The 1,153,433-nt window shown below is 36.9% G+C and overlaps 12 protein-coding genes, 1 non-coding gene and 3 pseudogenes across 32 annotated transcripts; 9 read left to right on the forward strand and 7 right to left on the reverse strand.

Moving 5' to 3' along the window:
- Positions 1–259: 259 nt before the first annotated feature.
- TSC22D3 (TSC22 domain family member 3) lies at positions 260–58,888 on the reverse strand. Of its 4 annotated transcripts, none has more exons than XM_016127589.2 (4): positions 58,645–58,888; positions 57,600–58,025; positions 2,958–3,009; positions 260–1,786 (listed from the first exon to the last, which is right to left on the reverse strand). In XM_016127589.2, exons 1-4 carry the CDS (start codon positions 58,734–58,736, stop codon positions 1,556–1,558), a joined length of 801 nt encoding a protein of 266 aa, XP_015983075.1. In that variant the 5' UTR covers positions 58,737–58,888; the 3' UTR covers positions 260–1,555. The 4 variants fall into 4 exon arrangements, with proteins under 4 accessions (XP_015983075.1, XP_015983076.1, XP_015983078.1 ...); XM_016127590.2 differs by lacking the exon at positions 58,645–58,888 and adding an exon at positions 58,285–58,529; XM_016127592.2 differs by lacking the exons at positions 57,600–58,025; positions 58,645–58,888 and adding an exon at positions 3,743–4,143.
- Positions 58,889–61,519: 2,631 nt separating this feature from the next.
- NCBP2L (nuclear cap binding protein subunit 2 like) lies at positions 61,520–76,383 on the forward strand. Its single transcript, XM_036226552.1, has 2 exons — positions 61,520–61,603; positions 75,829–76,383. The coding sequence occupies exons 1-2, from the start codon at positions 61,520–61,522 to the stop codon at positions 76,381–76,383; spliced, it is 639 nt and encodes a 212-aa protein (XP_036082445.1).
- A 21,385-nt stretch (positions 76,384–97,768) lies between these two features.
- MID2 (midline 2) lies at positions 97,769–184,883 on the forward strand. Of its 8 annotated transcripts, none has more exons than XM_036226417.1 (12): positions 97,769–97,868; positions 110,212–110,927; positions 122,515–122,610; positions 131,491–131,546; positions 159,470–159,593; positions 159,698–159,805; positions 161,204–161,352; positions 169,309–169,436; positions 170,620–170,853; positions 177,584–177,745; positions 179,323–179,530; positions 180,055–184,883. In XM_036226417.1, the coding sequence occupies exons 2-12, from the start codon at positions 110,268–110,270 to the stop codon at positions 180,455–180,457; spliced, it is 2,328 nt and encodes a 775-aa protein (XP_036082310.1). In that variant the 5' UTR covers positions 97,769–97,868; positions 110,212–110,267; the 3' UTR covers positions 180,458–184,883. The 8 variants fall into 8 exon arrangements, with proteins under 8 accessions (XP_036082310.1, XP_015983081.1, XP_015983082.1 ...); XM_036226415.1 differs by having other exon boundaries at positions 97,783–97,868; positions 170,620–170,763; XM_036226414.1 differs by lacking the exon at positions 97,769–97,868 and adding an exon at positions 98,035–98,480.
- Positions 184,884–187,963: 3,080 nt separating this feature from the next.
- Positions 187,964–248,401, forward strand: LOC107501452 (NACHT, LRR and PYD domains-containing protein 3-like). Its single transcript, XM_036226419.1, is given in 9 exon segments — positions 187,964–188,163; positions 189,234–189,300; positions 215,215–219,206; positions 225,230–229,136; positions 230,839–230,928; positions 237,929–238,099; positions 240,150–240,329; positions 241,754–241,924; positions 246,344–248,401. Coding segments are annotated over 6 exon segments (831 nt in total). The 5' UTR covers positions 187,964–188,163; positions 189,234–189,300; positions 215,215–219,206; positions 225,230–228,996; the 3' UTR covers positions 246,423–248,401.
- Positions 208,161–208,279, forward strand: LOC118608322 (annotated as a pseudogene).
- On the reverse strand, positions 234,227–235,767 carry TEX13B (testis expressed 13B). Of its 2 annotated transcripts, XM_016127600.2 has the most exons (4): positions 235,724–235,767; positions 235,001–235,490; positions 234,816–234,900; positions 234,227–234,523 (listed from the first exon to the last, which is right to left on the reverse strand). In XM_016127600.2, the coding sequence occupies exons 2-4, from the start codon at positions 235,457–235,459 to the stop codon at positions 234,243–234,245; spliced, it is 825 nt and encodes a 274-aa protein (XP_015983086.1). In that variant the 5' UTR covers positions 235,460–235,490; positions 235,724–235,767; the 3' UTR covers positions 234,227–234,242. The 2 variants fall into 2 exon arrangements, with proteins under 2 accessions (XP_015983086.1, XP_015983085.2); XM_016127599.2 differs by having other exon boundaries at positions 234,359–234,900.
- A 30,554-nt stretch (positions 248,402–278,955) lies between the features above and the next one.
- Positions 278,956–311,142, forward strand: VSIG1 (V-set and immunoglobulin domain containing 1). 2 transcript variants are annotated; one of them, XM_016127597.2, is made up of 8 exons: positions 278,956–279,064; positions 291,996–292,159; positions 295,211–295,318; positions 300,450–300,648; positions 305,991–306,146; positions 306,531–306,650; positions 309,499–309,646; positions 310,220–311,142. In XM_016127597.2, the coding sequence occupies exons 1-8, from the start codon at positions 279,016–279,018 to the stop codon at positions 310,557–310,559; spliced, it is 1,284 nt and encodes a 427-aa protein (XP_015983083.2). In that variant the 5' UTR covers positions 278,956–279,015; the 3' UTR covers positions 310,560–311,142. The 2 variants fall into 2 exon arrangements, with proteins under 2 accessions (XP_015983083.2, XP_015983084.2); XM_016127598.2 differs by lacking the exon at positions 295,211–295,318.
- A 7,886-nt stretch (positions 311,143–319,028) lies between these two features.
- Positions 319,029–326,721, reverse strand: PSMD10 (proteasome 26S subunit, non-ATPase 10). 2 transcript variants are annotated; one of them, XM_016127587.2, is made up of 5 exons: positions 326,470–326,721; positions 324,155–324,253; positions 323,101–323,247; positions 322,840–323,006; positions 319,029–320,533 (listed from the first exon to the last, which is right to left on the reverse strand). In XM_016127587.2, exons 1-5 carry the CDS (start codon positions 326,680–326,682, stop codon positions 320,380–320,382), a joined length of 780 nt encoding a protein of 259 aa, XP_015983073.1. In that variant the 5' UTR covers positions 326,683–326,721; the 3' UTR covers positions 319,029–320,379. The 2 variants fall into 2 exon arrangements, with proteins under 2 accessions (XP_015983073.1, XP_015983074.1); XM_016127588.2 differs by having other exon boundaries at positions 322,919–323,006; positions 326,470–326,716.
- LOC118608208 lies at positions 322,558–322,676 on the reverse strand (annotated as a pseudogene).
- ATG4A (autophagy related 4A cysteine peptidase) lies at positions 324,228–381,210 on the forward strand. 3 transcript variants are annotated; one of them, XM_016127585.2, is made up of 14 exons: positions 324,228–324,391; positions 326,706–326,879; positions 361,565–361,675; positions 364,006–364,077; positions 366,123–366,221; positions 368,584–368,685; positions 368,855–368,927; positions 371,405–371,484; positions 372,248–372,435; positions 372,557–372,635; positions 377,168–377,313; positions 378,580–378,636; positions 380,052–380,160; positions 380,675–381,210. In XM_016127585.2, exons 1-14 carry the CDS (start codon positions 324,370–324,372, stop codon positions 380,743–380,745), a joined length of 1,383 nt encoding a protein of 460 aa, XP_015983071.2. In that variant the 5' UTR covers positions 324,228–324,369; the 3' UTR covers positions 380,746–381,210. The 3 variants fall into 3 exon arrangements, with proteins under 3 accessions (XP_015983071.2, XP_036083070.1, XP_015983070.2); XM_036227177.1 differs by lacking the exon at positions 364,006–364,077; XM_016127584.2 differs by lacking the exon at positions 380,675–381,210 and having other exon boundaries at positions 380,052–380,655.
- A 4,927-nt stretch (positions 381,211–386,137) lies between these two features.
- On the reverse strand, positions 386,138–680,587 carry COL4A6 (collagen type IV alpha 6 chain). The gene is made up of 45 exons (XM_036227183.1): positions 680,298–680,587; positions 680,049–680,100; positions 537,504–537,584; positions 455,729–455,863; positions 454,507–454,551; positions 442,914–443,030; positions 440,628–440,696; positions 438,922–438,957; positions 437,091–437,153; positions 436,234–436,269; positions 436,015–436,056; positions 434,888–434,980; positions 433,515–433,568; positions 428,044–428,103; positions 426,955–426,999; positions 426,399–426,452; positions 425,103–425,172; positions 423,938–424,045; positions 422,865–423,005; positions 421,850–421,954; positions 419,953–420,113; positions 419,278–419,457; positions 418,540–418,723; positions 413,068–413,139; positions 412,690–412,797; positions 410,971–411,192; positions 410,428–410,589; positions 408,300–408,470; positions 407,408–407,551; positions 406,833–406,958; positions 406,181–406,362; positions 402,301–402,364; positions 401,632–401,706; positions 401,006–401,113; positions 400,807–400,914; positions 400,155–400,226; positions 399,734–399,859; positions 395,932–396,048; positions 395,437–395,598; positions 395,152–395,250; positions 393,445–393,591; positions 392,669–392,785; positions 391,031–391,222; positions 390,045–390,331; positions 386,138–387,752 (listed from the first exon to the last, which is right to left on the reverse strand). Exons 1-45 carry the CDS (start codon positions 680,306–680,308, stop codon positions 387,492–387,494), a joined length of 5,064 nt encoding a protein of 1,687 aa, XP_036083076.1. The 5' UTR covers positions 680,309–680,587; the 3' UTR covers positions 386,138–387,491.
- Positions 680,588–681,923: 1,336 nt separating this feature from the next.
- COL4A5 (collagen type IV alpha 5 chain) lies at positions 681,924–912,498 on the forward strand. 5 transcript variants are annotated; one of them, XM_036227179.1, is made up of 53 exons: positions 681,924–682,327; positions 766,746–766,805; positions 782,494–782,583; positions 788,414–788,458; positions 802,560–802,604; positions 802,688–802,750; positions 805,359–805,412; positions 805,714–805,740; positions 807,630–807,710; positions 809,398–809,460; positions 811,105–811,140; positions 811,229–811,270; positions 811,426–811,518; positions 812,470–812,523; positions 812,619–812,675; positions 812,933–812,977; positions 814,704–814,757; positions 816,513–816,554; positions 818,615–818,747; positions 824,953–825,126; positions 825,462–825,545; positions 829,312–829,404; positions 830,771–830,841; positions 831,113–831,304; positions 832,084–832,252; positions 833,941–834,033; positions 834,126–834,230; positions 835,227–835,324; positions 836,594–836,744; positions 846,049–846,162; positions 856,904–857,071; positions 857,956–858,045; positions 858,679–858,828; positions 860,305–860,403; positions 861,825–861,914; positions 862,325–862,464; positions 875,440–875,566; positions 884,927–885,007; positions 885,665–885,763; positions 886,327–886,377; positions 887,592–887,777; positions 889,490–889,498; positions 893,432–893,440; positions 896,654–896,787; positions 899,417–899,489; positions 899,627–899,698; positions 900,524–900,652; positions 901,472–901,570; positions 903,014–903,226; positions 907,511–907,682; positions 909,775–909,889; positions 910,226–910,398; positions 911,269–912,498. In XM_036227179.1, the coding sequence occupies exons 1-53, from the start codon at positions 682,247–682,249 to the stop codon at positions 911,348–911,350; spliced, it is 5,070 nt and encodes a 1,689-aa protein (XP_036083072.1). In that variant the 5' UTR covers positions 681,924–682,246; the 3' UTR covers positions 911,351–912,498. The 5 variants fall into 5 exon arrangements, with proteins under 5 accessions (XP_036083072.1, XP_036083071.1, XP_036083073.1 ...); XM_036227178.1 differs by having other exon boundaries at positions 681,925–682,327; positions 907,505–907,682; XM_036227180.1 differs by lacking the exon at positions 893,432–893,440 and having other exon boundaries at positions 681,925–682,327; positions 907,505–907,682.
- A 29,012-nt stretch (positions 912,499–941,510) lies between these two features.
- Positions 941,511–954,884, reverse strand: IRS4 (insulin receptor substrate 4). Its single transcript, XM_016137916.2, has 3 exons — positions 951,038–954,884; positions 947,171–947,218; positions 941,511–941,578 (listed from the first exon to the last, which is right to left on the reverse strand). Exons 1-2 carry the CDS (start codon positions 954,882–954,884, stop codon positions 947,205–947,207), a joined length of 3,861 nt encoding a protein of 1,286 aa, XP_015993402.2. The 3' UTR covers positions 941,511–941,578; positions 947,171–947,204.
- A 21,890-nt stretch (positions 954,885–976,774) lies between these two features.
- Positions 976,775–977,672, forward strand: LOC107518605 (28S ribosomal protein S7, mitochondrial-like). Its single transcript, XM_036226553.1, is given in 2 exon segments — positions 976,775–976,854; positions 976,958–977,672. Coding segments are annotated over 2 exon segments (795 nt in total).
- Positions 977,673–1,070,906: 93,234 nt separating this feature from the next.
- Positions 1,070,907–1,071,025, reverse strand: LOC118608178. Its single transcript, XR_004952969.1, has one exon. It is a non-coding gene; the product is annotated as a 5S ribosomal RNA (ribosomal RNA).
- An 11,433-nt stretch (positions 1,071,026–1,082,458) lies between these two features.
- LOC118608346 lies at positions 1,082,459–1,082,577 on the forward strand (annotated as a pseudogene).
- Positions 1,082,578–1,153,433: the final 70,856 nt, after the last annotated feature.

The raw sequence follows: 1,153,433 nt of genomic DNA on the forward strand, positions 1-1,153,433 counted from the left end.
GAGAGGGACAGATGTAGGGTTGACTCCTAGTTTGCCATAACAGATAAGTGACTTTGGGCAAGTCACTTAAACTGGCTGAGTCTTAGCTTCCTCATCTGTACAGTGGGGTTATTGTGACTATTATGCAAGATCCTGGAGGCAGCAAAGGCCTGCCACTTAGGAAGTACTCACGAATGGTCAGCAAGTCAGGAAAACAGTGTTCCCAACCATGCGAAGGGCCCTTACCATCCACTCCATTTATAATCCATCAGACACTGGGTTTATTTTTAGAAAAAAAGAACAAAGTTTATTGAAATTTCAAGCTACATTTGAAAAATCAAAATCCAAATCCTGGAGGCATACATCAGGATAAGGTGTCAGAAAGTGGAAAGTGTTCACTGCCACAGAACCCCTAGAGACAAACTCCCTGAGCACATCACCCAGGCACCATTGGGTCAAAGCCATTCCCTTGTCCATTCCTTGTCCACAAAAGGACACCGGCAAGCCATTTGTTCTGTTTACTTGAAAGTTTTCCACAAACATTAAAAAAAGTTTTTGAATGACATTGTGAAGTCCCAGCTTATCTTCTCTCAACCCCATTCTATGTAGTCAGCACCAGTGAATGGTGGGTTTGGCATTCAAAAGGGGACCTCACATATCTTCAGGGGAAAGATGAGGCAAGGGTTGCAGCAGCAAGGCATCTGTGGCTGCATTCAGAGGCTGGCCCCCTCCCTGCCTTTATTCTTTAGTCTTACTTAACCTAAAGGACAAACTGGATCAACTTGGTAAATGAACACAGTCAAAGAATTAGCCTTAAGAGATAAGGGACTGGTCAAGACTCCCAAAGCTGATTAGGCCCTTCAACATGTAGGTGTATGTGTATATGTATACATCACTACACTAAGATATAGCTCTAGCCCTATGGGTATATATACGCATGTATGGCTATTTAGAAAAACTATGCCATTACTAACCAAACAGAACTTTGTAAGCGGTCATCCCAAAGCTGTAATCCCACACTGGGCTGTGCACAAAGCCATGCATTATACCATATTAACCAACAGAAGGCTGACTTGGCTCAATCTCTCCCATCTGTGGCCCTGCCTTGGTGAGGCAGGGGAGAAGAGAGAGGTTGCCTCTGTTTAAAACACAAGTGGCTTCTTCATAGGAACAGTCATTGTCAGGTGAAGCTGTTGAAAATGTCCATGGAAATGAAAAGCAGACCCCCTTATGCTTTCTGGAGCAAACTGGTGTCATATCTCAAACTATCGTTCTCCTTTGCCAGTTGCAGCTAAGTTGTCTGGGCCCTGGGAGCCCCCAGGGCACGGTGACATTAGAGGCTCACTGGCTTGGGGTGATGAGGCCCCACGCAACTCAGCCTCCAAAGACCTGCTCTTTGTCAGGGGTCTGTCACTGGAGTGGACCCAGGTAGCCATGTCCTTGGGACATCTCTTGGCACCAGCTATGCTAGGTGTAAGTCCTCCACGTGAGATGACGCTTGGGGAGCCAAAAACAAACTGGAAAGAACTAGGTAGAACAAGTTTAGTGGCTCTGCCCACCCTGAGGACAGAGCCACTTACACCGTAGAACCATCGGGGGCCTCAGGTGATTGTGGGGTTTCAGGAGCTGGCTCTTCAGGGCTCAGACGGGACTGGAACTTCTCCAGCTGCTCTGGGCTTGCCAGGGTCTTCAAGAGGGTATTCTCACGCTCCAGCTGAGAGTTTTTCTCCACCAGCTCTCGAATCTGCTCCTTCAGGATCTCCACCTCCTCTCTCACAGCATACATCAGATGATTCTTCACCAGGTCCTATCACAGAGGAAATCAAAACAAAGCCATTCATTAGCCATCATGGCTCCTCCGCAGTACTTTCACTTTGCCTATGAGGTTCCTACGCTGTCCCTCATGCCATTGATCTCTGGCCTTCCCTCAGCAGCTATCCAAAATGCTGGTCTTACAGCCCTATTCCTCCTGCACCCTTCTCTGAAGCACTTAGACCATCACTCAGGAGAGCTTCATGATCAGGATCACGCCTGAGTTGGGAGCCCAGCTTTGAGCTACATAGGATATCCCCTGCAAATTTCTAATGACTTTCAAAGCTGGCTGCTTAGGAGTCCTTTGGGTGAGACTTCTGCTGGTTGCTGGTGGTTGGCTATATCCCCATTTCCACATAAGGTCCTGCTGCTGGTCCAGATCCCAGGGAGGCCCTGTAGTGCAGCCCATACTGTTTTTCTGCTTTACACATCTTCACCAAGACAATAAAATTGGCTATTTTTGAGTCTCCTCCTCCTCACATGATCCAGCAGAGTTTCAGCTGTCCTATAGCCTGGCAGAGACAAGACACTGGCCCTGGGGGAAGGTAAGGGATTGCTGCATTCTCTCTGAATTCGATGACTGTGCTGGGGGCAGGGAACTGTGTTATTAGGCTCCCAGGAACAATTAAGTCATTGCTAACTGCTAAACACCTTAACCCCCTGCAGCCATTATGGTCGCTGGTTAGGGTATGACCTCCACCTGGCGAGCAGAGGGAGAAGTGGGTGGGTGTTTTGTTTCCTGCTCACTCCCAACTTCCGACCCCAGCCCAAGCTCTGCAGAGGCACTGCAGTGCGGCTGCATCCAATGAGCTCTGGCCCCTGCCAAATGCAGGATTCAGGAAAATGCGCAAGATGCAGGTAATGCAAGTGTCTAAGCTCACTGCCCTCCCATGGGCCCAGGAGGGAGCCAGAGGCTACTGCGAAGTCCTAGGATAAGTGAGGGAAGATGAAAGGAGGGAGCCGGGCGAGGGTAGACTGGAAATGCCCTCATAGGTGCCAATCTGACGGAACTCTACTCAAGGCCTCCAAGGGGAAAGGAAGCAGGTTGGCTCAGTTTCCTCAGGCTCTTGGCTAATGGCTTTTGCATCCACCCCCTAAGTCCTGCCGCGAATTACATAAGCGGCAGCTAGATCTGGGGACAGGAATGACGCAGTGATGCCACTCACCATGGCCTGCTCGATCTTGTTGTCTATGGCCACCACGCTGGCTCCGGAGGCACTGCCAAGACAAAAAGCAAAGTGACAGCGTTACTCACGCCGTTCCACTCTGAGTACCTGGCAGCTGTGGCCAAAGTCCTCCATCTGCCCCAGCTCTTCCTCTCTCCCGCCTCCCTGGCTGGCAGTTCTGGGCACTTTGTCCTCAGGCCCTTTCTTTCCTGGTCCCTGCAGGAAGCTGCACCTCTCCACCCAGGCTAGCTCCCCGCCGCCACCGCCCAGAGCCCTGCGTTCAGCAGCGCGCAGGTCTTAGGGCAAGCAGGCCAGTGTGGCCTGCTCACCAGCCACGGAGACAGGCAAACAATGGGCGCGCGCGGCCCAGGGACTACCCTGCCGCCATCCCATTGCAGCGCCCGCCCAAAAGGTCCCGGGCAAACCTACCGATCTCCGAAGCTAGTTAGGAATTCCTTTTCGGCTCGGAAGCTTCCAGCCTGCTACCCAGCGGCGCCCAGCACACGGCCAGCCCCCTGCCCAGCCCGCCGCCCCTCTGCCTCTGGCTGCTTCCGCCTCCGGCTGCAGCAGCTCGTTTTCACTGTGCAGCGGCCGCAGGGACGCTCCGACTGCCGATCCCAGCGCCGCGGTGACCCCTCTCCCCCGCCCTGCGTCCTCTACCTCCGCCCCTTCCCAGGATGCTGCACCGCGGGGAACGGGGACAGGCGGCGCGCGGCTTGCTCCGAGATCCCGCTAGCAACTCGGCCCCTACCAGCGCCCACTCGGGAACTGTGGCCAGTGGTTACCTGTTATCCAGCTTAACGGAAACCACATCCCCTCCAAGCAGAGAAGAGAAGAAGGAGATGTTGAAATTGTGCAGCTGATAGACCGCCACCTCCATGGGGGTCTGATACATTTCGGTGTTCATGGCTGGGCTGCCGGGGAGCTCTGACCGGGCTTCAGGCCGGGCTGGGCGGGCTAAGCGGGCAGGGCCTGCGGGCGGCTGGGGCTGCTGAAGTGCTGAACGGGGCTGGGCTCTGCGCGTCTGGCCCAGGGGCTAGGAGGGGGCGAAGGCTGCAGAGCCGACCCAAAGCCAGGCAAGCGCTCCGGACTTGAAGGGAAGTGCCTCAAGGGGTGTCACCTACTGTGTCACAAATTCCACTGCCGCCAGTCCAACCCAGACTCGGAGATATTTCGGCTCTTCCTTCTTTATATAGGAGGAGCCGGCTGCGTCACATGGCGTCAGGGGCCATGCAAATGAGTCCTGTACCAGGCTTTGTGGCCCAGTGAAACCACATCCCCTCCCTGAACCTGAGGCTGGGACTGTAAACAGTTCAGCACTTTCTTGTGCCAACTGGCATCTCCAAAGAGGGCTCTGTAGGTTGGCGAAACCCAAACTGGAGCTGATTTCTTAAGAGAAATAAGTATAGATGCTGTAACAGGAGGCAGAAAGCATGCAGTAGAGGGCTGTGTTGGTTTTCAAAGCTCTTCTTTGGAGGTCAGCCAGCATACCCTTATGGCTTTGCAATGCTATCACACAGCCACACTCCCTGGACACTCTCAACCCACCAAGAGACTCACCTTCTTCCCACCCCCTGCCTTCTCAGCCTCTCTCCTGCACACATACTTTGTCACCTGCATGCTCCCTCACCCAGCCAGCTGGCCCAGTGGCCTGCCCCAATCCCAGCAACTATCCACTCAGCTCCTACTTTGGATAAACCTGGCTGTGTACTGACACATGCACAGATCTGTGACATGCACAGGACATGTACAGAGGTCTAAGCTAATCTGTGCATATCAATGTGCACCTGTGGGGGAGAATGTCAAGGAGCTCAGATGAGTGGGAGAACATGTACAAGAGAGCAGCAAGGGACCAGCTGGGTGGCAGAGGAGGTGGGGAGGAGACGGTAGGGGAGTGGACACTGGAGTGACCATAAGATTCCAGCCCTTTTCTCTTTGGTCTACACGCCCTACTCTGCAAAGAAAATACGTCCAATATTATCCAGGATCTCTTGTCCCTATTTTTATTTTTTTTTGTTCTGCAGGGCTAAACCCTGGAATTTTATTTTTATTTATTTTGGTTAATACAATCATATAATTTTCAGGTGTACATTATCATTTGACATCTGTATATTCTATTGTGTGTTCACCACCCCCAATCCAGGTTCCTTCAAGTCCCTATTTTTTAAAAACAAGATTTTGTTACTTTCTTATACATAGCAAAAAAACAAAACTATAAACCAAGGCTATATATATAAACCATCCCAGGAAAACACCTACCCTGTGATGGGTCCAGGCATACCTACGGTTAGAGGGTACTTCAGGCACAGACAGGTTCCAAGTCACAAGTAAAATTATATGATTGTTGCCTACAAAGAGTTATATGTTTTCATTCTTTTCAGTCTCAAGCTTTTAAAAAAAGGCGTCAGAGGCTTGACTGAGGTCCTTTTCTCAGGCTCTTTCCTAAAGTGAGGCCACCTGGTGGACAGACACAGAATTGCAGACAGAAGAAGCAACCTGAGCAGATCAAGGGACATGTGATGCAACTGGGGAGTATTATTTACACCAACTCAGGGCCATAAGGAGAACATTGGGTTCCACCACATATACAATAGTTTGAAGTTAAGGCCAGCACCCATGAGTCAGTTTGTGAGTCAGGCTGTGGTCCAAAGAAATACCTTAATGCAATCTTGCTATTGGAAAAGTACTGGGACTCTCTTATCAGCAAAGAAAGTAATTATTATTTGCTTCAGAATATTTCTCCTAACCAGGTGCCTGGCACTGACACCCTGGCCAAAGCTCCAGTTAAGCCTAGTCTGAAGGCCTTGATCTTCATCAGGCTGCTAGTGCAGTTATGCTACCCAACAGCCAACATTTTTCGCTGACGTGGAGCTCCCATTGGACCCCACTGGTGGTAATATCGGCGCAAGAGTCATTGTTTGCAAATGGCTGACAAATAGAACTGTACAAACCTACTACACTGGCCCGGGATGGTGTTTTTCTTTACTCCAGTTTAGGTGAGAGACAATCCAGAGCTCAGGAGGTTATGTTACATTTAGGTTACAAGCTATCTGAACATGGTGTTTGTACTAAGACACCTGTGTAATAGAACAAAGTGTAGACTATATAGGTCATCGAGAGCCTTAGTTTGGAAAAAAATCTTCTAAAAGGAAGAGCTTAGTTGATATTGGAATTCCCAGATATATCAGCCTGCCCTCTGTGCCACATGGAACTTTCTTGGTCTAGGAAGAGTCTCTGAGTTGACCTTTCATTGGCTTATAAATATTTCCTAAACTAACTATTGCTTTCCACCCAAGTTTCTAATGAAGATGATGAAAAGAAAAAGAGTTATATAAGTTAGGTTGGCAGGAAATAAAAACACCACCAAGGAAAACAGGGTATAGGACAGAATTAAAAACAGCTCCTTTATATGGAGGCAAAAGCAGAGAAATCCAGGTACTTCAGGGAGGGGAAAGAAAAGAGTTTAAGTGTGTTAGGCTGAATTTGAATTGTATGTTAATTATATTATAAAATAAGCTGAGTTTGAGACTCACTAACAGTAATAGCTACCATTAACTGAGCATCATTGGCTGTGGGCCAGGCACTCTGCTGGCTGCACCACAAACCCTGCAGTGTAAGTGTTGTCAGCATCATTTTACAGATGAAGAAACCAAGGGTCTGAGAGGCTACCTTGCCCAAGATGGCACAACTCATAAATTACAGAGCTGGGACTCCAGCCCAGGTTTTCCTGACCTAGACACCAAATTTGCTCCTACTACACTTACTAGTCTTAGTGGGGCAGGGAGTAAGTAGGTTTGTTAAATGGGTGAGTCCAGGCAGTTGGGAAATGGGTTGGAGGTGTCAGGCAAGTAGTGAGGAAGAAGAAAGGGTAAGGGACAGAAATGTCCTTGGGATGCCGGCAGTGCTACTATTAGAGGTCCAAAGGCCAACTTTGAGCTCCGTGTGCACGATCGGCTTTTCTGACACTCATGGCAATGGAGAGCAGCACTGGGGACGGGAAGAATATACAGGTGTCCATTTCTTTTTTTACAACAGAGCTGTGCTCACTCACATCTTTTCAAAAGAAAAACTTTCTGTCTAGGAAATAGGAAATATTAATCCAACCAGGCGATTCACAGAATGAAATATGTAATCTTGGGGTACACAATATCCCAAATAAGGTAAGGAGTCTTGGAGTAATCCTCACCATCCAGTCAGACATCCAGTTCCTAGGGCCCTACAAACTGGCACCCTTAATAAACTCTTTTTTTCCCCACCACTATTCCTGCTGTGCTCAGCTTTTAAGAGGATGAAACCGACAACAAGAAAACAAGCTCATGTCAGGGATTTGGTTAAAAAAATTACTCTGAAAGGATGTCTCAGGCTCAGGCCACACTCAGTCAATCTCACATCCCTCTACACCTCTGGTTTGCCAGCTGCCAGTGGAGTGAAAAGTGATCACTCATTGTGATCCTCCCTTATCAAACAGTGGCTGGGTCTCAGGATCCCAGGGCTTGCTAAGGGAAGACAATGGACATAAATGTCCCTGTGGAAAGATTTTCGGAGTGGGAAGAACCCAAAATGTTTTCTGCTAAACCTTCAGCACACCAGAAAATGTCTCTGCCCAGAATAGCTGTGTCAAACTTGCAGTGAGTGGAAGCTTGTCCTGTACAAGAAATCTATGATCTAATCTAACTTTTCTGAGTCAAGTGCTGATTCCTGAGGCTCTCAGTGTTCTAATGTCCTGTGGACTTTGAGGTGGGCCCCAGGCAGGAAACACTGGCCTAGAAAGTCAACAGCCCAGCAAACTCATGTAAATGTTTCCAAACTCCCTTTCTCATTCTACATTTATAAAGTAGGTTGGACCCAGAGGTAGCATAGCAAGAACACCCAGCTGATGAGCCAAGTCCTCTGCTGGCTCTTGGTTCTAGCCCTACAGCAATTAAACAGACATAGCTGACCATCCCTCTCTCAGGAATGACTTTTGAGTTGGAGGATGGCATTATGAGGAACGGGACAACTTCCTCCATTTCAGGCCTGGCAGCCAATTTGTCCCCTTTGAGCTTGAAGAAGTGCCTCAGCATTCCTACTGGACTGTTCCATTTCAAAAGCCAGACTCTCTATGACAAGAGCCCTTCCTACTTTGGGTTCCCACGGGCCAGTGGGATGGACACTGGGAAGTTAGGGCTGCAGAACCCGTGGGCAGGATATCAGCATGCTGCCAAGGGGTGGGGAGCAGACCGAGGGTGGGTGCGGTAGATTGGGGGTGGTGATGAGGGGGAACATCTCACTTCCCTTTTTGTCACACTCAAAGCATTGTGTACCATGAAGCCCAAAGGAAACTATTTATAGGCAAGCCTTCCTTATTTTCTACAGGGAATGTTCCACCCAAAGATTCAGCAACGTTGCCAGCAAAACACAGGGTCTAGTGTCAAGAGAAGTGGAAAAAGACACGATGCAAAAGGTGCGGGGACAAGCCACAAAGCAAACACTGGGTTAGGAGCTAGAAAAGGAAATAAAAAAAAGGATATTGAATGCAGGAGTGTTAGCACAGTTAATGGGACATGGGATGGCTGCAAAATAGCACTCTCCACTTATTCCTCTACCATAGCCCCCTTCTAGCTAAAGCTTTGTCTACTAATTACTTACTCGATCCTTTTTCTGAAGAGGCTGGGGAAATAAGGAGCCTGAAATGCTATCATTCGATTTGTCCTTGCTTCCCTCTTATCTTCTCTCTTCCCCTCTGCTTCCATTCCAGTATGAAAGACTATAGACAGGAAGGCCACTGCCACTTACATCATTCCTTTGGCTTCATGGAAAATCCCCAAACTCCAGAAGGAGGGAAGCAAGAAGGAAAGGCAGTGACAGAGAAAGTGCCTTGTCCTCTGTGAGTCATGTGAATGTCCCTGTATGGCCAAAGTCCAGAACCCCAACTTTGGGAAGCAGGAAAACGGAGAGGAGGATGCGGATGCGGATGCAGAAGGCAATGCTGGGAGGGATCCCAAGGAGAATTCTGGCGGAGATGGACACACTCTCTTGGAAGAGCGGCTCTAGCACCCAATTTGGGCCAAACCCTGGCACTGAATGATGACAGGAGCAATGATTTGTGCCTTTCAGGTCCCTCACGACAGGGTCCCAAGTGATCTTCACAAAAAATCTCAGTGACACTAGAGGTGACAGGCAGAACCAAACCCCATTTTGACAAAGCATTCCACCCTACTCACCCCCATTCAGGGAAGCCAAAAAGTGCTCTAGTCAAATTGCCCTCATCACCTCAACTTTGGTAGCTAACTATGGGTGTAGGCAGTTTGTCTTGGTGTCTCAGAAGGACTGGAAGTATTGGCAATGTTGTCCAGGAATGCAGTTAGCTCTTTGGATCTTAAATTGCATGAACCTTGTGTCAATATTTATGCCTGTCTCTCTTCCCCTTATGTTTTGCAGCTGGAAAAATTTATCGCCGTAATTTTTCCAAGCCTGTTCCTTTCTCATTTTCCACCCTCCCCATTACCCATCCACAAGTATGAAATAGATATTCCTGAAAAGTAGATTGTAAAATTAACCTCCTAAATGGAATCACTTCCTCCTCCTCCTCACTGCTCCCCTTACTAGTTGCCATTATCATCTAATTCAATTCAGTTCAAAATTGCTTGAATGCCAATTCTAAGTACAAGGCACATTTCAGGGAAATTAAAAACAAACAAACTGGTAGTACAACTCAAAAATTGTGCTTCCTTCCAGAATACCCCAGTCCTGTGGCAACTTCAGAAGTCTCCCAACTGGTTAGAGCTCAGAGAAATGTTTGCTTCAGCAAATAGCCTAAGGCTTGAGGGTGTTTGGGAGGGTAGCCTGGGGTTTAGGAGGGCAATACCACTGCCATCCCTGGGCAACATTTCATTCCTCAGAATAGGGTATTTTTTTCTCCCCACCCCATCCTTTGGCTCATGCCCATCTAGATGGGGATAACGCAGCAGCCCTGAAGCTCAGAGTTGCTCTGGGACCTGAGGTTCCTCTGACATTGTGGCTAACAGTGCCAGGGTCCTTCACTCCTATTCCCTTCCTTAACTCTTGGAATTTGTAAACCAAAAGATAGAGGCACAGGTCTTTGTTCTCTGAGTTGCCAGTTCCTTCCTTCTGAGAAGGGGGGTCTATGTTTAATGCAGGGGTCACCTCTACTTTCCAACTTTTTTGCCTCCCTTCTTAGGCCAGCTCCTCTTGGTCTTATCCTTGTTTCACCTCGCCCTCCCAGACCAGTAAGCATATTCAGATGAGCAAACGGTTCCCTTGGTCATGGCCCATCCTTTGGGAATCATAGCCCACCATAGCATTCTCAGGGGCTGGGAAAAAAAGCAGCAAGAACATGGCCTCCGTAATATGCTTGTCTGCGCCAGCCTATCTCTTCTGCTCTGTGGAGTAGTCCCAAGAGCCCAAATTTTAAGCCATTTTTTTCTGTCAGTTGTCAAGGTTACTTTGAATGGTATGTGAAGGACTTGAGACTATTGGCAATGCTTGGAAGACAAGAACCAGGAGGATCTTGTTGAGGATGTAAGGCCAGCAGACAAGGAGCCTGTGAAGAGGTCAGGGGCTCTGAGGTGGTGCATGTGGCTCCGCTGTGGGCCCCTCGACCTGGGGCTTCCTGGAGGGAGAGAAGGCAGCTCAGCTGGGGGTAATGGCAGGAGGGGGCAGGAGATACACTATTCCCAGAAAAGTAAGAAAGGAGAAAAACAAGGCAAGCTCCTCCCTGGGCAGGGCCCCCTAGCCATGGGAACAGTGCCAGGGAACTCAAAGGAGTTCTGGGAGGGGTTAAGGAAGGCCTCCAGGCCGGCCTGTTTGAGAATTGCTGACAGGGAATACACACACCTTATCAGGAAGAAAGAGAAGCACAGAAGCACACACAGTTATGCAAACACCCTCTCAGCCTTTCACAGTCTAATTCACAGATATAGGGAGGCAGAAGGATCTCTCTCTCTCTCTCTCTTTCTCTCTCTCTCTCTCTCTCTCTCTCTCTCTCTCTCTCTCTCTCTCTCTCTCTCCCCCTACCACCTTCCCTGTGACCCCAAAGGGGTAGTAAGGACATAGCTAGATGGCAAGGCAGGACACTCTAGATAAATCCATGGGTATCAATAACCATGGCCTCTACTCTCTCTAACATCTAGAGCTGGCTGGGTGCTGTGCAGGGATCATAGGTGACAGGGTCTTAGGGGAAGCCTGGAGTGGCAGTCAGGTGGATACGGGGGGAACCAGCTTGCAGCTTTACACTGTATAGCAGGAATAGGAAGACCTCGTGCTGCCAGGTCCACAGTTTTCAAAGATGTCAATCATACAATAAAATGAAAGAGAAATGAAAACAAGCACCATTTGTGTACAATCAATCATGTGAGCGCCTAAGAAATGATTCCCATAGGCTCCTTGTAAGGACGGTTCTAACTTGAGCCAGTCCTGGCATAGATGCCATATGTGACTAGCTACCTGAGAAGCGTGATTTGAAGGGCACTGAAAATAAATTCCTCTCAATCCAAGCTGTTTGCCTGACCTGACTATGGCAGTACCTATAAATATCATCCTTTGAGTTCTAATGGAGTTATTTACACTTTGAAGAATTAGAAAAGTTTTTATTTTGCAATGCAAAAAGCCCTGGAAAAGTGCCACATTGTGCCACTGTCAGTCAGAAACACTTAAGTATGAACTAAATTATCATATTACTTTCAAGAGCAGTCACTGGTCAGTCAGCATCAGAAGACTATTGGACACACAGCAGGTGGGCTGTGTGGAAAAATAAATGAAGTTCTTAATATCAGGATTGACTAGGGGAGCTGGTGGAAAATACAGATGTACTGGGCTCCCACCCTAGAAAATTTAGCAGAATAGGTCATGGCCTGGGAAAGGTAATTTTAGGTGTTATGGATGCAGCTCTTCTGGCCCTATTCCATGGAACGTCTTTTAGAAACTACTGGCTTAAAGGTGAGAGCCAATACAAGGTCTACCTAAAGAGCCCTCGTAGTGCCAGTGTCGCCAAGACCCACTTTGGATGACACACTGCGACAAGGTTCAGCATATTCCGAGCCTAATGTCTACTCAACCATCTCTTTTTCTCTCACTCCTGAAAACTTGAACAGAACATGAATGAGAGTTGCTTTTAGAAGGAAAATTCATACCTGTTCTAATTTACAAATCAATCTTGGCAAATTTCACCTCTCTGTTATGAGGAACAGATTGCTTTTAAGATACTTCACAGCTATTGGTGGGAACTCAGCCTGGGAGGTTGGGGATATGGAAATCGACATCACAGGGTAGGTAGGAAGAAGAACCTGGGGAAAGGAAAAGAACCGGGAAGGGCTGATTTTTCTCCAACAGTACAGTTTGGTCAATTAACCAGACCTACCTACCTTCTACAAACACCAGCTCTCCTCTAGCCCTGTGGCTGTCACCACCTGGTCAAGTCTGGGTCCATTCCAAGTTTGGCTGAAAGGGTGTGACTCATTCCCCCTCAGGAGCTTGCTGGAGCTGACTACAAACACTTGCCAACAAACCCATCCCCAACCTGATCCAAACCTTATGCTCCTCTGCCCCTAACCATTCTTCCTCCATCCCATGGGTCATGAGCACCTCCTGGCCAGGAGGTCCCGCTGCTCCACAGACTCCCCTCTCCCAGGGGAAAGCAGAAGGGGAATTCACTGTTCTGTGGTATGCATCCGGCCTGTGTTTTGTTCTTTTATTTTATTTTTATGTCTAATTTATAGTGCCTTCTAGGTTTGGGGCTTAAATAAACAAAGGCTATGTTTCCCCCAAGGCCTGGACTTCCTGGTTGCCTTTCAGCAACAGATTGACCCTTTTAACCTCTTCTCTTGCTTCTTGAGACTGGCAGTGCTGGGGGCAGGGTTGGAAGAGGAAGACATTTTGGGTCAAAAGCCTGGAAATCCTTAGTGCCAGCCTAAAATACAGCCCCTGCCCTCTTTTTGACAACACAAATGTTAAGTCCTGAAGCCACCTTACCAAGTACAGATATCTTTTAAAGGCCACAGCAAGACAGTAAAGATAAAGCACAGAAATATATAGTTCAAAATATTTGCATTGATTTTTTTTTAAATCTACTTAACAGACTTCTTTGTACCACCAAGCAAAGACAGAAGGGCCCAGGTCTTTGTGAGCAGAGCTGTGACAACACAGCAACCTTAAAGGCCTAGAGACTGAACAGAGCATGGTGGGCCTACCCGGGAAAGACTTCCTGCCAAAGCTCAAACACCTTAAAAAATAAGAGGAACACTGGCCCCTATGTCCTGGAATAGAGCTCTAATAGCAAAGTAACGAATCCTGGTCAACAGTTCTGACATCCTGTTATTTGCTAAAACTAATAATACCGTGGAGTTTGTTGACAAAATTGCAGAAGAGCTAAAGTAAATATGGAAACTGAGGAATGGCCAAGTATAGACAGTTGCTAGCTCATCAGTTAAGAAGAAGGAGTTTCACAGATACTCCTTGGACATCTTGGAGCACTGTGGCATGAGCACGGTTGGGAGGTAATTCAGAGGCATGTGTCATGTGACCAGGTGATCTCTCTCCAAGAGGACACTGCTGCAATAGTAGGCTTGGGCCATGGAGCTGGCCCTGAGCCCTCAAACAGAAAGTACAGGCATACCTTATTTTATTGTGCTTTGCAGATATTGCATTTTTTTTACAAATGGAATATCTGCAGCAATCCTGTGTCTAGAATGTATCACTGCTATTTTTCCAGCAGGCTCAGATGACAGCATTTTTTAGCAATAAAATATTTTTAAATTAAGGTATGTACATTGTTTTTTTTTTACATAATGCTCTTACACTCTTAATAGACTATAGTATAGTATAAACATAACTTTAATATGCACTGGGAAACCAACAAATTTGTGACTCATTTTATTGTGATATTAGCTTTACTGTGGTAGTCTGGAACCAAACTCACAATATCTCTGAGGTATGCCTGTAATAAGAATTGAGAGGGACTCCTCTAGTGCATATGACAGGGGAGGTGCTTCCTGAGAGACACAGCTCTAGCATCCATTCTAAATGAACTTGGTCAAGTGGGAAGAAAATATGTTATTTTCTCACCTTGGCCATAGCCAGCTGGTGGACTGCTCAGAAGGTTTCTAAACCCCCTATGCTGCCAGCTCCTCAATCATAAACTGGAATAATGTTTTTCTCCCTAACATATGCACCATACAAAGTGTATATGTTTATGGACACCCAAAAATCTAGATACAAAGATAATATCATTGTATTTTTTTGCAGACCGATGACGTCCTTGACAACAATATATATATTTGCCCACCTTGACAGACATGGTGGATATCCTACAGGCGGCATAGCTGAGTTCTTTGGAGGGTAAGAAGGGTCATGTGAACATGATATGCTCCATAATGTGTAGGGGTCCTGGTCTCCAAACACTGCTAGCAAAATGGCTTACCAAATGGACAGCCCTATCAATGCTGTTTCTAAATCTAGTGTTGCAAACAATCTGTCAAGTTTCAATTGTTTCCATGGTTTTACAAGTTATCGATAGTGCTTATTCAATATATGCTTACAGGAAGGGAGTGGTTTGAGGAATTGATGTTAAAATGGAATCGGCACTTAAATTTAGTCTCTTGAAGGTCTTAGCAATCCTTCCCTATATGTAGGACCTGTAACTTGCATGAGGTTTTAGCCTTGAGAGCCTCTTTAATGGCATGAACAGTCATTAATCAGTAGGACCTCTAGTTTTTTAAGCAATACTTAAGCACAGCCAGATAAGACCATGACCGGAAGTGGGCAGTGCGCAAAGTCTCAGGTGAGCATCAGTGGGCTTCCTAGACTAGAATATGAGCTCTGAGAGGGCAGGGGCTTACGTTATTCACCACCATGCCCTTAGGATCTGGACCAGGGCTTGGAATACAGTCTCAATGCGGTAAATATGTGTTTATGCTTAATAAATAAATGAAGAGTTTGGATAAGAGTTAGAACTTTGCTAATGGCCCTGAGGGGAAGAACTAGAGGCAAATTCATAAATTCATCTTGTGTTAACACTTCAATTTGGGGATGATCACCATCTGAGAGCAATTCTGCAGTTAAAAACACGTAAGACAAGTGAAAATCAAACATACTTGGGAAACCTAACCAAACACAATTTAATTGAGTAAATGGCCACTAATGACCTGGAACCAAGGCCCAACTTCTTCAATAAAAGGGATAATTCATCTCTGTGTGTGTGCTCCTGGTTCTCTACTAACACTAAGGCTTTGGGCAGTTTCCATCTTTAGCTGGAGGGGCTGGGTCGGTTGAGAACAGGGCACCCACAGCGAGCAGAGGAGACTGATGAAGATCAGGAGCAGGACAGCCGAGTCTCAGTTAGCAGTGACATCAAAGAGGGATTTTGGGCTAGCAGGCCTGATTCTGAGTGACAGCCATATAACTGGAAAGATGGGGGGGGGCACTGGGGATAAAAGGAAAACCATCTTGACTAAAAATACCCTGATACCTGCCAAGGTAAAGCATATTCTCACCATTAACGTCACCCCTGGGTATGAAGTCTTAAAGATCCTGTTAAAATGAAAGGTCTTCCTCATAAGGGGAACTGTTTAATTTTTCTCAGGAGAGAAACATGATGATCTGCTCAGTGTAGTCCAAATAGTGTGGGGCTTCTAGGAGAAGTGACTAAGTAGAGACTGATGAGTTGCTGCCTGGGGTGAGGTCTCATAATGGGTCCTGGCTAATTGGTGGCCTTATGCTTTCAGGGGACAGGCACATGTGTCCAAATACTCCTGGACTCACTGTCAAGAAATCAAATTGCCTGAGTGTCCAGGGAATCTTATTTGCTTGCGCATCAAGGCATTCTCCCTGGACAGATCCTCCTCAAATTCTACTTACTCATTTATAAGCTAGCATAGGTGAGAACTTGACCCCCAGGAAGGCTCAGTGACTGATAAGAGGTTGATAGGTTCTCTATCCCTGGGAGATATATATATATATATATATATATATATATATATATATATATATATATATATATTAACCGAGATCCTCCTGTTAACCCACAGGAATGAGTCTGAGTTGGAGAAATGCCAGGCAGAAGGGGAAGTTGCTGGGGAAACTTTAGCCATTCTCTGTCACTCTGTTGGTAATTGCCTTCTTTCCCTGTGCACCAGGTAGCCCTGGCAGAAGACACAATAGTCACGCCAGAGTTGTCCAGGACAATCCTTGCCTCTCAGTACCCCTCCTTCTTACCCTTGTAAAGCTTTGGAGCCCCGGAGTCCCACTCTAGCTTGACCAGGTGATGACCAAACTGCCCGCCACCAGGCTGAGCTAGGCCAAAGGAGGGTGGCTGGGGAGTAGGGCTGGGCAGCTCCTTACCACCCCTGTAGCCCTGTTGTGAGGTGCTGACAGCTGGGAGAGGACCTGAAACCAGTTAGCCTGGGACTCCCAGCCAGCAGTGTATTTTCGTCTTGTTTTGACTGGGACTGTCCTTCCCTGTGTAAACACATCCATGTCAGGGGGAAGAAAATGTAGAATGGCTTAAAATAAGTGGGTGGCATGCACCCCACCCATGAATCACCAGAGCAGGGAATGCCCTGCAGGTGGGCCTTGCTTTAAACAAACCTGACATAATGAAAACCTTGATTCAACAAGAGGGCAAGAATGGACTGCTGTTTGGTCTTGACCTATTACTGGGAGATCTCAAAGCCACATCTGGTCCAAGTAATAACATCGGTAGCTCCCGTGTACTGATTATTAAGCAGGCACTGTGCCAAAAGCATTATATACATTAGTCTTTTCAACCTTGTCAACAGTTGCACAGCCGACAGTAGGAACTGGGTATCATTATCATTATGCCCATTTTTCAGATGAAGAAACTGAGGCGCAGAGAGGTTAAGTGGCTTGCCTAGGGTTACCCAGCTAGTAAGTGTCAGAGGCTAGATGTGAACCTCTGGTGTATGATTCTAAAGCTCTTGGTTGTTTCTAGTTGGGCATTTCACTTAGCTTCAAGATTTCCAGGCAGGGCTGCATTCTAGGCATGAATCTCCTTTCTAACTGAACCCCCTTTGAAACAGTGGCAGGGGAATTGGAAATGGGCTCTTATCAGGGTCAGGGCAGGAAAGCCCTCCAGTGGGGGCTGGTTCTTTCCATTGATTAAAGGATTCCCACTGCAATTCCCTGGAGAGGGAAGCCCCTCTAGCATGCCATGAAAGATAGAGCTGCATTTCAATTCAGGGGCTGGCAGACTGTTTAAAGCCAACTACTTGACCAGACAAGGAAGGCCCCTCAGAAATCTAAGTATAAACTACTCAATCTGGGGAATGGACAAAAGACTCAGTATAATCCAGTATAAGGAAAGTCCGAATGTAAACATGTATTTTGAAACAAAGTGTTACCAATCAAGGTGTTGGTGTAGGGCTGGCCCCAAGGCTAAACTGTGAAGTAGGAGTCTGTCTTCAGAACTTTCCTGCTTCCTTTGCAGGTACTTTCCTCATGCCTGTCCCCTTAAGCAATCTGTGTCTGCCTGTTGCCTGGAGTTACAAGGGACCCCTCACTACCTTCTGGGGGGCATCTAGCCCTCCCTAGCCATGCCCCCTTTAAGGGGACTCCTAGTCTCCCTCCTCCAATCAAATGTACCCGGCTTTTGGGCCGATCCTAAAGAACAGATCAGAGAAATGTGTGTAAATGGCAGGTAATGGCTTAACAGGTCTTGCTCGGTCAGATCACAGGGGCTTTAACCCAAAGATTTTAATCAGTGGTATAATTTCAGGTGTGGTAGGAGATGGGGGTATGGCGGGAACAAGCTAAGGGGGGTGGGCAACAGTGGGAAGGGGGAGATTGTTTATCAGTGATCTTCAAATCTTTTCAAGTAGGCCAGGTGCTACTCTAACTGTAGGTAAGTCTGTCTCTACATAGAGGGATAAATACTATGCCCTTACACTTCTGCTGCATTCTTTCCAGAACATGGTGGAAAGAGCACTGGAATAATAGTCAGGAGACATGGGTTTTGGCCTGGTTTTGCCCCTGGCTACTAGAACAACCTTGAAAAAGTCCCATATAACCATTCTGGGCCCCATGCCTGCAAATTTATATTTATTTGGGTGCTTATTTGATGAGTGATACCCCTATTTAGACTGAGAGCTCCATGAAGCCATATACCAAGATCTGTAATAGTGTCTGCTACATAGCAAGAGCTCAACAGTGGAATAACTGAATGAATGAGTGGCAAAAGTGACTTCTAAGGTTGCTGCTAGTCCTGACAGTCCCGGTCTTGATTTCCTCAGATGCAGCTACTTACAGTGTGCTTATGACTGGAGAGGCAAGGACAAGGGCTGAGTGAGGCCTTCTGGTCCTTGCCCTCAGGACCATTGGGTGCAGGGGCAGCCTGCACTGTGGAAGGGCAGGCTCTGGGACCACAGAGAGCAAGCAAGAGGCCCAGCAAGCTTGCAGGATGCTGGATGGGGGTTGGCGAGGGCTGTAGGAAGGACAAGGTTGGTCAGGAGGATTATAGAGAGTAACTTTTACACAGTTTTCTGTAAAACAGGAAGCTGAGATAAGAGACCTGATGGGTGTCTGGGCTGAGGTAGAAAAAGTGCCGAGTTGCACAGTGACTCAAGGTCAGGGGCTGGAATGGGGCCCAGAGCTCTCAAGCCTCAGCTCATCCCCTTGGGACTTGCCCCTGGCTCTAGGCCAGCTCCCTGAATAGCTTCCCCACCCCCATTCACCCCTCCACAATTCCAGTTTCTTAGGCCAACTTGCTTCCTCATCTAGCCTGCCACAGCTGCCCTCCCTCTCCCCCTCCCCTACATCTACTTGCAAGTCCACTCCCAGCCTTCGTCCAAAGGCTCTTGGTGTAGTCACCCATTAGAGCCCTCCAAGACCAGCTTCTTGCCAGACTTGCCCCTTTCTCCAAGTTACCAGCACACACATTGTGACGCAACCCCTTCCCTTCTTATGCAAAAGAGGAAGGTTTGCCAGCACTGCTTCCCCTTCCCTCCCCTCATAACACATCCCTTCACTCTCCCCTCTCCTAACCCATTCTGGTCAGGGCCTTCTCCTAGAAACACTCCAAAACATTGTTCTGAGGCCTGAGATATTCTCCCACGCCCCCACTCTTTCCTCCAGCACCCTTCCACATCTTAACAGGGGCCACAGTTTCAATCCAAAAGATTAAATCTGTAAGAGTGAAATTTCAGGTATTAGTGACAGGTAAGAGATATATTTATAGGGCAGGGTCTTTCCCAGAATTCCTGAGATAACACTATGAAGGCAGTTACTTCCATACTCTTGATGCTCATTATGCCAATTCTGGCCTTTGCTGCTCTGGGAGTTAAGAGATTGAAGTTCTGGTCCCATCTGTCCCATTGAAATTGTCTGTGGCCTTAAGTAAGACACTTAATCTCTCTGAGTCTCAGTTTCTTCATCCGTCAAATAGGAGTAATTACCCCATGCCCTATCCACCTTGACAATGTTGTTATGAAAATTAAAGGAGACTGTGGACTGTGTGTGTGTGTGTGTGTGAGAGAGAGAGAGAGAGAGAGAGAGAGAGAGAGAGAGAGAGACAGAGAGAGAGACAGAGACAGAGACAGAGACAGACAGACCACTGGTTTGGGGCAAATATCAGGGATTATTATATCCTCCCCTGGCTGTGTTTGAAGAGCTCTTTCAGGTTACCAGTAGAGCCTGCTTGACAAAAAAAATATGCCAGTATCCCTTTGGTCTGCCCCCCCTCCTACCTTCCATCCTCTATTTCTCCTCCAGGGCTTGGTCCTTAGCCAGATTTGGTCTCCTGTGCGCCCCCATCTTGTTTTAAGAACATGTCCCGTGCCACCCCTGTACCCCTCATCACCCATCCTGTTTCTCTCAGGCCTTCCTTCATGGTCCAAGGGCCTCTTGCCACACTCTCTCCCTCTCCAGGGCCATCTGTATGCTAAATGACTCCACTCTGACCTCTCTCAGCCCTGACCTCAGCCAGTCCCCATGGAAGCTTTTAAGAAGGACTCGGGATGGGAGTAGTGGTGGCAATGACTGAACTTGACAATTTGCTACAGAGGCTGAACACAGTGTGGAACACAGCATGTGCTCAGAAACACTCCACTGTTTGGTTACATATGCTGGGGGAAATTTGGGGGTGGGGTCTACTTTGGGGCCCTTGAAATCTTGCCTGATAGGCAATTGCTTACTCTCCCTCTAGATTCACCAGGTCCCACCTACCTGTTCTTCCCACTCATCTTCCCCTTCATCTCTCAACCCAGAGGATGGACTGGGCTCTTTCATCTGCAGCACCTGCAGGCTAGAATGTGATCTTGGGCCTCCCTGGACTAGTGCCACTGAGTTTCTCTGGTGACTCCACCTTTTCCCCAGGAGCAAGAGGCTGGGAGCAGTTTGGGGCACTCTCTGAATTTCCCAGCATAAGTAATCAGTTCCCTCTGAACAGCCACACCCAAGAGTCTTTTCACCTGAGGAAATCTGGGTTTCCCTCCCCATAATTAGGGGTGCTTGAGCTTTTCCTAGGGGCTGGAAAATGATACCCACCACAGGTCAGTACAGCTCTAATAGCTCTGTCCCTATATGAGGTGATGGCTGTCCCCTTGGCTGGAATGTCTCTTGGTCTGATAAATACTAGAGAGAAGCTTTCTCTTAAATTGTGGGGGCAAAGACTTTGTTTTAATTTTCATTGTCTTTCAGGGCTTTGTTTCAGCCTTCCTCTCCCCAAAGGTGGCAAAAGGTGACCTTGGTAGGCCTTGCCAGGGTACTGGTGACAGGGTGGCAACACACAGCCTAATTTTGTTGGCCCCTGACACCTGTTTCTCTCTCTCTGACTGTTTCTGGGGCCCCATGTTTGCAGGCAGGTGAGAAGAACGTGGGACTCTCTGGAGAGGCCACCTAGGGAAAGCTGGTCCCATAATAGAGGTGATTAAGGTGGTCTCAGAGGCCCAAGGCTCAGCAGCTGAAGCAGTGGCAAGATTCTGAGGCAAGTGAGGGAAGAGGGAAGTTGATAGTGCAGAGTGCATGTCTTTGGTCAAAGGGCCTACTGGGCACCGGCTAGTATGGTTCAACCTCCCGAGGCCATAAGAGCCTCAGTTACCTGGAATTTGTTTTTCTTCACTCCATTTTTTCCCCTAAGAGGCCAACAATTCCAACCAAGGATTTCTTTAAGAGCATGCAATACAGATGGCAGAGGTCACACAAAAGAACTAGGCTCTGAATGAAGAAAGAGACCAACTTATGCCATAAAGTTGTCATGTGAACCCAGGCAGGTCGAATCCCCTCTCAGGGCCTGTTTTCACACCTGCCCAGACTCAATCTCTGGATCTGGGCAGGGATCAGTGATGTATAACATCCAAGAGCATCAAATACTCAGGGATGGGTCCCTAATCACCTTCTCTTCCATGGAAAGACTGCCAATTTGAAAGTGTTTCAGCTCTCCACCCTTCACTTGGGGCTTAGCTTTTGGCAAGTCCGCTGAAGCACTCACCACCACCCTCAGCATCTGGTCCACGACCCACTCAAGACCTCCATGCCAGGCGGTGGCTTCTATTGGCAGGCTCTCCAACCAAGCCCTGTCTCACAAAGCATACCTCAGTGTCCCTTCCAATCACTCCTTTGAGATGACCTCGCCTTGCCTTTTCCTTCTCCTTTGCTTTCCCCTTCCTCACCCCCTTCCTCCCTGCTCCAGCCCACTACTGCTCTGGGAACACCAATCTTCTTTTCTCCTTGTAAACATGTCTGAGCCGCACCAGCTAGCTTCCTCCTTGAACACACAATTCTCCCCTTCTGGTCTCTTTTTTGTTGTGTTTTGTTTTACAATATATTTAGAGAGATGGAAGGAACCTTGAGCATCAGATTGTTCAATTCCCTTATTTTGTGGGTAAGGGGACTGAAATTTGGACAGAGCAAACGACTTGCCCAGGGTCACAGCCAGACAGGGTTAGAGCCAATATTCTATCCAGGGCTGTCTGATTCTGGGGCTGCTGCTCCTCTACTCGCCTACCTTGCCCTTTAGGTAAGGCTTTAGCCTACCAGCCACCATCACCCACCCCTTCTCCCATTGCACTTATTGCTCATGTCACACCAATGAGCATTGATTCTGTTCTCATGTGTGTATCTAGGTTTCCCAACAAGAAAGTAGTCGGGGAGGGGGAGGGGCGCAGAGAAGGGAGCTAACTCATTTCTCCCACTTGAATGAGGTACAAAGAGGGCAAGTGTCCTGCCTAAGGTTAGACAGCTCATTAGTGGTAGAACTGGGAACAAGATCTACTTCCACTCTACCACCATGTAGTGCATCCCTCTTTCTCTACCATTTTCCCACTTCTGTGCTGTACTGGATTGTTTAATCTTGCTCCTTCCTCTCTTCATATTTTTCTCCTCCTTACAAACTTCTACATTTTTTCATAAACCTGCTGGATTCTAGAGCTGTAAGGGACTTCCAGGGATCGTTTAGTTCCACTTACCAATTAACAGATGAGAAAACTGAGACCAGGAGAGGGGAAGTCATTTGCATAAAGTCAGATAGCTAATAAATGGCCCAGCTGGGATGCAAGCCCAAGTCACCAACTTCTAGATCAGTGCCCTTTTAACCACTCTCTTCCTGCTTGAAAAGACCCCTCCCCTGCTGTCCAGGTCCAGCAATATCTGAGAGTGCTTGGGCCTGGAGTAAGGTGGAAGGAGCAGAGAGGCCTGTAATGACACACATCTCCCACGACCCACCCCCTGAGGCTCTGGCCTGGCCTTGCTGAGAGTGGTGACTATCAAGTATGTGTTGAGATAAACCATAGCCTCTCAGATTCTCAGTTCATGGCCTAGACAGTGGCGTCAAAGCCCAAGCCGGCTGCAAAACGAGGTCAGCTCACTGTCCTCCCAATGGAAAAATCTTGTAAAATCAATAGCACTTATAACGTCAACAGACCCGAAGACCTTTCCTCTGTTTGTTTTTTCCTTCCTGGGCCACTCTTTCTCACCCACCCTGTTGCGAAGGCATAGACAACACAGTAATCTGCAAGCAAAGCTGCAAAGGCCAGACCATGCTCCCAGAACCTCTGAACCAAAGGGAGAGAGGGGGCACATTGAGGTATGAGTGACTTATGAAGACCCCAGCCAAGGCCTTCCTGGCTCCCTCAGGCAGTGCTGATCGGATTCAAAGCCATCCCTCTCAACTGGCACCTGGTTGGGGATAACTAGAAGCTGCCAAGAGCTCCAGCAGAGATTCTGGTAGCTCAGTCCTACCCTAGTTTTGCCACAAGACCTTCACTAAGGAAGAGAACAACTAGAAAGTCAATTAGACACCACCATGGGGCCTTCCTGTGCTGGGAAGTGTCTGAGGCCCTCAGACTGGAGTATATGTTGGCTCTATTCCCAGACATCCTTCCCCTGCCCCCAGTGGGTGTATCCTACCTTCCCTCCATGCACACAGAGGGTGGCTGCTCCCATGCTGTTATTTGCATGGTCGCAAACAGTCTTCTTCCTCCAGACTCTGAACTGGTCCTACTACAGAGGCTAACATTTCTACCATTAAATGTAGTATTTTATATGAAAGTATTGTGAATTTATTCCAGCATGGATTTTACTTGACACATATATATTGAGTACCTACTCTGTGTCAGACATTGGTACCTTCTATCAACTGTGTTTTGTGCTACTGAAGACTGTTGTACTCATGAGTCCCCATTGAGCATGTAGGGCAGAAACAGATTTGTTGCTACCAGGCAGAGGAAGCTCAGGGATGAGATATGAAGCCAGGTCCTGAAAGTAACTGTGGGCCTTGGTGTGGGTCTCAGGACATTAGGGATATTGAGGCATGGGTGCATATGGTGATGAGCTGGGAGACGCCACTCCCATAAAAACTCCTAGAAACATGGACAAAAATCACACCCCACCAGCTTTCACTGGACGAGATGTTTCTGTTCAACACCAATTGGTGGTTCAGCCATATGGGGCATAGGGAGTCTGGCAATTTGGATCAAAAATCACACCCCAAAGAAGTTGTTCTGGGTGGCTACAAGAGGCCAAAGTGAGGACAATAACAAAGCCTTCTTCAGCTAAGGGACAACTGTGCCCTCTGCCCTCAGTCAGTCCTCACAGCGGAGATCTGTGCCTACTTGCCTTCCAATCAAGGCAAAGGACAAGACATTTTGGAATAAGCAGTTCTCTCTTTTCTAATATGTCCCTTGGGCACCTGAGTTTGGTTCCTTTGCTAGTCAAGCTGTATCCAAGGCATTTAAAGGCAACCCAGGTAGCTCTTTGGTAAAAAGTTTTCCTGGTAAAATACCCTACCCCCAACTCCTGAATGTGTGAACTAGATTTTGCAGCTCCTCTTCTCCTGGGCAAGGTTTTGGCACTGTAATAGCTCCCCCAACCCTGCCCTATGGGTGATCTTGCTCAAGGACGTCAAGGGAGTTGGTGGCAGGGGCTGGCAGTGGAGCCCAGGATTCCTGGATTCTGGCCTAGCACTCTTGCCACCAAACCCTGCCACTTCTCCCTCTGTTCCCTTGCCCTTTGTGCTGTCTGTACCCTCTGGAGATGCATGCCCTACATCCCACTAGCTTTCACTGGGCGAAATGTTTCTGTCCAGCATCAATCGGTGGTTCAACCATATGGGGCATAGGGAGTCTGGCTGTCTAACCTGGATGGGGGAGGGTGAGGGCAGGCCATTTTGCTGGTCTGAGACCTGCGGAGCTGGGTTCTTACGGCAGTCTTTTTTTTTTTTGCCAGGGGCCCCTAAGTGCAGCCCCTAAACTTGGCATCCCAGAGCTAGGGCTAGGTCACCGTGGGGCCCCTACTCCCAGGCTTGTTGCTATGACACATGGTTCTACAAGTGCTGAGAGGCATTGTCAGGGCTGGATGCAAACGACACGCAGCAGGGTCTAGCTGTGAGCCAGTTGGCCAGCTGACATTTCAGGGTCCAAAGCGCTTGTGTGTACTGGACAAGCTGTTTATTGTGGTTTTGGCACTGCCCAGCCCTTCAGACAGCAACAAATGCTCCCAAACTGGGAAAGGAGAGGAAATAAGGAATCAACTGTAGCCAAAGAAGACCTGGAATCTCTTCCCTCACGCCATTTGCTCCTTGCAGCTGACATGCTGCTGGTGCCAACCATCGGAAGTGCCCCCATGAGGGAACTGGAGGGGGCAAGCCTTACAAACCTCCATTCGTGAGGACCTAGATCACAAATCGTGTACGTGCCCACATCAGCATCCTTCTGACTGCCCAGTTCTCAGAGGCTGCTGCTGAGGGATAGTCGAGCAGTCAGTATTTGGACTAGGAGTGAGAAATCTTGATGCCACAAGGCTCAGAGAAACTGGCACACCAAGGCTATAGTCCCTAGACACACATGCATGCACACACACACACACACACACACACACACACACATTCTCAGGGAGATGGTCATTGTGGACTCTGAGAAAAAGATACCTATCAAGAAAGACTCTTGGTAGTCAACTAGGTTCAAATTTACAAACAAAGCCTAGGAGCCATTTCTACACAGGGGCCTCTCACATAAACTGCACTTTAAGGAGAAGCCTGCATTGAAATGTCTGCCTGCACTGTGTTCCTGCCATCTGAGCCAGCCCTTATAAAGGAGTTCCTAGAACAGTATTTCTACCAATAAGATTGAGGCTTTCCCCTGGCTGATTGGAGATGTGCATCTATATCCTCATCAGCATCTTCCTTCACAAATCAGAGTGGCTCCATTCTGGCCAATGAGGACTATCTTTTGGATTAATTAAACTGCAAAGATTTAGAGTCTTCATTTGCATGAGGATGAACCAGTCAGGGACCAGGGGCAAGGACTTCTGTCTATATGAGTCAGCTTCCCTCTGGCTAGGAGAACGCACTGTCCCTTTTCACCTAAGACTGAAGACTGTGTTCCCCTGCTGGAGCTGAAAGACCAAAGAAAGACATCTCACCAGACCAGACCAGACCAGAGAAGAGCAGGCAGAACAGAGCAGGGAAGAGCAGACCAGCTCATCTCAGGGCAGAGCAAAGCAGTCTAGACAGACAAAGGCATGAGTCCAGGGCCACCTCACCAGCCATGTTGCTTCATAATTGAGTCTTAACACTATTGAGCTGTCCCACAGCTGTGCTGTATCGCGATTAAGCTCTTTGCACTGAATAAAGTTTACTTCTTCACTGCACCCTAAATTGGGGATTTCTGTTGGTATTGAACTGATACCAATGACCATTGGTTGACATCAACAGGACATGATAAAAATGGTCCTTTCGAGTCCTTGTCTTTTCAGATACATTCAGGTTGACTACATGCTGGGGAAAATGTGGCATGGGCATGTGTGTTAGAGTGGAGTGGGGTGGAGTGGTGAGACAAAGAGGATCCTAAATTAGGGAAGTGAGGAAGTTAAAGCCAAGAGAAGTGGGGAAGGTGGAGCTTCCCAGAAGACATTTGACCCTATCCATGCCCAGAAGCCAGTCTAGTAAGTCTGTGTCCTGAGGAGAGGTGTTACTTAGGAGAGACTGAATCAGAAATAAAACGTTGAACTCTGCCTCAAGCTCTTGACTGCCACACCTTATTCCACCCAGGATCGTGGCTTCCAGGGCTGGACAAATGAAACTGCTGAAATGTCTTCTGAGTGTCCTGGCCAGGACCTCTGGTTTGTCTATGGTTTAGCATGTAGTCAGTCCTAGCAGCTTAGCTGCACATGATAGATCTCTCTCTCTCTCTCTCTCTCTCTCTCTCTCTCTCTCTCTCTCTCTCTCACACACACACACACACACACACACTTCGCAGCAGTATTGAACACATTTGTTGAGTGCCTACTTTGCAGCAAGCATAGTTCAAAGCACTTCATTAATTGAGAGATGTGTGTGTGTATATATATATATATACACATATATATATGTATCTATCTATCTATCTATCAATTAACCTATATCAATGAACTTATATCAATTAACCTATCTCAATTAAACTTACCAAGCTCTATAGGGTTGGTATTATTTATGTAATTCTCAGTTTACAGAGAGGGAATCTGAGGGGTGAAATAACTTACTCAAAGTCCAGGTATAGTGAGTGACTGAATAGGGATTTAATCAAGGTCTATCTGGCTCCAAAGCCTGTGCTCGTTATACTACAGAGCCCATGTGACTAAGCATATGAACGTGTTCATCTTCACAAAAAGCCTCAGGGAAGGAAGGAAGAGAAGGGCAAGACAGAAGATCCAAGAGCGTTGCCTTGGGAGAACCATGATGATAGAAGAGGGTATGAAAGAGGGAAGATGGGAAAGAGAATGCCTGCCAGACATCAGAAGCTAAGACAGCCTAAGTTTGTGGCCTCGCCTCTCTTGATAAACCCCACAGCCTCCAGCATGGTACTTGCCATCTTGCTGGTACTCAGTGAAACTGCTAAAGAAAAAATAAGCCCGACGTGGCCTCCTTGGGGAATACACACAGACCAAGTTGCTGTCTCCCACTTGGTAAGACTCAAGCTTTAAAGTGGATTCTCCAGAGACCAGGTCACTAAATGTTACTTAAGCCCCCAGCACGTGATAGGCATTGGGGATACGGAGATGAACCTAATAGGAATCCTGCCCTTGAGACATGGTTAGGCTTGCAGGGAGATGTTAAATTCGCTTTAAGCCACCCCTAGGGTGCACTGGGACAAGGGGTGCAGACTGTGCACAGTCAGGGAGCAGAACAAAGCCCCTGGACCTCCCCGAAGATGGGGCTGCTGCCTTCAGCTACACTCTGAGGTAGGCAGCCCTGCTGGCCCCATTCCCCATTGGATTGCTTCAACAAACACAGCTTGGGGCTGCCTTTCAGGGTTGTGTTGGCCACTTTAGCTGAAATGGGTGAGGTCTGGAAGAAAGGGTGAAGCCACAAGAGGTTACCCTCACCCTCTCTCTTCTTAGTGTCTGCCAGTGGGTTCCTCTCATTCTCAGAAAGGAGAGTATCCCTTGTCAGAGCTCTCCCCCATGCACACATCATCTCCTTTCTCCCTGGGAAGCCCAAGGCTTATAGAAATGAATCCAAGTAATTAACTAATTAATGAATCTGGATTACAAAGTTGCTGAGGTTGCTGGAAAACACCCTTTTGCCACCAACACACACAGCCCAGCCAGGCATCGCCTCCCACCATGGGCCAAAAGAAAGCAATTGAGGGACTACTCGGCTGTGTCTCTTAAGGCTCCAGCCGCAGCAGAAGCACCTGCCACCCAGCAGCCCCTTGCCCCATGCCAGGATACTTGTGTTTGGGCAGCACATCCCCCACAAAGACAGCCTCCCCTACTCCAGCTGCAGCTGCGATCTGCTCAGTTCCTCAGCATCAAGGGTGCTCTCTGTGGTCCAAGGAAGTTCATCTGTGGGATCTCCCAATACAAAGTGCAAGACTGCAGAAGATGGATGGATGGAGATAGGAGAAGGAGAGAGAAAAGGAAAAGGAGAGACTGAGAGGCACACACAGCTGGCAGGAGCCCATCTCCAGCTGTTGGGCGGGCTGTTTCCTTTGATAAAGCACTTGGCAGTACTCCCAGTTCTGTAGTTTCTGGCCTGCAAAAGCACACCCAGAGCACGAGCCTGCCTGTGGGAGGACTTCAGCCTTGCTTTGTTTTCTTTCTTTCTTTCCTTTTCTTTAAGTTATAGAAAATGTCCTTCTCCTTCCAAGGAACCGTGTCCCTCCCTTACATCTGGACAAAGTTAAGTTGTACCAACAGGTGATGCGGGCTGGGCCACTGCAGTGTCATCTCAGAAAGTCAGTGCCACAGAGCCACACTTGAGGGTCTAGGATGGGTGTGCTCCGAGGCCTCAGAATATGTGTTTGTGAGTGTGTGTGCGTGTGTGTGTGAAAGGGGGGGGGAGAGGTGTGTGTGTTTGTCTGAGAAGCTTTTCTTGTTTGTTGTAGCTGACATTGCCTTCTGTGTAGCACATCATCACTCTTCTCCCCGCCTAGGCTCCTTCCAGCTCACTAACATTTCCCTGGAACGGACTGGGAAATAGGGGGAGTCACAGGGTCACGTGATCACACAGAATAACAAGCCCTCCCTCTAACCCCTGGCTCTGTGGCTTCGCAGAAATCTGTCTCCTCCCTCCTCCATGTAATGAGGATCCTGGCTTGAGGTCCTCCAAGGTCCCTTGGAGGAGCCAGAGCATGGCGTGTCACAGAGCCCCCTGTTCCCCGCCCCCCTCCTTTCCCTCAGGCTCATTTATAGTCTAATGAAAAACCATCCCCAGTTCCCCAGTTTGATCAGTGCTTACAGGGCCTCTGTCAGCCCGTTTTCCAGATTTCCTAAGGAGAACTTGATCTGGTCTCACATCCCCAGAAGTCCCTGCTCAGGAGCCCCAAGCATAGCACCCACTCCCACACCCAGCCAACCCCCAAGGCACCTGGTAGCTGGCTGGTGCCTTGGAAAGGCTGTCTTAGGGTTAGTTCACTAGGTCCTGCCCAGTTAGGCAGGAGAGATTGGCTCCAGGAGGAGTGACAGGACTTCCTCTACAGCCCAAGGGGGAGGCGACCGCCCTGCATGGAACAGCTCAAGGTGGTCATGAACCATTGACCCACCGCCCCACAATGTTCACAGCCAAGCCAGAGTGGCTGTCAGCCCTTAGCTATGGGAGAAACCAGTTGGGAAGAAGCAAACACAACACAAAAACAAACACAGCCTGGGAACTTCGGACCAGCTTCCAAATTGAACGTCCTCAAATGTCCCTTGCACCCCTCAAAAAAATGTTTACTCATGAAAAAAAGTGAGGATTTAGACTCTGAGAAGTCAGAGCCAAAAAGCACCTCAGAGTTCATCTAATCTATTTCATCTTACATATGGGGAAACTGAAGCCCAGAGTGAGGCAAAAAACATCTGCTGGTTAGCAGAAAAGCTAGCACTAGAAGTCAGGGCACTATCCCAAATACTTCTGAGTCCCGGCCATGGCTGGAAGAAGATACACCAACCTAAGGCCCAAGCAGGAATTTGGAGACACAGAAGCTGCAGATTCAGCTCTGAGTTGAAGTTTGCAGTGTAGCCTGGTGAGCTGAGGGTGGCCATGAGAGTGTTATGGGGCTGTGAGCACACTAGACTTCTTTCACTTGTCAATAGATATGCCTATTGACATTACTAGGCCAGGTAGGCATCACACCTGAGGCTCAATATGAATCCTGGATTGGGTTGGAGATCCCTCCTCTTCCCTGTCTTTACCTATTCTAGAGTATTCTTCCTACTGAGGGCTCAAGCTCTGAAAGGGAGTAGAAGCCCAGCCTTAGTTCTCCATTGGTTGAGAAGGGGGGCACCATGGGGGACAAACCCAGGTATATGGCCTTTATCACTCCTTTGGAATTCAGAGCCCACCTTGCTCCTTTCCAGCCCAGATATAATACTCTAGTTATGAACTAGAAGAGGATATGAGTAAGTGGGAATGCCTACTGGCTTTAAGAAGGTGATAAACCATAGATAGCTTTCTTAACTTTGAGCAAGCTATGGAGTCGGATTATAGGCAGATTGCAGGGTCCACAGGGCTGACCCTGGCATGCTTAGGCCAAAATTAAATGGGTCGCATCTGTGCTCAAGCCATGGGTTGGTAGGGAAGCTCAGTTGACTCCACCCTCTCTGACATGACCAATCCTCCACTACTAGAAGGTGCCAACACTTCACTATGACCACTGTGGAAATAGCACATGCTGTTTTCTGAGACAGGATGACCAGGATATCTGGGAGAAACTCTATTAAAATAAAAAAGTCAGCATGGAAGACAATCATGGTCATTACTTTCAATACCTAAACACATGCTTTGGAACATAGTCCAGCCACTTCCATTCCCCTTGTTCTTGCTGAAGGCTGTGGTAAACAGGTGCCAGTTAGAACAAGGGCCTTCTCGGTCCATTCATAAAGCTCTGCACTAAAATTCCGGACAGTCACAACTGCCACTTTATTCCACTTATCATTTTATAGAGCCCATCATTTTATAGGATATTTTGGTATGTATTATTTTGCATCTGTGGACATATACCTTTATAATTGTTCTCGAGTGATTTCTCTGCATGTATTCCATCTTTCCAACTTGACCTAAAGCTCCTGAAGGGTGTAAAACAGGCCTTCAGTGTTTTTTTTATCTTTTCCTCCCTTCCCCTGTGGCGCACAGGACACTGGTGTGGCCAAGAAGATGTTCTCAATAGTGCTTGTTTGGTTCCGTAATAACAATTAGGGAAGCCAGTATAATTTCTGAATTCATCTGCAAGTGTATCCTGTGATGACAAGAATCTGCAGCTGTATGTATCCACTGCAGCACAGAAAGAGCTATTCTTGCAGGGAGGGCCACCCAAAGCCAGCATGTCAGTTGACTTAACCACCCCCTCCCTGTTCCATCTTGATGAAATAAAAAATAAGCAGTTGGGACAAGGGTGGGGTACCTCACACCAAGTAGCCGTTAAACCCAGGAGCTGGGCATTCCATTTCCCAGAATCCTCTACTCTGTTTCACCCATCTCTTTGGCAACAGGATGTTAGGCTGCTTTCTAGGTTCTTTTCCAGAAGGCGCAGTCTCCCTGAATCTAGCTGTGTAACTACATCGGATCCAGAGTGAGTTATTGACAGGACATTATTTGAAATTAGAGATCATGTTTGTTCATTAATAGGTACTAACATATACCTTGTTTATAGGTTTACCTAGGAGAAGATATAAAGGGACTGGTTTTGATGATAGACACACATATATGGATAGGAACTCTGAGTATTTAGGAATACTTTTCCTAAACACTCATTCCAATTAAAAATGTCTCTTGGTTTTCCTTCTATCATGTTTCACAAGTGGCCTCACAGACAAGATTAGTTAAGAAATCTTTCATTTCTAACAGGAAGAACATAAAGGTAAACTGGAGACCTATGTTATAGCTAAGACTGAGAATTTAGCTAATATCTCTAGAGCGACTTTTAACCAAGTCATTAATTAAAGTCATGTTTGCACTTCAATTGTCAGCCTCAAACATCTGTTTGCTTAAACCAAGGTCACTTTAGTTTATTAGAGTTATAGCCACTGGTGAGATAATCTGCTTAGATTTCACAAGTATGTGTGAATTGCCTACCTCAGCCCTTATTTTCACAGAATAAGAGTTTTCCTGAAAGCACAGGGTCAGACTAAAGATAATACATGATTTTCCTTCTCAATAGAACTAAAAACAAGCCTTTAATTAATTCATCAAAATTCTGGGATTGAATATCTATATTACATTCCTTAATGATGTTAATCTGTCCAAGGGTGACCCACAGTATTCCCATTGCTCCAAGAATAATCTTTAGGCAGACATATCGTTGGCTTGGAGATTGTTTCCCAATCACTGAACACTGCCCTTCTCAATGGTGCATTCATCCCCCACTTTGTCAGTAGGGACAGCAGGTGGCCTGAGAGAGGGAAAAGTGGGGGAAAGGATGACAGAGAAACAAAGAAGCAGGGGATACATGTTAGAAAACATCTCATTAAGGAGAAGGAAACAAAGGCAAAGGAGTTAAAGAGGTCTGAGAGTGGAGAAAATGAAATAAAAGTCAGACAAGCCTAAGACTTCAGGAGAGTCCATACATATATACCTACACAAACCCTCACCAGACACACACACACACACACACACACACACACACACACACACACCTTTTCACATATGCCTTTCTCATTCTAACTCTCAAGTCCCATATATGGGAATAGACTCAGATGGAGTTACAGACATATGTCTCACCCACACAAGAACACAACCCTCCCAGATACCATCCTTCTATCTATCCCTTCACGAATACAGGTATCCCTCCCCTCACACAAATAAATATATTTACCACACATTTTATTGTAATTTTTTCCATATGACTTAAACGTATTTTTATGTACATTCATATTACTACCCAAAACCTTTCCATACATCCAAGTCCTGACATATGTGCTCAGCTGTACACATAGCCATACAATTCTCCTTCCAAACAAAGGCAAAAGGAGTCTGTGGTCAGTAAATTCTAGTGCTTTCTTCCTTGGTGGACAAGATTTAAAGGAGTGACTAGATAGCTAGGAGTGACTGGATAGCTAGGTGAATAAGAGAAGTACTTTTTTTAATGGCCCTTAGCATGGTAGAAAAGTCCATGAAGGACATTTGAAATCCCTCACGGAGTTCACTCCCTTGGCCTATAGACAAGACACCAGCAGTAACCTTTAGTGACTGCCAAAAGCTTCTAAGACTCTTTTAGTCCTGCTATGCTAGCTGACCTTTGCAAGGAATCTTGGGTATTTTGAACTAAGAACATTTAGTATAAGAAACAAAACAACAAAACAAAAACAAAACTCTTTCCCCGACATTTAAGAACAATACAAAAGTGTCTGTCCAAATTCACCTGGCAGGCTTGGCCTGTGGCAAGATTGGGAAGGACAAGTTAATTTTAAAGTTCATCAGCCCTGGAGCCTGCTCCCTTCCCCCTCACCATGCATGCCCTGGAACCCCATCTTGCCCCCTGCCACACTGACTCTGTTCTGGCCAAAGGCTAGAACTGGGAAAAGACTTGGATTTAACTAGAAGGAAGTCATGGGCAAGCTTAGAGGGAGCAGTGAGTCTTTTAGATCTACGATCCAAGTGGCAGGCACTGTGATTTCTGCAGTGCCATCTGCATTAAAAAATCCAGAGTCCAGTGAGTTTTAATCCAAGTCCTGCCAGCCTGCACATTAAAAAGTTCAAATGTGGCTTGGTGAAAAGCAATCAGATCTGTTATTGACACTGTTTCATTCTGAATTGCCAGAAAACTAAAGACTTTCTTTAATTAGTTCATTAGTTAGCTAACAAGCATTTTCCAAGCACCTACTGTGCACCGAGCACTGTCCCAGACACTAGGCTCTTGCTGTCGCTGCTACTGCTATTGAATTTCTGAATACAGGCTGTTGCCAGACATCCAATTTTCTGAGTGCTTGCTCTGACAGGGAACAATGACTAATGAACCAAACATCAGGGAGGGCCCTCTGATCTCCAGCACAGAACATGCCCATAAAGGCAGAGTCTAATTTGTTCAGCAAGCAGCTGCCAATTCTCTTGGGATCTTAATTACCTGGAGCAGTTTACATGGGTGAATCCCCTTGAGAGAGAAACCCTGAACCCTGTCTTTCTCACACCCTATTATACCCCAGGCCTCATAAAGGGCTTTAAGCCTCAGCCGTTGCACATGTGTACAAAGTCCAAGCCACAGCAGTTCACCAGATAGGCATTCAGGCACTGCACACAGCCTTCCTTCACACCTTTATACTACACATGTGTGCATGTACACACATACACACACAGACAGCAGTGAGTTATATCATAAAGCACTCTGGACTGCAAGTTGGGAGATCTGGGTATCAACCCAGCTCTGCCTCGGCTTCTTTGTGTGACCTTGGACAAGACTTTTTCTGTCTCTGGGCTTCTGTTTCTCCTATAAAACGAGAGGTGGGATTAGATTATTTATATGGACATTTCTAGTTCTAGGACTTTATGTTCTACTTCCTGAGCCTCAAAAGAGCTGTGACCATATCAGATTTGTTTAATGGGGTGAGACAAAGTAGGGACAGTGGCCGGCTCAGGAGCTGGAACAATCACTATCATAGAGAAGAAGAAATCTCTCTGCCTCCTTGGGTTGGCCTTTCCCAAAGAGTTTCACAAACCAAGCTGGCAGATCCAGCATCATTGTGGGTCTGCTGTTCCTTTTTGCTTCAACTCCCTCCCCTATCATTCCCTTTATAACCCTTGTTCCACCAAACTCTAGTTCTTTTTAACCAGCCCTTAGGCTCAAATTGACTAGTTCCCATTAGTGAGCTCTTTAGAGAAGCCTGTAAGTAAATGGTCTCAAGAGTCTTGAGTCTGTAAAATGTAAATAAATAACAGCCCCTGCCCTGGCTGCCTTCATAGGCTTTCCAAAGGATCAAATAAGATAAAGTCTATGAAAGTACTTTGGGAATTGACAAGTGCTATGCAAATGTGAGGGATTATTATTAATGATGGGTGGGAAGGCAGCCACGTGATTTGAGGAGCAGAGTGCCAACTTGCCTGCTCTTTACATCATCGCCGCTGGGTAAAGGCATTGGCATTGCCGGATAGTCTGTAGCCAGCTAACCCATCATTTGGAATGGTGATTTGATTAGTGCTACCCCAAACTGTCCCCTAGCAGAGTTCAGAAGAAAGAGGACAAGGAAGGAGTAGGTTAATTTGGGTATACAGAGAGAAAGGCCTAGAAGAGTGATTAAAATTAGAGTGGACCCTTTCTTTACAATAGTCTCACATGGCAAATCCAATTTATAAAACAGATGAAGCAGAGCTACTCTAGTTGCAGTTGGGGTGAAGGGCATGTACTGGCTGGGCCCTCCACTTGCCCTTGAGATCAGTCTGATGGGTCCCTAGGATTCCAAAGGAGCACACTGGAAAAACTGGGATAAAGAGCATGAGCTCTTGCCCGGCACCTAGTCTTCCAGGCATCCAGGAGACAGCCACAGCCTGAGCACTGGAGAGCTAGAGGTACAGGGCACAGAGAAAGAGGATGACAGAATGCTTAGAATGACAGACAGGGTTCGGTACAATACCTTTCGTCAATTCAACAACTTTGTCTAGGGTCCCAGGCCTGCTTCTTGAGTTACCCTTGAATGGGGTTGTAGCTTTGTGAATCAGTACTAGAAGGTCTATGCAAAATGTGGATCTAAAAATGAGTAAGACAAAGGTCTAGACAAAATGAACGTGAGCAGTGCACCTGCTTTCTCACTTAGTTTTGAAGGGGAAGGAGTTGTTCCCCAGGGTGAGTCTGCTGAAGCAGCTCCTTCCAACACATGGCTGCACCATGAATGGGCATCCATAACTTCTAGTGAGAAGGAAAAGGTCAGAAGGAATTGGCCAAACACCTTTAGGTTTGCTCAGTGATCAGGCACATGGATACCTGCCACCAGCCCAGGAGCTGAGCAGAAGAGCTGGAGTGGAAGTTCAGATGGGTGAGCACAACAGTGGAGCCAGCATTCCAGATAAGGGGTATTGGACATGGCCACTATTGAAGCTCAGAAATCAGAGACAGAACAAGGAGAGAGAGAGTTTGGCAGTTGGGGGACAGGGAAGCAGAGAATAGCTCTCTCTTGGAGCACTTGCTCCATTTTCTCACCCTCCCCACCCAAACAGGCTCAGCGACAGGGAACAGCTGACTGTCTAGGCAGAAACCAATCAGATATTGCAGGTACAAGCTGAAGGTTCCAGGCTGGCCAGGAGTATGTGTGGCCAAGACTTTCACAGCTAAGACATAGGTGGTTGCCACCTCCCTAAGGCAGATGGAACTGTGTCAGCGATTTCATTACAGTCACTGCAAGGATATCTTCTTCTTCTTCTTCTTCTTCTTCTTCTTCTTCTTCTTCTTCTTCTTCTTCTTCTTCATCATCATCATCATCATCATTATCACCACCACCCCCACCACCACCACCAGCAGCACCACCACCACCACCACCTAATAGTAAATGATGCTGGCATCCTAGAAACATCCAGTGCTGGTATTTCTATATTACTCAAGCTCGTTGAAAAAAAGCCAAGCATCTTTCTCTAGGAGATTCTTATTCCACATGTGTCTTCCCTGATTCCTTTTCCACATGTGGTGGCCCGGAGCTCCTTCTCAAATTACTCTGAAGGAGCGGCTACAGAGACACGTTTGCTGTGCCAGGGTTGAGCAGAAAATGGGTAACCCAGAGCAGAGGATCAGCAGTGAAAGCCATTTGTGCTTGAAGGAAACAAGAGCATTTGGAATTCTGGTGTGCTTGGGCGGAAGGGAAGAGGTCTTTGCACTGGCCCAGACAGTCTTTGTCCCTGCTCTTCTGAAGGGGAGCAGTGGGACCATCTCAGAAAATGTGTTGGATGAGAGAATTGCTTGGCTAGGGGTTACTTCCCCTGCATAAGCCTGTGTGAGCACAGACACAGAGAAGGAGGTGGAGAGGGGGCTCCTGAGGGGCCTGGAGAGGAACAGAACTCAAGGAAGAAAGAAGAGCAGATGAGCCAAAAATAGATTTACAAAAGACCCTTCCGAAGAAGGACCGTAGCCCTTGTTCTGTAAGTGGTTAGAGCTCCTCCCTTTAAGCAAGAATGATTTGCTATTACAAGTAATTACCTCACTCTTGCTTTCTCAGATATTTAAAAAGTAAGCTGAATCTGGTACACACAAGGGGAATTTCTAGTTTCCCCTGCATCTTCCAAAAGTGCCTGCCTGGCTGGTGCAGGGAGAGCACCGAGGCCTAGGTCAACTTCAGCTACCTGATCTACAGGCTAAGCGGAAGCTTTCACCCTGACACCAACTCCCTTTTGTCTGGGCATCTGTGGGGGTGAGGAGAGGACACAGCCAGGACTCTCCCAGTTCCCCTCTGCTAAAGTCAACCAAATCCCTGGAGATGGCCTTACACACAGATGGAGAGAGTAGCTGCCTGCTTGGTATGATTTGAGGGGCTAAAGGTCAACTCCACTAACCCACAGCTGAGCCTGTAGTTCTCACTTCGCTTACTCTTTTCAATAGAATGATGACTTGGGAGGGAGAAGGACATTCAGCTACTACCTGCTGTTTACACCTTAGCTAGATTCACATTAGCAGTGGCAGAAAGCAAGTCTCCTCCCCCTGGGGGATGGTCAAAATGCCTGGAGATCAGGAAAGTTCTGCAGCATGAGCTATCACCTTGTTGTTGAGATCCCTGAGCAGCTGGGGATAGTCTGGGGGAGCTTGTGCTAGAAGGGAGAATGGGGGAGAAAAGAGTGTCAAAAACCAATATCCCCAGTTCATCATTTTACAAGAGATGCCTTTGCTTCTTGTCCCCAGCTGACAGTGTTTCAGATTTGGTAAGTGGTTTTACCACAAGGGAGACCCCATATCTCCTTCAGACTCAGGCATTTCCCCAGAATTCATATTCACCTCTTCCCACTTAGTGCAGGGACCATGAGGGTCCCTTAGTGCAGGTTGAGGAGGGGCAGAGGTCTGGAGCAGGGGTGCCATTCACCTCTCCTATTGGGCTTCAAAGCCTGGCATGGCTCACCCCTTGCTTCCTAAGAGGAGCATGAAAACAGTCATTAGTTCTTTGTCTTGGGAGGTGGAGAATGCTCCCTTGGCCTAGAGACAAAGAATAGAGAAGGAAGACACAAAGAGCTGCATTTGGGGGCCTGGAGTCTGTCTCCACTGACGCCAGGCACAGAACTAAGCAGAGTGGATGCTCCCAAAGACAGCTGGGTTGGATGTTGCAGGTGGGGTCCCTTTGCACTGAAGAGGTTAGAAGCCATCTGGACAACTAGAGCCCTAAAGATGGAGCAATGCTGCTCAGCTTAGAGTCCCCAGGGGTATCACCGGAGCCTAATGAGGTTGCCAAGGGAGCAGGTCTGGCAGCCTTGAGGCAGGAGAAGGGATGTGGAGCAAAGATAGTTCCAGGCTCAGCAGACAGTCCATAGCCAAGATACACATGACAGGCAAAAATGCAAAAAACAATTCACGAAGATATTAAAAATTAAGCCTAGATAGAGCTTGACTGAGTCCCTTAGCCTCTGTGGGGATGGGAGGAACCCCATCCACACAGGTTGTCACAGTACCGCAGTGGAGACATGACATCAGCTGCAAGCTACTGTGGCTAGTTCAAGGGTCTGGACCTGTTCTATTGGCCTCTAATTGCCAGGCAAAATGCATCACAAGTCTCCGCTCTCTTTCCTTCGCCTATAGCTTGGTCCCTGGCAGGGTGCACCTGGCCAGTTCTGTTTTATTTTCTTACATGTGCACTGAGTCAAAAAAGAGAGTGAAGGAGGAAGGGATCAAGGAGGAAGAATGGACTCAAGGAAGGGAGAAAGGGCCTGGATGCTGGACTCTTGAGGTAGCACAGATTCCAAATGAATACACTACTGACTGTGAAAGGTAGCAGTGCTACGTCTTCCAATTCTAGCACTTCTGGGAGTCACTTCTCAGTTCACACTTCCCTCCTGTGACAGATACATAAATCCCTGGCTGAAGAGGCTGCCATGCCCCTTCCTGTCTCAGACATGATATTCCTCAGATGAATTGCACCATCTCTTTTAGGATTGCATAGGTCAGACAACCAGACAAGTAACAGTGATGCAGCCATCAAGCTATGTTGAGGGGGAGAAGGAAATTATAATTTCCTGTTGACTCCCTGGCCCTATCTCCCCAAGTCAAACTAGGTACCAGTGGACAGGCCCCTTAGAGCTTCCTGGACAAATCCATGGCATATGCAAGCACATGACACATTTCAGAGGCATGGAAAAGACTTCTGTATATCTGAACACCAACTCCCAGGTATTTCTGGGTGGCTTTTCCACTTGTGAAATGTCTGGCAACGTTTGGTCTCAGCTTAGCTCCTATCTATGTCCTAGTGTCTGCTACTCCAGGGATGCAAGCTCATTTTTGTATTAGCCCAAATATTTAGGAAGACAGAACTACTTAAAAAAATTTCAAAGAGCATACATGATTTTTTCCATATTATCTTCTATTTTAGATTATCAACTCCGGTCATGTAAAATCCAGCTATGATTGTATTTAGAATCCACGTGTGAGTGGATAATTTATTTTTTCAAAAACATTATGCTCAACTCAGACTGGTGTTAAAGTGACCCTGCATGCTTGAGTACCTAGAGACTAGCTAGAAGGGAAGGGAAACCTGGGATTTAGTGATTGCTATGGGTGACCCACAAAATGGATAATGAAGCTAAGAATAATCAAAATGCGACTCTACCCAGATACAAGAATGGGGTTACGTGGGTGGGTTGGGTGGCTAAAGACAGAGGCTGCAATAAACCGTTAGCACGCAGTTTAGTATCATTAAGGAACAAGCATCATCCTGGGTGCTCTAAATAGGAAAGAGGCATGTAGGAACTATGATATGAGGTCATATTCCCTCTCGATTCCATGGCCATTGGCCACTGATGAAACCCTAACTGCTCCAGTCTCCTGTGGGACAGCTAGCTCAGGGAGTTAGGACAGGTGATTGGGTCCAGTTAATTTTGCTCCTTTCCTAACTTGTCATTTTGCAAAGGTGTGTCACCGGTCAGAGCAGAGATTGGGTGGTGGGCTAATGGCAAAAGTATACTCTCAGGCATTACAGAGGACAGAATGAAAACTCTGGTGGATAATTTGGAGAATGTCTAAACGGTTGAGAAAAATGCAAGCTGTTTCAAAGTCTTTATTTTTTTTAAATAGATTTAGCTAATTTGAAAAGAGGGCTGACAAGTGTCATAATAACTACCATTTAAGCATATTAAGTGGTGTATAAGAAGACCGGAGGACAGAATTTAAGAGGGACAGTCTCATAGAGCAGAGATTGTTAAACATGGGACTATACAACCGAAGGACATTGTGGTATTTCCTTTCTTAGAGGTGTTCGAGGCTCAGCTGTCCCTGCTGGAGCCATTGTTAAGACAGTTCCAGGGTCCAAACAACATAGGAAAATCATGCAGGGTTGCTGAGGCACAACTCAGCTGAGGCAGGAGACCAGACCCATAACCTTTACCACCTCCCCGCTTCCTTTCAGGGCTCACCCTCATAATCTGCAAGGTGAGTTCTGCGAGGAAGTGGGTCTAATAATCATGTTCCTTATCTCAGGGCGATGAAAGGAGGAAATGGACCAAAGAGCCCATCACAAACTCCAGGCAGAAGTAAAAACCCTGTTATCCAGTTTGATTTTATACAAATTTCCCACCAAATCTTATCCGAATCTGTCTGGACATCGGCCCAAGTACATGCGAAATTGCTGCAGTGACATATTTCCTGTCCTTCTACTGTGGCTTTGTGCATTCAGAGAAAGATTGTAACCTCTTTGACTTGCTTCCTGGAAATGCCTCTTTGCATTTGAGTTGAATATGCTGTGAACAATGCTGAGAAGAAATCTGTGGAAGCCCCACCAACCTTCCAGGGGCTGCTTCCCTGTGTGAGCTGCAGTGTGGTAGAGACAGTGGCCTGGAGCAAGGGAAAGGCTTGCTGCTAATCTGGAGTATTGAGTGTCACAGGGGCAGAGCAGGACACCAGGGATATAAAAATAGCAGGGTGTTCTTACACTTGGAATAAGGCCGTCAGAGGGGGCCTTCAAGCTAAGTACACATAGACAAGAAGATCTCAAACCATACTGTATGGCTTCTATGATTCTCTGGCTCCTCTTGTTCCCCTCTGCTAGCACCGTGCAGTATATGGCCCCAAATCCAATAGTTTGCCTATCACTGTCAAGATTTGGGCCATATCTGAGCACCGCCGATAAGGTATTTATTTCATATTTTCTCTAAAATAACTTTAAGCAGATTCACTTCTTAAAATTGCCTCCACCTTAGAAAGGTTTTTGAAATCATAGGGTAGATGTGTTACATACATTTCCCCCCTAATACATGTTAAATAAATAAATAGTCATAAAAACAGAAAAACAAAGTCGGTCCACCTACCACCTAAAATCATCTTACACACCACCAGCGTTATGTTTACCATGCTTGGTGAAACAGTGGGGGTCTCTGTATAGTACACATTGATGGTCCCCACCTCCAACAAACTCAGCTTTATTTTCTCCTCCAATATAAAGCTAGCAGGGCTTTAGGCCACCTGAATCACTGGGATACAGTCCTAAGCCTGCCTCCCTTGTCTTCCTCTCAGGGCCCGGGCCTCGGTCCTTATTTTCCTCCTTTCAGGTGCCAGCCCCAGCCAAGGCTGGAGTTTGTAACAGAACACAGGGCCCTTATTCTCAACCAAGTGCTCCGGCCCTCGAGCTCTTTCTCCTGTTGAGAATTGCACACTAGATCTCATTTAACTGGGACAGTGCCCTCTATGGAGTGGACTTCCTCTGCCCTGACCTCAGGGGTTGCTTATGCTGAAGTGCCCAAGCCCACATCAGTAACCCAGAGCTCACACAGGCCCCAGCAACCTGTGGCTGGGAGAGCCAGGAGCATGTGGGGCCCTAGTGAGAACACTGTTTTCCCTGGGAAGCTAGTGTCCCGCCCCCAGCCTGCACACCAGGTGGTCAGGAGACAAAGGAGGCCCTTGGCAGGAACACAACAAGGGGGAGGAGGGCAAAGCATTCTTCAAGGCAGAGAGATGTGTGTGCTATATTGGCTAAACCCAATGACTATTTAACAATCAGGGTTGACCAACAAGGGAGCTGGCTTATGCCTAGATGCCATCAAGTCCAGTGGGCCTGTCCAGCCCTGGGGATGCTTTGGAAAAAATTCCTGTTTCAGTTGGGGACTTAAGATCCTGCAGTGGCTTACAACTTTTTTTGCTGTTGTTAAACAGATAATCATCCCCTATCATCCTTCCCACAACTGTCCTCAGTCTAACCTGGCTTCTCTCAGAGTCTCTGGATACAAAGTCCTTAGAGGTGCAGAAGTGCACTGAGGGAGGTGGGGCTGAGGTTGGAAGCTTTGTCCACTGGGCTTCAGCCCCTTAACTTACACCACTCATGGAAAGACATCTTCTAGTTCAGGAAGTCCAGATTGAAAACCCTCTGGTGAGGAAAAGCAAGCCAGGTGAGGATCCAAACCTTGCAAACTTCAAAGGACACATGTAGATTCTTATAGTGACCTTATTTATTTAGAGGTTTAACTTCTATCAGGTGAGAGCAGTGGCATGATATAACTCCCCTCTTATTTTTGTTCTCCTCTAAACTCTCTCCTCCCTTTCTCCTTTTTTCTCTTCTGGTAGCCTCTATGGCACCAAAGACCATAAGGACTCTCTATAGTGCAGCCCTATTCTCTGAGAGATTTCTAAGATCACATTCAACCTTAGGAATCTATGGTCAATTAACTGAGTGGCAAGAAATGATTGTTGAACAAACTGAGCTAAAAAAGGAGGTCTAGCATCAAGGGAGCAGAGGGTATGGTGGTGAAGGTGAGGGTGCTAGAGCAGTGGGCAGGTGTCTTGGACAGGTGGGGGTGGTTCCTCTTCTACTCACTCTCCCCACTGAAGTCTCCATAGGAGGGGAGACACTGGTGGATCCACAGTTGGCAGGGGACACTGAAGATGATCTGTTATGTAGGGATCCCCAAGTTTTTATGCATGGGCTGGCAAGGAACTCTGTGGTTACTAAAATGCCACTTACTATGGCTTATAGACTCTCACCATATAGTCCAGAGAGGGATGACCAACTTTGAAGAAATCTGAATGCAGTGAAATGTACCAAACACCAACATTCACTGAACAGATTGGTTTTTGGTAGCTCCTCTATGCATTAGGGATGGGGAGAGTAGCTATCTATAGTGGTCACCAAATCCCCCAAGAGCCCCACACTGAATCATGCAGTGGTGGGCTTGGTGAGAATAGTGGTTTACCAAGAAAGTACATTTCTTAGACAAGGGACCAATCTCATCCCTCTTCTTAGGCTGTTTTAGATCTGAATGTGAACATCCAAGATGTGAAAATCCCCCTGATTCAATTGAGAATTTCTACAAAGACATACATAACGAACTCAAGAAATGCATTCTGGGTTGAATACTTGAGTTTTGGAGCCAAAGAGGCCACTGGAAGACATTTGGTGGAGGTGCTCATTAGCAACTGCGCATTGACCGCACCCGAAATACCCTGGTTCTTGTTACTAATTCATTCCACACCCATCTTTCTTGATTTTTAAAATAAACCCTAATGTTCTATTCAACTTGTACTCCCTCTTGGGATCACGACTCTTAACAGATTTACTATGTTCTCCTCCCCTTTTCTTATTCATGTGAACCCCCTCTCCCCCATACTTCAAACATTCAGGGGTTTCAATAGCTTATTCAAGTGCTCATGCAGTCCATCTACACACATCAAGATTTTAGTGGTGTAGTCTTCCAGAGTATCTGAATTGGAAGAGACCTTAGAGATAATCTTGTCTCTCTCCTCCCCCATTTTGTAAGTAGGGAAAGCAGCCCACAGAAGGGCAAGGAGTTACTTACTCAAGCTCAAGCATCAGATTGGTGGCAAAGTCAGGGCTCAAACTCAGATCTTCTGGATCCAAATCTGACCCATTTTCTACCATCTCAAGCTGTAGCTCCTCCAGGAACTGTGCCTCCTCCACGAGTTCAGAGTCCTCCCCAAACTGGGGCTCTTCCACAAGTTGAGGCTCCTCCAGCCTTTCCCTCTTCATCTCACCACTGCCCAGGGAAGTCTTGATTTCTTGGCTAGGGTTGGTTTCTCTCTCTCTCTCTCTCTTCTTCTCTTCCTCTCCCTCTCCCAACTCTCTTTAGCCTTCTCTCTCTCTTCTGTCTCTCTCTAGCTCTTTCTCTGCAGCTACTAGACTAGGGTGGGAACAACTGAAAGCTCTTTCCTAGGCTCAGAGGAAAAAGTGCTCCTGGAGCCTCCGGGCCTACCTAGCCTGGCTCTGCTGTGGAGGTGGGAGGAAATTCTCGGATTTGAGTACAATGGGGGCTCCCAGGCTCTGAGGGAAGGCTAGAGGTCCTGGGGTGAGCACTGCCCTCCAGATTTTCTGCCGAGGCTGGGCTAGCTTCCTAAACTAACTCTCAGACTGAAGGGGAGGGCCAGATCCTCAGGGGGAGCCCAGACGCCTGCTCTGCCAGCCAGCCTCTGTGGTTGGAACTTTCAAAAAGACCAATGTTTCAGCAACTGATTTCTTTTCCAAAACGAACAGCAGGCCTTTCTGTCCCCCTTGCATGACTGTGGCTGTGGCATGCAGCCCCATCCTGAGCAGAAGCTGGATTCCAGGGCTGGGGCTCCATAACACTCAAACCACTGGTCAATTCCATTAAATAAAATCAAATAAAAAAACACTGTTTTTGGCATCAGGTGGACCCAAAGCTGGTCTCCTGGCATGGGGAAATTGTGTACCTCCTTGGAATAGGATGTGCACAGCCGTCTAGAGATGAGAAGTTGGAAGACCATTGAATCAGAGAATCAGGAGATATGGTTTATCTTTTCAGCTGGTCACTAATTGGCTGGTTGCTTTTGGGTAGGTCCCCACAGCACTCTGGGCCTCAGTTTCCTCATCTGTAACAACAAGGAGTTAGACCAAATGGCTGCAAAAGTCCTATGAGTTCTTAGCCTCTGTATCTCCATTTAAGATGCAAGTGGAGGCAGAAGATGGGGGCAGCCAACCTTGGGATTGGGGGAGCTCTGAGTCTTGAAGAGACAGTCCCTAGCTCCATGTGCTCTGGAATCTTTCTCCATTTGCTAGCTATGCCAGTAGGATGACCTCCTGCTTCTGTAGGTTGTGATCTCTGGTTAAAAAAAAAATTTCAAAGCTCCCCACAGCTCGCTCCCCACCACAGGTGGAGGAAAACCTTCTCAGTTATACCTGAGTGTGAATGAAGAAGGTTCAGAGAGCAAGCCTTGACAAGGGAGAGTGCTTGTGAGACTGGGTTGCAGGCGTTAGCTAGCTCTGAGCCGGAGAGGGTGCCTGATTGATGGAACAAGGGCAGGGGTCAGTGAGGGGACTAGTGACAGAGGGAGGCAAAGCAAGTCAGGGAAGGTTTTGTTCTGATTCCACATATGACTTGCTTACTGATAACAAAGGCTACCCTTTACTAAGTGTTTCCTGGGAGTGTCCTCTCACTTAACCTTCACAACAACACTTCTCTCATTTTCTAAATGAAGAAGATGAGGTCCTGAGAAGTTGACACTAGCTGAGTTACAGAGTCTATCAGATGAGAAGCTCCTGCGCTTCATGAAATGTGATGGCTAATGTTCTTCTCTGCTCCTCAGTGGCCCCTCCAGGGCCTTTCGAGGGAAGAGAAGCCCATCCTAGTTCCCCACAAGGGCCAGCACCTTCCATCCTGCTCTAGGTTCCTGGCTCCCCAGGACTCAACAGCCCCGAATGCACATCGCAGCAAATATTATACTAGCAAAGCCTCCCACATTTGAATAGGAGACTGAATACACAGCATTTTGGAGATATGGTAACTTCTGGGGGCTAGTTTCAAGTATAATTTTCAGTGCATTAGTTCTTTATTCTCTTCACTGACTGACCTTCACCCTCTTTATCTGGCAAACGACGAGCTCTTCAGAATCTTCCTGATCCTGATTTTCAGCTGATAGGCTATTATAGGCCTTGGGGAATCACTCTGCTTAAATCAAGGCTGCTTGATTTTGGCAATGAGAAAATTTCCTTGGGCGTTTACTCCTATCCAAGGGCCTCAGTGAGCCTGAAGAGCTTCAAAATCCACATTTACGGCATTAGTAGTGGCTGGGATCATTGTGCCTTCTTCCTTCGCTGCTGATTTGGTGCAAGAATTCCTCACAGAGGGGCACATGCAGTGCCCAAGGTTTTAACAAGGTAACTTTTCTTCTGTGTGGGGGAAGTCCCGTTAGCCTGTGTTCCTACAACTTCCTGCACATTTCCTTCATTATGATCAATTGTAATAATAGAATTATTTGTGTAATTATTTTTTGATGTCCATCTCCACTAGTAGATTATGTTTCCTGTGGCAGGGTCCTGCCTGGTTTGTTGGTTGACACTATAGCCCTTGTGTCTAATCTTCGCTGAGCGTATGGAAGGAGAAATCTGCCTATACAAGTACCTGGGATGGGTAGTCTTACTCCAGTTCCCCCAAGGATACTCCCCAGAATTGTTAGACTGTGGAGGATAGGTGCCCCATTGAGGCTAATTTGGCCAGGAAATGAGAAAGCTGAAGGATGCGGGAATGGACCCTAACAGCTCCTTAGTCCATTCCCCTACACCATTCCAGTATCAGGAGAGTATAGGCTCATTTTAATGACTGACCTCCAATGGAAATTTCATAGACATTTTTATCATGTAAGTATTTTCATGAAAACACTTTCATTTATCATACCTGTACTTTCCTTTTCCTTAAAAGCATCTGCTTCTGACTCCTTGGCTTTCCCCACCTGTCTGTCTCTTTCTGTCCATGGTCCTTATAACCAGCCCTCTCACACTTTTATCCAGTTCTTTACTGCTACTGTCACCACCTTCCCCATATTTATAAATTAATATAACTTCTCATGGTAATTTCATCTAGCTTCTCTGAATGCTCGTAGTCAGGAAGTGCTTTTGGCTATCTAATCTCAATTCTTCATGCTACAGTAGAGGCCTGTTTCCTCTTGTTCCTTGTGTGGTTTGGAAACAGCTAATCACCATCTCTAAGTTGTGACTTCTCTTATATTTTAAGGTCGACCTCTCTTTTCTCTCTCCACCACCCAGTGTCCTACCCCTAAACTCCTCTTAGATCAATCATCTTATTTCCTATAGCCTGGCCCCACAGCCCTTTGAAGTCCCAGGTTTACCTCCCTTTGGCTAAAGAAATCTTGCCAGTCTTATCTGGACTCTTTACAATCAGACTCCCTTGGATCACGCTGAGCTCTCAGTTGTCACTTGCCTTGACACTGCGTGGGGCCATACCTCTCAACTAAAAGCTCTTTGGAGCCCCTTGATCAATTTCTTTGCGCTTCTCCGAGAAGTAGCCTCCCTTCTCTTCTGCATCCAGGCTGTTTTTCAGACAAATATCTGACATTTGCAGCCCAGAAAATTTACACCTTGGGCCCCAGAAAGCAGTACAGCCTTAAGGTCTGTGCCCCACTGTCTATGTACAATGAGAAGCATTCATAACTCATAAGGAGGCTTGCAAAGGGAAAAGAAAACCCAGATGACCCTCCCCTTTCTTTTTTTTTTCTTTACAGTAAATAATTTACAAAAACAAATTTCCTCCCCACAGGCTATATCCACTTTATCACCAGTCCCCAGAGCTAGCCTTTACACATTTCCATGTTGTCATGGACTATTTTTAGCAAAGGATGACATTAAGTACTAGTTGCCCTATGGGCTTCAAATTCATTTATTCCTCTTGTCAGAATGCTGACAGTCCTTTCCTTTTGGACCTGGTCCGTAAAGATATTTTCATGGGTGTGAGCACCTACCTACATGGTAGGACTTCAGAGGTTACTTTGAAAGTCCTCTGTTTAAAAATGTCTCCTTTGGCCTGGATCTGATGATTAGAATTTCAGCATTAGAGATTCATTTCTTTAGCTCAAGTTATCACTTCCTCAGGGAGCCTTGTCTGATCCTTAGTTATACTCCATGACAGAAGCTTGTTCCTTTTCCCTCTTGGGACTTAGTTTGAAATTATACACTCATTAGTGTGCCTATTTGGTTAACATTCATCTCCCCCACTCCACTGACTATTCTATGATGGCTGTGACCAGAGCTTTGTGAGTTTCCCATTCGATTCCCAGTGCCTAACACTGAGCCTGGCACATGGAATGTATATAAGATATATTGTTGTTGACTGAATCTGTTCATGAACTTAAGAGTGAATTCTCCAGAGCACTGGTTTGAAAGGTTGTAGGCACGGATGCCCAGGAACACTACCTGCAGGAAAGGGCTCCAGAAAGCCAGGGTGGAGTACAAACAAGGCTAAAATGACATCCTGCCAGGCCACCAGAAACTTTTTTTTCCAGAGAGAATAGGGTGAATAGTATACATAGTCTCATGGGAGTACCATGACAACCCCCTCAGAAGAGGCCTGGTAGAGACCAAGGCCATAGATATATAAATATGAAGCCACACCCCCAAGCTTGACTGAACTACCAAGCTCAGCCTTCCTGGTTCCAGTGGGCTTTCTCAAGACATTAAGGGAGGCACCTTCCTGCTCCTAGGCCCCTAAGGCCTCGACCCAGAGCTATCCCAGGTCCCTGAGGAAGGAGTGCTAGGGGCCAGCTTGATCTGAGTCAGAGAGGGGCAATGAGAAGAAGGCCTTTTTCTCATTCCTGAAGCTTCGTGACTGGATTCCAGCCCAGGAAAAATGGAAAGTTTTCCTCACTGTCTCTACCTTAGGCCACCCCCTTCCTACCCATGAGCTTCACTGGACTGAAAAGTTTCCCTTCCCAACCAGAAAGCCCGTAGCTGCCTCCCACAATGCCAAAGCCGACCCATTCTTTAAAGCCATTCTGGAAACTGCGTCCATTAAGAGACTCTCCCTTCTTAATTTGCTTTGGCACTGCCCGAGCTCCAGACTTGCAGACCCAGGGTGCCATAAGCTTGAGGCCTTTCCCTCAAGGGGCAAGAGCTCCAGTGGGGCTGCTTTGTTCCCCATCTGCCTTAGGTACAACTGCTCTACTCTCCTGGCTACACTCTCAGCTCCCCACGACCCTGTCTTAGCCTCTACCACCTCTCATGTCCTCTACCATGCTCAGCAGGGAGATAAATCCACAGTAAGTGCTTGCTAAATAGTCGATCCTAGGTCAATAAATGATGGGTTGATTCACTGAAGTGCTCAGGTACTCAGTACAAGACTGAGAGGTTCTGCTGTGCACCCAGGCAGGCAGCGTATGTTGCCTTAAAACTGAGCAGGGTTTTTCTTATTCTTTTTTTCTTTTTCTTTTCTTATTGCCACTTACTATGAACCGAAAGGGCAAGCAAGATAGAGAGAAATGAGGGGCTGAAAGCCTGGGAGGGGTCTCAAGAAAGGGAAATTCTGTACCTCTACCTCAGGTTCTCCAATATTGACTGGATTCTGGCTATGATCCAAGGGACTTAGGGGTTCCCTTGAACTTGTCTGAGGATTTATGTGTCTGAGCTTTGGATGCAACCATGTCTGCTGGTTATTCCCATGCCACCTTTTTTACTTTATTTCCTTGTTTCTTCCTCTTCTCTGACTGGAGAGGAGTGTCCCCAACTACCCTCAGCCTATTAGGCATTTATCCCCTAGCAACACAATGGGGAGGGCTGGGTAAAAGCAAGGGAAGAGAAGAAGAGGACCTATTGGTTTAGTTACAGACTTTGAGCCAATGGAATATTAGATTGATGGGACTATTCTGTGTTGTAGATAGTCAAATTAGCTTATTGGAAAAAAAAAACATGTTGTAGAGTCCAGCCAGCCCAACTTCACTTGGGGCTCAGTTGTACCAAGGTAGTAATGTAAGTTATTGAATAGGCCAGGAAGAGAGCTAAAAATCATTGTGAATTCAGGCCAGTTTGGGGGCTTTCGAGACTTCATGGAGAATGGATTGGGAATTGGCTCTTTTAGGGCCTTCCTTAAAATAGCTCTTCCAGTTTCCGGTAAACCCTTCTGCTTGGGTTCCACAGAGTAGTCCCTGAATCAACAAGCAAATACAAAAGGAGGAGGGAGTTTTCAGACTTGTTCTGGGGCTCCTCCAGATGCACTAGGCTGTCCCTTTAGTAATGTACTATCAGGTGATAGTAGGAGCTTCCCTGCCCCCACAAAACGCCCTAAACCACACTAAGTCTACAGCAGCTCACCTGCTTGCTTACATTTGCTGCTGAATGTGGGAATTCTGGAGGGGATCACTTTTGCAGCCTGGTACTTGCCTCTGAGAAGACTGCTTGCCTGACACTACAGAGAGCAGGCTTTTCCTTCAGGAGTGTGATGAGTTCAACTTAGACCCCCAGCAGGCTTCTGAATGCCTGGCACCAGGAAGGCCTGCCACTGAGCAAGCAGGAGCTTGATGCCTCAGTAACCTATCTCTACAGGAGATAAGGGTCAAGGCCCTCAGGCTTGCTTAGGCATAGTATAGTGAGGCTAAATGGGAAGTGTGTGTATGTGTGGCGGGTGTAAACCAGGAAGGAGCCCGCTGGAAATTTTTCCCTTCCTCTTACTTCTCACTCCCTTCTTCCTCAGGCCATAGCCAATCACTGGCCTAGAAAACTCTGTGGGAATCCTGGCCAGACCCCTCTGCTGTGAGCAGCTGCTCTCCATCTCCCCTGAAGAGAAGACAAGAGGAAGCGGGTTAAATACTCAAGGCTATTTCGTGAGTAAATTCTTCCTTCGAGGAAGGATGGGGATGGTCCCTGTGGGGCTCTGTCCAGAGGCAGGGGCCTGATTTCAGGCTGGGTCTATTTGAGGAAAGTAGTTCCTAGGGGAGGAAGGCTGATAGTGTGCTTGGGGCATCACTGACCAAACAGGCTTCCAGCTCTTGTTTCCCCTTGGGCTAGTTTCTGCAAAATTGGAAGCTTCCAATTCAGTCTCCCATACTGGCTGTGATCTCACATCTCTTACATTTTTTCCAAAAGAGCAATAGCTACTTTGAGGCAAGGATTTCCAGCTAGAACGCAGAAATGAATTTGCTTTGCCTGCTGATAAGATTCTCTCCTGCCTGGATTAGCATTTGGAAAAGCTTGCTTTCTATTCTCACAGACCCCCATCTCATTCCCACTCTGACTCCTTAGTTAAGTTAGATTTCAACATGGTAGACAATGGCCTTCATAAGCCATTTTCCCTGCCTTAACTCATTATCTAATCTAACCTGCTTTTATGCTGGGATCTAGATTTCTGGACTTCACTTGGTTCTCATTAGCCCACGGGGGTTCTATGGGAGGCCTGCTCTGCCAAAGCTGTGGCCCACAGTGAAGCCCTAACTTTGTCTTATTATTATAAGTATTGAGACAGCACAACATGTCCTGGGCCATTATTCTTCTCTTCATCTAAAAGGGAAATTATGTCTTTTTGACCCCTGTGGTCATGGAATGCTCTCCCTTAAATGTACCGAGCACACAGAGTACCCCACAAGATGGGCCCAAGCTTCAGTCCTACTCAGCATGTGGCTTTTCTCAAGACCAATACTGCATGAGACCAACCATTTTGTTATGTAAATCCAGCCAGACGTGGCAGATTACACCTTTGTAGTTATCTTGAGGGACATTTTACTTAAGAGGAGAAAGTTCAGGTAAGAGTAGAATTGTGATGAGCAAACAGTGCAATGGCCACAACCAACTTTATTCCTCTCACCCAGCCCACAAAGTGGGGGCAAGTGCTCTGCTGAGCTCTATCACTCAGGGGACCCAGAGGCCCTGGCAGCCTTAGCAAGACACTTCCATCTCCATTTACCCAGACTCCCTGGCCTTCAGGACCTGTTCTGGGAATGAGCCATCACTCTACCTGGAATTGAGAGCTTGTTAATTTATCTGGAAGTGCAAATATAAGCAAGAGTCTTAACCTTCTCTTCAGGCAAGGAGGGAAAATAAGGTCGCCCTGGAAAGAGTTATTTTCTGAGGTATGGACTCGCATGGGCCCACTCTGGGCAAACTGGAAAAGCAGGTAAAATTCGTGCTCTGGTCTTGCCACCTTTATTTAACAGCATGAACCTTCCATCCAGACTTTTTGATCTCTCATGCCATTCAGAGACCCATACTGAAGCAGGCCTTTCATGAACTCTGGCCTCTTCTCTACTTCTCTTCTCCAAATTTGGCTTTCCCACATTCCATTCCCAGAGAAGCCTATTCCAGGTGAGCTGTCATTTTGAATTAAATTCTGATGAACAAATCCATACAAAGTAGTCAATGATGAGTAAAGATGTCAATTGTTAGTGTTTTATAAAAGTATACCCTGGGAAGTAAACCAGAGTAGACCCTAGCCATTCATGAGAGAGACATACTAAGACTTTAGCCAGGCCCTTATCCATGAGTGTATGGAAAGCACATAATTTCCCCATTAAAACTTGTATTTCCATCATTTTGTTAAATTTCTTAGCTTTCTTTTCATTATAATCACTAGCACTAGCAGCTGACTCTGGGAGGGAGCATTCTCCTCAAAGAAACAGATGTTTGCTCATTTCATGAGTTACTATATTTTTATGGACTGAGTATGAGCAGAGGACCACAAAATTGGGGTGAAAAGCAGGGCAACTCCACTCCTAGGTAGAGACCCAAAAGAATTGAAAGAAGGGACTCAAAAAGGTAACTGTATACCAATGTTCATAGCAGCACTCTTCACCAAAGCCAACAGGTAGAAACAATGCAAATGTCCATGGACAGATGAATGGATAAACAAAATGTGGTATATCAATACACTGGAATATTATTCAGTCATAAAAATAATGAAATACTGATTTTTGCTACAACATGGATGAACTTTGAAAACATTCATGCTAAGTAAAAGAAGCCAGACATGAAAGGCCACATACTGTATGATTTTACTTAAATAACTAAACTAGGCAAATTCAGAGACAAAAAGTAAAAAGATATTACCAAGGGCTGGGGGGAGGGGAGAATGGAGAGTTATTGTTTAACAGGTACAGAGTTTCTCTTTGGGATGATGACAAAGTTCCGGAAATGGATAGTGATGATGCTTGTACAACATTGTGAATGTACCTAACGCCACTGAATTATTTACTTAAAATAGTTAAAGTGACAAATGGTGTTATTTAAAATTTACTGCTATATACATATTATGTAATATATACATATATGCATACACACACAGTGTACATGTCTGTAGATATAGATATATAGTAGATGTGCTGTTAGAGCACTAGGGTCACTCACAGGCAAAAGCTTCTTAGCACACAGAATTCACATCTGTGCCTCAGCAAAAAGACAGTTTCTTTTATATCAAGATTCTCGTGAGGTACTAAAACCATGAATGTTAAGTTGCAAGTGCATTTATGTTTTTAATAGGAAATATACCTTAACCTAAGAGTGCCTATTCTTTGTCAGACCACTAGGCACTCAGGAAATAGTAATTTTAAATTACGTTGGGCAAGGGAAGGACTTTCGAAGCTTGATACCAAAAGCAAAAATCACAAAGGCAAAGAAAGGCAAGGCTTAACCACACAGAAACCCAAAACCAATCGACAGCAAAGAACTCCATCATCAAAATCAAATATCAAATTAGCTGAAAAAGAGTTGCAACCTTTAATTCAGGGTTTCTCACGGTGTGGTCCACATACCACTGTGCTATGGGAGAGGAGTTTTACATGGTTCCTGGACAGAGAACTGAATCTTAATAGTATGAATTTAGGCATTAAAGCAGTCAGGTGGGAGAGTAGTTTTGCCCTTCAGATCATACCATGTAAGTGGCTACATCCTAAGAAGTCAGGCCCAGGAATGTACATTTATAAAAGTATGAATTCTAAGACTCACTTAGAGAAGCACAAATAATTTTTATGCAATATTTTTCTTGGAAATCCAATCTCTCTTCTTACTACTATATATCAAATCAGTAGGGAAGGTCGAATGAATTATCACACGTACAGCAATTAGAAATCTTTGCTATTGTTATTTTCTGAGCATGTAAGCGTGGAAACCAATTGGTGCCAGTTCAGAAGCTTAAAGGTAGGCTCCTCAAGCTTTTAGAGCTGAAAAAGAACTCCAATTCAGAATATCTCAGACCATTCTGGGCAGGTATGCTCAAGGGCTGAAGGCAGAATAAGTTTTGGATAAAAATTTTATAAATAAATTTGAGGCAACAGCAGCAGCAGCAGCAGCAGCAGCAGCAGCAGCAGCAGCAGCAGCAGCAGCAGGAACAGCAGTAGCAGTAACATATAGAAAAAGCTCCTATTTCAGCTTGCTACACCTTACTGATCAGAGAATTAAAGCCCCCTCAAATTTCAACTTCACCAGTTTTTTCATAGCCTGCATTTAAATGGGAACTTTTAGCTGTTTGCCCAGCATATTTTATTTGCCTCCTAAGTTTTCCAGTTTTAGAAGCAGATTCAAACAATAAGGTGGAGTCTCCTAATAATAGGGTGACTAACCACCCCACCTTCCCTAGGACTGTCCCAGTTTGAGGACTGAAAGTCCTATCTCCCCCAATGGAATGGTTGGTCGCCCTACCTAATAAGGTCATTTTAACCATTTGGTGAGTTCCTCAGCTAATATTCACCTCTGCTTAACTATTCTTTCTTAATAAATAATTCTTTAGTGTCTGACTGATTTTAGATGGAGTTTTGCTCTGCTCTTCATTGTGAGGCATCAGGCAAATTACTTAGTTTTCCCAAACCTAAATTTCCTTCATTATAAAATGAAGGGTGATAATAGTCCCCATTTCATTGAATTGGTATAAATATTAGATGAGATTATGCAGATATAATGCTTAGTGCATACTGTAAATGTTTAATAAATGTTAGCTATTAATCTATTACAGTTATTAGTTACCTAACACAAGATTGAAAGGATGGTGTTTAAAACACACCTCCCAATAGTTTACAGATGCTATTTACATACCAATATGCCACATGCCCATTACCAGTGATTGGCGTGTATAGGCAAAGAACCACCCATCAGGACTTCTCCCAGGCTATTAGAGTTATGCATATGGTTCAAACCAACCAACCAACCAACCAGCCAAACAAACAAACAAACAAAACCTTTATTGAGTAATGGCCATATAACTAGAAACCCAGGGAAAAACAAGTGAGTGTAAAAAACAACTCTACCCTCAAATTGCTCACACTCTTGTGTTCCAAGGACACTAAGAGCTAAGCTGGGAACAAGGGACAGGTCAAAGCACATGAACCAGATAGAAATCAAGAATGTGTCCTGCCCTTCCCTCCCAAGAACATAGGAGCCCTTCCGGTAGGGAAATGGGCTGCAGGAGGTGGGGTAGGGAAAGTCTCTTCTCTAGGATAAGAGGTGGCCTTGAAAGTAGACACATTAAAGCAAAAAGACACCCAAGTAGGAATTTGAAATATCAAATCATGAAATGTAACAGAAGTAAAACTGATGGCTTAAGTATAAAGATAGAAACCCATGGAATAAATTAAGAGAGAGGAAATTTTCACTTAGGAGAAGATAGTCCAGCTTAGATATTGGAGAAGCCCCTTGACCAGCAACAATACTCTTACTTTTGCTAATGAGTACGTTACTCTGGGCAAAACCTAAACCAATTCAGAATCCCCGATCTCTAAGGTCTCAGTTGCCAAGGAAAATGCAAGAATGCTTCATCTTGCTAGGAACTATAAGGCTGGTACCATAGGACCCTGTCACTCCCAGCCTCACGGAAGGGCTTGCTGTTGGTCACTCAGCTGTCTGGGACACGGAATTGCTCTGATTCCAGGAGACAGGATGCCCAGATCTACTTTCCCAACAATTCACTCTGCTCCCTCCACCAATGTCCTCAGTGCCCTCAACCCCCACGCTGTAACATTTCCAGGCTTTGCCAAGAACCAAGTGTCAATAAACAGGTGTCAATGGACTAGGTGACAAAGGAGGTCTTTCTGTTCAAGAAACCCAGACAACCAGAAAGTCTCCCAAGGTTTGGCATAAGTGAACACTTTGATCTCAGGCTCTCAGTCTCACCTAGATCAGACCCTCCTAGGCCCAGAGCCTAGGAACCAAGCTAAGGAAGTGTCCCCTCTTATATGTCCTCAAGGCCATTCTGGATAGTTTCCCAGTTGAAAGAGTGAGAATGTGACAGGTGCTCTTTCCAGGTGTCTCGGCCACCCCTCCCCCATTGCCACTCTCCTATTGAGCTAAGCTGGATCGTAAGGAGCCTGTTAGGACTTTTGCTCCTAAGGGTTACTGTATCTATGGTCTGAATACACTTGTAGTAATCTTTCACCAGAAATGAAGATTCCCTAGAAACCTGTTCATACGAGGCCTAGTTTCTTTGAGATAATGAGATAAATCGATGCCTAAAGTGAAATAATAGATGAGAAAGGGCTTTGATGGTGTAGAAAATGCCTGAGAAATACAACTTGTTATGATAATGCTAACGAAGTTGGCAGCCCTGCTTGTCCCCTCCTGGAACTTCTGGGGCTGAGGAGGCAACTCTGGTCTGAGCACTAAGTGAAGGTAGCTCCTGCCAATCTCAATTGCTTTTAAAATTTTCTATTTGTGCCTGACTGAAAAGACATCCAATTATTCAAATATTATATGGGTGCTCATAATTTCTTAATTGTGAACATACCACCTGCCCATGACCTGGAATTTCTGAACTAGAAGGAACCTTAGAGATCAGAGAGGTCAGGTGACTTGCTCGGGCTCACAGTGAGGTAGAGCCATAACTTATACTACACACAACCCAGGTCTCCCACATTGGGGTTCTCTTTCTTGCACATAACCTGGTATCATTGAGAAATAATAAAATCCATGCTGTACATACACACGCGCGCACGTGCGCACACACACACAAACACACACACACACACACACACACACACACACTGAGAGAGAGAGAGAGAGAGAGAGAGAGAGAGAGAGAGAGAGAGAGAGAGAGACCAGGGCCCTGTTCTGATGGCTCCAAGAACACAAAACTCACGGCAGCTGTGTTTCCTGAAATTGCCTTAGTTGTCCCACCAAGACTGGCTCTTACCAAAGTGTCTCAGACTAGAGGACATCAGCCACCTTGGAGCTTCCCATTGTGTTTCTCCCCTCCCATCTCCCTTCCTTGCCCTTCAGCAGGATTTCTAGAAAGTCTGAACACATGCCTGTGATGGCATGGACTCATCCACCTTCCCTTCCTGAGATGTTCTCTGGGGCTGCTTTTAGCCATTATTGGAAATTGAAGGCTGTGATCCATGGAGGAGGTTGGGGGGGGGGGGAGGTTCTCTCATCCAGAGTCTCAAAAAATTCTCATTGGTCTCTAATTTTTCTTATTCCCCACCTGCCCCCACATCAGCAGCCGCTTAATTTGTCTTGACATTCTGCTGGTCCTCACAGTCAGTCAGGGCCACTCAGTAATTTAAAAGCCCTTGCAGTTTCAATGTGAGTTCACATATTTAGCAATGGGCTTTTGAGAAGTGTGGAACTCAGATTCCAAAAGCATCCCAGGACAGAATCTCCAAAGTGGACATAGGAATTATGCACTGGAAGAAGAGGTGGTGACAGCCACCCCAAAATCAGTTAGGGTTCTGGCCACCTTCTGGTCTCCAGCACTTCCCTAAGAAAGCCTCTGCAGGCACCCTTCAAAATAGAGCTCCCACCTTCCAGGAGTACCTTTAACCCTACAGGATTCCAGGTAGCCTCAGGGATCAGTCAGGCAGCCTGTGAACCCAACCTCCCTAGTGTGTGAACTTCCTGGCTGCCCCTTTTGTCAGAGATGAGGGTCCAGCAGATGCTGGTGCGAGCCAGGACGCATGCCCACCCATCTCCCCAGCCACCCACCTGTGAAAGAAGAGCAGGATAGACAGCATGGTTTGGTCAATGTTGCGGTTACAGATGCCCTCGTTGAGCAGGTAGCAGGGGTCCCGCAGCACGGGCTCTAGCGAATCCTGCCGCATTATGCTGTTGAGCTTGTCGGTGTTGAGATTCTCGAAGATCAGCTTCTCCTGCAACTGCCGAAAGTTGCTCACGGTAGGGCTGCCCGGGTTGTTGTTCTCCCCGCTGCTGTCTCCCTGGAGCCCACTCCGGTGGGCCAGGTCCAGACAGCAGTTGCAGCAGTCGAGACCAACAGGTGAGCGGCAGTCGGTTTTGGGCTGGGCCATCTTCTCAGGCTCGGGGGCCGCCTGGCCTGCCAGGTCTGGGGCGGCTGGCAGGTGCGCGCCCGCTGGGCTGGCCTGAGGGGACTCCAGGGTGTCTGGAGAAGACAGGCTGTGAGGAGAAGAGAGGAATTAGCGCCTCCAGCCAACCACCAACGGATCGGCCCCCTTATGGCTGTGCTGTTCGGGGTGCGAACAGAAACAGCTGGACAAACAGCTCGGAGCGGATCCTTGGGGCTCACTTCCTTTTCTTCCTCCTCCTCCTCCTCCGCCTCCCCCTCCGCTAGAGGCCCGGGCCGCCCCGCGAGGTGCCACACGCGGCCTCAGCGCTGTCCTAAGTTTCCCAAGTGTGAGCGGGGCTCGGGGCGGACCTGTGGCAGAAGGAAGGGCGGGCAGCAGGGCAGAGGGAGAGCCGGGGCGCGTCCTCGTTCCCTCCTTCTTTGCTCCCTCCCTCCCCTGCTCGCTCGCTCGCCCTCTCTCAGGCTCCGCTGGGCTCTGGCGGCTGAAAGGTAGCAGGAGCTGAGCGCGAGTGAGCGAGTGAGTGAGCTGAAAGCCCAGGAGCCCGCAGGGGGCCGTGACAGCGTGTAAATTACTCCCGGGGGGCTGGCGGAGACCGTTCCTGCGCCGCTTCCCCGGCGGGCACGGGCCCGGAGCCAGCTTGGTCCTGCCCCCAACCCGCCGCTCCGCCCCGCCGCACCCACGCGCCCTCGCACCCAAACGGCGGCTCGCACCTTCTCCCGCTCTCCTGGGAACTCGGCCCGGCTGTCCCTCCCTCCGCGCGCCTGGAGCCTCGGCTAGGGCTCTCTCGCCGCTCACGGCGCATCCTCCGCCAGAAATCTACGAACCACGGGGCTGAGGCTGACGCGCCGCCCTACTCTAGAGCTCGGCGGGAGGGCAAATGTTCCTCGTCCCACCGCGGACGGGTCCCCCTGTAGGAGACGCCGCCCTCAAGAGCTTGTCTAGTACAGCCTTACACCGCCGCTCCCAAGAGTCCGTCCAGTTACGGCCTTACACAAGCTTCTTTTCGGGGCGGGCGGGGGGGGGAGGGGGCGGAAAAGAGAACGGTTGCCCCTGTAGAGAGTCTGAGCGTGCCAGGCACACGTCAGGAGGAGTTGCCAATACACGCCTTAAACAAAACTCACAAAAGCTTGCTCAAACTCTCCTCGGTTTTGTCCTTTTCTTCTCACTTCACTAATCTTCCCCCTCTTCCACACCCTCCACACCCCTCCTCACCCCTCACTTGTTTTCTCTTCTCTTCCCTGAACCCCTTCGGAGGCGATCTCTGTCCTGGCTTCCGGGAATGCCAGCTCCCCGCTGCCCGGCCCCTTCTTCCCCTCTCCCTTTACTCTCTCCCAAATTTGCCCCACTTCCCGCAGCCTCCCCTTCTCTCTGTGCTGCTTCTCTCATTCTTTCCTTTCTTCGTTTCCTCTTTTCTCTTTCTTTACCCATTTCTACTCTTCCTTTTCTTTTTTGCCCTCGTTATCTTGTTTTCTCCTTTTCTGCATTTCCTCGCTTACTTTTTCGCCCTATTCTTTTTCTCTCCTCAATGTCTTTCATCCTCCCTCGTTTCCCTCACTTTATTTTCTCCTCACTTTTCTCAGTTCAGCGCTCCCTCGTTCCCCTCAATTTTGTCCTTTCTCACTTAATTTATTTACCTGTTCCCCCCCCCAAATTTGTTCTCCCCCTTCTTTTCTGATCCCCTTACCCTTTCAAGGCACGTGGTAACTGGCTACTCATGACACTGGAGGTGTCGTGAAACTGCCGGCTGTGGCCGAATCTGGGTAAGGTTAAAGGGTAGATTTGTGGAGAGTAAGGCAGGCTAGTGGCCTCCTGGGTCATACTCCAGCTTTGTGAGATGTAGGGATGTGCTGGGTGAGCAAGTTGGTCGACTTCCAGGACTTGGAGACTTGGAATACTTTGAATATATAGGATTCAATAATTATTGGGTAAAAGTCTGAAAAAAAATCAAAGTATTCATGATGTTCAGTTTTCACATAAAACCCAAATCGATTTCAGTTTCAGTCAGCACTCCCCACCCCTCTTCATTTCGTTTCATTCACAAACCCATGGCCCTTGCAATAGAGCAGTGTATACTGCCATCTTGTGTTCAAGATGTTGAACATTTTCTCTCTGGAGCACAGAGTTAGATCTTTGGGAGGTGCCAGAAGTGCCTCCTAGTGGAATCCACAGAGCACTGGTTCTGAGAGGAGGAAAAAGAAGGCAGATACTTTACACTTAGAGGGTCCATGGCTAGCCTGTTAAACCTGGGCAGTACTCAGGGCAGAGCCACTCTCTTTCTAGTGGAGCTCCACTTGCCTGAGTCTCTGTTCCCACATGAGGTCTGTAAGGTCCTGTGGGCATTATATGGAGGGAGGGCAGTACTCTATTCTGCTATAGGGGCCAGAAGACCAGAAACAAGCTGTATCCCTGGCTCCTGACAGGATCCCAGGATCAGGGATGAAAGAGGCATTTGGCAGACCAGGAGAACTGAGTATGGTCCCTGTGTTCTTACAGACTACTGAGAGGCTTCAGTTTGCTCTCTCAAAAGTCAATACTTTATTTGCTTTAATTTTCTCTTTTCTACTCTTTCATTGTATTTTTAAATGATGTGTTAATTTCCCTTTTCTTCTTCATCGTCTTTTTTTTTAATGTTCTTGGGTAAAAGCCAGAGAAGGTAATAGAATATGAAATTTCATATGCATTTTATAGACTTATAGCCTACTGAATTGTTTTTTAATTACAATGCTTATGATTTTCTCTTTTGTTTATAATTATTTTATGTTAAATGTTATAACAAAATATATTAGCTCCATAAATGTTTATTTAAGATGTGTTTTTAGTACTTCTGGGGCATTTTTCTCCTATACTTGCCTGAATCCTCTTATCTTTGTGCATAACCTTGGGACGAGGCCCTGGTGGAAGTATTTCTTTCATGGCATTTGGCACCATTAAACTCAAGATTTTGTCCCCATGATATTTTTCTTGTTGTAGTCCTTGCTCTCAAGCAATATTGTTAATAATTCCGTACAGCTTTGCATATTATATCCAGGCTGATCAAGTGAAAATATAACTTAGATAGAGAAAAGTCTAGAAAGTGAGGAGATAGAGTTCAGAAAGCTGTCATGTGTTTGCATACAAGTACAGCTTGTTTTGACATATAGCCTACCTCTGTGGGAAGACTGACTGGACAGGTCTTTCTTGGCTCCTCTCTGTAAAGGCTTGCCTTGCTCACATATATTGTGTTAGAGAGACTCCAAGCTGCAAAACAAAAACAAAAACAAAAACAAACAAAAAACTAAAAAACAAAACCACTTTTTTGCATAAAGTTAGTGAGCCAAGAGGGATTCAACTTCCTGACAGAGTTAGTGGCTTTTTGGGTAAAGAAGAAAGCAGATATAAGGGACACTTTCTTTTCTGATGGAGTCATTCGACACTTACTTTGCACTGTGCCAGGTATGGTGTTAGTGGAGATCCAGAGGTAAATAAGACACGGCCCAAACCCCCAAATAACTCATGGTCTAGCTGGCAAAACAAATATGTAAACAGACAAAAACAGTACAAATGGAAAGTGATGATGGAGGGCTGGTGTGTGTGCAGTGGGGAAGCATGTGCTATGGGAGTGTGGAGGAGGGGTTAGCTCTGGAAGGCGGGAAGGGCAAGGTTGAGAGAGTGGAGAGCAGAGTCCTGGAGGTGAGAACAATGTGAATGCTGGGGGCTGGTTATGAATTACAAAGCAGATCAGTGTCACTGGAGAAAAAAATATGAGAGATGGAACAGTGAGAGTGGAGCCTAGGAAGGGATCGGGGACCAGGTCTCAGGGAATCTCATGTCAAACATTAAGGAAATACTCCCATTTCACAAGTTTTGCATGCATTTAGCAATTATTGAGAAAAAAGAACAGATACCACTTATTGAGCCCTGGCTATATGCCAGGTGCTTCATGTATATTATATTACTTAGTCCCCATAACAACCCTATGAAGTAGGTATTATGATTCCAGTGATGAAATGGGCTTGGGAAAAGTTAAAAAAATGCTCTCGGGTTACATAAGTAAAAAGTAGTGGGGTTCAGATTTGAACCCATAGCTTTCTGACTTCAAAGCTTGTGCCTTTAACCATTAGATAACTTTTTAATGATGGGTTTACCAAACATTTGCAAGGAATAGTATCTGTTTTAAGATTATATACTCAAAAACTGTAGTCAAGGATTTACTAATATATTTAAAGCTTATTTGTGCTGTGAGAACAAGGAAAGAAATCAACAAATCTGATATAATAATTAATATTATAATAGCATCATCCAATTTAATTATCATGACAACCTTGTGAGTTAAAGAATATGATCATTCCCACTTAAGAGATGAGGAAACTGAAGTGCAGAAAGGTTATATATAGCATATCTAGAGAATAGGGAGCTTTTATCTATGCATTTACAATCTAGTTAGGTTTAAGGCACATGACAGTGATTTTTAGGCAAACCCATCTCTCTACCATCGAAATTGAATTTTATTAACCTTTCTTAACTACAGAAAGCATAGTATATATCCTTCTTGAAACTTTGCATAATTGTTCATCACAGAATTATAGATTTTATAACTAATAAGGGTTTAAAAACTTCTAGATCATGGGTTCTTAACCTTTTTTTGTGCCACGGACTCCTTTGACAGTGTTGGGAAGCCTATGGACCCTTCTCAAAACAGTGTTTTTAGATGCACAAAATAAAATGTGTAAGATTACAAAAGAAATCAATTATATTATTTTACAATTATCGAAATATTAAAGATAGAAAATTGTGATATAGTTATGTAAGTATTTGTTATTAATTAATGCCATAAATAACACCATCTAGATGCAGCTCTGATAACCATGGTAACTTCAAAGTAATGATGAGTGTAAAAATATTTAAAGACAACTGTAATGACAGTAATGTGACATAAAGCTGTTTGTGATTTCTACCGCGACTTAGAGAAAAATATAGATAGTTCGACGATAGAGTTCAGAAAGCTGTCATGTGTTTGCAAAACAAGTCCAGCTTGTATTGACATATAGCCTCTCTCTGTGGGAAGGCTGACTGTTCCCTGCATTTGTGATTGATCTGTTCTCTGCATTTGTAATTGAAATAAATTTAAATTTCAGTTAAAGGTTGTTGAAAATAAAAATATAATATTTTCCAGTGAAGCTTATTATCCTGAATTTTTAGGAATTTTTGTTCTAGACCAACCACCTTATAATATTAATAATAGCTAACATGAATGAGCCTTAAGTACAAGCAAGGCTTTGTGATTAGGGGCTTTATGACCATTTTCACCTTATTCCTCATAGTAAGTCTAGGAGGTGGCCTTATTTTATAGCTTTGAGAGAGATCTAATTAATTTTTCCAAGGTTATACAGCTGGCGAGTGGAAAAGAATGACAGAAATTCATTTTATCATAGTTCTGGAGGCTAGAAGTCCAAGGTCAAGGTGTAGGCAGGGTTGATTTATACTGAGGCCTCTTTCCTTGCCTTGTAGATGGTCGTCTTCTCCTGGTATCTTCACATGGTCTTTCCTTGTATGTGTCTGTGTCCAAATTGTCTTTTTTTTTTTATAAGGACACTGGTCATGTTGGATTAGGGTTCACTGTATTGACCTTGTTTTAATTTACTTACCTCTTTAAAGATCCCATCTCCAAATAGTCACTTCTAAGGTGCTGGGGATAGTATTTCAATATATGCCTTTGGGAGGGACACAATATAGCCCATGATAGACTCCAACCACAAGAATTAAGATTCAGTAGGTCTGGGGTGGGGACAAGGGATATATAATTTTAAAAGGTCCTCAGGTGATTCTTACAGACATCCAGATTTAGGAGCTATTATGTTCCCCACTACAAACTTTTTTAGTACAGTGCTTGGGCATAGCAGATACTCAATAAATATTTGTTGATTGATTAATTAAGGGGAAATGAAATATGGAGATGAGCAACTGGGGGAAATTTTAAAGTGATTTTAGAGATCATCAAGTGGAAGTTAGTTTGAAGTCTCAAATAATATAGAAGCTTGTGTTTTTAGAAAGGGAGCTGGCCAGATGATCTCAATGTCCAGCTTGTCTTACTTTCAGTTTTTTTCTGTGCAAAAATAACAAGGTTCAAATTTATATGCAAGTGTGAGGAGAACCTTAACTAAGAACTGATTTGAACAGAAATAAAAAGTAAGATCTTGCATATGTAGGGTATTTGAGTCTTTGTAATTGTGAACATATTATATATGGGGCTTTGCCTGTGCATGGATGTTGTGTGTGTTATGTGTGGATGAGGATGTTTAAATATGGTTGTATATAAGTGAGAGGGATTTGTATAGCTGGGTGTGTGAAATGACACTCATATCAAATTTCTTAATCTCGGATGAGGGCCACTTGATTTTTCCACATTGAGCTCAATAAATGGTTACCATTATAATAAACTTTAAAAAATAGCAGTAGCAGTATAAGGCCCTAGTACTCAAGAATCTCTAGCTTTTTTAAAGATCTTCTTTAAATACTGATTTATTTTACTATAGTTTGATTTTCCATCCTCCTATCACAGCTAGGATATACTCTATTCAGAACTGACGCATTGTTATCTTGCTTAAATTCAAATATATCCCCCCTGTGGCAGGATTCCAACTAAATTGTTGACAGTGGTTACCTCTGAGGCAGGGGTGGGATTAGGTATGGGGGAAAGGAGTGAAGGAGAGAGACTTTCTAATTTTATCATTTGCCAAAAAATCAGTATGTTTTGCTTATATAAATTAAATATTTTCATTATAAAAGTAATACAAGATTATTTTAGAAAAGTATTAGTGCAGGATGATATGAAGCAGCCTCAAAATTCACCTACAATTCTGTGATCCAAGAACAACTTTTATCTCAATTTTTCTCTTTATGGAACTATTTCATGAAGGTCATATGTCATCGCATCCTAACATCTACAGTGTTTTGTTTTGTTTTGTTTTTCTGGAGCTCATAGTCTGGTATTTGAGTGAGTGAGTGAGTGTGTGTGTGTGCATACATGAGAATGAGAGAGAGGGAGAGGGAGAAGGAAAGGGAGAGGGAAGGAAGGGAAGAGAAGATAAAAGTTATGATAGAAGGAAGCACAGGAGATGATGGAAGGAATGCAGAGTGGGCACATCTAACCCAGATTGGAAGGGTCAAGGAAGGCTTCCTAGAAGAGATGATGCCTTAACTGAGCCTTGAAGGATGAATTGGGAAGGCTGAGCCCATTTTCTAGTGCCTAGTAGGTGTTCGACTAATGAGATAATGGATAAAAACACATAGTGCCTTAACATATAGCAAGGCCTCAAAAATAATAGCTATTATTATTATTATCTGACCCGTTCAAACAAACTCGAATGACAACTTGTGCTTGCTATGAGGAATAAGTGAAATAATGCATATAAGTTACTTAAGATAGTTCCTGGCACATAATAAGTGCACAGTATATGGGGCAGTCGATAGTGTTTTTGATGGTGGTTTCATTATATTTAGGTTCTGCTGCACCGAGATGGAATCTTCTGTTCCTGATCTTCTGGGTTGTCTGACTCTGCATTTTGTCCTGTTACATTACTTCAGATAAAATGTCTCCAAGCATGCTTATGTTCGGAGCTTTTCCTCATAACAGCATTGGCCCAACCATCACTATCACTATTGCTAATCATGTGGTGTACTCAAGTTGTAGACTCGAAAGAGCATATAGATAATAGAGGAGCTGATGGTGGGAGAAGTGGAGCAGAACCTTGCTTGCCTCAGAAAATATTGTCTATGTAGTAAAGAGACGGTCTCTAGTTTTCTGATAAGTACAGTCCCTGTATTGCTAAGCTGAAGATAGCAGGTAGAAGTGAATTGAAAACCTTCCTCATCTTTATTGGCACTTTTATTGTCTGGATCAGAGGGTAGAGCCTATATAGGCCACCAGTGTGCTCCATAGTCTACCTCATCTTCCCATAAGATCCAGCAGAAACTCCTTGAGCACTAGCAGTTGATGATCACTTTCCCCTCAATTTCCCTAGCCAGTACAGCTCTTCAGTATTTTTGCAGAGAATTATGGATATTTTAATGGACATTTGAAAATGGTGGGTATCAGACATTGCTAGCTTGCTGCTCTACTAACCCAGATATAATCCATCTTCTTTCTAAAGACTTCAGTGAGAAGGCACAAAGTACTCCCCCACCCCTCCCCACTGCACAGTTCTTTGTTACTAACTTTCCACCCATCTTCATCCTGGGGAACCTGTTTTTACTAGTCATCTCATTTTACCCAATACAGGATTTTTCTTCCTTTTTGTAAAGAAAACTGTGTTGTACTTTCCTGAAGCCTTTATCTCTTTTGGAAAGAAGTGGGGTAAGGGCAGAAGGAAGCTGACTGAACCTGTGCTGGCTGTTAGGGTGTGAGTTGATGAGGATTGAGGGGCAGGGATGCTGCTTTCTTGTCTTCCCATCTGAACTGAGAATCCAGGCAAAATGCACAGAGCAGGGCAGGAGGAAGGTAACCATCTTGCAGAAACAGGCCTCAACATTGTTTGTAGATCCTAAACTGATTAGGGGCCCCTTACCTAATATAGTAGAAAAATGGTTTGTGTCGTCACTGTTGCTGTTTTTTAATATCATTCCTGAGATGTATCTCTTCCTATATTGGCTTTCTAAATCTTGATATTGTGTACTCAGATTGATCTATTTGCCCTACTTTTCACTCCTCGGAGCATTCTTATTTACCTTTCTGTCACCTCTGGAATTTTGAACTTGGTTTATCTAGCCTTTTGTCACCACTTCAATATGTTGACATACAGGCAGCCTCCACCTTGTACACAGGCTGAAATCTCAAAGTTCATTCTGAAGTCAATTGTTTGGAAGGTGACATTCATTTTTCCATAGGAGAAAAATATTTTTATAAATGACTGTTACATTTACAGGCCAGTCCACAAAAAAGATTTTTTTTTAGCTTTAATGTACTAGAACTGTGGGCCATTTGCAATGAAAAAGTAGAAATCTTACTAATTCAGCAAAAATAGGAAGAAGGGTCAATGGAATAAGAAATGCTTTAGCTTGATTGCTGGCTGGGCTGGAATCAAGGAAGCTGAATTGAATGAGGTAGATGGGACTTTCATGGAAGCTCTCAAGGGGACTTTTTCAGACTTTGGAAGGCCATAAAGGATCATAACACTAGTTATTTATTATTTCTAACTTCACTTCAAAAGTGATGGCTTTCAATAATAATGACTACTATATACTGACACTTCCTATGTGTCAGGCACTGTGCCAGGCAGTTGACATACCTGTTCTTCATTTCATATTTGTAATAGAACTTTGAGGTAACTACTATAATAGCCTTTACAGATGAGAAGACCGAGGCTCAGTAAGTCAATGAGTTTGATGAAGGTTACTCAGACAGCACAACTGGAAACCAAGTCAATGGTTTCTCACTCCCTAAGCCTGTACTTTACAATATGTACCCAACCACCCTTTTCTTTTTCTTATCTGAGTATATCATGAGCACTATTCCTAAGGCTATCAACCATGATTAGAGTTGTTTGTTATCTCACAAAGGAAATAAAGGTCAGAGAAATGAAGGGAGGTGGTGAGAGGGAGAAAAGGAAGGATAAAGGGAAAGAGTTTTTCTAGGCAGAAGTTCAACTAAGAAACCAGGTAGGTACAGCAGTGCTTTTCAACTGTACTATGCATATAAATCACCAGATGTTTGTTCAAATGCAGATCATTAATCAGTAGGTCTGGGGAGGGGCTTGAGATTCTGCATTCCTAACAAGCTCCCAGGTGATGCTCCTGTTGTTTCATGGGCAACATTTTTGAATAGGAAGGCCATATAGTACAAATGATAAACAGACAAAAATTTTAAGCATCATTAATACTTCGTTCTTAATTTAATTGCTATCAGCTTCTACACTAAATAGTCATCTATTATTCTCTTTTCTCCTGTAGGCTATCCCCAGGCCATTGTCTCTGCTTTGGATCTAACTGTCTGTTTCAGCTTATGCTGAACTGCTTTTTGAACTACAGGTGTTAAAGACATGTGAGCATTTTCTACCATTCTGAGCTCTAAGCAGCCCCAAGCAGACATTAGTATCTCTTGGGATAAGTTAGATCTCTGGCTGTGGAGTTCCAGGCCTCAATAGCTGTTCTCAGCTTTCTTTCTCTCTACCAGAAAGAACAATCTTATGAAGATAAAGCATGTAACACTGTTGTCCCAGCCCTTTCTAATTTCTTTTCTCAGAGCTACTGCCTTCATCTGGAGCAGGAAACATCCTGGCTTTTTAAAGAGTCTATATCCTTGTTTCTTCTGTATAGTTGAAATAATACCAACCATTAGTTTAAGGCAGCCATTGAAAAGGTTCTTTGCAGGATCCTCCTGCCAATTCTTGTAAAATTTGTTTCGTGGGAGGTTATTTGCTTTATCTTGCCACCTTCTTTCCTCCCTCCCTTTAAGATTTTGATTGTGATCATTTTGAGCCATTCTTCAAGTTTTTTCTTCTATTTTTAGATTCTCTACTCATTATTCCCCAATAGTGAGAGTCAGGAAGGGCCTTCTATTTTAGCCAAGCTCTACTTTTTAAAGTAGGAAAGTCTCTCACAGTTTCTACAAATCGACTTGATGATCTGTGGCTCACAATGACTCAATTGCTTTTCCATCTTCTCTCTGTGGCCTAACTCCCTTTGCTGGTATATGTTCATCAACCCTCCACTTGAATACACTAGAAAAGTTCACATTTCATCATTGGATACATGAAAAACTGCTGAAAAACACTTGCAATCTTCTCTTTGTAACATCTATCCATTAATCTAACTTTTACCATATGGAGTAGAAATAACCCTGTCATACCCTCTTTTAACCATCTCTTTACTATGCTAAATGTGCCCAGTTCCTAATCAGTCCTTGGTGGTTTCTTGACACTTATCTAGATGCACTATAGTTTGTAAATATTCACTTTAAAATAAGGTCCCTAGAAATGGACATACTGCTCCATGTGTGGTCTGAATAGCACTGAGTCCACTAGTGCTTTTCCTTCCCATGATCTTCTAATACAATTTTACAATAGTGTTGGCTTAAAAAATGAGTAAATCGCTTCTTCACATTTATTAAGCATCTATTTTGGGTCAGATACTTAACATCTACTAAGCAACTTCTCCAAAGATTCAACGTCAGAAGTTTTCTGTTCTCCCCTACCCTGTGGAGTCAGGAGATGGTATAGCTACCCTCTTCCATTCCTTTCTACTGTTATCTACTGTCCTCCAGGTCTTTCACTTATTGAGGACCTCAGTACCTTACTTATAGTCTGACTACCATCCTGAGTAACTTTAATGCCCTCGTAAATGACTCATCTACAAGAATTACCTTTTGAATAATTTTCACTTCCACTCCATGTCACCAAGCTATTCCCATGGTACACTTTATTCTTGGAAGATGACCTCACCTCTTATTCTATTATGCAAATATAGGCCATGAGATGATAACTTATTTTCCTGTCTTACCCTCACCCTGCCACAGAGCTATGTCCTTACACACCCTAACCTCTTTTCTTTTTATCTTGCAGGAGTAGACATAGCTTTTCCCATTCAAGGTTAATCCTTCTACTTATGATTGTGTTCCAGTAAATAAAATAATCACATGTAATTTATCTTTTAAGTTGTCTGTCTTCCCAGATTGTGAGCTCTTTGAGGGCAGGGGCTGCATCTTATTTCTCTATTTTCCTAGAATCTAGCACAGTGCTCTATAAATGTTTATTGAATGAATGAGATATGGGATGGCCCAATTATAAACCAGGCATCCCAAGCCTGTACTCTTTGTAGATCCCCCTCACTCTGTCCCTTTGCCATATATTGAATCTAAAAGTAATACTTTACATTTATTCTTAAGTTTTATCCATCACCGTGCCAGTTTGGGTTCAGCATCATCCAAGGCTGCTCAGATCCTTTCTTTTTTATTTTTTAAAATTAACTTAATTGGAGAAACATTGGTTAATAACATTATATAAATTTCAGGTGTACAACTTTAAAAATTTTTTATATTTTTATTTTTTCAATTATAGTTGATATATAATATTATATTAGTTTCAGGTATACAACACAGTGATTAGACATTTATATAACTTATGAAGTGATCACCCTGGTAAATCCAATACCCACTTGACACCATACATAGTTATTGCAATACTACTGACTACATTCTTCATGCTACACTCTGCACCCCATGACTATTTTGTAATTACCAGTTTGTACCTCTTAATTCCCTTCCCCTTCATTCATCCCTCCATAACCCAATCTGACAATCATCAAAATACTAACTGTATCTGTGAGCTTGTTTCTGTCATTTGTTTGTTTATCCTGTTCTCTAGATTCCACATATGACATTTGTCTTTCTCTGTCTGATGTACTCCACTCAACACAATACCCTCTAGGTCCATTCATGTTGTCATAGATGGCAATATTTCATTCTTTTTTTAAATGACTGAATAATATTCCATTATATATACATACACATACATATAACCTCTTCTTTATCCATTCTTCCATTGATGGACATCCAGGATGTCTCCATATCTTGGCTACTGTAAATAACATTTCAATGAACATATGGATTCACATGTTTATTCGATGTATTGTTTTGGTTTTTTTCAGATAAATACTCAGAAGTGGGATAACTGGGTCCTTCTTTGTCTCTGGCTATAGCCTTTGTTTTAAAGTCTATTTTGCCTGTATAAGTGTTGCTACCACACCTTTTGTTTATTTCCAGTTTCATGAAACATCTTTTTTCATCCCTTTACTTTCAATCTGTGTGTGTCTTTTAATTAGAAGTGAGTCTCTTGTAGGCAGCATATGTAAGGATCTTGTTTTCTTATCCATTCAGCCACCCTATATTTTGATGGATCATTTAATCCATTTATATTCAAAGTAATGGTTACAGATATATAGTTATTGCCATTTTATCATTTATATTTTGATCTGTTTTTATTTTTTCTTTTTCCTCTTAAACAAGTCCCTCTACCATTTTCTGTAATACTGGTTTAGTGATGATGGACTCTTTTAGCTTTTTCCTATCTGAGAAGCTCTTTATTTGTCCTTTGATTCTAAATGATACCTTTGTTGGGTTGAGTAATCTTGGTTGTAGGTCCTTGCGTTTCATCACTTTGAATATTTCCTGCCAATCCCTTCTGGCCAGCAAAGTTTTTGTTGAGAAATAAGCTGACATCCTTATGGGAGCTCCCTTGTAGGCAACTAACTGCTTTTCTCTTGTGGCTTTTAAGATTCTCACTTTCTCTTTAATTAATCTTTGATATTTTAATTATGATGTGGCTTAGTGTGGGCCTCTTTGGGTTCATCTTGTTTGCGACGCTCTGTGCTTTCTGGGCTTGTATGTCTATTTCCTTCACCAGTTTAGGGAAGTTTTCAGTTATTATTTCTTGAAATAGGTTTTCAATTCCTTGCTCTCTCTCTTCTCTTCCTAGTACCCCTATCATATGAATATCAGTACTTGATGTTGTCCCAGAGGCCCCTTAAACTGTCCTTCTTTTTTTGATTCTTTTTTCTTGTTGATTGTTTTCTGCTACCTTATCTTTGAAATCACTGATTTGATCCTCTGCTTTATCTAATTGATAATTCCTCCTAAAGTAGTCTTCATTTTAATTATTGTATTCTTCATTTCTGACTGGTTCTTTTTATGTTGTCTACCTCTTTGTTAAAGTTTTCACCAAGTTCATCTACTCTCCCTCTAAGTTTGTTAAACATCTTTATAACCAGTGTTTTGAATTCTATGTCTTGATAAATCGCTTGTCTCTATTTTGTTTAATTCTTTTTCTGTAGCTTTCTGTTCTTTCATTTGGGACATGTTTCTTTATCTTCCCATTTTGTCTGCCTACTCGTGTTTGTTTCTGTGTATTAGGTAGGGCTACTATGTCTCCTGGTCTTAGTAGAGTGGCCTTGCATAGTAGGTGCGCTGTGGGCCCCAATAGCACAGTCTTCCCTGAGCCAGGTGCTCCAGGTGTGTCCCTTGTATGTATGGGTTTTGTGTGTTCTCCCGATGTAGCTGAACTTTGGTTGCTGCTTGCTCATCAATGGCAAGGATTGACCCTCAGGATGATTGGTTGTGATGACTGGCTGTGACTAGTGGAGGAGCTGTTTTGCAGAGGCTGACCCTACAGAACAGGATTCACTTTAACAGGGCTCTGGTGCCTGACCTGTCTGTTCTTTGGGTGTGTCAACCTCAGATATGACCCCAGGTGGTGCTTCAGCTCAGACCGAAACTGGCCACCAGATGTGTAGGCCAGGATCTCCTGGGAGAGGTCCTGCCACAGGCCAAGTTCAGCTGCAGCCTGTGCCCTGCTTGGGGCTATCTGTCATGGGCCACCAAGTAATCTGCTGATGGCCACCACCCATGATGGGTTTGGAAGTGCTTCAAAAGGCCAAGTCACAAATTGAGGCTGGCTGCAACTAGCACCAGGCTTGGGGCTGCTCAGCAAGAGGTACGGTGCATGCAGAGGCCAGCTGCTGCTTGTTTAGGTTTCGTGAACCTTAGAGAATTTTTTGGAAAGTCCACAGCATGAGCCAAAACAGGCTGTTTGCATGGAAAATTCACTGGAAGCAGCTTTGGTGGGCCTACTTGTTGGGAAGAGTGAGATATCAAGGAATCACCTGGGCAGAACAATTAGTGTTAGCAATATTGATGCAGTCTCAGGTATGGCGCCCTCCAGGGCCTGCAAGCTGGGATGGGGAGGGCTCTAACAAAGGAACAATACCTCTGCCAACAATTCTGCCTTGGAGAAAGCTACCCCTCCAGCCCTTGCCCTGAAGCCAGATGACTCAGTTCTTCCCCATATATCTCTGGCACCTTTTGAGCTGCTGCCCCAGTTCTGGAGCTCAGAGTGAGTGAGTCTGTCAGCAGGTAAGTCCACATGTGGGCCCCTTAAGAGGAAAGTCTATGACTGCCTCAGCCTTCCATCTCACTCAGCCATAATCTCTGCTGGTTTTCACAGCCAGAAGTTATGCAGACTTCCTGGCACTGGAACTCTGAGCTGGGGAGCCTGGTTTGGGGCTGGGACACTTAGCTCTTCCAGGGGGACCTCCATAGCCAAGATATTTCTCATGATTCTCAACCACCTCAAGTGGGTGTAGGACCAGCCCATTTAACATCTCTGCTACCCTCACCAGTCTCAAGATGGCCTCTTCTGCGTGTTCCCAATTGTAGGTATTCTGTTCAGCTAGACTTCAGATGATTCCCAACAATGGCTATTCTGTATTTTAGTTGTAATTTTTATGTGATTGTGAGAGGAGGCAAGCACAGTGTTTACCTACTATGCTATTTTGACCAGAACCAGGTATACAACTTAATAATATGGCATCTGTATACTTTATTGTATGCTCACTATGCCAAAATTTAGTCTCCTTCTGTCACCTTGTATTTGATCTTCTTTTTTTTACCTTTCAAAGTCTCTCCTATTTTTATGTCATTGGCAGATTTAATATGTATTTATATGTCTTATTCTGAGTCACCAAATCACAGAATTAAAATAATTTATCTAATACCTCCTGTTTATTGAACACCTACAATGTGTTCGGCACTGTGCTAGGTGCTTGCACAGATGACATTGTCACAGCATTTGCTGCAAGGTAGATTTTTTGATCTTTGGTTTACAAATGAGGGCATTGAATTCAGTATGGTTAAGCACTTTTCCCAGGGGCACATTGCAAATGGTGAAGCTGAGATTTGGACTGAGGTCTTTTGACTTCAAGTTCATGCTTGATTCCTAACACTACACAGATTAAAAGAGGCTTCTCCACTGTTTGACTACTGAGCAAGGGATACTCTAAGGTTGGTTCAAACTCCTTCGTGCCTTGTGCTCGTTGCTCCCCAAAGCAGCCCATTCCAGCTTTGGACTGCTCTTATTATTTTAACAGTTATTGTTTGTAGTAAGCCAAAATTATAAATGAACTGAAGAAGACACAGCCAAGAATAGAGCCTTTGACTCACTTCCAGAACTTCCCTTCTAGTCTGACAGCAAACAATTTATTTGTTCAACTAGTTACAGACTCATCTCAACAAACAACTGAAGCATCCAGCCTATATTTTGCCATCTCATCTACAAGGAAATTATGGGAAACTTTGTACAATGCCCGGGTGAGATGAAATGCATTGTAGCTATCATGTTCTCTGATCTGCAAATCTAGTAACCAGATTTAAAAAAATGAGAAATGAAGTCTGGGAGGGATATTTATTTTTTAATGGGGCAATTTGTCAATGACTCAAAATAACAAGTTTCCAGTGGCAAATTTTCAGACATCATTGATAGACATTCGGGAAGATGATTTTTGAACAGAGGGCTTCCTACTGCTCTTCAAACAACACCTAAAGGGGCAGAGGCCCCCATTTTCATTGCTTTGAATTTACAGCACTGTCTTTTGCAACTGGTTTTATTTAGCTTTCAATTTCAGTTTCCTATGCTTTTGTTTTTCTTTGAATATGTTCTGCCCTTACATGTGTTTTCTCTGTCTGGTTCATTCCCTAAACTTCCACATGCTCCCCCAGTGCACACACACTCATGTACATGTGCACGTGCACACACACACACGCACACACACACACACACACACACACTGATTCTCTTTGTCCTTTGAGAATCAGTACATGTAGTGCCTCCTTTGGAAGCCTTCTCTAATGTCCTCAAGGTGAGTAATTGCTTCTCCTCCTGTGTAATGTAGTAGAAAGTACACACAGTGTCCATCATGAAGTAGATCCCCTAAAAATGTTAGTCCCTTTCTCACTTTCTTCCATGTGTATCTCTAAAATAGTATTGATCACACCATACTATGTTTCTTATTTACTTTTTTGGCTTTATCACCATATTGTGAATGCACGTGTTCGTTTTCATAACACCTAGTTTAGTGTCTGACAAATAAAGAGTGCTCATTAAATGTTTGTTAATTGAATGCATTTCCTCAGTAGAATTTCTCCAAGTGTTGTCCTTGGAGAACTTGCGTCTGGATCACTGAGGGGTGCAGGTTAAATGTTAAATGTTAGTTCCTGGGACTTGCTCTAGATCTACTAAGTCAGAATCTCTTAAGGGAGGGCTGCAAGAATCTGCATTTCATCTAGTTCTGCAGGTTTTTCTTTCACACTAAAATTTTGGAATTATTATAAAATAGGAGTGGTGAGAGGGGAACAAATGCCTACTTTTGAAAAGTGTAATTAAAGCCAATTGAATAATTTTTAATGCCTCAAACTGCAGTAGGAAAATTCAGTAAAGAAGAAAAGGGTATTAGTTAACATTTTGTGGGAAGGTTTTTAAAATAGACTTAGAATGTTCAAATAATTAAATAAAAATCCTAAAGTCTAGGATAACAAGTGGAATGTTTGCTAATAAAATCTAATCTTAATTTAGGTCAAATTTATGATGCCAGAGAATTTTCACTTTTATAGAGCTACTTGTATAGTTGATAGTATATCTAGAGACTCTTTGTCTAACCTAATAATACAACAACTGTATTTGTACTTTGACCTTGATTATATATGTGACTTATCTGATGTCTAGTCTTTGATCAGGAATAATAGTAGTGCTCATTCTCCATGGAAATTTGATCAATTTTATTGTTTTTATGAAATATTTTCTGGGACCATACTGTTATTAAATATATTCTTTGGTAATAGATTAGATATGTAAAATCTGAGTCAACCAAGGACAGAATAACTTCACTTTCAGGAAGACTTGCAAAGTTGGATTTTTATGACCATGTTCCTGGGACCTGGAACTTTCCATTTTGAATTCGCCTTGACATGATCCCCCTGATCAAGAGTTGAGGTGTCTGTCTATACCTCTGGGCACAAACATCTTAAATATCCAGGGGTTTGTATTTCTGTTTTCCTCCTTATAATTTTACTTTTTAAAAAAAAAATATTTATTTAGGGTTTTGTCGGTGTCACTGCTGCCAAGCTGGATCACGACCTGGGGTCCTCACAGCACTCCCTGAGCACCATATCCAATGACCTGAAGATTTTGTGCAGCGACTCCTACCTGAAGCTGAGCAATTACCGGGACCAGCAGTTCAGTGGCGATAACCAAGAGCATGAAAAATTACTGAAGGAAAGCTGCACGCTGTATGTGGGGAATCTTTCCTTTTATACAACTGAAGAGCAAATATTTGAGCTCTTTAGTAGATGTGGTGATGTCAGGAATGTATTTATGGGCTTGGATAAAATAAAGAAAACGGCATGTGGTTTCTGTTTTGTAGAATACTATAGCAGAGCTGATGCCGAAAATGCCATGCGGTTCCTAAATGGGACCCTCTTAGATGACCGTATCATCCGCACAGATTGGGATCTAGGCTTTCGAGAGGGCAGACAGTATGGCCGTGGCCGGTCTGGGGGCCAGGTAAGAGATGAGTTTCGTGAAGACTTTGATGTTGATAGAGGAGGCTTTGGAAAACAAGCTCAGGCCTGCGATAAGAAGGGAACCTACTAGTGAAATGCTGCTCCTTTAGCCCCTCAAAAAATCTTTTAAAGAACAACACAGATGAGCAAATAGCCCACCTCATAACAAGTTTAAATTACTTTATTTGCTGAGCAGAGACCCTTTCGATGTATCTTTCTCTCTGAAAAGTTATTAAAATGGCACAAACACAAACACTATTTTATTCTTGTCTTAATTTTGAAGAAGGCTAACAGATTACCAGTTTGACCATCAGGTGGTCAATAGCGAAGTGTTTTTCAGGAATAAATCAGGTACGTAAGATCTGAGTCAACTAAAGCACAACTTCTCTTTCAGAAAGACTTCAGTTGGATTTTATGGCCATGATGGCAGGGCCTCCAAATTATCATTTTTAGAGCTTGCATAAAATAAAATCAAATAAATGAAAATTTTAAAAAAGTGTCACAAGAACACAAGTGCATTATTTTAAAATAGAAAAAAATTCAGAGTAGTTTATAATAAAAACAAAAATTGTCCTGCCCCAGCTCTTCCTACCTTAGACTTATTTCCTGGGTAATTTTAATTATTTAGCAGTGTTTTTGTTTGTTTGTTTCCTGGTAGTTTCCTCTATATTCTAAATAATATGACTACTAGCACTATTTAATTTCATCTTAAACATCATCTATTGACTTCCTGCTTTCATAGATAAGTATATAACTCACTTACACCCCCATTTGCATGTTTCTCCATACTCTCGGTATAGTTAACAACACTTTACTTTTCTTACTGCTATATAATATAGGTTTGGTTATATGTTATATAGGTTATATAACATTGCTGCAATAACAAACAACCCCAAAAGCCTTAGTGGCTTCAAATCGCTAAAGTCTGTTCTTCACACTACATTTCCACTGCCAGCTGCCTGGGTTCTCTTCTCCATGCTAACATTATCCTCCTTCTGGGGCACAGAAGGCATAGCCACTGTCTTTAATGTAAATAAGATGGTTATTCCCTCCCTCTTACTGGTGATTGGTTTAAGAATTCAGGATTAAGCCAAACAGAGGTTGACAATCCCACAATGGTAGTTATTAATAAGTTCAGAGTGGACAACGACAAATGAGGAAGTAGCAAAAATGGAAATGAAGTATGTTTTAGTTTATTCTTGAAGGAGATATTGTCTCTCTCCTTCCACCGGATGTGACTAAGTATGTATATAGCAATTGCTACAGCAGCTTTCTTACAACCAGAAGAAAACAGCCCTAGGATAGATTAGACACTAGATGGCAAAAAAAAGAGACCAAGGAAACTGCGTTCTTCATGAAATGACCCAGCTGCTAAATCAACTAATCCTGCAGCATGTGCTATGTCTGGATGTCCTATTATGTGAGAAAATACATTTTTTTATTGTGTAAGCCAGTTTGTTAACATACTTCTGAAAGCACTCTGATACCAAATATTTTTCTTAATTTTATCCTTGTGTAAAAGATTTAAATTGCTGTTTTGTGAGCCCAAGCATACATCTCCAGGGTTCATCATGACTTTTCATTGGAAAGTTAAATAATATCAATTTTTTAATCCTAACTCCTTCATTCTGGGACCTGAGATCATCCTCTCTATTAAATAAGATTTTTCCTGAATAGGGGAGGAAAGGGAATGCCAATTTTTTATGGAGTGACTACTATGTGCTGGGTACGTTGCTAGAGCCTTTAAAACACAATCTCACTTACTCTTAACAACAGTTCTGTGCCTGTTACCTAGGTGAGGAAACTGAAGTTTGGATAGGTAAGATCACCAAGTAATTGGCAGAGCAGGGGGGTCAAATCAAGGGAGTCTGTATCAAAATCGGTGTCCTTAATCATGGTACTCTATTGTCCCTTTCCCTTACCTTCACTCGGGCCACTAGGTCAAAACCTCTCTATGAGTTTCCTTTTTCTCAGGAAATTATCTTACCGACTACATCATATCTGAGCTCTCTCTCCCATAAGCGAGCTTCTCAAGTGTATTCTCCCTTCTGCTTGTCATCAGGATACTCTGGCTCCACATCTAATGCAAGCCAACCATATTTATTTTTACTCTCAAGAGAAAGAGGAACATCTGACACGCATTTCAGGACAATTAACTTACTCTGCATATGGCAATGGAGTTTATTAATTTTTTTAACATCTCTTCGCAAACTTCCCTAAAATAGAAAAAAGAGATTTAAAGTCATGGGTTAAAATGTATTTTTATCACAGGATGTTTTGGGAGGAGTACCTTGGAGTAGCCCTCAACCATGCCTCCTTTGATGAGGCTCATTAACAAGGAAAACAGGAAATGGGAATAGAATTTTAGATTTCTTTGGATTCTAGTAAAGCATTAAACAAGGTCTTTCCTTGAACCCTTATTTTACTGACCTTTCAGTGCCATTTAATACTGCTGCTCTTTGCTTTCTTTTTTAAGATTTCATGACACCACACTTTACTAGTTCCCTTCACCCCTCTATGACTGTTCTTACTTTGCCCTTCATGTGATCCTCCTTCTCCATCAACATGTGGCTGTTAGCCAGGATTCCATCCTAAGTCCTTGGTTCTTCCCCCTCTTTAAATTTTTCCAGATGGTCCTATCCATTCATTGTCTCAATTTTTCCTTTGCTCTGATGACACACAAAACTATATCTCCAGGCCAGAAACTTTATCTTAAACTTGAAAAACTCACAGGTACCTCAAATTTAACATATCCAAAAACAAACTCATTATCTCCTCCTCAACCCTGTTCAAATGATGGCATCACCTAGTCACTCCCACACCAGAAACCTGCAAGTCATGTTTGCCTCATCTTTCTCTCTTACTTCCCTCATAGATAAACATTTACACAATCTTGATGATTTCACTTCTCAAATATTTCTCAACTCATGACATACCTAATACCTATAATCAACTCTTAGCTGGCCTTCTTGCTTCCAGTTTTGACCCTATCCAACTCTTCGCACAGCCCCAGAACTAGCTTTTTAAAGTGCAAATGTGATCATGTAAAACCCCATTGCTCACAAGATGGAGTTCAAGCTATGTCAGGGCTATAAAACTCAATTCTCTTTCATGCAATCAATCATTATATAGTGTGGTAAGTGCAATGATAGAGGTAAAACAAAAGAAAAGAAAAGAGACTCCTAAGTTGGCCTGAGATGAGGGGAGCTAGAATAAAGGTACTAATTCAAACTTAGGTTACACTGATAAAAACAGAGTATGTGGAAGCAGGAAGGAGATAGTGTGGGTCTATTCTGCATGGTCAAACTATCCCTGAACAACTTTTAAATCAGTGAGCTAAGTTGGATTAGTCAATAAATGCCAATGGTTTGGAAAAAACAAAGGCAACCCTCAGGATTGGTTGAAGGAACAGGAAAGGTTTAACCAGGATAAGGAAAGACTACAAGGGAATTGAGGGTTTTCTTCAAACAGGGCTGTGTTATGGGTTAAATTGTCTCTCCCCAAAAGAAATGTTGAAATCCTAACCCTTGGAATATCAGAATGTAACCTTATTGGAGAATGGAGTCTTTGCAGATGCAATTACTTCAGATAAGGTCATATTGGCATAAAATGGGCCCTTAATCCAATAGGACTGTTGTACTCATAAGAAAAGGGAAATTTGGTCACAGACAAAGAGGAGAGACAGCCATGTGAATACGGAGGCAGAGACTGGAATTGTGCTGCCACAAACCAAGGAAAGGGAACTTTCAGAAGCTGGGTGATGCAAGAAAAATTCTCTTCTAGAGACGTCAAATGAAATATAGCCCTGCCAATACCTTGATTTCAGACATCTGGCCTCCAGAAGTGTAAGACAATACATTTCTATTGTTTTAAACCACCTGGTTTGTGGTACTTTGTTATAGCAGGCACAGAAAACTAATACAGTCTGTCATGGAGCAGAGGGAGCCAGATTTGTTCTGGTTCATACCCAATGGATGGAAGATACAAGGAGACAGAAATGCTTCTTTATATTGAGAAATGATTCTTTCTTTATATTGAATGGAAACCTCATAGTCACACTATCCAAAAGTAAAATAAGCTACCATGGAAGCTGGCAAGCTCCCCATTATTGATTGCATATTTGCTCATATTAAGGATTTAGTGTTAAAATTTTAGGGGAAAATAGCAGCATAATGTTTATGATGAGAGGGAGACAGTAAAAGAAAGGAGGAGGAGACACCTTATCTTTTAGAGATATATTCTGAAGTGTTCATGGAACAAATAATACGGTGTCTAGGATTTTCTTTAAAATAATCTGGAGGAGGGAGAGATGAGTTAGTGTACAGATGAAATGTGATTGGCCATGTGTTGATAATTGTTGAAACTGGATGGTAACTACAAGGAGGCTCACTCATAGTATCCTTTCTACTTTATATTTGAAATTTTCCATGATCGAATGTTTAAAACAATAGCTAGGAGCTACCATGTACTGAGCACTTACGATGTTTAGGAACTTTGCTAGGTGCTTTTAAAGCATTATTTCATTTAATTTAATCACAGCACATAAAAATATTTAAATAAAAAGTGACATATTCCTATATAAGAAAGCACAGAACTGTAAAGATGTTCTCTTTGAATTAGTCTGTGTAATCAAGATGAAGTGAGAGTTTAATTTGTTTGGATTGCTTGAATTTTCAAATGAATATATCTGTGTCAATTTGTGTACTTAAAATCTCCACAAAAGTCCAATGAGGCATTAATGTTTCAATTTCATAAATGAGGAAATCGAGGATCAGAAAGCGAAATAAATTGCCCAAAGTTGTACAACTACTAAGTAGCAGAAGTAGGATTTGAACCCGAGCTTCTCTGACACCACTGTTGTGGTTTTTAATGCCTTTGCTATTCAAAGTGTTACCCAAGGGCCAACAGCATCATATCATAGGAGAGTTTACTAGAAATGCAGAATCTTAGGCCCCCTATCTAGACCCAACAAGTGAAATTCTACATTAAAGTTTGAAAGAATTGCATATACTGTACTGCTATCCAGGGTATATAAGCATGGGCAGGATGGTTAGACCCAATCAAAGGTTCTAAACTCTGGTTTGTTCATCTTAACTAATTGAGAAAAATTTTGGAAATCTAGGTTTCAGATTGTACTGTATTATGCCTCTGGGATGAGGCCTGAGAATCTATACTTATAGGTTTCTGCAGATGAGCTATTAGTGTTGGGAAGCACTGGAAAATGAGACCTATAAAAATATTTTTTACTCTTAGATTATTCGATTCCTGATAAATTTGTGGGAGATAATGAAGAACTCAGTTACCTACAACTGTGGAAAATTACTTACCAGTTCAGCCGAGACACTCATTTAAAAAGGACTTTAAATTTTCTTCTAAGAAAATATAAGTTTCAAGGAGTGTAAATGGAGTCCAGATGGAAAGAATGAAAGGATTAGAAATATATGAAAATACATGACAATATATAATTTTTATATTTTATTTCAAGGAATTGTCAATGTATACATAGACAATGATATAAGGTACAAGTCTATGACTACAAAGCAATTAGATTGGCTTTCATTGGTGCCTATGTAAATCAAACTCATTATACTAGAGTTTTTTTTTCAATGTATCTTGAGCCCCTCTCCTCAAGGACCCCATTGTCTAGTAGGGAAAACACAAGTGAAGAGACAATCACAATACAGTGTGATAGATAAAGTATTGAACTTAAGTTGCTGCAGAGCATAAAGGATGGGATCCTAATGTGCAGTAGATTAGTCCATGGGAGGAGAATAGTCAGGGAAAGATGGATCTTGAAAGCAGAGTAGAATTTATTCAGGAGAAGAAGGGCATTTCAGAAAGGTGGCACAGAATGCAGAGCAACACAGAAGCTAAGGGGAATGTGATAACTTCAACAAACATACAATATTGTACACACAAAGGCTGTGTTGAATAGAAGGGAGAGGCTTCCTTACATATATAAATAAATAAATATATATATATTTATTTGAGAAGGTTATGAGAAGGTTAGATTTGAAAGGATGGATTAAAAGCAGAAGAGTTATTGAGAAACAACTGCAATATGTTATGCACAAGATAATGAGAATACATATTTGAAAGAGGTTTGAAAAGTTGAATAGAACTTTATGACCAAAGTAAAGAAGAAGAAAGACTCAGGTTTCTGGTTAAAATCTGTCCTCAAAAAACCCGCAGCCTAATATAGATATATATACACATACATACCTGGGGATGGTGGTGCCATTGACTAGGATAGGGAATGAAAGAAGAGCAGATTTTTGGAGAGAATTGGGGATAGGGAAATATGGGGGGAGAAAAATGAGATCAATTTTGGACATGATGAGTTTGAGGAGTCTACGGAACAACTAGGTAGAACAATGAATAGATAAATGGATATAAAGATGAGGAGCTTGGAAGACAGACAAGGACTGAAGACTTAGATGTGGACATCATGAACGTGTATATTGGAATTATGAAAGCAGGTAAATTCATTTAGGAAGGGATTCGAGAGTAAAGTGAGACATGGGTTTAGGACAGAACCCTGTGGAATGTCAACATTTAGGGAGTGGCAGATGAAAAGGGGCCCTGGAAGGAAGGAAGAGGAGCAACCAGAGAGGCAGGAAAAATAGGACAGTGTAGTATTATGGAGCTAAGTGTATTTTTTTTTATTGTTGCTGTGTCAAATGTCCACAAACTTAGTGGTTTAAAACAACACAAATTTATTATCTTATACTTAAAATCAGTCCCATGGTGCTAAAGTCACAGTGCCAACAAGGATGGTTTTTTCTGGAAGCTCTAGAGAAATAATCAGTTTGCTTGCTTTTGCCACCTTCTTGAGACTGCCTGCATTCCTTGGCTCATGGCTTCCTTCATCTTCAAAGCTAGACACATAGTATTGTCACATCTCCTTCACTGCCTTGCCTCTGTTGTCATATCACCTTCTCCTGACTCCTCCTAATAAATATCCTTGTGACTATATTGGGTTCATCTGAATAATACAGGAAAATCTCCTCACCTCAATATCCTTAACTCAGTCCCATCTGTAGTCTCTGTTTTCCATAAGACAACATATTCCTAAATTCCAGGAGTTAGAAAGTAGATGCCTTTGGGGTCATTATTCTCCCCAAGGCACTAAAGAAGTGGAGATTTTCAAGAAGGAGGAGTTTCAACAGAGTCAGACAGAGGAGACATCAAGGAAGATTAAGACCAGAGTAACCTTTAGATTTAGCAATTACAAAAAATTAAGGCCTTGGCAAAAACAGTATTGTTGAATTTGTGGAACCAAGCTAAAGTACAGTAGATTAAGAAGTGAATATAATGTGTTGTGGATAATGGAGCCAGATTTCTCACTGTTAGTGAAGAAAATTAAACTACAGAAAAGGGGAAGGGCAGAACGAATCTTGTGGTGTTAAATTGAAATTGTAGGGTCAGTGTGAATTAATTGGTTTTAATATAGATATAGAGAGAAACAGATACATATAGATATAGATGTATGTGGGTGTTCTTTTATGCATATATGTGCATGTATACATATGTGTGTAGGTGTATATACATACATCTATTTCGTAGCTCTGTCCACTGAGAGGTTCTGCATGCAACAAGCTCAATAAGCACCCAGATAGTGGTTTCTAAATGCCATTCTCCACTAAAAGGAACAGGGTTCTTGAAGAAAAGGTTGATTTTAGTGCCAGGTCAAGGAAAGTGCAAGATGAGCCTAGATTATCTTTTTTAAAAAAGATTTTTATTAAAATATAGCTTACATACAATATTGTATTAGTTGCATGTGTATATCATAGTTATTTCACATTTATATAGCTAGAGAGTGATCACCATGATAAGTTCAGCAACCATCTGACACTATACAATGCTGTCACAATATTATTGACTATATTCCCTATGCTGTATACCATATTTTCATGACTTCTGTGTTTCATATCTGGAAGTGAGCCTGGAACAAGTAACAAGTACTCAAAGAATAATGTAGGCATGTCAAACAGATACAAGAGCCAGCATGAAGAGATTTCACTATCCAAGTCTGGAAAATTTGAGCATTAAAACAATCATAATAAAAGATGATAACATTTTGAATAATATAAGTCTATGAGTCCACACTGATAGAAATAGACAAGTGGAAGAGGAGGGAAAGCTCATCTTTATGGTAATACTCAATATAAGAGAGCTGATGAAAACAGACAAAAAGTATTGACAACCATCATAAAAATAACTGAATCAGGCAAGAATAATCAGTGGATATTAAAACCGGTAAATGAAAGTTTGAGGAGTAAAAAGATATTTATATAGTCTTAGTGTCTCCCTAATAGATATCTATTAGTACAAGAGGAAAAAATAGTTTTATAGGGGAGAAACCTAGCAAACGGGATCTTGACCAAGTGATCAAAGTTACCATGGCCAATAATGGAACAAATCAACATCATGTACCTACTGAGGACACAGCACTTCTGTGGTGTTCCTTCCAAAAGTGAATAATGTGAATCTAACCATGAGGGAAACTCAGATACACCTGAATTGAAGGATATTTACTATAAAATAGCTGGCCCATACTCTTCAAAATCATAAGTGTCATGAAACACAAGGACTATAAAAATTATTCCAGACTAAACGAGTTATGAAAGCTGAATGCTACTCATGAACTGAATTTTTCTTCTGCTATAGAGGACATTATAGGAACAATGAATTCAGTGAAATCTCATTTAGGAATTAGATCTATAGATTAGTTAATACTGTATCAATGTTAATTTCCTGATTTTGATCATTGTGCTTGGGTTATACGATACAATGTTCTTATTCTTAGGAAATACACACTAATTATTTAAGGATAAGTGGCATCATGTCTGTAACTTTCAAATGTTTCAAAACAAGAGAAGGTGTATGGTGGAGAGAAAGAGAGAGAGAGAGAGAGAGAGAGAGAGAGAGAGAGAGAGAGAGAGAGAAAGCAAATGTGGTAAAATGTAAACATTTGGGGAATTTAGGTGAAGGGATTTTTTTTTGGTAAATAGGATTTTTAAAAATTCATTGCAACTTTTCTGTAAGTCTGAAAATGTGTCAAAAAAAAGTTAAAAGAAAAAAGTGATTCTGAGATGTAGTGGAACAGTGGCTTCTTAACCAGTTTTACCTTATGTTCAATTTCTTTTAACAAGTTTCGCCTGTGAAGGCAAGTTCAGAGGAAAGACAGTGGTGGTAATTGTTTTATCTGCTGTTGTTGTACAGATGGGACAGATTTGTGCCAGTTTATAGCCTCAGGGGAAACATCAACTAGGAATAGGGTAGAGATACAAGAGAGGAGATATTGCTGAAATGGAACACATAAATGGAGCTCCATGTTGATGGAGCATTAGCCTTAGGAGAATGAATAGATTTCCACATAAGAAAAAGGAAAACGAAAGTGTGCATGTGAAGGTAAATTTGTATGTAAGGAGCTGCTGAGAGAGATTTCTCTCCTGATGGCCTATTTTCTTTGTGAGTAGGAGGCAAAGTCATCTACAAAGTGTGAAGAGAGAGATACTTAATTTGGAAAATAGTACACAGCCAAAATAGCTGTTTTGAGAAATGAGAGAGGGAACTAATGGGGAAATGTTGAGTTACCTAGTATTGCTGAGGGCCCAGCTGAAATTCAGGGGTGTTAAAATCCAAACAGAAAAACTGGTTTCTTTGCAAAAGAGTAAACATACTGATCGACAGACTTTGTAGAAAACTTTGCCTCCTACCTCCCTAAGTTAGTGCTTCAGCATTTAAGTGGATGAACCACTGGATTCTCAGTTTCTTGACCTATTCATCTTCCATGATCTTTTTCCTTCACAGCAACTCAGCCACCTACTCCCATGGTTACACTCTGGACATTATCATAAGAAAAATTTTATCACTTTTGCCATTTTTATTTGAAACATCCCACTTCTGTTCTACACATTCTCTTTGCCAACAGAAGCATGCACATGCACACAGCCTCTCTTAGACCTCCAATCTATTGGTCATTACCCTTCTCACCATTCATCAGCCTCCCTCCTGACTTCACTTCATTACTGTACCAACCCTGATTCCTTGTTTCATCCTTGCAAATACACTCAATTTCCTTGGCCATCTATCTCTATGTTGGCTCTACTGGCAAAACTCCAACCCTAAATGAACTCTGTCTCCTGCCTTTTTGGGGCCTGCACTCAAGCCACTGAAGAGTATAGGAAAGTATCACACAACGAAGCTCATTTGCTTCACTTTAAGTTCATGAACTTAAACCTCAATAGGGCATTCAGTCCTTTCATTGTGCTATGAATCTCATTCCATTTTTCCCATTAAGGAATGTTCTTCATTTATCTCCTTTCTCTTCTGCAACATTAATTTTTCTCTCTCTTTTGGATGATTTCTATCAAAGTGTAATGTATTTGTGAAATGTGTGTGTGTGTGTGTGTGTGTGTGTGTGTGTGTGTCAAGTGGACAACTGAAATTCAGAAGAGAACTCTGATTAGGAGATTTAATTTGGGGGTCATCAAAATAAAAATGGTATTTAGATCTATGGTAATGGATGAGATCACCCAATGAGAGATTGATTATAGGATGAAAAGAGAAAAGAGAAGAAGATATAAGACAGGTCACAGAAAAATACCAATATTTAAAAATTAGTTAAAGGAAAAGCAGATAGCAAAGGAGAATGAGTAGTGGCAAGAATTTAGGAGGAAATCCACGAGATTGTGGTGTCAAGAAAAGCAAGAGAGATGTGTATTTCAAAATGGGAGGAGTAGCATTCTCCTTTGCTATCTGCTTTTCCTTTAACTAATTTTTAAATATTGGTATTTTTCAGTGACCTGTCCTATATCCTCTTCTCTTCTCTCTTTTCGTTCTATGATCTCTCATTGGGTGATCTCATTCATTCCCATAGATTTAAATACCATTTTTATTCTGATGATCCCCCAAATTTAAATCCCCTAATCAGAGTTCCCCTCTGAGTTCCAGTTGTCCACTTGACACCTATATAGAGATTTCTCACAAAGATATCACATTTTATAAATCCCAAACTGAAGTTTGAATTCCTCTAATCATCTCTTTATATTCTATAGAGAACACCACCTTCAAGCCAATTACCTAAGCCAGAAAACTATGTGTCATCTTTGAGTCTTCCTTTTTCCTTATCTTGTCCATATCTCACTCACCAGCAGACTATATCTTCATAATGTACCTTAAACTAGCCACACTTCTCCATATTCATTGTCATCACTCTAATCTGGCTACTTTCAACTCCAGCCTCGATTGCAATATGACCTGATTTCTCCACTTGCATTCTTGTCTCCTCTAATCCATTCTCCCACAGCAGCAAAAGGGACCCTTTTAAATGAAAGATTATGTTACCAGACTGCTTAAAACACTTCTGTGTACCTAGGGAAAATACAAATTCTTTACAAACTGGCTAGAAAATGTATAATCTAGTCTTTGTCTCTCTGGCCTCATCTCCCTGGTTTTATCTCCGACCCCCAGTCTTCTTTAAGTGCTTGAAAGACACTAAGCTCTCTCTTGAATCGGGTTCTTTACACTCGCTCTTCCCTTGGCCTAGTATACTCTTACTACCTTTCTTCTATATCCTTTAATTCTGAACTCAAATATCAGCTCCTTAGTGATAACTTTCCTGGCCAGTAGATCTAAAGTAGATCTCCTATGTTATTCTTCTTTTTATCATCTTGTTTGTTTCCTTTGTTGAACTTATTATAATTTATAATCATTCTATTTTTTCACTTTTTTGGTCTGTATCTTCTTGGGGCAGAATTCGGCAAGGATGGCTTATCTCTGCTCAACATAGTGTTGAGTGGGGCAGCTTGAATGGACCTGAAGGATCCAAGATGGCCCCACATATATGACTGGGGCTTTGGGGCTGGCTGTCAACTGAGACACCTTAATTCTTCTCCTTTTCACTTCTTTCTTCAGCAGGAGAGCTTGGACTCTCCATATAACAGCTGCATTCCAAGAGGACGAAAACAGAAGCTGCAAGACCTCTGTAGATCACTCCTGTCCCATTCTATTAGTCAAAGCAAGTCACAGGGCAAACCCATATTTGAGCAGAGAGGAGAAAACACCTTTTGATTGGAGGAATAACAGTCACATTACAAAAAGAACATACTGGTTGGGAGAAATTGTTACAGTCATAAAATCTGTCACACTCAAATATTCAAATGGATCACTCAACCTCTTAAATTTTTTCCTCAAGTGACACCTTCTCAGTGAGATCTTTCATGACCATTATAAATTGAATTACATTCTTTTTTCCTTGTTTTATTTTAATACTACAAATATCGTCACCATCCAACATATATATTTTACTTATTTATTGTCTGCTTCCTTTTACTAGAATGCAAGTTTGAAGAAAACAGGATTTTTTTAAATTACTTTTTTTAGGGTAACATTGGTTAATACAATTATATAAATTTCAGGTGTGCATTATCATTTGACATCTGTATATTCTATTGTGCGTTTACCACCTGAAGTCCAGTTTCCTTCAGCTACCATATATTTGATCCCCTTTACCCACTTCACCTTCCCCCTAAACCCTGTATTTGACCCCCTTTGCCCCGTCTACTTCCCCCCTCCTCCCCAACCTTACTAGTAACTACTAGTCTATAGTCTTCTGGTAATCACTAGCCTATAGCCCATGTCCATGAGTCTCTGTTTGTTTGTCTGCTCATTTGTTGCCTTTAGGTTTATATACCACATATAAGTGATATCATGTGATTATCAGCTTTTTCAGTCTGGCTTATTTCGCTTAGCATGATTATCTCGAGGTCCATCCAGTTTGTCGCAAATGTCAGTATTTCATCTCTTATTATGGCTAAGTAATATTCTATGTACCACAGCTTCCTTATCCAATCATCTATCATAGGACACTTCGGTTGCTTCCATGTCCTGACCACTGTGAATAATGCTGCTATGAACATCAGTGTGCAAATATCTTTTTGGATATGGCTTTTCAAGTCTTTGGAGTAAATACCCAGTAGAAGCATGGCTGGATCATATAGTAGATTGATTCTTAGTTTTTTAAGGAAACTCCATACTGTTTTCCATAGTGGCTGTACCAATTTGTAGTCCCACCAGCAGTGTATAAGGGTTCCTTTTTCTCCACATCCTCTCCAACATTTGTAATTATTTGTCCTGTTGATTATAGCTATTCTAAGACGTGTGAGATGGTGCATTTCCCTAATAGCCTGTGATGTTAAGCATCTTTTCATATATTTGTTGGCTATTTGTATGTCCTCTATGGAGAAGTATCTGTTCAGGTAGGTCCTCTGCCCATTTTTTGATTGGATCTTTTTTGTTGTTGTTGTTGTTGTTACTGAATTGTATGAGTTGAAAGCAGGAATATTTGTCCATTTTGTTCATTGCTGTATTCCTAGAATCTACAGAGTGGCTGACACATAGTAAGTACTCAATAATTATCATTTAATAAATATGAGTTAAAATAGTGAAGTTAAAAAAAAACAGTGAAATCATGGCCCCCTCCTCCCCGAAATACTTAGATACCTACTATAAGCATATCGAAGAATTTCTAATTCACTAGCTTTTCTTCCTTGGTAAGCCTTAAATAAAGTGTTACCTGCAGTTTCTATCTTCCCAACAGCAAATAAACCTGTATAGTAAAGCAATGAGCTTTATTATAGGAAAGTGTGGGTTATCTCATTAAGGGAATTTTGGAGGAATCCTGCAAGGCGAGATGTGAGATCTTATGAGATGAAATGCAAGATCTTATGAGATGAGATGCAAGGCCATTTTCAGCTCATTATTTTATACCCTGTGCCCAATTAAGACCCAGTGGAGACAGCTAGTTGAGGTTCCACAGAGGTGGGCAGAGGGTTAAATCTGGAAAATTGGTGAAGATGAAAAATCTATTGGACAGATGCAAAAAGAAATCCAAGAGCATCAAGAGTACAGATAAACTGTCTTTCAGAGAGGAAATGATCTAAAAGTAGCATCATATATCCATTCCAGTTATTCCTAGATTGAGATGGGAAGTGAGTCCAGTGTCCTAGCCTTACCCAGACAAAGAGAAAGCTCCTCCAGGACAGAATACAGCAAAGAATCCAAATATCTGACTGAGTGCAATGGTAATTAAAATCAGGAGATTTGAAAGCAAGTAAATACATGGTTAGTTTGGATCGTCTACTCAAGACAATGATGTTTGAGTTGAATTCTGAACAAAAAGTTATTAGCTATGTAACTATCTTGGCAAAGCATACTCTAGGTTAGCCAACTATGGACATTAAACCCAATCCTTTCTATAGCCTGGATTTGTAAATAAAGTTTTATTTTTTGTGCATTGTCTATGGCTGCTTTTGTGCAGGGCACAGTAGTTGTGACAGCAACCATATGACCTACAAAGACTGAAATATTTACTATTTGGCTAGTTACAGAAAAAGGTCGCCCACCCTTGCTCTAGGCAAAAGGGATAGCAAATGCAAAGACTTTAGGCAGGATGAATTTGGAGAGTTCAAGGAACAGAAAGAAGCACTAAAATGAATAAGAGGAAGAGTGGTATGAAACTCGCTTCAGATCAACATTAGACCCTCTGGTCTTTAATTTGTAGAATCCACTTTCTTTCCCCTTTTGAACACCATTCATCTGAAGCCTTTGAAAATCTGATACTGGCACTTTTCCCATGTGTACACTCTCACAAGATCACTGACAGTGGTTCATTAATCTTATTCATAGGTTCTCAGTAGCTTAGGGATTAAGTAATTCAGGCCAGAAGATTTGAACTAATTTAGAGCATCACTCTTAACCCATCGCAGGCCAGTATCCTCTTAACAGGTTGATATTAACGGAAGGCACTATGTCCAATCGATGCCTTATTTTAAACCTGAGTCCCACTTGACTTCATTTCACCTATAGCTTTGCTTTGGAATTTATTGTCGTGGCTCTCAAGTTAACTCTGATTAATATAATACACACACATATATATCTTTAGACACACACATCTGTTTGTCTCTGGGTCTCTGTCTCTGTCTCTGTCTTTCTCTCTGAGTCTCTGTCTCTCTCTCTCTTTATGACAGTGGTTCCTAAACTATATTTTGAGAGATGCTAGTTTCCTGTGAGATATTAATAAGTGAACAGAACATAAAAGTTCCATAGTCAAACATATTTAAGAAATGCTAAATGAAGCTAAAATAGGTTTTATTTCTGGTAAGACTTATTAAAGCCATAATATGTGCTGTGACTCTCTGAGAGAGAGAGAGAGAGAGAGAGAGAGAGAGAGAGAGAGAGAGAGAGAGAGAGAGAGATTCGGTGTGCAGCATTTCCTAAACATATTTGATCAATTCTTTTTTCTCAGAACACCAGTTAATATCATGAGGGACACTATTGTTTTTTGAGTCAGTTTGAGTATTGTTGGTATACAGGCAGTTGAGGCCCTAAGTAATGTGTCTGGCCTTACAGCATGAATCCACTATTAATGCACTAGTTCTGCCAAGAGATCCTTTTCCATGTGTGATATTCTCATTGTAGATTGAAAACTGGGGTAAATCTGCTAGGGTGATTGAGGTCATGTCCGGATCACATTCTTTCTTGTTTATTGCCATTCATCCAGAAAATATTAGTGCTTACTATGAGCCAGGAACTGTTCTAGGTATTGGAGATACAACAGTGATGGAGACAAAGTTATTGCTTTCATGGAATGCATATACTACTGTGTGTGTGTACATTGGGGGGGACATATAATAAAAACATATGGTAATTTTAGCTAGTGATAAGTACCCTGAAGGAAATCAATAGGGTATTATGTTAGAGAATAATGTGAAGGGGTTACTTTAGATAGGGTGGCTAGGGAAGGCTTCTCCAAGTAGGTGATGTATAACCTGAGGGAAGAAACTAGACAACCATGTGAAGAGTGAAAGGAAGAGCACTCCTGCAGAGGTAAGATAACATGCAACGTTTCTGAGGTGGCCAAGAATTTGTGGTTCAAGGGGTGGCAGAAGGCCAGTGTGTTGGGAACAAGTGAGCAAGTGTAACAAGAGTGGAACAGAATGAGATCCAAGGTGTAGGCAGGGGCCAGCTATTACTAAGTCTTATAGAACATGTTAAGTACTTCGAATTTTACTCTAATGGAAATGAGAGGAGTGACTAAAGTTATCAGATTTCCATTTTGAAAAAATAATTCCGGCTGCAGAACTCATTGCAAGGGGTGAAAAGTGAAATTGTGGAAACCAAAATAAGACTTGGTGATGGATTGAATATAGGACATTGAGGAAAGGAAGGTATCAAGGGTGACATCCCAGTGTCTGGTGTAAGCAGTGAACGGTGCCATTTACTGAGATGGAGAGGAGTAGAAATCAAGAGTTATCTTTTAGTCCCATTATGTTAGTGCCGTCTGAAGTATCCAGGTGGATACGTAGAATAGTTGGATATGCAAGTCGGCTCAGGAGAGGGGTCTGGGCTGGAGAGATAAAATAGGGATTATACTCAAAATCATGGGACTGGAGGTCACCTAGGGAGTGAATGCAAATGAAGAAGAGAGCCAAGGACTGAGCCTGGGGCACCTCAACCTGGGGAGATAGAAGGGCAGCAGGAGGAAACAACAGAGCCTGAGGAACAACAATCTGATGGGAGAAAAACCAGGAGGACGTGATGTCACAGAAGCCAGACTCTAAGTGACCTAGTGCATTGTTTAGGAAGGCATGGCCAGCGTGTAGATTAGGCTTGTATCTGAAGACTAATTAAAACTCCAGGAAAATATTTACCAATGTATTATAGATATCAAACACATGTATTTATTATAACCAACAATTCAGATAAATTACAAAATTAATAAAAAACAATACCAAAATGTGGATCAAAGGAAAATTAAAAAAAAAAATACCTGGAGCATGCCATTTCTCTATACTGGGAACATATTTATTCTGAATCACTGTCTCTCTTAAGCAGCTGACATGGCCTACTCACAACTAGTTTTGGAACAGTGTCCTATTGATAAACCTATGCCAAAAGTACTTCTCACCATCCTGTTAAGAGTCCCTTGGTTAGAAAAGTCTTCGGGTCAACCTCTGGGTTTCAGACAACTAGCGGCTTCTTTTGAGAAGTGGTATGAAGGTTCTCTTCTGCAGAAGGAACAATTCTCTTGTGGAACAAAATCTCCCTTCTGTGATTTTTTTTTTCCTTCTGAAACAGACTGGGCTCTGTGCTTTTCTCTGTAAAAAGTATCTGGAGCCATTCCCCTATCCTCTCTCCCACTTCTTAGCTGGAAAAAAAGCCCATGAGCTGTCCCTTTCATACACTAGGACTGTGATGTGGTGAGTCTGCTTCAGATTAATTTCATCGAACACCTCAAGGTTAATCTGTCAAATGTCTTTTTTTCCATGGGCCAAATTTATTTTGTTAATAGGATCAACGCATGTCATATAAAAAGGTAACCATTAAATAGTTATTAACAAATAATTTCATTACATGCTCCCAGACGATTTGCATCTCCTGCCAGATATAAAACATTGATATTCATACATTTACAGTGATAATTTGCATAAAACCACTGAAAGTGGGGACATTTTCAAAGCAGTTGCTTCTGTGATGTGATTATCAAAATTTCTCCACCCCTCATCCTCACCTACACACACTATTAGTCATTCCTTTCAGTTAATACATTGAAAGCCTCTGTTAAAATTAAAACATTATCTACTAATAGAGAGGCAGATAAGGCTATTAACATTAAGCTCAAATTAACTCATCTTTAGTCAGTAAGGTCCTTTACGAAAGAGATCCAGAAGTGGTTAAGTTTTGAGGAGGGAAAGGAAAAGTTCAGAATATGGGCCGCTATCTGGGGAGGTAGAGTGAGGTTCAGGAACTCTATGTAATGCTCCAGTAAGCCAGGGCCTTGTTTGAAGGCACTGGCAGCTCAGGTGTAGGGGACACTGCTAAAAAGTAAAAGGTGGTTTCTAAAGGATGATAAAGACCATTAAAAGCAAATCTCCCCTAAGTGCCACTTCTGCCATGAGCTAGCTAGCTGGGTTTGGGGGGTTTGGGTGTGTTCAAGATGAAAGTGGTCACTTCTTCACATTTTAGAAAATTCTCCAGCTCTCTGTGGGGATCATATCAAGTGAAGTTAAAGAATTATCATGAATCAATTGACTCAACTTTTTTTGTCTGAGACATACCTGTTAAAACTTTGTTTAAACTACAAAAGAAATCCTCAGTGTAGAATATTCGAACAATTATAAAATATATAGATCAAACCTGAAAGATGCCTTCAACACCCACAGCAATTCCAGGCTCACACTATTTACAGTGCCCCCCCCCCCCAGTTCTTTTCTATGCATTTACGGGCATGTACATATACCTAATGTCTTACACAAATACAGTTGTCTCTACCTTTTCTGTATACTTCCTCGTTCTTTTATTTTTTTATTTTTTTTATTGTAGGAAAATATGTAGAAAGTAGTACTCCCTTTATCCATGGGGGATATATTCCAAGACTCCCAGTGGATGTCTGAAGCTGCAGATAGTACTGAACCTTGTATATACTGTTTTGCTTCTCCTGTACCCATTACTTATGATAAAGTTTAATTTACGAATTAGGCACAGTAAGAGATTAACAACAATAAGTAGTAATAAAATAGAACAATTACAATAATATACTTTAATAGAAGTTACACAAATATGGTCTCTCTCTCTCTCTCTCTCTCTCTCTCTCTCTCTCTCTCTCTCTCTCTATCTCTCTCAAAATATCTTATTGTATAGTACTCACCCTTCTTCTTGAGATGATGTGAGATGATACAATGCCTATGTGATGAGATGTCATGAGGTGGAATTTTTCATTTAATATTTTCAGACTGCAGTTGACCATGGGTAGCTGAAACCATAGAAAGCTAAACCTTGGATAAGGACACAGGTAGGGGCTACTGTAACATAAAATTTAACATTTTAATCATTTTTGAGTGTATAATTCAGTGGCATTAAATACATTCACAATGTTTTGTAACCATCCACACCATCTACTTTCAGAACTTTTTCATCATTCCAAATAGAAACTCTGTACTCATGAAACAATAACCCCATTCTCTCCTGCCTTCAGACCCTGGTAACCTCTATTCTACTTTCAGCCTCTATGTTCTTCCTTCTTTTAAGAGTGTTTTTGAAATGTAATACATACACATTACAAAAAATTCTAACAATAGGAAAGGGCATATACAGTCTTCAATCCTTCTCCCTCCTATGCTTAATTTCCAGGCAACCAGTGTAATCAGTTTCTTAGGTGTCTTTACTGAGGAGACTATATATATAGAAGCATATGTGGACATACTCTCTCTTTTACGAAGTCTTAGCACACAATACACAGCTTGCTTTCTTCATTTAAGAATATGTGATATAAATGTATATATAATGTGTATTTATAATGCATATATATATATAAATATATAATTCTTATTTATCAACTCATCTGTTATGCTAGGATCTCTTTACTTCTGACCCATTAACTTTTTAAATATTAATTAATTTTTTATTTTTGCAAAAACTTATAACATAAAATTCATCCTCTCAACAATTTCAAAGTATACAGCACAATACTGTCAATGACATGCACATTATTGTGCAACATATTCTCCACAAATCCTCCTACCCAATCCTGCATGACTGAACCTACACCCACAGAAAAACGACTCTCCCACCTCCCCTCCACTGGCCCCTGGCAACCACCCTTCTTTCTGTTTTTATAAGTCTGACTACTTTTGATACCTCCTATAAGTGGGATCAAGCAGTATTTGTCCTTCTGTGACTGACTTATTTCAGTTAGCATATTTTCCTCAAGGTTCATCCATGTCATAGCATAAGGCATAACTTCTTTTTTAAAGGCTGAATGTATATGTCATATTCTACTGTATGCATGTACCAGATTTTCTTTATCCATTCATCTGTCGATGGACATTTAAGCTGCTTTCACCTCTTGGTTATTGTAAATAATGTTGCAATGAATATGGGGTTACAAATAGCTCTTTGAGTATCTGATTTCAATTTTTTAAAAATATATTTCCAGAATTAAGATTGCTGAATTATATGGTAGCTTTATTTTTAATTTTTTGAGGACCCTCCATATTCCTGAGCTTTTTCCATAGTTGCTGTATTATTTTACATTCCCATCAACAGTGTACAAGTGTTCCAATTTTTTAACCTTTTTGCCAACACATAATTATTTTTAAATAGTGGCCACTCTGACAGGTGTAAAGTGATTTCTCTTTGAGATTTTGAATTTCATTTCCCTGTTGATTAGTGAGTGATGTTGAGCATCTTTTCATATGCTTCTTGGTTATTTGTATACCTTCTTTGGAGAAATGTCTATTCAAGGCCTTTGCTCATTTTTTTAAATCTAGTTATTTTATTGTTTTGTTATTGGGTTGTAAGAGTTCTTTTTATATTCTGGATATTAACTCCTTATCAGATAAATGGTTTGTAAATATTTTCTCTCCATTCTTGTCTTTTAACTCTGTTGATTATTTTGCTGCATAGAAGGTTTTAAGTTTGATATAGTCCCATTTGTCTATTTTTGCTTTCCTTGCCTATGCTTTTGGTGTGACTCATTAACTTTTACTTCTCCTAGAGCCAGACTTTCATCAGGATAGCCTGGTTGTGATTTTTGCTTTCATTTCCATCTCAGTGTTCTCTGGCACATTGTTTAACAGGGGTGTTGCCTAATTTCTATTGGTTCCCTGATGGGAAACACCCAGAGCTACCTTAATTTTTCTGGACTTGTTCCAGTGCACAGTAATGGTAGACGGAAGTGAGAGGCGAGTGTTTACTCTTTCCCTTTCATCTCCCTTTTTACTCCATGTTAGAAACAGAATGTCCTTTCGGGCCTCCTCCTTCCCTCTTGCTTCTTCCTTGTGAGCGGGGCAGTGGTCCCTGAGTTAATGACATGTCAGTGTATAAGCTGACTCTAGACGGATGAACCGATTAATTTATTAGTGACTTTGAATACCTGGATAGCTGGATCTGTCCCATTGTTCTCTTTACAACGACTCTCTTGTTTTGCCCATCAAGGATTTGAATGTGCAAATGAAAACTTACTTAAAAAAAATCAGGCCGCTTTATTCCATCCCCTGAACTTCTGCACAAGGCCAATAAAACACGACCATTCTCCCTTTGTAAAAAGAATGGGGGGTTGGGTTTCCTTCAATTGTCTGCCTTTTTCTGTCTCCTCCACTATTTTTGTTTTACTCTGTAGTTAACTTTGCTTAGAGCGGCTTCATCCAAGGACCTGTGAGGTGGACCTGGGCACTTTTCTCATTGCCATTTGCTAGGGCCTTTTCGTTGTTCTAACCCGGGGCTTTGTGGGACGGGGTTTCACGGGTGGGAGAAGAGTTGGGCCATACATAGTCTATGTTCTGCATTTCACACACATTCTGCGAGCCGTCTCTCTCTCTCTCTCTCTCTCTCTCTCTCTCTCACACACACACACACACACACACACGCACACACACACACGCGCGCGCACACACGCGCACACGCGCGCGCGCGCACACACACACACACACGCGCACCCGTTCGGTCCCTCTCGGTGTGTCTTCCTTCAAGATGACAGGGCGCTGGAGAAAAGGCTGCTGGAATCAGCTGGTAGGTACAGTAGTAACCCGAACCCCACCCACCCCCTGCCTTTGCTTGCTCAGGTTTCTCAGGTCACTGCCGCTCCGGGAGAAAACATGTAAACGCGTCTCCAGAGGAGGGCTTGGGGGAGCTGGGAGTGGCGGGGGTGGTGGAAGGTGAGGCTGGGAAGGTGACCAAGCGCCCCTTCTGCTGGGGCCCTTTTCCATGCTTCCTCGGGCATCAGCCCCAGCCTTGTTTGCCCCCACCCATCCCTTTTCGAAAGGATTGACCTTTTTTTTCCCCTCTGCGGCGGCGGAAATGACAGTGTGGTGTTGCCGTGGTGTCTTGGTGCTGCCCCTGGACCGAAGGGGAGAAAACTCTTAAGTTTGGCTCGGGAGATCTAGGCGCGGGAACGTCGCGACCGCCGTGCCGCCCCTAGCGGGGTGCGCGGGCGGGCGGATCCCGGCTGCTGCGCGGCCGCAGCGGCGAAGGCGGGCGGCGGCCTAGAGCGGTGGCGGCAGAGGCGGCAGCGGAGGCCCAGGAGCTCGCGCCGGAGCCCGAACCAGCTCAGATCGGAGGGAGGCGAGCGCCCTGAACCGTGAGGCGCGCTCAGGAGATGTCTGGCACCTGAGAATGCTCTGGGTAAAACATGTCCCCTCACCGCGGCCCCCAGGGGCCGAGCACCCCCTCTCTTGCGGGTCTTGGCCCCAGCTCTGGCCGTCTTTCAGGTGCCACCGGGAGCCGACGCGGGCCGAGGGCTCCGGGCCTCGTGGGTCAGGGTGACGGAGCCCGCGAGGCTCAAGGCGGCGGCGGGGGCTCCGTCCTGGCCCTGCTTCCCAGTTGCGCCGTTCGGCCCTGAGTGCGGGTCTCTGCTGCCCTCCTGGGACGGAGTTTACACTCCCTGGTCCTGGCGAGAGCAGCCCGAGGCCTCCCGCACAGCCTGACGGGGCCCAGCGCGGCAAGTCGAGTGGCTTCTTCCCACGAGCACCTTCCCACGCTTCCGCGACAGGCAGCCTTCTCGGCCTGGGCAGCGCCCTTTGGTCGGCCTTCTGTCCGGCGGTGTCTGCTGCGGCAGCAAGAGATGCTGCAGACACCTTGCCGGCGGGGAGGCCCAGTGAAACTTAATCCCTTTTCTGCCAGGGGAGCGATCCTCCAGTCCCCCTCTGGGTGGTTCCTTATTTCTGGCCTAGCTCTGAAACCACTCCAGTAGGGGAGAGGAGAAACTTACGTATATGTCCACTGGACAGGCTGCAACTGAATTGCGGAGATTTATCCTTTTATTCATTCCTTTAAGTGAATAATGATGGAGTAGATTTAAAGAAACATTTTTGGTGATGATAAGGTTTAGGTTACTTGGCACTTTGTGTGTAGCACATTATTTTTTGAGGCATCCCTCAGAGCAGGAAATTGGGATCCTGGGGTCGTTAGATTCTTCACTTTCTCTCTTCCAAACTTCCCTACCCACCTCACACTCACCTTCCTAGTAATCACACACCTACTTGCTCACCCAAATCTCCCACCAGAACCCACCCATCCTGTAGACCCTTCCTGCATCAACCCGTGTACTCTCAGCCTTCCAGTCACACAGCCTCTTGCTCCTCAACCAGTTTGCCTTCTTCAGGATTTCTGAGTATGGGGTGGGTGGGTACTTTTGGTTGTGTGTCTCTGAGGAGGAGCCCTTATAAAAGAATATACTGGAGACTACGTAAATAGATGAGTACTATATATGTGTTGGTTCCTCAGATTCTCAAGTTGGGCCATAAGGGCTTCCTTTAACCTCATTCTGTTCCCTTCCAGTACTCTAACCACTTCCCTGGCTATGTTCCAATAGAAGGAGAAAGCTGATGAGAGAGTCCCTCCCCTAGTTATTGCTCTACCCCTAACCCTCACATCCCCTCTTTCATGCCTCTCCACTCACCACTGCCTGAGAGGGAAATAGTCTTTGCTATTTTTATATATTCCTGCCCAATCAATTAACTTAATACAGATATATAATGTGAATTAGATTTTTCCTGATCGTTTCTCACAACTTGATTCATGTGGTTGAAATACAGGTCTAGAAGCCAAGAAGATCAGAGAGTTTGTCCCATATGTAATGTTGCATTGGCTTTATAGCCTTAGGACATTCCTATGACCTTTCTTTCACAGTTGATGCACTTATGTAAAAGGCATAATATTGTATATTGGGTATTGTGAGTCTTGGCTTGTTCCATTGAAGATGAAAGGGTTCTATAAACCCTCAACATTACTTCAAAGAAAGTGCATCATTTACCTTTTTATTGGGATAATTGATTGACTGGGTGTAAGTAAGAGCCCTAGTTTACTGGAAACCTTAACTTGCCATTATTAGCTCCCCTGTAGCCAAATCTATCATCATACTCAGGTCCTAAGTCTGTTGATTTTTCTCCCTAATGCACCTAACAACTGAATGAAATATACATAAAACTAAGCATACAGAGTAATGGTGATTATTTTAAGTCGAGGCTTAAATCTTATCTCATTTGAAAACATAATCTCACCCATTTTTAGCCTTTATGGTGGCAGTTAATTAATTTCTACTGAAAAATGGCATAAATAATTTTAGGCATGGCTATATAAGCATGATTAGTATCTAGCAGTGGTGAGTCAACAGTATTTATTAAGCACCTACAATGTGCAGAGTCCTCTGCTAATTGGGCTGAGGTCCCTGCCTTGGCCTAATATTTTGGTTTTCTGCTTGTTTGAGGCATACATCTTTACTTGCAGTTCCAGGATTAGGATGGAGAAGGGCTGTGTAGGGCAGGAGTAGAGGTTAGGGACATGAAGAAGTGATTGTTTCTCTCATTTACTTTCATGACTACTAGATGCCTCATCCAGCAACATTGTACCTTGCATGACCACCCTCGGGAAATACTGCCACAAATCAGAGTGACTCGGTTACTTCATGAACGTATAGTCTAAGCAGTGCAAATTGAATTAGATGAAGTTGATTTAGTTAATCCCTCCTCTTTAAGTGCAGGGCAACTTGCTCCAACTTGCAGTTCCTAAAGTAGTGCCAGTGGAGTCTCCTAATTGCATCTAAAAATTGCTTTGGGTAGTGAGCTTGTCCATTCCCTCATCCCTCCTCCCATAAAATCTGCTGACACCATAACAGTTGAGAAGGAAACTGCAGAAGGAGTTTGTCTTTACCGCTCAGTAAACCTCACTGGCTTGGTGAAGAGGTGAGAATGTTTTGTTTCCACTGTATCCCTTAGCACTCAGATTCTCTCTTTCCCAACAGGGACAAAGAGCCACCAAAAGGAGGTAAAGACAGGGCTGTCACAGGATGTGTCTCAAATGGCTATTCTCAGAGGTACCTGCTTAATCTTATGTGTATCTATTACACAATCTTTATGGATTTTGGTAACTCGCTAGCTGGTGGGCCATGAGATTTGGATGCTAATGGAGGCCAGGGGGTGCTGCATTTCCATTTAGCATTCAGTTTTTTGTCTTCTGTACAAAGGAGAAGATGAGGCAGTATGTTTTCAAAGCGCCTCCTTACTTAAGCTAGATATCTTAACTTAGATCCTTGAATCATCAAAATATGACACTTAATATGTTGATACTAGATATACTACAGGAAAATTCACAGTTGTTCACTTTTTGATGAATGAAATTTTGATACTAAGGTGGTATTGTGCTAATGTCTGTATTTTAGTTCTCTCAAAAAACATCGTGCTCATCACTGAGCAGGGTAGAGAAAAGACTAGAAAAGTGTTTCTCAACCAGTGAATTGGATCATGCTAACAAGTGAGAATACCAGATAAGTGGTGTTGAAGAAAGAAATTTAAATCCAATTATCCCCCTGGGCAAGCTGCTAGTTCCCTTTTTATCTCCCCTCCCCTTTTCCAAGGATCAATATACATTTCTCTCTCCGTTTTAATAAACTAAAACTAAGAGTCTTCCTTGGGCACTGGAGGTCTGTGGCTATTTCTCTTTTTCCATCTTGCCCTCCTCATGACCATAGGCAGACACTGTCTTTTCAAAAGTTGCTCTCCTAGCTTCTGCATTTCCCTTAGAAACCCTATAGGCTGCTAAGACTACTAGATAAAGTATGGGGGGGGGGTAGGGATTTTGAGTCATGTGCCAAAATCCAACCAGTCCTTCCTCCATGTGGAGTTCACCTGAATGCACACTAGAGTTGCTGGTTTAATCTAAGTGGGTTAGCAAAGTATCCTTAGTAAGGTTTCTCCTACTTGGGTTCTTGTCTCCCTACAGATCTCTGACTGCCTGACCTTGGGCTTTGTTTCAGTCTCTTTCCTGGAAGTCAGACTCTTTTGGTTGATGAACAGAACAGCGTCCCCAGTCTCTGGGTCTTCCTCTTACAGAGATGAAATGATCTGATAACAAACTCATGATATAATCTAAAATCCTCCTGAAACAGAAAATCCCAGTATTTACAATTTTCTGGGTTAGGAGCAAAATGTATGGGCATGGTATACAAAGCTAATGCAAGACAGTGAAGTGTCTGAATGTATACAGCCCAGAGGTAGAGAAAGAGTTTACAGTCCAGAATCCTCAATTGCTTTGTCTATTGCCCTTTGTTCAGTGTTGCTAGGATTCATGTAGTTCCCAGGGGAGTAGAGGCTTGATTTCAAATAAGCTTCTGTTCTCTGGCCCTTGTTTCTGACAGGAACTTGGGGTCCTCTCAGCCTAACATTCAACAGCATGTCCTACATACATATATTGCCAATTTTATTCTGTAGAAGTAGTGATGCCTACCCATCCAGGTGTGTCACTGAACATTTAAACATTTACAGATATTTCATTGGGTAACAAAGATTGGGAAAAACAATCCTAGAATAGATAGAAAGTTGTAATGGTAGCAGTAGGTACATGAAGTTTGTTCTCCATTTGTTCCCCAACCTCGCAACTGCCAGTGTAATCTGCATTAAGATAAAGGTGTTATGGATCATAATTAGGATTCCTGACAATTATCATGTGTTACCTTGACAAATCTGTTTCTTGGTTACTTATGTTATAACTTTTGCGGTTGTAGCAGATTTAGGACTTTCAGTTCTGCTAGTGTGTTGTTATTCAGTTTAATGTTTATGATGACTATAGTGTATAAAATACCCAATGGTTGGATTTAGAAGCTAATTATTGTAAATAAAACGTCATTAAATCCACCTGTTGTAAAATATTAAGTGAGCTTTAATAATCTATTAGACAAGAACTGGCTCTGGTGCTCTCTGTCAGTTGGTAATCAACCTCCAGTTCTGAGCTCTCCCTGTGCATGATAAAAACTTCAGAGAAAAGAAGACAGTTCCTTTCTTGGGGGTCTCCAGTCTTACTGGGGAGATGTACAAGCATAACAAATACCACAATCAGATGCATGATTCTCCAGAAAACTTGTGGGACAGTGTAATTGTCCTCTATTATGTCAACCATGTGTTTGAGATGAATTTCCAAACATTTGTTGTTTTCCTTAATAACTTGCTTTGTATCTGTCATCTGTGAATGTATGATGAGAATATTTATATTTGCAAAGCAAGTTAATAACTTTATTTTATCCTCTTCTCATCTTCACAAGAGCCTGTGAAGTGGGTAGGGCAGGTATTTTTCATTCAACAGACGAGGAGGCACAAGTTGTTTAAATGACTTACGTAGGATCACTCGGCTCATTCAGTTTAGAGCCAGGACTACAACCAGGGTTTATTATGGGGATCAAATTAGATAATGGCTTTGGGGAACCATTTGAAAAGTATAAAGTAGTACGCAAATGTGGGGTGACTGTTATTGTTAATTATGTTTACTGACTACCTAGCCTCTTTTTTCTGGGTTTCTATTTTCAGTGTTTATCCTTTTAGGGTAAGAATTCTATGCATTGGTTGCCTTTTATGTTTCAAATGATCTTTTTTTGAGCTTCAAGAGTTTTTTTCCTACTAATAGTATTCTAGGATTTTGTTGTACTTTTTTTCAATTCCAAGAGGTGTTATTATCAAGTTTTGCTCCCATGGGACTCCTTCCCCTTTAGTTGTCCTGTGGAACACTCATTATATCTTGCTTGAGGTACGACAGGCAAAACCAGCCACTGTCCTTCATCATCTTGGCTTAGCCAAGGAAAAGTAATGTATCGTTTTTTTTTTAAATTTCCAGTTCCCTTCATGATGATGCCCATCGCTTACCAGCCTTTCTAGTCACACTAATAAACAAGAGTTGTGTTTTGAGGAATGAGTTTTCAATAATCCAAGGTGTCTTTCCTATGTGGTAACAGATAGCAAGAGCTTTATAATAATAGGATGTCAGAGCTGGAAAGCATCTTAAAAAGATGATTCTAGTCCAACTTGAAGAACATTTTACAGTTAAGGAAATATCAGACTTAGCCAAGACTCATTTGCTCATCCCCAAAGGCAAGGAAACGGTTTCAAGGAAGAGCTCATGGGACATTAATGTTAATATCTCAAAGAATGTTTATTTTATGTTGATTTGTTTTTTAAACAAATCCTACCTATAACTCAGCTCAAAAATCCTAATGATTTTTTTCTCTGAAGAAGAGAAGATTGGGGCTCTTCAGGAAGGTAGTGAGAGCCCAGAGCCATGCCCCGCAAAACTAAAACATGAAAACTATACAGAATATAAACTTTTGAAATAAGTGAGCATTTAATTATATTCAGATAACATTTTAAATAGTAGAATTCTGCCAAGTGAAGATCACAGGTTCTTTCTTTGAGCAGAGTTAACTAACTGAATGTTGGATTTGAAGGGTGATGCGGAAATTGGGCTTTCATTTTATAATGTAGAGTGTATTATCTTTATCTTAATCACCTGCTTTTAAATCCTCTTTTCTATTCCTACCTACTCACGCAGCCTTATGATACCTTTTTATAGTTTATTCTCATCAACTTATTTTTTCAGGGGTCACAGCCTAGGTGGATGTAAGGGGTAAAAATAAGGCATAGAGAAACAGTTTTTTAATAGAGCAAGGGCAAATGCACAAACATACTTATTTGACTACATTGCAATAACTAAATGATATGGTAGTGGTCAAATCAGTGTGTGTGGGGGTGTGGGCATTTATTTCTTAACATGGCAATGAGTCTGCCTTCCCAGACATTTCACAAATACATTTTTATGACTATCCATTGTGTTTTCTGTCAAATGCTTCATTACCTGTCATTGGGTCACATCCTATCAGGTTCACATCCTGTCTTTATCCTTAGCAAAGTCTCTAATTCTGCATAGATTGATGATTCACAAACTTTTTGAGGTTGCAGTGCTAATTGTTTTATTTTTGTCAATGGTTTTGCCATTGTTTTATTTTTGTCATTCGACTCCCCTCTTGTATTTTGTGATGTAGAAGTCAGATATTTTTAGGAGTATTATATTTTTAAAATAATTAAAAATTTGGAGCTGAGAATTTTCTAACATTCATTGATCATTAGAGATATCGTAGGATTGCAAAACCTAGAGCAGGAATCACTTACCTATAAAGACAATTGAAAGGAATAAGCAATTCAATAGAGTTTAGAAATACTACATAATTACAGAGTTAACAGTATAGTATAGTGGTTAACTGTTCATACTCTGGAGTCAGACCTGGGTTTGAAACATTTTTTTAATTGAGATATAATTCACATATATTCACCATTTTAAAGTGTATAATTCAGTGTTTTTTTAGTATATTCACAGAGTTATGCAACCATCACCACTATCTAATTTCTGAAAATTTTTATCATCCCATAAAAAAACCCCCACACCTATTAGCAGTAACCCTCCATCCTCCCAACCCCCCAGCCCTTGGCAACTACTAATCTACTTTCTGTTCTTCTGGGTTTGCCTGTTCTGGACATCTCATATAAGTGGAATCATGTAATTTGAGGCCTTTTGCAAATGGATTTTTTTCACTTAAAACGATGTCCTCCAAGCTCATCCATGTTGAAGCATGTATCAGTACTTCATTACTTTTTCTTACTGAATAAAATTCCATTATATGGATATACCACATTCGTTTATCCATTCATCAGTTGATGAACATTTGGGTTGTTTCCATCATTTGGCTATTATGAATAATGTTATTATGAACATTGCATCCAAATTTTTAAGTATGTCCTCAGTTCTTCTGGATCATATGGTAATTTTACATTTAACCTGTTGAAGATCTGCGAAATAATCTCCCTAAGCAGCTGCATCACTTTACATTTCCACCAGCAATGTATGAGGTTTCCAATTTCTGGTTGATATTTGCTATATTTTAAAAATTATAGCCATCCCAGTGAATGTGAAGTAGTATCTCAATGTGGTTTTGATTCATATTTTCCTAATGGCTAATGATATTGAGTATCTTTTCATGTGCTTATTGATCATTGTATATCTTCTTTGGAGAAATGTCTATTCAAATCTTTTGTCCATTTAAATTTTTTTTTGTCTTTTTATTGTTGAGTTGTAAGAGTTCTGTATACATTTCTAGATATTAGACCAATATCATATAAATGCTCTGCAAATATTTTTTTCTCATTCCATGAGTTGTCTTTTCACTTTCTTGATGGTGCCATTTGCAGCACAGAAATTTTAAATTGTGATGAAGTCCGATTTATCTATTTTTCCCCTTTAACTGCTTGTGCATTGGTGTCATCTAAGAAACTCTTGCCTAACCTAAGTTCATGATGATTTATACCTATATTTCCTTCCAAGAGTTTTATAGTTTCTTCACTTACATTTAGATCCTTGAGCCATTTAACTTTTATGTATAGTGTGAGGTAGCGTTCTATCTTCATCCTTTTACATCTGGATGTCTAGTCATCCTAGCAGCATTTGTTGACAGGATTATTCTTTCCTCCACTGAATGGTTTTGGAACCCTTGTTGAAAGTCAGTCGACTATAAATACATGAGTACATGAGTTTATTTCTGGACCCTTGGTTGTATTCTGGGTTTGAATGTTAGCTTTGATAGTTGTAAACAAATGTGACCCTAGACAAGTTGCCTCTTTTTTTTTGGTAATATAGTACCTATCTTTTAGAGGGCTGTTGTAAAAATTAAATGAGATAATGTATATAAGTGCATATAAAGGATATTATTTAGTGCCTGGCAAATAGTAAAGGCTCAATAAAATTTAAGGGGAAAGATAATTACATAATCAGGGAAGTAGGGAAAATGGGAGGTTGAGAGAATGCTGAAATATTAGGAGTAATTAGAACAAGATGGCCTCATAAATGAGAAATGAGAGGAACAGATGTCTAAAGAAAATGAAAAAAATATTCAGTTCCCCCAAATTGACTTAAAGCAGTTACTATATGATGATAAAATAGAACAATATAGAAAAATTACTTATTATTAGCAGCAGACTGTAACTATCGTATATTATTCCTTATAGAGCTGAAGTCAGTTAAGGTAGGTTATTTTAGAGCACTGGTTTTGACTTTTTCTCTCTCAAATACTGTTTCGAGAACAATTTGAATGTTATAGACAACCCTCTCTTCATGAAAATGCATATATGACATACATACAACATTCTTCAAACAATTCAGGAATCCCTGGTTAAAAATTCCATTTTGATTTCATCTAAGGCAATCCTTACCCATACCATACTTTCTCAAGTTTAATTTTATAGTGAGGTTCAAATGTAACACTTACTTGGGAACAATTTTTAGGGTTCTAGGAAAATTTAAAGAGCTTTTCTTCTGTATAGAAGAATTTATATGACATATTTCTAAGACTTAGAAGAATTGTGATACTTCATTTTGTACAGGTTTCAACACGTAGACATGTCTCTCAGCAGTGCTCCTGATGAATTGGCATTTTGGTGGGAGGCCTTATTCAGTTCTCCCAGGTATCTTCCAACATAGACATTGAGGAATGCAGACATTCAGTTCTGGAAGAGATAGTAAAAGAAATGCAGTGTGAAATAGAAACAGTCCTAGAAGAAAGATAGCATTCTGAAAGGGACTCAGAATGAGTGGCAGATTTAGAGGAACTCAGAGGGACACAGAGAGACAAAAATAGAAGTGGAAATATGCTGTGTAGAAACTCTCGTGTAAATAGTCAAGATAAACTTGAGTGAAGGAGGTGAGATGATTGAAATAGAGGTGTAGGGAAATGAGCACAGACATTGTGACCCAGTGCTCTGAGTATGTATGTTCCTGGCTGATTTACTTAAATGTTGAGCACCAATTTCCTAACTATATATAATACAAGTATAGTAGTAGTAACTTTCTCACAGGATCTCTGATAAAATTTAATGAAATAATGTGGGTAAAATGCTTAACATAGTACTCAGAATACAGGAGGTACTGTATAAATGCTAGGTCCCTTCAAACTTCTTCCCCTTTAAGGGATCCTTTATTTAACATTTATTGAATACCTAGTGTGTGTGAGGTACCTTGCTTTGAATAAAAACATGAAATAGTTGATACCCTCAAGGAGCAGAGAGTTAGCTGGAGACAGAGAGATATAAATGAAATAAAATAGAATGTTCTGGGAGCCACCAATTGGTTGAGATGATAAACAAATGAGAGAACTTCTATTTTTCTAGGGTTGGAGAGTGTTATTCACCAGATAGGTGAAATTGGGAAAGGAGCAGGTGTTTTGATTTTTGGGAGAGGGGAGAATAACAGGTTCACTTATGGACATGTTGAATTGAGCAGTGGAGCTATCAAAGGCAATATTCCGGCCTTGAGTGGAAGTTGGAGTCTATCATCTCTAAAGTCTTTTCCAATTCTAAGATGCTACAGTATATGTACATTTTGTTTTACTTTTTAATCTCTATAGATGAATGCTGATAGATGTTATAAGTTACAAAATACTAACCAGCAATTTTCAAGCACTTGTAAATTGTAAAATAAGAAAACCACACATCTCATTTATTTAAAAGTGGTTATACAAATGTCTGAACTTACAAAATGACTGAGAGTGACTGTTTTACAAAAAAAAAGAGATGCTTCACTTTATAGCCCAGTTTTCCATAAATTTCTTCAAAATAGCTAGTTAGTTCAGTTCACTTAAAAGTTTTGATTTAGGAACAGCTTTTAGGGATATATCACCTGTATTTTGGCAGTAGGTATAATTATACTCAGTATTTAAGTATCTTGTGAGAGGTTTATGTAGATATCTCTAATAGATGACAAAATCTGAACAAATATCAATGGCAGAGTCAAATTCTCAATCCCTGATAAGTATCTCCAATGATAGTGAGGTGAGAAACAAGTTATTAAAAAGCAAAAGAATAAATAGGGTTAACACTTTTAGTCAATAAGACATATTTTATATTGTTCCTTAGTTAAAGCTAGCTTAGAATATTTATGTGTGTTGATTTTAATTAATGGAAGACCCATGGAGACAAGTGTCTATATTATCAGCTCAAGAGTGTCTGTAAGTGAAGAGATAGATTGACCAAGAGGCTGGTTTCTTGTCAGTTGGGTGACTTCTTTTACTCTGTTGCATACTAAAATGAAGGTTACAAGATCTGAAATTTTCTGGCTCCTCACCTTGCTAATTTATATCTAGATCTTGATTTGTATCTTGTTATGTTTTAGGAAGTATGAAAAGACACGTGGGAAAGTGATCTTCGTAGCAGGCTTGTGCTAGTTCAGCAAGTATTAAATAATAAAACCAACTGAAGCCACAAGGTAGTATGTCTTCATTATTGATCAGCAGCTATTGCTGAGTAAGTCAAAAGTTGAAATCATTTCTCGTTCAGCTTGAAAAAATGGAGAGTTTTCTGAAGGTGAGGGAAGAAAGTGAAAATGAAAACTATCATCTTTTGTCTCTAATGACTCAGTTTACCAAAAATGGTATGGAACAGAATTTTCCATATGAGGTAATAGGAAGTACTTCAAGTTCATACTCCAAAGAACTTATTATCCTGCACTGAGAACTACATTTTTCTAAAGCTCTCTCTTCTTTTTATGCAGGCTCTCAGAATGGAATCATTTCAAGAACTAGAGAGTTAGTTTGAAATATGACCTTGTTTTCCTTCTACTAGATGTGAAATAGGAGCAGCCTGTATACTTTACCTTGAAGCAAAATAGAGAACCATATTGGAGAATTGAGATTGAGAATTTTGCAGTGCCTCAGTCTTATCATAGTCAAGGACAAGAAATGTCAGTGGAAAATATTTGAGAGAGTGATCCATGGCAGTGTTGTAAGCTGGAATAGTAATGCTAATCAGTAAACCAGGATTCAGAAGTGGCCATTACATTCTATTAGTACAGGGGAATAAACTCAGGCATTTGTCAAAAACAAGGTTTGAAGGGGGCTAAAGACTTTCTGATTAATTCCCAAATCACTTTCCTATTGCTTCAGTATACCGGGGGAATCTGGCATGTAAAGCCTCTCTCTATTGGTTAGTGAATAATTATGCTACATCCGCTTTTCCTTTGGAAATGCTTTATGATTCTTGCTTTGCATTCCTTGCAGGTGAAATCCCAGCCTCTGTGGTTCTTAATGCCTCAACAGGATTATTTTCATTAAAGATGGAAACACTGGAGTCTGAATTGACCTGTCCAATTTGCCTAGAGTTGTTTGAAGACCCCCTTCTGCTCCCTTGTGCTCATAGCCTCTGCTTCAGCTGTGCCCATCGCATCTTGGTCTCCAGCTGCAGCTCTGGTGAATCCATTGAGCCCATTACTGCTTTCCAGTGTCCTACGTGCAGGTATGTTATCTCGTTGAACCACCGGGGCCTGGATGGCCTCAAGAGGAATGTGACTTTGCAGAACATTATTGACCGCTTCCAGAAGGCTTCAGTTAGTGGGCCCAATTCCCCAAGTGAAAGCCGCAGGGAGAGGACTTACAGGCCCAGCACCACCATGTCTAGTGAACGAATTGCTTGCCAATTCTGTGAGCAGGATCCGCCAAGGGATGCAGTGAAAACATGTATCACCTGTGAGGTCTCCTACTGTGACCGTTGCCTGCGGGCCACACACCCCAACAAGAAACCTTTCACCAGCCACCGCCTGGTAGAACCAGTGCCAGACACACACCTTCGAGGGATTACCTGCCTGGACCATGAGAATGAGAAAGTGAACATGTATTGTGTATCTGATGACCAATTGATCTGTGCCTTATGCAAACTGGTGGGGCGTCACCGAGACCATCAGGTTGCGTCCCTGAATGATCGGTTTGAGAAACTCAAGGTAAGAGATCGGGGAAATATTCCTTACACAACTTTGTCTCTTTATACACAGTTACACAGTTAGCAAGTTCCATAATAAAACCGGTCACTTTTTTTATATGACAAATGAGTTAACTCCAAGTTGCTTTTGTGAAAAATAACCTACTCACCTGCAAGCTCTCACTGGAAACTATTTCACCTATTTGCATAAACCTGCTTGCATTCTTTCACCTCTGGCCAATTCTGGGGGAGTTATCCCAGGGCCTGCCATACCAATAGTCTGTCCAGTGAAATAGAACCCTCTCTCCTCTATCAGTGACATATTGCACACTATGTGTTTTTGCCATGATCTTTCCACCTCTTCTTTAAAGTACGTGAGTACCTGTGTAGGTGTACTATACTTAGCATATATGTTGATTTGCATATTTATGTGTATAGCAATAGGAAGGTTGGGTGTGTCTCTGTGTAGGTATGGGTGGAGGTGTCTGAGTATATCTTTGTAGTTGAGAGATTTTTATGGAGGACAGTAATGTATGGTTGCACACTCAGTACACTAAAGAAACAAAGATTTGGTACTGGCTATTGCAAATTGCCATCAAGCCCTTAACATAACACTAATTCTAAGGCTCCCTTAAAAAACAAAATATAAAAAAGGAACTTCAGTGTACCACAAAGTCAGGAGGGATAATCAAATACCTGAACTAAAAGTTTAAACTGAAAGCCATAAATGTTTAGTCCAGTATCAGATTTTGTGCCAGTGTTCATTTTTTGGGGTTATGGGCTGATGTACTTGTTTGCAGTCCTGCCCTGGAAATTTGTGTTCGGTAGACAGAATTTTCTGAAGTTGTTGGGCAATATAATATTTATGGGAAAGTCTAAGTGCTTATTTTCAAAGCCCTACTACTGTATGTTGATTTTAACAAATGTTAGATCCAACAAATTGTTTCATTCCCATTGTCAGCCTGCTGTGTGGTTTAACTTCTCTTAAAAAGGGAACAACTTAACAGAAATTCCAGAAAAATAAAATGAGTAAGTGTATAATAAGATTACCACCCCCAAATAGGGACAGAATATATAAGCCAAGCTGGAAGTAAGACCCAAGTAGGATGGAAGGAGGGCAAGAAGGGAGTGGAGAGTTTCTTTTAGCAATGCTCTGGAAAAGTTGTAACTTATGTAAAATTATGATATTGGTGAGGATAGAAATACTCAGAATAGGTTACATGTTCCCTTCTGTAATTCGTGGCAGGCCATACTGATAATGGCTTGTGCATTATTTTGATTATTATTTATATCCAATATTTATAGATTTGTACAAAGTTCAATGTTTATCTGTTGGTTTCACTCAAGGTGATATTCTCATTCATATCCAGACTTTAGAGAAGAATATTCTCATTGACTTCAGTTCTTAGAATTATAAGAAGTTAGGGCTTGAACTTTGTCTGGTTGAAGCCCTACATTTTAAAGTGGTATAAACTGAGAGTTTGATAGGTTAAGCAATTTGGTCACAGTCATAGAATTGAAGCTGCAGCTCAGTTTCTAGAATCTAAGTTAAGTATCCTTTCTACTACAGCCTGCTGCCACTTTGTTTTCCTCATAAAATGTGATTTGAAACTAAACTGTATGCTCCAGCATTGCACATTTCATGAGTCACAGAAAAATGATTAACAGCATCAAGGAAAGGACATACTATATAAACTTGCAGCTTCATAATGGCAAAAAATTAGGGTGGGGTTGCAGGAAGAGTAAGGGATGTGGAGAGGATGGAACAATCTTTGCCAAATATTTGCAGGTGTTAGAACTATAATAAGGCATTGGCCTTGAGAAAAATTCCAAACATAAAAATCTGTATGCATGTGTACTATTGAGATAACAAAAGGTTGAATAAAAAAAACCTATATCTACAGAACACCAGCATTTTGAAAGTATCCGAAAACATGAAAACATTGAATGATTGATTAGATATTTGGCATCATGCAGCGATAACCCTCATCTCCAGAGGTGGATGGAATATAAAAGTATTTTACCAAAAGATACTTTAGTCTGTAACTAATCAGTAATTTTTGGAGAAAGAAAGGCCAGGTTTTGAATCGTTCCCCTTTATTTTTTTAGGAAATGTGCAGAAAATTCTGATTATAAATTAAGTGAAAACTTTTTTTGCTCATTTTTGAATGGAGAGTGGAAATATATGAATCATACCCAACCATGTAGCTTGTTGTGTTGTCTGGAACATCTTGAACTTTGCTTGTGTGTGTGTTTGTGTGTGTGTGGGGGGGGTCATTTTGGTTTGGTGCCAAGTGTAAAAGGACATTAGTTCTCCATATTAAGCAGAGAGAAAGTCTGACTTTAGTGTCACATATACTCATTTCTTTGAGTTTTAATTTTAATTGAGAAAAGCATTTAGGATTATCTCCTTAATCTGCTTGATTTTTCCCCAAGGAGAAAGGAGAAAGCCAGCTCTCAGAAGCTATGGGGGAGATGCCCTCGAGCATACTACCCTGGCCCTGAGGGAAGCACGGAAATCCTACAGGAAGGGGAAGAATGGTGATTATACATATGCATATATTTACACACACACACACACACACACACACACACACACACACACGAGTTGACTTTCTGGCCAGTAACTGATATGGTGTTTATTTTCACTTTTTGGTTCCGGATCTTTATTGTTGGCATTTATAACTCCCCTTAATGTACTAACCTCACTGATTAGGATTAGTGGTCTCTATTATTTATTTGTTCAATAAAGAATTAACAAACCATTATGTTATAGGTGAAAGGTCAGAATAACCAGAAGCCAGTCTGTCTTTTTAACATGTACTTAAAATGGATTAGAGGGTTTGGGATATTCAGTATAGTTCTTTATCCTTATTTAGTTGTCCAGTCTACCTACCTGTCCTTCAGAAGGCTACCAGTGGTTTAATTAATTTTTCAACTTCAAAGAATAATTGTGTTTATGACAGTTGTTAGTAGTAAGGCCTATCAGAGTAATTATTTCTCTATTATCTCTCTTTTCGCTTACTAGTTTTAGTATATAAATTAGTTTATAGTATGTGCTACCTTTCTATAAAATGGCTTCACATTTCGACATTTTCATTGTCACATGAGTTTCTCCTCTTAGAAAAGATCTATATTGTTGTATTAATTAATGTTGGCTTTATAAGAAAAAGGTCAATTTTGGTGGCTCTTATTGGTGACTGATCTCAACTTGATATACCAAGTCCCATACACCTTGGTCCCTATGCTGTTCATCTGTCTTTTCCCTCTACTACCCTCAAACATGCTACCTTCATCTACCCAGGCTAGCCTACTATCTGTCTGCTAAACATGCCATTCTTTTTCTGACTCTGAACTTTCACTCACTTGTGCTTTTTTTCTTGGCCTGCTTGCAAATCTAATCTGTTCTTTAGTGCTTAGTTGAAACATCACAAGGCCACTCCAAAATACCCTAACTTATACCGTACATTCTTTGAGACCAGGTTCAATGTAATTTATTTCATCAGTATCCTCCTTAGTGTGTAACACACATAGTCTATACTCAAGAAATCCAAATGAATTAAATTTCTGAAATGGATTTGCAAGAAGTATACCAGCATCTATAGCTTGCTTTGATTCTTATAAGGTACAAGTCTGTCATGCTATTATGAATACCTCTGAAGTCTGAAAAAAATCTCCTGTGAACTACTGATTGTGTTAAAAAACAAAGTGTTAGCAAAAGTATGACATGTCCTTAATTTTAAGTGCCTATTCATTTTGATTGCTGGATTTTCCAACTGCCTAAACCTATGGTGACATCTGTATAAATCAGATGTAATTATTATAATTCTCTTTGAGAGTGATGTCTTCACATTTCCATGTCCACAGCCTGCCAAAAATATAGCTGATGAAAACCAGGGGGAATAGAGGAATTTCCTGAAAGGAATAAACAAGCACATTTTCTTTTTCTCATTACATTTTCACAAATTCATTGCTACAAATAATTCTTAAATGCAGTTACATTTATACATCAGGGTTCATGCTGTTATAAAATATTACCTGGTACTAGGGTTAGCTTTTTGTTATGGGAAAGTAAAACACACATACACACAGACACACACATATACAAGAAGAGAAACTGAGACAGAGAGAGCTAAAGATTGCCAGACAAAGAGAAGGGAGATATGAGACTTGGAGAATGTTCAAAGGAAAGCCACAACAAGAATTAAAAGATTGGAAAATATGATGTTCTAGAATCTTATCATAGTTGATTGCTTGTTGTTCCTACTCAGTCACTCTGTCGTCCACCTACCCATTCTCACTCAGCCACCACCTTTTCCCAGTCATTTGTCTACTCACCCACTTGACATCCACTTCTGTCTGCCAAGACAGATACCCTCTAAACTTACCTATGAATGGGCATTTGACTGTTTTTGAACCAGGATGAATACGAATATAAGAGAAAGAGAAATATCTTTATGAGAGACTGAGTCGAGAGAGGGTATATTTGCATACATATGTATGTGTCACTATATGCAAGCATGCGTGTTTCTTCATGGATGAGTGGCTGAGAATGACTGTGTCTGTGTGTCTATGTATATCTATAAATGTGTGTCACTGTGTAGAGGAGGAGATAATGTCTGTGTTAATCTTCTGCGGGCATATCTGTAGATAAGTTGGGTATGAAAGGACCATGAGTGTAAGGCAAATTTTCTGTGGCCACCGTAGGAAGGGTTAGGACTTCAGTAGAACCTATTCTGATACTAGGGATCTCCCTAATAAATGAGCCAGATTATACATCCTTATGATAAGAGAAATTTTCAGTGAAGACTAGGGTGGGTTATCATAGGTGAGGGAACAGAAAAAGTTATTTCTCACTTTCACTCACTTAGGTACTGAATCACAGTAGCTAAATATAACAAAAGAGCAAAACGTTTGAGTCCAGATTTGTATTCTCTAAGGCATGGTGGTGCATATGTGTGTACAGGGGTGGGAGTAATATCTGTCATGTGGTTTCTCAGCTAAACCAGCCTTCAACTCATGATCATAAAATCATTCTTGCTTATAAACCCGGCTTCTCTGTGGTCTCTTAATTGTCTAAGACTTGCTCCCCATTGCTTATAACATGTATAAATCTGTATGTGGATAAAAAATGCATTTTATTCTGTCTCTACTCAAATTGTGTGCTAAAACTCATTTGAAACTCAATTATTTTATCTTCAATGGTTATTTTGATTCTCTGGCCCTATTCTCATATAGTGTTAACAGGGTCCTGTGTTGGAAGATGTTTCTATTGTTATTTTTGAGAGCAAGTTTAGCAAGTGGATACATACTCCAACTATCTGTGCTCTTATCTTTCTGTTTTTATTTTTGTTATTTCTTTTGTCCCAAGTCTTCCCATAAGCATCTGAAAGGAGCTAACAATAACCAGTCTGAGAATATTTACAAAATGTTGATCCAGAGATTGTCCTTGAGTAGATGAAAATCCTGTCTGTTGTTATTGGGCAAAAGAGCATATTACAGAAATTTGAAATAGCTGAGGAAATATTAAGGAAACAAGAATTATTGAACCCAAAGAAGTGAAATTTAAAGGGGAAAATGTGATTATGACATTTGAGTTCATGAAGTGTTGGTATAGTGAGGTAATGTGTTTTTTATCTCCCTGGAAGACAGAACAGACAACTTAAACTGTAGCACCAGGGATTTAGGCCGGGGCTTCATTTATTCATTTAGCAAACAATTAATGAATGCTAATTTTATTGATTGAATACTTAAAATGTTCAAGTCATTGTGGTAGGAGCTGGAGACACAGGAAATAAGGTACAGTCCTTGCCCTGATAAGATTTGAGCTTAGTAAGTAAGGAAGGTAGATATGTACATCAAAAATTCTAATTCAGTATGGTCAGTCTCATGACAGAGGTTTGCACAGGAAGCTTTGAAGCACAGAGGAAGCACGGCAGGTTGTGAGAGAGTATAGAAGGGACATTAAAAGAGACTTTGGGTAGGTTTTTAGACCCCAAGTTGGGGTAATGGGCTGTAGTAAGAAACAGGTAGTGCTCTAGTCAAGAGAAAAGAGTTTGTTCAAATATCTGGAGGAAAGAGAGCGTGGAGGTACTCTCAGAACTAAAAGGGCAGTGTTCCAGAAGGATTTGAAATTCAAGCCTTTATGGTGGCTGAAAGATCAGGGCTAGAGTTATAGATTTGGATGTCTTTAGCATGGAGGTAGAGCCATGCAATAGTGAGCTGAACGAGGATCCAGGATTGAGCCTTGCTGTGCACTAATGGTCTAGAAATTAGGCATAAAAGAAGAGCAAGAGGAGGATTAGTATTAGGGTCAAGGACTGAAGGGGAATAATGCAAATGAAATACAGTATTGAGGTCTCCAGGAAAGTATGGTTGGCTTTGGCTCACTATTCTGAATATTTTCAAAATAAACACTGGATTTAGGTTTTTAGCACAGGTTTTTATTTAGAAGGTTCAAAGAGTAACTTACACATATAAATTCAAGATTTAATTATAATATGCACCTGAAGAGAAGGGGAAAGAAAAGAATGCGGATGGTTTGTACAGAATTTCTGATAAAGGCACTGGGGAGTGTGGCTCTTTGCTGGATGATTTCAGAATCTTTTGTAAAAAAAGAGCAATAGCAACCTGTTTTACCTGGCTCAAGGACCAATCTGGTTACTTCTAACAATCTTCAGGTAGAGTAGATCTAATACATCCAGTATATCACCTGCATCTCATTCTAGGATATAGCCCATGTCTACACAGCAGCCAATAAATGTTTGGGGAAGGAATAAACTGTGGCATAAGGATGTGGGCTTCAGTTTGTGGAACAGATGGTGTGTTCTACTGTTGAAAGGCCATATGTAATTGATACATAAAGTGACAGACTGAAGCAAAAGCAAAGTAAGTATTTTAAGACAAGCAGTTGAGAAAAAACAGGCAAAATGTGACCCCCCAAAATATGCTAAGATTTTGGCTTCTGGCTGTTGGAAGAGCTGGGAATATCAGTGATAGATAGGATGTCAAAAAAGGGCATGTCAAGGAATAATAATGGGGTCACTGGTTCAGTTTATTTTTAAAGATGAAATTGTCTTCTGTCAGTTGGGAAGGCTCAGGTTTTGGATGGGTTGGCCTTTCTTCCCTTGCACGTCCAAGGTTCAATTCCCACATCAAAACAGTTGGGATCTTTTCTAGGTTTGGATAATGTTCCTCTTGGACCTTTTAGAAAGCAAGAGAGTATTACAGGCATTCAGTGGCAATACTATGTGTTGCAATAGGACAGACAGAAAGCTCTACTCCTTTTTAGGCTTCGAGACTTGCTGTTTCACATAGGTGTCTATAAGTGTGCTCATAATGTGTGAATACACGTGCCCTCATAGAGCATGACAAATGGAGATCATGGTCAAATGAGTGCCATCGGGGGAATCTCTCTGGCTTTAATGAAGAGCTGGTGTTTTTGATGTATATAGCTAGGTTTCTTGAGGTAAGCAATAAGAAAATTACCTGAAATAACCTGTATCTAGAGAGGCAAAAAACCCCAGCAATTAAGAGGTTTAAAGAAGCCATTTCTTTTTATAGTATGATGTCTAGAAGAAGAATAGCCTGTCTCTGGCTTTCTCGGAACTGGCAAAACATTTTTCTCCTTAGGAAGGGTATAAAAGAACACAAAGAAGTCAAATCTATATGACAGAAATGAAATGGAACTTGAGTAAAAATGGCATCAGTGTAGACTGCCAATATAGCTAATTGAGGCCTTTTAAAATCTCAATTATGCAAATAAACCAAATATTCCCCTCACTTTTTGCTGTTTAGACACATGTACAGTCTTATGAGGGTTCTAATGATGTAGTCATCTGGAGGTGGAGAAGATCTTATAATTTCATAGCTCAAATGGCTTCTTTAAGTCTCACATAGGGGAAGCACAGTAGGACCCAGGGGTTACCTTCTGCAGCAGGAAATGGGAGCTTCATCCTGCTCCCCTTGCCAACCTCCTGTCCTTGTTTCCTCCCAGCAGATATCTCCATTTCAATCTCCCCTGCCACTTTGGCTCTCTCTCTCACTGTCACAGTTCAATTGTTTTGGGAAAGCTGCACTAACCAGGCTTAGACAGAGGGTACCTGATCCAGTCATTAACTGGACTGCACAAGAAAAGAGCGAAACAAACCAATTTTTCAAAACCAAACAAAAACAACACAACAATAAAGAGACATGTTTAGTTTTACACAAGATTTTGCACACACACACACACACATACACACACACATGCATGTAGACATAAGTACACATACACATACCCTCTTTATTTACTCAGCCAGACTATAGAAAAGATAATTACTTGGCTAAATCAGTGAAACCTAGAGTAGCCCAGAATTTCTAGTTCTAAATGATTCATCAGTGCTTGGCATGAGAAGGGAGGGTGAGGAAATAGACTGCATAATTGCTTCAGTTCTCTGCTTCTCTGTGGATATGTTCATTACTGAGAATCAATTCCAGTTTCAAAGGAGGCTTTAATTCCTTGTAAATGAATAGGGCGTTAGTAAGTAAATGTGCAGTGTTTTCTTCAAATTATGTCTCATAATGTAAGAAAACAGTGGCAAAAAGCCACCAACAGATGGTGTTTTTATTAGCCAAAGATTTATTTTTCAAAGCATTTTCATATTAATGAAGTCAGGTTCAAATTAGAGTCATCTTGCCAGTTTTAGTAGTATGTTGTTAAAATGTGCTGGCATTCTGCAAACGGCTAGGAGAACAGAGCAAAATAACCATTTGCTGTAATTTTGTGATGGTAACCCAAGGTCCATAGTCTAACCAGACCCCAAATTATGTGTTCAGCCCTAATTTTTGTTTTCAATGGCTTTAAAGAAGCTGTGAGTCTCAGTTCTCAGCCATAAATTACCACACAGCAAGGAACTTAGTCCTGCTCTGCAGTATGAATTATTTATAAGATATCAGTTTCATGACAAGTGCGTGTACTTGTTAGAAAACATTCTCCCCATGGCATCCTATGTTTGAATGGAAACAGATTATAGTTTGAAACACAGATTTCTAATATTATATCTGTTCTGAGTTCATTAATCTGCATTATGATTATCTAATATGTCAACATAACAATTTGTGATCTAGGAATCTTGACCACTCTACTAGAGGGAATCACAAACTGATTTGGTTCATTACTAATGCCCATTCTCTAACTTAAGTTGAATCCTTTAATCAAACTACAGTTCTATCACATTCAGCACACAGTTAAACTTTTTACAATAAGTTTACACTTGTAGCCTCCACTTCATTATTGCCCGTGTACTTCTTAACCCTGTTTGGCATCTGCTTCCAAAACTACTGAAACTCCTTTTACAAAGGTCACCAGTGACCTTTAATTATCAAATCCAGCTTCCTTTTATCAGCTCTCATATTTCTTACACTCTGCATATTTGACAGTGACAAATCCTTTCTTGAAACATGTTTTCTCTCAATTATCATCTTAGCTTGGCCCAGACTTGCACTCACAACTGCCTTGAATACTACAGCCTCCTCCTAACCAGTGTCCCCATTTCAGTCTGCCCCGCTTATTACTGGTAGGTTGATCTCATAACTGCAGCCTTGATTGTATCATTTTCTTGCTCAAAAGCCTTTGGTAAGCCCCCACTGCTTAAAAAATAGGTGCAAATTCCTCACCTACTCATTCAAGACCTTCATAATAAAGCCTAAATTTCCATTTCTAGCCTTGTCCCCCATTACTCTCCTGCACCCTCTGTTCTATCCAAACTCAACTTCTCTTCCCTGAACATGACCTATACTTTGTTCCCTTTTACTTTTGCTCATGCTATTCTTTGTGTCTGGAACATCCTGCCCTCTCCGTCTGTCTATTAAAATCTATTAAATTTCACTTTCTTTCTATCTCTGAAGTCACTGCACCTTGAACAGAGTAGGTTCTCAATACTTTTTGGTGTATTAAATCTCTGAAATGCCATTTCTCCTCCAGAAATCTACTCAGCTTAGACATCATGTTGAAATCAATGATAGCCACCCTTCTTTTTTCCTTCTTCTCTCTTGGTCCTTGCTAAGGAGAAGACTATAATTGAGATGGCCATGGAGTTAAAGAAGGCTAAGGGACACACTCTGCTCAAGCCACAAAAAATAGAATAAATGGTAAAAAACCACTTCTTTGGGAACAAAGCCAAAGAAACCAAGAGAGATCTTGCAAAAAGGGAAGCAAAGATTAAGCTGATTCTTATAATCCAGTTAGAGAACAAGTGAGATTGGACCGCCTGTCCTAAAAATACATAAATCCATGGAAATACATCTTCTAAGATAGATTCATGGGACAGTTCCAAGGATACTAAGGAGCCACACTTACTTAGTGGACAAGGGGCCAAGTACAAAAGTCCTCTCCCCCTCCCCCACTTCACCTTGCCCTCATCCACCCTGCCAAAAACATGAACTTTGAACTACTACAAACCATAGGAACCGTGGAGACAGCAATGAAACAATGAGCACAACCAAAGGAAAGAATGCTAGCAGAGCAATGGCCAGGAAGTTGTGGTGTTACATTTGGAACAGACTTTGCAGAGGTGTTGGGATGGTGAGTGAGAGAGGACGGAATATTGGGGCAGGTCCTGGGGTAGAAGTAGCCACCAGAGCTGAAGACTTGGGAATGGTGAGGAATTAAAAGGCCCATCATGAGTAACATTCTATTTTTTTTTCATATAAGGAATGGGAGAGAGTAGGATTTATAAAGTGCTTCTAATGTGTACCTAAAAGGCTCTATATAACAGTAAGCAGTGGTAAACAATGGATGTCCTCTCTTGATATAGCTAGGCTTTGCATTTTGAAGTCTGGCATCTCTGTGTGCTATTCCTTAGTGCCAGAAAAAGAAGGGAAACTGTGAGATACGATGTTAGATTTTGATGAATTCCACGCTTATAATACCATCTTTTTTTTCCTGAAGGAACCTACTGATAAATATAAAATGTTATCGACAAAAAGACAAAAGAAATAATGGAATACTGGGGCAAAACTGTGACTGAAAGCTAGAGAACTGGACTCCAGTTCTAGCTTTGCTACATATTAATTATGTGACTGTGCAAAACACTTTAACTCCATTCCGAAGCTGTTTCCTCTCCTGTAAAATTCTGAAATCTCCTACTTCATGGGTTGTTATAATTATTCAATAATATATATGCAGTTGTCTAGCATAGTGTCTGACAAGTAGTAATCATTCAATAAATTATAGTTTTTTAAGTCTATCCATCTGTAAAAGAGAGAATAGTACCTGTTATCCTATGTCACAGGATTACTATGAGGGCAAAATGAGATACTGAGTATGAAATACTTTAAAATATTTAAAATATTGTAGATCACATAAAATTTTAATGTCACTAAAATCTTACATTCACGAAGCCATGAATGTTAACTTTTCCCCACCAGTGATAGTCTGTAGCAAATGTACAGCATTATTAAGTGGCACCTAGAACAGTGCTTAAGCCCATTGCAAGTGCTCAATTAATCTTTGAAATATTTGTTGACTGACTGTTCTCCACATGATATTGGTTCTCAAGCTCATTTAATGTTTGTTCTTTTTTCCCCTCTCCCCTTTTTTCCTCTGGCTTTATACTCTGTGATGGCAGCAAACTCTGGAGATGAACCTCACCAACCTGGTTAAGCGTAACAGCGAGCTAGAAAATCAAATGGCCAAGCTAATACAGATCTGCCAGCAGGTTGAGGTATGTAACAGAAACATTTGTGATTCTTTCAGAGAACCTGGATTGATTCTTTGGGGAGACTTGAGTTTTGTTAGAATATAGTCGAGCCATTTCTAGTGAAGGACTGAATGATAGTTCTAGGAAGTCTCATTTCTTTAGGATGATTGTTCCAAGAAAAGTGGCAGATAGCTATTGTTAAAAAAAACAGATAGACTTTGGTAATGGGTTGGGAAGACAAAAATCCAAGGGGCAATCCCTTCTCCTTTCCAAACAGCAGGCAGTATGAAAATCCAACACAAAGTGTGTTTCTTCCTTCATCGAAGTGGACATCATATCTTCTTAAAGAGATTGCTAGGGTGCCATAACGAAGTTTGGAATCTGGGTCCTTGGGGTACGGTGAAGCTTGTTCAGTGCAGTATTGTTTCTGTAACAATATGATCAGGTCTGCTTCTTTTCTTTGTATTCTGTCTTCCTTTCCTCCTGTTGTACCTTACCAGGTCCTTTCTCATCACTTTTATACTTTTTCTTGTCATCAGCAAATGATATCTATGTTAAAGTTGTCTGTGAATTTTAAAGCGTTACACAAATATAAGGTTTCAAAAATGATTGCCTACATCAAATCTCAGAGTATGGCATATGAGAGGAGTCAACCTCTTCCTAAGTGGATGCAATAAAAGAAATATGTTATTTCTCTCTCTTTCTTGAAACCATGGAACTTCAGCAGTAGCACTCGGTTTTCTGTTGGTGTTGCTGAAGAGATGATGGTAGTGCTTAAAGTGTAAATAGATTCAGGTGAAATATCATAGGACTCCTTCCTCATGGACAATGGTTGGATAAAAATGTTTCTAATTCTATGTATAACCTGATAGCCTAATTCTAATCTTGTATGACAGATAAATGTAATGGTTCAAGTTTATTTTAAATAATAAAATAATTGTATTATAACCCTAACTCTTAATCCCACCTGGAGATTCCTATTTAAGAGAGTGTGGGGAATTTTGTAAGGCAATAAGTCTTCTTTTTTGAATAACCACTCATGATTGTTTGGATGTCTTAAAGTATTGGGTTTCATAAAGTAGGATGTACTTGTGTGGTCAGTATACCATAACAGTTTAGCCACTGCTATGCACTCTATTTGTGGAAAAGCGTGGTGCTATATTTAGGGTACATGGGATACCGGTTAAACTTAGGTGCAAGATTGCGCAATAAGGTAGGGAATTTAGGAAGAAACATAAGGAATGGAAAGAAAGAATACTGGAATATAAGTTGGAAAACCAGATTCAAGACTTATGTCTGCCATTATCTGGTAGTATAAACTTGAATAAGGCATTTAGTCTTCAGCTTCAGTGTCCTTACCTATAAAATGAGTGGTTGAACTGACTACATGACCTTTGATGTCTCTCCCAGATTTCATGGGTCATAATTCTGTGAATGGTTACTTTTTTCTTCTCTTTTCTTCTTCAGTCTTATCCTTTCCAAGAGTGGAGAAACAAATCAGAAGGCATTTTAGAGTGGTTTTAAGCTAATCAGAATCCCTCTATGTTCCACTTTACCAAAGCTTCTGATTATGCCATTAGATTACAGTGTAAGAAACCCACAGTGGTGGAGAAACAAGGAAGTATTATAAGCAGGAGAGAAGATAAGGAATCTTTTGGTTTAGAATTTTCATGATCGAGGGTGGGGTAACAGCTAATAGTGAATAAAACCTGGTTAGAAATTATGATCATCCCTTTCCTCATTCTCATAAAAAGAAAACCTATTCAGTATAGAGCAAGTCGTAGTCAAATTCACAAAGTAAGCAGTTTATTTTCATTACTTGTTCACTTCAGGACCTCTCTAACATCTTATCCTTCACCCGAGAAACTTATCACTCTGGCCAGCCTCACCCAAACATATCCCTGTTCCAACCTTTCCCAGCCCATTGCACCAATCAACCCTTTATATTCACGGCCCTACTCTTTCCAAGTGGCAAGGAACTAGGCTCATAAAACAAAGCATCATTATGTTAATAAAGAAGGAATCATTCTTTCTGTAGGTAACAAGCAGTGTTTTAACGGTGGCTTTCTGAAGTTTGTATTCCTGCTTAGCCTTCAAGAGATGACATGGGTGCTGCTAAATGTAAGCAAAGTAGGAGGGAAGAGCAGCCCCACCATGAACCAGCAAAGGAAGTATTTAAAAGGCTCTCTTAGGAATGCTTATTAAATCCATCCTGTAGGCCACTGTCTGCTTTGGCACCACACAAAAGGTCACCTTTCACTAAAAGCTATGCATGGCATTGTACCAGGTACAAAGAAAATGACATAGGCATAGTATTTACCTTTGGAGTGGACACATGCTATCCACATCCACCCTGATGTGAATACACACATGCAGGAAATACAGACAATGAAATAAAGATGTTAACGATTGGGAGAGAGAAAAAAATATGGCATAGACGGTAGAGGCTCTATTCATCCCTCTGGCAACCAAATCAAAGTTGTGACAGAAACAAGGAGCAAACAGCAAGAAAAATTGCCTAGGATCTAGATGAACAAGCCCTACAAGTAGGGAGAGAAATAAATCACTCTGCAATGGGTGGAGGTAGGACTGGAGAAGGATGAGAGACTGCCCAGTCCGAGTGGCTGAGTAGGATAGAGGCTATGGCAGTAACAGCCAGCAGCTGCGGTTGTTCTTCTTAAAGGGGCCGTCTTCATGACCGGACTTTTGTGGTGATGGATTTGTTCGCTCTGAGCACCAGAGCCAGGTTGGATGCTTGAGGTGCACCAGGGATTTACAGGGGGTCACTGAGTTGTTGTAATGAGGGTTGGAGGTGAGGCTGTCCCCAGGCAGAAGTGTTGGCAGTATCCATTGTTCCTCTGTTGAGCCCTCCCCACTCCCAGTGTGCGGGCTCAGCATGCATAGCTGAGACATCATCAAACTGGATAACAGAGGTCACTCCGCCCAGAGGATTCCCTAAAACTCCACCCCTCCCAACTTTCAGCCCCATCTAAGCCATATCCAAATGTATCCTCAGCGAGTCAGGTGCCCCTTGCTGAGCAGCACCTAGACTCACACTGGTGGCAGCTGACCACGGTTTCTGGTGAGGCCTCTTGAGGCAACTATAAGCACAGCATCTGTGCATTACTTGCTGAATCTTAACAGGTGGCCCCAGAGGGACAGAGGCTTGGCCTAAATTTGGCCTGTAGCTGACCCCCTCTCAGGACTGTACCACTGGACACCTACTTCACAAAGCCACAATAATAAGATTGGAGACTTAAGAGCTTTGCTTAGTACATAGAAACAGACACAGAAAGGCAGCCAAAATGGGATGATAAAGAAACAGAAAGCATACGAGAGAACAGAACAGAGATCCAGGAATAATGGAGTCAAGCAATCTAACAGATGTAGAGTTCAAAACACTGGTGATAAGGATAGTCAATGAACTTATGGGAAGCACAGATGAATTCAGTGAGAACTTTAACAAAGAGATAAAAAACATAAAAATAGAAATGGAAATTATAAAAGGGAACCAGTCAGAAATGAAGAACATATTATCTGAGATAATATGTTAGATGGAAAAAACAGAGTGCATAAAGAAGAGAATCAAACCACTGATATAGAGGATGGGGAAGCCAAGGACACTCAATCAGAATGGCAAGAAAAAAGTAGCCAAGAGTATAATAATAGTTTACGGAGCCTATGGTCCACTATTAAATGTAAAAATATCCATGTCCTAGGGGTACTAGAAACAAACAAAAACCAAACAAACAAAAACAAGACATCAAAGAGCTATTAGAAGAAATAATGATGGAAAACTTAGTGAAGCAAATGGACGTATATCTCCAAGAAGCTCAGAGGGTCCCAAAAATTATGAACCCGAATAAGCTTACACCAAGACACATCATCATTAAAATGCCAAACTTACATACAAAGAAAGAATCTTAAAAGCAGTAAGAGAAAGCAGTTAGTTACCTACAAGGAAGCACCCATAAGACTGGCAGCTGATTTCTTAAAATAAATTATGCAGGACAGAAGGGCTTGACACAAAATATTCCATGTGATGAAAACCCAGGATCTACAACCAAGAATACTTTATCCAGCAAAGCTATCGTTTAGAGTTGAAGGACAGATAAAGAACTTCCCAAACAAAAATAAGCTAAGGGAATTTATCATACTAAGCCAGTATTACAGGAAGTGTTGGAGGGACTTCCTTAGGAAGAAGAAGAAAAAAAAACATGTGTCACTACCATGAATAAAGAATGGTAATAACTATATTCCTATCAACAAGCACCTCAAATAGAAAAGAATTAAGTGCTCCAACCAAAAGATAGAGTGGCTGAATGAATAAGAAAACAAAACTCCTACATATGCTGCTTACAGGAGACTCACATCAGATTAAAAGACACACACAGACTAAAAGGAAGGGGACGGAAAAAAATATTGCCTTAATGCACCTAGAGGATATTGCGCTGAATGAAATGGGTTGGACAGAGAAAGACAAATATCGCATGAGTTCATGTACTTGTGGAATCTAAAGAACAAAATGAACAACAACAACAACAACAACAACAAAAGTGGAGATAAACTCATAGAGAATATTTGGAGGGCTACTAGATGGGAGGAGGGTTGGGGGATGAAAACAAGGCAAAGGGATTAAGAGGTACAAGTGGATAGTTGCAGAATAGACATGGAGATGTAGAGTGTAGCATGGGGAAGATGGTTAATAATATAATAAATACGTAAGGGGGAAGAGGGGTACTATATTTAGTGGGTTGATTGCTTTATGAGTTATATGGTTCTCTGATAACTATGCTATACTACTGAAACTGTTATTATATGCCAGCTATAATTGGAAAAAACTCATTGAATTGTATAATGTAAAAACAAGCAACTAATTGTCTATTATATTTCAATAAAGCTGGAAAAAATGTTAACAATTAAGAAAGAAGGATGAAATACTACATTACATTCAAGGGTGAGAGTATATTTTGGGAGTTGACTCCATTGTCTATTCAGTTTAAGATTTTGTCTTTGACAGTGGCACTACAGGATGGCTTATGGAAGACTATTGCTGTCCTCTATGATGTCATCCCTTCTAAAAGGTTAGGGATGTTCCCTAAACTTCCCCATAATAATAGGGTGAATCCAGGGTACTTATTATACTCATTCAGCAAGAGCCTGTGTGTCCAGGAGGCTTCAGGACAAGCCCAGGCATTAGACATGCAGTTAAAGAAGGGACTTGAGACTTCATAAATGCTTATAAATAATATATACAAAGAAAGAAATAATAACATATTGTCTGACATGAGAGCCAGACACTGAAGGGTGATATGGAAGTTTTTCAGTTTATCTCATTCAGATTTGTCTATAAGGAATGACATTTCACATTGGGTGGGGGTGGAGGATACCAGCTAAGGCACTTCTGAGAAAACTGGAATAGGCTATTTTCCTGCCAAACCTGTTCTCCTTCTTTATTGTCTGCAAATGTTTTTGTCACAGACTGACTTTTCATAAAGGGGCCATAAATACATCCTCCTCTCCTGGTTCTTTCTCCCTGTTCTCTATTCTCCTCAGAAAGTAAACAAAGCTACAGTCTTCCTATTATTACAGAAACAGAGATTAGGATCATTACAGATTTGTTAGCTGAATTCTTTGGTAATGTAGCTTGTTATAGATGCTGCCCAGCTTTTAGAATTCATTGTATAGGCACCTGGAAATTTTTCTGTTGGGGCTGGAGAGCATGGGAGGGAGGCTGAGGCAGACCCAAGACTCCATTAATCTGGTTAAGGAAGGGCATGCTTAGACCTGCTACTCTGGCCACTTGCCCTCTATATATAGTTCTTTATCCTGTCTCATCAGGCATCCTTTATTTACATTTCAAAAGGAAATCTCTGTTTAATGCATAGCCAAAGTAAAATGTATACCAACGGATGACTATTTCCTCTTGGCTTCCAAGACTGCACAGTTTTGTGAATAATTAGCATTCCTGAAAATGTTGAGGGGAAGAAAAATAGTTAAATACTTCATAATCAATCAGTCAACATTTCTTGAGTATACACTATGTACTCGGTGTGATAAGCAATGTGTGGGCTACAAAAGAAGTGCTATTGATGGCCTCAAGCAACTTTTAGTCTTGCTAGGGAAAACACAGTGTCTAGTGAGAAAAAGGAGTATTTATAAAGCAGTATGCAATACTGTGAGTACAAATGAATGTAGCGTAGCCCTTTCATTTTTACTTATTTAGTCTTGTTGTTAACTTTCAGGGCACTGAGCATATTAAAGCACTTTCCTGGATATTTTGTGTGCCACCTGTTTCCTCTCTCTCCAGAACTTTTACAGTACAATGGGTTAGTCCATCCCAAAAGCTCCAAGGCCAGATAATTTTTTTCTGTCTCTTCTCAAGCTTTGTAAGGCACTAGGTGACACTAATTTTTAGCATTAAGAGAGAGAAGAAGGAAAGGAGATGTGTTGAAAGAGAAGGAGAGGTTTTTTGTTGTTTGGGAAATTTCAGCTTTCTGTCTTACCACCAGGTCTTAGCTTCAATAGCCTTTTTTTTTTAAGTCTTCCTCTTAGAGTTCAAACTGTCCGTGGCTTCATGTTCTTCCCTTTCTGCTCCTATTGCTCCCTGAAAAGGGATTTGGTTTGAAAATGGCAAGAATCTATGTCTGACTGCTTCTCCAAGCATAAAAATAGGTGTTTTAACAGAAATTAATTTTAAAAAATCACTGATAATGGATTATTTCAGCAGAAGATTCTGAAATATTTTTGGATGCAGTGGTCCTCAAACTTTTGGCACAAATATGTTTATTGGAAGAGTCTTCTCCAAACACTGAAGATATGATAAAATAAAGGAGTGATCAGAATGAAGTAAATGTAATCAGGTAAAATTTAATGGAGAAAATGCATTTTAGCTATATAATGAGGGAAGAAAAACAAATTGTTCCCTCTGCTGAGACAGAGAGCAGAGGTATTAGTATAGGCAGAATCAATAGGTTAAGAAATAAAGTTATTTTTAGACATGCAAGATTTGTTGTGCTGTGGATCAGATAGTCAGGAAAAGCCTACTAGGCAGTTGGCTGGCTGAACCTAGAGATTAGAGGAGAGGTCTAGGAAAGGGATGAAGACTTAGGAATTATCATCCAGGGTCACCCTGCCCAGACGTGCTAGGACAGGAGATTATACCATCTCTGTTCTAAGAGTGGGAAATGTGCCTATGCCTTAAGTCAATGCACTCAACAAGGAGAAGCACATCCTATTTATCATGTTGTTACCTGTAGTTTATTTTGGATGATTGGAAGAGAATGGTATAGTTATGACTGGGCATCTTTAAAGAAGGTAAACAATGCAGGTGGCTGACAGATGTGAACACTAAGGAGACCAGAATGGGGACATAACTGGCTTAGACAGTCCTGGATGCTGTTTGGCAAGGAGTGGCTTCACAATCCTAAATGAAGTAGTATTTGTAGGCCTAAATGGCATTTTTCCTCAACATGGTTATAATTTTTTGTAACTTCACAAGCAGGGAAAGTTTTGTCATAGGAGATAAGTAAGAGGCTTGATATCTTTGAGCTGACACTCAAACATCAGGCTAAGGTTTGTACACATGGGATGTAAAAGCAAGCTGTGTGTTGCTTAGTAACTTAGAAGTAGGAAGAGGAGGGGTGATTCTAGCCTGACCATGGCCATGCTAGCTTCCAGACTCCATGCTCTCTCTAGTCAGTCTTGCTCAATATCCCATGTTGAAGAATTGGATTGTTCAAGGAAAAGGGCACGATTGCCTTGTTTACAACATTGAGAGCCTAAAATAGAAAACCACAAAAAGCTATCAAGTTGCTCTGGATCAGTATTATTTATATCCCATAGGCTCATACTGCCAGAATCTGCATGTACCACACACAGAACTTTGCCAAGCCTGGAAAAGCCCTCCTTGGCTACTGGGAGCATTTGCCCCATATTATTCAGATAAGCAGTATTAGCTATGAGGTCCTTTGTGGCTAAATACATTAGGAAAAAGTTTTTTAAAGTAGACAGATCATCATTGCATTTTGCCATCTTAAGTACAGAATCTATGGATGACAAGAAAACTGAAGGTTGCCTGAACCTCTTTCCTCTGATTTTGTTTAATCATTACATGAAAGTCTGAGATGAGCACCTTGGGAACTTTATACCAGTAAAAAAAACTGGTGTGATCCCACTTGCAAAATTTTGACTTAAAGGTAATCAGATCACAAATAGAATAAAAATAATAGTAGCAGCCAAGAATAGAAATCAAGCAACTACGGGGAACAGATATGATATAAAATCCTGATTTTTATTTGTTCTAAGTGACCACAATATACCAGGTAATGAGTAGGAAATTTGGCACAGATGAAATTATGTATTTCAGTTCAGACTTTATAATTTGGCAAAATGCATTTGGTTCTTCAGTGTACATTTTTTCTCCTCAACTTCCTTCAATTAGAATATTTGTCCATGATCATGAGAGAAAGTTTTACCTGAATGCTGGAAAAAAAATGTATGTTTTACGTTAAAATCAAACAACCTTGAAAAAAAGACTTGAGAGTCATCAGCATCTAAGTAGCACTTAAAGCCACAGAATGAGAAGGCTTAGGGGAGATAAATCCAATTGTTTGTTTGTGACTCGGAATACAACAAACTGACCTTCCAAAAATAAATGGGAAGACTGCGGAGTCTTCTATGAGATTAACTGAGGGACAGTGTGTATTTTAAAAAAAATTAAATATCAGAAATAAATTATTCATTTGTGGAAATACTCAACATTTTATATATTACTTTCATAAAGACTAAGTAACACTTAATGAAGATTTTCTATGTTCCAGGTAAGCACATTATGTGGATTAACTCATTTGGTCCTCACAACACCTCCATGAAGTAAATGCTGTTATTATTCCTGCTTTACAGATAAAGACATTGGGATACAGAGATATTGAAGTGATTTGCCAAGGTCATGCCACTAGGTAACAGAGCGGGAATTTGAATCAAGGCACTTTAACTCCAAAGCATGTACTCCTAATCATCCTCTTACACATCCTTTTGTAAGGTCAAAGTACATACCACTTATATGTTCCTTGTTCATCACCAGTGGTTCTGGACCTGTCCCATGAGAATGACTTGTAGTGACTAAGGGGTATGAGCTAAGGATGTAAATTGTGGAGGAGGGCAAAAGAGAAACATAAAGGGCAGAAGAGAAGGAAAACCAACAAAACAGAAGATTGAGATGGCAAAGGAGGAGAAGCCTTTAAGGAGTGGAAGGTTTGAAAGAGTCCATTAGAGCAGGGACATCATACAGGAAGATATCTTTAGTGACTTCTGAGAGAGAAGCTTCAGTGGAAAACTGAGGATGGAAGATAGATTCAGTAAGGTCAAGGAGAAAATAAACTGTAAGAAAATGCAGGCTGCGAGAAGTTTGATCATGAAGGTGAAGAGAGAAATAGAGTGGTAGTTATTACCCTTTTAAAGTATAGAACAATCAGACTCAAAAACACACATATAATACTTTGGTTGTTCTGTTGCTAACAATAAGAATCACTAGATCCAGCGACTCCGATGACACATGCTTCATTTCCATTACTTGCCTTCCAGCCACCTCTCTAGTCCAAGGTCCTCTACCCCAGTCCCAAAGCCTCAGTTTCTACAACTCTCTCCTTTAGGAATGGTATGTAGGTCCTGGGACGCCACGTGCTATGTTAGCTTTGATGTTGGGCAGATAGGAGTCATGCTAGTCTATTCATTTGTACTACTGAAGTGACTAATTCAGAGTATTATATTCAATCCTATCAAGTATACCGCAATTGACATTTAATATAATTGAAAAACCTAAGTCAATGTGGGCATAGCCCATTTTTATACTAAAGAAGAAAATGCTTTGTATTTTTTCAAATATCTAATGAGTTCATTTCTTTTTCAAAAATACTTTGTGACAATTCTTGATATATCCCAGTGAAATAACTTTTTTTGAGGACGTTAGATGTTGCATTTGAAACATGTGGAGGGTATGGACACATTACAGGGTTGTAAGGGTAAAATGAGTTGGGATTAATAGTTTTCTCTCTTTTCCTCCCCCACATCTGTAGGGCACTTAAGCTTTCCAGTGAGATCACGTTTTCATAGTCAAATCAATTCATACAAGCATGCACTCTTGCTTTGCTTTTGTACTTTCTTTGGTGCAATGTAGTTCATTTTATAGCCCCATTTCCCATCTGCTGCCTTCCTCATCCAGTTCTTGTTTTTAAGTTTTCAAATTCCAGGTTACTCAACAACCAGAACACTTGCCTAATTGTGGACCATCCTACCTGCTCCACTCTTTACACAACTTGTCCAAATTCCCCATTTCCAATGTACTCTTGGAAAGTTGGTGGAATTCTAATTCAAGCTAAAGCCCTGTCAAGCTTACTCTTTACCTTCAAATGTTTCTAGTTCCAACCCTACCTCCAATCTCTCTTGCTAACAACCCAAGCAAAAAAAAAAGAAACAACAACAAAAAACACAAAACAAACAAACAAACAAAAACCAAAGATAAAAAAAACCTAAACTAAAACAACCACCACTATAATAGACATGCACACAGCCATTTTAAATGCCTTTCTGTCTCTGCCTGTCTAGAGGAGTCAACTGTGTTAGTAACATGGTAAACAGGGATTGGGAGTGGGAGAGAATCATCTTTGAATCCTATGTGCTGGGCATTGTTCTAAAGGCATTCTCGATTCTAATCTCACTTAGTGTTTATGACAATCCCATGGTATGTTTGGTGATTTTCCCATTTTATAAACAAGAGAGTGAGAAACATTAGAGGACTTACTCAAGGTCACACAGAGTAAGCTGGGTCTCAGTCCAGCATCTCTCTGACTCTAAAATCCATTGTGCATCCTACTGGACTGCCAGTGAGTCATTTGTGTTCTGATAGAAAGGAGCCAGCTTAGGATGCACACTGTTTTTCTCCCTTCATTAAACAGCTCTAGAAGAATAGATGGGTCTGTTTGGGGCCTTTGTATTCCTGACTCCATGGTGAGCCTCTTATGTACCTATCTTTGATAGCCCAGAGAAGCTATCTGTCCTAACAACCCTTCTTGGGGATACAAGGTTAGGGAGCAGAGGGAGGACTACCGCTCAAGTTGGCAGAAGGGAGAAGTAGTGTCCACTATTAATGCACTTATTTGCTTAGATTGTTTTTGTGCCCCCAGATGAAAACAAAATGAGGGGTGAAAATAGAATGGGCATCTCTAGTTATAAAAACTGACTCCAGACATACAGTTTGCTATGGGACTGGCACTTCCTTCCTGAGACTGCCTTACTGAGTCCTCGTTCAAGGGCCGTGCATGACTTTGTTGTAAGTTCAAAATATCCTGATGCAACACAAGGTTTACTTTTTTTTTTAGAAATTTTATAATCTTTCTCATTTTATTTAGTTATTTATTTTTTACATTTTTTATGATGACATTGGTTAATGAAATCCAGGAAGTTTCATCTGTACATTTTAACATTAATGCATATATATATATATATATATATATATATATATATATTTAAACTGCGTGTTCACTTCCCATAGTTAGATTTCTGTCTGTCACCACATATTTGACCCCTTTTGCCCTGTCTAACTCCCTCCTCCTCCCTCCTCCCTACCCTCTGGTAAACACAAGTCTATTGTCTATGTCCATGAGTCTCTGTTTGTTTATCCTACTCATTTATTGCTTTTAGGTTTATATCCCATATATAACTGATTTCATGTGGTTTTCAACTTTTTCTGTCTGGCTCATTTTGCTTAACATGACGATCTCAAGGTCCATCCGTGTTGTCACAAATGGCAGTATTTCATCTCTTCTTATGGCTGAATAGCATTCCATTGTATATCTGTATCACAGCTTCTTTATCCAATCATCAATCATAGGAAACTTCAGTTGCTTCCATGTCCTGGCCACTGTGAATAATGCTGCTATAATATTTGGTAAGCAAATATCTTTTTGGATATGAATTTTCAAGTCTTTGGGGTAAATACCCAGTAGAGGGATTGCTGGATCATATAGTAGATCAATATTTAGTTTTTTGAGGAACCTCCATACTGTTTTCCATAGTGGCTGTACCAATTTTCAGTCCCACCAGCAGTGTATGAGTATTCTTATTTCTCCGCATCCTCTCCAATATTAGTTATTACTTGTCCTGTTGATTATAACTATTCTAACATGTGTGAGACGGTATCTCATTGTGGTTTTGATTTGCATTTCCTTAATAGCTAGAGATGTTGAGCATCCTTTCATATGTTTGTTGGCCATTTGTATGTCTTTTTGGGAGAAGTGTCTGTTCATGTTGTCTGCCTATTTTTTGATTGGATTGTTTGTTTTTGTTTTTTATTGAGTCATATGAGTTCTTTATATATTTTGGATATTAGCCCCTTATTGGAGGAGTTGCTTGAAAATATATTTTCCTACCTGGATGGTTGTCTCTTTACCTTGTTGATGGTTTCTTTTGCTGAGCTAAAGCTTTTCAGTTTGATGTAGTCCCATTCATTTATTATTGCTTTTACTTCCTTTGCCTTCAAGGTCAAATTCGTAGAATCCTCTCTAAGCCCAAGGTCCTTGAGTTTAGTTCCTATGTTTTCTTCTATGCATTTTATTGTTTCAGGTATTATATTCAGGTCCTTAATCCATTTTGAGTTAATTTTGGTGTGTGGTGATGGACAACAATCTAGTTTCATTCTTTTGCAGGTGACTTTCCAGTTTTCCCAGCACCATTTACCGAAGAGGCTTTCCTTTCTCCACTGTACGTTTTTGACTTTTCTGTTGACAATTATTTGCCCATATAAACATGGGTTTATTTCTGGACTTTTGATTCTATACCGCTAGTCTGCGTGTCTGTATTTCTGCCAATACCATGCTGTTTTGATTATTGTCACTTTGTAGTATAGTTTGAAGTTGGGCAGAGTGATGCACCCAGTCTTGTGTTGTTTGGTTTTTTTTTTTTTTTTCTCAGGATGGCTTTGATGATTTGGGGTCCTTTGTGCTTCCATACAAATCTGATGATTTTTTGTTCCATTTTTAAAAAAAAAAAACGCTGATGGGATTTTGATGGGAATTGCATTAAATCTATATAATGTTTTAGGAAATGAAGTCATTTTAACTATGTTGATTCTTCCAATCCAAGAACATGGAATGACTTTCCATTTCTTTGATTGTTCTTCTATTTCTTTTAATAAGGTTTTATATTTTTTATTACATAGGTCCTTCACATGTTTTGTTAGATTTATTCCTAGGTATTTTTGTTGTTGTTGTTGTTGTTGTTGTTGTTGTTGTTGTTGTTGCAATTGCAAAAGGAATTGTTTTATCCACTTCTTTTTCTGACACTTCATTATTAGAGTATAGGAATGCTACAGATTTTTGAACATTGACTTTGTATCCAGAAACTTTACCATATTTACTTACTGTTTCTAGTAGTGTTCTTGTTGAGTCTTTAGGGATTTCTATATAGAGAATCATATCATCTGCAAATAGCGACAGTTTGACTTCTTCGTTTCCTATTCAGATGCCTTTTATATCTTTCTCTTGCCTGATTGCACTCCCTAGGACTTCCAGTGTTATATTGACTAATAGTGGCGATAGTGGACAGCCTTGCCTTGTTCATGATCTAAGAGGGAATGTTTTCAGTTTTTCACCATTAAGTGTAATGTTGGCTGAGAATGTGTCATATATGGCCTTTATTATGTTCAGGTACTTTCCTTCTATACTGATTTTGTTAATTGTTTTCATTATAAATGGATGCTATATTTTGTCAAAGGCTTTTTCTGCATCCTTTGATATGATCATATGATTCTTATTTTTAAATTTGTTACGTGGTGTATCACATTAATTGATTTGCATATGTCGAACCATCCCTGTGTCCCTGGGATGAAGCCCACTTGATTGTGGTGCATAATCTTTTTAATGTGTTGCTGTATTCAGTTTGCTAGTATCTTATTTAAGATTTTTACATCTGTGATCGTGAGAGATATCAGTCTGTAGTATTCTTTTTTTGTGTTATCTTTACCAGGTTATGGTATCAGGGTAATAATATCAGCCTCATAAAATGAGTTAGGAAGTATTGTCTCCTTTTTTTTTTATTTTTTGGAAGAGTTTGAGAAGAATAGGTATTAAATCTTTGAATGTTTGGTAGAATTCACTGGTGAAGCCATCTGGTCCTGGAATTTTACTTTTTGGTAGGTTCTGATGATTGTTTTAAATTCCTTAGTGCTGATCAGTCTATTTTGATTTTCTAGTTCTTTTTGATTCAGTCAAGGAAGGTTGTATCTTTCTAAGTACTGGTCCATTTCTTCTAGGTTATTCAATTTGGTGTTATATAATTTTTAACAGTATTCTTGTATGATTCTTTGTATTTCTGTGGTGTCTCTCATAATTTCTCCTCTTTCATACCAGATTTTGTTTATTTGTGTCCTATTTCTTTATTTTTTAGTGGGTCTAGCCAGGGGGTTTTCAATTTTATTAACCTTCTCAAAGAACCAGCTCTTTGTTGCATTTATTTTTTCTTTGTTTCTATTTTGTTTTCAATTTTATTTAATTCTGCTCTAATTTTGATTATTTCTTTCCTTCTGCTGACTTTAGGCTTCATTCGTTCTTCTTTTTCTAGTTGTTTAAGATGAAGCGTTAAGTTGTTTATTTGGGCTTGTTCTTGTTTTTTGAGATACGCCTGTAATTTTGGGATCTTTCCTCTCATTACTGCTTTTCCCATGTCCCAGAAGTTTGGATATATTGTCCTATCATTATCATTCATTTCTATGTATCTCTTCATCTCTGTTTTTATTTCTTCTCTGACCCAATTATTCTTCAGTAGCATGTTCTTTAATATTCATGTATTTGTAGTTCTTCCCACTTTCTTTTTACAGTTGATCTCCAGCTTCAAAGCATTATGATCAGGGAATATGGTTGGTATGATTTCAACCCTCTTATATTTGTTGATGCTATCTCTGTGTCCCAGTGTGTGGTCAATCCTTGAGAATGTACCATGTGTACTAGAGAAGTTTAAGCAGCTGTTTTGGGCTGAAAGGTTCTATAAATGTCAATTATGTCTATTCGGTCTAATTTGTCATTTAAGGATGTTATTTCTTCATTGATTTTCTTTTTGGATGATCTATCCATATCCAACAGTGAGGTATTTAGGTTCCCCACTATGATAGTGTTTTGGTCTGTTTCTCCCTATAATTCTGTTAGTAATTACTTTCCATATTTCGGAGCTCCCTCATGGAGAGCATAGATATTAATAAGTGTTATGTCTTCTTGGTACATAATTCCCTTTATCATTATGAAGTGTCCTTCAGTATCTTTCTTTACCTTTTTTATTTTGAAATCTATTTCGCCTTATATTAGTACACTACTCCCACTTTTCTCTGACTGCCATTTGCTTGAAATTCTTGTTACTACTAAGAGTAGCTCATTTAATCCTCACAGTAACCCTATGAGCTTCATACTATTAATATTCTCATTTTGCAGATGGGTAAACTGAGGCATTGAGCAGGTAATTAATCTGTACAAAATCATACAGGGAGTATGTAGCAGAGTGACAGTTTACAGCTAGTTAGACTCTGGAGTCAGTCCATGCTCTTATTCACTGTGCTTAATTCAAGGTGAAGGGCAAAGCTAACAAGATTCATCAATTAATGGCTTTATGCACCGTGATTTGCAAGTTGCTGATTATTGTGCCTATGATCTGGGTAAGGACAGATGTATGTATGTATAACAAGTCTTGGTGTTTTACATGAGTGTATGTCCATGAAGGAATGACCACAGTGTGTATCTAGAACTGTATTTGGGCATGCCTTTCTTTGTGCTGATAAGCTTTCTACAGAGCAGGTGTCTTAATGTCCTTGCACATGCTATGCATCTGTCTGTTTCATAGATGGCTGCCTGGGTGTTCATTTCATGTGTGTGGCAGGGTGTATTGTAGAGAGGATATATGTGGAAAAAAAGAATATATGTCCAGTGAGAGAATTAGTGTTTAAAATGGGTCATGAGGACTGCTTTGACCTCTGTGGTTTTTTTCCCCTTCATATAGGTGCATACCACTTGTATATCCCTTGTTCATCACCAGTGTTTTTTTTCTGCATATGGGTGGGAGAAACTGGGATATAACTTGAGGAAGTTGCCTTTTCTTTCCTCTGATTGGAAACATTGTTTGTGTTAAGAGCAGGTTTTCCCGACTTCTCTATATCCCAGGTTTGTTCTAGCTTCTCCTTAGTAGCATCAAAGTTGCAAGACAATCATTGGCTTTGGAATCATTTCTAAACCATTAAAAGTTTGGTTAAAAGATTATATTATAACAGTGGGAGTCCATGCCACATAGAACCTTTATCTCCTCCACTTCCAATCTATATGGGTAATTGCTCACTGACACACTGACATAGGGGTATGAGTACACATATTCGTCTTCTTAGAAATACCTGAGGTATAGGGGCAGGCACAAGGCATGTTGGTGCATATGGCAAGGTTTCATTCTTTTTCATGGCAGAGTAGTAGTCCATTGATATATGTGCCACCTCTTTTTTACCCATTCATCCATTGATGGACACCTGGTAGCCTCCATATCTTGGCTATTGTAAATAATGCTACAATGAATATATGGATGCACATGTCTCTTTGAAGGAGTGTTTTGGGTTTCTTCAGATAAATATCCAGAAGTGGAATTACTTGGTCCTTCTTTGTCTCTTGTTATAGCCATTTTTTTAGGCCTATTTGTCTGATATTGTATTGCTACCCCAGCTTTTTTTTTTCATTTCCATTTTATGAAGTATCTTTTTCCATCCCTTTACTTTAGTCTATGTGTGTGTCTTTCGATCTGAAGTGAGTCATTTATAGATAGCATATGAAGGAGTTTTGTTTTCTTGTCCATTAAGACCCATATCTTTTTATTGGAGCCTTTAAACAATTTACATTTAAAGTAATTGTTGATAGATATGTAGTTATTACCATTTTATGAGAGGAGGATGGCACAGCATTTACCTACTCTGCCATCTTATCCAGAATTTGATATATAGTCTAATGTTAAATCAGGTTTTTTACTTCTGCGGTAAACTCTGTTTGGTCATAGTATTTTATTATTTTATTTCCCTCTTGGATTTAACTTTAAATTTTATTTAGAATTTTTTTCTATGTGTATTCAGAAGTTAAATCAATCTATAGTCTTATTATTTCTGATATCTTTTTTAGGTTTCTGGTATTGTGGTTATACTATGTTCGCTAAATGCATTTGGGATCCTTTTATCTTTTTCTGTGGTCATCAACAGTTTAAAAAGCATTTCACAAGAGACAATCTGTTCTCTTAAAAGGTTATGGAACTCATCTGTAAAATCATCAGGACCTGGAGTCTTAAAAAAAATTACACATATTTAATCACCTTTTCAATCTAGCCTAAAGTTATCAGTATCTTGAAGTTTTGTTACTTTTTTTGGTATAAAATTAGGTAGTATTTAGCAGATTTTTGACTGTGTGATGTAGGTTGCACATAATATTGCCTTATAATTACTTTCGTATCTACCCAGTGGTGTGCTGGAGCTGACTCACCATTTGTGTGCATGTCTTCCAATCTTTGATCAGCTTAAAATCCTCCATGGTGGGAGTTTTTACACCATGGAAATCAGTAAGCATTAAAAATAGTGGCTTTTTTTGGGGAAAGCAAATTGTTAAATGTTTACTAGCACACTATCACCTGTATATATGAGTGTGTCTTCTTTTCCATTGCTGACATTGTGTTTTTTGTTTTGCTTTCTCTCTTTTTCCTTAATCAGGATTTTCAAAGAACCTGCTTTTGATTTTAATTATCATTCGTATGATTGTTTCATTTCAATGTTATTAACTTCAGATTTTTAAAAATGAAATCCTTCCTTCTGATTCCTTTACTTTATTGTCCTTCTCTAGTTTCTTAAATTGAAAATTACTGTCAATCTTTAAACATTTTCCTAAGTAGAGCTTTAAGTGTTTCCTATAGATTTTGTTATTAAGTCTGTGTCTTTTCAATATTTTCTATAAAATTCAGAATTTCAGTTATGATTTTTTCTTTGATTCAAAAATAGTTTAGGAGTGTGCTTCTTAATTTCCAAGTTCATGTTTTTTTTTTTTAATTTTCTTCTTGTTTACAGGATTATGATGAGATAAGGTAAACTAAAATCTCTACTTTTTTAATGTATCAGTATTACGTTGTTCTTTCTGGCTTAGTGCACAATCAATTGCCATTGTTCCATGAATAGAAGAGAAGAATGTATACAGTTGACTCTTGAACAACACAGAGGTTAGAGGTGCTGTTCCCTGTGCAGTTCAAAATTCATGTATAACTCTTGACTTCCCCAAAACTTAACTACTAATAGCCCACTGTTGACTGGAAACCTTACTGATAACATAAACTGTCGATTAATGCATATTTTGTATGTTATATATATATATATATTATATACTATATTCTTACAATAAATTAAATTAGAGAAAATAAAATTATTTAAGAATTACAAGGAAGAGAAAATACATTTACAGTATTTATTGAATAAAATCTGTGTGTAAGTGTACCTGTGTAGTTCAAACCCATGTTGTTCAAGGGTGAACTGTATTTTTTATTGGGTAAACTGTTCTATATGTAACTATTACATTATTGCGATATATTTTTCAAATCCTCTATGTACTTGCTTATTTTTTTAGTGTGAAACTTACTTCATGTGTTGGTTTCAGACTATATATTTTTTCCTTGTCACTTCTCCTTTTATTTTTAATAATATTTGTTTCCTAGAAGTGCAACTGACAGTTTACAGCAAAGGTGCATTTTAAAATTTATTAATACATATTGTCAACAATCTCCATTCACCAAGGTAATTAATACTCGTACCAGAAATGTACAAGGGAAAAAATGGAGCTTTCCTATATTTTCCTCTTCCACACTGTTGTTGAATGCTACTGAATTCAGTCACCGTCACCTAGATTCTTTGGTTTTCTCTCTAAGAGAAACAATTCTTGGATGCCTGGCAGTTGATAGCAGGAATTCCCACAGGATTAGGGTTAGCATCGATAAAACTGACAGATATCATCCAGTACACCTACTACTCCTGTTCTAAATATTACTGTTGAACCTTTGTAGCTTGGGTTGCTTCAGTACAGGAAGAGGTAAAAGAAATCAGAAGCAGTTTTGATTAAGCAATTAAATATCCCCATGTTGGTTCTTAAGTAGTTCCTTCCACAATTCCTGCTGCACCTGTCCCCTGCATTCCCCAACATTCTCACTGTCTTTGTTCTACCCAGTGATGACTGTTTCTTCTCTCCAATATCTCTTTCAAAATTTGTTTTCTGGAACACCAAAATTCTGTCCTTTATGAATGAATGAAAGCTGAATTTTCATTAAGGACATACATTTCTGAAGGTAGAATTTTTTATAGCAGAAGGGGTACATGGTATTGAAGAAGTCTTCTATTTTTTTCATTATGAAACAGCAGCATTTAACTTTTAATTAGAATTATACATGGCCTTTGAAAAATCAGTATTAAACTCCTCTTTTTAAAGTATAATTCGATTTGTACAAGTCAACTGTAAAACAACATTTTTATATAATTGGAAAAATTTAAATACGAAACAAGCATTAGATGAATATTAAGGAATTATTTTAATTATTGTGATTATGCAATAAAATATCCTCTTATAATGAGATGCAAACTGAAGAATTTAAGGCTGAAATAATTTAATGTCTTGGATTTGCTTTAAAATGCTGCAGCAAAAAAATAAAAAGTGTGTGTGGGGGGGGCGTACCTCAAACAAGTATAGCAAAATGCTGATGACTGTTGAAGCTGGGGTATGGATACATAAGGCTTCATTATAATCTCTAGTCTTAAATATACTTAAAAATTTTCATTAAAAAATGTTTAAAGCGGTAATGGAGACATGTTCCCTACAAGCATTAAAACAGTACTAAAATATAAAAAGAAAACACTTTAAAGTTTTCTCTACCCTATTTTCAGTCAAGATTTTGTATGGTCTATCTTATTTTTTGTCTTCCAAATCCATTTCTATCAGTCCTATATTCCCCACTCTCAGTACCAGCCCAATTTTTGCCATGCCCAATTTATCTTCATTTTTGTCCCATTATTTGGAGCTCCTCAGTGAGAAGAATGTGACAGCAGGGAAAGATCCAGGCAGAAGAACTAAGCCACATAACTGTCTAAAGACAGCCCACGAGAAATTGGCTGCTAGTAGATGCGTCCTGTTTTAGAAAAATGCACTTGGAATCAGGTGCTGGAAATGTGAGATCTGGACTCTAAGTGATCATAGACCTGAATTCCTACATTATATTCAGAACAAATGAACTGAGTAAGTTAGTTCACTATCCAAATAATGCCAACTCAGCCTTTTAAATTCTGGATGAAATTAAGAAGAATGATTTATCCAGATTTAGAAAAATAGAAGTAATTTCTGAGTAATAACTTAAGCCTTTAAAAGATTTTTAAAAACTTTCATGTGTGCACATGTACACGCTTACAAGTGATAAGTTCTGAAACTATCTTACCTAACCAACAAAAAGTTATAGGAGTATCAGTCGTAAATGATAAAACATCAAGAGTTGAAATGCCAGCCACCCTATTTTACAGTAAGATGAGTAAGTATAGACATTAGTCAAAGCCCAGATTTCAGCTTTCTGGGAAAGAAGTACTGCATGTTTCCAGACTAGAGTAGCAAATTGGAGTGGTAGAGGAGTGGGGAAGGGTGTTTAACTTCTACTTTGTTCCAGGTTCTGTGCTGAGACCTTTATCTCTATTATCTCATTTGATTCTTGCAACAATCTGTGAGAAAGGTAATATTGTTTCTATTTTGCCTGTCAGAAAGATTGGCTCAGAGATGTTAAGTAACATGTCTGAGGTCACTTAGCTTGTGTCAAAAGGGGAATTCAGACTCAGGCCTGTTTGACTTCAAATACAGAGCTCTTTCTACTCTGTTGCCTTCTGGGAGAAAAAAAAATGAGAAGAAATTAAAACTTAACACATGGAAATTCTCAAAAAGAAATAAAAAGGAGGGTGTGCTTTTTTTCCTACAAAAATAGTTGCAGTTACAAAGAGAATAATCAAAGGGCAGGATTACTTTGATGATTAGAATGAAACATCAGGAATCTGAAGGAGCCCTGGTCTTGGAATTAGAAAGCCTAGTTTGGATTATAACTCCATCAACTTGATAGCCTCTATGATTTTGATGATTCACTTTATCTCTCTGGAGCTTGGTTTCCTCATCCATAAAATGCAGATATAATGAATGCCCTATCTAGCTCCTAGGGTTGTTGTGAAGATAAAATATAGAGATCAAATATATCTGAAAACACTGTAGTCAAAACCATAACAACTCTACAGCTATAACAATGACACAACTGTAATGAATGATTTCTTTAATTAACAGTAATAACGTATTAAGATAATCAGCTCTTTGGAACTTTCCAGCAAGTTGAGATTCTTTCTTCTTTGCCTCATATTTTCTCTAGAAGCTACTGGACTTTCCAAAGTGAGGAACTGAGCCCTGAGCCCTGAGCCCTGATGCCTAGACAGAAAGTAAAGACCCAAAGTAAATCACGCTTGTGTCCCCTCAGACTCTCACCATTTATATAATTAGGTTAAGAGAAACATCAAGGGCAGACCTATAAAAGGAATAGAAGCTTCAAAGGGTAGCTTGTTGTCTGATAAAGTGTGGGGAGTAGGGGACACAGACCTACCCATTTTGCCCTAGTGACAGTGATGAGAAATTATGAATTATAGGCATTATATGCACACAAACACTCACACGTATGTGAACCTCTGGGCTTTTCACCATAAGGCAGTGCCCATCATAATAGAATTCCTGGATAAGCTGGTGTAACCTAAGGCCATCTCTGATTTCAGTAATACTTTCTTATTACTATACTCTGTTCATATTTTTGACAATTGCTTCTCATCCTTCCTCATCAATACCACAGACAGGCTGACTCTTGGATTCCCTGCCCTGTAGAGCAGGAATTGGATGTGGGAAGGTGCATATTCATCAATGTATTAGCAGGTACTTTAATGAGCCTCCAAGGTATAGAGCTATGCTCTGCTTAGAGCTCAGGGTACAGGACAGATGGGGCCCTCTACCTCAGGGAGCACTGCCAAGGAGACTAAATGTAATATAATTATGGTATTATATTCTTAAAAGTGAGGGAATGTATTAGATTGCTTTCTTGCTTACACACCTATTCCTTCTAGATTCAACATAATACCTTTTGGGCTGAGCCTGGAGGATTGTGCTAATTATAAGCCCAGAGCAGAAAAACAGAATAACAAACTCTGGCCAGGCAAATTGCTTCCCAGCCAAGGATGTGGAATGGAATAGGTGTTTTATCAGAAATTGGCAGTTGACCTCCATCCTGGCATCAGCCTTCTGTTCTGAATTGAGGGAGTAGATAATGGTCTGACTCCTGGTAGGAAGAGAGGCCATCATACCTTCAGAGGCAGGGAGAACCCTGTGCAGTAGTGTAGAGGAAACTACATTTGGGTGTGAGGTCTAAGTGCTTAGGTGTGGGGAAAAAGAATAAGAAAAGGGACATGGCAATTTCAGAGAAAAACAAATCATGACCAAGTATGTTCTAGAAAGCAAAACAGATTCAAAGACTGGATAAAAATTAACCAGATGATAAAACCATGCTTGCTTGTTTGTTCTGCAGAAAACCCCAAAAGAATGGTGGTTATAGCAATAGTAGTAATAGTCGTCAATCATTGTAGTAGTAATAAAAACAAAACAAAACTAAACTAAACTAAAAGAAACATTTAACTATTATATCTCAAAAGTGTATTAGGTGCTTTATTTATGTTGTTTAATTTAATACACATTTACAAAACCCTATGAAGCTAAATACAGATGTTATCTTCATTTATAGAAGAAATTTGGATCACTTGCCCAACACCAGGCAGGTGGTTGGTAAGCAGCAGAACCAAGAGGCAAACTTGGGATTGTATGAATTCAAAGCCCATTCTTTTAACTATTTCCAATTTTAATTTTGGTTATTGGTTTAGTAAAGATAACCCCCCACCCCAGGACTCCCAGGGACCGTTCCCAGGGAGCCCCTATGCACCGTCTCTGTTTGTCTGTGTCTCTGTCTCTCTGTGTCTGTCTCTCTCATCTCCACCAAGATAACCTGACCAAGGTCTCTCCATAGGACCCTCTTCCTCCATTGGATTTTCCCCCATAGAAATCCTTTAGCTCTAGTCTCTGTCCTTACTCGAGGTAGTTGGGATCCCTGGACATATGTTCTCAAGACATCTTTGTTACCTAGTCATGGAGTTGGATATTTTTCTGGGACTCTTTTCCCACTGATGCTCTCATAAAGAATTCTTCAGGTTCTTGACCTGGGACTCTTTCCTGATGCTTCTCTATCTTTTTTTTTTTTGTACCCTACACTCCTCTACTCTCCGCGGTTAAGAAGCAACATAGGCTCTTCTTCAGCTATTTTTATGCTTCCAATTGGGTCCTTGCTTTTTCTAACAACAATTTGCCTTTTCTAAACTTAGAGCAGGATTTTTTTCCCTTTTGTCATCCAAAGTCCCTGAGCTCAGAAAGAATGACTCATTCCCAGAATGATGCCCTCCCTGACTTTAACTGTCAGAGTGTGGATTCCTTGGTCCTCCCACTAGAGATTCCTTGCTCTGAATGTATCTAGGGAGGATCAGGATGCTGAAGCCACCTCCAAGAAACAAAGGTCTTGGGGAGGGATACTTATGTCAGAGTTGAGTACAAAAGGAGGCTAAATGTTTTCCATAGTCTAGTCTGAGGTGAAAGAAGGCATAATCTTCAAATGACTTTCTCTGCTTTCCTTCCCTTACATAATCCTTTGGTTGTGAGAGGCAGTGAAAAGGAGGGCTTGGGGAAAAGCCAAGGACCAGGAATTAGGAAACCTGGATTCTAGTACCAGCTCTGCCATCCAGTAGCTGCATGAACTTGGGCAGAACACCCTGTGCACACCTCTATTACATTTCCAATACTCTGCTGTATTAGAATTGCCTGGTTACGTCTTATTTCCTTCATTGGACTATAAGCTTCTTGAAGGCAGTGCACATGACTGTGCTGCATTCATTTGGGAAACTGCAGTTTCTAACTGGTCTCTCTGACTCATGCTGCCCTCCTCTAATGCATTTTTCACCTTGCTGTAGAAATAGGCTTGCTAAAATACAAAGCCCATCTGTCGCTCCCCTACCACAAACCCTTCAGTTGTTCCCTATCACCATTAAGATAAAGATTTTTAAGACCAATCACAATCTAGACCCTGCCTACCTCTCTACTATGCCTTTTAACCACCTTCACTTTATACTTTATCTATTTCACAACTATTTTAGTATATTTTTGCCTTGGGCCAGGCACTGGGAACACAATCTGAACATGGTGCCTGTTCTCACAGAACTTATATTCTTCCCCTTTTCTGCTGGCTAACTACTGCTTGTCTCTTAAGACTCAGCTCAGGCATCATCTCTTCCAGGAAGCCATTACCCATGCTCTATATACCTCTCTTCCCATCTCTCTAATCTGGTGCAAGTGTTCCTCCCTTGTGCACCCAGAGCACCTTATACATACTTCCATCATAGCACTTCTATGTAATGATTTGTCGCCCCACCAGACTGTAAACTCTGAGAGTAGGTACCATGTCTTTTCCACTTTTTTATACCCAGCACATGGTTTGGTACACAATAGGTACTGAGAAGAGTTAATGGGATAAACAGTAACCTCTCATGATTAGCTATTGTAGCTGATGGCCACTTGGGCTGCTCTTTCCACAACGGCTTTGTGGTTCTTTGAGGGAATGTTGTGAGCAATCTCAGCACTGTAAGATTTGTTGCACATTAGCAGCACTTCAAGCTGCTTGACATTGTGAACAAGGAACTTCTGAAAGCCACTGGGCAGCATATGCTCTGTTTTCTCATTACTCCCATAACAAATGTTGGGCATCAAGATCTGGCCCTTGAATCTTCTGTGCACTCTATTGTCTCTCTAGTTTTCCACCAGTTACACAATTTTGACAAATCGATCTGACAGGTGCCGGATGAACTTCTTGGTCCTCTTTTTTATGATCTTGGACTTCACAAGGGGTCTGAGGGCAGTCATGATGCCAAATAGAAGATAGCTGCCACCTCCATAGGCAGCACTGCGGAAGAGAGTTTTCTTTCTTTTAACATCGGGTAAGGAATCTTTTCAGAATATATGGTCTCTTAAGACCTCGGTTATTATCCCAACATCTTTCTAAATCTTTCATAATGCAGCAAATAATATGTAAATGACAGAACAAAATTACCATTTTGAGTAATTGTGTAAAAAAGGAAGTGTAAAGGAAATTGGTCTCATGTAATGAAGACATGTAACCTAGTATACAGTGTTTCATTATGCTTTATTTCAGGGCCAATATTCTCACATTCATTCATTCATTCATTCATTCAAAAGATATTTGTCAAATACCTACAGTATGCCAGACACTATTCTACATGTTGAGGATACAGTAGGGAACAAAACAAAGTCCTTAACCTTAAGAAGCTTACATTCTCGTTGAGAGATACACACATTAAAAAGATATATATATATATATATTTTTTTTTTTTAATTAAGGGTTATAAGGACTATGGGTAAAATAAGCAAGGGTACAATGTGGCGTAAGGTGAGATGCCATTTGAGCAAAGGCCTAAAGATCTATTAGTTGTAACTTCAGAAAACTACATAAATGTTGGCTCACCAGAACTGCTTAAACATTATAGGGCTTGTAGCATTTTCTTTCTTTTTTTAATTTAAATGTTTGAAATACATTTAATCTCACATGGAAGTTGCCAAAATAATACAGTGAGTTTCCACATATCTTTTACCAATTCTTCTCCAATGTTAACATCTTACATAACCACATAACCATCGTAACCAGGATACTATTATTGGTAGAATATTCTTCTATTAAGCAAACTACAGACTTCATTTGAATTTCACCAGTCTTTACACACATTTAACCTTTTGGGAGATAGAGGAGGGTGCAGTTCCATGAATTTTTTCATGTGTATATATTTGTGTAATCACCACCCTAATAAGAACAATACAACTTCGTCACCTTCAAAAAAAGTTATTTGTGCTACTCGTTTATAGTTACATCTGCCCCTGGCGACCACTGGTCTGTTCTTCATCGTTATAATTTTGTAATTTGTAGAATGTTATGTAAATGGAATCATACGATATATAACATATTATGATATGTTTGATAATTCATCATAATGCCCCTGAGACCCATTCAAGTTGTTACGTGTATCAATAGTTTTTTATTGTTTTACTGCTGATGTTCCACAATTTGTTTATCCATGCCCCAGTGAAGAGCATGGTTGTTTCCAATTTTCAGCTAATACAAATAAAGCTGTTATGAACATTCATGTAAGTTTGTGTGTGTGTGTGTGTGTGTGTGTGTGTGTAGACATAAATGTTCATATCTCTAGGGTAAATACACAGGGCTGAGATTTAGAGAGTTTTATATTTTTCGAGGGATTTTAAGCAAGTGCTATGCTTCACAAAAGAAGCAGTAGTGTGGAAAGAACACTGGATGGGGAGTCAAAAGATTTGGCCCAGCCATGCTCTGTCATTGATCAATAATGTGATGTTAGGTAAGCCCTTCTCCTCTCTAGGCCTCATATTTCTTTGAGGGGCTCTGTAAAGTGAGGGCCTACAATCGATTATTTCTTCAGGCTTTTGTAGATCTAACAGATTTCTGGTTCTGAAGCAATACAAAGAAGGTTTCTGCCCATTTTTAAATTAGATTGTTTGTTGTATGAGTTCTTTATAAATTTTGGATATTAATCTTTTATCAGATGTATCATTGGTATATAGCTCCTATTCAGTAGATTGTCTTCATTTTGTTGATGGTTTCTTCTACTGTGCAAAAACCCTTTTTATTTCGATGTCATCCCATTTGCTTATATTTTCTTGTGTTTTTCTTGCTCAAGGCAACATATCAGAAAACAGTACTAAGAGTAATGTCATAGAGTTTACTGCCCATGGCTTCTTCTAGGAGTTTGATGGTTTCAGGTCTTATATTTAAATTTTTAACCCATTTCGAATTTTTCTTGTTTATGGTATAAGAAGGTGGTCTAGTTTCACTTTTTGCATGTATCTCTCCAGTTTTCCCAACAGCATTTATTGAAGAGACTGCCTTCAGCCCATTGTATATTCTTGCCTCCTTTGTCATAGATCAAGTGACCATGTAGGTTTGAGTTTATTTCTGGGCTCTCTATTCTAATTCCATTGATCTATGTGTCTGTTTTTATGGCAGTACCATGCTGTTTTGATTATGATAGCCTTGAAATATAGTTTATATCAGGTAGCATGATACTTCCAACTTTGTTCCTCTTTCTAAAGATGGCAGTGGCTATTCAGGGTCTTTTATGGTTCCATATACATTTTAGGATTATTTGCTCTAAAATGAAAAATGCCACTGATATTTTTATAGAGATTACATTGAATCTATAGATTGCTTTGGGTAATATGAACATTTTAAAGATATTAGTTCTTCCTATCCATGAGCAAGGTATATGTTTCCATTTATTTGTATCTGCTTCAAAGTCTTATAATTTTCTGAGTACAAGTTTCTTACCTCTTTGGTTAAATCTATTCTTAGGTATTTTATTTTTTGATACAATTGTAAGTGGGATAGTTTTCTTAACTTGTTTCTAGTGTATAAAACTGCAACCAATTTCTGAATATTAATTTGTATCTTGCTACTTTTATGAATTCATTTATCAGTTCTAATAGTTTTTTTTTTGGGGGGGGAGGGTGAAACCTTTAGGGTTCCCTATATATAATATTATGTCATCTGCAAATAATGATAGTTTTACTTCTTCCTTTCCAATTTGGATGCCTTTTATTTCTTTTTCTTGTCTAATTGCTGTGGCTAGGACTTGCAATACTATGTTGAATACAAGTGGTAAAAGTGGACATCCTTGTATCATTTTCGATAGTAAGAAAAATGGCTTTAGCTTTTTCACCATTGATTATGATGTTAGTTGCGGGTTTGTCATAATTGCTCTTTATCACATTGAAGTATGTTCACTCTATTTCCATTTTGCAATATATATATGTATAATGATTTGATATACATATATATATTGCAAAATGATGAGTACAACAAGGTTAGTTAACACATCTATCACCTCACATAGTTATTTTTTTCTGCATTGAGAATATTTAAGATCCGCTCTATTAGCAACTTTCAAGTAAACAACACACTATTGTTAATTAACTATAATCAAGAAATCTAAAAAAGCCAAACTTAAAGAAATAGAACATTGTGTTTTCTTGAATGCATTATTGCAAGAGAGTAATGAATATGTTGCTGTTAAGTAAGATGACAAAGCTGTTTATAACAACTCCTTGATAAACCCTCACATGTTCAATTTACCTCTCACTTTCATTCCTCATCTCCTTTGCACAGAAATGACTGCATGTTTAATGAAGTCTGTCTTAGACTCTTTCTCTGATATGGAGTCCGAGAAGATGGGGTAGTGGTTACCTGAGTAGTCTTGGGTAATAATGGAAAGTCAAAAGTTTGCTGTGCCCTCCTACTTCTTGAAGTACTGTGCCTGCTTTTTCTCTCAACTTTGTTCTCAGCTAAGGTGTTAATTAACAATGGAAACAGTATTATAATGTTAAGATTCTGATATTTTATCCAGGTACAATAAAAAACCCAAAAGAACAACACAGCTCTCCATCATATGTCTGCAACCTCTGTTTCTATCCTTATTCCCCTCCCTTGCATATGTCGGGCAGATTTTCTTTACCCGAACATGTTCTTTCCTTCCTGTGTTTTTGCTCATGCTCTTCACATCATTCTCTTTGCCTGGATATCTCTTCCCTTAAACCTCATTTCTGTGTGCCTAAACCTCTGCTCATCCTTCAAGACTATCTCGGTTACATGAAACCTTCCCTAATTCCCTGATTGTCTTTTATGCACAGACAAAATTAGTTTCCCCTTCTTTATACTCTCATAGAGCTCCGTTTGTGTTCTATTAATTAATTGTTCTGATATTATATAAATTGTAATGAACTCAATTCACACTCAATTTTCTATGCTAGACTGTAAGGTTCTTGAAGGGAGAAGCTGAGTCTTTTTCATCATTCCGTCCCACTTAGGAACCTGTTAGTGCCTTGTACATGGTATAGGCACTCAGTCAATATTTGTGAAAATAAAAACTTCTTCAAATGATCTTCAAAAATGGCATTTCAAAATCTTTTCATTGAAATAGGAAGATCAATTTGGGCAGAAGATTTCAGGGAATAAACTAGGTTGACATGGACTGTGTAGAGTGGAGGACATTGGATGGAGATGCCAACAAGGATTGTATTATGATATAAATGAATTTCAATTGATTTTGGGTATAAGGCTCATCCATTATTTCATACATATTGTTCCACCTGAACAGGAAATTTCAGTTTCTTCTGAGCTCCTGTGCAGTGCTTTGCAAGACTCATGGGCATGACTGAGCAGAGGGGAGGAGAAGAGTAGGGAAATTTCTCATGAAGGTAGGCAAGAGGGAGGCCGATGAACTTTAAACCCAGGAATGAAAGACCTTTAGAACAACTGTGTGAGAGATCTCCCAAGAAACTATCAAATAAGCTCTCTGAAAGAAGCAAGAGTAAAAAGGTCTAGTACATTTACATTTCAGTACAGAACAGAAACGATTACCAAAATAAATTGCTGTCTCTTACACCTTTTTACAACTTATGGTTTTTGTGAACTCCCACATATTTATTTTATTGTAGTGACCAGCAGTAATATCCTTCAAACAGGGTACATATGTATATTTGCCAGAGGAGGGTGGAAATTTGGGATGACTAGATCTGATTCTGGATTTCATCTTTGGGCTGAGAGGTAGGAGAGACCTTCAGGAAATGAGTAGGATTGGCAGTTGGAAAGAAACATGCAATTAAAATTCTTGCTGTCTTTGAGAAGAAAGGAACATACAGTAAAAAAGAGGACCTGAAAACAATAGGAAGGCCTGTGTTCTCTGGTGCTTAGGCTTTGGAACACTATCAATGAGACTGGGTCTTAAACATCAGAAACTGCCCAAAAGTCTTTTTGGAGTGGGGAGATTTACACAAGCTGATTGCCTAGATTACCCTAATGGTATTTTCAGTGAAGATAGATTTTTTTCGACAGACATAAAAACATTTAGTCAAACCCTAATCCAGACCAACAAGCAGAGATCAAATAAAGAGCTGGAATCTTCCACAAATCAACCAACCAACTAACTAACCAATAATTCTTATCAAGATAACCCTAGTTGTTTTCAACAAAGGGTTAATAAGCAAGTAAAATGCTGCAATGTAGTTTCAAAGAAAACTGAAGATAAGGAAAATACCAGGGGTTTCAAGTACCTTCCAAGCAATTTATGATGTTGTATTTATATCATGAAGACAGTTTTGCCCTGGAGTATTTCTTGTTCAGGAAACAATTAAGTACCCCATTCTTTTGGACTGCTTCTTGACATACAAAGATTTTAATGTCACTGCTTTACATTTAATTTGAGATTTTGCTTTTTCGGCCTACTTTCTGCTTTATTAGTTGTGCCTGGCTGTTGTATTTCTCCCAACGCAACTGTCCAAACCCCACTTTAGTTCTCTCACTTCAGTCTATACTTTCTCTGCAAAATGCATTTACTATAGTATGTTTTCTACTGTTTTCCAATCTTACCTTGATTTTTCACTTCCTTAAATCCATCAGTAAAAGTTTCTTAAGCGTTTGTTGTGCGTAAGACATTGTACCTGTTACAACAAGAGAAAGAAAATGACATAAAAACGTTCTTCAGAGAGTTTGCTGTCTAGTTGAGGATTTTCAGGTAAGGGAGTGCTTCTTATATTTGACCTTTTCTTTCTATTCCTGTTACCTTCTTTAGGTCCCATTCATATCACAATAGCCTCCAAAATCATCCATAAGCTTACCATTACTTCCAATCAAATTGATCCCAGTTCATCTTCTTAAAAAAAAAAAAGTTAACCATGGCCATTCTCCCACCATCTTACCCTCCTTCTCCTCCACAAAAAAAAAATCTTTCCAAAGATACCATATTGCTTAAATGACAAAGTTCAATAAAATAAATGTGTGAATTATTTGAAAAAGAACACGATTCAATTTCATTAGCTTGGCTCAAAAATTTCCCTCCTCACCTTTTAAATGTAAATATTATCCATCTTTAAGACTCAATTCAAGTCCAATTTCATTCAGCAACTTTTCTTCATTTCCCCATCAAGAGCACTCTTTCTCTTCAATATCTGTAGCTTACAGTTTACATCACTCATTGGTATTTAGCTTATGCTACTTTGATTTGTTTGTTTTATATGTATATGGATTTCCCCAATCCAGATTACAAATTTATTGAGGACAAGGACTGAGCATAATGTATTGCATGTAAGCAACATTTAATACATGCTTAATGATAAATATGGTGGTGATTTTTTCTGGTTTCAGGGTATAGCATGGATTTTGAAGGTGGGAGGTAAGGGAAAGATTCTGGAGGTAGGGGGATGAATTCATGAGGCTTTTACAAGAATAGTCCAAAAGGGCAATAAGGGCTTCAACTTATTGGTCTCTTGGCTCAGAGCCTCACTGTATTACCATAAGTACTTTAGTGAAATTGAAAAGACAAGGAGAGCAGGACTTTGGGAGTACTATGGATTTATTTGGGATATCAAGGAGAAATAGAAGTCAGAGGTAACTGAACATGAGTAATAGCAATAATAATAATAGCATTAACAAAAAAGAGGAAATCAGCGGAGGAAACCATATTTAGAGGGAAGATCATGGGTTTGTTTTTAGACACATTGAATTTAGAGTAACTTGAATAACTACATGGACATGTCTAGCAAGCAGTGAGATATTCCCCCTCCCATTCGATTCCATGAAATAAATATTTATTAAACATCTACCATATGCCACTATATCTCTACTAGAGATATAGTCAAATAAGACACAACCCCTGGCTTTCAGAACTCATGTTTGCGCAGTAAAGACAGACTAATAAATTTCTATGATAGAAGATAGTAACTAGTATAATTGAATTACACATAAAGTATTATAAGAATATAAATAGGAACCAATTTTGTCTAAGCAGGTGAGTAAAAGTCACAGAAGTGATGATCTTTGAGCAAGGCCTGGAGAGGTAAGTAGAAGTTTGTTCAATAAACAAATGAAAAATAACTCTCCAAGTGAAAAAGTCTCAAGCAAAGGTACAGGACATGGAAGTACAAGGTGTTATAGGGAAACAACAAGTAGTCTGAAATGACTAAAGAGAGTGGGATGAGAGAATAATGATAGATGATGAGAGACAGAAAAAAAATGGCATAGATGATAGAGGCTCTGTTCACCCCTCTGGTAACCAAATCGAAGTTGTGACGGACACAAGGAGCAAGGAGCATGGAAAAATCATCTTGGATCTAGATGAACAAGCCATACAACTAGGGAGAAATCACCCTGCAATGGCAGAAGGTAGGACAGGGCAAGGACACCAGGCTGCCCGGTCTCGAGAGGTTCAGTGAGATGGAGGCTGCAGCAGCAACAGCTTCAGACGTCTCTTAAAGGGGCCGAATCCGCGAGTAAATTTTTGCCGTGAGGGACCTGCTCGCTCTTGAGCACCAGTGCTGTTTTGACTGCCCACATGGGGTACCAGGGACTTACAAGGAGACATTGTTGGGGGGCCGAGGCGAGACTTGCTTTGTACAGAAGTGCTAGCGGTATCCATTGTTCCCTGTTGAGCCCCTCCCCGCTCCCGTTTACCAATGCACCAGACACAGCACCACCATAGCTGAGACATCACCAAACTGGATAACAGAGGTCTCTCTGCCGAGACGATTCCCTCAAACCCCACCTCCCCGAACTTATGGCCCCACCCAACCCACATTCAGGTATAGCCTCAGCGCATCAGGTGCTCCTTGCTGAGCAGTACCTAGATTCACACTGGAGGCAGCTGGCCTCGGTTTCTGGTGTGGCATTTTGAGGAAACTATAAGCACAGCATCTGTGGATTGCTTGCTGAATCTTAACAGGTGGCTCTGGAGGGGCAAAAGCTTGGGCTATTTTTGGCCTGTAGCTGAACCCCTCTAAGGACTGTGCCAATGGACACCTACTTCACAAATCCACACTAATGGGACCGGGAGACTTAGAAGCTTTGCTTAGTACATGGAAACAGACACTGAAAGGCAGCCAAAATGGGGAGACAAAGAAGCAGAAACTATATGAGAGAACAGAACAGAGATCCAGATATAATGGGGTCGAGTATTCTAACAGATGCAGAGTTCAAACACTGGTTATAAAGATGCTTAACGAACTTTTGGGAAGTGTAGATAAATTCTGTGAGAACTTCAACAAAGAGATAAAAACATAAAAATGGAATAAAAAACATAAAAGAGAATGAGTCAGAAATGAAAAATACATTATCTGAGATGAGAAGTATATTAAATGGAATAAAGAAAGGAATAAACAAAGTGAATAAAGAAAGGGATCAAATGCCCTATCTAGAGGATGGGAAATCCAAGTATACTCAATCAGAATAGCAAGAGATAAAATGCCAACACTAAAAATAATTTAGGGGTCCAAATATCCATCTGATCAGCATAACTGAAGAAAATCAAAATATTTAACAGCTGTTTAAAAAAATGATTGAAAACTTCCTTAACCTGTTGAAGGAAATGGACATAAAACCCCAGGAAGCTCAGAGAGTCCCAAAAGCCAAGGATCCAAAGAGGTCCACACCAAGACACATCATAATTAAAATGCTAAAGGTTAAATACAAAGAGATAATTTTAAAAGTAGCAAGAGCAAAATGGATAGTTACCTATAAGAGAACTCCCATAAGACTGGCAGCTGATTTCTCGAAAGAAACTATACAGGACAGAAGGGCTTGCCAAAAAAAAAATATTCGACAAGATAAAGACCCAGGATTTACAACCAAGAATACTTTATCCAGCAAAGCTACCATTTAAAGTTGAAGGAAAGATAAAGAGCTTCCTAGACAAAAATAAGCTAAAGAAATTTATCACCACCAAGTCAATATTACAGGAAATATTGGAAGGACTTCTTTAAGAAGAAAAAAACATATATCAAAAACATGAATAAAGAATGGTAATAACTACATTCCTATCAATAAGTACCTTAAATGAAAAAGAATTAAGGGCTCCAACCAAAAGATAGAATGGCTGAAACGATAAGAAAACAAGACCCATATGTATGCTGCCTACAAGAAACTCACTTCAGATTAAAAGACACACAGGGACTAAAAGGAAGAGGATGGAAAAATATACTTCTTGAACAATCTAGAAGGTATTTAAGTCAGACAGAGAAAGATAAACACTATATGATTTCACATATATGTGGAATCTAAGGAATAAAAAGAACAAACTAATCAAAAACAGACTCACAAATATAGTGGAAAATTTGGTGTCAGACAGAGTGGAGAGGGGTTTGGGGGGGCTGGGAGCATGGGGTGAAGGGTTAAAGAAGTACAAATTAGTAGCTGATGGATGGTCATGGGGATTGGGAGCAAGGTAGAGGGAATGCAGTTAGCATCGATTCGTTGGCTAGGTGGAGGGTCAGGGAGGGAGGGAGCAATTTTGGGGATTATTTTACGAACTACATAAATGTCTAACCAATATACTGTATACTTGAAACTAATTAAAATAAATTTTAAAACAATAGATGGTGAAAAACAGATAACAAGTGTTAGAAACTGAAAACAGGTATTTTGTTATATTTGACTGGGGAGGAAGTATAGTGTGGTGGTTAAAGGTGTAGACTCTAGGGTTAGACTTCCTGGGTCTAAATACCCATCTCTGCAACTTAGTAGATGTGTTGCCTTGAGCGAGTCACTTAATCTATCTGTGCTCAGGTTTCCTCATCTGTTAAATGGGGCTAATGGAACCTGCCTCATAGAGTTGTTTTGATGATTGAGAGATCAGCATACTCTTCCTTTGGTATCTGTAGGGGATTGGTTCTGGGATCCTTCATGGATACCAAAGTTTGGGGATGCTGAAGATCCTTATATAAAATGGCATAGTATTTGTATATAATGCACATCCTCTTGTATGCTTTAAATCATCTCTCGGTTACTTATAATATCTAATACAATGTAAATGCTATGTCAATAGTTGTTATACTGTGCTGTTTAGGAAATGATGACATGAAAAATTGTACATGTTCAGTACAGATGCAAACATCATAGGACTAACTATACCTAGTACATGTCTGCAATAATGTAACTTTTTTTTCAAATAGTTTTTCATCCATGGTTGGTTGAACCTGCGGGTTCAAACCTGTGGCTAAGGAGGGCTGAATGTGTATGTAAACTGATTAGGAAAGTGCCTGGCATACAGTGAGTGTTATGTAAAGATTAGTCCAAGGGCTAAATTACAAGAAACAAGACAGTAAACGATCGTGTACTACATCATCAGCAGCCTCAAGACAAAACTATAATTGGGAACTAAGTCTCCAGGTACTCTCTCTAAGCACGGATCCAGGGAGCACTAGATGAATCTCTTATTTTCACATGACAGGAAGTTCCCTGAGAGAGTGAGATTATCTGCCTTGGAAAGGAAGATCCAATTTAGGTAAAGGGCAAGAAGTCTGAGAAAAAAAAAATTAGAATGGCCAGAGCAGGACTGTTTATTCACAATAAATGGAAGCTCTCATTGCAGCATGCCACTTGGAAAGTGGAAATAAAACAAAATAAGGCTGAAGTCTGGAAAATGTATTTTATTTCACTTGAGAAACAGAAAATTAACCAGCAGGTACCTTAGAGGATAAAAAAGGAGGCATCAGAGTTCATGACAGGTATTTTGTTAGACTCGGAATATGTAAAGGAACTCTCTGAAGAGTGCTAGCAATTGCACATGCAGCCCTACTTTGCTAATGAAGAACATCTAGCCTCTTGAGTGCTGATGCTCTCAAGTAACCCATTGTCTATTCCTCAGCCTTCTAGAGCTCTGCTCAAATGATCCTTGAATAGACCCTTGGAATGATTGTGCTTCCCTGTGTGACTGCTCTGTGTGCTGCTGAAATGGAACTGAATCTCGTCCGCCCACCCAGCCAGCGTAGGGGTTTCAGTAAACAGAACTTGGTTTGAATTCAGATTTTACCACTTATAAGCTGTGTGATCTTGAGCAAGTCACTAAAATTCTCTGAGCCTCAGTTCTCCATCTGTGAAATACAAATTAAAATGGCTGTATGTTATAAAGTGGTTATGATAATTACATGAAATAATTTATTATAAAGTACTTGGTACATTAAGTGCTTAACAGATGTAAGTTGATTTTCCTTTCCTTTCCCTTTATATGTGGGCAACTCAAAGATCCCCTTCTCTCACTTCAGCCTTTCTGGAGGCTTCGTACCATCTAATGTCAGTAGTAGTAGAGATGGGAAGAAGGAGTAATCAGTACATGGAAAAACAATGAAGAATGGTGACATTTTTTTTAACCTCACCCTGACGTTGCAGTAGAGATATTTTTATGTAGCCAACATCCCAAAATAGGAATGGTATTGAGATACTGGAAAGTCCAATGTGAGAAATATATACTAATACATGATGGCAACTATGTTAAAATATATCTATACGTGAAAATATTTAACATGAAGATATAGTGCACATTCATATATTTCAAAATTAGAAGGGAACGAAAACTGAAAACATTTTTGTTATGACGGTAGAATTATGTTGTTGTAATATTATCTTAATATTATTGTGCCTGTGAGGAGGGATCCTTTTCCCCTGACATACTTAAATCTCCTTACCCTCTTTTCAAAATAACAGCAGGAGGACAGGGTGCTGGAGTAAAGGGAATTGCACAGTGAAAATAACATGCCCCCATCTCATCTGTCCTTCTGCCCAGCCTTCCATTAACCATCATGATCTACCAGAGGCCGGAGAGCTTCCTATCTGTGGTGCTTCAATGCCCTTGCATCATTAATATCATCATCTCTACCCTTCTTCTAGGAGTGGATCTTATGAGGGAGGTATGGAAGAAGTTGTGCATGCTTAGCTGTCAGTCCGAACCTTTGAGAGCCTGTGGGGGACAAAGGCAACAATCACTGTGTAATATTCTGGACTTTTTTGGCAGGTGAATACTGCTATGCATGAGGCAAAACTTATGGAAGAATGTGACGAATTGATAGAGATCATCCAGCAGAGGAAGCAAATGATTGCTGTCAAAATCAAAGAGACAAAGGTAAAGCATAGAGCTCCAATGAAGCCAAGGCAGTGTTGACTTTATAAATGTCAAAGCTTCATCCCCATGATTCCAGTTTGAGCTTGTATCATGAAAGCAAGAAAAATTGAGTTTGTAGTGAGGGAGACAAGGAAGAGGCAATGTTTGGCCTAGTGCTATGAATCAAGTAAAAATAGTGACAATTCTGTGGTGTTGGAAATGTTCTATATCTTGACATGGTTGTTGGTTACATGGGTGTATGTATATGCAAAAAGTCATTGAGTTGTACACTTCAGATTTGTTAGCTTTATTGTATGTATGTTATAAGTCAATACAAAAAGAAAAAAAAGTAGTGGTAGAAATGTGGGTCAGAATTATGGAAGGTCCATGAGTGCTAGGATAAGGACCTTGGGCTTAAGTTGAAAGGCTTTGGTAAACCATTCTAGTTTCTTAGGAAGGAAGAAGACTGATTGATATGACAAAGGTGTGCAGGGTATATCAGAATAGGATGATACTGAAGTCAAGCAAGCAAGTTAGGAGACTTATGGAATGATTCTTGGTATGAATTGGTGAAGGCCTAAAATAGGAAAGTGATAACACAAATGGAAGTGAAGACACCGCTAGAAAGGAAATGATGAGTGTCATTGGCTGATCAGATAGAAAAGATGAAGCAGAGAGAGAAGACTTCTAAACTTTTAGCATGGGAACTGAAGAATTGTGGTCAAGAAGATCAAGTGTGAGCCTCCATGTATCTATATGGTTTTAAGCTTGTTGGTCTGCTGACCATGTAGTGATTATAACCTTATGTTGTGTGTACAATGTGAGAAATTATGAGAGCCTGAAGTGATGAGCAAAGCTTTGTGCCATACTGGATGGTTCCAACTAATACAGGAATTGAAGTTTTCAAGAACACAGATCTGTGAACTCAGAAATTATGTGTAAGCATACCTTGAGAGAAATATATACTTAGAAATTTAGATACTCATAAAGAAAAAAAGGTACTTTTTATTAAACATGTATTTGAAAATATATAGACAATAAAATGTGCATTATGCTGATCTCTAGGTGATAGGATTTCTTTTTATACTTTTTATTTTCTAATTTTTATATGAGCATGAATTGCTTTTGTGATCGTAAAATAATATTATCAATAAAAAGAGGCGATAGGTAACCTAGAGTATGTGACTGAGTGTGTTGCAGCGTAAGTAAGCGGGCTGTAGGTGAGAGGAGGGCTTGGCAAAACAGACATAAAGGGTAGGGTGAGAAGGTGAGTGGTTAGTACAGGGACCATTGGATGTTAATAATAATATTAATAGGCCTTATTTTTAGAATCACTGAAGCAGATTTTCATGTTGTTTTATCATTTTTAATTAAGCACTGGATGTTTTCTCCTATTTTTTCATTGCTAATACCTTTAAGGTTATGAAACTGAGAAAGTTGGCACAGCAGGTTGCTAATTGCCGCCAGTGTCTTGAAAGGTCAACAGTCCTCATCAACCAAGCCGAGCATATCCTGAAAGAAAATGACCAAGCACGGTTTCTCCAATCTGCAAAAAACATTGCTGAGAGGTGAGTTCCTTATATATTTTTTGATATGCCTGCTCTTATGAAAAGAGTTCAGCCTAAAGTCACTTAATTCTGTTCAGTCATGTATGTAGCAGTTGCCACCTAAAGATTTTACCAGCTAGTCAGTTACTAAGCTTCAGTGGAAGATTGCCCTGTGGATTCCTGGCACTCTTCTCTGTCCCTGCAGCCTACCAGTTCTTAATCTGTGAAGAATCTGAGTTCTAAATGTGAAACATTGTTAAGTATTAGCCACCAAGGCTTCAAGGGGCTACAGGGAAGACCAGATTTGACTTCCTTATATACCCCTCTCATTCATTGAAGACTTTGACTCCAGCTTTACAATATTCCTTTTTATTGCTTCTGTCATCATTCCTGGTGACATTAGCAGCATCCTTGTGGATGACCTAATACTCTCGCCATCTAATCTCCTGGCTCCTTGCAATCTCCTCCTCCAGTAACCTTCACTTCTGCTCCACTTTATCCACCCACATGCTAAACCTCGCCATCACTCAGAATTACATTTAAACCATAAATTGAAACATCCCACTTTCTAACTACAACCTCTATAATTAGTTATCTGTATTTCTTCTAATACATTTATTTTTCAACTCCATTGGGACCACTAAGTCCTGACTTCTGCCTACCAACTACTGTCTTCACTTCTTTCTTTGGCCTGTTTACGGTCTGTGATTTCTCCCTTTAGTTACTCTTTTCAATATCCCCAGTTCCTTTGCCCCACTGGCCTTTACTCATGCCAGCCTGATAAAACCCCAACCCTGTATCAGTCCAGTTATTCTCACCTTTTCCTTGCTTATATTTGAGTTGCAGAACACTATTGCAGAAAATTGCATAACCAAAGAAGTTGGTACTACTACGTCACAAATTTATGGCCTTTAATCTCACCTGCCCCCTCAGTAATGATCTGAAATCTTGTATTGCTTTGGCCAGCTTTCATTTTTCCTTGTTTCAATAATGGCTATTTAAAATTTTCTGTACTCAACTCAAAATTCCAAACCTACCACCTTCCTGTTCATGCTCAGCAAATTACTTTGCCTCCTATTTTACAGAGAGAGAGAGAGAGAGAGAGAGAGAGAGAGAGAGAGAGAGAGAGAGAGAGAAAGAGAGAGGCATAGGTATGAAATGATAAATCCCTTAACTTCTTATCCCAAACTGCTGGCCATCCACATTCATCAGTTTCACCTTCCTTCTGGTTATAATGGAAGAGATTTCCCTTTATTTGTGCTTTGGTCACATGCCTTCTTTTTTTCCATAGCTTCAATTTCTCTCCGTCTCTAGTTGATCTCACATCTACTTTTAAACTCGTTCATCTCTCTCCTATCAAAAAAGATAATACCCACAACTTTCCTTTACGACATACTTTCTCTAGCTATTGCCCTATCTCTCTTTCCCTTCACAGAAAAACTTATTGAAAGACTTTCCATTTCCTCGCCTCTAATTTACTCTTCTTAAATATTTAAAAGTTATTTATATTAAAGTGATACTTGTACATAATAAAAAGTCAAGTATTACTAATAGTCATATTGCAAGAAATAACAATCTTCTCCTCACCACAATTTCTGCTCTCCAACAATAATATTGGGCATTTTCTTTGTGCTGAGTATTATTCTAAGCCTTTGTAAGTATCAACTCAATTCTCACAAAACCTTATGAGATGGACACTATTATTATCCCCATTTTACAAATGAGAGAATGAGGCTCAGAGAGGTCATGTGACTTACCTAAGGTCACCAAACTACTAAGGGGCAGAGGCAGGATTCAGACCTAGGAAGTCTAGTGCCATAATCTATACTTTTACAACAAAGACAAACAATTTCAGCTCTACTAGGTATTTCTGTTGGCATAACGTTGTTTCTAACTAGCATCCTTATACTGCTATTTTTTTGAATTTTAGAAATCAACAGTTGACCTGCAAATTTGGAAAAATTTTCAGCCATCATTTTTTTCAAATGTTTTTAATACCACCTTTTTCCTCTCTTACAGGGACCTCAATTACATGCATATTAGGCTACTTTAAGTTGTCCTCAGCTCACTGATACTATATTCAGTTATTTTTAGTTTTTTGTTTCCTCTGTGTTTCATTTAAAGTAGTTTCCAATGATATGCCTTCAAATTCACTAACCTTTTCTTCTGTAATGGCTAATCTGTAATTAACCTCTTCAGTGTATTTTTCATCTCAGACATTGTAGTATTCATCTCTAGAAGTTCAATTTGGCTCTTTCTCTATCTTCTATATTTCTATTTCACATATTTAGCTTTTTTCTAGCTTTTTGAACATCTTGAATACAGTTATAATAATTATTTTAATGTCTAATTCTAACATCTGTGTCAGTTCAGGGTTAGGTTCAACTTTTCCTCTTCATTATGGGTTATATTTTCTTGCTTCTTTGCATGCCTGGTAATATTTGGTTAGATGCTAGACATTGTGAATTTTATCTTATTGGGTATTTTTGCATTCCTATAAATATTCTTAAGCTTTGTTCAGTTAAGTTACTGGAAAATAGTTTGATCCTTTCTATCTTGCTTTTAAGATTTGTTAGGTAGAATCAGAGCAGTATTTAGTTTAGGGGGAATTTATCCCAACTACTGAGGCAAGACCCTTCTGAGTACTCAACCAAATGCCCCATAAATCATGAGTCTGGCTGGTAGGAACAGACACTATTCCTGGTCTTGTATAAGCACCAGGTATCGTTCTGTCTTTTTGGGTGGCATTTTCTATTGCACTTGGCATTTCCCTCACATATATGTATTGATCACTATTTTGTTGAAGCCCAGTAGGGAACCCTCTGAACTTCTCCAGAATTCTCTCTGTGCTACTTTCTCATTTCTGGTATTCTGCCCTGTGAATTCCAACCAACTTAGTCTCCCTGGACTCTAAGCCTTATATTTTTAATTAGGAACTCCATTGGGCTCTGCATGAATTCCCATTCATGTAGCATTTTACTCCTTTAATTTTGTTGGGACTAATTTTCTCATAGCTTCCTAAGAATGAGTACAGAGGAAGTAAATTTTTGAGAACTTTTTGTTTTAAAATATTTAAAATTTATTTTCACATTTGATAGATTGAAAATAAATTTCCCTTGTAATTTCAAAGGCATGGCTCTATTGTCTCTTAATTTCTATTGTTGTGTTGAGAAGTCCACTGCTATTTTAATTCCAGATCTTAGAATATAACCTATATTTTAAAATCTGAAGCTTTTAGGTCTTATCTTTAATCCAGTTTTTCTGAACTTTTACTGAGAAATGCTTTGGCGTGGGTCTTTTATTATTTATTTTTGATAGGCACTAAGTGAATTTTTCCAATCTGAAGACTAGTGACTTTTACTTCTCGGAATTTTTCTTGTATTATTCAACTTATAATTTTCTCCCCTTTATTTTCTCTGTTCTCTCTTTCTGGGACTCTAATTAGTCAGATGTTGGACATCCTAGATTTCCCTCTAATTTAAATTTTTTTTCTTATTTTCTATGTCTGTCTTTTTTTCTGTCATCTAAGGTGTTTCCTTAATTCTTCATCCAACCTATTAAAGTTTTAATATAAGCATTTATATTTTTATTTATATAACCTCTTTCCTGACCTTTGCTTCTTTTCTACCATTCTTTCTTTGCTTTGTGGATTCAAACTATTCATTTATCTTCCTGAAGATATTAATGATAATTTTTAAAGTTTTCTTCTAAACTCCACATTGTTTTAAGTTCCTCTGAGTTCCTTTTCTTTGTTAGTTTGTTTAAGTTTCTGTCTTTCTCTAAACGCCTGGTAAACTTTTGGCTTCCTGTTTGAATTTAAGCTCTTAAAAGTGACTGGAAGATCTAAGGGAATTGGAACAGTTTGTTGCTTATTGAACTTTATTATAGGATTATAAGGCAGATTTTTATTAAGGAGGCCCCAAGTGTCAGTTCTGTAGGTGTTTTCTCTTGGGCCAGTTTCCCCCTGGAAATAATCTATCCATCTCATGCTTCTTGTGGGAGATGACGAGTATAAGCCTGGCTGCCAGCATGCTGGGAGGCAAGCAGGGAAGGAAAGCTGAGAGTTTTAAAACTGTTTTTGGTATAGTGTCAACGTTCTGCAGAAAGTAAACCTCACATCTTCTGTTGAAAAGGGGAGAGATAGTCTATGGTTGAGTGAATCTTGTTGCTGGCTTCTTGACTGAACTTTCTCTGGTCTGTTGCTGGTTACCACTCATCCATCCCTTTCTAGCTTTCAAACATTTGTTGACAATCTCTTACTTGCTGGAATCTCTTTTTCCATTCTCTTTGTCTTTGTCTTTGTGAGTTTACAATGTTTTATTCTTTGACTGCCATTTCAGTGGGATTTCATGAGAGCAAAGATAAAACCTATTTTAAACCACTGTTTTTAATCATCCCCATTTACTCTTCAACTCTCTGAAATGTCTTCTGCCACTACCAGACTGTTGAAAGTGTTTTTTCCAAGGTCACCAAATGAATACCTTGTGGTTAAGTATAGTAAACATTTTTTTTTATTTTGTCTTACTATTTCATCTTACTTGATCTCTCAGCAGCATTTATCCCTACTGACCATCTTTACTTGAAATTTCTCCGCCGCTAGTTTCCATGGACACTCCTGGTTTTCTTCCTATGTGTCTGATTTATTTTTCCTTTGTGAACAGTTCTTCCTAGACCTATTCTTTTAATACTATAGTTCTTTGTGATTTTGTATTAGGTTATTCTTTCTCCTTCTTCTCCTGCTCCTGCTCCTGCTCCTGCTCCTCCTCCTCCTCCTCCTCCTCCTCCTCCTCCTCCTCCTCCTCCTTTCTTCTTGTTTCTTTTTTTACTACATATTCTTCCTGTTGAAAACTAATAGCTCCTAGGGCTTCGATTACCATCTAGATGTTGATAATTTCCAACTATATCTAAATCTCCTTTTAATAAGCTCAGGTATAGCCTGTTGGGTAGGTGGAATAGATGCCTATCTATGCAGTATGATTTGAGAATCATCTACCCAACTTAAATATCTTTCTCACTGGTCTCTCACAGGGTCTGAAGTTCTCCACTATTATTCATTGTAGTGTATTAACAAGACTTTAGTTAAAATTAAATTCTAGCTTGGAGAGTTACTCTTTCTCTTTTACAAATGACACTTATTATATAATCCATTAAAAGATCAAAACCTTGAGAGATAGCTAACATGTTTTGCTTAAACATAGAAACACACGCACACGTGCATACACACACACACACACACACACACACACACACACACACCCCAACGTCATTTTTAACTCATCCATAACTTTTGAGCCACTATTAACATTTGGGAGTATAGTATCCCAATATATATGTGTATGTATACATATAACTTCACAAACATAAGTTCATGCTCTATATATTGCATTATACCCTACATTTGAAACTTAATAATATATCATAAACTTTCCCTGTCATTGAGTATTATTGTATAACATGATTTCTAGTGGCTTCATAGTATTTTATCATTTGACATATAATGCATTACTTACTTCTGTCACCATTGTTAGACAATTAGATTACATACAGTGTGTCGAGTGCCCTTTTAGTTGTACCTTTGCATACATCTCAGTTATTGCCATAGTAAGAAAACATGAAGTAGAACTGTCATGTCAAAGAATATTTAAATTTTAAATTGTTTTGATTTTAATTCTAAATTGGCCTCCAAATTTTGAATCAATTTCAGTCCTAATAAAAATATGTAGGCATTAATTAACATAGGTATAAAAGCTCCTATATTGTCATTATTTATGATCTTAAATGCTATCTCATTTTAATTTACATTTCTTTGATTTCTCATATAGTTGTTTTTTTAGTATATTTGTTGGCTATTTGTTTTCATATTTTGTGAATTAACTTTCTGTTCTATTTGTCTACATTCCTGTCCCCACTTTATTTTCTTCTCATTTCTAGACACCTTAAAATCTGATCTGCCTCCAATTTTGACCCCTACCAGTCAGTCTATCCACTGCAGCCAGAGCACTCTTCTTGAAATATAAAATTGAGCGTGTCAGTCCTTTGCCTAAAAGGCTCCAATGGCTTCCATCGCTCTTAGGATAAAATGCAAAGTTTTTAACATGACCTATGAGTTCCTGTGTGACTTTACTAATTGTCCAGCCTTCAGGTTGAAGAGAACACACACATCCATAATCTGCTTAGCTAATTCCTACTCTTCATATAGGTTATTGCTTAAAATGAACTTCCTCTGGGGAGATTTCCCTTGGGATCTGAGTCTCTGCCATGTAGCTTTTGTGTATGCTCCACTCCCTTTGTAGCAGCGCTTCTATTTCCTATTTATGTCTTGCTCCTTCATGATCTGAAAGCTTTGTGAGGGCAAGGACCACAATTAACTTGTTCTCCCAGTGTATCTCTACTGCCTAGTATAGTGCCTAGCACATTAGTTTGGCTCAGTAAGTGTTGGATGGATGGATGGGTGGAAGGAAGGAAGGAATAAAGAAGATTAAGGAGGCCAGGAAAAAATTTATAAACCAATTTTCTGCCTTAATTCTTGCCCTAAAGAGGTTGTTGTCTTCTTACTCATTAAGTTCTGGAAGATTGGCTATTCCATGTGAGACTTTAAGATTGTACCAAGTTAGTCTTACATTTGTTTATCCTGGCCTGCAGTTTATTCTTGAAACATCTCTATTTTTAGAAACAGCCAAGAGATATTGTTAGTGGGTGTGTAGCTGGGTATACATGCATGAGGGTATATATTTGTTTAACTCCTCATCCCCTTACAACTAGTTCACCATAAAAGTTTCCTCCCTGATCTTTCTACATTCAGTGCTTCTTCTCTCCAGTCTAATTTGCAATGTTGTTGCCAAGTTAATGTGTCTTTCTATTCTGTCATTTGCATGCTGAAGAATCTTCATTGGCTCTGATTCAGGAGGTCTGGTGCAGGCCCTAAACATGTATATTTTGGTCAAAGCTCCTGAAGATAATTCTGATCTGTAACTGTAGTTAAGAATGGTTTGGTATGCAATTATACACCTATTTTTTCTTAAAAAGGAACTGTCTGAATCGTTAAGGATATAGAGTTTAGAAGCCAACGAACATGTGTTCAGTTATATTTCTTTTTCTTCCTGACCCTTACTGGTTGTGTGACCATGGGCAAGTTACTTAACCTTTCTGTGTGTCAACTTTCTCACTTATGAAATGAAAATAACATTTGCTACACAGGGTTATGGTAAGGAATAAATTAAATAATGTATGTAAAATATGTGTGTATATATATGTGTGTGTGTGTGTGTGTGTGTGTGTGTAAAGTGTATCTGTATGTAAAGTATGTATGCCAAAATACTAAATGCTCAATTAGCAGTTGTGTTGTTGTTAGTCATTTAGTTATTCATTCATTCATCATTTATTCACTATGTGTCCAATATCGGGTTAGGGACTGTGGAAGATATAAGGTATAAAATATGAACCCTGCTTTTGAGATGCTTAGAATTAGCTGAGGAGATAAAACCAGCATAAATTATACAATTAGAGAATAATAAACTTAAATGTAAATGTTATGAAAGATCAAATAAAGTACAGTATTAGGGAAAGGGTTTAAATCAGCCCCAGTGTCCTGGCTTATTGATTAGCATAGAGAGGGAGAAGAAAGTCTCTCAAACTCCTCTTACCAAGCCTTCGGAGGTTTAGTTTTGATGCTGCCTGCCAGATGGAAAATGATGCAGAAGGGAAAAATCTTGTATTTACTTCTCAAAATTAAGACAGAATGGGGGAGTGTGTTTGAGGGGTGAACATATATGAACAAATATGGTATAATCCTTAATTGGTTCCTGATGATCAACATTTAAATAGTTTCCATTGGAAAAGCACAGATATGATATTTTTCACTTAATGAATCATACCCCACAAAACAGTTACTTTCATCTTGTTAAACCAGAAATCGAACACCAAATAAAGATTGCAAACCTGTTTTGATGTATATTAATGTACTTTTCTCTTTTACAGGGTCGCTATGGCAACTGCATCTTCTCAAGTTCTGATTCCAGACATCAATTTTAATGATGCCTTTGAAAACTTTGCTTTAGATTTTTCCAGAGAAAAGAAACTACTGGAGGGGCTGGACTATTTAACAGGTGTGAAAATTCTGTGCTTTCCTTCCCATTCTAATCCTTGTCCTTTGTTGTGTTTTTACTTTAAAATAATCTGAAAAAGACAATATTTATAATGAAAATGCTTTTATAACCTATAAAATGATACACGTAACTTTTTAGAAGGAACACATTTTAGTTTCTGTAACAGAAAGGATAAGTGATTTGTAAAATATTTCTGGGGACAGAATGGGTATACCATCCATACTTAAAGGTAAAAAAAAAACCCTAATGGATTTCTCCTTATGCACCTATCAGTAATATATTGTCACTTCTTATGGGGGTATAACTCATGTGGAAATTATGAAATATTAGAGAATGTTCCATGTGAGTACTGGTACCACTTAAATGATTTTAAGGAAATAAGAATTAGCAGATTAAGAAGAAAAATATAAGAAAAGTCTGGCTTGCAGACAACTTTAGAAAATGAGGGGTACAACCAGCCTTTTAAAAATTCTGGCTACCTTTAGAATTATTTGAATGATCATTTCATGAAAAAATACATGCATGCAATAACTTTGTGCTTATAGTTACTTTTGTTAATATATTAAAATAGCTGTCATTTATTGAACATCGACTTTATGCCTGACATTGTATATTAATTTTGTATCATGAGTCCTTGCAACAAATCTATGAAGTAATTATCATCCCCATTTTACTGATGAGGGAATGCATATTATTTTGCACTTGGCCAAAAATATATAGTGAAGCTTATTTTGAAATAAAAAGAAATAGGTTGAAGGTCATATAATAAGAAAGCTTATTTTGAAATAAAAAGAAATAGGTTGAAGGTCATATAATTGCCTAGTTGTCTACTTTGTAAAACCACATGTGCAAATATTAGACCACTTTGCTCTAATATTTGCACATGTGGTTTTGCACATGTGACCACTTTGCTCTAATATTTGCACATGTGGTTTTACAAAGTAGACAACTAGGCAATTATCTCAATAACCTAGACTTATATCTTTGCCTAAAATATCTTTATCGTTGAAGCAAAATGGTTTTTGGGAACTCGAGGTCTTCAGGTTGTATGGTATGTGCAATCTAAAGCTTCTTATTAAGAAAATCTCCCCAGAAGATGTTGGGTTGGGCAGCAAAAGTAACCATTGTAAAATTCCTAACAGAGAGTGTGCTTTCCTTACCTTCTTTACATTTTTCCTTACAGCTCCAAACCCACCATCTATCCGAGAAGAACTCTGTACTGCTTCCCATGACACCATTACAGTCCACTGGATCTCAGATGATGAGTTCAGCATCAGCTCCTATGAGCTTCAGTACACCATATTCACTGGCCAGGCTAACTTCATCAGTAAGTCATGGTGTAGTTGGGGCCTGTGGCCAGAGATAAGGAAATGTAAGGAAGCAGTAAGCTGCTCAAGATTGGCCGGGGCGCCACGAGGCAAGTGTTTGTAAGACATGTTAGGTTGTTTAGAACAGTGTTTCCTAAGACAGTTTAAGCTCCCTCAGGGCATTACGAAGACCTTACTGACCTGTCACCCATCAACAAGTTGTGTATTTCCTTGCTTGGTAGTCACTGGGGCCACTCCCATTTGTTTGTGTAATCCTTAGCCTTTTTTCAGTTAATACATGTCACTCCACTCTCCCAAGTCAAAACACAGCTCAGAATTCGTTCTTGGGTAGCTAAGCCACCATCATTTCTGATTGAATGTATGTGAATATCTTTTTTTTTCCTTGACTCTTCTTCCACTTCATTGTCATGGTAAAAATACATTATGTTCAGAGACTACTACTTCCTTTATAACACTGATTTTTATCAGTGAATATAGTGACAAGTGTCATGCCACTATCACTCTATCCCTTCTTCCTTTCTTCCAAAATTACACCAAATATAAAAATGTGTCAATGGGTCACAAAATGAAAAATGTTCAAAGAGCAGTCATTTAGCTCACATGTTATAGTTTCACTTTCTGATGAACTGAAGCAACCCAAGACAGAGTCAGAATTTAACTGCTTGATTACCAGACAAGAGGGGTTGAACTGCAAATTCCCCTCAGTGTGCTGGGGAAAATGGAAATGAAAGCAAAATTAAAGCTGGATTTCAAGACTGGAACTGATTTTCATCCTAAGTTGGCACCTGCATAACTGCAAATTAGTAGTTTATTTTACCAGTGTGTGCTTCTATGTCTAACTTCACAAGCTTGCATGAGGGGAGTTTTTCCAATGAAATCCTCCTGATTGGCTTCCTTTTCCTGCTTTGTGACAATTCTGGGCACATGATAGGGTGAGGAGGTGAGAGGACATTTGAGGTCAAACTCTATAGAACATTTGCCTCATGCAGCTCCAACCCAAGCCACTTGGCCCAGGTAGCTGTGTTCTTGGGTGTTCCTGGGTTCTTAGTTTGTGAAGTCACAAACTCTAAGGCTTCCCTGACATGCTTTTCTGCCCTTGTCTCTCCTGTTCTGGAAAGTCTCTGAGCTAGCAAACTTGCTTTTTCTTCCCAATATGGGAGAAACAGTGGTCTCTGGGAGGTTGAGAATAAATCCAAGAAGTGAAAGAAGTGACAAGAATCTGAAGGCTGTCACCTTTATTTCGAGGCCATATAGTCCTTTGTAAAGAAAAGCTTAAAGGATAATTCTTAATAACAGTTGGATTATAGTATCTTAGAATTGGAAGGGACCTTAGAAGTCATCTAGTCCAATCTTCTTCCCTTCTACCAGACACCCAGTAAATGATCATCCTGTCACTCCTTAAGCATTTCCAGTGATGGATAGTTCACTTCTAATAAAACAGCCCGTTCAGTTGCGTAGCTATAAATAACTGTTAGTGCTTCCTTATAAAAGGCCTAACTCTCCTAGTAAATAATAATGACAATAATAATTTATGCGTATATTGTTTTACCTTTTACAAATGCTCCCACATGCATTATCTTATTTAGCCTTATTTAGTATGAGTTCTTACTTAGCCTTATGAAATAGATCATTTTAATTCTATTTATAGATGAAGAAACTGAAGTTTAATGAGTTGCCCAAGGTTACAGAGATGCAAACTGATGGAATCGAGATTTGAACCCAAGCCTGTCAGACTTCAAGCTTAATCCTCCTTGTATCAAAGCATGGCTACCAATTAGTCCTAGTTTTGCTCTTTTATGTCTCACTAACAAACCCAATCCATCTTTCATATGACAGTTCTTAAGATAATTTTAGGCAGCTCTCGTGTCTCTTCTAATTTTTCTTCTTTTCCAGGCTAAACATCCTCAGATCTTTGAATTGTTCCTCATGTGACAGTTTCAGACCCTTTACTTTACTATCTTGGTATCCTTTTTATGGACACACTCGGATTTATCAAAGTGCTTTATAAAATATGCTGTCAAAAAAGTGAATATAGTACTCCAAAAGTGATCTGACCACCACAAGGAATAGCTAGATTATGTTTTTTGTACATTAACTGAGCATTTGATCAACTGAAATCCTTAGGAATTTCAAATTCTATTCCTGTTCAATTCATTCTGTAAAGGGAAACACAACACCTTGAATTCATCCCTATTACACTTTTTCTGGTTAGTTTTGATTCCTCATTTCAACCTGCCAATATCCTTTTGAATCCCGTTTCTGCCTTCCAATACATTTACTTCCCCTTCCAGCCTGCTTTCCATGTCTTCCTCTGATCATTGATAGAAAAGTGGAACAGGACTAGGACAAGGGAAATTCCCTGAAGCAAAATTTTGCATGGCATTGGGCAGATAAGATGAAAGGGGTTTACTAGGAATATATATTCATGAAGACTTAAGGTTTTAGTTCTACCTGCCAGTCTGGCCTGCTACTGTTGACTTATCCTGGGTTCTGAGAGCAACTTTATCTTGAGGATTTTCTGTTTTCTTTTTCTTTATACCACTTTCCTTAGATATAATTGACATTAAAGTGTTGTCCATCAACAGATGAATGGATAAAGAAAACGTGGAATATGCATACAATGGAATGTTTTTCAGCCTTAAAAAATGACATTGTGTAACTTGTGACAATAAATGTAAATCTGGAGGGCATTATGCTAAACTAGACATAGGACAGATAACTATGATAAGACTTATATGGGGAATCTTAAAATAGTCAAGCCCCACATTTTTTTAACCATAAATTTTATCCTTGTTGGTTAAAATTTTGTCAGGATGAATAGCTCCTCTTACTTTTTTCCAACTTTTTTATTTTTAACTTTATCACCACCTTATCTAAGATATGAAATTATTACAAGTTAATAATGTTTCAGATGATGCTGTTAGCTGCATGAGAATTCCTCCAGATGTTTAGATGATTGTCTTCCCCCATTACTGTATATCTCTTCTCTGTTTTAATTTTGTGTTTTGCATTATGAAAGTTTTAGCTACAACCTCTGGCCAGGAAGTATATAACATACAGCCATAAAGATATAACTGATATTTCCTCTCCTTTTCAATCTCATGCAAATATTTTCCACTACACATTTATGCTTAAATTAATGTATTTCTATATTGCAATCTTTCCCTTTTGAACAAGGTGTGAACTATCATCACCATAATTCAATCTTAAATCCCATCTCACCAAGTCTCAGTGATACCCAGAGGATCCATAGGTTTACTTTATTTTGCTTTAATTTAGAAATGATTTCAAAATAAAGTTGCAAGACTAACACAAAGAATGCCCACATACTCTTTACCCAGATTCATCCATAGTTTATATTTTGCCCTATTTCTTTAAAATTTGTTATCATTCTCTATTTCTCTTTTTTTTCTTAATCATTTGGGAGTGAATTGCATACATCATGGCCTTTCACCCCTAAATTCTTCAGTGTATGCTTTTTAAGATAAGGAAATTCTCTTAACATAACCATGGTATAATTATTAACTTTAAGAGATTTAACGTTGATGCAATATTTTTATCTAGCCCACCATTCATATTCCAGTCTTGATATTTGACCCAATAATATCCTTTATAATATATAAAGGACCCAATATTGTCCTTTATAGTCCAGGGTTAGGTATTGCATTTAATTATCATATCTCTTACCTCCTTTAATCTGAAACATTACATCAGCCTTTCTTTGTCTTTAAGGATATTAACACTTAAAAAATGCCCTTTTATTTCTATATTATTATATTCCTCATTTGGGGTTAGTCTGCTATTTCCTCACAATTATAGTCAGATTATGCATTCATGGCTGGAATACTACAGAAAAGATGTTGTGCCCTCCTTAGGACATGACATCTGGATGTGCATAATGTCCACTCGTCCTTCATTAGTGATGCTAATATTGATCACTTGGTCAAAGGTGTTGCCTGATTTTTTAATTGTGTAGTTTCCTTTTGCAACTAATAAGCAATCTTTGCAGTAATACTTTAAGACCATGAAAATATCCTGCTTCCTCATCAAACCCATCCTACCCCCACTCCTATTTTAACATCAATAAATAATTCTTGCCAGATCTGATCTTTACATTGATCATTTCAATGATTTTCCAACCAAGCATTCCCTTCCATATTTACAGTCTGGCACTCTGCAATCTACTATAAGCAAAAGATCCACCACCCTCTGTTTATTTATTTATCTGCTTATTAGCATGGACTCCTGAATTCTCTTTTTTCAATGGTTTATAATTCTTTACTGCCTATACTTATTTTGGTGCTCAAATTGCCTAAATTTAGTCAATGGAAGCTTTTTAAGCTGACTCCTGGGTCCTTGTGTTCTCCCATCATTGTCTTAAACCCGTCCTTACTCTCCAGCATGATAAAAGTTTCTAGGCTCATTTTGAATTTATCCTGTCCCAGCTTTTAAATCAGCCATTTTCCCAAGCAATCTTGGTTCCTTTTAGGGAGAGAATGGTATTCGAGACCAAGATTTAGAGACTGGAAATACACATTTACATCCGTGTGCATATACATATCCATACACATAATACATATACACATATACTTAACATATGTGTACATATTATGCATATATTATGCATATATTATATATATATATATATATATATATATATATTAGAAATCATGAGTTTATACCAATACCTCCAATTCCAGTCCATCTCTATAGGTTTTTTCTTTCCTTTCACCATTCCATGTTTGTACATTCCTACTTCCATGAAGAGAATCCTGGCTCCCAATAGCATTAACACATGCACTTATTTACTCACTCCTGTAATATATCTATAGTAGTTTCTGAATTGCTTTCCCCACACCACTACAAAACAAATACTAATTCAATATTTGTTTGCAATCTCCTCTTGCCCTCATCCATCCTTTTGGTGTGGTTGTTTTTTTATTTGTAATGCAATTGGGTTCATTTGTTTCAGTTTACCTTTAGATTTAGTCCCCACTCTTCCCAATCATATTGACTTCATTTTAATTTCTGAATTTGCAAAACAACAACATGTTTCCAAAAGGGAAAACTGTACAAAAAAAGTATGCTCAGAGAAGTGTCATTCTCTCCCATATCCTTTTAATCCTGATCCTTCCTGTTGCTATTGTTGTTTTGTAGCTTCAGACAAACATATGTATGTTTTCTTATTTATTTGCCTTTTTTTCTTGCAAAAAGTAGCATACTACATATACTTTTGCAATTTTCTTTTTTTCAATTAGCAATATACCCTGGAAATCACTCCATCTCAGTTCTTAGAGATTGTTCTCATCATTTTTTAAACCTGCATAATATTTCATTGTGAAGTTCACTTATTTTTGTTTTGTATTGTTAGAAGTATATCTTGAAGATCATGTATTTCCCTGTTTGTAATAAAATTTCATGTGCAGTTTACAATCCATACTGTGCATTGGTACATAGACAACAAAATCCTCCTTGTCCCTGGCTCTCATCTTTTATTGTCTTTTCATAAGAGTCACCAATAATTTCCACCAATTATTCTTTCTATAGCATATCTGTTTGCCCTCCATTATGTTTCTCTTTCTAATTTGAATTTAGACTTTTCTTACTTCTCCCAAAATTAATTAAAAAAAACCCTCATGATCAGATCTCTTTTAACAATTTCATTATTATTTTAGATTTTCAACCTCACTTAAACCCTTTACTGTAGCTGCATAGCACCACTCATTTTTCCTTGCTCTTTCCTTTCCATCCTCTGGTAGAATTGTGTTTAAAAAGTAGTAAATTGACTGAAAAGCAGATAATAGAAGAGAGAAATCCAGATAATCCATAGACTAGAATGTTGATCTCTCTTTCACTAAAAGTTAGCCAAATACATGTTTTAATTCTGTATTTTTCTCTGTTTAAGTCTATGTTTGTGGTATAAAGGGTTTCAAAAGCGGAAACCTAGGTTTCTGATCCTTTTCCCTACGTGGAAGGGAAGAAGGTTCCAGACAACAATGTTCTAAGGACCACCCAACCCTAAATGAATATTGGAATCAGTGCCAGGAAGGGGTAAAACTGGATATTGTCAAGTGAGGAGATGATATTTCACTTTGGTTATCATGTCACCTCCTTGGATTTCCTATGATATCTTGGAGCCCAACTAGTATTGGAAGTAAGGGTGCGGGTGGGGTGGAAAACTTGCGTCATAAGCCCTGAAAGCTTTGCTACCTTACAGAAACAAAAACCGTTGTTCTCCACTCCATGAATTGTGATGTAGTACAGAGAGCACTGGACTAGGGTTAAGGAGACAAGGGTTCTACTCTCAGCACCATCACCAGATATCTGGGGCCTTGGGCAAGTCACTTTTCTTCTTTCTGTATTAGTATCCCAATTGTAAAATGAGAGAAATATGGTGTCTTGGTGTCCATTCGGCTCTGAGATTCCATGTCCTGGTGCTCTGCACAGGACTGCTCCATCCATTTGAGGCAAGAGTCAGCTCTCAGAGGATTGGACATTTGGAATTCAGTATAGAAACTCCATAAAAGAGATGTTTCTGTGATTTTGTAGAGTAAATTTTCCTGTATTATTTGGCAGAAAATTGAAATAACCTAACTTTTACTAGTGGTTACATTCAATTACCAGAAGCAAGGGAACTGGCATAAGCCTAGCTCCACGGGAAAAAAGAAACAGAGGAGGTTCATCTCATTATGTCTTTCAGGACTCACAAGAAAACAAAATGAAATTTACTTTTGAGGGCTTACGATGAATTTTCAATGTGCTTCTCATTCTATTTCTATCACCTGCTGGTTAATGTTCTTGTCTTTCACCATATTACAGGCCTGTATAATTCAGTGGATAGCTGGATGATTGTGCCCAACATTAAGCAGAATCATTACACAGTGCACGGACTCCAGAGTGGGACACGCTACATCTTCATTGTTAAAGCCATAAACCAAGCAGGCAGCCGGAACAGTGAACCTACCCGACTAAAAACAAACAGTACGTTATGGTGATTCTGAAAGCAGACATCAGTTTTCTCCTCCATGCTAGGGAGTACACTTAGCCTGAACAGGCACCTATAGCCATGCAAGACAGCAGAGGTCCTGATAGAGGAGCTTTACTGTTGTAGGTTGTACTCTGGGCAAGGGGTTTGTTCGTGCCCCTGGGAGATATGTGGACACAGATATACATATAATAGTTGATGGCTTAAGAGGATGTTAGTGAAGAGTTTTTCTCCCCACCACACCCTCATGCTTAGGAAACAGTTAAGTAAAAGGGTGGACTACAGACAGATGCTGCTTAACAGTGGGGAAACATTCTGAGAAATGTGTTGTTAGGCAATTTCGTTGTGTGTGAACATCAATGTACTTCACAAATTCAGACAGTATAGCCTACTACACACCATCGTATGGTATACCACCATCATATATATATGGTCAGTCACTGACCAAAACATTGTTATGTGGAACATGACTCTATTTGTGATACTCTGGTAAAACTCTACTGCAGAGAGCCTGTAAGAATGCTTTTGACTGCAAGTGACAAGAAATTCAACTAACTTAGTTTAACAAATAGTATTTGTTAGTACCTTAAACATGGTATTGTTTTCTCTCTCACATAGCAAAAGGTTTAAAGGTAGGCAGCTCAGGGCTGGTGATGTAGTAAAAGATCCAAGCTCCTTTTGCTTCGTATATTGGGTTTTTGCCACATGGTTACACTGAAACCTCTAGATGTCATATTTTCTTTCAATATAGGAAGAAAGGGGAAAAGGTTGGTATACATGATGACTGTCCCTTTTCTCAGGAAAACAGGCACTTTCCCAGAAGGTTCTCCCACCCCGTCTGACTTCTGTTTCCAACTACATCCATCTTATTAGCCACTCCTAGCAGCAAGGGGGGCTAGATGCTGGAATATTTAGCTTTCCTTGCCTCTACAGTGAAAACGGGTAAGAGAAAACAAGTAGGAAATGGGTGTTGTGTTTGCCAACAGGGTCTGCCACAGACAAATTTTATATAACACAGCTCTTGCCATACCCAGCAATTGGCTCTTAGTAACTGGTTTTGTCATATGACTATAAGGAGTTCCTCTGCTGTAAATGACCCTACACAAAAAAATGTTTTCTCTGAACACCGATGATGCAATAGTCACTCCAACAAAGTTGCCTAATTATGTTATTTACATCCCAGTTGCAAGAGAGCAAAAATAATTGTTCTGTTGCTGAGTTATTTTCAGTTTTGTTCTGCCACCAAGCAGCAATTATCTCATCAATTCCCTCACTTTGTCTCACCTCAAACACTCCTTCCCCTAAGAACCACTCAAATCCCAAACCACTGATTGAAATAAAGCTAAGTGAAAAACATATTTGAGAACATGAAACCCTGAGAATCTCCTTTTAATTTCATATTATGAAAGGGGCAGCAGATTCTTATTTTATTGAAAACGGTGGCTTCTGGCCTGCTTCCTTAATATAATACAAGCAACAGTCAACTTGTACTGACCCAAGAATGATCATTATACTGATGGTCCTGGAAGACAAAGAATTCTTAAATACTTCCTCATGTGTTTTTTCTTTTCAGGCCAACCGTTTAAACTGGACCCCAAAATGACTCACAAGAAATTGAAGATTTCCAATGATGGATTGCAGATGGAGAAGGATGAAAGCTCTCTGAAGAAGAGCCATACCCCAGAGAGGTTTAGTAGCACAGGGTGCTATGGGGCAGCAGGAAATATATTCATTGACAGTGGCTGCCACTACTGGGAGGTAGTCATGGGTTCCTCAACATGGTGAGTGGATCCGGCTTTTCTCTTATTCCCGTTGTTAGGTTCCTGTGAAATCCATTTCTATAGCACAAACATAATATCAGTAAGTCAAGATTTAAAGGCATGTGATGAAAACTACTCCTAGAAAAATGTGACAGCCTTTTAAAATAAAATCATGGAAAATATACTGAGCTAGGAGTTTGAAATTACTGCACCACTCTAATTGGAAACATTTTAAAGCTCTAGTGGTATCAACATTATGGATCTAAATATAAACTATTTAAGGAAGAAACATGCATTCTATTTCTTATATATCCTCTGTAGCAGGGGTCCTCAACTCCCTGGCCAAGGACCTCATCTGTATTTGCAGCTGCTCCCCAGCACTAGCATCACTTCCTCAGCTCCACCTCAGATCATCAGGCATTAGATTCTCATAGGAGAACTGGTTCCTGGTGTCAGAAGGGTTGGGGACTGCTGCTCTATAGTGTCTAGCACAACTCAGATCATTAATAAATGTTTATTTATCTCTCCTTTCCACTGCCTCACAGGTATGCAATTGGCATTGCCTACAAATCGGCTCCCAAGAATGAATGGATCGGCAAGAATGCCTCCTCATGGGTCTTCTCTCGATGTAATAGTAACTTTGTAGTGAGACATAACAACAAGGAAATGCTGGTGGATGTGCCCCCACAGTTGAAGCGTCTGGGTGTCCTTCTGGATTATGACAACAACATGCTTTCTTTCTATGACCCAGCTAACTCTCTCCATCTTCATACTTTTGATGTGACCTTCATTCTTCCAGTTTGTCCAACATTCACAATCTGGAACAAATCTCTAATGATCCTGTCTGGCTTGCCTGCCCCAGATTTTATTGATTACCCTGAGCGGCAGGAATGCAACTGCAGGCCTCAAGAGTCCCCTTATGTTTCTGGAATGAAAGCTTGCCATTAAGTTTTAAGAGAGCATATAATTCACTGGCTCCCCACTTCAGCAGTTCGTTCCCTCCTAAACCTCAGTTAGTGTCCAATATACAGCATACAAAATAAAGTTCATTGGAAACATCCAAAGTAACTAGATATTACAGATTTAATTTTATGAATTAAAGTTTATATTGGACTTAGTGTTTTGAGTTTCTCAGAACAAATTATCTGAATAGTCTGGGTTCAAGCCATTGAAGAAGAAATTTAGAGACTGCCTCTCGTCATTAGAGAATTGAAAATTTCCAATGATTTGGAGTATAAATGACGTTGGAAGGAATTAGGGTAATTGTAGGTAAATACTGTAGAAGGAGGCTCCGAACAAGGGGCTAGCCAGCTGGAAAGGAGGGTGTCATCTTTTCTAGCACTAGCCAATTAGGCTCAGTAGAATCTTGAAGTGTCAAATGATTACATATTATATGTGGCTTTTAATAAAACCTACAATCGTGGATTTATTATAAAGAAAAAATGTATGTGTATATGTAATTTATATAAAATGAATAAATAATATATGTCATTTATTCATTTTATAATTATATATACATAATAAACTGTTTAATTTGATCTTTTGAGTGAGAAATATACTAGAAGGGAAAATAAATTACACCATCCATTTTTGTCCCCTAAAGGGAGCAGTCAACATTTCTCTTCTCCCTCCTGTCACATACACATACATATGCAATGATATAGATGGTAGGAAGAGCTCTAGGTTGGATTAGGAGAGACTGAAGGACAAGATTGCTCAAGAGATACTACTGCTGTATGGAAAATTGATCACGGTAGAAATGTTTCATGTGGCAGGTTCACTTATGCTACCTAATGAAGAGGTTCTTCTGAATTGTTAAAAATTCTGTCACAGACTATTTCAAAGAAATAGTCTATTCCTTTTTTCTTTTTACTTCCAAGTACATAATTACTAAAATAGGCTAAAAAAAAGAGTTGTGTAATGGAACTTATTTAGGAACCTACCTTAATTACTTAATCAGTAAGAATAGAGTGATGCAATAACTATTTGCATACAAATGTATTAAGAATGCCTGAGAACAGTTTGTTTTCTTTAACAGGTTAGATAATCATTCCTCTTGCCATCTTGTTTACACTCTCATCTGCTTAGCCAACCCTTCATGGCAAATGCAGATGTCAACTTTATCCCAGTCCTCATCACTATGGTTGAAGGGAACCAAACTCTATGGTCTATGTTTTTGTCAGTTCCACTGCAGTGATCAGAGATGTCAGAACCACAACTTTCTCCTTTCCAGGAGCTGAGTCAGCTTCAAGGAATCTACTTTTTGGAAGTTGTGAAAATACTGCTGTTGTACAAAGCGATGGCTATAACCAGCCCCCAGATTGCAGCCTTGAAACAATGTCTGAACTTCTCCCCTCTTCCTTTGCACCACCTTGATGGACATTCATTGATTCATTAATTCAATAAACTATTAGATGCTAGGTACCACGCATCTGCGGACATACTGATAAAACAGAGTCCCTGCTGCCAATGGCTTACTATTTCATAGGAAAGACAAAATATATAAATCCCCTAAATAATGCTTTTGTATTGTTTGTTCACCTAACATGGAAAGCAAGACTGAAGTAGATACAGATGGCAGGCTCAGACTTATATATCTCATGGCAAAGTCAACTTTTTAGTTGAAAAATAAAACATATTTACTTAACTGCTAATCAGGAAATGAGCAACCTCAGTTAAGATTCTGCAGTGCTGGGAAATAGTTTGCTGTAATGGAAAGCTCATAGCCTTTGGACTAAAATAATCCTAGTTCCTCAGCCCTTCACTAGCAGTATGACCTAGGGCAAGTACTTCATTTCTCTGAGCCTCTGTTTCCTTTTTTGTAAAATACCTAACTCGCAAGGCTGTTGCAAAGATTTAAAAAGATAGCACATGTAAACTGCTTAGCACAGCAACTGGCATTTATTTAAGCATACAGCAAACATTAAGCTCTTCCCCCCAGCCCCAGCCCCAAAAAAGTGTAGCGGTGTTTTAAAATGTATGCATTTCATTTCTAACTTACTCTGGTCTCTTCTCTATGGCCTATCCCCAAATTCTTAAACTAAACATGATTTTCGCCCTTCGTAAAACCTTTCACTGGCTCTCATAACATTCAACAGAAGGTCCTAATTACTTAGAGTTTGGTTTTTCAGATCCCTATGTGCTTTCCCAGCTTCATCTTTTGTCACTTTCCCCCTCGAACACTGGTTACTCTAGCCAAGCTTAACTATATTACACAAGTTGTTTTCTGGGCTTGGAAAAGAGGCATTATTAACAATTTTGATGCCCATGGTAAGTAAAAAATAGGAAGTATACTTAAGGGAATGGTGTAAAAATGCCAAAAGTGCAAAACATTGCACCTCCATCCCAGTCCAATTTCCTTTACCATGTCCTTAGGTCTCCCACACCATGCATTTTTTGTGCCCTTTAGATTTTAGTGCCCTTTAGATTTTAGTTCTCTAAGACAAAGCTTTAATTTCTCCACCCTACTTTTGACTCTGACCTGGACTACCTTTCCTCACCCTCACACCTCTCAATCAGATTAATTGCTGACCACCCCCTCCCCCGCCGCCGCAGACTGGGTTATGTTCTCATCTTCAGAGTTCCCATGACACCCTGAGTATCCCTACCCCACCACCCCCTCAGCAATAATTACATTAGATAGCAGCATTTCTCAGTGTGGCCTTCAGACCACATGTAATAATTATTTTTAGTATTTGTTAAAATAATTGATTCCTAGATCTTACCCCTGATCTACTTAATTAGAATATATGGAATTTTACATTTTTATAAGCTCCCTGGGTAATTATGATGCACAGAAAAGTTTAATGTAAGAGAATCATCTTCCCTACTAGACCGTGAATACCTCGAGGGCAGAGACTATGTCTTTTGTTTTTCTTGTATTTTTAACAACTGACATAGTGTGTAGAACAGAGTAGTTGCGTGGGCAATGTTTATTGAACAAAAGTATAAGTGAATGAATGAGTGAATGAATGATCAAAGTTTCCCTGCTGTACTCTGATACCCATATTGGTGTTTATTACTTCCTGGACAGAAATGCTTGATTACTTCTCCATTTGGGCTATATTGATATTATTTTGCAGATGTCCCTGGGCTCATATACGTAAATGAATTTTGTTCTCAAAAGCTCTTTGGAAGTATACTTGGGGAATTATGTGGAGCATGTGGCATCATTCTTTTCAATAACTTTTCAATGTTTTCCAACTTTTTTCTTTTTTCTTTGAAAGTGGATTTAACTTTTGGCTATAGCCAAAAATCACTGAGCTAAGCCTACTGAATAAAGTAGGAAATGTAATTGAATTTGGGGTAAGCAATGAAGTTTCTGAGTCAAATAATGAAAAGTGCTTTCCAAGAAACAACATGGTGGAAAGTACTCGGTGGGGGTGTGGTGAGTCTCACATACTTCAGTTAACTTAAGACTTTCATAGGGTACAGGTAATGCCAGAGACCTTAAAAGGAGCATTGACTACCTTTACTCCAGTTGGACAAAGGGACTAGGACCTGTATTTAACATCTTCCAGGAGGGTAACTCCATAAGTGTTCATTGTTGTTGCTCTACTCATTTTATTCTCCTACAATCCTTTCTGCTAACAAATTGTTCTCCGTCTGCAATTTATGCTTATTTACACTTTTTATACTGTCTTATTGAAGAAAGCACAAAAATAATCGAAAATAAAGTTAAATCTGTTTTGAGAATATGAAAGAAATTTTAATGCCACATTGGAATTCTGGCTACTTGTAAGTAAGAGTAACTGCATCTGTATGTGTTTTTATCATCTAATTCTATTGTGTAACTTCGGATGCAGTGTCATTCAGATTGCTGAAAAACCATTTATATATTTTCAGCTAAAATACACTAGGTGAATTTTCTAAACTCCCATGGTTTACATATTTATATATGACTACCAGGATGGAGCAGTCCATGGATGGACTTTTTGATATGCTCAAATATTTGATACCCTTTTCTCTACAGAATGGAGAATGTGAGGCTGACAGATAAAACCACTCCTACACTTATTTAAATTTCTGAAGCCAATTGTAGCCTTGGAGCCATTGGGCTGCATTTGGCTACATATTACATGTTGATCAGGTCGATTGCCATCAAGTCTAGTAAAACTTCCTTTTATGGTCTGATCTGCCAGCTTAGATATATGCTGTGTTGTTGGCTGGAATATTTATTAGACTATTGTTGGACTATTTTTTATTAAATATTTTAACCCAGGCTTATTTGTACTGGGAACTCTGGACCAATGGTGTCTCTCCTACCAACAGAAATCTGAGCATCTGTGGATTACAACAGCCTCATCCCTCTAAAACATCCCAGCACACATGAAATGCTATATTATGAATTAAATAAATATATATGTATCAATGAGTTCTTGATTATCTCTCACTGGAGTTTAAATTGGGGGAAATTAAAAGGATTGCAACCATGAGTCACTGGAATTGTCTTAATGATTCGAAGGGAATTATAACAGGTAGAGATTGGGGCAGAGAGGGTCCAGGGTTTATGGAAATTGAGATCCAATCCTGAAGACTTTGGTTTCAGGAGCAGGGTACAGTCAGAAAGATTAAAGAAATGAAGGCATAGGGCCCAAGGAAACATGACACAGATTCAGGTGGGAATTCAGGAGAAACAAAGAAAATTCCAGTACTGGAACCTATTAAGTTCAGGGTAAGGCCAGAAGCGGGTTAACTTTCTGTTCAACTCCTGGCCTGTAGGAGATGCCTTGGAGGGTTACGAGATCCCTCAGAGCTTGGCTTGGGCATACTTTAATCAGAGTTGTGGTTGCACTGAGACTAAAGGGGGCATACAATGTGAAGTGAAGAGGCAAGTCAAGGATGGCAGCTAGAGAAGTGACTTGAAACAGTTTGTCAGACCAAGAGCCTGGAACTAAAGCCCCAAAACAAGAAGATTAAAACATAAAGGAGGCAAGAATTTGGAATATCAAGGTTGGTAGTCTACCTGGAGAGGAACCTGGGGAAGAGCTGGATATGGGGCTATTACCCACAGCTAAGCTTTTATGTTTGTTTTAATATGCTGTTTGGAAAGCCTGGCTCCATTTAACGTGCCAGACCAGAGTAGACATGGAGACCTTTATGTTCTACCTAGGAATAGGGTTGGTCCTAGAGTCTCAGGGAAACTAATCCTGTAGGTGAGGGTGAGATGGTCTGTTATAAATTTTAGGAGTAACAGAGGCCAAGTAGGTTGTTACATGGATATTGCACTGTATATATCATAACAGCTAATGAGGTTGACTCTCTTACACTGAATTTCCAGGGGTGGGGGATCAAAGTGGTCTTTCTATAACTATTGGGACACTATACAAATCACAGTCATGACTGGTCTGACCTGGCCATTCAAGAGGTATTTATTAATTATTCATTATGTTCCTAGTACTCTTCTCATTTCTGTGGGGATATATTAAAATGAAAAAGTATTCCTAACATTTATAACTAGTGGATACCCAATTCAATAATTCTTCCCAAATAATTTTTGATCTATTAGTGGTAGCTGAAATTGGAAGCTTTTACTGGAGACATATGGATGAGAATGGAAGCTCTTACCAGACTTGTACATAAGAGATACTTTGCAAATGTTGGTAGAATAGAATTAGAACCTAAAAGCAGAACAACAAGTAGGCCACCTCGTACATTGTGAGGTTTGTCCTAGGCGAACTCCATACCACCACTCCAGTACTATCCCTCAGACACATATCCCTGGTCCAACAGTCCTACAACTATTCCTCAGTAACAGGCTATTGCTCTTTAAGGCCAGTTTCCTTCAAAGGAAATAACTAGAAGAATAAATTAGTTATCAGTACCTCTAGTAGCTTTTGTTTTATTATTAATTTTTGGCCCTTGTCTTTTCAATTTTCTTGTTAAATTGATACTTTCTGGGCTACAGCAATTCCACAGAAAGACAGTGGCCATGCAAGGCTTCTGACCACTTCCAAATACTGAAACAACCCCATGTTGTCTGCCTCTAGGGCCCTTAGAGCAGGCTTCCAGAGATATTTATTCCCTATAGGCAGGAACTATAACCTTATCTTGGCTTTGAAGAAGTTACAGAGGACAGACTTTTGTCCCTCAACATCTCTTTAAGAATAAGAGAATACACTCTCTGAGGGGAGAATACTATCGGAAAGAAGCATGGGAACTGCACGAATTGACTAAATATTAAATCAAGTAGAATTCAGAGCCTCTTATGTACCATTAGACTCAGAACCTGGTTGATCAGTCATGTGGCCAAACCAGAAGAATCTACAGATCAAAGGAAAATTCCTGTAGAGATTACTAACAGCGGTTTACCCATACCTTTAATGCTTACCCATACCATAAAAGGAAAACAGAAAAGCAAAGAATTTAAGCTGTACCTTGTACAAGTTAAAGATAAACCCAATCATTCATTCCATTCTTTACTTACTATAATCAGTAATTCTACATAGAAACTAAAAAAATATATATATAAATCCAGCTCTTTAGAAACTGTGTTTCATTCTCTGAGAGGAGACCACACTCTGTCTATGGAGTGTTATTCCTTCTCTAATAAACTTTTCTCTGGCTTGCTCTTGAATTATTTCCTGTGTAAAGCCAGGGACACTCTTTTGGCGTAGGGCTTGAGTCCCCACTGGTGGGCGTGAATTTGTCCATCCTGCATCAAAAGCTCCAAAACTGCACCCCCTACATGGCAGAGAAGAGGATCTTGGCATAACCACTAGTCCAAGATATCATTCAATCACTCATTTATCTATTCATTCAACAAGTAATTTATTGATTTCCTTTTTTGTCAGGTACTGGAGTTCAGTGATGACTGAAATACGTACTCTCAGCCCTCATGAGACTCATAATCTAGAGGGGAGACAGACAAACAAAAAATGAACATCTTTGTAATAATAAGAGCTATCATTGCTTGATTGCTTACATTTTCTCTGGCACTATTCTAAGTACTTGAGATATAGTAACCAATCCTCCCAGCAACCCTACAAGGTAAAGACTATTATTGGCTCCATAGGACATGAGTTCATCCTTGTGCCCTGGTCGAGGCCAGCGGATTCTGTGATTCTGTAGTACCTGGTGAGCTGTTAGCAAGGGTTTTGGCCATGGCTGCCTTTGGCACAGGATGAGTTTAAGGTCAGCACCGAGGAAATGACTCAGCCCATTGGCTCCTGGATTCGGGGCAGAGCAGGCAGGTTTCCCAGGACTCTACTAGGCATTCTCAAAACCTTCCGTGCCAAGGTTTTTCCACACTCGTTTTTCCTCCCCTTTCTTTCTCCTCTCCTCTAATACCCCCCCCCCCCCTACTTTCAATGCCAGTCCCTCCCTCAGAGCCGCCTCTTCTCTGAGTTATTTCCCCTTCCCCGCCCTAAAGACCTTGGCTTTCCCTTTGAATCCCTTCCCTCTGGCAGGAAGCAGAGGAAGGGAAAACTGGCTTTGAGAACAAGGTGAGCACTTTGTCCAGCGAGGATGAGTAACGCATCCCTCCCTCGCCCCTCCCATTCGGAGGGACAGGAAATCGAGAGTTCCCTCCCGTCTGAAGGCCCGGTGTCCAAGCGTGGGAGGTGTCACACCCCGCCCGGTGTCTCCTGGGATTTGAGGAGGAAAGCGGCAGCCCAGTAAGACTGGCCTGCGGGGCTGCGGCGAGCTCTGGAGGGGTGAGCTCGGCGCGTCACCTGGGAGCGACCTCGCTGCCTGCGAAGCTGCGGGGTGGAAGAGGGCCAGGCCCCGCCGGGCCTAGAAGCCAACCCTGGAGAAAGGAGAGGGACAAAGGGAGGGGAGAAGCTGCCTAGGATGCGCGTGTGTAAGGGTGTACAGAAGAGCATGTGTAGGGAAGTGCGTGTGTGCAGACCGGCGCGGAGGGAGATGCGTGTGTGGCGATTTGTGGCGGTGCAGGTGGGGTGCGTGCGTGTAGGCGTGCATCGGGGGAGGGGAGAACGGAAAGGAATGATGAGAGACGACGGGGGTGGGGACTGCTATTGCATGCTTGCAGGATGGAGGTAAAGATTTCAGTGAGGCTCTGGCTGGTGGATCTGGAAGTCGTGATTAACTTTTAATTTTTGAGGTGGTAGGGAGGGCGGACGTGACACGTTTGAAAACAGAGGCAAACTATTTATCATAACAAAAAGAAAAAAAAGCGCAGATGGTTTGCATGTAAGTTTAGAGGGGTCCGGGGCGCAGGGCTGGCCATCCGTTGACCCCAGATTAAGACTTAAAATGGGGAGAAAACTCAAATAAGTTCCTTTGGTACTTGCCATTGTTTCTTTTGATTCTGTGAGAGATAAAAAGGAACAGGTGACTGAGCTGTTGGCTACTCTTTCTGTGGGCCTGTTCTGAGCTTGATGTGGCCTCTAGGCTAGGTTTGCTGCTCCTCGAGGACACGGTGCACTCAGAATGGGGATGTAAAACAGGTTCACTCCTCAGCGTAGGGCCTCATGGCCTTCCACATAAAGCTGGGTGCTGGGCATTGCAACAGGATCCCTTCGTGAGCCTGAAATTGGAAATGTGAATAAGACTATGATAAATTCCCAGTACATAGAAACATTTAATAAATGACAACAAATCTATCTATCTATATCTATCTATCTATCTATCTATCTATCTATCTATCTATCTATCTTTTTATCATCTATCGTCTATCTCAGACTATCGTCTATCAGATAAGTTGTTATTTTTTTAATAGATGTAGAATGTATTAAACTGCTGATTTCTTTTTGATCTCTTCTAGGCACACTTGGCTTTGCTGTCTTCAGACAAAGCCCACCAAGTCCATCCTATAAAATCACACACGTGAGGTAAGTAGGACATTAGTTTGAATTCTCTGCAGTATTCAGGTAGATGATGATTAGTCCACCATCAACTCTCACCTGGATTGCTACTGCCTTGGTCTCCAAGTCTTCATACTGGTCCGCTTCTCTCCTGTTTATTCTCCATGTTGCAGTCACAGTCATCTCTCCCTCTGAGCCACAGAATTACTTACTGGTTCAGAGCGCAGACCTTGGTGTCAGACAGATCTCGTTCAGATCCCAACTTCATCCTGCTCCACCACTTTCTAGTTGTGTAACTTTGAACAAGTTATTTCTCTTTAAAGAATCCTTTTTGTTATCTGTAAAGGGGGATAATGGTGATCTTTACAGAGATATATGTATGCAGAGTGGGCCATAGTAACTGCTCAATAAACGGTAGATTAAAAACAGTAAGATCTGTGAGGCTGCTAAAAAGAGATTAGTTTAAGTGATGTACCATGACATCTAGATTGGATAGGGAGTAAAGCAATGAGAAGCCAAAGGCTGGCAGATCTTAATGACAATGAAGAGTGGATATTCTGAGAACCAAGAAGTAATAGGGATAGGAGGTTGTATTCTCAGATTGGAATAGTGGAGTTCAGGAATTCTGAAGTGGGGCTGCTCCATGTTTATGGGATGGTCTAGGACACTAATGGTTAGAAATGGCATGTGAAGTGGCATGTGGTCAGAGGATGTTGAAGTGGAAGAGATCAAGGTACAGTAAGGTTAGAGTGTCGAGTGTGTCATCTGTAGTCATTGAGGTTGCTTGTGTCAGCGGTCCCCAAACTTTTTGGCACCAGGGACCGTTGCTCCTCACAAAATCTAATGCCTGATGGTCTGAGGTGGAGCTGAGTTGATGATGCTAGTGCTGGGGATCAGCTGCGAATATAGATGAAGTTTGCTCGCTTGCCCACCCTTCATCACCTGCTGTGCGGCCTGGTTCCTAACTGGCTACGGACTAGTACTGGTCTACAGCCCAAGGGTTGGGGACACCTGGCCTATATGATGATGGGGGTTGGAATGGAGTGGAAAATGGATCTAGTGCCAAAGACAGTGTCTACCCTGATTAACAGGGAATAGTCATTTCTTTCAAAATTATTTACTAAGCTCTTATTAGATTTCAAGATATAAGAAGAACGGCAAGAGTCCTGTTCTCATGGATCTTACAGTCTAATAGGAGTGACAACAGATATAAATAATCCCACCTATAAATAAAAAGCTGCAAACTATGATAAGAGTTATGAAGGAAAAGTGATGGTTCTATAAGTGCTTATAACAGGAGCACCTGACCTTGTCTTGAATGTCAGGGAAGGCTTCTCTGAATAAGTGATAAGAACTGAAGGATCAATTGGGATAGATGGAGGTGAATGAGGAGTGGGTGGAGGAAGTGTTCCTGGTAGAGGAAAGGAACTGCATGTGCAGAGACTTGAAGCTAGAACATGTAAAAAGGACTTGAAGAACAGAGGTGTCTCCTATGGCTAGAGCATATTAAGCAAGTGGAAATATTGTGAGCTGAGGTTGGAATAACAAGCCCCCCCTTAATTATTTTGGGCTTTATCCTAGGAGTAATAGGAATACTGTTGAAGGGTTTTGATTAAGTGGATGACATGATCACATTTCTCTGTATTTGTATGTTTATTTATTCCCCCCGTTTTATTGAGATATAATTGATATTAACATTGTTTAAGTTTAAGGCATATAGCATAATGATTTGATATATGTATATATTGCAAAATGATTACCACATTATTTAAGGAATGAGTACGTATAGGCTCATTATAAAAAATAAACAACATAGAAGTATATAAATTGTGGAAGTCCAGTTTGTGTTTTATGTGTACATTAGAATGTATATGTACAGACATATATATATATATATAATTTACAGATGTATACATTATTATATGTGTGTACAATGTAATTATATAATATAGCAACTAGCTTTTTCCACTTAATGAGCCTTTGACTTTTTCCATGTCTTTATTTCTTAATTACTCAATAATATGTAAGTATATTTTCATAGTAAGAGATTGAAACAATACACAGGTATAGAGAGAGTAAATCGTGAAACTTGCCTTTCCTGCTCCTTTCCTATCTGCCATCCTATCAAAAAAAAGCAAAACACAACAAACAAAAGAAAAAAACTGTCAACAGTTTGTTGAGTATCCTTACAGTCCCCTTTCTACACATTTATATGAATAAATACATACTTACGCACATAAATAATTTTCACATAATGGACTTTCATATTGTTATGCAGCTTTAAAATTTCTTATTGACAGTTACACATATGACATATGACTACACTTTTTTCAAAGGATTAGAATGTTGCAAGGAAATTTAAAACCTCCTTTGGTCATCATTGATTTCCTCCTTGCCTCTCCTCCTCCTTACTCACTGTTTGACTTAATTTCTCCCAGACCTTTTCCTATTAATTTGTGAACATTGCCTGCCCCCACCACGTGTCTCTCTCTCTCCCTTTGCGTTCCCCTCTTCCTCCCTCTCTCCCTCCCTCTCTCCCTCTTTCCCTCCCTCCTCAACTCTCCCTCTCTCCCCCCCATATATATATGATTAACAAATGGAGAATATACAGTATTATTTAGTGTTATTAAAAAGTGTAAATTGACCTTTTCCATCCAGCTGTGCATCTGAAATTAGTATTAATATTGAATGTCAACTGTACTTTAAAAATAAAAAATTAATTAAAAATAAAAATAAATAGTTTAAATTTTATCATGCTTATATGTATTGTTCTGCTACTTTCTACTTTCACTCAACATTATGTCTGGGAACTTTTCAGGTTAATATATGTAAATCTAACTTGTTTTTTTTTACTGTTGCATAGTATTCTACAGAATAGATAAGCTGTAATTCATGTAGCCATATCCCTATGGACACGGTTATTTCCAAGTTTTAGCTAATGTAAAACATGCTATAAAGTACATAGTACAAACCTTCCTCATGCTACCTTTTAATCAATACTAGATTCATATACACACTTAGTGGGTGTCCTGTGGGGCCCAGGGGTGCAGTCTCCCTGGTCACCTGAGCTGGGTGCTCCAGGCGTGTCTCCTGTGTGGGTTGTGTGTGCCCTCCTGTTGTAGTTGAGCTTCAGTTGCTGTTTGCACATCAGTGGGAGGGATCGACTCTCATGATTGGTTGTGAAGACTGGCTGTGACTACAGCGGAGGAGCTGTTGTGCAGGGGCTGACCCTACAGAGTGAGATTCACTTTAGTGGAAGCTCTGGTCCTGGCCCAGTCTGCCCTTCGGGCATGTTGTTGTGGAGGTAATTGGATGACACTCTGGTGTGGTCTGAAGCTGGTCGCCAGGTAAGTTGGTTTTGAGACCTCTTGAGAGGGGTTCTGTTGCAGGCTAAGGTCAGCCACTGCCAGTGCCCTGCCTGGGGCCACTTGGTGCAAGCTACAAAGAGATCCGCAGGTGGTTGCCATTTGTGCTGGGCTTAGAGGTGCCTGGGAGAAGATAAGCTGTGAACCAAGACCAGCTGCTGCTAGTGCTGTACTTGGGGATGCTCAGCATGGGGTATGGGGCACGCCAAGGCCAGTACACAGTGGCTTCTGGTAAAGCTGCTTGTTTTGGTTTCGTGAACCCTTGAGAGATTTTAGGAACGTCCACAGCATGACATAAGACAGGTTGTTTGTATGGAAAAGACACTGGGAACGATTGGGGTGGGGCACGATCTTGGAATCACCAGGATGGGGCGAAAGGTGTTAGTTAGGTTGAGGAGATTCAGATATAGTGGTTGCCTGTATCTGCACCCTGGGTTGGTGGGGAGGACTTGACAAGGGAAGAATAGCTTCTGCCCGCACCTCTTTCTGGGAGAAAACTGCCCTCCAGTCCTCACCTTGATGTCAGACAATTCAGTGTCTCTCCTTCCGTCCCCAGCACTTTTTGAGCTGCTTCCTTAATGCTGGAGCTCAAAGCGAGTGAGTCTGTCAGCATTAAGGCTGTACTTGGGCCCTTTAAGAGGAATGCCTGGGACTTCAGCCACCCTCTATCTCATTCAGCCACAATCTCGGCTGGTTTTTACAGGCAGAAGTAATGGGGACTTCTCTTTACAGAACTAGAACTCTGGGCCAGGGACCTCAGTGTGGGGCTGGGATCCCTCATTATTCCAGGGGGACCACCGCAACCTGGATATCTCCCTCGATTTTTAACTGCCACATGTGGGCATGGGATCAACCAATTCTGTGTTTCTGCCCTGCCTACCAGTCTCAAGGTAGTTCCTTCTATATCTCCTTAATTATAAGACTACTGTTCATCTAGACTTCAGGTGACTCCCAATGATGGTTCTGTAGTTTAGTTGTAATTTTGAGGTGGTTTTGGGTGGAGACAAGTACAGCATTTACCTACTCCGCCATCTTTACCAGAAGCCCCTCTGTATACTGCCTTTTACATAATGTCTGTTTTTCTCACTTTTACTAAAAGTGGATTGAAATTGTGATAGTCTGATCCTTTCATTGATAAAGTTCTCTATTATCTTTTCACCTAATGGCTTTACCGTTTATTTGATAACTGTTATCTGATTGAATTTTTCATTAAGGATTTCAAAGTAATGATTTTCTGATTCTATCATTCTCTCTGCATTTATTAGCTAGCATATCTCTGTAAGAAGAACTGTCCCTTATCTACTAGGGCTATTTGGTCAGCCTAAAATACACTTCCTGTAGGAAAGACAGGATAAATGCTTAACTCTTTCCCTGTAATAGCCAATTTTCTAAGTAAGGAATTGGTGCCCTGTTCCACATTGACAGATCAGTAAATGTCAAAGCTTCCCTCATTCCTAGGAAACCTATCAAGGTATTAGGTATCTTTTTTAATGTACTTTGAAATTTGAGGGACTAATATTTTATTTAGCAGTTTCGTATCTGTTCAGAAGTGAGATCGCTTATAACATTGAGCCTCAACTTGGGGTTGAACCATACCTCCAGGGGGCGTTTGGAAATGTCTGGAGGAGTTGCACATCTTTTCATATATTTTTTTGGCTAATTGTATATCCTCTAGGGAGAAGTTTCTGTTCAGGTCCTCTGCCCAGTTTATTGTTTGTGTGTGGCCAGTGTGTGTGTGGGCTCCTACTGGCATTTAGTAGATGAGGATCAGGGATGCTAAATGAAGAATTGTCCCACCAAAAATGCCATTAGCACCTCTGAGAAAAATGATGGCCTATATCTCATGTGCTTCTATGATTTTGGTATTGGTGCTTCTATGATTTTGGTATTGGTGTTTAGGTTATGCATTGTAATATCTATGTTCATAAGTAAGATGAGCCTATAATTTTCCTTTATTTGTCAGTTTTGGTATCAAGTTTATAACTAATCTTATAGCTATATGGAGTCATCTCCCTTCTTTTACTTTGGTGTGGAAAATTTTGTATAAAGTTTAATTATTCTGTTTCTAGATGATTTGGTTAAACTCTCCCACAAAAGTTTTTGGGATTGGTGACTTTCGAGGTAAATTATTATCATTTCTCATTCATGTATGATTAATTGGTCTACTTAAGTTTTATATTTCTTAGGACAATTTGGTTATTTATTCTCTTCGAAATTAACTATTTCACCTAGATTTTTAAAACTATTGGCATAAAAGTTATCCATAGCATTCTTTTGGTAATTTTTTTTTAAAAAATAACTTTATTGTGGTAACATTGGTTAATACAATTATATAATTTTCATGTGTACATTATCATTTGACATCTGTATATTCTATTATGTGTTTACTACCCAAAGTCCACGTTCCTTCAGCTACCACATGTTTGATCCACTTTACCCACTTCACCCTCCCCTAAACCCTATATTTAATCCCCTTTACTCCATCTACATCCCCCCTCCTCCCCCATCCCACTACGAACCACTAGTGTATAGTCCTCTGGTAACCACTAGCCTATAGTCCATGTCCATTAGTCTCTGTTAGTTTATCCTGCTTATTTGCTGCCTTTAGGTTTATATCCCACATATATAAGTGATATCATGTGATTTTCAGCTTTTTCAGTCTGGCTTATTTCGCTTAGCATGATTATCTCGAGGTCCACCCATGTTGTCGCAAATGGCAGTATTTCATCTCTTCTTATGGCTGGGTAATATTCCATTGTATATATGTACCACAGCTTCTTTAGCCAATCATCTATTATAGGACACTTAGGTTGCTTCCACGTCCTGGCCACTGTGAATAATGCTGCTATGAACACTGGTGTGCAAATATCTTTACAGAGATGGCTTTTCAAGTCTTTGGGGTAAATACCCAGTAAAGGGATTGCTGGGTCATATGGTAGATCAATTCTTAGTTTTTTGAGGAACCTCCTTACTGTTTTCACAGTGGCAATTTGCAGTCCCACCAGCAGTGTATAAGAGTTCCTTTTTCTCCGCATTTTCTACAGCATTCGTTATTACTTGTCCTGTTGATTAAAGTGATTCTAACAGATGTGAGATGATCTCTTATTGTGGTTTTGATTTGCATTTCCTTAATAGCTAGTGATGTTGCACATCTTTTCATATATTTTTTTTGGCTAATTGTATATCCTCTAGGGAGAAGTTTCTGTTCAGGTCCTCTGCCCATTTTTTGACTGGATCATTTGTTTTTTTTTTTGTTGTTGTTATTGAGTTGTATGAGTTCTTTGTATATTTTGGATATTAGACCCTAACTAGAGGTGTTGCTGGAAAATATATTTTTCCATTCAGATGGTTCTCTCTTTGACCTTTTGGACGGTTTGTTTTGCTGAGCAGAAGCTTTTCAGTTTGATGTAGTTCCTTTCATTTATTTTAGCTTTTACATCCCTTGCTTTTGAGATCAAGTTTATAAAATCCTCTTTAAGTCCAAGGTCCTTGAGTTTAGTTCTCATGTTTTATTTGCATTTCATTATTTCAGGTGTTATATTTAGGTCTTTAATCCATTTTGAGTTAATTTTGGTCTGTGGTGATAAACAGTCTAGTTTCATTCTTTTGCTGGTGTCTGTCCAGTTTTCCCAGCACTATTTATTGAAGAGGCTTTCCTTTCTCCACTGTATGTTTTTTTTCTTCTTTGTTGAAAATTATTAGCCTGTATAAATATGGGTTTACTTCCAGACTCTCGATTCCGTTCCACTGGCCCATGTGTCTGTTTTGCTGCCAATACCATGCTGTTCTGATTACTGTCATTTTGTAGTATAATTTGAAGTTGGGCAGCATGATACCTCCATTCTTGCTCTTTTTTTTCTCTGGATGGCTTTGGCAATTCGGGTCTTTTGTGCTTCCATACAGATCTGATGATTTTTTGTTCTATTTCTTTAAAAAATGCTAATGATATTTTGATGGGGATCACATTAAATCTGTATACTGCTTTAGGTAACATGGTCATTTTAACTATGTTGATTCTTCCAGTCCAAGAACATGGAATATCTTTCCATTTTTTGTATCTTCTTTGATTTCTTTTAATAGGGTCTTATAGTTTTCATTATAAAGGTCCTTCACTTGTTTCTTTGAATTTATTCCTAGGTATTTTATTCTTTTTGATGCAATTGAAAAAGGAATTATTGTTTCCACTTCTTTTTCTGACATTTCATTATTAGAATATAGGAAAACTATGGATTTTTGAACGTTGATTTTGTATCCAGAGACTTTACTGTTTTGCTTGTTGTTTCTAGTAGTGTTCTTGTGGAGCCTGTAGAGTTTTCTATATAGAGAATCATATCATCTGCAAATAGTGACAGTTTGACTTCTTTGTTTCCTGTTTGGATGCCTTTTATATCTTTCCCTTGTCTGACTGCACTCGCTAGGACTTCCAATGTTATATTGAATAAGAGTGGTGATAGTGGACAGCCTTGTCTTTTTCTTGATCTTAGAGGGAATATTTTTAGTTTTTCATCATTAAGTATAATGTTGGCTGAAGGTTTGTCATAAGTGGTCTTTATTATATTAAGGTGCTTTCCTTCTATACCGATTTTGTTAAGTGTTTTGATCATAAATGGATGCTGTATCTTGTCGAAGACTTTTTCTGCATCTATTGATATGATCATATGATTCTTATTTTTTAATCTGTGTATGTGGTGTATCACATTAATTGATTTGCATATGTTGAACCATCCCTGTGCTTCTGGGATGAAGCCCACTTGATTGTGGTGTATAATCTTTTTAATATGTTGCTGTATTCGGTTCGCTAGTATCTTATTTAGGATTTTTGCATATGTGTTCATAAGAGGTATTGGTTTGTAGTTTTCTTTTGTTGTGTTATCTTTACCAGGTTTTGGTATCAGAGTAATACTGGCCTCATAAAATGAGTTGAGAATTATTGCCTCCTATTCGATTATTTGGAAGAGTTTGAGGAGAATAGGTATTAAAGCTTCTTTGAATGTTTGGTAGAATTCACTGGTGAAGCCACCTGGTCCTGAACTTTTACTTTTTGGTAGGTTTTTCATGATTGTTTCAATTTCCATACTGCTGATCAATCTATTTAGATTTTCCAGTTCTTCTTGATTCTGTCTAAGAAGGTTGTCTTTCCAGGTAAGGTCCATTTCTTTTAGGTTATTCAATTTGGTGTTATATACTTTTTCACAGTATTCCTGTATGATCCTTTGTATTTCTGTGGTGTCTGTCATCATTTCCCCTTGTTCACCATTGATTTTATTTGTGTCCTTTCTCTTTTTTCTTTAGTGAGTCTAGCCAGGGGTTTGTCAATTTTATTATTCTCAAAAAACCAGTTATTTGTTGCAATTATTTTTCTATTGTTTTTTTTGTTTGTTTCTTTGTTTTAACTTTTATTTATTTCTGCTCTAATTTTGATTATTTCTTTACTTCTGCTGACTTTTGGCTTCATTTGTTCTTCCTTTTCTAGTTCTTTTTTTTAAGATGAAGTATTAGGTTATTTGGGCTCGTTCTTGTTTTTGGAGATAGGCCTGTGATGATGTGAACTTTCCTCTTATGACTGCTTTTGCTATGTTCCAAAAATTTTGATATGTTATACTATCATTATCATTCATTTCTATGTATCTCTTGATCTCTCTTTTTATTTCTTCTTTGATCCAGTTATTCTTCAGTAGCATGTTGTTTAATCTCCATGTATTTGTGGTTCTTCCTGATTTATTTTTGCAGTTGATCTCTAGTGTCAAAGCATTATTATTAGACAAATCGTTGGTATGATTTCAACCCTCTTATATTTGTTGAGGCTATCTCTGTGTCCCAGTATGTGATTAATCCTTGAGAATGTTCCATGTGCACTAGAGAAGAATGTATAAGCAGCTGTTTTAGGATGGAAGGCTCTGTCAATGTCAACAATGTCCAGTTGGTCTAATGTGTCATTTAAGGATGTGATTTCCTTATTGATTTTCTGTTTGGATGATCTGTTCATATCCGACAGTGGGGTATTTAGGTCCCCTACTATGATAGTGTCTTGATCTGTTTTTCCCTTTAGTTCTGTTAGTAATTGCTTTACATATTTTTGGGCTCCATGATTGGGAACATAGATATTAATCAGTGTTATGTCTTCTTGGTGCATGATTCCCTTTATTGTTATGATGTGCCCTCAGTATTTATTTTTTGAAGTCTATTTCATCTGATATTAGTACCAATACTTCCGCTTTTCTCTGAATGCCATTTGCTTGAAATATCATTTTCCATCCTTTCACTTTGAGTCTGTATTTGCCTTTGGAGCTGATATGTGTCTCTTGGAGGCAGCATATGGTTGGGTTTTGTATTTCGATCCATTTTGCAACTCTGTGCCTTTTCATTGGTGAGTTCAATCTATTTACGTTTAGGGTGATTATTGAAATACGAGGTCTTATAGCCATTTTATATTTTGCTTTCTGGTAGCTCGGTGTTTCCATTGCTTTCTTTTCCTTGTGTTTTATGTTCTTTATTTTGGTTGGCTTTTGTGGGATTTCCCTCTGGTCCTTGTTTTATGTTATATACAATGGTACTGAATCTTTGGTGTGTGGTTACCATTATGAATATGTAAAAGATAGTTATATATATACAGCCGTCCCTTTTCTTCTGCACGTGTCTTATCTCCATTCCCCTTTGCGAATTTTGATCTTCGAATTCCCCTCTTTTCAGTCATTGTTACACCAATTTGTTCTTATGTATGCTGAATGTCCATTACTGTCTTGTTATAATAATTCTCTTATTATTATTTAAGCTTATAATACCTTGTTTTTTTGTTATAATACCTTAAGGGTTGCACTCCTCTGCTTCTATTTGCCTGATTGTCACTTTACTCCTAATTATGTATTTTTTTATCATTTTGTTTTAGGTGAGCTGACCCCTTTCAGTATTTCCTGTAGTGCAAGCCTCATAGTGGAGAATTCTCTCAATTTTTGCATGTCTGGAAAGTTCTTAATTTCTCCTTCCTATCTAAAGGAGAGCTTAGCCGGATACATTATTCTAGGTTGGTAGTTCCTTTCACTTAATAGTTTACATATTTGATTTCATTCCTTTCTGGCTTGTAAAGTTTGTGCTAAGAAGTCTGATGATAATCTAATAGGTTTATGTTTATAAATTACCATTTTTTTCTTTCTGGCTGCCTTGAGAATTCTGACTTTGTCATTGATTTTTGATAGCTTTATTGCAATGTGTCTTGGTGAAAGCCTTTTTGGGTTGAGTTAATTCAGTGTTCTGTTGACCTCTTTATTTCCAAGCTCCAGTTCATTTCTTAGATTTGGAAAATTCTCTTCCACTGAGTGTCTTGAAAATGCTTTCTAGTCTCTGTTCCTTTTCTTCGCCTTCGATAATGCCCATTATTCTTATGTTTCCTCTCCTGATGGTATCAGCTAGTTCTTGTATTTCTCTTTCATCATTTTTCATTTTTCAGTTTCTCTCTACTTCCTTTCTGATTTATTTCTAGATTTCTGTCTTCGATATATCTGATCCTTTCCTCCATTTGGTCGACTCTATTTCCCAAGCTTGCTATTTCATTTTTTAACTCTTGCAGGGTTTTTTTTTATTTCCAGAAGTTCTATTCTGTTCTTTTTGAGGGTTTCAATCTCCTTGCTCTGCTCATCTAGTTGATTTTTCAATTCCTGAAATTGTTGATATGACTTGTTTCAGAACTCACTGAGTTTTTTCAGAAGTACTATCCTGAGTTCTCTGTCATTTAAGTTGCATATTTCTATGTCTGTAAACTTATTTTTTGGAGATTTTTCTCTTTCTTTCTGAGATGCCTTGTCACCTTGGTTGTTCATGGTGTTTAATGGACTATTGCTCTGCCTGGGCATTAATAGAAGTGTATTGTTTTGTTTTTCCAGAAAGATTTATTATATAAAGGTCTCTCTTCAGCATGTTGCAAAGATGGCGCTTTTCTTTTGATTTCCAGTAGGTGGTGTCTAAGCCTCTTGGATCCCTGCGTTATATAAAGTCTTAATAATGCTTTTTAAATTTTCTTGTAGATATTTAATAACGCTCACTACCCTCAGTTTCAGTGTCTGTCAGTGTCAGCGGCAGTCTTAGTAGCATTTTCTCATATTCCCTTGGGGCTCTGCGGTGAGCGGTATCTGAGGGTATGGAGGGTCTCTGGGTTGGTGGTTGGGGGCTGCTGCTCGGCCTGGCTTTTGCAAAGGCAGCTGGAAAAAATCATCTATTGTTCCTTTCTGGTCCTGTCCAGCTTCTCTGCTTTCTGCCCTGAGGACTGGACCCCACAGTCACAGCTATCCCAGGCAGGAATATTCAGGTAACTCGCTGCAGAAACTCACTGCTCCTTCTCCCCTCCCCCTCCTCCTTCAAGGAGCTCTGGCTGCTGTAAGAGGCAGCTTCTATCACTCCCAGTCCACTGTTCGACACCTGGGGTTCTGACCTGTGGTAGATCTTATGTGCAAATCCCATGCTCAGACATGCAGTATGGGTGTTTTTTGCTGAGTTTTAGATATTAAGCTTATTGTTGTTTCAAGGGGAGAGATCCGGGGATGTCTCTCACTCTGCCATGTTTCCAAAGATGTCAAGGAAGTCAATCAGATTCTCGCAGCAAGTATCTGAGAAAAATCCCCTTCTGCTTCTGGGTCCAGCTTGCAGTCTAACAAGCTGCCATATCCTCTCTATGATTTCCTCCAACAAATAAAACTCAGTATAGTTCACCTATAAACAACACTGGTGTTAGAGGCACAAGCCCAGTATAGTCAAAAATACGTGTATAGCATGACTCTACAGCCAGCTCTTTGCTTTATGGCAATTTTTAATCTCTTTTTTTTCTGTATTTTGGTCTCCTTTCATTTTTTTATGTTAATTTATGCCTTATTTTTGAAATCACACTTGGTAAAATTTGTTAATTTTATTGAGCTTTTCAAATAACTATATACCTATATATTTATTTCTATTTTCTACTCTATTTTATTCTTGTTTGCTTTCTATTTCAATAATTGTTGATTTTTTAAACTGTAGTGTAATTGACATACATTATATTTGTTTCAGATGTACAACATAATGATTTAGTATTTATATATATTGTGAAATTATTACCACAAGTTTAGTTAACATCTGTCACCATACATAGTTACAGAATATTTTTTCATATGATGAGAACTTTTAAGATCTACCCTGTTAGCAACTTTCACATATACAATACGGTAGTATTAACCATAATCACTGTTCTGTATGCTACATTCCCATGACTTATTTATTTTATTTTATAACTGGAGGGTTGTACCTTTGATTCCCTTTACCTATTTTGAAATCCCTCCCCCCGACAGCAACCACCAGTCTGTTCTCTGTATCTATGAGCTCATTTTTTTTTCTTCTTAGATTCCACATATAAGTGAGATCATATGATATTTGTCTTTCTACACCTGACTTATTTCACTTAACATGTTTTCAAGGTCCACCCGGGTTGTCTCAAAAGGCAAGATTTCATTCATTTTTATGATTGAGTAATAGTCTATTGTGAATATATACCAAATTTTCTTTACCCATTTATGTGTTGATGGACACTTAAGTTGTTTCTGTATCTTAGATATTGCAAATAATGCTGCAATGAACATTGGGGTGCATATATCATTTTGATTTAGTGTTTTCATTTAAAAAATATAAATACTTAGAAATGGAATTGCTGGATCATATAGTAGTTCTATTTTTAATTTTTTGAGGAACCTCCATACTGTTTTCCATAGTTGCTTTACCAATTTATATTCTCAGCAACAGTACACAAGCATTCCCTTTTCTCTATATCCTTGCCAAACTTCTTGTCTTTTTCATAATAGCCATTCTAACAGGTGTGACGTGCTACCTCATTATGGAATAATTATTGATTTTATCTTAATTTTTTTAATTTCCTTTCAGTTTTGCTTTTTAAATTGAAAGCCCTTTTACTTTCAATTTTTCTAGATTTCTAATAAATGAAGTTAAGGCTATAAACTTCTCTCTCACCACACCTCATTGTTTTTCCTCCTCAATATTTTATTATGATAATTTCCAAACATACAGGAACGTTCAGTGACTACTCATATATACAACACTTAGATTCTATAGTTTTGCTGTATTTGCTTTATCACATATTGGTCCACTTATCAATCCATATTATTTTTTGACGCATTCAGAGTAATAGGCACATCGGTTAACTCCTATGCACTTCAGCATACATATTATTAACCAGAGTTCGATATGTATTTATGAATTTTTCAAAGATGAAATTTACTCAGTGAAATACAAAAATCATGTTTTATTGGATGAGTTTTGACAACTGTCATAACCGAAACCTTTATGAAGTTATAGAACATTTTTGTCTTCAGAGCATTCCCCTTTTGCAGTTAATCTCTACCTTTACTTTCCCACCAGAAGTACTTAGTCACTGATCTGATTTATGGTGATAGATTAGTTTTGTACATTCTAGAACTTTATATAAATGGAGTTACTCAATATGTATTCTTTTGTGTAAAGCTTTTCTCTCTGCATAATGTATCATCCACATTTTTGCTTGTATCAGTACTTCATTTTTAAAAATTTTTTAATTTTCATTTTTCAATTAGATTTGACATTCAGTATTATTTTGTATTAGTTTCATGTGTACAGGACAGTGGTTAGACTTTTATATGATTTACGAAGTGATCCCCACATTAGTCTAGTACTCACCTGGCAATATATTCATTTCTTTTTATTGCCGATTGACACTCTATTGTATAGATATATCATAATTTGCTTATACATTCTTATGTTGATGGATACCTGAGCTGTTTCTAGTTTGGGTTATTGTGAATAAACTGCTATAGACATTTTCATATAATTCTCTTTGTGGACATAACATTTTTATTTTTCTTGGGTAAATACCTAGGAATGGAATTGCTAGGTCGTAGGACAGGTATACACACACACACACACACACACACACACACATACACACACACATATACATGTATATGTATATATATATTTATGTGAAACTGCTATTATTTTTGTACCATTTTACTCTCCCATCAATATCCTTATGAACATTTGCTAGTGTTAGTCATTTTAATATTAACCATTCTGGTGAGTATGAGGTGGTACCTCATTGCAGTTTTATTTGCCTTTTCCTAATGACTAATGATATTGAGCATCTTTTCATGTGCTGTTGGCTATCTTCTTTTGTGAAAGGTCTGTTCAAATATTTTGCCCATTTTTTTGTTATGGTAAAATTATATGTGTGTGTGTGTACGTGTGTATATATAAAACAAATTTATCACATTAGTCATTTTTAAGTACACAGTTCAGTGGCATTAAGTACATTCCCATTGTTATGAACCATCCCCACTATCTATCTCCAGAACTTTTTTATCTTCCCAAACTTTAACTCTATACCCATTATCATCTCCACTTAGCCTTTGGTGGCCACTGTTCTACTTTCTGACTTTATTAATTTGTCTAGTCTAGGTAACTCAATTAAGTGGAATCATATAATATCTGTTCTTTTGTGTTTGGCTTATTTCACTTAGCAGTGTCTTCAAAGTTTTCCATGTGGCATGTTTCAGAATTTTCTTTCTTTTAAAGTCTGAATTATGTTCCATCATATGTATATAGTACATACATCATTTTATTTATCTGTTTATGTGTTGATGTATATTCAGTTGTTTCTCTGTTTCCATTTTATTTTATAACTACATTTTTATTGATTTTTTCAACTTTTACAATTAATTTTTTCTATTTTTAAAATTTAGATATAATTGAAACATAGCATTGAATTAATTTTAGGTGGGAGTGACATCAGAAACATGGCAGCATGAGGGATCTCCCCTGACCTCTTCCTTTGAAATTTCAATGAGCTGAACACCTACATCCCAAAAGACAGCACGGGCACACAAGCATATCTGAGAGATCTGCACTTCATAGTGTCTGAAGGTGGACCATTTGCATGAGAATGGGAGGTGAAAAGAGAGAAGTAAACAAAGCCAGGTGCTGCAAAAATTAGCCTGGAGGTCTCAGTAGAATGAGGAGGAAGGGAGAATTACATGGTGGTCTTGGCTTTTTGAAGCCTCAGCAGACCTGCCTGAGGGATGAGCAGTGGAGCCCAGTGATCAGGGCAGACAGAAACTGAGCGCAGGGCGGTGACAGCATCTTCTTAGCAATTGCTTTTGCGATGAAGAAGCTGAGTCATAGAACCTGGATACCACCTCTCACCATCTCAGAACACATCCTCTGCACCTCCATAACCTCCCAGAGCTGGCACTGAGCCCTAGGGATTTTTGCATGACCCAAACTGAAACATACACTGTAGCCAATACCAGTGATGGGGTGGGGATATAAAAGCAAAGCAGCTGAAGTCTTAGCCAGCATTACCGGAAGAAAAACAGCTACACACACTGCTGGCCTCTCTCAATCCACCAAACCCCCACCCAGTCAGGGTGATTAGGAAGGAAAAAGTGGAGCCTCGCATCTGACTGATGGAGCAGGACTAGGACTTCAGGGCCTTTTCAGAGGCTCAGACTCCCATCACCCTTCACAGTTTCTTATCTGGGTGGAGCCCTGAGATCAAGGCGACCTGGTCACAGAGGAGATACACACCTCTATAGAGAATAAAGGGCATGCTTAACCTCAAAGCAGAGATCTAGCAGTCTTGAGCAATGCGGGAAGCTTGGGTACCACCTGGAAGTCAAAAGAAAAACTTCTTATCAACCTGCTAAAGAGAGATCACTATATAATAAGTTTTTTAAAAATCAGATTACATTCCCATTAATTCCTAGGCAGAAAACAGTCCATCAAACACCATGAACAACCAAGTGGCAAGGCATCACAGAAAGAAAATGAAAAATCTCCAGATAATAAGCTTGAAGATATAGAAATATGCAATTTAAATGAAAGAGAGTTCAAGATTGCACTTCTGAAAATACTCAATGAGTTGCAAGAAAATTCTGATTGACAGTTCAAAGAACTTAGAAACAAAATCAATGAACAACAGGAATACTTTACCACGGAGATCAAAACTGTAAAAAAGAACAACATAAAACTTCTGGAGATAAAGAACTCATTAAAAGAGATGAAGGATGAAATAGCAAGCTTAGGAAATAGAGCTGACCAGGTAGAGGAAAGAATTAGTGATATTGAAGACAAAAATCTGGAAATGACACAGAGGAAGTAAAGAAAGTCTTGAGAGTGAAAAAAAATGAAATAACTCTACAAGAACTATCTGGTGCTATCAGAAAAAGCAACATAGAAATAATGGGCATACCAGAAGGAGAAGAGATGGAGATGGGAACTGAGAGCATATTTAAACAAATGGTTGACAAGAATTTCCCAAACCTGTGGAAAGAACTGGATCCTCAAAACCAAGAATCATACAGAACACCTCATTATCTCAACCCCAAAAGGCCTTCCTCAAGATGCATTATATTAAAGTTGTCAAAAGTTAATGACGAAGAAAAAATTCTCAAGGCAGCCGGGGAAAAGAAGACAATAATTTATGAAGATAAATCCATTAGATTATTATCAGACTTCTAAGTAAAAACCTTACAAGCTAAGAGTGAGTAGAAACAAATATTTAAACTATTGAAGGAAAGAGATTACCACCTAAGAATAATATATCCAGCAAAGCTCTCCTGTATATATAAAGTAGAAATAACGACTTTTTCAGACATACAAAAGCTGAAGGACTTTTTCACCACGAAACCTGAATCACAGGAAAAACTGAAGGAGGTCATTTACCTGAAACAAAAGTACAAAAATAAAAACATAACTATGAGTAATATGACTAACAGACAGACAGACAGAAGCAGGAAAGTGTAATCCTTACTAATAACAGGGTATTATAAACATAAATATTACATGATGGTTAAAGGTAAAAAGAAAAAAATTTAAAAAGAGGACAACAGCTACTGCAACTTAAAAATGAACGTACAGCAGAAATAGGGATAATTTAAGATAATAAAAAGAGAGAGAGAGAGTAAAGATTCAGATCCACAAAGGGGAATGGAGATAAGGTGCACACAGAAAAAAAAGGACTACTGTGTGTATGTGCGTGTGTGTGTGTGTGTACACATATCTCCTTTACTTGAACTTAATGGTATCCACACACAGCAAAAAATCCAGAACCGAGACACATAAAATAAAATGAGAGAACAGAGGAAAAAACTATAAAACACCACAAAATTAAAATAACGGAAATATGAAGACAAAGAAACAATGGAGACACTGAGCTACCAGAAAACAAAGGATCAAATGACTATAAGAAAACCTCATATTTCAATAATCACCTTTAATGTAAATGGATTTAACTTACCAATAAAATGCCACAGAGTTGCAGATTGGATTAAAAAACCAAGCTCAACCATATGCTGTCTTTAAAAGACACATCTGAATTTCAAAGACAAATATAGACTCAAAGTGAAAGCATAGAAAGTGATAATTTGAGCAAATGGCATCCAGAGAAAACTGGGTATAGCTGTACTTACATCAGAAGAAAAAATCTTCAAGATAAAAAAGGTAAAAGTAAAGAGAGACAGTGATGGACACTTTGTAATGATAAAGGGAATCATACATCAAGAAGCCATAACATATATTAATACCTATGCTCCTAATCAGGGAGCACTAAAATATATAAAACAATTACTAACAGATCTAAAGGGAGAAACTGACAAAAGCACAATAATAGTAGGGGACCTAAATACTCCACTGTCAGAAACAGATAGATCATCCAAACAGAAAATCAATAAAGAAATGACATCCTTAAATGACACATTAGACCAATTGGGCATAACTGACTTCTACAAAGCTTTTCATCCCAAAACATCACATTATCCATTCTTCTCTAGTGTACATGGAACATTCTCAAAAATAGACCATATGTTGGGAAACAAAACTAGCCTTAACAAATTTAAGAAGATTGAAATTATACCAAGTATATTCTCTGACCATAATACTTTGAAACTGAAGATCAACTATAAAAAGAAAGCTAGAAGAACCACAAATACATGGAGATTAAACAACATGTTACTATAGAATTGACTAAGTCATAAAAGAAAGAAAAGGGGAGATCAAGAGATACATAGAAATAAATGAGAATGAAAGAACGACATACTAACTTTTGGGACACAGCAAATGTGGTAATAAAAGGAAAGTTCATATAATTACAGGCCTATCTCAAGAAATAAGAAAGATTCCAAGTAAAAAACCTAATATTACATTTCTAAAAACTAGAGAAAGAAGAATAAATGAAGCCCAAAGTCGGCAGAAGGAAGAAAATAATAATAAAAAAAATAGAGCAGAATTAAATTGAGAACAAAAAGAATAGAAAAAATTAATGCAACAAGGACCTGGTTCTTTGAGATTAATAAATTTGACAAACCCCTGGTTAGATTACTAAGCAAAAAAGAGACAGCATACAAAAATCAAAATCAGTGATGAAAGAGGGGAAATTATGATGGACACCACAGAAATACAAAGTATTATACAAGAATACTATGAGAAAATATAAAATACCAAATTTAATAACCTAGAAGAGTCTATGGTCATACCGCACTGAACGTGCCGGATCTCGTCTGATCTCGGAAGCTAAGCAGGGTCAGGCCTGGTTAGTACTTGGATGGGAGACCACCTAGGGATACTAGGTGCTGTAGGCATAAAAAAAATAACCTAGAAGAAATGGACAAGTTCTTAGAAATATACAACCTTCCTAGACTGAATCATGAAAAACTGGAAAATCTAAAAAGGGCGATCAACAATATGGAAATTGAAACAATTATCAAAAACCTGTGAAAAAGTAAAAGTCGAGGACTAGATGGTTTCATTGGTAAATTGTACTAAACATTCAAAGACGATTTAATATCTATTCTTCTCAAACTTTTCCTAACTCATTTTTTGAGGTTAACATTACCTTGATACCAAAACCTGGTCTAGATAACTCAAGAAAGAAAGAAAGAAAGAAAGAAAGAAAGAAAGAAAGAAAGAAAGAAAGAAGGAAGGAAGGAAGGAAGGAAGGAAGGAAGGAAGGAAGGAAGGAAGGAAGGAAGGAAGAAAGAAAGAAAGAAAGAAAGAAAGAAAGAAAGAAAGAAAGAAAGAAAACTACAGACTAATATGAACACAGATGCAAAAATTCTAAACAAAATACTAGCAAGTTGAATACAACAACACATTAAAAAGATTATACATCATGATCAAGTGGGCTTCATCCCCGGGGCACAGAGATAATTTAACATATGCAATTTGATTAATGCGATATGCCACATAAAGAAAATAAATGATAAAAAATCATATGATCATATTAATAGATGCAGAAAAAGCATTTGACACGATATAGCATTCACTTATGATTAAAACACTTAATAACATAGAAGAACCTAGCAAAATGACGTAGATGATAGAAGCTTCCTTCATCCTCTCTTGAGACCACATCGAATTTTGACAGAAACAGTCTACGGATATGCTACCTTGAACAAGCCTGACCCATCTGATCTCGGAAGCTAAGCAGAATCGGACCTGGTTCCTGGTTAGTACTTGGATGGGAGACCACCTAGGAAGATCAGGTGCTGTAGGCATAATTTTTTTTTTAAAAAAAAAGGATTGTAAGCTGAGAAGGTCCTTGCAATCTGTGAGGTTAACTAAGGGTTACCTCACCTAAAAAATAATAAAAATAAAATAATAAAATGAAATAAAATGAATGAATGAATGAATGAATGAATAAAATGTTGACAGAAACACAGAGCAAATAGCAATGAGAGTCACCTTGGGTCCAGATGATCAGAAGCCCTACAACTAGGAAGATAAATAAGACATCACTCTGCAATGACTGAAGGTAAGAGGGGGTGAAGATGTGAGGCAGCCTGGTCCCCAGCAACTGAGTGGGACAGAGGCTGTGGCAGCAGCAGCCGTGGATATTCCTCTTAAAGGTGCCAGGTCATCGACTGGACTTGTGGTGACGTACCTGTTTGCTCTGAGCTCCAGTTCTGAGTCAGCTGCTGTGGAGGCACCAGGGTCTTACAGGGGGACCCTGAGTTCTTGGAGCAAGGGCCAGAGGCAAGACTTTCTCCTGGTAGAAATGCTGGCAGTCAGTATCCATTCTTCCTCTGTTGATCCCATCCCATAGCTGAGACGTCATCGAGCTACAGAGGTCATTCCACCCAGAGGATTCCCTGAAACTTTGTCTTTCTTAACTTGTGGCCTTACTGAAGCCCATCTCGTTGTGCCACTTGCTAAGCAGTGCCAAGATTCACACTGGTGGCAGGTGGCCTCAGTTTCTGGTGTGGCCTTTTGAGGCAACTGAAAGCATAGCATCTGTGGATTGCTTGCTGAATCTCACTAGGTGCCCCTGGAGGGGCACAGGCTGGGGTTAAACTTGGCCTACAGCTAAGCCCCTCTCAGGACTGCTACTGGATACCTACTACACAAAGCCATGCTAATCAGAATGGGAGACTTAGGAGCTTTGATTAATACATAGAAACAGACACAGAAATGCAGCCAAAATGGGAAGATAAGCAGAAACCATATGAGAGAACAGAACAGAGACCCAAGGATAATGGAGTCAAGTAATCTAACAGATACAGAATTCAAAACTCTGCTTATAAACATGCTCAGTGAACTTAGGGAAAGTATAGATGAACTCAGTGAGAACTTTAACAAAGAGATAAAAAAAACCCATAAAAATGGAAATGGAAATTATAAAAAAGAACCAGTCAGAAATGAAGAATACATTATCTGAATACATCATCAACATAGTGGATGAAGAAGAGAATTGAACCACTGATATACATGGTGGGGAAGCCAAGTACACACAATCATAAGGGCAAAAAAAAGTAAACAAGAATATAATAATTTAAGGAGCTTATGGGGAGAAAATTAAGGGGACCAGCATCTTTGTGATAGTGATACTTAAAGAGGAAGAACAAGAAATTGAAAAACTATTTGAAGAAAGAGTGAAACTCCATTAATCTAGAGGAGAAAAATAGACATACAACCCCAGGAAGCTCAGAGTCCCAACAAAGAGGAACCTAAAGAGGCCCACACCAAGACACAACATAATTAAAATGCCAAAGGTTAAAGACAAAGAGAGAATCTTAAAAGCAGCAAGAGAAAAGCAATTAGTTATCTACAATGGAGCTCCCATAAGACTGTCAGCTGATTTCTCAAAAGAAACTTTGGAGGACAGAAGGACTTGGCACAAAATATTTAATGTGATGAAAAACCAGGATCTACAACCAAGAATACTTTATGCAGGAAAGCTATCTTTTAGTGTTGAAGGATAAAGAGCTTCTCAGACAAAAATAAGCTAAAGAAATTCATCCACACCAAGCCAGTATTATAGGAAATGTTGAAGGGACTTCTTTAAGAAAAAAAAATACTTGTCAAAAACAGGGATAAAGAATTGTAATAACTATGTATCTGTCAATAAGTACCTCAGATGGAAAAGAATTAAGTTTTCCAAGCAAAAGATAGGGTGGCTGAATGGATAAGAAAACAAGATCTCCACATATGCTGCCTACAAGAGACTCACTTCAGATTAAAAGACACACACAGACTGAAAGGATGGGAGTAGAAAAAGATATTGACTTGATGGACCTAGAAGGTATTACGCAAATGAAGTAAGTCAGATAGAGAAAGACGAATGCCACATACATGTGGAATCTAAAGAACAAAATAAACAACAACAAAAACAGAAACAAACTCGTAGATACAGAAAATATTTTGAGAGCAGCTAGATGGAGGGGTGTTGGGTAGGGTAGTGAAAATGGCAAAAGGTTTAAGAAGTACAAATGGATAGATAAGAAATCATCATGGAGACATAAAGTGTAGCATAAGGAAAACAGTCAACAATGTTGTAAAAAAATATCTAAGGAGAGGAGGGCTACTAGATTTAGTGAGGTGACCACTTCGTGAGTTATATAGATCTCTAATCACTATGCTGTACAACTGAAACTAATATATTATTGAATGCCAACCATAATTGGAAAAACTCATTTAATTGTACAATGTAAATATGAGCAACTAATTGTCTATTATACTTCAATAAAGTTGGAAAAATACCATAAAAACACTTAATGAAAAGGGTATAGAGGAAAGTACTGCTCATAATAAAGGCCATATACAACAGACACTCAGCTAACATCATATTTAATGTTGAAAAAGTAAAATCCTTCCCTCTAAGATCAGGAACAAGAAAAGGCAATCTGCTATCCCCACTATTATTCAATATAGTGATGGAAGTCCCAGCAATCAGGCAAGAGAAAGAAATCAAAGGCATCCAAATAGGAAAAGAAGAAGTCAAACTGTCACTGTATGCAGATGACATGATTCTTTATATAGGAAACCATAGAGACTCCACTAAAAAAACTATTACAAATAATAAACAAATACAGTAAACTTTCAGGATACAAAAATAATGTATAAAAATTCATAAAGTTCCTATATTCTAACAGTGAATTTTCAGAAAGAGTGAAAAATACTGTTTGCAATTGCAACAAAAAGAATAAAATACCTAGGAATAAACCTAACAAAGCATATAAAGGACCTATACACTGAAAACTATAAGACATCATTAAAAAAAATCAAAGAAGATACAAAGAAATGGAAAGATATTCCGTGTTCTTTGATTTGAAGAATTAACATAGTTAAAATGGCCTTATTACCTAAAGCATTATACAGATTTAATGCAATCCCCATCAAAATACCAATGGCATTCTATAAGGAAATAGAACAAAAAACCATCAGATTTGTATGGAAATACAAAAGACCCCAAATAGCCAAAACAATCCTGAGGATAAAGAACAAGGCCAGAGGTATCACTCTGCCTGACATCAAATTGTAGTACAAAATGTCAGTAATCAAAACAGCATGGCATTGGCAGAAAAGCAGACGCACAAAGCAATGGAAAAGAATTGAGAATCCAATATTAAGCCTCCATATATATGAGCAAAGAATTTTTGACAAAGGAGTCAAAAACATACAATGGAGAAAGGAAAGCCTCTTTAATAAAGGGTACTGGAAAAATTGGGAGGCCATATGCAAAAGAATGAAACTAGACTGCTATCTATCACTATACACCAAAATTAGCTTAAAATAGATCAGAGACCTGAATATAAGACCTGAAACAATAAATTGCATAATAGAAAACATAGGTAATAAACTCATGGGCCTTAGATTTAGAGAAGAATTTATGAATTTGGTTTCAATAGCAATGAAAGTAAAAACAAAATGAATAGGACTATATAAAATTAAAAAGCTTTTGCATGGCAAAGGAAACCATGAGCAAGACAAAGAGGCAGCCAACCAAATGGGAGACTATATTTACAAACAATGCCTCCAATAAGGGGCTAATATCTACAATATATAAAAATCTCATACAACTCAACAATGAAAAAAATAGCAAAAAATCCAATTAAAAAATAGGCAGAGGAGCTAAACAGATACTTCTCCCAAGAAGATATACAAATGGCCAAGAGACATACAAAACAATTTCCAACTTCATTAGCTATTAGGGAAATGCAAATCAAAACCACAATGAGATACCACCTCACACCTGTTAGAATGGCTATAATCAACAGGACAAGTGTTGGAGATATCGTAGCAAAAAAGGTACCTTCATACACTGATGGTGAGCATGTACATTGGTAGATCCACTATGGAGAACTGTATGGAGGTTCCTCAAAAATCTAAAAATAGAATTACCACATGACCCAGCAATTTCTTTTCTGGGCATTTATCCAAAAAATTGAAAACATTTATTTGCAAAGATAAGTGCACCTCGATGTTCATAGTAGCATTATTCATGGTGGCCAAGACATGGAAACACCAAAATGTCCATCAATAGATGATTGGATAAAAAAGATATGGTACATATAGACAATGGAATATAACTCAGCCATAAGAAAAGATGAAATACTGCCATTTGTGACAACTTGGATTGATCTCGAAATAATCATGTTAAGCAAAATAAGTAAGACAGTTGAAAAACATGATTTCACTCATATGTGGGATATGAAACCGAAAGCAACAAACATGACAAAGACTTGTGGACAAGGACTGTGGATTAGTGGTTACCAGAGGTAAGCGGGGCAAAAGGGAGATAGATGGTCGTAGAGGGGTCAAATGTTTGGTGATGTAAGGAAATTCGACTTTGGTTGGTGAACATATAATGTAATGTATATATGACATATTGTTGAATTGTATGTATACTTGAAACCTATTCGATTTTATTAACTAATGTCCCAATAATTTTAAAAAACAAACAAATAAATAGAATCATTTTAGGTATACAACATAATGACTTGGTATATGTATGTGTTTTCAAAATTATCACAATAAGTTTAGGTAACTGATTTTATTTGATATTGAATTTATTCACACACAGTTTATAGTGATTTCTAGTATATTCACAATGCTGTGAAACCATCACCACTATTTCCAGAATATTTTCAACACCCCAAACAGAAACCCTAGAACCATTAGCAGTCACTACTGATTCCGTCCTTTCCCAAACCCCTGGCAATCACTACTCTGTTTTTTGTCTCTATAGATTTGACTATTTATACATTTCATGTAAATGGAATCATGCAATGAGTGGCCTTTCGTGTCTGGCTTCTTTCACTTAACATAATGTTTTCAAAGTTTCTCTATGTTGTAGCATGTTTCAGTACTTCATTTCTTTTAATGGCTAAATAATATTTTATTGTAATATATACCACATTTTATTTGTTCATAAATTGATGGATATTGGGATTATTTCCCCCTTTTTGCTATTGTGTATAGTGCTGCTATGAATATTTTTGTACAGATTTTTGTTGAAATACATGCTTTCGATTCTTTTGGGTATATACCTAGGAGTGGAGGTGCTGGGTCATGTGGTATTCTATGTTTAACTTACTGAGGAACTGCCAAACTTTTTCACAGTGGCTGCACCATTTTATATTCCTACCAGCAATGTATGAGGGTTCCAATTTCTCCACATTCTTGTCATGTTTCACTTTTTAAATTATAGCCATCCTAGTGGATCTGAAGTGAGTTATTATTCCATTATAAAAAGGAATGAAGTGCTGATACATGCTACAACATGGATGAACCTTGAAAACATTATGCTAAGTGAAAGTGGACTAATACATATTGTATTAGTGCATTCATATGAAATGTCCAAAATAGGCAAATCCTTAGAGACAGAAAGTAGAATTATGGTTGCCAAGAGCTAGGGGAGAGGAAGAATAGGGAGTGTCTGCTTAATGGGGACAGCATTTCTTTTTGGGGTGATGGAAACGTTCTGAAGTTAGGTAGTGGTGATGATTGCAAAACTTAGTGAATATACTACAAAGCACTGAAGTGAATACTTTAAAAGGAAGAATTTTGTGATAAGTGAATTATATCTCAGTACAGAAAACATAGAGTATCATTGGAGGTCTGGAGATGAAATTAGATATCTAAATTTGTAGTATTCCTCTCCCGTATTTTTGATAGCACGCATACCATGTATAATATGAAAAGTTTTGCAGTTTGTTAACTAAAAAGGCACACGGCCAAAGGTGTGAATGAGGCCTGATATTAGCTCATACTCTGCTCTCTAATTTATGTTTCCTAGCTTGCTGCTGCCCCAGCCTAGAGGAAGACACACCATTTTGCCATTTTGTGCTTCAGCTGCTCAGAGGAGACATCTTTGATTTGTCTTCTTGGAGCTGGCACTTTTTAGTACTTTGCATAAAGATTTCATATGTACTAGTAAAGATCCTAGTACAGTGGATGGTATTTTTCCATCCTGAAATCTGGGCCATCTTCATAGCCTTTTTCTTTAAACTAGGTCTAATAACCAGTTATAAAATGCCTTGTTTTTCAGCACTTCATTTGGTTTTGAGCAACTCCAGTATCCTTATCCCTATTTTTTGCTTAAGTTACTCAGACTCAATACCTGTTGACTGCATCTAAAGAACTCTGACATAGAAATTATACCAGAGTGAGTTAGTTACTATCAACAGACGTTTGGGAATCATCAGAACAAAGATCAGTGAAAGAATTCTGGACAAACAATAGCTATCGAAGGAGGTAAGAAAAAGAGGGGTGTCAACATTGAAATGGAGATATTGAGAAAGGCTTTCTATGTATAAATCTGCATCTCAGAGGAGAGGGCTAGACTGGAATAGTTAAGAATCATAAGGATGATTGAAATAATGGGCATGCTTGAGATTTCCTAAGATGAGAGTGAGTGTCCATGTACCCCTCCAGCTCCATTACCTGAGGGCAGGAGTGCTTACTGGAGTAATCTGTAATTTGGAAGATATAATTGGGAACAGAGTCCAGGATATTGGAATATTACACTGCTGAGAACATTCCATCTCATAAGAATGAAATTATATGGAGATTTTAATGGAATGTAAGTTCTTTCTGCCAGTTATAATAAATGCCATCTTACTTTTTCTCTAAAATTTATTTATATTGCACCTTATCCTGTGATGTTTTATGTATGTCATGTTATTTAATTCTCACGACAAATTAATGAAGTAGCTGTTATTATCACCATGTTTTACAGATGGGTCATGGTAGTCTCAGAGAGCTAAAGTAATTTACTCAGTCATATTGCTAGAAAGCCATGGAAATGGGATTTAAGTAAGGCCTATCTGAGTTCAAAGACATTTCTACTCCATATCAAATGATATAACAACACCAACCTTAACTATAGTTTAGGATTATTGAGCCCTTTCTGTATACCATGTAGCATACTGATACTTCATATGCATTATCTTATTTAATCCTCTTAATAACCTTATAAGGAAATGCTATTGTTATCCCTGTTTAACAGTTGAGAAATCTGAGGCTTAGAGATATTAATTTCATGGTTGCCACATAGTAAGTGGTAGAGTTAGAACACATCTATTTGATTCTAGAGCCTGTGTGCTTTACCAATACACTCTCAAAAACAACTAAATCTTAAAAGAATGCCTCTCTTTCTTGACTATATGTTAGAATGACCTGGGGAGCTTTAAAAAAATCTATGCCAAAGCTTATTATCCACAATTCTGATTTAATTTGTCAAGAATGCCAACGAGTTTTTATTTATTCATTCAGTTTATTCAATAAACATTTAATGAACGTCTTCTCTATGCTAAACACTTTCAAGGCATTTACTTTCTAGAAAGATGTATTAGTTAGCTATTTCCACAATAATACATAATAATAACCACAAAACCTCAGTAGCATGAAAAAATTAAGAATTCATTAAATACTTAATCTCATAGATCTAGGGGTCTGCTAGGATTCAGCTGATTAGATAAGGCTCTGTTGGGCAAGTCCGATTCAGGCTGGGGCAAATACTTTTCTTGCTGCAGGATTGAGTAAACTAGAGCAACTCTGCTTCATGTATTTCTCATCCTTCGATCAGTGAACAAGCTGAGGCTGTTTCTCTCATGGCTTGTCTCATGGCAGTGGCAGAATCATGAGAGGGGACATGTCCAAATGTGCAAGCGCATTTCAAGCCCCTGCTTGAGTCACATCTGTGTGACTCCATTAGCAAAAACAAGTCTCAAGGTTGAGCTTAAAGATAAGAGGTGGGAAAATAGGCCCTACTTTTGTGTGGACCTGCAAAGTTCATGGTAAAGGCTAAGAATTGGGACCAATAATTCAATTTAGATGTGGAAGACTGAAAATTAACTAAGCATAATACATTTTAAAAATTGCCAAGCATGTTAGAAACTGATAAGTAATATTCAAAAGAAATCTAGAGAATGGTGTGAAGGTGACTCTACTGTGCAGCTAGAACTGAGAACCACTGACCTTACAATGTTCAACCTAGGCTATTTCCTCAGCCATTTTGAAAATAATAAAACAGATCTAGAAAGTAGAATAAACTTACTTGAGGTCCATAGGTAGATAATTACAGAAATAAAACTAAGGCCTAGGTCTTCTGACTCTCTAGACTGTTTCTTTACCACATTATTCCAGTTTATAGTCTTAGAATTCTCCCTTTACCCATGATACCAAAAATATGTTGTGGAAGGACACATCATTCTCTCTTATCTTGACCCCAAATGTTAGAGTTATACTCCTTAAATCCTATACTTCCCTTACTAACTCCATTCAGAGCTCAATCTAGAATTACATATATTTGTACTCTTCAAAAGTTTGTAGACATTCTATCCTCTTTTAGTGTTTTTCTCTTCAAGTTGAAGACTTGGTTTTGGTCCATCTTCATGGGTCACCACCCCGTCCCCAGCATTACCCAAGCTATCTACTTGGTTATTAGGCCTACTTTCTTTCCCAACTCTGTAATACCTTAAGCAAGTAGTTTTTGAGTTAATTTTTCACTCTTGGCATCCACTTGGCCTTGCAGCCATCATTTCGTTTTGGATTACAAATTTTTTTTTATTTGCCATGATGCACAGTCAAAAGAAAAGAAAAGATTTGGAAACTGCTTGTACCTGGAGTTTATTGTCTGAACACAAAGGTGAGTAACTGAATGAGGTAAGAGAGAGTATAATCTAGATAACCCTGTTGATTCTGTACTTCATTTCTTCAAAGACTTTGGGATTCTTCTGAATCTTTAAAATTCTGTTGCATGTGTTTAGGTGTGTGCTTAGTAAGATATTGCATGGATACAGTATTTACCCATTAATGATCTCTTGAGAATATGTCCACAATTTTTGCACTTCTCAAAATGAGGAAAAAGAAAAGAGAAGAGGCAACTGTGGTTTATATTGTTTTCCATAATCATAAAAGACCCTTTACTGTAATCACAAATTTTAATAGGAGATGGAAAAAAGAGTGAAGATTACTAGAGTCTTTTTCCCTGCAGCTGATTCCTAAACTCCAAGGAATATTTAATTATGAGGAATAGAAACTGGTTATTTTCAACAGATCATTCACTGCCCATTTCTGTGATACACTAATATCTTCCTCTCCAGACTCTGCTTCCCCCATCCAACTAGTCATATATTCTTCCAACTATATGTCTCATTCTTGATTTTTAAAGGTGTGTAAGAACTAAAAACTTATAAGAATGTGGAGGTGTGTGTGTGTATGTGTGTGTGCATTTTTATCTGTATACTTATATATGTGTTTGGATTGAATATGTGTGTATATGTACTTGAATGTAGTTCACTGCATGTATCTGTCAAACTAACATCAGCAATGTTTTGTTCTTTCTCATTAACAAGTTAAACCCAATCAAAGCTCCAAAAGAAGCAAGAAGCTAATGTTCAATGGAAAGCAAATTACTAGAAACAGCCACTTCAAATAATATATGCCCCTTATAGTTCATGCCTAAAATTTTCCTTGTTGACCATATAAATGTAATTGTTTACAATCTAAATATATCTGTGTGCAAAGTGCTTATGTTTTACTATATATTGCATGTTAGTTATAAAAAACCTCTGTGGGTATGTTAGAATAGATGTTAGGTGACTGACTTTCTTTGTTAAATTTCTGTTTGAGTAACAGCATGAATGGCTGTAACAGTGTGACTAGATTTCTTTAAATTTCATGTTTTGGCATAAAGGTGTATTTGTGCTGCTCTCACTACCAACCCTTTTCCTCCCACAACTTTTTCAAGTTATCTGGCTTCATTTTCATGGAAGGACCTTACAGGTAGGTGTCTTTTCAGTTTTACACTCTTTTTCTGTACTGGAAATAGTGCATTTCATTAATCCAGCTGCTCATTCCCACTCCCCTAACATTTTGTCCCCTGCATTCACTGGCCAACAATAATTTTTTTGGTAGGATGAAGCCCTAAACTGTTGGTCTCTTTCCTTCCTTCCTTCCTTCCTTCCTTCCTTCCTTCCTTCCTTCCTTCCTTCCTTCCTTCCTTCCTTCCTTTCTTTCTTTCTTTCTTTCTTTCTTTCTTTCTTTCTTTCTTTCTTTCATTTTCTGGTGACATTGGTTAATGAGCTCCAGTAAGTTTCAGCTATACATTTTAACAATAATAAATATATTTACATTGTGTGTTCACTTCTCATAGTTAGATTTCTTTCTGTCACCACATATTTGACCCCCTTAACACCATTTGCTTCCCCCTCCCCACTCCCTACTACCTTCTGATAAGTACTGGTCCATTTTCCATGACCATGAGTCTCTGTTTGTCCTGATCATTTGTTGCTTTCAGGTTTATATTCCACATATAAGTGATATCATGTGATTTTTCAACTTTTATTGTCTGGCTTATTTCACTTAGCATGATTATCTCGAGGTCCATCCACATTGTTGCAAATGGCAGTATTTCATCTCTTCTTATGGCTAATATTCCATTGCATATATGTACCACAGTTCTTTATGTAATCATCTATCTTAAGGAACTTCGGTCACTTCCATGTCCTGGCCACCGTGAACAATGCTGCAATGAACATCGGTGTGCAAATATCTTTTCTGATATGAGTTTTCAAGTCTTTGGGGTAAATGCCCAGTTGAGGGATTGCTGGATCATATCGTAGATCAATTCTAGGTTTTTTGAGGAACCTCCATACTCTTTTCCATAGTGGCTGTACCAATTTGCAGTCCCACCAGCAGTGTATAAGTGTTCCTTTTCCTTTGCATCCTCTACAGCATTCATTATTACTTGTCCTGTTGATTATAGCTATTCTAACAGGTGTAAAATGGTATCTCATTGTGGTTTTGATTTTCATTTCACTAATAGCTAGCGATATTGAACATCTTTTTATATATTTATTGGCCATTTGTGTGTCTTCTTGGGAGAAGTGTCTGTTCAGGTTCTCTGCCCATTTTTTAATTGGATTGTTTGTTTTTTGTTGTTGTTGTTGTTGTTGTTATTGAGTCGTATGAGTTCTTTGTATATTTTGGATATTAGGCCCTTATTGGAGATTTTGCTTGCAAATATACTTTCTCATCTGGATGGTTGTCTCTTTACCTTGTCAACAGTTTCTTTTGCTGAGCAGAAGCTTTTTAGTTTGATGTAGTCCCATTCATTTATTGTTGTTTTTACTTCCATGCCTTTGAGGTCAAATTCACAAAATCCTCTCTAAGTCCAAGGTCCTTGAGGTTAGTTCCTATGTTTTCTTCTATACATTTTATTGTTTCAGGTGTTAATTTTAGATCTTTAATCCATTTTGAGTTAATTTTGGTGTGCGATGATAGATAACAGTCTAGTTTCATTCTTTTGCAGGTGGCTTTCCAGTTTTCCCAGCACCACTTCCTCTGTATGTTGTTGGCTTTTTTTGTCGAAAATTATTTACCCATATAAATATGGGTTTACTTCTGGACTCTCAATTCTATTGACTGTTACGTGTGTCTGATTTTCTGTCAATACTATGCTATTTTCATGACTGTCGCTTTGTAGTATAATTTGAAGTCAGGCAGAGTGGTACCTCCAGCCTCGTTCTTTTTTCTCAGGATGGCTTTGGCAATTTGGGGTCTTTTGTGTTTTCTTACAAATCTTATGATTTTTTTGTTCTATTTCTTTAAAAAAAATGTCGATAAGCTATTGATGAGGATTGCATTAAATCTGTATAATGCTTTAGGTAATATGGCCATTTTAACTATGTTGACTCTTCCAATCCAAGAACATGGAATATCTTTCCATTTCTTTGTATCTTGTTTGATTTCTTTTAATAGGGTCTTATAGTTTTAATTCTACAGGTCCTTCACATGTTTCATTACATTTATTCCTAAGTATTTTATTCTTTTTGTTGCAAAAGGAATTATTTTTTCCACTTCTTTTTCTGACATTTCATTATTAGAGTATAGGAACGCTAAGGATTTTTGAACATTGATGTCATATCCAGAAATTTTACTATATTGGCTTGTTGTTTCTAGTAGTGTTCTTATGGAATCTTTAGGGTTTTCTATATAAACATGTCATCCACAAATAGTGACAATTCGAATTCTTTGTGTCTTAGTTGGATGCCTTTTATATCTTTCTCTTGCCTGATTGCACTTGCTATAACCTCCAATGTTATATTGAATAAAAGTGGTGATAGTGGACAGTCTTGCCTTGTTCCTGATCTTGGAGGAAAGGTTTTTAGTGTTTCACCACTAAGTAAATGTTGGCTGAGGCTTTGTTATATATGGCCTTTATTGTATTAAGGTATTTTCCTTCTATATGGATTTGGTTAAGCGTTTTGATAAAAAATGGATGCTGTATCTTGTTGAAGGCTTTTCCTGAATATATTGATATAATCATATGATTCTTTTTTTTTAAATCTGTTTATGTGGTGTATCACATTAATCAGTTTGTGTATTTTGAACCATCCCTGCACCCCTAGAATGAAACCAACTCGATGGTGGTATATAATTTTTTTAATATGTTCCTATATTCAGTTCGCTAGTATCTCATTGAGGATTTTTGCATCTGTATTCATGAGAGATATTGGTCTGTAGTTTTCTTTTTTGTGTGATATCTTTACCAGGTTTTGGTGTCAGGTAATATTGGATTCATAAAATGAGTTCAAGAGTATAGTCTCCTCTTTGATTTTTTGGAAGAATTTGAGGAGAGTAGGTATTAAATCTTCCTTGAATGTTTGGTGGAGTTCACTGATGTAACCATCTGGTCCTGGACTTTTACTTTTTGGTAGGTTTTTCATGATTGTTTCAACTTCCATACTGCTGAGTGGTCTATTTAGGTTTTCTAGATCTTCTAGTTTCCATCTAGGAAGGTTATATTTTTCTAAGTACCAGTCCATTTCTTCTAGGCTATTCAATTTGGTGTTATATACTTTTTCACAGTATTCTTGTATGATCCTTTGTATTTCTGCGGTGTCTGTCATAATTTCCCCTCTTTCATCCCTGATTTTGTTGTTGTTTTTGTTGCGTGTGTGTGTGTGTGTGTGTGTGTGTGTGTGTGTCCTTTCTCTTATTTCTTTAGTGAGTCTAGCCAGGACTTTCTCAATGTTATCAACCTTCTCAAAGAACCAGCCCTTGTTGCATTTTTTTCTACTGTTTTTTTTTTGTTTGTTTGTTTTCAGTTTCATTTATTTCTGCTCTAATTTTGATTATTTCTTTCCTTCTGCTGACTTTAGGCTTCACTTGTTCTTCCTTTTCTAGTATTTTAAGATGAAGTGTTATGTTCTTTGTTTGGACTCGTTCTTGTTTTTGGAGATAGGCCTGTAATGATATGATCTTTCCTCTTATTACCGCTTTTGTCCCAAAAGTTTTGATATGCTATGCTATCATTATTATTCATTTCTATATATCTCTTGATCTCTCTTTTTATTTATTCTCTGACCCCATTATTCTTCAGTAGCAAGTCATTTAATCTCCATGTATTTGTAGTCTTCCCACTTTCTTTTTATAGTCGACCTCTACTTTCAAAACATTATGCTCCGAAAATATGGTTGATATGATTTCAACCCCTCTTAACATATGTCGAGGTTCTTTCTGTGTCCTAGAATGTGGTTAGTCCATGAGAATGTTCCATGTGCACTCAAGAAGAATATATAAACAGCTGTTTTGGGATGAAAGGTTCTGTAAAGGTCAATTATGTCTATTAGGTCTAATGTGTCATTTAAGGATGTTATGTCCTTATTGATTTTCTGTTTGAATGATTTATCCAAATGTGACAGTGGGTATTTAGGTCCCCTACTACAATAGTGTTTTGTTCTGTTTCTCCCTTTATTTCCGTTAGTAATTGTTTTATATATTTTGGGACTTCCTGATTGGGAGCATAGATATTAATAAGTGTTTTGTCTTCTTAAAGCATGATTCCCTTTCATTTCGAAGTGTCGGTGCATGATTCCCTTTATCATTATGAAGTGTCCCTCAGTTTCTTTCTTTACCTTGTTGATTTTGAAGTGTATTTTACCCACTTTTCTCGGAATGCCATTTGCTTGAAATATCATTTTCCACCCATTCACTTTGAGTCTATAATTGTCTTTGGAGCTGAGATGTGTCTCCTGGAGGCAGCACATTGTTGGTTTTTGTTTTTTGATCCAATGTACAACTCTGTACCTTTTTATTGGTGAGTTCAGTCCATTTACATTTAAGGTGATTATTGAAATATGAGGTTTTCCTATAACCATTTAATCTTTTGCTTTCTGGTAGCTCGGTGTTTTCATTGCTTCCTTGTCTTTGTGTTTCTGTTGTTGTTGTTGTTGTTGTTGTGTTTGTTTCCTTTGTGTGTGTGTGTGTGTGTGTGTGTGTGTGTGTGTGTTGGTTGGATTTTGTGGGTTTTCCTTCTGGTCCTTCTTGTTTTGTTATATACTTTGGTTCTGAATCTTTGGCATGTGGTTACCATTATGAATATATAGAAGATACTGATATATATTTAGTAGTCTATTTTCTGTTGCATGTGCCTTATTTCCATTCCCTTTTGGAAATTTGGATCTTTGAATCCTCCTCTTTTCAGTGGTCTCAGTTTGTTCTTATGTATGCTGAACATTCATTACTATCCTGCTATAGCAAATCTCTTCTCATTTTTTAAGCTTATAATATCCTGTTCTTAGTAAGGGTTTCACTCCTCTGCTTACATTGGTCTGCTAGTTGTCTTACTCCTTGTTTTGTATTTTTTTTGTCATTTTGTTATAAGTGAGCTCATCCCTTTCAGTATTTCCTGTAATGCAGACCTCGTAGTGGAGAATTCCGTTTTTGTATGTCCAGAAAGGTCTTTATTTCTCCTTCTTATCTAAAAGAGAGGTTTGCTGGATACATTATTCTTGGCTGGCAGTTTCTTTCATTTAATAGTTTGAATATTTGATTCCAGTATTCTCTGGCTTATAAGGTTTGTGTTACGAAGTCTGATGATAATCTAATGTCTTTTCCTTTATAGGTTACCATGTTCTTTTCCCTGTCTGCCCTGAGAATTCTTTCTTTGTCATTGATTTTTGATAATTTTAATACATTGTGTCTAGAGAAGGCCATTTTGGGTTGAGATAATTGAGTGTTCTGTTGACTTTTTGAATTCCAAGCTCCAGCTCATTTCTTAGCTTTGGGAAATTTTTGTCAACAATTTGTCTTAAAATGCTTTCTAGTCCCTTCTCCTTTTTCTCTCCTTAGAGATTGCCCATATTTCTTATGTTTCCTCTCCTGATGGTAAAAGATAGTTCTTTTATTTTTCTTTCTTGATTTTTCATTCTTCTGTTTCTCTCTTCTGCCTTCTGTTTTATTTCTTGATTTCTGTCTTTGATATCACTGATCCTTTTCTCCATTTCGTCGACTCTATTTCCCAAGCTTGCTATTTGATTTTTCAACTCTTGCAGTGTGTATTTTTATCTCCAGAACATCTCTTGTGTTCTTTTTGAGGGTTTCAATCTCCTTGCTAAAGAACTCACTCTGCTCATTTAGGTTTTTTTTTTCAATTCCTTAAATTGTTGATATGAATTGTTTTGGATCTCACTGAGTTTTTTCAGAAGTGCCATCCTGAATTCTCTGTCATCTAAGTCACATATTTCTATGTCTTTAAGCTTATTTTCTGGAGATTTTTCTTTTTCTTTCTGAGCTACCTTGTCACCTTGGTTGTTTATGGTGTTTAATGGACTATTTCTCCACCTGGGCATCAATGGCAGTGTATTTTGCTTTTTTTTTTTTTAGAAAGATTTATTATATAAAAGTCTATCTTTAGCCTGTTGCAAATAACATATTTTTCTTTTGTTTCCAGTAGGTGGCGTTGAAGCCTCTTGGATTCCTGCTTTATATGAAGCCTTGATAATGCCTTTTTTTCTTTATAGATGTTTAATCACGCTCACTACCCTCATTCTCAGTCCCTGTAAGTGTTAACTACAGTTTCAGTAGCATTTGCTCAGATTCCCCTGAGGCTTTGTGGTGTTCAGTCTCAAAGTATATGGCAGGGAGGAGCCCTCTGGCTTGGGGGATGGGGGCTGCATCTCAACTTGTCATGTTGCATCCATGGCTGGTAATAATCAACTGTTGCTTCTTTCTTATCTCTGCTTCTCTGCCACCCTGCTTCTCTGCTTTCCACCCTGATCCCTGTGCACTGCCACTGGCTGCATGGAGCTCACAGATCTCCCAGGCAGGGTTGTTCAGGGACCCACTGTCTCCCTCCCCCCTCCTGCAGGGAGCTCAGGCTGCGAGATGCAACTTCTTTGTTTTTCCCAGCCCACCACCCAATTCCCAGGCTTCTGACTTGTGATAGCTCTTATGCACAGCTCTCACGCTCAGATGTGCTGGTGTACAGTTTGGGTGGGGTTTTTTTTGTTCAGTTTTAGAAGTTCAACTTATTGTTGTTTCAAGAAGATAGATCTGGGGACTTCTCTCATGCCACCATGTTTCTGACGTCACTCCCAAACTGTCTTAACCAATAGGACTTTTACATCATGTAGAATAGGTATTCAAATACTGGGAGGACCACTGATGATCATGATCAAGCACCAGGTATATGGAACTTTATATCTAGAATAGACCAGGCTGCTTCTGGAATGATCTAGATTTAGTCAGGAATTAACAGCTAGTGGACCAAATCCAGCCAGCTGCCTGATTTCATAAAGTTTTACTAGAACCAGTGATGCCCATTCATTTACATATTGTCTATGGCTGCCTTCACAGTAAGATGACAGAATCAAATAATTGCAACAGAGACCCAAAATCCTAAACTATTTATGGAATTTTTACAGAAAAAGTTTGCCAACTCATTTAAATCAGCATTCCCCATACTGAGTTCAACAGAACACTTTTCTCTAGTATTTAGTAACTTTGCTTTTACAAATGGATTCTGTGGTCATTTAAGACCAGAAAATGCTAGATTAAACAAAGTTAAAGCCTTTTTTTAACTGTAGGTCTTCTCAGAGCTTTTCATATGCTAATATGCATTGAGAAACTCTAAAAGTCAATAAAAAGTGTGTTCCACTTAACTTATTTGACCACAGGATGGACAGACACCTTTTTCTCAGCTCCCCCATTAATGTCTTGCAAAATTGTGTTCAGGGGAATGTTTATATGGGAAATGCTAATTTAGACATTCACTTAACAGAAGTTTGAACTTGATAACAGACTCCTTGGATTATTTTTTCTAGTTGCAGAGGTGAAAAGCTATTTAAGCACATAGACCTTAGAATCAAATAAACTTGAATCTTAATTAAGTCTATGCCACTTTCTAGGTACTGAACCTTGGCAAGTTAACTGATATTATAAGCAGGAGTGTGTATATAATTTATGGGGTATAGTGCAAAATGAAAAGGCAGGGCCCCGTGTTCAAAAATTATTAAGAATTTCAAGATACTAACAGCAGAGCATTATGCCAAGCATGGTTCCTTCTGAGCACGAGCCCTGTGCACAGCTCGCACACCCATGAAGTTATAACCCTGGCTATAAGTTTCAATTTCTGTAACTATAAATCCTACTTCATGAAATTATTGTGAGTATTAGATGTGCACTGTCTGTAAAGGGTCTAGTACAGTATCTGGAGTAGAGTAGGCAATAATAAATAACTTATTTTTAATTCAAAAGCATTAGTAGCTTTATTAAATAAGTATTTATTGAATGTCTATTATGTGCCAGGCACCATGTTAGGTACTTAGGGGTGCTATGGTGAAGAAGACAAATAAGGTCCCTGTCTTTATGTAAATTATTGTTTAGTAGGAAAGACAGATAATTAAAAAAATAAAGAAAACAATTATAAATTGTGGTAAGTGCTATAAAGGGAAAACAGGGTGTTTATAAAATGAATAGTAGAGAGAATTTGCTTTAAATTGAGTGGTCAGGCAAGCCCTCTTCTAGGAAGTAATGTTTAAATTCAGCAACTGAGTGACACCATTTAACTGAGATGAGATGCCTGGGGAGGGTTTTTTATTTTTTTGGAGGGGTGGCAGCAACATAGAAATCAAGAACTCAGGTTCAGACATGTAAAGTTTGAGGAACCTTTGAGACATCCAGTGGAGATGGTGGTGATGATGGTATTAGTTATAATTGTATTGTTGTCTAGTATTCTATGATTACCAACTCTTGGTGTCACCTCATTAGATTATCAGGAAGTATTCAGAAAACCTCTAAAAGAAAAATACCTAAAAATAGGAGTCAATAAATGTTATCACCATGGCAAAGCATATAAAGTCACGACTGACGACTGATTGTTGTAAAAGAACATGGTGTATCAGAAAAGATTACATGTGGAATTCCTCAAGAAGATAATTTTATTGAAATGCAATACATGTTTGATCTTGATGAAGAGGGTACCAGTTCTTCCCAAACAGTGGTGCTTCAGGTACGTGTTGGGATTGGGAAAACAGCTGTGGTGCATAAGTTCATGTTTGACTGGGCAGCAGGAATGGTTACTCCAGGCAGGTTTGACTATCTCATCTACGTCAACTGCAGAGAAATAAGCCATATTGCTAACCTTAGTGCTGCTGACTTGATAAGTAACACTTTTCAAGGTATGGATGGACTAATCCTGGACATTATTCTAATATATCCAGAGTAGCTTCTGTTCATTCTTGATGGATTTCTTGAGCTTCAGTATCCTATAGATGACCAGAAAGAGGATCTTAATGCTAACCCCCAAGAGAGGAAGCCAGTAGAGACCCTCTTACATAATTTTGTGAGGAAAAACTGTTCCCCAACTCCTCCCTCCTAATAACTGCCAGGCCTACAACCATGAAGAAGCTCCACTCTCTGTTAAAACAACCTATCCAGGCAGAGATCCTGTGGTTTACAGATGTTGAAAAGAGAGTGTATTTCTTGAGTCAATTTTCAGGTGCTAATGCAACAGAGAGTTTTCTATGGTCTGTGAGAAAACAAAAGCCTTGACATTATGTCTTCTCTTCCCATCATCTCCTGGATGATCTGCACTGTCCTGTAGTCACAGGGAGATGGTGATAGGGCTCCTAAGAGGTCACTTCAGACTATGACTGACGTGTATCTGTTCTACTTTTCCAAGTGCCTCAAAACCCTTAAAGGCATCTCAGTGTGGAACGACAAAGTTGCTTGTGATGTCTTTGCTCTTTGGCTGCAGGTGGACTACAGGAGCAGTGGATCCTATTTGAAGTCAGTGACCTTAGAAGACATAGGATAGGAGTTTATGATACCAACTGCACTTTTCTCAATCACTTTTTGGAGAAAAAAGCTGAAGGAGGTATCAGTGTCTATACTTTCTTTCATTTGTTTCTAGGTGTTCCCGACTGCTGTGTTTTATGCCTTGAAGAATGCTGGATGTTTTTTGATCAGGTGGGGAAAAAATGGCAAGAAATATTACAACAATATGGAAAAGGGTTTTTCATCATTAATTATACACTTCTTATTTGGCCTCTTACATAAAGGAAAGGGAAAGACTGTGGAAACTACTTTTGGGAGAAAAGTCTCCCTAAGACTTCAAGAAGAATTATTGAAGTGGACTGAGAAAGAAACAAAGGATAAATATGCTAGGTTACAGATTGAGCCAATGGACTTTTTTTACTGTTTGTATGAGATTCAGGAGGAAGAATATGGAAAAAGGATAATTGATGATTTACAGTAAATTGTACTGCTTCGACCTACCTATACAAAAATGGACATTCTGGCTATGTCATTCTATGTAAAAAGCAGTCACAGTCACCTGTCAGTGTCTCTAAAGTGTCAGCACCTACTTGGATTTGAGGAGGAAGGGCAAGCCTCAGCATTCATACCACCAGCCTTGACACCTAATCAGTGAGTACATTATGTCTTTTCTCCAGTCTTTTAGCCTTCAGAAATGATGAGTTTTCATTTTTTTTATTTCAAGTATTCAGGTACATGATCTTTGCTAGCATTGTCAATGAATAAAACAAATCATCTCCACATTTCATATATTATGTCAGTCAACATATTGAATATCACATATTGAACACTGGCCTAGGTAGACACTGAGATAAAGTTCACATTTTTTGAGCACTAACCGTATTCCAGGCAGTGCTAGCCACTGCAAATGTGTTTATGTGTCTATTAATCTTCATTGTCACCTAGTGAATGTGCTCTATAATTATGTGTTATGAGCATGTAAGTCATCAAGATTACCATTGAAGACTCTGCTGTTTTGGTGTTGATTACCATTCTGGAAAAGGTTATAAACTTAACATTGAATTGGCTGTCACTTTCTCTACATATACTTCATCACTGAGGTCTCAAAAGAACTCCAGGTTAGTAAGGGATAGTGCTGTACTCCTGTGTATGTTGCTGTAAAGCCTGGGCTCTTTCCACCACACTTGCACCTTCACAGAGGGTCGAGAGCTGAAGTTCAGAAGCTTGGGTAAACCACTTATGTAATACAGACTCTATACTACAAAATACAGTTCTCCTGACTTATTGACTAAGCAGCCAAGAAGACATATATTTATTTGTGTTATCTTGAAAATGCCACTGGTCATAGTCTGTTCTCAATACTCGGGTTAATATGGACAGTGCTTTTCCTTTAGTTACAGGGCCAGCTGAGCGGTAGGGAACCTTGAGAAGGAGACAAGAGTGGGCAGAAGTTTCTACTGAGTGAGTGAGTTAATCTGAGTATTTTCTCTAAGAGTTGTATTTCCTCAGTGGGCAGTAAAATAGTGGTGAAAATAAGCATGCAATAGGTGTATTTGAAGGAAGTGGGAATGGAAGGGAGGTGCAGCAAGAATTTGTGTTTGGGGCTAGAGGAGAAGGGGTAGGAGAATTTATGTTGACTCAGAATTATGAAGGACTTTATAATGTCTTGATAAATTCATGACAGCTTCAATACAATTGTATATTATAAATAAAATAATAGATAAATACATTGAGAGATTTTAAACACTGATGGAAACAAAAAAGGGCTTTCGTTCACTCTGGGTTTCCAGAAAATCAGCTTTAGATGGAATCTCCATCTCCAATCCTATTGCCTTTATCAGAGGGCTTAAACTCTTCAAAATTTAACCCAAAGTACTCCTCTCTCAAACATGTTGACTAAGTGAGAGTTTACTATTGAACTTTCCTAGTTCTCAATTATTACTCTTAATTCTTCTATTAGCGCGGACAACCAAGAATCAGTTATACTGTGAAGATAGCTTGACCTCTCTGAGCATCTGCAAAATGGTGATTGTAAAACTCGTTAAGGACCAGGTCGAGTAAGTTGTGTATGTAAAGTGCTTAACTCAGTGCCTGTCACACAGTAATAACATAGCTTTGGCTTTGGATTCAGACAGACCTGAGTACTGACCTCTGTTCTGTTCCTATGTGACTTTGAGCAAATTACTTAAGTTTTTTTGTGCCTTGATTCCCCTATCTGCAAAATGGGGTAATATCTCCTAAGGTTTTTGGAAGAGGTAAATTAGTGCTGGTATGGTAACAGAAGCCAAAATAAGCCTTTAAAAATGTTGTTTTTACTTATTTTAAATTATTTTTACCTTCTTATTTCTTTTAGTTCCTTCCAACTGCGCAATTTGCCAGTGTCTCAGCTACACTTGCTCTGCCAAGCACTGTGTCATCCATACTGTAAAATCAAAGACTTGAAGTAAATTGAATTTTGCTATAAACTCTTAAGTATCTGCAGGTAAAGACTGGGTTGCTAGAAATTGCACTCACATCTGATTGGACTTGCAAACAAAGTATAAGTAGCGCTCAACTTTTTTATAGAGAAATAGCAAATGAAAATATATGCCATGAGCCTGGAAGGGATAGGAAGTGAGGTGCAGTCCCTGCCAGCCCCTCCTGCCTCTTTCCTTTTTTTATGTGGTTTTTGCTATAGTGAGTGGGTGGTAGGCTTTAACACCTAAGAGATTTGTGTATGGTGTCCAACCTGGACTCACCTCCCCCCCTCCTTTTCCTTCCAGACTCCCACTGACCTCCCCCTTGGTTTTCTTTCATTTGGGTCCTGTCCCACTCCATGCATCTCGCTTATCTTTTTCTCTCCTTACATTCTCCCCACCCCTGTGGTTATTCCCCCAAAGTGCCATTGCTCAAAATTCCCCAACCCTGCCCTGACCTTCTGTCCTTACTCTTAGGTGCCTTGTTTGCTTGTCTGTCCATGTCACTCACACACAGGTATGAGCCTCCTTGGTTTTCCACCCAGTCACCACACAGATCAATTTCTGCTTTCCTTCTCTCCTATCTCAGAGAAAGAGATGGCCTTTCTACACCCACTCAAGCCAGTAAATTCACCTCCTTTTGTATTTTTGTGAGCATTTAATTATTTTACTTTACACAGCATAGTATATAAAGATAAAAAGGCCTCTACCCCACTTCCCCATAATCCACTCCGCCCCACCCTAAACTCCCACACCCCTACTGCTTCTTCCCATCCCCTGACCCTGATACTACCCTTCCTAGGCAATACCTTGTTTGTTAAATGTCTTCCCAGACCTTTTCCTATGCTTATTCAAACATAAATCTACAAATTTATGTGCGCCTTACACATTATAATGTACAAAGCACACATATACACATTTACAGAACTTTGAGGAGTTTTGTTTCACAGAAAACAAGACTAGCCCTTTGTATTTTTTTTTCATTGAACAGAGCAATGGATATGCCTCCACAGTATGTAGGATCTGTCTCATTCTTTTACATGTTTCTTGTTTTCAGGCTTTCTTCAGTAATCTTCTCCATGGCTCAAGCTTCTCCCATATTCAAAAGAACCCTCCCTCAGCTGTGTATCCCACCTCACTCCATCCCTTCATAGCCAAAGATCCTCGAAGAAGAGCCCCCCTCACTGAATGTACTTCCTTACTTCTTGCTCCCTCATTCCGGAGTACTGTCTGGCTTTTGCACCTCCCACACTCAGATCTACTCAAAGATCAAAAGTGAAAGCCAGGCCAAATGAACACTTAAGAGCCCTCCTGCAGCCCTGGGCACTGCTGAGCATGCTCCCCTGGCAATTCTCTTCCCCTTGTTCTGAATACTACTAAGTACCTCATTGTCTCCATGGTTCCCAACCAGGGGCAGTTTTACACCCTAGTGGACATGTGGCAATATCTGCAGACATTTTTGGTTGTCACAATTAGGGGAGATGTGCAACTGGCATCTGGTGGGTAGAGGCCTGGGATTCTGCCAAACATCCTACAGTGTACCTGACAGCCCACTACAACATAGAATTATCCAACATCAAGAGTGCAGAGGTTGGGAAACCCTGCCCTAGAAGGATGTAACAAGCCCAAGGACATTTCTGACAAGGGCAGACTGACGATCTTGTTCCCCAGTTCTGATAGTTGTCCACACCTGCCCCAACAGGGGATAGCCCAGAGTCACATCCAGCTGCTGCATAGATGTCCCAGGGCCATGGCTGTGTCAGTCTCTAGGTCCAAAGTCCCTGGTGATGTCCAGGACTCCTTCAGTTGTCTCATGGTGTGACTCCTCACCATCCTTCCACCTGCAAGCTAAACCATGCACTTAGCCCCCCTCAACACCATTTATTGTCATGAGAGGAGGAGATACAGACCATCTTCCCCTTTTCCCGGTTCAACCCTTCCCTTTGGAAATTGATTTTCCACTGGGATGTGTTCTGTTCCACATGTTTGAATTCACTGAGGGTTTTGTACCCAGATTCTCCCCCTACATTTATCCTGGTGGTACGCTGGGGAAGAGAATACCTCAGGATGGCACCATACTTTGGTCAGTGGTCTAGACCAGCAAATCTTTTGTGCTCAATCAGTTGCTGACTCACCTCCTTGGCGGTGGCTTGAGTCCCCTATTCAGATCGGATTGTAGCCAGTTCTGCCCACTGCGGACTGGGAAGGATTCTCTGGTCATGGGGCTAAACAGCCAAAGCAGTCCTTGCCTGTAGCTGGTGCTGGCATCCTCTGTAGGCAAGCCCTGAGGGCTTTCCTTAGGAGTGGCAAACCTCTGCTGTGTTGTAAGCCCGGAGTTAACTCCAAGCCTGTTTGGATTGTTTTTCATTATATAACTCGCTCAAAAAATGAATAGGCTTCTTGTCTAATTCATTTCTGGAAACTTGGGGTATAGGAATCCCTACTACCCATCACTCCCTGAGGCATGTCCCTAGCCAGTTTGGATGTTTTCTTTGATTTTTGCAACTGCTCTTTTAGTGCCAACTTCTGACTTGGAAATAATCTGGTTTCCTAGAACAGGAACCCATTCAAGTTAGAGTTTAAAAAAGGGGGATCTGTGTAGAGTGGATTTTCACCCAGCACAATTGCAAGTAATAGAAAAGTGGTCAGGTTACCACTTAATCTCTGGGGTCACAGGATCAACACTTCTCTGAGCCTTTCTGCTCCTTGGGATGTCATACTGGTGTCTGCTCACACATTCAGCTTCTGTAAAGCAGATGGCTCTGCTTTCCCATAGATAGGACAGCCAGGGCCAGGCTTCTGCTGTGGCCTCCATGGCCACCATGGCTCAGACCTTGGCCCCAACTCCAAATGACCGACTGCTTTATTGCCTAACATAATCCTGACTGTGGAATCTGCCTCTATTCAGATTCTCTAGTGTGCATCTGTTTGGCTCAGGATGGGTCAGCTGTCCACTCCTTCTGCAATAACCTACAGCCTAGGTGCAGGGAGAGAGTGGGTGCCCAGGTCCACCAGGTACTAGGGTGGGAGAGAGAGACAGACAAGCTTCAGCATGTCTGGAATGTCCAGTACTTACGTTCTGGAACACAAAGGGTATCATCAAGACATGTCACTTCCTGTCAATCTCTACCCTCCCCACCTCCTACCCAGCCTCTACCACTACCCTAGCACCATTATCCCATTCATCCCCCCACTCTACCCAGCCCCTCCCGCACACCCTCCAGCATGTCGACCCAAATCCCCCATCTGAAAATTGACTTCCAGTTAGGATATGTTTCTGTTCTATTAAACATTTCTGAATTTAAGGCTTCTGTAGCCAGATCCCCCTCTTACAACAGAAACAAATTTCCCTCCGTGAAAAATTCACGGCTTTGCACCAAGGGCAGTCCCAGTCCCCGGGCCTGCGAGATAGTGGTCTTCGCTGCCATTGGAGATTGGTGTCTCTCTTGTCTCCTTGGGGTTCTTTTCCCTGGGCCACCATATTAGACTTCAATCTAACATCAGAGGGCTCCTTGTGGGGAGATGCCTGAGGTGGAGCTCCAGGTTTGAACGCTGCGGCTGGTGGTGATGGTGTGGGTACACCTGGGAAGGGGAATAAGGTGTATGAGTACGTGAAAGACAATGAGCTGGATAGGAAAGGTTGCTGGTGAGGTGGTAGACCCGGGCTTCAAGGTCCCAGAGAAATAAAACATGGCAGTTTCCACTGACCTGAGTGAGGTCTCCCTTCCTCTGCCCGCCAAAAGTGTATTCTCCCCCACTGCCTCCCCCCCACCTCTGAGAAGCTGCAAAAGATATACACCCAACTCCTTTTTGGTCTCCGCCTCTTCCACTTCCTCCTCCTGCTGCAGCACCCCCACCTGGTATTCCTCCTCACCTGCTCTTTCTGTCCCAGTCCCATTAGCAGTGGCCAGGTCCGCGCCCTCTGTGATCTGCTCCCGCACCTGGGGAGACTGCAGTTCCTGGAAAGAAGCGAGCAAGATGAGACCCGTTCTGGGGGCGGGGCCCATAGACAGGGGCGGGTCCAGGAGATGGGGCAGGGACCATGTGGGGTAATCTTACTGTATGGAGGAGCTTGCACCTCAGCAGGTCCCTCTCTTTCTGCACCTTTGCCAATTTAGCTTGAGTCAGCTGCAGCTGGTAGGCAGCCTCTTTGCGCTCCATCTCCTGCTGCGCCGTGAGCGCCTTCAGGTCCGAGGCCAAGGTCCGTGCAGCAGACTTGTGCAGTTTGGCAAATTCATGTAGCCATTGCACCCTGCACGCGTTTAACTGGCCCTGCCTGCGGGCAAAGCGCACACCCAGGGCCAGGCTGCCCCAGGCACAGGCCTCTTTGGCCTTGCTGGGCATCGCGCTATCCTCCAGGATGGCCCTGAGCTTGTCTTCCACCTCTACCCAGGACAGAGATGTATTCTCGACGTAGAACTCAAGGCCTTTCACATGTCTGGCCATTTTCTCGTTAATGAAGTCCACCACCTTGCTGTGCTGGAATCCCCCAGAGGGATCCTCGGGTTTTAAGGCCATGATTGCAAAGGCCTTCGGAGCCTAGCTGGCTCTGGGGGAACAAATCAACCAGTGACCATCGTCCCTTTCCCTTAGCCCCTCCCTTCACCCTTAGCTCCTCCCCTCCCTCTCAGTCTCCTCCCATTTGCTTGCCTTCCCCTGCCCCCTCAGAACCTCGCTCCTCCCAGGATACCTCCCACTAGCCCTTACCTCTCCAGCTAGGGGCCAGAAGAGGCGCAGGCTGACCACACCTGCTGACCAAGCCCGCCTACCGTAGGTACTTACTGCCCCCGCCGAAGACACCCAAAGAGACAGGGCACCTCTCTTCCTCCAAGAGCTCCTGGAAAAATGAAGCTTTGGGGCCAACCCGGGAGGCTTTTACCCTGAGACTGTTCTAACTTACAGGGATAGTAGGGGTGGGAGGGAATGTGCCAGGAAGGTCCCTTCCCCCAACCCCAGGACATAAGTGAACTTGCTACAGTGTTGAAAGTCCTTGACAGTGAGAAGAAACAGGAATGGTCAGAAAAGACCTAGGTCCAAGAATGTGAAGGGTTTGTAATAAAGTTTAAAAAATTTCACCCCGCCATAATGGTTTGTCCCATGCCAGGATTCCCCTCCCTTCTTAGAGCTGAAATGTTCTAGAATTGTAAAGAGCCTGAATCTCTTTGTGACCTCAGGTACCCGGAGGAAAAAGGTGGAGCCAGAGAATAGCCTCATCCCCCGTTGATCCAAAACCAAACATTGTAGTCATTCTAAATGATCATAAGTCCTGTTCTTACCTACCTCTTACCTACCATGTTCTTGAATATATCTACCTCCACGCCCCTCATGTCTTCCTGGGACCACTGCAGCCCTGTTATTGGGTCTGTTTCCTACCCTGCCCTGTCATCAGAAGGGGCCGACCATGTCTCTTTAAACCTCCAATGGCTTTCTGGGTAAACCAGACAGAACCCTACGGGGTAAACCAGACAGAACCCAGATTGAGTTTTACTTTGCCACTTAACCATTATGACCGTGTGCTATAACAGAATCTCAGTTTCTGTGGGCTTACAATGAGAGCTGAATGACAAAGTGCATGTTAAGTCGATGTAATGTTTTTTGTAACCCCATTTTTGTAAAATGTACAAACAAATCCTGTGTGTGTGTTTTTGTGTGTCTTTGCATATGTTTCTTAGAAAAAGGAATGGAAGAATATATACCAGACTCTTAATATTGGTTGCCTCTAGGAGGTGGATTAGGAGGGGAGGTTGGGAAAAAGGTTTTATCTTTTTAAAATAACATCTTTCTATGATTTCATTTGTTATAAAGAGCATTATATGTATACATGCATTAAAAATTTGTAAAGTTATATACCAGAATTTTAACAGTGGTTATCTTTGGGACAAGAATATGGTACTTTTTTAAAAAACAGATTAATGTCAATATTTTATTTATTTTTCATAAGTTGAATTTTTCTTTTTTCTTTTTTTAATTTTATTTTATTAGTTTCAAGTATACAATACATTGGTTAGACATTTATATCATTTATAAAATGATTCTTTTAATTGCTCCTTCTCTCCTCTGGCTTTCCATCTAGCCATTACGTTAATGCTAACTGCATTCATTGTGCCGTGCTCCCCATCCCTGTGGAAAAAAAAACTTTATTCTTTATATTTTTTCTATTTTAAAAATTATTGATTAAAAACATGTATTATGTTTTTTAAAATTAAAAACTTTTTTCTGATAACCATTATAAATAATTTTTAATTACCTGGAAATTAAATGTCTCTCAATAACCCCACCCTTCTCCCAACCTGAGAGATCATCACTGTTAATAGTTTGATATACAGTTCCAGTCTTTTAAACAAAGATATGAGTTTTAATTTCCACAGTATCAAAACATGTTCTACCACAGCAGAAACTCACTTTTTTTTTAAATAAACTGAACAAGTGTCATGGTGGGGGGGAAAATAGGCCGTGGCAGATAACAGGCAGGTTCTCAAATGAAGCATCTTTTCTATCTTCCTTGCCTCCTGGTCTTTGTACAGGCTGCTCCATAAGCAACCCTTTTGTTCTCCCCTCTCCCATTCTTCACATCAATCTAACTCCTGTTCAATTTCTATTCCCCATTCGTGACAACACCCAAGTACTTCTTCCTAAGTATTTCTTGATCCTCCAAACTCCACCCTAAGCTAGACTGTGCCACCTTTCTGTGTCTCCATGATACCTTGTGCATACCACTTGGAGTATTTTTCACACTGTATTATAATCCATGATTTTCTAATTTTTTTTTCCTCATTAACTGAGCATGCCTTGATGGCAGGGTCTGGGTCTTATTTCTGTGTCTGGGTCGTAATTATTTCTGTGTTTTTAGCATCTAGCACAGTAATAAGCACTCAATAAATTAATTATTTAATGAATTGAAATAATTCATTATATCAGTAAGGTGCAAACAGATACCTTTAGAGTACTATTTTATTTCTTCCCTGAAATTTCTTCTTCTCCACACAGACTTATTTTCTGCCACCTCACAGCTTCTTGTGGTAGGGACCTCTCTTTAGTATTCAAAACCAACCAGTATCTGATAGATTTGGAATTTGTAAAAAATACCCTGGAAGATTCAGGAGTGAAGCTTCTGTGTGAAGGATTAAAATAACCAAACTGTATCTTACAGACATCGAGGTAACTGGTAGCAGGGGAATTTGTTATCTGTGTTCATATAATTTTTGTCAATTTCTGTTTGTATCGGGGGAGAGTATGAAGAAGGTAATGAGGTCATTCTTCTGTTCTCAAGGTTGTACTGATGCCTTCTCTCTCCTGTTTCTTGTGGGGTGCTAGCAGCTGTTCTTAGCACCAATCAGTGGCCCACTGAGCTGAAATTTAGTGAGACAAAACTGGATGCTTTAGCTTTGAAATTGCTCTGTGAAGGCTTAAAAGATCCAAGTTGCAAATTACAGGAACTCAAGTAAGTTGTAACTATTAATTTCCATACTGCATGAAAATTTTTTAAACATGCAACCCAAGATGGATTTTTGTGATCAAAACACATTTCAAGGAGTCATAGGGAGGAAGAAGAAAAGTAGCAGTCCCTAAAATTATTCCTATGTAGCAAGTTTAGGTCAAGAATTTTCAACATAAGTAGTAATAACATCAACAATAATAATAACACTTATTGAGCAATTTGCTTTCTGTTAAGTGTTGTGCTGAGTACTTTGTATATATGATTCTCTTTGCATGTGCATAACAGCTCTGAGAAGTTCAGATAATTATCCTCATTTTAGCAGATGAGGAAACAGACTGAAGGTCAAAAGACTAAATAACATGGCAAAGGCGCACAGTTCAAAACCCAGATGTGTCTCATTTCAAAGTCCATGGTAATGACCTAATAAAAATTGTATAATATATATATGTATATATATAAATTTATATATATATAAATTGTATCATATATATATATATATATATATATATATATATATATATATAAATTAGAGTTCTCCAGAGAAACAGAACAAATAGGATGTGTGTGTGTGTGTGTGTTTGTATATATATATACAGAGATTTATTTTAAGGAATCAGCTCACGGATTATGACAGCTATCAAATTCAATATCTGCATGGTAGGACAGCAGGCTGGAAACACAGGAAAGAGCTAGTGTTGCAGTTAAAGTCCAAAGACAATCTGCTGCTGGCAAAATTTTCTCTTCTTGGGAGATCAGTCTTTTTCTATTAAAGCATTCAACTGATTAGATGAGGCCCACCTACGTTATAGAGGGTAAATTACTTTATTCAAAGTAATTTAATTAATTAATTTAATTAATTTAAATGTTAATCCCATCTAAAAATTACATTCACAGAAACATCTAGAATGACATTTGACCAAATATCTAGGTACCATGACCTAGCCAACTTGATGCATAAAATTAACCATTATAATATATATGTGGGGTTTTCTAAAGGAAAAGCTTTTTAACATTAAAGTTTTCTAAAATCTACTTTGAAATTCTTTTTTTTTTTCTAAAATGCTTCTATTTACAATTCCTAAATTGGGGAGCTATAGATACATGTCCTTTTGAGCCCTCTTCAAGAGAGAATTTGGAGCCTCGTAACTCAAGGGAAAATTGAGCACTCAAAAGTAGTAGTGTATATCATAGAAATTTTTGAAAGTGATGGAAGAAAAAGTTGATGGGAAATGGTTTAAGGAAGCGGACTACTTAATATGGAGGGACAAAGATTGATAAGACAGGAAGGTCAGTAAAAAACACTCTTTGTGCCAAAGTTGGAATATTGATGATGGCTATGGGCTGGGTTTCTCTAAGGATGTAAAATTAACGAATAACAGACTTTTAGATAAGAGGAAAGGAAAAATCTTTGGACTATAAAGTTTCTTAAGAACAATTATAGCATTTCCCACCTTGGATTTTCAAGAAAATATGAGATGGAGTGCAAAACTCATGCAGGGAATTAAAATGAGATTAAGTCATCTTGATATTTCTTCCCAACTCTTCTTTTACTGGTCAGTCACATTTATTGAGGCCCCACTGGGAGACAACAGTGTTGTGGGAACAATATACAAGTCCCGCCCATAAGGGAAAAGGGGCTGTGACATACTCAAGTTTGGGGTCTTGTATGGCTGGGCCTTTATTTTCTCTGCTCATGAGGTATTGTGAATAGGGGTAAATAGAATGATAAAGGGGCCAATTCTGTCTCTGTTCATCTTTCTTTCTCTCCATGTTGTTTGCTAGCTTTCTCCCTGAAAGCTCAGAGGCTGTCTGCAAGTATCTTGCCTCTGTTCTCATTTCTAATCCAAACCTCACTGAGCTGGACCTAAGTAAAAATCCCCTGGGGGACACTGGGGCGAAGTATCTTTGTGAGGGTCTCAGACATTCAAACTGCAAAGTGGAGAAACTAGAGTAAGTTTCTTAGAATTATCTGGCATCATTTTATGATTCTTGAACTTGTTGAATGCCTGCTCTGTGCCAAGATCTATGCTTGGTGCTTGCTATTTCATCTAATTTACTCCTTACACTCACCACATAAGTTGAGTTTTCTTACCCTCATTGTACAGATGAAGAAACTGAGGATTAGGTGGAAAAGTGACTTGTTTAAGGTCACATTGCTAAATAGTATGTGACTCCAAAAATCCATCTCCAAATCTCATGCTCTTTCAAGTATACTATCATCCTGTGTACTTACAGGAATGACACTAATTAAATATTAACTTTATATAGACTACCCACTATGAACCCAGCACTGGGCTAGATGTGGATGGAGTTATCAGAAGGACTACAAGTGGCAAGGCTGCCCTTAAGGACACACAGATATGAAGCATTGGAGAACAACCCAGTTCAATGTGTAATCAAGTGCCCAATACTGTGGAATGATTTAGAAATGCCAGATAAACTCAGGGAAAGGGAATAGGTCACGATGGCCTGGAGACATTGGGAGAAGGTTCTGTGAAGGAGGTGGGCTGGGAGCTGGAACTTGAAGGCTGACTAAGACTTAGCTAAATGGGGAGGGTGAGAAACCATTTCCAGGAAGCTAAATGACAAGAGTGGCTAATATTTCTTCTTTTTCACGGGGTAGCTTGAGCACATGTTACCTCACAGATGCCAGCTGTGTGGAGCTCTCCTCTGTCTTGCAAGTGAGTCAGACTTTAAAAGAGCTGTTTGTGTTTACTCATGCCCTGGGAGACACAAGAGTACAACATCTCTGTGAAGGTCTATGGCACAGGAAGGGTACAGTCGAGAATCTTGTGTAAGTGTCTGCTTGTCTTTGTCTTTATGGGCCTTGGCATTTGAGGTTCAGTGGAATTCCCTACTGCCATGGTTAACAGCCACCTTGGTGTCCCCATCCCTCCAGGCTTTCTGAATGTTCCCTCTGTGCAGCTTGTTGTGAGTCCCTCATGCAAGTCCTAAGCTCTACCCGAAGCCTGACAAGGCTGCTTCTAATTAATAATAAAATTGAAGATTTGGGACTGAAATTACTGTGTGAAGGATTAAAACAGCCTGATTGTCAGTTAAAGGATCTGGCATAAATATCATGGACTATAGCCACAGGAAGAGTTTCCTGATGTTTCAGCAACTCTCCAAATTAAATGAGTACTTTTTGGCTTGGTGATTGAATCTCCAAGGAAGTGATAAACGAAGACCTACATAATTTAAGGGAAATAAATCTTCCCCTCTCCACAATCTCTGCTTGGTCCTGGCCCAGGGAATTTGTTTTTTACATGATGCTTTGATTTTCTCATGTGTTTTTTAGTGGGCAAACACAATTCCTAAAGTGATCCAGTACAGATGAAATGATGCCAACATTTCTCTATCTTACTCCTTGGCAGATTGTGGACCTGTAACCTGACTGGAGAGTGTTGTCAGGATTTGTGCAATGCACTCTATACCGATGAACAACTGAGAGACCTTGATCACAGTGACAATGCCTTAGGGGATGAGGGCATGCAGGTGGTGTGCGAAGGGTTGAAACAGCCTTCTTGCAAACTACAGACCTTGTGGTGAGTACACAGGGATTTTGTCTGCTGAGCTCTTATTGCCAGGCTGTATATGAAATGGAGTGTCCTTGTGGAACCTGGGATATAACTGATTTCTTTCTTGAATCCCTAATACCCCATAAGTTAGCAGAATGTCATCTCACAGATGTGTGCTGTGGAGACCTTGCCTGTGTCCTCAACAGAAACGAGAACCTAACATTGCTAGACTTAAGTGGAAATGACCTCAAGGATTTTGGAGTGCAAATGCTGTGTGATGCACTGATTCATTCAATGTGTAAACTATAGATGTTCTAGTAAGTTACTGTGTTGAGGGAAGTCGGAGGGAGGGGGTCAGGGCAGGCATGTTGGGTTTGATCACAATTCATTGCAATGAAGAGAGAAGAAAAACTGAGCACAGGCCATTCCTAAGCAAAATATCAAAATAAGTGAAATTACCAATAGACCTCCTTCTTGGACACAGCAACAAGGAGAGAGGCACTGAAAAGGCAGCCCTGGATCTCACTAGAAACAGCAGCATGGTGTAGGAAAATGAGCACTGGATCTAGATTCTTTTAGGTCTGGCTTAACTACTAAGTCTAACATCTACTAGCTACATAACCATGCTTATATAACCTCTTTGAACCTTAATAACCTTGTCTGTAAAGTGGAGCTAATACTAGTACCTGCCTCCCTGGTGTCAGCATGGGACTGAGTGAAATGAGATGTTAATTATGGATGTACCTAATGCAACCCTTGGCACATAGGAGGTTCTCCATAAATGTTGGACTCTTATACTTTGTTCTCCTAATACGTGCTAGAGGGCTTAATGTTTACATTTTGAGAATCTTTGAGACTCAAGTGGATGAAGCTATAATGATGTCATTACATAAGTGGAGATCTTGACCCTTTCAGGTCGGTGTCCATATGCCAGCTCTGTAAGTTGGCATGACACAGAAAGTAATTCTTAATTGGAATACAGTTATGCTCTATTGGCAGCTAACCAGTGACCAAATGGTCATTTATTTATGGTATTCAGAACTGAAACACATAATGGAAAATAAAGGCTGACTTCAAAAATTCCACATTCTGAAGCCAATTTGATGGATTAAAGTGTAAATGAAAACAGCCTAAAAGCCTGATTACAAGTCTGGCTGAAACAGAAGCTGGTTCTTTACTAGAAAAATGAAGTCTGTTAGTTTCAAAGACTTAAGAATGGTGATTAATGCCCAGGAGGAGGATGATGAGCCTCAAGGATTTAGGGACCTCCAGGGTGTCCTTCTTAGAGGTCCCTAAATCTTTGAGGCTTTACAGGTGACTGGAATTTATATTGAGAATGGGTTGAAATAAACTCAATGATTAATCCTCATATTTTTTTAATATATAAACTAATTTAATGTTGTAGTATTCTATGTTGTGTATGCTTCAGCAAAGGTTCTAAGTGACAGCAAGGGAAAAATATTTTGTGATGTCATGCCATTATTTATTTTTTACTGTAAATTGTTATACCATTTCCTGTTTCTCTCACTCTGTCTTTTAACCAATGTGCTTCCATTGTGCTTTCAGGCCAGCATGCAAACCCTTATGACTTGTCATTTGACAAGTTGATAGCAGTGTGCAGTAATAACTCAGGATACAAATAAAGGACACACACAACACAGAGAATAGACACTATTCACTGACCTCAAATAAATTTGGAATGTTAGAATGTATATAAGACAAACAACACTGAAATCAATGGAAATATATACTTACCCAAGTAAGGTGATAGGAAACTATGGATAATTTAATGTGATGATGGGCTAGAGAAGGAGTAAATCTAGGAAAGCCTCCTAAAAGAGAAGGAGTCTTCTCTGGAAATTAGAAAGGCTGAAGGAAGATGATTTTCTTAGGGCTGATTGAGTGTGGGGTCTAAATCTTATTCCTCATTGTATTTTACCCTGTAAACTTTCTGGCTCAGTGCTTTGCATAGTAAATGTATATAAGATACCAGTTAGTAATTTAGAACATCCAGGGGCCAGGCAAGGAGACAGTAATGATATGTTTAATAAACATTAAGTTTCTAGACATTCAAAAGGTCAAAAGTAGAAAGACTGTGATCTCAGAATGACAAAGCTCACCTTCATTCATTCTACAAGCACTTGCTGAGCATCTGCTGTGTGCTAGGCAAATGTTCCAGGTGCTGGGAGACAAGATTGAATAAGACATGGGACATGATCCATGCTCTTTAGGGGCCAGAGGGCCTAGTGGTAGAGACAGGCACATAAAATGATGAATGCAGTCATGATGTCTTAAGGGAGTCATGGCAGGAAATGACTCATATAGCCAGAGAGAGTCAGAGAAAGCTTCTTGGAGTAAGGGCCACCTCAATTGAGTCTCAAGACTATATTCAGGGGACATGGGGTAAAGATGCAGAAAAGTAGTGCAGACTCAGGAGATAGTATGAGCAAAGGTAGCCAGACAGTAAGCAACAAAGTTTATGGAACTTGATGGGGGTAGGGGTGGGAAATCTTCAGTAAGTTTGCTATAGTTGGAGCATAACGTGCATAGCAGAATGTGTCAGGACATGAGATTGAGGGGGCATGCAAGGTATTGTATGCCATATGTGATTAGTAAAACATGTTAGTAGAATTCTGGGTGCAAATTCAGTCACCACTCTCACATACTCCAGTAATAGTTCATTTTGGGGGCTCTCCTCACATTTTCAAAATTGGTCCCAAAGATAGAGACAGTTTGCTTCTGAAGCTGACTGGAGAATCAGCCCACTGTGGCTGCTATTTCTCACTGCTGCATGGGGCTGATCTTGAGAACTAATCCTACCCATTCCCATAGAAGCTTTGTGACTGGATGGTGATGCCCTGGCTGGTCTGAATCCCTGTGAGCCCCGCACTGCCATTATACCTGGGCTCCAAGGTTATAGATATATTAGTCTATAACCAGATGTGCAGCCATTATTCTCTAAAGTATCATTTGTGTCAGGTGGCTGGATCTATAGGAGCTTCTTGAATCAGCCATAGATATATATTTATGTGTGAAACCTGCCCTTGCTCACAGAGATGTAGGCACTTGAGGTGAGTGAGGGGCTCTACTTAAGCCTTCTTCTTCAAGATAGTTTTAGAGGCCTTGATTCCTTTCCCAGGCACCAAGGATAAAATTCCCTGGCTCACCCTGATACATGTTTTTGCTCTAAATTTGGAAAGAAGGGGTCAAAAGTAACTGGTCTTTAACTCCCAGAAGACCTCTGTGCTTTGTAAACATATTGGCCCACCTCTTTCCTAGCAGAAAGTTCTACAAATCAAGAGGTAAGACAGCTTTTGATAAATAACTGAAAAAATTCTAAAGGTCATGTTATACTTTCATGACATGAAATGTCTACTTACCCTACAATTGAATAACTAGCACGGCTAGTCATTTCGCTTGGCTAGATAAAGATTAGCTTCCATCCATGAAAAACTAAAAGCAGTACCTCACTACACATTTCGAAGAGCCTGTACCTTCTTTTTTAATCAGTATGTTTTAATCAGGGACATACCTGTGGAGTTCAAAGTGTCTGTAGGACACTGGGAGAAGTTTTCTAGTAGGTAGACAGTTGGATATAGGAGTACGCCCTGAGATGATAGCTAAAGCCATGACAATGGATGAGATTCTCTAGGGAGAGTGAGAAGAGAGGAAACTCTGAGGGACATCTCTGGTGAATTAGTCCTAGGCAATACCATCTTCTAAGAGGTAGATTTGGAAAGGAAAACCCATGGAGAAAAACAGGAGGGAAAATTGTCCTAGAAGCTATGAGGAAAATGAGTTTCAAGAGAGAAGTGCTCAGCACTATCAAAGGCAGCAGAGAGGTCCAAATGGATGAGTACTGAAAAGTGTTCATTGGATTTAGCAATTAGGAGGCCATAGGTGGCCATTTCAAGGGCTATTTTAGTGGTGTATAGTGGGCCTGGAAACCAGATTGCAATGATTTGAAGAGATGGGAGATAAGGAAGTGGAGAAAGAGCAGAGACTACTTTGTCAAAAAGTTCATGAAAAGAGGAGATGTGGGGTAGTAGCTGGGAGGGAGGTTATTGGACTGCACGAAGGAGGGAGTTATTCTCTTTTTTTTCTTGTCTTGTTTTAGTATAGTTGAATTTGTTGGCTGAGAGGAAGGAGCCTATGGAGAGGGAGAGGTTACAGATACAGGAGCAGGAACTAATTGGCTAATGGAGCAGGGTCTTGGACAGGCAAGGAGGGACAGGAATAAGAATCCAAGAAGAAGTTAAGCACTTTCTCTTTTGAGACAGAAGAAAGGAGCTGAGGCTGAGAGAAGAGGTTGATAGCCCAGTGGGTGAAGCAACTGAGTGGTGCCGGGGAGCAAGTGTGAATGCAAATCTTATCTTTTAGAAAAGGAAAGCTGCTGAAGGTATCTGTTGGCTTGACTTGACACATGATTCTTTTCATTTTTCATAGCATTGACATGGATTATTTACATAAAGAAACATTCAGAAAAATGGAAGCTTTAAAAGTGAGCAAGCCTGGAATCATCTAGGAGAGCCCCCAAATCAGGTGCATATAGACCCCACTCCATCTGGTGCTATCTTAGGAGTTGTGCAGTACTCTTGTTTTAAACCTGCTAAACTTTGCTGAGGATACTAGTATGAAATAAGCAGCAGTGATTCCTATTTCTTATGTAGAACTATCCACTAAGTAGGATATAAAAGTCAGAAAAACCTTAGCTCAAATGTCTTCAGCAGTAATACCTTACATTCATGTATTGTATTACAATGTTTACTATGTTTTCACAAAAACCCTGGAAGCTCAGAAGATGAAACTCAGAGAGGTTGTGACTAGCTTCAAGTCACACAGCTCATTAGTGGGGGAGTTGGGACTGGAATACCCATGTTTTCAAATACCCAGACCGGGCAGGAAAACAATAGAAAAAAAGACGTGAATGAATCCACTTAGAGAAGCATGACACTCGAAATGAATAAAGGACAAGAGGATATACAAACACATGTTATATATGATGGTGCTGATTTTAAATTTAAAAAAACCTGTAATTTACAAAGGAAAGAGGGAAGAATGAGTTCATAGGGAAAGGCTTTGTGGAAGTTAGGATTAACATGAGGGAGATATACTGGCCAGTTGCTGTAAGACTGCAGGCAATAGGGCTGTGTTTGTGAGAAGCTCACCAAAGGCACCTAAGGAGAGAGAAATGTTTGCATTGGAGTTTTCTGAGCTGCTGTAGTATCCATATCTTAGGTTCCTGAGGGTGCTCTCCAGGTCCCAGGCTCAATTTCCTTTTCTGAACTTTTAATACCTCCCCTATGTGTTTGTTCTTGTTCATGGACTCCTCTATGATCAAGCCACTCCTCATCTCTGACAGCATGCTTTGTAGCTTAGCATGGATCCTGCACAAACCCATGTTTCTATCTCTGCCTAGCTTCCACAAAAACACCACATAAGACAAGTAGAGGAAAGGAATGCCAGGCAAGTAAAATAGCACAAAGTTCATGAAATAGGAGAGAATGTGTTGTGGTATTGATAGAAAAGTAGGGTCACCCAATTAAATTGTAGTCATCTCTAGAAGCTACTTGACTAGCTCTGTGACCCTGATTGAGTCACTTGTATTCTTGGAGCCTCAGTTTTCTCAGGTATAAAATGGAAATAAATTGACATTAACCTTGCAAGGCTGTTGTTTCCAACGTGGTGCCTACCCGACAGTAGGTACAAAATAATGGTAGCTGTTTGTATGAGTGTGTACCTGTAATCTAACTGAGCTGTGTAGTCTTTGAGCTGCCAGATTTTTTTTTGCTGTGTAGTTAGTATGAAATGTGCATTTGAACTAAGTGTGTCTCCTGGAGTCAATGACTCTATTTGAGAAAGAGACACAGAGTGGGGAGTTATTACAAGTAAGAGGTCCAGCTTCTCCATGTCTTTATTATCATGAATTGTTCCCTCTTGCCCTGGGAGATGATTCTGAAGCATGAGACCAAGCCTAGCATGAGAAGAATGGTCAAGATAGCAGTTTGTTTCCAGTTTTCTCAAGTTCTTCTTCCCTTTAGTTATTTAACCCTTATTTATTGAGCATTTATTATGTGCTGGATTTTGTGCTAATGTTGGCATTACAGAGATGAATATGCTTTTTCCTATGCATTTCTCCTACCATGTTCTCTGACTTCCCTGGTTCCTCTATCAGTCTAATAAATATCTGATAAAACACGGTCACATTAAGAACTCAAATATATAATGTTAAATGAAAAATTGCCAAACTATATGTGTATATCTAGTTTGTATTCAAAAGATAAATATGCATGTGTATGTTTGTGTCCAGAATATGTAAGGAAGGATATATACACAGTTGGTAAATGGGAGTTACTGCTGGCAAGAGGAATTTTACAAGCAGGAGCAGTGGGAGAAGAAGAAAGGGACTTCTCATTTTCATCTATAGCCCTCTATTCTACTTGATGTTTTAACATGTGCATGTATTACTTTTATAATTAATAAACTTGATGTTAAAAAATAAAATCATTCATACTGGGGAGTTATTTCTTCTTTTAAAGCATGATGATTTAGAGGAAATATAAGGGAGGCATTTATAAACAAAGGAAAAGGATAAAATATTTGACATCAAAATTTTGTATCTCCTTATGAACAAAATACACCATAAATAAAACTAAAAGGCAAATGATGAACTGGAAGAATATATTTGGCACATATATAATGACAAGGCTAATGTCCATAATATAAATAACAAATCAGTATAAACACAAAACATGGAGGTCTTCTATTTCCAGCAATGATTAAGTGGATTTACCCTTCCACATTAACAACTCAAAAAATGGGCAAAATATATGAAATATCAATTTCTGGACATTGGATAACAGGCAGAGTTTGGGAAAAACAAAAAAAAAACAAATACAAAGATGGTAATTATAATCAGAAACATATCAGTTGTCTTATTGAAGTTAGTGGTCTCAGAGCAAAACATACACCATGTTAACATTAATTTTTAAAAAGCAGTAATGACTATATTATTACCAGAAGAAGTAGATTGCAAAGCAAAGAATATTACCAGAGAAAAGAGAATCATTTCATAATAATAAAGTTAATTCATCATGAGGATATAGCAATCCTAAATACATGTTCACCAAAGAAACAAATTCAAAATACATGAAGCAAAAATTGACTGAACAAGGAGAAATAGACAAATTCACAGTTTCAGTCAGATACTTCAACACCTTTCTCAGTAATTGATCGACCAAAGAGACAGAAAATAAGACTATAGAAGAGTTGAAGAACAAATAATAAATTTGACATACTCGACATATATACAACACTCAACCCAACAACAGAAAACATATTCTTTATATGTGTACATTGAACATTTACCAAAAGAGACCATATCTAGGTCATGTAACAAATATCAATAAAGTTAAATGATTCAAGTCATACAAAGCATGTTCTCTAACGACAAGGGAGTTAAAAATCAGTAAAAGATATGTGAAAAAATCCTCCAAATATTTGAAAAATAACACACTTCTAAATAATCCATGGTTCAAGAGTAAGTCTCAAAAGAAATTAGAAAATATTTTAAACAGTTAAAATGAAAACGTGAGACATGCAAACTTGTGGTTTACAGCTAATGCAGTCCTTAGAGGGAAATTTATAGCACTAAAACAGCTATATTAGGGGAAAAAAGGTCTTAAATAAATTCTCAACTTCCTCAATGAGAAATTAGAAAAAGATCATTTAATTCAATAACAGAGAAAAGGAAATAAAGAGTGGAATACATACCATATGATTCCATTTTTGTAAAATTCTGGAAAATTCAAAGCATTCCATAACTACAGCAAGTTAGTGGTTACCTAGTGACAGTGTTGGAGAGAAAGGGATGCATTTATAAAAGGGTACAAGAAAATATTTGGAGTTGGTGGACATGCTCATTATGTTGTTCGTGGTAATGATTTCACTCAAAAACTCATCAACTACTCTTTAAATATGTCTAGCTTATTGCATGTGAATTATACCTCAAAAGGGCTGTAAACACATTCACACATACACACACACACACACACACATCTGAAAGAGTTATTTAAGAAAATATATTATTGTCTAACCTCTGTAACCCCATATTCTACATATCAGGAATCCAGGGTTCAAAGAGGTCAAGGTCACTCAGCCAGTTCATAGTAAGACTGAGATTAGAACAAATATCCTTATTCCTGGTCTTTCTCTTTTTAGTATACCAAAGGCACAACTCAGATCAAAAGAATAGATTGCAGATGGTGGGTTTTCAGGGTTTTTTTGTGATATACCAGTGGGAAAGAGATGCGTGTGATAAAAAGTTGTGACTTTTCCAGGATGCTTTAATGATGTGCTGGAACTGCCTCATATTGATTTGTAAAACTGATGATTAAATTTTAAGGAATTTTGTAAGTCAGTTGTTAAAGCCATTATTAAAATTAAATGATAGAAACTTGCACCCATAAGACTGGTAGCTGATTTCTCAAAAGAAACTGCAGGAAAGAAGGGCTTGGCACAAAATATTCCAAGTGATGAAAACCTAGGACCTACAACCAAGAATATTTTATCCAGCAAAGCTATCATTTAGAGTCTAAGGACAGATAAAGAGCTTCCCAGACAAAAATAAGCTAAGGGAATTTATCACCACCAAGCCTGTGTTACAGGAAATGTTGGAGGGACTTCTTTAAGAAGAAAAAAACATGAATAAAGAATGATAATAACTACATTCCTATAAACAAGTACTTCAAATGGAAAACAATTATGTGCTCTAACCAAAAGATAAAGTGGTCGAATGGATAAGAAAACACCTCTACATATGCTGCTTACAACAGACTTACTTCAGATTGAGATACACACAGAGACTAAAAGGAAGGGGATGGAAAAAGATACTGCCTTCATGGATCTCGAGGGTATTGTGCCGAATGAAATGGGTCAGACAGAGAAAGACAAATATTGCATGATTTCGCATACATGTGGAATCTAAAGAACAAAATAACAATGACAAAGGTGAAAATAAACTCATAAATACAGAGAATATTTTGAAGTCTATTAAATGGGGGTTTGGGGAGGACAGTGAAGAAAAGGCAAAGAGATTAAGAGGTGCTAATGGATAGTTGCAGAATAGACATGGAGATGTAGAGTAGCTTGGGGAAGATGGTTAATATATATGTAAGAGAGAAGAGATGTACTAGATTTAGTGTGGTGATCGCTTTGCAAGTTATGTGGATCTGTGATCACTATGCTGTACAACTGAAACTGGTATATTACTATATGCCAACTATAATGGAAAAGAACGCATTGCATTGTGCAATGTAAATATGAGCAACTAACTGTCTATTGTCTTTCAATAAAGTCAGAAAAAAAAGAGGATCAAAAGAGATACTATCAATGAGAGTGATAATGAGTGTGAATGCTAAAGGAGGTTGCTGCTACTTTGAGGTGTTTAATGTAGTTTTGAGCACTTTGAGAATATTAAAGGAGTTTACTGAGAGAGACCTTTATGATCCACTTCAATAACCTTTTCTTCTGTTCAAAGCTCACTTCACCTGAAGGCTGAGTAAGCAGTCGCCTGTGTAGCATGGGAAGGTTTTCTCTGCCCAAAGACCTCCCCCCTCCTTCTGTTTACCCTACTCATACCTGCAATTTTCACAAGTCAATCTCTATTATGAGTTAAGGTGCTCAAAAGCACTGTGCAGTCAGGAAAAAGGAAAATATTAGCAGCCAATTAACATCTGACTCTAGATTAGTAAATTAGTTCCTGTTTGGTTCCCAAGAGCCTAGAACACACAGCAAGTGAGCTTTCGTGGTGAGAAGAGGAGAGTAGAAAGTTTCGGAGTATTGGCAGACAACATGGCAGACCTGGTCTGGCCACATCAGTAAGAGCCTAAATTGAAGAGAGAGGTTATGACTTGGGCATGGAAAAAGGACATCACAAACAAATGTCACCCACTTCTCACTTTTATTTATGGGTGATTCAGTTTCTCTTATCCACTTATCTTTTGCTTTTCCAACTCTAGAAATCTTCCTTGAAAGAGTTCCATCCCTTAGTATGGATATATCACATTCCCTCTCACCAAGCCACTCATTAATTACCAACAGAATGGTGCAAGGGGGAGCAGAGAGATATGCCTCTTTTTCTAAAAGAAACATAATAGTAGTAGTAGTAGTAGTAGTAGTAGTAGTAGTAGTAGTCATAGTAGTAGTAGTAGCAGCAGCAGCAGCAGCAGCAATGGAAGCAGCAGCAGCAATTATTACTGTTCAGGTGCTCAATTGTGACAGGCATTGTACTTTACTATACTTTCTCATTTAATTCCATGAAGTAGGTATTAATTTTCTTCATGGTATACATGAGATGCAGATTTGTTAAGTAATTTGCCAAAGGTTACAAGGCAATAAATGGCAAAGCCAAAATTCAAACCTGTCTAACCTGAAAACCTGTGCTCTTAACGACCATGCTTCTTCATGTAGACTCTGACTAGGGTTGAAAGAAGAAGGAAGGGATGTAAAAGAAAAATTATTTCATTCAGCAAATGTATATGCACTTTCTACTATGTGCTGGGCCTATGGAGTATAAAAAATGTGCACAGTCCTTACCCTAAACATTATTACAGCTGAACAGAGATGATGTGTCCAATGTTCTAATAGCTCTAACAGAAGGCAGAGTCAAATTATGACCATAGCATAATAATAAGAGCTACCGGTTATTGAGAGCATTCTATGTATCAGGCACGTCGCTAATACATTCTACATATATTTGATCTTCATGACTACTTTGAGACTAATATTGCATTTTACAGATGAGGAAATGAAGCTAGTAGAGGTTTCACTAACTTCTATAGCTCCAAATAGTGTGTCACTAGGCTCTTTTTGAGTGAACTAAAGGTATCTGCAACCACCTCAGAGGCTATGAAATGGAGCTACCAGCTACTTCGAGATCACATGTACCTCAGCCAATATCTGGTCTGCAACAGCTTGACACTATACTTTCATTGTATTTGGAAACTTGAGAACAATGAAGGCTACCAGAGTCTCATCATTGGACTCCGCCATAAATGTACTCCCACCCTTTTAAAAATATATTTATTCATTATGATTATTACTAAGGGCCACTGAACTGTACAAAATGGTTAAAATGGTACATTTGCTTTATGTGTATTTTGCCACAATAAAAAAAGTTTCTTACACAAAATGTTCACTTTTATACAAAGGTTAATGGTTTAATGTACATCTCATGGTTGTAGAAGTTCATTTTCTTGCAAAAAAAGGTCCAAAAGTTAAATACCCTTATTATAGAGTGCATGATCAGGGCGATAACACCTTTTACCAAAGAGACCAGCTCTGCCACCACCTCAGAAGTTTTGGAGATTGCCTTGCTAGTCATCATCCACGTTCTCATACTATTTTTTTTCCTCTTCTCCATAGCCCTTCTTCCCATGACTCCCTTCCCTTACAAATATTTCAACTGTGTTCCCCAGATACTTTGCCGAGTGATAACAAAGCTCTCCTACATGTTCCTCCTTGTTGCCAAATGCTACTTGCTCATTCTCTCCCTAGTTAACTCTGGCCTTTCACCAAGAACACTCATTTATAGGGACTGCAGGAGGCACTCGCACTTTCCTGATTTTTTGAAGCAGCTTCCAAGCCATTGTTTCTCTGCCCTGTTGGAAAGACAGTTAAGGCACAAGCAGCCTAATCAATCACTTACCACACCTCATCTCTGTTGTCTAGATACTGGTCATGCCCCAAAGTAATCCAGGCTTTCTAGCCTCTAACACACAGCTTTCCTTGCCAACATTCATGTCATTGTCCTAGGGTTCTTTGCTGTTCACGTGGTTAATTCATCCAAAACTTTGAGCAGTTCTTGACTTCTTAAAACTTAATGACCTTGACCTGCTTCCATTTTAGTCACCCTTTCATGGCTACCTATAAACCTGTGCAGCTCAATACAGTAGCCACTATCTAAAGGTGGCTATTTAAATTTAAATTATCTAAAATTAAATAAAAAATTAAAATCAGCTTCTCAGTTGCACTAACTATATATAAAGTGCTGAATAACCACATGGGACAGGGGCTACTGTATTAGATAATGAAGATAGAGAAAATTTCCATCATCAAACAAAGTTCTGTTAGATAACATAACTTGTGACACTGTTCCACCTTGAGAAATATTTTAGTGTTTCGTATCTACAATTTGCTAGGCACTGTTCAAGGAGCTGAGGATACAATGGTAAACAAAACATATATCATTTATTAAGGCTTACTACACACCTGCAATAATTGGGACAGTGCAGCATTGGAAGAAGGATAGACACATAGGTCATTGAAATAGAATAGAGAACCTAGAAATAGACCCACACAAATATGTCCAACATTTTTTTGTACAGAGCAGTTCAGTGGAGAAAAGATAGCCTTTTCAACAAATGGTCCTGGAGCAATTGGACATTCATAGATGAACAAAGGAAAAGAAAATATAAACCTCAGCTTAAATCTTATACCTTATACTAAAATTAAAATGAATCTCAAAGTTAAATGTAAAAGTATAAAACTTTAGAAAAAGCATAAGAGAAAATCTTTGGGATCTAGAGCTAGGTAAAACTTAAAACAAGTTAAAACTTTTTTTCTATAAAAGACTCTTTTAAGAGGATGAAAGACAAGCTACAAACCAGGAGAAAATATTCACAAACCACATATCTAACAAAGGACTTATATCTAAAATATAGAAAGAACTCTCAAAACTCAACAGTAAAAACAAAACAAAACAAAAACCAAACAGTGCAATTAGAAAATGGGCAAAAAAACATGAACATTTCACTGAAGAGTATATACAGATGTCAAATAAGCACATGAATGATGTTGAACATCATTAGCCATTAGAAACAAATGCAAATTAAACCACAATAAAATACAGTTACACATCTATCAGAATAACAAAAGGAAAAAAAACAGTAATGACACCAAATACTGACAATGTTACAAAAAACAATCATTCATACATTACTAGTGGGAAAACAGTTTGGCCGTTTCTTATAAAACTAAACATACAGCTACTATATGGCCCAGCATTTGTGCTCCTGGGCATTTATCTTAGTAAAATGGAAATTCACGTTCACACAAAAACCCTATATGCAAATATTCATTAGAATCTTATTTATGATAGCTTCAAACTGGAAACAACCCAAATGCCCTTCAACAAGTGGACGGAGGTGTAAACTAGAGGCAAGGAATGAATGACAGAAGAGACAACTCTCACAAGAAGTTAGGCTGTGAAAGGGAAGGTGGTACATTGAGTTAAGTATGGGGTCAAGCAAGTTTCTTGTTTGTTTGTATTATTTTGTTTTGCTTTTTAATGGAGATGCTTCAATATGTTTAAACTTGTTGGGAAGGAGCCAACGAAGAGGGAAAACTGAACAAACAGGAAAGAGAGGGATCACCAATAGTGTAAGGTTCCTGAAAGATAGCAGACAATGGGTTCAAAAGTATGCATAGTAGGATTACCATTGCAGAAAAATGTAACAGATGAGATCAAGGAACTGAAATGTCAGATGGATTAATCTTGGAGATGTTGAAATAACTCAGGATAGTGCCAGAGCATGAGATGGGAAGAAAGGTTGTGGAGAAAGCATCAAAGTCATTAGTAAATAAAGAAGAGTGGCCTGAAGGTAATTCAATCAGTGAGGAGGAGGGGAAGAAGGCATATATTTAAATAGCTTCGAAGGAGCCAATTCGGTTATACTATTTTTGTTTTGGGAGCACAGGGAAATAATGGTATGAAAGCATAAATGAGAAGCAAGAAGGACACCAATCCCATCCTTATCTTCCTTTGAGGACAGAAAAGATAAATGCTACTCCAGAGGGCTGCAGTGGTGGCCACTATATTTCAATTCAGGTTAAGGGATGAAGGGAACTCTCGATGGAGAGTCTGACGGTTTGCTGAATATGGTGAAGCAGTTTCAGTGGATATAGAGGAAAATTTCTTGAGGTGGGAAAATAGTGGAGCACTGGATCAAGGGCAGAGAAATACATGGCAGTATGGGGATTGTGATGCAATATACTAGGGGCAGGAGGAGTGATGACAACCAGGATGAAGTCCTGGTGGATTTAGTCTCAATAGATCTTGGAGGACAGTGGAAACTAGGCCTAATGGTCAGAGTTCCCTCAGCCTAAGCATCTATAGTCTCTGCCAATGTGGACTAACTCAGTGGTAAAGCCAGAGCTTATAGTTTCTGCACTGGCATAGACTGAAGTGACATTGGTTTCAGAAGAGGTAACTTCAGTCTCAATCCTTGTGGCTTGGAGTTGTGGCATCCCTGGTGGCCACTTCTCTATCCCAAACATTCTATTTGCTTAGTTTTTGTTTTTATTGTCACTACAATTATTCTTCTAACTCGCTTAACCCTCCAGTCCTTTGATGCCCTCTATTATTTTCCATGCGATCTAGCAGCCCTCGCCTTCATTTCTACCCTAGAAAACTATCTTATCAATATTTTCGAACTGCCTTGCCACTGGTCCATCCATTATACTTGCATAGTACCAGAACCCAAACCTAGGTTGAACCAAAATGTTTATATCCTATGCATGGCAATTGGCTTCTATCTCAACTGGGCTTTCCACACTGCCATGGATCCTTTGTGTGCTCTTTGTTAGCATTCTCTCCCATTCACCAAAGAAACCAGTTCAGCTCTTCACCAGTTTTCTCAAGCCCCCTTCCTTCGCCTCTCAGCAGATAACCTGAATCCCCACTTTATATCATAAATACAGAAGCCAGAAATAACCACAACTTCCTGCCACCCAACCTGATATACCCCTCACAGACTTATAGGCACCTGTCTAAGGTTAATCATGACATCCATGCTCTGTATCTTCCTTCCATCTTAGGAACTTTGATCCATTGTTTGACAACCCTCCCTTCCTGTTCCCCATTTTTAGTTTTAAACATTCCTTCTCTACTATTCTCTCTCTCTCTCTCTCTCTCTCTCTCTCTTTCTCTCTCTCTCTCTCTCCCTCCTTCCCTCCTTTGCTCTCTTTCTCTTTCTCTCTCACACACATGCTTGTAGGTATAAATATGTTCAAGTATCATTCAGCTTATAAAAAATTATCTTTTTGAAGACAAGTATTTCTCTGATATTGTATTCATTTTCTTCATATTTTCTTCAATATTAAGTCTATTTTGACAGAATTAATTACACTTCTACTGCACAATAGCTTGTGGAGGGGAGGGAAGAAAATGGAAGAGAATAGAAGGAAAGGAAGTGGAAGGAAAGGGAAAGGAAATGAAGAGGAGAGGAGAGAAGAGGTGGACGTCAATAGTGAAGAAACTGATGTTTCCATACAGCCTGTAGAATATCAAGCAGCTATTTGAATGATGCTTACACAGCACAATTATTATCATGGGAAAATTTTCTCAATGTATTTTAACCAAAAAGCAAGTTACAAAAAATATAAATGATTTGATACCATTTTGGTAAAAATGTGTGCATGTGTCTATAGAACAGTAATGGGCTAGAAAGGTAATTCCAAAATGTTACCATGATTATCTCCAGTTTGTGAGATACTTTTGATTCACCAATATCTTCTAAATTTTCTACATGAAAAATGTAACTTTTGTAACAAGAAATAAGACCTCCCTAGACACTAGATTATTCCCTTCCTGTAGCTACCACTTTATCCCTCTTCTTTCCTTCAAATCTAAACTTTTGAATAGTCTCCATTCACGACTTCCACTTCTTTCCTCCACAGTCCTTCAATTGTTTGCAATCTGGCCTGAGTTCCCACCACCTACTGAAACCATCCTCATCAAGGTCACATATGAAGTCTTGTTGTTAGTCTACTGGACATTTCCCGTGCTTATCTGACCTATTGTTGGAGCGGATTTGATACTGTATTATGGATTATTCTGTTCTTACTTGTACTCTTTCATCCCTTGGGTCCCATGACCACACTCTTTCGTAGGTTTTCTGGCAACAAGGGTGTGAACTAAAAGGCAGGCATATCTGGATTTGAATCCTGGTTCTGCCACTGATTATCAGGATAAACTTGGACAGGCTACCTTAATGTCTCTGAGTCTGTTTTCTTCTCAGGAAAATGGGGTTGATAATGCCTGCTTTATAAAGTTTTGTTCAGGATTAAATGAGATGATGTTTGTAGAGCACTTAGCACAGTCATCAAAACATGACAAGTGGTAGTAAACGATAGCGGTATCATTAGTAGAATTATTATTTTTCCTACTTCTCTGAATTCTCTTCTCAATTTCCCTTTTAAATGTCAGTGCTCTCTAAGGTTTTGCCCTTGGTCTTGCTGTCTTTCGATGCTGTGTGCCCTGTCCCTAGGTAATCTCATCCATGCTCATGGTGTCCAGCAACTTCAGTGTTTATTGACCCAGAAACCTTGCCACTGCAACTAGGCAAGTCCTGACCCTGAGGCAGTGGCAAACCCATCCACTTCCACCCTTGTGACCTGACGGCTGCAGTGGCCTTCTTGGGTTACAACTGTGCCTGCCACTGACTGATTCCTGGCATGCCAAGGACTTGGCACATTTGGGTGGTGGGCTTGGTCTGGCTAATGAGTGGCCTTCATTCTATCAGACCTTGATATGAAAGAGAGAAAGTGTAAATTAACATAAATGGTCAAGGGTAAAATCCAATAACATAGTCAATAGGAAGTGTCAAATACACTCTGGGAAGATTTTCTGTCCCTTTTTAGAAGTCTGTATATATAATTGAAAAGGTTGCTCTTAACTTTCTCCCCAACCTTTAAAAAAAAAAAACTTACTTTCCTATATCTACATAAGCCTTCTAGATGTAAAGATTCCTGTAAAAGCCTCAGTTTTTCTCTTGATAAAATTAAATTACGCTTTTCCGAGATAAATTTCACTCTTTTAACCATTTTAAAGTGTACAATTCAGTGTTTTTTAGTGTATTTACGATGTTGTGCAACCATCAACAGTAATTCCAGAACATTTTCTTTGCCTCAAAGATAAACTCCATGCCCGTTAAACAGTCACTCTACATTTTCCCCCTGGCAATCACTAATCTGCTTTCTCTCTCTATGGACTTGTGTATTCTAGACATTTCATATTAATGGAATGATATACTATGTAGCCTTTTGTGTCTGGTTTATTTCACTTAGCATGTGTTAATGGGTCATCTATGTTGTAGCATGCGTCATCATTCCTTTTTATGACTGATTAATGTTCCATTGTATGGATATGTCACATTCGATTTATCCATTCATCAGTTTATGGACAAATGGCTAACATTCACTTTTTGAATAATGACTGGTTATTATGAATAACGCTGCTATAAACATTTGTGCACAAGTTTTTTTGTTTTTGTTTTTGTTTTTTTGGGGGGTATGAACATATGTTTTCAATTCTCTTAAGTATGTAACTAGAAGTGAACTTGCTGGGTCATATGGTAACCCTATGTTTAACTTTTCGAAGAACTGCCAAACTTTTTTCAACAGTGACTGCGCCAATTTACACATCCAATGGCAATGTATGAGGCTTCCAATTCCTCCACATCCTCCCTGATACATTGTTATTTTCCATTTCTTTAATTATAGACACCTTAGTGAGTATATCTCATTGTTATTTTGATTTGAATTTTCCAAATAACTAATGATCTTTTCATGTGTTTGTTAGCCGCTTATATATCTTCTTTGGAGAAATATCTATTTAAATCTCTTGCCTTTTTAAAAATTAGGTTGTTTGCCTTTTTATTGTTAATTTGTAAGAGCTCTAATGTATTCTGTATAGTAGACCATTGTCAGCTATATGAATTGCAAATATTTTCTCTAACCCTATGGGTTGTCTTTGCACTTTATTGATAGTGTCCTTTAACATATGAAAGTTTTAATTATGATATAGTAGTCACTCCAGCTCCTTTTTTATTATTGTTTGCATAGAATTTTTTTCCATCCTTTTACTTTCAATCTACTTATGTTTTGGGTTATAAATGAGTTTCTTAGGATATACCTGGATCATGTTTTTTCTTTCTTTCTACTCTGTCATTTTCTGTCTTTTAATTGAGATTTTAATTCATTTAAATTTAATGTAACTACTGGTAAGGGAAAACTTCCTTCTTCCATTTTGCTATTTTTTACTATATGTCATATCTTTTTGGTTCCTCATTTCTTTCAATACTGAATTCTTTTGTTATCAATCAGTATTTTCTAATGTACCATTTTAATTCTCTACTCATTTCCTTTAATACATATTTTGATTTATTTTCTCAGTGGTTGCCCCGGGGCATCACAATTAACATTCTAATCTATAACAATCTAGGACCAAGAAAAACTTCTAGCTATTCAGAATGAACGCAGGCAATAGTAAGTACATGTTCAAATTCCTGTGGTGTAGGGAGTTGCACAATGTTTATGTGTAAATGTTCAAAAAGTCCCCGAGGCTATGATTTTTGTTCATGTCCTACCTTAAGAGTTTTTCCAATGTTATCAATCTGGCAAATGAAACATGCACTGGAGACTTCAGCTACTATCTGATTAAAATTTTCTCAACAACGATGTCACAGAATAGTTTGTACATTTGTTTACTATGATAGGTCATAGCTTGTAAATTTCTCATCAAGCTTCATTTTAGAGAGACTGGAGAGACCAAGGGACAGTATTGGTGTCTCCATAGCCTATTTGATAAAGAAAACACCCAGATTTTCCCAATACCTTTTCCCCCGAGAATTTGATGCTTAACTGCAATTTGTCCACGTTTCCATAGAAGTAATATAGAATAACCTGATTGTTTTTTACTTGTTGAACCCATCAAACTTGGGTGAAGGCACCAAGTTTGGCATGTTGGCCTGACAAGACATTTCTTTTGCCTCATGGGCTTGTTCCACAGTATGAGTTTCAACTTTAATTATAGACACTTCCTTGAAGGAGAACAAGGCATCTGCCAAAGCTTGAATGTGCTCATACTGCTTATTGAAAGAAACTTCAGCTATTAGGAAACTCCATTGTTTCTATAAAATACAAAAATAAAATTAAACCAAAGACATATCTATTTTCTGTGTACATATTAGCCCTTTCATTTCTTTCTAGCTGATATGCTAGAGTCAATCCTGTAAGTTCAGCTAGTTATGCTAGCTTGACTTCAGGAAGGGAATTGTATTGAATAAGCTCTTAGGAAGTAATAACAGCATATCCAACTTGAAAATATGCTTGTTCGGCGCCTTCCAGTTTCAAGATATGACTTGTCTATAAATAATTTTAAGTTTAGGTTTTGTAGAGGTGCTTCAAGGAGACAACAAAGAGACAGGTAAAGTTCTTAGGTTAAAATTAAACAATCTTGAGGTTCTTCCTTCTCTAGAAGAAGAAATAAGGTAGTTAGATTAAGACTATGACACAAGATGTACAATTGGCCAACAAATACATGAAACGACACTCTACAATATCATTAGGGAAATGCAAATCAAAATCACATTGAGATATTACTGCACATTCACAAAAATGGCTACAATAACAAAGGATGAACAATAACAAGTGTTGTGAGGATGTGAAAAATAGAAATCCTATATATTGCTGGTAGGAATGGTGCAGTAACTGTGGAACAGTTTGGTAGTTCTTCAAAAGGTTAAATATAGAGTTAGTATATGATCCAGCAATCCCACTCCTGGGTATATACCAACCCCCAAAGTTAAAAACATATGTCCACACAAGAGCTTGTGCTCAATGTTCATAGTAACATTATTTATAATAGCTAAAAAGTGGAAACAACCTAAATGTCCATCAACTGATGAACAGATGAACAAAATGTGGTATACGTATACAATGGAATATTACTTAATGAGAAAACATAATGAAGTGTGGATGCATACTACAACATGGATTACCTTAAAAAACACTAAGTGTAAGAAGCCAGGCATGAAAGGTTACAGCTTGTATGATTCCATCGACATGAAAAATCCAGAATATGCAAAGTCATAGAATTAGAAGGTATATTAATTGTTACCTATGACTGGGAGGAGGGGGATTTGGAAGTGACTGCTTTTGGGGATGATAAAAATATTTAGGAACTAGATAATTGTTGCACAACTATGTGAATATACTAAAAACCACTGAATTATATACACTGTTAGAGGGTAAATTTTATGATATGTGAATTATATCTCAATTTTTAAAAAGAGTGCGATTCCTATAGATGGTAATATGAGCTGAAGACAGAAGCAGCAGTTCATAAGAAGTGAGTCTGAAAACAAAAAATGTTGTGTGAGAAAATTTAAATTACATGGGGTACCATTAGGTGGAAAGTTGACCCCAAAATTAAATGCAGCTGTTTAGCTACCAGGTAGGAGAGAAAGATCATAATATCCAACAAGCCTCCGATTTCCATTATGTTTCTGAAATAAAACTCCAAGAACTTGACTATCACTTTCATATATAAGCAGAAAAAAAGACTTAGTGTAATTTGAAGGTGTCCCAGAATGGTAAGGTTGTGGATAATAACCTTGAGTTGGTCAAAGGTTGACTCTGTTACTCTGAAGTTGGAGTTTCAGGAATGCCATTTTAGTCATATTATAGAAGGTGGCAGGTAACAGAGAAAAATTGCAAATTCATCAATTGCAATATCCTCTAAATTCTTTAAGTCCACTAAGTTGTGTTTTGGTAATTGGGTGAGAGCAATTTTAAATGGCTGTACTTCTATTTGCTTAGAGAGATTTACCTCCCTCAGATATGTCATGGCTTAGATAATGAAACTGAGTCTAACAAAACTGTAATTTATCCTTACAAACTGTATGTGCTTTATAGTCAAAGTTTCCAAGAGATAAAGAAAGCACTCTTGAGAAGATATTAAATCAAGTGAATATAAGACCAACTCACTTGCATATTAGGTTAAGGTAGAGGAAAAAAAGAACCTGTAAGTCTTGGAGATTGTAGTTGAGAACCTGAGATAAGTATGAAGCGGCTTCATTGAGGCCTTGTGGCATCACAGTCCAGGCATGCTATTGTTTTTCCCATGTTGAAGTGAAAAAGTATTGGAAATCAGGATGTAAGGGGACACTAAAGAAGGCTGAACAAACATACACTACTGTGAAGTGTGGTGAATTTGGAGGAATAGATACCAGGATCATGTTTGTATTGGGGACTGCATGGGCATTTTGTATGATTTATAGCCCTTACATCTTCTATGAAATAGTACTTATGTCCATTAGGTTGTTTTTACTGGATGGATAGGCAAGTTGCAGGCACTAGTACAAAGAATAATTAAGTCTTTCACTGTGAAACCTGCCACAATAGATCATGCTCCCTCTAATGCTTTGGGTTTTAGGGGATACTGGCCAATTTAGGCAGAGATATATAAGTGTTAATATTTTGTAGTGTTAATATTGACTTTTAAGGGTTCTATGTCCTTTATTTTTCCTATGTCTGTAGATGAGGGAACCCAGAGGATATCTGGCACTGAAGAAATAAAATCAGAAAACTGAGGTAATTTTAGGGAGAAAGTGAATGGAAGACTCAGGAGTAGTCCTTAGGTACTACTCATGTACTTGAGGGAAGCCCACATAAGATGGCATGCTGGTTTATCAGAGTCCAAGAGACCAAGAAAAAGTCCTTTGGTATAACCTAATAGTAGTTCACCATTGAACCCAAAGGTCCCATCTGAATAGGTTAAGGAGGGTATAAGGACTGAAGAGAAAGGTATGCTGAGAAGTTAAGGATCTCAAAAAGACAAAGGGTTACAAGAGAGGGAGAAAATGTATTCAATTGGTAAGTCCCACCACTGAACTTTTTTTAGTATCCTGAGTTAGTATTATAGAAAATTTGAAGGAATTAATAGTAGAGAATGTGGCTCTAGTATCTACTAAAAACAAGATTAGATGACCATTTATGAATAGTTATTTCTCCTTGCTTGACCCAGAGGCAATTGGAGATACTATAGGATGCCTTCTTTGGAGGAGGTGAGTCACTTTGTTTTTGAATGAGCAACCTCTGCAGGGTTGCCAGATAAGATACAGGAAGTCCAATTAAATTTGAATATTAGATCAGCAACGAATCATTTTTCAGTGTATGTCCCAGATATTTCGAGACATACTTATGCTAAGATATTACTTGTTGTTTATCCAAAATCCAAAATTTCTTATATTTTTATTTGCTGAATCTGGCAACCCTAGTTGAATGTCTTGTTTCCTGTTCACAGCAGGACAATTGAAGACCCAGTATCATTTTCTGTACAATATCTGCCAGTATCCATGTCTATCTATGTTGTATTTGTAGAAGGGTTTTTACTTCCCTCAAGCTATTTAAGTTATAATGACAAATTAGTGTTGTGTAGTTTTCTTTTTGTTTATTATGCTCTTTGCAAAATGCTGGACTAAAAAGTGCTGGACTCCAAGTGTTGTAACTCATAAATGGATGTGGTCTGCAAACCTATTTTATGCTTCTGAATAGCATGTGATATTTCAGGCTTAAGACCATTAGGAAAGAATGTACAGATTGTTTTTGGGGTGTTAGTATTAATGCTCAACTCTGACTAGTTCTTAAAAGTGCTTTCTAATTGGTCCCTAGATTTAGAGACAGATTCATCATACCCTTGTTGATAGGTTTTGATTATTCCTCAGTCAGTGTAAGAAGAAAACCCTGAGGAATTGCCTTGAAAATACTTTCTCCTATCTCTATAGCTTTTGCATATTGTGAGACATCTGATGGTAGGGATCTTAAGTTGAGAGGTGGGTAACAAAGAGAAAAAGGAGGAGGAAGACAGAACAGAAGACAAAAAACAGGAAAGGTGGAAGGCCAGGAGGGAAATGGATTGTAAGGGGCAGCCACAGAGTTAGAAAGGAGAAGGTCTTTGGGGAGGGAGAGGGCTGAGCTTGTTTTAAGAGAGGACTCAATTAATTGGAATCTTTTGAACTGTTCCTTTTCTCAGCTTCTCCTTACCATTTAAAGAAAGCCACCCAGTGTTAGGTAGGCATCTTATTTTCTTTTTTGTCCTAAGGCATGAGCCTTGATGTTTCCCAAGATTCCAAATGGATCACCACAGTTCAAAATTGTCTTCCTCGAAGTCAGTCCACTTAGCCCATAGTAAAAGAAATCTAACAAAGAAGGCCTTGTTATACCTTAAGATCATCATCTCATCCTCTGCTCCCAGAGAACCTGAAAGGCCAGAGAAACCCAAGAGACAAAAAGATAATAGAGGTAGGGACTTTAGTCAGGCAAAAGGTTAACCCTTTCAAAGAATCGAAGCCTACAACTTGCATGCTTCTACAAAGAACTGAAGCACATAAGTGGAAACAGGAGTTACTACTTGACTCAATAGGGATATCCAAAAAGGGAGGAAGGGGTTCCTGGGCTTGATCTGTCCTGATCTAAAAACCTTGGTAAGCTCCAGGGCTTCTCCAGACCGGACCTGAGTCATAGTGCAAGACTGTTAAAGATAAAAGAAGTTAAAGTGACAAATAGAGATTACAGGCTTTATTCAGGTGATATGCATAGGGAATACCTTGACATTAGACAACTCCCTTGGCCAAAGCAGGATTGGGTCTTTTACAGAACAAGAAGACAAGGGTGAAGGACTGTGGTCTTGTCCCGATTGCAGTTTTCTTTATCTGTAAATGTTGGACAACTTGCAGTCAGAATTGTCCCTGTTTATCATGACTCTCTTGGGATTGTTGATGCAATCTCATTTTGCCTGCTCTCAGAACATTTCTTCTGAAAGCTAACTTCATGAGCCTGTGGGTTGTCTGTTAACTGTTTAAAGTCAGTTAAGCTATAGGAGACAGAGAGCTAGAAAAAGAAGGAAATCAAGAAGAGGAAATAAAAATAAATGAAACAATATTCCAAGCTGGGGGCTATTTAATTACTTTAAATAGCCATTTAGGCACTCTCCACCATTCAGACACTCTCCACTCAGGTACACAAATTCTCAAGTTCAAACATTGGAGTTTTCCCTCCACCTATAACCCAGTTCTAATCATTCCAGGGCTCTCCCCAATGCTCTCATGCACCCCAATGTTGTTGATTTCATATCTTTCACCCTATAGCCATAAGAAAGTTCACATCTGTTGGGTGGGGAACATTAAATCAGGCAAGGCTTCATGTAGGAGACTGTATCTGAGCTGAGCCTTGAGAAATGAGGCAGGATTTGCATGGGCAGAGACAGAAGGAAAGGCCTCCCAGTAGGAGACAATGGTATGAGTTTATTCATTTTTCAAATAGAGTATTTCGAAGGGCCTTCTTTGTGCCAGGCATTAGTCATGCACTGTGTAAGAGTGAAGGTTTTAAAGACAAAGACTCAAACCCTAAGACTTATTGCTTCCTGGCCACACTAAGGGTTGGGATCAGCTATAACATAATCAAACAGGCTGAATGGAGACCAACAGACTGGACAGAGCAAACGCCCTGCTTAACGGGAACAAATTCTGCTCAGATGCTGGCAATCATAGCCATGTGGCCTAGTCAGGTGTGATTTTCTGATATTTCAAGAAAAGCTAAAATTCTGGATTTTTATGGTAAATATTTTATTTTTTTAATTAATAGCCACTAAATTTAAAAGAATAAATTTATAGGTCAAACTATACACACCTTTAGGCTGGTTTGCTCCATATTTGACAAGTTTGTCTGCTCTGACTTAAAAGCTTAACTCTGTACTTCATACAGCAGGCAAGGCCTTCCAGCTATTGTCTCTGCTTTGTTTCCAGCCTTGCTTCTCCCTGTGTATCTCCTTCCCTGCCACTCTGTGGCCTAACATGGTAAAGTTGCTGCCAAAATGAACCTATACATTCATAAACATGATGTTGATGTGCTTTTCTCCACATTTCCACTTCATTTTTCTTCTCCTAACTAGCATCTCCTATTCTTCAAGAGACGTCTCCTTTGAGAAGCCTTCACCAACTCCTTCTCTGTGTTTCCCACCCACCTGAGTGGTACTTACTGTGTGGTATTGCCATTCCCTGTCTACTTGTCTTTCTTTTCCACTAGTCTGAGTATGCTATTCCTGGGACATAAGGACATACAAGAAATATTTGTTTGGTAAATGACTAAGTGGGATGAATATATGTCTACAAAGTCATTTGCTATATGGAAACATAAACCAAGAAGAATATAGGAGTCTATTTCTCTATCCACTAATTCATGTATCCAGCAAATATTCGCCTAGCACCTATTATATGCCAGGGGCTGTTCTAGGTGACAGAGATACAAGAATAAACATGCCAGACAAAGTGTCTGCCTTTACATATCTCATATTTTAGTGTAGGAAGATGTGAAATAAGATATGTAACATAATGTAAGATGGTGGTAAATTCTATGAGGAGAAAATAAAAGTAGGGTAGGGGCTTAGAGGGTGATACATACACTTTCAGATAGGGTAATTGGGGAAAGGATCTCTGGGAAGGTAACATTTGAGCATATATTTGAGGGAAGGAAGGGGATTAAACCATACAGGTAGCTGGGGAAGAATGTACTAGGCAGCAGGAATAGTAATTGCAAAGGCCCTTCAGTGGGAGCATGACAAGCATGTTTGAAGAGTAGCAAGGCTGCCATAGTGGTTACAGAGGAATGAGCAAAGGGGAGAGTGGTGGAAGATGAGATTAGAGAAGCAACGAAGGGTTAGACCATGTTATCATCACCCTCCACAATTACCCATTGAACACAAAGCCTAGATAATTAATGAAGCAAGAAAATTCAGCCTTCCTGGGATGTGTAGTGGCAGTGCCAGGGAGATATGCATAGGTCAAAACAGTTTTCTATACAGGTATATACTTCTTTTAGTGCTCTCTCTACCCAGAGTCTTTACTACAAAGCTCTCAGATGTAGGTCCCACCTGATACCAGGCACTGTTTGCCTTGGGAGGGTCATGAACTAGTGGAGATTGTCCAAACTTATTTCCTGCTGGTTGGGGCTGGGACCAGCCTGTGCACCTCCGCCCAGTTGGAAAGGGCTCCAGAGCTGTTATTCATCAGATAAACTGCTATTTGGAAGTCTCGAGTTTCCCACATTGACACCTTTTCCTTTCCCAGAAAGTCATACCAAAATAGTCAGGAGACCTATATTCTACTCCTTGCTCAACTTTTACAATGAGTTATTTGTGAAACCCAGGAAAAATTCAGTGCTCTGTGAAAAGAAGGATTTGGACTTAATGTTTTAGCACTGTCATGTCATGTCTGCCTTGACTCTGTTTGATGGGCTACCTAATTTCTAATCCTGGAAGTGGACTTTCTGTGACCCTCTTCAAGTAGCTGTACCCAGGTATAAGCATAGTTGTGCTGCTTATTTAAAAACGGTAGTGATGGCAGGTTTTGACTGAAGTCCCAATATCTCTTCTCCCTTCACCATGCACACAGCTTCTCCTTTACCTGACATTACCACCATTAATAATTCCTCATGAACAAAGGTGGGAGGCTGTCCCCAGGGGTTATATCTAGGAACCAGTAGGTCTGCGTGCCCACCTACCCAAGCAGAGCTCCATCATCATTCTGGAGAACAGAAAAAAAAGGCATCTCTTCTGAGGGCGATAAAAACAGGCTCTGAGACTGTTAGAAAACTGCTGGGAGAGACTCAGGTGGGCTTATTACTGAGTGGCCCTGAACAGCTCCAGAGCATGAAAAGCCAGGGGGCACTTGGAAGCTCAGCGTCTGGGAGTGCTGTAATGGATAGTGGCTCTGAAAACACCCTCGATGTATCTCATAGCTTGGTTTGGGGCTAGTTGCTATGTAATTTCTTTCTGAGCTGTGGCGTTTACAGATATTGGGGCACAGTTTAATCTTCTAAATGAGCATAAGGAGGAAGACACAGTTTGTCAAGACCTGGAAACTCAGGAAACCTGCACATTCCTGCTGTGCTTCCTCCAGAGTTGTTGCAAAAGGTTGTGAAAACCCTAAGGCCTCTTTTCCATCTGAGCAGAAGGACCTGAGGCAGTTGAGGAAGTTTTGGGGGTAGTGTGTGCTGATATAGCCCAGTGGCCCAACATCTGGGGCCAACAAGGGTCCTTAGCTGGGGGAGGAGGACAGATATTTCTCTTAGACTCTAAGGGTTAGAACATCCTGTGAGCTCAGCAAGGCTTGCCTTCCAGGCCCAAATTGCTTACTTTATGAGATCCCTTTGTAAATATAGGGGGGCATATTAGGAACCAGTATGTTCCTTCTATTTTAAACTAGGAGTCACAAGATCATATGAAGTGTGCCAGGAGTATGTAGCAGGGGGTTATGGGGACTGTGGGAGCTGGAGGGTACAAGCCCTCCTCAATTGCTGCCATGCTGCAATCTGCTTAAGCGGCCCCATCTACCTGTTGTTTTTACACAATGATTTTAGAAATCTTCCCCATGTATCAATGCTGATGGTGAATTATATTTGTATTTATACAACAAGCACATCTATCATGCTTACTACATGAAGGCACTATTCTAATCATTTTGCGAATATTAACTTGTATAATTCTTATATAATTCTCTCAGCTGGGAAGTGGTAAAGCCAGGGGCAAAGCCAAGATGCTTGACTGTTAAGTCTATGTTCTTTGTCACTCTGCTGTGCTGCCTCATTAAAACTAGCAAAGAAGTAAATAAAAAATAGCAAAAACAAAGCACACACAAAACACTGTACAAGACAAAAACTAAGCATACAAACAAGACAAAAACAGGCCTTTTACTTGCTGCTTCTGCTTTAAACCAAAATTCAACAAAATTCGCCATCTTTGCCATTTTCTCCCACTTTTCTCATCTGTCTTCTTTGTAAGCTCCTTCAAATCTGATCCCCATCTTAACAATGCTCTTTTTTTAGGCATTCTCAACACTGATTTATTTCCAGGACTTCTTCTAAAAAGCAACCTGGACTCTTTGCCTTATTGTCATTCTTGCCCTTTGAAATACTACCTCTCTATTTTCACCGTCCATTCTAGAGCTTTACCTTCAAAAATCTTGCCCAAATTCTCCCAGAGCCCCTCTCTTCTGCCAGGTGGATCCCTTGGAACTCATTCTGCAATGATTATTTGGAGGTCTACAGCTTTGCAGTGGCCCACATTCCCCTTTCTGTACATGTATTTATGTGTTTTCTGTGTTGTATAATACAGTCTTTCATAATCACATATTTATTAATATGAATCCCTGTTTTGTGTATATTTGTCATGTCTTCCTGGTAAGAGTGTGAGCCAGTTAAGCAGGGTCTGTGTTGACTATGTATTCTACTGCCCCTTATTCAGTGCTGGGAGGTCATATCACATAATCAAGAAAGGCATGGTCTTTGGAGCAGTCGCACTTGGACCCAAGCCCTAGCTCTGTCACTTGCAAACTGTGTGACCAGTGAAAACTCATTTTACTTCTTTGAACTTAATTTTCCTCATCTGTAAAATAAGGAGTATAACTATTACCTCCTTCATAGGATTATTGTGAGACATAATACACATAAAATGCTTAACCTGGGGCCTGACTGCCATTTAGTAAGCTTTCAGCATTTGGCAAAGTCTTATTTCTATGTCGCAAGCACTATTAATCGGCTTGGGCAACAGTGAAACTCTTCAATCTCCTGGCTCCAAAAGGATCTCTGGGTTTTAGGGTTAGCTGCACTCAGGTATGGCATTTTTAAAAGTGCTGAATAGGACTGACAAACAAACAGAGCCCTGTAGTTATATAATTAGAATGTAATTTTAGGGGAGGGGTTCAAATAAAGCTTGCCATCTCTTGATTAGAGAAAATTGGAGGATCTAGGCCCTCTTTGGGTTGAATAGGGATGTGTGTGTGTGTGTGTACACACATGCAAAAGTGTGCATACCTGCTCCTGCACATACGTGTGTGTATATTTTTTTTTAAAGTGGAGTCTATGACATATGTTTGTACAGTGTGTCAACACAAATCACCTAGGAGTAGGCTTCCCCAAACACTTTAATGTACACAACAAGTTGAGTCACACTATCGGTTAACATAGAGTTCCTGGTACTAAACTTTTCCAGCCTCTCTACTATCACTAGGTAAGCAATCCCAGTCTACTCGACACAAGCTGACTCATACTTATTGTTAAAACACGACTTGCCAAAGAACTTTCTGCATGTTTTTTTTTCCCTTCAGGACAGGAAATGATTTCCCAAATTTAAGAGGACAAGAATCTCCATGGCTTTACCTACTCTTAAAGTGTTCTTACTTCACAGGCTTACTGAGGGCCACTTTTGGCAGTTCTCTGGAAGCTTTTGGATGATTCCCAGGAAGGTGTCCAGAGATCACATTTAGGGACCAGGTGTATTCATACCAGGTTGATTTCTGAGAGAAATTCCACTCCTTACACATGGAGATGAGAAGGAGAAAGGGAATTCTTTCACTGCATAACCCATCACAGAATTCACTTGAGAATTTCTCATTCTAGAGTCCCTAGTCTAGAACTCCTAGCCCCTTGGTTTGGATAAATGTAGACTTATGTGCCATTTCTTTTTATTGCTTTCAAGGAAACTCAGTGTTAACCTGCTATAAAGAAGTTTGTTGTTGTTGTTGTTGTGGATGATGTTATTCTAGGTTTGTTTTTCAACAAATATACCAGATCATTCACATCCAAATGAGTGATACTCTTTCAAATAGTCACTTTGTCATACCATGAACTTGAAAAAGCAAATTCACCAAACATTACTATACCAGGTCCTTAAAGTCACAGTATACCATAAATTAAAAACATGTCTTGGAGACAGCTGACTTGGGCTGAGGTCCTGACTCTGGCATTTACGTGATCTTTGGAAAAAGTCTCTCTGAGTCTCATTTTTACCCATAAACTGGTTACCAGGGACTGAGGCTTTGTCCAGCCACAGCCTTACTTGTGAGAAAGATGACTGGCAGCCATTTCACAACAGGGAACTGGTAAGGCAAGGTAAAAATAGCTGCTCACTGTATAGGTGCAAAAAAGGATGGGGAGGGGGATCAGGAGCCAACACATACTGCCTACTGAAGAGAACAGAAAACTACCTAACTGTGTATGTAAACTAAGATGTGGGTTATGTAACAGGAATATTTGAGGTCAGTTGAGAGAGATAAGAATGAGTCCTTATTCTACCTATTGCTATATATGAGATTTGTGCAAATTACTTAATTTCCGTGTGCTTCTGTTTCTTCACCTATAAAATGGGGATAATGATACCACTACCTCATAATGCTGTGAAGAGGATTAAGAGAGATAATGCATATAGAGCACTTAGCACCATGCCTGGCCCATCACATGATCGGCCTCTCTTTCTCTGTCTCTCAGTGTGTGTGTGTGTGTGTGTGTGTGTGTGTGTGTGTGTGTGTGTGTGTAAAATCACCTAAACACAGTCTTTATCTTCCTTCTCCACCTTAGGAGCTTGCATTCTTAGAGGCATGAAGAGGACCAGTACATGAAGAACTATGTTATCCTCTAGAGGATAATATAGAAGGTATTTTTTTTGTACTGAAAGCTGTAAAGGTGAGATCACATCATGAAAGAATCAGGAGACAATCTATGGAGCAGTTAGCATTTGTGATGAGGCTCCCAGGATGAGTAGATTTTGGACAGTTAGACTTGGCGGGGTATGTGATCTAGGAGGAGGAGATAGCCCTGCAAAGGCACAGAGATAGAAATGTGAGGCATATGCTCAGGGAACAGAGAGTATTCATTTTCATTGGGCAACTACTCTTAAGACTTCAGCCAGCTCTGACATTCTTTTGTGTCACAAATAGCAGAAAATAGACAGGAAAGGTAGGTTAGGTATCTATTGAATGATAGATAGGTCCAGACCAAAAGTGATGGGGAGACATGGGAGTTTTAAGTATGAGAATGACATATTAGATCGAACTTTAAGAAAACTTATCTGGCAGGGTTATAAATAAATTGAAAGGGAGGAAGATTGGAGGCCAAGAGATGGCCTAGGAAACTACTGCAACCATCTAAATGAGAGATAACAGGGACTGAACTACAATATTGCAGGAGATGGAAAGGAGATGAGGGACTAAAGATAAGTTTTCAGTAGAATTTGGTACTGGTAGAATGGTAGGGTGAATTGAAGTAGGAGTCAAAGAATATCTTAATGAAGAGTTATAATGGGAGCACCAACAAATGTGGTAGGGAAGTGACACAGGTTTGGAGGCATATCTGAGATTAAGTTTGAAGCACTAGTGAGGCACATAATTGGAAATGTCTGGGAGGCAGTTGGAAAAAAAGCAATGAAGCTTTAGTGGTACTATGATTGCACAGGTAATTTTTGAAATATCTTCTTTGGAATCATTCCAACAAAAATGAATTAAAATCTTTAGATTCTATGTACTAACTAGAACGTGCCCTTTTATATGTAATTCAAAATTTTAAAGATCATACAAACCATAAAATATGTACAAAAAAATTCACTAAATTCTGATTTTCTCATAATGACTTCTTCAGCAATCAAAAAATATATATGAAAAGCTTTACTCACAGATCATTCTGTCTATGTCTCCATATGTCTGTCTGTCTGTCTGTCTGTCGTTCCGTCTCTCTCCTTTATGTTGGTGCCATAGAATGGCCTTTGTCTGTCTTTTAGAAACCCAAACCTGCCTTTTGAGCCAGCAACCAAGCCACATAAAGACAGCAGATTCATTGCTTTATAATTATGCCTCATTTCTTGACCATAAAACAGTATTACTGAACTTGATCACCTGCCTTATCCATTCAAATGAGCCTTGAATGACCTAGCTATTTCCAAAGAGTAAATTTCCTAAAATGGTCATGAATCATTACTATTTAGGACATTAGAATATTTAAATAAACATTTCATCTTATGTCACACAATACACAAAAATAAATCTCAAATGGATTAAATCCAGATTCACAAACTTATTTACTTAACAAATATTTATTTATTACCTGCTATGTGCAAGACACTTTTCTAGGCCCCTGGAATGAATAGTGAATAAATCAGACAGAAATCCCTGCCCTTTTGAAACTTACATTCTAACTGGGTGAAAAAGTAAACAATAAGTAAATTGTATAGTATGTCAGGAGGTAGTGAATGCTATGGAAAAAAGAAAAGGTAGGGGAAATTGGGAGGGCATGAGTAAAGAGGGCTGTAGTTTTAAATTGTGTGAACACAGGAGGCATTGTTAAAAATCGGCATTTAAGCAAAGACTTGAGGAAGATGAAGGAGTTGGCCCTGCTAATGTCTGGGTTAAAGTGTCAGAGACATAGGCAACTGCCAGGGCAAATGCCCTGAAAAGTTGGAGCATGCCTGGCTAGTTTGAGGATCAATGAGAAGAATAATATAGCTGGATCGGAGTGAGAGGGGGGAGGAATGGTAGGAGGTGAGGTCAGAGAGGCAGTGGAGTGGGTGAGGCACATCATTTTAGGGTCTTCTAAGACTGGCTTTTACTCTGAAAGAAAATGAGAATTATTGAAGGATCTCCAGCAAAAGTGATATGTGATCTGACTTACATATAAAAGGATCATTCTGGCTTCTGTGACAATACACCACAAAGGAAGATGAGGGGAGCAGGGAGACAAGTTAGGAGGATATTGCAGTGAGTTAGGCAATTGATGCTGGTGGCTCAAACTGGGGTGGTAGCAATGAAGTTGGGGAAAGTGGTCAGAGTCTGAGTATATTTTGAACATGGACCCAGAAGAATTTGCTGATGAATTAGATGTGGTACATGAGAGAAGGAGAGAAGCCAAAGATAGCACAAAAGCTTTTTTGGCTTGAGCAACTGGAAGGACAGAGTTGCCATGACTGAAAGCCAGCAAAATTATAGAAACATCATAAAAATACAATATTGTATATTGATATTATACATTATATAATATTATATAAATTATATAATTTCGATAGTCTCAGATTGGGAAAGGCTTTCTTAGGGAAGGTATGAAACTCAGAAGCTACAAAGGGAAAAATTGCTAGATTTAACTGAAGTAAAATGCAAACTTCTTTATGGTAAAAAACATAATTTTTAAAAAAAAATGCTGGCTGGAAAAATATAATGTATATATTTAACTCATTAAGATTTATAAACTATAATAAGTACTTCTGCAATATTAAAAGATAACTCAATGGAAAAATGGTCTAAAGTCAGAAATAGGCAATTCATGGGGAAAGGGACACCAATTAGGCCAGTAAGCCTATGGAAAAAGGCTTAACCTCATGAAGAAATATAAATTAAAACAACAATGTTTACCCATGATGCAAGTAAAAATAAAAGACTGATTTTTTTCATTGTGGACAAGACTGTGGAGAAAGAGACACTCTTAGCACTCTAAATGGAAGTATAAATTGGTAAAGGATTTGTGGTGGACAGTTTTTCATAAGCTACCAAAAATTAAAATGGTCATACCTTTTGATCCAGCAATTCCATTTCTAGATACCTAATCTATAGAAATAATCACACAAAGTCGGCAGAGATGTAGGCAAAAGGATGTTCATTTCACCACTGTTTAATGAAAAACTGGAAATGACCTAAGAATTTATCAATAGGAGAATGGTTAAATAAATTATAGTACATTTATACTATGAAATAGCATTCAACATTAAAATGGATAAGATATATCTATAGATTTAGTTGTATACAGTGATATAAAGAGATAACAAAATGCTTTTTCAAGTGAAAAAGCAAATTATGGAAAATATGCATTTCATAATTACCTTTATGTTAAAAATTCCATCGTGTGTATGTGTGTGTGTGTGTGTGTGCAAGCGTGTAAATTTATACAAGGTTTGAGAAAAATGCAGAATTCCTATTGCTCATAAGCAAAGCATGGGATTATACATGTGGGTGAGAGAATGAAGACTTTCTTTTTATTATCTGTATACTTCTTTGTTCTTTAAAATCAAAATGTATTACTTTTGTAATTTTTAAGTTAAAAAATGAGGGATAAGTCAGATATTGCAAGTTTCTGAAAGTTCCTGAAGAAGGATCATAGAGGCAGTAACATGTTTGTTACCTTACATTCACACTGTGCCACTGTGTGGTGTGATAGGAGGGACAGCATCTAATGAGTGCTATGTGGCCTTGGGAAAGACACAACGTTTCTGAGCTTTTGTTTTCTCATATAGAGAATGTAGATAATACCTGCCTTATTTACTTTATTGTCAGTTGTGAAGATAAAACGGAAAAGCAGTTTAAAATTATAAAGCTCTATAAAAATGTGAAAGATATTTAATATTTCATGTGCTAAATTAATGACCCACTTTTTTTGAGCAACAGTCAATAACATCAAAATTCAGTCTAAAGCAGAGAATCTAGATTATCTTTTATTAGTTTATTTTAACAGAATTTTACCTGTTCACATTAGATCCTACCTAGTAGCAGTGTTCACATTGTACTTAAATGTTCTAGAAAGTTTTGTGTTTGTATGAGAGATTCTGGTACAGAAGAGTTTTGGCAATAGTCTTAAATCATATCCTTTACCCCATCTCAGGGCCAACTAGCTTAGACACTAAGCTTTTACTTAATGCCTGCTTTGTACTTAGGCATCTCCTATGAGCAGGAGGCCAGATGTCCAGGTTTGTCTTGGACTGTTATGGTTTACACTACCCCATGTAATTGTAATAGCACCCCTTTCACTCTCAAAAATGCCTTAGTTTTAATGACCAGTTATATGGTCACCTTACTATGGTCACCAATGAGCCATGGAAGAAAACAAGAAACCCCTGGCTTATAAACACCAGACTAGAAAATTCCTTTACCATCCAGTTCACCACCACTGGAAAAGCCAGCATTATTTCTGGGGGAGCCATTATGAAAACCATGGGTCTTTGGGAGAGTTAGTGGATTTAGAGGTACAGGCAGAACCAAAGCTGAGAAGAGCTGGTGTGGACCTCCAGAGGGCTGCCCTACAAGTTGTTTTATTCTGCAAAACCTCCTCTTTCCAACCAGTTCTCTTTATTTCATTGCCTAATATGCCTAGCCAGAGCCTTATCTGGGGAGAAAACAAGCATTCTGTTTTCAATAGTGTAAATAGGTTTGAAAATGTTCATGGCAATTGAATTTTTTTTCCTCCTAACAGGGAGTTGATGTCTGCTGATACAGAGGGGGCAGTGTGTTTCTGGGAGGCATCAGGTTGGAAAGAAAGAAGTAATTTTGGAGTACAGGATATTCTGGGGAGTAAAACTCTAGGTATGCTGGGGGTCATTGGGCCATGAAGATGGGGGGCAGAAAGGAAGGTGGGTGACAAAGACATGCAATAGTTATTTAAGGGGAACATGATACTTTGTGTTCAACCCATAACTTGGGAAGGGAAAGGCATGTTCTTTCTCTCCCACCTCCTGCTCCTTCTTCTTTTCCCCTGCCCTACATGGTCCAGCACCCAGAATTCAAGCCAGTGCTACACTATGTGCTGCACAGATCTGGGAATCAACTTCTCTTTATAGCATTGCTTCAGCAGGAATGTGTATTCTTGGGCCTGATCATTGGGCTTACCAATACCTTCTGGGAAACATCCTTTCTTGAATGGGGAACTGCCTGTATAAGATGTGGCTCCTGCCCTGGATGGGCTCACAGTCACTGGATTGAGAGGAGACTCAGTTAATAAATAGGAAACTACTGGACAGCAATCAAGTGCTCACTGTAGAATATTGGCTCAAAGTACAATGCAAATTTATCCAAGGGGGAGCCCTGAGAGGGATGGTATGTGGGTTTACTGAAGGTTTGACATACGAAAGCATGACTGATCTGTGCTAAGAATATATTTTGATAACAAGAGGAGGGAGGAGAAAATTCTACGTAGTGATAAAAGTCATGGGGAGCCAACTCGGTATCAGATATAAGCATGGACAGTGAAGGCTGTGAGAAGGAATCGAGCCTGAGGGAAGAGAAATAGCTTTCTGAGAGGCAGTAGGAAATTAGCTTGGCTAACTTGAGATAGGGTCAAACATTTCTTATAAATTACAGTTCATAAAACATATCTGAAACTTGCACATACTTCATGTGACTAAATACTTTGAGGCAATAAATCTTGATGGCATTTTTCGGGTGGATAATTTAACCTGTCTAAAGTTCAGATGAAGTGGGGACCAGATCTTGAAAGGCTGGGAATCCAGATTAGGGACTTTAAATTTGATGAAAGAGTCCATCATGGTGTTATTGAAAGATGCTTGATCGGTATTGAAACATTGGCATGTGGCTGGTACACAGGATGAAAGAGAAAGAAGTCAGGATGACTACTTAGGATGTTGGTATAGTAGGCCACAGATGAGAAGCTGAGTACCTGGACCCGGATGGAAGCAGCAGTTTGGAGAAGAGACAAATTGGAGAATCACTGTAGAGATGGAAACAGTAGGACTTAAGAGACCACAGGGGAAGAGCCAGAGGGGCCCTTTTCATCTCAGGGTAACTTAAGCAGCGAAGAACTCTATTAGAAGTTCATGTTCACATGAAGACTTATCACCTGTGGAGCCTACCATTCCCTCCTAGTGAACTCCCTTTCCACGGAAACCATATAGCACCCATTTAGTTACCTAATTCTGCAAAAATTCAGACTCATCCAATGGAAGTCTTAAAGCATTTATTAGCTCACCAGATTTTGCAAAATCAGGTGAGTGAATAAATGCTGCAAAGTTTCTAACCTGGAAGACATAAGCGTGTAATTCATTTAACTGTCAATTTTCGTGGTGGGTGGTGAGAATTGCCAGGGCTTCGAAAAAAAGTTTGTTCACATAGAAATGAATGGGGTTTTCGTTTTTGTTTTTGTTTGTTTGTTTTTTGCTTTTTGCTTCATAACCCCTGTGACCTTCCTGTGAACCCCATCTCTTTAGAAAAATCTTAGAGCACCAATTTACTAACCTAATTTGTAGAAAGTTAGTGAATCAATGCTGTAAGACTTTTATGGAAATATTTGAAATTAATTAGCCTTGTCAGCTTCTATTTTCATAGGCTCTCTTCCAACTATATCCTCCTCACCAAGTATAACTTTTAATAAGATTGACTTTAAACAGTAAAACTCAGAGAATCTGTATACAAAGAGCTTGAAGATTTTAAATACATGGGTTTATTATTAACACCGTAGCAAATATATCAAAGAGACACGCCCCATGAAAAGTGTTTCAAAGAAACAGAATCTGCTCTGAGAAAGGTCTGTACCCAGTAAGTAAGCCTGAAAAAGCTTGTTTGCTTGGTGATGCTGACAGATAAGCCTGGCAAACCTCCGTGTGATTGAAGAAGGTAGTTTGAAACGCAGCTTAGTCCAGGCAAGCTACTGATCTCTGGCTGTGCTGGACGAACTTCGACACAATGGTGTTGGCCTTTTGGAAGGTCTTTCTGATCTTAAACTGTCTTGCAGGTAAGGAAAGGATCACCAAACCACCAAAGATAATTGGGAATGGAGTTTTCTTTTAAAATGAAATGGCAAATTTTTACATAAAATGTTCCCTTCCGGTACTGGAAAGGAATTGTGATTAGTATGCTGAGTAAAATAATTTTCAGACATCTTGCTTAGCAAATATGCACCATGCCAATGTTTGCAGAGGTTGGGGGAGCCTTTAAATAAAATTGTTTTATGTAGCTTCTTAATTAAAAAAAAATTTACAAACATCACAGTAGCTTTTTTGTTGCTGTTGTTGTTTGGAGGTTGAATAGAGGAATTTACTCAGAAGCTCAAGTTTGTGCTAAGGATACTTTTTTCTCTGTTTGACTTAAATATTTCCTTTAAGCTCCCTGTGATAGATTTGCTTTGCTACAGCAGGCAGAGCCTGGCTGGGAGTGCCTGCCATGCTTTACTATCTAATATTTCTTAGAGACTTGTACTTTTTCAAGCCTAAGACTATTTTGGAATATATGTGTGATTTATCATTGTGTACAGTATGGGTGTTTTTAGAGATTTGAGCAAAACAAAATCATTTTTAGAGTCAAAATTCTGATGCTGGTTAGACCCACAAGAGATCACTAATTTAGAAAAAACCCTTGGCTAGTTTTTTTTTTTAAATATCAGAGACATTTTGAATCTGTTCTTATGATAAATTAGGTCCATGGTAGATACAATAATGCTGTTTCTCAAAAAAAATTGATATTTTAAGCCATCGGTAATATTAAGCAGTCATTAGAATGATGTTTACTAAGTATATTTAATGACATAAGAAAACACTCAGGATAAAATTTTATGTGAAGAAGCAGGATACACACACATCTAGAATAAATTATTAGAAGGTTATATATCAAACTGCTCATAGTTATTACCTCTGGGTGATGAAATCATAGGTTATTTTTATTTTATTCCCCAGCTTTTCCATATTTTCCAGGATTTCTACAAAAAATATTATACTATTTTTATAATCAGAAAAAAAGTGTTACTTTTAAAAACTATATGGTTTTTAGTAATAGTTCTGTAAATGTTCCTTGCTAAATGCTTAAATAAACATGTTCTATGGAGTCACCAGAAGGCAATACTGTATTTATCCAGGGATCTAACCAGGACTTAGAGCTAGAAAAAGCTGCCTTTCTCAATTTCCATCCTGGTGAGAACAGATGTTACTATTCTCCCCTTTCCCCAGGAATATTCATTTTAAACCTTAACTTTAAACAGTGAAAGTCTTTGTTTACTTTAAAGAGCTTCCAGTCATTAGCTAATAGGTTGCCCCTGGGCCTCCAGCACCAGCTTTAAAATCACACCTGTAGTCAACACCTATTTCCCTATGTGAGGCCTTCGTCTGGCACTAGTTTTGGAACGGTTGCAAGGGTAATTTTTACTGTAACTAACACATATATAATTTTCACTGATTATAAATGTAATGTGTGGTCATTGTAGAAAGGTTGGAAAATATGGAAACATAAATAATAAAAATCGCCAACAATCTTATCACAAATTTGGATGACTTTTTTTGCTCCTTTTAAAGTATATATATTACATTACAAAATTGGATTTTTACCTTGTATGCAATTTTTTATTTTTTAAAAAATTACCTAGATGGTATCAGGATGTTATTTGATTGTAACTTTTAGAACAAGGCCCAATCAGAGTGACCAATAAATATTTCAGAGCCTTTTTTCTTATATTACTGTAAAACTGGTTGTGTTGGCAGATCATATGTATTGTGTATCTATACATATACAATCTAGCTGGCCCAAAGCAAAATATGGTAATGTCAGTCTAGCAGATGGAATAGGAGTATGATATAATGTATTGCTGTTTGTCATGTTACATATATATGGAAGTAAGAGAAAGATTTCAGTAATATTATCTGGCATTAGTAGTGTTCATAAGTTGATCCAGATATGGCTGTGAAGCAACTGGTAATGTTTCCATTGATATGTAAATTGATGCACTACCTGAACTTGTTTCCTGTTCAGGAAGAATGTCACATTTTGGTATCAAACATGGTGCCAGGTACATAATTGGCACAAAGGAAATGTTTATTGAAAGACTGAATTACCTTCTTAAATCCTGCAATTTGAAACATGGATGGACCTTAAGGTCATTATGCTAAGTGAAATAGGTCAGACGACAATACTGTATAATCACATTTATAAGTGTAATCTAAAAACCCCAAATTTATAGAAATGGAGATTAGAATGGATAAAACAGTCAAAGGATACAAACTTCCAGTTATAAGATGAATAAGTAGTTCTGGAAATGTGATGTACAGCAAGCACAATGAGTATAGTTAACAACACTGTATTATATACTTGAAAGTTACTAAGAGAATAGACCTTAAGTGTTTTCAACACAAAAAAAGAAATGATAATTATGTAATTTGATGGAAGTGTTAATTAATCTATGGTGATAATCATTTTGCAATATATATATATGTGTATCAAATCAACACTTTGTATACTTAAAACTTATACAATGTTATATGCCAATACTGTGTCAATAAAGCTGGAAAAATGAAAGTATGAATTATTTTCCCAAATTCCAAACATCTAGAAATAATTTTCACATAAAAATTTAAAATCAATTTTCTGTACAACCAAGCAAGACAGATTTTATTTTAATCGAAATCTTTCTGATGACTCCTTGGGAAGTCATAGGTTAAATTCCACTTCAGAAAAATAATTTTAACCAAAGAAGTCTTTTGTAAAAAGTTCATGCATATCATATTAGTGCTTTTACTATACATTAGTCACCTATTAGAAATATATTTTAATGTTTCCATTTTCTGGAGGAATGTGCTATGTATTTTAAAACAGCAATATATTTGAACTTCAATTTCATAGTCAGATCCAAAAGTGAGTGATCTTTTGGTTATATTATTTTCTAACTGAAAAATGATACAATTATACATGAAATTCCTGGAAATTAAATCACGTCAAATGCATCAGGTTAAATGTGGATATTTGGGGGGTATTTTCATTGCAATATAATCCATCTATTAGCAAAGTGCCTACCACATTGTAGGTGTTAAATAAAGAATGAACAATCATTATCAAAACATGAAGTGTTTAAAGTCTTTTTAGAGTGTTGATTAATCTAAGAGCATATCCTTTGGATTATTTTCCTTTAATTATATGCACTGATTTTCAAACACATACGTATTTTTGTTTGTTTGTGTGTGTGTGTGTTTGTTTTAATTCAGTCAGGTCATGAGTGAAATTGCAATCTTGAGTTTTGTTTAAATCAGGTACTAATTTTTATTTTGCTATTTATTCAGTTTTGTTAATGTAGAGATTTTTCTGCCTTTTTCAGCTTTTAAACAATGTCTCAACTTAGAGAAAATTAATTCAAAAGAAGGAGACTATTCCCCCGCCCCGACACTCATAGAATCACCTTCGGTTTAAGACTAAATTTACACTATTCATCATCCACACGTGGCTATCTAAATTTAGATAAATTCATATTAAACAAAAATAGAAATTCAGTTCCTCAATCACACTAAGCCACATTTCAGGTGCTCTATAACTCCATGTGGGTAATGACTACTGAATTGGACAATACAGAGATAGAACATAACCACCATCATAGAAAGTTCTATTGCATAGTCCTGGGATAGAGGATAATCTCAGAGATTTAAGTAATGTGCACTAATTGAATTATGTAACATTTTTTAAAAGTTCATCTGAAAATATATAGCTCTTAGCTCTGAAGTATATTGTCACTATATTAAACTTGAACAATTTCTGAAAACCATCTTTTCCTCAGAATTTAAGAATTGATTTTTGTCCTGAGTATTGGGAATTTGAGCAGTAGGATGGTCTAGAGATATTGCCTCACCAATTGCTACCTACTTACAGGACAATGTGTATTATTCTTAAAAATATATTGTCTCACAGTAGATTTATAGGTTCCCATCCTTATTCAAAGTGATATTGTTGAGCTTTTACAGATCTCAAATTATTTATATAATTATGTCTTCTATTTAAGATGTTGAAAGTGTTTAAATCAGATTTATAGTTTTCAAATTCTTGATTTTCATTTGCCTCCATTCTGGTCTGTGCTATAAATGGCTATTTACTGCCTTGACATGGCAGGCATATATTGTTTCTGTGTTATTCATTACTGTTTCCTCAGTGTTAGCACTATTTGTGGCACAAGATAGGTGCTCAACAAATATTTTTTGATAGGCACCAGGGTCTCTTCTATTGCTTGGCTTGTGTGAGAACTGTGTTTCCTCTGTTTTCAAGCATTTTGTTGAAAGCAGCCTTTAAAAGGTTTCTGTTTGTTTGTTTGTTTGTTTTTCAGCCTTACATGGCAATAAGTTACCCCTATTAGCCAATTTCATAACAGATATTGTGACCCAAACTAGAGGACAAAAATGATGGCCAAATAATACCTTTAAAATCTCTATTTTTAGGGGAAAGTTTTTGGGAAATTAATAGCCACTAAAACCCCATTCTTTTATTTTGGACACTTTGAAGATATCTGGAAGTCATCATTTAGGAATAGCCATAAAAGTAAATGTGATTAACTTCCAGAAGAAGTGAAATAGGCTATTTGAGGGCAAAAGAGAGCCACTTAACCTTCTCCAATGAAATTTCCATCAGAAAGGGTAGTGGCTTTCTGCAGGCCAATTTCATTTTGGAGGAAGCATGGGAACCAGGAAAACATGGAGAAGGGAACATTGGGAAGAGGGAACTGCATGGAGTTAGAAGGTGTTGCATTGGTGCGTGCCTTAAAGTGCTTCTTTCAATTCGTCAAGACACTGCTTGCCATGTAAACAGCCAACTCCGGCAGAGAAGCAGCTGGATTGAGTGGCCTAGCTGTGACAGAGAGCACAGCTGTTGAATCCAGGAAACCAGGGGTAATCAGTAGTACAATGGTTTGCTTTTTCCTTAAGTTTTCAAAAATGTTTGTCAGTTCCCTATGTTCCTTTTGCCTGACTACTGTCATTAAGGAAAACAAAATTAAAGAAGTCTTTGGGTGTGCAAAATTTGGAAGGGAACCAGGAATTTCTTTCTGTACTATTTCCTCTGATCTTCCCACAATCTCTATCTTCATCCCACTCCTACCCTTTATCTGCAACCCTACAGCTAGGGGTCTCGCTCCAGTCCCCCTGCAGCATAGAGAGCATCTCTTAAACTTGACCTTTTCTTCTAATGACAGTCTTGTGTTTCATCTCGGAGAACTTCTATACTCTCTGACTGCAATGGATAATAACCAATTGTTTAGAAGAGCCAATGCCTCTATAGTATTACCCAATGTATTGTCCCAATGTAACAGCTCTTTGGAAAGTACTTATATAGTACTGAGAATTTCAAGTACAGCGGTAGGCTGGATTTTTGGATTGGGAGCTCTTTGGTGTTCATATAAATCATATAGGCAGTTCACCCATTTGTAAGGCCAGCAGTTCTCAGGCTTTGTGGACTCAGGCCCCTTTTGCACTCAAAATTTGAGGGATATTTCTTGTCTGGAAAAGATGGTGTAGACCTGTTTCTCTTTGCTTCTCCCTGATGAGAACAAATATAAACCCTCCCTGGAAATACTGCAAGAGACAACCAAAGGAGAACTCTGAAAGATGATAAAGAAAAAGAAGACTTGGGATTCTAGTAACAACGGACAGACAAAGTGTCTTATGTCTTTTCACCCAACAGAAGTGAACCTAGTGCTGGCATTTCCTGATCCTAACCTAGCAATAGAGGGCAGCCTACAGGGAGACTCGTTTTTTCCCTGATGAAATGGGAGTCCCTCTGGCAGATAAGCCCAACACCACTAATAAGAAAGAATCATCAGGAGTCCCATCAACAATAATAGACAACGAAAACATTCTCCTGCCCCATTGGGCCTGAGACACCCTACTTTCATGTAGAAATACTAAGGTGTGGGTGGATGGAACAGATAAGAGAGATAAAACCACAGAAGCACCTGGTTCTGGAAAGTTTTTTTTTTTGTCTCTGCAAGTCTAAGACTCTTGTCTCTCCCACTAAGAGTGTCCCACCATACCAAACCCCCTACTGAGAAACAGCTCGACCCTGACTTGGGGAAACACTTCCACCCACTCAGGCAGTAGAATCAGGGACAAATGGATACCCTACTGACACCAGTTAAACCAGCAGACCATAACGACACCACAAAGACTCTGAAAATTAAACTAGTATTAGAGAGTGACATCAGAAACATGGCTGAGTGAAAGACATCCTTGGATCGCTCCCTTTGATACAACAATAAGCTGAATATCTAAAACTCAACAAAAACCACCCAAACTGCGCACCAGCACATCTGAGCATGGGATCTGATCATAAGAGCTACAACAGGTCAGAACCCTAGGTGTTGGGTGATGGACTGGGAGAAACAAAGAAGCTGCCTTTTGCAGCCGCTGGAGCTCCCAGTAGGAGGAGGGGGAGGGGAGAAGATGTGGCAACTTCCCTGAACACCCTGGGAGGATTGCGAGCTCCACACAGCCAGCGGCAGTGCCCAGTCATCAGGGCAGAAGGCAGAGAAACGGGGCCAGGAGAAAAGCGGGAACGGTAGAGAAACAACAGTTGATGTTTGCCAGCTGTGGTTGCAAAACCAAGGCTGAGCCACAGTCTGCACCCACAACCCAGAGGACTTCTTCCTGCATGCCGTCTGAGATAGAATGCCAGGGGGATCTGTGCAAATGTTACCGAAACTGTGGCTAATACTGACAAGGACTGAAACTAAAGGTAGTGAGCATGATTTAAAATCTATAAGAAAACAAAAAAACAGACAATATTAAGACTTTATATAAAGCAGAGATCCAAGAGACTTAGACACCACCTACTGGAAACTCAAAGAAAAACACCTACTTTGCAACAGGCTAGGGACCATTACATAATAAATCTTTCTAGAAAAAAAATCAGAATACACTGCCATTAATGCCTAGGCGGAGAAAGACCATTAAACACCATGAAAACCAATGTGACAAAGCATCTCAGAAAGGAAGAGAAAAATCTTCAGAAAATAAGCTTACAGATACAGAAATATGCAACTTAAATGACAGAGAATTCAGGATGGTATTCTGAAAAAACTCAATGAGATCTGAAACGATTCACATCAACAATTTCAAGAAATGAAAAAAACAACTAGATGAGCAGAGCGAGTTCTTTAGCAAGGAGAATGAAATCCTCAAAAGGAACTGAATAGAACTTCTGGAGATGAAGAATACACTGCAAGAGTTGAAAAATGAAAAAAATAAACTTGGGAAATAGTGTTGACCAAATGAAGGAAAGGATTGGTGATATCAAAGACAGAAATCTAGAAATAAATCAGAAGGAAGAAGAGAGAAACCAAAGAATGAAAAATAATAAAAGAGAAATACAAAAATTAGCTGATACCACCAGGACAGGAAACAAGAATAATGGGCATTACTGAAAGCGAGGAAAAGGAGCAGGGACTAGAAAGCATTTTCAAATAGTTGACAAGAATTTCCAAAATGTAAGGAATGAGCTGGAGCTTTGAATTCAAGAAATCAATAGAATACCCAATTATTTCAACCAAAAAAGACTTTACCAGACATATTGTATTAAAACCGTAAAAAGTTCAACAACAAAAACAGAATTCTTAGGGCAGCCAGGGAAAAGAAGACAGTAACCTATAAAGGAAAATCCATTAGATTATCATCGAACTTCTTAGCACAAAATTTATAAGCCAGAAAGGAGTGGAGACAAATATTCAAACTATTAAATAAAAGGAACTACCAGCCTAGAATAATGTATACAGCTAATCTCTCCTTTAGATATGAAGGAGAAATTAAGACCTTTCCAGACATACAAAAATTGAGGGAATTCTCCACTACGAGGCCTGCAATACAGGAAATAATGAAAGGGGTCAGCTCACCTAAAACAAAATGGTATGCAAAAAAAAAACATAATTAGGAGTAAGGTCACTAGCAGGCTGACAGAAGCAGAGGAGTGCAGCAACCCTTATTAAAAACAGGGCATTATAAGCTTAAAAATAAGAAGAGATTTGCTATAGCAAGTTAGTAAGGAACGTTCAGCATACGTAGGGACAAATTGAGACAACAATGACTGAAAAGGGGAGGATTCAAAGATCCAGATTCACAAAGGGAAATGTAGATAAGGCACACAGAGAAGAAAAGGAATGACTGTATATAAAACTATACATGTTTTTAATGGTAACCACACACCAAAAATTCAGAATGGAAGTATATAACATAAAACAAGGACCAGAGGGAAACCCAACAAAAGCCAACCAAAATAAAGAAAACAAACAGAAGGACAAGGAAGCAATGGAAACACCGAGCTACCAGAAAGCAAAAGATAAAATGGCTATAAGAAAAGCTCATATTTCAATAATCACTCTAAATGTAAACGGACTGAACTCACCAATAAAAAGTCACAGAGTTGAAGAATGGATCAAAAAAGAAACCCAACTATATGTTGCCTCCAGGAGACACACGTCAGTAGCAGTACTAATATCGGACAAAATAGACTTCAAAATCAAAAAGGTAAAGAAAGATATTGAGGGACACTTCAAAATGATAAAAAGTATACAGAAAAGCAACAAACATTTGCACATTAACCTTATATTCTGAAACCTTGCTATAATTACTCATTAGTTCCAGAAGTTTTTTTTATTGATTCTTCTGGATTTTCTACATAGTCAATCATGTTATCTGTCATTTTCTTCACAATTTGTATATCTTTTTATTTCTTTTTTGTGTCTAACTGCATTAGTAAAGACTTCTAGTATGAGCTCAAAAATGAGTGATGTGAGGGGCATCCTCTTCCTGATCTTAGTAGGAAAGCTTCTAGTTTTTTTTTTCATCATTAAGTATGATACTAGTTGTAGGTTTTTTATAGATGTTTTATCAAGTTGAGGAAGTTTCCCTCTATTGCTAGTTTGCTGAGTGTTTTTAACATAAATGAGCATTGGATGCTGTCAAATAATTTTTCTGCATATATTTTATATGATCGTGTGATTTTTTCTTTAGCCTGTTGCTGTGATGGATTACATTAGTTGATTTGTGTTGAACCAGCCTTGCATAACTGTGACACATCTCACTTGGTTATGGTATAGAATACTTTTTATACAATGTTGGATTTGTTTTGCTAATAATTTGTTGATGATTTTTTTCATCTATGTTAATGATAGATATTTGATTTCTTTTATTGGAATGCTTTTGTCTGGTTTTAGTATTAGGGTTATGTTTCCATCATAGAATGAGTTAAGAAGTATTCCCTCCATTCTATCTTCTGAAAGAAATTGTAAATAATTGGTACAATTTCTCCCTTAAATATTTGGAAGAATTCACCAGTGAACCCACCAGTCAAGTACCTAGGCCGGGTGCTTTCTACTTTGGAAGATTATTAATTTTTGATTCAATTTTGTAAATACATATAGACTAGATATCTAGATATAGGCCTTTTCAGATTGTCTACTTATCTTTGTGTGAGTTTTGGCAGATAGTGTCTTTCAAGGAGTTGGTCCATTTCATCTAGATTATTGAATTTGTGAGCATAGAATTGTTTATTGTATTTCTTTATTATTCTTTTAATGTCTATATAATCTGTAGTAAAATGTCTTCTTCATTTCTGATATTAGTAATTTGTGCCCTTTGTATTTGTTTCTTAGCCTGGTGAGAATCTTATTAATTTTATTGACCTCTTCAATAAAATTGGCCTCATTACTTTTATTTATTTATTTCCTGTTTTCAATTTTATTGATTCCTGACCTAGATTTCATTATTTCATTTCTTCTTCTGATTACTTTGGATTTAATCTGCCCTTTTTTTCTAGTTTCTTAAGGTTTAAGCTTAGATTATTTATTTTAGTTCTTTCTTCTTTTCTAATATATGTGCTCAACGGTGTGAATTTTTCTGTAAGCACTGCTTTTGTTGCATACACAAATTTTGATAATTTGAGTTTTCATTTTCATTTAGTTCAAAATGTTTTTAAATTTCTCTTGAGTTTCTCCTTGAAACGTGTTGTTTAGAGGTATGTTATTTAATCTCCATGTATTTTAGAACTTTCCAGTAGTCTTTTTGTTACTGATTTCTACTTTAATTCCATTGTGATCTGACAAGAGACATGGTATCAATTCTATTCTTTTATATTTATTAAGGTTTGTTTTTAAATTTGTTATGACCCAGAACTTGGTCCATCTTGGTGAGTATTCATAGTTTTTTAAAGTGCATCTCTTTGTATAGAACACTCCACTCAATAACAGCAGAATGCACTTTTTTCCCAAGCACAAACAAAACATTTGCCAAGATAGACCATGTGCTTGTCAAAAAAAAGACCTCAACATATTTAAAAGAATTTAAATCATACAGAGTCAAAATAAATGAGTAAGACTGCATCAAACTTAAAAGTTTCTGTTCAGCAAAAGAAACCATCCCCAAGGTAAAGAGAAAAATATCTATATGGAAAAATATATTTGCAAACAATGCCTCTGATAAGGGCCTAATATCCAAAATATACAAAGAACTCATATGACTCAATAACAACAACAAAACAATCCAATCAAAAAATGGGCAGACAACATGAATAGACATTTCTCCATAGAGGGCATACAAATGACCAACAAATGAGAGGATGCTCAACATTGCTAGCTATTAGGGAAATGACAATCCAAACCACAATGAGATATCATCTTACATCTGTTAGAATAGCTGTTATCAACAGGACAAGTAATAACAAATGCCGGAGGGGATGCAGAGAAATAGGAACACTCATACACTGCGGGTGGGATTGTAAATTGGTACAGGCACTATGGAAAACAGTAAAGAAGTTCCTCAAAAAACTAAGAATTGATCTACCATATGATTCAGCAACCCCCCTACTGGGTATTTACCCCAGAGACTTGAAAACCCATATCTGAAAAGATATTCACACATCAATGTTTATAGCAGCATTATTCATGATGGCCAGAATATGGAAGCAACCACAGTGTCCTATTATAGATGATTGGATAAGGAAGATGTGGTACAGATATAAAATGGAATATTACTCAGCTATAAGAAGAGATGAAATACTGCCATTTCTGACAACGTGGATTGACCTTGACATAATCATGCTAAGTGAAATAAGCCAGACAGAAAAAAGTTGAAAATCACGTGATATCACTTATATGTGGGATATAAACCTAAAATCAACAAATGAACAGGACGAATAAACAGAGACTCATGGTCATAGACAATAGACTAGTGGTTAGCAGAAGGGAAGGGGAAGGGGGGAAAGGGGAGGTAGATAGCGTAAAAGGAGTCAAATATGTGATGACAGAAAGAAATCAAACTATGGGAGGTGAACATACAATGTAAATATATATGCTTTACTGTTAAAATGCACAGGAAAAAGATACCATTTTGTTAACCAATGTCACCATAAAAAGTAATTAATTAATTAAAAATAAAAAAATAAATTACATGTAAAAAAATAAATAAATCCTACAGAGTCTTTTCTCTAAGCACAATGAAAATCAAGAACAGAAAGGCAATAAGAAAGTCTCTAAACACTTGAAAATTATACAACACGATTGTAAATAATCTATAGATCAAAGGTTAAGTCTCAAAGGAAATTTAAAAAATATGCAAAGAATTGAATGGAAATGAAAATATATAGAAACATGTAACATGCAGCTAAAGAAGTGCTGGAAGAGAATATTATAATACTAAATGCTTACATTTGAAATGAGTAAAAGTTTCAAGTCGATGATTATCGTTTCTACATCAAGGATCTAGAATAAAAACAAAATAATTCCAAAGCATGCAGAAGAAATAAAACAACAGTGAGCTGACATCAATGGAATTGAAACAGGAAAACTGTATAAAAAATTAAATGAAATAAAAATCTGATTCTTTGGCGAACCTTTAGCAAGACTGGTAAAAATAAAAAGCTACAAGACACGAAAGATCAATATCAGAAGTGAAATATCACTATAGATCAGTATAGTAAGATATCACTATAAATTCTGCTGTCATTAAAAATATAATAAGGGAATATTAGATTCACATGTAGATTTAAGAAATAAGACAAAGATCTCATGTACATTTTGCACAGCCCAACTCCCCATGGTAATATATCACAATCAGGACACTGACATTGATACAATACACCAATCTTCTTATTTCTCCAGTTTTACTTGTACTTGTACTCGTGTGTATGTGTATGCATTTATTTCTATACAATTTTCAATTAAAAATTATCGAGGACCTCAAAGAATTTTTGCTACGTGGGTTATTTTTATCTACGTTTACTCTTTTAGAAAGTAAAACAAAACAAAACAAAAATACATAAACGCCATTAGCCACCAGAACAATGACATGTAGCTTTTAGAACATTCCTTGCACACTCATGAAAGAATGAGAGTTAAAAAGAAAAATAATATCTTAGTATTATTATTAATATAATTTTGATCTCTTAGGCTAAAAAAAGGGTCTTAGGGATAGGGCAACAAAATCATTCTCTTTTTTGAAGGGGGGAGGGTTTTCTGGTTTAAGCACTAAAGTCCTAGCAAAACCAACATGATTTGCCAGAGACTCACTCAGTTTTAAAATGAAAGTCCCATATTCAAGCAACCGCCTCAGTTTGGGGCAAACTGGATTGATTGTTCTCCATACTCATGGACATTTGTGAGTTCCCAGACAACACTTTGAGAACCTCTATGTAAGGCCATCCAGAAGAAATTCCTAGTTCAGTGCTATTATCTCACCATTACAGGATTTTAGTGTCTTCACATGGTAATTTATTAAAAACTTCCCTACTCCATGCCAATTGCTTGCTCAGGTTTCCTGTATGGTTCATTTTACCTTCTCTTTACCTTGGATTCTTCAAATAAGATGTCTTTGAAAGTGCTTTGTAATGAAAAAGTATCATCAGAATGTGAATGTGTTCCATTGTCTTTTTGGTGATTATCTTTTCAGGTCAAGCTAGCGCAGTGCAAGTGACCATCCCAAACAGTGTTATAAATGTGACTACTGGATCTAATGCCACTCTTATCTGCACCTACACCAGCACTGTGGCCTCCCGAGACAAGCTTTCCATCCAGTGGTCATTCTCCCATGAGAAGGAGTCACAGCCAATTACCGTAAGAACATTCTTCCTAAGCTATTCCCCTTTGATAGTTCTGAAATAAACTGTTGGGAGTCAGTGTGACTTGGCCTTTGTCCTGTTTTCATATTCAGTTATAGCTTGTTATCTCAATTTTGTGTAAGTCAATGTCAAGTAATCATGTATACTAGAATAGACAGGAATGGTCCTTATTGTAGGTAAAATGAGCAGTAGTTCTTAAAGGGTTTCCCACACCAAAAAGAATCTCCCTACCTCTTATTTCTTGAAGACTCCAGTTCGAATGTATGTGCTAACTGATCTGATGATCTCTGTCAATATCTGGAATCTACTTGTCAAATGAAGTAGCTCATTGTGCAGGACTGAGTCTTGGTACAATGAGAATCTCAAGATGGGTGGAGAAAGGCCAAAGTAGTAATGAACTTTGGGTAATTAAAGATAGCAGGAGGCTAGAGGATAGGGGATAGGAAAGGTAGGCCAGGGTCTAGGGGATGAAGTTGCCAGAGGAGGGTGGGTGAAAGTCAAAGGAGGAGAATGATTCTAACTGCAAGCCGCCTAGTCCCGGGTTTTCTCCATCTGAGCTTAATGGTAACTGAATCTTTAAATTAGCCCAAGGGTTAATATTGTATACTCAAAGTGTGTGTGTGTGTGTGTGTGTGTGCACGCGCGCACATGCATAAGTGTGCAAGGACATATGCCAACACGTATCCCTTGAGGGAAAAGGTCCATAGCTTTCATTAGATTTACAAAAGGATGTATGATCCAAAACAAAGAATTCTGAGAAGAGACAAATAAGTGTGGTTTGGAATGGCTGGATGTAGTTAAGTCAGGCCTTGAAGGGAGGGAAAGGTTTTGGTTAGTAGAAAGTTAGAGAGCGAGTCGAGTGGGCTGGAGGAGGCCCAAGGGCAGAGGTGAAGAAGAAGAAGGACATTAACTTGGACAAGTCACATTTTGGCCAGTGATACTTCATTCATCACTGGCCTTTTGGAAGTGTTGAGTCCTTTCTTCAGCAGAGTTCCTTGAACACTTGTTTAACAGGCAACACTATTCAAGAGATTTCAGCAATGCTACACTCTAATTAAAGTTTAACAATTTAGCTTAGTACTGGTTACCTTAGACGAGTATCTGAATCACTCTCTGCCTCTTCAAAATATGATAGAACAGTAATACTTTTCTACTTGTCTCATGGGGAATCATCTTACATAATGCATATGAAAATACTTGAAAAATAATATAAAGCCCTGTGAGTTTCACCCCTTGTAAACACTGTTATCATTATCATTATTATCAACAGCAGCAAGAGTAAGTCCATCACTTTCCATTGCCCAAAATGTCCTGACCCAAGACCTCACATGTTGAAATCAACTAAGAAATCATTTCTTTCCTTTGTAGGCTGCTCTCTTGGGTTGTGGATAATAATAATCACAAGATGTTTCTTCCTTTTAAAATTTACACTCCTAACTAAATTTTTCAATATATTCTTTATTTGGAGTCGTAAAGTTTTCCTCATTTTTCCAATAAAAGCTGAATATAGAAAAGCCTTGCCAATCTATTTTGAAAATTTTTAATGTTTGGTCCTCAAATCAAGATGTCCTCAACTACCTGAAGGTCAGGTCAGGCCAGTCTGAATTCGAAAGCACAAAATCTTCTTTATGCCTCCTCTGACACTAGAATTTACAAGTCCACCTCTTCTGGAACTGTTGGGCTGGTGAAGAGCTAGGAGATGCAAGGTCAAAGGAGATTTTGACCAGCAACAAATTTTTCACTAGACCTAGATATGCAGAGGAAGAAGGTATAGTAATTGATCTGACTGTGGCTTGAGCTCAGGACATCCCTTAGAGGCCCCTTAAAAAAAGGAATTAACAAATAAGTACTTATTGAGTAGCTTATTTACTTGTCGTTTGCCCCATTCTTCAAAATTTCTAGTACAGGCAGGGCAAGTAATTTAAGATATCTACTCTTTTGAGATGTCCAAATCAAAGGAAGTCTTCTGCATTGAGCCATTGGATCTGTAAGAACATGTCCGTTGTGTCATAAAACATTCTAGATGCTTCTCCAAGTGCATGAGACCTATGCTATGCCTGTGCTGTGGCAGCATGAAAGACAGGGTAGAGTAGGGCCAGCTCCTGGCTTGGAGACAGTGAAAACCACCTCCAAAAAGGCAACCTTTCTTTTCCTCCTCTTTTCCCATCTTGCTTCAGCTTATCCCAACAAGATCGCCATTGTAACTATGCTTAGGTCTTTACTTCTAGAGAACTGGAGTCCTTCCTCATCTTCCCCATACCCTGCAGGCATGTGCTTCTCTCTGCTTTTCCAGATGAGGAGTTTTGAAACCTTAGTGGAGACCTCCTGATGGATGTCAGTCTACTCCTTGCCCTGCTACTTGCTGGCTAGATGACCTTAGAAAACACCTTTCAGAGGTTCCGTTTTCCCATCTGTAAAATGGAGCTACTTAGCTACATCACAGGCTTACTGTGAAGATTAAATGATATGATGCTTGTGAAGCACTAGGAAACCTTCCACATAGTAACCATTCAATAAGTGTGTGTTATTATTATCAACAACACTACTAACAAAATCGTGATTTTGCAAAATCCTTATACCATCTATACCTTTGGGTCGTGGGCACTAGGGAACCCAGCCCAACAAGATACACTTAGTATAGCTGAACAGCTGGGACAGGTCTCTTGGAGGGAATCCTGGCCCATAATTGGCTTCCAATTCTACTGCCTACCAGGTCCTTTCTCTTCCTGCTCTTTATCCTTGAACAGAAAGCCTGCTCAACAAAGAGGTTTCAGATATCTTTGGTTGAGATGTTATTTTTCAAAATGAGATTTGGCTTCTATTTCAAATTTGTTTCTTCTTTGAGCACTTTCATGCATTCAGAATTCTGTAGAACATGTGGTATAATAATCTAGGAATGGCTGGTGGGATATTTGGGGGATGGTAAAAAGATTCTGCTGTGCTATTAGACTGATCACTGAGTAATTCAGTTCAACTCCTGGTTTGATGTAACAGTATACCATGTAGCATTCGGCTCTCAGATCCACCCATTTCTGCTCAAACACAGCACAGCTCGTGCCTCAATACTGAGGGTATGGAGGAAAAGGCAGTCAGTCAGTGTCTAAAAATGGTGATTGCAAGAGACGCTCGGGGAAGATGTAGCTGGACCTCTCAGGTAAGAACATCTATTGGTGTACCATTGGATCCCTTCATTGTTTGGAGTTTCTAGGGCAATGGCACCAGCTTTGGGAGTGGGAGGGGAGGGTCTGAGTTTGGTAACAATCCAGATCAGCACAAACCTCTGGCAATAGTCTTGAATTTGCCTTCTCATGCGTCTGTCTAGAATTCTCTTCAGCCTCCTCCAAAAGGCTCAGGACCCTATTGTCTCGAACAGGGCAATGGCCAACTCTTGCTGTAGGCTGATCTTCTCCTTCCTCCAAATCATTGTGTTATAAAGGAACAGTTGACTCCAAAACCTAGTGTTTCTTAATACCCAGAGAAGGATGTTATCTCTTACTGACTTTCCCCTCCAAGGGGTTCCTTCGATGAATGGTGACTACAGTAGTATCACACAAATCTTCTGACCAAGAGGGCCAGGATATTCATTAGTATGGTCCTCCTCTTAGAAAAGCTCTCCTCCAGGAAGACATGGGCAACTTCTGATGATCAGTCTCTCAGCAGGGACTCTTAGCTGAAGACTCTAGGCTCCAGGACAGGAAGGCTAGCATGGAAGTTGCAGGTGTTCTGTTGCCCCTCTGATCACACCAGTGGCCTCCTCTTCCACTTAGCCAGTCATTGGTAAAATCACAGAGACCTCCGCCACCTATGAACAAAACAAGCATTGACCTTGCCAAGCATGGGTCTCTTAGATGATATTTACACTTCTATAATATCTATAGTGGAAGAAACCCTTTGCCATCCTTATCTCCCCAACACATGTATAATGTGTACAACTTCTTTTCAGAATCTAGTGTCTTCATATTTTCTAGCTGCTCAGATTCTCCCATTCTGGCTTCTCCTCTACAGATAGCATTATATCAAATGCTTTTTAAATGTTGCCAGGGTGGAGGTGTTCCCCCTTCTCAGGGGCATCTGAAAATGAGGAAAGTGTTGGTTTAATTATAATAAATGGGAACCAATACTGGCATTTAGTGAGTGGCAACTAGAGATGCTAAATGTTTTGCAATACATAGGATAGACTCACACAAGAAAAATTATCTGCTCAAAGTGCCAGTGTTACACTCATTGAGAAATACTCCAAATTCTTCCCTTTCTATCACCCCTTCCCATCAAAGTTTATCCATTCTGTGTCCCATTCTCTCAAGTGTGTATTTTAGCTAAATCTGAATACTAAGGTGTTAGGGACTGATAGTAATTTATTTCGTTCTCTTACAAAGAAAATCACTCAAGCAGAGATCTTTTATGCCTTCCTCCAAAGAAGCAATTCAAATAATAGGTATTTCAGGCAAATAACAGGTTGGGAAGGGAATTTTTTATGGGCAAGAAAGTCTTCCTTTTGGTGTTCTATTTCTTCTGTGTGAAATCTTAGCCCCTACTACAGTCCAGAGAAAATTCTAGGCTTTAGACCATTGTTACCTTATACTCATCCTATTCTATGGCTGGCCCCTTTATGAACAATGCAAAGCAAGAGGCTGGAAAAGAAAGAATGGGTTGTATGCTATGGGCTTTCATGCCCTCCACATCTCCAAAAAGAACCCACAAAATAGGCTCTAGAGGCTAAAGGCATTTATTAACTACAACTTAGTCTCAAACGGAAAGCAGGCTGAATTCTGTCAACTCTTTTTATTTATGCTCCAGCCTTTAGTTAGAGAGCAGTCTCATGAAGCTGAGGAAAAAGATATTTTGGACAAATCTGGCTTCCATCTTCCTCGTCTCATGTGGATAGGAATTTGGCACAGTAGGAGGAGAAAGTTATTGCAGCTAGCACGCATGAAAGGCATCATGTGGTGAACCTACTGGCCATGGGAAGAAGCATCACAGCAATGAATAATGGCAATTGGCAGAAGAAGGGTCAGGCTGGGGTAGGGGATGAAATGTCCCTGAAAGTGAAAAATTGCTTAGGAATCATCTTCTTCACCTAAGACAAGACTATAAGTGCCATTTTAATATGTTTAGCAGGAAGTGGGAGGTCTGGATTCCTGGTCTGATTATAAATTGTGTGTCCTTGGGAAAATCACTTCCTGTATTGGGGCCTCAGTGTCCTTTTCTTTAATAGAAGAAGATGAATTAAAGGTTGCAAACTGGAGGCTTATGGGCCTGATTTGGCCAATGGATGCACATTGGTTGGCTAGCCCAATATTTTGTTTGTTTCTACAGTTTGAAAGCCTTGTTTGTATTGGCTCTCCAGTTCACCACAGTCCCCACTATTCTCTCTGATCTTACTACTATTTACTAGCCCCTCCCAGCTATTTCCCATAATTCTCATATCCATCTGGCTCCTGAAGGCTCCTCGGCCTTAGAAACCATGAGCTAAATAATTTTAAGGGGGTCTTAAAACTAATGTACTGTTATGACTCCACATTCAGCTTCTAACATTACAAATGGGCAGACAGAGAGGACCTTGAGGGGGAAAGTAGGGAAGTTTGACATTAACACAACCGCAAAAAGCAAGTGGGCATAAAATTAACAAGCACCACTTAAGAAACACTTGGGTGGATTTTATTAAAGCAGACTCTCTCCACCCCCTCCTCAAGGATGTAGCTTGTTGAACATCTGTGACTTTTCCTGGACCTCAATTGCTTTGATCTCTAAATTAACAATATACTTTCTTTAAAAAGTGTACAAGCCTCACAGGATCATGGCTGGGCCTTGACCATTGTTCAGCTTTGATTTTAAAAGTTATTCTTTTATGGAGAATAGAACCAAGTTGCAGTCCTTCTTGTATGATTAGGTAAGCGGTTTCAGGAAGAAAATTCATTTTATTATTTAATCTATAAGGACTGTATGACAGAGTGGATTTCCTCTACTAGAAAGCCCCTCTATTTATGTGTCTAGCCACTGGCTAGCTCTGTGGACTTTCTTTCTCACACAGCACCCCTAAGGATAGGCCTTCCCTTTTTAGGTCCCCATTGTTCTTCCTCATTAACCCCATTCCTTTCCCTGACACTCTCTAGTATTATTTTTGAGAGAACAAAATATAAGCTACAGTGTGAGGAACTAGAGTAGAAGAGTTGGTGGAAGTTCTTTTCCTAGGGAAGTTTGTGATTTCAGTAGGCGTGAATGGATAAGTTGAATTATAAATGGATAATTCGGGGCAGGAAAGAAAGCTGTTAGAGATGTTAGAGAACTGGAGGAGAAAGACAGACTGTTTTCTCCTTAGATATGTTTTTCCTTTGAGTTTCCATCAGAATATATTTTCTGTCTTAGTTTAAAAATGTGTTGGCTTTCTTCTTGAAGAAGAATGCCTTTGAATTTATCTAGCTAATATATTTTAGCTTGCTGATTACCTTTCCTCTCTCATTAGCTTATTAAGGTAAGGAGCACTGGACAAAGAATTAGAAGAACTGGATTCTACTTTTTCTTTCTTTCTTTCTTTCTTTCTTTCTTTCTTTCTTTCTTTCTTTCTTTCTTTTTTCTTTCTTTCTTTCTTTCTTTCCTTCCTTCCTTCCTTCCTTCCTTCCTTCCTTCCTTTCCTTCCTTCCTTCTCTCTTTCTTTTTTTCTTTCTTTCTTTCTTTCTTTCTTTCTTTCTTTCTTTCTTTCTTTCTTTCTTTCTTCTTTTTTTTCTTACTTCCCTGGGCTTCAGTTTCTTCTATAAAGTGAGGAGGATGAATTAAATGAACCATAAGGCTCTTTGAGTAGATTTTATGAAAATATCAATTAGTTATGCTGAACCAGGGCAATACCAATTTATTGAATTATAAATAACAATCATTTAAATTATACACATTTATATAAAACTCATTAAGTGTGTACATAGATTGTGTGCATTATGGAGAAATCTCAGGAATTACCTAGTCTAGTGATTCCCAAGCTTCAGTTATTCATATCATATCTTTATGATTTTTGTCATGTTTGTGTACCACCAGCAGTATTATTTAATGTTGTTTTCTACACTGACTTGGTTTCTTAAAATTTTAAAAATATCTATCTTAGTTTCATCCTAAACAATAAAATTAATGAAGTCACAGAGTTGACATGCTAGATATGTCTCTTTCTAATATGTTTTCATTTACGTATCTCTTAAAATTAACTTATGTGCCTATACTTGGGGAATACATATCATACTTTGGAGAACATTGCTCTGGTTCCTCATTCAGATGTGGAAACTAAAGGCTGGAAAGATTAAATAATTTTCTTTTCACAAAGCAGGTTACCATGGAGGCATGACCAGGAGCCACCTCCCCTGATGTTGTCACAGTTAGTCAGATGCAGAACTGTGGCTAAAATCCAGGTTATCTCGCTTATATACCAGGCTTGTTTCCACCTTACCATGCTGTTCCCACAGTTGCCATTATGATCTAAATATCCATATTGTTTAATAGAAATGGGACTAGAATCCAGATCTTTCTTAAGTCTCCTAAATTATAATAATAAAAATTCTTGTGAATGAGTCATTCGATATCTCTGGCTTTGAGTGCCCTTATTGAAATAATAACTCCGGTTCTGCCTCCTGCCACGTAGGGAGAAAGGTAGTAGCTACCATCAACTAAGCACTTCCTAGGCCCTTTTCTGGATTATTTTGTTTCATCCTCATGCCACTATTATGAGGAGATGGGAGCAGATGATTTGTCAGGGGCTTGTCTGCTCTGAAAAGTTATTCTTCTAACAGGGTGAACACGAGTTTGCTTGTATAAAGGAGTATGTGTGTACAAAAGGAGCATAAATATTCTAACTTTATGATATACCAGATAGTCCCACTGAATAAAGTAAACTCAAATTAAGAAAAGCTTATAAAATGAAAAAAAAAGAATAATGGTTTTGGATTTCCCACCAGACTTTTGTGTCCTATATATTGAGTTGCCTCCAGGTAGACTCATCATGTGACTATCTTGGATCTCCTAACCTAAGCTTAGAAGCTGTCTACTGTCTGTAAGACAGGAATACCTCCCTGTCCCAATGACATCATAAAGCTGCTTTGAGCACAAGTGAGGTAATGGATGTGCACAGCTGTGACAAAGTTAAAGTGCCCCATCGAGTTGAGAAACCTTTGCTACAGGGACCCGTTCCCTGATGGGGGGAAAATGCTGCTGTTCATAAAAGAAGAGGGATAGAGGGAGCTCCAAGGTAGCTTATCTTAGCCCTGAACACTCTCCAGTCCTCATTTCTGTAATTTTTTCTGTCCTAGATTTATTATTCTGAAGGTGGACAAGCTGCATCCATCGGACGATTTAAAGATCGAATTGTAGTGTCCAACGATCCAGATAATGCATCCATCACTATTTTATATATGCAACCGGCAGATAGTGGCATCTACACCTGTGATGTTAACAATCCCCCTGATTTTAATGGCAACAATCAAGGCATCCTCACAGTCAGTGTGTTAGGTATGGACAATTTTTATGCCTTTCCTTGGACCAATTTAGGACACTGAATGAACCAGGGCAGTGAGTTATGGTGCCAATTAAGTCGCAGGGGTAAATATCCTCCCTGCTCCTTCAATTACTGGGAAACTAGGGACATACTCTCCAACCCAACTCATATAGCAACACTGAGAAATCACTCAGAAAACATGCTGAAACAAATACCAAACCAAAAGGGCTGCCAAAATGACAGAGCAATAGATGACCCAACCTCCAGGGATCCTTATCACTGAAGGATAAAATGAGAACACTAACTGATCGCTAACAACTTTTCCAGAGGAGACTTCCAGTTAAAGTTAGTCCTACTGCCAATTTATCGCCGTTCCTAAGTCAGCCACAATTCCCACCATTAAAGCATTCTTTTGAATAAAGACAGGAGGGTCCCTTTTTAAAATGCTAATACTATTTGGATTGTTTTTTAGATTCGACATACAAGTGAAATCATATAGTTTTTGTCTTTCTCTGCCTGATTTATTCCACTTAGCATAGTGCCCTCTAGTTTCATCCATATTGTTGCAGATAGAAAGGTTTCATTCTTTTCTGTTGTTGAGTAATATTCCATTGTGTATATATACACCACATCTTCTTTATCCATTAATCTATTGATGGACCAAAACAAAAATAGTTTCATGGAAACAGAGAACAAATTAATGGTTACCAGAGAGGAGGGTGGGGGACGGGTGAAAAAATGAAGAGGAATAAGAGTTATAATAAGCCAAGGAGATGCTTATTTATTAACCACAGGGAATACAGTCAGTAATATTGTAACAACTTGGCATTTTGACAGATAAGTGGTTACTAGACTTAATGTGGTGATCACATCACAATGCATATAAATATCAAATCACTATCTTGTATACCTGAAACTAATCTAGCATTGCATGTCGAGAATTAAACATTTTCTTAAATATTAACAATATTTGGCAAAAACACAATATGTTAAGCCAGAGTTGGAAATTAATTCATCTATATACAAATATTCATTATGTGACATTGGGCAAGTCATATCCATTCTTTACATGAATTTAGAGTGGTTCATTTATGTGATATTTATTGAGTGCCTACTTTGCACCAGGAGCCATGAGGCATGTGATGGAGGCATGGTTTCTGCTCTTGGAGAGCTCACAGTTTTGGAGATTTCTAGGGCTCTTTTCAACTTCTGTTTAAGAGGACAATGAGAGTTTTGCTCCCATCTGTCAGCCTAGCTGGTTCTGTCCGCAGACCTTCAGAAATACTGAAGAGAGGGATGAAAGGGCTGTCAACCCTCACCAACTAACCAGTTGAGCTAAGGGCTCTCCCACTTCTAAGTAATCCCAAATGGAGCTAACCTAGTCATTGCTTCTCTTGAGCTGTGTACATCCATCACAAGAAAGGAGAAACTAGATCAAACCAATGACTTGATAGTTGAGTAGCCTGGAAAAGCAGCAATTGGTAACAAGGTACACATCTGGGATAACTGTCCAGAGTTGTCTGTGCTTGCCACTCAGATGATGCCAAAAATGTACCAGCTATTTACTGTGAGGTTTGCTATTGCACCTACCCACTCGGAGAAAGGGGAAAGGTTATCAAGAGATGATTTTTAAGAGCAGGGTAGCTCGAACAGGTTTTTATTTTGCTGAGCCCTGTGCTAAGCATTCAGGTACCAGGGAAGACGAGAAGTATACACAAACCCTTTCCTAGGAGAGCTGATGTTCCCGTTTGGAAGACTGGCCATTTAGATGGGAGCTAAATGGTCTGGTCTAGAAGCAAACACATCAGGCTGGGAACCTGAAGACCTAGGTTCTAGGTCTTATTCAGCCATTTGATGACCTCAGGCAATCAGTCCATCTTTGTCTGACCATTTTGAGATGGAGTTGTAACTCTTTCCCTGTCTTTACAAGTTTATTATGAGAACCAAACAATATACTGGAGATTTAATGTTCAAAGAAATTGAGGGATTAGACCCCTAATGGTTTTCTGTTGCTTTCTGGCTCTGGGTTGTCCTTCTGACCAGAAACCAAGTTTTTTTTTTTTTATTTCCGAGCTTGAAAATAGCCCTGAGATAGACAGGAATTTTATTTTTTTTAATGTAAAGTTCAGAGAATCCCTAATCAACTTTCATAAGAAGCCAAAGGTAATTTCCTCTCCAAGTTGTTCTTTTCCATGACTCTTTGGGTAAATTGTTCCTGCAGTGACCATGTCATGACTTTTCCTTAAGCATCCAGGACCCAGGCAAGGTAAGAGGCAGAAGGGTCTGTTAATTTCTTTGTTTGTTTGGGAATTCTCAAAAACTATATTTTTATTAGTTGAGCTAAGAACAAAGGCATTCCACAAACTGCTTTCTAGAAATTTTGAGACTGATAATTTTATCTAAAAATTTTAGAGGCTGTTTACAGTTATCAGATTCCATTGCATATGGGTGACTGTTATGCTTATCCTGACTAAGGGGTGGGGTATGGTGGAGTCAAGTGGGTTAGGGAGGCCAGTAGTGGGGAGGGGTGTCCATATTTCTTTAAAGATCACTTTTTCTGTCAATGCATCTTTAAGGGACATTTTGTTACCCAGTGATGGACATTGATCCCATGCATTCATTCATGCATGCATAAATTAACTCGATAAACCCTGAAAACATGTCCAGTTACTGTGCTAGGCAATAGAGATGGAAAGATGTAAAAGATATGGTCCCAGCCCTCCAAAAGTTCAGAGTCTAGTGAGTTGAGGCAAATATTATAACAAAAGCTTATAGTGGAGGTAGGAGAGAAGAACTTGGAGACACAGGGGAAATGGCTAGAAGCTGCATGGGGAAACTGGAGAAAATGACTCTTTCACTGAATGTTGAAAGTTATACAAGAATGTGTAAGGTAGAAAAGGGGCTGAAATGGCAGGACATGATTTAGGTGAAGGAAAGAGCAATGAACAAAGGCCCAGATGGTTTGGACAACCATTCATTTGAGAGACTTCCATTAAGTATGACAGCCTTGGAAAATGAATCTCTGAAAAATAGCCAGCAGAAGTATGAATAATTATTTTGTATGCATTTGGAATGAGCATCATTTTCCTTCTGCAATTTGGCACACAAAAAGAAAATGATGAATTTAGTGAAGGTCTGAGGACACACTGAAGCATTTTCATTTATTTTCTGAGGTGAACCTCTTCCTCCTACCCCAATTTTGTTGAAAGCAATAAAGCTAAATGGTAGATCAATGGCTTTGACAGTAAACATCTAAGTTCTACTGAGGACTTTAACTAGATAAAGGATTAAAATGTGTTCAATCAATCAATCAATCAATCAATCAATCAAATGCCTATCTAGGTTTGATTTCAGACTCAGGAAATGAATCCAAGTCATTCCAGGTCTGTTACTTAATTCAATTCCTGGTGCTGGACTTTGTGATGAAACACCCCATTTAATTTTCTGTTCAGATTGCTCTATTCTGCTGTAAAGGCTATAAAATCACCATGTTTAAAAAAATGCTATATCTAAATCTAGTGACTTTCAGTTAAATAGCTTTGTTTAGGGTAGGCAAATCGAACAAGTTTTTCCCAGCTGAGAAAATTAGTGATAAGAAAGAGAGAATGAAGAGATAAAGAGAAATACTTATTCTAATTAAAAGACACCTGTTTAAAAGATAGGGATGATGAAGTGTTTTGAAGAACTCCAGTTATATTCATCCCTTTTCTTGCTCATGTGTACAGTAGGTTAGAATCAAAGATGGGGAAATTAACTTTAGTAGCAAGCTATAAAATGTGGCAGCAGAAATTAGTCCTGTTCGTAGCCAACAGCAAATCCATGTGTAGGCTCCGTAGACATGATTTTATTTATATAAATACAATATATTTGGATTTGCTAGAGATGAGACAATCTCTTGTTCACATTTTGCAGATGGGTCAAATGAGGTTTGGCTAAATTAGGTTACTTAGCTAAACACATCCAGGGTAAAGTTGCAGAGCCAGTATTCTGTGTGGATTCAGAGCTCTGTTATTAACTGCTACCTCCCAAGTAAGAGTTGGAGAGCTGGGCAATCCAGAGCATTTAAGGTCTAACTGGTCTAAGTTAGAGAATCAATGCCTTGGAGGGTTTTTAACCCAAATTAAGACAAGGAAGGTGAGTCTAAAGTATTGATGTTCAGATCCTTATCTTTCTGTCAGACTGTGGTTAAAAAAAGCTATGAGCAGTAAGATTGAATAAGGAGACTCAGATTCTCACTTTCTTGCAAGACTTCTTTACTGAGGTGTTTCACAAGCAGCTAAAATGCTGTGTCGCAAACTGACCTCAACTGTGCCTCTTCCTCCTCCTCACTCTTTCCCCAAAACTCTGCTCCTCCTCCTGTATTCTTTATCTCAGAGGATGATGGCAAGCTCATGTTCCCATCACCAACTCCATCATCTTCCTCATGTCCCATATCCAGTTAGATCTCAAGTACTGTTGACTTGTTAGTACTTCTTGAATCTGTCTCCTCCTCTCCCTTGGTTCAGGCATCCCCAGAGCCAGAGTAATCCAGGTAAAATATTAAAATAGTCATCATACCTCCCTTACTTAAATTCCTTCTATGGTCCTCCTGCTTTCAGTATAAAATACATGAAATACAAAGCCCTCCAAGCTATTGTCTCCTCTTTCACCACTCCCTACACCCTACTTCAGAACTGTGTCGCAATTACTTTTTAATTTCTGGTGCCCCAGTCAAGTGCCAGGCACATAGAAGGTATTCAAAGTGTTTACTTATGGAGTGAAAAAGTGAAAAATGAATGATGATTTCACCACTCTGTAGCATACCCTACCCCCCAAAGGGCTTCCCCTATCAATGAGTGACAAAGGCAAATTGAAACCCTTCAACCATTGTGTGTCAACCCCCAGAAGAATAAATGGCAAAAATGACTCATAAAGGAGAAGTAAAAAAAAAAAAAACATGACACGATACAGCATTTTTTAAAAAAAGAAAAATAACAATCTATCTCAGAGTATTCTCCTTTAAAACTGTGCTTCAAGAGTATAAACTATACTCCCAATTGTTTAGTGTTTGCTTACATTTGATTGTTTTTTTGAAAAGCCATATTTTAAGACACAATGTGGAAATTCATGGATATGATTCTGGGGAGGAGGCAGACAGAAGAAACACTATAAGAATGTTAAAGGCTTGGTGACTGAAAGGTCCTTGCATATGAAGTGCTCTACTTCCATCTAGTGGTATAAACAGAAAACTGCCAAAATAAGTTTTTAAGATAAAAAAAAAGCACACAGAAACAAAATGAAAATGAGGAAGTGACTGCAATTGTTACAGACTGTCATTCATCCTATAAGATTTTTACTTTTTATCATTGCTTTACAGTCAAACCTTCTAAGCCCTTTTGCAGCATTCAAGGAATACCAGAAACTGGCCGTCCTATATCTCTTTCTTGCCTTTCGGTGCTTGGAACACCTTCCCCTGTGTATCACTGGTATAAACTTGAAGGAAGAGACATCATTCCAGTGAAAGGAAGATTCGGTAGGTATAGCCCTCGGCAGCTGCTGCCAAGGCCTGGTGTGTGTGATAGCTGACAACATATATGTGTGGCCTACTGCTCATCTCTACAATTTAATCTTCTATTTTCCTGGGAAGGAAATGTAAAAAGAATGTCTATCTCCTAACAAGATGATTGTCATCTGGTCTTAACCCCAACTTCTAAAAGTCAAGCCTGGTTTTGGAGAGAATGGCATGGTCCTAGGTGGGCTACCTTTGGAATAGTCACCAGGGATCTAATTGGACCCTGGACATCTCAAGAAAGGGAGGTTGATATGAAGAAGTGGGTAGGAATTGAATGATCTGCTACGCCAACATAATCTGTACCTACATAAAATATTTCAAATGTCTATATCCTGGTTTTGACAGACCCAGTCACTGGTACTTTGGTTATTGGAAATCTGACCAATTTTGAAGAAGGTTATTATCAGTGCACTGCGATCAACAACCTTGGCAATAGTTCCTGTGAAATTGATCTAACTGCTTCACGTGAGTTGACCACACAACTTTAACAGTTCCTCCTTAAGTCAAATATCCTGGGCCTGCTGACCAAGTAAAGTAATTAACATCCCTGGTAAATATTTCCTGCTTCTCTGAAGATTTCGGTGCTTGATTTATAGGTTGATATGATGAATTACCATCCTAATATCTAATGCTTACATGATAGTTGATATGTACAACACACTACCTTAAATAGTTTACAAAAATGTATTTATTTAATCCTCACGAAATCTCGAGAGTAGGTATTACTATTTGATAAATAAAACAACAGCCTCATTGATAGTACCAGGCTGAACTTTCCTTGTTATGCTGTTGGTAAATCCAGGTGAAACTGTAGCAATCTATGTCTAACACAGAGCTCACAAAATTTCCAATTCTTAACTAATTTGCTAAGATCTGCCTCTAATAATAATAGCAAAAAGAACACTCGCACCTGCAGTCACAGCAGCTAATATCTGTGGAGCACAAATTATGTGTCAGGCACTCAGCCATGTGCTGAGAGCACTACCTCACTCAATCTTCCAACCACCCTGTCTAGGAGGCAGAATATATTGTTAGCCTCATTTTACTTAAAAGGAAACCGAAGTTCAGGGCAGTGAGTGACTTGTCCAAGGTCATCCAGTTAGTGACTGGCTGTGCCAGGATGCTTCTAAATCTCAACCTTCCAGTTTAAAGGCACTTAGTTACTAAGCATAGACTTGAGGTCCTGGGATTGTCAAATTGGGCCAGTTAGGGGCAAGCTCTCACAAGGGATATCTTGCAACACCTCTTAAAAATCACTTAATAACAGGATAATGTCATCTATTAATGTTTTCTAACTCATTTTGAAACTGTGGTTTTAATATGTACCTTATCCAGGGTGGCCCATTCCACTGGATTATTGCTCTCCTATGAAGCTTTCTTCCTTGTATTTGTGCTGAATCCAACATTTTCCAGATCCAGGTTGCTCATTCATTTTCATTTAATTTTCAGCTATTTTCCAGTCAAAGTGAAGAAATCTCACCTTTTTGATCTTTCCTTTTCTGTATTCCTATTGTGTCCCTGGTCCCTTGATCATTTCTGTTGTTTTTCTCTAGATCATTGTCAAACCCTTTTTACCTTTCCAGATGTACAATCGCACTGCAGATGTAGAGGCTCTTAGGACTTGCACTTGAGCCTTGCTTCCTTTGAATTCTCTCTCCAATGATGTTGGCATTTGGCTTCTTTCTTTCCTTTCTTCCTGTCTCCCTACCTTCCCAAAATATTCACTGAATATCTACTATAAGCCAGGGACTGTCCCAGGTGATAAAGATATAGAAATTGATAAGATATATGTCTTACAAACAAGGATCTTACAGTTTAGATAGAGGGACAAAAAAAACAGTAAAATATGTTAAATGCTATAGTAGAGGTCTGCACAGGGTAGTATATAGGATACTAAAGAAGAAACAATCAATTATGCTTATAGAACCAGGACTGGCTTTACCAATGAAATGCTATTTGGACTGGATCTTGAAGAGACTTAGAAAGCCTGTTTCTTTATCTATAAAACAGGAGTACAGGTGAAAGTTGTTTGAAGGATGGTAGTAGAGCAGCAGGCTTAGAAGTGCATCCAATCCATGCTGGGGGAGGAAGATGGAGGATTTCAGAAGGGATGTCTTCGAGGGGTGGGGGAAAGAAACCTATAGATTATCTGATGTGTCTGAATCTATTAAGAGGAGTTTAACAGGTTTGCTGCAGAGTTGGTGATTAGTGATAATACGTTTTTCAAAATGCATTTTTAAAAATGAGGTACTTACTATCCTCAAGGAAAAATTTTAAATGTTGTATAAGATCATAATATACACCACGTCCTGCAGCTGTGAACAATATTTACATAGTCATAATACTGCAAACTTGGATTTAACTACAACTTGTCAATAGAACATGACAAAAATTAGAAAAGGCAGGAGGTATCAGAACAAGCATCATGGAAATAAGGGGGGCAAATTCCAAAAGATTAAAAAACAAAAAGACTTAAGAACGGTTGCCTCTAGTAAATGGAACTCAGAAAGGGGGGACCTCTGTTTTCTTGTTAGAAGTCTAGCAGAACTGTTTGACTTTCTAAGTTATGCACATGCATCCTTTTAATCATAAATAGTTACAGGCATAATCAGGTAATTCAATTAGTCTTTTTGTCTCAAAATATCAAACATTCATCTTTATTTGAAGGAAGACAAAAGGGGATGGGCCTACCTGGAACCCAAACATAACCTCTTGAGGACAATATCTCAGTACTTTAAGGTCTGGTGCTCAGGTGGATTGTCTCACACTCATTAAGATTCTCCATACACTGATCTAGACACTTGTTTATGAAAATGGATATATCCCTTTCCAATGGCCAGTATGCATGAAGCTCCTTGGTGAACATGGGATTTGTGGGAGAGGTTTTTAGGCACCTACTTCACCTACATTTGGGAAAGCCTGGTAAAATGTCCCTGCCTGTAACAGGTCACTTCTCTAGTTACCAGATTGCAGCTCCATGGTGTCTTTCTCAGCGACCAAGCAAATGTACACTGAAGACTCACTTTTCTAAACCCCATTTTTAAAGAGACCCCGCCTCCCACACGTTGGCATATATTTGTTAGTGTATGTGTATAAATAAATGTGAATGGGTAAGCTACATAGTTGAGCCAGGCATCTTTCTTCCACCACTATGAGTCTAACTGACAGAGTTCAAGGTTTTTCCATGCTCCCAGCCTGTACAAGTCTCTTTCCCTCTATATGAATGCCCCAAATAGTCCTCACTGGTCACAAATGCACATGTATGAAGCAGACATATGTTCCACTTTACTAACCAGCTGCTTATATCCTCCAGATCCAGAAGTTGGAATCATTGTTGGGGCTTTGGTCGGTACCCTGGTGGGTGCTGCCATTGTCACTTCTGTGGTGTGCTTCGCAAGGAGCAAGGCAAAGACAAAGGGGAAGAGAAGGAAGAGAAATTCTAAAACCACTGCAGAACTCGAGTAAGACCTTATTTTGTTGTCTTTACTAGAATACGGACATTTCACAGGCATATCTCTTTTCAGTACGCTCTTCCTAAGCAATCCTTTTAGTATAGGATATTGGAGATATCTTTCTGCTCACCCTCACTGCTTTTATAAAAGAAAGATGATGGCTACGGTTTACTGAGCGCGGTGTGCCAGACTCTAAGCACTTTACGCCAACTCATTTAACCACCACTACCACCCTTTTAGGTCTAAGAAAAAAATATTTTGTCATATTAATATACTTGTCTAGATGCACCTGAGACATGGATTTGGCCCTCAAATACTTTATTAAATCTTTAGAAACTTTCTTACTGATAGAAGTTTTCTCATCTTTTAAATACCATTTTTTCTCTCTTGAATTCTCATAATATGTTGAGACATAACCTTTCTGTACCCAAATGGAGACACATAGTCTGACAGTGAGACAGAATATCACAAATCACAGAAGTCTTGAACAGACTGGGACCTGGTCACTGAAGCTGCAGAGCCTATGACTCTATGTGAAATGTCGAACCTTAATTTAGTCTTCCCTGGGCATTCTTCCTGCAGACCAATGACAAAGGTAAACCAAGGTACGGAGTTTGAGACGATGCCATCTGAGGACGTTATCCAACTAGAATCAACTCTGCCACCTTCCTTCCATGAGACTGATTCTGACACCATCTGGGGGCCAGATCACGAGCCTATCCCCAAGCCTGAGCCTGCCTTGGAGCCTGCACAGGGGGTTGCCCCAAGACCTGAGCTTGTCCAGGTACCTGGGATGGAGATTGAGCTGGATCCAGAACCCAAGTTGGAGCCAGAGATGGAGCTGGAGCCTGAGCCAGAGCCAGAGCCTGGGATTGTAGCTGAGCCCTTGTGTGGTGACGAAAAACAAGTGAATAAGCCATAGGCTGGTAGCCTAAGCACAGTGTTCATCATCACTAAGGAACCCATTACTGGCATTTAGAATTCAGTTGACCTAACCTCGCTCCATTCTGAACAACCCTAGTCTAATAAGGATCTCCTACCATCAATCCAAAATAAACAAATCAATGCAAGGGTTCCCGCATTACCAGTATAGAGTACTTACAATTGCACTAACATGTAAGCATAACTAATAAGGCAAGTGATTTTTAACTCAGTTGAAAGAATTCTCACAACACCTGTGTAGTATTTTGGAAAAATATATTTCTTTATTTTTAGCTACTCTTTGTTACATTCCATGTGCACACATGACAAGGTGGCGTTAATTGGATTCAATATTATTTCTAGGATTAGTTCAGGGCTTCCTATTTCCATATTGGCTACTAAGAAAAGAATTCACTAGCATTGTCTCATAGATTGGAAAAAAAAATTCTAAAAGATTCTGGAGGAGATTACGTAAAGGATACATATTGATTGATGCATAGCATTTAAAGCTAGATCTTAAAATTAATACTTCATTTATCATATTGGATTTCCTAAGGAACCACCCTGCTATTCGATATCTGAATATAGCAACATTTTAATCCAATTTTCAATGCGCAATAATGTACAGGTAAACGATTCCAAATACAATTTTTATTCAGTGAATACAAAATGTTGATATCACAGGTGATATACAATTTGGCTTTGCATAAGCTATTTTGTTATCACTGTGTCTCATGCTATCCGCTTTGGAAGGGCCAGACTAGGAAACTCTCTAAACACTTAAGATCAATTTTAGATAATCTGAACTAATTAATTTGTTTTACTGTTGGGGTATTCCACATTAAAAAAGAGATATCATTCTTGTATAAATGTCAAATATTAACTAAAATGCACTGATATCACCTCTTCTTCACCTATTAAAAAACTCTTCCATTGATCACATTTCACCTACATCCCACCTTGAAGAAATTTACAGGTAGAATGTTTCATTTGTGTAATCAATCAAATTTTAAATCTTATTTTAAGGTTCAATAAATAATATTCATTCAATAAAATCTTATTTTAATGATCCTAAGGTAAATCTTTTATAACCATCTTTATTGGCATTTACTTCATATACAATAAACTGCACCTATTTCAAGTGTACAAATTGATGAGTTTTGAAAGATGTATACACACACAAAACCACAACAATCTAGAGCATTTCTATCACTCAAAAATGTTTCCTATACCCCTTTGTGCGATTCCACCAACACCCTGGAACATCAATGTGCAAATATCTTTTTGGGTATGGGTTTTCAAGTCTTTGGGGTAAATACCCAGTAGTAGGATTGCTGGATCATATGGTAGAGCAATTCTTAGTTTTTTGAGGAACCTCCATACTGTTTTCCATAGTGGCTGTACCAATTTGCAGTCCCACCAGCAGTGTATGAGGGTTCCTTTTTCTCTACATCCTCTCCAACATTTATTACTTTTTTGTTCATTATAGCTATTCTAACAGGTGTGAGATGGTATCTCCTTGTGGTTTTGATTTGCATTTCCCTAATAGCTAGTGATGTTGAGCAGATTTTCATATGTTTGTAGGCCATTTGTATGTCATCTACAGATAATTGTCTGTTCAGGTCCTCTGCCCATTTATTGATTAGATCATTTATTTTTCGTTGTGGGTGTTACTGAGTCATATGAGTTCTTTGTATATTTTGTATATTAGGCCCTTATCAGAGGCATTGCTTGCAAATATATTTCCCCACCCAGATGGTGGTCTCTTTACCTTGTTGGCAATTTCTTTTGCTGAGCAGAAGCTTTATAGTTTGATGTAGACCAATTCATTTATTTTTGCTTTTATGTCCCTTGCCTTTCAGGTCAAATTCATAAAATTCTCTTTAAGTCCAAGGTCTTTGAGTTTAGTTCCTATGTTTTTCTCTATGTATTTTATTGTTTCAGATCTTATATTCAGGTCCTTAATCCATTTTGAATTAATTTCGGCGTGTGGTGATAGACAACAATCTAATTTCATTCTTTTACACGTGGCCTTCCAATTTTTCCAGCACCATTTATTGAAGAGGCTTTCCTTTCTCCACTGTATGTTTTTGGGGTTTTTTTGGTCGAAAATTATTTGCCCGTATAAATATGGATTTACTTCTAGACTTTTGATTCTGTTCCACTGGTCCATGTGTCTATTTTCCTGCCAATACCATACCGTTTTGATTATTGTTGCTCTGTAGTACAATTTGAAGTCAGGCAGAGTGATGCCTCCAGCCTCATTCTTTTTTCTCAGGATGGCTTTGGCAATTTGGGGTCTTTTGTGCTTCCATACAAATCTGCATCAAATCTATATAATGCTTTAGGTAAGATGGTCATTTTAACTATGTTGATTCTACCAATCCAAGAACACAGAATATCTTTCCATTTCTTTGTGTCTTCTTTAATTTCTTTTAATAAGGTCTTGTAGTTTTCATTGTATCAGTCCTTCACATATTTGTTAAATTTATTCCTAGGTATTTTATTCTTTTTGTTGCAATTGCAAAAGGAATTATTTTTCCACTTCTTTTTCTGATACTTCATTATTGTTGAATGTTATGGATTTTTGAACATTGATTTTGTATCCAGAGACTTTACTGCATTTGCTTATTGTTTCTAGTAGTGTTCTTGTAGAGTCTTTACGGTTTTCTACATAGAGAATCATGTCATCAGCAAATAGTGACAGTTTGACTTCTTTATTTCCTTTTTGGATGTCTTTTACATCTTTCTCTTGTCTGATTGCACTCGCTAGGACCTCCAATGTTATATTGAATAAGAGTGGCGATAGTGGACAGCCTCACTTTGTTCCTGATCTTAGAGGGAAGGTTTTTAGTATTTCACCATTAAGTGTAAAGTTGGCTGAGGGTTTGTCATATATGGCCTTTATTATGTTAACATGCTTTCCTTCTATACTGATTTTGTTAAGTGTTTTCATCGTAAATGGATGCCGTATCTTGTCAAAGGCTTTTTCTGCATCTATCAATATGATCATATGATTATTTTTTAATTCGTTTATGTATTGTATCACATTAATCGATTTGTTGAACCATCCCTGTACCCCTGGGATGAAGCCCATTTAATCGTGGTGCATAATCTTTTGAATATGTTGCTGTATTTGGTTCACTAGTATCTTATTTAGGATTTTTGCATCTGTGTTCATGAGAGATATTGGTCTGTAGTTTTCTTTTTCTCTGTGTTATTATTACAAGGTTTTGGTATCAGGGTAATATTGGCCTCATAAAATGAGTTGGAAAGTTTTGCCTCCTTTTCAATTATTTGAAAGAGTTTGAGGAGAATAGGTATTAAATCTGAATGTTTGGTAGAATTCACTGGTGAAACCATCTGGTCCTGAACTTTTACTTTTTGGTAGGTTTTTAAAGATTGTTTCAATTTCCATACTGCTGATTAGTCTATTTAGATTTTTCAGATCTTCTTGATTCAGTCTAAGAAGGTTGTATTTTTCTAAGTACTGGTCCATTTCTTCTTCATTTTAAATTTGGCATTATATACTCTTTCACAGTGTTCTTGTATGATCCTTTGTATTTCTGCAGTGTCTGTCATAATTTTCCCTCTTTCATCCCTGATTTTGTGTATTTGTGTCCTTTTTCCTTTTTCTTTAGTGAATCTAGCCAGGGGTTTGTCAATTTTATTAGCCTTCTCAAAGAACATGCTCTTTGTTGCATTTCTTTTTTCTTTTTCTTTCTTTCTTTCTTTTTTTTTTTTTTTTTTGGTTTGCAATTTCATTTATTTCTGCTCTAATTTTGACTATTTCTTTCCTTCTGCTGACTTTAGGCTTCATTTGTTCTTCCTTTTCTAGTTTTTTTAACATGAAGCGTTAGGTTGTTTATTTGGGCTCATTCTTGGTTTGTAATGATATGAACTTTCCTCTTATGACTGCGTTTGCATTGTCCCAAAAGTTTTGATTTGATGTACTATCATTATCATTCATTTCTATGTATCTCTTGATCTCTCTTTTTATTTCTTCTCTGACTCAGTTATTCTTCAATAGCATGTTGTTTAATCTCCATGTATTTGTGGTTCTTCCTGATTTCTTTTTGCAGTTGATTCTAGTTTCAAAGCATTATGATCAGAGAATATAGTTGGTATATTTCAACCCTTTTATATTTGTTGAGGTTATTTCTGTGTCCCAATATGTGGTCAATTCTTGGGAATGTTCCATGTGCACTAGAGAAGAACATATAAGCAGCTGTTTTGGGATGGAAGGCTCTGTAAATGTCAATTATGTCCAGTTGGTCTAAAGTGCTATTTAAGGATGTTATTTCCTTATTGATTTTCTGTTTGGATGATCTGTCCATATCCGACAGTGGGGTATTTAGTTCCCCTACTATTTTGGTTGGCTTTTGTGGGTTTTGCCTCTGATTCTTCTTCTCTTATGTTATATACTTCAGTTCTGACTCTATGGTGTGTGGTTACCATTACAAATATGAAAAAGATAGTTATATATAAACAGTTGTCCATTTTCTTCTGTGTGTATGCCTTATCTCCTTCCCCTTTGCAAATTTGGAGCTTCGAATCCTCCCCTTTTCAGTCATCGTTGTCTCAATTTGTTTCTATGTGTGCCGAATGTTCATTACTACCTTGTTATAGCAATTCTCTTATTATTACTTAAGCTTATAATGCCCTGTTCTTGCAAAGATTGCATTCCTCTGCTTCTATTTGCTTGATAGTCACTTTACTCCTAATTATGTATTTTTTGTTGTTGTCATTTTGTTTTAGGTGAGCTAACCCCTTTCAGAATTGCCGGTAGTTCAGACCTTGTAGTGGAGAATTCCCTAAATTTTTGTGTGTCTGAAAAGGTCTTAATTTCTACTTCATATCTAAAGGAGAGCTTAGCTGGATACATTATTCTAGGCTGGTAGGTCCTTTCGTTTAATAGTTTAAATATCTGATTCCATTCCTTTCTGGCTTGTAAGGTCTGTGCTGAGAAGTCTGATAATAATCTAATGGGTTTTAATTTGTATGTTACCATTTTCTTCTCCCTGGCTGCCCCGAGAATTCTGTCTTTGTTATTGATTTTTGATAACTTTAATACAATGTGTCTTGCTGAAGGCCTTTTTTTTCAGTTGAGATAATTGGGTGTTCTGTTGACTTCTTGAATTTCAAGTTCCAGTTCATTCCTTAGATTTGGGAAATTCTCATTCACTATTTGTCTGAAAATGCTGTCTAGTCCTTGCTTCTTTTCCTCACCTTAGGTAATGCCCATTATTCTTGTTTCCTCTCCTGATGGTATCAGCTAGTTCTTGTATTTCTCTTTCATTATTTTTCATTCTTCTGTGTTTCTCTCTTCCTTTCTGATTTATTTCTATATTTCTGTCTTTGATATCACTGATTCTTTCCTCCATTTGGTCGACTCTATTTCCCAAGCTTGCTATTTCATTTTTCAACTTTTGCATTTTTTTAAATCTCCATTAGTTCCATTTGGTTCTTTTTGCGGGTTTCAATCTCCTTGTTCTGGTCATCTAGCTGTTTTTTTGTTTGTTTTTGCAATTTCTGAAATGTCGATTTGAGTTGTTTTATCTCTCATCTAGTTTTTTCAGAAGTACTATCCTGAATTCTCTGTCACTAAGTTGCATATTTCTATGTCTATAAGTTTATTTTCTGGAGATTTTTCTCTTTCTTTCTGAGATGCCTTGTCACCTTGGTTGTTCATGGTGTTTAATGGACTATTTCTCTGCCTGGGCATTAGTGGAAGTGTATTATGTTGTTTATCCAGAAAGATTTATTATATAAAGGTCTCTCTTTAGCCTGCTGCAAGGAAGGTGCTTTTCTTTTGGTTTCAAGTAGGTGGCATCTAAGCCTTTTGTATCCTGCTTTATAAAGAGCCTAACGTCTTTTCTTGTAGATTTTAATCACACTTGCTACTCTGTTTCAGTCCCTGTCAGTGTTAGCAAGTTTTGGTAGTGTTTACTCAGATTCCCCTGGTGAAAAGTCTCAGAGAGTATGCGGGAAGGGGCCCTCTGGGCTGGGAGTTTGTGGCTGTGGCTCAACCTCGGTTTTGCAACTAGGACAATAAAAATCAATTGTCGTTTCTCTGCTGTCCAGTTCTGCCTCTCTGCTTTCTGCCCCAATGACTGTGCCCTGCTGCAGGCTGCGTAGAAAAGTCCCGACACTTCCACACAGGCTGATCAGTGAAGTCGCTGCACCTTCACCTCTCCCCCTCCTCCTGCAAGGAGCTCCAGAGGCTGCCAGAGGCAGCTTCTTTATTTGTCCCAGTCCACTCCCTGACACCTGGGGTTCTGACCTGTGGTAGGTCTTATGCGCAGATCCCATGCTCAGATGTGCTGATATGCAGTTTGGGTGTATTTTGTTCAGTTTTAGATGTTCAGCTTATTGTTGTTTCAAGGGGAGAGATCTGGGGACATCTCTCACTCTGCCATGTTTTCCCTAGTTTGTTTTTGCATTTAGCAACTAGGCTATGCCAAATTCAACAGAACAGTTTTTGGCCATAGGTCCTTATTTTTCCCAAATCATCTGTTTATTCAGCCACCCCTTTATTGAATCGCTACTATAAACCAGGTACTATGGCTGACAATACAATGGTGAGCAGAGTTGGCTTTACTATGACAAATTCTTGCATGTTTATAACAGTAGTCTATTGACTGAAAGGAAGACTGGACTTCCCTTCCCTGTGCTGCACTGGAGAGAGATTCCAAATTACAGTGATCTATGATGAAAAGGGACTAAGCCATAGTAATTTTTGACCAAAGGCTAAGAAATCATGCATATCGATATCTCCTGTGGCCTTGAGTACCAAGTGACCTCCCCTTCTCTCCAATATTGTATGCTAAGTTAATATTTGCAGCTCTTACACTGGCCTATGTATAACTCATGTTTGATGAGCTTTCAGTAAGAAGAGATAGAAGAGCTGGAAGGGAGTTTCAAGACCAAGGGTACTCAACCTATTCTAGTCTCAGTGCAGCTGAGGGCGATAACACACACAAGGGCTCACTCCTGACAATGATGGGGTGGAAGTGGAGATAATTCGGAATCACATTCGTGGTGGGGGAGACAGGAAGGGCTAAATGTAATTTGAATAGCTGGGCCATTCCTAATATATACCCATCCAATTCCCAGAGAATCCCTGAGTGGAGAGGTAAAATATTCTGCCTGAGATTATACAAAGTCAAAACTAAACCCCAAATTCTTCAATTCCCAGTGTAATGTGCTTTCGACTGCACCAAACTATTAATTTCAATGAAACAAACCCAAGTTTTAGTAATAAAAGGTTATTTTGCAATGTCTCTGCTGGAAAACAGATCTCAGAAAAGGTTCTAACCAATCAATAAAGGCTCAATAATACCACTTGTTTTTGAAGCTTTGGTTTAAAAAACAAACGAAGAATTCAGAGATGATAATGAACGTTCCAGGAAACCACCCCCTCTCCCCACAAAGGACAAGAAACACAAGGAAAAAAAAAACCCCACCAATGTAAAGAAAAGCACAGGGTTGGGGGCAGGGGGAGTATTGCAAATAACAGGCTATTATCAAAATGCTACAATACCTGCCATTTGGTTCACTGTTTTTGAGTAGAGGCAAAAAGAAAATGCATCAAGGCATAGGAAAGCTAGGTTTCAGTGTTGGTTGTTTCCCTAGCTTCTGGGTATTTTCTCATCTGTAAAATGAAGATGATTTCTGCCTTCTTAAAAGTTACAGTGTGGTAGAACTATGCCATTGTAGAACCCATGTCTCTTGACAATTGAATCAGTAGTCTTTATATTCTTGACCAGGGATTCTTAACCTTTTGGGGAGTCACAGATACCTTTGAGAATCTGACAAAAGCTACACAAGCCTCTTCCTGGAAAAATATACATACAGATTTCCACATTTAATTTCAGGTAATCAATAGAACCGTGAGGCTGGAGCCGCCCATTCCAAAGTAAAGAGTTCTCACACTTTATCAAACTTGCTGACAGGTGACTTGGGGGCTTGGTAGTGTAACAGGCTATGGAAACAGAAAGCAGCAGTAAAATCCGTGTAATTAATTCATTATAGTTGGTATGGTAAATCAGAACACTGGGGTTATGTAGTTAAGTCAAGGTTATGAAGTAAAATGCAGATTTATCTTGAATCTCATAGAACCTCACTGAGATTGTGATACTTAAGAATGTAATTTTTTTTCACTGCTTCATTTACCTATTTCTTCCATCTTACATTCTCAGTTAAGCTTTACAATTAAAACTGTCATCTTCCTTAAGTTTATTTTGGAAGAAACTTTAAAACTTGCTGGCCTTGTACCAGCTTCAACTCAATCAGCTTTCCCTATAGGGAACAGGTAACAATCTGATCCATATCCGAGGCGATTAGTATTCTTAGTTTATACAAATAAGTGATTTAAATATTGTTAACAAGTCACTTGATTTAAAATGCCAACAGCCTACAAATTACTGGAGGTTTGGGACCATTTGTATTATTAAAGAAATAGGATGAATTTTCTTTTTACATCAGAAAGTTTATTACCTCAGACAACTTTAATCATGCTAAAAAATGGAAAGAAATTATTTCCCCTATTATCAATTCTATCCCTGATATTCAATAAACAAAGTTTAGTTCCATTAAGAGGCCACTTCCCTGATTAATATTTGTAAGGATCACCACTCAAAATATTTATGTAAAAAGGGTTTGCATATTAACACCAGTTTGTTGACAATACTCATTTTAGCTACTGGTTATTAAGCCTCTGACCCAAAATTAAAGAAAGTTTGTGGGCTCACTTACTTTAAGCAACATTTGCAGCATAAAATTCAAATTAAAAAACTAATTCGAAGAGTCACTTGGAGGTCATTGGATTTTATGACTAGCAATCATTTAGGATATTTCCTTAAATTGAGATCAAGTTTATACTTATTAATTTCCTTTTATTCTACATTTAATTAGCAATTCAGAAGATTACTATTTTAAAGATTTTAGCTGCAGGTCAAGCCTCACTAATTTTATTGACGTCAGAGTTACTAGAAACTGAAAAATGTCTTTTGAAGGAAGGACTTTAAGGCTTAAGTGGGAGTTTGACTGATTTGAAAGAAAAATTAGGAGATTCAACAATTTGTTTTCAGTTTCTGAAATACAGATCAAAATACATTGTTACATTGCATGTTAACAAGCATGACATTCCTTTTACAGGATGACTTAATATAGGTACTTTAAAACTTCTTTTTAAAAACAGTACATTTCATGGAGGGAAACAGCTCATTAATAAGATACATAGGCTATCATTTTTTTTTATTATTTTAGTGTTTATGAATGACCAACTTGGATAGCAGGCCCTCCAACTGAAAATTTGGTCCTCTAAAATATGTAAGTATTCCTTGTAACAAAAATAAATGTACTGTTGAAAAAACAGAAATATTTGGTACAGGCCTCTTGGTGAACTTGAAAAATGAGTTAGGATGTGTTTCAACTGTACAGAAGGAATATTCTAGAATCTACCTAACAACATTTGGCAGGACAACTGGCCTGATATTGGGGTTGTTCTGCCTCAGAGGGAGACAGAAGGTGTGGGGATGAGGTGCTGGAGACTCATAACAGCCATAGAATTATTAACCAAAATTCAAATATGGAATAATATGCAACACAGTAAAACAATCTCAACAGTTATTCAATGCCTGGAAAGCAAACTGTAAGCTTAGAACGAATACCTCAGCAAGAACAATATTCAAAATATTTATAAGACTTTGAAGGTGAAAAAACTTCATTATTCATAGATGATATCTCGTGCGTAAGTACATTAGTTTATAGGACACTGGGGACAACCACAAAACATACAAAGAATAAATCCAAGTTGCTTAACCTTCCACCATTCTCTTGAGTGTTAAACTCAGACCACCTTTGGCCACTTGCAGCGGTGTCTTTTCTTCTTTATTTTCAATGTAAATACTTGCTCCTTGGGACACCAGCAGTTTTGCTTCTTCTACTCTCTCCTCGTCACAGGCTAAGTGTCTGAAATCGAGGACCACAAAGACCAATAAATCAATACTAATTCTCTGTAATGGCTAGGGTTTCCTGATTGGTACTCTAAAATGCATATTATTAGGTCGTATAATATTGGGAAGTTATTTATTAGAAAAGGAAAATCAATTTGTGTGGGGAAGAGTGTTTGTAAGTTAAAATTCAGTGAAATAGCTTTATAATACTAGATCATAAATCATAACTCTGGTTCTACTGCAATAGAAAAAGAGATCTAAATGCCAGTCTAATAAATAATTTTATTTTATTGAGATTTAAAGTAATTAACACCAAACACATGTAATCATTCAGGGTTAGAATTTAGAAATGCCCCAATTCAGAATCTACTAGTAGGAATTTGTATGGTTTACATTTTGGGAAAATCAGTTTAAAATAGTTTATATCATTTGATCCTTATATGCACCTTGTAAGTTAGCAAGCTATTATTATCATTTTACAGTTGAAATTGTGACATAGTTTAAAGTCCTTGCCTATGATGATATGGCTGAGCAGCAACGGAAGGAAGGATCCTTGTTAGGCACTTAGTCTGTCAGGCAGGGTATTAGACACTTCACATGTTATTTTATTTAAACCTCACAACAATCTACTGAGGAAGGAATTATTATCGTTACATTATAGATGAGGAAATCAAGACTCAGGAGGGTTAAGTAACTTCTCTCAGTTACTTAATGTAAGTAGTATTTAAAATAGAGTTTGTAACTTCTAAGCTCTTCCCAGAACCCTATCTATGCTGCCTACTTAGATTTCTCCAGGCTACCTTGCCTTTCTTGCTCTGGAGAAAAGAGCAAGAATATGCCAGTCTTTCTAAATGAAGTCATACAGAACTACAGAAAAGATTTTTAAAACGAAGAGTTAAGAAAACAATATTTTTAAAAAGTTGGTTTAAAGTCAAATAAGAAAAGGCTGAATCTCACTTTGAACTAAAAAGAAGACTCACAGAATTTCTGGTTAAAAAAATGTCACCATTCCATAAAGAAGAGAAAACATCAAGGTGGAAGATGGCTTCAGGCCACACACATAATTCAATTCTAAATGGATCTGAGTTAAATGAAAAACAATAACAATAACTCTCAAATAAAGCCCATGCTACAATAAAATAATAGGTGAATATTCAACTAATTTCAGGGTGAGGAAAGACTTTCTAGTCATGAAGGAAGATGAACAGGTTTGACTATATAGAAGTTGAAAACTTATTTTAAAATATCACGAACAACATGAAAAGACACACTGAGGAAACATTTTCTACTACCATAACTAAAGATTAATATTTTTACTATGTCAAGTCAAGGGTACTTAAAAAATAAGTAAAATAAATTGTTTCCTCAAAAGGAAACAGAAAAGGACACAAAAAGTTACAATTAAGAAATGTAGTCATAGGCATTAAAAAATGTTTAACTTCACTGATAATAAAGTTAATTAAAACTATAAAATACCATTTTTCATACAATGAAAGGATATTTTCAGTGTTGATGAGAGGGTAATAGGCACTTGCAACTGCTGTTGGGAGGGTACAATGATGTAACTCCTCTGTAAGCAATTCGGCAATATATACCAATAGTCTAAAATGTGTGTATTGGTTGACCCAGCAATTCTAGTTCTAGAAGTCTAAACTAAGGCATAATCAGGAATTTGGCCAAAACTTTTTGTACAAAGTTGGTCAATGTAGCATTATTTATAATAGTGGAAAACTAAAAAAAAAATTAACTATACAATAATATAGGAATGATTAAATTGTGGAACATCCATAAAATGGAATTATACAACCATTCCAAAATGTTTAAAATATATTTAGTAACATTGGAAAATGCTCATGATATATTATGAGATGAACAGAATAAGATATAAAACTACACACACAGTATGATCCAAATTTTACCAAAAAATGTAAAATATGTAGTTGCATACAAAAGACTGAGAGCTGGAAGGAAATACATAAAAATGTTAACACTGGTTATTTCCGAGTGGCAAGATGATAAACATTTTTAATTTTTTTTTAATGCCTACAGCACCTGGTCTTCCTAGGTGGTCTCCCATCCAAGTACTAACCAGACCCGACCCTGCTTAGCTTCTGAGATCAGATGAGATTGAGCATGTTCAGGGTGGCATGGCCGTGGACTGCATTTTTAATTTTTATCTTTATGTTTTTGTGTACTTTCAAATGTTTTTGCTATAAACATGTATTATGTTTATTAGCAGAATAAAAAAAGAATGATGTGTAAGAATTAGTGCAAGAAGGCTAATGTCAGGTAGAATACAAATGACTGCTACTTGTCACTTACAGAGGTGTGTTACCCTCAGTGTCTTGGATGTTTGTGGATGCTTTGTAGTACAGAAGGATATGAATCATCTTCAAGTTACCCTTGGCTGCTGCTCGGTGCATTGCTGTAGCCTCGTAATGGTCCTTAGCATCTGGATTAGCCCCACCTTCCAGTAACATGACAGCGATCTGGAAAAACAGAGAAGAAAACAAAGCAGAGATATATTTGTGTTTGCATATAGGTTTAGAACTCAAAAGAAGTTGCCTAGGAATAAAACTCTACCTCATGTCTGTTTTTGGAAGCTGCATAATGTAGGGGAGTACAGCCATTTTGATTGACAGCATTCACTTGAGCACCTCTTCCCAGAAGGGCTTTTACAATCTCATCCCGGCCAGCAGAAGCAGCAATATGAAGAGGAGACCAACCTGCCTGTAAAAGATGTCGGCAGTACAAAAACCAGGAGAGAAAGGCATAGGGATTAATGCTAACATTTAGCCAGGGTTTACAGAGAGCATTCGTTCTTTTCTCCTCATTAAGCACTGCAGAAAATTTGGAAAGCAGATGTATACAAAAGAAAAGAAAAACCACCCATAATACCATAACACAGATAATGATACATAATTCTAATTCTAATGTGTTTTCAAATTGGGATCATAGGATATAAAGTTCTACGAGTTGTATTTGCCACCATTTCTACTTACCATTTTGTTGTGAGAATTTTCCTATGTCATTCTTTGGAATTCAATAACTTTATTGGTTGCATATTATTTTATCATATGGATATACTACTGCATCCAACTGTTCTTACATTGTTTTTTTATGTCTTTGCTATTATAAATATCATTTCAGTGATCATCCTTGAAAAGGAATCTTTGCCTGCAAAAAAGTTTTCATCCTTATTCTTTACAAGTCTTATCCTAATATAACCGATACCATTACGATAAATAACAAAAATATATATCTAGGCTTTCATTATTCAGGCAATATTCACCAAAATATTTCCAACATAATAAGAAGGGTCTGTAGTCTCTTAGAGACCTTCTAAGGAAACAGTTTATTCATCGTACTGCTTGGGGTAGCATTCAGCCTAGTCACAGAGGTCATCATAATAAGCTTTGATCTGTATGTTTACCTTAAAATGCAGGGTACGAATGGCAAAACTGATATTTTAAAGTAATGCAACCACTAGTCCTGTGCTTGGTCGCCAGGGCCATACTGTAACTTCTTAGCCATAAAGGTTATAATTTTGTTTGTGAGCTTAATACTCAGGCTTTGGTAAACACTAGTCTGGACTCTAAAGATAACTGGAAATTTATCAACTCTGCCTAGTACTTACATCATCTTTATCATTCACTGGCACTCCAAGCTGCAGTAAGAATTCAACAATTTCTGTATGTCCGGCTGAGCATGCCCAATGCAATGCGGTTCTGCTGTCCTACATGGGAGAGAAACAATCAGGTCAATATTCTTGAAGAGAAGTAGAAGAACTAAGGCAAGAAAGCAGAAAAAAGTAATACTGAGGGCTACAAACCTGTAGTTTGGAAATAAGAAATGGAGAGCACTGGATCCTCAGGTAGGTAACCTTAAACCATATTATTACTAGTAAAAGAGAGGCCAAGGTTTTACTAACATGGGGAAAATACACAGATGAATGTAAATAATTCTGAGTAAAATACAGCCATGAAAGCAACAGAATAAGAAACTAATTTCATTGTTTTGGCAGAAATAGAGCTTTGGCTGTTTGCTATTGCATTATTCATATACTTTTATGTCAAGCACTGTGCTTGGAGTTTTACATGAATATGATTTAATTCCCACAATTCTATACAGTGGCTATTATCCCTCATTACAGATGAGGAAACTAAGACTCCTCAGGGTAAGCAACTTCTCCAAGGTCACACAGCTAGTAAATGGCGAAGTAGGTACACAAATCCCTGTCTTTCTGACTCTGAAATTTCTAGATGCTCTAGAAAAAACAAATACATCTTATGGGGAAGAAATGTTAATAAAACTAGTTGAGATTATCTATATATCCATTTAAAAAATCACACACAGAATTAGAGAGCAACAATATTACATTGAAAAAACAAGCTAGAGTTTAGTCGTATTTCTCCAAGGGAACCCCTTTTTTTCAGTGATTGCTGTATTTCTCAGACATATGTAAAATAAAATGGTGTTTTGACCTTTATTACAAAAATTTTCAAACACACATAGAGGAGATATAATAGAAATCCATATGCCTATCACCTAGATTTAATAAATATTTTGCCATATTTGCTTTGTCGAATTTTTTCTTTGCAGGGTTTTAAAATAAATTCTAAATATCATGATTTTTCATCTCTAAATATTTCAATATCTAAAAAATAAGGATTCTTTCCAACATAGCTTTGAGACCATATTTACCCCTATTAAAATTAACAGTAACACTAAAAAAAAACAAATAAAAATAATTAAAAAAATGAACATTAATTCCTTTATAACATCTAATAACCAGTCTGTGTTCAAATTTCCCCAATTGTCCCCCAAATGTCTTTTTGTAGTTGGCTTGTTTCAATTAGGATCCATACAAGGTCTATAAATTGCATTTGGTTATGTTTCTAAGTTTCTTGATCGTGAATAGCTTCCCCCTTTTTATTCTACCGACTAGATGAAGAATGGTTAGAAGTATTTAATTTTAATTTAATATTACTAAATCAAGTTAAAGTATCAAATATTGACAGACCATAATGAAGAAAAACTAGGCAACGATAAAGCCATTTGCAGGTTGAGCAATAAAAGAAAGTTCCAGGAAAAAGGTCTCCTGCTGTCTAACTCTTTTCCCAAAGACGCAAAATAGATTTCTCAGTACGTGACACTGTTTCACTAGTGCTTAGCACAGTGCCTGTCAAATAAGAGGCAATCTATAAATTCTTGCTGACTTAGTAAGGGCACCGTGAATCTTTCTAGAAAGTCAGGGTGAAAGTATGAGGGTCCTTTGAGCAAGAGGGCAGAAACACTTCCCCAAAGTCCATTCGCCTTCGTTCCGCCTCTGCCTAGAATGCCCATTTACTCTTCAAGGAAATCACACTCATTCTTCAAGGTCTAACCTCCCTTGCAAAGCCTTTTCAATTACAACATTTGGCTTTTTAAAGATGAAAGCAGGTCCTCCCATTATATGTCCTGAAAGCATCAAGTAAACTTTTCTCCCGAGTTTTTAGCACAACTTGTAATCAGACATGCGATTTGGGATTACTTTATTAATGTTTGCTTCTTCCACTCAACTGTCCCCAACTCCTGGCAAACTGCCTGGCACATTTGATTCAATCTGTTTTACTGAATCAAATTATTTGTAAAAGTAAAGACATCTATTCAAAAAACAAACAAACAAACTAAAAAGCTTTCCTCCTTAGTGGTATCTCAAAGATTGGGCATTTCTGAGAAATGCAACACACGTCCAAAAATATCCAAAATTCAGCGATCTAAGTACTGGGCCAAAAAAAAAAATTGAGGTTTGCCAAGCTAGCTCCAGTAGCCCGGTTCGGAGTCCTGAAGTGACCCAGGGAGAGGATGGGGCGGTGAGGGCGGAGAACCGGCCTCAGCCTGGGCCGCGCGAGGCAGGCGGGTTGGGCTAAGTCACTGCCACCGCCTGCAGAGGCCCCAGCGCTACTTTACCTGGTCAGTTCTAGTAGCCAAAGATTTATCGGCCAGGATCTTCTCCTTCAATTCCTCCAGATTCCCGCTGTAGGCCAGATTGCAGACCGTAAGGTTAGACACACACCCCTCCATTTCGCTTTCCCAGGATCTCGGTGAAGTAAGACCATGGACAGCCTCGCGTTCCCGGCTCCGACTGCCAATCAAAAATGCCGATAGAACTCCACCAATCATCGATTTTCCCCGTTCCTTTGCAGGGCGCCTCTGGGAGTTGCAGTTCGAGCTTAGTTCCCGGCCAAGAGGCGCCTTTGCTGCTCTCACCGACTCGGCCTATAGCAGCGCGAAACTACAAGTCCCAGGAACCCTCTCGGCCACCGTAGTCAAGTGGCCGGTGGAATTGGCCCAGGATGACAGCTGGAGAATGGAGTCAGGTACTGGGAGCGGCTTCGTGTGGAACTGGGGTGGATGTTCGCCGTGGGGTATTGAGTCGGCCACGCGAAATGGGTGCAGAGTCATGGCAAGAGAGTTAGGGGTGCCTAAAGGTCTTGTCCCATGAGGGCCCTGACCTGCAGTGGCAGGCGGAAGGGACAACAGAAGGAGCTGAGTACTACCTCCTGAGCTCGTACTGGTGGCTGTGGCTACCCCCACCCCCGCCGCCGCCACAGGAGTAAAAAGACGTAGGGGTTAATTATTCTGACATCTCGACAGAGAGGAATCAGGACAGAATTTTGTCACAGCAGTGATAACATATGACACTATAGTAAGGTGATGTGCTAGGGTGATGCCAAAGGCATAGTGTGATGCCATAGGAACCACTTGATACCTAAGAGATCTCGGTGAGTCCGTGGCCTGGTGACATCACAACTTGATGAGTGTCATGTTGATACTGTGGTATAGTATTGATCCTTTAATATCGTGATAATGACGATGACATCGAGGCTTTTCTAGAATTATTAAGCTAATAGTGTTTCTATTTATGGAAATCCAAAATAGTGCCATAGCAAAAGAGATGCAAAGCTTATCCTTTATAGGGTACATCCATAAGAGCAGTATGCCGAAACTAGGTAATGATAAGAATACATTCAAGAAAGAGACTGATTATGTTATATTTATCTTGTTATGGTGTAGAACAGGGCTTGGAAAACTTTCTGTGAACAGCCAGTTAGTAAATATTTTAGGCTTGTGGGCCAAAAAGCAAAATTCAAGATAATTTGTAGGTACTTATGTAACAAGAGGGAAAACAAATTTCAACAAATGTTTATTGATGAAATTCAAAATATAATAATAGAGTACTTTTTGTAATACAGGGGTACTAGTGTGAATAATAGAATTCTTTTTTTGGGGGTTAACATTTTGTTAATTGGGGCTCACAGTGTTCCCTATCATCAAATTGTTCCAAATGTACATCTGTTAATGCTGGTCCGTAATGATATTTTACCTGTTTCATCTTTTTAAATGTATTTCACGTAGATAGGGACTGCCAAATTCTGATATCAATCTACAAACATATTCTTGTTAATTTTTATTTAAATACATTTTTTATCTCAGAATAGTTTTAGATTTGTAGAAAAGTCACAAAGCTAGTGTAGAGTTCCTATGTACCCATCACCCAGTTTCCCATACTGTTCTTTTCCTATTTTACAGCTTTATTGAGATATATTTTACATATTATAAAACTCACTCATTTGGAGTGTTTGATTAAATTATTTTTAGTAACTTTACTGAGTGGTTCAGCCTTCAACATAATCAGTTTTAGACCATTTTCACTTCCTCAGTAAGATCCCTCATGCTCATTTATAGTTAATCTCGTTCTCACTCTCAGCCCCAGGTAACCACTAATCTACTTTCTGTCTACAAATTTACCTATTCTGGACATTTTACCTAAATGAAATTAGACAATATGTGGTCTTTTATGCCTGGCTTCTTTTACTTAGTGTAGTATTTTTGAGATTCATCCATGTTGTAGCATGTATTAGTACTTCATTACTTTTTATTGCCAAATAGTATTCCGTTTTATGGATATAATATTTTGTCTGTCTACTCACTAGTTGTTAGACATGTAGGTTGTTTCCAATTTTTGCTATTGTGAATAATGCTGCTAAGAACATTCATGTGCAGGTCTTCACGAGGACATACGTTTTCATTTCTCTTTGATATATGCCCCATGCTGGAATTACTGAATCATATGGCAAATATACGTTTAACTTTTAAAGAAACTGCGAAACTCTTTTCCAAAGTATCAGAACTATTTTGCACTACTACCAGCAATGTATGCAGGTGTCTGGTTTTCCACATCCTCACCAACTTTTGTTATCATCTGTCTTTTTATTATAGCCATTCTAAATGTGTGTGAAATGATATCTCATTGTGGTTATAATTTATATTTCCTTAATGACTAATGGTTATGAGCATCTATTTGTGTTTTTATTACCCATTCATATATCTTCTTCAGTGCAGTGTCTGTACATATATATTTTTCTATTTTTAAGTTGAGTTATTCTTTATTCTCTTTTTATTGAGTTGTAAGAATTATTTATGTATTCTATATCCCAGTCCCTATCAGATACATGATATGTGGATATTTTCTCCCAGTCTGTTGCTGGTCTTTTCATTTTCTTAATGGTGTTTTTTGAAGTGCAAAAGGTTTTCATTTTGATGGGGTCCAATTTATCATTTATTTTTTATGGACCATACTTTTGGTGTTGTACACTTTCTATAAGTGTGCAATGTAATGGTTATTCGTATATTTTATAATTGTGTTACCGTCATCACAGTCTTATTTAAAACATTTCCATCACTCTAAAATGAAACCTCATGCTCATTTTCAGTCACTCCCCATTGCCATTCCCCGTCCTAGGCAACCACCAGTCTATTTTCTGTCTCTCCGGATTTTCATTTCCTGGGCTTTCATGTAAATAGAATGGTACAATATGTGGTGTTTTGTGTGTGGCTCCTTTCACTTAACATATTATTTTTGAAGTTTATCCAAATTTTAGTATGTATCAGTACTTCATTCCTTTTTATTGCTGAAAACTATTCCATTGTATGGCTATACCCTCATTTTATTTATCCATTCATCAGTTGATGGGGATTTGGGTGGTTTCCACCTTTTATTTATTACGAATAATGCTGCCGTAAACATTCATGTACAAGTTTCTGTGCAGACATGTTTCATTTCTCTTGGTACATATCTAGGAGCAGAATTGCTGGGCCACGTTGTAGCTCTCTATTTAACTCTGTGAGGAATTGCCAGAGTTCTTACCAAAGTAACTGTAGTATTTCCCCAGCAATGTATGAGGGTTTGAATTTCTCCACATCTCTACTAATACTTGTTAACGTCTGTCTTTTTTATTATATTCATTTTAGTGGATGTGAAGTGAAACCTTATTGTGGTTTTGTTGCTTTGACTTATGACAACGTGGGAAATGTATAAAGCATGTCTTCACTTGTGAGTCAGACAATGTTAGTTGTTGAAATGACTTTCCTACAGTATAAATTTCACATATAAGTGCTGTTTTGCCTTGTAATTTTAGGTTAAATTAGTTAAAAAACATTATCAAGTCTGTAGCAAAAGCTAATTTCCAGTGCCATTCAGTGTTTGATAATAGTGGTTGAGGGCAACTCTTCCAAGTTTCAAAATGTGAAAGTCATTCCTACCTTGCTTACCATTCAAAAAACAAAAAGTGTACTTAATTCAGCTTGCTAGATGTAGTTCGCTGATGATTAGTGTAGAACAAATGTGTCCTGTATGTAATAGATGTTTAATAAATATTTATCCAGTTGATTACAGAGGTACAACAGGCCTGTCGTGTGGTATTTACAAAGGATTGGCTATAGTGATATTTCACCATAATATTATATCAAGGAATTGGATTTGATTGCTAGAAACAGCTGGAAAGACAACTACAAGTCCCTCTCCTACTGAGCGACTTGTTTGGGTAATCTTCTTTTATAGACAGTGTATTGTGCTTTTATTTTATTCGTTATGACATGGCAGTTAACTTCTAATTCTGAGTCCCTTAAGGCCAAGGGTGAGGTACCCCTTGACTTTTTGAAAGCTGCAAGACAAATAGATTGCTAAGGTAGAAGGTCACATCTCTTTTGTCTCTGGCCCCAAGTTATGGAGGAACAGCACAGTTGCTGTTTATCTTTGGAGAGTCAAAGGGCAGCCCTGTTAAAGACTGACTCCTTTGCTGCTCATAAGATTGAATGTTCCCTATTGCCTATTCTACTGGTCACCTAGATTCTAGGTCTTAGAACAAGTTAAGTTCATCTTCTAGACTTAAAGAATAATTCTAAGAATGGGTAATATTTATAGATCACATGTGTCAGATGTTGGGCTTATCTCATTTAATCCTTCATAATAACCCTATGAGGTAGGTACTATTATCTCCCAATCCCAACCTTTTTAAAAATGAGAATACAGGGTACAGAGAAGTGAAGTAACATGCCTAAGGTCACACAATTTAGTAAAAGTTAGAGCTAAGATGGAAATGCAGGACTATTTTGCCCCAAAGCCCCAGCATTTAACTACTATAACATACTGTTCATTGTTGACAAATTATGTGTAAACGCAAACCTCAGATACTGCAATACGAATTCCTGTCAGAGCTCTTTCAACTGTAATTCTATGATTATGGGGAAATTACATGTTTTTCATGTATTAGAACGATGCTGTCCAATAGAATTTGTGTGGTGATGGAAAAGTTCTATATCTATACTGTTCTAATATGGTAGCTGCTAGGCACACTGAGCAACTGAAATGTGTCTAGGAACTAAATTTTTCATTGTATTTAATTTTAATAATTTTAAATTTAAATAGCTTCATATGGCTAGTGGTTATCATTTTGGATGTGCAGAGAAAGGCAATTTCTCCCCATTTGTTCCTTTATAATTATAACTAAATATTTAACCCAATGCAAATATTCTTTCCATAGCACAACTAGAAATGAATATATTCTACAGTGAAACAAAATTGAGGACACCCCACACAGGGTGTATGCAAATCAATTAACTATATGGCAGTCACAGGAACAGGTTCTGGGTTATCCAGAATGAAACTTTTCTATTCCTACCAATTACTAGATAAAGTTTGAACAATCAGCCCAAAGACCCTTTGCATTTGATTTTTCATTGTTTGCAGATGTAATTTGTTTATGTGGCTTTTTGCAAGCACTTCACAATTGCCAGTTGCCTGGTTTAACATGAGATGTTTTAATCAGTGACTCTAATATTTCTTTAAGCACATGTTTTTATCCTACAGATAAATGTCCTTGATATTGTATATCACTAGCCTATATAAACCTTCCTCATTTAAAAGCTATCCCTGAATAAAACTGACATTGTTATAGGCTATAATAAAACATGTTATTTACTTACTCCTTAGGTTTTAGCTTCCATGCTCTTGTTTTTGACCTATTTGCTTTATAAGTGGTTTTTAATTTTTTATTATGAATGATAAAAAACTCACAAGAAGTTGCAAAAATAGTACAGAAAAACTCCATATACTCTTCATCTGATTTACCCCAATCATTATATTTCACTTAATTATAAATAATATGATAGAAAACCAGGAAATTGTCATTGGAATTATGTGTGTATACCTCTATGTTATTTTATCACATGTATAGATTTATGTAATCCTCATCACAATCAAGATAGAGAAATAGTTCATCACTAGAACTATTTTATAGTCACACCCACCACTTACCCCACCATCTATAACCCTTGACAAATACTAATTTGTTCTGCTTCTTTATAATTTCGTCGTTTTGAAAATTTTAAATAAATGGAATCACAAGATATATGACATTCTCCAATTTTTCATCACTTAGCATAATGACCTTGAGATTCATCCAAATTGATATGTATATCAGTAGACTTTTTAAAATTGATGTGAAGTGTTCCATGCTGTGGATATACTACAATTTGTTTAACCATTCACCTATTGAGGGACATTTTGGTTATTTCCAGTTCGGGGCTATTATAACTAAAACTATTATGAACATTTGAGTATAGGTGTTTTTTACAGCTGTAAATTTTCATTTCTCTGAGATAAATGTCCAGGAAAGGAATTGCTGGATCATATGGTAAGTGTATGTTTAGTTTTTATAAATGCTGACAGATTATTTTTCTAAATTGGCTGTACCATTTTACATTTCCATTGGCAATGTATGAAAGATCCAGTTTCTCTGCATCCTTGCCAGCATTGTCATTGTGATTGATTTTTATTTTAGCCATTCTGATAGGTGTGTAGTGATAGCTTATGATAATATTATTTTTATTTCTCTAATGGCTAATGATGGTCACCATCTTTTCATGTATTTATTTGCCATTCCTCTATCTTCTTCAGTGAAATGTCTCTTCTTGTCCTTAGCCCATTTTCTAACTGCTTTTTTTTTTTACTGTTGAATTTTGAGAATTCTTTATTCTAGATACAAGTTCTTTGTCATATATGTAGTTTGCAAATATTATGTACCAGTCAATGGCTTGTCTTTTTATCTTATTAATAGGATTTTTCACAGAACAAGAATGTTTAATTTTGATGATGTCCAATTCATTGATTTTTTTTTCTTTTATGGATTGTGCTTTTGTTATGTCTAACAAATCTTCACCAAAATCTAGGTCTTAAAGGTTTTCTCTGATATTTTCTTCTCAAAATTTTATAGTTACATTTTACATTCAGGTCCATGATCCATTTTGGAGTAATTTTTGTATATAGTGTGAGGTTTAGGTTGAAATTAATTTGATAACTATGGATATACAATTGCTGCAGCTCCATTGAATTGTTTTCATACTGTAGTAAAAAAAACAAGTATGCTTTATTTGTATAGGCCTATTTCTCGGTTCTCTGTTTTGATTCATCTATGTGTTTGTCCCTCTGCCACACCACAATCATGATTACTATAGCTCTACAATAAGTTTAACAATCAGGTAGGATGATTCCTCGTACTTTATTATTATTTTTTTAATATTGTTTATTTCTTTGCCTTTCCCTATACATTTAGAATAAGCTTGCCTATATCTAAAAAAATAGCTAGAATGTCGAAAGGAGTTGTATTAGAACTGTGTATCAGTTTGGGGAGAACTGACATCTTTATTATGTTGAGTCTTCCAATCCATGAACAGGGTATCTCTTCGTTTATTTAGAACGTCTTTTATTTTTTTCTATTAGCATTTCGTCATATTCAGTGTTGTGTAGTTTTCAACATACAAATAATGTACTTTTTTGTTAGAATTTCAATTTTTGAGTGACTGTGAATGGTATTTTTTTAAATTTAGATTTCCATGTGTTCATTGCTAGTATATAGTAATACAATTGATTTTTGATTTTTGTACGATGATTTGCACCCTGAAATGTTGCTAAATTTACTGACTAAGTTTTAGGAAGTTCTGGTCGATTTCTTGGAATTTTCTTTGTAGACTATCAACAAATAGGGGCAGTGCTATTTCTTCCTTTTTACTCTATATGCTTTTTATTTCTTTTTCTTCCCTTATTGTTCTGGCTAGGACTTCTAGTACTGTGTTGAATAGTCATGATGAGAGCTGAACCCTTGTCTTGTTTCCGGTCTTAGGGGGGAAGCAGTCTTTCAGCATTAAGTGTGGTGTTAACTGTTGTCATTTCTGGGGGGTAGATATTCTTTTTCAAGTTGAAGCAATTGCCCACTCATCATGAATGAGTGGTGAATTTTGTCAAACAGCTTTTTCTGTATTGATTAATGTGACCATGTGATTTTTCTTGGCCTGTTAATATTCTAGGTTGCCCTGATTGATTTGCAAGTATTGAACCAGTCTCGCATATCTGGAATAAATCCATATGGTCATAGTGTATAAATTCGTTTATATATTGCCGAATTCTAATGTTGCAATGTTAATATGTTGTTAAGGATTTTTGTGTATTTATGAATGATATTGGCTTGTTATTTAATTTTTTGGTACTGTCTTTTCTGATTTTGGTATCAGTGAAATTTTGGTCTTATAATAAGAATTGGGAAGTAATCTCTCCTCTTTTATTTTCTTGAAGAGATTACATAATGTTATTGATTCTCCTTTAAGTGGTTGGTAGAATTTGCCAGTATAACCATCTGGGCCTGGAGATTTTTTTTTCTGGAAATTTTTAAAGTACAGATTAAATGTCCTTAGTAGTTATTGGAACTACTCAAATTATCTATTTCATATTGGGTGAATTTGTGTTTGTGTTTTTCAAGGAATCGATCCAATTTATCTAAATTGTAAAATTTAGGTGTAGATTTGTTTATACTATTCTTTTATTATCCTTTTGGTGTCTCCAGAGTCTCTAGAGAGATTTCCTGTCTCATTCTTATGTTAATAATTTGGGTCTTCTCTTTTTTTTTTCTTTTTGTCAGTCTTGCTAGAGTTTTGTCTATTTTGTTGATATTTTCAAAGAACCAGCTCTGTATTTCATTGATTTTCTCTATCGTTTCTCAGTTTTCATCTCATTGATTTCTGCTCTTATCTTTATTATTTCCTTCCTTCGACTTGCTTTGGGTTTATTTTGCTTCTGTTTTCTAGTTTCTTAAGGTAGGATTTTTTTTTAATTTGATACTTTTCTTCTTTTCTAAAGTAAGCATTTAGTGCTATAAATTTCCCACTCAATGGTAGTTTAGCTGCATGCCACATATTTTTTATGGTAAAAATACATAATATGAGAACTACTCTCAACTAAATTTTAACTGTACATTACAGTATTGTTAACTATAGGCACATGTTGTATAGCAAATCCCTAGAATTTTTTGATCTTTCATGACTGAAATTCTATACCCGTTGAACAAGTCCCCATTTCCCCCTCCCCCCAGCTTTTAGCAACCATCATTCCACTTTCCGTTTCTATGAGTTTGACTACTTTAGATATCTTGTGTAAGTGGAATGATACAATATTGGATCTTCTCTGACTGTTTTATTTCACTTAGCCTTATGTATTTAAGGTTCATCCATGTTGTAGCATATGACAGGATTTCCTTTTTATGTGGCAGACTGATATTCTATTATATGTATATGCCACACTTTCTTTATCCATTTATCCACTAGTACACAGGTTATTTCTACCTGTTGGCTATTGTGAATAGTGTTGCAATGAACATGGGAGTGCAAATATCTCTTCAAGATCCCAGTTTCAATTCTTTTGGATAAATACCCAGAAGTGGAATTGCTGGATCATATGGTAGTTCTATTTTTATTTTTTTAAGGAATTGCCATACTGTTTTCCATAGTGGCTGCACCATTAGTTCATTCCCACCAACAGTGCTCAAGACTTCCAGTTTACCCACATTCTCGTCAACACTTGTTATTTTCTATTTTTTTTATAATGGCCATACTAACAAGTGTGAGATGATACCTTCTTGTGGTTTTGATTTATATTCCCCTGATGATTAGTGATGTTGAACATATTCTCATATATCTGTTGCCATTTGCATGTCTTCTTTTGGAAAAATATCTATTCAAATTCTTTGCCTATTTTAAAACAGTTATTTGTTTTGTGTTGTTGTTGCTGTTGTTTTTGAGTTGTAGCAGTTCTTTATATATTTTCGGTATTAACCCCTTATCAGATATATAGTTTGCCAATTTTCTTCTTTCCCATAGGTTACCTTTTGATTCTGTTGTTTCCTTTGCTGTGCATGAGCTTTTAATTGGATATAGTCCTTCTTGTCTGTTTTTTCATTAATTGCCTGCTCTTTTGGTATATCCAAAAAGTCAGTGCTAAGGCCTATGTGAAGCTTTTCTCCTATGTTTTCTTCTAGGCATATAGTTTTAGATCTTATGTTAAAGTCTTTAATTTTTAGTTGATTTTTATGTGTAGCATAAGATAAAGATTTAATTTCATTCTTTTCCATGTAAATATCCAGTTTGCCCAGTACTATTTGTTGAAGACACTGTCCCTTCTCCATTGTGTGCTCCTGGCACCCTTGTTGTGACCATATATATTTGGGTTTATTTCTGGGTACTCTATTCTATTCCACTGATCTATACGTCTTTCTATATTGCCAGTACCATACTGTTTTGATTACTGTAACTTTGTAATATATTTCGAAATTAAAAAGTGTGAGGTCTCTAACTTTGTTCTTCTTTCTTGAGATTCTTTTGGCTATTTGGGGTCCTTTATAGTTCCATATGACTTTTAGGATTGTTTTTTCTTTTCTATTTCTGTAAAAAATTCCATTGAGAATTTAATAGGGATCACATTGAAGGTATGGATTTATTTGGAAGGTGTGCATATTTGAACAATATTGTCTTCCAATCCATGAACACATAGTCTTTCCATTTATTTGTGCCTTTAAATTCTTTTCATCAATGTTTTGTAATTTTCAGTGTATAAGTCCTTTGCCTCCTTGGTTAAATTTATTCATAAATATTTTATTCTTTTTTGATGCTATTTTAAATGGAATTGTTTTCTAAATTTCCTTTTCAGAGAGTATGTTATTAGCATATAGAAACATAAACAATATTTATATGTTAATTTTGTATCCTGTAAAGACTTAATATTTAGAGTATATACTGAATGCATTTAATAGTTCTGAAAATTTTTATGGAATTTTAGGGTTTTTCTACATATAAGGTCATGTCATATACAGAGATAATTTTACTTCTTACTCTTTGATTTGAATACCTTTTATTTCTTTTTCTTGCAAAATTGTTCTCGTTAGGACATCCCTACTATGCTAGTAGAGAGAGTGGGAATCCTTGTCTTGTTCTTGATCTTAGAGGAAATCTTTCAGTTTTTCACCATTGAGTATGTTATCTGTGCACTTTTTTGTATATGGCTTTTATTATGTTGAGGTAATTTCCTTTTATTCTTAATTTGTTGAACTTAGAATGCTCAACTTTTCAACATGAAAAGGTTGAACTTTGTCAAATGCTTTTTCTGCATCTATTGAGATGATCATGTGATTCTCTGCCTTCATTCTGTTAATGTAGTGTATCACATTGATTGATATACATATGTAGAGTCATCATTGCATCCCAGGGATAAATCCCACTTGGTCATGTTGTATGATAATTTTAATGTGCGGTTGAATTTGGTTTGCTAGTATTTTGTTAAAGATTTTTGCATCTATATACATCAGGGATATTTGCCTACAGTTTTCTTTTCTTATAGTGTCTTCTTCTGGCTTTGATATCAGGGTAGTGATGGCCTCACAAAATGAGTTTAAAATTCTTTCTCCCTTTCAGTGTTTTGGAGGAGTTTGAGAAGGATTTGCTTTCAAAACATTTTCAAAAAGAATAAGGTTAATTCTTTAAATTAAGTATTAGCTTAAAGAATGGATTTAAAATTAATTCTTTAAAAGAAGTTAATTCTTTAAATGTTTGACATAATTTACAAATGAATTCATCTGGTTCTGGGCTTTTCTTTTTTGGGAGGTTTTTGATACTGATTCAATCTCCTTAGTAGTTACACTTCTGTTCAGATTTTCTGATCCTTTATGATTCAGTCTTGGTAAGTTGTATATTTCTAGGAGTTTATTTCTTCTAGGTTATCTAATTTGTTGGCATATAATTGTTCATAGCAGTCTTTCATAATTCTTTTAATTTCTGTGGCATCAGTTATGATATCTCCTTTAATTTATGATTTTCTTTATCAGAATATTCTCTTCTTTTAGTTAATGTAGCTAAAGCTTTACCAATTTTGTTGGTATTTTAAAAAGTAACAACTGTTAGTATTAATTTTTTCTATTGTTTTTCTGTTCTGTATTTTGTTTGTTTCTGCTTTAATCTTAATTATTTCATTCTTTCTTCTAACTTTGGACCTAGTTTGTTTTCCTTTTTCCAGTTCCTTGAGGTACAATGTTAGATTATTTATTTTAGAGCTTTCTTCTTTTTTTCTGAATAACAGAGTTTAATGAACAACCTTTTGGAGAGGGTATAAACCTGAACTGTGGAGAAAGAATGCTGTACTATCTCTGATTTAAGTATAAAAAAGGGTACAATTCAAAAGTCAAACCACATTTTAGATAAGTAATAAATAATCCATAAAGTAAGTGAAAGTGAAAATGGCTTCCAGGAGAAATGCATGGCACCTGAAGACATTGCTATGTACAAGAAGCATATAATTATTACATTTAAAAATAATTTCAATTAACCAAAGAGACAAAAAAAATTGAACTATGCAGCAAAATGCAAACTTTCAACTATATTAATTCAGAAAAAAATACTGTAATTTCATGGAGGGATACTAATGTTTACCTGAAGAAGAGACTTCATTAAAGCTTCTAATACTTACATGGATTTTATTTAAAAAATGTATAATTAAGGCAACAGAAATACAAAATACCTTTTAATAAACTGATTTTTCTTCTTGAAAAAGTGTTACCTATAAGCTTTTATTTTAAAAGAAATTTAAGATAATGATTCAAAAACTGTCAGTATTTCTGGGTAAGGCTGAAGACCCATTTGCTCGTTGTCTTTCAACTTTTGTGATATGAATTTGGCAAATTCTTCTCCTTGAATGTCGGTGGTGTCCAGTAATTGTCTGACTTTTGCAGTCCTTGTGGATTTGGTGGTAATTAATTCATAGCCTCCTTTGTGATCAAGTCCCTGGACAGAAGGGCATCTAGCAACTGGTTAAGGCAGGCTTCTGTCATCTATCTCACAATGTCCTTTTACTCTGAATACACTGTTGGGCCACACCAGGCTGTGATTGCTCTGAATTTCCCTCAGCCAAGAGTAGATTTATTATTGCTGAAGAGCATGGGCCCGTCTAGTGGTCACAGAATCGCATCCTCTGAGCCGCAGACACATTGCCATCCCAACTGTGATTTACTGGATAGTGGTGCAGCATAGAGAAGTCCTGAGTTTTCTGGATAAAAAATTGTCTTGAGGAGCTGACAGGGACCTTGAGATTCCAGGAGAACCACTGCTTTTATGGAGCTGAGAGAATCTACCATGATTTAGAGACACATTCAGAGATTACTCTGTTTTCTTCTTGTCAGATATATGAATAGTACTTGAAGTGCTCTGTAACTTTGTTTTCTTTAGTTGTATAACATCAAGTAAAGTTATCTCTTCAAGTGTTCTTGGGGACTGGTTCAAGTTTTATTAAACATTTTAAGGACAGCTTTTCATCTAGATTTTGTGTCCATCCGCCTTCTGTGAGAGAGATCAGTGCTCACTGAGGTATATCGTGACAATCTTTCTTCACAAGTGTCAAGTCAATGTCCTTGTGACACACTGTACATAATCTGCAAAGGATTGGTGACTTCCTCAAAAGGCTGTTTTCTGGATGAGACTTCCTATGTGATAACTGCATAGCTATATATACCATGCTTAACACTGACTCTTGATTTTTGTCCACATTCATAGTTTTCAGGTGGTGTATAGATAATCGTCCCTCCTTCTGGTGCAGATTTACTACTTAGTGATTTTGACAGGGACATCATGTGCCATTTTGATAAACCAAAATCTGCAATCTTAACATGAAATCCATTATCCAATAAGATATTTTGAGTCTTCAAGTCATAATGAAGTAGAGGAGAATTCATATTGGGCAGGTAATTTATGCCCACTGCAATCTCATGAAGGATGCAGAATCTCAATGGAAGGCAACATCAGGATATTCAGTTTTCCTATGTCGGAGTTTATTTAATGATCCATTTGGCATATATTCCCCAAAATTCAGGCTCATTGCAAATTCACAAAATTGGAAGAATGTAACAAAATCTAGCTTTGTGTAAAATTTCAGTGTAAGACATCATTTCTTTCACTGTCCAGCAGCGGGGTGTGAATGTGCAGGTGCTTCATGGTCATCTGTATGCACCCATTGGTGTGGTGTGTAGAAGACACAGTGCTGGATGTGCTGTGGCTGAGGAAAGCTCAGGTCGATGAGCTTGTGCAAAGGCACCTCAGGGCTCACTGAGGTATATCAAATGTTCTTGGAACAGGGGTCGGGCCGTGTTACCAGCTCATGGCTGGTGTACACCCCTCCTCCTACTGGCATGAGCTATGTTGCCAGGCTGCCCATCCCTGCCCAGTGCACCAGCCACTGCTTTCCCCAGGTCAACCCGACTATCGTCTGGAGACCCGTGGCTTTTGAGCTCTTGCTCTTTTTTTGATGAAACCATTTATCACTATGAACTTTCCTCCTCATACTGCTATTGCTTCAATTCTATAAGTTTTGGCATGTCGTGCTTTCATTTTCCTTTGTCTCAAGATAGTTACTAAATTTCCTTTTGACTTCTCTGACTAATTGGTTATTCAAGAGTGTTTTTTTTTAATTTTCATATACTCGTGAATTTTCCAGGTTTTCTTCTACCATTAAGTTCTAGTTTCATTCCATTGTGTCAGGAAAATATAGTTGGTGTGACCTCAGTCTTTTAAAATTTGTTAAGAATTGTTTTGTGACTTAACATGCGGTTTCTCCTAGAGAATGTTCTGTGTGCACTTGGGAAGAATGTATTCTGTCGCTGTTGGGTGGAATGTTTTATTTATGTCTGTTAGACTCATTTGATCTGTAGTGTTGCTCACACCTTTTGTATCCTTGTTAGTCTGTCTAAATATTTTATACCTTACTGAAAGTGAAGTGTCAAAATCCCCTATTATTATTGTGTTGCTGTCTATATCTCCCTTCAGTTTGGCAGTGTTTGTTTCATATATCTGAGTCCTCTGATGTTGAGTGCTTTATATTTATAATTGTTGTAACCTGGTGAACCAACCCTTTTACTATGATATAAATGCTTTCTTTGTCTTTTTTTTTTTGACAGTTTTGACTTAGTTTTCTCTGATATAATTATAGCCACCCCTACTCTATTTTGGTTACATTTTGGATGGAATATTTTTTCCATCCTTTCACTTTTAGCTTATGTTTTCCCTTAAACCTAAAGTGAATCTCTTGTAGACAGCATATAGCTGGGAAATGAGTTTTTATCTATCAGCTACTCTATGTCTTTTGATTGGGGAATTTAATCCATTTTCATTTCAAGTAATCATTGATTGGGAAGGTCCTACTATTGTCATTTTGTTAATTGTTTTCTATCTTGTACCTCTTATTTCTCTTTTCCTCCCTGGTTGCCTTCCTTTCTTTCATTGATTTATTTGTTTATTTGTTTTTAGTGACATGATTTGATTTCTTTCTGATTTTCTTTTGTGTATCTTCTATACATATTTTCTTTGTGATTACCATGGGGATTGTATCAAACATTATAATTATAATCATCTATTTAAACTGATAACTTCAATTACATACAGATACACTATACTTTTACTTCTACCCCCACTCCACCACATCTTACATTCCTGACGTCATATATTACACCTTTTTATATTATGCATCTATGAATACATTTTTATAGTTATGGTCACTTTTATACTTTTGTCTTTTAACTTGATACCAGAATTAAAATGATTTACACACCACTGTCACAGGATTCGGTGTTCTGTATTTGTCTATATATTTACCTTTACCAGTGAGCTTTATACTTTCATATGCTTTCGTGTTTCTGTATAGTGTCTTCTCATGGATGGATCTAGTGACAATGAACTGCCTCAGCTTCTGTTTATCTTGGAAAGTCTATTTCTCCTTTATTTTTGAAGTATAATTTTGCTGAATATAGTATTCTAGGTTGATGGTTTTTCCTTTCAGTGCTTTGAATGTGTTATCCTACTCTGTTATAGGGGTTTTCTTGTCATGAGTTGCTTTTCTGTTAGCTAGATATTCTGGGGTTTCTGAAACCTTTTGGGCAGGACGCAACCTCTTTAGGCCTATGCATCCAATTTCTCAATTAGAGAGACTTGCCAGTTTCTCCTTCAGGAGCTTGTAATCTCTTGCTCCCATTGGTGTTTGTGCCACTGTATGTTCTCTGGTTCTACAGCAGCAAGCCACCCCACTCTCTTTTGTTTTCAGTGGCCAGTAGATATCCAATGCATGCAAGCTCCCTGTTAGTGCCCCAATTCAGGAAACATGAATAATGGTCCCTTGGGCAACCCTCTGAAAAGCCAGAATGGTGGATGCACATTCCACTCATCTTCTCTCTTGAGGGAGAAGCCTCAAGTGGTGCACCTTCTTCTGACTGCACTGAGCCATGTGATCCCTGGTAAGATGTACTCTGCTTTTCTTTGTTTTTAGTGGTCCCCAGGCATTCAAACTATAGCAGTTCCATCAGTGCTGAGTGAGTTGAGATGGACGCCATTTTGTTAGGCAGCCCTCCAAAAACCCAGAATGTCGAAGGCATGCTCTACTCTTCACTTTCTCCCTGGAGTTGTGGGCTGGGACATTCTCTCCCGCCACTGACCTATACCAGCTTGAGGGAGGGTTGATATAAGTAAAGTTAAATTGCTCTTCATACTTGTTCCAGTGGAGCCGTTCTGAGCTTTTTGCTCAACTGGAGTTCTGTAACTTCCTAACTTGATTCTGGAAATCTTAAAAGTTGTTTTGGTTCATATATTGCTGTTAAATCAGTGTTTCTGTGGTGGAAAACAAGGGTTAGGGTTTCCTATTCTGTCATCTTGCTTGCTTGCCACATATTTTGATGTTGTGTTTTTCTTTTAATTCAGTGCAATGTATTTGTTTTACTTCCTTTGAGACTTCCTCTTTGACCAATTAATTAGTTAGAGGTGTGTTTAATTTCCAAGTGTTTTCAGACTTTCTGTTATTGGTTTCTAGTTTGATTCCTTTGTGGTCAAGGAAATACTGTGTTCCATTCCAGTTCACTTAAATCAGTTCAGATTTGTTTAATGACTCAGGATATCGTCTATCTTGGTAAATGTTTCATGGGAGCTTTAAAAAATGTTTATTTTGCTGTTATTGGGTAGGGTGTTCTATTTATGTCAGAATCTGTTGGTTGATGATGTTTATTTAGATCTTATATATCTTTAGTTATTTTTTGTCGAGTAGGTTTATCACTTTCTGAAAGGGAATTTTTGAATTTTCCAACTACAATTGTTGATATGTCATTTCTCTTTTTATTTCTCTGAGTTTTTGCTCATGTATTTAAGGCAATCTTTTTTTTAGTGCATACCTTTTTAAGATTGTTATGCCTTCTTGGTGAATTGAAACTTTTATCATTAAACAATTTCCTTCTATCCCTAGTAATTTTCTTTATTCTGAAGTTTAATTTATCTGATATAAATATATACACTATTGCTTTTTTAAAATCATTGTTTGCCTGGTATATCTCTTTTCGCTCTTATATTTTCAATCTACCTATATTGTTATATTTGAATCATATTACTTGTTTTTAAATATAATTATTTTTTCCAATTTTATTGATATATAATTGACATATACCATTGTATAAGTTTAAGGTATATAACATAAGGATTCGATATATGTATATATTACGAAAATGATTATGACAATACATTTAGTTGACATCCATCAGCTCACATAGTTACACATTCTTCTCTTGTGATGAGAACTTTTAAGATCTGCTCTTTGAGCAACTTTCAAATATATAATACAGTATTGTTAACTATAGTCATCATGCTATACTTTACATTCCCCAGAATTTCTTTATCTATATTGGAAGTTTGTACCTTTTGACCACCTTCATCCAATTCTCCCACCCCCATCCCTTACCTCTGGCAACCACCAGTCTGATATCTGTTCCTATGAGTTTTTTTTTTATTTCATGTATAAGTGAGATATGAATTGAGTTACTTCTTGACAGCATATCATTGGGTCATGCTTTTATCTACTCTGCTAGTGTTTTACAATGGCAACAAATTCTTAGTTTTCCTTCATCTGAGAATGTCTTGATTTCCAGGACTTTTTTGTTTGTTTGTTTGTTTGTTTGTTTGTTTGTTTGCAGGGTATAGAATTTTGGTTGACAGTTTTTTCCTCTCGCACTTGAAAAATGTGCCATTTCTTTTGGATTCCATAGTTTCTGATGAGAAATCTGCTCTTTCTAATTGTTTTCCCCCCGTAAGTAAGTTATCAGTTCTCTCTCATTGCTTTCAAGATTTGTTCTTTTTCTTTAGTTTTTAGGAATTTGATTATTATGTGTCTTCATGTGAATTTATTTGTATTTATTCTGTCTGAGGTTTACTCAGCATCTTGAAGATGTAGGTTTATGGGTTTTGCCAAATTTGGGAACTATTCAACCATTTTTTTATTAAAGAACTTTATTTGTAGAGCCATTTGAGGTTTATTAGACATTATTTTGTTTAACACCTCTTCAGCCCCACACATTTTCTCTTCTCCTTCTAGTTTCTTCTCTCTGTTATTTAGATTATTTAATTTCTCTTGTTCTATCATCAGTTTCACTGATTCTTTCCTGTACTGTCTTCATTTCACTGTTGATACTGTCTAGTGTGGTTTTCATTTTGGTTATTATGATTTTTCAGTACTAATGAGCATTTCTTTATTTTTCCTTTATAACTTCTGTTTCTTTGCTGAGTCTTTCTATTTTTTAAATTTGTTTCAAGCATGTGGGGTAGTGCTTGGTGCTTGGTTAGAGTATGTGAGTTATTGTCTAATAAAAGTATTTTTTTTGCTAGGTCCCCTTTCCTATTCCTTTGGCTAGAGCTTTTGGGGGACTTGTTTTTGTCTGTACCCATTGGTATTTCTAGGTTGCTGTCTTCTTCATCACCAGATCCAGGATGTATTACTCAAAAACCCGGAGAAGTCATTTCCAGGTCATTACTTGGGTCTTGAGGTTCCTAGCCAGTCTGTCTTCTCTCTTTCAAAGATATCTATGTATCTATATCTATATCTATATCTATATCTATATCTATATCTATATCTATATCTATATGTCTATACATATACATATATAAAATATATAGTATATGCATATAATAATGTCCAATGTTTTTACCTGTACCTATTGGGAAGAATAAAAAATGTGTCTATTTTATTTTTCCTTAGAACCAGAAGTTGTATAAGTGGTCCCTTAAAGAAAACATGTTACTTGTCCTTTTGGTGTCATGTAAAGAAGTTTTTCTCCTATGTTTTCTTCCAAGCATTCTATAGTTTTAGGTTATGTTTGGGTCTTTAATTCAGTCTCAGTTAATTTTTGTATATAGTGTATGATAACGGACCAGCTTCATTATTTTACATGTGGATATCAAGTTTTTTTAGCACTATTTTGTTAATAAGACTGTCCTCTTACCATTGAGTGGTCTTGTCTTTTCATTCTGTTTATTTGTGCTATTTGTCTCTTTTTAGGCCAGTACTACACTTGTTTAATAGCTGTAGCATTGAAATATATTTTGAAATCAAGAAGTGTGAGTCCTTCGACTTTGTTGTTCTCTTTTCAAAATTTGTTTGGTAATTTGTGGTCCCTTGAGATTCCTTATGTGTTTTAGAATTAATTTATTTCTGCAAAAAAAGCGCCGTTGAGATTTTAAGGTATTACATTGAATCTGTAGATCACTTTGAGTAGTATGGACATCCTAACAATATTAAAATTTTCAATGCACATACACGGGTGTATTCCAATTTATTTTTGTCATCTTTAATTTCTTTCAGTAATATTTTGTGGTTTCCCATTGATATATTTCTGTATACTAATCCAAAGTTGACTATCAAGTACAATTTTTTTTTGTAAAATCTTGCTTTTATAGTGCTTTAAGAGTGAAGAACTATGTATGGGTACCATTCATTGTTCCCACAAATTCCTTTCTGCTTGGCACAATTGCTGTCCATATGAAAGGCTCTTCTTATTCAGACATTGAAGCCTTAGCTCCTTTATAGTACAATGGAATGGGGCCAGGGTCTGCATCTCTTCTTTCTCTTTATTCACTATAATTACATTTCCCGTCAGACTAGTCTCCTTTGGTGACTTTGAACCTGGGGCCCTGGCAGGACTGATTAAGGGTAGCAATCAAGAAAGGCAGAACCAGTCTGTGGATGGAGAGAGACTTCAAAGTAAACCAACCATGAACTCCGCCTCCTCCAGGATCCCTTCTCTGACTATGCTATCCCATACTCATCTCCTTTTTCTGACCTATAACACTTGTGTCTACTGTACAACCCAATATTCATCTTGTCTTAACCAATCGAGTAAAAAACCTCAGTTGCCTGACTCTTTCTTGGAATAAGGCATTTTTAATAACTAGGTTTTCCAAATGGCTCACGATTTCTCTATTTAGACACTATGAACTTTTAACATTTTAATCATCCTGAGTGGAATTCTCCCCCCCAAAATATAAGAAAAAAACAGTCTACTCCTCTGATATCTTATACAGTATTTATGACATAATTAAATCTTTTTTGATTAAGGACCATGATTGTGTGTGTGTGTGTGTGTGTGTGTGTTTGTGTGGCTGTGTGTGTGTGCATGCAACTCTGAACTAGTTTTTTTATGATTTCCTGTCTCTTTTCCTGTCAGTTGGTCTTTCTTGCTACTGTCAGTCTACTTTTGTAAAATTCATCCCCATTCCCTATCTCAGTAGGCTCAACAAAGACTTTTTAACTGGGACTTAATTCCTTAAGGTAATGTTTCTCAAGGATCTTGATAGGTTATGGATTTACCTTCTCTAGTCTGTTTTGTTTATCTGCAGCTCGTTCTAGTTTAGAGAGCTTAGCTGTGGTACTAAGAACAAAATCTCTAGGAACAGGAAGCACCGGGGGCCTTGAAACCAAATGACCTTAATTTTTATTTTTGTCAGGCTCCTCTCACACTGGATGGCTCTCCAATCAGAGATTTCCTGCTGGGTCTGCTGAAAAGAATAGTTGGTGACAGGAAGCATTTTGAGGCAACTCTGGTCTCTATCACTTCCTCTCATCAGAGAAATGAACTTCAGAAAGTTAACACAAGAAAAGGCACCTTCCATTGGGGCTTTCTGACAAGAAGTATTCATTGCTCTGATGAGGAGTTCAGAGTGAGGAGTATTTTAAAATTTTGCTGTAGTTGTCATGATGGATGGCAGAAGGTAGAAATAGGAGCAGCCTTCAGGGCAATTATTGTGAAATTCATAATGGAGAGGGGGAAAATATTGTTACAGAAGCAGTTCAAAGTTCTATAAATGTGAACTTAATATAATGGATATTACATTACTAGAGATATATCTCAATGTCATAACTGAGAAAAGTAAGGAAGGCAGTTATTAATTGTACTTCCCAGTACACATCTATTTTTGGCATGATTGGAATTGTTTAAACTTTTCAGAGATGTTAGAATTTGAGTGTACTTGCTGATCCTGACTCTCTGGTGAAATGCAAGATATGTGAAACTGATGTACAAGCTTTGAAATTTAAGTACATTTTCTGTTGGCTACACTCAGGCACGAGTTCTAATTATACACTTAGCTTTGGGAATATTAACACTTCTTTAAAGTTTATAAAGCACTTTCACATCCATTCTTTCATATGATCCTTACTATAGCCCTATGAAGATGGTATTATCTCCATTTTATGGAAAAGGAAAGGGAATTTTAGCTTAAAAGACTGACCCAAGGTGACTTGGTTAGTAAAGGCAGAGCAGGAATAGAACCCAGGTCTTCAAGTTCATAGGCCATGTTCTCTTCAGTCTACTATGCTTTATTTGTACAATGCTAAGATTTGGGGAACAAATTCAAAATATTTCTCTGATGGAGACCAGCCGATGTTATAGTAGAAAAGAAAAATTAATAAATTTGTGAATTTGCAATCAAAGTAGACCTATAAAAATAAATGTCATTTTGGAATGCTATAAGTTGAAAAATCCAATAAATTAGTATTATATCCAAATAATATCTGAAGCCCCAAACTACCTTCACTTGGGTTTGAAGTGTGTGCATACAGGGAGGTAGAATGAATTCAGAACTATATCTCTACTCTTGATAACAAAAGATTATTTTGTTGTTAGCATAATTTGATCTTATTACCAGTCTGCACTAGAAATAAATCCCCCGTATGGAGACTTATCTTTTTCTTTTTTCTTGAATTGAGGTATTCCTTATAGACAGTAAAGTACACAAACCTTCAGTGTACAGCTCAATGAAATTTTGTATATGTGTAACCTCCACCCAAATAAAGATATAGAAATGTTTCTGGCCCTCCTGAGGATTCCCTCTTGCCTCCTTCCAGTCAACACTCCCTCTCAAGGGTAACAACTATTCTGACCACTATCATCATAGATTAATTTTGCCTGATTTCAAACGATATATAAATAGAATCATACTGTATGTACTATTTTGTGTCTGTCTTCTTTTTTTCAACATAATATCTTTGAGATTTGTGCATGTTTTGTATATAGTAGTATTTAGTTTTGTGTAGTTGTTGTTACTGTTTACCATTCCTATGTATGATTCCCCACAATTTATTTATACATTCCTGTATCTTAAGCCAGTTCAAGCTTCTGTGACAAAATTTCTTAGATGAGGCGAATTAAGCAACGAACATGTATTTCTCCCATTTCTGGAGGCTGGGAAACTCAAGATTATTGCACTGGGAGATTTGGTATCTGGTGAGGACCCTTATCCTGGTTTCAGATAACCACCTTCTTTCTGTATCCTCACATGATAGAAAGAGATCATCAATCTGGTATCTCTTATTAGGCCTCTAATCCCATTCATGAGGGCTCCATCCTCATGACCTAATTACCTCCCAGAGCCCCCACCTCCAAATACCATTACATTGTAGATTAGTGCTTCAGCAACAATGTTGGGAAGATACATTCAGGCCATAGCACCCCTATGGATAGACATTGGGTTGTTTATGGGTTTTGGATATTATAAATAATGCTGCTATAAACATTTTTTACCATATCTTTTGGTGGACATAGCATTTATTTTTCTTAGATATAAACTTAGGATTGGAATCAGAGTAGGTACAATAAAAATACATTTTTTTCAAACAAAACTTAAATGTATGTTTATTTTGAAATATTTTGATATAATGCAAAGGTCTTTTTGTCAAATATGAATCCTTTTAAAAATAATTTTATTAGTTTCAAGTACATAGTACATTGGTTAGACATTTATATGGTTTATGAAATGATCCCCCTAATTGTTCTGTCTCTCCTCTGGTTTTCCACTTAGCCAATATATTAATGCTAACTGCATTCTCTATGCCATGCTCCCTATCCCGTGACTATTTATCAACTGCTAATTTGTACTTCTTTAATCATTCACCTCATTCTCCCAGTCCCTCAATCCCCCTCCCCTCTGTCTGTCACCAGGTTGTCCTCTATATTTGTGAGTCTGTTTTTGATTAGTTTGTTCTTTTTGTTCCTTAGATTCTGCATGTAAGTGAAATCATATGGTATTTATTTTTTTCTGTCTGACTTATTTCACTCAGCATAACAACCTCTAGGCCCATCCATGTCATTGCAAATAGTAGGACTTCATTTTTTTAATGGCTGAGTAATATTCCATTGCATACATGAACCATAATTTCTTTATCCAATTGTCTGTTGTGGGCATTTAGGTTGCTTCCATAACTTGGCTATTGTAAATTGTGCTGCCATGAATATTGGGGTGCATAGTTCTTTATGAATTTTCGTTTTGGTTTTCTTTGGATAAATACCCAAAGTGCAATTGCTAGGTCAAAAGGTATATCCATTTTTAATTTTTTGAGAACTTCCAAACTGTTTTCCATAGTAGCGGTGCCAATTGGCAATCCCATTAACAATATATGAGGGTTTCCTTTTCTCCATGTCTTCATCAACACTTGTTCTTTGATTTATTGATGATAGTTATTCTGACAGGTGTGAGGTGATATCTAATTGTGGTTTTAATTTGCATTTCTCTGATGATTAGTGACCTTTAGCAACTTTTCATATGTCTGTTAGCCATCTGCATTTCCTCTTTGGAGAAGTATCTGTTCAGGTCCTCTGCCCATTTTTTAATTAGATTGTTTTTTTGTTTGTTTGTCATTGAGTTCTATGAGTTCTTTATATATTTTGAATATTAACCTCTTATCAGATATATCATTAGCGAATATCTTCTCCCAATCAGTCGGTTATCTTTTTGTTTTATAATGGTTTCCTTTGCTGTACAAAAAACTTTTTAGTTTGATGTAGTCCCATTTGTTTCTTTTTTCTTTTGTTTCCCTTACCCAGGGAGATATATCCCAAAAGAAATTCCTGTTAGTGATATCAGAGAGTTTACTGCCTATGTTTCCTTCTAGAATTTTTATGGTTTTGGGTCTTACATTCAAGTCTTTAATCTATTTTGAGTCTATTCTTGTATATGGTATAGAAGGTAGTCCAGTTTCTTTTATCTTGCATGTATCTGTCCAATTTTCCCAACACCATTTATTAAAGAGACTGTCTTTACCCCATTGTATATTCTTGCATCCTTTGCCATATATAAAAATACATTTTTAATTTAGAATAACTTAACTTAGGCTAATTTAACTTAGTATTAATGAAAGAACTGATAGTTGAGTTTCTTAAAAGAAAACCCACTTTATGAAGAGCTGCTCTTGGAGAAGAAAATGTGTTTTATTTAACAGACCAAGATTCTTTGTCTGCCAGATATTAGAGAGCATTTTTGCTGTGGTTGTTGGATTGGGTGTCTCATGCTTGTGCGTAGATTGATATTTATTTTCCTGATGTCTGGTACTTAGTGTGCAAAGCAGGGATGAGAGCCATTTTATTGCAAGTTGTATCTTTCTTGGATGCGGTCAAATTGCCTTTTCCTGGGAAGTGTGGCTCACATGATCATAAAATAACATCAGAAAACCAAGTTCACTTTACAGAAATTTCCCTTAGGATTAACTTGGAATACACCTTTTGTTCTGAAGGTATGTGTATGATTTTATATAATCTCAAAACTTAACTCCGACAGTATAATTTTACATTACATCTAAGGTAAGGAATTTTTAAACATCATATGTCTGCTGGCAACATTTACTAATGAAGTGTGATATTGAAAGAGTATGGGGAAAATTCTTGTGGTCTGGGAGGCGGGTGAGGTGTTTGTAAACAAGAGAAAACTGGAAAAGTACTCCAAATAAAGAGTACTGTTTGTGGAAAGGACTCAGAATTTCTCTTGTTGTACTTTACTATTGAGCATGCCACAAGACAGAGACCCACTTTAATCCCTTCCTTGACAAAGATTGTCGCTGCAGGTCATTCTTGTTGTTTTAAAACAAAATTTATTTAATAATGAGTGTCAAAAAACCCTAGAATGTATATCACAGGCAATTACTTGTTGTACCACTTCAGTTATGCAAAAATAGTGGAATATCTAATCTTAGTCATGGATACATCTGAAACCTTTAGGGGGCTCCATGAAGCCTGTGTTAAGCCCAAAATACTTACCAAGGCTGTCATCTCCTTGCCCTTCCTGCCTCTCCAGCCCCAACCCTTGAAGTCTCCATGTGGCATCACTATTCCACAGTCTTTCAACCCTTGTTGTTTTGGTACAAGCTTTTCTTCTGCCTGGAACATCCTTCCTCTGTCCTATTTGCTTAATTCTCATCCTTTAAGACTAAGTCCTGCCATCACCTTTCTTCCCAAAGCCTTCTCTGCACATCAGACTGGTTTAGATGACCATCTGCTGTGCTCCCTTAGCCCCCTGTGTAGACGCTGACCATTCTGTATCAAAATGAACTTCCATCTCTCTTCTCATTAGACTTGAAATTGCTTAAGATGTGTTGCTATCTCCAGGGCCCAACACGGTGTCAGTCATATGGTAGGCATTCCGTAAAGGATTGTTAAATTGAAGTTTGGATGAACATATAAACTGGCTTTTAGACTTTTGTCAGTGTGCCCATTTGTTCCATAATATTTGATGGACCTTAAGGGGCAACTTGTTGCAAGGCACTATGATTATAGCTATAAGAGATACAGAGATGAACACTACATGGACTGAGATGGGAGTTTGTTCCAATAGCAGGCAGATGACATGCTGCAAATAACAATAATCTAAAGTAGAAAGTGCCCAGTGTCATAAAGGAGATGTAAATAAAGGACTATAGAGTCTTAGAAGAAGGAGCAAATACTTCTTGGTGGGAAAATTGAGGAAGAAAGGCTCATAGAGAAAGTTGCATTTGAGGTAGGATTTAAGTGCAAGTAGGGTATGAATGAGCAAAGAGTTTCTGATATATCATGTGGTTTATTTTGGCTGAAAAGAGTAGATTTTAAGAAGGGTAATGAGCAGTAGGGAACAACTAGAAATACAGGAAGTAGCCACATTGGAGAGAGCCTTAAATGCTAGGCCGACATATTTATATTTGATCCTTATCAGCTGGAGCAATCTTGGAAGCCCATGGAAGTTTTTGAACAGCTTCGTGACATGGGCAGAGAGACTCTTTAAGAGTCTGGCAATGGTGAATGTTAGTATTTTCTCAGTAAATCATTATTATAAGCTAATTAATTGTTAAGCTGATAATTAGTTTTACTAAGGAAAATCTTCAAGGTCTATAGCTCCTTGACCTTTTGGCACTAGTCTTTTCTCACTGGAAATCTAGATGAGGTGAGAAATCATATGACCAATTAGTTCTGAGAAATGAACATTGAAGTTGGCAGAGGAAAGAAACACTAGCAAGAGAGAAATGGTTCATAAAATGCATAAATGTGTAAAGTATTATTTTCTTAGGAACTATGTCCAAAACATAGCCTTCAGCTATATAGAAAGATCTGGATATTGTATATGAATGATATTGTTCATATTTATTCCTTTAAGGTAGTTTAGATCACTTCCAGTTAAAAATAACTATAGTGTTCTAACCTCAGGCTGTCCACTCTTACTTCCCCTTTTAAACAGTGGGTACTGCATTGTCAGTTTGTTTTATAGTAGGTTACATAACCAGCACATCTGGTTTCTTGACATCTTAGGCCAGGCCTTCAACAAACACTTCATGCCAGGATTATTACAACTTTCTTATTGATCTCCCTATCTCCAGTGCCTCTAATCTTGCTTTTATCATAACAGCAACATATAGTGGGAAGAATACTGGATGGAGAATAAAATGAACTCGGTTTGGATCCTGGTTATACTACTTAATAGCTATATGACCCTGGACAAGTCATATAACCTTTCTGAGACTCTTTCCTCAGCTCTAAGATGGAAGTAATGATACTTGCCCTGTCTATCTTAAGGAGCTGTCTTGAGGATAATGTGAAAGCACTCTGAAAACTGTCAACAGCTTTACTAAGATTTGAACTCTGCTGGCTGGCTTTTCACCACCATATTCCAGTCCCAGCTATCTCTCTAATCTCATTTCTCAGTATTTCCAGAACTTACCCTTCTGTCTGACACATACATACTTATGGTGTTCCCCTCATCTGGAATATTCTCCCTCTTACCTTTGCTAATCCAAATGCAAGCAATAATTTGAGGACCAGTTCAAATCCTATATCCTCCTTGAAATCTCCCTTGATGACTTCAGCCCTCATTGTCTCCTTTTTGTGAATTTTGACAATGCTCAGTTATTATCAACACTTGCCTATACATTACTTTTTATTATTAGCTCTTTCACTTACCTAAGGTTCATATCTTTAACTAGATTATGCTTTTATGATGTTTTAGTTTGTTCACTTAACATTTAGTAAATATTTATGAGGATTTTCTCCTGTATTCCTCACAGGACCAAGTACAGAACTTTATAATTGTTGGCTCATATATTTAGAAATTCACACACAGACTCTCTGAAGAGAGAGACAAGTGAACCCATCTTCCCTTCCTAGAATTTGGAGTATCCCTCCTAACAAGTTACCCTAGTTCCACCTCCTACAGAACCATACAAAATATGTTAAGATAGGACTGTCCAATATAACTTTCTGTGATGATGAAACTATTCTATAGCTGCACTGTCCAATATGGTAGCCACTAGCCACCTGTGGCTCTTGAGTTCTTGAAATGTGGCTACTGCAACTGAGTAATTGAATTTTAGTTGTATTTAATTTTAATTAATTTAAATATAAACAGCTGCCTGTGGTTAATGGCTACTGTATTGGACAACATAGGTCTAGACCAGTGGCTTTCCAACTTTTTTCATCCAATAATACAATGAGTAATCATTTTATTTTACAGCCCAGTTCATATACGCACAAATAAATTTCATCAAACAGTATTCATCCTTAAGTGTAAAATATATTTTCTCTTCTATTCAATTTTATTTAAAAAAATGCGGTTTGCAATGCACTATGTAGATTTCATAGCCCACTGACGAATTATGCTGTGCTATTTGAAAAACACACCACACGTTTTATAGATGGAGAGTCTGAGTTCCATAGAAATGCAGTATGTTCTGAAAATTCATAGAGCTAGTTAGTGGTGGGGTGGGACTAAATATTAGAGTTCTTAGGTTAGAGCTATTTCCAAGAGAGGTGAGGAGTGATTCCTCATTATGTTTACCATGCCAAACACAAAAACAAAAAAAAATTATGTTGGAGAAAAATCATTTGGCACACTCTTCATTTTGACTAAATAATGTCATGGTGTCTTGTTTCCTAAATGAACCATGAGCTCTGTATTTGAATATTGGTGCTTTTTGGTTTGGTCCAAAGTCAAAACTACAATACCATGGAGACTTACTTTGGACCCATTTCATGACTTGGCAGTGACACTAATGTGAAACTGTTCTCTTTGGGAATATAACCAGGGTTTCCACTGGAAGGTTGATTCCTAAGAACAGAACGTGCTGATGAAGAATCAAGGTGATTCTCACCGTGCTTTGTGGAATAGTTGCCTCAAGTCTTGAATTCTAAAGCCAATCAATTATTTTCTCCATTCATTCATTCAATATGCTACCGTATTTGTACGCTTTATCAACAAAGATAATCTTTATAAAAGTGGTATCTTTTTATTCTTCTGAAAAAAAGAACAGAGTTATCAAAAGAAAAAAGAGGCAGCAGTTTAGAGATATAGTGGTCTCTGTGTTAGGTACATTCCTAACCATTTTGTGCATAGAATCCCATTTCCTCATGGATATGTTCAAATGCATTTTAGTCAGCCGAAAGTAAACAATAATTTGTCCTTAAGTGAAAACAACAACAAAAGTATACTTAAAAAGGCAACAAGCTTTTCCAAAGCATCACTTTAAAGGAAAATCAGAAAGAGTTCCATTTTGCATTACATTTGATTCTCACCACTCATTAGTAGTATGAATTGACTGAAATCTCTAAGAAATGTTATATTTTGTGTTGTCAAGTTATCTATGGCCCGACTGATTTTTCAAGCTCAAAGGTAAAGGGTCTTATCACTTAAATGGTGCCTTGCCAACTGGACTGGTTATCCCTTTACTGACTTGCCTCACAATTTTTTGGGTACAGTCCCTTGTGCTCCACTACCACTAGTACTAGCCAGTTAAATGGAATATCATAAAGTAGAGCTGAATGATAATCTTTTGGTTAAGGTTCTTTGATATAAGTCTACAAATGACAATGTTCTCTTAGGGTGTCAGAGTTTATACTGGTCTACTGAGAAAACATTCATGGGTTTTGTATTATGTGACAACCCAGCATTGCTAGGGTGTGACTTGCGAATACATTCAAGGAAATATGCAGTTTTGAACTTGAAAATCCTCTTTGGAATGCTTAGAATTGTTGTCCAGTTCTCTGTTTTCTAAGTTCGTCATTGTCAGAAAAGCAGGTCACTGTGAGGAAGATAAATGAAGATAGGGCAGGGCCTGTGTGCAGGTGAGCAGAGGCTGGGAAGACCAGGACACTAAGTAGTCTCAGGAGGAAGTGGGTGAAGCCACATTTTAGGCTGAGTTTTGTTCTTCTGCATTCTTCCTGCCTTCCTAGGCTCTGCTAATCAATCCACAATCTACCATGCCCCTCTTCACAATCCCTGTGCTGGATGACTTCCTCTTCACTTTTTTTTAACTTCTTTTCTTTGTCAACCAAGCCCAGGAGTGGGACACATTCTGGCTAAACCAAGCTTATTATCTCCCTCCTCCCCACTCCCAGTCATGTTTTTCTGCTACCATCTCATCACCCACACTGCAAGTTATTTTTAAATTTCTATCACTCTCTTCAGCCCCACCCCCACACCCAGTTGTTTGCCAAATCCTCTTGGTGTTCCCTCAACCAGGAATTTCCTCCCCTCCTTCCTCCTACTTATATCTTATTTCTATTAAGTCTCAGCTCCGATGTAACTTTTTCTAGGTTGTGGAAGGCCCAGCTGGACTTAATCATTTGTTGCCTTCTACATTGCTTTTAAAAATAGCACTTACATTGCCCAAATACAAAAGTGTTCATCTCTTGGTGAGCATAACCCAGTGGATCTCAATTAAAACAGAACATGAGCAGGGAGAGTTTACTATTTGCAGCGGGTAAGGAGAGCACTGGGGATAATTCTTAATGCAGTGTCTCCCCAAAAAACAAAGGATATTGCTTTTTTGGGTGGACCAGTTATGCATATTCATCAAAAAAGGGACAGGCCTTTACATGTAAAGGCTGGGTCATTCTAGCATAGGCACAGTAAGGAGTCATGTTTTATCATATGTCACATGTATAGAAAATGGTGGATAAGTTCCGCTTGGGCAGGAGCTTAATTAGTAGTATAATTAAGTAGGGTCAGTGTTTCTTTTAGGCATCCTTATCCAATAGGAACAGAGTGTTATCGCCTTGTGGTCAGCCTTTCAGAGAACATCCTTGTTCTGCAAGACAGCTCAGGAAAGATTGTTAGTCACAACTCAGCAACCCCTTTAACCCTATTCTGCTTATACTTACAGTCATTAGTTGTTTCCAGACCTTTCCTCTCCACATTAAAAGCTTTTAGAGGCTATCCTCTGTGCTTAGCACATGGTAGGCATTCTGTAAAATTTTATGGAACAAATATATTAGTGAATATTCAGCCCTTACCATTCCTGTCTTCATGGACATTTTTAAAAAATATTTTTGAAGGTGTGACCTGATAGTGTGTTAAATGTGTATGTATTGCTGTGAAGACTGTTTTGGAAACAGCAGTATCCTGGCATGTTTTTAGGATCGAGTGACCAACAGGGACAATACAGTATTGGATCTCAGGCCTCTTCTGACCCTGAGATTCTGTGACCTTTTGATTTCACTTGAGAGAGTTTGTGTTGTTTGTGGGAACAAGCCCTATAGAATCTAAGAACCTTCATGTACAAGTGTCTTTGTTAAGCCCTATTGGAAAATTTGTTTATCAAAGTGATTTTTTTTCATTTACTTGAAATTTCACAAAATGATCTTTAAAAAACAAGTTGATCACTGAAATGTGTTATTAAAGTAAGACATCAGCAAAAATGGCAGAGTGAGAACCTTGGAAAATTCTATCCATAATAGCAATGAAAAAACTGACAAAAATGGTCAGAATCAACATTTTCAGAATGTTTGATTTATTTCTAGACATTAATCAAATGCTAACAACAATCTGGGGAGTATTCATTCCAGAAAATCAGCTGCATTTTGGTAAGCATAGTGAGCTTTGTGGTGTTTTCACTTGTCCTTCGCCCATCCCTTTCCCTCCAACTCTGCAGTGCAATCACAGAGAAAGCCAGCAGCCTGACAGCCCCAGGAAGACACAGAATGGGGTTGGAGCTCCTATAATTCCTCATTTCCATAAAATTGTCATTGATCTGTCTAGTGTTTCCCCCAGATGATCCTACTTGCAGGACCATATTTATTTGCCATGACTTTGAGCTATAGAAGGCCTTTCTCCAGGGGCTTTTAAAGAAAATCATTAGAGACAATCAATTAACTTCACAGCAGTCTGAGGCTATAGATAATGAAAAAGCCTAAAAGGAAAAAAAACTGGCTAATAATATGTCCATTGGGACCTTGAAAATTCGAATTTTTAGAAAACTACATGCTCCTCAGGGCTGTGTGCATTCACAGGGTTGTGCACGTGTTCAGGAAAGACTATGAGAAGGTTCCAAGCTCTTGGCCGACCCTGAGCTCTGCACATGCAGAAAAGGAAGACTAAGTCAGTGTTATCAACCGCCTCGCTGAGTGTGGAAGGCATACCTCAACATGTTCACAGAGCTTTATGGCCACACTGGGAAACTTTCTGGTTCCATTTTAAGGAAATCTTTGCTCAGTTACTAGCTGACCACTAAGTTAACCGAGCAGAGACTTCAGTGCAATAATTATTGAAGTAAAATGGAGCAGGCCTGTTGTCCATTAGACCTAATTCTTGGTCCACTGGGCTGCAGTGTTTGTAACTCTGCCCTATAGTCCCTATCTCTTTAAACAGGATGAAAGGGCAGGGAACTTATGTGGGGCTGCTGCCTCATTTGTTAATTTTAAGGCAAGACAAAAGTAGCTTATGAATTTTTTTTTTAAAAAAGATTGTTGGTACAGTAGTTCACCCTTATCTACAGGGGATAGATTCTAAGAGCCTCCCCTCCCCCCCGCAGTGGATTCCTGAAAGCATGGACAGTACTTATCCCTATACATACATGTTATTTTCCTATTGCACATACCTATGATAAATTTTAATTTATAAATTAGGCACAATAGAAGATTAGCAATAACTAATACTAAAATAGGTCAGTTATAAAAATACACTGTAATAAAAGATATATGAATGTGGTCTCTCTGTCTCAAACTATCTCATTGTGTACTGTACTCACCCTTCTTGTGATGATGTGAGATGATTCAGTGCCTACATGATGAGATGAAATAAGGTAAATGAGACATTATTAAGTAAAATAAGAGCTACTTGAACACAAGCACTGTGATACTACAATAGTCAATCTGATAACCCAGACAGCTACTAAGTGACTAATGGGCAGGTAGTATATACAGTGTGGAGACACTGGACAAAGGGATGATTCATGTCCTGGGTGGGATGGAGTGGAATAATGTAAGATTTCATCAGGCTACTCAGAACAGCATGCAATTTAAAGCTTATGAATTGTTTATTTCTGGAATTTTTCATTTAATATTTTCCAACCACAGTCGACCGTGGGTAACTGACACAGTGGAAAAGTGAATCCTTGGATAAAACGGCACTACTATAGTCAGAAATGAGTCTGTTGGAAATGTGATTTCACATCTGCACCTTAACCATGTGCTAGTTTGCTTCTTCATCTCTCTGAGTTCTTCTTGAGGAAGACCCATTTCACTTTCCTCCTCAGACCTCCTTGTATATATACTCTCTCCATTACTTCTCTTTGCTTCTGTAAATCTCATCTTCTGTTAGGGCCTTCATTTGATTCACCATGTATCCTCCACTTGGGTTAGCTCTGGCTTGACACACTGCATTCTTGGAGTTTATCTTCTAAGAGAAGAATCAAGAAGAATAAAGACTATAATGACCTTCTTGCTCACCTGAGAGGGGCTGAAGAACAAGAGGAAAATTCTTTGGCTACCATTTTGGTCAGAGCTATCCCAAAGGAAGCAGTGCAGTTCTCATAGTCTTTAAGGGGTAGTACTAATTTGACCAGACAGCTGAGCAGTGATTCACTGAGATAGGGTTGGCAATAGAGAAATGTTTTTTTTTTTGGCCAGTACTAAAAAAAGACCCAAAGCTTATATGCATACATGTTGTACATTCATCCAATGCCATCCTTCCTCACCCCGAGCAGGGGAATGCCAGAGAAGCTGCCTCTTTCCCACATTCCTTTGAAGTTATTTATTTTCTGACTTTCTTTCTCTTTCTAGCTACACTGGATGCTCATTTTAACCTGATTTCACCTTCCTGTGAGGGGTAAAGAATAGGGTGGGAAGGTACACAGTGTGATTTATGCCACCTCAATCCACCACCTCCTGGGGATGGCCTGACCTGGGTGATCATTTTTAGCATGGTATTTCCTGAACATGGGCCAGGGACCGAGGCCAATGACAGAAAGGCTAGGACAGCCCAAGCTCCTTGGCAGATTCGACAGTGATGAGTTTTCATTGGGAAACAAAATGGCTGTCTCATTTCTAACTTCTTTAGGTTTGAAGTACTGCTGAGACTATGGCCTTAATGATTAAAACATCCTGAGGAGAAAAGCTACTTAAATCCTTGAAAGGTTGAACTTCTCTTATATGGTTCAAGAAAAGCAGTATCTAAAATTACACCTTCAAACAAATGATAACTTCAACTTGTACAAATTGTGCAATGTGTTACTTTAACCTCCAACTAAGTATTTTGAGCAGGTGAGCTTGTTTTCATGACCAGATATGACTCATTTATATTTAGGAACATTTGTTTCTATGAAAACAGCATGCTCCTGCCTTAGAATATGAAGCCAAAAGAAAACAATTTGTCTTTCAAGTGAGTTAAACATATCCCACAATGCAATTTTTACAGCAAACCATTCCCTAGGGGCTTTAAGGGACTACTTTGGAAGGATTTTGCAGATATGTGTAGCTGTACAGAAGGGCCTTTATTCTCTCTGAGCTGCCCTCCATATAGGGGATGGGGAGGCTCTAAGAGCTGAGAGGAGAAAGTAGTTGTTGGGTGTCTTAGCTTTGAATTTCTCATAGAAATAAAACAATAAACTATGAAATATTCTATTTGATTTTTCTGGTTACAGGTTAAAATAGGGATTTTTTTTTGTGGGCCAGCTTGGAAACTTATTTACTACCTACAATATTATTTCCCTTAGAAAGTTACTTAAAGAGAACTTTTGAGATAGAATTCTTTCATAAGTCAGTCTTGACTCTTTTAGCAGACCTTATCCCCACAGTTGGTACAAAAGTGAATTTTAACTCATCTTATATTACATGGTCCTAAATTCTAAGAATGTGACCCATGAACTTATGAAGTTTAATTATATTTTATTCAGTTACTTTGTCTTGAGAGATAACCATAATCATTTGCAAATCCCAAGAACAGATTATAGTTATCATCAGCCACAAGAACCTTCTTTGCAGAAGTCATATGTAAATGAAATGACAACTACAAAGTACTGTTAAAACATTCAGTCTTCCAGATAAAATATTACACCTTCATAGTCGTATAATCTTTTCAGTATATCGAAGCCCCTTCCAAGCCACTAGGCACTATTCTCTGTAGCATGGGCAAGAGTTAGGTATTTAAATATTATTGTATCACCTTGATACACTCACCCCAGGAGAAGCTAGCTAAGTGGCTATGAACAAAGAAGGCCTCAGGAAAGAAAAGGTTTTTAGGTAGCTGTGGCGAAATAATTACCCAGAGGTGGTGCCAAATAGGACCATGATAAAGGAAAGGACCAAAGAGGTACAAAAGAAAATCACTCAATGGAAGGATTTTGAAGCCTTATGAATGTCTTTGGTCCTCAAAGCAAAGAATCTTCTTCTATGAGATTGGAGCCCATGACCTTCACCTTTAGGACAAAGGTAAATAAACAGTAAACCACAGAAGCAAGCCCCCTCTGTTAAATTTTGCTTAAGATTTTTTTTTCTTTCAGTTTTATCCAAGTATGAAAACCAGATTACTATTTTCACTGACTACCTAGAAGACTTTCCTGATACTGATGAGCTGGTATGGATCTTGGGGAAACAGCATCTTCTTAAAACAGGTAAGGATTGGTAGCATTTGTCTGTGAAAACCCAAATGAGGTGGGTGCCTGAGGTTCAGGTCCTATAATTTTTTCCTCCTCAGGTTAGTATAACATTACCTTAATAACTGTTAATTCTACTCCTAGGCAGATTTACCTTGCATCCAAAGGAGTTTAAGCCTCAGGCCTTAAACTCAGAAGCACAGATCCCTTCCAGGGTTGTAAGAGGCCCTTGTATCATGTTCAGGTGGTCATAGGTGCTTGTATGATTTGAAAATGTCATATTTCTTTATTCTTTTCTCTAAAGGAGAACCCCCAATTTCTATAAGCCTCAGGTTCTAAAAACCATGGACTCATTCCCAGTATCACTAACCAGTATCTAGTCTTCAATACTTTTTATTTGTCTAATATCCTTTTCTGTCTAGATAAAAAAATGCTAGCACCCAGGGGACTTCTAAACAGCCCATGGCTGTCAGAAACAATATCAGACCCTGAGAAATCTTGTACATCTTTTACTTACTGTAGTACCGTCTCAGTTTATTCTGATTTTGTATAGAATTTTTAGCCGCTGTAGCTAGATGAAAAGGAGGCTTGAATTTTTCTTCCTTATCCTTACATTCTCATAGATTGGGAAAGACCTTTAAACCTAAAACTGCCAATGACCCTGCACCCAGATAAAGACTGAGTGAGCTTGGAGAGAAACAGCTCTGATTTTGTATCTGTCTGAGGAGAGGCCCTAGCATGAAGGAGGGATGGGAAGAAACTGGGCAAAACATAGGAGAGGAAGTTAGGAATTTTGTAGCTCCTCCTGAGTCTGGCTTAATCATTTTGATAGGAGAATCCTGAACAGTGGAAAGAGCCCAGGGCTAGCAATTAGAATGTTTGTATTCAGACTCTTCTCCTATCTTAGATAAGTCGCTTTCCCTTTCTGCATCTTAACTCCCTTCACCAGCATATAAAATGAGGGGACTGGAGCTGATCTCATCTAGTTCTGCATTCTGTGACAACAGGAACCCCCACGTTGCCAAATATGCCCATGTTCAAACGTTGAGTTGCGAAATGCCTTTCAAAGTGAAATTGTTCAAATTTCTATACAACTCCCTTAGCCTTTCTAGCATATAGACAAGCTGGGAGATGTAGAGAATATCAGAGGAAGGAGTGAGTGGTCTGAACATTTGAGAGAGGCATATATAATAGCAGCTAACATTTATTGCAAGCTTACTGCATACTGTGTCATCAAAGCACTTTCCATGTATTATCTTGTTAGCAATCATGGCTCTGTGTTCTCCCCATTTTATGGATGAGAAAACTGAAGCTCAAGAGGTTAAGTGACAAGGCTACACAGTTGGTAAGTAGCAGAGCCAGGATTCAAACTCAAGCAGAGTATGACTCAAGAAATCTTACTCTTAACTATTATACATCTGCTTCCCAAAATGTGTTAGACACTGTGGACATGAAAGGGAGGGAAAATGCAGACAGTTCAACTTTCTGGTCTGTTCAAAGGAAAAGCAGTAGAGAAAATAGAAATTATTGGCTAAAATTGAATTTCCTCTTTTTTCCTCTTTTTTTTTCCGTTAAAGTTCAATGGCAGAAACAATATCAGACCCTGATACTGGGTCTGATATTCTATACAGAATATAAACTTGGATGTGTTGTTGAAAAGGGGGAGAAAGAAGACTACGGAAAACAGAACCACATCTAAGTACAGATGGGAACGTGGAAGTCATATTCATGACCATCAAAATAAATTTGTCAAAAAATATAAGGAAGCATGCTTTCAAAGACAAAAAAACATTGGTGATGTTTTGCATCCATTTAGATTATAAATGCCAGTTGCACTAGGTGGTACTCATACATTTCTTTCACACTTAATTTGCTTAACAGAGACATTTCCTTTTTAGTTAAACATGTGCATGGACACACATGCACACACACAGTTTTAGGTAACAGTCAGAGGGGACTGATGACAGATCCAGTCAACTGTCGATCATTTAGGCAGGGGCTGATTGCCCTGTTAGTGGCTTATCCAGGATTCTTGCTTTTCCTATTCTTTGTCTTCTGGCCATGATCTCAGCGACAGTACCTGCCAGAGCCATGGAGATCAGTGAAAAGGATATAAGAACCACCCAGAATCATTGTTCCAGCCAGTAGCTCTGTCAAAACATGGGTAGGGTAAAATGCTGAAATTATTTGGCAAAAATGAGGTTGTGTTTCCTATGAATTTTCCTAGCCTCTTAACAATGGAATCGATTGGTTATTTGAAAATGAGTTTGCTGCTAGCTCAGAAATCAAAGGCAGATATCTTTAGATGGGATATGGTGATTTAATTTGAATTTCACATTTAATTGCAGAAAAATCTAAGCTGTTGTCTGATATAAGTGCTCGTCTATGGTTTACATACAGAAGGAAATTTTCACCAATTGGTAGGTATATAATTTGTTGTACTGTGCTTTCTTCCTTATAGATAGCTTACCTGAAATTATCAGTCACTTCACAGAAACCTCAGAATTAACAGCTCATGATGGTGAAGTATTTGATTTCAGGAAGTAGTTAAGTCTTACACTTTATACAAAAATTTCATTGCTAAGGTACTTTATCATGTATGGCTTCCTGATGTTAATGGGCAATGCCAGTATACTTATTAGTTTGCCACTAAGTGTTCAGGCACTGGATGATATTACTTGTGTTATTTCTGAGAGCAAGGAAAAAGTCAAATAAACTGTTATTTGGGGCAATATTTATTAAATTACAATCTACTACTTTGTGGAGCTACTTTATTTTTAAAGATGATTGTACCTTGAAGGAAAGAAAAGAATTCTTTTGATTGTTTTTCCCCTATGAAATTAAAACACTTTGCCACTGGAAGATGAGTTATGATAGGTTTCCTTGCAACTAATTCTCAGCTGATAGAGTACCCACTGCTGTCTAGAAAAAAGGACAGTCCAATAAGCTAAGTGAATAGGCTCCCTTTAGAGAAATTTTGTAAAATGTTTGCAAGGGAGGTGATCACCTATTCCTAGTATCATGGCCCTGTAGGAAGAGATTACCAAACTCATATGGTGGAAGCTATTCTCCTAACAGGAAATCTGTCTGACCAATTTTGGTGCAGCACTAGATCTAGTAGTTGGAGTCAGATCAACTTTTCTGGTAAGTGCCAAAAATGAAGTCCACAGGAAGCGCCCGAGCAGTAAAACAAACAAAAGAACAATTTTTAGTACCCAGTGATTCTAAACTGCTAACTTTCTCTGGATTAAGAGGTCTTTGCAAGGCTTGAAAACATTTTCAATTCAACTCTGACAGTGAACTGATGAACTCTTGTTTATGTGGGCTTCATTATATCTTTTCCATACTAATCTGGCCTATAATCCTATCATGAGCTAGAGCCAAAGGACTCTCCTTCCAACTCACAAGTTGGCTCAACCCTTCCCTTGTTGCTGTAGCAACTCTCCTTCAGTCTCCAAAACAAAAGAAAGGGGGCAGCCACTTTGGCTCAGTTGTCTTAGAAGGTTGATGACCCCTTTAAAGTTAGTCTTGTGAGATCATGCTCATAGCATACTTTTCCACTTCCATGTTGGGAAAGGAAAGCAATGAAAGCAGAATGTCTCCTCTGCCATCCAAGTTATCTAATTTCATTGGTACCTCAAAAAAGGATATTGAGCTCACTCTGGCCACATATGTGGGATTTTCATTACATCAAGTATTCTTAAAATGGAATCTGTTGTCTTATTTCATTTAACTGGTTTTGTACCTTTTAAAGATGTAGTACATTTTTAATTTAGTAATAGTATTTTTATTGTGACCTTACTCATAACACTGAATATTTACATCATCCTGACTGAGTTGTAGAACACTATTACAGATACCCATTGATAGGCAGGGTTTGTGCTATTATCCACAGTCTATAGATGAGACTTAGATTGGGCAATAGAGACTGGTCTTCTGATGCCTAATCTAAGAATCTTTCCTTTATTTTACATCGTCCTTCTTGCTGTTCAGTTCTTTAAATGTACATTTAGAATAATCAAGAGCCTCCCAGAGATTTTTGACCATTTCTATGAGTCCCTATGGTAGCATTTAGTCCTGAACTAAGGTAAGACTGGCTTCCCTGAGAAGTGAACTGTGCAAAACCAGGTTTGGTCAGGCAGATGATAATATGGCATGGACAAAGTGTTGATAGTCATACATGGCAGTCATCTACCAAAATTTCCTAGAAGTCTCCAAATAGAAAACATAAGGGGCAGGTCTTGTTCATTTGCTTTTTTGGCCATAGAACCTATTCTGGTTAACTCAGCATTATCTTTGCAAGTTCTACCCTATAACAAACCCTGTTTGATATCTGGCTACATCTTTTGCCTCTCTTTTTAGAGTATGTGTGTCTGTCTGTTTTGTATGATTTCCAGATATGCTGATGTTTCAGGAAAAGGCAATTTCAGGAGCTCATATTCATTCTCATCCATTTTGCCAACAGGGGGAACGGGCCCTTCATCAGACGCTGGCTGGGGATGTATGCTACGCTGTGGACAGATGATGCTGGCTCAGGCCCTTATCTGCAAACACTTGGGGAGGGGTGAGTTAAATTTGTTCTCCAAACTGCTTCAGAGACCTCTGGAGTAACACTGCTGGCGGTTTCACATTGGTGTTGATCTCAAATAACACTCAGTAACAGAGCTGCAGGTCCTCAAATGCTCCCTGCAAGCTCAAGTGGTATGGCTGAAAAGTTGACAAAGCCTGTCATAAGAAGGGAATAACCAACATTTCCTTGTGATTCACCAAGCCCAAGAGTTATTTTCCCCGGACAGAATTGAACATTGAGGCAAATGGTCATTTAGTTTCCATCTTCACTATTGTTCGAGTGAGTCCTTAAACAACAGGTCAGATAACAAAGGGAGCAGGAAGAAGGGTGTGGTGGTAAGTCTGTTTCTTGACCTTATTTAAAATATCTGCCTTGCAAAGGATGTAAATGACCTAAAGGAAGTGCCTAATGATGGAGCTGGTGCTATTTTGGTTTGGGTTCACTGAGGATGTGCATTTGATGATGAAGGAATCCTTAAATTAGCTTCCTCAAGAGGCCGCTCCATTAAGAACGTTCCAGTAATGATTGTTGGAACTCCTGAGATTTTACTTTCTTAACAGGCGCGTGCTTCCCTCTGGGCATATGTAGGCTGACCTTGGCTGGATGCCAGGTTAGGCAATTGGGTGAAAGTTTAGTGTGATTTGGCGATGAGGGATTGAAAGGACACCTTGGATTAGGTGGGGCTGCTGAATTCATTGGCTGTTGCTCCTGGAAATTCAGAGGGATGGAGACGTCACTCCCTTTCCTCACTGTGCAACCCCACACACTCTGCTACAGAGATGATTGGGGAAGGGTGTGGGAAGGGTGAGGACTTAGTGCCTTCTTTTCAGAGTTTAGGATATCCTGTGCCTGCTTCCCTTCTGTTTAACAGAGGAGGAAACTAAGGATTACAAAGTAAGGTGACTTGCCCAGGGTCAAACAGCAAGAAAGCATAGATTTGGGAATAGAATGCAAGTCTTCTGACTCCTTGTCCAGTGACTTCTCTGTGTTACACATACTTCTTGGAACAGATCTGGTCTTACAATTTAACTTCTTCTTACTTTTAAAACATTTCACTTCTGGAAGTGAATTTTGTGGAAAGCAAACTGGAAAAAAAACAGTCAGTAGTCTTAATTGTTTTACTATAAGAGAAAGTAGCAGGAAGAATTTGGAAATAGATCTTGTAGTGAAGAGGAATTAGAAGATGTAATTTTTTAAAGAAGTATTTTAGAGTGTTTCCTATTTGGTTATTTTACAATTGAGGTGGGGTATTCACTTATCACTATTATCAGAAAATATCTAACGATATCTAGCAGCCAGTCAATCAGGATTTCCTCAGACTTGGACAATTTGGTAGCTGATGAAAAACAGTTGAATACAGTTTACCCTCTGAAGGCTGTGCTGAATATGAAGTTTAAAACTCTGATTTCAGAAATACTAGAAGCAAAGAGAATGGATGACTAGAGATAGTGATCTTTGGCCTCAAGTATATTTTGATTGTGAATTCAAACTCTCTCTAAAACCTCAGGAGAGAATAGAAATTCATGTCTTGTGTGCAAAATAATCCTCAGAATTCGGTTCCATTAGGCATAGTTCCTAGAGCTGAGGGAATGAAGATAGTGCATACTGTGCACAGTGGTGATTATGGCGAGTTTTTATAGTTGTCCTCAGTAGGCGATAAGTAGCCTTTATAGAATTTGGTGGGCTGTGCCTAAGACATGGATGGGATTTTTACAGATGTGATTATTTTGGTTTTGGTTGTAAGGAAACCTTGAACACCTGAAAGCAAAGGTATTTGTTTGTCCAAAGCTCAGTATAGACTTTTTAAAGGTTGTATAAAAATGGCAGCGTACAGTTTTTTTGAAGCTTCCTTAGTTGTAAATTATGTCTATTCCCCTGTGAACTGCTTTGTGTCAGAATAGACCTTCCCCTCATGAGACTCTTTTGGCAATGTTGCTGATATATAAGGATGAAGCTGTTGCTGTCTCTGTGGAGATGACACACTTCTGGGTGATATATGGATATATTGCTGGGTTTTGCGGTGACCTCCTAGTCACTGAGTAGCTGACCAGAAAGGCCTTCATGAAACTGTTTTTATGTAATATTTATCTAGCTCCAACCCTGAGGCTAAGTCAATTTCTTGGTCCACTTCTTGTTTTGCTTTTACTTTACACCCACTGAGTATTTGAAAGTTATCAGTTTCCAGATGTCTTTGTCATCAAAATTAAACATACCCAGGAATGTTCTTAGTTGATCATTCCCACCTTCCAGATATAGCTTCTTTGTTTTCCTTCTAATCTAGTAGTTATAATAAGAGTTAGAAGAAGTAACAGGCAATTATAAAAATGACTTAACTAATTTTTTTTTTCACAAAAAGACTGGAACTGGGAGAAACAAAAAGAACAACCCAAAGAATACCAGCAGATCCTACAGTGCTTCTTAGATAGAAAAGATTGTTGCTACTCTATTCATCAAATGGGTAAGGTCACGGTGGTTTAAAGACAACACCTGCTCCTCTCGTCCCCTGCTTTGTATGTGGCTCTGCTAAGTTGTCTATCTGCTTAATTATTTATGTGAAAAATTAGGAGTTTGTGGCATGCTGGAAGACCTTTTACTAATATGTTAATTTTTTTCCCACATGAAAACAGCACAGATGGGCGTAGGAGAAGGGAAATCGATTGGTGAATGGTTTGGACCAAACACAGTTGCACAGGTGTTAAAGTAAGTAAAAGAGTCTGGCATCTGCCTTATTCTATGGTCTCATATTCCTCCCTCCTCCACCAAGTCCCGTCAACCTAACTATTCTTCCTATCTCACTTAACCGCCCTTCCAACTAAGCCACCAAACATTTATACCATTTTGTTCAGACAGTTCTTTGAAATGTGTAAGTGGTGACACCTGTCTTGGCATATCGAGTTGTATTCATTGATACCAGTATATGTGGAAGGACCTCAGAATTCATTCAGTATACCCTCACCCCCATAGATTGGTGCTCATGTGCTTGGGAGCCATTAGCATGAGGGTCTCTTTGAAACCAAACTGTTCATACTAAGTAGAGGAAGCTGAGCCAGCATAGGCAAGACATGAACTCCTGCCCTGTATAGTATAAAAGAAACATTCGTTCATTTATTTATTCATTAAACATTTACTGGGTGTTTTTGCTGTGCTAAGTGCTGGCTGCACAGAAATGAACTATACGCAGTCCCTACCTCAAGGAACTCATGACTTATTGGAGGAGACAAATCCCAAAGGAGTCTTGGAATCAGTCTGTTATCTCTTAACAGACTCCAGACACCCCAGCATGGCACTTTTGTATTTGTTCTGTTAAATCCCAGAACATCTACCACATCAAGAGGCAAGGTGGAGAGGCCAGAACCAGTGTGGAAGTGAATGAGGTGAGTGGCATCAGCACCTCTACCTGCAGGCCACCTCACATGTTGTCACTCTCCTTCCTGACAACATATCTCCAGATGAAAACTCCATGAGGGCAGAGCTTATATGTTTGTCTGGTTCGCTGCTGCAACACTAGCACATGAAACTGCCTGGGACATAAGTGGTCAAAAAATATTTGACGAATGAATCAAAATGGTAGCCGGAATCTGGAGCTGGGTTTAGGCATCCAGAGACTGAAATTATCAGGCGTCCTTTGGTGTAGTATGCTTCAGTCCTGGGCTCTCTGGAGCATCGTGGTGGAATCTGCTCCATACAGAGTACAAATGGGCTACTGAATCAGTTATTAGCCAGTCTTCTATGATCTAGAACACTTTGGAAATGTGCTTGTGAAGGGAGTCATCTGGATTTCCTGGGGACCGAAGTGAAACCTGTATCTTGGCTTTACTCCTTTCTTACAGTGAAGCCTGTCTGAGACTACTTTCTTACCTTCGTCTGTAGTGCCTTTTGGGGCATCATTGACTCTGCTAAATGAGGATTTGGCAGTATTTCAGTAACCACTGTAGGAACCCATGGTACAAAGTAGAAAATTAGAATGGCTGTGCTGAACCCAAAACTCAGCTTGAAATGGTTGGTTTTTAAGTGATATCCCTCAGAATGTGTTCTTTCTAAATGTTGAGATTCCCAACACCAAATAGAAACAAACATTTTAAAAAGAATCGAAGTGGCTTCTGATTCATGGTTGTTATTATGATTAACAGCAGTATATTATTATGTCATTATTATTATTTCGGGGAAAGATAGCACATTAAACGAGTAAAATAAAAGTGTAATAGTAGTTAACCTCTCCCTAGGAGCTACTTTGGTTTGGGAGACAATGTTTTATTTTTTGTCCAGTGAGACTGGACTTTACCCAAGAATCCCAGAGTAGCCAGGTTAAATGTGTTTTCTTTCAAACTGGCAAGAGGAGAAGAAGATAAAGGAGAAATAATCATGGTAGCTTGCTTAGACCTCAGAAGCTCTCAAAGAGGTTTTCTTTCTAATCTCCTCTGGGGTCATGCAAGTCAGCATGCTCTCTCCCTTTAGCTATTAACCAGGGAGGGCCCAGCACCCAAGGCCATCTGCAGTCCAGGTGTCCTTGAACAGCATTCTCTCAGCACATGTAGAGGGATGTGAAAGATAACCTCTCTCTTTGTCTCTCTGGATTTTTCCAGGGCTTATTCTCTATATTATCTGTACCCCCAAACAACAATAACAACAACAGATTTATATTATGCCAAATATATATTTTATATATATACTATATATGTATATATAGATATATATGTGTATATATACACATATAGATATATATATATAATATATATTTGGTTTATGCCAAATTTATACACACACACACAAACACACACACACACACCTTAAAGACAATTTCCTTTTATTGAAAAAAAGCAGTAAGTCCAAATATCTTTTATTTAAGAAAAGAAAACAAAATCTCTTAGGAGTAGATGCGTTGGTAAACTTTTCTGTTTTATCCAAGAGGAATAACGTCATTTTGTGGGGTAGACTTTTCCATTTTGTAAAGCAGGGCCTCCATTTCGAGGTTTGGAAACTATAACTCTGCAGCATTCTCAAGGTCCCTGGACACACAATGTTCCAGAGCTCAGTCAAAGGAGCCAGAACTGACCTGATTCCCAACTTTTCTGAGGCTCAGGGTTTGGCAACTTCAGAAACACTGGGTATGGTTTGCACTCCTCCTGCTGATATTTCCATCTTCCCTAGTTATGACTTCATTGTATGTTGCTTTGCAGGAAACTTGCTTTATTTGACGAATGGAATTCCTTGGCTGTTTATGTTTCAATGGATAACACTGTGGTCATTGAAGATATCAGTGAGTCCCAGCCTGCTTACCTTCCTGGGTGGTGGGTGATGAGGTCCTTGATTGCCACTCAGAAATTGGGGTGTGAGAGAGAGAGACAGAGAGACAGAGAGAAAGAGACAGAGAGAAGGAGAGAGGTGGAGAGAGGGAAGGAGATACAGAGAGAGACAGAGCAACAGAGAGGGATACACACACACACACCCCCACACCCTCTAGCCTGCGCCACCTGGGCAAAGGAGCTTAGGGGAGCACAGGACTCTGGTTAATTATCCCCTGCACCCCTTTTCTTCTTACCTATCAGCTTTCTGAAAGGGAGAAAAAAAATAAAGGATCTTTGCTGCTCCTTGGTGAAGTACTAGACCCTCTCCCTGCAGGACACCTGAATTTGGGATAGTCAGTTAAACCACCAACAGGTCTTCTGTGGAGGCCGCCTCCTTGTACAGCCCCTGTGCTCTCCACTATGGGATTAGAAAAACCAAAAGTTGCAGTCCCTGTCCCAAAGGCCTTTGCAGACCAGTTGAAAAATTATCTTCTCTCAATAAGGCCGTAACATCTGACAGGAGGTAAGGGAGTTGCTCAGTACCAGAAGGAAAAGAAGTAAGGGCTGGTGGAGTGGCCTGGGCTTCCTGTGGGAAGTGGGACAAGCAGGGCCCTAGTGACAGAGAAGAAGCCCTTCCAGGCAAGGGGTGTCATGTGAAGCCTCCCTTAGTTTTGCTCTTGGCCTGCCTCCTGGGGCTGGATGCCCCTAATTTACTCAGCTCTCTTCTGTTTCTAGAAAAAATGTGTTGCATTCTTCCCTTGAGTGCCAACAGAGCCACTGAGAACCCCACCGGCTCCCCAAATGCTTCGAACCACAGTAAGGGCACTTCTGCTTGCTGCCCAGCCTGGAAACCCCTGCTGCTCATTGTGCCCCTTCGCCTGGGCATAAACCAAATCAATCCTGTCTATGTTGATGCATTCAAAGTAAGTCACTCCTTTTTCTGAGCCCATTGCCACCTGCCCATCACACCGCCATGTGAGCACAGAGATCCGTGAGCAGCAGTCCACAAGTGAGTTGAGAATCTTGCATTCTCTTTCCCTCTAGGAGTGTTTTAAGATGCCACAGTCTTTAGGGGCATTAGGAGGAAAACCAAATAACGCCTATTATTTCATAGGATTCTTAGGTAAGAAAAGAGGAGTCACAAGTAAGTCATTGTGGGTTAAGGGAGGGTGGGCAGAGGTTTGCATGGGAGACCAGGCAATTCCAGTTATGGGCCCTTGTCCAGCTGGGAGATGCTGTGGCCTCTGGTCAGCTCATTCTGTCTCTGGTCTGATATTGGGAGAACAACACTTCTGTGCTCCTGATGGAGAGCGGGTCCTCCTTCAGTGCCTCAACTTCCTTCCCTCTTGATAAGATGGTTCCATGCTGCTTTCCCACTAGATCACTCCAAAGTCACAGCATTGCTTCAACTCTCTCCCTCCTTCCTGTGGGGCCAGGGTGTCACTCCCCTGGCCTTGTTGATTCCTGTCTTACTGGGGCTTAGGCATTTAGGCTAGGAGCCATCCTCTGGCTTCCCAGGTTCATGCAGCTGGCTCATTATTCAGAGCCATGACTGGGTGGGAATTAGAGGAGGCAGAGACAGAGGTATCCCTTTTCTGATAATGGGGGCTAAGCCTTAAACTCACTAACCTCCTAATATGGAACCTAATAAAGCAGCCTGGCATTCCCTGCCTAGGTTGATGCCTCTGGAAACCCAGACACCTTGTTCATTAGCTATGACCAGAGACATTTAAGGCCCTTGGTACACAAAGCGAGCTAGTCCAGTGCTTCTTAAACTTTAATAAGCACATGGATCACCTTGAGAGCTTATCACAATGCAGTTTTGGCAGGTCTGAGGTTGGCCCTGAGATTCTGCATTTCTAACTAGGTAGTGCTGATGCCCTTGGTACACACACACCATGCTTTGAGTATCAAGGACCTACACACACCTGGTTAGTGCAGAGGTACACGGAGAAGGGAGTGACATGACTCGGGGAATTTGGTAGAAGGCACCTCTCACAGCAGTGGAGTGGTCTCAAATTTGGCCTTGAAGAAGATTGTAAGGGACAGCCTTAGATAGGCAAGGAAGAGCCAGAGCAAGTGTGGGGAATGGCGTGAGAGATGTGCAGAGGACAGGGTGAAATGGGCTTGGTCAACCTCCCAAAGTCTCCTCCTTAGAGATTCAAGGAGATGAGGTGGAATGGAGAGAGACAAACCTGGTCTTGAATGCCAGTCTCCCACTTGCTAGCCGTGTGACTGCTTGAAAAGGGTATCACCTCTGTTTGGGTCTCAGGTTCCTCTCATGGAAAATAGGGTTAACACCTCATTCACTGTGTGGTCATCTCACAGTAGAGCACTCAGCAAAGAGCCAGGAATATAGTACCCACTGAGGAGAAGGTGACTCCACCCTGCCTGACCTCAACCCCTCTTTTCCTTTTCTGTCTCTTCCTCTCATGAAGGCGAAGGTTTCTAACCCAAATTGCCTAGGCTCTCTAATGCTGCCATCTATTGGTTGAGTCTATGAACTACAGCCTGATGGAACATTTGGAGGCTTTTATATTTTGAGGTACAAAACCCCAGCCAGTATTTGGAGTTACATAAATTTTGATATCCTGTGTTTCTAAGCTTTTGGGTTCCTGTCAAAGAAAATTTTGCAAAAATCTATTTACTATTATTTGTGCTTGAGGACAAGGTTGAAACTGATTGGAAAATAATTTTGGAGAGGTCTTGATGAATATGCAGGTCCATGTGATTCCTGGGCTCACTGGCCTCCTTTATCCCAAGTTACTCAGACGGAATTTACCAAGTTAGTGTAGCCCTTCTGTTTCCTGAGGCCACTGGGTCGGGTCAACTTTGTGGAGTTTAACTACTCATAAAAGAGGGGTGGGCAATCCTTAGTTCCTGAGATAGAGGTTTACATGGTGCCCATTAGCTTTCAAAAGTCCTTTGTTTAACCTTCACTTGAGGCTCCAAAGTCTCCTTAACTCTCCTTTTCTGACTCTCCACCTTACTGTATTAGGTTAGGGGTTATGGATTGGTAGAATGTCTGAAGGGAGGGAACTGATGAGAACTGCCATTTTCTGAACAGCTGTCTTCTGCCAGGGACGCTGAAAACTGTTCTTCCTCTGTAGATAGGTAGGTAGGTAGATAGAGATAATTGCATAGAGATGTATAGATCTATATATACACATACCACTATATATAAATGTACAGATATAGTTATATATAGATGTATAGATAGTTTTATAGATGTATATAGTTATAGATATGTAGATAAATATAGATATATAGTTATATAGAGATATATAGATATAGTTATATAGAGTTGTATAGATATATGTGATTATATATAGGTGTATATATATATATAGTTATTGAGAAAGATATAGATATATAGCTGTATATAGATATATAGATAGATAATTATATATATATAAATGTATACGGATATAGTTTTATATAGATATACAGATATGGATAGATGGCTATAGTTAGCATAACAGCCTTGTGAGGTAGAGATTGTTGTTTCCATTTATGCCTAGTGCAACTACAATTTAGAGGGGTTATTTCCTCAAGGTCACCCAGCAAGAAAGTAGGAAAGCCAGGATTCAATCCCAGTTTGGCCATCCCTGTGTACTATACCAGATCACTTCCCTAGTGTCCTTTTGTCTGGTGAGAAGCTGGGAGAAGCGTTTGGTGTGGAAGACTATGATCAAGGTGAAACTCTGGCTGTCAGATTTTTTCTGCATTTAGAGGAGATGTTTGTCCCCTGTGCTTTAGTAGATGTTGCCACCTGGAAATCTGTAGTATGAGTCCTGTGTCTCCAGATGGTTGAGCAGCCTGCCTCTTATCCTCGGGCCTCATTAGAGACCTTGGTTTAGTCCCACATCATTTCTAGGGCTTTTTAGATCTTCTACTCTATTTCTTTTAGGCACTCTCAGAAGTAGGGTAGCCTGCAAAGCTCCGCTCCACTCCACACTCCACACACACACACACACACACACACACACACACGAAAGGGCTAGAGGCAGAGGATGCTGCTATTATTCCTAGCATCTTAACTTCAAACACTCTGGCAGAATGTTCAGTTCTAATCCTTCTTTAGATATTTGTTTTCTTGTGTACAACCTTCCTTCTCCTTTTACCTTTCATGATCTCAGGTTGGCTTCCTTCTAAACATTCTGGTTATTGCTCTTCATTGTGACTTGAGGCTTTTTTGGTATAACTGATCTCACCCACCTGTGGAAATACGTACCTTGACTTACCTAAATTGAGTTATACAGCAAGCAGCATTGATTTTCATATACTCTTTTTTTTAATAGTAGAAAAGAAAAGTTTTATTAGAAAGGAAAGTACACTTCAGAAGTAGAAGCGGGCTTGAGCCAATTTTCATATACTCTTCAGCACCCATTTGTAGGGAAATAATTTGGGGTCTAAGCAAGATACTTTAGTGACTTTCTTGTATTTGTATTGTGTTTTAAGTCATCTCACAAAGGTGAAATCTGCTCATTCTTATAATACCCCGTGAGGTAATTGGAACAAGCCCAATGACCTGTTCCAGTTTATATGACCACAGTTTAAAAACAAGAAAATTAAGACAGAGAGATTTAAGTGGTTTGTCCTAGGTCTGTGATAGAGACAAGTTAAGCTTTCATAAGACATCAGGAACACATTCTTTGGGAATGGAAGTTCTTAAATGTGCCTAACATAATTCTGGATGCTATTCCAAGGAGGGTCTTTAGGGAATTCCTCCCCACCTTGTCATTCTGCTGCAGGCAGTTCTTTCTTTGGTTGCTAGCCCAGTCTAGAATACAGAGGCCCAGGTGGTCCTCAGGCCTGGACAGTGAGATTAGGGTACTCTTGCCTTCTTAGAATGCCACCGATGAGCATTAGAGGGACTTTTAGCCCTTTGAATATTAGATAAAAGGAGAGATTTTATTATCCTGAACCCCTCCCAGGTCATTTATTGGGCTAGGCTTTTTCAATTTAATGAAGCATGGTTTTTCTCTGATTTATAAAGAGCGATCATCTCTAAGTGAGTTTTCCCAGTGAGGTATATCTGTGCTAATGTTAATGTGACCAAGGCAGTGCTTTCTGACAGGGATTCCTAACTAGTTAACAATGACTAACTTGCTGGCTAGTCAAGACCAGGAGTCAGCTCCCTGGTATGTCATCCGTAGCGGAGTTAGCATTCCCATTTCTTGTGGAGGGCAAGGCCTTTCTCCTTACCAGATATGCTCTTGGACCATAGGTCTGAGAAACAATGGTCTAGAATGACATGCTTTTCAATGCTGAAAGAGGCAGGAAGCTTTCTAATGGCACTTGGACTCACAGCCTGGTGATTCTACCTACCACCTCGTTGCTACTGCTGCTCACAGAGCCTGCCATGTCATCTGTGATCTCTCATTCCCACCTTTTCCCAAACCTGTCGCTTTCCATTTTTGGACTTATACTTTGAGGAGATGTGAATACTAGGGCAAGTCTTCTCATTGAATGATTGGATTTGGGAGCGGGTGGCTTCCTTCAGGCTTGCTCACCCTAATTCAGGCTTTCTGTCATTTCATTCTCATTGTCACCAAAGGAAAGGTTAGGAAAACCAGAGTGCCTCCTCCCAAGGACAGGAGTGGGGCAAGGGCCAGTGGTTCTTTGAAGGTTAAGTATGCCTCATTCTAACAGGTGATGAGCTCATTTTCCTGGACCCTCACACAACCCAGACTTTTGTCGACACTGAAGAGAATGGGACGGTTGATGACCAGACTTTCCATTGTCTACAATCCCCACAGCGAATGAACATTCTGAACTTGGATCCTTCTGTAGCATTGGTGGGTATCTGAAGGTTGGGTGGGCCAAGAGATAGGCTGCCATCCTGTTAAAGATTGGTTCCCTGAGGGTTATCCAGGTTGCTAAGTAAGGTGGCAAGAGTATATTCACTTACATCTCCATGAGAGGTAGCTTAGAGTAGTAGGAAAGGAATGGACCCCAAAGCCAAACTGTTCAAGCTGGAATCCAGACCCTGCCACTTACTAGCTATGGACTTAAGGGGAGTCCTTGAACCTTTCTGAGCCTTGGTCTTCTCATCCCTAAAATAAACAAAACAGAAGTTTCTTCCTTGTAGGGTTGTGTGAGGTATGCTGTGGGTAAAGTACTTAGCATAGTGCCTAGCACATTGTAAGCATTCTATGAATGTTAGTTATAATTAGAGTTACCATCCTTCCCCCTTTTCCCTCTTGCCCTCTAATATTGCCACACAGACAAAGGGTATGAGGTAGGACATAGATAGGAGGGAGAAGGGAGCACTGGATGAACAGTACCCATTTTTCTGGGCACACAATCTAGGAAGTTACATTCCCCCTACCACCAGGACTATGACTTGCAGTCACATTGAATTGAAGGAGCAGCTGCCTGTGAAGTAGCCAGTGGTTCTGAGGCCTGTCTGCATCATTTTTTCTTCCAGTTTAATCTGATTGTCAGAACACCTGTGTCCAAAGAACTAACAGAGTCCTCTTGTCTTGGACCATTCTTTCACTACCATAGGAAGGCTCTGAGGATGAGGAAGGAAGCTGGTGGTTCTCATTATTCTAAGAGATAATTCCCTTAAAGTCAAAGACATCTTATTAAGTATTGCCTCTAGCTAAAAGTACTATTTGGCTTTTGTTTACTGATTTCATTGACCATTCTTTATAGATATTTATATTTGTGCACTAAATGTAATGGTATTAACCCCATGCTTTGGAGATTAGTCACCAAGTTACTATATCTCACGGTATAAGAGAAGAGAAACAAGGACAGGGAAAGGGACAGACAAGAGAGAAAGGCGGAGAGACAGAAAAAGAGACTGGACAGGGAAATGGAAGGGAGGGAGTAGGGGACAACGAATGAACAATTGCGTGTGTCCAAGTGAGGCAATGTCTAGGAGAGAGATAAGCACAGGCCATCTTTATCCTAATTGTCGGGAAGTAGCATGCAAGAAGAATGGTCCACAGCCCACATTGTAACTCTGGGCCAATTGCTCCATTTTGCAGTACAAGAGTCCTATCTTGGTGTCCCTGAACAGTACTAAGATGTGTTTTTTTTTACTTCCCCCCAAGGGATTTTTCTGCAAAGAAGAAAAAGACTTTGATAGCTGGTGTAGCCTTGTTCAAAAGGTAAAAATGTGTGTTTTTCTTGGTCTTAAAAATGAAGGTTGTTCAAGATGATTCCTTTTCAAAACTATTTTTCATAGCGACATAAACCTGGCCTGATATGACCTTATTGTAAGAGAAAGAAACTAAGATATGGGGAATTGTGCATAACTTTGGGGGAACCAAAGAAAAAACTTTCATTAGAAATATGTCAAGTGAGTGATATTTTTAGCTACTTAATGTTTCATCTCATTGAGCCTATGAGCCATATGAAATATTCAACTAATATTCTACCATTTTAATCTTAAAATGCCAATTTCTTATAGCTCGGCCTAAATTTTTTCTTAGTCTGTTCATAATACTGAGATGGTTGAAGAAACTAAACTACTTTTCTGTTTAGTGGTCCATTTGGAGTGTAATATAGTCCATTATGATTTAGGGGGCTTGCCTTTCTATTAACTGTCTTGTTTATATAAAATATAAGCATGCTGCCACTTTAAGGAAACACAGTTTTCAGAAATTTGTGTAATACTAAAGCAAGTCATTCTTTTTGGTATTTAATGTAAAAGGATATTTATTGTTTTGTCGGCTCACCAAATCTTTATATCTTCCTCCCTCATTCTCAGCTTCTAACACATGCCAGATATGTGGAGGACATTGATAAATGCTTACTGAAAGAATGAAGGGAGGTCTTAGAGAGTAGTTTAAAGAGCCCTGGATGGGGCGGCAGGAGACACGGTGTTCTCCTATCTGCAAAATAAAGAGATTGGAGAGATGGGAATCCAGAGCTTTTTGTAAGCATGAGGAAGGAAGATTTTTCTTCACAAGTGAACACATAATTAATACTAGTGTCCCTAGCTGAATCTGAAATCCCAGTTAATAATTAGCTGAGACATAATGGAGAATTCTTTTTTCAAAGCAATACTTAACATTTCAGAATGCAACAAAACTACATTTATATTACACTTAAAGTTAGAAGGAAATTTTTCTGATAAGACTATACCATTTCAATTAGGACATATACCATAAGTGTTGGACTAAATGGAAACTATGCCAATTTGTACTAATATTTCTCTTGGGGCAGATCTAATTTGATTAACCAACATTTCTTTGGCGCCAACACTTCAGGAACATCTCACCCCTAAATTGAGTTGATCTCATGCTGGCATATGATTCGAACCTCACAATGGAGTATGGGCAGTGAGTTCTGGCCTTCCATCAGATTCTCCCTCCAGTGTCCTTCTCTCCTGGCCAACAGTTCTACAATTGAAGAGGGCTGTGTCTTCAGATGGGTCAAGTAGAGAATGAGTGTATTTTCTAGGCCTCTGCTTTCATCTTTCAACAACCAAGCCACTCTCTTAGGGCTTGGGGTTATAGAGTTCCAATTAGACAGAAATGTAGTGACTGCAATATTTATAACTGTTTCTATGTTTCCTCAGGAAATTCTAAAGGAAAACTTAAGGATGTTTGAATTAGTTCAGAAACATCCAGCACACTGGCCTCCCTTTGTACCTCCAGCTAAGCCAGAGGTGACAACCACTGGGGCAGGTAAGCAGTTGTTCAGGGCCTCTGTGGCCAGCAGACCCACAAGTAGCATTTGTTTTACAAGACAGGAGAAACTGTCTGGACTGATCGAGGATTAGGGCTTCTGAATATTTAATCATCTGATGAACTGATACAGATTTCAAAGCATGATAATAGCAAAAAGATGAGCTCAATGCAAAAGTTCCACATAAAATCAAATGACTAGAAATTATTTTTTTTCCTTGTCTTGTTCAGAATAACAAATCAGAGGTCATGGGTGAGTCAAAAGGTGCCCCAATATTTTACAGAGCCTCATCTTCATCACTATGAATGAGACTATGTAATAAGTCTGGTTATTTTGATTCTTTATAGAGACTTTCTAATACTTGGTGGTGGCCCTATCTATACCTCTCCTCCACACAAGCTTTTCTTTAGCAAAACAATTTAAAAATGCATAGTCTTCTCTACTGAGTAAGGTATTGGCCACTTCAACCTAAGCGTCAAGCTTTTCTTCTTTGTCCTTTCTGTATTCTGATAGAATTCATTGATTCTACTGAACAACTAGAGGAGTTTGAACTGGAGGAAGATTTTGAGATTCTGAATGTATAGAAGAGTAGAAACTCAACCTGGATGTCTGTCTTCCATCTGGCACCAGAAGAACATGAATTCATTACATAAAATTTTTCTAGTCAGCAAGTGCCTGATATGCCAATAGCATACAAACTTGATAGCAATCAATCATGACTGAGCCAATCACCATTTCTCAGATAAAACAAACAACCCTTCCTCAGAAAGAACTAGAACAATCATGGAATCTAAGAGCAGAAAGATTAGGAGCCGTCCCTTGCTTCCCAGCTTGTTTTACATGACCACAGCAAGTCCGCCACTTCTGAAATGAGGAAGTGTACATCTGGAAGACATACAGTAACTTCCACCTTGCGTCAAGCACCAGCAGATGAGAGATGATTACCTGTGCTTCCCCACCCTTTCAGGCGTGACCTCTTTTGGGCTAAATCCTAAGAAGCGGTCTGTTCTCTTATTCTAATAATAAAGTGATTACATCAGGGATAAAAAGTTCTTGTTAAATTATTTGAATGTGTATTTTAATTAATTATAATTTATATCAAAAACTTTGTCAAGGAAATTATTTCAAATGTACACTTGTTGATCTCCTGATTCTTTAGGGGAGCCTTACTATTTAATGGGTCACTGTCACCTTCTTTACTAATGCTTTTTTCAGATATCACCCTGTCCTTAAATCCAATCATGATCACTTAAATCAGGGGTCAGCAAATTTTCTGTAGAAGGCCAGATAATAAATCTTTCAGGTTTCGTAGGCCAGGTGGCCTTTGTCACAACTGCTCAACTCTGCTGCTGGAAGTGCAAAAGCAGCCACAGACAATCTGTTCCTGGCCATAAGTCAATAAAACTTTATTTACAAAAACAGGGGGAGGACTTGATTTAGCCCACAGGCCGTAGTTTGCCAATTACTGACTTCAATTGTTGATTTCTGTTTGGGAAATTAAAAATTGTGTTTGTATTAGACTCCATTTTGGTTGGCAAACATAATTAAACAGAATTAATCACATGGTGACATTTAATCTGTGCATCAAATACAATGGCAGACCATTTCAGGACTAGCAACATACTCAATTTTAAAGCATATATTCATCATATTGGTTTTGCCACTGATTCTGTGTGGATGCACCTCAAGTCCCAGTGGTGTCTTCTCAGTTTCCTCTCCTTGCCCTCTTAACCTGTATGCATTTCACCTCTATCCTTAACTGAGTCTCGAAGAAGGCCTGCAACTGGGGTTTGAAAGCTAGCACAAAACTAAGGTGTGTGTGTGTGTGTATGTGTGTGTGTGCGTGTGTTCATTTAGAAATATTAGAACATCTGTTTCCTTAGATTTCATATTTTTCCCTTTCTTACCCATAGGTAATATATTTCAGTGGTTCAAAATTCAAAAAAGTTCAAAATTATATTCAGTGAAATGTCTTTCCTTCCCACATGTCAGTTCCCTTCCATGAATGTTCTTGATGTTATTAATTTCTTGTTTATCCTTCCAGAGGATATATTTTATACATATTCAAATATATGCATATATATCTTGGGTTTTATTTTAATGACTTTAAATTTCTCTATTTTTGATTTATTTGTAAGTGATCCTGAGGCCCCAGAAGTATGGAAACTCCTTTCTTGAACTCTAGCATGTGACAGGGCTAAAAGCAGTTATAGGCTTATCTTGAAAGAGGTTGAAGATTTGTTGCTTGTTAGAGGTCTCTTTCTGGTCTTTGTAATTGTATTTTTCCTGCCTTAAAGTTTTTTATAAAGCTCAACTTGTAGTAACAGGGGCCCCCATGGCTCTAAGTGGTGGTGGTGGGGGAGGACTCATGAATTGTAGTGAGATGGACTTTAGAAAAGTTTTCATCGAAGAATGTCAAAAGAGCCAGATGTTCCCAAAGCAGCAAAATATACATTCTTCTCAAGTGCACATGGAATATTTTCCAGGATAGACCACATATTAGGACAAAGATCAAGTCCCAGTAAATTTAAGAAGATTGAAATCATATCAACCATCATCTCTGATCATAATGGTATGAAAATAAAATCCAACTACAAGAAAAAAAAACCTGGAAAATCCACAAACACATGGAGGCTAAATAACATGCCACTAAACAATGAATGGCTTATTAATGAGATCAAGGAAGAAATCAAAAGATACCTAGAGAAAATGAAAATGAAAACACAATGACTCAAAATTTATGGGACACAGTAAAAGCAGTACGAAGAAGGAAATTTATAGCAATACAGGCCTACCTCAAGAAACAAGACGTTCAAATAAACAATCTAACCTCACAATTAAAAAGAACTAGAAAAAGAACAGTAAGCAAAGCCCAAAGTGAATAGAAGGAAGGAAATAATAAAGATCAGAGTGGAAATACATGAAATAGAGCCTAGAAAAACAATACAAAAGGTGAATGAAACCAAGAGCTGGTTCTTTGACAGGATAAACAAAATTGACAGACCCTTAGCCAGACTCATCAAGGAAAAATGAGAGAGGACTCTAATAAAATAAGAAATGAAAGAGGAGAAATAACCACGGACTTCACAGAAATACAATGGATCATAAGAAAATACTATGAGCAATTACGCCAACAAATTGGACAATCCAGAAGAAATGGACACATTCCTAGAAACATACAATCTCCCAAGACTGAGTCAAGAAGAAACAGAAAATCTGAACCAACTGATTACCACCGATGAAATACAATCAGTAATCAAAAACTTCCCAAAAAACAAAAGTCCTGGACCAGATGGCTTCATAGGCAAATTTTACCAAATAGTCAAAGAAGAATTATCACCTATTCTCAAACTATTCCAAAAAATTCAAGAAGAGAGAAGGCTCCCTAACTCCTTTTATGAGGCTACCATTACCTTGATTCCAAAACCAGGCAAAGACATTACCAAAAAAAAAATAGTATAGGCCAATATCTTTTATGAAATTGGTGCAGAAATCCTCAACAAAATATTAGCAAACTGAATTCAGCAATACATTAAAAATATCATACACCATGACCAAGTTGCGTTTATTCCTGGGATGCAAGGTTGGTTCAATTAATGTGATACACCACAATAACAAATGGAAAGATAAAAACCATATAATCATATCAATAGATGCAGAAAAGGTGTTCAACAAAATCTAGCATCCATTTATGATAAAAAAAAATCTCAGCGAAGTGGGAATAGAGGGAACATACTTCAACATAATAAAGGGCATATATGACAAACCTACAGCTAACATAATACTCAATGGGGAAAAGCTAAAAGCATTTTCCTTAAGATGAGAAGACAAGGATGCCCACTTTCACCACTCTTCTTCAACATTGTATTGGAAGTCTTAGCCACAGCAATAAGACAAGAAAGAGAAACAAAAGGCATCCAAATTGGAAAGGAAGAAGTAAAACTCTCGTTATTTCCAATGACATGATACTATATAGAGAGAACCCTAAATATTCCACTCCAAAACTGTTAGAACCGATCAATGAATTCAGTAAAATAGCAGGTTACAAAATAAAATATTCAGAAGTCAGTGGCATTTTTATACAACAATGATGAACTTTCAAATAGAGAAATTAAGAAAACAATCCCATTTACAATGGCATTGAAAACTATAAAATACCTGGGAACCAAATTAACCAAGAAGGCAGAAGACATGTTTTCAGAAAATTATGTCATTGAAAAAAGAAATTAAAGAAGATACAAATAAATGAAAGCATATACCATGCACAGGGGTAGGAAGAATCAACATCATTCAAATGGCCATACTACCCAAAGCAATCTATAGATTCAGTGCAATCCCTATCAAAATACCAATGGCATTTTTCAGAGAGCTAAAACAAATAATCCTAAAATTTATATAGAACCATAAAAAACCTGAATAGCCATGGCAATCTTGAGAAAGAAGAACAAAGTTGGAGGTATCACACTACCTGATATTAAACTATACTACAAGGCTACCATAATCAAAACAGCATGGTACTGGCATAAAAACAGATACATAGACAATGGAACAGAATAGAAAGCCCAGAAATAAATCCATGTCTATATGTTCACTTAATATATGACAAAGGAGGTAAGATTATACAATTGAGTAAAGATAGTCTCTTCAACAAATGGTGTCGGGAAAATTGGAAAGATACATGCAAAAAAAAAAAAGCTGGACCATCTTCTTACACTGTACACAAGAATAGACTCAAAATGGATTGATTTAAATGTAAGACCTGACATGATAAAACTTATAGAAGAAAACATAGGCAGTAAACTCTCTGATATTACTAACAGGAATTTCTTTTCAGGTATATCTCCTCTGGCAAGGGAAACAAAAGAAAAAAAAATGGGACTACATCAAACTTAAAAGTTTTTGTACAGCAAAGGAAACCATCAACAAAACAAAAAGACAACCAACTGTTTGGGAGAAGATATTCACTAATGATACATCTAATAAGAGGTTAATATCCAAAATTTATAAAGAACTCATACAACTCAACAACAAAAAATCAAACAGTCCAATTTAAAAAAAATGGGCAGAAGACATGAACAGATACTTTTCCAAAGAGGAAATACAGATGGCTAACAGACATATGAAAAGATGCCCAAGGTTGCTAATCATCAGAGAAATGAAAATTAAAACCACAATGAGATATCACCTCACACCTATCAGAATGGCTATCATCAATAAGTCAAAAAACAGCAAATGTTTGCAAGGATGCAGAGAAAAGGGAATCCTCATACATTGTTGGTGGGATTGCACATTAGTACAGCTGCTATGGAAAACAGTATGGAGGTTTCTCAAAAAATTAAAAATGGATATACCTTTAAAACCTAGCAATTGCACTTCTGGGTATTTATTCAAAGAAAACCAAAACAATAATTCGTAAAGATCTATGCACTCCAATATTCATGGTAGCACAATTTACAATAACCAAGTTATGGAAGCAACCTAAATGCCCATAACAGATGATTAGATAAAGAAATTATGGTTCATATATGCAATGGAATATTACTCAGCCATTAAAAAATGAAATCCTACCATTTGCAATGACACAGATGGACATAGAGGTTATTATGCTGAGTGAAATAAGTCAGATAGAGAAAGATAATTACTATATGATTTCACTTACATTTGGTATTTAAGGAACAAAAAGAACAAACTAATCAAAAACAGACTCACAAATATAGTGGACAATTTGGTGATGGACAGAGGGGAGGGAGGTTGGAAGTCTGGGAGAATGGGGTGAATGGTTAAAGAAGTACAAATTAGTAGTTGACAGTTGGGCATGGGGAGCATGGCAGAGGGAATGCAGTTAGCATTAATATGATGGCTAAGTGGAGAGCCAGGGGAGGGAGGGAGCAATCTGAGGGATCATTTTATGAACATTATAGATGTCTAACCAATATACTGTATACTTGAAACTAATTTAAATAAATAAATTTATATAAAAAGTCAAATATTCATATTTCATTCCTTTTATTTTCAATGTACAAAACTGATACCATGCTTATTACTCAGAGAGGAGGTGAAGGTAACTAACTATAAGTCAGATTGTACTGATTATATTTTATCTGTGTTGGCACAGTTTATATAATATTTAAGAAAACAATCACCTGGAAGGAATTGCCTCATATCATCAACACAGCTAAGTGTTCTGGGAAACCAATAAAGAAGATGGTTAAAGCAAATCCCCCCAAAACAGAATAGAATAAACTTTATAGTCAATACAGGCTTGCTAACTGCTGAAGAGGAGTGTGTTCATTTTTAATGAGGTTTTAAAAATGTATTACAAAAGCATAACTGGCTACCTGTAAAAGAGCAATTGGATGGGCTTTTTAATGGAAAGTCTCTAATAGCCTCAAAATGCAAAGGAACCGACACACTTCAGCTTCAATTTGCCTCATTGCACACATCTGGATGGCATTTGGAATAAACAGTGACTTCTGAGAAATTGGGACAGGGGATTTACCTTTTCATTCCTGGAGTCAAAAGCAAAATTCACACCCCCTTACCCATCCACCCTTCTACTTCTGGCCTGGGAGAAAGGGCTGTGGTTCTTATTTCCCTTTATGGGCCTGGCTCCATTTGGTGCATCCTCTACTCTACTCTGGACCAGGCCAAGTTGTAGGTTTCTGGCTGAAGAGGGAGCTGGCAAGGAGAAAGTAATTTGTCTAGGACCATATGAAGTTAATGAGCCCCTCTTGGCTGCTGGCCTTTAAGCCTACCTAAGCAATATGGGACCCAGTCATCCTCACTTTCAAAGAAGTCAAAGTTCACCCTGGGCTACTGACTGGCACCTCATTCCAGCTCTGTTGCCTGCCTAAACATAGTGGGCCTCCTTGAAGGATGAGGGCTTGTTCTAAGCAGACTTGAGTCATCCATGAACGCTTAGCCAGGGAATCTTTTCAAATGTGGAAACACTGGGTTCTGATTAAAGCCAAATAATGTGTGGTGACCTCTGGACACAAAGAAATGATGTATTAGCTATTATAAAAAAGCCAAGACAGTGAAGAAAGCTAGCATCTAAGAAAGTGTGGCCCAGCAGGTCTTTCTGAGGTAGCCATGAATAGTCACACAGACGGTAGCACCAGGTTGACTGAAATGCAATGACAGATCTCAGCAGGGTGGGCTTACCCATTGGGTAACTAGTGTCCGGTAGTTCGGTCCAAATGAGACTCCAATGTATTATTTGACAGATGAGCAAAAAGGCTTAGGCCTGCCTTCTTCAGATCATTTGGGTTTGCGACGTGATTGTTGTGTGGGGGAAGGAAGGGCTGGGGACAGAGTGGGAGGTGCCACCCTACGGGCTTTTCATACACACCTGGCAGCGGCTGACCCGGGTGTGAAGCTGCCCAGCTTTCAGTGTTTCAGGCACAGGTTCCTCCCCAAACTGCTGTCTCTCCTCCACTGTTGTCAGCCAGAAACTGTACTTGTTGGCAAAGTAGTGGCAGGTGCCCCGGGCACCATTGCACTCAATAAAAGGAGTGGTGCGAAAATCCTCTAGGCAGGAGCCAGGTGAGACCAAGGACTGGCCTCCACCATCGGTGCCAGCGGCAGTGTGCTGAAATGGATAGGGGTGAGGTATGAGCTGTGCCCATGGTACATGATGGATGCTCTACTGCTCCAGGAGGAATGTGTGCTTCCTTCCTAACCTCAGTCTCCTTGACTTGGCCCCAGTGTCTAGCCAGCAGACCAAAGGCTATGTTTTAGGACCTAGATAGCTCATCCTTCCTTGTAGTACCCTCTGGGTCAGAAGGGCTCCTACCAAGCTCCCTTGTACCCACCCTCATCCTACTGCACATGAGCAGTGGCCACATCTCAGCCATGGGTTCCCAAACTGCTGTTGCTCCTCTGAATTCCAAGGTGTGCTAGGTGCCACATCCCCCAAAGTCCATGGACATAAATAAGTGTGAGAAAGGCCGAATTAAGGAAAATTCAGTAGGTTTCAGAATACAGTTCTCAGAACCCTTCATCTGCTCTAAGACTTTGGTGTTCTACATCAAGAAGGGGAAGAGCATGCAATACTGCAAAAAGTGTTAAGCCATGGGTCCCTCCCTCTCCATATCTATTAATAGCTGTTACTCTGAAGTTACCTTCATTAGAATTTATATTTTCAGTCTGTATCACACCCTTTAGGGCAACATGTGGAGTTTGTTACCTGTCAAGAATAAGTAGGGCTCAGATTTGGCCTAATGTCCTGGCCCTCACTTCAGTAGGCTCCATCAGCAATCAATTTTCAGGATTTCCTCATCAGTGCCACTTACGACCTGATAGTTTCTGGTCACCATATCCATAGATGGCAGCCCCCTTTCTCTACTCCTGTCCTTTCTCCCATCACCTTACGTGAGTTATTATCTGGACCACAGGAAGTGGGGGAGAGGCTTCATCCATACCTGGTCAGCAAATGGCCAATGGGACAAATGCCCAAGTCGGATTTCTAGAGATACTTTACTGTGTAAAACTGGGAGAGTGTGTCTCCATATGAGTGACCTTTCTGAATAAATGAATCATCAAAGTTTTCCTCATTTTGGTCCTCAGGTAGAAAACTTTCTAGCACAAACAATGCATTATCCTGCCTTACTAAATGGCAGACAGTGTATTTTACACTTGGCAGATGACCCAGGCTTGTTGTGAACATTGGTTTTTGCATTGGGGGATTATGCATGGGGTCCTGTACCAAGGGACGCAGCTCATATAGTTCTTGGGTGGCCTTAGAATCATTTCCTCCCTTTTTTCTCTCTTTTAGTCGTCATGTCTCATTGCTTCAAGATGGCATTACTAGACAGTCCAAAACCCACCCTTACATGTTCTCAGAAAAATAGAGATATTCTAGTATGTTAGAATTTTGTGTAAAGTAAGAGTAAAGAGATTCTGAGTAAGGGTTTAAGAGCACTCCCCTGAGCAAAGCACGTGAAATTTCATGCACAGCTTCTGAACCATTCCTTGTGGGAGCTCAGCAGCCTTTTCTCCTTATTTCCTTGTCTGGGTGGTGGACAGGACAGAATGATAGGGTGCTTATTACATTGGTACGAACTGCCCAATTCACAGAGCAAAAAATGAAATACCCAAGGTAGATATAACAATGTGAGGACAACTGTGGCTATGGTAATTCTTTCAAGACTCTTTCACCCCCGGCAATTCAGCAAAAGCTCTCCAGTTAGGCAGGTACTTCAGTGGGTGCCACACTGGTTTTCCCCAGAAGTTATCTTGCCCTAAACCTGACATTTCACTCATTTAATGTCCCCAGTTATTTATGGAATGTTATGTGAGAGACTTTATAGTGCCTTGGGCTTACAGATGTCCTCAGCCTTTTCTTAGCAAGGTGCACAGCCTGGTCAGTCATTGCCTTCCTACTGAGATGGCAAGGCAACAGGAATCCCAATAAGGATATGGAAACAGCATGTTCTCAACTGAGCTTTTCAGGGGGAGGTGACAGCAGATAGGGAGACCTGGGAGGGTGGGAAGAAGGGAGGGAGTGTCATATCTAGCCAGACCAGTGAGAATGTGTCTTGTCCCTGAGTGGGACGAACTGTCCATCCAGATAGGATGTTTCCTACTTCCCTTGCTTGTGGCATAACTGAAACATGCAGAGAGATGTCAGGCCCTTTGCTGGTGATTCATAGATAGTCCTATCCCTCAACCACCGGGTGAAAATTGTTCCTTTTTGCTCATGCCCGTAATTAGCTGTCATTCATGCTGAACTGGGCTCTCTGGTCTTTAGCATTTTTCTCCCTTTGAAACTCTGTGGCTTCTACCCTGTGTCCCTTGAGCCTGGGGACCTGTCTGAGGGACCCTCCCAAAGCTCTCTGCCCTCTGCCTCTACACTGGGGGTTGGGGAAGTACAAGATCTTACCATGAGGAAGGAGTACCCAATCCAGAGGCTGCGCCAGCCCAGGGGGCACTGTGGGATGGTGATGTCCTGGCTGTGCACAGCAACGGCTTGTGAGGGAGCTTCACACACTGAGCAGCGGCTGATGTACTGGGGTATCTGGGTCTGGCCAATAGGCATCATGGGGATGGGGGCAGTGGTGGAGAGCCAGTAGGATTTATCATTGCGCCTGGCATAGTGGCACACTTCGTCGATGTTGCAGTAGATGAAGGGCATGGTGCTGAAGCGGGGCAGGCAGGAGCCAGCAAACCCTGGAAGGAGAAAAAGTTTGTAGGGGCAGGGCTGAGACTATGCCCAGGGCAACTAGAACTGGACTGGATGGTGGTTTGGGTTTACATTCAACCACCTGTACAAGAACACAAATGCCTCCTCTTACAATCCTGGAACACTGTACCCACATCGATGTGTGTTTATTAAATCCTATTTTCAATGCACCAGAGAAGTTTGATAATGAAAATAATCTTTTTGTAGACTGAATAATGACTCCCTAATTAATCTGCTTTGTAAAACCAGCATTTAATAGTGAGTCTGCGTCTCAGAGTTAGCACACCTGTAGACAATACAATTCTTGAGTAATCATCCTTGCCCTACACGTCATATCGTTATTACTACTACTAATCACTAACATTTAATGGGTGCTTAATATATGCCAAACATTGTTCTAAGCCTTTTACATTTGGTTATTCATATAATCCTTATGTCACTTTGAGATAGGTACTAGAATTAGCTTTGTTCCATTAAGAAGAAAGCAGAAGCTTAGAGAGATTGAATAACTTCTTCCTGGGTACATGGTTAGCATTGGAACCCAGATCTGCCTGACTCCAGAGCTGTTGTGCTCATGACCCACTACCCAACAGTGGGCCCACAAAGAGCTGGGAGGAGTGAAATCGGTGGCTCTTGGTATTTGTGAGGACAGATGGCCAGGGCTGCCTGTCAGAATCAGTACCTACCCAAGTCCTGATTGTGGGCTTTCTCCTGCCCCTCCACGAACAGCAAGCTGTAACCCACCCACAGCTGGGTCATCCCCGCAGGGCACAGAGGCACCTGTTGTGACTGGCTGTGCTTCACCAAGGTGTAGCCCACTCTCACGCTCTGTCCGGGCAATCCAGCCCTCCCAAAGGGACCCTGTTTCCCTGGAGGTCCTGAGAGGGAAAGAGCAGAAAAAGTGTGAACCAGGTACAGCCAATAATAACAGCAGCTACTCACTTTGTGCCAAGCATTGAGTAGGGCACATTATGTGCACCTGTTAACTCGATCCTCAAAACGTCATCACCCCAATTTGTAGATGAGGAAACTGTGGCTCAGAAGTCCCACAGCTAGTAAGTGGTAGAGCTAGAACACCAACTCAAATGTACAGCAGTTCCCCCTTATCTGGGGTTTCACTTTCTGCAATTTCATTTACCCATGGTCAACCATAGTCCGTAAATATTAATTAGAAAATTTCAGAAAGAAACAATTCAAAATTTTCAAATTGCATGCCATTCTGAGTATCATGATGAAATCTTGCACCAACTGCTCCATACTGCCCAAGATGTGAATCATCCCTTCGTCCAGCATCTCCGTGCTGTGTATGCTCCCCACCCATTAGTCACTTAGTAGCCCTCTCATTTATCAGATCAACTGTCTAGGTATCACAGTGCTTGTATTCAAGTAATCCTTATTTTGATTAATAATAGCCCAAAAGCCATTCACATGCCTGTTATTACAGTATTTTGTTATACTTGTTCTATTTCATTATTAGTTATTACTATTAATCCCTTACTGTACCTAATTTATAAATTTAACTTTCTCATGGGTGTATATGTATAGGGAAAAACAGTATATATAGAACTCAGTACTATCTTCAGTTTCAGGCATCCACCGTGGGTATTGATGTCTCCCCCATGGATAATGGGGGACTACTGTATCCAGTTACAAAGTCACCATTTTAACAAGCATGCTATCTGGCTTTTCTCCCATAGTCATTTGACTTTAGGTCTATGAGGGGATAGGAGAGCAGAAGGGGGTAATTCTATCTCTCATAAGAGATAACTTGCTGATTCAGAGGCAGCAAAAGTAGAGTTAGGTTAGCAGGGCAAAATTGCATCCTCCTCTCCTGCCCATGGTGGATGATCATAGTACTTTTCCACTGAGCCTCAGAACTGTACTCTACTCATGACAACTGGTTTGACATCTTTGATAGTTAAAATGGGAGGCAAGCAGCAGAACAGCCATATCTGATCTCAATTTTCTTATCCCTTGAACCACCTGCTTCCCACCCATGGCAGAATCCCTGAGTAGAAAAGTGGAAGTACAGGGCAGGGGGCCATGCTATAGAATAAAATCATAGCACTTCAGATCTAGAAGAGAATCCAGAAAAGGATTTGGAGCAGTACTTTTTCTTCAGGATTGTAGTGCTCTAATTCTTCACAGGCTCAGAAGGGGTAGGGGTGGGGGAGCAAATGAATCCGAGCCCAATTTCCCAGACTCCTGGTAGTATCAAATTTTACTATCAGGTTTCTTAATTCTCAGATTTGAGATTTTGAATCGCCCCAGCGCCTCAAACCCTCACAAAAGCCCTCTGTCCTCTAGTGCCAACATTACCAGACCTTCAAATCCTGGAGGGCCTTGCAGTCCAGGGAGACCAGGATCACCAAGATCCCCCGGCGGGCCGGGAAGCCCACTGGGGCCATCTTTGCCGGGGATGCCAGGAACACCTTTGGAGCCTGCAAAGAGAAAAGACCCACAACTGGGTACTCAACGTGCAGGATCTGGAGGAGCCCTCCTTGGAGAAAGGGGACTTACCAGGAGAGGGCGCACTGAGATCAAGCCCCAGCCTCCTGGGCTAGTCCTTAGTTCATGTTGGGGTATCTGGGCCCTGGGATTGCACTCTGGGGCCTTCTGAGCCCCTTCAGTCATTTCTTCCTTCCTTCCTCTTATCTTCCCAGTAATGCTTGCAAGAATGCAGGGCTACTGCTAGCATCCCATGTCAGAAATGAGGACACAGAGGCCCAGAGAAACTGCTAGCTTATTCAAGTCAGGGAAACACTAGGATTACAAGCCTGGTTTCCTGTCCCCCTGCCTTTGGATTTCTCTATTGATCTTCATCCCCCACCACTCTCCCTCCTCTCAGCAGCACATTAGTTAAGGACAAGCTATCTGAAGTAGTTGCTATGCTCTGGCCACACATTTTTAAAGCCAAGTATAACTGCTGGCCCTGTTGACCCTTCCTCCTGACAAGAAGCTTGGCAACTTCGTGAGGAGCAAAGAAAAGGCTTTAGGAAATTGCACCCTTGGAGCTGGGCTGCCCAGGCAGTTGCTTCTGCCTCTAACTAGAGGTGTCTCAGCTCTCTGAGAAGTCCCCTTTCTCTGGTGCTGTCCTCACCTTGTAGGCCTACAGGGCCTTGAACTCCAGGGTCCCCCATGAAACCAGGAATGCCATCAATGCCTGGTAGACCCATCGATCCAGGAGGAGCCTGGATGGCTTCTGCAATTGGTGTTTGGCCAGGTGCACCTTGGGGACCAGTAAAGCCTGTGGGCAAGTCAGGGAGGGGGAATGGAAATGTCAGGTGGAGGCAGCCAGAGTCCCTGGAAATCTTCCTTTCCACCTCACAATCACCGGCTTTCTTCCCTTCCTATTTTTCCCCACAGTTCCTACTGGATACTGCTAGGACAGCTCTCGCCATGCTTTATACAATGTTTGCATGACCTATCTATCTATCTGGTGGATTAGTATCTCCTTGAAGGCAGGAGCTGAGTTTTATTCATCTTGTCTTCTCAGGGCCCAACAAAGGGCCTGGTATATAGTAGGCAAGTCAGAAAATGTTTGTTGTAAATTTTAAAAGCTGATTTACTCATTCACTGTTCAGAACACAGTGCCAAGGAGGCCAAGGGGATGCCTCCAACCCCAGCCGTTCAATTGATATCACAGCCTAAGACCCCAAAACCAGCGAGCTGGCTTACTATTAGAAGCCAAATAAGCCATTTTGCTTACTAATTTATTGAACAAATATTTCTTCAGAGCCTACTATGTGCTAGGCCCTGGTAGATCAAAGGCTAGAGGAGTGAATAAGAGACCTCTGTGGAGATTATGGTCTGGTGATAAAGATGAAAAAATGCATAACTTGACAAATACCATTAATCTTGCTGCAAATTGTGAGAAGTGCAAAGAAGAAAGTGAATAATGCAGCGACAGTGGAAAAGAGCCAAGGGGACTATGAAGTGGAGAGCTCACTTTAGAAAGAGTGATAAGTGGCCTTTTATAATGAGTAACATTTAAGCTGAAACCATTAAAGCATTAGAAGGATCTGGGGCAGGGTTGGGGAGAGTATTCCAGAAAGCAGACGTAGCATGTTCAAAGTCCCTGGGGCCAGGTGTTTTGGAAAACTGAGAGAGGCTAATGTGACAGAAGCACACAAAGCTGCAAGGGAAAAGGCTGCTGATGAGGATGAAGAGGGAAGCATCACATAGGGCTTTGTGGCCATGGTTAGTTTATTCCTATGCAATGGGAAGCAATTGGATGATTTAAATTTGTATAAGATCTCTCTGACCACTGTGTGGAGAAATGATTATTGAGGGAGATGCGCAATGGAAGCAGGGAGCCCAGTTAGCAGGTCACTGCAATGATTCATATGGAGAATGTTGATGGTTTGGACCTGGGTGGTAGCAGTAGAGGTGATGAGAGATGAGTAGATACGAGACACATTTAGGAGACATAACTCTCAGGGCTAATGGAGTGGATGTATGTGAGTGAGAGGGTTGGTGGTAAAAGATGGGAAGGATGGTTTTTCATTTCTGGATTGAGTGAATGGGTGAGTGGTGATCTGAGTGCAAACCCAGTGCCTACTAATGCTGAGAGGGGAGACCAGTGGCAGGGTCCATGGTGTCAAAGCAGCAATGGCCTTCAGTCCCGGGAAACGATGGAGACATAGGTATCCTCAAGGTGGAGAAGCTTCCTCCATGGAGGAGCTTGATCCAGCTGTTTCAGGCATCCAGGCTTTCTTGGCATAGTGTGCAATGAATCCTGAAGGAATGTTACTCCTGTGTCCCTCCGTCAAGCTCAGGATCAGCCTAGCACATGCTCTGAACTCACCTCTTGGCCCTGCCTTCCCCTTCATTCCGGGAAATCCTGGGTCTCCAGGTGCCCCAACCTTGCCTGGAGTCCCCATGAAGCCAGGCTCACCTCTCAGGCCTGCCAAAGTCCAAAGGAAAGCAAATCAGGGACTGCCACAATGGTGCTGATGGTGGGGGCTGGAAAATAGGCAGAGGTGAGGGCAGGAAGAGCATTATCAGCTGGCCTCTCTTCCCAGGGCTGTAGGAAGGATCCATGTCTGACTGTAGAGTGGAAAGGGCCCAACAGCCAGCCAAGCAGTCATACCTTTTAGTCCTAGCTCTCCAGGGAGGCCAGAGAAACCTGGAATTCCTTGGGCTCCCTTAGGCCCTTTAGGGCCAGGAATTCCAGGAAAGCCAGGGTCTCCAGAGTCGCCTTGATCCGAGGATGGTCCAGGGGGACCTAGGGGACCTGGGGGACCTGGGTGGCCTATGGATGAGATGAGAAGAGAGATGAGGGCAGGTGAGTGGAAAGTGGCCACTGCTGAAAACCTCAGGACTGAAAGGAAGCCAAAGTTCATCCCCAGGGCAGAGAATGTTCCCTCACTGTCTGTAGGGGTTCCAGAGCCCAGACCTTCCCAAAACCTTTCAGCAGAATGCTGCCTATTCCAGTCCCCCATGTCTCTGCTAGGGGTGGGGGAATGTGAGGCTGAGCAGGCCTATGCATGTCCAGAAGTAGGCATGGGGCTGGACTTTATGTGGGACCTCCCAAACTCTGGACGAAAGGCAATGGCCAGCCCTCTTTTGGGCTTCCTGTCTTTACCTCGTTCTCCATCTAGGCCTGGTTGCCCAGGGTCACCTGGCTGTCCTGCTATGACTGAGGGCAAAGAGAGGCCTGAGGCACCGGGGGGACCAGCAGGGCCCTGGAGACCTGGGAAACCTGCAGAAAACAAATAAAAGGGGCTGCATGGAATTGGTGTGTCCAGAAGAGGGCCAGGCTCTCTCAGAGAAAATGGAAGTTCACACAGAGAAAATGGAAGCGGTTAAGTAGTTGCAGGACCAGTGAACACCAGCAGAGGGCTCTTCTCCCTTCATTCTACCTTGGCAGCCTGTGGACAAATGTAGCTGATGGAGCTCAGAGCCTCCCCCTCTCAGCAGGTGTTGCATTTAATTGGGATAGAGCTTTGGAAAGTTCTAGCTCCCCAACATCACTGGTAATAGAAATATTTCAAATTTCCCCCAAATCAGAAAGAAAAGGCATGACTGCAGCACCTGAAACTGAAGTTCTCCAAAGTGTTTTTAAACCTACTGTTCCTCTCACACAATATTTCATTAAGTCAGTTATGTCTGAAGCTGCTCAGAAAAGGTTACAGATGAAGATGGGGCACAGGCCCAATGAGTCAGAACAGACACCTGCTGGATCAGAATGGAGGCAACAAGGGTGCTGTGCCTCCTGATGTCTTCTAGGACTAACTTCTGAGTCTAGAAAACACTTTTATAGGTAATTCATGTTATTAGGTAAAGGCTTGCCTAATTGCCTATAGAACAAATGTCTCTGTATTAAATCCCTTCCCCTTTTTAGTCCAAAGAGAATAGCCACTTATTAGAGTAGATGTAAAATACCTGTTTGCTCAAATTTTCATACTGCTTTACATGCTTTCTGTTTATGGAACGATTTGTATTATAACATGTTCAAAACCAAAAATTTCAACTGATGACAGAAGATTTATTTAATATGCACACATGGAATATGTAGACGGTAATCTTGATGGAAAAACATCAGCCATACATACAAATGTCATACATATTATACTTTTAGCATGGAAGAAATGTATTAATTTGGTATTCTAGAAGATATCTAAATGAAGAGAAATAGATTCAAACTGGCTGATAAACTGTTCTGGTGGCTGAGATTCTTATTTTTTGTTTGTGACAAGAAAATCTAAAAATATTAAAATTGCATTTTATTTTTCTGACAAGATGACTATATTAATATTGAATTTCTTATATTTAAGTAAAGAATAGTAAAGAAAGATGGTATATTGGATAATTCAGGTGTTTTTAATAACTTGTTAATTAATTGAATGATGATGAAATACAGAGAAGGAAAAAAATAAATTTCAAAAAAGGTCTCCAATTATTACAGGTCCAGGAAAGAAATAAAATAAAAATACAAAGAAAAGCTAGTTGCAAAAGCACACGGTGTTACACGTAATATTGTCAATTCTTTCTTGATGACCCTTTGGAGTATTTGTCTTTATCACAAAGGTAAAAATCTGAAAATAAAGATATATTGTTTTTTTTCCTGAAAAAAATATATACTGAAATTATGCAAAACCACTAAATGAGACACAACATATAGTAGAGTAAGTGTGGGCAGTACAGAGTATAAAAATTTCCATTTCAGTTTTTGGAGCCACCTCACCTCATTTTTTTTACCTGTTTCTTGATTTTATAATTATATCAATTTACCATTAAACCTGAAATAAAGATACTACTGACCTCAAGTAGAAAAAAAAAGTTCATATATATTTATTTGATTAAGAATAAGACACTTTAAATGAGCACAGGAAAATGCAAGGTGGCATATTTTTCCAACTCATTCCAGTGTCCAGAGCCTTAAAAACCCTAGATATACGAATGCAGCCTCTAAATATTTAGAGCAAATATGAAAATGAATGGTGTAATTTCCAATTATTTAGGTAAAGGTAGTGTAGGGTAAAGGATTGTTCTAGGAAGTTTCCTTAGGTGTAAATCCTCATCTTATACTGATTTCTATGAGCAAATCAGATATAAGTTTTCATGGGGGGAGGGGTTGCGATATTTGCTATATTCTTATAAAATGAATTATTTTAATTAGACATTGAGAAGAGCAGAATATTTAGAAATCATGTGTAAAAATAATCCAAATACAATGAACATCTGTACTAACCACCCAATTATATAGGAAAAAAGAAGATAGTATTACCTTTGCCTGCCCTTCACAGATTCCACCTACGTCCTTCCCTTTCAGAGGCAACCACTCCTGAATTTTGTGTTCATCATTCCCTTTTCATCAGTTTGGCCATGCTATTTGTATCCCTAAGCAATACATTGGTTGTTTTTTGCTTATTTATAAACATTTAGCAATGTAATCATACCAAATGTATTCCTCCGAGGCTTGCTTTTTTCCCCCCTGGGCATTATGGTCTTGAAATGTATCCATTTTGACATATGCCTTTTATTGCACTAGTAATTGTGATTTTATTACCTCAGATAGCTAGAGGAAATTAATAATTTAATGACCAGACATTCACAGCCCAGTTTTGAAAATAGAAAAGGCAATATCCCCGTGGTTTTATCCAGGCCCCCTCTTCTCTATCTCCCGTGAAAGGAGTTACACAATCTCCCTACAGGCTCAGACCCTGTGAGATTTCATTCTGGAGAAGCCACTGGCTTTCAGGAAAGAACAGGTTGGTCTAGACCAAAGGAAAAAATAAACACAGAGGCAACAAATGCACCAGTATAAAATGCCACAGGAAATGAATTAATGTATGAATATAGTTCCTGGAAAAGATTCACACGTTATACAAACAGGCACATAAACAAATAAAATATGCTGAGACCTCAGGCCCCAGAACTATGAAGAATAGACAATTTGCAAATTTGATTTCCCCAGTTAACATGTAATGATATAATGACCAACATTTCATGAGCACCTACTATGTACCAGATGCTGTGCTAAGTGCTTTTATATACATTACCTCACTCCTCATTGGTTTCTCACCAAACTTCTGAGGCAGATTCTCTTATTGTGCCTATTTTGTGGAAGAGGACAACTAAGGTTTCTTTTGGGATTAAAAGGTAAGTAACTTCCTTCCTGAAGGTCATATAGCCAGTAAGAGACAGAGCTGATATTTGAATCCATTGGTCTGACTGTAGAGTCCATACTCCTAGCCATGATGCTACACCAAATTCACTTCCTATTTTATACTGAGTAGGATATATATGGGTCTTCAGAACATTCCTAAGGAGAGTTAAAGAATCAGAATTTATTCTCACTATTTGAGAGATATGGAAAGGGAGGCTCAAGAAGGGACTTCAAACAATGTGATGAGCCAGGGACCAAGATTAGAGTGAAACTTGGTCTAGTAAACCCACCAAGTTTAATTGAATACCTGCTGTGTGCCTATCCTAGGGAGACATTTATTGCCTTAGTCTTGGACTCTTTTCAGCAGCCACACTATCTTTCCAGGGCCCTGGGAGTGCCATCTACACTAGATGCCAATGAACTTTTGACAAAGTTCTTGCTAAGTGGACAAGCCCTGTCCCTCAGGACCATTAAATCCAGGTTCTTTCTGAGTGTGCAAGAGAAGCCTGGAGTTTGAATAAGGGAGGGCAAGGGGGAACCCGGAGGCTAGAGAGGACTTTCTTAACTGCTCCCTGGCACCCCTTCCCAGGAAAGCTCTAAGCATGGCCTACCCTCTCTTTCTCAGCAGTCAGTTTCACTGACTTATGAGACTCCCAGAGATGTGAAGACATGCACAGCTCAACTCTGTGAGCTGCATGACCCTGATGAACCCCAACTCTGACTCCCCAGTCAGGCCTTACTCAGCTTCTACAAGACTTGGCTTGGGCTCACTTACCTCGGCCACCTTTTGGCCCTTTCATGCCTGGCTTCCCTGGGGCTCCAGTGCTAAGTCCCAGAGAACCTTTTTCGCCTTTGGGACCGGGCAGGCCAGCTGGCCCTGGCACACCGATTATACTAGGTCCTAGGGGGAGATGCAGAGAGAGGGGGACAGAACTCAGTAGAGGTGAGGCCCTCATGCCTAGCTCACTTGTTGGGGGGATGCCTGAAAAAAAAACAGGAAGGAGAGCTCATTTGGGTAGAAGGACAAACCCAACCCTCCTTCCTCCCTACATCAAGGCTTCCCAAATACGGGCTCACAAGGAGATCCATAATTCCAAGGAAATGGGATACACCACAGTCAAGAGCTCATGGCCAGCTTCTGCCAGACTTCTGGAAGAGCTGGAGCTCTCCTCCTTGCCCTCAAAGGTCTCCCTTACCTGGCGTTCCATGGGTGCCCTTGGTTCCTGGAAGTCCATTTAGTCCATGCAAACCAAGAACTCCAGGATAGCCTGAAGGGAGAGAATATCAGAAATGGCTCCAGCAACTCTGAATCATGAAGGTCTGGCAAAGGGTCCTGTCTCCAAGGGAATTTCCAAGTCCTCATTTAACAGGTCACAGTTTTTCTTGAGGAATTACTTAGTGCTCTTAGGAACACTGGACCACCCCTAACCTACATCCTACACCATAGGTTTTCCTGACTTTTATTAGAAAGCAGTATAGCTTTAATAGCAGGTGGTAGATAATTAGATTTCTTCAAAAAGAACTCAGAGTGGTAATGCCAATACCTTGGTTGCCAGCTCCCAGAGATTTGCTGCCCAGTCTCTAAGTCAGAGAAAGGCTATGTATGCCAGAGCAATGACCATCCTTGATAACTCTTGTGTCCACGGACTCCATATTCTCCTCTTCCCATTCATGCTTGCCCACCTTTCTTCCTCTCCATCCTCCTTTCCCATTATCCCTAATGTGGCCTGGTCGATGACTCTCTTGGATATGGTTTAATCCCAGCCAATGTCTCCTAGTATAAAGTAGTTGCTGTCCATTTTTGAGGGAAGAACCATTTTCCCCACTGCCTCTTCCAAATACACATACCTTTGGTTCCTATTAGACCAGGAGGTCCCAGGGGCCCAGGTATCCCTGGGTGGCCCGGAGAACCAGGAAGCCCTGGGTTTCCTCTCATGCCTGCAGTCCCAGGAAATCCTACAAGTGAAACCAAGGCAGAAGTTCAGAATGGGTCATGGCTTGAAGGTAATCCTGTTTTTCAGAATAAAGTTTTCATGTGGCATGGTACCTGGGGAGCCAGGAATTCCAACATCTCCAGAAATACCAACTTTCCCATCATCACCTTTAATTCCAGGGAAACCTATGTCACCAACAAGTCCAGCTTTCCCTTTACTACCTACAAAATCAAGAAAAATGTTGAGTGATCAGGTCACATTTTGGGCAGTGCAGTGTGTTCTTCCTTTAGAGAGAGTGAGTAGGAAGGTGAAGCCACTTGGACTGTTAAGGGAGCTAGATACAATGAAGAAACTCTGAAACAGATTGTGGCAACTGTTTTCACATTTGGAAGGCAAAACTCAATTGAAAAGTAAGTAAACTTGTTCTGAGTGCCCCTAGAAGTAGGAGCAATCAGTGGAAATGTCCAAGAAGCTGTTTAGATAACTATAAACTACAGAGGTAGACACCATTATCCCAAAGGTCTTAGACTTATCCCATAAGTCTACGAGTATTCAAAAAAGAGTAGGCTGGTGTGCTTGGGAAAAACTGCAGGTTGCTTGTGAGTGGATACATATGAGGTAGAAATTTTTCTGCACTGGATAGAAGTTGCAGAAACTGGAGTTAACCTCTAAAATCCCTTCCAATCTTTAGTTTTGAGGAGTCTGTGAGACACATGACACAAAAGGACAGCAGCCTTACCTTCCAAGCCAGGATCTCCATGTTGTCCCTTGGGTCCTGGGCTACCAGAAAGTCTAAGTGTCTGGCCTTGATCTCCTGGGAATATCAAGACATCGTTAAAGTGGTCAGGAGAAGCTATAGCTTATTCAGTAGCAAGGAGATCTTTTGAAGGCAAAATCTTTTCAAATTTTGTATAGCCAGAGGAGCTCCTTGACAAAATTAGCCATTGGGTAAAAGATGACCAGTCACAAACAAAGGCCTGAGATGCTACCAGGCTACTGGTATGAAAGGCTGCTCCATGCAGCATATCTCAATTGGGAAAACACAACACTAGGCTCAGTATGGGCAGAGAAGATAATAGAAAGGGCCCGCAAACATCATCACAATGGAACAATGATGACAGCAAGGATGGGAATTTTTCCTGACCAGTGGGCTGGGTTCAGCAGGGGAAGATACTGTCTAGAACCAAGGTCCTCCTCTGCTGTTGAATCTGGAAGGCAGGTGGGATGAAACCATTGTGTGTCACATGTCTTTGAGGAACAAAGACTGCAAAGGGGGTTGGCCAAAGGGGAAACGAAAATCAACTCACTTTCCCCTAAACACAGTTCCCTCGCTCCCAGGAGAACTCTGTGTTTGCTAGAAATTCACTTTGCAATGGAAAAACACATTAAAAGAGGAAATCCTCCTTACCTTTTGAACCCGGGAGGCCAGATGCTCCAGGGAGCCCAGGTGCTCCGCTGAGACCCTGTGAACCCTTCAAAGCAATATGGAAATCATTATATCTGCCTAGAGCTCAGGGCCTCCCACCTTCACACTCCCTTCTTCTCCCTGAGCCATTGCCTTAGAGAAGTCTTTCATGTATTCTGTGGCAGAAGTGGACTAGGAGTGGGGGTAACTGACATCCTGCTGAGGGGAAGGTGATGGGCAAATGGCGGAAATGCATACTTAGGTTTTTTAGAGGAGAGATTTGATCTGCAGATTAATCTTGGTCTTGTCATTAATAACTTCCTAATGCCTATCAAAATTTGAATCTTGGGAAATCAAAGTGTGGCTGTTTTGTCAAATCTCTTAGAAAATATGTAAAATGACAGTCAGGCCAGTCACTTAGTGTGCTCTGCAGATGGTTGGGTACCATCATCCATGCCAAAGCTCTGGAACCATTACACACAAAAAGAAGTGTTGCTTCACCATGCAAGGCTAGTCCTCTGGTACAGGTTCAGCAGGGAACACAACGTATTTTTGCCATCAGGTAGCAGGTGCATGTGTGCAGGTACCAGATTTTGAATTTGGGCCAACGTCATCATTTTCACAGGAAAAATAGTTTCACTGGCTATGTCCAACACACTAACTGAATCTGGGAACTAAGCATGTAAGCTGGCACCAGTACAGTTCCCCTGGTATCTGGTATAGTTTTGATTTATTTTGACATATACCCAGTAAAGACTTATGTTCTCTAGTGCCTTGGGAAGAGTCTGAGTTCTAGTCTGTTCTGGTCACTGTTTTCACTGACTACCTAGGACACACCCTGCATTCACCTGGATTTTTCTGCACAAGAAAAACTCTGAGCCTTTGCTCATGCTGGGACCCATCCTAGAATGCCTTCTCACTTTGATTCCATCCCTCCCAGTGTGTGAGTAGTCAGGACCATCTAGTTGACAATTATTTTTTGCAGTTACTTCAGGGATGTGTGTGTATGTGCATGTGTGCGTGTGTGTGTGTGTGTGTGTGTGTGTGTGTGTGTGTTCTCTCCACCAGATGGACTGACACTTTTGGAGGACTGAGATTTTGCTTGCAGAGATCATTAGTGTTTTGTGATTCAGTTCATTTAGTTCCTTCAATATTGCTCCTGTTATTGCTATGATTTATGCAGAGCCTGCCATACACCAGCTTCAATGTTAAGTGCTTTACATGAATCGTCTCACTTAATCTTTACTACTGTCTGAAGGAGGTTTGACTATTACCTTCATTTTTTTTTATAGATGAGAAAATTAAGGCTCAGGCAAGTTAAGCAGTATGCACAAAATCACAGAGCTAATGAGTTATTCAAACCCAAATCTGTCTCATTGCTAAGTCTATTCTACCACCCAACATTTTAAGAAACCAGAAAAACTGGATTCGATTCTTTGTCAGCTACTGTCTCTATGGAGACAACAAAGACCTTCTAAAATCAAAACACCAAGAAGTCTGTACTGAATTCTTATGATGTGCCAGACTCAACATGGGATGCTGGCAGCGGGGTACAGACAAAAAAAAAAGCATGTAAAGCAGTTCTTGTTGTCAACTTCTAGCAATTTCTCCTCCTCCTCCTCGTCTTCCTCCTCCTCCTCCTCCTCCTCCTCCTCTTCCTCCTCCTCTTCCTCCTCCTCCTCCTCCTCCTCCTCCTTTTCTACTCCCTCCTCTTCCTTTTTTAACAGTAAGACATATATATACTTACACTGTGCGTTCACTTCCCATGGTTAGATTTCTTTCTGTCATCATATGATTGACTCCTTTTACCCCACTACCTTCCATCCTCCCTCCCCACTACCTTCACGTAACCACTAGTCTATTGTCCATGAACATGTGTCTCTATTTGTTTGTCCTGTCATTTGTTGCTTTTGGGTTTATATCCTACATATACGTGATACCATGTGATTTTCAACTTTTTCTGTCTGGCTTATTTCACTTAGCATGCTTATCTTGAGGTCCATCCATGTTGTCACAAATAGCAGAATTTCATCTGTTCTTATGGCTGAAGAATATTCCATTGTTTATCTGTACAATGGTCATTTACCTAAAAAGTTCTTATCTAATCATCTACTGTAGGACACTTCAGTTTTTTGGTTATTTCCATGTCCCAGTCACTGTGAATAGTACTACTATGAACAATGGTGTGAAAATATCTTTTTGGAGATGGGTTTTCAAGTCTTTGGGCTAAATACCCAGTAGAGGGATTCCTGGATTATATGGTAGGTCAATTAGTTTTTTGAGGAGCCTCTATACTGTTTTCCATAGTGGCTGTATCAATTTGCAGTCCCACCAGCAGCGTATGAGGGTTCCTTTTTCTCTTCATCCTCTCCAGCACTTGTTATTACTTTTCCTGTTGATTATAGCTATTCTCACAGGTGGGATGTTATCTTATTGTGGTTTTGATTTGCATTTCCTTAATAGCTAGTGATGTTGAGCATCTTGTATATATTTGTTGGCCATTTGTATGTCTTCTAGGGAGAAGTGTCTGTTCAGGTCCTCTGCCCATTTTTTGACTGGATCATTTGGTTTTTGTTGTTGTTGCTATTGAGTCATATGAGTTCTTTGTATATTTTGGATATTAGGCCCTTATCAGAGACGTTGCTTGCAAAATATATTTTCCTATCTGGATGGTTGTCTCTTTACCTTGATGACAATTTCTTTTGCTAAGCAGAAGCTTTTCAGTTTGATGTAGTCCCATTCATTTATTTTCACATTTACTTCCCTTGCTTTTGAAGTCAAATTCATAAAATCCTCTTCATGTCCAATGTCCTTGAGTTTAGTTGCTGTGTTTTCTCCTATAAATTTTATTGTTTCAGGTCTTACATTCAGGTCCTTAATCCATTTTGAGTTAATTTTGGCGTGCGGTGATAGAAAACAATCCAGTTTCATTCTTTTGCAGGTGGCTTTCCAGTTTTCCCAGCACCATTTATCGAAGAGGCTTTCCTTTCTCCACTGTATGTTTTGGCTTTTTTGTTGAAAATTATTTGCTTCTATAAATATGGGTTTACTTCTAGACTCTGGATTCTGTTCCACTGGTCCATGTGTCTGTTTTGCTGCCAACTCCATGCCGTTTTGGTTATCGTTGCTTTGTAGTGTATTTTGAAGTCAGGCAGAGTGATGCCTCCAGCCCTGTTCTTTTTTCTCAGGATGGCTGTGGCAATTCTGGGTCTTTAGTGCTTCCATACAAATCTGATGATTTTTTGTTCTATTTCTTTAAAAAATGCCAATGGGATTTTGATGGGGATTACATTAAATCTGTATAATGCTTTAGGTAATAAGGTCATTTTAACTATGTTGATTCCTCCAATCCAAGAACACAGAATATCTTTCCATTTATTTGAATATTCTTCGATTTCTTTTAATAGGGTCTTATAGTTTTGATTATGTAGGTCCTTCACATGTTTTGTTAGATTTATTCCTGTTTTTATTCTTTTTGTTGCAACTGCAAAGTCCTAGCAATTTCATTGAGGAAATCAGACCCACACAGAACCTATTAGGATCGATATAAGCGGTATATAAGCAGTGAGAAATGTAGTGTGACAGCAAGGTGGGAGCTCAGGGACTCCTGGAGGCGGAAGTGCCTGGGCTGGGGCCTGAAGGATGGGCAGGTATTAGGCAATTGCAGATGAGGAAGTCTGCCACATGGGGGAGATAGTGTGAACAAAGGCCCAGAGGAAGGAATGTTCAGAAAGGATGGGAAAACCTTTCAGTCTTGAGGAGAGGGCTTTGTCTGGGGTCACCAGGGGAAGGGGCTGGGATGAGAAAGGTGGGCAAAAGGGGCATGTCTCCCTGCTATGGAGGCCCTTCCTTGGTGGGGAGACAGAAATTTGGGAACACTTACGCTTTTTCCTGGAATTCCTGGGAAGCCTGAGATTCCAGGGGTCCCCTTTAGACCAGGTAAGCCCTGTAGTCCTGTGGAGCCAGGGGGGCCTGGTCTCCCAATAAGCCCCTTGATTGTGCTGGGCAATCCAGGAGCTCCAGGCAAGCCTGGTAGTCCAGGGCGGCCAGCTTCTCCTTTGTCACCTGGGAAAGAAGCCAATAGCTTTGAAAAACACTCTGGACAAGAGAAAATCTGCATCCCAATGCACAGGTGCCCCAGGTCACAGGCAGGCAAAGTGCAGGCTTGGGGATAGTTAGTTTAGAGGTTGGGGTGGGGTGGTTCTTTCAGTCTTGTGGAGCTCCAGTCAAGACCACCTCAGCGCCAGCACTAGGAAAACTGCTCAGTGCCCATGCCCACCATCTGGCAGACTCATCCAGGGGTACAATAGCCTGTGGTTCAAAAACTCAGTTCCACAGTGGCAATGCAAATCAGCAGTCTCAAAGTCCAGGTACCCTTCAGACCCAGGGAAGGCAGCCTCTCTGGATCTTCTGCCACTACCCACACTGCTACTCTGGGGTACCTTGTACTCTGTGTCCCTTTCTTAGGAAGGAAGTCAAGTTTGGTTGTAAAAACTTTCTTGGGCATTTTTCCTGCCCATTCATTTCCCGAGCACCTCTGAGTCCAGGAAATCCATTGGATCCAGCTGAGCCCGGGGAGCCTTTGTTTCCTTTGAACTGAAGGTTCAGCATTGGAGGTCTTAGACTGGCAATTCTGACTGGCCCCGGGTCACCTCTGTCTCCTGCAAGGATGTAAGGATGGAGATCGTGAGATCTGCGTGAGAGGGAGCTTAAACACATGATCAGGCATGGGCTGACCTTTCATACCAGCTTTCCGATGCACCACCTCCAGACTCCCTTTCCGAGGCCTTCCAGCTTCCTCCTTAGCCATTTCCCCAACTTTGCATTTATGTACATGTCCTCTCCTCTGACAAGCCCAAACTCCATCACAACTTTAGATCTTACTCAAGACCCTCCTCAGTTGAGCAACCAGGAATGTATGACAAGGCCTCTAACATGCAATTGTAACTCAAGATATTTGATCTTTTGGTTTAAAAGGACTTCACTCAGAAGCCCCAATCCTATTATCTAACACAGGGTTGGTACAAGCCACACAAATGACAAAATAGACAAACAAAATATACTTTGAGAAGCATGAATGGTAATTCCAGAATTCAATTCCCCAGCTCACCTTTTTCACCAGGGCTACCAGCCTGTCCAGATGGTCCCACTTTTCCGGCCAACCCAGGAATTCCCTTTAATCCGCTTGCCCCAGGAATACCAGGGAGACCTGGCATCCCTAGAAAACCTGTCAGTCCAACAGACCCCTTTTCACCTGTTGAGAAAAAAGAATTTCTATTATTATTCCTGTTTTACAAACAAGGAAATGGAAGCTCAGAGAGGTTGAGTAACTTACCCAAAATCACACAGCCAGGAAGTTACAGAGAACGAATTCAAACCCAGGTTTCTCTAACTCCAAAGCCTAAGCTCTTTGTTATTATACAAACTCCTATTCCCTGAACAGAGTCATAACACTTAGCAACAAAAAGGAAAGAAGATGTGGGAACCTCTCTTATGATTTGTTAAGATAGAGCTCATGTGTGGTATAGAGAAAAAAAGTAAAAGCCTAGGGCTAGGAGACAGAAACATGAGTTCTAGTCTGGCACTGTTGCTAACTAGTTGTATGACCTTGGACCAGTCATTTTCCCTGACATACAATGGAGATTCCTCCTACCTAATCTCTGGTGTCTAGCAGGACAATCACAGTAAATGAGAGCTATCAGACTCTGTGGTAGGGGTGTTGCAAATAAGTAAATCCAGTGTGGTTATCACTGTCTTAGGTTTTACTGGCCATGTATTATACTATTCAGCCAAGTGTTCTACCCAGCAGGTGGTGAGGGTGACTGACCTTGGATGGGAGTCCTCCTCCTTTAGCACTAGCCTTGTCCAACTATCTTGCTACAAAAAGCCCTGCCTGCATCCCTCACCATTCCCTTTTCTTAGGCAGAGGAGAGGAGTGAGGCTGGGCAACATGGATGCTCCTTTATGGCACCCACTGGTGCCTTCCTGATTACTTCACTTACCCTTCATACCTGGCAGGCCTGGCAATCCAGTGGCCCCTGGCAATCCTGAGTTTCCCAGAAAGCCAATTAACCCCAAAGATCCAGGAAGGCCTTTCAGCCCAGGCAGACCTTTCATTCCAGTTGATGCAGGAGGACCTGTCTTGCCTTCTGGGCCTTTCTTTCCAGGATATCCTGAATCACACAGGAGAGAACACAGGACAGTTGTGAAGTGAGGCTCTGTCCAGATCTGGGCCACTGCCCATTCACTAGGCTTCTGGCCCTTTAACAATGACCTATGCAGGCTGCTGACAGATAAGAGTTCTTCGTTGGTTAAAGTATTAGCACCTATCACCCCAAGTGCTACACCAATGGCTATTACTTCCAGGATGGTACAGTAGCTGACAAGGTGAACAAATCCCTTCTAATTATAACTTGTTCTGCATTTATGAATGTTGTCCACACTTTAGCCTCTGAATGAAGCTCTGGGAAACCAGGGTGGCAACTGGACTCTAGTTGCCTGGTATTTCCAGTTTGAATCACGTCTTGAAGGGTGTTTCTTGAGCCAATTGGTAAAGCAGAGGTTAAAGCTGAGCTATTGTTTCAGCTTCCCAGGGAGCCAAGGATAAAGGGCTGCCCTTTTCATCCCTCTTGCAAGCAGTTAAGTCAGCCAGTTCCTAGGCATTAAGGTTGAAAGACCCCCTAGTGTCAAGTCCTGTAGAAATCCCCAAGGCCCATTTTGTCTCCTAGGCATTCAGTGACTTCTTTCACCATGCTTTAAATTCATCATTCAGATTAAACTCTGGAGCTACTACCAAAGTAGAATGTTCAGGTACAAAGCAAGGAAATTAAAACAAACAAACAAACAAACAAACAAACAAAAAACTAAAGGATTAAATCAGTGACGACAGAGGTATTTGGGACCCTGAGGATCTAAATGAATGGCTGACTTGGCTTTCTATGGATTGAAAAGCATCAAGTAGCTGAAAGCCCTAGGATTCTAATGGGAGGCTGTGAGAGGGATTCCAAAGCAATAAAAAGAAATTCAATGGGGGCCAACCCCACAGCATGAGTTCAGGGACCCCTGACCTTGCCAGGTTATAGTGTATAATCAGATAATTCCCTGAACAGCAAAGCTGGTTGGGGGTTTAGTTTCTGAGCTTGTGAGCCATTTTCTCACCTGGACAGCCTAAGTGAAGACCCCAGAAACACAGATGGACAAAGGGGATGAAAATGATATTAGCAGTTCTGTAAATAACTCAGTTTCAGTCACATGGCCAGGAGTAAGGGGGATGGCATAGTCACTGAGGCAGGATAAGGAGGATGGTACAAGAAAAAGGCAAACTGAGTTATAAATTAGTCCTGGGCATGTAAACTATAACATATGGAATATAGTTAATAATATCATAATAACTATGTATGGTAACAGATGGTTACTAGACTTATTGTTGTCATCACTTTGTAAGGTATATAAATGTCTAATCGCTAATTTGTGCACTTGAAACTAATATAATATTGCATGTCAACTGTAATTAAAAACAAAATATAAAAAAATTAAAATAGTTACAGCAAAAAAAAAGAAAGAAAAAGAAAGAAAGAAAGAAAGAAAGAAAGAAAGAAAGAAAGAAAGAAAGAAAGAAAGAAAGAAAAGGGAAAAGCAAACTGTAAACACTAGGCCGGAACCAGGGGGTGTCAGGCCCCACTGCCCAGTGAGAGATACTTGGGCCACCCGTCCTCAGAGCCATGCTTCCCTGAAAGGCAGGCCACTATGCTGTCACATACTGCTTGAACTTCTCCAGAACCCAAAGCGGCTCCCCTACGACCACAGTGTAGGCGATGGACATGGCTAGATCCCCCTCCACAGCAAGACCAGATTCTCTAACTGAGGAAGGCAGGAGGGAGGTCGAAGCACGAAAAGGGGAGTGAGGCTGTGGGAAGGAATTTGTGGTAATATTTTGGAAGCTAAACTGCAGAAATCTGTTCTACTTGGCACTGCAGGGGTGACTTGAGATTTGAAACTTGAGAAGTTAGGAAAGTCTTTCTCAACTCTGGCCATGTCACCCTGTTGGTATTGTCCCTCAGGCTGCCAGGGCCCAGGGCCTTGGACCTAGCTTAAGTCTGGCAACTGAGGCTCTTTCTCCATAGGACCTACCTGAAGTGCCTCGAAAGCCTGGTTTTCCTGGTAGCCCGGGTTTGCCCCTGATACCAAGTAAACCACCAGGCCCTGGGGCGCCTGGCTGTCCCGCATGGCCTGGTCTTCCAGGGCTGCCCCGCTCACCTTTGGGGCCTAGCAAGCCCAACTTCCCAGGCAAACCTAATGAAAAGAAGGGGCAGATGTTCACAGCCTGGATCAACAGCAGGGACTGGTCACCAAACCAAGTGCCAGTGAAAAGCTTGACCCAGATATATCGCCGATGCCACTGTCTTCTCAGCTCCAGCCTTGCTGTTATTCCCAGCAGTTATTCAGAGGATTTGAAAGACATCTGACTATTGGTTATGGTTACTTCTGGAATTACTAAAACAAGAGAATGGACTCAGGTGATTTAAGAAAAAAGTTCTCCAAAGACAGGGACTGAACAAAATTTTAACCCCCTAATTAATTCATCCCCCTGTATTCATGCAAGTGTTCATGAAGTATACTGGTTATGGAGAAGCTTTCTGTAGATTGTTAAATAAGTGGGGTAAATACAGTCACCTTTAGGTCCTGGAAAGCCAGAGTCTCCAGGCAATCCTCTGTCCCCTGGAAATCCCTGTAGGCCTCGCTCCCCTGGAGCACCACTTTCAGCACCAAAGATGTCACCAGGTTCTCCCTTGGAACCTGGTAAACCTGGACTTCCAACGTTGCCAGGCAAGCCATCTTTTCCAGGGAGTCCGGGAAACCCAGGTAAGCCCATCTCCCCACGAGGTCCAGGAAACCCTAAATGGCAAAAATAAAAGGTCATGGAAGTTTAGAAGCCATAGGTCTGGGTAGAGACAATCTCTGAGACAGATTTTATATGAAAATATGTACGAAAGCAAACATATTAATAATGTGTCACAAATCTAAAAAGCCAACAAGAAAATCAAATCAAAACAAAACATCGAGTTCATAGATACAGGGAATAGATTGGTGGTTGCCAAAAGTGGGGGGGTAGGGAATGAGGGAAATTGGTGTAGGGGGTCAAAAGGTACAAATTTCCAGTTATAACATAAATAAGTTGTGGGGATATACTGTACAACATGGTGACTATAGTTAATAATAATGTGTTGCATATTTGAAATGTGATGAGAATAAATATTAAAGGTTCTCATAAGAAAAAAAGATTCTGTAACTGTGTATAGTGATGAATGGTAACTAGACTTTTATGATGATCATTTAGCAATATATACAAATACTGAATCATGTTGTACATCTGAAACAAACATGTTATATGTCGATTATATCTCAATAATAAAAAAGAAACATCTTTAAAAAAATAAAAATGCGTGTCACTTCTCTTAAAAATCAAGAGTCTGTGATCCTGGGAGGACTTGCCCAGAAGTTGGGACTGTACCATGTGACCTGGAGGAGGTTATAGTTCAGAGAAGCCGAGCCTTGGGTAGAGCCCAGTAACCCAGTCTTGAGGCTCCTACCATAGTCAAAGAGACAGGTTACATTGCAGACCTCCTGTCAAAGGCCCAGTCTCTACTGAAGTCATCTAATCCCTGCCAACATGTCTTCTTCTTCCTGGGAGATGGAGGGAACTGAAGTACCGATAAACCCTGGGGCATGTGGCCCGTGCTGAAGAGCAGAGGTGGTTCTCTAACTGAGTCACCTGAGGCAGGGGCACTTGGTAAAATCTAGATTGCTGAGCCCACCCATAGCTTTTGGTCAGTAAATATGCCAAGGGGGCAAGAATCTGCATTACTAACAAGTTCCCAGGTGATGCTGATGCTGCTGGCCCAGGGAACACAGTTTGAGAACCACTTGTGCAGGGTAGAAAATGAAGCTCAGGTTGAAATGATAGGTTGTGAGCAAAGGGACAGAAATGAACAATTTCCCTCTCACTCATCTGAATCTCTTTCTCTGACCTTTAAGGTGTTGATCCAGGAAACTGCCATAGGACTGGCAGCGAGACAGTCCTAGAGTCTTAGCTCTGTCACTAGTGGCTTTGTGATCTCAGGCAAGTCACTTTCCATTTGCACCTCAGTTTCTTCATCTGAAAGTGAAGGGGTTGTACCAGCTGACCTCGAATGATCCTTATTGACCTGATATGCTGTCATTCTGTAGCTCTAAGCTCTCTCTCGCCTGAGTATGAATTCAAAACCATTCAAAACCATTCAAAACCCACACAAGAGCGCAAACCTAACTTTCTCCAATTGGTGGATGGCTACCACAATCAAACACATACTCATGCAAGAGGAGAAGTATGTGAGGATGAGCTCCTTCCCTTACCTGGCAATTCAGAGAGGTGAACCAATCCTGTACTTCCAGGCTCTCCTTTATTTCCATGCGATCCAGGCTGGCCTGGAGTCCCAGGGAGGCCACGGGCCCCTTTAGGGCCTGAAAATCCAAATGGGAGTAGTGAGGAGAAAGAAAAGTCAGTGTGGCTTGGTAGGATTTCTGATGTTCAGTCAAGAATCCTAGTCTCTTGGAGGTTATCTGTTTTTCTCACCTCCCCACACAGCCCTCTTCAGTAGCCATTCCATTCTCTCAGTCCTCAAGACTGTCCTCTCAGGAAGAATGTGGACCCCCAGATGCTACCAGGCTATACTCTGCTTTCTTTGGCCATCACAAGTGTGCTCAGTGGCTTTCTCTGGCCTTATTCCATACCTGGGAATCCAGGAGCTCCTGGGAATCCTGATGGACCATATGACCCAGGAATAATACAAGGCAAGGTGATACCTGTAAATAGTAACAAACAGGTAAGCATCTGGTAACCTCACCGGGTCAGGAATGATTTCCCCTAGCATGCTCCTTTACTCCTGTTCCATCAAATGGGACAACTAATTTCTTTTTCCCACCCAGTAGCTTGAAGCCCATGAAGAAGAATCCTGACATCAGAAGCTCCTAGGAGTTACTCCTAGTGCAATTGCTTGTAGATAAAAATGCCCATAGTGTCCAAGTGCCAGGATGTCACTTCCTAAGCCATCAGTGTTCAGTGCCAGGCAGTCATCTCTGCAGCAGATGCTACCTATAAAGGTTTTCCTAGCAGTGGCCCGTGCAGAAACAGCAGCAAATGGCAATGGCCTACCCACCCTGACCTCAGATGGAGACTCTTCTTAGGATGGGAGCTTGGGTTTATTCCTAAGTGTCCATTATGCCCATATGACAAGATTGGAGGCTTTGAAGCTGAAACCACTCAAGTTCACATGTCTGACCTTTTCTGTGAATGAGGCTTTTCTCAAACCATTGGGTTATTTTGATACACCTCATTTGGGATCTACTGAAACCTATTGACTCTCTTTGGTCAGATATACTCATAGATTTGTACCAGGCAAACACTGTAGGCCACTCTCTTACCCACAACAGACAGTGACCTTTCCCTCAGCTTTTCACTTGAAACTGTCAACTCTGCTACTTAGGAAGAAGGGGTAGTCAATTTTAATATTCAGTAAATTAAAATTGGCATGCATAGCCTTTTCCCTAGCAAATTCTTCCTTGCTCATTCATAATGCAAATAAAAAGATTTTATAAGATCACAGAGGGGAGGTTTAATAAAATATTGGTGAACAAATTGGATGATGGCTCCCCTCAGGTACCATTTACAAACAATTGCTATGTTAATTAAAATTAGTCTTGCTTATTCATTAAAACAATCCCCCAAGGTCTGCTTTAAGCCATAGGGCCCACAGTTCTAATAACCTGCTATCGTTTTTGCCAGTACTTAAAATAAATCTCAAATTGCATTTCTTAAGAGATATGTATACCTATGATTCAGACTGCTTACTCGACTGGCTGGCATTCCTCCTCCAATCCCACTTCTGTTTTCCAATATGAAGGCTTGATGGCATTTTTAGCCTACTTGTTCTAGTCCTAAATCAAAATTGGGAATTAAACAGTATAATGTTTTGGCCGAGAGGTTAGAATCTGAAGCCAGACAGACCTGAGTTTGTATCTTAGTTGTGCTACTAACTAGTTATATAGGCAAAATACTTAATCTATCTGAGCCTCATGTAAATGGGAGCTACTTATCACATATAGTGTTTGTGAAGATTATATGAAATAATGCTAACAGCATGTAGTGCAGTGCCTGACACCCTGGTATGTGCTCAAAGAATAATAGTATATTTTTTAATTATCTTACTTAAAGAGAACTATTCAGAAGAGCTCCTGGAAGGCCCATCCTTGGTTTTTACCTCAGTCAGGTTAGTGACACTACTTTCCAGCCTGAGCAGCAACTCTGCCTTCTAGACCTCAGGCTCCTATAGTTCCTATATTTCCGTGGATAGAGAGATGGTTATCGGCCTGACCATCTTCCATAGGTGGCAACACCCATTTCCATCCTGCTAGACATTGAGGTGATGAAGCTATTTCTGAGGGTTATTTCCCTACTATGGAAATACACTCTAGGGGAAGGTACCTCAGGATGAGATTCTTTACTGGGAGAGGGCTGCTAATTCTGTACTCAGCCCAGGTCTGAGTCCTGATGAACTGCTTCCCTAGATGGTATCATGAGAGGGACCCTGCAGAAGACTCTCCTGCTATAACTATTTCAATAGCCCATTGGCTCCAATGTGTCAATCATTGTAGTTTCATTGCTTTGTATCTTTAAAAAAACAAACTAGTAAAATGCAAATATCTCTGGTCTAGCTCCAAACACAAAACCATCCATCTTCAATTTATCAGATCAGTTTCATAGATTCTTTTCACCTGTTATAGACACATAAAAACAAAACCTTTAGAGAATAAGGATGAGGATAGGTATCTGAAAAATTCCAGGACAGGAAAACTAATAATAAAAGGAAAGATGAGTAGAAATTAGAGGAAATTAAGGATATACTTCCTTTTGCCTCAGACCAGTCCTGTATACCACACCATACTTGTTTATCAAATCAGAAGGTCAACATGATGAGAAGGTAAGGACTTCACATTGTACTGGTATCTGGCTCTTTTACTTTACATCCTTGAATTCAGAGCCTTCTCCCCAACAAAGCAGAAAGCAGCTCTACCCATGTTCCTGTTTTATAAGTATAACAGAATTCCCTCCACGAATGACAAGATACATATTCAGAATAAAAAGCATGTCTGATTATCAAGATTCTAAGATCTCTGAATCCAATGAATAAATATCAGATGTGCATGGATCCTTCCAGGTACCTCCCAAGGCTAGTTATAGCCCCTGTTAAGTTCATTAAATGAAGGTGCTTGCGACAGAGATCAGCCAAACCATCAACATGCATAGTGAAAGAAATCAGCCCCTCTCAGAGACTGCATGGCCATTTACCCCTGTACTCCCTCCCAGAAGTTATGTGCTAAAGAATCTCTGAAGCAGTGTCAGTGTTAGCCTTTGCACCCTAGCCTTAGGATCACCCTTCCCCAACCAGGCACTCCAGTGTGGTACTCAGGCCATTGTGAATGTCCGAGACAAATGTGAACAAAAAGGAAGGGGAGGGGAGGTTGCCACCATTGGTATTTGAGAACCTCCTGACCTGGCTAGCTCTCACTTTCCTCTATATCTAAGTCTCTTTTACCAACCTTCTTATAGCATTAGTCACCTAGACCAATCAAGCAAATAAGAAAATTAAACCAGAAAAGAAGTTCTCTGGGGACCAAGGGACATCTTTTCTGAAGCTCAAGTATGTTCACCAAATTCCCTTTTTGGATTGAGTCAAAGTGCTGGCATCCACACAGGATCAAGGACAGAGTAGCTGCTTTAGTAATAACCAGAATGATAGATTATCATGAGCATCTGGGTCAGAGCCTCTTTAGAAATAGCCCATTATATGCCTGCCCCATGTTTGTAATAATTCACACTACTACTAGGTTGAAAGGCTTCTGATGACTACCTTCCCTTTCCTGGAGAGGCAATTGTCCTGGCCTGGGCCACCGCTAGTTGGCGTGAGTACATTTAGGAACAGCATCTTCCTTTTTCATGGCAACAGTAATGACCACAATGCAAATGTCTGGGACCCACAAGTTACGTGTTTTTAAAATTGTGTGGAAAATAAGCTAGGTTTGAGGAATTATATTTGGTGGTAATATAAAGAAAATGAAAGCTAATGCTCTTAATTGAAGTAATTTTTTGGAAAGTCTTGGTACCACAGCAAGAACATTTTCTGCAGAAGGCGTCTCCCAGGCTATAGCTTACTATATCATTATATTCCTAAGAACTTCCTAACAAAAGTTGACATAAAAAATGGTCTTGTGGGCTTCCTTCCATTGACTGAGCCTGTTTTCAAGCAGTTGGACTGTTGAGAATATCCGAATTTGAGTGTGTGTAAGTTTACGTGTACCATATTATTATAACTCAGTTTAAAATCTGGTTGCCTACACAATGGGTTGACCTAGAATGAAGACCCAATTGGTGGAGGAGAAGTGGATTGATCCTGAATGATGTCTCTGGAAACAGGGCTGAAAGCAAAGCTATATCTGATGCCACAACTTCCAAATGGTAGGATGATTTTGTTTGGTAAAATTTCTCACAGCTTTCATAGAAATTTATGAACTGAAATAATGACTTGGTTTTAAGAATATTGAATCATCAATTTTTAATCTATACCATTTTCCTTGTTATACTAGTTCACAAAATTAGATTTTAAAATAAATAAAAATTTATAAGATCTTGTATCTTCTTTTTTGGTAATTCTTCAAGGTAGCAAGGTGGAAAGAAGAGAAATAGGTCTAAGAAGTAGCCCTTTGGTTTTTGGAAGGCCTTTTCTTCTGCAAGTATATATTGGTATCCTCTGGAACATTTCACTACACTAGAAAGATTGAGAAATGCTAAAAAGGTATTACTCACTTTCCCTAGAATCTAGAGGCTTACAATGCAGTTTGAAAAAGTGAAAGCATTAATGAAAGTAAATATATATAATTTAAGTGGCAATTACATACTGTGGAAGTCAAGGGAAGGCTTAGTGGAAGAAGTAGAGCTTATATTGAACCCTGAAAGATGGCTAGGATAGAGATAAAAGGAAGGGAATTCCAAAAAAAAGCAACATGGGCAAAATGTTAGAAATTAGAAATGAACATATTGTGTTTGGGGACAGTGAAAAATACTGTTGTCTTAAGTGTTTTTTTTTCAAATTATGATGAGTGTGAGATAAGGTTAGGTTAGAAAGGAGTTTGGTCATCATCCTCTATTCAGTAGAGTCCATTTGTGGTCTTAGACTAGGAGAATAACACATTGATATCAATACATTACAGATATTGAATCAGCACCAATGTTCATAGTAGAATTGAGTAGAGAAAGTCTGGAGGTAGGACATGAGAAACTGCTTAGTAATATGTTGTCATTGACTCACCTAACCATCCACCCATTTGTCCATCCATCCACTCATCTGTCCAACTATTGATTTATTACAATAAGCATATAGGTATTCAATAAGCTAGGCATGAGATGGGAGTTAATAGCAAGAAGAAGGGAAGAATATAAGAAGCATTCTAAATGAAGAATAAGAAATCAATTTCAAGGTTTCAAACTTCAGATGATTGTAAGAAGTGTAGAAACACAAAAGTTGTGGAAACATAGAAGTTGAGATAAAGAGCTGTTCTGGCTATGTGGTAGAAGGCAAATTATTAGCACAGTACCTTTACAATCTATAAGCAGGTCACTCATAATAACTCCTGAAATTCTAGTAGGAAAACTACGTACATAAATGGAAGAGATTTAAGGTATGAAATGGAGATTAGACTATATACTAAGCTCTCTGCTCAATCTGAGATCTCATGAAATAAGGAAAGGTTCTTCCCTATTGATGATATCACAATACAATTTAGAGAACACCTTGTCCAATCTCCTATTCATTACTTCGATGGCACTCATCATAAATGGTCATCCAAATTCTGCTTTAAAATTTCCAGGGATTATGAGCTCATAATCTCCCAAGGCAGGTCTGCTACGTTTCAGATTGTAAGTTAGGAAGGTTTTCATTAAGTAGAGCTGAAATCTATATTGTTCTATGTAAGCATACCACAATACAACTATGATCCTTTTTTCCACATGAAAACCCTTAACAGGATTGAAAGTAGTGACTATAACCAACCAAGTCTCTTCTTATGATACATTTCATGCATCTGGGCCATACTTATACTCTATGAGGGGTCAGTCTTCTAAGTCCAAAGCCATCTGATTCCCTAACTTACCTGGAGGCCCAGGGAGGCCTTGGTTCCCTGGTAATCCATGCATTCCTTGGTCTCCAGGAAGCCCACGAGGTCCAGGGGATCCTGGTAGCCCAATTCCTGGGAGGCCAGGTAGACCACTATAACCTTTTTCACCAGGGAGTCCAGGTAACCCCTTTTCACCTGGGAAGCCCTGTCCATCATCACCCTAGACAACACATGAGAAGAATGGAAGCCCAACTTAGAGATCTATGCGGAGAGCTTTCTGACTGTAGGAAAGAGGTAACCAGTGTGACCACTGCTTAGTTTTTCTTTTTTCTTTTTGTTAAAATTCTGTCATTCTAGTTTATCAATTAAGTCCTCTGAGTTTAGTTAGTGGGAATGAAGCTTGTCAACCCTGGGTGATCTGATAATGCAAAAAGTCCTAGATCAGTGGGCATCACAGAAAGCAGCTGAATTATTTGCAAGTGAAAGCTACTGAGAAGCTGAAACATTTTAAGTGATATGGCCCATTATCACTAGCATTTATCAAATGAGACAATGATCTATTCTGAGAAAAGATTCCTATTTTACAGAAAGGAAAAAGAGAGCAAAAAGTGTCAGTGGAAGAGGCAGGAAAAGATGTTTCAGACTCTGTTCTGTCCTGTCTAATAGTCCAGTGGCCATCAACAACCCCTACCACCCCCCAACACCACCAAAAAAAACTTTCCAAGTCAGGTGTGAGGATTTATGGAACAAATCACTTAGGAATTTTCAACGTACCGGGAGACCTGGCAGACCTGGTAAACCTGGTATTCCGTCCTTGCCTGGTGTTCCTGTATCACCAGGGAGACCCTGGGGGCCAGGATCACCCTGTTTTCCTGGCATCCCCAATCTTGTACTGAAGGTTGATTCCCCTTTCTTTCCTTTGGGACCTATAGGACCTTGAGGCCCAAATAAACCCTGAAAAAGAGACAAAAGGGAATGATCAGGAGACACAGACTTAATAGAATTCTGGCACCTAGCATAGGTCTAACATAAAGCAGTCCCTGAGTATACTTCAGCACTGTTATAGGCACTTGATTATGTCATCATCTTGGATATAATTGCTCATTTATTTTCTTATTTTTTTTTCTAAATTTTGAAATCTTTAACTCTGGTACCCTTGTCTTAATTTTAATGTTTATCTTCAGGACCTAGCACAGTATTAGGAAAATGTAAATGATTTTGTGAAAAGAAGGCAGGGATTAAAGAGAAGGGAGGGAATATAGGTAGATTAAAGCAGAAAGAGACATTAAAGATCATCTAGTCCTCTTTCTTCATAGTATAAATCGAAAACTTGAAGCTTTTTTTTTATCCTCATCTTTCTTTTAAGTCTTAGAAAAGTGATTAGTGAGAAGTGAGGGGAACTGAAAAGCTCCCATTGTACCTTCAGAGCCCAAGTTTGCCCAGACTTACTAGAGCCCCTGGTGGGCCCAGTGGGCCCCCAGAGCCTGGATCTCCTCTGGTTCCTTTAAGGCCTGGCAGGCCTATGTGACCTGGTGGCCCAGGCAGGCCTGGATCCCCAGGTGGTCCATTGTTGGGGACACCACCATCACAAGCACAAAAACCTGAGTCCCCTGGGAGAAAATAAAAGACAGTATTAAACAATGTGGGCCATCTTTCCAAAAAGAAGGAAGACATGACAGTGGTAATCTGAGACTTCAACAACTCCATGGAGGCAATCAAAAGACACATGAACAGACTCAAATGAACTGTGTTCACTCTCTATCAAAGGACATCTGTGCTAGTAATTTGAATTCCATTAGTCTGGGATGGGGCCCAGACAACAGTGAGTCTAATGTACAGCCAGAGTTGAGAGCCCCTGACCTATGCTAACCAGTTGATGGTCTGGAATCCAAGCCACTCAAAGGTTTTCTTCACCAAAATGTCATTTTCCATGTCTTTTGTATACCCAAACGAATGCAAAATAAATTGATGATAAGGATTTCAGCAAAGCACCTCTGAAGAGGCATCAAGGAGTCACTAGCACTGTAGCCCAGCCACCTATACCTTCCATGTTTATAGTCTGGAAAATGAGAATTTGGGCCAATATAGGTGACTCTGAGCTCCCCTATAATTCTGAAGGACCTCTTATTACTTTTAGAAAAGTGATAATTCCTGAAACACTGAGAGAACAATCTGTTCTCCAAGTTAGCATTTCTCAACTGTGATCTGTGGACATTCTGCATAAGTCTTCTGTGATGATTGTTTATAAGCAGCTTGCTGGGCCTTACCCTAGATTTAGTCAGTCAGACTCTCAGGAGGCCAGACCCAAGAATTAATTTTTAGTAATCTTTGCTAGGTGATTCTCATGTATAATGAAGCTTGAGAATCACTATCCCAATTAGAGAAAACCTTCTGGCCCAATGGGAATGTAGAAGGGTTGTCCCTCTTTTAGGAGAGAGGATGGCATTGAAAAGTAGATTATCTCTGTAGTGAGTCAAGGAAGGGCCAAGGTTAATATCCTTAGTCAAGACTTGCAAATTAATGTCCTTCCCCCAAAACAGTCTTCCTTGGATATGAATAGTAGAGATGAAGCTTTCAAAAACTTCTGAACTAGCTCCAATACTTACTGACATTTTATAACAGGCATTGAGAAAAGAGAAAAGTTAGGATCTCTCTGTTTGAGTTTGAAGAGAGCTGTGAATTGCTTGGGAACAGAGGAGAGACCTCAGGTACTCGAAATCACTAGGTCATCTCCAAACCTCTCTTCAGCCAGCTGTTTCACATCTTCATCCAACCTGGCCTGGATTGCAACTAAAATGAAATGATTCATTTGAGCTTTAGCATCTTCCCCTCAGAGTATGAAATGTAGGAATGACCCAAAGGCAACAAGCAGATGGAGAGAGCAGTGCAGCTGAAGACTGGGATAATAAATGGGTCCTTCAACATCAGTAGGGGCTGAAGTTTTTTCCCTGAAGCCTGTTGGCTTTTTCAGAGTGCCAGTTATTGACCTGTTCAGAACTCTTTTGTTCAGGCTGGAAGTAATGATAAGTGACTTCCACTCTTGGCTTTGCAAACTTGGGTGGGGGGGGGCGGGGGGGCTGCATTATGTGCTAGTTAACACCCTGGGCTGCTGGCATAGCTTCTGCATGTGGAGGAGGTAGGAAGAGTAAGTAGCCTGTGAGCCCCTTTGTTCTGTGTGACCGCAATAGCCAACCTCACTCTTAGTGACCCAAATATAGCACTTCTAATAATCTTATAATTAAATCCCCAATAAAGATCCAAGATTGCTTCCATTCAGATTCCTAAGGCTATTGGTTTGCTCATTCCCCAGAAAATCTTCTCCAGGGAGTTTGGGGAATAAAATCACCTTTGACTCCTTTGAGACCTTGGTTTCCTTTTGGACCTTGTTCTCCTCGGAGACCAGGGAACCCTGGCTCTGTGTTCTTTAGGGTTCCATTCTCAAATGCTGGACCTTCAGAAAAAAAGAAACAAAAAATTGGCAGCTTACATGAGCTGGGCTCATCTGACTCAGCACTGCAGCTCATTCACCAAGGTGTGGGCTCTTAAGGTTCAACAGCCAGGGCAGAGACCCCCACATGCAAAAAATCCAAGACAGGGACCTGAGGTCTGCAGCAAGTCCATCTTCTGTTGGCTCTATTTACTCTACTACTATTTACAGAATGTCTACCATGTTCTAGGCAGTGGACCAGACTACTGGGGATACAGGAATGACCAAGGCAGCTTCAGTAACTCAGCAGTCCCAATGTCTATCCCAGAGAGTCCTCCTCGGACAAAAGAGGAAATGGATGCAAACTGTTGTGGTCATGGGATTTAGGTTACAAAGAAACATGCTGGGCATATTTCCAGCCTTTCTCTTTGAAGCTGGAATCTCACACTCAGATATAAGATCTATGGAGAAGAAGCCCTGTGGAGGCTTTTAGCAGCCACCTTGAGGATCCAGGCTTGGCTTCCCATTTCTTAGGCTCTCAGCCCACCCCTGAGGACCAGGGAAAGATTGAAAGAGCCAATGCTTCATCTTCAGGAGCTGTAAGACCAGAGGCCTAGAGGTGGCCTCTGAGAACAGAGAAAGATGGAATGAAATGAGTACAAAAATCAGAAGGCATTAAGTACTGTTTGGTAATCAAGATGGCCCTCACTTGCTTGTTCTGTCACGAATGCTCTGACTGCTGTGGTTTCTAAACTGTAGAAGCAGGGCCCTGATTTGGAGAGGATGGGGCCTTCATCATTGCCCTCTGTGCAGTTATAATATGTCCTGGATTAGCTGTTTCACCTATGAAACTCTCTCTCCTTCAAAAGTCATGACTGTTCTACAGTCTGGATCACACTTGAGTCTCAAGACCAAAGAGAAATGAAAAACTCACCAGGTGGGCCTGGCAGGCCTGGTAAACCTGGCAAACCATCTTTGCCAGGAAAGCCAGCTGGCCCAATTGTGGTGCGGCCTGGGTTTCCTTTGTCTCCTTTCAAGCCTGGATATCCTTGGGGCCCTAGAGCACCTGGCACACCTGGAAAGATAAGCCCCCACAAAAATGTTGAGTATGTCACCCTACTTACTCTTCAGGGGTATTATATTCAGTGGCATACACTGGAAACTAACTCCAAAGGAAAAATTTGGGAAAGCATTTACCCTTCTCTTGTTTCGGAGATAAAAGAGTCCTTAGGAATCATTTGGCCTAACCTCTTGGTAAACTAAGGCCCAAAGACACGATAAAACATGGTTAGGGGTGTGGATATTCTTAGTGGCAAACTGGGTCTATAGCCTCACTTCTTGATTTTTTCCACTTTGGTACTGAGATCAGCTATACCTCTTCCAAGTGACTGCTTTAAAAGCACAGGTATCCTTACAGAGAGGCCCATCTTTAAGGCATTTAGAAACTAGTGCCTTTAAAAGTAATATATGAGGATTTATATTTGGGACATAACTGCCTCTCAGACTCAGGCATGCTCTTTCTATTTTTACTACGATAGAATAACATATGTACGCCCCTCCAATGATTGTTTTAAGGGTACAATCCATAGGATCCTGGGACTTGTAGTGCCTGAATTATGTATAGAGTGAGAGTCTGGTTTCAAACTATTTCTAGGCTTTTGTTAGCCCCTTCTTGCAAGCATTGACTGGGAAGGCATATCTTCCAAAGAGTGATAGGGCTCTGGCAGTCCAACCCAGGACACTTTGGATGCTGCAAACCTCAGTGACAGTCTCAGATTGCCTTTTTAAACTATGATACATTATTGGGGCCAAAGGAAAGATGACCATTCAAGCCCTCTTCTCATATATATTAGTCTTGGGCTGCCAGTGGAAAGCAAATTGACTATAGTCAAACTTTCCTTTGACTTTGGCCAGGTATGCACATGACCAGAGGTATAGAAGGGGGATGCTGGATAGCAGAGTGGAAAGAGGACTGATCAGTACAGGAAGTGTGTTAGTTTGTTTTACCTGGTAAAGCTGGTAAGCCAGGGATGCCAGAAGAGCCGGATGGACCCTGGATACCTTCATCACCTTTAGGACCTGGGAGGCCTGGCATACCGGGGTCTCCAGGATAACCTGATATTGCAATGAAGAAAAAATCAGTAATGCCACAAATTGCCTAAGAAGGCATTTGCCACAAAATGCCTAAGAGCTGCAAAGAGATATCTTCAGTAAGAAGTGCCTTTCTTGCCTTTCATAGATCTCCACGATGATAATGGTCTCATGTGATAGTGGGCTTACTTGGGCTAAGGTTCCACTAGAGTTCAGAATTGGTCTGGCTAGGGCTTACTTTCCATGGTTAGATCTGGTTAGCACCAAGAAGTTTCTTCTGCTACTACTAGTGACCTACTGTAATACCTCAACTGTTTACCACTTAGGTTAAGGTGTTGAAATCTACTTCTACACATAGATTTCCTGGGAGTGGAACACAGGAAGCCACTGTCAGCTATTAATACCTCAGTTTCAATGAGTTTACCAGACTGGGCATGGGCCTGAGACGATGAGAGGAAAGGGATAAGTTTGGAGACTCAGGTGGAAGAGGCACCATAGTAGAAATCTTTGGTAAAGCAAGAAGTCATTGGAGACAGTGGGCATATGGATCTTTGTAGAAGGTAAAAGGAAGAGTTGGGCACACACAGTAACTAGAATAAAGAGAGGTGAAGGCGAACTTTCAAAGCATCATACTCTTGACAGCTGTCAAACACTTGCTTCCCTAGCCAAAGATACTTTTACACTTCCAATGAAATTGTCAAGATAAAGCATGCATGGGATCATGTAGATGAGACCCTGAATATCCAATAGTATCAGATTGAAGTCAGCCTCGCTGGGGAGGATATCAATATTTCCCTAAGTATCACTAGAAGAACCATTTTTTAGCAAATACAGGCGCAGGCCAACCCAAATCCTAATCTTGGTGGACCCAACGCAAAAATGGCGTGCAGGACTTGGCTTCTTTCCCCAAGATATTGGAGTTAACTTTATTCCCAAAGTTCAGGACCCATGAGGGGCCCTTGGGAGTGTTGGGTTTAGCAGCAATCCAGTGACTGAAAAAATGTTCTTTTCACAATTACAAGGGATACAGAATTTAACTCCTTGTCTTTTTTTCTCCACTCAAATCAATGAAAAGTTTCACCTGAGATCACAGCACCATCTCTATCAATGAAAACATCTGGACCTGGCAAACCAATGTCACCTTGTTCACCCTGCAAGGATTAAATGCATTAAATGTAAATATTTCTGTGACCTTATCACTCAAGATCTACGTGTCCTTAAAATCATTCCCTGGAAAATGAAAGGTTCTTCCTCCTGTAACCCCTGATTTCCAGGACAAACTAATCTACAGGTTAATTTCAAAGTCTTATCTATTTAAGATGGTGGCACAAGGCAGGCCAGAGGCCTGACACTCAATTGAAAACCTGTCGAGGACAAGAGAGCTCAATTTTATTTTGGAATTCAACTCCAGGACAATGTATTTCTGGGCCTGGGAAACATATCACAGAAGTAGACAACATGGCTGCACCTGAGAGAGCAGAGTTTCAACTCTTTTTTCCACTCTAAGCAGGCCTGGGACTCTGCTACTGTTACTGTCTTTGTTAGTGGATGATGCCATGCAAAGGAAGTCAAGGGAGTCCTAATTATCCCCAAAGAGGCACTCAGAGACCAGAATCAGATTCAGTGGTATATCCAGGGTGGGGTGGAGGGAGTTATCTGCCCCAGGTATAGGCAATAAGAAGATGCGATGCCTTTGAAAATTAAAGAACAAAAATAAAACTGAAAAGTTGGAAATTCTAAGTAATGTCAATAATAAAATATTTCTCTCCTTTTAGAGATGGATTTACTCCTATAGTCCACTCTTTTAATCCACCACTGATAAAGTAGTATCTAAGAAATATTCATCAGCTTAGTATGTTCAAAGTAGGATGCATGAATTTCATGTGAAAAGAGTGACATTTAAAATGTCAAAATATTTTTAAAAAATTATTTCTCATATGTGGCATTTCTGTATCTGAATGCTTAAATCCTCCCTCAAAAAATCCATTTGAAAACCTAATGCCCAAGTCGATGATATCAGGAGATAGAATCTTTGGGAGGTGACTGGGTCATAAAGGCAGAGCCCCCACGATTGGGATTAGTACCCTAATAAATGAGGCTTGAGAGAGCTAGCTTACCCCTTCAACCATGTGAGAACACAGTGAGAAGTAGGTAGTTCGCAAGCTGAAAGAGGGCCTTCACCAGAACCAAAGCATACTGACACCCTGATCTCTGACTTCCAGTCTCCAGAACTGTGAGCAATAAATTTCTGTTGTTTATAAGCCATCCAGCCTGTGCTATTTTGTTACAGTAGCCCAAATGGGCTAAAGAGTATTTATGGCAATCCTTTACTCTTCCACCTCCCTGATCCCAGATTTTCACTTCCCAACAACATTACCTTAATTCCTGGCAGTCCATTAAGCCCGGGGAAACCTGAGGACCCCTTCTTGCCCTGTGACAAAATAAAATAATAGTTACAACTAAGTTTAATATCTAAGAACATAAGAGGGGTTGGTCTTTGGGTTAGACTGAGGGAAATGGCACAGGGATCTTGGCTGGCATTTCAGGGCAGGTGTGTATTCTACCTGACTCTGGAATCTATAAAATGTTACAGAAGGCAATATGGCACGCTAGGTAGCCAACTTGCATGGAGGTACAAGGGCCACAAGGCTAGAGATGAATACAAGCAGGGCTGGCCTTGCTAAGCCCTGATAACATGTTAAAGAAGTATGGCTGCCTCATGGCATGACATGGCATGGAACTTAACACTGGATACTCATTTTTTGGGTGCAAACAAAAGAAAAGTGGCTGAGATTATACCAATAAAAAGGAGGTGGACATTTTGCATTATAAGCAGTGTCCTCCTTTGGATTAATGGCCATTTTAAGTAAAACGATGGGACCTTTTGATTGAGATTTCGTTCACCTAGGATTTAATGATATTAACCATTATACCTGACTCCCTGGAGGGCCTTGGACTCCTTCTAAACCCATGAGACCCTGTAAAGAGAATAGAGGCATCTTAGAAAGATTAATAACCCACACTAGAAAAAGCCACTAGACTTATACAACAAAGCTATTCAACCGAGTTGAGGATTTAGTGGCTCCTAAAATAACGTAAGAGAATGTTCCTAGACCTGGCTTAATGACTTCTTTCTAAACACCAATCCATCAGGCTGAATAGCCAGGCAGAACATTTTCAAAGAGCTAAATAAATGGAAACATTTTAAGTACTAGGTGGAATTTGGTAGAAAGGGCGGGTGGTATCTAATTAGTCTGCATTAGTTCCAGGTAGTGAGATTTTTAAATACATTGTGGGAGGGCTGCTTGTCTCTCACCCCAAATGCCTTCTTTGTTGGTGATTATGTGTTTTCAAGACAAGGGAGTATGAAAAAGTAAAGAAAGTAGTAGCAGGGTGATGGATGAACATTGCTGAATACTCAAGACTCTTTAACAAGTTTCATGAACAAGCTGAAAACACAATTCTCTAAAATGTTACTTCTTTAAGGCTAAGGCTGGCCAATTGCTTACAGCCTAAGATGCAAATGCCCGAATCTAGGGATCAGAGAAGCTAACAGTTTTCCACTTTAGCTGAGATTATTGGAAACAGCTCACTCCAATCATCACAATGTTCTAGAATTTCCCAGGCTTGTTTCTGTGTCATAAAGATTGCATTTGGCCCTCTTCTTCCATTCCTGCACTCCTCCTCACCCTTGTCCACATTCCCTTGGGATAGAATAGAATGAAAGCAAGATAATACATAATTCTTTAGCCCAGAAGATAATTATACATGAGGACAATGAGAGTAAATAGGGTGAGGAGTCACCTAGTATAGAGGGTACATCATTCCTTATTCAAAGGAGCCAGCCACTAAATCAAGGGAATGGGGCAAAGTGGAAAGTAGTCTTAGGGACCTGCCAGAAGGTTGAAGAAACAAGAGAAGCTGAAGTGGCCATCAAGTTACATAACATAAAGATGCAAATAGGAAATAAAATGGACCAGGTGACTTAACAGACCCACGCAAGCTACATTCCAGGATCATACCCTAGGTCCTGGTAAACCAGAGATTCCTTTTTCTCCCTTTTCTCCAGCAGTTTCAAAACCCTAGAAGAAAAAAAAGAAATTATAGTTATAACATTTTTTCTTCATAGGTCTCCTGGCTCCATCCAAAGCAAGTAGGTAATTTCAAACCAGCTCAAATTGGAAACCAAGACATGCTGCCACCTGGAAGAATGTGTCTATTGGCCTCTGAAGTCAAAAACTTCAGCCAGACTTGCCTGGCCTTTCCATTGAAAGCTCTGACAGCCCACGCTGCCCCAAACTCTTAAAGCACTAAGATGGGCTATATATGAAAGTTTGTAAGCAGAAGGTCTATATCATATTCACTTCTGTCTTCTCCAGGGCACATTACTGCAGGCTGAACACATACAAGGTAGTCCAATACATACTTGTTGAATTAAGTGAAATAATATCCCAGAGAACAAAAGTGTTGCAAAGGGTCAAGGAAAGAATGTCTAGGAATTGCCTCGTGTCCCCCACCTATCCTGCCACGGTTGTAAAGGCAAGGGGTCCTTGTCCTCCCTCAGAAAGCAAAATGAGCCTTTGAAGACTTGGTTTATGAAAGAGAAAGGGAGAAGAGAGAGAGAGAGAGAGAGAGAGAGAGAGAGAGAGAGAGAGAGAGAGAGAGAGAGAGAGAGAGAGAGAGAGACTGAGAGCTTGTATTACAATTGAACAAAAACAAATACATAAAAAGTTTAAAAGGAAAAAATTAAGTAATTTTTGACTGTGGATTAAAGCCAATAAAAAATAGATAACTTGGCAAGATATTGGGCTGTAAGCTCAACTTATCTCCCAGCACATGACTCTGCTGAACACTCTATTCTAGCAAGATGTCCTGGAACCCGGCCCAGTCACAGCCAGTCCTCATCATGAGTTTTCCTGTGCCCACTGTTCCCACACTCCTTCTCACCTGTGGCCAGAAGAGCTTCATTAAAGTACTAGCTTGGTTGTTTATAGGCCTCATCTCCAAGGCCCTGGCCTCCTGGTACTTTTGGTTTAAGGATATTAGTGGCTCTGCAAAAATTCAATTTCAGTCACTTGACCAGGAGTAAGGGGGATGGCATAGTCACTGAGGCAGGATAAGGAGGATGGTACAAGAAAAAGGCAAACTGAGTTATAAATTAGTCCTGGGCATGTAAACTATAACATATGGAATATAGTTAATAATATCATAATAACTATGTATGGTAACAGATGGTTACTAGACTTATTGTTGTCATCACTTTGTAAGGTATATAAATGTCTAATCGCTAATTTGTGCACTTGAAACTAATATAATATTGTCTGTCAACTATAATTAGAAACAAAATATAAAAAAATTAAAATAGTTATAGCAAAAAAAAAAGAAAGAAAGAAAGAAAGAAAAGGGAAAAGCAAACTGTAAACACTAGGCCGGAACCAGGGGGTGTCAGGCCCCACTGCCCAGTGAGAGACACTTGGGCCACCCGTCCTCAGAGCCATGCTTCCCTGAAAGGCAGGCCACTATGCTGTCACATACTGCTTGAACTTCTCCAGAACCCAAAGCGGCTCCCCTACGACCACAGTGTAGGCGATGGACATGGCTAGATCCCCCTCCACAGCAAGACCAGATTCTCTAACTGAGGAAGGCAGGAGGGAGGTCGAAGCACGAAAAGGGGAGTGAGGCTGTGGGAAGGAATTTGTGGTAATATTTTGGAAGCTAAACTGCAGAAATCTGTTCTACTTGGCACTGCAGGGGTGACTTGAGATTTGAAACTTGAGAAGTTAGGAAAGTCTTTCTCAACTCTGGCCATGTCACCCTGTTGGTATTGTCCCTCAGGCTGCCAGGGCCCAGGGCCTAGGGCCTAGCTTAAGTCTGGCAACTGAGGCTCTTTCTCCAGAGGACCTACTTGAAGTTCCTGGAAAACCTGAAGCTTGATTGAAGGAGAACTGCATATGCCCAGTAACTGCCTCAGATCCATTGAATAGGTACCTCAAGATATGTGAATTTTCTCTCTTCTCTCTCCTCATCTCTTCTATTTTGTCCTACCCCTATGTTCGTTTGTTCCTCGGACAAAGGGAACACAGGTATATGATTCTCTCTGACAATCTGTATGGGAGTACCCGTGGCCTACAAGTGTGACTGTACTCCTGGGGACAATGGAGAGAAATGTGTGAAGCTGAGACTGAGTCAGAAAATCAGGGATATTTGGTCACTACAGAGGGGGAAAGAGAAAGGTGAGGACTAAATTTATGAGGTTGGCCATATGTCAGCAGTTCCTGCAAAGTTTAAGGCTGAGATGAAAAGGAAACAAATAGTTAAAGGAGACATTTTGGATTCCCTAGAGATTTGCATCCTTAGTGCTGCCTTGTTTCTCAGTTAGTGTGGATAATTGAAAGCCTATCTGAGGGCTTTAGATTTGAGAAGTGTGTCTCCTCTAAAAAGCCCAGAGTATCTCAAACAAGTTACCAATTTCTTCTCACAACTTTTTTGTCAGAAGGCATATAAGGTACCTATGCTCCCATTAAGCAAATAGAGATGTTAGGAGTGAAGGAGTTTCATGATTTGGCCACGGTCGCACATTGAATCTATGCTAGAGTGGGCTGAGAACTCTGTTTTTTGTTTGATATTTTTGTTTGTTTTTTGAAAATATGCTGAAAATATGCTGTGCTATGTAAAGGGAGGTATTTTTTTCCAGCTTGGATGTCTTTACTGGGGTTTCTATTTTTCAGCCCACACTGTGAAACACTGGAAATGCTGAGCTTGAAACCATATTGCAATTTACCATCCAGAATTGTTGTCAGCCAGTCTTTCTTTTAACGGATAAAAGGGAACAGGGTGAAACTGCAGCAGGGGGCATCCTCTGAGGTAGAACTGGGAAGGGAATGGGAGGGAGAGAGAGAGGCAGAATAAGCCAGTGACTCCAAGGGCACCAGAGATCATAAAATCTACCACCATGACTGTAGAGGGCAGTATGGTATGGGGAAAAAAAGCCCTGGATAGGCTAGAATTCAAGAAAGCTGAATTTCAGTCTTAGTTTGGTTAGTAACTTGCTATGTGACTTTGGACAACTCTCTTTATCCATTCAGGCCATGGTTTCCTCAGCAGTACAAGGAGATAAGTCTAGCCCACCTTGCTTATCTCACGAGCATGATGCGAGTTAACTAGAATCTATGTAAAATGCTCACAAAGGAATGTTGAAACCTTCTTCCCCGACCTGCTTGCAAAGTACTTTGTAATTGTGCTATCCAAGAGAAATATAATGTGAGCTACTATGTTATAACTATATTAAAAAGTTAAGTAATTAGGTAATATTAATTTTAATAACATTTTATTTAACTGAATCTATAATAAATATTATCATTTCAACATGAAAGTAAAAATTGTTAATGAGACATTTGAGATTTTTTTCTAATACTAGTGTTTTAAATCTGGCGTATATTTTATTTTATACTTACGGCATATCTCATTTCAGATGAGCTGCATTTCAAGGGCTCAGTAGCCCTATGTGGCTAGTGGTTATCATACTGGGCATTACATGTTTATACTTTGTAAAGAAACTTCACATATATTGAGAGTTGGGCCTCAAAACAGTAAGTATGACCAGTGCTATCTTATAGATATATAGAGAGGTTCAGAGACTTGAAAAAGTCCCAAAGTTGGAGCTGGGTCTCAAGTCCAGGTGTCCTGTCTCCAACATTTGAGTCCTCTTCCCTTATGATTCATTAGATACTGAGCTGATTAAAATCAAGTACATTGAACAGATTATTCTCTGTTCCCCTGTGTTTCTACAGAGTAATAGAGATCATCATGGAAGCAACCTGTGCCACTGGCTCTACTGGCTCTGTTTTCTGGACACTTGGAGTGATGCAAAGTATTTCAAGGAATTGAAAAGAAGCACTAGTCATCCATCTCCACTTTGCCAGCAAACAGAGGCAGTCCCAGTCATCTTTGATTCATTCATTTCCCTCCTTACCCCTATCCATGAAATTTTTGTCAGCTCCTCTTTCAAAACACATCTTGAAATTTAAGAGGCATATCAACCAGATGTAATGTGTGGGCCTCCTTTGTATTCTGATTCTAACAAAGCAATTATAAAAATGTATTTATGAGATAATCATAAATCTGAATTCTGATTTAACTGATATTAAATAATTACCAATAATTAATTAGCGATGATATCATCACTATGTTTTTAAAAATCCTTATCTCTTAGAAATATTGAAGTATTTATGATGAAATGATATGTCTGTTATTTGCTTCAGATTGGCCATGAGTTGCTAAATTTTGATGCTGGGTAATAGATATGCAGGGCATCATTATGATATTCTCTCTACTCCATATATCTTTGAAATGTTCCATAATAAAAAGTTTAAACTTTTTACATTTTGAATCCATGTACTTCTCTCCATTTCCATTGCTATTATTCTAGTTCGAGTCACCACCATCTCTCATCTGGACTATTTTAGTAGCCTCTGTTTGCTGCCTCACCCTTCCTCCATTCTTTACTCCCCTGCCCCAAGAGCGATCTTCTTAAAAATACAAGTCAGAGCCTTCAAATAGCTTCCTACTATATTTAACACAAAAGCCACATTTGATCTTCCAAAATTTCCATGATTTGGCCCCTCTTTGCCTAGGATTTGGCCTTTCTCACTATGCTCCCACCCTCTCACCTTCTTGTTCCTCAAAAGCTCTGAGCTTTTTCCAAACTCGGGGTCTTGGCACTTAGGTTTCTCTCACCCAAAAACAATCTTCCTGATCTTCATGTGACTTGCTTCCTCATAATATGTACTTCCTCAGAGAAGCCCTTTTTGCCTGCTATCTAAATTAGCCCACCTTATTCCCCATCCACACTCCATCACTATATCCTTTTTTTTAACTTCTATGTGTCCTTTACTATTATATTAACTTGTTCTTGATTCACTTATTTACTTTTTTATTGTCTATCTCCCCCTCATTCCTTTATTAGAATGTACTCTCCTCAAGGATGGGGACTTCAACTTATTGGACTGTTATATACTCTCTTTTAGTCTCAGATCCAGCAGAATGCCTAGCACATAGGAGCCCTCAAAAGGTGTTTGTTGAGTGAAGGATTCTAAGATACAAGGGTAGATAGGAAAATGAAGATAGAATTACTAAGGTTAACTACCATTTACTGAACAATCGATAAATGCTATACATGTGGTAAGTCTTTCATTAGCTTAAGAAACTTGTCCAAGGTCACATAGCTAGAAACTGGTGAAACCAGAAGTCAAGCCTATGTTTGCTTTAACTCTAGAGCTTGAGCTGATAACTTCTAAGACATAGTCTGATGAAGAACCATGCTAATGTCCCTATGGGTTCAAGAAACAAGAACATTTTAAATGCTTTCAAAAAATAAAGATGCTGTAATTCTCTATAATAACCATTGGAAGAGGTTTTCTTGTTAGCCTTCTATTGCTATAGCTTTTGTTCAGTTGGATCCTTGAATACATGTTGATCATATAAGGATACTTACCGGGAGACCTGGAGGGCCACTTGTTCCTGGGAAACCCTGAAGCCCTGGTTCCCCCTAGAAAAACAAGCAAAGCTTAGTGAGTAGCAGCAGGAAGCAGTAAACATAAAGGAGATGGCTCGCTTGAATTACTTAGGCTGAGCAGTGGGGAAACAATGGGATATCAGGATTGGGACACCAAAGGGTGGCATAAATTTCTCAGTCTCCCCAACAAGTAACTACACCAGGATGTCATAGTTTAGGGAGCCCTTTGTAGTGTGGGAAGGACCAAGGCCCAAGGCAGGGAAAGAAAACTGTCTAAAACAGAATTTCAAACCTAAGCTAATTGGGAGATAGAAAGGTTGATCATTTCTTTTGTTTCTAGTGGAAGAAATTGTTCAGTGTAATTTACTATAGCAAATTAAAGGCTGCAAAGAAATCAATGGTTTTGGAAAAAGAGTAACAATTACAATTTGGATAGGGGCACAACACTTTAATCAGTGTTTCCTTGATATACTAATTTACATATATGTGCCGTGGAAGGGCTCTCTAAAGTTTGGGAATGCTCAGGGAGGCAGGAAATCTTTCATATGCTTCCAAACTGTTTCCAATCAATGATTACTTCTTGTAAACCTGGAGAGGGCCTGGAGCTATTGCTTCCACAAAGACAATATTAAAGAAATGGGACTAAACACTTTCCCTTGCCTATCCCTTGACCACAGGCACAGAATCACAAAACTTAAGGGAACTCCAGGAAATAAGGAAATGCAGGTTACTGAGAGATATCTACACACCTCAACAGCATACGGCCATCTAAACACAACCATATGTACATTCATTCACATAAAAATACAGACTATAAAATATCTTGATTAAACAGGTTTACAACTTCAGCCTTGGTAGGTGAGTTAGGGCATCTACTGCCACTTGGTAACAGTATATCATTTTTGCAAAGTCAAGTTTTGAGGGCAAATAAATTTTTTAAAAAGATAACTCAAACAACAAACATTTATATCGTATGTGTTCTTTCACAGTGTTTTGGGGGCAACATAAGTATTGAGAATGTTGAGAGTTAGAAGAAAAAAACACAACTATTTAATAATTATTTAAAGTTATTTAGCATATTGATAATTGAATCTACAAAACTGAAACACAGGAAATATCACTTAAACAAATACTCAGAAACTCAAGCATACCTATATCCACACACCAAAATCCAGAATTTTTTGAAAGCTTTTCACAAAGGACCAAACAAAGAAGGCTTTGCCAACACTTCCAAGCAAAAATCCATTGTTCCGAACCCTCTATCCTTCCAGTATAGTCTGGTTATTAGAGTTGAACTTTGGTACTAATAGGAAAAGGCTTATTAATTTTTCCTGTTCTTAAATGGTCACTACCTTAGATCCCTTCTTTCCTTTGGGAAATCCCATAAATTCCAATTCTCCAGTAGATGGTGGGGGTCCTGCAGGGCCAGGGAGGCCAACGTCCCCCTATAAAATCAAAGGGAATATTAAGCAAAGCAGAAGCCACACTGACCATTTCTTTAGAGGGTGGATTTTTCATCTGGATGTAATTCATGAATAAACTGTCCATTATTTAGCCTCTTCACCCTTACCCTTGTATCAATGAGGAAATAAAACTATCAGTGCCAAGGGCTGAGAAGAATTATAAGCCTCTACAAATGTATTTTGTACCAGCACTGTGGAGGGAGGAAGGAAGATGAATGAAAAGAAACCACAGGTTCATGGTTGCGATGTCATGTATGAAGGGTACTTAAAAAAACAATAAAGGGATTTGTGCAAGGTGAATGGTCACCTCTTGGCAACAGTGATCAGACTCTAATTGGTCCGGGAGCACAAGAAGAGGCAGTGAAGTCCATATTAAAACATAGGGGAAGAGGGACTGAATCTGCTCTTTGAAGGCAGAGCAATCTACAAGAGGCAGCTATGAAGAGTGGAGAGGACAAGCTCCCAGTCTCCCTTAGGCTTCCAAATCACTACATGATTTGTAGAGAAGGAAAAAGGAGAATAAAGGTGAGGAAGTAAAAGACAATGGTGAAAGAGTGGTTAAGGAGGAGAGAGGGGATAGAGAGAGGAGGAGGAGGAGCAAGAGGAAGAGGAAGGAAGCAGAGGAGGAGGAGGAGGAGGAGGAAGGATGGAGGTAAGAGGAGAAGTAGAGGAAAAGAAAGAGAAGGTGATACAATACACGAAACATCAGGGAAATATCCAGGTGGAAGGAAGAGGAAATATATTTCAAGAGACTATATTTGTAAGACATATGCCCTTCGCAGGTAGGAAGTGGAAAGGCTACAATATTTTGAAGGAGAAAGACCACAATATCATATGTGTGGTATGTGCACATGTAGCCCTCAAGAGACCCCACAAGAGAACCCATGTGGGGTGGGAAATGCTCATTTCTCAAGGCAAAAATCTAAATCCCCTTACATAAGCAGGCACATGGGTGCAGCCAAAGCTGTTTCTTGGAACATATGGAATGCAGATGGTATTTTTCAAAATCTATTTACCTTGTCTCCTTTCTCTCCTTGGAAACCTAACCCCATATTTCCCTGGGGTGTGGGGTGCAGGGAGGAAAAACAAAATCAATTACTAAACAAGCTCCAGCAACTTCAATTGGAATGCAGTCTTTTTACCAGAAAGTGTATTTCACCAAACCAGAATATCTCTGGGGAAACTAGAGTACTCAGTGGTAGGAATCCAAATGCTCCAAGGGGATGTATACTTACATCAAGACCAGGAAGACCGAGAAAGCCTGGAGGACCCTATATTAAAAATGAATGGAAAGAGTTAGCACTTGTTAGTTTCAGCCAAAAAGAACCTTGGCATGTTGAGAGTTACTGGGGTAAGTCCCCCACTGTCTTGGTGTAGCCTGGCTTTTGTGCAGCAAATTATAGCTCCTTCTCCCATGGTTCCTTTTTTTAAATCTTCTTTGAAATCTCTCAAATCGACCTGATAACCACATTCATGCTATAGTAGTGAAGATTTCATGTGTGATTCCTCTCAGTAGGCCAGGAAATTAAAAAAATAAAGACCTTCTGCAAAGTTATATCGAAGTAATCAGTGGTGAGATTTCATGCACTGGAGAGAGAACAATTTGAGGCAAGGCTTTCCCAGAACCACACAGATGACTGGCTATGCTCTTCCTATGCCAGTGATGGCAAATAGGTCAGGTATCAGAAAGATAGGTAGGGAGAGCTGTCCAAGGTGCAGTGTTGAGAAGGATTTTAAAGCTGCTTCTGTGTTCAGGAAGGTGATGGTAGTGGCGATATAATTAGCTATCAACATGTGACATGAGTGAAGGGAGTGGATGGTAGCAATATAGGCCAGGTATCTGCCACCTGTGGGCTATTCTTTAGATTGAGCTAGACTAGGAGGCTTTAGAGATGCAGAGCGGATAGTCAGAAAGACTCTAATAAATAAAGACAACATATAGCTCCTTACAAGAGCACACTTCACTTTAATCCACTAAGAATGGAAGTTGCCTTTCTCCATTAGGAGAGCCTATGTTTACATTAAATTTATGTACACCTATGAATGGTCTGGCGGAGAAGGCATGATTACATGGTAGATTTAGGATACTTACTTGTAATCCTGGTAATCCTATGGGTCCTACAGCTCCTGGAGAGCCAGGTATTCCTCGTGGGCCCTAGAAAGGCAAGTTTTTACCAAGATCAAAAAAGCACGACAGTTTCTCAAGGAAAAAGAAACTATATGTCCACAAGAATCGCACAAGAATGTTCATAGCAACTTTATTCATAACAGTAAAAAATTGGAATGCCCCACGTGTCCATTGATAAAAGAATTAATGAACTGTGACACATCCATACAGTGGGATACTCAACAATAAAAAGTAACAAACTACTGAACTACTGATGTATGAAACGATGTGGATGAATCTTAAAAAAAAATTGTGCTAAGTAAAAGAAGCCAGACCTCAAAGATTCCATTATGTATTATTCCCTTTATATGAAGTTCTAGACTAAGAAAAACCTGATCTAAGGATGGAAAAAAATCAGAATAGTGGTTGCCTTTGGAGTTAGGTGGGGGCAGGGATTGACTAGAAAAGGGCAGGAAGAAACTTTCTGAGGTGATGAGAATGTTCTATACCTTAAGAAGTAAGGGATGGAGAGACTAAGTGAAGTCAAGACTTAGACAGAAGGAAGAGAAAGGAAATGTATGATAGTACAATATTGTTTTGACAATAACTAATAACCTTAGTGATTACAAATCTCTTATTCAGCCTCCAACACCCCCATTTCCTAATCTTTATGGTTTATTCATCATGCCTGTGTATGTAGATGAAAACTATACTTTTGTGGGTAGCAAATATAGAGAATGTTCTACAAATTTAGTCAACACGCTATCTAAGACAATGTTTAGCTCTAGGGAACCTGGATGCCCTTGGTCCTTACTCATTTCTGTTTGCAAGTATGCTCATATACATTCTGTTTATTGTCTACCTTTTCTCACACAATTCTCTCTGTTTAGAAAGCTTCCTCCTATTGCCAGCCAGCCTAAACATCATCCACACTTCTCAGATGCTATCTTCTCTACCTAAGATATAAAGTCTTTCATAATGTATCCTTAGGTGGACAGTATCTCTTCCTCAAAGCTTTTGTGGAATTATTATCCCATATTCCTATTAGTTTTTTAGAGCCCGGGGTGGGGTAGGGTGGAGTGGAGGGCAAAGACCATGTCTGCATTGTCTCAGGGATCACTCATAGCATTTTGCTGATAGTAGTTGCTCAGTACCCTATTCTGAAATGAAAGAAGAAAGAAAGACACCCTGATACAGGAAACAAGGAAGAAGGAAGGTTTTTTTTCTTTATTTATTTTCAATTACAGTTGACATTCAATATTATTTTATATTAGTTTCAGGTGTACAGCATAGTGGTTAGACATTTAGAAGGAGCTTTTCTTAAGTTATTTCAAAGGAAATTGATGACAATGTGGAAACTTAAGGAAAACGGAAAGCTTTTATTAATACAACTCAGGGCTTTTCATTAACTCACTATTATTTAGAGTCCCTAAAAGGAATTTTTACACAGAATACTTTTTAAAGAAGAGTGTTCTACTTTGGTTTTACCCAAAGCACTCTAAACACACAGAAAATACTTAGCAAATGCTTGTTGAATGAAAAACAAAACTATTTCATAACATATCCCAGGGAGTATGTAGGACTCTGGCATAAAAGTCTGAAAGGTTGCCTGCTGTGTAACTTGAGGTAGACAGTTCATCCTCTCAGTACTTTCTCATCTGGAAAATGTAAATAGCGTGACCCATTCTATGTCAACTTTCTGGATTTTTCTTGAGAAAGTTGACAAATAATTTCGAACTCCATAGAGAAGAATGAAAAGGGACCATTAGTAATGATTACTAAAAATTGACAGCTCAACACATAAATAATAACTTACAGTGATTCCATCTAATCCAGGCAGCCCAGGATCCCCCTGAGAAACAGACAAAGGTGGGGACACTGAAGAGATTAATAAATCAAGCCTGCGGTATTTCATAGATAACTGACATAGATAAGATTTATGGGCATGAAAACACATTGGTAAAGCTTAGGCCTCTTCTCTCAAGGTCTTCTGTTTTAAATAATTTATGAATCGGAAATGTTCAACTCTTTACTTTTTTCCTGAAATCTGGACTCTAGAACACAAATATTATATCTTTAGTTGAACAGGATTTCATATTTTACTTGGATTAAATAATTTTCACGTTTGCCAGGAACTTATCAATTAGAAATTGCTTCTGAAGGCTAGTTTCCCTGTTCTTTTTGGAGGAAAGCTACCTGCCTTTGTGCCCTCATCCACAGAGAATCCATGCCCATATGTAAACAATACAAATCAGACATTTCAAGGGAGAATCAACAGAGCACACAGTCTCTGATTGTTTTAATTACTTTGCAGCATCTTCAGTCACTGTGTGAATCTGTAATATAACAATCTTGTGGAAAGTGCTGTATTCTACTGGGTCCAGAGTCTCTTTGATTTTTGGCCAAATCCATTTCATCAATTTTTGCTATGACAACAGCCATATTTTGACACCTGCTAGTGTTACCCACTCAGCTTATACTAAAACATCAGCTCTCTGCAGAATGGAAAGAACACTGTCTGGGTTTTGGCTATTTGGTAAACTGGCTGTGTGACTCTGAGCAAGTCACACAGCCTCAGTATACCTCAGTTTTTCTACCTGTAAAATGAGAAACATGAATCTGACAATCATGAGGTCCTTTCCAAGACTAACATTCTATCTTCTGCTATGGCATCTATAGACAAGAGCTTGAACCCCATACCTTCTCCAGTTCTCACACACCCGCCATCACTCCCTTCCAAAGTGATTTCAAATATTCTGGGCTCTGTGCATGGATGGAAGACAGAAAGTTTCCATCCTCAGCTGAATGAGCTTGGGCGCATCTTCCCCTCATGTTGGGCATACAGATTCCCATTTGCTACCAGGGAAATGATGGGCTTCCTTCCCACTCGACAAGGGAAATAGGATCAATCGTTTCACACCAAAATTTACTAAGGGCCCACAGGATACTAGCCAGAATACACCAAGAGTATAGTAACAAGAACACAGAAAGTTTTCGTCAGTTCTAGGAAGAGATGAGAGTTTCCAATCAGCTACAGAGTTGTCAGGCAATTTTTACAGACAGCCAGGGGCCCAGAGAAGGGTGATAGGTTGGTGTTCAGGGACAGAAAAAGAGCAGGACCAAAATTCTGGGCTAGTGGCCATGCTAAGATGGGTAGAGACATACATGGCTTCAAACCAAGGTATGCAGACATCAAGGATTCTAGAGCAGACAAAGGGTATCTGCCTCCAGGAAATGTCTTGGCTTATCAAAGAAAATAATACCCATACAAACTGTTTGCTGATTTATTTCCTATTTTTGGTCTATATCCTACAAAGCAAATATCTTTGACAGCATGGTTACAAACATTTCTGTCAATGATTCCGCCACAAAGAGCTTAGGACCCTTTTTATATCCAGCTTACTCTGCTCCTTAGAAAGAGACACAGATGTTAGCTCTGGAAACCTTTTTATTAGAGGTTGAGACTGATCTCAGGGAGGCCAGCTTATAGCCTATTCAGCTGTCTGCCTTAGAGGCTCTTACCTTCATTCCTTTGAAACTACCATGGGCAAAGACAGGTTCTCCTTTAGATCCTTTCTGGCCAGGAGGCCCCTGAGTAAAATAAGAAAAAAAAAACTCATAATTACACACACAGTTTTGTTAATAGCATGATCTCATCAGATGGAGGATGGAACAGCAAGAGGATGAAATTATGTGGCTTGTTCTGTGCCAGAATTGGCTGTGCTAAGGGACAAAGTACGTCCACTGGATAGGCACTGTGTCTCAAAGCTATATACCTGCTCCCCCAACCTCCAAGTCAGAAGTTTGGAAAGAGACTAGAAAGTATGAGACTTTGAATCTATTCAGAGCAGTGAACTTTTTCAGTAAAGAGACATATAGTAAATAATTTAAGCTCTGCAGGCCATATCTGGACTCTATCCCATATTTTTTTACTCTTCTTTTTTACAAACTTTTAAGAATGTAAAAACATGTCACAGGTCAAGGGGCATGTGGGCCAGTTTGCCAACCCCCGGTCTAAGAGAAATCTACAAATCCATCTCTGTCCTGTGCTACTACCACATACCTTCAACTTCAACACCTGTCTAAGAGGCCGGTGTGTCTCACTAACATAGAAAATAGCTCAAAGTATGCCCAATCCATCTATCAACCAGACTTTTACTGTTGCAGTGTCAGATGCTGGCTGTTTGCTAGATGTCACTCTCCTGAGGAAAATCAATGACCCCATACCTAAGGGGAAGTCAAAATTAGAATTAGGAGTACAGCTAAGCTTTGGTGACTGAAGCATTGGCTGAATGATGAATTCTTTGAGTTAAAAAATCATAGATATAATAAAAGAACAATAAGGTCTCAAAAGCACGAACCAGTTTTTTTCCTAACACTTTCTATGTTTCCTTATTATTGTGGCCACTATTTTCATTAAAAGAGTGTTAAAGAATATCTTCTCAGGATTTAGCAGGACTAGTAAGGTTCAGCTTAGAAAAAGAAATTATATATATATATATATATATATATATATATATATATATATATTCCTATTTAGGCTTAAGAGGAGGTTTAGGGACAGGATTAGGTTTTACCCTTCTGCTTTGGCTGTCAGATGTTTATTACCTGAAGATTTCTTTTCTCCTTTTTGGTGGCAGCATTTCCTTATTTTCCAGGATATCTATTTACTTAACACAGATGTGATTTGTTCTCCTCTCCTGTTGCCATGGGAGTGTCTAAAGGCCTTTGTGACTCAAACAGTTCCTCCTAAGTCAGTAATATATCCTCCCTCCCTGCTGCATATTGGTTTGGTCCTTAGATATCAAGGTCCTTTATGACATGTATGTATGTCTCATTTTATGACACCTATACCCACACCCACAACTTGGTCACCGAAGACAATGGTGCTGCTCTTTCAGTAAAATATCAATTAATTAATGTAAGATCTGTCTAATAGTGTGATTTTGAGCTAAATATATCACATTAGTACCCTTATTAGTTTAGATTATTTCAAGTGAGGTTGAGAATGGGCTCAAAATATGTTTTCTTTCTCTTTCCAGCCACTTGTAAAAGCAGCCTTGCAAGGGCATGGTATCTATTAGAAATCCCTTAGATCCATCTGGATGAATGGAATTAAAGAAAAGTGGTGACACCAGGATCTAATAAATGTTTTATCAATCCCAGAACCAAGGGTTATGATTTGTGTGGGGGAGGACATGGGGGAGGGACACAAACTATGTCTGCATAAAGTTGGCGTTCTCAACTATTTCTTACTATTGACACTCTGGGACAGGTTGTTCTTTGATGTTGAGGAGGGGGCTGTCCTGTGCCAGCAGCACACCTCCAGTTGTGACAATCAAAAATGTTAATAATTGTAAAATGTCCCCATTGGGGGACAAAACCACCCCTGGTTAAGAATAACATATATACCAAGCTTGCCAAACCATTTGGGCCATTGTCAGTGCTTCCATGATCCTATGTAAGCCTTCCAAATACTACATTTCCAAATATTATCTGATGTAGTGACATGTGAAGCAGCCCAAGCATGTACTTTGCTCTGAAATTTACTAGTGTTTCAACAATTTTTCCAACTCTAAAAGTATTATTTAAAAAAAATAACCCTAACTAAGAAAGCATGTATATACCCCCTGCACTTGGTATTCTTCTTTAGCCTTTAAATGTGTCTAAATTAGACTCTTAAATTAGACGAGGGGCCACAGTGGTTGCTCCACAGATGCTTAATAAGATCTCCAGAGAACAAAATAAGGGTAAACTTGGAGAGAGGCAAAGCCACTTGAAATAATGTACAAAGATCTGGCAGCGTACAGGCGATCCGAGAAGCCCGGGATAACCATCAGGGCCTGGAAATCCAACAGCTCCTTGAGTTCCATTACAGCCATCCTGGCCAGGTGGGCCTCTGGACCCTGGCTGTCCAGGGTGGCCCTGTTCAAAGAGAAAAGAAAGGATCACATCAGGTACAGGACTCTCAGCTACTCCAATAGGTTTCATGGTGAAAGAAGCCAAGCATACTGCCAAACTCTGGCTCCTTGTTCATTCCCTTAGCCCCATCACCAATGTTCTCATAGCCTCCCTTTATACTCAAGTGTATGTGGCTGATGACAGCTCAGTGTTACCTCTCCCAAAAGGATCAACGCTTTAATAGGATCCAAGCTGAAACCAAAGGGATGAAGCATAAAGAGATGGGATACACAGGTGGTTGCAACTTTGCCTTCCCTGGGTACAAAGATGTACTAAGATGTAGCGTAGCTGTCTGGCAGCTGAAATTCTACTAACATGGACTCATGCCAGGTTTTGGTATTCCTCAGAATAGACTGGAATCTGGGCAGCCTGGGATGGCTTTCCGTATTGAAATTTTTGTTTGCATGGGAAATGATGATGGATTTTGGTCAAAAGAGCAGAAGTTTCCACAGCACCACCTCTTTTGAAAGTGGCTTGGTCAAAAATAAGCAGGTCCTGGAAGAACTACACTTTCAATCTTACTTTGTCATTATCACATGCCAGGTTATTGTTTTGGTTAGGGAAATGTATCTTCTCCATACTCACTATGGAGGCAGTTTTGCTGGTTTATTAATAACCATTCATATACAGTTAGTCTAAATTAAATTATTTTTCAAAGTTGGGCTTTCTTGGTGCATAGAGTCTACTTTTCTGTAGGAATATCTCTTTTTTAATATGTTAGAAGTGGCTTGTGTGTTGAGTATGGAGCAAAGAGATGACCTGGGAGATGAGAAATCCAGATGGGTTAATAAAAGGTAGACATTTTCACACACACTTTTTAAAGCCATGTGTGTGTGTGTGTGTGTGTGTGTGTGTGTGTGTGTGTGTGTGTATAAATATATATATAACGATTCGAAGGAAATATACCATGTGTTCGAAAAGCAAATTTTAAAATTACTAGAGGAAACAAACTTTTACCAAATTCTTATTGAGAAAATGCCTCATAGAATTCTATTTCATTTTCATTGCTATTATAGCTATAGGAGATAGTCTGTTAATACAAAAGTATGTGTCTACACTGCTGGACTCATAGGATGCTAAATCCAGAGGAGTGGTCAACAAATATATCTTTGTAATAAACTTGTTACAATCTGTGCCTCTCCAGACTCAGGTGATGGTTTTTAGTTGCAGTAGGGGAAACTGAGACAGTTTATTAGAGTCATCAACATTTTATTACTAAATGAGATGGCTATTCTTATTTTCCCTGAAGATATACACTTTACCTTCCCCAGATCTGTGCCTTGGGAGGCTGGACTTTATGAACAGTACTGCCTAGCCTCCCTTTCCATCTGTCTCCCAGTTGTATTTGGCCACTGGTAGACGCACAGGAGATCAAAGAGCAGGGGAAGAAGAGTACGGGCTATTTATTTCCCTCATACCCTCCCTCTTCGGTTTTATATCTGGCAACGGCCACACTTTCCTACAGTCTTAGTTCTTGTTGGGCGATTGTTATTCCATGGCTTCAGGTCTTACAGGATTCCAATATTACCATTCCTTCTTTCCCCTTTGAACCTAGGGGTAGTAACAGCTTTGTGTTATTTGTTTCACCATCCGTCTTAGTTTCCCTTAATCCTGCCCACATCAACTCTTAATCTTGCCCTTTACTCGACTTTAACCCCTTCAGGTGTAGTGTCTATTTCTTCTTGGGATCCTAATCACCACTTTAAAATGTCCCAGTTAAACTGGCTAGCATTTATCTCTTAGTTGGGTAACATGCATGAGTTAAGTAAAACAACAGGCTGGCTCAGTACTAGGGATATTCCTTACTCTTGAGGCCTTGGTTCTGTTTGGCATTAAAACCTTCGTCAAGATTCTTACCCATTGGTATCCACATTTTTCACCTTGGGCCCTGATCCTTCTGTAGTTTTCTTGCCTGAACTCCTGATATCTCCTATCTGCAGGTTTCTAGAGGCACCTGTTCACTCTTTTCTACCTTAGATGAATTCTATGAAATTAACCTTGACTTAGATCTGTCAGACCTTTCCTGTCAAGCTGACACTGTAGAATGGTGGATAAAGCATGTTTTAAGCCACTCAGACTTGTACTCCACTACCAGCACTGCCACTCCATAGCTTGAGCCTCAGTTTCTCATATATTAAATTGAGATGAATAATACTACTTCATAGGGTTGTTGCAAAAATAAAAATTTATAGTTAAAAATGGAGGAAAGGAACGGCGATTTCAAAGACAGAAATCTAGAAATAAATGAGAAGGAATAAAAGAGAAACTGAAGAAGGAAGAATAATGAAAGAGAAATACAAGAACTAGCTGATACCATCAGGAGAGGAAACATAATAATGGGCATTCTCGAAGGGGTGGAAAAGGGGCAGGCATTAGAAAGCTTTTTCAAGTATATAGTTGATGAGAATTTCCTGAATCTAAGGGATGAGCTGGAGCTCGGAATTCAAGGAGTCAAGAGAACACCCAATTATCTCAATCCAGAAAGTCTTTATCCAAGACACATTGCATTAAAACTATCAAAAATCAGGGGAATTCTGGGAAACATGGTGGATTGAGAGACGTCCTCAGATCTCTCCCCTTGAAACAACAGTAAGCTGAATATCTAAAACTCAACAAAAAACACCCAAACTGCACACCAGCGCCTCTGAGTGTGGGATCTGTGCATCAGAATCCCGGGTATTGGATAGTAGACTGGGAGAAATAAAGAAGCTGCCTCTTGCAGCTGCTGGAGCTCCCTGCAGAAGGAGGAGGGGAGAAGGTCCGACGACTTCCCTGAACAGTCCTGCTTGGAAGTGCTATGAGTTCCACGCAGCCAGTAGGCAGGGCCTAGTCATCAGGGCAGAAATCAGAGAAGAGGGATGGGACCTCAGAGAGACAATAGTTGACTTTTACCGGCCGAGGTTGCAAAACTGAGGCTGAGCCACAGCACCAAACTCCCAATCCAAAGGGACCCTCCCACATACCCTACAAGCACGATCACCGCAAAGCCCCAGTGGAATCTGAGCAAACGCTGCCAAGACCTTCACTGACACTGACAGGGACAGAAATTGAGGGTAGCAAGAGTGATTAAATATCTATCAGAAAATTAAAAAAAAACATTTTAAAGGCTTTATATAAAGCAGAGATCCAAGAGGCTTAGACACCAATAACCAAAACCAAAAGAAAAGCACCTTCTTTGCAGCAGACTAAAGAGAGATCATATATAATAAATCTTTCAGGAAAAAAAGCAGAATACATTTTCATTAATGCCCAGGTGGAGAAATAGTTCATTAAACACAATGAACAACTAAGGTGATAACTAAGACACCCCTGAAAGAGAAAAATCTCCAGAAAATAAGCTTATAGATATAGAAATATGCAACTTAAAAGACAGAGAATTCAGGATGGTACTTCTGAAAAAAAAACTCAGTGGGCAGAGAAAAGAAATTGAAACCCTCAAAAAGAACCAAATAGAAATTCTGGAAATTTAAAAAAAAAACACTGCAAGAGTTGAAAAATGAAATAGCAAGCTTGGGAAACAGAGTCGACCAAATGGAGGAAGGATCAGTGATATCAAAAACAGAAATCTAGAAATAAATCAGAAGAAAGAAGAGAGAAACCAAAGAATGAAAAATAATGAAAGATAAGTACAAAAACTAGCTGATACCATCAGGAGAGGAAACATAAGAATAATGGGTATTCTTGAAGGTGAAGAAAAGGAGCACGGACTAGAAAACTAATAGTGGACGAGAATTCTCAACTCTAAGAAATGAGGTGGAGGTTGGAATGCAAGAAGTCAACAGAACACCCAATTATCTCAACTGAAAAGGCCTTCACCAAGACACATTGTATTAAAGTTATCAAAAATCAATGACAAAGATAGAATTCTCAGGGCAGCCAAGGATAAGAAAATGGTAACTCATAAAGAAAAAAAACATTAGATTATCATCGGACTTCTCAGTGCAAACTTTACAAGCCAGAAAGGAATGGAATCAAATATTTAAACTATTAAGTGAAAGGAACTACCAGCCTAGAATAATGTATCCAGCTAAACTCTCCTTTAGATATGGAGAAATTATGACCTTTCCAGACATACAAAAATTGAGGGAATTCTCCACCATGAGGCCTACACTACAGAAAATACTGAACAGGGGTCAGTTCACCCAAAACAAAATGACCAAAAAAAAAAACATAATTAGGAGTAAAGTGATTATCAGGCAAATAAAAAAAGAGCGGTGCAATCCTTATTAAGAACAGGGCATTATAAGCTTAAATAATAAGAGAATTGCTATAGCGAGATAGTAATGAATGTTCAGCATACATAAGGACAAATTGAGATAACAATGACTGAAAAAAGGAGGATTCAAAGATCCAAATTTGCAAAGGGGAATGGAGATAAGGCATACCTAGAAGAAAATGGACGACTATATATATGTGTGCGTGTGTGTGTACGTGTGTGTGTGTGTGTGCACGTGTGTGTGTATACACACACATATATATCTATAAACTATCCTTTTCATATTCGTAATGGTAACCACATACCAAAGATTCAGAACTGACGTATGTAACATAAAATAAGAAGAACCAGAGGGAAAACCCATAAAAAACAACCAAAATAGAGAAAACAGAAACACAAGGATAAGAAAGCAATGGAAACACCGAACTACCAGAAAGTAAAAGATAAAATGGCTATAAGAAGACCTCATATTTCAATAATCATCCAAATGTAAATGGACTGAACTCACCAATAAAAAACACAGAGTTGTAAATTGTATCAAAAAACAAAACCCAACCATATGCTGCCTCCAGGAGACACATCTCAGTTCCAAAGGCAAATATAGACTCAAAGTAAAAGGTTGGAAAATGATATTGTGCACAAATGGCATTCAGAGAAAAGTGAGAGTAGCAGAACTAATATCAGATGAAATAGACTTCAAAATAAAAAAAAAGTAAAGAAAGATATTGAGGGACACTTCATTATGATAAAGGGAATCATGCACCAAGAAGACATAACACTTATTAATATCTATGCTTCCAATCAGGGAGCCTCAAAATATATAAAGCAGTTACTAACAGAACTAAAGGGAGAAACACAGCAAAACACTATCATAGCAGGGGACCTAAATAACCCACTGTCAGATATGGACATATCATCTAAACAGAAAATCGATAAGGAAATAGCATCTTTAAATAACACATTAGACCAACTGGACATAATTGACATTTACAGAGCCTTCCATTCCAAAACAGCTGCTTATATATTCTTTTCTAGTGCTCATGGAACATTCTCAAGAATCGACCACATACTGGGACACAGAGATAGCCTCAACAAATATTAAGAGGGTTGAAATCATATCAACCATATTCTCTGATCATAACGCTTTGAAGCTGGAGATCAACTGCAAAAAGATATCAGGAAGAACCACAAATATATGGAGATAAAACAACATGCTACTGAAGAATAACTAGGTCAGAGAAGAAATAGTAAGAGATCAAGAGATACATAGAAATTAATGATAATTATGGTACAATATATCAAACCTTTTAGGAAATGGCAAAAGTGGTCATAAGAGGAAAGTTCATATCATTACAGACCTAGCTCCAAAATCAAGAATGAGCCAAAATAAATAACCTAATGCTTCATCTTAAAAACCTAGAAAAGGAAGAACAAATAAAGCCTAAAGTCAGAAGAAGAAAAGAAATTATCAAAATTAGAGCAGAAATAAAGGAAAGTGAAAACAAAACAAAACAAAAAAAACAATAGAAAAAATAAATTCAATAAAGAGCTGGTTCTTTGAGAAGGTTAATAAAATTGACAAAACCCTGGCTAGACTCACTAGAGAACGGGGCACAAATAAACAAAATCAGGGATGAAAGAAGTGAATTTCTGACTGACATTGCAGAAATTTAAAGGATCAAGCAAGAATACTATAAAAAAGTACATAACACTAAATTTAATAACTTAGAAAAATGGACAAGTACTTAGAAAATACAAGTACTGAATTGAGAAGATCTGGAAAATCTAAATAGGCTGATCAGCAGTATGGAAATTGAAACAATCATGAAAAACATATGAAAAAGTAAAAGTCCAGGACTAGATGTCTTCATCAGTGAATTCTACCAAACGTTCAAAGAATTAATACCTATTCTCCTCAAACTCTTCCAAAATATCAAAGAGGAGACAATATTTTCCAACTGATTCTTTGAGGCCAGTATTACTCTAATACCAAAACCTGATAAGGATAACACAAAAAAAGAAAACTACAGACCAATATCTCTCATAAACACAGATGCAAAAATCCTAAATAAGATACTAGCAAACGAAATACAGCAACATACTAAAAAGATTATACACAACGATCAAGTGGACTTCATTCCAGGGGCACAGGGATGGTTCAACAAATGCAAATAGATTTATGTGATACACCACATAAGCAAATTAAAAAATAAGAATCACATCATCATATCAATAGATGCAGAAAAAGGCTTCCACAAGATACATCTATTTATAATCAAAACACTTAACAAATTCAGTATAGAGGGAAAGTACCTTAACATAATAAAGGCCATATATAACAAACCCTTAGCCAATATTATACTTAATGGTGAAAAACTAAAATCCTTCCCTCTAAGATCAGGAACAAGGGAAGGCTGTCCATTATCACCACTGTTATTCAATATAACATTGTAGGTCCTAGTTAGTGCAATCAGGCATGAGAAAGATATAAAAAGCATCCAAATAGGAAATCAAGAATTCGAACTGTCACTATTTGCAGATGACATGATTTTCTATATAGAAAACCCTAAAGACTCCAGAAGAACACTACTAGAAACAATAAGCAAATACAGTAAAGCTTCTGGATACAAAATCAATGTTCAAAAATCCATAGAGTTCCTATACTCTAATAATGAAGTGTCAGAAAAAGAAGTGGAAAAAATAATTCCTTTTGCAATTGTAACAAAATGAATAAAATATCTGGGAATTAACCTAAGGAAACATGTGACGGACCTATATAATATAATCTATAAAACCCTATTAAGAGAAATTGAAGAAGATACAAGGAAATGGAAAGATATTCCATATTCTTGGATTGAAAGAATCAACATAGTTAAAATGACCATATTGTCTAAGGCACTATACAGATTTAATACAATCTGCATCAAAATACCATTGGCTTTTTTAAAGAAATAGAACAAAAATCATCAGATTTGTATGGAAGCACTAAAGACCCAGAAACGCCGAACTCATCCTGAGAAAAAAGAACAAGGCTTGGAGGCATCACTCTGCCCAACTTCAAATTATACTACAAAGCAACAGTAATCAAAACAGCATGGGATTGGCAGAAAAACAGACACAAGGACCAGTGGAACAGAATCGAGAGTCCAGAATTAAGCCCATGTTTATACGAGTAAATAATTTTTTACAAAAGAGCTAAAAACATACAGTGGAAAAAGGAAAGCCTCTTAATAAATGGTGCTGTGAAAACTGGAAAGTCACCTGCACAAGAATGAAACTAGACCGTTGTCTATCTCTGCACACCAAAATGAACTCAAAATTGGTTAAGGACCTGAATGTAAGACCTGAAATAATAAAATGCATTGGCGAATACATAGGAACTAAGCCAAAGGATCTTGGAGTTAAAGAGGATTTTATGAATTTGACCTCAAAGGCAAGGGAAGTAAAAGCAAAAATAAATGAATGGGACTACATCAAACTAGAAAGTTTCTGCTCAGCAAATGAAATCATCAACAAGGTAAAGAGACAACCATCTGAATGGGAAAATATATTTGCAAGCAACACCTCTGATAAATGCCTAATATCAAAAATATACAAAGAACTCATATGACTCAACAACAACAAAAAATCAAATGATCCAATCAAAAAATGGGCAGAGGACCCGAACAGACCCTTTTCTCTAGAGGACATACAAATGGCTAAGAAGTATTTGAAAAGATGCTCAACATTACTAACTATTAGGATAATGCAAATCAAAGATTTGCAAAAGAAGGTGTGGTGCATATATACAATGGACTATTACTCAGCCATAAGAACGGAAGAAACACTGACATTTGTGACAACTTGGATGGACCTCGAGATCATCATGCTAAGCGAAATAAGCCAGACAGAAAAAGTTGAGAACCACATTCTATCAATTATATGTAGGATATAAATCTGAAAGTAACATATGAACAAGACAAACAAACAGAGACTCATGGACATGGACAAGAGTCTAGTGGTTACCAGAGGGTAAGAGGGAGGAGGATGAGGGAAGGTAGATGTGGTAAAAGGGATCGAATATATGATGACAGAAAGAAATCTAACTATGGGAGTTGAAAACACAATGCAATATATATATGCCTTACTGTTAAATTATATACCTGAAAGTTAATAGATTTCATTAACCAATGTCATTTAAAAACAAACAAACAAATAAATAAGTAAATAAATATTTATGTTTAAAATTTAATGAGACTAAATTTATTACATAGGAGTTCAAGAAATCGTAAGTCATCTTCTCTCGAGAAAGTCAGCAAGGATAAACTACTGGACTGAACTGTGTCTCCTCTCAGCTCTCAGTATCACAGCATTTCTGGCACATTGCCCTTCCTGTGTGTGCAGCTTTCCAGGAAAATATAGCTTTTGTGGGGAGGAAACCATGGTTCTATATAACCACAAGGGATTGAAGACATAGAATAGGAGGATCTTCTGTATTCCAGAAAAGCAATGTTCCTCGGAGCCCATCTTTTAAAGGAAATGTTTCCATTTGGTAAGTGGTATGGACTCATTTTGAAGATATAAATCTGGCATGTTCATTTACATATCTTTAGGCAGGAAAATGTTTGCTATTTGACTCCATGGGAAAAAGCCAAACATAAATTGCAAGGCAACTTTAAAACTTCTGTTCCCAACTTATTTGAGCTGAAAACATTTGATAAACATACAGTTCTATGGGTACAAACAGCCACAACTCACAGCTGTGATATCATTAAAAGCCACAGCCCTACCATCCCTAGTCTATGTTGTTTTAATGTTGAATATCTTGATGAATATTTGTTCATTCTCTCAACTGGTTGTTGTGCCCCTTAGTGCACATATGTGGATGATCCTGTAATGACTACTTGCTCATTCATGTTGCAACTATCTACATGACTCAAAAATGGCGTTTTGAGATCAAACTAGTGACACATACATTAGTGATCAGCCAATAAGAAGAGGGAAACCAGATCTGTACAGCGATCCAGTTTAGTAACATGTGTCAGGGAAGCTGTTTAATAAGTGTCGCTGAAAATTATGCAAAATAATTAGTCTAATTGGGCCAAGGGTGTCCGTATTTTCCTCTGTGTGATGGAGTCCTGCTAGTATGAGAACTGTTGTTTTTATAGGCACTAAAGTTTGGAGTCAGTCCCCCAAATATTTTTAGAGTTCTTACTATATGCTGAATTCAGTTCTGGGTTCTCTAAGGCCTCTGAGAGGAGCAGAAGACTAGGAACTGGTCCTAGTTCCTTATCAAAGAACTATATAGGACTATCACACAAGACAATCAATAAATATTATGGACCACATGTAATAAAGAGCTAGAGTATGTGGGAGAGACATCAAGGACTCATGGGAAACTGGAGATAGAAGGAAAATGTAAGCAATAAACAGAAGGTGCTCAATATATATATCCTGAATAGCTGTAAGAAAGAAAAGAAGCAAAAGAGAAAAAAATCATGGAGTAAGTGAGGCTTAGATCCTAAAGTTAAAGCAATCGAAAGTCAAAAGAAAACATACAATCTTTGGTCAAGGGAAGGGCCAAGCGAATGTCCAAGGCCCTGGGGACTTCTACTGAGAGGAGCACATGGAATCTGGACACCTGCAATTCATTCTCTCAAGTAATGAAGTACCAAAGAGAAATAATCAATTTCTGCAAGCCCCAGTGCTCTCTAAGTTACAAGTTGGAGGCAGAAGAGTCCAGCTGGACTCTGGGGTAGGTTCTAGTTCAGAACTGGAATCAGCTTCTGAATCACAGGATTAACTTCCTTCCAGTCCCTATTAAAAAGAGACTACAAGAAGAAGGGCATAGTATTGCTGCAAACTCTAAATCCCCCTCTTACCTACAGTGAAGCTAGCTCCACAGGATAAATGGAAGAGGAAACCTCCAATTTGCTACTATCCCTTACCTACTGGCTCACAGAAGATACATTTTCTGAGGGGAGACTCTGCATAAAGTGGCCATAGAGATATAGCCATGAGATAATGCTAGGGGATGTCATAAAAGAAAAGCCAATCCCAACCATTTATTTTCCTACTGGTCCATTTCTGGGCATTTTGCGGATTCTGCACTTGGATAAAATGCAGAAATCCGATGGCCTGTTTATTGATACATGTAACAGATACAAGGTAAGTAGTGAGCCATCTATTCTCCAAATCCACAAATGTATATTAGATATGGAGAGAAAATGGATCAGATGATTATATTTGTACTCCCATAGCAGAGTGCTAGCACATAGGAGGTGTTCAAGAAATAACTATGGATTGACACAAAGATTTGAGCCCCCTTCCCTGATACTAGATGATTATACACTGTCACACAAGAAGATGTTAAGCCTAGGGCTTCTACATAAGATTTGGTTCTTCTCTTAAACAAGGTAAAAACAAAACAAAACAAAACAAAACAAACAAAAAAAAAACATTGCTATAGACGAACAGCCCAGGCTAAAGACCAAATATATATAGTGAAATGCCGAAAGGAATAACTAAAAAGTGATAGCAGCAACTGTATTTTAAAGGCTGGTAAAATGTCACCATGGAACCATGGTGTGACAAATAGAAATATAAGGTGAAAATAGAAAAACTAAGAGCTTGGGTTGGATGAAATAGGCGAAGGAGACGTCTGCAAGCTCCGAACTCCCCACTCATCTCCAGCAAAGCCAGGTCCTTGGAATTAATGAAAGAAGCTGCCTCCAAGTGATCTTTGGAACAGTCATTTTGTAAAAAACTAATGAGAAATTCACTCTGAAATGAGATGAGGCTGAAGAAAAACAATTTACTAGAATGAAGTGTATCAAGATATTATTAAGTATTTCTCTATCTAATTTCATGTACCTCCTTAATTTTTTAATAATTAGTATGTATTTGTTCTGATATGGTACTGTCTCCATACTTCAGAACCAGTTTCTCATCCCCAATTAAAGTTTCCCTCAACCCAGAAGACCTAACTCATTTTGGCTAAGATATCGATGATTTCTTATGGTTGCACATGTCCTTGCACCCCAAACATCTGATTTAGCGCTGCTTGTAACTAAATCTCCAGGAAACTGTGTGACCATGGCCCTTCAAACTTTATCATGCACAGCTCAACACTTGACCCTGAGCATGCTTTCATGAGACAATATATTTGTTGCTAAGATCAAAATGCTTGAGTTATGAGGCAGAACCTAAAGGTGATATTTTAAAATGCCCTGTGGACCCACTTACCGGAATCCCATCGATGCCAAGAAAGCCGGGAACTCCCATAGGACCCTAAAAAAAGGAGTATAAAGAGGAATGTAAGAACAATTCAGTTGAGCTCCATTTGATTCAGTGGGTTTGTTCATGTGATTCATAACCTAGGTTGTTAAGAAACATTTTGTATCTCCCTTTCCACATTGTACCACCTTGCTTCCTACTCCAGTTCTAGGTGATTACTTGCTTCTATCTATTGTCCTGGTCATGTGTGTGTGTTCTGAGACTAGTTCTTGTCTTAGGCAATGTGGTATAAGGTCTAAAATTAAGGCTCAATATTACATGCTGCTTTGATATCTGGGGAAACTGGGAATGCCTCAAAGGGCCTAACCAAGTTCCCCTTTCCACTTTGCTCCTGTAGATAAAGTCTCCTAGGTAAACGGTCTCTATAATCAAACAGAATAGATACAATTTCTGTTTATCCTTGAGTAGTGGGTTTCAGTTCCTTGCTGGCCCACTGAATTATTCAAACAAACCAATCACATCCTCCCTCAGGAACCAAGGGGCATCTCATGACACTACAAAATCTGCCTCTCGTAACCCCTCTGGTTTATTCTGACCCTCGTGTGGCCCTGCACAGCGTGTGGCATCCTTCTCCCTTCTGCCGCGAGTATATGTGATCTCTTCTGTCCAGTGTCAGGTGTCATATCTTTGGTGATTCCCAGAATCCTAGAGTGGGAATCCTTCCCTCACCAATGGGGCGAATAAGAGGTCATTAAAATCAGCAGAGAACATAAAGTTAGCTGCTAAACTCAGTCATTCAGCCACTATGGCACAATCAATTTCCTTTATTGTATTTTTCCCCTCTCTTTGTGACCCAGATTGCTTCTAAGCATTCTGAGCCCTTGCTTCCCAGTTGTCTTGCTTGAATTCCTGACTTCTACTGTCAGGCTGATTAGATTTCTGACCCATGTCCAGTTCAAACCCACATGACTTCCCACCCTGGTGAGCCCACTTGTCTAGCAAGTAATAATACATGCGCTTTATGGCTTGCTTACCATAGCCTCTCCAGAAATGGGCTGATACACTAGTAGCATAGGCATAGGCCCCAGTCTACCTCTTATTAAAGCAAGTAGCCTGGCATCACTGTATTCAGGATCAGTATTTTTACCACAACAGAACTGAGATTTAGAACCTTTCGGCTTCATAATTGTGACCTATGAGTCAAAGGACAAGCAAGCTTTGGTGTTCTTACCTTATCTCCTTTTGGTCCATATGGTCCCAAAGGGCCTGGGGAGCCCCTTTCTCCTTTCAATCCTGGTAAACCACTAGGGCCAATAAATCCTTGAGGACCTGATGGACCTTGAATTCCAATTGATCCTGGTTGCCCCTAAGATGAACAGAAGGAGTGCAATTAGTTAACAGAGGACTTAACATCAACATTTCCCATTTTCCCATGTACAAAGAGAACACTGCCATCACTTCACTAAATAATTTTGGCTTAGAGATCTGTGAAGCATGCCAAAGTTCCAGACATAGATCAGAAAAAGTTATTTTAGGTGCTCTAAACTTACTTGGATAGAACATGTTTTACAAGCACATTTGATAAGATTTATGTGCACCAAGATCCTTCAACTTTGTACTTCTTAGGAGATTAGTTATTCAAGTTGGATAACATTGTCTTCTTCCTAGTTAATTCCAGGCCATCTATCAGACTGTCAAAATAGTAAAAGAACAGAATGCTGGAGAGCATCATGACATTTTATAACTCACATCCAAATGGCCAACCACATGCTTGCAGTGAAGTCCAGAAATGGCTGTGCCTAAAGAAGGCTGCCTCCAGGGTCCAGAAAGGGGAGAACCCTGAAACCCATGGGTTGACCAACCTGTTGGAGCTTATCTTTGGTTGACAGACCTTAGTACCCCATTACTAGAAACAGATGCTCACAGGGGAAAACCACACAAACATGCATATACACATAATTTTTTAAAATTGTTCCCTCCCTAGTTCTCTCCTTCCCTTTGCCCCTGCCAACTGTACAGGTGTCGAAGGGGTAAAATCAAAGGAACCTTAGAATATCCATTATGTATCAATTATGATAGCAAGAGAAAGCACCCTGAGGGTTTCGAACACTCTGGTTATAAAGCGTCTGTAACAATTAAGTCTGAGAGTTCAGGCTGACATTTTAAAGCTGACTGAGACAGAGAATTAACCGCAGTGGGTGCAACACAGGCAGGCTAGTCTATCATTTAGAACAAATGCCAGCAGGAACTGAATTTTCTTGGCAGAAAAGTGAAAACCATTAGTAATGTTCATTGCCTCTCAGAGAACACAACACCACATCAGGTAGAAAGCCATTTTCATAAATGCTTCCCATCTCCACCTCTCAACTTCTTTACCGACTGTCTGCAATTTCCTGTAGATCTGTGAAAAACTCTGAGAAAAGCCCATTAAACATGCCCTTTAATATTCACCCTCAAGTTTTACTTTTCAAAAGGTGGAAAACAGGAGAGATGCTTTATGCAGTGGCTCGAGTCATATCCTGGAGATGTAAGTGATCACCAGCTGTACAGGGCCATTAGAGCACAATTTACAGGGTCAGTCAGGCCCCTGAAGATCTAGGACTTTTGCAGAAAAGGAAAAGATGCTTTTTCCAAGGAGATGCAATTCTCTGGGTGGGGAGATACCACCTACCACTCAACCTTTTTCGACTCCCAACATGCACACAGATTACAAAGGATGCTAGGCTGCAGACTATTTCATGAGCATATTTCTGAAGATGATGGGGTGAAAGCTGACCTTTTATTTTTTATGCTCTTACTTCTTGTTGTTAAAATTTTGTTTATAATGACTGTTATTTATTACGCTGGTGAATTTTTACATACACAGTATGTGAAGCTAAGAAGAAAAAAGAGCAATACTTTTAAAAAGTTGTGCTAGAGTGCTGCTGAGAATTAACAGAAGTCTAAAATGTGGGCCTAGCTTTCAAGAGTAATGTACATAAAACCACAGCAAACAGTATAAGTCCGGAACACAGCATAAGTGGTGCAGGAACATAAAGGAAGGATTGGCCGTGGTGAGCTTGTGGAATGCTTACATTCTATCTATGGCTGGGGAGGGTCATGAGCCACACTGCAAAGGCTAAGTGGACCCCAACTGAAGTGGGTCTGGAAAGCAAGGCAGGAAAGTTGAAGACTTGATGTGGTAGGAAATAGGGAACTCTTAGAGGTTTGGGGACAGAGGAGGGATGGGAGGAAGGCAGTGTTTCAGGTCTGAAACTCATCAACCAGCATTCAGGAGAACATGTGTGTGTCATAATGAAGTCAGGGCAGCCTGCCTGAATCAGGAACAAGAAAGACAGATAAGAACCAGCTGTTGGGGAAAGAGGAGACTGCTTTGTGGGAGGATGCGAGGCAGGGCAGGCTTGCCAAGGCCATGTTATTACTAGCAGAGAGGATGCAGTCAGGACACTGAATATCTGATCTTAATCTGAGCCCTGTTCAAAGTTTTGCTGCATCAGGGAAGGAGAGGTGGAGAGCATGATAAACCATTTAACAGCTACTGAGAGAGAAGATTGTGGTGTGACTCAATTCCCATCTTGCTCATACCACTAGAGCCTGAGCAGTGCCTGGCATGGGCACATAGGTTGGCATACTCCAGCTCAGGCCTCTTGCCTTTGTGAGCACATGCTCAGCAAGAGTAGACAAGGAGACTAAGGAGTAAGGCAATCCTAGGGCTGGAATTCACAGGAAATCTGATTCTATCCAGAAAAGGCAGGGTTCCATGTCCTGCTCCCATTCTCTTGGCAGGGTGAGTATGTTGAATTTGCCACAGTCACATAGCCATGTCCTCTGTTCCAGCCAGAGAGCTTAAAGTAAGTCTCTTGAAAAACTCATGAATTCCTTGTGTTCTAATTCTTTTTACAAAAAGCCATTTAAAATGACACCCCTCGAAGGAACATGTATTTCTGGCCTGGCCCCAGCTAGAAATTTCTCAGAGTTACCTAAGGGCCAGAATAAGGGCCTGTGGGATGTTTCAAGGCCTCTGAGGCACTGCTCAGAACCGCCTACTCAGCATGGTATCAGGCCTTTCTGGAGTCTGCAGTCATAGGATATAAGACAAGGGGCCTTCCCACCCAACTGAGGTCCTTTCACATAGTGGTACAGAGCAGTGCAAACAAATGAAGATAGCAAAGAAAAAAAGAGACATTTCTTTTGTCAGTTGTTTTGTCAGCCATCTCTAGATATGTGTAGGCTATGCTTATAGCTGTATGATCTTTTTCTGTTGTCTCCAATGGCCAGAGTTTCTGTCTCAGTGACCAATGGACTGCTGAAGCCTAATATTTAATCAGTGAACTGTTTTGGGGGTGGGGTTTTCTCCAAAGTTATGAGAGGCACTTTTCATAATAGCCAGCAGAGGCCAGTGTGAGAATATAAAGGCTACACATAAGCAGGTAAGTGGATGGGCCTCTCTCAATACAAAGAAAAAGAAATCAGACCTGTGTCTGAGAGTCACAGAATGTTTGAATAAAAAGGGCCCTTAGAGACCATTCCATTTTATGCATGAGGTAAATAGGACACCAAGAGAAGGGGAAGGATGTGTTTAGGTCACATAGCTACTAAGGACATTGCGAGGTTCAAACCAGACCACCTGTTGCCAGTGTGTGACTCTTTCCCTTTTTGCCAGTGGCAGACATCCTAGGATGTTTTTGAGGCTGTCCCCCTAACCCCAGGTCTGCCCCTGGAACTGTTCCCATCAGTAGGCCGAAGCATCCAGATGCTCACACATCATTTCTCTCTTCCTAACTATGAGCATTTCACAAAGCAATCTGAAACATCATCACTGTTTGGACTGCTAGCAGAATTTCAATGTGCTTGGATGCATTCCTTGCCCTGATACTTGTCATTTATTTTGGCAAATAGACCCAAACAGGGCAGAAGGGACTCCTCCAAGTCTTTCCAACATGGTCTCCTGCCTCCATCTGCTCAGGATTTTAAATATGCGCATCAGGGTCTATTTCTCAAGAGAATGAGCTGAGACTGGTTCCTAAGGCCAGGAATTGCAGGTTCACAACTGCACCCTAGTCTGGCTGTCTTTTGCTGACCACAGTGGGTTGAGGTCAGTATGTAGTTTAAAGTACTATATCCAACCAAATCCATAGCTCCAGACCCAGAAATGGGTCTGTATATAAAGTAGTACACACATGCAGAAATAGCATCTAAGAAACTGAAAAGAACATGCCTCAAACTAAGTAGGACTGTAAAACTGAGAAGGGGTTGGTTTTTCATTATAAGGCCCTTTCATGCCTTTTTATACTACCTTATAGTGTCCTTCCCTATAAAATTAAAATTTGTTCCTAAGGAAGAATATGAAACTCATTCCCACTGAGGCATAAATGTCTGACAACAACTTAGAGCTTTACTTCTCCCCAGAGGGATTTGTATTTTAATGGAGAGCAAATCATTAAGCTAGGAGATGCAAATGCTGTTTATGAAGCATAAAAGGGACAAGGGGTGTGCACAGGCTTTCCTAAGGATACAGCTATATTGCAGGACGCGGTGCACTGCTGTTAGGTGGTATCGTGGTGCAGGCTCTGGAGTCAGACAGACCTGGAGTCAGATCTCATTACAGCCATTTAATAGCTGTGTGAACTTGGGCAAGTGACTTAACTACTCAGAATCTCTAGGGCTAGGAGTTTGGTGTAGAGTTATTGCGAGCATTTAAGTGAGTTAATGAATACTTGACAGATAGCATAAAATATCAGTTCCTTTTTTTCTTTAGGTATCATTTATGACAAAATGGCGAAGTTATGCTTGGGTGCTTAATGCTCCTTTTAAATGGGATATGCAGAGATGTGAGTCTAGAAATGAGAGTTATCTGTCTCTCAATTCTCCTCAAGAGACCTCATCTATGTGTTAATGATTCCCAAATCTGAACCTGCAGCCCAGATTTCTCTTTTCAGCATACCAGGTCTTACAGCAAATGGCTTACTGGATCTCTCCACCTGGATGGATATTCCAACTCAAAGTCAAAATGACCAAAGCTGAACTCATCATCTTCTCCCCAACCCCATTCCCCAAAGCAGCTTCTTCCTCCTGAGTTAAAGGAACTCAGTAAATGGCAGTATTCCATAAAGTTGACCAAGGCGGAAATCCAAGGGTCCTCCATGACCTCTGTCTTTCTTTCATCTTCCACATTCAATCTAGCAGCAAGAACTATCAACTCCACCCCCAAAATATAACTCAAACTTGTCCATTGATCTCTATCCTTATGGTTTTAGTTCATGGTCTTCCTCATTTCTCACCTAGAGTGTTGTCACAGTCTCCCATTTGGTCTACCATCCTCCAGGCTTGCTTTACTCTCTCTTAGCGTTCTGACCCAGGACCTTTGTACATGTCTCTGCTCTCCTGGATAGCTCCTGTTTATCATTTGGGCTCCAATCAAGATACCAACTCCTCTAGGGAGCCAGGGAGCCTTTCATAATTACCCCTGCCCCAGAGTATAGGCTATGTTTCCTGTTTGTATCCATAACCTTAAAACAGATTGAGCTCCTTAAAGACAAGGCCTATGTCTTACTCCACACTGAATTATCCATGCTACCTATAATGCTTAGTACACAGTGAATGCTCAGTAAATGTTTGCTGAATGAATGGAGAAATTAATGCATGAATATATACATTGAGAAGCCGGTCTTTCTATATATTTTTTGAAAGACTAGATAGCTGCATGAGAGTATAATGAAGAACATTCTGATCACAGAACCATGGAAAAGAGAGCTGCATAAGACAGGAAATCATTTAGTTCAGGTTAGAGAAGCTGAAGCCCAGAAAGGGAAAGGGACTTACCCAAGTTCATACAGTATCAACTCTAGATATATGACAAGAGTAATGGAATGAATAGGGCAGAAAGACCGGAGACAGGGAACACAGTGAGGAGGTTGTGATCTCTGTAAAGAGAAATGACAATGACCTGGACTTGGTTCATGGCAGTGGAGACAGGGAGAAGATGGATCTGAGAGATATCTCAGAGGCTAAAACTGACAAGACTTGGTACTGTATTGAAACTGGTGGATAAAATAAAGTGTGGTATGAAGGATGACTCCCAGGTTTCTTGATTGGGCAACTGAGTGGATCTCTTGACTGACATGAGGAAGCATACAGGACAGAGTCTTAGGTGGAAGATGAAGGGTTTTCCGTTAAAGAGATGCCCGGGGGCCATTTAGGGTATGTTCAGTACCTGTTTCTCTCACTAGATTGGAAGGTCTGAGAGGTCAGGTAGCTCAGTTAACTTTGTTCACCACAGTATCTCTGGAGATACAGTGTCTGATGTGTCATAGACAGACAAAACATAATTGTAGGGTAAAGTGTAACTGTGGAATGAATGAAAATACAGAATCAAATGTGCACTTGGGCATCTACGAGAAGGATATTTTCAAGTCTCATTAGCTTAATGAGATTTAAAAAAACTTTGTTGCTATCCTGACAAACCCCTTGTGGAAAAGGGAAAGAGGAGCAGAGATCCCTGACCTCCAGCCTAGGAATTAGGTGGCTTAAATTTTACAATTAGTCCTTTCCAACTGGAATTCCCATCTTAGCTATGGGGCCAGCGTAGATAGGATGCAAGAGTTTAACAGACTCTGGCCTAAGTAGCTGGGGGTCTCCCTCCTAGCCATGAAATACATGGTAAGAAAGAAACTAATGATGACAGAATACTTAAGAAACTTCAAAACACTTTTCCTTTTGCCCTTCCTTTAGAGCACCAGTCTCCAATTTTTTGGCACCAGGGGCCAGTGCTCCTATGAGAATCTAATGCCTGATGATCTGAGGTGGAGCTGAGGTGGTGATGCTAGTGCTGGGGAGTGGCTGCAAATACAGATGAAGTTTTGCTCACTAGCCAACTGCTCATCTCCTGCTGCGTGGCCTGGTTCCTAACAGGCCACAGCCTGTACCAGTCCGCAGCCTTGGAGTTGGGGACCCCTGCTGTGGAGGACATGGCAAGGAGTTAATTGTTAGGAAAGTGTGAAGGGCTGCCAAGCAGCCCTGGGAGTTCCATGGGCACTAGAGAACGTGTCTGTGGGAAGCTTCCCCAAACAGTACTTAGAAGCTCAGGTGCAGGAGCAAGCAAAACAGATGGTGAGGTTTTCCAGAGTTGGGCACTAGCACATACATCAGAAGTACTGGGAGTGAGGACTAGGGTGAGGGAGAGGGATAGATTCAATAGAAGGACATGAGAACACTGTTGACATAGTTGATGTTGGGGTCCCGGCTAGAGAAAGAGCCAGATAAACAGATAATTTACTAGAAAATTTGGCTGCTCAAAGTGTGAAGTCTGACTAGTTATAGATATAAATTATATGCAGCATTTAGTACTTGAGTCAATTCTGTCAAGACAAATCCAGAGCCAGAGAGAGCAACCTGGAAATCCACATATGGAGAAAATCCACGAGACTGTTAACAACAGGCTGCATCTACCTCAGACTAAAAGACCTTGTAGCTGGGTCTAGCATCCAACTCAAAGGGAGGTGGTTTAGGCTGATGCCAACTCCCTGGGCAGAGTCAATGACATGTGTGGGGAGGGAAGTAGGTAGCTCACATGTTCACAGCTCATTGAAAATTCATATTTTGTCAGTTCTTGGTCCTCTGTACCTTCCCCATTTCAATAGTGTCATTTAAAATTTTGTTATATCTTACTTGGCCTAATTGTTTTCTTAGAGATAGTAACAGTGAAAGCAGTTTAAACAACTTAAAACAATTATCTGGCTCCTAGAGAAAGCAGAGCAAAGGATAAATCAGGAAACTATTCTGAGAGGAATCCAGGTGAGAAGGTGAAGAGGGAGGGAGTAGCAGCTGGAAAAGGAAGCAAAATGAGCCAAACACTAGGACCTGGGGGAGAAAAGAGATGAAAGCGGAGTTTGCCAGTTGAGCCAGGGGCCTGGTTTGGGAGGTTAACTGGGCAAGAGGCCCCATGCCCTGCTTGTCTCTATTGATCACCACTTTTTTAATTCTCTGCTTTTATGAGGATTTTAAAAGCTTCTAGATCTGGGGCTGGCAATCTTTCAGAAAATGTTAATGGATAATTCTGTAGAAATAAAGTCCCCAATGAAGCCTGCCATGGCCAAGAGTAGCAACTATTGACCCCTAAAGCTGAGTGGTGAACAAACATTCAAGTACTTTCCCCTTGAAGACTTTGAGTGCTTCAGGTCCTTTGGCCCTAAAATCTAGCAGCTAATTGCTCCTCTTGACTTGACTGACAAAGAGGGATCTCTTTGTTAGTCCAGTTTCAACCAGTCTCCAGAACTCAGGAGAAGGAAAAAATAAGTGAGGAGGGCATGATGGGGTGGAGGGAAAGGAAGCTCTAGTAAGTCTATCTGGAGAGTGAAGATTTCCCAAGGGCAACATGAAAGAGCTTGATTAGGGGAAAGGTGTAAATCAAGGTACAGCAAAGCTAGCTTTCAATGAGCCTTGCCAGGTAGGCTGCTCCAGGGTCAGAGGAATTCTCCTAACCCTTGGGACCTTAGTCTAGTAACTCTTCTTCTACTTTCTCATATCTTCTTGGCTGATTGTTTTCTCTTGGTCTTGAAAACATACTCTGGTCTGCTTAATACTAAAAAATAGAACTAACATCAGTCCTCTGACCCCCTGACTACTATTCCCAACAACTGACCACCACATCTCTCCACTACCCTTCCAGAACAAACTTTTTGATATTCTAGTCAACACTCACTGCCTCGACTTCCTCTGCTACCACTTTCAGTAGTTAGGCAATCTGGACCTAACTACTCCTCTCTCTTGGAAGTGTTCTCCAGAAAGTAACCAGTGAATTCTGCTAAGTTCCAGTCCCGCAGACATTTGCATCATTCATCATTGCCAAATACTCTTTTCTCTTCTGAAACCCCCTCCTTAGCCTGCATTGCATTATACTATGGTTTCTTTAGTCTTTTATCCTCTCACAGGCCTCTTCACTGGCTCCTTCCATTCTGCCCAAAGGATCTTGCCCCTCTCTTGATATCATCCACCTTCTATAGCTTCTCCCACTTCCTCTATAAAAATGAGATGCCACTGTAATTTATTTCTCAGGTTCTGCCAATTTCCTCAGGCCATTACTGGTCCCTAGGGACCAACAACAGAAACTTAGCTCAGTCCCTTATTAGCCATCACCTGGATAAGGAAAACAGCCTCTGGGGGTTATCTCTATGTCCAGTCAAACATTGCTGCAATCTGTCTAACATTCTGTACAGTATTCTTCCCAAATCTGATCCTATTGTCCCTTTGCTCAAAACTGTAAATCACTCCCTATTACTTTCTAAATAAAACCCATACTCCTTAACCAAACATTGAAAGCCCTTTACCATCCAGCAAACACCTGTCCTTGCAGGATTATTTTCCACTAAACAGTCCTATCTGCCCTAGACTTCAGACATAATGGTCTCCTTGCTAACACTAAAATTCATCCTGTATTCTCTGGCTTCCAACCAAATGTTTTCCAGGCATACAATATTTGCTTAGTTTCAGATGTACAACATAGTAATTAGACATTTACATAACTAATAAAGCTTTCACCAACTTAGTCTAGTATTCATCTGACACCATACATAGTTATTAACATATTACTGACTTTATTCTCTTATCTGACTTTTTAATTTTTGTCCATTTGATGAGTATAATGTGGTATCTCACTATTATTTTAATTTGCATTTCTCTGAACACTAGTAAGATTGATTATCTCTTCATATTCTTGTAACCCAATCCAGTTCCCTTCTGTGAGTTGTCTATTCTGTGAATATACTTGCCCATTTTTTCTTCCTTTTTCTTGTTAATTTACCAGAGTTCCTTGGACATTCTAGGTACCAATGCCTTGTCAGTTTTAGACACTGCAAATATCATCTAGTCTATCATCTGTCTGTTAACTTTATCTATGGTGTCCTTCACTAAATTGAAATACTTAAGCTTGATGTAGTAAAATTCATGAAGCCTTACACCACTTTGAATTATGAAGAAATTCTTCTACATTTATAGTTTTATCTTTTGTATTTAGGCTTTTAATTTACCTGGAGGTCACCTTTTAATGTGCTATGTGGTAGCTGTCAAACTTTATTTTTCTTCATATAGCAGTGCTTCTCAGTTTTTTCCATGTCATAGCACAGAGAGAATACGATAGTATGTTCTCAACTTAATGTGGTAATTTGATGCAGCTGCTCATAGCCAGAGATGGCGGCCACCAGCTTAGGTGCTCTGGGCACTTTAGATTCCTCCTGACCATCCTAAGGGTCAAGAGCATCAAGAGCTCCACACCCCTATAATCCATTTGTGGTTTGCAATGTGATAGACTGATTGAGAAGCTCTGTCACATAGTGATCCTTTTTCTAATACCAAACTACCCATTATTCTCTTACTGTGAGATTGCATTGATCTTATCATGTTTCTGAGCTCTATATTCCATTACATTGGTTTATTCGCCTTTTACTATGCCAGTCTTACAGTTGATGATGATAATAAAATGATGACGATGATGATAACATCTTTGCAGTATGTCTCTAACTGTAGAAGGGCAAGCCTCTCTCGGTTCTTTTTAAAAATTGATTTAGATATTCATAGGCATTTATTCTTCTTACATATTTTAGAATAAGTTTTTTGAGTTCCTTAAAATAGCCTGCTGGTATTTTCATTGGAATGACATTGGATGAATAGATTTGGGAAAAATTGACATCTTTACAATGATAAGCCATCCCATCCACAAACATGGTATATTTCACCATTTATTTAGTTATTTTATGTCTATTAGTAGAATTCAAAAATTTTATCTGTAAAATGTCCAATATACTTTTTGTTAGATAAATTATTAACAAAGAAGATGTTAAGTTTTCCTTTTTTTGTTGTTACTTTGGTAAGTTTACATACAGAACTTTGTACTTCCATTATTATATTCAGAGTGTGCACTGAATTAGAATTCTATGTCAAAGGGCCTGTTTCCCTAATCGAGCTTGTAGCATCTAGAGACAGGCTTTTGGTTCACTTTCTTTCCACTACTATACTTTGCTATAGTATGTCCTCATTTAATATCAGTTGAACTTAATAAAGGGGACTTAATTACCATCTGTGTAAATTTCTGACAAAAGTGCCATGGGATTCTTATTTAAAAATAAATGGCCATGTTACTTCAAATTAGATATTGGAGAAAAGAGAGGGAAGAAGGAAAAACAGATTACTAACTAATGTACAATTTTGACTTTTGAACCATGTTAATGTTTTAAATACCCTGTAAATTATGTCAAATTATGAAAGATGGAGGAGTAAGGATCTCTGAAAGTGAATAGAAACAAACAAATGGAGTTAATTGTAGTGGGTAATAATTAAGAGGGGACATATGGAAGACTTATGGGGTGATGATAATATTCTATGTTGTAATCTGGTTGTTGATTACATGGGTGTGTTAACTTTGAAAAAATTCTTTTTGCTGTATACTTATAATTGGGGCATGTGGTATATATAACATAGAATATAGAATTTGAGAGTAAAAATAAAAAAAAATGAGACTTATACAATATTTATAAGTAACATAAATGTATAAAACACTTATAATACATGCACATAATAATAATACCTAGAGTTTACTATATGTCAAGCCTGTGCTAATCAACTCATAAAGATGGTCTCATTTAATGCTCAGAAAAGTCTTATAAAGAAGGTACAATTATCATCCACACTTTTTACATAAGGAAAATGAGGCAAAGAGGTTAAATTACTACTCACAGTCATACAGTTGGGAAATAGGAAAAGCACTATTCAAAAACAAGCTTTTGCACTCTTAAGCACTATGCCGACTGACATTCAGTAAATAGTACTGTTACAATTCATTTTAAGGTAGCGCTCTCTCTCTCTCTCTCTCTCTCTCTCTCTCTCTCTCTCTCTCTCTCTCTCTCCCTCCCTCCCTCCCTCCATAGAAAATATCTTAGAACCTGGAAAGAAAAGTACCATCTGGTCAAGTCATCTTCGAAGTATCGTATCATGGTGAGGGTGCTCTGTTGCACTTTAACTGCTATCATTTCTAAGGGTCTCATCGTAGAAGTTCTGAAGAAAAGGGTTCTACCTCTTGTTGTCTTCTGTCAGATTGTTCTACTGCTCATTCCTACCTCCTTTCTAAAATGATAAGTCATAATGGAATCAATTTTCTTCTTTTTTAATAAACTTTTTATTTTGGAATACTCTTAGATTTACCATATATACTCTGCATCCCATCACCTGGTTTCCACTAATGTTAACATATTATATAACTATTGTACATTAAAACTAAGAAATTAAAATTGCTATGATACTATTAATGAAACTCCACACTTTATTCAGATTTCATCAGTTTTTATACTAATGCCCTTTTTCTGTTCCAAACCAGGGTACAAACCAGGGTACAAACCAGGGTACATTTAGTAAAGTGCATTAAAGTGTGATAAAAATGTATAACATAAAATTTACCATTTTAACTGATTTTAAGTGTACAATTCTGTGGCATTAAGCACATTTATGTTATTGTGCAACCATCATGACCATCCATCTCCAAAAATTTTTCATCTTCTTCAAATGAAACTAGTAAATGCACTATTACAACAAAGAAAATCTATAGTCCAGAGAGCCATAGAGAACCACTTACCACCATGCAATTAACAACTACATTGTAACAAGACCAACGAGGTTGATTTATATGGAAACAATGAAAACAGCTACGTAACGGCATGAGCAGTCCTTATAGGAAACATCTAGATTGGGTTAGTGGTAAACTTTTAATAAACAAAATGCTTGGGCAATAAAAAGCTAAGCAACCTATTTGAGTGAAATTTTTAGCCTGACCAAGAAGCTGCAAATGGTTTTGAGAGAAGATAATTCTGTGAAACCAATCCAAAAGCAAATAAATCATGAGGAAGAAAAAGGGGACTGTACCCTAGTTTTCAGAGAACTTAAAACTAGTCACTTCACTCACTACCTGGAAGTTACCCAACACTGCACATGGCACCCGAGTAAGTGATCAGACCCCAGCACACCACCTCATGTACTCTGTATCATCAAGCAAATGTCAGAAGACTTCACAGTCAAACACCTGGTATTGGAAATAATCCTATAGTATGTAAAGAGTTCATATAGTTATTGTTGCAAGTATTTGACTATATAAAGAAGGAGGAAGATTCTCTAGAGTAGAAACATGTAAGATGCTCTTAAATTGGTGCTTCTCAAAATGTGGTGTGCATATGAATCACCTGGGGATCCTATTAAAACGCAGTTTCTTCAGGTTCTTATTAAGTAAGTCAGAGGTGAGACTCAAGATTTTGCATTTCTCATGAGCTTGGAGGTGATATTGATGCTGCTGTTCTGTGAGCTGCAGTTCAAGTAGCAAAGCTCTAAATTAGTAGCTCTTGACTTGGTTGCATATCAGAATCTGCCTGAGGAACTTTAACAGCTATTGTTCTCTGGGTCTCATTTTCAGAGAGTCTGATTTAAATAACTGATTTAGGGTGTCCAATGGACTGAATTATGTTCCTCTAAAATTCATATGTCGAAGCCCTCACCCCCAACATGTGACTGTATTAGGGAAAAGCTGTTTGCGGAGGTGACTAAGGTTAAATGAGGTCATAAGATAGAGCCCTAATTGCAAACAACTGGTGTCCCTATAAGCCAAGGAGATGACAGAGCTCTCTCTCCACCATATAAGGACACAGAGAGAAGGTGGCCATTTTCAAGCCAGGAAGAGAGTTCTCTCCAGAGCACTATCACGCTGAAACCCTTATTATGGATTTCCAGCCAATAAATTTCTGTTGGTTAAGCCACCCAGTCTATAATATTTTATTATGATAGCTCAAGCTAAGACAGGGTGTGCCCTGGACATTGATTTTGAATAAAGCTCCCCAGGTGATTCTAATGTGCAGCTGAGGCTGAGAAATTTGCTCTAGATAGCAGCTGAAGTAAATGAAACATCAAATAGCATCACCCTTGCACCCATGTAAACACAAAAGCTCATTCTCCATATGCTTGGAGATGCATCAACTCACATCACTAGTTCATTAGAGAATAGCCAAGAGCCCCTCTCCTGCTCAAACAACTTAGTCATATCCATCAAAGGCATGAGCACTCTACACCAAAATAGGGGCAGCTTACATGACATTTAATAAAATGACAGCTGTCATGTTTTCTCTTTTATTTCTCTTTAGGAAGTAGGCTGTGGACGATTTTATGATTTGTATTTTCTGTTTGTGGACTTATCTAAGACATACAATCCTCTTATCTGAGTGGGCATATGGTAAGTCCTGTGAAGAATGAGCTCTTCAGAGATATTCATCAACATATTTTGCTTTCTTCACAGTAAAATTAAAGAACTATCAAACACCATTCTCTGATTATACCAAGCAAGACCGCACTGCTGTAATGTGTTATTTAGTGTTCACACTAAGCAGTATTCTCCGAGTGCTTAGAATCAACATTGAGTTTGGTCAGAAAAGATTTGAAAGAGTTTTACAGCAAAATCAAAGGACAAAGGGAGATGAATCAAAGTCTTCTGCTGGTTATCTACTTTGTATTAGTGGTCACTGATCATAAAAAAACATGCAACTGTGAGCTGTTTGCTTAGGCTCTGTTTCTCTTTGGGCTGATCAGTAATGCTACAATTCTCCAAGTCCTAGGGCACCTGGAAACACACCTAAACATTTGACCTGTTGACTGGCATGGCTGTTGACCAGCTGACCTACAAGACAGCCCCTAATTACGGAACTTCAATGGGATTGTTGGGAGATTTAAATGAGAATCTTCAATGGGGAAAGGTCTTTGAAAAAGGATTCAATACTCGGTGAATATGATCACAGCATGGTGATTAGGTTATGAGAATTATTGACTGTGCTGAAATGATTGGGGTGAGTAAATTGTAGTCTGGCTCAACTGTCCTAACCACCACTCCTTTCCCACATGCAGATAATAAAGAAATATTAATGAAAGTTCCTGATAGCTTCCCTGGATTCACTCTTTTGCTAGGTAGCTCTAGGCGCTCATTTAAAAAAGAGCGAGCTTGGATGGCCACAGAACTAGATTTGATCCACAGCAAAGAGATGTCTATTTTCAGACACCATTAGGTGTTCCCTGGACATAGTAGCAGAGAGTAACAAGACTTTCCTGGGGGGACAAGTCATATTCTGAACAATGCAAGGCCCTCACAAATTCTCTCCCAACCAATAACTTGGCAGAAGCAGGGTTTTCTTCTTTAACTGTCAGAGAAGTTTGCTGGGGGTAAAATCACAGAGGAAAATATTCCATCAGTACATGTGACCAGACAATAAAGAAACTCTGACACGAGCTCCCCCCAAAAACTTAAAAGAAGTAGACTATTTTAACAGAAGGGTGAATACACACTCACATGTGTGCACTCACGCGTGCACGTGCGCGTGCGTGCACACACACACACACACACAGGTCAGTCCAATTATACTCCAGATACCTTTGTCCAAGAAGTCTCCTGAAGTAGTCTGCATTTTGAATATCACTATTTCCAGACTCTTCTAACAAAGGCCTCAGTGCTATGAGATGTTTACCTGTCATTAATTAGCTCAACTAAATGCTATGCTGAGTGGGAGGAAGATCATGTTATTATAAGCATTTCTAGGAGTCCCACCGAAGGAACTACAGGCCTAGTGCATAAGACTGAAAAACTGTATTTGCCTGAACCTTTTGAAAGTCTATGGTTTATTGACCATTGTCTTCTACGTTTAGCAAAAGTTCCAGACTGCTGAGCTCTCTGTGAAAGTGATCATCTGCCCTAGCCACATCGAGAAGACAGGGTTGCCTATAAAAAAAGCTTTTGTGGTCATCTGCACATGTACTACCTCAAAAAAGGGCACTGACTACATATTTCTACGTATCTGTAGGATTAGTTAGAAAACCATACACTGTCCTCAAAAGGTATACATTTTAGCAGAAGAAAAATGTGGTATTTTGCTTACTATTGGCTGGATCCAGCGGAGGTCTCAGTGACCTAAAGAAGGAATTCAAATTCCACAGTCTAGTATAGTCCTGGGCTGTAATGCAAATATATTCTAGATATCTCAGCAAGCGAAAGGCTGGCAGGATATCTGAGAATTTAGAGGTCAGAATAACCTTTCAACAGTCTCAAACCAACATTATAAGAGAGTGCATAGAAGCATCCAAGAAGGAGATAAACATATCAAACCCAAGCTGCTACTATCTCTATATCTTTTTCCTCTCTGTTTCCATGGTACTGATCATTTTGGTACCTCTAAATAACTGGGGGAAATCATTTTCCTTTGGAATCTCAAGAGACATCTAGGACCACTAACTATTTCATCTCTATTTTCTTTATTTCTTTCATGTGTGATAGAGTCACATAGATCTGGGTTGGAATTTCAACTGTGTTGCTAGCATCTACTATCTCTGTGATCCTGGGCAGACAACCTGTCTGCATCTCACTTTTCTTATCTTCAGTTTTATGTTTACAGTAGCACCTACTGTTCTAGGTACTTGTAAAGATTGGATGAGATTATCCATTTGTATCTGTTAAAGTTCTTGGCTACAAGCAAAAGAAATTAGCTCTGCATATATCAAGAAAAAAATTTTAGTGGAGGGACATAAAGCAGGAATGGGCAAACTTTTTCTGTAACAGGCCAGGTAATACATATTTTAGGCTTTGTGGGCCATGTTGTGTTGCAACTACTCAAATCTGCCATTGTAGTACAAAAGCAGCCAGATGATATAAGTAAATACATGTGTGTGGCTGTGTGTCAATAAACCTTTATTTAGAAAAAGAAGCAGTGGGCCAGATTTGTAGTTTGCCAATCTATGATACAGAAATTTCTAGAATAGATAAAAGGGTAGAGGAGAGCTTGGAGCTTAGATAGCAGGAGCAATCTGGTCAGGGTATCATAGCCATATCCACTGACTACCACTATGGTTAAATTCTGATTAGTCATCTCAGCTTTCATTGCTCCATATTGATAGTTGCAGAGAAAGTGCTCTATTGGCCCAGAATAGGTCTTATGCTCACCCCCTAACTACCCAGAAACAGGTAAAGGGAATATCTGACTTCTTTTGGCTTCCATAGTGATAGGTGGGGGCCCCATACCACAACAAGATTCATATGATGGGGGATTCTTTTCAACTAAAAAAGGTATTTGGGTGCTGAGTGGCTTAAAATGACATGTATTCACAATGCCCCATGAAGTGCTTGGCACAGTGTCTTGGACATCGAAAGCTCTTGGTGGTTTAATTATGATGCTGTTGCTGCTTATTATTATGAGTAGTGGCACAATACCTGATCCATGGTGGGTGCTCACTAGGTGCTAGTCCTTTCTTCTGCTTATCTTCTTCTCTTTTCCCTTGTGCATGTTCCTGTAACTCACTCTCCACCCCTCTCTTGAGAGGCAGCACAACATAGTGCTCAGGGGCATAGATTCTGGAGACTGTTTGTGTTTAATTCCTTATTCTGATACTTCATAGCTGTGTGACCTTGAGGCAATCTGCTTTACTTCAGTTTCCCATTTATAAAGTGGAATGATGATAATAATAGTACTTGCCTCACAGAGGTTGTCATAAGAATTAACTGAATCAACTTACATAAAGTGCTTACAACAGCGCCTAGTACATAAATGTTTATTATTGTTATTCTCTCTCTTCTCATAGCTACTCTACTCCCATTGTTTGAACTCCCCATTCTGTGTTTCCTGTCCACTATTCCCCCAAGCTTCATCTATGTTTCCTATCACCCTCAGACCATTTCTATTGGGATGCTGGGCTGTCATCTGAACCAGTTTATAATTTCCAATTATCACTGGCCATCTTCCACTACCCAAAATTTGAGGCTTCAGAGTTGTCATCTGACCATGCTCCCTTTAAAATATCATTTGCATCTGTTCTCTTTCTGCCATTGTCATTATATCTGCATTTTAGGTCTGAGGTTTTGAAATATCCTATTAACTTGTCTTTCTTCTTGTACCATCTGCCCTCTCCCACCCAACCCTGGATGCAGCCAATTCATTTTATGCACAATGGATGACCAGATTCAACTTCCTGAAAGATTAAAATCTACAGGCCACTAAGATACTCAAATGCCTTCAGTGCCTTTCTCTACCCAGAGAAGGGGGTCTTAGACTGGGGCCGAAGAATGGGCTTCAGAGTGTTCACAACCTACCCCATCCTCCTTGAAATTACTTGTATGAAAATTTTAAGTATCTGTGTATAGATATTTGGGAAGAGGAGAAGATATATAGCTTTCATTAGATTCTTAAAGGGTTCTCTGTTCTCACAATGTTTAACTGATGCTCTAAAGTAGGGGTCCCCAACCCCTGGGCCACAGACCAATACTGGTCCATGGTCTGCTTGGAAATGGGCCATACAGCAGGAGGTGAGTGGCAGGTTAGCAAGTGAAGCTTCATCTGTATTTGTAGCCATTCCCCAGCACTAGCATCACCACCTCAGCTCTACCTCAGATCATCAGGCATTAGATTCTCATAGGAGCACTGGCTCCTCGTGCCAAAAAGGTTGGGAACCACTGCTCTAAAGCAGTGGTATCCAGAGCAGAGGTACAGATACCCCAGGAGGAGCACAAGCTGATTACTTGGGATGTGAGCAGGAAATATTAGAACATTCAAAGTTTTATTCCATCATCCTTTATAATTTTTGTGCATCCTTTATAATTTTTGTGCATGCTTTATAATGTATGAGTACATTAGTATAATTATAGAGTTTATAAATAATATATTGGAAGTGCGCTAAGGTATTTGTCTGATAGGAGCGTGTGATCAAAAAGTTTTTGAAAATACTGCTGTAAAGGATCAAATCAAAATTCCTCTACTTTTCATTCTTTGGTCCAAAACTGTTTTTTTCTACCCTCATCTCTTTTACGTGTCCCCTTTGTATACATTAATAGACTCATTCCCACCTCTGGACCTTGGTTCATGCTATTCTCTTTGCACAGAGAGCCCTCTTCATTCTTTCCTCCATAATATTTTTATCCATATTTCAAGGTTCTAGGTAAAGTCCCACCTCCATCAAGAAGCCTATTCTAACTAATCCATCTGCTACATCACTACAAAATTCTATCTGGAGCATTCATGTCACTTAAGCAGACAGTTCTTATATGCATATGTTGCAGATTTTATTAACTTATCTCTAACAACCAGAGAGCAAGTTCATCAAAAGAAGACTGTAGAAATGTTTTCCATATTTTCCGTAGGACCTAGCATAGTGCTCGAATGAATGCTTAATACAGACTTGCTAAATGAAAACAAAGCAACAAACTGGGATGCACTGGGATGTGGAGTACTCTCATGGTTTTACCAATGATAAGGTACATGAAACAAGGAATTGTTAGTACTTGCTGGTGATCTGGAAACCAGATGTCAAAGTGTGAAAAGCCTAAGCAAACATATTCTTATCCTGTCACCCCCAGCTTTATACTTCCAGTCCATTTCCACAAGGGACCCAATTTTCTATGGAGACTAATTTGATAAATGTATTTGTGTGTGTGTGTGGGGGGGGGGTAAAGTAGTAATGACTGATAATATATTTAATGCCTGACCCAAGCCCAGAAAATAGATGGCTGAACTCAGAGACCTTCAGTGAAATGATGAATGATTGTCAGTGTAGGCACTAACAGAATTGGCTGGGGAGATCCAGGCTTAGGATTTCCTCATCTCTCACATCACAATCCAAAAATGAATAGGGAGAAAAGGAAAAATGAGGCATCAGGATTTTTCACCACACAAAGAGGTCAAGTGCCTGTTTGAGGTGAGAGTAGGTACCAGCGCCCTGTTATCTGCATTCTTCTGCAGTGCCATTTGCCACTCTTCCTCCTCCCTTTCTGGAACCTGAAGCATATATATGACATACAATCTGTTATTAAAACACCTTCTTTGGCACACAGTTCCATCAGGGTTGCAGTAACATGAAAGACATGGAACTTGAAATACTTCAAAACACAAATTACTCTAAATTTGAGACTACATTTTTTTGCAATGAGTCAACCTCCCTCAGGCTGTGGAACTGTGCAAATGAAACCCCAGGAGCACAAAATGATATCCCATTCCCATCTTTGTTGAGCAGGAAGTCCAGAGGATCAGAGAGAATGCCAGCTGCCCAAGCCAGGAAACTGTAAATTTCCAAACAATTTCCAATTAGTTTTTAAGTATTTACTCTCCATAGAGACTGAATTTTATTTCAAATCTTTTTGGTTGTGGTATAGGAGCTTTGATAGCTGGAAGCAACTCCCGGAGAAAGGATCAAATGAAAAAAAAAAAAAACAACTCTTGGTGTGTAAAACGTTCCTCCACTACAAAGTGGTGGATATGCATTGGGATAACATCCTGAGATGAACTCTACCTAGCTCAACTCCTCTTGGTTAGAGTCTATAAAATAATTTATTCCAACCCCCTTGTCATCACTTACATGTTCTAGAGAAGTTTATGGGCATTGATGACAAGGTTGTCAATCTCTCTCTAAAGTGCCATTCCTTTATATGCATAGGCTCCCCTTCCAGTCTGCTCAATCTCTTGAGGACAGAGGCCTTCATCTCCAAAATCCCTCCCTACACAATACAATCAGGGCTTAAGTGACTCCCTGGGCCTGTAGAACCAGTCACAATGGCCCGTGCTTCCTGCCCTGAGAGCCCAGAATTCATGACCATGCAGATAAATGAATTATACACTTGGCCAGAGATTAAGCCTGGCCCTTTGTACAGCAACCTCTGAGGTCTAGGGGAAGATTTGACCTGTCAGGATCTGTGCTCATTCTGCCTTAATGAGAGGCAGACCAAAGCAGTCCTGGCTGTATAATCCCACACCCCGGGGTGTGATAATCAGCAAACTGCAGACAAGGAATTGGCCATTGCCCAATTCTCATTGTCCAGAGGCCAGGATGAACTGTTTAGTGGATGGCAGGGTGTTTTTCTGATTCCAGATGGCAGACTCCTCTCTCGCTAGGCAAGCCAAGGAGGAAAAGTGCCCTGTGCTTTGGTGCCAGCTACAAAGGAGTCATGGAGGAGTTTCAAGAGGCTGAATACAGAGATATGTCTATCTAAAATCCCACATAGGGAGTGAGGCAGGAGGGAAACTTGGGTCTGAACTCTGTTTCCTTGGCTTTAAACCCCAAAATTTAGGTAGAGCTGGGAGACTGAGACAAGTTTTTAAACAAGAAAAAAAAAAAAAACGCCACTTCAAAACTATTCCTTAACATGAGTAGCCTGCAGATGTGAATCACTTAAAAACCAGACATCTTCAGATTTCCAGGGACTTTTTGTTTGCCAAATATAAGCTCTCTGTTGTCTGAATTGTAACACTCTTGTCTTGGTTGACTCCTCATGTCTCTGTTCACCTGTCTTTTCCTCAGAGAGGATTATCACAATGACCTGACCTACATCATATATCCTCTTGTTATAATCTCTAAACATACATATTAATTTTATTTCATTACATTAATCATAATTTTAATTATCTATATTTACTCATCTGTTCAACAAATATTTATTACACACTTACTGGCTTGGTTCTAGGCTCTGCAAATACAACAGTGAACAAAACAGAGAAAAGTCCCTGGCCTCATTTAGATTACATTACAGTAGGGGAGATAGATACACAAAAGTAATGTTATATAATATGTAAATAAAGGCCTAAACGTGAATTCTAAGGCCAAAAAAAATTTGTAAGAAGTTTTACGCTGATCAATGTACATTCCTATAAGGTACAGTAATAAACTAATTATGTTTCTTTTTTTCTAGTTCAGATAAATGTGATCTTAACCAATAATAACAAATTGGCCAACAGCAAAGTAAATAATTATCCTAATATCTATTTTTCCTCTCTGTTAAATAACAAAAGTTCTCACAGTGCATTATGTTTATACTTCTATAATAACATTTACCTCTCTGAATTGTGGTTGTTAATATTTTGGTTTCCTTCTGTCACCAAGAAACAAGGTGCTTGAGGACAGAGACTATGTCTTATTCATCTTTGTATTCTGGGACCCCAACCAGGTGATCAAGAAATATATGTTGAAATGAAAATGGATACTATCATAGGTATTGAGACCACTGAATGATTTACATGGAAAAGCTTAGGAACCAAATAAGAACAGAGGAAGCATCTGGTCCTGTTGGAGTTCAGGCCAGGTTGAAGCAGAACTAGAACTGTCACTTCTTTCCCAAGCTGGAGAAGGCACTGTCTTATTCACAAGCCCTTCCTCAGCCCTTGGGAATATTGTTCTAGGATTTGTGGCACCTGTGGGTTTCATATTTCATAGAACTCATTAATTTACTAAGACATTTATTAGAGATTACAGCAAATCTTTTATGTAATGGGGACTCTTAGAGTATGGACTGTGCAAGTTTATAGAATTGTATGGTTCATTGAGCCCTTAGGGGGGAAAAACCCTTTGTTGATGCAGATCTTTCTAAATTGTCAGAGGCAAACTTCCTTTCTCACGAGATAGAGTCATGTGGACATGATAGAAAATCTTTCTTTGTTGTTTGAAGACTAGGTGGGCCTCTGAGTTACTTTCCAGTATGATCACGTTTTATTGTTTGGGACTGTAGTTGTTCGAGCTATAGGACATGGACTAAATAAATAGGGATCCCAGGATACTGCCTGGAAGCTTTTTTTTCTGGGCTGTATCACTGACTTCTTAGATCATTTTCCTGTCATATATGATTCTTCCTAAAAAAGGGATTCCACAAATATCTCAGATAGCAAAGATTTTGGCCTATTGGATTTTACTGAGCATTTAAGTGGAATATCTATAATACTATGGGGATGCTTAATTTAAGGAAAATGATTTTAACTACAATCTTCTCTACGTTGGATGCAATGAGGTTTCAACAAAAGCACTCTTGAACAGTTGTAGTTGACATCAGGAAACTCTTGTAGTTTGATTTAAAATTAACACACTCCAAATCCCCCAAAACGTGACAATTTGCTAACATGCAAGGGGAATAATTAGTTCTTGATTAGGAAAGAACAAATGTGAAATCAACCAATTATACATGATAAATGCACATTTATTTAAGGCTGGAATGTCCATTTTATACAGCTCACACACTTTTCTAAATCTTGTATCAATAGATGTTGTAACACCAGTGGACACTCTGAATATACCTACTTCTATTAATTTTGCTTATCTTGAGGGACTATGAAAAATGCAAGAGGGGTCACAGGGTGTTATATGTCAGGATCATGAGAACTGGGGTGGAAAGATGGGAAGGGGTGGGGAGAAGGAAAGTTAAGCTTGGGGAAACCACCAGTGGAGTAAAGCATTTTGTTTACTTTACCTTATCTGGACAAATCCTGAACTTTTTAACTCTAGTGGTTAAAAAAAGCAATAATGGAAAACAGTTCCTCAGGGAAAAAGCAAACTCTGACCAAGTTTTGTATAAACTCCCCTCCATCTGCCAGGGAAGTTTTCTAAAAGTTGAAAGCCTTAATGAGGCTCTATCCCTCTTGAGAGCACACTTACAAAGAACCCACAGTGTAGGTTTTGCTGATTGCTCAAGTCACTCTGAGTCTCACAGGGAAAAAGAAAAAGGAAGGGCACTCCAAGATGGAGTGGGGACTACTTCCTGAAGAGAGCTGTCTGCAAAGTTCTGCTCTGATAGCTTGCTGTTTGAACTGGACCAAGGAAAGGGTCTGTGTTAGTGCTCCACACTTTAGTAACTCTAAAATGTAGAGCAGCATTTCTCAAAGTGAGAGCCAGAATACCTTTGGGGGTCAAAGGAACTTGAGCAAGTACTGATGGTTCAATAAATAGACTTAGTAGCAAAATATACTTCTTCTTTGCCTGCCTATAGCGTACAAGAAACAATATATCATTCAGAGGCTCTTTTCTCTTCCCAGCTTTTCTCCCTTCTTCCCCTAACTTTGTTAAAGTCCAAGTTCTGAATGTACCCGGAATCTGTTTTTCAGTTATCTCTTGTCACTGGCCTGCCAACCTCACCCTGTTAACAAACTGTTACTCTTTTTCTTGCCCACGTTCATTTTTCACACTTCTCTTAATTATCTGGCATTCAGCACATTTGGCTTCTCTTCCAACTCTAAGCTGTTAGGGCAACAAAACCCCTATAACATGGTGACAGACGCTGTCACAACACCTATAAAATCAGGTTAACTGACAAAGACTTCATTGAAAATTAAGTCTCTTCAGTATTAGAGATAGAGTTGCTATAAAATCATCATAAGGCAGGAGGAGGGAGTAGTGGGGTATTTATTACAAGAGGTAGTAAGGAAAGTATCCTGGCCAGGGGACTATGAGACTTGGTCTCAGGTCTACCATCAACTTTCTGTGATCATAAGTGAGCACCTGCTTTTCTATGGATCTCAGTTTCCTTGTTTGAAAAAGAAGGCTTATGAGTGAAGTCAGTCTTCTTTCAAGGAAGGATGCCCAAACTACGGGTAGTTTGAGGTGGCACATGGATATTTTTTATTCTAATAGTTTTGATAGTCTATCTTACATTTAAAAAACACTGGTTTTCTATTTCCAGTTTTGCTTAAAAATCCATTTAGCTTTGTAAAATCATGAACCAACCTAAACAAAAGCATTTAGTAAAATAATAAGTACTATATATAGTAAGAGTGATGGTGTTATACAAATTTTGACTTTGATTTGGTGAAGGATGGGTTGAATTATTGCTACAGACTCTAGCATTCTGGGTCAATTAAACAACAACTAACAATTTATGGCACTTATTATGTGCCAGGCATGTGCCGGTGTCCTAATAATTATGTATATTAAATAATGTAATCTTAACAATGACCTAATGAGGTAGGCACTATTATTCTTTCAATTTACAGATGAGGACACTTAGATATAGAGGAACTGAAAACTTGTCTAATGTCATACAATTTAAGAGTCAGAGCCCTAATTTGAACTCGAGCAGATTGAATCCAGAAGCCATGCTCTTTAAAAGCTGTACCAGTGCTCCTCAAGTGTGGTTCCTGGAACAGCATCATCAACATCACTTTGGAACTTGTTAGAAACTCACATTATTAAGTCCCCACCCTAGACCTACTGAAGCAGAAACTCAGTGGAATGGAGTCCAATAATCTCTTTTAACAAACCGTATAGGTGATTCTTACACACACATTTGAGCTTATACTAAACTATAGTATACTATACTGAGTGAGGCAATGGCAGTGAGTGTGGAATGATGGGAAAATGATTTGGATGACAGACTGAGGTATAGTCAAGTTTTATGCAAGATTGGAGGAACTTAGACATGTCTGATAGCAGAAGGAAAGGAGCCAGATTAAGGAAAGATTATAAAAACAGGAAGAAAGAATACATAAAGAGGAAGAAAACAGAGTAACGTAGGGTCACAAAGAACAACCAGGATGGCTATCTTTCAGAGGACTGGAAAAGACAGAGATGAACCCAGGGAAGAAGAAGAAGCCGATGCTTTGGACTTTTTCCTCATATGACAAAAATTTGATTAATAGCTTTTAGTGATGGCAGAGAGGAACTAACCAGGTTTTGAGGAAAGAGATGACTGATTCAAACAAATTGCTGTGAGTCACAAGGTTGACATGGGCGAAATAATATTTACTTACAGTGCTTAAGTCAGAGTAGTAGCTGGAGATAAAGATTTTCCAAAGAACTAAGCATAGTGATTATTGGAGTTTATGGCAGACATGAAAATGTGCCCCTTAGATCTCTTGTGCTGGGGAACTTAATTGAGAGAGGGCCCTAGCTGATGACCCTCTGAACCCATTATTGCATTTGAGCTGAGGCCACACTTCCAATGGGAAGTTTCCAGCCAATGACTGTGTGGCAAGAATTCTAAGGTGGGCCCATTCTGGTGAGACAAGGAACTCCTCTGACAGGTGACTTTGGCTTGAGGACTTCTTATTGACTTGGCTAAAACTTTCTTAGAACTGTGCTACAATCTGAGACTCTACTTGCCCAATCCTCTTTCTTTCCCTTACTTATTTACAGAAGTTGAACTTGCACTGTGACCTGATAGCTCCTGCTTTGGCTTCCTTCCTTTCTTTTCTTCACAGGCACTGAACTCTATAAATCTTTTACATATATGATGGCATCTTGGAGTCTGCTTTATAGTGGTCAAACTAATAAAGGGTTCTTCCACAATGATGATTACTGTATGAGTGAAGATTCTGGAAGTATCTCAAGGTTGGATGATTTGAGGTTAAGAGTAACATATATGTAAGGAGGTATGCAGGAGTAGTAGAGATTCTGATAGTGTTAACTCTGGACCTTTAAAATTGGGGAACTGCTTCATTCAGATTCCCTCAGTAATATAGAAACAAATATCAGGCATTTATAAATTAGCATGTGTAAAGCTTATCTTTATACTTGTTTTATTCTCTTAATGTGGATTCCACAGGAAGAGCTCTGATACAAGGCATTGAGCCTAGTAGTGTGGAAAGAGTTAATGATCTCAAGGAAATGGTGGATCATAGTGTAGGATGAGATGCCTTCACTCTTGAATGATTAAAAGGTGTCTGAATTCATGTGAAAATAAGGATGGCCATGACAACAAGATTGAAAAAGAAGAATGATTTATCAGAAGTTGAATGGGCCAATGTTGGCAGTCAGACTTTCCCTTTTTAAGATGGTACACTTACACAACATACACTTTTTGGAAGAGGCCTCTCCAGGTTAAATATCCCTGGGATAGGTAACATCTTAGGAGCCAACATTTTAGAGGAGATGATGTGCAAAACACTTGGAAAGAGCACATTAGAGATGAGCTGTGGGGTCTCACTGAAAGGGGAGCTGATATAATATGAAAAAAAACCTCACAAACTTTTACAACTTTACTTTTTCTACCTTTGCCCTGGTGGGAAGACACTAATATCTTCTTCTCTGGTGTCTGGCCCACTTCTTCCAAGACTCAAGGCAAGAACCAAGATAGTCTTGTAAAGGAAATTACAGGTATAAGTCACTAACTGAAGGGTGAGTCTTCCTATGGGAACTAGAGGATCAGGCCCCACTTATTCATGCTTTCAGAAGAGCTGAGCATATTCAGACACAATGAACTTGTTTACTTAAAAGATTATAAGGAATCAGAGAAGGGGGAAAATGGCATTGATGATAGAGGCTCTGTTCATCATCCCTCTGGCAACTAAATCAAAGTTGTGACAGAAACGAGGAGCAAACAGCAAGAAAAAAATCACTTGGTAGCTAGATGAACAAACCATACAGCTAGGGAAAAATCTAAGAACTCACCCTGCAATGGCAGAAAGTAGGATTAGGAGAGGACGCGAGGCTGCCCAGTCCAAGCAGCTGAGTGGGACAAAGGCCATGGCAGCAGTAGCTGCAGATGCCTCTTAAAGGGGCTGCATCCACAAGTGGACTTTCGTGGTGATGGACCTGCTTGCTCTGAGCACAAGTGCCAGTTTGGCTGTACAGGGACTTACAGGGCGACACTGAGTTGTCAGAGTGAGGGCCGCAGCGAGGCTCTTTACCCAGCAGAAGTGCCAGTGGTATCCGCTATTCCTCTGTTGAACCCTCCCTGCTTCCAGTGTGTGGACTCAGCACCAGCATAGCACAGACATCATCAAACTGGATAACAGAGATTGCTCCACCCAGAGGATTCCCTGAAACTCCACCAACCCCAACTCACGGCCCCACCCAAGGCACACCAAGGTTTAGCCTCAACAAGTCAAGTGCTCCTTGCTAAGCAGCACCAAGACTCACACTGGCAGCAACTAGCCTCAGTTTCTGGCGTGGCCTTTTGAGGCAACTATAAGCACAGCATCTGTGGATTGCTTGTTGAATCTTAACAGGTGGGGGTAAATTTGGCCCACAGGTGAACCCCTCTCAGGATTGTGCCACTGGACACCTATTTCACAAATCCACACTAATAAGACCAGAAAACTTAAAAGCTTTGTTTAGTACATAGAAAGACACACAGAAGGGCAGCCAAAATTGAAATACAAAGAGGCAGAAACCATGTTAGAGAACAGAACAGAGAACCAGGAATAATGGAATCAAGCAATCTAACAAAAGCAGAGTTCAAAACACTGGTTATAAAGATGTTCAATGAACTTATGGGAAGGGCAAACGAATTCACTAAGAACTTCCACAAAGAGATTAAAAAAATAAATAAAATGGAAATGGAAATTATAAAAGAGAACCAGTCAAAAATGAAGAACACGTTATCTGAGATGAGAAGTATATTAAATGGGATAAACAAAGTGAATAAAGAAGAGGATCACACCACCAATGTGGAGGATGGGAAAGCCAAGGACACTCAATTAGAACTGCAAGACAAAAGAAGCCTAGACCATAATAATAATTTAAGGAGCCTATGGGACACTATTAAAGGTAAAAATATTCATGTCATCAGGATACCTGAGGGTAAACAAGATGTTGAACAGATATTTGAAGAAATAATAATGGAAAGCTTCCCTCTCCTGGTGAAGAAAATAGACATAAAAACCCCAGGATGCTCAGAGAGTCCCAGAAACCAGGAACCTAAAAATGCCCACACCAAGACATATCAAAATTAAAATGCCAAAGGTTAAATACAAAGAGAAAAATCTTAAAAACAGCAAGAGAAAGGCAGTTAAGTTATCTACAAGGGAGCTCCCATAAGACTGGCAGCTGATTTCTCAAAAGAAACTATGCAGACAGAAGGGCTTAGCACAAAATATTCAAAGTGATGAAAATCCAGGATCTACAACCAAGAATACTTTATCCAGTAAAGTGATCATTTAGAGTTGAAGGACAGAGAAAGAGCTTCCCAGACAAAAAGAAGAGAAAGAAATATAGCTGTATTACAGAAAATGTTGGAGGGTCTTCTTTAAGAAGAAAAAAATGTATCAAAAACAGGAATAAACTACATTCCTATCAACACGTACCTCAAATGGAAAAAAAAATTGTGTTCCAACCAAAGGATAGAGTGGCTGAAAGGATAAAAAAAACAATATCCCTACATATGCTGCTTACGAGAGATTCACTTCAGAGTAAAAGACATACACAGACTAAAAGGAAGAGGATGGAAAAAGATATTGCCTTGATGAACCCTGAGGGTACTGAGTTGAATGAAATGGGTCAGATAAAGACACATATCACATGATATCACATACATGTGGAATGTAAAGAACAAAACCAACAATAACAACAACAAAAGTGGAAATAAACTCATAGATAAAGAGGATACTTTGAGGGCTACTAGATGGGATGGGGTTGAGGGGAAAAGATTGCAAAGGGATTGAGAGGTGCAGGTGGATGATGCAGAGTGAACATGAGGATGTAGAGTATATCATGAAGAAGATGGTTAACAATGTTGAAATGAATATGTGGGAGGAGGATGGGTGCTAGATTTGGTGGGGTGAGTGCTTTGTGAATTGTGTGGGTCTCTGATCAATATGCTGTACAGCCGAAGCTGGTGTGTTGTATGCCAACTATAAGTGGAAAAAAAATCCTCATTGAATTGTACAATATAAATGCAGGCAACTAATTGTCTATTATATTTCAAGAAAGACAAAAAAAGAAAGGTTAAGTTAAAAAAAAGATTATAAGGAACCAACTGTAGAAACAAAAATGGTATCGTTAAGACAAAATAACGAGTTACAATAAAAGGAAAGAGGTTAAACTACTCCAATACAACTTGCTGCTTAATGCGAATGTTCAGCAGCAGGGGGAAACTTTAGGATATAACCACATTTTCTAAACAGAGCTACTCTTTGGAAAGTAAAATAGATGTACCTGACAGTTAAATGATAATCCCATTAACCAGAATCATACCTTTCTCTTGATTATTAATTGCTAGTAATTATACTACTTAATAAATGATAACCATGATTCTTATTTTGCTAATAATTTAATTGTTAACCTAAATAATTATTTATATCATAAAGACAATCTAAAGAACTGGTTACCAGACTCCCAAGTTTCTGCTGTTGCCTCTGATTAGAACAGCAGGCTTCTCTCCTGTCTATTGAAATTGTTAGGGCTCGAGTCTTAGATACTGTTTGGCAATGATATCAATGTTATTAGACTTAGTAAATGCAATTTTGGAATAGGAACAACTTTTTTTTTGAAGGCACAGATTGTAAGTAAAAGGAGCAAATTATTGGGTGGAGTGGAGACCAATACATTAACAAAGGCAATGTGCTAATGATAACAATAAAGATCATATTTGTTAATTGGTACTGCACAGTCCAGCAGGTCCTGCTAAGGTATGACTGGTTGTTTCAATTAAGGGGTTGTTATTTCTTCCTTCCAATTGAGACTTCCCTTAGCTTCTTTTTGTCTGGGAAGCTCTTTCTCTGTCCTTCAACTCTAAATGATCACTTTGCTAGATAAAGTATTCTTGGTTGTAGATCCTGGATTTTCATCACTTTGAATATTTTGTGCTAAGCCCTTCTGTCTGCATAGTTTCTTTTGAGAAATCAGCTGCCAGTCTTATGGGAGCTCCCTTGTAGATAACTTAACTGCTTTTCTCTTGCTTTTTAAAAGATTTTTCTCTTTGTATTTAACCTTTGGCATTTTAATTATGATGTGTCTTGGTGCGGGCCTTTTTGGGTTCCTGGTTTCTGGGACTCTCTGAGCTTCTGGGGTTTTATGTCTATTTCTCTCACCAGGTTATGGAAGTTTTCCTCACATTATTTCTTCAAATAGCTCTTCAACTTCTTGTTTTCCTTCAGATACCCCTATGACATGGATATTTTTACATTTAATTATGTTCCACAAACTCCTTAAGTCATTATCATAGTCTTGGCTTCTTTTGTCTTGCAGTTCTAATTGAATGTCCTTGGCTTCCCCATCTTCTATATCAGTGGTTTGATCCTCTTCTTTATTCACTCTGTTTATTCCATGTAATATACTTCTCATCTTAGATAATGTGTTCTTCATTTCTGACTGGTTGCCTTTTATAATTTCCATTTCCATTTTTATGTTTGGTATCTCTTTGTTAAACTTCTCACTGAGTTCATTTACACTTCCTCTAAGTTCATTGGGCATCTTTATAACCAGTGTTTTGAACTCTGCTTTTGTTAGATTGCTTGATTCCATTATTTCTGGATCTCTGTTCTGTTCTCTAACATGGTGTCTGCCTTTTTGTGTTCCCATTTTGGCTGCCCTTTTGTGTGTCTTTCTATGTACTAAGCAAAGCTCTTAGATCTCCTGGTCTTATTAGTGTGGTTTTGTATAGTAGACATCCAAATGGCATAGTCCTGAGAGGAGTTCAGCTGCAGGCCAAGTTTAGCCCCAGATTGTGCCCCTCTGGGACCACCTGTGTAGATTCAGCAAGCAATCCACAGATGCTGTGCTTACAGTTGCCACCAGAGGCCACACAAAAAACCACAGTCAGAGGCCACCAGTGTGAGTCTTGGAGCTGGCTCAGCAAGGAGCACCTGACTCATGAGGACACAACTGGATGTAGTTTGGGTGGGGCTGCAAACTGGGGAGGCAGAGTTTCAGGGAATCCTCTGGGCAGAGCAATCTCTGTTATACAGTTCGATGATGTCTCAGCTATGGCAGAGCTGAGTCCTCACACTGGGAGTGAGGGACAGAAGGGAGGGTTCAAGAGAGGAACAATGGATACCCCAAACACTTCTGCCCAGTAGAGGGCCTCACCTCTGGTCCTGGATCTGAAAACTCAGTGTTCCCCTGTAAGTCCCTGGTGTCCCCCAAGTAGCCCACCCAGTGCTGGTGCTCAGGGAGAGCAGGTCTGTCAGTGAGAAAGTCAACTCATGGACACAGACCCTTTAGGAGGCATCTACAGCTACTGCTGCTTCAGTATCTGTCCCACTCAGCCACTTGGGATGGGGCAGCTTCACATCTTCACCCCCTCCTACCTTCTACCATTGCTGGTTGATTTCTTATTTCTCTCCCTAGTTGTATGTCTTGTTGATCTAGATCCCAGGTGACTTTGCTTGCTGTTTGCTCCATGTTTCTGTCCCAACTTGGATTTGGTCGCAAGAGGGATGAACAAAGCCTCTACTATCTACACTATTTATTTTTGTCATCCCCTGTAACTGTCTATATTATTGACTGCTGCTGTGTCACCAGTGCCTGCCTTATAGCGCACGCGCGCGCGCGCGCACACACACACACACACACACACACACACACACACACTACTTAAAAAGAATGTTGACATCTTTGTGGAATCCATTCAAAACATACCTTTGTTAATTTGTATACTTATAGATAAATAGGAAAGCAATGAAGGCATAGAAAGTTCCCTCTGTCAGGATTCTCCCTGAATCTGGAATCCTGAAATTCACTCCATGTCCTTTCCTGTCATCTAAATGATATTAGTTAATACCACTAGAAAGTTGTTTGCCTGCAGTACTTGTATACACTTTTCCCCATATAAATTAACTGTAATATTTTATAGACAAACAAGCCAGGTATAATTGGTCCTATTATGCAGGAAGCAGCACAGCAAGAGAAGAGTTTTACTCTGAAACTCGAGTGCTGTCTTACATATCATAACCTGGGACAGAAGTTCAGCATGCTGGGTATGACAGGTGGAATACTTATCAACAGGTGGAATGCTTATGGAAAGTAGACTGGGATGTACAAACAAGAATTCTCATCTTGACTTTAAATAAATATTGAGTGAACTACCCTTATACTTGTCCTTTCCTATACACTTGATATTAGAACATTATGCAGAGGCCCTCCATCAACCAAATATGAATAAATAAATTACTCTGCAGCAGAAGATGGGATTGAAAGCACTTCACTGGGTAGCAAATGTAGCTAGATGATGGATCTCTCCATTGCACCCATCTCTGGCTTCCACTCTCTCCTACTTCAACATTGTCTTGGCAGACAACAATCTGGACATTTAAGTACTATAGCTCAAAACAAAACCCAGGAAGGGCTCTCCAGAGTTTATTAAATTTCTTCCAGGCAAGATCTAAGATAATGATGGCAAACAGTACTCACATACCCACTCCGTGCATGGAAGTGGCTGCCCAGAACAATATAGTTAGAAGAATTATGAGGCTATGTATGGACACTGCAGGGAAGAGTGCTGGAATTGATCAGTGATATCTGCCATAGACATGAAAATACAGAGGGTTGGCAAATTGGCTATTTTTTTGCCTTTCTTGCTCTAATCTATTAGGTCCTTAACTTGATTTAACACAAATTACTGGAGCTTTTAAAAAATACTGGTACCTAGTACCTGGTATTGGTCTGGTTTTCTCCAGACCAATTAAATTAGATTGTCTGGAGGTGAGATTCAGGCATCTGAACATCCAAGGTTGAGATCCTCCGCTTTTCACCATCATAGATATACAGATGACAACTTCTTCCAACAAGGATCTTCCAAGTTGGCCTCATAAGAATGATTTGAGGGGCTTATAGAATTGTGTATTCCCAGAACCACCTGTTAAAATTTCTAATATGGAAGTATGGAGATATATCCCAAGAATTTCTTTTTTAATCTCACAAGAACCACTGCCCTAAGCTATTCTTAATGCCTCAAATGAATGAGAACTTTGAGTACAACTCTATGTTTTAGAACAGTGGTTTTCAACCCTGACTGCATATCAAAATTTCCTGGGAAACATTTTAAAAACAGTGATGCCTGGGTCCAACTCCAAATCAATTAAATCACTCTATAGTGGAACTTGAATAATACTAATGTGCAGCTAAAACTGAGAATAACTGCTCTAAGAAGTATGATGCAGGACTCTTATTTGAGAACCTCATTCAATGGATTTCATCCTCTTTTCCTATAGATTTAGTCCCTGAATGCCTAGCACTTTGGCTTGATGTTAGGTGGTGGAATTGCTTCCGTTTCCCAAATCTTGTTTACCTATTAGAATCTATCATTTATGATAGTTGTGCTGTCCATATGAGTCTTCCTGGACTTAGTAAACATTGGCTGCAGTCACTCACTCATTTTATTTTAAACAAATAGCTATTGAATATATCAGAGTGTTAATAACATGTAGATTCCAATATCTTCTACTTCTGTAAAGAATGTTTTTTGTTGATGGTTTATTTAAATTGGTTTTAGATAATCAAATGAAAAATAGGGCAGTTGGTGCTTTTAAGAGACAGAGTCTTTATAAAGACAAAGTTGTATTTAAAGCTAGAAGTCTGTAAGGCCCTCACTGTGAATTAGTAGGAACAAATAACAGTTTATCTATCCATGATTGGCTTTTGTGGGGGAGGAGAAAGTTTTCCTCAACCCTCTTAAAGTCCTCTGGCTGGGTCTGAAAATTAAACTGATGGAGACAGATTAACTGGGGAAAAGCATACGAATGTAATTAATATAAATTTACATGACAAGGGAGCCTTAGTAAGGATATAAAGGCCTGAAGAAACAGTAAGACTTGTGTATTTTTATGAAGAGTAAGCAGTCAAGGAGGTATAATATAATAGGTTAAGAAGAATGAGGTAAGTGTAGTAGACTAGGGGAAACATAGCAAGTCCTGTTTGTTCAGATTCTTCTTGGTGTCGCTTTGTCTTCAGAGACAAGGATGCTCCTTTCCTCCAGGTATAGAGAGGGATCCTCTCACAGGAGGGTTTTGTGACCTGTTTCATGAGAGAGGAGTTGGGGGAAGATCAGAGTGAACTTCCACTTCTGCTGTTTTCTCAAACTCCTTCAGCATAAAATATTTAATATGCTAAGGTGCCATATTTTGGGGTAGCATGTCCTGAATCCCATCACCCTGCTGGTCCCTTTTGAAGCAAGTGGAATAGATATGATTCTTTATAAGCTTTTTCTTTATGTTTCTCTGACTCATATTAGTTGTGTAAGACAGCCAATCACAGGGTCAGCCTTTGCAGGGACGGTCACACCAGAGATGGTGAGATATGTAGTGCAGGAGCCCCTCTTCATTTTCAATGTTTTTTTTTTAAATTACATCTATTTCCTCACTTAGGCTTGAATTTCTACCATTAGTGATTAATGTGTTTGATTTAAACATTCTGTATCGGGATCCCCTTTTAATAAAAATGTAGATAGAACTTACACATTAAGTCCCTGATGCCTCCAATACTCTTAGGAAGGGAGAGCCATGACTGACTGTCTTGGTGGAAAAATGATATCAAAGGAGAAAGGTAAATAGGACCTCACAAAGAAAGCCTGAGACTTAGAAGACTAACTCCTCTTGTTAATGCAAGTTGGAATTTCCTTGCACTTTCCATTTTTGAACTTCCTTGCAGAAGTAACCTGTTTTGAAAAGCAATGTGAGTACTTTGAGAAGTAATGAACTGGGGCCTAGCTACTTCTATAGTCCCAGGGTTGTCGAGGGAATGGCAGCCAATGATAACATATCATCCTAGAATCGCCATGAAAGGTTTTGAATCTAGCCTTGAATCCATCCAAATGAGTCCCAACAGCCAAACCTCTGGAGGACAGCCTAATCATCCTTGTAAGCAAGACTATTTCTTCCCCCCACCCATAGAAAATAGGACCCAACAAATTCCTTGCTGATGCAATGTCCCTATCCATGTGCTCTGAGAATAGACGATTGTATTTTTGCCAAGAGCTGGCTATCCAATGAATAATCTGTTCCCATAATTTACGCTCAGTGTGGAATATCCTAGGATGTGTTTACACTCAAGAAAGATTAGTATCAACATTGTGTCAGGGGATTTATCCATTTTAATGGAAAATGCCAAGAACAAACCCCCTTCTTTGGGGCCCAGATGTAGGACTTTAGTTAAATATTTATACATCAGTTGGAATGTTTACTTTTTAATTCTGGAGCTAGGTATTTACTTATACAACTGCATATTCCTTCCTCACCTCCAACCCTGTTCAGTGTTTTCCTGATGTTTTCTCTAAAGTGGCAGAGGGGAGATGATGGGAACATCTGGTTACTGGACAAGAGCTACTAATATTGGAGGGAGCTTACCCTGAGCTAGTAGAGTAACTAGGAAAATATTCTTGGTATGTTACCAGGATCATGGAATGAGCAGGGACCTCAGAATTCGGAAATCTGGGTTCTAGTCCCAACTCTGCTACAAATTAGTTGTGAGACCTGCTCTGGGTTTCAGTTTCTTCATCTAGAAAATAAAAGATATCAATTTGAATTTTTACAACTGCTTCTAGCTCTAAATTTTCATGGAAGCTTTCTCTAAGCCATTTTGAAACCCCTACCCACCCCAGCTGCTCTATTTAACTTCTCTAGAGCTGTACCATCCAATAAAACTTTCTACTATAAAGGAAATGTTCTACATCTGTGCTGTCCAACAAGGTGACCTCTACCCACATGCATCTATGAGCACTTGACATGTAGCCAATGTGGCTTAGAAATGAATTTTAAATTTTATTAATTTAAATGTAATAGTCACACGTGATTAGTATCTACCATATAGGGCATCACAATGCTAGATGATTAGCCATGGTATTGGTTATCTCCTTATAGAAGGCTATTATCTGTGCTAATTATGGTTTCTAATTTGGGGAAGATTTAAAAAGTGGTTGATAAACACTGCTCAGTGGAAATGCTCTTTTTCTGATGTGGTAGGTGGGATATAATCAAATATTTCTTAGATGTGTTAAAGTTTTCAAAATGTACAACTCCTGACTTCTTATTACTTCCCCTAAAAAGTAGAAGGAGTGGCAAGCCGTGGTACTAATTTCCTCTTTTTTTCTTTCTGAAATGTTATCATTCTTTTAGTTGCACTATGGTAACTCGGGAAACGAGTATCACTGTAGGGCATTCTAAGGCATACACAGCATACTACACAGACTCAGCTTCCATCATTCCATATTGATTAAATATTTTTCATATGAGAAAAGTTTGTTTACTTAATTTGCAAAATGTTTCTTTGCCATTTAATAGTATTGACGGCAGAGGGTTATTAATCTGTCCGAATTAAAAACAGTGGCTATGGCTGTCCCTGGATTTGCCCTTCTGGCTTCCAAATTTACAATATTTGTCTTGATATTGTAAATGATATTAAATATTATTATTAATTATAGATACTGGCAGTAACATAACTAAATAATAATAGGCATTTATTAGCCAAGACTTTCTATCATAGTTCTTAGTGTATAACTTATTCATGATAAGTTTAGTATTTGAAAAAAATACTAAACTCCAGTTCAGTTAGTTACAATGGAGGCTTCTAACTAGTATTATCCAGTTGCCTGAATGGTGCTATCTATGTCTGGGATGGTAAATCCATGGCATGAAAGCCATCATTCCCCCACCTGTTCCTTTGTCTTTGTCATTCTTTCTTGCTGAACATGGACTTAACCTCAGAATTCTCAACACAGTGTTCTAAGCAGCCAGTATCAAACAACTAAAGCAATTAACTGACAACATTTGAGATGAAACTTATTTTTCTTTTCTAATTTTTGCCATATGTACATGATCAATTTCTAAGAAACAAAAACACAGTAAAATACATAGAGCTCTAGAACTAAAAGGAACCCTAAAAAGTACTCAGTCTAATCTTCTTAATTTTATAGGGTGAGTTAAAGACTAGAGCTGGAAGAAAGGAAGGGAGTTATATAAGGTTACAGAGTCAGTTGGTGGCAAAAATAGGACTAGATTCCAGCCTCCTGACTCAGACTCAGCAAGACATCACCTCTAGCCCACCGTGTGGTAATTGTACCTTGGAAGTTTAGTGCAGCATTATTATCACTTTTGAGTTTTATGGAAACAATATCTACTTGTCTAGAAAATTGAAGCTGAATAGGCCTGGCTATTAAAGAGGGTTAATCTATTGGTTTGTAAGATGGCCACATCCAAGCAGATTATTTGGTATATTTTCCCATAAGTTGGACTTGCATATTTTCCAGACTCATTTTGGATTTAAAGACACACTCAAACTAAAAGAAAGGGAATGGAAAAAGATATTGCCTTGATGGACATAGAGGGTATTGCACTGAATGAAATAAGTCTGATAGAGAAAGACAAATATCACATGATTTCACATACATGAGAAATCTAAAGAACAAACTAAACAGCAATAACAACAACAAAAACGAAAACAAACTCATAGATGCAGAAAATAATTTGAGGGCTATTAGGTGGGAGGAGGATGGGGAGAATGGTGAGAAAGGGCAAAGGGATTAAAAAGTGCAAAAAGACAGCTAGAAAATAGACATGGAGATATTAAGTGTACCATAAGGAAAATAGTCAACGATGTTGTAATAAATATGTAAGGGGAAAAAAGAGTACTAGATTTAGTGGGACATTGACTTTCTGAGTTATATAGATTTCTAATCACTATGCTGTACGACTGAAACTAATATATTATTGTATACCAACTATAATTGGAAAAAACTCATTAACTTGTGCAATGTAAGTATGAGCAAGAAAAAAAAGATAGATAAAGTTCCTACCTTCGCTAAGCTTATATTTAGTTTGAAGAGACAGATAGTAAACCATTTAAAAACTTTAAACTTCAAAATCATTCATTCATTCACTAGTTAATTTACCCACTCACTTTCTACTTCAATAAACATGGAAATTATATCTAGAGGAAGACAGAAATCCAAGTAATTTTAAGTCAATAAATGCTCCAAAGATATGTAAGGGGCTATAAAGACAATTCATGGTGCTAAAGGATTATGTGTCTAAGGGAAGATACTATCAAGGGAGGCCTAATACAGAGATGATTTTATCAAAAGTGATATTTTTGTTGTCAACTGGAGGCTTAGTAAACCAGACTAAGAGGGTGAGGGTAGGAGTAGGAGAAAAAAATAGATGATGATAACCATTTCAGGAAGATGCAGCATGTTAAAGGCCCAGAAGTTGAAGAGAACATGGTACATTTGAGGATATTGGAATGGCTGTTGAGAATAGTGCTACAGACTGAATGTTTATGTCCTTTCCAAAATAATATGTTGAAACCCACTATTTCAATGGTGATGGTATTTGGAGGTGGGGCCTTTGAGAGCCTATTAGCTCATAAGGGTAGAGCCTTAACAAATGGGATTCATTCCCTTATGAAAGAGATTCCAGAGAACCTTACCCTTCAACTGTGTGAGCTACAGTGAAAAGATGGCTAAGAAGTGGGCTCTCAGCATATATCAAATTTGATGGTGACTTAATCTTGACTTCCCAGCTTCCAGAACTGTGAGTAATGAATTTCTATTGCTTATAAGCCATCCAGTCTATGGTATTTTTGTTATAACAGCCCAAGTGGAGAAAGACAGATGGGGAGAGGGAGAATGGCACTAGAACATGGATATGAAGACAGGACCACCGGATCATAATGGCTCATAGTGCTATGATAAAGGGTTTGGCCTTTATTCTGAGGGCAGTAGAAAACCATTGAAAAGGTTTCTAATCATGGAAGTAATAAAATACAGATTCCACATATAATAGAGAATAAAATGGCATAAATAATAAGAACACAAAAGCATGACTCAGAGACCTCCTAGGAAGACCAGGTGCTGTAGGCATAAAAAATAAAAAAAAAAACATAAGGGATTGTAAGCTGACAATGTCCTTGCAATCTGTGAGATCGACCAAGAGTTGTCGCGCTAAATAAATAAATAAAAGCATGACTCAGAACTATATGTACTGTATAGGCAAAAAGGTGAGCCACTATTGCTGGAGGGGGTATGTTGAAGGCAGGCATGAGCCGGACCTGATGAATGGGAGAGACTTGGAGTTAATGAGGTGGTTTATTTTGGGTGGAGGAAAACACCTGAATAAAGCGGAAAGTTTAAAATGAACATGAATGTATGAAGTTGGAGTGTGAGGGACTTGCCCTTCTCTTTCTTCAGTGGAAATATGTTTTATTGCTGGTATTTTGATGTTGAAAGACTATAATAATAGAATTATGAAAAATCACTTTGTGGAATGGGTGAATGGGTGACAGAGAAGATACCAGAATCACAAATCAAAGGGAATATGAGGAAAAGGGTTAGAGGAAGAATGAAGTTAATAATGGCTTAAATATTCTGTTTTACAAATGAGCAAAAGCTAGGTGTTCCTCAGTCCAGAAATGGGAAGGTGTTGAGAACTCCCTTCCCGCAAAGTATAGGTTTTGAAATGTGAAGAGATAATGAAAATAGCCTGAGAGCTTCATGAAGACAGATCTATAACTATGCTGTTCACCAATGTGGCCTTGGTAGGAACTTAGTAAATATGGGGCTTCTAAGACCAGACCCAGATATTAAGTGTAAATCTTGTGTCTAAGGTACCTGAAAGTATGAAAGCTTAGTTTTCCTATGAGCATATTCGTAGGGGTGGTGGAGGTTAGCGAATAGAATTTGTTGTTTGTCATCATCTTGGCTCAACTTTTGCATTAGTTTCCTATTACTGTTGTAACAAATTACCACACACCTAGTAGCTTAACAATACAGATTTATCATCTTGCTCTTCTGTAGGTCTGAAATGAGTCTCACTGGGCTAAAATCAAAGTGTTGGCAGAATAGCATTCCTTTGTGGAGGCTCTAGGAGATAATCCATTCCTTTTCCTTTCTCGCTTCTAGAGGTTGCCCACATTCCTTGGTTCATGGCCCCTTCCTCCATCTTCAAAGCGAGCAAAATTGGTTAAGTCTTTCTCTCCTCACAGCACTCTGACACTTTTTTTTCAGCCTCTCTCTTCTACTTGTAAGGACCTATGTGAGTGCAGTGGGCCAAGCTGGATAATTTAGGATAATCTTCCCATTTTCAAGTCAACTGATTAGCAACATTACTTCCATCTGAAACCTTAATTCCTCCCTGACACATAGCATAACATGTTTGCATGTTCTGGGAATTAGGATGTGGACATCTTTGTGAGGTAGGAGGCATTATTCTGCCTACTACAAGCTTCCATCCATAAAACTGCTAAACCCATTTTACTAGAAGTGCTCCCTTCTTCAAGCCCACATCATATAAAGTATTTAACACAGTACATTGACCACACAGTAGTTATTTTGTATAACACTATCAGAACAAGTAATTGATTGGTTAAAGTGAAGAAACATATCAAATAAACTATATGATCTTTAAGCATTTTATTTCAACCCCAAACATACAAATGTACATTCACTTACTAACCTGGTGATGTTATGTAAGGCTAAGGCCATTTTTTAAAAAAAATGTGGGTCCTCGAACTGGAATTTCAGACTCTTTGTTCCATAAGTTACATACCATATTTGACTTCCAGTTTCATGGGTTTTTTTTTCTCCTATAGGGCAGTTTTTAAAAGCAACTTTTCTTTACCAAGGTTTTACAAGACATTGATTTTAGTTTTCGTGGAAACAGTGGTTTCCATTTTAAACTCATATTTAATAAATTTACATTAAGTTACTTAATTATATTAGCAAATACAACTGTCATAAAGGAGTTTGGTGACAGAACAACTAATTTGTGGTGTCAACTCAACCAGAGGGCAACTTATTGCACATGAGCTTTCCTTGTGCCCTGAGTATTGTTAGTATATATTTCAGGAGGAAAGAAAAGCATTAACTTAATCTACCAAGTCAGTTAAGTAGAGGCCAGTAAGAGGAACTTTTACTATATTTAAAAGAGTTTACTAGAAAAGGAACAATGGATACCATGTAGTCTCAATTCCTTCTTGAAATTCTTCCCCCAAATATGCATCAGCTAATATTAACAATGGTTAATATTTAGTCTTTCTTATGTGCCTATTATTGTGCCAAACACTTTGTTAAACATTATTTTATTTAATCCTTCCAACTATATGAAGATACATTAAAACCATTTTTCAGATAAAATAACTAAAATATAGAGTTAAGAAACTTACCAAATATCACAAATAGAAAAACATTTAAGCCCAGACAGTCTAGCTCTAGAGCCCATATTTATTACTAGTATACTATGTTGTCAACTATCAGATAATCAGACAAGCAAATCAGTAATTATAGCACGTGGTGCTACACTGCCAGCTGCTTTTTTGCTTCCTCTTCATAGTCCAATGGTGGATCATTCCAAAGCAGGAGGCAAAACATCTATAGCATGCCCCTAGCTAGACTTATTTGCTTCCTTAACCCCTCTGATATGGTAGTTATAGCTCTATCTCCCTAGTGATGAGCCAGAAAGATAAAAAAACAAAAGCAGAAACTGTTCGAATTTATTGAGGTTATTTATCAGCAGCACCTTTACCCCCCCTTTTCCCCTACTTGCTCTCTCTGTATTTACCAATCACCTCTGAAGGCTTAAAGACAATCATCATTCTCTTTTGGTTCTACCATTATAGATGCCACTCATTTAACTTCTGTCTCCAGAAATCACTGCAAATAATCTGTCTTTCAGTCATCCATGAAAGTATAGAGAAAGAAATCAGAACTCAGTCTCCTTGTCATAGCTAAGCCACATTAGCCCTTAAAAATCAAAAGAGATTAGTCAGAGCCTCACTGAATGATAGTCAGACAGTCTCATCAACCAGCCTCTGGAACTTATGCTGCAGGAAAATAAGTCCAGGAAAAAGAACGATGTTAAGGGAAATGGAGGAGCTTTTAGAGACTGGGGTCATTAGACCTCTGTCTAGAAGTTTTGTGTGAAGCAAACACACTGTCAGTGCATGTTGGCCAGAAACACAGAACAGGAAAATTTAAAGTCAGACCTTACCATCTATCTTTAGGATGCCAAATTTAGGAGTGTACATGTACCAAATGCCAGAGGCCTAGGGTTGCCATGGAGACTCAGACCCCAAAAATTCTTGCAGGCTATATCAGAGATACCAGCTAAAATATCCTCAGGTTTGAGCAGCCTGGATTAATATTTTACCCAGATCAGTCTGAGGATAGGGCAGATTCACAGTTTGAGAGCCACTAAAGTAAGACAGGGAGGGGCTAAGAGAAAACTAGCCTGGACTTATTAACATTTAGGTGAAGCTCAGAGTCAGCAATAAGCATGTTGACAGATTTCAGGTGATTATAATACTCCCATTCTTCGAAAAACCATAGTATGTTGGGGTTTAAGGTCATTCTGGTCCAACTACCATGTGACTTTTGGATTTTTAAAAAATATTTTTTAAATTGAAAAAGTAAGCATTGCTATATCTGTTTTAGGGACAGGATAATTTGTATTGATGTGCCTCAGAAGGGGGAATTTCATCCATCTTCTACCAACAATAAGGTCCAAATGGAAAAATAGATGATGATGACTGTGATGACATGGGGCGAATCCCAAAGAAATAGGGAGAACAACAGAAAAAGAGAATCAGGCCATGAAGACTCATCCTTGAAGAGAAAAAAAACCATGGACCTTAAACCAGCTGATAGGGCATACATCATGAAATGGAATTCAGTGTGGCAAAAAGCAGAGAAGTTTAAATGACAAGGGATTGGGTTTGCATTCCGCTATTACCCAAATTTTCTATGTGACCTTGGGCAGATCATTTCAGCTCTCTGGGTCTCAGGTTTCTCATATGTAAAATGAGAGCAGTTATATCTTCCCTACCTACCCATGGAAGATTGCATTATTGACCCAATTCTTTGCCCCTTCCTCTGTCTGTGCCATTTGACTCATTTCTTCAATGAAAGAAGTGGAGTATATCTCTTATGCATTGGCTCTGGGTTTGATAACATAACTTGCTTTGGCAAATTTGATGATGTGGAAGTAACAGTGAGCCACTTATGAGCCCAGGGCTTAAGATGCATTATTGTTTCTTCTTCATGTATCTCCACTTTAACCATGAAAATACCTCATGGTTCTGGGATGAGGATGAGGAATGTGTGAAGCACAACCACATCCAGCCTAGATCAAGCAACCCTCAGCATGCCACAGACTCATGACTGAGCCCAACTTAGATTGGCCAATGCCCAGCAAATCTACAGCCTGGAAATAAATAATAAATGTTTTAAACCACTGAGTTTTGGGGTGGTTTGTTACACAGTGATAATTAATTGATATGATAATTCATAGAGGTAATATGAGTCTCAAATGTAATATATGAGACTATTTTTTCAAAATTTATGAGGTTTCTAGAAATGCAATGGACTGTTTTAAGAGTGGCTAAGTAGCTTGAAGGGTTGTAATGCTAAGGTAGAGTGGAATTTGGTCATGTTATGTTACTGCAGGATTTAACTGAAAGAGATCTCTTTGCAACTAGAAAACTAGGGGAGCTCGTCCCAAAGTTTCATTCCAGTGACCTCATGGTTGCCCATGAGTTCCTGTTCAGGTACTTTAGAAAGCTTAGTGTGAAAGGAGATAAAAAAGAAACACTTAATGAGAAGCCTTGCAGACTTCTTCAGATAGCAGAACGGGATGCCAACAGTTATTCACTCTGCCTCTTCAAATATTTGTTCTGTTACTGAATTAGCCATAAAATTCATCAGTGTTGGTGGAGTCTTGTGGGCTGTGGCCAGCAGGCTTGCTGGGCAATAATTCTGTCGCCCTCTATTCCAAGCAACTGTCTCTGAGAGTTCCAAAAGCTAAACACAGGAAAACCACACCAGCCACAGTCCTCATTAACCAATAAACCCTTGATAGAGAACAGAATCTCACATGGTTGTTTCTGGTACAAAACTCCCCCAAGGGAGGGGGGCACTTATGCTTTAAAAATCCAACTGGTCTGACTAAAGATACTCCTATCCTTCACAATTTACTTCAGAGTTTAGATCAGGCCAGTATTTCTACCAATAAAATAAATATCAGAAGGGATATTTAGAAGACCTTGGCAAGAAAAGTATAAGTAAATATAAGAGCACAGGCAGAGGTATTTTGAGAAGTAATATTAACTGGGCTCAGAAGAATAGAGTAAATTATTTCTGCACTTAAGAATTCAGGGCAGACATGGCCATTTAAGGGAGGAAGAAAAGACCAATTGCTGCTCCAGCTACAAGTGACCAGCTTACATGTCACATCCAAGGCTTGAATCACAGCCAAAAATATGAATCACAACCTGATATACCTCCAGAAACTTCCACTCTGGAGGTCTATAAAGGGGAAAAATGTGTACTCTATTGGCAGCTTGGATTGCTAATTCTCACTTCATGCAACTGTTCAAAGGGAGTTCTTCTCTTCGCAGGGAGTGAGATGCAAGTAAAATACTTTAAAGCACGTTATTTCTACCATGTTTCTCTTGTGAAAACCAACTCTCATCCATTCACCCTGGGCAAGAGGATAGTCTACAGTGGATGAATTCCCTTATTATCCAGCTTCCTTCAGTGACACCCAAGAACACCTAAAATGTAATAAACCAGTTTACCTTTCCTTTAACCACAATGCCAATATAGATACCTTTTGATCAAATTCCTTACTATCATCTTACCAAGCCCAAAGCTTGCAACCCTTCTCATCCTTTGCTACCACATTGAATAGGTCCTTTAAACTTGCCATTTCTTCAGGAACATATCTTGATTTGTTCTGCTCCTTTCCCCTTTCACTGTTCTGCCCAAAGTTAGACTCCATTCTCTCATGCTTTCCTAACTATAACAGCTTTTAAGCTTCCTGGCTTCTAGGTTTTCTATAACTTTTTTCACATTGCAGTCTCAGGTCATCTTCCTTACGTACTGCTGTGAAAAATCAATTAATTTCCCTTCTTTTCAAGGAATGAGAATAACTCCTGGTTCCTTATGGCATCAAAGGATCTGTGTGGTAGTGCTGTTAAACTTCATTCTCTGTATCAACCACCAACTTCAGGCTGGCACCTGGAATACTAATTCTCACCTTTGAAATTGCTTGAACCATTTTATTTGCCTGGAATGCTCTCTGAGGCTTCCTCAACTCTTCTACCACTCTATGTATGCAGAGCCAGCCTCAGGTTTCTGTCTCCCCATGAAAATTCTCCTAATGATACTAATGAGATGAGTGGAAATATAATTAGAAACCAACCAATCAAACAACACCAACAACAACAACAACAACAACAAAAAGATGAGCAAGAGGATTCCTGGTCTTCTTACTGCTGGGTTATTGGTGATTTTTTATTCCCCCAGCAATGTCTTTTTCACACATTCCTCCTTTTCTATTTCAATAAGAACACTTTAATTCAAGATGGCATTCTCTATTTCAATCTGTCAGAGGTACTCAACCTTGGCAATCTGTGTATTAGAATAATTCTGGGGAAATTTGAAAACACTAAATACCATGTCATACTGCAGGTGATGAATCTCAAGTGATGAATCTCAGGTATCACTATTTTAAAATTTGTTCTAGGTGATTCTGAGGTTGATAACAGCTAATCCAAATAATCTCCTGCCAGGTTTCCCCCACCTCTTGCTTCTTTCAACTATACCACATTTTATTACTCTTTAAATTCTCAGCTCCAAGTGTTTTATTCCCTCACTCAAGATCTTTCAATGGCATATCTATGTATATATCTATACCTATATTTATACTTATTTATATCTATCTATCTATGTATATATACATGAACATACATATCCTATATTAAATGAAAAATTAGTGGTTAGAGAAGAATATGGCATGTTTAAATATAAATTTTATATGTATATTAGTTTTGTATTGTACATAACAAATTATCACAAACTTAGTTTAAATTTAGTGGCTTAAAACAACACAAACTTATCGTCACAGTTTCTATAGACCAGGAGTTGGAGAATAATTTAACTGTTGCTAAGGGTCTTTCACTATTTTAAGATGTAGGTCTTATTATCAGTGTCAGGTATGGTGAGGTCAACAGGTCAGGGGATGACAGCCATTGAAAAGATAATTTGTTACTACAGGTATCAAAAGGAGAGGCACAGCATGCAACATAGGGAAACACCAAAAGCTGTCAGGAGGCAGAAAAAAATGAGGGAAACGCATGGGTAATAGCCTTTATTGCAGTATCCATGGGCAAAGCAAGGCAAAGTAGAGTAAGCAGGTTTAGGATTGGCTAATCTGAATAATTTCAGAGGGCTCTGGGATATAGGAGCTGTTACTAGTTGTCTGGTACCTGGGCCTGAAATGATTAGGGCAGATGAATATTGCTTCCTGGAGTATAACAGCTAGATAGATGGGGTGGTTCAGATATTGGGTCTATATTGGTTAGTCTGCATATGAAAAGCTCCTTTTATTTGCTCTAAGAACTGGCTAGCCCTGAGAGGGGCAGTATCTCCCCAGACAGCAAGCCTCAGATGCCAAAGCATCAAGAATACAGAAGATAAGAAAATATAGTTAATACACTCACCAAGTTGAAATCACAGTATCAGACAGGGCTCTGACCCAAGCTCACTGCTGATTGACAGAATTCAGTTCCTTGTGTTTTTAGGACTGAGGACCCTGATATCTTGTTAGCTGACTGCTAGAGGTCACTCTCAGCTCCTAGAGGCTGCTCTCAGGTCCTAGCCACATGGCCCTCTCATAACACAAATTCTTTTTCAAAGCCAACTGGAATTCTTATATAATGTAACATAATTACAGATGTAACTATCTCATCATATATAGAAACTTAATTAAAGGAATGACAGAACATCATATTTACAGATCTGCCCACACTCAAGGGAAGGGGATTATGCAGGACTAATAGATAAGGAGCAAGAATCTTAGAATTCTGCCTTCCACAATATGAAATTATTTATATGTATATATTTGCATGAGAGTAAAGTCTGGAAGATGTTAACATGCATAATCTGTTTCGAGGGGCTTTCAGGTGGTATTCTTTTTTAGGTATTAATTTTTATTCTATGAAACATTTATATTATTTAAGAGACAAGGGAGGAAAATGGGAAGGAAGGAAGGAAGGAAGGAAGGAAGGAAGGAAGGAAGGAAGGAAGGAAGGAAGGAAGGAAGGAAGGAAGGAAGGAAAAGAAAGAAAGAATAAGGGAAAAAGGAAGAACCTTCGGTTGCTTACTGAGATAAGCATAATTTCATCCTGTCACAATAGGTCTTCCATAACAATCCCAATGCTGTTCAAAGAGTCACCTTCTAATACTCCCTTCAAATGACCCTACATTCAAGCCCAACTAAGTACCTTGGCCCACATATTACCCTGTGCTTTTCCACCTGTATGGCACTTATGCTACTCCACTGCTTCATTTATGTCAAAATCCTATCCATCCTTCAAGGCCAATTGATATTTCCTCTGCAAACTCATTCTTTATCCCACCAGCCATGAGGTGATCCCTCTTGCTCTTGAAATTCCTTAGCAATAGAGCATAAGGTTTAAGCTCTCAAACCCTAAGGCCATATGCTTAGGTCCTACTCCTGGCTCTTGCTACTTTCTAGCTGGGAAAGCTGGGATAAATTGGCTAACCTCTAATAAGTCAGGACCACTGCTCAGATGAAATAAAGCAATTGGGAGAACAGGGGCTTTAATCCAAGGGGAAGTGTAAGCCTTGCCTAGAATATCCCTCAGCCCAAGTCACAGACACTAAATATGAAACACATACTCCATGAAACCAGGTGATGCCATCAGTGATGCTTCTCAAGCCATTTCTTAAAAACAGTGTTCTTCCTGTTTAGGTCTTTGTAGTGATGTATTAGTATGTTAATGCCAAGTGAGGAAATTTCATTTGCGATTTTTTGATAATTGAATTGATCTAAGAACATTACCTTTCTCCTCTATATATGCCAGTCAGATTGTGAGAGACAAAACAGTATTTTCCAGACTTGTGCTTAAAAGAAACCTAGTACCACACTTTCTGTTTAGCTATCTGTCCTGGAGAAGTAGGACACACTAAAATTTCCAAACCCTGCCAGGCACCCTGAGAAGAGAAGGCAGTGCCCTGACTCCATCAAATTTTATATATATACACACACACATACACACACACATATACATATACATATATACACACACACACATATACATATACATATATGTGTGTGTGTGTGTGTGTGTGTGTGTGTGTATATATATATATATATATATATATATATATATATATATATGAAATTGGCATTCATCTGGTAAACCAGGTTAACTCACCCCAGACCTGGATTCTGATTTTCATTGTATTTGCCTATATTATAATTGGGATCCACATCAATAAAATATACCACTTTCTTTCCAAAAAATAGCTATATTACTAAGATTTACCCTGTATTTATCACCTACTATGTGCCAGATTCTTTGCACATATTATCTCAATTAATTAATTTTCACAATTCTATCAGCTAGGTACTCTTATCTGCTTGAGAAGGACCAGGATCCATTTAATGGCAGCTAAATGGGAGGCTGAACAATATCACCTACTGATCTCTCCTATGGCCTACAGTAACTTAGGACTTAAGCACTTGGCTCAGGATACCCCAAAGCAACATCCTCTTGCTCCTGGGACAAGTGGCTCTTCCAAAGACAGCTGGCCACTCTGATATTTTAGAAGTGTAAGCTGCTAGGTTGATAGGTGGCATAGGAAAATAGATCACTGGAATCAGAAAAACTGAGTTGCAGCTTCTAATTGGCTACAGACCCACAACCAAATTCTCTTCCTTTTTCTGGGGCTCTGCTTCCTCATCTGTAACATGAGAGGGTTGGACTAGATGTATGGCTTGTAATTTTTTTGAAAGCTATGGAATCTCCATTACACAAACAAAATCTGTGCCACTGGTTGAAAGGGATGGAGGCAAGAAGGACAGAGAGGTTGCCTTTGAAGCACTCTGCTGAATCTGAGGGCTTGAGGGTCCATAGTTTGAAAATATAGTTGTACCAGGTGATAACTAAAGGTCCTTTCCAACTCTAACATTTGATGGTTCATATGGTGTATGATTTTGCAATGTATATTTTTCCCTTCCTTAAGCTGAAAATAGAATATCATCCAAGATGGGGACCATGTCATGTCCATTTTATATTTCTAATTTGGTAGAAAATTTTATTAATGCCACTCACTTTGGAGACAAGGAAGGCTGACTTAAAGGCTACAGGTGTGACTATCAGATGTATATAGATAGTTGCCAATGACTTATTCTCCGGTACTTAGCTCAGTGCAGTACACTTAACTGGTGTTCAGTAAAAACTTGCTATGTACCTATTGGTTCAAAGGGAATGTTTTCCCTGGGGTGTTTGTACCTTAAGATGAACATCCTCTTTTGGCCATAGGCCCTATAAAATTCTGAGAGGGAAACGAGTCTCAAAGACTATCATTATATCCTCTTCAGTATCTATAGCCAACTATTGTGTGATCTGACATCCGATTACAGGGAACAGCAGGACACAGTGCTTTATAGCTGGAGCACTTAATGAAACCTATAAAATCTGCCATGGCAATGGCATACAAAGTGGCAATCAGATCACAATATGGAGTCCAAATCAATACTGTAAGTTGCATCGCAAACTCTTACACCAAAGCATTTTTCTAGGTTGTTAGCTTGCTGTATAAAACTCCCATGAAGAATGAGTTTCCAAGAAAAAAAGCACTTAGGAGGAAGTAGAACCTATTTAATAGAGGGTACTGGAAAAGGAAGATTGTTAGATACTAACTTGCTGTTGAAAAGATGTTCCAGTTATACAAGACAACATCTGAAGAGGAGTTACACTTGAGAAATGTGAACGAGATGAAGAAGCTCAAAATACAGAAAGAAAGAATTGTAATGCGCCCGATAGGTTTAATGTTATATTTATTGATCTTCTAATACTACTCTATTGCCTTGTCTGACTGGTAGAGAGAGAACAGATAGCTCTTGTGCTTTAGGTTTATTCCACTGAAAAGGAAGACACAAAGACCTAAAGCCGAATTGTCCTTTTGTATATTATTGGATGAAACTTTCAACAAGATTTTTTTAAAGGCCAAAGAAAAACTCTATTTTGCATCATTTGAGGCAATTCACAATTTGGATCAAAACACTTCACGGATATGGAGCCAACCAGTTCAAAGAATGTTATGTTTTCCCAATCACTAAAAAAGAGGGGTCAGAAAGACCAGCACCTAGCTACAAAATGATTGCAATTTACAGTGTTAATAGGCATTGATAAGTTCATGTTCACCTCAATCTTTTGACAGTCATTGTCAATGAGGGGTTAGTTAAAATAAATGGAACAAAGTTCTAGTTTTCAGAGCTCATAAAAAGCATCAAGCTTCAAACACTTGCCTAACAAAGGTTGATTTCTCACCTTAACCTTGACAACAACCTTTTAATATCCATTTCTTATTGGGTGAAAACACCCACCCAATCCCATGAGTTATCTTCCCTTTATATCAACTCCCCACCCTTACGCTCCATTTTATCCAAATAGCAAGGTTTTATTGAAAACAAAATTTTATCTGACAAATAGCACCTCGTCAAATGAACAACCATCTGTTCTTTCCCAAGTGGCCCTGATGATATATACTCTGGGTCTACTGGATGCCCAAAGGGAAATCAAATTAAGCAGGGCACAGCAGGTCAGTGAGTGTGTTTACTGAATCCATTCCATTGTGACCTCTGTAGACAGGTTCACAGTAAGAAAGTTCAAGGGGAAAGAGTCTTCCCCTGAGATCACAGTCTGGAGTCCAAATCAATACTGTAAGTTGTATCTCAAACTCTTACACGAAAGCATTTCTCTACATTGTTAGTTTTCTGTACAAACTCCCATGAATATTAGACTTCAAAAATCACTATTATTTAGTGAAAAGAATAATGATGGTGGTGATACTAATAATAGAAAAGCAGTTTGATTACAGGAGGAAAGAGCTTGCATGGGGGGAAAGTGGAACTGTTACACTGTAGCATATGAACAGAAGATTGTTAGAGAAACCAAAACTATTAACAAATGGAAAATACCCAGGCATGAATTCCTCAAGACTTTTTTGGTCTGAATTGCTCAAGACAGCACACAGAACTAGTGCAAAGTGTTCTGTAGGAACACTCAGTGAGCCAGCCACATACTTGGTTGGTGTGGAATCTTTAAAGAACTGCCATTTTTCAGCAATATTTTCTTGTCTAACAAAAACAGATGAATTGTGTGTCCACTTACCTACTTTTGAAAAGTATGGTTTCAGCTTTGGTGTTAGGAAAGCAATAATACTGTCCAGAAATACTATACCGAAAGGCTGTTGAAAATGACAATGAGTTGTAATAACCAAGCTGTTTGAGGTTTAGGAATAGTTATATGGCCAAGCAACAGAAAGTCTGGGCAGGAGTTAAATGGTACATAGAAAAGATTGTATCTATCACACGCCAGATTTTTTTCCCAATGGGAAGAAGGCACTGGGGTTCCAGGGCATGTAATTTGAATGCCCCTGTGAAAGTCTGTTTTAGCTACAGGTGTTAGTGACTTTATTAGGAAAGAAAGTGAGCTGTTTCGGGACTAGGGCATAAACACACTGAATGACCCTGGCTTCTTAGCTAGGATAAACATAGGCATACGTTAAACAAAATGTTAAACTCCAGCTCTAGCTTGGTGTCATTGATTAGGGAAATGGAGCAACTCTGGCAGTTTGTTTGAGATAAACTCAAAAGTGTATGGAGGCATGAGGGCTGGAAGCCAAACAACCTTAAACCAAATTAATCAGATTTTTATAATTTTTCAGAAACAAAAACACTGAGGTATAGTCTCATTATTTTTAAGCTAGGAGTCATAATACTCTTCATACCAGATCAGAACCTCTCCTTCATTGATAAGGGTTTGCACTTGAAAGTATGATTAGTTGTCCCCCATTTCAATTCTCCCATTCTTCACTAAGTGGTAGAACTCCGACATTTTAGCTGGGTATGTAGCCACCCAAAATAAAGACTATAATTTTTGATCTTACTTTCAGATGAACATGACCCCAAGACTAAGTTCTGGCCAAAGGAATGTAAGAAAAGTGATGTCATGTGATTTCTAAGCGTCTTTAAATGGAAGGGCAATATTCTTTTTCCCTAGTCTCCAATCCTGCTGATTGAAATGATGATGGCTGCATATATAGGATCCATTTTGGATCATGAATTGGGATTTTTTGTTTGGAATGATAGAGCAACAAGACCAAAGATGTCTGGGTCTCTGGTTATCATGGAGCTGCCATACAAGGCCTCAACTGCCTACATGGACTTTTATATCATCTCAGACATTGAGCTTTTCATCTCTAGATGTTGTATGTGGGTCTTTTTAATGTCTTCCATGTTTTTACTTAATATGTTCAATTTTTCCTCTAGCTTCTTGAACATGTGGAAAATAGTTATAACTGTTTAAGTCTTTGCCTACTAATCCTATCATCTGTGTTATTCCTGTGTCAGTTTTGATTATTTTTTTCTCTTTATTATTTTCCTTCTTTTGAATGTCTTGTAGTTTTTGATTTAATGTCAGATATGAATTTTATCTTGTAAGATGGTGGGAATTTTTTGTATCTATAAATAGTCTTGGACTTTGTTCTGGAATACAGTTTAAGTTACTTGGAAACAGTTTGATCCTTTCAAGGCTTGTTTCCAAACTTCATTATGCTGGTCTAGAGGCTAGGACTAATTTGGCAACACTACTGAGCAAGATCCTTTTGAGTACTCTGATGCTCTATGAATTATGAGATATTCAATTCTGGCTAGTGGGAACAGACATTATTCCCAATTCTGTATAATCTCTGAGGATTATTCCACCTGTTCCTTTTGAGTGGTCTTTTTCCTGGTTTCATATACATGTGTTGATCAGTATTGAGCAGAAGAGTCAAGGGGAATTCTACTGATTTTTAGTTCTCTTTTTATGCAGCTCTCTCTTCTGCAGTACTGTGACCTGCAAATTTTAGCTGCCTTGGTTTTCCTAACTCTTGGCTCCTTCTCCTTGTCCACTTGGTCCTGCTTGGGTTCCTGTTCCCTGCATCACTGCCTGAAAACTCTCTCTAGTCAGTAAGCTGAGGCAATCAATCATAGGGCTCATTTTGTTTGTTTCTGTCTCTCAGAGATCACTATTCTTTGTTGTCTGGTGTCCAATGCCTGAAGACTATTGTTTTTATTTTGTCTGGGTTTTCACTTGTTTCAGGCAGGAGGGTGAATCCAGTCCCTGTTACTCCATCTTCGCTGGAACTAGAGACTTTTATGTCAGAGAGAAATATATGACAATATTGTTTAACTCACTCTTATTTTGGGTTTTTGGGTTTTCTGTCATTTGCATCCAAGTCTAATCCTAAGAAATACAGGGCTGATCCTTAATTTATTTAAAGCAGTGTTTGACTTCAAAATAGAGAAGTTAAGATTTTTAGAATAACCAGAGACTTGAATAGCGCCCGAGTAAGGCCAAATACCTAGATGAAAATGAAAGCTCTGTCATTTCCCATGAAAAGAATGGTGCTTAAGCATCCAAATCAATTCCATCTGGTGCCAGTTGACAAAACAAAGTACATTTTTTGCTTAGTGAGATTATTTTCTCCTTTATGGAGACAGTACAAAGCGAAACTGTTCAATAAACATTTCTTGAACACCTACTGTAGCCTAGGCACTAAGCTATGTTCTAAGTATGCAAGTATGTATAGGCTGAGACATGTCTCTACTAGGAGTTCACAATTTTGATAAGAAACCCTATTTAGATAAGATTTCTTGTCATGTGAATAGTTCATGAATTTAAGTAAGAGGCTTAGTGACAGATTTTCTTAAAAAATAAATCTTGTCTTCTATTTTTTCCTTTAATTAGGGAAAACGATCATGGTTCTGAAGTGAATTATGTAATTTATGCTTTCAGCATAAAAAAGCTTCTCCAGGAACAGGATATTCACATCAACTCAAAGCTTTACCAATATTATTGTAATAGAGAAATATGTTACACACCATCCTAACAAAATAATTAAGCTTAACATTACCAGTGGTGGGGAAAATGAAATTATGGTCCTACTCTTGTGAAGCACTGAGAAGAATATAGTACTGTAGAAAAAAAAGGTTTAGCCTTAATATTTTCATGAGAAATAAACAGATGAATCAAATTGGTACACATTCTAAAAAACAACAGTCCTGGACTCTTAAAAATGATGTCATTAAAAAAATATATGGGGTCTTGGGTTCTAGATTAAAGGAGACAAAACAGACTGATAACTATGTGTGATGCATAATACTTTATTAGATTCTGCAGAAAAAACAAAACATATTTAGTTAACTGGGGAAGTTTGAATATGGATGTTATACCTGTATATTATCTTAATGTTATATTTCCTGAATGTGATGACTATACTGTAGTCATATAGGAGAGTGTTTTTGTTCTTAGAAAATTCTTACTCAAGTATGTAGGGGTGGAGAGTCAAAATATTTGCAGCTAACTTTCAAATAGTTCATAAAAATTAACAGTAATAAAACAAATATAAAAACATATTAAGAATTTGTAGATCTAGGTGAAGGGTATATGGATGCTCATTGTTCTATTCTTGTAACTTTTCTGAAGGTTTGAACATGTTCGAAATAGAAAGCTGGTGGGAAAATGAAAAGCTCATGAAAAGAAAAAAAGTTTCTCTAATCCCTATTATGGGAGTTAGCTTTGGCTTTACTGAGAAATTTTATAGGAGGCCAGACCAGGAGTTGTAGGTAGTAATCAGAAGATCTTCTGCTCTTCTGGGGCATCCTTTAAGTTGTCCCACAGTCTAGACTATCCTAACCTATTGTATTTTCTTCTCCCTCTCTTTTTCACATATTAAAATCAAGCTCCTTGAGTAATACCCAGACTTTAATTCTCACTGAATTTATATAAACTCAGGAAAGCAACTGAACATAATATTCTGTGCATCTAGTGGTATACTGGAATGGGTAAGCACCAGCTTGTATTGGCTAGCGCTGGTTTACAGAAGCCCATCACATTGGTAGTTTTAAATCAACCCTGGTGGAAATATTTACAACACGGATATCTGCATAAGCTACAAATAAGAGCTTTCCTCTCTTCTCTCCCAGAAACAGTGATTAAACATTTATCAGAATACTACCTACTTTAATTCTTGTGAGAGATGTCCTGCAGACCTTAAAATTGTTTTATAGCCTTTCTAAAGGATACCGAAGTTATCTGAGGATTGCTAACCAAATATCCCATAGAATGTTCCCTGGTGGCCTCTATTTAGTCCAAGAGGAGATTTTGATCATACTGAAGATGTAAGTAGGAAGAAAGTACTCTAGAGTAAAAGGGGAAAAAATGTTGGCTAGTCCCTCATGAAAAAAAGCTTTTCAATGGGTGGTAATTTAATGAAGTGGAAAAGAATGTTGGACCAGGAGACAAACGACCTTGTCACATAGTGACTGTGTAAACTTAGTCAAGGAAATTGACCTCTCTGAGCCACTATTTTCTCAACTGTAAAATGGCACTATTAGAAGAACCTATATCATAGTGTTGCTATTAGGTGATGTGGGATTCCCATATCTGTATTTTCAAATTAAGACATGAAAACAATCACATATAATCATCTATCATAGGACACTTTGATTGCTTCCATATCCTGGCCACTGTGAATAATGCTGCTATGAACATCGGTGTGCAAATATCTTTTTGAATATGGGTTTTCAAGTCTTTGGGGTAAATACCCAGTAGAGGGATTGCTGGATCACATGGTAGATCAATTCTTAGTTTTTTGAGGAACCTCTTTACTGTTTTCCATAGTGGCTGTACCAATTTGCAGTATCGACAGCAGTGTATGAGGGTTCTTTTTTCTCTGCATCCTCTCCAACATTTGTTATTACTTGTCCTGTTGATTATAGCTATTCTAACAGGTGTGAGATGGTATCTCATTGTGGTTTTGATTTGCGTTCCCCTAATAGCTAGCAATGTTGAGCATCTATTCATATATTTGTTGGCCATTTGTATGTCTTCTAGAGAGAAGTGTCTGTTCAAATCCTCTGCCCATTTTTTGATTGGATTGTTTGTGGTTTGGCGTTATTGAGTTGTATGAGTTCTTCGTATATTTTGGACATTAAGCCCTTATCGGAGGCGTTGCTTGCAAATATATTTTCCCATCGAGATGATTGTCTCTTTACCTTGTTGATGTTTTCTTTTGCTGTGTAGAAGCTTTTTAGATTGAATGTAGTCCCATTTATTTATTTTTGCTTTTACTTCCCTTGCCTTTGAGGACAAATTCAAAAATTCTTCTTTAAGTCCAAAATCCTTGAGTTTAGTTCCTATGTTTTCTTCAATGTATTTTATTGTTTCAGGTCTTATATTCAGGTCCTTAATCGGTTTTGAGTTCATTTTGGTGTGTGGTGATAGACAACAGTCTAGTTTCATTCATTTGCAGGTGGCTTTCCACTTTTCCCCACACCATTTATTGAAGAGGCTTTTCTTTCTCCACTGTATGTTTTTGTTTTTGTTTTTTTTATTGAAAATTATTTGCCCGTATAAATATGGGTTTATTTCTGACTCTCGAGTCTGTTCCACTGGTCAGTGTGTCTGTTTTGCTGCCAAAATCATGTCGTTTTGATTACTGTCGCTTTGTAGTATAATTTGAAGTTGGGCATAGTGATGTCTCCAGTCTCATTCATTTTCTCAGGATGGCTTTGGGAGTTTGGGATCTTTTTGCTTCCATACAAATCTGATGATTTTTTGTTCCACTTCTTTAAAAATACCGATGGAATTTTGATGGGGATTGCATTAAATCTGTATAATGCTTTAGGTAATAAGGTCATTTTAACTATGTTGATTCTTCCAATCCAAGAACACGGAATATCTTTCCATTTCTTTGTATCTTATTCGATTTCTTTTAATATGATCTTATAGTTTTCATGATAAGATCCTTCACTTGTTTCGTTAGATTTATTCCTAGGTATTTTATTCTTTTTGTTGCAATTGCAAAAGGAATTATTTTTTCTACTTTTTTTTCTGATTCTTCATTATTAGAGTATAGGAACGCTATGGATTTTTGAACCTTAACTTTGTATCCAGAGATTTTACTGTATTTGCTTATTGTTTCTACTAGTGTTCTTGTGGATTCTTTAGGGTTTTCTATATAGACAATTATGACATTGGCAAATAGTGACGGTTTGGCTTCTCTGTTTCCTATTTGGATGCCTTTAATATCTTTCTCTTGCCTGATTACACTCGCTAGGACCTCCCGTGATATGTTGATTAACAGTGGCGATAGTGGAAAGCCTTGCCTTGTTCCTGATCTTAGAGGGAAGGATTTTAGTTTTTCATCATTAAATATAATGTTGGCTGAAGGTTTGTCAGATATGGCCTTTATGTTAAGGTGCTTTCATTCTATACCAATTTTGTTAAGTGTTTTGATCATAAATGGATGCTGTATCTTGTCGAAGGCTTTTTCTGCATTATTCATATGATCATACAATTCTTATTTTCAATTTGTTTATGTGGTATGTGACATTAATTGATTTGTTGAACCATCCTTGTGCCCTGGGATGAAGTTCACTTGATTGTGGTGTATAATATTTTTAATATGTTGCAGTATTCTGTTTGCTAGTATCGTATGTAGGATTTTTGCATCTGTTTATGAGAGATATTGGTCTGTAGTTTTCTTTTATTGTTATCTTTACCAGGTTCTGGTATCAGAGTATTATTGGCCTCATAAAATGAGTTGGAAAATATTGCCTTCTGTTTGATTATTTGGAAGAGTTTGACGTGAATAGGAATTAATCCTTCTTTGAATGTTTGGTAGAATTCACTGGTGAAGCCATCTGGTCCTGGACTTATACTTTTTGGTAGGTTTTTAATGATTGTTTCAATTTCCATAGTGATGATCAGTCTATTTAGATTTTCCAGAATTTCTTGATTCAGTCTAGTAAGGTTGTATTTTTGTAAGTACTGGTCCATTTCTTCTAGGTTATTAAATTTGTTGTTATATACATTTTCATAGTATTCTTCTAAGATCCTTTGTATTTGCATGCTGTCTGTCGTAATTTCCCCTCTTTTGTCCTTAATTTTGTTTATTTGTGTCCTTTCTTTTATCTCTTTAGTGAGTCTAGCCAGGATTTTTGTCAATTTTATTAACCTTCTGAAAGAACCAGATCTTTGTTGCATTTATTTTTTCCATTATTTTTTGTTTTCAATTTTATTTATTTCTGCTCTAATTTTGATGATTTCTTTCCTTCTGCTGACTTTAGGCCTCATTTGTTCTTCCTTTTCTAGTTTTTTAAGGTGAAGCATTAGGTTGTTTATTTGGGCGTGTTCTTGTTTTTAGAGACAGGCCTGTAATGATACGAACTTTTCTCTTCACTGCTTTTTCTGTGTCCCAAAAGTTTTGATATGTTGTACTATTATTATCATTCCTTACTATGTATATCTTCTTCTCTTTTTATTCCTTCCCTGACCCAGTTGTTTTCCAGTAGCATGTTGTTTCATCTCCATGTATTTGTGGTTCTTCCTGATTCCTTTTCCCAGTTGATCTCTAGTTTCAAAGCATTATAATTTGGTTGGTATGATCTCAACTCTCTTATATTTGTTAAGGCTACCTCTGTGTCTCTTTGTGTGGTTGATTCTTGAGAATATTCCATGTTCACTAGAGAAGAATGTATAAGCAGCTGTTCTGGGATGGAAGGCTCTGTAAATGTCAATTATGTCCAGTTGGTCTAATGTGTCATTTAAGGTTATTTCCTCATTGATTTTCTGTTTGGATGATCTGTCCATATCTGACAATGGGGCATTAAGGTTCCCTACTATGATAGTGCTTTTTTAAAAATCTGTTTCTCCCTTTGGTTCTGTTAGTATTTCTTTACATATTTCGGGGCTCCCTGATTGGGAGAATAGATATTAATAAATGTTATATATTCTTGGTGCATGATTCCCTCAGTATCTTTCTTTGCCTTTTTTATTTTGAAGTCTGTTTTGTCCGATATTAGTACTGCTACTCCCTCTTTTCTCTGAATGTCATTTGCTTGAAATATCATTTTTCACCCTTTCACTTTGAGTCTACATTTGTCATTGAAGCTGAGATGTGTCTCCTGGAGGAAGAATATGGTTTTGCTTTTTAATCCATTCTGCAACTCTCTGCCTCTTTATTGGTGAGTTCAGTCCATTTACATTTAGAGTGATTATTGAAATATGAAGTCTTCTTATAGCCATTTTATCTTTTGTTTTCTTGTATCTCGGTATTTCCATTGCTTCCTTGTCCTTGTGTTTCTGGTTTCTTTATTTTGGTTGGCTTTTGTGGATTCTCCTTCTGGTTCTTCTTGTTTTATGTTATATACTTCAGTTCTGAATCTCTGATGTGTGGCTACCATTACAAACATGTAAAGGATAGTTACATATATACAGTCGTCCTTTTTCTTCTGTGTGTGCCTTATCTCCATTCTCCTTTAAGAATATGGATCTTTGAATTCTCCCCTTTTTAGTCATTGTTATTTCTATTTGTCTCTATGTATGCTGAATGTTCATTACTATCCTGCTATAACAATTCCCTTCTTATTATTTAAGGTTATAATGCCCTATTCTTAGTAAGAGTTTCACTCCTCTGCTTCTATTTAACTGATAGCCACTTTATTCTTTATTATGTATTTTTGGGGGATCATTTTGTTTTAGGTGAGCTGACCCCTGTCAGTATTGCCTGTAGTGTATGCCTTGTAGTGAAGAATTTCCTCAATTGTTGTATGTCTGGAAAGGTCTTAAGTTCTTCATATCTAAAGGAGAGCTTAGCTGGATACATTATTCTAGGCTGGTGATTCCTTTCACTTAATAGTTTAAATATTTGATTCCATTCATTCCTAGCTTGTAAAGTTTGTGCTGAGAATCCTAGGTTATTCTAATTAGTTTTCTTTTATAAATTACCATTTTCTCCTCCCTGGTTGCCCTGATAATTCTTTGTTGTTGATTTTTGATAACTTTATTACAATGTGTCCTGATGAAGGCCTTTTTGGGTTGAGATAATTTGGTGTTCTGTTGACTTTTTGAATTCCAAGCTCCAGCTCATTCCTTAGATTTGGGAAATTCTTGTCAACTCTTTGTCTGAAAATGTTTTTTAGTCCCTGTTCCTTTTCCTTGCCTACAAGAATGCCCATTATTCTTATGTTTCCTCTCCTGATGGTATCAGCTAGTTCTTATATTTCTCTTTCATTATTTTTCATTCTTCAGTTTCTCTCTTCTTCCTTTTGATTTATTTCTGGATTTCTGTCTTCAATATCACTGATCCTTTCCTCCATTTGGTCTACTCTATTTCCCAAGCTTGCTATTTCATTTTTTTCTACTCTTGCAGTGTGTTCTTCATCTCCAGAAGTTCAATTTGGTTCTTTCTGAGGTTTTCAATCTCCTTGCTCTGCTCATCTAGTTGTTTTTTTCAATTTCTGAAATTTTTGATATGATTAGTTTTGGAATTCACTGCGTTTTTTTTTCAGAAGTACCATCTTGAATTCTCTGTCATTTAAGTTGCATATTTCATTTTCTGTAAGCTTATTTTCTGGAGGTTTTTCTCTTTCTTTCTCTGTTGCCTTGTCACCTTGATTGTTCATCATGTTTAATACACTATTTCTCTACCTGGGCATTAATGGATATGTATTTTGCCTTTTTTTTCCCCAGAAATAAAATTTATTATATAAGTTCTGTCTTTAGCCTGCTGCAAACAATGCACCTTTCCTTTGGGTTCCAGTAGGTGGTATCTAAGCCTGTTGGATCTTTGCTTTTTATAATGCCTTAAAGTGCCTGTTTATATCTAAAAGATATTTAATCATGCTCACTACCTTCAATTTTAGTCCCTGTCAGTGTTAGCAACAGTTTCGTTAATGTTTGCTTCAATTCTCCTGGGTCTCTGCTGTATTCGATCTTGGAGGTTAAGCATGGAGGGGCCCTCTGGTTTGGGGTTTGAGGGCTGCAGCTCAGCCTAGGTTTTGCAACTTTGGCCAGTAAAAATTAAGTGGTGCTTTTCTGCCATCCCGCTTCTATGCCTTCTGCCGTGATGACTGGTTCCTGCCGCCGGCCGGGTGCATTGATCTCACATCTCTCCCAGGCTAGGCTGTTTAATGAACTCACCGCTCCTTCTCCCCATCCCCTCTCTTGCAGGGAGCTCTGGCAGCTGCAAGAGGCAGCTTCTTTATTTCTCACAGTCCATCACCTGACACCCAAGATTCTGACCTGTGGTAGCTCTTATGTGCAGATCCCATGATCAGACTTGTTGGGGTGCACTTTGGGTGTTTTTTGTTGAGTTTTAAATGTTCAGCTTATTGTTGTTTCAAGGGGAGAGATCCGGGGATGTCTCTCACTTCGCCATGTTTGCAAAGATCCCCCCACACCTCTCAGATGCTTTTAAATATGTTCTATTGTTAAGGGCTATTGGCCCTGATGAAGTAACAGGCAGAGGATAGGCTGGGATGTGCCCAGCTGCAGGTGCGGCTCTGAGAATGCAGGAATCAGGCCTAACATAGTTCTTAAGGAAGCCACCTTCTTTGGATGCTACTTCCAGGATTGTATTTACAGTGGAAAGTGGGCACCACTTATATCACCATTCTTTCATCCTCCCACTGACCACTAAAGGGGAGAAAACGTTCAGAGGTATCTCACAGCATCTCTCCAACCTCAGAAAGGACCAAGGTGATTTCCAACAGAGGCCACACACTTAACATTATCACACTCTTCAGCTATTACTGCTTAGGCTATTTCCGTAGCACCCAGACACCATCCATGCAAAATGGGACTACCTCCTAGAAGAATTGTTGTCATTTAATTTACCAGAAAGTTACAGTTTTTTAAGGGAGAAAGATCCATCTCCTCTTGCTTGTTGCATTTTCTTTATAGACCAAGAGAAGCAGATAAGAAATTTAAGGGTAGAGTGATAGGAGCTATTATTCTATTTGTCACCACTTAACATTAGAATATGTGACATAATCAAAACAAAATTTCAAGGACACATCTATATGATAAAGTAAACTTGTGTACAGCAGGGAGAGAACCAGAACCATGAAAAATGACAACAGTAACTTGCTGCAGTCCAACCCAGAATCTCTCATTACCTCTCCCTGATAGTTTCTGACCCACCCCAGCTTTACCACATTCTAGCTCTGTGACCCTTGCTTTTTTAATTTTAAAACAAGGATACTAACTTACCCTTATAAGATTGTTATAATAATTAAATGAGATAAATGATGCCCAGTGAAGCCCTTAGCAAAGTGTATGATATATGATAAATAATTAGTGGAAACTATTATTATTAGTCAAGTTCAGGTCTCTGGTATTTGTTCTTAGTTGTGTAAGGGTATCATGCTGTTTGGACCTTTGCTGACTGGTCACCCTGATCATGTTTGGATTGGATGTTGGAATCGACTTACTTAAACATGAAACTGATAACCTGGCTTGAAATCTATATTTCAGATTCTCATTCCAATCTGCTAACTCTAAAATAGCCCATTATACTCTCAAATATATTTGGGCCTTTGGCCTCTAGCCAACCACACATGTCTGCCAGGGCTACTTGATCTTCTCAGGCAGGTCAGACCCAACCTGACACTGGGGAACTCCTGGCTGTGCTCAATATCCTACAGGTCAAGTGAAGTTTTGCTTTTTGATGACAACAGGGAAACCCTGTAGTTTCTTAAAGAGGAAAATACTGTGACTGCAGTGAGGAAAGAAGTTAGAGATTTGATGCCAGAAGTGATCTTTATGCTTTTAGTTGATAAAGCTGGCAAGAATATGCAGGAACTATTTAACTTGATTGGTTACTACTTGGCACACTATCATTCACTTCCTTTCATAATAAAGGCTTTTTTTTTTAAATCAAAGCTTGTCTTGTGGGCAGACAGCCTAGGGAGATTCTAGGCAGTATAACTTGATGGGTGCTCTATAATTTCCCTTTGTACAAATTCACCGATGCCACCAAAATAACTACCACCATTTACTGAGCATGCACTCTCTTTCAAAGTATTGCATTATACACTTAGCATGTATATGCAATTTAGCCCTTATAGCAGTCCTGTGATGAATGTACTATTATTATTTTCATTTTATAGCTGAGGAAACTGAATCTCACAAGGATTAACTGCCCAGGGTAACACATTTGGGGAAACTGGACCAGAATTTTAAATCTAAGCTTGCTGCTAATGTTTTGTTCATAGCACTATGATAAGTAATGGCTTACTATTACCATTTTAATGGTGTAACAAATTGAGGTTTATAAGTCTTTTAAAACTTCACTGAAAATTAATGTCATTATCTGAGAGCAGATTTTGACAGGAAAACTTTGCGCTGTATATTAGTTTGTACATGAAAGAGGTATAGGCAGGAGGAGGGTGGTTGCTGTGGACTCCAAAGCCAACAATCCCTTGAAGGATAAAGAAGAGTAGGGCATGAACTGGAAGAGAGAAACAAGGAAGTTAAAATTTTTCCTTTTGTTGTCCCTATTAATAAAAATGACAATGGACTATGGTACAAATAAAGGACCATCAGGGAGGCAGAAAGAGATGCATGGGTTTGGGAAGAAAAGAGATATGCTTTTGACTGTCAGCTCCACCATTTACATTGGCAAATCATTTATCCTCTCTAAATCTTTGTTTCCTCATCTGTACAATGGAGTTTAAAATAAATATCTACTCTCCAGGGGTACTGAGAAAATTAAATGAGACAGGGTGATGAAATGTAATGGAATTAGATTGTTGTGATGGTTGACAACCTTGTGAATATAATAAAAACCACTGAACTGTATACTATCAAAGGGTGAGATTTATAGCTCATCCATTATATTAAATGAGACAGCATATATAAGAGACCAAGCAATATTCCTGGCACAGAGTAAATGATAAGAACTATTTATAAATGATAAGAACTATTATCATTTCATTGTTACATGTTATCCTTATCATTTTGATGATGATATTGATGATGATGATGAAAATATGACAATCATTATCTCTGATAGCTCTGAAAGCAATATGTAATATCTTAGTAGATGAAAATACGTCTCTGTGAGCACATTAGTCAAGAGGAAGAGATGAGTGGGTAGTTTCTGGATACATTTAATTCACAGATTGAATTACTAGGCAAGGAGCTCATTTTGCACCTACAGGAGGCTTAGGGGACTCAGGCAGTTAGGTCACCTTTCCAGCATGAATAACCACTTCCCCCTTGAGCTCTATCAACACTTCTCTTAGGAGTCTTGGCTATCTGTGAATCCAGATGAATATTGGAGGACTTTGACAAATAATAATAGAACTACTAATAGCCACCAGCAGCCCAGCTAATTGAAAAATCATAGTGGCCTTTATGTCTTGCATATTTATTAAGTGCCTACTCAGAGCCTTAAAAAACAAGACTATTGTTAAACAAAAGTTTAGAAAATTTAGAAACCAAGTTAATTGTTAGAAGAACTTTGAGTTGGCTACAAGTTCAAACTCAAAGAAAATAAATGCTGATTTGAAAATAAAGTTGTATTAACATAAGTCCTTTTGAAGTCAATGGCTTGGGTTTTGTAGATTCAAAAACAATTCCTTGGTTGTTTATGCAAGCAAGATTAAAATTTTCCTCTACACTTGGACAGGTTCCATCTGGCAATTTACAGATAGGATGACCCATCTGCAAAGGTTGATTACTGCATATGAGCTGTAATGCTAGTGGTCAGGAATGTAAATTTTGGATGGTCAGGGACTGGAAACATATGGGTTTTATTTGATAACATTTCTTAGTCAGGGTTCAAGCTATGGACATTTTATCTGGAGTAAGTGGTGAAGAAGAGAAAGGAAAGGCTAGCCATCATCTAATGACACAGTTGGCAGTAGTTAATGACATGGATATTATAAAAAACTAGGCATTCTATTTTTAATGAAAAAAAACCCACCTGGTTCAAATAGCTCTTTTGGTTATTATCTCATTTTCAGTCAAAATGCTGCCAAATTATGTTATTAGAATGATCAACAACACCTAATGGATGTTTTGAATGTTCACAACTTTTCTAATAAAATTTGAGTCATGTGCTTTTTCTAGTGGCTATCCCTATGGGATCAAATTTCCAGGCCAATATAAATGCTACTTTCAAATTCATAAAGATAGTAATAGGAGCAGATTTGTTAAAGGTTAAGATGACTGAAAATGAAATTCCACTGTCAGTAAAGTACTGTGAGTAAAGTGAATTTATGTTGCTTACTCTGTCAAACTCAACCTATGAGCTCTGTTCATGCTAACATTTGGTCATAGTCCAGTTCTCCCCCATATCTGGGAGAGGAGGAATTGCGATGTTTAATGAGTGAGAACTGCTACTCTCTACCATTTATGGTTCCATTATTTATAAACAGGGAAATGATAATGGCTAGGATGCAACTCCTTTCTGGATAGCTATTCCTACGAGCCTCTAGCCACCCCCAACCACCAATCGAGCTCTTCTAAATCTATTTCTTTTCTAAGGTCCTGCTCCACTCTCATGTCCTTGTCAACTACTCTTGTTTGTAGTAAACTGTTTACTGGATATATATCCAGACTTGGATATATACTCTTTTACTGAATAAAGCTGTATACAAGGTAAGACCGAAATAAGCTAAATATTATTCCTATGCTCAAGGGGCTCATAGCCCAGTAGGGGAGAATAATAATAGCATCAATTATAACAGTTGTAGTAGTAGTAGAATTGATGACTATTTATTAAGTGTTTAATATGAAGCACTTCATGTACACAATCTCATATACTCCTCACAGTAAATATTATTCATTCATTAATTCATTCATTTATTCAACAAAACAAAACAGATCACACCAAGTTCCTCTCCTCTTGGAGCAAAGAAGACTGAGGAGCTTTCTCTATTGAGGTAGGAGGATAATTAAGGGAGTGGTATCCTGGAAGGCAAGCAAAGACACTTTTTCAAGAAAGAGGGGATGAAAAGCAATTTCAAATGTTGATGACAAGTCAAGCAAGATGAAGACTGAGAGACTATCACTGAAATTAACAATGTGAATGTCATTGGTGACCTTTATAAGAAAGTAGTGGTGGCAATGAAATTTGATTAGAATAGGTTTAAGAAAGAATAAGAAAGTGGAGATTTTGAGTATAAACAACTATTTGAAGGAGTTATGCTGGAAGGAGAGAAGAGAAATGGGATGATAACTATAGAAGATGGAATTAAGGTATGGCTTGATAATACTAAAAGCTAATAATTAATAGAGCACTTACTTTGTCCCAGGTGTTATGCTAATTTATTTATGTGTATTAGCATATTTAATTATCCTAACAATGTTGTGGGATAGGTACCATTATTCCAGGTCACGGATTAAGAAACTGAAGCTCACAATATGGAAAACAGTATGGAGGTTTCTCAAAAAACTAAGAATTAATCTACCATATAATCCAGTAATCCCTCTACTGGAAAGACTTAAAAACCCATATCGGAAAAGATATTTGCACACCAATGTTCATAGCAGCATTATTCACGGTGGCCAGGGCATGGAAGCAACTGAAGTGTCCTACGATAGATGATTGGATAAAGAAGCTGTGGTACAGATATAAAATGGAATATTACTCATCCATAAGAAGAGACGAAATACTGCCATTTGCGACAACATGGATGGATCTTGAGATAATTATACTAAGCGAAATAAGCCAGACAGAAAAAGTTGAAAATCACATGATATCACTTATATGTGAGATATAAACTAAAAATGTAACAAATGAACAGGACAGAGACTCATGGATATGAGTAGGGAAGAGGGGAAGGGGCGGAGGTAGACATGGTAAAGGGGGTCAAATATGTGGTGACAGAAAGAACTCTATTGTGGGAGGCAAAAACACAGTGCAAATGTGTGTGCGTGTATATATATGTATATATGTATATGTGCATGTATATATATACATATATATGTATGTATGTGTATATATATGTATGTGTGTGTATATATATACATATATATATATATATGCCTTACTGTTATAATGTACAGCTGAAAATATTGGATTTCATTAACCAATGTCACCATAAAAATAATAAATAAATAAATAAATAAATAAATAAATAAATAAATAAATAAGAAACTGAAACTCAGAATGGTTCAGCTGTTTGCTTAACACAGGGTTTCTCAGCCCTGATACTACTGACACATTGGGCTGTATAATTCTTTTTTGTGCAGGTTGTCCTAAGCATTGTAGGATGTTTAACAGCATTCATCGTTTACATACCTTATACCAATAGCACTCCACCAATTATAGCTGCCTTAAATGTTTCCAGACGTGGCCCAGTGTTCCCTGGGAGTACAAGATTGCCCCTGGCTGAAAACCACTGGGTTAATATCACACACCTAGTAAATAATAGCTGGGTTTTAAAAGATTGGTTTATCTTGCTCCAAAATCCATGCTCTCAGCCACTGCACATATTTGTACTACCCAGATGGAAAGTTTTCCCTACCCTGTTCTGGGTACCTGTGTATCATTGAGAAGTGAGAAGGATATCTGGCCACTGGGATTAAGGGCATTCCTGGTCACAAGTTCCTGGTCCAGGCTTTCATATTTTCTGTCTGTCTGTCTGTCTCTCTCCAATCTCTCTCTCTCTTTCTCTCTCTCTCTCTCTCTCTCTCTCTCTCTCTCTCTCTCTCTCTCTCACAAGCACACACATCTGGCCTTCATAATCAAGAAAAGGAGTTAAGAAAAACTCGTTAGAGTTTAATTCTCTTCCCCACTTTTGATCCCACATAAAAGATGAAATAATTGGATGATGATGCCTGAGGTGCCTTCTGGCTCTGCCACCCTGACCCTGGAGTCTAATACCCTCTCTTTGGTCATGAGTAGACTTTGGGGGGTGTGGTTCAAGGGACATCTGAGGAATTTCAGTTTGGAAGCTGGTCCAAAGTTCCCAGGCTGTACTTGTTTTGTGTTGTGTTTGCTTCTTCCCAACTGGTTTCTCCCACAGCTAAGGGCTGACAGCCACTCTGGTTTGGGCCATGAACACAATGAGGTGGTGGGCCAATGGTTAATGACCACCTTGAGCTAGGGTGGCCACCCTCCCCCCTTGGGCTGCGAAGGAAGTTCTGTCACTCCTCCTGGAACCACTCTCTCCTGCCTGACTAGGCAGTGCCCCTCCCCTCAGTGGCAGCCTGGTGAACTGACCTGAGACGGCCCATCCAAGGCACCTGCTGGCCATCAGATGCCTTGGGACATGGCTGGGTGTGGGAGTGGGTGCTGTGCTTGGGGATCCTGAGCAGGGACTTCTGAGGGCAATGTGAAGAGTCCATGCTGGATCCTGGGCTGGATCTGGGAAACTCAGGCTGATCAGACTGGGGCCTGAGGATGGTTTGTCATTAGGCTGTAAATGAACTTGGGATAAAGGAGGAAGCAGAGGATAGAGGACTCTGGTTTCACACTCTTGTTTCTCCAAGGGACATTGGGGGACTTCAAGCCAGGCTCTTCATTTTATGAGAGGGAGGAGACAGTCTTCCATCCAACTCTCAGAGCTTGAGCTAGGTTTGGACCATATTTGGAAGGCAAAATCATAGAAGTTAGTTTGTCTTACTCTGGTGCCAATCACTGGAGCCATGGGCCCCCATTTCCAATAACTGGTTTTGTCAGGTCACTAAACTCAAACCATGCCTCCAAAAACAGCCCAAGCTAGGCTTCATGAAACTCTAGGTGTTTTTGTGCTGCTGAGCCTCTCTGAGTCTCTGTTTCTATCTGTGTGAGGGTGAGTACCTTTGGGGTCTGTGAGGATCAATATTAGTATCTATCTAGATATACAGGTTTCAGTATATTTATAAATTCATAAAGTATCTGAATGAGTTTAAGAATAATAAATGTTGCTTCATATGGACATGTATGGCTTTTCTCTATATGTATGCTTAGTTAGTAATTCTTCGACTCAATTGCAAAGACTATCTTTAACCTCAGGCTCCCTTCCCTACCAGGGCTTTGTGAAGTCTAAAGCTCTGTTCTTACAGCAAAGGGGCCCTGTCTAGGGAGCTTGTACAGACCTGTCTCTTCCCTTTGTTTGCTTTCTTTTTTGTCTCTCTCCGGGGAAACCTGGATCCTGAACTCTAGTTACCCCTCATTCCATTCTGTGCCCCACAGCATGTTTCTTCACAGCTCCCTCCTTTGCTCCTAGCTTTATTGGCATTTCCCCAGCAACATATGAAGTGGGCAGCACTCGTTGACTAGTGTCAGCTCCAAGCGGGAACCTAACTAAAGCAGTGGAATGCCAAGTCACAGCAATTACTTGAACTAGCAAAGACATGTACAAGGACAGATGCCATGGTTTCTTTGATATGCACGATAACCAAACATATATATTAACCTCCTAGTGTCTAAATAAATGAGCATTTTTTCCTTTGGTTTTAAAAAAAATTAAAGAGTAAAACTATGCTTGTAAAGATGAGGATAAAAAGTATAAAAACTGCCACAGCAAAGCCAAGTACTTAGCCATGTGCACAGTATGAGCCTGCTATGGTTATAGCTGGTTATTCAGGATAAGGGCAAAATTCTAAGGTACTCTATAGGTTTCTCTGCTGAACAAGTTTAAAATTTGTCTTATGTGAAACAATGACTTCCTTTTTCATGATTCCGCAAACCCTACCTTTTACTCATATGTATCAAGTAGACACATGTGAGTCAAAATGTGTGAAGTAGAAAACAGATTGCTCTTTCTTACTGGGCACTGTAGTAAATGCAGGAGCTCTTAGCATCTCATGGAGAGAAGCATCTCAGTACTCTCTGTAATCAAGATATTGTCATCTCAGTGTTGCAGATTCCACTTTGTTTTAGGATGACTTTTCCTCAGTTGGAATCAGTAGAAACTAACCAATGGAGATATGAGGGAAAAGAACTAGCACCATCCTCCAGCTAATTAAAAAAAAATTAAAAGATGATACATTCACCTAAAATGAAGATAAGCTCTCATCATCAAATCACTATATAAGGTGAGTGTTTATGTGTGTTTGTGTGTGTGTTCAAGGTTGTAGAGAATCTTTCGAAGGAAAATAGGAGCTGAGTAGCAGAAAATGCAAACTTTCTATTTTGTTGTGCTAGAAAATTTTGGACTTGACACTTACCCTCTAAAATTAAGTGTTCTATTTACCTATCATATCTTTCACTCCAATCCACCCTGAACAACCCCCACCAAGTTAATCTTCCTAAGAAACTTTTTTTCACCATATTTTTTTAAAAAGAGTTGCTTAATCACTCTAGTCCATACCAATATCTCCTTTTGAAGACTTGTGCTCAGCCGGACTTTCAATCCAGATGCAGTATTGTATAGTTAAATGCTGCTGCTGCTGTTGTGTGTGTGTGTGCGTGTGTGTAGTCCCTTAAGTAGAGGTCTGTGGCTTATAACATATTTGCATTCTCCATAGTACCTGCACCAGTATTTAGCCCCCAGAACGCTTTCTTAAATGTTTGTCTGGTAGGCTTGAACCTCACACAACACAATGAGAAAAACAGAATATAGAGCACAGTCTAGGACTTCTACATCCATAAGTAAAGGTGGTCATTAAATAATTGGTCATGCAGTTCATTTGTTAAAATAAAATCTTTTTAGAAAAGATGACAGTGAAGCAATTTTCTTCAATGTAATGCACATTCCCCCCCCACCACCATTGACTTTTGTACTCTAGCTTAAGAGAGATGTCATGCAATTAATTTTGTTAAATATTTTTAGAAGGCTTCCATTAATGCAAGTCTTCTCAGAATAGACACCAACTTACTTTCCTGACATATATTTGGTAATTTCATCTACATGCATTTCTAACTCCATTGCAGTGAGTAGCCTACATAATGGGAGAGACATGTGTCAGAGCTGCAAAAACTGATGTGACTCCTCACAAAACTTGTAATCACAGATGAAAATCAGGCCTCCCTTTTGCATGGATTTCATTTCTTTAACTTTTAAAAGACATGAATGTCAAGAAAACATTAAAATACCCAGATGAGTATATAAACAGATGCTGTACATATAATCGGAATTACTTCTCACTAGGGAGGGGAAGGATAATGGATTTGTTGATATCTTGTCTACATCTTCTTAGAAGATTTTCTCTACAAGTATTCCTCCATCCACAACAATCCAACCACAATGAGCTCAGATTGTTCTGACAATGGAATTAAGAGGCCATTTAACATGGTGGAAAGAACGCTGAGTACGGAGATGGAATACTTGATTCAAATTTCAGCTATGCCACTTACAAGGGACCTTGGGAAAGTCTTGTAAACCTCTCCAAAACTGATTCTTCTAAGTGTCTGCACATTTACAGCAAGGAAAAGAGCATTTACAAGCATGCTGGGAGAGCCTTTTATAAATTATAATATGCCACTTGGGACTTGGCTCTGACCTCTCGGGCTTGAGATTTTATATTTTTAAATTTCTTTGCTATCTCACTTCTCCCAACTTCTGAGCTCCCCATTGCTTTATTTCACATAAAGTTGTCAAGGTGAAGCTTTAAAGTTGATGGCATGGTTTTTCTACAGAGAAAAAGCAAGAGATTTAGGGACAGTTATTTTTCTCTTCTTCAAAGTTCTTTTGTCTCCGCTTGTGGGTGCCCATCTATTTTAAGTATAGCCTGGGCTAGTGGTCTCTAAATGTTTCAGATTGGACACCATTTTTCCTTAAAAAATTTGAGTATATATATATATATATATATATATATATATCATGCTCAAATTTTTTTAAGTAAAATATAAATATAATAGCAATAATGCAAAAACCACAACAATCTAATTATGCCTGAGAAGAAGCTGGCAAGAGCATTGTGTGTTTCATAGCATGTATATACATATATATGTAGAGTAGGACATGTATATCATTTATTATACATATGTTTATATATAAATAGAAAATGTAAAAGAATGAAAGATGAAATAAATAACATGTCAAGTGTTTTGTTCATCTTGACTTTATTATATTATTAGTTATTGTTAGCTAATATTTCAAGGCACGATATACACTTAGGGCAAGATCTTTCATTATTAGGAATGGATGTAAATCCATATTCCATATAGTCTTCTTGATTGCTCTTGCATTGTTTTTGCCAATTTCATCTCAGGTATAATTAGATTGTTGTGGTTTTTGCCTAATAATGAGGCTGACGGACAACTCATTCTAGGAGGAGGGGAAGTGTGAGCACTGCCATTTTCATGTGCTTGCATTATTGCTATTATATTTAATACATGGTTTATTTGCAAGAATATTCTTAAGTCACTTGTCTATTTTGTGAAGGTTAATGCAGTTAGGTAATATAATCCATAAATCCACTTCACTGGACTGAAGGAAATAGCAATATCACTGGTATACATACAGAAAAAAAATGAGGGCCCCAGGGTCAGCCCTTTCATCTTGTGGGCTCCCACTCTTCCCTTAGAATACCTTACAAAGGATATGCAACAGGAAAGTTGAGGACAGACCTGCCTGGTGAGGGTGTCAGTGACAATATGTATATTACATATTTGAAAGGCTTAATAATAGTAATAGTAATAGCTATTACTTTTATATAGCATTTAGTGTACTACACACTGTTTTAAGCACTTTACTTAAATTAAATCACTTAATCTAAATCTTAATTACTGTCTATATTTTCTCAATTTAAATGGAAATGGAAGTTGTAATACTTTCTTTTACATCCCAATAGATTGACTTGCATGTGCCACTGTATCCCTGGCCCCGTCCCACAATTTTGGAAACTACCGATCCATACTCTGAGATTTAGGATCTCTAGATAAGCCAGATGTTTCTATCAAGCACATCACAGCAACACTTTCTGATATCTGGTATAGTTTCATGTCAGTTAATAGATGACAAAAAAATGGACTGGTGACACAGGAAGTGATTATCGTCAACTGAAAACAAAGAGGAGAAACTGGGTGAGAAGGCCCCAGTTGAGCAAATGGAAGTGAGGGATGGAGAATAAGAAGTGTTGGAGCAAGAGAGAAAGGAGCCTGGAAGGAGAAAAGAGGAAATTAAAGACCAGGGAGGAAAGAGAAGAACAAGGAGAGGAAAGGGGCTGTACCAATTTGCAGTCTCAACAGCAGTGTACGAGGGTTCCTTTTTCTCTACATTCTCTCCAACTTATGTTACTATTTGTCCTGTTGATTATAGCTCTTCTAACAGGTGTGAGATGCTATCTCATTGTGGTTTCGATTTGCATTTCCCTAATAGCTAGCGATGGTGAACATCTTTTCATATATTTGTTGGCCATTCGTATGTCCTCTAAGGAGATGTATCTGTTCAGGCCCTCCGCCAATTTTTTGATTGGATTATTTGTGTTTCTTTTGTCATCATTGACTTGTATAAGTTCTTTGTATATTTTGGATATTAAGCCCTTATTGGAAGCCTTGCATGCAGATGTATTTTCCAATTCATTGGTTGTCTCTTTACCTTGATGACAATTTCTTTGGCTGAGCAGAAGCTTTTTAGTTTGATGTAGTCCAATTCATTTATTTTAGCTTTTACTTCCCTTGCTGTTGAGGACAAATTCATAAAATCCTCTTTAAGTCCAAGGTCCTTGAGTTTAGTCCCTATTTCTTTTATGCAATTTATTGTTTCAGGTTTTACATTCATGTCCTTAATCCATTTTAGTTACTTTTGATTTGTGGTAATAGACGACAACCTAGTTTTAATCTTTTGCAGGTGGCTTTCCAGTTTTCCTAGCACCATTTATTGAAGAGGCTTTCCTTTCTCCACTGTCTGTTTTTGGCTTCTTTGTCGACAATTATTTTCCCTTATAAATATGGCTTTACTTCTGGACTCTTGATTCTGTTTCACTGGTTCAGGTGTCTGTTTTTCTGTCAATACTATGCCATTTTGATTACTGTCACTATGTAGTATAAGGTGAAATAGGGCAGAATGATGCTTCCAGCCTCATTCTTTTTTCTCAGGATGGCTTTGGCAATTTGGGGTCTTCTGTGCTTCCATACAAATCTGATGATTTTTTGCTCCATTTCTTTAAAAACTACTGATGGGATTTTGACGGGGATTGCATTAAATCTGTATAACGCTCTAGGCAATAAGTTCATTTTAACTATGTTGATTCTTCCAATCCAAGAACATGGAATATCTTTCCATTTCTTTGTATCTTCTCCAATTTCTTTTAATGGGGTCTTGTAGTTTTCATTATATAGGTCCTTCACTTGTTTCATTAAATTTATTCCTAGATATTTTATTTTTGTTGCAATTGCAAAAGGAATTAATTTTTTCACTTCTTTTTCTTTCACTTCATTATTAGAGTATAGGAAAGCTAAGGATTTTTGAACTTTGACTTTGTATCCAGAGACTTTACTGTATTTGCTTATTTTTTCTAGTAGTGTTCTTCTGGAGTCTTTAGGGTTTTCTATATAGAGAATCATGTCATCTGCAAATAGTGACAGTTTGACTTCTTCGTTTCCTATTTGGATGCATTTTATATCCTTCTCTTGTCTGCTTGCACTTGCTAGGAACTCAAATGTTATATTGAATAACAGTGGCACTGGTGGACAGCCTTGCCTTGTTCCTGATCTTAGAGGGAAGGTTTTTTTTTATTCTTTATCATTAAGTAAAATGTTGGCTAAGGGTTTGTCATATATGGCCTTTATTATGTTAAGGTACTTTCCTTCTATACCGATTTCATTAAGTGTTTTTTATCATAAATAGATGGTGTAACTTGTTAAAGGCTTTTCTGCATGTATTCATATGATCATATGATTCTCGTTTTGTAAATGTATTTATGTGGTGTATCACATTAATCGATTTGCGTATATTGAACCATTCCTGTGCTCCTTGGATGAAGTCCACTTGATTATGGTGTAAAATATTTTTAATATGTTGCTGTATTTGGTTTGCTAGAATATTATTTAGGATTTTTGCATCTGTGTTCATGAGAAATGTTGATCTATAGTTTTCTTTTTCTGTGTTATCTTTACCAGGTTTTGTTATCAGAGTAAAACTGGCCTCATAGAATGAGTTGAGAAGTATTGCCTTCTCTTTGATTATTTGGAAGAGTTTGACTGGAAGAGTTTGAGTAAATAGGTAATAAATCTTCTTTGAATGTTTGGTAGAATTCACTGGTGAAGCTATCTGGTCCTGGACTTATACTTTTCAGTAGGTTTTTGATGATTGTTTCAATTTCCACACTGCTGATCAGTTTATTTAGATTTTTCAGTTCTTCTTGATTCAGTCTAATAAGATTGTATTTTTCTAAGTACTGGTCCATTTTTCTACGTTATTAAATTTGGTGTTATATACTTTTTCACAGCATTATTGTATGATCTTTTGTATTTTTGCAATGTCAGTGGTAATTTCCCCTTTTTCATCCCTGATTTTATTTATTTGTGTCAATTTGTCTCTATGAATGCTGAACGTTCATTAATATCTTGCTACAACAATTCTCTTCTTATTATTTAAGTTTATAATGCCCTGTTCTTAGTAAGGGTTGCACTCTTCTGTTTCTATTTGCTTGATAATCACCTTACTCTTAATTATGTTTAAGGTGAGCTGACCCCTTTCACTATTTCCTGTAGTATAGGCCTCGTAGTGAATTTCCTCAATTTTTGTATGTCTAGAAAGGTCATAATTTCTCCTTAATATCTAAAGGAGAGCTTAGTTGAATGTATTATTCTAGGCAGGTGGTTCTTTTCACTTAATTGTTTAAATATTTGATTTCATTCTTTTCTGGCTTGTAAGGTTTGTGCTGATAATCTGAGGATAATCCAAAAGGTTTTCCTTTATAAGTTAACATCTTCTCCTCGGCTGCCCTGAGAATTCTAGCTTTTTCATTTATTTTTGAGAATTTTAATACAATGTATCTTCAAGAATGCCTTTTTGGGTTTAGATAATTGGGTTTTCTGTGGCCTCTTTGAATTCCAGGCTCCAGTTCATTCCTTAGATTTGGGAAATTCTCTTCAACTATTATCTGAAAATGTTTTCTAGTCCTTGCTCCTTTTCCTCACCTTCGGTAATGCCCATTATTCTTATGTTTCCTCTCCTGATATCAGCTAGTTCTTGTATTTCTCTTTCATTATTTTCATTCTTCGGTTTCTCTCTCCTTCTTTCTGATATATTTCTAGATTTCTGTCTTCAATATCACTGATCCTTTCCTCCATTTGGTCGACTCTATTTCCCAAGCTCGCTATTGCATTTTTCAACTCTGGCAGTGTATTTTTTTATCTCTAGAAGTTCTATTCTGTTCTTTTTGAGGGTTTCGATCTCCTTTTTTTGCTCATCTAGTTGTTATTTTGCAGTTCTTGAAATTGTTGATATGACTCATTTCGGAACTCATTGAGTTTTTTCAGAAGTACCATCCTGAATCCTTTGTCACTTAAGTTGCATATTTCTATGTCTGTAAGCTTATTTTCTGGAGATTTTCTCTTTCTTTCTGAGCTACCTTGTCATCTTGGTTGTCATGGTGTTTAATGGACTATTTATCCACCTGGGCATTAATGGAAATATATTCTCCTTTTTTTCCAGAAAGAAGATTTATTATATAAAGGTTTCTCTTTAGCCTGCTGCAAAGAAGACACTTTTCTTTTAGTTTCCAGTAGGTGGCGTCTAAGCCTGTTGGATCTCTGCTTTATATAAAACCTTAGAAATGCCTTTTTATTATCTTACAGATATTTAATCATGCTCGCTACCCTCAATTTCAGTCCCTGTCAGTGTCAGTGAGTCTTGGCAGCATTTGCTCAGATTCCCCTGGGTTTCCACAGTAATCAGTTTCATATAGGTGCTGGGGCCCTCTGGGGTGGGGCAGGCGGTTTGTGGCTCAGCCTTGGTTTTGTAACCATGGCTGTTAAAAATCAATTGTTTCTCTACCATCTCTGCCTTTCTTCCACCCCCATTTCTCGGACTTCTGCGCTGATGACTGGGCACTGCACCTGGCCATGTGGAGCTCACAGCACTCCCTGGCAGAGCTTTTCAGAGAATTCACTGCACCTTTTCTGACAGGAAGCTCTGGCAACTGCGAGCAGCAGCTTCTTTTATTCTCCCAGTCCACTACTGGACACTTGGGGTTCTGACTTGTGGTAGCTCTTATGCTCAAATCCCATACTCAGATGTGCTGGTGTGTAGTTCGGGTGTTTTTTTTGTTGAGTTTAACATATTCAGCTTATTGTTGTTTCAAGGGGATAGATATGGAGACATCTCTGACTATGCCATGTTTCTCCAAAAGTCCCAAGATGGAGATTTAATATTTATCACTGTAAAGGTGGTAGCTGAAGTCCCTGGAATATATGAAACCATCTCGGGAGAGGCCTGCAGTGAAAACATAATCAAGATGAGGGCAGAACCCTGGGGAATACCAATCAGAGTAGGAAAAGAACTAGGAGAGAATAGCACTAGAGATTCCAGGGAACAGAGCATTTCAGGAAAGAAGGAGATAGCTTTTATAGCAAGAATTCAAGGAAGAATGAAATATGTCCATTGGATTTGGCAGCAAGTGAATGGTGACCAGTGTTATCAGTAGGCCAGTTCTCAGAGAGGTGAAGAGTTACTGGGCAATGAAGGCAAGAACTTGTGTACAGGCAACTGGAGCAAGGCCTGGCCACCCAAGAAGGTCATGTGCAATATGATCTTTCACTTTGAAGCAGTAGAGGATAAGGCCACGGGTGTGTGTGGTAGTGGTTGGTTACGGAACAGGTCTGGTGATAAAGGGAGAAGTAAAAATGTACACAAGAATGGCCTAATTCAGAAGAAAATGGAAAGGGCTCTTGGTAGCCATGACAGTCAGATGACACAGAGAACGCCAGCTGTTTGAAAGAGGAGAGTAAATTGAAGTAGTAGCGGATAATGCATCTAGACTCTGGAACTCATGGGAAATAGATTTTTTGACAGATAAACAGCAGAACGCAAACAGAAGATAAGGAATTAAGAAACCTTGGCTGCTTTGCATTAAACTCGGGTTTGCCTTATAAACTCTCTAGCTAGAACATAGCTTCTCAAGCTATAAGACTGAGGCAAATAGTTCTTATTTAAGGGTGAATCCAAACATTTCCTGTGGTTTGGTATTATCTGTAATAATGCTCCTTTATATTGTATGAATAATTAGGAGCTCACCATGCTGTATATAAACACCAGAACAATGTTAAAATGGGGAAATCCCTAAAATAGTATTAAAGAATAGTAGGCTCAGAACAAAACAAATAGTTCCACGTGCTCCTAACTCAGACAAACACACCAATGGAGTATAACGATTTCAAATCCTGTAGGGAAAAGGGGAAGGGTTGGAAATGTCAACTTAAAATGTTTTGTTAAATCCAATAGCACAAAAAAAATACCAGGGAGGGGAACAACTCAAAATAATAGTTCTTCCAGATAACACTTACCCCCAAGGAGGAAAACTGATTAAACATTAAATCCAAATTTAAATATCCAGGGAAAACCACTTTATTTAACATTACTAGGCACGCCATTTTTTAAAGTTGACATACTCCTAATGTAGGATAAATAAGATTTAGCCAGTAACAGGTTCGTGATCTTGGGCAAGTCACTTACCAGTTCATTTGTAGCATACAGATAATAATACACACCCTGGGAGAAGATGCTTTGGAAAGTACAAAGCAATGTACTAATACCAGGAAAGGGCTTTTATGAGGCAGGACATACATTGAAAAATCAAGATAGCTTAAGCCACAAAGAGTTGGGTTGCAGTTGTTCAGGAATGCTAGGTGTTATGTAAATGTCCTAGTCAGTTAAAAAGGCCTTTGGCAAAGGAAAAGTACACACTGCCAAGCAAGCTTTGTGCTTGATGTCTCCCCAATTCAGGAGGCAGGCCTTCAAGGGGCTGTGGCATATCTCTGGGGTGACCTAACATTCAATCCCCTCACACCTTGCAGAGGTCGAGAGAAACAGCTTAAAATCCAAATGGGGCCCTCTCCTCAGTTAAGGAAAGCAGTCTCAAATCTTTCTGACATCTGCATAAAAGGGGTGCTGCGGGGCTGCCCTGCTGAGTCAACAGTGCTAGGGCCAGTTTAAACAATCCTGCTTGGCCCTGAGAACGCAGGAGAGTAGGAAGGATGACATAATGGGCCCTGGCATTGCAGGCAGCTTCAAGCATCCATGTTCACAGGGTCAACCCCATAAGCACTGGCCTCCTGATCTACTTGGGAAATAGGACATCCTTGCTCTCTTGACTCATGAAATACAGTTTGGTCCAGTTCAATAACCTTATTAAATGTTCCCAGAAACTTCAGGCTTCACAAATAAACTTTTGGAAACCTGTTTAACTATGCAGATTCTGAGTATTTTAAATATTGAAGGAAAAAAATATCCATGATGATTTTCTATTTTCTCCTATCCCATGCCCCTTCAACTACTCATGTTTTCAAAAGAGAAGCCAGACTTGGGCTCCAGATGTATGGAACCCAAATGAGGGTTATTACAGAGGAAATTCATTGCTTTCCATTTTCAAAGATTAAAATTCTCAGCCAGGGGTTAAAAAAAAGAGGTCAGCATAGGCATGTCTGACTAGTGTAGAACTAACCTCCATTCTGATATATACTAAAATTTACTGTTTTTAAAGGCTCCTCAACCCAACAAACAATTCAGGGCTGCTTCTCAATTCCATGGCTGTGAGGTCTAACTAACCACTTCTTGACTCCAACAACCCATCAGGAAATACCTTTTTGTGTCAAACTTTAAACCTCATCTGTTTCCACTTGAGCCATTTTATTCGCCGTTTCTTCGCAGAGATAAAGTAAGTCAATAATAATTACCTCTTAGGAACGTGGGTAGAGGATATGTCCAGAAAATTCACAAAGAAATACAAAAATGCAATGACTATGTGAAAAGACACTTAAAATCACAAGTACTTGGGAATTGGGATGATTTTCACCCATGTTATCAAAAATATCAAGTGCTGGCAAGGGTGTAGAAACACTGGCACTCTTGTATAATGCTGATTGGAGTGTAAATTGGAATAGATACTTTGTAGGATAATTGAACATTAGCTTTGAAAATTAAAAATGCTTATAACCCTCATATTTAGTAACTCTGAGCCTTAGTATCTATGCTGGAGACGACCACAAGGAGGCCTGCATAAGAATTTCCACTGCAGCACTACCTTTTTGTTTTAAATAGCAAAAACTTGGAAACAACTAAAGTGTTCATCAAAAAGGAATGACTGAATTGAACTATGAGGGAGAGGAAAAAAAATTAAGGATGTATTAAGCGACCAAAGGGAAAAAAGGGCACAGAATATACACATGAAACTATTTTCATACATATTTGTACATATCTCTGTTCATGCACAGAAAAAGACCTGAAAGAAAATAGCGGGACTGAGAGAGCATCAAGGGAGACTTTTACTTTGTTTTCATTGTTTGATGTTGTTTAAGAATCTATTAATATATTTCTTATAGAATTATTTTTTCTTAAAGTGTTTCTGGTTGTAGATCAAAGGCAATAACATGGGTCTCAGTAGCTATAGTGAACATGACTTACCTGTGGAACAGTAGTGGGTAAAGTAAATAGACGAGAAATCAAAGGACCCAGGTAATTGCCTGAATTTCTCCTCAGTTTGCTATGTGACCCTGGGAAGTCATTTTTCTTCTCAAAGTCTCTGTACAATCAGTGGATAAGATGAGGAGCTTACTAAGATATTTTCCCTTTCTGTTATTTTATGATTCTCAAAGTCTATGCCTTTAATGTAAAATGGATCTGGTCCCTTTTGATGAGGAGATAACTTTTTATTCTCTTACTCCAAATTCTGGCATAGCTTTGACATTTCACTTTAATGCTTTTGAGGGTTTGGTTGACCTGTTTATGCTGTTTTCCTTTGACAGTGTAAGCTCTTAGTCTTGTCTGAGTGTGGTGAAAGTGCAAACACAATCCTAGAAGTTGGAAGATCTGAATTCCACACTGTGGCCATCAATTCTGGAAACCATATATATATTTACAAATTGAACTCCCTTGAATAGTTTTTCTGAGTTATACAAAGATGCAAGTTTATTCAGTGAAAAATCAGAAATACAGATCATCTGGGTTAATGAATCACATATGCATATATGTGATTGATGGAAATGCAATGTTAGTGTACTATGTTCATTGCAGTTTGCACAACAATTTGAATTGCACATTGCTAATAAGGGACAACACATTGACTATATCAGATAATATTTTAAAACATACCATATGTTTTAATATAATATCTATAAATCACTCTTTATGTATAGTCAACTATATTTCTGGACTTTACAGCTACCCTGTACCCTTGATATTGGACAAATAATATCCCTAATCTATAGATAACAATTGGACTACTTGGTCCCCAGAGTGATAGAGAAGGATCACGTGGATATAAATGAGCTATGACAATTTACACATATCTAATAACATATCATAATCTGATTCTACACAACCTAATTGGATTTTGGAAATATTCCAGATGAAATCTTGAGGAAACCTTGGCATTAAGTCAATGAAGAAAATCTCTTCCTGGTCCCCCAGAGACTTTGACCAATCTAGTTCTGCCTATTATTAGTTAGCAAAGATCCTTCCAGCTGGTCCTCATCAGTTTCCTTGTTCCACGAGTTCATAAGAGAAAATTCTAAGCATTTAATTGTAAAGAAAACACACACATTCCACATAACAGCTCCTGTGATTACTTGTTTTTCAATAATGAAAGAAGCAACTTACTCTCACTCCTTTCTCAGGAAAGCATTTACAGCCCTCACTGCAGTCTTGGCCTCCACATGGCTTTCCATAGGACTTCTCTCCCTATTAAAAAAAGAAAAAGAAAAAAGTTAGTAAACCGTGTGAACTAAGAAGCAATGTTGCCTCAAGGAACTTAATCCTTATCCACACTTCTAACCAGGTAAATTTGGAATGGCTTTAATCATCTCATTTGATGTCAAGAGTAACATGAAATAAAAAGTCATCTTAAGCTAGCAACCTTTTAGGTCAGGTCTATACCTCACTAAATAGCCAGTTTGGTAGCTGGTTTGTGACTCAGATACTCCTTCATTGGTAGAAATTCCAGTCACAAAATACAAAAGAATTTCTCTACATGGGTCTGGAAATAGACCCCTAACATATCCCTGTTCCCACTGGACTTAGGTTTTTGCACCAATTGAGAAAGTAGCAGAGAACTTGACAGAAATTCAAATGCTAGAAATATGATGATAGATGAAAATAGCTATAATGTACTCTGCTATGAGAACTGTTCTCCTCAGGCTCTACTTTTAGCACATAATTCAAACCTTACACTTATATCCTGCGCCCAGTTAGTCTGACCCAAATCCCTCAAACTCCCCAACTTCCTTTTTTTCTTCTCTGTTTTATGATGATGATGATTATCACTAGCTGAATTTCTACAAGGCCCCCAAATAACCTGACATACACAGACCCTCTCCAACCTCATCTCCTCATTCTCTCCCTGACTCACTCTGCTTCAATCACAAAAGTATTCATTCTATTCTTTAAAAACTTAAGTATGTTTCTGTCTCAGGGTTTTTGCCTTGGCTGTTAATTCTGCCTGGAATGTTCTTCTCTTACATTTTTTTTCCTTGTGCAGGCCTCCTTTTTATTATCCAGATCTCGGTTCGATTGTCTATTCTCAGAGAGTCCTTTCCCGACAATTCAACCTAAGGCAGCCCCCAGTTACTTCCAATTATATTGCTACATTACCTTTTCCACATTAAAATTCTGTCTTCTCCCCACCCCCCACTAGAATGTAAGCTGCATTTTAGTAGGGACCTCATCTGTGTTGTCCAGCATTGTATCCCCAATGTCTAAAACAGTGGATGGCACATACAGAATGTTTGATGACCACATGAGTGAAACTGGGATTTGAACCCAAGTCTGACTAACTTCGAAGCCTTGACCTTAGCCCTTATACCTTAGTGTTTTCTATGTCCTCTGTCTACCAGACCCTCTATGTCAGAACTCAAAAATGTGGAAACTAACATTCTGACCCTATCCATCTAGGAGAAAAAGCAAAACATAAATTCTAACTATTATCTGTAACAAAACATTTATCTCTAAGATGGATTCAGTATCATCCAACTTTTTTGTTTAATGTTGTTTTTTTTTTCCAAAAGAGAAGGGCATATTTATGAACCAGCCTCATACTTAATCATGCTTGCCTCTTTGTACTGTGAGCCTTTTCCTAAGTCCTAGGAAGCACTGCGAATTTCTCAGACGGTCTCTTATCTCTTTAGACATTCCTATAACATTTTATCACCACAACACCTCAGTAATAAGGTAGAACTATGAGAAAATATTGCTATTTTAGATTCCAAACACCTTCCTGATATATGATATTTTATCTCTCTTATATGCCTTTGACATGGTAAGTGCTATTGTACACTTTCCAGTTTGCCCTCTATTTTATCATATGTAGGACAGGCAAGTTTTCATAAGGATGAGATCAAGGGGTACTGTGGGAGGAGGAAACTGGTGGCTATCATAGAAGAGAGAACAGAGAGACAGAGTAGTATTGAATTTAACCTTTGCCTATGCTGTCATTTTGTCTATGTTGAGTACTATATTTCTTGGGATAATGGATAATTTGTATTTGCTTCTCCATATATTTCTGTACTTTCCAAACAGTCTTCAAAGAGCACATATAATTAGTAGGAAGAAAAAAATGTTACTAAATGATAAAAAGCACCTGCTTTAGAGGAGGAGGACTCAATAGGCATTGCCAAAGTTGAAGTGGTGTCTGTTCAAAGCTATAGACTAGTTCTAAACAATGGCTTTTGGGTGTCCCATGAGATCTATCTATCGTTGACCAAAAGTTTCCAGTACTCTAGCACAGAGCAATGAGGCCTGAGGTAAGGGAGCTGAATAAGGCAGGGAGAAAATGTCAATTAAAGGAGCTAAACAAAAATTTAAAGAGTCAAAACTATGATTTCTTGGGAATTTTGTAGAACAAGGAGGCAAAGACACCCAGTTAACAGACAGCAAAGCATCACAGTCCTCTGTCACTGAAGAAAGTAACCAGAGAAGCCCCACCGATCATAAGCAATTTCCTGTAATGTCAGCCCTGGCAGTTCCCCCAGGAGTCTTGGGTTACAGTGATGCGGGAGGGATAAATAGAGTGGCTTCCATGGATCAAAAGACCAGGCCCTGAGGAAGTCTCTGCCCTATCCTGGTTTGCCTGGGTTCACTCCAACCCCTGCTCAACCAGGCCATGTCACTCCCTGGGATTAGAGTTATCTTCCCCTTCTCCTCAAAATCCAACCTCTCCTTATACACACAGAAAAGTAGAACTAGAAAGACCCTGAGAGATTATCTAATACAGTAGTTCTTAACTTCATCAGACCAGCATACCATTTTTTATTATAGGTATTTATTATTCTTTCTTGCTATTCTGAAAAGAAATTCATAGGAATAAGTTATAATAAAAATGTAAACAATAATTTAAAACACATATTATGCCATAATTATATTACAAAGAAAAAAATTTATAATGAAACAATATATATCTCAATATGTAAATCCTCATACATGGCTATATGAGAAGATGTAATGAAATTGTCAGAAGCTAGCAGCTCAAGACAGAATTGCCATAAATGCTACAGCCTACTGAAGTATAATGATACTGGAATATGGTATTGGTGACTCAAATAACATGATCGAGTTTCTATTAGTGTGGTGATTCTCTGAAATGGTAGATAACTCACGACAAAGTTCTGAAAAAATAGTTCAATCTCTGCTTTATTTACTAGATAGCTTTCATCAATAATGATAAAACTATGAAAAATGCATTTCAATATGTAAAATGTGGTTGTGTTCTAGACTCAGATAATTTATAAACAGAGTTTTCACTTCCATGGATGTCCAGGGGTCTTCTAAATATAGAAGCAGGACAATTCTTTGTAGTGTACAGAACACCTATCATTTCCGGCCCCTACCTAAGAGCCTCTCCCAATCATTTTGACAGCCAAAATCACCCTCACAATTTCCAAAATACCTCAAAATTTCCAAAATTTCTGTTGAGAACTACTAGTATAATCCAAATCAACCATTTTATAGATGAAAACACTGAAGGAAATTACTTTGGCCCAGGTCACACTGCTAGTCAGCAGACCCTAGCATTTCTAAACCCAATTTCATATTCTTCCCACTATTGCATACTTCTCAAGACCAAGCTCAAGTTCCATTTCTTCCATGACCAGGCAAGCTCAGTGAAAAGACACAGCACACACTATATGTCCTACTCATTTGGCAAGTGTCATATATTGCTGTGGGACAGTCGTTACAATGTTCCTTAGGTTGCATGACTGAGGGTCTTGTTTTTCCAACCAAACAATAATGCCTATAAGGGAAGGACAACCTATTTTACCTCTTTGCATATTTCCACAATATCAGAAAGGCAACCTATGTTGTAGCCATTACCTGAGGCACTATACTTTAGTTAAGCATGTAAACTCTGGAGTCAGTCTGTGTAGGCTTAAATCCCAGTTATAATATGTCTGAGGTAGATGATCTTAGGCAAATGGTTTAACCTTGTTGATACTCAATTTTTCATCTGTAAAATGAGGATGGCAACACTATTTACTGTATAGGGCTTAACTGAGGATCTAATAAGATAAAGCATGCAAAGCATAGTGCCTAGATTATAGTAAGTACTCAATGTTAGCTATTATTATTACATTAATATTAGCTATGCCACACTACTCAGCATCTATGTAATACTCTGGTCTCGCTTTGAAGCTGATAATCAAGTGATAAGCTACAATAACAGCCATGCCAGTTTGTCTGTGGCTTATATCTAATCTACTTGGTTAGAATACCTATTTGGATTTATTGATGTCTGTGTACAACTGATTATTAAATATTTTTAATGCCACCACTATCACACACATCTTTTTCACTGCCGGTGCTGGATCCTTTGTATAAAATGCCTTCCTTACCCCCTTTTGCCATTTACCACAAACCTAACTTCTGATCATTCTTCAAGACCCAGCTCAAACACCATATTCTTGGTGAAGACTCCCTCCACCCTCATTTTTTTTCCTTTTGGCAATTTCAAGCAAAAGTTCTTGCTCTTTCCTTTTTGCTAATGATGTTTTGCCATATTTGACTCAATCTATTTGGTTCTGCCATCAGCCTGGGAACAGGTCTCTTGTTTAATTCTTTTCTGTAGCCCCTGCACAGGCAGGTACTCAGTAAAGAGCTATGAAATTATTGCTCTCAGAACAACTGATTACAAGCGTTGGACTAGCTCCAGTTGGGATTATCCTTCTCCATTTGGTTTTCTGAAATAGTTACATCGCAGTGTTCCTTCTACAAACCAATGTTTTTTTCCAGGTATCACTAGTGATTTCCAGCATGAGCGGTAGCAGAGGTGACAATGACACAAAAGATAACCCAAGAAATGAGCTACCCTTGTGAGCAAGTCCTCCAGAATCTTAGGTCACAGAAAGTTGGCTATATAACATTTTATTTTGACCATTCACTCAATAAATATGTATTAAGCACCTACTATGTGCTAAGCATTGTGTTAGACATGGGGGATAAAGGCTGTATCATACAGCCACAAGTAATACTAAATCCCTGCTCTCATGATGTTTGACAAAGAATTCAACAAAGAGCCTGAGGTGATATCTAAGATACCTTCTCAGAAGAACTGATTGAAGGAACAGAGGGAAAGGAAATAAATATCACATCCATATTTTTCAGATAATATGTGTTATGAAGGAAAATAAAGCAAGGTAAAAAGGACAAAAAGTGTTGGGGCCAGGTTGTTATTTTTTAGAAAGCCAGGGAAGGCTTTGCTCATTAGGTGACTTCTGAGCATAGTGTTTCTCAAAGCAGTGGTCCTTGGGCCAGTATTATTAGTCCTGGAAACATATTAGGAATGCAAATTATTGCCCCTTCCAGACCTACTGAATCATAAATTTTAGAATGGAGCCCAGAAATTTGTTTTAACAAGCCTTTCAGGTGATCCTGATGTATGGTAAAGTTTTGTGAAGGAGCAAGCTATGTAGTAATCTGGGGAATGAATGAATGTTTGAGGTAAAGGGAAGAGCAAAGGCAGTAAAAGTGATGGAACACACTTGATGTTTTGGCTGAGTAGCAAGGAGTCCAGAGTGTGGAATGGAGTGAATAAGGAGATTAAAGTTGATGATGAGGTCAGAGATGTTGCAGGGGCAGGTCATGTAAGATTTTATAGGCCACCATAAATAATTTGATTTTGGAAAAACATTGAATGGTTTTGAACACAGGAGTGACATCTGTTGATTTACTTTTTAAGATGGTTCACTCTAGTTGCTGTGTGAACTACAGTGAGGCAACGGTTGAAGCAAAGGAAATTAGATTAAACATGGCGGTGTGAGAGATGTTCCCAGATCTCTCCCCTTGAAACAACAATACGCTAAACATTTAAAACTCAACAAAAAAACACACAAACTGCACACCAGCAAGTTTGAGTGTAGGATCTTCACATAAGAGCTACCACAGGTCAGAACCCTGGGTGTCAGGTGGTGGGTTGGGAGAAATAAAGAAGCTGCTTCTCACAGCTGGAGCTCCCTGGAAGAGGAGAGGGAGGGGAAAAGGATTGGTGAATTCCCTGAATAGCCCTGCCTGAGAGTGCTGTGAGCTCCACGTAGCTGGTAGCAGTGCCCAATCATCAGAGCAGAAGGCAGAGAAACAGGGACAGCAGAAAAGAGAAGATGACAGAGAAACAACAATTGATTTTTACCAGCCACAGTTGCAAAACTGAGGCTGAGCTGCAGTCACTATCTCCCAACCCAGAAGGCCACTGCCCCATACTCTCCGAGACAGAACAGTGGAGTCCCAGGGGAATCTGAGAAAACGCCACTGAAATTGTCACTAATAGTAACAGGAACTGAGACTGAGGGTAGTGAGCATGATTAAACATCTATAAGGAAAAAAAGGACATTATTAAAACTTTAAATAAAGCAGGGATCCAAGAGGTTTAGACGCCACTTACTGAGAACCAAAAGAAAAAAAAAACATTATTTGCAACAGGCTAGGGACCATTACATAATTTGAGGGGAGGGAGGGGGAACCAGTACACACTTCCATTAATGCCCAGGCAGAGAAATAGTCCATTAAACACCATGAACAACCAAGATGACAAGGCAGCTCAGAAAGAAAGAGAAAAATCTCCAGAAAATAAGCTTGCAGACACAGAAATATGCTACTTAAATGACAGAGAATTCAGGATGGTACTTCTGAAAAAACTCAATGAGTTCCGAAATGAATCATATCAACAATTTCAAGAAATGCAAAAACCAACTAGATGAGCAAAGAAAGGAGATTGAAACCCTCAAAAAAGAACAGAATAGAACTTCTAAAGATAAATACACTGCCGGAGTTGAAAAATGCAATAGCAAGCTTGGGAATTAGAGTAGACCAAATGAAGGAAAGGATCAGTGATATTAAAGACAGAAATATAGAAATATATCAGAAGGAAGAAGAGAGAAACCAAAGAATAAAAAATAATGAAAGAGAAATACAAGAACTAACTGATACCATCAGGAGAGGAAACACAAGAATAATGGGCATTACTGAAAGTGAGGAAAAGGAGCAGGGACTAGAACGCATTTTCAAATAGTGGACAAGAATTTCCCAAGTCTAAGGAATGAACTGGAGCTTGGAATTCAAAAAGTCAACAAAACACCCAATTATCTCAATCTGCCCACCAAAAACTCACCAAGACACATTGTGTTAAAGTTATCAAAAATCAACCTCAAAGATAGAATTCTCAGAGAAGCCAGAGAAAAAGAGATGATAACTTATAAAGAAAACCCATTAGATTATCATAAATTCTCAACGGAAAACTTACAAGCCAGAAAGGAGTGGAATAAAACATTTAAACTATTAAGTAAAACGAACTACCAGCCTAGACAATGTATCCAGCTAAGCTCTCCTTTAGATTTGAAGGAGAAATTATGACCTTTCCAAACATACAAAAATTAAGGAAATTCTCCATTATGAGGCCTGCACTACAAGAAACTCTGAAAGGGGTCAGCTCACCTAAAACAAAAAACAAACAAACAAACACACAAATACATAATTAGGAGTAAGGTGACTATCAGGCAAATAGAAACAGAGAAGTGCAACCCTTACTAAGAACGGGGCATTATAAACTTAAATAATAAGAAGAGAATTGTTATAGTAAGATAGAAATGAACATTCAGCATACAATAGAGACAAATTGAGATAACAATGACTGAAAAGGAGAAGATTCAAAAATCCAAATTCGCAAAGAGTAAAGGAGATAAGGCACATGCAGAAGAAAATGGGTGACTGAATATATATAACTATCCTTTACATGTTCGTAATGGTAATTACACACTAAAGATTCAGAACTGAAGTATATAACATAAAACAAGAGGAACCAGAGGGAGAACTCACAAAAGCCAACCAAAATAAAGAAAACAGAAACACAAAGACAAGGAAGCAATGGAAACAATGAGCTACCAGGAACAAGATAAAATGTCTATAAGAAGCCATTTATATATATAATCACCCTAAATGTAAATGGACTGAACTCACCAATAAAGAGACACGGAGTTGCAGAATGGATCAAAAACCAAAACCCAATCACATTCTTTCTCCAGGAGACACATCTCAGCTTCAAAGAGAAATGTAGACTAAAAGTGAAAGGGTGGAAAATGATATTTCAAGAAATGGTGTTCAGAGAAAATTGGGAGTAGTAGTACTAATATTGGATGAAATAGACTTCGAAATAAAATAAAGAAAGATACTGAGGGACACTTCATAAGGATAAAGGGAATCATGCACCCAGAAGATATAACAGTTATTAATATATATGCTCCCAATCAGGGAGCCCCGAAATATAAAAACAATTACTAACAGAACTAAAGGGAGAAACAGACCAAAACACTATCAAACTAGGGGACCTAAATACCCTCGTGTTGGAAATGGACAGATCAACCAAACAGAAAATTAATAAGGAAGTCATATCCTTAGATGACACATTAGACCAACTGGACATAATCGACATATACAGAGCCCTCCATCCCAAAACAGCTGCTTATATATTTTCCTTAAGTACACATGGAACATTCTCAAGAATCGACCACATACAGGGACACAGAGGTAGCCTCAACAAATATAAGAGGATTGAAATCATACTAAACATTTTCTCCGATCATAATGCTTTGAAACTAGAGATCAACTGCAAAAAGAAATCAGGAAGAAGCACAAATACATGGAGATTAAACAACATGCTACTAAAGTATAACTGGGTCAGAGAAGAAATAACAAGACAGATCAAGAGATACATAGTAATGAATGATGATAATGATGGTAGAACGTATCAAAACTTTTGAGATATGGCAAAAGCAGTCATAAGAGGAAAGTTCATATCATTACAGACCTATCTCCAAAAACAAGAATGAACCCAAATAAACAACCTAAGCTTCACCTTATAAAAACTAGAAAATGATGAACAAATGAGGCCTAAAGTTAGAAAAAGGAAAGAAATAGTCAAAATTAGAGCAGAAATAAATGAAATTGAAAACAAATAGAAAAAATAAATACAAGGAAATGGTTCTTTGAGAAGGTTATTAAAATTGACAAACCCCTAACTAGACTCACCAAAGAAAATAGAGAAAGCACACAAATAAAGCCAGGGATGAAAGACAGAAAATTATGATGGACATCGCAGAAAAACAGGGACCATGCAAGAATACTATGAAAAAAGTATATAACACCAGTAATAACCTAGAGAAAATGGACAAGTACTTAGAAAAATATAATCTCCTTAGACTGAATCAAGAATATCTGGAAAATCTAAAAAGACTGATCAGCAATATGGAAATTGAAACAATCATCAAAAGCCTACCGAAAAGTATAAGTCCAGGACCAGATGGCTTCATCAGTGAATTCTACCAAACATTCAAAGAAGATTTAATATCTATTTTCCCCAAACTCTTTCAAATAATTGAAAAGGAGGCAATACTTTCCAACTCATTTTATGAGGCCAATATTGTTCTGATACCAAAACCTGGTAAAGATAACAGAAAAAAAGAAAACTGCAGACCAATATATCTCATGAACACAGATACAAAAATCCTAAATAAGATACTAGTGAACTGAATACAGCAAAATATTAAAAATATTATACACTACTATTAAGTGGGCTTCATCCCAGTGGTACAGGGATGGTTAGACATATACAAATCGATCAATGTGATACACCACATAAACAAATTAAAAAATAAGAATCATATAATCATATGAATAAATGCAGAAAAATCCTTCGACAAGATATAGCATCCATTTATGATCATACACTTAACAAAATTGGAATAGAAGGAAAGTACCTTAACATAATAAGGGCCATATATGTCAGATCCTCAGTCAATATTATACTTAATGGTGAAAAACTAAAAACGTTCCCTCCAAGAGCAGGAACAAGGCAAGGTTGTCCACTATAACCACTGTTATTCAATATAACATTGGAGGTCCTAGCAAGTGCAAGCAGGCAAGAAAAAGATATAAAAAGCATCTAAATAGGAAACAAAGAAGTCAAACTGTCACTATTTGTATATGATATGATTATCTATATAGAAATCCCTAAATAAATTTAATGAAAAATGTTAAGGACCTATATAGTGAAAACTATAAGACCGTATTAAAAGAAATTGAAGAAGATACAAAGAAATGGAAAGATATTCTGTGTTTTTGGATTGGAAGAATCAACATAGTTAAAATGACCATATTACCTAAAGCATTACAGATTTAATGAAATCTCCATCAAAATCCCATTGGCGGTTTTTAAAGAAATGGAATAAAAAATCATCAGATTTGTATAGAAGCACAGAAGACCCTGAATTGCCAAAGCCATTCTGAGAAAAAATAATGAGGCTGTAGGCATCATTCTGCCCGACTTCAAATTATATGAGAAACCAAAAGTAATTAAAATGACATGGTATTTGCAGAAAAATAGACACACTGATCAGTGGTACAGAATCAAGAGTCTAGAAATAAACTAATATTTATATGGGCAAATTATTTTTGATAAAACTGCCAAAAATATACAGCGAAGAAAGGAAAGCCTCTTCAATAAAGGGTGCTGGGAAAACTGGAAAGCCACCTGCAGAAGAATGAAAGTAGATTGTTGTCTATCATCACACACCAAAATTAACTCAAAATGGATTAAGAACCTGAATATAAGACCTTAAACAATAAAATGTATAAAATAAAACACGGAAACTAAACTCAAGGACCTTGGACTTAAAGAGAATTTTATGAATGTGACCTGAAAGGCAAGGGAAGTAAAAGCAAAAAAATAAATGAATGGGACTACATCAAACTAAAAAAACTTCTCAGCAAAAGAAACTGTCAACAAGATAAAGAGACAACCATCTAAATGGGAAAATATATTTGCAAGCAACACCTCATATAAGGGCCTAATATCCAAAACATACAAAGAACTGATATGATGCAATAATAACCAAAATCAAATGATCCAATAAAAAAAAAATGGACAGTGAATCTGAACAGACACATCTCCCTAGAGGACATACAAATGGCCAACAGCTATATGAAAAGATGCTCAATGTTGCTAGCTATTAGATAAATGTATATCAAAACCACAATGAAATACCATCTCACACCTGTTAACATAGCTATAATCAATTATAATAATGTCTTATCTATAATAAGAAATATTGGAGAGGATGTGGAGAAAAAGGAACTCTCATACACTGCTGGTGGGACTGAAAATTGGTACAGCCACTATGGAAAATAGTATGGAGGGTCCTCAAAAGAGTAAGAATTGATCTATCATATGATCCAGCAATCCCTCTACTGAATATTTACCCCAAAGACTTGAAAACTCATATCTGAAAAGATATTTACACACCAATGTTCATTGCAGCATTATGCACAGTGGCCAGGACATGGAAGCAACCGAAGTGTCCTACAATAGATAATTGGATAAAGAAGCTATGGTACAGATATACAATGGAATATTACTCAACCATAAGAAGAGATGAAATACTGCCATTTGTGACAACATGGATGAACCTTGAGATAATCATGCTAAGCAAAATAAGCCAGATAGAAGAACCTGAAAATATATGATATCACTTATATGTGGGATATAAATCTTAAAGCAACAAACGAACAGGACAAACATAGACAGGCACATGGAATAGTGGTTATCAGATGTAAGGGCGTAGGGGAGGAGGGAAGAGGTAGGCCGGGTAAACGGGGTCAAATATAGTTGTGTTGGGGGAGGGTGAAGTGGGTAAATGGGATCAAATATATCATAGCTGAAGGAAACTGGACTCTGGGTGGTAATCACATAATAGAATATATATACGTCAAATTATAATGTCACCTGAAAATTATATAATTGTATTAACCACTATTACCCCAATAAACTTAAAAAAAGGACACCTGGAAAAAAAAAACAGGTATTCTCACACCCTGCCTCTTGTATTTTTCCACTGGACCCACTACCATTAGTTACAGGAACTAGCCTGAAATTAGTAAGTCATGAAAAGAAGAGTGTCAAAAGAAGTGCCTTTAAAAAAAAATCAACTTTGCAATATTACCGATACTGTTTGTACACTTTCTGAACAACCTTCTGGTATGATTATCACAAGTACTTTTGAAACATACAAAGGAAAGATTTTTATATATTTTCCCTATTAAAATAAATGAATCTTAGAGAATTTGTGTTGCTTGCTAGTTAAGTGACAAAGTGGACTTGAGGCTTCGTTTTTCAATGCACAGCTAAATGTCTAAAATAAAAAAAATAATACAAGACGATGAGGTACCCTTTAATAACCTTCATTCCATGTTCATGGCCTCAGGGTTCAGAAACCCAGAAAGGCTTCTTTGGATGGATCAGACCTATTCCTCGGGCCACATGCACAATTATGGCTACCACTTATTGAACATCGCTATGTGCCTGGCTAAGTATTTAACTTCTGTTATCTCACAAAACTGACCCAACTATAAACTGTGAGGCACTATTACTAGGCTCTATTACTATCATCATTTCACAGATGAAGCAACTGAGGATTAGAGTGGCTAAATAGTTTGCTTATCCAACATCAGACAGCTAGGAAGTGGCGCAAATTCAAATCCAGGTTTGACTCAAAATTTAAGTGCTCTTCCACTAAACCAGGCCCCCTTTAACCTCATCCTAGAGTTCTGAGCTTTGTGCTAATAATAGAGTCTGGACTTCTGTTCAATATGGCATACTAGGTAAATGCTATGTTAGACACCTCTCACAACCACATCAACATTACAAGTAAACTACAGAACAACCATCATTAAGAGTTGTCTGAGGTCTGGCTGAACAGAAGTTGTACACTGGGGATCTAGATTAGAGATCACCTCAAAACTTGTAGGAGGGGAGGAGACACAAAACAAGCTGGTACCACGACCTCATGTGGCAATTGAGAATTAAGAGGGATATCATGGCTGCAGAGGGCCTCTTGGAGGAGTTAAAGGTCACAGCCCCAGACTGCACTCCCCAGCCAAGGATTCCAGGAAGAGAAGTTTCCACAACCTCTGGCTGTGAAAACCAGTGGCTAAGTGAGACAGAAGGCTGTGGGAGTTGTAAACATTCCTCTTAAAGGGCCCACATATGGACTTACTCAGTAATGGACGCTTTTGCTCTTATCCAGCACTGGGGCAGCTGCTTGAGGAGTACCAGGAAATATAGGGAGGAACTCAGTTGTCTGGCTTCAGGGTGAGGGCTGGAGGGGCTGCTTTCTCCCAAACAGAAATACTAGCAGAGTACATTGATCCTTTATTGAGCCTTTCCCTCTCCTGGTATGAGGACACAGGAGCCGCTTTATCTGAGTCTCCATCAACCTGTCTAAGGCTGTTTGCCCTGTCCTAGTGATTCCCCAAGACCTTGTCATTCCAAAATTGTGGGCCACCCAAGCCGCCTCCCATTTTTTTTTTCTGTAAAAATGGCCTGTCTTAGCTCATGCTGTGGACTTTCTTAAAACGTTTCAAAGATTCACAAAACCCAAACAAGCAGCATCTGACTTTACCTCTTCATCATGCCCTATACCTCTTCCTGAGCAGCTCTAAGCCTAGCACTAGTGGCAGCCAACCTTGGTTCCTGGCTTAACTTCCCGAGGCACCTCTAAGCCCAGCATGGGGGTGGCCATCTGCAGATTGCCTGGAGGCTTTTGCTAGGTGGCCCCTGGCAGGGCATGGGATGCAGCTGAATTTGGCCTATAGCTAAGGCCCTTCCAGGAGGCCTTTGGGCCCAAACGCCTGGTAGCCAGCTTTGACTGGAGCAGGAGCACCACCCAGGACTAGATCTGAGGGGGACACACCAACAAGGCAGAGTGGGTGGGCGCCAGAGCCCTGCAAAAGTGATCCTGCTCTGTAGGGTCAACCTCTCACTGGTCAGTCCTCACAATCAATCATCCCAAGGGTCAGTTCCTCCCATTTACATGCAAAAAGCAATGAAGGCTCGACTATAACAGGAGGGCATACATAAGACATACAAGAGACATTTATATATGGAATCTAAGGAACAACATAAACAAACAAAACAAAGAAACTCATAGACACAGAGAACATTTTGAAGGTTGCCAGAAGGAAGGAGGGTTGGGGGAGGTGGATAAAAGAGGGGAAGGGATTAAGAAGTACAAATTAGTAGTTACAAAATAGTCATGGGGCTGTAAAGTATAGCATAAGGAAAATAGACAATAATGTTGTAATAACTTGTATGGTGTCAGACATGTACTAGATTTATTGAGGTGATCACTTCATAAGATATATCAATGCTTAATCACCATGTTGTACACCTGAAACTAATATAATATTATATGCCAACTATAATTGAAAAATAAAATATATACATTTTTAAAAATAATAGTAATACAGAGTCTGGCTTTACTTTGAGCAATTCTAAAACAAAACCTATTCATTGATATTTAAACACACACACACACACGCACGCACACACTCAGCCAAGCTGAGTCTTGTTATTTGTTTAACGTGCATTTGCCTTTCAAGAATAGCACCCTATGAGTTTATGAATGAAAGGTTCTGGAAGAGTAAGAAGTAACCTGTAAGAGCTGGGTTCCTACCAGCTGGAACTTGTCGCCCACACTTTAAGGATGAAGCTGACACAAGACATTGCTGAGTAGTGCAGGAAGTTATTTCCCTCCAATGTTTGTCTGATGTGTTCACATACACATACAAACACAACTGATGGGGCCCAGGGGTGGAGAAAGGAATGAGCATGCTGGATTTCATTTGAAAAAGCCCTAGCCAGCCAGACTGTACCAGGGCTTGAGGGGATGTACTATCCAGTTAGAATTTAAAGTGAATGTTGCCCACAGTGTTTTTAAAATAGATGTCTCCTTTTCCTGTGTTAGTTAGTACTTAATGACAGCTGTGAAAAACAACATTTCCTAGGGCCAGTCACTGGGAACATGTGAGGAATATTTACAATTTAAGGCTAGAAAGGGCCTGAGGACCAGAAGCTCCACAGTTCACATGTAGTAAAGGGGAATAGATTTAGCAAATAAAAATTCAGGATGGCAAGTTAAATTTAAATTTCAGAGAAACAACAACTTTTTACTATAAGTATGTACCAAATCAGTATAGGTATGTTCCATGTAATGCTAGGGATATACAAAAAAACGATTTCATTTTATTTGAAATTCAAATTTAACTTGCCATCCTATATTTTATCTTGAAATCTTACATGTGGGATCATGACACACTTATATGCCAAGTTCAGTTGTAAGGTATGTCATAAGTAATGGTTAGTAATGATATTTAAAGTACAAAATCTGCACCTTACTTTTTAGAAAATTAAGAGAGTATTTAAATTTCTTTCTGAATGGACTCACTCTTAATCATTTGTATTCTGATATACTTTCCAAAGGAGGAGGGAAAGGTAGGTTTATAACTAACATTGTAAGGATTACATTCATCATTTTTCACACTGAATATTTATTGAGTGCTTACTGTGTACCAGGCATTATGCTAGGTGCTGGGGAATAAGATGATAAAAATTGAATATGACTTTTATATGAATGTTCATTGTAACTTTATTCATAATAATCCCAAAGTGGAAAGAGCCCAAATTTCCAACAGTAGATGAATAAATAAACAAATTGTGGTATATTTGTACAATTGGATACTACTTAGCAATAAAAAAACACAAACTATTGATACATGTGGCTGCGTGGATGAATCTCACAGACATTATGGTATGTGAAAGAAGCCAGACACATAAGAGCATATGCAGTATGAATCCACTTACACAAGCTCTAGAATAGGAAAGGCATGGTGATAGAAATCAGAATAGTGGTTACTTCTGCAAGAGTAGAGGGATGAAGTTGACTGAGGGTATAAGGGTACTTTCTGGGATAATGGACATGTTTTATATCTTGTTCGGAGTGATGTTTATAAGTGTACACATTTGTCAAAACTCATCAAACTATACAATTAGAATCAGTACATTTTATTGTTTTTAAACTAAAGTTCAATTAAAAAATAAAAATGTCCTCTGGTATCATGGAGCTTACATTCTCATAAGGCAATATAAATACATACTTACACAAATATTTAAAGAATAATAATTGTGAAAAATGAGATGGAGAAAAACAGGATGCTGTGAAAGTTTACAATGTTTAAGTCATTAAGACATAAGCATTATTCCTTCATTCAACAAATATTTATTGAGTGCCTACTCTGTTCCAGGCACTGGATTACACCCTGAAGTATGCTATTAAATAAAATATGCCCCATGCTCTATCTATATTCTTGTAGAGGAGACAGGCATTGGGAAAACAAATAATAATCTTTTAATTATAATTGTGCTATATGATACAAAGGAGACCAATGGAAGGAGATGAAAACACAAAACAAGCATTTGGCCTCCTTAGAAGAATTACAGAAGGTTTATCTAAGAAAGTATAGTTAAACTGAGGTCTGAAGAATGAAGAAACATCAACTAGGTTAAGGGATGGGAGTGAGACAGAGAATCTTCCAGGCAGAGGAAACAATATATGTACATGCCCTGTGATGAGAGAGAGAACATGGCACATAGAGGAAACTAAAAGAAAGCCAGAGTGACTGGAACAAGAAAGTTTTGGGGAAAGTTACATGAGATGATACTATATAAGCAAGCAAAGTTTTGCTTATGCAGAGTCTCTTGTAGGCCATGTTAGGGAGGATGGTTTTTACCCTCAGCGCAACAGGAAGTCACTGAATAATTTTAAGCATGATCAGAGTGATATTTTAGGAAAAAAATTTAGTGCCAGTATGGATAATGGACAAGAGAGGGGTGGTAGTGAGGTGGGAGACCAATTAGTAGACTATTGCAGTGAGAGAAGACGGTGGCCTGAACAAAGATTATGGCAGTTGGATGGGGAGAAGAGAATGGATCTAAGATACATTTAGAGAAAACGTGACCAGAAAGGGACAAGATTAGAACCAAGACTTTCTCACACCAAGTTCACTTTACTAATTTGAAGATAATCTTTAATGCACATCTGCTGAGTATAAAGGCACTGTGTTAAGCACTATGGCAAAAAGACAAATATTTAGAAAACATTTACTGCTCTCAAGGAACTTAAAGCCTAATGAAGGAGATAACTATAATCAAAAGAAGTGAGAAATATCATTGGAAAAGGTAAAGAGATACCTTTGTAAAATTTAGATGTAAATATGTTCTGTCTTCTCTCAAAAACATTTGATGACTCTTATCCTCAAAGTTAAAAATCCAAGCACAACATTTGAGAGCTGCTCTAAATAAGGCCCCGCCTACAACTGAAGGCCCACTCATTACCTCCAATATTCTACTTTTAGAGGTCTATTTTTCAGCTATTGTATTTTTCTGGAATATCCTTCATAGCCCATCCATTTCTCTGGAAATCCCAGTCACATCCTGTCTTTTTCTTTTTTGTAATGATTTTATTGAGATATAACTCATATATGATACATTAATATATCTTTTCTTATATGTGACCTCTCCTTTTTCAATAGCACTATTAATGTTTCATTATGGTATTTATTGACCACTCTAACAGCCTCCTTTTTCACTACTTCAGAGGAATCGTGATGACAGTTTTCTAATAAAAATATACAAGATTATTTTGAATGGTTAGGTTATGCCTCAGTTTCCCCAGCTGTGCAATGCATGGTGGGGCTGTATGTCCTCCTACACTCTGTGAGCCTACTCTTGCTACTAATCTTTATGCTTTAGTGGCTTAGTTCAGAGCCTTATCACCCATTTATAACGTGATTCTTTCAGGAAAATCATCTCAATTTGAAAACAAAATACTTTGGGGTTTCTAGTTAGGAGCATAAATTAGGGTGGAAAACTTAATAAACTATGAGCCGAATCTATAGGAATAAGAAGGATTAGAATTCCAGAGGCTGTAGCTTGCTGGAAATATCCTGACAGACTGTCTCATGTTATTGAATTCAAGTGATCAAGGACACTGCCCTTTCTTTTTCTATTAGGGGGAGGAAGCCTAAAAAATGTTCAGTTGAGATGGACAGTGAGTCCAAGTCAAGTTCACCAGTAGTGGCAACTATTAGGAGGAGATAGAATTTAATACAAATAGAGGTTGTTTCCATGAAGATAATGTTTAGCTAGATATTTAGCTAAGGCTTACTGATGTAGATGAAGCTAAAGATGTTTTGCCTTGCTCAGAGATGAGGAAAGATGATATTGGAAGGAAGACCAGAACCACGAAAATAGAATGTTTCATAGAAAATCCAACCCTCATGACTAGAAGAAAAATAATAGAACCCTCACTTCCCCACCCACCAAATACAAAACCCATTAATAGCAGACCAGGATCTCTGTCTTCATTTGCCAAGAACAGCATGATACTTTTACCTAATTTTATGGCTATAATTATAAGCTGTAAATCCTTTGAAAAGTTAGTTTTTGCAGGATGAGCAAGACAAATCAACTTGTCACGTATGCCTGTATTTCTAAAATTAGGAAAAACAACCCTAATCCCTTTTTATATGCAGAAAATAGAAACTAGTCAAGTAGTCTACTTGGTTGGTGGGAAAAGACTAAAAAGGACCATGCTAAAAGAAAATAAAAAATAAAAAATAAAGCATTATGTGCCATAAGCGAAGTCAAAGCTCCAGTTAAAATGTTTTTCCCTTAGCCAAAGCCCACAAGCAAATGCGTGGTCCTATATTTCTATCTGTGTTTCTGTTTCATAGCTTTGAAACTCATTTACTTTTCTTTTAGTTTCTAGACAAAGACATGTACAACTGATTTAAGATAGCCCATCTGTGGCAAGAACCAGTTATAGCTTTGGCAATTCCTTTGCAATATAAAAACTACCAAACCTTAATGAAGAAGTGGATAATCTGAATAGTATTATATCATTTTTTTAAAAAAACTGAATTTGTAATTAAACGTTGCCCACAAAGAAACTCCTAAGCTAGTCAGTCTCTCTGGTGATTTCTACCAAACATTTAAAGAATAAGTAATACCACTTCAACACAAACTCTTCCAGAAAATTGAAAATGAGGGGTTGCCTCCTAGCTCATTCTGAGTCAAGCATTACCATTACAGACTAATCATTCAGGAGCATAGACACAAAAATCCTTAACAAAAATTGAGAAAATTGATTTCAACAAAATATAAAAATGATGGTGCATTATATACAAGTGTAGTTTATCCCATGAATGGTATGTTGGTTTAACATTAAAAAATCAATCAACACAATTTGCCATATTAGCAAACCAAAGGGTGGGGGGACATATGGTTATCTCAATAGATGCAGAAAATAATTTTAAAAATTCAACAACCATTCTTGACAAAAACTCAAAGCAAAGTAGAAATAGAAGGAAACTCCTTCAATTTGCTACAGATTATCTATGAAAAATCCCGAACATTATAACTAATGGTGAAAGTCTGAATGTTTTCTGCACTAAGACTGAGAGCAAGGCAAAGATGTTCACATTTGCACTTCTATTCAACACTATTAGAGATTCTAGCCAGTGTGATAAAGCATAAGAGAAAAAAGGCATCCAGATTTGAAAGGAAGATGTAAATCTATCTTTATTCACAGATGACAATGTAAAAAATATGACATCTACAAAAAAAGCTGCTAGAACTAATGAGTTTAGTAATATTTGATGATACAAGATTAATATTCAAAAATGAATTATATTTTTATATATTAACAATGATTAAAATTGAAATTAAAAATAATTATAACATCAAATATATAAAATACTTAGGAATAAATCTGACAAAATAATGTGCAAAATCTATACACTGAAAACATAATTGCTAGTAAAATTAACAACCTGAGTAGTGAAAAGCTATTGTTAAGATATTGATTTCTCCACAATTGATCATCATAGATTCGATTTTATTTTAAACTGAGCATAGAAATGCAAAGGACCTAGAATAGCCAAAACATTTGGGAAAAAAAAAACCCAAAATTTAAAGACTTACAGAACCTGACTTCAAAGATGTAAAAGCTACAGCAATTAAGACAGTGTATTATTGGCATAAAGATAGACAAATATATCAATGGAACAGGAGAGAAAGTCCAGAAATAGAACCATGCATATGTGATCAATTGATTTTTGACAAAGCTGCAAAAGGAATTCAGCAGAAAAAGACTAATCTTCAACAAATGGTGCTGGAATAATTAGACATCCATATGCTAAATAAATAAATAAATTTGATCTGTACCTCACACTATATACAAAAGTTAACTGAAAATTGATTGTAGGGAGATCAGAAAAAATGGTGTAGATAATATAGGCTATGTTCATCCCCTCTTGCGACCACATCAAAGGTGTGATGGAAAAATGGAGAAAACACCAACCAGAGTCACCTGGGGGTCTAAATGAACAGAAGCAGTACAGCTAAGGAGAGATATAACACATCAACCTGCAATAGTAGAAGGTAGGAGGGGGTAAAAATGTGAGGCTACCCATTCCAGAGTGGATGAGTGGGACAGAGGCTATGGCAGCAGCAGCTGGCATCTACAGATGCCTCTTAAAGAAGTTGTGTCCAGGAGTGGACTTTTGCTGAGCCAGATTCACTCACCCTGAGCACTAAAGCCAGGCTGGCTGCTTGGGGGTGTGGCATCAGGAACTTACGAGAGAATACTGAGTTGTCAGAGTGAGGGCCAGGTGCAAGGCTTTCTCCGAGGCAAAAGTGCTTGTGTTATCTATTGTTCGTCTGTTGAGCCCTTCCCCATCCCTGCATGCGGATGCAGCATCACCATAGCTGAGGCATCGACAAACAGGGTAACAGAGGTCACTCTGCCTGGAAGATTCCTTGAAACTGTGCATCTCCCAACTTGCAGCCCTACCCAACCCTCATCCAGTTGTGTCCCCGGTGAGTCCTGCATCCAGTCATGAGCAGCTACAAGACCCACACTGGTAGTAGCTGACCTTGGTTTCTGGCATGGCCTCTTGAGGCAATTGTAAGCACGGCATCTATGGATTGCTTGCTGAATCTTCACAGGTGGCCCCAGATAGCCACAGGCTGGGGTTAAACTTGGTCTGCAACTGAACTCCTCTTAGGACTATGCTGCTGGACACCTACTACACAAAGCCACACTAATAAGACCAGGAGACTTAGGAGTGTTGCTTATTACATAGAAATAGGCACAGAAAGGCAATCAAAGTTGGAAGACAAAGAAACAGAAACCACATGAAAGAACAGAACAGAGATCCAGGAATAATTGAGTCAAGCAATCTAACAAATGCAGAGTTCAAAGCACTGATTACAAAGATGCCCAATAAACTTAGGGGAAGAGTAAATGAACTTAGTGAGAACTTTAAAAAAGAGGTAAAAACACAAAAATAGAAATGGAAATTATAAAAGGGAACCAGTCAGAAATTAAGAACACAATATCTGAGATGAAAAGTATTTTATAGGCAATTAACAGAGTGGACGAAGAAGAGAATCGAACCACGGATAAAGATGAGAGAGAAACCAAGAACGCCCAGTCAGAACAGCAAGAAAAATGAAGCCAAGAAATCTTAATAATTTAAGGAGACTGTGGGACATAATTAAATGAAAAAATATCCATGTCATAGGGCTACTTGAAGGATGACAGGGACAACAAGAAGTTAAAAAACTATTTGAAGGAATAATGATAGAAAACTTCCCTAACTTGGTGAAGGAAATAGACATAAAATCCCAGGAAGCTCAGAGAGTCCCCAAAAAAGATGAACCCAAAGAGGCCCATACCAAGACACATTGTAATTAAAGTGTCAAAGCTTAATTACAAAGAGATAATCTTAAAAGCAGCAAGAGAAAAGCAGTTAGTTACCTACAAGGGTGCTCCCATAAGACTGGCAGCTGATTTCTCAAAAGAAACTTTGCAGGACAGAAGGTATTGGCAGGAAATATTCAAAGTGATGAAAACCCAGGATCTACGACCAAGAATACTTTATCCAGCAAAGCAATTATTTAGAGTTGAAGGACAGATAAAGAGCTTCCTAGACAAAAATAAGCTAAAGGAATTCATCAACGCCGAACCAGTATTATAGGAAATATTGGAGCAACTTCTTTAAGAATAAAACAAAATGTATCAAAGGCATGAATAAAGAATGGTAATAACTACATTCCTATCAACAAGTATCAAATGGAAAAGAATTAAGTGTTCCGACAAAAAGATAGAGTGGCTCAATGGATAAGAAAACAAGACCCCTACATATGCTACCTACAAGAGACTCACTTCAGATTAAAAGACACATGCAGACTAAAAGGAAGGGGATGGAAAAAGATATCACTTTCATGGACCTAGATGGTATTGTGCTGAATGAAGTAAGTCAGATAAAGACAAGCACCACATAATTTCACATACATGTGGAAATTAAAGAACAAAATAAACAACAATAACAACAACAAATGGAGCAAACTCATAGATACAGAGACTATTTTGAGGGCTACTAGACAGGAGGGTGGTTGGGGAGATGGTGAAAAAGGGCAAAGGGATTCAGAAATACAAATGGATAGTTACAAAATAGTCATGGAGATATAAAGTGTAGCATAAGGAACATAGTCAACAATGTTGTAATAAATATGTAAGGGGGAAGAGGGGTACTAGATTTAGTGGGGTGATCATTTTGTGAGTTATATATATCTCTAATCACTGCTGTACAAATGAAACTAATATATCATTGTATGTCAACTATAATCGAAAAAAACTCGTTGAATCATCAATGTAAATATAAGCAACTAATTGCCTTATATTTCAATAAAGCTGGACAAGTTGATTGTAGATCTATATGTAAGCTCTAAGCTTGAAAATTTTCAGTGGAAATATTAGAAGAAAATCTTTGTGCCCTGAGATCGGGTAGAGATTTCTGAGCTACAACACTAAAAACCTGATGTAAAAAAAGAAAAAAAATTGAGAAACTGGGCTTTATCCAAATGAAAAATTTCTACTATTTGAGATATTCTTAGAAAATACAAAGACAAGCCCAAGACTCAAAGAAAATATTTGCAAATATATACCTCATAATGGACTACTAATAAAGGCAATATCATGAATGAATATCAAAATAATTATGCTAAATAAAAGAAGCCAGTAAAACCATATATATTCTACATTTTCGTTCACATGACTTTCTGGAAAATAAAAATTAATCGATAGTCACAGAAAGCAGAATTGATGTTGCATACGTATGGGCATGGGGAAGAAGTGTGAAGGAAGGATTACAAAGAGGCATGAGGAAACCTTTGGGGGAATGGATCTGTTCATTATCTTGATTATGGTAATGGTTTTATGGTTTTATACATGCTTCTAAATGTATCAAATTATACACTTTAAATATGTGCAGTTTACTGTATGTCAGTTTTATATCAGTAAAGCTATTAAAAGAAACTAAGAAAGTATTTAAAAGGACCTAAGAGCCAATTCAAACAGGCTTTTACTGGCCAAATAAGTGGTGAATTGAGCATCTATAATGATAACTGCAATATATGAGATGCTTAACATATTTAGAACTCCATGAATTCATAATGGTATTCTTTCTCCAAACTCCCTAAACAAAAACCTCTCACTGGCCACCTTTGGAAGATGCTAGGGAAATAACTAATTTTTAAATAATTGCTTAAAATAAGAAGTAGTGGTGGTGGAAGCATTTACTCTGCCTTTCCTAAGTGAACTCAGGATAACCATAAAATTTAATGAAGGGATGGATGTTCCGTCTAAAAGAAAAGACAGGTTTATAGAATCAGCATTTGCGAGCCCCTATGAAATAATGGATTGAAGCAATGAATATTATTAACAGCTACTAATATCACTGAAAGAGAAAGAGGCAGATATTGCAGACATTTTGAACTTCTCGATGGAAGAACAAAATATTGCCTGATGAAATAGTCCTGGAGGGAAAGAGAGAAATATAATTTGATCAAGAATCTAGGTCTAAATACCAATACTCAACAATAATGTTATAGTAAATATATGGCAACAGTAACCAGCAGTCAAAACTGTAGGAAACTCTTGCAGCACAAAGGATGCATTTTCTTCAGCAAAGGATTGCAGAAAGAAAAATGGAAAGATTAAGGGAAAACAACAGAATAATGTGGTTTAAGAGATCAACCATCCAATTGCAATGCAGGGACTTTATCTAGTTATTCAAATGTAAAGAAGCAAAACAATTTATAAAACAATGAGGAAACATGAACACTGGCTGGATATTTTATTATATTATGGAATGGCTGTTAATTTTGCTTTTGGTGTGATAATGAAATGTTAGATGTTCTCATAACTTATTTTTAAGAAATACATAATGATATACGGATGAAATAAAATGAACCTTGACCTTTGTTTCAAAATAACTGAGATTGGGGAGAACTGGGGATATATGAAACAAAACCGTTTATGAATTGGTAAATTTGGAGCTGAGAAATTAGTATGTGGGAGTTGTATTGCATCATTCTATTTTGTATATGTTTGACATTTTATATAAAAATGCATTTTAGAAAGGGAATTGAAGTTTCCGAGTTGGTGAATGAATGGATTAAAGTGAATGATTGAAATTTGGAGGGAAAAGAGAAAGAGGAGTTAGCAGAGAGTAACAGGGAGGATGGTAGTGTTATTTGCTAAAATGGGGAAGCATGGAACAGGACCAATGTGTGTGCGTAGGGAGAGAGGGAGAGAGGGGGAGAGAGACAGAGAGAGAGAGAGAGAGAGACAGACAGACAGACAGACACAGAGAGAGAGACAGACACAGAGAGAGAGACAGAGAACATATGAGTTCAGTTCTAGATACACTGAGTTTGAGGTAACTGCAAATAGCCAGGGAGACATGTCTAAGAAATTAGATATAAAGAAAGTTGGGGCTTGGAAGAGAGATTTGGGCTGAAATATAGAATGGCGTATAGATCACATTGTGCACAGAAAGAAGATATCCTACAACAAAGGCCTGAGAAACACCCACATCAAAGACCTGAGCAGAGGACACAGAGCCCAAAATTGTATGGATACAAAACAGGATGGGACAAAGACTATGTCTTTGGAGAGCTCACACTTTAGATAAGGAGATACATTCAGGTAAGTTCTGTAGCCTGGTATAAGCATAGAAACTATGGCAAAAATAGTCTATTGTGTCAGACCTGCAGGAGTTAAGCAGTAGAATGGGAGAAATGAAGAAGATGCTTCTCACAGATGGAGCTCCCTGCTGGAGGAGGGGAAGGGGAAAAGGTACGCTGGGTTTCTTGAACAGCCCTGCTTGAGAGAGCTGTGAGCTCCCCTCAGCGACAGTGCACAAGGATCAGGGCAGAAAGCAGAGAGGGGCATGTCAGAGAGCAACTGCTGATTATTAGCAGTTGGGGTTGAAAAACGCAAGGTTGAGCTGCAGCTCCCATCCTCCAATCTAGAGGGCACCTTCCCCCATATCCTCCAAGACCAAATCCATGGAGCCCCAGGGTAATAGGAGCAAATGCCACTAAAACTGTTGCTAACACTGACAGGGACTGAGACTGAGGGTAGTGAGCATAATTGAATATTTATAAGAAAAAAAAGTCAGTATTAAGATGTTTTATAAAGCAGGGATCCAAGAGGATTAGACACCACCTACGAGAAACCAAAAGAAAAAAAATTACCAACAAGCTAAAGAAAGATTTTATATAATAAATCTTCTTTACGGGGGGGGGGGGAATAAGCAGAATACACTTACATTAATGCTCAGGAGGAGAAATAGTACATTAAGCATAATGAACAACTATGGTGGCAAGCTCAGAAAGAAAGAGAAAAATCTCCAGAAAATAAGTTTGAAGACATAGAAATATGAGACTAAATGACAGAAAATTCAAAAAGGTACTTCTGAAAAAACTCAATGAGCTCCAAAACAATTCATATGAACAATTCCAGCAATTAAAAAAAAAATAAAAACTAGATCAGCAGACTGAGTGTTATAACAAGGAGAAAGAAATTCTTAAAATGATCTATATAGAAATTTCAGAGATGAAGAACACACTGAAAAAAAGATGAACAATGAAATAGCAAGCTTGGAAAATAGAGTCAACCAAATGGAGAAAAGAATCAGTGGTATCGAAAACAGAAATCTAAAAATAAATCAGAAGGAAGGAGAGAGAAACTGAAGAATGAAAAATAATGAAGAGATTTTAAAGAACTGGCTGATGCCATCAGGAGAGGAAGCATAAGAATACTGGGCATTATCAAAGGCGAGAAAAAGGAGCAGGGACTAGACAGCATTTTCAGACAAATAGTGGACGAGAATTTCTCAAATCTAAGGAATGAGATGGAGCTTGGAATTCAAGGAGTCAACAGAACACCCAATCATCTCAACCCTAAAAGGCCTTCTCCAAGACACATTGTATTAAAATTATAAAATGTCAACGACAAAGAAAGAATTCTCAGGGAAGCCAGGGAAAAGAAGACCATAACTTATAAAGGAAAACCCATTAGATTATCATTTTACAAGCCAGAAGGATTGGAATAAAATATTCAAACTGTTAAATGAAAATAACTACCAGCCAAGAATAATGTATCCAGCAAAGCTCTCCTTTAGAAATGAAGGAGAAATTAAGACCTTTCCAGATGTACAAAAAATTGAGAGAATTCTCCAATACAAGGCCTAAACTGCAGGAAATACTGAAATGGGTTAGCTCACCTAAAACAAAATGGAAACACACACACACACACACAACTATAAGTAAGGCGACTAGCAGGCAGATAGAAGACGAAGAGTGCATCCTTGATTAGGAACAGGGCATTGTAAGTTTAAACAATAAGAAGAGATTTGCTATTGTAAGATAGTAAAGAACATTAAACATATATAGGGAAAAATTGAGACAATACCAGAAAAAGGGAGGATTCAAAGATCTAAATTTGCAAAGGGGAATAGAGATAAGGCACTCAAAGAAGAAAATGAATGACTATATATATACAACTATCCTTTATATATTTGTAATGTTAACCACACAACAAAGATTCAGAACTGAAGTAAATAACATAAAACAAGAAGCACCAGAGGGAAAATCCACAAAACCTAACCAAAACCAAAACCAAAACCAAAACCAAAACAAAAAACCTCCTAAAACAAAACAAAAAAAATAAATAGATGCACAAGGACAAGGAAGCAGAAGATAAAATGACCATAGGAAAACCTCATATTTCAATAATCACCCTAAATGTAAATGGACAGAACTCACCAATAAAGAGGCACAGAGTTGCAGAATGGATGAAAAAAACAAATTCAACCATATGCTACCTTAATGAGACACATCTCAGCTCCAAAGATAAATATAGACTCAAAGTGGAAGGGTGGAAAATAATATTTCAAGCAAATGGCATTCAAAGAAAAGTGAGAGATGTGGTGCTAATATCAGATGAAATAGACTTCAAAATAAAAAATGTAATGAAAGATACTGAGGGACACGTCATAATGATAAAGGGAATCATGCACCAAGAAGACATAACACTTATTAATATCTATGCTCCCAATCAGGGGGGCCCAGTATATGTAAAGCAATTATTAACAGAACTAACGGGAGAAACAGACCAAAACTCTACCATAGTACAGGACTTAAGTATTCCACTGTGGAATATGGACAGATCATCCAAACAGAAAATCAATTAGGAAATAAGACCCTTAAATGACGCATTAGACCAACTGGATATAATAGACATTTGCAGAGCTTTTCATCTGAAAACAGTTGCTTATTCATTATTCTCTAGTGTACATGGAACATTCTCAAGGATTGTCCACATACTGGGACACAGAGGTAGCCTCAACATACATAAGAAGATGGAAATCATAATGACCATATTCTCTGATCATAATACTTTGAAACTAGAGATTTACTGTAAAAAGAAAGCAGGAAGAACCATACATACATGGAGATTAAACAAAATGCTACTGAAGAAAAACTGAGTCAGAGACGAAATAAAAAGAGAGATCAAGAGATACATAGAAATGAATGATAATGATAGTAACATATATCAAAACTTTTGGGACATGGCAAATGTGGTCATTAGAGGAAAGTTCATATCATTACACCTATCTCTAAAATTAAGAACGAGCCAAATAAACAACCTAATTCTTCATCTCAAAAAACTAGAAAAGGAAGAACAAATAAAGCCTAAAGTCAGCAGAAAGAAATAAATAATAAAAATTAGAGCAGCAATAAATGAAATTGAAAACAAAACAAACAAAAAATAGAAAAAAATAAATGTAACAAAGAGCTGGTTCTTTGAAAAGGTTAATAAAATTGAGAAACCCCTGGCTAGACTCACTAAAGAAAACAGAGAAAGGACACAAATAAACAAAATCTGGAATGAAAGAGGGGAAATTACAACAGACACCACAGAAATACAAAACATTATACAAGAATACCATGTAAAAGTATATGAACAAATTCAATAACTTAGAAGAATTGGACAAGTACTTATAAAGATACAACCATTCTAGACTGAATCAAGAACTGGAAAATCTAAATAGACTGATCGACAATATAGAAATTCAAACAATCACCAAAAACCTACCGAGAAGTAAAAGTCCAGGATCAGATGGCTTCACCAGTGAATGCTACCAAACATTCAAAAATTTAATATCTGTTCTCATCAAACTGCTCGAAAAATTGAAAAGGAGGCAATACTTACCAATTCATTTTATGAAGCCAATATTACCCTGATAACAAAACCTGGTAAGATAACACACAAAAAAGAAAACTACAGACCAATATCTCTTATGAACATAGATGCAAAAATCCTAAATAAGGTACTAGTGAACCGAATACAGCAACGTATTAAAAAGATTATACATCATGATCAAGTGGGTTTCATCCCAGGAGCACAAAGATGGTAAAACATATGTAAATTGAATAATCTAATACACCACATAAACAAATTAAAACAAAGGAATCATACGATCATATCAATAGATATAGAAAAAGACTTTGACAAGATATAGCATCCATTTATGATCAAAACACTTAACAAAATCGATATAGAAGGAAAGTACATAACATAATAACATAATAAAGGCCATATACTAGAAACCCTCAGCCAACATTGTACTTAATAGTGAAAAATTAAAACCATTCCCTATAAGATCAGGAACAAGGCAAGGCTGTCCACTAGCACCATTATTATTCAATATAACATTGGAGGTCCTAGCGAGTACAATCAGGCAAGAGAAAGATATAAAAGGCATCCAAATAGAAAATGAAGAAGTCAAACTGTCACTATTTGTGTATGACTTGATTCTCTATATAGAAAATCCTAAAGATTTCAGAAGAATACTACTAGAAACAATAAGTAAACACAGTAAAGTCTCTGGATACAAAATCAATGTTCAAAAATCCTTAGCTTTCATATATTCTAATAACAAACTGTCAGAAAAAGAAGTGGAAAAAATAATTCCTTTTGCAATTGCAACAAAAAGAATAAAATACCTAGAAATAAATCTAACAAAACATGTGAAGGATCTGTATAATGAAAATCATAACACCCTATTAAAAGAAATCGATGAAGATACAAAGAAATGGAAAGATATTGCGTGTTTTTGGATTGGAAGAGTCAACATAGTTAAAATGACCTCGATATCTAAAGCATTATACAGATTTAATACAATCCACATCAAAATACCATCGGCATTTTTTAAAGAAATAAAACAAAAAACATCAGGTTTGTATGGAAGCACAAAACACCTGGAATTGCAAAGCCATCCTGAGAAAATAGAACAAGGCTGGAGGCATCACTTTGCCTGACTTCAAATTATATTATAAAATGACAATAAATAAAAGGCATGCTATTGGCAGAAAGACAGACATACAGATTAGTAGAACAGAATCAAAAGTTCAGATGTAAACCCATATTTATATGGGAAAATAATTTTCTATAAATAGCCAAAAACACTCAGTAGAGAAAGGAAGCCTCTTCAATAAATGGTGCTGGGAAAACTGGAAAGCCACCTGCAAAAGAATGAAACTGGACTGTTGTCTATCATCACGCACCAAAATTAATTCAAAATGGATTAAGGATCTGAATATAAGACCTGAAACAATAAAATGAATGGAAGAGAACATAGGAACTAAACTGAGGGACCTTGGACTTAAAGATGATTTTATGACTTTTACCTCAAAGGCAAGGGAAGTAAAAGCAAAAATAAGTGAATGGGACTACATTAAACTAAAAAGTTTCTGCATAGCAAAAGAAATCATTAACAAAGTAAAGAAACAACCATCTGAATGGGAAAATATAATTGCCAGCAATGCCTCCAATAATGACCTAATATCCAAAATATACAAAGAACTCATACAACTCAACAACAACCACCACCACAACAGCAGCAATAACAACAGCAACAACAACACCAATCCAAATGAAAAATGGGCAGAGGACGTGAACAAACACTTCTCCTAAGAAGACATACAAATGGTCAACAAACATGAGAAGATGCTCAATATCGCTGGCTATTAAAAAAATGCAAATGAAAACCACAATGAGATACCATCTCACACTTTTTAGAATAGGTATAATCAACAGGACCAATAATAACAAGTGTTGGAGAGAATTAGGAGAAAAAAGAAACCCTTGTACACTGCTGGTGGGACTCCAAATTGGTACAGTCACTATGGAAAACAGCATGGAGGTTCCTCAAAAAACTAAGAATTGATCTACTATATGATCCAGCATTCCCTCTACTGGGCATTTACCTGCAAAGACTTGAAAACCCATCTCGAAAGATAATTGCACACTGATGTTCATAGCAACATTATTCACAGTGACCAGGACATGGAAAGAATCGAAGTGTCCTACGATAGATAATTGGCTAAAGCAGCTGTGGTACATATATACAAAGGAATATTACTCAGCCATAAGAAGAGATGAAATACTGCCATTTGTGACAACATGGATAGACCTCAAGATAATCATGCTAAGCGAAATAAGCCAGACAGAAAAAGCTGAAAACCACAAGATGCCACTTATATGTGGGATATAAACCTAAAAGCAACAAATGAACAGAACGGAGACTCATAGACAGGGACAATAGACTATTGGTTACTGTAAGTTGGGTGGGACGGGTAAGGGGGGAGGTAGGTGGAGTAAAACGGATCAAATATGTGGTGACAGAATGAAATCTAACTGTGGACAGTGAATACACAATGCAATATATATGCCTTACTGTTGAATTGTACATTTGAAACTTACTGGATTTCATTAACTAATGTCACCATAATAAAAAAAAATAATTCAAAATAAATAAATATAATTAAAAAAAGAATATAATCTTTCAAAATAAGAAAAACAGTTTACAAGTTTGCATATGTGTATGTATATTGCTGTGAACGTCCAACATAATTAGATGTTGATTATAAATATATATGTTCTATTTAATTTAAAAGTAAATTTTAAAAATTGTAAAAAAAAATAGTCGTACGCATTTTTATCTAGTCCTAACTTCCCTTTCATTTGGTGAGCATGAATTTTTTCTTTGTCTCTATGATTTGTTTTGTTTGTTCATTTATTTTGTTTTTCAGATTCCACATTAAGTGAAATCATATAGTATTTGCCTTTCTGTGTTAATTACTTCACTAAAAATGATACCCTCTAGGTCCATCCACATTGTTATAAATGGAAAAATTTAATTCTTTTTTTTACAGCTGAGTAATATTCCACTGTATATAAAGTGAAAGGGATTAAGAAGTACAAATTGCCAGTTATAAAAATAGTCATAGGTATGTAAAGTATGGGATAGCGTATATAGCTAATCATATTGTGATAACTATGTATGGTGTCAGATGGGTACTAAAGGTATTGGGGTGATCACTTCTAAGGTATATAAATGTCTAATCACTATGCTGTACACCTGAAACTGATATAATATTGTCTGTTAACTGTGTTTAGAAAATAAATTAATTTAAATAAACATTTTAATTAAAAATAAAATAAAAATAGTCATATGTTGTCTTGCATGGCTCTCCAAGTAATCTGTGGGCATTAATTAGTCTTTTCTGTCACAAGACCATAAATGACTTCAGTGCAGGGAGTCAGAGAAGAGCTTGCATCTTAGAGAATAAGTGGAAATCACATTTTAAGCCTTCCCTAAAATACCCAGGGTCAGTCTTCTTGATGGGTGGTGCATGCATACTAGGCACAAATAGAGCCTTAATACTAAGAAGGCAATCCTTGAAACCGGAAGGTGGAAGGCTGAGAGCAGTTTACTGCCCTAGCTTATAGGTTTACTGGCTAATTGGGCCCAAATCAAATTGTCAGTGAGAAAATGGGGCTGACCAGGGGCTTCCATATGCCTGGTTTCCACTCCACAGCTACATCAAGCAACTTCTTTTTCCCTAGCCTGGTTCCAGAAATTAGGCCAAGATTAGGGAGAGGCCCCGGTAACCTTGAAGCTTCTCAAACCATCACCACTTTGTCATTTCACACCGTGCACAAGGCCAAGATTCAATAAATGTTTACTGAATTAATAAATTCAGTCAATAGACTTACACAGTAAGGATAGTTTAAAGAGAGGTGGGGTATCTATTTTTGCCTAGTGGCAAGGTTATTCTTTGGCATTAACTTAATGGTCAAATTAAAAATAAAGCCCGAATGTCATTCATTAGTATTATTGGCAGGTGTAAAGGGCATTAGGAAATACATCTGCATGCTTTTCTTGTGGCTTTGTTTTCCCATCTTAATTTTGTCTATGTGTTTTGTCATATTTTTGCCACATTGTACGAATCTCTTTGTAAGGAAATCTCTTCTCTATATTCCCAGAGCCTAGCACTGTGCCTGCCATATTAGTAAGTGGTTATATAAGTTGAGGTTCTCCAGAAAAATAGAACTATGAGGATATGTGTGTGTTCGTGTGTGATGAGATTTATTACTTATTTATTTATCTATGTAGCTACCTATTTAATTATTTAAAGGAATTGGCCCACACAATGTGGTGGTTGGCAAGTCTAAATTTTACAGAGCAGATTGGCAGGGTGGAGACCCAGGGAAGAGTTGATATTGCAGTTTCAAGTCCAAAAGCAGGCTGGAGGCAGAATTTCTTCTTCAGGAAACCTCAGTCTTTTTCTCTTAATGCTTTTAATTGACCGTGTGAGGCCCACCTACATTATAGAGGGTAATCTCCTTTACTATAAGTCTACTAATTTAAAAATTAATCAGAAAGAAAACCATTAAAATGCACCAAAGTCATCAAAAATAAATAAAAGTTAATTATATCTAAAATATATATTCTTGACAACATTTAGACTGGTGTTTGACCAAACATCTGGGCACCGTAGCCTAGCCAAATTGACACATTTCACATTTATTTCTGAACATCAAGTAGCAAATACAGAGGGCACTCAAATGTCAGGGAACACCAGGTCACTAGTTCATTTCTAACTAGACCAAACAACTTTTCAACAAAGCTTGTGATACATGAGATGGATATAATAAAAGTACAGATGATATTTATTTTCAGATTCCAATCTTTTATTCATTTTTAAATTAGTGAATCAATATATTATTCATCCATATAGAGGCAATAAAGTAACATGAGCTGACATTCTTGGAGCTAGATTCTAGTCCCTTCTTTCAACCAGCTAAGTAACCTTGGGAAACTCACTTTACCTTTCTTGGTTTTTGCTTTCCAAATAGCTAAACACGATCCCAGAAATTCTTAAAGCCACCATAGTTAGTAAAGTGAACCCTTCAGAAAGACCTGGGTTCAAATTTTGGTTCAGAAACTTATTAATTGTGGGCATGTTACTCCTGAGCTCTAGTTTATGCAGCTGCAAGATGGGAATATGAATGCTTGCCTCACGACAGGGTTTTTATGAAGATAAAATAAGACAAATTGAGTGCACTGTGTACATTAGATGTTAATTCTTTTCACTGCCCCTTCCCCATTCAGTTCAAATACTATATGATTCTGTTCTGTGTAGGTGGAAAATCAATCCCTCTTAGAAAAATATACTTCCAACAGAGATACTAAGTGTAAACAGGAAACTTAAAGGAAGCATTCGATATTATAGTCTGGAGCTGCTTTTGTTATGCTGAAATTTCATTTCATTTGGAAAGAATATTTATGATCATTTGCTATTCTTTCAGGTCTGATTCAAATCCCCTGGGTCTTTAACTCCTGTGGGCCACTTGGATGTTTCGCAGTGTATGAGAAAGCAAGATAGTTCAAAGTAATGGGTATCTCTGCAGTAACAGACAGAGGTTGAGTGCTTGCTATATGTCTAGCACTATGCCTGCATTATTTTGCTTAATATTCACAAGAAACTAACAAAGCCAAGTATTATTATTAATAGTCCCATATTTATACATGAAGAAACTGAGGCTCAGAGGGTTGAGGCAACTTGCCCAAGATTACACACCTGATAAACATGGAATTGGAATTTAGTCTGTTTTGAATCAGAACTTACACATTTAACTACTACACTGAATTGCCTCTTTTTGGAAAATGTCTGTTTTATGAAACACACACAGGTTTTTAACATTTTAAGGGCACTTTTTCAGTAGAATAATTAGTGTGTATATGTATGTGTGTTTATATATATGTATGTGTATATGTATCTGTGTGTATATATGTGTGTGTGTATATATGTATACACACACACACACACACTTTAAATAATTAGAACACTAACACTGAGGGGTTAAGGAACCAGAGTAGCTCATTTCTTTTCCTTGAAATTTGGATCACTTCCTGAGTTCTACAAGGGAAAGGGCAAAGGTAAGTAGCAAAGTCAATAAGAAGGCTGTGCCTCTACTATCTATGATGTTGACTATACATTACCACTTTAGCATGAGACTTACACAGGGTATTCCTAGTAGCTGCTGTACATTATGTCAAGAACATACGACTAGTAACTAGCACAGCCAGGATTCAACTCAAACTCCAAAGCCCTTGTCTTTAACTTCTAAGCTAAATTTTCATGAAAAACATTGGCATTTCTTCAATAAATTAAACACATAATTGCCACATGATCCAGCAATTCCATTGCCAGTTATATACCCAGAAGAATTAAAAACATGTGTTTAAACAAAACCCTACACACCAATGTTCATAGAAGCTCTAATCACAATAGCCAAAAGGTAGAAACAACCCAAATGTCTATCAACAGATGAATGAATAAACGAAATATAACATATATCTATACTATAGAATATTATCTACCATAAAAAAGGAACGAAATTCTGACATGTACTTAAATGAGGATAAATCTTAAAAATATTATGCTAAGTGAAAGAAGCCAGAAACACAAGGTCACATAGTGATGATTCCATTTACATAAAATATTCAGAATAGGCAAATCTCCAGAGACAAAACAAGATTAGTGGTTGCCAGGGGCTGAGGAGAGGGGGGGAAAGGGGAGTGGCTGCTGGATATGGGATTCCCGTTTGGTGTGGTCAAAAGTTCTGGAACTAGATAGTTGTGATGGCTGCATAACACTAAGAATGCCCTAATGTCACTGAATTGTATATTTTAAAATGGTTAAAATGGTAAATTTTGTGTTATATGCATTTTACTACATTAAAAAGCAGCCCAATCAATCAATTCAATGGTCTTGATTTCCTCTATGCCTAACATAGTGGGTTTTGCTCCTTAAAGTACTTACAATGTCTCTTCTGTGTTGGTCCATAAACACTATGGACTCATCTCCTCCTCTCTGCCATAACTCCTATTGTCCTTTCCCTATTCTTTCTTGGACCCTGTTCTTTCTTGAACACACACACACACACACACACACACACACACACACACACACATAATGTTCTGGGCAGGGTTCCTGTGAGTTAGCCTTATTTCTCTGGTAAGATACTCACTTCTTGAAGGTAACATTTGTTTCTTACACAGCTTTGAATCACCCGACATCTGTTGGCACATAATAGACACCCAATAATTCTTATGTTGAATGATCTACAAATTTTCACAACCCACCTCGTAACCATATGTAAAATAGACAAGTATGACCCATCACTTCATTAGAAAGGAAATATCTGTTTATTCTACTGTTTTTCAGTTTCTAAGAAATTAAAATCAGATGAACTCTTGCTAGCAAAACAAGGAGCATACAGATATTTTTCAATGTAGTAGTTAAGAGCATATATTCTGAATCAGAATAGACATGAGAATAAATTCCAATTCTGTGCTTACTATCTGTATAATCTCGAGCAAGTTACCTTACTTCTCTGAGCCTCAGTTTCCTCATGTATAAACATGGAGTATATTAGTATTTATGATGATCAATCGCTTTAACAAGCCTCCTTCCTAAGGAAACAGTTTCTTTATCAGCCCACTGCTCAGGGAAGCATTTAGCCTAGTCATCTACAGTAGCCATCCCCAACCTTTTTGGCACCAGAGACCAGTGGTCCTATGAGAATCTAATGCCTGATGATATGAGCTGAGGCAGTAATGCTAGTACTGGGGAGTGGCTGCTAATACAGATGAAGCTTTTCTGGCTCACCCACCACTCACTTCCTGCTGTGTGGCCCAGTTCCTAACAGCCCATGGACCAGTACTGGTCCGCGACCTGGGGGTTGGGGACTCCTGATCTATAGTATGGCAGGTTCAACCACTGAGTCCTAAATGGTGGCATTAGGACACAAAGATATACATTAGGAAGGTGCAATGATCACATCCAGAAAAATGCAAGGTGATGCTGTGATGCTATAATTATAACCTAATGAGTCCAATTAACTGTGCCAATCAGATTCTTTCTGGAATAACTGCAGCATTCTTAAGCCTGAGAACAAAAGTGGAACTTGAAAGAAAGAAAGGCTGGTTTGCATCCTGGCAAATGAACAAGGGATCTGCTTGTAGCTTACCAACCGATAACAGAGAAATCAGTGTATGGGAATGAGATGGCATTCCCAGTGTTTAACCACAAGGATAAGCCTTTTAATTCCCTATGCTCTATGGAGCTCTTGGACACATGGTTATTTATCAATTTTCTTCAAACGTCTGATTGTCCATGCATGTCAAGACAGCTGCCCACGTCTCAGTAGACTGGCTCTTGCATGGACACAGGGATTTGAAGCTGCACAGTGAAGTAACATGAGGTGAAAAGAAGTAGGAGAGACAGAACAAGAAATGGCGATGGGAATTGAAGAGCTGTAATCTTTACAAAGAATTAACAATGCAAACATACAGCTCTTTCAGATTGGTCTTACTCAGGAATCCAAACCTCTGTCAGTATTGCTAGAGGGTATAAAAGCCATTGGGAAAGATTTCTGGGATTCCAAATCTGTTATTGGTATACAGTTGGCTGTTCTTATAATGCACGATCTCCACTTGAAAGATTACTTTCCCAAGATCAGATAAGTTCATTTGCCCTTTTGGGCAAGCTCTCTCTAGTCATTCTGCCATATGCTGTGATTCTCAAAAACCAGGGTTAGAAACAAGTTTGCACTATTGTAAGCAAGAAAATGAAATAAGTAGAGCTTTGTTTGGTCTGGTCCTAAAATTGGTTATACCTTTATTTGTTTTGAAAGTGGGCACAAATATGAATATTGAGTTTTGAAAATAATAACTGAAATCTTAACTGAGTTTGGACCATCTATAGTATGTAAAGGACAAGGGGTGGGCAGGAGAGATAGAATTTTTATTGTCAAGCCAAGCTTCACATGAGTAACATAAAATATCCTGCTTGACTTGTGCACTTTAAAATAGATGTCTCTGATTTTCCACTCATACTCAACTTCCCCCGTGGCTACACACATGTACTCTCCCTGCCAAAAATGTTGGAAATCAGAATTTTTAAATCGCTGCCTCTGATTTGTGGAAAGTAAGAGAGTTGAAAGGAAGAGCTGGAGAAGCTTTCAGGGAAAGTAGGAGTGGATGACTGAGCAACTCAAAGAGCTTGGCAGAAGGCTGGAGCTGGAACTGAACTTTATGTCTAAATCAGACCCATGGCTTTTGAATCCCAAACTGCATTCTTCTGTTTTTTTTTCAATTTATAGAAAAAACTCTATAAGTAACTGAAAACCAATGTTAAGACCTGTATAACGTTCCCTCTCATTGTATTCTGCTTCCATCTAACCCTTGCCCTTTTCATCCCCCTTCCTTTTTGATCTGTACTACTTTTATCATACTTGCTTTCTCCTTGGTTTATTACTCTTCCCAGAGTTATTACTCTCTCAGAAATTCAGTTCTTAGCAGCCTATTCCAGGTCCCACCCTCTCTCACCATTTCAAATGTTCGAAGCTCCTTGTAGCGGGAGCCAAATCCTAATCTTCCTCCACAGTCTTACACATATACTTCTCCTAACCATAACTTGACTAAAAGTAGATAAGCCTCCCTTCTTGTGGGTGATAGCAATCTGCTTAGGAAATGAACAGATTTTGATCTCAAAGCCAGGAGGAGCAGAGGCTTCAGAGGCTACATTTTTCACTGTCTCTGTCCTGAACTGCTCTCTCTGACCTGCCTTGCACTTTACCTCTTGGCCTCCTTTTAATCATTTTGGATTCTGACCTCATGACTCATTTTCCATATTCATAGTCTTGCATTGGATCTGACTTGCTACAGCTTCTCTGTTTTTCAGCTATCTGGTTTCCTCCACAATAACTCTTTCTCCTGCTATGCTGTAGTTGACTATTCTGGATAAACACCTTACTCAGTTCTCCAAATTCATGCACAGGACCCTGAAACTCTGCTTAAATCCCACCCCTCTAAACTTGTTTGGCTATTATTCCTGGACTTTATGTAACGCTTACTATATATAGCCTTGTAATGCAATATTTTCATATTCATTCATTCTATAGATATAGCATGCTTTTTGCTTTCATGGTATACTGCAAATATGCAAATAAAGTTATCCTCCAAGGGAAACTGAAGGATTCAATAGAACTTTTTTCAATGTTTGAAATGCTCTATATCTGTGCTGTTCAATTCAGTAGCCACTTACTACTTATAAATGTTAAACACTTAAAATGTGGCTAGTTCAACTGAGGAAATGGTATTTAAATTTTACCTAATTTTAATTCATTAAAGTGTAAATACCACACATGGTTAATGGCTACCATATTGAACAGTATAGATCTCATGTATATATCTAGGAATGGATTACTTGGGTAGAATAGCATGTGCATTTTAAACTTTACTAGATATTGCCAAATGTTTTCCAAAATGGTTACATTACCTCAAAACTGTAAAAATAGCTTAAATATTCAACAAGAGACAAAAAGACAAACATATTATGATTACATGCACATAATAGAATATTACATTACAGTTAAAATGAAGGAAACAAAACTGTAACATAGATGAATCTTAAGACATAATGTTGAATGAAAAGAACGAGCTGCAGAATGTTGTGTTTCATATCATTTATATAAAACTTATGTACATGTAAAATAATACTCTATATTTTTGATGAACATAATGAAAGTATAAAGACATGTATCAGAATGGTAAGTACCTGAAATAGTTCATTAAAAAGTGAATTTCTTGCTCTTCCAGGAACTTACAGTCTACTAGCGGGGGGGAAGGACAGGATGCAGGTTAAATTTGTATATTTGTACAAATAAACATACTTTATAAAGCTCATGAGAAGAGAAAAATGTTCAGAAGCTTATAGGGGAAAAAACCCCATATTTGTCTTTGCATACTTAGAACAGATTTTGATGGTCCAAGGGTCAAGTCATGGCTTGCGTGCAATGTTTCAGACAGAAAAGTTAATACTTGTTATTTCACAGGCTTATAAGGTTTATTGAGAGCCATGGGACAGGAAATGTACAAAAAATCTCTACCATTGCACCTTCCTAAACTTCCAGTGAACTGTGTTTTATTTACCCTAATACATAACAGCGTCTTACAGGTATGCAATAATATTTAGGTAAGTTGTTCTCTCTACTTGCAAATTGTAATATTCTCTACACCACCCTTAAAGCTTCTAATCTGAGGTTTAGCTCTAATGTCACTTCTTCTGGAAAGTCTTTTCTAACTGCCCAAGCAAGATTAATCACTCTTACCATTGAATAATCTTTCTTCCAATGACTTTGGAGTCAGAAATGTAGTTTGTTTTTCCATTTGATAGTTGTACTATATTATATAAAGAATCCACAGAGCACCCAGCAATGCATCCACCAGATGCTAAGAATTTGATAAGCAAAATTAAAGTACATCAGATAATACCAGTGAGATGTGAAGTCACCTTAAAAGACACAGTAGAGGTTCCAAGCTAAAAGCCAGTCAGGCAGTAACCCAATCAAAGTTATTATCATATCTAAAGAAAGACAATTCCCTGAGAGGAAAAAAGTCGGCTGGAAATATTGAAAATCAGGATTTTCAATAGGAGATCCTTAACAATGCAGCACTGCCAAGGCTAGGAAAAACCTCTGGCTCAAGAAATCTATTATCCACTCACTGAGGTCAGCACATCCCCATTCTGAAGATGGGTGGGTCAACCCATTAGAGTTGGTTTTCTGCAGGTATAAGGATTACACAACCAAATGCCATATACACTAAGCAATATTCCTGTTATATTTTGGCTTCTCATATTTTCCCACAGGCAGAAAACTCACTTATGTGACCATCTGCTTATTCCAAGCAGTGATTTTTTCTTATCTTAAATCGATAAATTAATATTCTAGTTTAGGTGCCCATCTCTTTTGAACTTGGATAGTCTGGGTATTTCCTAACATAATTATGTACTCCCTCTTGGCTGACAAAATTGTTTCCAAGAGGGCAAAGCCTAGGGCCAGATTTAGAAATGTGGGGAACTAAGTAAGGTGCCACCCACAGGGGCATGTAACCTTCCTCTGAGAACACTCCTAAGCTATCATCCCTTTTGAACCAAAAATACACTCTGTTCAGTGAATTGAAATAGCAATGGCACCATCTATGGATAATTTTAAGCAGCAATCTTGCTTCATATGTATATTTTGTATTCCTATTTAGCCATAAGGTTTGGGGAGGCAAGAATCTTTTGTTAAACTCTTTGGGACTGTAATAAGGCAGAGCACAGGACTTAGCTAAGTACCCAATGGATACTTATTGAAAGAAACACTGACTCTATATGACCTCTAAATGGTAGAATGAGAGAATTGCATGGAGCTGGTTTAAGGGGAAGAAAAGAGACCTTGTTCATTTATTCAAACAAAATTTATAAGTGCCTGATATGTGTTAAACACTATGTTATATGCTGAGGATATAGTGGACATGGCTTTTTTTCCCTCATGGAATTTACATGACTCAGTTGTTCCAAGTGACTAGCATATAGAAAAATACTGTGCAGTAGTTTTGCATGCATATAGATATAGAGTTAGGTGTCTATCAATCTAGACGCTTCAAAATTGTAGTAAACACTATGAAGAAAAAGAAGAGTGCTCTGAGAAGGATTAATGGAAAAACCTAAATTAGATGAATATTCAGGAATGGTCAGCCACCCTGAGTAATGTCATTCAATCTGAGGTTTGAATTAGTAGTTAGCCATAGAAGAAATGGGAGAAAGAGCATTCCAGAAAAGGAAATAAGCAATGTGTAGGTCTTGAGTTGGGAAGTATTTCGGTATAATTGAGGACTATATGAAAGTGTAGTTAGAATGTAATAAGCAAGGAAAAGGTAGATTGCATTGAGCTTAGAAATAGAAAAGCAGAGCCAGTCCATACAAAATATTGTGGTCCATTCTGAGAATTGTGGGAAGCAGGAGAATTTTAAGCAGTGGTATTGACTTGACCAACTATTTTGTAGAGAATAAACTAGAGGAAGACAGTGGATAAGGGAGACCATTAGAGGCTGCTGTAGTAATTCAAGCTAGGGATGATGGTGGCCTAAAACAATGAGTGGAGACAGAGAGATAGGGACAGATTAGATAAATGTAAAGTAAGATACAAATCAATGGATTTGGTGAGAAATTTGATATGAGGGATGAGGGAGAGGAAGAAATCAAAGATGATATGCAGGTTTCTCCTTGAGCAAATAGGTAGATGGTAAAACCATTTGCTGAGAACAATGGAGGAGGGCCAGGTTGGGCTTTAGTGGGGCGGGGAAAGGGGATTCTTCACCAAAATTTACTGAGCACCTACTGTCAATGTACAAAGGCTTGCAGTTCACAATGTACTCATAAACAAGGTAGACTCAACTCAATTTAATGAACATCTGCTATGGATACACCACTAAATTTTTGCTCCTGCCTTCATAGCATATAAACCAGGGGGATAGCGGTGTTTCAAAATCTGGAATGTATAGATGAAAATCTAGAGTAGTGAAAAATTGTTTGAGGATCTCAAAGTTCATTTTTATTTGGGTGGGATATCTAATCATAAAATGAAAGTTACTACTTTTAAAACAGCTTCTTTCTTTAAGGAAAATTAAAACATTACTTAAGAATAAATATTCTTAGTCCTAGTGCATGTAGATTTGGCATCAGAGATGAACAGAATCTAGGGATTGGAATGGACCTTAAATTTGAGATTTGATTCACTGATAAATTAACTCTTAGTTGAAATAGAAGACAGAGCATTCATTACCCAGACACTCGATAAATGCTCAGAGTGATTGTATGCAGGAAGTGACAAGGGTACCAAAAAGATTTCAGTAAAATGTTGGTTTTATCCTTCTCTTCCAAATTAGGATGAAAATGAACATAATTTACCAGTTATTTTTGGCTGCAAAGTCAAAAGGCCAAAAAAGGCAGATCCACTTTACTGATTGTAGCTAGTAAGTATTGTATTCATTTCATCAGACTCCAAGAATAAAATCAACTTCATTCCAAAAAGTCATATTTCTTAAAGTCTCAGATCTGCATTAAAAGTTGCAGGACAGGATTCCATGTCTAATCTAAAGTCAGCTCCTTGAATCACCCAAACCACTAGTTTCCACTTAGAATATACTTAGAGGCAAAAGTTGCCTTTTTCTTTCACTTCAAGGGAACATACTAAAGATTTCAAAACCCTTTATTTGGTAAAATAGTGACCTTAGCCAAAAACAAAGAAGCCCAGTGCCTCTCTCGTGGTCACCAAGAGTATAAATAAGAGGGAACAGCTTTATAAACAAAGCAAAAGCAATTATTATCGCTCTCTTTCTTCTTACTACTTGGCAGAATCTCAAAGTTTTGGGAATGAATTTGGAATATAAAAGATCTATGCTTAAGATAAAACTTGAATTTTGCTGAGGCTCAGCACTAGGCCCTTCCAGAAGGTATTTTTTTTTAACATTTAAAAAAAAATACTTTTAATTTTTCTTCAGTAGTTTAAGTCACATACTAAAAACCATATTATCAATAATTCATTTCTAGTGAATGTCCATGATAAAATAATGCTTTAAATTAATACAATATTGTATGAGCAACCATGATTTGTTACTAATTCAAGATCCATTGATTTCAAACTGACAAGTTTATTTGCGACCGGGGTTTTTTTGAGTTCAGACAGCTACTTCCTAAATCATATTCTGTATAAAAACAATGTCCATTTTCCTCTATCAGAAACACTGAGACTTTTACAGGAAAGAATCCAGACATAAATGCAAATATTTGAGTAGGTATGATTTATATTTCCATTTTACATAGAAATTAACTGCAAACTGAGCGTGTTACCCAGATGAACACTTGCCATGAGGAGGAAGTGGAGGGATGATTGTGCCCTATATTACTAATAGGCTCCACCCTGGATTAAGTGTCTACACTAAACTAGAATACATCATAGACATGTAGGGTGGAGACCTAACTGCTGCCCTCTCAAGGTAGATTTTTGTTGCCTGGCTTTGAAGCCTCCAAGGAAATAAATTTATTGCTTGTTTTAACTACAATCTCAAGTACTATGATTTGTCCTCATCTCCTCCATTCCATAAGGCTTCATTAATCAAACAAGTCTGTTTTCGGATTTTTTTAAAATATGTAATAACAGAATGGATTTTACTTCTTATTATCCACAAATGGGCCAAAATTGCCAAAACATTTGAAAGTCAGCATAATTACAGTTTATCTAAATAAAACACACATAGTCATCTTCTGGAGCTGACAGAAGGGCATGACTTATAGCATCATCTGAAATTGTGGACAAGGCACATACATGTTGAAGCCTAAATTAATAAAAGCTGAGCAATAGCTAACAGCCCAAGCATTAGGAGATCAGCATTAATGAGATAAACTCTTAGACTACTGTCATATGTTTGCTTAACTTGATTACAAGTCCAGGAGTGCACTTTTGATCTTCCTTTATGCAAACTGGACACATTAAGTGAGGAAGGGTATAGTATGGCTGGGTGTGACATCTGGTAAATACAGGTGGCGCCAATGCAAATTTTGCGAATTGGTGATTACTGTCCTAGGTCAAGAGATTTGGGAGAAATCCATGATCATGGCAGTAGTGGCACTATGCTGTTTTCAATGTCATGATGTTTTCATTATCGTTATCACAGATGTGCAGAACCTGTCTAGAATCAAGTGGTTCTCAACTCTCAATTCACATTAGAATCACCTGGGGAGCTCTGAAAAATCCCTTTGCCCAGGCCCCATCTCAGACAAATTAAATCAGAATCTCTGGAGGTGAGGCTCAAGCATCGTATCTTTTCAAGCTCTCCAGGTAATGCCAATGTGCAGCCAAGGTTGAGCCACAGATCTAAATGTGATTCACAAGGATTCAAAGCAACACAATAGGGGAAACCAGGGACACCCCACACTTAGAACTGATATTTAACTGGAGGATCTTCTGGGTTCCTGACTTGAAATCACTGACTTACAACTGGGACTGTGAGGACACTACCTTCTCCTTGGTGAAAATAGCGAATATTAAATGGGCATTTACTTTGTGCCAGGGATTGTGTATGAACTGCTTCATGTGCTCTGTCTCATTTAATCCTCATGACATACCTATGAGGGATATATTATTGCCATTGCCTTTTTACTGAGGAAGAAACTGAAGCATGGACAAGTAACATAATTTTCCTAAAGTCACACAGCTAGTACTTTCAACTCTTCTGAAACTAAAAAAAAAAAAATTTATGTCTCATAAACTGTCTGGAGGCCTGGGTTCTCTTTTGTCTTATTGTTTTCTCGACAACAACAAAAAAATGCATCTTATCTCTGGAGGGAGCCTGACAGTCTACCCTCGTCAACAATAATGTTCAGTAACAAAAATGTCAGCATAAGTCCACCAAATATCGCCCATTTATATACATTCAATTTACTACAACTTTTAGCAACTCCTAATTATAAGATACATTTCTTAAAACATTTCATGTTTATCCTAATCTTTCAACTTTGGTCTTCAAGTACGGAATCAAACTCAGGAAACGTGGCAGAAGAGGATCTGTTAAGAAAATCCACAGTGGAGACTAGAGTCAAAAGCAAAGATTCTGGAAAGGTCTGCTACTCTGCTTGACCTCTTGGCAACTCCTTTTGGTCACTTTTCACAAACTTAATAATGAGCATCTATTTCAGAAAGAATCATTACTTTTCCAGAGTCAATTATCTAGCATTTTTATTATGAATGTTAAATTTTTCTAGGGTATTATTTCACTAAAATCAAGACTGAGTAGAGGGGATAAACAAATTCCATTTCTTTTCTAACAATGCCCTACTGGGCTGGACATGTGTGAAGGATGGATGGCCCCAGGATACCAGATCAGACTGTTGTATGGTGAGCTGCAGAGGGGTAAAATCAAACAGGGAGGGCAAAAGAAAATCCATTAAAGCTGCTCTGAAGCCCCACTTCAAACAATGGAGCTGAGCTGCAGACATCAGGAAACAAACAGCAGGCAGGCCAGGCTGGCTATAGCAATAAGTGTTTGTTTTCTGAGCTCCAGGATGACCTCAGGCTATAAGAGGCAGAATCTCAATCAACCACCATATCAGCATAGCTGCAATTGTATCTCATAAACAGTCTTTGTGTGTACAGTGGCCTATGGACTGAAAAGGGTTGAGACTGTCACCTTGGTCTTTTTAGCCCCATCTGTACTCACAGATAACAATCCCCATTAGTAGTATTATCTTCAAATGTGTATAGAACATCGGCATATATTTAACATACCATTTCCGTGAATACGAATAAGAGTAGCAGGACCTGTATAGGGAGAATAATAATCTATGATATCTTTTCATTTTGCAAATGGATTTTCTTTAGAGTCATTTTAAAAATTTTATCTGTATATAAGAGGAGAAAGATATTAGAAGTGTATACAATAAAATGTTAGCCATGTTTATCTATGGAACTTGGAATAACTGATGACTTTTTATCTATTTTCTTTTATCTGCTTGTATTTTCTACATTTCCTAAAATAAACATGTATTCCTCAAGTTAATGTATAAGTTTCGGAAGAGTTTTTGTTTTAAAACTTTTTAAAAATAAAACAAAAAACTTCTAATGAGTGCTTCGATTTATCCTCAATTTCAAAAATATCATTTGAGAAAAAGAATTTGCACTTCTAAAGATACAGTATAATCCAATGTATCCATGTATGGTTTGGGGGAGATTCTACAAATAAATCACATGAGGCCCTTGGCAGGGGTTCAATATCAGTAATAGAGCCAATCCTAAACTCTAAAGGTTGGCCAGAATACCAATTCTACTAAATTTCAGAATTTTGGCATACAAGAAATACTCATTTTTTTCTTGACTATAGGATTCTCACCTTGGAACAAATCTCAGGGTTTAGTTTGTCATCTTCTACAAAGATGGAGGCAGTGGTGTGCTAGAAATAGTTCTCATCAGCTCAAGACTGTGGATTGTGCACATCTCTTCCCCGCTCTGCATTCAGTAACATCACATTGATAGCTTGAAATCAGCCTTGGTGGGAGTATTTATACTGTGGAAATTGGCAAATGCTACAAATCAGGGTTTTCCCTCCATCCATACAGAGCTAGCTGTTAAACACGGGTATATCTAACTTTCCCTCCTAATTCAGCAGAGCCATTGTTTGTCCAATGCTTGAGCTTGGGGGTGAAAACTTTTATTTGTATCAAAGCAAAACTACATCGCTATAAAAATTGCAGAGGTTGGATTTAACCCTAATTTATCTCTTGGCTCTGTCATTAGTAAGCTGGAGGTATTTTGCTCCTCTTTCTGTGACTCAGTTCTTTTATATCCACAATGGGAAGACTAGACTATGATGTCTAAGGTCCCTTCCAGACAGGGACAGCTTAAAAGTTTTGGAACTGGAAAGATAGTAGTTACTGGTTCAGACTTTGGAGAGAAGAGAGCCTTTGGTTTAAATCTTGGTTCTGCATTATTAGCATCTGTGTGACCTTAGGCAAATTACCTAACAACCTCCACGAGCCTCCACTTCTTCATCTGTAAAATAATAATAATAATAACAACAACAACAATAATAATAATAATACTTTCATTACAGACTAGGATTAGATGAGATCATTCTCAGCACTCACAATAGCAGGCACCAATAAATGCTGACTATTAGTATTAAACCTGTTCTCGTTTGTTCCTGACACAAAAATGCCTTAGAACTATAGGAAAAACTTGATTTACTAAGATATCTATGAAATGTTGCCTAAGCTCCATTAGATATTTACAGTGAAATGTAGATTAGCCAACACTAGAAACAGTAATAGAGTATCACTTGCAACACAAATATAGATAATAAAACGGGGATGGAAGCCTAATATTTATTAACCCCTATGCTAGGCCTTTTATACACTCTTTATCTTGTCTAATGCTCACACTCCATGGGTGAGCCAGGTGTTTTTCTGTTTGTTTTGCTTTTTGTCCTTTTTACAGAAATGGACGCTGAGTTCCAGAGATGTTCAATAACTTGCTCAAGTATCTACAGCTAATAATTGTTGCAAAGCCAGAAATCTCCTCCAAAGAAACCAGCCCAGATACTACCTGAAAGAATTGGGAGACTATATTTTTTCAGAAACACAAATATTGAAGCAATCCTGTTGCCTAGAAGGCACAGGAGTAGATCAAAAGGAACTGTGGAACAAAAGTGCTCTCATAGATCTAAAAATTAAAATCTGCAATAAGTATGGAATGGCGACATGCTGGTAGCTAAATCCAGTAATTTTTTTTCTATAAAAATTAGCCTATTCAAAAATAATATTTTGGAAAATTCAGTTTCATTTTCTCCTTAAATATTTTGGGATAGAACCATCACTAGGCATTCTTGTAGGTCAGTGGTTCTCAAAAACTAGTTCTCAAACCAGCAGCATCAGCACCATCTAAGAACTTGTGAGGAATGTGAATTCTCAGATCCTCACCTTATATCTGCTAAGTCAGATACTTGGTAGCCAACTCCTTGTCCCAAACCCTACAAGTGCTTCCGAGGCACACTACAATTTAAGAACCAGAGTTGAACGGATAGATGGAAAGAATGAAAAAAAAAATGAATTAAATTCAGGTGTCTAAAGAGATCTTTATATATAAATGTATTCCCTGACATGCTTATGAGTGGTGTCAATATAAGTGAATATTTGAAATGATTTAAATCATTCATCTTTCTATAAGTAACAACTAAATCTTGCAAAACACTGAGCTTCATGACTTTTTGCCACACATCCTATCCTCCCCCCAAACACCTATAACTGATTTTTCGAAAGAGAGGTTTCTGAAAAATAAATTATGTTCAAAGGACCTTGGTACTAACCTTGACTTTGTTTCTGGTTTGGGGGCTGTGAGAGGAGTTTGAGCAGCTGACTACCAGAATCTAGCCCTTTTCTTTTCAAGAGCCAGGACTCAAAGTTTTAGCCAGTAATGAGCAAGGTTAGTTATGCTTACATTATAGAGCCTCTGCTAGGACAGTCAGTCCCTCAGAAATGACTTCTACTCAGGCACTTAATTCTTTGTTTCTCCACAATGAATTCTTTTGCAGCCAAGGTTAGCCTCAGGAATCCCAATGAACTTGCAGGTGCACATCCTAGCACCATGACTTTGCTTCATTTCAAGTCATATTTCTGTTATTCTTAAAATAATTCTGTCATATTGACAGTTTAGTTTTCATTATTAAGATGAAATTAAATGAATTTGTGTTCTAGAAAGATATAATAACCACTGCTATAAATATTAATAGTGGTTGTTTCTGGGGGAGGGTGGAATATTTCATATATATATATATATATATCTGCACTTTTTGATTTAAAAATAAATTATTTTTCAATGAGTATGATTTAATTTTTAAATTTATTTTTAAAACACAAATTATGCTGTATTTTGAAAAGGTACATGACGTGTGTGTGTGTATGTGTGTGTGTGTGTGTGTGTGTGTGTGTTTTGGAAGCGTGGCTGGGGAGAATCTCGCAGCCACACCATAAGCAAATATAGCCTGTGATTGTGATCTACTGATAAAGCAAATGGCTGCATTGCCTCTGTGACAGATGTCAGATGGTAATACCCCTACAGGACTATATCTTGATCTTAAAGCCAGCTGTTTCAAGATGCAAAAGGAAGCTTTGCTTGTAGAGGGGCAGAAAGAAGGGGAGAAAAACAAGAAAAATTAAATAAAGTTATCTCTAACTGTGATAAATAGTGATGTTACATACAAAGAAAAAAACATTTAAGCTGTATTTCTTCAGGTAGCAAGAAACATAAATTAAATGTGTGAATATGTGTGCATACATGCACACACACACTGGAAAGACAGTGAAATAAACTACCTTTATATTCACTGCAGATAGCTTGTAATCAAAGTTCATTTCTGATAGCACACTAGCAGGTAAAATATCCTTTGCAAATAGCATGGGTAATTACTACCATATTACGAAACCTCTTCCCCAATGTGGCAAGGTCTTTGGTACACAGAAATCTTGGTTAGCACACTTTGGCCTACAGCCCTTCCTTTAGCGTTTGCTGAATGCAGGCATCAGGAGCGATATTTGTGAGGCTGTCATGAAGTGTGTGTATATGTCTGTGTGTGTGCATGCATATGCAGACATATTTCTTATCTGGCTGTTCCCTCCATTTTCTTTTCTCTGTCTCCAGATATAAAGAAAAGGATATACACCAAACATTCAAAGAAGATTTAATACCTATTCTCCTCAAACTCTGCTTAAAAATCAAAGAGGAGAAAATACTTCAAAATTGATTTTATGAGGCCAATATTACTCTGATAACAAAACCTGGTAAAGGTAACACAAAAATAGAAAACTACAGACCAATATCTCTCATGAACACAGATGCAAAAGTCCTAAATAAGATACTAGTGAACTGAATACAGCAACATATTAAAAAGATTATACACCATGATCAAATGGGCTTCATCCCAGAGGCACAGTGATGGTTCAACCTATGCAAATTAATGTGATACACCACATAAAAAAATTTAAAAATAAGAATCAGACGATCATATCGATAGATGCAGAAAAAGCATTTGACAAGATACAGCAAGCATTTATGATCAAAACACTTAACAAAATCGGTATAGAAGGAAAGTACACTAACATAATAAAGGCCATATATTATACTTAATGGTGAAAAACTAAAGCCATTCCCTCTAAGATCAGGAAAAAGGCAAGGCTGTCCATTAGTGCCACTGTTATTCAATAACATTGGAAGACCTAGTGAATGCAATCAGACAAGATAAAGATATAAAAGACATCCAAATAAGAAATGAAGAAGTCAAACTGTCACTATTTGTGGATGACATGATTCTCTATATAGAAACCACTAAAGACTCCACAGGAACACTACTAGAAACAATAAGCAAATACAGTAAAGTTTCTGGATACACAATCAATGTTAAAAAATCCATAGCTTTTCTATACTCTAAAAATGAAGTGTCAGAAAACAAAGTGGAAAAAATAATTCCTTTTGCAATTGCAACAAAAAGAATAAAATACCTATGAATAAATCTAATGAAACAAGTGAAGGATCTATATAATGAAAACTATAATACCTTTTTAAAAGAAATTGAAGAAGATACAAAGAAATGGAAAGATATTCCATGTTCTTGGATTGGAAGAATCAACATAGTTAAAATGACCTTAATACCTAAAGCATTATATAGATTTAATGCAATTCCCATCAAAATCCCATTGGCATTTTTTAAAGAAAGAGAACAAAAAATCATCAGATGTGTATGGAAGCACTCGGAATTGCCAAAGCCATCCTGAGAAAAAAGAATGAGGCTGGAGGCATTACTGTGCCCCACTCCAAATTATACTACAAAGTGGCAGTACTCAAAACAGCATGGTATTGGCAGTAAAACAGACACACTGACCCATGGAACCGAATCGAGAGTCCAGAAGTAAACCCGTATTTGTATGGGCAAACAATTGTCGACCAAGAAGCCAAAAACAGACAGTGGAGAAAGGAAAGCCTCTTCGATAAATGGTGCTGGAAAAACTGGAAAGCTACCTGCAAAAGAATGAAACTACACTGTTGTCTATCACCACACACCAAAATTAACTCAAAATTAATTAGGGACCTAAATATAAGACCTGAAACAATAAAACACATAGAAGAAAATATAGGAACTAAACTCAAGAACCTTGAACTTAAAGAAAATTTCATGAACTTGACCTCAAAAGCAACAGAAATAAAAGCTAAAATAAATGAATGTGACTATATCAAACTAAAAAGCTTCTGCTCAGCAAAAGAAATCATTAACAAAGTAAAGAGACAACCATTCAAATGAGAAAATATATTTGCAAGCAACACCTCTGATAAGGGCTTAATATCCAAAATATACATAGAACTCATACTACTCAATAACAACAAAAATACAAACAATCCAATCAAAAAAGCAGCAGAGAACCTGAATAGACACTTCTGCCTAGAGGACATACAAATGGCCAACAAATATATGAAAAGATGCTCAATATTGCTAGCTATTGAGGAAATGCAAATCAAAACCACAATGAGATACCATCTCACACCTGTTAGAATAGCTGTAATCAACAGGACAAGTAATAACAAATGTTGGAGAGGATGCAGAGAAAAAGGAACCCTCATACACTGCTGATGGGACTGCAAATTGCTACAGCCACTATGGAAAACAGCATGGAGGTTCCTCAAAAAACTAAGAATTAATCTACTGGATGATCCAGCAATCTCTCTACTGGGTACCACAAAGACTTGAAAACCCACAAAGACTTGAAAACCCATATCCAAAGAGATATTTGCACACTGTTGTTCATAGCAGCCTTATTCACAGTGGCCAGGACATGGAAGAAAACGTAGTGTCCTATAATAGATGATCGGCTAAAGCAGCTGTAGTACATATATACCATGGAATATTACTCAGCCATAAGAATAGATGAAATACTGCCATTTGCGACAACATGGATGGACCTCAATATAATCATGCTAAGTGATATAAGTCAGACAGAAAAAGTTGAAAATCACATGATATCATTTATATGTGTGATATAAACCTGAAAGCAACAAGTGAGAAGGACAAGCAAACAGAGACTCATGGACATGGACTACAGGCTAGTCGTTACCAGAAGACTATAGACTAGTGGTACTAGTGGGGTGGAGGAGGAGGAAGGAGGTAGATGGGGTTCGAGGGGTTCAAATATAGGGTTTAGGGGAAGGCTGAAGTGGGTAAATGGGATTAAATATATGGTAACTGAAAGAAACTGGACTTTGGGTGGCAAACACACAATAAAATATACGGATGTCAAATGAAAATGTACACCTGAAAATTATATAATTGTATGAACCAATGTTACCCCAATAATCTCTATTTAAAAATAAATTAATTAAAGTTAAAATAAAAAAAAACAAAGGGAGGGATACAACTGACCCATAAGGAGCAAATTCTCAGAATGTGTTTAATGTGAATACAACTCAACATTTTACTCTAGAAGTTGTGAACAGCAAAGGACTCTCCTCAAAATTAGGCTTTTACTTTGCCAGGAATCAATGAGTTGATTTGCTTTGTATATATGCTTCACAGAATTCTCATGACAAATCTTTGAGGAAGAAATTAATCTTTTAATGGACAAAAAAAAAACAAAAAAAAAACTGTACTCTAAGTGGAAGTAACCACAAACAAGTCTCATGTATGGAGCACTTACTCTGTGTCTGGTGCTGGGCTACATGGTTTTTATGCATTATCTCATTTTATCCTCACTATATCTGAACAGAGTTGAGAATACTCCTGTTCAGTGGTGTAGCAGGTATTCCTTGAAAGCTACTACTTAAATCTAGTACATGTCTTTGGAGTATCAAATTTAACAGAAAACATTACTTTAAATATCAAAAAACACGATTATATTATGGAGGAGAAATAAATTGGTCTGGATTTTTAAAGATAAAGCATAAGAATTAATTTATGATAGGTGCTTTGGGCCACTGTGCCAAGGTCCCTAAGGGGTAGGTGTTTATTGCCTTCTGCCTGAGCATCACGCTATGCTATACTGCTTCTAAAGGTAGCAGACAATTATTGTCTATCATCTTATGAGATTGACTAGAACTTAGGGTTCTTGTGAGAATGTCTTAATTAAGGGAATATGTATTGGTTTTCTTTCCTCTTATCAAATTCATACCTGTGCAATTTCATTATATAGTTTTCTTGACATCAGTATAATAGTGGTTGAACAGGTGATGGTGAAGGCACAGAGTTTTCTGAGTTTTCTGACAGTAGTGGTGGTAAGGAAAAAGAAAGGCCAAAGTCAGTCTTTAGTATTTCTAGGTCCCAGTGCCCTTGCACTTAAAACATGTCTTCTACTCCTCAGTGCTGTGACAAGCCAGATCTCCTCAGAAATTCTTGTAAAGTGGACCTCTTTCTCTTTGCTTGCTTATTGCTTTCCATACAAGCCCCCAAAATCATCTTCTCTTTTCATCATGAAAGACAATGAGGAAACAGGCTTCAGTATACTGAATACTTCTTGTACAGCCTTGATAGACAGCTGTCATTTCTGCCTCTATGACCTTGGCGCATAGTTGAATCAACTTACAGTGGATTTATGATTCTACAAATATCAGAATGCCTATATGGTAGCTTTGTGTTAAGCGTCAAGAGGATGGAGAAGATTAGGAGAAAAGGATAAAGGAAATCCCAACATCAAAAGATCACTTTCCACTGAAGTGGCATTTAAATGAACTTTAATAGATGAGAAGAATTTAATTACCTTGAGATTCTAGGATGATGGAGAGGCATTCCAGAGGGAAGGAACAGCATAAGTAAACATTTTATGGGGGATGGGTGGTGGGAAAGATTAAACCCAAAAGGCAGGGGGAATGTCCAGGAAATACAAGATAAGTACTACAGAATGTCTGAGATTAGAGTACATTTTAGAAGTGGTGGAAAAGCAAGCTACAAAGATAGACTTTAAAAGAGTTTTAGTGTCAGACTCAAGGATTTGACTTCATTTAACCAGCAGGGAAGCACTATCAAATGTTTTGATAGAAAATGATGCTATCAGACAAGTAATTTAGGAAGATTAATACAAGGGGGCCAGAAAATGAGAGAAAACTTGCAGATGAGACAGGTTAATATGCTACACAAGATGCAAAAGAAATGTTAAGATATGGCCTTTTCCCTTAAGAAGCATATATTCATATAAACTAAAACTAATGAATACCATGAAACAATTCTGTGCTGCTCAGTGCAGTTCTATAAGTGCTTTATTATATGACACTGACTAAAAACTTCTGAACACATTTTTTCCCACAAATGTTGTTTTCTATGACAACTATTATATGCACATTGCAGCCCTGAATTCTGAACCCTGTGACCTAGAACTCTTCCTTCTTTTCTTATATTAACACACCCTCAATTGCCAAAGGGGAAAAGCAAAGGCTTTCCAAAAATAGCCATTTTTTTAGGATGGTCTTTAGATTCTCTTTCCTCACTTCATTCAACAAACTAGGTTTTCTAGGGTAGCAAGGCCTCGAAGCTGCCATAGCCACCTTCTCCTAGCTCCCAAATTGTCTGTGCTAATAACCTGGACAGACTTCTGTGATTACAAGAAAATATCATGTAGGAAGAAAAACATGCCATCTCTTTGGCAATCAAAAGGTAGGAGAGAGAGAGCCCATCTTGAAATTGCTAAGCAATGGTCTCTTTGAGAAAGCTCTAAGGCCTAGCTTAGACAATATTGTATTAAGAGATTGCCGTTTTGAGTAGATATTCTTCACAATCCACACGTTTAAGCCCTAACTTGAAATCCCTATGCAAGTGGTCTCTTTTCTTTCCACGCCTCATTGAGATATAAGTTTCATGTTGATAAAAGAAAAAGTTCATTCATATAGTGGACAATTATTGGGCACCTGCTTTGTGCAAATGACTATACAAAATGCTCTAGGGATACCATAATAAAAAATGGCAAGGTCATACCCATTGAGATATCAACATCTATCCGGGGACACCTATGGGAACAGAGGAGAGAGTAACAAACATTATCAGGTACCCATTTTTTAATGACCACTGCAGGAGACACTAGCATTGCAGAGAGCACATGCTTGGATTTTCCAAGCCAGTGCTAATGACATTCTCTTTCCTATCCCTACCTAAACCATCAAAAATGTGCAAGATATCCGGTAGAGTTTTATCATTATACACACTGGGAATTGGACTATACAAGATCCAAAAACCTGCAACTGACAGGCTAAGCCTCCTCTACCTGCTATTTCACAGTCCCTAGCCCAGTGCCTTCTCAGTAAAGATCTGATAAAATATTTTGACTCCATCCTAGTTTGGGTCCTTAAATGTGATCCCAACCTGGAATTTGATAAAATTCTTCTTGTATCCCTGCCTCAGTTTCCCTACCTTACAACCGATGAAATAAAACAATGACGACACAAAAATGGTCATTATTTCATGGTTACTTCAACCTTACAAGATGAACAACAACTTCCTTAACACGGCATACAAGGCCCTCTATGTATCCTCTTTCATCTTCTTCCATTTATATACGTTGTTACTTTTTGAGATGCCACCTCTCTTTTCTCTTTTTGCTTCTCTCTCTCCCCCTTCTCCTGGATAACTCCAACTTGACAACTCTTCTTTGGGAACTTTTAGGAGAGTAACTCTGGCAGTTAAGTATATAATGGACAAGAATAGGGTTAGTTAAGAACTGGGAAGTTCCCTAGTTAAGAAGGTGTTTTACGGACTAATTAAAGTCAGTTTTTTGTTACAAATAATTGTTAAAGTACCAACATTTGGAAATGATTGAAAGTTATTCCTATATTTCTTGTATTCAGGTGTCACAACTAGTCTTGTTGGATACCTCCCACACAATTTAGGGTGTCTTAGACTCCCACAGCACCCCTACACATAGTACTCAGAACTCTGCATTGGAACTATCAGCTTTCTTGTCTGTCTCCCTTACTGGGCTATGCATTCCTCAGGAGCAGGGAGAATATATTGATTTCTGTATTTCCAGGGCCAGACACAGCACATGATACAGAGTAGGCATTTGCTGAATGGAAGCATGAACACTGAAAGGTAAAATAACTAAGAAAACGGTAAGAATTCCTCTGAGGAAGAGTATGGCTCCACCTCGTTTAACCTGTAACATCTAAGCAGACCTAACTTTGATGGATAATTACACTTAAGAAATTGTCTCTTATTATTATTCTATTTGTTATCATAGAACTCAATCAATATTTATGACTTGGGAAACTGCAGAAAAATAAAGCAGAAAGTTTTCTTTAGTAGTCTTGTCTTTTGAATTCTGTCTATGAGCTGACAACACAACATAACATAAGGTATAGGTAGAACGAAGTAGCTGAAATAAAAAGTTTGGAGTTCACATCTTTTCCAGAGGGAGGTGTTTCCAGACAATGCATGGGGAGGGAGCATAAAGTTCGACAGAGCTTCAGAATCCTATGGGTTGGAAATATACTAGATACATAGTTTGAACATGGTTAAAGACAGAACAGAGGAAATATGGCAGACTGAGAGACATCCTCACATCTCTCACTTTGAAACAACAACAAACTGATTATCTAAAACTGAAACACACACACACACACACAAACTTCCACCAGCACATCTGAGCATGGGATATTCGCATAAGAGCTACCAGAGGGCAGAACTCCAGGTGTCAGGCAGTGTACTGGGAGAAATAAAGAAGCTGCATCTCACAGCCCTGGAACTCCCTGTAGGAGGAGGGGTAAGGGAGAAGGTGTGGAGAATTCCTTGAACAGCCCTGCCTGGGAGAATTGTGAGCTCCATGCAGCTGGCAGCAGGGCCCAGTCACTAGGGAAGAAAGCAGAGAAATGGGATGGCCGAGAAGAAAGAGTTGAATTTTACCAGCTGCAGTTGCAAAATCAAGGCTGAGCCACAGCCCCAATTCCACAAACCAGAGGGCCCTTCCCCCTATTTCCTCCAAGACAAACACCGCAGAGTCCCTGGGGAATCTGAGTAAAATCGGAAACAAGGACAGCGACTGAAACTGAGGATAGCAAGTGTGAGTAAACATCTAGAAGAAAATAAAAAGGCATTATTAAAACTTTATATAAAGCAGGGAACTAAGAGGCTTAGATGCCACCTCCTGAAAAGCAAAAGAAAGCACCTGATTTGCAACAGGCTAAAGAGAGACCTTTACATAATAAATTTTCTTTCTAGAAAAAAAAAAAAAAAAGAACAGACTACACTGTCATTAATGCCCAGGTATTGAAATAGTCCATTAAACACCATGACCAACAAAGGTGACAAGGAATCTCAGAAAGGAAGAGAAAATCTCCATACAAAAAGCTTATAGACATTGAAATATGCAACTTAAATAACAGAGAATTTAGAATATACTTCTGAAAAAACTCAGAGAGTTCCGAAACAACTCATATCAACTATTTCAGTAATTAAAAAACAAAATCAAAAAAACAACTAGATAAGCAGAATGAGTTCTTTAGCAAGGAGATTAAAACCATCAAAAAGAACAGAATGGATCTTCTGGAGATAAAAAAACACATTGCAAGAGTTGAAAAATGCAATAGCAAGCTTGGGAAATAGAGTCTACCAAATGGAGGAAAGGATCAGTGATATTGAAGACAGAAATTTAGAAATAAATCATAAGGAAGAAGAGAGAAATCAAAGAATGAAAAATAATGAAAGAGAAATACAAGAACTAGCTGATACCATTAGGAGAGGAAACATAAGAATAATGGGCATTATCGAAGGCAAAGAAAAGGAGCAGAGATTAAAAAGCATTTTCAGACAGATAGTTGAAGAGAATATTCCAAATCTGAAGGAGCTGCAGCTTGGAATGCAATAAGTCAACAGAACACCCAATTATCTCAACCCCAAAAGGCCTTCATCAAGACACATTGTATTGCAAATATCAAAAATCAACAAAAAAGACAGAATTCTCAGGGCAGCCAGGGAGAAGAAAATGGTAACTTAGATGATCATCAGACTTCTCAGCACAAACCTTATGAGCCCGAAAAGATTGGAATCGAATATTCAAATTATTAAGTAAAAGTAAATATCAGCCAAGATTATTCTACCCAGCTAAGTTCTCCTTTAGATATGAAGGAGAAAGTAAGACCTTTGTGGATGTAAAGAAATTTTGGGAATTCTCCACTATGAGGCTTGTATTACAGGAAATGCTCAAAGGTGTCAGCTCACCTAAAAAAAAAACGACAAAAAAAATTAAAAAAAAAGATATATCTATAATTAAGAGTTAGGTGACTAACAGGTAAATAGAAGCAGAGAAGTGCAACTCTTACTAAGAACAGAGTATTATAAGCTTAAACAACAAGAAGAGAATTGCTACAGCAAGATAGTAATGAACATTCAGCATAGATAGGGACAAATTGAGACAACGATGACTGAAAAGGGAAGGATTCAAAAGTCCAAATTCATAAAGTGGAATGGAGTAAAGGCACACACAGAAGAAAATGGACAATTGTGTGTGTGTGTGTGTGTGTGTGTGTAACTATCCTTTATATTTGTAATGGTAATCACACACCAAAGATTAAGAACCAAAGTATACAACATAAAACAAGAAGGACCAGATGGAAAACCCACAAAAGCCGATCAAAATGAAGAAAACAGAAACACAAGGACAAGGAAGCAATGAAAATATGGAGATACAAGAAAGCAAAAGATAAAATGGCTATAAGAAGACTTCATATTTCAATAATCACTCTAAATGTAAATGGATTGAACTCACCAATAAAAAGGCAAAGAGTTGCAGAATGGATCAAGAAACAAAACTGAACCATATGCTACCTCTAGAAGACACATCTCAGCTCCAATGACAAATATGGACTCAAAGTGAAAGGATAGAAAATGATATTTCAAGCAAATAGCATTCAGAGAAAACCTGAAGTAGTTATACTAATATCAGATGAAACAAACTTCAAAAAAAAAGGTAAAGAAAGATACTGAGGACACTTTATAATAATAAAGGGAATCATGCACCAAGAAGACGTAGTGCTTATTAATATCAATGTTCCCAATCAGGGAGCCCAGAAATATGTAAAGTAATTACTAACATAACGAAAGGGGGAAACAGACCAAAACACTATCATAGTAGGGGGCCTTAATACCCCACTGTCAGATATGGACAGATCATCCAACAGAAAATCAATAAGGAAATAACATCCTTAAATGTCACATTAGCCCAACTGGACATAATTGACATTTACAGTCTTCCATTCCAAAATAGCTGCTTATGCATTCTTCTCTAGTGCACATGAAACATTCTCAAGGATTGACCACATACTTGGACACAGAGATAGCCTCAACAAGTATAAGAGGGTTGAAATCATAACAATCATATTCTCTGATCATAATGCTTTGAAACTAGAGATCAACTGCGAAAAGAAATCAGGAAGATCCACAAATACATGGAGAATAAACAACATGCTACTAAAGGGTAACTGGGTCAGAGAAGAAATAAAAAGAGAGATCAAATGATACATAGGAACAAATGATAATTATAGTACTACCTATCAAAATTTTGGGACACAGCAAAAGTGGTCATAAAAGGAAAGTTCATATCATTAGAAGCTTACGTGCAAAAAAAAAAAAAAAAGAACAAACCCACATATACAAGCTAATACTTCATCTTAAAAAACTAGAAAAGGAAGAACAAATGAAACCTAAAGTAAGCAGAAGGAAAAAAATAACCAAAATTGGAGCAGTAATAAATGAAATTGAAAACAAAAAGAGAAGAAAGTATAAATGCAACGAAGAGCTGGTTCTTTGAGAAGGTTAATGAAATTGAAAAACCTCTGGCTAGACTCACTAAAAAAAAGAGAAAGGCTAAAAGTAAACAAAATCAGGGATGAAATTGGAGAAATTACGACAGATACCACAGAAATACAAAGTACATACAAGAACACTATGAAAAAGTATATAACACCAAATTTAAGAACCTAGGAAAAATGGACCAGTACTTAGAAAAATACAACATTTTTAGACTGAATCAAGAATAACTAGTATATCTAAATAAACTGATCAGCAGTATGGAAAATGAAATAATTATCAAAAACCTACCGAAAAGTAAAAATTTGGGACCAGATGGCTTCACTAGTGAATTCTACCAAACATTCAAAGAAGCTTTAATACCTATCTTCCTCAAACTCTTCTAAAAAATGAAAGAGGAGGCAATACATCCTTATTCATTTTATGAGGCCAATATTACCCTGATATCTCTCATGAACACGGATGCAAAAATCCTAAATAAGATACTAGTCAATCGAATACAGCAACATATTAAAAAGATTAGATACCACAATCAGGTGGGCTTCATCCCAGGGGCACAAAGTTGGTTCATAAAATCAATTAATGTGATACACCACATAAACAAATTTAAAAATAAGAATCATATGATCCTACCAAGAAATGTAGAAAAAGCCTTCGGCAAGTTACAGCATCCATTTGTGATCAAAACACTTAACAATATCTTTATAGAAGGAAAGTATACTAACATAATAAAGGCCATATATGACAAACCCTCAGCCAACATTATACTTAATGGTGAAATTCTAAAAAACCTTCCCTCTAAGATCAGGAACAAGGGGAGTCTTTCCACTACTGCCACTGTTATTCCATATAACATTGGAGGTCCTAGTGAGTGCAATCAGGCAAGAGAAAGATATAGAAGGCATCCGAATAGGAAAGAAAGAAGTCAAAATGTCACTATTTGTGTATGACATGATTCTCTATATAGAAAACCCTAAAGACTCCACAAGAACACTACTAAATACAATAAGGAAATACAGTAAAGTCTCTGGATACAAAATCAATGTCAAAAATCCATAGCTTTTCTATACTCTAATAATGAAGTTTCAGAAAAAAAAGTGGAAAAATAGTTCCTTTTGTAATTGAAACAAAAAGAATAAAATATCTGTGAAGAAATCTAATGAAACATGTGAAGGACCTGTATAATGAACACTACAAGACCCCATTAAAGAAATCTAAAAGATGCAAAAAAATGGAATGAAATTCCGTGTTCTTGGATTGGAAGAATCAACATAGTTAAAATGACCATATTACTTAAAGCATTATACAGATTTAATGCAATCCCCTTCAAAATCTCATCTGCATTTTTTAAAGAAAGGGAACAAAAAAAATCATCAGATTGTATAGAAGCACAAAAGACCCGGAATTGCTTAATAAAAAAGAACGAGGCTGGAGGTATCAACCTGCTCAGCTTCAAATTTATGCTACAAAGCAACAGTAATCAAAATGGCATGGTATTGGCAGAAAAACAGACACGTGGATCAGTGGAACAGAATCAAGAGTTCAGAAATAAGCCCAAATGATTTTCTACAAAAAAAAAAGCCAAAAACATGCATTGGAGAAAGGAAAGCCTCTTCAAGAAATGGTGCTGGGGAAACTGAAAGGCCACCTGCAAAAGAATGAAACTAGACTGTTGTCTATCACCACACACCAAAATGAACTCAAAATGGATTAAGGACCTGAATATAAGATCTGAAACAATAAAATGCATAGAAAAAAAAAACAACAGAACTATTCTCAAGGACCTTGGACTTAAACAGGATTTTATGAATTTGTCCTCAAAGGTAAGGGAAGTAAAAGCAAAAAATAAATGAATGGGACTACATCAAATTAAAAATCTTTTGCCCAGAAAGAGAAATAGTCAACAGCATAAAGAGACAATGATCTGGATGGGAAAATATATTTGCAAACAACGACTCCAAGAAGGGCCTGATGTCCAAAATATACAAAGAACTCATACAGCTCAATAACAACAAAACAAATGATCTAAGCCAAAAAATGGGCAGAGGACCTGATCAGAAACTTCTCCCTACAGGACATACAGGTGGCCAACAAATATATGAAAAGATGTTCAACATCAACATCGCTAGCTATTAGGGAAATGAAAATCCAAACCACAATGAGATACCATATCACACTTGTTAGAATAGTTATGATCAACAGGGCATGTAAAAACAAATGTTGGAGAGGATACGGAGAAAAAGGAACCCTCATACAATGCAAATTGGTACAACCACTTTGGAATATAGTATGGAGGTTCCTCAAAAAACTAAGAAACGGTGTACCATATGATACAGCAATCCCTCTGCTGGGTATTTACCCCAAAGACTTGATAACCCGTACCTGAAAGGATATTTGCACACTGATGTTCATAGCAGCTTTATTCACAGTGGCCAGGACATGGAAGCAACCAAGGTGTCTTATGATAGATGCTTGGCTAATGAAGGTGTGGAACATATATACAATGCAATATTACTCAGCCATAAGAAGAGATGAAATACTGCCATTTGCAACAACATGGATGAACCTCGAGATAATCATACTATGCAAAATTAACCAGACAGAAAAGTTGAAAATCACATGGTATCACTTATATGTGGGATATAAACCTAAAAGCAGCAAATCAACAGGACAAATAAACAGAGACTCATAGACATGGAGTATTGACCAGTGGTTACCAGAGGGTTGGGGTTTGGGGAGGAGGGGAGAGGTGGATGGGGTAAAGGTGGTCAAATATGTGGTGACAGAAAGAAATCTAACTATGGGAATTTAACAAAGTGTAAATATATACATGCCTTACTGTTTAAAGTGTATAGCTGAAACTGATTGGATTTCGTTAACCAATGTCATCTTAAAAATAAAGAAAGAGCATAACCCTAAACTATTCTGGAATCTGATTGATCCATAGTATTCAAAAGATATTACCTTCAATTCCTTGCTAATCAGTGATTCCTTCCCTTCCCTGTATCATCAACCTTGTAATCTCTACTGTCTCCTTTCCCACTTCTTAAGTCTGCATCAGTTTATTTGTTTCTTTAAACCAGCCCCTTAAAGTACACAGTATCATTACCTTCATTTTGGAATTGAGAAGATTGAGGAACAGAGAAAAAGTAAATTATCCAAGGCCACACAGCTAGTATGTGACCAGATCTGGGACTCTAATCCAGATATATCTGATACCATACTCCTTGTTTTTAACCCTTCTGGTAATGTTTCCTTCTTATCTTAGGCAAGCTGCAATTGCCAAGGCTTCCCTTCCTATTATCCTGTCTTTCAAAATAATGGAGGACAACTGTCTATACTATCCATGTAATACTCTACCCTATACCAAGAGATTCATCACCATGTCCATCTCCAATCATTTTAAAATTTAACATAGATGGTTTAGACTTTAGACTCTATTTATCCTATCTTTAACTAAATCGACCAAATCTGGAAAAAATTGTTAAGTGCCTGTTAGGTGTCCATTCTGTGTTTCAGAACTCAATACAAGTTCTTGTCTTGAAGGGGGAGCAACTTATAAATATGGAATACAAGATAGTGGGGAGTAGGTATGAGTGAGCAAATGCTCACATGTTCAGGAAAGTTAAAGGATGAAGGCTGTCATTATTTGCCTTGGGGAAGTTCAAGTTTCAGGGAAGTAGCACCTACAGAACATATTTGTAGTTAAGGAAATAAAAAAGAAACCCCATGGACATATCTTACTTGTGCAGAGTCAACAGATGTAATTCAGAGCTACTATATTCAGAGTAGCTGCTAGAAAACTGGACACAGCTAACCCAAAATCATTAACTTCATGGCTGAAATATTTCTAAGAGCACCAATAGCTGTGTCAGTCATATTTAGAGAGAACCAGATATTTTGGTCTGTGTGGAGGCTACAATCAAATGCCCTTACCTAAATGCTAAATAATCCCAAGCTCCAGAGATCTATCCAGTTTCCCTTCACTTCAATTGCTAGTGTCCCCACATACTTTTATTCATATCAATATCCAACCGTGAGTCTCACTTTTCCATTCTATTCAATATGACGATCCTGAATATGACATTACGAACCCATTAATCTAGTGTCTGCTATCACATGGTGCTGTTGGGAAAACAAGGGCATATCATGTAAGACAGAATTGGGCTCCATCTCTCAGATGTTTACAAACTGCTAATATTTGGGAGATAATAATAACACACATGAGAAGATAACAGTTGTTCCCCCTCATCCATAGTTTTGTTTTCTGCAGTTTCAGTTACCTGCAGTCAACCACAGTCTGAATATATTAAGTGAAATACTCCAAAAATAAACAATCAATAAGTTTTAAATTGCACACCATTTTGAGTAGCGTGACAAAATCTCAAGTTGGCCTGCACTATCCCTCTTGGGACACGAATCATCCATTTGTCCAGCATATCCACGCTGTATATGCTACCCATCCTTTTGTCACTTAGTAGCTGCCTTGGTTATCAGATCAATTGTTGCGGTATTGCATTGCTTGTTTTCAAATAACTCTTATTTTACTTAATAATGGCCCAAAGCACAAGAGTAGTGATGCTGGGAATTCAGATATACCAAAGAGAAGTCATAAGGTGCTTCCCTTAAGTGAAAAGGTGAAAATTTTTGACTTAATAAGGAAAGAAAAAAAAATCACATGTTGAGGTTGCTATGATCTACAGTAAGAATGAATCTTTTATTTGTGAATTTGTGAAGAAGGAAAAAAATTGTTCTAGTTTTGCTGTCTCACCTAAAACTGTGAAAGTTACAGCCACAGTGTCGAAGTGCTTAGTTAAGTTAGAAAAAGCATTAAATGTGTGGGTGGAAGACATGAACAGAAAACATGTTCCAATTGATATCAAGGTGCTGCATCAGAAAGCATTGAGCCACCCAGCAAGGGATTCTCTGAAATGAGTGACACCAAGCCATTTACTCCAAGTGAGGTATGGTTACACAGATTAAGGAATCAGTTTGGACTGAAAAATATAACAATTACTGGAGATACTGCATCTAATGATCAAGAAGCTGCTGCCATATTTCTGGGAGAATTGAAGAAGTTGATTAAGGAGAAAGGTATGTATATATAGAAAAAAAACCAGTATATATAAAATTAAGTACTACCAGCAGTTTCAGGCATTCATTGGGGATCTTAGAATGTATCCCCCATGGATAAGGGGGAACTACTGTACCAGAATTTACTGTCCTAAACTGTGGCATGCCAAATGAGAATGTTGACAGGTATATAAGATTTAAGAAGAGGGAACAGAGATCAATGTTTTGGGGTATGCATCGTGAGGGACGTTTAATGAAGATGCCATCACCTAAACTCTTGGGTTATGATTTAAGAAGGAGGGGGACTTAATAAGCAAGGACAGATGAGAATGATTCATTCAAAAGAGAAGGAATGGATAAGTCTGGAAAACTAGTCTGGGGCCCTATCAAGGAGGTCTTGTGTTCCTGGTAACTGGTCCAGCTATTAGCCTATAGGAACCTGAAATCCAGAGCTATCATGATGATATTCTATAAGATATTGGTTACGCTGATTTACCATTTCTTTAATTTTGTGGAAACCAGTCCCCAAAGACTTCTCCATGTAATATTTAATTATTTTTCTGCTATCACCTTTAATTTAGTTTTCAAGGATCTTTTCTCCTCTGGCTTATTAAAATAATATATTTATGATATGAACCTCCAGCTGCAGTGCTTTTATCCCTTAGCACTCACAACCTGAAAGTTGCTAATGCCAATTACGCTGTACTCAGCTTAATTAACTACACAAATAGGTTGTTTCTCTAACACAAAAATTATCTGGAGAGAAAAAGAAAAGAATAGGGAAGGAAGCTATGAGAAGCAGAAGCCAGAAGACAAATTTATCTCACTCAGGAAGCTATACTGGTTATCATAACACTAACAAATATTTATAAGGGATTTCATCCTGAAGAATCCCAGAGCCCTGAAGCAATGAACACTTGCAGTAAATAGATTAAAGGAGCTACTCAGCCATCCAAAAGAGGAAGCCCTCTCTCCAAAAACCAGTGCTCTAAGTCATTCTTGGGACAGCATTCGGTTTTAGCCAAGGGATTTTAAAGAAAACTGGATGGAACTTCCAAGTCATAAAACATGGAAGCATGTATAAAGAACATCACAGCATCTCTCACAGGAGAGAGCCTGAGAATAAGAGGCGTACCCATAGTCATCTTAAATCTCATGGATTAAAATCATAACAGATTCAGAGGCCAGTGAAACCTCATTGATTTGAGATAAAATAAGTCCAAAATACCATCAGATATTGTTTTATATCTTGAAACTATAGATTTACCTTACTAACACATACTTCTAAATAAATTAATTCGAGAAATATTTAGTGGAAGTATATTATAGAAGAAGAAGGGTTTACAATCTCTTCAGAAATTTAAACCATACCATTAGTAATGAAATCTGTGTGGTTCTAGTTCCATTCCTGGATCCAACATTAAACAGTAGTATGATTTTGGAAAAGTCATTTGGAATCTCTGGATTCAATTTCATCAAACCAGGTGTGGGGATGGGTGGGAGGGAGGCAGGGAGAGAGAAAAATAGAGGGTGGGGGAGAGAGAGAGAGAGAGAGAGAGAGAGAGAGAGAGAGAGAGAGAGAGAGAGAGAGAGAGAGAAATGTATTATATAACTCTAATAACTCTTTAGTAACTCTTTTGTTTTCCTGTGTGGAATAGTCACAGGTCATGTGGTTCAAGGCCCTGTTTGGTTTGGAAACCTGAGAAATACAATTTACAAAGTACAGTAGACAACATGGAGCTCCCCATTCATAATGGGTGGTTTTCAAATGATTCTTTAAAAGCTTCAAGATTTCTTGAGAGCATCTCAGGGTTCACCAAGGGGGCCAAGTGGTCTTGCCTACAAATTCAATGCTGAAATGTCTTCTATAACATCCTCTTTATTTTTGAAAAAAAAAAAAAACATTCAGCTTATGTTTGAATAATTACAGTCACTGGGAACACCTTCCTTCTCAGGGTGGCCTATATTGTACCTTTGGATAGCTCAGACTATGAGGTGGCTTTTCTTCATATTGAGCTGAATTTTTTTCCCTATAGTTCAACCTACTGATCTTAGCTAAAATCCTTGCATCAGTATAGAACAAAGTTAATCCATTTTTGTCATGACAACCTTTCAAACATTTAAAGACAGCCGACCTATCCCAGAAGTTTCCTCTTCTCCAGTCTCAACAGCCCTAGTTCCTTCACCTGTACCTTCACTTCCCAAGTCACCCATTTATGAGGACAAGTTAGTTGCCTTACATATATGTGAAACTTAATAGCCAAGAATTATCCTTAAACTTTGAGGTAGGATTTAACCAATGCAGAAGAATGCAGGGTAATCAAGTCTCTTGCTCTAGAGACTATACTATGTTTACTTCTACTGATGCAATGTGATATTACAGTAGCTAAAAACAAGAATGAACCTCCTCAAACTTAGACTGGCTGAAGAGAACTGAATTAGCACAGGAGAGAGTGAACTGTAGCTGGAGGCAACATGGGCCTACTGAAAGAGTGTAAACACGAAGTGGGTTTATTACTTGGTAGGCATATTGTAGAAGGAGATGTGGTGGGGTAAATAATATTTTACCCAATCCCTCTGAGCTTTGAAAATCTGTGACTCCATAAACCAACTGACATCCTATAATCTCTAAAAAACCTCTGCAATCAGAACCTCTTCACATGTTCCCCAAAAGTTGAGTCAACAAAGCAAGTTCCTGCAAGCAATATAGTGAGAAATTAGGAATGTGGCACCACAGCTGCCCTGGTGGTTTCCAACAGGAAGATCTTTCCCAAGTAGGAAACCAGAGATTAAAATAAAAAGCAATGGCCTATTTTTAGTTCCTATAGGCATAACTTACCCCACTAGTCATGGGGCACCCCCGTAACTAGTAAGTACAAGAATAAGGCTTGAAAATTAGATGTCCAGACCCTAAACCATAAGCCTTTATCTTCACAGCTGCAAGTATATCTCAATACCAAGCACATATACATGCACTTTTACTTTCCAGTCACCTGAATGCCTGCTACTTGTAAAGGGGGTCTTCACTCATATCAGACATTCTGTATGGGTTTTGCTAAAATAATAACCTACATTTCATTCAGATCAGTTTGTTCTGAGCCTTTAAAAAAGTTGTGCTTTGACTTTGCCATACTGAGAGTGAGGTCTCTTCAGTCAGGCGCATTTCCCTCCCTCATTATGGCAGCACCTTGACAATGATAATTCAGATCACAGAATCCAGAGCAAATTAAAGGACACTTTCTCCATACCCTTGAAGAGACTTTTTTACCTCTATTTCCACAATCAATTCAAAGAAGTTTTATTGAGCACTTGCTATGAGATAATGATATCTAAAATCACTGAGAACTCCCCATTGTGCAATGAAAGGGAAAAAAAATTAAGTTCCTTTGTGTGATATATATTATATAGGATCTTTTGTTTGGTAACTTCCAGACTAATTTTGAGCTTATCTCCAGCCATCCAGACCCCTTTGCCCCACACCCCAGCATACACATATATCCCACATGATGTAGCCACACATGACTACTTGCCATTCTCTAAATATATTGCATAGTGTGTGTGTGTGTATGCGTGTGTGTACATGCATACTCACACACATGTGTACATGCTTTTTCCTCTATGTGGGAGACCCCTGTCTACCTAGGCATTTGAACTCAAATTCCAAATTTCTTTCTGTAGCTTTTCTTATCTACTCAATCACCAAATTAGTCAATCACTTAACAGCACTCTTGAGGCAACATTGTTATAACATAACATTTATTGAAGTTCCTTGCTTATGGTCACATATATTTCCATTAGACTCAAAGGCAGAGCCTTTGTCTTAGCTATCCTTATATTTCCAACAACTAGTACAGTGTCCAAAACAGAGTAATGTTTGGGAAATGTTGAGGCATGGATAGATGGGAGGAAGAAAGGGAGGAAGAAAGAAAGGAAGGAAGGAAGGGACAGAAGGAGGGAGAGAGTGAGGGATCACTCCTTCCCTTTACAACACCTTGAGCTTCTTCAAGGTACTATATCTTACTCGTTTTTGTACCCACAGTGCCTTACACACAGAAGACCCACAATAAACATTTGTATAATAGAAAACAGGCAAAAAAGATTCCTAAATACAAAATCATTAAATATATAGCTGCCCCCAAGTGCTTACAGTCTCAAAGTCGAAAAGAGTAGTTTAACTGGGAAGTAATTCAGTAATAAGACAGACAACCTTAAGTGCTCTAGAAGTTCAGAGGAGAGAGGAGTGAGGGCTAGAGCTGTGTAGGATGGCACTTATCATACTGTAACGTGCAGTGGGGGAATTGCTAAAATGCAGATACTGGTTCAGTAGGTCTGGAAGGCCAAATTATTAGCTGCGTCAAAAACTTCTAAGGAGTTTAGACTTCTCATTGTAAATTCTTAAGCAAGAACTTGATATTGCTATTTAAATGTTCAGTTTATAAAACGCATTTTTCTATGCATTAATGTCATCTGATCCTCACAATAACACTGAGAGTTAGGTCAGATGTTTTGTTTTCATGCTCATTTTATAGAATGTGGAAACTGAGGCTCATAGAAGTGAAGCCGTTTTCCCAAGGTTATCCAAACTTGGATTAGAGACAGTCCCCAAACCAAGTTTTGTGACTCCAATTTCAAAATAATTTTTTATCACATCATACAGCAGATTGCCACTTTAAAGCAGATGGTCCTATAAAGGGGCACTTGTGAAATTATCTTCACATTATTCCAATATCTTTAACTACATCTTTGGTTAAGGAAAATCTGCTTTTAGAATTGTAATTATATGACCCAAAATGCTATTAATTTTTTTCTATTTAGTCATTAAAAGATTTCTTCCTGCCCCCCTCCATTCTCATTGTATGTTAAAAAGAATGAAATTATTCGAGTAAGAATATGGGAGGTACCTGCTAATCTACTTTGATTGAGAAAATGAAATGAAACCACTTTGAATCTCTTAAGGATAGCATCAATCTTCTTCCACAGGCTTTGTTATTATAGTTTCACATGTGATGCATCTTTTGTCTGTATTTCCCAACCTGGAGAATTGATCACTCTGTTATTGCCTGTCACAATCCTACAGGAGTCTACTGTTCCCTAAATTTCCATTCTTTAGAGATTCCTTTTGCAGGGCTAAGGGACTGATAGTGTGACATCAGTGTCATACCTTCTGATGTTCTCTTTTCAGTTGTAAAGAACGAGTTTTGCTACCTTGAATTAAACGGATCCAAATTCTATCTAAGTAGCTCAGGAATTAGTAAACACTTTTTCTAGAAAGGAAAAGAGAGAGATGGATTCAGTTGAAAGGTCTATAGAACTTATATTATCAAACAGGTTATAGAAGCCTAGCAGGTTCTCAACCAGCGTTTCAAGTTTGATTAATTCCTAACATCTGTTAAATGACTGAACAGTACCAAATTGAGTTTATTCGAGTTTATCTTGTTTCTAATTACTTAGGCAAGTAAAATTTATTGAATATGTGACTTTGGGCTAGCACCTTAAACTCTCTTAGCCTCAAATACTGTTATCTGAAAACAGGATAATAATTATCTTGTAAGTCTTCTGTGTGGATCAAATGGTTTCATTTACACAAGGCACATTGTTCACTGTTTGGCATCAGAGCAGGCATTCAGTAAAAGGTGGCTGGTGCTATCTCACTCATTCTCATGTTTTCTCTGAAAAGAACATGAAAGGAAACTTAGAAAGACCTGAAGAATTCATCTCTCTGTCTTTATAGACAGGAAACTGAAGAGCTGTTATCTGATGAACTGTAATAATGTAGAGCCACGGAAGATCATTTGGATCAGTGATTCACACTTTCTGGAAAAGACATTAAGATATGCATTTTACATAATTTCCCAAAACAAGTATTTCCAGTGATACAATTGGAAATTTTCATTTTATTCCATTCTTGTCTTATCCATTCCATTCTATTGTATTAGGAAATAAATGCTGGTCAGGATCTATACAATTGATTTTTAAAAACAAAAGTGGGTTTCTTTAAACCTGAAGATTAAGAAATACTGATTTAGAGGTCCCTAAACTCCATTTCCACCAACCAAGAAAAGAAACAGTTCTTGTTAGTACTGTTTAGATTATTAGTCTTACTCATTCTTCAAATCTTATCTTAAATAATTCCTCAGAAATCATTTTCTGATCTCTTCAGTCTAGATCATTTTTTTTGCTTATATGCTGCCATATGACCACGTTCCTTTTCTAAAAGGGACTTATTACAGTTGATAATTATATATTTATTTTTACTTCTTTTTATTAATATATATCTCTCCCAATAGAATATAGGTTCATGAGGACAGGAACTTTGTTCATATTCTTTTCATTAGTATGTCAGAATCTAGCCTAGTTCAGCACCTGGCACAGTGAAAGCTCTATAAATATGTGCTGAACGAATGATTGAGCAAATGGATAAACGAATGAAAAAGGTATTCACAAACCTATATGTAAACCTGGTCAGTTATCAACCTACTATAAAAAATAATTAGCTTTGCTTTCTAAAATGAAAGATGTGGTGAGGTCCTGTTAAAAACTGTCTCTTCCAGTAAGTAGACTATAAATTGCATGACTTCCAGGATCATGTCCGGTTTTATTCCCCATTGTACCCCAGAATGAGTATAATATGTAGCAAACAGAAATGCTCCAAACTGTTTCGCTGAGTTAATAATATACATATAGATGAGACCTCTATAACATTTGCAAATTTCATGAAAGGTTTCCAAGGTGAATCTAATGATTACTATTGGCCTCACACATTAAGCCTGTAGCAGTACAGATATCACAGGATGTCAGAGGTGGAAGAGACCTTACACATCAACCAGTGGTCAGCAAACATTTTCTGCAAAGGGCCAAATAGTAAATATTTTCAGCTTTGCATGTCATATGGTCTCTGTCATGATTAATCTGCTGTTGGAGTGCAAAACAGAACATATACAACACTTACGCCACCAATAATCATAGCTGTGTTCCAACAAAACTTTATTTACAAAAACAGGTGGCAGACTGGATTTGGCTGCTATTTTCTGACCCTATCTAACTCTAATCTAGCCCTAACTCAATTCCCATATTTTATAGGTAAGAACAAAGAGAGACTATTTCCCCAGAGGGAAAATGGCCTGTTCAAGGTCACACTGCTAAAAAATGACAAAGTTGGGACTGTCAACTTCTAACTTCAATTCTCATGATACCACATAGCAGCCATGTTTTAGGGTCTGTCTGCTTCAGTTCTGCTGTTGGTACTATACTGCCTAGTTTATTAAAGCTAAGGGACTATCTTAAATGTGATTTGCACTGGCGGTTTTTTATTTTCACTTTTTATTCTATCATCCACGTAGTCTAAAAGCCTTGGGAGGATCAACTTCACATAAAGAGTATACAAGTCTTTTTATTTTGTTCATGTTCCTGGAGTTCTGCCTCCTCACATACACAGAAAGTGTGTGTACTAGGTTCTCTTATGCAAAATGTTCTGACTTCTATAGTATTAGGGCTAAATGGGAGAATAGAAAGTGAAAGTTCCACCATATAATGTTCTACCATACACCTACTCAACTCTCACAAATCATTCACTATCAGGGATTCACTGAGTTCCTACTGTATATGCAGCACAAAGCTAGATTTAGGAGGGAAGGAATGATGAGGATGAGACTTTTTAAAAATTTCATATTAGTTTCAGGTACATAATACAATGATTAGACATTTATATGGTTTATGAAGTGATTGTTCCAATAACTCTAGCACACATCTGGCTCTAGAGGATGAGAATATTAATAGCAGCTAACTTTTATGGATTCTGACAATATATCAAGAACATTGTATACAGCTTCCTTCAAACTTAATCACAGCTCTTTAATGAAGGATCAGATAAACTAATTTGCTTGGAATGGAATGCAATTTGATCCATATTGAAACCCTGGGTTGTCTTTACCACTATTGCTATTCTTCAGGCCATAGATTCCTGACTACTCTTCTAAAAATTGGAGGTGAAACTTTGAAAACACCTAGCCCAGTGTCTAGCACATAATATGCATTCATCTATTCTTTTTACTCATCACTCTCCCTCATATGCTCACCCACAGACATGTACGAATATGTCTCTGACCACGCACAACCTCTCAACACTCCAAGAACAAGTGGTGCTCTTATATACCACTGTACCTTTCCATGCACTGTCTGTTCTTCCTGGAATATTTCCCACCACATGTCTTCTGCTCTACTAAGACTCGACTCTGCTCAAATGTCACCTCTTATGTCATAAGTCTCAATGACACTCTCCTAAAGCCTTTGGAGACACTGATTCAGTTTTCTCTCCTTGCTTCCTCTACTCAGCACTTTGTTCAACTCTTTATTATTGGACCAAGTAAAGAAGCATCTATTCTCTGGTTTATCACACTATGAAGTTTACTGAGACAGGGGCCATCCTTTTGATTTCCTTTAAAAAATAACATTTATTGTGTGTTTTTAATACAGAAAAGTATAAAAAGAGGAGGAAAAGAGCCATAATTCTTTTCCAAGAAATCTCTTTTGGTCTTTAAGAAAATAAAGCAATGCATGAACATGGTAAGCAAATCCAAACTATATAAAAAAGGTACAAAATGAAAAGTAAAAGACTCCCACTAGTCAACTCTTTTCCTAGAAGAAATATTTTATAATAATTGCTTACATAGCCTACCTGAAAAACATTTGTACATATATGACATAATACACACACACTAACTCTCTCTCTCTCTCTCATGCGCACGCACGCGCGTGCACACACACACACACACACACACACACACACACTCCGTATCTTATTAAAGAGATTTTTCAAAATATAATATTATATACCTTAATTTTTTTCGTTTAATTATATATATCAGACATTTTTTCTGAAGTCATCACATAGATATCGACATAATATTTTAAACAGCTGCATAAGATATTATTTGGTACAAATGTAAGTTAGTTAACCAGTCTTCTATTTATGAACATTTATGCTTTTCTCAATCTTACTGTTACAAGTGGCACTGCAATAAAAATTTATATAGTAACATCTTGTGAATGTTGGAAAATACTATATTTCATCGAATAAAAAATGCATTCCAATTTCAAATACATTAAAATGTGCATAATTGTACACCTATAACATAAATGTGCATCTTAGAATTGATGAAATGTGGTATATTTATGATATAGTCTTCAAGAAGTGGAATTGATGGGTCAGAGTATATGAATTTATATTTTTTATATGTGTTTTCAAATTGCTCAACAATAGTCTACATCAATTTCTACTCTCACCAGCAAGATATGAGAGCAAACATTTCCCCAAACTCTTGCCAGCACTTGGCAATAGCCAATGTTTTAATTGTTAAAGAAAGAGATTTTATACCCAACTTACATTCATGAAGAACAGCTTGAAAATCATTACACTAAATGCCCTCTTAAACTTTCAGTCTTGAGGTACTCTGATTTCCTGTGACATTTCACAACTAACTGGCCCCAGAAAATTAGTTTTCAAAGCAAAAGTCCACTCAAAGAAAATGTTTCCCATTCAGAGAAGCATCTCTGAGCCAAAGCACAAGACAGACAATAAGGCCAGACGCAGGGTTGGAAATTTTAGACAAGAAAAACATTCCCTTCTTCCACAGGAGCAGATGAAATCATTCAAATTTAAAGCAAGAATTCCGCTCTTTCTGCCCCCTCTCCTAACCTTGCTCAGCTGATTGCCTTCTTAGGTTTATGGACCATTATTTCTGCCAGGTCCCAAATATGTCCCAAATCATGCATCTTCTGGGGAAAGATCCATCTTCCCTAGGAAAATGTCTCATTTTATACATTGGTCTTGACATCTAGATAACAAAAACATGTGCTTGAGAGCAATGCACTTTTAGTTGACTTAAAAGCTTTGAGTTGTCATTGTTGTCTCCTTTGTCTTGAGGTGGATAATTCCTCACCTTTAAATAGGTCCAATTGCTACCAAGAGTTTTATGGCTGGTGCAGTTCCTCACTTGGGAGGAGTTCACTGAGATCTTCAGCATAGTATCCACTTAACCAAATGCCCCAGAGAAGAGCAGGCAGATAAAAGCTACATCATTTATTTACCAAATATTCACTGAGCAACTTACCAAGTGTTAGGCACTATCCTAAGTGCTAGCAGTACAACAGTGAACATTTAAACTCTTGCCTCTTTGGAGCCCACATTGAGTGTGTGCGTTAGGGGGGAAAGTGGAAAGACACAAACAATAATGAGCATTATATAGATAAATACAGCAGGAAAGGGGATAGGGAATACCAGGGCTTGGTTTAGCTATTATTTATTGAGCATCTACCATATATCAGACCAAGTATCGAGCATGTTCCATGCATGATTAAATGAGAGGGAGGAGAAGAATAGGATGGAGGAAGAAGAGAGCAGCTCCATTTAGCTTATTCTTTGGAATCAGTTTGAGGGCTGACACTGTCCAGCATCATTACAGAGTAGTGGACAGACAAGAAGGGAGAAGGTAAAGTGAGTTACTTCTAAGGTTTTCATGCTTTTAGGTCTTTCTCATAGCATATCTTCCAAATTCATTCAAGTGGTTGTTTCAAAATCAGACACACTCCTTTTCTGATAGTAAGCACAATATAGTATCCAAAGGTAAATCTATAATCTTTTAGATTACCTATATAATCCCTCTTCTTCCAATCACACAAGTAACTAAGTGTATAGAGAACAAGAAATTGACTGCGAGGAGTTTTATACAGTGATAGGGGTTACAGTGCCAAAAAATGAAATGGGTGAGTGCTATGGGGAAGTGTGGGTTAGATCAATGTAAATCATGACAGAGGTGCTGCTTGAAAAAAAAATACCAGAATAGGAGGCCGGGAAGAAGAGTGTGTGACTAAGTGTATAAAGTGGAAAAAAGAGAAAGAACAAAAGTGGGGTGGGGTGAGGGAGTAAGTTGAGCTGCTGCTGAGATCATGGGAAACAAGTAAAAAACAAAATCTGCACTTTGCTTTCTCTGCATAGATTTAAATCCCCCACCCTCAAACAAGCATTATCCAAGCTAAGGAGTTGGTTAAAGTGCTTTGCAAAGTCAAGGAAATAGTCATTTTTCTCATCAGGGAAGGATGGACCTCTTAATATCAAAGAACTGCCTCTTTTTTTTTTCAGTGAGCAGCTTCCCACAGGAGTATCTGGTTCCCTTAATCTCAGTAACTACAATAAATGCACAAGCCCTCTTTCGTATGGAACTCCTATCTAATCGAAACTAATCACCAAACAGATCTTTGCCTAACATATCTGAGTGAGTCAAAGTGTTTACCCCAGCGAAGATCCCCAGTAAGCTCCTGAGAATGAGAGGGAGGAGGGTGGTGGTCGGGCCTGCCTGGCTATGGGAAATGGCTTCTTCGGTATTTTGTGGAAACTCCACATTGACAGGAATTAAATCAGATACACCCACATGCATTTGGAGAACAAAGATACAGTCTAATTCTCTTTCTAGATTGATTGGGACCAGGCAGATCCACAAACTGACAAATTGAAAATAGGAGAGATGCCTCAAAACCTCTTTTCTGTGAAGGGAACTGAGGTCTGCAGTGGGAACTGAAAAAATCTAATAGTGAGGGGGAGGAGGCTGTTGTGTAAACTGACATGGAGGCCCTCAATTTAAAGATAATAAAGGCTCAGTCCCTTAAATAGAAGCTAAAGAGGCCCCTTCGTGTAATCTGACTTGTCTAGTAAAACAGTCAAGACAAACCAAGGCTCCAGTAAATTGGGAGCTATAAATGGCTACCATTTATTGAGTGTTTATGGCAAGCCAGGTGGGTGCAACTGCTTTGCTCAGATAAACTTATTTCGTTTTCAAAACAAGCTTAAATACATGGTATTATTAGTATTTTTTTAATTTAACAGTTAGAAAATTCTGGCTCAGAGTGGTTATAGAACTTGCCTGAAATCACAAGTAAGTTGACATGTTGGGATTTAAATCTTGGCCAGGTCTATTCAACTCCAAAGCTTGTGTTCTTTCTACTTCATGATACCACTTCCCAAATAATCTATCTAATACATTTGATTTAGAATTTTCTCTCTCATGTATTCTTTTCTCCATGACCAGATTTTACTTATTCTGGTTCTGGGCTTTAACGGAGAGGCTTCATTAGGTTCATCGTTTTCTGTAATATGTTTCTCTTTAGCCATGAGACCTACTGAGAACTTGAGAATCTGACTGGAAATAAAATTTAAAACTCAATTCTCTGAGGAATCTTTCAATGAAAGAATGCCTCAGTTGGAAGTCCCTTATGTAGTCCCAACCTCTGCATTGTGGAGGGGGTAACCTAAAGTTCTAAGAGGGGAAGTGACAAGCCAAAGGTCAAAGAGCTACAAAACAGTGAAGTTTGTATCAGGACTAAACCCAGGTCTTCTGAATCCCAGTTTAGCACTTTTTTCTCTACACTTTCTCTCTCCATTTCCCCACCCTCTGATTAAGCTCTCCTTCCCTAAGCCTATTATATTCACCCCCAAGTCCATCCTACATACTTCATCTTCTTCATTACTATCCAAAGGAGGCCCTTTGCATTTGTCAAGGTTGTCACCTTAAGCCCACTTCAACACTCATTTACTGCAGAGTCCCTTCACACATATGCATAATGTTTGTGGCTTACAGGTTTTTTATAACTAGCTTAGCCTCCTCAGATCCATTAGCTTCTTTAAAAATTTTCATATTATTTTGTACTCTCACGGGCCTTAAAGGTACTTAGTAAGCTCTGGTTAAACTAACAAATATTGTCTCTGAAAAAGACAAATGTTTCCAAAAATAATATTCCTTCCCCAAGAGAACATAAAACCAGGTAAAATGACTCCATATCAGTTCTCATGACAATTTGGAAAAGTATACGCTAGTTAATTAGCCAGCCAAAAAAGGCTTAGATAAGAGCTTGTGGATGCTAATTACCCCCAAGTCCCACACAGACCAAAGACAGAAGGGTGGAGAAATATTTTAAGCAAATTTTGTCTTCAAGAGAGCATGATTACTTGAAAACCGATATGGTATATTTATAACATTATACGTTTAACTACTGTAGTGACTGAGCCAGACTAGAAGCAAAGGAATCATGAAAACATGGCAGCTCATCTTCAAAGCAATTCACTAAGTGCTTAATTCTCAAAATATCTCTTTGAGGTAGGAAACTATTATTATCCCACTTGAACAATGGGGAAATTGAGACAGCCAGGCCAAGTAACTTGTGGAGGCCTAACCATACATGAAATGGATATTCTACACATTTGTTTACTGTTCATAAGTCACTAATAGGATTGTCCCTAAAATATAGGTGTGCCTGACATTTTAGTTTTAGAAGGTAATTTTAAAAAGCATATAAATCAAAACCTGTTTTCAATACAGAGAGAGGGTTCCCAGTGATGAGTTAATTCTTCAGTAAACAATCCTCTCATTTATCCATTTGTAAATAACCTCTTGCCTTTTAAATCACAAAGTCCCTGGATTGGCAGTCTGACCAAGAAAAAAGAGATAAAATCTACAAGCATAATTCACAAAGAAGCAGTAATTTTGAGTGTTCTTTTTTGAAATGATAACTACTTCATTCATTATACTGATTAGAACTTTACACTTGCTATAAGGGTGAGAGTAAGGGGTTGACCATCTATGACAGCGAAGGATTGTTATTATCAGCACTTGGCAGAATTTTATTCAGCTATTTTAAATCAGGATAGAGATCTCTGATCCATTTTAAAAAGGCTTGCAGCCTCTTTTAATACAATTTACAAAAGCATTTTCAAAGCATTAAATAAATTGGAAAGAAAGTACAATGAAGTTGTCTTTTCTGATTTGTCTGTCCTCTGGAAACCATTCCCATCCAAGTTAGCTCAAGGACTTAGTATCATTTTAAGTAATCAAGGGAAAAGTTCAGGCTTTCTAATCTAATTGTCATCTCCAGCGAAGTGTCTTCTTCACTCATCTAGGATGAAGGGGAAAAGCATCTCTAAGGATTAAAAAGTAAATGATTTCAACTGTAGATTTTTTGATCATATTGATGGTGTTTGTCTCAGAAATGAAGGTGTCTTTTTTCTATCCAAATTTAGTATTCAGTGAAAGATGCTGGTCTGTATGGGTATGTGTAAGGATACATCTCTTTGGTGAACACCACTAATCTGTAATGCCTGGTATGCTTCTCCTCAACAGTTTAAGGGTTAGAAGTTGACAATATCAAAAATCTGGACTAATCTGACTGCAAGGTGAAAGAAAACAGTATCATTCCAAAAGATTTTTTCTGTGCTGCCTGGGGAAAAAACATATTTTGATCAGAATCAGTGGGAGTTTAGAAACTTACAATGATATCTGAGATTCTTGAAAAAATAGTAACAATATCTTGTTTTTAACATTCTTCATATTCAGGTATCTTAATATACCAGTCATGCCCCTACCTCGTTTCCAGCTTTTACAGTCCTCAATTTTGGGGCCATCTGATTCCCACCTGCAGCCTCAACCATGTTCTAACTCTTAGAATAAATCTAAATAATGGTTGATAAAGGAGCATTTAAAGAGTTCTATCTCAACTCTCTAGTCTATACTCAACGCAGGATCATTGTCATTGATGATCTAGCCCTAACACTGTATCCTAGTCATCATAATTTGTTAACTCTTCAGCACACATCAGTGAGCTTTAATGAGCATTTGTTATGTGCTGGGTACTCTAGTCAGGCTTTAGAGATAGCTCAATTTAGTCAGGTTTAAGTTATATAATCTTAAAATAACATAGTATTTGTTTAGAGCTAGAGGCATGCTCAGGGTGCTATGAGACTCCAGAATAGACATAGTCATCACCTCATATGCTTGTTAATAATAGAAACTGGATCCCTCCATCCTTCCCTTAATCGTTCATGGTGCCTGAGTTTCCCAGTACCCTTAGCCTAGTACCCTCGTATTTGTAGAGTTGAAGTCATGTCCTGGGGAAGATATACAAACATATCTCCTCCCTCTCCTACAGAGACACTCTAGTCTCCTTCCTGAGAACAAGCCACTGTTAAAATTGTCTGTGTCATGCATGTGACTTTTCATCTGATGTCATGGCCTAAGAAGAAAAAAGCATCAGAGTCAGATGAGTTTTCTTTTCAAACAATAAACACTTATTATCTTTTATGATTTGGGGAGTTTATCTTGGTGGTCCATGCCCTGGGCCTCACATTAGACTGCAGTCAAAATGGCAGCTGGGGCTTCGGTCATTTGAAGGCTTGCCTAGGGCTGGAGGATTCACTTTAAAGATAGCTTGCTCACATGATTCACCATTTGATGCAAGTTTTTGGCAGGAGACCTCGGTTCTTTCTCATGTGGGCCTTTGAGTGTCCTCATGACATGGTACCAGGCTTCCCACAGAGTTAGTGATTCAGGAGGCCAAGCAGAAACTATAATGTCATTTATGACTGAGACTTGAACATCACGCAGTTACTTCTGCCACATTCTGTTGGTAACAGACAGGATTCCAAGTCAGTGTAAGAGGTGACCACACAAGGGTATAAATAGCGGAAGCTCATAATCACTGGGCATCATCTTGGAGACTGCTACCACAGGCACAGAACAAAGCAAAGAAGTGTAGAGAGTGAATTGGATGGAGTGGAGAAGTAGTGGAAATCAGAAACCAGCACCCTTTCTTCATTGACGACCCTACTTAAAATATTATATGTATTCCTGCCATTCTGTACCCCATTACTCTGTTTTATTTTTCTTCATAGGACTTAATGCTACCTGAGGTATTATATATTTCTTAACTATTTTACTTTGACTGCCAAATCAGAATATAAATTTGATAGAATAAGGGAGTTGATCTATTTTGTTCCCTGTTACTACCTAGTAACTTTTAAATATTTGCGTATTTAAAGATATAAAAATTAAGTTTTTCAAATTTCCGGATTTCCTGATCCCACTCTTAGAAATTCTGATTCTAGAAACCGGGAAATATATATTTTTCTTAACTACCCCCCCCCCAAGTAATTTTTATAATCATCCAGGCTGGTGAATCACTGCTCTAAACAATAGGGAAATTGTCTTTGATACCCTAATTGGCTTGTCCTAATAGGAGGATGCCTGGAAAGTGGAACTGACTATGGGATGGGGGAGTGGAGAGAGAACACACACATCCTGTATCTAGCTGTGAGTCTAAGAGGAAATATAATCTACAAGGCAGTACAAGATTTCATTTATGCAACATTTATTAAGCAGCTACTATGTGTCAAGCAGTATTGTAGGCACTGGAGATATCACAATGATGAATGAAAAAGACAGAAATCTTTGGAATCATACAATTTATATTCCAGTGAGAGAGCCGAAGATGAAGATGGCATGAGGGACAGCATGCCAGAAGTATGAGGCAGAGCATATCAATAGGCATATAAATGAAATGTACAAAAACTAATGTAAGTAGGTAATTGTTATAGAAGGTAGGCAAGGATTAGAAGAAATGGTAATTTTAGTTTTGAACCATGTACATGTACTGGCTTTACAATGAATTTTTTAAAAGTTTTCATGTACAAGGAAGATATCTTGGATTGCAAATCATACGGCCGACATTATCTGTAAACTTACTCCTTTCATCTCTCTCTCTCAGAATGCAAATGAACATCAGTGAGTTAATTATAAAGAAGCATTTACTAAAGTTAGACACGCGCGCGTGCACACACACACATGCACACTGGAAGACATTTCAGAGCCTTCAGTATGCTAATATGCATTGCAAATCTCAATGAAAAGGGATAATCTACTAAACATATTACCCAATTTAATATGGCCTCAGATCCATTATTTTTTTAAGAAAGTCTCCAGTACATGTGTTTCATATATGGAACACCCTTTGGGAAATACTGGTTTAAAGCAAAATTGGAAGTAACAACTGATAGAGATAGGTTAGATGTTTACCAAGCTCATTTCCCCTTCTTTCTGAGCATAGATGACATTCCCCAGCCTCACATGAAGGTATGTGCAGCCACATGACTGAGTTATATAGCCCATGGGATGTGGGTAGAATTCTTATATGCCACTTCCTGGTGTGATCCATAAAAATGACTCACACAATTCGCCACATACTTTCTCTCCTTTTATTTACCCTCAGATGCAGAGGATTCTAAGAAAGACTATGTTTCCTTAGGCCAGAGTTGGAAAACTATAGTCCATAGGTCAAATTCAGCTGCCATCTTTTTTTGTAAATAAACTTTTCTTGGAACACAGCCATGCTCATTTGTTTGAGTATTATATGGGGCTGATTTCTTGCTACAAGGGCCGAGATCTGTAGTTGTGACAGAGATTATATGGCCCACAAAGCCTGAAGTATTTACTAACTGGCCCTTTACAGAAAAATTTGCTGACTTCTGCTTTAAGGCATGGCACGAACTTGATGAAAGGAGCTTGAGTCCCTGAATAACTGCACAGAACAGAGGTACCTGTTTCCTACATGGACTCAAATTGGACATTTATTATGTTAAGCACCAGAAAATTTGAGTTTGTCTGTTACTGAGACCGGCCATTAACATATTGTTAAGGGGTGTGCTAGACATTTTGCTTGCTCCCCCAAATTGACTCTCCACCATTTTCTACTCTGTTTTGTGCCCAAGGAGAATGACCACGCTTTTGTGAATAGTCGCTTCATTAAATTGCCTTTAATTAGTCTTCTGAGTGTGCCACCTGATTTCTGCTGAGATCCTGACTGATGGAAGGGATAACCTTGAGTCTGCTTTATTTATGTTAAAAATCTACAAGTTTTAGTTTGTTATTATTAATATGTTATTTGCAGTACAACTCATAGCTGATAGAAACACTACTAGTATTACCCATTCATACAGCTGAAAAAATATCAGATTTGTCTCTACAGCACATTTAAAATATATTAGTATTTTAAAAAGCTCTCAAGTCTGGAGGGTACAGAGAAAAGAACATCGCCCACCAAGTTGTGCCCTCTGACTCCCTTTGTGTCCTCTCACTTCATTATTTCCCTCATAAGGCTGAATCTGGTGGTGTCTTACAGTTCTCCCTGCCACAAATATTTGGTAATGTTCCCAAGAATCCACTAACCAAGGCATTCAGCATGGAATCTCCTGGGTTTATTCAATATTGAGAATTTTCAGCAGGGGAGTTTCTGCTTTACACTCAGTTAACCAGGTAATTCTGTCAATCCACTATTTTAAGAAGACAAGCTAAAGGGGTTCTTAATATATTTAATTAACTTAAATATTAAATTTAAGAAGGCTTTTTTTTACTTCTCTGAATTAACAACACTGTTGATATTTTTCCCTCTATAGATTGTTCTCTATAGCTTAAGGGGATTATCTCAGTAAACTAGTTCATAAATAGCTGAACTGCCATTGAAGAAAAAAATGTTTAACTGAATCACTTTTTAGAAACTAGATTTCTTCAGGGCTGGAGACATAGATCATGCAGTAGGCAGAGTGAATAGTGAGGTCTCCACTGGCTCACACATTACTTATTGAGCTTTATAATGTACAGAGGATTGGATATGCATAAAACCTACAAACTTTTCCACAAGGCAATAACATCAATTCTGATACAGAATCTGTAGTATTGATTAACTTTGGGGTCCGTTTCACCACTATTGGTCTGTCTCATCTTGTATTCAATGGCTCCCTGAAAGAAATTTAGAGGCAACTTGGAACACCTGAGGCAAATTCTACTAGCAAATTCTCTGCCACACTACTACCTCCTCAGTTGAAAAACTGTCCTTAGAGAATGAGAAAACTGTCCAGATTTTCTGCTCTAAACCAGAAATCAGGAGCTCAGGGTTCCTGAATCACTAAGTAGCTGTGTATCCTTAAACAAATCACCAATAGCCAGGGGCACCAGTTTCCACATCTGTAAAAAGAGGATGATGATCATCTACTTCATAGGGTGGTTGAAAGGATTCAAAGAGATATATGCATGTAAAATGTTTATTACAATGCCTGGGACATACTGAGTACTATTATTAGAGCATTATTTTCCATAAAGTAGATTGACCTTACCTATGATTCTATTTTCATCCACTCTTCAATGTAAGCGATCTGCTATAAAAAAGGCCCTATTCATAACTATTCCTTTAAAATGTTGTGCCTTGAATAATAAGTTTATTAAATTATAAGTTATATTACTTATTATTTTTTATCTACATTTGTCTTCCTCTAAAATTCCCTGAGAACTATACATCTTACACTTTGAAAACTGTGACTCATATCCCCACTAGGACAGCCAAGTATCATAATTGATTTAGGCAGCCTGGGTAGGCATTGAGGTCTGTGATAGCCTATGCCCTGTCTAACATGGGAAGCTCATGAAGTCCAAGTATAGCTAGATTTTAGCATATTTTTTAAAAGAAGCTAATAATCTGTACCTTTTAAAAATGCAAATTGTCTTTCTATTTACATGTTGAAAACAAAATATTTTAAAAGACATCGTATAGACCAAATAAAAATAGTTACACATTTAGACTAGATATGGCTGCAGTATTTACTAGCTTGTATGACTTTGGGAAGTTATTTGGCTTCCTCGTATTCCAGCTTTGCAAAATGAGAATAATAGTACCTAATTCAATGGCCGTTATGGGGATTTAATGAGGTGATGAATGTAAAGAAAACAATTACAAAATTTTCCAGCAAATAGGTAGCACTTAGTAAACGTTAACATTATCATATCCATTTACTTTTTATTTTTTTAATTTTTTATTAAGTTTATTGAGTAACATTGTTTAATACAATTATATAATTTTCAGGTGTACATTATATTTTGACATCTATATATTCTAGTGTGTGTTTACCACCTAAAGTCCAGTTTCCTGCATCTACCATATATTTGATCCCCTTTACCCACTTCACCCCCTCCTCCCCACTATATTTGACCCTCTTTACTCCATTTGCCTCCCCCTTCTCCCCAGCCCAGTACCCTGTGGTGACAACTAGTCCATTGTCCATGTGCCTGAGTCTGTTTGTGTGTACTGTTCATTTGTTACTTTTAGGTTTATATCCCACATATAAGTGATAGCATGTGATTTTCAACTTTTTCAGTCTAGCTTATTTCGCTCAGCATGATTATCTCGAGATCCATCCATCTTGTTGCAAATGGCAGGATTTCATCTCTTCTTATGGCGGAGTATATATTCCATTTTATATATGTACCACACCTTCCTTAGCCAAGCATCTATCATAGGACATTTGAGTTGCTTCCATGTCCTGGCCACTGTATATAATGCCGCTATGAACACCAGTGTGCAAATATCTTTTTGAATATGGGTTTTCGAGTCTTTGGAGTAAATACCCAGTAGAGGGATTGCTGGATCATATGGTAGATTAATTCTTAGTTCTTTGAGGTACCTCCATACTGTTTTCCATAGTGTCTATACCAATTTTCAGACTCAACAGCAGTGTATGAGGGTTCCTTTTTCTCTGCATTCTCTCCAACTTATGTTACTATTTGTCCTATTGATTATAGTTATTCTAACAAGTGTGAGATGGTATCTCATTGTGGTTTTGATTTGCATTTCCCTAATAATAGCTAGTGACATTGAGCATCTTTTCATATATTTGTTGGCCATTTGTATGTCCTCTAGGGAGAAGTGTCTCTTCAGGTCCTCTGCCCATTTTTTGATTGGATCATTTGTGTTTTGCTGTTATTGAGTTGTATTAGTTCTTTGTATATTTTGGATATTAGACCCTTAAAGAGGCATTGCTTTCAAATATATTTTCCCATTTGGATGACTGTCTCTTTACCTTACAGACAATTTCTTTTGCTGTGCAGAAGCTTTTAGTTTGATGTAGTTTCATTAATTTATTTTACCTTTTACTTCCCTTGCCTTTGAGGTCAAATTCATAAAATCCACTGTAAGTCCAAGGTCCTTGAGTTTAGTTCCTATGTTTTTTTTCCATGAATTTTAAGGTTTCAAATCTTATATTCAGGTCTTTAATTCATTTTGAATCAATTTTGGTGTGTGGTGATAGACAACAGTCTAGTTTCATTCTTTTGCAGATGACTTTCCAGTTTTCACAGCACCATTCTTTGAAGAGGCTTTCCTTTCTCCACTGTATGTTTTTGGCTTTTTTGTTGAAAATTATTTGCACACATTAATATGGGTTTACTTCTGGACTCTCGATTCTGTTCCACTGGTCCATGCGTCTGTTTTTCTGCCAATACCATGCCGATTTGATTACTGTTGCTTTGTAGTAGAATTTGAAGTCAGGCAGAGTGATGCCTCCAGCCTCATTCTTTTCCTCAGGATGGCTTTGGCATTTCAAGGTCTTCTATGCTTCCATACAAATCCGATGATTTTTTTTTCTATTTCTTTAAAAAATGTTGATGGGATTTTGACAGGGATTGCATTAATTCTGTTTAATGCTTTAGGTAATATGGTCATTTTAACTATGTTGATTCTTCCAATCCAAGAACATGGAATATCTTTCCATTTCTTTGTATCTTCTTCGATTTCTTTTAATGGGATCTTGTAGTTTTCATTACATAGGTCCTTCCCATGCTTTGTTCAATTTATTCCCAGGTATTTTATTCTTTATGTTGCAATTGCAAAATGAATTATTTTTTCTACTTTTTTCCTGATGATTCATTATTAGAGTATAGAAAAGCTATGAATTTTTGAACATTGAATTTTTATCCAGAGACATTACTGTATTTGCTTATTGGTTTTAGTAGCGTTCTTGTGGTGTCTTTAGGGTTTTCTATATAGAGAATCATGTCATCTGCAAATAGTGGCAGTTTGACTTTGTTTCCTATTTGAATTCCTTTTATATGTTTCTTTTGTCCGATTGCACTTGCTGGGACCTCCAATGATATATTGAATTGAATAACAGTGGCGATAGTGGAGAGCCTTGCCTTGTTCCTGATCTTAGAGGGAATGTTTTTAGTTTTTCACCATTAAGTATATGTTTGCTGAGGGTTTGTTATAGATGGCCTTTATTATGTTAAGTTTCTTTCCTTCTATACCAGATTTGTTAAGTATTTTGATCATAAACGGATGCTATATCTTGTCAAAGACTTTTTCTGCAATTATTGATATGATCATATGATTCTTATTTTTTAATTTGTTTAAGGGTATATCCCTGTGCCCCTGGGATAAAGCCCACTTAATCGTGGTGTATAATGTTTTTACTATGTTGCTGTATTTGGTTCACTAGTATCTTATTTACAGTTTTTTTCATCTGTGTTCATGAGACATATTGGTCTGTAGTTTTCTTTTTTTGTGCTATATTTACCAGGTTTTGGTATCAGAGTAATATTGGTCACAAAAAAAAATGAGTTGGGAAGTATTGCTTCCTCTCTGAATTTTTGGAAGAGTTTGAGGAGAGTAGGTAATAAATCTCCTTTGAATGTTTAGAAGAATTCACTGGTGAAGCAATCTGGTCCTGGACTATTACTTCTTGGTAGGTTTTTGATGATTGTTTCAATTTGCATACTGCTAATCAGTCTATTTATGTTTTCCAGATCTTATTGATTCAGTGTAGGAAGATTGTATTTTTCTAAATGATAGCCCAATTGTTCTAGGTTATTAAATTTGGTATTATATACCTTTTCATAGTATTCTTGCATGACCCTTTGTATGTATTTCTGTGATGTCAGATACAATTTTCCTTCTTTCATCCCTGATTTTGTTTATTTCTCTCCTTTGTCTGTTTTTGTTAGTGAATCTAGTTCTTTCTCAGAGAACCAGCTCTTTGTTGTTGTTTTTTTTTCTATCGTTTTTGTTTGTTCATTTGTTTGTTTCCAATTTCATTTATTTCTGCTCTAATTTTGATTATTTCCTTCATTTTGCTGCTGTTAGGCCTCATTTGTTCTTCTTTTTCTAGTTTTTTTTTAAGATGAAATGTTACGTTGTTCATTTGGGCTAGTTCTTATTTTTGGAGATAAGCCTGTAATGATATGAAATTTCCCCTTATGACCACTTTTGCCGTGTCCCAAAAGATTTGATAGGTTGTACTATCATTATCATTGTTTCTATGCATCTCTTGATCTCCCTTTTTATTTCTTCCCTGACCCAGTTATTCTTCAGTAGCACATTGTTTAATCTCCATGTATTTGTGGTTCTTCCGGATTTCTTTCTGTTATTGATCTCTAGTTTCAAAGCATTATGATCAGAGAATATGGTTGGTGTGATTTTGACTCCCTTACATATGTTGAGGCTATCTCTGTGTCCCAGTATGTGGTCAATCTTTGAGAATGTTCCATGTGTACTAGAGAAGAATGTATAAGCAGCTGTTTTGGGATGGAAGACTCTGTAAATGTCAATTATGTCCAGTTGGTCTAATGTGTCATTTAAGGATGTTACTTACTTACAGATTTTTTTTTGTTTGGATGATTTGTCCATATCCAACAGTGAGGTATTTAGGTCCCCTACTATGTTAGTGTCTTGGTCTGTTTCTCTCTTTAGTTCTGTTAGTAATTGCTTCATATATTTCAAGGCTCCCTGAGTGGGAACATAAATATTAATAAGTGTTATGTCTTCTTGGTGCATAATTCCCTTTATCATTATGAAGTGTCCCTCAGTATCTTTCTTTACCTTTTTTATTTTATTCACCCAATATGAGTACTGTTTTTCCTGCTTTTTTTCAGAATGTCATTTGCTTGAAATATCATTTCCTACCCTTTCACTATGAGTCTACATTTGTTTTTGGAGCTGAGATGTCTCTCTTGGAGGTAGCATATTGTTGGGTTTTGTTTTTTGATTCATTCTGCAACTCTTTGCCTTTTTATTGGTGAGTTCAGCCCATTTGCATTTAGGGTGATTATTGAAATATGAAGTCTTATAGTCATTGCATCTTTTGGTTTCTGGTATCTCGGTATTTTCATTGCTTCCTTGTCCTTGTGTTTCTGGTTTCTTTATTTTGGTTGTTTTTTATGGGTTTTCCCTCTGGTTCTTCTTGTTTTATGTTATATACTATAGTTTTGAATCTTTGGTGTGTACTTACCATTAGGAATATGAAAAGGATAGTTATATATATATATATATATATATATATATACACACACATACACACACACACACACACGCGCGTGTGTGTATATTCATCCATTTTCTTCTATGTGTACCTTATCTCCATTCCCCTTTGTGAATTTGGATCTTTGAATCCTCTCCCTTTTCAGTCATTGTTGTCTCAATTTGTCCCTATGTATGCTTCATGTTCATTATTATAGCAATTCTCATCTTGTTATTTTAGCTTATAATACCCTGTTCTTAGTAAAGATTGCACTCCTCTGCTTCTACTTGCCTGATAGTCACTTTTCTCCTAATTATCTATTTTTGTTTGTCATTTTGTTTTAGGTCAACTGACCCCTTTCAGTATTTCCTATAATGCAGGTCTCATAGTGGAGAATTCTCTCAATTTTTGTATATCTGGAAAGGTCTTAATTTCTCCTATACATCTAAAGGAGAGCTTAGCTGGATATGTTGTTCTAGGCTGGTAGTTCCTTTTGCTTAATAGTTTAAATATTTGATTACATTTTTTTCTGGCTTATATAAGGTCTGCACTGAAAATTTCAATGATAATCTAATGGGTTTTCCTTTATAAGGTGCTGTCTTTTTTTCCCTGGCTTCCCTGAGAATTTTATCTTTGATATTGATTTTTGATAACTTTAATACAATGTGTCTTAGTAATTTTTTTTGGGGGGGGTGGGTTGAGATAATTGAGTGTTCTGTTGCCTCCTTGAATTCCAAGCTCCAGCTTATTCCTTAGGTTTGGGAAATTCTCTTCAATTATTAGTCTGAAAATGCTTTCTAGTCCCTGTTCTTTTTCCTCACCTTCGATAATGCCCATTAATCTTATGCTTCCTCTCCTGATGGTATCAGCTAGTTCTTATATTTCTCTTTCATTACATTTTATTCTTCATTTTGTCTCTCCTTCTTTCTGATTTATTTTTAGATTTCTGTCTTTAATATCACTGATCCTTTCCTCCATTTGGTCAACTTTATTTCCCAAGCTTGCTATTTCATTTTTCAACTCTCGCAGTATGTTTTTTATCTCCAGAAGATTTTTTTATGTTGTTTTTGAGGGTTTCAATCTCCTTGCTCTGTTCATCTAGTTGTTTTTTCAGTTCCTGAAATTGTCGATGTGACTCGTTTTGGAACTCACTGAGTTTTTTCAGAAGTACCATCCTGAATTCTCTGTCATTTAAATTGCATATTTCTACATCTATAAGCTTATTTTCTGGAGATTTTTCTCTTTCTTTCTGTGGTAACTTATTACCTTGGTTGTTCATTGAGTTTAACAGACTATTTATCTGCCTGGGCATTAATGGAGGTGTATTGCGCTGTTTTTCCATAAAGATTTATTATATAAAGGTCTTTCTCTAGCCTGCTGCAAAAAGGGCACTTTTCTTTTGGTTTCTAGTAGGTTGCAGCTAAGCCTCTTGGATCCATGCTTTATATAAAGCCTTTATACAGCCTTTTTCATTTTCTTATAGATATTTAATCATACTCACTATCCTCAGTTTTAGTCCTTGGGCTGCCTTTGTTCAGATTCCCCTGGGGCTATGTGGCTATTGATCTCAGAGCATATGGGGGGAGGGGCCCTCTGGGTTGGGGGTTGGGGGCTGCGGTTCAGCCTCGGTTTTGCATCCAGGGCTGGTAAAAATGAACACTTGTTTCTCTGCTGTCTCATCCCACTTCTCTGCTTTCTGCCCTGATGACTGGGCTCTGCTGCCAGCTGCATGTAACTCACAGCAGTTCCAGGTAGGGCTGTTCAGGGAAGTTGCCACACCTTCACCCCTCTCCCCTCTTCCTGCAGGGAGCTCAGGAGGTACAAGAGGTAGCTTCTTTATTTCTCTCAGTCCACCACCCAACACCCGGGATTCTGAGTTGTGGTAGTTCTTATGCGAAGATCCTATGCTCAGACATGCTGGTGTGCAGTTTGGTTGTTTTTTGTTGAGTTTTAGATGTTAAGCTTATTGTTGTTTCAAAGGGAGAGATCTGAGAATGTCTCTTACTCTGCCATGTTTCTCATTTATGCAATCTCATATCCATTTAAAAAGTTATTGGAAGCAAGAGTATCACTGACAATGACAACAACAACAACAATAACAACAACATTATCAATGATAATTGTATTTGTATACAGTCTAACATATATACATCATCATATGCGATTGATAATATTATAATTAATAATAACTGATATAATCATCTATTCTTTCTTCCTCAAGTTAGCACAGCATTAAGCACAAAGTAGAGACTTTCCATTCAATTTTCCTCCTTTTCTTCTCTCTTTATGACTAATGCAATATCAGGTCATATTGATTGCAATGCATACATTTCTCTTTTTCTCTTGAATTGTAATTTGCTCATCCACCTCCACTATTACTGTCTAATTTTAGGCCTTGATAATTTCTCATCTAGGCTATAATAGTAGTGTCTTCACTGGTTTCTTAGCCCTAGTTTTGGTATCCTCCAATCCATTTATAATACAGCAGTCAGAATGATTTTGCTAAAGTACAAGTCCACTCATATCTCACCTCCGATTAGAAATATTCTACTGCACCTCCAACAATAATATATAATGTCCCTTTCATCTCCACTATATCTACAAGGATTAAATCTTAGATCTGCCTTTTATTTACTATGTGGCCTTTGAAAAGTTGCCGAGTTCAGTTTTCTTATACACACTCCACTAGGTGGTTGTGAGAATTAAATAATTTAATTTAATGTGTATAAAGCAGTTACCACAGTGAATGGCAAGTAAGAAATACTTGATTAAGTAAAAATATTATCATCACTGTAGTCTAATTAACAGTTAACTCTTACATTATTCTCTGAGAACTGGGTACAAAGAACACTTCAGTTTCCATATATGCAAGATTATTCTACACCTCCATACCCATAAGCACATATACTGTGATTAATTATCATCCTAGAGCCATCACTACAAAAAACCCTCCTGCTAAAAAACAAAATAAAAACAATGGCTAAAAGACATAGCTAAGAAGTCTATATTGTGAGGAGATAAAATGGAATTCAAAACAAAACAAAATTTAAAAACAGCCTTCATTAATTTAAAAGAAGGCAGAAAAAGAAGAACAAAGAAAAAAAGAAAAGAGGAGGGCAAATAGAAAACAAATAACAAGTAGACTTAAGCCCAACCATAATAATTATTACATTTAAAGTAAATGAACTAAACACTGCAATTTAAAGGCCGAGATTGTCAAAATAGATTAAAAGCAAGATTCATCTAATGACTCAACTATAGTCATATTTTTAGCATATTCACACTTTAAATAAAAATAAAATCAGACAAAACTGATTTTAAAACAAAAAAATGTTACCAGAGACAAAGAGATATTTTATAATGATAAAAAAGGTCAATCCATCAGGAAGATATAACAATTATGAACTTATACTCACCTAACAACATGGCATCAAAATACATGAAGCAAAACCTGACAGAAACTAAGGAAGAAATAGACAATTCAAGAATTATAGTTGGAGATTTCAATTCCTGACTTTAATAATGGTTATAAGTATGTAGATGATCAACATGGGAATAAAGAACTTGAACAACACTATAATCCAAATAAAGAGAATATATATATATATATATATGAAATACTCCACTGAACGACAGTAGAATATATATTTTTCTCAAGTGCTCGTAGAACATTTTCCAGAACAGACCATATGTTAGGCCATAAAACAAACTTCAATGAATTTAAAAGGATAAAATTAATCAAGGTATGTACTCCAACCACAATGGAGGAAAATTAGAAATCAACAGCTGGATATTTGGGGAAATCACAAGCATGCAGAAATTAAACTCCATACTCCTAAATAACCTATGTGACAAAGAAGAAATCAAAGGGAAATCAGAAAATACTGTGAGATAAATGAAAATGAAAACAAAACCTACCAGAATTTATGAGATGCAGCTCCAGCAGTGCTTAAAGAGAAATTTATAGCTGTAAATGACTATATAAAGAAAGAAAAATATCTCAAAACATTAATCTAATGTTACATTTTAAAGAATTAGGAAAAGAAGAGCAAACTAAATAAAATAAATTAATATATTATATCACATGATCATCTCAATGGACATATCAAAAGCATTTGATAAAATCCGACACCTTCTTATAATAAAAAAGAAAACATTAAACAAACTGGTAATAAAAGGGAATTTCCTAAACCAGACAAAGGACATCTAGAAAATATCCACAGCTAACACCATAACAGTGAAAGACTGAAAGCTTCAACCCTAAGATCCAGAATAAGACAAAGATGTCTGTTCTCACCACTTTCATTCAACACTGTACTAAGAATTCTAGCCAGAGCAATTAGGCAAGAAAAAGAAATAAAATTATCCAAATTGTAAAAGAAGCAAAACTAAAAACTATCTCTACTTGTCGATGATATAATCTTGTATGTAGAAAATCTTAAATATTCCATTAGAATTATTAAAAGAGAAATTATTAGAATTAGTGAAAGAGTTCAGCAAAGTTGCAGGACATAGGATCAATATACAAAAATCAATTGTATTTCTATATACTGGCAAGGAACTACTGAAAATGAAATCACAAAAGCAATTTTTTATAATAGCATTGAAAAATAAAATGCATAAGAATTAATTTAATAAAAGAAGCACAAAATTTGTACTCTGAAATTTGTAAAAATATTTTTGAAAGAAGTTAAAGAAAATTCAAATAAATGGGAAAATATCCATGTTCACTGATCAGATGACAATACTTTAAGTAGCAGTGCTATCCAAATTGATCTAGAGATCAATGCAATTCCCACCATAATCCCAGCTGGTCTCTTTGTAGAAGTTAGAAGTCATTCTAAAATCCATATGGGATTGCATGTATCCAGAGTAGCCAAAATAATTTTGAAAAATAAATTTAAAGTTGCAGTATTCACACTTGCTTATTTCAAAACTTACTACAAAGCAGCATTAATAAATACAATGTAGTATCGGTGTAAGAATAAACACACAGATCAATGGAACAGAATTGAGACTACAGAAATAAACCTATACATCTTGATCAATTGATTTTTGACAAAGGTGACAAGATTATTCAAGGGAGAAGGAAGAATTTTCAACAAATGAGTCTGAGACAACTAGTTATCCACATGCAAAAGAATGACGTTGGATCCTTACCTCACACCATATACAAAAATTAACTCACAATGGATCAAAGTTCTATATGTAATAGCTAAAACTACAAAACCCCTTAAAAACATAGGAATAAATCTTCATATTTAGCAATCGATTCTTATATATGATTCCAAACAAACGAGTAACAAAGACGAACATAGATAAAGTTGATTATCAAAATTAAAAACTTTCGTACCTCAAAGGACATCATTAAGAAATCAAAAATACAACCCAAAGAATGAGAGAAAATAATATACCTGATAAGGATCGTTTATCTAGAATATGTAGACACTTATAACTCAATAATAGAAAGGTGAAGGAGATTAAGAAGTTCAAATTTCCAGTTATGAAATAAATAAGTCATGGGATGTAATGTACAGAATAGGACATATAGTCAATAATATTGCAATAACATTGTATGGTGTCAAATGGTTACTAGATTTATCATGGTGATCATTTCTTTAGGTATATAAATGTTGAATAACTATGATGTACACCTGAAACTAATATAATACTGTACGTTAGCTATATCTCAATATAAATTTTTTAGAGAAAAACACACCAAATTAAAAATGAACAAATGATCCAAATAGATATTTCTCCAATGAAAATATATAAATGGCCAATAAGAACAAGAAAATATGTTCATCATCATTAGCTATTAGAGAAATGCAAACCAAAACCACAATAAAATACTATCTCACACCCATTAGGATTGCTATAATCAAAAAGTCAAATAATAACAAATGCTGACAAAGATGTGAGAAATTGGAACCTTTATACACGGCTGGTAGGAATGCAAAATGGTGCAGCCACTTTGGAAAACTGCTGGCAGTTCTTTAAAAAGTTTACTTAGAGTTACCATTTGATCCATCAATTACACTCTAGGTACATACTAAAGACAAAGAAAAACATGTCTACACAAAAAGTATATATGAATGTTCATAGCAACATTATTCATAATAGTCAAAAGGAAAATCATCCAAATGTCCTTAAATTGATGAATGGATAAACAAAAGAAAAGGTGGTATATCTATACAATGGAATATTATTCGATCATAAAAAGAACAAAGTACTAATAGATGCTACAAATTAATGAACCTTGAAAATGTTATGCTAAGTGAAAGAAGCCACTTAAAAAAACACATACTATATGATAGTTTTTATGTGAAGTGTGCAGAATAGGCAAATTTCTAGAGACAGGATATAGATTAGTGGTTGCTTAGGATTGGGACAGATGAGATTGCAGAAAGGTGATTGCTAATGGTTAGAGGGTTCTTCTCTGATATGGTGAAAATGTTCTAAAATTGACTGTGGTGATGGTTGTATGTATCTGTGATTATACTAAATATCATTGAATTGTACTATTTAAATAAGTGAATTGAGTGTTGTATGAATTGTATCTCAATAAAACTTTTACCAAAGAACTACAAAGACATAGATTAATTAAAAGTAAAAGGATGGAAAAGGTATCCCTTGCAAACACTGATCATTAGAAAGTGAGTATGGCTATATTATTATTTTTTAAAATATTCATCTTACCCTCTAAATCTATGAGTTCCTTGAAGGCGGGGACCACTCATAACTGGGCTGTGGATTCCTAACATCTAGTACAAGGCATGGCATATAAAAGGCATTTATTTTCTACTTGTAGAATCACTGAATTGTTCACTAATTGACTTGCATAAAAATTAATAATGAATGCTACTTGCAACGAATGAATAGATCTCACAGACCTGATGGACAAAAAAAAAGCTAAAAATAAAAAGTATACATTGTATGATTCCATGTTTATGAAATTCAAGAATAGTCAAAACTAATCAATGGTGATAGAACTTAGAAATGAGACTGGTACAATTCTGGAAATGTTCTATATTTTCATCTAAGTGGTTGTTTTATATATTGAACTGAACAATTAATGTTTGTATACTTTATTGTATGTGTATTATTACTCAGTAAAAAATGATATTAAAAATGATCCATATGTAAATATAGGTTCTGAGGTTCTATGTTGCCATCTACTACTTTCTTTAGGAAGATATATCTGTATAGATTATTGAGCAAAGCTTGTTTCTTTATTAGTATCATTGCCATACCACCCCAACCTCAGCCAATATACCATTTCTTGCCTTCATCTTTTAGTGCACTATAGAAAAAAAAAATAACAGCAAGAGTATCCTTTCCTGGCAAAGGCTAAATGTGTGTTACTGCATGACCTTTCATTTGCTACCACGAACATCAGTTTCTGACTCACGGTTTAAAGTGGGAAAAACTTATTAGTTTGAGGGTTGAGGGAGACCATTCTCTATGACAGCAGATATTGTGTGCACTATGAAATGTGCCCCCTCAGCTAAAACGATCATTCTGTAGGTAAGGAGCAAAAGCCCCCTGAGAGTATTTCTCAATCTCAAAGAAAATTACTAGAGAGGAAAATACCATGAGGGGATACTATAACTGTAGGTACCTTATATTTTTACTTAACCCATTATCTAGAGCACATTACATCTGACAAAATAGATATGATTTAACTTTGCTTTACTCTGTCAGTCTGATTAAGCACTTTCCACACTTCCTTCACCTTTTGGTGTGCCCTGAATTATATTTTCTATTTGCTCTTACAGTTTTCATGGCAATTGGAACAATTGTACTATGCTTGTGCCAGCAGATGTTTTGCTTTTTTTTTTCTGAATTTAAGTTCTGCTGCACAAGTCCCTCACCAAAGCAGTCCAAAATTCATTAACCCAGCTTTTCCAAAGGATTCCATAATAAAAGAGACTGACCTCATTTTCTCTCCCAGTTAACCATCTTGCAGTTTTTTGATGAACCAGAACAAACACAATTCATGTGCTTGGTATTTCTCATGTTAACATGGCTGATCCAGGAAAGCTTTTACTAGCATTAAATCATTCATGTTGTCTTTCTAGACATCCTTATAAGTATTTTAAAATGTTATTTCTCTCCTCTCCTTCTTCATGGTACCTCCCTCTCAGTCCCCAAACTCGGGGAAAAAAGCAGAAAAAAAAATAATTCTTTAGAGCAGAGTGTCTACTGTCTGTGGAGTAATGAGAGTTGGAGAAAACCTGCTTTACCCAGGTATGTGAGAGCACTAGCTTATACTTGTGCCTCTTGCTGTTCACACATTCCTCTGTTGTGGAATTCAGGTCAGAAACTCTGTATCCCCCACCTCCATTCCTCCTCCTACTCTTTCTACCCTCTCTTTTCAAGGCCTCCAAAGAATGAATTCACAACCTTGGAATGAAGAAGGTGAATGGAGGCTTTTCTTTACTCATCTTAACTTCTGTGCTCTGGCTTGAGTTTTCCCAAATTGAGTGAATTCATCAAATGTGTTAAGACAGTGGCGCTCTCTCTCAGTAAGTGCACTCCAGCACAAAGGCATTTCTCTTATCTAAAGTCTATGGCCCAGTGCCTGAACTCCTGGCAGTGAGATACCTATAGAAGCCTTGTTAACTCTTTCAGGGAAGAAAGGTATGATTCAGCACTATATCCCAATGCAAAGTTATCATTTGACAGGCTCATTGGGGGAATAAGGTTTACGATCCAAAAACAATTCAAGGCACCATGCACTTAAGATTCATAAAATGATATCATTCAGAACATGAGTGAGTCACAGGAAGACAGTTCAATGCTGACCTGGGAGTCGAGGAAGGCAATCAACGTTACTCTGCCTCATTTCTCTCTTCTTTCTGCTTATCCAATTACCATGTTTCTTTCAAGACCTAGTTCAAATTCCACCTAATCCAGGAAGCCTTCCCTGACCACAAAGGTAAATGCTGAGCTCGCTCTTTCATGATTACTTATTGCCTGAACTCGACACTTATTTTGAAATTATTTTCATTCGTAATGACTTTCTATGCATGAATATCATACCTCTCCATATAGGTTGCAACTTTCTTGAGAATAAGATTTTTGTTTTTACATCCCATATACTCCACAAAGGCAGATATATATTCAGTAGATTCTGAATCCTCAACCAAAAAGATGGTCTTTCCTTCACTGAGCCAGACCCCATCTGTTCTTCAAGATCCACCACAAATAAACATATAATCCCCATAAGAATAATAAGTTTGCTAGTGTAAATGCAGCTTCAAGATATGTCCTTTAGCTCTCCCTTCTAATCAGATTGCCATCCCCTAAGCATTTCCTTTATACAAAATCTGAATTAGCCACAATGGTGATGATCTGTTCTTTGAGGCCTTCTCTAACCTCTCTGAAAGAAAGTTATTCATTTAACATTCAATAAGTTTTATTGTCTTTATTATATATTGTTGTTGCTTAAATATAGTCAGCCTTGCATTTTTCTTCAGCTTTTTAATTATTACATCTTATTTCTCAAACTAGTTATTAAATTATTGGATGATTAGGATCACCATATTCTATTTCTGTTTCATCTGCCACAGCCCTTGAAAGCAATGTTATAAGCATAGTAAGCACTCAAAAATCACATTAAATGAATAGAAGATATTCAGAACAACAAAAATGCTAGGCAAAAAGAACACTATTAGGCAGATCACTCTCTACCTTTACTTGGAGATTTGTGTAATATATTTACCCTCAGTGCAAACATATCTCCTTACAAGTGACACCAAACAAATAAATTCTATTGGAATTTGTTTTAAAACTACCAATTAGACAAAATGTGCATTTTTGAAAGAATTAATGGGCTGATATTTTGTTTCAGGATAGCCAAGTGAAGCACAAAATAAATAATTAGGTATTTATTGAGCTCTTTTCCCACTCGAGACTCTATGATAGATGTGAGAGTTTAATCTACGAAACAGGTAATCATCCTTAAAATTATTTTGAAGGAGAAAAACTCAAAGCCATGAGCAATACATGATAAAATAGTCAAGTAAAGCTCATTTTGCTCAGTCAAAAAGTACTTTCCCCACCCTGCCCTCGCAGCAAAAACAGACTAACGATGAATCAATCTTTTCAAAACCTTTGGCACTGCCCATCTATTTTAGGCATTATCAGATTCTGAGTCACACTTTACTTTTGCAATTAGTTCTTCAAATTTTCCTTCATTTTATGTGTGGGACATACTCTTAGAAATTCTAAAGTTGAAAGGCCTAAGAGATTGTCCAAGAGTTCTGCACTTTTGCACGTATGTGTGGGGTGGGGTGGGTTGCGGGAAACTTACCATGGACTCTTTTGGCAGTCTTGTGAAGGTGGAGAACAATTTCTCAGAATAATCTTTTTAAATGAATAAACTAAAACACATAATAATGATTCCTATTATTTAAAGTTCAAAAACAAGCAACACTAATCTATGGTGTCAGAAGTCAGGACAAGTGTTACCCTTCTGGGTTCTGATTAGAAGGGGAAAGATGGGTCCTTATGGAATGCAGGTAAAATTCTCTTGCTTTTTGTTCTGGGTGCTAATTATTGTTATGTTAACTTTGTAAAAATTCATTGAGCTGTACACTTATGATTTGTGCACTTTTCTGGATACATGTTTGACTTCAATGAAACATTTAAAAATAAATAAGACATATAGAATTACAAAGAAATTTATTACATTGAAGTACAATTCTATTAACAGATTCTTAAGGGATCCTGTCCCTAAATTAAGAACCTAGAAAAAAGAGGTAGAAAAAAGAGAGAGATGAGACAAGAGCCACTTACTTCTAAGTGCTGATAATCTGGTTGAAGAAAAAAGACTGGCAAACCTGAAATTTGAAGAAACTAGGAAGTACACTTAATAAGAGACAATTGAGAGGGAAAACTAAAAGATAAGAGTGGAAATAAGTATTTTGGAGCTACAGTGTCAGGAAAGAATAAATAGAGGATATAGAATCCATGCAGTAAATGGAAAAATGTGAGGTGTTTGGGTGAGTTGAAGGGATAACATTCTTTCTGCAGTGTGGGGAGTCCTGGGTTTGGGAGGGTTTGTATCTATTTGGCCATGGTGAAGGAAGCATGCCAGTAGGTAGTATGAAGCAAAGCTGGTGACTACTGCTGGGTACAGAATGGGAAAAGTTTTTATTAATAAGAGGTTATTGATGATTTTCTAGCAAGGCAGTAACAGAGAATGCTGTTTTATGACTTCATTCAGTTCAATTTAACAAACATTTACTAAATGCCTACTTGGTTCAATGTATAGTACTATGCTAGATTCTGCCATGCTTGATGATTTTAAATAGTCTCTAGACTCTGTTTTGTCCCTTTCATAAGTACTAGACCTGTCTAATTTGTAAATTTCCAAATTACATTTACACTCTAGATTGGTATAAATTAAACTGCAATTTTTTCAAAACTGCAATTCTTTAGATATTACAAATAAAGCAAAACTGGGACAAAAAGACAATAAGATATGTTCCTATTTGGGTCAGGAACATGCCTCAAAGTTTTCAGTTGGATTGTTTCCAAGCATACTGTTTGTCCAAGTGTTTCTCCTTCAGGCAATGTTCTTTTAAACACAAAAAATGCTACAGCTGGATAGAAGATGGAACACACAGGGAAGGCAGCATAGTTTAATATCTATTATATTGCCCAATGAATCAGATAATTGAGTAGTTTCCAAAATTCCCAGGCCACTCTGGGAAGGTCATACTACATGAAGGTCATACTAAGTATTAAGTTAGGAACAGTCTGTTTCACATTGAGGAAGATAGCTAAAATGGCTAATTTCAGAGAGTTTACTATGTTTTTTTTCAGTGCCTGAAAGCTATTCTGTCTTTGTCATCATGACTACCAGTCAAGGCATGCTTTATGATTTCTATGACATTCTACACAGACTACATGGCTGCCAATGAAATATTTCTTTTCTGAAGACCAACACTAAACTTACTTTATTATAAAGTGAAGGTTAGTAAAGATTAGTCCTGGCTAAGAAAATGTATCTAAGACAACTCTAAAGAAATGATTTCTCTGCAGCATTTGCTGCTGCTCTATTGGGACTACATCAAACTAAAAAGTTTTACTGCTGCAAAAACTTTGTAGTTTGATGTAGTCCCATTTATTTATTTATTCAGATTATCAGCACTTAGAAGTAAGGGGCTCCCGTCTCATCTCTTCTTTCCTTCTACCTCTTTTTTCTAGGTCCTTAATTTAGGGACAGGATCCCTTAAGAATCTGTTAATAGAATTGTACTTCAATGTAATAAGATTTCTTTGTAATTCTGTATGTCTTATTTATTTTTTTAAATGTGTCATTGAAGTCAATACTGCTCTAAATGGGATTACATCAAACTAAAAGTTTTTATCTATGTTCATAGTTTAATTCTGTTATCTTTCTCTCTGTCTCTGTCTATCTGTCTCTTTCTCTCCTCTCTCCTTCAGAGTGTTTGAAAGTATAAGACTTTCTTATTACAATGTATAAAGACTGTCCGTACATAGATTAATTTAATTATCATCATTTCGATATTCACTCCCAGATTTTCATAGCCCAATTGTTTTTTCCTTAGCTCAAGACTAGAGCTGTGGAAATCTCAGCCACAGCAACCAGGCAAGAAAAAAAAGGCATCCAAATTAGAAAGGAAGAAGTAAAACTGTCATTATTTGAAGATGACATGATACTATATAGAGAGAACTCTAAAGATTCCTCTAAAAAACTATCAGAACTAATCAGTGAATTCAATACAATAGCAGGATACAAAATTAATATTCAGAATTTGGCTGCATTTTAATACACAAATAACAAACTTTCAGAAAGAGAAATTAAGAAAATAATCCCATTTGCAATTCCATTAAAAAAATGTCTAAGAATAAGTTTAACCAAGGAGATAAAAGATCTATACTCAGAAAATTATAAGACACTGCAGAAAGAAACTGAAAAAGATACAAAAAAATGGAAGCATATACCATGCTCATGGATAGGAAGAATTAGCATCATTAACTGTCCAAACTACCCAAAGCAATCTATAGATTCAATGCAACCTCTATCAAAATATCAATGGCATTTTTTACAGAACTAAAACAAATAATCCTAAAATTTATATGGAACCACAAAAGACCCTGAATAGCCATAGCAATCTTAAGAAAAAAAGAACAAAGTTGGAGGTATCACACTACCAGATATCAAACTTTACTGCAAGGCTATAACAATCAAAACAATGTGGTGATGACATAAAACAGTTATATGAATCAATGAAACGGAATAGAGAGCCCAGACACCAACCCACGCCTATATGCTCAATTAATCTCTGGCAAAGAAAGAAAGAATATACATTGGGGTAAAGATGGTCTATTAAATAAATGGCGTAGAGTAAACATGACAGATACTTGCAAAAAAAATGAAACTAGAGCACCTTCTTGGACCATATACAAGAACAAACTCAAAATGGATTAAAAACTTAAATGTAAGATGCCAGACCCTAAAAATCCTAGAAGAAAACATAGGCAGTAAATTCTCTGACATTGTTCTTAGCAATATTTTTTTCCTGTTATATCTCCTCTGGCAAGGGAAACAAAAGAAAAAATAAATAAATGGGACTACATCAAACTAAAAAACTTTTTGCTCAGAGAAGGAAATCATCAACAAAACAAAAAGACAACCTAATGAATGGGAGAAGATATTCACCAATGATACATTCAATAAGGGGTCAATACCCAAAATTTATAAAGAACTAATCATGAAAAAAATAGCAAATATCAAATCAATATCAAAACCACAAACAATCCAATTAAAGGGAATCCTCGTGCACTGTTGGTGGGACTGCTAATCGGTACAGCCACTATGGAAAACAGTTTTCAGGTTCCTTAAAAAATTAAAAATAGAACTACCTCATGACCAAGAAATTCTACTTCTGGGTATTTTTTCAAAGAAATAAAAAACACTAATTAAAAAAAGATATATGCCCCTGACGTTCATTGCAGTGTTATTTATAATAGCCAACATAAGGAAGCAACCTAAGTGCTCATCAATAGATGACTGAATAAAAATGATGTGCTACATATATACAATGGAACATTACTTGACCATAAAAAATAATGAAATCTTATCACTTGCAACAACACGGATGATCCTAGGAGGTATTATGCTAAGTAAAATAAGTCAGACAGAAAAAGACAAATACCATATAATCTTACTTATATGCGGAATCTAAAGAACAAAATAAATGAACAACAACAACAAAAATAAGCAGAAAAAGACTCATAGATACAGAAAACAAACTAATGATGAGAGGGTGGTTGGGGGGCTGGGTGTAAAAGGTGAAGGGATTAAGGAGTAAAAATTGGTAGTTTCAAAATAGTCATAGGGATGAGAAGTACAGCATAGAGAATACCGTCAATAATATTGTAATAACTATGTATTGTACCAGGTGGTTACTAGACCAATCAGAGGAATCACTTCATAAATTATATAAATGTCTAAGCACTATACTGTACACCTATCTAAGCTCCAAGTATAGCAGGTTCAAAGTGCTAGGCCTCCTGTCACCTGAACTTCGGAGTAAAAAATCTTTTATAATTCCCATGTGGTCTCAGAAAATATGTTTTCCAGCTCCCATAAGGCCAAAAAAAAAAATCTTTGACTCTTTTTTCTTGAAAAAGGCCCAAGGAATTATGTATGTGTTTATATTAACACACACACACACACACACACACACACACACACACACACACCCCATAACTTTAGCTCTTTATATAATAATGAATTAAGCTTTGCTTTTGCATGTTATGTTTTCCCGAAACGTGGCATTTGTCTGCTATTTTTTTCATGATGTGTTTTTGACATGAGAAGTTTAGACAGTGGTCCAGTGTATCAATATTTTCCTTCATACTTTCAGATATTTATTAACAGTAGTTGCTCCCTAATTCACACTTATGAGAGTATATCTGTGCATTTTCTTCTAGGATTTTTGCAGGTTTTATTTCTTACATTTCAAACTTTACCATACCTGGCATATATTTTGGTGCATTGCATGCAATACAGATTTGACTTTTCAAGAGTATTATTCAACTATCTATGAAAAGTGATTTGAGATGCTGCCTTCACTATATCTTAAATTAATAATATGTACTTTTATATGTGTCTGAAATTGGTAATTTCTTGAGTGTTTAGAAATGTGCATATCCTTTGACTCATGCACATCCTTAAGATAACTTGTAGTTATGTATTCTAAGAAAAATCATAGATAAGTATAAAACCTCAGCTATAAGAATATTAATCACAACATTATAAGAAGTAAACAGTCTAATAGGGGAGTTAACTGAATAAATTATGATATAGCCATGTGATATGATTCGATATAGCCATTACATAATGCTGTATAAAGCTTTTAGAAATATGATATGAAAAATATTTATGATATTGGTAAATAAAAATAGGTTACAACAGAATAGTATGCACAGTATGATCACATTCATGTGAATTACAAATGCACACATATACACAAAAACTGTTGTAAGAATATGCCCCAAAATGTTAAGGATTGTGGAATTATAGATAATCTTATTGATGTTTGTGCTTTTCTGTATTTTCCTACTTTTTAAAATGAATACATAAGTTGTAATCAGAAAAGTCTTTTATTTGTAAATAACAAAATTTGCAATATTTCCATTTTAATATGGAGTAAGCAAAGTGAAATCTGAAACAAAATTTATTGCTTAATGTTTTAAAAATATTTTAATCTCTATCGAGATCAGATTAAGTGTCAATAAATTATCCATGTACTGTTTTTAAAAACTCTCTCTATGGAGAATAGCATTTGGTTTTTTCTTCTTCTTGAATCTATTAATATGGTAAGTAATGTTTATATATGTTATAATGTTAAAACTACTGTTTCATTCCCAGGGTTAACCCAACATGTCACGATAGATTTTCCTTTTTTATATCCTGAGAATTTATGTTAATTTTATGTTTATGAAACTTATGTTTATGTTTATCTATGTTTATGAAAGAAACTATCCAGTAATTTTTCTTTCTCTTGTCACCATCATGTCTTTTTTTCCCTAAAGGTTATCCTGACCTCATAAAATGAGTTGGGTATAGAGTGATATTCTCAGTTTTTTCTATTCTATGGAAGAATTTATATAAAGATTGGGATAACCTGTTTTATGAAGTTTTTGTAAAACTTTACAGAATTCATTCCTCTAATAATTATTCTTCTGAGAATTTATCCACTTTATTTGTATCAAAATTTATTGGTATAAAGTCGTTCATAACATCCTTATTATATTTTAATATCTAGTGTATCTGTACTAATATACTTACTCATTTTAAATTACTCATATTGGTTATTTGTGACTTATTTTGCCAGAGATTTTTCATTCTTTATTATTATTATTCTTTTCAAAGAAACAACTTGATTTTTCAAGGAAACAACACTGCATGTTTGCTATCTATTTTATTAATTTTTGCTCTTACTTTTATTTCTTTTAATGATTTATATTTATTCTACTTTTCTTTTTCTAACTTCTTAAACTAAATGCCTATATGATTAATTTTCAGTTTTTCTTTTTTTTATTATAAGCACTGAATACTATATATTTTCTTCTATGTAGACCTTTTACTACATCTCACAGTTTTAATTTGTAGGAATTTCATGATCGTTCAGTTTATTTTTAATTTACACTAGAATTTATTTTTAAATGTGTTTTTAATATCTAAATGTATGAGAGTGCAGAAAATTGTCTTGTTATTGATTTCTAACTTACTTTCAGTATAGTAAGAGAGCAAGTTCTGTAGATATAGATTTCCTTGAATTCTGCTATAATTTGTTTTAGGGCATAATACATGGTCAATTTTTATGTATGTTCCTTGCGTGTTTGAGAACAATGTGTCCCTAATTGTTGGATATGTGTTCTATAAATATGTATTATATCAAACTTGTTAATTAGGTTATTCAAATATTCCATATCTTTGCTAATTTTTTACCTGCTTTAATTGTCAATAATTGAGAAATGTGTTTTCAAAGCTGCCTTTAGGATGGTAGATTTGTGAATTTCTTCTTCCATCGCTATTAAATTTTGCATTCCATTGTGATTGGTAAGTGATCAGCTATCAGTCTAACTGTAATTCCTTTGTAAGTGATCTTTCTGCTTTTAAAGTCTTTCTGTTGGTGGTGTCCTGAAGTTTCACTACATATGTCTACACTAGGATTCTCTTTCTCTCTCCCCATCCCTATCTCTATTCCTATCTCTACCTCTCTATTAACCTACCTGTTTAGAATACGTTGAGTTTCCTAAATTTGGGAGTTCATGACTTTCATCAGTAGGGAAAATTCTCAGTGATTATGTCTACAAATGGTGTCTCTCCTCAATTCTATTCTTTCCTTTTGGATAGATGTAAGTTAAGTGTTCTTATTGTTTCTTTCTCTCTCTCTCTCTCTCTCTCTCTCTCTCTCCCTCTCAGCTCCTTGTATTTTTGTCTTTGGTGTAAATAATTCTAGGCTTTTCTTCTAGTTAAATAATTTTCTTTTCACCTATGGTCTGAGCTGTTGTTTTAACCATTCAATGCATTTCTTATCTCAATAAATATATTGCTCATTTCTAAGAATTAAGTTCTATTCAATTATTTTTCAAATTTCCAGGTAACTCCTAATAGTCTCCTGTTGCTTGTTCATCTTCACGATATATCCTTAATTAAAAAAAAACATTTCATACATAGATATTCTGAATATCTAAAGTCCTCATGAATATAAATCTGCTTGTTATTGTTTCTGCTGACTCTCTTATGGCGTCTTATTTTCTCAGTTGCTTTGCGATCTTTGGTGATTATTAACTCTTATCTGCTTATCCATATCTGTTATAAAACTGTAGACTTCAACTATAAATCTTTTCAAAGAGTATATTTGTTTGCTTCTTTCTGGGAGGAGGAACACTACTAATCTGGGACCACCATGGACTCTTCATGTGTTTTGATTGAATGAGGGAGTCTCAGGTTCAGAATCCCCTTTCCTGTGTTCCCAACCTCACTCCTATTTCAAGTCTTAATGAACTAAAAGCAGAACTACTATATTATAAGTATTTTCCCTCAGAGCAATTCTCATATGTATAGCTTTCTTATTGGTCTTACTCCTAGCACTTGTTTTGGTTCATGGTTTATTTCTTTTAACTTGAGGAACTGGGGTGGTTCTTGGAATCCCCCTTCTACTTTCTATGATTCCAGAAATGCATAAAAACTATATTTTATCCAGGATCTTACTGTTTTTCAGTTACTGAGTATTCTCAGTATGTCTATTATATCATATGACTGGAAGAAGAAGTCTAGGCAATGTAAATTTTTATGCCCAACCACTATATTAAATGTCTTGACTCTTGGGCTCAGAAAGACAACTACAAACTACTACATTCTGCACCACTAATAATTTTCTAAAATGTGTAACTTGGTTTCCCTTAACATAGTGTGAATTATTGAATTTAAAGAATTGACAAACCAACAACAAATGTAGTCTGCCTTACCTGGATATGTGACTTAGCAGGGAGATAGTCATATACAAATTGTTTGCTCTAAGCTTATCAGATCTAAGCAAGTAAAAGTTTTCTCCCTTTCCCAGTTACATGAAGTAGATCTTTCTCCAACCTACTCCCTATGATTCCATTCAAGTTTTCGCTCCACTCTTGCTGCAATGTTTAATCTATGAAATTTCATTTCACAGTCAAATTGACTAGAATAGAAGTTTTCCACAAATGGAGGAAAACCCGGAAACATTTATGATAATAATAATATAAATAAGACAATTATTTTATTTTTCAATACACTAATTTAATTATTTAATAAAGATGACTTTGTAATAACTACTTCATTTTTCACTTTTTAAAAATATGCAAACATCATTAAACCATTCCTATCAGACAACTATAACACTATCTGTATATGTTTGATTTCTAGGAATTTATTTCCTCTGCAGAAAAGTCATAACACTGATATAAGTTTTGTTTCTTAATTACTGGAATGGGATAAAGGAGAGGCAGAAAACATCACCCCCACATACAGATCATCCTTTTCCAAGGTTTCTAGAAAAACATTGACCAACATACCAGCAGAAGTTTGTTTGTCAAAATTTCATAATTTGGAAGGGTAACTGTCAATTCACCTCATGTGTCTTACGTGATGACTGAAAAGGTTGAACGACAGAAGCCCACTGAAGAACAATGGCTTCTAATTGTTCATCTGATCATATCCAAACTCAGGAGCATAATATTTAAGAATATACATACTTTGGCCTTGTCTCATCTGTCAGGCACCTTCTAACAAATACTTATTCCACCTTCCCATCTATCAGTTCATGTTTAGCAAAGTGTGGTTATTTAATGATGCTGATGTGAATGAAACAGAACTGAACACTGGCCAGACATCGTTACCAATTTCTTAAACATTGTTTTCATCCTTTCCTTTCTATGAAACGTAGAGTTTGAGCCATATATATATATTCATCCCACATGCTCTGTTTTTTTAAATTATTATCTTTAAATCAGTCCTTTAGAGAAGTGGTTACCAAATTTCTCTTTTTTAACAGTAGGGTACTCATCCATTCCTACCCAAACCAAAATTACAATGAAAACAGAAATACACATACATAGTAGAAATAAAACATGTTCTAGCATGAGTAAGGGAGCTGCTCAGATTCTTCCTTGCCTCATGCAGCAGCTTCGATGGTAGCTCCTCAGAACGTTGGTACTTTAGGAAAAATTTGAAATTCAATATTATTTTTAACTGAATTGTAAAATGCTTGACATCAAGGTCCTATATTTCATATAGACACTCAGCAAATATTTGTTAAATATTGGTGTTGCGCTACAACCTTCCCTCTAAGATCAGGAACACAGCGAGTCTTTCCACTATCGCCAATTCTATTGTCATACCTTTATTGTTTTTAGTCTACGTGTTTTCCTTGAGTAAGCTCATCCATTCTTATAGTTTAGACAACCATCAATACATTCATCATTTTTATATCTATACCTAGCCCAGTTAAGAACTAGAACTTCTAAAAAGAGAAAGGACACAAATAAACAAAATCAGGGATGAAATGGGGAAATTACAACACCGCAGAAATACAGAGGATCATACAAAAATACTATTAAAAAAGTACATAACACCAAATTTAATAACCAGAAAGAAATGGACCAGTACTTAGAAAAATACAACCTTCCTAGACTGAATTAAGAAAAATTGGAAAATATAAATAGACGGGTCGGCAGTATGCAAATTGAAACAATCATCAAAAATCTTTTAAAATGTAAAAGTCCAGGACCAGATGGCTTCATCATTGAATTCTACCAAACATTCAAAGAAGATTTAATACCTATCCTCCTCAACTCCTCCAAAAAATTGAAGAAGCGGCAATACTTCCAAACTCATTTATGAGCCCAATATTACCCTGATACCAAAACCTGGTAAAGATAACACACAAAAAAAGAAAACTACAGACCAATATCTCTCATGAACACAGATGCAAAAATCCTAAATAAGATGCTAGCAAACAGAATACAGCAACATAATAAAAGATTATACAGCACGATCAAGTGGGCTTCATCCCAGAAGCACAGGGATGGTGAAATATATGCAAATCGATTAATGTGATACACCAAATAAACAAATTTAAAAATAAGAATCCTACCAAAAGATGTAGAAAAAGTCTTCGACAAGTTACAGCATCCATTTGTGATCAAAACATTTAACAACATCTTTATAGAAGGAAAGTACACTAACATGATAAAGGCCATATATGACAAATCCTCAGCAAACGTTATACTTAATGGTGAAAAACTAAAAACCTTCCCTCTAAGATCAGGAACAAAGCGAGTCTTTCCACTATCACCATTGTTATTCAATATAACATTGGAAGTCCTAGTGAGTGCAATCAGGCAAGAGAAAGATATAAAAGGCATCCGAATAGGAAAGAAAGAAGTCAAACTGCCACTATTTGTGTATGACATGATTCTCTATATATAAAACCCTAAAGACTCCACAAGAACACTACTAGATACAATAAGGAAATACAGTAAAGTCTCTGGATACAAAATCAACGTTCAAAAATCCATAGCTTCTCTATACTCTAATAATGAAGTTTCAGAAAAAAAAGTGGAAAAAATAATTCCTTTTGTAATTGAAATAAAAAGAATAAAATACCTGTGAAGAAATCTAACGAAGCATGTGAAGGACCTATATAATGAAAACTACAAGACTCCATTAAAAAGAAATCTAAAAGATGCAAAGAAATGGGAAGATATTCCATTTTCTTGGATTGGAAGAATCAACATAGCTAAAATGACTATATTACATAAAGCATTATACAGATTTAATGCAATCTCCATCAAAATCCCATCAACATTTTTTAAATAAATGGAACAAAAAAAAATCATCAGATTTGTATGGAAGCACTAAAGACCCAGAATTGCCAAAGCCATCCTGAGAAAAAACAACGAGACTGGAAGCATCACTTCGCTTGACTTCAAATTATATGACAAAATGACAATAATTAAAATGGGACGGAATTGGCAGAAAAACAGACACAATGGACCAGTGGAACAGAATCTAGAGTCAAGAAGTAAACCCATATTTATATGGGTAAATAAATTTCAACAAAAAAGTCAAAAACAAAAATTGGAGAAAGGAAAACCTCTTCAATAAATGGTGCTGGGAAAACTAGAAAGCCATTTGCAAATGAATGAAACTAGACTGTTGTCTATCACCACACATCAAAATTAACTCAAAATGGATTAAGGACCTGAATATAAGACCTGAAACAATAAAATGCATAGAAGAAACCATAGGAATTAAATCAAGGACCTTGGACTTAAAGAGAATTTATGAATTTGACCTGAAAGGCAAGAGAAGAAAAAGCAAAAATAAGTGAATGGGACTGCATCAAACTAAAAAGCTTCAGCACAGCAGATGAAACTGTCAACAAGGTGGTACATATATACAATGGAATATTACTTAGTCATAAGAAGAGGAGAAATACTGCCATTTGCGACAACATGCATGGATCACGACATAATCATGTTAAGCGAAATAAGCCAGACAGAAAAAGTTCAAAATATATAATATCATTTATATGTGGGATATAAACCTAAAAAGCATCAAATGAACAGAACAAACCAACAGAGACTCATGGACATGGACAATAGACTAGTCATTACCAGAGAGTAGGAGAGAAGGGAGATGGGGAGGTAGATGAGGTAAGGGGGGGTCAAATATGTGGTGACAGGAAAAAATCTAACTATGGGAGGTAAATACTCAGTGTAAATGTATGTGTGTGTGTGTGTGTGTGTATTTTGTTAAAATGTACAGCTGAAACTTATTGGATTTCGTTAACCAACGTCACAATAGATAGATAATGAATAAATAAACAAATAAAAAAAACTAAAATTTCTAACTGCCCTATGATTATCTCCACTTGCATTGACCAAGGGTGGTCAGATATCTCAATCTTAAAATATCCAAAACTGATGTGAAGTCTAATTCCTTCTATATCTCCTCTTCCTATGTTGTCCATATCGGTCACTGCCATCACTAAGTTAGACATCTAGGGTGGGAGTTTTCCTTACTAATTGACCTTTTTCTGACTCCGCGTATGCTGAATCATAAAATCCTTCTAATTTTATCACCTTTATATTTGTTGAATCTGTTTTTTTCCACTCCATTTCTACAATCCCTGCCCTAGTTCCTGTCCTTATCACCTCTTACTCATGGCACTACTTAGGAAAATTGTTACTCAACCATTCTACTAGCCTTTCAGTACCCCTTATACTAGAATCTTCTAATAGATCACTAACAGTTAGATGATATACTGCAGGCTTTTTATGTTATTCAAGGTCCTTCTTGATCTGGTGCCTCCCTATTTCTGGCTTTGTGCTTTTTGTTGATGTTGTTGTTCTTTTATTGATTTCTCCTGGCATGTGATGCTTTTATAACATTGAATTGCTTGGATTTTCCCAACACCATGCTGGTTCTTGCCCTAGTTTTATGCTCAATGAAGCAACATCTGCCTCAAATAATCCTTCTTTCCATCTTCATTCCTTTTCTGGAAAACTCCTTTCTATCCTTTATAATGTCCTGTGGTGCTTCCTTCCTCTGTGCTTTCATAATATTTTTTGCATATTTCAATTAGAATACTATGCAATAAATGCAATGGAAATCTGCTTTTGTGTCTGTCTCCTCAGAATGAATTAAGAAATGAAATGACTTTGTTATGAATGTTAATAACTTTTAGATAGCTGCTAAAAGTATTTTTATAACCAGAAACCGAAAGTTTAAAATCAAATATCTCTTGCCTCTCCCATGAATGATTAATGCTAAATGCAAACTCACAGGAGGACCCAAAACTGTGGTCCGAGAATGAGAACTGGTGACCTTTTTAGTGACTGTTGAGCAGCAGCAGCTTGCTTTCCTTCTTAGAAGATATTAAGGCCTTCAAAATCTGGAGGTTCCAGCTGAGAAATTGAGGAACTCCTTATCTAAAAAAATGTTGAGACCCTTGTTTTTGGAGAGAGTGAAAAAAAAATTATAGCAATGTTGGAGATAATGGAGAGGAAGACCAAGAAATTAAATTTAATTTTACATAGGAAGGTGATGAGAAGTGATGGGAAATTTTTCTGTTTTTTTTTTTTTTGCTTTTTCTTCCAGAGAATTGAACCTGAATATAATTCAAGAAATGATTTTTGAACAATCTGCTGTCCTAGGCATTATATGGAGTACATAAATAAATAAATAAATAGATAGATAGATAGATAGATAAAGTCCCTGCTCTCAAAGAGCTCATAATCTACCATATGAGAACTTTGTAAAAACCTAATTATACATCTACACCAGTGGTTTCCAAATTGTGTTCTATAGAATCTAAAGTTAGTATCTGAGAGAGATGGACATATAAAAAATTAAGTATTTTACAATGTCGTAAAATACATTTGAAAAAGTATTCCCCACCAAATGGTAAAGTTGCAAGGAGCTAAGGAATCTGTTGGCCAATGCTATAGCTGTGTGATTTAAGGAAGTCGAACAGATGCTGCTGCTGCTGCTGCTGCTGCTGGTGATCAAGATAGTGCCAGTTAGTATTTACTGATTGCTCTTTATGCATCAGGTATTCTGAAAAGCCTGAAAAATTCTGCAAAGAATTGTACAATGTCTTATTTAACCCTAATAACACTTTAAGATAGATACTGTTATACAAGTAGGGAAACCAAGGCTCAGGAAAATTAATAAAAAATACAAATCTACACATTTTTTTCTACCGATATTCTTTTAACTTCTGGATCAATTGTTAAAGCAAACAAACTCTGCAACCATGTGCAATTACTATGGGAATTTTAATTTTTTAAAACTTCATAGAAAACAAAATGCAAAAAAATAGATTATACTGATGAAAGACTATAACTGTCATCCTTAGCACCTAGTTTCATTTATTGCACTGAATATTTTAGACAAAGATCAAATATATGAACCTATGAAAATTTTATACTAACAAAATGCTAATTTTATATGCTTTATATATTATGGGGATTTTTTTGTATGATTTTATATGGGAAATAAAGAGGTAAGTTTCTGTTCAAAAGTTTTGAAAACCACTGGTCTATACCATTTTAGAAATGGACTTTGGGGATTAAGAAAAGATGGAACCTAACTAAATGTTCAGAATCTTTGGTCTCCATAGCAGGGACCCTTGTGATTGCAATGTCTAACTTTTAAGCAGTCTGTATTCACAGAAGGCACTTGGCCTGAGTGTATAAGGAAAGGAATTTACCAAACTATTCTCCTTAAACTGTGACCAACAGAGCTTCCCAGCGACCTTCTGTTATGAACACAAAAATTGGAAAATATTATTTATTGTAATAATAATTATAATCAAACTATGACATTAGGAACAACTATAAGCAGTAGTCAAGTGATTACTATGCTAAGTGTTTAAATATATTATTACATTTATTCTTCAAAACAATCTTGATAGATGGTTAGTATTATTATCCTTATTTTACCAGTGCAAATATTCAGGCCTCGATAAGCTCAAGGGGCTTAATTCACTTGTGCAAGTTCTCACTTCTAGGAAGTAGAAGAGCTGTAATGAAACCCAGGTCTGCCTAACACTACTTCTTGTGTTCTTAGCCACTGTGGCAAACAGTCTGCCATCTCAAGTCGGCTGTGTAAAAACTCCATTAGGCTGCTATCTTTAAGCTCCTCAAAGTAGTAGGAAAAAAATGGCAGGGCATCAGGCAGAAAATGAATTGGATACCAAATCTCTTGCTGAAATCTATGCCTCTTTCGAGGATAATAATAGCACTGTATGATCAAGTGTGGATTGCCCGCAATAATGTTTTCCCTGAGCCGGGCTTAATTGACCCTTCTGTGTCTTAAGCAGCTTATTCGAAGCTTGTCCCTTGAAGTCTTCTCCTGGATGCTCTTTCCAGCATCCAAGAGAAAGATCCTTGGGGAAGGTGAGAAATTGAAAATAAAGTTTCTGAAGTGGCTGTCAAACAGCAGTTCTGAGGATGTTTGGAAAGTGATCAGTATGTTTTCTGAAGGTTCCCATTTCAAGAGCATGTGCCCAAAGCCCTAGAATCAGTGAAATTCTCTCCAAACATAGTCTAGGAGGCTTAACAATGGAGAAAACAGAAGAAAATATTGTTGTATGGTGACTTAATCAATGCACTTTGTATCCGTCTTTACCCTTTTAAACCTCTCTGTAGTTTAATTTCCCCGATTAACTAATTTCACATTTATTGACCTCCTACTCTGAACAAAAGCACTGTGCTGGGTACCAAGGTAAGAATATACTAAAGCAGCTCAGACATTCAAAGATGTTTTCAGTGTAGATGGGGAAGCATGCAAATAAAAGATGATATGCCAGATGTCTGGATGGTTGGCTTGTACTAGGGTTTTCCAGAAAGTGTTGATGTGTAACTTTCTGAGTTAAATAAACACACAGCATTTGGTGGTCGGAGTTTCTGGATAAAATATGATAAAACTGAGATATGTCAAAGTTGGAAGGTAACTTAAAGGTCAACTTTAGTCAATTTCTTTAGGAAAGGGACAGTGTATTACAAGTTAAAAACAATATCCCCTAACAGGTCACCCTTAAATATATAATATAATTAATAAATAAGTACCTTTTCAACAACTGATTATCACCATTTTAGGATAAATGAAGTCTTACTTTGCACCTTCCCCAGCAAGACTACAGATATTCACTTGGCAACCCTATGTTTTTATTTTTAAAAGTGACATTCACATTAAGAACTCAACTTCTATCTCATATGAATGACTGAGTTATGTATTTTTTCCTTACTTTATTGAAATATAATAGACAAGGGGTTGCTCGTATGTACATTGTACAATTAAAAGTTTTTTTAAAATTACAGTTGGTATACATTAACATATTAGTTTTAGTTGTACTGCATAGTGATTACAGATCTATATAACTCACAAATTGATCACCAGCTAAATCTAGTAACCTCTTTCACCGTTGATTATTTATTACATTATTAACTATTTTCCTTATGCTATACTTTATATTCCCATGCCTATTTTGTAATTATACATATGCACTTCTTAATCTCTTTGTCTTTTTTTTACCATCCCCACAAACCCCCCTTCCATCTAGTAGCTGTCAGAATATTCTCTGTATCTATGACTTTATTCCCATTTTTGATCCCTAGATTCCACATGTATATAAAATAATGCAATATTTGCCTTTCTCTATCTGACTTATTTCATTCAGTTTAATACCCTCTAGGTCCATCAAGGCAATATCTTTTTCCATCTTCTTCCTTTTAGTCCGTATGAGTCTTTTAATTTGAAGTGAGTCTCTTGTAGGCAGCATATGTAGGGGGCTTTTTCTTATCCATTCAGCCACTCTATCTTTTTATTGGAGCACTTAACTCTATTCCATTTGAGATATTTGTTGATAGGAATGTAGTTATTACCATTCTTTATTCATGGTTTCAATACATGTTCTTTCCCCTTAAAGAAGTCCCTCCAACATTTCTTGTAGCACTGGCTTGGTGTTGATGAATTCCTTTAGCTTATTTTTGTCTGGGAAGCTCTTCATCTGTCCTTATACTCTAAACAATAGCTCTGCTGGGTAAAGTATTCTTGGTTATAGATCCCGGGTTTTCATCACATGGACTACTATTTTGTGCCAAGCCCTTCTGTCCTGCATGGCTTCTTTTGAGAAATCAGCTGCCAGTCTTATGGGGGCTCCCTTGCAGGTGACTAACTGTTTTTCTCTTGCTGCTTTTAAGATTTGCTCTTTGTATTTAACTTTTGGCATTTTAATTATGATGTGGGCCTCTTTGGGTTCTTCTTTTGGGACTCTCTGAGCTTCCTGGGGTTTTATGTCTATTTCCTTCACCAGATTAGGGAAGTATTCCATCATTATTTCTTCAAATAACTCTTGAACGTCTTGTTTTTTTTTTTCCAGTGCCCCTATGACATGGATATTTTTACATTTAATAGTGTCCCATAGGTTCCTTAAATTATTAGTAGAGCCTTGACTTCTCTTTTCTTGCCATTCTGCTTGAGTGTCCTTGGCTTCCCCATCCTCTATATTGGTGGTTCGATCCTCTTCTTTATCCACTCTGTTGATTCCATCTAATATACTCTTCATCTCAGATAATGTGTTCTTAATTGCTGACTGGTTCCCTTTTATACTTTCCATTTCCATTTTTTATGATTTTTATCTCTTTGTTAAAGTTCTCACTGGGGTCATCTACACTTCCTCTAAGTTCATTGAGCGTCTTTATATCCAGTGTTTTGAACTCCACATCTGTTAGATTGCTTGATTCCATTATTCCTGGAGCTCTGTTCTGTTTCATCATGTGGTTTCTACCTCTTTGTATTCCCATTTTGGCTGCCTTCTGTGACAAAGCTCTTCAGTCTCCTGGTCTTATTAGTGTGGTTTTGTGCAGTAGGTGTCCAGTGACACGGTCCTGAGAAGGGTTCAGCTGCAGGTCAAGTTTAGCCCCAGCCTGTGCCCCTCTGGCCACCTGTTAAGATTCAGCAAGTAATCCACAGATGTTATGCTTATAGTTGTCTCCAGAAACCACGGCCAGCTGCCACCAGCTTGAGTTTTGGCTCTGTTCAGCAAGGAGCACCTGACTCGCTGAGGACACACCTGGACGTGGCTTGGGTGGGGCCCAAGTATTAGGAGACAGAGTTTCAGGGAATCCTCTGGGCGGAGCAACCTCTGTTATCCAGTTTGATGACATCTCAGCTATGGTGGCAATGCATCAGCACACTGGGAGTGAGGAGGGCTCAACAGAGGAACAAAGGATACCACCGGCACTTCTGTCCAGGAGAGATTCTCACCTCTGGCCCTCGCTCCAACAACCCAGGGCCCCCCTATAAGTCCCTGGTGCTTCCTTGTGCAGCCGAAAGGCGCTGGTGCTCAGAGCGAGCAGGTCTGTCAGTGCGAAAGTCTGGTTGCAGACGTGGCCCCTTTAAGAGGCGTCTGCAGTTGCAGCTACCTCTGCTGCAACCTCTGTCCCACTCAGCCACTTGGACAGCCTCTTGTCCTTGCCCGTCCTACCTTCTCCCAATGCAGGATGATTTCTGATTTCTCTCCCTAGTTATCGGGCTTGTTCATCTGGACCCCAGGCGATTTTCCTTGCCGTTTGTTCTGTATTTCTGTCACAACTTTGATTTGGTCACTAGAGTGGTGAACACAGCTTTTATCATCTATGTCATTTTTCTCCCCAAGCATCTCATCAGGTATTCATTTTACCATCTCTCATTATCACGAGAAAAAGAGTGAGTACAGTACAATAGGATATTTTGGGAGATAAAGGACACATTTATGTAACTTTTATGACGTATATTGTTATAATCGTTCTATTTCATTATTAGTTATTGTTAATCTCTTACTGTGCCTCATTTATAAATTAAACTTTATTATAGGTATGTATGTCTAGGAAGGAAAACATAGCATATATAGGCGTACTACTATCTATGGTTTCAGGCATCCACTGGGAGTCTTGGAATGTATGTCTTGTGGATAAGTGAGGACTACTGTATCAACTGTAGGTTAAGAAGTAATGTTTACAAAGGATACCACATATAACCCATTAGAACAATGTTCTGAATTGTTCCAATAATTTGTCTTCTGTCAGTAGGTGATCTTGATTACTCTTATGACACTAAAACCTGGATTATTATCATATATAGAATCACAAGGGTAGATATTGAGGACACTGGTTAATAGTGCAAAGTCAAAGGTAGTTTCACTTATAGTATATCTTCCATAATATTTTCTCACAGAGTTCTTTGTTGTAGTCATTTGGCTACCAAGTCAATATTTTCCTTATGGAAAATTTCATACATGAACAAAGCAGAAAGAATGGTATAATATAACTCCATGTTCCTATCATCCAGCTTCAACAATGATCAATTTATGGTCAATCTGCTATGAGACTTTTATAAAAATCATTATAATAATTTACATTTTGTGACTGTGAATTGTTTTTCTTAAAGCCCTTTCATTTTTTTTTATGGCTACATAAGTATAAATATTAGGCTTTTACCTAAAGAAAGAGAATTTATTTACACCACTAGAAAACAATATCCAAAATATTCATGTCACTAGAATAGCTCACCACAGATATTATCAATCAATTTCCTAAGAAATTCTTATTGGCAAGGGAGCCAGCATCTTTCTATTAGGATCTATCCATTATATAAAATTACTTAAAAAGCTATAAAAGTACTATTGCTTCTCATATTGTGGTCTGTCAACTGTTGGGTATCAAATATAGTTTTGGGTTCCGCAACTTCTTAAGTTTAAGAAACATTCTTCTGATATCAAACTGATAATATTCCTTCTGAGCGTTTAGCCTTGTACTCATGTTGACTTATTTTACCAGTACTTACCTTTTAAAATGGCAATGCATTATCAGAAGGCATTTTTATAAAACAAGGTTTAACTTTCTTATGTCACTGTTTCTCAAATAGATCCATGAATCCATTCTAGAGTTTCTTAGAGTTTTGAAGAATGAGAAATACCAGTCTAAGGGAAGAACATAGAAAAATTTGAGTTTTATCAAACAAGTTGCCATTGAAACAAATACATAGGCCCTAAGGGTTATCCTAATTGTGCCCTCAGTGGACATTCTGCTGGAGAAGAAAGCTTCCAAAAGAATATGGCGATATAAGCATAATACTGTGTAAATAAAATAATATTCTTTATATTTGTCTTCATTCATAAGTATTAAAATTGACGACAATGAAAGTTTTAGTCCTTTTTTATCATGCAGAGTTGAACACTATTTTTAGTTTTACCTATATTTTATGGAACAATAATCTGCTAGGGGGAGGACTCCCCTGTGCTGACACATAGATTACTTAGTGACAGTTGGTGAATTCTAAGCAAGCTTTGGGATGGAAAATTACTAGTGATTTTATTTCTCACTCTCAATCTGTGAAAGATAGTATCATAGCTTGAATTATTGTATGCAAATTAATGCCTGCTGCTACTAATAACATAACATAGTCTAAAGAAAATAATAATACCATGTGCCATTCATTGTACTAAGAATCTTACATTTTTATTTGTTCTTCACAACAACTCAAGGGCAGTAGAGTGGTAGCATTTTTTTTACTCCTTTGCTTCAGGTACTGTTAATATCAGGTAGTATACTTTGGTGGAAGTCCCTAGAGTTTATCTGTTTGTATTTCATATAGGCAGTTTCTCCTTTCCCATTTTGCAATGGATTACTACTGCTATAATACTCATGCCTATATCACAGTACAAATACTTTATCAGCATCTAATGTTTGTACATAGTTAACAAAATCTCTTTTATCTGTGATATCTTATTTGATCTTGGCAGAAATGCTATGAAATAGGAAATATTATGCAGTATTATATTCATTTAAGATGAAAAATGGAAGTTCAGATACTTCTTACTTCTTCAAGGTACAAGTCTCCTTCACATCACCTTTTGCTACTGTTATATCTATATGGACTCTTCCTGAACTGTTGAATGCATATATACATGTATGTATGTATGTATGTATGTAAGTATGTATGTATATAGTTTTTTTAAGAGAGAGATAAAAACTAATCCTTATTTACTATAATATTCACCCAGCGTGATGTCAGGCATACAACAGGTACTTAATAAATCCATTTTGATTTGGCTTGTTAGATATTATGCCTAAATGAAGGAAAAGCTAAGGGAATAAAATAAATTTTATGTAAGGCTTCCCATTAGTCAGTATGTAGTTCATCGTTACGATGTATAATCTCTAAATCTTTATAAAAATTCCCTAAGAATTCCCTACTGCAGGAGAGCCCCAAATATTTTCCCTGCCATTTATCACACAGTCTAAAATCACACTATTATAGATCCATTCCTTTGGCCACGGATACTCCTAGACATTATCCTAAATTACATATATCATGTACACATTAGTAAAAAATAGTTTTTTTTTTTAATCTTTGCTGAGGATTTGGCCAAAGTAGTTTTTATAAAGGTAAAAGATCATTTTGGAGCATGGCTTACTACTGTGGAGTTGTGAAGGAGTATATTAACCAATCGTTTATTATCTACCATAACAACAATTACTAATACATAAGCTACATACCAGATTTTGTGCTTTAATTACTATGATTACCCTTATTTTACAAATGAGATCCCAGAGACTCGGATGAGTTAAATAACTTGCTGGGGGTCACAAGGTTAGCAAGTGATAGAACTGGGATTTAAATCAAAGTCTAACTAAACCTATATCTCCCATTCTTAACCATTACCTTGAATAACCTATTCAGTGGGAGTTAGGAGAGGCAGTGAAGAAGAATCAAAAAGGATATATAATGGTTGCTAAGAAGAGAACCCAAGTTAAACATTTACTTAAGTCACAACGGAGACTCCAAATCTGTGAGCTCAAGTTCTATGGAAGGAATTTTGGCCCGGATTCCCATAGGTTATCACTTCCTTTTCATTCAGCATTCCTGGCTGTTTTGTCTTTCCTTGTGCGTATTTGGTTGCCTATTTTGGTCTTCACTGTTGTTTCTCAAGTAGAGCCTAAATAATACAGTCAGATCTCCTTTATATAAGACTTATCTTCAACTTGTAGCTCAAATGTGTCACAAATTATCATCATGCAAGGCTCTAGGAGAAATGAATAATACATAATACATAATGAGAGGGTTTCTTTGCAACTAGTAAATTTGAAAGTTGATAGTTCTTCTAGAATGAACTTTAAACAACCCATTCTCATAGGCTGGAATGGTGAATAATGATGATGACATTACCTTTGGGTTTAGGGCTTTAATATGTTATCTGAGTTGAGCTGCACACCAGTTATATGAGATAGGTAAGGATTACTATACCTATTTTATAGATGAAATGGGATGAGGCTTTTTGATTTTAGATGGTCACCTGGTGGTAGGTAAAAAGTCATTTACAGAGCCAGAACCTGAATCCAGTAGTTTTCCAACAATCTCACACATTGTTTTTCTGCCCATCCTGTGACCTGATACATCCCATCTTAAAATAAATCTGATGTTTTATTGCAAGCCTCTTCTGTGAACCAAATAAATGGTACAAGCACTAAATCCTAGAGTAGTTAGTTAAGGAAGTTGAAAGGAGACTCTGTTTGGGAGGAGGATAGTCATGAAATTTCTTTGGAGGAAGTTAAATTTGAGTTGCAGCATGAAAAGATGGTTTATCAACTTCCCTCCTTCTTTGCTAAATCTTGTAGGTGGAAAAGAGATATGTTTTTCTGTGTCTAAATTGATGGGGATATAGATATGTGCTGATGGAGAATGGTGGTGTGTAGGGAGTGATGTTTGTAGACCTTTCAAAAGTATGTGTACATGAATGAAGGTAATTGCAGAGAAGAGAAATCCTACTCATCTGCCAATGTCTATTCAAATCACACTATCCTCTCAAAACATGCAATGACTGTTCTGGCCCCCATTAATCTCCCTTTCCTCTGAAATCCTCTAATAATTTTAGTCTAGACCAGAGGTTATAAAGTGGTGACCCATGGTCCAAATCTGGTTCAAAGACATGTTTTGTTTTCACTAGGGCTGCTCTATGCTAGAAGCAGGATTTTATTGGCTTTGCTGGAGAGAACGGCAGAACTTTAACCCACTGGCTTACCACAACTCCCCAACAAGGCCCTCAAGATGAAATTCAACTATATGTGTAATGAAATACAACTATATTGGGAGATTCAAGTATCAATAGTTCATAGCTAAGGAGGTATGTGGTTCATGGAGCAAGATGATCTTCATCTTCTTCAGCATTGATATAGAATTCATTTAGGAATGGTCTCAGCGTTAGTGTCTTCCCAACTGGAGAGAAAATAAAAAAAAATGGCACCAAGCTTTCTGAGAGAGTGGATCACTGTCCTATTATATTTCTTTCTGACTCACAGCATTTCCCCCCAAAATTGATTAAAGTCTTGTAGTTAACAGGCCGATTGAATATAACCCCTTCTTCCTCAACCTATTAGTCATTGGCTACTGAGCATAACTCTGAGAGGTCTGATTAAAGAGCTCCATTAAAAATCATCATATACTGCATTTTCCATGTCTCTATGAATTTCCCTTTGCTCTGTGCAGTGGCCATAGACTTAACCCTCAACCCATGCACTTTGTAAGAAATGATATTGGAAGAGAATGCAATGATTCTGAATAGCTTTGTATAGAGTAGAACCACGAGATATCCACGCTGTCCAAGAAAATCAGTAGTAATAGATATTTAACTCTTGCATTGTCTTCAGTCTTTGTGAAACTCCAGAGTAACATGGACCCAGAATGGGAAACCAGTTTTGACTGGACTGTCTAGAATCTAGGTAAAGCCAGTGCATTATTTCCAGAAAAAGTAGTGGAAACTGCCTGAATGGTACTAGAAGCATGGTAGGTCACATTATATCTTCTTTTTGGGGGTCGTGCAGAGCATGCTGAATCAGCTCAAATGCACTGGACTGACCATAGTCCCCAGTGTTATGATTAACTTTTTATGCCAGGTAATCCATGGACTCAATTCCAGCAAATGTAATATTTACTTTCTTTTAAAATGTGTTAAGATTAAACCTATCATCCTCTTACACTTGATTATTTTATTTTATTTTATTTTATTTTATTTTTATGATGACATTGGTTAACAAAATACAGTAAGTTTGATCTGTACACTTTAACAGTAAGGTATATATATGTGTGTGTGTGTGTGTGCGCGCGCGCGCGTGTGTGTGCGTATATTTACATTGTTCTTACACCTGAATTTTAACATTAGTACTTTCATTTGGAGATTCACGTTTTCAACACCAATTTTGTGTAAGATTGTGGTGCTGACTGTCCAACACGAAGATCCCCAAATGAAACCTTTTAACCTTGTATTACTTTAACTGATATAGCAATCCTCACATGTGCCATTAAGACGACTAAATACTCAGGATACATAACCTACTCTTTCAAATTCCATAATAAGTTATTACTAACCTTCAGCTTTCCCCAGGCAAGAACAAAGGGGTCAAATGATTACAGACTGTCCAGAAATGGCTAATAAGACTTTTTTTTTAAAATCACTTCCTTAGCTTTGATTATTTGGCACGCATACACCAAATCAGTTTCATGGGACTCCAAGCTGTGCTGATTTTTTGATTGTGCCAGAATTTTGTTGAATTAGCTGTAACATGAAATTCAAAGTTCTGCTTCCTGGATCAGAGATATGCCTTTGTTATGCAGTGATTGTTTGGCTAACAGGTGTGTATCAATTTGGATCATTATACACCAGCCTTCAGAATCCTGGAGACTTTCCATTCAGTAGAATTGTTGCCTGAGGTGATGAGCTGCCAGACGATCGCAAGGGGGGCAAAGGCATTTAGTGGTTTTGTTAAATTATTGGAGGCAGAAGTGGGGTGCAGTCACCTTTCCACAGATATACAAACCAACCAAAAATTGTCTCTCAAATGACACATAATGATGATGTATCTTTATGCCTCACCTCTGCTTCTTCATTCTTTCTGAATTTATGGCAGTCCTGTATTTAGTAGAGTGCTCCTTCAAATGACAAGCTCGAAACATGTTTTGTGTGTGTGTGTGTGTGTGTGTGTGTGTGTGTGTGTGTGTTAGTTTCAGGTACACAGTACAATAGTTAGACATTTATACAGTTTATGAAGTGATTCCTCCCAATTACTCTAGCATCCATCTGACTCTACACATAGACATTACATAGGCTTAAGACATGTTAAGTGGTGAGAAATTATCTGTTTTCAGATATCTAGTGAGAAGGATATAGAAACTCTGGCCAGTGTGCTATACTGCATCTGATATTTCTGAGAGAATGTAAATCTGTGTTTATCCTACGTTGTGTCAGATCTTCTAACTTATATAATTAGAATGAGTAGTAATAAGCCAGTATTTACATTTAGATACAGTACTTGTTTTGGGAAAGTTAGATAAGCCCGCAAATCTACTGACACCATCTCTCACTTCTTTTACTGGGCAGGCATTTTGGACTGAGTCCCAAAACACATTTCCTGCTTTTCTATTAAAACAAACACTAATGTTATTCCTGTGAGACTTTTCTTTTTCTCTGATGAGGCTTATCTCTTGCTCCTTTTCATTGAAACCCAGGTATGCTTTTGTGAAATTGCCTATTTTAACATGTGAAATACACACCCCTCCCCCAAGTACAACAGCCACCCTTATGGCTTTCCTTGACTAGACTACATAAATTTCTCTTCTTCCCTCTGTTCCCACCCCTATCCTCAACATTGAATGCCCCCTCCCTCCAAGTAGCAGTAGAGGGGAAAAATGGAACTAAAGAGAAGCACTTGAAATGCCTGCAGTTTTAAAAATAAAGCTTACTATTCTAAGCATCAACTTTGTCATGCACAGGCACCCTGGATTTACAGGTCTCAAATACATATAGTTCTAAGTGAATTGAAGTACATTTCGCTCGCTCACTTTCTGTTTTCCCTGTTATTAGATTAGAATACTCTGGATACATTAAATTCATAGATAACCTAGTACCCTTATCTAACACTGTTTCAAGAGAATGGGGGTAATGAAAACTCTGTGGGAACCAATTGGAGGACTTCTGGTCCTACCACTTTGGCCCCAGGGAATTCACTTCACCTCTTCCTAAGTTTCTTCATTTGCAAAATGGTGATAACAGTATCTGCTCTGCATATTTCACAAGTTTGTAGCCAAGTTCCAAAATAATAGTGAATGTGTACACAAGGCCCCACAGAACTTTAAAATTATATTATCATTTTAGACACCTCCCCTCCCAATCACAGAGACAAAATTGCCTACCACTTTCTATCAATTGGCAGCTAGAAGAAAGTAAAGGATAAACTTATTATAATCATCAAAATTTTCTGTAGTTTAGTAATATTTTTAAGGCACTATCCACTTGGCAAGTGAAACATACTTCCTCAATAAGATTTTATGTTCCTGGTATGTAATTATGATTTACTGGTAAAATTTTTAAGAGAATATGTTTCCTAGTGCCTGCCTCTGGGCCTGCCTTGGCCCAGAGGCTTATCTTTCTTGTGCTTTAATTATCATATTGAAATTTATTTATTTTTATTTATTTTTCATTTACCTCTGCTGTGCACAAATCCTTAATTTTTGCAGATGCTGATAGTATTACCCTTTGACAGCTTCTGTCTTTTTTATATGAATTTATGTCTAGACGTATAACAATTATAAAGTTTGGGAAATGATTGTCCCAGGTGGGATGGTGTAGGATTTGCTTAGGAGTAAACATTCTCTGTGTAAGCTTTAAAAAAGCATAACTCGAGGGAGGTAGGGAAAAATGGCATAGATGATAAAAGCTGTGTTCACCACTCTAGTGACCAAATCAAAGTTGTGACAGAAATACAGAACAAACAGCAAGGAAAATCGCCTGGGGTCCAGATGAACAAGCCCGATAACTAGGGAGAGAAATCAGAAATCATCCTGCATTGGGAGAAGGTAGGACGGGCAAGGACAAGAGGCTGTCCAAGTGGCTGAGTGAGACAGAGGTTGCAGCAGAGGTAGCTGCAACTGCAGACGCCTCTTAAAGGGGCCACGTCTGCAACCAGACTTTCGCACTGACAGACCTGCTCGCTCTGAGCACCAGCGCCTTTCGGCTGCACAAGGAAGCACCAGGGACTTATGGGGGGGAGGCCCTGGGTTGTTGGAGCGAGGGCCAGAGGTGAGAATCTCTCCTGGACAGAAGTGCCGGTGGTATCCTTTGTTCCTCTGTTGAGCCCTCCTCACTCCCAGTGTGCTGATGCATTGCCACCATAGCTGAGATGTCATCAAACTGGATAACAGAGGTTGCTCCGCCCAGAGGATTCCCTGAAACTCTGTCTCCTAATACTTGGGCCCCACCCAAGCCACGTCCAGGTGTGTCCTCAGCGAGTCAGGTGCTCCTTGCTGAACAGAGCCAAAACTCAAGCTGGTGGCAGCTGGCCGTGGTTTCTGGAGACAACTATAAGCATAACATCTGTGGATTACTTGCTGAATCTTAACAGGTGGCCAGAGGGGCACAGGCTGGGGCTAAACTTGGCCTGCAGCTGAACCCTTCTCAGGACTGTGTCACTGGACACCTACTGCACAAAACCACACTAATAAGACCAGGAGACTGAAGAGCTTTGTCACAGAAGGCAGCCAAAATGGGAATACAAAGAGGTAGAAACCACATGATGAAACAGAACAGAGCTCCAGGAATAATGGAATCAAGCAATCTAACAGATGTGGAGTTCAAAACACTGGATATAAAGACGCTCAATGAACTTAGAGGAAGTGTAGATGACCCCAGTGAGAACTTTAACAAAGAGATAAAAATCATAAAAAATGGAAATGGAAAGTATAAAAGGGAACCAGTCAGCAATTAAGAACACATTATCTGAGATGAAGAGTATATTAGATGGAATCAACAGAGTGGATAAAGAAGAGGATCGAACCACCAATATAGAGGATGGGGAAGCCAAGGACACTCAAGCAGAATGGCAAGAAAAGAGAAGTCAAGGCTCTACTAATAATTTAAGGAACCTATGGGACACTATTAAATGTAAAAATATCCATGTCATAGGGGCACTGGAAAAAAAAAACAAGACGTTCAAGAGTTATTTGAAGAAATAATGATGGAATACTTCCCTAATCTGGTGAAGGAAATAGACATAAAACCCCAGGAAGCTCAGAGAGTCCCAAAAGAAGAACCCAAAGAGGCCCACATCATAATTAAAATGGCAAAGGTTAAATACAAAGAGCAAATCTTAAAAGCAGCAAGAGAAAAACAGTCACCTGCAAGGGAGCCCCCATAAGACTGGCAGCTGATTTCTCAAAAGAAGCCATGCAGGACAGAAAGGCTTGCCACAAAATAGTAGTCCATGTGATGAAAACCTTGGATCTATAACCAAGAATACTTTACCCAGCAGAGCTATCGTTTAGAGCAGAAGGACAGATGAAGAGCTTCCCAGACAAAAATAAGCTAAAGGAATTCATCAACACCAAGCCAGTGCTACAAGAAATGTTGGAGGGACTTCTTTAAGGAGAAAGAACATGCATTGAAACCATGAATAAAGAATGGTAATAACTACATTCCTATCAACAAATATCTCAAATGGAATAGAGTTAAGTGCTCCAATAAAAAGATAGAGTGGCTGAATGGATAAGAAAAAGCCCCCTACATATGCTGCCTACAAGAGACTCACTTCAAATTAAAAGACTCATACAGACTAAAAGGAAGAAGATGGAAAAAGATATTGTTTGATGGACCTAGAGGGTATTGCACTGAATGAAATGGGTAGGATAGAAAAGGATGATTATTGCGTTATTTTAAATTCATGTGAAATCTAAAGAACAAAAGAAACACAATGGAACAAACTCACAGATAGGCAGAATATTCTGAGGGCTACTAGATAGGAAGAGGGTTGGGAGGGATGGGGATCAAAGGCAAAGGCTTTAAGAGGTACAAATGGATAGTTGCAGAATGGACATGGAAATGTAGAGTGTAGCAGGGGGAAGACGGTTAATGATGTAATAAATATGATACTAGATTTAGTTGAGTGATTGCTTTACAAGTTATATGGATCTCTGATCACTAGGTTGTGCATATTAAAGTGGTATGTTATTGTATGGCAGCTACAACTGAAAACATCTCTTTGAATTGTGCAATGTAAATATGAGCCACTAATGATCTATTATATTTCAATAAAGCCAGAGGTAAACATTTTAAAATCAACTGCAGAAAAAATGCTTACATGATGAAATGTAGTGAGGTGAATGACTTAGGTATTGTGACACAGCATTAGCCTACTATTGACCTTCTGATGATACATCAGAAGGAGGAAGGAGGATCCTCTGCTTCAGATGTTGGATCATTGAGCCAAGATGATGTTGATGGTTGAACGTCAGGTGCAGAGAATGTCAATGGTGGGGAAAATTTAATATTTTCAGATTGCAGTGACTCGGAATAATTGAAAAAAATGGAAACCAAAACCATGGAAAGTGAAACCACGGGTAGGAAGAGACTACTGTATTATTGAATCTATAAAAACTCAGTGGTGTATTCTTCTACTAAACCTGAACAGAAGTTCTTGGTACCTGAAGATACTCTGGACAACCTATGCCATATTTGTTGATATGCTGACAAGAACTTTGTGCCTGTGTATTAAGACTTGTCTTTATGTAAGAGATATCTCTTTTATTTTCTATATTTTTAGTGGTAGGCTTATTGGCTAAGGATTTTTATTAAGTCATTACCGGTAGTAAATTTGCTTAAGGAGAGAAGCATCATTGAAAAGCTTTATAGTAACTATGCCTGAGAAGGGCCCACACCAGTTGGCACAAAAACTAACTCCAAATTGACAAAGGTTGACACACTATATTCAGTAATGCTCTTACTAGGCTTTGATGTTATTTGTAAATTTTAGTCCTTGACAATTGTCTCACATTCTAAATACTAGTAAGACACAGACCTGTAATAACACAATGCATGCAATGCCTTATTCTAGATTGAGATGAGGTACTGGTGGTGAAAGTCTTTCTTTTTTTGAGTCTTACATATAATCAGGATCATATCATCGATTCATTAAGGGCCAGTTGTTTTACTTCAAGAAAGAATGCAAATTTATCAGCATTGGAATCCCAGAAATCTGATTTTATGATATAGGATTCATCAAAATACTCAAAAGGAGACATTTCAATGGAATATTCCTTCTATTAAAGATTAAAGACCAGATTCTTTTGTTACCAATTGTCTCCGGGAGTAAATTACACAACCACCATTAATACAACTTTCTTTATAATAATAACTGGTGTGATAAAATAGAAAACATACTCTGAGTCAGAAAACCTGAGTTTTAATTCAGGCTGCTCTAATGCCAACTAACTATATACCCTTGGGCAAGTCATTTAATTATACCTTTATTATCAGAGGATCACAGAATTATAGCTATTCTGTACTATAAAAGTAAATAGCAGGAGGTGAAGAAGAGTCTGAAAGAGAGCATTTAATTGAAACAAAGCTATTCTAAGCTAATACCTCTGTATATCACTGCAGTATACAACTATAGGGGCAGCAAAAAGGCAGAAGAAATTCCAATCAAGGGGAAAAAGAGTTTGCATTAAACAACACAGCCTACCTTATGCACAATAATTACTAAATTGATAAGAAGTAGTTTGATTTCTTCAAAAGCAAGGAAACAAGAATGAGTAAAACTGAAGGGAAGTAAACTAGCAAGGTGTCCCAGGAAAAGAGACGAAGCAAGAGATCACAGCAATATCTTTCTACAGGACACATTAAGTAACAGTTCTTCACCTTTAGAGCACATGGGAAGATTGCACTTCCTGGCCTCCAATTAGTCTCTGATCAAGTCTAACCAATGGTACATGAGAAAAGCGACATGTGTCGTATGCAGATATAAGGTTTAATTGATAGTGCAGTGTGAAACCTCGAGAGCTCTCTTTCCCTCTGCCACGAAAATCAGCAATGTTCCAGATGGTGACTGCTCTATCTGGGTCCTACACAGAGGACCATCTAATGTTCCCCAGGTGACTCATGATGGATATGCAGTATAAACAAGAGATAAACATTTTTTTTTATTTTAAGACACTGAGATGTTGGGAGTCTTTTGCTACAGCAACATAACCTACCCTATACTGACTGAAGGAATGGCAGGTATTCTACCTAACAGAGGGCGAAGATAACTTGGCTGCTTTTCTCTTGACAGATGAGCCTTGATAAAGGCCTTGGTGCTTCTCAGAGGTTTTCCCTCATTTATTTTAAGGTTCTATTATGCTATGAACAAAAGTATGTCACTGTTACTGGCAGCTAGTAGTGGATGTGAAAATAAAGAGGCCAGCTCAGGACAAGGCAAGTTCAGGGGACTAGTAACTTGATATAAATCTTTCCTTTCATTCTGCTCCAAGTAGTGATTGAAAGTCATATGGTTTTTCAATGGATCATCCAAAATAACTAGTCTTAAGTCAGTTTGAAGCCAGTAGGTGTCCTTCATAAAAGAGTTGGCACTATCATTTGTCAGTATATATAGTAGCAGAGTGGGCAAAAAGCTGAACAAACAAGGAAGGGAGGACTACTATTTTACCACTTGGACTCTTAAAGGTGACCAGGCTGAGAACAGTGTTATAAACTTATGAGATGAAATTTAAAATATATATCTCTATGTAATTTAAGGCTAATTAGTCTTTACTTAAACTATTTTCTCCTGAAGACTCTAAGGATCATTGATTCTTCCCTAACCTGAACTACTTATAGGTATAAAGTAACTACAATGCTAATGAATAGCACTGCAGAAAACATAGGCAGAAATTGCAGGCTGTCTTCTTGACATGACCTTTGTACATTACCAACACTATAAATAGGGTGCTGGGATATGAAGAGACACACCACAGTGGTTTGAGAATCGATTGTCAACATTAGCTATAATTTATTGAATACATATAACTACCAGGCACTTTATAAGAACATTACAGCTACTCCCTCACAACTATATGAGGTAGGTATATTTTCAAATGAGGAGACTTCAAAATGTCAAGAGAAAGCATAAGTAAGGGAGAGAGTCTAGAAGGAGAAGTAAGTCAAGAGTAAGATGCTATTGTGAGTTCAATGAAGATAAAGACTGAGACGAAGTAATTGTATTTGGTGATTTGTAGGTGATTTTTAAGAAACTAACCTCAGTGAATTGGTTGGGGAGAAAGCCAGGATACAAAGAGATAAACAATAAAAGAGTGGCAGAAAAGGATATGCACTAACTGTAGGCTGTTTTTCTTTTCTTTTCTTTCCTCTTTTCATGATATCTGGTACTTCACACACAGCTTACCGCTTACCTTTATCCATATAAATTTCATCAAAGCTATGAACCTTTTCCCCAGAAAAATACATGTATATCTAATTTTATGTACAATTTCAGGGAATTAATAAACCCACCTAAAATACACTTAGGGACCCTAGCTTAGGAATTAATGATATATAGCAAATTCAAGATGGTGGATGTGGGTCTGTGGGTATAGTACACAGGTAGTTTCAACTGCATTGCTAATATTTTATTTCTTAGGCTGGTCATATGTTCATTATATTATTATATATGTTCATTATATTATTTTATACATTTGCATGTATTATAACATTTTATTGATTTTATTGCCTAAAATATTTCATAAACTTTTTTAAAAAGAAAAATGATTATATAGCAGAATATCTTTGTTTGTAGGAAATACACAGTAAAGTATTTGGGAGTGATGTGGCATCACGCTGGCAACTTACCGTCAAATATTAAAAAAAAATTTTACTATATTTTGAAACATTATTGTAATTTTGAGATTGCTTCACATGAAAAATGATCATAAAAGACAGTTAACACTACAAATAAATTGACAAACAAAATCTTAAATTAATACATACTCTGAGAGGGATACAGGAGGGAATAACAAAACTTACAGAGAACTGTAGAGAGGTCCTTTGAAACAGAAAAAGAGAGTCCTGTTAATTTGACCCTAAACTACAATGTTTTATGTCAGAACTCTCTTTCTTCATCGACTTACACTCTGAATGAGAGGTATAAACTGGTTATCACAGCCATTAGAGTGGGAGCCTCATTCTCTTCTCGTGGCTTCAAGACTGAAGAGCTCAGGCTGAGGGCTAAAAAGAGGTCCTGGACATCAAATCAGAGAAAGATACAGGTCCCTTCCATTGTGTTTCCAATTCTTCTGGTAGTCCATTAGGGTGAGACTTGGGAGGTGGAAGGAGAAATACAATTTTTTTAATTGAGTAGGCATTTGGCTGATGTCACAAGTTCTCAAGCAGGGGAAAGATAAAAGTGATTTAGGAAGATAGTATGTAGAGGAAAGAAAATAAAGGCAAACACTGCAGTTAAAGCTAGAATGTCAGTTTTTATAATAAAAATATTTTTAAATGAATAAACATAAATATAAGTAACAGACACTTGGTATGTGTATTCATGCTAGAAATATAGGATACAAGAGTTATATGTACAGGCAATTGTCTGGCAATAAATGTGGGCAAAAGACCCATTGATTATGTCAGTATTTCCTGCAAATAGCAGTCAACACAGTGCTTTGTAGTCAAATTCTTCTCTCTGCTGGGTTTTTACAGCCTCCATTGTATAATCCTGCTCCAACTGTCCATAGTAATTTCATTTTACTATTGTGCTTTAGCCAGGTAGCTCTTCTCATGGTACTCCATTCAACCATATTCATTCTTACTTGGATCTTGGATTGCTTTGTGTGATTGTCCATAGGGTTCATTGCAAAAGGAAACTTGACTAAGGAAGCAAATGGGGGTTGAAGTCCAGGGTGCTTGCTGTTCACCAAGGAATGAGGCCTGGCAGGGAGTTATGCTATTTTCTAATTTCCTCAAGGACATTTCACCCTGATACCTCTTCCATGTTTCTGCTCTCGCTCTGATCAGCTTGTCTCTCCAGTATTTAACAGAACTATATTTTTAAATAAAAATGAATACTTCGTCCTGAGAAATACAAATATATTTAGAGAGAAAACTTGAAATCAAGAATGCCCTAGAAAATCTAGACTATACAGTACCCACATTTGTCATTCATTTTCTACTATTCCTTTAAGGCCCAACATAAATCTTCCTTCTGTGAGTCCTTCCCTAACTGTAATCCATATTGACCTCTCCCCCTTTCACCTTCTATAACACTTCATTCTGTCCTATGAAGCTTAATGCCTGATTATCATGCAATTCAGTATTTTAAAAGTGGTGTTATTTCAACAGGTTTACAACATCCAATTTTAATTTCAAATATATTTTAGACCTATTTTTAAACTCTAATAAAACACAGCATGCACCGTTCAAATTGGTTAGATACCAAACATTAACACATAGAAAACCACCAATTGCGTTAACATGAGCTGCAGTTAACACTGTGTCACTGTGTGTGTGTGTGTGTGTGTGTAGAGAGAGAAAGAGGGATGGAAGAAGAGAGGGAGGGAGGAGGATGAGGAGGAGGAGGAAGAAAGATAGAGAGAGGTGTGTTGATCTGAAATACGCATTTTCTCGTTATGTCTATTTAACTGAAGGATATTCTGGGATAAAAAGACAAAGTGTTAAACAAAAAAGCCCTCACTCCACCGTGTCCACTATTTATTTGGGTACATCAGAATTTTCTCCACACTGTATAACAAAAATCAAACTAAAATAACCTGGAGGCTAAAACTGATATACCTCTCAATTTTAGATTCTATTTTTTTTCAGTCTCTTCCTTCTTAATGACTTTACAAATAAATAAATGTTAAAAATTTAAACTTATTAGCAAAACACTTATTTTGGTCTGGTTTTTCTTTTGGGTACCATACGAGATGTTCTTTGGGGGAAAACGGTTTACTACTGTAAATTTTGAAAAATGCTCTAATAATTCTTTTTCTTCATCATTATTAACATCAACATTAACATTATTATCTATGAGCACACTCTGGATATCTGGTTACATGCTAGGTGGTGGTAGTTACGCAACTCAATCGTATCTCCAAAGCTAAGTCGCATTAAGTTTTATAAATCTAGAGTTGATTTACATCTTTAAGGGATCTGCTACATTCATAAACAGATTTAGAAATTCTAGGCATTTTATATTTTCTCCTCAAACCCTCTTCCCTCTGAGTAAAGAAAAATAGTCACTCAAAATTTTACGGAGCAAGGAAAAATACCACTTAACTTTCATTCCTTCCCCAAGAGAAAACCCGTCTCCCAAAGGATTAACTCAGCTTCTTGGCCAGGGGCCCCAGTAATTTCTGGGAAATCTTGATCCCTCTGAGGTAAATACTGTAGAGTTTTTATGGCTAGGGAAATTTCCTCTGAAGAGCACCAACTCCTCCTCAGTACAAGGGAACCAGATTGAAAGATAATGGCAAACTACCCCTATTGTGGTTAGACGAAAGGTAACTGGGACTTCAAAGATGTCTGGAGAAGTGCTTTCAAACATAATCTTTCATTGAGAGCCTGGTCTTCACAGAAGGCCACAAAGTTAGGACAGCTGAGGTAGAACTGTTTTTGGAGAAACTGGAATAAGGGTAAGTTCTCTTACTCTCCCCTAGTAGGCCTGAAATACAAATTCAGCATGTAATTAAGTAATTTTCTCTCAAGTGTCCCCAAAATGGAGATACCACACATTTCTAGAATAGCAACAATAATAATAATTGTATAGCTAATAATATATTTTGTGATTTCTCCTAACGCTATAGTTAGTGGTGGAGTCTGTATCTGAACCTAGGAACATTTGGCTCCAAATTTTGAGCTTTTTATTTTTTAACCACACCATAGTCAATAAATGGAAATAAATCAGAAAACAGACCACTACAGTTAAATATGGAACCCCAAAAGAGCTTGAGAAAAGACATATACCTCATGGCTTACCGAAATTTTATAAACCTAATGGGAGAGATATGTGCCACAGGAGCTCTTCATGCTTAAAGGGTTCATCAGTGCTAGATACAGAGTTAAGTGTCCAGTAATAACCATAATGCCTACCATATCCCCACCCAGAGAAATACGCCTTAACACAGGCATTAGGCAAATGCTCTGAGAAGTGTGGGAGCAAATAAAAGTGCAGGGCATGTCTGGCCCTTTCCTAGTCCTCAAGCCTCATCACACACAGTGCTCTGCCTACCTCCCTCCACATCACCTTCCCTCTGCTCCAGCCACCCTAGCTTAGTACTTACCATGGTCCTTCAAACAATAGGGATGATCACAGTGTTTTGGTACATAGTAGGCACTAAATAAATATTCACTGAAGGAAGGAAAGAAGGAAAAACAGAGGGAGAGATAAAACAATAAACATAAGGGGAGACTTCAGAAAAATGTTCATTAAACTAGCCCTTCAGGGAAGAATAATATGTCCATCAGTAGAGACAGGAGGAAGGCAAAGGATGGGAAAAGAAGGGTGTTTCAAATAGAAGGAAAAGCAAGAGTGAATCTTCATGTCATGTTAAGCCAACATCAAAAGTATAACTGTGATCTAAATATCAGTACAAGGACAATAACAGGAGATGGGGTCAGATAGGTAGGCAGGGCCATAAGATGACAAGTATAGGGAACTTTTGCTAATGTTGGAGTGACATTATCATATTTGTGTTTTAGGATAAGCCCTTTTCTTGCAGAGAGGATGAATATCAGGAAAGGGTGGGAGGCAGGGGAAGATTGAAACCAAAAGAACAGTCGGGTCTGTTGTAGGGCTCCAGAAAAAAAGGCGATAAAAAGCCTGAATTAGAAAGACAGCACAATATCATGTATTTTAACCGAAATCCTACTATTTTTTAGATTAGTGACTTTGGATAAATAAGATAATCTCTCTGAGCTGAGAATATTTTCTCTATATATTTCAAAGTGTAGTCTCGTGCAACTAATAAAATAATATTGAAAAAGTACTTTGTAAATTAAGGTACCAGAAGTCATGTCAGTATTACAGTGGTGGAAAAGAGAAAAAGAGATGAGGTCAATTGAGAAATACGGCCATTCTTACAGACATGCTATCTACAAATGAGAGAGTTTTCTCTGACAGCTCCCTCTTTCTCATCTTGTCATATATTAGTTGTCAAAATTGGAAAATTTTTTTAACAAAGTTCCTATTTTTCCATCAAAACAATTATTAGAGTTAACATTGATAATTCCTAAGGTAGATCAGGAAAAGACAGTTGTGCCATTAGAAGTGGATCTCTTTACTCATTTGAAAGTCATCTATCGATCACCTACTGTATGCTTGGCAACATCCTGGACATTGTTAGTAGAAGGTTGAAGAGAGTAATATAGACATATAAGCATAGGAATTTCACCACTATGTGGTAGGTGTTACCAAAGGGGCCCAAAGAACCTTAGAAGCACAGGGGAAGGAAGAACGAATTCTTTCTGAAGACATCTGTTTCACAGAGGAAATGACTTTTTATCTGGGTAAAGATTGAGTAGTAGTTCACTAGGTAGAGAAGATGATGTAAAATATGGAGAAGGACATTCCAGATACAGGGCACAATGTATGCAAAAGTTAAGAGGTGTAAAAGAACATAAAGTGGTTTGGGGAAGTATAGAAGTTCACACTGAAGTGTAATGTATACTATCAGTTTGAAGAAGATGACTGGCAGGAAACAACACACAGACAAGAAACTGGAAAAGCTGGGACCAGATAATGAAGATCCTTAAATGTGCCAAGTCAAAGGGTGTGAATTTTAATACTGAAAGAAATAAGAAACCAAAAAAAGTTTTAAGTAAAGAGATAATATAATTGAATTTGTTAGTGAAGTAATTCTTATGGCAGTGTAGAGATTAGAATGGAGTCAGGGGATAGAAAAACTATTTAGGAAGCTACTAATGTATGATGATGATGATGAGGTTTGGAACCAACATAATATGAATGGAAAAGCTAGATTCTATAGATTTTTTGTAAAACTAACAGAACTTAGTGAGAAGGATGGAGATAATGAGAGCTGGTGGCTGATTCTATAATTTTTTGCTTGAAATTGGGCGGATGGTGACGATATTCAATAAAGATAAGAAAACATAGCAGCAGGTTGCAGTGCCATGGGAAGGACTAGAAAGTAGATTCATTCTGGATAAACTGTGTTTGGAATAATACAAAATAAAAGTAGCTGTCATTGGTTGAGTGCTTATACTTATCCCTAAGCACTATTTTAAGAGCTTTGTATATATCAACTTATTGATATACAGGTAGAAAGGCTTAGTAGGTAATTGGAAATATAGGTCTGGAGCTCAAAAGAGATGGCTAGGCTCGAAATATAAATTTGATGGTCATCAATGTAGAGGAAGCATAGTTAAAACTGCCAAGGCAAAAAGCACGCAAAGGATAAAATGCTGAGAAAATCCACCATTTTAGGTGATGAGGAGTGTAAGCTCCACATAGCAAAGAGTATACCTGGTTTCTTCACCACTGTGTCATCAGAGCTTGGCATATTATTTAGAATATGGTAGCTGCTCAATCAATAGATATTGAATAAATAAAATAAAAAATATCAGCGAAGTATAAGGAGAAACAATAAGGCACAGTGTCTTGGAAATCAAAGGAAATGTGGTTTCAGAATGGTTGGAAAATGCCAGACTCTACAGAAGAGAAGTCAGAATGGGGACTGCAAGAAAGCCATTGGGCTTGGTCCTTAGGCAGCCATTAGTAACCTAAAAGACGGTAGCTTTGGTGGAGTAGAATCAGCCTTGATTGTAAGATAATTAAGGGGTAGGTAAATAGTTGTTGAAGAAGAGTAAACAATGACCAGAAATTGGGTGATAACGCAGTTGAGGTTGTTAGAGTCACAGGAAAATGAAGCCATTTTTTAAAATGTGTTTTTATAATGAAGGAGACTTTGATATTGTTTGATATTGTTTACCCTTGGGCATGCTTATCAGGTTTTCAATTTACATTTAGTTAGGCTTTAAAATAACTTGGAACCCTGTGATCTGCTTCACTGGGACATTTAGTCATGCTTAAAAAGGCATTTGATACAGTATGTTGATAATTTAATACAGTGTGCTGCTTTCTTAATTTTTTCTTGTTCTTTCTATATGTGTACATCTTGTCATCTATACAGCATAGGACAAATGTATAAATCCAAGCATGGGTGGTAAAATTATGATATCAACCATATAATACAGGCAAGCAAAAGCCAATGTGTACTGATAATTGATATGTCAATTTCTTTGTTTCATTCTTATATTAACAAAGTAGTTAGGGGAACAGCATACTTTGCTCCTGCAATCTTGACTATGTGCTTATAGAATATGGGGACATAGTCATTAAAGACTTAATCAATGCCCAGAACCTAAAAGACTGTTGGAATTTGTAGGCTTGTCTAAACCTTAGAAAGTGACCACTTGTTTGTTGTAAAAACCCGTTGCATGAATTAGTTTTTTTAAATGCCATGGATTAGTTTAGCAGTCTAGTGAAGCCTATGAACTCCTTTTCAGAATAATATTTTTAAATGTATTCAATAAAATACATGTGATTGCAATAGAAACCAATTATATTGAAATATAATCATCAAAATATATAAGAAAACAGATTTGTGATATAGTAATATATTTGCTTCCTTACTAACACAATAAATAATTTGATCTATTTTCCCTTCTTCTACAGCCTTAAAATGTTTGTAATTGACCTGTCAATAATGCAACTGCATTATCACCTATGTATTATCAATTTCTGTAATCATTTGATAATTCACTTGATGAGGTACTTACACATCTGTATCTGTATCCTCATTCATCCTGATATATATTCTATGTCTATTGTCAGTATTCTTTCCTAGCTAATACAGGATATTTGCTAGCATGCAAAGCAGAAGACTACTTTAAGAATTTATATTTAAAAAAAATGAAAAGATCAGTCACGGACTTGGGGAAAATATTTGCAAAGCGCATATATGGCCAAACATTTGCATTCAGAATACACAAGAAACTCTTACAATGCAACAATAAGACGAACCAATTTTAAAATGGGCAAAAGATCTGAATGGACATTTTTCCAAAGAAAATGTAAAAGTGGCTAATAAGCACTCGAACAGATTCTTAACACCATTAGTCATTAGGGAAATGCAAATTAAAACCACAATGAGATGCCAACCATTTCACATCCATCAAGATGGCTATGATCAAAAACAGACAATAGCAAGTGTTGACAAGGATGTAAAAAACAGGAATTCTCAGACATTTTGCTGGCGGAAATGTGAAGTAATACAGGCATTTTGGAAAACAGTTTTGAAATTTCTTAAAAAGTTAAACATAAATTTTTCAAAAGACCCAGTAATTCTATTCCTAAATATCTATACAAGAGAAATAAAATATATATCAATACGAAGATTTATACTTCAATGTTTGCAGCAGCATTATTCATAATAGTCAAAAAGTATAAGCACTCAAATGGCCATTACTTGGTGAATGCATAAATAAAATGAGATATATCCATAATGGAATGCCAATACTGAAAAAGAGTTAAATAGTGATACATGATGAAATATGAATAAATTGCAAAAACATTATGCTAAGTGAAAGATGCCAAACAGGAAAAGTTACATATTATACAATTCTATTTATATGAAATGTCCAGAAAAGACAAACTTGTAGAGATAGAAAAGTAGATTCATATTTGCCTGGGGTTGTGGGTGGGAATGAGGATTAACAGTAAATGGATATGAAGTATCTTATTGGGGTGCTGACAATGTTCCGAAACTGGATATCATTATATTTGCACAGTTTGGTAAACTTACTAAAAATCACTGAATTTTATACATAAAATAGGTAAATTCACGATATGTAAATTACATCTCAATAAAGTTGTTTTAAAAAAGAAAAAAATTGTAGGCAAATATTCCTCTTGATCCTTAGAGTAGGAAGGGATTTTCTCTATCTCTGGGAAACCTTAAGATTTAATTCATACTTTGATGACTGTGATTATGACTGAAAATCACAGTGGAAAGAACAGACCTAGGCAACTTATAACTTTAGGGAGAGACACTTGTATTTCAATTTGCACTTGATTTGAATGTGGTGGCTAAAAGCATTTTACCTATGCTCTTTACAAAAGGAACAATAGATACATGTTTTCTTCCCTTTACCCCTTTTCCGCATATATAAACTCTCTCATTAGGCTTTGACTTTTAAATACACTTGGTTGTATTAGAGCCTTTCATGAAAGCAGGTTTGGGGCGAGTTGGGAAGAAATCATAAGGACCTTGACTACTTTGGAACACATTTTAACTCCTAGGTATACTGGCCTATAGTGAGATATGGATCTTTCTAGTCTTTTCTCTAACATGATGCTGGTACATACAGATAATAATTTATCATTAAGTCTCCTATCTTTTAAGGAACACAATGATCACCACTGGTGGAAAAAGTAAATTCCTAGACAGTTAGACTATATTTAGATAAATTTTTGTGTGCTGTCCCTTTGGCACTTACTAACCAGAAACAATTATAGATATTCTGAAATGCTAGGCTTTATCTCATTCAGATAAATTGTGCAAATATTTCACCTAAATGAAGATCATCACTCTTTTAAAAAAAATTTAATGGAAACTTATTTGTAATCCTGGGTTTTAAAATTTAGCTTTCCATTCCTTTACTAAATAGCATTGCTTTATGAATTCTGACAAAGGAAAAACTCAAAAGCACCTAAATTACTCTATATTAAATGCTCACCAACATTCCATTATAGGTAACTTAATTATCAAAATGAAGAGACTTTCTCATAGTGAAGCATAACATATTTTCTGTCAATCTATTTAAAACAGTTCTTTTTCAATAATATTAGTCAAATGAGGTACAGAGAATTCAAATGTCTAAAATCATCTGAAAGGTGAAAAACCATTACAAACCCAAAGGATAAACTGGAATTGAGATGAGAAAATAAGAACCAGCCCATATAGATGAGAATCCAGTACAAAGAGTACAAAGGAAAAAAAAATTCCCCTCAGAAAAGTCTCCTTTTGAAGAGTTACCTGTGACTTTCCTCTTTCTCTTTGCCATTTTTCCAAAATTTAAAAAATAGCTTTACAACACCAAAGACATTATACATAGTAAACAACAAGTAAAGGGAGAAGCTCCGGGCTTAAATAAGACAAAAAAAAGTACGAATCTCAAGGTTTATTTTAGTTTTACCAGAGTCAATCAAATTGACATAGCAGGTGATATTATATAACAATGAATAAAGAAACTCATCAAAGCAGTGCTCAATTTTGGAAAAAAAAAAACACTTCAATACTTCTAAGCATTGAAGGCATCATCTTCTAGTGACTTTTAAGGATATCAAATGATAGAATGCAGTGTTTGGGATCTCTAGCTATATAGAATGATCTGTTAATGCTTTTCCCAAAAGCATACCAAATATGATAAGTCAGAGTCTGAAAACAAAGATATTGCTGAACGGTGTTCTGCCCAAGCATGACATTTTTACAAGTGACAAAATTCCCTGATAAACTGCTAACTAATCAAAACCTGGCATTTTCAATAAATGTAGTATTGAACCTCAAGGTAACAACATAACTAAACTTGTATATTAGAGGAATTAGATGGAGAAATGTTCAGAACCCCAAATCAATACTTCTGCTTACAAAGTCTAGAATGTATTTACATAAGAGCTGATGTTCTGAATTGAGAGGTCACAAGATGTTAAAATTCAGGTTTTCTAGTATCATCCTCTTTTCATAAGAGAAATCATTTTACTTCATTCTGATATTTTCTTGAAGACATAAGCCAGGAAAAAGTAACCTATTTTTTTTCCATAAAGATATTAGGTAATTTTATTGGGTTGAATTAAGTATGGCTCTATAAATAGGATTTTAAATATTGAAAGTATTAAAAATAGAGCAAATTAGAATTGTCAAAACCCACAAGGTAAGTATTTAGAATATATATTCATTTGTCATCTATATAATGCATGACTTTGGCTATTATTAAGAGTTGTGAGGTTTTTTTCCTTTAAATGGAGCAGTGAAATAGTACTCAATAGTTGAAGAACTTCATAATTGAACTCAACAGTCAACTTTATTTCTGCTAGCATTAGTAGCTAGTGAGACTGGAAAACTGCAGCATCTCTGATTATTTGGATCACTCCACTTTTGGTAAATTATCCCAGTAATTCCGTTAGAGGTCTCTCTACTTCTGGAATCCATTAAACGTTCCTTGGCCAAATGTCTATAGAAATTCCTTTGCCTGCAATCCTTAGTGATTTTATGAATGATATCTAAACGGCCTCTGAAAGGTTAACTTTAATTTTTTTCTGTTCTAACCACTTTAACTTTTAATTTTCTGATGACAGAAAATCAGTAAAAGATATCATCAGGCAGAAGCTGAACAACATCTAGTGGTATCAGTTTAGTTCAGATAGCTCAAGAATCCAGACGTTGTCACCTGGTACTTTCAAGTCCCACTCCTTGTGCTATTCTCCCACTCTCAAACTTGTGTGTCAATTCATGTTCTTTTAGACCCAGGAAAATTGCATTGCTTCTGCCTTGTAGATCGATGTAGAGAAAGGCATCAGATGTCAATCATCTTAAGTCATCTGTGAAAGGCTCATATTTATGTCCCCTTTACAAAGTTTGGGGACATAAATAAGTTCAAGTCCCAAAGGCATTAGCCTGACAGTGCTATTCCTGAGAACCCCAATAACTCCCACTAGAAATGAGAGTGATGTGACCTCCTTTTTTCAGGGCAACCCTCTGTAACCCCCTAACACAAACACAAGAGGTGGGATGGGTGGGAGTCAATGGAGGAGGAGGGAAAGGGATCGGGAGAAGAGACTCACCGCTCCTGCAAGTTTCTCGGTCAGGCACAATGTAACAACGAGCAGCCACAACCTGAAACGGGAGGGAGAGTGAGTAACTTTGGCTCACTAGGCTCCGGGGTCCTGTGTCTGTCCATGGACCCCGACTCCTTTTTGCTGCCTGCCCCCACTTTCCCTGCAATGACAGAAATACAAATATGTAAAGTTTTGGTCCGGCAAAATAGCCCAAAGTAGGAAAGAGATGGGGAGGTCGGGGCAGCAACAACTCACCTAGGGTGCATGCTTGTGGCTCCTCCGGAGCTGAGTCCCGAGAGACTGCTAAGCGGCTCCGAGGCCCGGGCTCATCCGGGCTCCGCTGATGCTTGAACGCAGCTTCCTTACTCAGGAGGACAGGGTAGGGGGCGAAGCGGCTCACTTCGGAAGAAACTAAACTTAGCTCCTAGATAAGAAGTGCCCCAAAGGGAAACACGCTCAGCGGAGCCCGCTACAACTTGCCTCACTCAAAAGACAATTCCATGCACCAGAAGAGGAAGGAATGGAGGGGAAGGGGGCGGGGCTGTCTGCTGTCAATCATCCCTCCTACCTTGGGCAGCGGGCTGTCTTTCTCACTGTTAGACACCACAATTCCACGTACCCCCACAGCCTCATGCACAGGCCTATAGGGACCTATACATAGATCAAAACAAGTATGCATCATTCACTTCCACAAATCATTGTTAACTTGTTATATATAGAACAACTGCTAGATAGACAAATAGGCCCCAAAATGACTTTGCATGCTTGCCCAAATGCAAACAGCACTTATTCTAATTGATTGTATGTATATTAAGCTCTGGTGGTGGTGGTGGTGGTAGTGATGGTGGTTTATGAGATTGTAATCTGCTCTAAACTGAGTAGAACTTAAAGATAAGTAGGGCCCGGTGAAATAGGTCCAAAGCCTTGAAAGACTCTAGTAAATTCTAGGGTCTGAGATAACAGAAATATTCTGGCGAATTCTTCAGTAAATCCCTGAAAGATCCTCCAAAGAGTCCATATGAAGTATTTTCTGGGTCTGCTGGTACTTAAAAAAAAAATCTATAGATCAGAATTACCAAAGTAATGTTCAAGTCTATTTTATTTGGGAGATATTTATTCAACTGCCATTAACTCCATATAAATATTTCCAGTTAGGTTTTTGTGTTACTTTTAAGGAAAACTGCACATAAGTTATTTAATTCTCTGTCCTAAATCCCTCTGAAACACAACTGAAACAAGTTCAATATAGGAGGTAAATATTAATTATGACATTCAATGTAACTAAATAAAAATATGATTGCAATAACATTCAACCATATAATAATTGCCGATATCTACTGAATGCGCCCATATAATCTTAACACATATATAGGTCCGTTCATTTTTTTAATCCTTTGGTTATAAATATATATTTAATTATATAAATATATTTATATATTTACAATATTTTCACATATTCTGTTGTATATAGAAACTCTGTCCTGTGAGCAGGTGCAAGGCAAAGAACACTAGCAACAGTCCAAGGAGCAGTGACCAAAATTTTTTCTAATCATTAACAATAGAGACCCGTTCCCTTGAGATCCATCCGCTAAAAAAAATAGTCCCAGCTCAGATCTATTCGTAATTGGCTTTGGTGTGTACACCAATGAGAGTGGCACTGGACAAGGAAGAGTAATATCAATGGAAGGTGCAAGTGAACGAATGGAAAAGTTTCCCGGTTGGACTCACGGTGCTCAGTCAACTGGTCTGGACGTTTCACTCTTCCAAACAACTGAGCGTCTCTCTCTCACAGGTTGCTTGTGCAAGCTAAAACTGTGGCGGAGTGATCCTCAAATTCTCCAGTACTGGTGGGGAGGAGGCGGTGCGGGTGAAGAGAGGGTGGAAAGTAGATCTGTGGGACTTGCGTGAGGAAAAATTTTGCAAGTTTGGACAGAAGGGAAAAGTGCTTCTGCAAGAAAGCCTTTGGGGTGGGAAGGGGGGAGGGAAAAATAGCTGCTGCTGCTGCTGCTGCTACTGCTGCATTTTTCTCCACTTTTAAAAAGCTTCTTTCTCCTCGCCCAAGCCGACTGGCACAATTGGGGCACTCTTGCTGTCCCTCTTTGGCTCTAGTTCTCGCCCAATAAACCCTCAAGATTATGTCAATTGGGCAAAGCCAGCCAGGGATTTCGTGTGGGTGTTGAAGGAGCTGCGGGAGCCGGAGAAGAATGAAACTGCGTGGAGTTAGCCTGGCTGCCGGCTTGTTCTTACTGGCCCTGAGAGTTCGGTGGCAGCCTGCAGAGGCTGCGGTAAGTCTTTTTTTCTACCCCCCGCCCCACCCCATCACCTCCCTCTCACGCTGAAATCGCTTTCTGTCCCTTTTCCTTCCTTTCTACTTTGCTTTGGCTTGAGAATTCAAATATGACTTCACTTGTTTAGGAAGAAACATTATTTGCAACGCTCGTAACTCAAGCCTTCTGCAGTCCAAGGGAAAGGTTTAAATGTTTAAAAATAGGGTTGCTTGCTTTCCAGTAGCTAGCTGTTCTGGGTGCAGGAGCAGACCCTGGGATGGGGGACGCAGATTAATAGATTACTAGGCTCTGGTGGGAATTTAAAACTTCCTCCCCACCCTCCGCCTTTGAGTGTTTCCCTGCCTGCCGGCTAACCTTTTCACTTATTATACCCAACACATGCACTCTTTAAACTTTGTCTATAGTTTACTATTTTGGCTTTTTAAAATCGAGCATCCATCAAAGTGTTAAGGGCGCCCATGAAGTTCCTCCTTTTTGCCCTTTCCTTAAGCAGTTTGAACTTACCCTTACCTCTGGTCAGTAAAACCTCTATAGAGACTATATGTTCCCCTTTTGTCATCCTTGTTGCAAATGCTCAGGTAACATATCAAGAAGAATGAGATAAAGATGGATAGCCTCAGGCTTTGGGTCTTCTGTGTCTTTTTTTTTTAAGTTTTGGAGTTTTGTTTGTTGTTTACTTTTGCTTTAACTTGAACAAATTGAGAAATTTCCCATGACCTATTTCAAAGGAAAAGTTTTCTCTTTCAAAGGATAATGAGTGTTCTGGTTTAAAGGAGAGTGAGGAAGGTGGGTACATATGTGAAATGACAGAGCAAAAAGTTCCCCTAAGTTCTAGGAATGTAGAATTGAAACCTCAATGCATCTTCTAGAAGGATATCTGGGTAATCCCACCCATTATCTTTCTGGGGATGAGAAGCAGATGTAAAGGAATGAATGATTTGTTAGAGAAAATGTTCTCCAGCCTAAAGCCAATCATCCTTAATTTCACTTAACCTCTAAAAAATTAAGTATGTGACAAATTATTTCAAAGTTATATTTGAGTAATCATAATGGGTAGTTTTAAAAACACTTTAATATGAAATCGACATAGGTCTTCACATGATTGAGTGACTATCAATTCTTTATATGCAGCTGCTATGTTATAGCTTATCTGGGTCCACTTTTAAGTTAACAGTCTAGCTTCTCTATACACTCAACATACCACAGATTACATTGCCCTCCTTCTATCCTCCAGAAAGTGTGTACTCAAGGCATGAAAACTATCATATTACTGTAAGCACAATGTAATTATGATAGCAAATCAGCTGAAAAATCATGCATATCAAATAGGCATTTGCCATAATTTTCCTCCATCGAAGTAGGTAGATGATTTCAAATTGCTTTTTTTGATTTAGAGCACCTTAATAAGGTAAGGTTTAGTCACTCAGTAGTGCTACAGACCCTTGGATAAAACTACAATTGTGTTTTTGAAAATAGTTACTTTAAAAAATATCTAGGTGCTTACCTCTTATGACATTTGGCCCAGGGACAAAGGTTTTGTGGATATTTGATTAAAATTTTCTGATTTTTTGATATTACTGTTAATAAATGTGTAACAGATACCAATCATATAGGTATGTATAGGAATACTATACATCAATTTATAGTAAATCAATTTATATTAAAATGTGATTTCTTTTTATGATTGACAAAACTTGAGAGCAAGCTTATTCTCTTGGAACCTTTAAAGATTAAGTTCATGAAGAAATTACAGAAGACACCATGAATATTTTTTCTTTTTTCTCCTCTATAATTTTAAAGAACATTTTGTATCTCATTTCTTTCTCAGGATTTGTGCCTCTAATAAAACCAAGGATTTGTTTTTTTTTCCTGCTTCACACATCAATATCCTAGTTAGATGAATATTTCAGTCATCTCAAAGATATGAATGGTATCTACACTTCATACTTATGCCAGGGATATTGGTGACCTTCTCCAGGGTAAATCAGAGAAATTGGGATGTCACAAATATGTGGCAGAATTTTTTAAGTCGAGTATGTTAGGTGGAATAAAGTAACTCTTATGCCAAAAGGTTAGTAGTAAGAGAAAAAAAAATATTACTCTCGAAAAGTCATTTCTCGTAACGGAAATAATTTATATTTATGTAAAGTTATTTATACCTGTACTGACTCACTGTCAGTAGGATATGCACTCTTTATGGATATGGTATATAAAATTATACTATTACTACTACTACTATACAAATGTTAGCAAGTTTGTGTGTGTGTGTGTGTGTGTGTGTGTGTGTGTGTGTGTGTGCAGTAGAGTGGATAGGTTTCTCTAATTTAAATGTACTATTTCCCTTGTAACCAGAGGTGACAGCTCATTAAGGGTAGTAGAGTGGTTTGTGGTCATGGAACAGTTTTTTCTCTATGGCATTTGAAGTACTGCTCCATAGGAAATATTTGTCAATATTGTTATCATAATTTATATTTTTGATTGTCTACTATGTGCCAGACATTGTGCTAATGTGGTGATATACATGATCATATTTAATTTTAACATTATCCCCATTGCACAGATCAAGAAACTTCAGATCATGGAGGTTAAGTAATTTCCTGAAAATCACAAATGTAGTAAGCTGTGAAGCTGGAAATTTGAATCCAGGCAGTTTGACTCCAATTTCTTTACCCTTAATGACTGTCCTATACTGCCGCCTTTGTATGTGCTCTGTAGAGATTTGTTTGCTGTTCAAAGGATTTGGATCTCTTCTTTTTTGGGCTGGAGGAGGGGAAGACACAGGAGGTGAAATGGAAATGATAAAATGGGATCTCTTCCTGCTGATGTTAGGAGAAGTAGCACGGTATAATGGAAACAGCTTTGGGCTTAGAATGAAAAAAGGTCAGAGTTTGATCTCTATATATGTATGTATAAAAAGATCATTTAAAAGCAATCTAAAAGCAGTTGCTTGTTGCATGTGATCTTATACAATCACATGTATAAAAAGCTAGATTTATAAAACAACTATAATTTGTTGTAGATGATTATTTTGAGGAAAGATTTCCCTTGTCATTATTTTAACTAGTCAGTTCCCATAATAATTTTAAATATACTGAACTTTTCAGGCATATGTCTATTGTGATATATGTCTATTTTGATCTATATGGCGGCACACTTTGCTTAAGATGCCCAATTCATTTTTCTTTTTTTTTTAATCAATTTACCTACCCATCACATCCAGTTCTATTCACTCAAATATCTATATATAGTCTTGTGTATCTATTTATATACGTATCTGTCTTGTTACTGTGTAAGAGTGTGTAACATTTTTCTCTTGTGTTTTTATTTGGCTTTTAATGTCTGAAAATACAAACACATGAGACTCTTTACCTTGAGTTAACCATGATAATATGGTTAAGGTTGTGTCTGCCAGGTTTATCCACTATAAAGTCACTATTTTTTACTTTTGTATTTACAAAGCAAATAGATCTAGTGCCTATGCAGGGACAGTATTATGGGACAACGTAAATACTCTGTCTCATACATTTGCCCACTAATTTTAGCATCCATTGAGAATTCTGTCCTATATAATTATTACTGTGGCATTTGCCAATTGGTGATTTTCAGTTTTCAACATATTCTGCATTTTAATAGAATTTTAATATAGCAAAAACTGTATCTTTTTATTAATTAATAAATAAATTAATTAATTCTCTTGTTTATAGAAGTATGGATTTATGTATATTTGTTTTATGAGTTATAATGAATTATGCCATTTTTACAATTAATTTTTGCCAAAATGACCACAGATTTGGCCAGTAGGAGCCCCTTCAAGTTGGCTCCTGTGTCCTTGCAATGTGTCTCCATTATTTTTTGAGCATCCCTAAGTTCCAGGCTCTATTTCCATTTTTCCTACTCTGACGCTGGAATGGTATTTAGAGATCAAGATCTGGGTGCTTGGCATACTGTTGGGGTGTCATTGCTTCTAGGCCTTCTCAGCAGACAAAGTTAAGAAATCTGTGTATATATACACAGAATCATACCCACTTCTATATCTCTTACAATCTCTCTTTGTATATGTATATATTAAAAACATGAATTTCTGGGTGGCTCCATAGTACAGTGGTTAACACGTCTGCTTTATACGCAGAAGGTCCTGGGTTTGTGCCCCAGGTGGAGACACGGACCATACCCTGGTTGCGACAGGCCTTGGGTGCACTAGGCCCCCGAGTGCGCTGGGAGTGCCAGGCCCTGGGGGCATGCAATGAGTGCAGAAGAGGAGACATCCCCACCTTCAGAGATCCCATTCTTAAGGGGAGTCAGCAATATCCGTAGGTCAGGGGTGGAAGTGGGGTACGGGAATTAAAGAGGGGGAAAAACCCATGAATTTGTACTGATGCTTCTGATTTTAGTTGAAGACCACAGAATAAACATACATCTATGATGTTGTGGGATCTCACTGCTTTCTGGTATCTCTCCTCAGACATGTTTTGTGGACTTTGTAGAGATCTCATACACACTCTTAAAGAGCCTAGCCTCTGGAGTTAGACCTGAAATCTGACTGGTAGATGTGTGACTTTCATCTAAGCAGTAACCTCAGACTTAATTTCCTCATTGGCAAGATGGAGCCATTGGTGCATATATCACAGATTGTTTTGAGCATAAAATGAGAGAAGTTATGGAAAGCATTTTAAGTAGTACTTGGCACATAGTAAATGCTCAATAAATTTTAGATTTCATTTTTGCCATTACAAACTGTGTATTGACTCGCCCTTCGTTATTGCATTAACTCTCAAAATCTCTGCCTTATTTTCAAGACCTATCATCATCTTTCCCTTTAAGTAATCTTATCTTTCATTATATTTTACAATATACTCCCTCCATTCTAGCCTAGGTGAGCTTTCCTATAATCTCTTGAGCACTGCATACATATTTTGGCTATCGTGATTAGAATGGTGTGGATTCAAATCTTTGCTCAGTTTCAACATAATGTTTACATTTATTCAGCAGAAATTTATTTGGCAATTCATAAAGACTTAAGAATTTTATTTTTGTTGTTCTGTTTTCACCTTCATGTATATGTGCTGTCCACAAAATCATTTTGTGCTAGAAACCATGTATAAAACTGAGTAAGACAAACAGGGTGTCTGTGTTCATAGTTTATATACTAGTGAAAATAGTCTTTCTGTGGAAGTTTTTTTTACCCTTCTTTGAACATTTGCAATATTTAGCCTCTTTCTGTCTAGTATCTAAATGCATTTGGTCTTACAAGTGTTTCGTTTTATGGGATTTTATCTGTTCTCGCTATTGATTATAGACTCTTGGAAGGCAAGAACTGTATATTTGTTTATTCATTCAACCAACATCCATATTGATTTTGTCCGAAAACAAAAGTAATATATGTTCAGTGTTGGAAACTTGAAAAATATAGAAAATTATAAAGAAGAAAATAAAAATTTGTCCACAGTTCTACTAAAAACAAAGAAATCATCTCTATTACTGTTTTGATGATTTTCCTTCTTATGTATCTAATTTTTTCTTTGAAAAGTAAATTGGTTAAAATTAGAAAAGTCGAGATCATTCCATATACAATTTTATATCTTCATGTTTTCACTTATGAATCATTTCTTATGATTAGTTTAAAAATATTTAAGTGATTGCATATAATTTATTTTTATACACTCCACAATTAATTTACCTGTTCACTTTTAGAGAAAAATATATTTTCTTAAATTTCAACTTTTCAAGCCATTGTAAGAAATACTGCCATTAACAATTTTTATTCCATATCTTGTATTATTTTATTGGTACTGCCTCTTTCATGGGGAATTTGTGGGTTAAAGGCCATCAGTATTTTTAAAGACTTTGGTACGGGCAATAGACCCTGACATTTAGAAAGGCTATATCAGCAGATAAATTACAATAGCTAACTTTTTTTAGTGGTTACTATGTTATATCCTATTAGATAGATAATACTATTCTCATTTTTATGTACAAGGACTTTGAGGCCCGCAGGGTAGTTAACTAACTTGTCTAAGGTGACACAATTAATAAATGACTGCTCTAGAACCTGCTCATGTGAGTTTCCTCAGTCTCTATTTCATACGTGATAGATAATACAGAAAAATACAGAAAAAGTCACATTGAAAAGGTGAATAATTCTTACCGCCTCTTCCTGTGACTGGTTACTCTAAAGATAGGCTCACCACTGGGCCATGCTTTAATAACTTTACTATAATTTTCCAGGTCATTCATCCTCAAGCGCCTAAATTATAATTTTGTGAACAATGTGTTTTCCTACATTTCTCCCCAGGACAGATGATGGAGCCTGCCCTCCATTAACACCTCCTCCCTTGCCTCCTCCTAGCTAGGAAAAGGGTATAATATACTCTAAATCCACTGACATTCCCCCTTCCTTAAGAGAGTTTTGGAATGCATCTGAAATGTGACCTTCTGCTCTCCCTCCTCAGTCCCTTCCCCACCTCCTACCACAAAGCTGTCTATGAGGCTTACATTTAAATCACTGTATCTTTGCCTAGTGCTGTCCCTTGCTTTCTCTCCCTTAGTGATATTCCAGAATCTTCTACCCATTAATTGCTAATTGATTTTCCGCACTTTGAGGTAATACTATTACAGCTCCCATCTCCTTTTATAAGAACAAACTTTTAAGTTCATATGGAATGAGGGTTTTCCATCCATTTTGTACCCCTCCCACTTTACCTTCTCCTCCTGTTTCCTTACTAGCTAAATGACTTTATTGCCTTTATTCCAGCCTTGTAGCTTGTGCAATTCAAATGTATTCCTCTGCAGAATCACAAACTGTTATACATTATGGCTTTTCCAGGTGGTATTTGAATAGCTGAACTTTAAGCTTCTGAACAATAAGGATCTGTCATTGCCAAATTACTTTCCAGAATGTTTTTGCCAATTATACTCCTATCAGTAGTGTATAAGAGTACCTATGAGACAGTCTTAATATTTTTTTTCTATCTAGTGCAGTGACTATGGAATTAATGCTCTATTGATTTCCAGTTGGTTGGCTGATTTGGCCCTATCCTCTAATGATTTTCTTTTTAAAATGTAATTATTTCATCATCTTACCCCTTCTGACAAGAGCAACCATGGGACAGAAGTTGTGAAAATATATTCCCCTCTAATTAACATTATAAATGAACCGCCCAGCCACTTAACTAAATCTTCATTACAAAGACTTGTTTTTAATAGCAGTAATTCTTGAGGGTTTTTTTTTTTTTTGGAGAGGCATCTTTAGTGTGATCTCTGATACATAGACTCCTTTCGTTTTAACAAACAAGGCTCTCATTTTATGCATCAATGCTTCAATTTATTTACCTTCATAATCTGTCCAAGTCCAACTGCCCTTTTGTCCCTTTAGCGGCGTCTGCATGCTTTTAACCAAAAGAGTAGTTTGTGATGATACCTGCTACCCTATTGAAATGGCAATTTCTAATGCCTTGCTTTTTGCTAACCAAAGACAATTCACAGCAAATGTTTTAAAAGAAACAGGCTTTTGTTTAATCAAATTTTAACTTGTTTTTTTTTTAATGGATCTGATATAAACATTAAATTTACTTATTAACTTGTAGAGAGACTTAAGCACTACTTATGAGCAAGTGCTAGTCAGGTTAATGGAATTGGTTTTATGACAGGGAGTACTAAAATAGGACTGTAAGAAATTTCTATATTAATGAAATACTGAAGGAGAAGTTAGACCTTGGGAGGGAATGATGTTAAGAGTCAGACACTAGTGAAAAATTGTTTAATATTTTCTGTATTTTGAGCTCTACAGGGCTTTGCTCAAAGAGGAGAGGTCCTTCTCTTTCCATAATCTCATAATCTATTGTAGTAAAACATTTCTGTATGTGAAAGATAAACATAATAGTATCTGTTCATATAAGATAAGTTGTTTTCTGTTGCAAGCGGTAGAAAACACTAATTCAACTGTCTTAACAATAAAGAAAAATTTGAGCTCACATACCATGAAGTTTGGAAATAGAGTATCTCTGAGGTTGATTAATTCATCCAAATAATGACACAGGATCTTTTCACTTTCTGCTCTGTCATACTCTGACTGCTGGCTTACTCTGTCAGATTTGTGTCCCTCATACTTTCAAGATAGCTTGTGCAGTTTCAGGTGTCACACGCAGATGTCATAATGTCCAGTAGAAGAAGAATAGGAACTGTTTATTTGTGTCCCTTTTTATCAGGAATGAAAAACTTTCTCAGGAGTTTCACACATCCACCCTGAAAACACTCCTTATATCTCATTGGTTAGAATTGTGTTATATGTAGATTCTTATACCAGTACATTAGCAAGTGTAGTGGGACCCTAAAGGTAGAGTTAGACCAGTGATTTACCCCCACCTCAACAAAGTACATTGCTGCTTGGAAAAATTGGAGGGTGAGAAAATCTGAATAAAAACAAGGTTTTTTAGGAAAGAAGAATTAGTTCCTGCTTCATAACCTCATGAATTTGTCTCCAGGATCAGTCGAATATAAGACGTGTAAGACATTGATATATTTGTTAAATGTAAGGTGCATTACTTAATAGGGAAAGAATGTTTTGTAGAGTTGTACAAATGAAAGATGTAGACAATTTACATAATTATAGACATTTTAGATCTGTAGAGACCTTAAGGATCCTTTAGGTCAGTGGTTTTCAAAGTGTAGTGTGTAGACCCTTACGATTCCTGCTATACTATTAGGAAGAACATGAGGACTATTTTAACAATAATATTAAGACTGTTTTGCTTTTTTCTCTGTGATGACATTTGTGCTGATGGTGGGCGAAACTGCTACTGTAATGTACCTAGTAGTCCTTGTTTTATGGGGTTTTGCTTTATTGTGCTTCAAAGATGTTGCACTTTTTACACACTGAAGGCAAGACCCTCCACCAGTAAAAAGATTACAACTATTTTCGTTGTGGTGGTCTGGAATCAAAATCACAATATGTCCGAGGTGCGCCTGTAGTTGTATTCTTCATACTCTTGGAGTATAAAAAGCCATTTTTACTTAAGAATGTCTTCAATGTAGCATTAATTTTATTCAATCTTGACTATTACGTGAACATATTTTTAACATTCTAATTGACAAAATGGGAAATACATACGAACCACTTCTGTATGCTGAAGCAATATCATTGTTTCTAGAGAAAGCACTTGTGCAGTTGTTTGAGTTGTGGGCTGAACTAGCTGATTTTTCCATGGAAAATTTAATTGAAAGAACAACTGAAACATACTACAGTTATTCAAATGAGTGTCTGGCGGTCATTTTCTCGAAAATGAGCAAAGCGAGTCTGTCACTTAATGCAAAACTGCTAGCAATGAAAAAAATTTGTCAATGAAAAATACAATGGAAAACTTAATTCTGACACTGTGAACTTAACAACTTTCCAAATCTTAGCCTTTTTTAATGAAATTAGTAATTGTATTCATGTATATGATTTTTTATTACAACTATTTTGTAACCACCAATTTGTACCTCTTAATCCCCTCCTCCCTTCACCCATCTCTCCAATACCCAATCTGACAACCATGAAAATGAAAATGCTCTCTGTATGTATGAGCTTGTTTCTCTTGTTCGTTTGTTTATCCTGTTCTTTAGGTTCCACACATGGCATTTGTCTTTCTCTGCCTGACTTGCTCCACCCAGCAAAATACCCTTTAGGCCCATCAATCTTGCTGCAGATGGCAAGATTTCATTATTTTTTATGGCTGAATAATATTTCATTGTATATATGTATATACCATCTCTTCTTTATCCATTCATTCATCAATGGACACCTAGGATGCCTCCATGTTGGCTATTGTAAATAATGCTGCAATGAATATATGGATTCACATGTTTCTTCAAAGTAATATTTTGAGTTTTTCAGATAAATGTCCATAGGTGGGATTACTGGGTCCTTCTTTGTCTCTTGTTATAACCATTGTTTTAAAGTCTATTTTGTCTTGTATAAGTATTGCTACCTAAGCTTTTTTGTTTGTTTCCATTTTCATGAAACATCTGTTTTCATTCATTTGCTTTCAGTCTGTGTGTCTTTCGATCTGAAGTGAGTCTCTCGTAGGCAGCATATGTATAGGTCTTGTTTTATTATATATTCAGCCACAATATTTTTTGAAATTAAATGGGAGCGTTTAATCCATTTTTATTTGGAGTAATTATTGATACGTATGTGGTTATTGCCATTTTAGTACTCATATTTTTGAGATATATATATTTCCTTCTTCTTAAAAAGTCCCTCCAACATTTCATGACTTGGCGGTGATGAACTCCTTTAGCTTTTTTTGTCTGGAAGCTCTTTATCTGTCCTTTGATTCTACATTATAGATTTACTGGGTAGAGTAGTCTTGGTTGTAGGTCCTTGGTTTTCACCACTTTGAATTTTTCTTGCTAATCCCTTCTGGCCTGCAAAATTTCTGTTAAGAAATCACCCGAAAGTCTTATGGGAGCTCCCTTGTAGGAAAATAACTGCTTTTCTCTTGCTGCTTTTAAGATTCTTCTTTGTCTTTAACCTCTGGCATTTTAATTATGATGTGTCCTGGTGTGAGCTTCTTTGGGTTCATCTTGTTTGGGACTCTCTGTACATCTTGGGCTTGTATGTCTATTTTCTTCACTAGGTTAATGATGTTTTCAGTCATTATTTCTTGAAATAGATTTTCAATTCCTTGTTCTCTCTGCTTCTTGTATCTCTATGTTGCAAATATTGTTATACGTTATCCTGTCCCAGAGGCCCTTTAAACTGTCCTGATTTTATTTATGTGTTTGTTTGTTTGTTTGTTTGTTTGTTTGTTTATTTTTTGCTGTTCTGATTGAATGTTTTCTCCTACTTTGTTTTCTAAATCTCCAATTTGATCCTCTGCTTCATCTAATCTATTGTTGATTCCTCCTAAGGTATTCTTCATTTTAGTTATTGTATTCTTCATTTCTCACTGGTTCTTTTTTATGTTTTCTATCTCTACTTTTATGTTTTTCATCTTTGTTAAAGTTCTCCCTGAGTGCATCTACTCTTCCCCTAAGTTCACTGAACATCCTCATAACAAGTGTTTTGACCTTTGCGTTCGTTAAATTGCTTGTTTCCATTTTGATTAGTTCCTTTTCTGGAGATTTGTTCTGTTCTTTTATTTGGGACATGTTTCTTTGTCTCCCTACTTTTGCCTCTCTGTGTTTATTTATATGAGGTAGGGCTGTTATGTCTCCTGGTCTTTGTAGAGTGGCCTTATGTAGTAGGTGTGCTATAGGACCCAGTGTCATAGTCCTCCCTGGTCACCTGAACCAGGTTCTCCGAGTATGTCCCTTGTATGGTTGTATGTACCCTCCCATTATAGTTGAACCTTGGTTGCTGTTGCATGCCAATGGGAGGGATTGACCCTCGGACTGATTGGTTGTGTGGACTGTCTGTGACCAGTGTAGGAGCTGATGTGCAGGGGCTGACCCTACAGAGAAAGATTCACATTAGCAGGATTCTGGGCCTGCCCTTTCTGGTGTGTCAACTTCAGATGTTAATCCAGTAGTGCTCCAGTTCAAACCAAAGTTTGCCACTGGACATGCAGGCCTGAGCCTCCTGGGAGGTGTCCTGCCCCAGACCAAGTTCAGCTGCAGCCTGTGCCCTGCCCAAGGCCACTTGGCATGAGCCACCAAGCAATTCACAGATGGTGCCACCCACACTGGGATTGGAAGTGCCTTGAGAGGTCAAGTCACAAACCGAGGCCTGCTGCCACTCGTCCAGGCTTGGGGCTGCTCAGTAAGAGGTACGGGACACACCAAGGCCAGATGCTACTTGTTTGGGTTTTGTGAATCTTTGAGAGATTTTAGGAAAGTCTGCAGCATGAGCCAAGAGATGCCATTTGTATGGAAAATCCACTGGAAGTGGCTTGAATGAGCCAACAAGTTGGGTGGGGCAGGGTCTCAGGGAATTACCTGGGTGGGGTGAACGGTGTTACCTACATTACTGGACACTCAGATATGGTGGCCACTTGGGTCTGCAAGATGAGCGAAGGAGGACTCAACAAGGGAACATTGTCCTCTGTCAGCACTTCTTTTTGGGAGAAAGCTACCCCTCCAGCCCTCTCACAGAAGCCAGACAATTCACTTCCTCCCTATATGCCCCTGTGCCTTTCGTGTTGCCACCTCAGTGCTGGGGCTTCAGAGAGAGAGTCCGTCCCCATGTAATTTCATGCAGGGCCCTTTAAGAAGAGCTTCTGGGATTCTCTCATCCCTCCATTCCACTCAGCCACAATCTCTGCTGGTCTTTACAGCCAGACGTTGTGAAGACTTCTCTTACTGGCTCTGGAAGCCGAGGCTGGGGAGTCTGGTTTGGGGCTGGGACCCCATGCTCCCTAGGGGGGACCACCACAGCTGAAAAATCCCTCCTAATTTTCAACTGCTACACACAGTTGTGGGACAAACTGGTTTCATATCTCTGCCCCTCCTTCCAGACCTAAGGTGGCCTCTTTTGTATGCTAGTTGTAGGACTTTTGTTCAGCGAGAATTCAGGCGACTCCCAATGATGACAATTCTGTAGGTTAGTTGTAATTTTGATGTGGTTGTGAGAGGAGGCAAGCACAACATTTACCTACTCCACTATCTTGACTGGAGCCCTTAATGTGTATGATTTTTGACATTGTATAATAAAATGTATTAAAATTTGAAAGTTCTGCAAATCTCAGTGAACTAATCTTTTCCAAATGACTAATGAGTGATGTTACAAAATCATGCACAAGTAAAAGAGACATTCAAAAGCAAAATAGATCAATGAGTTTTAATGTAGTGAGGTACAAATAGTTAGCCGATAAGTTTCAGATTCTCTGTTCTAACTAACCTTAAAGAGTCTACCACTTGTAGAGCTTTAGTATAGTATCAAAGAATAGCCACAATTATCTCAAAAGGCTATTTTTCCAAATATATAACTGCATGGTTAGATTTCTTCATATATTTCAGCCAAAACAATATATTTTAACAGAGCAAATGCAGAATCAGATATGAAGATCTAGCTGTGGTATATCAAGGCAGACACAGGAAATTTACAAAAAAAAATGTAAAACATTCTCTCTTCTATTTTTTTTCACTTTGGAAACTGATTTCTCTAAAAATACACGAAATACATTAACGTAATGAGTTCATTATTATACTCATGTCTGTCCTACCATCTTTATTCCAATTGCCAAGTCAGAAACATTCTGGCTATACACACCATAGAAAGTAGATACTGATGAAGAAAGACAAGGAGCTAAAATTATACTTATTTTTAGATACTAAACTGGAAAATCCATGAAACTATGGTCCTTGTCTTACATATCTTTGTATTCACCACATTGTGTAGACTGGTTCCTTGTATATAGTTGGTTCTTACTAGCTGTTGTCGAATAAATTTTGAATTTAGGGGAAAGGTAGATTTGGATAGCATCAAATGACAAGATCTAGAACAATGGATTAAGTTACAGGAACTCTCGATAGCAATAATTTTCTATTAAGCTGTTTAAGAACGGGAATGCCTCCTTACTAAAAGTGCTCAAATAGAGGGTGGGGTGGATGCTACCTTGGAAGTAATACCCATGAAGTCCCTTTCAAACCTACCAATTTTTTTCTTGTTGAGCTCAAATCTGCCTCTCTATAATTTTAAGTAATTTTGAGGTATCATTGACATAAAATAAAGTGCACATATTTAAAGTGCAGAATTTGAGGAGTTGTGACTTATGTACATGGCTGTGAAACCATCAATGCATTGAAAATAATGAACATATAAATCATCCCAAATGACTTTTATGCCTCTTTGTAGTGCCTCCCATCCTCCCCACTCCCATCACTCACCCCCAATTAACCACCAATAAGCTTTTTGTATATTAGTTTTATTTTCTAGAGTTTTATATAAATGGAGTCATATGGTATATACATTTTCTTTACTCTGGATTATTTTTCTCAACATTTTAGACTCATGCATGTTGTCAGTATCTATGGTTCATTATTTTCTTGCTGAATAGTATTCCATTGTATGAATGTAACATATTTTGCTTTTCTGTTCATCTATTGATGGACATCTGGGTTGTTTCCAGTTTGTGGCTAATACAGGTAAAACTGCTATGAACATTTCATTTTTTAATTTTAACTGTTATTTTATTGAAATGTAATTTACAAAAAGTAATATGCACTGATCTTGGTGAACAGCTAAATTATTTTTTAACAATCATGTACACATAGGTAACCACCAACCAGTTGGTCACAATATAGAACATTTCCATTACCCCAAGCTCAGTCATGCTCATTCCCTTTCCATGTCTTTTGCATCTTCTCTAAGAAATGTTACACCCCAAGGTTGCAAAGATATATAATATTGTTCTTCTAGAATCTTTATAGTTTTAGATTTTATCTTTAGACCATTTAAAATATATATATTTATTTATTTTTATGGTGACATTTGTTAATGAAATCCAGTAAGTTTCAGCTGTACATTTTAACAGTAAGGCATATATATTTCCATTGTGTGTTCATTGCCCATAGTTAGATTTTTTCTGTCACCACATATTTGACCTCTTTTACCCCATCTATCTCCTTCCTCTCTGCTAATCTTTGGTAACCACTAGTCTATTGTCTATGTCCATGAGTTTCTGTTTGTCCTGTTCGTTTGTTGCATTTAGGTGTATGTTCCACATATAAGTGATACCATGTGATTTCCAACTTTTTGTGTCTGGCTTATTTTGCTCAGCATGTTATCTTGAAGTCCATCTATGTTGTCGCAAATGGCAGTATTTCATATCTTCTTATGGCTGAGTAATAGTTCATTGTATATACGTACCATCGCTTCTTTATCCAATCATCTATCGTAGGACACTTCGGTTCCTTCCATGTCCTAGCCACTGTAAATAATGCTATGAACTTCGGTGTACAAAGATCTTTTTGGATATGTGTTTTCAAGTCTTTGAGGGTAAATACCCAATACAGAGATTGCTGGATCATATGGTAGATCTATTCTTAGTTTTTTGGGGGAATCTCCATACTGTTTTCCGTAATGGTTGTACAAATTCCAGTCCCACCAGCAGTATATGAAGATTCCTTTTTTTCCTCAACATCTTCTCCAATATTTGTTATTACTTGTCCTGTTGTGTACAGCTATTCTAACAGGTGTGAGATGGTATCTCATTGTGGTTTTGATTTGCATTTCCCTAATAGCTAGCGATGTTGAGCATCTTTTCATATATTTGTTGGTCATTTGCATGTCTTCTTGAGAGAAGTGTCTGCTGAGGTTCTCTGCCCATTTTTTGATTAGGTTGTTTGTTTTTTGTTGTTATTGAGTTGTAAAGTTCTTTGTATGTTTTGGACATTAGGCCTTTATCGGAGATGTTGCTTGCAAATATATTTTCCCAGTGAGATGGTTGTCTATTTTCCTTATTGATGATTCCTTTTGCTAAGCAGAAGCTTTTTAGTTTGATGTAGTCCCATTCACTTATTTTTGCTTTTGCTTCCCTTGCTGTCGAGGTCAAATTCATAAAATCCTCCTTAAGTCTAAGGTCTTTGAGTTTAGTTCTTATGTTTTCTCCTATGCAATTTATAATTTCAGGTCTTATATTCAGGTCCTTAATCCTTTTTGAGTTAATTTTAATGTGTGGTGATAGACAACAGTCTAGTTTCATTCTTTTTCAGGTGGCTTTCCAGTTTTCCCAGCACCATTTATTGAAGAAGCTTTCCTTTCTCCACTGTATGTTTTTGGCTGTTTTTGTCAAAAATTACTTGCTCATATAAATATGGGTTTACTTCTGGACTCTCAATTCTGTTCCACTGCTCTGTGTGTGTGTGTGTGTGTGTGTGTGTGTGTGTGTGTGTGTTTCTGCCAATACCGTGCCATTTTGATTACTGTCGCTTTGTAGTATAATGTGAAGTTAGGCAGAGTGATGCCTCCAGCCTTGTTCTTTTTTCTCAGAGTGGCTTTGGCGATTAGGGGTCTTTTGTGCTTCCATACAAATATGAAGATTTTTTGTTCTATTTCTTTAAAAAACACCGATGGGATTTTGATGGGGATTGTATTAAATCTGCATAATGCTTTAGGTATTGAGGTCATTTGAACTACATTGATTCTTCCAATCCAAGTACATGGAATATTTTTCCATTTCTGTCTTCTTCAGTTTCTTTTAATAAGGTCTTATAGTTTTCTTTGTATAGGTCTTTCACTTGTTTCATTAGATTTATTCATAGCTATTTTATTCTTTTTGTTGCAATTGCAAAAATAATTATTTTTTCTACTTCTTCTTAAGACACTTCATTATTGGAACATAGAAACGCTCCGGATTTTTGAATGGTGATTTTGTATCCAGAAACTTTTCTGTATTTATTTATTGTTTCTAATAGTGTTATTGTGGAGTCTTTAGGGTTTGCTATATAGAGAAGCATGTCATCCACAAATTGTAACTGTTTGAATTCTTCGTTTCCTATTTGGACGCCTTTTATATCTTTCTCTTGCCTGATTGCACAAGCAAGGACCTCCAATGTTTTATTGAATAAGAGTGACAATAGTGAACAGCCTTGCCTTGTTCCTGATCTTAGAGGGAAGGGTTTTTTTTTCAGGATTAAGTATAATGTTGGCTGAGGGTTCGTCATATATGTAGACCGATTTTTCAAATAAATAACCATTTTTTTAATACCATATGTTGAAAAAACTCCCCTTTTACGTTGACTTACTTTGATGGCTTTATTGAAAATCAATTGAATGTATACATACAGGTCTAGGTCAGAACTCACAAGTCTATTCTATTCATCTCTTTGTCTATATCCTTATTCCAATATCACAGTGTCTTAATCATTTTTAGCTTTATAATAACTCTTTAAATTCAGTAGTAAACTTCTTAAATTTGGTTTTCAAGATTGTGTTGGCTATTGATTCCATATAAATTTTTGTTTCAGCTTATCAATTTCTACTAAAAATCCTTTTGAGATTTGGTTAGGGATAGCAACAACTGTGTGGATCAATTTAGTAACAACTGAAATCTTAAAATTATTTGTTTTTCCAATACGCTAACACAGTACATTTCTCCATTAATATGGATATTCTATAATTACCTTCATTATAGAAGTCGTGTTTAGCATATGTTCAGTTTCTTCCTATGCATATGCCTGTTTCTTCAGTAAATGGTATCATTTTGTAAATTTTATTTTCAGTGTTTTTTTGCTTAAATATAGACATATAACTCATTTTTATTGATATTTTTATCCTAAGATATTACTATTTTTTTCCTTTTTTTAGAATATGATGTCCATATTGTAAAATTTGCCCATTTTATTCATAGTTCTGTGAACTTTGAGAGATGCATGCAATAGTGTTTAAGTGTAGGGCAGTCAACATATAAAAGAGCATTCCTGAATTTATTCATTGGTTCTAGTAGTTATTTTGTATTTTCCATGTACATAATCTTATCATCTACAAATAGAGTTACATTTCTTCCGTTCCAATCTGTAGGCCTTATTGCACTGGCTAGGACCTCTACTACAAGTTTTATAAAAGTGGTAAGAGAAGACACCTAATTTTTGAACTATCTTTTGGGGGAAGATATTCAATATTTCACTCTTGTGTTACCTTTAAGTTTTTTATGTTTACAGGTTTAAGAGATCCTCCATTCCTATTTGCTGAGATTTTTAAAAAAATATTAAACACCTATATAGTGTATGAAATAATCTCCCTGATTATCACCTATCTGGCTCTACATATAGACAAAAATAAAATAAAATGCTTTAAAAAAATGTTAAAATTTCATCAAGAAATAGTTAGCACCTATTTAAGCAATCATATTGTTTGGAGTTCATCTGAGCTGCTAGGTGTCTGAGTAGCCACTTCAAACAAGCCAAAATGAAAGTAACAGTTAAGCCTTTAATTGCTTACTGTTATTCTAAAAGCAATAGGCTAAACCAGGGTAAGTACTAACTCTCCCTCCTGTTCTTTTTTTTTTTTCCATGCAATGGCTCCAGATCCATGGATCAGTATAGACCTGGAGTCAGGTCGTCTCACTGAGGGTGCTTCAAACAAAAAGCTCCTTCAGTTTAGTGACCTAGGGGCCTAACGGAGGAAGGGGTAAAAGGCTAGGAGTGGAAAAGTACTGAGTACTGAGTCATACTGAAGAATACTGTCTTCAAAATTTTCCCCCATTTCCTCTGCTATGAACATTGTGAACAAGTCTGTGTGGACATGTGCTTTCATTTTCTTGAGTAGATATCAATAAATGAAATTGCTGGGTTATATCAGTCAATTGTTAACTTTATTAAAAAAACCATTGAATTATTTTCCAAAGTGGTTGTACTACTGTACATTCCACCAATGTATATAAATTCTAGTTGTTCCTCATCTTTGCCTGCATTTTCTATTGTCACTCTTATTAATTTTAGCCATTTTTCTAAGTATGGCTGTCTTGTAATTTTCTTACAGTTATCTTTTTATTTATATCCAGAAATTTACTATTTTTGGTGTACTGTTCTATGAGTTTTGATAAAAGAATGCAATCAAATGCTATAATCAAAATTCAGAATGGTCTCTCCACCTCAAAACATTTCGTCATTCTGCCCTTTGTTATTAGTCCTTCCATTTACCCACAGTTCCTGGCAATCACTCATCTATTTTCTATTCCTATGATGTTACTTTTTTCATAATGTCATATAGATCAAAGCATCCAGGGTATAACCTTTTAAGTCTAGCTTTTTTCTCTTAATGTAATGCATTTGAGATTCATCCATGTTGTGTGCATCAGTAGGCCATTTCTTTTTTATTGGTTTTCTTATGATTCAGTGCTAAAATCTCTATCTATTCTGGATATTGTATCTTTGTCTGATACATACATGTTTTGTGGCTATGTTCTCCCATTTACTGTTTTGCCTTTTCATTTTTTTAACTGGTATTTTCAGAGAATAAAAGTTTAATTTTGACACAGTCCAGTTTATCATCTTTTTCTGGTTATGGCTTTGTGTCCTTTATACTAAATCTTTGAATACCCCAAGACCACCAAGATTTCCTTCCACATTTGCTTCTAAAAGTTTTTTACAGTTTTAGCTTTTGACACTTAGTTATTTTATGTATGTTTTTTGGTAAGTGTACTGTTTTTTCTCCCCATGTGTTTAACTAGTTCCAGTGCCAATATTGAAAATATGATCCCTTCCCCATTAAATTACTTTGGTACCTTTGTTGAAAATCAGTTAACCATATACATTTGGGTCTATTTTCGGACTTTAAATTGTTCTATAAATCTATATGTCTATTTCTAAGGTAATACCATGCTGTCCTCATTACTGTAGGCTTAAAATCAGATAGTGCTAATTCTCCATATTTGTCCTTCTTTTTCAGGTTATTGGTCCTTCTCTTTTTCCTTTTCCTCTTTCTCTTCCTCTTCCTCTTCTTCCTCCTACCATCCCTTTTCTCTTTTCTCCTACTTCTTCTCTTCATTTGTATTTCTGTATAAATTTTACAACCAGCTTGTCAGTTCATACAAATAGAATTCCTGGAATTTTGAATGGGACTGTGTTTAATGTACAGATCATTTTAGGGAAAAACTGATGTCTTAACAATACTCAGTATTCTGATAAACAAACAGGGTATTTTTTTCTGTTTATTAAGGTCATCTTTAATTTATCTCAGTAATGGTTTATACTTTTCAGTGTGTAGGTCTTATACATTGTTAAATTTATCCCCGAGTATTCATGTGTTTGAATAGTATTGTTAATGGTATATTTTATTTTCTATTTTCAACTGTGTGTTAATATACAGAAATACAGTTTTTCTCTTGATCTGTATACTGTGATCTTGCTAAATTAATTTATTATTTCTGATTGCTCTTTTATGGATTACTTAGAATTATCTACATATATGATTATGTATTCTCTGAATTAAGATAGATTTACCTCTTCCTTTCTAGTCTACATACTCCTTTTTCCCCGTTATCTTATTGTTAGTAACTTCTGGAGAATATTTAATATAAGTTTGAGAACAGTTTTTGCTAACTTTTCCAAGTGTCTGAAAACATTTGTCTCACATATTTTGTAGAATTTTCTGGTTGTTTATGGCAAGAGGGTAAGTCCAGTACCAATTGTTCCAACAAAGCCTGCTTTCACTTTTTTTAATGACACTGTCGTGAACATTTTTTAATGAAATTATTTGAATTTTAGATTATTTTCTTTGAATAGACTTCTGAAACAAGATGTTGTCATCTATATACTTCTCTCTCCCTTCCAACCTCCTTCCCCCTCTCCCCCTTTCTCCACCTGCCTGCCTGTCTTCCTGCCTGCCTACCTACCTACCTACCTACTGGTTCATCCATCTGTCTAAACCTAAGAATTACCCCAAGAGTAGTAATCCTGTTTTCTACTTCTTCTAATACTTCACATCATCTAGCATAAAGCCTTTCATTTAACTAAAGGAAAGGAAAGTTTTTTGAGTAATTTTCTAATACACAGACTATTCCTTAAATAATAAGATAGAGATATTTCTCATCTTGCTTGTGAAGTTTAAGGGAATAGAAAACTGGGATCATTATCATAGTTTTTATTTCCTATTACCTGATTTTACCTCTTTTAACTGTCTCTTTGATAATGTTGTAGGAAACAAAGAATTAAACTATATGTAGGTCTCAGATTTGGTCACTGATAAAAATATTTTGGTAAGAGAAAGATTCTTTTCCTAACTTTCCTTAATTTTGATTTAACTTTATAGGAGAAATACTTGAACAATGATCCTATAGGAAATGGCCTAATCCATGTTTAGCTAATTTGAGTTATTTTAGTTTTAGGAAGCCTTCTGAAATCTGAGGCATTTACAGTAGTTCCCTGCCTCCTCCCCCCATCCACAGTTTTACTTTGCATGGTTTCAGTTACTCGCAGTCAACTGTAGTCCAAAGATACTAAATTTTCCCAAACATCAATATTATTTGTTCTCAAAATCCAACCATTGACATTGTTATGACTCAATGATCCATGATCACCCAAAGCGGATAACCCTTCTTCTGATGTATTATCAGAAGGTCGATGGTAGCTTAATGCTATGTCACAAGGCCCACATCATTCACCTCACTTCTCATAATGTAGACATTTTACTGTCTCACATCCTCACAAGTAAGGTGAGTACAATAAAATAAAATATTTTGAGAGAGAGAGAGAAACCACATTCACATAACTTTTATTATAATACATTGTTATAATTGTTCTATTTTATTGTTATTGTTATTAATCTCTTACTATAGCTAATTTATAAATTAGTTTATCATAGGTATGTATATATAGGAAAAAGCATAGTATTTATAGGGTTCAGTGCTCTTGGTGGTTTCAGGCATCCACTGGGGATCTTGACATATAGCCCCCTTGAATAAGGGAGGAACTACTGTATTTAAGCTGTAGTATCCCTTTGAGTAGTTTTTCTAGCTGGCTGTAAATGAGCCAGTTTGTCCTGGCTTAAGGTCATGTTAATTTTTGTTGTTTCAAAATGAAAGAGTCAGTTCCTTTTATGTTGTGATCTTTAAAATAAGGTATACATTTTCTTCAGATGTGGGTATGTTGAAAATTTCCACTGTCTGGCAAAATTCATCTCCCTTAGGTTGTGTATTTCACATTCCCCATTCTCTTCACTAAAGATACTAGATACATTTAGAAGAAGAAAACTAATGGCTTTTTTCTTTTAGTTCTTATGGTCAATTGAGCGCTTGGGTTTAAATTTTTTTTAAATGTTTTTTACTTCAGAGTGAATATACTCAATTTACAGTAATTTGGTTAATAATGAATAAATTTATTACTAGCTCTCACCTTTCTCAAATCTGTTTGCCTGCTTATCTTTTACAGCCTATTGAAGCATTTCATTTTTTCTCCACAGTTGCAAGACTTCTTTTTGTTAAAGCACAAGCTTATTAGGCCTTATCACAGCCTTCATGCCTTCATTTGTGTATACTGTGTAATGGAAAAAAAAACAGACTGATTTTGTAAAATAACAAATGATATTAAACTGAGAAAGTTCACCTTTCTTGGAGGCTGAGAAGGAGGTTCATGTTCAGGGGCTTGCATTTGTTTGCCTAATTTGACTGATATGTTTGAATTTATAGATTTATGACTTGTATATTAAAAAGATGGGTTTATAAACTTATCTGCATCTTAAAAGCTTTTCACACCCATATTCTCAATTTTTCTATACTCTGTGATACCCATATAGGGAAAGGAAAGTATCTTTTTTTCAGATGGTTAAATCTTTATATTCGAAATTGACAATAAGCTAAAAAAAAACAAAGATAAGTTCAAAGTCAGATCTTTCTGATTTTCATGAAGCATTGTAAACATTATATTTCCCAGGCTTTGTTTTAAAATCAGGTCCTGATTTATTTTGAAAAGAAAAAAACTGAAAATATTCAGAAGCAAGAGGTGTAAAATATTTCAGATTATAGTCTTTTTCTTAGCTTTGCTTACATGTCTACTTTTTCATCTGTATACTTACTTTATGGTAATTAAAAATTCTATAAAGATTTTTACTAGCTTTAAACATTAATACAATTATAAATTATTATAGAAGACAAGAGTGCAGACATAGGTTCTCATTAAATCACAATTGATAGAAATGTGTACTCATGGGAACATTAACTTTGTTCATTTTGAGTAGACTATTCTAGGGCCTAAAGTTTCATCTCCTTTCCCTGCCATTGTCTTTAAAAATGTGACATTAGCCTAAACATAACTTTTAAAAATATTAATATATGACATGTCTATGATAAATGCTCATTCAAAATTAAATGGTGAGAAAGGACTTAGAAGATAATAGTGAAATTATGGGTCCTTTTTTTTCTTTTTCTCTATATTTTCTCAGTTATCTATAGTAAATATACTTTTGCAATAAAATATTTATAATACTAAATATTAGTTTATGGTCAAATATTTCCAATTTTGAATTTAAACAATTTTACAACATATTTTACAGCTAACTATTTTTATGCCATTCATCTTATTAAAGGAAAAGAAGGTTAGGTGAATTGATGGAAACTAAAACAAGATTTTAGTATTTTAATAAACATCTAAGGTCAATTTTAGAGTTTTTCTTTACTTGCCTTTCTTAAAGCAGAACTTAAGTGTTTTCTTTCTTTTTTTTTAAGTAAAAAATTCCGGAGTGTGCCAGAATAACCTAATGCCAGTAATAATTTTGTCATTGAACACAATAGAAAGGAGTCATCTTTAATTTGTATGCACTCTTTCATATAAAGTGTAACATGTATTCTTACTCTATTTTCCCTACTCGGTGACAAATGCCTTCCTACTTTTCACTTTATCAACATTAAAAAAAGTGATTTGAATGCTGGATCCAGCTATTTCACTTATATTTGGAGCAAAATGTGTAACATATGTATGAAACCTGTGATTTTATTTTAAGGTCTTATGAATGTATCCAAAATCTTTAGATACATTGACACAAAAGTTGCTATAAAATACAAATTGTTTTCTGATTGAATTAAGAATACTCAGGATTTATGAAATACAGTATATAGTAACTCAAATAAATACTTATAAGTTCTATATAATTTATCCCAAAGCCTTAATACAATCAATTTAACCAGTTTATGCTGTTTCCCAATATTGCCCTAATCCATACCTCATTTTACAATTTCCCTGAGGAAGAAAATTGTTTCGGTGTCAGTGTGTATTTGAGAGTTGACTTCATAGCCAAGGTGGGAGAGAGGGCATTATAAAAGTGAGATATACTTTTAGGGTTTGTCTTGCTGAGAGGATGTATATTTTCTGATTCTGTCTAGAATAGCGGTCCCCACCCATTTTGGTACCAGGGACCAGTGCTGCTATGAGAATCTAATGCCTGATGATCTGAGGTGGAGCAGAGGTAGTGATGCTAGTGCTAAGGAGCAGTTGAAAATACAGACGAAGCTTCACTGGCTCCCTCGCCACTCACCTCCTGCTGTGTGGCCTGGTTCCTAACAGGCCAGGGACCAGTACCCAGTCTGTGGGAAGGGGTTCAGGGATCCCTGGTCTAGAAGATAGTATAGGTGAATGCAGCTGGGGAAAATGAGAGTGGCATTCCACTAAACATGTTGTACCCATCCTCTTTTAGGATTCTGCACATTTCTTTGTCATTCCTTTGTCAGGTAGTCAAAGTGTAGTGTGGGAGGTATATTTACTTCTCCACAGTGTTTGAATTAAGAATTGCCATTGTAGTAGTTTATCACAACCAATGATTGGAAAGAGCAGGATTTGGAAATTAGGTTAGACATTAGAACTGGGAGTAGAGAGAAAATGCTCAACGAGTTTATCCTGGACAACAAAGGATTAAGAATTAGAATGATGGATTGCTTTAACATTTTGGTGTTTTGCATTTGGTAGGACAAATTCCTCCCTTTTTATGACAGTACAAAACCCTCACGATAATTAGTTCTAAAGTTACTGTGATATTACAGTGTAATGGTTTAGTTTAGAGCATGCACATTGATGTCAGGCTTGGTTTAAGTTTTGACTCTACCACCTCCTGATTAGGCTAATATTATCAGTCTAAAGTGTCTTAATGCTTAAAACATAGTAAGTGTTCAATAAATGATAACTGATTTTTCCAAAGGATCTATAGTCTCTTCCAGTAGAGTTTATTGAAATCTAGTTGCCTTTCCCTAGGCAGAGTAATTTTTTTTCCTTCTTATACAGCTTTCTTCATCTCTGGTCTTTACCGTAAAGTGGAAAGGGGACTTAAAAACACTTTTTCCTCCATTTATTTCTACAGTTATTGGCTAGACATTATGTTAGTTAAATATGTATATGCCAATATTTGATATAATAAAAAAACAGATATAATTCCTTAAATAATGTTGTCTGAACAGAGAGAAAATGATCCAAAAGAGACAAGAAAATGGGGTAGTGAGAGTAGTTGTAGAGAAAATGAAAACAAATGTGTAAAGAAGAGAGCAGATTTATCTGCAGCCATAGGGAAAATCTTTTAAAACTACCATGCCCACTTTGATTTTCCAGAAAGTTTCTTAAAGTTTTTTTATATTAAATTATTTATTGTGTTGAAATTAAATATTTAGATAATTGCAGTATATATATATATACATACATATATATATATATGAATACATATTACATGTATGTAAGTTTGTTATTCCAAAACTAATTTTGGGGTTCCTTTTCACCCAAAGGAAATTTAAATAAATACTTCAAATATTTCAGGAAATGCACCATGCCCTTCGGTAAATTTGAGGGAACAAGTGAATAACTTAGCTATTCCAACAATGTTTTGCCTCCGCATTCCTTGGCACAAACAAGGACCTCAATGAAGCGTCCCTCATGGGAGTTGCCTGTGGAAATCTTACTGAAGAGGCCCAAGTCTCAATTCAGGTTCCCCTCCTTTCTATATTTTTAAAATCAACTTTATTGATGTATAGTTTGCATACAATAAACTGAATTCATTTTAAATATACAGTTTAATGGGATTGGACAAATGTATACATCCACAAGACATTAAATAGTTTTATCACCCCCAAAATTTCACTTGTGTCCCTTGCCAGTAAAATATTGCCCTGCCCCTGTATCCTGGAAGCCATTGATCTGCTATTTTTGCCTATGAACATTTGTTTACAAGTTAGATTGTACACATAATTTTCACTGCCCTTGGGTAAATGTAAAGGAATGGAGTGTATACTGTATTAAACTTTACAAGAAACTGTCAACATACTTGCCAGTGTTTGTACTGTTTTACATTCCTACCTGTAGTATATAGGATCTTTTAAATTATAGCTATTCTAGTAGATCTGAAGTGATATCTTGTTTTATTTGCACTTTCCTGATGCTGAGTATATGCTCATGTAGTTATTGGCCATTCGAATACTTTGTTTTGTGATGTGGCTTCTCTAATTTTTGCCTATTTTTAATAAATTGGATTGCATATCTTCTTAAATTGAAAGAGTTCTTTTTATATTCTGAATACAAATTATGTGTTATGTGCACATGCGTGCACACATGCACAGTGTTTTTCCCATTCTGTGGGTTGCATTGTCTTTTCCTTAATAGTGCATTCTAATTAGCAGAGTTATTTTAGACTTTAAAAATTATTAAATTTATTGGGGTGACATTGGTTAATAAAATTATATAGGTTTCAAGAGTACCATTCATCTATATATCGTATTGTATGTTCACCACCCAAAGTCATCACCATATATTTGACCCCCTTTACCATCTACATTCTCTCCACCCTCCTTCTACTCTGGTAACAACCACATTGTTGTCTGTGTCTATAGTTTTTGTTTGTCTTGTTTGTTTGTTGCTTTTAGTTTTATATCCTACATATGCGTGAAATCATATGGTTCTCAACATTTTCTGTCTGACTTATTTCACTTAACATGATTATCTTTCAAGATCTATCCATGCTGTTTCAAATGACAGTATTTCATTTTTATGACTGAGTAATATTCCATTGTATATATGTACCACAGCTTCTTTATCTAAAATAATGAAAGTATATTCTGGTTGTTTCCATGTCTTGATCATCAAGAATAGTGCTGCAATGAACATAGGGGTACATATATCTTTATGAATAAATGTTTTCAATTTTTTTGGATAAATACCGAGAGGGATTGCTGATCTGTATGGTAACTATTCTTAATTATTTGAGGAACCTCTATACTGTTTTTCATAGTGGCTGTACCAATTTGCATTACCACCAGCAGTGTATGAGGGTTCCTTTTCCCCCACAACCCCTCCAATACCTGTCATTACTTGTCCTATTGATGATAGCTATTCTAACAGGTGTGAGGGGGATATCTCATTGTGGTTTTGTATTGCATTTCCCTAATAGCTAGTGAAGTTGACCTTCTTTTCATATTTCCGTTGGCCATTTGTATTACTTCTTGGAAGAAATGTCTGTTCAGGTCTTCTGCCCATTTTTAATTAGATTGTTATTTTTTCTATTGTTGAGCTCTGTGAGATTTTTGGATATTTTGAATATACCCTTATCGAAGGTGTTGTTTGCAAGTATCTTCTCCCATTCGATGGGTTGTCTTTTTGATTTCTTGATCATTTATTTTGCTGTCTAGAAGGTTTCTAAAAGTTCTATATACCTCAAATTACTTATTTTTACTTTTACTTCCCTTGTCTTTGAGGTCAAATACATAAAATCCTCTTCAAGACCAAGGTTCACAAGTTTGGGAACTCAATTTTCTTCATTGTATCGTATTGTTTCAGGTCTTATATTTAGGTCCTTAACTCATTTTGCGTTAATATTTGTATGTGGTGATAAACAACAGTCTAGTTTCATTCTTTTGCAGGTGGCTTTCCAGTTTTCCCAGGACCATTTATTGAAGAGGTTTTCCTTTCTCTATTGTATATTATTAGCATTTTTGTCAAAAATTATTTGCCCATATAAATATGGGTTTACTTCTAGACTCCCGATTCTGTTATATTGGTCCACATGTCTATTTTTCTGCCACTATCATGCCATTTTGGTTACTGTCACTTTGTAGTATAATTTGAAGTCAGGCAGAGTGGTGCCTCCAGCTTCATTCTTTTTTTTCTCAGGATGGCTTTGGCAATTCGGGGTCTTTTGTGCTTCCATAAAAATCTGATGATTTTTTTCTTCTATTTCTTTAAAAAATGCCAATGCGATTTTGATGTGGATTACATTAGATCTGTATAATGCTTTAGGTAATATGATCATTTACACTATGTTGATTCTTCCAACCCAAGAACACAAAATATATTTCCATGTCTTCATATCTTCTTTGAGTCCTTTTAATAGGGATTTATAGTATTCACTACATAGGTTCTTCACATGCTTTGTTAGATTTATTCCTAGATATTTTATTCTTTTGGTTGCAATTACAAAAGGAATTATTTCTTCCACTTGTTTTTCTGACACTTCATTATTAGAGCATAGGAATGTTATGGATTTTTGAACATTAATTTAGTATACAAAGACTACTGTATTTGCTTATTGTTTCTAGTAGTGTTCTTGTGGGATCTTTAGGGTTTTCTATATAGAGAATCATGTTATCTGCAAAGAGTGACAGTTTGACATCTTCATTTTCTATTTGGATGCCTCTTATATCTTTCTTTTGCCTGATTGCACTCGCTAGGACCTCCAATGTTATATTGAATTACAGTGGCAATACTGGACAGCCTTGCCTTGTTTCTGATCTTACAGGGAAGGTTTTTAGTTTTTCACCATTAAGTATAATGGTGGCTGAGGGCTTCTCATATATGGCCTTTATTATGTTAAGGTACTTTCCTTGTATACAGATTTTGTTAAGTGTTTTGATCACAAATAGTTGCTGTATCTTGTCAAAGGCTTTTTCTGCATCTATGTATATTATCATATGATTCTTATTTTTAAATTTGTTCACATTGTGGTGTATCACATTGATCGATTTGTTGAACTATCTCTGTGCCCCTAGGATGAAGTCCACTTGATCATGGTGTATAATCTTGTGAATATGTTACTGTATTCAGTTCACTAGTATCTTTCTTAGGATCTTTACATCTGTGTTCATGAGAGATATCGGCCTATAGTATTCTTTTTTTGTGTGTTATCTTTACCAGGTTTTGGTATCAGGGTAATATTGGCCTCATAAAATAGGTTGGGAAGTATTGCCTCCTCTTCGATTTTTTGGAAGAGTTTGAGGAAAATAGGTATTAAATCTTCTTTGAATGTTTGGTAGAATTCACTGATGAAACCATCTGGTCCTCCTGGACTTTTACATTTGGGTAGGTTTTTGATGATTGTTTCAATTTACACACTACTGATCAATTTATTTAGATTTTCCAGTTCTTCTTGATACAGTCTAGGAAGATTGTATTTTTCCAAATACTAGTCCATTTATTCTAGCTTATTAAATTTGGTGTTATATACTTTTTCATAGTATTCTTGCATGATCCTTTGTATTTCTGCAATGTCATTCATAATTTCTCTTCTCTCATCCCAGATTTTTTTTGTGTCCTTTCTCTTTTTTCTTTAGTAAGTCTAGCCAGAGATTTGTCAATGTTATTAACATTCTCAAAGAACCAGCTCTTTGTTGCATTTATTTTTTGTATTGTTTTTGTTTGTTTGTTTGTTTTTAATTTCATTAATTTCTGCTCTAATTTTGATTACTTCTTTCTTTCTGCTGACTTTATGCTTCATTTGTTCTTCCTTTTTAAGTTTTTTTTCTAGGTGCAGTGTTAGGTTGTTTATTTGCGCTCATTCTTATTTTTAGAGATGGACCCATAATGATATGAACTTTCTTTTTATGACTGCTTTTTCCGTGTCCCAAAAGTTTCGATATGTTGTACTATCTTTATCATTCATTTCTATGTATCTCTTGATCTCTCTTTTTTATTTCTTTTATGACCCAGTTGTTCTTCAGTAGCATGTTGTTATGTTGTTTAATCTCCATGCATTTGTGGTTCTATCTGCTATCTTTTTGCTGTTGATCTCTAGTTTTAAAGCATCATGATCAGAGAATATGGTTGGTATGATTTCAACCCTTTTATTTGTTGAGGCTATCTCCGCGTCCCAGTATGTGGTCATTATTGAGAACGTTTCATGTGCGTGAGAGAAGAATGTATAAACAGCTGTTTTGAGATAGAACACTCTGTAAATGTCAATTATGACCAGTTGATCTAATGTGTCATTTAAGGATGTTATTTCCTTATTGAATTTCTGTTTGCATGATCTGTCTATATCGAACGGTGTGGTATTCGTGTCCCCTTGTACGATAGTGTTTTGGTCTTTTTCTCCCTTTAATTCTGTTTGTAATTGCTTTATATATTTCGGGGCTCCCTGATTGGAGCATAGATATTAATAAATGTTATGTCTTCTTGGTGCATGCTTCCCTTTATCATCATGAAGTGTCCCTCAATATCTTTCTTTACCTTTTTTATTTCGAAGGCTATTTCATCTGATATTAGTACTGCTACTCCCGCTTTTTTCTGAATGCCATTTGCTTGAAATATCATTTTCTACCCTTTCACTTTGAGTCTATATTTGCGTTTGGAGCTGAGATGTATCTCTTGGAGGCAGCATATGGTTGGGTTTTGTTTTTTGATCCATTCTGCAACTCTGTGCCTTCTTATTGGTGAGTTCAGTCCATTTACATTTATGGTGGTTATTGAAATATGTGGTCTTTTTATAGCCATTTTATCTTTTGCTTTTTGGTAGTGTAGTGTTTCCATTGCTTTCTTGTCCTCGTGTTTCTGTTTTCTTTATTTTGCTTGGCTTTGTGGCTTTTGCCACTGATCTTTCTTGTTTTATGTTGTATTCTTCAGTTCTGAATCTTTGGTGTGTGGTTACCATTACGGATATGGAAAGGATATATATATATATATATATATATATATATATATATATACACACACACACACACACACACACACACACACACACATATATCCTATACATATATATGTATAGATATATATATATAACTTTCTCTTTCTCTCTCTCTCTCTCTATACACACACACACATACATATATATGTGTAAATTTCTGCAGGGCCCTTTAAGAGGTGCTCCCGGGACTCCCCCAGCCCTTTGTCTCAGTCAGCAACAATCTCCACTGGTTTTTACAGCCAGAAGTTGTGGGGACTTCTCTTCTTATCTCTGTAACCCTGGACTGGGGACCCTGGTGTGGGGCTGGGAGCCCTTGCTCCTCCAGGGGGAACCTCCGCCACTGAGATGATTCTCCCGATTCTCAACTGCCACATGCGGGTGTGGATTCAACCGGTTTCGCATTTCTGCCCCTCCTACTAGTCTCGAAGTGACCTCTTCTATGTGTTCCTATTTGTAGGACTTTTGTTCAGCTAGACTTTAGGCAACTTCCAATAATGACAGTTCTGTAGATTAGTTGTAATTTTGACGTGGTTGTGAGAGGAGGAGGCAAGCACAGCATTAACCTTTTCTGGCATCTTGACTGGAAATTCCAATTTGAACCTCATTGACTTTACAGAGATAACTAAATAGTTTGATTGATCTATTTAGGCCTCTCAACATTTGCGCAGACTGATCCTAGCATACAATTGCTAGTCTATATACAATATGTGTAGCAATTTTAAAATTTGTAAACCAAGTAACAAAATTAAATTTTGTTCTATTCTCACAATTTTACAAATATACCTTTAAATGAATTGAAAAATCAGGGTCCAGGTTAGAATTCTTAAACTCCTCAGAATCCAACAGTGGAGCATGACTGTACTAGGAAAGTTGGTAATAGACCTTGGCTGGCTTCCTCCTTTTTTAATACCTGCCTCTTCTTACACCAGGAGGGATCTCACTCTAATATATGTTTCACTCCTCACTATGTATATAAACTCTGTTTCTGGTCCATATTACCAGCTTTCTTTGACTACCTGTTGGATCTAACAGTGAACACATAGATAGCAACATTCACCATCCGGAGCAGCACTTCAAAATAGGTTCCATGAGGTAATTAAGCCATAATTGTCCCAGACATCTAAAGGATAAAAAAAATTAAAATGCTACCAGCATTGTACCATATTTAGGAGAATCGGGAAAATGATTATATGTATAATTTTTGTATGGCTTTGGAAAAGTTAGTGGGCTGAGGATGAGTGGTGAAGAGTAGACCTGAAGAATATACCAAGGTGGGCTCAGGAAAGTGGTTTAGGGCTATTTGGAATTTGTGTATCTTAGATACTCAAATTATGATCTAGAATGGGGAAGCACAGACTTATGATGATTCTTTCCCTTAGGCCCATAGACTCTTCCCTTCTGGAACTGGGAGTAGCTGAGGAATGACTAGAGCCAGGTCTGCTAAATTATGGGGCCCCTCTTGTCCTCATCAAAGTGTGACACTTTATTTGTTAACTTATTTATGTTTTAACTATTAAATGGTATGGTAAATGTTTTTTGGCTTGAAAAATGTATTTAGATGTAATCAGGTTTGATTCCAATGAACATGGCAGAGTAGGGAACCCCAAAAGTTCATTTTCCCATAAAGACAGCAAATAAATTAGCAAGTACTCTCAGGAAGAACTTTGTTGGCATTTAGGAAATCAATCAAAAAATTACAGCAACCAGGAGAATGCTTAATCCAGAAAAATAAAACAATTGATCTCAACAAGAAAGCTTTGCAGCATTTTAACTTATCTTGTCCCCATCCACTGCTCTTCAGTTTGGCAGAAGATTTGAAGATAATTGTCCAAATTTCTAGTTCCAGTTCCTAGTACTGGAGGGAATAGAAATAGCCTTATTCTTAAAAAAATGTGGTTATTCATTTTTACCAGTCTGGTGGCTCCTTCAAGGACCAGCTCAAAAGGTGTGCCTTTATTTTGCCTAACTCAGAACTCTCCCAAGGCCAAGGCAGCTACTTGGGAGCATTAGTGGAAATCATTTAAAGGCAAATGTGTTAGCTATTGCCTTTCAGGGCAAGTAATAACAGTTGGGCAAACAGTAGATCAACCAAAAATCATATGTGGGTATACAAGTATCTCTTTGAGATTCTGCTTTAATTTTTTGACTACCCAGAAGTGAAATTGCTGGGTCATATTGTAATTCTACTTTTAATTTGGTGGGGAACTGCCATGCTGTTTTCTATGGCAAGTGCACCATTTGACATTTCCAGCAATAGTGCACAAGGGCTCCAATTCTCCACAGTCTAACCAACACTTATTATTTTTTTTTATAGTAGTCATCCTATTTGGCGTTAGGTTATATCTCATTGTGGTTTTGATTTGCATTTGTGTACTAATTAATGATGTTAAGCATCTTTTCATGTGCTTCTTGGCTATTTCAATATCTTCTTTGGAGAAATGTCTATGCAAGTCCTTTGTCCATTTTTAATAGTTTTTGTTTGTCTGAAATTCTAGTGCCAATTCCTAGTACTGGAATCTCCAACATAAGAGAACTGATGTAAATAATGGTATGATTTAAATGTTCTTTGACATTTTAGTAAATTTTAACTTATAATTGTTTTGTAGTTAGTATTTTGCCAGGGATGGGCTAAATCTATACCTGAAGCACCTCAAAATACAATGTTAAATTGTGCCTATGCCTTATTTACTCTTTGGCTTGTTTGAATATTGCCTGATGCTCAGAAAATAATTTTAAAATCTTTATAAGAAAACAGATTGAAACTATTTAAGTCTACAGTATTTCTTTCTTGTTTTTATAAATTAAAATTTAAGCACAAGGTTAGATTTAAGGTTGTTTTTGACCTAAACAGTTGTAATACTGAGCTCTGTGTGTAGTTTTGCTGAATTTCTCTGCAAGTCCAAACGGATCTAGCATTATGGAGACTGCATAAAAGATGCTGCTTCATGATGTAACAAGTCCCATAATTGAATTGCTTGAAATGATTAATCTAGAAAAAAATTCCTTCTAACACATGAATTTTCTATAGATCATCATTTTATATAAAGAATCCTTATGGCAAATGGATGATAGAAAGGACAAAAGAAAAGAAAAGATCCATAGGTAAAGATGTAAATAAACTGCAGTTAGTACAAGGGGCAGAGAGTAAGAGGGCATCTGATTCTTCTATCTTTTTCATTTTGAGATGCTTAAATCTTTTATAGCATGAAAATATTTCAAGTTTTAATACATTTATACTATTTTCATATTCGTATTTCAGCATCCTATAAGCATTTTCTCCAGAAGGACTTTGATCTGTTATAATAAAAGCATTGATGTTTTCTCCAATGGTATTTAGTGCTTTTGTGGGCTACATAATGTAGAGAAGTTTATGTGGAAATAATTGATTTTATAAATAAACATTCATCCATTCATCTAATGAGTCACTCACATGTTCCCAAAATGCCTTATATGTATTAAGATATGTGAGTGGCAGATTATACACTGTAGAAATAATGCCCATTTCCTAACAATTAATATAAAATGAAGTTTTTCATCATCTCATTCTCTTCAACCCTCATGACTGAATTTTATGTCTTTGGGAATGAGTACTTAGATAGCTGTGTACTTGATGCATTCAGATGCTGGGTTAGAGCAAGATGCTTACAAACTCAGTTATGAATATAACTCAGTTATGAAAAGAATAAAGGTGGAAGGAATCATTTTACCTGATTTTATGGCCTACTATATAGCGACAGTCAAGATAGCTGTAGTACTGGTAGAGAGATAGACACATAGATCAATGAAACAGAAGAGAGAATCATGAAATAGACCTACACAAATATGCCCAGCTAATTTGTGACAGAAAAGTAAAAGCAATCTGATGAGGGAAAGATAGATTTTTAAATAAATAATGCTGGAGCAATTGCATATCCACACACACAAAAAAGATGAACCGTGAGCCAAACTAAACACTTTAAAAGAATTAATTCAAAATGAATCATGGAATAAAATGTAAAAAAAAAAAATTTAAAGCTGTTTGAAAAAATACAATCCTCAGGACCTAAGGCTAGGTAAATCACTCTTACACTTGATACCAAAAGCCCAATTTATGAGAGGAAATACTGATAAATTGGACTTCATCCAAATTTTAAAAAAATCTTTTATTATGTGAATGTCTTTGTTTAAAACAGATGAAAATACAGCTATAGAGTGGGCAAAAATATTTACAAAACCCATATTCAACAAAGGATTAGTATCTAAAGTATATAAAGAATTCTCAAAACTCATCATTAAAAAAAAAAACAAAGAATCCCGTAGAAAATGAGTAAAAGACATGAATGCACATTTCACATAAAAGAAAACACAGATAACAAGCACATGAAATTATGTTCAACATCATGAACCATTAGAGAAATGCAAATAAAACAGACATTGACATATCACTACATACTTATAAGAATGGTTAAAATAAAAAATAGCGACAATACCAAATGATGAGAATTTAGAGAAACTAAATTGTTCATACCTTATTTCTCCTTTATAGTGTTATTTCATCATGGTTTTCATTTTCATTTCCCTAATGGTGCATGATATTGAACATCTTTTCATATGCTTATCTGTAAAACTTCTTTTCTTAAGTGTATGTTTAAGTCCTTTGTCCATTTTAAAATTGGGCTATTTATTTACTTTTTTTGAGTTTTCAGATTTCTTTATATACTTGGGATGATAGCCTTTTGTTTACTATATGATTTACAATATTTTCTCCCAGTGTATAGCTTCCTTTTTAATTCACTTAACAGTGCTTCTCACAGTTCAAAAAATTTCAGTTTTATGAATCCAATTAATCATTTTTTCATTCTATGGAATGTGCTTCGTCATGTCTCTAAGAATTTTTTTTTGCATTAGACAAATTTGATTGTCTATGAATTTTATTTTGCATAAGGACGTTTTTTTTCTATATTTTCTTATAAAAAGCTTTATAGTTTTTAAAGCTTACATTTAGATGTATCCTTTATTTTGTGTTAATATTTGTATAAGATGTGGTATTTTATTTAATGTTTATGCTTTTATATATGGATTTCCAGTTGTTTGAATACCATTTGTTTAAAAGAGGATCAGCTCTCCACTGAATTGCTTTTGTACGTTTGTTAAGTCACTGTATTCACTGTATTTGTATGGTCTATTGTTTTACATTAATCTATGTGTATATCCCTTCATTAATACCATCATTCATGGATTACTGTAGCTTTGTTGTTAAGTTTTAAAATCTTTAGTGAGTTTCTTTCTGCTTCATTATAATTTAGAAAATGTTTTAGCTATTATACCTACTTTGTTTTTCAAAATAAATTTTAATACCGATCTTTCTATTTTTATACAAATTCCTGCTAAGGTTTTGGTTGGAATTACACCAAATGTATATATAGTTTTGGGAAAAATTGACAACTTTACTATGTTGCATCTTCCAGTCTACACACACAGTATGTATCTCCATTTACTTATATTGCCTTTAAGTTCTCTTATGAGCATTTGGTTCTAAAATGCTAAAAAATAAATAAAACTGTTCATATTTCGTTAGATTTATACCAAAGTATTTTATTTCTTGGGATTTTTGTTAATATTTCATTTTTAGCTTCGCTTTCTAATTGCACTTTACTACTGTCAGAATAAGACTGATTTTTCCATCTTTTTCTCCATTTATTAATTTACATTAATTAATTTAAAATTGATTTTTGTATGTTATTATTTTATGCTACGACCTTGATAAACTCACTTATTGGTTCTAGGAGATGTTTTGTAGATTCCTTGGGTTTTTTTTTTTTTACATAAAAATACTGTAATCTATGAATTAAGACATTTTTATTTTTTTCAATATGTATTGTTTATATTTCTTTTTTCTTGTCTAACTACTATTAAAGAACAAAAATTCAGCTGAGTAAATTAGAAGATCTAATTGGCTTTATTGCATGATTCCTGAAATCAGGTGGCATTTCATCTAGAAAGTTGAGAGGTGCTCCAAGACGCTGTACAATATGGAAGGCTTTTATAAGCAGAAACTGGGTAGGACAAGAAAGTTATTAGCAAATAAAAGAAAGTATTGTTTCAGGCAAGGTTACCTTCCCTTAGGGGAAGGCAGGTGTTTTATCAGGCAAATTGCCTTGGAGCAGAATGGAGAGGGCCCAAATGACAGATTACCTCGTTAGTAATGACCAGAAAATTCCAGTTGACTGGTTAAGATTACAGTCCTGGAGAAGGTTGAAACTGCAATTAGGTCAGGTATTATTAGGTCTAAGTTCCCTGTCATAGGCTTTAGCACTAATGACTCCATTTTGGGGTCCTGGTTTTCTTTTTAATAATTTCTCCCTTTTGATTAAATCTTTCTGTTTGGCCGAGAAATGTGATCAAAATTTAGGGCGTTGGCATCACTGTATGGAATGACTCTGTAGTTCTTGTAGCTTTCATTGGTCCTCTTTGTGACAGTTACAGGTCAAGATGCTTTTGCTTAATCCCTGTGTTACTCACAGGTCACAGCTTTAGTTTTACAATCTTTAAATTGGTCATTCTCTTCATTCCCCTTATGACATTCCAATCTTAGGGAGATCATTTACTTTGTGGTTAGTGGCTGCAAACATACATTTAAAGCTTTTGCGAGAATACGATGCACCAGGGAGATTATTGATAACTATAAACAGGATAATTCCCAATGTTTGGAGTGTACTTTGGAGCCATAGTCCTCAAGGCCCAAGTCAATTAAAGAAAAACTGTCAAAGTAGTCACCCTTTTGGATGAATTGGTTAGCTCAAAAATCATATATAACTGAGTTTCAGCTTCCTCAGAAGTGTTAATCCAGGCACAGCAGATAGTGTTGACCACAGCATATACACCTCCTTGATAAAAGAAAATCAAGGGCTATACTATTATCAAGAATAGCTGTGGTCATGGAATCTAAAGATTTTTATTGGACAGCTATTGCATCAGCAGAGGATTCTGCAATATTTTCAAGAGCTAAGGAAAGATTCCTGATTATAGTCTCATTTGTATTTACTCATAACGAGAGAAGTAGCAACCTGCTAGAAGGAGCAAATTCTGAATTATGAAAAATCTGTTTTTTTCTAACTTGAAAATGTAAATTCAGGTAGAGTTGATCAATGAGATGTCTCAGTCTTTTTGTGAACAGTTAGAGGCACATTTGGATAACTAAGAGGCTTTGTCTGGTTATGCACCAGCCAGTAGGCATTCATAGGCCTAAGGAGAACGATTATCACAAAGATAAATCCTTTCAGTATAAACCACTTCCACTAAGGTGGCACTGTCAGTGGAAATAAGGGGAAGACTTCAATCCATGTAGAAAACATATATACAATAGTGAACATATTGATAACTCATACTAAGTGGCAGTTGAATGAAGTCCAACTGCAGATTTTCAAAAGTTTCAGAGGGAAGTCTGAGGCCTTTGGGGACAAAAATAGTTCTTCTAGGGTTATGGATTCAACAGGTCAGACATTGCTGATTATGGATTTGACGGGTCAGACATTGCAATTTATAGAAGTCTCCCCACCAATATCAATTAATAATTTGTCATCTTGAATGCACTATGGTGGGTGAAGGAATGCAAACAAAAAAATGGGGGTTGCCAGGAAATCTGTAAGAACAAAGCAGCTGTGTTGGAGTTCCCATAACCCCAACTGTTCATTTACTTTACAGCCATTGTTTACCCCTCTTAATTTCTATGATTCAGGAGCAAACTGTTAGCACATTACAAGGGCATCAAGAGGTCAAAATTCTGGCAAGGAGGGGTCATTTTTTGCAGAAGCAAAATGGACTTCATTCACAGGTGCTACAGTCTTTACAGATCCTGTTGCAGCTGCCTTTGCATGAAAGTGAGCTAGGGCATTTCCTGCATACTTGGCTTAAACCATTTAGTATGATCTTCAATTTCAATGAGAACAATTTCAGAAGGTAAGAAAACAGCAATAAGAAGATAATTTATTTGTTGCTCATTTTTGATTGGGATCTCAGAGGACTTAAGAAACCCTTTGTTTCAATAACATCCCAGAATCATAAACAAAGCCAAAGACATACCTACTATCAGTATAAATATTTACAGTTTGTCCTGATTACTGGCATGCTATTGTAAGGGAGTGAAGCCCTGCTCCTTGGATCGTTGGATCGATATAGCCCGTGGAAGTTTTCCTCTTTTGAATAAGTCATATTAGGTAGTAATAGCATAACCAAATTGAAAATTTCCTTTTCTATTTCTGCAGTATTACCAATCAACAAACAAGATTAGATCATGATTAGTTAAAGAGGTGTCTTGTAAATCAAGATGTGGTGTCACATAATGAGACATTATTACCCCAGAGTCATGGTGCTAGCCTTTGTAAGGTAGAGGTAGTAATGTAACAGGATTAAGGATGTTGCAATGTTCCAAATGTAGATTATGTGGTGAAAGCAGAAGGACTTTATAGAAAGTTAATTTACTTGCAGAAAAATGTTGAGTCAATTCAGAGTTAAGACAACTTTGGATAGCATGTGGAGTTTGCAAGTAACCATTATTTCCAAGGGTTAAATCTGCTGAGATTTCCACAGTTTTGCAACTGGGGCCATAGCTTTAAAGTAGCTGATATAGGCAAGAGCAAATGAATCAAGTTGTCTGCTGTAATAAACAGGGATATATTTACTACATTGGTATTCTGTGAGCATTCCTGTGATTATTCTCTTCATACACAAGTAAAGTAAAAAGTTTTGAATAGTTAGGAAGCCCTAAAGCAGGTGGTTGTTTTAGTCTTATAAAAGCCTGTTCATGTTTTATCTTCCCCAAAAATGTGATTCAGGGACTGAAATTTCAGTAATTTCATAGAGTGGGGAAGCTAATAGAGAAAATTAAGAATCCATAGTCTACAATAACCAGAGAAGCCTAGAAATCCACAAAGCTGTCACTTAGTTGTGGGTCTAGGAAATTCCTGGATTAGTTTAATTCTTTTTGGATACAGCTGAATTCCTTCAGAGTTTAGATCATGACTTAGGTAAGGAACAGTGTCTAAAGATAATTGGAATTTTTATTAGATACTTTGTTTCTTTTTTCAGTTATTTGTTGCAGCAAATAAGTGGAATCTTTTTTGGATGTCCCTTTGGTAACTGAACACAGCAAGAGGTTATCTACATATTGTAAAAGGGCCAATTTTTCTGGCAACTGAAGGGTGCTTAAAACTTAAAAGTACTTGGGAGAATAAGGGGCCTCAGTAAACCCTTGAGGCATAACTGTCCAGGTATACCTGGTATATCGTCCATTGTTAATGTTGCCAATGACAGGAGCAACGTCTTTGTCGTTCTCTGTATCTCCAAACTAAAAACTCCATTTAGTGATGAGTTTTAGCTGTTCTTTGTATATTGTATATACCAGTCTTATATGTATATACAGCAAATGTTTTCTTCCAGTCTGTGGCATGACTTAATGGTGTTTTTTAATGAGCAGTTTTTAATTTGGGTGAAATCTAATTTATTATGTTTTTCTTTTACTGTTTGTACTTTCTGGATCTTGTCCAACAGATCATTTCCTATACTAAGGTCACAAAGATATTTCCAATTATTTTTCTAGAAGCTTTAAAATATTATTTTTTATATTTAAGAGCATTATTGATCTTGAAGTAATTTTTAAATGATATGAAATAGTGACTGACTTCTCTTTTTAAAATTACGAATATCTTGTTTTTTCATTAAAATTTATTGGAGAGATTTATTTTCCCAGTGAACTTTTCTGGTACAATTTTTGGAAACATTTGACTTTATTTATGTGTGTCTAATTTTGGTTCTCCATTTTGTTCCACCAATCTATTATTCATTTACTAATACCATACTGTCTTGGTTGCTGTAGCATTATAGTGAATGGATCTTAAAATCAAGTAAAGTAAGTCTAACTTCTTTCTTCTTCTTTTCAGTATTATTTTAGATCTTTTATGTTCTTTGCATTTCCATATAGATTTTAGAATCAGTTTGTCCATTTATACAACATAGTCTCCTAGTATTTTGATAGAGGTTGAATTGAATCTATGGATCAATTTTGGGAAAAATGATAACAATATTTAGACTTCAATACATGAACTAGCATATATTTTCATTTATTTAAGAGCCCTTTGATTTTTCTCACCAATATTTTATTAATTTTATTATATAGGTCTTGCACATCTCTCATCAACATAATTTCTGAGTAATTTATGACTTTGGATGTCATTGTCAATGACACTTATTTTTTTCATTTTATAATAATTGATTTAGCATTAGTTTGATTTTTGTATAATTTTTATACTGCAATATTACAAAATAAATTCACTTATTTAGATCTCATAGTTGTTTTAAAGATTACTTGGAATTTTCTACATTTGACAATCACATAATCATCTGCTAAAAATCATTTCATTTTTCCCTTTCCAATCATTTTCCTTTTTATTTCTTATTGCAATGACTAAGCACAATGGCACAATGTTGAATAAAAGTGATGAGAGGATATTTATGTCTGTTCCCAATCATAGGGAGAAAATTCTTCGATGTTTCATTATTAAGTATAATGTCGTATTTTTTTACATGCAAATTATATATTGAGGAAGTTTCCTTCCATTTTTATATTGGAGACCATTTTCATTATGAGTGATATTAAATTTTGTTCATTGACCAATCTAATTTTACTCCTTTAATCTGTTAAGGAATAAGATGGTATTTATTGATTTTGGATTGTTATGCCAACCTTGCATTTTGGAGATTAATCTCTATTTGACCAAGATGTAATAAGGCGTGCATGCTCACACACACGCACGCACACACACACACTATTCATCATTATTAAATATTTTGCATCTCTGTTCTTGAGGGATATTTGTCTGTACAATAGTCCCCCTTTATCCACAAGGGATACATTCCAAGGCCCTCAGTGGATACCTGAAATAGCAGATAGTACTGAATCCTATATATACACTATATTTTTCTTATGCATATATACCTATAATAAACTTTAATTTATAAATTAGGCATAGTTAAAGATTAATGATAATAATAATAAAATAGAACAATTTTAGCAATATACTGTAATAAAAGTTATCTGAATCTGAGATCTCTCACTTTCACTCTCTCAATATCTAATTGTACTGTATATACTCACCTTTCTTCTTATAATAATGCAAGATGACAAAATGACTCATTAAGTCAAGATCTATTACCTCTTCACTTAAAAGAAGTTCATTAAGGCTTCTTTTTGTCATATCTCAATTGCCAGTGTCGCTATTCTTGCCCTTCAGAGCCATTATAAAGTAAAATAAGGGTTACCGAATTAATTGAACACAAACACCACCAAACCTTGACAATCTATCTGATAACCAGGACAGCTACTAAATGACTAACAGGCAGGTAGCATATACAGCATGGATATGCTGGACAAAGAGATGATTTACATTCTATGCAGGACAGAGTGTGATGGCATAAGATTTCATCACGCTACTCAGAACTACGTGCAATTTAAAACTTATGAGATATTTATTTCTGAAATTTCCCATTCAATATTTTCTGATTACAGTTTACCACAGGTAATTGAAACCATGGAAAGTGAAACTGCAGATAAGAGGAGACCATTATATTATACTTTCTTGTAATTTCATTTGTCTAGTTTTTGTATCAAGGTAATAGAGGCTTCCTAAATGAGTATTTTTGTTTCTGCATTTTCTAAAAGTATTTATAACATTGGTATTTTTTTCTTAAATGTTTCATCAAATTCATTAATGAATTTACACCAAGAGTTTTCTTTGTGTTGTAATAAAACTTTATATTATGCTTATTTAATTAACATTATATCATGAGCATGGTCCTATTCCATTAAATATTTTTTCAAAAACAAGATTTTTCACAGTTACATAATATTTATTTGGATAACACATTAATAATGTATTATCTAGTCTAAATTTGAATATTTTTGATGTTAAATATAGTCTCCTCATTGATTTATTAACAAACAAAAAAATTTTTTAAGACATATGTCTATGTGTGTGAAAATTTCTATGTAATATTACATAATATATACTAAGTATACATGTAATGGTATGTGTATATAACATAGCATATATACAGTATTATATAAAACTATACAATACAGTATACTCTATCCATTAGATACATGCATAATATGCACACATGTGCATGTATTATACACACACAATTACACACACACTGAGAATGACAGACATCGACATACTCTGATATTAGATATATCAAAGTATTAATACAATCCAACTTTGAATGTTGGGAGTTTGGAAATATTTTTTCTTTTCTTCATAGATTTTGAATATATATGGATAGATGATAGATAGATAGATAGATAGATAGATAGATAGATAGATATAGGTATTTAAGACTGAGAATATCACTTTATAATTAGAAAGAAAAGAAAAAAACCCTGAACTGTTTCTGTTCTTGGGAATTAAAAAAATAATAATTTCTTAAGCTATTACAGGGAGGTTGAGAAATGACTATATTACTAAATGGTAATTAAAATTCCAGCAATGTTCACATTTGAGATTTTTTTTCTCCAACACTAGAACATTAAGTGATGTCTGAGAAGGTAAGATTTCAAGTTCTCATGGAAATTGCCAAATCATTGATGGGATACTTTTGCTCTTGGGAATAAATCCAAGTTTTATTTTTTTCTTCATCTTCAAAGTCTTAAATGAAAATCTTCACAACAAAATGCATTTTTTTGTTTCCTTTGATTTAGAGCATGGGACACTACCCAATGTCAGGAGACACTGGAAGAATTTGGCTTGAATTTGTAAAGTTGTTTGAGAGGGGGAAGGGAAATGAAAAGAACTACTTAGAAGAATTAACCAGCCAAATCTAGTTAATGTAGCTAATGATAGGATAAAGTAAAAGTTTTAGAACATGTAATCCATTGTGAATGCTCCAGTTTTCTAGGACAATTAAGAAATAACCTCTATTGCCCAAAGCCCCAAGAAATACTGGGGAAAATGTATGAATATGAATACTTCATTTGATGCCTATAAAATTATTAAGTGGATGGAAGTTTAGAAGTGTTATCTAAACAGTTTAACTTCTTATTTGGCCTTGAACGAAGGTATATGACAGATTATCAGTTTTAGGAGAAACAGTGAGAGAACAAAAAATAGAGGACTTTTTAAAAGGATGCTCATATATATAGGCAGAGAACTAGTATTAAACCTCCCTTCTAGTACAATTGTGGAAAGAAAGATATACAATCATTAGAAGTCTGTCAACTGTGAAGGGTGAATGTAGCAGGAGGAATGGGACCGGAGGACCAAGGAAGGGTAAGAGGTTGTTGGGAGGTGGGAAGGAAAACTGGAAACAAAATAATTAGAGAAAAATCTGAAGAGTATTTATTGGGCATAGGGTGAAGTGTTTTTGTTTTGTTATGTTTTGTTTTGTTTTACTTCCAAATTGGAATACTTTCAGGATGCTCCTGTAAGTATCGGTACCTAAAATATGTTATTCTTAAATCAATTTAGGGTTAAATGATGCTAGGGACAAATGATGAAGCCATAAGAAGATGAAGAAAGAATGATGGAAAGGAGTAAAATCTTATTTGCCCAATTTCTCTAACTCAGTATTTCTTAATATCTAGTCAAAAGAATACTTACAGTTGTGTCACTTGGGATACTTAGTAAATAGAGTATAGAGTTCTGAACCCCACTTCAAATGTAATGAATTTCTGAAGTTTTGAACATGGACTAGCATTTTTAAGAAGTTTCACTGGTGACTCAAGCAGAGGAAAGTTCAAAAACCTCTCCTATCTATTGTGTAAGGCTGATTTGTCCCACTATTTCCTAATCCAGAACTCTCCTCCTTTTCCACACCATCACTCCACCCCCTTAAACACACAAATGGATCATTTCTTTCATCTGGAGTAGATGTCTCTTATTTTAAAATTGTTTTGTCTTAAGAATAGACTCAAAGTGAAAGGGTGAAAAATGCTATTTCAATAAAATGGTATTCAGAGAAAAGAGGGAGTAGCGGTACTAATATTAGACGAAATAGACTTTAAAATAAAAAAGGTAAAGAAAGATACTGAGGGCCACTTCATAATTATAAACGGAATCATGCACCAAGAAGACATAACACTTATTAATATCCATGCTCCCAATCAGGGAGCCCTAAAATATGTAAAGCAATTACTAACAGAATTAAAGGGAGAAACAGACCAAAACACTATCGTACTAGGGGACCTAAATACTCCACTGTCTGATACGGACAGATCATCCAAACAGAAAATCAGTAAGGAAATAACATCCTTAAATGATGCATTTGACCAACTGCAGAGAATTGACATATACAGAGCCTTCCATCCCCAAACAGCTGCTTATGCATTCTTCTCTAGTGCACATGGAACATTCTCAAGAATTGACTACATATTGGGACATAAAAATAGCCTCAACAAATATAAGTGAGTTGGAATGATACCAACCATATTCTCTGATCATGCTTTGAAACTAGATATCAACTGGAAAGAAAAAAAGAAAGAAAGAAAGAGAGAGAGAGAGAGAGAGAGAGAGAGAGAGAGAGAGAGAGTAGAAGAAGAAGAAAGAAATACACCTAAGAAAGCCAGAAAGAAGAACCCAAACAAATCAGACTCACTCCTCCCCTTTCCCTGCCCTCCCTTACCCCATTCACTTCCCTTCATTCACCTTCCTTCCGTCCCTTCCTTCCCTTCCCTTCCTACATCCCTCAACTTTCGTGCGGTTTGCTTGCGGCTGGAGAAGAAATCAAGAAAAAACACAAATACGTGGAGATTAAACAACATGCTACTAAAGAATAACTGAGTCAGGGAAGAAATAAAAAGTGAGATCAAGAGATACATAGAAACAAACGATAATGATAGTACAACATACCAAAGCTTTGGGGACATGGCAAAAGCGGTCACAAGAGGAAGTGTATATCATTAAGGCCCATCTCCAAAAACAAGAATGAGCCCAAATAAACAACCTAATGCTTCATCCTAAAAAACTAGTAAAGGAAGAAAAAATGAGGCCTTGAGTCAGCAGAAGGAAAGAAATAAAATTAGAGCAGAAATAAGTGAAATTGAAAACAAACAAACAAACAAAAGGATAGAAAAAATAAATGCAAAAAAGAGCTGGTTCTTTCAGAAGGTTAAAAAATTGACAAACCCCTGGCTAGACTCACTAAAGAAAAAAAGAGAAATGACACAAATAAACAAAATCAAGGGTGAAAAGGGGGAAATTATGACTGACATTGCAGAAATACAAAGGACTACGCAAGAATACTATGAAAAAGAATATTATAACAAGTTTAATAACCTGGAAGAAATGGACCAGTACTTAGAAAAATACAACCTTTCTAGACTGAATTAAAAAGATCTGGAAAATCTAAATAGACCAATCAGCAGTATGGAAATTGAAACAATCGCCAAAACCTACCAAAAGTAAAAGTCCAGGACTAGATGGCTTCACCAGTAAATTCTACCAAACCTTCAAAAAAGATTTAATACCTATTCCCATCAAACTCTTCCAAAAAATCAAAGAGAAAGCAATACTTCCCAATTCATTTTATGAAGCTAATATTACTCTGATACCAAACCTGGTAAGTATAACACAAAAAAAGAATACTACAGGCCAATATCTCTCATGAACACAGGTGCAAAAATACTAAATACGATACTAGCAAACGAATTACAGCAATATATTAAAAAGATTATACACCACAATCAAGTGGGCATCATCCCAGGGGCACAGAGAGGGTTCAACATGTGCAAATCAATGAATGTGATAGACCACATAAACAAATTTAAAAATACGAATCTTATGATCATATCAATAGATGCAGAAAAAGCCTTTGAAAAGAAATAGCATCTATTTAGTATCAAAATATTACCAAAATTGGTATAGAAGGAAAGTACCTTAAAATAATACAGGTCATCTGTGATAAACCCTTAGCCAACGTTATACTTAATGGTGAAAATCTAAAACCATTCCCTCTAAGATCAGGAACAAGGCCAGGCTGCCCACTATCGCCACTGTTATTCACTATAACATTGGAGGTCCTAGCGAGTGCAATTGGGCAAGACAAAGATATAAAAGGCATTCAAATAGTAAATGAAGATGTCAAACTATCACAATTTGCGAATGACATGATTCTCTATAGAGAAAACCCTAAATACACCACAAGAACACTACTAGAAACAATAAGCCAATACAATAAAAGCTTCTGGATACAAAATCAATGTTCAAAACTCCATAGCTTTCCTATACTTTAATAATGAAGCATCAGAAAAAGTAGAAAAAATACTTTTTGCAATTGCAACAAAAAGGATAAAATAGGAATAAATTTCATGAAAAATGTGAAGGACTCATAATGAAAACTACAAGACCTTATTAAAAGAAATTGAAGAAGACACAAAGAAATGGAAAGATATTTCGTGTTCTTAGATTCAAAGAATCAACATAGTTAAAATGACCATATTACCTAAAGCATTATACAGATTTAATGCAATCCCCATCAAAATTCCATCAGGAGTTTTTAAAGAAATGGAACAAAAAATCATCAGATTTGTATGGAAACATAAAGCCATCCTGAGAAAAAAAATGCTGGAGGCATCACTCTGCCTGACTTCAAATTATACTACAAAGCGACAGTAATCAAAACGGCATGGTATTGGCAGAGAAACAGACATACTGACTGGTGGAACAGTTTTGGGAGTCCAGATAAACCCATATTTATATGGGCAAATAATTTTGTACAAAAAATAATACAGTGAAGAAAGGAAAGCATCTTCAATAAATGATGATGTGAAAATTGGAAGGCTACTTGCAAAAGAATGAAACTAGACTGTTGTCTATCACCACACATCAAAATTAACTCAAAATGGATTAAGGACCTGAATATAAGACCTGAAACAATAAAATGCATAGAAAAAAAAAACATTAGAACTAAACTCAAGGACCTTGGACTTAAACAGGATTTTATGAATTTGACCTCAGAGGCAAGGGAAGTGAAAGCTAAAATAAGTGAATGGAACTACATCAAACTAACAAGCTTCTGCTCAGCAAAAGAAACTGCCAACAAGGTAAACAGACAGCCATTCAAATGGGAAAATATATTTGCAAGCAGCGCTTCTTATAAGGGCCTAATATCCAAAATATACAAAGAGCTCATATGACTTAATAACAACAAAAAAAAAACGATCCAATAAAAAATGGATAGAAGACCTGAACAGACACTTCTCGCTAGAGGACATACAAATGGCCAACAAATATATGAAAAGATGCTCAATATCGCTAGTTATTAGGGAAATGCCAATGGAAACCACAATGAGATACCATCTCAACAGGACAAGTAATAACAAATGTTGGATAGGATGTGGCGAAAAAGAACCCTCATACAGTGCTGCTGATACTGCAATTGGTACAGCCACTATGGAAAACAGTATGGAGTTTCCTCAAAAAAACTGAAAATTGATCTACCATATGATCCAGCAATCCCTCTACTGGGTATTTAGCCCAAAGCCTTTAAAACCCATATTCAAAAAGATATTTGCACACTAATGTTCATAGCAGCAGTATTCACAATGGCCAAGACATGGAAGCAACCGAAATGTCCTACTATAGGTGATTGGCTAAAGAAACTTTGGTACATATATACAATGAAATATTAGTCAGCCATAAGAAGAGATGAAATACTGCCACTTGTGACAACCTAGATGGACCTTGAGATAATCATGCTGAGCGAAATAAGCCAGACTGAAAAAGTTGAGAGTCACATGTTATCACTTCTATGTGGGATATAAACCTAAAAGCAACAAATGAACAGTACAAACAGAGACTCGGGAACATGGACAATGGACTAATAGTTACCAGAGGATAGGGGCTGGGGGTGGAGGGAAGAGGTAGACAGGATAAAGGGGGTCAAATATTGGGGTGTTTAGGGGAGGGCGAAGTAGGTAAAGGGGATCAAATATATGGTAGCTGAAAAGAAACTGTACTGAGTGGTAATCGCACAATAGAGTATATAGATGTCAAATTATAATGTACACCTGAAAATCATATAACTGTATTAACCAATGGTACCTCAATAAATGTAATTAAAAAAAAATAAAATGGATTTCACTGGGCTAAAAAAAATTGTTTTGTCTTATCACTCCTTTTATCAGTACTGAACTAAGTTGCATTGCTTATGGCTGTTTGCTGTTTTAGTAAGGTATCAAATTAATTAATGCACATTTAGGTGAGAAAGCAGTACAGGGAAAGTCACTTAGTTTGTGGATGAGATTAGGCAACAGCCTGCCAGATAGCTGTAACTCTTTGTGGTCTTATTTCCTCCATTCATTATTAGTTACACTCTAATTTTTGTGAAGTTATAAATTACATTTATTTATTTTTAGTCTGATTTATCCTAACGAGAAAGCTATCTGCTATGATTGTGATGGAAGTGGAGTAGTGTGAGTTACCTTTACTCATGATATAGTTGTATAAATGAACTTTCAGTTACATATTTCTACAATGTGTTTGGAATATTACACATTTTAGTGCCTTTTGTGATTTGGGGTTTTGGGAGTTTGAAAATTTATAGAAAGCATACTGCTTATCTTCTCCTTTTTTCCCATTAGACAATCATCAATATCTTCTTGGGATATTGTGTTTCTTTACTTCCCATTAATTATTTGAGAGGTAGGAAATTTAGGGAGAAGGAACTGGGGCTTTTATAGTGGGGTAAATTAAAGCATCATCTTTTCTTATTTTTATTTTTTGCAGTCAGATGATTAATGAACATAGACAGGATCTAGAGTATAGACTAGAACCAGGATATGGGGCAGGTGTCACCAGTAAGCTATTTGTTAGTCCAGATATCTGTGTAGTCATTATGTTTGCAAGTGTGGTAGGTATCGATCACAGATAAGTTGAGTGCAAGAGCCAAGGTAGCTTATAGTAGGCAATAGGCAGAGATCTAAGTCTATGTTATACTTCTGGTGGTGGGATTAGAGCAAAGTTGAAAGAATTACAGTGACCACTCATTGAACCACTGCATACATTTTACCATTAATTTTTTCTATAGCCGTTTTATCTGTGTGTCAATTTATCCATCCTATTATTTATCCATTAATCCACATTAATTATTTGACTCACTTAAAAGTAAATCGTGGACTTTTTTTCTCAGGATTGCTTTGGTTATTTGGGCTTTATGTATCCGTACAAATCTGATGATTGTTTTGCTCAACTTCTTTAAAAAATGCCATTGAAATTTTGATGGGGATTGCATTAAATCTGTATATTGCTTTGAGTAATATGGCCATTTTAACTATGTTGATTCTTCCAATCCATGAACACAGAATATCTTTCCATTTCTTTGTGTCTTCTTCAATTTCTTTTAATAACGTCTTGTAGTTTTTAGTGTATAGGTCCGTCACATCTTTTGTCAAGTTAAATACTAAGTATTTAATTCTTTTTGTTGCAATTGCAAGAATTACTTTTTCCATTTTTTTTCTGAAATTTTGTTGTTAGTATATAGGAATGCAATAGATTTTGTACATTAATTTTATATCTTGCAACATCACTGTATTTGTTTATTTTTGCTAATAGTTTTCTGGTAGTGTCTGTAGGGTATCATACTCCCTAGCTTAAAATTATACTATAAAATGACAATAATCAAAAGAGCATCGCATTAGCAGAAAAACAGACACATGGACCAAAGGAAAAGAATTGAGAACCCAGATATAAACTCACATATATATGGGCAAATAATTTTCAGCAATTGTCCAGAAACGTACAATGATGAAAAGAAACCTCTTTAATAAATGGTGCTGGGAAAATTGGAGATACACATGCAAAAGAATGAAACTAGACTATTATCCGTCACCATATGCCAAAATTAACTCAAAATGGATTAAGGACCTGAATATGAGACCTGAAACAATAAAATGCATAGAAGAAAACAGAGGAACTAAACTCAAGGACCTTGGACTTAAAGAGGATTTTATGAATTTGACCTCAAAGGCAAGGGAAGTAAAAGCGAAAATAAATGAATGGTACTGCACCAAACTAAAAAGCTTCTGCTCAGCAAAAGAAACCGTCAGCAAGGTAAAGAGAAAACCATTCGAATGGGAAAATATATTTGCAATCAACACCTCTGATAAGGGCCTAATATCCAAAATATACAAAGAACTCATACAACTCAATAACAACAACAACAACAAAACAAACGATCCAATCAAAAAATGGACAGAGGACCTGCGCAGACACTTCTCCCAAGAAGACATCCAACAGATGTAAGAAAAGATGCTCAACTTCACTAGCTGTTAAGGAAATGCAAGTCGAAACAACAATGACATACCACCTCACACCTGTTAGAATGGCTGTCATCAACAAGACAAGTAATAACATGCATTGGAGAAGCTGTGGGGAAAAGAGAACCCTCATACACTCCTGGTGGGAATGTAAATTTATACAGCCATTATGAAAAACAGTATGGAGGGTCCTCAAAAAATAAAGAATAGAATTACCTTCTGACCCTGTAATCCCTCTTCTGGGCATCTACCCCCAAAATTTGAAGACATTTATCTATAAAGATATATGCACCTTGATGTTCATTGCAGCATTATTCACAGTGACCAAGACGTGGAAATAACCGAAGTGTCCTTTGATAGATTATTGGGTAAAGAAGACGTGGTACATATGTACAATGGAATATTACTCAGCCATAAGAAAAGTTGAAGTACTGCCATTTGTGATAACATAATAGGATCTTGAGATTATCATGCTAAACAACATAAGTCAGAAAAAGTTGAGAACCGTATGATTTTACTCATATGTGGGATTTAAAACTGAAAGTACCAAACGAACAAAAACTCATAGACACTGACAACAGTATGGTGGTTACCAGAGGGGAAGAGAGTGGGAGGGAGGTAGAAAAGCAGAAAGGGGGTCAAATATTCATTGACAGAAGATTTGACTTTGGTGAACACACAATGCCATATGCAAATGTTGTATTATAGAATTGTGTGATTGAAATCTATATAATTTTATTAACCATTTTCACTCTAATAAATTTAATAAAAAAGTAAGTTGTGGAAAGACACCCCATGATCATGAATCAGAATAATCAATATTGTTGAGATGACAATACTCCCCAAATTGATATAAGGATTCAGTGCATTCAATCTCCATAAAAATCGCTGCTGGCTTCTTTGAGAAATTGAGAAGCTGACCTAAATTTCATATAGAAATATAAGAGATCCAGAATATCCAAACCAGTTTTGAAAAAGAAGAGCAAAGTTGGAGGACTCACAGTTCCCAATTTCAAAACTTACTATTAAGTTAACACTAGTCAAGATTGTGTGATACTGACATAATGAAAGGTATACCGATCAATGGAATAGAATTGGAAGTCCAGAAATAAACCCTCAGCTGTATAGTCAATTGATTGTTTACATGACAATTAGATGGAGAAAATAATAGGCTTTTCAACAAATGGTGTTGGATCTGCATTCAAAAGAATAAAATTGAACCCCTACTTCTACCATATACAAAATATTTTCAAAATGGATCTTTTATATTAAATGTACAAAATAAGCGAATCTATAAAGACAAAGTAGATTAGTGGTTGCATGGGTCTGGGATGTGATGGGAAGAAATATGGAGTGACTAATGTGTACAAGATTTTTTTTGCATGATTAAAATGTTTGAAAATCAATTATGATGATGGTTGCAAAACTATGAATATACTAAAGACTATTTAACTGTACTGAAATCATAACCTAATAAGCTGTTAAGAGAAAAGTAAATTGTGGAAATTAGTACATTTCCTTCTAATACTTCAACATGTATTACTAATATATATTTAGTATTTGTTTAATATTTGTTCATGGATTTTCCTTTTGATGTAAAAATTATATAAAATGAAATGCATATATATCAAGCACACTCACTGAATTTTGACAGATGCATACTCTTATGTAACTCATTCCCCTAAGTTATTATAGAACATTAACATATCTCCAGAATGTTCCCTCTTGTAACCTTCCCTGTCAATTTTCCTATAAACTACGAAAGGCATCCTTTGTTCTTTGTTCTGATTTTTTTCCACCACAGAATCATTTCATCTGTTTTAGTATTTTGTATAATTTGCATCATGTAATAAGTACTGTTTTGTGTAAGACTTTCATTCAGTATGCTGTTTCTGAGATCAATCCATGTCGTATTCCTTTAATGGCTAAGTCACATTCCAGTGTATGAATTTGTCAAAGATTATTTATTCATTATCATAGTGATACACACCTAATCTCTTTCCAGTGTCTGAATATTATGCAATGAACATTTCATTATAAGATTTTTTTGTGAACCTGTGTTTTCATTTCTCTTGGATAAATATCTAGCAATGGAATTGTTGGGTCATAGGGAAGGTGTATGGGTAACTTCCTAAAAAAACTGCCAGTTTTCTACAAATGGTTATTTCATTTTACATTATCATCAACTATGTTTGAGAATTACAGTTATTCCACAGCCTCTCCAATATTCGATGTCAATCTTTTTATCTTTGCTATATTTCTAATTGTATAATGGTATTGCATTGGCTTTTAATTTGCATTTTGCTGATAACTAATGATGTCGATCACTTTTCATGTCCCTTTTGGCCATTCATATATATCTATCTTTTGTTAAGCATCTGTTTAAATCTTCTGCCTATATTTCCATTAAGTTATTTTTGTTTTTATTGTCGAGCTGTAGGAGCTCCTTTTATATCCTGGATATCAGTTCTTTGTCAAATAGATGTATTGTGACTATCTTCTTCCATTCTCTGACTTGCTTACTCCTAACAATAATGATGTATTTTGATGAGTAGACGTTTTGAATTTTGATGAAATTTTATTTATCAGTTTTCTTTTGTGGTTGTTCCTTTTTTTATCCTGTCTAAAAATTTTGCCTGACTTTAAGTCATAATGATATTCTCGTATATGCTTCTTTAACAACTTTGTGGTTTTTAGCTTTAATGTTTTTGTCTATGATCTATTTCAAATAATTTTTGTGTTTTGTATGAGGTAGAGATTGAGGCTCATTTTTTTCCCATAGGAATACCGTTATCCCAGAATCATTTTTTTTTAGTATATTTTTTTCCTATTTGATTGCTTCGACATCTTTACTGAAAAATCCAATATACTATATTGTTTAACTGATTTATTTGCTAATCCTTACAATGGTACCACACTACCTTAATTACTGTACCTTTATAGTAAGTATTGAAGTCAAGTGTGTGACCATCCCCCCAAGATAATCAAAAGATACAATAAAGAAAATCAAGCTTTTAATTAAGTTATAATAAGTTCCTTCATCTTTCTAATATGAGTTGACTTTAAGTATTTTCAGCTTGGTTAAATGAACCATTATAATTTTCAGAAAGCCATTACCATTTACTGGGGCAGCTGTTCTAATGATATGTATAATTTGGGGCATAATTCCTTAGGAATATTTGAACCTAGCATTAGGGATCCTTTCCTGAAACACCTAGTAGGACTCAGGCATCTAGGACCACTGCTCTAGTTTTGTACTATTCAACTCCAGGGGCTCCAATCACATTGACATAGTAGAAAAGTAAATAAAAGCAAGAAAGATTAGAAGAACAAAGATGAAAGATGAGGACACAGATAAGATAAATATATATGTGCTGTAAATTGTAGCTCACCACATGTCTGGTTTTCTTTACATAGACTTGGAGAGTTGGTGTCAAATATTTATTTTAAATTTGCTAATAAAGTAAAGCAGGTAAACATGGAGCTTCTCTAGCTGAGATATGTGTATAAGATAGCCAGAGCTGATTTAATTCACACCTCTGCTCCTCTCACTCACAGTCTCAAAAGGTAAAATCCAGCATATGAAGCTATAATGTTGTATATCACAGTTTGGACTTTTAGAAGTTATGTGGTAAAAATAGTATCGTGTTATATGCCAAAGTTGGAAACTATATGTTTATAATTCTTTGAGCTTTTTTTGTCATTAAAGCAATCGACAATTGTCTTAATTAAGCAGTTGTCTTCAATGATTGCATCTCCAATTGATTTTGGCCATTGGTAATCCTATGTCTACATATATTTATTTAAAAACATATATATTTGAGGTTGCTGACATCTATCTAATTAAACTTAGTAAAATGAATAAAGTACAATTTTGCAATATGCTTGCAAATATTTTCTTTATTTCTCCATTTCTTCCAATTTCTTTCCATGTTCTGATAACTAAAATATGCTGAAAAGTTAATATCAATATCATCACCTCAATTAGAAACTGATTTTTTCCTCACAAGTTAGAAATTCAGAACTGTCATTTGTTCCTATTATGTAAGTGGGAGAAAATAAAGAAGCATGCTGATTTTTATGACTATTGTCACTCATTTTTCTATTCATGTGTGTTTTGCCAGGTCAACTGTACCCATAGAGGTACAATGAAAATGTTTTATTCAGTGATAGCATTGTAGACAATAACATCATGTTGGTTTTAGCTACAACAGTAATAGTTTTGGCTTAAACTGAATACCAGTGAAAATACAGCCTTCACATTCTTTAATAGTAATTATCTTTGAGATATATTATTAATAATAAGTCCAGTATTGAAGTAAATATAAACATAATTTAAAGGAAACAGCCATCTCATTAATTGTGTGTTGAAGAAACTGGACTGAATTAAGTGGATCAATAGCACTTCAGTGAAAAAAAATCATTGGCTGACATGTCCTTAGGCTTATCTATTTTCTCTAAATCATGGAAGTCTTTTTGAAATGGTGTTTCACATTTTTTTATGATTTTCATTACAGATTTTGTCTGGTGGTCTTTTATAATTTTTTTGTAGAGTTATCTTCAGTTTTTTTCCTGAGAATGTTAGAGCCCTCAGTAGGCAACTCAGTTTTAATAATTTGGCTAGTTCAAAGAGGTATTATAAACTTCAGAGAAGCAGTAATTGGCAGGGAGCACCTTCAGATTGCACTGCAGGCCTGATACCTATGAAAGGATTGGAAGAGGAGGGACAAACTAGGAAGCATGTAAAACTGCAGTGCAGTTCTAAGAAAGTTTTGGCCAGGCCAATGGAGAGTCTTTGAGCCAAAGACACATGTTAGTGGAGTTCCTTGTCCTACAAGAATGGATCTGTACTAGTATTCCTGGTATGCTCAGTCATTGTTTGGAAGCAGGCTGGGTGAAACATGGCTTTGTTTTGAGCATAATGGTGGATATAGAGGGGTGTCATCTTGGGCTATAAATTAACCATAACCTCCATAGCAGATTTGAGTGGTACATTTCCATGACCTCCATATTTCCATGCTGCACATATCCACTTCTCCACACAGACTTGGGGTGCAGTTTGTCCATGTTCCTAAGAGGGAACTTAGAAGAAAGAGGTCAATTAGATGAGCCATAGTCTCCAATTCTTGTGGTTAGTCTTGGAGCTTCTATCTTGGCAGGGATAATTGATGCTAATACGAATGAAGAGATTGGGCTGCTTTTACACAGTGGTGTCAGGGAAGAGTTCATGTGGAGCCCAGGGGATCTATTTGATGTCTCCTGGTCTTCTCTTGTGCCATTTAAATCATGAATGAACACCTAGAGTATCTCTGACATGACAGGTGTATCATTACCAAAGGATGAATTTCTCAGAAAGGAATATTTGAGCCCTAACCCTGGATCGTGACACCTAGACCCATAGAGGAAATAGATAACGATGAGGGGAATTTAGAATGGCTAGTAGAAGAGGAGGAAGATGATTGCATAATACCATTGTTTCAGATACTGGGATTCACTGGTAAACAAAACAAACTCACTGTCCTCATAAAGGATACATTATAGTGTGGAGATTTTTATTTTGTCATAATTTCTTCCTAATTAGAATTAATCCTTTATATTTTCTCTTTTATTTTTTCTCTTTATATATTTTTTACTTTATTTTCACTTCCATTATAGCATTTTTATTTTTATTTCCTATTGTTTTTATTTATTTCAGTAATTGAGTTACCTCTGTCTTTCTCCAACTAAATTGCCAGATCTCTGAAGGCAGGTTCTATGGACTATAATCATCTTTGTGCCATCTGTCTCTATTCCCAGAAGTTCTCATTGCTTTTTGAGATAGTAAAGCATTCCATAAATGTTTATGGAATTGAATTGCATACAACCTATCTCTTGATGTGCCTATGTATTGCAGAGGGTTAGTAACTAGGAATGTGGTCAGTATTCCCTCAAGAATAAAGAGATACTACATTTTCAAAAATCTAGCCACAAGTCAAGAGAGCATACATTCTGTTCTGATTTTGTCAACTCACATATGTGTACCTCTTGTTCTACCAGATGTACCATTTGAATTTCCTTTTATGATTTTCTGGTATGCAGTATTTATTTCATTCTTTTTGTTTCAAATTCATCATTGCCTCAAATTATGTTTGTAAATGACTAGCCAGGTAGACTTTAATAGCTATAATTATTTTGCTAATTTATGTATGGTTCTTAAAGCTTTTCATCCAGCACTCTAGTATTCTTCATTAAGAATGGACTGAGGATAGAAATCAGGTACAATTTCATGTTAACGAACTTGATTAAATTGCACATTGCCAAGTTGTTGCTATTTTTATTAAGATAAAAGCTCATTGATTGACTCTAATGTATGTAAGGTATATTGTAGATTCTTTCTTCCTGTAAAGGATTTTTTCATTTCATCTCCCAGATCTTTGTCAAATCATCTCTTCCTCACCTATCCTTCCACTGGTTACTCTAATATGGAATTAAGTAAAGAACAGATTTTTTTTCATGACAAGAGCATAATATGACAGCAGATTTCAAGTAGTATATAAATTGAAGCTGCCTTGGAAATAATTACTCCACTTGAGTGACAGATATTGAAAATGTACTGTCAGCTTAATATTAGAGGAAGTTGTAGGTTTTCTAAATATTGACTTGACAATTACAAACCTATTGCATAGATCTGTAACTCATGATTTGAGAGGGGCTGTGGTTGTGAGTGATATACAATTTCCCACCTTTGATATGTGATTTTATGTAATCAGTGTCCTATAATCGAACACATTATTAAGAAGGCATTGCTTTTTTTCCTGTTGATTATACGTGAAACAGTCAGAACTGAAGCATTCCTGCTTTTTGTGATTGTACTAAACTAGGATTTTCCTAATTTCTTCTCATGATGGAAAATAACATGGAGGCTTTCATGCAGAACACTTGCCTTACTCAAAGTGGTAACAAGGTTTCCAGCTTTGCTGCCTGTAAAATCAAGATCGTATTAGTTCCTCCTACCATAAATACCAGCTGCTGAGATGATCAGCCAGTAATTCTGTTAGAAATGTACAGGAAATGTTGGTCTACTCAGTGTAAGGGCAAAAAACAATTTCTTCTTTTTACTTTCCTGCCAAAAGCAAAAGAGAGGCTCTAGGGCATGTTAGTGCATTTTTACACTGGCATAAAGCCATGGAGTTGGACTCACTGAGTCTTAAATACACTTAGACCACATGTTTTGACTACTTCATAGGAGACATTCCAGACATATTTATACTCAGCACCACTCTCGAGTTTTATTCTTTTTATCGTGTGTACTGTGGTCTTTTTGATTGTTTCCAAGGCCAAGTTAAAACAAATAACTAAAGATGAGTTCAACTTGTGCTAATCTCTTTACATTTATGGAACTGCTTTACTGCAATCCTAAAAAAGATGCCTCAGTATGTGTTTGTACAGGCCTGGTAGAATGAAAGGCTGCAGTGCTGTCAATAGCCAGCACATAAAAATCTTCTTGGCACAAAATCAAGGTTTATCTCACTTCTCAGTTTTCTTTGCTCAGTGAAGCCATAGCTGTGGCTAACTAATTTATCTGAAACTAAGTAAGTTTAAATGATGTTGAAAGTTTTCATAATATCCAGAAATAAATTATAACAAAATCCAGTGATTTTATTGTTACTCATGTTTATCATCCCATCATTCTGGAACACTATTTTTTAGTTAGAAGTTTTGGATACTTTCTTCCAGAGTTATTAATTGAAGGAACATGGCATTTTGAGGCAAAAGACAAAAATCTAAGTTCGAATATTAGCTTACTATGTGATTCTATATCAAGTCATTTAAACTCTCTAAACATCAGTTTCTACATCTTAAAACATAGATAACTATACCTGCATACATCACAGCATTATTACTAAGAAGAGCACATATGATATATGTCATATTATTTGTAAATTGTAAAGAGCTATACAAATGTTGGTTATCAATTTTTATTGTTTTGCAACCCATTCACCCCTAAATCTTCAATACATGTATCCCATGCATATAATCCCTTAGTGGGAAGTTAGATATGATAGAATCACTTGAATATGTATGTTTCATTTTACTGCTAGACATGCATATATCACTAGATTTTCTTATCAATTTTAATATTAAAATTAATAATAACCATTACAGCAGAAACGATTTACTTATAAGCACTGCTCATCTTCCTCTATCCTCAAAGTAAAATAATTGCTTTCAGATTGAGTAGGGAAATGAAATTTCTTATGCTACTTATATTATAGCTTTTAAGAAACAATAATTAGTAATTCATTGGGTAGATCTCATTTTAAGATGAGTTCAACCTATTGCTTGCTTGAGTTCCCAAGGTTGAGATTTCTTTGTAAGGAACTTAAGCAGATTAAATCTCTTAATGCAGAAGCATTTTTTTATTTTTATTTTTTATTTAATTTTTCTATGTTAAGTTTATTGGGGTAACATTGGTTAATACAATTATATAATTTTCAGGTGTACATTATAATTTGACATCTAAATATTCTATTGTGTGTTTACCACCAGACGTCCAATTTCCTTGAGCGACCATATATTTAACCCCCTTTACCACCTTCTCACTCCCTACTCCCCTATATTTGACCCCCTTTACCTCGTCTACCTCTCCCCTCCTCCCCAATTCTGTATCCTCTGGTAACCACTAGTCTATAGCCCATGTCCCTGATTATTTGTTTGTCCTGTTCATTTGTTGCTTTTAGGTTTATATCCCACATATAAGTGATAGCATGTGATTTTCAACTTTTTCTTTATGGCTTATTTCGCTCAGCATGATTATCTCAAGGTCCATCTAGATTGTTGCAAGTGGTAGTATTTCATCTCTTCTTATGGCTGAGTAATAATCTATTGTAAATATGTACCACAGCTTCTTTAACCAATCATCTATCGTAGGACACTTTGGTTGCTTCCATATCCTGACCATCGTGAATAATGCTGCTATGAACGTCGGTGTGCAAATATCTTTTTGGATATGGGTTTTCGAATCTATGGGGTCAACACCCAGTTGAGAAATTGCTGGATCATATGGTAGATCCATTCTTAGTTTTTTGAGGAATCTCCATACTGGTTTCCATAGTGGCTGTACCAATTTGCAGTCCCACTGTCAATGTATGAGGGTTCCTATTTCTCCACATCCTCTCCAGCATTTGTTATTACTTGTCCTGTTGATTGTAGCCATTCTAATAGGTGTGAGTTGGTATCTCATTGTGATTTTCATTGGAATTTCCTTAATAGCTAGTGATGTCTTTTCACATATTTGTTGACCATTTGTTTGTCCTCTAGGGAGAAGTGTCTGTTCAGGTCTTCTGCCGATTTTTTGATTGGAATATTTGTTTTTTTGTTGTCACTGAGTCGTATGAGTTATTCAAATATTTTGGATATTAGGCACTTATCGGAGGAGTTGCTTGCAAATATATTTTCCCATTCAGATGGTTGTCTCTTTACCTTGTTGATGGTTTCTTTTGCTGAGCAGAAGCTTGTTTTTCTGATGTAGTTCCATTCACTTATTTTTGCTTTTACTTCTCTTGCCTTTGATGTCAAATTCATAAAATCCTTTTTAAGTCCAAGGTCCCTGAATTCAGTTCCTATGTTTTCTTCTATGCATTTTATTGATCCTGGTCTTATATTCAGGTCCTAAATCCATTTTGAGTTCATTTTGGTGTGTGGTGATAGACAACAGTCTAGTTTTATTCTTTTGCAAGTAGCCTTCCAATTTTCACATCACCATTTATTGAAGATGCTTTCCTTTCTTCACTGTATTTTTTTTTTTGTAGAAAATTATTTGCCCATATAAATATGGGTTTACTTCTGGACTCTCCATTCTCTTCCACTGGTCCATGTGTCTATTTTTCTGTCAAATCCTATGCTGTTTTGATTATTGTCGCTTTGTAGTGTAATTTGAAGTTGGGCAGAGTGATACCTCTTGCCACGTTCTTTTTTTCTCAAGATGGCTTTGGGAATTTGGGGTCTTTTGAGCTTCCCTACAAATCCGATGATTTTTTTTGTTCTATCCCTTTAAAAATTGCCTGTGGTATTTTGATGGGGATTGCATTAAACCTGTATAATGCTTTAGGTAATATGGTCATTTTAACTATGTCGGTTCTTCCAATCCAAGAACATGGAATATCTTTCCATTTCTTTGTATCTTTTAGATTTCTTTTAATAAGGGCTTGTAGTTTTCATTATATATGTCCTTCACATGTTTTGTTAAATTTATTTCTAGGTATTATATTCATTTTGGTGCAATTGCGAAAGGAAATAATTTTTCTGCTTCTTTTTCTGACACTTCGTTATTAGAGTATAGGAATGGTTTGGACTTTTGAACAATGATTTTGTATCTTGAAACTTTACTGTATTTGCTTATTATTTTTAGTAGTGTCCTTACGGAGCCTTTAAGGTTTTTTATAGAGAGAATCACGTCATCTGATAATAGTGACAGTTTCACTTCTTGTTTCCTATTTGGATGCCTTTTATATCTTTGTCTTGTCTGATTGTCCTCACTAGGACCTCCAATGTTATAGTGAATAACAGTGGTGATAGTGGACAGCCTTGCCTTGTTCCTTATCATAGAGGGAAGGTTTTTAGTTTTCACCACTAAGTATAATGTTGGCTGAGGGTTTGTCATGTATGACCTTTATTTTGTTAAGGTACTTTTCTTCTATACTAATTTTGTTAAATATTTTGATCATAAATGGATGCAGTATCTTTTCGAAGGCTTTTTCTGCATCTATTGATATGATCATACGATTCCTATTGTTTAATTTTTTCATGTGGTGTATCACATTAATCAATTTGCATATGTCGAACCATCTGTGCCCCTGGGATGAAGCCCACTGATCATTGTGTATAATCCTTTTAATATGTTGCTGTATTCTGTTCACTATAGGATTTTTGCATCTGTGTTCATGAGACATATTGGTCTGTAGTTTTCTTTTTTGTGTTATCTTTATCAGGTTTTGGTATTAGAGTAATATTGCCCTCATAAAATAGGAAATATTGCCTTCTCTTTGAATTTCGGAAGAGTTTGAGAAGAATAGGTATTAAATCTTCTTTGAGTGTTTGGAAAAATTCACTGGTGAAACCATCTGGTCCTGGACTTTTACTTTTTGATAGGTTTTTGATGATTGTTTCAATTCCCATACTGCTGATCAGTTTATTTAGATTTTCCACATCTTCTTGATTCAGTCTAAGATTATATTTTTCTAAGTACTGGTCCATTTCTTCTAGGTTATTAAATTTGGTTTTATATAATTTTTTAATATGATCCTTTGTATTTTTGCAATGTCAGTGTTAATTTCCCCTCTTTCATTCTTGATTTTGTTTTTCTGTGTCCTTTCTCTTTTTTCTTTAGTGAATCTAGCCAGGAGTTTCTCGATTTTATTAACCTTCTCAAAGAACAAGCTCTACTGCTTTTATTTTTTGTGTGGTTTATTTGTTTTCAATTTCATTTATATCTGCTCTAATTTTGATTATTTCTTTCTGTGTGCTGATTTTAGTTTTCATTTGTTCTTCTCTTTCTCATTTTTTTTTTAAGATGAAGCGTTAGGTTGTTTATTTTAGCTCATTCTTGTTTTTGGAGATGGGCCTGTAATGATATGAACTTTCCTCTTAGGACCACTTTTGCCATTTCCCAAAAGTTTTGATATATTGTACTATCATTATCATTCATTTCTATGTATCTCTTGATTTCTCTTTTTATTTCTTCTCTGACCCAGTTTTTCTTCATTAGCATGTTGTTTTTATGGTTCCATGTATTTATGGTTCTTCCTAATTTCTTTCTGTAATTAATCTCTAGTTTCAAAGCATTATGATCAGAGAATATGGTTGGTATGATTTCCACTCTCTTATATTTGTTGAGGCTATCTCTGTGTCCCAGTATGTGGACGATCCTTGAAAATGTTCCATGTGTACTAGAGAAGAATGCGTAAGCAGCTGTTTTGGGATGGAAAGTTCTGTACATGTCAATTCTGTGCAGTTGATGTAATTTGTCATTTAAGGGTGTTATTTCTTTATTGATTTTCTGTTTGGATGATCTGTCCATATCTGATAGTGGGGTATTTAGGTCCCCTAGTACGATAGTGTTTGGTCTGTTTCTTCTTTTAGTTCTGTTAGTAATTGCTTTACATATTTCAGGGCTCCCTGATTGGGAGCATAGATATTAATAAGTATTGTCTTCTTGGTGCATGATTCCCTTTGTCATTATGAAGTGTCCCTCAGTATCTTTCTTTATTTTTTTTATTTCGAAGTCTATTTCAGTTGATATAGTACCACTACTTCCTGTTTTCTCTAAATCCCATTTGCTTGAAATATCATTTTCTTCCCTTTTACTTTGAATCTATATTTGTCTTTGGAGCTGGGATGTGTCTCCTGGAGGCAGCATATGGTTGGGTTTTGTTTTTTGATACAAACTGCAACTCTGTGCCTTTTTATTGGTGAGTTCAGTCCATTTACATTTAGGGTGATTATTGAAGTATGAGGTCTTCTTATAGCCATTTTATCTTTTGGTTTCTGGTGTCTCGGCGTTTCCATTGCTTACTTGTCCTTGTGTTTCTGTTTTCTTTATTTTGATTGGCTTCTGTGGGTTTTGTCTCTGGTTCTTTTTATTTTATGTGGTATATTTAATTTCTGAATCTTTGGTGTGTGGTTACAATTACAAATATAAAAAGTATACTTTATACACACACACAGACACGTACACACACAGTCATCCATTTTCTTCTGTGGGTGCTTTATCTCCATTACCCTTTGCGAATTTGGATCTTTGAATCCCCCCTTTTTAGTTATTGTTATCTCAATTTGTTTCTATGTATGCTGAACGTTCATTGCTATCTTGCTATAGTAATTTTCTTCTTATTATTTAACCTTATAATGCCCTGTTCTTAGTAAAGATTGCCCTCCTTTGCTTCTTTTTGCCTGATAGTCACTTTACTCCTAATTATGTTTTTTTTTTTTGTCATTTATATTAGGTGAGCTGGCTCCTTTCAGTATTTCCTGCAGTGCAGGCCTCGTAGTGGAGAATTCCCTCAATTTTTGTATGTCTCTAAAGGTCTTAATTTCTCCTTCATATCTAAAGGAGAGCTTAACTGGATACATTATTCTAGGCTGCTAGTTCCTTTCACTTAATAGTTTACATATTTGATTCCATTTCTTTCCAGCTTATAAGGTTTGTGCTTAGAAGTCCAATGATAATTTAATGGGTTTACCTTTATAAGTTATCGTTTTCTTCTCCCTGGCTGCCCTGAGAATTTTATCTTTTTTGTTGATTTTTGGTAACTTTAATACAATGTGTCTTGGTGAAGTCTTTTCAGGTTGAAATAATTGGGTGTTCTGTGGACTTCTTGAATTCCAAGCTGCAGCTCATTCCTTATATTTGGGAAATTTGTCTGAAAATGTTTTTGAGTCCCTGCTGCTTTTGCTTGCCTTCAATAATGCCTATCATTCTTATGTTTCTTCTCTTTATGGTATCCGCTAGTTTTTGCGTTTCTCTTTCATTATTTTTCATTCTTTTGTTTCTCTCTTCGTCCTTCTGATTTATTTCTAGATTTCTGTCTTCGATATCACTGACCCTTTCCTCCATTTCTTCGACTCTATTTCCCAAGCTTGCTATTTCATTTTTCTACTCTTCCAGAGTGTCCTTCATCTCCAGAAATTCAGTTTGGTTTTTTTTTTTTTTTTTTTGAGGCTTTCAGTCTCCTCACTCTGCTCATGTAGTTGTTTTTTCAATTCCTGAAATTGTTGATATACTCATTTCGGAACTCACTGAGTTTTTTCAGAAATATTATTCTAAATTCTCTGTCACTTAAGTCACATATTTCTATGTCTGTAAGCTTTTTTTCCTGGAGATTTTTCTATTTCCTACTGAGATGCCTTGTCACCTTGGTTGTTCATGGCGTTTAATGGACTATTTCTCTGCCTGGGCATTAACGGAATTGTATTCTGTTGTTTTTCCAGAAAGAATATTTATTATATAAAGTCTCTCTTTAGCCTGCTGCAAAGAAGATGCTTTTCTTTTGGTTTCCAGTAGGTAGTATCTAAGCCTCTTGGATCCCTGCTTTATATAAAGCCTTTATAAATACAGCCCTTTTGATTTTCTTGCAGTTTTTTAATCACACTTGCTACCCTCAGTTTCAGTCCCTGTTAGTGTTAGCGACAGTCTTGGCAGCATTTGCTCAGATTCCCCTGGAGCTCTGCGCTGATTGGTCTCAGAGGGTATGGAAGGAGGAGCCTTCTGGGTTGGGGATGGAAGCTGTGGCTCAGCCTCGGTTTTGCAACTAGGGTCAGTAAAAGTGAACTGTTGTTTCTCTGAGGTCTCATCCCACTTCTCTGCTTTCTGCCCCGATGACTGGGCCTTGCCACCAGCCAGCCACAGGGAGCTCACAGCTTTCCCAGGCAGGGTTGTTCAGGAAACTCGCTGCTCCTTCTCCTTCTTCCTTCTCCTACAGGAGCTCCAGTGGCTGCAAGAAGTAGCTTCTTTGATTCTCCCAGTGCACCGCCTGACACCCACGGTTCTGACCTGTGGTAGCTTTTATGCACATATCCCATGTTCAGACATGGTGGTATGCAGTTTGTGTATTTTTTGTTGAGTTTTAGATTTTCAGCTTATTGTTGTTTTAAGAGGAGAGATCTGAGGATATCTCTCAATCCACCATGTTTCCCAGAATCTGAAGAAGCATCTTAAATCTTAGTATTATAGGCTGCTTTTGTAAGTTCATCCTTATTGGAGGTGTTAACTAAGTGAGGTTGGATGGCTAGAAGTATTTTAGATGAATATCATAGATCATATAATACTGAGTACTAGAAAGCTCATTTTTCTCTTTTGTGATTCTCGTGTGTGTATGTGTGATTTTTTTTCAAATCTAGATCATGAACATGCTTATACATATTTCTTTCATTCAAATATTGCTTGTTCTTCTTTAAAACGTTGGGACTTCTTTCTAGGGGAAAATCTATTAGAGTTGCATGTGAAAAAATACATATTGTTTGTGTTACCAGTTTTCCAAGCAATTTTTTTTCTCTTTTGAATGATCATAATGCCTTGTTTATGTTCATCTTATTTATTTCATTCTATCTAATAAGTACTAATTTTCTTATTTTTCTAATTCACCTTTTTAGATTACAAAATCTTCTGGGGAGATAGTTAATAATCTTCATACATCCCATATTGATTTGTATTGAGCCAGACTCAATAAAAACTTGTCAAATTTAATTTGTGGGTATTGGTACCTAAAATTGGGGGGAAAGTTGCTCTTGCTTAAAGTAGCCTACACATGGTTTCTTTCTCATCTGCCAATTATATAATCTACTCTTAAGGAATGTCATTCTGATTTAGTGTAATTTTCTAATATAAAAATCCCATTTACACATATGCCGTTAAAAGCATCTAGTAACCTAATTATTTTTAAAACCTCTCTATTTCACTTATTTCTGAATGGTATCCAAAAGTATTTGGAGATAAAAAGTTTACCCCAATAGGCCTAACTTCCCCACCGTAAATGCAGTATTACTAGGGCTGTTCTGAATAACTTATCTGTGGGTTTTTAAGGTTAAAGTATTTCTGATAATGAAGCTTTTGGTAATTGGTCCAGAATTGATGCCAGAATAGCTCCATTGTTTGAAAACTGTTGTCTTCAAATCTTTAGGCTCACTTTGAGCAACATTAGTTTACAAACATCCTTAAAGACTGGCCTACTTTTCCTGGTAACCTTTCTTAGGCCTCTCACCTTCTTTCCTCAACCTTCTTCCATCCCATTGGTAAAAAAAAATAGGATCTTAAACTAAATGAGTCTATCTTTATTCTTTAGTTGTCTTAAAATTTGTAATGTTTTTAATCAAGGGAATTCATTAAGTATGTTAATGTTGGTGAATTACATGTTGTAGTCATATTTTAATGAATCTCATAATTTTAGTTCTGGGTTTGTAGAAGGTGGGAGCTGATTAACATGATTATTTATAATTTGATTTTTAAGAAATACTTTGATAATAGCAAAAAGAAAATCTTTCCTCTTCACAGAAAATCTGGCAAAATATCTTAGCTTTTGCTTAGAATTTGGCAAACAGGAATCAGTTTGAAATATTAGAAAAGTAAAGTTACTGATTCACGTTCTGGCTCTGTCATTGACTAGCCTTCCATTTCTTCATGTTTAAAATGAGGAGTGTAAATTAGGTAATTTCTAAGACCTCTTTCAACTATGCTAACACTTTTATTGGTAGCATTTATTAGGAAGAAATAGCAAGATCTGTTTATCGATTGGAAGATGCTATCAAATAAAAGGATGTAACAAAAGATACATAAGATGTTTAGCCTTGGACTGTTAAACAGTAGTGAATCCACCACCCAAATTGAGGTTTTATGTTAAATATAGCTAGGTCAAAGATGACTTGTGTTTTGTTTTAAAATGTTAAATTTCAATTATCTCCTAAGAGTTTATGACAATCATTGCAGTAGCCATTGTGTGATCATATAGCATAGTATTATATTGCATGCATATGGGTTTAAAAGTACAACCAATAGTAAAAAACATCAGTTTCTTTCCTCATCCTTTTTGACGTCCTTGATCAGTTCCTTAAGGACAAAAGCTCGTAAATAATTTTTGCTTTAACTTATTATTTCATTACTTTGTGTTATGATGAATGAGGTGCTCTTTCTGCTACCATCTTTGCCTCTTTCATCTCTCAATATATCACAATATTATCAATTAAATCAAGTGATGTTTATATTATTTATAATATGCAAATATTATGAATATGTCATTTACTGTAGAGCCAGGTAAAACTCTATTATATTTTTGTGTGTTTGTGGATATTTTCCCCTAGAGTCTCTAATTACATTTCTTCTATCCTTATAATGCATTTCGTATACTCTGCTTTTTTTTTCAAAAGCTCCATCATATCTAATTCTCTCACATTTTTCCTGGGAGACTACACAACGGACACCATTGTAAGTAGTCTCTTTAAATTTCTAATTTTGCTGATGATATATAAAATATATTATTTTAAAATATATGATTTATACTCAATGACTTTGATAAACTTTATTAATTCTAATTTCTTGGTATGTACTCTTGAATTTTCTATCTATGCAATCATATCATCTGTGACATTTTTATTTCTTCTTATCCATACTTCTTATTTCTTTTCAGAAATGGCTAGGGCTTAGGGTCAATCCAACTTTGTCATATTTTATTTAGGAGTTTGCCTCTATGATCATTGGTAAGATTGACCTGTGATTTTCCTTTTGCATTCAATACTTTTTGGTATCAAGGTTACCTTTATTCCCTCTTCTGCTTTCTGGAAGAGCTTAATTGATTAAAATTACTTGTTCTAGCTTAATTGCATTGTGTTCAGACACCATATTCTGTATGAAACCTATCCTTTGATATTTGCTTAGACTAACTTTAAAGTCCAGTATATGGTCAGTTTTTATAAATATTCAGTGTGTACATGATCAAAACGTGTGTTCTTCATTGGATGTGTACACTGTTTTACGTTTGTTCATTAGAACAATTTTGTAATCATGCTCAAATTTTTCTACATCTTTATAGATTATTTTGCTTACATGTTCTATTAGTAATCAGAAATCTATTTAAAATTTACAGCTATGACTGTGGATTTGTCTATTTCTTTTTTTACATCTGGCACTTTTAACTGTATATATTTTGGGATATTTTTAGTGCATACAAATTTGGGTGTTTCTTTAAGTGTGTTTTCTTAACCAAACCTTTTATCATTCCGAGGTGACCCTCTTTTATCTTTAATAATGCTTTCCAACTTAACGTCTGTTTTGTCCGAAATTAACATAGCTATATTCAGTTTTCTTTGTTTATTATTGGTATGATAGAACTTTTTCATCTTTTTTTAACCTCTTCATGTAACCTTATGTTTTTGATGTCTCTGATGAGTAGCATACATGTTGCAATTTGCCTTTTTTTTGCAGTCTGATGATACTTTTCTCTTAAATATATTTATCTACCTAATCTTTTAGTAAAAATCTATTTGAAAAATTTAAAGAAGCTGTAATGAATACCAGTGTATATTCCCTCTGGATTCAACTCTTGTTACCATTTTGCCATTTTTTTCTATTGCTACTTTCTCTAATTTTGTAGTATATATTTATTTTATTTTATTTTTTATCAAGTTTATTGGGGTAACATTGGTTAATACAATTATATAATTTTCAGGCGTACATTATAATTTGACATCTATATATTCTATTGTGTGTTTACTACCCAAAGTCCAGTTTCCTTCAACTACCATATATTTGACCCCCTTTACCCACTGCACACTGCCCATACTCACCTATATTTGACCCCCTTTACCCTGTCTACCTCCCTCCTTCTCTTCCACCCCCTACCCTCTGGTAACCACTAGTCCATTGTCCATGTCCCAGAGTCTCTGTTTGCTTGTCCCGTTCATTTGTTGCTTTTAGGTTTATATTCCGCATGTAAGTGATAGCATGTGATTTTCAACTTTTTCTGTCTGGCTTATTTCACTCAGCATGATTATCTCGAGGTCCATCCACGTTGTCGCAAATGGCAGTATTTCATCGCTTCTTATGGCTGACTAATATTTCATTGTATATATGTACTACAGCTGCTTTAGCCAATCATCTATCGTAGGATATTTCGGTTGCTTCCATGTCCTGGCCCCTGTGAATAATGCTGCTATGAACATCGGTGTGCTAATATCTTTTTAAATATGGGTTTTCAAGTCATTGCGGGTAAATAACCCAGCAGAAGGAATGCTGGATCACATGGTAGATCAATTCTTAGTTTTTTGAGGAATATCCATACTGTTTTCCATAGTGGCTGGACCAATTTGCAGTCCCACCAGCAGTGTATGAGGGTTTCTTTTTTCTTCACATTCTCTCCAGTCTTTGTTTTTACTTGTCCTGTTGATTATAGCTATTCTAACAGGTATGAGATAGTATCTCATAGTGGTTTTCATTGGCATGTCCCTAATAGCTGGTGATGTTGAACATATTTTCATATATTTGTTGGCCATTTGTATGTCTTTTTGGGAGAAGTGTCTGTTCAGGTCCTCTGCCCATTTTTTGATTGGATTGTATTTTCGTTGTTGTTATTGAGTTGTATGAGTTCTTTGTATGTTTTGGACATTAGGCCTTTATCGGAGGTGTTGTTTGCAAATATATTTTCCCAGTGAGATGATTGTCTCTCTACCTTGTTGACAGTTTCTTTTGCTGTGGAGAAGCTTGTACGTTTGATGTAGTCCCATACATTTATTTTTGCTTTTGTTTCCCTTGCTGTTGAGGTCAAATTCATAAAATCTTCTTTAATTTCAAGGTCCCTGAATTTAGTTCTTATATTTTCTTCTATGTATTTTATTACTTCAGGTCTTATATTCAGGTCCTTAATTCATTTTGAGTTACTTTTGGTGTGTGGTAATAGACAACAGTCTAGTTTCATTCTTTTGCAGGTGGCGTTCTAGTTTTCCCAGCACCATTTATTGAAGAGGCTTTCCTTTCTATGCTCGCTGTGTGTTTCTGGCTTTTTTTTTTTTTGTCGAAAATTATTTTCCCATACAAATATGGGCTTACTTCTGGACTCTCCATTCTGTTTCACTGCTCTATGTGCCTGTGTTTCTGCCAATATTATGCTGTTTTGATTATTTTCTCATTGTAGCATAATTTGAAGTCGAGCAGAGTGATGCCTCCAACCTCATTCTTTTTTCTCTGGATGGCTTTGGTGATTCGGGGCCTTTTGTGCTTCCATATAAATATGATGATTTTTTTGTTCTATTTCTTTAAAAATTGCTGATGGATTTTGATAGAGATTGTATTAAACCTGCATAATGCTTTAAGTATTGAGATCATTTGAACTATGTTGATTCTTCCAATCCGAGAACACTAAATATTTTTCCATTTCTTTATATATTCTTCGATTTCTTTTCTTCATCTCCAGAATATGTATTCTGTTATCCTTGAGTGTTTCAATACCCTTGCTCTTCTCATCTAGTTGTTTTTTTTTCAATTCCTGAAATAGTTGATATGTTTTGTTTTGGATTTCAATGAGTTTTTTCAGAAGTACCATCCCGAAGTCTCTCGTTTAAGTTGCATATTTCTATGTCTGTAAGCTTATTTTCTAGAGGTTTTTCTCTTTCTTTCTGAGATGCCTTGTCACCTTGGTTGTTCATGGTGTTTAATGGACTATTTCTCTGCCTGGGCATTAATGGAAGTGTATTCTGTTGTTTTTCCTGAAAGAATATTTATTAAATAAAGATCTGTCTTTAACCTGTTGCAAAAGGCATTTTTCTTTTGATTTCCAGTAGATGACATCTAAGCCTTTTGGATCCCTAACTGTTTTGGTAGTGTTTGCTCAGATTCCCCTGGGCTCCATGCTGACATGCTCAGATTCCCCTGGGCTCCAAGGTTATGGTAGGAGGGGGCCTCTCCATTAGGGGTTGGAGGCTGTGGCTCAGCCTAGGTGTTACAACTGGGGCTGGTACAAATCAGCTGTTGTTTCTCTGCGGTCCCGCCCTGCTTCTCTGCTTTCTCCCTTGATGACTAGTCCTTCCTGTTGGTTGGCTGAGTACAAGCCCTGGCACTTCCAGGCAGGGTGGTTCAGGAAAGTCCTGCACCTTCTCACCTCCCCTTCCTCCTACAGATAGCTCTAGTGGCTGCGAGAGGAAGCTTCTTTATTACTCCCAGTCTACTGCCCAACACCAGGGGTTCTGACCTGTGATAGCTCTTATGTGCAGATCCCATGCTGAGATGAACTGGTGTGCAGTTTTAGTGTTTTTGTTGAGTTTTAGATGGTCAGCTTATTGTTGTTTCAAAGAGAGAGATCAAGGGACATCTCTCACTCTGCCATGTTTCTGCCAAATCTCCCTTTGATTTCTTTTAATAGAGTTTTGTAGTTTTCATTATATAAGTTCCTTACATGTTTTGTTAAATCTATTCCTGGGCATTTTATTATTTTGGGAGCAATTGCAGAAGTAATTGCATTTTGTCATTTTTGCTTTGTTTTTCTGTCTCTTACTCTTCAGTGTTTGTGTGTGCACATGTGGTTAATGATTATGTAAGTATTTGTGTGTGTACAGTTTTTTCACTTTGCTATTTAAAGTAATTTGTTATATGCCTAAATATCTCAGCGTGCATCATGTCTCACCAAAGGAAAAGGACACTACATAAATATATCATTATCACACTTTAAAAATTAGCAATATTTAAAAGTATAATCTAATGTTCAAGTAATATTCAGATGTCCCTTATGGTCCTAAAAAGTCATAGCTGTTCATGTACTGTATTTGTTTATTTTTTTTAATTTTTAAAAATCTGGAATGTTTGGAAGAAAGTTTTCCATGGATCTCTCGTGTCTTTCTGTACATTTTATGAAAAGAGGAGCTGGCTCTTTGTTCTGGACTATCTTTTCAGGGATATTTGTATAGTCCACAACTTGGAAAACAGAGGTAATATCTCCTTCTGGAGGAAAAACCAGCTTTGTTTACTGTCCAGTAAAATAAAGATGACATCTCATAACAAAGATTAAGCAAACTCATTGTCCATTATAAAGTATGAGAGTTCCCTAAACACTCAAATGCTCTCTTGTAACAATACAAGACATTACCTTGTCTTCTTCGTGTCACCCCGTAGGAACTGGGGCCCAAGGAAGCCTAAACTATTGCTATGAGTAGTAAATTCTCTGTTGTCTCTGATCAAAAAGTCTTGTATTTTCTGCCAGCATCCACGTAACTATGTCAGACTAACGTTTTAGCTTCCAAGTCAGGAAAAATCTCAGACCCTTCACAGTTCTTGACAGAATAGTCTTCCCACATTTTACTTAATGGCACTGATTTTTAACAGCTTCATTAAGATATAATTTACAGTTAATTCACTCACTTAAAGTTCACAATTCATTATCTTTTAGAATATTTAGAGTCGTGCTACCACCACCAAAATCAATTTTTGAACACTTTCGTGAACTATAGAAGAAACCTATACCCCTTAACTGTCACTCCCCATATGCCCCCACCCAGTCCTAGCCCTAGGCAAACACTAGTCTAGTTGATGTCTTTATAGGTTTGTCTATTCTGACTGCTTCATATAAATAAAATTATGTAACATGGTATTTTATGTCTGGCTTCTTTTACTTACCATAATATTTTCAAGGCTCATTCATATTGAAGTGAGAATCAGCACTTAATTTCTCTTTATTGCTGAATAATATTCCATTGTATACATGTACTGCTATTTGTCAGTCCTTCAGCTGATGGACATGCGAGTTGTTTTATATGATTTAAGCTATTCTGGATACTACTATAAACATTCATGTTTATGTTTTCGTGTCGATATATGTTTGTATTTCGTTTAGGTACATACCTACATGTGGAATTGCTGGGTCATATGTTTGCTTGAGAAACAACCAGACTATTTTCTAAAGCAGTTGCATCATTTTGCACCCCCGCTAGCAATATATGAGGGTTGCAGTTTCTTTAGAACCAATTTTGTTGAAATCCTTGTTAACACTTTTTATTTTCTGTCTTTTAGATTATAGTTATGCTTCTGTGTGTCAAGTGGTTAACTTGCTATAGTTTTGATCTGCATTTCCCTGATTGTTAACCATGTTGAGCATCTTTTTATATACTTAATAGACATTTGTATATCTTTTTTTGGAGAAATGTCTGTTCAGATCCTTTGCCTAAGTTAATAAGTTATAAAAGTTCTTCATATTTTTTGGGGTAAAAGTCTCTTATCATATACATGATTTACAAATATATATTTTCCCATTCTATGGGTTGTTGCTTCACTTTCTTGATAATGTCCTTGTAGCACAAAATTTTTAAATTTTAGTGAAAATTTTAAAGAAAAATAAGGAAATTTAAAAAATGTATCTATTTTTTATTTTATCACTTATGCTTTTGGTGTCATATTTAAGGAGGCTTTGACCAAAAGTCAAGAATATTTACTCCTGTATTTTCTTAAAGAGTTTTCATGTTTTAGCTCTTACATTTCATTGGTGATTTATTCTGAGTTAATTTTTATATGTGTGGTGTGGAAGAGGTTTAAATTCATTCATTTATACGTGTACATTGACTTGTCCCAGTACTATTTGTCAAAAAAAAAAACTATTCTTTCCCTTCAGTGAGTATTCTTGATCCCCTTATCAAAATTAAATGCATCATAAATGTATGAGTTTTTTTTTCTAGACTCTCCATTTTATTCTATTGATCTATATGCCAATACTGATGACAGTACCACACTGTTTTGATTACTGTAGATGTATAGTAAATTTTGAAATTGGCAAGTGTGAGTCCTTCAACTTTGTTCTTTTTCAAGATTTTTTCATCAATTTCTGCAAAAAAAAAATAAATAGGCAGTTGGATTTGACAAGGTTGCATTGAATCTGCAGAAAAATTTGGGAGTATTTTCATCTTAGCATATTGAGTCTTCTGATCCATGAACATGGGCTATTGTTCATTTATTTAGGTCTTATCTAAATTCTTTCAATAATATTTTAAAGTTTCAGAGTGTAAGTTTTGTGTTTCTTTAGTTGTTTATTTCTAAGTATTTTATTTTATTTTTCTTCATGCTATTGTAAATATACAGTTGATTTTGTATATTAATTTTGTACTTTGTAACCTTATTAACCTATTCATTAGCTCAAACAGGATTTTCTGTATATAAGACTATGTCATATGTGACTAGAGATAGCTTTGCTTTCTCTTTCTTAATATGGATGGCTCAATTTCTTGTCTAAATATCCTGGTTAGAACCTCTAAGATAATGTTGGAAAGAAGTGATCAAGTATACACCCTTGTCTTGTTTCTGATCTTGTAGGGAAAGGATTCCTTCTTTAACCATTAATTATGATGTTAGCCAAGGTTTTGTTTTGTTTTGGTTTGTTTCGTTTTGTTTTTATAAATGTCTTTTGTCAGGCTGAGGAAGTTCAATGCTATGCCTACTTACTTTGGTAGTAATGTCTCTAGTTTCATTCTCAATTTTAATCATTTGAATCTTTCAATCAGTCTTTTTTTCTCAACTCAATAACTTTAGTCTCTTCTGTGGTGGTTTGTCAGTTTTGTTGATCTTTATCAAGAATCACCTTTTGGTTTCTTTGATTTTCTGTTTGTTGTTGTTGTTGTTCTCTGTTTTATTAATTTCCTCACAAATCTTTACTATTTCCTCTGCTTTGTTAGTTTGATTTTTCTTTCTTATGTCTAAAACTGAGAGGCTAGTTTGATTTGACGTCTTCTCTTTAATATAGGCATTTAACTAAATATTTCCCTCTAAACACTGCACCCCATATGTTATGGTATTTTGTGGTTTTATTTTCTTTTATCTCAGAATCTATAATGTGCCTTGTTATTTCTCCTTTGCAGAAGTTAATTAGGAGCAAATTATTTTCTATATGTGAATGTCCCAAATTTCTTCCTGTTATTGAGTTCTAATTTAATTCCATTGTCATAAAAACACATACCTTGTATGGTTATTATCCTTTTAAGTTTATTAAGGTTTATTTTATGACCTAGCATATGATCTATCCTAGAGAATAGTCTATGTATTCTTGAGAAGAAAGTATATTATGCTGTTGTTGGGCCAAGTATTGAATAGATGTCCATTGGGCCTAGTTGGTTTATAGGTTTGTTCATGTCTTGTATTTCCTTGTTGATATTCTTCCTTGCTGTTATACCCATAATTGAAAGTGGGATATTGAAGTTGCTATCCATAATTGTTGAATTGTCTATTTCTCACTTCGGTTCAGTTAGTTTTTTATTTCATGGATTTTGGAGCTCTGTTGTTAAGTGCATCTATATTTATACTTGTTATGTATTCTTGATGAATTGAATATCATTATAAAATGTCATTTTTTATCTCTAGTAATATTTGTGTAATGTATTTGTCTGTTATTAATATACTCACTTCAACTTTCTTATGGTTTCTATCTTAGTCAGTTTGCTGCTATCATGAAGTACCAAAAACGGGTGACTTATAAACAACATAAATGTATTTCTCACAGTTCTAGAGACTGAAATTTCTGTATTAAGCTGCCAGCATGATTGGGTTCTGGTGAGTCTTTTTCTAGTTTTCAGACTGCTAACTTCTCTTTGTATCCACACGTGGCAAAAAGAGGTCTAGATTGCTCTTTCACCTCTTCTTATAAGGGCACTAATCCTATACATGAGCCACTTACCCTTCTGAACAAATTACCTTCCAAAGTCCCCACCTCGAAATATTATAATATTGAGATTAGGATCTTAACATGAATTTTGCAGGAGATGGGAACCAAACATTCAGTTCATTGCTGTTGATCTTTGCATGATTTTATTATTTTCATCCTTTTACTTTTAACCTTTTCATGTGATTTAATAAAATGTGTTCTCCTATAGACATTGTTGGACTTTGCTTTCTTATTTATTTTGCTTTTTATTTAATTGCTTTTTATTTTGCTTTCTTCCAATCTTTGACTTTTGTTTGCTTAATCTATTCACATTCAGTGTTATTATTGATCTAGTTGAATTTTATCTGCAATTTTACATTTGTTTTTATATGTCTCATGCATTTTTTGTGTTTCTGATGCTCTTTTATAACCTTTTTTATTAAGTGGATATTTTCTAGTTAAATATTATAATTCCTTTAATGATTTTCTTAACTGTATTTTCTGAGTTGTTTTCTTAGTCACTGTAGGACTTACCATGAACATCATAACCTATCAGAATCTACTTAAGAGTTTTTAAATATGTTAATTTTTAAAAATTTTTTAAATTACAGTTGACATTCAATAGTATATTAGTTTCATGTATACAGCATTTTCCTAGACATTTATATAATTTGTGAAATGATCCCCTCAACCACATATAGTTATTATATTACTGACTGTATTCCCTATGCTGTACTTTATACCCCCATGACTATTTTGTACTTCTTAATCCCTTCACCTTTTTCACCCCATTCCCAACTCACCTCTCATCTGGCAACCACTGGTTTGTTCTTTGTATCTATGAGTCTGTTTCTGTTTTGTTTATTCATTTATTTTGTTTCTTAGTACAACCTAAGTGTCCATCAGTAGACAGTTGGATACAGAAAATGTGGTTCATATATACAATGGAATATTACTTGGCCATAGAAAGAATGAAATTTTATCATTTGCAAAATTATGGATAAACTTAGAGGATATTATGCTAAGTGAAATAAGTCAGAGTAAGATAAGTACCATATGATCCCACTTATATGTGGAATCTATTTAAGATTTTTAGCAACTTAATTGCTTTAAGATATAGAACTATTACTCCTATGAAACTCTATGCCCTTTTCCTCCTTTCTGTGCTATTATTGTTATACACATTACATCTATGTATATTACAAACTCAAAAATACATTGTTATAATTAGAATTTTATACAACTATGGGTTTTAAGGAAGCTAAGAAAAGCAAGGAGAGCAAGTATGTATTTATAGTTTGTTATGTTGATGTTATTTAACATTTCTGGTCATTTTCAATTATTCCTGTTAATTCAATTTATTATTTCTGTAATATTTTTATTTTAATACAGCTTTGCTCGCACCTACCCTCTTTATTATGTTACTGTCAAATATATCCTGCATGTTAAACAATTCTGTATGTTAAGGCCTAATAGTACCATCATAACCATATGTTTTATATAATCAATTTTTAACTCACTTAAAAGAAGAAAGATACAGAAATAAGCATTTATACTGCCTTTTAAAGTTGCATAATTATGTTAACCAGTACACGTGTGTGTATGTGTGCGTGTGAATTCAAAATACTCTCTGGATTCACTTGTTTTCAGCCTGAACAATTTACTGTAAATTTTCTGTAAAGCAGGTAGATCTGATAGCAATGAAATCTCTTTATTTTTGTTTTACTGGGAATGTCTTTGTTTCACCTTCATATTTCAAAGATAGTTTTGCTAGACATAGATTCTTGGTTGACAGTTTTTATCTTTTAGCACTTTTAATATGCTATCCTACTGTCTTCTGGCCTCCACTGTTTCTGAGAAGTTATTTGTTAATATTTTTGGGATTCCCTGGTAGAGAATGAGTCATTTTTCTCTAGCTGATTTCAAGATTTTCTCTTTGTTTTATTTTTTCACATTTTTACTAGGATAGGTCTGTATGTAGTTCCTTTGGTTTATGCTACTTAGATGCATTGAGCTTCTTTTGTGTGAATATTAATGTTTTTCATCAAATGTGGAGCTTTTGTCAAGCTAAGCAGGACAGGGGGAGAGGAAGGGAGTTGGACATGGTTAAATTGCTATAGGTTCTTGCTGTTCATACTGAGATTTAGTAAATTTGGTTGAATAAGTGTTTCTTTATTTGCTATAGGTTAAGACCTGAGACTTAAATTTTGTTTGTTTTTTTTTTTTAGAAATTTCAGCAGTTGTTTTGCTAGGGAAAGAGTCCACAGAGGTCCTCAAGCTGCCATTCACAAAATCTTCTCTCCCATGGCATGGCATTGACATTTTGAAGAATTCATTCTAGATGTCTTTTATAATGTAACACATTCCAAATTTGAATATTTCCTCATCCTGTGTCATTTTATACTTAATTGCACTTAGTGTAATTACTGATATATTTCTTTGTCTTGCCTTTTCTAAGATAGCACTTTCTGTCTCTGTCTCGTTTGTCTTTGGATTTATTATTATCCCCCTACACAAGTTTGGAATTAATATCTCACTTACCTTCTTTTGTTCCCCTTGGAAATTAGAATCCCTAGGTTGTATGTGTATCATCTCAAAGTTCTACACAATTACAAGGACCTTGCAAAACTTTAACTTCACTCATCCTATCATGACTTATATTGTATTACCAGTGTTTTTCCTTTAGTTCTGTATTTTTGAACCCTGCAACTGTTTTATAAGTGTGTTTTAGAGTTAATATTTATTTAAATTCACCCACAAATTTGGCACTTTTTTATCTTCATTCATTTTGGTATTTTAGATCTCCCATTTCATTTTCATTTCCTTTCACATTAAGGACAAGATATTCAAAAGCTGTGACTTTTCTTTCATGAGGCCCTGCTGGAGTCATACTTTTTCAGTTTTTGTCAGTTTAAAAGTTTCTGTACTTTTCAACCTGTTCTTGAAAGGTAATTTTACTGGATAAAAATATAGGTTGACAGTTTTCTCTCAACATATTAAAGATGCCATTCCATAGGCATCTGTCTCCCATTGTATTTCTGAGTACTACTCTATAAATTAATTGTTATTCCCTTGAAGCCAATCTGTCTTGTTTTCTTGATGATTTTAAAGTCTTATCTTTCTTTTTATGTTCTGAAGTTACACTATTTTACGTCTGGTTTAGAGTTTTATTTTTCTTCCATTGGATTTGTTGGACTTCTCAAGTCACAGATATCTTTATTTCTTGAAAACTCTCTGTCGTTATCTATAGCTATTGCCTCTGCCCCATTCCTTCTCTCACCTCTTCTTTAATTCTATTTAATGCCACAGTTCCTCTTTTACTTCCATATGTCTTAATTATTATTTTATATTTTCTAAATGTTTTACCTGTATTCTATATTATAGATTTTATAGATAATTTCTTTTCACTTTGTCAAGTATTTAACTTTAATAAGCTTCTCTTCACCTGTAGCTATTCTGCTGCGATGCCCATCTATTGAGTTTTAAACTTCAAAGTTTTACTTCTAGAATTTATATTTTATATCAATTCAGTGATGTTACTTTTTTACAATGTCTTGCTCCCTTTATTATTTTCACATTTTTAAAATATCTTTCATAATTGTAAAAAGTTGTTAAATATCATGTGTCTAATAATTCAAATACCTGAAATTTTTGCATAGTCGTTTCTGCTGTCATATGTTTCTCTGGTTTTCAATTGTCATATTTTGCTTCCTTGTATACTTAGTGAATTTTGAGTGGAATATCTTATTTCCCTTTCAAAAAAGATTTTTTGGAATTCTTTGAAGTTTACATATTTTATATAAAGCACACATTTATTTCTGCTTAGCCTCTGGGAGGTCAAAGCAGTTTGAGTCCACTCTAAACAAATTTGGAGTTTGAGGTTAGTGGGCTACCCAGCTAAATGCTAATTTGGATTATAAATCTCAATGAGGGTCAGCATTTCATTATTGTTTCTCATGGAATTTTCCCCTGGCCTTCTCTGCTGAGAGCCAAGATATCTTTTTCTTAAAATTCTCTTAGGATAGCATTTTGGGTACTTTTATACATGGTACGCCCTTACACTGAAGAAGTTATAAAACAAGAATCTCAAATTCTCTAAGTTTGGTAAATGACCCCAGGGCAAAGTAGTGTCATTAGTCAGTTTATTGGGCTTCCTCTCTCCTAGATTTTGGCCTGATGAATATTAGTTTGCTTCTCATTGATGCTTTTAAGATATTTTTACATTTTCAATCATCTTTAGCTTTTTGTTTTTGTTTTTGTTTTTTAAAGTAGGCATGCCAGTCTGGATACCTAATTAACTACATTATTTAATTGAATTATTTCTTTTTTCTCTATGTCATTATTTTCCATATATATCTTGGGACATCAGAATCAGAATCACCTAGAAATGTTCATTAAAATTTTAGATTCTGATAGCCAACCTCAAGCTTACTGAAACAGAATCTCTAGGATGGGGTCTCAGTATCTGAATTTTTGTGAGGTTCTTTAAGATTCTTATTCATACAGAGGTTTGCTTTTGTTTGTACTTAAAGTTTTATACCTGGTATTTTTTGATGCAGGTGCATGAGATCTAAATTTATCATTTTCTGTACTTAGCACCATATGTTGAACGATGGATTATTTTCACATTTATTTGATATGCTAACTTTTATCTTATAGTAAATATGTGTGTGTTTCTCTATGTGTGTAGATCTGTTTTTTGACCTTTCTATTTTGGTTCATTGAGTTGTCTATTTTGTGAGCAATGGCATATTGTTTTAATTAGTTTTGCTTTATGATGTGTTCTACTAACTGATAATAAAAAAATCTTCCTTAGTTTTTATTTTATTACTGTCTACCACACTAAAAATTTTAAAACATTACTATAGTTGCATCCTTTTCTTGTTTTTTAAGTTTTCAGTGACTTTGTAGAATTAAATAAATTTTCTACACTTATTGGAAAAGTTTTTTTTGGGGGGGGGTCTTATCTCCTACTGTAGTTTTTTCATATTGCCTTAAGAAGGCCCTTAGACTGGGGTACTTAATGTCTGTTTTACCTGACTCTTTTTCCCACGAAAATTGTGTATTTAATCTTAGTTCTGAGCCTGGCCATTTTTCTTCTAGATATTTTTTTGCCCATCTTTCAAAATTGAAGTCAAGTTATTAACCTTCTCTAAAGAGCCATCATGAACACTCCCAGGTTCAATGGAACTCTCTTAATTTTGATAGCAATCATTGACTCTGCCATTAATTTTTACTTGGTAATTCCTACTGAATCACAGACAGTAAAAGCTGCAGGCTACCTGAAGAGATCTTATTATCTATCTCCATCATTTTATCAAAGAGAAAAATGAGCCGTAGGTTATGAGAATGACTTGTTCATAGCCTCGTAATGATTCAGTTACTGAGGTAAACTCAGGATGTTTTTCTTCTATTTTAGAGCTCTTTCTATTACTGTTGTCTACTATATCATTATTCCATTATATTTAAATTTCATTTTCATTTGTTTGGGCCTCGTCTTTTTTTAAAAAAAACTGAAAGTTCTTTAAAGACAACATGCATGTTTTCACATTTTTTATACAACTCATAGCCTAATATTGTGCTTTGTGATTATTATGAACCTAATCAATATTAATAGATATTGGTTTAAAAAAAAAAGTTGTTTCATTAACCATATGTCAAATTGGGACTGTTTTGTTGTGGGCACCACTGTTATAACTGTTTGGAAAGTGGCATCTAGTGGTTGGTGTGTGTATTACAATTGCCTTTTTAAAAATAACCCTGAGTCCAAGAGTTATTATAACTTAACTGAAATAAATAGAATATAAATTAAATTGTGAATTTGAATTCAAACCAGTGACCTCTTTAAAGTATAAATACGCATTAAGTAATAAAGAAGTACAAACATATGAAAATACTAATTTCTAAGAAAAAGTATTGTGTTTTATTACTTCAAAATGACATGCAAAAGTATTTAAGGTTTTATTGTTTGTTTAAAAATTATATTAGGAGTTGGAGGTTATTTGATACTGAGAAGTCAGAAATACAATTATAAAGAAAAGTCACATAGTATATTCTCCATATTAATGATATTTTATTCGGTTATTGCTTTGCATTATTCTCAAGAACTTAATTTGTATTTTAAAAAGGAATATTTTTATTAAAAGATGAAAATGGAGAGTTACATTTTCTTTGACATACGACACCAAAAAAAAAATTGCGCACATATACTTACGTGTAAAGTGCACGCAAATATTCCAAAGTCAAATGTTAGACCCTGATTATTCTTAGACTTACAGCCTTTTTTGAATACCACTATTCTTTACTTCTAAATCAATGCATGTAATTGAGTGTTTTTAATGTGCACAATCTAATTTAGTTCATATGACCATTGACAGTTCTCATGAATCAGTATCTTCTAAAATATGTAAATTTGTATTTTGAAATCTAAAATTCATGTTTGCACAAGACAATATTATATATTTTAAATTAGCCTCTGTCCCTGACATTTTGGTATATGGAATTATCTTTCCTATTAGAGAACAATGACATACTGTCTTTGTATCTCTACCTGCACCTAACATAACAGTGGCAGGCAAATAACAGGCAATCAATAAATATTTGTTGAATTAGTGATATATGTTGGAAAGAGCTTTGTCATATTCATTTTTAGTGCTTAACAAGTTTTCTAGCCTCTAATAGTGTTCAATTCATGTTTGATGAGTAAGTCTGAATAAGTCTATTTAACCTGTAATGTAGTTGATATATAGTACTGAAATCAGAGTGCATAATCTAATCACCTATGTATAATAAATTATGGCTGCATAGCAGACTTTCGATTAGAAATGTCGGAAACATGTCTTTTACTGGAACAGACTTTTGAGTGAGAGATTCCCCCTAACATCAAGCCATTGTTGTTTGCTCTTTGGAAAGTGAGTTCTATCCTGAGGGTGGCTTCTAGTTGCAACTGAGTAAGTTAGGAGTTTTGACTAGAGGGATGAGGTCAGTATTTCAATAAGCATTGAGGGAAGTACTCTGGTAATGACTAGAGTAAAGTAAAGTATGTAATGTTGGGAAAGAGGCTAAGGTGCTTTTAAGTCACAGTCTCCCTCCCAAGGCTGAGTATTGATAAACATTATTTGGTACACAAATCACATAAAAGTTTTCCTTATTTGATGAGAAGCATACCACTTCATTATACATAAATATTGAGCTCTGCACATATGTTAAACTAGTTACTATTTGCTTTTCTAAGCAGTTAAGCTTCATGCCAGAGTAAAATATAGTTCTAGATGGCAGAAGTCATCTGCTGTGTTCTTGTCCCATAGGTTCTTATTTTAAAGGAGGATATTTTTCTGGCTTTAAGACTTCAATTCCTAATATACACAAATGAGCCTGTTAGTAGTGGCTGTTTAGAAAACATTTTGATTTGTGGGAACAGCATTTCAGGTAGAGCTTAGAGCTTTTAGAGACTGTCAGTGATGAGAGAGTGGGGACAAAGAAAAGAAAGGTGGTAAAAGGTAGTATTATGTATTTTGTGCTCCATGATTGCTCATAAATGCAGAGAAGCAAGCACCTTCAAGTGGCAGACATTTTTGGTAGTTGCCGAGGTCACTGCTAATATAGATTAAGAGGTAATTTCTTACAAGCGAAAAAAAGAGTTCCTCAGAACTTGGTCAGTGACAAATTGTAATATAGGGAAGTTTTATGAACTTTTTTCATTTTTTAAAAATATATTTTTTACTTTAAAATTATAAAAATTTGTTGCAACAAATAATGAGTGTTAGCAAGGATGTGGAGGAAAGGGAACCCTTGTGTACTGCTGGTGGGACTGAAAAATCAGTACAGCAACTGTGGAAATCAATATGGAGATTCCTCAAAAAACTAAAAGTAAATATGCCATATAACCTAACAATTCTACTCCTAGGTATTTATGTGAAGGAAACAAACAAACAAACAAAACACATTAATTCTAAAAGATACATGCACCATTATGTACATTGCAGCATTGTTTTCAATAGCCTAGGAAACATCTTAAGTGACCATTGATAGTTGAATGGATAGAGATGTGAGATATACACACACACACACACACACACACATACACACATATACACAAAATGGCATATTTAAAAAGAAAAAAATTGCAAATAAAAAGGATGAAATCTTGCCACGTGTGAAAGGATATAGAGGGTATTATGCTAAGTGAAATAAATCATGCAGTTAAGACACATGCAATATGATTTCACGTATATGTGAAATCTAAAAAAAAAGAACAAATGAACAAACAGAACAAAAACAGACTTATAGAAACAGAGCCCAAAGGGATGGTTACCAGAAGGGAGGGAGTGAAGTGGCGGGTGAAAAAAGTGATGGGAAATATAGTCAATAACATTGTGATAAGTTTGCATGGTTACAGCTGATTACTGGAATTAATGAGGTGATCACATTTTAAAGTATGAAAATGTCAAATCACTGAAACAAATATTATATGTTAACTATAAATAATAAAAAATATAAAAATTATATCAGCTTATTGTGAAAAGTTCAAACAGGAATATATTAGGTAAAAGGTGAAGTAACTCGGAAGTAACTGTTGTTTGCAATTTGGTATATATCCTTTCAGATATTTTTCTGGTATTGGTTTTATAAGTTTGGATTGTTGAATTCAGCTGAGCTGTAAGTTAGAGTCTGGTTTTCAGATTCATATTTAATGATTTTCCTCCCTCTTTTTCTTTATAGGCTTGCTATGGGTGTTCTCCAGGATCAAAGTGTGACTGCAGTGCTATAAAAGGAGAAAAGGTAAGATCTGAGATGGGCCTTGAAAACTTAGTAAAACCAGTAAACAGTGTTTTTGATGTGATTTTATAAAACAGGGTTTCTACTTCAGTACCTAAATAAATAAAACGAATTCTATACTGCTTATTTTAGATAGTTGTAAGAATTAGACTATATTTCAAGGATCAGCAAACATTTTCTGTAAAAGGCCTTACAATAAATGTTTTAGGCTTTATGGCTCAATAAGGTCTCTATCACATATGTTCCTCTCCATTTTAAAATATCCTTTAAAAGTATTTATAAAATGTTTAGTTCTTAGAATGTATAAAACAGGGTTCTGATTACGTTTGACCTAAGAGCTCTAGTCTGCCAGTCTCTGATCAATCTTGTTGAAATCATTGACTTAATAAGCAAAAGAAGGGCAGGGGGAAAAGCACTTAAGAAGAAACCAAACATTTATGAGGCTACTAATCTGTGGTAGATACCATAATAGGCAATTTTGTGTATTTTTATCTAGTCCATGTAAGTTAATGATTGGTAAATCTCTGTTTTTATCTCACTTTCCCCACAACAGTGCACCTCTATCGTATAGATATGATGATCACAAAATGAGTATTGGTGATGATTAAATAGCATAAACTTATCCCCTATGAGTCAGACTGACACTGAAATCGGAAGATTAAAAAAGAATAGTGAACTGTGGCCTAAAAAGAGTAGTAAAGAGAAAGGATATTATTCTCTAGTCTCTACTCTGTGGTTCTCGGTAAATATTTTTGAAAAAAAAATTAGTAAATGTTACTAATTATATATGGAAATGTTTGGGACAACATTTCAAGAACATATTCCGTTTAGAGATATAAAAGGTAAACTAGCATACTGAAGATGTTTAAAAGTCCAAGAGTAAAGAAACCTATTTGTCTGTTGTGCAGTGCTGTATTTCTAAGTTCCATTTGACCATATAACTACTTTCTTCCTAACAAACCACATATTACAGTAGCCCCTTGTCTGTGGTTTTAATTTCTATAGGTTTAGTTATCCATAGTCAATCAAGGCTCAAAAATATTAAATAGAAATTTCCAGAATAAATAATTCATGTTTTAAATTGTATGCCATTCTGAGCAGCATGATGAAATCTTGCACCGTTAAGCTCCATCATGTCCAAGACATGAATTGTCCCTTTGTCCAGCATATTCACACTGTATATGCTACTCATCCGTTAGTCATTGAGTTGCCATATCATCGGGAAGTCAGTAGTAGCCTAACACTATGTCACAATGCCTATGTTGTCTACATCACTTCATCTCATCACACAGGAATTATCTCATCTCATATCATCACAAAGAAGGGTGAGTACAGTACACTAAGATATTTTGAGTGAGAGACCAACCATATTCACAAAAGTTTTATTATTAATATTGTTACAATTCTTATTATTTATTATTATTAACTTGTTACTGTGCCTCGTTTATGAAATAAACTTTACTATAGGTAGGTATGTATAAGAAAAAACATAGTAGATATATAGAGTTTAGTACTTTCAATGGTTTCAGGCATCCACTGGGGGTCTTGAAATATGGATAATGGGAAACTACTGTAATAATTGAAGAGTGTTATACAGAACACCTATTCGAGTAACATTAGTTTGATGGGAGTAGTTTTATAATAAAGATACTTTCTGTAATGGTAAAAAGACCAAGAGGGATTTGTTTCTGATACCGGTGGAGTGACTTTTATCAGATTAACTCTTCTTGAGGTAAGAAATAAACACTCTGGACAAAATATAGGAGCTATTTAATAGCACAGGAGAGTGACCAAAAACAGGAAATAAGTAGAGAAAATTCTATCCTTGAAAGAAAAAAGTACACTAGGCAAGTTTGCATGTATGTAGCCTTTCTCCTGAGTGCACCTTTCTGCCGGAGACCAGGTCCAGCCAATTCCAGGGATGAAGGATACGTGGAGTTGGCGAAGGAAAAACGACAGGCAGCGAACCTTGATGCAAGGCAGTTTTATTTTTTTTATCACCCCGAAATGTAGAGGTACAGAGTTTTTCAGCCCCAAATCCCATTTTCCATTCTGTCCAAATACAGAGGTCTATTTTTCTTCTATTCACTACTTGTCAACTCACAGGTGAGTTGAGTAAGCAGGGTTACAGAAGCAGAAAGCTTGTTTAGAATGTTATGTTGCTATAAACAAAGGTCTACGTGTCCATAGCAATAGTCAAACAGTAATTTCCAGTAAGAATCATTATTTCAGCTACCACATTCTCCCTCCCTGCCCCACCCCGGGCTTTGTGGGCCTAACAGGGGCTTTCCACGTAAGCACTGGCACAGTGGCCCACTCAGAAAGTAAATCTTGCTTTCTCCTTTGATCAAGTTGTTTAATTAATTCCTATTACTTATATTTCTTTGTGCCCTATTCTTGGAAAAGTTGCCTTTCCCTCTAAAACTCCCCTCTATTCCCAAGGATGGAACAGTAATCAAAAGCAATGCATAAATTCCCAATATAGACAATACAGAAGAAAGCAACAGGCGCAGATGACTCTAGCGTCGCTTGCTTTGCAAGCATCGCCCCACTCTGGCTGCAACTGTGTCAAACAGCCTGAGGTATGTGGCCTGCGGCACTTTTCAGTCTGCATGGCATAGGATGGCTAGAATCCAGACAAGAAGCCACTGTCTTAAGAGTTTGAACAGTCAGAGGAAAGAGTTGAGGATGCCATAATGTCTGGAAAATGATGGGGGATATGCTGGAATGGAGGGAGCCACAGAGCAGAGAGCCCCCAAATCTGCTGGTAAATGTCATCCAAATTCTTGGTTGAATCCTCAACTTTACATGTAAGGAGAGCATTCATACAACCCAACAAAAAAGGAATAGATAGAAGGCTGCAATAACTGAACATAGATTTAACTGCTATCCATTGAAGGGAAAATAGTTTTAAGTTTTAGTTTAGCTGAGCTAACTATTTTCTAAAACAAAAGTTTAATACATTTCAGAGGAAGATAAAGGAATCCAAGTTATCTACATATTAACTATAATGTCCAGTATTCAATTAAAACTTACTAGACATGAGAAGTGACAAGTAAAAATGCCCATAGTCAGAGAAATACCAATCAATGAAAATGAACTTTGAATAACACAGATATTAGAAATTGTAGACAGTGATTTAAAGAAGGTAGGCTAAATATATTTTTTGATTTAAAGAGAAATATGCTCATAATGAGTGAACAGGTAGAGAATCACGACAGAGCACTGGAAGCTATAAACTACAGAACAACCATCATTGAAAGACACCTGAGGTCTGGGTGGAAACAAGTTGGTCCCACACCTGCGTGTGGTGGTTGAGAATCCAGAGAAATATCTCAGCCGTGGATGTCCTCCAGGAAGAACAAAGGGTTCTGACTCCACACAAGGCAACCCAGCCCAGGTTTCCAGTGCCAGGAAGAGAAGTCCCCACAACTTCTGGCTATGAAAACCAGTTGAGATTGTGGCTGAGTAGAACAGAGAGCTGACAGAGTCACAGACTTTCCTCTAAAAGGGCCAACACATGGACTAACTCAATGACAGATTCACTTGCTCTGAGCTGAAGCACTAGGGCAGCAGCTCAAAAGGCACTAGGGACATACTGGGATAAACTGAGTTGTCTGGCTTCAGGGCAATGGCTGGAAGGGCAACTTTTTCCCAGACAGAAGTACTGGCAGAGACCACTGATCCTTGGTTGAGCCCTCCCCTGCCTGGCTTGCAGACTCATGTGGTTGCCATACCTAAGTTTCTGGCAACTTGGCCCACACTGGGCACCCCGTCCTGGAGATTGCCCGAGACCCTGACTTTCCCAACATGAAGGCCTATCCAAACCACTTACAATGGATTTTTCATACAAATGGCCTGTCTTGGCTGTGGACTTTCCTAAAATCTCTCAAAGGTTCACAGAAACTAAACAGGCAACATCTAGCCTCAGCATGCCTCGTACCTCTTGCTAAGCAACGTGAAGCCTCGCTAGTAGCACCTAGCCTCAGTTTGTGGCTTTGCCTCTTAAGGCACTTCCAAGCCATCATGGCTGGTGGTCATCTGTAGACTGCTTGGTAGCTCATGCCAGGTAACCTCAGGCAGGACACAGGCTACAGCTGAACATGTCCTGGGGCAGGGCCCCTCCCAGGAGGCCCAGGCCTGCATACCCAGTGACTGGGTTCAGCCTGAGCTGGAGCATCATCTGGGTTAACATCTGAGAATGACACAACCAAAGGGCAGTCAGGGTAGGCACTCTAGAGTCCTGCTAAAGTGAATCCTGCTCTGTAGAGTCAGTCCCTGTACAGCAGCTTCTCCACTGGTCATGGGCTGTCCTCAAAACTAATCAGCCTGAGGGTCAATCCCTCCCATTAACAAGCAAATAGCAACAAAGGCTCAACTACAAGAGGAGGGCATACACAACCCATACAAGGGACATACCGGGAGCACCTGGCTCAGGTGACCAGGGAAGACGGTGACACTGGGACCCTAGCACACCTGCTATATAAAGCCAATCTATTAAGAATGGGAGACATAGCAGCCCCACCTAGTAAGTAAACACAAACACAAGGATGTAACCAAAATGAGAAGACAAAGAAACATGTCCCACATGAAAGAACAGAACAAAGCTCCTCAAAAAGAACTAAACAAAATGGAGACAAGCAATCTACCAGATGCAGAGTTCAAAACACTTGTTATAAGGATGCTCAATGAACTTAGGGAAGGAGAAGATGAACTCAGTGAGAACTTTAAAAAAGAAATAGAAGACATAAAAGTGAAAATAGAAAACATAAAAATGAACGAGTCAGAAATGAAGAGTACAATAACTTAAATGAAAAACACCTTAGGAGGAATCAACAACAGATTAGATGAGGGAAACTGTTGAATCAGCGATTTAGAAGATAAGGTAGCAGAAAACACCCAATCAGAACAGCAACAAGAAAAAAAATAATTAAAAAAAAAAAACAAGGGTAGTTTAAGGGACCTCTGGGCCAACATCAGTCATACCAACATTCACATCATAGTGATACCAGAAGGAGAAGAGAGAGAGCAAGGAATTGAAAACCATTTCAAGAAGTAATTACTGAAAACTTTCCTAACCTGTTGAAGGAAATAGACATAAAAGCCTAGGATACGCAGAGTTCCAAACAAGATGAACCCAAAGAAGCCCACACCAGGACACATCATAATTAAAATGCCAAAGGTGAAAGACAAAGAGAGAATCTTAAAATCAGCAAGAGAAAAGCAGTTATTTTCCTACAAGGGAGCTCCCATAAGACTGTCAGCTGACTTCTCAACATAAACTTTGCAGGACAGAAGGCACTGGCAGGAAACATTCAAACTGATTAAAAGCAAAGACCTACAACTAAGATTACTCTACACAGCAAAGCTAACATTTAGAATTGAAGGACAGATAAAGAGCTTTCCAGACAAGAAAAAGCTTAAGGAGTTCATCATCACCAAGCCAGCATTACAGGAAACGTTAGAGGGACTTCTTTAAGAAGAAGAAGAAAAAAAAGATCAAAAATATAAATAATAAAATGGTGATAACTACATATCTAGCAACAATTACTTTAAATGTAAGTGGATTAAATGCTCAGATCAGAAGATAGGGTGGCCGAATGGATAAGAAAATAAGACCCTTGCATATCCTGACTACAAGAGACTTACTTTCAGATCAAAAGACACACAGACTGGAAGTAAAAGGATGAAAAGAGATGTTTTATGAAAATGGAAACAAACAAAAAGCTGTGGTAGCTATACGTATACCAGACAAAATAAACTTTAAAATAAGAACTCTATCAAGAGACATAAAAGGACCAAGTTATCCCACTTCTTGGTATTTTTCTGAAGAAACCTAAAACACTACTTTGAGGGGACATATGAGTTCATGTATGTTCATTTGTAGCATTATTTACAATAGCCAAGATATGGAGGCATCCTGAGTGTCCATTAATGGATGAATGGATAAAGAAGAGGTGATATGTGTGTGTGTGTGTACTTAACCACACAAAAGAATGAATTCTTGCCATGTGCAACAACATGGATGGACCTACCAGGCATTGTGTTGGGTGGAGTAAATCAGACAGAGAAAGACAAACATCATATATGGAATCCGTAGAACAGGATAAGCAAACAAGCAACAGAAACAAGTTCATATAGACAGAGAGCCTTTTGATGGTTGTCAGATTGGGGAGTGGGATGAGTGAAGGGGACAGAGGATTAAGAGGTATAAATTGGTAGTTTCAAAATAGTCATGGGGACATAGAATGTAGCATGGGGAATATAGTCAGTTGTATTGTAATAACTATGCATGGTGTCAGATTGTCACTGAATTTATCAGAGTGATCACTTAAATTATATGAGAGTCTAATCACTGTGTTGTACACCTGAAATTGATATACTATTGTTTGTCAACTATAATTGAAAAAATATATAAAAATTAAAATAAAGAAAACTACACCTAGGTACATCATAATGAATCTACTGGAAAAAAAAAAACACAAACCTCGAGATTAAAAGAAAATTTGAAGGAAGCTAGAGAAAAGAATACATATTATATAAAAGGGCATAATGATATGAATGTGGATGGACTTCCTATCAGAAAGAATGGATAATATACAACAATGTAAAACTATCATTAGGGAGTTGAAAATATCTGCAAACACAATTATATACAGTGATAATATACATTAAAAATAAAAGCAAATTTAAGACATTTTCTTATTAAAAAGAGAATCCTTTATCAGCATACCTGCATAAAAGAAATATTAAAAAAAAAACTTTAGGCTAAAAGTCTGTTTAAAGTATATCAATAGAGCCTCAAAATATATGAAGCCCAAATGACAGAATTAAAGGAGAAATAGAGAAATCCACAGTCATAGTTATAGATCCTAATACTCATACCTCAGTCATTGACAAAACAAATAAGAAAAAAATCAGTAAAGGCATGGATGATTCGAATTCCAATATTAACAACCTAGACCTAACTGACATACATGGAATCCTACATCTAGTAACTACAGAATGCATTTTTTCAAGTGCATAAGGAATTTTCTCCAAGATAGACTGTATACTGTATAATGGGCCATAAAACGAGACCCTATAAGTACCAAAAGATTGAAAATATCAGTATTATTCTTTTACCAAATGGAATGATTAAGAAATCAAACAATAAGATCTGTAGAAAATCTTTAATTATTTGGGAATTAGAAAGCATCATTCTAACTTACCGATAGCCCAAGGCAGAAACCACAAGGAAAATGAGAATATATTTCAAGTTGCATGATGATTGAAATGCCACATACTTAGAATTTTGTGGGATAGAGTAAAGCAGGGCTTAGTCGGAAATAGCTTTAAATGCCTACCTTTACAAAGAAAAGATTAAACTTGGTGATGTAAGTTGCCCACTTAAGCTATAAAAGGGAAAACAAATTAAATTTCAAATAATAGAAGTAAATAATAAAATAAAAGTGGAAATAGAAATATATGAGCTAGAAAAAAATGCGAACTACAAAAATTACATAGCTAAAAGTTGGTTATTTCTTGTTAGCATGACTGATGTGAAAATAGAAAACACGAATAACCCATATCAGGAATAATCTTACAGACATGAAAAGATTAATAAGGGAATATTATAAACACCTTTATAACAATAAATTTGATGACTCAAATCAGAAAGATAACTTGATAAATATACATTACCTAAAACTGACAAATTAACTAAGTGAAGCAAAATATGAATAGCCCTATGTTAAATAAGGAAATTGAATTATCAAACAATTCCCACATACACACAAATTCTTGCATAGAAGTTTTCACTGGTGAATTATATGAAACATTTATATAAGAGACACTATCAATCTTTCATAAACTCAGAGAATAGTGGCATAAGGACTGATGCACACCTAATTTTATGAAACAAATATGCTCTGTTACCCAAACCAGACAAAGACGAAAATTACAAAATCAGAAAACTATACTTTAGTATCTCTTATTACAACATAGATGCAGAAATTCCTAACAGAATTTTAGCAAATCAGATCAAACGGCAGATAAAGGAGTTACCACATCATTAGCAAGTGGAGTTTATGCTAAGAATGCATGGTTGGTTTAACATTTAAAAATAAAAAATTGTAACTCATCATATCCAAAGACTAAAAAAATTGAAAACTTAAATAATCCCACCATATAATTATCTGAATATATGCAGAGAAAGAATTTGACAAATTCTTTATCCATCTCTGATTAAAAACTCTCAGAAAACTAAAAATAGAGGGGTTTCCTTGACCTTAAGGGACATTTACTAAACCCCTTCGGCTAAAATTATACTCAATGGAAAAAGATTACATTCTTTTCTTATAAGATCAGCAACATGCCTGCTTTCACCACTTCTATTTAAAATTACCAGTGCAATAAGAGACAATAGACTAGAAAAGAAGTAAAACTGTCTCTTTTTGCAGGTGGCACAATTTTTCAGTGTAGAAAATTCTATGGGCAATACTAAAATACTCCTAAAACTTGTAAGTTTAGAAAGATCACAGAATAAACAAAACCAATAAAATAAGACTAGTAATAAAAAATTAGTTATATTTCTATATTCAAACAATGAAAAATAGGAAATTGGAAATATAAAAATGTCTTTATTATAGCATAAAAATTTTGAAATACATAGGAGTAAATCAGACAAAATGTGCAAGTCCTTTACATGAGAACTACAAAAATATTGCTGAGAAAACTAAAAGAAGACCTGAATTAATGGAGATATATATCATGTTCATGGATTAAAAGACTCGATATTATTAATGTGCCAGTTGTCTCAAAATTTATCTAAAAATCAATGCAATTCCAAGACAGTATAAACTACAGTACACATGATAGCAAAAGGATAGACATATAGATGAATAGAACAGAATAAAAGTCCGCCAATACACCCACAGATGTATGAGGAATTTTTTTTGACGAAAGTGCAAAGATAATTTAGTGGAGAAAATATAGTCCTTTCGACAAATAGTACTGAAATAATTGTCTATACCTATGTAAAAAATGGACTTTGACTCATCTCTTGTAATGTATATAAAAGTTAAATCAAAATGGATCATGGACCTAAATTTAAAGCTAAATCCATAAATATTTTAGAAGAAAACATAGGATGAAATACTTCTGACCATGGGTTAGGCAGATATTTTTTCTATATGACACCAAAAACATAATCCATAAAAGAAAAGGATAATAGGTTGTATTACATCAAAATTAAGAACTTGTTCTTTTCTAGGGACTTTGTTAAGAAAAAGACAAACCACACTCTAGGAAAATATATTGCAAAACTCATATCTGATAAAAGTCTTGTATCCAGAATAAAGAAATCTTAAAACTCAATAATAAAATAAACATCCCAAGCAAAATTAAATTAGAAACCAATTGGTGAAAGATTTTAAGACACTTCACAAAATAAACAAAGAGTTACTCAACATTATTAATTAGGGAAATACATAATAAAACCATAATATGTCACTGTAAACCCATTAGAATGTCTAAGTATTAAAATGAAACCATTCCAAGTATAGGCAAAGATATGGAGCAACTGGAGCAATCATAGATTGCTGATATGAATCTAAAATGATGCAGACACTTTAATTTATTTTTTATTTTTTTAATTAATTATTTTTATGGTGACATTGGTTAATGAAATCCAATAAGTTTCAGCAGTAAGGCATATATATATATATATATATATATATATATATATATATATATATATATATATTTACACTGTCTGTTCATCTCCCATAGTTAGATTTCTTTCTTTCACCACATATTTGACCCACTTTACACCATCTACTACCCCCTCGCTCTTACACTCTGGTAACCACTAGTCTCTAATCCATGTTCGTTCTATTAATTTATTTCTTTTAGATTTATTACCCACATATAAGTGATATGTGATTTTTATTTTTTCTGCCTGGCTTATTTCGCTCACCATGATTATCTCAAAGTTTATCCATGTTGTTGCAAATGGCAGTATTTCATCTCTTCTTATAGCTGAGTAATATTCCATTGTATATATGTACCACAGCACATTGAGCCAATTATCTATCGTAGGACACTTCGGTTGCTTCCATGCCCTGGCCACTGTAAATAATGTTGCTATGAATATCAGCGTGAAAATATCTTTTCAAATATGAGTTTTTAAGTCTTTGAGATAAATACCCAGTAGGACTGCTGGATCGTATGGTAGATCCATTCTTAGTTTTTTGAGGAACCTCTATACTGTTTTCCATAGTGGCTGTACCAATTTGCAATCCAACCAGGAGTGTATGAGGGTTCCTTTTTCTCCACATCCTCTCCAACATTTGTTATTACTTGCCCTGTTGATTATAGCTATTCTAACAGGTGTGAGATGGTATCTCATTGTGGTTTTGATTTGCATTTTCCTTACAGATAGCGATGTTGGGCACCTTTTCATGTATTTGTTGACCATTTCTATGTCCCCTATGGAGAAGTGTCTGTTCATGTCCTCTGCCCACTCTTCGATTGGATCGTTTGTTTGTTTGTTTGTTTGTTTCCTTTGAGTCGTATTATTGAGTTGTATGAGTTTTTTTGTTATTGAGTTGTATATGAGTTCTTTGTATATTTTGGATATTAGGCCCTTATTGGAGGCGTTGTTTGCAAATATATTTTTCCAGTTGGATGGTTGTCTATTACCTTGTTGACCATTTCTTTTGCTTAGCAGAAGCTTTTTAGTTTGATGTAGTTCCATTCATTAATTTTACCTTTTACTTCCCTCGCCTTTGAGATCAATTTCATAAAATCTTCTTTAAGTCCAAGGTCCTTGAGTTTAGTTCCTAAGTTTCTTCTATGCATTTTATTGTTTCAGATCTTATATTCAGGTCCTTAATCCATTTTGAGTTACTTTTGGCGTGTAGTGATAGAGAACAGTCTAGTTTTATTCTTTTACAGGTGGTTTTCTAGTTTTCCCATAACCATTTATTGAAGAGGCTTTTCTTTCTCCACTGTATGATTTTAGATTTTTTTGTTGAAAATTATTTGCCCATATAAACATGGATTACTTCTGAACTCTCGATTCTGTACCCCTGGTCCATGTGTCTGTTTTTCTGCCAATACTATGCCTTTTTGATTACTGTCACTCTGTAGTCTAATTTGAAGTCAGACAGAGTGATGCCTCCAGCCTTGTTCTTTTTTTTCAGGATGGCTTTGGTGATTCAGGTTCTTTTGTGCTTCTATACAAATCTGATGTTTTTTTTTTTATTGTTCTATTTCGTTAAAAAATGCCAATGAGATTTTGATGGGGTTTGCATTAAATCTTTATAATGCTTTAGGTCATAAGGTCATTTTAACTATATTGGTTCTTCCAATCCAAGGACATGAATATCTTTCCATTTCTTTTTATCTTCTTCAATTTCTTTTAATAGGGTCTTACAGTTTTCATCATATAGGTCCTTCACTTATTTTGTTCAATTTATTCCTAGGTATTTTTTTGTTGTTGTTGCAATTGCAAAAATAATTATTTTTCCATTTCTTTTTTTGACACTTCGTTTATTAGAGTATAAGAACGCTATGGATTTTTGAATGTTGATTTTGTGTCCACAAACTTTACTGTATTTGCTCATTGTTTCTAATAGTGTTCTTGTGGAGTCTCTAGGGTTTTATATATAAAGAATCTTGTCATCTGCAAATAGTGACAGTTTGATTTCTTAATTTCCTATTTGGATGTCTTTAATATCTTTCTCTTGCCTAATTGCACTCACTAGGACATTCAATATTGAATAATACTGGTGATAGTGGACAGCCTTATCTTGTTCCTGATCTTAGACTCCATTTCAGACCTATTTAATATGAATTTGGGGGTAGTGCCAGGTAATATGTTTTAACAGTCTGTCCAAGTGGTTCTGATACAAGCTGATGTTTTAAATCTTCTGACCTAGATTATCTCCATTTTGACAGGTGCCAAAGATCCGTATTCTTGTTCTCCTCATTATATTACATCAAATATTTCTTTGTGCTATATAATTACAGAAAACAAAATAGAAATTTCCCAAAAGAAGACCATAATTGGGTTATTCAATTAAATCATTATTTTCATTTGTCCTTTAAGATATTATCTTGCCCATATATTTATACGTTTACATTTATATTATATTATATATTATATTACATACTCTGTTATATTATCCAATATTATATTATTATCCAAAATAATTTTAAGTTCAATTGTCATTAAAGTATTTTGTCCTAACTTTAGTTTTTTTATCCTCAGAAATCCAATATTTGTTTTCTGTTAATTTTGTATTTTCCTTAAGAAACTATTCTTAAAATATTTTTTTTCATTGGCATAATCACATAACTCTCTTATTGTGATTATTTAGTGTTCTTCATGTAAAATCATACCATTTTATGAGTGCCTTTGACACACATCTAGGCTCTATTTCTAAGTAAATCAGTCTGTTATTATTTTTAACACTAGCTTATGGTATATTAACCAGCTTTATCACAAAAACTCCTTCTTGTATAATTTCTACTAATCCTAACTCTTATTTTTTTCTGAATTTTGGACAGACGCATGTAGTATAAATTTTATATAATCCATTAAGGAAGTTCATTCATTGAATGAATATTTACTGAGTATTTGTTCTTTTGGGTACTAAAAATACAGTGATGAAGAGAGCATGATTGATTAGATGAAGAGGTAATAGAGAGAGTGGAATCAAGATTAATTCCTGGCTGAGGTAGCTGGGTTGTGCTATTTCCTGGAATAGTGAAGATGGTAGAAATATAGTGATTTACTTGTTCATTTATATTGTTTTCTCTTGGGAAAATTATATAACTTCTCTTTGCACTAAATCTTCATCTATAAAATGGAATTGATAATATTTACCTCATATTGTCATTGAGAGGATTAAATGAGATAAAACATGGAAGAAGTTTAGAATAAATTCTGGAATAAAAACACTCAATACATGTTTGCTGTTATTATTGTTGTTGTGTTTTAGGTGACTGTGTTATAGTCAAGTGGAGATACTTAGAACAATTGGCCCTGTGAGCTGAGCTTTTAGGAAAATAGTGTTGATATTTGAAATTTCTCAGGGAAAGAGAGAGAAAGGGTCAAAAAAAGAATCCAGAGTAATAGCAATATGTAAGGAGTAAGCAGAGAGAGAGAAGATGATGATTCCACAAAGAAAAATAGAATGATTTTTTTATCCAAATATGGGCAGGCAGCATAAACCAGTTTTTTTTTTAAGTCTGACCTTCAGAAATAGATACACTATGCCATTTTCTATGTTTGTAAATGTTAGAAAATTGCAGTAAAACTTAGATTAGTTGTAAGGATTAAATGATTACCTGACAGCCAGTAGAAAGATTAGGCACACAAAAAAGTCATCTTTCCTACCATGTATATTAGGAATTAGGTAGAGGACTGTCCCTTACCCCCAACTCATGGAAGGCTTCTATAGTTTCTACTCCAAGAAACTTTCTACCTTTCAAAAGTTGGGAATTGCTCTTGCAATTCTTTTTGCTACTGTATAGTAGCTGCTCTTCTATCATCCTTGGTATAATGTTACTCTGTCAGCTAGGTAGTATGAGTAGATTTTAGTATATATAACTTATACATGGGTTTGTTACTACCAGCACAATTAAACTTTTTAGCACCCTCTACTTTCAAATTCTAGTTTATTTCTCCCTTATCTGTAGCCCAGATAGTGGTTATGCTTCTGAGATAATAAAGCTCTCTTCAAGCATTATCCTCAAGTTTTGGCAGATATGCTCTAAATACCGGCAGAAATCCCAAAATGTAGCTATGTTGCCACTTAAGGAAATCTACTCCACCTAGAATTTTTTCATTCTAGTTTCCATTCTGACTGGCACTTGTAATTACATTTCTACTACTAGCTCTGCCAGGAATGGGCTATGGAATGATTTGAGGCAAACCAATTCTAAATTTTTGAATCTTTTATTTCTCCTCTCTTGCTCTGTTTTCTTCAACATAATTGGGTTGAGGTTGATTAATACTAAATTATCATAATTCAAGACTAATTAAAATAACAAAGATATATATGTATAGAAAATATAAAATATAGTAATATGTCAATAATAATTGTTGTCAAAACTACAGGAATGTTTAGACCTACCATTAATTGGCTAACATTTGCTTCATTGACTTTGAAGTAATAAGCGGAAACTGACCAGAAGCAGCTCTTTCAAAGTACTTATATTTATGGTAAGATGATTCAACATAACAAGGAATTATTCAATACAAAATTATCTAAGCCATCTAGACTAAATTTAGTACTTACCACACACACACAAACTGGGGGTATGAATAAAAGTCTACTGTACCTTGACCTAGGGGAATGTAGGTCCAGTGGCCCATTAGTTAGTTGCCTTGTAGATATAGATGCTGAGTAATATTATACCAAGGATGATAGAAGAGCAGCTACTATACAGTAGCAAAAATCATTGCAAGAGCAATCCCAAACCTTTGAAAGGTAGAAAGTTTCTTGGAGCAGAAACTATAGAAGTCTTCCATGAAGAGGAGGTGAGGGACAGTGCTCTACCTAATTCCTAATACAGGTAGTAAGAAAGCTGATTTTTGTTGTGTGCCTACCCTTTGGCTACTGGTTGTCTTTTTCCTAGGTGCCCCCAAGGCTGTTAGTGTGGATAGATAGGATCTAGTGAAAAGGCTCACAGATGAGATCCAGAGCCTCCGAACAGGGACTCAGCCTTTAAGCCTTAGGAAAGTGGAGGAACTACTTGCAGCCCTGTAGTGAGTGCATGTGTCATGAAGCTCTGAGCCCTCGGAGTTCTTAAGGTTAGTGGTGAATTTACTTTCTGTGATTGGATCTCCTAGGGGTGTGGAGGTTCATACTCTTAGTATAATTGGCTATATGCAAAATAACTAACACTAGTGTGTTGCTCTAATGGTGTATTAGTACACATGGTAGCTCTGCTACACCCACCTATCTGACTGTACAGATATGCATATCAGGCAACCTTACAGTATAAATGCTGATAAGATGTGGTGGACACTCACTGGTAGGTAGGCAGCCCTTCTGTATTAGTGTTGAGAAGTACTAGGGTCAGAACTTGAACTTGAGTCACAATTCAAACAGTAGTTCTGATTAGATGGATTACTTGTGTTTTTTTCTTTACTTTTTTGTGTTCTACAATAAACATATTTCTTTTTGTATTAGTTTTATAATCAAAAAATTTTGAAAAATCATGTTTTAGATGAAGCCATTTTCCGGATAATGTATCTCCAATCAGCTAATGAATTTCCATTCTAGGTAATCCTGCAACTCTTTACAACAAATCTGAAAGCTTCTCTGATGGTTTCCTTTTACCCTTCTTCATCCTTGTGCCATACTTATTTCATTTAACATGTTCAGACATGGTTTCCTGGACTTATTATCATCTTTTATGTTAAACTCTTGATGTCAGTGTGTCTAACCCTCACTTCATCTCTTATATATTTTTTACTTTTACAAGAAAGCACAAGATTGCATTAATATATGATATAAATTCAGAATAGGTTGTGTTTTTCTACTTATGTGTTACATGTTTACCCATGTTAGTGGATACTGTGAATTTTGTATTATTATGTTATTAAGTTGTTTGATCTTTTTTTTTAACCTCAACGATACCTGTGCTTGAAAACTTACAAATGGTTTAACCTTTTATTCTTGTTCAATTGCAGGGGGAGAGAGGATTTCCAGGTTTGGAAGGCCATCCAGGTTTGCCTGGATTTCCAGGTCCAGAAGGGCCTCCAGGGCCTTGGGGGCAAAAGGTATGTGGCAAGTTATCAACCAATAATATCAGAGAAATTAGCCATCTCGAATGTGGAAATAGGTGTCAAATCAATTAAAAAGTTCCCAAACTATAGCCAGGAACTGCTATTTAAATAAAAATAATAGGAAGCCCAAGAGTCTATATTTTATATTTTATTGTTTTAAAAAATTGAATATTACTGCCACATTAAAGTGCTTTTGAAAGATGCTATTAATTATATTTGGTTATTGAGATTCTTAACAAAAATTAAGTTCTGTCAGGATCTTAGCTGAGCTGGAGAGAGCTGAGCTTCCAGGTGTTAGAGTAACTGATAAAGACAGCCAAAATGAAAGTAACGGTCAGACTTTTAGTCACTTACTGTGACAGTATAAGCAAAAAATTAAACCAAGAAAGGGCCAACTTCCCCACTGTTCCATTTTTCCTCATGGAAGAGCACCAGTGAGGGTCAAATGAGTCAGCACAGACACAAGATATTGTTTCATTTCTGAGAGAGCTTGGAGCAAAAAACTCCTGCTTTTTTTTTATGGACCTGGGGGTGAGATGGGGAAAGGGAGAAGGGAAAGGGCTAGGAGTAGAAAACTAGTAAGTCAGAGTGCAGAAAAAAATATGTTTAAGGATCCCCCATTTCTCTCTCCAATGTTCTAAGGACCTTTCAATGCAAGTATGCATAAGAGCATGACCAGTCATGGGGCCCGAGTTCTTGACTACAGCCCCTTTCAGGGACTGCCATGCATTGGCTGTGCACTAAGTGGTGTGGGATGGGCAATTTTCCCCTATTAGGCCTACGATAAGGACTTTGTAATCAACTATGGTTAGGCCTGAAACATCACACAAAACTTTTTAACAAGGAGCCAGACTCCTCCATTGCATCCATTGATTTTTCAAGACCTGAGTGAAAAACATAGGCTATTCCACTGTAATAGTGGTACATGATGTCATTAGAGTATTAAGGGAAACAAATAGATACTCATCATGTAGTCCTCCTAGTAAAGGGGGGAAATTAAATGCATACATATTTTTTTAATACCTACCTATACCAGAGCATAGATTGTAGGAGTAGGGTTCAGCATGATCTCTGAAGCGGTACATCAAGGTAGATTCAACAGCAGAAGGGATCTGTGCTAAATTTCTTGAGTAGAACTTTATGCTGAGGAAAAATCAAGGCTCTACATCGCTGCATAGAATTTAAGATGAGGCATTTAAGAGAATTTCCTATGTCCAATGATGTGAAAAAGCAGCAGAATATTTCTCGTGCACTCAGAAGAGGCACAGAAGTAGCAGAGAGATGAGAAAGAATCAGCTGCATAGAATTGAGCACTAATTCAGTAGCAATCTATGCAGACTATTGACGTGGAACATCTCAGCGAATTCCAGCTTGGACTGACTGTTTCACTCCTCAACACCTTCGAACTACTTAAGCTTTCCATAACTTAGGCACAGCCTTGTGAAAATGAGGTGAGAACTTCAACTGACTGAGATTAAATTTCAACCATGTTAGTGAAATGGGTGCTCTGAAATAGAAAGTAGGAGTCCAACAGTGGTAACCATCAGGTCCAATGAAGTGAGAAACCATAGAAAAATAAGGTTAAATTTCTTGCATCTGAGTTTATCAAGGATTAGGGACTGAGTTTCTTGTGCGCCATACTCGCTGAGAGGTAATAGCTTTAATAAATAATGTGTCAAATTAAAAATGATTCACTATATTAAAATTCCTTTGGGATAATTTAATATTAACTGGGATTATACTACAATAATATGATAATTTTTAAAGGTGCAGTTTTATGCAGTTGAAATTTAGAAAACAGTCTAATCCTTTGTTGGTGTTCCATTTCAATATCCATAAATGAGAAGGTTGGAACGCTTTCTAAATTTTGGGATTCTGAATTTGAAGTGCTTTGTGTTTCCATTTCCAGTATGACTTCCTATGTCACAACATTGCTGAATTTATACTTTTTATGTGATTGGGTATTCTGGCACATATGTGTATGTTAATATATGTAATGAATCAAACATTTCTTGGGTTTATTCTTTAATTAATCTGAATACTCCTATATATGAAAGTAAAAATATCTAAACATGTAAATGAGCTGTATATATAACATTTTCTGAAGAATTTCTTTATTCTTAAAAATAAAATTTAATTCTGGTGTCCATTAGCCACTGAGTTCTCCATATACTTAATAGGTATCAATTTATGTTATTTTTTATAAATATGCCCAAGAATTTCTTATGGATATGCATGCAGGTAAAAGTATATACATGCACATACATGCACACACATATATAGACTCACTTTTACCTCCTTTTGTTTATAAAATGGTAGTATATTTAACAAATTGTTTTACCTTTGTTTTTCACTTAATATACATTGTAGATATCCCATATCAGTATGTACAAAACCTCCTCATTATTTGTAATAACTGCATCGTATTTCATTGTGTGTATGAACCATAATTTACTAAGCCAGTCCCCTATTGATGGTCACTTAGGTAATTTTTATATTTTCCTACTACAAATAGTGCCACTAAGATCTACAATTTTATAAATTTCCTTTCCCCAATAAAGGATCACCTTTGTAAGATTACTAGAAGTGGTATTGCTGGATCAAATGGTCTATGTATTTATTTTTATGGATATTGCCAGATTGCCCCCCTCCCAAGAACTTGTATGATTTATTCTTGGTTCAGCAATATAGAAGATCAGTGTTCCTTTAGCTTCACAAGTGCTATTCTGAAACTTGATTTTTTGACTGACAAATGAAAAATTGCCTCTCAATGTACTTTTAGTTTGCATTTCTCTCATTAAGAGTGAAAGTAAGCATCTTTTCATAAGTATAAGAATCAGTTGTGTTTTCTGTGAACTGTCTAGTCATATCATTTGCCCATTTTAGTACTAGATTGTTGGTGTTTATATTTCACCAATCTATTTATATAGTAGAGAGATTACCCTTTGTGTTGTGAATTGCAATTATCTCCTCCTCAGTTCATTGTCTTTGCTGGGTGTGTGCATGTATGTGTATATTTATGTCTCTCTGTGTGTTTTTCAGAAGCCTTTCATGGCTTTTGGATTTTGTGTAGGAAATGCCTTCTTCACTGAAAGATTATAAAATACTTCTCCCACGTTTTCTTCTAATATTTTAATAATTTAATTTTCACATGTAAAACTTTTATCCATTTCTAATTCATCCTGGTGTGTGGTTTGTGATGTCAGTTCCACTTTTATCTTTTTTCCTGATGTCCTCACAAGTGTGTCCCCATATAATTTCCCCCATTGGTTTACAGTGCCACTTTCATTATATACCAAATTCACATGAATATATGGACTTGTAGGAAACCTTCCATACTATTCCAATGGTCTGCTTATTTACCTATCAGAGACAAAGTATTTTTATTAAAATTATCGACGTGACATTAGTTAATAAAAACAAGTAGGTTTCAAGTGGGAAATTTAACTTTGAATGATAAACACACAGAACCAAACTATTTTAATTATTGGCATTTTATGCTATATTTTTATATCTGACAGGACTAGTGTCCCCTCATTTTTCTTTTTTTCTTCACAATTTTACTCAATATTCTTTCTTATTTATTCTTCTATGTGAACTCTAGTATCACCTTGTCCAGCTTTAAAAAAAATGTTATGCTTATTTTTTATTGTATCAAATTTATAAATAAATTTGTTGAGAATTGACTTTTTTTGTGTTGAATCCTATTATCCAAGAACATGTTGCCTTTCTGTTCAAGTCTTCTTTTTGAACTTCATGTTTTTAAAAATATTTTTCTTATGAATCTTATACATTTTTAAAGTTTATTTCTAAATATTTTATCTTTTTTGCTATGATAAATTGCATATTTTTCCATTATATTTTCTAACCAGTAGTTATTGGTATATATGAAAGCTATTAATTTATTTATATTAATTTATATAGTTATCTTACTGAATTATATAGTAGTTTTTCATTTAATTGTTTTGGGTTTTCAAAGCATAAAATTATATTATTCGCAAATGGTGGTATTTTTGCCTTATCTTTTCCAATTTTTATTCCTTTAATTCCTCTCTCTTGTCTAACCACATTGGTTAATACAACCAGTACAATCTTAAGACATCCTTGCCATATTTCTGCCTTTAATGAGAAGACACAAAAAGATTCATTAAGCAAATAGTCTTCTAGTTGCTTTAAAATAGCATTAGATTTATTTTAATCTTCTTAGAGATGCCCCTGTTGTGGAGAGAGTAGAATATTATTTTTTTTTAAGAAAACTATGGGAGACAGAATAATGCTCACCCTTAAAGATGCCATGACCTAGTCCTCAGAACCTGTGAATATGTTAGGTTACATAGACAAGTGGAATTAAGATTGCTGATAGAATTAAAGTTACAAATCAGCTGGTCTTAAACTAGGAAGATTATCCATGTATATCATGGCTTCTCCTATAGCTTTTCTGATGGGGGGAATCCACTAGTCTTTCATCCAGCACAAGTGTCCAATCCATTTGGCAGCTGCATTTTTTTCACTATATGTTAATAAATGGACATTCTGGTTTAAAAAACAAATAAACTAGGAAGATTATTCTAAATAAACAAATAAACTAGGAAGATTATTCTTATGAGCCCAGTGCAATCATAAGGTCCTTTAATGTGGAAAAGGAAGACAGAAGAGTCAGTGTCAGAGTGATCAATATTAGAAAGATTCATTCAGCCATTGCTGGCTATGAAGATTAAGGAGGGCCATGAATTTTAGAAGCTGGAAAAAGATAATAGATGGATCCTCTCCCCTAAAAACTTCAGAAAGTAACACGGCACTACCACTGAAACCCCTGTCATACTTCTGACTTCCAGACTATGTTGTGTTAAGCCACAAAGTTTGCGATAATTTGTAACCGCAGCATAGGAAACTAGTACATCATGTAACTGTTTCTCAAAATGAAGCTTTTTGTAGAAGCCCCATATAGATAAAAATAGAGCTGTGCTTATTGAAAGAGGGCTGTGACATAGGTATGGAGGAAGCTCCAAAGGAAACTCTAGGGTTATGAGTTGAATAGTTTAGAAACCACTTGGATAAAGCAAAATGACCCTGTTTAATAAAAGCTATCTAAAGCCTTAGCCAGTGGCCTACTAGCTATATATTCCACTTAAATTTCTGGCTTTTGGAGGAGAATAAGGATTTCTTTATTTCACTTTTTTAAAAAATAAACTAATTAGGCAAGACTTTATATTCTTAGCAATGCAATTGTAACTAGAAAAGGGTAAATAGATTAATACATGGGTAGCCTCTTTTGCACGGAATCTATAGAAGAAGCTAGAAAGGAAAGTCTATGTTTCCTTCTTGTTTCTTCTTAAGCTTTGCCAGTAGAAAGTGCCTTATAAAACAAAGCAGAGGTTTAAAATAGCAAACTCAAGAACAGCACATATTTCGGCTCAGAAATAATGCTATTTATTACCAGCATGAGAAGCAGATTAAAATAATATAGAAACAGCACAGATTTACAGCTCTTATTGTTTACGCATAAATGATTTGGAGAAAATCTATACTACTATTTCATTTTTTGTTCTTGCATGATTCATAATTAATTTTACAGGTATAAAATTTCTTCTACATATCAGCAGTTTTCTTATCAGTAAATAAAGGCTTTTCTTATTTTTTATCATATAATAACTTAACTCAGTGTTTTAAGTTTCAATAATAAATGTTTCTTCCTTGGGTATGTAAATTTCTACTAACTTTCACAAAGGTTTACGAAAATTTAATTATCTTATTTTGTAATCAAAAATTAGTTATTTTAGGACTATTTTGAAGGAAAAAGAACTAAATATGTTTTATTTTCCAGGGTGATGATGGAATTCCAGGGCCACCAGGACCAAAAGGGATCAGAGTAAGTGATAAGTGCTGTATATCAAATGCTTCATTGGTCAAAACAGAGAACAAGCAAATGAAATGTTTTGAGACAACTGGAAAAGACTCATATTGAAATGAAAAAAATCAGTCTTTAAAAAGTTAAATGAAAGAATTGGTATATGACTATAATTAACCTTTGGTATTTTGATAATTATCTTTATATATCCAGATGTCTGTATAAACTAATGTAAGATGATTTTAAAGTAGCTTATAGTTAAGAAATACAAAAGTGATAAATTCTAACAAATTTCCATTTTATTAAAAATATATATCATGTAAATGGTTTAAACCAGAACTTCCTATCTCTTTCTCTGGATTCAGAAGGCTGGTCCCTCAGTCTGTGCGCCCTCCCCGTGTACCATGTACACAGATTATAATTTTCTTTGTGTATCTTGAAGAAATAAATTTGGGAAACAATGGGTTAAACCACTATGTTAAAGAATAACTACTTTTGGAAGAATACAACATTTCATCAATTCTAATGTTCTGGAAGTCAGACTTTATCTCAAATTTAAAGTGTATATTAAGTGGAATTTTTCTAAAAATCTTTTAGGTTAACATGTATATTTTAGTGTGTTATGAAATTGGGAGGAAATTATTGTTTAAATATAATTTGAATGTAAACTACATGGATGGTGACATAGCACATTTACCTGTGATAAAGACGAACATTCTGATCCTTCGATCTCTAGAAATTTAATAAGAATACAAATTTGACATAAGCATTCTGTTTACTGTCTACTTTGTAACAACAGGTAGCTTGCTTCATGTGCCATTTATGAATGGTGTGGGTAGAGTACTGGAAAAGCAGGGAAGAAACTCAAAATCCTTTAATTATTTTAATAGACATATTTCTATTTTTCTGTAATAAGTGGACATCTGTATACTATTAAAGCTCTTCATAATAATCATAATATATCTCATAATAGCTTTGGCTACCATTAACTATGTCCTAAGCACTGGGAAGACTAAAAAAGAACTGTCTATTCTATCAATTCCCATTTCTGAGCATCTGGGAGTACCTGAATAATCCATGCTCCTCAACTAGAACTTCAAAAGTCTTATGAATAGGCGGCCTGATAGTTTCTGCATCCTAAGGTCTCAGCTCAACAACTCTTGACATGCAGATTTTAAGACTTTATTATTAGGGAAACTTTTAAGCATACACAAATGTACAGGGACTATAGTACAATAGACTTTCATATACTCGTGACTCAGCTTCAAAATTATCAACATTTTGACAAGTATATTTTATCTGTACCCCCACTACTATTTTTTGGAACATTTTAAAGTAGTTCCTTCACATCATTTATTCTATCAATGAATACTTCCATATATCTCTCTGATAACCACATAACCACTACACCATATGACACCTCAAAAAAATTAGTGATGGTTTTTCAGTATACTTCAAAACATATTTCCTCAATTGTCTCAAAGTTGTCTTTTTACAATTGATTTATTCAAAACAAGATCCAAGCAAGTTCCACATATTGCATTTGCTTGCTATGTTTCTTAAGCCTCTTTTATTATGGCATTGGAGAAACTAGGTCATTTGTATTGTACTGTGTTCCACATTCTGAATCTGGCTGATTGTTTACTCATGATGCCACTTAAATTGTCCTCTTTCCCCTATATTTCCTGCAAATTTGAGGTTGCCTTGGGAGAGGCTCTAGAGAAATTTCTGAGGATACAGAAAGAGCTATATACTTAAGATTTGTGCATTTGACTGTATGTAAACTATACAGCGAAAAAATTAAGGAAATGAAAAAATAATATTTTATAGTTAGTGTTTGTTCTTATTACTGAAATACATCTTATGGCTCACATATCTGTCTATATCACTTTTTTATGCTAAGTTTGATCAGTGGTCTCAGGTATATGAGCCTGATTCTGCCATCAAAAATTTTCCCATCAACTTTCACATAAAATGGTTTAGGGTCCATTGATCATCATTGCCTAGATCCAATTTTTTTTCCATTCAGAGTTGCAAAATGATTATTTTAAAAAATTCTATTCTTTATTTATTAGCTAGAATTCTAATTTATCAGCTGGTATTCTAATAGGGTAATGAGTCTGTATACCAGCAACTTCAAGTGATGATCAGGGAAGGTATTTTTAATTTGTTTACATAAACATATGGAATTTATGTGTTTAAATCAATCGTCCTTATTACTGTTTTGAAGCTTCAGTTACCCCGCCTTTGGTCTGTGGAAGTCCCTCCAAGTTGATCCCTGTCCTGTGTCTTTTTAATAAAACTCTTTTTTTAAATATATATATATATATATATATATATATTTCAATTATGCTTGACATACAATATTATGTTATTTTCAGTTGTACAACATGACAATTGAACATTTATGTGATTTACAAAGTGATCACCCTGATAAATGTGGTACCCATCTGACACCACACATAGTGATCACAATATTATTGATTATATTCCTTGCTATACATTACATGCCCACGACTCTTTTGTAACTACCAATTTGTACTTCTTAATCCCTTCCCCTTTTACACTCACCTCCCATCTGGCAACCATCAAAATATTCTCTGTACCTATGAGTTTCTTTCTGTTTTGTTTGTTTGTTTATTTTGTTCTTTATATTTTTCTCTTCTAACTCAGATTATATTTGCACTCTGAAAGTCTTCTCATGTGCACTGAAAATATTAGTATTGCTTTGTCATTTGAGAGTTTAGCTTTTATTTTTTATTTTTATTAAGTTTATTGGGGTAACACTGGTTAATACAATTATATAATTTTCAGGTGTACATTATATTTGAAATCTGTATATTCTATTGTTTGTTAACCACCCAAAGTCCAGTTTACTTCAGCTACCATATAATTGATCCCCTTTACCCACTTCACCCTCCCCCTACTCCCCTATATTTAACCCCCTTTACCCATCTAACTCCCTCCTTCTCCCCTACCCCACTAGTAACCACTACTCTATAGCCCTCTGGTAACCAGTAAGTAATCAATAGTCCATGTCCATGAGTTTCTGTTTTTCCTGCTCATTTGTTGCTTTTAGGTTTATATCACACATATAAGTGATATCATGTGTTTTTTAACTTTTTCTGTCTGGCTGATTTTGCTTAGCATGATTATCTCAAGGTCCATCCATGTTGTCGCAAAAGGCAGTATGTCATCTCTTCCTATAGCTGAATAATATTCCATTGTATATATGTACCACATCTTCTTTATCTAACGATCTGTTGTAGGACACTTTGGTTGCTTCCATGTCCTGCCCGCCGTGAATAATGCTGCTGTGAACATCGGTGTGCAAAAATCTTTTTGGATATGAGTTTTCAAATCTTTGGGGTAAATACCCAGTAGAGGGATTGCTGGATCATATGGTAGATCAAATCTTAGTTTTTTGAGGAACTTCAATACTATTTTCCATAGTGGCTGTACCAATTTGCAGTCCCACCAACAGCATATGAAGGTTCATTTTCTCCGCATCCTCTCCAACATGTGTTATTATTTGTCCTGTTGTTTATATTTATTCTAACAGGTGTGAGATGGTATCTTATTGTGGTTTTGATTTACATTTCCTCAATAGCTAGTGATGTTGAGCATCTTTTCATATATTTGTTGGCCATTTGTATGTCCTCTAGGGAGAAGCATCTGTTCAGGTCCTCTGCCCATTTTTTGATTGGATCATTTTTGTTGTTGTTGCTGTTATTGAATTGTATGAGTTCTTTGTATATTTTGGATATTGGGCCCTTATTGGAAGTGGTGCTTGCAAATATATTTTCCTGGTCAAATGGTTGCCTCTTTACCTTGTCGATGGTTTCTTTTGCTGAGCAGAAGCTTTAGTTTGATGTACTCCCATTCATTTATTTTTGCTTTTACTTCCCTTGCTTTTGAGATCAAATTCATAAAATCCTCTTTAAGTCCAAAGTTCTTGAGTTTAGTTCCTATGTATTCTTCTATGCACTTTATTATTTCAGGTCTTATATTTAGGTGCTTGATCCATTTTGAGTTAATTTTGGTGGGTGGTGATAGACAACAGTGTAGTTTCATTCTTTTGCTGGCAGCTTTCCAGTTTTCCTATCACCCTTTATTGAAGAGGCTTTCCTTTCTCCATTATATGTATTTGGCTGTTTTTGTCAAAAATTATTTGCCCATATAAATATGGGTTTACTTCTGGGTGCTCAATTCTGTTCCACTGGTCCATGTGTCTATTTTTCCGCCAAGACCATGCCATATTGATTACTGTTCCTTTGTAGTACAATTTGAAGTCGGGCACATTGAGGTCTCCAGTCTCATTCATTTTTCTCAGGATGGCTTTGACAATTCTGGCTCTTTAGTGCTTCCATATGAATATGATGATTTTTTGTTCTATTTCTTTAAAAAATGCCGATGGGATTTTGATGGGGATTGCATTAAATCTGTATAATGCTTTAGGTAATAAGGTCATTTTAACTATACTGATTCTTTGAATCTAAGAACACGGAATAGCTTTCCATTTCTTTGTATCTTCTTCAATTTCTTTTAATAGGGCCTTATAGTTTTCATTATATAGGTCCTTCATATGCTCTTTTAAATTTATTCCTAGGTATTTTAGTTTCTTTGTTGCAATTATAAAAGGAATTATTTTCTTTCTATCTTTTCTGACACATCATTATTAGAGTATAGAAATGCTATGGATTTTTGTATGTCGATTTTGTATCCAGAGACTTTACCGTATTTCCTTACTGTTTCTAGTGGTGTTCTTGTGGAGTCTTTAGGGTTTTCTATATAGAAAATCATATTATCCACAAATAGTGACAGTTTAACTTCTTTGTTTCCTATTTGGATGCCTTTTATATCTTTCTCTTGCCTGATTGCACTCGCTAGGACCTCCAATGTTATATTGAATAGCAGTGGCAATAGTGGACGGCCTTGTCTTGTTCCTTATCTTAGAGGGAAGGTTTTTAGATTTTCCCCATTAAATATAATGTTGGCTGAGATTTTATCATAGATGGCCTTTATTATTTTAAGATACTTTCCTTCCATACCAATTTTGTTAAATATTTTGATCATAAATCAATGCTATTTCTTGTCAAAGGCTTTTTCTGCATCTATTGATGTGATCATATGATTCTTATTTTTAAATTTATTTATGTGGTATATCACATTAATCGATTTGTGTGTGTTCAACCATCCCTGTGCCTCTGGGATGAAGCCCACTTGATCGTGGTGTATAATATTTTTAATATGTTGCTATATTCCGTTTGCTAGTATCTTATTTAGGATTTTGCATCTGTGCTCATGAGAGATATTGGACTGTAGTTTTCTTTTTGGTGTTATCTGTACAAGGTTTTGGTATTAGATTAATGCTGGCCTTATAAAATGAGTTTGAAAGTATTGCCTCCTCTTCAATTTTTTGGAAGAGTTAGAGAACAAGTATTAGTCTTCTTTGAATATTTGGTAGAATTCACTGGTGATGCCATCTGGTCCTGGACTTTTATTTTTTGGTTGGTTTTGGATAATTGTTTCAATTTTCGTACTGCCGATCGGTCTATTTAGATTTTCCAGATATTGATTCAGTCTAGGAAGGTCGTATTATTCCAACTACTGGTCTATTTCTTCTAGGTTATTAAATTTGGTATTATATACTTTTTCATAGTATTCTGGTATGATTCTTTGTATTTCTGCGATGCTAGTCATTATTTCACTTCTTTTACCTCTGATTTTGTTTATTTGTGTCTTTTGTCTTTTTTCTTTAGTGAGTCAGCCAGGAATTTTTCAATTTTATTAGCCACAACCGGCTTTCTGTTGCATTTATTTTTTCTTTCATTTTTTTTCTTGTTGTTGTTGTTTTCAATTTCATTTATTTCTGCTCTAATTTTGACAATTTCTTTCCTTCGGCTGACTTTAGGCCTCATTTGTTCTTCCTTTTCTAGTTTTTTAACATGAAGTATTGGTTTGTTTTTTTGGACTCGTTCTTATTTTTGGAGATGGGCCCGTAATGGTATGAACTTTCCTCTTTCGACCGCTTTTGCTGTTTGCCAAAAGATTTGATAGGTTGTACTATCATTATCATTCATTTCTCTGTATCTCTTGATCTTTCTTTGTATTTCTTCTCTGACCCAGTTATTCTTCAGTAGTATGTTGTTTAATCTCCATGCATTTGTGGTTCTTTCTGATTTCTTTCTTCAGTTGATATCTAGTTTCAAAGCATTATGATTAGAGAACATGGTTTGTATGATTTCAACCCTCATATTTGTCAAGGCTATCTCTGCATCCCAGTATGTGGTTGATTCTTCAGAATGTTCCGTGTGCACTAGAGAAGAATGTATAAGAGTGTTTTGGGAGGGAAAGCTCTTTAAGTGTCAATTATGTTCAGTTGAACTAATGTGTCATTTAAGGATGTTATTTCCATATTGATTTTCTGTTTAGATGATCTGTCTATATTTGACAGTGGGGTATTTAGGTCCCCTAGTACAATAGTGTTTTTGTCTATTTCTCCCTTTAATTTTGTTAGTAATTGCTTTACATATTTTGGGGCTCCCTGATTGGGAGTATAGATATTAATAAGAGTTATATCTTTTTGGTGCATGATTCCCTTTATCATTAAGAAGTGTCCCTCTGTATCTTTCTTAAACTTCTTTTTTGAAATTTAATTCGTCTGATATTAGTACCGCTACTCTTGCTTTTCTCTGAGTGCCATTTGCTTGAAATATCATTTTTTACCCTTTCACTTTGAGTCTATATTTGCCTTTGGAGCTGAGATGTGTCTCCTGGAGGCAGCATATGATTGGGCTTTGTTTTTTGATACAATCTGCAACTCTGTGCCTTTTTATTGGTGAGTTCAGTCCATTTACATTTAAGGTGATTATTGAAATATGAGGTCTTCTTATAGTTTTTTTTTATCTTTTGCTTTCTGGTATCTAAATGTTTCCATATCTTCCTTGTACTTGTTTTTCTGTTTTGTTTATTTTAGTTGGCATTTGTGGGTTTTGCCTCTGTTTCTTCTTATTTTATGTTATATACTTCAGTTCTGAATCTTTGGTGTGTGGTTACCATTACAAATATGAAAAGGATAATTACATATAGTTGTCTATTTTCTTCTGTACTTGCGTTATCTCCATTCTCCTTTGCGAATTTGGATCTTTGAATCCTCCCCTTTTCAGTCATTTTTATCTCATTTTTTTAATGTGTGCTAAACATTCATTACTATCTTGTTACAACAATTCTCTTATTATTTAAGTTTATAATGCCCTGTTTTTAGTAAGGGTTGCACTCCTCTGCTTCTATTTGCCTGATCGTCACTTTACTCCCAATTATGTATATTTTTTGGTCATTTTGGTTTAGGTCATGTGATCCCTTTGAGTATTTCCTGCAGTGCAGGCCATGTAGTGGAGAATTCCCTCAGTTTTTGTATGTCTGGAAAAGTCTTAATTTCTCCTTTATATCTAAAGGAAAGTTTAGCTGGATACATTATTCTAGGCTGGTACTTCATTTGACTTAGCAGTTTAAATATTTGAATCCATTGTTTTCTGGCTTGTAAGGTTTGCGCTAAGAAGTCCAAGGATAATCTAATGGGTTTAACTTTAAATGTTACCATTCTTTTCTCCCTGGCGGCCTTGAGAATTCTATTTTTGTCATTGATTTTTGAAAGCTTTAATACAATGTGCCTTGGTGAAGACCTTTTTGGGTTAAGGTAATTGAGTATTCTCTTGACTTCTTAAATTTCAAGCTCTAGCTCATTCCTTAGATTTGGGAAATTCTCATCCACTATTTGTCTGAAAATGCTTTCTAGCCCCTGCTGCTTTTCCTCCTCTTCGATAATGCCCATTATTCTTATGTTTCCTCTCCCGATGATATCAGCTAGTTCTTTAAAATCTCTTCATTATTTTTCATTCTTTAGTTTCTCTCTTCTTCTTTCTGATTTATTTCTAGATTCCTGTTTTCAATATCACTGATCCCTTCCTCCATTTGGTTGACTCTGTTTCCCAAGCTTTGTATTTCATTTTTCAACTCTTGCTGTGTTTGTTATCTCTCTCTCTCTCTCTCTCTCTCTCTCTCTCTCTCTCTCTCTCTCTCTCCCTCCCCGCCCCCAGAAGTTCTATTTGGTTGTTTTTGAGGGTTTCAATCTCCTTGCTCTGCTCATTTAATTGTTTTTTTTTTAATTTCTGAAATTGTTGTTATGACTCATTTGGGAACTCATCCTGAAGTACCATCCTGAAGTCTTTGTCATTTAAGTTGCATATTTCTATGTCTGTAAGCTTTTTTCCTGGAGTTTTTCTCTTTCGTTCTGCGATGCCTTGTCGCCTTGCTCTTGTTCATGGTGTTTAATGGACTATTTCTCTGCCTGGACATTAATGGAAGTGTATTCTACTGTTTTTCCAGAAAGAGGGTTTATTATATAAAGGTCTATCTTTAGCCTGTTGCAAAGAAGGTGCTTTTCTTTTGTTTTCCAGTAGGTGGCGTCTAAGTCTCTTGAATCTCTGCTTTATATAAGGCCTTAGAATGCCTTTTTTAAAAAAATTTCTTGCAGATATTTAATCACACTCTCTACCCTCAGTTTCAGTCCCTGTCAGTGTCAGCGACAGTCTTGGCAGAGTTTGCTCATATTCCCCTGGGGCTCTGTGGTGATTGGTCTCCGCGGTTATGGAGGGAGGGGCCGTCTGGGTTGGGAGTTGCGGGCTGTGGCTCAGCCTCCATTTTGCAGTCAGGACTGGTAAAAATCAACTGTTGTTTCTCTGCGGCCTCTTCCCGCTTCTCTGTCTTCTGTTCTGATGACTGAGCCCTTTCACCCAGCGCAGGGTCTCACAGCAGTCCCAGGCAGGGCTGTTAGGGAAGTCCCCGCACCTTCGCCCTTCACCCTCCTCCTGCAGGGAGCTCCAGCAGCTGTGAGAGGCAGCTTCGTCATTTCTCCCTGTCCACTACCCAACACCGGGGTTCTAACCTGTGGTAGATCTTATGCGCAGATCCCATGCTCAGATGTGCTGATGTGCAGTTTTGGTGTTTTTTGTTATGTTTTAGGTCTTCAGCTTATTGTCGTTTCAAGCGGAGAGATCTGGAGATGTCTCTCACTCTACCATGTTTCCACCAAATCTATTTTTTTTCTTTAGATTCCACATGTAAATGAAATCATATGGCATTTTTCTTTCTCTTAATGACTTACTCCACTTAACACAATACCCTCTAGATTCATTCATGTTGAGGCAGATGACAAGATTTCATTATTTTTTATAGCTGAGTAATATTTAATTATATACATATACCACTTCTTTATCAATTCATCCATTGATAGACACCCAGTTTGCCTCGATATCTTGACTATTGCAAATAATACTGCAATAAATATATGGATTCACATGTCCCTTCAAAGTGGTGTTTCTTTGGATAAATAGAAGTAGGAATATCTGGTCTATTTTTGTCTGTTGTTATAGCCTTTGTTTTAACATACATCGAACCTTCCCTGTGTCCCTGGCATGAAGCCCACTTGATTGTGGGGGATAACCTTTTTAATATGTTGCTGTTTTCAGTCCACTAGCATCTTATTTAGGAATTTTGCATCTGTGTTCATGAGAGATATTGGTCTGTAGTTTTCTTTTTCTGTGTTATCTTTACCAGGCTTTGGTAGTGGGGTAATATTGGCCTCATAAAATGAGTTGGGAAGTATTGCCTCTTCTTCGATTTGTTTGGAAGAGTTTGAGGATAACAGGTATTAAATCTTCTTTGAATGTTTGGTAGAATTCACTGGTGAAACTCTCTGGTCCTGGACTTTTGCTTTTTGGTAGGTTTTTGATGACTGTTTCAATTTTCATACTGCTAATCGATCTATTTAGATTTTCCAGTTCTTCTTGTCTCAGTCTAGGAAGGTTTTATCTTTCTAAGCACTTGTCCATTTCTTCTAGGTTATTAAATTTGGTGTTATATACTTTTTCATAGTATTCTTATATGATCCTTTGTATTTCTTCAGTGTCTGTCATAATTTCCCCTCTTTCATCCCTGATTTTGTTTATTTGTATTCTATCCCTTTTTTCTTTAGTGAATCTAGCCAGGGGTTTCTCAATTTTATTAACCTTCTGTAAGAACATGCTCTTGTTCCATTTATTTTTTCTATTATTTTCTTTGTTTTCAATTTCATTTAATTCTGCTCTAATTTTGATTCCTTCTGTTGATTTTAGGCTTCATTTGTTCTTTGTTTTCTAGTTTTTTTAAGATGAAGCTTTTGAGTTTTTTTATATGAGTTTGTTCTTGTTTTTAGAGATAGGCCTGTAATGATATGAACTTTCCTCTTATTACTGCTTTTCCCATGCCCCAAAAGTTTTGATATGTTGTGATATCATTATCATTCATTTCTGTGTATCTCTTGAGCTCTCTTTTTATTACTTCTCTGATTTGGTGAGTCTTCAGTATCATGTTCTTTAGTCTTCAAGTATTTGTTGTTCTTCTTGCTTTCTTTTTACAGTTGATGTCCAGCTTCAAAGCATTGCAGTCAGGGAATATGGTTGGTATGATTTCAACCCTCTTATATTTGTTGATGCTATCTCTGTGTCCCAGTATGTGGTCGATTCTTGAGAATGTTCCATGTGCACTAGAGAAGAATGTGTAAGCAGCTGTTTTGGGATGGAAAACTTTTTAAATGTCAATTCTGTGCAGTTGGTCTAATATGTCATTTAAGGATGTTATTTCCTTATTAATTTTCTGTTTGGCTGATCTGTCCATGTTCGACAGTGAGGTATATAGGTCCCCTAGCATGATAGTGTTTTTGTCTATTTCTCCCTTTAATTCTGTTAGTAATTGCTTTATATATTTCAAGGCTCCCTGATTGAGAACATAGATATTAATATATATTATGTCTTTTTGGTATATGATTCATTTTATCATCATTAGTGTCCCTCGGTACCTTTTTTATTGTATTTTTCATTTCTAACTGGTTCTTTTTATGTTTTCTATCTCCATTTTTGTGTATCTTATCTCTTTGTTGAAGTTCTCACTGATATTGTTAAACATCCTTATAACCAGTGGTTTGAACTCTGCATCTGGTAGGTCGCGTGTCTCTATTTTGTTTAGTTCTTTTTCTGGAGCTTTGTTTTCTTTTATTATTTGAGACATGTTTTTTTTTCTCCCCATTTTGGCTGCCTCCCTGTGTTTGTTTCTATATATTACATAGAGCTGCTATGTCTCTCAGTCTTAGTAGCATAACCTTATATAGTAAGCATCCTGTGGGACCCAGTGCTCAGTCTTTCTGGTCCAAATGAGCTGGGTGCTCCAGGTGTGTTCTTTGTGTGGATTGTGTGTACCCTACTATTTCAATGAGCTTTGGTTGCTGTTCTCATGTCAATAGGAAGGATTGACCTTCAGGCTGATTGGTATATGTAATGGCTATGATTGTAGTGGAGGAGCTGTTGTGCTGCAGCTGACCTTACACAGAAGGATCTGCTTTATCAGGGCCCTGGCCCGCCAAGTCTGCTCTTTGTGTGTACTGTTTGTAGAGGTGCTTTTGTGGTGCTCTGGTGTATCCTGAGGCAACCATCAGTTGTGCTGGTTCTGAGACCTTTTGGGAGGGGCTCTGTTGCCAGTCAAGATCAGTTGCCCTCTGTTTCCTGCCTGGGGCTACAAATTGATCTGCAGATAATTACCACTTGTACTGGGCTTGGAGTTACTTGGAGAAAGGCTAAACTGCAAAATGAGGCTGAGTGCCACTAGTACCGGGATTGGAGCTGTTCAGCAAATGGTATGGGGCACATCGAGACCAGGTGCTGCTTGGTTGCAGTTTGTGAACCTTTGAGAGATTTTAGGAATGTCTCTAACATAAGTCAAAACAGGCTGTTTATATGGAAAAGCCACTGGAAGTGGCTTGGCCCGGCCTGCAATTTGGGTTGGGCAGGATCTTGGGGAATCACTAGGGCAGGGTGTAGGTGTTAGCCCGGTTGATGGAGACTCATATGTAGGCTGCCTGTGTCTGCATGCCGTGTGGGGGATGGGCTCAACAAAAAATCGGTAGCCTCTGCCAGCACTTCTGTCTGGGAGATAACTGCCCCTCCAGCCCTCGCCCTAAAGGATAGCGCCTTTCAAGCTGCTGTCCTAGCACTGCAGCTCAGAGCCAGTGAGTCCCTCAGAGATTACATCTGTGTGCAGGCCCTTTAAGAGAAGTGCCTGTTACTCCAGCAGCCCTCCATCTCACTCAGCCACAATGTCCTCTGGTTTTCACAGCCAGAGGTTGTGGAGGCTTCTCTTTCTGACACTGGAACTGTGAGCTTAGGAACCTGATGTAGGGCTCCTCAGGGGTGACCTCCACATCCTCAATATTTCTCCAGATTTTTAACTGCCACCTGTGGGTGCGGGGCCAGCCCGTTCTGAAGCTACCGGTTTCAAGGTGGCTTATTCTGTATGTCCTTAGTTATAGGTCTTATGTTCACCTAGACTTCAGGCAATTCTCAACGATGCTTCTCTTGCTTTGTTCTAATTCTTATGTGGTCATGAGAGGAAGCGAGCACAGCGTTTACCTACTCTGCCATCTTGACGGGAACTGAAAACCGCATTGAGATTTGATAACTTTCTTGCTTTCTGATATAAGACTCTTCAGGCTTATTTTGTGCATTTCCTCTTCAGATCCGTAATTGGCCATGTCTCTGAATCCAGGTTCCTTTTAGTGAAAAATGTGACTTAGATACCACAATCTGAAATTAAGGGTTTTCATTGCTGGTGGATTTGTCATTGTTTGGATGCCTTTTCATTGGACAGAGTTAAGAAATACATATTTTTAAGAGCCAAATACCATGAGTTCATATTAATACTTCTAACTGAAATTTAAAATAAGTTTTTTTTTGTATACTTATTGTCTCTCCCTGCTACCTCTCTCTTCCTGAGGTGAAAATCTTGATTCCTAATGACATTAACATGATTTAATATTTCCTTTATCCTACAATATACTTATATTAGCTTCAAAATAGAAATTTAAAAATTAACAAAATAACCATTTTAATTTTAATAATAATAGAATTCTTAAATGCCATTAATTCTTTCTGTTCTTGCTTCCCCTTTGAATTGACTAATTTCACTAAGGAATTATAGTTAAAATATCATGTTTTAAAGGCACTTGAAATAATTCCTTTCTCTGTATCATTATGTCAACTTCTTGCTATCCATTAGGTTAATTGGCTCTTAACTGTTTTCAATTTTTAGTGATTTCCTTTTGGTTTTTTCTTAATTTTTATTTTTAATTATTTAAAACATTTGCATTGTTATAGAAGATAAAGTCAGAGATTTCCCCATTCATCCTTGCCATTTCCTTATTCTGTTTCCACCTTCTCCCTAGGTGTAATCATTTTAATTTTTGTTTTTGTTTTTTAATCTTTTCATTGTTGAGTATTGCTACTCTTCTTATAAAATGGTAGCATATTATATACACTACATACACTTTGTATTTTTTAGTTAACATTATGTCTTGGGGACCACTACATATTTCAAAGTCCAGAGACCTTCCTCATTTTTTTAACAGCTGCATGCCCTTACATTAGGTATATGCACTATCATTTGTTTAGGCATGGCCCTGTTGTTTCTAATCTTTAGCTATAACTATTGTTTGTTTCTAAACGCTAGCAATACTAATGCTACAATCAATAACCTGGAATCAGTATTTTGTTTCATAATTTCTAGTGTATCTTTGGGATTGATCCTTAGATATAAATTATTCACCTACAGAGACAATATGTACTTTTGCCAATACTGAAAAGGAAATTCGATTGAAGAATTTGGAGGGTGATCACATCGATGATATATGTGACACCTACCCACCCCCTGCTGAATTCAATATTCATCACAAACCTGGGAGAATCACTTTATAGCTTACAAAAGACATTTCATCTACTAATTTCCCTGCTTTTACTAAATACAATGAAGACAATGCTCTCTCAAATAGGAGTTTCTTCTACAGTTTTCTATAAGAGGCTTTTAACACATATAGTTTTTTTCTATAATGTTTAAAAGAACAGTGAGTGATAATAATCAATGAGACACATATTGTCCATTGCTTTTCTAAATGTAATTTTCATAATTCCCTTAGCTAGGATATTATTTTATTGTTACTAATTGTTATTTGGTTCAAGGAATTTATTACTTTTTATAGGGTCCTCCTGGACTTCCTGGATTTCCAGGGACACCAGGACTTCCTGTAAGTAGGATTTGGCTTTTATTTAAAATCCCTTAAAAAATAATCTAAGATATATTATACATGTGTCATATCCATTTTCAAAGGGAATGCCAGGACATGATGGGGCCCCAGGACCTCAAGGTGTTCCTGGATGCAATGGAACCAAGGTGAGATTTCTTCAACTTAATCTTAGTCAATATGCTTGATAATAATAGATTTAAAAATCTAAATAAATTAATACGAAGAATGTTGAAGAAGAGATATAGTGGCTTCATGTCTAGATGTGTTCTGAGTTAACATTTTAAATATATTAGAACATCAGTAATGCTTTAGGTATGTGTAAGTAGCTTGGATATTGCATTGGGTTGAACATTACTTACAAAATCCTTTTCCGACTTTAGTGTAAAGTAAGATGAGAGTTAAAAAGAGGAATTAGGATATATATGTTTCAAATATTATATTACTTGTTATAAGTAATACTTATGAATGCCGTTCCTTATTTTGCTTTTTAAAAACTAGGTACAGTTTAAGTTTTCAACTATTTCGCATTTAAATTTTTTTCCTTGCTTAATAACTTCCTTAAAAATATCCTAAAAATCCATATGTAATACAGCACATCAATTTTTACTATAAACTATTAGTATGAAGCACGAAACTCTTCTTAATCAGTGTAAATGAGAAATTTAACAATTTAAAAAGAAAAATAAAACATTACATAGGACAAAAATATATATATATATATATATAAAATCTATTTTTAATGGTGACATTGGTTAATTAAATGCGATGTTTCAGCTGTACATTTTAACAGTAAGGCATATATATATGTACATGTGTGTTCACCTCCCATAGTTAGATTTCTTTCTGTTCATCACATATTTGACCCCTTTTACCCCATCTACCTCCCTTCCCCTTCCCCCCTACCCTCTGGTAACCACTAGTCTGTTGTTCATGTCCATGAGTCTCTGTTTGTCCTGTCCATTTGTTGCTTTTAGGACAAATATTTTTTCCTGATCCACTTTTCTTGTTTTTAGTCAACTGTTTGTTTATATTTTATATTTAATATAAAATATATTTATATTTAATATATTTATATTTAATATAAAGTAATAGCAAGAAAAAATGAGGAAAATTTGCTCATTATGAAAGCTTACGTATTATTATAACCTCCATTCTTATTTCCTCAGTTTTTTTCCTTTTCCTATAAGTTAGTGCAATACGTTATTATTTTCTGTAGGTTCTTTTGGTATTTCCCATTTTTCACGTAATATTCTGTGAAACTATTCATGAATACCCTAGATCTTTCTAACTACTGGCATGTGTAGGATTTTATATTAGACCATGTATTTAAAATAATTTGAACAAACTATTTTGCATTACAAAGGCCATATTTTGTGATAATTATTGTAGTGTATACTTGAAGGCAGTAAAATTTTCATCTCCAATATTTCTCCACTTCAGTGTGACCCTTGCCAACAACAATAAAAACAACAACAACAACAATCTTACTTTGAATTTGTGAGGTTTACTTGTGCTCTTCATTTCATCAGGGCAATCTTTCAGGGATAGGACCAATGTGGAATTAATTTGCATAGCAAATTGCATATTAAAGTGGACTACATTCTTGTACCTGTTCTGTTTTTTTGTTTTTTGTTTGTTTGTTTGTTTTGCCAGCATACCTTGAGCAACAGACCACTAGCCAAAGTTTTAAATTTGAAGACCAAATGTATCTACAATGAGTATACTACGCTATATAATTAAATGGATCTTTTTCTTTCTTTTTATAAAGCTGCTCCTTAGAAGATTTCATAATTAGTTTGTGTTTGAAACCTCCAATTATATGAGCAACAAATTTTTAAAAATATATTTATTACGTATACTTTCAGAATAACTGGTTTCTTATATTTCTTGCTATGTAACTATCAGAATGAACCCCAGAGTTGGAGCCACAATACATGGATTCTTTTGTTTTCCATCTTCTAAACTTGAGGTATAGGCCACTTCCTTTCTCTCTGGGCTTACCTTTTCCATGAGTAAAAAGTGGTGGAGAGAGAGGTATTGGACAATAATTCAAAGGCATGTGGCTATAATAGTTTTACTGTTTTAAATCTCTGACAAAAAGGATGTTTCTAGGATTACTGTGGCATGTAGGTATTTGAAAGGAGGTTGAGGTTCTTCTACAGCAATTTTAACTTTTCTTTTCCTAAACCATATGTCCATGTTCATACTCTACAATAGTGAGTAAGAAAAATTGGGTACCTAGAAAACATAATGACCTGCAATTGCTAGAACTATTGCTATTATTGTCCTCTGGGTGATATTAATGGCATTCTTTCTTACCATCTTCTTTTTACAAAAATAATTTGAAATAGTTTACAATAAAAGAAAAAGGCAATAGGGAGTTAAAATAAGAATCTGTATAATACATGGACAGGAAATTGGGGCAAATCATTAACTATTAAATGTGATTATGACCAGGAATCTATGGTGTGACTATCTGAAAATGGATTTTTCAGAAAAAATGAATGAGGTAGAAGAGTTTTTTCTTTATTTCTGATTGGGATTGATGAGTAGGGATAAAAGTGTCATAGAAGGTTGACTTGATATGGATAGTTGATATTGAAGTAATTGAAAAGTGAAGGCTGATGCATTTTTGGTAATCGCATGTTTTGAATGACTTTTACAAAAAAACTTTTCAATACGTCATTGTCTTTTGGTATACTTATGCTTTTTTTCTTGTTCTTCCATGCTCTTTATTTTTTTAACTCCTTTTAGGGAGAACGTGGATTTCCAGGAAGTCCCGGTTTTCCTGGTTTACAGGGTCCTCCAGTAAGTCATAAAATTTGGGAATATACTGAACCCAGGAATTGACAGAGGAAGCGGAAGTGTAGAAAGTGAGCTCAGTTCATTCATGTGGAACAACATAGTACATTATAAAGTAGTAAATTAGAAAACTATTTTTTTAAAAAAAGAAGTTACTGGGTAAAAGCAGGATTCTATAGTATTTAATATAATGTCATTTCTAAGTATCCTAAGATACATAGGGCTTAAAGTGACACTACAGTAGTCTATTTAGTTTGGACTCTATTTGGAAAGCATCGCATCTTTTGCCTTTTCTTTTTAATAATAGGGACCTCCTGGGATTCCAGGTATGAAGGTAAGCATTTTGAATAAAATATTTGGAAAACCTGCAACTTTAATGAGATAATGTCTCTGACTTCTTTCTTAAAATTCACGCTTCTAGAAGTTGTGCAGATGCACATTTACAAGCTCTTCTTAAGTAGTCTCCTTCCTTCTTGTGGCTTTAAATACCTTCTACATGCCGATACACTTGCAAATGTGTATACCAGACTCAAATTTCAGATACCTTCAGTCCTCATTACATTTTGATACAATTAACCACCTGCTCCCCATAGAAATACTTTCCCCCTGTATTCTGTGACACTATCATTCCCTGATTTTTCTTCTGCATCTCTGGTCATTCTGCAGTCTTCTATGCAGACTCATTCTATTCTATCCAGCAGGTATTAAGACACAGTCTTGACTCTTCTCTTCTATGCCTAGCAATATTATTAATGCTTATGATATTGATTAATATTTAGTTACTGAACACCTAAACTTATATCTGTAGAACAGACTTTTCTCCTGACCTGGATGCCTCCCTAATATCTCCACTCAAATATCTCCCAGATATTCAAATTAACATGTTCAAAATTAAAACAGACCCCAAAATAAACTTGCTTCTCCCTCTGGCTTCCTTATCTCTAAAATTTTCATCACAATATATTATGTACACCATTACAGGAGCCCAAAACCTGAGAGTGTTTATATTTTCTACCTTTTCACACACATCCTCATTTCATTCTATCACTAAATACTCTTAATTTTGCCTATAAAATATATCTTAAATTCATCCACTTATCTCCATCTCCACTGACACCATATTAATCATAATGTCTCATCCGGGCAATTGTAATAGCTGCTTAACTAGTCCCCTCTTTTGCTATATCCCCGACCTTCCAGCCTGATTGCTTTTCCATGAAACAGCCAAGAATGATGTTTTAAAAATATAAATCAATAATTTAATCTTCCTGCTTATAAACCTTCAAGGACTTCCCACTACATCTAAGATAGAGTCACATTCTTTTTCATGACCTGTAAGACCTGCATGTTCTGGTCCCTTCCCTGCATTTCCAGCTTTATCTTTACCACTTTTCCCTAGTCTCACTGATCACACTACTCTACATTAAGTTATTTGAATGTGCCAAGCTCTTTTATTTCGGGGTCCTTGGTACATGCTATTTACTTACATTAACCAGTACTCTTCCCCCATCTTCATCTAGCTGACTCCTTATTATCCTTTAGATCTCAGCCTGAATGTTACCTTCACAGATTTCCCTTCTATGACTGCCCACACTAAATTAACTTCCTTCACTATTTATTTTTTTTAATTGAAATATATTTGACATGTAACATTGTGTAAACTTAAGGTATACAACATGTAAATTTGATACATTTATATATTATAATATAATTGCCATTACAATGATAATTACTACCTTCATCACATCACATAATTATCATTTCTTTTTAATCCTCCACTATTTCTTTATCATCTACCATGTTGGGTTTTTTTACAACCCTTAACAGAACATTTTGTCATATTATTTGTTTACATGTTATAGTCTGCATTTCTCCAGTATATTGTTTACAACATGAGAACAGAGATGTTGTTTATCTTTTCACTACTGAGTATCCAGAGCCTAACACAATTCTTGGCAAATACTAATATTTAATAAGTGTTTTTTAGTGAATGAGAAATTGAAAGTACTACGTGCTCTTAGTAAATCAACTGTGCTTCAGTATACTCTGGCCACTTCCTCATTTCCCTTTAAAAGGTAAATTTATCCATATTAATTATTGAATTTGCGTAATCTTCCAGGACATTTATGTGACAAATTGAATTCTCAGATCATTCTTTGTGCACTTGCTAGTTTTCATGTATCATAATTGTTAGTTATTACTTCCATTGATGGTTTCTTTCAGGGAGAACAAGGTAGTATAATTATGTCGTCACTGCCAGGACCAAAGGGTAATCCAGGATATCCAGGTCCTCCTGGAATACAAGTAAGCATCCACTGATTTTCCTCTTTGCTGTATTGGTTTAATCAGATCACAGCATCACTTTTTTCTCCTCAATATTTAGTACCCACTATTTTAGTTATATAAATTATCATGTGAAGTTTGATAGATATTGCATATACCTTGTACCTGAAGATAAAAGCAGTCTGGATAAGGGAGAATTTTAAGAAGCATTACCTTTTTCCTTTTGCTTTTCTATCCAGTTTGCATGGAAATATTTGTTTTGAGTTTGGCAACAGAAATAGACTTCTATATTCTTATCCTTGTACTGTGGGGATCAGTAGCATAGTAGGAGTAGTCCTGATAATTGTAAATGGTGTGATTAAAAATAAAAGGCATAGGCCTCCCATTTCAGATATTAGAAGACATCATTTGTAACACTATCAGTTATGCATTATATATGAACATATTTTGAAGGCTGAAGGAATAAAATTTATGCATGGTGAACATAAACTATAATCTTAAGAAAAAAGTTATTATGTTAGCCTACAGGTAGCATGCATGCATAGAAATGGTAATAACTTTGGAGTATTAGGAAGTCAATTTTTTGAGGTTTATATTTCATGAAGATTAATCTCTGCCAAAAATAAAAATCAGTACTTTCTAATATTTAATCACTTAAGGTACAATGTTAGGGACTTTTTTTAACTACTACCTCATTTCATACTTGTCATGACCTATCCATATGCTCATACATACTCTCAATCTTACCCTTTATCTTTTATAAGTTTTTATTATGTAATATTTGAAATACAGCAGAATACATGCAAAATATATGTATTCTGTGAAGCGTAACTACCAAATGAACACTTGTGATCAATACAACGTGTGAGAACTAGACCATTAAAACCATTTTAATTCAACCTGTGGTTTCTGCCTTGTCCCATATATTGCATAAGCATATATCTCTAAGTAATAGAATACTTAGTCTTGCTGTTAAAATAATATAATACTTGTGAGGTTTTCTGCAAATTTTTCTATTTGATATGTTAAGATTCATCCATATTACTGTATATGGGTGTAGTTCATTCAGTTTCACTTCCATATAATATTTCATTGTATGAACATTCTACAAGTGGTTTCTCTAACCTCTTATTTTTGAATATTTGAGCTGTTTGGGGATTTTTTTTTAATTACAAAACTATCAGGGATTTATACCTAGATATAGAATTACTAGATTTCAGGGGAGTCAATTTTTTTACTTTTTACGATGCCAAATTGTGTTCCACGACAGTTGCAAAATTCCCTCCTTTTTGTCCCAGTTATTTTCACTTTCTTTATTGTCTTTAATCTTATTTATTTTTTTTATTTTAAAATTAGAAAAGCCACCTTAAAAGTAGTAGCCTTTCGCTTCCCATTTTTAGCATAAAAGCCCCTCTAAAAGCCCATCTTCATAGCTTTATTTTCTAAAATTTCCTTATGATGATTGTTGTACATTTATTATCTATCACTGTAAAACACAAGTTTTCTAAAAGTTTCATTCATTCTGTCTAGTTGAATTTATTTATAGTTATTTAATCCATTTGTTTTTATACATTTTACATTTCTGATTATACTGCAGAATTATAGAATTGTAGAACAGAATTCTGGCAACTCAAGTTCAAATTTCATTCATTTAGTTCTTTTTATGATACAATGAGGTTTTTTATCCTTTTCTTTACTTTTTTAATAGGGCCCAGCTGGTCCCACTGGTATACCAGGGCCAGTTGGTCCTCCAGGACCACCAGGTTTGATGGTAAGCTTGCTTCTGTAATTTCATTTCTCCTTTTCTTTTCATTTCCTTCACAAACATATATGATTTGAAAGTATAATGTATTTTCAGTGCTCACAATCTATAATATTCTTATTTACTGGAGGTTTTACAATGCTATCATGAATGATATATGCTAAGTAATAGCTCAATTTTATAGATGAGAAAAATTAGGTTCACAAACAGTAAGATATATAATAAAGTATTTTGTTGTTTACCTCTCGATGTGCCAGTGTTGAAGTTGATTCTGGTCATCTCATGAAGTCTTCTAAAGCAGTTCTCTAGTTACTTGATGAAACATGTTCCCTCAAATTCCAGGGTTTTTTTGTTTGTTTGTTTAAAAGGAACAAAAACAGGTATTCACCAAAAAAAAATGGTCTCTCATTTCTTAAGGGCCTGTGACAAAATAGTAGGTTTGGTAAGAATAGTGAATCACTCTGCAATGGGATAAGGTTTTGTATATCCTTGGAAAGAAGTAAAAACTTCTAAAGTCCCTGAATGTGCAGCTAGCCTCTTTATTACCTCTATGGTCACTCATATTTTTTATTCTAATTAGTTCTAAGTATTTTTACACCTGAAATACTCAGATTTAATTCAAGTCATGTTTTAGACTTAGAGCTTTGTTATTGCCTGCTTAGAAGGGCAAGAAAATTGTACTTCAGCCAAAGTAATTTCTCATGTGCCACTCTATCTCTCATCTACCACATATTTAAGTAATAGTTTACATTATATCTTTATAGATTGCACATTTCCACTTGTGACAATTGGTCCTCTATTCTTGAATGCAAGAAACATTTGTTAAATACTAGAAGAATCTATCAGAAATGACTGTGATTTCTGCTTTCCCGGAAATCTTTCTTAGAGGATTAGAAAACCTTTTTGTTTAGCTAGTTTTACTTGTTGACTTCCTGCAATACATGAGGCTCTGGACTATGGCACTTTTTTCTAACTCTGTTGTTACAACATTGGTATATTCTAAGTGTGTTATTACACCTTGAATTCCCTTAGCTCTTGTGGCCACATAACTGATTTAGTCTGTACTTCTAAATTTCCTTCCAATTAACCCTGTTTCAACAGGTAAAGCAAAGACTAAGAAATGCCACCATGATATAGTATATAAATAAATAGGTCCTTTGAGATCGAGAGGTGATACAGTCGGGCAGACAAATGTTGTTTCACTTAAATGCTTTTTGACTTTTAAAACCTTAGAACATTCTCAAATATACAAAGTTAAATCATGTAAAATAAAACAACTAAAAAATTAAACACATACATTTTATAATTAGAGAGTTAATTGCTTTATGTTACTTAAAATAACCTATAATTCTGGATGAAAAATGTAATGTGTCTGTTGAAATTAACTTTTGTATTGATTTTTGGCATGGTTCTACCCCTCTGCCTCTACACATCCTTGCATTTTTAACCCTGCCCTCTCTATACTGTCATGAGAAGTCTCTACATTTACCTAGTTTGTTTAAATCATTTTAAATGTGTAACTATGACTAGAAAGTAATGAGAAAAAAACATGAAATATTATTTTGAAGGGCTTTTTAGTCCTCACCATTTATGAAACAATATAATTTTTAATAAACTTATTAATATAATGTTTCCTTTTCTGGGTCTTCTTAGGGGCCACCTGGTCCACCAGGACTTCCAGGACCAAAGGTATTTTCTTTCTCATTACATCTTTTATTTAGTGTGGATTCTTTTGGTCATTTTCAATGAGATTTTAAACTGAAACCTCTCTCTTCAGGGGAATATGGGCTTAAATTTCCAGGGACCCAAGGGTGAAAAGGTGAGTAAAGAAAAAAATCGGTTACTCAACTTCATGTTTTCTCCTTTCATAGTCATTTGAACTTGTCATTTTGCTTCTTGCAACTGATTTTGTTTACATGTTATATTGTTGTCTGTGTAAATTATGAAATATCACTTATTTTACCTTACAAACAGGGCGAGCAAGGTCTTCAGGGCCCTCCCGGGCCACCTGGGCAGATCAGTGAACAGAAAAGACCAATCGATGTAGAGTTTCAGAAAGGAGATCAGGTGAGTACGTAGGGAAGAAATCAATGAACACTTTACTATGACAGCGGCATTCCATTAAAATGCACTATAAGCTGGAATATGGTTATATGTTAAGGTATTTTTAAAATAAGAATTTGAGATAATTATATTTTAAAATAGTTTTATTGATATATAATTCACATACCATACAATTCACCCATCGAATGATTACATTTTTAGTATATTTACAAAATAGTGAAATCACTATAATCTGAGAGCATTCTTATCACACTCCCCCAAAAATTCCATACCTATTAATTGTCACACCCCATTTCTTCCCAAACTCTCCAATCCTAGGTATCCACTAATTTAATTTTTTGACTCTGTAGATTTTCCAATTCTGGACATTTCATATAAATGGAGTTGTGTAATATGTGGTATTCTGTTTAGAAATAGTTGTCTGATACCTTACTTCTACTAGAGTAGATGAGGGGATCAAACATATCTTTTATAGTATAATGGACCATCATCCTTGAACAGAGTTCATGCATTGTAGTTTCACCTAAATGCTAGTAAAAAGGTTAAAAATAAAGGACAATTTGTATTGAAACTCTAGCATTAATATGGATTGGGCCATTTAATTCTCTGCCAAAATGTATGTGTTTTATATAGCCTCCAAATCTCTTAATTTTAGATACTCTTGCTTTTTTAAAAAACATTTTGTAAGAATAAAAAATTATTAATACTTTCATTTTAAGTGTTATCTTGTTTTTTAACCTCAAAAGTTGGCTTGTACATACAATAGAAATTAGCTGAAGTGAGCAAAGGTGGCTCTAAGTTTTATTGCCTAGGAGATTTCAACTTTGAATTAGAAACATTTGGTTATCTTTGGTTATACTACATGAGTCTATAGTTGAGCTTGTTAAAAGAATTCTTAGCTAGCTGTAGTATTAATAGTATTAATATTGCTTTCCTTTTCCTGCTACTACATAGGGACTTCCTGGTGACCGGGGGCCTCCTGGACCTCCAGGGTTGCGTGGTTCTCCAGTAAGTAACCTAAAATTTTTTAGCAGCATTTAATGTAAATTGATGTGGATACGTAGTACTCATAAACCAATGTAAAACTACTTTTGTGTGTACAGGGTCTTCCAGGTGGTGTGAAAGGTGAGAAGGGTGAGCAAGGAGAGCCTGGAAAAAGAGTAAGTGTTACAGCTACTAATATTCTTTGCAAAAATCTTTAAATGTGTGTTTAATTTTATTCTTTCCTCTTAAATCCTACTTTCATTGCCTCAAAATGTCACAATTGAATAAATAAAATATTTTTATTTATTATAATATTGGAGTCTAAAATGGCTACTTAATATAGTCCAAGGCAGAAATAAAAGTTGTTATATTCTTTAACCTTACACCTTCTAAATAACAAATTTACATTCTTGCATTTCTTTGAATCCTATAGGGTAAACCGGGCAAAGATGGAGAGAATGGCCAACCAGGAATTCCAGTGAGTAGTTAAAGTTCATTCCCCACTGCCAATAAAAAAGGAAAGAAACAGAGAGAGAGAGAGAGAGAGAGAGAGAGAGAGAGAGAGAGAGAGAGAGAGAGAGAAGGTAGGGAGGGAGGGAGGGAAGGAAGGAAGGAAGGAAGGAAGGAAGGAAGGAAGGAAGGAAGGAAGGAAGGAAGGAAGGACGGAAAAGAAAGAGGCAAGGTAGAGAAGTAGGAGGGCAAAGAGGCTTGGATTTGGAAATTGTTCAAATGATAGAAATTAACTTTTCTTTCTCTTTTGAATATGAATCTGAAATTCCTGTTTCTTTTTAAGTCGAATTTATTGAGTTATAATTTTAGAATTTGTATGCAGTAAAATAAACCATTATTATTCTACAGTTCTCTGTGTTTCGACAAATGTGTACAGTTGTGTAACCAGCTCTATAATCAAAAACAGTTCTGTCACCCTCAAAAGTTCCTTCATATTCCTTTTGTAGTCATCTCCTCTCCCTCCACCACCCAAAACCCCTGGCAACAATTGATCTTCTCTCTATCTCTATAATATTACCTATTCTTGAGTATTATGTAAATGGGAATCTTATTGTATATAGCCTTTTTAATCAGGATTCTTTTATATAGCATAGTACATTGTACTGTATATCAATAGTTCACTTATTTTTATTGCTGACTAGTATTTGATTATATAGGTGTACGCAGGTTTATTTATGAATTAAGCCATTGAAAGATATTTTGGTTGTTTCTGGTTTGGGCCAGCACGAATAAAATTGGTATAAACATTCACCAACAGCTTTTTGTGTGAATATATATTTTTTTCAGTAAAAGTTTTGACATACAATTCTAATTAATACAAAGAGGAAAATTAAAAACATGTGAGTCCAGCAGAATTATTTCCTGCAGCTTCAATATTAAGAGTATCCACAGTAGATATTAAAAGAGGTTATCAAGAAGAGTTAGAAAATTTGATGACATTTGGAAAGCATTTTGAAGGAAAGGGATTATTCTTAACAAAACTGGATGTTGGAAGTAATAAAATTAATGTAAATTGGTTTACAGGTGATTTTGTTAAACAGACAGTCCTCATCTTATAAATTCTATATTCACAAATGGCTTAAATATATAAAATGGTATAAGAGGGCATAAATTCAGGGCCTCAGTCCTGACTTCTTTTGGAACAATTGCTCTTCGTTTCATGATTTAGGCAGTCACGATTTTCAACAATTTGTCTCTGATCGTTTTCTACAGATATCCTCAGGGAAAAGGCTGTTCTCTGTACTGGGTGAACTCAAGTCAGGCCAAATCAAGATGGGGACTATTGGGGACTGTTTGGGAATCACCAGACAAATGAAATAATGACACTTCTCTGGGAATGGGGCTTTGAAGAAGCTCCAACCCAGTTCTTTCCCCTGCAGCTGCTGCCAGGCTACTGTTTTTTAACCTTAATTGTGTGCTGTTGGTTTTCAAGGCTACTGCAAAGCTGAGGAATGGTGATAGGAATAGAGCAAGTTAAAATGCCTCAAAGCTCCGCATTCTTAACCAAGATTCGGACATTTTTATTTTAAATAAATGCTTCCTGAATAGCTGCATGTTTTTGTTTATAGAGTTCTAAAAAGGTTGACTCTGGCCATTTTTACTAGGGTTCTTGTTACTTTTATGAAGGAGAGGATTTGGGGAGGTCCTTATTCCACCATTTTTGTTGATGTCACTCTCACCTCTATGTTTTAAAGGGTTTGCCTGGTGATCCTGGTTACCCTGGTGAACCAGGAAAGGTTGGAGAAAAGGTAAGAATTTTATTACTTAGAAGTGCCCAGTTTTATTGTAGCTAACATGATCCTTTCTCTCCCAAGGTTGAATTATAAATAAAAAAGTTCTAAATAACTAGCTTTTAAATTCAAAACATACCTTTTTTATCCATCTTTTAGTGTTGCCCCTTTTTCATTGACAACTCTTCCTTTGAATTTTCATTCATTTTCTTAAAACATAGTGTGGTGGAAGTACATGAATAATTATTTAACTTTAGCATTTCCATTGTGGAAAGTTGGTCCCTTTACTTTGAACATGTTATTGGCAAAACTTTTATTCTCCAGAAAGAGGATTCAGCACCATTGGAGTGAGGTCTTCCTACTAAAAAGGCGTATAGCTGTGAATTTAGAAAGTCTTCACTAAACATTTCCATTCTCTATACAAGTATTGCCTAGAAGTCTGTGGCTAATTCTTTGTCTTTTTTTTTTCATTTGGCTATGCAGTCTGACTGGTTATTTATTTAGTTGCCTGTTTTTGAAGCAACTTTGAAAGAATTTAGGAAGCACACAATTCCCCTATTTATAGCAGATAGCAAAATACCTAGTTTTCCAATCTCTCTGGTCTCTAATTGCTTTGCATGAAAAACGTTGTTTTGCAAGCAAGGAAGGAAGAGTGTTACAAACTTGAATGTACCTGGAGGGCATATATTTTAATGGTAGTTTATCTCTAAACTAAATCTAAGTGCTATCTTAGCCTAAGAGGCATGGCTAGAATAAAGGAAGGTATAAGACCTCAGAGAATAAGATCGTTTTTCAAGTATTAAATAAAGATGTGGGACAGAGAAACTCCTTAAAAGGAACTTATGGATATATGAAAGATTTCTATGAACAATTCTCGAATGAGAATAAAGGTGTGTGAGAGACATTTACACTTAAGTCTTGGCCAGTAGAATAACAGTTGAGTACTGTGTTCTTCATGCTATTGTAGCTACTGGTTAAGGGTAGTAGTGCTGTCTGAATTTGTCTTTCATTAGCTTCTAAGAGCAAACCCACAAAATCGATTATGATTTATTAGCTGTTCCTGATGATAGTTAAGTCCATAAGCTCTATAATATCTGTCAATAATGGAAATGACACAAAATTTATGCTGTTGACAAGTTTTATGAAAAGGAACATAGCTAAATGTAAAAAGTAGTCTACGGCCACCCTGAGCAAACCTGATCCCGTCTGATATTGGAAGCTAAGCAGGGTCAGGCCTGGTTAGTACTTGTATTGGAGACCACCTAGGAAGACCAGGTGCTATAAGTATAAAAAAATAAAAAAAAATAAGGGATTGTAAACTGACAAGGTCCTTGCAATCTGTGAAGTCAACCAAGGGTTGCCTCACCTAAAAAGTAAAATAAAATAAATTTAAAAAGTAGTGATTTTAACTCATGTAGTGGTACCAATGTTTTTATTTAGCATCTTCTATAAAATATTTATAGTTCCCTAGAAAATAAGAATCTTAAAATCAATTGATGTTACACTAGAAATGTTTTAGAATCCTTGTCTGTATATAAGGCAGGAAAGTTAATTGATTTGGTCAAGATCGTGTTGCTAGTAAATGTGAGACAACATCACAGGTTTTCTTAGGCTTAGCTCAGTACTTTTTCATCTACCTCATGTTGTATTTTTCTTTAGTGTATTTTATTATGAATTTCTGGGTCTTTATGAAACTTAGTTATCTATTATGTTTTTTGAGGAAATGGATGTTTTCGTGTTTTTACTAACTTATTTTAAAATTGTATCGAACAGGGCCAAAAAGGTGACATAGGCCCAGTTGGCCCTCCTGGACTTGTAAGTTTTTTTTTTTTTTTAGTCTTCATTTATCAATGTATTAATGCATTTTCATTTTTGTGCCTTAATTGTATACTCCGTACTCTTTCCTAATAGAACACAAAATTCCAAGTCATTATCAACTATTACTGGCTTAAAAGTTTTTACATCTAAAAACTTCGGTGATGTAGACTGCAAAGTTTTTGTATTGTTCTGCCTGTGTATTAGTTCTCCATAGCAAAGTTTCAAATTTATGACATTGGGTTGTTTTGCATCATGATTGCCAAATCATTTCTCAAGTAACCAGCAGGTGGTGCAAGTGTTGCTTACAAAGATTCAATAAAAGAAACCATTGGGGAACTTGAGATTGGTCTGTTCCCCTGCAGGGCTCAGGGGGAAGACATATTTGGCCTTAATAGGTTTTCTCAATTTGTAATTGTCTTTGAGTCACACCTCTTTTTTTCCCTGAGTGTGTACCTCTAGGGGCTCTTAATAACAAATGTATGAAACTGTTCTATGAAAGAATAATTATAGGGGTTATAGATTATCTGTCATGTTTGTTTTCACCATGAAATTAAAGTCAAATATATTTCCAATATTATTAAGAATATAATTTTATTGCTACAATTTGACAAATAGGTTTTCCTTTGGCTGAAATTTGATAAGACTCTTGAATTTAGACTGCACTGAAGATGCAAAGTGCAAATGCCATGAAACCTATATGTGCAGAAATTAATTTAATTATTTTTCATCTATATTGAGTCTCAGATATTGATACTTTGTACATTACTAAATCTAATGAGGATATACTTAAAGAAAATCTTAGATAATTTTTATCCACTTTCATTTTAAAATCAGAGTTTTAGTTCTCTAAGAAATAATTTCTTTATAAAATGAGATGGTAAAATTTCAATGAATATAAGAAGAAATAGAAATTTTGAGAGTACAGTCTTATCTAGCAGTTCACTTTCCCTTTTGAACTACTATCCAAATTCTGAGTCCCATAACTCTTAGTCTCCTTCTTTCATCTGAATATTTCTTATATCCAGTAGAGCCAGGGTGAAACATAACACGTTGCCAGTAGGTGTTGGTTTGTACCTTAAACTGACAATTTCTTAAATTTAAAGCTTGTGTACCTTTATAGCACTATGAGGTTAATTTCTTTATATTTGGATTATTTAATATGAAATCCTTTAGGCACTGATATTTTTAAGAAGACAGAGAGAAAAACAATAATCCAGTTAGTTGATTTTATGAGAATGATGCACTACCTACTGCACTAACGAGGCACCTCCAGTTAGTTGATTTTAATCAATAAAGCCTTCTCAGAAGAGATTAGTTCTTTCTCTTGCTTCTATTCTTAGAGGAAGAAATAAGTGTGGTCTGATAAAGGAAAAGGTTAGAGAAAGACATTATTGATGTTTGAAATGGTATACTCAAAAGCAAAGACAAGAATGCACAAAATGCACGAAGTGGTTATAATTAGATACATCTTACTCCTAAAAATTCATTGCTAGAATTAACAGGAGATGAAAGGGGTGAGAGAGATATTGAAAACCTTGACAGAGTCAAGGGTTAAAACTAACATCAGATATAGTAAAAAATAGTGAACATTTCGAGTCATTAAACACAGAAAAATGGCTAGGATATGCAGTAGATTTAGATTCAGGGGGACAAGCTCAGAAGTATTTTTGTTAGTCCAGGTGTGTGGTAAAGATAGTAGCTGTGGCAACAGGAAAGAAGAGGGTAAATAGAGGCATTTTTAATAAAGAATGATCAGGCTTAGATAATTAGAATGAATTGAATGTGAATTTTAGAATAAGAAACATTTAAAATAATTCTAGCTCTGTAATCCTGGAGTTCAGGAGAATGGTAATATTATTACTGATTTGGGTAGTTTCTAATAAATTGAAGGATAGGCATGATCTAGAATGTGACTCATAATCTATGCAGTACTCTTAATGATTTTGCCTCCGAGCACTCTGTGAATACAATGGCACTATAATCATATGTAGCTGCTAGGTTATTTTCAGAACAAGCTACTTCTTTGAGTTCCTTTATTTTTTCCTTTCATAATAAAGGTAATTCCTAGACCTGGGACTGGTGTAACTGTAGGAGAAAAGGGAAATATTGGGTTACCTGGCTTGCCTGGAGAAAAAGGAGAGCGAGGATTTCCTGGAATACAGGGTCTACCTGGCCTTCCTGGACCTCCAGGTAAAAGGAACTATACTAATGTCCTTGTATTTATAGCATCTTTACTAATCCAGATATATATTATCATATTTCTTCTAGGGTAAATATGGAAGTAGAAGACATTAGTGTTTATTAATTGACAGAAACTTCTCAACTCTTTTTTTAAATATTATTTTATTATTAGTTTCCAGTATACAGTACACTGGTTAGACATTTATACAGTTTATAAAATGATTCCCAAAATTGCTTTTTCTCTCCTCTGACTCCCCACCTAGCCAATACATTAATGCTTAACTGCATTTCCTTTGCCATGCTTTCGATCCCTGTGACCATCTATCAAGTACTAATTCTTACTTCTTTAACCCTTCACCCGTTCTGCCAGCCCCACACCCACTCCCCTCCCCTCTGGCTGTCTTCAGGTTGTCCTCTATAGTTCTGAGTCTGTTTTTGATTAGTTTGTTCTTTTTAAGAAATTTTCAACACTTACTGCAAACTTTCTAGACAAATTCCTCAAATGTACTTTTTTAAAAAGCCAAATCAATTGAATAGTTCCCCATTACTTTATTTTTATTTTATATCATTTTTATTATGGTGACATTGCTTGATGAAATCCAGTAAGTTTCAAGTGTAAAATTCAATAGGAAGGCTTATATACATTTCATTGTGTGTTCAATTCCCATAGATAAAGTTCTTTATGTCACCACATACTAGACCACTTTGACTCCGTCTACCTTCACCCTCATCCCTACCCTCTGGTAACCACTAGTCTATTATCAATATCCATGAGTCTCTGTTTATTTGTACTCTTTGTTTGTTGCTTTTAGGTTAACATCGCTCATATAACTAATATGGGGTTTTCAACTTTTTCTGTCTGGTTTATTTCACTTAGCATGATTATCTCGAGTTCCATCCATGTTGTTGCAAATGGCAATATTTCATTTCTTCTTACAGCTGAGTAATATTCCATTGTATATATGTACCACAGCTTCTTTAGCCAATCATCTATCATAGGACACTTCGGTTGCTTCCATGTATTGCCCGCCATGCATAATGCTGCTATTAACATCAGTGTACAAATATTTTTTGGGGGGATATGGGTTTTCAAGATTTGGGGGGTAAATACCCAGTAAAGAAATTGCTGGATCAATTGGTAGATCCATTCTTAGTTTTTTGAGGAACCTCCATACTGTTTTCCATAATTGCTGTACCAATTTGCAGTCCCACCAGCAGTGTATAAGGGTTCCTTTGTCTCCCCATTTCCTCCAACATTTGTTATTACTTGTTCTGTCGATTATATCTGTTCTAAAAAGTGTTAGATGATATCTCATTGTGGTTTTGATTTACATTTCCCTATTAGCTAATGATGTTGAGCATCCTTTCATATGTTTGTTGGCCATTTGTATGTTTTCTTGGGAGAAGTTTCTGTTCGAGTCCTCTGCCTATTTTTTAATTGGATTCTTTGTTTTTCTGTTGTTATTGAGTTATATGATTTCTTTGTATAATTGGGGTATTATGCCCTTTTTGGAGGAGTTGCTTGCAAATGTATTTTCCCAGTTGGATGATTGTCTCTTTACCTTGTTGATGGCTTCTTTTTCTGTGCAGAAGTTTTGGTTTGATGTTGTCCCATTCCTTTATTTTAGTTTTTACTTCCCTCGCCTTTGAGGTCAAATTCATAAAATCCTCTTTAAGCCCAAGATCCCTGAGATTAGTTCCTATGTTCTCTTCTATGCAATTTCTTTTTCAGGTCTTATATTCATGTCTTTAATTCATTTTCAGTTAATTTTAGAGCGTAGTTACAGAGTGTAGTCTTGGCTTCCTTTTTTGCCAAAAACATACAATGGAGAAAGGAAAGCCTCTTCAATAAATGGTGATAGGAAAACTGGAAAGCCACCTGCAAAAGAATCAAACTAGACTGTTGTCTATCACCACACACCAAAAGTAACTCAAAATGGATTAAGAACCTGAATATAAGACCTGAAAGAATAAAATACATAGAAGAAAACATAGGAATTAAACTCAAGGAACTTGGACTTAAAGAGGATTTTATGAATTTGACCTCAAAGGCAAGGGAAGTAAAAACTAAAATAAATGGATGGAACTACATCAAACTAAAAAGCTTCTGCTCAGCAAAAAAAATCATCAACAAGGTAAAGAAAGAACCATCCAACTGGGAAAATATATTTACAAGCAACACCTCCAATAAGGGCCTAATATCCAAAATATACAAAGAACTCACACAACTCAATAACAACAAAAAAACAAATGATCCAATCAAAAAATGGGCAGAGGATCTGAAGAGATACTTCTCCCTAGAGGACATATATATGGCCAACAAATATTTGAAAAGATGCTCAACATCACTAACTATTAGGGAATTGCAAATCAAAACCACAATGAGATACCATCTCACACTTTTTAGAAAAGCTATTATCAACAGGACAAGTAATAACAACTGTCGGAGAGAATGTGGAATAAAAGGAACCCGTATACACTGCTGGTAGGACTGCAAATTGGTACAGCTGCTATGGAAAACAGTATGGAGGTTCCTCAAAAAACTAGGAATTGATCTACCATATGATCCAGCAATCCCTTTACTGAGTATTTATCCCAAATACTTGAAAACCCATAAACGAAAATATATTTGCACACCAGTGTTCATAGCACCGTTATTCACAGTGGCCAATACCTGGAAGCAATCGAAGTGTCCTATGATAGATGATTGGCTAAAGAAGCTGTGGTACATATATACAATGGAATATTACTCAGCCGTAAGAAGAGATAAAATACTTCCATTTGCAACAACATGGATAGACCTCGAGATAATCATGCTAAGTGAAATAAGCCAGACAGAAAAAGTAGAAAATCACATGATATCACTTATATGTTGTATATAAACCTAAAAACAATGAATGAACAGGACAAACAAACAGAGACTCATGGACATGGTTTATAGACTAGTGGTTACCAGAAGGTAGGGGGTGGGGGGAGGGGGGATGTAGACGGGGTAAACCGGGAAAATATGTGGTGACAGAGAGAAATCTAGCTATGGGAGTTGAGCACACAGCGTTAATATTTATATGTCTTAATGTTAAAGTGTATAGATGAAACTTATTGAATTTCGTTAATCATTGTCACTATAACAATAAATAAGTAAATGAATAATTTTAAAAAATAAAAATAATAAAATAAATAAATAAAAAGGCAAAAATATAAATAAACACAATGAGAGTATCTTAAAAGCAGCAAGAGAAACGTAGTTAGTTACCTACAATGGAGCACATAAGACCAGCAGCTGATTTCTCAAAAGAAACTATACAAGACAGAAGGCTTGACACCAAATATTCAACATGATGAAAACCCAGGATCTACAACCAGGAATACTTTATCCAGCAAAGCTATCATTTAGAGTTAAAGGATGGGTAAAGTGCTTTCCAGAAAAAAAAATAAGCTAAAGAAATTTATCAACACCAAGCCAGTGTTACAAGAAGTGTTGTAGGGACTTCTTTAAGAAGAAAAATCATTGGTCATGGTTCCATAGTGTAGCAGTTAACACATCTGCTTTACTCACAGAAGGTCCTGAGTTCCCACCCCAGTAGAGCTATGGTCCATGGTCTACAACCTCACCACCCTGAACAAGCCCAATGTTTGATCTCAGAAGCTAAGCACAGTAGGGTCTGGTTAGTATTCGGATTGGAGACCACCTAAGAAGACTAAGTGCTGTAGGCATAAATAATAATAAAAAAAGAAAAGAAAAAAAAATTATCGAAAACCTGAATAAAGAATGGTAATAACTACATTCCTATCAACAGGTTCCTCCCATGGAAAAGAATCTACTGCTCCAAACAAAATATAGAGTGGCTGAATGAATAAGAAAACAAGACCCCTACATATTTTGCCTACAAACAACTCACTTCAGATTAAGACACACACAGTCTAAAAGGAAGGGATAGAAAAAGATGTTGCCTTGATGGACCTAGATGGTATTGCACTGAAAGAAATAAGTCAGATAGAGAAAGACAAATATCACATGATTTCACATACATGTGGAATCTAAAGAACAAAATAAACAACCACAACAACACAAACCGAAATAAACTCATAGATATAGAGAATATTTTGAGGTGGGAGGTTGGGATGGATAGAGAAAAAGGGCAAAGGGATTAAGACACACAAATGGATATTTAAAAATAGTCGTGGAGATATAAAGTGTAGCATATGGAAAATAGTCGACAATGTTGTAATAAATATGTAAGGGGGAAGAAGGGTACTATATTTAGTGGGGTGATCACTCTGTGAGTTATATAGATCTCTTATCACTATTCTGTACAACTGAAACTAATATCTTATAGTATGCCAACTATAATTGAAAAAAGCTCTTTGAATCGTACAATGTAAGTACAAGCAACTAATTGTCTATTATATTTTAATAAAACTTAAAAAAAACCATAAAGCACTTAAAAGACAAAAGCTAATTTAAGGACAATATTTGTAACACATAGGAAAGAGTGCTAATATTTTCATTTAATAAATAAAAATCTATTAAGATCAACAAGAAAAAAAATAATGAAAATAAAAGCACCAAGCATCTTTATATTTGTTTATTAATATGCAAATTTGTAAATAACTCTATAATTAAAGAGGAAACAGAAATGGAAATTTCTGTTTTAGCAATTGCTGTATATTAAACAACTCATATCAAACTTCATTAAATACAGCCAAAGTGGTGTCCTTAATTTATCACAAAATTAGAAATACTAAAAATAAACAAGCTAAGTTGAAAAAATAACAAGAAACAAAACAACACAAACAAAATAAAAGGAAAAACTTGATAAAAGTAAAAATAAAAAACAATATTCATTCATTTTTAAAGGAAAATCTCTTAAACTAAGGTTAAAAGGGAAGTAATACCTCAACTTGATAAAACTATTTCAACAGGAAGTACAAGACCCTATAGGAAATGTCATACTTTGTGGTGAAGCATCAGGAGCATTCTTATTCGAGTCAAAAATAAGAAAAAGATACTCAGAGTCACCAATACTTTTTTTCCTTATACTGGTGATCACAACCTATGCACTAAGTCTGAAGAAAAAAAAAGAGGTAGGTGTAAGGATGGGACAAAAAAAACACATAAATTTTGGTTATCCACAACCATACGATTATCTACCCAGAAAACCTAAAATAATAAATTGATAAATTACCAGAACTTAGAATGTTTGCAAGGTGGCCAGATGAATTGCATACTTAGATAATTTGTCTTCTACACAAACAATTAAAGATTAAACATAAGAAGAAAATCCAGTTAACAATAGTAATAGCAACAAAATTCACAATAGTAATCAAATTAACCCATGAATAAACTCAACACAAGATGTGTAAGAACTCTTTGCAAAATTTAGTAAAATATTATTTAGTAATATAAAATGAATAAATAAATAAATAAATAGGTAGATATATTTAATTATTACTTGATGTGACAACTAAATATTATGAACAGGTGATTCTATCAAAATTTAATCTTTAAATTCAAATTAATCTCATTCAAAATTACAATGATTTTTTCTTGCTTTTTCAAAATTTTATTATTAATTTCAAGTATCCAGTACATTGATTAGATATTTATATAGTTCAATTGCTCTTTCTCTCCATTGGCTCTCCACCTAGCCATTACATTAATGAAACTAGTAAGCTGATTCTAAAATTTATTTAGAAGAATAAATTTGTAAGTGTAATGAAAGTAGTTTCTAAAAAGACCAAAGATGGGTATATTTTCCTTATCACTTTTGAAAACATTACAAAGCTGTAGTAATGAAAAAATTGAGTTAATGGTGTAGGAATAGACAGTGACACAGAAGAGTGTCCAGAAACTGACATGCAAACTTTGAAATGCCTCTTTTTCTCTTGCTAAAGGCTTTCTGGTATTTCTGAGATTAAAAGATAATAGTGTCAAAGAAGAGTGGGTAGAGAGTTATTAGTACATTCTAAAAGCAATAAAGTTACCTTAAATTATTCTTTCTTACACTCAGACTGGTACTTACAATATTTGAAACTTTTCAAATATTTTTTTTTCCTTTTTCCAGATGTTGATTCTCATAGAAAACAATAAGGACATAACTGGCATGATACATTAAAGGAAGATCTTATCATTACTTAATGTCTCATTGAGAACCAAAGTACTATCTCTAAAATAAGAGAATTTTGATCACCTTAATGTTTTTGTTTTCCTTAGGGACTGCCATTATGGGTCCCCCTGGTCCCCCTGGCTTTCCTGGAGAAAGGGGCCAAAAAGGTGATGAAGGTCCACCAGGAATTTCCATTCCTGGATCTCCTGGACTTGATGGACAGCAGGGGACTCCTGGCCTTCCAGGGCCTCCCGGCCCTCCAGGCCCTCATATCGCTCCTAGTAAGTTATATTTTTCTTTTATTAAGTTCTGTCATTTTTATTTTGTTTTCATTTATAAGTGAATCTAGCTGAAGGTTGGCATCATTCTTTGCATTTCTGATATGTAAGAGTTTCTACTTCAGCTTCTGTTTTTGATTGTTAGTGATTATTTGAAGTTTAAATTTGCTCTTCAAATTCTCACTGGTATTATATTTTTCTTTTGCTTTTAGATAGTTGTATTACTGTGGGGAAGTAACTGAAAATAGGTCTTTTTTTCTAGCTTGTCAGGCTTCCTTTTTGTTTAGTGTTCTGGATATTCACAATAAGCTTGCTATCCTTTCTTTATCTTATCTCAGTTGATAAGATATGTGAAGAAGGCCCTCCAGGACCTCCAGGATCTCCAGGTGACAGAGGACTCCAAGGAGAGCAAGGAGTGAAAGGTTTGATCCCTATATTTTTTCCTTGATTCTTTCAAATCATCAGCAAAATCCCTTATATCCTCCGCTCTCCCTTAGCCATTTACTCTCATTACCAGTAATACGCACTTCCATGCTCTTGATTTCATGAGTCCCATTTTCTGACCACCGTCTCCTATCTTTTTAGGTTATTACCTCTAATAACCTAACTCCTACAGTACTTCAGCCTCAATGAGACCTCTGTGAGACTATCTCTCAACCTTTTGGTGTTTTTTCTCCCTCTTAACCTAGGTTAAACTTATGATCAACCGTCGTAATCAATCCCCTGCATAAACCTTTACTTCTTTACCCTCCACTCCCTTCGTTGTACTTGGAACAAAAGCATAGCCCTGGTAATTTCAAGTTACCATCTCTTCTGAGCCTGTACCCTCTCTTCTCCATTCATACTTCTAACACCTCCTCTTCTATTCTCATTTTAAGATTCTCACATTTATTTCTCCTCCACTGACCAATTGAAGCAATAACAAGAGAACTTTTATAGATTGCCATTGTGATATTTACCCACCTACATGCATCTGTGCCCACATCTTCTGCCTTCCTGCCTATTATTGTTAATACGCCTATCTAAAGCGAATTCTTTTATTTTTACAATAGATTCCAGTCCCTCCTATTTCCCCCAAGGATTTTATTCCACAAATTCTTGCCTCTCCCAGATCATCAATTTTTTGTTTTTATTGGGTCATTCCCAGAAACATACAGATGTGCTTTTTTCACCAATCTAAAAAATACCTTATCATAATCCCACTTCCCCTGCCAGAAACTGCTCTATTCCTCTGCTCCAATGTACAGCAAAACTCAAGAATTTTCTACTATCTCTATATACTCTCCTCTCATTTTCTTTTAAACATACTCCAATCAGGATTTTACTGCCTCCCACCACACCACTCCATAGATGGCTGCTTTCGTCAAAGTCACCAGCAGCCTGTCCCCTGCTAATCCAAATGTCAAGTCTCTATCCTTTTTCACTTGACCTTTGCATTCTTCAAATACTTCCTCACTTGGTTGCAGTACATTACAGGTCCTGTTTCCTTCATACCTCCTTGGAATATTTCACACACACACACACACACACACACACACACACACACATACACATGCAGTCCTCACTTAACGTCATTGATAGAGTCTGCAACTTCAAGTTAAACAATATATAATGAAACCAGTTTTGCCATAGGCCGATTAATCTAAACAAGAGTTAATTTCCTATAACATCTCATCAATTTTATAACAAAATGACAATGAATGAAATGACATTATTTGAGGGCCTTCTGTGTATGTATGAAATATATAATTTGTCTCCTATCATCCATCTTTCTGCCTATCTATAAATACCTCTATATATAATATCCTGTGTAACTACCATCTAAATCAAAATATAGAACTGTTCCAGGACTCTAGACGACTCTCTCATGTCCTCTAGTCATCACTCTAAAAGATAACCACTATTTTATCCTCTATTATAAATTAGTTTGCTTAATGTTGAACTCTGTGTAAATGGAATCATACAATATGGGCATTTTTGTTTCTGGTTTCTTTTGCTTAATTTTATATCTATGAGATATAGCCAGATTTTGTTTGTTTGCAGTAGTTTGTTTTTCACTGCTCTTTAGTATTTTGTTGGACAAATATACCTAAATATCCTTTCTAATTTTAACAGACATTTGGTCTTGGGCTATTATGAGTAAAGTTGCTATGAACATTCATATACGTACATTTTGTAGGATATAAGCATTCATTTCTGTTGTGTATATACCTGGAAATGTAATTGTTGGGTTATAGGGTAGGTATAGGTTTTGTTTCCATAGATATCACCAAACCATTTTCCAAAGTGGTTGTAGTTTCCATTTCCTTGATAACTTATTGATGCTGAGCCTCTTTCCTTATAGTTTGTATATTTTGTTTGCAACTTGCCTTTTTCCTATTTTTAATTGGGTTGTTGGATCTGAGCATCACAGCTGTCTTCTCCAGTTGTTTAACTTGCTTTTTTACTCATGTCTTTCCTTGAACAGAAGTTATTAATTAAAATAAATTTAATTATTAATTCCTTTTTTATTGTTAGTGCTGTGTATGTCCTGTTTTACAATATTTGCTTACCCTAAGGACCTGACAATATTCTTGTTTTCTTCTAGAAAGCTTACCATTTGCCTTTCATGTTTTGATCTTTGATTTATTGTCAATTAATTTTTGAGTATAGTTTAAAAGAGGGATCAAAGTTCATTTTTCCCCCACATGGATATCCAGTTGATTCAGTACCATAATATGAAAGACCATCCATTTCTCACTGAATTGCATTAGCATTTTGTTTTAAAACTTCTGACTGTATACATGTGAGTCTTTTTCTAATCTCTCTATTTTGTTTCATTGTTTTATTTTTTTCTCCTTGTGCCAATTCCAGACTGTGTAAATTATTGTAACTTTATAGTAAGTCTTGGCTTACTTTGTACTTCCATATGTATTCTAGAATTTTCTATCCAATTTTTAATTTTGGAATGCCCCAGAGAAAAGCCCTTATTCCTCTTCTCTTCTAAACTAATTCATTGTCTTATGACATTAAATACCATCTGCTTGCCAATGACTTCCAAATTTATGTCTCCTGTCTAGATGTAAGCCTTGTCCTCTAGATTAGTATATTCAACTGTCTACTTAACATTTGAACTTCACATCTTGATCAAGTTGGAGTTCTATTTCTACTACCTCCTTCCCCATAATTTTTTTCAGTAACATCTTTCCCTTCTTTCTTAAAAGCAGGCTATGCTAGCCTTCTGGTCGCTTAGGCAAAAAAGCTCAGAGTCATCCTTGATTCCCCTCTTCTTTTATGTTGTATATGTGATCCATGAGAAAATCTCATTGGTTTTACATTAAAATATGTTCAGAATCTAACCCATTCTCATATTAATTGCTGTCACTCTGGAATGAGTTCCCATCCCTCCTAGATCACTGCTGCAGCAGTAGCCACTTAAATGGTACCCTATTTCCATCCTTGCACTTAGATTTTGTTCTTAACATAGCAGCCAGAATCATCCTTTTAAAGTTAAGTTATATCACTTTGCTTTTCTCATTTCACTCACAGGAAAAGCTACAGTCTTTATGGTGGCCTAGGTGATGTTTTATGATATGCCACTCATCATAACCTGTTAACTGTCTGACCTAGTTCCCCTTTCTTGCTCTACTCTAGAAATCTGATTCTCTTGATGTTCCTTGTATATCCCAAACTTGGCTATTCTTTTTGCCTGGAATACTCTATACTTATTGTGCACATGCCACATCCTTCAAGTTTTTTATTATCTGTCATCTTCTCAAAGAGGTCTATCCTGACCACTCTATATAAAATTTCAAATTGCCACTCATTGCTAGCATAACCAATCCCATTTACCCAGCTCTGTATTTTTCCTATAAACATAACTCCTTTTAATATATATGTATATATGTACATATATAATTTAATAATTTTTTGCCTTCATTGTTTATTATTCCTTTCCACTGGTAGAATGTGAGCACTGTGAAGACATGGATTTTTGTCTGATTTGTTTATCAGTGTATCACAAGCACCTAGAACAGGGCTTGGTATACAGGGGATGCTCAGTAAATACTTATCGAATGAATTGATTCTAGTTATAGCCTTCTCTAACAACACTGTTAGGTAGGAATGTTATCCCTTAGTGCCACCTTCTTAAGAATCAACCTAAAGAAGGTAGACAAGTAAATTTTTTTTTCTTATGGTTTGCTCTAGGTGACAAAGGTGACACCTGCTTCAACTGTATTGGAACTGGTATTTCAGGGCCTCCAGGTCAACCTGGTTTACCAGGTCTTCCAGGTCCTCCAGGTAAAACATCCTGCCTCTGGGCAACCTTTTAAAATATGTCTTGGCTAGCTTTTAGTGAGTTTATAGTTTTAAAATGATGTCAACTTCTCATTTTATAGCTAGTCACTCATATCTGTAAATAATTAAATATGAAATGCCTCTATCTGCAGTGAAATAAATTACGCCCTTGTTTCTAATACCTGAAGATACCAACATTTTCTATTGAAGAATTTTGACAATAGTATTCCAAGAAAAAAATATCTTTCCTATTTACTGTATGGTGACAGAAAGAACTTATGCAGAATCAGACTTCTTTCTTTCAGAAAATTGGGGCAAAAGTTCATAATGCCTGGCCCCTGAGTATAGATTCCAGCGGCAGAGTTTCTTACCATTAGACATGTATCACATGTTGTCATTAACGAACTTCTAATGGAATTTGGTAACCAGCTACCACATATTCCTCTTTCCATGTATAACTTCTCCTTCCTGTTTCCAATCAGAATCATATTTGTTATCCATCAGACCAACAAATCTTTTATTCAACTGCCTCTTGGGATATCTCAATATTATATTCTCTTGAAGTCACACATTATGACTGTGTCAGGCCAGAGAATAAACACCAGATCTCTTACCTTTGTGTCTAGTGTGTTTGCCAAGCAAACCAATTCATTTGACACCTGGAAATAGATTTTTAGCAAGTCTTTTGTGACTGCCACTGGAAGTTAATAATCTAGCCTTGTACCTCCAGTATAGGTGTTCTCAAACTTGCACCTGCAAAGTTTCCAATTCAGTAAATCTGGGGCTAGGGCCCAAGAGTTAACATTTCTAACCAGTACTCAGATGACGCTGATACAGCTGGTTCAGGGGCCCATTTTGGAAATGACCGATTTAATAATATTTTCTCTAGCCTTTGAGTACCAAACATTTCTTTAAACAAAATTTTGAGGAGTAACAAACCAAAGAAAGAACTGATAAGGATGTAGGAAAATTGTTTAAGTCAGAACAATGAAAAGTATGCAAATTTTGTCCTTATCACCTTCTCCCCTCGGCAATGAGATAGTTAAAGGTGCCTGAGTACCTCTGTGCATAGTACTTCGTAGCTGTGGGCTCTTGAGAAGATTTGGAGTTGGAAATACCTAAGGATACAATATTGTATGTAACACGAAATGTTAGATTTACCTAAAAGAAAGAATGATTTCTTCATTTTGAGAGCATAAAATTGGAAAATAAAAATATGACCTGTTAAATGGGAATGAGTGGGATTGTTATTTTAAAACTTGACTTCCTGACTTGCTGATTTTTCTATGCTTTGTCATGAGTTCAAGCTCAAAGCTCACTTTATTTGTGTGTGTGTGTGTGTGTGTGTGTGTGTGTGTGTGTGTGTTAGGATCTCTTGGTTTCCCTGGCCAGAAGGGCGAAAAAGGAAACACTGGTGCAACTGGTCCCAAAGGATTAACAGTAAGTTTCGAGTTTATTATAGAACAAAAGAAGTAGAAGACAGACATTTATACTTTGATTTTCACTCATGGATATATATAAATTTAGTTTTTTTATTATTTTATGATTTGAGTCCTTGATTCTCTTTTAATCACATGGCTCACTTGATTTATAGCTTTGTAAACTAAATGTTTTTGGGTGAGTTGATGGGATATACTGGAGAGAAAGTATTATTAAAAAATAAACTTATTTCTCTTTATTTTGCCTCCTTCTTTATTTTTTCCCCTTTTAGGGCATACCAGGAGCTCCAGGTGCTCCAGGCTTTCCTGGACCTAAAGGTGAACCTGGTGACATCCTGACTTTTCCAGGAATGAAGGGTGACAAAGGAGAGATTGGTTACCCTGGAACTCCAGGACTCCCTGGTTCACCTGGCACCCCTGGACAGGATGGATTACCAGGGCTTCCTGGTCCCAAAGGAGAACCTGTGAGTTGGTTTGATATTCTTGATTTTGTGATGTCAAATTGTTACTTAAGGATGTTTCCTAAGATGTGCCTGGTACTGAGATGAACATCCAATTGATGCTTAAAAGAATGTGATTAATGTATAGAAATGGTACATTATTATGAACCATGTAGGGTTTCTTTACCACTCTTTTTTCATAGTTGTTTTATAAATTTCTTTTTAACCCATTACTATATTGAGTAATATCAGCTAAAACAGCTGGACAGGAAAGTTAAATTGCTTATGGGTCATTGGCAGGCTCCCCTTCTCTTACTCCGTATATCCTGGGTTTATTGAGACCTAATGGCAGAAGTCTAATTTAGTTTTTATATGTATATTAAGCTTAGAGATTAGTGTGAATAGATGGCCATGTTAAGTGTTCCACAGAGGCTAAAGATTGAACACAATGTACATCTTATTTTGTGCACAGTACAGATGGAAAGTGATATATAAAATACTAGCTAGATTGGAAATTTCTTGACTTATACTAGAATGTAAGTTTCATGAAGGCAGAGTTTTTAAATCTATTTTTATTCTTTGTATCACCAGCACCTGGTACACAGTAGGAACTCAAAAATATTTGTTGTAGAATGAATGACTAAGTGGTGAGATCACATACCATCCCATAATAATACATACTTATACATCTTTTAAGGAGAACTATTTATAGCGATATGATTTCTCTAGTTGTATTCAGTAATACAAACCTACAGAGATCTGTTATATTTGTATGTTTTTTTATTATACTTTTCCCTTTTCAGGGCGGAATTGCCTTTAAGGGTGAAAGAGGTCCCCCTGGGAACCCAGGTTTGCCAGGTCTCCCAGGGAGTAGGGGGCCTATGGGCCCTGTTGGTGTTGGCCTTCCAGGCCCAGTAGGTGAAAAAGGCATACAAGGTGTGGCAGGAAATCCAGGCCAGCCAGGAATACCAGGTCAGTGTATGACAGTTATTTTGGTTTTTTATTTGGTACTCAAAAGCAGAAATATATTATCTTTGGCCATTCTTGGCTTTCCTACATGAAAGATATTTCCCTGGACATTTATATTTTGGGTTTTTCAGAGCTTCTTATCAAGGGAACACTGTGTGTGTGTGTGTGTGTTAAGGGGGAGTTTTTCTTTAAGTTTTTTTCTAAATATCTTCATTGTTGTTATTGTTTTTGAAGTAAATGATACATTGAACAAATAATTATATTGTACATACCCATGTAACTACTACACACATCAAGAAACAGGACATTGCCAACATCCTAGAAATCCCCATCTTCCTCTCTTTTCTTTCCTGATCGTAATCCCCTACCATTTCTTAAAAAACAACCACTGTCCTGACTTTTGCATAATTTCCTCCCACTTGCCTCCTAATATTATTACCTAGGTGTGCATTCCTAAACAAAATACTGTAATTAAGCTTATTTTTGAACTTCATATTAATGGAATCATAATGTAAGTGTTCTTTATGTTAACTTTTGTATAGCTATAGTACATTTATTTTCCTTGCTGTTTAGTATCCCACTGCGTGTATGTGTGCTTGTGTGTATATCATAGTTGATTTATCCATTCTAATGTTAATGGCAGTTGGGTGTTTTATAATCCAGGCCTATTAGGAATAATGCTTCTGTGTACATTCTTGAATATATCCTGGTGTACATGTGCACACCCTTGTCTGTAGAAAGGATCGGCAAACTATAGCCCATGAATTAAAATTGGCTCACCACTTGCTATAAAATGAAAGTTTTATTTGAACATATCCAAACCCATTCACTACTGTCTATGGTTGCTTTTGCATTACAACTACAGAACTGAGTAGTTGTGAGAGAGACCATATGGCCCACAAAACCTAAAGATTTTTTCTGTCTAGTCCTTTACAGAAAAAAAAAAATTGCCAGTCCCTGGGCTAGGTTATATATTTAAGATTAATAATTTTTGATAAATGCATCTTAACCTTTACTAGATAATTCCAAACTATGTCCAGAGCAATTATACCAATTTATAATTCTACCAGCAGTATTGCAGATTTCTTATTATTTTATATCCTCATAAACATTTTCTATTATCAGACTTGCATATTTTTCCAATCTGATGAGTGTGACATATCTCATGACAGTTTTATTTTGCATTTATCTGATTATATTAAATTTTAGCACCTTTTCATATGTTTATTGACAGTTTGAATTTTCTTTTATGAAATGCCTATTTAAGTATTTCAACCTTTTTTTGTATTGGATTGTTTCTTTTTCTTATTGATTTAGAGGATATACGTTATATATATTCTGTACTTTGACTTTGTATACATAAAACCTTAAGGTACCATTAGTTTACCAAAAAGCAGTATTTTCCTTGTTTATTACAGTTCTATTTTTTTAGGTTCTTTTGACCTACATTTAAAAATGTTTTTTATAAGTCCATCTTCACTCATGGAAATTCTTAAAACTGTCATCTACTTTTTCTTTTTGAAATTTCATCTGTCTGTTTGGTATCTTTCTTGAATGTATAATATGGAATTGTTTTTCTTGTAGATTTTTGTTAGTTTGCAGTTTCAAAGATTATACACACTTTTGTTTTTAATTCAAAGAGACCTTAGTCAAGTGAACACTTATTCACTATGATTCCTTTTGGTTCTTAGGTCCTAAAGGTGATCCAGGTCAGACCATAACCCAGCCAGGGAAACCTGGCCTGCCTGGTATCCCAGGCAGAGATGGTGAAGTAGGTCTTCCAGGTATGTGAGTAATTTATTTGACCATGTCTTTAACACTTATTGGCTTCTTTCTTTGAAAGTTTCCCTTTCAAAAAACTGTTGCTTTTCTTTAGGTGACCCTGGACTCCCAGGACAGCCAGGCTTGCCAGGAATACCGGGTAGCAAAGGAGAACCAGGTATCCCTGGAATTGGGCTTCCTGGACCACCTGGTCCCAAAGGTATGCAGGGCTGAGTAGCAGGCAGGGTATGTAACCTTTTACTATGACGTTATTCTTTGATATAGTTCACTCAGCAAATAAAATATATTAATTGCACCTATTTTCTATATACTATAAAGAATATCAATGAAAAATCACAGCGTGCATGCATTATAATTTCATTGTCTTTATAATAGTCCAGACAAGTAAATATATAAATTAAAGATATGTAAAAATCATATATAAGCTTTAAAAATCACAGTGATTATTGACTTTTGTCTTCACTGTTGTAGCGCCAGGGCTTAGAACAGTTCCTGGAACATACATAGTAAGCGCTCAATAGGTATGTGTTAAGTGAATGAATTGTATTAAACAGACTTATTGCACACATGCATCCAAATAACATTTTCTCCTAAATCATATTCTTTTGATTTACTGAAATTTTTAAAACCTGTTGCTTTGTTTCTCACAAAACTCTTTCTCACGAATGACAAGAATATGCGCTGGTCTGAAAAAAGTGCTAAACATGTCTTTACTCATTTACACTTAATAACTTCGAAAGATTCAAATTTGATTTTATTTGTGTGTGTGTATGTAATATCCACAATTGTTTTTAACTCATTTTCAGAATTATATGGTAGGCCTTTTATTATACTATATCCAGATGTAAGCAGAAGAAAAGATTTTCTGTTTTTGTGTGAGATTCACTTCATATCTTCAGTTTTATCTCATAAGTAATAGCTCTCATTTTCCTTTAGAAGAGATATAATATGTATATCTTCTATACATATTAGCCCTATATGGAGATGATAGAACCATAGGTGATTGAGAAGGAATATCAAGTATCTGTAAGGCTTGAACCTAAGTAGTAATCTAAAATGTCATTGTGGTTTTAACATCTTACAACTATAGTCACTAAGCATGATTGGATAGGTGAAAATGTGGGTTTGGGAGTTTCCGTGCCTTTCTAAAATGGCTTCTATTTGGAGATTTAAGAAATTACTTATCATTTTACAGGTTTTCCTGGAATTCCAGGACCTCCAGGAGCACCTGGTACACCTGGAAGAATGGGTCCAGAAGGCCCTTCAGGGCCACCAGGCGTTCCAGGACCAAAGGTCTGAGAATGTTAATTTATTCTTTCCACCTTTTCTGTTCCCCCTACCTTCCTTAGCCCTAGCTCTCTATTTTGATTTAGATATAATTCTAAGTCTTCACTATATAAATAAAACTTAACTAATTATATTTTCATTGAAAAATATTCAACCCAAAATGATCTTTAATAGTCCAAGAGGTCATATTTGAAGCAAAAAAAAGTTCCTGAACCCACTTTAAAATGACTAATTATTTGATGAGATTATCAATGAAAGAATGCAATCAATCATTAGCTCCTCCTGTGCTTCTCTGTAGTATTGCCATCCCATTTAATCTCTGTCTGTACTTGTGTGTAATGATTGCTTGAAATGGTGTTGAATATCATGTCAAGAACTTTCCATTCTGTCCCTCTGTCCCAATTCCATCTCAAATACATAATGTAAATCACTGCTATTAACTTAGTAGTAGTAGTAGTAGTAGTAGTAGTAGTAGTAGTAGTAGTAGTAGTAGTAGTAATAGAGTTACTTTCCATTCCTTTTTATTATATCTTAGCTAATTTAAAATTTTCCTCAGTCAGCAAACTGCTATGGTATCCTGACCGTCCCTATATTTTCTCTGTGCTTAATTTAAACTTCCCGTGTTTTCATCATTACTACTTTTCTTTTCCATGGGAAGAACAATTGATCGTGGCCCCAACTGTCATGAGAAACTACTTCTTTATTGATTGTTGTTATTATATTATGAACCTTTTCAAATGAACACAAAAGAAAAAAGAATAATACAATGAACATTTTCATATGTCCTTCACTCAGATTCCAAATTATCAAGATTTTATCATATTTGATTATCCATTCCTTTGCTGAAGTATTCTAACCCAAATCTAAGAATTGTGTCATTTCATCTATAAAAACTTCGGTATTCATTTCTAAATAAATGTACATTTTATGCAAAACCACAATGCCATTATCATCTTTAGTCAAACTAAAAATAATCATCTAATACTCAGTCTATAATCACATTTCCCCACTGTGTTCTTTAATCTCATGTTCTCTCAATTATCTTCTTCTTGTCCTGAAACCAGTCCAAATCATTTAATTTGTCTTACTAAGCCCTGCTTCCCATCCTTCTAGATGTTCTCTACAACATACCAGTACTTTTCATTTAATTACCCTACCTCCTCACTCATGAGGAGGGAATATTATTGCCTTGTATTTTGTGCTTTATATTCTCTATGGTAGACAATCAACACTAACAAAGAGTTTTTGTTGTGTTTTGTCATGTGTATGCTCAAGGGAGAACCAGGATTCGGGTTACCTGGGCCACCTGGGCTTCCAGGACTCCCAGGTTTCAAAGGAACAGTTGGTCCAAAAGGGGATCGTGGTTTCTCAGGACCTCCAGGTCCTTCAGGACACAAAGGGGTGGACGGGCTACCTGGACCAAAAGGTATGGAGGCCATTCATACTTCTCAATTTGCTTTTAACTTTTATAGATTGAAACCTTTGGGAGAGTTTATGGGTGATAAGTCTAGTTAACTGGAAAGTCTATGCTACCACTATGTCACTGCTTTTTCTTCATCATTCATTGACTTTTTTGTGTGTTTTATTTCATTGAATAGATGATACAATCATATATGTGTGAAAGTAACACTGAGAATTCTTCCTATTACCCTATCTCCATCCACTCTGTTCCTCCCATCCCATATGTAGCTATTTTTAGCTACTTATGTATCCGTCTAGTGTTCCTGCATACAAATACAAGCCAATAAGAATGTATATATTTATTTCTTACCTCTCCCAAAAAATAATGTACTACCTTTTAATTTTTGCACTTTACCTTATTTCACTTAAATTATATCATAGAGATCACTCCATATTAGTACATAGGAATCCTGATTTTTTAATTTTTATTTTTCAATGAGAGTTGACATTCAGTATTATTTTATACTAGTTTCAGGTGTAGAGCATAATGGTTAGACATTATATAATTTACAAAGTAATCCCCCTGATAAGTCTAGAGATATTGATTTTTTTAAAATAGCCAACTAATGTTGAATTGCTTGGGTATACCATAGTTTATTTTACCAGTTGCTAAATTGCTAGTTGTTGGATTGGGTTTTGTTAAAAAAAAATTATTAGAAATAATGCCACAGTGAATAAGCTTGTATACATGTTATTTCATATGGGTACAAGTGTAATAGTAGATTAGAGTAGTAAATATGGATTTTCTGAAGGATAAATGAATCTCTAGATATTGTTATATTTATCTCCATTTGCACCATTTTACACTCCCAGTAGCAATGTATGAGTGTGCTTGTTTTCCCACAGTCTTAATAAATGAGTATGTTGACAAACTCTTGGATTTTTGCCAACATGATGAAAGTGAGTAGGTATCTTAGTATAGGTTTTTAAACATTGCATTGTGAAAAAATCTAAACGTATAAAAATTTGAAAAGAAATGTACAGCGAAAACCTATATATCTACAACCCAGATTCTGTAATTAACATATTATCTCTGCTAACATTTATTTTTTAATTTCATATATACAATGTAGAAAGAATTTTACAGTGACTACTGTGTACCCATCATTAATATTCTACTGTCAACATTTTACTATAGATCATTTATCACATATCTATCCATTCTTTTCTCCATCTATTGACTTTTTTTGATGTGTTTCGATGTTTATTGAAACAGCGGTATACTTCTTCCTAAGTACTGCAGTATACATGTCATAACTACAATTCTATGGTTGTTCTTCTCTTTTAACATATAATTCACATTAAATGAGATAAACAAATCTTAGGGTACATTTTCTGAATTTTAACAAATGCATATACCTGTATAACCAAATGCATATCAAGATATAATCCCAGAAATTTACCTTTCACCCCTTTCCTTAGTCCTTTCCCCAACATCCACAATGGCAACAACACTGTAATTATTTTTTTCATCATAAATTAATTATACCCATTCTAGAACTTCATTAGAATCATACAGCATGTACTTTCTTTATAAGGCTTTTTCATTCAAAATATGGTTTTTGAGGTGCAGTAATATCGATGTGTTTATTAGTAGCTCTATATTTTTTTATTATTATTTTATTTATTACTATACCAATGTTTCTTTATCCATTCTCTGTTGATAGACACCAGACTGTCAAATTTTTTGGCTATTCTCAGTAAGGCTGTGAAGAATATTCTTTTCAAAGTCTATTTATGAATATGTACTTTCATTTTGCTTAGGGAAATTCCTAAGAGTAGAATTGTCAGGTCATAAGATAGGTGTATGGTAGTTGTATAAATAACTGCTAGACTTTTTTACAAAATGTTTGTACCATTTTTAACTTGCACCAATATAGTATGAAAGTTTCAGTTGTTCCACATTCTCACCAACATTTGGTGTTATCATTCTTTTCATTTTCGAATTTTGGTAGGTGTGTTGGTAACATTTTTGTTTTAATTTACATTTCCGTAATGACTAATGATGTTGAGCTCTTTTACATGTACTGGAGAATAATTTATCCATTCACATATTTTTTCCATTTTAAAATATGTTTTTTTTCTCTTTTTATTAAGTTGGAAGTAATCTTTGTGTATCGTGCATACTGGTCCTTTGTCAAATATATGTTTATGAGTATTTTATTAGTGTATTTAGATAAACAAAAGTTTAGGTATTATATGTTTTATTTTATAAGTTTTATAGTTTTAGTTTTTATGTTTAAGAGTATCGTCCATCTCAAATAATTTTTGTTCACCATTATTTATTTAAAATAGCTTCCTCTCCATTGGATAACTTTGGCGACTGTGTGAAAAATCAAATGACTGTATTTTGGGGTCTATTTATGTGCTGTCTGTTTTATTTACCTGTTTTACTCTTCTTAAGTCAGTACCAATAGTTTATATTACAATGACTTTATAGTAAGACTGAAAGTCAGGTAATATAAGTTCTCAAACTTTGTTCTTTTTTAAAAATTTCTTTGGATATACTAGGTCTTTGCTTTTTATCTCAGGGTAGTTTAAATTTTTATTTCCACTATTATTGGTGAAATTGACCATATTTTCGTGTTTAAAAGAGATATATATATTTTTTGTAAACTGTTCATATCCTTTACTTATTTCTCTATTGGTTTCTTCTATCCGCTTGATTTTGATTCCCCTAATTATATATAGGGATAGAATTAGCCTAGCTGGTTTGGCAATTTTTTTTCCTTCCTGGTTTGCAAGAAATTGAACTCTCCTGGTCAATGTTTGGCCCCCCAGAGAATAATCTCAAGTGTTTCATGCTCCTGAAACATGTTGAATTGATTTCTATTAAAGCAATAAAACAGCATAGTTCAATTTAACCAGGATAGATTCAGCCAGCAAAAGCTCCAAACTAGCCCAGTACAGATTCTTCTTAGGTAAGTTATTTTAAAAATACTTTTCTGTGCTTGAGCAAACAGTTCAGGTCAGTTATAAATGGTACCACTCAAAGTTATGGGTAGTGCTTCCTGCCAATCATCTCCTCCAGCTTAGACCTATGACCACCAAAATTGCAGATAGCGGCATTCCATGTGATAAGCTATGTGGCAAGCAGTCTCCATGTAAAGTACTCATTCACTATACTTTATTTAGAAAAATGTCCTTGAGAGGGGTTTAGGAAGAAATGGGTTGAAGCCTATTTTAAACATCGACTTTTTTAAAAAAATTAATTACAGTTGATGTTCAATACTCTATTAGTTTCAGGTATACAGCATAGTGGTTAGACATTTATATATCTTATGAAGTGATCTCCCTAATAAGTTTAGTACCTGATACCATACATAGTTATTACAATGTTATTGACTATATTCCCTATTTGTACTTTACCTCCCCATGACTATTTTGTAACTGCCAATTTGTACTTCTTCACCTATTTCACCCAGCCTCCGAAACCACCTCCCACCTGGCAACCATCAGTTTGTTTTCTGCATCTATGAGTCTGTTTTCATTTTGTTTGTTCACTGATTTTATTTTTTTTAAGATTCCACATATAAGTGAAATCGTGTGGTATTTGTCATTGTCTATCTTATTTCACTTAGCATAATAGCCTCTAGTATCAACTTCTTAACAGGCATTTACTCAATCTTTGAAAAGAATTATAGGATCCCCATGTCCTAATAGGAATAATTCTCAAATATTAAACCCCAGTGTAGTTCCTAAGGTACTAAAAGAAAAAGAATTTGGAATTTTCTTCCATGTAATTCCTTCATTCCTCAAACATTTATTATTTTCTCATTCTGGGTGAGATACTGTTTGAATCACTAGAAACATAAAGGTATAGACTCCGCTCTCAAAGATTTTAGAGATCGCTCTCTACTATAAGAAAATTGAGATGGTATCATTATGATAATCGTTATTCCAATGAGAACTTTTATGAATATGTATTACTAATGTTTCAGATCAATATACCACAGTCAAAACTCAGCAAGCAGATCACAGTAAAAGTTCACACACCAGACACACAGATATCAGTGGCTAGGTATTAGAATTTAGTCACTAAACTGTAAGAGAGATTGATGCAGGACTTTAAAAGCAACATAGTGACTGATAATAAATTAATAAGGCTAATACCCATAAGGAAATACCTATATGAGAAAGAAAACATGCTTAAGACTAAACATTAGAATCAATTAAGCAAAAAAGAAAAAAAGATAATTTTGGAAACATTCACTTTGCCTTATATGTTACTTTGTTTAGGGCCTCATCTAAGGTGCATTGGGAGACTTCATATAGAAGGTGACACTTGAACTGAATCTTTAGGGAAGGGTGTTCCAGGTAGCTGGGATAATATGCAAAGTATCATTGTGATAAATAGAATGATGTTTGGAAATATTGAAATAAATAAAAAATAAAATAAAATTTACGAAAAAAATCTATATCATATCTAGAAATTCATAAAACAAAATGTGCTTACTGTATTTGTGGAGAAAACAAAAACTATTATTAACAACATGAAAAGAGGTAGAATTATCAGATAATAAAATATATGTGTGTATAGGAAAACTCAGTGGTGCCAACTCTCCTTAATGTCTGTAAAAGTAATGCATTTTCAATGAGAGTTGAAATAGGAGTGTTTTGGAAGCACTTGACATAACTGATTCTAAAACTTAGTATTTACCAAACATGTAATAAAATACATTGCAAAATCATTACAGTTGTTATGTTGTGAACCAGTGCTGGGACAGGCAAGTAGATCGATATAAGAGAAAGAATTTAGAAACATACTCATGTATATAAAGACACTTGGTATTTCACAGAAATGTCCTCATTAGTCAGTATGGAAAGAAGAGATTCTTTAAAAGCTGGCAATTAAGTAAATGGTCTCAACTAAATAAATCCACAATGTGCAATATATAAGAAGGAATTAAAATTATAAATATAAAAAGTATTTTTTTAAACATGGAAAAAATGTGGAAGACTGGGAAAGAGATTTTTGTGGCACCTTAAGATTATACAGTGTTGGCAGCTTTCTTTAATAAAGAGAATGTAAAATTATAAATAGAAAATTGGGATAGTGTAATGCCCAATACCAAATGGTCTACAGTTCAGCTAGACATTTTATACTCATTTAATTACCATGGGCATTTCTTGGCCTTGGCTTCATGTAGAAAGATACAAGGATGGTATTCTAACAGAGTAGCGTCAGGAGTTTCTTTTCAGCATAACCCCTGAACATTGGTATTTATAGAACATTCCATCCAATAAAAGCAGAAAATATATTCTTTTTGAGTACACATGGGACATTCACCACGATAAACCAAAATCTGGATCATAAAACAAACTTTGAAAAATTAAAAATTTTGAAACCATACAGTAGAGTCTCACCATTAATAGATTTAGCAAGAAATCAGTAATATAAAGTTATCTGGGAAAATCCTGACATATGTAGAAAATAACCAAAATACTTCTAAATAATCCATGGATCAAAGGGAAAAATGCTAGTAAAACTAGAAAGCACTTTGAATTGAAAGAAAATTAAAATAAACCATTAAAATTGGCAGGATGCAGATAAAAATAATTAGAATAAAATTAATATATGAAAAGCTTTTATTAGAAAAAAGAACAGCCTCAAATTATCTAACTTTTCCCTTAAGAAATTAAACAAGAAAAGCAAAATAAAACACAATCAGAAGATGGAGTAAAATAACAATAAGAGTAGATATCAGTGAAATTGAAAACTGAAAAACAAATGAGGTTCTTTGAAAAGCTCAATAAAATGGATACACTTCTAACCAGGCTAATAAAGAAAAAAGGAGACATGTTACTAATATTAGCAATGAAAGTGGGAACATAGTTACATACCCTACAGACATTAAAGGAATAACAGGGGAGTATCCCAAATAACTGTGTACCCATAAATTTGACAACTTAGATGAAGTGAATGAATTACTTGAAAGGTACAAACTACTGAAGCTCGCTGAAAAAGAACTAGGTAATCTAGGTATTCACTAAATAATTTGAGTTTGTAGTTAAAATCCTACCAACAAAGAAAACTATAGGTCCAGCTGGCATCACCGATAAATTCTAACAAACATTTAAAGAAGCAATTAACACCAGTTTCACATGATTTATTTTCCAATATAGAAATGGATGGACTGCTTTCCAATCATTGTATGAGACCAGCATTACCCTAATATCAAAGTCAGGCAAAGAGATTATAAGAGGAAAAAAAGCTATAAACCAGTAACTCTCATGAACATGGGTGTAAAAATTCTCAAGAAAATATTAGCAAATAGAATCCAACAATATATTAAAAAATATATACAATACAACCAAGTAAAGTTTATCTTTAGAATTCAAGGCTGATTTGAAAATCAATGTGATTTGCTATATCTGTCTGAAGAAAAACATTATCATCTCAATACTAAAAATTATCTGACAAAATTCAACATCTATTCTGAAAAAGTACTCTTAGGAAATTAGGAATAGAAGTGAACTTAGTATGATAAAGGACATTTACAAGAAACTTGATCCATTATATTTAGTGATAAAAAACTGGTTTTCCCCAAAGATATGGAACAACACAAAGATGTCCTTTCTTTCCAGTCCTTTTCAGTATCGTACTGGAAGCCCTATAAAACAATGAAATGCTATAAGGCAAGAAAAAGAAAGAAAAGGCATACAGATTGGAAAAGCAGAAATAAAAACTGTCTATTCATAGATGACATGATTTTCTATATAGAAAATCATAAGAAACCTACAAAAAAGCTCCTGGAAATAAGAAATGAATTTAGTAGGGTCACAAGATACAAGGCAAATATACAAAAATAAATTGCATTTCTATATATTAGTGATGAACAACTAGAAATGAAAATTAAACAAAAACAGTATTTTTAAGAATAACATCAAATAACATGACATACTTAGATATAGTTGTAACAAAGTATGAGCAGGATCTGAATGTGGAAAACTAGAAAGCAGTTATGACAGAAATCAAAGATCCAAATAAATGGAAGGATATTTTGTGTTCATGAATTGGAAAGTTCAGTATTGTTAAAATACCAGTTTTCTCCAAATTGATCCATAGATTGAACATATTTCCAAGCAAAACTCAGCAGTAGCTTCTTATTCTAAAATTTTTTTTGGAAAAGCAAAGGACCTAGTATAGCCAAAACAATTTGAAAAAGAAGTACAGAGGTGGAGGACTCATTATACTTGATTTCAAAACTTAATATAAAGCCACAGTAATTAAGGTAGTGTGGGATGTGTGAAATGATAGACATATAGACCAATGGAACATAATAGGGAGTCCAAAAATAGACCTACACAATTTGGACAATGTTGAAAAGGCGATTTCAATAGAAAAATAAGTATTTTTCTTTGAAGGGTACTTAATCAATTGGACATCCATATGCCAGATTAAGAAAAAAAAAAGATGAACCTCAACCCATACTTCATACCTTGTACAAAAATTAACTCAAAATGGATCAAATAGACCTAAACATAAGACCTAAAATAATAAAATTTTTAGAACAGAGTCTGGCAAGCATTTTCTATAAATGGTCAGATAGTAAATATTTTAGTCTTTATGGACCACTTATGTTTTCTGTCACATTTTTTTTTACAACTTTTAAAAATGTAAAAACCATTCTTAGCTCACAGGCAGTTTAAAAATAAACCTATGGGCCAAAAGTTTAGCCCATGGGCAGTATTTTATTGTCTCTTGTTTTAGACAAAAGCATAAGATAAAATTTTTATGACCATAGGTTAAGCAAAGAGTTGTTAGATACAACACCAAAAGAACAATTCATTAAATTAAAAAAAAAACTGATAAATTGCACTTCATTAAAATGAAAAGTATTTTGTGTCATTTATCTGACAAGGAATTTGTAACCAGAAAACACAAAGAACTCTCAAATGTCAACAATAAAGAAACAATGAAATTTAAAGAATACAATTGGAAATATAGGCATAGATTTGAACAGATACTTCACCAAAGAAGATATCTGAATGGCTACTAAGCATACATAACAATTGATTCTCAATATAATTTGTCATACAGTAAATGTGAGTTAAAAGTACAATGATATACTACTGTCTATCCTATCAGAACAGATTTCAAAAAAGAAAGAAAACTAACAATACCAAGTTCTGCCAAGGATACAGAGAAACTAGAATTCTCATACTCTTCTAGTTAGAATGCAAAATGACACAGCCACTTAAGAAACAGTTTGACAGTTTCTTACAGAGTTAAGCATACACATACCACATGACCTAACGATCACACTCCTAGATATCTATCCAAGAAAAATGGATCTACACACACACAAAAAAAACCATGCAGATAAAAGTTCACAGTGACTTTATAATCACCAAGAATTAGAAACAGCTCAGATGCTCTTCAGCTGGAGAACAGTTGAATAATGGTATATTCATATAATGGAATACTATCAAACAATAATAAGTAACAAACTGCTAATACATACAACAACATGGATGAATCTCAATGAATTATGTTAAGCAAAAGAAGACATACTCAAAAGGCTACATAATGTATGATTGCATTTATATGACATTCTGGAAAAGGAGAAACTATAAGATATAAAATATATCAGCAGTTGCTAGGGAATTGGGGTGTGGGGAGGAGTTGACTAGAACCAGGCATAGGTAGCCTCTTGGGTTAGTAGAACTATATCTGTCTTCTATGTCTTGATTTTGGTGGTGATTATATAACTGTATACATTTGTCAAAACTCATCAAAATGCACATGAAAAGAGTAAATTATAGTATATGTAAAATTTTAAAAAGTAGGAGAGACAGATGGAAGATAGAGAGAGGAACAATGACGTTTCTAAGTTAAAAGAGATGTTTTACTGAGAATGGGGGAGTTTCGAGCATGTTTATAGGCCATAGGCCCAAATTAGTAAATAGGAAGATATTAAAGGTTATCTACCTTAAAAAGGGTAATTTATATTTTAAACTTATAAATAATACTTGCCCAAGATGAGTTACAATTAAAAACATGTGTGGTTTATAATCTTTCATATTATTTTGTGAGGTTGATTTAAGCACTGAAGTTGAGTGCTTAGCATAAAGTAAGTTATAAGTTTATAACTTAATGGATTTCCTGTCATATGCTTTGGGTATTTGTGTGTAATTGCTCAATGAATAGATAGCTTTTTAAGACCCTTGCTTAATATGATGTGTCTTTTCACATGGATGTTGTGGTTCCTAATGACTAGGGACTTAGCTATTTTTAATATCTAAACTGTATTTATTTCTTAAAGGTGATGTTGGGCCAAATGGACAACCTGGGCCAGTGGGACCTCCTGGGCCTCCAGGAATAGGTGTTCAGGGACCACCAGGGCCACCAGGGATTCCTGGACCAATAGGCCAACCTGGTAAGATTGGAGTAAATATCTGTTTGTAGCACTCATTATATAGAGGTTGGTTAGCTCATCAATAAAGTGTACTCTATGTAATAGTCTTCCAGAAAATAGATTTCAGAGATAACATTTGTTAACATTTGTCTATTTGTGTAATTTCGTAAAAGTGAAAAAGTACATATCACAGTATTAGAGCTCTATTTTAATCCCTGATATTCCCATCCTTGTTCATCTCATTATGTTGCCACAGCATGTAATCATTGAGCTAGTCATAGTCTTTGGATCATAGACCTAAGAACTTCTAGTGCTGATTACTTCAGACCTGAGAAGCTTTTTAACATTAACAGACTGTGGTACCACTTTAATATTTCTTAGCACATGAGAGCTAAAGTTAACATTCTCATAAAAATATTTTTTAGGCATTCTCATTCCTTTTCTTTATAAAATGAGTTGAATTTTCTCCTCTTTTGCCCCTAGATCAGGAATCACTTTACAACGCATAAGCACTCTAAAATTGTTTATATGGATATGCAAAAAGTTTTTGTCAACTTGTAACCTAATAGAAAATCATATAGTTTGTGTGAGTTTGCTACTCGAGTTTGTGGATCCTGAGTCATCTGGTGATTTGAATTCTTTTTTCCTTAACCTAGGCAGGCACAGTCAGGGCCACTATTGGGCCAACATCATGTCATTCTAAAGCATTCTAATAGTTTACAAAATTAAAACAAATATAGAACATTTAATCATTCCTTAATTCACTTGAACATATCAGATGACTTAAACACACAGTTCAAATGTACATATATTGACTTCAAACAGTGGAAATATATTTTCTGATATTAAATGATGTCACTACTGATTTAAAAATAAGAAAATTCACAGCGTTACTTTGAAGCAGGTTGTTGAAAAAATGCTGCTTCAACAATTATGATCAGAAGCATTTTAACTAACATAGCAGCAGGATCTTGAGAAAAAGCAATTAAATTTTAGATTTGCCCATTATAGTCTTCACCTGCTGTTCCACAAAGATAGTTGAAATGAATTTATGATTTCTGCTATGTTTTGTCATTTCTTTTATTTCCCATAATTGCATGTGATTTGAAAGAGACCAACACTAATACCAATCTGAACAAAATAAAAGCACATTTATTAGTGCTTTATACTTTTTCCAAATTTAGCTAATACTCTACAATGTTTCCTTCATCTAACATCATCTCTTTTTATCTGATGGATATATAGGTATATTGATTTATAAAGTCTAGATAAGATAGGCGGGGGAAAAGTTGTGGTGCTGAATTTAATCTTTCTTCTATGAATATATACTTTCCCACAGAATTCAAGATCTTAACTAACATGGTCCAACAAAGAAATGATGTTAGCATGAACTGGCATGAAAATATATCAAATGCAATCCCGTTAATATAGAAATATTCTCAAATCACAATATTTTTTACCACAGGATAGGCAGTATTTTATATTTGATATTACCGTGTATGTTCACATTTTTAAATTAATTAATTTTTTATGGTAACACTAGATAACGAAATCCAAAAAGTTTCAGCTGTACACTTTAACAGTACAGCATTTATATATTTATACTCTCTGTTCACCTACCATAGTTAGATTTATTTCTGTCACAACATATTTGACCCCCACTACTCCATCTAACTCCTCCGCCCCCTCTCCACTCCCCTCTGCTAACCATGAGTCTATTGTCAATGTCCATGAACCTCTGTTTGTTTGTCCTGTTCATTGTTACTTTTAGGTTTATATCCCACATGTAAGTGATACCATGTGACTCAACTTTTTCTGACTGGATTATTTCAATTAGCATGATTATCTCGAGGTCTATCCATGTTGTCTCAAATGGCAGTATTTCATCTCTTCTTATGGCTGAGTAACATTCCATTGTATACATGGACCAGAGCTTCTTTGTCTAATCATCCATTGTAGAACACTTCAGTTGCTTCCACATCCTGGCCTCTGTGAATAATGCTGCTGTGAACATCGGTGTGCAAATATCTTTTCAGATATGGATTTTCAAGACTTTGGGGTAAACATCCAGTAGAGGGATTGCTGGATCATATGGTAGATCAATTCTTAGTTTTTTGAGGAGCCTCTGTACTGTTTTCCATAGTGGCTGTCCCAATTTGCAATCCAACCAGGAGTGTATGAGGGTTCCTTTTTCTCCACATCCTCTCCAATGTGTGTTATTATTTGTCCTGCTGATTATAGCTATTCTAACAGGTGTGAGACGGTATCTTATTGTGGTTTTGATTTGCAATTCCCTAATAGCTGGTGATGTGGAACATCTTTTCATATATTTGTAGGCCATTTGTATGTCCTCTAGGGAGAAGTGTCTGTTCAGGTTCTCTGCCCATTTTTGATTGGATTGTTTGATTTTAGTTGTTATTGAGTAGTATGAGTACTTTGTATATTTTGGATATTAAGACCTTATCGGAGGTGTTGCTTGCAAACATATTTTCCCAGTTGGATGGTTCTCTCTTTAGCTTGCTGACGATTTCTTTTGCTGAGCAGAAGTTTTTTAGTTTGTTGTAGTTCCATTAATTTATTTTGGTTTTTACTTCCCTTGCCTTTGAGGTCAAATTCATAAAATCCTCTTTAACTCCAAGGTCCTTGAGTTTAATTCTTATGTTTTTTTCTATGCATTTTATTGTTTCAGGTCTTATATTCAGGTCCTTAATCCATTTTGAGTTACTTTTGGTGTGTGGTGATAGATAACAGTCTAGTTTCATTCTTTTGCAGGTGGCTTTCTAGTTTTCCCAGCACCATTTATTTAAGAGACTTTCCTTTCTCCACTGTATATTTTTAGCATTTTATTGAAAATTATTTGCCCATACAAATGGAATATTCACTATTCTGTTTAATTGGTCCATGTGTCTGATTTTCTGCCAATACCATGCTGTTTTTTTTTTTTTTTTTTACCGTCGCTTTGTAGTATAATTTGAAGTCGGGCAGAGTGATGCCTCTAGCCTTGTTTTTTTTTTGTTTGTTTATTTTTTCCTCAGGATGGCTTTGGCAATTCGGGGTCTTTTGTCCTTCCATACAAATCTGATGTTCTATTTCTTTAAAAAAAGCTGATGAGATTTTGATGGGGATTGCATTAAATCTGTATAATGCTTTAGGTAATAAGTTCATTTAAACTATGTTGATTCTTCCAATTCAAGAACAGAATATGTTTCCATTTCTTTGTATATTCTTCAATTTCTTTTCATAGGGTCTTATAGTTTTCATTATACAGGTCTTTCACATGTTTCGTTAAATTTATTCTTAGATATATTACTCTTTTTGTAATTGCAAAAGGAACCTTTTTCTTACTTCTTTTTCTGACACTTCAGTATTAGAGTATATGAATGCTGTGGAATTTTGAACATTGATTTTGTATCAGAAACTTTACTGTATTTGCTTATTATTTCCAATAGTGTTCTTGTGGAGTCTTTAGGGTTTTCTATAGAGCAAATCATGTCATCTGCAAATAGTGACAGTTTGACTTCTTCGTTTCCTATTTGGATGTCTTTTATATCTTTCTCTTGACTGATTGCACTCATTGGGACCTCCAACGTTATATTGAATAAGCGTGGTGATAATGGATAGCGTTGCCTTGTATCTGATCTTATAAGGAAGGTTTTTGCTTTTCACCATTCAGTATAAAGTTGGCTGAGGCTTTGTTATATATGATCTTTATTAAGTTAAGGTACTTTGCTTCTATACCCATTTTGTTAAGCGTTTGATCATAAACAGATGCTGTATATTGTCGAAGGCTTTCTCTGCATCTATTGATATGATCATCTGATTCTCATTTTTTAATTTTTTATGTGATTTTTCACTTTAATCGATTTGCATATGTTGAACCAACCTTGTGCCCCTAGGATGAAGCCTACTTGATCATGGTGCATAATCTTTTTAATATGTTTCTGTATTCAGTTCACTATTTAGGAATTTTGCATCTGTGTTCATGAGAGATATTTTTCTGTAGTTTTCTTCTTTTGTATTATCTTTACCAGGCTTTGGTATCAGAGAAATATTAGCTTTATAAAATGAGTTTGGAAGTATTGCCACCTCTTTGATTTTTTGGAAATGTTTGAAGATAATAGGTATTAAATCTTCTTTGAATGTTTGGTAGAGTACACTGGTGAAGTAATCTAGTTCTGGAATTTTCTTTTTGGTAGTTTTTTTGATGACTGTTTCAATTTCCATAATGCCGATCAGTCTTTTTAGATTTTCTAGTTCTTTTTAATTTAGTCTAGGAATGTTGTATATTTCTAAGTACTAGCCCATTTCTTCTAGGTTATTAAAGTTGGTATTATATACTTTTTCATAGTATTCTTCTATGGCCCTTTGTATTTGTGTGGTGTCTGCCGTAATTTCCCCTCTTTCATCCTTGATTTTGTTTACTTGTGTCCTTTCTCTTTTCTTTTTAGTGAGTCTAACCAGAGTCTTGTCAATTTTATTAATCCTCTGAAAGAAGCAACTCTGTTACATTTTTTTCTATTGTTTGTTTTTCTATTTTCAGTTTCATTTATTTCTGCTCTAATTTTGATTATTTCTTTTCTTTGCCGACTTTAGGCTTCATTTGTTCTTCCTTTTCTAGTTTTTTTAAGATGAAACATTAGGTTGTTTATTTGCACTCATTCTTGTTTTTTGAGATAGGCCTGTAACGATATAAACTTTCCTCTGATGATCGCTTTTACTGTGTACCAAAAGTTTTGATATGCTGTGCTATCATTATCATTCATTACAATGTATTTCTTGATCTCCCTTTTTATTTCTTCTCTGACCCAATTATTCTTCAGTTGTATGTTGTTTAATCTCCATGTATTTGTGTTTCTTCCCACTTTCTGTTTACAGCTGATCTCCAGCTTCAAAGCATTATGATCAGAGAATATTGTTGTTATGATTTCCACCCTCTTTATATTTGTTGAGGCTATTTCTGTGTCCCAGTATGTGGTCAGTACTTGAGAATGTTCCATGTGCACGAGAGAAGAATGTATAAGCAGCTGTTTTGGGATGAATGGTTCTGCGAATGTTGATTGTGTTCATTTGTATAATGTGTCATTTAAGGATGTTATTTCCTTATTGATTTTCTGTTTGGATGATCTTTCCATATCCGACAGTGGAGTATTTAGATCTCCTACTATGATAGTGTTTTGGTATGTTCCTCCCTTTAGTTCCGTTAGTAATTGCTTTACATATTTCTGGGATCCCTGATTGGGAGCATAGATATTAACAAGTGTTATGTATTCTTGGTCCATGATTTTCTTTATCATTATTAAATGTCCCTCAGTATCTTCTTAACTTTTTTTTTTATTTTGAAGTCTGTTTCGCCTGATATTAGTACCACTATTCCCACTTTTCTCTGAATGCCATTTGCTTGAAATATCATTTTCCAATCTTTCACTTCAAGTCTGTTTTTGCCTTTGTAGCTGAATTGTGTCTCCTGGAGGCAGCATATGGTTGGGCTTTGATTTTTGATCCTTTCTGCAACTCTGTGTCTTTTAATGGTGAGTTCAGTCCATATACATTTAGCATGATTATTGAAATATGAGGTCTTCTTATGGCCATTTTATCTTTATTTTGGCTAGGTTTTGTGGGTTTTCCCTCTAGTCCTTTTTTTATGTTCTATACTTCAGTTCTGAATCTTAGGTGAGTAATTACTATTACAAGTATGTAAACATAGTTATCTCTATCCAGTCATCAATTTTCTTCCGCACACAACTTATCTCCATTCCTCTTTGCGAATTTTGATCTTTGAATCCTCCCTTTTTCAGTCATTGTTGTCTCTGTTTGTCCCTATGTATGCTGAACTTTCATTACTCTCTTGCTATAGGAAATCTCTTCTTATTGTTTAAGCTTATAATGTCCTGTTCTTAGTAAGGGTTACACTTCTCTGCTTCTGTATGCCTGCTAGTCACCTTACTCCTAATTATGTATTTTTTGTCATTGTGTTTTAAATGAGCTGACCCCTTTCAGTATTTCCTGTAATGCAAGCCTCGTAGTGGAGAATTCCCTCAATTTTTGTATGTCTTTATTTCTCTTTCATATCTAAAGGAGAGCTTAGCTGGATACATTATTTTTGGCTGGTAGACCCTTTCATTTAATAGTTTGAATATTTGATTCCACTCCTTTCTGGCTTGTAAGGTTCATGCTGAGAAGACCAACAATATTCTAATGGGTTTTCCTTTATAAGTTGCTGTTTTCTTTTCTCTGGCTGCCCTGAGAATTCTTTCTTTGTTGTTGATTTTTGATAATTTTAATACAATGTGTCTTGGAGAAGGCCTTTTTGAGTTGAGATAATTGGGTGTTCTGTTGATTTATTGAATTCCAAGCTCTGGTTCATTCCTTGGATTTGGGAAATTCTCATCCGCTATTAGTCTTAAAATGCTTTCTAATCCCTGCTCCTTCCCCCTCCCCTTTGAGAATGCCCATTATTCTTATGTTTCCTCTCCTGGTGGTATCAGCTAGTTCTTGTATTTCTCTTTCATTATTTTTAATTCTTTGGTTTTTCTCTTCTTCTTTCTGATTTATTTCTAGATTTCTGTCTTCTATGTCACTTTCCTCCATTTGTTCAACTCTATTTCCCAAGCTTAGTATATCATTTTTTATCTCTTTCGTTGTGTTCTTCATCTCCTGAAGTTCTATTTGGTTCTTTTTTAGGGTTTCAATCTCCTCGCTAAAGAAATCGTTTTGCTCATCTAGTTGTTTTTTCAATTCCTGAATTTGTTGATATGAATTTTTTTGGATCTCACTGAGCTTTTTTTAGAAATGCCATCCTGAATTCTCTTTCATTTAAGTCGCATATTTCTAAGTCTGTAAACTTATTTTCTGGAGGTTTTTCTCTTTGTTTCTAGCTGCCTTGTCACCTTGGTTGTTCATGTTGTTTAATGGACACGATGACTGGACATTATTGGAAGCGTATTATGCTCTTTTTCCAGAAAGAATATTTATTATATACAAGTCTCTGTAGCTTGTTGCAATGAAAGTGTTTTTATTTTGGTTTCCAGTAGATGGTGTCTAAGCCTCTTGGATCCCTGCTTTATATAAAGCCTTACTAATGCCTTTTTTTTCCCTTATAGTTGTTTAACGTGCTTGCTACCCTCAGTTTTAGTCCCTGTCAGTGTTAATGACAGTTTCGGTAGCATTTGCTCAGACTCCCCTGGGGCTCCGCGGTGCTCAGTCTCGAAGGATATGGGATAAGGGGACCTCTGGGTTGTGGCATGGGGACTGCGGCTCAGCCTGGGTTTTGCAGCCACGGCTGATAAAGATCAACTGTTGTTTCTCTACCATCCCTGCTTCTCTGCCATCCCAGCTTCTCCGTTTTCTGCCCTTATAACTATGAACTGCCGCCTGTCGTGTGGAGCTCACAACTTTCCCATGCAGGGCTGTTTAGGGAACTTGCTTCACCACACCCTCCCCTCTCACCACTCACCCTATAGGGAGCTCAGGCTGGGAGAGGCAGCTACTTTGTTTCTGCCAGTCCACCATCCAACACCTGGGGTTCTGACCTGTGGCAGCTCTTATGCACAGATCTCACACTCAGACATGCTAATGTGCAGTTCGAGGGTTTTTTTCCAGTTTTACATGTTCTGCATACTGTTGTTTCAATGGGAAAGATCTGGGGATGTCTCTCACTCCACCATGTTTCTGACCTGTATATTCAATTTTAAGGTAAATTTTATTTATATCTCCAAAGCAGAATAGTATCTTAGCCCATTTCAAACATATCATAATTTCTGTTCATCCATTTCAATAGCAAGGTGATCAGCAAGGCTGTTACTAATATCTTGATACACCTGGCTTATACTGCATGGCTAAAATTGTAACTACCAATGTTTTTTATTTAAATAAGAAGCTTATTTTATATACTGTCTGTGTTTCATTTTGTATTAGAAAACTTAATGCAAAATATTTTATATCATCATCTCTCCAGTGTGAAATATTCACATTATGCTTTTCCATCTTTTCTTTTGCCTTATTTTCTGCTATTATTTACCTAATCTTTACTATTTGTCATTCTCTTTTCCAAGGCAGGTATGTGGCTTAATGCATGTTCATAAATTAAAGACCTGCGGAATATCAGTTCCTCATTTGATAGCAGAGAAATTAAAAAAATAAATGACAGTGCACATAAAGCAAAATGCTTTTTCATCCCATGCCCTAGTAACCCAGGCAGAAATGGAAGTTGTTGGTTCTTGTTATTTGATCTGACCATTAACTAGAAGATTACTGATTTTAGTGAACCTTTCTAGAGGTCAGTTAAATATACTTAATTTCATGTCTACAGATCTAACCTAACCTGAGCCAAATTTGTTTTAATACTTACCAAACTCAAGAAAAAATGTGTGGCTAAATTGCCCCAAGTTCATCACGACTAATGTGAAACAAAGAAACAAAGAATCACATCATTTTCATAGATAGAAAGTATATTATAGTTTTAAAACCTTTTTTGGCTATAAAACCCCTGGAAAATGTGTGTATATAGGCATGCACACATGCACACGCACATATGTGTGTATGTAAACTTCTCACAGATAGTACATGTTTTTGAAATTATCTTTTTTTCTCCATTAACTGGTTCCATTTGGCTCCCAATAAATTTAGATTATCTATGTACCCCTAATACCCTTAGCCTCTATAGATATAGCCATAGAATTCCTGTTACTGTGTAAGGAGATCCAGAAGAACTTTTGTATTTAATTGTCTTTCTTCATCTCGATCTTACCAGGATGCTTGTTCCTGACAGTATTAATAGAAAAGGTCTATGCTGTGAAAAGTACAGCATAATATCTGTTCCTACTACTAATAATAGCAATGAAGAAAGAAATCTTGCCTAGTATATGTAGGTTGTTTAATCATAGTCATCTACTACTAATTATTTAGTCTCTGTACCTAACCTTTTACAGTATAAAATAAAATTTACTTTTAAACTCCAAGAGAATTATTCAGAGCAATATAAAGAACAGAGATAAGCAAAAGTGTAAAGCTGATCATCTTCAAAGAGTATTGCTTTTTGCGAATGTAAATATGTTATTGTGTCTCTGTTGACAATAAATTTAGATTATCTATGTACCCCTAAATATATTTCATTTATAGACTATGCTATATGAATATCTGAACTAATACCTAATAGAAGTTTTGTTACTCATTACTAATTAATATGTGATAGTAGTGAATCAATATCTAATAAGTTCTATTTATAGACATTTTTGTTCTAATCTTCACATGCTTAGTTTTGATTCCTAACCCAATGAATCTTTTGCAACTTGCTTCTACTTTAGAGGCTCATCTTGCTGCTGAACTTTAATACCCTGCCTCTTGAAATTTAGGTATACAAGGTACTATAGATCTTTCCCAAAAACCCTATCTAAAAGCTTTAAACATGAAAACAAACAAACAAACAAACAAGATTTCTCCAGATTTAAATCTTTGAGTTCTTATCATTATTTTGTGGGACTCTTCTGTTGGAACATATTTTTAAGAACAAATATGCCATCTTGAAAACTCAGCTATTAAAAAAACTACTTGGGCTATAATATAACAGACAGTGATCTGTATGGAGCCGTGATAGTGCTCATTATTAGGTATCGCATACTTCACAAATACAATAATATAAAATCTCTCTCCCTTTTTATAGTATTTTACTATAAAATGGCAACATTGGAACTGTCACCACAGTACCAACTAAATGGAATTATCTAATCTTCAAAGTTCATTTTATCAGTTTAAGGACATGCTGGATATGTGGCATCAACCAGATCTTAAAATTCCAGGATCTTGCTCTCTTATAAAAGTAATTGCCTATGAATCTTCAATGGTATAATTAGATCTTATTGTTGAAGGGACACTTGGAATGGTCCCAGCTTCCAGTTAGTTATGCCATATCCCCATTTATCAGATAAAGAACAACAATATTAAGTGACTCATTAAATCATATGTCTATTAGGTATTGGAGTGGGAACTTGCACCATATTTGTAGGTTAATTTTCTTCCTAAACATATTCTTTTACTTGCCACCTTGTTTTTTGTGAGTAGTTCAGTCTTCCAGAAACTTACTAAAATTAAATATTTTTGCAATGTTGTATTTTTTTTCCTGTAAAATCCTAATTGGAATACTGAGAAACAAAAGTTAACTACAAAAACAAATAATAATTATTAAAACAACATGTACAGAGCCAAAATAAAGCCAAAAAGATCCATTAATTACTCAATAATTAATCATTTTTTGTGGCTTATAGAAGTATATCCCAATAATTTATAATAATTTAGAGCAATGCAAATCCAAGGACTAGTATTGAATCGCAGGCTGCTAACCAGTCTGCATTAGAGTTAGAAGAAATTGAGAGTAAGTGTTGAGAAACTTTTATAGCAATTTGACAGTGTAATTCTATTTGTTGAGCATAATAACAAAAAAGTAGGCATATATTTTGTCTGTCTTAAGTTTTTCATTTTATTTTTAATAATCGTTATTGTATTTTATTTTAAAAATTAGTCCAGGAATTAAGAAAAGATTGATCTGTCATCAGAAATAATCTGAGAAGTACTTTCTTAAAGAAACATATTTGGAAACCCTAAAGCTTGATTGTTAAGTCATTTCATGTGCATGATGCCAAAAATATCTCTAACTCACTCTTAGGTTTGTTATATACCAGATTCTATCAATTTTTTGCTAGTAAAATAACCGGATAACATCTCTTAAAACTGTTCCACTACTTGTTATCATTGGTCTTGTATTAACTAGGATTGCATGGAACACCAGGAGAGAAGGGGGATCCAGGGCCTCCTGGGTTTGATGTTCCAGGACCCCCTGGTGAAAGAGGCAGTCCAGGGATCCCCGGAGCACCTGGTCCCATGGGACCCCCAGGATCACCAGGGCTTCCAGGAAAAGCAGGTGCTTCTGGCTTTCCAGGTAATGTGTTTAAGCTTTTCTCTGGTTTTAGATTCAGGAAATTAAAACTAATACGACTCTGGGATATTATTTTCTTGTTGTACTTTTCTGGATTGACACTATCCCTTAAGGAAGGATGTTAAATGCCATTGATTGCAGGAAAATGACTTTGCTCTTTGTCTTTCACTTTGTGAGAATTCCAGTTATATAATGCTGTATAATAAGTGACCCCAAATTTAATGGTTTAAATCAACCTTTTTTATTTTACTCAAGATTTTGTGGGTCAAGAATTAAGGTATGGATTAATGGGGTCATTTAATTCTAATCCACATGGCAGCTACTGGAGTGGTTGGGAGGGAGGATCTATTTCCAAGATGGCACTTCTTTGACACCTGAGTGTTCCGTGGCCTCTTCATATTGCATCTCATTATCCATTTTGCCTCTTCACATGGCTTGGGTTCCTCATATTTTGGTAGTGTCCAGGCAGTTACTCTACCTTCAGTGCATCTGGTTTCCAAAAACAAAAACTCCCCAAACCAGAAATGTAGTGCCCCAAGAGCCCCAGGTAGAAGCTGTAAGACTTCTTATGATCTAGCCTTGAGAGTCATACAGTGTCACTTAGTCAAGGGCAAGTCACAGAGCCCAAAGGATATACAGGGGTTTATATACTGGGACATGTGATTCATCAGAGGGCCAATTTTGAAAATTAGCTACCACAGTGAGTCTTTTTATTAATGGGTATTAGCAATAGTGGTCACTAAGTTTGGGACAGTTAAAAAGGAGTAAAACTTAGTGTTTTCCCTTCTACCCTCAATAGTTTTCCAGTTAACACCTTAAAACTTCTATTTTATCTTTCCAAGGAAAGTAAAGGAAAGGTAAAAGTCACTTGTTGATATTCTTCAAAGGTGCCAAAGGTGAAATGGGTATGATGGGACCTCCAGGTCCACCAGGACCCTTGGGAATTCCTGGCAGGAGTGGTGTTCCTGGTATCAAAGGTAACATTCAGAATTTGCTGGCAGATACATGTAAGGGAAAATGAAACATTGTTTTACTTCAATACAGAATATTTTTATTTGATTGCTTTAAAATGAGTAGTGGTTATTTGTATTTTGTTTATATGTGATATGGCATTTAAATAGGTCCTATTCTCATTTTGGTGGTTTGCTTCCTTTGGATACCATGAGACATGGTAAATGCTTAGTTCAAAATAACAAAATATAGGGATTAAATTTTGATTATTTTATTTCTGAAAACTAAACACAGCAGACTAAAACATCTGCTAAAGAATGTGTTTTAAATTGGAAATTCAGAGAAATCTACTCAACTTTAAAATCTCTTTTGGAAAATAAAAGGCAATAAATGAAAACAATGATGCAAAAAAAATCATTATTTTTTAACAATCTTTTTTAATTGTCAAAGAATCTCAGAAGAAAGAGGGATTGTTACTGAGTGTAAAATATGTGGGAGCTCAAGTTAGTCATACACAATAACCAAGGTACATAAGTGTTTTGAGTGATCAGTGGTCTACCCAAGTATGGAGCATATGAATAATATTTATATGCATTAATCCTGGATAATCCATGGATAAATCTGATCTGTTGTGGCTTCCCCATATTTGTCGGTTTTAGGTGATGATGGTTTGCAGGGTCAGCCAGGACCTCCTGGTCCTACAGGAGAAAAAGGTGGTAAAGGAGAACCTGGCCTTCCAGGCCCTCCTGGTCCAATGGATCCAGATCCACTGGGCTCAAAAGGCGAGAAGGGGGACCCTGGTTTACCAGGTGAGTGAACATATTTATTAATGAATACATTTCCAGGTATATTTAAAGTTTAATTTTTAACATCATGAAAAGTGACTTGCAGTCCTGGATTCACCAACAAAAGGTGCTTAGATGTATCACCTTTTGGTAATGAAAATTAATGTTCATTTGACTTTTATTATTTCACTGATCAACTTTTGTTTGAATATCTTCTTTGTAGTTTATCTATCACAAACTATGAGGTTTTAAAATACACTTAAGCAGTCACTTTTAGGCCTTCCAGTAAGTAGTAGAGGAGATAGTTGAGAGAAAAAATAAATAGCCAAAATGGCTTGGGAAATTTACTAGTCCTTTATTTTTTTTTTCCTGAACCCAGATTGGGATGAGTAGAATATTGTTACCCTGCAGTGTTTTGCTATCTGTATTATACTTGGCTTTTAAATACAGTCCATTGTTATTCTACCTTGGCAGAATAAACAATTACTGGACTATGAACAGCAAAGCTCAGCCCTGGGGAAATTCACTGAAAGTAGTTCTAGGGAACAGCTGTGTTTTTATAGTTATTTTATTAGAAGAAAATAATGTATATAAAACATTTATTTTTAAATATAAATTTCTTTTTTTCTTTTTATAAAAGTATAACACATTCATAGTAAAGCATCAGAAAATATGAATAAACACAAATGAATAAAATACTGGAGTAATCGGAGGGATCACTTTACAAATTACATGAATGTCTAAGCATGGTACTATAAAATTTTAAAAAGAAAACAAATAAATAAACCACAATCCAATCTATATAGAATAGCCTTTTAAGCAACCTTCAACTTTAAAACTACCTTTGTTTATTTGCAGCTTATAGTAAAGTTTGTGGCTCTTTTTACGTTGTAACCATTTATATTTTCAGTTCATATGTGCATGTGAATGTGTGTGTGAGTATGTATGTACATAGATGTTATATATTTCCCTATGAGCAGGACTTAGTGGGCTTTTTTTCTTCAATAAAGTGTTTAAGACATTACTGTAGTTTTGTATATCTTCATGAAAGATGCAGGGCTGCCTAATTTTTTATTATTGCTAAAATGAGATACCTTTTTTAAATTATTCTTTGCAAGACTTCTCATTCAACTATGCCTTCTGTAAAAGAGTCAGTAAACTATACTTGCATCTAATATAGGGTTATTAAATCTAGTTTTAGAATATAAGATATCACCTAGAGATAATATGCCCCAAATCCTTAATTTTATAGTGTAAGAAACTGAGGCCCAAAGAGGAAAGTGACTTAATTATTGAACACTCTGAATTTCTTAATGGTAGCTAAATAAAAAGTGGAGGATTTTAGTATGAGTTCAGTGCTATTCGTTCATACTATGTCAGATTATCACTGCTACTTGTATTTCACTCACGATTCAGAATTCGGCTAGCTTGCTTCATCAAATTCATTTAATGGATTTTGATAATATCCTGACTTGTCTTTCTAATACTCATCCTTGGAAGGTGTTCCTGGAGTTTCAGGGCCAAAAGGTTATCAGGGTTTGCCTGGAGACCCAGGGCAACCTGGACAGAGTGGACAACCTGGATTACCAGGACCACCAGGTAAGTATGTTAGTCCACCTGTAGTAATTGGATGGCTAATTCTGAACCCTGGAAAAGTAATTATGTATTATTATGTGCGATGATATTTTGAATCTGGTCATGGCAATATGTTCGAGTTTCTTCTGAGATATATAGGTCTCCTTTAGCACAAATGTGGCCCTTTGGCCCAAGTATCAACAGATAAGATTTGTAGGATGTTTTCCTTTGCTCAGTTTTTTTTCCTCTTTGTGGTAACAAGGTGTACACAGAATAAGAAGTACATCCCAGTAAGATGCTCTGTTTTGTTTACATAAATTGCAATATATGTAAATAAGACAATTATCTGGTAGGAGCCTGAAGAATTCACCTTTTCCAGTGCCATTGCCTTCTAACAGGTCAATCATTAAACCATATAAAACATATGCTTTTAAAAATAAATGCTTAATGAAAAAAAATGATTCCTTTTTTTTAAGTTTCAAGGGATGAAAATTTCACAAACTATCTTGGTAGTCTGTTATAGCATTAATCAACCATTACAGTCGACATGATTTTTTTCTTATCTCTAATAAAACTCTTGCTGCTTCTTAAGCGATTTTCTTTTAGTTGGGCTCCTAAGAAATAGGGAGGAGTTGGTCCCCATCTTCGAAAGAGCCCTCTAGGTCAGTTATTCTGCTCTACACTTTGCACCATATTGCCTTGATATAGTTGGAAAAAGAAATTATCTCTCTTTTTATCTTTCACATCTTCTGCATTCTCTTCCCCAAGTTGGAAGTAAGTGCAAAAGTAAAAAAATAATAATAAAATAAAAAAATGTTTAAGATAGCATCATGGTCTTTCAAAAATACCTAAGTGACCCCATATTGCTCAAGCACCTAAGCTTTAGGAAGAATGTGTAAACAGAGCAACCATGACTGTTGGGGGTGACAGTCCAGTACCTCTCCATTAGCCCTTGTCTATCCATGGCCTAAGGTACTAGGAGTATATCATGACAGGTTACAACTTTCTTCTTCTTGCTCTCACATACTCAGGAACTACATTAAAAAGCCACTTTTGAATATTTTAAAAATAGACTCATTATATTAGATTTTCCCATGATAAATATAGTAAGGGTAGTTGTACAACAAATAGGATTTCAGGTGTTTGGAATTGTTTTAGGGCAAGAAACAAGATGTTCTGCTAAAATTTTTGCATTTTAAAAATAAGTAAATAAGTTCGTATTAGGAGACCTCTGTTATTGTGATTATATTGTAATATGTTCCTAAGGAGATTTCTTAGGTACCTCTTGCTTGTTTTATGCTGAGTTAGATCAGTGGAACTTAAGCATGTATTAAGATTTGCTCCATCCAATCCCATACTTGAATTTTAATTATGACCCATTGCAAGAAACCAGGCAACTTCAATATTGCTGACTTGTCTTAATTTTACCAATTCGACTTTTCTAGGTCCCAAAGGTAACCCTGGTCTCCCTGGAAATCCAGGACTTACAGGACCTCCTGGACTTAAAGGAAATATAGGTGATATGGGTTTTCCAGGTAAGTGATGAAAATCTCCGAAATATTTAATACCATTAATGAAAGATGGTTTACTATCTTTGTTGCCAGAAAAGAAACTGATATTGATAGAATCAAACTGAGACAATATCTAAGGTAATTAATGGTGAAAGCTCTCTCATTACATAAATATTTGAAGTGGGAATTAAGGGACAGGGCTTTAGAAACCTTATAAGTAAAAATTCATAAACTTAAACTTGTATATTTTCTCTAGTTATAGCCCTTTCACTTGAACTTCCTTTAAAAGTAGGCCTGATTATAAAGCTCATTATTATATAACTCACAATTTGCAGAATTCTTTATTTTTTTTTTTTGCTTGGTCACATGCATCATAGATGTGCCATGAATAAAACATATTTTATAAAATATTACATGTTACATGTTTTCAACAGGCCCTCAGGGTATAAAGGGGTCTCCTGGTATTCCAGGAGTTCCTGGACAACCTGGCTCCCCAGGACTACCTGGACAGAAAGGAGAAAAAGGTGATCCTGGTGTTTCAGGCATTGGTCTTCCAGGTCTTCCTGGCCCAAAGGTAATCATACTCTAGGCCTATGCCTAAGCAGATGAGATTTTTATTTAATACTACACTCATTCCTAATTTTTCATTAAACAAACTATAGAATGACATGGTATATTCTAAGCAAGAAATGTATTTCCTTCTCTTTTTTCTTATATTGATAAGTTTTAAGGTTTGCAGCCAGTCCAAATAGTTGGGGCAGAGGGGTGGAAATCTTTCTGTTCTTTCTTTTCCCTCTACCTTAATCTCTGAGTATGTTTCAGTAAACCAGAGACCTATTCTATCTGGTTTTGGTTTTCTTTTTCCTTTTAGTGATGCAGTTGTTGGTCTGTGTCCAATTATTGTTATTAACTAATTTGAAGAGACTTATAAACAAAGTAACTTATGCAATTAATGAAAGTGTAATAGTATTTGTAACTGCATATCTGAGGTAGTTCTCCAAAAACAGTTATACATATCCCTCTATGCCCCTAGTCAATGAGAAAACTTTCGTGGTATTTCTCAAGCAATCAGATTTAGAATTTGTTTTAGAATCAGACTTAACAAATATTTGATAACTTATTGATTCCATGTAAAAAGGTAATAAATATTACTGATCTGTAGAAGTACCTTATAACTAGTGGAGATCCATCCACTCTCTGTTACATATGTTGCAAATATTTTCTCCCAGTCAATTGTTTGTCTTATGACATTGTTTAATCATTCAGTCAGACTTTAATTTGATTGCCCAGTTAATTTACATCTATCTACAACCTTTCTGGGCACCAGGGGCTCCTGGCCCTATGAGAATCTAATGCCTGATGATCTGAAGTGGATCTGAGGCAGTGATACTAGCTCTGCGGAGTGGCTGCAAATAAAAATGAAGCTTCACTCCCTCTCCTGCAGCTCACCTCCTACTGTGTGGCCCTGTTTCTAATAGGCCACCGACTGGTACCCACCTGGTCTGCAGACCAGGGGTTAGGGACCTCTGTTATAAGAGATAATCAAGAGAAGTTTCTGCATATTAATTGCAGATTGACAGTGTAAAGTTTATTGAAATGAATCTTAATTTTTTGTGCTCAATTTAAATTTTACTAATAATACATGAATACATGTTTTTATTAAAAGTAATAATACAGCTATATCAAGGGTAAAAGTAAAAATCTCCTTCATATCTTCTTTATTGCATTCTCCTTTTCATAGAAGTCTACTGTTAATAGTTGTGTCTAAGTTTGATTCCCTTTATTTATATGTGTGTGTATGTGTATATATACACACACATATACATACATATGTATATATATGTATATACACACACATACATACATACACATACACACAGAATTTTGGTTTTCTATGCATTGTAATCATGTAGAGTCATAGAACACACACTTATGCTTGTTGCTTTATCATTTATATATTTTAATCTTTTTTTCTATTTATCATAAATTTCTGTCATATATTATTTTAATTTTTTATTTTCAGTTATATTATTTTGAATGGCTGCATGATATTCCATTGTTGCAAATAATATGTGTGTACACATATCTGTGTATACACATACAATTATTTGTAAAATTGTATAGATTCCTAAAAGTGAAATTAGTGAAATTGCTGGATCAAAAGATAAGTGCACTTAAATTCTTGTCTTTTTAAGTTTTTATATTACTAGTAAGAAAAACTTGATTTAAATAATTAATCAACTGTATGAAATGAGTTATAAAAAGACCCTTCTCATCAATGATGTAAACGAGAAGTCTTATTTACACACATTTACATACTCCAAATCTATAGTAACCACTTTTAGTAGTTCCTCATGTACTTGTCTGGAAAATGCTTTTTAATGCATATATATGCATATGTATATGATAGATATCTCATCAATTTTAAAACTCAGTTACTTACATTTAAAATCTTTGATATTGAGATACGTTTTACAATTATAATTGAAAACATTTTTTCTTGTTATTGATACACAAAATGGTGCTGCATCTTCCAAATGTATGTATTTAATATTTTTTCACATTAAAAAATTAATCAGAAATTAAAGAGTATCTATATTACTCTTCCTTAGAAAGTAAAAGCAAACCACTGCAACAAAATTGGTTTTATTCACAGACATGAAATCATACTATATATATGCTATGGACCTAGCTATTATAACCTAGTAAATCTTAGCTATCTCCCTTATCAGTCCATAAATATATGCCTCATTCTCTTTAATTATTATATATTATTTTTGTGTGGGTTGACTGAAGTTGTTTATGTATTTTCATGATTATAAATATATGTTGCACTGAAGATCTTATCCATATCTTACATACATATCTTAAGATTGTCTGGTAAATATTGCCATAGAATAAAATCTGAGTAGAGTTGCCTTTAAAATATCGATAGTTTCTGACAAATTGTCCTGCTAAATGGTTCTACCACCTTATACTCTCTTGATCAGTGTAAAATATTTTCTAATTTCTCTTCATTTTACAAATATTGGGTGTTATCTATCTTTCTAATTTCATCGAACCAATAGATAAGAAGTAGTGTGTCATTGTTTAAATTCTAATTTCCCTGATTATAAGTCAGATTGCTTATGTTTATATCTTCTCAGGAAATTGTCTGTTCAAACTCTGCTTTATTTTTTAAGAGGGGATTTGGTTATGCATTTCCTACTGATTTGTAGAAGTACTTTATAAATAACAAAGATGCACCCATTATCTATTATATGTGTTGCAAATATTTTCTCCCAGTCAGTTGTTTTTCTTATAACAATGTTTACTGCGCGTTTCATCATGTGGAAGTTTAAAATTTTTACATAGGTGGATTTTGTACTCATTCATTTATTGAAAAAATATCTACTGAGTATGTATAATGTGCCTGGTACTGTTTTAGGTGCTGGAGATAGGAGCGTGAACAAAATAGCCTCACTGCCTGCATGGAGTTTACATCTAGTCAATAAACAAATAAATGAAATAAATAAGTTTATAGTATGTTAGAAGGTATAGCAAAAGTAAATCAAGGCTTGGGAATAGGAATTGCTGCGAATTGTTACATTTCAAATTAGAGTAGAAGGAGAAAGCTTCCCTGATAACAATCGATTGAGTGACCTCATAGAGTGAGGGAGTGAGTCATTAAAAGACTGAGGTGAGAGTGCACTTGACATATCTGAGGAACATAAATGAGGCTAGTGTGGATTAAGCAGAGCAAATGAGGTGAAACGAGATAGTAGATGAAATCAAGTTGGTAATGGAGGATAGATTATCTAGGGCCTTGTAGATCATAGCAAGGGCTTTCAGTGCTGAGTGAAATGGGGAGTGAGTTGAAAGAGTAAAATGATTATACTTTAATTTTTAAAATATCACAGCTCCTGTTTTGGAAATAGATCATAGAGGAATGTGGATGGAAACAGTTATGGCACTATTTAAATAATACAGACTAGACATTTGATGACTTCGATTAGGGTGATGGCAGTGAAAGTGGTAAGAAACGGTCAGAACCTAAATATATTTTCCAAGTCAAGCCAGCAAGATTTGTGTATGGAATATGAGGAAAAGAGAGATATCAAGGATGACTGTAAAATTTTTATCCTGTGCAACTAAAAGAATGATATTGCTACATACTGAGATAAGAAAGATTTTGAGAAGCACATTTGGTAGGGAAGATCGGGATTATAGTTTTCTAATTATTATGAAGACTTCTCGATCCTAAGATAAAAATAGACCTGCATATGATTTTGTTCTTTATATTTACATCTTTAATCCATTTGATTTTTTCTGTATGTTATGTGAGATGAGAAACTAACTTTATTTTTATGTTCCCCCCCCCCAAATACATATATCCAGATTACCCAACCCTCTTTATTACAAACTCCATTCTTTACTCATTGATTTGAAATCCCATTTTTAAATATTTCTAAATTTGTTCATACATATTCTTTTCTGGATTGAGTGGATTTTAACAGTTATATAATGGAACAAAAATTACCATAATCTCTGAAATTATAATGACAACTGCAGAAAATGTTTCAGTTGGAAAATGTACTCAGTATATTCAACTCTTCAAGCAAGAGACTAGCTTTTAGAGTTTCTAATGCAGCCTACAAGTATATTTCGATAAGCAAATTCTACACTAAATTTGGATACTTGAAGAGCTTATAAAACAAGGAAATTATGTCTCTGAAGTAAACTGTTGCTTCTTTCAGATAGTATTATTTTTTCTTAGAATGGTGACACATTGAAAAAATAAATTTTTTTAACACAGTAATATTAGGCACAAGCAGTCCTTGCTTTGAACAGTTCTGATATGCACAAATTTGTTACCACACTAGTTAAATAACATCAGTACTCAACAACATGGTTCAAATTTAAGTTACCATGGTATATTAGCTGTTCCATCCATAAGTCACTATGTAAATAACAGCTGTGCATTATGATCAATGAAAAATCATTTCACTTCTTTCAAATTCTTCCAGTTATATGTGAATCTGTTATTCTTTTTTATGCACTGACAGCAAAGTAGCTAATTGTATTGCTTCTTTATCTTTCATTGATAAACCAGTGTGAAATTTAACAAAAATGGATAATCAAGGGGGAAGTTGACTGACAAAGATGAAAGTGCAGCAAGACAACAAAAAGTGATAACACTGGAAGTAAAATTTAAACCTAATGTAAATGAGTTATAGATGAAATAGCCAACCATAAGGATGTTGACACTGCCACTATTTAAGACACTTTATATACACAGCCAAGGGTGTTAGTAAAGGCGATCTTATCAACAGCATACAACTTTTCTCTATACATTTATTACTGATATTAAGAGGGATTTTATTGTATTTAGAAAGCCTTTTAAAGATCATGGAACAATAATATTTTCCCATTGATTATTAACATCTTTTTATATGGCTTAGCTTGCATTTCATTTTTATAGTCTCATACTATTATACAAAACAAGAAGTGCCTATATTATAAAGGAAAAAACAAATAAAAGTTTTAAGAAAAATAAAAGTATAATTGGGGAATGTCAAGCATAAGAAAAAAAATTGTATAATTAGCGAATTATTAAGAAATAAGGATAGTAGTAAAAGGTCAGATGAGTATTTTACAAATATCACATTTTGAGAGAGTGTCCTTGTTAGTCAAAAAGCATAATCAATGTAGTATAGTGAAAGCTTGGACAGAGAATTAGTAGGTGAAAATTTGAGTCCTGAGTTTATCTACATGGCTGTGTAAGTCGCTTTGTTCTTTTGCATCTTCATTACTTTGTCAGTAAAATAGAAGAATAATTATCTTACATATTTCACAGAGTTATTGTGAGGCTTCATTTAGATTTAAAGAACACTTTATAAATTTTAAAGCACTCAATACATAGTATTTATCTCTGAAATGAGAGAGCTAGACTAGATGGTATCTAAGATTTCTACAACTCTTATTAATTTTACCCTGTGGAACTTATGAATCTGTAATTTTTTTTCCTTTTTTCTTTTATTCCCTTATTTCTTTATTTCTTAAATTTAAAAAGTTAGACATTTATATAATCCATGAAGTTTTCCTCCCAATTACTCTAGCATCCATCCAGCAATACACACAACCATTACAGTAATATTGACTTATATACCCTATGCTATACTCTAAATCTCTGTGATTGTTTTGTAACTACTAATTTGTACTTCTTCATCCCTTCACCTTTTTTGTCAAGCCTCCTAACGACTGACCCTCCCCTCTGGCAGTCACCAGTTTTTTCTCTGTATTCGTGAATCTGTTTTCATTTAGTTGTTGTTGTTGTTGTTGTTGTTGTTGTTGTGTGTGTGTGTGTGTGTGTGTGTGTGTGTGGTTGTTCCTTAGATTCTGCATATAAGTGTAATCATATAGTATTTATCTTTCTCTGTCTGACTTATTTCACTCAGCATAATACCCTCTAGTTATTAGGTAACATTCTTTTAATATGTCATAATGTTTCTAACCTCCATTAATCTTTCTTAAAAGCTAATCATACTGCAGATTCAAAGAAGTCCTTATCATAATCCTAGATTGCTTTTTCTCTGAAATTGACAAGCAGATCCTAGTCATATGGAAATACACTGAACCTAAAATAGTCAAAATAATCTTGAAATAATAAAGGAATGAATTTGGAGGACTCTCCTTTCAAGTTTCAAAACTTACTAGAAAACTACAGTAATCCAGACTGTGTAATACTGGCATAGGATAGACATATGGATTAATGGCATAGATTACAGTCCAGAAATAAACCCATACATTTTTGGTCAGTTGATTTTCAACAAAGGTGTGAAGACAATTAGAAAGAGGAAAGAAAAATCTTTTTTTAACAAAAGATGCCAGAATAAGAGGATATCTATATACAAATGAACGAATTTGCACTCCTACCTTGTATCATACACAAAAATTAACTCAAAGTATATAATTGACCTAAATATGAGAATACAACTATGAAAATCTTAGAAGAAAACATAACCAAATCTTCATGACCTTACATAAAGTTAGTGATTTCTTAGATATTCAGACACCAAAAAGCACAACCAACCAAAGAAAATTATAAATTGGACTATATTAATTTTTTTTACTTCAAGAAAACAGAAAGACTAACCCACAGAAAGGGAGAAAATATTTGCAAACCATATATCAGAGATTTGTATCTAGAATGTATAAAGAACTCTTATAAATCAATAAGAAAGCAAAGAAACCATTTTTTTAATGGGCAGTCTCAATTGTACCTAACAGACATATATACAGGTCATTGCATCCTACAATAGCAGAGTATGCACTTTTTTAGGGAATGTGGAACATTCCTCAGAAGGAACTATATGTTAGGCTGAGTTCTTCCAAAAAGTAGAAGAGGAGGGAACCACTTCCAAACTAAATCTATAATGCCATAATTACCCTGATTCCAAAGCCAGAGAAAGATACTGTAACTACAGACCAATATCCCTTCTGTATATTGATATAATTTTTAACAAAATATTAGTATATCAAATTCAACCACATATTAAAGGGATTATACACCACAGGCAATTGAGATTTATTCCTAGAATGCAGGAATGGTTTAATATACAAAAAATCATTAATGCAATATATCACATTAATAGAATGAAAGGAAATACTCACATGATCATCACAATTGAAGTGGAAAACGATTTGACAAAATTCAACACCCTTTCATGATATTAAAAAAAAGTACTCAATAAATAAGTAATATAAGGAAACTACCTAAACATAATAAAGATCATATGGGAAAAAGCCTCAGCTACTATCATATTCAGTGGCAAAGGGCCGAAAGGTTTTTCTTTAAGATCAGGAACAAAACAAGGACACATATTGTAGTCATTCCTATTAAATATAGTACTGAAAGTCCTATCCAGAGTAATCAAGCAAGAAAAAGAAATTTCTTACTGAAATTTGGTCCTGCACAAAAACATCCATAGAGACATTTGGTCCATAGTTAACATAAATCCTTCTTTTCTGAAAGATTTGAACCCAGACCTGACTACCTGACCCCATGTGCTATTAACGGCTAGGCCACTAAGGCAAGAAGAGTTATTATTATAAATACAACCACAACACAATTACTGAACCAATAAAACATGATAGTATTTTTATATAGTAATCCATAAACCCAAAGTAGAAATAAACATGGGCTATTGAACCCAGGGACATCTTCTAAGTGTCGACATTTTGGATGGGACCAAATACCTGCTAATCCTATGGAAAACAGTATAGAAGTTCCTCATAAAATTAAAAATAGAATTACCATATGGTTCAGCAATTCCACTTCTGGGTATTTATCCAAAAAAAAATACATTAACTTGAAAAGATATATGCAACCGATGTTCATTGCAGCATTATTTACAATAGCCAAGATATGGAAGCAAACTAAGTGTCTATTGATGGATGAATGGATAAAGAAAATGTTGTATGTATGTATATATGCACACACATGCGCACACACACGTGCAGTGCAATATTATTCAGCCACAAAAAAGAAGGAAATCTTGTCATTCGACCACATAGATGGACCTCGAAGGAATTATGGTAAGTGAATAAGTCAGATAGAGAAAGACTAATACCACATGATCTCACTTATACCTAGAATCTATACTGAATAAATAGAAAAAAAAAAAAACAACAGCATTCCCAACAACAACAAAAACAAGATCATGATAAAGAGAACAGATTGGTGGTTGCCAAAAGCAGGGAGTGCAGTGAGGGGTGGATAAAACTTGTGAATGAAGATTTAAAAGTATAAAATTCCAACTATAAAATAAATAAGTGGGATGGATGTATTGTACAGCGTGATGACTATAGTTAATAATACTGTTTTGTATATTGAAAGTTAATAAGAAAGTAAATATTTTTTTCATCTTTATTGAAATAATGCACAGTTGCTTATATTTACATTGTACAATTCAATGAGTTTTTTCCAATTATAGTTGGCATACAATAATATGCCAGTTTCAGTTTTATAGCATAGTGATCATAGAACAACATAACTCATAAAGTGATCACCCCACTAAACCTACTACCCATCTTCCCCCTTACATATTTATTACATTATTAACCATCTTCCCTATGCTACTCTACATCTCCATGTCTATTCTGCAACTATCAATTTATACTTCTTAATCCCTTTGCCCTTTTTTTTGTCCCCCAACCCCTTCCCATCTAGTATCCCTCTAAATATTCTCTGTATTTATGAGTGTATTTCTGCTTTTGTTGTTGTTATTGATTTTGTTCTTTAGATTCCACATGTAAATGAAATCATGTAATATTTGTCTTTCTCTGACCCATTTCATTCAGCACAATACCTTCTAGGTCCATCAAGGCAATATCTTTGTTCATCCCCTTCCTTTTAGGTTGTGGGTGTCTTTTAATCTGAAGTGAGTCTCTTGTAGGCAGCATATGTAGGGGTCTTGTCTTCTTATCCATTCAGCCACTCTGTCTCTTGATTGGAGCACTTAATTCTTTTTCTATTTGAGGTACTTGTTGATAGGAATGTAGTTATCATTCTTTATTCCTGTTTTTGATACATATACTTTCTTCGTAAAGAAGTCCCTCTAACATTTCCTATAATGCTGACTTGGTGACGATAAATTCCTTTAGCTTATTTTTGTCTGGAAAGCTCTTCATGTGTCATTTAACTCTAAATGATAGCTTTGCTGGATAAAATATTCTTGGTTGTAGATCCTGGGTTTTCACCACATCGAATATTTTGTGCCAAGCCCTTCTGCCGGGCATGGTTTCTTTTGAGAAATCAGCTGCCAGTCTTATGGGTGCTCCTTTGTAGGTAACTAACTTCTTTCCTCTTGCTGCTTTTGAGATTCTCTCTTTGTAGTTAACCTTTGGAATTTTAATTATGATGTGTCTTGGTGTGGGCCTCTTTGGATTTTTGTTTTGGGGGACTTTCTGAGCTTCCTGGGGTTTTATGTCTACTTCCTTCACTAGCTTGTGGAAGTTTTCCATCACTTTTTCTTCAAATAGCTCTTCAGCTTCTTGTCCCTCCTCCCTCACCCTGGTACCCCTATGACATTGATATTTTAACCTTTAATAGTATCCCATATGCTCCTTAAATTATTATTATAGTCTTGGCTTCTTTTAACTTTTCATTCTGATTGAGTGCCTTTGGCTTTCCCATCCTCTATATAGGTCATTCAATCCTCATCTTTATTTACTTTGTTTCTTAAATTTAATATACTTCTCATCTCAGATAATGTGTTCTTTATTTCTGACTCATTCCCTTTTATTATTTCCATTTTCATTTTTATGTTTTTTTAATCTCTTTGTTAAAGTTCTCACTGAATTCATCTACACGTCCCCTAAATTCATTGAGCATCTTTATTATCAGTGTTTTGAACTCTGTATCTGTTAGATTGCTTGACTCTGTTATTCCTGGATATCTATTCTGTTCTCTCATGTGGTTTCTGCTTCTTTATCTTCCCATTTTGGCTGTCTTTCTGTGTCTGTTTCTATGTACTAAACAATGCTCCTAAGTTTCCCGGTCTTATTAATGCGGTTTTGTATGGTAAGTGTCCAGTGGCACAGTCCTGAGAGGGATTCAGCTGCAGGCCAAATTTAGCCCAAGCCTCTGCCCCTCTGGGGCCACCTTTTAAGATTCAGCAAGCAATCCACAGATGCTGTGCTTATAGTCACCTCAAGAGGCCTCACCAGAAACCGTGGTCAGCTGCCACTAGTGTGAGAAAGTCTAGGTGTTGCTCAGCAATGGGCACTTGACTTACAGAGGACACACCTGGATGTGGCTTGGGTGAGGTGTGAGTTTGGGGAGACAGAGTTTCAGAGAATCCTCTGGGCGGAGCTACCTCTGTTATCCAATTGGATAACGTCTCTGCTATGGTGGTGCTGAGTCCAAACACTGAAAACGGGGAGGGCTCAACAGAAGAACAATGGATACCACTGGCACTTATATATAGAGCAAGACTTGCCTTGGCCCTCATTCCAAGAACTCAGTGTCCCTCTGCAAGTCCCTGGTGCCCCCGTGCAGCCAAAGTGGTGCTGTTGCTCAGAGCGAGCAAGTCTGTCACCGGGAATGTCCACTTAAGGGGACACATCCCCTTTAGGAGGCATCCACAGGTGCCGACTTTACTGCCACTGCTAGAGCCTCTGTCCCATTCAGCCACTTGGGACCAGGCAGCCTCCAGTCCTTGCTGCGTCCTACCTTCTGTTGTTGCAGGCTAATTTCTTAGATTTCTCTCTAGTTGCATGGCTTGTTCATCTAGATTCCAGGTGATTTTCCTTGCTGTTTCCCCCTTGTTTCTGTCACAATTTGAATTTGGTCACCAGAAGGATGAAAAGAGCCTCTATCATCTATGCCATTTTTTTCTTCTCCAAGAAAGTAAATCTTAAAAGTTTTCATCACAAAAACAAAATTTGTGACTGTGTAAGGTGATAGATGTTAATTAGATTTATTGTAGTGATCATTTTACAAATATGTACAAATAACAAATATGTTATACACATGAAACTAATATAATAAGTCAATTACATTTAAATTTAAAAATATGTCAAAGCCTGACATTAGAACAAATGTAGATATTTCCAGTTGAAATGTACTCAGACATATCTAGCTTTCGCTGGAAGCATAAATACACTACAGTTATCCCCTCTCAGAGTGATTTACAGATTCCTCATCAGTTTGTTAGTTTTCTGAGTACTATCTTCTTTTATATCTCTTCTTGATCATCCTTTTTGAAGCTCGTTTTTCTCTCTGCAAATGGATATAAATAATAATAGCTTAAATAAAAGTTAAACTAGCAAATTTTAGTCTTTTTCAGTATCCTTAGTGAAATATTTACTTTCTTTTCACGGTTTACTTGATTTGAAGGATTAGGGCCATAGAGTAGTGGGAAGAACTATATTAGGGGACGAGTGCTGGTCGAAATTATAGATTGGTGTTATTTGTAGAATTTAATATACTTTATCATAAATAATCAGGAGTTTGTCTACTGCATTTCATGCTTACCATTAAGAGAATATCTGAATTTTCTTCTTGTTTTTTTTTTATTTTGGCATATAAATGTCATTGGTTCATGAATATAAAGAATTATGATATTTTACTCAAAGCTTTTCTATGTAGATACCTAAAATGGAACAAATTCAACCCAAAATTTAATTTTTATACTTATTATCTGTTAAAAATGTGTTAGATGTTTGATTTATAAAGATTCAGACAAACATATTCCTGGCCCAAGACTCTTTATTATATATATGTATATGTTGTATATATGTATATGTATATGTGTGTATATATATATATATGTGTGTGTGTGTGTGTATATATAAAAAATACACACACACACACACACACACACACATGTTCCTGGCCCAAGATTCTTTATTATATATAGGTATATGTTGTATATATGTATATGTATATGTGTGTGTGTATATATATATATATACACACATACATATTCCTGGCCCAACACTCTTTATTATTTTAATGGGATGTAAAAGGCATTAATTTAAAAAGCTTTTACTGTAATGCAGAAGCAGTTGCGTAACAAACAGATGATCTTATTTGCCTAGACAAGCATTAAGTTCTAAATGAAGAAGGAAGTGTTCAGTAGGTAATATTGAACATGAGCGCTTTATTGGAGAGGTCATTGTCATCATGAGCAGAGCAGTGAACACTGGTAGATATAAAGTTATGACATATGTTCCCATTGTTATTGGGGAAAAATCTTGTTTTAATTGTGAAAGCAGGTATGAATTTTTCTAAGGCTCTATTGGAAGAAAACATAATGCAAATGTTCATTGAGCAAAAATGGTTATATTTGAATTGTCTCCAACCCCAAATAAATTTTAGGTGTAGTTGAAGTGTCAAAACATGCATATATGAAACCAGTATAGACATGACAGAATAAGAACCTACACTAAATTTCTAGGATAAACTTTCTTTGTCATAGAAGGCTACATGAAGGAAATAGGATTTGAGATATTCACCGAAGACCTAATGGACCTTTTTGTGTTACAACAAAATTAATCTTTTGCAGTAAGAACTACTGTAGTTATTGTTTGACATATTTATTATAAGCAATGAATTTTATTGTAGTACACTAGTGATGACAGTCACAGGTTCTGAAATCAAATTATTTAGATCCAAATCCAGACTCCACCACTTAGTAGCTGAATCACTATAAAATGGGCATAGTAATAATATCTTATAGTATTGTTAAGGATCAATGAGGATAATTCATCTACATGTCGTGGAAATACTAGATGAACTCTGGAGTTTGATGGACCCCGATACAAATCCCAATTTGGCTACTTGCTAGAGACCTTAAGCACTTTATTTCTCTAAATTCAGTTTTATCACTTATAAATGGAGATAATAAAGCCTAAATCAGCGGGCTGTCATGATGATAATGAAGCAATTTATGTAAAGAGCTCAGCAGAGTGCCTGACATATAGTAAAAGCTCTATAAATAATATTTTGTTATATAATTTAAGTAATGGAGATACTTCAGTTTTATTTTTATACATGTTTTAGGGTGAACCTGGTCTGCCTGGATACCCAGGGAACCCTGGTATGAAAGGTTCTGTGGGAGATATTGGTTTGCCTGGATTACCAGGGACCCCTGGAGCAAAAGGACAATCAGGCCTTCCTGGATTTCCTGGTAATATTCCTTTTTTTTATATAAATGCTTCCTTCTCTCCTTTCTTGTCTTCTCTAATTCATATCACAGAGCAACTTCTTATTTGGTAGATTTTAATTCTATTTCTCAATCAGATACTGATAGCAACATAATCTTGAAATAGCTTTTTAACTTTCCTTTGCTCAAATTTCATCCTGTATAAAATGAAAATGAGTATTACCAGCTCAGCAGGACAAAATCCTATGGGCACCGAGACTGTTTGGTGGGGCATTTTTCAATCTTTGACTGCTAACAACAAGCCAATTAAGAGGCCTTACTGTTTTTAAAAGTGGTAATGTTCATTGCCAAGCCCTAGCCTACTGCTCATTCTCTTAGAAAGTTGTACTCAGGCACACACTGTTGGTAGAACAATTATACAGTTCATTCAGATGACAAAGACTGAGTCATGTAAGCAAAGGGACTTAGTCAAGTAAGTAGCCTGGACTAGATAGTTATAGTACATGCTCTGTTTATGCTTGTATTCAATTTTTTGTTTATTTTGGAGTGCACAGTGGCATGGATGGGGTGGCTCTTTAGTTATCTTTTCCTTAACCTTTTTATTGAAGTAGAATATAAATACAGTAATGTGTACAAGGCTGAGTTTTTGCCACATATATATCCATGTTCCCACCATACATACCAAGATATGAAGTAGTTCCTTCACACCATACAGTTTACAATGAACCCCTGCCCCCAGGTAACTACTACTATGACTTCTGTCGCCATTAGTTAATTTTGCCTGTTTTTAAAATTCATATAAATTGAATCATACAATATATATCCTTGTGTCTGGCTGCTTTCACTCACCATTATGGCTATAAGATTCATTAATCTTGTTGCATGTGTCAGTAGTTTAGTTGTTATCAATGCTCTGTAATATTCCATTGAAGAAATATACTGTAATCAATTACCCATTCTCCTGTTGATGGACTTTTGTGTTATTTCCAATTTGGGACTTGAAGTTCAGAACAGGCCTTCCCAAGATGTGCCACTTTGACATGTGGATTATTTTCAGCTGACGGCAATTGAGACCCTGCAGGCTCAAGAGAAACTTTTACTTCTCTCTTAATTTAAATTGGGGGCCTTGCCCATGATAAGAATTATTACCAAAAAAAAAACTTATTATGACCTATCTATATAGCAGGGCAAACATGTAATTACTGAACATCTGCTCTTCTTATCATCCTGCAAACTACTCTCCTCCCCTCGAAAGCCTCCAGTGCCTTATCACATTCCTCCGCTCAAGATGTCATATATACCTCATTTTACCTTTCTGTCTCTGAACCTCTCATATATGTGGGGTTTCTGATTCTATCCTATGTATAGTATTTCCATACGTAATTAAATTTGGTTATTTTCTCTTTTTAATCTGTATCTGTTGAGACAGATTATTAAGCCGGTTGAAAGAACATAGAAGAGTTTAATTCTGGACTCTCAATTCTGTTCCACTGGTCTGTGTGTCTGTTCTTCTGCCAGTACCATACTGTTTTGATTATTGTCGATTTGTAGTATAATTTGAAGCCAGGCAGAGTGGTGCCTCCAGCCTTGCTCTTTTTTTTTCAGGATGGCTTTAGCAATTCGGGGTTATTTTTGCTTTCATACAAATCCGATGATTTTTTGTTCTATTTCTAGAAAACATGCCGATGAGATTTTGATGGGGATTGCATTAAATCTATATAATGCTTTAGGTAATATGGTTATTTTAACTATGTTGATTCTTCCAATCCAAGAACACAGACTATCTTTCCATTTCTTGGTATCTTCTTCGATTTCTTTTAATAGGTTCTTGTAGTTTACATTATATATATCCTTCACATGTTTTGTTAAATTTATTCCTAGATATTTTATTCTTTGTATTGCAATTGCAAAAGGAATTATTTTTTTTCCATTTCTTTTTCTGACACTTCATTATTAGAGTATAGGAATGCTATGAATTTTTTAATGTTGATTTTGTATCCAGAAACATTACTATATTTGCTTATTGTTTCTCGTAGCATTCTTGTGGACTCTTTAGAGTTTTCTATATAGAGAATCATGTCATCTGCAAATAGAGACAGTTTAACTTCTTCATTTCTTATTTGAATTCCTTTTATATCTTTCTCTTGACTGATTGTACTCACTAAGACCTCCAATGTTACATTTCATGACAGTGGCGATAGTGGATAGCCTTGCCTTGTTCCTGATCTTAGAGGGAAGGTTTTTAGTTTTCACCATTAAGTATAATGTTGGCTGAAAGATTGTCATAGATGGCCTTTATTATGTTAAGGTACTTTCCTTCTATATCAATTTTGTTAAGTGTTTTTGATCCATAAATGGATTCTGTATCTTGTCAAAGGCTTTTTCTGCATCTATTTATATGATCATCTGACTCTTATGTTTTAATTTGTTTTTATGGTGTGTCACATTAATCTATTTGAGTAAGTTAAGCCATCCTTGTGCCTCTGAGATGAAACCCACTTGATCGCGGTGTATAATCTTTTTAATATGTTGCTATATTCTGTTAGCTAATATCTTATTTAGGATTTTTGTATCTGTATTCATGAGAGATGTTGGTCTGTAGTTTTCATTTTTTGTGTTATCTTTACCAGGTTTTGATATCAGTGTAATTTTGGCCTCATACAATGAGTTGGGAAGTATTGCCTTCTCTTCAATTTTTGAAAGAGTTTGAGGAGAATAGGTATTAAATCTTCTTTGAATGTTTGATAGAATTTAATGGTGAAGCTATATCATCCTGGACTCTTACTTTTTGGTAGGTTTTTGATGATTGTTTCAATTTCCATAATGCTGATCAGTCTACTTAGATTTTCAAGATCTTCATTACATCTATTTCAAGGTATTTTATTCTTTTTGTAGTAATTGTAAAAAGAATTATTTTTTTCATTTATTTTTCTGACAATTCATTATTAAAATATAAGAATGCTATGGACTTTTGAATGTTATTTTTGTATCCAGAAACTTTACTGTATTTGCTTATTGTTTCTAGTAGTGTTCTTGTAGAGGCTTTTGAGTTTTCATGTCATCCACAAATAGTGACAGTTTGACTTCTTCATTTCCTGTTTTGATGCTTTTTATATCTTTCTCTTGTCTGATTGCACTTGCTAGGACCTCCAGTGTTATATTGGATAACAGTGGCAACAGTGGACAGCCTTGCCTTGCTCCTGATCTTAGAGGGAACGTTTTTAGTTTTTCACCATTAAGTATAATGTTGGCTGAGGGTTTGTCACATATGGCCTTTATTGTATAGAGATTCTTTCTTCTGGATACCCATTTTATTAAGTGTTTTAATCATAAATCAATACTATATCTTGTTAAAGGATTTTCTGTATATATTGATATTATCATATGTTAGATTTTAATTTGTTTATGTGGTGCATCATATTAATCAATTTGCATATGTTGCACAATCTCTGTGAGCCTGGGATGAAGCCCACTAAATCATATGTATAATCCTTTTAATATGTTGCTGTATTCGGTTTGCTAGTATCTTATTTAGGACTTTTACAGCTGTGTTCATGAGAGATATTGGTCTGTAGTTTTCTATTTTGTGTTACTTTTACCATGTTTGGTATCAGGTTAATATTGGAGTCATAACATGAGTTGGGAAGTATTGTCTCCTCTTTGATTTTTCATAAGAGTTTGAGGAGAATAGGTATTAATTCTTCTTTGAATGTATGGGAGAATTCACTGGTGAAGCCATCTGGTCCTGGACTTTTACTTTTTGGTAGGTTTTTGATGATCGTTTCAATTTCCATACTGCTGATCAGTGTATTTAGATTTTCCAGCTCCTCTTGATTCAGTCAAGGAAAGTTGGATATTTCTATGTACTTGTCCATTTCTTCTAAGTTACTAAATTTGGTGTTATATACTTTTTCATAGTATTCTTGTATGATCCTTTGTATTTCTGCAGTGTCTATTGTAATGTCCCCTCTTTCATCTCTTATTTTGGTTATTTGTGTCCTTTCTCTTTTTCCTTTAGTGAGTCTAGCCAGAGGTTTGTCAATTTTGTTCATTTTCTCAAAGAACAGCTCTTTGTTGCATTTATTTTTTCTGTTGTTTGTTCGTTTGTTTGTTTGTATTCAACTTTATTTATTTATGCTTTAATGTTGATTATTTCTTTCCTTCTGCTGACTTTAGGCTTTATTTTTTCTTCCTTTTCCAGTTTTTTTTTTAAGATGAAGTGTTAGGTTTTTATTTGGGCTTGTTCTTGTTTTTGCAGCTAGGCCTGTAATGATATGAACTTTCCTCTTATTATCACTTTTACCTTGTCCCCAAAATTTTGATGTTATATTATCCTTATCATTCATTTCTATGTATCCCTTGATCTCTCTTTATTTCTTCTCTGACCTAGCCATTCTTCAGTAGCATGTTGTTAAATCTCCAAGTGTTTGGGATTTCCTGCTTTCTTTTTACAGTTGATCTCCAGATTGAAAGCATTAGGATCAGAGGTCATGGTTGGTAGACTTCAACCCTCTTATATCTGTTGAGGCTACCTCAGTTTCTCAGTATGTGCTCAATTCTTGAGAATGTTCCATGTGCACTAAAGAAGAATGTATAAACAGCTGTTTTGGGATGGAAGGCTCTGTAAATGTCAGTTATGTTCCATTGGTCTGATGTGTCATTTAAGGATGTTATTTCCTTATTGATTTTCTGCTTGGATGATCTGTCCATATCCAACAGTCCAACAGTGGGATATTTAGGTCCCCTACTTCAATAGTGTTTTGGTCTGTTTCTCCCTTTAGTTCTGGTACTAATTACATATTTTGAGACTCCATAATTGGAAGCATAGATATTAATAAGTGTTATGTCTTCTTGGTATATGATTCCCTTTATCATTATGAAGTGTCCCTCAGTATCTATCTATCTATGTATCTATGTATCTATATATATATATATATATATATATATAAATTTTATTTTGAAGACTCTTTCATCCAACATTATTACCGCTACTCCCGCTTTTCTCTGAATGCCATTTGCTTGAAATATCATTTTGCACTCTCACTTTGAGCCTATTTTTGCCTTTGGACCTGAGATGTGTCTCCTGGAGGCAGCATATAGTTGGGTTTTGCTTTTTGATCCAATTTACAACTTTGTGCCTTTTTATTGGTTGTTGGGAGCCAGGCTGCCCAAAGTCAGAGGAAGCCCCTCCCCTGAATATAGGAACAACTCAGACCTGTAAAGATAAATGTCCTTCCTGACATTGCCCAGAGGACTAAGTTTCCAGGAACTGGAGACAATAGTATAATCCTTTCAAAACAGCTAGGGCTTTGCTCACTTTACCAAGATAGATAAAGAAAGTTAAGAAGTTAAGATACCTTGTGATTAGGTAACTCCTGCCTAAAGCTACATGTTCCCTCCCTTAAACCTGCCCCTATATATGTAACCCCCCTACTTACAATAAACGAGACTTGATCAGAAAGCCTGTCTTGTCTCCATTCTTTGCGCCCCTTGTCCCCCTTCTCCTTCAGTCCTAGGACCTCCGTTGACTGTCCCGCAGGCCGGGACAATTGGTGAGTTCAACCATTTACATTTAGAGTGACTATTGAAATATGAGGTCTTCTTATAGCCGTTTTATCTTTTGCTTTCTGGTAGCTCAGTGTTTCCATTGCTTCCCTTCCTTGTTCTTCTGTTTTCTTTATTTTGGTTGGCTTTTGTGGGTTTGCCCTTGGGTTCTTGTTTTATGGTTTATACTTCAGTTCTGAATCTTTGGCATGTGGTTACCATTATGAATATGTAGAGGATATTTATATATATACAGTCATTCATTTTCTTCTGCATGTATCTTATCTCCATTCCTCTTTGCGAATTTGAATCTTCGAATCCCCCCTTTTCAGTCATTGTTATCTCAATTTGTGCCTATGTATGCTGAATGGTCATTACTATCTTGTTATAAGAATTTTCTTCTTATTATTTAAACTTATAATGCCCTGTTCTTAGTAAGGGTTGCACTCCTCTGCTTCTATTTGCCTGATAGTCACTTTACTCCTAATTATGTTTTTTTTTGTCATTTTCTTTTAGGTCAGCTGACCCCTTCAGTATTTCCTGTAGTATAGGCCTCATAGTGGAGAATTCCCTCAATTTTTATATGTCTGAAAAACTCTTAATTTCTCCTTCATATCTAAAGAAGAGCTTAGCTGGATACATTATTCTAGGCTGTTAGTTTCTTTCACTTAGTAGTTTAAATGTTTGATTCCATTCATTTCTTGCTTGTAAGGTATGCACTGAGAAATCCAAGGATAATCAAATGGGTTTACCTTTATAAGTTACCTTTTTTTTTGTTTCTCCCTGGCTACCTTCAGAATTCTGTCTCTGTCATTGATTTTCGATAATTTTTATTCAATGTCCCTTGGCGAAGGCCTTTTCAGGTTGAGGTAATTGGGTGTTCTGTCGACTTCTTGAATTCCAACCTCCAGCTCATTTCTTAGATTTGGGAAATTCTCATCAACTATCTGTCTGAAAATGCCTGCTATTCCCTGTTCCTTTTCCTCACCTTCAATAATGCCCATTATTCTTATGTTTCCTCTCCCGATGGTATCAGGAGATGGTATCTCTTTCATCATTTTTCATTTTTCAGTTTCTCTCTACTTCCTTCTGATTTATTTCTAGATTTCTGTCTTTGATGTCACTGATCCTTTCCTCCATTTGGTTGACTCTATTTTCCAAGCTTGCTATTTTAGTTTTCAACACTTGCAGTGTTTTCTTCATATCCAGAAGTTCTATTTGGTTCTTTTCATGAGTTTCAGTCTTGCTTTGCTCATCTAGTTGTTTTTTTTTTCAATTCCTGAAGTCATTGATTTGAGTTTTTTTGGATCTCACTGAGTTTTTTCAGAAGTACCATCCTGAAGTCTCTGTCATTTAGGTCACATATTTTTATGCTGTAAGTTTATTTTCTGGAGATGTTTCTATTTCTTTGTGAGATGCCTTGTCACCTTGGTTGTTCATGGTGTTTAATGGACTATTTCTCTGCCTGGATGTTAATGGAATTGTATTCTTCTGTTTTTTCCAGAAAGAAGGTTTATTATATAAAGGTCTCTCTTTAGCCTGTTGCAAAGGAAGTGCTTTTCTTTTGGTTTCCTGCAGGTGCCATCTAAGCCTCTTGGATCCCTGCTTTATATAAAGATTTAATAATGCATTTTAAAATTTTCTTGTAGATGTTAATCATGCTCACTATCTTTAGTTTCAGTCCCTTTCAGTGTGAGTGACAGTCTCAGCAGCGTTTGCTCAGATTCCCCTAGGGCTCCTTGGTGATAGGTCTCTCTCGGGGCTTCGGCTCAGCTTTGGTTTTGCAACTGCGGCAGGCAAAAATCTGCTGTTGTTCCTCTGTGCTCCTGTCCTGCTTTTCTGCTTTCTGCCCTGATGACTAGGCCTGGCAGCCACCGGGCCATGGGGAGCTCACTGCTGTCTCAGGCAAGAACGTTCAGGGAACTCGCCACACAAACTTACCTGTCCCTTCTTCCCTCCCTCTCCTCCTGCAGGGAGCTCCAGCGGAGGCAACTTCTTTATTACTCCTGATCATCCACCCGACACCCGGGGTTCTGACCTGTGGTAACTCTTATGCACAGATTCCATGCTCAGAAGTGCTGGTGTGCAGTTTGGGTGTTTTTTGTTGAGTTTTAGATGTTCAGCTTATTGTTGTTTCAAGGAGAGAGATCTGGGGACGTCTCTCATTCCACCATGTTTCCAAAGATCCCCTTGTTCTTGTTTTTGGAGATAGGCCTGTAATGATATGAACTTTCCTCTTATGACTGCTTTTGCCTTGTCCCGAAAGTGTTGATATGTTATACTATCCTTATCATTCATTTCTATGTATCTCTTGATCTCTCTTTATTTCTTCTCTGACCCAGCCATTCTTCAGTAGCATGTTGTTAAATCTCCAAGTGTTTGGGGTTTTCTGCTTTCTTTTTACAGTTGATCTCCACTTTCAAAGCATTAGGATCAGAGGTTATGGTTGGTAGATTTCAACCCTCTTATATTTGTTGAGGCTATCTCTGTTTCTCAGTATGTCACCACTCTTTGAGATTGTTCAATGTGGACTAGAGAAGAATTCATAACCAGCTGTTTGAGAATGAAAGGCTCTGTACATGTCAATTATGTCCAGTTGATCTAATGTGTCATTTAAGGATGTTATTTCCTTATTGATTTTCTGTTTGGATGATCTGTCCATATCCAACAGTGGGGTACTGAGGTCCCCTACTATGACAGTGTTTTGGTCTGTTTCTCCCTTTAGTTCTGTTAGTAATTCCTTTATGTATTTCGAGGCTCCCTGATTGGGAACATAGATATCAATAAGTGTTGTATTTTCTTGGTGTATGATTCCCTCTATCATTATGAAGTGTCCTTCAGTATCTTTCTTTATTTTTTTTATTTTGAAGTCTCTTTTATCCAACATTATTACTGCTACTCCCACTTTTCTCTGAATACCATTGGCTTGAAATATCATTTTCTGCCATTTCACTTTGAGTCTATATTTGTTTTTGGAACTGAGAAGTGTCTTCTGGAGGCAGCATATGGTTGGATTTTGTTTTTTGACCCAATATACACCTCTTGCTCTTTTATTGGTCAGTCCACTGTTTTTCAATGGGAAAATTTTGAACAGACATCTCATAATAGAAAATATATGGATGGCCACTAAGCACATGTAAAGTTGATTAATATCATTAGCCATCAGATAAATGCAAATTAAAACTGCAATGAATTAGCGCTACATACCTACACCAGAATGACTTATTAAAACAACTGATATCAACATGTGATATACTAGGTTCTGGAGCTACTGGAATTCCCAAATATTGTGATTGTAATATGCTTTGGCAGGTTGCTTTTTTCTGTTTGTTTGTTTCAAGGAAATGCAGCACACACCCACTCTGACTCAGCTGTTACACTCCCATCCACCTAGTATAAATTAAGAGAGATACCCACAAAAATACTAATACAGAAATATTCATAACAGCATTACCCATAATTACCAAAACCTGGAAGCAGGCCAGGTTTACATAAATAGAAAAGATTGTCATGATAGCTAAAATCTGACCAAATGTCCAACAATAGATGAATGGATTAAAAATTTTTGGTATATTCATATAATTCAATCCTACCAATTCTACTAGTGTAATATGGTGGTAATTATATTTATTATGAATATATAATAATGAGAGCCTCTGGATAAATAAATATAAAACTTAAAATTACTTTTAAAATATCCAGCAAACACCAGCATCTTTTTGGGTTTTGTTTTAATTCTTCACTGTTTCTATGCTATCACTATAAATTGTAAATTTGAGTCATAGCTCCGAAAACAATGCAGTTTTTCTTTTTTTTATTCAATTGAGCTCTTTACTCTAGGAATCCCAGGCCTTCCTGGACCAAAGGGTATTGATGGTCCTCCTGGGAACCCTGGACTTCCAGGAGAACCTGGTCCTATAGGTAAGCATGAAAAATAAGGTTTTGCTATTCTGTAAAACTAAGCCCTATGTTCATTTTGAGAAAGTCACATGATTTCAGGAAGCTGTGAACATTTTCAAGACAAAAAACAGGGTCATCATTCACTTAGCACTACTTGGTAGGTACAAACTCAATAAAAGTTACTTAAAATTATTATTTTAGGACCTTATTTTTTGGGCTCAGTTTGTCCAGGAAGTTGTTTCAAATATCCTATTTTATTAGATAGAAAGTCTGATTTTTTTAGAATAGCAAGGTGTAGCATATTTATTTGTTTCCTAAATTCTAAAGTAAATCACTTTTCTTGGCCCCAGATGAGGCCCGTAATGCACCCCATCCCACCTCCACACCTTACTTTCTTGGGTATTCTAAAGCTAGATTAAAATGAGAAACAAAAAAAGAGAGAGAGAGAGAGAAAAACAAACTTTCTAGATAATGAATGGATAATAAAGCTATTCTTTATTCACATTATTCTTTATTTCTTTTATGCTTCTTTTTCATAACATTTCATAGTTTAAGAATCTCAAAGGTACTTTTTGTCTTTTGGATAGAACTATTTGAAGCAGTTATGGAAAGAATGGGGAATATGGAAGGGAAAAGGAAATGGAAAAATAGGTGTAACCTGCATATTCTGTTCTTTAGGTGGTGGAGGTCATCCTGGGCCACCAGGGCCTCCAGGTGAAAAAGGCAAACCAGGTCAAGATGGTATTCCTGGGCCAGCTGGACAGAAGGGCGAACCAGGTGCTGTATTTTTTATTGTTTTAATTTTCTAATGTGTCCTTGTCTATTTTAACTTTTGCCCCTCTTTACCCACAATGAAAGTATATGTTCCTTCTTACCCTCTAAACTACCACATACTTTTCCCTTCCTAATTGCATTTTTCCACTCTGCCCTGAAAGTATTACCTCACATTTATAGATCAACTTGTTTCCCTCTTATGAAAAACTCTATATCCTTTCTTGCCCAATTTTTTTATGTCAAGAAGCTACCCAACTTTTATCAAGTTCTCTGGATGACCTTCTTTCATTATGCAATCTATATTTCAAATATATATATACACATATATATATGTATATATATATTCATGTGACATAAGTATGTAAAAATAACACATCACAAATAGAATATGTGTGTATAGTTTTCTCATGTAAGAATTGTAGTTCCATGTTGGAAATAAATCTTCTGCATGTTTCATAGAACTTATGTTTAATAAAAACCTGAATAATCTAAATAATCATAAGATAATCTGTTTTTGTTTAATTTATTATCATCTATTTGAGAGTTTTTTGTTTATCCTCTGACAGGTCAACCAGGCTTTGGAATCCCAGGACCCCCTGGACTCCCAGGACTTTCTGGTAAACTTTAATAAAACATGCTAACTAAGTCCATAAATAGAGAATATTCTTCAGTACATTTATTTTTTTATCTCTACCATTTGTTGTTGTAAGATGCACATGGAACCCCAGAAAAATCAAAGCTAGAGTTATGTCTTAAAGCAGTTCTTAATTAGCAATTTAGTATGAGGAGTCATATTATATAAAAATGCATTATTAAGGAAATTTACAGATAGATATCTTCATTAACTTTATAAATAAAGGCTGAGGAAATAATAAAAAAAGAAAACAAAATTGTAGGAAAAGGTAGATTTCACTAATTTTTTAAAACTCTTTTAGCCAGAAGAGAAAACACTCTCCTCACCCCCATGGAAACAAAACAAAAGTAATACAAGGAAACTATAGACATACATACTACTAATAAAAATGTCTCTTAAAAACTCCATCTTAATATACATCTTGCATCTTGTATGGGGATATGTGCACACACATCTACCTTTACTCACACGTTCTTGCTCTCATTGTACGCACCAAATAGTTAATTGAATAATTAAATGTGTGTACAGGTGTGTGTATTTATGTTCTCAAATGACCATTGCCTATTCTATGGAGGCTTTTTTCAAACCACACACATGTCTCTGATATCCTTTCCATGATCTCAATATGAAAATTGTTACTTTACTGTGCCACTGATATATCTTGTTCAGATATGTTGGTGATGTAGAAGAATGTTGAGAATGGTTCATTTGGATCGTGATTCTAAATCTTGGATAGAATGGTCTTCAGGGGCACACAGAGACTGTTGAATATCTGTATCTTCCATTAGTCTCAAAATTAGTCTCAAAACATTTGTTTTAAGAATTTCCTCCAGCCATCTTTAACCTATTCTTGCAGATACTTTCTTCTTTTCTAGCTTTTTTTCTCTTTTTTTTTTTCCTCACAGCTACTGGTCATGTGATAATTTCTCTGTGTCCTAATATGAAGGGTATCTTTTAGGATGTAAGCTATTATTGTTTCCATACTTTTATACATACTCTAGTAAACATTCTGAAAAAAAGATATATTTAATAGGAAGAATGAGGTTTTTGTATGTGTTGGGAATTCAGTGGAATATAGAAATGACCCTAGTATATTCCATTAGATGTTCTAATAAGGGTGAAAAGCTTTAACTTTACCAGTAAGCCTAATACTCAATATTATTTAATGTGTTTGCTAACGTCACTTTACTTTCATAGGTCAAAAGGGTGATGGAGGATTACCTGGCATTCCAGGAAACCCTGGCCTACCAGGACCAAAGGGTGAACCAGGCTTTCAGGGTTTCCCTGGGGTGCAGGGTCCCCCAGGCCCTCCTGGTTCTCCAGGTCCAGCTTTGGAAGGCCCTAAAGGCAGTCCTGGGCCCCAAGGTCCTCCTGGGAGACCAGGTATGTACATGAGTAGTAGGGGAATGGTCTCTTTATTAGCCATTTATTTCATTTTGCTGGCACGTTCTTCAGTCTTTAGGACTTTAGAATCTATAATCGAAAAACTTCTTATAAAGTAAATTGCTTGGTTTATACCTAGCTCCATCCATTTCCATGGTGTCTAATAAATCTTTTCAGTAATACCTTTTATTATTTTCTTAGAGTTGAACTAAAACAAACCAACATGGAGGAAAAATGAAAATAGTGGATTTATTCATTTATTATTATTATTATTATTAAATGTAAAGCTAGACTGATAACCTGGCAGCAAAATACAATATGCATTTTTAATGTGAGCTTCTCAGCATGTCCTCACAGAAATCATTTTAGTGATCACTGAATAGATGCTTGTGGTCCATACCACAAGTTTTGCTATGATTTTGTCATATGATCAGCAAATGTCACCAAGCACAATAAAATATTTTACCGTGTCTAGGAAGTTGGCAATCAAATTTATCCTCAGTATCACAGCATGATTAAATTAAATAGTGATCTCTTCATACCACCTTCATGTCTATACTTCATTTGTCTTGTGTTAACTGCTCTAGTAGTCTCAATTTTGCATCAAGTGTTCACTTTTCATTTTGTGTCTGTGCTCTGTCATTTCATTTTACTAAGTTTGGAAATGCTCATTTTCATCTTGAATTAATGTCGCTGAGCCAAATCACTGGTAATAGATTATTAACACATTTTTGAGACTTGATATTCAATTTTTATATTTCTGATAATTGAAACCTTGGCTTTCATGGATTTAAAAAATTGAAAATCTAAGAAACAAAACAAAACTTGATTTTGAAAGTCAAGTCTGTGACTCATTTTAACTGTATTTAAAAAATGAAAATTTCCATTTAAAATACTATAACTCTGAAACCATTAGTTAATTTCTATAAAATATACTCCAAAAACATGAATTAAATGAGATTACGTACTGTGTTCCGAGGATCATTTTCAAAACCAGATTGTATCTGATCTGACTTGACTGTTTTTAGAGGGTATTATTTAAAGTTTTACCATGGCCTACTATTGACGAAAACCAGTGGAAATCTTCTCAGCCATGTTAACTCTCTTGCATACATTGTAAAGAATTGATACAAATATCTTGCTTGGTTATGCATGCAATAATTCAAATAAACCAAACTATTATCCTGTTTTATATTTTAATCAGCACTGTGGTTATTTGTTCTTACCATTAATGGAGCTCACTATTGAACATTACTTTGAAATAGGCCAACATAAAGACATATTTATGTTTTAAAAAGTACTGTTTCTAAAGAAATAATAACAGAAGTAGTCAGATGAAGAACACCTGATGAGTGTTTGTGACTTCTCAATTTTTTCATAAACTACGAACTATAATTGAGTTTTAAACCCAATTACTCTTAGAATTATTTTTTTTATCTTAGCTCATAGTAATGATTATTATAAAAATGATTTTTGGCCTTTCAAAATATGTCACATGTGCTGTTTTTATTTTAGTGGTGATAATTTGGTTTTATTTTAGTGATGATAACAGATGCATGAAAATGAACTTTTAGAGTATTCTTTATTGAATTAAAGTTTAGCTAAAGAAATTTGTGTAATGCTTTAGTTTCTTGATATTTCTAACAATTTTGCTGTTTTTCCTTTTTGTTAATGATGACATTGGGCCTTGGTGAACTTTGATCCCTATCCAGGTCCTACAGGTTAGCTCCTTAACTCTAAAGTAGTAACTGCATGAAGTTTGAAACTTTTTTATATTTTTATACTTTTATAAGTATGTGTATATATATTTATATATATAGATGTATGTATATACCTGTACCTGATGTTTTCAAGTGTTTGAATATATTTTGAGAACATGTATGCCAATTCAGTTCTTACATGTTGATCTACTTCTGAAAGTTGTCAGGAACATGTAGTGTATTTCTATCTATTGGAAGAACTCAAAATTACTTAATTGGGAAAACTAATTTAACATTTTAAAATTAATTTTTTGCATTATTTTAGTTGAAAATTTATAGTACCCATAAGTCTATTGTATAATATTTTACCGTTACTTTTAGAGTAGAGTATATTTGTAATTTTTGCCTTATATCTGATAATGTAAATGAAATTGAATTATCCTTCAAAAGGACATTTTCTTTTAAATAGTAGTATTACAGATCTCTCGAATATGCAAATCTTGACTTGCCATACCTCTTGTAATTTTTCAGACCATGCCATCTTCACATTTTGGGTTGTCACAAAGTGCTAAACTCTACTGCTATAAAAATAGACTAATAGACACAGAGTAAAAATAAATCAATGCAACCTACATAAATTAGAAGCCTCTTAATCTTATTGTCATCATACATGTACATAGCACACACCAAAGAACAGTTACCACGAGCTGCTCAAAGGACAATTGCTGATTTATAGTGAAATATGTTCTCCTAATCAGGAGTAAAAAGCACCCACAAATATCTGAACGTTTATTAGTATTCAAATTTTCAAATTTCTAAGGAGGAACTAAAAGGGGAAAATGTATACTCTTGAGTGGCTATTGGGAATGACAGGAAATTCTGTCTTTTTATAAATTTAAAATACATAATTTTTCAAGATTCTTTTTAGGAAGCCATCTATCTTTATCTGGACTGATTCCCTAGTTGCTTACTCACCCACGAACCCAATATTTCTTAGAACCATGGAGTATCCACTATTGAAGGGACCTAAGTTTAATAACTGTCAAAGAGATTACTCACCAGATACTTGTTAAAGGTGGCAAGATAGATTTTATTCAAGGCTATTGCAATAGGGTAGAGAGACTGAGCTCAACTCTGCATACTACAAGGATAAGTGAGGATTTAGTCAACTAACAGAGTGAGGGAGTCAGTGGGTAAAAATTACTAAGAAGAGACTTCAAGGGTTGGCAGATTCTTGCTATACTGACATAATAGAATTATTGCTAAATGCAGGCCAAAGATAGATATTAAGGATAGGGGATGGGGAACTTGATTAGATATCAAGGTTAGGGGGACTCCCAAATTGACTTAGCAGGGCTCTTGCTAAAACTGGACTCAGCAGACCAAGGACAGGGCCCAAGGATGAAGCCTAGTTGAGAAAAGGACTTAGGACTTACAGGAATTTAGTCAAGGAAAGTGTGTTTGTTGCATATGAGAAAAGTGAGGTCCAAAGAGGTAAAGAAGCTCACTCAGGGTCATATTGTTAGTTACTGGCATAGCTGGGAATCTGACTCAGGGCTCCCTAGTGCTCAGTTAAGTATCTGTTCTACTAGTAACACATATCATCCTTCCAAAAAAGCAGTTGTATGGCATGATGTATGATCTAGCCTCTTATTCTAGTTATAAATATGGTAAGTGATGGAGCAAAGCCACTCTGCCATTTTAGGAGACTGCTAGCCATAGCAAAGTGAGCCTTGCCTCCACTTTGTTGTTTTTCGTTACCTCTAGATCCCCATCAATCCCTACTGACTGCTTCTTGTGTTTTTTCCTAAATGGATGTCATCAAAAAGATTAAGACAAGAGCATGTTATTGACAAGATAAAGAGAAGACTAAGGTATACTTTGAGGTAATTTTGAGTCCTCCCCTATATGACTTGCATAGAAGTCTGTTGCCTTGATCACTTACAGACTTTATTGTTAGCTAGAAAATTGCTTTCTTCTGAGGCTGTTTCAAAGAAAAGGGAAAGTAGCCTCATTACTTTAAAATGGATTTGACAACTTCCTATTTAACAGATGCACTCTAAATTACATAGTTATTGTAACCTGGTATCCGCAGTGTTCTCTTTGCGACAGTTGAATACTGCAACCTTAAGTGGAAGCTGGATTTAAAATTTACTAATCAAATCGTCAGCTTATCTTTACTTACCACATATGTACGAGACTTAAGCTTTTTATTTTGTTTTTCAGTTAAACTTTGCTAGGTCATTTTTAAAAATGAATTGAGAGCCTCATGTACAAAATTGACTTGGCATATAACTCATTAAAATGTTACCTTTTAGAAAGTAAAGTCTTAGAAATTTTGCTATGATATTATCTCAGAGTTTTCCTTGTTACTTACTCAGACTGAAATATATATTTCAATGACCTATTTTTCTAAGAGTTCTCATACTAGTTCTTCTGTATCAAATACATGTGTAAAACATTTTTACTCAAACTCTGAATTATCTTAGGTGATGTGTGGCCAGACTTTGTTCAAAGTGTTGTCTTGAGTTGGTGTACTATATGTAATGTAGAAACTAAACAAACAGAAGCCAATTTTTAGCTTTCTGAATTTCAAATTATAAAATACTTTAAAAGATATATTACAAGGCAGTAATGGTAATGTTTTATATTTATGACATACAACCACTTATATCATGTAGTGTACTTTTATTGTAAGTCCTAGAAGGCAGAGTTTGTGTCTATCTAATCTTTGTCTCCCCCGTAGCATCTTGCACATAGCAGATATCAGGTCAATATTTTAAAAATTGAATTTGATCTTTAAAACAACTCTGTAAGGGATGTTCGGGCAAACACCACTATTCCCATTATGTTGGGGAGAAAACGAGCTCACAGAGATTGAATTACCCCAAATCCCATAGATGTAAATAGTAGAACCAAAAATAGAACCTAGGTCTTCTATTTCCTAGGATGCAGTGCTCTAGCACAATTTATTTTTTCTGCTAACCTCAGTGTTTATAAATCATAGCAAGACTTGTAAGAAAAGGAAATTGTGTTTATAATTAATTCACATTAACCAAGAGTTCTATTTGTGGGTTTTTAAATCTTTTTATTTAATGATCCTTCTTTTAATAGTTAATAACCTGTTTTAATATGTGCATAAAATAGTAAAATAAATGTGATATTTTCTGTGGTTTGGGGTGGGATATTGCATGCCGAAATATTTAAAAACACCCCTTCACTGATAGTCTTCACATCTTTGAAACATTTGACTATTTTCAAGTTCAATGGCAAACAAATGTATATTGTTTTTTTTTCTCTTTGAGTAGCTTATTGCTAGTAATAAGGCACAAAAGAATGCTTCTTGATGAATTATGAAAAATATCAGAATGTAGCTTCATAGAATGATTTTCAATGAAGACAAGGAGCAATGAAGTTGGTAATGGCCATAGTATACTTGCCATCTGTGATATTTGTATTTTTGTCTATGAGGCCTTTAAGTTAATTATATATCCTTGGAGCAGTCTGAATATATCAAGAAATTTGCACCTTTTGTTTTTACCAAGGGATGATAGAAGTCAAGATAGATTTAAACATTTATCCAAAATTAACCCTTTGTGAAAGGAATGAAAGGCTATCAGTGAAATGGTACTATCTTGCCAATTTTAATGTTTTGAGATGCTAACTTTTAGAACCACAGTAGCAATGTTAACATGATGTCTTCAGTAGAATTTTCCATTTTTTGAATTAATGAAAACTAGCAGCTTATTTCAAAATGTTTGGCTCTCTATACTCCTGTATGGTTCTATTTGCATACTGAATATACTGTAGAAATTAAAAAATGCCGGCAAAGATTATTGTTTAACTTGTGCTACAATGTGAACCACTTCTAACTCATAATCTTATTTTGTACTGTGTGATGTCTGATACTGCTAACATCGATCTTTGGGCTTTGGTGAACTCTGATCTTCCCAGGTTTTCAAGGTTAGACTCTTCACTGGTCAATTTTTTTTAAAGCTTTGTATGTATGATAAGAAAAATGCACTTTTTTTTGCTATAATTCAGAAATTATTGAAGAGTACTGTTATCCTCAAATACTACCTGTTCTGGTATTTAACATTTTGGTGAAGGTAATATGACTTGTATATAATCAAGTTTGAAATGACATTAGGTCTTTGTGATTTCAGTTACTTATAATAGGTAATCCATACATAAAAAATATGTTAAATTTTAAATGGAAATACACTTATTTTTATCTTTAAGACTGTATTAAGATACTTAGGGAGGCATCTGGCCCATTTGCAATCCCTGCACATTGATTTTATTTTCTTGAATTTTTTGCTTCCTGAGATTGCTCTGATCTGTATCTTCATGACTATTTATAGTAATAGAAGGAGATAACTGCTGAATACTATTATGAATAAAACTTATATGTCCCTTATGTCATTATTAAATAATTAATTTAAATTTGAGGGACCCTGGAACAGCAAGTCTGAATTAATAGCATATAAATTTAATTGCAAAAAGAGCAATGCCCATAACATGCCTAGTTTCTTTTTTTTCTTTCAAATGATATTAATGTTCTGATTACTTTTCAGGCCAGGGAAGAGGGTCATAAAAAATTCCTTTTTTTTCCTATCTTAATCTTACCTTGTCATTATTAGGCTGATTTACAGAGAGTGTATTTTTCTCTTAATAAACTGATTTGCTGCCTGATTTCTAATCCAAATTTTACATCAGAGATAAAAATAACAGTTTTGCTTAGAAAATACTATCTAGGAGGTTTGAACTCAGCAGTTGTTTTTGTTTGTTTGTTTGTTTGTTTAAGTGTAAAATGCTCTAACTCTTTCTTTAGGATTGAGAAAGGAATTTCTAAGTGTGTCTAGTTGCAGGGCTGGGAGGCTATGTGATTTAAACTGTTTAAAGATAAAATGATTGTATTGTTGTGAACCTGCTTCCTCTTTCTCATGTGCCAGATGGTGTTATATTATGAAATCATATAGAAACAGCTGAAAGATTAAAAATGGGCTCACATTTTTAAAAAAAATAATTATAGGAATAATAATAATTTTTAAAAACCTCTTTCATAATTCTTATCTATGCCAGGCACTGTGGTAAATAATTTATATAAATTATCTTATTTACTCTTTGAAACAACCTGATAAAGTAAGCTGTTCCAACTTTAAAATAAGAATTTCCATCCTAGAGAAGAGACAGTTGATGCCAAGGAGATTAATAAACTTGCTAAAGTCAAAGCTAATGATGATAATGGAGCTGAGATTCCAACCAACATTCTTGCTCTAGAGTCCAACATTCTTAACCTATATTCTATGCTGCCATGTTAGCAAGTAGCCAATGATTTTGTATCTTAAGAGTATTGGGAAAAAAACTAAAGTCTGAATTTAATTTCAGGTCAAAAAGATGACCCTTTGTGAATTTAGTGTATACAGGTGTTAAATTACAATATTGTACACCTGAAACTTATATACCAATTTTATCTAAGGATAAAAAAGATAATTCTTTGTTCATATGTAAGCATGAATTCAGTATTCTAAATACACATGCTTATATTTTCATCAAAAATAATTTAATAGCTGAGTAATATTCCATTGTATATATGAACCAAAACGTCTTTATCCAGTCATCTATTGATGGGCATTTAGGAGTCATACCATTTGCATAGATGTGGATGGACCTAGAGGTTATTATGTTGAGTGAAATAAGTAAGACGGAGAAAGATAAAAACCATGATTTCACTTATATGTAGAATCAAAGGAACAAAAAGAACAAACTAATCAAAAACAGACTCACAAATATAGAGGATAATCTGGGGATAGGCAAAAGGGAGGGTGTTCAGGGGCCAGGAGAATAGGGTGAAGGGTTAAAGAAGTACAAATTTGTAGTTGATAGATGGTCACAGGATTGGGGAGGATGGCATAGGGAATACAGTAATGGCTAGATGGAGAACAAGAAGAGAGAAAGAGCAATTCATGGTATCATTTTATAAACTGTATAAATGTCTAAGCAATGTACTATATACTTGAAACGAATACAAATTTTAAAATCATTTAAAATAAATTTCTAAGCAATGTACTTTTTATGTTGAAACCAATGAAAAACTAATATTACTAGAGGAGAGAAGTGTAAATGCTAACTATTGACTATTTGTTATTTAGAGCTTTATGATTATTTTCTAAAGGCAAGACTACTTAATCTCAGCCTCAGCCACTATTTAGTACTTTGCAATCAAGTAACAGCTATTTCCCATCTAGTGACAAAAGATGTGGCTATTGATAAGATCTCCTTGGTTGCTTAATGGACATGATATCTTTATTTAGAAAGAAAAGTCAAAACATAGTATAAGAGCTTAGCAAAATTCCATTTCATATTATTTTATTTATTTACAAGATATATACAGAATTCTTCATTTTTCTTCAAAAATATTTAAAGTGCAAAGAATATGAAAGCATTGTTAAATTCGAACGTGCTGTATTGAATCAGTGATCTTTGAACAAACACTTTAAAATATTCCCATGTATTAAGCATATCACTAAAATTAAACAGTTTGCTTAAATAACTATCTTAATTGCATAGTAACGAAAGCTAAATAAAAGTAACTACTTAAAGTAAAGCAATTTAATTTTAATCACATTGTGACATATTTTCTTAAATCCCTGATTTCCCTATAGCAGGAATTCTTAAAGTGTGGCCCCAAACCAGCAACTGTAGCTACAGGGCACTCGTTAAAATACAAATTCTTGGGCCCCTCCCAATACTAAATGAACCCAAAACTTTTGGGGTAGGCCCAGGAATCTGTTTATAACAAGCTCTCGAGAAGATTCTGATGTATGCTCCAATTTGAGAACAGTGCCCTGTGATGTCTGTTTCCTTTGACTTAAAATACTTAGGGGTTACAGAAGCAATTTCTATTGTAATGTTTTGAGTCTTTTCTTTTGATATGAGCATATTGTGTTTCACATATGATAAAAAGCAAACTAAAAGGGTCTGCAAACCAATGTTTACAAAAAGAACCCAGCCCAATTTACATTAGAGAGTCAGCATTGATCTATATGTTTGAATAGTCTGGGTTTTTTTCTGCAAACTGATAGGATTTAGATCACTGATATTTTAAAAGTCTGACTTTTATGCTACTTTTATGTTATACTTGCATGTGGTCATTTGTTGTGCATTATCAAGGTCTACCAGGTCCAGAAGGTCCCCGGGGTCTCCCTGGAAATGGAGGTATTAAAGGAGAGAGAGGAAACCCAGGCTCACCTGGGCAACCTGGTTTTCCTGGTTTGAAAGGCGATCAAGGACCACCCGGACTCCAGGTAGGAAACGGAGTAGATTTTTGATGAGAAAGAGGTATGGGTGTTGACAATCACAATGGGAATTCCAAGGTGCATTATTTTAATTAGCATTTACTAGCCAAGGCTCTATGCATAGTTTACTGGTGAATTACAAAGAAAAAGGCAAGTTTTCTATCTTATTCCAATGAAAGGGACCTTGCTACCTTATAGTTAAAGGGTGTCTCAAAAGATATTTTACCTAGAGTCTTTAGTATGTATAGTATTTAGATTTGAGAAAACTTCATTTCAGGGAAAGCGAATTTATAAAAGGAGACATTTATATCAGAGCATTGCACGTGGAGTACATTCATAGGAAAGTAATTATGGTGAGTGGGGATATTTTAGACTTTGAAATTAGAATTAGGGTTATATTTCAGCACCACTGTATACTTCTGTTTTGTGTCTATGAGGAAGGCAGATAGATAGACACTTTGGGTTTCTATCTTAACCTGTAAAAAGATAATAATAGCACATTTTCATGTCTATATTTAAGTGTTTTCCACCTTTGAGTGACGCAATCACATGCTTCTTTATGGATCCTCAAAGCATCCTCCATTTATTTAGGAAGATTGTTAAAAATTTGGCAGGCGACACAGTCTGGGCTCAATCTTTTAAATCTGGGGCTTCTTCATATAGTAGAGAAAGAAAAACTTCTAAAGACATAACCCTTAAAACTTTCCAACAACTAACTAGTTTTCTTAAGTCATCACTATTTTTCTAGACACTTAGACTTAAAATGTTAATCTCTTCATTCTCTATTCACTCCCTATCTCCTTTACTTCCCATGTACTTCCAGTTCACATGTCACTATGCCTGTTCAGGACTACCTGTTGTCAATAAATAAAGTATCATCAAGTTCTGTTAATTTTCTTTTGTACAAGTTAGTCCTTATGTGTGCACCTTTTATAATTTTTATTTGGAAATAATGTTTAAATTATAGAATAATTACAAGAATAGTGAAAAACCCCCCATATATCATTTACCCAGATGAAGCAATTGTTATCATTGTGCCCCATTTGCTCTCTATGTTGTGTGTGTATAAGTATACTTTTTTCTGAAACTTTTGAGAATAAGTTATATCTGTCATGCCCCTTTACCACTAAATACTTCAGTTTATAAAATTCCTAAGATTAAAGATATTTTTTCATATAACCACAGTATAGTTATCAAGTTCAGGAAATTGAATATCAATATAATACTTTTATATCTACTGTACATGGCCCAATTGTGTCAATTGGCCTAGTAATGCGCTTAATAGCATTTTTCCCTTCCAAGAATAGATCCAGACCAAATCATGCATTATATTTAACCATCATATCTCTTTATTATTCCTTAATCTGAAACAGTTTCTAAACCTATATTTTTATTTTCTGCTCTTGACAATTTTAAAGAAATGTAACCTCTTCCCATTAAAAAAAAATAGATTATTTCTTCTTTTGTCTGCTGTTTCCTCAGAATTTGCATCCCCAGCTGTAATACTACTACATGACTAATGCTGTGTCCTTCTCAGATATGGAGGACCACCATGTTCATCTGCCCCTCATTGGTGATTTTAATTTTGATCACCTCACCAAGTTGTTATCCAGTTAACTGTATGGTTACAATCTCCTCCCTTGTACCTAATAAGCAAAACTACAGGAAGGCACATTAAGATCATGCAACTATACTGTTCTTCATCAAAATTTCCAAATTTCTCCTTAGATTTAATATACATTTATGACTTTTGCCTCAATCAGTCAATACTGAGATAGTGGCAAATGATGATTTTCCAATTCTAGCACTACCTCCATATATACCTATCAGCCCTACTTTAAGTGAGAGCCTCCATTCTCTTACATTATTGTCTATTTATTATAAGTATGGGCTCATAATTTTTTTCAATGATTTACATTTTTTTTAACTCATTGCTTATTTTGATGCTCAAATTGTCCTAGATTTGGGAACCCCTTCAAGCTGGATTCTATGTCTTTCTAACATGCTTCTCTTTTTTTTTTTTTAGCATTTTCTTACATTTTAGCATAAGATGTTCCAGGCTTGCCCCTTTTTCATTCCCACTAAAAAAAGCTGTTTTCCCACACTTATTCTTCTTTTAGATCTATTTTAAAAGTAATTTTCAACTTTCCTCATTCCCATAGTTTTCCTGGCCCTCGAACCCAGGTAATTAATAGACTCTACTATATTTTCTTTGGCCAATTCTTTCCGACATTATCATTTCTGCACATGTAATTCTAATCCAAATACGTATCACTTCAGGGGTACACTAAAAAAAGAAGTATCTTCGCAAAAGATAATAAAATAATAGCTACTACTTATTTAATATATACCACGTGCCAGTTTTCTAAGTAGTTAATATGAACTATTTCATTTAATCTTTACAACAACTGCATGAAGTAGATACTATTATTTTCTATATTTATAGGTGAGAAAACTATGAATCAAAGAGGTTAGATAATCAGCTCAAAGTTTCACAAGCTAATGACACAAGATTAGGGTTTGAATCCTATAAATTTGACTCTAAAACCAGTGCTGTGAATCACTATACAATATCACTTAAATCCTCACTCTTCACTCCCTATTTTTTTTTCTAAAATTAATAATTTTATTTATTCAGGGTAATCCTGGCCGGCCAGGTCTCAATGGAATGAAAGGAGATCCTGGTCTCCCTGGTGTTCCAGGATTTCCAGGTATTTGAATGGATGTTTTGAGGTTCCCATCTTTTACATTAAACACGCTTGGGACGAGACACCCATTTTCTGATTTGGCTGGGTAAATGCTGTGGTCCTGTTGCTTCCCCGTGCAATTGTATATACCTTCTTTGCAGGCATGAAAGGACTCAGTGGAGTACCTGGTTCACCTGGCCCTGAGGGAGATCCAGGACCTATTGGCCCCCCAGGTAAGACTTATTTTTGTATCTAGTTGTACATGATACTTAAATGTATTGAAGAATTTGAAAGTGTGTATTTCTCCTTTTAACCAAACCTTCAGAGTCTTAGACCCCAATAACTGAAGGGAAATAGACTGGACTCTCTCTATTTACTAATCTTTCAAGCTCTTTATTTTATTAATATAATATTGAAAGCAGACCTTTTATGTTTAAGATAGATGAAGACGAACAAAAATGCTTCACTTAGATCTTTATTGACTATTATACTAACTTTCCCATATTCAATTGAACAGATCACAAGAACAAGTCACATGGTTATATTTGTATATTTTTAATAAGAAAATAATTTGTTGGAATTTTGTTTGTTTGCTTGTTTTTGCTGAGAGACTTATAGAGATTTCCCGTAAACTGAAATAGGGCATATGCTAAATTTACCTATTGGTTTAGTGGGTCCCTTGACAAGCACAACAAATAAGAACTGCAAATGATGTTAGAATCAGAATAGACTTGTCAGTAAATAGAATTATTTTCTCCTGATACCAGTGTTCACAGATTTGAAATGAATTAGACTTTCTAAAAACTGAGTCGTTTTTCAAGACTTGAAAATAGGGACAATATACCTAATTTTTCCATTGACCCTAAGAAAAAAATTTTTTTTTCATTCTCCTGAGTAAGAATAATCCCTAGCATATGTCTATTGAGCATGGCAACATTCCACTACATTTAACTTGTTTCTCTCACACCAGTTCTTATCCCGACCATAGTTCACTTTGGCATCCATCCTTTCTGACCTTTCTCTTCCCTACTTTTAAATTTATGTGTTTTGCCTCTTAGGTCCCCCTGGATTACCTGGTCCTTCAGGACAGAGTATTATAATCAAAGGAGATGCTGGTCCTCCAGGGGTCCCTGGCCAGCCTGGATTTAAAGGTCTACCAGGACTTCCAGGACCTCAAGGATTACCAGGTACCTTTGTAGATCATCTCTTTAAGCCTTATCTATTTGAGAACATTAATGTAATTCTCCTTTCCCTTGTCAGAGATTATCTCTTGCAATAGGAGTCTCAGCAATTGATAGAATACAAGACTACCAGAGTCCCATTTCCTTTTTATTTTTTATTTTTTGAAAATTTTAATTTCTCATACTCTTATTTCTTTTAGGCCCAGTCAAGTTTCTTCTAGTTCCTCTGGGTATTCTGATTTGAATGACTAGATTAATGTTGTTTAAAATGCTGTAATGAAATTAATTTACATTTAAGATCCGACGCTGCCTGTATCCCAACTACCAGAAGGATAGAAGGCTGATTTGTTGAGTAATCAGTTCCCCACTGTGAGGCCTCATGACTTTTAAATAAATCCTTTACTTTGCTCCATACTTAAAGCCAACTTTGATTATTTTTTAAAAGTTAAAACTAGTTTCAGTCTTTCACTCTTATTAAATGATTAAGTAACAGGCTTTCCATTAATAAAATGTATGAGGCTGTAACCACCTTACCTGTGAAGGGATAGATAACAAAAGCTGGGTCTTACACTCCTGTCTTCTGAAGGCAAAGAGAGCACAACAATCATAGTATGGGAATCTCCACAGAGGCAAATGTATTGTTTAAAACTAATACTAAATCCTTGCCTGCTGCTCTTGTCTTGGATTTGAGCTATTCCTTTATTTGGATTAAAAACAAAACCAGATTATGAATTTTGCGATACTCAAGGACCTTAAATACAATTCTGTCTGGATGTTGAGTTATTCTACTTACATTTCAGAACCTTATTTATGTTTCTCCTGTAGGCCCTATTGGCCCGCCAGGAGATCCTGGACGCAATGGTCTCCCTGGCTTTGATGGTGCAGGGGGACGCAAAGGAGACCCAGGTCTTCCAGGCCAGCCAGGTGAGACAAGTGAAACACTGCTGCTGATACTAGACTTTAAGTCTGGAAGATATCTGGACATATGACCTTCACTTGGAGCTGTGACAGCTGCTTCAGAGAATGCAGCTAGCTGATGAATCTGTTGTTGGGGAACAGATACAAGGAGATTTGCCAGTGTAAGAGAAGCACAAAAAGGTTTTTATTTGTGTATTTAGAGCACTGGAAACCCCAGTTCTTCCTTAAAATGGGGATTTTCCAGGCACTCATTGTATTTACCTATTCTGATAATTTTTGGTGTATATCCCATGACCATCTTGAAACTATTATGAATCCTTCCACATTTGAAAATATCACAGTAGAGTACCATTTCCCCCATAAATTTTAATAAGTATAATTGTAAAATTTAAGTGATTCACATAGAGCTTTGGGAATTAGAATGCCTTCTTATACTGAAATAACAAATCGATATGCAGATTTTTGAGGCCACTCATTAATAGGTGCTCCTGATAATATCGTATTGGTATCTACTATATTTCCAATCTGCATTCAACCTACTTCCAAAAAGAATTTGAATCCATTTACAATAAAAAATAAAGATAGCCAAAATAGAAATAAAATATTAGAAATTCAATAGATTTTTAATATATTTTAACAAGTCTAGATAATATAAATATAACTCTAAATAATATAAACATAAAGAGTATGTGTTGACTAAAAATATCAGTGGCAAGAAGGCAGTTATGATACCTATGGCCTTCCTAGAACTTACACCTTGCCCTTTCAATAACTTCATTTCTAGGGAATTAAGTAAGTTAATGTCATCTTCATCACATATGGGCATTGCCATGAAGTTTCCTCAAAATAAAAATCTATACACACAGTGGCCAAAGGCCTGTGTATAAAGAGAATTTTAAAATGACCTCAAATCAAGATGATAAATTGAGAAAGGGAACCAGTTATAGATTCAAAATATAGACATTTTAAGATAATTCTTTAGAGTGCCCTGCCTATTCTCAAAACAAAGAGGTATGCTTGAAAATAATTCCCCGGCAGATTCAAAGGAAAGATTTTTCCTCACGTAAGCTGGCAGAATGATGACAACCACACCCTTCTGTTCTTGTTGATGAACAAAACAGCAGGCTGAAATTTTGTCATGGAGTTTTGACTTTTTTAGTACAGCAAGAGACTAGGTAATATACAGACTCCCCCAATAAGCATCACTCCTTCGCATCTCATGTTCCATTCCCCCAATATTTATTTAGTGCCTAATATCATCAACCAATTCCAGGAGGGAAATCCTAAATATATATCTCCAAACCAGTGATATATGACAATGCTTTTATATACATTCTATATATATTGGCTAAATTAACTAATCAAATGAAGGTATAATGTTTTGTTAATAGCCATAATAGTGGATCAGAACTTACTTAATTGTGTATACTGATGATTCCATGGAAATAGGTACTCGTGGTATGGATGGCCTCCCTGGGCCAGATGGTTTGCAAGGTCCCCCAGGTCCTCCTGGAACTTCCTCTCTTGCCCATGGATTCCTGATCACACGTCACAGCCAGACAACAGATTCACCACAATGCCCGCAGGGAACTGTCCAGATTTATGAAGGCTTTTCTCTCCTGTATGTACAAGGAAATAAAAGAGCTCATGGACAAGACTTGGGTGAGATGACTGGCATATTATTTCTTACTAAACATTTTGGGTTTTTTTTTGAAAATCCCGTTGATTTCCAGAGTAGCCTTGGCCAAAGTGCATCTGTCTATTCTTTTGAGGCTTCCAAACTGAAGACCATGTCAACGGCAGCTGAATATATATATTCATTATGAGTTTTAAATAAATAATTTTTAACTTTAAACTCAAAGCTTTAATTAGCCCAGTGTGAGGTACAATTCTTTACCTAAAGCAAGGCATTATGGAAAGGGCCACATTTATTGTTAGCTTAGTTATTAAGGAAACAGATTCCCTGAGTTCATTACAGTATAACAGCTGCTTGAGTGGGCAGTGTTTATAACTAATGGAAGATAGTTTCCTCTTTTCTGACACTGGTATTCATCAGATTGAAAGATAAGTTTTAAAAAGAGTATTGGTTTCTGCATCAAAGAAAGTAAGGTCATTGCTTAATTATGCTAGTTTATAATTCCTAAAATAAGCACCTTAGCTTTATAAAGTATTATCAGAGCAGTTTAAAGTTATATAAAGCACCACATTTCCATGTAAAATCCACTTCATTTAATGTGTTTTCATCCATTCTGTCTATCCTGGGGTGGAAAGTTTGGTTAATGGGATGCAGCTAGACTGGATGACTATCAAGACCTCTTCCAATCCCCAAGATTTCTTTTTCTGGAATTTTGACTTTATATTTTGAGGCTCTATTGTTTGTCTCAGAGCTGCCTATTTTAGGGATTACATTCCCCTTTGCCTTCATAACAACATTGAAGAAGATATTCCGAGCTCCCAGATTCTGGGGTCTTTGCGGTAAGAGGCCCCCTGAGGACTCTTTAGCTATGCCATTCTGTGAAAACAGTTCTGCAGCAACAGAGACCTCCAGAGGTCTGCTCTGATTACTCTGTTTCCAGGGCACTTGCGGGGCACCAGGGTAGGCACATCCACTTACATGGAAGCCAGTAGTCACAGGTCATTTTATGAAGCCAAATAAAGTAAGAGTTTACCCAGCTACTCTCTTCTTCCTCTTCTACTTTTCCTATTCTCCTTGTCATCTTTCTTCTGCTACATTTCCTTCTCTCTTTTGCTTTCTTTATGTAATATCTTCTTTTTCTAATTTTACAATCAGCAAATCTTTGTTGTAAAAATACTCTTATCTTTTAGATAATTCTTTCTAGTCTTTCTGATAAATTATTTCCCTTTTAGTCCATTCTTTCTTCACAGTCACAGTCTAACTTATACCCAGAATGAAGCTTGTAAACTTAAAATCTGTAACCCATTAAGTCAGTAGGAACCATTAAAAGTATTTGAGCACCATGAAGTTAAAAAAAATAATGCAAAGAGAAAATGGGATCTGTTATCCATTATGCTACTATAACTTTTCAAAATGTATATGTTTAGTCAAATAGGGGCTATCGTAGGTGCATTCAGACTTGGAGACTACAAACTAGCCCTGACTTGGTTACCATTTAAGCCTCAGAAGTAGGAAGTCCAGGATAGAGCCCAAGATCCCAAGGGTGATCTTGAACAGCATAGTGTCTGCTGGAGCTCAAACAAGTATCAATTGATGGCTAAGCAAAAATTTTAGGTAGCTAGAGCTTTGATGTTGAAACAGTCATCTACCTGATCACATAAATACATGGTCTGTGTTGAATTAATGAAAGGATATGGTATATAAAAAAGAGGGTGGAGGAAACAGATTGAATACTAAAACTGTTCTAGATTGAATACTAAAACTGTTCTATCCGGGAGGGGAAAAAGAACATACTAAGAACCATCAGTCTGTTACAGCCTTATAATTTATAATACAGGAGTCATTATGAGTTCATGAGATCTCCCTCTCTTCAAAAATTTGGAGACTCTAATACAGAATTCTGCATGATTGTGGGCAACCTTCAGCACAGATGCAACTAAACACTCTTGATCTCATCACTATCGGCCTTACTTTTATATACTTCTTTTTCTCTTCTTTATGAGACCAGGGATATTTCCAGCTCTATCTCTAATTAGGCAGTGATATTAGTTTTATTTTTAAATTAGTTTATAATTAAAAAGCACTTTCATATTTATTATTCAATTTGATTTTCGTAAGTTTGATCAAGAAAGATATAGTACAAGTATTGTTTTTTTCTTCATTTCATACATACACAAAAAAAAACTGGCTAAGAAGTTAAGTGACTCATTCAAAACCACACACTCAGAAACTGTTGGAGATAAGAATTGAATCTAATACCTACCAATTCTAAATCCATTTACTTTTTCAATTATGCCAGTTTGTTGTTTACTTTCACATGATCTTGAGTCAGTTACTTCTTTCAGAGCCAGTTTTTTCTTCTGAAAAAAAAAATTATACTAAATCAAAAATTTTCAACCTGGGGAACTTTTGAAAATTACTAGGCACATTCCAAACTTATTGTATAAAAATCACCAATGAATCTGAAGATCCACCAGGTTTAAGAATTATTGGTCTTTTATCGGTCATTTTCAATCTGAGATAAGTATACCCCTTTGGATACATGAAGAATTTCCAAAAGATATACAGGCATAATTTTAAAAGGAATCAATTTTCAAATCTTCCATTTTCATGTGTTCTTTCGCCTAAAGTTGAACTGCCTGTGTATATGCTTTATATAACCCCCTTTCCCTTAACCCCTTTCACTATCACCCATCTCCCAATTTATGTAAGAATTATACTATATATAATACATGACCTTGAAGCATGAAAGCCTCTGGAGAACAAATTCAGAGGGATAATTTAAAATATTTGTTAAAATCTCCATTAACTGAGCCTCTTTAGTTCACTTCTAATTCATCTCATTAAGAAATTCATTTCCAATAAAAGTTTACTTTTTATGTTTAGTAATAAACAAAATTTATAATATCTATATTTTATTATTTGTGAATTAATAATTACTATAATAATGATAATGACAGTTTAAAATGAAATATTTAACATGTAAAGCCTTATGGTCACAGAAAGTTTTTAAAAATTATTTTAAAATTTTTGCTTTAGAGAAATACAATAGGAAGTCAATAAAAGACTTTCAAAAATAAAAAAAAATACATTAGGACTGAACTGTGAAAGAAGTAAAATGGAAATATAATTTTTAAATGCAAAAGGAACATTAAATAATTTCCAGTTGCTTTTTTTTGTTGTTATTATTGTCTACAAATTTTAATTTAAAAAATGTTTGACAGTTAAGTTTGAGGAGAGGACAATGGGCACTTGAAATTTTTAGCATCATAAAATGATTTATTATTTAAATACTTTTACAGAAATTAGACATTAATTTTGAAAGAATAATTTCCAGTTGTTAAAGATGAGTTTATGTGCTTTTTAAAATGTTTATTGTTAGGTTTCAAATCATTACATTGGATACATTTAAAAGAGTGATGTAAAAGTGTGTTTTTAAATATAAATATTCAAAAAACACTAGAAATGATAGCTGACAACGTTGAAATGTGGTTTGAAAAGTCCTAGACTCCAGTATTACAAAGTGGAATATAGAAGGGTGGGTTTGGAGCTATGAGACCATAACTAATAACTTAATAACTTGTACAGTATCAATTTAAATTTCTGATTAAACATTTTAAATAGCAACTTAAAAATGTGTGAGATGTACATCATTTTTCATCATTCTTTTATTAATAAATGAGAAAAAAAGGCCTGATCACTGGTAGAGATAAACTCTATTGCCCCTACCAGCCCAGAAATCCAAATGCTCTACTTATTTTAATTTTTTTCCACTCGCACCCTTCCTTTCTTATTTATTTATTTTTTCCTTTTTATTATTCACCTGCAAACTTGTCTGTGGTCTCTGTGCATATTGGGCAACACTGCAGTTGTCTATAGGCTTAAAGAGATTGCAAGCCCACACAAGATCCACACTGGGGATGTCTTGGAAGAAGATAGAGAAGTCTGGAAAGGAAATATCAATATGATATTTTAAGGACTCAGTGTATACCCTTCACTTGTTCATAATAAATCATAAAACACCATTGTTTATCAGATGCATCACAAGTTTAAAAACAGTGTTTGTGGAACATAAAATGAGCTACCACAATAAATGTCTACATAAATTGTAAGATATATCTTGATTTTAGACATTTTAAAATATAAGTAAATGTACATCTTATAATTGAAGAACTAAAGAAGCATGTATTGTCTGAGAAGCATGGGCAAGTTTTTCTTTAAAATGTTGTTTGTTAGTATTTTAGAATAAACTAAAGTATCATCATGATGCAGTCTTTCATCTTTTTCTTCCCAATTCTTCCTAGGAACAGCCGGCAGCTGCCTCCGTCGCTTCAGTACCATGCCTTTCATGTTCTGCAACATCAATAATATTTGTAACTTTGCTTCCAGAAATGACTATTCTTACTGGCTCTCCACTCCAGAGCCCATGCCAATGAGCATGGAGCCCCTGAAGGGCCAGAGCATCCAGCCATTCATTAGTCGGTGAGACATTGGTATAACTTTGACTTTTACCAGTTCCCAGTTAGTTTAGCTAGTCAGAAATGAGTCCAAAGCTAATAATATGGTCATATTTCTTCCAGGTTAAGTAGAAGTGTCTTTATAATATTCAGTTCAGTATTTAGTTTGATCCATATTTATTAGTGATCTGTTTTTGACCAGGATCCATGATAGACATAGTGTAATATACTGAGAGTTTACCTGTAGAGTCTAGTCATTAGACACATATATGTAAATTAATCTAAAATATATCAGGTTTGAGCCAAGTGCTACAATAGATCTAATAAAAATGTTATGAATGCATAGGGAAAAGGATCCTTAATTCCAACTGGAGAGATATGAGATGACTTTATGGAAGAAATGTGTTTTGAACTGAATAGTCCTTGAAGGATGGAAAAGACTTGAAACACAGGCAGTATTTATAAGGGGAAAGTACAGACTAGACAGAAAACATGGGGATGGGTAATAGAGTGATGTGTTTAGAATATAGTTTGTAAATGTTACAAAGGGAGAAGAGATTAAATAGTTAGCTTAGACCCAGATGGTAGAAGGCAATCGGTGTCAGATTTTAGTTTGAAATTTATCTGGTATATAATGAGGAACCATGAAAAATTTCTGAGCTTTATTTCAGGGACGATTACAGAGCCATTGATGTGTATAACATGGGTTACAGAGGGGTTAGTCCTGAGTTAGAGAGATCAGTTAGATTGAATATATTGCTATAATTCTGATAGGAGTGGATTGGAACTCTTAATGGGAGACATGTATTACGTTAATAGAATAAGACGGGACTTGGCAGTTGATTATCGGTGGGAAGGAGGAAGTGATAACTGAAGTTTGGAGCATGAGTAACTAAGAGGAGGGTGGTACCATTAATAGAGATTTCCTAGAGTTTCGCCATGTTAGAACCGTAGTTTTTTTCCTTTTAATAAGTCTTAAGTGTTTTTATTATTTTAAAATTATTTTTATTTTTCAATGAGAGTTGACATTCAATATTTCATATTAGTTTCAAGTGTACAACATAGTGGTTAGACATTTATATAATTTAGGGAGTGATTCTCCTCAATTACTCTAGTACCCACCTGGCACTATACATAGTTATTACAATGTTATTGACTATATTCCCTATGCTGTACTTTATATTCCATGAGTTAGAACTCTAGTTTAACTTGATCTCCTAGGCACATTAGATATTGCCATTTTTATTCTTATTATGACCCAATTTATTTAGGAATCCAGTAACCATAAAGGATGAATCATTGGAAAGTCTAGTTTCTTTGACATTGAATATAAAGGTTAAACCTAGTCCAGCCTCTCTTAGTAGCAAATTCAGTGTGCCCTTTTAAATATATTTGCCTATATCCTTTGGGAATTTTTTGTGATTTTTGTCCATCCCAACTTTTAGGAGTTAAAGGTCCCCTAAAGATATTCCCTGTTTTGTAGATAAACTTTGCCAAATTGGTTCAGTATATCAAAGGTCCCCTCATATTCTTTATGAAAGACTTGGTAGACTCTGCTGCTGTTTCACTTGATTTTATAGATTTAAGCCACATCTCCAAGTACCTAGATCCCTGCCCAGGATTCCAGATATGTAGTACTTCTCCAGATAGGCCAAATGGTTAATAAAATAATGGATGGGGATTGAGAAAGTATGTTTCTTATCTTTTCCAGTTTACCAGACATTGTTCTTACCACAGTTTCAGTATCACTAAATGTCTACTTTCCAGTTGGGCACTTTGACGGCAAATAGTATGTGCAATACACTAAGCCAAACTCTTAGAGCAATTATGGCATTGGCTATTGTAAGTATGAATTTAGGGCAGAATAGAAAATAAAAATGCTATAGCAGTGATTCTGTAGTTTCTTGAAAAAGCTTACAATTTTCATTTGTAACTTTTTTGTATACTGGGAGACAGGGCTTATGCAAAAGCAATCCTCAAGGTGTATTTTCTCCTTCTTTTCTGAGCACTGAAGCTACTTTAATAGGCTTCTGTGCCAGAAAGGCTTCCAAAGAAGGACTGCTATTTCCCACATACTCACTCTGTAAATTGTGTTCCCTCTTTCTTTCCCTTACTAGATGTGCTGTGTGTGAAGCTCCAGCTGTGGTGATTGCAGTTCACAGTCAGACCATTCAGATTCCTCATTGTCCTCAGGGATGGGATTCTCTCTGGATTGGTTATTCCTTTATGATGGTACGAAACACTCCTGTCTCTGTCATCATATCCATCAGATCTACATTTCTTCCCAATAGAAGGAATCCCTGTCATTTGCATAGTAAGAAATTGACCTCAAATAGCTTCTGTCTAAGCACTGTGTTCCCCCTCAAACATTTTCTAGAACATATTTTTGCAATCTTCCTATTGCTTTTGTTGAGTACCCTTAGTGTAGATACTATTCTTTTACCTCTAACCCCATTTCCTTCACTGAATTTGAATTTTTGGCCATCCTCAGCACATATATTTGGGTATTCACTAAGGTATTATATATCACATGGGTATTGTGACAAATTTTTTTCTTGTCTTTTCTAGCACACAAGTGCAGGGGCAGAGGGCTCAGGTCAAGCCTTGGCCTCACCTGGTTCCTGCTTGGAAGAATTTCGTTCAGCTCCATTCATTGAGTGCCATGGGCGGGGTACCTGCAACTACTATGCCAACTCCTACAGCTTTTGGCTGGCAACTGTAGATGTGTCAGACATGTTCAGGTGAGGTGCTTAATAGCTTTAGTTTAGTTTAGGTCCTTAGCTTCCTTCAGAGATGCTAGGGAAAAGAGAGGCAAATCATGGATGGTTTATACCCAACAAACGTTAGGAGGTTAGTAGACTCTGTCCTTTATTCTTGCTTGTTCTCCTCGTATGCCTGACTCAGATCAGAAAAACAGACTTAGCTAATTTTAGGTACATGTGGTTTGAGATGGCTTGGTAGTAATTCTTCAGTAGCAAAACAAAGCAAGGAAAGGTCATGTGACCTGTTCAATAGCAAGTGAGCAGCTGCTCAACTAGATTGAGACCATCCCAGAAATTGAAGCTATAATCTGTCTTCCCTCCTGTGGTCCAGTGAACTCTTTTCCTAGGATATTTTCGAGTTTCTCATCCAAGCATTTAAATTAGTGAGACCACACAGAGCACATGTACCTCAGGATACTTTGTTCTATGGGAGTCTTTTTTTTAAGTTTAAATTTATTTTTATATGTTGCTCTTTTGAATTATCATCACTTAATATTTTAATATGTATTATCTTTATGCATCTTATGTATTATATGTTATCATTTATTCATCAGTTGCTCAGATCCCCCTCATTCTAGGACTATTGGAAAAATGTACAAGAAAAAGAGAGGAAGAGACAAATAGGCAAAGGTAATAATGGTACAAAAAAGAGTCATAAAAATAACTACCAATAATGGCTCTTAGGCCATACCATTCTCTGCACTAGATCATGTTGTTCAAAAGTTAACCATTCAGTCATCAGGATAGCTTATTAAACACAAAAAGAATATTTGAGTGTGAATTTGAATCAATAATAGAATAAAAATACCAGAAAAGGCTAATCTAATTATTTTGTTTCTTATTTCACAGCAAACCTCAGTCAGAAACGCTGAAGGCAGGAGACTTGAGGACACGTATTAGCCGATGTCAAGTGTGCATGAAGAGGACTTAACATTTTGAAGAATTGCTTGTGTGTTTTTAAATGTGATATAAATATAAAATTCCAAGAATGCAATGTCTCACTCTCCCCAACTTTACTACTCCTGCCACCAATGGTGCTAGTATATACGACCAAGAGGATATGACGACTAGTTACCCTGAAGATTCAGATGTACCTCAGCAATGTGCAAGAGCAAAGTCACTATTATTCTTCTGCGAAAGAAATAAGAAAAATAAATTTAATTTTTGAGTCTAGAATGATTTTTTCCAAGGATTATGAAATGAAGATTATATATTTTGCCCAGTAACTAAAAAGACACATTAAATATTCAATTAAGAGAAGAATCACGCTGAGTAAAATAAAAGACTGTATTTTGGGAAAAGAATTATTTTTCATGGTGCTACTAATCCTGTATCCCATGTTTTTAATATAAAAGTATTAAGCTTATTTTGCTCTGTAAGTAAAGAATGTGTATATTGTGTAAAGCCTTTTAGCTCAGAATGTTGAGTCATTTAAATGTGACCTGACATAAGTCACTCTTCACAGAATATGTAGGAAAACCTGGAATGCAGACTGCAAGATTTTATATCCATGTCTATTGAAGTGAGAGAATTTATGTTATTTCATCGAGTTACTATGGAGAGTAAATTTATTTTGAGTTTTATCCCATAAATTTTTATTTGACTTTTTTAATGTAGGTCAATTTAGTCAGTTTAATTATAATTTTAAGTGTTTATGTTACACACCAAATTAAAATATCTAATGGAGCAATTTATCTTTTACTATATTCTTCAAGACACTCTTAATTCCAGATGCCCCTGGTTTTAATGTTTCTTACATATTGTTTTTGCTCATCCCTGTCTCCTGAATAATTTTGAAACAAAAATGTACAAAAAATTGATGTTTCTTTTCCCTGTGCTTATTATGTAAGAATTGTTCTCCTGTGGTCTCTGCTTATACAAGAACTGGGAACACAACACTTAATCCCCTCTCTTCAATTACAAACCCAATTGAGGTTTCTTATGTTTTATTCTAAACATTTTATTATAAATAGTCATAGAACACCTTATTTCCCTAATGTCATCTTCTCACTTAAACATTTTTTAACTCACCAATATCAATTTAATTAAAGATATATGTCGTAAGGATGGTTTGTTGTACATCTCTTCAGCATATGTGTAAAAATATGCTCATTTACAGAGAGACTGCACATCTACACATCAACAAGTAGTCACTTCTAAGAGAATCATTTAGAATAGTGCCAAACCAAAAGAGGTTTCTGCAGACTTTGATCACTCTAAAAGCTAATAGAAAACGTACAGTAATATAAACTTTTTTCAGTGAAGAAAACAATGCATTGTAAGGTATTTTTGAGATAATAAATTTATTAACAACATTGTGTTGATGGCTGAAAAAGGAAGCAGAAGTACTTTTTATTTGGGGAAGAATTCATTAATAATGTTTAAAGCAGATTAGTGAGTTAATATTCCTAATGATTAATAATGAACACACGTAGCTCTCTAAAGTAGTTTAGGTCTTGCTAAAAGCAAGATGCATTAAAAGCCTCCATTGTAAAATTTGTTATAGCTAAAAGATGAAACAACCTAAACAATTTTGAGAATTTTTGGCTCTAATATGAACCCATGCAAAATCTAAAGCTTAAAGTCTATGGTGGTAGAAGTTAGGCTCTAAACAATGATAATTACCTAATAATACTATTGATTTCAAAACCAGCCAATTACAAATTCTAATTTTATTTTTCCATGTAGCCACATGCATGAAAACACTAATGAGTAATTGTAAATGAAAATGCCAATTATATCACATAGATTTTTCTACAGGCTGTACACTCAAAGGTTGCTTCTTAAGTTACAGTTACAAACACTAATACCAGAGATTTTGCTGTTAGTAGCTTTCCCTCTCATTTTTATTTGGTTGAAAACTTTGGCTCAAAAAGAACCTCATAACATTTTAATAGTGGTGTGTGCTGCTATTTTATGTGTTTCTTAAATCCCCTAACAATCCTCAGCTCTGCTTTGTTAAGGTACATGAACTCAATCCATTCCAGAACCTTAATGTTGTTTACCCTCCCTTGCCATTGAATATTCAAAGATTATTCTTGATGTACCTTCTCTAGTAGTTACCTATAGTGAGTTTCACGGTCATATAGTTAATGGTTTTCCCACATAGGTGGGCAATGAATGAGCTGTTTTGTTTAATCTGATGCAAATAGTTATTACATGTGCCAACAAATGATTATACACACACCATGTTGCTGTCAGGCTCATCAATTCCAAGCTTCCAAAAGAGGTTTTATTGGATTCCTTATGATTGTACAGTGTCTTTTCCCACCCAGCCAAATTTGAAAAACTCTTTCTATTTTTGTGTAGTCCCAGTAAGGTTCTTTGCCTCTATTGGCATATTTACTTGAAAACACTGTTTACGTCAGTCCATCAGAAGTTTATGCATATGTTAATCACAAGAGGGCACTCTTGCCTATAAAAATAAATCAGCAGGTGTAATGATTTGTCGAAGTCTTTGTTGATGGAGTTGGTAGAGTTGTCTAAAGCCCTGCCTCCAGATACCTTGTTTTAAACCTCATGTATTCTTTCATCCACATAAAGATCAACAACAGATATTTTAAGAAATGGCCCAGTTTCCCAATGTCTGCATCCAAAATAAGAGACAGCTTTGCTATCAAAGATTCTCTTAAGAGTCTGATTAGGAGTTGACTCTGGTATACTTCCCATGCTTCTCAACACAGAAGCAAAGAACAATCACTTTTGTTCAGCCAGGATTTTAATTGGCTCCTTTAGCAGAGACTCTTTGTTCTCAGGTGGGACTATACAAACATCTTCATCCCTAGGCAGCTCCAAAATAAATCGAATATTATTTTTAAACTATGTGTAATTTCCGTTTTAGAGCAGTGGTTTCTAGAGTGTGTTAAGGATGTTTGGAAGGTTTGTTGGTGGAAATACTAATAAATTGTGACCCTGATGGAGTAAATCTGTATAGCCCAGTTGCCCAAGTTCCACAGTAAGAAACATTCATTAGATACTTATTAGCTGTAGACACCATGATAGATAACAATTCAAATTCAACACAACCAGAAAGATATGAGGTCAGTATAATATAGTCCCAAGAGGAGGTAGGCTATTTGATCTTTGACTACCAAATCTTACCAATTCTTCCACACTAGGATAGATCATTGGGTTTTTGCTAGCAGTAGCTGTCAGGGGGAAGCTGGCTCACCAACCTATCCCCTAACACATGGACAGACTAAATTCACATTTATGTAACCTTAATTCTGTATTTCTCTCTGAGTAGATGGCATGCCCAACACCCAATACCACAGGATGACAGATTGTTGACATCCTACAATTTATGCCAGCTATGCTCTGTTTTCCTCCTCCAGATTCACATGGCATTCTTTGTCCTGCTTTCTGCCCCCAGACAGTTCCTGTGCTCTCTGGCTTCTGGTTTGGTTCAATCAATGAGATGTCCCCGGCAGAATAGCCCAATGGGGGACAAGAATGAGGATAGGATAATTATTTTTATGGAGCCTATGGGGTCACCTCAGGTTGGTTCGTGCTCCTCAATTTAATGTCCCTGAACCTCTCAAGATGACCTGCTTTTAATGATCTCCACCTCTGATTCCAGTAACCTCATCTCTTCAGGTCTGTGTTTATGACAATAAGTCTGCTGCTGCTGTGCTGCTAGCCCTGGATTCCTGCACTATCTTTGGTGGTTTCTCTTCACAACACCTATATCTTTTTAATTAAACTCTTTTCAAATTACCCTAATTTAAGTGTGTTGTCTGTTTTTGGTTAATACCCTGACAAATGCACAACTGCTTCTGGTTTCCAAAATTTAGTTGAGGTGCTTTATTCTATATGTGGTAAATTGAGGGTAAATTGATAAAACACATGCATGATTAGCATTTCCACTTTGAACTGAGGGATAGGCTAGCAGAAATATGATTTAACATCATTTAATCCAAGACCTAGTTTACCAAGTTTTATTGGAAGTTGTGTCCCAAGGTTCTTATGGTGAAATGAGCCAAAATAAGTATATTATAATAGTAAATTATTTAGCTTTTTCTAAATGCTGTCCCACTGTAACTCTAAAGAATGCATTTTGACTTCACCCCAGGGGGTCATTGGCTTGCTCCATCCTACTCCAAATCTCAGCTGCTTCATTGGCAGAATAGATTCTAAATACCAATAACTAATCTCTGAAAGTTTCTGAAAGAAAATTCATAGTAGTACTAATTCTACCAGAGAAATCTACCAAGCCAGGTATATATGCCTATACTCAGCAAAAAACCCAAAGTATTACTAAGCCAAGAAACGGACAATTTAAGGCATCTAAAACGAGTGGTTTTCTAGCCTCAAGAGCCTCTGTGGATGGTGAGCCTGAAGAAGTAAGTACTTCAGATCTGCTTTCCTTCTGTTTGTTGAGGGAACCAGAGCAAATCCTTAGATTTGATATTACAGAAGATGAGACAGGCTCTCAAATCAAAGGCAGTCTGAGACTACTTGCTAATTTCAACTGAGGCCACATGGAGCCTACTAAGAAGTGAATTGACTTTCGTTTAAAGAGAAATAATTGTCTGGTTTAATTTCCTTGGGGCCAGTAAAGTACCAGTCTATCACAACCACAGGGAAAAACAGATGTCATATCTTTGTGTCTTTCTCTGACACAATGATTTGACCTTTGTTTGAGCTCTAAGGAAGATTATCTCTGATAGCTCAGTAACAACAGGATTAACACCTTCATTTGTATAGTTCTTATTGAAATATCATTCTTCACACATTATTTCATCTGAGCCTAAAAAACCCTGATCCTGATGTAGTCAAACAGTACAAGGATTGGTATCCATTTTACAGATGCAGAAGCTGAGCCTTAGGATGGCTAAGTGACTTTCCTAAGGTCACAGAACAAGTTACTAAGTTTGTTTTCACTCAAAATATAATCAACCAAGTCATGAAGATGCCTATATCAACTCAGAATCTTATATGGTGGAGATTCTTGGCACTACAGGGGTCTCTGCCTCATCAGAAGTGATAAATTGCGTGTTTTGAAAACCTTAGTTCTCAGTCAAGTGTGAGTGCTTTTCCCAGCACCATTGCAGCACCCAAGACACTTGGACACAGGGGACTTATAGTGAATCCACTGAATCTTGGGATACTCTTGTCTGTCTGTAGCTAAAGAAAACCTTGTGAATCTGTCCTGGTCCCCATCTCGCCCTAGCTTCTTACAGGATCTTGAATACAGAGGAGCTCCTAGAATATGAATGTTCTGGTCTGCAAACCCTCCAGTGCTACTAGTTAAGGACTAGTGTATCTCTATTATTACATAAACATGAACCCATGCAGATGCTATTATCTATTGTAGACAATGCAGAAACTACTGTGTGGAGGGGAAATTTTATTAAAGAAAAGTTTGTTATATTTCATTTACATTATTATACATAAACACACAGAGAAGCAACTTGATTTCGCTAACTATAACCTCTATTAGTCATATTTCACATGCAGTAGTTTTCCTAATTTGACTTCCTTCAGAAAAAAATATATTAGGCTGAGAATCAGATGAACAAACATCAAGTCAACTTGGCCAATTATATGGTTATTTATCAGATTAGAGAAGCAGTAAAAGTTAAAGATAAGTTTAAAAACATTAAGGTAAAATAGGGTCCTGCTTAGCTTATAGTAATCAGTATAGTAAGAAACCAACCTTTGAGATTACTGGGTTTAAATATATTCTTAAACAGACTATGTACTTTCAGATGTGGCAGCTATTGCCCACCTTAAGGCCAGCAGAAGCACAGAAAACTTCCCTCTCCACCCAATCAATGAAGTGGAAAGAGATAGCAGCCTAAAGCCACTTTCACAAATACATCTTTTTCCTACCCATAGAAATCAGTATTTTCCTTTGACCTCTCTGAGCAAGTAGAAACAGCCATGGACACATGACAATGTGCTAAGGCTTTCCTCATTACAGCTTCTATCGGTTTTTGTTCATCTATTTTGAAGATCTCTTATTAGGAGCATAAATATTTATGACTTTTATGTCCTCTGATGAAATTATCTCTTTATCATTGTGAAAATGGTAACATAGTAAAGAAAATATTAATTTTTTTGCTCTGAAATCTACATAGATAGCAATATAGCCACCCAGTTTTGTTTGTGTTAGTGTTTATATGGCATATTTTTTCCATCATTTTACTTTTAATCTATTTCTGTCTTCGTATTTGAAGTGCATTTCTTATAGGCAGCATATAGTTGGATCCTGCTATCTTATACAATCTTTGCCTTTTAGTATACCACATTTAATGTGGCTATTTTGGTTAGCTTTAATTCTATCACCTTGGTATTTGTTTTCTATTTATGCCATTTGTAATTTATTCACTTTTTAATGCCTTGTATTAGATTATTTTTCTGATTCTATTTTATGTTCTTTATGACATATTAATTATAACATTTTGTTTGATTACTGTTTTAACGTTTAAAGTACACATTTAATTTATCACGATCTACCTCTTCATGTACGCCTTAAAAATGTAACAATAGTAACCTTTCAATTCACCCCTCCTGACCTTTATTCTATTATTTTTATACACTGTAACTTCAATGCTGTAAAACCACACCGTACCCTTATTATTCATTTTTAACAGTACATTTTCTTTTTATTTTATATAACTCACATACCATAAAATTCACCCTTTTAAAATGTATAATGCAATGCTTTTAAGTATATTCACAAAGTTATGCAACCATCAGCATCACTATCAAATTCCAGAACATTTTTATCACCCTACAAAAAACTCCATACCCGTTAACAGTGATTCCCTATCTCCCTGCCATTTCTCCCTCCTCCCAGCCTTAGGCAACTACATTTTCTCTCTAAACATTAGCATACTCTGGACATTTCATATAAATAAAAACATATAATAAATGGTCTCTGTTCCTGGTTTCTTTCACTTAGCAGAATGTTTTCAAGACATCCATATTGAAGCATGAGTCCGTATTTCATTTTTTTTTTATTTTTTTAAAATTCGGGTGAAAGTCATATAACATTAAACTAGCAATTTTCAAGTAAACAATTCAAGTGGCATTTAGTACATTCACAATGTATTCAACAATCACCTCTAGATAGCTCCAAAATATTTTCATCATCCCAAAAGAAAACCTTATACAGATTAAGCAGTTATTCCTCACTCCCTGAAGCCCCAGGAAGACATTAATCTGCTTTCTGTTTCTATAGATTTACCTATTCTGAATATTTTGTCTAAATTGAATCATACAATATGTGGCCATTTTGCCTGGTCTCTTTAATTTAGCATAATGTTTTCAAGGTTTATTCACATTAAAGTCTATGTGAATATATTAGTCTCTTTATGTTTAATAATAATCCATTGCATCAATATGCCAAATTTTATTTATTTAGTTAGTTTTATTTATTTTTATGATGAGATTGGTTAAATAAATCCAATAACTTTCAGTTGTATACTTTAACAGTAAAGCATAACATATATTTACACTGTGTGCTCACCTCCCATAGTTAGATTTTTTCCGTCACTACATATTTGACCCCCTTTACCCACCTTTACCCCTTGCCCCTCTGCCCTATCCCCTACCACCTGGTAAGGACTAGTCTAGAGTTCATATCTGTGAGCCTCTGTTTGTATGCCCTAGTCCCTTATTGCTTTTAGGTTTATATTCCACATATTAGTGATAACATGTGATTTTCAACTTATTCTATCTGGCTTATTTCACTCAGCATGATTATCTCGAGGTCCATCCATGTTATCAAAAATGGCAGTATTTCATCTCTTCTTATGGCTGAGGAATATTCCATTGTACATATGTTCCACATTTCTTTATCCAATCATCTATCGTAGGACACCTTGGTTGCTTCCATGTCATGGCCACTGTGAATAATGCTGCTATGAACATAGGTGTGCAAATATCTTTTCGAATATGGGGTTCCAAGTCTTCAGGTTAAATACCTAGTAAAGGGATCGCTGGAACATATGGTAGATCAATTCTAAGTTTTTTGAGGAATCTTCATAATGTTTGCTATTGTGGCTATACTATACTAATTTGCAGTCCTGCCTGCAGTGTATGAGGGTTCGTTTTTCTCCGCATCCTTTCTAACATGTATTATTTGTCCTGTTGATTATAACTATTCTAACAGGTGTGAGATGGTATCTCATTGTGGTTTTGATTTGTATTTCCCTAATAGCTAGCAATGTTGAGCATCTTTTTATATATTTGTTGGACATTTATACATCCTGTAGAGAGAACTGTCTGTTCAGATCCTCTGCCCATTTTTGCTTGGAACATTTTTGTTGTTGTTGTTGTTATTGACTTGTGAGAGTTCTTTGTATATTTTAGATATTAGGCCATTATCAGAGGCATTGCTTGCTAATATATTTTACCATTCAGATGGTTGTCTCTTTACCTGTCGACATTTTCTTTTGCTGAGCAGAAGCTTTTTATTTATGTAATCCTATTCATTTATTTTAGCTTTTACTTCCCTTGCCTTTGAGGTTAAATTCATAAAATCCTCCTTAAGCCCAAGATCCTTGAGTTTAGTTCTGTTTTCTTCTATGCATTTTATTGTTTCAGGTCTTACATTCAGGTTCTAAATCCATTTTGAGTTAATTTTCGTGTGCAATGATAGACAATAGTCTGGTTTTATTCTTTCGAAGGTGGCTTTCCAGTATTCGCAGCACCATTTCTTGAAGATGCTTTCCTATTTCCACTGAATGTGTTTGGCTATTTTGTCCAAAATTATTTGCCCATATAAGTATGGGTTTAATTCTGGACTGTCCAGTCTGTTCCACTGGCTCATGTGTCTCTTTTTCTGCCAATATCATGCTGTTTGGATTACTGTCGCTTTATAGTATAATTTGAAGTCAGACAGAGTGATGCCTTCAGGCTTGTTCTTTTTTCTCAGGATGGCTTTAGCAATTCGGGGTCTTTTTTGCTTCCATACAAATCTGATGACTCTTCTGTTCTATTTCTTCAAAAAATACCAAAGGAATTTTGATGGGGTTTGCATTAAATCTGCATAACACTTTAGATAATATGGTCATTTTAACTATATTGATTCTTCCAACCCAAGAATATGGGATATCTTTCCATTTCTTTGCATCTTCTTCAATTTCTTTTAGTAGGGTCTTATAGTTTTCATTACATAGTTCCTTCATATTTTCCTTTAAATTTATTCTTAGATATTTTATTCTCTTTGTTGTAATTGAAAAAGGAATTATTTTTTCCACTTCTTTTTGTGACACTTCATTATTAGAGTATAGGAAACGCTATGGATTATTGAACGTTGCTTGTCCATAAACTTTACTGTATTTGCTTATTGTTTCTAGTAGTGTTCTTGTGGAGTCTTTAGGGTTTTTTATATAGAGAATCATATCATCTGCAAATAGTGACAGTTTGACTTCTTTGTTTCCTATTTGGATACCTTTTATATCATTCTCTTGCCTGATTGCACTAGCTAGGACCTCCAAATTTATGTTGAATAATAGTGTTGATAGTAGGCAGCCTTGTCTTGTTCCTATTCTTAGAGGGAAGGGTTTTGCTTTTTCATCATTAAGTATAATGTTGGCTGAGGGATTGTCATATATAGCCTTTATTATGTTAAGCTACTTTCCTTCTTTACTGATTTGGTTAAGTATTTTAATCATAAATGAATGCCGTATCTTGTCAAAGGTTTTTCTGCATTTATTGATATAATCATACAATTCTTATTTTTTAATTTGTTTATGTGGTGTGTCACATTAATTGATTTGAATATGTTGAACCATCCCTGTGCTCCTGGGATGAAGCTCACTTCATCGTGGTGTATAATTTTTTTTTAATATGTCGCTGTATTCGGTTTGCTAGTATCTTATTTAGAATGTTTGCATCTCTGCTCATGAGCAATTTTGGTCTGTAGTTGTTTGTTTTTCTGTTTGTTTCTGTTATCTTTACTAGGTTTTGGTGTCAGGGTAATATTGGCTTCATAAAGTGAGTTGGGAAGTCTTGCCACTTCTTCGATTGTTTTGGAAAAGTTTGAGGAGAATAAGTATTAAATCTTCTTTGAATGTTTCATAGAATTCACTAGTGAAGCCATCTGGTCCTGAACTTTTACTTCACGGTAGGTTTTGATGATTTTTCCAATTTCCATAATGCTGTTTGGCCTATTTTGATTTTGCAGTTCTTCTTGATTCCATCTAGGAAGATTGTATTTATCTAAGTACTGGTCCATTTCTTCTAGGTTATTAAATTTGGTGTTATATACTTTTTCAAAGTATTCTTGAATGATCCTTTCTATTTCAGTAGATGTCATTCATAATTTCCCATCTTTTATTCCTAATTTTGTTTATTTGTGTCCTTTCTCTTATTTCTTTAGTGAGTCTAGCTGGGCGGTTTATCAATTTTATTAACCTCAAAGAACCAGCTCTTTGTTGCATTTATTTTTTTCTATTGCTTATTTGTTTTTAACTTCATTTATTTCTGATCTAATTTTGATTATTTCTTTCTTTCTACTGTCTTTAGACTTCATTTGTTCTTCCTTTTCTAGTTTTTTTTTCTAAGATGAAGTATTGGGTTGTTTATGTGGGCTAATTCTTGTTTGGGGAGGTAGGCCTATAATGATATGCACTTCCTCTTATGACTGTTTTGGCTGTGTCCCAAAAGTTTTGATTGTTGTACTATTATTATCATTCATTTCTGTGTATCTTTTGATCTCTCTTTTTATTTCTGCTCTGATCCCGTTTTTCTTCAGTAGCATGTTGTTTAATCTCCATGTATTTGTGGTTCTTCCTGCTCTCCTTTTGCAGTTGATCTCTAGTTTTAAAGCATTATGATCAGAGAATATGGTTAGTATGATTTGATCCCTCTTATATTTGCTGAGGCTATCTCTGTGTACCAGTATGTGGTTGATTCTTCAGAATGTTCGATGTGCACGAGAGAAGAATGTAGAAGCAACTGTTTGGGGATGGAAGGCTCTATAAATGTCAATTATTTCCAGTTATTCTAATGTGTCATTTAAGGATGTTATTTCCTTATTGTTTTTCTGTCTGTATGATCTGTCCATTTCCAATAGTAGGGTATTTACGTCCCTTACTACGATAGTGTTTTGGTTTGTTTCTCCCTTTAGTTCTGTTAGTAATTGCTTTACATATTTCGAGGCTCCATGATTGGGAGCACAGATATTAATAAGTGTTATGTCTTCTTGGTACATGATTCCCTTTATCATTATGAAGTGTCCCTCAGTATCTTTCTTTACCTTTTTTATTTTTAAGTCTATTTCATCCAATATGAGTACTGCTACCCCTGCTTTTCTCTGAATGCCATTTGCTTGAAATAGCATTTTCTACCCTTTCACTTTGAGTCTATATTTGTCTTTGGAACTGAGATGTGTCTCCTGGAGGCAGCATATGGTTCGGTTTTGTTTTTTGATCCATTCTGCATCTCTGTGCCTTTTTATTGGTGAGTTCATTCCACTTACATTTAGAGTGATTATTAAAATATGTGGTCTTCTTATAAATATGTGGTGTTTTGCTTTCTGGTAGCTCAGTGTTTCCATTGATTACTTGTCCTTGTGTTTCTGTTTTCTTTATTTTTCTTGGTTTTTTTGGGTTGTCCCTCTGGTTCTTTTTGTTTTATGTTATATCCTTCATCTCTGAATCTTTGTTGTCCGGTTATCATTACAAATATATAAAGTATAGTTATATATCTATATCTATATCTATATCTATATCTATATCTATATCTATATCTATATATGTGCGTGTATATGTATACACACACACACATATAATGTCTTCAATTTTCTTCTGTGGTGCCTTATCTCCATTCTCCATTGCGAATTTGGATCTTCAAATCCTCCCCTTTTCAGTCATTGTTTTCTCAATTTATCCCTATGTACTTAGAACATTCATTACTATCTTGCTCTAGCAATTCTCTTCTTATTATTTAAGCTTATAATGTGCTGTTGTTAATAAGGGTTGCATTCTTCTGCTTTTATTTGCTTGATAGTCACTTTACTCCTTATTATGTTTTTTTTTATCATTTCATTTTATGTGAGCTGATCTCTTTCAGTATTTCCTGTAGTGCAGGCTTCATATTAGAGTATTCCCTCAATTTTTGTATGTCTGGAAAGGTTTTAATTACTTCTTCATATCTAAAGGTGAGCTTAGCTGGACACATTATCCTAGGCTGGTAGTTCCTTTCACTTAACAGTTTAAATATTTTATTCCATTCCTTTCTGGCTTGTAAGGTTTTCCCTGAGAAGTCCGATAATAATCTAATGGATTTTCCTTTGTAAGTTACCGTTTTCTTCTCCCTGGCTGCATTGAGAATTCTGTCTTTGTCATTGGTTTTTATTAATTCAATATATTGCATCTCGGTGAAGGTCTTTTTGGGACGAGATAATTGGGTGTCTGTTGACTTCTTGAATTCCAAGCACCAGTTCATTCTTTAGATTTGGAAAATTCTTGTCAACTATTTGTTGGAAAATGCTTTCTAGTCTTTGCTCCTTTTCCTCGCCTTCGATATGCCCATTATTCTCATATTTCCTCTCCTAATGATATCAACTAGTTCTTATATTTCTATTTCATTATTTTTCATTCTTCAGTTTCTCTGTTCTTCCTTATGATTTATTTCTAGATTTCTGTCTTCGATATCACTGATTCTTTCTTCAATTTGGTTGACTCTATTAACCAAGCTTGGTATTTCATTTTTGAACTCTTGCAGTGTGTGTGTGTGTGTGTGTGTGTGTGTGTGTGTATCTCCAGAAGTTCTATTTGTTTCTTTTTGAAGGTTTCAATCGCCTCACTCTGCTCATCTAGTTGTTTTTTCAAATCCTGAAATTGTTTATATGACTTGTTTTGGAATTCACTGAGTTTTTTCACAAGTACCATCCTGAATTCTCTGTCATTTAAATTGGATATTTCTATGTCTGTGAGTTTATTTTCTGGAGATTTTTCTCTTTCACTGAGATGTCTTGTCACCTTGGTTGTTCATGATGTTTAATGGTCTATTTCTCTGCCTGGGCCTTAATGGAAATGTATTCTGCCTTTTTTTCCCAGAAATATTTATTATATAAAGTTCTCTCTTTAGCCTTTTGCAAAGAAGGTGCTTTTCTTTTGGTTTTTAGAGGTGGTGTCTAAGCCTTTTTGGATGTCTACTCTATATAAAACCTTAAAAAATGCCTTTTTATTTTCTTATAGATATTTTATTGCACTGACTACTCTCAGTTTTAGTCCCTGTCCCTTTTAGCAACATTTTTGGTAGGCATTTGTTCAGATTCCCCTGTAGGTCCACAATGTTTGATCTCGGAGGGAATAGGGGGAGGGGCCCTCTGGGTTGGCTATTCAATCATTCCAGCACCATTTGTTGAAAAAGCTATGGCTCAGCCTTGGTTTTGCAGACATGGCTGGTAAAAATCAACTGTTGTTTCTCTGCCTCCCACTTCTCTACTTTCTTCCCTGATGACTGGGCCTGCCACCTGCTACATGGAACTCACCACTCTCCCAGGCAGTGCTGTTCAAGGTATTTGCAGCACCTTCTTCCCTCTCCCTCTTCCTACAAAGAGCTCCAACTGTGAGAAGCAGCTTCTTTATTTCTCCAAGTCCACCACCTGACACCTGGGGTTCTGACCTATGGTAGCTCTTATGTGTAGATCCCACGCTCAGAAATGCTGGTGTGCAGTTTGGGTGTTTTTTTTGTTGAGTTTTAGATGTTCAGCTTATTGTTGTTTCAAGGGGAGAGATCTGGGGATGTCTCTCACTTTATCAAGTTTCTCAAAACCAACTTGTATTTACCAAATTTTGTATCCATTCATCCATTTACATTTGGATTCTTTCTAGCTTTTGGTGGTTATCACGCTGTTATAAACATTTGTGTACAAGTATTTGAATACCTGTCTTCGCTTCTTTCAAGTATATACCTAAGACTATATTTGCTTGGTGGTATAGCAATTTCATGTTTAAATTGAATTTAAGTTGAGAAACTGCCTAACTGTTTTCTACAACAATGCACAAGAGTTCCATTTTTTCCACATCCTCACCAAAACTTATTTTTCCATTTTTTAATTATAACCATCCCAATGAGTGTTACATTGTATCTTATTGTGGTTTTACTTCGTATTTTCCTAATGACTTATTATGCTGAACTGCTTTTTGCGTGCTTGTTGGTCATTTGTAATTCTTTAGAATAATGTCTATTTAAATTTTTTGCCCATTTTTTAATTGGGTCATTTTTATTTTTTATTGTTGAACTGTAAGAACACTTTATATATTCTGAATGCCAGTTCCTTATCAGATATATGATTTCCAAATATTTTCTCCTATTCTGAAGGTTGTCTTGTTACTTTCTTTAATGGTATCTTTTAAAGTACAAAAGATTTGAATTTTTAGTAAATATTATTTATCTATTTTTTTCCTTTTGTTGCTTTTGCTGTTGGTGTCATATTTAAAAAACATTGCCTGAGCCCAGGTCTTGAAGATTTGCCTCCATGTTTTCTTCTAAGAGTTTTATAGTTTTAGGTCTTATCTTTAAATCTTTGAATTATTTTGAATTGATTTTTATACATGATGTGAGAAAAGGGTCCACCTTTATTCTTTTACATTTGGCTATTCAATCATTCCGCACCATTTGTTGAAAAAGCTATTATTTTCCCCATTGAATTATGTTTACATCATTTTAAAACTCGATTTACCATAGATATATGGTTTTCCTTCTGAACTTTCAATTCCATCCATTGATCTATGTGTCTTCCCTTATGCCAATACCACACACTCTTGATTGCTGTAAATTTTTAGTTAAGTTTTGAAAACGTCAAATGTGAATCTTCCAATTCAGACTTTGTTCTTTCTCATAATGGTTTTGGCTATTTAGACTGCCTTGTGATTCCATATGAATTTTAAAATCAGCTTGTCACTTCAAAAAAAAATCCACAGGGGATTTTAATAGACTTCATTGAATCTGTACATCACTTTGGGGAGTATTGTATTTTAACGATAGTAAGTCTTCCAACCCATTAACATGGGATGTCTTTCCATTTACATAGGTCTTTATATCAAAGCTGTTTTGTAGTTTTTGGTGTATACATCTTGTACTTTTATTTAATTTGTTCCTAAGTATTTTATTCCTTTTTATGCTACTATAAATGGAATCGTTGCCTTATATCTCTTTTTGAATTGTTCTGCTAATTGCTAGTGTATAGAAATATAATTGCTGTTTTGTATATTGATCTTGTATCCTACAACTATGCTGAATGCATTTGTTAGTTCTAATAGTTTTTTAGTGGGTTTCTTAGGATTTTCTACATATAAGGTCCCGTTATCTGCAAATAGTAATAGATTTACTTCTTCCTTTCCAATCTTTATGCCTTTTATTTCTTTTCTTTGCCAATTGATCAGGCTAGAAACTCCAGTACAATGTTAAATAGAAACAATGAAAGTGGACTTCTTTTTCTTGTTCTTAATCCAAAGGGAATGTTTGTCTTTCACCATTTAGTATGATGTTAGTTGTGGTTTTCCATGAATGTCCTTTATAAGGTTGAGGAACCTCCTTCCTATTCCTAGTTGTTGAGTGTTTTATTTTTTTTTTATTTTTATATCACGAGGGGTTATTGGATATTTTAAAATGCTTTTTATGCATTATTTGAGATAATCATGTGGGGCTGTTTTTCTTCATTTTATTAAGTAAGTATGTGTATTACATTGATGGGTTTTAATATGTTGAACAAACCTTGCATTCTGATGTACATCCCACTTAAATGTGGTGTGTAATCCTTTTAATATGCTTTTGAATTTATTTTGCTAATGTTTAGTTAAGGATTATTTTTTTGCATCCGTGTTTATATGGGATATGAATCTGGAATTTTCATGTAGAGTCTTTGGCTTTAATATCAGCATATTACTGGCATCATAGAATGACTTGGAAGTGTCTTCTCCTCTTCACTTTTTTTGTAAGAGTTTGAGCAGGATTGGTGCTAATTCTTCTTTAAATGTTTTGTCGAGTTCACCAGTGAAACTAACTTGCTCTGTGCTTTTTATATATTGTTTAATTGGACTTTTTATTGTTTTTAAGATTTTGTGTCTATATTCATGAGGAATATTGGTCTGTATTTTTGTGTGTGTGATATCGTTCTCTGTTTTTTTGTATCAAGATTTGGCTATCTATGAGGTTTTGGCTTTGATGAATGAGTTGGGAAGTTTTGACTTCTCTTCCATTTTTTTTTTGTGGAACTCTTTGGGAATGATTGGTGTTAATTCTTTTTTAAAAAAAACATTTGGTAGAATTTAGCAGTTAAGTTATCTGGTACTAGGCTTTTATTTGTGAGAATTTTTAAAAATCAATTATTTCATCTTTTTTTATACCTATTCAGTTTTTCCATTCTTCTCATCAGTTTTGATAGTTTGTATCCCAGAAGTCTGTCTATTTCATCTAGTGTGTCTAATTTGTCTGTGTAAAATTATTCATAGTATTCTTTTATAGTCAATTTTATTTTGGAAATGTCAGTAGTAATGTCCCCTCTTTTATACCTGAATTTAATAAGTTGATTCTTCTCTGTCTTTTATCTTAGTCTGTCTAGCTAAAGGCTTTCCAGTTTGGTTAATCTTTTTTTTTTTAAACCATCTTTTGATTTTGTTGACTTTGTTGTTTTTATTGCTTTCCACTTTATTAATTTCCACTCTAATCTCTATATTTTCTTCCTTCTGATTGCTTTGGATTTAGTTCGTTCTTTTTTTTAAGATAGTAGTTAGGTACTGATTTTGAGGTCTTTGTGATTTTTTTTTAAATATACTCATTTACAGCTCTAAACCTCCCTCTAAACACTGCTTTAGCCATACACCATAAGTTTGTTATGTTGTGGTTTTGTTTTCATTCATTTTAAAGTATTTTCTAATTTACATTGATATTTCTCTCTTAACTATTTGTTATTTAGGGATGTCATTTAATTCCATATTTGTAAATTTCCAATTTATTGGACTACTAGTTTCATTCTGATGTGTCAAAGGACAGACTTTGTATGATTTCAGTCTTTTAAAATTTATCAAGACTTTTTGCGGACTAACATATGGCTTATTCTGAATAATGTTGCATGTGCTCTTTAGAACAACATGTATTCTGTATTGAGTAGAACATTCTAGAAAAGTATATTAGGTCTAGTTGATTTATAAGGTTGTTCAAGTCTTCAGTTTTCTTGTTTACCTTCTGCCTATTTGTTCTGTCCATTATTGAAAATAGTGTATTCAAGTCTCCAACTATTATTGTTGACTTATCTATCCATCACATCAATTCTGTCAGATTTTGCTTCATGTATTTCGGGACTCTAATGTTAAATATAGACAGAAAGAACACACACACACACACATATAATTGTTATATAATTTTATAGGTTCACTCTTTTAACCCTTGTAAAATGTCCTTTTTTGTCTATAGTAACAACTTTTGTCTTTAAAGTCTACTTTGTTTGATATTAGTATAACCACTTCATCACTTTTTGTTACTTAACATTTCCATGGTATATATTTTCCATCCCTTTACTTTCAATCTCTTTGTGTCTTTAAATCTAAAGTGTGTATCTTGTGGACAGCATTATTGATGGATAATGATTTTCTATCTATTCTGCCAATCTTTTTCTTTTGGTTGTACTGCTTAATCCATTTACATTTAATGTGATTACTGATAATATAGGATTTGTGACTGCCATGCTGCAATTTATTTTTTATATATTCTGTCTTTTTTGTTCCTCTAATTCTCCATCATTTTATTTTTTTGCGTTAAATTTTTATTCCATTGTCACTTTTCACCCTATTTTTTGAAATTATTTACTTATTGTTTGCCCCCTGAGTTATAATTAACATCTTAAGTTACATCAATCTAGTTTAGAGAAATGGAAACTCAATTTCAATAGTATACAAAAAGTTTGTGTCTACATAGCTCCAATACCTGTCTCTTCCTCTGTGCTGTTATTGTCATACAAATTCCATCTTTATACATTGGATAATCATGAACACAGATTTATAATCATTGCTTTATGCAGCTGTCCTTTAAATTAGGAGAAAAATTAGTTACAAATAAAAGTAATTTTATTACTATGTTTTACATTTATTTATACAGTCACCTGTACTAGTGTTCTTCATGTGAATTCAAGTTAATGTCTAGTGTCTTTTCATTTCAGCCTGGAAGACTCCTTTTAGTATTTCCAATATGACTGTTAATGATGAATTCTCTCAGTGATTGTTGATCAGGTGATGTTTTAATTGGTCATTCATTTTTTTTAACTTTTTAAAGATTAAGTTTATTGGGGTAACATAGGTTAATATAATTATATAATTTTCAGGTGGACATTATAATTTGACATCTGTATATTATCTTGTATGTTTACCACCCAAAGTCCAGTTTCCTTTAGTTACCACATATTTGATCCCCTTTACCCACTTCACCCTCCCCCTACCCCCCTATATTTGACCCCCTTTACCGCATCTATCTCCCTCCTCCTCCCTCTCTCCCTACTCTCTGGTAACAACTATTCCATGTTCATGAGTCTTTGCCTGTTCATCATTCATTTTTGAAGGATAGTTCTGCCAAAATAGAATACTTAGTTAATAGTGTTTTTTTGTTTCCTTTTACCACTTCGAATGTATTATCCCAGTCCTTCTAGGCTCCTCAGTTTCTGACGAGAAATTGGCAGGTAATATTATGTAGGAAACCTTGTACATGATTGAATTGCTTCTATCTTGCTGTTTTGAATATTCTTTTTGACTTCGACTTTGACAATTTGATTATAACATATCTTGGTGAGATTCAATTTGAGTTATTTCTATTTGAAGTTCACTGAGTTCTTTCAATGTGCAGATTAAAGTATTTTATAAAATTTTGGTAGTTTTTGGCCATTATTTCTTCAAATATTTTTTCTGCCTTTTGTCTTCCTCTTTTCTTTCTAGGACCTTTGTTATCATGTATGTTAGTTCATTTGATGGTGCTGCATAGTTCTCAGGTATTCAGTTCATTTTTCTTCATTCTTGGTTCTTTCTGTTTCTGACTTTGATCTCATTTGACCAATCTTAAGATTTACTTATTCTTTCTTCTACCAGTTCGGACGTATTATTGAGGCCCTCTAGTGAATTTTACATTTCAGTTTTTGTACTTTTGTAATCCAAATTTTCTATGTGGTAATTTATATATGTACTTTCTATCCCTGTACTGACACTCACTATTTAGTGAAGCATAATTCTCATATTTTCCTTTACTCTTTTAGACTTAATTTCCTTTAGTTCTTTGAACACTAAAATTGATGATTTAAAGTCTTTGTCTAGTAAGTCTAAAGTCAAGGTTTCCTTAGAGACAGTCTCTGTTGACTACTTTTCTTGTGTATAGACCATATTTTACTGCTTCTTTTCATGTCTCATTTTTTTTTGAAAATCGAACATTTAAAGTAATAATGTGATGACTTTGAATATCAGATGCCCCTACCACAAAAGAGTTTGTTATAACTATTTGTGATTGTTGCTTATTTGTTTGTTTAATGATGTTTTTGTACTACCTCTGTAAAAATCTGTATTCTTTTTCATGTGTGGCCACATAATTACTCTATAGAGATTTTCTTAAGTGCCTGTAGCCAATAAATCTCCCTATCCATGCCAAATGGCTCTATAGGTTCATTGGGGGCAAATATTTAACACTCAGCATGGCAGTTAACAAATCTTTTTTAGACTTCACATCCTGCTTGCATATAAGCCTAAAATTTAGTCAGAGATGAGAGTTTTGGGTCCTCTCAGGTATCTCATAAGCATGTGCATAGTCCTGGGCATACTCACATCACTACGCCTGTTCTATTCCTTCTAGATCCACAAAAATATTTCAGAGCTTTACAGTCTTCTATGAATATCTCATCCCCTAGATTTGTCTTTCAAGATTTTTAGTTAAGTCTTTGTTTATCCCGACTATAATCCACGGCCTCGGGCAACTGCAATATTTATTGATTTTGAAAAACACTCCTAGAGAAAGATTTGCACTAGCAGAACTCTGTGTTAAGTCAAATAAATACAAGCCTTGTTAGTGGGATCACCTTGGCAACTACCGAACAAGTCAATAACACTAGTTGTTTGGGAATGAGACTCTTACCCTGTTCTGTCCCCTACAGTGGCTGTCAGGTGGTTGGCTTTCACAATGATTGAGAGCTATCACTAAGGCTACCACATAGCTAGGGGTGGGGATACGGGAATAGGGCAAGGTAAAACATGATGAACATTATTATTACTGAGATTTAATAGTTTTTCCAGAGTAAACACTCTCTGGATTGATTCAAGACTCTGGTTAATTTCCAGAATTCTGAAAAAGTTAATTCTGACAATTTTTGGTCCGTGTTTTCCTTGTTTTTATGGGTGGGAGAATTTTCATGGGCCCTTATATTCCCACTGATATCCTCAAATATCTTTTAGAGACATTTAAATAATAAAATAGATAGTTTATAAATTTACTTATGTAGTTTCCATTTTCAATGTAATTTATTCTTTTGTATAGATCTATATTTCTATCTTGTTTCATTTTCCATGCATTAGACACATCCTTTCATAAAAAGCAGGATGCTGGTGATGAATTCATTCAGCTATTATATGTCTAAAAAGTCTTTATTTCATCTTCAATTTCGAAAGCTCTTTTCATTGGGTATAGAATTCTAGGTAGACTTTTGTTTTTATCCTATCTAGTACTTTAAAGATGTTGCTCCAATGTTTTCTCACTTATATAATTTCTAATTAGAAAGCTGTTGTCATCTTTATCTTTGTTCTTCTGTATGTAAATGCGTGTTCATAATGCGTTTTGGTGTAGTTCCTATATGTTTCTTGTGTTTGGGATTTATCAAGCCTCTTAAACCTATAGATGTATAGTTTTCATAAAACTGGAAAATTTTTGTCCCTTATTTCTTAAAATATTTTCTGCTTTCCCTCATCTCCTAATAGACTCTACTCATATACACTAGGACACTTGGGATTTTCCCACAATTCACTTATACTCTGTTAATTTTTTTAACATTTATTTTTTTCTGTGTTTTATGTTGAATTTGCATAATTGTCATGACTATAGGTTGAACAATCTTTTCTTCTGGAATGTCTTATTTTCTGTTAACCCCAACCAGTATTTTTTACGTAGGAAAATGTAGTTATTATCTCTAGTAGTTTCCTATGTGCCCTTTACATATCTTCTCTTTCACTACTTAACTTTTTAATATATGTTATAATACAGTTATAATAACTGAATGACCTTATTTACTATTTCTATCATCTGTGTCATTTCTGAATAGATTTCCAATGATTTTCTCTCCATTTTTATTTATTTGCAGGACTGAAAATTTTTTTAATTTATTTTTAATGGTGACATTGGTAAACGAAATGCAATAAGTTTCAGCTGTACACTTTAATAGTAAGGCAAATATATGTTTACATTGTATGTTCACCTCCCATAGTTATATTTCTTTCTGTCACCACATATTTTACCACCTTTACCCAGTCTATCACCCATATCCTGCCTCCCCCCCCCCCACAGTCTGGTGACCAGTAGTCTATAGTCCTTGACCCTCGGTCTCTGTTTGTTTGTCTTGTTCATTTGTTGCTTTTAGGTTTATATTGCACATAAAAGTGATAGCATGTGATTTTCAACTTTTTCTGTCTCACTTATCTCTCTTAGCAAGATTATCTTGAGGTCTGTCCATGTTGTTGGAAATGACAGTATTTCAAATGTTCTTATGCATGAGTAATATTCCGTTGTATATATGTTCCACAGCTCCTTTATCCAATCATCTATCATAGGATGCTTCAGTTGCTTCCATGTCCTGGCCACCGTGAATAATGCTGCTATGAATATCGGTGTGCAAATACGTCTTTGCGGTAAATACCCAGTAGAGGGATTGCTAGATCATATAATAAATCAATTTTTAGTGTGTTTTTCCCCTCTTTAATTCTCCTTCCCAGACTTCCACCCCTGACCTGTGGATGTTGCTATTTCCCCTTAAGAACTGGATCTCTGAAGGCTGGGCATCTCCTTGCATATGCTCACAGAGTGTACCCAGGGCCTAGAGCACCGGGAGCCAGGAGCATCCAGGACCTGGCACACTCAGGGCCTAGCACCCCTGGTGCACTCGAGGGCCTGGTGCATCTGGGGGGCCTGGCGTACCCGGGGTATGGTCCATGGCTCCACCTGGGGCATGATCCCAGGACCTTCCGCGTGTAAAACAGATGTGCTAACCACTGCACTATGGAGCCATACCCACAATTTTTAGTTTTTTGAGGAACCGCCATACTGTTTTCGATAGTGACTGTACCATTTGTAGTACCACCTAGTTGCTCAGGTAACTAGGGAGACTGCGCCACTGGGCCCCACAGAACACCAACTTATAAGGCCACTCCACTAAGACCGAGACACATAGCAGTCCCACCTAATAAAAAGAAACAAACACAAAGAGGAAGAAAAATGGGGATACAAAGAAACACGTCCCAAGTGACAGAACAGAGCAAATCTCCAGAGAAAAAAACTAAACAAAATGGAGACATACAATCTACCAGATGCAGAGTTCAGAACACCGGTTATAAGGATACTCAATGAACTTAAGGGAAGAGTAAATGAACTCAGAACTTTAACAAAGAGATAAAAAAAAAAACATAAATGGAGATAGACAAGAAATTTAAAAGGATCAGTCAGAAATAAAGAATACAATAACTGAAATGAAGAATACATTATAGGAATCAACAGATTAGATTAAGCGGAGGATCGAATCAACAATTTTAAAAATAAGGTAGCAGAAAGCACCCAAGCAGAACAGTAACAAGAAAAAAGAATCCAAAAAAAAAATAAGGATATTTTTAGGGGCCTCTTGGACAACATCAAGCATATCAACGTTCACATCACAGAGGTACCAGAAAAAGAGAGAGACTAAGAAATTGAAAACTTATTTGACAAAATAACCACAGAAAATTTCCCTAACCAGGTGAAAAAAATACACATACAAATCCAGGAAGTGCAGAAAGTCCCAAACAAGATTAACCCAAAGAGGTCCACACCAAGACACATCATAATTAAAATACCAAAGGTTAAAGACAAAGAAGGAATCTTATAAAACTCAAGAGAAAAACAATCGATTATCTACAAGGAAGTCCCCATAAGACTATCTATCAACTGATTTCTCAACAGAAACTTTGCAGGCCAGAAGAGATTGGCAGGAAGCATTCAAAATGATGAAAAGTAAGGACATACAACTAAGATTACTGTATCCAGCAAAGTTATCATTTAGAATAAAAGGACAGATGAAGAGTTCATCACCACCAATCCAACAAGAAATGTGGGAGGGACATTTTTAAGAAGAAGAAAAAAAAAATATATATATATATATATATCTATCAGGAATATAAATAATAAAATGGCAACAACTACATACCTATTTAAATTACTTCAAATAAAAAAGAATTGAATGCTCCAATCAAAAGATAGTGTGGCTGAATGGATAAAAAACAAAACACATACATAATGCCACCTACAAGAGACTCATTTCAGGTTGAAAGACACACTCAAACTGAAAGTAAAGAGATGGAAAAGATGTTTTATGGAAATTGAAATGAGAAAAAAGCTGGAGTAACAATACTTATACCAGACAAAACAGACTTTAAACAGAAAAACTATAACAAGAGGCAAAGAAGGAACTAGTAATCTCATTTCTGGATATTTATCCAAAGAAACCCAACACACTACTTCTAAATGACACGTGCATCCATGTTCACTATAGCATTATTTATACTACCAAGATATAGAGGCAACCTGGGTGTTCATCAATGGATGAATGTATAAAGAAGAGGTGGTACATATATACAAGGGGATGTTACTCAGCCATAAAATTGAATGACATCTTACCATCTGCAACAACATGGAAGAACCTAGAGGGTACTGTGCTGAGTTAAGTAACTCAGATAGAGAAAGGTAAATGCCATATGATTTCATTTACAGTTGGAATCTAAAGAACAAAACAAACAAACACAGATACAGAGAACATTTTGATAGTTGCCAAACGGGAAGGGAGTTGAGGGTGTGGGTGAAAATGAGGAAGGGATTAAGAAGTACAAATTAGCAGTTACAAATTGTCATGAGGATGTAGAATATAGCATAAGGAATATAGTCGAGAATATTTTAATAACTGTGTATGGTGTGAGATTGGTACTATATTTATTGGGGTGATCCCTTCATGTTATATAAATATCTAATCAGTATGTTGTACACTTGAAACTAATATACTATTGTTCATCAAGTGTAATTGAAAAAAATACATGTGTGTGTGTATGTATTTTTTTAAATCTCCAAGAAAGAAAAGTAGATGAATAGAGACGTGTTTGAAAGGGTGAAAGAGCCTGGTCTACACCATGTTTAATATCTCTTGTAGTTCTAAACTCAATTCGAGAATATTAACTCTACAAAAACCAAGAGTCTGCTACATTTTTCTACAATGTTAAGAAACCAAACTATATCTATGAGTCTGTTTTCATTTCATTTGTTCATTTATTTTGTTCCTTAGGTTCCACAAATAAGTGAAATCATATAGTATTTGTCTTTCTTGGAAATTATATAGTATTAATTTATTTCACTTAGCATAATACCCTCTAGATCCATCCATGTTGTTGCAAATAGTAATATTCCATTGTTTTATTGGTGAGTTATATTCCGATAGTCATGGATATGTAATGTCAGCATAAGAAATATAGTCAATAATATTGTAATAACTATGTATGGTGCCAGGTGGGTACTAGACTAACAGCGAGGATCACTTCGTAAATTATATACACCTCTAACCAATATGCCGTATGCCTAAAACTAATATAAAATAATATTGCATCTCAATTCTAATTGAAAAATAAAAATTAAAAAGAAGAAATCTAACTAGAACCCTTGACAACTAAAATGTTAACCAAGTGTCATTGTCACACCCCCACCAAAAGACATGGTAGTCTTGCAAAAAAGTTTTGTTGCAGTCTCTACATCCGACATGAGTTATATCTCCTCTTTAAGTAATGCCGTATGTTTAGCTCTAACACTAAGCACTAAGCACCACCTCCAATACTGCCTGTCTTCCTTAAATAAACATAATCTTAAAGAGGAAAAAAATTTGAATAAATAAAAAGCAAAGTTAGGCAGATGGTTCCTAAATGTCTTCTGAAACTTAAAATGAAACAATGACAAAAACCTGAGCATTTAAAATGGCCTACACGCATTCAATTCCCTGAAAATGCCGCAGAAACTACACAAATGTTGAGAACCTTCTTGGGGGTTACAAGTGTGGAAATATAGAATAAACTGTAAGATTCACACTTTTCTGTAGACAACTTACTTTCCATTTCAATATTTCTTTGCCATTTTTATTGAAATGCTAATTCAGATTACTGCCAGTAAAATAGAAGACCCTCTCTCTAATGGATATTCTGAGATTGAAAAGTCAAGAAGGGGATTGATTGCTTCTAGTCTATTTCTATGAACCCAAGTGTTTAAGTTAAATCAGTGATCTCCTAAATTTCCAGGACTTTATTCTATGTAAGTGTCCCCCATTTACACAGTGCAACACTGATGCTACTGACAAATTCCAATGTAGCATGCAATAGTGGTTCCTAATTGCTTTAGCATTTATCATGCACAAGAAACAAGAGGGAAGTTGTCTCATTTTGTACAGCTCAGTTGCATTTCTTATCTCTGAAGTACTTTAAGCACAAATTGGGACTTAAGGTTGCTGCCTGAAAACCAGCATCCATGAACATGCATGTCTTGGAAAGAAAATGAATTGTTTTTTTTTTCTAAAACAAAATACAGTTCAACCTCATTCTGTGAATTGATTTTGTATAATTTCTCTTTTGTACATTTTATAATTAAGATCCCTGATCTGGCTTATCTATACAAATTTTCATACTCATGTTACCCAGGTTCTGTCTTTGGGCGGTTTTGTTTTCATAACATTTTTTTGGAAAAAAAAAAAGCATTTTGGTACATTTCCAAGATGCTTTTTGGGGTCAGTTAGCACCTAGGAATATTTTTCTAAGCAGTCATAGAGGTGCTTAACTAGTGTGTACTTAGTCATACTTTACCTGACAAGTCTTCTTTATAGGTTTTATGCTTTAAAGAAACTACCCATTCACATTCAATAGTGAGCATGTGGTTACTATGTATGAAACTAGGGAGAAGTGAAGAAGTGGAGAAGCTGAAGTTCTGTTCATGTACTTTTCAGCGTAGATCTTTCCAGCTAGTGAATTCTGCTGATTGTTGTAGCAGGCACACTGTCTATGTGTACTGTTCCAGGAATTCAAGTCCCATTAAGATGTGAGTCATCAAATGATATATACAAAGATCATGTAACCTGATAAGCACATATATGTTTATTTGTCTTTGAAGGGCTATTTGGAATGAAAAAATATATTTGGGTGATACTCTGAGAAATATTGCCTCCCTTAAATTTTGGATGACATACACACACACACACACACGCATGCATATACAGTTGGCCATTGAACAATATGGGTTTAAACTGAGCAGGTCCCCTTATACACAGATTTTTATCAATAAATACTGAAAATGTATTTTCCTTATGATTTTAATGACATTATTTTTTCTCTTGCTTTATTTTAAGAACATAGTGTATAATATATATACTACAAAAGGGGTGTTAATCGATGGTTTATGTTATCAGTGAGGCTTAGGTCAACATTAGTCTATTAGTAGTTAAATTTTGAGGGAGTCAAAAGTTATATGTGCATTTTCAACTTCATGGGAGATTTGTACACACATTTTAATTATACAAATTCTAAGATGATCTGTGTGGCTGTAGACAGTGTCTGATGATAAAGACAATCTAACTACACCTTCTCATTGTGATACTGTTTTACACATTACTTTTCAAGTGTATCAAATAAGGTCAGGCTGCACAATAAATTTCTTTGTCTGCAAATACACAATCCTTATAGCTTCTGGATTATGCTCATGATGTAGAAACCACCTCCCTACCCTATGGCCCATCTGACTCCACAGATCCCTCCCCTCTTCCCACCCATTAATCACTGGGCTAGCATTGGTCCCAAAGTCATATTAACTGTCACTGCCTTTCTGTGTGGCAATGGTGATTGGGTGAAAAAAAGACTCAGGGAAGCAATTGCTTTTCTAGTATTCCTTTAAACTTTTGGTTTTTGATAAGGCTGACAATATAATTTGCTAATATATTATTGATATCTAATCCATTCATCCTTCTATATTCCATAAATGCAAAAATGTTTTGTCTGTTCATTGGTGTATTTTTCATGTACTCATATTTGCCTTCACAGAGGTTAAAAATAAGTAAATGAAAAGGGAATCATTTAAGAGGCAAAAGTAAGTGGCAAGGTAAGAAGACTCAAAAGAAAATTGTAAATGATTACCTTAACCTTACTGAGTAGCCACTTCAATATAAGATTCATACATTATCATGATTGACACAAAAACTCAGGTAGAAAAGTTTATTAGTACCACTTCCGCATTTGTAGAATCAAGAGTTGATATGTTAACTCTATTAAAAAGCCTCATGTTTTAGGCATAGTGACTTTAATCTAAACCCTAAATTATCCAAACAGCTTTATTCTGAAAAGAAAACTGCAGTCAATTCTACCACAGAGCAGAAAAATATATTTATAATGGAGTAGAGACAACACTCTTAAGAAAAAATGAGTCTCCACGCAAATAACTTTCATGAACACATTTATTGCAAAGTAGCTCTATGGAAAGGCAAGTCTGAAATATATATAAACACTATACATAGTTGCAAGGTTGTCTTCCAAAATTGCAAACAAGATGTTTATAAAGAAAAGAGAGTATAAGAGTATTTACAAAGGAAGACAAAACCAGAGCAACTCAAAGCAGATCTGTGAAGCAGAAATAGCAAATGAAATTAACTATTGGAACTGTAAATTTTTTATTTTTACTGACCAAATGATTATGGCTGATATCAAATTAAATGTAGGTCACAAAAAATCGTTCCATCATTGTTTTTTCTTAACAGCAGCATAAACTGGTAGCTGGAAGGTGATGTGTCGGTTCACATATTCTAAAAAGATTCTTCCAGCACAATACTGAATAAATTAGTTATATCTGTAAACTAAGAAGTAGTGTCAAAAAGATTGCATATTTGTTATGCTGTACCTGTGACTATTTGTACCTGTTACTATTTATATGTACTGTTGTGTATGAGGTTTCCCATTCATTTATTCAGCAAGTGTTACATTTGTGAAGTACCCTGTCTGCTGTAGCCCCTGAATCTAATATGCAAATAAAGCAAATTAGCATTTTCCACCAAATGATTCTTTCTTTTCCACAATTCTGAACGATTATGACTTGACTTACTTGAAAATAAAATGGTGACAGAAAGCTTTAAAAATGGCTGCCTAAAAGAGTGCATTGTTATCATGATGAACAAAAGCCACACTGCATTATTTGATTAGGTTGGAAAAAGAGAATAGTCTGAAGGAACTGATGAAATCGATGCCCTAGCAGTGACCAGTAACTGGAATAGTGATTGGTACTGCAGCCACATCCTCTCTCAGTGCCACTCACAAGGGGGGAAAAAAGAGACCCCCATCCTTTTGGTTGGTAGGCAAGGAAAAATAACAGAAGTCAACTCGGTTTTTCAGAAAAATTAGTTTACCAACATGTACTATAAGCCTGCTTGAAGATAGATGTACACATTCAAAGACTTCAAACCGAGTGGTAAAAAACTTTAGGTAAATATTACACTACTTCAAAGTTGCACATTAAATGCAAAGCAATTTTTTTAACAGTTACACACAACAGGTACATCTACAATCACTTGTACACAGGTACACAGGCTGTGCATACACACAAACATGTGCACACACACACTAGCACTTGTACACTTCTACAGACATTCATACCCATCTGTGGGATGATGAGATTTGCCAGTGATGGTACAAGTCATAAATTGTGTGCCACCACGTAACAAAGCTCTAAGCAAGCTTCAAGACCTTTGTACCTATCCTTTGTGATCACCACCTGTTAGTGTCATGTTCTCAAAGGTCCAGGTTCCTAAAATCTTAATTCAGTTTCCATCAGAGGCAAGCAAAAACAGGAGGAGGGCTTGCTCTGATTATTTTTTTAATTTGGTACATCTTACATAGGCTTATTGTCCAAATGGAAACAAGGCCTTAAGAGGTTCCTTTTGGCTTAAGATTTAGTCAGAATATTGATTGGTACACAAACACTAATTTCTTGAATATGGGAAACTGATCTATTTATAGGAGCCCTGGGCATAGGAGGGATAGTGTCTGTCAAGGAGAGAGCCAGAAAGAGGGGGAGGCAGAGAGGAGCATTGTGAAAAGACTTTTGAAGAAGTTTTAGGGAGAAAATGTAAGTTGCAAAATAAAAAAAAGGTGGTTTTGTAAATGCTCAATTGATTTGCAAGCAGAACATCACAGCGTTGTATATGAACGCATAGATAATCTATTCCTCAGTTCTGCATTTAATATTTTGGACATGCTCAACCACGGTATTAATTTAGTTGATATTTAATATGGACAGAATGTTGCAGTTTTGCCAATGAGCAAAAACTGAGATAATCTGCCCTCATTCCTGACTTTAAAATATTGAAACTGTCCCATCAAAATATCAGTTCGATTGACATTTAATTCTTTGATCAAGAAATGTTTTGTATATGTACTACTCAGAAAAAAAAGATCCCAGATCATACCTACCTTCTCATGAACATAACTTTTCTTTCTCTGCTCTTGTTTAAAGAATTTTCAACTTCAAAACTAAATCTAAATCTAAGTATTACACATCAGTAAAATTGATATTGGTCACAGTTACACATATGTAAATAACATTTTTGTAAAGAGGGAAAGACTTATGAGATGCTCACTTTTGGAGTATTTTTTTTTCTAAGAGACAGGTTGGAGAGGGAAACCAGAAAACAAAAACAAAGTACAGTGTAAATTTCTTAATTTAAGATCACCGGATCCATAAGGCAGTGGTACGAATGATCTGTGATAACGATCACTTAACTGCCAGCATCCACCTGTAGGCTTTTAGAAATTCAGTCTGCTTTCTATTCAGAAGCCTCTGAATTTTCTCTTTTAGGCAGATCTGGGGTAGACAAAGACGAAATTCCATAAGCATCACTCGTCTTCTAAAATGTGTTTGTGGCAATATAATCACTCTAGAAAAAAAAAAAAGATGACAAATGTTATTTGTAGAATTAAAGTGTGAAACATTTTCACCCCCACCTGTCCAAAACAAAACATAACAAAATCAAAATTGAACTGGTAGTTTTTGAGAGCCATATTGAGGAACAGAAATGCCTAACTCTGCCAGCTACCTGAGACAAACACCAGCACAAGCCCAGCAAAGATACAAAGGGCAGTCTCTTTTTGCCCTCAGGCTGCTACTCTGACATATTTGGTGGATAGCAGCTTTGTATGTGCACATACTGTTTTACTTCCTACCAATTGGGCTAGGAAATGAGCCACACATTGGGCAGACAAAGATAATTTTTCTTCTCCTACATGCTTAATTATGCCTTTACCAGATTATGTGGCACATGCCAAAGGATTTAAGCACAGCCTTGGCGCAAGTCTCCAGACTAGATCACTGGATTTCCTCTAAAAGAACAAGGTTATACCTGCAAGGGAGATTTGATTGAAATCCCCATCTGTCTAATGAAAAGAAGTTCTGTTATTACTCTCTTGGAATTCTGTTTATTGAGAGAGTGCATAATCGGGAGTAGGGCGGAGGAAGGGATCTAGTACAATGAAGAAGGTGCTGGACTGGAAAAGGAATGGGGATAAATGGTTGGTAAATGGGTTATTGGATGCTAGTGTTACTTTAAGATCAAGTCACATTAAAGTACCAAGTATTTTATTTCATTACAGCCATCCTAACAGAATGTATGGAAGCACCTCCCAGAGTATGTTTTGAGTACTAGATGTTATATTAAACCAGCAGCATACAGTATACATTTTGACTATTCACTCTTCCATCAGAGGTGTTAAACATATAACAGACTTGAAGTTGGATGAAGCACCAAAGGTCTCCATTTCCCTACCACCTATTTGTGGCTATTAGTCATGATTTGTTGTGTAGAGCTATTCCTTCACATTAAAAAGTTTACAAAATAAACACACTGGATTAGTAAAGATATTGAGCTTTTCTGTCAGCAGTGGGCTTAGAAAACTGTAGATTCTATGTATCAATCAAGTTTACACAGGATAAAAGGTGTCTATGATAGCCATAGGTTAACCATGAGACTGCATATTAGCAACTCAATTATCTGCTGCAAAATTACACTAGACTAGCATTATAGAATTTTGTAGATACTATCAGCTATAAGTTTCTAACAGAAGTTTAAGGTAAGAATGGTATCTCCCCTAATTTAGTTTGCTACTTTGTTTTAACATAAAAATATATTCATATATAGCATGCAGCATGTGCTTCGAAGATTCCTTACTAACCTATATAATACACTACATTACATAGATACAAATTGAGCTACATATAATATCCCATCAACATTATACTAAGTCTTATATCAGGAGCGTTTTTTGTTATTAGTTGTTTTTCTTTCTTCTTTACTTTTTTTAAATGACAGAGGCTCTACTAAAAATTCAATTCATATTTCAATAGCTTTTCTTTAACACCTACACTAGTATAGAGTGAATGCTTGATAGCATACCAAATGCTAGCAAATAATGGGGTGATTTCAAGTTTACTTTACAAAATATACTTGTCAACTCTTGATTAACCATGCTAGTAGAAAGGAAAAATGCTATTCAAAACAAGATAATCCAAAAATAATTTAATTTGCTTTTGAAAAGTGTTATGGAAACTTGAGCCACAGATTTGCCTTTATAATCCTATTTTACTTAGGCCAATATTAAAATAAGTTTACATTCACTGAGGACAGAGAAAGGAAGTAACTCAGAAGCCTGCTAGGTGGCAAACAAAAGCAATTTAGAAACAGTCTGCAAAATGAATATCAAAGGGCTGACAATCATATCTTAGTTCAGTCTTCATTTTGATATCATTTTACCACTTGAAAGGGAAATGGCAATGCTTTCAATAATGTGGTCTTTTTTGATGTATTATTTTCGCTTGATCCTGACAGGTTACAAATAATTGCCTTTTTGGTATTCTTACTTTCTGATTAATCAAAAATCTGTTTAATGACAAGTTAATTCCAGCCCCTTCGATGGGAGGTATACTCTTCAAGTATTCTTCTTTGTAGGAGAAGGAACTTCAGTGGACTGTGATGAATCAAAACATTTTCCTACTCCTGGCCCCCAAACCTGGCAGGTATCACTCTCTTCTCAGAAACAAATAAACTTTTTTGTTTCAATTTGTATAATGATATAAACCCGAACATTAATTTTTAATATAATAATAAAGCACACATGGCTTCAATATCCCTGAAAATTTGTAAAGTGAGCCAAGAAGTCAGTTTCTCCAGGGCATTTCAGACCTCTTTATATGAAGCATAAATATGCTTTTATTACAGTTTGAAGTCCAAAACGGCAATGGTTCCCCTGCTCAGAGGAAGCCAAAATTATAATAACACATCCAGTTATTCTCTCATTCTCTTTCCACTCTCCCCAATCTTAATGCCTTAGTTATCTTTTCAACTCCAATTTTCCTAGAACTCAAAAAAATATTTTTCAAATTCTTTTGAAAATATCTCACTGTTATTAGTCTGCATGCTATCCTTGCAAACAACTGGTGATCACATAAGCAGGGGCACCAGATAAAGCATTTGAAGGCAAACAAGCTAAAGGGAATGAAGGGCAATGGAAACATATACCCCAAAGATAAATTTATAATGATATAATTTTATTATTTAGCTTAGCATTGCCTTTGGCTTATATGTAGTATTTTCTTTCCCAATAAGAACAGATCATCACATTTTTCTGTGCCCTGTAAATAAATGTATAGCAGGACAATTCTCTAAGACTTGATAAAAAAGTAAGTGCTGTCTTTCAAGGGTAAAAACTAGCAATAATTGTTGCTAGTCTTTCTAATGCCAATTGTATCAAATTATTGTCTCCTTCAGAGACCAGAAGATCGAATATGCTTCTCCTCAAGATGGAAGCAGTTTTGTGACGGAATAGTCAAAAGAATCTGTAAGGTAAATGGATGACACTTGTAAACTTCCAACTCCTTAAAGGTCAGTTCAATTGTTTCACGCTGCCCTTCGCTAGCCACATCTGGACCACTAATGTGGGTTCATTCTGGTCTTGATTATTCAAATACAAACTAGGAATCAGCTACAGGATTTTAATCTCAGGTCAGCTTCCCTAATACCTCCCAACACACACTTGGGCCACTTCACTCTGCTCCCTAGTTACTACAGACTTAAAGAATGCAAGTTACTAGAATTCTAATACAGGCAGTCTCCAGTTTACAAAAGAGACATATTCCAAGGTTTATCGTTTAGTTGAAACTCAGAATAAATTACTCCATAGAAGTAATGTCATAAATAAATTGTGAATAGGTTCATAGGTTTGTCTACACATACCTATATTAAACCTATGCAGTTCCTGAACTAACAAAGGGAATTACTATGCCTAATTGTCACTTATAAAATCATTTCTGTGGGAAGATATATTTGACATTTCAATTTAGGACTTCAGGAAAATATTTCTTCTAGCCATGACAATAAGAATAGTGTCCTCTAAACTCAAGCTACTGAAATAATTGGCGGCAGGGTGGCAGCCACAATAAGGAGCCTTTCATAGGGTCAGTGGTGGGAATCTGAGGGTGAGGACAGTGTTAGTGTGCCTTTAAGGTTGGAAGCACAATTATGAAAAAGCAGAAGTTAAAAATCACATTTATTGGTCAGACTTTCAGGGGCTTCTTGGGTGCATATGTGAATAATTTTCAAGACGAATTTAGAAATAGAGAATTCATTGATATTCTAAGTTTCAAGTCTATAAGTAGAAAATTAGCAATCACACAGAGTCAAATTATATAAATTGTGAAATTTAGCTAGTGATTACAATTTATGGGGAATTGGCTATTCAGTAAATCCACAAAGTCTGACTAGTATCAAACATATTGTGGTAAATCTAACAATGAAAATAGCTTTAAACACCAGCCCAGCTGCTGCTGTGCCAACAAGTGAGAGTAGAGCAGGCAGCACAACTTTGGACCTGCAGAACAAGGAGCCCTGAAAAGAAAGCTGTTCCTGCAAGCTAAGCCCAAGCAGGCTGTTAACTAGGAGCAAGCAACATCTGGAAAATAGGTCCTCCCTGGGCTCTGTGAGACTCCCAAATTAACCCTCATTTTTTCAGCCACAGATGAGGAAAGGGCATGTTGTCCTGAAATTAGGGACACGAGTTCAACAAAGGCAAATGAGGTTAAGACATAATACAGCCAATGCAATCCTAACCAATTAGAAAGAGAAAAAAGAGCAATAACTTTCTCCTTTCACAAAATAAATATTTAAGTATATAATTTCCTTTAATTCTAAAAGGAATTAAGCGCTCAGTCATAAATTTTAAGGCACTCTTACTTTTTTTAAAAAAAGGCAAATCTAAAATAAGATATATATCTACATTTTTAAAAAGTCTTTAAGAATTTCTATTTCTCAAGTGTTTAGCCTACATTTTTAAAAGTAGATGACAATGTAAAACCTGTAGCTGCATAACCAATAACCAATGCAGGTAATATATTTTAAGTTCACATGGAAAGCATATGATCTTGGCAATTTTATCAATAGCTTTATAATCAGCAATCTGATAGTGTGATAAAAATCAGCAATCTGATAGTGTGGTAAAAATTGAGTGTCTTGTAATATATTCACTTCGTTATTATAAAAAGTGGCCTTTAATTTCTCATTTCTCACTCAAGACCAAGCAACATTTTCCAGTAAATGATCTTCACCATCTAAGAGCTTGGCAGCACCTCTTAGCCAAAACATATTACAGGCTTTAATTAAGGATTTTACAAAAGCTACTTTCCAATACTGCCAATAAATGTCTGGGTTATTTTTACACACTCTTAAAGCATTAAAAAATGTGCTAAACAAAATGAATTTAATTTTAAACAAGGATTTTTATGTCCCAAGGAGAGGATTTTATTTTCAAGGTTTCTAAAATCTATTTGCCTAACTGCAAAAAACAAGTTTACTTTTTAAATAAAGAGCGTCTATTTCTACAGTGCTTTTTCTTCCACCTATCTCACTTTATCCTGTTTTGTCCATTGTGATGGTTTAGATTAGAATATAAGATTTCATACATTTGCCCATTGTGATGGCAAATGTCAATGGATTGTTAGGAAAACCAAAATACCTAACTTCAGTTAAGGAAATTACCATCAATGGAAGTTCAATGAATGCATCTTCATTTCACTTTTCTTTCTTTCAGTGTTTCCACAGGATCCAAATACACACAGTATTCGTTTTTGGGAAGTAAAGATTAGCAAACTCTTCTCCAGAACATATTTAAAGCATTCATTTCCAGTACAGGTCAAATTCTTTTATTCTAAGAGTCATGGCAAACAGTACAATGTAAGGAAAATTACCCAAACTCTGGCAGATGTTTCACAGTGATAACACTCTGAATGAATTACTTACAATAAAATTTGCTGCTACCAAATTCAAGAAAACTTGTAGTCTTTCCCAATCCTTGCCAGTATAATAATCTTTTATCAATAGGAAAAGAACAGATTGAACATCTAATTAAAGGACACTGTGGTGTGCTGCATGAAGCACTGGACTGAAAGCAGAGGCATAGGTTTGATTTTCAGCTCTGACACTTACCTCTTTGACCACGGGAAAATTCTTAACACCAACTTCAGTTGCAGCCTGCTGTCTCCCAACAAAATAATGAATGTGAATGTGCTTTGCAAATTATAAGACAATATGCAAATGTAAAGCATTCCTTCCATCAACATGTCAACACTTTAACAATGTCCCTTTTAAATCACGCACAGTATTCCTTATTGCTCCCTATACTTGTTACCTTCATCTATTTCAATACAAAAAATTTGGAGTCACTCTAACAAGCCTGAGTGTGTTCCCAGAACAGCTCCCTGTCAATGACTTGGACGTATTTTAGCTCATGTTTGGCAATTAGGAAGAGGAAAAGAAAGCAAAAGATTTTGTTTGAGTTTTTATGCATGTGTGATATTCTAATGTGCCCAATTAAAGTCTTAATCCTTGATTAAAGACGATGTTTTGCTAGTAGCAGAACTGTTCACCCTGGAAGCATCACTCTTAGAATGAATGTAAATGGATAATGATTGCCAACAACTTTAGTTTTCTTTAATTGAATGAAGTCCTCTTTAATTGTGGTAAGTCAAATACCTCTACAACAAATATCCAATTTGGAGTTTGTGTGTGTGTGTGCGTGCGTGTGTGTGTGTGTGTGTGTGTGTGAATGTTTCCTAAAATAAATGGCCCATCAATGGTGACTGAGAAATTTCTGCTATATGGAGATTTTACTCTAGTAATTTATAAGTCCAATACAACAAAAACAATTTGCTCTCAGCACCTATAATTTATAACAAGAGGATCTGGCAGTAGTATACTGAAAAGAATGTTAATAATAGTGGCGAAATTTTCAAAAGGTAATTACTACAGATTTTTCTCTTGCTTTTGAATACCAAGTGCTATCATAACATCCCTAATTTGACTGACCAATTCTCCCAACCCCTCCTAGAGCTGCCTTTATCCTATCTCTGGAAGGGAAAAAATCAGTGAACTCTTCACCTTACATCATTTTAAACTATGCATTCTATGTCAGATATAGCAATGAAAAATGCAAAAAATGCATATGTAGGCTAAGAGTTAGACTAAACCGTATAAGATACTATATTCTCCTCCTAAATGCTATTGCTTATAACTCGTGTGTATAAAATGTGAAGACTTCACACTTTTTAAATTAATACATTTATAAAAATGTGAAGTCAAGGTTATGTTTCTTGGTGTTTCTTTCTAATCGTCTTGAACAAATGGCTTTAAAGTACTTACTTCTATGCAAAGTGAATGTGGGTAAATGAAATTATATAACCGAAAAGTGAGTTTCGAGAACAGAGAACTTTAATTTAGCTTTGTGTTTCTAAAGGTCATAATAATGACAGTAACGACAATGATAATAATTGTATAATAATTCATTTACAACACTTATTATGTGCTAAGCTCTGTTCTAAGCACTTGCCATAAATTAAAATTACCTTTTGAGATACATAATTGCTAATAAAGATTGTGCCTTTATTCCTTTATCAAAGTATATTTTTTTGTTTTCTAGCATAAAATATATTTTTAAATATTTGTTAGGAAGGTGAAGAGAGATCAAAAATGCATGAAAATTATTCTATAGCTTTATAGTCAAAACACATCAGAATTATCCACCCTGTTCTTAACACTTTACAGACAACAGCCTACCATATAAATTTACATTAAAATAGTAGCAAAAGTCATTTCCTGCAGTGAGTTCCTTCCATATAGTTTTCTTTTTATATAGCTCAGCAAATTATGTGCCAGAATTACCCTTAGGACCAAGCACTTTTGCTAGAAACTAAATCTTTAGTTTAAACTGTTGAAACTTCAATTCAGTATTAATCCAATAACAAAATAAAAATATATCTGTAAAGGTTGTTTCAACCTAAGCACCCATTCCCCTGTGAGATACAGCTTCCTTATTGTAGTCATTCAAAATTAAAAATTTCAATGAACAATAAATACTTTGTGAGAACATTAAATCTTTAAAATAGCTACAAAGTCAACTGAAGTTATTTGTAAATCAGTAACTTACACTAAAATAATGAAAATTGGATCTGGATAATCCTTAGGAGGTCAGGGTTTATTTAAGGAACAAGAAGATTTCACTAATTTTAATCCTAGCTGAAACAAAGAGTATTGGAAAACATAGAGAAACCTCTATGAAAACTTGTCCTTTCCAAGATACCACAGGGACACAGACAGCTATGAACACCTACATCAATAAAAACTGTGTCTTTAGCCATTAAGCTCCAACAACACCTTGAGACCAACTTACAGGTGTACTTTACAGAATACAATGATCTGTTCCTTAAAAGCTGGTTATGAATTAAATTCTTGGAAAGAGAATTATATATTTTAAATGCATGGTTTGGGTAGTAGCGGTGATCTGGTTTTTGTGTGTGCATGTGTGTTGTGGGGTAGAGCTCATGCTTTAAAAATCTGAATGGAATCCTTTGGAAAGCCAAAGTATCCTTTTGTCCTTTTAATGATCACTCTTTAATGGGTCCATGCTGCAAATGTGAGTTTCTGTATGGCAAGTTTTCTAAAGCAAGGAGAGAAAGGGGAGGGGGGCTACACCTGCACTAAATAGGAAGCTTGTTAGGTGACTGTTGTGATCAGTCCCGACTTGTTCTGCCTGATCAAGCACAGTGGGCTGAGATCCAATCACAAAGGCATTCCACAAAGCAAGTAAAGCAAAAATCTTCACTAAACTGACTACTGGAATGAAAAACTGCTGGACTCCATCCCTTCCCTTCACTGGAAAAGAAGCACATTCTACTAAAGAGGGAAGGCACTCGAGACTATGGAGACATCTTCGGAAATCATTTCTTGAGACTGCCTCCAGACGTAATAATAACAAAACTGCATAATGTACACAGTAGATTTACTCAAAGTCGTATTTCCAACTCTGACAACTCCTACTCTTCTTTATTTCTTCTTCTGATAAAGCAACCCTTTAAAAAAGTTCAACTGTTGCAGGGCTGCCCCTGGGGTCATGTCTTCCTCCAGCCTTATTATCTTGATTTCCTGGATTTCCCAGAAGACACACCAATTAGATATTTTAAATACGTTTTAAACCTTTGAAACAATATTCATACCCATTATCAAGTTGTCCTCATACCCTCTTTTGGGGGAGTTATATGAAGAAAATGAGTTACAGCGAAGGTGTCTTGCCTGTCACTACTAGTGACAGAGGAAAGGAACTCTCAAAGTTTCTGGCAATTTATCCTGTATGCAAAAACAAAAGAAATCAACACAAAAACACATCCCAGAGCCAAACACTCTCTTCTTTTAATCACTTGTTGTTCTGGATTATTTATGTTTTGTTCCCTCCAGGCATTCATGCTAAGAACTGAGATTTAACCTTCTTGGTAAATCACAGCAACTAACATAACCACCGCTGCTTTTTAAAAGGTAACTTTCAGAGGAGAAAGTCATCCTCCCCCAAACGCTAATAGTTAATCATTACTGCTTAATATTCTATGCTCTTATTAAAATTCCTGCAATTACGTATGGGCATTTGTAAAAGAGCATGGTTTATTTGTTGATTTTAAAATAAGTTGATGGGATTCAATGTAAGGTGTTCTGTGTGCATAAATCATTAAGTTTTAAGGACGAGTATTTGAACGCATCCTCGTACTACATATCCTTAAGTTTTAACTGCTCCTAAAAAGTAGAATTAATGTTTAAGTGATAATCGGTTCTTTCCAGATAAACTGTGATCGGATTAAAACTTAAGTTTTTGCAAATATCACAAGGTGTTGCATGCATAATTAAAGCTGAATTCTATTTTCTGTCCCAAATAGGCATTAACTAACTTTCCTAACACTGTAGCCATAGTAGCACACCAATTCATAATCAATGACCATTAACCTTAGGAAAATGAATTCTAAAATTACCAACCTCTTTGGGGAGAGTCGAACTTCCTGTTAGATCTGGCAAAGTCCATTCTCACGTTTGTATCGTCGTTGTCTTCGTCTTCGTTGTCAGAATCTTCTCGCTCGGAGAGTGTCGGCACCAGGCGGTGAGGTGGTGGGGAGGGAGCGGCAGCCGCGGCCGCAGCTGCAGCCGCAGCCGCAGCCGCAGCCGCAGCCCCGTCGTCCAGGTTCACGTCTCTGTCAAGGTCTGCAGATGGGTTTTGGATTCTAGGGTTCGAGCCACAGGCAAAGACCTGGAACCCCCTTACTGCTTCGGCATCAGCAGCGTTAGCAACAAGTTGGAACCAGCAGACAGAGGCGGAGTTAAATCCAGAGGCAGCCTCAAAGCCCGTGGCAACTGCGCCGCGTCCTGGAGCCACGGCTAGGGCGGAGGCGGCGGCTAAAGCCTGGCGCACGGCAAAGGTGGGCACAACGACCGCAGTGGCGGCCGAAGCTAAGGAGGCGTAGAGGTCTCTCTCCAGGCTGTCAGTTGGCAAAGCAAAAACAGAGGCTCTGGCAGATGCAAAGAAACTCAGCAAACGGCTTTGTGGGTGTCTTCTCTCTAGCTCTTCTTCCTGCAGCAGTCTAGCTACAGGTGCTGGTTCAGAGCAATGGCTGGGGGAGAGAGAAATGTCCATGCAACACTCAGAAAATGGGTCGACCACATACATTCGACCTGTTTCAGCATCGTAACGAATGGCACTGTCAGCAAAAGGCATGGCTGGTGTCATTGCTGGATTGAAAATCACTTCAACGTAGTCACGCTCTTCCTCATTAGCATTGCTACCTGTAGTACTGGAAAGAAGAGGCAAAAGTGGCCACCTAGCACCGTCCAGAGAGAAAAGGTTGGCACCTGTAATCGTTCTTAAAAGATTTGAGAGGTCATTAGCTGGATTTCGAAATGGCATTCTGAACCCAATATTCACGTAATGAGAAAAGGCTGACGGTCTGGGGTCAGCAATAATGCCCCACGAACGAGGCAGTCCTTGAGTGAAGGGGACTAGCATATTGCTATTTCTTTTAGTGAAGTCAGTGTTGACGTAGTCACTAGAACTGTCAGCCTCTCCCTGCTCACATAAGAGCTTTTGTGGTTTTGGCTTGATTTTATTTCCTTTCGCAATAAAAGAAAGTTGGTTAGGTCTCTTAGTCTTGTTCTTGGGGGACTCATCATCTGAAGGCTTTGAGGGTGACCCTCCATCTCCAGGTTTTGAGAAGGACCTCTCAAGTGAAGGCTCTGAGGCTGCATCTTTGGGGCCCCTGATAAATGAGGTTTCCTTTTCTAGGCCCTTCCCCAAGAGTTTTCCAGATAGCATTGGCACATACTCACTGTGGTCACTCTGTCCCAACGGTGAGCTCTGTAAAGGATTTGGCAGAGAGAAGTAGGAGCTCCAACTTTTGGAGGAAGAGCCACCCTGAGGATTTCTGGATTTTTTTGGAATTGCACCAGCTCCAGGAGCCATAAACATGTAATCACTGTCACTGTCATTGTCTTTAGAGTCACCTTCTTTATCAGGATCAGGTGCTTTTGGAGGACTTGGAGCAGGTGGTGGGCTCACTCTGGGGAACATCATCATGTACCCTCTTGAATCTTCAAAAGGGGATCGAGAGTGGAGCCTTTTTGAAGCAGAAACATGTTGAGGAGCCATTGACATATAATCACTGGAGCTTGCGAGAGGGGCAGCCGCCCCTGGTCTCATTGGCATATATGGGTCGTCCTCATCTTCATCAAAAGTTCTAGCTCTGTGCGAACTTCGAGCTGCATCTTGTGAAGTCTCTGCATCTTTGACTTCTTTAGCTTCTTTGCGTTCTTTTGTAGCTCCTCTGTCAGCACAAAAATAAAGTCGGAACCTTCCCCCAGATTTCCCTTTGCCACCAGTTCCTACAGCTGGTGGGGGTGGAGGTGGAGGTAGTGTCGGTGATGGCATGTGCTGTTGCTTGCTTTGAGTTAATTTGCCAAAGTAGGATCTTTTCTTCAGGGATTTTTTCTGTTCATCATTGCCATTAGAGCCTTTCCCACTTCTTGAGCCTTTGCCCCCTCCAGAGTTCTTGCCACCACCTGAGCCATGGCCATCTCCCGGTCCTTGGCCACTACCTGAACCATGCCCACCACTGGCTCCCTGCCCACTGCCTGAGCCATGCCCACCTGTGGTCCCCTGGCCATCTCCTGAGTTCTGACTCCCTCCTGAACCCTGATTCCCTGAGCCCAAGCCCCCTGAGCCACCACTTGAGCCCTGGCTACCTCCAGAGCTCTGTCCTGCACCTGAGCACTGGTTTCCTCCTGAGTTCTGACTACTGGAACCTTGGCCACTTGAACCCTGGCCACCTCCTGAGCCCCGGCCGTTTCCTGAACCCCAGTTGTTCATGGGCATGTAGTCGCCTCCTCCGTTACTTTCCTGACCGGCTTGGCCCTGAGGATTGCCTTCTTCCACACAGTTGCCAGAGGCTGAACCAGATGCTTCAAGAGACGGGCAAACTCTGTCGCTGGAGGCTTCTGCTGGGTGCGGGCCATGCACCGGGCTGGGTGCCAGGCGGCGAAAAAAGCTGGCTGGCACCGAAACAGCTCTCCTGGACCTCCGCCCTCTGGGCAGGTGCAGTCTTCCTCGCCTGAAGTGAGGCACCGGCTCGTTGGGTGTTACGTAGCGCCTGGTAAGGAGCGTCTCGTCTTCCCCATCACCGATGGCCCGGAGGTGGCAAAATTGCTCAAAGCGGGACCTTCTGAGCCAGCCTCCGGGTTCAAGCGGCAGCGTTTCCAGGTGCCTCCTAGTGGACAGTAGGGTTAACAGGTGGGCGCCGATGCTGATGCTGTAGCTGCGGCAGCGGGCTCTGTATTCGTCTGCAGACAAGGCTCTCATCTTCTCCAAAAAGAGCTCGTGCATGTTTTGGGCCACTACAGAGTCATCGACCTGCATCCAGAGCTCCCCTGGACCGATGACAGTGGACCTGCCGACTTCCAAGAAGAAATACTGCTCTGAGTGCCCGCAGCGACGGATGCTCAGGAGCTGGACGACCACGCTGGCCACTTCGGTATTCAGCCTCACAAACACAACCTCTTCGTCGGTAAGACAGAGCCGGAACACGCCGCTCAGCTCTTTTCGGTGCCCCAGCCCCCTGGGTTTGACTATTACCTGCCACACATCTTTGTAGAACGGTGGCTCCGTCGCCGCTGCGGCCGCCAGCGCGGCCGGCCCTCCGTCCGGCTGCGCGCCCGGCGTGCCGCAGCGGCGGCGTTTGCTCTCGAGGATGAGGCGGCTGAGCAGCAAGTACCAGCTCTCTTGCTCCGACTCGTTCTCTGCCACCATAGCGAAGTACTCGTCCTGGGTAAAGAGGGCAATGAGGTGTGGGTACCTTGCGTCGGCTCGCTGGCTCACGGAGAAGCACTGGTACAAGGTGATCACGCGCCGCGGTGGGATGAGCGCAGGGACTACTGCGCCTGAGGCGGCCGCCGCTGCTGCAGCAGCCGCGGCGCGGACACTGTGCCGGAACTTCTTGGCATTTTCATAGTATTCCAGCCGAGCGGGCGCGTCGGCAGTCTCGAGTTTGAGCACGAAATAACGCCTGTGCCCATGTTTCTGCTTCCGCAAGTAGCCGCGTTTGCAGACTTCGTCCCCAACAGGGAGATCCTCCTCATCGGACTCGGAGTCTGACCGGGAGCCAGTGGCCATGGAGAGCCACATGGCTCCCGGACAAGACGACCCGGTCCCAATGAGTGCGGTCGGGGTTCCCGAAGAAAGAAGTGGGGTGGTCGCCACTGCAGCTAGAGCTGCCGCTGTAGCCGCTGCTGAAGCTCTCAGTCTCCTTGTCGCTTGGTCACGAGCGAAGGAACAACTCGCCATGGTGATGCACGATGGTTTTAAGGTGAGCAAAAGGGGGGGGGGGCTCTTGGAAGGGAGGGTTGGGAGAAGAGGCCGTCAACCCCTGTCCGCCCGCCCCAGCTCCCTCCCGCCTCGGCCCGCGCCCCCGCCCACTCCTCTCTGAGCGCACAGCAGTGGGCAAAACAACACGTGACTATAGCCTCACGCGGCGGCCGCTGAGGCTCCAGCTACCCGCCCAGTGGAGGGGCGTGAACTGCAGCCAGCTGAGGTGTGCAAAGGAGGGGGCAGCGGGCTCGAGAGGCGGGACCACCTCTGACTCAGCCTGGACCCTCTTGGTAAATCTCCCGGCCTGTGGGCCACCAGAGGATCAACGGGAGGAGGTGGGGCTCTCTGGATGCGCTTAACAAAGTAGTCCACGAGGGCACAGGAGGGTAGGGTAAGGAAGAGAGGGGCAGAGAACGGAATGACCAGCGATCGGGCCGGGTGGAGGCGCCACGGCCCGGGCTCGACGGGCTAGAGTGCGTGAGAGGTTGTGGGAGGGGCGGAGCGCAATGCTGTCGGGCGGCACCAGGGTAGGGAACGCGCACAGTCGCTGGACAGTTTGTTTGTTTATTTGGTAAGCTGGAGCCAGGTAAAATTGTTGCAAGGTTTTCACTGAGTGCGATGGAAGCCAATGGGAGTATCTGGCAGGAAGGCAGCCCTGGATTAATTAGTTTGGAGGATTGGAGGGGAGTTGAGGTGCAAGGGGGTGTGGTTTGGGTCTTGGAGTGGTCTCCGTAGTCTGACTGTTGCGGATTCAGGCGGTAAACAACCCTCTTCAAGCAGCTGTTATTAGTAGTGATAAACTACAAATCCCAAAGCTCTGGTGACCCCGGGACCAAGCCAAGTGCACTCTTTTTCTCCCTATCCCTCACATAAATTCTCTGTTCCTGTCACAGTCAGGCCCACTCGCTTCCGCTGCGCAAGGTGAACCGAAAGTCTTGGGAGAAAGTCGGGCATCCCCCTAGGAACGTGTTAAGGACCTGGGCCCTCAGACCTGCTGCCCACCGCGTTTCAGGCACTCCTGAGCCACCTCCATCCCTGACAAAAGTACTGGAGCACGCGAATAACAGTGATGCTTTCAAAATGAACATCCTCTTGAATCAGAGCGCATTTCTAACCCACAAAACACAGCTTGGCTAAAAATGGTATTTTGGGGTGTTTGATTAATGATGACTGGAAGCACAGATTTGGGAGCCTGCAAAGTATACAGCTATATTGAAAAAAATCGGACTTGATTCTTACTGAGAAACGCTAGTGTTATGCTGTTGTGATTATTTTCCCGTGGGAGATGCTTTGAAAGGAGCCTTTAAGAGAATTTCAAAATAATATCAAGTTTTCCTTTCCTTGAGCGAGACCAAAAAACTTTAGAAAAAGAAAAGCTCGTACCTAGAACAAAGAATCATACTGAATACATATCCTAGAATATATTTCACATCCCTTGCGTCACGAAAAGATTTTTGCTGAATTTCAGTCTACAACTTGACACCGCAAAAGTAGGAACTACTATTTCACTCATTTTTGGAAACACTGCTGGAGTGTAAGTGTAACCTCCTGAAGTCTCAGTCTCTCTCTCTCTCTCTCTCTCTTTCTCTCTCTCTCCTCTCTCTCTCTCTCTCTCTCTCTCTCTCTCTCTCTCTCTCTCTCTCTCTCTCTCTCCCCTCTTATTCCCTCTCCCTTTTTCTCTCTTCCTCCCCACCCCTCGCTCGCTCTCTTTCTCCCTCTATCTCTCTCCCTCTCCCTGCTTCTCCCTCCCTCTCTCTCAACTTGTCCTTCACTAAAATTTCAGAAAATGTGACCACAGTTGCAAAGAGCGAATTAAGGTTAGGCAAAGGGAGGAGACATGTGATATTTCTTTGTAAAAGAATGGAATGTCAGTTCACCTTTGCCTTAGGGTAGATGCTGTAACAGTAAACTAGGCAATTTATGCATCATAAAAATAAATCCCATTTCTGCCCCTCTTAAGATTTTTTCTCTGTTGGAAACAATAGATATACGGAGATGAATGGCTCTTTTTTGATGCTCACATTTTGGGGAAAAAGTAAATTGGTTTTGATTGTCCCCAAAATATTAGAAACAATCATCACATTCTCTCTGTTACCACGGGTTTATCAGGGCAGTATACTCACAGGTGCCAGGAGCAGCTGTGCTTTCTGAAAGGAGCTAGAGGCAGAAAAAGTGTGCATGCTGAGAGAGCCCCAACTGGAACTGCTACCTATATGTTTCAGCTGCCTAGTCACGTATGTAGAAGATTTCTCTACTAATAGCCAAAATGATAATGACTAAAATAATTTGAGATTTTTCTAATAAGTATTATATTTCATGAGTGTTTCCAAGCACGAGGTTTGCTTTAGATAGAAATATTTTGAAAACAAGCAATGCATTTGCAAGTGCTTTGAGATATTTTACAATGTATTGAAAAACATTAAGCTACATGTTAGATAAAACTTGGAAAATACTGAAAATAATAAATTTTAAAACATTCATGTCTTTATAGATTTTTTTTATATGGAGTAGTAGGCTTACAATGTATATAATGTTGTATCTTGTTCTTTTCACTCAACAATACATGGTAACATTTCTCCATATTATTATGGAAGAGCCTAAACATCATTTAAAATGTAGGAAATTTTCCAGGCAGCTATGTATTAACACACTTAATCGTCTTTGAGGTATTTAGGTTGTTTTCACATTTTTTTTCAATATTATAAATAATCCTGCAATGAACATCTTGTACTTGTAGCTTTTTTAATTCTTAGAATTATTCATTTGGGGTGGAATCTGGGAGTTGAATTACTGGGTTAAAAGGTATGAACATTTGATGCATTTTTTTTTAATATATCAGTTTGCCCTTCAGCACTGATTGCCAGAATTGGACATTCCTGTCTTTTTTAAAAAATCACTGATGAGATGGGTCAAATGGAGTTCTACTGTTATTTTAGTTTGCATTTTTATTTACTAGTGAATTAAACACACACACACACATATATATATATTTGCTGACAATAGATGATCTTCTGTAAAGTATCTTTTATGTTCTTTGCCTTATTATTAGATTCTTAGTGTTTTTTCTTACCGTGTGTGACTTGTTACATAATAAAGATATTACAGCTTTGTCATATTCGTTGCAAGTTTTTTCCCAGTCTATTGATGAAAAACAACACATTTTTAAAAAACTTTTTGTCACAATGAGGTTTGTAGTGCGGTTTAAAATGGAGCAATTGGCATACACAAATGTCACTATGATCACTTCCAACCCTCTTTTAAACCATCTCTTATATCTAAGCTTATATGCTATTTAAAGAGATAATTAAGTTTGTCCTCATATCAACAAACTATAAGAGTGCATATAAATTTGTTAAATTTTGTGTAGTGCTCTTAAATAATGCTTTGTAAGACATTCTCTAGGGTGAATCCTCTAGGACTAATTAATGGGTTTTTAAAAGGTGTGGAAATAATCTTTAGACAATTACAGTGAAAAAATAACATTGATGATTATTGGCTATATATTTAGTTTCAACAAAATGGAATTAGAGATATAGCTATATGTTTCATATAGGATTTTACTTTGTATGTTTCCTATGATGAGAGAGGATTGGGCAAATATTAGTAATTGTCAACAGGGAGTGCGTAGCTAGAATAACATTATTTTCTTCACATAGATTCTTTATCTAGGTTAACCAAATCTAAGTTCTAAAAGTTGTTCCAACACTGAAGCTCTCTGGAAGAGACCATCATTAATGAATAGCACCAGATGCTACAGCTTATCTGACAAATATTTAAACTTTCGTCTTCCTAGACAACTTAATGATATAGAGTAGTTGTTTAGTTTAGGTCAGGTTTCTGTAGGCAAAATAAAGTGGAGAGGCGGTACAGACATCTAGATGGTCTAGGCAAAAAGTAGAGCCTCTGTATTTGGCCGGAACTCACTACATGTTTGCTTTAATACTCTGTTCCCCTTTGGTTATAGATTTCGGTCTCTTAATTTGTTGTTTTTATATTTAGGACAAGTTACTCCAGAAAAAAAAAGTTCTTTTCCATATCCAGTTATAACTTCTGTAAATTTTGGACTCTGAACCAAGAATCTCAAACATAGATTTTTAAAACAACAGATAAAGGGTAGTAAAACCTGCAATATTTCTTATTTGTTTGCTAGTTTAACTGAGGGGGAAAACTCAAGCATTTCAGCTGGTATTTTACACCTAGAAACTAAAGTAAATGGATAAATACAGTCATGATACCTCTAAAACAGTTTCTATTTAATAAAGAAATATGCTGTTAAGGGATTTGCCTTTAAAAAGGAGTTTCCCGTGAATCCTGTTTTAAGAAAGCAGTTCTTTTACTGAGTAGTAAGTAGTAATAAAAACTCATCTTTTCCCCTCACATACATGATCATCGGTATTCTAAAACCCACTGTACAAAAATCAAAATAGATAATAGAAGTATAGATTAGCTTAAAAATTAAACCGTTACAGTAAATACAGACATTATTCAAGAAAATAAAGCCTAAGGGGAAAAAGTTACCAGTGTAAAAGCACTATTATTCTTGCCCAATATATAAATTGTCTTTTAAATATTAACTCTGTATTCTTTGTAAGCTGACATACAATTTTGCTGATGAAAATGTGGTGCGACCCTTGATATTCAACAATCATGCTGGTAACGATGATTGTTTTCTCTGCATTTGGGCATAAATAAATTCATGGATAGTGAACGATGTGTTCGACACTATGCAGGAATAAAGAGTGCCCTGTGATTTGTGGCTGCAGCCACCGCTTGCAGATGATGGCTTTGCATCCCTTTTCTTCTGTGCTACTCAAAATCTCTGCTGGAGAAAACAACAGTCAAATGCCTGACTGCTGCACACAGAACAGATCTGTTTACTGCTTTTGTTTCCACGCAGTCTTCAGCTAAAGTAATTAGAGCAAATGCATGGTTTAATTAGGCTCCTGAAGCTTCTCTGTTATCCCAGGAGTCAACTGAAAATTAACTTAGTTAAAAATCAAGCCTTTTTTTTCCCACCTTCAAAAGATAAAACTTTCATTTAGAAATGACTTTTAGTAAGTAAACTAAACATCAGAACAATCTAGCAGATTTCACATCAATTTCAATGATTTTATACCATATATACTTTCTTTGTTAATATAAATGAACAATAAAAAATAGCTTAATACTTTTTCTTGTTGACATACGGCAGCTTTGTTCTTAGTGTCAAAAAGATTATTTCATACTGCCAGTTCATACTGCCTTGTCTTGAAAAGTTAGCATCTCTATTTTGGAACTTAAATAGGATCATTAAATGATTAAATTTGTTGTTTTAAAGAAATTTGTATTAGAGACTTGCACTTTCTTTTGGATGTTTAGAAAACCAGCTATCATATTTAAGATGTAATATGTATTGTGCTTATCATCAATTTATTTTTTTTCCACTCCTCCATGGTCCCATGACATCTCTCAGATTGAAGTCTTTCATTTCTACAGTAACTATCCTGGTCTGTGCCCCTATCAACTCTACCAGGATTGCTGAAGTTGCCTCTTAAAGTGGCCTTACTCTTCTTCAGTCTCTACACAGTAGTATATTTCCCTTTATATGTCACTTCTGTCATACCATTCCTTTCTCAGTGTTATACAAAGTGCCGTCCTCATTTTTCTGCTCTGTCAGAACTAAACTCCTAACCCTAGGATATGTTTCCCAATTGACACCATAATCAACCCTTTTTCTCACTCCCTTAATGCATACAACTCATTTTTTTTCAAAATTCACTTATTCTATTATAATACATCTCGCTGCCCACACCTCTAGTTAGGTTGGTCTCTTTAAGGCATTCTGTATATGATTTATATATTTCCACTGTTACTTAGGCTATTTCTAATGTCTAAATGTCCTCCTCTCCCCAATCATCACTTAATGCCAATTATCTTCCTCAAGACTAAGCTCAAGAAAGCTTCCCTCTCATAATCTCACTACAACCACTACCTAATTTTCCTAATCATTGCATATAAGTAGAGCTAAGGATTTAGTTGTTATTCACTGATATGGTCATATCATTGTTAAATGACAGTCATTGTTAAAATGACTAATACTTTTCTACCACTTGGCAAATAGCTAGTGCCCTGAACCTTCTACCCGTACCCTTCCCCTACCCCCACTCCAGATGCTCTTACCCAACTAATTAATTATCCTGGCTACTCAAACCCCTCCTTCAGGAACCTCCCACCTTTCCACTGTCCAGCCAGCACAAGGTTAACTACTGGCACAGCAGTGAATTTCTAGAACCCTACTCTAGAATCTTGACTAGAATACATTTTGATTGATAGGCTTATATTACACAAGTTGTTAAGTAATTTAAAATACTACCCTCGGATATAACTAATCCTTGATTTAGGAACACTGTTCTTGTTCTATACTATAAACACCTTGAGGACCAGGACTTGGACTGTGTCATATTCAGCTTTGTATCATCCCTAGTGCTTAATGTAGTGCATGGAAATCACCAATACATCTTTGCTTGAGAGAAGAAGGGGAGAGGAGGGGAGGGAAGGGAAGGGATAAGAGGGAAGGGAAGGGAAGAGAAGGAAAAGGAAGTACAGTGGAAAGAAAAGAGACAAGAAATGCCAAAGACAGGTTTAAATGGCCAGTACAGACTACTTCCTCCACCAGATTACGTTTAACAGTGCCCAAGCTCTCTATGACTGATGGCAAAGTCATTGTGACTTCTGCCTGATTGCATACCTCTTCTTCCACAAAGGAATCATGCCCATTCTATTCTATCATTCATAATAGCTGAGCTAATTTTTCCCCACACATATATATCCTTTTTTCATTTTGCAATTGTTGTCAGAAACCAGGAAATATCTATACCCTATATTTCCCCCTCCCTTTTTCAGTTCCATTTGGGAATGAAGAGACATTTCAACCCTGATCACGTAGGATGTTTAATATAAAATTAATGCTGGTCATAAACATATAGTAATGGTGATGATAAACCTTTATCAAGGAAGAGCACTTATCACTTATTGACACCATTGTCCCCCACCTCCTCCACTAGAATGTAAGCTCCATTGGTTCCTGAGTGTTCTCCATGTATTCTTAACTATGTATTCCCGGTGCCTAGAACAGTACCTGACGTGTAGTAGAGATCCTGAATAAACACTTGTTGAATGAGTGTATGAAAATGAAAAACATACGTTTCAAAGTTAAATTAGAGAGACCTCATGGATCACAAATGCTCCTGATAGGGATCTCTTTCAGAATCTCCACAGAAATCTTCATCTACCTGCTTTAATTAAACATGCTCTTTCTCAAGCATCAGCATTCAAAATATCTCCAGATACATTTATAAGTCTATTTTATAATCAGTTCTATTTTCCAATTTTTAATTGTTAGTATTACAACACGTTTCCTTTTTACTATATTTCCATAGCAAATATAGAGACAATTTCCATAGCAAATATACAGACAATTTCCATATCTTGTGAATTAAATGAGTTTCCTTTGGCAAACCCATAAATTCAATTAGCTTTTATTTATAATATTTCTCTTGGTAAAGTGTGTTTAGGTTCAAAACAACTGCCTTACAAATTGCTTTTGAAATATAACCATTTTTAGTTTCATGAGCTCCTGTATTCGATCTATACTTTACTATCAGGCAATTGTTTATGGATTTTAAGTACTTTTCAGTTGCCTCATTAGCGGGTGCTTTATCTTCCTCATTGTTTTGTAAGACCCCCTGAAGGAAGGGATTATGTTTTTTCTACTTTGGTTCTTCCCTTCGTGGTGCTTAGTACTGCATTCAACTCAATAACTCCTTGCTGAATGAAGGATTTTACCAAATGCAAATTACTACATAAGGTGATGATCTCCGAAGACAGTGTATTATTTTTTGAAAAAAAATGAAACACCAGTTATTTAATGTACTCTTAGCATTTAGGATTACTGCATTTGAGAGTCATGTTAGAGACTACATTTGTTTAGGCTAGTTAATCATTTCTCTCTTGTGAAAACTTTTTCACTCGAGCTTTATTAAAAATAGCAACAGTACAGGAAAATAAATACGAATTATGAAAACATCAGCAACATAGGTGTAAAATATTTCATTCTTCATCAATTGTATGTTTCCTCTTCCCCTTAAATACACTATTGGGGGCATCATGAACTTTTATGTAAAAACTTTAATTTGAGTTCAGGAGGTAAGAAGTAAGATGTTTGTGCTTATTTACTTCAAGGCTTTTTCCAAATTTGGTATTAAGGAGTCAATTGAGAAATAAGTAGGGGGAACTTTCATTTTTGATCAAGGAACAAGGAAATTTAGACTCTGTCTTATAGTAAACTGCTCCCTTCCTTCTGTGACAATGCATTAAAAATACCTCGGATCTTATTTCTTAACCTAAGTGATGGTTACGTGACATTCAGTATGTAGTTATTCTTTTAATTGTACATTACATTTCATACCCTCTTCTGTATATATGATATATTATAAATCAAAGAAAAGATACCTTAAAGAAAAATTGGGTGAGAAACAGCAGTATTTTACATTGATTCAAAATCAGGAACCAAGTGTAAAACATTCCTTCTTTTTGTTAATTAGTATTCAGAAAGGAATAATGTTAACATTTGAATAGCGTGTTTAAGAAATAGTTACATTTACATCTGAAAAGAGGTGTCCCTTAGAAAATGAAATTGGTGCTTTCAGAATTAAAAAAAAAACAACAAAAAACAAACTGAACAAAACATTTTGCCTACTGAAAAAGATCTCTTTAAAGATTTTCCAGGCCCACCTGAAGACTTTTGTCACATGGTTCAGCACTCCTCTGGAATCTTTTTGAGATGTTATGGAATCAAAGCTGAGAGAGTACGCCAAAAAGTGAGACGTGTAAGTTGAGAAACCCTATTCACAGTATTTAATAGTTCGAGCTGATATTTATCAGGGAAGAATTATTTTTTCTTTAAGTTTATTTTCTATGATTTTACTTTCTTTGTATATGCGTGTAAAATGTAAATGTGGCCACTAATGTAAATTTTTTCTCATCAATGGATTATAATTTTTTTCTAGTACAGGAATAATCTATCTTTCATGTTCCCAGCATAGCCCAACTCTGTGTCAGTCATATAATACTTTGGCTTGATTTGCAAATGCACACATGTCACATACTGATAGCTGTGACTCCTTTGTCTCATCTATTTTCTACTCAAAATAATTTGCTGTAGGATATAAGGATCACAGTCTCCTGTATATGATCTGGAGGCAGTTATAACCATTAATTGTGAGTGTTAGGGTGTTTGTACAATTAAAGTGATTGAAATATAAATGTGAAAGCATGGTGTGATCTGGAAATCTTTTAAACTATTATTAATTCTACAGATAATTTTTGGAAGTTTTTAGACACCCAGGTTAAGTTGACCTTTTGGTATTCTGACCTTAAATTGAAAAAAAAAAAAAAAAGCTCGCTCAGCTAACTAGGACTATATATAGGCTTATGCCTAAAAGAAAAGCATGACTCAATAGTTGAGAAATATTTCTTTAAACTTCTATTACTTGAAAGTGAAAATGATTTACTATACACAATCTTTCCATGAATTTAAAGTATAATATGTTAAAATTTAATTTTCATCTGCAACATTTGCAATGTTACAAATAACTTTTAACAACTATATTGTCATATATCTCCAACTTCTAAATGTCATCATTCAGGTTTGGCTAAATGTTAGTATTTTGTGAGGATTATACATGTATAATTTATCTTTGTTTTACAATTTTAAGTACTCACACACAGCAGACCACGTACTCATTAGTAAAACTTCTTTCTTTAATTCATTAGGCCTCCTCACTAACAAATAAACTTTCCTTTTAAGATTTGTTATGCCATAATAGAACCAGTATTTCACAATTACCAAAATATTGACTTTTAGTAATAAAGAAGGCGTGGGAAAAATACCATAGTGGAACTCAGGAGAGGTGGGTTTTATTCTCCTTTCTGAAGTTTACTTGTTGTGCGATCATTTATTTTGTTTACCTTCTTGGAAAGAGGCTAGGGGCAAGTGATTTCTCATGTTTCTGAGACGTGGAGAAAGAGGACAGACATATACATTCCATTTTCTGTGTATTCAGATTTTTCCTTATTTTGAATTATTTTGAAAGCTTACTGTGCCCTCAGAACAAAAATCTTAACGATTGAACATCTCCTTAAATTATTAATAATGAATTTCTTTTCATCCCTTTTTCATTCATTTTTTTAAAAAATATTTTTCACAAATCATGTTTCAGATAGTGTTTTAGGTACTGCAAATATGGCAGTGGATAAGACAATGTCTTTACTCTTGTGGAGTTTGCATTCTAATATGGGGTAGCCAAATAAATAAACACATAAAATATCAGGTAGTGAAAAGTGCTGTTTTAAAATGAATTGGGTGATATGATAATATAACTGTTTTGGGTGCTTAGAGAAGGTCTCTCTCAAAGGAGAGGATGTTTGTTCTGAGATGCAAATGCCAAGAAGGAACTAGCCATGCAAAGATCAAAGGAAGAATTCCAGGCAGAGGAAGAGAAAGTACAAGGCATAAAAGCAGGTGTGAGCTTGGAGTGTTGGAGAAACAGAAAGGAGCCCAGTGTATTGGAGCATAGTGGGGTCAGAGAGCCAGGGTCCACATCAGAGAGGGGTTTTAGGTCAGGGTAAGAAATCTGGAGTTTATTCTAGATGCAATGGGCAGTCATTGAAGAGATTTCAGCTGTAAAGTGACATGACTGATTTATGTTTTAAAAAAGACAGTCCAGTTGTCGTTTGGATTGATGATGGCCAAAAGTGGAAGCTGAGAGACAGCTAGGAGAATATTTTAGTTATCCAGATAAAGGTCACTTAGCAATGGGAACAGTAGTGGAGGTAGATAAGTGGACAAAATTGATATCTATTTTGGAGGCAAAGTCTATAAAAGTTGCAGAGAGATTAGATTTAGGTTATGAGGGACAGGAATGAATCAAACATAACTCCTAGGTGTTTGGCATCAACAGGTTTAGTGGAGTTATTAACAACATTTCTACAGAAGAAAATAGAACCCACTGAATATTAAACTCTATAGGACTTCATTCATTTTCGTATCATTTAGTATCATGATTTTGCGTAACTGTAATCAGTGAAGCAGAATGTTTGAACAGTTTGATGTTATTTTTAACAACATTTTCACACAAATAAGTCTATATATCAACATAATCTGGAGTTCTTGTCATTTTCCGCATGACTATATCATTCTTATACATTCCCCTGTGATTATTCTTGTTGTCACCTCAATCTAAAAGTTTGTACTTTTAAGAGCTCTGTACCTTTAATTTTCAGCCAATTCCACCCTACTTTCCCAGGTCTGTTTCATCTTTATAAAATATTTATTAAACACCTTTACTCACTAGGTAAGGACTACATCATTTTATTAATTTTTTTTAAACATTGTGCAACTTCGCAAATAATGTTAGAGGAAGTTGGATGCATGCAGCCTCTGAAAGCATCGAGGAAGTTTTGTCCTATTTAGTTTCAAACACAATATTAAACCACTTTATGATTAATGCTGTCATACATGATATGAATTAACTAATGGTTTGTAGCTATCTTCATGATTGGCTAGAATTATAAGGCTCTGTTGCACAAAATCAGTACACATATGAAGATGGTTCATAGCTTTATAACAATCCTTTTTTTCAAATTATGATTTTGTTATCCGGGAACCTGTAGTCTTTGATATCTACATAAACCAAACTGATGTGCCTTCTGCTGCTGTAATTTCTCAGCTGAACATAGACTTCTACATTGTTCATTAAAAAAAATTTCTGAATGCCCTTGAAATACTTCTTTTGTTCTCCTTGCTTAACTCTTCTCTGAAGATCACTATGCCTGCTTTCATCCATCCTTCTCATTTACTTTTCCAAGATTCTATCTTGCTAAAGTTAAGTGGGACTCATAGAAGACACTAATGAAAGACTCCAAAAGGCTATTAGGTTCTCCATGAGTAGCCTATGATTGATAGTGATGAAAAAAATGAGATGCCCAATTCTGATGCTTCTGTTTATTCTGGAACTATACTTAAGTTGTGGAGTCCTGGCAGTGTTATATATTTATAGTCTCGTTATCATTGCATTTGGGCACATGGTTTAAAAATTAAATATCTTTTCAAAGCTTGTTATAAAAACAGCAGTCCTCTTCACTCATTGTTTCCTCTCCAGAGGAAGCCATATTGGCCTTTATGTTGTTCTATTTTGATACTCATTTCATTTTTTCTGAACTAAATATTTGCCATGTCTTGATTTTTCAGCTTTAGACATCTGTTGACATCTCACTATGGCACTTGAGGATTTTGCCCTTTTTAAAATACACACTCATACCCACATGATACACATGTGGTCTTCTTTTTCCTTCATTTTCCTATTATAAAGATACTGTGTTTACAGTGCTTTGACTGTGTAAGTGCAATTAACAGGTGAGCCAGTTATTGTACTGTGATACTTTTGATCTCCTCTGTAACTTTTTATTTTCCTTAGAATAACTAATTATTTTTTGTTGAATTCTCTTAGTTATTATATCTAATTTACCCATATATTTTCCACCTGTTTTTTTAAAAATATGTTTTCAATTCATTTGAATACAGGAGGTCCTTGCATTTTCTTTGATGTCCTATTAGCCATATTTTTTACTTTGCTCTTATTGAGTGTTCCGTTTCTGATTTCATAGTTTTTAGTTTAGCAAGTTTTTTTTATTATTCTAAAAATGTTCCTTTTAAAATAGCATTTTATGATTGTTTGGTAGATGCATTATCTTATATAATATCACTGGAGATATGATTTAGTTATAATTATTCTCTCTACATGTGACAGAGAAAATTCATTGTTTCCTCATATCTTGAAAATGTGGAAATGCCTAGGTAACAAGTGCCAAGGGAAGATTTTTCATGCCTTAAAGCTGGTGGATTTTTGTTAAATGTAAAACAGTCACCTAACAGGGGTCCCCAACCCTCGGGCCGTGGACCTGGTACTGGTCGGTAGCCTGTTAGGAACGGGGCCACACAGCTGGAGGTGAGAGGCTTGTGAGAAAGCAAAGCTTCATCTGTATTTGCAGCTGCTCCCCAGCGCTAGCATCCTCACTTTAGCTCCACCTCAGATCATGAGGCATTAGATTTTCATAGGAGCACCGGTCCCTGGTGCCAAAAAGGTTAGGGACCACTGATCTAGGATATCTTGGAAGTCAGACCACATGCTTCTGATTGAGCTTAAAGTGTTACAGAAGTGTTTTTTTTTAATTCAAAATGTTGGTATGTTTTTGAATATGTGCTGCTTTTAGCTACTGAGTTGTCACAATGCAGGGTCACAATGCAGTCCAGAGGTAAACAATGAAAACCATGCTATGCTTGTGGTTTATAATATAATTTTACTAAAATTCTTATAATTTATAGAAATTTCGGAGTTGGAAAAAAACCACTTTTAATATTCTAAAATAAAGCAATGGTAATCAATAAGACAATATTAGCAGGAAATAAAATTTCAGCGCCAAGTATTTTTCAGGAATCTCCATTTAAGAGTTCTCATCCAACAATGGGATTTACCAATAATCAAGGAAAAGGAATTTCTTCCTACTTAAAACTATTTTTATTTTCTTTATTTTTAAAAAAATTTCATCTGCTTATTTATTTATTTATTTATTTATTTTGTTTGTTTGTTTGTTTGTTTGTTTTATTTTTATGATGACATCGGTTTAAGAAATCCAGTAAGTTTCAGCTTTACATTTTAACAGTAAGGCGTATATATGTTTACACTGTGTGTTCACCTTCCACAGTTAGATTTCTTTCTGTCACCACATATTTGACTCCCTTTATCTCATCTACCTCCCCTCTCCCTGCAACTGTCCGGTAACCACTAGTCTATTGCCCATGTCCATGAGTCTCTGTTTGCTTCTCCTGTTCATTTATAGCTTTTGAGTTTATATCCCACATATAAGTGATATCATGCGGTTTTCAACTTCTTCTGTCTGGCTTATTTTGCTTAGCATAATTATCTCAAGGTCCATACATACAGTCACATATGGCAGTATTTCATTTATTCTTATGCCTGAGTAATATTCCATTGTTTTTTTCTGTACCACTGCTTCTTTAGCCAATCATCTATCATAGGACACTTCAGTTGTTTCCATGTCCTGGCCACTGTGAATAATGCTGCTATGAACATTGGTGTGCAAATATCTTTTCGGATATGAGTTTTGAAGTCTTTGGGGTAAATACCCAGTTAGCAGGATTGCTGGATCATATGGCAGATCAATTCTCAGTTTTTTGAGTAACTTCAATACTGTTTTCCATAGGAGCTGTACCAATTTGCAGTCCCGCCAGTAGTGTATGAGTGTTCCTTTTTCTCTACATCCTCTCCAATATCTGTTATTACATTCCCTATTAATTATAATCATTCTAACATGTGTGAGATGGTATCTTATTATGATTTTGATTTGCATTTCCCTAATAGCTAGTGATGTTAAGCATCTTTTCATATATTTGTTGGCCATTTGCCCTCTAAGGAGAAGTGTCTGTTCAAGTCTTCTGCCCATTTTTTTGATTGGATCATTTGTTTTGTTGTTGTTATTGAGTTGTATGAATTATTTGTATATTTTGGAAATTAGGCCCTTATCGAATGAATTGCTTGCAAATATATTTTCTCAGTGAGATGGTTGTCTATTTACCTTGTTGATGATTTCTTTTGCTATGCAGAAGCTTTTTAGTTTGGTGTAGTCCCATTAATTTATTTTTGCTTTCACTTCCTTAGGCTTTGAGGTCAGATTCATAAAATCCTCTTTAAGTCCAAGGTCCTGGAATTTAGTTCCTATGGTTTCCCCTATGCATTTTATGGTTTCAGGTTTTATATTCAGGTCCTTAATCCATTTTACAACAGTCTAGTTTCATTCTTTTGCAGGTGGCTTTCCAGTTTTCACAGCAGCACTTATTGAAGAGGCTTTCCTTTCTCCACTGTATGTTTTTGGGTTTTCTGTCAAAAATTATTTGCCCATATAAATATGGGTTTACTTCTGGACTCTCAATTCTGTTCCATTGGTTCCTGTGTCAGTTTTGCTGCCAATACCATGCTGTTTTATTACTGTCAATTTGTAGTATAATTTGAAGTCACGCAGAGTGATGACTCTAGCCTCTTTCTTTTTTTCTCAGGATGGCTTTTATCACCACATTTTTAACACTTTTATGCAATCTACCTCCCTCCTCCCATCCTGCCCTCTGGTAACCACTAGTCTGTTGTACATGTCCATGAGTCTCTGTTTGTTCTGTTTATTCATTGCTTTTAGGTTCGTATCCCACATATAAGTGATATGTGATTTGCATCTTTGAGAATTTGGGTCTTTGAATCCTCCCCTTTTCAGTCATTTTTGTCTCAGTTTGTCCCTATGTATGCTGAACATTCATTCATTACTATCTTCCTATAGCAAATCTCTTATTGTTTAAGCTTATAATGCCATTCTTAGTACGGGTTGCACTCCTCTGCTTATATCAGACTGCTTGTCACCTTACTACTAATTATGTACTTTTTTTGTTATTTTGTTTTAGGTGAGCTGACCCCTTTCAGTATTTCCTGTAACACAGGCCTCGTAGTGGAGAAGTTCCTCAATTTTGTATGTCTGGAAAGGTCTTTATTTCTCCTTCATATCTAAAGGAGAGCTTAGCTGGATACATTATTCTAGGCTGGTAGTTCCTTTCTGGCTTCTAAGGTTTGCACTTATAAGTCTGAGGATAATCTAATGGGCTTTCCTTTATAGATTACCCTCTTCTTCTCCCTGGCTGCCCTGAGAATTCTGTCTTTGTCATTGATTTTTGATCATTTGAATGTAATGTGTCTTGGAGAAGGCCTTTTTGGGTTGAGATAATTGGGTATTCTGTTGACTTTTTGAATTCCAAGCTCCAGCTCATTCCTTAGATTTGGTAAATTCTCGTCGGCTATTTGTCTGAAAATGTTTTCTGATCCCTGTTCCTTTTTCTCCCCTTTGAGAACTCCCATTATTCTTATTTCCTCTCCTGATGATATCAGCTAGTTCTTGTATTTTTCATTATTTTTCATTCTTTGATTTCTCTCTTTTTCCTTCTAGATTTATTTCTAGATTTCTGTCTTCGATATCACTGATCTTTTCCTCCATTTGGCGACTCTATTTCCCAAGCTTGTTGTTTCATTTTTCAACTCTTGCAGTGCGTTCTTTATCTCCAGAAGGTCTATTAGGTTATTTTTGAGTGTTTCAATCCCCTTGCTAAAGAATTCATTCTGCTCATCTGGTTTTTTCAATTGTTGAAATTTTTGGTATGATTTGTTTTGGATCTCATTTAGTTTATACAGAAGTACCATCCTGAATTCTCTGTCATTTAAGTTGCATATTTCTATATCTGTAAGCTTATTTTCTGGATTGTTTTGGTTTGTTTCTTTCAGATATGCCTTGTCACCTTGGTTGTTCGTGGTGTTTAATGGACTATTTCTCCATCTGGGCATTAATGGAAGTGTATTCTGCCTTTCTTCCAGAAACATTTGTTATAGAGTTCTCTCTAGCCTGCTGCATAAAAGGCTTTTTTATGTTAGTTTCCAGTAAGCAGCGTCTAAACCTCTTGAGTTGCTGCTTTATATAAAGCCTTAATAATGCTTTTTCTTTTCTTGTAGCTATTTAATCATGCTCGCTACCCTCATTCTCAGTCCCTGTCAGTGTTAATGACAGTTCGGTAGCATTTGCTCAGATTCCCCTGAGGCTCCATGGTGTTAGGTCTCAGAGGATATGGGGAGGGGCCCTGCTGCGGGACATGGTGGAGCTCACAAGTCCCAGGCAGGGATGCTCAGGGAACTTGCTGCACCTTATCCCTTCCCTCTCCTCCTACGGGGATCTCTGGCTGTGAGAGGCAGCTTTTTTTATTTCTCCCAGTCCACCACTCACCACCCAGAGTTCTGACCTGTAGTAGCTCTTATGCACAGATCCCACACTCAGACGTGCTGGTGTACAGTTTGGGTGTTTTTTGTTGAGTTTTAGATGTTCAGCTTATTGTCATTTCAAGGGGAGAGATCTGGGAATGTCTCTCACTCTGTCATGTTTCTGATGTCTCCTCCACTCTCCTCCCACTGTGGGCTTCAGGAGGGGTGCTGTCAAATCTAACCCTCAGGATGCTGAACCACATTTACTTAAAACTATTTTTAGATGACCTCCAAGTATCCACCATTGAGTTGTGCTAGAAAGGGTGAGCTAAGACACAGAGGCCAATAAATAAAAGTAATCAAACAGATACAAGATAAAAAACTTAGCCAGGAAAATATATTAGTATGTGCTTACCTTATCATGGGACTGACCAGAAGAAATGAGACTAGAAGCCTGTAAGTTTTCTTTTTTCTTATTTGTTTGTTTTTCAGCTCAATGAGATATAATTGATTTACGTAATGTTGCATAAGTTTTAAGGTGTTGATCTAATACTCTAATATAATATGGCTTTCATCATAGTGTTAGCTAACACATCTTCATGTCATATAATTCCATTACTTTTTTTGTAAGAACACTTAAAATCTATTCTCAGTAACTTTGAAATATATAATACAATATTGTTAACTATATTCACTATTCTGTGCATTAGGTCCCCAGAACTTATCATTTTCTAACTGGAAGTTTGTACCCTTTGACCAACATCTCCCCAGACCCTAGTGACCAAAATTCTACTCTCTGTTTCTATGACTTCAGCTTTCTTAGATTCCACATATAAATGAGATCAAAGAGTATTTGTTTTTCTCTTTTTGACTTATTTCACTTAGCATAATGCTCTGAAGGTACATCCATGTTGCAAATTTAAGAATTTTTTTTCTCATAGATGAATAGTACTATATTGTATATACACAGTTGACCCTTGAACAATGCAAGGGTTAGGAGTGTTGATGCTGCCATACTCAAAAATAGCATGTAACTTCTGATTTGCCTAAAACTTTACAAAATTGCCTACTGCTGACTGGAAGCCTTACCAATTACATAAATAATTCATTAACACATATTTTGTATGTTATGTGTATTATACACTGTAGTTTTACATTAAAGTAAGCTGAAGAAAAGAAGATGTTATTAAGAAAATCTTAAGGAAGAGAAGATAAAGTTATAGTATTTATTGAAAAAAATCCTCATATGAATTGACCCACAAAGTTCAATCAATCTCGTGTTTCTTAAGAGTCAATTGTATAACACCTATTTATCTGTTCACCCATTGATGGATACTTAAGTTATTCCAATATCTTGGTCATTGTGAATGATGCTGCAGTAAACATGAAAGTGTAGGTGTCTCTTTGATATTTTGTTTTCATTTCCTTTGGATATATAACCAGAAGTGGGATTGCCGGATCATATGGTAGTTGTATTTTTAATTTTTGAGGGATTTCCATACTGTTTTTCACAACGGCTACACCAATTTATAATCCCACCAACTGTACCAGGGTTCCCTTTTCTTCATATCCTTGTCAACGCTTGTTATCTCTTGTCTTTGTGATGATTGTGAGTTTGATTTGTATTTGCCTGGTGATTAGTAATTTGAGCATTTTTTAATGTTTATGCTGTCCATTTGCATGTTTTCTTTGGAAAAATCTCTATTCCTTTTTTCTGCTCATTTTTAAATCATGTTTTTTTTTTTGTTTTTGAGCTGCTTCCATTCCTTAGATATTTTGAATATTAACCCTTTATCAGATATGTGATTTGAAAATATTTTTCCCATCCCATAACTTTTTTCATTTTGTTGATTCTTTCTTTTCCTGTGTAGAGGCTTTCTGTTTTGATGTAGTCCTGCTTATTGATTTATGCTTTTGTTGCCTGTGCTTTTGCTTTTATATTCAACATAAATGTCACAAAACTTTTTCCCTATGTTTTCTTCTAGGAATTTTATAGTGTCAGGTCTTATGTTTAATATTCAATCCATTTCTAGTTAATTTTTGTGAGTGCTATAAGGTTATGATCTGATTTCATTTTTTTTGCGTATGGTAATCGAGTTTTCACAACATAATTTATTGAAGAGACAATTCTCTCCCCATCATGTATTCCCGACTCCCTTGTCAAATATTAGTTGATTGTATATGTGGGTGTTTATTTCTGTAGAAGCATGTATGTTTCTGAGGGTTTTGAATTTCCAGAGAAACTGCAAACGAAGGCCTCAAAGGCATGCAATACAATGGTGTGCGCACGCACGTGCGCACACACACACACACACACACACACAGGCTCCATGAAATACTTATTATAAATTTAATAAAAGCCCAGGAAAGAGGAATTCCTCAAAAAAATCTGATCTGATTGTAAAAATCAGAGGGGATTCTAGCTGTCAGGGTGAGACAGAAGGTGACTGAAATCCAAGATGCCCCATTAAAGGGTCCATGCACAGGCTCTCTCAGTCATGGATACTCAACCTGGACTCCAGCAGAGGGATGGAGGCTCAGACAAGATTCATATGGGGAAAGATTGCATTACCTGGGGCCAGAACAAGGGCTGCACTGGAAGCTGCCATTGTGCCTTAGTTGGGGGGGAGGGCAGGGAAGGTACAGCTATAAGACAATATACAGACCTGCAGCATCAGCTGGCCTATGCAGATTCCTCCTCCCACGCAGCCAATTCTGAAGCTGCACTGTCCTGAGGAGATCGACCCACTAGACAGCCGGCCCACCCTGCCTCTCCCCAGGGATGAAGATTCCTCATAGGCAGCAGACCACAGCTGTGAATGCATTTCGGGGACAATTTTGGTGAGATCACTGCTGCCAGTATGAGCCTGGGAAAATCGCAAGGAGCTGTGGGCCAGTCCCAGACAGCAGCTGGTCTTGCTGTAAACTGTGACTTTTTGTGGGAACACGCAGGTGGACAGGGAAGTTGTAGCAAAACTGAAGTTCTATTGGCCTGAAGGCCATTCTCTCTGAAATCCCACCCCACCCAACTCACAAATTGCCCCCAGCAGCCTATAGGCAACTGGCTCCGCCTTGCCCCTCTCCTGGCTTGTGCATTTTGCACAGTCAATAATCATCGCTAGCATAGTGAGCATATTTAGGGGAAATCAGTTGCAGATAGACCCGTGCTGCTTGCACAAACTGCAATATCACTTGGGGGGTCACAGGGGTCTGTGGGACAGCCCCAGATGGCAGCTGGTGTCACTGTGATCTGTGACTACATCGGGAATGCGTGGGCACAGAAGTTGCAGCAAAACTGAGTATGTGTTGGCCTGACGGCCTTAATTTACTCAGATACCACTTCACCCAAGCCACAAAGTGCCTGTAGCACAATGACAGGCAGCCGTCCCTACCCTACCCTTATCTGGGGTTGTACATCCTGTGCAGGTAACAGATGTCAGCTTGTACAGTGAGCAAATTTCAGGGAAAACAGTGATGGGAAGATCGCTGCTGCCAGCATAAGACACAATACTGCTTGGGAAGATCGCAGGATTTGGTGAACCCATCCCAGATGGCAGTAGGTTTTGCAGTGATATGTGACTTTTGTGGGAATCTGTGGTCAAAGAGCTGGCAGAAAAGTTGTTGCTGTATAGTCTTGACAGCCTTATGCCTCATGAAGATGCCACCCCACCTAACCCACAAATCACCTGTGGCAAGCCTGGTCCCAGGCAACCCAGTCCCATCCAGTGCTTTCCTTGGGACATGAATTCAACACCAAACATCACTCAGTTCAGGTGGTACATGCAAAGTTCATGCATCTGGGAGAAGCTCTTAGTGGCAGGACACAAACACATGCCCGAGTGCTTTAGTAATTCTTAAACAGAATTCAGGTGTTTGCAGGCCTCAGGTGGGTAATATCTGGCCTTGCTACTATTTGAAACTTATACATGGAGCTATGGAGACAGCACTGGCATGTAAACTAACACTGCTGTGGCAGGGGGGAATTTGCTCAATAGATCCAGGAGACTTCTGGGGCCCTTCCACCAACCAACACGCATATCACTCAGAGGATCTTCCAGTTTCAGAGACTTATGGGAAACTGACAGGCAGAGTCATGTCTTGAGGAGCACTAGTCCTTCTGCTAAACTTCCCTAGATCAGGGACAGGGGATAACTGGACCGTAGCCTATGGCATTGTCTCTTCCACTTACCTATACATTCAGCATAGGCAACAACCATCTGCGGATTGCTCTGTAGCTCCCACCAGGTAGCCCTGAGCAATCAAAGGCAGTGGCTGACATTGGCCTACTGGGGAGCACCTTCCAAGGGGCCACAAAATCAAAGCATCCAGAGGCTGGCACTAGACCACAACAGAGAAGATCTTGACTAGCTCCATAAGCCGTACGCACAAAGGTTGGTCTCAATAAGTACTCAAGCCTGCTAGGGCAAATCCAACTCAGTGGGGTCAGCATCCACATAGCAATTCTAACCCTGTGGACAGGGCCAATTCCCACTGTTAGCTTGAGCATTAATCCAATCCACTGATGTACTAACACCAATAAAGGCTTCGTTACAGCAAAAGATCACATGCAACCCACACAAAGATCGCATCCAGAGCTCCCAGCACAGAAGATCAAGGAGAGTGCACCACTGGACCACATAGAACACCTTCCATATGAGGCCATCTGGCCAAGGCCTAGAGACTAAACAAGTATTCCTAACACATAGAAATGAACACAGAGAGTCTACTAAAATGAGAAAACAAAGAAACTTACCACAAATGAAACAACAAAAAATAAGCTAAATGAAATAGAGGCAAGCAATCTACCAGAGACAGAGTTCAAAATAATGGTTATAAGGATGCTTAACGAACTTAGAGGGAGAATGGATGAGCACAATGAGAACCTAACAGAGAGACAGTAAGCATAAAAAAGGACATAGAACCATAAAAAAGAACCAGACAGAAATGTCGAATACAATAACTGAAATGAAGAATACAACTACAACAGAAGGATTCAGCAGGAAACTAGACAAAGCAGAAGATCAGTTCGGTGAACCGAAGACAAGGTAGCAGAATATACCCAATTAGAACAACAAAAAGAAAAAAACAATTTAAAAAATGAGTATAGTTTAAGAAACCTCTGAGACAAGCCTCATGGAAATCCAAAAGAGATGCCCCCATGGTGAAAACTGAGCGAGAGTGGCCAGGCCTACCACTGGACTTGTAGAATGCTGTCCTGCAGCTTCCAAGATTTACCCTGGTGAGGTGGAGCAACTATGGCCCTGAATACAGGGATACCCAGATTGACAAGGAATATTACTGCAAGCCCTCGTCTGATCTAACTGAGAAGTTTGATCGGAAGCTTAGGAAGACTCAGCTTATTAAAACTTCCCCAGCAATGAAAACAAGCTCTGTGTTTGAAGACCCATTGATTAGTAAATTAACCAACATGATGATGAAAAGAAGAAACAAAGTACTGGCCAGATCCCTCATGACACAGACCTTGGAAGTTGTGAAAAAGAAGCAGTGTGAGAAGTACCATACTGCTTCTGCAGAGGAATGGGAAGCCATTAAACACAACCTCTACACCATCTTCCACCAAGCACTGAAAAACTGTGAGCCTGTGATTGGACTGGTACCCATCCTCAAGGGTGGCCATTTCTACCAGGTCCCTGTGCTACTAGCTGACTGGCATTGCCACTTCCTGGCCATGAAGCGGATGATCACTGACTGCAGGGAAAAGAAGCACCAGTGGATGCTGATGCTAGAGAAGATGTTGCATGAGCTGATGCAGGCTTTTCACAAACAGAGCACTGTGATCAAGAAGAAGCACGACATGCACAAGATGGCTAAGGCCAACTGTACTCTGGTCCATTACCGCTAGTGGTAGATAGAGGGTAGAGGCTCCAGGAGGAGCCTGGGACTCTGCTGCAAGAAACAGTGTGAGCCACTGCTGCCCTTAAAAATATCTGCGGGTTGAGGATGTAGTTCCTTTTTAAGGGAAGGCAGGTCTCTTGGGAAGGATGTAACACTATGTTTATTGCTTGTTAGTCCATTTGTTTGGGGCTAGAACTCACTCTCTGTGCCCCATCTCCTTGCAAAGAAGGGAACACATCGACTTTGATTTCCCTTACAAAACTTAGAGCACATCCAGCCTTCACTTCCCTCTGCTTGGGATGGATATTTGAGTGATACAAAAGGAAGCAGTTTTACTATCAGAAAGTTTTTATCAGAAAACATTCACACTGAACTGGTGTAGCATATGATGTGGTACTGCCATTCATTAAAACCAACAGGAACAAAAAAAAGAGAGAGAGATACCTCTGAGACAAAATGAAGTGTAACAATATCTGCATCATAGGAGTACCCGAAGGAGAAGAGAGAGAGCAAGGGACTGAGAATCTATTTCAAGAAATAATGACAGAAAACTTCCCTAACCTGGCAAAGGAATTAGACATACAAGTTCAGGAAGCACAAAGAGTCCTAAACAAGAGGAATTCAAACAGATCCACACCAAGACACATCATAATTAAAATGCCTAAGGTCAAAGACAAAGAGAATCTTAAAAGCAGCAAGTTAAGGGCAGCTAGTTACTTACAAGAGTACCTCCATAAGAATGTCTGCTGATTTTTCAATGGAAACTTTGTAGGCCAGAAGGGACTGGGAAGAAATAGTCAACGTTATGGAAAACAATAATCTACAACTATGAATACTCTATCCAGCAAGGCTTTTGATTAAAATGGAAGGTGAGATAAAGAGCTTCCAAGACAGGGAAAAGCTTAAGGAATTCATGACCAGCAAGCCAGTATTACAAGAAATGTTAAAGGGACTTCTATGAAAAGAATAAGGGGGTGAAAAAACTCCATGAATACGAATAATAAAATGACAATAGCTATGTACCTATCAATAATCTCTGTAAGTGTAAGTGGATTAAAAGCTGCAAACAAAAGATATAGGGTAGCTGAATGGATAAGAAAACAAGACTCATGCATATGATGTCTACAAGAGACCCACTTCAGATCAAATGATACTCATAAACTGGAAGTAAAGGAATGGAAAAAGATATTTCATGCAAGTGGAAATGAACACAACAAAAAATCCAGTGTAGCAAAACTTATATCAGACAAAATAGACTTTAAAATAAAGGCTATAAGAGACAAAGAAGGGCATTATATAGCGATAATAAACATGGTGTCGGTAAGGATGTGGGTTAACCAAAATTCTCAGATAGTGCTTTGGGGAGCGTAGAGTGGTACAAACACTTTGCAAAAACACTTGATTCTATTCACTAATTTCAAATATCCTTACCCTATGACCCAGCAAATGTATATTATTAGTAGATATGTGTGCATATATGCCTGAAGAAACATGTATAAAACTATTCATAGCAGTATTATCTAAATAGCTCTAAATTGGAAACAATCCAAATGCCCACCAACAGTAGATTTGATAATTCACGACATATTCATACAACAGAATATTATATAGTAGTGATTCTCAAGGTGTGTGGTTCCTGGGCCAACAGCATCGCCATCATCTTGAAAGTATTTAGAAATGCACATTCTTGAGTCCCACCCTGGACCTACTGAATCAGAAACTCTAGGGATATGGGGCCATAAACTTGTGTTTTAACAAGCCTTCTAGATTCTTCCAATACATTCAAGTTTGAGAATCACTGCTCTACAATGAGGAAAATAAACTATAGCAATACGCAATGACATAACTGAATCTCACAAGTATGATTTTGAGTATAAGAAGCCATATATAGTATATTCTGTATGATTTTATTTATATAAAGTCTAAAAAAATCAGGCAAAACTAAACAATACTGTTTAGGGATGCATGGTGAGGGAGTAAAACAAGCAAGAAAATTCTTAACAATAAAAATAAGCATAGTGGTTACTTATGATGAGAAAGGAGTAGGTAGAGATTGGAAAGGGCTCTGAGGAGTATTCTGGGGCTGGTGGCAAGTTTCCTTCATCTGAATGGTAGTTACTCAAGTATTGTTCATGATAATTCATTTAGCCATACATCTTAGTTTGCTTTTCTATTATACATGTTATATCAAATAAATAAATAAATAAAAATATATATATATACGATATTTCAAAATATTTTTTAAATGATTGTTGGAAATTCTAGATCATTTTGAGGAGAAATTCCAATGTTTTTTTTCTCTAAAACTTTTATTTTAGAGACTAGTTAGGTCTCTAAGGATCTTTAAATCTCTTGCCTGGGAAGGTTGGGCCTGACTTCCAATGTTCTGAGCACTGAACAGGAAGAGAGAAGGCTTTTCTCATAGTTGACAGTTACCACTTGTTCATCTCCTTACCTGAAATATTGTTGCTTTTATCTCCTCTTTCATCATTTTTTTTTTGGTCTCGGTAGATTTACACCTTTACCCAATTCTTATTACTCTTGCTTTAGTGAGATGTCAGACAGGAAAAAAAAATAAATGTATGAATTCAATTTTCCATCTTTGCTTGGAAGTCCTCTATTATTAGGACTTTATTTGGCATGCTGGAAGACTTCATAGGGAAATAAATGTTATTTTTCTATGTTTTTAACTTAATGATATTATATGGATAAAACATTCCCATTGAGAAAAACAAATATAAATAAGAAATTAAAATGTCTTCTTCTTTTTCATGTTTCTTAATTAACAACATACTATAACTATAATTGTTTTTTTTCATTTAACTTTGTATCAACTTTGTATTTTCTCAAGTTATTTAAACAAGAGAGTGAAATCAGCAAAATGACAGAACAGTAGGTTCCCCTTTCTTATATTCCCCTCAACAACAATGATTTGGCATCCATTCACAGACAAAAGTTCTTTTGTGGGAACTTTGGTATACATGTAGTAGATTGTGACACCCTGGTGAAGACCAATACTTAGGAGGACCATTTTGAGTAGGCTGTCCCAATCCCAGGTGGCAGACTCCCCCACTGTGGCCCTGGATATACATTGAGCAATGGCTCTGTTCCCCTGTGAACTCAGACATAGCCTCATTTATCCTTAGTTCTCCCACTATGTGGCCCATCTGTCAAAGGTAACAGGTTCTCCAACCTAGGTCCTAGTTGTGAACCCTGAAGTGGTCAGTGACACAACCCTAGCCCCTCTTAGTCATGGTCAGGGATCAGTCCTGCCCATCCAGGAATCTACTGGGACACACATTCATCTATGCTCTCGATTCGACTGCAGATCTCAAAGTGGCACTGTAAGATAACTTCAATCCCTCCTAACAGTGATCCGGGAGCAGTCCTGCCTTCCCAGAGACCTACCAAGAGACACATTTGTCAGTGCTCTAGAGGCAGGCCCACCAACCTCAGTCTGAATGTGTATCCTGAAGCAGCCCAGTGAATTGGCTCCAGTCCCAATTAGGAGAATTTATTCTTGCTTAGGAGAATCTGGGAGCCCAATGGGTCTCCTTCCACTATGTGAAGAAACAAGGTTAGTTGTCTGTAACCCAGAAGAAAGCCTTCACCAGAACCTCACCATGTTGGAATCCTGATCTCAGACTTCTATCTTCTATAAAACTATGAGAAATAAATTTCTAGTGTTTATAAACCTAGTCTGTGGTATTTTGTTATAGCAACCTGAATGAACTAAGACAGCTTGTGTACAGCAAATGAAACAATCAATGAAACAAAAAGGCAACCTAAAGAATAGGAGAGAATATTTGCAAACTGCATACTGATAAGGGATTACTATCCAAAAATGTAAGGAATTTATACAATCCAATAGAAAATAAAACTAATAATCTTATTTTTTTAAATGGGCAGAGGATCCGAATAGACATTCTTCCAAAGAAGACGTATAAATGGCCTTTAGGTATATGAAAAAATGCTCAACACCACTAATCATCAAGGAAATGCAAATTGAAACCACAATGGGATATCACCTCACACCTGTTAGGATGACTATTATCAAAGAGACAAGAAATAACAATTGTTGGCAAAGACATGGAGAAAAGGGAACCCTGGTGCACTGTTGGTGGGAATGTACTTTGGTTCAGCCGCTATGAAAAACAGTATGGAGGTTCCTCAAAAATTCAAAATAAATTTCACTTATATACTGAATCTAAGGAACAAAAAGAACAAACTAATAGAAAATAGACCTACAAATCTAGAGGACAATCTAGTGACGGCTAGAGAGGAGGGATGTGGGAGGCTGGGAGAAAGTGGTAAAGAGTTAAAGAAGTACAAATTAGTAGTTGATAAACGGACATGGGTATGGGGAGCACGATATAGGGAATGCAGTCGGCAACAATGTAATGGCTATATGTAGACCCAGAGGGAAGATGAAGTAATCAGAGGGATCATTTCATAAACTATATAAATGTATAACCAATGTATTGTATATTTGAAACTAACAATAAAACAAAATGCAAAAAATAAAATAAAAATACAACTACCATATGTTCCAGCAATTCCACTTCTGGGTATATACAGAAAGGAAACAAAATCATTATCTCAAAGAGATAACTGCACTCTCACATTCACTGCAGCATTATTCACAGTAGCCAAGATATGGAAACAACCTGTTTGCCTATGAGTTAATGGATAAAGAAAATGTGGGATGTATATTTAATGAAATATGATTCAACCATAAAAAGAAAGAAATCCTGCCATTTGCCACAGTATCTATGAACCTGGAGGATATTATGTTAAGTGTGATAAGCCAGATACAGAAAGAACTGTATGATCTCACTTATATGTGAAATCTAAAAACATCGAACTTGTAGAACCAGAGTAGAATGGTGGTTGGCAGGTGCCTGGGAGATGGATGATATGGAGAGATGTTGGTCAAAATCTATAAACTTCCAGTTCTAAAATGAGTAAATTCTGGGTATCTAATGATAACTATAGTTAATAATGCTATTTCATATACTTAATGTTTACTAAAAGAGTAGCTCCTAAGTGTTCTCACAATATATGTATATTAAACCATTACCTGTATGTCTTAAATATATACAATTTTTATTTGCCAACTATACCTTAATAAACTTGGAAAAAAATTTAAAAGCAACAGATTATTTTACAATCAGCTACATAATATTTTATTATAGAGGCAAATCAGAAATTTACTTAACTATATTACTATTATTAGATATATAGGGTTACCATACCCCAATTTTCCCGTATTATGAATAATGCTTTGATGAATAGCTTTGCGATTAAACTTTTGCCTGCATTCCTGGTCATTTCCTTAGGATACATTTCAAGAAATATATCAGAGAGCATGGTTTGTCTATTTTTCTTTCAGAAAATGAAATAATTTGTTGATTTTCTTCTCATTATAGAAGCAATAGGTGCTTTTAGAAATTTTTGGAAAGTAGAGAAAAGCAGGAGAAAGCAAGCAAAAATCACGCACAATCCCAAAAGCTAGTCCTAGAGATAACCTATGTTAACATGTTGGTATGCCCTTCCACAAATATGCACAAATACAAATATAAATTAAAAATGAATCTATTCTTATAATTTACACTTCTTTTTTAAAAAAAATGAGATATAATTGACAGGATAACATTGTATAAGCTTAAGGTAGTGTTGATTTTTCCACTTATATATTTGCAATATGATTACCACTATACTGCTAGCTAACACTTTCATCATGTCACATAATTATTTTTTTCTCTTTCTGTGGTGAGACATTTAAGACATAGTCTCTTAGCAACTTTGAAGTGTATAATACAGTATTGTTAAATATAATCACAATGCTGGTCTTTAGATGGAGAGAACTTTTTCATCTTCTAACTGCATAACTTAGACTTCTTGCTTAACAATCTGATGAAGACATCTGTACACTACTGTTCAGGAGAACTTTTCGGAATGACAGAAATGTTCTGTTTTACACTGTCTGATAGAGTAGCCAGTAACCACATGTAGCTAGTTCTACTGAGGACCTGGATTTTATATTTAATTTCATTTTAATTAATTTGAATTTAGATAGTCACATATAGCAAGGGGCTATTGTGTTGGATAGCACAGGTATAGAATATCTACATGCTCATTTTAATAGTTTGCAGAGTACATCATTGTATGGATATACTGTAACTTGTTTAATACTTAACTGATAAACATAAGGTACTTGCAATTTTTGCTGTTATAAAGAACACTTTGATGAATACTGCAAAGAAAATTATATGTTGTAGCATATAGGGCTAGTTCACTTTTCTGGTGTATTATCAGTTCATACACTTTTGCCAGTGCTACCCATAATTTATTTGATTACTCTCATAATTCAATTATGGAAATATTTTGTTGTACCTGGATAACTGTCTCATAACTTTAACATTCTGAGTATTTCCTTTTGGTAAATTTTCTTAGTGTGAAGATATATTTTCTGACAACAGTTTCCTAGAATAATTGAATATAATATTTTCTTTCCATACCATTTATAAAGCACTTTCTCTTTTGATGGTAAGGAATGGATAATTTAGTAAATTATCCAGCTTTAGAATATTATGGAATTTCTCAGAGAACAAACTTTATGTAATATACTTTAATGCATTTGTTCCTTTCTAGGGTAATAGTTTTATATTTTTCTTAATTTTGAAATTAGCGTATGTGAAAAAGGGTGTATGGAAAAGTGTTTGCACAGTGAATAAAAAAGTAAAAATCAACATTGATGTATGTACCACTCAGTCTAAGAAATAGACTACTCCTATGCCCCAAAAGCCCTATTCATGACCCTCTGTCATATTTCCCTCCCATTATCTAAGAGATCAGCATTTGAACTTTATGTTAATCAATACTTAAATAGGTATCCCTAAAAAATATATTGCTTAGTTCTGCCTGCTTTAGAACTTTATGTACATGAAATCATAAGTATCTACTTTTTACTATCTAGATTCATTCACCTGAATTATGTTATGTTACTGTTCTTTGTTGAAGGGTAACATACATACAGTAAAGTGTATAAAGTACACTAACTTTATTGTATGTCACATTGATTTTTAAAAATTCGTGTATACAAAAAACAATAGAAAAATCAAATGCAACGAAGAACTGGTTATTTGAGAAGGTTAATAAAATTGGCAAATTCCTAGCTAGACTCACTAAAGAAAAAAGAAAAAGGACACAAACAAAATCAGGGATGAAAGGGGAGAAATGACGACTGACATCGCAGAAATACAAAGAATCATACAAGAATACTATGAAAAAGTTTAATAACCTAGAAGAAATGGACTAGTACTTAGAAAGATACAACCTTCCTAGAATTAATCAAGAAGAAATGGAAAATCTAAATACCAATCAGCAATATGGAAATTGAAACAATCATCAAAAACCTACCAAACAGTAAAAGTCCAGTACCAGATGGCTTCACCAGTGAATTCTACCAAACATTCAAAAAAGATTTAACACTGATTATCCTCAAACTCTTCCAAAAACTCAAAGAGGAGAAGGGAAAACTTCCCAACTCATTTTATGAGACCAAAATCACCCTGATACCAAAACCCGGTAAAGACAACACACAAAAAAGAAAGCTACAGAACAAAATCCTTCATGAATACAGATGCAAAAAGCAAAGGCATCCAAATAGAAAACGAAGACATCTAACTGCCACTATTTGTGGATGACATGATTCTCTATTTAAAAAACCCTAAAGACACCACAAAAAACACTACTAGAAACAATAAGCAAATACAGTAAAGTTTCTGGATACAAAATCAATGTTCAAAAATTATAACATTCCTATACTCTTATAATGAAGTGTCAGAAAAAGAAGTGGAAAAATAATTCCTTTTGCAATTGCCTCAAAAAGAATAAAATACCTTGAAATAAATCTAAGGAAACATGTGAAGAACCTATATAATGAAAACTATAAGACCCTATTAAAAGAAAGTGAAGAAGTCACGAAGAAATTGAAAGATATTCCGTGTTCTTGGATTGGAAGAATCAACATAGTTCAAATGACCTCATTACCTAAAGCATTATACAGATTTAATGCAATCCCCCATCAAAATCCCACTGGCATTTTTTAAAGAAATAGAACAAAAAATCATCAGATTTTTATGGAAGCACAAAAGACCCCAAATTTCCAAAGCCATCCTGAGAAAAAAGAATGAGGCTGGAGGCATCACTCTACCTGACTTGAAATTATACTCAAAGTGACAGTAAACAAAATGGCATGGTATTGTCAGCAAAACAGACACACGAACCAGTAGAAGAGAATCAAGAGTCCAGAAGTAAACTCATGTTTATATGGGCAAATAATTTTCAACAAAAAAGCCAAAAACATACAGTGGAAATAGGAAAGCCTCTTCAATAAATAGTGCTAGGAAAACTGGAAAGCCACCTGCAAAAGAATGAAAGTAGACTGTTGTCTATCACCAAACACAAAAATTAACTCAAAATGGATTAAGGACCTGAATATTAGACCTGGAACAATAAAATGCATAGAAGAAAACAGGAACTAAACTCAAGGACTTTGGACTTAAAGAGGATTTCATGAATTTGACTTCAAAGGTAGGGAATGTAAAAGCAAAAATAAACAAATGGGACTATATCAAACTAAAAAACTTCTGCCCGCAAAAGAAACTGTCAACAAGATAAATAGACAACCATTCGAATGGGAAAATATATTTGCAAGCAACGACTCCAATAAGGGCCTAATATTTAAAATATACAAAGAACTCATATAACTCAATAACAACAAAAAAACAAAAGATAGAGTCAAAAAAATAGTCAGAGGACCTGAGAATACACTTCTCCCTAGAAGACATACAAATGGCCAACAAATATTTGAAAAGATGCTCAACATCACTAGCTATTAGGGAAATGCAAATCAAAACCACAATCAGATACCATCTCACGCCTATTAGAATGGCTATAATCAACATGGGTAATAACAAATGTTGGAGCGAATGTGGAGAAATAGGAACCCTCATACGCTTCTGATGGGACAGCAAATTGATACAGCCACTTTGGGAAACAGTATGTAGGTTCCTCAAAAAATAAGAATTGATCTGTCATATGATCCAGCAATCCCTCTACTGGGTATTTACCCCAAAGAATTGAAAATCCATATCCAAAAAGGTATTTGCACATCGATGTTCATAGCAGCATTATTCATGGTGGCCAGGACATGAAATCAATAAAAGTGTCTTAAGATAGATGGTTGGCTAAAGAAGCTGTGAATATATATATATATATATATATATATATATATATATATACACACATATATACATACACACATATGTATATATATATACATATGTGTGTGTGTATATATATGTTTTTTTCACACACACAATGGAATATTATTCAACCACAGAAAGAGAAGATATACTGCTATTTGCAACAACATGGATGGACCTTGAAATAATCATACTAAGTAAAATAAACCAGACAGAGTTGAAAATCACATGATATCACTTATATGTGGAATATAAACCTAAAGGAACTGAACAGGACAAACAAACAGGGATATAGACAATGGACTAGTGGTTACCAAAGGGGAGAGGGGAGGGGGAAGGGACAATATAAAAAACCAAAATGTTAAAATATATATATATATGTAAACTTGAAAAAAATTACAAATAAATAAAATTTAAAATTTTAATTAATTTAAAAAGTTAAAAAAATGTATGCATCCATATAGCCATCACTCTGATAAAAATAAAGAAGGTTCTTTAATACCCTATAAGATCCTTGTGTAAGCCTTCCCTTTATAAGCCTTTTAATGGAAACTACTAATCTGATTTCCATCATTAATGGCTCGTTTTGGCTGTCTTTGAAGTTCATTTGAATGCAGTCATACAGTATGTGATCTTTTGGAGTCTGACTTATTTTACTTCAAGTTATGTATTTGAGAGTCATTCATGTTGTTGTGATGCCATTAATGTTTATTATTATTATTCGGTAATATTATATTGTATGAATATACCTTAATTTTTCTGAAGATGAGTATTTGCATCATTTTCAGTTTTTTGTTATTATAAAAAAGCTGTTATGAGCTATCTCATGTGTCTTTTCATGGATATATTCATTCATTACATTGGGATATATACCTAGGAGTAATATCTAGGTGATAGTCATAGAGTAAGCATGATTAGCTTTGGTAAATACTCTCAACAGTTGAACAAAGTAGCTATACAGTTTCAAACATTTCTAGAAGGAGTATATGAGAGTTCCCGTTTTTCCACATCTTTTCTAACTCTTAGTATTGTTAGTATTTTAATTAGAGCCAATCTGGTGGGTGGTATCTCATTGTAGCATTAATTTATATTTCACTGAGGACTAAAGATGGTGAACACCTCTTCATATGCTAATGGGTAGTTTATATGTTTTGTCTCTTCTGGTTTGTTGCTATGTTTTTATTGTGTTTTCCTTTTCTTATAAATTTGTAGGTTTTATTAAATATACTTGATATGAGTCATTTGTCAGAAATATGCACTGCAATATCTCAGAAAAGATAATAGCTTATGTTTTACTCTATTTTGCATAAAACAAATATATATTATACTATATTTTGGTCTGAAGACATATTTTTATTTGGATGTAGTCATCATTTATAATACAGTTGCTCCAGAAAGACTAGAGATGACTCGTCAATAATGAAAAGCAGATAAATCCAATAATAGTTATCAGCTTTCTTTCATTTTTATTTGTAAAACATTATAAGAGATAACTTTGATATTTTTTGGCATTATTCAGTGCTTCATTTTTGAGAGAAAGCCTTTCAAGTCATCTTCTTTTACCACTGTACTTGAAGATATGTTATCAGAACCTTTAGTGTTATTTTTCTTCATAGTCGTAAAAATTTGAATGAAAGTTATATTAAAGAATTTTAAGAATTTCCACAGATTATATGGCTCAGCCTTTCAAAATGTGAAGATGTAATATTATGAGTGAATGAGCTCTGTCACTTCTTTAGAAATCCCTCTGTCTTTGTTATTTGGAGAAAACCATCTTCTCATTTGGGCAGTGATACCGTGAAAATATGAAATGGCTTATATTTTGCACACTTATTTGATGGTATAATATTTTAGTGATATAACAATTTGAAAATCCCTCAATGTCCATATCAAAAAATTAATTTGCCATAAGCTTGTTAAACAATGCCATAGTTTGAAGTGGAAGATGATGTCTTCAGTTAATCTTCACAATTTGTGAATTTGTGACATTTCCCTGCTTTTGTATTTATACTGAGTTCCCTAAATCTTAATAAAAGCTTTTATTATGACCTTACACTATAGAAAAATATTTACGTGCTATTACAATGTGAAATTTCTATCAATTATTGCTACAAATAAAGAGTTGTTATTTATATAAAGTTAACACATCACAACATTTTTTTTGACATTTGTGGCTAGCTATGACACTAAGAGTAATGAAAGCTACTACACTCTTTTAAATGATGTTTTAGACATAAAGGAAGTAAATTTCTAAGAAAAATAATTTAATGTAGTGAAAATCCAAATGTTAATGTTTACATTTCTAAATTTTAAACAAACTATTATTTTATAATATTTCAATTTGTGCAATATAAAAAGTTAAATAAACTTTATATTCCTTTCTGTCAGCCTCTTTGTACCTTCCATATTGAGGCTTTTAATGCTACTGAGAATCAAAAATCACAACATTCAAAAATTATGGAATTTGGAAAATATTAAGAATTTGAAAAAGGCACATTCAAATTAATATGATCATCTTTAATGTGTAGACCATGAACTGAATGAAGTCTTAATTCTTTTTCCTCTATGCTAACATTTTCTTTTCAGATCTTTTTAAATATGCATGTTTTTTTCAGTAGTTCATATAATTCTAACAAATTTCTGATCTCAGTTATGTCATTGGAAATTCAAGACAGAGTAGTTACATACTTTTGGTATGACCAAAGTCTCATATATCATCATTGGTGCCTCCAGTTACATTTTCCACTTACTAACTTGTTTTACTTCCCAACTTAAAATTCTTTACTGTCTCCTCAGTACTAAAAGGATAATTAAACTCCCTCCATACATAAAAGACCCTTCAGAGTTGGCCCTAATTTGTTCTCTATCTTCCTTTCCTATAACTTCCTCTCTGTGTCTTTCTCAGTCTCCCATGTTCCAGCTATATACATCTTGCTGTTTCCATATCACTTTGTGCCTATATGCATTTGTACATGCTGTTCCTTCTGTTGGGAAAGTACATTCCCTTCATTGACATGAGGATAACTCATTCATTTTCAAGGCCCACCTCAAATATTACCTCATCTGTGAATCCTCCTTACCTTACTTGCCTTTTGCCTAGGCACAGTTAAGTTATTCCTTCTTTATTAGTTAGGGTTTATCAAGCTGCAGTAACAAATCGATACCCAAATTTTAACAAATTAGTAGTATATAATTTATTTTATGTTAAACAGTTGTGAGAGATTTTTCAAGTTCATGAGATAACTATCCTCTATGTTGTCATTCAATACCCAAGGTGAGAAAGCACTCCAATCCTCAACATGTGGCTTCCATTTTGCCCTTAATGTTGACATCTTAGGCAGCCAGAAAGGAGAAAGAGTATGGAAGAGCATGAATGGGAGGATTTAGAATCTAGATCTATAAATGGGGTATGTCACTTACATTCACATTTCATTGGAAACAACTTATTCATTTAGCTACACATAGCTAGCTACATTAGGTACTGGATTGTGGTCTAGTTGTATTCCCAAGAAAGGAAGAAATATTTTCTTAGAGAGCTGTGATTTCTGCCATATTCTCCTAAAGGGTTCCCATAACACTACTTAAGCACATTTCGTTTGTAATTTAATTATTTTTCCTTTTATTTATTCCCTTATTTATTTGAATTTTTAAAAGTTAGACATATAATCCATGAAGTGATTCTCTCAATTACTCTAGCACCCATCTGGCACTACACACAACCAGTTATCTTTTTATATGTTTATCTCCTTCAATGGTCTGGCCCTAAACTGTGTATTTCTTGATAACTAGGACTTTGTCAGTATTCATAATTCATTCCCTCAGTAGATGCTATTAAGTGTCCTCTGTGTGCCAGTTTCTCCTACTACCTATTACAGTACTCATGCTTATGAAATGAATGTACGTATGATTTAGTGAATGAATATTGATATTACCGCAATTGGGTCCTGGTTATGCAGTTGTTTCATCCTTGATTGCAGAAGAAGAAGAAGAAGAAGAAGAAGAAGAAGAAGAAGGAGGAGGAGGAGGAGGAGGAGGAGGAGGAGGAGGAGGAGGAGGAGGAGGAGGAGGAGGAGGAGGAAGAGGAGGAGGAAGAGGAAGAGGGGGAAGGGGAAAGGGAAGGGGAAGGGGAAGGGGAAATTACCCTGTCATTTGAATTGATATTTTCCTTTTTGTAAAGGGTCATATAATAAATATTTTAGGTTCTGTGATACACATATATTCCCTGTTATAACTACTAAACTCTGACTTGGTAATGTATGGACTTCCTAGCTAGGCCCACAGCATGCCATAGTTTGCCAGCCTCTGGTATAGGGTAATGTATGCTAAAATATAAAATCACCGGCTATTTATATAGCCGAGAAAGATGTAAAAGATCTGAATTAGTTTTAATGATTACTTTGAAAACCAATATAAAAGAATGTTACTGGCTGGGACAAGATGACAAAGACTTAATTTCCCTTGCCTATTGGTTCTAAACACAACTAAATACTATCACAGAGGGGCTCCAGAGTGTGGCAAGCAAAAGGTGGACTGGCTGGAGAGCTCAAAACTTGGAGGACACTGAAATGAGCTCCTGGATTTCTTTTTTATCTTCCATGTATCTTAGACTGGTGGTTACTAATTTTGCAACCTAGTAACACCAACAAGTGTAGCAAAATTACCCCCAAAATAAAAACAAAAGTTTGCTCTCTCTGACCAAAGGATGGAAAAAGGGAATACCCAGCAGGGACTTAATGGGAAGATGTATACCTGCTGGCACCAGTAAAGCCTGATCCACTAAAAACATGGGCAAAATTGGATTGATTCGGGGGGTGATAACACACTGCATTCCCCACACCTGCTAGCAGAAGTAGGCACAACCTCCCCATAGGGGTAACAGTAGAACTTGGGCAGGACAACTTTCTCAATACCCAACACCAAGAGGTAGCAAGTGGGTCCCTCTGCCCACACTAGAGGTACCAGTGGTCCTGGTGTCTCCTGGCCATTCACTCAGGATAACATGACCCAAGGATGGAAACTCCCAATCTTCCTTCCAATGGTAAAGTTCCACCCAGGCTCAATGGTTCCTGACTGCTCCACCTAACAGTAGAAGGTGGTTCAAGTAGGCACTTATCTTCCCAGAAAGAAAAAGCAGAGGTATACTGGGAAGTCTACCAGCATGTATCCAGTGGTGGGAGAACTGGTCAGGGTCAATGCTTTATTTCCTGTGGGTCTGGTATCCCCACTCCATACCTAAAAACAGACTAGAATAGCATCATAAAAGTTTAGAAAAAGTAAATTGTCATTGGGACTAAAGATCACGAAAGTATGCCAGACTCTACACGCTAAACTTAAACACGGTGACTTCTTGCTAAATTAGATTTGGATAGGATCAAGAATCTTCTAACATCCAAAATATACACATTACAATAAAAAATCACCCATCATACCAAAAGCCAGGAAAATCACAACTTGAATGAAAAAAATAAATCAGTTCATGACAACACTAAGGTGAATCAGAAGTTGGAATTTTCTGACAAAGATTTTAAAAATGCCACCAAAATATTACTTCAATGAGCAGTTACAAGTTACCTCAAAACAAATTTCAAAAAAGGAGAATCTCAGCAAATAAAGATTAACTATAAAAAATAATCCAATGGAAGTGATAGAATTAAAAATACAATAACTGAAATAAAAACTCACTGAATGGTCTGAATAGTAAGAGAAGATAGAATTCGAACTAGGAGACAGATAAGTAGAATTTACTCAGTCTTAACAATGGAGATACAATAGACTCAGAAAAAAATAAACAGAGCCGCAGGGACTTATGGGACAATAATGGAAAATTTGCAATTTACAGATCCAAGGATACACAAATCTCTTCATGGGAAAAGAAAGAATGTGGGGCTGAAAAAGTATTGAAGAAATAATGGCTGAAAAATTCCAAAATTTGACGCAAGGCATTCAACTGCAGGTTTAAGAGCCGGGCAAATCTAACATAGGATAAACCCAAATAAATTTATGCTAAGCTACATCATACTTAAATATATGAAAATAAAGGCAAAAAAATTACTATGCAAAGAATTAACAATAATTACATACATTAATTTTTAGAAAATTCTTTTCATCCAGCCAAGATGGCAGAGTAGGTAAACACTGCTTGCTTTCTCTCACAACAACATCAAAATTACAACTAAACTACAGAATAGCCATCATTGGGAGTCATCTAAAGTTTAGTTGAAAAGAAGTCCTACAACTGGGGACACACAGAAGAAGCCATTTCAAGACTAGTAGGAGGGGAGGAGACATGAAAAGAGCTGGTCCCGTACCTGCATGTGGCAGTTAAAAATTGGGAGGGATTTCTCTTCTTCTGAGCTACTCCCAGAAGAGTCAAGAGTTCCAGACCCACACCAGGTTCCCCAGTCCAAAGTTCCAATGCTGGAAAGAGAAGTTCCCATAACTTAGGGCTGTGAAAACCAGTAGAGACTGTGGATGAGTGAAATGAAGGGCCCCTGGAATCCCAGATATTTTTCTTAAGGGGCCTGCATGCAAACTTACTTACTGACAGACTTGCTCACTCTGAGCTCCAGCACTGTAGAAGCAGCTCAGGAGGTGCCAGGAACATACAAGGAGGAACTGAATTGTGTGGCTTTAAGGTGAGGGCTGGAGGGGCAGCTTTCTCCCAGACAGAAGTGCTGGCAGAATCCATTGTTGAGCTCTACCCCTTCCCGGCATGCAGATGCAGGAGTGCACCATGTCTGAGTCTCCATCAACTTGGCTAACACTGGTCACTCTGCCCTCATGATTCCCTGAAATTCTATCACTCCCAACTTCTGGGCCTACCTAAGCCATTTCCAGGGGGTTTTCTATAACAATGGCCTGTCTTGATTCATGCCCTGGACTTTCCTAAAATCTCTCAAAGGTTCACAAAACCTAAATAAGCAGCATCTGGACTCAGCATGTCCGGTACCTCTTGTTGAGCAGCCCCAAGCCCAGCACTAGTGGCAGCCGGCCTCAGTTTGTAACTTGGCTTCTCGAAGCACTTCTAAGCCCAGTGTGGGTGGCTGCCATCTTGCAGATTGTTTGGTGGCTCATGCCAGGTGGCCCCAGGCAGGGCATAGGCTGAAGCTGAACTTGGCCTGGGTCAGGGCTCCTCCCAGGAGGCCCAGGCCTTCATGCCCCGTGGTTGGCTTCAGCCTGAGCCAATGCACAAGCAGTGGTTTTATCTGAGGGCGACACATCCAAAGGGCAGACAGGGCAGGCACCAGAGCCCTGCTAAAGCTAATCCTGCTCTTTAGGGTCAGTCCCTACACAACATCTCCTCCACTGGTTATGGCCAGTCATCACAACAAATCAGCCTGAGGGTTGACTATTCCTATTGATGAGCAAATAGTAACAAAGGCTCAAATACGACAGGAGGGTACACACAACCCAACAAGGGACATACCTGAAGCACCTGGCTGAGGTGACCAGGTAAGACTATGCCACTGGGACCCAGGGTACACCTACTACATAAGGGCACTCTACTAAGACTTGGAGATATAGCAGCCCTATTTAATACATAGAAACAAATAATCAGCCAACTAAAGTGAGAAGACAAAGAAACATGTCCCAAAATAAAGAACAAAACAAAGCACCAGAAAAAATAACTAAACTGAATGGGGATAAGCAATGTACAAGATGCCGAGTTCAAAGCACCACTTATAAGAATGCTCAATAATCTGAGGAGAAGTGTAGATGAACTCAGTGAGAACTTTAAGAAAGAGATAGAAAATATAAAAGTGAAGGTAGAAAACATTAAAAAAACAGTCATAAATGAAGAACACAATAACAGAAATGAAGAATATCTTAGGAGGAATTAAGAGTAGGTTAGGTGAAGCTGAGGATCAAATCAGTGATTTAGAAGATAAGGTAGCATAAAATACCCAATCAGAACAGTAATAAGAAAAAAGAATCCAAAAAAATGAGGATACTTTAAGGGGACTCTGGGACAACATCGAGCATACCAACATTCATATCATATGGATACTAGGAAGACACTAGAGAGAGCAATGAATTAAAAACTTATTTCAAAAAAATAATAACTGAAATTGTCTCCAACCTAGTGAAGGAAATAGACATACAAGCCCAGGAAGCTCTGAGAGTTTTGAACAAGATGAACCTAAAGAGGATCACACCAAGACACACGATCATGAAAATGCCTAGATTAAAGATAAAAAGAGAATCTTTAAAGTAGAAAGAGAAAAATAGTTGGTCCGGGGAGTCCCCATAAGATGATCGGCTGATTTCTCAATAGAAACTTTGTAGGCCAGAAGGGATTGGCAAAAAATATTCAAAGTGACGAAAAACAAGAACCTGCAACCAAGATTACTCTACCCAGGAAAGCTTTTACTTAGAATCAAAGGACAGATAAAGAGCTTCTCAGACAAGAAAAAGCTAAAGGAATTTATCATCACTAAGCCACTATTAAAGAAAATGTTAGAGGGACTTTTTTAAGAAGAAGAAGTTAAAAGAAAAAAAGACAAAAAATATGAATAATAAAATGGCAATAACTATATATCTACCAACAATTACTTTACATGGAAATAAATTAAATGTTCCAATCAGAGACTGGGGAGATTGCAGACTAGGTAAAAGCAGGTTTCACTTTCTCTCAAGTCTGCATTGAAATTACAACCAAATTTCAAGATAATCAACGTGGAGAATCACCTGAAGTCCAGCTGATCTTAACACCTACATCTGATAATATAAAGGAGCCACATAAAAGTCGGTAGGAGGAGCAAAGTTGTGAATCAGGTTGAACCCACACCCGCAGGTAGTGGAGGATCACTGGGAGGGAGAGCGAGACTGCAGAGGCTCCTCTGTATGACAGGGGTACTGGCCTCATTCGGGGGCTCCCAAGCCCAAGGTCCCAGCCCAGAGAAGAGGAGATTCCAATAACTTTGTAAAAGCCAGAGAGGATTCTGGCCATCTGGGTGTTGTGGAAGGAGACTGGAACCCTAGACACCCCTTTGAAGGACCCATGCACAGGCTTTGACCCACGGAAACTCACCTGGGATACTGGCTGCAGGTCAGAGACTGGCGCAGGATTCATACGGAGAAAGTCTGCATTACCTGGCACCAGAACAAAGGCTGAAAGGGTAGCCACTATTGTGTCTTAGTCCAGGACCCCTACGGGGCAGTCTACAAACCACACTAGCTTGACTGTGCAGACCCCTCCCACAAGGCCATTAGGAAGCTGCTGCCCTGAGGCGATCAGGCCAAAACAGAAAATCAAATCAGTGAACTGGAAGAGAAGGATGCAGAAAACATCCAATCAGAACAACAAAAAGAAAAAAAAGAATTTTAAAAAATGAAGATAGTTTAAGAGACCTCTGGGACAATATGTAGTGTAATAATATCTGTATCATAGGAGCACTTGAAGGAGAAGAGAGAAAGTGAAGGATTGAGAATATATTTCAAGAAATAACAGAAAACTTCCCTAACCTGGCAAAGGAATTAGACATACAAGTTCAGGAAGCACAAAACGTCCTAAACAAGAGGAATTCAAACAGACCCACACCAAGACACATCATAATTAAAATGCCTAAGGTCAAAGACAAAGAATCTTAAGAGCAGCAAGTTAAGGGTAGCTAGTTACTTACAAGAGTACCTCCATAAGAATGTCTGCTGATTTTTCAATGGAAACTTTGTAGGCCAGAAGGGACTGGGAAGAAATAGTCAACGTTATGGAAAACAATAATCTACAACTATGAATACTCTATCCAGCAAGGCTTTTGATTAAAATGGAAGGTGAGATAAAGAGCTTCCAAGACAGGGAAAAGCTTAAGGAATTCATGACCAGCAAGCCAGTATTACAAGAAATGTTAAAGGGACTTCTATGAAAAGAATAAGGGGGTGAAAAAACTCCATGAATACGAATAATAAAATGACAATAGCTATGTACCTATCAATAATCTCTGTAAGTGTAAGTGGATTAAAAGCTGCAAACAAAAGATATAGGGTAGCTGAATGGATAAGAAAACAAGACTCATGCATATGATGTCTACAAGAGACCCACTTCAGATCAAATGATACTCATAAACTGGAAGTAAAGGAATGGAAAAAGATATTTCATGCAAGTGGAAATGAACACAACAAAAAATCCAGTGTAGCAAAACTTACATCAGACAAAAAAAACTTTTAAACAAAGGCTATAATAAGAGACAAAGAAGAGCATTACATAATGATAAAGGTATTAGTAAATCGAGAGGATATAACACTAGTAAACATATACACCCCCAACATAGGAACACCTACATACATAAAGCAATTATTGACTGACATAAAGGGAGAGAGCAACAGTAATACACTCATAGTAGATGACTGTAACACGCCATTGACACCAATGGACAGATCTTCCAGACAAAAAATCAACGAGGAAACAATGAGCCTAAAAGACACAATAGACCAACTGGATTTAATAAATATTTTTAGAGCATTCTACCCCAAAGCAGCAAAATATACATTGTGCTCAGGTGTACATGGAACATTTTCCAGGATAGACCACATGTTAGGCCACAAAACAAGTCTCAATAAATTTAAGAAGATTGAAATCATATCAACCGGCTTTTTTTGTGTGACATGAAACTATAATAACTACAAGAAAAAAAATGGAAAATACACAAACACATGGACGCTAAATAACATGCTACTAAACAATGATGGGTAATCAATGAGATCAAGGAAGTAATCAAAAGATACCTAGAGACCAATGAAAATGAAAACACAACTCAAAAACTATGGGATACAGAATAAGCAGTACTAAGAGGGAAATTCATAGCAATACAGAGCACCTCAAGAAACAAATAAAAGCTCAAGTAAACAATCTAACCTTACACTTAGAAGAACTAGAAAAACAACAGCAAACACAGCCCCAAATGAATAGAAAGAAAGAAATAATAAAGACCAGGGAGGAAATAAACAAAAGAGAGTCTAGAAAAACAATACAAAAGATGAATGAAACCAAGAGCTTGAACCCTTAATCAGACTCATCAGGTTCAAAAGAAAGAGGACTCGAATAAATAAAATCAGAAATGAAAGAGGATAAGTAACTATGGGATCCACAGAAATAAAAGGATCCTAAGAAAATAACTATGAGCAATTATACACTAACAAACCAGACAATCTGGAAGAAATGGCTACATTCCTAAAAATATACAACCTCCCAGAACTGAGTCAAGAAGAAACCTAAAATGTGAACTGACCAATTATCACCAAAGAAATAGAATCACTAATCACAAACCTCCCAAAAAACGAAAGCCCCAGACAAGATGACTCCAAAAACCAATAAACATAAATAACAGACTAAAGAAGAAAAATGTATATAATTTGCTGCAGAAAAAGAATTTAACAAATTCAACACTAATAATTTAAGAAATCTCTGCAAGTTAGGATCAGAGAAAATCTTCCTCAGCTTAATAAAGAACATCTGCAAAACCTGTATAGCTAATATAATCTTATTGGGTTCCTAAGGCAGCCATAAAGTATCACAAACTGGACAGCTTAACACCATATAAATTTGTTCTCTCATAGATCTGGAGGCTAAACATCTAAAATCAAGTGCCAGCAAACAAATGTTAATAGCAGCTTTATTCCTAATATCCCAAAACTAGAAACAACTAAGATATTTTTCAACAAGTGGGTGGTTAAATGAACTGTGGTGCATTCATACCATAGAATAGTACTCAGCAATTAAAAAACAAACAAACAAATAAACTACTGATACATTCAATAACCTGGACAAATATTCAGGAAATTATGCTGGATGACAAAGGCCGATTCCTAAAGGCTACATACGGTATGATTCCATTTATGTAATATGCGTAAAATGACAAAATTACTAATGTGGAGAATGGATTAGTGGTTGCCAGGAATTTAAAGATGCATAAGAGAATTGGGTAAGGTTATAAAATAAAACGTGATCTTTATGGTGATGGAACTATACAAGTATAAAACTGGTGAACTCTGAACAAGATCAGTGGATTGTATCCATGGCAATATCCTGGCTATGATATTGTACTGCAGTTATACGTAATGTTACTACTGCATGTTGTTACTCATGTTTCCACTGGGTAGAGTGTATGTGAGACATTTATGTATTTTTTTTGTACAGCTGCATGCGAATGTACAATGATCCCAAAGTTCAATTTAAAAAATATGATGTTGGCACATAAGGAGTTGTAAACTGGTTAAGTTTATTAGAAATGATTCAAAAATTCAAGAGATGGGCACAATCTAATAATGCTATATTTTTGGTCACAAAAAAAAGGAAAGCAGAATTATGAGAACCATTTGTATGGATAATAGCTCTAATGGTCAACTGTGCATTAGATGGGAAAAAATAAATGTGAATATCAATGGCAATAACATAGTATTGAAAATAGTGTTGAATTTACTTTTAAAATTATAACAAGTAATTTTACTGATATTTTGCTGTTCTGTTTATCTAATGAAATAATACTACCAGATTAAACTACCAGAAAGATGTGGATTTCCAAATCTGTGAGAGATTTCAGAATCTGTATTGGCATTCTTTGCTTTGGCAGATCCCTCTTTGGGAGCCATGATTCCTGCCCAGTTCAAAACCTTTCTGTATGGGGAGGGGGTCTTTTCATTTTAAGGGAAATTTTACCAGAAAAAAAAAATTTACAAAGGCCAAAAAGCTGGTAGGTTTTTTGTTTCATCTTGATAGAGATTATATTAATTCTTCAGAAGATTTTGTCTATCAGAAGATGTCAGTTCTGTTAGATATTCTGATAGAGGCATCACTGGGTTTTGGGCAGGGATGGAGGAATCTGGAAAGAGAAGGTGGACATGTTTGCCACAGCATCTGAAACACAGATGCCAAGTTTTTTTTATCTCCTCAACATATAATGTTTATCTCCATACTCTACCTTGTAATAGTTATTCTGTCAGGCAGCTAATTATAGCAGTGAATCCCCCAAAGAAATTGTGTGTGTGTGTGTGTGTGTGTGCGTGCGCGCGCGCACGCGTGCGTGTGATTTTGTTTGTTTCTGTTTTGTTTTGTTTTGTTTTGTATTTTGGTGGATGTAGATCATCTCAAAAATTTTCCAGTTTTTTTTGACTACATATTATGACTTGAAGCTGCTGTTCTACCATTTCACCCTTGATTTTTTGAAAAAATTAGAGTAAATGGTACTTTATATGTATATTGTTTACCATCATGTCTAGAACAGTTTATAATCTAATGTCTCTGATTTTGTTACTTCACATTTCATTTAGATTCAGGATCCTCTTTTGTGGCTTTCTCAATAAAGGAAAACCTTCTTTTATGCCTGAGTATGATGTTCGCATGATCATAAAGTGGCCCCACTCATTCTCTAGCTCATTTTCCATTTTTGATGTCTTTAAAAACCTTTTATACTAATTTAAGAATGTCTTGTAGGGTGATCCTTGAAATTATTATTATTTTTCACTTCACCAGCCACACATTTAGAAATTTCCTGCTCTTTTTGCATAGGCAGCTTTTTTTCATTTTTTAAAAATATACTTTCACTTACTCCTATCACTTCCTTAAGCTTCTTTTACTTTTTCACATAGCCATAGAGATCTTAGATTTTTTTTTTATTGCTAAATTATTTTTGATCCACTGCACACATTTTTGGTTTGCTTTTTACTGAAATATAATTGACATATAACATTTTGTAAGTTTAAGGTGTGCAACATATTGATTTGATGTATGTGTATTGCAATGTGATTGCCATTATAACGTTAACTAACATCTCTATTATGTCACATAATTATAATTTCTTCTAGTGATGGGAACAATTAAGATCTAGTTTCTTAGAATGGTCAATGCTTATAATACAGTTTTGTTGTTTATAATCACTGTACTGTGTAGTAGATCTTCAGGACCTATTTACCTGTTGCAAGTATGTACTCTGAAACATTGTCTCTCCCATTCTACCACCCGCAAGTTGCGGTTATCACCATTCTACTCTCTGTTTTTTTTTTAGTTTGTTTCTTTGTAGAATTTGCATGTAAGTGAAACCTTACAATATTTGTCTTTCTCTATCTGACTTATATCACTTAGCATAACATCCTCAAGGTCCACCCAGTGGAAATGGCAAGACTTGTTTTTTCTAATGGTTGAATAATATTCCAGTGTATATTTATATACCACATTTTCTTTATCCATTTTTCCTGGTGATAGATACTTAGGTTGTTTCTATATCTTGGTAACTGTGAACAATGCTGCATTAAACATGAGAGTGCATGTATCTCTTCGATAACCTCTTTTTGTTTCCTTTAAATATATACCCAGAAGTGGAATATCTGGGTTTGTAAGGTAGTTCCACTTTTAATTCTTTGGGGAACCTCCATACTATTTTTCACAGTGGCTCAACCAGTTTACAATTCCATCAATAGTGCACAGTGTTCGCTTTTCTCCATATCCTCACCAAAACTTATCGATTAACTTCTTAATGAAAAAGAAATTTTTACAGGCATAAGGTGATATACCATTGTGGTTTTGATTTTCATTTTCTTGATGATTAGTGATGTCGAGAACATTTTCATGGAGCGGTTAGTCATTTGGATGTTTTCTTTGGAAAAATGTTTTTGCTTATTTGCCTACTTTAAAATTAGATTTTTTTTGTTAATTAGTTGTAAGAGTTTTTTTAATAAATTTTGGATAACTCCTTATCTGATCCGTGGTTTGCAACTATTTACTCCCATTCCATGGGTTACATTCTTATTTTGTTGTTTCTTTTGTATTGCAGCTTTTAAGTTTTATGTAGTCCTACTTGTTGATTTTTTTTTCTTTTGTTGTTTGTGCTTTAGGTGTCATACCCTAAAAATCACTGCCAAGACAAATATTGAGAAGCTTTTTCCCTATAAACATAGAAATTTTATGGTATCAAGTCTTACACTTAAATCTTTGATCCATTTGCAGTTAATTTTTGTTAGTAGTGTAAAATAAGAATCCAATTTTATTTTTCCTGGATATGGTAATTCAGTTTTCCCAACACCACTTGTCTAAGAAACTATCCTTTTTCATTGGATGTTCTTAGCTGACTTATCAAACATTAGTTTACTATATATACAAGTGTTTAATTCTGGCCTGTATTTTGTTTCATTGGTTTATGTGTCTATTTTAATGCCAATACCACACTGCTTTAGTAACTATAGCTTTGTGATATAATGTAAAATCAGGAAATGTGATGTCTCTGGGTTTGTTCTTTCTCATGATGTCTTTGGCTTCCCTGGCCAGCCCTTTTCTGAGTCTCTGCAAATTTTAGGATTGTTTTTTTCTATTTCTGTGAAAAATGTCGTTGAGATTTTTATAGGGATTGTGCATAGACATTTTAACAATATAAGCTCTTCCAATCCACGAACACAGGATTTCTTTCCATTTGCTTTTGTCTTCTTTGATTTCTTACAAAAAAGGCTTATAATTTTTAATGGTTTTCTTTGACTTTTAAAGTGATTTTTAAAAGTATTATTGTGGGCTTTTAATTTGTAAAGGCATGTTTTAAAATATAGCATTTTTTACATTTTATTATCACTCTTAAAATATAATAACTACGTAATTGATAATTCTGGCTTTCTTGCTAAAGCTCATATGCAAAACCTAGTTACTAGTATACAGTAGTTCCTTTGGATATTTTTGTCCTCTTAAAATCATATTCATTTTTTTAGACATTTTAAAATTAAATTTATGGGGTGACATTGGTTAATAAAATTATTTAGATTTCAAGTATGCATATAATGGAATACTACTCAGCCATAAGGAAAGATGAAATACTCCCATTTGTAACAACATGGATAGATTTTGAGACTATCATGCTAAGCAAATTCATATTCTTTTATTTAGAGTCATACAAATCTCGTTATAAGAAATGGTCATTTATTTTTTTTGTAAACCCCAATTCAATATCTTATATCAATGAAATGTTTGGTAAATTTATTTGTAGATAATTAAAAATCTCCAAAATATTAACATTGCCTAATTTCTATTGAGGGGGCAAAATTGTGTTATTTTGGTCAAGTCTTCTGTACAGTAGACATAGGCTACTGAATTTGTTAACACATTTTACATTTAAAAATTTATTTGCACTCACAAAGTTTGTAATAACTTTTCCTTGTCCAATATTCTATGCTTATACTATGCATGTTAGCTTTATATACACAGCAACATACTTACCTATCATCCCAGGCTGGGCCTTTCTGTCATCTTTGTGTGACTTGACATTGTAAATGGTTCATTTGCCTCCTTCTACCAAATTGCTGAAAGGCTAGTTATATACCCTTATATGCTGACCTAAATTCTAATTCAGCTATATTCCTTTTAAATTTTATAGATAATGTATAAAAATATATGCATGTTTATTGTGCTCTTACTTAATTTTAACCACTTCATATATATGTCAATTGAGCATTTAAGAAGTTGGCATCCTAGGTTTTCCCCAGTTTTCTTTATACTACTGGCTTAGCCCTGACCCATTTTCACACCTTGTTTAGTTTTGTTTACTCTAGTGTGATCTACATTGATCTGAATATTATGCTTTTCTCCTAGTTTGCTTCACAACCATTCCTTTTTAGTTCAAGATTCTTGGTGACATTTGTTTAAGGAGAGACCAGCCTTCCTGTGTAGCTTACAATGATGAAAAGAGTTCTTCTGGGTTCTGGAAATTTTGGAGTATCTAGTTTTTTTTTTCTCTGCCTGGAACTGATGCTTTTTAGAAATCATCAACATAGAGATTTGGCCTTGATTTTCTTGTCTAGGGCTCTAAACTTGGCCTTTGAGACTATATTTTCTTTTCTTCATATTTAAACGTACAATGACCATTGGGTTTTCCTGCCACCATCACTTGAGGTTGGCCTAGCACATGTTAGTCATATGGCTAACATGACTTCATGATGTTACATAACCTTTATTATCATAGGCATGATTGTCTATGCACTCTACAATCTAATCTACTAATGTCATTTCTTACTGACTTATCTTGAAGACATACTCTCTGTATATAGGACATGATGGCATCATCTAAGGGTCTTTTCTTATTTAAGCTCACCTTGTTCAAGGCTCTTTTCCTCCTAAACACCATAAAAACTTTTCCCTCATGGAAATTGGAGTATTTCACACGATGCTGTTTGTATCTACTACTTCTCTTATATTTACTGACATAAAATGAACCTGTTCTACTAGAATTAAGAGTTTTTTAAACTCAGTGTTAACCTACCATACTTTTCAGAGGTGCTATAGGTCCTAGAATTTTAAATCGAAGGCAGCAGTCCATACTAAACAGTGTGGTGTTCTTTGAGTCCTAGCTTCAACTATACATTCTTTAATAAATTATTTAAACTCTGAGTCTCATTTTCCTTATCTGAAAAATAGTCCATAGAGTTATTGAAAGGATTCAATTAATGCATTCAAATTGTTATATGTTTTTACTACATAACTATATACAAATAAATTGTAATATAATATATTGATACTATATATAAACTAAATATATATAATACTAAATACATAGTTTTACAACTTAGATTTCATAGACTCATAAAATATTGGACTTGGATACAGCTCTAGAGATCATCCAATCTAAATATATCTAACTTTTTATAGATGATTAACTAGAATATCTAAAATATTAAGAAAATTGCTCAAGTCCAGGTGGTAGACCTGGACCTAGGACACAAATGTCCTAATATACTCCTCTTTGCTTTTTTTTTACTTCCTTCAGTCATTCACAAGGTACTAGCAATTCCTTTGGAGAATGTTTGTATAATAGTTAACATTTATTGAATATTATTATGTGCTACGTATTCTTCAAAGCATTTTACATGCATTTCCCCATTTAATCATAATAATAAACTCAAAATGCAGCTGTTATTTTTATGCTCATTTTTCAGGTAAAAAAATGAGGGTGAGAAAAGATTAAATAATTTACCAAAAGAAGTGTAATCTTCCTAAGTTTAAAGTTTCAAAAGTTAATGAAATGATGTGAATAGTTGAATAGAAGCAGTCTACCTTCAGAATTCATGTTATAAACCAGTATACTTTACTGCCTCTCCTCTATCCCCTTCTCTATATTTCCATCATCACCACTATAGACCAAAGCTGCAATTCCTCATAAAGGATTTCCCTGCTTTCTTCTTGTTCTTTTTCCTGAAATCCATTTGTCTGGCCTTGATCTGATCCATATTTCTAGGCCACCACTTTATATACATCATAATCTCTTTTAGGAACAAGCTGTGATTCCTAATGGCCTACCAAGTTAAGTCCTAAATCCTATCCCTGTTACTTAAGTTTCTCTAGAATATGGACTCTGTTCATTGTCCAATATAATTGTCCACTATTCACCAATGTGAATTTTTTGTTCTAGTCAGGTGGATTGGACAAAACCTATCTCATTCAAATAAAGGAAATTTACTGATTCATATAACTGAACATTTCAGAGCAAGGATTGATTCAGCAGCTTAATGATGTTACAAAGATCCAGGTTTAGCCTGAATCTCTTCACTCTACTTTCAGTGGTGTCCATACCAGCCCTCAAGTTCTACATAGTAGATCTTTGACAGCTCCAGAGTCCCTCAACCACACGTATGTTATTTGGTTTTAAATGGTTAGAAGCTCTGAATCCTCAAAACATACTATCCAGTAGAAGAGAAAATATTTGTCCCAGCATTCCCAGAAAATGTAGTTTAGTTAGATAGGATCCTTTCAGTATCTACTTTAAATTAAATATTGGGCTCAGAGGAACAAGATGCAATAATTTATTTAGGTTTGGGTTTCATGTTTGTCCCTAAGGCAATCACTATTGCCAGGAGAATGGAGTAGTATGATTGACTTAAAGCAGTTATGATGCACACCTGGAACTAGAGTCAACTCTGCCTAAAGCACTTGGCTGAGAGTTGTGGATAGAATGGTTTTCCAAAAAAGAATTCAGTGCTATTGTGAGGAAAAGGGAGATATAGATTTTTTTTTGAGCCAGTCATCTTTCCTTTGATGTTCAACTTGATTTTGCTCACTCTGGCTCACACCAATCTCTGAAGCTGTGCAAAATGTACCATATTGTGTACTCTATTCTTGGGTTTATATTGTTTTGTTGGTTTATATATGTAGAACTTGTGCCCTCCAACAGAATTATAAGTTCATTTAAGGCACAGACTATGTCTTCTAGCTGTAGCTCTCACAGTATCTAGAATAATTCTGGGCATATAGACAGTATATACAAACACTTGTTCACTTGGACTATTGACTTGTCTAGTTAGGTTCAATTACTTCATTCATTTTGATGCTGATTGCTCTGGTTCACTCAGTCATTTGGGTCTCCACATCAATCATGAAGATAATAAAATAAATGGATTGTCTAGGCCTCAGTTCATTCATTGTATACTTACAGTTAGATATAGCCTTGCAGATAAGTAGTACTTATCTGTATGCACCAAAGTCATGCTTCATGGTATGTGTACGTTTTTGAAGATGTATCTTTTTGTTTAGCTATAGTTACTATTGAAACTATTTATATGGAAAACGTTCTCTAATTATTGGTTTTATTTGAGCTTACTGGTAAGTGTTTTCCATTTCCCAGTGTTTACTTGCCTTAACTATTGTACCCTATTTAGTGTTTATCTACCTTAACCTTTTTCTATTTCGTTTTATGATATTTTTTATGTCCCATAATCAAACTTCTGGAAAATAACATTATCCATACTGAGTGCATTTCATCTTGTACAGATAATCCACTATTAGCCTGATTCCTCCTAAGTGGAACACTCAACCTTTTCTCTAGATCCATGGGACTTTTCTTTGCCTATTAAAAAATTTAAGTGGATTCAATAAAGTTGTCTTATCTTTTAAGATTAAAGTTTCAAAAGCTAATGAAAAGATGATGTGGATAGTTGAATGAATACCAGTGATAGGATTGGAATCCAAAGTAGGGTAATAGAGAATATAAAATCTGGAGTCGGAAAAACTCCACCAGAGTCCTGATCGTGTCCCTTAACTACATGATATTAGTGAGTTCATTTACCATTTTGTGAACTTAGGTTTCCTCCTAAGTAAAATGGGAAAAAAATATATATTTATTCAACAAGATGTGGAAAGATAATGTGTATGGGTAAGCCGTGGAAACTTTCAAGTACTCACACAACACTTAATAGCTATAATAAGAAAGGACATTTTCAAAAGTGATTTTTTAGAAGGTACAATTGATTATATCATCCCCTGCACTAGCTCCTTATTGAGATTAAGAGTGTTATTATGCCTACAAGGCCCTGCATGATCTGGTTGTAGTCTCTCCATCTTCCTTTTCCTCCTCATCTGTTCCCTACACACTCTAGGTATATTATTCCTCACTCACTCCTAGGTCCTGAGGCATCTTAAACTTTTTCCTGCTTCTGGAAATTTGTAGAAGCTGGTCATTATTTCATGGAGTAGTGTTTCTCTCCATTCTTCATCTAACAATTATTATTCCTGCACATTTTTCCAGTCCACACAGAAATTTCACTTTTTCATGAAAACAGAGATTGTCTGTTTTGTCCACTGCTATCTTAGGGTAATCGATAAATATTATTGACTGCCTGAATGAATGAATGAATGATACATTATTTACTTTCATCTCTACTAAACTTTAACTTTCAGTGAATTAATAGAAGCATCATTTTCAAGCCAATGTATTGTCTAATTTAGAAACTAAGAGAGTCATAAATATTCATCTATTAAATAATTTTGAGATTTTGGAGATATTTATTTTAAAGCAAAACACAGAAATCTTCAGTTTAAATGGAGGTAAGCTCAAGTAAAGATAAAGATCTGCAGTAAAACCTTCTTGTCCTAAAAATTTTGGAGTGAAGGAAATAAAACCTGAGATTTAAATCTGAAAAGATTCTGAAGGTTAATAAAGAACCTGTAAACACAGAGTGGAGAACCTACTTCCACAGGCTAGTACAGAGTAATCTTTGTTATCTGAAAGTGTAAATTAACTAAGTTATATTTGATTTCATTTCTCCCAAACTAAAGATCTCTGCTTTTTAATTATGTACTTTCAACCATTGACTATTTCTGATAACTTTTGATTTTTAAAAAATATTTTTATGTAAATATTGCACATTTCTGAAAGAGAAAATGTAGACAAATAAAATTACTCATGAAACCATCACCTGACATAAGTACTGTTTACATGTGGTGCTTAATCAATTGGACATATTTTTAGTGAATGTATGTACTAATGGTAGGCACAAAATTGATCATGTTATACATAGCTATTTCGATCTGCTTTTTAAACTTGTGGTAAAATATATATAACATGAAATTTACCATATTAGCCATTTTTAAGTATACAGTTCAGCGGCATTTTGCACATTCATAATGCTGTGCAATCATCACCACTGTCCATTTCTAGTTCTTTTCATCATCCCCAACAGAAACTCTGTACTTATTAATAACTTACCATTCCCTTCTCTCACCAATTCTGGGTAACCTCTCTTCTACTTTTTGTCTCTATTAACTTGCCTATTCTAGGTACTTTGCATAAGTGGAATCATACAATATTTTGCCTTTTTCATCTGGCTTATTTCATTTAACAATATTTTGAAGGTTCATCCATATTATAGAATATAAGTAATCTACTTTTGCTACTTAAAAATATATTGTGATTATGTCAGTAACATAGAAATAAGAATGCATAGACTTCCATTATAATAGGGATTCATGTAATTTAACCAATTGACATTGAGATTATTTCCAATATCTTACTATTTATAAACAATACTTTGCTGGATGGGTTTTGTTTACTTTTATCTATCTATCTATCTATCTATCTATCTATTTATTTATTTATTTATAACAAATTTATTTTATTATTTGTTCCCCCCTCCTCCCTCTTCTCTGGTAAGCACTAGTCCATTGTCCATCTCCATGAGTCTCTGTTTGTCTGGTACATTTGTTGCTTTTAGGTTTTTATCACACATATAAGTAATATCATATGATTTTCAACCTATTCGGTCTGGCTTATTTCACTTAGTATGATTATTTCAAGGTCAAACCATATTGTCGAAATTATCAGTATTTCATCTCTTCTTATGGCTGAGTAATATTCCATTGTACCTATGTACCAAAGGTTCTTTAGCCAATCATCTATCATAGGACGCTTCAGTTCAGTTGCCTTTGGAACTGAGATGTGTTTCCTGGAGGCAGCCTATGGTTGTTTTTTTTTTAAATCCAATCTACAACTCTGTGACTTTTTATAGGTGACTTCCATACGTTTACATTTAGAGTGATTATTGAAATATGAAGTCTTCTTATAGCTTTTTTATGTTTTACTTTCTGGTCACTCGGTTTTTCCATTGCTTCCTTGTCCTTGTGTTTCTGTTTTCTTTATTTTGGTTGGCTTTCTTGGGTTTTCCCTCTGGTCCTTCTTGTTTTATGTTATATACTTTGGTTCTGAATCTTTAGTGTGTAGTTACCATATGAATATGTAAAGTATAGTTATATATATGTTCAGTTTTGCCTTTTCTTCTGCACGTGCCTTATCTTCATTATCCTCTGCAAATTTGGATCTTTGAATCCTCCCCTTTTCAGTCATTGTTGTTTCAATTTGTCCCTATGTATGCTGAATGTTCATTACTACCTTGATATAGCAAATCTCTTCTTATTTTAAGCTTTTAATGTTCTGTTCCTAGTAAGGGTTGCAATTCTCTGCTTTTATTTTCCTGCTAGTCCCCTTACTGCTAATTTTTTTTGTCATTTTGTTTAGGTTAGCTGAACCCTTATAGTATTTCTTGTAGCGCTGGTTTAGTAGTGGGGAATTTCCTCAATTTTTGTATGTTTGGAAAGGTCTTTATTTCTACTTCATAGCTAAAGAATAGCTTAGCTGGATACATTATTCTTAGCTGGTAGTTCTTTTCATTTAATAATTTGAATATTTGATTCCACTCCTTTCTGGCTTGTAAGGTTTGTGCTGAGAAGTCCAATGATAATCTGATTGGTTTTACTTTATAGGTTATCGTCTTCTTTGCCCTGGCTGCCCTGAGAATTCTGTCTTTGTCGTTAATTTTTGATAATTTCATTACAATGTGTCTTGGTGAAGGCTTTTTTGGGTTGAGATAATTGGGTCTTCTATTGACTTCTTGAATTCCAAGTTCCAGCTCATTCTTTAGAATGGGGAAATTCTCATCAACTATTCATCTGAAAATGCTTTCTAATCCCTGTTCCTTTTCCTCTCCTTCAAGAACTCCCATTATTCTTATGTATTTTTTCCTGGATACATAATATAAGAACAAGCTTCTTATATTGTTCTTATATTTCTCTTTCATTATTTTTCATTCTTCAGTTCCTCTCTTCTTCCTTACTATTTATTTCTATATTTCTGTCTTTGATATCACTGATCTTTTCCTCTATTTGGTCGACTCTATTTTCCAAGTTTGTTATTTCATTTTTCAACTCTTGCAGTGTGTTCTTTATCTCTGCTTCTTTTTGAGAGTTTCATTCTCCTGCTAAATAACTCATTCGTCTTATCTATTTGTTTTTTTTTTAATTCCTGGAATTGTTGATATGAGTCATTTTAGAATTCACTGAATTTTTTTTAAAGTACCATCCTGAATTCTCTGTCATTTAAGTTGCATATTTCTATATCTGTAAGCTTATTTTCTTGAGATTTTTCTGTTTCTTTCCAAGATGCCTTGTCACCTTGGTTGTTCATGGTGTTTAATGGACTATTTATCCACCTGGGCATTAATGAAAGTTTGTTCTGCTTTTTTTTTCCAGAAAGAAAATTTATTATATAATGTTCCCCAGCATGAGGCAATGAAGATGGTCTTCTTTCGGTTTCCATTAGGTGGCATCTAAGCCTCTTGGATCTCTCTTTTATATAAAGTCTTAATAATGCCTTTGTTTCATTATAAATGTTTAATTGTGCTTACTACCCTTAGTCTCAGTTCCTGTCAGTGTTAGCAACAGTTTCGGTAGTGTTTCCTCGGATCCCCCTGGGGCTCCGTGGTGTTACATCTGGGAGGGAATGGGTGTAGGGGCCCTCTTTGTTGGGGTTGGGAGCTGCAGCTCAGCCTTGGTTTTGCAACCACGGTCAGAAAAAATCAACTGTTGTTTCTCTGCTGCCCGCTTCTCCACTTTCTGCCCTGGGCTGCGCCTCCGGCCGCATGCAGCTCGCAGCATTCCCAGGCAGAGCTGTTCAGGAAAGTCGCTGCACCTTCTCCCTTCCCCCTCTTCCCACAAGAAGCTCTGGCAGCTACGAGTGGCAGCTTCTTTTTTCTCCCAGACCACCGCCCTACACCTGGGGTTCTGACCTGTGGCAGCTCTTATGCATAGATCCCATGCTCAAATGTGCTGGCATACAGTTTGAATTTTTTTTGTTGTTGTGTTTTAGATGTTCAGCTCATTGTTGTTTCAAGAGGAGAGATTTGGAGATGTCTCTTATTGGGCCATGTTTAATCCAATTCTTAGGTAGTCTTAAATATTCATCTTTTCACCCTTATGTAATTATTTCCTAGAAGTAGAATTATTGGATCAAGGGATACACACATTTTAAAAGTGTTTGCTCCTTACTGGCAAAAATCCCTTCAAAATTCTCATACCATTGGATACAGCCATCTTTGGGAAAGAAATGCAATTTTACACATGCACTTTTTCTGATCTGATGGGCAAAAAAAAAAATCATTTTCTGGTTTGCACTAATTTAATTACTAGGGATGTTTAGTACTGTTTATTGTTCTTGACTACTGCACTATTTACTTGATAAATTGCCTATTTTGTCTCTTATTCATTTTCCCCAGTATTGTTGTCTTTCCATATTGGTTTGTAAAAATACTTTGCATATCAATAAGGTATATATTTCATTATACAAGTTGTAATAAGAATTAAGAAATATAGATGAACAAAAGGCAAAAAAAGCTAATAAAATTCTATTACCCAGAGTCAACTGCTGTTGACATTTTGATATTTATTTTCCAGAATTTTTTCATACAATATCAATTATAATATCCATAACTTTTTTCACTGTAAAACTTTAAATAATACTTTATTTACTATAAAACTTTTCATATTAATATACATGCATGTATATAATTATTTCAATGGCTTCATAATAATTAATCGAATTAAAGTATTTAACCAATTTCTTATTGATAATTTAAATTATTTCCTAAGTTTTGAATAAAATATCATGGTATTTAGGATGTTCTTACATAGAAATCTTTTAACATTCATCCAATTATGTCATTAGATAAATTCCTAGAAAAAGGATTGCTAAGTTCAATGGTATGAACCTTTCAGGACATTTTATAAGTGTTTCCAAGTTGCCCACAGAAAAGTAACGACAATTTATCTGCCAACTATCCAGCATTTAAAATAGTGCCCATTTTCTTCTATTTTTTCAACATATTTTCAATTTTTTTAAGCTTTGCCAACCTAATGGACAGAAAATGTTATGTCATTACTTAATTTACATTTTATTGATTATCAGCAAAGTTGGATTTGTTTGAAATTTCTTGTACTATTTATTGTTTATATTTCTTATTTTGTAAATTTACTGATTTCTTTCTTTGTCCATTATTTTCATCTACTGGTGTATATATCTTTTTCTTACTAATTCACAAGAACACATTCTATATTACGAAAATTTTTTGGAGGGCTCATACATTTCAAATGTTTTTTATTTTGCTATCTGTCATTTTTATTTCATCAAGATTTTCTAGTTTATGGAGAAAAAATGGCGTAGATGATAGAGTATCTGTTCATCCTTCTGGAGACCAAATCAACATTGTGACGAAAATAAGAAGCAACATCAAGGAAAAATCACCTGGGATCTAGATGAACAAGCCATACAACTAGCGAGAATTACAAGAAATCATCCTGCAGCTCTTGAACGTAGGACAGGGCGAGGACTCAGGGCTGCCTGGTCTCCAGCCGCTGAGTGAGATGGAGGCTAGGGCAGCAGCAGTGGCAGAAGCCTCTTAAAGGGGCCGCATCTGCAAGAAGATTTTTGTGGTGACGGACCTGCTCACTCTGAGCATCAGTGCCAATTCAGCTGTGTGCAGGGCGTACCAGGGACTTACAAGGAGACACTGTTGTAGTGATGACCTAGGTGAGACTCACCTGTAATGAAGTGACAGCGGTATCCATCGTTTCCTGTTGAGCCCTCTCTCATACCAGTGCATCAGACACAGCACCGCCATAGGCATGATGTCATCAAACTGGATAACAGAGGTTGTTTCACCCAGAGGATTCCCTGAAACCCTGCCCACCCCAAACTCAGGGCCCCACCCAAGCCACACCCAGATATATCCTCAGCAAGTCAGATGCTCCTTGCTGAGCAGCATCTAGACTCATACCGGAGGCAGCTGGCCTTTGTTTCTGGTGTGGCCTTTTGAGGCAACTGTAAGTACAGCATCTGTGGATTGCTTGCTGAATCTTAATAGGTGGCCCTGGCTCGAGCTAATTTGGTCTGTAGCTGAGGCCCTCTCAGGACTGTGTCACTGGACACCTACTTCAAATCCACACTAATAAGACCAGGAGACTTAGGAGCTTTGCTTAGTACATAGAAACAGACATGGAAAGGCAGCTAAAATGGGAAGACAAAGAAGCAGAAACCATATGAGAGAATAGAACAGACATCCAGATATAATGGAGTCAAGTAATCTAACAGATGCAGAGTTCAAAACACCAGTTATAAAGATATTCAATGAACTTTTGGGTAGTGTAGCTAAATTCAGAGAGAACTTTAATAAAGATAAAATACATAAAAATGGAAGTAGGAATTATAAAAAGGAACCAGTCTGAAATGAAGAACACATTATCTGAGATGAGAAGTATATTAAATGGAATAAACAAAGAATAAATAAAGTGAATAAAGAAAAGGATCACATGCCCTATCTAGAGGACGGGAAATCCAAGGATACTCAATCAGAATGGCAAGAGATAAGATGCCAAGATGATAAAAAATAAGTTAAGGAGCATATGGGACACTGTTAAGGGTCCAAATATCCATCTGACTGTCATAATTTAACAAAATTAAGATGTTGAACAGCTGTTTGAAGAAATAATGATGGAAATAGACATAAAACTCCAAGAAGCTCAGAGAATTCCAAAAATCAGGGATCCAAAGAGGTTCACACCAAGACACGTCATAATTAAAATGTCAAAGGTTAAATACAAAGAGATAATATTAAAAGCAGCAAGAGAAAAACATAATTATCTTTAAGGGAACATCCATACGACTGGCAACTGATCTCTCAAAAGAAACTATGCAAGACAGAAGGGGTTGGCAAAAAATATTTGACAGGATGAAGACTCAGGATCTACAACCAAGGATACTTTATCCAGCAAAGCTGTCATTTAGAGTGGAAGCACAGAAAAAAGAGCTTCCTAGACAAAAATAAGCTAAAGAAATTTGTCATCACCAAGCCAGTATTACAGGAAATATTGGAGAGACTTTTTTAAAAAGAAAAAATACATAAGATTCACTTCAGATTAAAAAAACACATGCAGACTAAAAGGAAGGGGATGGATAAAGGTATTGCTTTGATGAACCTAGAAGTTATTTAAGTCAGATAGAAAAAGAAAAGCACTACGTGATTTCACTAATATGTGGAATCTAAGGAATAAAAAGTACAAACTAATCAAAAACAGGCTCACAAATATAGTGGACAATTTGGTGATGGACAGAGGGGAAGGAAGTTTGGGGGGCTGAGAGATAGCGTTAAGGGTTAAAGAAGTACAAATTAGTAACTGATGGATGGTCACGAGGATTGGGAGCATGGCATAGGGAATGCAGTTAGCATTAATATGTTGGCTAGGTGGAGGGTCAGGAGAGGGAGGGAGCAATTGGGGGAATCATTTTACAAACTATATAGATGTCTAACTAATGGACTGTGTACTTGAAACTAATTAAAATAAATACATTTTTAAAAGATTTTCTAGTTTATTTTTTATAACTATAACAGTTGTTTTAAAAGAATCTGTTCATGCTGTAATTATTGTTTATTTTTTTCAATTCTAAATGTTAGTAATTTGGGCTTCTCTAGCATTTCTTTTTTGCTATTACTTTTCTCAACATTTTACTTAGACAAAATTGAAACCTACAGAAATGTATCATGATCACTTCTCTATATCTTTACCACTTTTATTATGTTCGTAATTTCTCTTTGCCTCTATGCACATATACAGCTGTCATTTGCTTTTTAAATTTGTTTTAGTTGATTTTTCTCCATAAATTTGGAAAATTTTTATGTATTCTAATCTGTTATTCTTTTCTTTATGAATCCTGCTTTTTGGTTCATATGGCAGTCTCTCTTTACCACAAGATTTTGTATATGTTTACCTGTATCCAATTATTTCTTTTTTAATATTCACGTTTTAAATCAATATAGAATTCATCTTGGCTTGTGGTATTGGGTAGGAATTTTTTTTCCAAATGGTGAGCTAACATTTCTTACTATTTAAATAATTCTTACAAATCAACAAGTGAGCAGACTGACAGTAAGCTAGAAAAAAAAATGAACAAAAGATAGGACCAGACAATTTGCATAAAAGGAAATAAAAATTATGTATTGTAAACATGAAAAATATCAAACTCACCTATTATAAAAGAAATAAAAATTAAACAACTGTGAGATAACATTTTTCACTTGAGTTTGGTAAGAATGAGACAGTTCATAATACTCTGTACTGGCAACAATCAAGGGAATCAGGCAGTCTTAGCATTGTTGACATGAGTTTAAATTGGTTCACCCTCAGTGAACTAAGTCAGACAGAGAAAGAAAATACTGCATGATCTCACTTACATGTGGAATCTTAAAAACAAAAAAAAACCCACAAAACTCATAAAAACAGAATAGAATGGTGTTTACCAGAGGCAGAGTATGAAAAAAAAGGCGTGACGTTGGTCAAAAGGTACAAACTTCCAGTTATAAGCACCAAGGATGTGATGTACTGCATGGTGACTATAGTTAAAAACACTGTATTGTATATTTGAAAGTTGCCAAGATAGTACATCTTAAAAGTTCTCATTACAAGAGAAAATCATAGCTATGTGAGATGATGAATGTTATCTACACTTGTGATAATCATGTATAATATATGTAATCATTACATTGTACATCTTAAACTTATGCAATGTAATATGTAAATAATATCTCAATAAAACTAGAAAAAATACATTGGCATGCCCTCCATGGAAAGTATTTTGTACATTTATCAGAAACAAGAAGAGACGAATCGTTTGCCTTAGAAATTCCACCCAAATACTTGTCCTTCAAATGTAGTCATATTTGGAAGAAATAATTATTGCAGCCTTGTTTTACTTGCTAAATATTAAGAACAACCACACAGAGAAGTAGTTAAATTATGACACATCTATATAATGGAATGCTATATGGTTATTAAAAAGAATGCGTTAGTACAGCCACTATGAAAAACAGTTTGGAGGTTCCTCAAAAAGTTAAATATAAAACTACTCTTTGCCCAGCAATTATACTTATGGGTATTTTTCCAAAGAAAACTAAAATACTAATTTGTGAAGATCTGTGCACCCCTATGTTCACTGCAGCACTATTCACAATAACCATGTTATAGAAGCAACCTAAGTGCTCACTCACCAAGAGACGATTAGATAAAGAAAAAGTGGCACCTATATACAATGGAGTATTACTCATCCATAAAAAAATGAAATCTTACCTTTTGCAATGACATGGATGGACCTAGAGGGTATTGTGCTGAGTGAAATAAATCAGATAGAGAAAGATAAATACCATATTATTTCACTTATACGTGAACTCTAAAGTACAAAAGGAACAAACTAAATGGAAACAGACCCAAAGGTACAGAGAACAAACTGGGCAGGGGATTAGGGGACTGGGTGAAAAAGGGGAAGGGATAAAAAAGTACAAATTAGTAGTTACAAAACAGTCACTGGGATGTAGAATACAGCATGGGAAATAAGGTCAAAATTATTGTAGTGGCTAAGTGTAGCACCATAAGGGTGCCAGGGGGATCACTTCATAAATTAGAAAAATTTCTAACCAATGTATTGTATACCTGAAACTAGTATAAAATAAAAAGAAAATGAGGTAGTTTATGTGTCTGTTTCAGGAAATAAATTTTAAAAATGAATAAAAAATAAAATTTTAAATAGTTAAAAATGAATGTGGTAGCTCAACATGCAGTTATATGAAAAGATAGCAAGATTTTTTTAATTAAAAAAGCAAGGTGCAGAGCAATGTGGTATGCTACCACCTATGTGGAGAGAAATAAATTTGTAAATATAAAATATTTCAAAGTGCAGAAGTTATCTCTGGTAAAATACACAAAAACTGGGTAACACTCCAAGGAGATGGTAGTACATAAAAGAAAGGGAGACTTAGCTAGTTACCATCACATTATTTATTGAATAATCTACCTTTCACTATTGGCAGAGATTTATGCAAGATTCTACCTCTGTCATATATTAAATGCTTTTTTATTTTTTGTAATTATTAATATTTTACTATATTTTTAACTAAATTTATTGGGGGTAACATTGAATAATAACATTATATAAATTTCAGGTGTATAACTTTTAATACAACATCTGTATATGCCATTGTTTTGTATTTACTTAGTTCTGGTCTGAGATTTCTATTCTATTCAATGGATCTAGCACTCCAATTCCTCAGCAATATGACACTATTTTAATTATTCATTATTGGATTTCTTAGCATTTAAAAAATGTCTGTATGGAAATTTCCCCTTTTACTCTTTTTTTCCTCAAAAATTTCTTCACTATTCTACTATGCTTATTTTTTTTCAAAATGACTAAATAATTTCTGTTGAGGACCCTTTTCCCCAAATCTTACTGGGATTAGATTGAAACAATTTTAAATGTATGCATTATTTTTCTTTTATTAATTAATTCTATAAACATTTATTGAGAACTTACTATGTGCCAGGCACTATTATACATGCTAGGAATAATCAAACAAGTCAATGAACAAGTCAAACAAGATCACTTTATTGAGAATCTTACATTTTAGTCAGTGTTGATGGTGGGGAGGTAGGTAATAAATGAGTAAATAAATACACAGATAGGATAAGTTCAGATACTAATGAATGTCATGAAGACATTTAAACATGGTAATATGATGTGAATATCTGTTTCAGCAAATGAAGAGAAGTATTTTAGATCAAGTGGCTTGGGGAGTTGACACGTGAATTGAGAACTTAATGATGACAAGAAGCCTTATGAAGATCTGGAGGATGTGTCCCAAGCTGCAGTTAGAAATCAAGAATTCTATCTCGTATCTCTGAAGTTTGATATGCCTAAGATTGATCAGTATAACAATGTCAGGTAGGTAGTAGGATATATGACTGACAGTCAGGGAAGAAGTCAGGACTGGAGTCATCAACTTATAGACAGTATTCGAAATCATAGGAGAGGGTGAGTTCACTTAGGAAGAATGTAAATACAGAAGAGAAGATGGTTAAGGACTAAACCCTTTAGAGGTCCTGGGAGGAGAGCCCAGGAAAGGTAGCAGGCAATAAGGTAAAAGAGAAAACAGGAGAATGTTGTAGCATAAATGCTAAGGTAAGAATGTATTTCAAGAGTGGAAGAATGGTCACATCTTTACACTATTAAGTTTTTCCACTGAGAAATATGATGTCTTTCCATTCATTTAAGTCTTCTTTTATGTCTTTTTTGTTTCTCAGTGAAGTTTTGTGGCTTTGTTCACAAAGGTTATTAACACACTCATAATATATTTAGTTTTGCTCTGGGTAGAAAAATGACTCTCTTTAGATTTGATTAGGTAATAAATGAGTAAATAAATACACAGATAGGATAAGTTCAGATAGTAATGAATGTCATGAAGATGTTAAAACATGGTAATATGATGTGAATACCTGTTTCAGCAAATGAAGAGAAGTATTTTAGATAAAGTGGGATTTATTTTGCTAAGAGATACAACTGCAACTCAATAATTATATTTTTATCATCGATTACTTGAATAGATATGTTATACTTTTTTATATCATGTGTGTTTTAAAACTGATTTTAGCTCTTGATATTTCTAGTCAAACTTCATTGTGAATGATTTTCTCTTTCTTTTGGAATTCAGAAAATTTTTAGCCATGTACATCCTTTTTAAAAAAGATTTTTATTAAAATATATCTAACATACAATATTATATTAGTTTCAGGTATACACCATAGTTATTCAACATTTATATAAATAAAGAAATGATCACCATGATATGTCCAGCAATGATCTGACACCATAAAATGCTATTACAATATCATTAACTATATTTGCTATGCTATACACAATGTCCCCATTAATTATTTGTTTTATACCTGCAAATTTGAATCTTGTATTCCTATTTATCTTTCCCTCATTTTTGATTTTTTAATTATAGTTGGCATTCAGTATTATTTTATATTAGTTTCGGATGTATAGCATAGTGGGTATATATTTACATAATTTTTGAAGTGATCGTGCTAATTAGTCTAGTACCCACCCGGCACTATATTTAGTTATTATAATATTACCAACTATATTCCCTATGCTGTGTTTTACATTCCTGTGACTATTTTGTAATTATCAACTTGTACTTCTTAATTCCTTCCCCTTTTTCATCCAGCTTCCAAATCTCCCTCCCATCTGGCAACCATCAGCTTGTTCCCTGCATCTATGAGTCTGTTTCTGTTTTGTTTGTTTGTTTTGTTATTTAGGTTCCAAGTGTAAGTGAAATAATAAGGTATTTGTTTATCTCTGTATTACTATTTCACTTAGCATAATAACTTCCAGGTCCATCCATGTTGTCTCAAATGATAAGATTTCATCCTTGTTTATGATCGAGAAATATTCCATTGTGTATATGTACCACCTCTTTATTTAATTGTCTATTGATAGGCACTTAGGTTGCTTCCATATCTTGGCTATTGTAGATAATACTACAAGGAACATAGGGGTGCATATATCTTTTTGAATTAGTATTTTAGTTTTCCTCAAATAAATACTGAAAAGAAAAATTTCTAGGTCATATGGTAGTTCTATTTTTAATTTTTTTGAGGAATCTCCATGTTGTTTTCCATAGTGGCTGCACTAATTTGGAATCCCATCACAGTGCATGAGGGTTCCCTTTTCTCCACATCTTCGCCAGCACTTGATGTTTTTTGATTTTTCGATGAGGTGATATCTCATTGTGGTTTTAATTTGCATTTCTCTGATGATAAGTGATGTTAAGCATCTTTTCATACATCTATTTGCCATTTGTATGTCTTCTTTGTGGAAATGTCTATTGAGGTCTTCTGCCCATTTATTAATTGGATTGTTTGTTTTTCTGTTGTTAAGCTGTATGAATTCTTTATAAATTTTGTATATTAACCCCTTATCAGATGTATCATTGGTAAATATCTTCTCCCATTCATTAGGTTGTCTTTTCATTTTGTTGATAGTTCTCTTTGCCATGCAAAATCATTTTAGTTTGATGGAGCCCCATTTGCTTATTTTCTTTTGTTTTTCTTGTCTGAGGTGACATCATAAAAATGATACTAAGTGCAAGGTCACAGAATTTACTGCCTATGTTTTCTTCTAGGAGTTCTATGGTTTCAGGTCTTATATTTAATTCTAATTCATTTTGAGTTGATTCTTGTATGTGGTATAAGAAGGTGGTCCAGCTTAATTTTTTTTTTTTTGCAAATATCTTTCCAGTTTTCCCAACACCATTGATTGAATAAACTGCCTTTACTCCATTGTATATCCTGCCTCCTTTGTCATAGAGTAAATGACCATATGATTGTGGGTTTATTTCTGGACATTCTATTCTATTCCCTTGACTATGTGTCAGTTTTTATACAAGTAGCATGTTATTTTGATTACTTATAGCCTTATAGTTTGATGTCAGGTATTGTGATACCTCCATCATTCTTCTTTCTCAAGATTTCTTTGGCTATTTGAGATCTTTTTGGCTTCTTATGAATTTTAAGATTATTTGTTCCAGTTCTGCAAAAGATGCCATTGGTATTTTGATAGGGATTGCATTGAATATATAGATTGTTTGGAGATAGTTTGGACAGTTTAACGATCTTAATTCTTCATATTCATGGGCAAGGTACATGCTTTTACTTATTTGCATCTTCTTTAATTTCTTTATTCAATGTCATAATTTTCTGAGTACAAGTCTTTTACTTCTTTAGTCAATTTTATTCCTAGATATTTTATTGTTTTTCATGCAATTGTAATGGAATTTTTTTTTCAATTTCTTCAGATAATTTGTTATTTATGTATTAAAATGCAACCAATTTCTGAATATTAATTTTGTATTCTGCTACTTTACTGAATTCATTTATCAGTTCTAATAGTTTTTGGTGAAATCCTTAGGGTTCCGTATAAAGGTATGTTGTCTGTAAATAATGACATTTTAACTTCTTCATTTCCAATTTGTATGTCCCTCATTTATTTGAGTGTGTGTGTGTGTGTGTGTGTGTGTGTGTGTGTGTGTGTCTGATTGCTGTGGCTAGGATTTCCAATACTATGTTAAATAGAAGTAGTGAAAGTGGACATTCTTGTCTTGTTCCTGATCTTAATGAAAACGCTATTAGATTTTTCTCTTTTGAGTCTGATGTTAGCTGTGAGTTTGTCACATATGGCATTTATTATGTTGAGTTATATTCCCTCTATTCTAACTTTGCTGAGATTTTAAATGGATGCTGATTTTTTTCAAACACTTTTTCTGCATTTATTAATATGATCATAGAATTTATCTTCCATTTTGTTTATGTGGTATATCATGTTAATTAATTTGCAGATATCAAAACTTGCATGCCAGGAATACATCTCATGATCATGGTGTATGATTTTTTAATGTATTAGTGAATTCGGTTTGGTAATATTTTGTTGAGGATTTCTGCATTTATGTTCATCAGAGATATCAGCATACAATTTTCATTTTTTCGTAATTTCTTTCATTAGCTTCATAATGTGTCTAATTAGGGTGGTCTCACAAAATGAGATTGTGACCCTTCCATCCTCTCGAACTTTTGAAATAATTTAAGAAGGGTAGGTGTTAATTTTTTTTGAAAGCTTGGTAGAATTCACCTGTGAAGCCTTCTGGTCCAAGACTTTTGTTCGTTGGTAGTTTTTTGATTCCTTATTCAATTTTGTTAGTAGAAATTGGTCTGTTCAGATTTTCTGTTTCCTTCTTGATTCGGTCATGGAAGATTGTGTTTTTTAGGAATGTAATAATTTCTTCAAGATTGTTCAGTTTGGTGGCACATAGGTATTTGCAGTATTTTCTTATAAACTTTTGTATTTCTGTGATGTCAGTTTTTTTTCTCCTTTTTTCATTTCTGGCTTTATTTATTCAGGTTTTATCTTATTTTTCTGGTTAAATGTTGATTCATTTTGTTTATCTTTTCAAATAACCAGCTCTTGATTTCATTGATATTAGTATCACTATTTTAGATTCTATTTAATTTATTTCCTTTCTGATTTTCATTATTTTCTTCCTTCTACTCACTTTGGGCTTTTTTAGTTGTTCTCTTTTTAGTTCCTTTGGTTGCAAGGTTAGATTGTTTATTTGAGCTTTGTCTTGTTTCTTGAGGTGGGCTCATATTGCTTTAAATTTCCCTCTTAGATTGTGGGTCATTATGTTTTCATTTTCATTTGTCTCAAGGTACATTTAGATTTTTTTCTCGATTGCATTGTTAATCAATTTATTATTTTGTAGCATGTTATTTAGTCTCTATGTAATAGTGTGCTTTTCAGGTTTTTTTTTTTTGTACTACTAGTTTCATACCATTGCGGTCAAATAAAATTATTTCTATTATTTTAATCACTTTAAATATATTGAGATTTATTTTCTTCCATAACACGTGGCCTCTGTTGGAAAATGCTTCATGTGCACTTGAAAAGAATGTATATTATGCTGCTTTGGGGTGAAATGCTCTAAACATATCATTATCCATCCAATCTACTGTGTCATTTAAGGCTATTGTTTCCTTGTTGGTTTTCTGCCTGGAAAATCTATCTTTTGATGTCAATGGCATGTTAAAGTCCCCTTCTATGACTGTATTGCTGTCAGTTTCTTTTTATGTCATTTAATATTTAGGTGCTCCTATGTTGTGTGCATAAATGTTTACAAGGATTATATCCTCTTCTTGGATTGATTCCCTTAATCATTACATAATGTCCTTCTTTGCCTCTTATTATAGCCTTTGTTTTACCATTTATTTTGTTTGATATAAGTGTTGCTACCAGAGCTTTTTTGTGTATGTCAGTTTGCATGGACTGTCTTATTTCTTCCCTTTACTTTCACTCCATGTGTGTCTTTCAGTCTTAAGTGGGTCTCTTGTAGGCAGTATATGTATGGGTCTTATTTTCTTATCCATTAAGCTACCCTGTGTATTTTGATTAGAGCATTTAATCCATTTACAATTAAAGTAAATGTTGATAGATATGTAGTTATTGCCATTTTATTATTAATACTTTTGTTCCTCCACCCCCCACCCCTTCTTAATGAAGTTCCTTTAACATTTCTTGTAATACTTGTTTTGGTCATGAAGAATTTCTCAATTTTTTTTGGTCTGAGAAACTCTTTATCGCTCCTTCAATTTTATCTTTTATCAACTTTATCTCTCCTCCTCACTGAGTAGAGCAGTCTTGGTTGCAGTTCTCTGCTTTTCATCTCTTTGATTAGCTCCTGCATATTCCTTCTTGCCTACAAAGTTTCTGCTGAGAAATCAGCTGACAATCTTATAGGAGCTCCCTTGCAGGTAACTAACTGCCATTCTCTTGCTGCTTTTAAGATTTTCATTGTCTTTAATCTTTAGCATTTTAATTATAATGTGTCTTGGTGTGGACCTTGTTGGGTCCATCTTGTTTAGGACTCTCTTTCCAGTCCCTCCTGACATACAAAGTTTCCATTGAAAAATTAGACTTGTATGTCTATTTCCTTCTCCAGATTAGTTTTCAGTCATTATTTCTTCAGATAAGTTCTCAATCTCTTCCTCTCTCTCTTCTCCTTCTGGTACCGCTATGATGCAAATGTCATTATGCCGGATGTTGTCCCATAATTCCCTCAAACTTTTCTCAATTATTTGATTCTTTTTTTCTTTTTGCTGCTCTGATTTGGCATTTTCTACTAGCTTGTGTTCCATATTGTTGATGAAGTCCTCTGTTTCATCTAGTCTGCTGTTGACTCCTTCTAGTGTAGTCTTCACTTTAGACATCGTAATCTTCATTTTTGACTGTATCTTTTTTATGATTTCTATGTCATTTTTTTACTTGACAACTTATTTTTTTACCTCGAGATATTCAAAATATTATTTCAACATATAATCAATATAAAAGTTAATGACATACTTTATTTTTTATACTAAGTCTTATAAATCCAGTACGTGTTATTTTTTAGGAATTATTTATTTTTCAAACATAGTTGACATGCAATATTATATTAGTTTTAGGTGCCACCATGGTGATTAGACATTTATCTAACTTACAAAGTGATCAACCCAATAAATCTAGTACCTATCTGATGCCATACATCATTATTACAATATTATTGACTATATTTTCTATGTTTCGATTTACATCCTGACATCTATTTTGTGACTACTAATGTGTATTTCTTAATCTCTTTCCCTTTTTCACTCCCCCAACACTCCTGTCTGGCAAACATCAAAATATTATTTGTATCTATGAGCCTATTTCTTTTTTGTTTGTTCATATATTTTCTTCTATTGATTCTACATGTAAATAATGTCATATGACATTCCTCTTTCTCTGTGTGATTTACTCAACTCAGCACAATAACCTCTAGGTCCAACCATGTTGCTTCAGATGGCAACACTTCATCCTTTTTTACGGCTGAGTAATATTCCATTGCATATATGTATCACCTCTTCTTTATCTAGTCTTCCATTGGTGGATACCCAGGTTGCCTCTATATCTTGTCTATTATAAATAATACTGCAATAAACATATGGATTTGCATGTACCTTTGAAGTAGTGTTTTGCATTTCTTAAGTTAAATACCCAAAAGTGGGATTACTGAGTCCTTCTTTGTCTCTTGTTATAGCATTTGTTTTAAAATCTATTTTATCTGATATTTCTATTCCTACTCCAATTTTTATTGTTTGTTTCCATTTTTATGAAAAATCTATTTCTATCTGTTTACTTTCAATCTGTGTCTTTCGATCTGAAGTGAGTCTCTTATAGGCAGCATATGTAACAATCTTATTTTCTTACTCATTTATCCACCCTATCTTTTGACTGGAGCACTTAATCCATTTACATTTAAAGTAATTATTGCTAGATATGTAGTTATCGATAATTAATTATTCGCATTTTTAATATTTTTATCTTTTTCTTTTAAAAAAGTCATTTTAACATTTCTCACAATACCGGTTTAGTGATGATGAACTCTAGCTTTTTCTTGTCTGGGAAGTGCTTTATCTGTCCTTCAATTCTAAATGACAGCTTTGTCGAGTAGAGCAATTTTGGTTGTAGTTTCTTACTTTTCATCACTTTGAGTATTTGGTGTCAACTCCTTTTGGCCTACAATGTTTCTGTTAAGAAATCAGCTGACAGTCTTAGGGGAGCGCCCTTGTAGGTAACTATCTACTTTTCTCTTGCTACTTTTAAGATTGTCTTTTTCTTTTTAACATTGACATTTTATTTATTATGTGTCTTGGCATGGGACTTTTTGGATTCATCTTGTTTGGGACTCTATGCACTTCCTGGGCTTATATGTCTACATTCTTTGCCAGATTAGGGAAATTTTCGGTCATTATGTTTTCAAACAGGTTTTCAATTCCTTGCTCTTCTCCTTCTGGGACCCTTATTAGGTGAATGTTGGTAAGCTTGATGTTGTCCCAGAAGCCCCGTAAAGTACACTCATTTTTTGGATTCTTTTTTTCTTTTTGCTGCTCTGATTGGGTGTTTTCTGTTACCTTATCTTCTAAATCACTGATTCAGTACTCTGCTTCATTGAATCTACTATTGATTCCCTCTAATGTAGTCTTCATTTCAGTTATTATATTCTTCATTTCTGATCTGTTCTTTTTTATAATTTCTATCTCCTTTTTTATGTTTTCTATCTCTTTGTTAAAGTTCTTCCTGAGTTCATCTACTCTTCCCCTCAGTTTATTGGGCATCCTTATAACTAGTGTTTTGAACTTTGCATTTGTAGATTGCTTGTCTCCATCTTGTTTGATTCTTTTTCTGAAGCTTTGTTCTATTCTTCCATTTGCAAAAATTTTTCTGTCTTCCCATTTTGACTGCCACCCTATATTTGTTTCTATATGGTAGGTGAGGTTACTACGTCTCCCAGTCTATGTAGTAGGTGTGCTGTAGATCCTAGTGTCACAGTCTTCCTCGGTCACCAGAGCTGGGTGTTCCAGGTGTGTTCCTTGAATGGATATGTGTGCTCTCCTGTTGTAATTGAGACTTGCTTGCTGTTTAGATGTCAATTGGAGGGATTTATTCTCATTCTGGTTGGTTGTGAGGACTGGCCAGTGAGGGGCTGGCTCTACAGAGGAGGATTTGCTTTAGCAAAACTCTGGTATCTGTCTAATCTGTTCTATCAGTGTGTCGTGCTCTAATGCAGCCCTAAGTGGCATTTTAGTTTGGTCTAAAGTCAGCCACCAGGCATACTGGCCCCCAGGCCTCCTGGAATGGACCCCACTGCAGGCCAAGTTTACTTGAAGCCTGCATTCTTCCCAGAACTACCCAGCATGAGCCACTAGACAATTTGCAGATGGCTGCCACCCACACTGGTTTTAGTGGTGCCTAGGGAGCCCAAACCATGAATTGAGTCCTAAAGGGTGTGGCTTTCCTTGGGGCTCAGGTACCCTACGATGGGAATAATTTCCTTTGGCTCTGTGTGGTTCAAAGTACAAACAAACTAAAATTCCTCTAACTAAACACTGATTTTAACTGGCTCATTAATATTTTACTGAAAATCATGAATAAGACCACATTGTTAGATTTTAAATAAAAGTGATACCTTGTTCATTCCCTCTTTTGGAGGTGAAAGGGAATGTTTTTCTCCAGGTTTTGTTTTATATTTTATGGTATGTGCCAGACAAAAAAGAGACATCAAATGCTCTATGAATTTTTTTTTGTGACAACACTACTTAACATGCAAAAAATATTTTTAATGAATAATCAAATGAATAGCATAGCTATAAAGAACAAAAGCTGAAAACCAGAACAAATGCTTATAAAGAACAAAAGCTGAAAAGCAGAACAATATATGGTAATTTTAAATTAATTTTTCAGAATTAATTTTAAGACGAGAAGTGGGATGCATTTATATTCCCCAAAGTCTGTTTTTTATTGTTTACAAAATTAGTTCTCCAATAGTAGGTAGACTTTCTGATTACTGAAATCTTAAAATTTTATCAATGACATGTTTGATGGAAAAGTCATTGTTAGGACCACTTTAGAAAACTGTTTAGGCATTTCTTAGTAGATATTTTCTCAAGGGAGAAGAAAACATGTCCATACAAATACTTGTATGTATCTGTTTATAGCAGCTCTATTCATTATGGCCAAAACCGAAAATTCAAATATCTGTCAACTAGTGAATGGAGGACAAACTCTGATTCATCTATCCATATTATGGAATACAATTCAACAATAATAGGAACAAATTATTATTGATACAAGCAAAAACATGGGTGAATTTTATATTTACTTCATTTTATTTAATTAATTAATTTATTTAGTATTTTTATGGTGGCATTGGTTAATGAAATAGAGTAAATTCAAGATGCACAATTTAACAGTAAGGCTATGTGTATTCACCTCCTGTAGTTAGATATCTTTCTGTCACCACATATTTCACCGCTTTTACCTCATCTACCTTCCCGCTCCCACCCTTTGGTAACCACTAGTCTATTGTCCATGCCTATGAGCTTCTGTTAGTTTGTCCAGCTCATTTGTTGCTTTTAGGTTTATATCCCACATATAAGTGGTTTTCAACTTATTCTGTCTGGTTTATTTCCCTTAGCATGATTATCTCGTGATCCATCCATGTTGTTGAAATTGTCAGTATTTCATCTCTTCTTATGGCTGAGTAATATTCCATTGTATATATGTACCACAGCTTCTTTAGCCAATTATCTATTGAAGGGCACTTTGGTTGCTTCCATGTCCTGGCCACTGTGAATAATGCTGCTATGAATATCAGGGTGCAAATATCTTTTCAAATATGGGTTTTCAAGTCTTTTGGTTAAATACCCAGTAGAAGGATTGCTGGATCATATGGTAGATCAATTCCTAGATTTTTGAAGAACTTCCATATTGTTTTCCATAAGGGTAACCTTTAATTAAAAAAGAAAGGAGGGAACTGTATTCCTCGAAATTGTAAATGTCATCAAAGACAAAATTAGCACAATAGCTAAATGTAATACCTGACCCTAGACTGGAACCTCTAGTGGAAGAAAAATAAATGCTATGGAAAACATTTCTAGGTCAATTAACGCAAATGTAATAGATGGAGAATAGAAAAATTAATGTTGCAATATTATATTTATTGAAGTTGGCAAGTGTACTGTTATGTAAGAGAATATACTTATTCTTAAAAAGCACACACATTCAATTATTTTAGAAGTAAAGTGCCGTGATGCAACTTATTCTGAAATTGTGCAGGGATAAAAACAGAAATAGAAAAAAATAAAGAAAGTGTGCACAACTTATAGAATAAATGGAATAAATTGTTAACATTAAGTGAATCTCTACTTGGTTAAAGAAAAAGATTGAGGTAAAACTAGGTATTGTCATGGAAAGATGCCCATCATATATTTTAAAGAAAGAAAAACAAGTTGTAATATATAACTTGCACCTTATTTTATAATAAAATAAACACATGTCTATGCAAGTTCATGTATGCATAGAAAAATGTCTGGAATTATCTACACAAAACAATGAACAAAGTTTCTCTTTGAAAGCTGGGACTAGTGAAGACTTTTATTTTTACTTAAAACATTTCTGCATTGCTCATATTTTTATAAAAGAAAACATGAATGACTTTCAGGAATATTAAAAATATTCTCCACTTTAAAGAATTCATATGAAGAGTTCCATCCAAGATTGTAGATGAACAGAGTGCTTGCTTCCTGCCACAACCACATTAAAATTACAACTAAAATATAGAATAATCAACCTGCAGAACCATCCGAAGACTAGATGAGCAGAAGTCCTATAACAGAAGATAAAAAGAAGCCACCTTGAGGCTGGTAGGAGGGGCTGAGACATGAAACAGGCTGGCTCCGCATGCATGTGTAGCAGTCAAGAATCGCAAGGAATATCTCAGCTGCAGAGGTCTTCCTTGAACAATGAAAGGCCACAGCCCCACAGTGGTCTCCCCAGCTTAGAGCACCAGTGCCAGGATGACAGCCCAAACAATATCTGGCTGTGAAAATCAGCCAAGATTCTGTCCATTTGTGTGAAACAAGGCAGTGGGAAACACAGGCTTACTCTTAAATGGCCCAGGCACAGACTCTCTCACCCCAGGTTCCAGCAGATGGACAATGGGTAGGGAGGTGCCAGACAAATACAAAGATAGACTGGGTTGTGTAGCTTGAGGATGAGGGTTGGAGGGAAAGCCGCGGTTGTCCCTGTGTTGAGCCCTCCTGTAACACAGCTGAATCTGAATTTTCCTTGGCCTGGTGAGCCCCACTCACTCCAGCCTGGTGTCTCCCTGGGACTCTACCCCACTTAACTTGTGCAACACCAAAGACAATTCCCCAGTTGGCAGGCAGTCCTTACTGGCCCATGCTGCAGTTTTTCTCAGACAACTCTTAGGGATCCACAAGCCCTAGGTGGGCAGTGGCTGGTCTCTTTGGGCTCTGAGACTTTAACCAATTGCATTAACCAATTGAACACCACTTGCTCCAAGCAAGTAACTCAGACCTTGCCCCACCCAAGTCCTGGGAAGCAAGAGGCTGTTTGGGCAGGCTATGGGTAGCCAATGTATCATATTGCAGTTTTCTTGGAAATTTTTCACAGGCCTGCGGGCCTCATGCAGGCCGCAGCTGGCCTAGGTGTGCTCTGAGCCTTTTATGGAGTAGCCCCAGTCTTATAACAGGTGTCAAACCTGAATCTGCCTTAACCCTTTGAACACTACTCACCCACACTGGCATTTCCTGAGACCCTGCCCCTCCCAACTTCTGTATCACCCGTACCACAAAGGCTCTTTCAGCAGCTGAGCCTTATGGACGTATGGCAGGCAGCGGCAGGTGGCAGCAGGCTTCAGGGTTCCCTGGGGCTTTTGCTGAACTTTCCAAAACCTGGGGCTGATAATGGCTGGCCTCAATTCACAGTGTGCACCTCTAGATCCAGTACAGACAGGAATCAACCAAAGATCACTTTGTAGTTCCTACCATATAGCCCCAGACCAGTTACAGGAAGCAGCTGACATTAGTTTCACAGGAGCCCCTTCAAAGAGGTCCATGCCTAGTGGCCAGCTTCAAACTATCACAGAACGCTGCCCAATTACCCCCACAAGCTGCACACTCAAAGGGTGGAATTGGTAGACACCTGAACCCACTGGGGTGAATATCACTCAGTGGGGCCAACCCACACACAGCAGCTTGTACACTGTGATTGTGGCAAATTGACACAGCTGATAAGCCTGAGGATCAATCTCAACCACCGTCATGCCAACAGCAATCAAAGATCAACTACAACAGAAGGGCATACATGACCCACGCAAGGGACATTCTTGGAGCATCAGTTTCAGGTGACCAGGGAGACTGTCCATTGGGCACCACAAGAAACCTACTACAAAACGCCACCCTGCCAAGATTGGGAGACATAGAAAATTTACCTGATACATAGAAATAAGTACAGAGAAGCATCTAAAAAATATATTCCAAATGAAATAACATGAAAAACTCCAGAAAAAGAACTAAAAAATGGAGGGAAGCAATCTACCTGATAAAGAGTTCAAAACAATGGTGATAAGGATGCTTAAAGAACTTAGGGAGAACTTCAACAAAGAGATAGCAAGGATAAAAAATTACATAGAGACTTCTGGAGGTTTTGACTCATGCTGCAGATTTTTCTAAAATCTCTCAAAAGTTCACAAAATGCAAACAAGCAGCATCTGGACTCTGTGCACCCTGTACATCTACCTGAGAATCCCCAAGCTTGGCACAAGCAGCAGGTGGCCTCAGTTCATGTTGAATTGCAGGTACCTCTTTCACACGCTTCCAGACCTTTAGTTCCATATTAAAATATTATATTTCAAGAGGTACTACAAGACAGCAGTAAACCATGGGGCTCTTTGGTTAATGATTGTTATAAATTTGGCTTTTGAATCACATAATAAAGATTTGTTTCCACAAGAATAATTGTCTTTTAATAGCCATTATAAAGTTCTAATCACTTGGCTTTAAGACAACTATCGGTGTTCAAATAGATGCATGTAGGTATATTAAATGAAACCTGAAATCTGAGCTCTGATAATATGTGTATAGAGGAAATTCCTCCTTTAAAACATTTGATTGTAAATTTATTCTCTTTAGTTACTTTGGCAGATGTAAATATCTTTTCAAAATTCAAAAAGCTTCTACATAGTCATTGTTAAGATATCAGTAAGCTTTGAAAGTTTTGAGCCAGGATCAGATGGATATCCTTACTCATTTTGTATGGTATATCAATTAAGGTGCCAGGGGAAATGAGGCAAAAAGGTTTGATGATCGTTAGGGCTAAAGGCAAAATTGCAAAATATGCCAAGTTTGTTCTAACCCTCCTCACTTTATTTTCTGATGCCCACTTTCACTTCCATTTAGCCTTTCTTCACCACTATCCAGGGCCATTGTATTACCCCAGGGACTCTGTTAAGTTCAAAGCAACCCAGGATGTCCTCCTCAAAAGTGATTTATACTAAAAATAATCTCCCTTCTCACTCTTCCCTCTTCTCAAGATTGTGTTCTTAGTGGACTAGCCAAAAGGAAATAAGTCTGATGACTGAATAAAATAATTCACATTAATTAGGGCGTGACTGATTGATAGATTAAAACTTTCTGTGCTAGCAATTTTCTATTGTTCCTCTAGATCCATTTCCACCCTTCTCCATCCTGCTCTGTGACCTGGGAAACTGGCCCGTATGGGCTCCATCAACAGGTTGTCTTGTCCTCTGGCTTCCCATTAAGTTTGGCCATTGGGAGATACTGTCAGATGAAGACAGATAATGAAGAAAGAAGCTCATAAGATAGTTCACATATTTTGAGCACTGACTTTACACTAAGTAATTCCCATGAATTACACCAATTAATCCTCATAATGACTCAATATTTATTATCCCCATTTTAGTTTTCAAATGTTTAATTATGATGTTCTTGTGAATTTCTTTGGGTTTATCCTAGTTGGGATTTTTTAAGTTTCTTGAGCCTATAGGTTTATATCTTTTGTCAAATTTGGATATTTTTCAGCAATTATTTAAAAAAAAGACTCTTCCAGCCCAACTTCCTCCTCTTCTACTAGGACCCAAAATGATACAAATGTTGGATTGGATCCTTTCTTATTGAGCCAAAGTTCTCAGGTTCCATTCCTTTTTTTCTTTCTATTTTCTGTTGTTCAAATTAGGTAATTTCTATCGATCTATCTTAAAGTTCACTGATTCTATCCTCTGTCATCTACACTCTACTAACGTGTTTAACCAGAGAGTTTTTTTCCCCTGTGAGAAATTGGAGACTCTCAGTCTCAAGATATCAAGGTGGTACAGAGCTGGCCACTTTTTGTGATGTGATCCCTCTTCTGTTGCTATCCAACTTCCCAGCTGCCTCTTGGTAGTCGAAAGAAATCTCTGTCCTGCAGAAAAAAAAGGTTTCTCAAGCTAGGCTACTTGTAGTGATGTATCCCCTCTTGCCAGTCCCTGCTGTCCCAGTATTTCTCAAAGGGGTTACAGGATCTCAGGCCCAATCTCAGGAGAGCACTTCACCTTGCTGCTTATTGTCAGCAGGACTGCCAATCAATAAATCCTCCCTTCCTTGGTTTTCTGACTTACCTGCTCTTGTCATTGGGACTTCTGTTTAATGGGAGGAAGAATGAGCCTACCTGGACTTACTTTTATTGTTAAGGTGAAGGAGATCAGGAAATCTTGGGCCTGGATCATCCTCTTCTGTTGGGTGATTGTGTGTAATACCACTATGTTATTTCTCTAGTCCTCTTGTTCCAAACCAGTCAGCTTTCCTGTTACCACTATTTAGAATTATCTTCTTATATTATTTCCTGGACCTAAAGTTGTACTTAGTGTGGAGCAGCAGGGGGAGATAAGTGTACATCATCTTGTCCATCTGTAAATCCTCATTCTTATTTTATATATGAGGAAAATGTATCACAGAAAGGTTAAGGCATTTGTCATAGACTGTACAGTGAATGGCAGAGGTGTGACTCAGTTCCAAGTAGCTTTTTTCCAAAGTTCATTTTTCACCTTTAGGATTTGGAGCAACTCATCAAATAACCAAAACATACAGACTAAATATAGCATTTTTATTGTACGTGGAGGGAGTGAGCCTTTCACATAACTGCTTATCCTACAGCATAATCTATAGGGTAGTTTTAGTTTCTTCCAAGTATATGGTTCATATAAGAAAAGAATTTGAAGGCAAGGAGTTGAGAAGTACTGACCTTGATTTAATTGAACCATTTTTCCCTTCTAAGGTGCTCTCTGTTTGAAAAAGAGTAAAGACAGGACCATTTTATAACTAAGATTCCAGTAGCTGAATAATTGCCTCTGAATGAACAAGGATGAATTGTACTTGCCACCTGAGAATTTGGGAAAAGAAAATTTTCTTAGTTTTCCTCACTTCTAAACTAGGAAGGCATTTTGCTTGAGGACTTCTGGCTGCTGGGAACGACCACTTCTTATTTCAAGGATTTGTCATTATTCACTAAAAGCCGTCAGGAAGGATTATCAGACACTCTGTATAAGAGTGTGGCTGTCTTTTCCCATGCCCTTCACAATTCTTTACAAAGTTACATACCAAGGAAGTACGTTGCTTGATTTCAGCCTTATTCATAAAAGTGCAATTCACTTTTTTATAAGCGTAAATTGCCAACAACTTTGTAAATCTTATGATGAAGTTCACACTCACTGACTTTTATCTATGTGCTATAGAGTACCTTCCCCTTGTTAACTGGTTTTATGGCTATTAGCTCTTCCATCTCTGGCTCATAGTGTTCACTGGAGAAGAGACCAAAGAAAAATTAGGTCACTGAACTCAATACAGTTTCCAAACCTCAAATGATTAGGCAATTTCAAAACTAGGCACACAACTTCACAAATAAACAAGTTCCATGACTTTCAGATTATGAGCCATTATCCCATAATTTAAACCTGATGAGAATATTCCTGTATTGGAAACTACAAAAAAAAGTGTCCTTACAATCCTTTCATCTTCCTGTTGCTACTGTATGAAGTGGCCTACCCTAATCAAATATACAATCTGTTTGATTTAGAATTTCTATTCTTTTCCCTATTGATGTTTCAGAAATGTGGGGCTACAAAATTTCAATTTGGCTCTGTGATGATTATATACAGCATTTTTCAAATGTATCCACCTGTCCATTATCTTTATCTTCTTCCCCTCTCCACCCTAGTCAACAAAAACCTTCATCAGGCAACCAAACTTTTTAAAATCCCCATGTGTATCAACTAATGCAAATAGCTCCTCTGAAAGGTGTCTGGTTCTACCAATGCTGGTTTTGTAGCACATATTATTTCTACAAAATAGTAACCCCATTAGGTACAAATAGAACGCCCAGCTGCATTTATAATAATGAGAAAATTGAAAATAACCTAAATTGTCCAATCATAGAAGAAAGTTTAAATAAATTATACTATATTTATACATTTGAATAATATATAGCCATTGAAAAGAAAATGGTTCTAAAAGGAATAAGGGAAAAAATGACTAACATCAGAGATGAGGCAGGGTAACTACTAGAGGAGCCTGCTATACATACTTAAGCCAAAAAGTAAGGAAGGCCTTTTAAAAAAAATGGTGAGAGGATGTCAAAAGCATATAGGAGCCTAATTGAGGGGTCACCACTAGCCAAATTTGGACAAAACAAAGTTGGGAGTGGGGGGGGGAGGACAGTGATTAATTATAAAATATTGAAAAGAATAATTCATGAGTCCATACTGATGAAAAGTAGATAAACAAAGTGGAGCAAAAGAGTTCTTTTCCTTACATAGAATACTGAGTGTCAACTGGTAAATGTGAAAGGAGTGATGGATTGGGGAAATTATCATTTTGCAATCATTATGAAAAAAGATTGGCCCAGGCAGTAATCATAAACACATGCTAAATTTAGGGAAATATTTGATGAGTAGAAGGATACTTTTATGTTTTGAAAGTGTCTCCATATAGCTTGTTTATTATTTTCAAGAGAAAAATACTGATTACACAGTGAAGAAATCAGATAACTCTTTGACTGGATGATCACAAGTAACATCACCAAAGAAGAACAGGTGGGCATTTTGTGCCTGCCTACAGATATGGTAGTCTGAAAAGCACTGAGCATCACTTAAGTACTATTCTAGCCAGAAATGTGTAAAGTGAACCCTAATTAGGAGAACATATCAGAAAATAAGAGAAAACTATTATTTTTAATTTAATTTATTTATTTTTAATTAATTAATAAATTAATTTATAGTTTCATTGGTTAATGAAATCCAATAAGTTTCAGCTGTATACATTAACAGTAAGGCATATGTGTGTGTGTGTGTGTGTGTGTGTGTTTTACACTGTGTGTTCACCTCCCATAGTTAGATTTCTTTCTTCCACCACTGTTCCAGCTATTCAAAAAGGTGTGAGCTGGTATCTCACTGTGGTTTTGATTTCCATTTCCCTAATATATAGCAACATTGAACATCTTTTCATATATCTTTTTGGTCATTTGTATGTCCTCTAGGGAAAAGTGTCTGTTCGGATCCTCTTCCCATTTTTGAACGGATCATGTAGTTTTTGTTGTTGCTGTTGTTAATGAGTTCTATGAGTTCTTTGTATATTATGGATATTAGGCCCCTACCAGAAGTGTTGCTTGCAAATATAATTTCGCATTCAGATGGTTGTCCCTTTACCTTATTGATGATTTCTTTTGCTATAAAGAAGCTTTTTAGTTTGATGTAGTCCCATTCATGTATTTTTGATTTTATGTCCCTTACTTTTAAGGTCAAATTCATAAAAAATCTGTTTAAGTCCAAAGTCCCTGAGTTTAGTTCCTATGTTTTCTTCCATGTATTTTAATATTTCAGGTCTTATGTTCAGATCATTAATCCATTTTGAGTTAATTTTGGTGTGTGGTGACAGACAACAGTCTAGATTCATTCTTTTGCAGATGGCTTTCCAGTATTTCCAGCACCATTTATTGAAGAGGCTTTCCTTTCTCCTCTGTATGTTTTTGGCTTTTTTTGGTCAAAATTATTTGCCCATATAAATACGGGTTTACTTCTGGACTCTCGATTCTTTTCCATTGGTACATGTGTCTGGTTTTCTGCCAATACCATGCTATTTTGATTATTGTCGCTTTGTAGTATAATTTGGAGTCAGGCAGAGTGATGCCTCCAGCCTTGTTCTTTTTGTCAGGATGGCTTTAGCAATTCAGAATCTTTTGTACTTCCATACAAATCTGATGATTTTTTGTTAGATTTCTTTTAAAAATGCCGATGGGATATTGATGAGGATTGCATTAAATCTGTATAATGCTTTAGGTAATATGGTCATTTTAATTGTTCATTATTCCAAACCAAGAGCACGGAATATCTTTTCATTTCTTTGTATCTCTTTCCATTTCTTTTAATAGGGTCTTATAGGTCCTTCACATGTTCTTTGGATTTATTCCTAGGTGTTTTATTCTTTTTGTTGCAATTGCAAAAGGAATTATTTTTTTTCACTTCTTTTTCTGACACTTTATTATAACAGTATTGGAAGGCTATGGATTTTTTAACATTGATTTTGTGTCCAGAAACTTTACTGTATTTGCTTATTGTTTCTAGTAGCGTTCTTCTGGAGTCTTTAGGGTTTTCTAAATAGAGAATCATGTCATCAGCAAATAGTGACAGTTTGAATTCTTCATTTCCTACCTGGATGCTTTTTATATCTTTCTCTTGCCTGATTGCACTAACTAGAACCGCCAATGTTATATTGAATAACAGTGGCAATAGTGGACAGCCTTGCCTTGTTCCTGATCTTAGAGGGAAGGTTTTTAGTTTTTCATCATTGAGTATAATGTTGGCTGAGGGATTGTCATATGCGGCCTTTATTATGTTAAGGTATTTTCCTTCTATACCAATTTTGTTAAGTGTTTTGATCATAAATGGATGCCATGTATTGTCGAGAGCTTTTTCTTCATCTATTGATATGATCATATGATTCTTATTTTTTAATTTCTTTTGCGTATTCATACCATCCCTGTACCCCTGGGTTAAGCCCACTTGATCATGATGTATATATATATTTTAATTTTGTTTCATTTTTTTAATATTAGCTGACACTTTTTTAAATCTATTTTTCTGTTTTTAATTTTCAATTAAGTTGATTGGGGTAACATTGGTTAATACAATTATATGATTTTCAGGTGTATATTATCATTTGACATCTGTATAATTCTATCGTGCATTTACCATCCAAAGTTCAGTTTCCTTCAGCTACCATATATTTGATCCCTTTTACCCACTTCACCTTCCCCTAAACCCCTATATTTAACCCCCTTTACTCCGTCTACCTACCCCTCCTCCCTCACCCCACTAGAAACTACTAGTCCATAGTCCTCTGGTAACCACTAGCCTATAGTCCATGACCATGAGTCTCTGTTTGTTTGTTCTGCTCATTTGTTGCTTTTAAGTTTATATCACACATATAAGTGATATCAAGTGATTTTCAACTTTTTCTGTCTGGCTTATTTCGCTTAGCATGATTATCTCAAGGTCTATCCATGTTGTCACAAATGACAGTATTTCATTTCTTCTTACAGCTGAGTAATATTCCATTGTATATATGTACCACAGCTTCATTAGCAAACCATCTATCGTAGGACACTTCAGTTGCTTCCATTTCCTGGCCACTGTGAATAATGCTACTATAAACATCGGTGTGGAAATATCTTTTAGGATATGGCTTTTTAAGTCTTTGGGATAAGCACTCAGTAGAAGGATTGCTGGATCATATGGCAAATCAGTTCTTAGTTGTTTGAGGAATCTCCATACAATTTTCCATAGTGGTTGTACCAATTTTCAGTGCCACCAGCAGGGTATGAGGGTTCCTTTTTTCCGCCTGCTCTCCAACATTTGTTATTACTTGTCCCGTTGATCATAGCTGTTCTAACAGGTGTAAGATAGTATCTCATTGTGGTTTTGATTTGCATTTCCTTAATACCTAGTGACATTGAGCATCTTTTCATATATTTGTTGGCCATTTGTATGTCCTCTAGGGAGAAGTGTCTGTTCAGGTCCTCACTCATTTTTCGATTGGGTCATTCTTTTTTTCCTTTTTTTGTTATTGGTTGTATGAGTTCTTTGTATATTATGGATATTAGGCCTTTATAGGAGGTGTTGCTTGCAAATATATTGTCCTATTCGGATGGTTCTCTTTTTACCTTGTTGACAATTTCTTTCACTGAGCAGAAGCTTTTTAGTTTGATGTAGCCACATTCATTTGTTTTAGCTTTTACTTCCCTTGCTTTTGAGCTCAAATTCATAAAATCCTCCTTAAGCCCAAGATCCTTGAGTTTAGTTCCTCTGTTTTCTTCTACAAAATTTAATGTTTCAGGTCTAATATTTAGGTCCTCAATCTATTTTGAGTTAATTTTGGAATGCAGTGGTAGGCAACAGTCTAATTTAATTCATCTGCAGCTTGCTTTTCTGTTTTCCAAGCACCATTAATTGAAGAGAGTTTCCTTTCCCCATTGTATATTTTTGGCTTCTTTGTCAAAAATTATTTGCCCGTATAAATATGAGTTTAATTCTGGATTCTTGATTCTGTTCCACTGATCCATGTGTCTGTTTTTCTGCCAAAACCATGCCGTTTTGATTATTGTTGCTTTGTAGTGTAATTTGAAGTCGGGCAGAGTGATGCCTCCAGCATCGTTCTTTTTTCTAAGGATGGTTTTGGCAATTTGGGACCTTTTGTGGTTCCATACAAATCTGATGAATTTTTGTTCTATTTCTTTAAAAAAAAAGCCAATGAGATTTTGATTTAGATTGTATTAAATCTGTATAATGCTTTAGGTAATATGGTCATTTTAACTATGTTGATTCTGCTAATCCAAGAACATAGAATATCTTTCCATTTCTTTGTCTCTTCTTCAATTTCTTTTCATAGGGTCTTGTGGTTTTCATTGTATAGGTCTTTCATGTGGTTCGTAAGGTTTATTCCTAAGTATTTTATTCTTTTTGTTGCAATTGCAAAAGGAATTATTTTTTCCACTTCTTTTTCTAACTATTCATTATTAGAGTATAGAATCACTAAGGATTTTTGAACATTGATTTTGTATTCAGAGACTTTATTATATTTGCTTGTTTCTTATAGTCTTCTTTTGGAATCTTTAAGGTTTTCTATATAGAAGATAATGTTGTCCCAAATAGTGACAGTTGGACTTTTTTGTTTCCTATTTGAATGCCTTTTATAACTTTTTCTTGTGTAATTGCACTCGCTAGGACCTCCAATGTTATATTGAATAACAGTGGCAATAGTGGACAGCCTTGCCTTGTTCCTGATCTTAGAGTGAAGGTTTTTAGTTTTTTACCATTAAGTAAAAGGTTGGCTGATGGTTTGTCATATATGGCCTTTATTATGTTAAGGTTCTTTCCTTCTAGACTGATGTCGTTAAGTGTTTTTATCATAAGTGGATGCTGCATCTTGTTGAAGGCTTTTTCTTCATTTATTGATATGATCGTATAATTCTTTTTTTTTTAATTTGTTTATGTAGTGTATCAAATTAATTGATAGGAAGGTTGTATTTTTCTTAGTACTGGTCCATTGATTTTGTTTGTTTGTGTCCTTTCTCTTTTTTCTTGAGTGAATCTAGCCAAGGGTTTCTCAATTTTATTAACCTTCTCAAAGAACCAGCTCTTTGTTGCATTTATTTTTTCTATTTTTTGTGTGTTTTTTCAATTTCATTTAGTTCTGCTTTGATTTTGATTATTTCTTTCCTTCTGTTGACTTTAGGCTTCATTTGTTCTACCTTTTCTAGTTTTTTAAGATGAAGCATTAGTTTGTTTATTTAGGCTCATACTTGTATTTAGAGATAGGCCTGTAATGATACGAACTTTCCTCTTATAACTACTTTTGCCACGTCCAAAAAGTTTTGATATGTTGTATTATCATTATCATTCATTTCTATGTATCTCTTGATCTGTCTTTTTATTTCTTCTCTGACACACTTATTCTTCAGTAGCATGTTGTTTAATCTTCATGATTTGTGGTTCTTCCTGATTTCTTTCTGCAGCTGATCTTTAGTTTCAAAGCATTATGATTAGAGAATATATTTGGTATGATTTCAAACCTCTTATATTCGTTGAGGCTATCTCTGTGTCCCAATATGTGTTCAATTCCTGAGAATGTTCTATGTGCATAGAGAAGAATGTAGAAGCAGCTGTTTGGGGATGTAAGGCTCTATAAATATCAAATATGTTCAGTTGGTCTAATGTGTCATTTAAGGATATTATTTCTTTACTGATTTTTTGTTTGGATGATCTGTCTATATCAGACAGTAGAGTATTTAGGTCCCGTACTATGACAGTGTTTTGGTCTGTTTTTCCTTTTATTTTTGTTTGTAATTGCTTCATATATTTCAAGGCTCCCTGATTGGGAGTACAGATATTAGTAAGTATTATGTCTTCCTGGTGCATGATTCCCTTTATCATTATGAAGTGACCCTCAGTATTTTTCTATACCTTTTTTATTTTGAAGTCTATTTCATCCAATATTAGTACCACTACTTCCGCTTTTCTCCGAATGCCCTTTACTTGAAATATCATTTTCCACACTTTCATTTTGAGTCTCTATTTGTATTTGGAGCTAAGATGTGTCTCCTGGAGGCAGCGTATGGTTAGGTTTTGTCTTCTGATCCAATTTGCTTTTTATCGGTGAGTTTAGTCCAATTACATTAAATAGGAGATTATTGAAATGTGATGTTTTCATATAACCATTTTATGTTTTGCTTTCTGGTAGCTCAATGCTTCCATTGATTCTTTGTCCTTTTTTTTCCCCCAAATTTTGGTTGCTTCTTTATGTGTTCACCATTACGAATATGTAGAGAATAGCTACATATATATAGTAGTCTTTTTTTTTCTTCTGTGTGTACCTTTTATCCAATTCAGTTTGCAAATTTTGATTTTGGAATCTTCTCGTTTACAGCCGTTGTCTCAATTTGTCCCTATGCATGCTTAATGTTCATTACTGTCTTCTTTTAGCAAACTGCTTCTTACTGTTTAAGCTTATAATGCCTTGTTCTTAGTAAGGGATGTACTCCTCTTCTTCTCTATCCCTGATAGTCACCTTACTCCTAGCTATGTATTTTTTTTTTCATTTTTTTAGGTAAGCTTATCTCTTTTAGTATTTACTGTAATACAGGCCATGTAGTGGGGAATTCCCTCAATTTTTGTATGCCTAGAAAGGTCTTTATTTCTCCTTCATATCTAAAGGAGAGCTTAGCTGGATACATTATTCTTGGCTGATAGTTCCTTTCATTTAATAATTTGAATATTTAATTCCACTCCTTTCTGTCTTGTAGGTTTGTGTTGAAAAGTCTGAGGATAATCTAATGGGTTTTCCTTTATAGGTTACCATCTTCTTTTCCCTGGCTGCACTGAGAATTCTGTCTTTGTTTTTGATTTTTGATAATTTTAATATGATGTGTCTCGGTGAAGGCCTTTTTGGGTTGAGATAATTGGGTGTTCTATTGACTTCTTGAATTCCAAGCAGTAGCTCATTCCTCAGATTTGGGAAATTTTCATCAACTATTTGTCTGAAAATGCTTTCTAATCTCTGCTCCTTTTCTTCCCCTTCGAGAATGCCCATTATTCTTATGTTTCCTCTCCTGATAGTATCAACTAGTTCTTATATTTTTCTTTCATTATTTTGCATCCTTCAATTTCTCTCTTTCTTCTGAATTATTTTTAGATTTATGTCTTCAGTATCACTGATTTTATTTTGTCCATTTGGTCGACTCTATTTCCCAAGACTATTTCATTTTTCATCCCTTGCAGTGTGTTCTTCATCTCCACAAGTTCTATTTGGTTTTTGAGGGTTTCAGTCTCCTTGCTAAAGAACTTGTTCTGCTCATCTAGTTGTTTTTTCAGTCTCTGGAGTTGTTGATATGAATTGTTTCGGATCTCATGGAGTTTTTTCAGATGTAGCATCCCGAATTCTCTGTCATTTAAGTCGCATATTTTTATGTCTATAAGCTATTTTCTGAATATTTTTCTCTGTCTTTCTGAACTACCTTGTCACCTTGGTTGTTCATGATGTTTAATGGGCTATTTCTCTGCCTGGGCATTAATAGACATGTATTACTTTTCTTTTTTTTTTTTTCCAGAAAGATTTCTTATATATATATATGTCTCTATTTAGCCTTTTACAAAGGCATTTTTTTTCTTTGGTTTCCAGTAGGTGGCGTCTAACCTTCTTGGAGCTTTGCTTTATATGAAGTCTTAATGATGTCTTTTTTAAAAAAATAGATGTTTGATGATGCTTGCTACCATCCGTCTATGTTTTTATCGGTGTTAATGAAAGTTTCAGTAGCATTTCTTCAGATTCCCCTGGTGCTCCATCTTCTTCGGTTTTGGGGTATAATGGGAGGAGGGGCCCTTTGCATTGGGGGATGGGGGCTTTGGCTTAGCCTCTGGTTTTTCAACTGTGGTTGGTAAAAATTAACTGTAGTTTCTCTGCCTTCCCTGTTTCTCTGCTTTCTGCCCTGATGCCTGGGTACTGCCACCTGCCACATGGAGCTCACAGCTCTCTCAGGCAGGGCCGTTTAGGGAACTCACTGCTCCTTCTCCCATTCCCTTTCTCCTGCAGGGATCTTGGCATGTGAGAGGCAGCTTCTTTGTTTCTCCCAGTCTACTGCTCAACTCCTGGGGTTTTGACCTGTGTTCACTCTTATGTGCAGATCCTACGCTAAAACGTGCTGGTGTGCAAGTTGGGTGTTTTTGTTTTTGTTTTTGCTGAGTTTTAGATGTTCAGCTTATTGTTGTTTGAAGAGGAATAATCGGGGATATCTCTCACTCCACCATGTGTCTGATGTCACTCATATAGAGAGTTCTTAAAACCAAAGGAAAACCACTCACTTAACTTCATCTATAGGGAACAACATTTGCTTTCATGTAAATGCCCTTTAATATTTAATATTGATTGGACTATTCTAAAAACTCTAGAAGGTAATCGATACTTTAAAATGTTAAAATCAGATATTAATTATCACAATTAAAATGAATATATTATTTATTTTTATGCTTTTGAAGGGATGGAGAAAGAGTATAACTCCATTTCAACTAATAGCGATGTTGTTAATCACTCCTTTCATCAGTGATTTGTCTTTATTGTGACTTATGTAGTATTCAAAAGAAAGCTCCTAGCCATCTTTTCAATTTGCTTCATTTGGAAGTTTGACTTAATCTAAGAGGGAAGAGGTCTAGTCATTGCAGAGAGGATCCTAATCAAGGCATGGTAGGTAATATGTGTGTTCTACTGTAAACAAGTCTCTGCCTGATATCAATATCAGTTTTGTTTCTAGCCAAATTATGTTTACATTGCATGCAGCTTTTAAACCCGCAGAAGTATAATGTAAATGGCATTGTGTATAGTGAATAAGGATATATGTTTTTATTTAAAATTAGAAAATAACCATGTTAAAAGTAATGGCTTCCAGCAAGAACTCATCCTAAAAATGCTGATGGAAATTGGCTTATAATTTAGTCAATATTATTAAATCTTTGTTGTGCTGTTTGCAATTTTTTATAACTTCTTCTTCCATAATTCTAAGTCCAATACCAAGTTGTCCATCAATAAATAATGATTGATAGATAAGATTATTAAGTTTCCTCCTTTGGTGTTGCTGCTCTCAAGAAAAAGGAAAAATATGAATTTTCAATCAACCTCTAGGATAGATGACTGTTGCTATAAAATGAAGGAACAACTTGCCATACCCATGTGCTTGTCAGTATAAGATCAGTTTCAGAGGAATTCAATCATTAATTATACGTTTATTAAATATTTGGAGTCCATTATCACTGGAAGTCGCTTTCTATGCATACTGATGTCTTATTTCCATTCTGTGTCTTGGATAGCTTATCAAGATGGGAAAAAGGAATCATCATGGATATGCTAAAATTACCCTGGGTAAAGTGGTTTCTATATTATATTTATAATATTTAAATTTGAATAAGATTTTTTTCTGTCACTGTAGTATATAACTCTGAATTACTGAGCTAATTGGATTGAGATAAGTAATTGTACATTAAATTATTAGCATGCTGTGGATCTCGCTAAGAGTGTTTCTCACATGGTAAATAAAAACATTTATTTTCACCTTAAAAATGCACTTCAGAGTGAAAACGGTGTGAAATACTTTTTCTCCATTCCTGGTATTTCCCATCATGTGGAGGGATGGCCAACACTGTAATGCACTTGGCCTCTCTTTACCCTTTAATAATCCACCACATGAGAGACAAAGTGGCATGGTTAATGAGTTTGGAAGCAACAACTGAATTTAAATAGCCTCTTCTCTTCTTGGAAATGAGATACAACCTCTTTTGTTTGTCTTTCGCTCTTATAAGGAAAGAACTCTTCACACATCCCATGGGGAGAGATTGGAGCCCATACAACATTGCCTGTGTCTGGGTGGATATCTCTGTTAATTCTGGAGTTCAGTAGCAGAAAATGCTCTTGAACCAATATTATAAGCTATATCTCCCAGCTATCCTTTATCAATTATAAAGGTTCATTGTTTTGTCTTATTTCACAGCAGATTCCGAATTCAGGCAGAGAAAGTGTGACCTTTCTAAGATGCCAACACCAATCTCCATCATCTACCTACTGAGCCATTCTTTCCAGTGCTAATTATTCTACCATTAACATGTTCATTCGTTTGTTTCATTGTCTTTCTACCTACCTGCCTGCCAAGCCATGTACCATCTGAAAGAACTGCAGTTATCACTATGTTTACTGGTAAGTGGTGGAATCTTGGCTCTTACCTAAGAAGAACTCAGCATTCTAGCAACTAAATAAAAAATCAATAATGAAATCGAGGAGTAGTTTTCCATAGGGCACTGCAAATTTAAAATCGTCTCCTTGACAAGGGGATAAGTAGTGAGGAAGAATAAGTGATTCCTTTTGTGAGAGCTAAAAAATTTTGAGAGTTTTATAAAAAACGATCTCAAGAAAATCTCCAGGTATCTTCAATGTAAAGTAATTGAGCTACTTCTCCTCACTTTTAACATATTTCCTTTCAACATCCTCATTGAATGGTACCTCCAATGTACATTGGAATTTTATTTTACTGTAAGCAGGCTTAAGGATATGACAAGAGGTTAAGCGGAATCACATGGTGTAATTTTCTTCCTGACTTCCTCATCTGAATGACTCTGGATTTATGCTGCCCTAAATAATGCCATGATAGAGGGGTACATGCATGCAAATTGTCCAAAACGGTAGATACAACCTGGCCAAAGGGTCATCACCAAGCCACCATGAATTTTAAGGGTGGCAGAAAACAAATATTCTGTGACAGCTTTGGATATGAAAATTCCAATACAGCAAGCATTCATTTTGTTCCTAGCATGTACATGCCTGTGCTAAACATAGTGGGGAATATAATGATGCTGCCTACCTAGTAACAAAGTTCTGTGTGATTAATCTATTCCAGAGTTCAGAGTATGCATCAGAGATACCACAAATGCAAGACATTTACAAAATATGTAGAGAGTCCCAAGAACCTAACACTTTAGCTCTGGGTCATACAGCATGAGGTATACTTCATGAGGGTCAATTTTTGAACATGAAACTTTAGAGTCAAACATACCTTGGAGATTATCTAGACTAACTTCCAACTCAATGTAGGAATATCCACTACAATACCTCTTACAGTAGTCATACAATCTCAACTTCAATATTCCTAATGATGTTAAGCTAACTACCTCAACAAGGTGGCATATTATGTGTTTATAAAACTTTTGTGTAAAATTGCATGTTGCATGTGTATGTATATATGTAATTTACATTTATTTCCAAAAAAAAAATTTTTTCCTACAAAGCACTGAGCAGAAGCTCATATTACTAGGGCAACAGACAATGTGGTATATTATGGTTGTTGAACCAGTTGGTTACTAATGGTGCCCATAAAAGATAAGGACCCATATATAATCTCAAAAAACATTTTTTTCTACAAAGTACTGAGCAGAAGCTTATTTTACTAGGGCAACAGACAAGATAGGATATTATGGTTGCTGAATCAGTTGTTTACCAATGGTGCCCATAAAAGATAAGGACCCACATATAATCTCAATGCAAAATAAGAGGAGAAAATTTTAGGGGCTTCTCTGATAATTAGAAGCAAGTGTACTTCTTGTTAGAGTTATGCACTGGCTATGTGACTACCAAAAACCATCTAGCTTCCATTCTTGCAGAGTAAGCAAAAGTAATACAAAATATCTCTCTGGACTCCATTTTATCAAGGAAGATGAAAAGCAACCACAACCAAGGCAATATTATTAAAAGAAAACAAAGAAGTTTTAGATTCTAATAAGGTGTAAAGAACCTGAAGCTAAGTCAAGACTGCTGGTCTTTCTATTTTATCAACTATGGCTTTGTATCTACTGCCCCTAAAACAATGCCCTGCACATAGTTGAATTTTAGTTGAATGCACTGCAGGCGAAGAAAAGAAGAAGAAATAATAATAATAAAAAAACACTTACTAGCGAGGTATATAACATGTCCAATAGATGTAAGGCCTTTTACCTAGAGGATGAGGCTTGATATTTTAAAGCAGCAGCAGCGGCAGTTTCCCAGGATCCATGGGACAAAAATGTCATGGCTAATGTTATCAAAGACAGAGCCATGAGGGCAGTGGAAGAAATGTTCACAGAAAAGGAAAAGAAAGAGTGGAATTAGTACACCACTGTAAATAAATAGATATAGACATAAATGTAAAAAACATAATAATATATATGTGACTCTGATCACAATGGAGTGAACCAGACCATCCTGAAAAGCATAAATTACATGAAGGATACTTTAACACTATTAGGAGAAAGAAAATGTGCTATAGACTTCAGGAGAGCTAAGTATTGCTCCCTAGGATTCCTCATTGAAGTTATTGAAGAAGTAACTCAAATATGGCCAACATGAAAGTGTCATCTTACAGTGCTATTTATCCAAGATGTGCCATAGAGACTGTGAAGACTTACCAAAGCTGTTGATTACTACCCATTCTTGCTAGTACTTATGATATCATGAGAAAATCAGGGAGATATCTTTAAAGATTGTGAAATTTGGGGCAGTAAATCAAAGGATCTAGGGACCTAGGAATACGGGGTGTTTTGTTGTTGTTGTTTCTATTTTTTCTTTTCAAAGTTTGGGCCTTTAAAAGAAGACTAAACAGGATCTGAAAGGCCACTGCCCAATTATGCAGATCATGTCACATAACATAGAAAAATGCTAAGATAAAGTTCTAAGTCAGCTATAATGGAGAATAGTAGATATGGTAGAAAAGGGGAAAAAATCAAAGTTTAGGAGTTACCTGGGGATTAATGTGAGAAAGCAGTTGGAGAGAGGGCTACTCACAAATCTTGTGTCCATAGATATTTGTACATTAATGCCCAGAGACAATATGTGGGTTAAAATGAAATGTGTATTCAAACTCAGGTCATTAAATGTGAGCTCATCGATATCACTGAGACCTGATTGAATAGAACTCCTGGCTGGAAATTGAAGTGAGTGAGTAACAGGCAGACTTGCTGTGAGAGAATTTGGAGTATAATTATATCAATACTGTGTACACTTGTTTGAAAATTCATTGTGGTGTTATGAGGGGGAGCATGCTGGAATTCCCTGGTCAGTTCCACCAGTCATTCTTAAAACAGATATAGACCTGTGTTTGAGGAGGGTCTCACAGGATGAAGGGACTCAAATTAATGCCTTGTGAAGGTCAGATGAGGGAACTAGGAATGTGGGAATAACAAAAGGACAACAGGCTTTGGACTTGGAAGTTGAATCCCAGTTCCACCACTTTCTGACTATGTGACTTGGGGATTAAGCCTCCTTCATTAAATCAAAGAATGTTTCATTTAACTCCTGTTATGTGTTAGGCACTGTGCTAAACATTTGGTCTGTAACAGTGACACAAACAAGCATGGTCCTTCACCTTATTGAGTTTTGGTTTATTCACTAGTAAAATGGTGTTAATAATAATATCCACTTTATAAGATTATTGTGAGGATTACATGAGATGGTGCATGATGCATGTGAAGAGTTTGGCTTAATTCACACTGCTGGGGCTTAGTAAATGTGTAATAAACAATAACTCTATGTACACATAGGGATGCATGAATGTTGTACTTATCTTCAAATATTCAAAGGAGTGTCCTATAGAGCAGTGGTCCCCAACCTTTTTGATACTAGGGATCTGTGCTCTTTTGAGAATCTAATGCTTGATGATCTGAGGTGGAGCTGAGGCAGTGATGTTAGTGCTGGGGAGTGGCTGCAAATACAGATAAAGCTTCACTCCTTCGCCCACTGCTCACTTCCTGCTGTATGGCCCATGGGCCGGTACTTGTCCACAGCTCAGGGGTTGGGAACCCCTGCTATAGAAGATGGGATAGGCTTTTCTGTATGTTAGAGCTAGGAGCTACAGGTAGAAGCATTGGGGAGGATCAAATTACTACTCAATAATGGAAGATTTTTCTCCTAGAACTGACCAAAGATAGAATGAGTTGCGTTAGCAGCTTAAAAGTTCCCCACTGTAATAAGTAATAAATCAAAGGGTAAATAGAATCCTGACTAATATGTGCCTCTTGTTAATTCTCAGTTGTGTGGCCCCAGTGTTTTGTTAAAGTTCCTTTGCTTGTGCAAGTTGCATAGTGAAATTAGGTGCAGATGAGGCAATGACCTTTCTTCTATTTTTCCAGGTCCAGATGTGACCTAATGGAGTTTGATTTTTAGACTGAGATACAAGGCCAGGAATAAAATGAGGTAAGAGAGGCACTCAGGGTGCAAAATTTAAGCAGGCACTTACTCTCAGGGTCATGCAAGTATACGGTTGGTAATTGCATGACCCTGAGAGTGAGTCCCTTCATAAATTTTCCACCTTAAGTGTTTCTCTTGTCTCGCCTTTGCATTGTCCTTTTAAGATGTTAGGACAGTAAGGACTGGATTTTGTTGGGAGTTTTTTCAAACAATAGTGACTTCGACTTTCTTGGGTTCAAATATCATGCTTGCCAGTTATGGTACTCCCCAAACCTTTTTTTCCCAGGGAATTGATGAGCTAGAGGCATCTCTTATTTCCGGGTGACTTCACCTTGCTTGTCTTCTGCTCAGGTGCCAGTGCTGAGAGAACATTGAGTGCACAGCATTCTACATCTGGCGAAAACTCTCAATATTGAGGAAGTCTCCCTGAAATAAATAACTTTAAAAAAATACATGTTTATGGCTTTTCTCTCACCCCACAGATATGTGCACATTTGTCTCTGTCATCAGAGATGCTTCTAATCTAGGGTTTCACAGTTTTCATGTCCTCATCCATCTCGAAGAATCCTTTCTCCCCGCCCCCCCCTTTTACTTAACTTGCAGCTGAAGATGCAATACTGAATTATTTGTCCCCTTTATCTAGCTGCCTGGGATCTTGGATAGGAGCATCTAGACTCTGAAAGTACCCTGTCCAGAACACCTTTGCAAGGACTCAAAGAAACTAGAGAGCTAGGTGATGAATCTCCCTGGGAAGAAGTGCTCTAAGAGTAGAGGTATTGGAGTGAGGCAGCTGGAAACTTCTACTGCATGTAGTTTGGCTTATCTCTATACCTCTGGTGTACCAGGCAGGAAATGATGACACCCAAACAGTCTGAAGTACTTGGCATGTGAAAAATTTCTACATCTTGAGACTCAAGCCTTAGGATTATTGGATTGCCTTATTTAGAATACTATTTACTTCCTTACTTTTCTTTATGTCTGTCAGGAGAGTTGCAGGGATCCCAAAAAGGATTATAGTGAGAGTCTGGGTTGGCATCCACAGAGGGAGATTCACATCTCATACCCCTATCCCTACTTTCCTCACCACCAACTGTTGGTAGTCGGCCATCATAAAAGGACTACGAGAACTTTTTAAGGGTAAATAATGAAGAGGATCCCTAAATAGGCTGTAGGACAATAAGATCAGTACTGCTGATCAAAGATGGGACCAAAAGATGTCTCTTACTCTCCACTGTCTGGGGAAGGGGGTCATGATGTCAAGAGTGAGAAAGGATTTTACTCAGACACGAATGAGTATTGAGAGCTCTGGATTATATCCTGGCTCACAGCTTTATTTTCAAGAAGAGTACTTTTGAGTAAGATATAGAGTGAATAAGTAGATAAAATGCTGTCCACCCAAGCTCCTGACAGCTTGTCCCAAGATCTTCATTAGAGGAGATTGTGAACTTGAAGAGTCAGATAACCCTTTGGAAGCTTCAGGAAAATTTGAAAATGCTGGGTAGTGAGTAGCTGTCTCACCTCAAGAGCAGAGAGAGTGGCTCCAGCCTGCCATCTTGCTCATCTGCCTCTACAGTGACCCCAAAGATATTCCACATTTGTGAGCAACTCCACGGCTGAGCCCTGACACACCCACAAGCTGCCTATACAGCCGCTACTTCTGCTGTGAGGCCAGGGTGAGGGTGGAGTGTCATCCATCAGCTTCAGAGAATGGAGTTGTTGGAAAGAATTTGGAGGTGAGGTTGCAGGGGCGACTGGGTTATGGGAAAGAAATAAAGAGAAAACAAATTGATCAGTGAGGTAGTGCCCAAGCAATCACAGTAACGTTGTGAAAAGAAAGTGGAGTATATATATGTCTTAGGCAACTATGCTGAGATGGTTTTAAGTCTGCTCAAAGTAGCAGAGTGATTGCAGATCCTCTCAAGAAGAGGTGGAGCAAGGTTTGTGTGCTGCGTTTACATGCACAGTTGATCTTGGACATAATAGTGAGGGAGGCACAATTTATATTTGGTCTACCAACATTTTAATGAAACCAAAGAAATTTGAGTAAAATACTAGAGGCACATGGTATTTAGCACATACACAGACTTTGAGCGACACTGCTTCCTTCCCAGGTCTCCTTTCCTACAGTCCCTGCTCATCACCTCTTATTTTATGTTTCTTCCCCCACCTGCCACCTGCCTCCTTTATGGTTCCCTGCTTCCCTTCATTTCAGATCCCTAGTCCTTTTTACTTTCTGCTTTTTCCTTCCTGCTGCTCTCCCATCTTGTGCATTCCCCTTCTCTGTACCTTTCTCTTCCACTCTCCTCCTTTCCCTCTTAACCCCCTGCCTGTTTTTCTTCTTTCTGATGCATCTGCTCAAACATCCCAGATTTCTTCCCTCTGGGGCCTCAGTGTTGATGTTCTGCTCTTTTCCTAACTTCCTTCTAGTACAATGCAGAAACTGATAAAAACTTTAAGTCTTTACATACTGAAACTGCCATAATTCATCCTAATTGTAGAATGAACGTTGGGGATAAGAGAAAGGGAGGAGTTAAGATCAGTCTGAATTAATGAAAAATCTAAGTAATAGAACATTTCGAAAGAAATGTAATTACATTTCTTTCAAGTACATCCAGTAATACTACTAACTGGAACAGAATCTAAGATACTCATAAGTGTTTTAACAAAGAGATAAGAATCATGTATAATTAGCATTATTATGCAGCTGTTAAGGCCCTCACTCTTAAATAAGCTGGTAGCTCTCTTATTTATATGCAAAATCTGTTAGTAGACCTCTTTTCATAGATACAGGTAAAATCCTATTACAAGGATTCTTTATAACCCTGGTTTCCATGTCGCTGCAGCTGGTCCATTATAACAGTGCTTTGTTGATCTGGTTACCAAAATTACAGACAACACTAATGTATAACAAATGTTTTTGTTTTGTTTTGTTTTGTTTTGTTTTCTGGTCCCTATCTACTTAATAGTTATTCTCTATAAAGATTGTGTGCTCTTTTCCATTGCAGATAGTAAACAGGAGATGGGAGTGTAAATGAGTTATTTTGGAACTGAACCATGTAGATGTGTGTATTTGTATATTTTTTGTATTGTTTATAGACCAATGGCTGTCTATTTGTGAGCACTTACAAAAGGTAGTAAAAGAATTTAAGGGAATTTGTGTATAGTAGAATAGATAAGGCAGTTTGGTTGTGTTTGCATATGTATAAAGACATGGAAGGTACCTGGATGTGTGCTTAGATCAATAAGGGTATAGGTATGAGGGTGTGTGTGTCTGAGATCTGAGTCTTTTTATGGATATGAACATATGTGAGGCAACTTGTATAAACAATTAAGTGAAGAGTAGAGAGTCTGTGAAAATTATAGTTTAACTCTATGAGTATGTAGCTGTGTATAACTTATGTGTATGAGAAAAAGAAAGAATATGAGCTCTGTACAATAGTAATCTTCAAAACAGGATTGTGAGCATCTTCTCACATCTTACTCCTCTGCTAATACAAATCCTTTAAGTTCTCTCCCACCATTTTTTCTTTTCAGTTTTTCCTCTTTCTTACCTTCCTCCTCCTCCTTTTTATTTTTCCTCTTTGATTTCAAAGCAAAAATCTCATGCCTCAACCAGTTATTCCTATCTTAATTCTGTCGTTTCTCCTCCTTCCATAACCTAGGCAGTTTTTCTTTCCAGGAACATTCACACATGATTAATTCAAAACAACATTTGGAAATGTGCCCTGTATCCTACCTACTAGGTGCTGAGGGAGAGCGGGTGGGGGAAATCTGCAGAAAAAAAATTATAAGGGTGACAGTAAGGAAGAAAGTATTCTCTTTGGTGAATCCAGCAATTTTAGGATACAAGATTTCTCAAGTAATGCTCATACTGTCTCCCTGAAGCCCCTGTAAACCCCTGGCAACACAGTGACCTTGGCTGCCTTAGTCTCAGTGACCTTCCTCGTCACTTCTTCAGCTCTCTCGGGGCTTCATACTTTAGGCTTTGTTACTACTCACAGCTTTTCTACTTTCACAATTTCCCCAAACTCTGAGTTTTGGTCTTTCTTACTATAAACTATTCATTCATTCAACAAATTTTCAGTGATGGATATCTATGTGTTAAATATTGCTTATTTCAGGTATGTGGAAAATATCAGTGAACAAAACTCTCTGCCCATGAGCTCATATTCTAATGTAGGGAAGTAGATAAACAGCAATGAATATAAAAAGCAGGTAAATGATATACTGCGTTAGAAGGTGATAAAGTAAAACAAAATAATAGAGATGGGGAGTGTACATGTTCTAGTGTGGAGGCGAGTGTCACAAATTGTAAATTTAAGCAGGGCAGTCTGAATTGGCATCACAAAGAAAGTGATGTTTGAGCCAAAACAAGAAGGAGCCGAGAGAATGAATAATGCCAATTCCTTGGGGAAGAGCTTTGCAACATAGAGAATAGCTAGTACAAAGACCTTGTGGTGAAAGCATGCTTTACATGTTTTAAGGCACAGAGAAGATGCACAGTACCTGGAACAGAGTGAGCTATTAGCAGGAAATGTAATCAGAAAAAGACACAGTGACAGATAGGGGGAAGAGCCATCTGTATAGTTCTTGTCCTGTACTCCCTGTTCTCTACCCTTATTGTGATTATCGTCTATATGAAATATTTAATAAATAGGGCTATGAGGATTTAAAGAGAACATATGTATAAGGAGCTTGGAACATTATAGGCTCTTATGCAATGTTTTCCTCAGCTCCTTCCCACTCTGCTTAAGCAACTCCCATGACTGGCCCTCTCACTAAGAAGCTCAGTGAGAACTCCAATAACTTCTATCAAAATCTTTAACTTCTTTCTCTTGCTATATTCTGTCTTTAAGAAAAAGTTCCCATCTTCATGCCAAGGTTAACACCTCTCTACCTGTGCTTTGTATTCACTCTTATTTCCATTCTTCCTCTTTATTTCTGTTTTTGTATTTCAAACTCTCCCTTTTTGCAGGAGGGTATTTTCAAACCCTCCCTTTCAGCTGGCTCCTCCTCTGTAAACAACTATGCACAGGCCTCTCTTACCATAAAATATCTGCCCTATATACTCAAGTAACAGCTTCATCTCTCCTCCCTGTCAGATTTCCTGAGTTGTGTTGCTTTTTCTGTCTCAACCCACATGCAATTTGATTTCCGCTTTTATTTCTACATAGAAACTAAACTCAAGATGGTTACTAATATCCTGTTTCTCATCATATCCTGAAGTTTATTTTTAGTCATCTTCATTCTTTACTCATTTTCAGTGGGCTTTAATGAAAAGAGAATAGACTTTGGATCAAAATTCTTATGAATTTGGATTAAAACCCTGCCCTACTACTATGTAACATTTTTGAACCACAGGGTTTTCATCTTAAAGAAGGGATTTGATAATATGTACCTTGACAGTAGTTGGTGAGGATTAGAGACAATGGATGTAAAGTGCTTAGTATACAGTAGGCACTAATTAATGGTTTCTCTTCATCTTCTGTGATTGATTTTTAAATCACTTTTGCTGGGTCTTTTTTTCCTGCCTCCTTAAAAAGATTTGCATGCCCCAAGATTTTGCCCTTGGATCTCTTCTCTAATCATACTGTACCTTCACAGGGTCTTGTCTACTGTCACATTTTCAAATCATATAGACATTTAGACACTTAGTTCTAGGTCCCTAGAAACCTCTCTTAAATGCCTGACATGCACTTTCAACTTAAAAATCCCTTCCAGTATACATTTTCTTTGATTCTTCTTTGGGGACAAATGAGAGCAGAGTTAGGGAGAAGCATGGATAGAGAGACAGTTGGGGTAAGGTACAGAATCTTAAGCTAAAATGTTTAAAGTAGGCAGATTAAAGGGGTTCTGAGAAGTTGAGCAATATGATTTGAACTTAGAATCTGTGAGTGATACACTAGAGCAAAGAGAAACTGGAGCAATATGTCAACAATTACATTAAATTTTAAAGGTCTAAACACACCAACCAAAAGGAGAGATTGTGAGTGTGGATAACAAGAAAAGATCCAACAATCTTACTTCAAAGTTAAAAATATAGGTTGACTGAGAGTAAAAGTATAGAAATATATATAGCATGGAAAAAGTAGCCAGTAGAAAGAAGGAGTGATAATATCAGATAAAGAAGACTTTGGAGTAAAGAAAATTACCATGAACAGATAAGGGTATTACATAATGATCAAAAGTTCAATTCATTGAAAATACATAGCAGTTCTTAATGTGTATGTGCCAAAGAACAGAGCTGTAGAATATGTAAAGCCAAAATTGATAGAATTGAAAGAAAAAATAGACAAATCCACAATAATAGTTGAAGAGTTAGTTCAACACCATTCATGAAGAATTGATAAGACAGACAAATGTCATCATTTATATAGACAAGCTCAACAAGACCATCAACAAGTTCTAATCAACATTTATGAAGCACTATATCAAAAAGCAGAAGAATACATATTCTTTTCAAGTGCCCTTAGACTATACGACAAGGTAGACCATATCTTGGGCCATAAAACATACCTCAACAAATTTAAAATAACTGAAATTTTCAGTATGTTTTCTGACCACAACATAATCAAACAAATCAGTAAAATAGTTAACAAGAAAATCTCAAAACACTTGGAAATTCAATAGCACAGATTTTAATAATCTGTGAATCTTCAAGTAAGTCTCAAGGGAATTTAAGAATGCATGTACCTGAGTGAAAATTAAAATACAACACATTAAAATTTGTGGTATGCACTTAGAGCAGTGCTGAGTAAGATATTTATAACACTAACTGCTTACATAACATAAAAGGTAGTCTCGAAATAATATAAACCCCCAACTCATGAAACTAGGAAAGAAGCAAAAAATAACCCAAAGCAAGAAGAAGGAAGAAAATACTGAAGATAAGAACAGAAATCAAAATGAAGTAGAAAACAGAAAATCAACGAAAAAGAGTTGGTTCATTATAAAAATCAATAAAATTGACAAACTTCTAGCAAGGCAAAAATAATAGGTATAAATTACTTATATCAGGAATAAAACAGAATATCACTACAGATTTTGCAGATATCAAAAGGACGAGAAAGTCCAACATTGGAGCATCTAAATATATTAAGGAAATACTAATAAACCTGAAGGGGAAAAATAGACAACAATACAATAGTAGTAGAGGACTTCAATACCTAATTTTCAACAACGGATTGGTCATCCAGCCATAAAATCAATAAGGAAATAATAGAATTGAACTATACTGTAAATCATATTAACCTAACAGTCATATAGAGAACACTCCATTCAACAGCAGTGAAATGTCCATTTTTCTCAAGTGCACATGAAACATATTTGAAGAAGAATCAGATGTTAGATCACAAAGTAAATCTTAGCAAATTTAAGGACATTGAAATCAACTTAATATATTTTTACTTTATCTTAATGTTAGTTTCAAGTATACAATACATTGGTTAGACATTTATATAATTTATAAAACAATCTCACTAATTGTTCTTTAGCAACTCCAGCTTTCCACGTAGCCATTCATTAATCCTAGCTGCATTCTCTATGCCATGCTCTCCATCCCCATGACCATCTATCAACTAGTGATTTGTACTTCTTTAACCCTTCACCCCATTCTCCTAGACCCTGAACCCTCTCCCTTCTGGCTATTACCAGATTGTCCCCTATATTTGTGAGTCTGTTTTTGATTAGATTATTCTTTTTATTCCTCAGATAACACGTATAAGTGAAATTATATGGCATTTATCTGTCTCTGACTTACCCTCTAGGTCCATCCATGTTGTTGCAAATGGTAGGATTTCATCTTTTAATGACTGAGTAATATCCCATTGTATATATGAACCACAATTTCTTTATCCAATCATCTGTCAATGGGCATTTAAGTTGCTTCCATATCTTGGATATTATAAATTGCACTGCCATGACCTGAGGGATGCATAGATCTGCGAATTATTGTTGTGATTTTCTTTGGAAAAATACCTAGAAGAGCAATTGCCAGGTCAAAAGGTATATCCATTTTTAACTTTTGAGGAAACTTCAGTTTTCCATAGTGGCTGCACCAATTTGCAATCCCACCAACAGTGTATGAGAGTTCCCTTTTCTCCACATCCTCACCAATGCTTGTTCTTTGATTTATTGATGATAGTTATTCTGACAAGTGTGAGGTAATATCTCATTGTGGTTTTAATTTTCATTTCTTTGATGATTAGCAACCTTGAGCATCTTTTCATATGTCTGTTAGCCATCTGCATTTCCTCTTTGGAGAAGAATCTGTTCAGGTCTTCTGCCAATTTTTTAATTGGATTGTTTGATTTTTGTTGTTGTTGTTAAATTGTATGAGTTCTTTATATATTGTGGATATTAACCCCTTATCACATGTATCATAAGCATATATCTTCTCCCATTCAGTCAGCTGTCTTTTTGTTATATTGATGGTTTCTTTTGCTGTACAAACCTTTTTAGTTTGATGTGGTCCCATTTGTTTATTTTTTGTTCGTTTGTTTCCCTTGCATGAGGAGATATATCTGATAAGAAATTACTCTTAGCAATATCAGAGAGTTTACTGCCTATGTTTTCTTCTAAAAGTTTTATGGTTTCAGGTCATACATTTAACCCTTTAAAACATTTTGAGTTTATTGTTGTACATGGTATAAGAGGGTGGTCCAGTTTCATTTTTTTTCGCATGTACCCATCTAATTTTTCCAACATCATTTATTAAAAGACTGTCTTTACCTTATTTTATATTCTTGTCTCCTTCGTGATATATTAAATGAACATACAGGTGCGGATTTATTTCTGGGCTCTTTATTCTGTTCCATTGATCAATGTATCTGTTTTTATGCCGGTACCATGTTGTTTTGATTACTGTAGCCTTGTAGTATAGTTTAATATCAGGTGGTGTGATATCTCCAACTTTATTCTTCTCTCTCAAGACTGCCATGGCTATTCAAGATTTTTTATGGTTACTTATAAATTTTAGGATTATTTGTTCTAGCTCTCTGAAAAATGTCATTGGTATTTTGATAGGGATTGCATTGAATCTATAGATTACTGTGGGCAGTATGGCCATTTTATAGATATCGATTCTTCCTAAACATGAGCATGATATATGCTTCCATTTATTTGTATCTTATTCAATTTCTTTTTTCAGCGACATAATTTTCAGAAAACAATTCTTTTACCTCCTTCGTTCATTTGATTCCCAGGTATTTTATTGTTTTTGATGTAGCTATAAATGGGATTGTTTTCTTAATTTCTCTTTCCAAAAGTTTATCATTAGTGTATAAAAATGCCACTGACTTCTGAATATTTATTTTGTATCCTGCTACTTTACTGAATTCATTGATTAGTTCTAACAGGTTTTGGGTGGAATCTTTAGGGTTCTCTCTATATATTATCATGTCATCGGCAAATCGCAAGAGTTTTACCTCTTCCTTTCCAATTTGGATACCTTTTATTTCTCTTTCTTGTCTTATTTCTGTGGTTAAGACTTCCAACACAATGTTGAAGAGGAATGGTGAAAGTGGGACTCCTTGTCTTGTTTCTGATTTCAAGGAAAACACTTTTAGCCTTTCCCCCAATGAGAATGATGTTATCTGTAGGTTTGCTATATATGACCTTTATTATGTTGAGGTATGTTTCCTCTATTCCTGCTTATTGAGAGTTTTTATCATAAGTAGATAATGGATTTTGTTGACCGCTTTTTCTGCATCTATTGACATGATCATATGTTTGTTATCTTTTGAGTTAATGTGGTGTATCACATTAATTGATTTGTGGATATTGTACCAACCTTGCACCCAAGGAATAAATCCTATTCGATCATGGTGTATGATATTTTTAATGTATTACTGAATTTGGTTTGCTAATATTTTGTTGAGGATTTTTGCATCAATGTTCATAAGAGATATTGGCCTATAGTTTCTTTTTTTGTAATGTCTTTGGTTTTGGAATCAAGGTAATGGTGGCCTCATAAAAGGAGTTAGAGACCCTTCCCTCTTCTTGATATTTTTGGAATTATTTGAGAAGCATAGGTGTTAATTCTTCTTTGAATGTTTGGTAAAATTTATTCATGAAGACATCTGGTCCAGGACTTCTGTTTTGGAGGAGAATTTTGATTACAGATTCTATTTCATTGGTGGTGATTGGTTGGTTCCGATTTTCTATTTCTTCTTGACTCGGTCTTGGGAGATTGTATGTTTCTAGGAATGTGTCCATTTCTTCCAGATTGTCTAATTAGTTGGCATATAATTGCTCATAGTATTTTCTTATGATCCTTTATATTTCTGTGGAGTCTGTACTTATTTCTCTTCTTTGATTTCTTATTTTATTTATTTGAGTCCTCTTTCTTTTTCCTTGATGAGTCTGGCTTAGGGTCTGTCAATTTTGTTTATCCTTTCAAAGAACCAGCTCTTGATTCCATTAATCTTTTGTATTGTTTTTGCTAGACTTTATTTCATTTATTTCTACTCTGATCTTTATTATTTCTTTCCTTCTATTCACTTTGGGCTTTGTTTGCTGTCCTTTTCTAGTTCTTTTAAGTATAAAGGTGGATAGTTTATTTGAGCTTTTTCTTGCTTTTTGAGGTAGGCTTGTATTATTATGAATTTCCCTCTTAGGACTGCTTTCACTATGTCTCATAGATTTTGAGTCATTGTGTTTTCATTTTCATTTCTCTCTACCTATCTTTTGAGTTCTTCCTTGATCTTATTGATCATCTGTCATTGTTTAGTAGCATGTGTCCATCTGTTTGCATATTTTCTAGTTTTTTTGTAGTTATTTCTAGTTTCATACCATTGTGATCAAAGAAGACAGGTGATATGATTTCAATCTTCATAAATTTATTGGGACTTGTTTTGTGTCCCAACATGTAATCTATCCTAGAAAATGTTCCATGTGCACTTGAGCAGAATGTATATTTTGTTGCTTTTTGGTAGAATGCTCTGAAAATATCTATTAAATCTAATTGGTCTATTGTGTCTTTTAGGCATATTATATCCTTGTTGAATTTTTGTCTGGAAAATCTGTCCATTGGTGTTAATGGGGTGTACATGAGCGTATTACTGTTATTCTCTCCCTTTATGTCAGTCAATAATTGCTTTATGTTTGTAGGTGTTCTTATGTTGGGGGTGTATATGTTTATTAGTGATGCCTTTATCATTATGTAATGTCCTTCTTTGTCTCTTATTATAGCCTTTGTTTTAAAGTCTATTTTGTCTGATATGAGTTTTGCTCTCCTGTCTTTTCTTTTTTCATTTACACTTGCACGAAATATCTTTTTCCATCCCTTTACTTTCAGTCTATGAGTATCATTTGATCCAAAGTGGGTCTTTTGTAGACATCATATGAATGAATCTTGTTTTCTTATCCATTCTGCTATCCTATATCTTTTGTTTGGAGCAAAAATAAAATGACAATAGCTATTAAAGTGATTATTGATAGGTACATAGCTGTTGTCATTTTATTATTTGTATTTGTGGGTTTCCCCCTCTTCCCTTTTTACAGACATCCTTTTAACATTTCTTGTAATACTGGCTTGTTGGTGATGAATTCCTTAAGCTTTTCCCTGTCTTGAAAGCTCTTTATCTCACTTTCCATTTTAATCAAAAGCCTTGCTGAGTAGAGTATTCGTGATTGTAGAGTCTTGTTTTTCATAAAGTTAAATATTTCTTGCCAGTCTCTTCTGACCTGCAAAGTTTCCACTGAAAAATCAGCAGACAGTCTTATGGGGGTACCCTTGTAATTAACTAGCTTTCTTTCTCTTATTGCTTTTATGATTCTTTCTTTGTCTTTGACCTTTGTCATTTTAATAATGGCATGTCTTGGTGTGGGTCTATTTGGATTCCTCTTGTTTGGAACTCTGTGCTTCCTGTACTTGTATGTCTAATTCCTTTACCAGGTTAGGGAACTTTTCTGTCATTATTTCTTCAAATAGATTCTCATCCTGTTGCTCTCTCTCTTCTCCTTCAGCCACTCTTATGATGCGGATATTGTTATACTTCATGTTGTCTCAGAGGTCCCTTAAACTATCCTCATTTTCTTTTATCCTTTTTTCTTTTGCTGTTCTGATTGGTATTATTCTTCTACCTTATCTTCCAGTTCGCTGATTTGATCTTCTGCTTTGTCTGATCTACTGTTGAGTCTTTCTAGTTTATTCTTCATTTTAGTTGTTTTCTTAGTTTTTGTCTGGTTCTTTTTTATGGTTTTTATGCCCTTCTTATAAATATTATCTCTCTGTCAATGTTTTCATTGTGTTCATCCATTTTCCCCCAAGTTTGTTGAGCATCCTTATAAACATTATTTTGTACTCTGTCTCTGGTGGGTTGCTTGCCTCTATTTCATTTAGTTTATTTTCTGGAGTTTTCTCCTGTTGTTTCATTTGTGGCATGTTTCTTTGTTTTCTTATTTTATTAGCCTCTCTGTGTTCATTTCTATGTATCAGGAATATTTGTTTTGTCTCTCAGCATTGGTCAGATGGCCTCATGCGGAAGGTGTCCCATGTGTCCCTGTGGCACACTCTCCCTGATCCCCTATGCTGGGAACTCTAGACGTGATCTTCATGTAGGTCGTATGTGATCTTTTGTTGTAGTTAAGCCTTTATTGATGTTAGTACATCAGTGGATGGGATTAATGTTCAGGCTTACTAACTATGGGAACTAGCTACACCCACAGGGTATGAGTTGCTTCATGGAAGCTGACCCTACTGAGTGCAGGCTTGTGTACTTATTGAGACTACCCTTTATGTATACATACCATTTATGAGACTAGTCAGGATTTTCTCTGTTGTGGTCTATTGCCAACCTCTGTGTGCATTGGTTTGTGGCCCCTTGGGAGGGGCTCCCTAGTAGGCCAAAGTCAGCTGTTGCCTTTGATTGCTCAAGGCTACCCAGTGGGAACTACAAAGCAATTTGTGGATAGTTGTTGCCTATGCTGGATCTATAGGTAAGTGGAAGAGAATACTGCAGGCTATGGTTCGGTTATCCCCTGTCCCTGACTTAGGGCAGTTTAGCAGAAGGACCAGTGCTCCTTCGGGTTTGACAGTGCCTGTCAATTGCCTGTAAATCTCTGAAACTGAAAGATTCTCCTGGATCCACTGAGCAAATTTCCCCCTGCTACTGCCATGTCAGTTGACATGCTAGTGCTATCTCTGTTGCTTCCTGTACAGGTTTATAGTCACAGCAATGCCAACTGCTGCTCATCTCAGGCCTGGAAACACGTGAGCTCTGTTTAAAGATTCCTGAAGCTCACAGATGTGACTTTGCAGCCCACCACTGAATGCTTCTCCCTAATGAACGGGCATTGTGTGGGCCACAACAATCTTGTCTTATTGTTTGCTGTTGAATTTGTGACTCAAGGAAAACACAGGATGGGACTCGGTTGCCTGGGAGCAGGTTTGCCACAGGTGATTTGTGCATTAGATGGGGTGTCATTTTAGTGAGGCACCGGGCCATCTGGCATACACAGTACCAGATTTGCTGCCAGCTCTAGGACTGCGGACTCCCGCCAAAGTCAGATATCGCCGCACACCTAACATCATCTGTGATGAGCTCAAAAAACCTCTGCAATCTGCCCGAGTTTAAAGCATACAGTATATTGTTTAGACATTTAGTTTATAAAACAATCCCCCTGATTACTTTATCTTCTCTCTTCCTATCCATCAGCACGATATATGTTTCAGTTTATTTGTACCTTCTTCAATTTCTTCAATGTCATAATTTTCTGAGTATCAGTCTTTTACTTCTTTGGTTAATTTTACTTTGAAGTATTTTTTGGGAGGGGATTACAATTGTAAATGGAATTATTTTCTTAATTTCTCCCTCTGATGATTTGTTATTGGTGTATTAAAATGCAACTGATTTCTGAATATTAATTTTGTATCCTGTTACTTTACTGAATTCTTTGATCCATTCTAACAGTTTTTTGATGGAATCCTGAGGGATCTCTATATATAGTATCATGTCATCAGTAAACAATGAGTTTAACTTCTTTCTTCCAATTTGGATACCTGCTATTTCTTTTTCCTGCATGATTGCTGTGCTAGATCTTCTGATGCTATGTTGAATAGAAGTGGTGAAAGTGGACATCCATGTCTTATACATGATCATAAGGAAAACAATTTTAGCTTTTCCCTGTGAAGTATAATGTTACCCGGGGATTTGTCATATATGGCCTTGATTATGTTAAGGTATGTTTCCTCTATTCCCACTTTGCTAAGGGTCTTATCATAAATAGATGTTGATTTTGTCGAATATCATGAGCTTGAAATTTTCCCAATAATGGACCCAGCAATGATAGTCACCAATGTAGATTTTTTGAGATTGTATTAAAAAATGTAAAATTATTTAGAAGTTCTGCCTAAATCATTCAACTGGCACTTTTCAAATGACCAATGTAGGACATTACAAAATAATGTATAGGCAAAAGTACAAGAGAGACCAATAAATTTTAATGTAACACCCAAATGTTCAATTATTTGGTTTCAAATTCCATATTACAACTCTCCTTTCAGAAACTACCACTTGTTGAGTTTTGGTGTAACGTGAAAGAAAAATATTTTCAATTATCTATAAAGGTTATTAAAATACTCCTCCCTTTCTAACTACATATATTTGTGAGGTTGGATTTTCTTGATACTTTTTTTTGCCAAAACAACATATCATGATAAATTGAATGCAGAAGCAGATATGAGAATCTGCCACTCATGTCTAAGCTAGACAGTAAAGAGATTTGTAAAAATGTAAAAGAGTGCCACTCTTCTCACTAATTTTTTTGTTTTTGAAAAATAGTTATGTTTTATAAAAATGTTATTTATATTAATAAATAATAGACTTGCTATTATTATTTAAATTAATTGATAAATATTTTTTATTATTTTCAGTTGTGATTTATAATAAGATAAATATTGATACACATAACCAAATTAAACAAAACCCTTTGAGGCCCTTAATAAATAAATAAATGTATTATTTAAATCTGTTGTTTTCTTGTTGGTTTTCTGTTTGGAAGATCTATATTTTGATGTCAATTGTGTGTTAAAATCCCCTTCTATGACTGTATTGCTGTCAATTTCTCTATGTCAGTTAATATTTGTTTTATGAATTTAGATGCTCTTATGTTGTGTACCTAAATGTATACAAGGATTATATTCTCTTGTTGGATTAACCCATTAGCATTATATAATGACTGTCTTTGTCTCTTGTTATTGCCTTTTTTTAGTATATTTTATTTGATATAAATATTGTTATCTGAGCTTTTTTTTATTTCCATTTGCATGAAATATCTTTTTCCATCCTTTTACTTTCAGTTTGTGTGTGTCTTTCTATCTGAAGTGGGTCTCTTGTAGACAGAGTATGTATGAGTCTTATTTTCTTATCCATTCAGCTACCCTGTGTCTTTTGATTGAAGCATTTGATCTATTTACATTTGAAGTTATTATCAATAGATATGTAGTTATTGCCATTTTATTATTAATATTTATGTTCTTTTTTTGTTTGTTTTTCCCCTTGTTTTCTTCTTTTAAAAAATTACTTTAACATTTCTTGTAATACTTCTTTGGTGGTGATAAATTTATCTAGCTTTTTCTTGTCTGGGAAGTTCCTTATCTGTCCTTCAATTTTAAATAATAGCTTCTCTGGGTAGATTAGTCTTGGTTGTAGTTCCTTGCTTTTCATCATTTTAATATCTCCTGCAAATTTTTTCTGGCCTGCACAGTTTCTATTGATAAATCAGCTTACAGTCTTATGGGGGTTCCTTTGTAGGTAACTAACTTCTTTGCTCTTGCTGCTTTTAAGATTCTCTCTTTGTCTTTAACTTGTCATTTCAATTATAATGTGTCTTGGTGTGGGCCTCTTTAGGTTCATCTTCTTTGGGACATTCTGCACTTCCTAGACTTGTATTTATATTTTCTTCACCAGGTTAGAGAACTTTTCAGTCATTATTTTTTCAAATAGTTTCTTAGTCTTTTATTCTCCCATTATGATGCAAATGTTGTAACATTTAATGTTTTCCCAGAGGTACCTTAAATTATCCGCATTTATTTTTTTTCTTTTTGCTGTTCCAATTCTGTGTTTTCGGTGTTTGCCATTTAAATTGCTGATTTTATCCTCTGTTTTGTTTAATTTGCTCTTGATTCTTTCTAATGTATTGTTCATTTCTGAGTGGTTCCTTTTTTTGGTTTCTGGTTTGTTTGTTTTTTTTAATGCTTGCTATCTCTTTGTTGAAGTTTCAGCAAGTTCCTTAAGCATCCTTATCACCATTGTTTTGAACTCCGTATCTGGTAGATTGCTTGCCTCCATTTCATTTAGTTCTTTTTTTCTAGAGTTTTTTCATGTTCTTTCATTTGGGACATCTATTTTGTTTGTTTGTTTGTTTGTTTGTTTGTTTGCTAATTTTATTGTCTCTCTATATTTGTTTTTACGTATTAGGTAAATCTGCGGTTTCCCATTCTTGGCAGGGTGTCTTTATATAGTAGGTGTCCTGTAGGGCCCTGTAGCACAGTGTCCCTGCTCACCTGAGCTGGATGTTCTAAGAGTGTCCCTTTTGTGGGCTGTGTGTTCCCTCTTGTTGTAGTTGAGTCTTGATTGATGTTGTCACATCAGTTGGTGTGATTGACCCACAGGCTGACTGGTTGTGGGGATTGGCTACAACCACGGCATACAAGCTACTGTGCAGAGGTTTACCCCACAAAACAGGATTTGCCCCAGCAGGCTCAATTGCCAGCTGACACCAGCCTTTGGATGGGTCACTTATGAAGCTGATTATTTGGTGTTTTGTTTTGCTTTGAAGCCGGTCACCAGATGTGGCTTTTCTTGGGCCTTTTTTAAGGGGCTCCTGTGCAGGCCAAGTTCAATGCCGCCTGCAACTCATCTGGAGCTATCTGGTAAGAGGACTGCCAACCCCCGCCAGCTGTTCATAAGGTTCAGCTGCTGAAAGAGCCTTGGGAGTAACCAGCATGGAGTGAGAGGTGTTTACCATGTTATTGCAGATTTAGATTGTATGCCAGTTCTTTGCCTAGATCTACTCTGCAAAACGTTCAGAGCATAACAAGGCCAGCCACTACCTTCCTGGGGCTGGTGGGTGCCTGAGATTCGTTCAATGAAATCTGCAGCATTGGCCAACAACTGCTACCTGCCAGCCACACACACACACACACACACACACACACACACACACACACCACACAAATACTCTCTGGTTGTGTACCGGTTGGGTGGAGTGAGTAAGGCACACCAGGCCAATGCAGATTCAGATTTGGTCATGTGGGAAGAGGTCTCAACACAGGGACAATGGTGGCTTTACCTCCAGTCCTCAACATGAAGCCACACAACTCAGTTTCTCCCTGTATGTCTCTGGTAGCTCCCAGCCTCAGTCGTACTTCTGGAGACCCAGGTGTGTGCTTGGGAGTGAGAGAGTCTGTCTCCAGGCCCTTTAACAGGACACCTGTTTCCTGCCACCTTTTATCTCATTCAGATGAACAGAATTCTGGCTGTTTTTCACAGCTAAATGTTGGGGCTGCTCTTTCAGGTAGTCATGCTTCAGGCTGTGGAATTTGGTGTGGGGCTGAGACTCCTCACTGCAGAGGGTAGCTCTGCAGTCTAGATATTCCTCCTGATTCTAAACCACCACACATCTATGTGTCTGTTCCCCTCCCACCAGTCTCAAGGTGGCTTCCTTCTTATATCCCCAGTTATAGGACTTCTGTTCATCTAGTCTCCAGATAGTTCTCTAGCTTGATTGTTCTATATTTTAGTTGTAATTTCGACGTGGTCATGGGAGGAGGTAAGCACAACGTTTGCTTACTCCACCATCTTGACTGGAACTCAAGTTATCAATTTTAATAATAACTACTGTTGGCATTTAGGTGTACATCTTCTGGTCTGTTTTTTATGCACATGAATAGATATGGAGATTTGTTTTAAAGACCTATTATATACATACTATTCTAAATTTGATTTTAAATCTTATTCATCAAGAATATCTATTCCAATAAATATAAGTTGACACAATTTTTAATGGCTCTGTAATATTTTATTGTATGTATGTTCAATGGACCCCTTATTTTAACATGTTTATAATATTTTAGTATTATATACAAAACTGGGATGAACATATTTGTACATATATCCTTGCAAATTTTTGTATTATTTTTTTCCTTTTTAGGGCTTTTGGTACATATTGCGAGTTTGCCCTCCATAAAGGGTTATAGCAATTTTTACTCCTGCCAGAAATATATGAGAGTGCCTATTTTTCCACTCAGTTATCATCGAGTATACTAATTTTTTCTTGGCAAATCTGATGTGTGAGAAGTGGTTATCTCATAGCTATTTTATTTTATTACTTTTTTCATAGCTATTTTAAATTAAATTTCTTTGAGTAATATTGAAGATACATATTTTAAATATTTTATTGGGCATTTGTATTTCTTCTTTTAAAAATTGTTCACATCCTTGTGCATTTCTTATTTGTTTAAAACAATTTATTTTTATATTAAAGACCCTTTGTCACACATGTTTCAAATATTTTTCTTCATTGGTTGTTGTCTCTTAACTTGTCTCTTGCCATTTAGAATCTTTTAATTTTATATTATATTTACAATTTATATTATAGATGCTAAATTCTGTGTTGAAATCAAGAATTGTCCTTTTATCATCTTGTTTTTTATCATGTCTTGTGATGTAGTTACATGACATTCATAAAATGTTATAGTGCTTGGTATTATAGATATAGAGCACTAGGAACAGTGCCCGATTTACAGTAAGTGCTCAATAAATTTTAGCTACTACCATTGCTGTTATAATTATCAAGTTATAAGTGAGTCTGATGATCTGAGAAATGAAATAGTTAAGTCAAATATCCAAATAAGGGTCCATTGTGTGGCTTCCACCCAGAAAAATATACATAGTTGATTTCATCCAAATATTGACCTCTGACTTTCCTTTTGCTCCCTTTACATGAACACTGAATGCCTTGATCTTTTGGACTGATAAAAATCACCCAGGAAGTCTAATTGTCCTTCTTCTATGCTTGCATATGTACTCCAAAGTTCCCTCTGGATGCGACAATTTAAATGGAATATTTTGGTAAAAGAAAGATTTTCTAATAGTTGAGCCTGAATGGGAGAAGAAACATTCAAACATTATACCTTTCCACCTCCTGTAGCTGCAGGCATCATACAGAATGAGGGTAAGCAGGAATGGTAATCATGCCATAAATAGGAATTTGCAGCATTTCTCATCTGAAGGAAACTGAGACCAGAGTAATACCAGATGAAAGAAAGGGTGTTTTTTTTTTGTTTGTGTTTGTTTGTTTTTTTGTATCAGGAATGGTAACATATGATTGGAGTGAGTGAGAGATAGTTATAATTGGTCCTCTCTTCAGCAGGACAAATGGTGGGCAGGGAGGTGTCCTTATCATAGTCGTATTTGCACTTCAGCCAAATTATATACAAATGTTCAAAGCTTCTAGAGTACATTAATTTGAAGTGTGGTACAAAGAATATAAATATATTAACAGTCCACTTATTTATTTTATGAATAAGTTTAGAGTAAAAATAATGCTGAAAATGGATGTCTGAATATAATATAGCATAACACAATTTAATCATAATCAAAATCTGTGCCTTACCTGGATGGATGAAAAAAAATAAAGGAAACCAATGAAAAATTAATGAAAATTGCATAAAAATTGAGACATGCATCTTATTGCACAAAATGTTTATGTTTTTAGTGGGTCGTACGAGTACAAGGTTTTAATTACAACAGAGAAAAAATCATATGGGCATCTCTTTTAAAAATATCATCTATTTGTCAGCTAAATGATTTATCACAAAATCCAACCTGGCTAATAATGCTCCCATACTGTCAACTCTGTGCCTGAAATGCTAGTGTCATGTTTCTCTTCTTTTGCCTCTTCTGGTAGATCCTGGGAAACTCTCAGAGGTTTCTGCATCTTCTGATTACAGCAGCAGCTGTCCCTGTTGGTTTGGTTGTGATGCATAATAGTGCCTCACCACAAAAAGCTTGGAGAAGGTTGGATTTAGATTGTAAATGACAATGTCCTGCAAATGATCTTTATTTCATATTCTATTTTCTTTGAATTTCTTTTCCTTCAAGTAAGATGAGGCTATTGAGAAAGTATGAAGAGAACACGTAATATTTCAAGAACCTCTTGGACTCTATTATCCTTGACCTCTAGTTGCTTGTGACTATTGATGTAAATTATCCTCTACTTTTGAAATTTTGTTCTCTTCGTTTCCATGACACTGTATACTGCACTGCTGTTGTGCTACCTCTCTCACTGCCACTTTCTATTTTTCTATCTTCTTTGCTATTCTCCTTCATAATCTTGTTTATAAATGTGTGAGTTTCAGTTCAATTTTCCATCCTCTGCTTTTCTCTGAATATACATTGTCTCACATTGTTTCAAATGCCATCAGAATGTGCATGATTCCCAAAACTTTCTCCAGGCCCTAATATTTCTCCAATCTCTTTTCATCTTCAAATCCCCATTGGATATTTTTTTCTTGCTTGTTTCACCTAAACTCAATCCATCTTGAAATAATTTCACTACCTTTGCTACTCTTCCTGCAAAGTGACTTTTCTTTGGAACAATTATTTTCATTAAGAGGTTCCTTTTCTAGTCATATAGTTGTGAAACCTCAAGATCATCCTTTACTTCTTTCTCTCTTAGCTTTATATACCCAACCAGTCACTAATTTCTGTCTGTTCTTCCTTCTCAATTACTCTCATGTTATCCATGCTTTTTACTTCTCATTAACACCACAATATTTTGTCTGTACTATTTCACACCTAGTTTACTGTGTTGGTCTCTCTGTCTCCTGTATTATTTTTATTCTAAGCCACTTAAATAAAAGCCCAGGCTCATCTTTTTAATATCCCATTCTCATTGTTCCATTAAGTGCCTACATCTATTGTCTCTTTATTGAAGTCTTAATTAATTATTTGGGGATTTAATTGTCCTAAAAATATGGCCTAATAGTCTCTTCGTATTTAAGATTCTCTTTGTATTTAACCTTTGGCATTTTAATTATGTGTCTTGGTGTGGACCTCTTTAGGTTCCTGTTTCTTGGGACTCTCTGAACTACCTGGATTGTATTTATGTTTCCTTTGCCGGGTTAGTGAAGTTTTCCATCATTATTCTTCAAAAAACTTTCTCACTTCTTGTTCTCCCTCTTCTCCTTCAGGTACCCCTATTACACAGATGTTTTCATAAGTAATTTTGCCCCAAAGACCCCTTAAATTATTCTATTCTTGGCTTTTTTTTTCTTGCTGTTTTGATTGGGTGACCTTGGCTTCCCCATCCACTATATTGGTGGTTCAATCCTCTTCTTCATCAATTCTGCTAATTACCTCTAATATCCTCTTCATCTCAGATAATGTATTCTTCATTTATGCCTGGTTACCTTTTACAAATTCCATTTCAATTTTTATGCTATTTGCATCTCTTTGTTAAAGTTCTCAGTGAGTTCATCTGCATTTCCCCTAAGTCCGTCTTTATAATCAGTGTTTTGAGTATCTTTATAACCAGTATTTTGAACTCTGCATCTTTTAGATTACTTGGTTCTATTTTATCTGGATGTCTGTTCTGTTTTCTCATATGGTTTCTGCTTCTTTGTCTTTGTCTTCCCATTTTGGCTGCCTTTCTGTGTCTGATTCTTTTTATTTATTTATCTATTTATTTATTAATTTATTTTTGGCAAGGCAACCCTTTGTTGACCTCACAGATTACAAGAAACTTGTCAGCTTACAATCTCTGATTTATTTATTTTTTAAATTTTTTATGCCTACAGCACCTGGTCTTCCTAGGTGGTCTCCCATCCAAGTACTAACCAGGCCCGACCCTGCTTAGCTTCCAAGATCAGACGGGATCGGGCTTGTTCAGGGTAGCATGGCCGTAAACTTATGTCTGTTTCTATGTACTAAGCAAAGCTCTTAAGTCTCCAGGTCTTATTAATGTGGCTTTGTGTAGTAGGTGTCCAGAGGCACAATCCTGAGAGAGGTTCAGCAGCAGGCCAATGTTAGCCCCAGTCTGTCTTCCTCTGGGGCCACCTGTTAAAATTCAGCAAGGAATCCACAGATGCTGTACTTAAAGTTCTCTCAAGAAACCATGCCAGAAACCGTGATCACCTGCCACTAGTGTGGGTATTGCAGCTTGCTCAGCAAGTTGCACAGGACTCACCAAAGACAGAACTGGATGTGGCTTTGGCAGGGCTGCAAGTTGGGGGAGGTGGAATTTCATGAAATCCTCTGGTTGGAGTTACCTCTGTTATCCAGTTTGAAGATGTCTCAGCTATAGAGGGGCTACATCTGCATACTGGGAGAGGGGAGGGTTCAGTAGAGGAACAATGGATACTTCCAGCACTGCTGCCCAGGATAAAGCCTCACCTCCAGCCTTCACTTCAACAACTCAGCATACCCTTGTGATCCCTGGTGACCCCTCTTTCCTCTGAGCAGCTACTCCAGCACTGGTGCTCAGAACGAGCAGGTCCGTCACTATGAAAGTTTACTCATGGACACAGCCCCTTTAAGAGGTATCTGTAGCTGCTGGCTCTCGCTGCCCTAATCAGCCACTAGGACCAGACAGCCCCGCGTCCTTGACCTGTACTACTTTCCCCCATTGCAGGGTGATTTCTTATTTCTCTCCCCAGTTGTAGGGCTTGTTCATCTAAACCTCAGGCAACCCTGCTTGCTGTTTTCTCTATGTTCCTATCACAACTTTGATGTGATCATAAGAGCAGATGAACAAAACCTGTATCTTCTATGCCATTTTTCATAATAATTATTAATAAGAATAATTTAAGATCAAAGATAAAGGTGCTCTCACCAGAGAATATTTTTGTTTGCTTCTGACAGGGACCAAGGTACAGTAGCAATTTGGGACCATGCTAATCTAAAGTTCATGGTACTTGAGAGGTCCTGGACTGCTCATGAACTAAGTTGCAAGTCTGTAGAAAGGTAAGGCCAGTTCCCCTCTGAGCTTTTTGACAAAAAGTTTTTCAGAATCTCCACTTTGAAAAGGTATGGGGCTTTGGATTCTGTTCCTCTCACTGAATGCTACTACCAAAACCACTACTAAATTTCATAGCTATTTATCCCAGACTGTTGAAAGATGTCAGGTTAAAAGCAACTTTTAGTACTAGGCTTACTTTTCTGGAATATTGTTTTCTCCTAGATTTTGAAAAGTAATTTCTATCCAGTTAGTATTTTGATACTTTTAAGATGATTTTCTGTAATCCCTTGATATATGTCACATGCTATGGTTCTAAATATGTATATTAGTTGGTTTATTAAACGATAGACTTTTTGTTCTTGTTTCACTGGTCCCTAAGGCCCTGTACAATTTAAAAAATATATTTTCTCTGTTGCTCTAATTGTGTAATTTCAATTCTAACATTAATTTTAGTACTTTTTTTTTGTTTGGCCCCTCCATTCTATTTATGAGCCTATTCACTGTTTTAAATTTTGTTTATTGTTTTTTTTTTAAATTTTAGTTTTAAATCTTCCATTTGGTTCTTTTCTTTAATTGTGATAAAATATACATAACAGAAAATTTACCATTAGTAAAATTAAATAGATTCGTAATGTTGTGTAACCGTCATCATTATTTTAGTTCTAGAAGATTATCATTACCCAAAAGAGAAAGCCCATACTCATTAAGTAGTAACTTCCCATTCCACTCTCCACCAAGTCACAGGCAATCACTAATATACTTTCTGTCTCTATTGATATGTCTATTCTGGATATATCATAATTATAATAATATAATATTTGACTTTTTGTATCTGGTTTCTTTCACCTAGCATAATGTTTTTGAAGTTCATTCAGGTTGTAGCAAATATAAGTACTTCATATTTTTAAATAGCTGAATAATATTCTGGTGTATAGATATGTCACATTTTGTTTATCTGTTCATTACTTTATGAACACTTGTGTTCTTTCTGCCTTTTGGCTATTGCAAATAATACTTCTGTGAACATTTTATATAAGGTTTTTTATTTTGAACACCTGTTTTCAATTTTTTGGGTATATATTCAGGAGTGGAATTGTTGAGTCATATAGTAATTCCATGTTTAACTTTTTGAGAAATTGCCAAGCAATTATCCACAACAGATTCTCCTTCTTACCTGCAAATGTATGAAGGTTCTAATATCTAATATCTCCACATTGTTACAAACGCTTATATCTTTTGTTTGTTTGTTTGTTTGTTTTAATCATCATTATAGCCATTTTAGTGGGGGTGAAGTGGTATCTCATTATTGTTTTGATTTGTATTTCTCTAATGATTAATGATACTGAACACCTGTTTGTGCTCTTATTGGTCATTTGTATATCTTCTTTGTTGAAATGTATATTCAATTCCTTTGCCAGTTTTTATTTGGGTTGTTTTGGGTTTTGTCATTGAATTGTAATATTTCTTTATATATTCTTGATGCTAGACCCCTATCAAATATATAATTTGCAAATATTTTCTCCCAGTATATAGGCTGTCTTTTTACTTGCTTGATAGTGTCTTTTGATACACAAGTGTTTTTAATTTTGATAAAGTCTAATTTATCTTTTTGTTTTTGTTGTTTGTGCTCTTTTTGGTGTTCTATTTAAGAAATAATTGTCAAATCCAGGATCATGAAGACTTGTCCCTATGATTTCTTCTAAGAGTTTTATGGTTTTAACTCTCATGTTTGTCTTTGATTAATCTTGAGTAAATTTTTGTATATAATGTGAAGTTTATGCAACTTCATCCTTTTGCATGTGGCCATGCAGTTGTCCTAGCATCTTTATTGAAGAGAATATTCTTTCCTTGATGAATAGTCTTGGTACCCTTGTTGAAAAACAATTGACCATGGATTTCAGGGTTTATTTCTGAACTCTCTATTCTATTCTATTGATCTATATGTCTATCTTTATGCCAATAACATGCTGTTTTGATTAGTGTAGCTCTATAATAAGTTTTGTAATTGGAAATATGAGTCCTCCAACTTTGTTCTTTCCCAAGGTTGTTTAGCTATTTGGGTGCCTTGAAATTCCATGTGAACTTCAAAATAAGTTTTTCCATTTCTGTGAAAAAAAGGCTATTGTATATTGATAGGTATTGCATTTAATCTGTGAAATCCTTTGAGGAATATTTTTATTTCAATAATACTAAATCTTCAGTTCATTACCACAGGATGCCTTCTCATTTATTTAGGGCTTCTTTAACTTATTTCACCAATGTTTTATAATTTTCAGTTGTGTAAATCTTGTACCTCTTTGGATAAATTTATTCTTATGTATTTTATTCTTTTTGATGCTATTTTAAATTAAATTTTTTTCTTAATATCATTTTCAGATTATTCATTGATAGTGTGCAAATGTACAAATAATGTTTATGTGTTGATTTTTTATTCTACCACTTTGCTGAATTTCACTTGGTTTCTTATTATATCTTCTATTTATCCGAGGTCTTTTTCCCCTGAGGCTATGTGCCGTTTATTTCAAATGTGTTCATAATTGTTTGTTGAAAATTTTTTTGGTGGCAACTTTAATATCCTTGTCAGATAATTCTGATGTCTTTGTTATGTTGATGTTGACATCTCTTCATTATCTTTTTTCCCCCATTCAATTAGATATCACCCTAATTCTTGTTACAAGTGATTTTTGATTAAAACCTGGATTTGGGGTATTATGAGACTCTGGTTCTTATTTAAACCTTCTACTTCAGCTGGTCTTCCCTAAGACCACTCCATCAGAGGAAGTGGGAGTGCTACTACATTACTATCATATGCATGCCCAGTTTCCCTACTTGGACCCCGTTGATACCCAAGCGAGGGCTCTTCATTACTCCTGAGGGTGGGAGTTCTAGTTCCCCACGAGGCCTAAAGCGATACCTCTGGAATGGAAAGATTAGGTGTTTCTGATAACTGGTCGGTCCCCAAGTGGCACCCAGTGACCCCAACAGATGACGGCTTCTTTATAGCACTAGGTGGTGGTGAAATGCTTGGCTATTTTCTAGACCTTTTACGATACCACTCTAGTGAGGCTGGGTAATGGTGCCTTGTTACCGCCAGATGGGGTTAAAAATCTGGGCTCCCCAGATGGCCTCCACTGACATTGCGGTGGTGGGTGTCTGTAGATGGAGGAAAGCAAGGTGGGGAGGAGAAGAACTTCATTACTGCCCAACAGGGATGAAGTCTCATCTCCGTACTTGGATTTTTGTGACAACTCCCCAGCAGGGTGTTTGGGACACCTCATTACAGACTGGCTAGCATGAAAGACTTGGCTTCCTACTTGACTTTTGCTGCTGTGATGTGATCATAACTTTTTCCTGGGGTTTTTGGCTGAAATAGAGTTTTCATTGTCTAAAATTTTATGTCTTGCTAGGCTGCCCCTTTCTTTGTCCTTTGGCTAGAAAAAACAGGATTTCGTTAGGGGCTTTTTCCCTCTTCGGGCCCATGCATGCATGCGTGTGTGTGTGTGTGTGTGTGTGTGTGTGTGTGTATGTGTGTTCATTGCATATATAAAGTTGGGCTTAGTGAAAGAAGGAAGAGGGAAGAGGGAAGAGAGAGGGATTTTTTTCTCTTTTTCTTGTTCATCACCAGTCCTGCTGGATTAAGACCTCCCTGCTTATGACTTCTTTTAACCTCTTAAAAACTCCATCTCCAAATACAATCATTTTGGAGATTAGGTCATCAACACATGAATTTTGGAGGACATTATTCAATCCACAGCATGTTTTTCTATTCCTGATCAGGTTTTGTTTTGTTTTGTTTTGTTTTGTCGTGTGTGTGTGTGTGTGTAACAGTAATTTGCTAGGATACAAGATTAGGGAGCTTGTTCCTGACTATGTGATTCATCTCAAAATGATTTTGTATAATGCTTTTCACATAGTAGGTTCTCAATTGATCTGTTGAATTAATAAATATATGAAAGAAGCACTTCACTTACACAGGTGGAATGAGTTGTTTTAGCTCTAACAGACAAACAACACGTTTCCTTTATAGGTTCACCACTCACTAAAATGTCCCAACTCCTTAGCAAGTGTTCCAAAGTCCTTCATAATCTAGCTCTTGCCCACATTCCTTGCTTCATCTCCCACTGCTTCCATACCTATCACCTAGAATCCAGTCACACCAAATTTCTTGTTCTTCCATGAACACATTAAACTCTTTCATACCTCCAAAATGTTCCCTACACACAAGTCCCTTTGCCTAAAATATCCTTTCTTATATCTTCACTAGGCAACTCTTTCAAAACCCAATTCAAATATCCCAATCTTTATGAAGACTCTCCTGATGCCTCAAGACAAGAAAATAGTAGTTCAATTCTTTGTGATTTTATAATATTTTCTTCATGTGTTTATAATAACCCTTCTCCCATAGCCTTATAGTTATCTATTCACATTTTTCCCCCATTAGAATGTGAAATACTTAAGGGCAGGAACCGTTGTCTCTTTGTACACCTTGCACTTACTGAATAGTACATAGTGAGTATTCAGTAAATGTTTTTTTTTTTGGAAACATATGAGCTTCAGTGCTGCACAATCTGATATTACTTTGGCTACTCTTGTTTTGTTTTAGAAGGGAAGTTTAGTTTTATTTAGGACATCAATAATGTAAAAATAAGAGCAAATGAGGCATGTAATCTTGCATTTATTATATATATATTGATAGTTTATAAGAAATTTTGTGACATATGGAGGTGATGTGTTCCTGAAAGTCTTGTAAATTTGATATCTCAAAAGTTAAATAGCTCAGAGGAATACAGTGTGCATGCATGCACAAACACTCATACTTGTAATTCTCTTTTTTCAATTCAGCAGGATTTTGATTTTGGCATGCAGCTTTGTAAATTAACAGCATTAGTACACATTGCATCTATAAAAAGTTAGTTAATTCAACTTTTCAAAGCACATAATAAATTTGTGTATTAGTTACTCTATGAAGGCATAAACAAAGATCTGTACCTGCATTTCAGATGTGGTCACTTGAATAATTCAGTTACTGAAGATGTTTTTCATTAAATTTTAAATTTCTAATATCAGTCCTGTTAATGGAGATTTAGAGATATGGAATATTAAGGGAGCAGAAAATAAAGGGAAATTGGCATGGTTTCACAAACAGGAAAAAAAAGATCCAAACAAAAGTTGAAATAAATAATTATCACTGGATCTCTATCTACGTTAATTTGTCTGTGTGAGCTAAGGGAAAAATTGGAACAATATTTTGGTCAATATAAGATGAAATTTGAGAATTATATATCTAGTCTACATTATCTACATAAGAAGTACTTCTTGGTATGGTCCCTGTACCAAACAGCATCAGCATTGTCTGACAATAGGATAGAAGTTCAAATTCTCATGTCCTATCAAAGACCTGCTGAATCAGAAACTCTTACAATGGAGCCAACTATTCTGTTTTAACAAACCCTGCAGGTGATTCTGATATGAATTCACATTTGGTAACCACTGCTCTAGATTTCTGGACTTTATGAATTCCCTGGATAATTACATATCTTCCTTCCACATCGTCTTCTTTATGGGAGGAGGCTGAAGATATATTGTTTTCAGGTGATGATGATGGTGATTATAAAAATAGTCTCAGATCTCTTTGTCCTTGTGCCTTGCAATGTTTAAATTCTCAGCCTAGAAGCCCCAGGTTGGTTTTCCATCCTTCGATCTCTAGTTGGCTCTAAATCTTAGAATACAGGATAAGCTTGATTGTGCCCTCTCTAGAAACCTTGAAAACACACATTTAAGTAATAGAAATTACACATACTGCTTTCTGGGTGTGCACAATGTGTGGGAGTGAATTCTGCTTGAAAGTCTCATTATCCCATTTCTGGAACACTGCCCTAATGATATATAAAACAAGTATATAGATAAATACATAATTTTTCATTGTAACCTTGTTTGCTATGGTGAAAAACCAGACAGATCAAAATGTTCATTAACAAGGGGATGATTATAAGATTATGTAAAGCTCATATTATTAAATTTTATGTATCTGTTATAAGAATTTAATATCTCAATAGTTAACTGTGATTCAGATGCTTCCATATACATTATTATTTCTAATCCTAACAACTTTGTTAAAAATGTAATGCTTTATAAAGTTTGTGTAGAAAAAAGAAAAATAAGTATTTGGTAGTTCAGTTTGCATAGAAAGATAATCAAGATATATTGCTGAGGTGACAAAAATAATACCAAGGTGCAGAACAGTATTCTTTATATGGTTTCACCACTCGGGAGAAAAATACCATTTGAAATTTCAGCATCGACATGTTTTATACTTACAATGTAAAAAGATAAACAAGATCTATATTAATTGGCAACAAATGATGATCACAATATGGTTTTAATCACAAAAGAAGTGCACTAAAAGAAGTGATGTGTCTGTCTCAGTGGAGTTATGGTTGCATGTGTGTATACATTTATTAAAGCTCAATAAATGGTACCCTGAGAATTTGTGTAATTCACAGTGCATGGACTTTATCGAATTAAAGTCATACAAAAGAACAAAAGTAGATCCCCCCACTTATACTACATATAAAAATCAACTCAAAATTTATTAAAAACTTTAATGTCACTCCAGAAACCATAAAGTCCTCAAAGAAAACATGGGGCTAAGTTTCATAACATTGGTCTTGAAATGGTTTTTTAGATTTGATATCAAAATCAAAGACAGCAAAAGCAAAAATAAAAAGTGGAACCACATAAAACTAAAAACTTCCTACTCTGCAAAGGAAACCGACAACAAAATAAAAAAGGCAACTTAAAGAATGGGAGAAAAAAATTTCAAATCATATATCTAACAAAGATTTCATATCAACCAATATTCAAGAAACTCATACAGTTCAATATCACAAAAACAAATAACCTAATTTAAAAACGGGCAAAAAGACATAGAAACAACCTGTGTCCATTGATGGATGAATGGATAAAGCAGTTGTAATTATCTATCTATCTATCTATCTATCTATCTATCTATCATCTATCTATCTATCTAATCTAATCTATTTATCATCTATCTATCTATCATCTATCTAAGTATCTATCTATCATCTATCATCTATCTACACACAGTGCACTATTATTCAGTCATGAAAATAATGAGGAACTACCATTCGTGGCAACATAAATAGACCTTGAAGACATTATACTACCGAGAAACACAAATACTATATGATCTCACTTTTATGTGGAATTTAAAAACAAAACAAAACAAAATAAACCTTCACTAATTCATAGATACAGAGATCATATTTGTGGTTACCAGAGGCAAGGGTAGGGGAGGGTGGATTCGAGGAAGGTAGTTAAAGGCACAAACTTCGGTAATGAGATACATAAGCACTATGGATGTACAGTATAACATTATGATAATAGTTATACTGCTGTATGATATATAGGAAAGTTGTTCAGAGAGTAGACCCTAAGAGTTCTCATCACAAGGAAAAAACGTTTTTTTTTCTTTTTATTGTCTCTATATACAGCAATAGATGTTAACCTATTGTGGCAATCATTTCACAATATATATAAATTAAACCACCATGCTGTATACCTTAAACTTATGCTGTGATATAAAATGTCAATTATTCCTCAATAAAATTGGGGAAAAAATTTAAAAGGGGACAAAGTTTCTGAATAGATATCTTCCCAAAGAAGATATGCAAATAGCTAACAGGTACATGAAAAGATTTCTTGACATCACTAATCATCAGAGAAATGCAAATCAAAATCATAATGAGATATCATCACCTCACGCCTGTTAGAATGGCTATTATCAAAACTAAAAGAAATAATAAGTGATGGCAAGAATGTGGAGATAGGAAACCCTTGTGTACTATTGGTGGGAATGTAAACTGGCACAGCCACTATGGAAAACAGTATGGAGGTTGCTAAAAAATTCAAAATAGAACTACCATATGACCCAGCAATTCCACTTGTGGGTATTTCTCCAAAGGAAACAAAATTATCTCGAAGAGATATCTACCTCTGATGTTCATAGCAGCATTATTCACAATAGCCAAATTATGGAAATAACCTAAGTGTTCATTGACAGATAAATGGATAAAGAAAATGTTATATCTTTATTTGTTTATCTGTCGATGAATGGATACATACACACACACACATATATATCTGAAGAGGGAAGAGAGAGAATATTATTCAACCTTTAAAAAAAGGAATCCTGTCATTTGTGACAATATGGGTGAAACTGAGGGGCACCACGCTAAATGAAATTATTCTGACAAAGATAAATACATGGTATTAATCATATGTGGAATCTTAAACACAAAGTCAAATTTATAAAAAGAGAGTAGACAAGTGATTGAGAAGGGCTGGAAAGTGTAGGGGGGGTGAAGTAGTAAAAAGATACAAACTTTGTAAGATGAATATGGTTTGTGAATTTAATGTATATTATGATGACTATAGTTGATGACACTGTATTGTATAATTAAAATTTTCTATGACTAGAACTTAAATATTATCACTACAAAAAGGTTAATATACGAGGTGTTGGATGTGTTAATTATATCAATGGGAGTAATCCTTTCACAATGTTTACATATATCAAATCATCACATTATATACTTCAAAAATCTTACAATTTTATTTATTAATTATACTTTTAAAAGCTGAAAAATAGTTTTAAAAGAGTCATAAACAAACATTGAATTCCAATTAATGATATCCACACAAAAATATTTAGGGCTAAATTATACTAATGTCTGCAATTTAGTTTGAAAGGCATTAAAATGGATTGATGGTCTAACAGATGGATAAATACAATTGCAGAATCAAGGTGACATATACTCATTTTCACCTTTTCTAAATGTTTAAAATTTTTCATAATAAAATGTTGAAAATTATATATGCATAGTATATTTTCATTGTAACTTATTTTTCTGATTCTCTGTATTTCGATTTTGGCATATAGAATTTATTTAAATTCTCAATACAAAAACTATTTATTATTGACATGGAAAGATATCCATTCTTTTAAGTGAACAAAACAGTTTACAAAAATTATATATATATGATCTCATTTGTATGAAAAACAAGATGTTTATATAGACAAATTAAATGTCTGGAAGAATACACATGAAACTATTAACACGATCCCTGGAGGTTGAAGTAATGAGGGCTTTCATTTTCTCTGTACTCTTTTAATTTTTTACAATATTCATGTATATCAGAAAAAATAGATATTTCCATTTTTAAATGCAGTTTATTGATTTTAATGGTGACAGATGGTATAATTAAATGGAGAAATAGGAACTTTCTAACCTCTGCCTGAATACCTCTGGGATTTAGAAGCTACCTACTTCAAGAAACAATCTGTTCCATCGTTGGAAAAGCTCCAATTATAAGAATATTTTCACTTATGCAAGCTAAAATCTTACTGCCTCAATTTTATTGTTGGAACAACACTGAACAAGATGGCATTCTACTGTATAGTAATCTCATAGTATAAAGGGAACTGAACCAACTAACTATGGCACAAAGTGTGAGTGATGAACACAGACAGGAAGGAGCAATTGTTATGGCTATAACAGGAGTTTTTAAAAAGAAGGCGCAGTAACTTCTAAGGGATTTGACCCTGGCTCTCCCTTGGGTGAGAGATGACAAAAATACAGAAATTCATCTGAGAGCTTTCTGGGGTCCCAGGTTGTTCACAGCAGGTCTAGGAACATTATCTTGTAAGAAACATTGCACTTCTGGTGGTTCTGATTAGCAGGAATACTACTTGATAGTGCAAACTAGGACTGAAATAAATAGCTGTACTCTAAAAATCCTCAGAAACCAGAAAACAATGAAATTCTTATCAAACTACCAAGATGGTAATTGTCTTTAAGCATGTGGTTTTATTATGCCTGAGGTATATGTTTGAGGAAAAACTCATCAAGTGAGCTGATTTTCAAAATATTCTCAAAACATAACTCAATTCAGAATGACTTTGATACATTGGGGAAAAAAACAGTCCTATAGAAACAGGATAAAACTTAAAAGGGAAAAATACAAGTTGTTACTTTTAGAATGGACTGATGAGTAAGTGCCTATGTAAAAGGAAAAGAATGAGTAAGTCAGAATTAAAAGAATCAATAGCATAAAGCTGTTATAGGAAAAGTATTCAAACAAATACTGGGGTAAAATTAAGATAAAATAGACTTTTATATATAACTTTGTCGTAACTATCTAATTCTCCTTTTTCTCTGACCTCTTGCCCATAAAAATTCTTTTCCTCAGAAAAAGTAATTAGACATTATATAATAAGGTATAAAGTAAAGTATAATGTAAATAGAAAATAGATTACAATGAAGACAGATAAACAAGTATGAGGATATAAAAAAACTAGAGGTCTATGGCCATGCCACCCTGAATGTACCTGATCTCATCTAATCTTGGAAGCTAAGCAGGGTCGGGCCTGGTTAGTACTTAGGTGGGAGACCACCTAAAAATAGTAGGTGCTGTAGGCATTAAAAAACAAACAAAACTAGAGAATGGGCTTTAAAAATGCAAATTATAAAGACATATGTCTTTTCTGTTAGCACAAAGCAAATTTAGCTTTAAACTTACTAGATTACTAGCTGCTAATTAAAAAAGAAGAAGAAAGGGGGAAAAGAGACTGCACAGTTTAGAAATGTATAGCATTTTGTAGATCACTATAGAAACAAGGTGTGGATATGTGGAAATGTGATTAAAAACATTGAAATGTCAGTGTTATGAGGAAAAGTTAAGAAATAGGGTTGTTTAGCTCAACAAAGAGAAAGCTAGGAGGTGACTTGATGATTATTTTCAAATATTTCAGATGACATTTTGTGAGAGATTCAAAGTAATTGTGTTCTGTGCCCACAGAGAAAATAATAAAAAAGAAATGGACTTAAATCAATTGAGTGACAATCTAGGCTGAAATTTGCAATGTACACAAAAGGTAAATATTTATATACATAAAACACAAAAAAATTTCTGCAAATTGGTAACAATACTTAAAACAACTTATTTTAAAAAATGGCCAAAGACATGAACATGTAAGTTATAGAAGAAGAAATACAAATGATCAATAGAAATTTAAAAATGTTCGACTTCACTAGTAATCAGAGAAATACAACTATATCAGCACCATATTTTTTTCTCATCAGACTGGCTAGGAAAAAAAATGATAATAACAAGTGTTAAAAAGAATATAGGGAGTGACATCAGAAACATGGTGAAATGAGAGATGTCCCCAGATCTCTCCACTTGAAACAACAATAGGCTGAACATCTAAAATGCAACAAAAAACACGCAACCTGCACACCAACGCATCTGAGCATGGGATCTGTGAATAAGAGTTATCACAGGCAAAAAAAAAAATTCCATTAATGCCCAGTCGAAGAAATAGTACATTAAACATCATGAAAAACCAAGGTGACAAGACAGCAGAGAAAGAAAAATCACAGAAAATAAACTGAAAGACATAGAAATAAGAGACTTAAAAGAGAGAATTCGGGATAGTCCTTCTGAAAAAATTTAATGAAATACAAAACAATTCCTATCAACAATTCCAGGGATTGAAAAAACAACTAGATGAGCACAATGAATTCTTTAGCAAGGAGATCGAAACCATCATAAAGAACCAAATAGAACTTCTGGAGATGAAGACCACATTACAAGAGTAGAAAAATGAAATAGCAAGCTTGGGAAATAGAGTCGAACAAATGGAGGAAAGGATCAGTGATACTGAAGACAGAAATATAGAAATAAATAGGAAGGAAAAAGAAAAAAATGAAGAATGAAAAATAATGAAAGAGAAATATAAGAACTAGCCGATGCCATCAGGAGAGGACACATAAGAATAATGAGCATTCTCAAAGGGGAGGAAAAAGAGCAAGGATTAGAAAAGCATATTTAGACAAATACTTGATGAGATTTCCTAAATCTAAGGAATGAGTTAGAGCTTGGAATTCAACAAGTCAACAGAACACCCAATTACCTCAACCCAAAAGGGCCTTCACCAAGACACATTGTATTAAAATTATCAAAAATCAATGAAAAAGAAAGAATTCTCTGGATATCCAGGGAAAAGAAGACGGTAACATATAGAAGAAAATTTCTCAGCATAAACCTCACATGCCAGAAAGGAGTGGAATCAAATATTCAAACTATTAAATGAAAGTAATTACAAATCAAGAATAATATATCCAGCAAAACTCTCCTTTAGATATGAAGGAGAAATAAAGACCTTTCTAAACATACAAAAGTTGAAGGAATTCTCCACAACGAGGCCTGCATTACAGGAAATATCGAAAGTGGTCAGCCCACCTAAAACAAAATAACAAAAAAAAATACATAACTGAGAGTAAGGTGACTAGAAGGCAGATAGAAGCAGAGGCATGCAACTATTATTAAGAACAGGATATTATAAGCTTAAACAATAAGAAGAAATTTGCAATAGCAAGAAAGTAATGAAGGTTCAGCATACATAGGGACAAATTGAGACAACAATGACAGAAAAAGGGAGGGTTCAAAGATCCAAATTTGCAAAGGGAAATGGAGACAAGACACACAGAGAAAAAAAAAGGACTACTATATATATAACTATCCTTTGAATATTTACAATGGTAACCACATGTCAAAGATTCAGAACTTAACTATATAACACAAAACAAGAAAGACCAGAAGGAAACTCACAAAACCCAATGAAAACATCAAAACACCATCAACAACAAGGAAAACAGACACACAAGGACAAAGTAACGGAAACACCAAGATACCAAAAGTCAAAAGATAAAATGGCTATTGGAAAACCTTTTATTCCAAAATCATCCTAAATGTAAATGGACTGAACTCACCAATAAAAAGGCACAGAATTGCAGAAAGGATCAAAGAAAAAACAAAAAACGAAAACAAAACCCAACCATATGCTACCTTCAAGAGACACATCTCAGCTCCAAAGGCAAATATAGGCTCATAGTGAAACGGTGGAAAATGATATTTGAAGCAAATGGCATTTAGAGAAAAGCAGGAGTAGAAGTACTAATATTAGATGAAATTGACTTGAAAATAAAAAAGATAAAGAAAAATACTGAGGGACACTTCATAATGCTAAAGGGAATCATGGACCAAGAAGATATAACACTTATTAATATCTATGCTCCCAATAAAGGAGCCCTGAAATATGTAAAGCAATAACTAAACAGAATTGAAGGGAGAAACAGAAGAAAATACTATCGTACTAGGGGACCTAAATACCCCACTGTCAGATATGAACAGATCATCCAAACAGAAAATCAATGAGGAAATAACATCCTTAAATGGCACATTAAACCAACTGAACATAATTGACATTTACAGAGCTTTCCATCCCCAAACAGCTGCTTACATATTCTTCTCTAGGGCATATAGAACACTCTCAAGGATCGGCCACATACTGGGACACAGAGACAGCCTCAACAAATATAAGAGGGTTGAAAACATACTAACCATATTCTCTGATCGTAATGTTTTGAAGCTGGAAATCAACTGCAAAAATAAATTAAGAAGAACCACAAATACATGGAGATTAAACAACATGCTACTGAAGAATAACTGGGCCAGAGACAAAATAGAAAGAGAGATAAAGAGATACATAGAAACAAATGATAATGATAGTACAACATATAAAAACTTTTAGGACACAGCAAAAGCAGTTATAAGAGGAAAGTTCATATTGTTACAGACCTATCTCCAAAAACAAGAATGAGCCCAAATAAACAACCTAATGCTTCATCTAGAAAAAAAAAAAGACTAGAAAAGGAAGAACGAAGGAAGCCTAAAGTCAGAAGAAAGAAAGAAATAATTAAAATTAGAGCAGAATTAAATGAAATTTAAAACAAACCAAAAAAATAGAAAAAACAAATGCGACAAAGAGCTGGTTCTTTGAGGTTAATAAAATTGACAAACCCTTGGCTAGACTCACTCAAGAAAAAAGAAAAAGGACACAAATAAACAAAATCAAGGATGAAAGAGGGGAAATTACAATTGATATTGCAGAAAAAACAAAGGTCCATACAAGAATACTATGAAAAAGAACATAATAGCAGATTTAATAACCTAGAAAAATGGACCAGTATTTAGAAAAGGACAACCTTCCTAGACTGAATCAAGAACTGGAAAATCTAAATAGACGGAAATAGAAATTGAAACAATCATCAAAAACTTACCAAAAAGTTTAAGTCCAGGACCAGATGACTTTTCCAGTGAATTCTACCAAACATTCAAAGAAGACTTAATACCTATTCTCTTCAAACTCTTCTGAAAATTTGAAGAGGAGGCAATACTTCCCAACTCATTTTATGAAGCCAATATTATTCTAATACCAAAACCTGGTAAATATAACACACAAAAAAGAAAACTACAGAACAATATCTCTCATGAACACAGATGCAAAAATCTTAAGTAAGATACTAGGGAACCGAAAACAGCCACATATTAAAAAGATTATACATTACAATCAAGTGGGCTTATCCCAGAGGCACAGGGATGGTTCAACATAGGCAAACTGATTAATTTGATATACCACATAAACAAATTTAAAAATAAGAATCATATGATCATATCAATAGATGCAGAAAAAGCCTTTATTCAAAATACAGCATCCATTTATGATCAAAAAACTTAAAATCGGTATAGACAGAAAATGCCTTTACATAAAAAATGCCATATATAGCCATCCCTTAGCCAACTTTATACTTAACGGTGAAAAGCTAAACACCTTCTTTCTAAAATCAGGAACAAGATGAGACTGTCCACTATCACCATTGTTATTCAATATAACATTGGAGATCCTAGCAAGTGCAATCAGGCAAGAGAAAGATATAAAAGGCATCCAAATAGGAAAAAAAGAAGTCGAACTGTCACTATTTGTGGATGACTTTTTTTTGGATAGAAAACCCTAAAGACTACCCAAGAAAACTACTAGAAACAATAAACAAATAAAGTAAAGTTTCTGGATACAAAATTAATGTTCAAATTCCACAGCATTCCTATACTCTAATAATGAATTGTCAGAAAAAAGAAGTGGAAAAAAATGATTCTTTTTGCAATTGCAATAAAAAGAATAAAATGCCTAATAATAAATTTAATGAAACATGTGTAGTACCTATATGATGTAACCTATAAGACCCTATTAAAAGAAATTGAAGAAGATACAACAAATGGAAAGATATTGCGTATTCTTGGATTGGAAGAATCAACATAGTTAAAATAACTTTATTACCTAACACATTATATAGATTTAATGCAGTCTCCATCAAAATCCCTTCATCTTATTTTAACGAAGTAGAAAAAAAATCATTAGATTTGTATGGAAGCACAAAGACTCAGAATGGTCAAAGCCATCCTGAGAAAAAAACAACACAGCTGGAAGCATCACTTTGCCTGACTTCAAACTATACTACAAAGTGATAATAATCAAAAGGGCATGGTATTGGCAGGGAAACGCACGCATACAGACCAGTGGAACAGATCGAGAGTACACAAATAAACCCGTGTTTATATGGGCAAAAAAAATTTCGGCAAAAGGGCTGAAATATACAGTGGAGAAAGGAAATAAATGGTAAAGGTAAATCTTGAAAGCCACTTGCAAAAGAATGAAACTAGACTGTTGTCTAACACCATACACCAAAATTAACTCGAAGTGGATTAAGGACCTGATTATAAACCTGGAGCAATAAATTGTATAGACTAAAACAAGAGAACTAGACTCATGGACCTAGGATTTAAAGAGGATTTTATGAAGGTGACCTCAAAGACAAGGGAAGTAAAAACAAAAATAAATGAATGGGACTTTATGAAAGTAAAAAGCTTCTTCACAGCAAAAGAATCTATCAATGAGGTAAAGAGACAACCATCCAACTTGGAAAATATATTTGCAAGCAGTGCCTCCAATAATGGCCTAATATCCAAATTATACAAAGATCTCATACAACTGAATAACAACAACAACAACAACAACAACAACAACAAAAATGATCCAATCAAAAACAGGGCAGAGGACCTGAACAGACACTACAGGACTTACAAATGGCCAACAAATATATGAAAAGATGCTCAACATCACCAGCTACAGAGAAATGCAAACCAAAACCACAATGAGATACCATCTCACACCTGTTCGAATAGCTGTTATTAACAGGACAAGTAATAACAGGTGTTAGAGAGGATGCAGGGAAAAAACAAACCCTTATACACTGCTGGTGTGTCTGCAAATTGGTACAACTACTATGGATAAAAGTATGGAGTTTCATCAAAAAAAATTAAGAATTGATCTACCATATGACCCAGCAATCACTCTACTGAATATTTATCACAAAGACTTTTAAACCCATGTCCAGAAAGATATTTGTACATCAATGTTCTTAGCAGCATTATTCACAGGGACCAGGGCATGGAAGTAACCGAAACATCTGACAATAGATCATTGGATAAAGAAGCCGTGGCCCTTATATACAATGGACTATTACTCAGTCATAAGAAGAGATGAAATATTGCCATTTGCAACAACATGGATAGACCTCGAGATAATCATGTTAAGCGAAATAAGTCAGACAGAAAAAGTTGGAAACCACATGATATCACTATATGTGTGATATAAACCTAAAGTAACAAACAAACAGGAGAAACAAGCTGACATTTATGGATATGGACAATAGATTAATCATCACCAAAGCATGAGAGATAGGGAGGAGGGGGGAGGGAGATGGGGTAAAAGGAGTCAAATATGTGATGACAAAAAGAAATCTAACTATGGGCAGTGAATAAACAATGTAATGCATATATATGCCTTGCTGTTGAATTGTGCACATGAAACTTACTGGATTTCGTTAACCAATGTCAACATAATAAAAACAAAAATGAAAAAAAGAACATGAGGAGATGTATATGCTCATAGACTGATAGTGGGAATGCAAATTTATTAGGCAAAATATTAAAATGGGTAATGAAGAGCCCAGGCAAAATGGCATAGATGATAGAGGCTTCATTCATTCTCTCTTGCAACCAAATCAAAGTTGTGACGGTAATACAGAGCAAATAGCAACCAGAGTCACCTGGAGTGTAGATGAACAGAAGTACTATAACTAGGGAGAGAAATAATTAATCACCTTGCAATGGTAGAAGGAAGGAGAGGGCCGAAGATGCGGGGCTGCCCAGTCTCGACCTGCTGAGTGGGACAGAGCCTGTGGAAGCTGTATCCAGCAGCTGCAAACACCTCTTAAAAGGGCCAAATCTGCGACCGGACTTTGATGATGTAGGACTCACTGGCTCTGAGTACCATCGCTGGGTGAATTGCTGGGGTTGGAGTACACCAGGGACTTACAGAGAGACACTGAGTTGTTGGAGCAAGGGCCAGAAGTGAGGCTTTTTCTGGGGTATTCTTTGTTGCTCTGTTGCCCCCTCCCAATGTGCCGACTTTGTGCCACCATAGCTGTCATCAAATTGGATAACAGTGGTGCCTCACCTAGAGGATTCCCTGTAACCTTGCCTTCCCCAACATATGGCCCTATGCAAACTATATCCAGGTGTGTCCTTGTCAATTCTGGTGCTCCTTGCTAAGCAGCTCTAAGACCCATACTGGTGGGGCTGGCCTTGGTTTCTGGGGTGGGCCCTTGAGGGAACTAAAAGCACAGCATCTGTGGATTGCTTGCTGAATCTTAACAGGTGGCCCCAGAGGGGTACAGGCTGGGGCTAAACGTGGACTGCAGCTGAACCCCTCTCAGGAGTGTGCCATTGGACACCTATTTCACAAAGCCTCACTAAAACTGGGAATCTTAGGAGCTTTGCTTAGTGCATAGAAACCGACACAGAAAAGCAGCCAAAATGGGATGACAAAGAAGCAGAAACCATATGAGACAACAGAACTGAGATCCAGGGATAATGGAATTGAGCAATCTAACAGATGAAGTGTTCAAAACACTGTTTATAAAGATGTTCAATGAACTTAGGGGAGGTGCAGATGAACTCAGTGAGAACCTTAACAAAGAGATAAAAAACATAAGAATGGAAGTGGAATTTATAAAAGAGAATCAGTCATAAACAAAGATTACATTGTATAAGATGAAGAGAATATTAGAGGGAATCAACAGAGTGTATAAATAAGAGGATCGAACCACCAAAATAAGAGGATGGGGAAGCCAAGGATACTATATCAGAACATCAAGAAAAGAAGAGCCATGAATATAATAATAATTTAAGGAATCTATGAAACACAATTAAATGTAAAAATATTTGTGTCATAGGGGTTCACTCAGGGAGAACAAGAAATTGAAGAGCTATTTGAAGAAATAATGATGGAAATATTCTCTAACCCAGTGAAGTAATTTGACATTCAACCCCAGGAAGCTCTGAGAGTCCCAAAAAAGATGAACCCAAAAAGGTCCATGCCAAGACACATTATAATTAAAATGCCAAAGTTTAACTTCAAAGTATCTTAAAAGGAGCAAGATGAAGCAGTTACCTACAAGGGAACACCCATAAGACTTGCAGCTGATTTCTCAAAAGAAATTATGCAGGACAGAGGTCTTGGCGCAAAATATTCAATGTGATGAAAACCCAGGATCTACAAGCAAGAATACTTTACCCTGCAAAGCTATCATTTAGAATTGAAGAACAGATAGAGAGCTTCCCAGGAAAAAAAAATAAGCTAAAGGAATTCATCAATACCAAGCCAGTATTACAGAAAATGTTGGAGGTACTTCTTTAAGAGAAAAAAAATATCTATAAAAGTCATGAATAAAAAATGGTAATAATTACACATCTACAACAAGTACCTAAAATGGAAAAGAATCAAGTGTTCCACCTGAAAGAGTGGCTGAATGGATAAGAAAACAAGACCCCTATGTATGCTGCCTATAAGAAACTCACTTCAGATTAAGAAACAAACACAGACAAAAATGAAGGGGATGAAAGAAGATATTGCCTTGATGGACCTAGAGGGTATTGCGCTGTCTGAAGTAAGTCAGATAAAGAAAGACAAATACCACATGATTTCATGTACATGTGATATCTAAAGAACAAAATAAATAACAATAACAACAAAAATGGAAATGAAATTATAGATACAGAGAATATATTGATGGCTACTAGATGGGAGGGGCATGGGAAGGATGGTGGAAAAGGGCAAAGGGATTAAGAAGTGTAAATGGATAGTTACAGAATAGTCATGGAGATATAAGGTGTAACACAAGTTAAATGCTCAACAATGTTGTAATAAATATGTAAGAGGGAAGAAGGGTATTAGATTTAGTGGGGTGGTCACTTGAGCTCTAATCACTTTACAACTAGTGATATATTATCATATGTCAACTATAAATGGAAAAAAACAGAATTGTGCAATAGAAATATGAGCAAATAATTGTTTATTATATTTCAGAAAAGCTGGAAAAAGAAGGAAAATAATTAAGTTGACTTGTGTGTAGACAAAGCATAATGTGATGTGGAGCAGGAGACAGTAAGAAATTCCTTTAGCATTTTTGAAGACCAAAATGAACATTAGGGATTTGCTTCAGAAGCTGACTCACCAGAGGCTAAGTGCCAAGGGAACTTACCATATTTATCTGCCACGTGCCTAAGCACTTTGGAAACCCGCTTCCTAAGCCCAAATCCCTCAAAGAGCTACCTACTATATTTGCAACCCATCAGTGTGAGCAACATGATACAATAATTGTGTCCTCAGACATCTAACATAGAGTATTAAAAATAATAATTCCATAGATATGAATGTTCCTGAAACTGACAGATATGACAAATAATGGACATGGAAATACAAAGTGTAGCTGAAGAAAAATATTTAACGATGTTGTAATAAATATGTAAGAGGGAAGAGGAGTACTAGATTTAGTGGGGTGATCTCTTGGATCTCTGATCACTATGCTATACAACTGAAACTGGTATATTATCGTATGCCAACTATAATTGAAAAAAAATTCATTGAATTGTACAATGTAAATATGAGCCAGTAATTGTCTATTACATTTCAATAAAGCCAAAAAAATGGGAAATGTGAATGTTGTCATTCATCAATTTTACTGATTATTAGAGTAATTAGCATTATTCACAGTTATTAACTTCTCCCATGCACAAAGTAGGACTACACTCAGTGGCTTTCTTGTGATTTGTTAGGGCTACGTGTGTAGTTGTGGTCAATGGGTTGTTGTGACAAGTGAGAAAGTGAAGAGTTCTCTTTCTTTCTGCTGTGGAGACTGTCAGTGTTCAAAATGGTGGCTGCTTCAGCAGCCTGGGTTCCTGAGTCCAAAGAGCAGAGCCCTTAAAACCTAATTAGATATGCAGCTTGTACAAAAAATAATATCTTTTTATATCCGTCATTGGTCAATGCAGAGAGAACTCAAATTTTATTAAGTTAAAAAAAAGATGCTAGAGGGTAGGGGATGGGAGAGGAGGGGAGTGGTAGACATGATAAAGAGGGTCAAATATATAGTAGCTGAAGGAAACTGGACTTTGGGTGATAATCACACAATAGAATATAAAGATGTCAAATTATAATGTATACCTAAAAATTATGTAATTGTATTAACCAATGTTACCCCAATAAACTTAATTTTAAAAAAAGATGCAAAATGGCATACCTAATATACCATTTTGTAAAAAAAAAAATTAAACCACCAAGTAATATTTTATATATTCTATAGCTATGCTTATGTACTGCCAACACACAAAAAGTTGTCGAGAGGATGACGTACTATAACATGCCTACTCAAAATGGTGGTTACTTAGAGGGCAAGATTGATCAGACCAGATTTGGGAATGGTAGTAAAAGAAGATTTGGCCTATTCTAATATGTTTAAATTTTAAAGAAATATTACATTTAGTTTAAATAAAAATATTTAAAATGTTAAAATAATATAAACTAGGAGAGATTTTTTATTGTCCATAAAAGAACTTTTTTACCATTAGTTTTAAAACATCAATTGAATATAAACTCAGTGGAGAATAAATTGGCCTTATATATCTATATAAAAGTACACATATCCTGTGATTCTAGGGGCACATGTATAGATAGTGTATGTACTAAGATGTTTATTGTAGCATTCTGTAATAGTGAAAGAGATTCGGTTAAATTAGTTGTGCATTCATACAATGAAATGCCTGGTAGAAGTTTAAAAGAAAGAGACATTTCTGTACTACTGATAAGGAAAGATGTCTAAGATAGCTTATTAAGAAAAATAACTGATGTATATTACCATTTATAGAAATGTATAAAAATGTATATATCTACAGTTTATCTATGGTTTTTTTCTCCAAAACAACAAAAACAGAAGCAGACTGATAACCTCACTGGACAAATTTTTAATCTATTACAAAATAAGGAGGTGACAGAGGGCTTCAGCATGACTTTGAGTTGGAAAACATAGCCTCTCCCAGCCAGGAAACATCACAAAGGTTTTAACTTTATCTTGGAACATTGACAAGTATAATCATTTTTTAAGGATGCCTATGCAGGACTGAAAAAAATATGTTTGAGTAAGCAATGATTACAAGGGAAACAAGGTAAAATGTTAGCAATGGAGACAACTGGATAGTGTTCAGAGAGAATTTGTATACCACTGGGTGATACTGGAGTAGTCACTGAGGCTGAGTAGGAATAAAATTCCAAGAGGATAGGTTCTGTACTAGAGGAAACAATAGAGGAGAATCTGGACCAGTGTTTCTAACAGTGTGTTCCTGTGAAGGTGTAATTGGTGTGTAGGCAGTGTACCCTTCTGAGGTAGAACATTGGATTACTTCATATTCCTCTATAACTAATGCTCACAAACATCCAGGTCTACTCTGGCATTTGATCCAGTTCTCATCTGGTCTTGGATACTACCACTGTCACAATGAGGAAATTAAGATGCAGTTAAACTGCGCAATGTAAAGTTAGACGTGGCCTCTGTGAGTTTGCATACTAAGATAGGCATTCGTAGGTATCCAAAGTTACTACTAGTTGAACATAAGCATTTTGTTAATAATATAAAAAATGTCTCAAATAAAATTGAAATAAAAATAAAAACAACTGCAATCATGCTTTCATGTATCCATTTTGTAAGTTTTGCTTATACTATTACCATTGTTATGCTGCAATTCTTTGTACACAGTTTCAGCTTTCAAGGGACAATTTTTTCTTCATCAAGTACTTTGCCTACAATATAAATAGATTACAGTACTATTATAATGAGGCCAGTAGGTATCTTGATTTATACAGTATCATGGTAAAATATACAAGGCACATGTTTTATCTTTAAACTGGACCACAGACATTAGTTTCCCCTCAATATCATTCTATGGGCAAAAATATAAGCTTTTGCAAAAACAGTTAAATGTAAACAATTGATAACAAAGTAGATAGTTCTCACAGAATAGTGTTACACAAAGTGTGGTACTTGAACTACCTGTACCAGAAATAACTGGAAGCTTGTTAAAAACTACAAATCTGTGGGCACTACCTGGGCTCTATCTAATCGGTCTCTGTGGAGGTGGGGGTACAGGAATCTATCATTTTAATAAGCTTCCCTCGTTGTTTACAGAGCACACGCAAGTTGATGAACCACTAGCCTGTATGATGACAGTGGCAGTAGAATTAGGGAGAATAAAGTAGCAAGAAAAAATATTTTTTATCAAAAAATGATAATTTAAAAACTGATTAAATGTGTGCAGCAAGGGGTTAGATGAGTTGAACATTACCCTAAGTTACTTCACTTGGGATATAAGAAAAATGATCAGATTCCCCATTTATGATAGGAAAATTTAGCCTGGAGGAAGCCACAAAGGATAAATGTATTCTCATGCTGATAGTAACAGCGATAGATATCTGCAGGATATCTTTTCAGTAAAATAAATTCATTAAAAGTACAATTAAATGTGATTGAATTTTTATATCTTTGCAAGTCTTCCTATGAATAATTCACACATCAGAAAAACACACACACATACACAATCTTTTGTCAGTCCATACATTTATTTGTCTCCTGATTTTTAGCGCAGAAAATATGGCTCCGTAGTTATACAGGACTAAACCCAGGGCTTAAGCTCAACACAGGCAACTAGATTTGTGTGTCATCCATAGAGATGATATTGAATCCAAGAGACAGATGGCATTGACCCTAGTACACTAAACCCACCACGTTTGGAATTGTGCAACTTGATGGTCTCGTAATTTCCACAGAAGCCAATGCTATGGGCAATCAGCATATTGCTGCTAATCTCTCTCGATAGCACATTTAGTGTGGCTGATTTATTAATTCAGTCAAGGGAGAGGTCCTCCATCTCTCTTGCTGACATCTCTTAGAATAACCATGTTTTCTCCTTTTTTCATAGTGAAAAAATCTGTAAGTTCTCTTTGATTTGGGGGATCTCTCAGTTTCTCCAAGGACAGGCCTCTTTTGTATAGTATAAAAAAGTCCAAATGGAAGTCTTAAGGCCAATGGGAAATGCTTTGATGTGGAAGTATGGAAAAAGATACTATAGAAGAAGCCAAAGATATAATATGCAAACCAGATGAAGACTAATATTCCTGAGGTCCAAAGTGGGGAGTGTGTTTAGGATTATGTAGTATTTCATGGTATCAACGGCAGCAGAGAAGTAGATGTGATAAAGAAAAACTATCCTTTGATGTGGCACTGAGGTTTTCAGTGACTTAACAAGCCAAGTTGAGGGTAGGAAAATCCAAAGATTTTTAATATACAGTATTAACAACTCTGGAAATTTGGTGATGAAAAAATAGGAAGATTAAATCTTATTGATGCCTACTATGTACCTGCCACTTCATAGTTGTTATCTCACTTCTCCCTCACAATGAAGGTGTGGAAACTAAATCTCAGAGATATTAAGTAAGTAACTAACACAAGGTTAAAATAGCTTATGAGTGACAGAACTTGGATTTGAACTCAGTTCTGTTTTATTCCAAATGTTATACATTCCACTACAAGAGGCTGGCCACATGACATTTAATAGAATTTTTTGACACACCAGCCTTTTATCCTTTAGGTCCCTACTTTGGGCACAGGAGTAATATCAAGGTTGAGGTAACAGTTGCAGGGTGTTGGTTGCCTATTAGTTGGAGGAGAGGACAGAAGCCTTACACATATCGAGTATTGTCACTTAGGCCTTACAGTAATCATGGGATGTAGGTACTATTATCATTTTTCAGCTGAGGAAAGTTGAGGTATATAGCATGGAAATAATTTATTCAAGGTCACCCAACTAGTCCATAGTGTATTCAGACCATGTTTGTTTGGCTTTAAAGCTCCTGTATTTGCACTACTATGCCATATTGCCTCAGGGAAAAGAAGAAGTCAGCTGTTTGTGCTCTACAGATTAAAGAAGAGAAAACAGAAGAGAAGGCTGATAATGAAAGATCACTCATTTCATTTTAAAGTAGCATTCCTCCTGTGGCCCTAGATTCATGCTCTTTCTCTCTGCCTGCCTGACTCTTGATCTTTACTATATTATTATTCAATAAAATCCCTCCTTTACCCCTCTTTCTGCATGTTATCATTCCCATTTCAAACTTCTCACGACTGTGGTCCTCACTTTAAACCTAATAACCCTATAACATTCTTTTTTATTTTTTTAGATTTTTTATTAATTTTTATTGTTTATTGGGGTAACATTGGTTAATAGAATTATATAATTTTCAGGTGTACATTATAATTTGACATCTATATATTCTATTCTGTGATTACTACCCAAAGTCCAGTCAACTTCAGCTACCATATATTTGATCTCCTTTACCCACTTCACTCTCCCTCTGACCCCTAAATTTGACCCCCTTTACTCCATCTACCTCTCCCCTCATTCTTCGATCCCTATGCTCTGGTAACCACTAGTCCATTGTCTATGTTCCTGAGTCTCTGCTTGTCCTGTTCATTTGTTGCTTTTAGGTTTATATCCCACATATAAGTGATATCATGTGATTTTCTACTTTCTCTGTCTGGCTTATTTCGCTTAGCATGATTATCTCAAAGTCCATCCATGTTGTCACGATTGGCAGTATTTCATCTCGTGTCTGAGTAATATTCCATTGTATATGCCACAGTTTCTTTATCCAATCATCTATCGTAGGACACTGCGGTTGCTTCCATGTCCTTGCCACTGTGAATAATGCTGCTATGAACATCGGTGTGCAAATAGCTTTTTGGATATGGGTTTTCAAGTCTTTGGGGGTAAATACCCAGTAGAGTATAGCTGGATCATGTGGTAGATCAATTCTTAGTTTTTTGAGGAACCTCCATACTGTTTTCCACAGTAACTGTACCAATTTGCAGTTCCGTCGGCGGTGTATGAGCGTTCTTTTTTCTCCACATCCTCTCCGACATTTGTTATTACTTGTCCTGTTGATTACAACTATTCTAACAGGTGCGAGATGGTATCTGATTGTGGTTTTGATTTGCATTTCCCTAATAGCTAGCGATGTAGAGCATCTTTTCATATATTTGTAGGCCATTTGTATGTCTTCTAGGGAGAAGTGTCTGTTCAGGTCTTCTGATGGATCTTTGATTGGATCGTTTGTTGTTTTGCTGTTATTGAGTTGTATGAGTTCTTTGTGTATTTCGGATATTAGGCCCTTATCGGAGGTGTTGCTTGCAAATATATTTTCCTGTTTGTCTCTTTACCTTGTTAATGATTTATTTTGCTGAGCAGAAGCTTTTTAGTTTGATGTAGTCCCATTCATTTGTTTTAGCTTTTACTTCCCTTGCTTGGGAGCTCAAATCATAAAATCCTCTTTAAATCCAAGGTTCTTGAGTTTCGTTCCTGTTTTTTTCTATGCATTTTATGTTTTCAGGTCTTACATTCAGGTCCTTAATCTATTTTGAGTTAATTTTGGTGTGTGGTGATAGCATTCTTAGCTACATCCCTAAAGCCATCTCTTGTTCTTTATCTTCTCTGTTATCCTAATCCATTATATAAGATAGCCTCAAATCCCTTCCAAACCTTAGAACCTATTTTCTCTTACTTCTTTTGTTAATCTTATTGGAGTGTAACTCAGGCTGCTTCTGGAAATACAGATTTTTCTATTGACTCACAATGGATGTCTTTTTCAACTAACTGGAGGTCCTTTCAACTGAGTGGAATTCAAGAGGTGTGCAGCAGCACACTCAGAGCTTCGGCATAGATAAAGTATCATGAAATATCAAAGCTGAATGGGGACCTTACTGATTAGTAATCCAAGCTACCTATATCATTCTTCAGAGGAAAAATGTGAAGCCCAGAGATTTCTTTCTTGAACCACACATACCTGAAAGTTCATTCATATACTAATCATAACTATGGTAGCCTAGACCCACATCTCTCCTTGCCACCCATTTATTGCTTTCTCTTTTTGGGTAACTAGCACTTAGTTGGCCCTTTTACTCTCTACTTATTCCTTTGCCATTTTATCAGCAACATTTATGTTGAGCAATCTATTAATCAATATTTGTGTGCGACATGTCAGATGCCAGAGATAACAGAGTCATAGCTCTTCTAAACTTGGTTAATGTTTGCCTTCGTGCTATGTTTACCACTCAACTAGCAATAATAGAACTTCATTCAACCCAACTCTGTTTCAAACCACAACCTCTTACAAGTCTCTGATTTCACTAGGATGCTCAGTTGTTCTGACTCTACTCACTTCCCTCAGATCACTGATTCTCTTCATGCCTTGCTGGGCTCCCTCCCCAACCTGACCGTCACCCCTCACTCCTGTATCTTTTATAGTTCTTGAAACCCCATTTCTTGTCTAACTCACTAACTCTTATATCAAGGATCTTCTGTAACAACCTCTAGTTAACTATGCTGCCCTTACTTATTCAACAGTCCTTCCTATTCATGACATCTCTCCACCTTGCCTGCCATGATAACATATCTCTGTGTATGTGTCTGTTTTTGCCTGTTGATCAACCCTCAGGTTTTTGTTTGATACCTATCTAACAGTGACCCATTGTACCCATTGTTGGCAATTATGCCAACTATCCGCCCCATAAAAATCTTGTTGAGCATACAGATCACATCCTTTACCTACTCCGCTATTTCCCCGGTTTCTTTTTTCCCCTCTCCCACTACACATTCAAGAGAAAAAGAAAAAAAATGAAGCGGCTAACATTTTCCACTTTGATATTGGCAATTTGATTTAAAAAATGATATCTAAAAGCAAAAGTACTAATTGCTACTTTTATATTTGATTTCAGATAGTATATAGAGAAGTAAAGAAAATACTTTAGTTGTAAAATAGGTGTTTACTTGAGTATGGTAGGTCAACCTAGAGTAAGACGTATTTGGTTTGTAGACAGCTAGATGATGCATATGTACAGTAGTCCGTGTCCTCTATAGGGAGGAAAGATTAGTAAATTTACAATTTGGAGCTGAGATTATACTTGTAATGTGAAAATAACCATTTATTAGCTGAAAGTAGTTGTTATATCCTGATAATAAGGAAGAATATATAAAATTGTTGATAAAACCTCTTCCCCCTACTATGAAATACAAGACACACAGACTTCAAACATTAACATAAATTTTAAACATGCTGTTGCACAATAATTAAAATTAATGACTTTAATGCAGACAGATTCTCTTTCTGAAATCAAAAAAAAATGAGTGATCTTAGTTATAAAAAAAGATGCCATTCCTTATTTGTGAATGTATTAATTGTCCTTCAGTGTCGGTTTGCTACATTGAAATCTTCATCTCCTGTCATTTTTACTAGGGAAGGGAGAGTTAACTTTTCTAGCTGCCCCCTCACACACACACATGTGCATAAATGCCCTGTCAAACTGAACTAATCCTTCATTATTTCCTAAATATATACTTTAATGTAGGTAGCAGAGAACTTTAGATCTCCCCTAACTTCCATCAGTCCTCCAAAGCCAATCCAAATAATTACCCAAACTATATAACAGTGATGTGTCTTCTATTAAAAAGTGACTTTGTCACTGTAAAAGAGGTTCCCTAGACCTTACTATCATTCAGATTATCACCCCAAATTTCCTTTCTATACAATTTCTGGACTCGTCTCTCCCTTTAACAATGCTAGTCTCAATGGTTGCACAATTATTCTCCATCACCATCACAGTTTGACCAATTTCTACTCTTCCTTCAAGAATCACCTCAAATGTAGCTTTCTCTGAGAAGCCTTTTCTGATCCTGGACCCCAAAAAGTAGATTTTTCTTTTGCGATTTTACAATGTTTTTCTAAAACTATAGCATTTCTCAATTTATATTTCAATGATTTGCTTACATGAATGTCCCTCACTGTAGATTGTCACTTTCATATCCTCAGCTCCTAGAAGAGTGCCTGACATAGGTACTTAGTTTGTCATTTAATATGTGAATACATTATATTATAAATCAATAACTGTAAAATCTGTTAATAAGTATGTCCTATGTGTATATCATTTTTATTAAGTGCCCACTGCATTGAATATTGTATAGAATTCATTATGAACTAATCAGACATGAGATACTCATAAGATCTAGATGTTTAAAACCTCATAAATGCTGATTATATTAATTCAGAAATTGAGACAATCGAGATGGACCAGACTCAAAATTGCCTTGGTTAGAAATTCCTCTCTTCATTTTTGCAAAATAATTGTAATAATGTTCAAGGATTTTAGAACAATTTTAAAGTATTTTATGTAAAATAATTGATATCCTAATTAACAATCATTCTCTTCTATTTTCATTAAAATAGCTTTCTTTAAGGGCTTCTTTTAAGATATAGTTTTTTGTTAGCTTATGTTGAATTACAATGTACTTGAGGAAATGACACTGAGGAAGAAACCGAATGTTGGAAAAGAGTGTAGAATTGAACTTGCACCACAGTTCACTCAGAAGAGGTATAGACTCAGAACAAGTTATATTTAGACCAAAAGATCTACGGAAATCCATTTCTTCACTTTAACTTTCAGTATCTTAAAGGTTTCTAATAAATACGTTAACATTCTCACATTTTCCCTCATCTAAATCTATTCTTAAGGAAGTATCTGAAAAAATGTAGAAGAATATTCCTTATTCCATGTCTCCACATACCCCAATTTAATTTTAACAGAGATCAAAACTTAAAGTAGAAAATAAGGTTTTGGTTGTATTTTTACCCAGATGATAGGGAGACACCTGGGTGAAGTGGAATAGGCCTTTCTTAGATCTGTAAAATCATTGTACCTGTTGCTTTCTAGTCCAACTGTGCCTTGTGCTAGATGAACGGCACAGACATTGGGATATTGGGTTCAAGTCCTTGTGATGATGTGCATTTTTTCCCACCCTGACAAAAAGTTCTGTCAATGTTTAAGGAATTATTCTTTATTAATGAAGTTCATAAATTTGTCCTGCTAAACCCCTATAGGCTTCCAGGGCATTTTCAGAAACAAAGTAAACCATTCTTCTTTTCTAACATTTAACATATATTGAATGAACATCTGAGCACATTCTTTTCCCCCAGAAGTAAGTCTTCTGGGTAATTTGCCTCAGCTAACCTTAAAATTCCAGTATAGATCTTCTGCTTTAAATGAGTTACTGTACTTTTAATGTGTAAGGCACCTTTCTGCCAGTGTTGCGGTTTAACATTATTATAAATTTTTTTAATTAATGACTAGTTTAATGATTGTGTAATCTCTCTGGAAACATACAGCAGAGTATAGAGCCAAAAACCGATTTTGATTATGATTGACATCAAGATTGATCTGTTTCCAAGAGGAAACTAGATGTCAATTTACAGTCAAATTGTATGTAGAAATGTGGTTTTTGAAGGGGGTGAAGAAAGTGCTGAGAAGAAACCTAAAATAGAATCTGGTATTAGTAGAACACCAATGGAATCAGAACACCAATGGAATCAGCTTTGACATATTAACTTTGTCCACTGATGTCCCTATCTGTAGGTGGACAGAATTTTCTTCCCCTGCCTATCTGAAGGGGCTGGCTGAGGATAATTAGATATTTTTAATGTTTTTAAGGCACCATTGGTATTTAACAATTAACTATCATTGTAAAGGCAAGGCATAGAATAAGATAGTTATTTGCAATTTATATATTCAACAGAAGACACTTTCAGAATACATAAAGAACACCCACAATCAATTTTAAAAGACAGTTTGCCCTGTAGAAAAATGGATAACATTTTAATAGGCACTTCTCCAAAAAGGATATCTAAATAGCCAATAAATATACAAAACATGTTCAATCTCATTACTCATCAGGAACATGCAAATTAAAACCACAATTATGATCATAAAACTCAGAAGGGCTAAAAGGAGAAAGACAGCAAGTCTTAAGAGCCATTAGAACCCATACACTCTGATGGAAACATAAGTTGAAACAAGTTTTCTGGAAAATGTTCATAGTACCTCCTAAAGCTGAATGTATGTATATGCTATGACCCAGCAAGTATGCTCCTAAGTGCAAAACCAACATAAATGTTGTTGTATGATCAATATGAGACATGTATGAGAATGCTCATAGAAGCACTATTCATAACAGGTAAACATTCGAATGTTTATCACCATTATGGAGAAATGCATTATAGTATGCCAAAAAAAGTACACAAATTAGTACAGGCATTATGATTTCATTATGTGAAGTACAAACATAGGCAAAATTAATACATGTTATTATGAGTCATGATAGTAGCTACCCTTTACAAGGCAGTAAACAGAAGAGGGGCTTCTGGAATGTTAGTTTTATTCTGTTCTTTGTTTTTATCTGCATTCTGGTTACATGTGGGCATTCAATTTGTAAAAACTCATTGAGTTGAAGAGTTAGGTTCTCTTCACCTTTCTACATGTGCGCTATAGCAAAATAAAACTTTAAAAAGAAATATCGACATGTTTATTAAGGCTCTGAGACTTCTGGCTTGTTCTGGTATACTTTGCTCATGTGCTAGCAAGCAAGTAACGATATCTTTGTTTCTAGGTTCTCTTCTGAAAATGGGTTGATACTTACTCTCTTGTAGGAATCTATGAAGGTCAATTAATTAATAAATTATTTTAAAGGTAACTAATGAAAGGAGCTTATCCAAAGAAAAGTATTATTATGTATTGAAGCATTTTAAGAGGTAATCTCTTATCCCATGGTCTACTCCTTCCTTACTGGAATTAATCATGTAGCCCAGAGTTCTTTCCAAGTATTCTCATTATTTTCCATTTATTTGTATTGGGATTACTATTGCTTTCAGTAGCTCTGTAAAGTGTGCAAAACAAATTTCTTTTGAAATTTGCATTATTAGCATTTTTTTCTGGAATGCTTTGATCACTTTCATAGGAGGTTCAACCGCATTATAAAGTATCGTTCTTATTTAAAATTTAGCAAATATGCTTTGCTATACATCCACAAGTGACCACAGCTACTCTTTGGCGGAAAAAAGAAGGGTGGGTAGAGGGAGAACACTAAAATTAAACCAAATAAATGTGCAATGCTTTTGGCCTACTCTCAGATAATAATGATTTTGTTTATAAAATGCTGCTTCTGTTGATGTCCTTGGGGAAAAATGTACAATAAAGTTTAATAAGGTTTCAATTTTAAAATAATTCATTTTGAATAGCTTTTCAAGAACCTGAACAGCACCTGGTACAATTGCCCTGTGTTGTTTCCCTGGAGACTTCATACCTGCCTTAAGATGAGAAATTCAAAGTCTTATTGGCTGTGTCCCTGTATGTGCAGATACCTAGCTGCAGCTAAAACTAGTGGACATCTCAGGAATTGTAACAAAGTGAAAAACAGACTAGCATTAGCTAGATATAACTAATGAGGTAAGAAACTTGATTTCTTTTTAAGTCATTCAGAAAATGCTATGAGAGACAGATCTAAATAAATTCTACTCTGTGACATAGTGAAACAGAATATTATCTTTATTTAATGCTATTATTAGTTTTAATTTTTTCATAGTATCTCAACTAGTTACTTATCTGTGTATTAGAGGGTGTTTTCTATATTTAGAGGAATTATCTTTTATTATGGAAAGAACAAATAACATGAGTGCTACCCTCTTAGTGAAATTTATAGTATACTGTATGTTGTTGTTGACTATAGATACGACAATGTACAGCAGATCTCTAGAGCAGTGGTCCCCAATATTTTTTGGCACCAAGGACCGGTGCTCCTATGAGAACCTAATGCTTGATGATCTGAGGTGAAACTGAAGCTGTGATGCTAGCATTGGGGAGTGGCTGCAAATATATATGAAGCTTTGCTTGCTTGCCTGCTGCTCACTTACTTCTGTGTGACCTGGTTCCTGACAGACCATGGACCAGTACCAGTCCACAGCCCTGGAGTTGGGGATCCCTGCTTTAGAGCTTATTCACCCTGATTGATTGAAACTTATGCTCATTGATTAGTAACTCTCCATTTCACTCTTTCCACAGCCCCTGGAAATCACCATTTAACTATTCAATTCTATGAATGACTATTTTGAATCATGCAGTATTTATCTTTCTGTGACTAGCTTATTTTACTAAGCATAATGTCCTCCAGTTTCATTCATGTTGTCACATATTGCAAAATTCTTTTGTAAAGGGTGAATATTATTCCATTTTATGTATATACCATATTTTCTTTACTTATCTGTCAATGAACATTTAGGTTATTTCCACATTTTGGTTATTGTGAATATTGCTGCAATGAACTTAGAAGTGTTACTATTTAGTCATTATCCCGATTTCCATTCTTTTAGATAAGTACCCAAAATTAGGATTCCTGGATCATATGGTAGTTCTAGTTTTAATTTTTCAAGGAAACTCAGTATTGTTTTTCATATCAGCTGTATCATCTTGCATTCCCACCAACAGCGTACAAGGGTTCCTATTTCTCAACATCTTCAATGATTGTCTTTTTTTTATAGTAGCCATCTTGACAAGTGTGAGGTAATATCTCATTGTGGTTTTCACTTGCATTTCCCTGATGATTAGTGATGTTGAACAATGTTTCATATACCTGTTTGATATTTGTATGTTTTTTTAGAGAAATGTTTATTTCAGTCCTTAGTCCATTTTAATCAGGTTAGTTGTTGTTGTTGTTGTTGTCGTTATTGTTTTACTATTGAGCTGAAGGAGTTCCACATATATTTTAAAGGTTGCCTTCTTATTAGATACATGATTTGCAAACATTTTCTCTGTTTCCATAGGTTGCCTTTTCACTCTCTTGATTATTTCTTTAGCTGTGAAGAAGCTTTTTAGTTTGATATAACCACTACTATGGTTTGAATATTCTCACAAAATTCATATATTGAAATCCTGAACCCTAAGATGATGGCATTAGAAGGTGGAACCTCTGAGAGGTGATTAGTTTATTAGGGCAGAGCCCCAGAAAGAGCCTTTTTCTCCTCCGCCAAATGAAGACAAAACTTAAAGACAGATATCTCTGAACTAGTGGGCTTTCACCAGACACAAAACTGCTCATGCCATTATTTTGGACTTCCCAGTCTCCAGAACTATGAGGAATTTGTTTCTGTTGTTTATAAGCTACTCAGTATCTGGTATTTTGTTATTGGAGCCTGAACAGAGCAAGACAGTTCCACTTGTTTATATTTGTTGATTTCTGCACTTTTGATGCCATATCCATGAAATCATTGCTAAAACCAATGTCATAAAGCTTTTCCTCTATGTTCTCTCCCACAAGCTTTACAGTTTCAGGTCTTAAGTTTAAGTCCTTAATCCCTTTTGTGTACATTTTTGTGTCTGGTGTAAGAAAAGGGACCAATTTCATTCTTTTGCATCCTGGGTATTCAGTTTTCCCAGCAGTGTTTTTTTTCAAAAATTTATCTTTTCTTGGCACCCTTGTTGATGGTCAGCTGACTGTATATGCATGGATTTACTTTTGGGATCTCTATTCTGTTCTATTTGTCTACTTGTCTGTCTTTATGCCATCACCATATTGTTTTCATTACTACAGCTTTGTAATATCATTTGAAATATAATACTTTCAGCATCATTTTTCTTTCTCAAAATTGATTCGTCTATCTGTGGTCTTTTGTGCTTACATATGAATTTTATGATTATTTTCTCTATTACTGTGAAGAAATTCCATTGGAATTTTGATAGGGAATTCATTGAATCTATATATGGCTTTGGGGTGTATGGACATTTTAACAATATTAAAATGTGGGAAGGTGCAAACATCTGATAATGATGTTTGCATGTATGGAAATAAGGACCTTCACAAATGTTCCAACTAGCATCTATGAAGAAAATATTTTAATTCCTTCTCTTTTTCTTACTAAAGTTACTTTGAAATTTTCTTTGTAGATGGCCAGATCAGAATACTGTTTACTACCTCTTCACTCTGATATCACTACCCACATCCCTTGTAAACACACACACACACACACACACACACACACACACACACACAACGTTTGGGGTACAATGTAGGATTTGAGATGGAGAGGATAAGGTCCAGGGCCAGCTTCATGGGCATGTGACCTGTGGAGTCTCACAGGGCTCCACATTCAGAAAGGGCCAAGTCTTTATGTAATGTTCTGCTGTTGCTGTCTTGATATTCTTAATATTTTTACCTTTGAATTTGTGTTTTGTATGTGTAGTCCAATGGGGCAATGGTGGATGTTTGTGAACAGAAGCGATATATGCAATATACCATTCCTTGCCACTCTATTTGCATGTAGCATTCATGATGCCCCAGAGCACAGAATTCCGGTGGATCCCTTCTGTGTGGGAGGTAAGTGTGTCTCACAGTAAGTAAGAGAGATGCTGTCAGCCATAGAGGGCACACTTTTCATTATAGCAAGAACTTGCTTGTAACATAGAAATAAGACTAGCATTCTAAGAAACATGAACTATCAAGGAACCCTTGTCATATTCTTTCTTACTTGTGTTACTTCCCCAAATTCTCCAACCTCTTAAGCTAGAAACAGTGCATCAAAGAAAAGGGAAAGATATAACAAACCATTGTGCCTTCTCATTTTAGTCGTTCCATATTCAGCAGAAAACTGAAGGTGGAATGTGTTAGTAGAATATGAGTGTAACAGTAAGTGAAATAAAAAGTTGAGTAGTTTTGTGCAGTGTTTCAACTGTTCAGGTAAGAACAAAATATGTAAGCATATATGAGATATAAAATATGAATTGTATCATTTAAGTGATTTCATATACAAGGTTAATGTCCTTACATTTGCATTTGAAACTGACATCTCACAATATAAATTAGAATGGTAAAATTAATGTCACTAATTTATTTTACTTCTTAAAATGACATTAAATAGCAAATGAAAAGCAATACTACAAGTGGAGGGAGAGAGAAAGAGGGCGAGATGCAGACTACAAAGACAAGGAAAACTTTATATTTTAATAACTTCAATGACTTTTAAACAATGAGCCTCACATTTTCATTTTTCCCTGGTCACTGCAAATTATGCAGCTGGCCCTGTTCAAGTCTGATGCTGTTTCTGCTGTTCTTTTTTTTTTGGGGGGGGTGGTATTTGTTCTCACCAAATAGAATGGGAATGATGAACATTTCACTGCTAAAAAACAGCAGAACAGAAACAACTGTTTCTTCTCCTTCCTATTAATCTATAACCCTACAATTTCATTATTGTGCAGTTTCTCTATTGGATTCATAAAGCCTACCCATTAGAGCAATATAACTTTTAGGAATAGAAATAAGTTGAGTAAAATTTTCTACCTGCCTATAAATAGTAACTCAGTCAACATGTATTTATTTATTGTCTACTATATGGTGGGGATAGTTCTAGGTGCATGAGTTATGGCAGTGAACAACACAGGTAATGTTCCTGTCTTCACAAAATTTAAAAAAAACTCTATTGAAATAGCATTTAATTTCTTATTAATTGGTAAAGAATAAGGAATCTTGGGTTCTTTTATTAGCAAATACATATTTTATGGTCATGAGTTCACATAGCTCTGTCTACATAATTATGATTTTAAAAAAGATTGTTGAGAGATTTAGATAATGAAATTCTTCAATTTAGGTATGAAAACTTTCACTTTCCTTCAAAAGATGGTTTGCCATTTAAATTATCTAAGTAACCGTTTTAATTCTTTATCTTTGTCTATGCAACAATAACTATTTTTCTCTTTGAAGTTATCTAATCAGTCTTATGTGTGAATAACCCTTCTCATTCATCTAGGCTAAAAAACTCATTGATACATTTGCAGCCCAAATCTAATCCACTTCTCTCCATACTATTACAGCTATATCCGTGGATTTCGCATCTGCAGATCCAATCAACCATGGATCAAAAACTTATATAAAAACTTCTATTGTTGCTGACATTTACCATGTAGTTAGACCTTTAATGATTTTCTCCATACTGAACACATACAGACTTTTTTCTAATCATTATTTCCTAAACAATACAGTATAACAACCATTTGCATAGCTCTGAAATTGTGTTACATATTACAAGTAATTTAGAGATGATTTAAAGTACACAGGAGGATGTGTGTAGGTCATATGTAAATACTATACCATTTTATACAAGGGACTTGAGCATCCTCAGATTTTGGTATCTGCATGGGTCCTGGAACCAGTCCCCCATGGATATCAAGGGATAACTGTACTGAGATCTATTTCCTCCTTTCCTCTATCCATTACTATATCGCTCCAATACCAAGAAAGCTAATGAAGATTAAAATGCCATCTGAAATTCTCAACTGAAAAATTTCTTTGAGTATGAAGTGTAAATTTTGGCAAATAAAAGTAAATTGACCCATAAGGAACAATCTTATTTGTGGAAACACTTTTATTTTAATGAAACACAACAAAACTAGCCCCAAACAAACAAAATACAGATAGCTAATCTTGTAGTTATCTAAGATGAGAACCAGACCTCATGAATTCTTACTTCTTCATTCATTCACATTCTACCCCTGAAGTTTCTTGTATCATGTCCCTTTCTATGTACTCCCAATGCCTGAGTCCAGAATTTTATATTCTTTTATCCGTACCTGCAAATATCCTAGTTACACTACCTTCAGTTTTACTAAACTGTACAAATGGTTTAAAAACTGCTGAAATAGTAATCATTCCCCTGCATAAAACCTTTACCTACCCCCCCATAGTGTACCTAGATTAAGTCTAACCTCTTAATAAAGGCATTCAAGGCTTTTCAAAGTCTGACCCCAACCTATTTGCAATGGTCATCATTGATATTTCTGGCTGCCTATAGATCATCTTCTGAATGTATTTCCTATATTTAGAAAAATATTAATGTGATAAGGCTCACTATTTAACAATAAATATAAAAACTCAAATTTCTGGCATCCCTTGCAGCTAGGAAGTAGGCATTTAATCTAGGGTCAGCCAAACAGGAATACTCATGTGCAATTTTAGATTTGCAAGTGAGTAATGTGAGGAAACTAACTCTGTAAGGAGTTCTCATTTGCTTGCACAAGTGATGGCAGAGGCATTCAAATTTCAGGAACAGCAGCAGCATAGACATGGCATTGGTACTGGTGGCAATAACATTTGCAATAAAGTTGAGTTCCTGAAACTTAGTATTTGGCAATGGCGAAGACTGCAATTTCCTAATCTGGCCAGTACTATGATGTGATTTGGGGCATTATTCCTGGAAGTTTACCCTTAAGACCATTTCTTTAGCCTTCCTAATGATACTATGAGCCAGCGAATATCTCTTAATAAATGCCTTTATTCCTTTAAAAAGCTGGAGTGAATTTTGTTTGCAACTAAGAACTCTGATATGCTTTTTGTTTAGCTTTATTATTATTATTATTATTATCGTTATTATTAATTATTATTATTATTTTACCAATTTCTCTCATGTGTGCTGCCACACCAGATTACTTACTCATGGCTCTATGCTTTTCCTTCATGCTTTTCTCTTCTTAACATATACTCCATTCTCCCCACTCTCTCAAGCTTAATTTCTATTTCTCTTCAAAATCTATCATTCAAACACTTTGAGCATATGTTCCAGGATCCTCTCTCACCTTAATTTACTTCAGCATGGAGTTCATAGTCTTCTTTAGCATTCCAAAGTCAGTTGTCTTCCAATGAAGTTTATATTCTGAGACTGTCTTTGAAGACATAGTGCCTGGGACATGGAGTTCTCCAAAATGTTCATCCATTTACAGCAGCTTGACTTTGTTGTTTTACCAAGTGTCTTTTCTTTAATTAAATTTGTGTTTCTATTACAAAAAGTCATACATAAATATATCCTCACTGTAAAAAATTCAAACACAAGAAAAACAAAGAAATTATTTATTTATAAACAACTCTAAATCCCAAAGCAACAAAAGTAAGGAAATGCAAATCAAACTACAGTGTGATACCATTTCACACCCAGTAGGATGGCTATGATAAAAACAAAAGTAACAAGTATTGGTGAAGATGTAGAGAAATTAGAACTTTCATTCATTGCTGGTTAGAATGTCAAATGATACAGCTATTATGCAAACAGTTTGGTGTTCCTCTCAAAGTTAAGCATAAAATTACCATATGACCTAACAATTTTTTCTATGTATAGACACAAAGTAATTGACAAAAATATTTAAAACAAAAATTTCTACAAAAGCTCATAGTGACATTATGCATTATATCTAAAAGATAAAAAGAATTCAAATGTTCATCAATGGATGAAGGGATAAACAAAATACGCTATACTCATACAGTGAAATATTATTCAGCAATAGAAACAATGAATTACTGATACATGCTACAACATGGAATAACTTTGAAAACATTATACCGAGTGAAAGGAGCCAACCACAAAAGGCCATGTGTTGCATGAGCCCATAATAAGAATAAGTCTTTAATGAGAATAAGACATTAATAAGAATAAGTATCTAGAATATATAAATCAGTAGATACAGAATTCAGATTTCTGGTTGCCAGGGACGGAGAGAGGAGGTAGAGGTGAGTAACTGCTTAATGGACAGAGTACCCATTTGTGGTGATAAAGATGTTCTGGAACTAAATAATAATGATGGTTCCACAGCACCGTAAATGTACCAAATTCCCCTGAATGACACAGTTTTAAATGCTTAAAAAACTAAATTTTATGTTATATGAATTTGCTGCAATAAAAAAGAGAAGTACAACCTTTACTAAGAACAGGACATTATAAGCTTAAACAATAAGAAGAGATTTGCTATTGCAAGATAGTAGTGAATGTTCAGCATACATAGAGACAAATTGAAATAACAATGACAGAAAAGGGGAGGATTCAAAGATCTAATATTGCAAAGGAGAATGGAGATAAGGTATGCACAGTAGAAAATGAATATATATATGTATAAAATATATTATATATATATATATGTAATACATAACTATCCTCTACATATTTGTAATGGTAATCACACACCAAAGATTCAGAACTGAAGTATATAACATAAAACAAGAAGGACCAGAGGAAAATCCCACACAACTCAACAACGAAAAAAAAAAAACATAAAACAGACACACAAAGACAAGGAAGCAATAGAATGGAAACACCAAGCAACCAGAAAGCAAAAGATAAAATGGCTATAGGAAAACTTCTTATTTCAATAATTACCCTAAATCTAAATAGACTGAACTCACCAATAAAAAGGCAGAGTTACAGATTGGATCAAAAAATAAACCCAACCAGATGCTGCCTCCAGAAGACAAATATAGACTCAAAGCAAAAGGGTGAAAAATGATATTTCAAGCAAATGGCATTCAGAGAAAAGTGGTAGTAGCGGTACTAATATCGGACAAAACAGACTTCAAAATATAAAAAGGTAAAGAAAGATACTGAGGGGCACTTAATAATGATAAAGGGAATCATGCACTAAGAAGAAATAACACATTAATATCAATGCTTCCAGTCAGGGAGCCCTGAAATATATAAAGCAATTACAAACAGAACTAAAGGGAGAAACAGAAGAAAACACTATCCTACTAGGGGACCTAAATACCCCTCTGTTGGAGATGAACAGATTATCCAAACAAAAAATCAATGAGGAAATAACATCCTTGACACATTAGACCAACTGGACATAATTGACATTTACAGAACTTTCCATCCCAAAACAACTACTTATACATTCTTCTCTAGGGCCCATGGAACATTCTCAAGAATCTACCACATACTGGGACACAGAGATAGCTTCAACAAACATAAGAGAGTTGAAATTATACCAACCATATTCTCTGTTCATAATGCGTTGAAGCTGGAGATCAGTTGTAAAAAAGAAATCAGGAAGAACCACAAATACATGGAGATTAAACAACATGTTACTGAAGAATGATTGAGTCATAAGAAGAAATAAAAAGAGAAATCCAGAGAAACATAGAAACAAATGCTAATGATATTACAACATATCAAAACGTTTGAGACATGGCAAAGCAGCTATAAGAGAAGTTCATAATGTTACAGTCCTATCTCCAAAAACAATAATGAGCCCAAATAAAGAACCTAATGCTTCATCTTTAAAAAGTAGAAAAGGAAGTACAAATGAAGCCTAAAGTCAGCAGAAGGAAATAAATAATCAAAATTAGAGCCCAATTAAATGAAATTGAAAACAAATATATATAGAGAGAGAAAAAATAAATGCAACAAAGAGCTGGTTCCCTGAGGTTAATAAAATTGAGAAACCCTTAGCTATTCTCACTAAAGAAAAAATAGAAAGGACACAAATAAACAAAATCAGGGATGAAAGAGGAGAAATTACAGCAGACACCGCAGAACTTCCTCAAACATTTCTTGTAATAGTGACATGGTGTTGATAAATTCCTTTGGCTTATTTTTTTTTTGTCTGAGAAGCTCTTTATCTGCCCTTCTACTCTAAATGATAGCTTTGCTGGATAAAGTATTCTTGGTTTTAGATCCTGGGTTTTCATCATGTTGAATATTTTGTACCAAGCTCTTCTGTCCTGAAAAGTTTCTTTTGGGAATTCAGCTGTAAGTCTTATGGGTGCTCCCTTGTAGGTAACTGTTTTTCTCTTGATACGTTTAAGATTTTCTTTTTGTATTTTACCTTTGGCATTTTAATTATAATGTGCCATGGTATGGTCTTCTTTGGATTCCTCTTTCTTGGGACTGTCTGAAATTCCTGGGGTTGCATGTCTATTTTCTTCACTGGGTTAGGGAAGTCTTTCATTACTATTTCTTCAAATAACTTTTCCATTTCTTGTTCTCCCTTTCCTCCTTCAGGTATCCCTATTACACAGAATTTTTTACACTTATTTTTTTTTCCAAAGACTCCTTAAATAATTGTTTTATTCTCGGCTTTTTTTCGCCTTGCCATTCTGATCGAGTGACCTTGGCTTCCCCATCCTCTGTATTGGTGGTTTGATCCTCTTCTTCATCCACTCTGCTAATTCCCTGTAATATACTCTTTATATTAAATAATGTGTTTGGCATTTCTGACCGGTTCCCTTTTATAATTTCGATTTCTATTTTTACGTTTTCTGTCTTTGTTAAAGTTCTCACTGAGTTCATCTACTCTTACACTAAGTTCATTGAGCATCTTTATAACCAGTGCTTTGAAATCTGCATCTGGTAGATTGCTTGATTCTATTTTCCCTGGATCTCTGTTCTGTTCTTTCTTATGGTTTCTGCTTCTTTGTCTTCCAATTTTGGCTGCTCTTCTGTATCTGTTTCTATGTACTAAGCAAAACTCCTAAGTCTCCCAGTCTTATTAGGGCAGCTTTGTGTAGTAGGTATCCAGAAGCACAGTCCTGAGAGGGGTTCAGCTGCAGGCCAAGTTCAGCCCCAGCCTCTCCCCTCTGTAGCTACCTATTAAGATTCAGCAAGCAATTCACAAATGATTTGCTTATAGTTACCTCAAGAAGCTATGCCAGATACCAAGGTTATATGCCACCAGTGTGTGTCTTGGAGCTTTCTCAGCAAGTTGCACAGGACTCGCCAAGGACACAACTGAATGTAGCTTGGGTGGGGCCTTGAGGTGAGTAAGGCAGAGTTTTAGGGAATCCTCTGGGCAGAGTGACCTCTGTTATCCAGTTTAATGAAGTCTCATCTATGGTGGTGCCTGCTTTCGCACACTAGGAATGAGAAGGGCTCAACGAAGGAAAAATAGATTCTGCCAACACTTTGGCCTGAAGAAACCCTTGCCTCTGGCCTTTGCTCTGACAACTCAGTGTCCCCCTGTAAGTCCCTGGTATCCCCACCCTGAGCGGATGACCGGGTGTTGGTGTTCAGAGCCAGGGAGTCCGTCACCATGAAAGTCTGGCCATGCACATCACCCCTTTAAAAGGCGTCTGCAACTGTTGGCTGCCTCTTCCATATCCTCTGCTCCACTCAGCCACTTCTGACTGGGCAGCCTCTCATTCTTGCCCCCTCTTCCTCCCATTTCAGGGTGATTTCTTATTTCTCTCCCTAGTTGTATGGTTTCTGTTCATCTAGACTCCAGGCAACTCTCATTGCTGTTTGTTCTGTGTTTCTGTCACAACTTTAATGTGGTCATAAGAGCATATGAACAAAGCCACTATCATCTACACTATTTTGCTCAGTCTCCATTTTTTCAGTTTTTAATGGTTGCATGGATGAACAGAATGTTTTAATATTGATAATGTCCATTTTATCATTTTCTTTCTTTCATAATCATTGTTTTTCATATCTTCTTCAGGAAATCTTTGCCTACCACAATTTTTAAAGATATTCTTCAATGTTTTCTTTTGCAAGTTTTATAGTTTTTTCTTTTATACTTAGATCTATAATCCACCCTGAATAATTTGAGATACAGTAAGAGGAATGAGTCGAGAACCTTTTTTTTTTCTTTATACAGTTATCTAATTTTCCCAGGAACACTTGCTGAAAATATTTCTTTGCCCCATTAAATTGCCTTGGTGCCTTTGTTTAAAAAAAGTGACTGACCATATATGTGTGGATCTAGTTTTGAACTTGTATTATGTTCCATTCATCTATTTGCTTATACTTACCCCAATGCCATGCTTTCTTGATTATTGTAGCTTTCAGTCCTGAAATCAGGCAACTGGAATTCTCTAACTTCCATTTTTAGTCAAGGTTGTTTGGCTACTTTAGGTCATTTGCATGTCCATATAAATTTTAACACCAAATTGTCAATTTTTAGAAAAATGTCTACCTAATTTCAAGACTTACTATAAGGTTACAGTGGTCAAAACAGTGTGGTACTGCCACAATGACAGACATATTAGATAAATGGAACAGAAGGCAGAGTCCAGTGATAGACCTACAGATAGATTTTAAACAAAGTTGGCATGGTAATTCAATGGGGAAAAAGGTAGTCTTTTGAACAAATGTGGTAGAACAATCGGATATCCATAGGAAAAAAATGATACTCAACTTCCTATATCACACAGTACACAAACTTATTTTGAGATCGATTATGAACCTAAATTTAAAAAGCCGAAACTATAAAGCTTAAAGAAGAAAACATAAGAGAAAATTTTGCAACCTTAGATTAGGCAAAGATTTCAGAGGTCACAAGAAGCATTGATAATAATAATTTTAAAAAATTGATAATTGGGTTTCATCAAATCAAAAACTTCAGCTCTCCAAAAGACAACTTGAAGTTAAAGGAAAACTTTAGACAGGGAGAAATTATTCATAAAAGACTTGTAATCGAAATACACAAGAACACTTAAAATCCAACATTCACAGATTCTTACAACCACAGACACAAACAGGGTATAGAATAGTTCCATTACCCCTAAAAATATTTCATACGTCCCCTTTGTAGTTAGTCTCTCCCTTAACCTGTGGCAACCACTGGTCTATTCTCTTTCACTATTCTTTTTACTTTTCCAAAATGACATATAAGTAGAATACTAAAGACTGGCTTTTCTCACCTAACAGAATGCATTTTGTGATTCATCTGTGTTATTTTGTGTACCAATAGTTTGTTCCTTTTATTGGGGATAGGATTTTATTGTATGAATTTACTGCAGTTTGTTTATCTGTTCATTCGTTGAGAACTTTGGGGTTGTTTCTGCCTATGGCACTTATTCCTTCAGTATTTCTTCGCTATCTCTCAACAACGTATTGTTGTTTTTTTGTAAAACATTGCACATCTTTTATTAGACTTATAATTAGCTCTTTTTTGTTGGCTGATGCTCTTGGTATGTTAAAATATTTTAGTTCCCAATTTTTTCTTGGTAATATATAGAAATAAGAGTTTTGTATACGGACCTTGATTTCAAAGACATTGCTTAATTTATTTAACTTTAATAGTTGGTAAGTTTTTTAAATTTTCTCTGTACAGAATCATATCATGAGAAAATAATGACACTTTTCTCCCTTTCCAATTATTAAACATTCTAATTTTCCCATATTATATTGTTACACTGGTTAAGATATTTACCAAAATGTTACACACACACACACACACACACACACACACACACAATCTGAGTTCAACTAATACCTCTAGTCTCAGCCCCATGACACTGGATTTGTCCTGCTTTTCCCATTCTTACATATTTACACATTTATACCTCCCTGTCTCACATTGAGAAGGTTTGCACCCAATATTATGGATATATTAGTATATTTACTTAGGATAATGTGTGTGTATATATACACACTTAGTATACACAAAGGTTTCAGAATTCCTGGACAAAATAAATATACCAAGTAAAGTTCAAAGTGTCATTGTAGTTTTATTTAGACTGAGAGTATATTGTCAAAGTATTGTGTTTGAAAGTTTCATGGATTCACTCTTTTTTTCCCTTTATATGTTATGGTATCAATTTAATAAACAGTTAAGTTCAGTTGTTTCTGCTTGTATTCTATTTTAGTATATTTACTATCCTTGTTAATTTATTTCTGGAATATGTAAAACAACACAGTTCAAAAGGTCAAAACTCTACAAAACATTATCTTCAGAGAAATCTCACTGTATTCTCCATTCTACCCTGTTCCCAATCACTCCTGTAGGTAACTACATTTCATTAGGTTTTGTTTTTATTGTTCCCATTCTCCCCTTTGCAAAAACCAGAATATGCACATTTGCGTATAATCTTATTTTCTCTTCTTTCTTACACAGAAGACAGATATATATACTTGCTTGTCTTTCATTTTAAAAATCTTAACAATTTATCCTGGAAATCACTCTATTTCAGTTTACAGAGATGTTTTGCATTAGTTTTTACAGCTTTATAATATTCTATTGTGAGAAAGTGCCATATTCTATTGAATCGGTTTCCCTTATATGAGTATTTAGTTGTTTCCAATATTTTATATTTATAAATAATGCCTATAAACAACTGTTTTTTTTAATGTTTTTTTTTTTTTTTTGCAGAAATATCTTCAGAGTAAAATTCTAGAAGTGGAATTGCTGGGTAAAAAGCAAATGTTTTCTTAAATAATCCCAAATTTCTCATCCCACCATAGAAGTTGTACCATTTTGTATTGAATACAGCAGGTATGAGAGTGACTTTTATGTGAAACCTCTTCAACAGTGTTTCATTAAGCTTTTGAACTTTTGCTCATCTGATAGGCTAGAAATTATATCTTGGATTAGTTTTAATTTGCATTTCTTTTATTATGAGCAAAGTTGGACATCTTTTCATATTTCAAAGGCCATTTCATATCACTTTTAAAAGTTATCTATTTATGTTCTTTGCTATTTTTTTAAATTGAGTTTTGGGAGGGTGGCAGTGGTGGGGATGACAGCTATGCCTGTGAGAGAGGGTGGGTCGGTGTGGGGAACAGTGGGTAGCTGCTTCATCTCCTGCTGCCATCCTCCCTCCACCACAATGACAGGATCCACAAGCTGCACTGTGAGGAGACACTAGAGGACAGCCAGCAGACAAGGTTTTCCTGGCTATACTTGAAAGAGAAGCTACAGCTATTTCCAACTATATGAACCAATTGTATCAAGCTATGTATCGGATTTAAGATGCACAAAATGAATTAAATGTAACAACGCAGTGAACTTCAAGACTTTTTTTTTTGAAGAAACATTAAATGGAATTCTTCAACCCATCGCATCCCTTTCTTTATTGAAATATAATAGACAATTAGTTGCTTGTATTTATATTGCATAATTCAGTTTTGTTCAATTATAGCTGGCATACAATAATATATAACCAGTTACAGTTGTATAGCATAGAGATCAGCTATCCACAGAAGTCGCAAAGTGATTATTACCCCACTAAATCTAGTACTCCTATTCCCCCTTACCTCTTCCATATTTATTACATTATTAACCATCTTCCCCATGCCACACTCTACATCTCCAAGTCTATTTTGCAACTATCCATTTGTATCTCTTAATTTCATTGTCTTTTATTTTTGCCATTTCGTCAACCCCTTCTTCCACCTAGTATCTCTCTAAATAGTCTCTGCATCTATGAGTGTATTTCTGCTTATTGTTGTTTTTTATTGTTTACTTTGTTCTTTAGATTTTGAATGTATGTGAAATTGTGGGATATTTGTCTTTATCTGACCAATTTAATCCAGCACAATACCCTGTAGGTCCATCAAGGTCCATCCCCTTCCTTTTAGTCCGTGTGTGTCTTTTAATCTGAAGTGAGTCTCTTGTAGGCAGTATATGTAGGGGTCTTGTTTTCTTATCCATTCAGCCACTCTATCTTTTGGTTAGAGCACTTAATTCTTTTGAGGTATTTGTTGATAGGAAAGAAGTTATTACCATTCTTTATTCCTGTTTTAAATACATGCTTTTTTCCCCCTTCAACATTTTCTGTAATACTGGCTTGGTGTTGATAAATTCCCTTAGCTTATTTTTGTCTGGGAAGCTCTTTATCTGTCCTTCCACTCTGAATAATTGCTTTGCTGAAAAAAATATTCTTGGTTGTAGATCCTGGGTTTTCATCACGTTGAATATTTTGTGCCAAAACCTTCTGTCCTGCATAGTTTCTTTTGGGAAATCAGCTGCCAGTCTTATGGGTGCTCCCTTATAGGTAACTAACTGCTTTTCTGTTGCTGCTTTTCAGATTCTCTCTTTGTATTTTCCTTTGGCATTTTAATTATAATGTGTGTGATAGGAGAGGGTTCGACAGAGGAACAACTGATGCCACCAGGACTTCCATCTAGGAGAGATCTGGACCTCCATCACTCACTCTGATAACTCAGTGTCCTTCTGTAAGTCCCTTATGTCCTCCATGTAGTCAACCTGATGCTGACGATCAGAGTGAGCACATTTATTACCACGAATGTCTGCTCATGGACACAGTCCCTTTAAGAGGTGTCTGCTGCTATCGCAGCCTCTGTCCCACTCAGCCACTAGGGACTGGGAAGCCTCATGTCTTCAACCCCTCCTACCTTCTACCATTGCAGGTTGATTAATTATTTCTCTCCCTGGTTGTAGTGCTTCTGTTAATCTCGATCCTATGCGACTTTGCTTGCTGTTGGCTCCATGGTTGAATCCCAACTTTTATTTAGTCACAAGAGAGATGAACAAAGCCTCTATCATCTATGCCATTTTTTTTCTATAATTTACAAATTTTACCTGTATTTGTTGTTTTTTCTCTTTTGGTCCATGGTTTATATTATTTGTATCTTTTTTATTTATTTTTCTTGATCATACTTGTTATATTAGTTCATTTCAGTTAGGATATTTACATTTATGCCCTAAACCATGTAGAAGACTGGCTAATGGCATATGATGATTCTGAAAGTAGCAACTCAGGGCCATAAAGAGACGCAATAGAGTAGATAAGCAAAAACAGTTAATAATACCCCCCCCCAGAGATTGAGAGGATCATTTGATATTAGAGGGACTGGAAAATAAAAATAAAGAAAAGAGTGAGTCAAGATTTTGAGAACAAAGTAAATTCTCAAAAGCTGTGGAAGATCACTGAGTCATATAACTTAGTGGCAGAGAAGACACAGAGTCACACATAGGACAGATTTTGTTTCTGAGGGAGCAGAGGGGGACAGTAAAGAACATGAGGTACATAGAAGGCATTGCCAGGAGAAGCAAGGATCAAATGGTGGAAAGGTAGAAAGTCTGGAGGTCTGTTAGTTAAGGGATAAATTGGAGGTCAGGGGGTAGGAGAACTTAGAAAGTACATAAGGAAATAGGTAAGCGATGAAGATTTTGTCAGTGATAGTATATATATACATATATATATACATATATATGTATATATATATGTGTGTATGTGTATATATATATACACATATATACATAATTTGTCATAGCCAAAGTGATGAAATCAAGGACTTGGAGGTGAGGGAGAATAGTAATAAAAGTTACCATTTAATGAAAAATTTACACTATCTTAGGTATTTTACATATATGATTCATTTTGTCCTCATAGCAACTCTATAGTGTAGGCACTATTGCCATCCATAGGTTATAAATTAGTGAGATGAGTCTTAGTGAAATTAAATAATTTACCCAAGTTTATCCAGCTAATAAAGTGACAGAGCTGGAGAACACTACTCAGCCATTAAAAAAATAAAATATTGCTCTTTGTGACAAGATGAATGGACCCTGAGGGTATTAGGCTAAATGAAATAAGCCAAACAGAAAAGGACAAAAAAATATGATTTCATTCATATGTGGAATGTAAAACAAACAAAAAAAAACAAATGAACAAACAAAACAAACATAAACACATTAACAGATACATACAGCAATATTGTGGTTACCACAGATATGGGGGTGGAGAAGGATTAAATGAGTAAAGAGGGTCAATTTATGGTGATGCATGGAAATTGGACTTTTGGTGGTAAGCATGTTATAATGCATACAGATATTAAATTATTATGTCATATACCCAAAAGTTATATGGTGTTATTAGCCAATGTAACCTCAAAAAAAAACTCATAAAGCTGAGGTTTGAGCCTGTTAGATTCTAACTGTGGGTCTGATTTACCCTACCCTACACTTCATGTGCTATTTAGAGGGATGCTTCTCCTCCTTCTGTCTTTTTATATGAACCCTCTTATGTGTTCAATTTTTCTCCTTTAATCTGATAGAAATGTCTTAGTCATTTTGTTAAATCCAAATATGAAGGGAACAGTAAACTCTTCACACAGTAACTTATTTTGGTATGTGTTTCTAGTATAATAGCTCTGAGATCTATGGAGGAGATTCCCAATTTCCCATATTATTTGTCCTATCCAGATACCATAAAACTCCAATAAATGGGCAGTAAGAAGGAGTGCCATTGGGTGTCAAGTGTCAGTGATGAATAAGGCCTGTGTAGGTCTATTGTTTTTATGACCAGTTCTTGACTTCTGATTCTTTACTATAGATTTTTAAAGAATGTTGTGCAGTGGTTTGATTTAGAAGTCTTGTATAATATAGAAATAGGATAAAACTTCATTTGAAATTAATCTCATTCAAATATCTTTTCAGCAGGTTAGAATTCTTGCACAGGAATTTCCCATTGCATTATCATTCAGCAAAATAAAGAATTTCCATTTCAAGTAGTTGCTAGTGCATATGCAGAAAGGAGATGTACAGTTGAAAAGTCAGGTTTTTAGTGTTTAACTGTGGGAAAGCCAATATTATACGTAGGACATGGTATCCATGGCAACTTGCCCAGCACCTTTTTAACTTTTCAACCTATTGAAAGATGATTACTTTAGTTTTCCATCAATTTTTTTTCCTCTGCTTTTTTATTTCATAGTTATAATCATTCTCGGTTATATAAGATTATTTCTCAATATCCAACAAAAACATTGAATGATCATATTAGATTGTCACTAGTATTTTTAACAGTGGTAAATACATAAATCTTCATAATCCTGTCTCCACTAATTAATAATTTTTGAGTGTTGTGATGAGGCAAGGCTGAGCAAAAGCTCACCTATGTGCTAGCTAAGGAAAAAAAAGCTTGGAATCAAATATTTAAACTATTAAATGAAAGGAACTATCAGCCAAGAAAAATGTATCCAGCAAAGCTCTCCTTTAGATAGGAATGAAAAATAAAGACCTTTCCAGACATACAAAAATTGAGGAAATTCTACACTATGAGGCCTACATTACTGGAAATACTGAAAGGCGTCACCTCACCCAAAACAAAATGACACAAAAAAATACATAATTAGGAATAAGGCAACTAGCAGGTAGATAGGAGCAGAAGAGTGCAACCCATATTAAGAACAGGGCATTATAACCTTAAACAATAAGAAGAGAATTGCTATAGCAAGCTAGTAATGACCGTTCAGCATACATAGGGAGAAAGTGAGATAACAATGACTGAAAATGGGAGGATTCAAATATTCAAATTCACAAAGAGGGAGATAAGGCACACGCAGAAGAAAATGGACACATATACTTTACATATTTGTAATGGTAACCACATGCCAATGATTCAACACCGAAGTATATAACATAAAAAAAAGGACCAGAGGAAGAAAAAATGAAGCCTAAAGTCAGCAGAAAGAAGGAAATAATTAAAATTAGAGCAGAATTAAACGAAATCGGAAACAAACAAAAAAATAGAAAAAAATAAATGCAACAAAAAGATCATTCTTTGAGAATGTTAATAACACTGACAAACCTCTGGCTAGACTCACTGGAGAAAAAAGAGACAGGACACAAATAAAATCAGGGATGAAAGAGGAGAAATGACAAAAGACACTACAGAAATACCAAGACTCATACAAGAATACTATGAAAAAGTATATAACGCCAAATATAATAACCTAGAAGAAATGGACAAGTACTTAGAAAGATACAAACTACCTCAACTGAATCAAAAAGAACTGAAAAATCTAAATAGACCAATGAGCAGTATGGAGATTGAAACAATCATCAAAAACCTACAAAAAAGTAAAAGTCCTGGACCAGAAATCTTCACCAGTGAACTCTATGAAACATTCAAAGAAGATTTAATACCAATTCTCCTCAAACTCTTCCAAAAAATCGAAGAGGAGGCAATACTTCCCAACTCATTTTATGAGGACAATATTACCCTGATACCACTACCTAGTAAAGGTAACACAAAAAAAGAAAACTATAGACCAATCTCTCCCATGAATACAGATGCTAAATTCCTACATAAGATACTAGAGAAGCAAATACAGCAGCATATTAAAAAGATTATACACCACAATCAAGTGGGCTTCATCCTAGAGGCACATGGATGGTTCAACATACACAAATCAATTAACGTGATACACCACATAAACAAATTAAAAAATAAGAATCATACAATCATATCAATAGATGTAGAAAAAGCCTTCGACAAGCTACAACATCCATTTATGACCAAAATACTTAACAAAATCAGTATAGAAGGAAAGTACCTTAACATAATAAAAGCCATAAATGACAAATCATCAGCCAGCATGATACCTAATGGTGAAAAACCAAAAAACTTCCCTCTAAGATCAGGAACAAGGGAAAGCTGTCCACTATCACCACTGTCATTCAATATAACATTGGAGGTCCTAGCAAGTGCAATCGGAATAGAGAAAGATATAAAAGGCATCCAAATAGGAAACGAAAATGTCAAGCTGTTGCTATTTGTGGACGACATGATTCTCTATATAGAGAACCCTAAACACTCTTCAAGAACACTACTAGAAACAATAAGGAAATACAGTAAAGTTTCGGGATATAAAATCAATGTTAAAAATCTACAGTGTTCCTATACTCTAATAACGAAGTATCAGAAACAAAAAGTAGAAAAGTAATCCCTTTTGCCATTCCAACAAAAAGAATAAAATATCTAGGAATAAATCTAATGGTACATGTGAATACATACATACATACATATATATATATATATATAATATATATATAGATATATAATTTTATATATATATATAAAATTATAAGGCCCTTTTAAAAGAAATCAAATAAGATATAAAAAATGGAAAATACTGCTTGTTCTTGGATTGAAAGAATCAACATAGTTAAAATGACCTTATTATCTAAAGCATTATACTGATTCAATAAGAATTTTTTAAAGAAATAGAACAAAAAATGATCAGATATGTAATGGAAGCACAAAAGACCTAGAATTGCCAAAGCCATCCTGAGAAAAAAGAACGATGCTGGAACATCACTCTGCCCAAATTCAAATTATACTACAAAGTGACAGTAATCAAAATGGCATGTTATTGGCAGAAAAGAAGACACATGGACCAGTGGAACAGAATTGAGAGTCCAGAGGTAAATCCATATTTATATGGGCAAATAATTTTTGACAAAAAACCCAAACACTTACAGTGGAGAAAGGAAAGCCTCTTTAATAAATGGTACTGTGAAAACTGAAAAGCCACCCTCAAAAGAATGAATCTAGACTGTTTTCTATCACCACACACCAAAATTAACTCAGAATGGATTAAGGACCTAAATATAAGACCTGAAACAATAAAATGCATAGAAGAAAGTATAGGAACTAAACACAAGGACCTTGGACTTAAAGAGGATCATATAAATTTGATCTCAAAGGCAAGGGAAGTAAAAGCAATATAAATAAATGGGACTACATCAAACTAAAAAGCTTCTCAGCAAAAGAAACCATCAACAAGGTAAAGAGACAACCATTCGATTGGGAAATTATATTTGCAAACAATGCCTCCAATAACTGCCTAATATCCAAAGTATACAAAGAACTCATATGACTCAATAACAACAAAAAACCAAATGATCTAATCAAAAAAATAGGCAGAGGACCTCAACAGACACTTCACCATAAAGGACATACAAATGGCCAATAAATATATGAAAAGATGCTCACCATGGCTAGCTATTAGGGAAATGCAAATTAAGACCACAATCAGATACCATCTCACAACTCTTAGAATAGCTATAATCAACAAGATAAGTAATAACAAATGCTGGAAAGAATGCAGATTAAAAGGAACCCTCATACACTGCTGGTGGGACTACAATTTGGTACAGCCACTATGGAAAATAGTATGGAGGTTCCTCAAAACCTGAGAATTGATCTACCATATGATCCAGCTATACTCTATGGGTATTTACCCCCAAGACTTGAAAACTCTTATCCAAAAAGATATTTGCACACCGATGTTATTAGCAACATTATTCACAGTGGCCAGGACATGGAAACAACCGAAGTGTCCTACTATAGATGATTGGATAAAGAAGCTGTGGTATTTATGTACAATGGAATATTACTCAGCAATAAGAACAGATAAAATACTGCCATTTTCAACATGGATGGACCTCGAGATAATCATGCTAAGTGAAATCAGCCGGACGGAAAAAGTTGAAAACCACATGGTATCACTTATATGTGGGATATAAACCTAAATGCAACAAATGAAAAAGACAAACAAACAAAGACTCATGGACATAGACAACAGACTTGTGGTTACCAGATGGTAGGGTAGAGGTAGATGGGGTAAAATATGTGGTGACAGAAAAAAATTCAACTATGGAAGGTGAACACACAATGTAAATATATATATGTATATCTTACTGCTAAAATGTACAGCTGAAACTTACCATATTTTGTGAACCAATGTCACCATAAAAATAAATTAATTAAAAGGGGGTCAAATATGTTGTGACAGAAAGAAATCTAACTATGGGAGTTATACACACAGTGTAAATGTATATATGCTTTACTGTTATAGTGTATAGCTGAAACTTATTGGATTTTATTAACCATTGTCACCATAAAAGCAAATAAATAAATAAATACATTTTAAAAAATTAATTAATTGATTAAGAAAAGAAAAAAGCGTGTTAAGCAGATAGAATTGGAAATACAATTTTAAAATTGTATTCATGGTCCTGTTAACATACAATTATTAGGCTCATTGCAACATAGTCTTGATTTTGTGAACTGCTTAGGGATGAGAAGTTGTAATTGATTTTCTTCTCTGGTTAACTGAAAGTTAAGCAGAAAACCTTTATATTTCAACCCATGTTACAACTTCCTATTAAAGGTGCTAGTTTGATTTCCTGTTTTAGCAATACAGTTTTTTCCATGCCAGAGGATCCCATAGTCACAGAGGTTCATGACTCTGGAAGTCATTGATCTTCCTTTGGAAGCATATATATAGCTGCAGAGACTGAGGACATAGAAGAGAGAGTTCATTGTGTGATAATTTCAAAATATATTCTGAAAGTTTCTTTTATTTTGAAAATAAATCCCCAATATCAGTTTTTTTTCACCTGAGGCAAAAGGTTGTTTATATGAGGCAGCACAGTATTCAATAGCACAGGCTCTGAAATCAACTTATTTGGGTTCAAATCTGGACTCTAACTCTTAACTAACTGTATGATTTTGAATGAGGTATTGAATCTCCTTAAAGCTCAATTTTCTTATCAGTAAAATGGGGTAATCATCAAACCCACTTTAAAAGTAATTGTGAAGAACGAATGTGACAGTCCATGTAAACTACTTACAACAATGCTTGCCTGGTACATAGAGAGTACTCAATAAATAATAGCTTTTGTTATTTCTCTGAAAGATGGAATGTCAAGGTAAAATCTGCTCATTGAAAAAGTCTCATGTCTTCGTTCAAGGTAATTGCAATTGTACTAAACAATCCACTCTGAACTCTGTGAAAAGCAGGTCCTTTACCAGGCAAAACTGAATAAACATAGATGGAGTAACTGTTTGCACATGAAAGTAATAAAAATAATGTCATTAGAAATATGTATTTCAGATTTTCCACTACTTCAGCCGAGCCCTGCCTCCAGTGACTCACAATAGTGAAATTATATTGGACATTGATTTAGCAGTCTGTATGTGTGCCTTCATTGTGTGCTAACACTGAAAACAATTCAGAAAAAAAGGTAGTTTTATTATAATTCCCTTTGTCTGCCTAATTTCCGGTTTTCAATAGTTAGAAAATGTTCTTTTATAGGGAATTTTTTTTTGCCTCTTAGATAACTGTAGTTGTTTTTACATTTGTCTCTTTTGCTTTTCTATCACCTTAGGCACATGTTCATTTCCTTAGAAATATATTTCCTAAAGGTTTGAATTATTTAAATAAAATTAATCAACATAATATGATCATTTCACACTTGCACAATTGTGCTGGGAAGTTAATTTAAGAGAATGTAGGGAAAGGAATTAGAAATTATTTTAAGTGTGGGGAATGCAAAAGCTTAACAGAAAATTCTAGCTTTGAAACATGAGTATTTGAGGAGGTTTGTGTCTCATTCTGTTCTAATCCAAACTTAGGTGGAATTTCTATGTAATCAGACTAACTCATTTACCCTCTCTTTCACACTTAACTGCTAATCCAGTCTCTCACCTCCACCACTGCCTCTCCCACCACCTATGGCTTTCCCTACACTTTTACCTATAACTCTTCTCTGTGCCTAATTTTTTGAGGGCTTGAAAAATGTGTGTTTTTCTGGAAGCATTCCTTTGTTTTTGGTCAAGAGCACATGCATGTGTCTTTGTAGCTGTTGTGGCCTCTGCTTGTCATTATGTATGCATGGGTGGGTGACTGTGTCTATTTCCCACTGAAGAATAGGGGTTTCAGTATAATAGGCTGCCTATACTCTGTAAATGGTCCTTAAACACAAGTATAAGAACATCCTCAATCTCTGTTGCCTTCCTTCTCAGTGCTACCTTAAATTTTCTGGCTTTCCACATAAAAAGGCCCTGACTCTGAGAAAGGGATTCAGAGGCTTGGGTTCTCCCATTCCTGTGTTTCTTCCTTTTGTCTATTTTGAGAGCAGTGGCTCCTGGTAACTCACGCTTCAACTCCCCCTTTCCCTACCTATTTCTTTCCTCTCTTTTCTAAGCCTTGCCAAAATCTCCCAGCAACATCTTAAGGGAGAAGGAGTGGTGTGGGGATGTGAGGGATGCAACCAATCATTGGTTTAGAGAAAATATACAAGTTAATGAAATGTTGGCTCAGATATTGTTCCTAGATCTGTAGATGAATGTGAGTCTTCTATGTACTAAATGGACAGATTAGCAATATCAAGCAATAGCATATTGATAGGAGACTTTTTTATTAAGAAGCAAAAATATTACCCAACTTAAAAAATGCTTTAAACAGTTCAGAGTACCAAGTTTATTTGAATATACTGAAATTTCTCCAAAGAGTGTGTTAAAGTTGAACAGAACACAGATTCCTCCAATAGGCAGGCTTACTTTTCCATAACCTGCCATGAATTCTGATCACCCTGTGGAACCACGCAGAAATTTCTTTCCTCCAACAGAGACCTTTCCCTTCTTTATTTGACTAGAAGATGGAGATCTAGATTCTAGTCCCACTTCTACCATGGACCTATTAAATGACCTGAGTCATGTTGCTTAGTGTCTCTGTCTCAGCTTCATCACATAGAAAGTAAAACTCTCTGCTTGCTCCTTCCACATATATTCACATAATAAGTAGGGAATATGGAAAAAGTTATGGGATTTACTTTGGAGAGAATATTTTAGACTTTTATGAGGATACCACTTAGCAAATCTGAAACAGTTAACTCCTCAAATAATTGTCCCCCAATGGCTTGACATAATGAAGGGTCTCCAAACCCATTAAGACAAAAAAAATAACCTTGCTTAATAGAGTTGTCATCCATATATCTTTTTAACTGAAGTGTCTGCTTACATCTTTTCCTAACAGAATCAGTATTACTCTTATAAAATAAACTTATTTTGGAGTATAATTGACATACAATTTACTGCATATGTTTAAAATGTACAATTTGATGTTTTGACATATGTATACACTCATGAAACGATAACCACAATCAAGAAAATGAACATGTCCACCACTCCCAAGTTTTTTCTTGCCCCTTCACTTATGCCCTTCTCCATCTTTTCCCATCCCCAGGCAACCACTGATCTGTTTTACGCCATGACAGATTAGTTTGCACTTTCTAGATTTTTCTATAAATGAAATTATACAGTATGTACTCTTTTTTGACTGGCCTCTTTCACTTGGCATATTTTATTTTAAAAGATCCATTCAAGTTGTTATGCTTATCAGTAGCTCATTCCTTTTTACTATTGAGTAGTATTCAATTGTATAATTACACTATGGTTTGTTTATCTATTCATCTGTTGGTGGACATTTGGGTTGTTTCCAGTTTTTGCTTATTACAAATAATGCTACTATTAACATTCATGTACAAATCTTTGTGTGGACATAGGTTTTTTTATTTCTCTTGTGTAGATACCTAGGACTGAACTGTCTAGGTCATACGGTAAGTGTAAGTTTATAAGAAGCTGCCAAATTCTTTTCCAAAGTGGATGAACCATTTTACATTCCCACCATCAATGTATGAGAATTCCAGTTGCTTCACATGTTTACCTACACTTGGTAAAGTCAGTGTTTTTCATCTTAGCCAGTCTAGATTGTGTATAGTAGTATTTCATTGTGGTTTTGATTTCTACCTCCCTAATGACTAATAATGTTAGGCATTTTTTATGGTCTCATTTGCCATCCATGTATCATATTTGGTAAAGTGTCTGTTCAAATCTTTTGTCCATTTTATTTATTTGGTTGCTCGTTTTCTTATTATCAAGTTTTGACAGTTCATTATTTTAGAAATAAGTCCTTTATCAGGTATATGATTAATGAATATATTCTCTAGGTCTAAGGCTTGTGTTTTTATTCTCTAAGAGCATCTTTGAAGAAGAGTTGTTCTTATTTTGGATGAACTCTAGTATTTTCTCTTTTCTTTTATGGATTAGGCTTTTGGTGTTATATCTAAAATACCTTTGTTACACTTGCCCTAGAATCCTTGATTTGAAAGGATTTCCTAGAGATCATCAGGTGTGTTATTCATCCTACCAGATGCTCTTAACCTGAAGCTCATGGACACAATAGTGTGCTGTTAAATATTTAACAATTGGCTCTGTGGGATAAAAAACTGGTTTGTAGCATTTTCTGTTTTTTTGCAATTGATTTCAAGTTACCAACCTAATATCACTGAATGTACAGTTAGGAAGAGATGGAATGATAGCATGCCATTATATAATATTTTCATCATACAGATACAATAGGTATAAATAAATAACCTCGAGAGCATAAAATAAGAGAAATGCAGTGAAATTAGGAAGTGATGAGTTTTAAATGCTTATTAACATTGTTTTTAATATAATTTATTGAATTGTAAATTTATATAATTTACTTATTAACAACAGCTGTGTTGGGAACCAGCTTACAAACTGCTGGAAAATCCAACAATTATCTCTTGCAAGCCACTTTATGTCAGCTCAAACATCACTACATAGACCCCTTGTAAAGCAAATAAGGAGTCCATGGTTAGAATTCACAATTTCTTTTTACTTTTATAAGAGAAATTACATCTTCATTTTTATTAACCTTTAAGTGAAAGTTGGAATTTCCTTTGATCATGACTGTATTTTGAAATTATAGGTAGACCCATTGCTAGATCTTGTATTTAAAACTTGAATAAAAAGCACATATATTGTGAAATGGGTGTTTTAAAAAATTTTATAACTGAATTCTAATAGGTTTTCTTAATAATACTATGTATTTTATTTCACGCATTTTAAAGGGGCTTTATAGGCTTTTTCATATACTAAAGAGATCCATGGAACACACACACACAGATGTTAGAAACACTTGCAAAGAAATTCCAAGTGAATGGGTAGCAGTCCTGTTAATAGATAGCTCCCAAGATGGACAAGATACAGTTTCCTTGTTTAGATCACTATCGGAAATGTCTGCTTCATTCTCTTTACTTAGTGCCTGTGGTATAAGGAGTTTTGGAATCATGTAATTCTAAGCCCCAGTTCTATTATTTATTGGTTATATAAATTTGAGAAAATTTGGCTCTCTGTGTCTTATTTTTTCAACTGTAAAAAGGGGATGATAAAACTTGCCTCAAAGGGCTTTATGATGAGGATAAAATAAGTGCTTGGCATGTGTTAGGTATTCAATAAATATTTTCTTCCTTTTATTTTAGTATTTAATGGAAGAGGACAATCACTGACCCATTCCAGAGTGTCTACAGCCTTAATTCGTCATATTATAATTATTAAGAATTTTTAAACGGGGGTTTCTCTAAGTCTGAAAAAAATACTCTTTCCTGGAGTCTAGAGGAGTCAGCTCTACTATTTTCACCTCAGCTCAAGCCTGGGGAACAGGAGGATTTCTGGGGTAAGAATGCTGGATTCTGGTTCTCCAACTTTGATTGTTATGCTGATTTAATTTGCTCCCAGCTCTAGGTTTTTACTGACTCTAGTCAGAATTCTGAGTCAAGCATTACGTCACTCAAATACACAGTCACTTATTTAAATTATCCTTAAGGGCAGGCCACAGCTTCCAAGATGTTGATGCAGTGGTTCTCCACCCTTTTCAGTCGGTGGATCTCTTCCAGTGGTAAAAGTTCTGTGGATCACCTGCACCACCAATTCTCTTTTGCCACAGGCAAGAAAACAAAACCCAAACTCTAAAACTAATGGGAAGCCTGGAACTACTTTAAATGAGACACCAGTGAGATGATGTCTGGTTTAAATGTCATAAGTGAATTAATTATTTATTCATGCCAGAAAGCAAAGTATAGGCATGCCATACTGTAAATGTTAACACATACAGGAGATCAGTCTGTAGACCTGCACAGGATAACCTTTAGAGAGCACTCATAGTCTCATTTGGAGATTCCATTTTGGAGAAGTGTTGCTTTCCAAGAGTACTTCACGCTTATTTGGTCATACAGTAAATTCACTTATAATTTTTTTCTCTTCTTTTTTGGTAACGAGAATAGTGAAAAGAGCACTGGATTGTCAACAAAACATTTGAATTTGAACCCTTTCTTTGCTAATAACTAGCTGTTGTTAACTTCAGCAAGTTTTCTCAACCTCTCTGACCTTCAATTGTGTGCAATGGATATATCTATTCCATAGGACAGTTGTTAAGGTTAACTATCATATTTTGTGTAGCTAGGACATAACATAGATAACTATCTAATTAATTTCTTACCTTCCTCTTCCTAGGCCACAAAAGTAGAATAAACCAAGAAGTCAATACTATTCCAATGTCACATTTATAAATTTTGGAAAAAAGAATTTGTCCAATAATGGGATCTCTGAGCTCATTTATCACGTCAAACCCTTTGGGCTTAACCTTGGACCTCATAGTGTTTCACCGAAACCTCTGTCTTGATAAACTATTTTCAAGTCTTTCACTTCTTGTTTTTCTGACCTAACTACTTTGCTAAACTTTAGTTTGGGATCATTCCAACTACCTGCTTCTCAACTTCTACAACCAATAATATTGAGTCTGCTGAAAAACCACACAGTTATGCTAACTGGTGTTGCAGCAAATTTAACTCTTTTCATTGCCCTTGTCCAAACCCTACAGTGACAATTTCAAAATTTCCTACTCTACTATCTCCCCACTCTCTTTCAAAACTTATTTTATTTCTAACTTCACAAAGAATATTGAGGTTGTTACAGATGAGTTCTCTCAATTATCTTCACTTAAATTTTTTTTGTCTGTGCCCACTCTCATTTCCTTCTCTGTGGTCTCAGAAGAAGTTTTCCATTTTCGCCTGTCTCTAGTGCCTATCTTTTAACATTTCTTCAAGAACTTCATTGAATTCTATTCCTCTGTCCTTTGTATCTTTAATATATCTTATCCCTCTCCATTGACATTTAAATAAGTCCAAGTTGCTCTCATGATGAAAATTCAGTAATCTACTCAGGACTGCATCCACCCCCTTCTCCTTTTTTCTTCTTTTATAATCTTCTTGAAAAGTGATCCATACCATTGTCTCCAATTCCTTTCTTACTTCTCATTCTCTCATCAGGCCATTATAAATCACTATTTATCCCTAAATCTTCATTGAAACTCTCCATTGCAAAAGACACTAATGATATTCTAATAGCCAGGCTAATGAATTTTTTTATTCCCATATTACTTGATCACTCTGGGTGAATTTGGCATTGTTGAAGATTCCCTTCTTGAAACTCTTTGCTACTTTTACTTCTGACACACTACGTTTAATCTCACCTCTTTGAGTGTTCCTTCTCAGACTCCTTTGCTGGTTTCTCTTCCTCAATCTGTTTTTTCAATGGTTGTTTTCCCTAAAGCATCATTCTTGGTTCTCTTATTTCCTAATCTATACAATATACCAGAACAGTTTATTTTCATAAATTGAAATAATTAAATCTCTATTACCAGCCAGCTCTTCTTGTTGTGTTTAAATTCCCTCCTGATCTTCTCCAGTTAGATGTTCCACAGGTACCTCAAAGGTAACTCATAAGTTAAGAAATGAACTCATCTTACCACTATACCTATTTCTACTCCAATATTTCTTATCTTAGAGATTGAAAACACACCTCAACCAGTTACTCAAGTCATAAACTTAGATTTTGTTTTAGCTGTTTCCTTCTTCCTCACTTTTCACCCACAATGTGTCTGGCAGTCATAGGCTTGTTCACCCTTAGATCCATCCTCGCCCTTCATTGCTCTTTTTTGTAGAGCAGTTTATTCCTGCAGGCTGTGTTTCCCATGTTTCTGTGTTAGAAGGCCTTAATGGATTCAACCAAGAGGAAACACCAATAGGAAATTAGAGAATGGGAAGAAAGAAGAATTTAATGTTTCCTGGCATCAGCTGTGTTTCCTCCCTGTCTTAAGCTAACACTAGACAGGCTTGTTATGAATCCACCTTCCATGGGGTGATCTCTGCTCTTGGTGTCTGGTAACATCTCTTGCTAAAGTTTTCAGCAGGGGCTGGGGGTAGAAAGGGCTATCTACTGTTGCTAATCTCTGTGTAGCTTCAACATCTCCTGTATGTCATCTCAATTCTTCCATGATCAATGTAACTAATTATTGTATTTAACTCCCTTTCTTTTAAATATTTAGAATGATTTCTATTTTCCTGTTTAGACCATGGATTAATGTACCCATTAACCAAGCATTATAGATGCTGTCTACTTAACATCATTCATATCTATCTGTACATCCAGTCTTACTGCTACTGGTTTAATGTAGTGTTTGGTAGTACACCTCTAACTATCCCTATTTTTATTTCTCCTCCATGCTGTAGGCAGATTTATCTTCCTAAATAATAAATCTAATAATTTTACTCCACTACCTAAAACCTTTCAATAACCCCCATATAGAACTATTTTCCAATTATCAGTCCTTTGTACATCATCCTCATAATTTTTTGCCATATCTGTGTACTATCTATATTGTTATTTAGGTAATATTTTCTTTTAATTTATTCATTTAAAACATTTTAGCGTTGCCCCAAGCAAACCTAGGGTTTGGAGGTCTATTTTTTTTCCTAATACATGTTAAAATAAATACCAAACTATTAAAAATAACGTTCACCCATATATCACCTAAAATAGCCTTCATGTGTATGGCACACTTTGTGACACATTGGTCTATAGGATCAAGTCAAAAGTGTCTATTGGAATTTATAAGGTCTTTTATGATCTAGCTCTTGAGCCTTACTTCCCCATCTTCTCTTTGGGTCCCCACTTACACTTTCTGTTCCTGCCACTTCCTCTGCCTCTAGTTCAAACTCTCCCCCCTACTCCTTCATTATCCTCTCTATGCTACATACAGACATTTTTTGCAATTACCTATATTTACATGTATTTTTGTCCCCACTAAACTGGTTTAAGAAAATCATTGCTGATTGGTATCCATGATATATATGCCTATGTTATTCTGGAATACTAGGTGATAGTGATCTTTTCTTTGTAAACATATAACATCTTCTTAAACAAGAATAACATCAATAATTTTTACTGGAAAAATGCTGTATTATTTGTTATTAAGACATGACTGAGCTATCACTGTAAAATTGTATCTTTTTTCAGTTTCACCTAACATATGGACTAACCTTAATAACACTTGTTAGGCTACCAAACAGAAATTGGACTGGAGCATAGAAATTATAGTTTGCACCCATATTAATTTCAATATTCATTTTGGTTTTCAATGTATACTAAAAATATCCCCCAAATGGAGAAAAGGCTATGTTTCTTATTTTTTTCTATGCAACAGTATACCCTAAATTGATTTCCAAATTTTGATTTTATGCTGAAGGCAAGGCTTGAAATTAAAAAAGAAAAGGGGTATAGTTGCAAGATTTTGTAAGCAGCATCACAGATTCATAGAGGTAGACAGTACCTTAGAGATCATCCAGTACAATCTCCTCCTTTTACATATAAGGAGTAAATAATGTCAAGAGAAATGGAAATTTCAATTTAAGTAAAGATCTTTCTTGTGTGTATGTGAGCAGAAATTGAATAAATTCTCCTATTTTGAGATATCTTATTTATTAGCACACAGTTCACATATACCATTGCTTTGGCTGTTCGTGCTAGGAAGGGGTGACTAACATGCAAGCCTGAAATCATTCACAATCCCCACAGAAGACTGCAAAGTGACTTGTGCCCACATTTATATTCACATAGATGAGATTCAGAGACGCTATGAATCCTCAGTTAGCCACTCACCCAAGTTAGCCTGCTGGAATCAGAGCCTCTGTAGAAAATAACTCAATGGCAATCACATTGATTATGCATTTCTTTTTGTTTTACTAAGTATGTCCTTTAGTTACTATGTTTTTTTTTTTCAAACTATTCCAACAGTAGTCTGGATAAATCCATGTTTCACAGAGGGGAAATGGGAGTCTGGGAGTAGAAAGATTGCTGAAGAAGACAAAAGCAGTGCTAGGACTGAAATTGCCTACATTGATGTTTCTAGACTTTGGAACTGTATGTCTAGAGACTGTCTTTCACACATCTGATACAGCTTCAATTTTCTTTTAAAAATTGACCTGTGTTTTGTTCTTTTGATTCCTGATTTGTGGTTCAATCTTATTGGGGGGGAAAACCCCAGAAACATCAGGAAGAAACTAAGGCTATATAATGAGCGAACATACACTACTCGAAATTCAGATCCAGTGACTGATTATCATATTAGTAGATAATACCTCTTCCCCTGGTTCCCCATTTTCCATTTCCCTGCTCATTAGACAGGGATAATAAAGGAAGTGAAACACAAATCTCTACATTTACTTAATTGTCAAGAGCTCTGATAAAACCCATGATTAAGAAAGAGGTTGAAATTAATGGACAAATGTGAACTGTAGGACTTACTTGTAGAATTACACTTAATCCATACTTTGGCTGTTTCCATAATCCTGGTTAATTAAGAATTGACTGCACTGCACAATGTTCTTGTCTGACAGAGGTGTCTGTCATAAGAGGGTATTGTGTTACTTCTCTATATTTATCAGCCAAGAAAACATTTATCTGAGGAAAACATTCAGTATAATCAGAAAAAAAAGTACTAATCCAGTAGCAGAGGAACCAATCTTATTTTCAAATTATCTTCAGTGATTGAGTTTTAGAAAATAAAATGAAATAGTAGTGTGTACTTAGAATGATATCCATACAGGCACTTTTTCTGCCAGATATAAAATTAAAGTAGGCTTTAGGAACTTTACATACAGAAAACTGGTGTACTTGGTTGGGCTGTATACCAGTTATCTTTTTGGAGAAGTGGCTAAAAATGTCCAGTATCCTTTCGGAAGTGTACTCAGTAGGTACCAGAATGGGATTTCTCAAGGTATCTCTCTGACCTGTCTATACAAACAGAAACTGGAAACTAGCATTGATTTCCATTAGCAGGCTCCTTCACCTCACAGACCAATTTCCTTGCCTCATTGACAACTCACTTTTGAAGGACTGGGCTTTCCTAATATCATTTCATTTGGAGTTTGTTTGTCAAGGCGTGGATAGATTTTCAAGTTTATTTTCTTAAGCCACTGCATTATTTCTCACATCTCATGCCTAAAAAATAAGTTAGTGAGAAGATAAATATTTCAAAGGACAGCCAAAGACATTTGTGACTCTAACTCAAAGGGAAAGGTTAAGTGAACTGATGTTTTTAATCATTTTTAAGAAATTTTGAATGAAGGCAGGTGGTAATTATGTACTGGAAAATGTGCTAATAAAAGAGACAACAGAGCAGTGGCATCTATAAATGAAATCATGTGTTATACTAGAAGAGAAATTACATCTGAAAATTAAGAAAGAATTGTAATGATTCACCTAAAATAGCAAAAGATTTTTCTTAGTAAAGAAATAATGATAGTGGTCAGCAGCCGCTTAAAATATTTGAGTGAAATCAGCAATGCCTTGGGGTGCCACTGGGTGCCAGTGGCAGCCCTAAGACTTGGGTAGAAGTAAAGGAGAAAGAGAAAAAAGAAAACAGGGAGGAGAGTTGAAAATAAAAGATGATAAAGAAAGAAGGAAAAGAAAAATACATAGGAGTGTATAACCACAGCAATTCTTCTGATATTAACCTATAATAGCAGGACCATGAATTATGCCTGTTAGAGATTTAAATATAGGAGATGAAGTAAACACATTGGTTATAAAACAGTTCAGATTTTAGATATTCTAGGAGTAAAATCCTTACCCATTAAATAGTTATATGCATTGTCACTGCCTTCATTCATTTTAGTGACTATGCTTGTATAAAAGAGTGATTAGAGTGAAGTTAGTTTCAGAATATTTTGGTAGCTATAAAAACACTGTTTTTTTTTCTTAACAGTTTGTCCATTATTTAGCTTAGTGGTACTCAATACCAACATTTTTATAGTTATAAGGGTGGCATTCTTTTTTTAATATGAGCATTAGTTATGTCATATAAACCTATTATTTAGGTTTATACCAAAAAATCCTTTTACATTAAATGGCTGATATTAGTTATCTTAAAAAGTTGGAAGTTAGGCAGCCTGCTCTGGTAACATTCATATGCTAAGATACATTCACTTTCCCAAGGAATAAGAAAAGTGTGGCATCATTCTAAATATTGATGGTTAATCAGTCAAACACTAATCTAGGTATTGCTATGAAAAGATTTTGCAGATATAATTGAAGTTCCACATCAGTAGTTTTTAAGATATTTGGATGAATCTGACCTAATAACATCAGCCCCTTTAATACAGAAATTTTCTTTGGCTGCTAGAAGAAGAAAAGTCAGAGATATTTGAAGTGTAAGAGGAATTCAATGTGAAGGAGGTTCTCTTTTACTGAGATGTGAGAAGCCTTGGGGTAAGGAACCCAAAGCAGCTTTTAGAAGCTGAAAGCAGTGCCTGGCAAATATTTAGAAAAAAAGAGAGGGGTGCCTTGTCCTACAATCTCAATTCACTATGCCTTTTACTCTAAGTGTTCCAAAAGCAAGAATTGATCATTCCAAATCCCTGCTGTAGTCACAGATATATGCCCTGTGAGACTCTTGAGTGCACGATGAACAAGGCACTTACCTCCACCCCCACACCTGCAGCTTGCTCTAGGAATCAAGCAATTCTTTAATATTCTTGCCAGCAAGAAAGTCACAGTCCTTGCCCAAGTGAATCAAACATCAAAAGATGATACTACTGCAGATGTCCATAAAAGCACTCTCATTAAGTAGTCTTTTGAATTAAGTGCCTATCATGAATTAAATTGTCATCTATTTTGGAATTTTTCAATGTTTCATAAAGACTCTGCATCTGATCATTACAGGTGTGATAATGTATTCCAATAATATTTGAGGACATTGTTTCAAGACTGGTTAATTAAATCAAATGCAAGAAATAAGAAAGTGAAACTTCATTGCTTCAATGTTACTTTCTTAAGCAACTGACATCGGCCCTACCCTCTCCCACCCCTCATATGCAGCAAGAGGAGATGCAGACAAGGCCTCTTCCTTTAAACAGCAAGATCTATAATCCTCCACAAGGGCAACTCAATCTTTACTGTTATTTTTTTATTCCACAAAAAAGTTGAGTTTCTGAGTCACTTTATTGTCTACTCATAAAAAAAGTATGAGATTTGGTTTATCCGCATATGGACACTTTCTAATATAAGAAATGATTAGTTTCTATATATGTGCTAGAATGTTGAGGTAAACATCAGCTACCTCTTGCTACTTCTGTTTAGTCCACAAAAGTCACAGTGACATTGTCACTTGCTTGCAACTCAAGAGCTATATTATCTCTATATTATCTGTACAATTTATCGAACCAATCTTATTCCAATAAAAATCAAGAAGAATTATAGTAGCTCTATTACTATTCCTTTACTATTTGTACTATTCCCAACTCTCTCTGGGAATTACCTTTTAAATCAAGAGGAGATACACTTTAGATCATGTCATATGCAGACAACATTGGAGTCCTTAGCTGAGTTCTTAAGACCATACCCATTGAGTGCTGATATCATGAGTTATTTGTGCCTGCAAATTCTAGGTTCTATTAAGCCACCTCTATTGGAAATTTTAATGCTGATAGCTCTTCCAGATTCAGCTCTTTAGGCTGATCAAGTTGCACAATTAACTGCAAACAATCTCAGATTAGCCTGAGTCTTGAACTAGACCTTGAGAGAGGTGTCTATAAGAGAACTACCAAAGGAATTTAAGACCTTCAAAGCTGTCAAGATGAATTATCTGTCCATAAAGAGAATCTTGTATGGGAGAATTGTATTGTGTATCAAGAAGACAGCTTTCTTGTTATCTTGGCCCTGCTAAATGTAGTATATCCAGGATCTATTTGCATGAAAGCCTCAGACATAAGCTATTTCTGATGCTCTGGAATTGATTTTAATATTTAAAAGAATGTTAAAGAGTATAGCTTATTACAAGCTACTTGACACAACCAATTAAAGGTACCTATTTTTCCATTTGGGGGGAGCTAGAGAAGCAAAGGTATCATGAAGACTTGTAAATGAATCCATATTGATTTTGGAGAATCATTCTAATGATATTTTTTATTTGAGCTAGGCTCCTTGTCAAAATGTCCCCAAAGAGTCCCAGTACCACTTCCAATCTCTTCTGTGCCAGTGTTTTTCAGTACATGGATTAACAGGCACTACCGTTCCTGATAATGTGACATACATATTGAGATTTTAAATTTGTTCCACTATTTAGGAGATAAAAATAATTCTAGAAAATTTAGAAAACACAGAAATTGAAAAAAAATAGAAAAAAAATGCCCATATTTCCCTGTTTTCATCCACCCTTAGAAAACAGTTACCATTAATATTTTGGTGTATTTCTTTCCTATTCCCCAATGCATTAAAAAGCATTAAAGTAGTTTTAAAAATAAACAGCTTTGTACGTGGCAAAAAAATCATCCAAGCTACTCAGAAGTGTTTAAAATAAAAAGTAAAATTAATATACTCATCTCTATCCTCCAACTGCCCTTGGGTCTCCAAATAGACATATTGCTTAGGTTCATATACTTCAGTTGGTTTCATATTTAGTATTCAATAATATGTTTATGCTTCAATGTTTGGTGTTTTAAACAAAATCTACTAACATTTCAATTCAGAATTTAATGATTAATAGCACAGATTCTGATGCCAGACTGCCTGGGTTTGAAACCTGCCTATTACTCCTTGGCTTTGTAACCTTGAGCAAATTTCTTAATCTCTCTGAACCTCTGCTTGCCACTCAGTAAAATTGAGGATAATAATTGTGCCTGCCTCACAGTGCTGTTATGAAGATTATATAAGTTGATACATGTAAGATGTTGAGAATAGTGTTTAGCACATATCAAGAGTTCAGTAGTCTTATCCGACCACAATGGTATGAAACTAGAAATCAATTATGAGAAAAAAAAACATACAAACACATGGAGGCTAAATAACATGCTACTAAACAATGAATGGGTTAACAATAAGACCAAGGAAGTAATCAAAAGATACCTTGAGACAAATGAAAACAAAAACATAACAACTCAAAATCTATGGGACCTTACACCTAAAGGAATTAGCAAAAAAAAATAGCTAGCAAAGCCTAAAGTGAGTAAAAAGAAGAAAATAATAAAGATCAAGCAAAAAGAAATGAAATAGAGTCTAAAAAAACAGTACAAAAGATCAAAGAACCAGGAGCTTTATCTTTGAAAAGATAAAATTGAAAAAAATTTAAACAGACTCATCAATAAAAGAAAACTCAAATAAATAAAATCACAAATGAAAGAGAAGTAACTATAAACTCCACGGAAATACAAAGGATTATAAGAAAATACTACAAATAATTATGCGCAAACAAATTGAACATTCTGGAAGAAATTGATAAAGTCCTAGAAACATACAATCTTCCAAGATCAAATCAAAAAGATACAGAAAATCTAAACAGACTTATTACTATTAATGAAATAGAAACGGTAATCAAAAAACTACCAACAAACAAAATTTCTGGACCAGATGCTTCATAGGTGAATTTTACCAAATATTTGAAGAAGAATTAACACCAATCCGTCTCAAACTATCCCAAAAATTCAAGACGATGAAAGGTTCCCAAGCTCATTTTATGAGACCACAATTACCCTGATTAAAGATAAAGACATTACAAAGATAAGAAAATTATAAGCCGCTATCCCTAGTAACCATAGATACAAAAATCCTCAACAAAATATTAGCAAACAGAATTCACCAGTACATTAAAAATATCATACACCATATTCAAGTGAATTTTATTCCTGGCATGCAAGGTTGGTCTGAATCTGCAGAGCAATTAGTGTGATGCACCACATTAACAAACTGAAAGATACAAATCATATGATTATATGTATAGATGCAGATAAAAAAGCATTTGATAAAATCCAGTATCCATTTATAATAAAAACTTTCAGCAAAGTGGGAATAGAGAGAACATACCTCTGCATAATAAATGCCATATATGACAAACCCATAGCTAACATTTTACTCAATGGGGAAAAGCCAAAAGCATTTTCCTTAAGATCAGGAACAAGATAAGGATTCCATTTTCACCATTTCTATTCAATGTAGTATTGGAAATCCTAGCCACAGCAATCAGACAAGGAAAAAAAAATAAAAGGTATTCAAATTGGAAAGGAAGAAGTAATACTGTCATTATTTGCAGATGACATACTATATAGAGAGAACCCTAAAGATTACACACACACACACACACACACACACACACACACACACACACACACACACAACTGTTAGAACTGATCAATGAATCCAGCAAAGTAACAGGATACAAAATTAATATTCAGAAATCAGTTACATTTTATATACCAGTAATAAACTATCAGAAAGAGAAATTAATAAAACTATCTCATTTATAATTGCATCAAAAAATAAACAAATAAAATAACTGGAAACAAATTTAACCAAAGAGGTAAAAGATCTGTTCTCAGAAAATTATGTCGTTGAAAGAAGAAACTGAAGGAGATACAAAGAAAAGGAAGCACATACCGTGCTCATGGGTAGGAAGAATCAATATCATTAAAACGACCATAACTACCCAAAGTAATCTATAGAGTCAATGCAACCCTTATGAAAACACCAATGGTATGTTTCACAGAACTCAAACAAATAATCCTAAAATTTATATGGAACCGTAAAAGATCCTGAATAGCCATAGCAATCATAAGAAAGAAGAACAAGATTGGAGGTATTAAGATACTTGTTATCAGACTATACTGAAAGGTTATAGTAATCAAAACAGCATGGTACTTGCAAGAAAAAAAAAGACACATAGATCAATGGAACAGATGATTTAGCCCAGAAATAAACCCACACCTACATGGTCATTTAATCTGACAAAGAAGACAAGAATATACCGTGGGGTAAAAACAGCATTCAATAAATTGTGTTGGGAAAACTAGACAGATATATGCAAAAAAAATGAAACTAGGCTACTTTCTTACACCATATACAAGAATAAACTCAAAACGAATTAAAGATTTAAATGTAAGACCCCAAACCATAAAAGTCCTAGAAGAAAATATAGACAGTAAACTCTCTAACACTGCACTCAGTAATATTTTTTTTCCTGATACATCAACAAAATGAAAATATAACCTATGAAATGGGAAAAGATATTTGCCAATGATCCAAAATTTATTTTAAAAAAACTCATACAACTCAACACCAAAAAAAAGTAGTCCAATTAAAAAATGGGCAAAGAACCTGAATAAGCATTCCTTCAAAGAGGGCATACAGATGACCAATAGACATAGGAAAAGATGTAAAACATCATTAATCATTAGAGAATTGCAAATGAAAAGCACAATTAGATAACACCTCATACTTGTCAGAATGACTATCATAGATAAATCTATTAAAAAGTGTTGGTGCCGATGTAGAAAAAAGGAAACCCTTGTGCATTGTTGGTGGGATTGCAAATTAGTGTAGCCATCACGGAAAACAGTGTGGAGATCCCTTAAAAAATTATACATAGAACTACCTTATGACCCAGCAAATTCTACTTCTGGGTATTTATCTGAATAAACTAAAACACTGATTCAAAAAGATATATACACCCTTATGTTCACTGCAGTGCTTTTTACAATAGCCACAATATGGAAGCAACCTAAGTGTTAACAGATGATTGGATAAAGAAGAGCTGGCATATATACACAATGGAATAGTACTCAGCCATAAAAAATAATGAAATCTTACTATTTGCAACAGTATGCATAGGGCTAGAGTGTATTATGTAAGTGAAATAAGTCAGACAGAGAAAGGCAAATACCATATGATCTCACTCACATGTGCAATCTAAAGATTAAAATAAATGGACAAACAAAACAGAAACAGACTTATAGATACAGAGAACAAACTGATGGATGCCAGATGAGAGGGGGTTCAGGGAGCGCGGTGAAAAAGGTGAAGGGATTAAAAAGTAAATAAGTGGTTATGAAATAGTCATGGGGATGTAAAGTACAATTTAGGGAATATGGTCAATAATATTGTAATAACTATGTATGGTGCCAGGTGGGTACTAGACTAATCAGGGGATCACTTCATAAATTATATAAACATCTAACCATTATGCTGTATACCTGAAATTAATATGAACTAATATTGAATGTCAACTGTAATAGGAAAAAAGATCAAAAATAAAATAAAAAAAGCAGTGAGTTGTGTAACCACATTAAAAAAAAGAGTTCAGTAAATGTTAGTTTTTATTATCTTCAGAAAATTTTATCTCGCTTTCATGGCTTCTTATTTTCATTCTACTCCCTCATATTTGTTATGTTATTTTTAGAGTTTTAAAATAAATTTCAATAATAAATTAAATCTATATTTCTATTGATCCTGAAAGTTGAAAAACAAGATATAATGAAATATCCTTTTATTTATTTCCACCTTTCTCTTCCCATCTTCCAATTTTTGTTTATACCTTTACATTCATATGATCAAGTTTTTAAAAATTTATATTCTGTTTGAAGCTATAAATCTTTTGTGATCCTTTTAGATCTTTACCTCTCAAAGTGTTGTCTTTCCACCAACAGCCTTAAAATTGAGGAGCTTGGGAGTTTGGTAGAAATCCATAGTCTTAGGCCCTACTTCAGATTTAAAGGATCAAAGACTACATTTTAATAATGTCCCCAGGTTGTTAATATGCTTATTAGAGTTTAAGAAGACTGCTTTAGAGCAGTTGTTTTCAATTTGACTGCTTCTTATGTCATTCTAATATGCAAGCAGGATTAAAAATCTTTGGTTGCCAGATATCTGCTGTGGGATCTAAAGTTACCTCAAACTCTCTTCAGGCACCAATATCCAGAAGCCTCTCAACTCCAGGAAGAGAGTTTACACTCTTTATAATGCATATGAAGTTTTCAAGTTTAATTCTGGGGGCAAATCTATACTAACAGCCACTGTTTGCTCTGAATGGGAAGAAGGACTGTGGGTAGAAAGGGGAGCTCCATTGACCTAGTGGTTCTGAATGTAGCTCTTTAATTACACAGACAGTTGCCCCATGCCATAAATACGCTCATGTTTCCTGAGTTGGAGCTCAGTACTTCTGGAAGCTCTCTTAGGAGAAAGTATTCTTCCTACCTAACTTTGGGTTGTAGTTTCCCTCCTCTATTTCTTCCATTAATCAGATCTCATCTGCTTTCTATCTTTAAGGATTTAATCAAACTTTCTGGGCTACTGCTTCATGCCTTTCTTGTTTTCCAGCCCTGTTATTGTTTAATTATTTTGAAAATATGTTTCCTATCATTTCAATGAGACTATGGAAAGGAAAAGAAGTAAATTCATGTGCTCAGCCCTCCATCTTTTGCCAGAACACTTTCCCCAGCTGAGTGTAAGATATTTGTGGCCAGAAGCATTCTCCAAACTATCACTATCACACCTCAACACACTCATGCAAATAGTCATGATCAAGGACTCATGCAGACAGCTAGAAATGCAGTGATTTGGGTTATTCTGAGATACTGGCCAACTTGCTAGGTCTTTAAATGTTTCTTTGTCATTTCATGTTCAGTGTAATGAGTCAAGCTTGTTGATTTACTAATGGTATAATATCCTAAATCTTGCCTGACTGTCCACTCAGACTTAGATGAGGACTTAAATGTTCAAATTTTATAATACCACTGTGCTTTAACCCAGAACAACATACTAAAAGATGGTATGCATTTAATAAATAATTGTTAAATGATTTGAATGAATGAATATGTGCCTACATAGCACTCATTTATACCGTAAGACTGCCTTTGCTAGCAACTAAACCAAGGTGGGTCTCTGCTCTCTAATTTAGGCAACAAACCCTGGGTCATATGAGTCTAGAGGCGGATGGGCAGGTTTGACATTGCCATGGTGATAAATAGTAAATATTTTCCTAGGGAGATTTGTCAACAGCCAAACCACTGTACTCATCTCTTCTAAAGCTATCTGTTGATTGATGACTTTTTTAAGCTACACCCCTGGAAGACACAGCAGGATAACAAAATAAAGAAAGCAATAATTCTTCTCTAGCTCCTGAAATGACCAAAATGGAGTCACCTGGAATTTCTACACTTGCTAGAATAATACAGCAGCTGATATCCACAAGGGTGCTCCCTTTGTCAGTTTGTGAAAACAGAGGGAGAAAAAGAAATATAGAGAGAAGAGAGAGAAGCACAAAGAAACTAGTGTGATTGAGTTGATGGAAGGCTGTTTGTGCATAGCATCGGTCTTGAAATCTGTATTCTTTAATATCTGATGATCCTAGCTTTGAAGAAGGTAATCAAAGACAAATTCATAAGGGCAAAGCAGACTGGGTGACCTACTAGGAAACCCGATAGAAATCCTCATTGAAAAGCCATTTGAATAGAATTCTGGTTCAACAGAAGAGCTACAGATTCACTGTAAGATTTTTTTTTTTTTTGATGATAGAGCAGACCTTGGAATATCTATATATACAGTATTCATATATCACAGTATAATGTAAAATGGATCAAATTTGTAGTCAGATAATTTGGTTTAAATATTATATTTGCCATTCACTAAATCTATGAGCATAAGCAAGGTAGCAAATCTTCCTGAGCCTTGGTTTTCATATACCAAAACCAAGCTAGTAGCATTTGTCTTATAGAAATGCTTTCAGCCTGTATCAAATGAGATAATATATGAAAAGCACCTGCTTAAAAATCATTTATTATCATTGTCATTATTTCAGGGCATATGTTTTTAGTTTATTGAAATAAAAAATTACATTCCTCCATGGAACTGGCAGTATAGATCAAGACTACCGGGGAAATTATCTATATGGTCTTCATTGTGTTAATTTGCAACTTAAACTGTATAATATTTATTCATTCATGATACTTTAGTAACTGCAAGAGATTTTTTTGATATTGCAGATACACATTTTTCCTCTCTAGAGAGAAAAATAAAGGTCAAGAGTGGACTTTCACAAAATAATATGTGGAAATCCATCATTAGTATTGCTATGAACTCATATTCAATAACAACCAACTTGCAAAATACCTATTTATGGCAGTCAAGAACTCTTAATGAACTCTACTTGGTCTACATTCTGACTAAAAAATCTCCAAGAAGAAAAGTCTGGCTAGTTGCTAATGAAACTTGACCGTAATTGGTTAAACTGAGAAGAAAATGGCATCCAGTTTGACACCTTCTTTTTTATACTTATGTGCTGAGATCAGACCACAGATGTAGCAGGTTAGTTAGGTGACTTTGAGAAGCGTAATGAATTTTAATATTGAATAACAGTACCTAGAATTAACAGAACACCTGATAGTGGAGTACTTCTCAAACATCATCTCATTAATTTTCAAGCCCATCCTGTGAAGCAGATGTTGTTTTTGGTATACTAATGGAAAAAAACAAGTCTCCAAAAGGTCAAAAGATGGGGTAAAACAAGTTAAAGATACAGCTAAGGATTAGAATGTAGGCCTACTGATTTCCACTCTGTTCCTTTTATTGCTTTTTGAAATGTCAGAGGTGATTACATAGGCCAAAAAGATGTTCTTTCAACCACATCAAGTTAAGAAGAGGGTTGTCATTTGGATGTCTCAAATTTGGGCTTTCTTTTGCTTGTTTGTTGAAAGTTGGGCACTTATCATAGCATAAAATTCAGAATTAAATCCAGGGAGGTTTGTGACAATTTATACCTGGGATGGCCAGAAAGTCCTTATTGTTTATAACTCTTTTTAATGTGTATTTCTCAATTTTTTTTCATGTATTGTATCTCTTTTAAGTAAATATGTCCATGATAATATGTAAAAGAAGAAAATATTAAATAGATGGTGGAATGCTTACCCTTCTATCCCTAGATCTTTGATTTGACTGCAATTCAATATCTACTATCTAAATAATTGTTTTTCCTATTTACCATATCATAGGATTTTTGTTGTTAATTTCCCATGTGAAATAAGCTAGTGGCCAAATCTTGATAAAATTTTAATCAAGTTATGCCCACATCAGCAAGCCATAATCACTAGCTGGTATTTGTTAAAGTTCTCAATAATTACTAAGTTAAGGTTTTATGAAACCTGACATTAAAAAGAGTCTTAGCGTCTTAGATGCTATTTTCGCCCCCACAAAATTGTCTCCTTATAAATAGACAGGAAACTTATTGAGATTGTATCAAAAGGCTAGAAAACTAATGGAGTAATTTATTTGTTTCCTAATTCCAAATGTTATAAAATAATATCTCAATCTTTTTATATGTTACTTATTAACTTATATTATGAATGGACAGTATAACTTATATTATGAATGGACAGTATGGTATTTTCTATGGCTTATCTATTACATCAGGGATATTTTTAAGATCTTCTATTCTTGTTAATAAAGAGTAAAATAAGGTAGTTTCATGTTTCAGCAGTCTTGATTTTTTCCCAAAGTTTAGTTAGCAATGATAATTATTATCCTCCCCTTCTTACTCATTTTCTTAAATCATAAGGGAAAGTAGAGCAGTTAATGTGGGGGAGATACAATGTTTTCAGGCATCAAGGCACAATTGCCAGAATTTATTGAGGAAATAATAAAAATTTAGTCTTATCAATTAAGTAAATTGTAGGAATGAGATATGGAGTCTGTCTTTTATGAGTAGCAGAGTTTTCTCTCCTCAAAGTTTTCAAAGTGCTTATTTTATTTTGGGAATAAAGTGGTTTTTCCTTTGCATCATATTTACCATTGCAAGTCCTTAAATTCACCAAGGAGTCTTTCAATTTTTGTTATATCCAGGCTAATTCACAAATATAGACACTCTTCCATTACTCTAGGACCATTTAAAAGTCAGAAAGTGAATCTCTGTTCTCACTAATATGTAAGTCAACACATAGCATTTAACATCGTAAAGTTACCAGGGTATTAAGGGTTTTAAATTAAAAAAAACATACACACAAAATCAGCCTTGTTATTTTCAGTTCAACAGCCAGTTATTGAGCCATTACAATGGGTCAAACACTGCTAGGTATTTAGATACTAAGATGAAAAGACATAGTTGCTCTTCTAAAGATGCTCACAAGCTGATGGGAGAAACAGACATGAAAACATGTATGGTAAGTGCAGAGGTATGCAAATGTTGTTCTAAGAGCAGTCTCTTATTCTAGATGCAAATCTGTTGTGCAAACCAATCTATTCTTTCAATACCCAACAAAAAAGAGCTCTGAGGTCTTGGGAGACTCCTTAAGAAAAACCTCTGTTATTCTTCCTCAAATAACCCCCTTAATGCCTCTGCTATTAGATGTTGATATGTTTTGTCTGACAACTACAGTTTCCCTTTTTTTCATACTAGCTCAAAAAGGCCGATTTTAAAACTCAAAACCTAATTTAGATACACCTGTCTATTTAAGGAAGGAAGGTGATGTCCTTTTTGTTTTTCACCCCTGTAAAATAAGAACTATCATTCATGCATTTCGTGGATGAGAACACCCAGACTCAAAGCTTATAAATGATAGAGTGAGGCATTTAAATATGAGAAACTTCTTAATCACAACACAGCTATTTCCCAAACTTTGGGTACTGCTTTGATGGCTTTGCCAAATATGTGTTAACATCCATGCTGTTATTTGCTTAATTAAAAAATTAGCTCCTCTCCTTTTTATAACCCTTAGTGTTATCCTAGATAACGGAATCTGAGTAATCATATTTTTTGGAGCTAACTATATATATAACACACATGCGCACGCACACATATATACATATATGTGTGCGTGTTTGTGTGTATGCCTATAAAATAAAATATATAACTGTTATTATAAAAAAAATTGTTCATGTACTACCTAAATTCATCTTACATATCACAAATTGTATAATATTCTTTGGAAATGGTGCCCTACTCTATATTATTTGCATAGTTAATTTACCACAATCTCATGCAAATTTGGTAGTGATATAACTAAAGAAAACTTGGTAATTGAATGTTGTCTTTTTTTATCTTTTCCAGAAGAATAAATTAATTTACAGGGCAATGAAGCCTATCTGATGAAGTGGCTATGGCTCAGATATAAGAGAAAGTGAGAGGAGACTGGTAGAACAATAACCGGGGGAAAATGTTTTATTAAGAAGAAAACTTAGACTAAGTATAAATAGACTTCACAAGGAAACAGTTAAGAGAAGGCAGTCTAGGCCAAAACACAGAAAATAGGCAGATGAGGAACTTGGAATTATGTACTAGTGATCGTAATGTGTAGATAGGTTAGGTCATTGTGATTCTTGCATTCATTGTAAAGTAATGCAAGCTTCTGTCACTCCAGTGTCATCATGACTCACTTTGAAGAAATATGGGTGAAATCAGGGTCATCTGTGTTTCTGACACTATTTCCATTCCACTACAGAGGCTTCCAGGACCTCAGGTGCTGGTTGCACAGGCAAAGAGTAAGCAGTTATCTGGCTGCCTGGACATTCCATTGGCCAAGAGAACAGTTTATGTGTGAGAGCAGGCCTGAGTTGTTATCATCTCTGGGATAAGGCAATGATCAAAGATATTAATGAAGACTGTTTGCTTGACCCCTGGTAGACTGTACTCAGCTTAAACATGAGTTGTTGCTGTTATTTTCAATTTGTACCATTAACAGAAAATATTTAAAAGGAAACCATAAGATTAAGGGTGAAATCAGAAGGCTTGTGGTGAAACCTGAAAAGATAGTATCCCATTTTGCGCTAATTGGTTTTAACTAGAAATCAAAGAGGCCAGATGGCCTCCCCTGGGAAGGAGAACACTACATTTAGGTGAATATATGTTTGTTTATTTTCATGAATATTCTTACTCTGTTCTTGCCAACATTATCATTTTTCACTTTATCTCTTCAATAACTCGGATTTCATTTGCATGTTTTAAAAAATATGGCAGGGTATTAAATATTAGTCTGGAATTTTTTCATTAGGGTACTAGTTTTGTTAACCTGCATCTTGGTGCACTTTTATAAATTGGAGAAAATGTCATTTTGGGGGGAGTATATTAAGGACAATTTAAAAACAAACTACAGAAATCGACAATAAGATGGTAATTTCTTTTTGAGATCTGGAGCGAGTTCCAACAAAAAAAAATGAAAAAAGAATCAATGAATTAAATATCATATGTGGAGCTAGTCAACAGGATAAAATTTTGGGAGCCTGGGAAAGCTTGGAAATTGAGGGAGAAAGGTAGAGTAACTTGTAGAATGAGAATTACATCCAAACTGTCAGATTGAGTTGTGAGTTTCAATACATAGTTCTGTTCTTGTGCTCAAAGAATGAGATCAATCTTTCCATCTTCTATGGTCTTTATTTTCTTCCAATTGGTTTGTGTTAAAAGCTAACTTTGGTATTATGCTATCATTCATTCTATATGTTCCTTTATTTTATTTTGCAAGTTTCTTGTGTTATTCATACTATATTCTGTTCAAAATAGCCTGGATGACATTTACTGCTATCTACATGTCAACATGTCCAGATCATAAATACCAGACTCAAGAAAACATGCATCATATTGATATTCAATAAAAATATTCATTAAACATCAAATATTTGCAAGATACCAAACAAAACTACAGATAGAACTACGAAGAAACTATAGTCCCCGGCTCTTAGCACTTATACTCTAGCTTGGCAGAAAAGAAATTAACCCTGAAAAGACAACTAGTAAACACTCTAAAATGTAGTCAATGCTTTGAAAAAAGCCAAACAAACATATCAGGACTTAACAAAATGATTTACACACCTCCAAAGTGGTACCGTTGGAGTTTCTAAACTCATTCTGAAGTGGCTACCATGTTCAAAATGATCTTTGGAAATCCTTTTGGTATTGCCTTCAGAGCCTATGATCCATTCTTTGGAATTTTCTCAGGGGCCAAAAACATTTCTATTGAGAAGATGAAATTGGTTTTAGGGAATAGTTAAGAGTGATTTGGAGCCAAGGGTAGTGAATAAGAAAGCCAAAAAAGATGAGTAATGCCAATATGCATTCCCAAGCTTTTTTTTCCCCATTGTTGATGTCAATGGAATAGGTGGACAGCCTCCCAGCTATCAACAGGCAGTTCCCAATCTGGATTCTATGACTTTTAGAGAAGCCAGAGAGAGATAATTCTCCCATATAGATAATGTTGTAAGTGGTAGTTCAAACTCCAGACCAGATCATAAAAACTTATTTAAATCCGTAGTATAACTAAAGAAAGTAATAACTCTTATTTAATCATATCTAGTCAGATTTTAGAGCCTTATTTCTATGGGAAAATGCAATTGCTATTCAAATCCTCCCAGAATTCTTGCAGCAGAATGTATGATTCCCTCGTTTCCATGATAACAGGGCCAGGGAGATCAGGTATTCTAGTTGAAGGAACAGTAATAGATACTCCAGGTACCATTAATTTGTTCACTCTGTGTTTATAAAAAAGTCACTTTTGAAGTGTTTTTGAAATGGTTCTCTCTCTTTTCAATTTTTCTTCGTTCTTCCCCTATCAATTATCCTCTCTTGTATTTTCAATGTAGACTTAGTAATTTTTTTTTCCCATTGAAGCAAACAAGCTTTCATCCAACTTGGTATCCCCTACTAGACTTCATTTCTTCTTTTTTCTCTCCTTCTTGTCCAACCTTTTCAAGAGACTAGCCCATTACTGTCTCTGGTTCCTCACTTTCATATGGAAATATGAAAGCCTACTACAATCTGACCTCTGTACCCAGAATCCAGATTGGTAAATTGATGATTAGGAAACTTCCAGAAAAACCTTTTCATTTGATGAGGACAGAAACATGATTGCAAAGTATTAAGTATTCTGTGGACAGTGAAACACTGAAGGCACAGATACTCATAATTTCTTATAAATTTAGCAATGAATAGGGGGGCCATAGGATAGGAGCCAAGATAGGGTGGTGTGTGGGTAGAGTGAGTGGAGGAAGGCTCGAGTAATGGTTTTTGTTTATATAAAAAGACCAGTGTATGATTGCAGTCATATGGAAAGGAGTCAATGGAGAGAGAGGTTAGAGATGTTAAAGAGTTAGGGTCTAAATGATAGATCAGGGCTTAGAAAAAAGGACACCTTTTTCTGTGGACTGAAGATAAGAGGATTGGCATGGCTCAAAAGGCATTGAAAAGTGCATTAGTCAGGATTATTCAGAGAAATAGAACCAATAGGAGATAGATATAGATATAGATATAAAGAGGTTTATTATGAGGATTTGGCTCATGTGATTATGGAGACTGACAAGTCCCAAGATCCACAGGGTAAATTAGTAAGCTGGAACCCCAAGAGAGCCAATGATGTAGTTTCAGTTCTAATATGAAGATCTGAGAACTAGGAGAGCTGATGATATAGTTTCAGTCTAGAGTCCAACAGGTTCAAGACCCAGGCAGAACTGATTCTTCAATTTGAATCCAAAGGCAGGAAAAAGCCAAAGCTCCAACTTAAAAGCAGTCAGGCAGAAGCAGTTCTCTTTTACTTGAGGGAGAGTCAGCCTTTTTTTTTCTATTCAGACCTTCAACTTAATGGATGAGAGTCACTTACATTATGGAGGGCAATCTGTTTTACTCGATTTACTGATCTCATCCCCCAAAAAACCTCTTACAGACACATTCAAAATAATGTTTGACCAAATATTTGGGCACTCATGGCCCAATCAAGTTGTTATATAAAATTGATCATCATGGGAAGTAGATCTAAAATAAGTTAAAATAAAGTACTTCAATTTTCTCTGAAAACGCAAATTCAGGGCTACATTTGGTAAGCAAGTTACAAATATAAATTAAAATTGAAAATCTACAAATAAATTTAATACTATACTATATAAAATCATATTTTTTCTTCTGATAGTTCTGAAAAATCTTCATTTTACATCATGTCTTCCATAAGCTTACCTCAGTGTCCAAGCCTAAATGTGGGTATCC

The sequence above is a fragment of the Rousettus aegyptiacus genome, unplaced genomic scaffold (genome assembly GCF_014176215.1).
Source record: "Rousettus aegyptiacus isolate mRouAeg1 unplaced genomic scaffold, mRouAeg1.p scaffold_m13_p_9, whole genome shotgun sequence".
In the NCBI taxonomy this organism is placed as follows: Eukaryota; Metazoa; Chordata; class Mammalia; order Chiroptera; family Pteropodidae; genus Rousettus; species Rousettus aegyptiacus.

Coding starts and splice junctions, on each gene's coding strand:
- TSC22D3 (XM_016127589.2), bottom strand. CDS start 58,736: ATGCGCCGTGAGCGGCGAGAGAGCCCTAGCCGAGGCTCCAGGCGCGCG. Junction 58,026..58,644: donor TCCCAGGAGAGCGGGAGAAG/GTGCGAGCCGCC, acceptor TTCTCCTCACAG/CCTGTCTTCTCCAGACACCC. Junction 1,787..2,957: donor ACAAGATCGAGCAGGCCATG/GTGAGTGGCATC, acceptor CCTCTGTGATAG/GACCTGGTGAAGAATCATCT.
- NCBP2L (XM_036226552.1), top strand. CDS start 61,520: ATGTGCTATGGGAGTGTGGAGGAGGGGTTAGCTCTGGAAGGCGGGAAG. Junction 61,604..75,828: donor TGGAGAGCAGAGTCCTGGAG/GTGAGAACAATG, acceptor ATATTTATTTAG/GGTTTTGTCGGTGTCACTGC.
- MID2 (XM_036226417.1), top strand. CDS start 110,268: ATGGAAACACTGGAGTCTGAATTGACCTGTCCAATTTGCCTAGAGTTG. Junction 169,437..170,619: donor GGGGCTGGACTATTTAACAG/GTGTGAAAATTC, acceptor TTTTCCTTACAG/CTCCAAACCCACCATCTATC. Junction 170,854..177,583: donor ATTGGCCGGGGCGCCACGAG/GCAAGTGTTTGT, acceptor ACCATATTACAG/GCCTGTATAATTCAGTGGAT.
- TEX13B (XM_016127599.2), bottom strand. CDS start 235,459: ATGGCCTTAAAACCCGAGGATCCCTCTGGGGGATTCCAGCACAGCAAG. Junction 234,901..235,000: donor GGTGCAAGCTCCTCCATACA/GTAAGATTACCC, acceptor GCTTCTTTCCAG/GAACTGCAGTCTCCCCAGGT.
- VSIG1 (XM_016127597.2), top strand. CDS start 279,016: ATGGTGTTGGCCTTTTGGAAGGTCTTTCTGATCTTAAACTGTCTTGCA. Junction 295,319..300,449: donor GATGTAGCTGGACCTCTCAG/GTAAGAACATCT, acceptor TTTCTGTCCTAG/ATTTATTATTCTGAAGGTGG. Junction 306,651..309,498: donor AATTGATCTAACTGCTTCAC/GTGAGTTGACCA, acceptor TATATCCTCCAG/ATCCAGAAGTTGGAATCATT.
- ATG4A (XM_016127584.2), top strand. CDS start 324,370: ATGGAGAGCACTGGATCCTCAG. Junction 368,928..371,404: donor ACAGTTGCACAGGTGTTAAA/GTAAGTAAAAGA, acceptor GTTGCTTTGCAG/GAAACTTGCTTTATTTGACG. Junction 371,485..372,247: donor TGTGGTCATTGAAGATATCA/GTGAGTCCCAGC, acceptor TTCTGTTTCTAG/AAAAAATGTGTTGCATTCTT.
- PSMD10 (XM_016127587.2), bottom strand. CDS start 326,682: ATGATTGGTGGAGTTCTATCGGCATTTTTGATTGGCAGTCGGAGCCGG. Junction 323,248..324,154: donor CAGTGAATGATAAAGATGAT/GTAAGTACTAGG, acceptor CATCTTTTACAG/GCAGGTTGGTCTCCTCTTCA. Junction 320,534..322,839: donor ACTGAGGGTAACACACCTCT/GTAAGTGACAAG, acceptor CCTCGATTTCAG/ACACTTAGCCTGTGACGAGG.
- COL4A6 (XM_036227183.1), bottom strand. Junction 433,569..434,887: donor AAGGAAAGAAGGGATCTAAG/GTAGTGACCATT, acceptor TTGTTTTTCTAG/GGGGAACCAGGGCTTCAGGG. Junction 425,173..426,398: donor ATGGACTGCCAGGAATTAAG/GTAATGTTGTTG, acceptor TAATCCTTGCAG/GGTGAACAAGGTGACATTGG.
- COL4A5 (XM_036227178.1), top strand. CDS start 682,247: ATGAAACTGCGTGGAGTTAGCCTGGCTGCCGGCTTGTTCTTACTGGCC. Junction 829,405..830,770: donor AGGTCTTCCAGGTCCTCCAG/GTAAAACATCCT, acceptor TGTGTGTGTTAG/GATCTCTTGGTTTCCCTGGC. Junction 901,571..903,013: donor AGGTCTTCCAGGCCAGCCAG/GTGAGACAAGTG, acceptor CCATGGAAATAG/GTACTCGTGGTATGGATGGC.
- IRS4 (XM_016137916.2), bottom strand. CDS start 954,884: ATGGCGAGTTGTTCCTTCGCTCGTGACCAAGCGACAAGGAGACTGAGA.